General features: G+C 43.3%; 2 protein-coding genes across 2 annotated transcripts; one reads left to right on the top strand and one right to left on the bottom strand.

Moving 5' to 3' along the window:
- Positions 1-21,550: 21,550 nt before the first annotated feature.
- WDR48 (WD repeat domain 48) lies at positions 21,551-51,097 on the bottom strand. Its single transcript, XM_077268675.1, has 19 exons — positions 50,948-51,097; positions 48,546-48,686; positions 48,138-48,216; positions 44,481-44,563; positions 44,082-44,211; positions 42,895-42,983; positions 42,031-42,132; positions 34,474-34,698; positions 33,560-33,634; positions 33,374-33,476; positions 32,713-32,810; positions 30,876-30,983; positions 29,465-29,561; positions 29,279-29,374; positions 29,072-29,180; positions 28,880-28,967; positions 25,905-25,981; positions 24,397-24,589; positions 21,551-23,183 (listed from the first exon to the last, which is right to left on the bottom strand). Exons 1-19 carry the CDS (start codon positions 51,026-51,028, stop codon positions 23,088-23,090), a joined length of 2,070 nt encoding a protein of 689 aa, XP_077124790.1. The 5' UTR covers positions 51,029-51,097; the 3' UTR covers positions 21,551-23,087.
- Positions 51,098-101,995: 50,898 nt separating this feature from the next.
- Positions 101,996-616,555, top strand: LOC143781813 (sodium channel protein type 5 subunit alpha-like). Its single transcript, XM_077268674.1, has 28 exons — positions 101,996-102,242; positions 249,425-249,752; positions 262,237-262,355; positions 264,405-264,494; positions 295,443-295,571; positions 303,820-303,911; positions 311,139-311,378; positions 358,948-359,011; positions 375,642-375,783; positions 377,772-377,969; positions 379,209-379,394; positions 381,440-381,817; positions 429,579-429,714; positions 434,214-434,452; positions 444,433-444,615; positions 444,709-445,065; positions 474,291-474,767; positions 500,275-500,295; positions 505,289-505,409; positions 516,863-517,017; positions 525,787-525,960; positions 549,201-549,326; positions 579,922-580,197; positions 584,154-584,210; positions 593,779-593,920; positions 606,181-606,281; positions 607,381-607,651; positions 613,092-616,555. Exons 2-28 carry the CDS (start codon positions 249,477-249,479, stop codon positions 614,318-614,320), a joined length of 5,979 nt encoding a protein of 1,992 aa, XP_077124789.1. The 5' UTR covers positions 101,996-102,242; positions 249,425-249,476; the 3' UTR covers positions 614,321-616,555.
- The last annotated feature ends 441,899 nt before the right edge of the window (positions 616,556-1,058,454 follow it).

Genomic DNA, 1,058,454 nt, shown 5'->3' with positions numbered 1-1,058,454 from the left:
CTCCGGCACTCTCCCAAAAGTCTATGAATATCTCTATATTGCCGATTCCTATAAAGTATATACAGATTTTAAAAAATATATATTTTCTATAGTTTTTTTTTTTTATGTATCAGTTTCTGCATTGAAGTAATATAAAAGTACATGGACTACGCATTCAATGATAAATCCCCTTTATTGAAATTTGAGTCTCTAGGTGCAGGTGGTGTTTTTTTTTTTTTTTTTTTTTTAAGTTTGCATATTTTCATGGAATACCTAGAATTTAAATTACTTGAATATCCTTATTAAATTCCTTATCCAACTATTTTTATATTGACAAACTATAGATGGTGGGAATTCAGAAACTTTTGTGCCAGTTTTCTTGCTACTATTTTTATGGTCTGTTGCATTTTTGAGCCTGCACTACATGTATGATAGGTTTGGTAATAATACATAATTGGGTATAATATCCTGGAAATATAGATTGTACATATTAAACCTTGCTACGTCCGTTCTTCCTCATGTAAAAGGTTATTCTCTAATGATTTGGGGTTGGTAGATTTTGATGGAAAATTCCTGTTTTAAAATAAAAAAAAATAAATAAAAGTAATTCACATGGTGTTTACATGTCTTCATAATTTGTTTTTCTTTATAAGAACAGCACAAAGGTTCTTGAGGTAAACTATATATTCCAAATTCATTTTTACAGCACTTAGTGGTTTGGGACTCGTGTATTGGTCTGATATCTGGCATCTAACGAGCTATAAGGTGCAGGAATTCACCCCTAATAGCGTCTCCAGGAAACCTGCAGTGCCCGTAGGTCCATATTCTGGAGCCATCAGAGCAGTATATGTGCTACCAGTAGTGCGAACAAATTCAAAGTAATCAAAGATGGACATTTGTTTGCACATGATATAGGGATGATATGTACATATCTTGGAATCTCAATTAAATGATGATGAAGAATAAACGGACAAGTTCATCTCCAATATATTTGTCAAGTAGTAGAAATATTTGTTAAAGTAGTGTTAGGTGATTTAGAAAGCATGTCCGCCAAGATCAATTGTTAAAATCTCAACAATCAAAAACATTTTGCCCAACTGCCCTGGATTGACAGGTTTCTCCCTGTGTGTGTGTGTATAGGGAGAGACCTGTCACTCCAGGGGAGCGGGCGGGGAGAAGTTCCTGCATGGCTTGGTCCCCTATGGGTTTTAAAGTACGATATTATCAGGGGCGTAACGATCGCAGGATTGGGGTGGGCGAGGGGGGGTCTGCCCAGGTCCAAATTTTGCACTGGGGTCTATTGGACACTAGTTATGCCACTGATGATTATTAGACTTTGCCATCACATTCCACAGGGCATTACAGACCTCACTGCCCCCATTAGGGCTCGCAGTATAAATTCCCTATCAGCATGTGTTTGGAGTGTGGGACGAAACCCATACAAACTCCTTGCAGATGTTGTCCTTAGTAGGATGTCTCTCTCTCTGAAATGTTGAATATAATCAATTAGCATTACTTTATTAATTACACAAATTCATTACAATCATAAAAACTGGCAAAAAAAATGAGGTGACAAAAGAAGATACAGTTGGCAAAATAAGTATTTGATTCCTTGCTGATTTTGTAAGCTTGCCCACTGACAATGACATGAACAGTCTATAATTTTAAGGGTAGGTCAATTTTAACATTGACAGATAGAATATCAAAAATAAAATCCAGAAAAGCACATTGTATTTTGCAGTGAGATCCCCTGCCAACCATTAAGAGTTCTGGCTCCTACAGACCAGGTAGACACTCCTAATCAACTTGTTACCTGCATTAACCCCTTTCTGACGACGGACGGGATAGTACATCCGATGTCAGAAGCCTCGCTTTGAGGTGGGCTCCTGCAGTGAGCCCACCTCAAAGCCGGGACATGTCAGCTGTTTTCAACAGCTGACATGTGACCGCCATAGGCGCGGGCAGAATCTCGATCCACCTGCGCCTATTAACTAGTTAAATGCCGCTGTCAAACTCTTAACAGTGGCATTTAACGCGTGCTTCTGGCCATGGGCTGGAAATACGCGCACTGCTGACCCCATCACGGGATCGGGGGTGAGCGGTGCGTCGGCATGACAACCAGAGGTCTCCTTGAGACCTCCATGGTTGTTGATGCTGGATTGCTATGTGCGCCGCCTTGTGGTTGGCGCTCATAGCAATGCAGTAATTATACTACATAGAGGTGATCTGAGAATCGCCTCTATGTAGCAGAGCCGATCAAGTTATGGCAGCTTCTAGCCTCCCATGGAGACTATTGAAGCATGCCAAAAGTAAAAAAAAAAAAAAAATGTTTAAAAATATGAAAAAAGCAAACGTTCAATTCACCCCACTTTTGAAAAATGAAACCGCAAAACTGAAAAAAGCTCAGGTCATGAAGGGGTTAAATACATAAAATGATGTACAGTAAGTACATGTAAAGATTAACCACATATACTTACATCATCACCTAGGCACAAGCGGCCATCTAGGTAGCTCTTCCCCCAGGTCCTCTGGTGCCTCGGCGTCCGTTAGCTCTGCTTCCCGCTCTCGCTCCCCAGGCACCTGTTCCAACTGGGACTGTGAACCTGAGTCTGATGGGCCTCTTGATCTGGAGTCGCCAGGTTATCAGAGTACTATAGATAGTCTCATTGAGGCCGTCAATCAGTCCCTTCAGGTTGATGAGGAGTCTGCGACCTCCTATACGGATAATTCGGTGTCCTTCAAAAGGACCAAGCGTCCTCATAGGGTGTTTGCCAATCACCCGGAGTTCCAGGACATAGTCCAGCGACATGGGGAGCGTCCGGACAAACGCTTTGCAGGCCAGAGATCTCTGGAGTCCAAATATCCTTTTTCTCCTGATCTCCGCAAACAATGGACAGAATCCCCTCCTGTGGATCTTCCTGTTACACTTTTGTCCTCTAAAACTCTTCTATCCGTGCCGGACGGATCTCCTATAAAAGATCGCACAGATCGCCTAGTTCACAGTCTCGCCCGTTCAGCGTTTGAGGCTTCTGGCGCTCGGCACTCTTTCCCTCCGCTGCTACCTGGGTAGCCAAAGCCGTGACTTTTTGGGCAGACTCTCTGCATAAGGCCTTACAGAACAGTGATCTTCCCTCTGACATAGCGGAGCTAGCAAATAAAATTTCCTTGGCTGGCGATTACTTAGTAAACGCTTCCCTGGACGCGGCCAATTGCTCTGCACTTACGGCTGTGGCGATTAGGAGAGCACTATGCTTGAGAAACTGGCGAGCGGACTCCGCATCTAAAAAGTCCCTCACGTCCCTTCCATATCTCAGTGGCCGCTTATTTGGTGAAAAGCTAGACAAGCTGATTTCAGACGCTACAGGAGGGAAAAGTACTTCCCTTCCCCACAAAGATTCAGACAACCGTTCTGTCGACAGCCGCAGGCTCGTTTTCGGTCCTTTTGTGGAAATTACACATGGCACTCCTCGGCCAGTTCCCCTGGTTTGGGGTGCTGTGCCAGCAGAGACAAAAGACCACAGGCCTCGAACAGACCCAACCATTCCTGGAGGGGCCGCACCACGCAGTCTAGGTCCAGGGGATCCAGACCCCAACCATCTTCTAAATGACTCGCAACCTCGTCCGGACGACACCAGCAAAGTAGGCGGACGCCTTCTTTTGTTTTGTCATACCTGGCTCGCAGTTGTTCACGACGAGTGGGTCAAGGGTCTGGTGTCCTCCGGTTACAAAATCGATTTTTCCTCCCCCCCCCCCCCCCCCCTCCAACCCAGTTTTTCGCTTCCCGCCCTCCCGAAGCGGGAGCGCGTGCTCTGGCTTTTTCCCAGGCCATCGAGTCGCTCCGCCGGGACGGGATCATTGTCCCTGTCCTAGAGGACGAAAGGTTCTGCGGTTTTTATTCAAATCTGTTCATGGTCCCCAAGAAGGATGGAACAGTCAGGCCCATCCTGGACCTAAAGCTCTTGAACAGATTTGTCAAAGTCCAACATTTCAGGATGGAGTCCCTCTGTTCCGTCATCGCCTCGATGAAACAAGGCGAATTCTTAGCCTCCATCGACATCTGGGATGCGTACCTCCACATCCCAATCTTCCCACCTCACCAAAGGTTTCTTTGCTTCGCAAAGGGGAACATTTTCAGTTCACGGCCTTGCCTTTCGGCCTCGCCACCGCCCCCAGAGTTTTCACAAAGGTCATGGTGGCGGTCATGGCCATTCTACATTCTCGGGGTCTAGTGGTGCTTCCCTACCTAGACGACTTACTGGTCAAAGGCCCATCTTTGGAAGCCTGCGAGGAGTGCACCCGCATTTCCTTGGATACTCTTTCTCGGCTGGGCTGGTTGATCAACTTAAAAAAGTCATCTCCTGTTCCAGCTCAACGGATCTCCTTCCTGGGCATGACCCTGGACACCTCCCGAGGGTTGGTGCTTCTTCCTCGGGACAAGGTCCTGGCTCTTCAACAGGGGGTCTGGTAGCTTCTCCAGCTGTCTCCCTGTTCTATCCGTTTCGACATGAGGATTCTCAGGAAGATGATGGCCACAATGGAGGCAATTCCATTTGCGCAACTACACCTCTGTCCCCTCCAGCACGCTCTGCTGGACGCATGGGACGGGAGTCCATTTTCCCTTGACCGACTGTGTCCTCTCTCTCCTTGGGTCAAGCAGGCACTCCAATGGTGGATGCTCCAAACCTCTCTTCTCCAAGGGAGGTCCTTCCTCTCAGTCCATTGGCTGGTAGTCACTACCGATGCCAGCCTCCTCGGCTGGGGAGCGGTCTTTCCATCACACTGTGCAGGGAACCTGGACTCATTACAAGTCTCACCTTCCAATCAATATCCTGGAGATACGTGTGATTTGGCTGTCCCTAAAGCGGTTCCATCATCTCCTAGCAGGCCGCCCCATCCGTATCCAGTCGGGCAATGCCACGGCTGTGGCCAATATAAATCATCAGGGGGCACCCACAGCAGAGCTGAAATGCGCGAGGTAGAGCGCATCCTTCGCTGGGCCGAAAACAACCACTCGGTCATATCAGCTGTTCACATTCCAGGAGTGGAAAATTGGGCCGCGGACTTCCTCAGCCGGCAAGGTCTTGCCTCTGGAGAGTGGTCTCTCCATCAGGACATATTCCAACAAATCTGCCTTCGTTGGGATACTCCGGACATAGACTTGATGGCTTCCTGGTTCAATGCCAAGGTACCTCAGTTTGTAGCCCGGTCTCGGGACCCGAGAGCAATCGGCGTGGACGCGCTGGTCCTTCCTTGGAGTCAGTTTCGCCTTCCTTATCTGTTTCCTCCCCTGCCCCTGCTTCCCAGAGTCATCAGGAAGATCAGGGCAGAGGGTGTGCCGGTGATTCTCATCGCTCCGGATTGGCCTTGCTGGGCGTGGTATGCAGAGCTGGTCCAACTCATTGCAGACGTTCCTTGGCATGTACCAGATTGTCCGGATCTCTTTTCCCAGGGCCCAATCTACCACCAGAACTCAGGGGCCCTGTGTTTGACGGCTTGGCCGTTGAATCCTGGGTTCTGACTCAAGCAGGTTTCTCCCGCAAAGTAGTTTCCACTTTGATCAATGCCCGAAAGCCGGTGTCATCGCACATCTATCATCGGACCTGGAAGACTTTCTTTGAATGCTGCAGAAGCAGAGATCGCCCTCTGTTGGTTTTCAACATCCCTACCATCCTGGATTTTCTCCAATCCGGTCTGGACTTGGGGCTTTCGCCGAGTTCCTTTAAATTGCAGGTCTCGGCCTTGTCAGTTCTTTTTCAACGAAAAATTGCTTCCAAACCCCAGGTCAGAACGTTCTTTCAGGGAGTCTCCAACGTGGTGCCTCCCTATAGAGCACCTTTAGAGGCTTGGGACCTCAATCTGGTCCTAGGTGTCCTGCAGGAATCTCCCTTTGAACCGTTGCAGGACATCTCTCTATCTCTTCTTTCTTGGAAGGTGGTTTTTCTTGTCGCTATTACTTTGATCAGACGAGTGTCGGAGTTGGCTGCCCTTACCTGCCGAACACTGTTCCTTACATTCAACCGAGACAAAGCGGTTCTCAGACTGTCCCCTACCTTCCTTCCCAAGGTGGTGTCTTCCTACCACCTTAACAAGGATATCGTACTTCCGTTATTTTGTTCCTGCTCCAACGCACCGCGTGGAGAAGGCCCTTCACTCCCTGGATCTTGTCAGGGCTCTCGAAGTATGTGTCTAGGACTGCACCTTTTCGGCAGACGGAAGTTCGTTCCTGCTCTCGGCAGGACACCGGCAGGGACTGGCCGCTTCTAAGTCGACAATTGCCAGATGGATTCGGTCGACTATTCAAGAGGCTTATCGCGTAAGAGGCAAGCCTATCCCAGCGGGTCTCAGGGCACACTCCACTCGGTTGGTGGGTGCTTCTTGGGCCATTCGGAATCAAGCGTCTGCAGAGCAAGTTTGCAAAGCTGCGACCTGGTCTAGCCTGCACATTTTCTCAAAGCATTACAATGTCCATACTCAGGCATCTGCAGATGCAATTATTCCAATAAGTCCAACCGTATATCATTAATGGTACTTCCTTAATACATGCAAACAACCACAAGATGGCAGTCAAATCAGTCATCCCAAAGAAGCCAACCATTCATAAAAACTTGAATGAATTTTATTAAAGAAATAGATAAAGACAATACATATACATGTTAAAAAGCTACTTCCTTTTAACCAGATAATACCCCATGGGAAAGCCTTGAGAAGCACACTATTATGCTATGTCCAGACAAAATAAAGTGCATATATCAAAAGCTGCCTATGTCTATTAACCAACACATAGATTATATACAAGGTGCTAACAGCATCCACTTTATAATACCAGTGTCTTTTGTTTTTAAAGCAGCTCTTAATACCATAGTACTAGCTATGTCACAGATAGTAGTGTCATTTCCTTAAATAAGTACAAATGTCGTTACCTAGATAGTCTTAGATCGTGTGCATCTTCCCCTGGCTTTTCCCAGCGCCCTGACGCGCGTTTCGCCCTTCTTCCGGGGGCGTGAAGTGATAATCTTTATCCGACAACAGGGGGTCTGTGTCATTTCATACTTGGACGACTTCCTCCTCATTGCCCCATCAGCTTCACGCCTCAATCAGGACGTGACGAAGGTTCTCAATATTTTAACATCTCTCGGGTGGATTCCGAATCTGGAAAAATCAGATCTCCGGCCGTCTCCACAGAAGAAATTCCTAGGAGTTCTTCTGGACTCAGAGAAGAGAATGTCCTTCCTACCCAGGGACCGTCGGATCGATCTTGTCCACAGGATCTCCAGATTCAGAGGCCAAAAATTCCAGACTCTATGTCAATCCTGGGTTCACTAACCTCATGCATCCAGGCAGTCCCCTGGGCCAAGGCCCATACGAGAATTCTTCAATCTCACATCCTGTCATATTCAAGAGGACACCAGATGGCTTTATCCAGGAAGATCCCTCTTCCCACTCATGTAAGATCCTCCCTTTCGTGGTGGCTGAACTCCCGAAACCTACATCGGGGAGTCAGCTGGGATCAGACTCCTCTCAGAGTACTCACAACAGATGCAAGTCAGAGAGGTTGGGGTGCCGTGATCGAGAAGTCCCACTTTCAGGGGTTGTGGCCCCCAGATGTGAGACGCAGCTTTTCAAATCTGAGAGAATTAAAAGCAGTAGAGGAAGTGCTGAAAGCCTCATTGGCCCTCGTCCAGGGTCACCATGTACGAGTGATGTCCGACAATATGACCACTGTCGCCTATCTCCGACACCAAGGGGGCACAAGACACTCAAGCCTAAAGTTAACTGCTGGAAGGATTTTTTCATGGGCAGAGAAGCACCTCCTGTCCATCTCCACAGTGCATATAAAAGGTTTGGACAATTCCCAGGCGGATTACCTCAGCAGGAGGGACTTTCATCCAGGGGAATGGTCCCTAAACCAGGAGGTATTCCTATCCTTGGTCCAGAGGTGGGGAACCCCTGAGGTGGACCTGTTCTCCAGCAGGCAGAATACAAAGTCAGACACCTTCTTCTCCCTAAGCACCTCAAACGAGGCACGGGCTGGACGCATTCTCCCATCCTTGGGAATTTGCCCTAGCATATGCCTTTCTGCCAATCCCATTGCTATCCAGAACGTTACAGAAGATCCGGATAGATCAAGTTACAACGATTCTGATAGCCCCATTGTGGCCAGGGAGAAGCTGGTTCAACGTGTTAACAGGCATGTGTCTAGAAGGTCCGATCCTGCTTCCCCAGAGACGCGACCTGCTTCAACAGGGTCCCCTATTTCATCCAGACCTGCACAAGCTGAAGTTAGCAGCCTGGTTTCTGAAGCCGAGATCCTGAAAGCCAGAGGGGTCTCTCAAGACGTGATTGAAACCCTACAAAAAAGTAGGACGCCGATAACTAATGCCATTTATGGCAAAATATGGAAGAAATTTTCTTCATGGTGTTTCCCGAACAAACCAGATCCATTCAACCCAGAGATTGCACAAATCCTTCAATTCCTCCAGAAGGGCTTGGAGCTGGGGCTCTCACCTAGTACCCTAAAGGTTCAGGTGTCAGCTCTGGGGTCTTTCTTCGACCAAGATCTGGCAAATCACCGATGGATCAAACGGTTCATAACTTCAGCAACTAGAATCCGTCCGAGACGTCTTATCCACACCCCTCCGTGGGACTTGAATCTTGTTCTAAAGAGTCTGACCGGTGACCCTTTTGAACCCCTTTCAGCCTCCAACTTAAAAATCTTGACCCTTAAAACCGTATTCCTGGTGGCTATCACTACCGCCAGGCGTATAGGGGAAATACAGGCTTTGTCAATCCAGGAGCCATTCCTGACCATAACTATGGACAGCATAATCCTCAAATTAGATCCTTCCTTTATGCCTAAAGTAGTCTCAGAATTCCACAGAAATCAAGAGATCATCTTACCCTCATTCTGTCCGAATCCCTCTAATCCAAAAGAGGAGGTCTTTCATACCCTGGACGTCCGTAGAGTGGTCCTATTCTATCTTCAACAGACAGAAAGTTGGAGGGTGGATCAGAATCTGTTCGTCCAGTGGTCAGGACGAAATAAAGGCAAGAAGGCAGCTAAAAGTACAATAGCAAATTGGATTAAACAGGCCATTAGTCTTGCCTACCCATCCCAGAATCTGACTCCTCCAGCTTCTCTAAAAGCACACTCCACCCGTTCAGTCTCAACTTCCTGGGCAGAGGGGTAATGCATCATCGGAGCAGATATGCAGAGCCGCCACCTGGTCGTCAGTCCATACATTCACCAGACACTACAGGCTCAACTTCAATAGGGACTTATCGTTTGGCAGACGAGTTCTCCAGGCGGTTGTCCCTGCCTAAAGAAATTAGCGGTTGGTATCACTCCGATACTGGTGTCGTGGAAGGTGACTGGAGAAAATAGAATTAGAACTTACCGGTAATTCTCTTTCTAGGAACCTTCCACGACAGCACTAATTTCCCTCCCTATCTGATTTATGTATTAGGTGTTTCCTGCACTTAAGTGGTAACTATACATGCTACTGTGTCCAGAAAAAAACACTGGTGGTTGCAGGAAGGGGAGGGGTATTTAACCTCTTTCTGTTTCCTGTCCCCTATTAGGGCGGGGAGACATCCTCCGATACTGCTGTCGTGGAAGGTTCCTAGAAAGAGAATTACCGTAAGTTCTAATTCTATTTTAGTCTCTGACATGTTATACCTACGGTTAATTTTTCTTAATCTCCTACTGTTTGGTTACTGAACTGGTATTATCCGGAGCCAGTGGGTGGTGTACACTGCAGAGGAGGAGCTAACCTTTTTTGTATTTACTTAGTGTCAGCATCCTAGTGGCAGCAGCATACACCCCACGGTCCTGTGTCCCCCAATGAGTGGCTTGGAGTAAAGGATTTTACGGTGAATACACAAAAATCCCTATTTCTACTTCGCCACATTGGGGGACACAGAACCATGGGTGTTATGCTGCTGCCGCTAGGAGGCTGAAACTAAGTTGAGACAAAAAAAGTTAGCTCCTCCCCTGCAGTATACACCCTCATGCTGGCTTCCAGAGACCCAGTTCAAGCTTAGTGTCTGTAGGAGGCACACAGGGTCTGCTATTCAGACCAGAATTTCTTTTATTTATTTTTTATTTTTTTTTTTTACCAGAATGAAGGGGCGACGGAACCTTTCAAGGCTCCGATCTCCCCGAACCAACAACAGGCGAGCACGGAGAGTGTCACCTCTCCGTATCCTCTCCTGCGACGTGGGATGCCATTGCCTGGGCTGTTTTTAAGGGCGACGGGCCCCTTCAAGGGCACCGATCTCCCCGCATCTCTTAACAGACGAGCACATGGAGTGTCACCTCCACGTATCCTCCTCTGCAGCCAGGCCTATTGCCGGACATTTTGCTCTACTCACCAGGTCATACCCTTGGATGTTCAGAGGCACCCTCCATCATGGCGTCTGTGCAGCCCCCACTGCATCACCACTGAAAAAAGCGGATGATGGAAGGAGGCGGATGATTCCTCTCCACCCCCCTTTTAAGGGGATTGTGGATGGAGGCTCCCCCAACCCTGCACCGTCCTAACTACCCCGGGCACAGCTCTAACCTGCTGCACAACTGCTCTGCAATCCCCTTACATACGGGGTAAGTGCCACCCGGGAGGGGTCGTTTTTTGGCGGTTATAGGAGGGCTCCTTAGCGGCAGAGACATCACAGGGCTCTGCCGTGTCTTTCTCAGCGGTCCGCGGGTGCGTGCCGGCCAAAGCCATAAATCTAATCCCCGGCTTCGGCCTAGTGCGGGCAGCATCCCGATAGGCCCCGCCCACAGCTCGCATCACTCTTGCGGCTCCGCCCCCAGACCTGGTGCTTTTCGCTCCTTGCGAGACTATCTCCCAGCTCTTGGCAGCCATCTTCCCCCCAGCAAAGCACCGCTTTGCTCCTGACGCCTTCTGCACGTGTCAGCAGCTCTGGATGCCGGTCTCCCTCTACTCAGTGCCACCTCTTCAGCTACAAGAGGGAAACATTGTGGGACACAGGACTTGGGTAAGGAGACTGCACTAGGTACTTCCCTGCAGCCTTTCTCCCCATCACTTCCATAGCAGTTTTTTTAACTTATATTGGGGTACATCATGTCTCAGTCAAAAGCTAAAAACACTGCAAAAGTACATACCACCTTTTTCACTGCGTGTACCACCTGCCAGGTTCCTCTCCCTCGGCCTCAAAGCTCCCCTCTCTGCTCAGCCTGTGATACCCAATGTGCTCAGGAGCCTTCCGCTGCTACCGACCCCAGTGTATCTAGCCCCCCGGAGTGGGCCACGTCACTGTCACAATCCATGGCTTCGTTGGCCAAAGCGAATTAATCCCTTCAAGACCCCTCTGGGGAGCAGGGCAGTTGTCTACCTGGGTTAAAAGACTCCCCCCTTACAGGGGAATCGTCGGCCAGCAGGGGCCGCTCTCACCTGAAGGAGGTACGGACATCCAAAAAACGGATCCGCACTACCTTTCCTGAGCATTCACGCTATTCAGCCTCTGGTAGCTCCACTTCTCGCTCACCCTCTCCAGGGGTTCGCAGCGATCATGACTGAGTATGAGTCTGAGGCATCCTTGGACCCGGATTCTCCGGAGTTTCAATCGACTGTGGATTCCCTTATTGAAGCTGTCAATCACGTGCTAAAGGTTGACGACGACCCTAGTTCGGCTCCAGATCCTGCGGTGTCTTTTAAAAGAACCAAGCGATCCCATAGGGTGTTCGCCTCTCATCCTGACTTTATAGACATAGTCTGGCAACACAAAGAGCGACCGGATAGGCGCTTTACTGGAAAAAAGTCCCTGGAAACAAAGTATCCCTTTTCCGCAGATATTGTCAAAGATTGGATGGAACCTCCATTAGTGGATCCTCCGAAGTCACGTTTGGCTACCAAAACGCTTTTATCCTTACCTGATGGGGCTTCGATTAAAAATCCCACAGACTGTCAAATAGACTCCCTTGCTTGCTCGGTTTACGAAGCTTCAGGTTCCTCTCCCCCTCTTTCGGTGCGGCATGGGTCGCAAAAGCAAAGGTTTTCTGGGTAGATGCCCTTGCAAAATCCATTCAGGACCAGGCTCTTCCGTCTGAGACTGCGGATCTCGCCAAACAAATTGCCATGGCCGGGGACTATGTGATGTATGCGTCTTTAGATGCAGAGAACTGCGCTGCACTTGCAGCTTCAAACGCCATCACCATTAGGAGAGCACTATGGCTTAGGGAGTGGCGTGCGGATTCCTCTTCTGAAAAGTCCTTAATTTCTCTGCCTTTTCAGAGCGGACGTCTGTTTGGAGAAAAGTTAGACCAGCTTATTTCCGATTCTACCGGAGGGAAAAGCAAATTCCTCCCGCAGCAAAGGCCCAAGATTACTTTTCAGCGTCAGCAACACTTTCGCTTTTGGCCCTTTTCTCAGTAGCTCATTCTGGTCTACCCCCACAACCTCGTCCAGATCAGGACGATCACCACGTGCAGAGAGAGCCCGACCCTCATACAGGCCGAACCAGTCCTGGCGAGGTAAACCTAGGCAACCCAGAACCACGGGAACCAGGCCCTCCAGGTTCTCCTCACAATAACTCGGGGAGTCAACCAGTCGACACCACCAAAGTAGGCGGTTGCCTGCTTCTTTTTCAGCATGTCTGGCTTTCCGTTATCCATTACGAATGGGCCAGAGACCTGGTGTCTTCTGGTTACAAAATAGAATTCTCCGCCTCCCCTCCAGCAGTTCTTCCCTTCTCGCCTCCCAAATTCAGAGGCTCAGGCTCACGCACTTCACTGCGCCATCGAAACTCTCCGGCGAAACGGGGTCATTGTTCCGGTGCCAGAACACGAGAGATTCAGAGGTTTTTACTCGAACGTCTTCGTCGTTCCAAAAAAGGACGGGACGGTGCGCCCCATTTTGGATCTAAAGCTGCTAAACAAATTTGTCAAGGTCCGGCACTTCAGGATGGAATCCCTCTGATCGGTCATTTCTTCAATGGAAAGAGGAGAGTTTCTGGCATCAATCCACATCAGGGACGCTTATATCCATATCCCAATCTTCCTGCCGCACCAAAGGTTCCTGCGTTTTGCTATCCAGGAGGGCCATTTCCAATTCACGGCCTTATCTTTTGGCCTCGCCACCACGCCCAGGGTATTCACGAAGGTCATGGCAGCAGTCTTGTCCATTCTTCACTCCCGAGGAGTGGGCATGTTGCCATACTTGGACGACCTCCTGATCAAGGGACCGTCCTATCATGCTTGCGACACATGCGTCCGCATTACCTTGGATACTCTTTCACGCCTGGGCTGGCTGATAAACTTGGATAAGTCCTCCTCCGTACCAGCCCAACGGATCTCCTTCCTAGGCAAGATCCTAGACATGTCCCAGGGGCTGGTCCCAAGCTCTCCAGCAGGGAACCTGGACACTTTGTCGTCCCACCTCTCATTCCATCCGGTTTGCCATGAGGATCCTGGGGAAAATGGTGGCAGCAATGGAAACGGTCCCTTTTGCCCAACTTCATCTCCGCCCCTTGCAACAGGCGCTGCTGGACAATTGGGACAGGAGTCCCTTATCCCTCGATTGGCCATGTCCTTTGTCCCTACGGATCAGGCAAGCGCTTAAATGGTGGACTTTGAATTCGTCACTCAGCCAGGGAAGGTCTTTTCTCCCAATTCACTGGCTGGTGGTGACTACCAACGCCAGTCTCCTCGGTTGGAGAGCAGTATTTCGCCACCACACTGCCCAAGGGCGCTGGACGATTTGGGAGTCGAGACTTCCGATAAACGTCTTAGAGATTCGGGCGATCAGATTTGCCCTGAAACGTTTCCACTTCCAATTCAATCAGACAACGTCACAGCAGTGGCGTACATAAACCATCAGGGGGTACCCGCAGCAGGGCGGCAATGTGGGAGGTGTCCCACATTCTCCATTGGTCTGAGAACAACCGCTCGATAATTTCTGCAGTGCACATCCCAGGTGTCGAGAACTGGGTGGCGGATTTTCTCAGCCGTCAGGGTCTCACCTTGGGAGAGTGGGAACTCCATCCGGAGGTCTTCCAGCAGATTTGCCTCCGCTGGGGTTCTCCGGACGTGGATATGATGGCATCCAGACTGAATGCAAAGGTTCCCAATTTCATAGCATGATCTCGGGATCCTCAGGCCATCGGGGTAGACGCACTTGTATCCCCATGGCATCTTTTCCATCTCCCGTACGTGTTTCCTCGACTTCCCTTAATACCGAAGGTTATCCAGAAGATCAAGATGGAGGGGGTTCCTCTGATCCTAGTCGCCCCAAATTGTCCACGTCACGCGTGGTACGCGGAGCTAGTACAACTCATCTCTGACGTTCCCTGGCGGCTACCAGATCGCCCAGATCTGCTTCGCCAAGGGCCGATCTACCACCAGAGCTCAGGGGCCCTACGTTTAACAGCTTGGCTGTTGAAACCTGGATCCTAACTCAAGCTGGTTTCTCCCAGGAAGTTGTTTCCACCATGATTAGGCTTGGATTCTGGTCTGGCGCTCAGCTCCCTCAGGGGTCAGATTTCGGCGTTATCCGTGTTGTTCCAACGGAAGATTGATTCTAACTTGCAAGTCAGAACTTTCATTCAGGGGGTCTCCCACATAGTACCCCCTGCCGTTAGAGACCTGGGATCTCAATTTGGTCCTGAGTGTTCTTCAGGAGTCCCCTTTTGAACCTTTGCAAGATGTTTCACTGACTGTTCTCTCCTGGAAAGTTGCCTTCCTTGTGGCAGTAACCTCTATCAGACGAGTCTCAGAGTTGACTGCCCTGTCCTGCCGGGCGCCCTTCCTTACCTTCCACCAGGACAAAGTGGTCCTTCGCCCATCTCCATCCTTTCTACCCAAGGTGGTTTCATCCTTCCACCTTAATGAAGATATCGTTCTTCCCTCTCTGTCTACAGCCAAGACATGGGGTTGAAAAGGCCCTTCACACCTTCGACATAGTAAGGGCTCTCAGGAGGTACATTTCTAGAACTGCTCCCTTCCGTAAGTCGGACTCCCTCTTTGTGCTCCCTGAGGGTCACAGAAAGGGTTTAGCCACTTCAAAAGCCACGATAGCCAGATGGATCCGGTTAGCTATTCAAGAATCTTATCGGGTCAGGGGCAGACCTATCCCGGCGGGGATTAGGGCACACTCAACTCGGTCGGTGGGTGCTTCCTGGGCCATTCGGCATCAGGGTCGGCAGAACATGTTTGCAGGGCCGCAACATGGTCCAGCCTGCATACTTTCTCGAAACACTACAATGTCCATACTCAATCATCTGCTGATGCGGCCCTTGGCAGACGTATTCTGCAAGCGGCTGTAGCCCATTTATAGTCAGTTGGTAAACGGAGTTATTCGGTTATGTTGTTTCCCACCCAGGGACTGCTTTGGGACGTCCTATGGTTCTGTGTCCCCCAATGTAGCGAAGGAGAAATAGGGATTTTTGTGTACTCACCGTAAAATCCTTTTCTCCGAGCCACTCATTGGGGGACACAGCACCCACCCTGTTAGCCTTATGGCTTGTTTCTTTTTGGCTCTTTGCTTACTCTGACATGTATGTTGTATTCTAATATTATGTTATATGTTGTTAATGATCTACTGCTTTTACACTGAACTGGGTCTCTGGAAGCCAGCATGAGGGTGTATACTGCAGGGGAGGAGCTAACTTTTTTTGTCTCAACTTAGTGTCAGCCTCCTAGCGGCAGCAGCATAACACCCATGGTTCTGTGTCCCCAATGAGTGGCTCAGAGAAAAGGATTTTACGGTGAGTACACAAAAATCCCTATTTTTTTCCATAAATGAACGCAAGTCATAACATGGACTTTCAACTCTCTCCAAAGGTTTTTTATGGGTTTGCGATCTGGAGACTGGCTAGGCCACTCCAGGACCATCATATGCTTCTTACGAAGCCACTCCTTCATTGCCCTGGCGGTGTGCTTGGGATCATTATCATGCTGAAAGACCCATCCACGTTTCATCTTCAATATAATTTTAATCTCCGGGATTTATTTTTTATTGCATAGGCCCTTGGCTATTTCATTTGAGCATTAAGAAGCCACCAGTTGGAGGACATCTTTCTGAGGTCCACAATTATACTTTTGTCTACGTCTATTACCGCCATCTTGTCCTTACTAGTACAGCGTTACACGTAGTTTTCGATAATACAAACTACACAATGAAACTTTTTTACTGAAATCTTTTATTCTATACAACCATAAAGTACACTTCATTAAACTATTCTGTATGTTTCCCCAAAACTACAACTGAATCAGAATGGCCGTAGTGGAAATGTACAGTTGTAAAATGGGCTTAGATTACAATTCAACATAAAAGTTACTGTAACTAGAAGAAATGAGCAACTTTATAGAAATACACAAATTACTTATCCTTGGATAGAAAAAAAAAAAAAAAGATGTCAACAATTTGCAGGATTGGATGTCATTACCCAGTAGGTGAAGTTTTTATAAAATTGGCGTAAACCTGCATATGAAACGATTATTCCATGCCTGGGTATATTCTATTAAGCAGACAGCAGGCGCATCAAAATTGTTTCCTGTCGAAATGTCGTCTTGTGGCAGTAGAATTTTAGTAAAAGTCTCAATACCCATAATGTCAAAGAGCATTAGCATCCTTTATAAAATATACATGGTGAATAACTACTAGCATTATATTACTCCAGATCTAGCCTTCTTATGTTGCAGGGACCGGACAATTTAATACTTTTATATATTCTAGTTTTCTAAAATTTGGACTGTGGTTTAGCACTTTGGAGACTTTAAAAAGGTATTTCCATCTCCAAGATCCTATCACAATACGTACTAGGTGTAATACTAATATTAGCATATACCTCCAATTTGAAATGTTGTATAGTTCTTCTGATTTGCTATGTCTCTTTCCCCATGTGCAGGCATTGCAGGACCTTAGGTATCCATGGTTATGACCACTCATATAGTGACAATTAGCTAGTTGCTAGTGGTCGTAGCTATGGATACATAAGGTCCTGAAATGCCTGCACATAAGGAAATAGACATAGCGAATCAGAAAAACTATACTACATTTCTAATTGGAGGTATTTGCTAATATTATTACTTTTACACCTACCAAATATTGGGATAGAATATTGGAGATGGGAATACCCCTTTTAAGGATAACTAAATGGTTAATCTTTTTTTTTTTTACATTATAGCCTCGGTATAGTAGCGCTGATAAATATCGTCAATCCAAAAGAGACAGAAGAGTTTAGCTTAGACTCAAGCAAGCAGGGACTCTGCATCTTGATTTGGGCAATCACTGGGATTCTGGATCCAGAGATGCCCAATAATTGCCCAAGTCCAGGAGTCTAGAACACCTTTCTACTTTATTTGCCAAATTGTTTCTTTTTTTTCTTACTTTGGATATGTTAGTCAGTTTGGACTGGACGCAGGTCTACCGGCACGTGCGCCAATCTGCGTATGCCTAGAAGGCGGTGGAGATCAACTCAGGAGACACGCCGGAGATTGTAGTGGGAATGTCAGACATGTAAAACCGGCCTTGGAGCTATAAGGAAAAAAAAACATGGTTGCAAAAAGAGGCATAGCCCTTTTAACACAAATTCCTTTCTTTCATAGTACACATACACAACTTTTTACATCTTAGTCTGTTGGTAATGACTTAATGTAATGACTTAATGTAAATGTCTTAACACATCAGTAGTCTAAGACCATCAATGATAGATAATAATGTGTTAATATATTGCAGTGATCATATTATTCAACACTGTGGACTTACAATTGCTCATTTTGCCTTTCTACTATGTAAATTCTTCTCTTTTCCATTAGGTCTATGACATCATGTGATTAAAAACTAACTAGCTGAATTCTTCTAAGCTATAGGTAGAAACAGGAGGTCAATTTTCTCTGTATGAGTCATAAATCGCTGCAAAAGTATCTGGCGGGGGGTGGGGTGGGGAGAGATGGGGTTAGGGAGGTAGCAGATGGGTCAGGAGGTGAAGAGGGGAATGAGACTTCCTGTTTCTACATAGAGCAGAGAAAAGAGAAGAATTAGCTGGGTAGAAATGATAAAGAGCAATTGTAAGAGCACATTGCTATACAATACGATGTTTGCAATATATTAAGAAGATAAACAATGGATGTAAGTGCTTCTTTGAAGGTTCAGTTCACACAATTATGTTTTTATAAACCTGGCACCATACTACTTCCTTAATAAAAATGTTTCTGTACCAATATAAAAAAATGCCTTTTACTTTATCACTTAGAAAGAATCCATAAATATCAGATAAAGCCAACAATAGGTTCGTAATACACCTTGACTAGGTTTCTACCTAGTGAACCTGGCCAGACATAAAAAGTGGAAATGTGTGAATTATGGCAATGGACGACTTCTGTACTGGACCCTGCTGAAATATTGTTGATGGTTAAATGGATGACCATTTGCCACCTTGTGCAAAAACAGTGACGGATGTTTGATTAGTCGCGTTCTGGCTAATGCTAATTTGAGGTGCATGTCCATCTGCAGCGCCCCCCACCACTGCTACATGGTAGTTAGGGGGTGGTCCAGACTATGAGCTGACTTCTGTGGATTTACATACAAGCCAGTCTTGATATGGGGGGGGGGGTTGTTAGAGTCAGACACACCTTGTTCATTAAAAGATGTACGCAGGGGTGTAACTACCTGCATTCGCGGAGGCTACCAACACGTAGGGGCCCGGAGCGTGAGGGGCCCGCCAATGCAAGGAAATACTTCAGCTGGATGTGCGTCCTCGTATACCCATTCAGCTTAAGTGTATTGTGGTGCACAGACTCATCAGGTCTGTGCACGGCCAAACACACTTCTGGCCAAGTAGAGGCCTGCAGCTGACGTCAGCATACACGTGACTGGTGGTGCATGGCAGGGACATCATGTGCTCCCGTCAGACATGAAGTTAGCTGCAGGATTCAGAAAAGGACACAGCGCGGCAGGGGAGTGGAGAGAAGGCGAGTATAATGGTTTATTTTTTTTCTATACATTAAAGAACAGTGGCAGAACAAGGGACACATACTAGGATGTCGCCCAGGATATGGGACATACATACTTTATATATATATATATATATATATATATATATATATATATATATATATATATATATATATATATATATATATATATATATATATATATATATATATATATATATATATATACTGACCCGTGGAAGCGCAAGCACAGCGCGAAACGGACGTCGTCTACTCCTGCTCACAAGTGCTCCGCTCCTCACTCCCCCGGCCATGGAATTTTAATATGAAGACGAAATAAAATTTTAGATCTGTGAGTGCCTTCTCTTTCTTCTCGCATATGGTTATGTGTGTGTGTATGTATATATATATACACTCACCGGCCACTTTATTAGGTACACCTGTCCAACTTCTTGTTAACACTTAATTTCTAATCAGCCAATCACATGGCGGCAACTCAGTGCATTTAGGCATGTAGACATGGTCAAGACAATCTCCTGCAGTTCAAACCGAGCATCAGTATGGGGAAGAAAGGTGATTTGAGTGCCTTTGAACGTGGCATGGTTGTTGGTGCCAGAAGGGCTGGTCTGAGTATTTCAGAAACTGCTGATCTACTGGGATTTTCACGCACAACCATCTCTAGGGTTTACAGAGAATGGTCCGAAAAAGAAAAAAAATCCAGTGAGCGGCAGTTCTGTGGGCGGAAATGCCTTGTTGATGCCAGAGGTCAGAGGAGAATGGGCAGACTGGTTCGAGCTGATAGAAAGGCAACAGTGACTCAAATCGCCACCCGTTACAACCAAGGTAGGCCTAAGAGCATCTCTGAACGCACAGTGCGTCGAACTTTGAGGCAGATGGGCTACAGCAGCAGAAGACCACACCGGGTACCACTCCTTTCAGCTAAGAACAGGAAACTGAGGCTACAATTTGTACAAGCTCATCGAAATTGGACAGTAGAAGATTGGAAAAACGTTGCTTGGTCTGATGAGTCTCAATTTCTGCTGCAACATTCGGATGGTAGGGTCAGAATTTGGCGTAAACAACATGAAAGCATGGATCCATCCTGCCTTGTATGGAGCATCTTTGGGATGTGCAGCCGACAAATCTGCGGCAACTGTGTGATGCCATCATGTCAATATGGACCAAAATCTCTGAGGAATGCTTCCAGCACCTTGTTGAATCTATGCCACGAAGAATTGAGGCAGTTCTGAAGGCAAAAGGGGGTCCAATCCGTTACTAGCATGGTGTACCTAATAAAGTGGCCGGTGAGTGTATATATATATATATATATATATATATTTAGACTCTAGTTAAGCTGCTGGCTCCACGCCTCTTACTAAATCATCCACCTCTTAACAATGGTGTCCATCTTGCCACAAATCACACTCTGTCGTAGACTGGTGTAATATTTCTAGTGTAGGGTACAGCACACCTCGTCATGAAATAGATGAGCTGACGTCGCCTCGTCCCATCCCAGCTCTGTCCGTTTTTGTGGAGCTACTCGCAACTGGCGTGAATACGTCAAACGTTGCAACGTCGTGGTGCACAATCATTTTGCGACTTTCCAAAATATTTTATGCCAGATTTTTTACATCAGAGCCTATGTGCTCATGATTTTATTAAGGGCATGTCTTATACGTACTTAACCACCTTAATGAGCGCCTGCAGAACCTTTATGACAGAGCCTTTAATTTCACAATTTAGATGCCCCAATGTTGCAGGAAATATAACATGGGGTGCACACTGGAGAAAGGGTCTGCCCCAATTTGGCATAGAATTTTTTTTATTAATTAAAAAGAGGAAAAAATGTATCCAAATTAGCTCTCATCACGAAGTAATAAAGCTATTGATACCAGACTAACCAGAGACTCCTCCAGAAGGAAAAGCAGCAGCAATGTCCTGCCAACCAGCACCCTGTGAGGGACAAGAACCCCGTGAGCTGCAAAAATAAAATAAAAAAGTCTATGTAGTGCACCCTTGGATTTCATGCTTTTTCAAAATCTAAATTCTGACTGTCTGCAGCTGCCACTAGAGGGAGATTATGAGCTTACCGCATACACAGTGACCTCAATGATAAAGACCGTATGCAATCGGCTCCCTCTAGTGGCAGCTGCAGACTGTCAGAATTTTATCTTTTAATTTGGTCTATGCAGAGGATTTAGAGGTCGGTATAAAAAAAAAGACAAAACTGAGCACTGACCAATGCGTAATGATATTTGAAAACATTGAGATGCACATTTTGAACCTATTTAGATAAAAAAAGGAATGATATCCAAGGGTGCACTGCATAGATTTTTTTTTCAGCTCTTGAGGTTGTTGTCCCTCATAGGGGCTGAGCAGGGTTGGTAGGACAAGGTACCTTCTGGATGAGAGCTAATTTGCATACGTTATTACCCCTTTTTATGAAATGCTGCCTGCAGCTGCCACTAGAGGGAGCGCATGAGCATACCACATACACACTGACTTCAATAATTAGACAGTATGCAATGGGCTCCCTCTAGTGGTGGCTGCAGACAGTCATCTCTTAATTATGGCTATACACAGGAATTGAGAACAAAGCTTCCACAACTAGAAAGCTATAATAAAAAGTCAATCTTTTTGGACATAAAAATGACACGATAATAAAGATGGAAATTTACTTTAGGAACTTGAAGATTTTGGAACATTGCCTAATAATAACCGAAATAAAACATTTTTATGAAATAACCTGTCCAATCAATCAGTCATTAAAACAGCACTTCACACCATGACCAATAAACCTGTACATTATTCTATTGGCAAAAGCTCGAACCTTATTTACACATATCCAAAAATCAGTCTACTAAATCTGAAATGGTCTGCCAGCTTTTACATCATAGATGTCCAGAAAATCGTCCCCACATCTCTGAATGCTACAAAATATATTGCAATAGCAACCGCTGTGATTTTGCCATAAGTCAGAACGTGGCTCGGTGCGGGGTACTCGGCTCAGCTTCTTATGATGCACAGCATCAGGACACACACCGTGTCTGGAAACATGGCGTATAGTATTCCTCCTACACAGAAATTGTTCCACAAGAACCATTGCTCACAGATGTAGATGATGCTGCGGTGCCGTTCTGCAGACACAACAGCTGCAAATTCCTTAAAGGGGGTTGTCCAAAATAATAATGAACGCTGCACATGGGCAGCAATGCATATAAAATGATGAACTGTACATGATCACCCTCCTTACACAGCTAGTGATGAGTGAACGTGTTAAAAAAATACATTCGAGTCCCCGCAGCTGCATTCCTCGCAGCTGTTCAACGGGCGCAACACATGCATGGATTGCCAGTTTGTCGACTTAGAGCCGCAAGACATGCAGCTGCGGGGACTCGAACATATTTTTCGAGCACACCGAAGACACTCTTTAAGCACCCCAGCATGCCCAGATAACACATTACCCAAGCACGTTCACTCATCACTATTCACAGTCGTTCCAGCGCCATGGATTCTCTTTACATTAGCTGCAGACGTCAACGTTATGTCTGCAGCCAATCACTGCCCTTAGCGTTCTCCGGCTGCGATCGGCCGCAGACGTCATGTGGGGCACACAGGCTATACCATCTGTAGTTGATGTAAAAAAAGCAATGGCAGGAATGGTAGGGGAAAAAAAGAATGTATTATCTTGCACATCCCCTTTAATGGATTGTCCTTCACGACCCAACATGGCAGCTTCCCCTAGTGCATTGAGAGGTAACCTACAAGAGGCTTCCTGCATGGAGGTGGCAAACAAAACCCCTTTCATAACATATTAGGTTTGGTAAACCCCCTCTCCCACTACTTGTGACCTGGAATGTGCACCCACCTACGGGGCTCAACGTGCTAATTCCAAGTGGATCCAAATTATCTTGGAAAAGATCAAAGAAGGAATTATTAGAAATCTTTATCAACGACTTTGTACATTAAAACACACAAATAACAATGGTTTGCCTATCTGTTGTCATTTTATGTTGCAACCCAAGGAACTAAAGTGGCGGGATGGCCGGTTACGGTTAGGTTGACTAAGGGTATACGTGAATGTCCGTACTGGCTCGGCTGACACCTATGTAGAAGAGTTCAGTGGGGCGTCCATACAGTACTAGTTTTTAGTCCACAACGAGAACGTCAGTGCTGCTGCTCCTCGGAATCCTTTTCACGTCGACTTCTGGCGGTAGTGGAGCGTTAAGTCGCCGCCGCTCTTCCAAATGAAATGTTTCACAGTCCGTAGGTCCATGTTAGGATCCAGAATCTATGGGAAGTAAAGGGATCAGTGGTGAGACGAGATTACTCCCCTGGGTTATGCAGGTTACATATGCTGGAGGAGGAATGAGATTCACACTGTGTGGAGGACGTAGGGTGAGAACTTTTTAGCTTCAACTCCACTTGCCGTGATTGCAGGAAGAAGGATGACTACAACCCCAAGAACACCATAACAACTGTGAAGTATGGTGGGGGAAACATCATATTTTGGGGGTGCTTTTCTGCAAAGGGGACAGGACGACTGCACTGTATTGAAGGAAGGATGGATGGGGTCCATGTATTGCGAGAATTTGGCCAACAACCTCCTTTCCTCAGAAAGAGCATTGATGATGGGTCGATGCTGGGTCTTCCAGCATGACAATGACCTGAAACACACAGCCAGGGCAACTAAGGTGTGGCTCTATAAGAAGCATTTCAAGGTTCTTGAGTGACCTAGCCAGTCTCCAGACCTGAACCCAATTGAAAATCTTTGGAGGAGCTGAAACTTAATGTTGCCCAGCGACAGCCCCGAAACCTGAAAGATCTGGAGAAGATCTGCATGGAGGAGTGGGCCAAAATCCCTGCTGCAGTGTGTGCAAACTTGGTCAAGAAATACAGGAAATGTCTGACCTCTGTAATTGCAAACAAAAGTTTCTGTACAAAATATTAAGGTCTGTTTTTCTATTGTATCAAATACTTATTTCATGCAATTAAATGCAAATTACCGTAATTATAAATCATACAATGCTATTTTCTATGGTTTGTTTTTTTTTGTTGAAGATTCTGTCTCTCACATGGTGAAGTGTACCTATGATAAAAATTACAGACCTCTCCACTCTTCGCAGGTGGGAAAACTTGCAAAATTAGCCAGCTGATGATTACTGGAAAGTTCAGATGCTAGACACGCTGAAATCAGCTGAGCATCGGGTCGGCTTCTGTGCCCCAAACCATTTAAAGCAGGAGCCACTCTCGATGGGCTCTCAGTCCAGTATCCAAAAAAGAGGGCAGTCATTAAAATTCATCGTTAATGAAAATGTACCATAAAAAAAAGCGTTTTGAATCAAGAGCAATCCCTACTCTTAGCTAAAACTGTGGCCGGCTCAGGTACCAGAGGGATGATGCACTACAATATATGAGGCCACTGTAGGGGGGTGACCGTCACGTGAGTAACATAGGTTTTATGTAGTAACCATTAACAATATGGTTTGCAGAGGCCTACATACCTGGTCTTGGCATAAGAGCTCAATCTTCTCTTCCGCAAGCACAGCAATGTCCTCCTCCTTCTCTTGTTCTCCAGGTTTTTCATTATTTGAGGAACTGGTCGTCTGAGACTCCGTATCCACGTTTATAATTTTCTCGTAGACATGTTCCATCACCTTCCGGACCTGTAGCATGTCGCTAGCGGACAATCTGTCTCTGCAGATGGACATACAATTTCTGGGTTAAGTCCAGGTAACAGTCTCGGGGCTCTGGATATTCTTAGTCCTTACACATTGTATACATCCCCTCCTAGTTGTGATATGCACAATTATTAGAGTCCGGACACGGTACCAGCACATACACAGATTAGGTACAGCCTTAAGCTGGTCATACATGCTCCATACTATGTGTACAGACACTCTGTACAGCCAGAGTGGCGTAAGGTGCAATGGGCAAGAAAAGGATTGGGCACATTGAAATGCAGGGATTTTTGTGTACTCACAGTAAAATCCTTTTTTCCAAGCCACTCATTGGAGGTCCTGTGTCCCTCAATGAGGCGAAGGAGAAATAACGCCCAATCCTCCTCTATCCCGACATCTCCCACTCAGAGGTCCCGAATATAGCAGACGGTCCTTAGGTTTGGAAAACATTAATCTAATATGTACAGCCAAGATTTACGCATATTATATTTCCGAAGGTGACTACAGATAAAACTGGGGTACATAATCATCTACTATATTAGAGATGAGCAAATATCCGACCTCCACATTGGTGGCCCGAGACATACTCAGTGGTAGCCGGAATCATCAGTTGTGAACTTCCTGGGTCTGCAATAAAATGTGGGATCCTGAGTAATTACTATACCCCTCGAGACATCATAACATTGCCGGAGACCTAGTGACTAGTCAATTACTAGGACCCCAAGTGACTAAGATTATTATGGCTTTATAAGGTCAAAGTCGCGGGGCCTTAGTAATCATAAGAAACGCCCAGGATCCCAACATTTGAGTATCGGCTGAAGAAGTTCACAACTGTTCTGGTCCAGCTAGCACAGAGTACTGAAGAGGATGCCGGGCCAGGGTAATGCCAGGAGTTTTGCTCATCTCTAATGTTCATGTCGATATCTCTCAACTGTTCCTCATGGGAACCAATTCAGAAAGGTAGAATTACACTGTACTGTAAGACACACATGGTGATGACCTGGATGGCCTCATACCAGCGACACATGGAGACATTACACAATCATTGTAGATGGCTGATATTAACTGGACCATGTTGGAGCCGTCTACAACTAGGTGTCCCCATGATCACCACTTCTTTCATTTTCATCTGTCCATAGTTCCTCTTAGTGCATGGCCTCATACATTACATCCACAGCCATTCATCTTTAACATCCATTAGAGTGAGGTCCGCCGTCATGACAGAACGTCTGTACAGGCTAAAACCATTTCAGCGCCGGATGTGCTGTGCACCAGTTAATATAGAAGAACCTATATAACATAAGATTAAGACATCTGCACCATATACTCACTTCTTCAGGGTTTTGGCTCCCGACGATGAATGTGGTTGGAGGTAGAATGGAATTTTATTGAATTTGGGCATATTTTTCTATAAAACAAAATATACAGAACACATTTACTTTAAGTACATACCAGAGCTTTATAGAGGACCTGTCGCCAAACTATGCAGCCCTAAGGACAGCGGGTTATAGGGACCGATCCATTCTCCAATTATCATAGAATCAGGGAATGGTAGAGTTGGAAGGACCTCCAGGGTCATCATGTCCATCCACCTGCTTAATGCAGGACTCACTAAACCATCTCAGATGTCTGTCCAGCCTCTGCTTGAAGACTTCCAATGAAGGAGAACTCACCACCTCTTATGGCAGCCTGTCCTACTCATTGATCACCCTCACTGTCAAAAAGTTTTTTCTAATATCTTATCTGTATCTTCTCCCTTTCAGTTTCATCCCATTGCTTCTCATGTTTCCATGTGCAAACACGAGTCAAAATTAGTCAAAACAGCATACAAAGTATAGGACTGTTTGGTAAAAAGGAACAAGTGAACAATAAAGAGGCCCAGACGTTATGAGTACACTGCATCCCTGCCCTCCTCACACCACGGATAGGTGACAGGTCCTCTCATTACAAAGGCTCCAATGTAAGCAGAGCGGCTTCACTGTATGATAAAACGTTAGGTCTTTCCACACGCTGCACTCTGGTCCTCACCTAGTCCTGCTCACCCAGCCTACAGTCTGTTACAATGCCTGAGCCCGATACCAGGATGTCAGAGATTCACTGTATTCACTGGAGCGGTCACTATATTTAATTTATGTCTTTTCATTAGATATAAAGTGATGGAATACTTTAACAGCAGCACACTGTATTTTAGCTGGAGCTGTCACTACAATAGTATTAAACTATTTCTGGGCTACATGCTTTAGTACCGTAACTCTCCTGCCATTACGGAGAATGATCTATTGCACTTTAAAAGGTTTAAATGAACCATTGGCTAGTGTTATAGGAAAAGGGTTCTTTCCTGCATATCATATGAGGCAAGGTATGTACACAACAAAAATACCAAAGCAACATGGAACCACAGATCCTAACTAGTGATGAGCGAGTATACTCGTTACTCGAGATTTCCGAGCATGCTCGGGTGTTCTCTGAGTACTTCGGCGTGCTCAGAGATTTAGTTTATGTAGACGCAGCTGCATGATTTGCGGCTGCTAGACAGCCTGAATACATGTAAGGATTCTCTAACAAACAGGCAACCCCCACATGTATTCAGGCTGTCTAGCAGCCACAAATCATGCAGCTGCGTCAACAAACTAAATCTCCGAGCACGCCGAAACACTCGGAGACCACCCGAGCATGCTCAGGAAATCTCGAGTAACGAGAACACTCGCTCATCACTAATCCTAACTAAAAACCTGGCCAGCAACCTTACCGATGCATGACATTATAATAATATCATAGACATTTTAAATGCATTATGTGTAACTGTTAGCCCCTGATGATCATAGCAGCCATGAATTATGACGCGTAGGGATTAGTGATGAGCGAATATACTCGTTACTCGAGATTTCTCGAGCACGCTCGGGGGTCCTCCGAGTATTTTTTAGTGCTCGGAGATTTAGTTTTTCTTGCCGCAGCTGAATGATTTACATCTGTTAGCCAGCTTGATTACATGTTGGGATTCCCTAGCAACCAGACAACCCCCACATGTACTTATGCTGGCTAACAGATGTAAATCATTCAGCTGCAGCAAGAAAAACTAAATCTCCGAGCACTAAAAAATATTTGGAGGACCCCCGAGCATGCTCGGGAAATCTCGAGTAACGTGTATATTCGCTCATCACTAGTAGGGATCCATCTAGTTATTGATATCTCCTTCATATAGTGAGGTTTTTTTTTAAGTTAGGAGCTGTGGTTCCATCTTAAATACAGTTTGTTGCTGTTAAAATCTCCTACCACCTAATGTCTAAGGAAGAGATATCAATTTTTTTTAGCTGCACTTTACTAGACTGGCTAATATCTACATTGGAACCCCATTTTCCATTTAAGATACCACTGGGAATTGATGGTTAGTCTGTCATCGCTTGTGTGTTTTAAACTTCATTACTGCACTATTACACAGAAAATATTTTTTTTTTAAAAAGAGTATTTTAATATTTTTATAATTAAAAGTTATGTTTTATTTTCAAAAATCTATAATTTTTGGAGAAACCATAAATATTCATCTTCTGTGAATTCCAGGATATCAGAGACTGGCACTGTGACGGAGCTCGGCTGAAGCACAATAGCTCACACATTGGAACAAATTCTCAGCTCTCTGCTGTCCAAAAAGAATGTCTGTGTTCCCTGACAGCAATCAGAGCAGAGCTGGATCATAACGTATATTGGAAAACTGCAATACATTTTATTATAAAAAGGACTAACATGTGTGAACCTGACTGAGCAATTCCTGTAACACATTTAACACTATTAATACAATAAAAAGAGAATACTGTACCCCAAACACTGACATTTACAATGTTTATTTTTTTCTATCTTTTCACATGTCGCATCAGTGGGAATCTCAGATTTGGGCGTAAAGGAGCTGCAGTGCGTGAAGCCTGATAGTCTATAAAGTGGACGCGGTGGACTATGCTGCAGGAACGTTTCACATGCCCAGGTCACGCGCCCATAGACGCTCCAGCAAAATCCATATTCTATATTCAACAATCTGTGGATGGGACTTTTCATCTCTCAGTATAAAGCGAGGCAGCAGAGAGGCTCAGACAGCAAAAGTCACAAACACATCCTGCATAAATTATGTTTAGGGGGATTTTGCTGAGCAGCAGCTGAAAGACGCTTCTAAAGGAGCATGAACGGAGCATTGATAGAGCACCGCAGGTTACTGTTTGGGACGAAAGGAAGTAAAATTAAGTATATTGCACAGTTTAACAAAAAAAAAGTTTAATTACTCTTTAAACACATGAATACATTGGTCTGTGGTACTTACATCAACAGTAATATCAACCACCCACTGGGGAACAGTTTCATTAAGAAGCATGGACTCTGTCTCTCCACCAGAATCCCTACAAAGTAACCTACAGGAGACAAGAGCATCACATTGTATATAATTTACCTCATCTGTTCTAAAAAAACAAAAACCACTATAAATTCGCTTCTCACCTATATATAGATGACATACCTAAAAAGAGTGCGGCCCCCAGCTTCTCCAAAGATGACTGGGGTATGAGGCGGCACTTGGAAGTAGCCATTGCCTTTCTGTATCCTAGTTTCCTGCTCGCCGTTCGCCACTGCACAAGAAATACACAATAGATCATTGAACGTCCATGTCCTCCATGACTATGTGCTATATCTTACCCAATCATAAGAAAGACACAAGGTTCCTCACCATGATTGACTTCATTTTCCTCTTCCTCCATGGGGTTTATATGAGTTCTTGGCCAAAACTCTAGCAATGCTTGTAACAAGAGTCCCCCAAGGTTCACTGCAAAACCCAACATTCATGTTAGCAAATTAAAGTCCTTCAGACAAAGACATGAGCCCGGCATCAGCCTTCTTTCAGCTGAACTCTTACATTTTGGATCGGAGCCATCTGGACTGCTGAATCCGGCATCTTTGGCAGACACCCACGCTGCAAAGCAATCGCTCTCATCCAGAGTGATCGTCAGCATCTGTCAAGAAGAGACACCGTCAGAATGTGAAGACTGTGAACTGTACATATAATTACAATAGTGTCATTAAAACAAGCCGCGGCACACAAGGGCTATTCAAAGTCAGAAGGGCATAAAAAAAAAAATTGACATTGAACTGTCAGATCTCCGGTGGTCTCTAGCTCCCGCTCCAGCAATGATATTGTCCCAAAACATGGACATTTGAAGAGCTGCAGTCAATCACTGCCTAACACACTGATGGTTATGGCCTTCATTTAAAGGGAACCTGTCACCACGTTTTTGGAAGATGGGATAAAAATAGCGTTAAATAGGGGCAGAGGTGGGCGTTACATTAGTGTGTTTGTTATGCGTTTATTACCCACCTAAGTTGCCGAAATACCTTTGCAAAGTCTCCGTTTTCGCCTGTCAATCAGGCTGGTCTGGTCAAAAGGGCGTCTTGTCTTCCCCCAGATTTTGCGTAGTTTTCCGTTGGTGGCGTAGTGGTGTGCGCATGCCCAAAGTCCTGAATCCTCTGCCAGGGGATTTAAAAGAGCGCGCTGTTCGTTTTCATTGGTGATCGGTGGGCGCGGCCATCTTCCTTTGGCCGCGCGTGCGCAGAAGCGGCGCTCTGCTGGCCGCGGCTTCAGGAAAATGGCCGCGGGATGCCGCGCGTGCGCAGATGGATATCGCGGCGGCCATTTTCCTGAAGCCGCGGCCAGCAGAGCGCCGCTTCTGCGCACGCGCGGCCAAAGGAAGATGGCCGCGCCCACCGATCACCAAGGAAATAACGAACAGCGCGCTCTTTTAAATCCCCTGGCAGTGGATTCGGGACCTTGGGCATGCGCACACCACTACGCCACCAACGGAAAACTACGCAAAATCTGGGGGAAGACAACGCCCTTTTGACCAGACCAGCCTGATTGACAGGCGAAAACGGAGACTTTGCAAAGGTATTTCGGCAACTTAGGTGGGTAATAAACGCATAACAAACACACTAATGTAACGCCCACCTCTGCCCCTATTTAACGCTATTTTTATCCCATCTTCCAAAAACGTGGTGACAGGTTCCCTTTAAAGACCATCAGGAAACCCAGGAACGAAAGGGTCACAGAGAGATGAGAATTATATCTTAATGCCATTTTGACCGTTAAAAAAACCCCAAAACATAAAAGTGGAAAATTACTTTATTATTATTATTATTATTAATTTTTTTTTTTTCTTTAAGGGGGGGGGGGGGGATATGACTAAGAATAGCACAGGATCCACTGAAGAAAACTCCTATGTCTGATGTGAAGGGAATGGACAATGGAGTGAGAAAAGTATATAAGTACCTACCCCAGTTTTCAGGTCAACAGAGAACCAGTTTGGGACATAAACCATCTTAAACCTCTTTTTAATTTCTTCTTCAAAATCCACTTTTCCCAAATCTTCAACTTTGCAAGCCTGTGAATTATACAGAGGTCAGTGCGCACATCTCAAAGGACCGGACAAAGACGCTCATCTAAAGGGGTTGTGTGAGAGTAGGAAAAGGGAGTGTGTGGTGTGTTCATCAGCAGCCCTGCCACCTTACCTCTATGGGCTGTGACTACAATGGCAGCTCCGTCCCATACAGATGGAAAAAAAAGGGTTTTGTTTTTTATTTTAAATCTGATATGTACCTGTAACACATCTGTCCTAATGCTACAGATCAGACTACCCCTGTATTAGGTGCTCTATATATCCGATTACATTTCTGCTCAATCATACATTACACAAGGTGAAGAACAGATACCAAGACAAAAGTGCACCCCTGGAGAGACACAGGAGCTTCTTAATGGAAGTCTCTTTGTATACAAGTGCAGTCATCTATATAAGTAATCAAGACACAAGCATTTATCACTAGTGATGAGCGAGTGTGCACGTTACTTGGGATTTCCGAGCATGCTCGGGTGATCTCCAAATATCTTGGGCATGCTTGTAGATTATGTTTGTGTCCCCGCAGCTGCATGATTTGTGGCTACTAGACATGAATGTGGGATCCCTGCCCTCCATGTGTCCTGCTGCTTAAAAGTCTAAGACAAGCCCAGTTCTCTCAGTGACAGGACCCTTCCCGGTCAGGCACTTATCGCCCATGGCACAGATGAGTGACAAACACTTGTGGTTGGTATAGCCCTTAGGTGAAAAGAACACATTGTTCCTCGATATACTGTCCTAGTCTATACAGTTCTCTCTACAGATTAGATCGGTTCCAGTTACACCCTTTTGTGGTGGCTAATGTATTTTTTTTTGTCTAAGCAGATTTTAAAAATGTCAACAATATCAACCATCACAAATCACTACAATGGTCATAGAAAGTCAGCAAGTCTTAAAGATTACCGTACATATCACCAATCTGGGGTGCCTTTTTTATTTAACAGAGGCCAGCCTCAGATTTGTTATGTCACATAAGAAAGGAAGGACAGCATCCAGTCCAGGTGAAAGTGTTCAAAAACGAATTCCTTTATTTATCAAGCATGCTTGATAAAGACCCATCCGGGTCGAAACGTCGCACCGTGGCAAATAAAGGAATTCGTTTTTTAACACTTTCACCTGGACTGGATGCTGTCCTTCCTTTCTTATGTGGTATGTGTATCTTCCATGGGGGTCCAGTGGAATTAGGACGTGCATCTACCTATCTGTTGTGCTGTCGGTCAGCTGCTATATTTCTCAGATTTGTTATGTGTCTTAAGTATAATTTAGTAACGACACTGCTTAGATGTAACCCTAAGGTTCCCAAAATGGCTCAAATTTCCAGCAAAATTGGACCCGTACTCTACTAAGCCATTGGTGAATGGTGGCATCACCAGAGCGGTTACCGAGCTTTGTAGAGTACACGGCAAACCACGGTTAGTGAAAAGCACAAGATCTCGCTCTTACACCAAGAAAGCAGCCATTACGAGGGGGGATTTGGGATCCAACTCTGCATCCCGGGATCCTGCAACCTGGAAGTTCTGGCCTATCTTCTGCCTTAGGCTACATATGAGCGGTTTTTAAATTGGCAGAAGACTTTATATAGCCGTCGTCCAAACTGAACCATAAGCATGATCTTAGTCCGCAGGAGAAGAGAACACACTTGCACCTTCTCCGCTGTCACCCCAACCCTGATATCCGCCATAGGAGCTGGGTCTAGTCCTCTAACAGCAGGCAGCCTTACCTTCAGCACGTCCCAGTATGCCACATTGTTATTGGTGTCTTTGGTCAGTATGTGCCTCTTGTCATTCAGTATGTTACACTGAATAATACTTGCACCTCCTAGAAAGACATGAAAATTCACATTCAGATATTGTTGGCAAATACAGATCACCGATGCTCTTTACTTAAAGGGGTTGTCTGGCCATAGTACCGATAACAGCTGATCGGTGGGGATCTGATACTGAGCAACCCACGTTTCACAAGAATGTGAGATTCTAGGTCCCCTGTGTGAATGGAGCACTACTGCGATTACTGCTCCATTTACCGCCATGGGAGTGATGGGGGAAGAGGTAGTGCTCATGCGTAACAGACTGGAGAATGTATGAAATGTGAAATGATAGCCATGTAAGAGCATTACCACTACACTCATACGGGGGACTTTGAGACCTTCTTTCTGGTGAATGGTAGAGGTCCCAGATGCTTATGGGCCAACCTCACTGATATGTCCCTAACCAATATAATAGTCACATTATTCCGCATTGCCAAAGAAGAATCTCAAACCTGGGAGATAAATTTACCCAATGCATCCAATGCAGAAAACACAAAACATTCTTGTTGTCTAGTAATGAAACACGCAGTTTTAGATGCCGGACGTACTACATGCTAAATACAATCATCGCTACCTTTAATCACTTGGTCGGGCTGTGAGCAGAATGGACTCATTGGTGTATTGCAGTCATTCTCATAATCTCCTGAGGATCTGAAGTTCATTATGCCCTTTATAGGCTAAAAGAAAAGAAAACGCTGTCAGGATTGACCTTTCTGGGATGTGGGGGTGTTGGGGTATGATGCTACAAACTGTCTCTTACCCACTTATTTACTGACGACTTGGTAGTTGCAACCCACAGTGCTACAGGAGGATCCACGGATCTATCAAGCTCCATCTGCAAAGACAGTTAACGTTGATTTGGCATTACAAAACCCGAGCCACCGATCCCTGCATCAATCCTTATTTTTATCGCCATTTATCATTGACTGTTCCTGCCACCTTTCAGGGTCTACATCACTGTTTTAGCAAAAAAAAAGTAGTTTTCTAAAAAGAAGACCCTACCATTTGCTAAATATGGTCTAAAAAGATAAACCAAAAAATAGACAATCCCTTAAAGTCAACCTCCACGATTTATCAAAATCCAAAACTATGAGATTACTGAGAATTTTATGTAATTCCTCTTATTCAGACCTCCAAATCTCCTGCATAAAATTAAAAAAAACAAAAAACACAACAAGCAAGTACCTGCTGCCGCCACTAGAGGGAACTAACTGCTATGTGATTATGGAGCACAGAACTTAACTGTGCAGTAAGCTCCACCTAGTGGGGGCTGCAGGCAGCTGCATGTTATCATTTAAAGGGGTTGTCAACTACTGGACAACCTGTCCGCACTGACAAAATAGTAAAGGCTGCAGTCGATGAGTGGTCATGGGACTTAATGTTACATAACAGCTGGGAAACATGGAGCCTATGTTGAAGGACAGTCACTGGTCAGGAAGGCCATAGTATATGTTTTTCTTATTTTATGCTGAGCATTTAGTGGAGCTGTGAAGCTATGTGGGAAGAAAAAGGGAAAAAAGAACAAAAGGTGCTCTGATTACATTTCTTAATATTTCCCTATAGCAATCAAAGCAGAAAGTTTTACTTATTTAGAAAAAAAAAAGGACAATCCCTTTAAGGCAATACCAGCAAGGCAGTCCTCACTTATGCTTAGCACTTTGATCTAATCTTCACCTTTAAAACAGGTGCTTTTTCTTCACAGATGAGCAGCCTCATATCCGGGTTCCTGAGATCTGTACAGTAGATCTTCCGGTCTCTCCCTCCGGAGTACACGTGAGTGAAGCCTTCGTTCACCTGCAGCGCCCAGACCCCTTCATCATGGACCCTGTAGGTGGCTATGCACCGCTGCTGCCCGAGGGACCACAAGCGGATTGTCCCATCTGAACTGCCTGAAAGACACTAAAGAGGCAATGCTATTAAAACGAGAGGACGGCACGGGATTCGCTCTGCATACATACAACATGACGGCGCTCTTCATAGGAAGCCATGGGCAGCACACCCCTGAGGTACACCCCTGACGTAGCGAAACACTAAAAACCACCAGCCCAGCTATCTCTCATGTTACATCATTTCATGTGGTCTTATTTTATCTGACGTTAATCAAAATGGAAAAGTATATGACACATTGCCCTACACATGCAGGAGATCAGCCATTGCTACATGCCTATACCTGGTAGGAAAGGGACAGTAGTAATGGCTGACATCATTGACCAACGTATAATATGGAGGCATCTCCACTCATAAACGAGATAAAGGTGGCTTTCCACGGCAGAATATGTTGGCCAAAGCCGGGCCTGGCCGACCATCACGAGCATGTTGGTGTTACAACATCTACCATCAGGATATATGGATTGGGCAGATGGATTTCAACATGCCCAATCCACCATTCTCAGAGACTGGACACATCACCTCTCACTACTCATATACGTTGAGATGAATAGTTGTCGGCTGAATGGACCTTTATCTGAAGCATGTGGGGAGATACATCTCACATTTACGTTTCATTTCTAGTGGGGTTTTTTTTTAATAAACTTTCTTTTTTTAATAATTTGTACAAGAACACTTTTATACTGTTACACGGTCGGCAATCCATCTGTGGCAGCAGCGATCATTGCTGCTGACTCCTTAAATGCCACCGTCAATCATTGACAGCAGCAATTAAGGCTAACTGGGAGGCACAAATTAACCGCCAGCCCGTGATAGCACAGTACCAATGGGTTACCAGTGCAGCCGAGGGCCTGTTAAAATGCCCCCATGGCTGCCATGTTGGTACTTCTGTGAATAAGAGCCTGTCTGTTTAGTAATATTCAGCAGCACAATGTATAGAACAAGCAGTCAGACCATACCCAGTTCAAGTCAATATAAAAAAAAAATCCACAAAAACAAACCAAAAAAAGCACACAACATATTCCTTATCACCACGACCATACAAGAATGATCTCAGAAATATAAAAAAGCATTTAATCTTTACGGCAAATGCAGGAAAACATAGAATTGCAGTGTTAGGAATTACCATTTTTGGTGGCAAACATCCTAAGCTTAGTATCAATCGTGGAGGCAAGACACTCTGCTATTAGAAAAGTGCAGAGAGGCAGACGTGGCGTGTGAAAGTATCTGACAGCCATTCATTTATAGTGGCTGGCATGCAATAATACATTTACCAAAATATATATTTACTAGATGGTGGCCCGATTCTAACGCATCGGGTATTCTAGAATATGTATGTTGTTTATTTATGAAGATTTCAGAATAATGCATTGAATACACAGGATTCGCCGGCCGCGACCAATTAGCGAAGCGTGGTTCAAATCCTGCACCAATTTGTGGCCGGACTGCGTTTGTCGCTGATTGTTCACGGCCGGCCATGAACAATCAGTGAAGCCAGGGCCTGCTCCAGGTTTTTGAGGGCCCCGGGCGAAAGAGTCTCACAGCCCATGTAGCATATAACACAGGCCACGTAGTATATAGTACAGCCACGTAGTATATTGCACAGCCCACGTAGTATATAGCACAGCCCACATAGTATATAGCACAGCCCACGCAGTATATAGCACAGCCCACGTAGTATATAGCACAGCCCACGTAGTATATAGCACAGCCCACGCAGTATATAGCACAGCCCACGCAGTATATAGCACAGCCCACGCAGTATATAGCACAGCCCACGCAGTATATAGCACAGCCCACGCAGTATATAACACAGCCCACGCAGTATATAACACAGCCCACGCAGTATATAACAGCCCACGCAGTATATAACACAGCCCACGCAGTATATAACACAGCCCACGCAGTATATAACACAGCCCACGCAGTATATAACACAGCCCACGCAGTATATAACACAGCCCACGCAGTATATAACACAGCCCACGCAGTATATAACACAGCCCACGCAGTATATAGCAGTCACGTAGTATATAGCACAGCCACATAGTATATAGCACAGCTCACGCAGTATATAACACAGCCACGTAGTATATAGCACAGCCACATAGTATATAGCACAGCTGACGCAGTATATAGCACAGCTGACGCAGTATATAGCACAGCTCACGCAGTATATAACACAGCCACGTAGTATATAGCACAGCCCACGTAGTATATAGCACAGCCCACGTAGTATATAGCACAGCCCACACAGTATATAACAGAGCCCACGCAGTATATAACACTGCCACGCAGTATATAGCAGTCACGTAGTATATAGCACAGCCACGTAGTATATAGCACAGCCCACGCAGTATATAACACTGCCACGCAGTATATAGCAGTCACGCAGTATATAACACAGCCACGTAGTATATAGCACAGCCACGTAGTATATAGCACAGCCACGTAGAATATAGCACAGCCACGCAATATATAGCACAGCTCACGCAGTATATAACACAGCCACGCAGTATATAGCATAGCCACGTAGTATATAGCACAGCCACGTAGTATATAGCACAGCCACGTAGTATATAGCACAGCCACGTAGTATATAGCACAGCCACGTAGTATATAGCACAGCCACGTAGTATATAGCACAGCCACGTAGTATATAGCACAGCCACGTAGTATATAGCACAGCCACGTAGTATATAGCACAGCCACATAGTAATCTCAAAAGAACATGGATACTCCAGCAAGATGGGGGAAAAAAAAAAAAACCCTTTTTTTTTTCCCTTTATATTTTATTGTAAATCCAACATGAAGATAAAAAACAAATCCTTACAAAAGGTAGACCAAACAGGTGATTGTGAAGATATGGCTACGCATTTTGACCAAAATAGGTCTTACTCATGCCTATGCAGCCCCAAAAGTGAGCGCTACACATATAGCACACACAGACCTAAGACACACCCCTCGTGTCACATGATCATTTTGTAAGGTCCTGGAACCACATATATTTTAAAACAATTTCTACAATACTATACAAAACATTTTAAAACATCAACAGTAATGATACATAATTTCATTTCTCCTGTTCATGCCAGCAGGGAAACGGGTATTTAGATTATAGATCCAAAAGCCTCTCTTGTGAGCAGGCGTCTTTTTAGATCCCCTCCGCGATATGACAGATAAACTCTCTCAATGCCGTGCACTTTCAGAGTTGTTATATCCCCATTATGTTGCATACAAAAATGTTTTGACACCATAGACATATTCCTATTCGTCACATTACGATTAGTAGCATCTCTAATATGTTCAGTTACACGTGTTTTTAGTTTTCGTGATGTACATCCTATATAGGAAATATTACATAGTGTACAATCAATCTTGTAAACCACATTTTTAGTATGACAGTTAATGAAACTATTTATTTTGTATTCTTTGGTTCCTTCTGAGTTTTGGAAAATATTACCGGGCTGCATATGTGCACATGTACTGCACGCAGTACTACCGCACCCGAAAAAACCCTTACATTCTAACCAAGTCTTGGATTTAGCTTTAGCTGGACCCGAACTCGGGGCAATAATGTCTCCAATAGTTTGTGCCCTCCTTGCTGCCCCACTTATTCCATCTTTTAAAATATCCAACAATGTATTATCTTCATATAGGATAGGTAGTCTCTTATTAATTATCCCTTTAATTTGATTAAACTGAGAGGAAAACTGCAAACAGACATATGGCTTTCCATCATATTTTTTCTTTTTCCTTTTTGACACCTCACCATTATTAGACATTATCAAATCCTCTCTCTGTTTTTTGTCCACTATTTTTATGGCTCTGTTTACAGTCCAGTTTGGGTATTTGCGAGTTTTAAGTTTATTACTGAGATGATTGAATTCTCTTACCCTATATCCTCCTCCCTAATGCAATTTCGTTTCAGCCTAGTGAACTCACCCACAGGTATTGATTTAATGGTGTGGGCAGGATGACTACTCCCAGCGTGTAGCAGCGTGTTACCACTAACTGGCTTTACATGTGTCTTACTCCTAACGCATTCCCCAACATGGCCATACAAATCCAAGTCCAGAAAGGAAAGATTACAAAAATCATGAACAAAAGTGAATTTGATACCACAGTCATTCGAGTTGATGTATTTTATAAATCCCGGTATGGCAGACACATCGCCCCTCCAAATGATGAGAGTGTCATCGATGTATCTGCCATACCAGGAGATACACTCAACAAAGGGATTATCGGCAGAATAAATACATTTTTGCTCCCAATATGCCATAGTTAAATTGGCTAAAGACGGTGAGTATTTAGCCCCCATGGGGACTCCCGACTTCTGAACATATATTTCATCCCCAAAAGAAAAAATATTGTTTTGCATGAGGAAATGTAAAACCTGTAATGAAAAATTAATCAAGTCCTCAGAATATTGTCCATAATCTTTTAGATGAAATTCTATGGCTCTCATTGCTATGTCATGAGGAATACTAGTGTAAAGAGATACGACATCGCAACTCAGCCAACTGTATTCCTGTCTCCATATCCTACCAGAGTATTTTCAAGACTGCCTTGGAATCTTTAATATTATTATTATTATTATTTATTTATATAGCATCATTAATTCCATGGTGCTGTACATGAGAAAGGGATTACATACAGGGTTATAGATATCATTTACAGTAAACAGGTTTACAGTGACAGACTGGTACAGAGGGGAGAGGACCCTGTCCTTGCGGACTTACATTCTATGGCATTCTAATATATCCTGGCATTATTATAACAAGGGGTTGTAATAGTGAGTCCATCCACTCACATAAATGTTCCAACATGGATCCAATACCCGATATAATAGGGCGCATAGCTGGTAAACCGTCCCCTTTATGTATTTTTGGGAGACCATACATAATTGGTAATTTAGGGGACTCTACATATAAATAATCTGCTTGTTTTTTGTTGATAACCGCTAGATTGACCCCCTCCTCAATTAACCCAGCAATTTTAGCATTAACCTCTCTGGTCGGATTATTTCTAAGTTTTTCATAGGTGGATATATCGGACAAGAGTTCATACATTTTGTCCTTATAGTCCTTTTCATTCATTATAACTATTAGGCCACCTTTATCACTTTTCTTGATAACAATATTTTTTAAAGATGTTATTTCATCCATTGCTTTCCGTTGCTTATGGGATAATTATGGAGTTTCTTATTTTTAGTGTCTTGTAATGATTTTAAATCCTTTTCAATCATTTCTTGAAATGTATCCATGCACTCAACTCTCGTCTGAAGTGGATAAAAAAAAGGGTTTTTAGTTTTAAATCTTTCAGATGTATTAATAGAAATGTCCGTTAATTCTTCATGCTGTTCCTTCGATAGTTTTATAAGGCAATTCAGTGACACTTGTTCTTCAAAGTCCATGTTTTCAAATTCATTTGTCTCAGGAGTAGTATCACATTTAGATGTTATAGCTTCATCCATGAAAAAAATGTTTTTTTATCGTTCGATTTCTTATGAATTTGTTAATATCCAAAATAGTCATAAATAAATTAAAGTTGGAGTCAGGTACAAAATTCAGACCTAGAGCAAGTACATCTAATTGCTCTTGTGTTAAGGTTTGGGAGGATAGATTAACCACATTATTTATTTCCGCTATTTCTGCCTCTTTTTGTATCGGGTCATTATTCCTGGTGGATTTTTTGTGCTTCCTCCCGCCTCGTCTTTTTCGTTTTTTGATGCTTTTCTATATCTTTTCCTATTTTCTGAGATGTTATTTCCTATTGAGACATCTGATGCACTAGCATTTGTGTCCGAGGAATCAAAGTCTGTTGATGAAAAATGTACCTGTGGTCTATTGGTTGGTCTTTGTCGGGCTCGGCTATTTTTCAGAATGGATTTGGGTGATTTATATGTTTTTTTCCAATGTCCCCATTCATATACAGTATCAGTTAAATAGTCATTGAGATCTCTCTCAAACTTACGTTTTTTCCGATCCATTATCTCATCTTCTAGGGTGCATACATTCCCTTTTACTTTTTCAAGTGATGATTTATAATATGATAATGATTTGTATTCCTCCAAAATAGTTGTAATTTTTTCCAGATTTTTTTTGCGTTTCTTTTAATCTCAGCTCTTCATTTTTTATCAAAAGTTTCATTAGGTTTAGGGAACAGTCCGTAAGTATCTGATTCCACTCCTTGAATTCATCGGAATAAGAGGTTGTGGAGACTTTCTTGATTCTCAAACCTCTAGGAATCATCTCCTTTGTTAGATAATTTTCCAGAGTGGTGTGATTCCACCATAATTTTACTTCCATTTTCATGAGTCTTTCCACCTCATTTAAGCAAGTAGTGAAATCACCACTCCCCACTGGATCGGACCCAAGACCTCCAAACACCTGTGCCACTTTGGCTAATCCACATAGTATAGTGCACAGCCCACGTAGTATATAGCACAGCCACGTAGTATATAGCACAGCCACGTAGTATATAGCACAGCGATGTAGTATATAACACAGCCCACGCAGTATATATCACAGCCTATGCAGTATATAACAGCCCACGTAGTATATAGCACAGCGACGTAGTATTTAGCACAGCGACGTAGTATTTAGCACAGCGACGTAGTATATAGCACAGCCCACGCAGTATATATCACAGCCTATGCAGTATATAACAGCCCACGTAGTATATAGCAATGTGGGCACCATATCCCTGTTAAAAAAAGAATTAAAATAAAAAAGTTATATACTCACCTTCCAGCGGCCCCCGGATCCAGCCCAGGCCTTTAGCGATGCTCCTCGCGACGCCCCGTTCCCAGTAATGCCTTGCGGCAATAACCCGTGATGATGTAGCGGTCTCGCAAGACCGCTACGTCATCTGGGGTCATTGCCGCAATGCATTCTTGGGACCGGAGCATCGCGAGGAGCGGGAAAGGCTGCTGCGGACAGCGGAAGGTGAGAATATAATGATTTTTTTTTATTATTATTATTTTTAACATTATATGTTTTTACTATTGATGCTGCATAGGCAGCATCAATAGTAAAAAGTTGGTCACACTTGCAGGGTTAATGGCAGCGTTAACGGGCTGCTAAAACCCTATGTGGGCGCTGACTGGAGGGAAGTATGGAGGGGGCGCTGACTGGAGGGGAGTAGGGAGGGGACAATTTGCGGCCGGACTGTGCCTGTCGCTGATTGGGTGCGACCAATCAGCGATGTCGGATTTCCTTGACAGACAAACAGACAGACGGAAGTGGACTTTAGACGATTATATACACAGATTTTGATATTCTGGATTAACCAATGCCAAAGACAGACGATTAGGATATATGCCGGGTGCAGTACAATTACCTGCGTGCCGTCTCTATTTAACAGCAGAGCCTTTACATTGTCAGTATGTCCTTTTAATTTCATGAGTTTTGCACATGTTCTGGGATCCCAGACCCGCAGCACCTGTAACAGGATTAATACGTAATGTTCAGAAAAAGGAATAAAATTCTGTAAAAAAACAGGAGTAATAGTTCTGACTTACAGTGGTAATAAGACACATAAGAGAGGGATACAATTATATCCATGTAACAGATCCAAGCCCCCCTGCTGAATAAGGCTGGTTCTCTTTTTGGACCCATAGACACTATAAAGCATGGAATAATGTATGCAAATTGCCTTTTCAGAGAGGAAGACGACTAGAACTCTATAGCGCCACCTGTTGGGAGTAGCGATCCTACAAGTCACTATCGACCCTTTAATGAGTCTTGCAATATGATAAAGGGTAAAGTCCAAATCAGAATCACAATTTGCAGACATGGTATTTCAGGGTATTGCCCCTCGTCAGTGAAAAGTATGAGATCTAATTTGGCTGTGTGGGAGGGTCTGGACTGAGGTCTAAGGGGTAAGGTTTCTCCTTAGACCTCAGTCCAGAGCCTCTCACCTAGCCAAATCAGATTTCATACTTTGCACTGATGAAGGGAAAAACTCTGAAACACGGTGTCTGCAAACAGATTCTGGTTTGGCTTTTATCCTAAGTCATATTGCAAGACTCGTTAAAGGATTGATAGTGACTTATAGGATCGCTACTCCCAACAGGTGGCGCTATAGAGTTCTAGTCCTCTTCTTCCTCTCTGAAGAGACAAATTGCATATGGGGAATACAGTGTGAGTGCGACAGGTAGAAAAAAAGCTTATTAAATACTGTATGACAATCCAACTCTGTTACCTTCTCAGTGGAGCCAGAAACTATGACAGTCCCCATCTGGTTCATGGCCAGACTGTATATAGAGTCTTTATTTCCACTCAGGGACGAAGCTGGTGAAAAGGAAAAGTCACTGGTTAATTAAAGCAAACTCATTTAGAATTTTGATAAATGGTTCATATCAATAACTAAGTCCCTTATCAGTCACAACGGATTAAAAAACCCAAACAAACAAAAAACACAGATAAGAGGTCTGGCTTTGCTATTGAAATCCGCAGTTATCCAGACATACATGTTACCGGTCACTCTGTCCTATGTCATACTAACTTTAATGTGTAGATACTGAGCTTCAGTGCAGACAGGTGGACACTGATAATTACGGCACTTTTTTTCATGTTACATCTACAAACTTAAATGTATTTTATTGTGATTTTATGTGATATACCTACACAAAGTAGCAAGTGTTTGTAAAGTGGAAAAGATACATGTTTTGTTCATAGTTTTACAAATCTAAATATGCAAATTGTGAATTGCATTTGTTTTCAGCCCCCCTATAGTCTGATACCCCTAAATAAAATCCTGAATTATCTATTGCCTACAGAAGTCACTTTATTAATAAATTGCATTCATATCTGTGTAATTTTTTCTCAGTATAACTACAGCTGTACTGGGAAGGGCTCAGAGGTTTGTTTGAGAACATTAGGGATCAAATAATATCATGAAATCCAAGGAACACACCAGACAAGTAAATCAAACCATAAGAAGTACAGTTTTCAAAAAGCCATGTAGCTAGCATGTGGTCTGGTCAGTTGAGACCAAAGTAGAACTTTTTGGGCTACATGAAAAACGCTATGTGTGGTGGAAAACACCATCCCTATCATCAAACATGATGGTGGCAGCATCATGATGTGGGGTTATTATTCTTCAGCAGGGACAGAGAAACTGGTCAACGTTGATGGAAAGATTGATGGAGCTAAACACAGGGCAAACCTGTAGGAAAACCTGCTAGAGGCTGTAAAACATTTGAGATTGGGAAGGGCATATACAGTATATCCGAAAATGGTATTCATCCAACCAATTTCCGCTAATCATTGGGGCGTTATAACAGCAATATATTAACATATAAAATCACTTCTTTAGTTTGTAATTGAAATATTTATATGTGGATAAGCCCTTTAACACGCGGATTACTGAACAGTCGCATCACTCACTAGTGACGGTGTTGTTGGATGCAGTTAGAGCCGTGAGAGTATTTACATCCCATAGGAATATTTGTCGGTCCAGTCCTGCGGATGCCACTAGTTCTTTGTCTTTTGCGTATGCTAAGGCTTTCACATAGTCCTAGGGGTAGAAGGACACACACATAAAGAAGAGCATAACACATAGAAAAACTGACCGGAATTTAACACTTTCTGTTGACATCGACCTGAAAATGAGATTTGTGAAGCTTCTACCATGGCGCACAGGACGGGACTATAACCCTGGAACCGGCCACACAACACAAACTAAGGGAGGACCTGGTATAGTGACATCGTATAAAAAGGTCCAAGGAGATGACAGATTTCCAGTAATCAGTGATGTGATATTCAATTGTATATTTCTTCGCTTACCTTGTGTGTTCTCAGGGTCGACATACAAAACCCCTTGTGCGCATTCCATACTTTAACTGTCGTATCAGAAGACGCCGATATTACTGCCGAAAACAGAAGAGGAAAGATTACAGAAACAGTACATGAACTATGCAGTCTGTTCAGAAGAATCATCTAATTATATACTTACCTCATAATGTCTTCACATCCTGTTCTTTCCAGATGTGTCCGGATCCCAGAATTCCAAGCGGCAGAAGTTCACCGACCTCCATATTGGGACACCCAAGTGATGGGAGTCTCAATATTGAAACTGCTGGTGGTACCAGCCTCTTGCAGGGTACCACCAGCGGAACGTCGCACCACACACACACAGTATATGCCGCACGCACCACATACACAAACACACACTGTATACGCGTACGCACCACACACACACTGTATATGCCGTATGCACCACACACAGTGTATACGCCGTACGCAGCCCCTTGCGCGGAACCAACAGCAGAACACCGTACTTTGTCTGCCCTGTTGAGGGCATACATAGCAAAGTACTGCAGTGCGCAGGCACCGGGAAAGGTCAGAGAGGCCCGGCACCTACGCACTGCAGTACTTTGCTCTGCCCAAGATTGCCTTGCGCAGGCGTGTACTACGGAGGACACAGCATGAACTTCAATCCAATATTGCGGCCAGCATGCAGCCAGCAGGTAAGGAAAGGGTGAATCAAACACCCGAAAACCCCGCCCATATGACCGCAAACCTGTCCCGCCAAATTCAGGTGACAGGTTCCCTTTAAAAAATGCTTTGCCCCAATTAATTTGCACAGCACTGTATACAAGGGGTATAGTCTGCCCGCACCGACTGTCATTTCAGATATGACAGGATACTAGCTACACTATGTTCCAAATTATTATGCAAATTACATTTTTCTCAGATTTTCCTAAAAGGTCGGGGCAAATGACAGTCAGTCTAATAAAAGTCATCACCCGTTAGATTATACATTTAATTTTATTGAGAAACCTCCCAATGATAACAGTATAATCTCCAAAATGAATAAAAACTCAAAATGCACTGTTCCAAATTATTAGGCACAGTAGAATTTCTAAACATTTGATATGTTTTAAAGAACTGAAAATGCTCATTTGAAGAATTTGCAGCATTAGGAGGTCACATTCACAGAACAAAAAAGCTATTTAACTCCAAAACATCCTAACAGGCCAAGTTACATGTTAACATAGGACCCTTCTTTGATATCACCTTCACAATTCTTGGATCCATTAAACTTGTGAATTTTTGGAGAGTTTCTGCTTGTATTTCTTTGCATGAAGTCAGAATTGCCTCCCAGAGCTCCTGTTTTGGTGTGAACTGCCTCCCACCCTCATAGATCTTTTGCTTGATGATACTCCAAAGGTTCTCTATAGGGTTGAGGTCAGGGGAAGATGGTGGCCACACCATGAGTTTATCTCCTTTTATGCCCATAGCAGCCAATGACTCGGAGGTATTCTTTGCAGCATTGTCAGCATGAAGATGATTTTGCTCCTGAAGGAACATTTCTGCTTTTTATACCATGGAGCAAATTTGTCAGTCAGAAACTCTATATACTTTGCAGAGGTCAATTTCACACCTTTAGGAACCTTAAAGGGCCCTACCAGCTGTTTCCCCATGATTCCGGCCCAAAACATGACTCCTCCACTCCTTGCTGACATCGCAGCCTTGTTGGGACATGGTGGCCATCCACTACTCCATCCATCTGGACCATCCACAGTTGCTCGACACTCTTCAGTAAACAAGACTGTTGGAAAATTTGTCTTCATGTATGTCTGGGCCCACTACAACCGTTTCTGCTTGTGAAAACTGTTTAGCGGTGGCCGAATAGTAGGTTTATGCACCACAGCAAGCCTTTGAAGGATCCTACACCTTGAAGTTCGAGGGACTCCAGAGGCACCAGCAGCTTCAAATATCTGTTTGCTGGTTTGTAATGGCTTTTTAACAGCTGCTCTCTTAATCCGATTAACTTGACTGGCAAAAACCTTCCTCATTCTGCCTTTATCAGCACGAACACGTCTGTGCTCAGATTCAGCCACAAATCTCTTCACAGTATGATGATCACACTTAAGTTTTCGGGAAATATCTATTGTTTTCATCCCTTGACCAAGGCATTGCACTATTTGATGCTTTTCAGGAAGAGAAAGATCCTTTTTATTTCCGATATTGCTTGAAACCTGTGACCTGCTTAATAATGTGGAACATCATTTTTTAAGTAGTTTTCCTTTAATTAGAATCACCTGGAAAACTAATTATCACATGTGTTTCAGATTGATTTCAGTGATCCATTGAGCCCTGAGACACAATACCATCCATGAGTTTATTTGAAAAACAAAACAATTAAATCTTTACGACACTGAAATCCAATTTGCATAATAATTTGGAACACAGTGTAATTGGTTACAACATGCACAAATCTGGTTCTGTCAAACCTTTAATGGGATTGTGGCATCAGAATGTGACATTCTGTTACACTCAGTTTTTTTTCCCATATCATTATTCTGGAGTACCTTACACTACAAATTTTACTCCATTTCATGACGGGAGTAAAATTTGTGATGAGTCGTACGGATGACACTTGTTTGCTCTTGTGGCTGCTTGACATTGAGTTCTGCGGCTCAGCTTACTTGTAACCAGAATACCCAAGTCCTTCTCCTGTTCTGTAGTCCCGAGTATACTCCCATATAATGTATATGCAGCAATAGGATTACTCCATCCTAGGTGCATTACTCTACATTTATCTACATTTAACCTCATTTGCCAAGTGTTTGCCCATTCAGGCATCTTATATGCGGATTGCAAGTGTTTTTAGTGCATCTCCATGACCTAAAAGGTTGAATCACAGGCCATTGTCCTGCGTATAGAGACTGTATGCTACAATCCTACAGCGGTAGGTTTTGCTTTACGGTATGATGGGAAAGGAACACATTAATTCCAGGATAGGTCATCACCTTTTAATTCCGACCTCTGGGATCCTCACCCAATCCTGGGAATGAAGGGTTACAGAGCTCATTTTACATTGCAGCCCTTTGGAAGTTATAGAAGTCTCTGAAACAATAAGCTGTGCAGAAACCTAAAGACGTTGGCCTCATTCACCAGGAACTGGCAATGCGGGCGGCTGTGACAGCACTGTGCAGAGAAAAAAAAGCAGTAAGGAAGGGGAGCACGGCACTATAAGGGCTCACTCAGTCCCTGCAAATCAGTCTGAGATCGACTGCAATGCACAGACCGGCTGTTGTTCTCCAGACCTGAGCGATAGTTTCATGTATTTCTAGGAGCCTGTCATGCTCGTGACCGGAGAGCAAGGACAAGCAATCTCAGGCCAATTTCCATGGAAGTCTGAATGTGCCCTAATAGTCCTGCAAACCCTTCATTCTCAGGATCATCAGGGGTCTCAGAGATCGAACAGCCACCAATTATGAAGTGCACATCACTTTATAACATGGAAATCCCCTTTATGAGATGATAACCATCCAGAGGTAGAGTCCGGGGAGCTCGGTCTCCTAGCTCCTGGGATCTGTCCCGGCACAGCCTACTTTACATACACTATGAAATGGAAATGTATCAAGCTTTCTATTTTACCCAAGCAAGTAACCTGCCATCATGCTGCAATGCTCAGCACCATGACATACTTACATGTCTTTCCATTGCAGCACAGCACAATGTCGTTCACCCAGTCTGTGTGGTGCTCCATAGATGCTATATAGGGGTCTTGCTGAAATAAACAAGAAATGACAGCATTATTGATCTGATGACTTCATACACAAGGGTATAGGGGGTGTCCAAACTAGAGCATTCATGCTTGCTGTTCTCAGTGCACACAGCGCTGTCAGGCTTATATGCTCATGAGGTCCATCAGTGGTCACAGCCTGGATGGAGGGATCTGCCGGTGTTACTACATTTCCCCCGTACCTTGGTGCCGAGGCTGTCCGCAATCAGCTGTCATGTAACCCTCTACCCCTATCACAGCTGCACACAGAGCTGGTCCGGGCTAAGCTTGGTTATGACTGACGTTAGCTTTTATACTCCGGCATATGAATCTACCTTGTGCTGATTGACGCTCCATATTCTGATGATTGAGTCTCGTCCAGCTGTGAAGAGTCTGTTCAGTGCAGGATCGAGCTGCAGGGCGTTCACCCCATTGCGATTGTATTTCTCTACTTCATCCCTAATTACATAAGAGACCTATGAAAGAAGAAGGGGGTGGGGAGGGAAGAATAGTTACTGTAGGTCATTTAGGCTAACGAACACGCATCATATAGTACAGCTCAATCATGACGAGGACCAACAGTCCACAATCTCATTTTGTGTAGTCTGCATACATTGCTTTGTACAACCCACTCATTCCGCTGGATTAGTTAAAACAACATCAGATAAATAGCATGCATTGTTTTTGGGGGGGAGGCAACATAACCATAACAAGTACTGATGGTCTGACAATACCAGCCAGCTAGGGCCACATGGCGACTGTGGTTGTTCAACAGCAATTCAACCAAAAATATATCTGCCTTGTGTGATTATTTCTGTTCTTTGATTTGGCCGATTAAAAGCAAAAAACGCCAAGATCTTTATGACACCTTACATGTGTATTCCTAGCTTTCAGCTATATTCAAATGCATCTCTGTGCCCTCATCTACATCTATGTACAAGATATACGCCATTACGGTCAGCACTGTCTTTTCCACAAAACATAAGAGATGACGGAGTGCTACTAAGGTTTGTACAGAAAACTGCTCTGGTGCCCACGACATGGACTGAAATTCCACTCACCGGCACTGGTTCTAATAGTCCGGCAGAGCTTACATACTCCCCCTATGGAGAAGGCATGTTGGTGCGAAAAGTGGGGAGTCATGTGCGTAACGGTCAGCTAACCGATAACTAGACTGTGTGTATGGCCGCATTCAGATGTCAATTTGTACAGATAGAACATGCAGCCATTAGTCCTACTGGCCACAAGCCCATTCCTCAAAAGCCTTCATCCCCCGCCACACAAAAATGGAGTCATGTCCCAATTTGCTCTGAAGAGAATTTCTAGAATTCAGATGCTGTCCGTGTTTTACTGTGTAGTTGAGGTTGAGATTTCTTTTTTTTTTTGCAAGATAAAAATAGATGTTACACAGTTGGTAAAAATGGACCTGCAGGTCAAAAATGGCTGAAAATCAGATATAAAACCCTGTTAATTTGAGCATCTGTACCTGATCCTATATGTATAACACAAGGGTCTCTTTCATGCCCTCTCATAAAAAAGCTATTTGGACAGTAGATCTGGACGGTAGATCTGGAAGGTACTGATGCACCCGTGTTGTGCAGGCGATAGATGAAATGACAGGATCCATTTAGTATCTGCACAGAGGCCTCTGCACCTCCCAAAAAAGTGAATGGTATGAGATGGGGAGAAAATCAATCACTTTAATAAAAGGTGTCATTCAGACATATAATAGTGATATTTTTTCCCAGTAGAATGACAGATTATAGACCCCACTGACTATTATGGGGCCCTGGGTGGTCATGTGACGGCTCCGCCACAATCATCATTTCCACCCTTGGCCATAAATCCGAGCTCAGACCACGTGTGACAACCTACTGACCACTCGCCTCTCCTGTGGGGGGACCTGCACTGAGCAGAGGGGCTGGTACATCACTAGATACCCCCTTTAATTCTCAGTAACATCATCATACAGTGGAATATTAATGGCGGAAGCAGCTTTTAGGAGTCATTTAGCATAAGTCAGATGTTCTGGCTCCAGGGAGTCATCGGCCATAATACAAGTCAGAGCTGCTGCTTCCCTCATTACTTCCAAAAGCATCAGCAGATCATAACCCCCATCATGGCTCCGCCAAACAACGTCACCACAATTGCCAAGATGCCAGGACTGCAGATAAGGCAGCGGGGTACAGATCTGGGGGGGCAACACATGTTGGGTGGGTTTGGTGAACGCACTGTCACCCAGCTTTCCAGGGAACGGCCACCATTACAATGGGGCGAGGAGCCGAGACCCCATCATGAACTGCAGGGTCCATGTCCTGTACCAGACCCCACTGCTGGGACTGACAGACTGAATGGCTGCACACTGGTTTCTTTGGAGAGATAACGCCACCCCCGGATCCCAGCAGTGTAACAGTCTGACCGGGCAAAATACAATAAAGTAAGCCTGACGTGGGAGGAACCATTGAGTGACATGGGGGGTGGTCTGCTTCACTGCAGGAAAGTTACAGGTGACACTGTCAGAGGTCGCACGTCACCCACTGCAGACACTGCGGCCGCAGAACTGCCCGGAGCGGTCACCCGGGAGCGCCTCCCGTGCCCACCAGGGGTGCTGACAACCCCGCCCCTCCTCCCGGGACACTGCACACCTGCCGCACAACAAGTAAGCCCCCCCAATGTACGAGCGCATCCGCGTCACCCGCCACCGGCCCCGGGGCCACGTCCCGGTTACCTGTCATACCTGAACTTTCCTCCGCCCCGCAGCGTTCTGCCTGTGATGCGCTGCCATCTTGCATGTTGACACTCTGTCGTCACTTCCCATTTCCTTACACTTCCGCCCTTAGCTGAAGGACATACACATACGCCCTCACTACGGGGAACTACTGCTTCCGCCCAAACTGAAGCCGGAGCGCCGCTTCCGCCATTACTTGTCAGACGTCATCTGTGCGCGCGGCGTTTAAACAGGTCCTGACTCCTGAACAGATAATGAGGCAGCAGCCTGCTACTGGGGACTGTCCTACCAGGAGCAGCCACTTCCCAAGCGTGGAACATGGTACATGGAGCATCACACGTGGAACATTGCACTTAGAACATGGCACGTGGAACATGGCACGTGGAACATCGCACGTGTTACATGCCCGGGGAGCATCTAATGTGGAACATCGCACTTAGAACATTGCATGTGGAACATATCACGAGGAGCATCGTACGTGTAACATGGCACGCAGAGCATCACACATGTAAGAAGGCACGCGGAGCATCACACATGTAAGAAGGCACGCGGAGCATCACACATGTAACATGGCACGCGGAGCATCACACGTGTAACATGGCATGCGGAGCATCACACGTGTAACACGGCATGCGGAGCATCGAATGTGGAACATCGCACTTAGAACATTGCATGTGGAACATATCACGAGGAGCATCGTACGTGTAACAAGGCACGCAGAGCATCACACGTGTAACAAGGCACGCGGAGCATCACACATGTAACATGGCACGCGGAGCATCACACATGTAACATGGCATGCGGAGCATCACACGTGTAACATGGCACGCGGAGCATCGCACGTGTAACATGGCATGCGGAGCATCACACGTGTAACATGGCACTTGGAGCATCACACATGTAACATGGCACTTGGAGCATCACACATGTAACATGGCACTTGGAGCATCGCACATGTAACATGGCACTCTTGGAGCATCACACATGTAACATGGCACTTGGAGCATCGCACATGTAACATGGCACTTGGAGCATCGCACGTGTAACATGGCACTTGGAGCATCGCACGTGTAACATGGCACGCGGAGCATCGCACGTGTAACATGGCATGCGGAGCATCACACATGTAACATGGCATGCGGAGCATCACACTTGTAACATGGCATGCGGAGCATCACACGTGTAACATGGCACGCGGAGCATCACACGAGTAACATGGCACGCGGAGCATCACACGTGTAACATGGCACGAGGAGCATCACACGAGTAACATGGCACGCGGAGCATCACACGTGTAACATGGCACTTGGAGCATCACACGTGTAACATGGCACGCGGAGCATCACACGTGTAACATGGCACTTGGAGCATCGCACGTGTAACATGGCACGCGGAGCATCATATGTATAACATGGCATGCGTAGCATCACACGTGTAACATGGCATGCGGAGCATTGCACGTGGACCATCGCACTTGTAACCTTTTTCTGGTTTTCCAGTACACAATGTGCTAAAATGAATGGTGTCATGCAAAGGTACAACTCGTCCCACATAAGAATCAAGCCCTCATACATCTACGTGGACAGAGAAATAAAACAAGTTATGGTTTTTGGAAGACGGGGAGGAAAAAAAAACGTAAATTGGTCTTGGCTGGAAGAGGTTAATCATTACTGATATCCAACAGTCTTTTGTCATCCGCAGAAACACTACTGAAAAACCGATCCCTTTTACAGCAGGCCAGACCTCCACTCATATTTATAGGGGTCTCCTTATATTGCATTTTCCCCCTAATATGGAGCAATCTGAAATCTAAATGTACGCGCCTCATGGGGTTTCTGCCTTTCTTTGGATCAGTATGTTAGGTTCTAGGTTTAACCTGATGAACTCGCATGTTCCTTCAGCCTCTCACCCAATCCCATCTCATCAATCCCTGGTGTATAGCACATTGTTCATTCATACAGTATCTCATCGGATTCATTCCTAACCCCTTTTAACGTTTCCGTTCCCATCCTATCCTATTTGTCACTTTCACATTCCATCATCTGTTTTCCCATTCTATACATTTCCATCCTGTTCTATCAATACCTTTCCCATATCATTCTAGTCATTCCCATACTATCTGTTCCTTTTGTATCCCATCATTTCCATTCTTTCCCATCCTGTCACATATCCTATTTGTTACCCTCCCATTTCTTTATCGCTTCAATCGGGGACACAGGTAACCATGGGTGTATGCTGCTGTCGCTAGGAGGCTGACACTATGCACAAAAAAATGAAAATGGCGCCTCCTCAGCAGTATACACCCACCATCTGGCACAAAGCACTTCAAGTTTTGCTTAGTGTCAGTAGGAGGCAGACCTGGATCTGTTCCCAGATCCATCTTTTCCTTTCCAGGGCACCTGTTGTATTTTATTAATCTTTTTCCCTTTGTTTTACAGGTTTTTCTCCAACAGGGTGCAGATTTCTCACCCTGTTTTCCCACTATAGTGCGACCGAGAGAGCAGTGTGGTGTCACCCATATTGCCCACTCTCAGACCTGCAGGGCAGGACCTAATCCCCGGTCAACTTACGGTGCTTCAGGGTGATTACTGGTGGTCGGTCCTAGCCTTTTCCCCTCCCCACCCCTCTCCTCGAAGAGGGCTGGAAGGAAGACGGTGGTCACCAGTGGTGGCCTTCCACCTGACTTGTTAGGGGTTGACACCGTCTTCTGCACTGTCTGGACTGTTGTGAATTCTGCTTTTGGGCTCCCTCCGGTGGTTGTAGGTGGTAATGCAGTTGTCCCTGAGTTGCAGCCCTGGTCGGGTGTATCTGCTGATTGCAGTTCTGACTGGGGTATTTAGGCGTGCAGGATTCATTTGTCCTTGCCAGTTGTCAATTGTTCTTGGGAGGTTATGGACCTCTGCCTGGTTCCTCCTGCCTTTCTGCCAAATCAGCAAAGATAAGTGTCTGGGTTTTTTTTTCTGTGGCACACATGCTGTGTGCTTCACAATTCAGTGCTATTCTTTGTGTTTTCTTGTCCAGCTTCGATTGTGTCAGTATTTTCTCAGTCTTGTTGGATTCTCTGGAGTGGCAGTTATACATTCCATGTCTTTAGTTAGATTGTGGAACTTTTTGTATTATCTGCTGTGGATATTTTTGGAAGGGTTTTAATACTGACCACCTAGTAATCTGTCCTATCCTTTCCTATTTAGCTAGAGTGGCCTCTTTTGCTAAATCCTGTTTCTACCTGCGTGTGTCTATTCTTCTCCTACTCACAGTCATTATTTGTGGGGGGCTGCCTATCCTTTGGGGGTCTGCTCTGAGGCAAGGTAGCATTCCTATTTCCCTCTATAGGGGTATTTAGTCCTCCGGCTGTGTCGAGGTGTCTAGGTTCGTGTTAGGCACACCCCACGGTTACTTCTAGTTGCGGTGTTAGTTCAGGATTGCGGTCAGTACAGGTTCCACCGACTCCAGAGAAAGTTTCATGCGGCTCCAAGGTCACCGGATCATAACAGTACAACTGGCCAATAATGAGTTAAATGCATCTCAGAAGAAGGGAAGAAAGGTGTTGAGCCATTTTTTTTTCTGCAGTCTGTTTTGTCTTTTTTTCCCTCTTTATCTATGGGTGGCTGAGGAGTCTTGTACCAGCATGGATGTTCAGGAATTAGCTTCTCGTGTAGATCAGCTTGCTGCTAGGGTACAGGGTATTTCTGATTATATTGTTCAGACTCCTGCTTTAGAGTCAAAGATTCCTACCCCTGATTTGTTTTTTGGTGATAGGTCCAAGTTTTTGGGTTTTAAAAACAATTGTAAACTGTTTTTTGCTCTGAGACCGCGATCCTCCAGTGATTCTATTCAGCAGGTTAAAATTGTCAGCTCCCTGCTGCGTGGCGATCCACAGGATTGGGCATTTTCCCTGGAATCTGGGAATCCGGCCTTGCTTAATGTAGATTCCTTTTTTCAGGCTTTAGGATTATTATATGATGAACCTAATTCTGTGGATCAAGCGGAGAAAACCTTGTTGGCCCTGTCTCAGGGTCAAGAGGCGGCAGAATTGTATTGTCAGAAATTTAGAAAATGGTCTGTGTTGACTAAATGGAATGATGATGCTTTGGCAGTAATTTTCAGAAAGGGTCTTTCTGAATCCGTTAAAGATGTTATGGTGGGGTTTCCCACGCCTTCCGGTCTGAGTGATTCTATGTCTCTGGCCATTCAGATTGATCGGCGCTTGTGGGAGCGTCAAAGTGTGCGCGCTGTGGCGTCGTCCTTAGAGCAAGGTCCTGAGCCAATGCAGTGTGACAGGATTTTGTCTAGAACGGAACAACAAGGATTCAGACGTCAGAATAGGTTGTGTTATTATTGTGGCGACGCTTCTCATGTCATTTCAGTCTGCCCTAAGCGGACAAAAAGGATCGCTAGTTAATTTACTATAAGTACTGTACAACCTAAATTTCTGTTATCGGTGTCCTTGATCTGCTCATTGTCATTATTTTCTGTCATGGCGTTTGTGGATTCAGGCGCCGCCTTGAACTTAATGGATTTTGAGTTTGCCAGGCGTTGTGGTTTTCCCTTGCAGCCTTTGCAGAACCCTATCCCTTTAAGGGGGATTGATGCTACACCTTTGGCTAAAAATAAGCCCCAGTTTTGGACACAGGTGACCATGCACATGGCACCAGCCCATCAGGAAGATTGTCGATTTCTGGTGTTGCATAATTTGCATGATGTTATCGTGCTGGGTTTTCCGTGGTTGCAGGTACATAATCCTGTGTTGGATTGGAAATCTATGTCTGTGACTAGTTGGGGTTGTCAGGGGGTTCATAATGATGTTCCTTTGATGTCAATCTCCTCTTCTTCCTCTTCTGAAATTCCAGAGTTTTTGTCTAATTTTCAGGATGTATTTGATGAGCCCAAGTCCAGTTCCCTTCCACCGCACAGGGACTGTGATTGTGCGATAGACTTGATTCCAGGCAGTAAGTTTCCTAAGGGCCGACTTTTCAACCTGTCTGTGCCTGAACATACCGCCATGCAGAGTTATGTTAAGGAGTCTTTGGAGAAAGGGCATATTCGGCCATCTTCTTCACCGTTGGGAGCAGGTTTTTTCTTTGTTGCTAAGCAGGATGGCTCCTTGAGACCTTGTATTGATTATCGCCTCTTGAATAAGATCACGGTCAAGTTTCAATACCCTTTACCTCTGCTTTCCGATTTGTTTGCTAGGATTAAGGGGGCTAGTTGGTTTACGAAGATTGACCTTCAGGGGGCATATAATCTTGTTCGTATTAAGCAGGGTGATGAATGGAAAACTGCGTTTAATACGCCCGAAGGCCATTTTGAATATCTTGTGATGCCATTCGGGCTCACTAATGCTCCATCTGTTTTTCAATCCTTCATGCATGATATCTTCCGGACTTATATTGATAAATTCTTGATTGTATATTTGGACGATATTTTGATTTTTTCCGATGATTAGAAGTCTCATGTGGAACAGGTCAGGATGGTATTTCAGATCCTTCGTGACAATGCTTTGTTTGTGAAGGGGTCTAAATGTCTCTTTGGGGTCAGAAGGTTTCTTTTTTGGGCTTTATTTTTTCTCCCTCATCTATGGAGATGGATCCTGTTAAGGTTCAGGCCATTCATGATTGGATTCAACCTACATCCGTGAAGAGCCTTCAGAAATTTTTGGGTTTTGCAAATTTTTATTGCCGTTTCATTGCTAACTTCTCCAGCGTGGTTAAACCCTTGACTGATTTGACGAAAAAAGGCGCTGATGTGGCGAATTGGTCCTCTGCGGCTGTCTCTGCCTTTCAGAAGCTTAAACGCCGATTTACTTCTGCTCCGGTGTTGCGCCAACCAGATGTTTCTCTTCCGTTTCAGGTTGAGGTTGATGCTTCTGAGATTGGGGCAGGGGCCGTTTTGTCTGAGGGATTCTGTTGGTTCTTTGATGAAACCGTGTGCCTTCTTCTTCCGCAAGTTTTCGCCTGCTGAACGCAATTATGATGTCGGCAATCGGGAGTTGTTGGCTATGAAGTGGGCATTTGAGGAGTGGCGACATTGGCTTGAGGGAGCTAAGCACCGTATTGTGGTCCTGACCGATCATAAGAATTTGATTTACCTCGAGTCTGCCAAACGGCTGAGTACTAAACAGGCTCGATGGTCCTTGTTTTTTTCCCGTTTTGATTTCGTGGTTTCGTATCTTCCGGGTTCTAAGAATATTAAGGCTGATGCCCTTTCTAGGAGTTTTTTGCCTGATTCTCCTGAGGTCCTTGAACCGGTCGGCATTCTGAAAGAAGGGGTGGTCCTTTCTGCCATTTCCCCTGATTTACGGCGGGTTCTTCAGGAATTTCAGGCTGATAGACCTGACCGCTGTCCTGTGGGGAAATTGTTTGTTCCTGACAGATGGACTAGTAGAGTGATTTCTGAGGTTCACTGTTCTGTGTTGGCTGGTCATCCTGGTATTTTTGGTACCAGAGATTTGGTTGGTAGGTCCTTTTGGTGGCCTTCTTTGTCACGTGATGTGCGTTCTTTTGTGCAGTCCTGTGGGACTTGTGCGCGGGCCAAGCCTTGTTGTTCCCGTGCTAGTGGGTTACTTTTGCCATTGCCGGTCCCTGAGAGGCCCTGGACGCATATTTCTATGGATTTTATTTCTGATCTTCCGGTTTCCCAGAGGATGTCGGTTATCTGGGTTGTTTGTGACCGGTTTTCTAAGATGGTTCATTTGGTGCCTTTGCCTAAATTGCCTTCCTCTTCAGAGTTGGTTCCGTTGTTTTTTCAGCATGTGGTTCGTTTGCATGGCATTCCTGAGAATATTGTGTCTGACAGAGGTTCCCAGTTTGTTTCTAGGTTTTGGCGGGCCTTTTGTGCTAGGCTGGGCATTGATTTGTCTTTTTCTTCTGCATTTCATCCTCAGACAAATGGCCAGACCGAGCGAACTAATCAGACTTTGGAGACTTATTTGAGATGCTTTGTGTCTGCCGATCAGGATGATTGGGTGGCCTTTTTGCCATTGGCCGAGTTTGCCCTTAATAATCGGGCTAGTTCGGCTACTTTGGTTTCGCCTTTTTTTTGTAATTTTGGTTTTCATCCTCGTTTTTCTTCTGGGCAGGTTGAGCCTTCCGACTGTCCTGGTGTGGATTCTGTGGTTGACAGGTTGCAGCAGATTTGGGCTCATGTGGTGGACAATTTGGTGTTGTCTCAGGAGGAGGCTCAACGTTTTGCTAACCGTCGTCGGTGTGTTGGTTCCTGGCTTCGGGTTGGGGATTTGGTTTGGTTGTCTTTCCGTCATGTTCCTATGAAGGTCTCTTCCCCTAAGTTTAAGCCTCGGTTTATTGGTCCTTATAGGATTTCTGAGATTATTAATCCGGTGTCTTTTCGATTGGCGCTTCCGGCCTCTTTTGCTATCCATAATGTCTTCCATAGATCTTTATTGCGGAAATATGTGGTGCCCGTTGTTCCCTCTGTTGATCCTCCGGACCCTGTTTTGGTTGATGGGGAGTTGGAGTATGTGGTTGAGAAGATTTTGGATTCTCGTTTTTCGAGGCGGAGGCTTCAGTACCTTGTCAAATGGAAGGGTTATGGCCAGGAGGATAATTCTTGGGTTTTTGCTTCTGATGTCCATGCTGCTGATTTGGTCTGTGCCTTTCATCTGGCTCGTCCTGATCGGCCGGGGGGCGCTGGTGGGGGTTCGGTGACCCCTCCTCAAGGGGGGGGTACTGTTGTGAATTCTGCTTTTGGGCTCCCTCCGGTGGTTGTAGGTGGTAATGCAGTTGCCCCTGAGTTGCAGCCCTGGTCGGGTGTATCTGCTGATTGCAGTTCTGACTGGGGTATTTAGGCGTGCAGGATTCATTTGTCCTTGCCAGTTGTCAATTGTTCTTGGGAGGTTATGGACCTCTGCCTGGTTCCTCCTGTCTTTCTGCCAAATCAGCAAAGATAAGTGTCTGGGTTTTTTTTTCTGTGGCACACATGCTGTGTGCTTCACAATTCAGTGCTATTCTTTGTGTTTTCTTGTCCAGCTTCGATTGTGTCAGTATTTTCTCAGTCTTGTTGGATTCTCTGGAGTGGCAGATATACATTCCATGTCTTTAGTTAGATTGTGGAACTTTTTGTATTATCTGCTGTGGATATTTGTGGAAGGGTTTTAATACTGACCGCCTAGTAATCTGTCCTATCCTTTCCTATTTAGCTAGAGTGGCCTCTTTTGCTAAATCCTGTTTCTACCTGCGTGTGTCTATTCTTCTCCTACTCACAGTCATTATTTGTGGGGGGCTGCCTATCCTTTGGGGGTCTGCTCTGAGGCAAGGTAGCATTCCTATTTCCCTCTATAGGGGTATTTAGTCCTCCGGCTGTGTTGAGGTGTCTAGGTTCGTGTTAGGCACACCCCACGGCTACTTCTAGTTGCGGTGTTAGTTCAGGATTGCGGTCAGTACAGGTTCCACCGACTCCAGAGAAAGTTTCATGCGGCTCCAAGGTCACCGGATCATAACACTGGACCCAGGACGGTGCGGGAAGGAGGATACCTTAGTCCAATGACCCTCTCCTACCCGGGGGCTCCTGATGTTATCTTCAAGGGGCGAAGAAGGATTTGAGACTCACTTTTTAGGTATGTTCCTGTCCTTCCCGCCATCTCACCTGGCCGACCACCTCCCTCAGTGTTTGGACTCCTCCATCTTTTCTCTGCAGCCTGTATCAGCCTGCACTCATCGTTCCCTTCAGCCACAGTTCTGCGGACACACAACCTGCAGTGGGACACAGCAGACCACCCTGCCTCAGCTGGATCGTAGCTGACATTGGGGTAGGCTCTGCACTTTTTTGTTCTACCCTATTCCTTTGGTCCTCCACAGCAGTATCTGCAAAGCTTCCATTTATGCCCAACTCTGGGGAGGCCCTTTCCTGCCCCTTGAAACGCCTGTGCCTTTTTTAAGAAGTGGCCCTCAGGTCAGCCCTCACCTTTCTGCCAGTCTTGCAGTCCATCTGCCATGCCTGCATCTCAGGAGTCACCCACTATCCGGGATGAGAGCACACCCCCTCCTCCGCAGTGGGCCGTTGCTACGTCACAATCAGTTTCTGACTTGACCAGGGTGTCACAGTCCCTGGTCCAGGTCCTAGAGTGACTACCTAACCTGTCTGCCACCATCAATGCTCCGAACACCTCTCACAGTGATTCGCATGCACCTAACTGCAAACTTCATAGCGACAGATTAGGGGCTAAATCAAGGAAACAAGCCCTGTCCAGCTCTCCGGGCCCCTCTACATCCTTTAGGATGCACTCCTTATCCCATCTTCTGAGGCTTCTCTGGGGTCTGATGCAGATTCCCTGTCAGACTCTGATTCTGATGCGGATCAAAATTGCAAGATATGGTTCATAGCCTTTTTTTGGCCATTGCGCAGACCCTTAATGTTCAAGAGGATGAGACCCCTGTCCAGGAGCATTCCGTCTCCTTCAAACGAGCAAAACGTCCCTCCCGGACGTTTTAAAAACCAGGAGGAATTTGATGCAATTGTGTCCAGACGAGCTGGCCAATTTGGCAGACCAAACTGCGCACGCTGGCAAATATCTGGCAGCTTCCTTGGATGCGGCCTGTTGTTCCACCCGGGCTACCAGCAACATCATTGCCATATGCCGTATTCTCTGGCTTAAAGCTTGGAATGCGGATCCACCATCTGAAAAGTCCTTCACTGACCTGTCCTTCCAAGGTTCTAGACTGTTTTTGGATCCAAGCTGGATCAAATAATCTTGGATGCTACCGGCGGCAAAAGTACTTTCCTTCCCCAATCTAAGTCTATAAATGACTAGTAGGAAGCAATCTCTTCAGTTTTGTTCCTTTCGGCCCTTTTCTCCTCCAGGGACTTCCTCCGCCCCCAGGACCGCTCACCTGCTCAAAGAGAGAGGAAGAAGCTCTCCTTCAAAACGGCTCCTCACTTGTGTCCAAGAGGTAGATCCTCCTAACCCTCAGGGTCTTGTTCCGACAAGTTTTCCTCAACCTGACTGGTTACCCCCACCTGGGAATTCCTCCAGGGTGGGAAGCCAGCTTCTACTTTTTTGGGATGCCTGGTTGTCAGTGGTCGATGACTCCTGGGTCAGAGAGATTGTGACTTCAGGCTACAAAATCGACTTTTCTTCTCCAGGAAGATGTTTATTCCAGTCTCGTCCACGAAGACTCCCAGCTCAGGTCCCAGGTTTTCTTCAGGCTGTCTACTCCCGTCTACAGACAGGAGTTATTGTACCCATTCCTTTGCACAAATGCTTTTCAGGGTTTTACTCAATCTCTTTGTGGTTCTGAAGAAGGGCGGATCTAAATCGGCTGAACCATCACGTTCGGATCCGTCATTTCCGGATGGAGTCCCTACGTTCGGTCCTCCGGATGGAGTTCCTCTGCTCTGTGGACATTCAGGACACTTATCTCCACATTCCTGTCTGTGTCCAGCAGAAGAGTTTTCTCCGTTTCACTATCCATGAGAAACACCATCAATTCACAGCCCTTCCCTTCTGCCCAGCCTCTGCTTCTTTTCGTCACTCTGATGCCTTGTTTGTCATTTCTGAGGGTCTTTGTAAGGGGCTTTCAGCTTCCAAGTCCACCATCGCCTGTTAGATTCATTTGACGATACTGGAGGCATATCGCGTTCAGGACAGACATCCTCCGGGCGTACGGGCTCACTCCACCTGGGCGGTGGAGGGCTTCCTGTGCAGTCCGTCACCAGGCCTCTGCTTTGCAGATTTGTAAGGCTGTGACCTGGTCTTTGCACACTTTCGTGAGGCTTTACAAGGTTCATACCCATACCTCATCTGATGCAGGCCTGGGAAGGATGGTGCTGCAGGCGGCGGTTGCACACTGTCTGACCTAAATCCATTTTCTTTTTCGCTTACTCTGTTTCCACCCTCAAGGACTGCTTTGGGATGTCCAATTGTTACCTGTGTCCCCCAGTGAAGCGATAAAGAAAGAGGGATTTTTGGTACTCACCGTAAAATCTTTCTTGGAGCCTTCATTGGGGGAAACAGCACCCTCCCTGGTTTTGTGCCTATGTTGGGCCTATGTGTCCTTTTGTTGGGCTTGTACGTAGTTTTGTTTTTTGGCTCCTACTGCTTTGACACTAACTGACATGCTTTGTGCCAATAGGTGGGTGTATACTGCTGAGGAGCTATTTTCCTTTACAGTCCATACAGTATAATGCACCCCACACAGTGTAATGAATTCCATAGCATATGCAGTATAATGCACCCCATAGTCCGTACAGTATAATGCACCCCATAGCTCATACAGTATAATGCATCCCATAGCATATACAGTATAATGCACTCCATAGTCCATATAGTGAAATGCATCCCATAGAATATACAGTGTAATGCACCCCATAGTCTATACAGTGTAATGCACGCCATAGTCCATACAGTATAATGCACCTCATAACCCATACAGTGTAATGCACCCCATAGCATATACAGTGTAATTCACCCCATAGCCCATACAGCCCATACAGTGTAATGCATCCCATAGCATATACAGTATAATGCACCCCATAGCCCAGTGTAATGCATCCCATTCCATACAGTATAATGCATCCCATAGCATATAGAGTGTAATGCATCCCATAGCATATACAGTATAATGCACCCCATAGTCTATACAGTGTAATGCACTCCATAGTCCATACAGTATGATGCACCCCATAGCCCATACAGTGTAATGCATCCCATAGCATATACAGTATAATGCACCCCATAGCCCAGTGTAATGCATCCCATAGCATATACAGTGTAATGCACCCCATAGTCCATACAGTATAATGCATCCCATAGCATATACAGTGTAATGCATCCCATAGCATATACAGTGTAATTCACCCCATAGCCCATACAGTGTAATGCATCCCATAGCATATACAGTATAATGCACTCCATAGTCCATGCAGTAAAATGCACCCCATAGCCCAGTGTAAAGCATCCCATAGCATATACAGTGTAATGCACCCCATAGTCCATACAGTATAATGTATCCCATAGTCCATACAGTATAATTATTATTATTTATTATTATAGTGCCATTTTTTCCATGGCGCTTTACATGTGAGGAGGGGTGTACATAATAAAAACAAGTACAATAATCTTGAACAATACAAGTCACACCTGGTACAGGAGGAGAGAGGACCCTGCCCGCGAGGGCTCACAATCTACAAGGGATGGGTGAGGATACAGTAGGTGAGGGTAGAGCTGGTCGTGTAGCGGTTTGGTCAATCGGTGGTTACTGCAGGTTGTAGACTTGTTGGAAGAGGTGGGTCTTCAGGTTCTTTTTGAAGGTTTCGATGGTAGGCGAGAGTCTGATATGTTGTGGTGGAGAGTTCCAGAGTAGGGGGGATGCACGAGAGAAATCTTGTATGTGATTGTGGGAAGAGGAGATAAGAGGGGAGTAGAGAAGGAGATCTTGTGAGGATCGGAGGTTGCATGCAGGAAAGTACCGGGAGACGAGGTCACAGATATATGGAGGAGACAGGTTGTGGATGGCTTTGTATGTCATGGTTAGGCTTTTGTACTGGAGTCTCTGGGCAATGGGGAGCCAGTGAAGGGATTGACAGAGGGGAGAGGCCTGGGAATAGCGGGGGGACAGGTGGATTAGTCAGGCAGCAGAGTTTAGAATAGATTGGAGGGGTGCGAGAGTGTTAGAGGGGATGCCACAGAGCAGGAGGTTACAGTAGTCGAGGCGGGAGATGAGGGCATAGACTAGGGTTTTTGCAGATTCTTGGTTTAGGAATGTACGGATCCGTGAAATAGTTTTGAGTTGGAGGCGGCAGGAAGTGGAAAGGGTTTGGATATGTGGTTTGAAGGAGAGATCAGTGTCAAGGATTACCCCAAGACAACGGGCTTGTGGGACTGGGGAGAGTGGGCAGCCATTTACTGTAATGTATAGGTTCGTTGGGGAGGTCGTGTGAGATGGGGGAAAGACGATGAATTCTGTTTTGTCCATGTTAAGTTTTAGAAATCTAGCGGAGAAGAAGGATGAAATAGCGGATAGACATTGAGGGATTCTGGTTAGTAGAGTGGTGATATCTGGTCCAGAGATGTAGATCTGTGTGTCGTCAGCATAGAGATGATGCTGAAAGCCGTGAGATTCTATGAGCTGTCCCAGGCCAAAGGTGTAAATGAGAAGAGCAGGGGCCCTAGAACTGAACCTTGCGGGACTCCGACAGATAGGGGGCGAGGTGAGGAGGTGGTGTGTGAGTGGGGAACGCTGAATGTCCGGTCAGTTAGGTATGACGAGATCCAGGATAGGGCCAAGTCTGTGATGCCAAGGGATGAGAGGGTCTGCAGTAACAGGAAATGGTACACTGTGTCAAAGGCACAGGACAGGTCCAGGAGGAGGATAGAGTAGTGCCGCTTGCTCTTGGCGGTTAATAGGTCATTGGTGACCTTAGTTAGGGCAGTTTCAGTGGCGTGGTGTGACCGGAAGCCTGATTGAAAGCGGTCGAAGAGGGAGCAGGAAGATAGATGGGAGGACAGTTCAAGATGGACATGTTCCAGTAGTTTTGAGGCATAGGGGAGAAGTGATATAGGGCGATAGCTAGATACAGAGGATGGGTCAAGACTGAGAGGGCTTTTTGAGGATAGGTGTGATTGAGGCATGTTTAAAGCTTGAAGGGAAAACAGTTGTTAGTGATAGGTTGAAGAGATGGGTGTTGTGGATTCTGTTTGCGGGCTCCCTCTGGTGGTTACTGCTGGTACTGGGTGACTTTGGTGGGTTGCGGCCTTTGGTTTCCATCTGTCCATCAGAGGCTGGGTGTTTCCTATTTTACCTGGCCTTTCTGTCATTCCCTTGCCGGCTATCAATGTGTTCAGATGTGCTCTGTTTGGTTCCTGCCTACCTGCTCCCAGATCTTTCAGGATAAGCTAAGTGCTGATTTTCAGTTGTTTGGTTTTTTGTCCAGCTTGCTTAGAATGTCTCTTTGTTAGCTGGTTGCTCTAGTGGACTGAGGTTCTCCCCATGTGCCATGAGTTGGCACATGGGTTCTTGTAATCTCAGGATGGTTTTTTTGATTAGGGTTTTTTGCTGACCGCTCAGTTCCCTTTTGTGTCATTCTGCTTTCTAGTTTTCAGCGAGCCTCTATTTGCTAAAGCTATATACATCATCTCTATGTGTGTGCCTTCCTCTCATTTCACCGTCAATACATGTGGGGGGCAACTATACCTTTGGGGTTAATTCCTCTGGAGGCAAGTGAGGTCTTTGTTTTCTCTGCAGTACTAGTTAGCTCTTAGGCTGGTGCGTGGCGTCTAGAACCAACGTAGGCACGCTCCCTGGCTATCTCTAGTTGCGTTTGTCAGGCGTAGGGCAGCGGTCAGCCCAGGTTCCATCACCCTAGAGCTCGTCCGATATTTATTATACTTTGCTTATCCTGTGTTATCCCTAGCCATTGGGGATTCATGACAGTATAGCCGGCCCGCAAAGTGTTAATTGTTTGGGCTGAAGCAGGAGATAAAGAAGTGTTCAAGGGAAATTTTTTTTTTTTTTTTTTTTCCTTCAGAGTTTTGCTGCCTAGCCCTTAATTGCTGTCTAGCTGCTTCTTACCTCCTCTTAAACCTTGAATGGCTCTGATCTTAGCTGTTTATCATGGATGTCCAGAGTTTGGCTACCAGCCTGAGTAATCTCGCGGCAAAGGTTCAAAACATACAGGATTTCGTGGTTCACACTCCCATGTCTGAACCTAGAATTCCTATTCCAGAGTTCTTTTCTGGAGATAGATCTACCTTCCTGAATTTCAGGAACAATTGTAAATTGTTTCTCTCTTTGAAATCTCACTCCTCTGGAGACCCTGCTCAACAGGTCAAGATTGTTATATCGTTCCTACGGGGCGACCCTCAGAATTGGGCATTTGCATTGGCACCAGGGGATCCTGTATTGCTCAGTGTGGATGCGTTTTTTCTGGCATTGGGATTGCTCTATGAGGAACCTAACCTAGAGATTCAGGCTGAAAAGGCTTTATTAGCCCTCTCTCAGGGGCATGATGAAGCGGAAATATATTGTCAGAAATTTCGGAAATGGTCGGTGCTTACTCAGTGGAATGAGTGCGCCCTGGCTGCAAACTTCAGAAATGGTCTTTCTGAGGCCATTAAGGATATTATGGTGGGGTTCCCTGCGCCTACAGGTCTGAATGAGTCTATGGCTATGGCCATTCAGATTGATCGGCGTTTACGGGAGCGCAAACCCGTTCACCAGTTGGCGGTGTCTTCTGAACAGGCACCTGAGTCTATGCAATGTGATAGAATTCAGTCCAGAAGTGAACGGCAAAATTTTAGGCGGAAAAATGGTTTGTGTTTTTATTGTGGTGATTCAGCTCATGTTATATCAGCATGCTCTAAACGCACAAAAAGGGTTGATAAATCTTTTGCCATTGATACTCTGCAGTCTAAGTTCATTTTGTCTGTGACTCTGATTTTTTCACTGTCTTCCATTTCCGTCGATGCCTATGTGGATTCAGGCGCTGCCCTGAGTCTTATGGATTGGTCATTTGCTAAACGCTGCGGTTTTAGTCTAGAGCCTCTGGAAGTTCCTATTCCTCTGAAGGGAATTGATTCTACACCATTGGCTATGAATAAACCGCAGTATTGGACACAAGTGACCATGCGCATGACTCCCGTTCATCAGGAGGTGATTCGCTTCCTTGTACTGTATAATTTACATGATGTACTAGTGCTTGGTCTGCCATGGTTACAAACTCATAATCCTGTCCTGGACTGGAAAACAATGTCTGTGCTAAGCTGGGGATGTCAGGGGGTTCATGATGATGCACCTCCGATTTCTATCGCTTCATCTACTCCTTCGGAGATCCCTGCGTTTTTGTCGGATTATAGGGATGTTTTTGAGGAGCCTAAGCTCAATTCGCTCCCTCCTCATAGAGAGTGTGACTGTGCTATAGAATTGATTCCTGGCAGTAAGTTCCCTAAGGGTCGTTTATTTAATCTGTCACTGCCAGAGCATACTGCTATGCGGAATTATATTAAGGAGTCCTTGGAAAAGGGACATATTCGTCCATCTTCGTCCCCTCTGGGAGCAGGTTTTTTTTTTCGTGGCAAAAAAAGATGGTTCCCTGAGGCCTTGTATAGATTATCGCCTTCTGAATAAGATTACAGTCAAATACCAGTATCCATTGCCATTATTTACGGATTTGTTTGCTCGCATTAAGGGGGCTAGGTGGTTCACTAAAATAGATCTTCGTGGTGCGTATAATCTGGTGCGGATAAAACAGGGTGATGAGTGGAAAACCGCATTTAATACGCCTGAGGGCCATTTTGAGTATTTGGTAATGCCTTTTGGACTCTCCAATGCTCCGTCAGTCTTTCAGTCCTTTATGCACAATATTTTCCGTGCATATCTGGATAAGTTTATGATTGTGTATTTGGATGATATTTTGGTGTTTTCTGATGACTGGGAGTCTCATGTTCTACAGGTCAGGAAGGTGTTTCAGGTTTTGCGGGCCAATTCTCTGTTTGTGAAGGGCTCAAAGTGTCTCTTCGGAGTCCAGAAGATTTATTTTTTGGGGTACATTTTTTCTCCTTCTACTATTGAGATGGATCCCGTTAAGGTTCAGGCTATTTGTGACTGGACACAACCTACATCTGTTAAGAGCCTTCAGAAGTTCTTGGGGTTTGCTAATTTTTATCGTCGGTTCATTGCTAATTTTTCCAGTATTGTTAAACCTTTGACTGATTTGACTAAAAAGGGTGCTGATGTTGCTGATTGGTCTCCTGCGGCCGTGGAGGCCTTTCGGGAACTTAAGCGCCGGTTTTCTTCTGCTCCTGTGTTGTGTCAACCAGATGTTTCACTTCCTTTTCAGGTGGAGGTTGATGCTTCCGAGATTGGAGCGGGGGCGGTTTTGTCACAGAGAAGTTCTAATGGCTCGGTGATGAAGCCATGTGCTTTCTTCTCTAGAAAATTCTCGCCCGCCGAGCGCAATTATGATGTGGGTAATCGGGAGCTTTTGGCCATGAAGTGGGCATTTGAGGAGTGGCGTCATTGGCTTGAGGGTGCTAAACATCGCGTGGTGGTCTTGACTGATCACAAGAATCTCATTTACCTTGAGTCTGCCAGGCGTTTGAATCCTAGACAGGCTCGTTGGTCGTTATTTTTTTCTCGTTTCAATTTTGTGGTTTCATACCTGCCAGGTTCAAAGAATGTGAAGGCAGATGCTCTTTCCAGGAGTTTTGTGCCTGACTCTCCTGGAGACACTGGGCCTGCTGGTATCCTTAGGGATGGGGTAATATTGTCCGCCGTATCCCCAGACTTGCGACGCGCATTGCAGGAGTTTCAGGTGGATAAACCGGATCGATGTCCACCAGAAAGACTGTTTGTTCCGGATGATTGGACCAGTAGAGTCATCTCCGAGGTCCATTCTTCTGTGTTGGCTGGTCATCCTGGAATATTTGGTACAAGAGACTTGGTGGCCAGGTCTTTTTGGTGGCCTTCCTTGTCTAGGGATGTGCGTACCTTTGTGCAGTCTTGTGAAGTGTGTGCTCGAGCTAAGCCTTGCTGTTCACGGGCTAGTGGGTTGTTGTTATCCTTGCCCATCCCGAAGAGGCCTTGGACGCACATTTCCATGGATTTTATTTCTGATCTCCCGGTTTCACAGAAAATGTCCGTTATCTGGGTTGTGTGTGACCGCTTTTCTAAGATGGTTCATTTGGTGCCCTTGCCTAAGTTGCCCTCCTCCTCTGAGTTGGTTCCTTTGTTTTTTCAGAACGTGGTTCGTTTGCATGGGATTCCGGAGAACATCGTTTCTGACAGGGGATCCCAGTTTGTGTCTAGATTTTGGCGGACGTTTTGTGCCAAGATGGGCATTGATTTGTCTTTCTCGTCTGCATTCCATCCTCAGACGAATGGCCAGACGGAGCGAACTAATCAGACCTTGGAAACTTATTTGAGGTGTTTTGTTTCTGCTGATCAGGATGACTGGGTTGCTTTTTTGCCACTGGCCGAATTTGCTCTTAATAATCGGGCTAGTTCGGCCACGTTGGTCTCTCCTTTTTTTTGTAATTCGGGGTTTCATCCTCGTTTTTCCTCTGGTCAGGTGGAGTCTTCGGATTGTCCTGGAGTGGACGTGGTGGTGGACAGGCTACATCACATTTGGAATCAGGTGGTGGACAATTTGAAGTTATCTCAGGAGAAGACTCAGCAGTTTGCTAATCGCCGTCGCCGCGTGGGTCCCCGACTTCTTGTTGGGGACTTGGTGTGGTTGTCTTCTCGTTTTGTCCCTATGAAGGTCTCTTCTCCTAAGTTCAAGCCTCGGTTCATCGGTCCTTATAGGATCTCGGAGATTCTTAACCCTGTATCTTTCCGTTTGGATCTCCCAGCATCGTTCGCTATTCATAATGTGTTCCATCGGTCGTTGTTGCGGAGGTATGAGGTGCCTGTTGTTCCTTCGGTCGAACCTCCTGCTCCGGTGCTGGTGGAGGGAGAATTGGAGTATGTTGTTGAAAAGATCTTGGATTCTCGTGTTTCCAGACGCAAACTCCAGTATTTGGTTAAGTGGAAGGGTTATGGTCAGGAGGACAATTCCTGGGTGGTCGCCTCCGATGTTCATGCGACTGATTTGGTCCGCGCCTTCCATAGGGCTCGCCCTGATCGCCCTGGGGGTTCTCGTGAGGGTTCGGTGACCCCTCCTCAAGGGGGGGGTACTGTTGTGGATTCTGTTTGCGGGCTCCCTCTGGTGGTTACTGCTGGTACTGGGTGACTTTGGTGGGTTGCGGCCTTTGGTTTCCATCTGTCCATCAGAGGCTGGGTGTTTCCTATTTTACCTGGCCTTTCTGTCATTTCCCTTGCCGGCTATCAATGTGTTCAGATGTGCTCTGTTTGGTTCCTGCCTACCTGCTCCCAGATCTTTTAGGATAAGCTAAGTGCTGATTTTCAGTTGTTTGGTTTTTTGTCCAGCTTGCTTAGAATGTCTCTTTGTTAGCTGGTTGCTCTAGTGGACTGAGGTTCTCCCCATGTGCCATGAGTTGGCACATGGGTTCTTGTAATCTCAGGATGGTTTTTTTGATTAGGGTTTTTTGCTGACCGCTCAGTTCCCTTTTGTGTCATTCTGCTTTCTAGTTTTCAGCGGGCCTCTATTTGCTAAAGCTATATACATCATCTCTATGTGTGTGCCTTCCTCTCATTTCACCGTCAATACATGTGGGGGGCAACTATACCTTTGGGGTTAATTCCTCTGGAGGCAAGTGAGGTCTTTGTTTTCTCTGCAGTACTAGTTAGCTCTTAGGCTGGTGCGTGGCGTCTAGAACCAACGTAGGCACGCTCCCTGGCTATCTCTAGTTGCGTTTGTCAGGCGTAGGGCAGCGGTCAGCCCAGGTTCCATCACCCTAGAGCTCGTCCGATATTTATTATACTTTGCTTATCCTGTGTTATCCCTAGCCATTGGGGATTCATGACAGATGGGTTAGAGTTTGGATGAAGACTGTGGCGAGGTTTGGGATGAAGTGGGATGGGATCGGATCAAGTGCACAGGTGGTGAGATGTGATCTTGAGAGTAGAGTGGAGAGTCCGTCTTCTGTAATGGTGGAGAAGTTGGTTTTGGAGGTGGAGGGCTGGGTAGTTGGGAGGAAGGGTTCTGGGGGTTGTTTACTAAAACTGTCTCTGATCTCAATCTTCTGCTTGAAAAATGAGGCAAAGTCTTCAGCTGAGATGAGTGGGGAGGGAGGAGGTGCTGGGGGGTGGAGGAGAGAATTGAAGGTGTTGAATAACTTGGGTTGTGAGACAGGGAGGATATGAGAGATGAGAAGTAGGTTTGTTTTGCTGTGGCGAGTGTGGTCTTGAAAGTAGTGAGGGACTGTTTGAATGTGATGAAGTGCTCGTTGGAGTGGGATCTTTTCCATCTGCGCTCAGCAGCCCTGGAAGCTCGCCTCAGTTCTTTGGTCAGGCGGGTGTGCCAGGCCTGTCTGTTGATTTTGCGAGCTTTGGTATGTGTGAGAGGGGCAAGAGATTCCAAAGCTACAGCTATTGTGGTGTTATACAGAGTGGCAGCATCATCCGCATTGTGTAGGGAGCTTATGTCTGTGAGAGGGAGGAGGGATTCAGAGAGTGAGTGTAGATCAAGATTTCTGCGAGGGTGTGAAAGTTTGTGGGGTGGGGATTGTAGACAAGGAGTGGAGAGGGAAGAGAATGCGAGTAGGTTGTGGTCAGAAAGAGGAAGAGGTGAGTTAGAGAGGTTAGATAGGGAGCAGAGGCGGGTGAAGATGAGGTCCAGTGTGTGACCAGCTTTGTGAGTGGCTGTAGAAGACCATTGAGCAAGGCCAAAGGAGGAAGTGAGAGATAGAAGTTTAGTGGCAGCTGAGAGGGAAGTGTCAATGGGGATGTTGAAGTCGCCCATGATGATAATGGGGATGTCAGCGGCGAGGAAGTGGAGTAGCCAGGTGGTGAAGTGGTCAAAGAAGGTGGTGGCTGGCCCTGGGGGACAGTAGATGACAGCCAGTTGGAGGGGGAGTAGATGCGCACGGAGTGCACCTCAAAGGAAGGGAGGGTAACAGAGGGCGGAAGTGGGATTGGGGTGAAGGAGCAGTTATCTGACAGGAGAAAACCAACTCCTCCGCCATGCTTGCTGCTGGGGCGAGGGGTGTGAGAGAGGTGGAATCCACTATAGGAAAGCGCGGCTAGAGAGGCTGAGTCAGAGGGGGTGAGCCAGGTTTCAGTGATGCCGAGGAAGGAGAGTTTGTTATTGATAAAGAGGTGCATAAATGACAGTTTATTGCAGACAGAGCGTGCGTTCCATAGTGCTCCAGATAGGGAAATTGGGGGAGTGGAGGCTGGATGGATGGGTATGAGGTTACTGTGGTTGCGAAGACGTGTAGAGGATCGTGGCAGGGGATTAGAAATGAGTGTGGGGATGTGATGAGGAGGGCCAGGATTTGGGGATATGTCGCCAGCAATGAGGAGCAGCAGACAAAGCGTTAGAAGGTGTGAGCTGGATAGGTCATGATGTGGCCGTGTGTGCCTGGAGAGAAAGGATTGTATGTGGAGGAATAGTTCTGTGGAGGAGGTGAGGTGGCTGGGGAGGATGGAGGAAGAAATGACTAGTTCCTTACTGGGTGGAGGGATTACAGGAGATAGGAAGAAATAAAGTAGTATGGGGGTGAATGTTAAGAGAAACCGAAACATTATAGTGGTTTTCTATTCCTTTACCTTCCAGTCAATTCCAGTCCAATTCTAGTCTAATTCATAGCAATTAAAAATCAGGTGGGAATTATATGCACTTCATATAGAAAGACATAGCAGGAAAAGCTGAGTAGATGAGCAGCATACCAGGTGGAAATTATATGCACTTCATATAGAAAGACATAGCAGGAAAAGCTGAGTAGATGAGCAGCATACCAGGTGGGAATTATATGCACTTCATATAGAAAGACATAGCAGGAAAAGCTGAGTAGATGAGCAGCATACCAGGTGGGAATTATATGCACTTCATATAGAAAGACATAGCAGGAAAAGCTGAGTAGATGAGCAGCATACCAGGTGGGAATTATATGCACTTCGTATAGAAAGACAAAGCAGGAAAAGCTGAGTAGATGAGTAGCATACCAGGTGGGAATTATATGCACTTCGTATAGAAAGACATAGCAGGAAAAGCTGAGTAGATGAGCAGCATACCTGTGGGTAGACAAAACAACTCGATTAGATGATACAGGTGGTGATGAGGATGATGAAAGTACAGCAGTGATGAATGGGTAAATGCTTCATGGAATTCTAGTCTAATTCATAGCAATTAAAAATCTGCAATTTAAAATATGGAATTTCAAAGATGGTCAGACACGTCTGGTCAGACTCATGGCTTTGAATTTATATAATGCGCCCCAATCCACTAAAGTGAGTAAAAAAGAAATGTTTTTATTAAACTAAATATATGAAAGGCACCAAAAGACATTAAAAGAACCATATGAATGACAGAGCTATAGAAGACAAGGAATGAAGTGCAACAAAAATCACGTGCAATTACACAGGTATATAATAGTTAGAGCCTGGTAGTAAGACATGTAGAATAACTAAAGTGACAGTGCTTCAAGTCTATCCAGGAAAAATAGTCAGTCTGTATGTGGCCGTGTCAGCATAAGTACAATAGGTAAGGTATCCCAAACGCCATAATAGTCATAACCCATGCTGATGCTGACCACGGCAACATAAGGAGCACATGAAGTTAATGCTCTTACCCATGGCTGTCCTGCAAATTGTACTTGCCTCCCCAACGCGCGTTTCGTGTTGGCTTCGTCGGGGGCATTGATATGGTTCTTTTAATATCTTTTGGTGCCTTTCATATATTTAGTTTAATAAAAACATTTATTTTTTACTCACTTTAGTGGATTGTTTTTACTCCATTCTTGTATGTATACAAATTGGTGGGCGTAATTTCCATGGCTATTGCCTTTTGGTGGTCTGGTTACATAGGCCTTGGACCTCCTGTTAGAGAATGTGTTCTGTCCTAAAGATTTTGTATTACAGTATAATGCACCCCATAGCCCATACAGTGTAATGCATCTCATAGCATATACAGTATAATGCACCCCATAGTCTATACAGTATAATGCGTCCCATAGTACATACAGTATAATGCCCCATAGTCCATACAGTATAATGCAATCCATAGCATATACAGTATAATGCACCCCATAGTCCCTACAGTATAATGCACCCAAACAGTGTAATGAATCCCATAGCATATACTGTATAATGCACCCCATAGCCCATAAAGTGTAATGCATCCCAGAGCATATACAGTATAATGCACCCCATAGTCCATACAGTATAATGCATCCCAGAGCATATACAGTATAATGCACCCCATAGTCCATACAGTATAATGCATCCCATAGTCCATACAGTATAATGCACTCCATAGTCCATACAGTATAATGCATCCCATAGTCCATACAGTATAATGCACTCCATAGTCTATACAGTGTAATGCATCCCAGAGCATATACAGTATAATGCACCCCATAGTCCATACAGTATAATGCATCCCAGAGCATATACAGTATAATGCACCCCATAGTCCATACAGTATAATGCATCCCATAGTCCATACAGTATAATGCACTCCATAGTCCATACAGTATAATGCTTCCCATAATCCATACAGTATAATGCAACTCATAGTCCTCAATACCAATTTATGGCCACCACAATGTTCTAAAAAAAAAAATACAATACTCATCTGTCTTCCTCGTTGCCCGCTGCTCTGGTCTGCACAGTTTGTCTTCTGAAGCGTCGCACATCTCAGCGTAGAGGACGCCATGTAATGATGTCATCGTGCTGAGACATCAGATGGTGAGGAAGAATGATGGGGAAGGAAGTGTCACTGGGCCACTCTGGCTCACGGGCCCCAGAGCGGCCATGTGGATGTGCATGGAGATTATATCTTCTTGGTCTGCCGCAGATTTAGGCTATGTGCACATGATGCATTTTTGAGGCATTTTTTTCCACGCGAAATGGTCCAAAAACGCAATGGAATCCTTATGCAAAGGTAATTCAATGACAATCCTGAAGTGTTGTGCACATGATCAGTATATTTCCGTGTGTATTTGCAGTGCCTTTTTTTCTGCAGCTTGTCAATTCTTTTTGCATTTTGCAGCGTTTCCACACACATTAACTTCAATTGAGTCAGACAAATCTGGAGCAAAAACGCAGGTATAAAAATGTTTGTGGATTTGCTTTGTTTTTATATTGCATTTTACTGTCTTTCTATGGCGTTTCTCGCACTGTCATCTGTGTGACAGCGTGGGAAATACTGGCGCAGTGGTGCTTAATGGCGGTAACGCTACCGTCGGTCTGACTGTCGGTCAGAGTGCTGCGGGATCATTCTGTCTGATGTCAGCGTGATCCCGCAGCTGTGACTGTCACCCGTGGTAACCTTATCGCAGACTGTCGGTCAGAGTGCTGCGGGATCATGCTGTCAGATGTCAGCGTGATCCCGCATCTGACTGTGACCCGCAGCGGTGACCTGCGGCAAAAAGCTGGCATGGTGCCATATGGCACTTCTGCGTGAGAACTTTCCCACGCAGCAGTGGTGCCGTAAGGGAGCTCATCAGAGGAGTCTGTCATTATTTAAAATAAGTACTTTATTCTGACTGTCTGTGTTTTTATACACTATCACTATGGGGTTACTAATGGATAGATGTCTTATAGATGCCTCTCCATTACTTTCCTGTGGCCTTGATGTCACCCGACAATGCAAAGGTGACATCAACCCCACAAATATGAATCCCACTTGCCACCACTACAGGGCAAGTGGGAAGAGGGAGACTAAGCGCCAGATTTGGCGCATCTTATAGATGCGCCTTTTCTGGGGTGGCTGAGAGCTGATGTCTAGTCTGGGAGGGGCCATCCATCCATGGCCCATTCATAGGCTATTAATATCTGCCTGCAGCTGTGTGCATAGCCTTTGCTGCTTATTATAGGGGTACCCCGTGTCGTTTTTTGGGGGGGGGTCCCCCATTTTAATAGCCTGTAAAGGCTAAGTATACAGCTGTGAGCTGATAAAAAACTAACCTTGACCCAACTGCTATGTCCAGCTATTGCCCCATATCACTGCTCCCATTTGCTTCAAAACTCCTTGAGCAGGATGTCCATGCTCAACTTTCCTTCCACCTCTCATCTAACTCCTTGACAACCTCCAATCTGGCTTCGCCCCCACCACTCCACCAAAACTGCACTGACCAAAATTACTAATGACTTACAGCCAAAACTAACAGACAGTTCTCCATCCTCCTCCTTCTCGACCTGTCCTCTGCATTCGACACAGTCGACCACTGCCTACTGCTACAGATTCTTTTTTCCCTTGGCATCAAAGACCTTGCCCTGTCCTGGATTGCCTCATACCTTTCCAACCGCACATTTAGCGTTTCCCACTCCCACACAACCTTCTAATCCCGCCCTCACTCTGTTGGAGTCCCTCAAGGCTCTGTCCTAGGGCCCCTACTTTTTTCCATCTATACCCTTGGCCTAGGACAACTCATAAAGTCCCATGGCTTCCAGTACCACCTGCATGCAGACGACACTCAGATCTACCTCTCTGGTCCAGATGTCACCTCTCTGCTGTCCAGAATCCCGGAGTGTCTATCAGCCATATCCTCCGTCTTCACCTCTCGCTTCCTAAAACTCAATGTAGACAAAACCGAACTCCTCATCTTTCCCCCATCTCACGTATCCCCCCTACCTGATCTGTCTGTTATGGTAAACGGCATCACGCTCTCTCCTGCACCTGAAATGCGCTGCCTCGGGGTAACGCTCAACTCTGCCCTGTCCTTCACATCGCTCGTCCAAACTCTTGCCACCTCCTGTCGCCTCCAACTCAAAAATATTGTCAGAATCCATCCCTTCCTCAGCCCACAATCTACTAAAACTCTTGTGCATGCCCTCATCATCTCCCGCCTCGATTACTGCAACATCTTCCTCTGTGGCCTCCCCGCTAACTCTCTTGCACCACTCCAGTCTGTCCTCATCTCTGCTGCTCGGCTAATCCACCTTTCTTCTCGCTACTCCCCTGTTTTTCCCCTCTGCAAATCCCTCCACTGGCTCCCAATTCCCTAATGAATCCAGTTCAAACTACTAACACTGATCTACAAAGCCATCCGCAACCTGTCCCCTCCCTATAGCTCTGAACTAATCTCCCAATATCTTCCCTCATGTAATCTTCGATCCTCCCAAGACCTCCTACTCTGCTCCACACTTATTCATTCCTCACACAACCGCCTCCAAGATTTCTCCCGAATATCCCCTATCCTCTGGAATTCCACGCCTCAACACGTCCGATTATCCACCACCCTCGGATCCTTCAGACGGAACCTGAAAACCCATCTCTTCAGAAAAGCCTACAGCCTGCAATAACCATTCTGCTGCCTCACCACCACCCGAGCTGCCGCCTCACCACCACCCAAGCTGCCGCCTCACCACCACCAGAGCTGCCGCAAAATGTTGCGTTCCCGTGCGGTCGGTGGGCACGTCAAAACAACGCATCCGCATACATCCGCATGTCCTGCGTACCCAATGTTAAAGATAGGTATGTAGGACGCATGCAGAAGTATGTGGAAGTAGGTGGGGCTTAACGGAGGAAGTACGCAGCCCTCCGCAGAGCCCCGAACGCTAATGTGAACTTAGCCTAAGACTGTATTGCCTACTGATACAATGTCTATAGACAGTGAGCTGCCTGTCACAGAAAAGGGCATTGCCCCAGGAGCTGCTGAGTCACAGCAATAATAAGCTACTGGTGCTAAAACAATTATTGAAAATAGAGATGCGCACACCTTACAATTACACATTTTATTAATGTACCATTAGTTAAAACCTTCAAAAACAAGTACAAATTCAGAAATAGATAAGATAAAGTGCAAACATGAGCCACAATTATGGTTAATATTTAGTGATTTATCATAAGTTTGTAAGTTATAAATAATATGTCATATACAGTATAATAAATGGCAAAGTAGTGATAAGAAACACGTTTGTCACAGAGAGGTTATGACAAACAATATGTCATATTTAATACTAGGTGCATAATCGCAGTTAGAGACAAAAGAAGAGTGCAATCAATACTAAGAAAAGGCTATAGCCGCATAAATGATGTAGTACAGGAGGCCCTATGATATAGTCTCAAACAATACCATGAATTATCTCCCATAGCCTATAAGGCTGGTGAACCAATAGAACCCAAATATATATAACTAGCTATTGAACCCGTTCTACACCCGGGTTGTGAGCATTTTTATTGGTACATTTTTGTGCTATGTTAAAGGGAACCTGTCACCAGAAATGTTAACCTGCAGATAGGCGGTTAATCTGTAGGCTAACAGCATTATTATGCTGCCCAGCGCCTGCACACATCCGGATGCAGCTGGGAGAAAATGTGTTGTGAATTCTGCTCTTGGGCTCCCTCCGGTGGTTGTAAGTGGTAGCGCTGCTGTCTCTGAATCGCAGCATTTATCAGGTGTGTTCACTTTTTGCAATTTTGACTGGGCTATTTAGTCTTGCTTCACCCTTTAGTCAGTGCCAGTTGTCCATTGTTCCTGGAGGATTCACATCCCTGCCTAGTCTCTTCTGCTTTGCAGTTCATTTCAACAAAGATAAGTTCTGGCCTTGATTTTTGCTGTCCACATGCTGTGGCCTTATTGTTCAGTTCTTTTCCATGTTTTTGTCTTGTCCAGCTTGGTCTGTATAAGGATTTGTTTAGCCAAGCTGGTATCTCTGGAGATGCAGATATACCCTCCATATCTTTAGTTAGCTGTGGAGATTTTGTATTTTCTGTGGTGGATATTTTCTAGTGTTTTAATACTGACCACATAGTACTCTGTCCTATCCTTTCTATTTAGCTAGAAGTGGCCTCCTTTGCTAAATTCTCATTTCAGTCTGTGTATGTTTTTTCCCTCTCCTCTCACAGTCAATATTTGTGGGGGGCTGTCTATCCTTTGGGGATTTTCTCTGAGGCAAGATAGTTTTCCCTTTTCTATCTCTAGGGGTAATTAGTCCTCCGGCTGTGTCGAGATGTCTAGGGAGCGCTAGGTACATTCCACGGCTACTTCTAGTTGTGGTGTTAAGTTCAGGGTCTGCGGTCAGTACAGGTACCACCTTCTCCAGAGTACGTCTCATGCTGCTCTTAGGCCACCAGATCATAACAAAATGAGCTTTATTTACCCCACCAGAATTCGGTCTGAGTTATGGGGCGTTGTCACCTATTCCTCCCTCCATTCAATATCACTGCACCTGATGACCCTGACGAACCCCTTTGGGGCTTCTTCAGCCAACTTCTTACAGGCTTTCTTCCATGCTTCCTCCCAGGCCATCTCCTTTTCTCATTGTTCCACATTACTGTCCTTAAAGGGTCGGATCAGCGTTGGTATGTACCACCCTTTTTGGCACCAGCATTTTATAATTTTGAATACCCTCTAGGATAGCGACTGTGCAGCCATGGGGGAAGGTACTTTTGCTTGACCACGCTTCTGTTCACGTAAACGCGGTCCCTTGTCTACTCTTCCTTTAAGAACCTGAAGCCCTGCTTTATATCAAATTCAAGTACACGGCCCTTAGTCGTTGTCATACCAGACCGGATGTTTCTTCCACAGGTTTCTCGGTGGAAGACTAGGTGAACCCTCTAGTGGAGATGAGTAGAACTGTATGCTCCAATTTATTTCTTGCACGTCCGCTCTCACCTTTGCACCAACTTCTCCTGAACTTTTGACTTCTGAAGCCACCACAACTGCACCAGCGATTGGCTCAAGGGGTGGTACCTCAGAACTGGCGGCCTCAGGAGTTGTTCCCTTTGCCGCATCGACGGACTCCAGTGTGGCTGCTTCCGGCACCCCTATATTTTCTGGGGGGCACCTTTTCGTTCTGCATCCGGCTCCAGCACCACACCAAGAGTTCATGGACCAGGAGACCCACGTTGGACTGCTGGATAGTGGACCACCTCACCATCTGGGACGGTTGTCCACGAGTAGCGCCCACTGAACGGTAGCTTCCTGCTGCGGCTCCGCAGTAATAAACCAGATGTTCTATTAATTTTGGGCTTATAATGACCCTTTTGTTATATCAAGATTCTCCCATAAAATTGAAAGTTAATGATGACTGCCGACTACCTTCATTAGACCTAGTCATACCCTACAAGCAGACAATGCTGCTATTAGGTTAATGGAAAGGGGAAGACAGTTCAGAAATGAAGGCTATGTGCACATGTCGTGTTTTCATTTAGATTCTGTCTGAAAAAGCGCCATAAAACTATGGCAAAAAATTATCATAATGCACAGCAATATAAAAATGACATTGCTGTGCACATGTTCAGTCTTTCATTACACCCTTGAGGGGATGTGCAGACGATCAGTAATCGCTACGGGTTGGACGCAGCATCCAAATGTTTCAGCATAGTGGATGGGATTTCAAGAAGTCCCATGTCCACTATGTGTTCACAGATGCCCGCAGATCACCTTCGGAGATGGACATGCAGACCATTTTTCCAGACCGCAGCATGTCAATTTTTCTTGAAGAGACACGAGTCTCCACAATAGAAATTTCACCATTACAATGTATAGGACTCGGTGAATCCTCAGGATTCAGTGAACACATGCGGATTCACCTGCGTTCAATAGATGGCAGCGCTTTGGACGCAGCGGACATGTACTGTGTACAAAGCGCTGCTAGTTCCGGACCTTCTGCACATATCCTGAATCGCTTCAGGATTTGAAAACTTTGAGAATCTGTTAGCTAGTTATAATTTCAATTACAGATAAAAGATAAAGTAGTCATGAGCGAGTTTCTCGGAGCATGCATTGGGTGATCTCCGAGTATTTTGGCGTGCTCAGAGATTTAGTTTATGTCGACGCAGCTGCATGATTTGTGGCTGTTTGACAACCTGAACACATGCAGGGATTTCCTGTTTGTTAGGGAATCCTCACACTTAGTCAGGCTGTCTAGCAGCCGCAAATCATGCAGCTGCGTCGACACAAACTAAATCTCCGAGCACGCCCAAATACTCGAACACCCGAGCATGCTCGGAGAAACTCAAGCAACGAGCACACTGGCTCATGACTAGGTTCCAGTAACCGAGTTTTTGCAAAAACAACCAAAAGAGCCAACAAAGACACTTCAAGGAAAAAAAACGCCAGCGTTTTCCTGAAGCGTGTTTGCCTAGAAAAATTTGGCGGCTTCATCGGCAGAATTAACTCATTACACAGTGCCCAACCGTACTCCTGTGGGTCTCTTTCCACAACTACTGGAATATTAAAAAAGAATATGTGGGATATATTGTATTTTTTAAAACAAAGGATGGGACGGAGATAGAGAGAGAGACAGCAGGCACCATTACAGCATCATAGAATGTTACGCCATAAAACTGTACCAGCAGAGGGCACTATTACTCTATGTATGGCTCAGGTTCACATGCTTTCACACTACACTACTAAAACATATTTATGGGTCAACTAGATGGTGGCCCGATTCTAACGCATTGGGTGTTCTAGAATAGGTATGTAGTTCATTTTTGAAGATTTCAGAATAATGCAATGAATACACATGATTCGGCCAGCCGGGCGCGACCAATTAGCGAAGCGTGGTTCAAATCCCGCGCCAATTCGCGGCCGGACAGCGTCTGTCGCTGATTGTTCGCGGCCGGCTGGGAGCGACCAATCAGCGAAGCCAGGGCGGGCTCCAGGTTTTTGAGGGCCCTGGGTGAAAGAGTGTCACAGCCCACGTAGCATATAACACAGCCCACGTAGCATATAGCACAGCCACGTAGTATATCGCAGAGCCACGTAGTATATAGCATAGCTATATAGTATATAACACAGCCCACGTAGCATATAGCAGAGCCACATAGTATATAGCACAGCTACGTAGTATATAACAGCCACGTAGTATATAGCACAGCCACGTAGTATATTGCAGTCACGTAGTATATTGCACAGCCACGTAGTATATAGCACAGCCCACATAGTATATAGCACAGCAACGTAGTATATAACACAGCCCATGCAGTATATAACACAGCCCATGCAGTATATAACACAGCCCACGCAGTATATAACACAACCCACGTAGTATATAACACAATCCACGTAGTATATAGCAATGTGGGCACCATATCCCTGTTAAAAAAAGAATTAAAATAAAAAATAGTTATATACTGACCTTCCGGCGGTCCCCGGATCCAGCCCAGGCCTTTAGTGATGCTGCTCGCGACGCTCCGTTCCCAGTAATGCCTTGCGGCAATAACCCGTGATGATGTAGCGGTCTCTCGAGACCGCCACGTCATCACGGGTCGTTGCTGCAATGCATTCTTGGGACCGGAGCGTCGCGAGGAGCGGGAAAGGCTGCCGCGGACGCCGGAAGGTGAGAATATATTGATTTTTTTTAAATTATTATTTTTAACATTATATGTTTTTACTATTGATGCTGCATAGGCAGCATCAATAGTAAAAAGTTGGTCACACTTACAGGGTTAATGGCAGTGTTAACGGACTGCGTTACACCGCGTTATGCCACGGTGTAACACAGTCCGTTTAACGGACTGCTAAAATGCTATGTGGGCGCTGACTGGAGGGGAGTATGGAGGGGGCACTGACTGGAGGGGAGTAGGGAGGAGCCAATTCACGGCCGGATTGTGCCTGTCGCTGATTTGTCGCGCCCAGTGGGCCTCGACCAATCAGCAACGCAGGATTTCCATGACAGACAAACAGACGGAAGTGGACCTTAGGGGACCTCCTGGTGTTTCCCCCGATAGCAGATGTCAGCAGAAAGCAGCATTAAGCAGTTTGATCCTCATTCAGACGTCTGATTTTCTTGTACGAGTGCTCTCCATGTTTTTCACAGATAGCACTCATACCTGTGACAGACTATTGGGTCATTCACATGTCCATGATTTTCCGTTGACTGAGTGGTCCATGCAAAATTGTGGAGACATGTCTGACTTTGATCGAAGTATTGTATCAGAATATGCAATGCAAGTCTATTGGTCAATGAAAAAATCGGATGGTATCTGAGTGCGGTCTGGTTTTCATGGACTGTCACATAGAAGAAGGTGAAAAACCTTTTTGTGGTGCTCTGCTTACATATGCATCTGTATGGCTTATGACAGGTCACTGTTCTGCCCCCCTATTTACATACTACATAGAATATTGTGTGAAAAAAATTAACATTCATCATGTAGGCACCAGCGGCGGTGCCTGCACTGTAGAATGATGCCGTGGATAATATGCATATATGTATGATTTAGTCATAAAGTATTGTGAGGAGAACAAAATCTATATATTTTCATCAAAATTGCGCCTGCAGAGTACTGTCTATTGAGTTCCTTTTTGTTAGTCCACACTTTGGACTGTTTCCCATTCTTCAGACCATTTCAGTGTTTCTTCTTTTCATTCCTCATTCAGACATCAGTGATTTTTCCCATATGTAAAATCTCGGTCTGTTGTTCATCTGAGTTTTGTATCCGAGTGTCATCAGTGTTTGGTAAGTTTTTAGTTTTTATCATCAGTGTTTCATCAATGATTTTCACATATGAAAATAAATCAATCAATCAGAAAGCCTCTCCTATTCATTACAATGTTAGTGACGGACAGTACATGGACTGTACACCGATGTCATCTGTGATTCTCACAGACCCATGGGTGATCTTTATCTCTGAGTCCGATCTAAAATGGACTTGTCTCTGTGCTTTGTTGCAGACATATGGTCAAAAAAAACCACGGATATGTGAAAACCATAGATAGGACGCGTACGTGAAAAATGGGTGTCTGAATGAGACCATAGACTAACCTTCGGAATGGTATTTGTCGCCCCGCTCAGCATCGGTCACACTCTCACTGAAGGCTCTCACCTTTCCTTCTTTGGACCAATGGCTGCTTCAGGTGCAGCTACCCGTCCTCTGTTGCATGCTGTGCTCACCTGGCATTGGCTATGGTCGCTACTTCAGGCACTAGCTTTCTCAGCTTTGCTGTCCTGGACTTCGGCTGTTACAGCTGCTTGAGGTTGAATGCATTCTCCCTATTTCCCCAGCTCCAATCTCCTCTTTGTGGAATACTGTCTGTCAGGGTGGTTTCTTACATCTCCTTTTTATGGACGGTCATATCTCTTTTATACAGTACTGCAGGCACTGTACTGTAATTCACAGATCCCCCATAACAGAGCGCCATCCACAGATAATGTTTACCTATTTTATTAAAGGTTTTTGCACACTATTTGGCTCAAAATATTTTTTTTCTTATGTTCCTCTCTAAAATCTAGGTGAGTCTTATAATCAGGTGCGTCTTATAAAGCGAAAAATACGGTGTATTAATGCCACAAACAATATGTAATACCCATACCGCAGAAACTAAGGGTGCCAACCTCCACTGCCCGGCAGGACCCAGTATAGTGATTTACTAGGGCCTATTAGAATACATTTTTTTTATGTTTCCCTGACTAATCCCTGCTCCCTATTGATATATGTAGGTGTTTACTTGTCTTAAATTTGGAACATGTTTTTACCTTTGTTTAATTAAAAGTTACATTTTAGGGGTAATAATAATAATAATAATTTTTATTTATATAGCGCCAACATATTCCGCAGCACTTTACAATTAAGCGGGGACATGTACTGACAATAAAACCATTACAAGTTAAGAATATTTAAACAGTGACATTAGGAGTGAGGTCCCTGCTCGCAAGCTTACAATCTACAAGGAAATGGGGGGGGACACAATAGGTGAAAAGTGCTTGTTATTTCAGGTCTCGCAATTATAGTAAATAAAATGATCCGGTCATCAGCCCGTGTGTAATAGTCAAGTATCAAGTGCAGTTATCATGTGCATGGAGTGTGTGGAAACAGATGAATAGTAGGGTGCAGATTCAGAATAATATTTGGAGAGAACAGGGCAAAGTTAGTTTACTGAGTAGTTGATGTGGTAGGCTTGTTTGAAGAGATGAGTTTTCAAAGTGCGCCTGAATAGGTCGGGGCTAGGTATCAGTCTGATCGTCTGGGGAAGTACATTCCAGAGAGCAGGCGCAGCACGAGAAAAGTCTTGGAGACGGAGGTGTGAGGTTCAGATTATGGGGGATGTTAGTCTTAGGTCATTTGTAGAACAGATGGCAGGTGTAGGGCGATAGACAGAGATGAAAGAGGAGATATAAGGCGGTGCAGAACTGTGGAGAGCTTTGTGGGTGAGAGAGATGGGTTTATACTGGATCCTGTAGCGAATGGGTAGCCAGTGTAATGACTGGCACAAGATGGAGGCATCGGTGAAGCGGCTGGACAGAAATATGACCCTGGCTGCCGCATTCAAGATGGATTGGAGAGGAGAAAGTTTGGTAAGAGGGAGACCGATCAGAAGAGAGTTGCAGTAGTCCAGATGAGAATGAATAAGAGCGACAGTAAGAGACTTAGCAGTTTCGAAGGTGAGAAACGGTCGGATTCTGGAGATGTTTTTAAGATGCAGGTGACAAGAGCGAGTGAGTGATCGGATATAGGGAGTAAAGGAAAGTTCGGTGTTAAATATGAGTTATGGATGACCCTCCAGGGTAATTTCGATGTTAGGTAGAGTGAGGTTAGCAGAGGGGAGAAACACAAGAAGTTCAGTTTTGGAGAGATTTAGTTTCAGATAGAGGGAGGACATGATGTTAGAGACAGCAGACAGACAATCCTTGGTATTTTGAATTAGGATAGGGGTGATGTCAGGGGAAGAAGTGTATAATTGGGTGTCGTCAGCATAGAGATGATACTGGAACCCAAATCTGCTGATTGTTTGGCTGATTGTCCAATAGGGGCAGTGTATAGAGAGAAAAGGAGGGGGCCTAGGACTGAACCCTGGGGAAACCCGATAGTAAGAGGACGAGGAGAGGAAGAGGAGCCGGCAAAGGATACAGTGAAGGAGCGGTCAGAGAGGTAGGAGGAGAACCAGGAGAGGGCTGTGTCCTTGAGGCCTATAGAGCGGAGCATACTGAGGAGGAGCTGGTGATCCACAGTGTCCAATGCGGCAGAGAGATCCAGGAGAATCAGCAGGGAGCAATGACCTTTGGATTTAGCTGTTATTAGATCATTAGAGACTTTAGTGAGGGCAGTTTCAGTGGAGTGTAAAGAGCGGAAACCAGATTGTAAGGGGTCGAGAAGAGAGTTATCTGAGAGATAGCGGATTAGACTGGAGTGGACCAAGCGTTCCAGGAGTTTAGAGATGAAGGAAAGGTTAGAGACAGGTCTGTAGTTAGCAGTGCAGTTCTGGTCCAGGGATGGCTTTTTAAGTAAAGGGATTTATGATGTTTAAATGAGGAGGGAAAGATACCTAAAGAGAGAGGTTAAATATTTTAGTCAGGTGAGTGGTGACCACTGGTGAGAGAGACTGCAGGAGATGTGAAGGAATGGGGTCACTGTTGCATGTTGTAGGCCGAGCAGAAGCGAGGAACTTGGAAACTTCTCCTTCTGAAACAGGCTCAAAGATGTCTAGTGAGCTTGAGGTGCGGCAGGGAAGGGGATCCAGGCAGGAGATTGGGCTGAGATATCCTGATGGATGTGGTTAATTTTTTCTAGGAAATAAGTGGCTAGATCCTCACCACTGAGGTTGGTGATAGGGGCCTGTACTTTAGGTTTCAGGAGGGAGTTTAAGGTTTCAAACAGTCGTTTTGGGTTGTTGGATAGTGAGGTGATGAGGGTGGTGAAGTAGGATTGTTTGGCCAGATAAAGGGCAGAGTTATAGGTTTTGAGCATGAACTTATAGTGGATGAAGTCTTCTGCTAAGAGAGATTTTCTCCACTGCCGCTCTGCACACCTTGAGCAGCGCTGAAGAAAGCGTGATTGCACTGTGTGCCAGGGCTGCCGTTGTCTGTGTCGGGTCTTTCTACGTGTAGAAGGTGCGGCTTCATCTAGGGAATTCTTCAGTGTATTATTGAAGTGTGACAATGCTAAGTCTGGACAGGAGAGGGAGAAGATGGGGGCTAAAGATGTGTGGAGATTGTCCACAAGCTGCTGGGTATTAATGGAACGTGTATTTCGATAAGTGTGGTAAGTGGGGTGTCCCGGGTGAGGAGACAATTCTTGACAGAGAAGGAAAGAAGGTTGTGGTCCAAGAGCGGGAGAGGGGAGTTAGTAAAGTCATGCAGCGGGACGGGAGAAAACCAGGTCCAGAGTATTCCCGTCCTCATGCGTAGGAGAATTAGTAAAATGTGAGAGGCCGAATGAAGAAGTTAGAGAAAGAAGATGAGAGGCAGATTGGGAGAGGGGATCATTGATGGGGATGTTAAAGTCTCCCATGATGAGGGTGGGGATGTCACAGGATAGTAAGTGAGTAAACCAGGTGGCAAAGTGGTCTAGAAACTGGCGGGAGGAGCCTGGAGGATGATAAACAACCGCCACTCGCAAGGAGAAGCGCTTAAAGAGTCTGACAGCGTGGACTTCAAAGGAAGGAAATGTAAGTGAGGGAATCAGGGGGATGACCTGGAAAGCACATTGTGATGAAAGGAGCAAACCAACATCTCCACCCTGTCAGTTCTCAGGTCTGGCGGTATGTGAAAATTTCAGCCCACCAAACGAGAGAGCTGAAGCGGCGGTGGTGTCTGAGTGCTGGATCCAGGTTTCCTTGTTTTTGTATGGTTCTTTGCATAATAAAGACAGCCCACCCATAATGCACTTCGCCAAAAGAAGCACCGAACCAGCAAGAAATGCAGAGTGATTTCAGCTCTGAAGTCGGCAGAATTGTCAATGTATTCGCTAAGTTTTTCATCTTTTGATGTAGCTTTATTCTATATATAAGCCTTGCTGCTATATCCAAGCACACTGTCAGTCCACAACTCACAGGAATATAACAGACTGTGTCGCCGTCGTCACCGCACATTTTCATTTGAAGTGCTGTTGCTAAGCAACACAATGCAGTCGGCGACTAAAATGAATGATGGGTAGAATGTGAGTGAAATGAAAGGATGGTAGGTAAATGTGGAGTGGTGTAGTGCTTGATATAGTGACTACACAGCTAAACTTTCCATGTGCAATTATTGGCTTGGAACCACTTATTTTCCTGCTCTCACAGACTGACAAACATTCATATCTTTATTCTTACCCGTGAAGCATTTATTCATAGCTGATACTTCCTGCTATATGAGTCACTCACAGCATCATTTCCATATAATTAGCAGACCGGTGAAATTCTCCATTTGTATTGTACAAATTTTTCTATGAATACATGTTGGAACCATTGTGTATTTCCGCACAGTTCACTACTTTGTTGCACAGATTGATTTTTATTATTATGTTACCTGGGAGAGGTCTTTTCTATTCCGCTACTTTGTATTTTAATTAACATTAATTTGTGCAGCAAGAAATACTGTTTCCTTGGAGCTTTCGGATGCCATTTATCGAGTAGGGGAGAGTGACGCATGTGGGAAACTGAATGGATGCTGCAATTTTATATTCAGTTAGGTCAGGAAATATTTGGACAGTGGTGGAATCCTTGTGATTTCAGCTCTGCATTCCATTATTTTGGATTTAAATTGAATCAACTGAGATGCAATGAAGTCTAGATTTTCAGTTTTAATTAAAGGGTTTGAACAAAAATATTCTTTGAAATGTTTAGGAATTGCAACCATTTTTCTATTTTTCCATTTCAGGAAAGTAATTAGCTCAAACGTATTTAGCCAAATTAACTTTACCATAAATAAAATGTTCATTTTTAATACTTTGTACCATCTTCCTGAAGAGTGTTCTTCACTTAGATGGATGTGAAGAGGTTTTTCTTCACCATGAAGAGGATTCTGGATCATCCACTACTGTTGTCTTCTCTTGAGGTCCAGGTCTTTTTGAGTTCCCATACTCACCAGTATGCTCTCTTTATTTGCAGAATCTACCAAAGTGTTGATTTGGCCACTTCTAACATTTCTGCTATCTCTTTAATGGATTTATTTTTTGAGCTTTTAGTGATGGTCTGTTTCTCTTCCCTTGAGAGCTTCTTTGACCGCATGTTGTGGGTTCACTGCAACAGCTTCTAAATGCAAATGCCACACCTTTTATCATCGATGATGGATTAATGAAGGAAAGCCTATTCAGGCCATTAAAGAGCTTTTGAAATAACTATCCAATTACTTTTGGTCTCTTTAAAAATAGGCAGCTACATATTAAAGAGCTGTAATTCCTAAACCCTTACTCTAATTAGGAAGTGATAAACCTCAAATTAAAGCTTAGCGTCTGCACTTTAAGATCATATTAATTATATAACTATTTTGAATATGTTTTGATAAACAGCTAAAATCCCTAAACTTGTGTCACTGTCCAAATATTTCTGGACCTAACTGTAGATAGCGAAACATGCAGAACTTATTACAGGCTTTGAACTATTCGTATCACTGTGTTTAAAGATGACCTGTCATCAGGTCAAAAGTGACCAGTTTTTGCTCCTATTTTATTCCTTCTGCTCCCCTGAGGGTTACATTTTTTATATTTGCATTTTTTTTATTTGCCATATTGTTTTAGAGAGATGTGTCCTTGTATTCAGTGATCTTTACCAAGAGGTCCTGGTGAGAGGTTCCCTTTAAAGTGAACCTTTCAGATGATTGATGCAGGTCAAACCATGAGTAGCATGGCTGGATGATTGCAACCAGGTAAATTATTCTCTGCAATGCATTTCAGAGGAAATGTCATTAGAATATCTGGTCAGAGAATAAAGCCTGAGATGAGACTATTCCTGCTCCTACCAGCACTGCTGCAGTTGATTGAGAGGTATTTCGTTATGGGAGAGACCTGTCAATCAATTCTAGCTGCATTGGGATAAGCTGTATGGAGACAGTGCTGGACTAGTCCGATCTCCGGCTGTGGATCCAACCAGGTCTTCTAGCTATCTTTTCTCTGAAACAATATACCTGGCTGTAATCTTGCAGCTAGGCTCTGATTCATTCTAACCATGGTTTGGGCAGCACAAATCAGCTGATAGGTTCCCTTTAATCTACGTCACTTCAATATTAAATTACAGGAGCATTCTGCCTGGTGTACTGCTGCTTCACCCTTTTAACCAATAATAATAATAATTTTAATATGTTATTTATAATATTATTTAAACACTGGCGACAGTCTGTTATCCTAGAACAAGTACTGGTACCTTATATCAGACCTGGGCAAACTACCGCTTGGGGATACACCCAGCTCTTTGGCTGTTTCTTTCCGGCCTGAGACAGCAAACGGGCTGGAAGCAGAGGCCCACTTCTCACACGTCACTCACCCCACCCCACATCTCGATTTCGTCGGTATACAGATATTGGTTGAATATAGTGGTGGAGGAGGGAGTCATCGGCTGTTCTGTCTTCCACCGTTCAACCTGTGCGACTGTTTCATTGCAGCAGGCGCGATGACGTCATTAGATCATGCCTGCTGTGAAGTAGACCGAAGACTGGAGCTGCTCACCGGGGAAATGGCAGCGAGGTGAGTAGTGTTTGTTTGTATGTTTTTTTATCATTATGTGTTTGCGGACTGTGGGAATCATACTGTGGAGTTCATTATTCTGCATTTGGGGACTGTCGGGGATCATACTTTGTGGGAGATATGATATTGTCTTGAGGGTTGTGGGGGATAATTTGATACATAGATGTAAATTAAAATGTAATGTAAATGAAATTCATTTTTTGGCTACAAAATTGCAAAAGTAACTAAAATAACAATTCCAACAATTTCTTTGTACATATTGTTACAGTTCTAAGGATGCCAAATATTTTATATGGTTATAAGGTTTTGTGACAATTTGTAATTCTCCTTTTGCTGATTTATTTGCTTAACATTAATTTTATTGAATATTTATTGGGCTCCTCCGCTCTGTATTTAGATCTATGCATTGCACAAAAAGGATGGTAAAATTGTAATAGTTTTCTTCAAATATATCTTTATACTTTTTTTTTAATCATAAACAATAAAATACATAAAACGGTATCCGTAACTTGTAGGTCATGAATCTAATTAATCCACTGAGAATATGAGCAGACTTATGTAATGCAAATGGAGATCAATTTGTGAAGATTCAACTCAAGACTATTGACCAGTATAGGGAGAAAAAAGGTTAGATAGGAAGGCAGGATCCTATAAGTGTCAGAACTAGCAATAAACCCAATATTAATGACCACTCATCCAATCAGCCCGTAAAGTCCCATGTCTCCCAGATGGGTACATAACGATCCAGTGTGTGATTAAAAGGATACTGTCAAATGTTCTAGAGTGCGTATTCCACAAATTCTAAAAAGTAAGTCCATTTTGGGAGGAAGAATACGTTTATTTCCAATGTTGGGCTACATGTAAGAATGTGTTGGAAAATCCTGGTGGACAATGTCCTCATCTCCAGTAAAGGGACATTAAGCACTTTGGACAATAGATCCAAAAGACCAACGTACAAATGTATTTCCAGTTAAGCTTATCTTGCATAAGACACAAGAAAGAAGCAGATTCTTCTGACAAATTATATTATATAAAGTTTTTTTATATTCACATATTATATTGGTTTTCGCAAAGTTTGCTGAAATTCTGTCTCAACAGAAAATTATAGTTCTGTTTCAAAAGTCTCAATGTAAGGAATGGAATATTAAGAGAAAAGTCTTCTGTTTTGAACATATTCACTTTGTAACCTGTTACCAAAGTTCCAAGGGAAATGTAAATTAGGAAATGTTAAATGTGGATTACTAAATTTAGGAAGGAAGAATGAGTCAATCCAGCTGTTTGTTCAAATTTGATTTACATCAAATGTATTCTAATATTAATCAAATGTACTTTATAATGCTGTGTGGTCTCTCCAGAATCAAAAGTAAAATAAATGTAGGGCTTAAAAAAAATTCTCATCTCGCCCCTCACTTGTCCCACTACCACATCTTTCCTCCGAGCTGTCCGCTGGCTTCCTCCAGCATCAGTCATTTCTGGCCTTCATGGCATACAACCAACTCTTTTGTGTCTTCCTTCCCTCGGTGACGATATTTGTTCCACAGAGTAAGGGTACAGGAAGTCTTGTCAAGAAGTCACAACATGCAGGGACCAAGGAGCTGACAAGTGGAGTATCAAAAATTTCATAAACCGTAGAATGGAAAAGTAAATTGGTCTTAGTCATATGATTCATTCAGAGAACATGAATTGATCCAACATATAATTATGGCATGAAAGCCTAATAGAAAGCCTAAACCAAGTATCTGCCAAAACCCTAGTCCACGCCCTCATCATCTCCCGCCTCGAGTACTGTAACCTCCTGCTCTGTGGCCTCCCCTCTAACACTCTTGCACCCCTCCAATCTATTCTAAACTCTGCTGCCCGACTAATCCACCTGTCCCCCCGCTATTCCCCGGCCTCTCCCCTCTGTCAATCCCTTCACTGGCTCCCCATTACCCAGAGACTCCAGTACAAAAGCCTAACCATGACGTACAAAGCCATCCACAACCTGTCTCCTCCATACATCTGTGACCTCGTCTCCCGGGTACTTTCCTGCACGCAACCTCTGATCCTCACAAGATCTCCTTCTCTACTCCCCTCTTATCTCCTCTTCCCACAATCGCATACAAGATTTCTCCCGTGCATCCCCCCTACTCTGGAACTCTCTACCACAACATATCAGACTCTTGCCTACCATCGAAACCTTCAAAAAGAACCTGAAGACCTACCTCTTCCGACAAGCCTACAACCTGCTGTAACCACCGATCAACCAAACCGCTGCACGACCAGCTCTATCCTCACCTACTGTATCCTCACCCATCCCTTGTAGATTGTGAGCCCTCGCGGGCAGGGTCCTCTCTCCTACTGTACCAGTTGTGACTTGTATTGCTTAATATTATTGTACTTGTTTTTATTATGTACACCCCTCCTCACATGTAAAGCTCCATGCAAAAAATGGCGCTATAATAATAAATAATAATAATAGGAGTTTAGCGCCAATCAAAACCTTAAGCTGTAGATTGCACTTTACTATACTACTGTTTTATCACTGCATATTACTCATGTCACACATACACCTTTCCTGGTTCATTCCTCGCACTAACTGGCTGCCTTGTTTTTCTTTCTCAAGCCAAACATATGTTGGATATCCCACCTGGTGATATTTTCTTGTATTGTTTAAAGTGAAGAAGAGGAATACTTATACAATATTAAAAAAAACTACAAAAAAAAGTTGCACTCTATCGTGCTAAAGCATGTCAATGTGAAATATATGAAATACGAGTAGTTATACTGCTTCTGAATACTAGAAAAAAAATGAGATGCTTTGCACACAATTTGGCCAAGTCATGCCTGCCTATCAACCAATGTCAAGGTGGTCTCAAAAACGGATGGGTCCCTATCAATGTGAATACCTCTCTTAGGCTGATGTCTGAATTCCAGCAGGTTCCTACCTACCCATAAATGCAGAAATTACTCAGAGCGGTGTCCACATTCACCCAGGAATTTAGACATCAGCCTAAGAGAGGTATTCACATTGATAGGGACCCATCAGTTTTTGAGACCACCTTGACGTTGGTTGATGGGCAGACATGACTTGGCCAAATTATGTGCAAAGCATCTCATTTTTTTCTAGTATTCAGAAGCCATATAGCTATTCATATTTCATATATTTCACATTGACATGCTTTAGAACAATAGAGTGCAACCTTTTTGTATTTTTTTGCCTTTGGCATTGATCAGTAGGTCAGAACCAAATGTATATTATTATTTGAGAGATGAACACTATGCTCTCAATATAGAATTATTTTAATTGAGTGGAATAAAGGTTATATTTTAATTCACATAATTTTTTTTTTTTCCCCCCTTTTTCACATGCTTGCCATTATGGACGTACTCATAGGCCCAGATTCATCAAAGCGATTATTCCACAATTCTGTTGTAAATTGCTGTGAAAAGTCGCAATTTTTCTCCTTGCAAGGCAGAGTTGTGTAAAAATGTTGTAACTATTGACGTTTTCATAACAGTTTTTCCCAACGCTGCCAAAATGGGCAGAGCTGGAGTGTGATGCTATAGCTCATCTAATGCAAGACGAGCTGCGGCATTTCATATGCCATATATCTTACTCCAGTCAGGTTTGTGATGAGGCACATACAGGGGTCCACACCACTTGTCACATTGGCAGATACAGACAGAAAAGGGCCCCTATGCAAGAACAATATATGGGCCCTTTGCAGCCCAAGAGCTCCTAAAAATGCAAAATTGCACCTGGTTTGGATGTAGAAATGGGCCCCCTTACCTTTTGGGCCCCTGTGCGACTGCACAGGTTGCACCAATGATATGCCTGCCCCTGACTTGTCAGATGCTACTGTTTCATTAAGGCGTGTGCCTCTTAATGAATCAGGAGCACCTGACTCCAGCACATCCCTCATCAAGACCGGTATAAACTTTGCTGGTCTTGATGAATCGGGGCCTATGTATATAATTCTCTGTGTCTGTATCTATGGCTGGTTTATCTGCAGACAGTTCTCAGTATGTAGAGATCTATAAGTGCTCTTCATAGAATAAAGCTTCATGTGCTTCACTGTATTATAGGTCCTTACCACTTAGAGTTATATGGCTAATACTACTGCATATCTGCAAACCTCCAAGTTCAGATTTTTCACAAATCCCATGTAAAATCTTAAAAGGGTTTTTTCCACCATTATGATATTAATGACTTCACAATTCATCAGTATAAAATGGTTGGTTGTCTAATCTCCTGTATCCCCACTGACCAGCCATTGCTAGCTCTGGGAGAGGCTGGATGTTAACAGTGTATGGATCCGAGACCCACTACTGTAAGATGCTCAAGTGAGGTAGTTGTGGGCAAGTTTCTGTTCCCACTTGCTTTGCCATCCTGCAGACAACTTGTGTCCCCGCCCCGGTGTGCTTCTGTGTATGAGGTGCATCACATTTACTTCAGGGTCCCAAGGCCTCTTCTGATACCAGGAATCACTCTTCCGGAACCAGGGCAACAATCAATCCAGAAGACACAAGATTCATAAAAACAGCCACACTTTTACTTGATAAATGGCAGTATTTACAGTATTTACAGGAAGGTATAGAAGATAAGGCCCAATGGGTTGTCATCTTTCCTACAGATACCAGACACAACTTCAGCCCTGGTTCTCGCTATAGGTAGAACATCCCTCTTACTATCTTCTCTAGCTCAAGGGGATCTTCTCCTTTTCTAGTAGTATATCTGGATTCCATCTCACTTCGCCTCTTAGGGTATGAGTCCAATTTTACCTGCAGCTTCGCAGAAGGAGTATGCCCATGGGCCTCAACATCTATCTCGAAGTTCCCAGGTTGGCAAAGGGGGACTCGTGTGGAGGGGTTCTCTGGCAATCCACTGCCTCGTGGTTCTGGGCTCACGCTGTCCCTACCTGTCATGTCGGACGCTATTCACACTAGGGCGTCCGACAGACAGCGGTAATTCCACATTTGTCCACTATACGCTCAGTGGCGCCGGCTAGACTTTATCCAGGTTGTCCGGGGTTAATCTAGCTGGTACTCGGGTTGGAGGCTGTGTCACGCCCACGGCCTTTAAATAGTCATTCTGGACTTTGGACGTCGCCGATTATAGCTTGTGTCTTGTGCCTGGTGATCTCGGTCTGGAGTGGTGGTCTAGGAGAGGAAATATCGTATCTGGTGGTGTATTATCCTTTGTCATATTTCTCCTTCCTATATTTGTATTTGTTTTGCCCTGTGCACATTATAGTGTTTTCCTGTGTGTCTGCGGCGTGGTGTGTTTTTAGTTTTCCCTGTCTGTGCTTTCTGTGGGGGTTGGTGTGTGGTCTAATCACTGGGTGGCGGGTGGAGGTTTCAGCATAGCACTGAAACAGGAGTCAGGGTCAGGCCTGGCGGCCCAGACAAGCACACCTTCAGTGTAAATTCTGGGAGAGGGACAGACAGGGTTTTCCCTAGCCTGAGGGATATCCCAGGGGCCCGGGTAATCAGCTGTAGTCTACCCAGTACCCGCGTGACACTACCAACCCCTGTCCTGAGCCTGGTACTTGTCACTGCTCAGCACTCACTGACTATCAATTCCTGAACCTGACACAAGCTCTCGGCTCTCCCCTCCCAAACTCAGCCGGCCATTACAGTTAACCCTGTCTAAGCTAACTGCTGCCCCGGTGAGTGGTTCCCTTTTATAACATACATAAACATCAAATACATTTAACTCCTTAGAGTGTCAGGAAGTGGACCGCCAGCCCCACCACTCCTACACCATCACAGTTAGTGTCCACTGCCAGAGACTGAAGCTCACTTGAATAGTATCTGATCTGCAGTCTGCAGCAGCGGCCACTAAAGAATGTAATGTAGTTGTGCTGTTCAGCCGCCAACAGCGCCAGTAGCGTCTGATATGACAAAGGAGACGAGTGTCAAGCCCTCATTTATCTGTTATGGAAGAACTATCAGTGATACCATAGTAGTGGAAAACCACTTTAAGAAAATATAAGCCATATATTAGAAACCAGTGTAATATTTAGCGGTGACAAAATATTTAAAGTTTGGAATTGCCACTGATATTGAGAAAATCACCGGCAGTTTGCATCTCACATCAGAGATCCTAAAATAGAAAACCGTTGTCAGACATCGCCGACAGTGATTCAGCTGAACAGGTAATCTGCGCTACAACAATAAAAAGCTGCGTGAATGGAGAAAAAATATCCTGTCAGTGATATAGTGATTAATGCCGTGCGACTGCTGAGAGCCAGACTCTGTGCTAGTCATCACTCCGTGTCTGCCTCTCATCCAGTAACTAGACTTCCCTCAGATATAACATTTTACCGACATGCTCGGAGGACGTGTCTCACATCAGTTGGCTTCTGCTGTCTGCTGTCTGCTGCGAAATTCCAATGTAAATCCCCTGTGCACGTCCTGAGATGATGTCAGCAGAACCCAAGATGCTGTTTATGGCTGTTCACTGTGATAAATGAGCACCTTCCCTGTAAAATTATATATATATATATATATATATATATATATATATCGATCGATCTTTTCAAAATGCTGATGCATCCTGTAAGATCGGGGTCCCCACCTTGTGACTTGGAACCACATCTGGCTTGTGGGCCCATGATGGGTGGCTGCTAGCTTTGTACATTAGCACCAGGTCTAACACCGATGAAGGTCTTCAGATGGTGACTTTGGTGATCAACTCCGCACAGAAGGGCAGATCTGGATGAGCATATACCGGCCTTAGGAGTGCGGAGATATATTAAGTGTGGTAATCTGGCGAAAGGATGATACTGCCAATTAGTAGTGATGAGCGGACCCATTGAAGTTCAGGTTCGGCCAAAAATGAGTCCAAAGTTTTTCACTCGTAAATATATATAGAAACATGCAAACAATACATATAATATACACTCACCGGCCACTTTATTAGGTACACCATGCTAGTAACGGGTTGGACCCCCTTTTGCCTTCAGAACTGCCTCAATTCTTCGTGGCATAGATTCAACAAGGTGCTGGAAGCATTCCTCAGAGATTTTGGTCCATATTGACATGATGGCATCACACAGTTGCCGCAGATTTGTCAGCTGCACATCCCAAAGATGCTCCATACAAGGCAGGATGGATCCATGCTTTCATGTTGTTTACGCCAAATTCTGACCCTACCATCCGAATGTCGCAGCAGAAATCGAGACTCATCAGACCAAGCAACATTTTTCCAATCTTCTACTGTCCAATTTCGATGAGCTTGTACAAATTGTAGCCTCAGTTTCCTGTTCTTAGCTGAAAGGAGTGGTACCCGGTGTGGTCTTCTGCTGCTGTAGCCCATCTGCCTCAAAGTTCGACGCACTGTGCGTTCAGAGATGCTCTTAGGCCTACCTTGGTTGTAACGGGTGGCGATTTGAGTCACTGTTGCCTTTCTATCAGCTCGAACCAGTCTGCCCATTCTCCTCTGACCTCTGGCATCAACAAGGCATTTCCGCCCACAGAACTGCCGCTCACTGGATTTTTTTTCTTTTTCGGACCATTCTCTGTAAACCCTAGAGATGGTTGTGCGTGAAAATCCCAGTAGATCAGCAGTTTCTGAAATACTCAGACCAGCCCTTCTGGCACCAACAACCATGCCACGTTCAAAGGCACTCAAATCACCTTTCTTCCCCATACTGATGCTCGGTTTGAACTGCAGGAGATTGTCTTGACCATGTCTACATGCCTAAATGCACTGAGTTGCCGCCATGTGATTGGCTGATTAGAAATTAAGTGTTAACAAGAAGTTGGACAGGTGTACCTAATAAAGTGGCCAGTGAGTGTATAAGTATATAAGAGGTATTGGTTGATATTTTGGCGAATATATCAGTATTTTGCTTTAGTTCTGAGACCTGGGCAGGTAAATCCTGGTGACCCTTTTTTTTGCTGTGTTCATTTTTGATTTTTTTGGGGGGGATTCTTATTCCTCTTATTGTGGTTTTGCTTTTATTTTAATGTTAGGACTCGCAAGTGTGAGGACCCTTGACACGGGTTGCGAGCTTGCATATCCTGGCCAAAATATTGACCAATATCTCATGTATTATGTATATGCTTTTGCAGGTTATTTTTCAGGGTGCAGCCAGTCCTTCTAAACTAGGGTGTCTGTCCTCATGGGGTGCACTTATATAGTGCTGGGTAACCCCCCTAATCTAATAATATGGGCATCACTCATAGCCAAACATTGCATTACCTGTGTGTGACCAGCGCCCTATACAAGCCGCCTTTGTGCAGTTTAATACTAAGCAGTCACCCCCTCCATGAGTCGGTACGTTGTGAGTGGTGGTCTCATCAGTATTTGGCACCTGTGTTGCCGCCATCTTTACTCCATGGGTTTGATGCATCGTGATAGTGGATTAGTTCTGAGACCTGGGCAGGTAAATGCTGCTGCCCCTTTTTTTGCTGGAATTTGGGGGGATTCTTATTCCTCTTACTGTGGCATTGCTTTTATTTTACTGTTATTATACAGCTAACATTGGCTCTGGTATCAGTACTGTTGATGTTGAAGGCTGAGAGCAGAAGCTGGATGTCGCTACTTGGAGGGCGTTGAATGTGGCTCGCGAACCTCTCAGAGCTGAATTTGGCTGTGACTACAGATCCAGCAGCACCTCCTTAAAGGGATTGTCTAAAACAACAAGTCTCCAGTCACGTTACATGACGATATGCATACTCCTGGCCTCTATCTGACTTTCTTAGTGCAAGTATATTGAGTGAGGCCAGAAACAGTCTAATCGGATTGTGGCCATTAGAATGCATATCACATACTTGCGTTCTTATGATCGCCGTTCCCAGTGCTACCGCTCAATCCTTACAACGTGCAGCTAGCATGATGTGAGGATTCATAAGTCTGCAGTCACATAAAGTGACTGCAGACTTGCCATTTTAGGCTGGAAAACCCCTTTAAGTAGGTGCTGCTGAATCTGTAGCCACTAATAACCCAGTAGCAGGGAGAGTATGCTTGAATCACTGCACAGAAAAATTACCATTGTCAATTGCCACTAGTCCCAACTTGATTATAATCTTAAAGGGGTATTCCCATCACGTACTATGCCAATATGTAGTAGGTGTAATAATAATAATAAAAGAGGCAAATATCTCCATTTAGAAATGTAGTATGGTTTTTCTGATTTGCTATGTCTCTGTCCTCATGTGCAGGCATTGCAGGACCTTAGGTATCCATGGTTATGTCCACTGATGAAATGAAAGTTAGCTAGTTGCTAGTGGTCGCAACCATGGATACCTAAGGTTCTGCAATGCCTGCACAAGAGGAAAAAGACATAGCAAATCAGAAGAACTATACTACATTTCTAATTGGAGGTATTTTCTACTATTATTATTATTACACCTATTACATATTGGGATAGGATCTTGTAGACGGGAATACCCCTTTAAATAAAAGCATTTTGGTTAGAAAATATTTTTAACTAGGTAATTGGAAACATTACAAATGCAAAATGCACGTATCAGCAGAAAAACAACATCTACCTGTCATCTGAAGTGAAGTAGTCACTGTCTGCAGCTCTGATTAGTCTGCCAGTGTTCTTGTCCAAGGTGCTGAAATTTCACCATAGAGTTCAACTAAGTTCCCTGCGGCAACATTACATTGCTGATATCGTCTCTACGTTAACGATTACAGAATATATAGCTCCGGCCGCTGAGAAACGTTTCCTCTTGGCACAGAATCCGTGAATAATAAAGACTTGCAAATACTTGTCCTGTCAAATCTCACAATGGTTTCACTTAATTTTAATAGAAAATGCAGAAATTGTAGTTCATAGGTTTGACCACAAGAGGGCAGTAGTGCGTTGAAATCTATGGCCCTGCCAGGAACCATATGTTCCAAGTATCTTGTGGAAGTCAAAGTATTTGTGGCATCTACTGGTGGAGCAGCTGTCACGTCCCCAGTGCTGCCAGGCTTCTCTGGTATTGAGACCATAATGTGACCATTTAACCCTTAGTGTGCAAGGAAGTCAGGAGCACATAGCATTGGGGTCAGATGCATTGCCCGAGTTCCTCTCCTGAACAAGCCTTTAGAAAGAATTGTTTAGGCTGCTAACATAACGACTACATGCATAATACCCCGCTAACTGCGAATTATACATGGGTACCGAAAAGATTTTTGGGAAATGGTCTGTCCCTTATTTTGTCTCCTACCACGACCTACTTCTCCCCCGCCCCTGGAGACAAAAGGAACAAGTGGTTTTTTGTTTTTCTTTTGAAAAGAATGCCCAGCGGTGACCTTATTGGGGCCTATGGGGGTCATGGCTGTGTTTTTGTAAGAAGGAGCAGGTTACTACAACCAAATATCTTCGCTCCTGGAAGACTTGTCCTGGTGGAGAATACAGTAAGGAGATATTTAACGCAATGTCAAAGCCTGAGATCAGGGTCAAGTGTTCTGGGAAATACTCTCTGACCAGTGTCCGTGGATCAAACCGAGAAATAGAACTCTGATACTAATAGTATGGAAATCAATAAATGTCATATTATGACGTCACTATTGTCAGCACACAGACCTCAGGGATCAGTGAAAATGGAAGGATTCCAAAACAATGTCAGCAATTTGCAGATAGATATAGAAAAGCAAAAGAAGTCATGTGTCACTTATTAGCCTGTGTGCTGTTGTTTCGGTACAATTAGTGTTTTATCAGCAGGAGATTATCACTGCCCAGATTGATGCTTCCGTGAGACCTGATCCAGCTCTGCCCCACCACTGATTAGCAGCTTACTGTTTACAGACAATGCACATACAAAGATGGCTGTGGGCGGGGTTAGCTTTCTGAGCTCTGCTGTATGCTAAATGTAAAAACTCACAACTGCTGCCCCCAGTAAACTAAGTGATACATCACTGGAATCGGGGTCTCTTTTCTTACATAATGCTGCTCTCAGATGAAGTAGCAAAAACCTGGTGACACATTCCCTTTCAGGTGAATCTCCTGTGTGCATCAGACGAGGAGAACTTGTGATCGGCTTATTGTGACTATTGTGTAGGGCTGTACACTATATCCTTTTTTCCCTCATTGTACGCTCCTTTTATAAATGGCCGTTGTCTCCATCTAGTGTGATTGATAAGCGTCTTCCTGACCGGTCTTCGGTGTACGTGTGTGAGGTGCAGAACTTATTGCAACCAATACATCGATTATAGGAGACTTGATTAATATGGTATCGATCTCACAAAGGTCTAAGAGAAGCAAAACTCCACAGAAAACAACATTTTATTATTTGACAATGTTCAGTGACTAGAAAGCGCCATGCACATAATCATAATATAGGAGATAGAATATGAGAATAATTGTACCCTATTGTGATTTCTGTACTTTTGTGCTCCCCCATATGAATAAATCACTCCATTATCTAAGTGTGGCAGTTTTACCCTAGACGTCAATGAAGACTGAGAAATAGCATGCATGTATTTGTGCGTTTTATCCCTTTCAGGGCTCTCTCACGCCGGTGTATGTCCTCTGATGCGCCAGAATCGGATCAATTATGATAACGATGCTCAGCCGAAACTTTTAATCCGAGTCTGATCCGATTCTCTGGGGAACTTAACGTCTCCATCTTCTCCTTTGCCTCTGTGTGTATATGTCGGACTGCACTCGGATGACATCCAAGTGCAGTCTGATATTTCACTCACACCCATAGACTTGTATGTGTGTACATGATCTGATTATAGGATACACGCAATCAAAATGAGAATAAAAGTCGCAGATCTGCACAGCTCCATAGTATAACATTGGGCCGAGTGATATCGGATAAAGCATCAGCACTCGGAAGTCTAATGCATTAGTGTGAGCATATCCTTGGGTTACTGATTTTTTTTCTGTAAAGCTCTGATAAAACCAGATGAAACTCTATTAAACGCTATATGAGACACCATATGGTTAATAATGTCTGCATACAGAACTTCTCAATTATACAGAGTGCAGGGTCCGTATTCTGACATCTTTGCCTGTCAGGAGCTGGTATATTAATGCACTGAATAGATAGCTAGTGGGAAATGTAATGATAATTATAAACTAGCATATAGTCTTGGAAGTGTGCTGCATCTAGCATTCTTTTTTTATGTGGCTGTTTTAACCAGGAGCGTTCCCTCTGACAGCCGCTAGGTGGCGACATGACTCCAGCCTTCTCATGACTTCTCCATGAGCTGCTGTGGGAGGTTCAGAGCAGGGAGTGACTCCAGCGAGGAGAAGCTTCTTGCCTGACATCTCCCGAGTCCCCTGCTGTCCCTATTATAATGATTACATGGCAAAGCTCACACCTGCTCTGAGAATTTATTGTCAGGTGGAGAGAAGCGTGTGATTTCTGGATGACAGTCTAGCACTTTGATGCCACTAGCTGCACAGGCTGAAGACAACAAAACTAGAGTTTTGCAAGACTTGTGGTTGATGTTTTAAAGTTTCTTATTGTGGATTGGTTATTGGTGGGGGCTGGAGACTTGATGAAGAAAGAAGTCTACCTGGTAAGTTGGCTATCTGGCTTCTGGTGGGCTCCAGTTACTTCTGTTGACTTGAGGATGTGCTGATGATTAGTACTAACCTGGTCTTGTATTGACTGTAGCAACTAGAGGGACAGAAAGTAACCTGGAGATGTTGGGTTCTAATTGGTGTCCACCTGGAAACTAAAGAACTGAAAAACCAAGGCTGTGAACCTTCACCACATTCATGCCCAGGACTCTCAGGCTTGGAAGGAATTCCATCAAAAACTTGGATGACCAAATTGTTGGTGCCTGAGATGAGGAAGACCTCCCAGCTCTGGAAGTGTTGAAGGCATCTGCTGCCTGGCTCCTTCTCAGGGGAGGTTACCTTGAGGCCAGTCCTGAGCTGCTGATCAGAGATCACACATCCTGAGGGTGCAGTCACACAAGCCTCAGCAGGTAATTCATGCTCCTCTCATCTACCCCCTCTGGACCAACTTAGGGCAGCAGCAGGGGGTGGTGGAGGAGGAGGACTACCCCTCATATTGTGCCTCCCACAAAAGCAACATGAGCTGGGTCTTTAATTGGACTAAACACCAGGGCTAGAGCAGAACAGTTTGTGGACTTTATCCCAGAATTTATTATCTGCAGATCTAGGCAATTCCAGATACCTACTGGACAATCACTGTAAGTATCTGATCCTATGCTTCTATAGTAGGGGCAGCATTGACTTCTGGAGTCCGGCTCATCCAGGACACTCACCAACTACTTCAGTGATTAAATTAGCATTTATTTCAATACAAATGTCCTTGACCTTCAAGCTTTAGTAAACTTGTCTAAAGGACATTCATAGCTGTCCGTTCAGAGGTGGGATAGAACATGGAATAATAGATTTATAACATGTATCTATGTGACAGAGTAATATAGGAGCAAAGAACCTAACAGTAACTGTAAGCTTCCATGGGGAATTACAATCTGCTAGGTAGAAAGCTTTTTGCTCCATCCACAATGATTACTATTCAATTAGATTACATGGGATGGGTGCAAAAGAGCAGCAGAAGTTGTGATCCAGCTGCACAGTATAGAGCTCATCCTGCCATGTGATGATGGAACTGAATGATCTGCAGCATCGCTGCTGGCTGCAAGTGCTGGAGGTGTCCTCCATGCATGGACCTCATCTGGGTATGAAGTATGGCTCACTGGGAAGGATCTGTCACTGCCAGCAGTGATCGGGTCACACTGGGAGCACTGCTATTAGTGTGCAATCAGTGTATTAGAAGAGCAGTTACATTATTAGAACTAACATTATACTATTGCTATAAGTAATAATAATAATACTGGAATTAGTTCCATCTCTGCTCCTTCAAATGATGAAATGTTATCATACAGTTTGTTACTATAATAGTATTTTAGCATGATGCGGATGTGTCATTGCTACTGGTGATACTTAGTCATACTATTATATTACTACTATTATCACTACTACTTCTAAACCTGCTACAATTAGTACTATTATACAAGAAATATCACAACTACTGCTGCATTATTGCTCTTTATGCTATTATTATACCACTACAACCACTATTATATGATTAGATCTTAACGTCACTGAAATTCTTCTTCTTCCTCTTCTTCCACTTCTTCTTCTTCTCCTTCTTCCTCATCTTCCTCTTCTTTTTCCTTTTCTTCTTCTTCTTCCTCCTCTTCCTCTTCTTCTTCATTTTCTTCTTCTTCTTCATTTTCTTCTTCTTCATTTTCTTCTTCTTCCTTTTCTTCTTCTTCTTCTTATTCCTTTTCTTCTTCTTCTTCCTCTTCTTCTTCCTCTTCTTCTTTTTCCTTTTCTTCTTCTCCTTCTTCTCCTTCTCCTTCTTCTTCTTCTTCTTCCTCTTCTTCTTCTCCTTCTTCTCCTTCTTCTTCTTCTCCTTCTTCTTCTCCTTCTTCTTCTTCTTCTTCTTCCTCGTCTTCTTCTTCTCCTTATCCTTCTTCTTCTTCTTCCTGTTCTTCTTCTTCTTCTTCTCCTTCTTCTTCTTCTTCTTTTTGACCAACTATTTCTACTATACTAACTTTCTCTGTAATATTATAATTACTCCTATAATAATTTACACAAATGCTTTGTAGTTTTTTTTACTGCACCCTGGTATGTCTAATGTTAAAAAAGAATGTATTATTACTATTTATTAATTATTTTGAATATTATTAGAATGTATTTGCTGATTTATTTAAGAACAACGTGTAGTGCGATTGGATACATCAGACATATAAAAACAGGATGCTAAAGAAAAGTTTATTGAAATATTACTGATAGTAGAAATAATGATGTTTGCATCTTTTTCTTTGATGATTGATGTACGCCATAATCTTGTGTCAATAGTTAATGCCGCTCACTTAAGAAAACACTTAGTGGATGTAGACAGGACATCATATCAGACTGTATTGTGAAAAGTGCATATCGATTATTGCTTTGCCATACAGCAGACTGAAGAATTATCAATATGGCATCTGGTTTCCTCTTTCCACTTACTACATTAGTCGTGGCGCTTTGAGGGGGATTTGGTGAAAACAGTAGTACATTGCAAACAATGTGTATGCTGGGGGTGTTACAGTGACTTCAGATGTAACAGTGGAACGTGTAATGTCATTCTTTTATTTCTGCCCAGTGGTAAGAATCAGAGTTCAGGAGGTTTACCTGCAGTCCTATGTAACATCAGAGTTAAGACATGGTGATACCACCTTGAGTTCTAGCAATTTCTAATCTCTGCTAAGCGCATATGTGTTTAGTCTGTAGTTTCATAGAAATGAAATATTCTGTCTTGGTGTCAGATCTGTTTATCTGATAAAAAGCCAGTAACGCATTATTAAATTGTATTGCAGGCTACGTGCATGCTGGGAAATGGTAATCAATCTGTGCAAAACAGGGAATGTGGAATATTGTGCTTCCGCTGGTTAAAACCCCATGCAGGATATGCTGGTGCATCATGTATATATATATATATATATATATATATATATATATATGTGTGTGTGTGTGTGTGTGTGTGTGTGTGTATGTATGTATATATATATATATATATACATACTATATATGTGTGTGTGTGGAGCAATAAGTTGTACTAGGATCGTGTACGTAGTAACCATTTTTGTTATAATGAAAGTCAGGAGTAGATGTAATCCTCCTGAACCCACAAAGTAATTTCCTTTATTATCGCACAAAGATGTTGGTTTGGAAATGGAAAGGTGCAGATGGAATTCAGATATTTGGATCATTAGTTGTTAAAAAAAATGTTTTGTTTTACATCACTGAAATATATCCTTAGATCCAGAGAACAGGTGGATGGAATGTTAATTGCTATCTGCTTCCTGCTCTCTGTTCCCGCCTGGTTTCAGCGGCTCTTTGTACTTTATTTAGGATAAATCATCCCTCAGGACAAGGTTTTTTTTTACCTGAGGAGTCTCTGGGGCCCAAATTAAAGTCCCCTGGGTGTAGCGGTGTGCTCTGTCCAGACATGACTATGGCTTTAATGCGCTATGTTTTTCCATTATAAGATTAGTGGGGGTTTTCTACGGCTTTTGTGATTTTAGTTTCATCATGCTTAAACAATGACGCTATTTCCGGAGAGAAACACGGGAATCTATTTCAGAGTGGACTTAGAATATCTGCCCCACTCGTACTCTAAGGCCCTGAGTCATCCAGACCCGTGTTCTGCACGTGAGTCTTGCCAAACTGTGCACTGGAGTAAGATCTGCCAAATTTCGGCGCCCACCTCTTAATGGGCACATCTTTCAGCTGTCATGTGCCACCACAATAAATGTACACCAGTCAGGGACTGACGTTCAGTTCTGTCATAATTTATGGCGCTTTTGATGGGCGCTCTCAGCCATGTCCTCTCTCCAGCCAGAGATCCCTCTTCTGTTCAAAAAATTGGCCAAGATTAGTATAAAAATGCCAAAATCACTAAATTATTGCTCAGCTATGCCTCGCAAAGGCAGAAAACTGGCATAAACTGATTGATAAATTCGTCCCTAAGCTTTAACTCGGATCAGTAGTATTAGTGTGTAAGTCTTGATTTTTGGAGAACTGGAATTTTCGAGGAGTCGCTGTAAAAGTAAAAAATGTACAATGTTTATTGACAAAAAAAAAGCTGCAGGAAACCTTTCAATCATGGTCAGATTTTGGGGACAGTCGCAGCTATTTTCCCTCTAGGGAAACACTGATGTTGTAAAGTGTCCCTGGGGTTTTATCTTCACTACGTGCCGATGATGGTGTGAATTCACGCGATGTGGATTGTGTTGCAGAACTTTCTCCAGCTCAACATTCATCTCTCTAGAACTAATTACTTTTAGTCGCCCCTTAAGTTAAATGACCCCTTTAGCTCTTCTACATCTGAAAATGGAGGTGATATATTATTTTGGTAACACCGGGATCATCGTATATAGGTATCAATATGATTGTGGACTGTGTGGTCAGACTTTCGGGTGGTAGCGCATATTGGAGAAGTCAGGTAGGATTTGATGTGTTACACTTATCATGCTGCCTTAGACCATATTGAATTACAAGACTGAACTCATCTGTTCTTTCCACTCTTTGCACACTGGCATTGATGCCCAATCTTGGAAAAATAATTTGCTGATGGGCAGTCAAGTGTGAACGCATCACAGCAATGTGGTCTAAGTGGGTGAGAGGTTCCTCACCACCAGACTGAAGTGGCCACTGGATAAAGACATCAATGAATTAGATTTTTTATGGCTTCTTCTTGCTCTGCAGTAAAAGATGACAGTAATTTACAGAATGCTTTATAGGATAGTTATTTTTGTATGATTAAATAAATAACAAATACTAATAACTTTCATGATCAATGAATAATGCATAACTGTATTTTGCTTTGGGGTAGTCATGGTTCTTGTATTGCTTAATTCATATTGTTATGTGAAAGGTGATCAATGTTAGATTTGGGGGATCTGACCCTTGGGACTCCCGAGAAACACGCTTTCCAGGAGGTTTCGCACATCCAAGCACCAGAGATCTGGCAACTTTTTTTAAGATTGTGAATGGTCCCCGCTTTTCTCAGCCTCCTTCTGTACAGTCATAAAGAATTGACAACTATGCCTTTACTTTTTAGAGTATATTGTAGATATGTGTAATACTAAAAAAGTAATCCAAGGACTAAAACTCCAACAATTCACTGGGAACCTCTCTTGTAAATGGGTTTTTACTATGAGAGTTTTCAATAGAAAATAAAGTAGTTGGATCTATCAGTATTTCATCAGTGTTTGGTCAGTTGTTACCATCAGTATTTCATCAGAGTTTGGTCAGTTGTTACCATCAGTATTTCATCAGTGTTTGGTCAATTGTCACCATCAGTATTTCATCAGAGTTTGGTCAGTTGTCACCATCAGTATTTCATCAGAGTTTGGTCAGTTGTCACCATCAGTATTTCATCAGTGTTTGGTCAGTTGTTACCATCAGTATTTCATCAGTGTTTGGTCAGTTGTTACCATCAGTATTTCATCAGTGTTTGGTCAATTGTCACTATCAGTATTTCATCAGAGTTTGGTCAGTTGTTACCATCAGTATTTCATCAGAGTTTGGTCAGTTGTCACCATCAGTATTTCATCAGTGTTTGGTCAGTTGTTACCATCAGTATTTCATCAGAGTTTGGTCAGTTGTCACCATCAGTATTTCATCAGAGTTTGGTCAGTTGTTACCATCAGTATTTCATCAGAGTTTGGTCAGTTGTCACCATCAGTATTTCATCAGTGTTTGGTCAGTTGTTACCATCAGTATTTCATCAGAGTTTGGTCAGTTGTTACCATCAGTATTTCATCAGAGTTTGGTCAGTTGTCACCATCAGTATTTCATCAGAGTTTGGTCAGTTGTCACCATCAGTATTTCATCAGAGTTTGGTCAGTTGTCACCATCAGTATTTCATCAGAGTTTGGTCAGTTGTTACCATCAGTATTTCATCAGAGTTTGGTCAGTTGTCACCATCAGTATTTCATCAGTGTTTGATGGATGAAGAAATGAATAAATGAATTGCAGAGCATCTTCTCCCCATAGCAGTGTAAATCATGGAGAGCACTCAGATTGGTCAATGATGCCACTTATGTGCTGTGTGGACCTATAGACTTGTATGGATAATTTTCATCTGTGACTGCTATAAAAATATTTTCGTGATTTGTTTGCCTACATGTGAACAGCCCCGTAGATTATAATAGCTACGTATTTTCTCTTGTAGAAACATGGATAGAATACGTACATCTCAGTGAGGCCAAAGGGCATCTGTCAGTATGATCAGCCTTCGTAAGCTGTCTATATGGGAATACAGGGTCAATTAATCTGGCACAGATATCTTTTCAGTTCATATGCATGTAAGAAAATTGTGTATTTCGTGGGAACTAATCATTGGATTGCAGATATCAAGGTATCATTTTATTCAGCTTCCTATCACCTGCGTGCCCATATAGATGGCTTAGGAGGGCTGATCCTACTGACAGATTCCCTTTAATTGAATTGTGAGAAATCCAGCTGTTATAGCCATAATATGGACCAATCTAAATGATGCCTTAAGGTACCTTCACACTAAGCGACGCTGCAGCGATTCAGACAACGATGCCGATCGCTGCAGCGTCGCTGTGTGGTCGCTGGAGAGCTGTCACACAGACAGCTCTCCAGCGACCAACGATGCCGAGGTCCCCGGGTAACCAGGGTAAACATTGGGTTACTAAGCGCAGGGCCGCGCTTAGTAACCCGATGTTTACCCTGGTTACCAGTGTAAAATGTAAAAAAAACAAACACTACATACTCACATTCGTGTCCCCCGGCGTCCGCTTCCCTGCACTGACTGAGTGCCGGCCCTAACAGCAGAGCGGTGACGTCACCGCTGCGCTCTGCTTTTACTTTACGGCTGGCGCTCAGTCAGTGCAGGAAGCGGACGGCGGGGGACGTGAAGGTGAGCATGTACTGTTTGTTTTTTTTACATTTTACACTGGTAACCAGGGTAAACATCGGGTTACTAAGCGCGGCCCTGCGCTTAGTAACCTGATATTTACCCTGGTTACCATTGTAAAACATCGCTGGTATCGTTGCTTTTGGTGTCAAATACGACGATACACGGCGATCTGACGACCAAATAAAGTTCTGAACTTTCAGCAACGACCAGCGATATCACAGCAGGATCCAGATCGCTGCTGCGTGTCAAACACAACGATATCGCTATCCAGGACGCTGCAACGTCACGGATCGCTAGCGATATCGTTTAGTGTGAAGGTACCTTTAGATTGAAGATACTATTAGGCCGGAGTCACACTACAGTACAATACGGATAAAACATCGCATAGCAATCGGCCCAGTGTTACTCTATGGGGCAATCCAGATCAGCGTGGTTTTTCTCCGTCGTATTCGGCGTGCGTGTGAAATCACAGCATGCTGCGATCGGCACAGAGACTCGGCCGAGACTCGTCTCACTCGCACCCATATATATCATCCCAGTGCAGTGCAATATGCGCCGACGCCGACAGCGGATGAGATGGAGAAACTAATTTCTCCGCCTCTTCCACAACTGTGCTCCGCTCCTCCCTGTGCGAGAGGATCCGATGCATCCGATGCCATATGCTAGTGCGACTCCGGCTTTAGGCTTCTTTCACACTAGAGTTGGCATGGGGCCGTCTCTATGCGTCAGCCCGACGTGCCGACGCGCGTTGTGAAAGTGATGCCCGACATGGGCAGCGGAAGCAGTCTTACGACGCTTCCGCTGCCCCATTGTAATGTCCGGGGAGGAGGGGGCGGAGTTTCGGCCGCACATGCGCGGTCGAAAATGGCGGACACGACGCGCAAAAAAAGTTACATGTAACTTTTTTGTGCCTATGGTCCGCCAAAACACGACGCAACCGTCGCACGACGGTTGCGACGTGTGGCCATACGTTGCAATGCGTCGCTAATGTAAATCTATGGGGAAAAAAATGCATCCTGCGGGCAACTTTGCATGATGCGTTTTTTCTCCTAAACGACGCATTGCGACGCATGCAAAACGACGCTAGTGTGAAAGTAGCCTTAGACTGAAGTTTTGATACAGAATAAATACCAAATCAATATTCTTATGCAACATACAATGCTAACAGAGGTGTAATGTGAAGCTTCTGGACACCGATCCAGTATCCATCACGTCATTTACCTTTTCTAGTAATAGGGCTCATTTCCACTTGCAAGAGAAAAAACGGTCCGTAATCTGGACCGAAAAAATGGATGTAGCGTATGCGATTGTCATGCGATTGTCATGCGAGTGTTATGCGAGTGCAATGCGATTTTTAATCGCACCATCCGTTTTAGATCCGTATGACATCCGTATGCAATCCGTTTTTTTTCTCTGCAACTATTTTTATACAGTCATTTACAGGACCATTACAGTGTTCTATGCCACAGAATGGTAATGTATCCGTAAAAAACGGATGGAATACGGATGGTCCGTATTGCATGCGTTTTTTTTCTCGCACCCATTGACTTGCATTGGCGAGTCTCGTCCGAGACTCGCAGCAAATCGCACCATGCTGCAAATCGCAAATGAAAAGACACCTATTGAATAACATTGGTCCGAGTGCATTCTGATTTTTTATCGGATTGCACTAGTCCGTTTTCCTCGCAAGTGGAAATGAGCCCTTACCGTTTTTTCCTGTGACCTTTACATTCCCTAAGAAACCAGGGCCCGGGTGTGTCCACAACAGCCCCCCGATGCCTATAGTTACCCCACTGAAGTTTACCTGTGTGTGGAAGATGTACAATATATGGAGGCAATATTGAAGACTTTTTAATTGCATGACTAACTTCTAAGAATTTAGTGCTAATGACTGCCTCGAGTCAAATTGTCATTATTTCCCTGGAATTTTAAGTATTTATCTCTTATGAGTCCTGACCTTAATCAATCAAGAAGAATACCTGGAAAATGAAATGTTGCCAAATATTCACCGATGGCTGTTCAGTAGAAGAGTTGACAAATCTGTAATTTTTGCTTTTTGCCTCAAGGAGAGGGTATTCTAAGAAGAGATCCTGAATGACCTGGCATTTACTGTACATCTTTTTAATTATCTTGACTGCTGCATAAAAATATGTCTGTTCATGGTTCTGTGAGTGGGGAGATGGCCGGCCATGCATTTGCCATGTCTCTCCAATTAAGGGCTAGTGCACACAACCATATAACTCGGACGAGTGCTATCCATTGTTTTTGTGGACAGCACTTGTCCCCATGTTGTTCCATGGAGCTGTCTGTTTGAATTTTTCCTCAAACCAAGGAGAGGAGAAGTACTTAGCATGCACGATTTGCCTCCAAAAATCAGATGGCACTCGCCTATTTATCTCTACGGGTGAGTGTAAAACATTAGTCTGCACTAGGATGACGTCCGATTTTCACAGACTGACATTATGGAGAAGGTGGAGAAACTTTTTTTTTCTCTTTCCACCTCCGAGAAGATCAGATCACACTCTGATTAATCGGACTGATTGTCCCTGATGGAGAAAAAACTGTTTTCTGCATTTGCCCTGATTGTTATCGGAGTCCTGAACACAGGCAGGCGTATTTGCTTCATCCTGTGGATATAACTAGTGATGAGCGAATATACTCGTTGCTCGGGTATTCCCGAACACGCTCGGGTGGTCTCCGAGTATTTGTGAGTGTTCGGAGATTTAGTTTTCATCACCGCAGCTGAATGATTTACAGTTACTAGCCAGCTTGATTACATGTGGGGATTCCCTAGCAACAGGCAACCCCCACATGTACTCAGGCTGGCTAGTAGCTGTAAAACATTCAGCTGAGGAGATGAAAACTAAATCTAACACTTACAAATACTCGGAGATCACCCGAGCGTGCTCGGGAACACTCAAGCAACGAGTATACTCGCTCATCGCTAGATATAACATAAGTGCTTCTTGTGTAACAACTAGTGATGACGAGTGATTGTGTTCGGAAAAGGTGTTATCCGTGCATGCTTGGGTGCTAACCGAGTGACTTTGACGTGCTCGAATAATATGCTCAAGTCCCCGCTGCTGCATGTCTCGCGGCTGTTCGACAGCCGTAACACATGCAGGGGTATGACTAACAAACAGGAAATCTCCGCATGTGTTGGGGCTGTCGAACAGCCGCGAGACATGCAACCGCCGGGACTTGAGCATATTTTCCGAGCAGGTCGAAGATGCTCGGTTAGCACAGAAGCATGCACGGATAATGCCTTATTCTAGCATGTTCGCTCATCACTAGCAACAACCTTTTAAGTAAAACTAAAAAAAAGCCTTTAGGTTTATGAAGAAAAATACCATGAAAAGTTCTGACAGATTTTTGAAAAACAAACCTGCCATAAACCCAAAGACCATGTGTAGAGATATGTATATATTTCGAAAGATTAACAACAAATATCTCACCGCAGCAATTTTGGCTTATAAAAATGCATGAGAAGAACTAAAAAATGCGCTTAAAGGCTGGCTGAGACGGGCCTGGGTGACTTATTGAGCCACAGAGCACTTACTACAATTAGGACAGGGCTCCAAGGCTTTTTTAAATGTGTTTGAAATCACACAACTTTTTGCAACTTTAGCACCCATAGGACTGAATAACATCGTCCAGAATATGTGACCTAATTTTTCCAACACAATAAATACTCTTGTGTGTCAATCAAGTCTCCTCTGTCGACCAAAAGCTGTAAAGCTATAGCTCAAGTTGCTACTGAAGATAGGGGTCACATTTTAGAACTTCAAGTAAAATCTAGACTTTAACAAATATTAAGAATTATTAATATACAGTAAAATGCAGAATTGGATGTAGGGATGACATAGGATCTGGATGTTATTAGTTTGCAGCCTCCTTATTAATCACTTTCCAATTTCATATTTCCAGTAAACTCGTACCCTTTGTCAGAGCGATCCGAAATATATCCATACATAGATGTATCTGAGATTCTTCCTGCTTTTAAATGCCAGTTCAGATTTATTGTTCACTTTCTTGGCACAATGACATAAGATGGGTTATGTTGGACAGACTACAGTGTCTCTGAATGACATTGATAGTTTAATAGGGTATTTTAGCCTGTGATGTTATATGATTTATTGTTCAGGTCTTGCTTCTCCTGAACCATGTGCAAGACCACAAAATGTTCAATGTTACATGAGGTTTTTTTTCGGAGTCCATCTGCTTTAAAGAAAAATGTATGGAATCTGCTCCAAACTAGGCACTGTCTAATCAAAAGGCTTCAAGCCCCCAAAAAACCCTCTACAGCAGAGGTGTCAAACTGCATTCCTCGAGGGCCGCCAACAGGTCATGTTTTCAGGATTTCCTTAACATTCCACAAGGTGCTGGAATCATTCTGTGGAGGTGATTAAATTATCACCTGTGCAATACAAGGAAATTCTGAAAACATGACCTGTTGGCGGCCCTCGAGGAATGCAGTTTGACACCTCTGCTCTACAGCGCCAATTCAGTATACAAAAAAATTCTTTAAAAACACCCCTTGGGTATGTGCACATGACATCTTTTAAATTCAGGCGAACTTGACAAGCTTTTCAAGGAGAAGATGCTCCAGGAGACTGTGGTCTTTTTTTTCTAATGTCTCTTTGTATAGTTTTTTTTTTTATTGTGTCCACAGCATTTTTCTGATGGTTTTACCTGTCAGTGTATTTTTTAGGAAGGTTGTCCCATGGTTTGTGTGGCATATTTTTTATTGTTATTTTTCCAGTTTTTTCACTCTATTATATTATGAAGAAATCAATAAGATTTTGTAAAGCAAAATTGATATCAAAATGCTCCAAAACACATCCAGACGCTTTTTTGGAGCTTTCCCCTTGACTTGTATTGTAAAGCACAGAACGTGTTCCTAGCGGAAAATGCCATAAGAATGGGCCAGTCACTTATTTTCACCCCTTCCCATTTTTAGAATCCAGCAGTGGTTAAGGGACGTTAAAAAATCCTGAAGATATGCACAATGAGTCGTTTTTACATAGTAATACATATGTTTATTCTTTAGCTTGTTTTCTGCCTGAAAAAGATGTCGTGTGCACATACCCAAGGGGTGTTTTTAGAGAAAACGATGATTACAGAGCTGCTTTTCTGTCACAAAGAAGCAGTTTCCACTAGAAAACTTGTCATTTTTGATTGCCTCAAAAAAGCTCCATGTGCACATGCAGCGCCCCCACTGCCGCAGGGCCGAGGGGTACCCGGTACCGGGCCTCTGAGTCTCTGCTCTGGGATTGTCACGGTGGCTAGACCCGGCCCGTGACCCTGCTGAGGGGTGTACAATAAAGGTGTAGGTGTAGGAGGGTGTTATCGTGCTGTGCAGTACCGGTCGCAGTAAATAACGAGGACACCAGGTTGCAGTCTCTTTACCTCTTTACTGAAGGCTTCTGGATCCTCAGTCCGGAATACGGTTAATCGGGCTGCGCAAGTCCGGCCGGTCCGATGGCACCTCCAGAGTCCCCTTTGCAGGTGGAAATCTGTGCCTACCTTCTAGCGCTTGTGTGTTGTGGTCCTCCCCTGCTGGGCTTACGGGATAGTCCCCACAACTGTTGTGTCTGTTTCTCGTGTTCCCTCACAACTCGATTCTGATGTTCTTCTTCCTCGTCCCCCAGATGCTATGGTTAGGACGCACCCGTATGACGGGTAGGCTCGGAGCTCTTCCGGGACCCTAGAGTCGCCCCTCTCCAAATGTTGCCCCCTATGTCTTCGTAGGTGATTTGTGTGAGACAGCCAGCCTATAACTCACTGTCCTGCCGTAGGTTTGAAGTAATGCCTGGAGCTCTATACTTCCTCAGCGTTCCGGCCACCGGTTATTTGCGCCTCAATAGGATGTTGCCTCGGTCTTACAGCACGACTCCTACTGGTATTTCTCCTTGTTGCGTTAAACCTCGCTTCTTGTCCTTTCTTGGGGTACCGCCGCTATATCATGCAAGTGCGGTCCCGTAACGTTCTCTCTGTTTGCTAGGCCTCTGTCAGGATCCCACCCCTGACAGGGACCCTTCTGAATCTTCCCCTACAACACCCTCTGCCACAAGGTGTTGCCTGGTTCCAACCCAGTCCGCTTTCTGATCTAACTTCCTGCCTAACCCCCAGTTTTACCAGACTGTGAGGAGTGGCCTAATACATAGAACCCTTAGCTCCCCCTGGAGGCCAGACTGTGAAATGTATTGGTGTATGTGATACCTGGTCAGATGAACTCCCTCAGTGCCATCAGACGTACCATAGCCCCCCTTAGTGGCGGAGCAACAGTACTGCAACGACCAGGACTCTGGGGCGCTGCACATATGTATATCCTTACTGGATAAAAAAAATTGGCATAGAGTGAAATATTTGGTATATTTCATGTTTTAAATGTGATTTTTTTTTTCATTTCACCCCTGAAGTGGTATCACTAATGTCTGTTCCCTGTCTGTAGAAAAATCCTTCATTCTGGTCTTCCCTGCTCCGCTCCTGTCCATCTCCACAATCTTGTGACCACAGCTCCTGACTGACTGGAATTCAGAGCTAACAATCATTAGCTCTTGATGTAAGTCTCGTTCTAGCCTTGTTCTTGCTCTCATAGACTTACATTGAGAAGTGACCTCTGTCTCGCCCAATAAACACTGCAGTGATCCAGCTAGTCAGAGCTAGCCCAAAATGACTAGAGCAGTGCGGAGAGCAGAAAAAAATGTGATCGATAATATGTTTGAAGCCATTGAAAATCAAAAGAAATCTGGTATGACTGGTCTTACAACCAATATATTGCTTACCTTACCTCACCTCTGTAGCTGACCAAATTGTTTGACATTAAAAAGATAATGTATTTATCAGTCATTTTCAGACATTGACTTAAAGTATAGAAGATCTATAAATGTATTTTGACTATTATAATCTATGGTGATGTTAGTCAGAAACTCCCGGTGATCACAGAGTTGCTTTTATGTCACATAGAAGTATAGGAACAACAAAAACATCTCCATCGTGTTCTGTGGACCCTACATGCCTAGTCGTAATTTATAGGCAAGTGTGGGTTTGTCAACATTAGCTATATGACCTCCTAACATGTAATCTTCTACTCTACCCTACTAAAATACATTTTCTACATATTTTGGTGGGGTGAGAACTTATTTTTGACTATGTATAATGATCATGCCCTTTGAGAGGATTATCATTCTAGAAACCATTTTTCAGTGTAATATTTGGAGGTTCTCTGGTATCTATGTATTAACCTGTATATCTGCATTCATCTTTGCAGAAGAAAGTATAAGCAATTCTAATAATACAGTACTTGTTGAAGGTCAAATTTTTTTGGAAGGAAATACGTTTTAGTAAAAGTTGTTTTGGAAATCAGTCAAAGGCATATTTTTCCTGACCCGAACATGTCTGGGTCTTCTCAGTTTGGAGTCTTTTGTCCTGGACTCTGCTGTGGGCATTTACTGACATGATTGGCTTTCTGGTATGTAGCTTTCATGCCCTGTGGCTAAGGTGTAGATTACAGGTCAGGTGTCCATTACCTGGCCTCTACATGTCTCTACATTTTACTGTCAGGACTGGACTCCTGGACAGACTGTCATGTTATGACTTGAAGAAACAATTAGTGGTCTTCATTTCACTACTATTTCTAGAATACAGCTCCACTATCCTAGATTTCTCTCGTTGTCCTTATGAGCAACATAGTCCTAAATGACCAGGATATTTCAGGTAAAAGGAACACTTATGTAAGGCTAAGTTAACATCTTACTTGAAGGCCCCATTAGGAGCCTACATCATAATTTCATCAAAAAGAAAAAACAGCATTTTTTTTCAAGTAAAATGATAAATGGCAAAGTCCATAACGGAAACCTGAAAGACCTCAAAATGTCTCTTTACTGCTCTATGGTGAATCAAGAAAACAAAAATACTAACATAGATGTGCACCTAGCCTAAAACTGATTATTAGGCCGGCGTCACACTCGGCGTAAGACAATACGGTCCGTATTTTACGGCCGTAATACGGCCGAAATACGGTGAAATGTTCCCAAAATAGTGATCCGTAGTCAGGGTGTGTCAGCGTATTTTGCGCATGGCATCCTCCGTATGTAATCCGTATGGCATCCGTACTGCGAGATTTTCGCGCAGGCTTGCAAAACCGACATCTAATGGATTTATGTGCTCAAATGTTCATTAAAACATATATACAGTATGTATATATATATATGTCATTGAGACACATATATATATATATTCTGTATTTATATTTCATTCAGCGCGATATCTGTGAACAGCCGGTAATTCAATTGCCGGCTTTTCATTTCTCCTTCACAAACCCGACAGGATATGAGACATGGTTTACATACAGTAAACCATCTCATATCCCCTTTTTTTTTGCATATTCCACACTACTAATGTTAGTAGTGTGTATGTGCAAAATTTCAGCGCTGTAGCTGCTAAAATAAAGGGTTAAATCGCGGAAAAAATTGGCGTGGGCTCCCGCGCAATTTTCTCCGCCAGAATGGTAAAGCCAGTGACTGAGGGCAGATATTAATAGCCAGGAGAGGGTCCATGGTTATTGGCCCCCCCTGGCTAAAAACATCTGCCCCCAGCCACCCCAGAAAAGGCACATCTGGAAGATGCGCCAATTCTGGCACTTGGCCACTCTCTTCCCACTCCCTGTAGCGGTGGGATATGGGGTAATGAAGGGTTAATGCCACCTTGCTATTGGAAGGTGACATTAAGCCAGATTAATAATGGAGAGGCGTCAATTATGTCACCTATCCATTATTAATCCAATTGTAGGAAAGGGTTAAAAAACACACACACACACACACACATGATTAAAAAGGATTTTAATGAAATAAACACAGCGGTTGTTGTAATAATTTATTGTTCTCGCAATCCATTTCCAGGCCCTCACTTGGCAAAATAATTAACGCACAATATACATACCTTCTGATGTCAGATCACGTCCCACGAAGTAATCCATCTGAAGGGGTTAACTAATATTACAGGCAGAGCTGCGATAAACCACTCGCTCGTGCCTGTAATCCCCGGGTGCTGAAAGGAAAGCAGGATCTGTACTTACATTGAGTCGAGGTGATGCGCCCCTGCTGGATGTTCTCATGAACTGCAGCCTGGGAACTTTTTCCCACGCTCCAGGTCATATGAGGACATCCACCAGGGGGCGCATCACCGCGACTGAAGGAAATGTAGGTCAATGACCTACATTTCATTCATTCGCCGGGGATTACAGGCACGGAGCACCGCTGCATTTGCAGGGCTCCTGCCTGTAATATTAGTTAACCCCTTCAGATGGATTACCTCGTGGGACGAGACGGTTCACCAGAAGGTATGTATCTTGTGCGTTTATTATTTTTCCAAGCGAGGGTCTGCAAATGGATTGCGAGAACAATAAATTATTACAACAACCGCTGTGTTTATTTCATTAAAATCCTTTTTAATCATGTGTGTGTGTGTTTTTTAACCCTTTCCTACAATTGGATTAATAATGGATAGGTGACATAATTGACGCCTCTCCATTATTAATCTGGCTTAATGTCACCTTACAATAGCAAGGTGGCATTAACCCTTCATTACCCCATATCCCACCGCTACAGGGAGTGGGAAGAGAGTGGCCAAGTGCCAGAATAGGCGCATCTTCCAGATGTGCCTTTTCTGGGGTGGCTGGGGGCAGATGTTTGTAGCCAGGGGGGGGGGGCCAATAACCATGGACCCTCTCCTGGCTATTAATATCTGCCCTCAGTCACTGGCTTTACCACTCTGGCGGAGAAAATTGCGCGGGAGCCCACGCCAATTTTTTCCGCCATTTAACCCTTTATTTTAGCAGCTACAGCGCCCAAATTTTGCATACACACACTACTAACATTAGTAGTGTGGAATATGCAAAAAAAATGGGGATATGAGATGGTTTACTGTATGTATGTAAACCATGTCTCATATCATGTCGGGTTTGTGAAGGAGAAGGAAAAAGCCGGCAATTGAATTACCGACTTTTCACTAACACCGCTGCGTATTTCTCGCAAGTCACACTGCAGGTCCGTGTGGAATCCCTATTTTTCTCGCCCCCATAGACTTTCATTGGCGTATTATTTGCGCAATACGCTGACAAACGCAGCATGCTGCGATTTTGTACGGCCGTAGAAAGCCGTATAATACTGAACCGTAATATACGGCTAATAGGAGCAGCCCCATTGAGAATAATTGTGCCGTATGTAATGCGAGTTTTACGGACGTAGTTTCTGCGCTCTTACGTCCGTAAAACTCGCCAGTGTGACGCCGGCCTTAGAGTTCATCAAAATTATTTGCAGGACCATGATCCAGTGGCCAAATCAGTAAGTCCATGGCTGGAAGAAGACCAGAGAACTGCGAAACTCGTAGTCATGTAGCCAAGTAAGGTGTCGGGGATGTCACAGGTAGTAGGAGATAGGGCTCATTCACACATCTGATTTTCACGTACAAATGTATCTGTGTTTTTCACAGACAGTACTCGTGCCTATGGGGCTGTGTACATGTCCAATTTTATTTTTCCCTTGGACCAATTGATCTGCGTAAAATATCAGAGACATGTCTGATTTTGATTTACGGGTTGGATCAAAATCATCAATGCAAGTCTATGTGTCCATGAAAAAATTGGATTGCACTTGGATGAGTGTGGTTCAATTTTTTTTTTCACAGACTGTCAGAAAGGAGAAGGTGGAGAAATTTTTTTTTTCTTCACGTGTGAGAAAAACTGATGACACTCGGACCACACTCTGATCAAAGTCTGATCAGAATAAACAGTCCATTTTTATCATACATGGAAAATACTGACGTCCAAATGAGGCCTTAGGCCGAGGTCACACTTACTGTATGGAAAATCAGTCCGAGTCTCCCTGCTGAGAGTCGCACGAGTGTTCTCCGTATGGTCATCTGTGTGTAATCCATTTGCAATGCGATGATGCGATTTTCTCACACCTATGTATCCATATGACATCCTTATGACTTGTTTAAGGCTTTACATTTCTCACTGTTTTTCACCATTGAATTTAATGGCTCAATTGGCTGAAATTAGGAAAATGTGTGCGGATGTGTCTCAAGTCACACTGATGGTCCGTGTGATGTCCGATTTTTTTTTTCTTGCACCCATAGACTCACATTGGTGAGACTCGGGCGATATACGCGTACACTACGTTTCTGAAGTGTGTTCTGGAGTTTTGAATCCCCCTAAAAATGGGATTTAGATGAACCATAAACTATAAGGCTGGGGTCACACATGGCGTAAGACAATACGCCACGTATTATACGTCCGTACTACGGCCGTAATACGGAGAAATGTTCCCAAAATAGTGATCCGTAGTCAGGGTGTGTCAGCGTATTTTGCGCATGGCATCCTCCGTATGTAATCCGTATGGCATCCGTACTGCGAGATTTTCGCGCAGGCTTGCAAAACCGACATCTAATGGATTTATGTGCTCAAATGTTCGGGAAAACATATATACAGTATATATATATATATATATGTCATTGTGACACATATATATATATTCTGTATTTAGATTTCAATCAGCGCGATATCTGTGAACAGCCGGTAATTCAATTGCCGGCTTTTCATTTCTCCTGCACAAACCCGACAGGATATGAGACATGGTTTACATACAGTAAACCATCTCATATCCCCCTTTTTTTTGCATATTCCACACTACTAATGTTAGTAGTGTGTATGTGCAAAATTTCTGCGCTGTAGCTGCTGAAATAAAGGGTTAAATGGCGGAAAAAATTGGCGTGGGCTCCCGCGCAATTTTCTCCGCCAGAGTGGTAAAGCCAGTGACTGAGGGCAGATATTAATAGCCAGGAGAGGGTCCATGGTTATTGGCCCCCCCGTGGCTAAAAACATCTGCCCCCAGCCACCCCAGAAAAGGCACATCTGGAAGATGCGCCTATTCTGGCACTTGGCCACTCTCTTCCCACTCCCTGTAGCGGTGGGATATGGGGTAATGAAGGGTTAATGCCACCTTGCTATTGTAAGGTGACATTAAGCCAGATTAATAATGGAGAGGCGTCAATTATGACACCTCTCCATTATTAATCCAATTGTAGGAAAGGGTTAAAAAACACACACACATGATTGAAAAGTATTTTAATGAAATAAACACAGCGGTTGTTGTAATAATTTATTGTTCTCTCAAATCCATTTGCAGTCCCTCGCTTGGCAACATAATAAACGCACAAGATACATACCTTCTGATGTACTGTCAGGTCCAACGATGTAATCCATCTGAAGGGGTTAACTAATATTACAGGCAGGAGCCCTGCTAAATGCAGCGGTGCTCCGTGCCTGTAATCCCCGGCGAATGAATGAAATGTAGGTCATTGACCTACATTTCATTCATTCGCCGGGGATTACAGGCACGGAGCACAGCTGCATTAGCAGGGCTCCTGCCTGTAATATTAGTTAACCCCTTCAGATGGATTACATCGTTGGACCTGACAGTACATCAGAAGGTATGTATCTTGTGCGTTTATTATGTTGCCAAGCGAGGGACTGCAAATGGATTTGAGAGAACAATAAATTATTACAACAACCGCTGTGTTTATTTCATTAAAATACTTTTCAATCATGTGTGTGTGTGTTTTTTAACCCTTTCCTACAATTGGATTAATAATGGATAGGTGTCATAATTGACGCCTCTCCATCATTAATCTGGCTTAATGTCACCTTCCAATAGCAAGGTGGCATTAACCCTTCATTACACCATATCCCACCGCTACAGGGAGTGGGAAGAGAGTGGCCAAGTGCCAGAATAGGCGCATCTTCCAGATGTGCCTTTTCTGGGGTGGCTGGGGGCAGATGTTTGTAGCCACGGGGGGGCCAATAACCATGGACCCTCTCCTGGCTATTAATATCTGCCCTCAGTCACTGGCTTTACCGCTCTGGCGGAGAAAATTGCGCGGGAGCCCACGCCAATTTTTTCCGCCATTTAACCCTTTATTTCAGCAGCTACAGCGCTGAAATTTTGCACATACACACTACTAACATTAGTAGTGTGGAATATGCAAAAAAAAAGGGGATATGAGATGGTTTACTGTATGTAAACCACGTCTCATATCCTGTCGGGTTTGTGCAGGAGAAATGAAAAGCCGGCAATTGAATTACCGACTTTTCACTAACAGCGCTGCGTATTTCTCGCAAGTCACACTGCTGGTCCGTGTGGAATCCGTATTTTTCTCGCCCCCATAGACTTTCATTGGCGTATTATTTGCGCAATACGCTGACAAACGCAGCATGCTGCGATTTTGTACGGCCGTAGAACGCCGTATAATACTGAACCGTAATATACGGCTAATAGGAGCAGCCCCATTGAGAAGCATTGTGCCGTATGTAATGCGAGTTTTACGTACGTAGTTTTTGCGCTCTTACGTACGTAAAACACGCATGTGTGACCCCAGCCTAATGACACGGAGTTCAAATGAACTGGTTTGTGGCTTATTTTTTTTTAAATGTGTGCTCTTGTCCAAAAACTGTTGCAGACTACGTTTCTCAGAGCAAATGGACACGTACAGAACCCCCCAAACTGAGTACAGGGATCCGTCTCAGTCCCGTTTATAGGGGAATTTAGATGCGACCCCAGAACACACTGCACAAATGCAGTGTGAACAGGATCTTACATAAGACATGTAAAGCACCATAAAATAAGTGGCTCTATAATAATAAATAATATAATGATAATAATAAAAAAACAAAAGATACTCTAAAATATGTAAGTTTAGATATATTTGGCACAGCCATGTATTAATTTTTGTACGTGTGTGTATCTCACATATGGTGATGTAATTACTGTGCACCATTCGCAGACCGTTCATTGCTTCCAGTATAAGTATTTGTGTTATGTAATGTGCATTCCCGAGCACTGACGGGGACTTTAGACCTTCACATGACTTTAATGAGTCTGGTTTGCATACAGGTTTCTGTATTTCTTTTATCATTTTTTGTTTCCAATTACTTATTGCTGCAATGTATTATTGGCATCTGGAAGTCCTTGACATAAATGTTTGGTCTGAACTGTAAAATATAATCTTAATCTACTATCACACTGCGAAATGCATCTCCTAAAAAGATTGTGTAGGTTGGAAACTCACATGTCCAACTGCTGAACCACAGAAATTCCTCCATTCTCCAGTTGTGCCAGTAAGAACAGATGATGGACTTTGGATCCCCTTAATTGTGATTAGTGTTCCGAATGTTAATTGTGGCACAACCCTAGGGTCTTTACTGCACTTCATGTAGGCAGGGTTGCAGACCGTCCCAAAATTCACAGACAGTCCGTAAAAATAGGGCACTGTTTTGCCTTGTTAGTTGAAAAAATGTAAGACTTTTGTGATTTTTTTTTGAAGCTGAAAGAACGTATACAGATTATTTAGACTGTAATTGTCATCATCTTACAGTTCACAGTGAATAAACCACCAAACCACCATAAGATAGGAAGTCACCAAAGATTACCACAGCATAAGGATTAATAATATGCCTTTATTGGATATATTGGCAATACATGTATCAAAGGATAATAGGTTTTTATAAAATACACAAAAATTATAAAGATTAAAAATTAATAACAGACCGCAGGAATAATTACATATAATATATGGTACCCAGGAATCCCCGACTAACAGGCGGCAACCCCCTAAGATACAAACTACCTTTCTTTGCTGTGTTACACACAGAAAATTTTTTATATAAGTGTAAAAATATATTAAAAAAAATATTCATTTGAAAACCGTGTCAGAATCACATAAAATATATATCATATCATAAATAAACAACCATAGTGGTGTAATATATATAAAAAACAAATCATATAAAGTGATAGCAGTGCATTTATTGCAAAGTGACTATGTGCATAAGGTGATAGTAACACAGCGAGGTAGATGGGGTTACTTACTGCATACAGAAAGTGTAACAAGGTAGGTATGATTTGTATTTATTGCACATATGTGCCCTCTAGCAGTGGTGACTCATAAGTCAATATCCATCCATACTGATATTATACCATGTGCCTATGTGACCATTTGTTAGTGGCTAAATAATACACATAATACCATACGGTGCACTTCCATAAGCTGGCTAATTAAGGGTCAGGCAAACAGGATACCACCGCAAAAGGATTATGAACTACCTGTGGTGGAGGCTGGGTACGGGATCTGCGTGCGCCCGACGTGCGTTTCGGATGTCTCTCCTTCGTCAGGGGGTGATACATAGTGATCCCTAAAGGGTTTTTATAGAACTCTCACCGAGCGCTGCGGCCCGGTTAATTGCGGCGCATGCGCAGTCAGGAGGCCGATGCCTTCCGGCCCCCACGTCACATGATCCGTCACCACGGGAACGGAGTACCCGGCGTGACCAGGCAACCAAGGACGCGGAGCGCCGGAACACACAGGCACAGACCGCGCACGCGCACAGCAGGGACGCAGCGTGGGTGAAGTGTGCATTGCTGCCATACAGTATGGCATAAATGGATATAATAATTATTAGGGACGGATTGTGCTGGGAGCTTAAAGGTATAGGTGGGATGAAAATCTATTCGGCAGCTATAGGTTGAATCTAAAGTGTCCTTGGAAAATATAGAAGAATACTAACAGGGGCCAATTCAAAATTATTATTATAATTATTTTGAATTGGCCCCTGTTAGTATTCTTCTATATTTTCCAAGGACACTTTAGATTCAACCTATAGCTGCCGAATAGATTTTCATCCCACCTATACCTTTAAGTTCCCAGCACAATCCGTCCCTAATAATTATTATATCCATTTATGCCATACTGTATGGCAGCAATGCACACTTCACCCACGCTGCGTCCCTGCTGTGCGCGTGCGCGGTCTGTGCCTGTGTGTTCCGGCGCTCCGCGTCCTTGGTTGCCTGGTCACGCCGGGTACTCCGTTCCCGTGGTGACGGATCATGTGACGTGGGGGCCGGAAGGCATCGGCCTGCTGACTGCGCATGCGCCGCAATTAACCGGGCCGCAGCGCTCGGTGAGAGTTCTATAAAAACCCTTTAGGGATCACTATGTATCACCCCCTGACGAAGGAGAGACATCCGAAACGCGCGTCGGGCGCACGCAGATCCCGTACCCAGCCTCCACCACAGGTAGTTCATAATCCTTTTGCGGTGGTATCCTGTTTGCCTGACCCTTAATTAGCCAGCTTATGGAAGTGCACCGTATGGTATTATGTGTATTATTTAGCCACTAACAAATGGTCACATAGGCACATGGTATAATATCAGTATGGATGGATATTGACTTATGAGTCACCACTGCTAGAGGGCACATATGTGCAATAAATACAAATCATACCTACCTTGTTACACTTTCTGTATGCAGTAAGTAACCCCATCTACCTCGCTGTGTTACTATCACCTTATGCACATAGTCACTTTGCAATAAATGCACTGCTATCACTTTATATGATTTGTTTTTTATATATATTACACCACTATGGTTGTTTATTTATGATATGATATATATTTTATGTGATTCTGACACGGTTTTCAAATGAATATATTTTTTTAATATATTTTTACACTTATATAAAAAATTTTCTGTGTGTAACACAGCAAAGAAAGGTAGTTTGTATCTTAGGGGGTTGCCGCCTGTTAGTCGGGGATTCCTGGGTACCATATATTATATGTAATTATTCCTGCGGTCTGTTATTAATTTTTAATCTTTATAATTTTTGTGTATTTTATAAAAACCTATTATCCTTTGATACATGTATTGCCAATATATCCAATAAAGGCATATTATTAATCCTTATGCTGTGGTAATCTTTGGTGACTTCCTATCTTATGGTGGTTTGGTGGTTTATCCCCTTTTATCAGTGGCTCACACTGAAGTTCTCACAGTGCACCTCGACCGTATAAGACAAATTACGGCACATCCTATCCTCCTTTTTTAGGTTTGATTCATGGTCTATATAGGCGCTCATTGTGTGTTTTCTAGTTCACAGTGAATGCAGCTGGTGTCTTCATATCACAGCTGTAGACATGGATCACGTCAAATCATAATGATTTATTATAGTTTTCCAATGTGTCCTTAAAATAATTGTCTGTAATTTTTTTTTTTAAATTGTCCAGAAAAATAAAAAGTCAAGATGGCAACCTTGTATGAAGGCCACATGGCTCCTTAGTATGGAACTGATTGCACCATAATTTAGTCCATACTTGCCAACTTTTGGTGATGTTCACCAAGGTGAAGTTTAATTTTGGCGCTTGTGGCGTGGTGGCAAAAAAAAATGTGTTTCAGGCCATGGTACCTCTTTTTCAGGTCATACTCCTCCACACACTTCTAATCCCTTTTCCTTACCCTACAACCTCTACTAAGGCTTTGGTGCTCTGCTGGAACATCCTTACATTACCCCCTACTACCACTATTAAGGCTTTGGTGCTCTGCTGGAACATCCTTACATTACCCCCTACTACCACTATTAAGGCTTTGGTGCTCTGCTGGAACATCCTTACATTACCTTTAACATATTTTCCAGAAGCAAAAAGTAACTGATCCTTCTCCAGTCTCTAGTCTTTGGAATATCTAAACATGACAAAACTAGAAAAGTGAGAAAATAGAGTTATCGATATAAAACATTAAACTAGATGGAGACATTAAATAAAATAAGCTTTGATCAGCAATATCCTACAAAGGGTATAACCGGCACAGGGACAGAAGTGTTAAGTTCCTGCAGCAGGTGGAATGTGGCGTGCCATAGGGCTCTTGGCATTTCCGCTTATTTCCCAGTCAGGGAAGGAAAGGCTGCGTTCTTGCGTGTCACACGTCTTGACGACAGCTGCCGCTTGCTGCCGTACCAGGGCCTTGTACACGATCTCCAGGAATCAATCAGTGCAGGGCTGCAAGGCTGAGGAGGTTGGCTTGCTTGCTGACTTGTTGTCTCATGTTAATGTTGTTGTCGCGGTTTTCACATTGTTCTGCTTCCTATGACCACACATCAGCAGCTGTTAATACTATCCTTCACACTGTCAAAACAAAAGCTGCGGAAGCAAATGAAAAGTTTTGTGTTCTAACTGGGGGGTGAGATGAATTGTAGATGTATGTAAGAGACTTTTTGCATCAAAAGTGCATGATGACACACTAGCTAACACTAAAAAGACATATTCTGTAATAAGACAAGGATAATGGGCTGGGGGCGTAACTACAATAGGTGCAGGGGCTGCAATTGCACCCTGGCCATGGGGCCTAGGGGGCCAAAAAGTCCCTTTGGCCTATATAAAAAGACTAATGCTATTAAAGACTTTCAACAATTGGGGGACCCATTGGAGCTTTTGCATTGGGGCCGATGAGCTTCAAGTTACACCACTGTGATGAGCCCTACGGCAGTGGAGAGAGTTGAGCATGTGCAGCCACATATTCATTGACAGTGAACAGTGATACAAGCCAGTTCCCATTAAAGCAGTACTGGTCCCAGAAGTGAATGCTATACATTTCTGAGATGGAATTACCTCTTTAAGATTTATTTGTTTCTATTTTTAATGAGACTCTTATCCTACATCCTATATGCTAAACACTTAAACCTAATTGAAAGTGGACCTTTGATTAGCGCAAAAAAAATCTAGTTAAATACAGTTTAAAAGATTCCTGAGTTCCCCTGATTGTGCTACTTTTGTCACAGGTTTACCGAGACAGAGAGGAGCCAGAAGACCGCAGTGTCTGATTTCTCCTACTCCTGCACTGATTAGAAGCACTTCACCTTCATATTAAAAGGTGTAAATTTCTTTCAGCAGTGCAGGGGTTAATCTGCTCACTTGAGAGCTCCTGGAAGCTTTGCATTGTTAGCCACTCCTATCTCCAATATAATCTGGCCTCTGGCTAGCACTCATTGTCAGAGCAAGCTTATGCTGCATAGCTGGAAGTTGTTGCTGGTTATTGGGGAAGAAGACATTTGGGGGATTTGTCTGAGCATGTTGCTAGTTTTAAGTGTGTGATAATTCCCTTTCTTCACCTTCTTTTGTTTAACTCCATCCTCCAATCCACGGTGCTTTCCTCTGTTGTCTGAATGAGTATAATGGTATGTTTGGTATTTTTTGTTACCCCTGTTTGTATTACCTTGTTAGTCTGGTTGATGTATTATGGTACCCTACTACTTCCCTGGTTGGGGGAAGGGTACAGACTGAGGGTGGATTCAGGAACTAAGGCATGGTGCATGGCCCCGGTGTCTTCACCATCAGAAGTAATCTGGGGACAGGGCGAGCTAGGGTACCCCTTGTGTTAGGGTCAAGGAGGGAGCCCCTGGTACTGGGGCACCCGACAACAGAGTTGTAACAACTTTTTTCCGTTTTGTACTACGTTGCTCCTTTGCAGAGATATTCACGTTTATTGAGTTTGGCACACACTATGTGAAATCTCTGTATGTAGTGCAACTTGGCGTTTCTTCAGAGTTTTTTTTAGGTGGCATGTGCTTTAACTCCTCCCTCCCAGTTGCTGTCAATCACAGCTTAGCAGCTAATCTAGCAGTCTTTGAAGCTGCCAACATGTGACTGGCATAATCAGGGAGGGGGTGGTGGAAGCGTACGCCCCCAGAGAGGAAGAAACACCCAGAAGAGAAACGCCCAGTTGCACTACAAACAGAGATTTCACAAGCTACACTCCAAAAACAACAAATGTAAATATTTTTGCAATGGAGCAACGCAGAGCAAAACTGAAAAAAGTGTCAGAATCGGTGGAACTCAGGGATTTTTACAATGTGTTTAACTCAATTTTTTTAGCAACTGACAGGTCCTCTTTTAAATTAATTTTACATAACTTGTATTTGCTTAGTATTAGAGCATTTATTGTGGCCATAATTACGAGTGCTCGCATCCTAGGTTACAGTATACGGTATCTCTGCTCTTCTGCTGCTCCTTTCATTAACTAAGCAAACAAATTATAAACAGCTAAAAAAAGAACACAGGTTAATGAAACACCAACACGGGCACAAGGGAGAAGGGATTATACACAGGGTGATCACAAGGGAATTTATCACATCACAATTGCTATGCCTGGCTGTGTTTTAATCCGATGCAAAAAGGAACCTGCAGATACAGAAATATTCCTTTTCTGTCATTTATGTAGCATTTTGTTAGACTTCAGGTTATATTGTATTAGATCCAAGGAGTAAAAAACAACAACAAAAGAAGGCAGTCTTATATCACACTGACTGGCATATCAATCAGCAGGTTATACCACCTCTTCTGTGGTGCTCAACTTTATAGAAATATTCCATTACAAGAAGTCCAAAACACACAGAGGCACTCACCACTGATGTAAAATCATGTGTTCTTTTCTTTATTTTGGTCTCTGCCTATCTCTATATATTTATGTCTAAGCCATTTGCTTATTTATTTCCCTGTTCATTGCTGGCTGCAGAATGATTTAACTAAGATTTTGTTAGTAAGTTTGATCTGATCGCAGTTTATAACTTTTTATCTGTCTTTGGTGAGGGTTACATGAGTGTAGTTTCTCTCAGCTGAGTGAATCGAGCTGATTATGCTGATCGCACTCTAATCTAAAATTATCTATCTTCTCCATTCTGTCAGTCCGTATAAATCAGACTGCACTCAGATGTCATCCGAGTGTAGTCTGATGTTTTCCATGGACTCATTGACTTGCATAGCTGAGTATGAGCTGAATATTGGATGCAAATTGATCATGCTGTGATCTTTTCCTTGGAGATTCTCTGTCCGAGGAAAAAATTGGACAAGTGCACGGCCCCATAGAATAACATTGGTCAAGTGTGATCTGATATTTTGCTGCACTTGAACCGAAAATATGGTGGTCTGCACGAGCCCTATTACTGAGATCTTGTCACCTAATTTGTGACCACACACTACATTGACTTTAATGTGTTCATAAGTCGGCTGAAAGAAGCGTGTGAAAGACAGGTAAAAGTGACACAAACTCCGTCAGAAGAGCTCACTAATGAATTGTCAGTGTACCCAGCAGTGTGCAGGGAAATAAACAATGTAACATTTTGAATGAAACCCCAAATAATTTTAAGGCAAAAATAAATATAATTAATTAAAAAATTATCCCCCAATGGTGTTCATATCCTTCATCTTTCACGATGAGGATGATCTTAAACACCAGTCTTTAATTCTCAGTTCTCGAGTCCTTTCATGGTGCAAATGATTTTTGTTAACCAATCTGAATAATGATCCCGTCTGAATGGTATCAGATCTGCTTTTGCAGACTGTCCGGTATGGCTCTGCGCTGTGAATGCTTCTGACAGTGGCAGCTGAATGAAACATGGCCTCCGCTTTGTTGGTACAGATGGGTTTCAGTAACAGCTTTTCCATCCATTGTGGCGCTTCATTTGTAATCATTGATGACTTCTTACTCAACAATAGGAAACAGAACTTTAGCCCATTCCTGCAAAATGACATGTATGCACTTTCTGATGTGCGGGATCATGCGGGGACAGCAGCTGTGCCTATGGGACCATCCTCAGTGGGGCGGCGGGAAATGACAAATGTTCTCCTGCAGTAATAGTCAAATTAATCACATAGAATGGTTTCACATTTTTATGTATCCTTTGGCCTAATATCTTTTTTTTCAGTGATTGTTTGTTTCCAGGCCACTGTCTGCTAACATAATATTCTTAATGTATTGATTGGGTTTGGCCAATATTTCCATTGTGGGTGGCCTGGTGGATCGGGCTTAATTTTGTGTGGCACATACATGCAGCTTATATTTTGTCACACTGGACCAGACTAACAAACATTACTATATGGAGCATTAATCAGATAACAAGCCCCAAAATTTAAAGGAATCAGCTATGTTAGATGCAAATTCTAGATGTTTCCGACCGTAATACAAAGACATTTTTATATTCCCCTTCTTTTGCTGTGACACAAATGATTGGTTTTAGGGGAAAACAGAGTGTAAACAAGGTCACCATAAGGCTGCGCATGTAGTGATCATGGCTCCATAATATGGTAATGGGAGAAACTAGGTCCAGGCATAGAGACTCCATGCATAAAAATGTACCATGTGAATGAGGCCTTATTGTCCAGAATTGTTCATACAAATTAAGAATTTAGCCTGATTTGCATAAATGAATCCACCAGTCCTGACAGCATATCAATTCATATCAAATGTGAAAAGCAGGATTAAATATATGATACATAGTCAAAGTGTCAAATGGGCTGAGCCCAGATCATTCTCAAAATAAAATAATTGCATATAAATACATTTCTTTACAATGCTATAAAATAACCCAGGATATAGTTACATTTACTCATGGAAAAACATATTATAGGTAGTCATGATCAAGTGCCAAAATGCTCGAGTGCTCGGTACTCAAGCATTTTTCTGGAAAACCCTAATCAGGGAGGCTGGACGGGCAGGAAAATCACTGAAATGGATGTAAACAGCACTCAAATGGAATGAGAACAGCATGGGGAAGACAACAGAACACATCTCTGACTTCTGGCTGCTGGAAACAATTTTACACAGTTACATAGTTACATAGGTTGAAAAAAGCCCTAGGTCCATCAAGTTCAACTTTTCTCCACCAATTGTACATTTTATCACTAAACTATAACCCACAATGTGTTACTGGACTTTTATGGACTGACAATAAGACCCCTTCACATGTTAGTGTTTCCAGTACGTGTGGTGACTAGTGTTGAGCATTCCGATACCGCAAGTATCGGGTATCGGCCGATACTTGCGGTATCGGAATTCCGATACCGAGTTCCGATATTTTTGTGGTATCGGAAATCGGAATCGGAAGTTCCCAGTGTATGGTTCCCAGGGTCTGGAGGAGAGGAGACTCTCCTTCAGGCCCTGGGATCCATATTCATGTAAAAAATAAAGAATTAAAATAAAAAATATGGATATACTCACCCGTCCGGAGGCCCCTGGACCTTACCGATTGTAACCGGCAGCCTCCGTTCCTAAGAATGAGCAGTTTAGGACCTTCGATGACATCGCGGCTTGTGTTTGGTCGTGTGCCCCTCATGTGACCGCTCACGCGATCAATCACAAGCCGCGACGTCATCGCAGGTCCTAAACTCCTCATTGAGGAGCCGCGATGTCATCGAAGGTCCTAAACTGCTCATTCTTAGGAACGGAGGCTGCCGGTTACAATCGGTAAGGTCCGGGGGCCTCCGGACGGGTGTGTATATCCATATTTTTTATTTTAATTCTTTATTTTTTACATGAATATGGATCCCAGGGCCTGAAGAAGAGTTTCCTCTTCTTCAGACCCTGGGAACCATCCAGGATAGCTTCCGATACTTGTGTCCCATTGACTTGTATTGGTATCGGGTATCGGTATCGGCGATATCCGATATTTTTCGGGTATCGGCCGATACTATCCGATACCGATACTTTCAAGTATCGGAAGGTATCGCTCAACACTAGTGGCGACATTACAAATAAATGAAAAAAACTAAGTGGGTTCCCCCCTATTTTTGATAGACAGTCAAAGTAAAGAAGACAGCTATGGGCTTTTATCAGGCTGGGAAGGTCCATGGTTATTTTGCTCTTCCCAGCCTAAAAATACAAGTCCACATCCGCCCCAGAATTGGCGCATCCATTAGATGTGCCAATTCTGGTGCTTTTCCCGGCTCTTCCTGATTGCCCTGGTGTGGTGTCAATCAGGGTAATGGTAGATGGGGTTGATTACAGCTGTGATTTCTCAAAACTCACATTACCATCAATCCCTGGGGTTAGTAATGGAGTAGTGTCTATCAGACTCCCACATTACTACCCTGGCAATAAAAAATAATACACACAGAAAAAAAACCCCTTTATTTGAACACCGATTCCCCCACACGATTCCTTGTTCACCAGTTTATTGAGAAAAATAACAAAAAATCCCTTGAAGGTCTGATGTAATCCAACGAATCTGAAGTAGTCCAGAAAAGGATCCAAGAGACATTCGCTTGGTCACCAATTTATTACACAAAATGTTGACCCACGGGCCAGATGTAGTCCACGTTACCCGAATCTGTCTCCGATGATCCGACTAATACCTAGCCCCCACATTTTTAAGCGTGCATCTCTTTAGACAGGCTACCACCTCACTTTACTTATCTAACTCTTCCCTGTTTCCTCATTCTGAATTTTCCTCAGAATCTGGCTCCTCCTAATGTCCATCTCCCCATCCTCCTATTATCCGTCTCCACGTCCTCCATGCACCCAGTAGCACATGCTAACTGCAGATACTGGCTGGTGATCGGATCGTGCAGCTTATCTGAAATGCCCCATTTATTATAAAGATGGCTGGACCATACAGGACAAGCACTTTTTTCTACCTATTGTATTCCTTAATTGTAAAATGCTGCGGAATATGCTGGCGCTATATACATAAAATGATGATTATTATAAAGTCAGATAAAGTAGTCATCATAGGAGCAGACATGTTTATTGACTCTTTTTCTGAAATCCTATTTAAGGCCACTACAGTCAACCTCTACTCAGCCGGTAAGGAAAGACATCAGTATGTCCCGCTACGTAGCAAGTACCGTAAGTCTAGTGAACGTCCAGGTCTTTCATATATCGTTATGGCTGATAGAATGTACTATCAATTCATTTCTAATGTCCAGCTAGAGGTGAACGACCCGAATGTACCCACCAAGAATTGGACAGCAATGGTATATTAAGTCACATAGTCAGCTCTGTTCCAAGAACAAAGAGACACAGGCGCTTGTTGAGCCGCCGGTCCAGTTATTAGTGTTTCAATATAAGAAGAGATAAAGCAGCATTAGGGATCTTAGGTAATGCCACGGAGAGCAGGAAATGCAGAGCCACGGACGCTCATCCTGCCTGTGCTTTCTAATGCTCTATAACAATTACAATTGCTCCCTTAGCTATTAAGTCTGTTTCTAAAAGTTACTTCTGTACAGAGTATACATAATGTTATTGGATGGAGGCACTTATCATATAGTAAATGAAGTACATGGTGGATGGAAATGGAATGGTTAGCGTCTGCAGAGTTTACTCATACATTAGAAAAAAATATTTTCTGTCTTTTTATAGATCTCAACTACTTTAGATATAATATATATATATATATATATATATATATATATATATATATATATATATATATATATATATATATATATTTATTGAGATATATATTTTCAGCAGATATGTATTCAGATGCCAAGTCACTTTGTCTTGATTATGGTATACAGATACAGGATTTGGGAAGCAAACTAAAGGCCCACAAACAGATTAGATAGAAGTCAGCTGGACCTTCTAACATGTATGGTGGTCTCTAATGATGAGCGAGTGTGATTGGCACTGCTCGTTACTCGATTGAGCATTAGGATGCTCGGGCACATTTGTTACTTGGCCTAGTATTGCAGGTGCTCGAGCTCAATGCTCAAGTCCCTGGCTCGTTACTTGACTGAGTATTGTGGGTGCTCGAGCTCAATGCTCAAGTATCTGTCCTGCATGTTTTGCTGCTGTTAGACAGCCATGTTGGCTACCAGTATTACTGTGATTGGCCGGTCTCATTGGGTCTATCTAAGACCCAGAAACCCAGTGCTTGGCCAACTGACCTCTGAAATCAGAGGATGAAATGAATATTCGCTGCTTCCTCAACCATCTCTTGGTGCCTAGAGATGGGTGGGGGAAGCAGTGAATATTCATTAAGCATTTACATCTTCTTACCTGACAGATGAGTCTGTAGACTATACCTATTTCAATCTGTCTTGCTGCAAACAAGAAAGAATTTAATAATATTATTTGCTAAATAGGAAAGTGACTCTGAGGGCATAAATCTAGAAATATATTCTGACAAATAAAATGACTATAATTTCTTTTCCTTTTTTTCTTTAAAAAAAAAAAGCAAAATTAGGGACTGTCACAGTCTTTTGTATTTATGCTTTGTTCAGGCAGTTTTTCTCATCAGACATTGAGAACGTCCCGCCATGTGTAAAGGCTACTTTCACACTAGCGTCGTGCACTGCACGTTGCTATGCGTCGTTTTGTAGAAAAAACGCATCCTGCAAAAGTGCTTACATGATGCGTTTTTTTCTCCATAGACTTGCATTAGCTACGCAGTGTGACGCATTGCCACACGTCGCAACCGTCGTGCGACGGTTGCATCGTGTTGCGTCGGTCCGTCGCCACCAAAAAACGTTGCATGTAACATTTTTTGGTGCGTCGAGACCGTCTTTTCCGACCGCGCATGCGCGGACGGAACTCCGCCCCCGCCTCCCTGCACATCACAGTGGGGCAGTGGATGCGTTGAAAAACAGCATCCGCTGCCCCCGTTGTGCGGCGCTTTCACTGCTTGCGTCGGTACGTTGCAACGATGCAATTCGTCGTGCGTCGTACGACGCTAGTGTGAAAGTAGCCTAAAGACATAATCCCAAAATCTATTCTAATGGATGCTGCTTGATTAGCAGAACTGTCTGGAAAAAGCTTAATACCAAAGCCCATGGTCGGTGAGGTTTGTTTATGACACTTTTATACATATTCATGAATGGAAAGGTGTAATTTGAGGCTCCTATACGCTAAATAAAAATGTGAAATAGTTTCCCCCAAAACATATGTGATTTATAGTACTGGACCTTTTGGAAAAAAGGTCCAGCTGCCACAGCTGCCCCTATGATCTCTTTAAAATTACACCCTTTCAATAATGATTTTTTTATATTTAAAAATCACAAAAATCTTCATTTTTATTCAGGAAGAATAGTGCACATTTTTAGGATAACTGATGGAATTGGTTGGATAACTGATATTAACATAGACCAGTTATAACAAAAGAAGGGCAATGTGAACATAACCAGTTATCTAGAACTTTTTCCTGGATCTCTTCCGAAACGTCACTCTATTGGACAGGGTGTTCTTCATCTTCACAGCAAATGGCTCTTAACAGCATCATTTTGTAGCATACAGTAGTTTTGTCAGTGAGCTCACATGCAATATGGCTGGATCTGCAGGGTGTTGAGAAGGGCAGGCAAGTATCTTGACAGCAAATGGTTCTTGACAGCGTTTTGTCCAATAATGCCGTTTTGCCAGCTGTTGCTCAGGTTTATTTTAAGCACGAAGAGCATAATAAGATGGGACATTGACATTAAGTGTGAACACACAAACGGTGGTTTTGGTTCTTGGCAATCATTATAAAGATGGATGACTTGAAACTACAGCATGTGTCCTTTCGATGCCCAGGTTGTAGTTGACAGGTCTAATTATATTAAATGAACTAAGTCTCAGTTAGGCATGTATGATGCCTTGTGTGACTTTATTATGACATTTAACCATGAATGTTTCTCTAATTGTTGGTTTCTGTGATATACTTCTACTTCCCCAAATTCAGGTATGAAAACATTAGCTGTATTCACTGTGAACTTTAAAATGATAAATTCACTCATAATAATCTGTACAAGTTTCTTTACCTTAAAAAAAAAATTATTAATGGCTATAGCACGCACTAGAAAATTAGACGTGTGAATGTGACCTTAGTTGCAGAGGTCTTTACTAGCTGCTATAAATGCATCTCCGATTTACCAGCCTCTATGGACATACAGTTACAAACATGTCTCAATCATTTTGAGCAATAGAAAAGAAAAACAGCCTCAAAGACAGGCACCATTAGTTACAGATTCTTCAAAAATGACTCCTATTTATCTTTATTTTTCTTAAACACTGTCTATTGAAAATCCTGTTATGGTACCTCTTGGTATACCAGCAATTATCCATATCCATCTGTTGATAGCGTAAAACTGAAAAAAACGTAACAACTACAATGATATATAAAAACACAACAGGCTGTAAAACCAATTTTCCTACAGTGTTACATCTCGCCACTATATTGTAATACCAGATACAAACACTGCAACTTGTGCAAGCCTACTCCAAAAATAATGTGAAGGAACAGATGATTGGCCTCGGGGAGACCAAAACATCCAACACCGCGGAGACACCATCACGTGTTTCTCAACACAGTGATCCAGAACACTGCCCCCATCCCTTATGGGAAATATGCAAATGCATGTAGGATAGCTGCGGAGACACCATCACGTGTTTCTCGACGCAAGCAGTGAATAGCCAGACCTTTCCCCGGGAAGGAACAACCACGGGAAGGGCAGCATCCAACAGAGGAAAACATCCAATACAGGAAAACCACCTATGCCAAGCATGGTATCCATCCACAGACAGCTGTTTCGGGGTGTTTGCTCCTCATCACTGTGGAGTAGGAATCTGGCTAATAGGAGCAGTGCCTAGTAAAAGGCTGTGAAGGAACAGATGATTGGCCTCGGGGAGACCAAAACATCCAACACCGCGGAGACACCATCACGTGTTTCTCAACGCAGTGATCCAGAACACTGCTCCCATCCCTTATGGGAAATATGCAAATGCATGTAGGATAGCTGCGGAGACACCATCACGTGTTTCTCGACGCAAGCAGTGCATATTTCCCATAAGGGATGGGGGCAGTGTTCTGGATCACTGCGTTGAGAAACATGTGATGGTGTCTCCGCGGTGTTGGATGTTTTGGTCTCCCCGAGGCCAATCATCTGTTCCTTCACAGCCTTTTACTAGGCACTGCTCCTAATAGCCAGATTCCTACTCCACACTGATGAGGGGCAAACACCCCGAAACAGCTGTCTGTGGAATGATACCATACTTGGCATAGGTGGTTTTCCTGTATTGGATGTTTTCCTTTATTGGATGCTGCCCTTCCCGTGGTTGTTCCTTCCCGGGGAAAGGTCTGGCTATTCACTGCTTGCGTCGAGAAACACGTGATGGTGTCTCCGCAGCTCTCCTACATGCATTTGCATATTTCCCATAAGGGATGGGGACAGTGTTCTGGATCACTGTGTTGAGAAACACGTGATGGTGTCTCCGCGGTGTTGGATGTTTTGGTCTCCCCGAGGCCAATCATCTGTTCCTTCACAGCCTTTTACTAGGCACTGCTCCTAATAGCCAGATTCCTACTCCACACTGATGAGGGGCAAACACCCCGAAACAGCTGTCTGTGGATGGATACCATGCTTGGCATAGGTAGTTTTCCTGTATTGGATGTTTTCCTTTATTGGATGCTGCCCTTCCCGTGGTTGTTCCTTCCCGGGGAAAGGTCTGGCTATTCACTGCTTGCGTCGAGAAACACGTGATGGTGTCTCCGCAGCTATCCTACATGCATTTGCATATTTCCCATAAGGGATGGGGGCAGTGTTCTGGATCGCTGCATTGAGAAACACGTGATGGTGTGTCCGTGGTGTTGGATGTTTTGGTCTCCCCGAGGCCAATCATCTGTTCCTTCACATCCTTTTACTAGGCACTGCTCCTAATAGCCAGATTCCTACTCCACACTGATGAGGGGCAAACACCCTGAAACAGCTGTCTGTGGATGGATACCATGCTTGGCATAGGTGGTTTTCCTGTATTGGATGTTTTCCTTTATTGGATGCTGCCCTTCCCGTGGTTGTTCCTTCCCGGGGAAAGGTCTGGCTATTCACTGCTTGCGTCGAGAAACACGTGATGGTGTCTCCGCAGCTATCCTACATGCATTTGCATATTTCCCATAAGCGATGGGGGCAGTGTTCTGGATCACTGCGTTGAGAAACACGTGATGGTGTCTCTGCGGTGTTGGAAGTTTTGGTCTCCCCGAGGCCAATCATCTGTTCCTTCACAGCCTTTTACTAGGCACTGCTCCGAATAGCCAGATTCCTACTCCACACTGATGAGGGGCAAACACCCCGAAACAGCTGTCTGTGGATGGATACCATGCTTGGCATAGGTGGTTTTCCTGTATTGGATGTTTTCCTTTATTGGATGCTGCCCTTCCCGTGGTTGTTCCTTCCCGGGGAAAGGTCTGGCTATTCACTGCTTGCGTCGAGAAACACGTGATGGTGTCTCCGCAGCTATCCTACATGCATTTACATATTTCCCATAAGGGATGGGGGCAGTGTTCTGGATCACTGCGTTGAGAAACACGTGATGATGTCTCCGTGATGTTGGATGTTTTGGTCTCCCCGAGGCCAATCATCTGTTCCTTCACAGCCTTTTACTAGGCACTGCTTCTAATAGCCAGATTCCTACTCCACACTGATGAGGGGCAAACACCCCGAAACAGCTGTCTGTGGATGGATACCATGCTTGGCATAGGTGGTTTTCCTGTATTGGATGTTTTCCTTTATTGGATGCTGCCCTTCCCGTGGTTGTTCCTTCCCGGGGAAAGGTCTGGCTATTCACTGCTTGCGTCGAGAAACACGTGATGGTGTCTCCGCAGCTATCATACATACTCCAAAAATAAGTCCTAGTTAAAGTTCATAAAAAAGTCAATTTAAATAGTGTCCAGGCAACTATACATGTAAAAATCAAAATTAATTGGCAATAGAATGCCACAGGACACAGAAAGATCCTTCACCAAGAAAAGCAGACACCCCCAAAAGTCCAAAAGAATCGCACTCAAAAGACACCAAGAGACCCAAAACAATAAGGGTTACCAAGTACCAGGCTCAAAGACAAATTGGGTAGTTCCCCTAGTGTCGTTCCACTCCCGAGCCCATTGAATTGGAGCATTGTGGCTGCTTCCGGTCATGAGGAACCACCCGCTACATTTGGCTGCAGTGGAAAGTGGAAGAGGGCAGCTGGAATGCCAAAGGACCTGGCAGCATATAATGCTCCAGTGACAGGAGTGATGACAACAGGACTATCTGATCCGTTTGTGAGAGCCCGGTACTTGCCAACCCGTATTGTTTGGGGTATTGTGAGGTCTTTTCAGTGCGATGTTTTTTTTTTTTTAGGGGTGTCTACTGTCCTTGGCGAAACTTGTTGTTCATGGGAAAACAAGACAAATCCTGAAAATAAGCTCTAGCACATATTTTGGAGCAAAAATTAAGAGCCCGTCTTATTTTTTGGGAAACTGGGTATAGTTGGTGAAGTGGTTGATCCCAATCCCTGGAACCTGTGGGGCTCTAGAAGGTCCCCTTAGCCCATATGAGAAGACCAATACTATTCATGATAACTGGGCGCCTTGTTGCAGATTTTGCCTTAAGGCCCACGAGCTTCAAGTTACTCCACTACCTAGAGCTCCCAGTTGCTATAATCTGGGACTCCAGCCCCAACTCTGCGGCCACCACTCAAGTGGTGTAGAGCAGTGTGAATAGAGCAGCAGTAAATATCCCTCAGTATGGCGATTGCAGGGGGTCACAGTGACAGTGGGGAGATTAGATTATTGATCTATAATACCAAATAATGAGTTTTTTTTATATGCTTATACTTTTATTTCATCAAGCATTGACATTTTGTTTGTAAGTAATGTTCATCTTGTAACTATGTGACTTCTTAACACAATACCTGTGCCAGATTCATGAAATTGTTTGGAAACAATACTGTCTTAGTTGCCCATAGCAACCAATCACAGCCCAGCTTTGATTTGGTATTCTGCACTTGAAAAATGAAAGCTGGTCTATGATTGGTTGCTATGGGCAACAAAGATAGTTTCTCTTTTAGACTGTGTCATAAATGTGGCCTACTATACACGCACAATATACCACCACAGCCATTACACATAAATGTTTTTGAGATCACACTGCAGCGCAATGATATCCGTAACCACTTATAAATCGCGCCATATTGAAAAAGTATTAGTGCAACAGTTGCTTCAAGAACAAATTTTGTGGCTTTTTTGACAACTGCAACAAATGCTGTGTGCAGGTCTAAGAGCCATAGCTATGTGATTAATCACGGGTACGTACGGCCTTAGTGACACATGGTTAGGGAATTCCCCAGAATAAGCAGAGTATTTCCAACACACAATGAGAAATTGATTATTTCATTATTAAATCCATTAATATTCATTCCCTATAGACACTACAGATTAGTGTGGTGTTTGTATATTGGTCTGTATGCTAGTGTATATGGACGTGGTCTGAGGGTCTTCCTCGAGGACGGAAACCCCAGGAGCAAACTAAAAGCACCCAGTAATATTTCATTGTTTGTGGCGGTTTTATTTCAGAATTGGTTTACAGTTTTATATAGAAACTATTTGGCATTATTCTGGAATATTATTAGAAGATTGTGTACTATGTGGCTACTGTATTGCGGTATTATGTATGCTGTATATAGCAGAATATCTTTAGTTGAAAGCACTACTCCAGAATTTTTTTATTGCAACGTTGGAGTGGTGTCATTAATCTAAGTTGCCTACCCCTAGTCTCATACTTACCAGCCACCATCTTCATCTTTTATCAGCTTCGGCCGATCTCCAGCAGGTTGTAACCTGATGTATCGCTTCAGTGTTTGCTGGAGTGATCCGTAAGTCACAACTCAGTGTAAGTCTACGAGAGCCAGAACGAGGTGCTCATAGACTTACACTGAGAGCCTGTGACCGTTACCTCTGATTTCTGGTCAGTTATAAGTTGCGGTTACAAGATGGTGGTGCGTGTTGTGAATTCTGCTCTTGGGTTCCCTCCGGTGGTTGTTGATAGTAATGCAGTTGTCCCTGGGTTGCAATCCTGGGCAGGTGGCCCTGCTGATTGCAGCTCTGACTGGGATATTTAGGTGTGCAGGATTCATTAGCCCTTGCCAGTTGTCCATTGTTCTTGGAGGTTTTGCATCTCTGTCTGGTTCCTTCTGCCCTGCTGCCAATTCAGCAAAGATAAGTGTCTGGTTTTGTTTCTACAGCACACATGCTGTGTGCTTTACAATTCAGTACTATTCAATGTTTTTTCTTGTCCAGCTTAGACTGTGTTTGGATATTTCAGTCAAGTTGGATTCTCAGGAGATGCAGTTATACATTCCATGTCTTTAGTTAGATGGTGGAATTTTTGTATTATCTGCTGTGGATATTTTTAGGATTTTAATACTGGCCGCTTAGTATTCTGTCCTATGCTTTCCTATTTAGCTAGCGTGGCCTCTTTTGCTAAATCCTGATTTCTGCCTGCGTGTGTCTTTCCTCTAATACTCACAGTCAATATTTGTGGGGGGCTGCCTATACTTTGGGGTTCTGCTCTGAGGCAAGATAGAATTCCCATTTCCATCTATAGGGGTATTTAGTCCTCCGGCTGTGTCGAGGTGTCTAGGATGTGTTAGGTACACCCCACGGCTACTTCTAGTTGCGGTGGCAGTTTAGGGTTTGCGGTCAGTATAGGTTCCACCTACTCCTGAGAAAGTCTCATGCGGCTCCAAGGTCACCGGATCATAACAGTACAACTGGCCAACAATGAGTTAAATGCATCTCAGAAGAAGGGAAGAAAGAGCCATTTTTTTTCCGTAGCCTGCTTTGTCTTTTCTTCCCTTTTTTTCTCTGGGTGGCTGAGGAGTCTTGTGCTAGCATGGATGTTCAGGGATTAGCTTCTCGTGTAGACCAGCTTGCTGCTAGGGTACAGGGTATTTCTGATTATATTGTTCAGACTCCAGTTTTAGAGATTAAGATTCCTACTCCTGATTTGTTTTTTGGGGACAGGTCCAAATTTTTGAGTTTTAAAAACAACTGTAAACTGTTTTTTGCTCTGAGACCTCGATCCTCTGGTGATTCCATTCAGCAGGTTATAATTGTCATCTCCCTGCTGCGTGGTGATCCTCAGGATTGGGCATTTTCCCTGGAATCTGGGAATCCGGCCTTGCTTAATGTAGACGCCTTTTTTCAGGCTTTAGGATTACTATATGATGAACCAAATTCTGTGGATCAAGCGGAGAAGACCTTGTTGGTCCTGTCTCAGGGTCAAGAAGCGGCAGAATTGTATTGTCAGAAATTTAGAAAATGGTCTGTGTTGACTAAATGGAATGATTATGCTTTTGGCGGCAATTTTCAGAAAGGGTCTTTCTGAATCCGTTAAAGATGTTATGGTGGGGTTTCCCACGCCTTTCGGTCTGAGTGATTCTATGTCTTTGGCCATTCAGATTGGTCGGCGTTTGCGGGAGCGCAGAACTGTGCGCGCTGTGGCGTTGTCCTCAGAGCAGATGCCTGAGTCAATGCAGTGTGATAGGATTCTGTCTAGAACGGAACAACAGGGATTCAGACGTCAGAATAGGTTGTGTTTTTATTGTGGCGATGCTTCTCATGTCATTTCAGTCTGCCCTACAAAGAGGATCGCTAGTTCATTTACCATCAGTACTGTACAACCTACATTTTTATTATCTGTGTCCTTGATCTGCTCATTATCATCATTTTCTGTCATGGCGTTTGTGGATTCAGGCGCCGCCTTGAACTTAATGGACTGAGTTGTCCAGGCGTTGTGGTTTTCCCTTGCAGTCTTTGCAGAACCCTATTCCTTTAAGGGGCATTGATGCTACACCTTTGGCAAAAATAAGCCCCAGTTCTGGACACAGGTGACCATGTGCATGGCGCCAGCCCATCAGGAAGATTGTCGATTTCTGGTGTTGCATAATTTACATGATGCTATCGTGCTGGGTTTTCCGTGGTTGCAGGCACATAATCCTGTGTTGGATTGGAAGTCTATGTCTGTGACTAGTTGGGGATGTCAGGGGGTTCATAATGATGTTCCTTTGATGTCAATCTCCTCTTCTTCCACTTCTAAAATTCCAGAGTTTTTGTCTGATTTTCAGGATGTATTCGATGAGCCCAAGTCCAGTTCCCTTCCACCACATAGGGACTGTGATTGTGCGATTGACTTGATTCCAGGCTGTAAGTTTCCTAAGGGCCGACTTTTCAACCTGTCTGTGCCTGAACATACCGCCATGCGGAGTTATGTTAAGGAGTCTTTGGAGAAAGGACATATTCGGCCATCTTCTTCGCCGTTGGGAGCAGGATTTTTTTTGTTGCTAAGAAGGATGGCTCCTTGAGATCCTGTATTGATTATTGCCTCTTGAATAAGATCACGGTCAAGTTTCAATACCCTTTACCTCTGCTTTCCGATTTGTTTGCTAGGATTAAGGGGGCTAGTTGGTTTACTAAGATTGACCTTCGGGGGGCATATAATCTTGTTTGTATTAAGCAGGGTGATGAATGGAAAACTGCGTTAAATACGCCCGAAGGCCATTTTGTATACCTTGTGATGCCATTCGGGCTCTCTAATGCTCCATCTGTTTTTCAGTCCTTCATGCACGATATCTTCCGGACTTATCTTGATAAATTCATGATTGTATATTTGGAAGACATTTTAATTTTTTCCGATGATTGGGAGTCTCATGTGAAACAGGTCAGGATGGTATTTCAGATCCTTCGTGATAATGCTTTGTTTGTGAAGGGGTCTAAGTGTCTCTTTGGAGTGCAGGTTTCTTTTTTGGGCTTTATTTTTTCTCCCTCATCTATAGAGATGGATCCGGTTAAGGTTCAGGCCATTCATGATTGGATTCAACCCACATCTGTGAAGAGCCTTCAGAAATTTTTGGGCTTTGCTAATTTTTATCGCCGTTTCATTGCTAACTTCTCCAGTGTGGTTAAACCCTTGACCGATTTGACAAAGAAAGGCGCTGATGTGACGAATTGGTCCTCTGCGGCTGTCTCTGCCTTTCAGGAGCTTAAACGCCGATTTACTTCTGCCCCAGTGTTGCGTCAACCAGATGTTTCTCTTACGTTTCAGGTTGAGGTTGACGCTTCTGAGATTGGGGCGGGGGCCGTTTTGTCTCAGAGGGATCCTGTTGGTTCCTTGATGAAACCGTGTGCCTTCTTTTCCCTTAAGTTTTCGCCCGCTGAACGCAATTATGATGTCGGCAATCGGGAGTTGTTGGCTATGAAGTGGGCGTTTGAGGAGTGGCGACATTGGCTCGAGGGAGCTAAGCACCGTATTGTGGTCTTGACCGATCATAAAAATCTGATTTACCTCGAGTCTGCCAGGCGGCTGAATCCTACACAGGCTCGATGGTCCTTGTTTTTTTCCTGTTTTGATTTCGTGGTCTCGTATCTTCCGGGTTCTAAGAATATTAAGGCTGATGCCCTCTCTAGGAGTTTTTTGCCTGATTCTCCTGAGGTCCTTGAACCGGTCGGCATTCTGAAAGAAGGGGTGGTCCTTTCTGCCATTTCCCCTGATTTACGACGGGTTCTTCAGGAATTTCAGGCTGACAAACCTGACCGCTGTCCAGTGGGGAAACTGTTTGTTCCTGATAGATGGACTAGTAGAGTGATTTCTGAGGTTCATTGTTCTGTGTTGGCTGGCCATCCTGGTATTTTTGGTACCAGAGATTTGGTTGGTAGGTCCTTTTGGTGGCCTTCTTTGTCACGTGATGTGCGTTCTTTTGTGCAGTCCTGTGGGACTTGTGCGTGGGCCAAGACTTGTTGTTCCCGTGCTAGTGGGTTGCTTTTGCCTTTGCCGGTCCCTGAGAGGCCCTGGATGCATATTTCTATGGATTTTATTTCTGATCTTCCGGTTTCCCAGAAGATGTCTGTCATCTGGGTTGTTTGTGACTGGTTCTCTAAGATGGTCCATTTGGTGCCTTTGCCTAAATTGCCTTCCTCTTCTGATTTGGTTCCATTGTTTTTTTAGCATGTGGTTCATTTGCATGGTACTCCAGAGAATATTGTGTCCGACAGCGGGTCCCAGTTTGTTTCTCGGTTTTGGCGGGCCTTTTGTGCTAAGCTGGGCATTGATTTGTCTTTTTCTTCCGCATTTCATCCTCAGACAAATGGCCAGACCGAGCGAACTAATCAGACTTTAGAAACTTATCTTTAGTTTGCCCTTAATAATCGGGCTAGTTCGGCTACCTTGGTTTCGCCCTTCTTTTGTAATTTTGGTTTTCATCCTCGTTTTTCTTCGGGGCAGGTGGAGCCTTCTGACTGTCCTGGTGTGGATTCTGTGGTTGACAGGTTGCAGCAGATTTGGGCTCATGTGGTGGACAATTTGGTATTGTCTCAGGAGGAGGCTCAACGTTTTGCTAACTGTCGTCGGTGTGTTGGTTCCCGGCTTCGAGTTGGGGATCTGGTCTGGTTGTCTTCCCGTCATGTTCCTATGAAGGTTTCTTCCCCTAAGTTTAAGCCTCGCTTTATTGGTCCTTATAGGATTTCTGAGATTATTAATCCGGTGTCTTTTCGATTGGCCCTTCCGGCTTCTTTTGCTATCCATAATGTCTTCCATAGATCTTTATTGCGGAAATATGTGGTGCCCGTTGTTCCCTCTGTTGATCCTCCGGCCCCTGTGTTGGTTGATGGGGAGTTGGAGTATGTGGTTGAGAAGATTTTGGATTCTTGCTTTTCGAGGCGGAGGCTTCAGTACCTTGTTAAATGGAAGGGTTATGGCCAGGAGGATAATTCTTGGGTTTTTGCCTCTGATGTCCATGCTGCTGATTTGGTCCATGCCTTTCATCTGGCTGATCGGCCTGGGGGCTCTGGTGAGGGTTCGGTGACCCCTCTTCAAGGGGGGGGGGGTACTGTTGTGAATTCTGCTCTTGGGTTCCCTCCAGTGGTTGTTGATAGTAATGCAGTTGTCCCTGGGTTGCAATCCTGGGCAGGTGTCCCTGCTGATTGCAGCTCTGACTGGGATATTTAGGTGTGCAGGATTCATTAGCCCTTGCCAGTTGTCCATTGTTCTTGGAGGTTTTCCATCTCTGTCTGGTTCCTTCTGCCCTGCTGCCAATTCAGCAAAGATAAGTGTCTGGTTTTGTTTCTACAGCACACATGCTGTGTGCTTTACAATTCAGTACTATTCAATGTTTTTTCTTGTCCAGCTTAGACTGTGTTTGGATATTTCAGTCAAGTTGAATTCTCAGGAGATGCAGACATACATTCCATGTCTTTAGTTAGATGGTGGAATTTTTGTATTATCTGCTGTGGATATTTTTAGGGTTTTAATACTGGCCGCTTAGTATTCTGTCCTATCCTTTCCTATTTAGCTAGCGTGGCCTCTTTTGCTAAATCCTGATTTCTGCCTGCGTGTGTCTTTCCTCTAATACTCACAGTCAATATTTGTGGGGGGCTGCCTATACTTTGGGGTTCTGCTCTGAGGCAAGATAGAATTCCCATTTCCATCTATAGGGGTATTTAGTCCTCCGGCTGTGTCGAGGTGTCTAGGATGTGTTAGGTACACCCCACGGCTACTTCTAGTTGCGGTGACAGTTTAGGGTTTGCGGTCAGTATAGGTTCCACCCACTCCTGAGAAAGTCTCATGCGGCTCCAAGGTCACCGGATCATAACAGGTGCGGGACCGGTGCGGCACTGGAAACAGCTGAAGTCAGGGATTAGTAGTACCACTCCAGAGCTGAAATAAAAAACCACAGGAGTGTAGCTTTAAAGGGACTATGTCAGCACAAGATGACTGTTCAAACGAAGTCCTGCCGTTCGATGCTTCACAGTGGTCAATCATTTTAATACACCTTCCCGCCTGCTTTTGCCCTCTACTTCCATTCCCTTTTTTTTGATTCACAGCTCTGGCTTTATAGAGCCAGATGGAAAGCAAACAGGTTGGAGGGTGTTGTTAAATTATTGGCCCCACCGTGAAGCACCGAGTGCCAGTTCTTGGTTTCAACAGTAATTTGGTTCTGACAGTGTCCCTTTAAAGGCATTAATGGTAGGTCACATTATTGCTATGAGCAGCTTGAGCATGGCGGCCCCTATGCCGAATTGTTCAACCCCTTTCCTGTCATCCCACTTCATATACAGCAGAGGTGAAGAATATGTGTATGGTGTGGGCTCACGTGCTCACCTGACTTTATACCTGGTGAGTGCTGGATGCTTTACACAGCAGACACCAGCATTAAAGGGCAGTGATTGGAATTCACTTTGAACATAGCTCTTTGCTTACTAAACATAAACAACTACACTTCATATAAACCCTCCCTTGCTGTAAAAGAAGCTTTTTTTATTCACTTATTAAAAAGGTCTGTAGATAATATCCGGCATTCAATGTAAATTAAAAATATGATAACAACATAGGGTCCTGATAATCACCAGGGGGTAATGTAGGTATCACACAGGATTAGTTATATTTAGTTCTACTCAGTTGTTCAGACACAACTAGTATTGTATATGAGCAAGCGACACAGTGATAAATCTCGCTAAGTAAACCCTACTTCCAAATCGATGTCAATATATAAATAGCCCAAATTGATGCACTCGGATCAGAAGTACTGATGCTGCAGTGCCATGTTGGAGTGTTGATGTACAGATGTCCATTTTAGTCTACATCTCATGTTATTTCTGATCACACCAGTCAGATAAGCCATTAACCATACAGTACCTGCTTCTTCATTGCACTTGCATTAGACTCTTTGCACACTGATGTCCAGCTCACCTTGGTTGCGGCTTTCAATGATTCTCACTCCTGCCCCTTGTGGCCAAAAACTATATAACAAATTGAAGATTTCCCAACCGATTCTTGATTAAAATATTTCAAAAACTTTTATTCCATATCGTAAAAATTGGCAATCACAATAAATCGAGACATGGTGTAGTTTCCAAACGGATTTATTATGAGTACCGATTTTTACTATATGGAATCAAAGTTTTTGAAATATTTGAATCAAGAATCTGCTGTGAAATCTTCCATTGCTTATGCTTTAGACACTACCATTATTCAGCATCATACTATTAGTTGTGTACATTTTTACTTTTTTTATCTAATTTGGCCATATACTCAATTGTTTTATGCAAATTGTTTATGCTACATGATCATTGTGGTCCTCCTCTCTAATTAATTTGAGATTTATTACCGTACTATTTATCCTCCGTAATTGCCTTATCCTCTATTGGTGTTTTTTATTTGCCATTTTTTTAGGTACCTCTTGTGTGTATCCTCTTTTAATATGTTAATAATAAAATGACTATTTTTTTGATAAGATAGATTGCCTTTCCTTTTTTATTTGGTGGTCATTTGATATTCTCGAGCCATATCTCCAGCGACCTCCGGTGACTCCTTTGTAGGCATTTATTTTCCTATCTATTAATGTAGCTAAAGCTTTCGATACATTATCTTAAATATTGTACCGTGCATGTGTTTGACCATTCCTTCTACTTCATGACTTCTCAGCAATAATATTTTATTATATTTTGTCATAATTACATATGCTGTAAAATACTGATCTGTAACTTCATAGTCCGCCCAGGAATACTTGTGATTGACGTGGTGCAGTACCAGCATTTATCCTATAGGAGGTGCAATTTCTATTAAAAAAAATGGATAGTAAGTATAAGATAGCCTTGTACTGTATTGATTAATTTATAATAATTAGTATGTTATTAGTGTCTCATTTAATGGGACTTACCTTTTTAATGGTAATACCTTCTTTGTCAGTAAAAGACCTGTAATGTGTTTATTGATGTACAGTAGTACTTCTATCCTGCCCTGCTCTTCCTGCCATAATGCCTTGTGCCATCCGATTCTTGGATCAGCTCGCCAGTGTATCATTAAATATTTGGTGAATTATTAAACATAAGACTAAAGGGGGGGATATGTATGGAGTGTTTTATAGCTCTATAGTTCAGGGTGAGCCTGGGATTCCAGATGAAGCTTTGTATCCCCACCCCTTTGTATGAGGCTCTATTTGATGTGTACAGGGAATCATTGTCAGTCTGTTTTCAGCCTGCAGAAGGTGGTGACGGGATCAGCAGGGACTGGGATATGTTCTGACACTTTCATCTGGACCTGTTCTCCCAGGGAAATAAGCAGTGACTGGTAGAATTGCAGATCCGATTACTAGGCGCCTTCGGACAGAACTCTCTTTACTTGTGGATCTATAACTCCATAAAACATTTTGTGCCAAAGACTCCTTCTCACTGACAGCGCGTAAGTACAAGCAGCAAATGTATTGCTTTATAACCGTGCCTCATGCATTAAGAATTGGCTTTGGGGGCCGTGGATGAGATGGAGATCAAGATACGGATGTAGGAGGCCGAGTTTGTCATTTGGCGCCACTCTCCGGGAGATCACAATGTGTTCTGGGTGATTTTTCCATATAGTCGTTACATTGACTTAACTCGGGGAGCTATCATGATGCAAAAAGTATAGAGTTAAATGACAGGTTCAGCTCTGCTACATCTAGAGTTGTAGTTTAATGGCTGTCACTGAGGATAATACCGGTGGCCGTCTCGGAAAGAGCATCTTATCCACTTAGCAAAACACAACTCGAAAGTCCTGAATCTCCGCTGTCTGCCTGATCCAATTGTTTTACCTAACAGAGAATAATTGTATTTAGTCTTATTAGCAGCTACTACTGTATATGACCTTATTTCTGGGCGGTGGGCTTGGGCGGGTGATCGACACTTAAACCTGTGCTCATAAGGGACGTTCAGCCTTTTACTTCCATTGATTTTCTAGCTCGGTAACGGTAACCGGATCACAATGTTTTTCTAGAATTTTAGATTTTCGTCTGGATTTGGTACAAAATGTTTCAGTTGGGATGTAATTCCTGCCTGGTTTTTGTACTATTGATTTTTTTTTTTACGCCCTCGTCGGTATCACATGGAAAAACACAATGGGCGGCAGTAATATATCAAACATTGAAAGGAAGGCTAGCAGGTCATTTGTGGATCCAGCGAGAGTTGTGTGCGGTTGACGTTTTCATACCTGACCCTACCTCACTGTGACCTCGGATAAATTATAATGGGAAACGGGCTGAGTGAAAGCTCTGTGGGTACTGAAGCACTTAGCGAGGAAGGCCGCTAATGTCTCTTAACTAGCGCTCCCATCAGTCATTGTGCAGAAAAATAATAGTTAATGCAATATTAATTGATTCTTGCCATTCGTTAATTTTAACACAAAAACTTAAATATTTGATCTGACCTGCATTTGTCATTACCTCTGATGGCCAAACAGCAATTCATAGGCTTCTAGTCTCCTATGTTTTATATATTCTCATAATGGTGATGATAAAGATGTCACACTCCATGGAAAACACTCAGGAATTCACTTAACTTGAGTCGGATTCATTTCGGGGTCCGAGTTCTGCGTCTAAATACCCTCAGTGACATTTAAGTGCCCTTATACGTGGCAATAAATAAAATAAATAATGAAAATATTGTGCAAACGAGCAAAATAATTGTACTTTTATTAAATATAAAAAAAATACACATAAAAAGGGAGAAGGGTTAAAGAGCAAAATATACTCCAGTATAGAAATAAAAATACAACCACAATATCAACCTATCACATACAAATAGTGTGAACTGGACCCCTGGCCAGATATGCTTCGCCAGCAAAATGGGGGACCAACTACCATGTACACAAGAACCTGAGACCCTCAACAAACGAATCTTCCCAATCTCTGCCAGAGAAATGGGTGATAAACATGGGCAACTGGAATAAAGAAGAACGTTATGTGAGAATGCAGCAAATAATGCAATATTCAATATGGATGTCAGCAGGAGCCAGGACATGGGGTAAGGATCCCAGTAGTGGAGTCAGGACGAAGCCATAATTAGAACCCTAAACGTATCACCGCAGAGTCACAGCTTCATCATGGTTGACGCCACTGCCAGAACTTTTGCTGAAATAATGCTTTATCCATTTTTTGGGGTTAAAATGTAACTGTCTTTTAAATGGAATCTGTCTCCAGGTTTTTTACTAACTCATCTGAGAGCTGCATAATGTAGGAAAAGAGACCCTGATTCCAGTGATGTGTCACTTAGTTTACTGGGTGCATCAGGTGCGACACAGGTATGTGCACACGCTGCGGATTTCGCTGTGGAACCGCAGCGTTTCCGCAGTGGTTTCCCATGAGTTTACAGTACAATGTAAACCTATGGGAAACTAAATCCGCAGTGCACATGCTGCGGAAAAAGCCGCACGGAAACGCAGCAGTTTATTTTCCGCAGCATGTCAATTGTTTATGTGGATTCCGCTGCGGGTTTCCACCTGCTCCAATAGAAATCTGCAGGTGAAAACCCGCAGAGAAAACCGCACTAGAAATCGCAATAAATCCGCAGTAAAAACCGCAGCGGTTTTTCACTGCGGATTTATCAAATCCGCTGCGGAAAATTCCGCAGCGGAATCCGCAGCGTGGGCACATACCCTTAGATGTAGCATATAGCAGAGCTCTGAAAACTGCCCCAGCACACAGCAGGAACTCTATGTTTATTGTATACTGATGTGAGCTGCTTATAAAAGGAGGGGGTTTGGTCAGACTGCTTGGCACCAGGCAGCTAGTCACAGCAATGATAATGTCCTGGTTGTAAAACATTCACTATAAGTAAATAACAGCACACAGTCTGATAAGTGACACTTCACTGAATTCAGTGCTTCAGCCCCTACCTCATACTGTCCTCAGATTACATAGCAATAACTTGCTGACAGATTCCCTTTAAGGAGAACTTGCAGCAGAATGTGTGTATCTGCCTCTAGCTCCTCCTCCTCCTCCCCCTGACTTTTCCATAGAATCTTATAAGCACCAGTTGCCTTCTCTTAGCTCAGTAATGAGAAAGATGGTCTTCACTAAATACAGATTTTACAGATTTTTCCCATGAATTACGTATTTTAGCCAAAGTTGATTATTTCCTTATGTAATATTGGGTTATGAAATAGTTGTAAAAATTGAAATGACGACTATTCTTTAAATGCTTCCTAGGCAAAGGGAGAAATCTTCTGCAGCAGGTATGAGCATAATTATTCACCGAATACAGGGACCTGCTTGGAGTTGAATTATAACTTTATTGGTTTTGTGAATGATGCCGCCCCTTCTTTGTACCTTCCTCATGGCAACATTATGTATTAGGGCTAGTTTCTCCATTGGTCTAGCAGAGGAGATGCAGTATGGCATCCTTCCAAAATCTTTCAGAAAAGTGCAGGGACTCTAAATGAGAAAGTATAAATGCGGATGGAGCCACCAATTGTCCAAAAGAAATGGCAACATTATAACATAAGGTGTAGCTAAATCCCATAAAGCGGTTTTGGAGGAAATTATTGGAATGGGTAAATCTTTTTGCGGTACTGACAATGATGGGGATACGTTACTATAGCCATTATATGATCAGACTTGGGGTTGCACAATGACTTCAGCTATCTCTCGACCAGACAACATCAAACCAATAAGGGTATGTGCACACGTTAAGTATTTGGTGCATGTCTTGGCAGGAACAAAGTTTTTACATGCGTTTTTTTGTGCAAAGTTTTCCCCACTCATTAGTTTGAGTGAAATGTGCAAAAACGCTAAAAGAATTAACATGCGCAGATTTAAACCTTCACCAAATCTGCAGGTTACAAATAAGCGACATGTGCATGACACGACAGGATTCTCATTCACTTGACTGGCATCAGGAAACCCTTCAGGTTTTGTGAAAAATCTGCACTGAAAAAACACTTCAAAAACACAACATGTGTACACTGCCTGAGAGTTACCCTGCTGATTACCTGTTGATTACTCACAGTTGGTGTACCTGTTGATTACTCACAGTTGGTTTACCTGTTGATTACTCACAGTTAGTTTACCTGTTGACAACTCACAGTTGGTGTACCTGTTGACAACTCACATTTGGTGTACCTATTGATTACTCACAGTTGGTGTACCTGTTGACAACTCACAGTTGGTGTACCTGTTGATAACTCACAGTTGGTGTACCTGTTGACAACTCACATTTGGTGTACCTATTGATTACTCACAGTTGGTGTACCTGTTGACAACTCACAGTTGGTGTACCTATTGATTACTCACAGTTGGTGTACCTGTTGACAACTCACAGTTGGTGTACCTATTGATTACTCACAGTTGGTTTACCTGTTGACAACTCACAGTTGGTGTACCTGTTGATTACTCACAGTTGGTGTACCTGTTGACAACTCACAGTTGGTTTACCTGTTGATAACTCACGGTTGGTCTACCTGTTGACAACTCACAGTTGGTGTACCTGTTGACAACTCACAGTTGGTGTACCTGTTGATTACTCACAGTTCGTTTACCTGTTGACAACTCACAGTTGGTTTACCTGTTGATAACTCACAGTTGGTTTACCTGTTGATAACTCACAGTTGGTTTACCTGTTGATAACTCACAGTTGGTTTACCTGTTGATAACTCACAGTTGGTTTACTGTTCTGTCCCATGTCAAACTACAGCTAACACATTCTCATTCATTTAGATGGGCAGAGAATCACTGAAAGAGCATTCGTAAAAACGCTTGTTCATGGTTATCGGCAGTTGTAAACATGCCAGCTATTTCCCAACGTACAAGCAACACATAAATCGTTTTTTTCAGGTGATTAGATCATTTATGCTGGCATAAAAATTATGTTCATGGGCAGCACATCACCCCATGTAAACAAGCCAATAAACGTGCTCTAATTAACTTGTAAGCAGTTGATTAGCGATCGTTTACGGGCTGTGATCGACCTATCTGAAGGGTCCTTTATACTGACAAACTCATTGCTGCTGCATCAGTCCACCTCTGATAGGTTCTGTTCTTCAGCGCTACTGCTGCTATAGCACTGTTTAATACGTGTCTAATAAATCACTTAATTATTAGAAGATGATTTCTACTTGAACTATTGCTCTGTATAATAAATACTACAATGCATCTAAGCCAAACATCTACTGAAATAATACGTTCTGCACATTATAGCCGCTCTGGGCCAAATGAAGGTCTTGAGCAATCACAGTGGAAGTCTGTAGGGCTTGTGTCTTGTACACGCTCTGAGCACTTATTTGGCATTGGACCATGTCTGAAGGACGTGATACTGTATCAAAGGAAGTGTCCTGTGTTACTGAGTGCTGACATTACAGGGTGTCTGAGGGAGCTGTCGGGATTGACAGGATATCATGTGTCATGTGAATCATCATTCCTGGACATGTCGTTATGCTTGAGAATTCCTTACAGGGTGTCCTTAATTAATTGCAAATTTCTCCTGCTGCAATGATATGTATACACTTAGTATATACATTAGTGTAGTGATAGATATTGCACATCCTAACTTTATTTTTCACCGTTAGTAAAGAATACTCTGGAAGTCATTCTCATCAGTTTCCATTTAAAGGGAAGCTGTCAGCATGTGTCCACATATGGACGTAGTGCTATGGCTGTATAGGCCCTTGTCCTCTCAATGGTGCCGATATCTGTCTGGTAGAGATCCAATGTGCCAATCAAATGAAATCTGGCGTAGAAGTCATACACAGATCAGGCTAGAAGTGCATTGGTGACGTGTCAATGTCCTTGGACTGCTTTCTCTAAGTCGGGGAACAAACGACTATTCTGCCATACCACTACTTCCATATGTAAAATGTCCTGACAGGTTCCCTTTAAGAGAAGTGAGGAAGTAAATTAATACATATCCTTAAAATGGAAAGCCGAAGTAAATTGGGTACTCCATAAAACATGCTGATGGAGCAGAATGGGAAGAATATTTAGTGTTCTTTCAATCCATAATAAATGTGAATGATGGTCGTTTTTTAAAATAAAGGCTAATTAAAAGATGGAGAGATCATTTAGGAACTTGATTAAGAATCTGATTATTTAATAGTAGTCCTTCCCATTGTCTCCTGGATTGTATAACCTTTAACGTTGCTAGCTTTTGCTTGTGCAGGTGGCACAGAATGATTTGCCATCAAGCAAAAATGTCAGCTGTCCACCAGCATTCAGTAAATTACATCTATATTTATCATATTTATTGCGGTTTCATTTATTATATGTAATATGTTTCACATTGTGGAGAAAATAATATATTACTGCTTGAAATCCAGTTACTAATCCGTTCTTAAAGGGGTTTTCCACTTTGCTCAATCCCATTTTATTAAAAGTATTCTCTAACTTTAAAGGAGTGGTCTGAAACAGAATTTAATTTGCATCCTAAATGCCTATTCATTTAATGCCATAATCTAATCTATTTTTTAATATATTTTTTTACTAAAAATTCCCTGTCTGTCCCTAAGTACAATTTTTTTTTTTGATGATGCTTGGTTTGAGAATCCCAGTGCATGTTGGGATACTGAAACAAAGTGTCATCAGGAGACAGAGGCTACGGTCACTGTGCAGCTCTCCCTGAAACGAAGCGGCATCAGTTATATCCATTTCAGGTGCTGAACGAGACCTTGCTCTACTGAGCATGTGTCGGTTTTCAATTCCGACGGATGCTCATTAGATTCATTTCATTGTGCAGTATGTACAGTGACAGTGCGCTCAATCACTGGCTCTCATCAGAAGCAATGAGACAGCAATAGAGCGCACTGTCGATCCTCATTGAAGAATACCTGGCGTGAAGAGATCAACGCTGCCCCCACAAGTTATATCACTCTGCTGGGACCCAATGAACTGTTATATATGGGGGGTAACCCCACAACAAGTATTTATTTTCCGTAGAGCACTTCTACAGGATAAATTAAGCATTTTAGTTATATAATTTGTAATTTAAGTCACTAAAAGTCTAGCTAATCCATGGACTTTAAAATCAGAAATTCTCAAAGTGGTAACCTTCCCTTTTGACTAAAGGATGGTGCTCTTGAATGAAAAACTTTCCTCTATGAATTCCTAAACCCCCAATAGATCACTTAAATAGTTTGCATAAACCAGAAAAATCATTTTAAATAAGTTATTCAATCTTTCTTTTCTTTATTGACTGGTACAGTTGCTGCTAACATTACAATGGTTTCAGAGTTTATCATCTAATTTTTCCAAGACTCTTTAGGCAGATTTGTCGTTTGTAAACCTAGAAACCACTATGGGATCCATCTTGGCTGTCATCCATCTGTGTCAGAAACATTAGATCACTTGTTAGGAGTTTGTATACTGGTGATTGTTTTTGTTTTTAGTGACTAAATCTCTATGAAGTTCTCACCTGAATAACTTGTTGGAGAAGTTTTTTGGACACAGTGTGGTATAGGTTATTGTTAATGCACGGATGATCGCCAGGTATTACATAAACCATCTCTTTGTCTGTGTTACTATCTATTATTGCACGCTTTTTTGCAAGATTTAATTTTTGCAGACTGGAAACATTTTCTTTACTTTTTATTGAGCCCAGATTAATAGATTTTGGATGTTTTCCTTCGTGGCATTTTTCACAGCATGACACAAGACATGTTTAGGATGTTTAGGATGCTCATCGGTGGTAGTGACATATGCGGGCTCTGCTGTTGGACAAATCACAAGTAAGAATAGCATTCTGCTTCACTTGAGATCTATGTACATTGGCAATGTATGAATAAGTCTGCAAACCCTCTGTGGCAGACGTGGTGCTGAGACTTACAATAGCACTTAGCTGTTGTCAACAGCACCTGTCATTCCTGAATGATTTTGTCTGCTCTCACATAATTAATGAGATTGGCGAATCCAGTGAAGACCAGGGAAATAGTAAGGTGCTGAAGATATGTTTATTTTAATTCTGTCTCTAACTTGATTTCCAATAACACTGGTACTGGATGCAAGATGGTGAAAATCCTCATGCTGAGCAATCGTTACAGCGTCTACTTGTTTGTTTTAAAGAAAGTTTTTATCCCAAAAGTAATATAGTACCAATGAGAAAATATTCAGCTGTCCTGTTTAGATCCCCAACTTTAAAAGAATCCCCCACCTTGCTTACTAATCTGTTCCTTCTGAGCCCACCCATGCTTCTTGTCTAACCATTCAATCATTCAAAGCTCAGCAACGTAATCCCAGTCCAGGGGAGTTGTTTTATGTAAATCATTAAAGGCATTTTTTTCCCAAATCGGTGCGTTAGCTGCTTGAACCCATGTCTCTGTTTTCTCCTATCCCCGTCTTGACTCAGTGTTTCCCTTTTATGTGTTTAATCCCTGGTTTTGACTTGGCTTGTATCCTTACCTGCTTCTGTCTTCTGTCTTTGGCTTATCCGCTACTGGCTGTTACTGACCTTTTGGCTTGTCTCTGACTCTGTGTTTTGTCTATTCCTTTGGCACTGCACTACTGACTATATCGACCCGGCTTGTTTGACTTTCCTGCTGCCGCTTAGTGGTAGCCTCGCTGCTGAATGACAGGCCTGCTTTGTCTAGGTGCAGCCCTCCTTCCACTCTATTGCCATCTAGTGGAGCTTGAATCTACCTGCATTGCAGCAGCATGCATGACATCAAACATGCACACCTCTGCTCCAATCAAAAAGGGGCTCTGTAGACCTCTGTTCTCTGGTTTACAAGTGCTGTTTTTAGAATTGCTGGGGGTCTCTCAGCAGACAGATCCCCAGCAGTCAGCAAGTCATCACCTATTCTGTGTTTTAGGGATAACTTTCAATTTTGGAAAAACTCCTATAATGGTCTACATGAAGCTCCTTTTCCTATAAATGATTAGCTGCAATAGGCACAATGCACCTTATTATACACACCTAAAGTGCTACAAATGCTTGGTATTAAGTGTTGTTCATCTGCAAAAAGATGTTTTACAGCGGCTGGGATGTGTGGAATTTATTGATACTGTAATCCCTTCTAAGATGTCTATTACCTTGCACGTATTAGATTGTATTGATGTGATTCCAGCATGGCGCATATACTCTAGAGCAGGGTTGGGGAATCTTTTTTTTCTGCCAAGGGACATTTGAATATTTATACCTTTCGGGGGCCATACAAATTGTGTGCTAACTCCGCCCACAAAGTACTTCCTGACGCTGGAACTGGTGTTAGGAAGTAATATTTCATTGCACGCACCTCATCGTTTAGTAGTGTACACTGCATGCGCATACTCGCAAAGCAAGAAGAAATTAATGAGCCGACAGCCATCAAAATACACTAGAACTCTAGTGCCACCTATTGGAAGTAGCAATCCTCACTCAGCCAAACCAGATCTCCACTTTGCACTGAACAGGGGCAGTACCCCGAAACACTGGGTCTGCAAATTGAGATTCTGGTTTGGCTATTATCCTAAGTCATGTGACAAGGCTCGTTAAAGGGTCGACATTGACTGTTAGGATTGCTACTTCCAGTAGGTGGCACTAGAGTTCTAGTTCTATTCCTCTCTGAAAAGACAATTTGCATAATTAACCTTGGTTGATGAAATCCATCTTGTGTTTGTTGTTTAATATTTATTTTCAGTTTTGAGTTAATGATATGCCCGTGCTCTGGGGCGGGCTGTGGGGGTCTTCATGTGGTGCCCTGATTATATATTCATAATGAAGACTGCTGACAGGTCACTGATCCCTCACTGACCTGCCCCATAGTTTACATAATGAATATTATAAATATACAGTTAGGTCCATATATATTTGGACAGAGACAACATTTTTCTCATTTTGGTTATAGACATTACCACAATTTAATTTTAAACAAAACAATTCAGATGCAGTTGAAGTTCAGACTTTTAGCTTTCATTTGAGGGTATCCATATTAAAATTGGATGAAGAGTTTAGGAGTTTCAGCTCCTTAACCTGTGCCACCCTGTTTTTTAAAGGGACCAAAAGTAATTGGACAATTGACTCCAAGGCTATTTCATGGACAGGTGTGGGCAATCCCTTCATTATGTCATTCTCAACTAAGCAGATAAAAGGCCTGGAGTTGATTTGAGATGTGGTGCTTGCATTTGGAAGGTTTTCCTATGAAGTAAACATGCGGTCAAAAGTGCTCTCCATGAAGGTGAAACAAGCCATTCTTAAGCTGTGAAAACAGAAAAAACCCATCCGAGAAATTGCTAAAATATTAGGAGTGGCAAAATGTACAGTTTGGTACATCCTGAGAAGGAAAGAAAGCACTGGTGATCTCATCAATGCAAAAAGACCTGGGCGCCCACGGAAGACAACAGTGGTGGGTGATCGCAGAATAATCTCCATGGTGAAGAGAAACCCCTTCACAACAGCCAACCAAGTGACCAACACTCTCCCGGAGGTCGGCGTATCAATATCCAAATTTACCATAAAGTGAAGACTGCATGAAAGTAAATACAGAGGGTTCACTGCACGGTGCAAGCCACTCATAAGTGTCAAGAATAAAAAGGCTAGACTGGACTTTGCTAAAAAACATCTAAAAAAGCCAGCACAGTTCAGGAAGAACATTCTTTGGACAGATGAAACCAAGATCATCCTCTACCAGAATGATGGAAAGAGAAGAGTATGGCGAAGGCGTGGTACAGCTCATGACCCAAAGCATACCACTTCATCTGTAAAACACGGCGGAGGCAGTGTGATGGCTTGGGCATGCATGGCTGCCAGTGGCACTGGGTCACTAGTGTTTATTGATGATGTGACACAGGACAGAAGCAGCCGAATGAATTCTGAGGTATTCAGAGACATACTGTGTGCTCAGATCCAGCCAAATGCAGCCAAACTGATTGGTCGTCGTTTCATACTACAGATGGACAATGACCCAGAACATAAAGCCAAAGCAACCCAGGAGTTTATTAAAGCAAAGAAGTGGAATATTCCTGAATGGCCAAGTCAGTCACCTGATCTCAACCCAATTGAGCATGCATTTCACTTGTTAAAGACTAAACTTCAGACAGAAAGGCCACAAACAAACAGCAACTGAAAACCACCGCAGTGAAGGCCTGGCAGAGCATCAAAAAGGAGGAAACACAGTGTCTGGTGATGTCCATGAGTTCAAGACTTCAGGCAGTCATTGCCAACAAAGGGTTTTCAACCAAGTACTAGAAATGAACATTTTATTTAAAATTATTGAATCTGTCCAATTACTTTTGGTCCCTTTAAAAACAGGGTGGCACATGTTAAGGAGCTGAAACTCCTAAACCCTTCATCCAATTTTAATGTGGATACCCTCAAATGAAAGCTGAAAGTCTGAACTTCAACTGCATCTGAATTGTTTTGTTTAAAATTCATTGTGGAGTCTATAACCAAAATGAGAAAAATGTTGTCTCTGTCCAAATATATATGGACCTAACTGTATATACTGTATACATGATCGCATGTATATTTTGAGACAAAAAATTTTTTTCTGAATTTATTTATACCAGGAAATAAAATAAATGCCCATTATACATGCAAACATACTGCCGCTGTCTGCCTGCTGAAGGTGATTTTTTTCAATATACTGTATAATATTCATTATGTAAACTAGGGGGCAGGTCAGGTCTGCATTATAAATAGAGCATAGCACCATATGAAGACCCCCACAGACCGCCCCAGAGCATGAGCATACCATTAACTCAACACTGAAAACAAAGATTAAACAACAACCACAGGCGGATTTCATCACCCAAGGTATTATTGTAATCAGTATAACAGCGCCGACCTGACACTGTCTGTAGGTTACCCAGCACAATCCTGCTGACAGGTTCCCTTTAACCCCTTTCTGACATTGGACGTACTATCCCGTCGAGGTGGGGTGGGCCCTTATGACCACCGACGGGATAGTACGTCCAGCGCGATCGACCGCGCTTATGGGGGGAGCGCAGCCGATAGCGGCCAGGTTTCAGCTGACTATCGCAGCTGACATCCGGCACTATGTTCCAGGAGCAGTCACGGAGCGCCCCCGGCACATTAACCCCCGGCACACCGCAATCAAACATGATCGTGGTGTCCCGGCTGTACAGGGAAGCATCGCGCAGGGAGAGGGGCTCCCTGTGGGCTTCCCTGAGACCCCCGCAGCAATGCAATGTGATCGCATTGCTCCAAGGGTCTCTTACCTCCTCTCCCTGCAGTCCCCGGATCCAAAATGGCCGCGGCATCCGGGTCCTGCAGGGAGGGAGGTGGCTTACCGAGTGCCTGCTCAGAGCAAGCGCTTGGTAAGCCTGCAGCACTGTAAGTCAGATCGCCGATCTGACAGAGTGCTGTGCAAACTGTCAGATCGGCGATCTGTGATGTCCCCCCCGGGACAAAGTAAAAAAGTAAAAAAAAAAATTTCCACTTGTGTAAAAAAAAATAAAAATAAAATTCCTAACTAAAGAAAAAAAAATATATTATTCCCATAAATACATTTCTTTAAATAAAAAAAATAAAAGTACACATATTTAGTATCGCCGCGTCCGTAACGACCCAACCTATAAAACTGTCCCACTAGTTAACCCCTTCAGTGAACACCGTAGGAAAAAAAAACGAGGCAAAAAACGCTTTATTATCATACCGCCAAACAAAAAGTGGAATAACACGCGATCAAAAAGACAGATATAAATAACCATGGTACCATTGAAAATGTCATCTTGTCCCGCAAAAAACGAGCCACAATACAGTGTCATCAAAGAAAAAAGAAAAAAGTTATAGTCCTCAGAATAAAGCGATGCCAAAATAATTATTTATTCTATAAAATAGTTTTTATCGTATAAAAGCGCCAAACCATAAAAAAATGATATAAATGAGGTATCGCTGTAATCGTACTGACCCGATGAATAAAACTGCTTTGTCCATTTTACCAAATGTGGAACAGTATAAACGCCTCCCCCAAAAGAAATTCATGAATAGCTGGTTTTTGGTCTTTCTGCCTCACAAAAATCGGAATAAAAAGCGATCAAAAACTGTCACGTGTCCGAAAATGTTACCAATAAAAACGTCAACTCGTTCCGCAAAAAACAAGACCTCACATGACTCTGTGGACCAAAATATGGAAAAATTATAGGTCTCAAAATGTGGAGACGCAAAAACTTTTTTGCTATAAAAAGCGTCTTTTAGTGTGTGACGGCTGCCAATCATAAAAATCCGCTATAAAAAATGCTATAAAAGTAAATCAAACCCCCCTTCATCACCCCCTTAGTTAGGGAAAAATAATAAAATTTAAAAAAAATTATTTATTTCCATTTTCCCATTAGGGTTAGGGCTAGGGTTAGGGCTAGGGTTAGGGCTAGGGCTAGGGTTAGAATTAGGGTTAGGGTTAGGGCTAGGGTTAGGGTTAGGGCTAGGGTTAGGGCTAGGGTTAGGGCTAGAATTAGGGTTAGGGTTGGGGATAGGGTTGGAGCTAAAGTTAGGGTTAGGGTTGGGGCTAAATTTAGGGTTAGGGTTGGGGCTAAAGTTAGGGTTAGGTTTTGCATTACATTTACGGTTGGGATTAGAGTTAGGGGTGTGTCAGGGTTAGGGGTGTGGTTAGGGTTACCATTGGGATTAGGGTTAGGGGTGTGTTTGGATTAGGGTTTCAGTTAGAATTGGGGAGTTTCCACTGTTTAGGCACATCAGGGGCTCTCCAAACGCGACATGGCATCCGATCTCAATTCCAGCCAATTCTGCATTGAAAAAGTAAAACAGTGCTCCTTCCCTTCCGAGCTTTCCCGTGTGCCCAAACAGGGGTTTAACCCAACATATGGGGCATCAGCGTACTCGGGACAAATTGGACAACAACTTTTGGGGTCCAAGTTCTCTTGTTACCCTTGGGAAAATATAAATTTGGGGGCTAAAAATAATTTTTCTGGGAAAAAAAGGATTTTTTATTTTCACGGCTCTGCGTTGTAAACTGTAGTGAAACACTTGGGGGTTCAAAGTTCTCACAACACATCTAGATAAGTTCCTTGGGAGGTCTAGTTTCCAATATGTGGTCACTTGTGGGGGGTTTCTACTGTTTGGGTACATCAGGGGCTCTGCAAATGCAACGTGACGCCTGCAAACCAATCCATCTAAGTCTGCATTCCAAATGGTGCTCCTTCCCTCCCGAGCTCTGCCATGCGCCCAAGCAGTGGTTCCCCCCCACATATGGGGTATCAGCGTACTCAGGACAAATTGGACAACAACTTTTGGGGTCCAATTTATCCTGTTACCCTTGTGAAAATACAAAACTGGGGGCTAAAAAATCATTTTTGTGAAAAAAAAATAATTTTTATTTTCACGACTCTGCGTTATAAACTGTAGTGAAACACTTGGTTGATCAAAGCTCTCAAAACACATCTAGATAAGTTCCTTAGGGGGTCTACTTTCCAAAATGGTGTCACTTGTGGGGGGTTTTAATGTTTAGGCACATCAGGGGCTCTCCAAACGCGACATGGTGTCCCATCTCAATTCCAGTCAATTTTGCATTGAAAAGTCAAACGGCGCTCCTTCCCTTCCGAGTTCTGCTATGCGCCCAAACAGTGGTTTACCCCCACATATGGGGAATCGGCGTACTCAGGACAAATTGCACAACAACTTTTGGGGTCCAATTTCTTCTCTTACCCTTGGGAAAATAAAAAATTGGGGGCGAAAAGATAATTTTTGTGAAAAAATATGATTTTTTATTTTTACGGCTCTGCATTATAAACTTCTGTGAAGCACTTGGTGGGTCAAAGTGCTCACCACACATCTAGATAAGTTCCTTAGGGGGTCTACTTTCCAAAATGGTGTCACTTGTGGGGGGTTTCAATGTTTAGGCACATCAGGGGCTCTCCAAATGCAACATGACGTTCCATCTCAATTCCAGTAAATTTTGCATTGAAAAGTCAAATGGCGCTCCTTCCCTTCCGAGCTCTGCCATGCGCCCAAACAGTGGTTTACCCCCACATATGGGGTATCGGCGTACTCAGCACAAATTGTACAACTTTTGGGGTCCATTTTCTCCTGTTACCCTTGGTAAAATAAAACAAATTGGAGCTGAAATAAATTTTGTGTATAAAAAAGTTAAATGTTAATTTTTATTTAAACATTCCAAAAATTCCTGTGAAACACCTGAAGGATTAATAAACTTTTTGAATGTGGTTCTGAGCACCTTGAGGGGTGCAGTTTTTAGAATGGTGTCACACTTGGGTATTTTCTATCATATAGACCCCTCAAAATGACTTCAAATGAGATGTGGTCCCTAAAAAAAAATGGTGTTGCAAAAATGAGAAATTGCTGGTCAACTTTTAACCCTTATAATTCCCTAACAAAAAAAAATTTTGGTTCCTAAATTGTGCTGATGTAAAGTAGACATGTGGGAAATGTTACCTATTAAGTATTTTGTGTGACATATCTCTGTGATTTAAGGGCATAAAAATTCAAAGTTGGAAAATTGTGAAATTTTCAAAATTTTCGCCAAATTTCCATTTTTTTCACAAATAAACGCAAGTTATATCGAAGAAATTTTACCACTATCATGAAGTACAATATGTCACGAGAAAACAATGTCAGAATCGCCAAGATCCGTTGAAGCGTTCCAGAGTTATAACCTCATAAAGGGACAGTGGTCAGAATTGTAAAAATTAAAAATTGGCCCGGTCATTAACGTGCAAACCACCCTCGGGGGTAAAGGGGTTAAAGAGCGCTTTCTCTAAAATGTGGGCGCATTTCAATGAAGAATATGCCTAGCTGCAGTCCTGCTGTCAGGGCCTGATTCTTGTTGGCTGTAGTTTGGGCAGACAAAATCAGATGACAGGTTCCCTTTAAGATGATTACTATACTATTACGAATACTGTTTAATTATTGAACACCATAAGCTCCCTGTTATATAATTAAATGTAAGCAACATACCAGCAGGAAGTCTTTGTTAAAATTAATCTGCTATATTTTATGTTAAGTGCTGGAGTCATATAGCTGTGCATAAAATAATACAACAGAAAGTTTGGTCTATTTTATGAGTCTTTCTTTGTTGCAAGCAGCCAAGACCCATAAACGTATCCCGTCTCCATATAGCACTAAATAGCTGTCTGGAGAGTGGCATTTATGGAGCATTACATATTTTTCATCCATTTATGTGTAGCATATTATCCATATAATAGATGTAATCTATTAGAAACACAAATTTACTTAAGTCCCTATTGACTGAATGCACACATTATGTGTCGGTGTCTTAGTGTGGGGTATCCCATCATATTATGGATGCATTAAACTTTTATTATAAGAGCATTATCAGTCTGAGAGCAGTGATAGTGCTGGTCTTTGCTGGCAGTAGGATAGAAAGAAGTAGGTTGTCAGCCGTCTTCTCCTCCAGGGCTATCTGAAATATTCGCATCAACGCCCCAGCAATCTGTCCTCTCCTTTTCCATCTACATTTCTTTTCATTGTTCTTCACAGACCTAGATAATATTTTTTTCTAGACTATGTCATGAGAAAGAAAAGAAGTTTTCGTTTGCGTGCAATGATTCAATGACATCTGCATCTCGTACAATATATTCCCTGCTTCAAAAAGCTGTCTGGTTGCTAATATTTAGGTTTTCTTTTTTTTTTTTTTAAAGATATATTAAATAGGTCAGGATCTATATTATAGGTAATATATGTATGATCCTTGGGAGGTTATATGGTTGGGACCCCCACAGTTAGGAGAACGTGTGACTGAAGTAGTAGGGCACAGGCGTGACCACTTACAATGATAGTGAATGTCACATGTGCGCACTATTGTTTAATACAGAACCCCATTTTTGTGATTGTCGGGGGTCTAAGCGCTCTAGACACGGCTCTGAAGTGTGCAGCTCCTGAGCAAGACCACTCTGAACAGTGTATGGGCTCAATAGAAAGTCTATGGATCTGAGCACCGCTCTCTGTGAATATGGTTTATGGACCCATAGACTTTGTGCACAACTCTGTGCATACTCTGATGCAGAACTTATGGACTTCAGTGTTTTGAGCAATCAATGTGCGTCTCAGAGGCAGTGGTAGATGTGCTTTATTCTGTAGGTCAGTAAAATTATAGTGATACCAAATTTATGTAGACTTCTCGATTTTCTTGCCACTTGTGTATCACAATTTCCGCAACTTGATTCTTCACGTTTGTCTTTATTATGATGTAGCATCACCATAATGAGATCTACTGTCTACTGTTTGGCTGTAGCAGGCATGCACCATTCATGGTGGAAGAAGAAGCGAGGAGACTGGTGAGGGACCCCGGGCCAACGTCACTCCAAAAGAGTGGTGGAGGATCTGTATGACTAGTTTGTCAATGATGCCGCTGTGGTTGTGATACCAGTGAAGTGCAGGGATGAGTGATGGTGCCCTCAGACCAGTTCGGGGACAGGCGCATCAAGATTAAACTTCAGTTTGTGGAGTAAATACATAAATACTTGTAGGCGTCTGATACAGCACGTAATGAGGTAAATCCTGCTATGAAGTTCCCTTTAAGTCTCCTAAGCTTTACACTATCTGATGCTTTTTTCGGTAACTCATGTTGGCAATGCCACATAGTGTACAAATAACTATGAAATATAGGACCTCAATAAAAGCACCACGGTGTATGGAGGGCAAATACTTCCAAACAAAAAAATGGCAAAATACACTGGCAAAAAACGAAAACAGAATAAATGCATTGAGCTTGTTTTCACTTTTTTAACCAAGGCTTAAAACATCAATAATTTACTGTTTAATCGTACAGAGGGACAAACTCAGTTATGTTATTCACATGTATGTCCCTTCCCAGAATGCAAAGTATGCATCTTACCCTCATGTATGTTCCTTCCCAGAATGCAAAGTATGCATGTTACACACATGTATGTTCCTTCCCACAATGCAAAGTATGCATGTTACACACATGTATGTTCCTTCCCAGAATGCAAAGTATGTATGTTACCCTCATGCAAAGTATGCATGTTACACATGTGTTTGGCATCTCTGTCATGCTGGAGTTCTGTGTTTTAGACTTATTCGTACCATAGTGTGGATGTTTTGAGTCACCCGCTTGCACCTGTACTTCCTGCAGGGGTGTCATTAACTCACCATGAACATTGAATGTGGCTCTTTAGTACATTTCTGTCTTTGGTGAGAAGTATATTAGTAGCCAACTTTACTTACTCCTGTATGCAACTATCTGGTTGTGGTTATTGCTCTTTCTACACTTGGCAATGGTGGATTAATCCTTCTTAATGACCTCATACTCTCTAACTGCTTTCTTTTGTCCTCCTGAGACATTTCCCTTTTTCCTACTTCCATATTCTGTTTATGAACTCTTTATAAAAGGGAAAAAAGGGTCTGGAATTTATTACAAGTGTAAAATTTGGAACTCTCAATATATGGTCCAAAGAGGTATTATTGCAAATACAGACGGCCATCATTAGCTTAGGCTGAGAAAAATCAAACTTAGCGAGGAAATCGCAGAAACTTTAGGAGACTTCAAATCAACAATTATAGTCCTCTCGTAAAACAGAGAATGCTTCAGTACAGTCAGCAATTTTAAACAGCCTGGAAAAGCACGGAAGACAACTAACATGGATGATTGATGTATTTTTTACTTTGTCGAGATGAGCGAATCTTTTGCAAAACCTTAGTCCAGTAGCTAAGTCAATATTCTGTGGCCACCAGACAATAAATCTCTTATAGCCATATTTTATTCCCAACAAAAAATAGATCACTTATCTTAAGTTAAAAGTTACACAATTTTACATTTAATTTTAATAAAATTAATTGAGGGCAGCAACACATCTCAAAGTTAACAAAAGGTTAGAAAAGTAGTGCTAATGAAAAACAGCTGGAGGGTCAATTTTCAACTAAGCCACATGACTGTATAGAAAAAGCAAGTTAGGGAGGCAGAGTCTCTCAGCAACTAAGATGGTCAGAGGTTCACTAATCTGAAAAGACTTTGATATCCCATCACTTACAGTACCATCCAGCTTCCCAACTTTTTTGGAATGGAGGTTGTAAATCCAAAAAGTCAATATTAAGATGCAAAACTCTGGTAACACACAAGTACTGAAAGGCTAGATTAAACTTTACTAGAAAGCATATAAAAAAGACAGCCCATTCTGTAACCTTGTTTTAAGTAAGGAGAAAAGCAAGATCAAAAAGATGGGAAGTCAACAATATGAAGAAGTTAATAAAGGGTTTATCGATAGAGGCATACTACATCATCGCTCTAATGTGGTGGAAAAGTTATAGCATGGGCATCATCATGTATGGCAACTCCAATTAAACTAGGTCATTGGTTTTTATTGATAATGTCACTTGAGAAAGCACGATGTATTAAACAGGTGAAACGCGCTTTGGGGGTCTATCTGCTGTGTGATCATTCCATCCTCTCCTCAAGTATGAGGGTAAGATACCTCCTTTGATGTCATGTACTGTATTGACTCTGTGTAGTAATTTAAACTGTACTGTACTGAAGGTTGGTTTTCTTTTTGCAATAAGTACTATTATGTGCCCTCTACATATGTATTGGGGGATGTTCGTCTCATAATCTTGATATCAATGGAAGACTTTACTATTTATGATACAGGCACCCTTTGGTAACTTATTGTCCCTGTAGGGTATTACCTCCCTCCTCACTGGTGAGGTGTATAAAGAGACTTGTATATGACTTATTGAATATGATGGATGCGTGTCACTATTGTATGTCCTTTTTGCATCTCTTTTAATATGTTTTATAACGTGTTAGAACGCACCAAATAATAATTAGAGAGGATATGAGGTGCGTTCGCAGTCTGGGGACAACCGTGCAGAAAGGACACCTGCTGCTCGGTAATGGCAGACTAGATGGCCGTATAATGAGAATACACACACACTGGTTAGCTTCACCCGGTATGAAGGAAGCGAACCCTGTTACATCACAGGGCCGCGATACCGCACAGAGAGCGCAAGTAAAGAGTCACAGAACTCTGTCCCAAGACACGGGGAAAGAGTTCCTCTAGACCTCTTACGCTTGACACCTCTACTGTGGTTTCAGGGATAAAACTGAACTAATAATTTACCGCACAAGAGTGCGTACAGCGCTGCTCTGGTGGATGTCACTAACCACCCTAACAAGGGCCAGGAAAGCGCACTAAGCGCACGGCGCCGCACTGGCGGTCGCTGCTGAGAGAGGCTGAATTGTGTGCTGGATGTTCAGTGTAGCACTGTCTGGCGCTAGATAGCTTCCACCATTCGTGAGCAGTCAACAACACTAGGGATGGGAATTATTTGAAGCTTTCATCCATCGATAGGCATACATCCACACACACATTAGCAAGTTTACACTAGCGCATGGCCGAGTGGCCATGCAAACCTTTTATAGCAGTATCGCTCCGGGACCTTCCTGATGGTCCAATAGGAGCCATAACAGGACCTGAGCATGTGACCCCCATCCCGTGGGCATGCTCAGTATGGGAAAAGCAGGACTTAGGCCCAGAAAGGCCTGCTTGTTGCTGATCAGTGCTGGCTACAAAGGCAGAGCCTGGAAAGGCAGCAGTAACCATTCACACAGTATCAGCTTGAGCCAGACGCTGGGACCGACGTCTCCACTGAGCAAGTTCCACCGCAGCTGGAGGAGAATGGGAGACCGCAGCGGACATGGTTCAAGATTCCCCCTGTGCAGCGGTGGGAACTCGACACCTAACTTAACTGTTTGTCAAATTAAATGAATAAAGATTTTTGTACATCTTTGAAACATATACTCTGTTTTCTCCTTTTTGTGATAGAAGTAGCAGGGTTAGAAATGGGAGAATTGATTCAAATGTAATCAAATTTTCTTTGAAGTTAACAAAAATGTGGATACTGCAGAAACCAAAATTTTGGGCAATTCAGTTTGCACAAATCAAGCAAAATGGCTGATACCCAGCTGCCATTTTGCGTGATTATCTTTAGGGCTGAGAAAGGGTTAAAGAACCTCCAAAACATTATACTCTCTCTCTGCTGTCATGGCAATAAAGATAAACGCCCGGTCTTTTGCTGGCTTTAAGCCCTCTCCCTCCATCTCCAGGGTTCTATTTCATCTTCGTCTTCACTCTTCGGCATCTCTGGCATTGACTAGGCCTAAAGCAGAGTCATGATGTCATGGCATTGCTTGAGAAATAGTCAGTGTCAGATGTGCTGAAGAGTGAGATAAAGATGGAAAAGACTGGAGCTCAGTGACATAACTTCAAGGTCCTGGGACCAAATACAAAATTGCCAGCAGGGCCCCAAACTACCATGGTTGATTAATAATAGTATTCATCCGTGATTAATAATAATGGTCTTCTTTTGTTGGCCAAAAGCTCCTTTTGAGCCCCCTGTATTCCAGGACCCATATGCGACCGCAGTTCCTTCATCTTAGCCAGTGGAGGACTGGGCGAGGAGCTGTGGTGTCAGGAAAGTAGAGCAGAGTATATAGTGTTTTAGAATTCTTGAATCCCTTGTTTTTTTATGCTTTGGTGTAATTTTTTACTGGCAATTAAGTCTTTTACTGGCAATTTGACTAACATCAAATAAATTCGATGTAGATCAAATTTCCCAGACAAACACTAATGAATCTGACTAATTCGAATTTTGGGCAGATTTGCTTATCCTTTATCAGGATAAATTCTGGAGCATATAGATATATACAGTCTTCTCCGACGACTGAAACATACTGTAAAAGCAAACAAATAGATTTTTAAGGTAAAGCAAGGGGATCAATCACTTGACCTTAAGGTGATTGATCTTTTCAGTTACAGAAGACTGAACTGTAGGCAGAAAGACCCACTAACAAGCAGGAAGGGAAGACTTTGGCTAATGCACTTTTTTTCCTTTTATTTAAAGCCTTTGCTTAAAGATGAGAGTCTACACTTTAATCACGTCTTGATGGCTTTGTTTCAAATCTATTGCTGTATAGAGGCTACATTATGATGACTCTTGTCACTGCTCAGATACTTCTGGGCACCTCTTTTCACTTCTGTACAAGTGAATAGGATGGCTCTGAGGCATACGGGGCAGCACTGTAGGTATCCTATTTGATAGATATGAGCAAATCTGCCACGATTTGAATTTGGAATATTGCTCAAATTTGAAAGGGAAATTTGATTCACATCCAAGTTATTCGATTGAAATGAAATGTTTCTTATTATATTAAGGCGTCTCTAAAAACATATAATAAACATAAAGTCTTAAAAAAAAAACCCTCTCCGCTCACCTGTCCCACTAATACTACAGCCCACCATCTGGTCCTCCACTCCGTGTGACCTCTTCTTTACTCTCACATGTGATATCCTCATTGGCCAGAATGAAGATACCTCAATAAGAAATCTCGTGTTGGAGGCAGGAGAAAAGAAAAGGTTAGAGGCTGGCCGTCAGTCTATGGCAGCTGAAAAGATGAGTAGTGAGGTGTATACTAACTGTCTGCCATTTTTCTAAAAAAGCAAATTGAAAAATATTCAGATTCAATGGAAATATATACGGGTACGTTTTTTGAAAACAATTCCCTTCAAAGTCGCTCATCTCTACTATTTGACTGTACAATGTAGTTTGTCATTGATGTTTATTTTTACCGTAATAAAAGATGGGGTGGTGATCTTTACTGAAAAAGATGTAGAGCTGCAACTTCTTTCTTGTGTAAAAAACTTTAAGAACACTCCAGTAGTAGCTGATTAGGGAGCAGAGGGGGAGCTGCTGTAACAGAAAGAGATGATCTTCAGACTGGTCTAGTACAAAGGTCGAGCATCTCCAGAAAGGGAGCCAATTCTTCCTGGATCGTTCCTTCCATTGTCACCCACGGGATAGGTAGTTGCTCTTCAACCCAGGGCTTTATCGTACACGAGACACTTCACAAACTGCCATTTCACTGAACATCTCAATTCACACAGCACTTTGTCTACATCTGGAGGAGCTGTCAAATGTTCTACCCTCATCCTCTTGTCAATGTATAGTATACATGACATATGTGAGTCAGCAGCAGTAAAGTAGTTTCTATCAGAGCATGTGCTCTGGGGAGCTCTCTTTGTTATTTACCTGATGCTGCTGTTCTAAGTGAATAGCGGCACCATGAATGTGTACGGCCAAGGAACCTTGCTACAAGGTCATGTGGGTACAGATTTTAGTCTCAAACATATTTCAGAGAGTGACTACGCAGAGACAGAACTAACATCCATTTTCTTTCCTTAAATGATTATTCCTATCTTTTATAAATTATCATCTATCCTTGTGCACTACTGCTCCATTAATTCTCTGTGGGTCATGCACAATACCACTCCATTCCCATAGAAAGTTAATGGAGTGGTGGTGCCCGTTTTTGGCCTCCTTCCATCCAGATAGGGCGTTTGAGAGCCTCCTTCCGAAAACTTCAATTTATCACCTATCCAATGAGTAGATGATAACTTGCCATCTTTAGAAGTGACCCGTAGATGTGTTAGTATATCCAGATGAATTTATTGAAGAGTAGAAATAGCTCTTTAATTTAAGGCACATTGTCCTCTATTCCAAATGTATCTGATTTATAATTTATTTCCTCTTAAACATAATCCTCTTTGACTGGGCTGCAAGTTGTAGTCATGCAGATAATTGCACTAGATCCTTTATTTTGTGTCTACCCTTTCAATGTATAATTTAGTGGTGGTCAGCTTAAAGAGTCTTCTGTATGTAGAAAGTTCACATACTATTACATCAATAAATTATTGCTAGTTTTTTTGTATAAGAGGCAGAAATACATCTCGGTCTCTTGTAACTCTATACCATTTCTTACCCAAAGTATCCTTCAGATGTCAGAAATACAAATATGCTTTATGAATCATGAATAATGCCTTACTGCCAGAATTAGTGACCACAAAAATACTTCTTTCAGAACAATAGATGTTTTTGATCCATGACTGAAATTTTTTTTTTCCAGTATGATGGTTGTTATATTGTTCTGAGCTTGAGTTGTTTGGCAGGAGGTTGATCTTGCATGTTTGACATGAAACCGGAGAGCTTAGGAGAAGATACCATCTTCTGCACTCGGAGAATTCACTCCCATAATTGTCTGAAAAAAAAAAAATAAAACAACAAAAAGCCTATCTTTCAGCAGACTCCTTATCAGATGCAAGGTCTTGCAGTTTACACAAAATCAATAACCTCCTGAAATGTAATTGGAGAAAATGTTGGGTTAATTTGTTAAAAGCACAATGTATGTTTCTTGTTTTGCCAATACATTTGATAAAACACATAAAATTGGTAGTTTTGAATTTCAACTGCTTTTAGATAATTTCCACAAAACATACATTTTGTATGCATTTTAATGCATTAGATAATGCTCTGAACCATGTAGATGTACCTAACCCGAACCTGAAAATATAAAAAAGGACTGCGTTCCTTACTCCAATATGAATAAGTTAGGCTGTGTTCTGTTCATAACAAGGCTGCTAAGGCTATATTTTATTTCCAGTTAATCCATGATAACTATGTCCAGTTCTGTTAATGTTCTGACATTTTTGGAGTAGGAAATGATTTACAGTTTGGCCAGTTATTAGATCAAAAAATACTAAAAACTATGCCTTTTACTTATAAATGAAAGAGAAGTATTTTCTCCAATGGTGCTGCCAATGCAGAGGAAGTTCTGATTACAAAAAGTGATTTTCTCAGCAGATTTCACAATACAAACTGCACACATTAATAAACCGAGGCTAGTGCGCTTACTTTGAAAATCCATGGCAGAATGACTACATGACCATTTAAAAAAAGTTGTCCTGCCTGTTATTAGAATACATCATACTACCTGATTTCAGAAAATGCTCAGTTTAATATCAAGCTAGAATACAGAAATAGAAAAAGTGTAGCCAAAGTTCCAGTTACAAAATGTGTGTCGTTGAAAAATCCAGTAAAGGGATTCAAATGTACTTTGTTTGTAGGGCAACCCCATTAAAGGTGCATTTAGATGGACAATGATCAGGAAGCAAATGTTTATATTTATCAGCCCATGTAAACATATGGGCAATCACTGTAATTCGACAGGTGGTTAGATCGTTCCTTCCGTATAATAATCATCATTACCAGCTTGTATATATTTGATTGGCAGATCTCAATAAACCTTTAGAACTTGGTGCCCTTTTCTGCAAAGTTATCTTTATACTAGGGGCTGAACATTTCTCTTGTGAAATCCTTTTAAGACCACCAGGCGACAACTAACTTGGCCAGGGTTGATCATCGTCCTTTCAGTTCTGCCTAATACAGTTGGGTCCAAACAAATTATTGATATCTAAATGGCCTAATAGTAGAGTATGGGGACTGCCATCATGAAAAAAATCCCGTTTAGTCCTAGAAGTAATGATGTCAGCAAATTAAATATGGCAATTTGTTGAAGCATTTATCGCTGCTATATTTTCTATTGTGTTTGAATTATTAAGCAATTCCTATTATATACATAAATCAATTTACTTCTGTCTCTCTTCCACTTTACTCTTAAATGGGCTGTTAATCCGTGAGTGCCATTGACCAGGTTAAGATTTCCTTTGATTGTGTCTTTTAGACAGACATCTTAATGGATGTAAATAGAGATGCTTGTCATATTAGTCATTGGTCTGTGAAGCCTAGCATCCATGTCCAGGATTAAAGGGAATGGGTTGTCAATCAGTGTTCTCCTAATACCCAGCATTTACATGTAAGGCCTCTCCGATGTGAGTGACCAATGACAGACAACTTTAACATAGTTTCTTTGGTATAATTTATAGTATCTTTCTATCTACATGCACAAGTTTTATGCAACTAAACAAGTACAGCAACTACTAGACAACTAAAAAAAATATTAGGAAAAGTAAAAAAGATAATGTTTTTCTGAATAATACAACTGCATTTTATTTTAGTTATTAATAAGTGCATTAGCTCAAAATTTTATTTCAGATGAACCTGAAAATGAACTATCCCCCAACATCCAGTGATGTACCTACCACACTGTCTGGTATATTAAAGGGGAGACCTATCTGATCGCTCACACTGCCACCAGTATCATACAGAGCCTAATTTGTAAGGACTAGTCTGCCATGGCTTCTGTACCCCTTTAAGAGTGCTGGAAATCCATTCCAGGTGATGCCTCATGAAGTCGCTTGAGAAAAAGCCAAATTGTAGATTCCTTAAAATACCCCTCTTTACACAGCATAAAGCTGCCACCAGACTTAGGCCGGGTTCACACTTGTGTGTGTAATTCGAGAAACTCACGTGAGTCTCTCGCATCAATACCCGACACAGCTGCCGACACTCAGGAAATACATGCAGCCACACGCTGCGGTCCCAAGTGCCGGCAGCAGTGCCGGGTATTGATGCGAGAGATTAGGGCGAGATTCTCACATTACACATACAAGTGTGACTGGATCGCCCCCACGTTAAGGGCAATGGGGGTACTCGGCACCGGGTCCTTCGGTTCTCAGTGGGGATGTCACGGTGGCCCGACCTGGTCCGTGGCCCTTTGAGGGACGTCCAATAAAGAAAAGAGTTTTTATGGTTTTGGGAAAGGTCTTTAAAGGGGAAGTGTTCGAGACGCCACTTGTGGTATTCGGTCAGGGTGACCGACGCTGCTTAGGGGTCCGCTGGGGTGATGTTATGGCAGCTAGATGGTATACCTTCCCACAGGTGAAGTGTATCCCCAGGGCTTCCCAGAGTGTGGATGGTGGATGGTGTGAGGCACAGTGAATAACGAGGACACAAGGTTGCAGTCTCTTTACCTTTACTGAAGGCTTCAGTGTCCTCAGTCCAGGGCACCGGATCACAGGGTAGGCAGAGTCCGGCCGGTCCAAAGGCAAATCCAGAGTCCCCCTATCCAGGTGGAAATCAGTAGCCTTCCTTCTAGCACCTGTGTGTTGTAGTAATTCCCTGCTGAGCTTCTCGGTAAGGTCCTCTCAACTCTTGTAGATGTTCTAGATGTTATTTCTTCCTCTCTGTCCCCCAGATGATATGGATAGGACAAACCCGTATGACTGGTGGCCTGAGGCTTGTTTATAGGGACCCTAGAGACGCCCCGACCCCCACAAGTTGCCACCGTGTCTTCTTAGGTATTAAGGTCGGGCAGCCAACTTGGAATTGACTGTCCTGCCAGTCTCTGGAGCAAGGCTTGGAGACGGTTGCAACCTCGGTGTTCCGGCCACTGGCTTCGCGCCTCAGAAGGAGGCAGCCTATTACAGGGCAGAACTCCTTCTGGTATTATCTCCTTGTGCTATGACATTGTTTCTCAGGCGCAGCTCCGTGTCTTTCTATCTTGCTTGGCCTCTGACAGGATCCCACCCCTTTCAGGGACTCTCTGTCTGCAGCTCCAATGTTCCTCCTTTTCCCTCTGCCTGACAGGAACTCACTGGGTCAAGCCTAGGCAGCGTTTGACTAACTTCCTATCCAGTCCACCAGTTTTACCCTTCTGTGAGGAGTGCCCTAATAGATAGGAATGTAGCTCCCCCTGGTGGATTGGAGTGTGAAGTGTGGGGTATGGTTTGTGATACCTGGAAAGAAGATCTCCTTTATTGCCTTCAGACGTAAAATCACTCCCCCTGGTGGAAGAAGGACATTACTGCAACGACCAGGACTCTGGGGCGCTGCATGACCCTGTCCCAAAAAGAGGAATACTTTAAGGAATCTACATGTTAACACACATTCTGTTTAGTTTTATCCATTTCTTTACTCGTTATTCCAATACATGCCCCTTTGTAATTTTGCTGCCTTCAGTCTGAATTTGCAATGTGCACATTCCAATAAGAACATGGAAAACATTGCATGAACAGCAATGTCCAAAGTTTTGACTAGAGGGATTAAAAACAAAAGGCGCACGTTGTGTAGCACCATGGGTGAGTTGGGGGGTTGGTTGCTCACCTGATCAGGCACAACTACGCAAAGGTTGGTATATAATCCAATCATGGCCGCTGCTACGGCCGCTGTACTCACACCAAATGGAGGGAGGACATAACCAGTGAATGAGAGGGGAGTACAGTGAATTACGGGCGCTTCCGTTGACGAAGATTAATCCAGGCAGTAAGTATAAAGAACTTCCAATTTATTGCAACGCATTTCGGAGCAGAACCTACTTCTTCCTCAGGCATAACCACAAATGAATGAATGATTCTTTTTCTGCTATGATGTACAGTAGTGTATCTGTGTCAGAGAGGAGAGGGTTAAGAAAATCTGAAAGGAGCAATGCCGTGGCCAGACATGGAGGTTATATTAGTCAGCTCGAATATGTGACATTTGCAAACAATGCCCTGTCCTGCATGTCACTCGGCTACGCACAGGCCTGGCCGCTACTTCTAGTTTCGGCTGATAATGAAAGAAAGTGCAACGATTCTTACATGGGAATACATCATATCCAATTGTATAAATAAAGACATCGGACAAAACATTGTTCTCCCTGCAGTGGGCTTTAAAATGCAATTATAAACATATAGGTAATAAATAGCAAAATAATGGAAGTGACCTGAGTTCAATTGTGTTTTCCTCCCATAAACGAGTAATGTGATAATACGGAGCTGGGACTATTACAAATCGTTTTAATACCATAAAAAGAATGCATGCATTTACAGGAGGAATGTGAGACTATAGGGGTATGTGAACTAACAGTATATGGTGTTCACAAGAGGATGCATCAAAATATTAGCATCCCCTTAAAACTTATACTTTTATTATTATATATTATTATGATGATTAAAATATAAAAAAAACAATAAAATAAAACACCTGTGAAAATGTGCATTATTAAAATCAGAGAACAATGTGTGTGTATGTATGTATATATAATAATAATTTTTATCATGGAGGGGTGCAGAAACGCTGCAGAGCTGCGCAAAAGAAGCGACATGCACTTCTTTGAAATCTGCAGCGTTTCTGCGCAGATTTTTCTGCACCATGTGCACAGCTTTTTTTTTCACATTGATTTACATTGTACTGTAAATCACAGTGCAGTTCTGCAGCGTTTCTGCAGCAGAAAAATCTGCTGCAGTTCTGCACCAATTCTGCACTAAATCTGCATCGTGTGCACATAACAGTTTCAAACACAACAGTCATAAGTAACAACGTTAAGGCTATGTGCACACTTTGCGGATTCCACTGCGGAATTTTCCGCAGCGGAATTCCAAAATCCGCAGTGAAAACCTGTTGCGGTTTTTACTGCGGATTTATCACGGTTTTTACTGCGGTTTCTTCTGCGGATTTTCATCTGCAGTTTCCTATTGGAGCAGGTGAAAATCCGCAGAAAAGAAGTGACATGCTGCGGAATGTAATCCGCTGCGTTTCCGCGCGGTTTTTTCCGCAGCATGTGCACAGCGTTTTTTGTTTCCCATAGGTTTACATTGTACTGTAAACTCATGGGAAACTGCTGCGGATCCGCAGTGGTCAAATCCGCTGCGGATCCGCAGCAAAATCCGCAAAGTGTGCACATAGCCTAACAATACAATAATTAAAGCACATTAAGACGACCCTGCTCGTGAGAGCTTAGAATCCACCATGAGGTGGGGGAGATACAAAGTACAGGTGTGTATTTACAATATAGATAGATAGATAGATAGATAGATAGATAGATAGATAGATAGATAGATAGATACATTCCATACATTGTCCATTCACTACTAATAGGCCATAAGCATATGTATCCCAGGTATAGCACAGAACTTACAACTCTAGCAGTATTTGGACTATTACATGACAGGTCCTTATCATTGGCAGATCTAATGAACGTCCTCAGTAAAATTGCTCAAATACAGTGGTAAATATTAGAAGGCCGGAGTCACACTAGTGTATGGCATTCGATGCGATATGCTAATGACACTGATGATCCGAGTGTCAGTTCTCTGTGCTCCGACTCTGTCACATGCGAGAATCAAAGTGGCGGTGCGGAGGAGACCGCCATTGCCGTTGTCCAGGGCCGGACTGGCCATCGGGCACTTCTGGCAAATGCCAGAAGGGCCAGTGCCAGTAGTGGGCCGCTGCACTCTTCCCCCTCCCCCCCGCCAGTGCCACCGCCGCATTCAACTACAGTTCAATGCAATGATGGAGGAGAGAGCGTCCGCTGACCTCCCTCTCCCATCATTCCCCGCTCTGCTTCTGACACTGCGGGTGCGCAATGACGTCATATCATCGCGCACCTGCTGTGTCCCGGGCAGACTGCAGCCGCCGAGACAGGAGCCAGGAGCAGTGTGGGCAAGTGGAAAGGTGAGGAGACTGCTTTTTTTTTTTTTACTGGACTGTGGAGCCATTATCGGGGGGATGAGATGTGGCTGTGCATATACCACTGTGTGGGCTGTGCTGTGTATATACCACTGTGTGGGCTGTGCTATGTATGGACCACTGTGTGGGCTGTGCTGTGTATATACCACTGTGTGGGCTGTGCTGTATATACCACTGTGTGGGCTGTGCTGTGTATATACCACTGTGTGGGCTGTGCTGTATATGTACCACTGTGTGGGCTGTGCTGTGTATATACCACTGTGTGGGCTGTGCTGTGTATGTACCACTGTGTGGGCTGTGCTGTGTATATACCACTGTGTGGGCTGTGCTGTGTATGTACCACTGTGTGGGGCTGTGCTGTGTATATACCACTGTGTGGGTTGTGCTGTATATACCACTGTGTGGGCTGTGCTGTGTATGTACCACTGTGTGGGCTGTGCTTTGTATATACCACTGTGTGGGCTGTGCTGTGTATGTACCACTGTGTGGGCTGTGCTGTGTATATACCACTGTGTGGGCTGTGCTGTGTATATACCACTGTGTGGGCTGTGCTGTATATGTACCACTGTGTGGGCTGTGCTGTGTATATACCACTGTGTGGGCTGTGCTGTGTATATACCACTGTGTGGGCTGTGCTGTGTGTGTACCACTGTGTGGGCTGTGCTGTGTATATACCAGTGTGTGGCTGTGTTGTGTATATACCACTGTGCGGGCTGTGCTGTGTATATACCACTGTGTGGGCTGTGCTGTGTATGTACCACTGTGTGGGCTGTGCTGTGTATGTACCACTGTGTGGGCTGTGCTGTGTATATACCACTGTGTGGGCTGTGCTGTGTATGTACCACTGTGTGGGCTGTGCTGTGTATATACCACTGTGTGGGCTGTGCTGTGTATATACCACTGTGTGGGCTGTGCTGTGTATATACCACTGTGTAAGCTGTGCTGTGTATGTACCACTGTGTGGGCTGTGCTGTGTATATACCACTGTGTGGGCTGTGCTGTGTATATACCACTGTGTGGGCTGTGCTGTGTATATACCACTGTGTGGGCTGTGCTGTGTGTGTACTACTGTGTGGGGGGCTGTGCTGTGTATATACCACTGTGTGGGCTGTGCTGTGTATATACCAGTGTGTGGCTGTGTTGTGTATATACCACTGTGCGGGCTGTGCTGTGTATATACCACTGTGTGGGCTGTGCTGTGTATATACCACTGTGTGGGCTGTGCTGTGTATATACCACTGTGTGGGCTGTGCTGTGTGTGTACCACTGTGTGGGCTGTGCTGTGTATATACCACTGTGTGGGCTGTGCTGTGTATATACCAGTGTGTGGCTGTGTTGTGTATATACCACTGTGCGGGCTGTGCTGTGTATATACCACTGTGTGGGCTGTGCTGTGTATATACCACTGTGTGGGCTGTGCTGTGTATATACCACTGTGAGGGCAGTGCTGTGTATATACCACTGTGTGGGCTGTGCTGTATATACTACTACACGGGCTGTGCTGTATACTACTATGCGGCCTGTGCTGTATACTACTACGTGGGCTGTGCTATATTATGCAGGCTGTGCTATATACTAGGCAAGTTGTGCTATATTATATGCGGGCTTTGATATATACTATGGGAGGTATATTATATTCTATGTGGGAGGCCGTGTTATATACTATGTGGCTGTGTTATATACTATTGCGGGGGGTATATTCTATGGGGAGGCTGTGTTATATACTATGGGGGGGTATATTATATTCTATGGGGGAGGCCGTGTTATATACTATGTGGCTGTGTTATATACTATTGCGGGGGTATATTGTATTCTATGGTGAGGCTGTGTTATATACTATGGGGGGCTGCATTATATTCTATGGGGGCTACATTATATATTATGGAGAGGTGGGCTGTATTATATTTCATGGGGGGCTGTATTAGATTTTATGAGGGATGATTGCATCATACTCTTTGATGCAGCTGCATTATATTCTATGGGGAGGTGGGCTGTATTCTATTCTATTTGGGGCTACATTATATTCTATGGGGGGCTGTATTATATTTATATTCTATGAGGGGTGATTGCATCATACTCTATGGAGGGGCTGCATTATATTCTATGGGGATTACATTATACTCTGGGGTGGCTGCATTATACTCTGGGGTGGCTGCATTATACTCTGAGGTGGCTGCATTATACTCTGTAGGGTGGTGGCTGCATTATACTGTATGTGGGCTGCATTATACTGTATTGAGGACTATGGGGAATACATTATACTATATGAAGAACTATGGGGTGCATTATACTATAGGAAGTGAATTGTACTACATGGATGACTATGGCAGTGCATTATACTATATGGAGCACTATGAGGAGTGTATTATGCTCTATGGAGGACTGAGCAGTGTATTTTAATATATGGAGGACTATAGGGAGTGTATTATACTATATGGAGGACTGTGGTGCACATTATAATATATGGAGGACTATGGGGTGTATTTTACTAAACAAGTAAAATGCTGCATATTCAGATTGTTTTTGACGGAACAAAAATCATTGTTCTCAGCAGCACATCGCTGGTGTAAACTGTAGATGTGCTGCTGATAACATGATACTGTATGGTGATCTGTTAGTGATCTGTTAGTGATGGTTCTGTCCCTGTCATTATTCCTCAGACGGTGGAAAGAGGCCAGGAAACAAGTGTTGAACAACTTCTGTATTGTCGATCAAACTCATTTAGCGGCCTGAGATCAGCGCATGTAAATACAACCGAAATGCTTTTGTGTGATGTGCAATATGTTAGCATTTGGGGCCCCATTTTAAACTTTGCCTAAGGCCCCACTTTGCCTAAAACCGGCCCTGCCTACAAGTGTACAAAGATATTATACAGTCACCATGTGACAAGTGGGCCTGTGTAAATTCAAATGCCAGGGCTGAATTTTAGTCCTAGTCTGGCCCTGCCATTGTCTGATGTTTCACACACACCCATAGACTTGTATGGATGCTTGCGATACAATTCTCTCAGCCATTCGCGGCATGTTGCCATTATTTTCGCATGTCGAATCGGCATAAGAAAATAATCACAGAAGTGCACTGCCCCATAGAATAACATTGGGCCGAGTGCAACTCGATTTTTTAAGCAGATTGCACTCATCCAATTTATTTGCTTGTGTGAGCGAGCTCTAATGGATCTAAAGAGATACATGCAATAGGATCCATAGAGTGACCCTTTCTGACCGCAGGGGTCGGCACCCTAAAACGATGCGCAAGTGGTACCAGAAGGTATTCATTAGATGTTTTTTCCTAATTAAGAAAAATATATCTTGCTTTTTGAGCATATCTTGTTTTTTCTTTATCAATATTAATACGTGGAATCCTAAGTTATTCTGCAAGCCCATTGTGATGAATTATGTATGGTTAAATGCTGCGCGCTTTCAAAAATTTTGTTAAACACATAACATGGCTACGGCTATGTTCACGCACAGCATTTTTGCTGCTTTTTTACCTCTGTTTTCTTGACAGTAAACGCTCATTTTCAGCATTTTCGTTGCATATTTTGCTTCATTTTTGGGTGCGGATTACATGTGTTCTTTGTCTACGGTTAGTTTTATTCAACTAAAGTGAAAAATAAAGTGACAAACGCTGTTACATTTTTGCAGCATTTTTTCACTTTCTCATTGCTTTCTATAGGTGAAAAAACTCAAAAAATCTTGAAAGAATTTACATGCTGCAAATTTAAAAAATGCTGCAGTTTTACAATTGAGTCAGGAAAAAAATATTTTTTAGATTTCTGAAATCTCATAGTGCTTTGTCTGGTACTGTGAAAAGCAGCTTTTAATTTGCATCAAAAAAACTCTGCAAAAATACTTCAGGTATCAAGCTAGGGGTAAATAAAGGCTGGTACGTTGTAATAGTGTATCTCAGTGATTACATTTTTTTGATAAGTTTGTGAGGGTCACAAAGTCATAGTTTGCAGCGATAGCTTTTCGTCCTGGTGAAGAGGTTATGCAGAACCTTGAAACGCGTTGACTTGTAAAATCTGTATGATTAAACTCCTTTTGATTTTATCTCTGCCATCGAGCTTTCATCAGCAGCGCATTGAATGACCCCTACATCTTACACATGGTTTGCAGCATCTTGTAGAACCCAAACCTAGCATCTGTTCCTCTCCTAGTCTCCTAATCTCTTTACTTCCACTTCCGGAAGGTTCCATCCAAAGATACACCTTGATGTGGTTGGATGGCCGTTTTCACGTTGGATTTGCGTTCTTAGATAAAAAAAACCTTTACCTATGTACCTTACATTTTTATCGCATACAGCAATGTTGGAATTCATGTGTTCATTAGTCGCAATGTGCTGACGCATTGGGTATGTATATGTAAATAAACCATGGCTTTCTTGATGACAAAACCCCTTTAAGAAAAATGTATCAATAAATTTGTCAGAATTTCCAAAATTAATCTATTTACTGTAATAATGGCATATGTTTGTCTACCTGGAGAGTCGTGAGTGGTAATTCACTGTGGGACACACTGAACATATTAGTCATGGATTTTTACAACATAATCAGACTTGAATCTAATTGTTCCCATAGTTACAGGAAATATTTTTGTATATTTGATACTTAAATTGAAACAAATGTACAAAGATACAAAAAAAGTTTTTTTGAAAGTAAACTTTGTAGCCAGTTTGTACCTTGAAACTGCAGTAGGTATTAGCTACAGATGACAGCATGTGTATATATACTGTGTGTTTCCTGCAAAGTAGATTGGTCGTCGTGGGCCAGTTGAATGGCCACCAAGGTCTCCCCATCTGACCCTCTTAGACTTTTATCTTTGGGGGCATCTGAAGGCAATTGTCTATGCTGTGAAGATACGAGATGTGCAGCATCTGAAACAATGGATACTGGATGCCTGTACTAGCATTTCTTCTTGCATTGACAATCTAACACAATGGGCAGCACTTTGAACACATTTTATAATGATCTTAAACTTGTAAATAACTCATGAAAGAATAAAGTTACGTTAAAACCAAGCACACCATTATTTTTCTTGTGAAATTCTCAATAAGTTTGATGTGTCACATGACCCTCTTCCCATTGGAAAAAATATAGTTGATCCAAAATGGCCGACTTCAGAATGGCTGCCATGATCACTACCCATCTTCAAAAGTTTTCCCCCTTTCATATACTAATGTGCCACAAACAGGAAGTTGATGTCACCAACCATTCCCATTTTATTTAGGTGTATCCATATAAATGTTCCACTCTGTAGTTATTCTGTCCCCGGGGCCTGTGGCTGCAAATATGGCTCTGTGAGATGCTGAATCTCTTCACCTTACTTACAATTGGCGATGTTCGCAGATAGCTCAACTCAGCTGCAGGCACACATGTAATGAAGAATCCAGAAGAGACTTTGATTTCTTTAAGAATTCTTGTTGAATGCATACAAACAGCAGCAGGTAAAAAAGACTTTCTTCATACAAACTGAAAGCACATGAGCCCCTAATGAAGCCAAGATGGAGACTGAGACACAGGGAGAAGAAGGAAGTGACATGACACCCAGCAGAGGGAGACAGAAGGGACAAACTTCATGGAAAGGGAAGATTTCAGCTACGCTAAACACAGGAACACATAGCAACAATAAACAATATGAGAAACTGCAAAACAGCATGTAAAATGTACAGGACAGTCTGTAAAATGTATCATTCATGGGACATAACAGTAGTTGTCTCATAATTTTTGCCAGAGCTGTATTTTGAAGGCTTCCATTGAAGGAGTATTCACCACCTCTTGTGGAAACCTGTTCCATTCATTGTCCACCGTTCACTTCCAAGCACGCTTGTATCCGCTGTTCCATATTGTTGAATATATTCCATGTGATGTCTGGGGTCATAGCCTGAATTTCTTGCTGTATGTTTTCCTGGAGCGCCTGTAATGGCTTATTACTGTACAACCGACCCTTCAAATGACCCCAAAGAAAAAAATATGGCAATAGTGAATTCCTTTCTTTTGATCAGGCCCTTTCACTTCTTGAATGACAGTGACTCTACATATTCACACATGACCTTTCTTGGCTTTTTGTTGACATGTGGAACATGACTTGTCTGTCTCCTGGGAAAGCCTATACAACGATTTACTTGGAGATGCCAAGTCTCTATTTCACATTTTGAATCATTTCCTCAAAATTTTTTAGACGTCCTCCATCATGTCTATTCAGAAATGTTCTTGTACGTTCCAGCTTATTCACCAATGACAGAATATATGGATATGGTTTGGACGCAGGATTTCGACCTCTAGATTTCTTTAGAAACTCACTTTGGCACCTCTTTAAAGGGAACCTGTCACCCCGTTTTTTGAAGATGAGCTAAAAATAGCGTTAAATAGGGGCAGAGCTGGGCGTTACATTAGTGTCTTTTTTGTGCCTTTATTACCCACCTATGCTGCTGAAATACCTTTGTAAAGTCGCCGTTTTCTGCTGTCACTCACGCTGGTCTGGTCCTATGGGCGTGGTGACAGCGCTGTTTCTCCCCCAGATCAGGCTCATTATTACGTTGGTGGCGTAGTGGTGTGCGCATGTCCAACAGAGAATATCCACTGCCCAGGAGATGAAAAAGAGCGCGATCTGCACTATTCAGCCGTTTACCGGTGGGCGCGGCCATCTTTCCTGTGGCCGCGCGTGCGCAGATGGAGCGCTCTGCTGCCCGGGGCTTCAGGAAAATGGCCGCGGGATTCCGCGTGTGCGCAGATGGAGATCGCGGTGGCCATTTTGCACAGAAAGGTGTGCAGCAAGTCTATCTCATAGTGGAGATGACCGGTGGAGCAATAGTTCGGCAAGACCACTCCGCAAGATGATGTTTATCGTCACTTCCATTGAGGTTCATTGTACTTTCACTTCCCATGAACTAATGTACAGTCCAAATTGTAGTATGGTCGATCTTCTGTTTCAGAAGTTACAGCAATTTTTTGGGTAAAGTAGCAAGTGAATCGCCCTGTATAAAATGCCACCAGATTTCTGATTAGACAGATGGTCAAAATTTCTCTAGTGACTGCAAAATATTTGGAGACAGAAAGTACTGCAGTTTCAGTTTGCTCAGTAAAATGAAACCCTGAATATCCCCATGCTTGAAAACCAAGATGTACAGTATACCTCTATTGACTCAAAATCACACGAAAAGTCATCTCCAGTATGATCAAAACCATATAAATAGGCCACAGAAGTTTTTGGATTGCTTTCTGTGGAGTAATGAAGCAAAGTTATTTTAAAACGTTTTGGGCTTATAAGCCATCATTGTATCTCTTCTAATGATTAGTGCAGTCCCAGGTTTATTCAACCTTCTCATGCCAACCATCTTTAGTATTTAGTAGAGCTCATTTGGCTGTTATAACCTGCTTTAAATATCATGTATAGTCATGCACCAGTTTCTGGCAGCATTTTTGAGGAATCTGGTCCCATTTCTTATGGTCAAAGGCCTACAATTCACAAATATTTTAGTTTTTTCATGCCATCACTGCCTTCTTCAGATCCCACCAATTATTTTATATGGTGTTTATGTCAGGCAACTGTGTTGGCCACTCCAGAATCCAAGCCTTGGTGGACTTTGAAGTACACTTGGATAATTTTCCTGTTGGAAATTCTAATGATGTCCGTGTTTCCTCATAAAAAGTAACAGCATTTTCTCCAAGAATTTCATAATGCGTGCTTCAATCATCTTGCTTTTCACATGCAGCAGGTTTCCAGTGCCACCACCGTGTATTACTGTAGGCGGGGTGTTCTTTTCAGCATATGCTTCATTCTTTCTACTCCAAACCCACTGCTGATTCGTAGGCCTGGAAAGTTTCAGCATTGTTTGATTGTTCCACAGAACAGAATCCCCAAACTTCTGTGGCCTATTCATATGTTTAGCCAGACCCAATTTTGTGTGTGCTTTTTTGTCAATAGAAATGTACTGTACATCTTTTAGTTAAGGCATTGAGCCTTACTGTGCCTGTCTCTGTTGCCTTCAGATCTTTTACAGTCACTTGAAGGTTTGCGACTACGTCTCTCCTCAGAAATCTGATGACATTTTGTGTTGGATTAGGAGAACTTGCTTATTATATTAATTGTGTTGAGCTATTTAAATTGTTCTTGTTTGCTGGTTCATTGCAAATGGCAAGACTGTTTGCAACTATAATTCAGCTAGTTATAGGTTATTTGCATTTATGAACACTTTTAGAGCCTGGAACTTGTAGAAGTTACCATTAGGCCTAGAATTATACTGTGATGCTGGCAGCAATACAATTTATTTTTCCAAGCCTAGAATCTAGAGACCCAGACGGTGAATGAATGGATGTTAGTCTTGCTTGATCTTTCCTTGAATGTCTGCAGTATAGTGTTGGAAATATGTGTATGCCCTTGTGGCCGATAACCTTCTCCAGGACTTACTCCAGGAATCTAAGATATTGATCGATTTTAAGGTGAATATGTAATTACTTTTAAGGGTTGACTTACAGGAAGGGTTAAATTAGATTATCAATAAGTATTATAAATCCAAAATCCCTAAAGTAAGATGATGGATAATTTTAAAGCCAGGTTAGAGGATTTTAGCTCTGTAGTCAGGGGAAATAGGACTGCTGAGTAATCATGGACATGATGACCTCAACATTTCAAGTTTACTAGATTTTAGTACAGCAGCATTTACCTGATCCTAATTTGTGATTGGTTGTAGAGTTTTCGTGTTAACACCCAGTCTATTGACAGAAATTGTTTGAGGTGACCTGAAAATGGACTTTCAGGAAGGAGGACTGTTTGGATATTATTAACTCAATGATGCCTTTAGCGGAGGAGATATGACCAAAAATAAAGCAGCTTGCTGCCAAATGGTGTTTCTCTCCTAAGAGCATAGGACCATCAGCTGATGATACTTTACAAATCAATATCTTGAGACATCTGAGACAGGAAGAGCCTCGGAGTAGATTTTCTGAAATCATTAGAGGTTGGTTTAGAGGAGTGGAAAAACTGACTTTTATAATGTGTCCTCTATATGATCTTGGGTAAGACACACTATCCCCTAGAGTCTCATATGTTGTGTATGCTCCCGGGCCAGGAATGAGCCCACAGTACTTATATACAGTATCGTTTGTTCATCTCTTGTGAATGTTTTGTACAGTCACTACAATTTACAGGTCACATGTGTGTGAAGTGAGATGGATAAATGTTAAACTTTCAAATACAAAAGATATTTAATAGCTATGGTAGTTATGTGAGGAGTTAATTATTATAGTTCTAAAGAGACAGAGAAATAATTAATTGCATCCTAAACTGAAAGAAAAAAAATAGATTGCGAATTACATTTTGAAAATTAGAAAAAATATGTATTGTAAAAAAAATGCAAAATATCTAGAAATGTTTTTTTTTACGGAATGTCCGATATCTATATATACTCACAACATGATCAACTTTGAAAGATAATTTAACATGAGAGGTGCTCTGTCACATGTTGTCTTAGCGTAGTGTGTCCATGTCTGACTATGCAGTGGTTCTGATGTGGTTGCAGCCTGATGAATTGTTTTGCTATTATAAAATGTAGGAAACAGCAAAGTCCTCCAACACCAATAATCTTAAAGGGAACCTGTCACCCCCAAAATCGAGGGTGAGCTAAGCCCACCAGCATCAGGGGCTTATCTACAGCATTCTGTAATGCTGTAGATAAGCCCCCGATGTATCCTAATAGATAAGAAAAAGAGGTTAGATTATACTCACGCAGGGGCGGTCCCGGTCTGGTCCGATGGGTGTCGCGGTCCGGTCCGGCGCCTCCCATCTTCATCAGATGACATCCTCTTCTTGTCTTCACGCTGCGGCTGCGGTGCAGGCGTACTTTGTCTGCCCTGTTGAGGGCAGAGCAAAGTACTGCAGTGCGCAGGCGCTGGGCCTCTCTGACCTTTCCCGGCACCTGCGCACTGCAGTACTTTGCTCTGCTCTCAACAGGGCAGATAATGTACGCCTGCGCCAGAGCCGCAGCATGAATACAAGAAGAGGACGTCATCCTATGAAGATGGGAGGCCCTGGACCGGACCGCGATGCCCATCGGACCGGACCGCGACGCCCATCGGATCGGACCGCCCGCCCAGGTGAGTATAATCTAACCTTTAATCTAACATTTTCTCATCTTTCAGGATACATCGGGGGCTTATCTACAGCATTACAGAATGCTGTAGATAAGCCCCTGATGCCCCTCGATTTTGGGGGTGACAGGTTCCTTTTAAATATAAAGTAATTTTGTTAATAAACATACTTTAAGAACAATTAAAAGTAGGAAATGCAAGTAGACCATACATATGATACAAAACGCAAACACTGGACATAAAATTTGTAGAATTATGCCTTAGATAAGGCGATGTATATATATCTATATATATATATATATATATATATATATATAGGGTATATAATAAACAAGAAAAAGAGAGCCATTATACTGTATGCACACCACCAGAAATTATAATGAATCAAACAAGCTTTATTGGTAACATATATAAAAACAATTAAAACCATACATACAAAACTCCCTCCATATACGTGTGCCCAACACTGCCCAATACACAATATTCAGACATCAAATATGGCAGATAATCAAATAGTATACACATATAAATAATTACTGGCAAAAGCCAGCCCCTGACGAAGCTGTCTTGAACAGCGATACGCGTTGGGCTCTCCCTCCATTGCCCTTCACTTGCTGGCTGCCCAGTTCTTGCTACATTTTCTCCATATTCTGTGAGCTTTCTGTCTGGATCACCTTCTAGCTGCTGCAGCATGTACCCCTCTTATGCTCAGGACGGGTGACAACCGTGCTCCCTCTTCCTATTTGGGGTAATTATTTGGCCGCATTTGCTTGTGCCCTACCCATTACATACCAGGAGGACTATTTGCTGGGGGTAAGCTGCAGCCTGACAGAGTTTTGCTATCGACAGATATATCTTTTGCTGATCAGGACAGGGCGGCTTTTGCCAGTAATTATTTATATGTGTATACTATTTGATTATCTGCCATATTTGATGTATGAATATTGTGTATTGGGCAGTGTTGGGCACACGTATATGGAGGGAGTTTTGTATGTATGGTTTTAATTGTTTTTATATATGTTACCAATAAAGCTTGTTTGATTCATTATAATTTCTGGTGGTGTGCATACAGTATAATGGCTCTCTTTTTCTTGTTTATTATCTGCTCTGCGTATTAGCCATTGTTTTGCACCCCCAGTATATATTTATTTGATATCATTGTGGTGCGCCAACCTATTTTTTCTATGATGTATATATAGGGTATGCCACATCCTGAAATAATCATACAACCAGTCTAAATAGGGGTATAGACAAAATTAGGTCCAAAAAATAAAGTGCATAGTGCAACAACGGTTGAATTAGTTGTGTGGCTATGATGTATCTGAGAGCATTTGATGATGCACAATAACAATTAGGTAAATTACATTAATGATGTATACAGGAAAGATATATATCTTGGTACCATGTTAGCCAGTAGATAGAAAAATGTTTAGAATTGAGAGTCCTCAGTGGTTGATACCTTTTAATGGCTAACTGAAAAGATGGTAACAAATTGCAAGCTTTCGAGACTACTCAGGTCTCTTCATCAGGCATAGACTAATACAAATTCTGAAGAATCACATATTTACGCACAACATAGCATAGAACAAAAAAAAAAAAAAAAACATGGATAAGACAGGTGGCATGAAGCAGAATTACCATGAGTGATAAACAGTTATGTCCATAAATGTTGGGCCAGTTCTTAGATAAGGAATGTTTTATTGTCCTGATTGGGGTCTCTGTTGTGATGACCCCTTATAGTCTGAGGGGCAAGTTCCTTAGTTCCTTCCATTAATGATGTAGTATTTGTTGATTCACATGCGGTCCTCCGTGTGTACTTTAGGGCTATTCATTTTTGTTTTGCTATTATGTTGTGATGTATTAAAAGGGAATCTGTCATCAGGTTTTTCCTATCTCATCTGAGAGCAGCAAATGTAGGAAATGAGACCCCGATTCCATCAATGTCATTTAGTTTACTGGGTGCAGATGTTGTGACACAATCAGAGTTTTTTGATGTAGCATGTAGCAGAGCTCAGAAAGCTAACCCCACCCACATCATGCTCTGTATGTACATTGTATATTGATAATAAGCTGCTTATCAGAGGAGGCAGGCTGGTCGGACCACTTGGCACTATGGGAATAGTCTGGCAGTGATAATTTCTGGCTTATAAAACATTCATTGTATGGAAACAATAGCATATAGCCTAATAAGTGATACATCCCTGAAATCTGTGTCTCAGCCCCTAAATCATGCTTTCCTCAGATTACATAGCAAAAACCTGTTGACAGATATCCCTTTAACCCCTTTCCGACATTGGGTGTAATAGTACGACGATGTTGGACACCCTCCCTTTGATGTGAGCTCCAGAGGTGAGCCCACATCTTTTCCGGCACATGTCAACTGTTTTGAACAGCTGACATGTGCTGCTAACAGCTGCGGGAGGAACGTGATCCTCCCGCGGCTGTTAACCCATTAAATGCTGCTGTCAAACTCTGACAGTGGCATTTAACACACACTTCCAGCAAGAGCGCCAGAAATCCGTCCATCAGTGACCCCTGTCACATGATCGCGGGTCACCGATGGGTTGGCATGACAACCAGAGGTCTCCTGCAGACCTATATGGTTGTCACTGACAAATTGCTATGAGCAAATTGCTATGAGCGCCGTATATATTTAAAGTGGGTAGGGAAAGTATTCAGACCCTTTCAAATTTTTCACTCTTTGTTTCTTGCAGACATTTGGTAAATTCAAAAAAGTTCATTTTTTCTCATTATTGTACACTCTACACCCCATCTTGACTGAAAAAAAACAGAAATGTAGACATTTTTGCTAATTTATTAAAATAGAAAAACTGAAACATCACACGGTCAGTATTCAGACCCTTTGCTCAGTATTGAGTAGGAGCACCGTTTTGAGCTAGTACAGCCATGAGTCTTCTTGGGAATGATGCAACAAGTTTTTCACACCTGGATTTGGGGATCTTCTGCCATTCTTCCTTGCAGATCCTCTCCATTTCCGTCAGGTTGGATGGTGAACGTTGGTGGACAGCCATATTCAGGTCTCTCCAGAGACGCTCAACTGGGTTTAGGTCAGGGCTCTGGCTGGGCCAGTCAAGAATGGTCACAGAGTTTTTCTGAAGCCACTCCTTTGTTATTTTACCTGTGTGCTTAGGGTCATGTCTTGTTGGAAGGTGAACCTTCAGCTAAGTCTGAGGTCCAGAGCACTCTGGAAGAGGTTTTCATCCAGGATATCTCTGTACTTGGCCGCATTCATGTTTCCTTCAATGGCAACCAGTCGTCCTGTCCCTGTAGCTGAAAAACACCCCCATAGCATGATGCTGCCACCACCATTTTTCACTGTTGGGATTGCATTGGGCAGGTGATGAGCAGTGCCTGGTTTTCTCCACACATGCTGATTAGAATTATCACCAAAAAGCTCTATCTTCGTCTCATCAGACCAGAGAATCTTATTTCTTGTAGTCTGGGAGTCCTTCATGTGTTTTTTAGCAAACTCTGTGCGGGCTTTCATATGTCTTGCACTGAGGAGAGACTTCCATCCGGCCACTCTGCCGTAAAGGCCTGACTGATGGAGGGCTGCAGTGATAGTTGACTTTGTGGAACTTTCTCCCTTCTCCCTACTGCATCTCTGGAGCTCAGCCGCAGTGATCTTGGGGTTCTTCTTTACCTCTCTCTCACCAAGGCTCTTCTCCCACGATTGCTCAGGTTGGCTGGACAGCCAGGTCTAGGAAGACTTCTGGTGGTCCCGAACATCTTCCATTTAAGGATTATGGAGGTCACTGTGCTCTTTAGGAACCTTGAGTACTGCAAAAATTCTTTTGTAACCTTGGCCAGATCTGTGCTTTGCCACAATTCTGTCTGTGAGCTCCTTGGCCAGTTTCTTGGACCTCATGATTCTCATTTGGTCTAACATGCACTGTGACCTGTGAGGTCTTATATAGACAGGTGTGTGACTTTCTAAATCAAGTCCTATCAGTTTAATTAAACAGCTGGACTTCAATGAAGGAGTGGAATCATCTCAAGGAGGATCACAAGGAAATGGATAGCATGTGACTTAAATATGAGTGTCTGAGCAAAAGGTCTGAATACTTATGACCATGTGATATCAGTTTTTCTTTTTTAATAAATATGCAAAAATTTCTACATTTCTGTTTTTTTCAGTCAAGATGGGGTGCAGAGTGTACATTAATGAGAAAAAAATGAACTTTTTTGAATTTACCAAATGTCTGCAAGAAACAAAAAGTGAAAAATTTAAAGGGGTCTGAATAATTTCCGTACCCACTGTATATATATATATATATATATATATATATATATATATATATATATATACATATATATATATATATCTGTATATATATACTGTATATATATATATATATATATATATATATATATATATATATGCATGTTTTCAAGTTAAGAAATCGATATAAAGTTTTTTTTTATAGGATGATGCAGTGTGCTATTTGGGCATGGGTCTTTATTGGAAATTATGGACAAGAATAATTCTGAGCAAGAATAATTTTGTGTTTGCAAAACACTAAATTTAATAACGTCTACTAATTGCTGTCTGACTACAATAATGTACAAGTGTGCATCCCAGACTCATAGCAAATAAACCCTGGTCTCCAAGGTTATAGCTTGAATAATCTTTAAAGAAGTAAACTCTTGAAAAATATTAGAATTTAACAACCATCTTCTGTCACATTAGGTTTGTGTTGGTAAATTGAGTCCTGAATGATCTTGCTAAAGATTGCAATAGGAAGCAGCATTGATAGGAATACATTTCTATGTGACTTTCTATGGAAATACTTAAAGGATTACAATATAATTTTCACATTCCTACAATATAAATATAAACCAGATGTTTATAATGAACAACATCCAAGTTCTAAAATGAAGTTGGTGATAATAGTCTTAGCAGCAAAATTGTCACAAGGATTGAACTAAAAAATTCAAAAATAGCCAAATGATCAAATGATGTATACTCAATACTAGGCTTGTGTCATACGTCAGTGTGATCAGTTCACACAGATGAAGCAAAACACAATGGCACTAGCACTTATTTGGAAGAACTGCTCCTGGGATTGGTGTAAATATCAATCTACGTTAACGTTAAATTACAACTCGAATCTGAAAAATGCTTTCCTGTCTGGTGCTAGACATTAAAGTTGCTGTCTGGAAAGCCTGTTTTCCAATATTTAGTTAAGGAAGGGGGAATCCCTTTTTCTGGACATTTATTAATTAGCCAGTTCAGAAATCAGAAAGCAACTATAGCAGCCCACAATCACACTTTTTGTTGAGAACTCAGTTTCAATGGGAATTGTGGAATATATGTAATACTTAAAGAATTTTTGAGAACTTTGATATTAACAGCCTATTCTTAGGCTAGATAGAGATGACTGTAGATTATCTCATCCAAGAGAATCCGGGAGATTATGAAATTGACACTCTGATCAAAGTCGCCTGATTAGAGTTTGATCAGAGTGTGATCTGATTCAGATAGAGGACAATCAGATGAGGACAAGATGGAGAAAAAATATCTCTATCTTCTCCATACTGTCAGTCTGTGGGAATCGGAATGCCATGTCATCCGAATGCAATCTAATGGTTTCCACAGACTTGTTGACTTGCATGGCCAAATGCAATCCGAATGCTGGATTTTTTTCCTCAGTGTCACGATTCCACCACTCATTGTGCCCTAAGGACACTGTGAGTGACAGCTCAGCTGCCCTATGGGATCAAGGGCATCCTTTGCTGTCAAATATTGTGAGTGACAGCCCAGTTGTCCAATCTGAGGCATGGGCATGTTGGGCTGTCATTATTGTGAATGACAGTCCAGCTGTCCAATCTGGCCGGGCATATGGGGTTTCCTCCAGGTGTTACCTGTTCAGCATGATTACCTGGCTATTTAGCTAGTTGGCAATGGTCAGACAATTGCGAGTTGTAGCCTTGTTCATTGGTGTATTAGCTCTGTGCTCTGATACTCTGACCTGTGTTGCCAGACCTTGGTTTTCTTCTTGACTACTCATTTGTGTTACCCCTTTTGCCTTTAATGCGCACTAGGATTATAGCATGGCCAGGAGTTTTCTTATAAAACTTAAACTTTAATAGGTATAGTAAAATCTACGGCCAACGTACACCTCAGACATACACACATAAATTTTTTCCAAACTGCAAGTGCTCATGATTAACAGTGATCTATTTTAAAAAAATGGTTGGATCTCACCCATACATGTTCTTGTTCATTCCCTTCTCAGATCTGTCCAACCTTGAGGGGAATGGATGGTATAGGAGGGGGGAAATGTATGCCTAAAATATTCCCTGTATTACTCCTTGTCGTGCCCCTGCTTTACTCCCGCCCTGACAAGGGCAGTACCCAAGTGTAGACCTATTAAGGGTAGCCCATATGAAAGGCATATATGAAATACTCACACAACTGATGAATCAAATGTACCTTCTTTTGTAGGCCCAATTGCCACTTAATCGTCTCAGAAGAAGTATGTGCGTGTAGATAATACAATCATTAAATGGTAATGTAAATACTGTTCCTATAAAACCATACCCAAACCCTACCAACCCTTGAATTAATATCTGGAATCGTGTATTGGCCTGTAAGCACCCTAATATATATCAATGTCTTAGATAGATGAGCTGCTGCAGAGAAAGCACTACAGCATTTACAAATATATATGCATAATACTATCCCACAAATGCCAATCCACAAAAAGTTCCAGGAGCCTAAGGGTATGTGCACACGTTGTGGATTTGGCTGCGGACCTGCAGCGGATTGGCCGCTGCGAATTCACAGCTGTTTTCCATGCGGTTTACAGTACCATGTAAACCTATGGAAAACCAAATCCGCAGTGCACATGTTGCAGAAAATACTGCGTGGAAATGCTGCGTTATATTTTCCGCAGCATGTCAATTCTTTGTGCGGATTCCAGCAGCGTTTTACACCTGCTCCTCAATAGGAATCCGCAGGTGTAAAACCGCCGGTGAAATCTGCACAAAAACTGCAGGAAATCCGCGGTAAATCCGCAGGTAAAACACAGTGCGTTTTAGCTGCAGATTTTGCAAAAATGGTGCGGAAAAATCTGCACACGAATCCGCAACGTGGGCACATAGCCTTAAGCCACTAAAGTGATAAAAATTATGATTTTTAATTAATAGACAATTTTTCTGAAAGTCTACTTACATCTCATGGTGATAAGTCTCCCCATTCAAGAATGAAGCAGCAGTAGGCGCTATTAGCGCCCTTTCAGCTGCAGGATAACATGTGGATCTCTGAGATCTCTGATCTTACCTGAAGAGACCTAAGAAGGTGACATCACTGCTTTAGCCATAATGCAGGAGACCAGAGGTATCAGCAAGATCTCCTTGTGATGTACTGTGAGGTGGAGCCAGCAGGCGTTAACATCCAATAAGATTAGATGATGTGCGGATTATAGTCTATCACACAGATTAGCGATAGACAGTGTCTTTAGCATTTTATAAAGAGGTGGAGCTGAAACGCTAAGCATCGCTGACAGCCAATGATAAAGCAGAGGGGCGGTCTACATAGCTGCCAATGCTAAACAACTAGATTTCCCTGCATGGCTAATACCAGATGAACAAGCAGATGGGTGGTTCACATACTAATTTTAAAATGTATCTCCTTTATCAAACTAAGCACTACCAAAATCTATATCCAGATAGTTTTGTCTGCTACATGGTTAGTGTCAACAGATAATAAAATAATCCAATACATATCTGGGACAGTTCAAGCACTAAAAAATGTGTCCCTATACTGGGTCATATAGACAAAATCATTATATCATTGAGTGCAAACTGCACATGCAGATCTATTGATGCATATGACAAAAGATAATCATCTGTCATGTGCATCAAGAGAGTTAAATTTGCAGTTATATTTCACTGCACTCTGAGCAGCAGGCAACAAACAGCTCAAATAATCTCAGGCCTTGTAAATAGCCCCTTTCTTCAGTATATCTCTCCTTTCAGTAATTCTATACAGAGCCCCACCGTGCAGTACTTTTGCTTCTCTTACCAGCACACACACATCAATTCTTCCTTGTCTGAGCTATCTGCAAAGTAATGTAGGAGGCTATGTAAGCTGAATATGCACTGCGCATGATCAACCATGAATATTGGAATTACTACAGGACAAGTTTCAATTACACCTGTAGGGTAAATAGAGCCTGGAGAGTCGAAAAGAGGCTGATTTAAAAATGGGTCATATTGGTCCAAATGAATAAATATGTACATTATTATAAGACCACATTTTGAGAATAACATTTTAAGGAATATCTGCCATTTAAGTTTCTGAGAAAGCAGGTTAACGTTTTTAAACCAGAACAGTAAATTGAAATTCGTGGTGAGTACAAATTATAATCTCATTAAAAAAAAAATAAATTCAGGGGCTGAAAGATTATGTACAGATGAATTAATGATTCCCATTTATTATTTTTTTTAGCATTTTTCAGCCTAGAAGTTTCGTTGGACCTTGTCCCTTAAACAATAAGGACCCGTATCCGGATCCTTGTCCCCAACCTCATCTGTGGGGGGCAGAGTCCGGCGGCCCCCACACACATTAGACTGTTGGCCAAGCCCGCTGCTATATGCTGGTTCATCCGATGTGTTTGGGGGCCTTAAGACTGAACTTCAGAGGCACACAGCGCATTACACAAGGGCACTACACTCCTGAAGGGGACACCTTATTACCATCCAACTGTGCATGTTGTAAAAAGATCACCGTGGTATGGAAAAGGGGTTGCACTGTTTGGGATAATGATTGTCTTATACCTTATTATGGAATTTTGTATTTATGGAGGGTGTCTTCTGTTCCTCTTGGCCATAGTGGAAAGAGGTTATAACCAATACCTCTCACTGGAGAAAAAACTGTTCTGTCTTGCATTATACATTGATTTGAATGGTCACAGTGTAATGCAAACTGTGTGTGGTGATGCACACACAGGTGCCAGGGTGGGAGGCACTTTGTAATTTGGATTAATGGGATGTATCCAAAGCAGAGAACCCTTTTTTATTAATATTATATACAGGGATGTACTGTTATTCTGTCGTAGGAGGAAATGTGCTGTGACCATGGTCGTTAAAAAAGTTACTCGGGTCGTTAAAAAAGTTACATGAGATTTGAAGTGGGGGTCTGCTTTATTTCCAGATAATTTCTCCTATTGTCAATGTGTTGGGTCTATTATTACAGCTCATACCTAATCAAGTGGGAATGAGCCGCACAAACAGATACATTAATGTTATTATTATGTACGAACGTTACCTAAAACTAAAGAACCTATTACCTGCATATACATTGGGTGATTAGCATAAAAACATAAACGATAATTAAAGCAAACTGTAAAATACGCTGCAGCTGGAACATCTGAGCCTAGTGAAATTATACACGTTCTTCATCAGCACACCTATAGGATTAGCGCAGTCAGCAAGGTACGGTAAATGAACAGTCTTTGTTCTTAGCTTTATCAAAGTAAGATTCAGTTGAGGAAACACCAGACAAGATGCTATCTTGCTAAAATGTTCATTATTCAGGCGACTCTTGCTTGTTATGAAAATAATTGCTTCCTGCCAGCTGGAAAATTCAGCATCATGTATGACCATCTGAGAAATAAGATATAAGATAGTATGTGGTAATGACACATTTACTAATTGACAATATATGCTGTCTTAGGTAACTGGAAGTTATCTCGTCATGGAGTGTTAATGGTTATACTTAATTTTCGGGGTTTATATCTATAGTCATAGCCAAAAGTATTGGCACTCTTGAAATTGTTCCAGAAAATGAAGCATTTCTCCCGGTAAATTATTGTAGTTACTCATGTTTTGTTAGACACGTTTATTTCCTTTGTGTGAATTGGAACAACGCAAGAAAAAAAGACAAATTGGAGATCATTTCACACAAACCTCCCCAAAATACGCAGGACAAAATTGTTGGCATCCTTCCAAAATTATGGGTAAACAACTTTGTTTCAAAGATGTGATGCTTGTTCAAACTCACCTGAGGCAAGTAACAGGTGTGAGTAATATGAAAATCACACCTAAAACCAGATTAAAAAAGGGAGAAGTTGACTCAATCTTTGCATTGTGTGTATGTGTACGCACCACACTAAACTTGGAGAGCACAAAGAGGAGAAGAGAACTGTCTGAGGACTTGAGAGCCAAACTTGTTGAGAAATATGCACTTTGGCCCTGGCCAGCACTTGAGTGTTATGCTTAGTGCTCGCTGACACTATTCACTTATCTGTTCTGTTGTTCTGCAGTGCTGAATGGCAGAGCACGAGATCAATGCCTCAGTGACTAAGGGTACAGGGAGTCACAAAGTGGAGGACAGCTAGTGGGATAAGCAGCAATGGCGTCAATGTGGTGTAATACAGCAACAGTAATAATGAGGTTTTTTTTTCAAATTGCAGACCACCCTATGGGTGATTAAGAGGTAGTGCCCTAAGCAATTGCCCACCTCTGCCTACCCTTCGCCTCAGTCCTGAATACATGAACACTATGTGATGTATCTTACTGGAATTTTTACATTTACCGAATGTGCCGAATGATTATGCCAATATACCCAAATATATCTGAAGAGTTCTGAATGTTCTATGACTCAGCCAATCGATAGCTTTTTGGATTTGGAATTGATCATTAGATCTGAGTTTATACTCATCAGAACTAGCAAGGGCAAGCAACAGGTGGTACGTTTTGCATCCAGATGCCAGTTCTTAGCGATATCTCATCCTCCTTTCACAGTGTACCTTGATGTGACACAGGGCTGCATTCCCTTCCTGAGTCTAATTGAGGTGACTCATGCTTTTACCACTGCGCTTTGAAAAACAAATGTATTGCATATTGGTATGAAGAGCTGCAATCACCCCATACAGCTAAATGACACATTCCCTGCTTCCTGTGGAGGCTGGAGATCTGCATTAAATTAGTAGTTTTATTTGATATTTTTACTTTAGTGAATTGAACTATGAAACATGACACACATGCTGTGATGATCATTTTGTCACCCGCCTGTTCATTCATTTATTCATTTTATTGGTACTTATGGGAACATGAAATTACACGTCTGCTAATTATTTTAGCTGATTTTGCATATGGCAGAAAACAAAAAGTGACAGCCCCCCTTTACCGTATACATGCGTATCGTAAAGGATATACATTTGTATGGTGTATCTAAGGGAAATATTTTGAGTAGGAACTTTATAATGATCCTTTACAATCTGTTAATTACATTTAATTTCTCCATAATATTTTCTGTGCCGACTTTTATCAATGTGTATCAACTGAGAAGGGGGCTGGCTTAGGTATTAAAATGTGTCACTCAGCTAGTCCTTGACGTAGATGTGTTCACACTTTCCTTTGCTGAGCAGGAGGCTGCATAAAAAGTATATTAGTTAGTGTCATGATCCGTTCCAGGGTTTAATCCTGTCTGCCCTTTTTCTGGGCGGATCATGTCAAGGGTTAACTTTGCTCTGCCTCATTCTGGGTTCAGGTTTGCTATTTAGCTCCTATGCATCCTGCTGGTGGTGTCAGCTATAGTTCTGCCTTTGGCGTGTGAACCTGACTCTGGTAGCCCTTGATTTGTCCTGCTGTGATCCCTGACTTGCCCCGTGTTTGTTGACTCCCTCTGTCTGCCCTTTTCCCAGCATTTCCCTGTTTGTCGGTTTGATTCTCTGGTTTCTGACTTGGCTTGTATTCAGATTTGCTTCTGCCTTGTGACTTTGTCTTATCCACTCCTGACCGTTGCTGAACCTCCTGGCTTGTTCCTGACCATGTGTACTGCTGATCCCTTTAGTACTTCTGGCTCTGTTTTTTGACTCTGTCTGACCTGTTGTGGATTCTGTTTGTGGGCTCCCTCTGGTGGTTACTGCTGGTACTGGGTGACTTTGGTGGGTTGCGGCCTTTGGTTTCCACCTGTCCATCAGAGGCTGGGTGTTTCCTATTTTACCTGGCCTTTCTGTCATTTCCTTGCCGGCTATCAATGTATTCAGATGTGTTCTGTTTTGTTCCTGCCTACCTGCTCCCAGATCTTTCAGGATAAGCTAAGTGCTGATTTTCAGTTGTTTGGTTTTTTGTCCAGCTTGCTTATTATGTCTCTATGCTAGCTGGTAGCTCTAGTGGACTGAGGTTCTCCCCATGTGCCATGAGTTGGCACATGGGTTCTTGTAATCTCAGGATGGTTTTTTTGATTAGGGTTTTTTGCTGACCGCTCAGACCCCTTTTGTATCGTTCTGCTTTCTAGTTTACAGCGGGCCTCTATTTGCTAAACCTATATATATCATCTCTATGTGTGTGCCTTCCTCTCATTTCACCGTCAATACATGTGGGGGGCAACTATACCTTTTGGGGTTCGTTCCTCTGGAGGCAAGTGAGGTCTTTATTTTCTCTGCAGTACTAGTTAGCTCTTAGGCTGGTGCGTGGCGTCTAGAACCAACGTAGGCACGCTCCCTGGCTATCTCTAGTTGCGTTTGTCAGGCGTAGGGCTGCGGTCAGCCCAGGTTCCATCACCCTAGAGCTCGTCCGTTATATATTTGTACCTTGCTTGTCCTGTGCTATCCCTAGCCATTGGGATTCATGACAGTATAGCCGGCCAACAAAGTGTTAATTGTTTGGGCTGAAGCAGGAGAATAAGAAGTGTTTAACCCCTTAAGCCCGTATGACGTACTATACCGTCGAGGTGGGGTGGGCCTTAATTCCCGGTGACGGGATAGTACGTCATACGCGATCGGCCGCGCTCACGGGGGGAGCGCGGCCAACCGCGGCCGGGTGTCGGCTGCATATCGCAGCTGACATCCGGCACTATGTGCCAGGAGCGGTCACGGACCGCCCCCGGCACATTAACCCCCGGCACACCGCGATCAAACATGATCGCGGTGTACCGGCGGTACAGGGAAGCATCGCGCAGGGAGGGGGCTCCCTGCGTGCTTCCCTGAGACGATCGGTACAAGGTGATGTACTCACCTCGTACCGAACGTCTTCTCCCTGCAGGCCCCGGATCCAAAATGGCCGAGGGGCTGTATCCGGGTCCTGCAGGGAGCACTTCCGGGTCGGAGCAGGCTGCAGATGAAAGCTGCAGCCTGCTCCGATGAAAGTATGATCGCAGATCTGATAGAGTGCTGTGCACACTATCAGATCTGCGATCTGTGATGTCCCCCCCTGGGACAAAGTAAAAAAGTAAAAAAAAAATTTCCACATGTGTAAAAAAAAAAATAAAAAAATTCCTAAATAAATAATAATAAAAAAAAAAATATTATTCCCATAAATACATTTCTTTATCTAAAAAAAACAAACAAAAACAATAAAAGTACACATATTTAGTATCGCCGCGTCCGTAACGACCCAACCTATAAAACTGGCCCACTAGTTAACCCCTTCAGTAAACACCGTAAGAAAAAAAAAAAAAAACGAGGCAAAAAACAACGCTTTATTACCATACCGCCGAACAAAAAGTGGAATAACACGCGATCAAAAAGACGGATATAAATAACCATGTTACCGCTGAAAACGACATCTTGTCCCGCAAAAAACGAGCCGCCATACAGCATCATCAGCAAAAAAATAAAAAAGTTATAGTACTCAGAATAAAGCGATGCCAAAATAATTATTTTTTCTATAAAATAGTTTTTATCGTATAAAAGCGTCAAAACATAAAAAAATGATATAAATGAGGTATCGCTGTAATCGTACTGACCCGACGAATAAAACTGCTTTATCAATTTTACCAAGCGCAGAACGGTATAAACGCCTCTCCCAAAAGAAATTCATGAATAGCTGGTTTTTGGTTATTCTGCCTCACAAAAATCGGAATAAAAAGTGATAAAAAATGGTCACGTGTCCGAAAATGTTACCAATAAAAACGTCAACTCGTCCCGCAAAAAACAAGACCTCACATGACTCTGTGGACCAAAATGTGGAAAAATTATAGGTCTCAAAATGTGGAGACGCAAAAACTTTTTTGCTATAAAAAGCGTCTTTTAGTCTGGTTTCACACTTGCGTTTTTATCTGCATGCGTTTTTTTAAAAAAACGCATGTGTGAAAAAATGCATGTAAACGCGGTAAAACGCATGAGTTTTTATAGAAAAACACAAGAAAACAAGAAAAAAACAAAAAACCCTAACCCTAACCCTACCCCTAACCTGAAATACGTGGCACTGAAATATACGTTTATATACGTATATACGTATATAAGTGCCACGATATTTCAGTGGCCACGTATATAAGTGCCACGTATTTAAGTGCCATGTATTTAAGTGCCACGTATTTACGTGCCACGTATTTACGTGCCACGTATTTACGTGCCACGTATTTTTCAGTGCCTGAAATGCGTGGCACTGAAATACGTGGCACTGAAATATCGTGGCACTGAAATATCGTGGCACTGAAGTATTTACGTGCCACGTATTTTTCAGTGCCTGAAATACGTGGCACTGAAATACGTGGCACTGAAATACGTGGCACTGAAATATCGTGGCACTGAAATACGTGGCACTTAAATACGTGGCTCTTAAATACGTGGCACTTATATACGTGGCACTTATATACGTGGCACTTATGACTGTCAGAAAATGTTCAGTAAACGGTTAGGGGTGAGGTTAGGGGTAGGGTTTCAGGTAGAATTGGGGAGTTTCCACTGTCCAGGCACATCAGGGGCTCTCCAAACGCGACATGGCGTCCAATCTCAATTCCAGCCAATTCTGCGTTGAAAAAGTAAAACAGTGCTCCTTCCCTTCCGAGCTCTCCCGTGCGTCCAAAAAGGGGTTTACCCCAACATATGGGGTATCAGCGTACTAGGGACAAATTGAACAACAACTTCTGGGGTCCAAGTTCTCTTGTTATCCTTGGGAAAATAAAAATTTGGGGGGCTAAAAATCATTTTTGTGGGAAAAAAAAATATGTTTTATTTTCACGGCTCTGCGTTGTAAACTGTAGTGAAACACTTGGGGGTTCAAAGTTCTCACAACACATCTAGATAAGTTCCTTGGGAGGTCTAGTTTCCAATATGGGGTCACTTGTGGGGGGTTTGTACTGTTTGGGTACATCAGGGGCTCTGCAAATGCAACGTGACGCCTGCAGACCAATCCATTTAAGTCTGCATTCCAAATGGCGCTCCTTCCCTTCCGAGCTCTGTCATGCGCCCAAACAGTGGTTCCCCCCCACATAGGGGGTATCAGCGTACTCAGGACAAATTGGACAACAACTTTTAGGGTCCAATTTATCCTGATACCCTTGTGAAAATACAAAACTGGGGGCTAAATTTCATTTTTGTGAAAAAAAAATAAATATTTTCACGGCTCTGCGTTATAAACTGTAGTGAAACACTTGGGGGTTCAAAGTTCTCACAACACATCTAGATAAGTTCCTTGGGGGGTCTAGTTTCCAATATGGGGTCACTTGTGGGGGGTTTGTACTGTTTGGGTACATCAGGGGCTCTGCAAATGCAACGTGACGCCTGCAGACCAATCCATTTAAGTCTGCATTCCAAATGGCGCTCCTTCCCTTCCGAGCTCTGTCATGTGCCCAAACAGTGGTCCCCCCCCACAAATGGGGTATCAGCGTACTCCAGACAAATTGGACAACAACTTTTGGGGTCCAATTTATCCTGATACCCTTGTGAAAATACAAAACTGGGGGCTAAAAAATCATTTTTGTGAAAAAAAAAATAATTTTTATTTTCACGGCTCTGCGTTATAAACTGTAGTGAAACACTTGGGGGTTCAAAGCTCTCAAAACACATCTAGATAAGTTCCTTAGGGGGTCTACTTTCCAAAATGGTGTCACTTGTGGGGGGGTTTAATGTTTAGGCACATCAGGGGCTCTCCAAACGCAACATGGCGTCCCATCTCAATTCCAGTCAATTTTGCATTGAAAAGTCAAATGGCGCTCCTTCCCTTCTGAGCTCTGCCCTGCGCCCAAACAATGGTTTACACCCACATATGGGGTATCAGTGTACTCAGGACAAATTGCACAACAATTTTTGGGGTCCAATTTCTTCTCTTACCCTTGGGAAAATAAAAAATTGGGGGTGAAAAGATCATTTTTGTGAAAAAATATGATTTTTTATTTTTACGGCTCTGCATTATAAACTTCTGTAAAGCACTTGTTGGGTCAAAGTGCTCACCACACATCTAGATAAGTTCCTTAGGGGGTCTACTTTCCAAAATGGTGTCACTTGTTAGGGGTTTCAATGTTTAGGCACATCAAGGGCTCTCTAAATGCAACATGGCGTCCCATCTCAATTCCAGTCAATTTTGCATTGAAAAGTCAAATGGCGCTCCTTCCCTTCCGAGCTCTGCCCTGCGCCCAAACAATGGTTTACACCCACATATGGGGTATCAGCGTACTCAGGACAAATTGCACAACAATTTTTGGGGTCCAATTTCTTCTCTCACCCTTGGGAAAATAAAAAATTGGGGGTGAAAAGATCATTTTTTTGAAAAAATATGATTTTTTATTTTTACGGCTCTGCATTATAAACTTCTGTAAAGCACTTGTTGGGTCAAAGTGCTCACCACACATCTAGATAAGTTCCTTAGGGGGTCTACTTTCCAAAATGGTGTCACTTGTTAGGGGTTTCAATGTTTAGGCACATCAGGGGCTCTCCAAATGCAACATGGCGTCCCATCTCAATTCCAGTCAATTTTGCATTGAAAAGTCAAATGGCGCTCCTTTGCTTCCAAGCTCTGCCATGCGCCCAAACTGTGGTTTACCCCCACATATGGGGTATCAGCATACTCAGGACAAATTGTACAATAACTTTTGGGGTCTATTTTCTCCTGTTACCCTTGGTAAAATAAAACAAATTGGAGCTGAAATAAATTTTGTGTGAAAAAAAGTTAAATGTTCATTTTTATTTAAACATTCCAAAAATTCCTGTGAAACACCTGAAGGGTTAATAAACTTCTTGAAAGTGATTTTGAGTACCTTGAGGGGTGCAGTTTTTAGAATGGTGTCACACTTGGGTATTTTCTATCATATAGACCCGTCAAAATGACTTCAAATGAGATGTGGTCCCTAAAAAAAAATGGTGTTGTAAAAATGAGAAATTGCTGGTCAACTTTTAACCCTTATAACTCTGTCACAAAAAAAAATTTTGGTTCCAAAATTGTGCTGATGTAAAGTAGACATGTGGGAAATGTTATTTATTAAGTATTTTGTGTGACATATGTCTGTGATTTAAGGGCATAAAAATTCAAAGTTGGAAAATTGCGAAATTTTCCAAATTTTCGCCAAATATTTGTTTTTTTCACAAATAAACGCAAGTTATATCGAAGAAATTTTACCACTAACATGAAGTACAATATGTCACGAGAAAACAATGTCAGAATCGCCAAGATCCGTTGAAGCGTTCCAGAGTTATAACCTCATAAAGGGACAGTGGTCAGAATTTTAAAAATTGGCCTGGTCATTAACGTGCAAACCACCCTCGGGGCTTAAGGGGTTAAGGGAAATTTTTTTTTTTTTTTTTTCCCTTCAGAGTTTTGCTGCCTAGCCCTTAATTGCTGTCTAGCTGCTTCTTACCTCCTCTTAACCCTTGAATGGCTCTGATCTTAGCTGTTTAACATGGATGTCCAGAGTTTGGCTTCCAGCCTGAGTAATCTCGAGGCAAAAGTTCAAAACATACAGGATTTTGTTGTTCACACTCCCATGTCTGAACCTAGAATTCCTATTCCAGAGTTCTTCTCTGGAGATAGATCTACCTTCCTGAATTTCAGGAACAATTGTAAATTGTTTCTTTCTTTAAAATCTCGCTCCTCTGGAGACCCTGCTCAACAGGTCAGGATTGTAATATCTTTCCTGCGGGGCGACCCTCAGAATTGGGCATTTGCATTGGCACCAGGGGATCCTGCATTGCTCAGTGTGGATGCGTTTTTTCTGGCATTGGGATTGCTCTATGAGGAACCCAACCTGGAGATTCAGGCTGAAAAGGCTTTGTTAGCCCTCTCTCAGGGGCATGATGAAGCGGAAATATATTGTCAAAAATTTCGGAAATGGTCGGTGCTTACTCAGTGGAATGAGTGCGCCCTGGCTGCAAACTTCAGAAATGGTCTTTCTGAGGCCATTAAGGATATTATGGTGGGGTTCCCTACGCCTACAGGTCTGAATGAGTCTATGGCTATGGCCATACAGATTGATCGGCGTTTGCGGGAGCGCAAACCCGTGCACCAGTTGGCGGTGTCTTCTGAACAGGCACCTGAGACTATGCAATGTGATAGAATTCAGTCCAGAAGTGAACGGCAAAATTATAGGCGGAAAAATGGATTGTGTTTTTATTGTGGTGATTCAGCTCATGTTATATCAGCATGCTCTAAACGCACAAAAAAGCTTGATAAATCTTTTGCCATTGGTACTCTGCAGCCTAAGTTCATTTTGTCCGTGACTCTGATTTTTTCACTGTCTTCCATTTCCGTTGATGCCTATGTGGATTCGGGCGCTGCCCTGAGTCTTATGGATTGGTCATTTGCTAAACGCTGCGGTTTTAGTCTGGAGCCTCTGGAAGTTCCTATTCCTCTGAAGGGAATTGACTCTACACCATTGGCTATGAATAAACCGCAGTACTGGACACAAGTGACCATGCGCATGACTCCCGTTCATCAGGAGGTGATTCGCTTCCTTGTACTGTATAATTTACATGATGTACTAGTGCTTGGTCTGCCATGGTTACAAACTCATAATCCTGTCCTGGACTGGAAAACAATGTCTGTGTTAAGCTGGGGATGTCAGGGGGTTCATGGTGATGCACCTCCGATTTCAATCGCTTCATCTACTCCTTCTGAGATCCCTGAGTTTTTGTCTGACTATAGGGATGTTTTTGAGGAGCCTAAGCTCAATTCGCTCCCTCCTCATAGAGATTGTGACTGTGCTATAGAATTGATTCCTGGCAGTAAGTTCCCTAAGGGTCGTTTATTTAATCTGTCACTGCCAGAGCATACTGCTATGCGGAATTATATTAAGGAGTCCTTGGAAAAGGGACATATTCGTCCATCTTCGTCCCCTCTGGGAGCAGGTTTTTTTTTCGTGGCAAAAAAAGATGGTTCCCTGAGGCCTTGTATAGATTATCGCCTTCTGAATAAGATTACAGTCAAATATCAGTATCCATTGCCATTATTGACTGACTTGTTTGCTCGCATTAAGGGGGCTAGGTGGTTCACTAAGATAGATCTTCGCGGTGCGTATAATCTGGTGTGGATAAAACAAGGTGATGAGTGGAAAACCGCATTTAATACGCCTGAGGGCCATTTTGAGTATTTGGTAATGCCTTTTGGACTCTCCAATGCTCCGTCAGTCTTTCAGTCCTTTATGCACAATATTTTCCGTGAATATCTGGATAAGTTTATGATTGTGTATTTGGATGATATTTTGGTGTTTTCTGATGACTGGGAGTCTCATGTTCTACAGGTCAGGAAGGTGTTTCAGGTTCTGCGGGCCAATTCTCTGTTTGTGAAGGGCTCAAAGTGTCTCTTCGGAGTCCAGAAGATTTCTTTTTTGGGGTACATTTTTTCTCCTTCTACTATTGAGATGGATCCCGTCAAGGTTCAGGCAATTTGTGACTGGACACAACCTACATCTGTTAAGAGCCTACAGAAGTTCTTGGGGTTTGCTAATTTTTATCGTCGGTTCATTGCAAATTTTTCCAGTATTGTTAAACCTTTGACTGATTTGACTAAAAAGGGTGCTGATGTTGCTAATTGGTCTCCTGCGGCTGTGGGGGCCTTTCAGGAACTTAAGCGCCGGTTTTCTTCTGCTCCTGTGTTGTGTCAACCAGATGTTTCACTTCCTTTTCAGGTTGAGGTTGATGCTTCCGAGATTGGAGCGGGGGCGGTTTTGTCACAGAGAAGTTCTGATGGCTCGGTGATGAAGCCATGTGCATTCTTCTCTAGAAAATTCTCGCCCGCCGAGCGCAATTATGATGTGGGTAATCGGGAGCTTTTGGCCATGAAGTGGGCATTTGAGGAGTGGCGTCATTGGCTTGAGGGTGCTAAACATCGTGTGGTGGTCTTGACTGATCACAAGAATCTCATTTACCTTGAGTCTGCCAGGCGTTTGAATCCTAGACAGGCTCGTTGGTCGTTGTTTTTTTCTCGTTTCAATTTCGTGGTTTCATACCTGCCAGGTTCAAAGAATGTGAAGGCAGATGCTCTTTCCAGGAGTTTTGTGCCTGACTCTCCTGGAGATTCTGGGCCTACTGGTATCCTTAGGGATGGGGTAATATTGTCCGCCGTCTCCCCAGACTTGCGACGTGCATTGCAGGAGTTTCAGGTGGATAAACCGGATCGTTGTCCACCAGAAAGACTGTTTGTTCCGGATGATTGGACCAGTAGAGTCATCTCCGAGGTCCATTCTTCTGTGTTGGCTGGTCATCCTGGAATATTTGGTACTAGAGACTTGGTGGCCAGGTCTTTTTGGTGGCCTTCCTTGTCTAGGGATGTGCGTACCTTTGTGCAGTCTTGTGAAGTGTGTGCTCGAGCTAAGCCTTGCTGTTCTCGGGCCAGTGGGTTGTTTGTTATGGTTCTCAATGGCAAGAGAACATAGCCCAGCATACATAGGAACTAGCTCTTGGAAGGATGGAAACTTAAACTGACCATGAACTAAACCTGCCGCACAACTAACAGTAGCCGGGTAGCGTAGCCTGCGTTTTATCCCTAGACGCCCAGCGCCGGCCGGAGGACTAACTAATCCTGGCAGAGGAAAATATAGTCCTGGCTCACCTCTAGAGAAATTTCCCCGAAAGGCAGACAGAGGCCCCCACATATATTGGCGGTGATTTAAGATGAAAATGACAAACGTAGTATGAAAATAGGTTTAGCAAAATCGAGGTCCGCTTACTAGATAGCAGGAAGACAGAAAGGGTACTTTCATGGTCAGCTGAAAACCCTATCAATACACCATCCTGAAATTACTTTAAGACTCTAGTATTAACTCATAACATCAGAGTGGCAATTTCAGATCACAAGAGCTTTCCAGACACAGAAACAAAACTGCAGCTGTGAACTGGAACAAAATGCAAAAAACAAACAAGGACAAAAGTCCGACTTAGCTGGAAGTTGTCTGGTAGCAGGAACATGCACAGAAAGGCTTCTGATTACAATGTTGACCGGCATGGAAGTGACAGAGGAGCAAGGTTAAATAGCGACTCCCACATCCTGATGGGAACAGGTGAACAGAGGGGATGATGCACACAAGTTCAATTCCACCAGTGGCCACCGGGGGAGCCCAAAATCCAATTTCACAACAGTACCCCCCCCTCAAGGAGGGGGCACCGAACCCTCACCAGAACCACCAGGGCGATCAGGATGAGCCCTATGAAAGGCACGGACCAGATCGGAGGCATGAACATCAGAGGCAGTCACCCAAGAATTATCCTCCTGACCGTATCCCTTCCATTTGACCAGATACTGGAGTTTCCATCTGGAAACACGGGAGTCCAAGATTTTTTCCACAACGTACTCCAACTCGCCCTCAACCAACACCGGAGCAGGAGGCTCAACGGAAGGCACAACCGGTACCTCATACCTGCGCAACAATGACCGATGAAAAACATTATGAATAGAAAAAGATGCAGGGAGGTCCAAACGGAAGGACACAGGGTTAAGAATCTCCAATATCTTGTACGGGCCGATGAACCGAGGCTTAAACTTAGGAGAAGAAACCCTCATAGGGACAAAACGAGAAGACAACCACACCAAGTCCCCGACACAAAGCCGAGGACCAACCCGACGCCGGCGGTTGGCAAAAAGCTGAGTCTTCTCCTGGGACAACTTCAAATTGTCCACCACCTGCCCCCAAATCTGATGCAACCTCTCCACCACAGCATCCACTCCAGGACAATCCGAAGATTCCACCTGACCGGAGGAAAATCGAGGATGAAACCCCGAATTACAGAAAAAAGGAGACACCAAGGTGGCAGAGCTGGCCCGATTATTGAGGGCAAACTCCGCTAAAGGCAAAAAAGCAACCCAATCATCCTGATCTGCAGACACAAAACACCTCAAATATGTCTCCAAAGTCTGATTCGTCCGCTCGGTCTGGCCATTAGTCTGAGGATGGAAAGCAGACGAGAAAGACAAATCTATGCCCATCCTAGCACAGAATGCCCGCCAAAATCTAGACACGAATTGGGTTCCTCTGTCAGAAACGATATTCTCCGGAATACCATGCAAACGAACCACATTTTGAAAAAACAGAGGAACCAACTCGGAAGAAGAAGGCAACTTAGGCAGGGGAACCAAATGGACCATCTTAGAGAAACGGTCACACACCACCCAGATGACAGACATCTTCTGAGAAACAGGAAGATCCGAAATAAAATCCATCGAGATGTGCGTCCAAGGCCTCTTCGGGATAGGCAAGGGCAACAACAATCCACTAGCCCGAGAACAACAAGGCTTGGCCCGAGCACAAACGTCACAAGACTGCACAAAGCCTCGTACATCTCGTGACAGGGAAGGCCACCAGAAGGACCTTGCCACCAAATCCCTGGTACCAAAGATTCCAGGATGACCTGCCAACGCAGAAGAATGAACCTCAGAAATGACTTTACTGGTCCAATCATCAGGAACAAACAGTCTACCAGGTGGGCAACGATCAGGTCTATCCGCCTGAAAATCCTGCAAGGCCCGCCGCAGGTCTGGAGAAACGGCAGACAATATCACTCCATCCTTAAGGATACCTGTAGGTTCAGAATTACCAGGGGAGTCAGGCTCAAAACTCCTAGAAAGGGCATCCGCCTTAACATTCTTAGAACCCGGTAGGTATGACACCACAAAATTAAACCGAGAGAAAAACAACGACCAGCGCACCTGTCTAGGATTCAGGCGTCTGGCGGACTCAAGATAAATTAAATTTTTGTGGTCGGTCAATACCACCACCTGATGTCTAGCCCCCTCAAGCCAATGATGCCACTCCTCAAAAGCCCACTTCATGGCCAAAAGCTCCCGATTCCCAATATCATAATTCCGCTCGGCGGGCGAAAATTTACGAGAAAAAAAAGCACAAGGTTTCATCACGGAGCAGTCGGAACTTCTTTGCGACAAAACCGCCCCAGCTCCGATTTCAGAAGCGTCGACCTCAACCTGAAAAGGAAGAGCAACATCAGGCTGACGCAACACAGGGGCGGAAGAAAAGCGGCGCTTAAGCTCCCGAAAGGCCTCCACAGCAGCAGGGGACCAATCAGCAACATCAGCACCCTTCTTAGTCAAATCAGTCAATGGTTTAACAACATCAGAAAAACCAGCAATAAATCGACGATAAAAGTTAGCAAAGCCCAAAAATTTCTGAAGACTCTTAAGAGAAGAGGGTTGCGTCCAATCACAAATAGCCCGAACCTTGACAGGATCCATCTCGATGGAAGAGGGGGAAAAAATGTATCCCAAGAAGGAAATCTTTTGAACCCCAAAAACGCACTTAGAACCCTTCACACACAAGGAATTAGACCGCAAAACCTGAAAAACCCTCCTGACCTGCTGGACATGAGAGTCCCAGTCATCCGAAAAAATCAGAATATCATCCAGATACACGATCATAAATTTATCCAAATAATCACGGAAAATGTCATGCATAAAGGACTGAAAGACTGAAGGGGCATTTGAAAGGCCAAAAGGCATCACCAAATACTCAAAGTGGCCCTCGGGCGTATTAAATGCGGTTTTCCACTCATCCCCCTGCTTAATTCGCACCAAATTATACGCCCCACGGAGATCTATCTTAGAGAACCACTTGGCCCCCTTTATGCGAGCAAACAAATCAGTCAGCAGTGGCAACGGATATTGATATTTAACCGTGATTTTATTCAAAAGCCGATAATCAATACACGGCCTCAAAGAGCCATCTTTCTTAGACACAAAGAAAAAACCGGCTCCTAAGGGAGATGACGAAGGACGAATATGTCCCTTTTCCAAGGACTCCTTTATATATTCTCGCATAGCAGCATGTTCAGGCACAGATTAAATAAACGACCCTTAGGGTATTTACTACCCGGAATCAAATCTATGGCACAATCGCACTCCCGGTGCGGAGGTAATGAACCAAGCTTAGGTTCTTCAAAAACGTCACGATAGTCAGACAAGAATTCAGGAATCTCAGAGGGAATAGATGACGAAATGGAAACCAAAGGTACGTCCCCATGCATCCCCTTACATCCCCAGCTTAACACAGACATAGCGTTCCAGTCGAGGACTGGGTTATGAGATTGCAGCCATGGCAATCCAAGCACCAACACATCATGTAGATTATACAGCACAAGAAAGCGAATAATCTCCTGATGATCCGGATTAATTCGCATAGTTACTTGTGTCCAGTATTGTGGTTTATTACTAGCCAATGGGGTGGAGTCAATCCCCTTCAGAGGTATAGGAGTTTCAAGAGGCTCTAAATCATACCCACAGCGTTTGGCAAAGGACCAATCCATAAGACTCAAAGCGGCGCCAGAGTCGACATAGGCATCCGCGGTAATAGATGATAAAGAACAAATCAGGGTCACAGATAGAATAAACTTAGACTGAAAAGTGCCAATTGAAACTGACTTATCAAGCTTCTTAGTACGCTTAGAGCATGCTGATATAACATGAGTTGAATCACCACAATAAAAGCACAACCCATTTTTTCGTCTAAAATTCTGCCGTTCGCTTCTGGACAGAATTCTATCACATTGCATATTCTCTGGCGTCTTCTCAGTAGACACCGCCAAATGGTGCACAGGTTTGCGCTCCCGCAGACGTCTATCGATCTGGATAGCCATTGTCATGGACTCATTCAGACCCGCAGGCACAGGGAACCCCACCATAACATCCTTAACGGCATCAGAGAGACCCTCTCTGAAATTCGCCGCCAGGGCGCACTCATTCCACTGAGTAAGCACAGACCATTTACGGAATTTTTGGCAGTATATTTCAACTTCATCTTGCCCCTGAGATAGGGACATCAAGGCTTTTTCCGCCTGAAGCTCTAAATGAGGTTCCTCATAAAGCAACCCCAAGGCCAGAAAAAACGCATCCACATTGAGCAACGCAGGATCCCCTGGAGCCAATGCAAAAGCCCAATCTTGAGGGTCGCCCCGGAGCAAGGAAATCACAATCCTGACCTGCTGAGCAGGATCTCCAGCAGAGCGAGATTTCAGGGACAAAAACAACTTGCAATTATTTTTGAAATTTTGAAAGCAAGATCTATTCCCCGAGAAAAATTCAGGCAAAGGAATTCTAGGTTCAGATATAGGAACATGAACAACAAAATCTTGTAAATTTTGAACTTTCGTGGTGAGATTATTCAAACCTGCAGCTAAACTCTGAATATCCATTTTAAACAGGTGAACACAGAGCCATTCCAGGATTAGAAGGAGAGAGAGAGAGGAAGGCTGCAATATAGGCAGACTTGCAAGTGATTCAATTGAAAGCACACTCAGAACTGAAGGAGAAAAAAAAAAATAAAAATTTTTTCAGCAGACTTCTTTTTTCTCTCCTTTCTCTGCCAATTAATTTAACCCTTTGTGGGCCGGTCAAACTGTTATGGTTCTCAATGGCAAGAGAACATAGCCCAGCATACATAGGAACTAGCTCTTGGAAGGATGGAAACTTAAACTGACCATGAACTAAACCTGCCGCACAACTAACAGTAGCCGGGTAGCGTAGCCTGCGTTTTATCCCTAGACGCCCAGCGCCGGCCGGAGGACTAACTAATCCTGGCAGAGGAAAATATAGTCCTGGCTCACCTCTAGAGAAATTTCCCCGAAAGGCAGACAGAGGCCCCCACATATATTGGCGGTGATTTAAGATGAAAATGACAAACGTAGTATGAAAATAGGTTTAGCAAAATCGAGGTCCGCTTACTAGATAGCAGGAAGACAGAAAGGGTACTTTCATGGTCAGCTGAAAACCCTATCAATACACCATCCTGAAATTACTTTAAGACTCTAGTATTAACTCATAACATCAGAGTGGCAATTTCAGATCACAAGAGCTTTCCAGACACAGAAACAAAACTGCAGCTGTGAACTGGAACAAAATGCAAAAAACAAACAAGGACAAAAGTCCGACTTAGCTGGAAGTTGTCTGGTAGCAGGAACATGCACAGAAAGGCTTCTGATTACAATGTTGACCGGCATGGAAGTGACAGAGGAGCAAGGTTAAATAGCGACTTCCACATCCTGATGGGAACAGGTGAACAGAGGGGATGATGCACACAAGTTCAATTCCACCAGTGGCCACCGGGGGAGCCCAAAATCCAATTTCACAACAGTTGTTGTTATCCTTGCCCATCCCGAAGAGGCCTTGGACGCACATTTCCATGGATTTTATTTCTGATCTCCCGGTTTCACAGAAAATGTCCGTTATCTGGGTTGTGTGTGACCGCTTTTCTAAGATGGTTCATTTGGTGCCCTTGCCTAAGTTGCCTTCCTCCTCTGAGTTGGTCCCTTTATTTTTTCAGAACGTGGTTCGTTTGCATGGGATTCCGGAGAATATCGTTTCTGACAGGGGATCCCAGTTTGTGTCTAGATTTTGGCGGACATTTTGTGCCAAGATGGGCATTGATTTGTCTTTCTCGTCTGCATTCCATCCTCAGACGAATGGCCAGACGGAGCGAACTAATCAGACCTTGGAAACTTATTTGAGGTGTTTTGTTTCTGCTGACCAGGATGACTGGGTTGCTTTTTTGCCACTGGCCGAGGTTGCTCTTAATAATCGGGCTAGTTCTGCCACGTTGGTCTCTCCTTTTTTTTGTAATTCGGGGTTTCATCCTCGTTTTTCCTCTGGTCAGGTGGAGTCTTCGGATTGTCCTGGAGTGGACGTGGTGGTGGACAGGCTACATCAAATTTGGAATCAGGTGGTGGACAATTTGAAGTTATCTCAGGAGAAGACTCAGCAGTTTGCTAATCGCCGTCGCCGCGTGGGTCCCCGACTTCTTGTTGGGGATTTGGTGTGGTTGTCTTCTCGTTTTGTCCCTATGAAGGTCTCTTCTCCTAAGTTCAAGCCTCGGTTCATCGGTCCTTATAGGATCTCGGAGATTCTTAACCCTGTATCTTTTCGTTTGGATCTCCCAGCATCGTTTGCTTTTCATAATGTGTTCCATCGGTCGTTGTTGCGGAGGTATGAGGTGCCCGTTGTTCCTTCGGTTGAGCCTCCTGCTCCGGTGCTGGTGGAGGGAGAATTGGAGTATGTTGTTGAGAAGATCCTGGATTCTCGTGTTTCCAGACGCAAACTCCAGTATTTGGTTAAGTGGAAGGGTTATGGTCAGGAGGATAATTCCTGGGTGGTCGCCTCCGATGTTCATGCGACTGATTTGGTCCGCGCCTTCCATAGAGCTCACCCTGATCGCCCTGGGGGTTCTCGTGAGGGTTCGGTGACCCCTCCTCAAGGGGGGGGTACTGTTGTGGATTCTGTTTGTGGGCTCCCTCTGGTGGTTACTGCTGGTACTGGGTGACTTTGGTGGGTTGCGGCCTTTGGTTTCCACCTGTCCATCAGAGGCTGGGTGTTTCCTATTTTACCTGGCCTTTCTGTCATTTCCTTGCCGGCTATCAATGTATTCAGATGTGCTCTGTTTTGTTCCTGCCTACCTGCTCCCAGATCTTTCAGGATAAGCTAAGTGCTGATTTTCAGTTGTTTGGTTTTTTGTCCAGCTTGCTTATTATGTCTCTATGCTAGCTGGTAGCTCTAGTGGACTGAGGTTCTCCCCATGTGCCATGAGTTGGCACATGGGTTCTTGTAATCTCAGGATGGTTTTTTTGATTAGGGTTTTTTGCTGACCACTCAGACCCCTTTTGTATCGTTCTGCTTTCTAGTTTACAGCGGGCCTCTATTTGCTAAACCTATATATATCATCTCTATGTGTGTGCCTTCCTCTCATTTCACCGTCGATACATGTGGGGGGCAACTATACCTTTTGGGGTTCGTTCCTCTGGAGGCAAGTGAGGTCTTTATTTTCTCTGCAGTACTAGTTAGCTCTTAGGCTGGTGCGTGGCGTCTAGAACCAACGTAGGCACGCTCCCTGGCTATCTCTAGTTGCGTTTGTCAGGCGTAGGGCTGCGGTCAGCCCAGGTTCCATCACCCTAGAGCTCGTCCGTTATATATTTGTACCTTGCTTGTCCTGTGCTATCCCTAGCCATTGGGATTCATGACACTGACCACTCTCTCGCCACTTGGTGGTGCCTGTGCTGCTGCTCTGTGGTGCTTCTCTATGTACGCAGTCTCACTTCCCTCTCAAGCTCCCTCTGCTGGAGGTTGCGCTATACTGCACCGCAGCAGCATGACAGTAAGTACATATCTAATTGTATAGTTTTTGGGTCTGGAAAAGCCTTTTAAATAACCTTTGCTACTTATAAAAATCCATTTTAATGAGACATCGTAATTCTAATGAAACCAGAAAAAAATGAGAACAAAAATATTGCATCCCTTTGATCATAAAAGTAAGTTCTTATCCAAAACGAGACATTGTTCATTGCAAAGCATCATGGTTAAATCTTTGGAAATAACCAAGTATAACGAATGAACTTGACAATCAGTCCCCTGCACTTCCTAAGGCTGTTTGTTCCTAATGTTTCCGCTCACAGGCCTATATTTACATTCTGTAACTTTGTCAGGGTTCCAGACGATAGGTGAAATAGAGGAACATTATATTCTGCTGTGGTAAAGTCCCTGCGTCTTGGCACAACTCCCGTGATAATAAAAATAAAACACCAGAAATATACCAGTGTGCTCTTCCTGGGATCTCTGACATGACAATAATAGTTGTCATCCGGCCATTCTGAAAATTCTTGTTAATTGCCTCCCAGGAAGTCTTACCTTTGTCATCGGTGGCCGTCTCTGGTCTCTGTAAACGAACTAAAAATAAACAGAGGTCTTGACAGATTTTGGTAATGAGATGTCCGGCTAAAAAGAAATTGTCCCCGTGAAATGTCATTTCCCTGATTATTTGTAGACAATATTCCTTTGGATCGGCATAGACAATGGAAGGCCTACTACAGAAGATGAATAAAATATCTTAAGAAACAGTTATATTAGCCACTTCTTGACCGGGCCAAGTTTTTAATATCTCTAGAACGCTTCAACAGATTCCATTGATTTTTAGATGGTTTTTCGTGACACATTTTACTTTATGTTAAAAGTAAAATATGTCAACATACTGACATATTGCTTTGATTTATAAAAGTTTTAGAAATGTATCAAAAAATTCTAATTCTACAAACTTTTAATGATTATGCCTTTAATCCAGACAGTCATAAAACATAAAATAGTCATTAGATAACATTTCCCTCATGTCAGCTTTACATCAGCACCATTTTTAAAATATTCTTTTATTTTGTTAGAATGCTAGCATGTTTACACCTGTGACTTTGGAGGATCTACAGTATATGTTGTAAAATCTACAAAAGTGAGACCATTTTAAGAACACCGCCCCTCAAGGTATTCAAAACTGCTGTCAGGTAGTTTATTAACCATTTGGTTGCTTTTCAGGTATTAATAGAAAGTGGCATGATAGCTAGGAAAAATGTAGCCGGCAGACTCTAAGGCCATTATTTGGCCATGAATTGCCATGGCAAACATCAGGACCACACAATAAAGATCTCAGGGTGCCAATGGGGTTAAAGAGGGAGCCCCCCTCACTCTGTTAACCATTTAGATGCCATAGTCACTATTGATAGCAGTATCTAAGGGATTAAAAAGCCATGGTTGGTGCCAGCACAAATCAAGGCTGATACAGAAAGGTGTAAGCTATAGTGTACAGTCAACAGCTGCTGCATTTTCACCCGTTGGGGCATGCTATTATCTGATATGTGAGGTCAGTAAAAAGACATATTGGTGGTCACTAAGGGGTTAGTTCTATTTCAAGTTTAGAATGTGCCTCCAAGTAATAGCCTACATAAAAGCCAGACCACGAAATACAAGTTCAACTTTGTTCTCAACACAAGTAGTATGGTAAAATATGGCAAGTGTCTTTCTTCCAGTTGTCTTTTAAGGGTGAACTGTTTTACATCTTTTAATAAGGTATCCACTGATAGACTTTGCAGTTGGGTTAGGGTTGGGGTTTGGGTTGTGTTATGGTTAGGGTTGGGGCTAGAATTGTTTTTTTTTTCAAAAGTTAAAAACATGATATGTTGGCTAGTGTTGAGCGCAAGTGCTCGCTACTCGAGTTTGCATCGGGTCTTGGGTATGCACAGAGTGTCGCAGATCCCAACATATTTTTTTTGGGTGTCTAATAGCCGTGAAACATGCAGGGCAGGGACTTGAGCATGTCACGCGAGGACCTGCGATATTCGGTGCATACCCGAGCACCCGATGCAAACTGGAGTATCGAGCACTTGCGCCCAACACTGATGACGACATATTCAAAATGATGACCTAATGTTATCAAATTCTGTGTTGTACCAGTGGGTTCAAAATGCTCACTATACCCCTGGATCAAATCCTTGAGGGGAGTGGTTTCCAAAATGGGGTCACTTGTGTGTGGTTTTCACTGTTTAGGCACATCAGGAGCTCTCCAAAGGCAACATGGCAACCGCTAATTATTCCAGCAAATTTTACATTTAAAAAGTCAAATGGCGCTCCTTCCCTTTTCGACTCTGCTGTGCGCCCAAACAGTAGATTTCCTCCACAAATAAGGTATCGCCGTATTCAGTAGAAAATGCACAAAAAATTTTGTGGTCCATTTTCTACTGTTATTCTTGTGAAAATAAAATAGTTTGCGTCTAAAGTAGTTTTTTTGTGAGGAACCCAAGTAACGGCAAGAAATTATATACCAGTGGTCAGAGAAGTATGAAGAAAACTAAGAGAGAGCAGTATTCTTATGGTTAGTAAGGTGAAGCATACTGAGAAGGAGTTTTATGATCTATGGTGTCAGATGCCGCACAGAGTACATGTTAACTATTTCAAATTATGTCATGAATTCATAAAATAGCAATGGGATGCATTGACCTTTTATTATGTAAAGGCATTCTACAGTCATTGGACTGTAAAATTCTATTAGTCTAATACCATAGCTGATGTGGAACCATATGTAGTAAATCATCGGCAGATTTTGATTTTCATAAGAACAAGTTGAAATAATTATCCCCAGCTATTGCAAGGATTACATTCAAATGTTCACACTGCTAATATTCTGCTATTCGTTTATGTGTATTTTATTAACCCCTTTACCCCCAAGGGTGGTTTGCACATTAATGACCGGGCCAATTTTTACATTTCTGACCACTGTCCCTTTATGAGGTTATAACTCTGGAACGCTTCAACGGATCCCGGTGATTCTGACAATGTTTTCTCATGACATATTGTACTTCATGATAGTGGTAAAATTTCTTTGATATTACCTGTGTTTATTTGTGAAAAAAAAAATTTGATGAAAATTTAGAAAATGTCACAATTTTCCAAATTTGAATTTTTATGCCCTTAAATCACAGAGATATGTCACACAAAATACTTAATAAGTAACATTTCCCACATGTCTACTTTACATCAGCACAATTTTGGAACCAAATTTTTTTTTTGTTGGGGAGTTATAAGGGTTAAAAGTTGATCAGCAATTTCTCATTTTTACAACACCATTTTTTTTAGGGACCACATCACATTTGAAGTAATTTTGAGGGGTCTATATGATAGAAAATAACCAAGTGTGATACCATTCTAAAAACTGCACCCCTCAAGGTGCTCAAAACCACATTCAAGAAGTTTATTAACCCTTCAGGTGTTTCACAGGAATTTTTGGAATGTTTTAAAAAAAATGAATATTTAACTTTTTTTCACAAAAAAATTACTTCAGCTCCAATTTGATTTATTTTACCAAGGAGAAACAGGAGAAATTGGACCCCAAAAGTTGTTTTACAATTTGTCCTGAGTATGCCGATATCCCATATGTGGGGGTAAACCACTGTTTGGGCGCATGTCAGAGCTCGGAAAGAAAGGACCGCCATTTGACTTTTTCAATGCAAAATTGACTGGAATTGAGATGGGACGCCATGTTGCGTTTGGAGAGCCCCTGATGTGCCTAAATATTGAAACCCCACAAATGACACCATTTTGGAAACTAGGCCCCCTAAGGAACTTATCTAGATGTGTGGTGAGCACTTTGACCCACCAAGTGCTTCACAGAAGTTTATAATACAGAGCCGTAAAAATAAAAAATCATATTTTTTCAAAAAATGAAATTTTCGCCCCCAATTTTTTAATTTCCCAATGGTAAGAGAAGAAATTGGACCCCAAAAGTTGTTGAGCAAGTTGTCCTGAGTACGCTGATACCCAATATGTGGGGGTAAACCACTGTTTGGGCGCATGGCAAAGCTCGGAAGGGAAGGAGCGCCATTTGACTTTTCAATGCAAAATTGACTGGAATTGAGATGGGACACCATGTTGCGTTTGGAGAGCCCCTGATGTGCCTAAACAGTGGAAACCTCCCAATTCTAACTGAAACCCTAACCCAAACACACCCCTAACCCTAATCCCAACCACACCCCTAACCCCCAACCACACCCCTAACCCCAACACACCCCTAATCCTAATCCCAACCATAACCCTAACCACACCCCTAACCCTGACACACCCCTAACCCTAATCCCAACCGTAAATGTAATCCTAACCCTAGCCCTAACCCTAACCCTAGCCATAACCCTAGCCCTAACCCTTACCCTAACCCTAGCCCTAACCCTAACAATAGCCATAACCCTAGCCCTAACCCTAGCCCTAACCCTAATGGGAAAATGGAAATAAATACTTTTTTTTTTAATTTTTTAATTTTTCCCTAACTAAGGGGGTGATGAAGGGGTTTTGATTTACTATTTATAGTGGGTTTTCTAGCGGATTTTTATAATTGTCAGCCATCACACACTAAAAGACGGTTTTTATTGCAAAAAATTTTTTTTGCGTTACCATATTTTGAGAGCTATAATTTTTCCATATTTTGGTCCACAGAGTCATATGAGGTCTTGTTTTTTGTGGGACGAGTTGACGTTTTTATTGGTAACATTTTCGGGCACTTGACATTTTTTGATCGCTTTTTATTCCGTTATTTGTGAGGCAGAATGACCAAAAACCAGCTATTCATGAATTTCTTTTGGGGGGGCGTTTATACCGTTCCGCGTTTGGTAAAATGGATACAGCAGTTTTATTCTTCAGGTCAGTACGATTACAGCGATACCTCATTTATATATTTTTTAATGTTTTGGAGCTTTTATACGATAAAAACTATTTTATATAAAAAATAATTATTTTTGCATCGCTTTATTCTGAGGACTACAACTTTTTTATTTCTTCACTGATGAGGCTGTATGGCAGCTCACTGTTTGCGGGACAAGATGACGTTTTCAGCGGTACCATGGTTATTTATATCCGTCTTTTTGATCGAATGTTATTCCACTTTTTGTTCGACGGTATGATAATAAAGCATTGTTTTTTGCCTCTTTTTTTTTTTTTTACGGTGTTCACTGAAGGGGTTAACTAGTTGGACAGTTTTATAGGTCAGGTCGTTATGGACTCAGCGATACTAAATATGTGTACTTTTATTGTTTTGTCTTTTTTATTTCGATAAAGAAATGTATTTATGGGAACAATATTTATATATATATTTTTTATTTAGGAATTTTTTTTTTTTTTTTTTTTACACAGCTGAATATTTTTTTTTTACACTATAACATTGCCCCGGGGGGGAGGGGGGGGCATCATGTTATAGTGTAAGGTCGCTCACCTGACACTTTGCAGAGCACTGTGTCAGATCAGCGATCTGATATGCACTGCAGAGAGGATTCCCGGCGCCATTTTGGATCCGGGGCCTGCAGGGAGGGGACGCTCGGTACAACGCGAGCACATCGCGTTGTACTGAGGGTCTCAGGGAAGCCCGCACGGAGCCCCCTCCCTGCGCAATGCTTCCCTATGCCCCCGGAACACTGCGATCATGTTTGATCGCAGTGTTTCGGGGGTTAATGTGCTGGGGGCGGTCCGTGACCGCTCCTGGCATATAGTGCCGGATGTCAGCTGCGATAGTCAGCTGACATCCGGCCGCGATCGGCCGCGCTCCCCCCGTGAGCGCGGCCGATTGCTATGATGTACTATCCCGTTGGTGATCAAATCAGCTGTCATATCCTGGAAAAGGTGCAGGCTTAGTGCCTTAGCCCACATCAAAGGGAGGTGACCTATAACGTATAGGTATGAAAAAGGTTGTAAAGGGGTTAAAAGCAAACCCCAATCAATGTGTTATATCACTGTCTATTATTGGAAAAGAGAAGATGGCTGGTAAATTGTCCCCTTCATAATACTTGTGTATTTTATTATATTTCATCTTAAAATTTCAATATTGTGTTGTAAATTGTATGTTGTATGCTTGTTACTTACTATGTAAGATAATGAATGAAACAATTAGAAAATTAGAAAATTTTCGCCTTGCAAAAAAACATTCTCAGCTTTCAGCTTCCCCATGTCAACCAGCAGTTGCCTAATACAAAAAATGTATTCTCAAGTTGTTAGCATTGTTCAACTGCAAGCAATGTTTTCTCTGGCTAATTTGCTTTCCGCATTTCATTTAGAAGACATCCCAGCTGTTAACTGTTACTGAATATTCTAATGGAGAAACACATAGAAATTAATGAATGAGATCGCATTCTGATATTGTTGACCAGTAAATGAGAGAGGCTGGAAACTGTCCAGGATGACTTTTCATCCTTAAACGAGCTCCTCAGGATGCAGTGCACACAGGAAGAGAGAGATGAATTAACAAGAATTTTTGCCTTAGATAGTTGTCTATATATGTATTTACAGAGTAATACAGCCCTGTAAAAATGCCAGGTTTTGACATGTAAAAAAATCATATAAAGAAGAATAATTTCATAACATTTTTCACCTTTATACTCACCCATAAAATGTACAAATCCATTGAGAAACAAACTAAAATAATTTTGATGGGAAAAATAAAAATATCAAAGCTAAAATAATGTGATGTGTGACAAAGTCACTGGTAAAGTGCTGGATGTGAGATATGTTTCACTATGCTTGATGGCCCCATCACTCTCCTTTTTGGTCAAATAGCCCGCCCTTACACAGCCTGGAGGTGTGTTTTGGGTCACTGTCCTGTTGAAAAATAAATGATGGTCCAACTGAACGCAAACCGAAAGGAATAGCATGCCGCTGCAAGATACTGTGGTAGCCATGCTGGTTCAGTATGCCTTCAATTTTGAATAAATCCCCAATAGTGTCACCAGCAAAGCACCCCCACACCATCACACCTCCTCCTCCATGCTTCACGGTGGGAACCTGGCATGTAGAGTCCATCCGGTCACCTTTTGTGCACAAAGACAAGACACGGTGGTTGGAACCAAAGATCTAAAATTTGGACTCATCAGGCCAAAGCACAGATTTCCACTGGAATGTCCATTCTTTGTGTTCTTTAGCCCAAACAAGTCTCTTCTGCTTGTTGCCTGTCCTTAGCAGTGGTTTCCTAGCAGCTATTTTACCATGAAGGCCTGCTGCACCAAGTCTCCTCTTAACAGTCGTTGTAGAGATGTGTCTGCTGCTAGAACTCTGTGTGGCATTGACCTGGTCTCTAATCTGTGCTGCTGTTGACCTGCGATTTCTGAGGCTGGTGACTCGGATAAACTTATCCTCAGAAGCAGAGGTGACTCTTGGTCTTCCTTTCCGGAGGCGGTCCTCATGTGAGCCAGTTTCTTTGTAGCGCTTGATGGTTTTTGCCACTGCACTTTGTGACACTTTCAAAATTTTCCCAATTTTTTTGACTGACCTTCATTTCTTAAAGTAATGATGGCCACTCGTTTTTCTTTACTTAGCTGCTTATTTCTTGCCATAATACAAATTCTAACAGTCTATTCAGTAGGACTATCAGCTGTGTATCCACCAGACTTCTGCACAACACAACTGATGGTCCTAACCCCATTTATAAGCAAGAAATACCACTTATTAAACCTGACAGGGCACACCTGTGAAGTGAAAACCATTCCCAGTGCCTACCTCTTGAAGCTCATCAAGAGAATGCCAAGAGTATACAAAGCAGTCATCAAAGCAAATGGTGGCTACTTTGAAGAACCTAGAATATAAGACACAATTTCAGTTCTTTCACACTTTGTTGTTAAGTATATAATTCCACATGTGTTAATTCATAGTTTTGATGCCTTCAGTGTGAATTTACAATTTTCATAGTCATGAAACTACAGAAAAATCTTTAAATGAGAAGGTGTGTTCAAACTTTTGGTCTGTACTATACCTTTCATTACTGTTTCCAAAAAGTTCTTTTTTAACCTCATCGGTTCACAGGACTTGTTTCCAAAATGTATCAGACTTGTTTAGATGCTCTTTTGCATAATTCTTACACTGAATTTTATGATGAGGATGCAGGAGACGTTTTCTTCTAATAACTCTTCTATGAAGGCCATATTTGTGCAGGTGTCTATGAACAATAGAACAATGTACCACAACTCTATAATCTTTTGCAGCCAAGAGAGGGTTCTGATTTGGTTTTCTAGCAATCCTACCAGCAGCTCTCACTAAAATTTTGCTTGGCCTTCCAGACCTTATCTTGTCCTCCACTGTTCCTGTTAACTGCCATTTCTTCATTCGATTTTGATCTGAGGAAAGGGCAACTTAAAATGCTTTGCGATCTTACAATCTTCTCCTGCTTTGTGGGCATCCACCATTTTCATTTTCAGAGTGCTAGGCAGCTGCTTAGAAGAACTCATGGCTGCTGTTTTTTGGCACGAGGTTAGAGCAGGCTGGGTTTTTATAAAGCTGGGAAATTTACATCACCTGGTCTTTCATTACGATGATAGTGAACAAGCCATAATAATAACAGGCTAATTAATGTATAAATCCTTGGTCAAAGTTATCTGAGCACACAAACCTCCAAGGGTCCCAAGGGTCCCCAAACTTTTGCATGGCCCATTTTCCTTTTTCAATTTTTAAAATGAAATGAAAAAGACTATATCTATCTATCTATCTATCTATCTATCTATCTATCTATCTATCTATCTATCTATCTATATACACAGTATGTACGTATATATATATATACTAGATGGCAGCCCGATTCTAAAGAATCGGGAGTCTAGAATCCATATATACTTTATTTATTCAAATGTAAGAATAATACAATTAATAAATAATAGTAAGAAAGAACAAAAAATGGCTGCACTCACCAGCTCTTGACAATTCTTGACAGTACGGCACATTTCTGATTGGTCGCTCGCGGCAGGCGGCAACCAATCAGAAAAGTGCCGCGCACCACGAAGGCATATATCTTTGTCCACCCTGAGCGGGTGTAGGACGCTGGTGACGTCACTTATCTCCGGACATTATCTCCGGACAAAGCCACGGAAGTTGGCACAAATTGCCGGAAGTAGTATTCTAGGCAATTATATATTAGATTTTAATGTTATCAGTGTTTACCTTTGAACGTTTATATTGTATTGTCCTGTCACCAGCCATGTGTACGATTATCGGCCGAAAGCCTCTCTGGAACCAATAATCACCCCATGTAAAGGTATCTTTATAAGTTAAAGATTCAGAATACTACGACTTTTATCATATCCTGAACAGTCAAGTTTTTTATGAACCGTTAAGGTTTTCTGGTTGAAGTAAAAAAAACTCTGAGTGTTTACAGTTTGAAACCATAAAATGTTGAAAAATTATGTCATTCTTGAGTATATCACTCAATGGTGTTCATAAACGTGTCAAATTTGATCTATAATATACTTTAATATACGTTACTTTAATCTTTAATATACTTAAGAACAGGGCCCCAGACATCACACAGGGGGTCTGAAACACCGCACAGTGGTCCAAAATATCGCTGTGCTCTGCCTGGGGCCCCATATGCTGCCTGGGGTCCCTGTGCTCCGCCTGGGGCCCCATATTCTGCCTGGGGCCCCTGTTCTCTGCCTGGGGCCCCATGTTCTGCCTGGGGCCCCTGTGCTCTGCCTGGGGCCACTGTGCTCTGCCTGGGGCCCCATGTTCTGCCTGGGGCCACTGTGCTCTGCCTGGGACCCCATAAACTGCCTAGGGCCCCTGTGCTCTGCCTGGGACCACTGTGCTCTGCCTGGGGCCCCATATGCTGCCTGGGGCCCCTGTGCTCTGCCTGGGGCCACTGTGCTCTGCCTGGGGCCCCATATGCTGCCTGGGGCCACTGTGCTCTGCCTGGGGCCCCATATGCTGCCTGGGGCCCCTGTGCTCTGCCTGGGGCCCCATATGCTGCCTGGGGCCCCTGTGCTCTGCCTGGGGCCCCTGTGCTCTGCCTGCGGCCCCATGTTCTGCCTGGGGCCCCTGTGCTCTGCCTGGGGCCACTGTGCTCTGCCTGGGGCCCCATATGCTGCCTGGGGCCCCTGTGCTCTGCCTGGGGCCCCATATGCTGCCTGGGGCCCCTGTGCTCTGCCTGGGGCCACTGTGCTCTGCTTGGGGCCCCATAGGCTGCCTGGGGCCCCTGTGCTCTGCCTGGGACCACTGTGCTCTGCCTGGGGCCCCATATGCTGCCTGGGGCCACTGTGCTCTGCCTGGGGCCCCATATGCTGCCTGGGGCCCCTGTGCTCTGCCTGGGTGTAGGACACTGGTGACGTCACTTATCTCCGGACATTAGCTCCGGACATTAGCTCCGGACATTATCTCCGGACATTAGCTCCGGACATTATCTCCGGACATTAGCTCCGGACAAAGCCACAGAAGTTGGCACAAATTGCAGGAAGTAGTATTCTAGGCAATTATATATTAGATGGGCATTTCCTGAAGGAAATACATGGTGCTTGAACAGCGCTACCAGCTTTACAGCAGCACTTTTCACACACGGGACTGGGGGGCGCGCTTACTTTTGCACCCGGGGCCGGGGGCGCGCTTACTTTTGCACCCGGGGGCGCACTTACTTTTGCACCCGGAGGCGCACTTACTTTTGCACCCGGGGGCGCACTTACTTTTGCACCCGGGGGCGCACTTACTTTTGCACCCGGGGGCGCACTTACTTTTGCACCCGGGGGCGCACTTACTTTTGCACCCGGGGGCGCACTTACTTTTGCACCAGGGGGCGCACTTACTTTTGCACCCGGGGGCGCACTTACCTTTGGGGCCGCACTTACTTTTGGTGGGTGGGGCTCCTCGGCCTCCGATTTGGTTGGTGGGGCCCCTCGTCCTCCGATTTGGTGGGTGGGGACCCTCGGCCTCCGATTTGGTGGGCGGGGACCCTCGGCCTCCGATTTGGTGGGCTGGGCCCCTCGGCCTCCGATGTGGTGGTCGGGGCCCCTCGGCCTCCGCTTTGGTGGGCAGGGCCGGGCCCCTCGGCCTCCGCTTTGGTGGGCGGGGCCGCTCGGCCTTCGATTTGGTGGTCGGGGCTCCTCGGCCTCCGATTTGGTTGGCGGGGCCCCTCGGCCTCCGATTTGGTGTGTGCTCTGCCTGGGGCCACTGTGCTCTACCTGGGGCCCCATATGCTGCCTGGGGCCCCTGTGCTCTGCCTGGGGCCCCATATGCTGCCTGGGGCCCCTGTGCTCTGCCTGGGGCCCCTGTGCTCTGCCTGGGGCCCCATGTTCTGCCTGGGGCCCCTGTGCTCTGCCTGGGGCCACTGTGCTCTGCCTGGGGCCCCATATGCTGCCTGGGGCCCCTGTGCTCTGCCTGGGGCCCCATATGCTGCCTGGGGCCCCTGTGCTCTGCCTGGGGCCACTGTGCTCTGCCTGGGGCCCCATAGGCTGCCTGGGGCCCCTGTGCTCTGCCTGGGGCCCCATATGCTGCCTGGGGCCCCTGTGCTCTGCCTGGGGCCACTGTGCTCTGCCTGGGGCCCCTGTGCTCTGCCTGGGGCCCCATATGCTGCCTGGGGCCCCTGTGCTCTGCCTGGGGCCCCATGTTCTGCCTGGGGCCACTGTGCTCTGCCTGGGGCCCCATATGCTGCCTGGGGCCCCTGTGCTCTGCCTGGGGCCCCATATGCTGCCTGGGGCCCCTGTGCTCTGCCTGGGGCCACTGTGCTCTGCCTGGGGCCCCATAGGCTGCCTGGGGCCCCTGTGCTCTGCCTGGGACCACTGTGCTCTGCCTGGGGCCCCATATGCTGCCTGGGGCCACTGTGCTCTGCCTGGGGCCCCATATGCTGCCTGGGGCCCCTGTGCTCTGCCTGGGTGTAGGACACTGGTGACGTCACTTATCTCCGGACATTAGCTCCGGACATTAGCTCCGGACATTATCTCCGGACATTAGCTCCGGACATTATCTCCGGACATTAGCTCCGGACAAAGCCACAGAAGTTGGCACAAATTGCAGGAAGTAGTATTCTAGGCAATTATATATTAGATGGGCATTTCCTGAAGGAAATACATGGTGCTTGAACAGCGCTACCAGCTTTACAGCAGCACTTTTCACACACGGGACTGGGGGGCGCGCTTACTTTTGCACCCGGGGCCGGGGGCACGCTTACTTTTGCACCCGGGGGCGCACTTACTTTTGCACCCGGAGGCGCACTTACTTTTGCACCCGGGGGTGCACTTACTTTTGCACCCGGGGGCGCACTTACTTTTGCACCCGGGGGCGCACTTACTTTTGCACCCGGGGGCGCACTTACTTTTGCACCCGGGGGCGCACTTACGTTTGCACCAGGGGGCGCACTTACTTTTGCACCCGGGGGCGCACTTACCTTTGGGGCCGCACTTACTTTTGGTGGGTGGGGCTCCTCGGCCTCCGATTTGGTTGGTGGGGCCCCTCGTCCTCCGATTTGGTGGGTGGGGACCCTCGGCCTCCGATTTGGTGGGCGGGGACCCTCGGCCTCCGATTTGGTGGGCGGGGACCCTCGGCCTCTGATTTGGTGGGCGGGGACCGGCCTCCGATTTGGTGGGCGGGGACCCTCGGCCTCCGATTTGGTGGGCGAGGACCCTCGACCTCCGATTTGGTGGGCGGGGACCCTCGGCCTCCGCTTTGGTGGGTGGGGCCCCTCGGCCTCCGATTTGGTGGGCGGGGTCCCTCGGCCTCCGATTTGGTGGGCGGGGACCCTCGGCCTCCGCTTTGGTTGGCGGGGCCCCACGGCCTCCGATTTGGTGGGCGGGGTCCCTCTGCCTCCGCTTTGGTGGGCGGGGCCACTCGGCCTTCGATTTCGTGGGCGGGGCTCCTCGGCCTCCGATTTGGTTGGTGGGGCCCCTCGGCCTCCGATTTGGTGGGCGGGCCCCTTATCCTCCGATTTGGTGGGCGGGGCCCCTCGGCCTCCGATTTGGTTGGTGGGGCCCCTCGGCCTCCGATTTGGTGGGCGGGGCCCCTCGGCCTCCGATTTGGTGGGCGGGGACCCTCGGCCTCCGATTTGGTAGGCGGGGCCCCTTGGCCTCCGATTTGGTGGGCGGGGACCCTCGGCCTCCAATTTGGTGGGCGGGGACCCTCGGCCTCCGATTTGGTGGGCGGGGACCCTCGGCCTCCGATTTGGTGGGCGGGGCCCCTCGGCCTCCGATTTGGTGGGCGGGGCCCCTCGGCCTCCGATGTGGTGGTCGGGGCCCCTCGGCCTCCGCTTTGGTGGGCGGGGCCGGGCCCCTCGGCCTCCGCTTTGGTGGGCGGGGCCGCTCGGCCTTCGATTTGTTGGGCGGGGCTCCTCGGCCTTCGATTTGGTTGGCGGGGCCCCTCGGCCTCCGATTTGGTTGGCGGGGCCCCTTATCCTCCGATTTGGTGGGCGGGGACTCTCGGCCTCCGATTTGGTGGGCGGGGACCCTCGGCCTCCGATTTGGTGGGCAGGGTTCCTCGGCCTCCGATTTGGTTGGCGGGGCCCCTCGGCCTCCGATTTGGTGGGTGGGGACCCTCGGCCTCCGATTTGGTGGGCAGGGACCCCTCGGCCTCCGATTTGGTGGGCGGGGCCCCTCGGCCTCCGATTTGGTTGGTGGGGCCCCTCGGCCTCCGATTTGGTGGGCGGGGACCCTCGGCCTCCGATTTGGTGGGCGGGGACCCTCGGCCTCCAATTTGGTGGGCGGGGACCCTCGGCCTCCGATTTGGTGGGCGGGGACCCTCGGCCTCCGATTTGGTGGGTGGGGACCCTCGGCCTCTGATTTGGTGGGCGGGGCCCCTTGGCCTCCGATGTGGTGGGCGGGGCCCCTCGGCCTCCGCTTTGGTGGGTGGGGCCGGGCCCCTCGGCCTCTGCTTTGGTGGGCGGGGCCGCTCGGCCTTCGATTTGGTGGGCGGGGCTCCTCGGCCTCCGATTTGGTTGGCGGGGCCCCTCGGCCTCTGATTTGGTTGGCGGGGCCCCTTGGCCTCCGATTTGGTGGGCGGGGACTCTCGGCCTCCGATTTGGTGGGCGGGGACCCTCGGCCTCCGATTTGGTGGGCGGGGACCCTCGGCCTCCGATTTGGTGGGCAGGGACCCTCGGCCTCCGATTTGGTGGTCGGGGACCCTCGGCCTCCGCTTTGGTGGGCGGGGCCCCTCGGCCTCCGATTTGGTGGGCGGGGTCCCTCTGCCTCCGATTTGGTGTGCGGGGACCCTCGGCCTCCGCTTTGGTGGGCGGGGCCCCTCGGCCTTCAATTTGGTGGGCGGGGCCCCTCGGCCTCCGATTTGGTTGGTGTGGACCCTCGGCCTCCGATTTGGTGGGCGGGGACCCTCGGCCTCCGATTTGGTGGGCGGGGACCCTCGGCCTCCAATTTGGTGGGCGGGGACCCTCGGCCTCCGATTTGGTGGGCGGGGCCCATCGGCCTCCGATGTGGTGGGCGGGGCCCCTCGGCTTCCGATTTGGTGGGCGGGGACCCCCGGCCTCCGATTTGGTGGGCGGGGCCCCTCGGCCTTCGATTTGTTGGGCGGGGCTCCTCGGCCTTCGATTTGGTTGGCGGGGCCCCTCGGCCTCCGATTTGGTTGGCGGGGCCCCTTATCCTCCGATTTGGTGGGCGTGGACTCTCGGCCTCCGATTTGGTGGGCGGGGACCCTCGGCCTCCGATTTGGTGGGCGGGGCCCCTCGGCCTCCGATTTGGTTGGCGGGGCCCCTCGGCCTCCGATTTGGTGGGCGGGGACCCTCGGACTCCGATTTGGTGGGCGGGGCCCCTCGGCCTCCGATTTGGTGGGCGGGGCCCCTCGGCCTCCGATTTGGTTGGCGGGGCCCCTCGGCCTCCGATTTGGTTGGTGGGGACCCTCGGCCTCCGATTTGGTGGGCGGGGCTCCTCGGCCTCCGATTTGATGGGCGGGGACCCTCGGCCTCCGATTTGGTGGGCGGGGACCCTCGGCCTCCGATTTGGTGGGCGGGGCTCCTCGGCCTCCGATGTGGTGGGCGGGGCCCCTCGGCCTCCGCTTTGGTGGGCAGGGCCGAGCCCCTCGGCCTCCGCTTTGGTGGGCGGGCACCCTCGGCCTTCGATTTGGTGGGCGGGGACCCTCGGCCTTCGGTTTGGTGGGCGGGGCTCCTCGGCCTCCGATTTGGTTGGCGGGGCCCCTCGGCCTCCGATTTGGTTGGCGGGGCCCCTCGGCCTCCGATTTGGTGGGCGGGGACTCTCGGCCTCCGATTTGGTGGGCGGGGACCCTCGGCCTCCGATTTGGTGGGCGGGGACCCTCGGCCTCCGATTTGGTGGGCAGGGACCCTCGGCCTCCGATTTGGTGGTCGGGGACCCTCGGCCTCCGCTTTGGTGGGCGGGGCCCCTCGGCCTCCGATTTTGTGGGAGGGGTCCCTCTGCCTCCGATTTGGTGTGCGGGGACCCTCGGCCTCCGCTTTGGTGGGTGGGGCCCCTCGGCCTTCGATTTGGTGGGCGGGGCCCCTCGGCCTCCGATTTGGTGGGCGGGGACCCTCGGCCTCCGATTTGGTGGGCGGGGCCCCTCGGCCTCCGATTTGGTGGGCGGGGACCCTCGGCCTCCAATTTGGTGGGCGGGGACCCTCGGCCTCCGATTTGGTGGGCGAGGACCCTCGGCCTCCTATTTGGTGGGAGGGGCCCCTCGGCCTCCGATTTGGTGGGCGGGGCCCCTCGGCCTCCGATGTGGTGGTCGGGGCCCCTCGGCCTCCGCTTTGGTGGGCGGGGCCGGGCTCCTCGACCTCCGCTTTGGTGGGCGGGGCCGCTTGGCCTTCGATTTGTTGGGCGGGGCTCCTCGGCCTCCGATTTGGTTGGCGGGGCCCCTCGGCCTCCGATTTGGTTGGCGGGGCCCCTTATCCTCCGATTTGGTGGGCGGGGACTCTCGGCCTCCGATTTGGTGGGCGGGGACCCTCGGCCTCTGATTTGGTGGGCGGGGCCCCTCGGCCTCCGATTTGGTTGGCGGGGCCCCTCGGCCTCCGATTTGGTGGGCGGGGACCCTCGGCCTCCAATTTGGTGGGCGGGGCCCCTCGGCCTCCGATTTGGTGGGCGGGGCCCCTCGGCCTCCGATTTGGTGGGCGGGGCCCCTCGGTCTCCAATTTGGTTGGCGGGGCCCCTCGGCCTCCGATTTGGTGGGCAGGGACCCTCGGCCTCCGATTTGGTGGGCGGGGCCCCTCGGCCTCCAATTTGGTTGGTGGGGCCCCTCGGCCTCCGATTTGGTGGGCGGGGACCCTCGGCCTCCGATTTGGTGGGCGGGGACCCTCGGCCTCCAATTTGGTGGGCGGGGACCCTCGGCCTCCGATTTGGTGGGCGGGGACCCTCGGCCTCCGATTTGGTGGGCGGGGACCCTCGGCCTCCGATTTGGTGGGCGGGGCTCCTCGGCCTCCGATGTGGTGGGCGGGGCCCCTCGGCCTCCGCTTTGGTGGGCGGGGCCGGGCCCCTCGGCCTCCGCTTTGGTGGGCGGGGCCGCTCGGCCTTCGATTTGGTGGGCGGGGCTCCTCGGCCTCCGATTTGGTTGGCGGGGCCCCTCGGCCTCCGATTTGGTTGGCGGGGCCCCTCGGCCTCCGATTTGGTGGGCGGGGACTCTCGGCCTCCGATTTGGTGTGCGGGGACCCTCGGCCTCCGATTTGGTGGGCGGGGCCCCTCGGCCTCCGATTTGGTTGGTGGGGCCCCTCGGCCTCCGATTTGGTGGGCGGGGACCCTCGGCTTCCGATTTGGTGGGCGGGGCCCCTCGGCCTCCGATTTGGTGGGAGGGGTCCCTCTGCCTCCGATTTGGTGTGCGGGGACCCTCGGCCTCCGCTTTGGTGGGCGGGGCCCCTCGGCCTTCGATTTGGTGGGCGGGGCCCCTCGGCCTCCGATTTGGTGGGCGGGGACCCTGGGCCTCCGATTTGGTAGGCGGGGCCCCTCGGCCTCCGATTTGGTGGGCGGGGACCCTCGGCCTCCGATTTGGTGGGCGGGGCCCCTCGGCCTCCGATTTGGTGGGCGGGGCCCCTCGGCCTCCGATGTGGTGGTCGGGGCCCCTCGGCCTCCGCTTTGGTGGGCGGGGCCGGGCTCCTCGGCCTCCGCTTTGGTGGGCGGGGCCGCTCGGCCTCCGATTTGGTTGGCGGGGCCCCTTATCCTCTGATTTGTTGGGCGGGGCTCCTCGGCCTCCGATTTGGTTGGCGGGGCCCCTCGGCCTCCGATTTGGTTGGCGGGGCCCCTTATCCTCTGATTTGGTGGGCGGGGACTCTCGGCCTCCGATTTCGTGGGCAGGGACCCTCGGCCTCCGATTTGGTGGTCGGGGACCCTCGGCCTCCGCTTTGGTGGGCGGGGCCCCTCGGCCTCCGATTTGGTGGGAGGGGTCCCTCTGCCTCCGATTTGGTGTGCGGGGACCCTCGGCCTCCGCTTTGGTGGGCGGGGCCCCTCGGCCTTCGATTTGGTGGGCGGGGCCCCTCGGCCTCCGATTTGGTGGGCGGGGACCCTCGGCCTCCGATTTGGTAGGCGGGGCCCCTCGGCCTCCGATTTGGTGGGCGGGGACCCTCGGCCTCCAATTTGGTGGGCGGGGACCCTCGGCCTCCGATTTGGTGGGCGGGGACCCTCGGCCTCCGATTTGGTGGGCGGGGCCCCTCGGCCTCCGATTTGGTGGGCGGGGCCCCTCGGCCTCCGATGTGGTGGTCGGGGCCCCTCGGCCTCCGCTTTGGTGGGCGGGACCGGGCTCCTCGGCCTCCGCTTTGGTGGGCGGGGCCGCTCGGCCTTCGATTTGTTGGGCGGGGCTCCTCGGCCTCCGATTTGGTTGGCGGGGCCCCTCGGCCTCCGATTTGGTTGGCGGGGCCCCTTATCCTCTGATTTGGTGGGCGGGGACTCTCAGCCTCCGATTTGGTGGGCGGGGACCCTCGGCCTCCGATTTGGTGGGCGGGGCCCCTCGGCCTCCGATTTGGTTGGCGGGGCCCCTCGGCCTCCGATTTGGTGTGCGGGGACCCTCGGCCTCCGATTTGGTGGGCGGGGCCCCTCGGCCTCCGATTTGGTTGGTGGGGCCCCTCGGCCTCCGATTTGGTGGGCGGGGACCCTCGGCTTCCGATTTGGTGGGCGGGGCCCCTCGGCCTCCAATTTGGTGGGCGGGGACCCTCGGCCTCCGATTTGGTGGGCGGGGACCCTCGGCCTCCGATTTGGTGGGCGGGGACCCTCGGCCTCCGATTTGGTGGGCGGGGCCCCTCGGCCTCCGATGTGGTGGGCGGGGCCCCTTGGCCTCCGCTTTGGTGGGCGGGGCCAGGCCCCTCGGCCTCCGCTTTGGTGGGCGGGGCCGCTCGGCCTTCGATTTGGTGGGCGGGGCTCCTCGGCCTCCGATTTGGTTGGCGAAGCCCCTCGGCCTCCGATTTGGTTGGCGGGGCCCCTCGGCCTCCGATTTGGTGGGCGGGGACCCTCGGCCTCCGATTTGGTGGGCGGGGACCCTCGGCCTCCGATTTGGTGGTCGGGGACCCTCGGCCTCCGCTTTGGTGGGCGGGGCCCCTCGGCCTCCGATTTGGTGGGCGGGGTCCCTCTGCCTTCGATTTGGTGTGCGGGGACCCTCGGCCTCCGATTTGGTGGGCGGGGACCCTCGGCCTCCGATTTGGTGGGCAGGGACCCTCGGCCTCCGATTTGGTGGTCGGGGACCCTCGGCCTCCGCTTTGGTGGGCGGGGCCCCTCGGCCTCCGATTTGGTGGGCCGGGCCCCTCGGCCTCCGATTTGGTGGGCGGGGACCCTCGGCCTCCGATTTGGTGGGCAGGGACCCTCGGCCTCCGATTTGGTGGGCGGGGCCCCTCGGCCTCCGATTTGGTGGGCGGGGACCCTCGGCCTCCGATTTGGTGGGCGGGGACCCTCGGCCTCCGATTTGGTGGGCGGGGACCCTCGGCCTCCGATTTGGTGGGCGGGGACCCTCGGCCTCCGATTTGGTGGGCTGGGCCCCTCGGCCTCCGATGTGGTGGTCGGGGCCCCTCGGCCTCCGCTTTGGTGGGCGGGGCCGGGCCCCTCGGCCTCCGCTTTGGTGGGCGGGGCCGCTCGGCCTTTGATTTGGTGGTCGGGGCTCCTCGGCCTCCGATTTGGTTGGCGGGGCCCCTCGGCCTCCGATTTGGTGTGTGCTCTGCCTGGGGCCACTGTGCTCTACCTGGGGCCCCATATGCTGCCTGGGGCCCCTGTGCTCTGCCTGGGGCCCCATATGCTGCCTGGGGCCCCTGTGCTCTGCCTGGGGCCCCTGTGCTCTGCCTGGGGCCCCATATGCTGCCTGGGGCCCCTGTGCTCTGCCTGGGGCCCCTGTGCTCTGCCTGGGGCCCCATGTTCTGCCTGGGGCTTCTGTGCTCTGCCTGGGGCCACTGTGCTCTGCCTGGGGCCCCATATGCTGCCTGGGGCCCCTGTGCTCTGCCTGGGGCCCCATATGCTGCCTGGGGCCCCTGTGCTCTGCCTGGGGCCACTGTGCTCTGCCTGGGGCCCCATAGGCTGCCTGGGGCCCCTGTGCTCTGCCTGGGGCCCCATATGCTGCCTGGGGCCCCTGTGCTCTGCCTGGGGCCACTATGCTCTGCCTGGGGCCCCATAGGCTGCCTGGGGCCCCTGTGCTCTGCCTGGGGCCCCATATGCTGCCTGGGGCCCCTGTGCTCTGCCTGGGGCCACTGTGCTCTGCCTGGGGCCCCATATGCTGCCTGCGGCCCCTGTGCTCTGCCTGGGTGTAGGACACTGGTGACGTCACTTATCTCCGGACATTAGCTCCGGACATTATCTCCGGACATTAGCTCCGGACATTATCTCCGGACATTAGCTCCGGACAAAGCCACGGAAGTTGGCACAAATTGCAGGAAGTAGTATTCTAGGCAATTATATATTAGATATATATATATATATATATATATATTGATGTATTTATTGATTTTCTACATGAATTGTACATTGTTAATTTAGGCAACACAAATGCCTATTATTTTTCAGTCTCAATGCGCAGGTCATAGTTGTTTTTATAAATGGCCTCAATAGCTATCCAATCCTAGTCCTTACCCTGAATTCACTTTAAATAGTTTTCTCGTCTCATGAAATAAGTACTCAATAGTATATGAACTGCAGACTAGAATTGCTCTGTTTATTCTCTAGACTTTTTTTTTAGTTAAAAAGAAAATAAGAAAAGTTTCCCGAGTATCAGCATGATTACCGGGTCCAAATGAATGAGGCTGAACCTTGTACATATGAAATAGCGGGGCCGTTGCTATGGATTTTAGATCATTTAAGGCTGTAAGCATTTAATGGCAATGTTCTCAGTAATAACACATTTTTCATGTCGCTGTCTTGTTTTTGTAAATTTAAAAGTGTTCTTTGGGTTACTCTAATTTAATTTTTTTTACAGATGGACTTGTTGCTATGGTTTTATGATAAAACGAACTGTAACATATTACCACACTTTTTATTTACTTATGTTAGTAATTTCATTTAAATTGGATGGGGGATGAACAGAAGTGACTCCAGAGCTTTTGGTATTACATTTTTGAATTAGTATTTAAGTGCATGAGACATTTACATTTACATAATTTAAAAAATAAAATAATAAATAGCCTTCTTGCACGTCATCGGTGGTCTATAATATATATATATTTTTTAAAGATGGAGAACTTTTAATAATAGGTACCAATTTCCTACAGAGGAATATATATTGTACTTAGGTAATAGATAGAAAAATGAAATAATTGGACTGTAGTAAAAGGATAGCTTGTGGTGTCATAAATATGCATGGAAGGTGGCAAAATTACAGAAATTATTACCAGTCCCTAGATATAGTGCATGACAACTACGCTTGTGCTGCTTTGTTTGCATACACGCTAAAATTATGTGTCCAACAAAATAATAATACATTGGCCTTTACATGTTTGTTATGGATGTACTGGGATCTAGGAGTATGAGGATAGAATTAGGACTCCCTTTAAAGCAATAATGCAATGCAATAATCCTTATAAATGTTCTTAAAATTGAAGGTGGTATCTCTTAGATTGAGAATGTTACCAAAGTGGAAAAATGTTCCAGTCTAATCTGAGCTGCATCAAAGCAAAAGCTCCCTGGGTTTGATTGATATTTTATGGTACGGATTCTTTTTGTTATTGTTAGTTGCTTAAAAGCTATAAACATTTTTGCAACCAATGTTTTATTGCAGCTAACCTATAAAAACAAACTTAGTAAAGCGTTTTTATGAAAAATATCCAACATTTGCGAACTTCCTTGCCGATTTTTATATCATCATGCTTACAGTCTACAAACAAAACTTTAATTTCATTTTAGTCTCTTAGTTTATTTACTTTTTCTGTTTACCATTTTTCTTTCTTTCTCCATTGGAATAATGATACCAATAGTAATGAAACAACTGGCTAAACTATTAATCTAGCTTTCATATTCCAGTTTAGTAGTGTGAGTCACTTCTCACCAACAAACCAGGACGGTATGTCATAAACCAGGGGTGGGGAACCTCAGGCCCCAGGGCCATACCTTGATGACCTTTTATCAGGCCCCCGGGGCAGATTCTCAGGGACCGCAATCTTGGGTACACAGTATTCTAAATGTGGTCGAACTAGTGACTTGTATAGAGGAAAAATTATGTTCTCCTCATGAGCATCTATGCCTCTTTTAATGCATCCCATTATTTTATTTGCCTTTGTAGCAGCTGCCTAAATGTGAGTTTGTCATCCACCCATACTCCCAGGTCTTTTTCATTGACAGTTTTGCCCAAAGTTTTAGAATTAAGCACATAGTTATACATCTTATTACTTCTACCCAAGTGCATGACCTTACATTTATCCCCATTAAAGCTCATTTGCCATTTATCAGCCCAAGCTTCTAGTTTACATAAATCATCCTGTAATATAAAATTGTCCTCCCCTGTTTTGATTACCCTGCAGAGTTTAGTGTCATCTGCAAATATTGAAATTGTGCTCTGTATGCCCCCTACAAGGTCATTAATAAATATGTTAAAAAGAAGAGGGCCCAATACTGACCCCTGTGGTACCCCACTGCTAACCACGACCCAGTCCGATTGTGCTCGATTAATAACCACCCTTTGTTTCCTATCCCTGAGCCAGCTCTTAACCCACTTGCACATATTTTCCCCTACCCCATTATTCTCATTTTATGTAACAACCTTTTGTGTGGCACCATATCAAAAGCTTTTGAAAAGTCCATATACACTACGTCCACTGCGTTCCCTTGGTCCAGTCCGGAACTCACCTCTTCATAGAAATAGATCAGATTAGTCTGACAGGAACGGTCCCTAGTAAACCCGTGCTGATACTGGGTCATGAGGTTATTCCTCTTCAGATACTCCAGCATAGCATCCCTTAGAATGCCCTCCAGGATTTTACCCACAGTAGAGGTTAAGCTTACTGGCCTATAATTTCTGAGTTCAGTTTTTGTCCCCTTTTTGAATATTGGAACCACATTTGCTATACGCCAGTCCTGTGGTACAGACCCTGCTATTATGGAGTCTTTAACCTTTTTATGACCGTGGGATTTTTCGTTTTTCCGTGTTCGTTTTTCGCTCCCCTCCTTCCCAGAGCCATAACTTTTTTATTTTTCCATCAATTTGGCCATGTGAGGGCTTATTTTTTGCGGGACGAGATGTACTTTTGAACTACATCATTGGTTTTACCATGTCGTGTACTAGAAAACGGGAAAAAAATTCCAAGTGCAGTGAAATTGCAAAAAAAGTGCAGTCCCAAACTTGTTTTTTGTTTAGCTTTTTTGCTAGGTTCACCAAATGCTAAAACTGACCTGCCATTATGATTCTCCAGGTCACTACGAGTTCATAGACACCTAACATGACTAGGTTACTTTTCACCTAAGTGGTGAAAAAAAATTCCAAACTTTGCAAAAAAAATAAATAAATAAAATTGCACCATTTTCCGATACTCGTAGCTCCTCCATTTTTCGTGATCTGGGGTCGGTTGAGGGCTTATTTTTTGCGTGACGAGCTGGCGTTTTTAATGATAGCATTTTGGTGCAGATACGTTATTTTGATCGCCCGTTATTGCATTTTAATGCAATATCGCGGCGACCAAAAAAACGTAATTCTGGCGTTTCGATTTTTTTTCTCGATACGCTGTTTAGCGATCAGGTTAATGCTTTTTTTTTTTGATAGATCGGGCGATTCTGAACGCGGCGATACCAAATATGTGTAGGTTTGATTTTTTTTTTTATTGATTTATTTTGATTGGGGCGAAAGGCGAAAATTTAAACTTTTATGTTTTTTTTATTTTTTTCACATTTTTTTTTACTTTTTTTTTAAACTTTTGCCATGCTTCTATAGCCTCCATAGGAGGCTAGAAGCAGGCACAACCCGATCGGCTCTGCTACATAACAGCGATCATCAGATCGCTGCTATGCAGCAGAAATGGAGGTGTGCTGTGAGCGCCGACCACAGGGTGGCGCTCACAGCTACTGAGGATCAGTAACCATAGAGGTCTCAAGGACCTCTATGGTTACCTTCCTGATGCATCGCCGACCCCCGCTCATGTGACGGGGGTCGGCAATGACGTCATTTCCGGCCGCCCGGCCGGATGCGGTAGTTAAATGCCGCTGTCTGCGTTTGACAGCGGCATTTAACTAGTTAATAGGCGCGGGCAGATCGCGATTCTGCCCGCGCCTATTGCGGGCACATGTCAGCTGTTCCCGGCTTTGATGCGGGCTCACCGCGGAGCCCTGCATCAAAGCAGGGGAGCCGACATCGGATGGTATAGTACGTCCGATGTCGGTAAGGGGTTAAAGATTAAAAATAATGGTCTATCAATGACTGTACTTAATTCCTGCAGTACTCAGGGGTGTATCCCATCTGGGCCCGGGGATTTGTCAATTTTAGTGATTTTTAGACGCCGCCGTACTTCCTGCTGGGTTAAGCAGGTGACACTTAATGGGGAATTTTTGTTATCACTGATCATATTGTCTGCCATGGGATTTTCTTGTGTAAATACTGATGATAGACTGTCAATTACTGCACAGACAGCTATGTACGCCCCTGCACAAGACTTGATGACTGAGCAGATACAATGGGAGGTGGAATCGTTATAGTATATATAGTTCTATGAGCTAATATTTACATAGCGAACATTATTAGTCAAGTTAAATTTCTAAAATTATATCATTATGATATTTAAAATTGTAACCATTTCACAACATACTGTATATAACGTACATTTACATCATATGTCATGTCCGCAAGTTTCTCATCAGATGATGGCTGACTTTATCAGCCATTATCTGCCTCTATCAGCCTTTATCTGACTAATCCTACTGACCTGGAGGATCATATTGCGAGGTCAGTTTTACTTTATAGTGAACATTGAAAAAAAAAAAAAAAATCAATCGTGGAAATGCATTAATATTTGGAAACTTCAATGCATTTAGATTTTTTTTTTATGCATCACATGATAAAATGGTGTCATTCAAAAGCACCACTCGTCCCGCAAAAAACAAACCCTTATACTGCTATGTGGATGGAAAAATATAAAGTTACGGGTCTTGAAAGAAGGAGAGGGAAAAAAGAAAATTAATAACAGAAATGGGCTGCGGTGTGAAGGGGGTTAAAGTTAGAGTCATGCACAAATTTAGGATGTTTGAATTGGTAATAAATAGCCGCGTCTTTTAACTTGCAGGTTCGCTGTTGTCAGGACTGATGATAAATGATGACATTAAGCTCTAGCATTGAAGCACAGTCTGATACATACTGTAATTAAAAGAGAAGATAATATTTATCAATGCACTAGTGTTTTTTAATCTTTTTCAGATTATGTCATTCATTATATCATTAATATTTCCGATTTAGAAAATTGTTATTACTTTTACTAGGTTGTAGTGTTGAGCGAACGTGCTCAGATAAGGTGTTATCCGAGCGTTATCGGGTGCTAACAGAGTATCTTTTGCGTCCTCGAAAAATATGTTCTAGTTGCCCCTGCTGCATGCCTCAAAGCTGCTCAACAGCCGCAACACATGCAGGGATTGCCTGTCTGTTAGGCAATCCCTGCATGAGCTGCGGCTGTTGAGCAGCCACAAGACACGCAGCCGCGAGGACTCGAAAATAGTATTCAAGCATGCCGAAGATACTGTTAGCACCCGAGAACGCTCAGATAACACCTTATCTGAGCATGTTCACTTAAGGCTACTTTCACACATCAGGTTTTTGCTGTCAGGCATAATCCAGTGAATTTTTTAAAAACCGGATCCAGCGCAAAATGTCAAACTGATGTGATGGATCAGTTTTTTTGCTGAATCCGTTTTTGTGGGGGGGGGGGGGGTTTCTGTTAAACCCGGAGTTTGGATTTCCTGTTCCGAGAGAGAGATAGAGAGACCGTCGCTGTGCGTTTTTTCGGCGGACACAAAAAAAGTTCATCTGAACATTTTCTCCGTCCGCCGGAAAACTAATTTTTGACGGATTCAGCAAAAAACGGATGAAACGCTAGGCCATCAGGCGCCATCAGGCGCTAATACAAATCTATGAGAAAAAAACGGATCTGGCGGAAAAAAAACAGATTAGTTTTTTGAAAAAATAGCCAGATTGTGCCTGACGGCAAAAATCTGATGTGTGAAAGTACTCTAACACTACTAGGTTGTTGTCTTCTTGTCCTCACCATTCTTTAACTATGTCAGGTTTATTTATATCAAAGGAAAGATACTGATGCCCCGTGCTTCGCATTAGTAGGTATTTGGTAATTTAATCCTCTTAACTACTTCCATGCTAGAAGGAAGATACTGTCTTTGCAAATACGTTTGCAATTATTTCCTTTATAACAAAAGTAAATGCTAAAGGTACCTTCACACGAAACGACTTTGTAACGATATCGCTAGCGATCCGTGACGTTGCAGCGTCCTGGATAGCGATATCGTTGTGTTTGACACGCAGCAGTGATCAGGATCCTGCTGTGATGTCGCTGGTCGCGAATAAAGTTCAGAACTTTATTTGGTCGTCCGATCGCCGTGTATCGTTGTGTTTGACACCAAAAGCAACGATACCAGCGATATTTAACACTGGTAACCAGGGTAAACATCGGGTTACTAAGCACAGGGCCGCGCTTAGTAACCCGATGTTTACCCTGGTTACCAGCGTAAAATGTAAAAAAAACAAACAGTACATACTTACATTCGCATCCCCCACCGTCTGCTTCCCACACTGACTGAGCGCCGCAAAGTGAAAGTGAAAGCACAGCACAGCGGTGACGTCACCGCTGTGCCCTGCTACTGCCGGCGCTCAGTCAGTCAGTCAGTGCAGGAAGCGGATGCCGGGGGACGCGAATGTGAGTATGTACTGTTTGTTTTTTTTACATTTTACGCTGGTAACCAGGGTAAACATCGGGTTACTAAGCGCGGCCCTGCGCTTAGCAACTCGATGTTTACCCTGGTTACCCGGGGACCTCGGCATCGTTGGTCGCTGGAGAGCGGTCTGTGTGACAGCTCTCCAGCGATCAAACAGCGACGCTGCAGCGATCGGCATCGTTGTCGCTATCGCTGCAGCGTCGTTTCGTGTGAAGGTACCTTAACGAATTTGAATATTTTGGATGAAACGCATTAGTTTGTTTGCACCACAATTGTATCATTTGGATCAGTGGTTAGCAACTCGTATGTTTCATTTATTGAACAATGCTGATATCCAACATACTTGGCTAACATGAAACCTAGAATGAAGTAAACACTGGAGTATTGTTATTGAAATGTAACCCTACATGTTATAGTTACCAAAAACAACATAAAACAATGAATGGATGTAATAAAATAACCAATAAACTCGGACCATGTATTCAGATGTATCCTTTTGTAAGTTGCACAGTTATATACATATTATTTAAAATCTTATTTAGAATAATTTCCTTACGTTAATCTAAACCAGATTTTACAGTGTTGCTTGAAAGTTTGTGAATCTTTCAGAACTTACAATATTTTAGCATAGATTTCCTGTAAAAGTACATCATATTTTCACATAAGTCCTAAAGATAGATAAGGAGAACCAAGTGAAACAAATAAGTTGAAATATTAGTCATTTTTTATTGAGGAATATGATGTAATATCATATGTCTGTGGCAAATGTTTGTGATTCTTTAGGGTTAGCAGATAATTTGAAGGTGAAATTAGAGTCAATTGTTGACAATCATGTGTGTGGGAAAATGTATCATGACATGAATAAAGGTAATTAATAAGGGACTCAGAAGTAGAGTTTTTATGCTAATCAGGCTGGGAAAGGTTAAAAAGCTGTTTCTACCAAGTCTGGACTCCACCAATCCACAGTCAGAAAGATTGTGTACTAATAGAGGAAATTCACAACTATTATTACCCTCCCAAGGAGTGGTTGACCAACATAGATCAGTCCAAGAGCAAGGCATATAATGGAAGCTCACAAAGAATCCAAGGTAACCTATAAGCAACTAAAGGCCTCTCTCACATTAGTTAATATTAGTGTTCAGGAGTTCACCATCAAGAGGACACTGAACAACAACGGTGTGAATAGCCATACTGCAAGAAGTAACTGTTCTACAAAAGCAACAGTTCTGCCCATCTATAGCTTACTAAATGTCACCTGGACAAGCCATAACACTTTTTGAACATTTGTTGTGGATTGAAAAATGACATAACAGAGATTTTTGGTTTATATGAGAAGCGTTATGTTTGGAGTAAGAAAAACACTGCATCTATATATATAATCATCTAAGTTCCACTTCCGTCTGTTTGTCTGTCACAGAAATCCCGCGTCGCTGATTGGTCGCAGCCGGCTGGGCACGACCAATCAGCTACAGGCACAGTCCAGCCGTGAATTGGCCCCTCCCTACTCCCCTCCATACTGCCCTCCACCACCCTCCATACTCCCCTCCAGTCAGCGCTCACATAGCGTTTTAGCAGCCTGTTAAACAGACAGCGTTATACCGCGGCATAACGTGGTGTAGCACAGTCTGGTAACGCTGCCATTAACCCTGTAAGTGTGACCAACTTTTTACTATTGATGCTGCCTATGTGGCTGTGCAATATACTACTTGGCTGTGCTATATACTACGTGGCTGTGTTATATACTACGTGGGCTGTGTTATATACTGCGTGGGCTGTGCTATATACTACGTGGGCTGTGCTATATACTACGTGGCTGTGTTATATACTACATGGGCTGTGCAATATACTACGTGTCTGTGCTATATACTACATGGGCTGTGTTATATACTACATCGCTGTGTTATATACTACGTGAGCTGTGTTATATACTGCGTGGCTGTGCTATATACTGCATGGGCTGTGTTATATACTACGTTGCTGTGTTATATACTATGTGGGCTGTGTTATATACTGAGTGGGCTGTGCTATATACTACGTGGGCTGTGTTATATACTACGTGGGCTGTGTTATATACTGCGTGGGCTGTGTTATATACTATGTGGGCTGTGTTATATACTACGTGGGCTGTGCTATATACTACGTGGCTGTGTTATATACTACGTGGGCTGTGTTATATACTGCGTGGGCTGTGCTATATGCTATGTGGGCTGTGTTATATACTGCATGGGCTGTGCTATATACTGCATGGGCTGTGCTATATACTACATGGGCTGTGCTATATACTACGTGGCTGTGCTATATACTACGTGGCTGTGCAATATACTACGTGGCTGTGCTATACACTACGTGGCTGTGCTATATACTACATGCGCTGTGTTATATGCTACGTGGGCTGTGAGACTCTTTCGCCTGGGGCCCTCAAAAACCTGGAGCTGGCCCTGGCTTCACTGATTGGTCGCACCCGGACGGCTGCGAACAATCAGTGACAGACGCAGTCCGGCCGCAAATTGGCGCGGGATTTGAACCACGCTTCGCTAATTGGTCACGCCCGGCCAGCTGAATCCTGTGTATTAATTGCATTATTCTGAAATCTTCATAAATAAACTACATGCATATTCTAGAATACCCGATGCATTAGAATCGGGCCACCATCTAGTTAGATTATAAAAGCCTCATACCATATGTGAAACATGGTGATTCTAGTATCATGGACCTTTTTTGCTACATCCTGTCTATGAAAGGAATCTCAAGAGTGTTGGTCATAAAACAAGACAATGAATCAAAGTACACAAGTTCTACAAAAGAATGGTTAAAGAAAAGTAAAGTTAAAGTTCTGGAATGGCAATTCTAGCAATGGCAGTTTCGGACCTATAATAATTGTTGTGAAAGGACCTGAAGAGAGCAACTCACCAACATAACATAGTTGAAGCTGTTTTGTAGAGGAATGGGCTAAAATTTCTCCAAGTCAATGTACAGGACTAATCAAGAATGATCAGAAATGTTTAGATGGAATTATTGCTACATAAGATGGTTGTTCTGCTCAGCAATAACTGCTCTGTAGGGACTCGAATCGGACCAGCAAAAGTGCAGTCACTGATGCACAAGCCACCACTGCTAATAACAACAGGTGATGCATTCCTCCCAGTCATATCCAGTGAGCCACTCCCTGCTCACCTGAACAGCAGGGTGCACACATTCCCAGCATTGGCTAACACCAGACAAGGCTGCGTCCTGCAATGCCTGGCAACTGGGAGACACAGTGTTCCATGTCTCCAGGGTCGCGAAACAAGTGGGAAGCACGGCAGCCCGTGTTAACACATCTCTCACCACTTCCACCCATGAGGCACCACCGTGTGTAGTCACAACAGCCAAGTGCGCGATAGCTTAGCCGCCAGTATGAACCAGCGAAGAAGTCTGGAAACCAGAGGAGGACGATTGCGTCCATGGCTTGTATTCCTAACAAGGGTGACACTAAATACTGACAACAAAGGTTCACATAATTTTAAGTCCATTTTTTGACTAATTTCTTTAATTTGGTACCTTTTACCTACTTTTAGGACTTGTGTATAAATGTTCAGTAGTTTTAGGTCAAATTTACACAGAAATGTTTAAAATTCAGTGTTCAGAAACTTTAAAGCACCACTGTAAATAATTGATGCACATCCCTTTGTCTAATGTCCATTAGGATGTCACTAAACTGAAGCTTTGTGTCCTCAAGAGGCTTTTGCCCCTTGGTGGATTTAATTTGATGAAAGCTACATCACATTTTATTGTTTATGAATGAACTAAAACGGTGATAATGTTGATTTTCCTTATAGACACTAGGGCATTTGGAACCTACATTTATAAGAGATTTTCAGCTCTTTTGAAGGCAGTGTCCAGAATTAAAAAAAAAAAAAATTGAACAGGGTTGAAAAAATAAATTACTATTAATAAGAATTACGCTCTTGGTAAAAACTCCCCTAACTCGGTGCCACTGCATCGGTGATCCCTTTTGGTCTAAGTTTACCAATCACTGACATCAGTTATGAAGTATGCAGTGGTGAAGTTGATATTTGGCGCGTGATTGTTGCTGCAAAGTAAACAATGACCATCGAGGACTAAATGGTTGAAAACCTTACACAACTCGTTTACGATACACTTCTTCAAGAAAATAAGTGATCACAATTAAGCCATGTTTGTAAACTTTATTTCAATTTTATTTAATGTTAATTAAAATATATTCTCATATAATTATATCCTCATGGTTGATATAATTAAATGAACAGTCTGTTTTCAGTTTGGCAAGGTTTTCTAAACTCTCCACATCTAATTAATTTTTCCTGGGTAAGTCACGACCATGTATATATTTCTGGTGACGTAAGGAAGGCTAAAGCATGCCAGAACTAGATCTTCCCTTCCAGGATGACACTTTATTCTGACTCATACAGCGGACCTCTCAATGTTATCCATATGTCCTAATAAAAGCACTTGGACAGGGATGTCCTTTAAAAGACAAGTCCCAGTAATGAGAATTATTTCTTTTTTTACTGTCTAGTTCCATTTTTTTAGGAAGTTGGAGCTTTAGTTATAGAGTTGACAAATCACATTGATTGTCAGAAAAGTAAATGTAACATGATCGTTGCCGGCTTGGATTCTAGTAGTACAGAAGTGTAGTGACATTTTTTTTTTATTTTGCAATTGAAAATTTTACATGTTATGATTTAAGCATTAGCATATATTTGTTCTTTTCTTGATATTCTTAAAAAACTATTTTTTTTAGATGATGGAGGAGGATTGAAAACAGTGGTGATTTGATCACTTAGATATCACTTTAGAAGATCTAATATTCCAAAGCAAAACTGTTTCTGGCATGTACTGATAGTCAGAAATCTTTGGCAAATCTCATGGTCTTTGTTGGGCTGCCGATGGCCGCAAATTAATCCGTACACTGAGCAGCACCAGCACTGAAGGGCTGACAGAGGTAATCCTTTTCGGTTCTACTCCTAGCAACGTGCGCAACTGGCTGCGACATCTATGGGGTAAAACAATATGGATCAGAGAACTCCAATTCTGGCTGTTGCAGCATGATGTCAGCTGTCTGCCTATCATAGCTGGTAACTCCTGCTGATTGCATGGCTACATTTCCTGTGCCCGTGCCATCTACAGATGTATTAATAAATCACAATGTATTAATGCAGACTAGTTTACTAACAATTAGCGGTTCATTTAAGTGTATGACAAGTATCCTATTTTTCTCATGCTTATTATGATAGAAGTGATAATTACTTAGTTATTACTCCTTTTTTAGAATTTAAGTAATTTCTCTCCCATAAAGGTCTAAGTTACAATTATGGAATCTAACTCAAAAAGTCAGACATAGTCAGGTGATATAATTGCCTCTCGTAGATATATAAATTTAATTTGCCTCTTTTTTTTTTTGTGCGTTTCAGCTGTTTCCAATGCTATAAGTAAGAATTAGGACAGAAATAGCAGGATGAAAATATGGCAGTCCTGTTGTTGCCACCAAGTCCTGACAGCTTCCGTCGCTTCACCCCAGAATCATTGGCTGCTATTGAGAAGCGTATCGCTGAGGAACAGGCCAGAAGTGCCAAACAGGAATACAGAGAAGGAGAAAACAATGAAAATGCAGAGGATTTACCAACACCACATCCCGACTTGGAGGCTGGAAAACAACTGCCTCGAATCTACGGGGACTTTCCTTCACATCTTATTGGGCAACCCCTGGAGGATATTGACCCATTCTACAGAAACAAGAAGGTAACAGCAGCTTGATCTTACATAAAGTACAGCATAATATATACAGTTTAATATATATAGTAGAGATGAGCAAGCACTAAAATGATCAGATGCTATTCGGATGTTACTCAAACCTAGCAATTCTTAATGCTCGAATGTTTGTTTTGAGTAACGAGTATAACGGGAGTCAATGGAAAACCCAAGAATTTTCTACTACTAGTACAACCCCTTGATCAAAATGTTTTGCCCCATAACTCACCTCCCGTGCTTGCGCCGTTCCTGCGGTGTCGGCACTTTCTCTCCCGGGGCTCCTGTGCGGTTGTTGTGACAAGTGACACTGGCACCCAGTCAGTGCTGGAGTCACTGTCCCCGCCTTTGGACAAATCGAACAAGAAGAGGAAATCCGGGCTGCAGCTGATCTCGGACTCTTCATGCTCAGTTCAATGGTAGGCAGTGATGCCAGTGCTGATTGTGCACCGAGGGCACGTGTCACAACAACAGCATGGGAGCCCCGGGAGAGCAAGTGCTGATAACGCTGGAGCAGCGCCAGCACTGGAGGTGAGTACCAGCTTTATTATTTTTTCAGGGCCAAGTAAGGGGTTTGACAAGCAGATGTCCAAGTAGTGGACAACTTCTTTAAGGACTGACAATAAAACATTCAAAATCAACGAAAAAATTGGAGTTTACAGAAAAAAAATGTTAAGAAACATTTTTTCCTGTATAATGACTTGTATATGAGGCAACATTTAAAAAGGATTTTAAAAAAATAATTGAAGCAAACCACCATTGAAATTTTTATAAAACAATTGGAAATGTCAGTGCAATTTATGAAGGAAACAAGAACTGCCAAAAATGTGATGGAAAAGGGACTCAGATACACCCTGTATTAGACATGAAGAAGGGCCCCATACACATTTTGTTCAAATTGTCATGTAGTGATATGTCTAGACTCATAAAGGCTATGCACAAAGTGCAAAGAGTGCCAAAAATTACAAGCAGGGTCATCCATGCACCCTTGAAGGTAACATTTGTAAGGCCTCATTCAAATATTGTGAACAATATGATACTTCTACCCTCATAAAGGCTCTGCACACACTGCTAAGCTAGACAAAAATTACAGGCAGGTTCATCCATACACCCTTGAATGCACCAGCTGTAGTGCCTCATTCAAATATTAAAAAGTGTAGTTGTGGTACTTCTACACTCATAAAGCCTCTGCACACAGTGCAAAGCTAGACAAAAATTACAAGGATGGTCATGAATACATCCTTGAAGGTGTTATGACCCCAGTGGACAAGGTCTCAGAGGAACGTGTAAGTCTGCGAGATTCAAAAATCCAGCTCCTAGGGCTGTGGTAACTGGGTTGACCAAATAGCTACTCCTAACGCCAACACTAGAAGTAGCCGGGGATCATGCCTACGGTGATCGCTAGATGACTCGCGCCAGCCGGAGAATCTAACTACCCCTAGGAGAAGAAAACAAAGACCTCTCTTGCCTTCAGAGAAAGGGACCCCAAAGCAAGATACAAGCCCCCCACAAATAATAACGGTGAGGTAAGAGGAAATGACAAACACAGAAATGAACCAGGTTCAGCAAAGAGAGGCCAGCTTACTAATAGCAGAATATAGCAAGATAACTTATCTGGTCAACAAAAACCCTATAAAAATCCACGCTGGAGATTCAAGAACCCCCGAACCGTCTAACGGTCCGGGGGGAGAACACCAGCCCCCTAGAGCTTCCAGCAAAGGTCAGGATACAGATTGGAACAAGCTGGACAAAAATACCAAACAAAACAAAAGCAAAAAGCAAGGAAGCAGACTTAGCTTGAAATACAGGAACCAGGATCATAGGACAAGAGCACAACAGATTAGCTCTGATTTCAACGATGCCAGGCATTGAACTGAAGGTCCAGGGAGCTTATATAGCAACGCCCCTGAACTAACGGCCCAGGTGAGGATATAGGAAAAGACAGAAGCTCCAGAGTCAAATCACTAATGACCACTAGAGGGAGCAAAAAGCAAAATCACAACAGTACCCCCCCCTTAGTGAGGGGTCACCGAACCCTCACCACGACCACCAGGCCGATCAGGACGAGCGGCGTGAAAGGCACGAACTAAATCGGCCGCATGAACATCAGAGGCGACCACCCAGGAATTATCTTCCTGACCATAGCCCTTCCACTTGACCAGGTACTGAAGCCTCCGCCTGGAGAGACGAGAATCCAAGATCTTCTCCACCACGTACTCCAACTCGCCCTCAACCAACACCGGAGCAGGAGGCTCAGCAGAAGGAACCACAGGCACAACGTACCGCCGCAACAAGGACCTATGAAACACGTTGTGGATAGCAAACGACACAGGAAGATCCAGGCGAAAGGATACAGGATTAAGGATTTCCAATATCTTGTAAGGACCAATAAAACGAGGTTTAAATTTGGGAGAGGAAACCTTCATAGGAACAAAGCGGGAAGAAAGCCACACCAAATCCCCAACACGTAGTCGGGGACCCACACCGCGGCGGCGGTTGGCAAAGCGCTGAGCCCTCTCCTGTGACAACTTCAAGTTGTCCACCACAAGATTCCAGATCCGCTGCAACCTATCCACCACAGAATCCACCCCAGGGCAGTCAGAAGGTTCCACATGACCCGAAGAAAAACGAGGGTGGAAACCAGAGTTGCAGAAAAACGGCGAAACCAAGGTGGCGGAACTAGCCCGATTATTAAGGGCAAACTCAGCCAACGGCAAGAAGGTCACCCAATCGTCCTGATCAGCAGAGACAAAACACCTCAAATAAGCCTCCAAAGTCTGATTAGTTCGCTCCGTCTGTCCATTAGTCTGAGGATGGAAAGCAGACGAAAACGACAAGTCAATGCCCATCCTACTACAAAAGGATCGCCAGAATCTGGAAACGAACTGGGATCCTCTGTCTGACACAATATTCTCAGGGATGCCGTGCAAACGAACCACGTTCTGGAAAAACACAGGAACCAGATCGGAAGAGGAAGGCAGCTTAGGCAAAGGAACCAAATGGACCATCTTGGAGAAGCGATCACATATCACCCAGATAACAGACATGCCTTGAGACACCGGAAGATCAGAAATGAAATCCATGGAGATATGTGTCCAAGGTCTCTTAGGGACAGGCAAGGGCAAGAGCAACCCGCTGGCACGAGAACAGCAAGGCTTAGCTCGAGCACAAGTCCCACAGGACTGTACAAATGACCGCACATCCCTAGACAAGGAAGGCCACCAAAAGGATCTGGCCACCAGATCTCTGGTGCCAAAAATTCCTGGGTGACCTGCCAACACCGAGGAATGAACCTCGGAAATGACTCTGCTGGTCCACTTATCAGGCACAAACAGTCTGTCAGGTGGACAAGAATCAGGCCTATCAGCCTGAAATCTCTGCAACACACGTCGCAGATCTGGAGAAATAGCTGACAAGATAATACCATCCTTAAGAATACCAACAGGTTCAGCGACTCCAGGAGCATCAGGCACAAAGCTCCTGGAAAGAGCATCGGCCTTCACATTTTTTGAACCTGGTAAATACGAGACAACAAAGTCAAAACGGGAGAAAAACAATGACCAGCGGGCCTGTCTAGGATTCAGGCGTTTAGCAGACTCGAGATACATCAGATTTTTGTGATCAGTCAAGACCACCACACGATGCTTAGCACCCTCGAGCCAATGACGCCACTCCTCAAATGCCCATTTCATGGCCAACAACTCCCGATTGCCCACATCATAATTTCGCTCCGCAGGCGAAAACTTCCTAGAGAAAAAGGCGCAAGGTCTCATAACAGAGCAACCAGGGCCTCTCTGCGACAAAACGGCCCCTGCTCCAATCTCTGAAGCATCCACCTCAACCTGAAAGGGAAGCGAGACATCAGGCTGGCACAAAACAGGCGCCGAAGTAAACCGACGTTTCAACTCCTGGAAAGCCTCCACGGCAGCAGGAGCCCAATTAACCACATCGGAGCCCTTCTTGGTCATATCCGTCAAAGGTTTCACAATGCTAGAAAAGTTAGCGATAAAACGAGGGTAGAAGTTAGCGAAACCCAAGAACTTCTGAAGACTCTTAACTGACGAGGGCTGAGTCCAATCAAGAATAGCTCGGACCTTGACTGGGTCCATCTCCACAGCAGAAGGGGAAAAAATGAACCCCAAAAAGGGAACCTTCTGTACACCAAAAAGACACTTTGAGCCCTTGACAAACAAAGAATTTTCACGCAAAATTTTAAAGACCATCCTGACCTGCTCCACATGCGAGTCCCAATTATCAGAAAAAAACAGAATATCATCCAGATAAATGATCAAAAATTTATCCAGATAGTTCCGGAAAATGTCATGCATAAAGGACTGAAAAACTGAAGGGGCATTAGAGAGCCCAAAAGGCATCACCAAGTACTCAAAATGACCTTCGGGCGTATTGAATGCGGTTTTCCATTCATCCCCTTGCTTAATGCGCACAAGGTTGTACGCACCACGAAGGTCTATCTTGGTAAACCACTTGGCACCTTTAATCCGGGCAAACAAGTCAGACAACAGCGGCAAAGGATACTGAAATTTGACAGTGATCTTATTTAAAAGCCGATAGTCAATACAAGGCCTCAAAGATCCGTCCTTTTTAGCCACAAAAAAGAATCCCGCACCAAGAGGGGAAGAAGACGGACGGATGTGTCCTTTCTCCAGAGACTCCTTGATATATGAACGCATAGCGGTATGTTCAGGTATCGACAGATTAAACAGTCTTCCCTTAGGAAATTTACTGCCTGGAATCAAATCTATTGCACAGTCACATTCCCTATGAGGAGGCAATGCACTGGACCTGGACTCGCTAAAGACATCCTGATAATCAGACAAATACTCCGGAACTTCCGAAGGCGTAGAAGAAGCAATAGACACAGGCAGGGAATCCTCATGAATACCACGACAGCCCCAACTAGACACTGACATAGCCTTCCAGTCAAGGACTGGATTATGGGTCTGTAACCATGGCAGCCCCAAAACAACCAAATCATGCATTTTATGTAGAACGAGAAAACGTATCACCTCGCGGTGTTCAGGAGTCATGCACATGGTAACCTGTGTCCAATACTGCGGTTTATTTTCTGCTAATGGCGTAGCATCAATACCCCTAAGAGGGATAGGATTTTCTAATGGTTCAAGAATAAAACCACAGCGCTTAGCAAATGAGAGATCCATAAGACTCAGGGCAGCACCTGAATCTACAAACGCCATGACAGGATAAGATGACAGTGAGCAAATCAAAGTTACAGACAGAATAAACTTAGGATGCAAATTACCAACGGTGACAGGACTAACAACCTTAGATATACGTTTAGAGCATGCTGAGATAACATGTGTAGAATCACCACAGTAGTAGCACAAGCCATTCCGGCGTCTATGAATTTTCCTCTCATTTCTAGTCAGGATTCTATCACATTGCATCAAATCAGGTGTCCGTTCAGACAACACCATGAGGGAATTTGCGGTTTTTCTATCACATTGCATCACATCAGGTGTCTGTTCAGACAACAACATGAGGGAATTTGCGGTTTTGCGCTCCCGCAACCGCCGGTCAATTTGAATAGCCAGGGACATGGTATCATTCAGACCTGTGGGAATGGGAAAACCCACCATAACATTCTTAATGGCCTCAGAAAGGCCATTTCTAAAATTAGCGGCCAGTGCACACTCGTTCCAATGTGTCAGCACGGACCATTTCCGAAATTTTTGGCAATACACCTCAGCCTCGTCCTGGCCCTGAGACATAGCCAGCAAGGCTTTCTCTGCCTGAATCTCAAGATTGGGTTCCTCATAAAGTAAACCGAGCGCCAGAAAAAACGCATCAATATCAGCCAATGCCGGATCTCCTGGCGCCAACGAAAAAGCCCAATCTTGAGGGTCACCCCGTAAGAATGAAATAACAATTTTTACTTGTTGAGCAGAGTCTCCAGACGAACAAGGTTTCAGGGACAAAAACAATTTACAATTATTCCTGAAATTCCTAAACTTAAATCGGTCTCCTGAAAACAGTTCAGGAATCGGAATCTTGGGTTCAGACCTAGGATTTCTGGTAACATAATCTTGTATACCCTGCACACGAGCAGCAAGCTGGTCCACACTTGTAATCAAGGTCTGGACATTCATGTCTGCAGCAAGCTTAAGCCACTCTGAGGTAAAGGGGAAAAGAAAAAAAAAAAAAAAAAATGAGAGAGGGAAAAAAAAAAACTCAAAATTTTCTTTCTTATAATCCCACTTCTGCAATGCATTAAACATTTAATCAAGGCCTGGCATACTGTTATGACCCCAGTGGACAAGGTCTCAGAGGAACGTGTAAGTCTGCGAGATTCAAAAATCCAGCTCCTAGGGCCGTGGTAACTGGGTTGACCAAATAGCTACTCCTAACGCCAACACTAGAAGTAGCCGGGGATCATGCCTACGGTGATCGCTAGATGACTTGCGCCAGCCGGAGAATCTAACTACCCCTAGGAGAAGAAAACAAAGACCTCTCTTGCCTCCAGAGAAAGGGACCCCAAAGCAAGATACAAGCCCCCCACAAATAATAACGGTGAGGTAAGAGGAAATGACAAACACAGAAATGAACCAGGTTCAGCAAAGAGAGGCCAGCTTACTAATAGCAGAATATAGCAAGATAACTTATCTGGTCAACAAAAACCCTATAAAAATCCACGCTGGAGATTCAAGAACCCCCGAACCGTCTAACAGTCCAGGGGGAGAACACCAGCCCCCTAGAGCTTCCAGCAAAGGTCAGGATACAGATTGGAACAAGCTGGACAAAAATACCAAACAAAACAAAAGCAAAAAGCAAGGAAGCAGACTTAGCTTGAAATACAGGAACCAGGATCATAGGACAAGAGCACAACAGATTAGCTCTGATTTCAACGATGCCAGGCATTGAACTGAAGGTCCAGGGAGCTTATATAGCAACGCCCCTGAACTAACGGCCCAGGTGAGGATATAGGAAAAGACAGAAGCTCCAGAGTCAAATCACTAATGACCACTAGAGGGAGCAAAAAGCAAAATCACAACAGAAGGTACCAATTGTAGTGCCTCATTCAAATATCAAGAAATGGTAGTTGTGGTACTTGTACACTCATAAAAGCGCTGCACACAGTGCACAACCAGAAAAAAATTATAAGGTCCTCCATAGCTTACAATATTTAACACACTTATTTAGCATCATCATATTCCACAGCACTTTACAGACATTATGATTAGTGATGAGCGAGTATACTCGTTGCTCGGGTTTTCCCAAGAACGCTCGGGTAGTCTCCGAGTATTTATGACTGCTCGGAGATTTAGTTTTCATTGCCGCAGCTGGATGATTTACGGCTACTAGCCAGCCTGAGTACATGTGGGGGTTGCCTGGTAGCTAGTGAATCCCCACATGTAATCAAGCTGTCTAGTAGCCACAAATTATCCAGCTGTGGCAAGGAAAACTAAATCTCCAAGCAGTCATAAATACTTGGAGACCACCCAAGCATACTCTGGAAAACCCAGTATTTGCTCCTCACTAATTATGATCACTGTCCCCATTGGGTCTCATAGTCTAAATTCGCCATCAGTGTTTTGTAATTTTTGGAGGAAGCCCATGCAAACACGGGGAGAAAATACAAACTCCATGCAGATGTTATCCTTAGTGGGATTTGAACCCAGGACTCCATTGCTGCAAAGTAACAGTGCTAAACTTGAAGCAAACCTGTCATCAGGATTTTGCTAAGTAAACTACAGACACTGTCAGGTTGACTGTTACACTGAATAAAATGATACCTGGGGTGAAGAAAGCCATCTTGCGGTTGTTGTTTAATCTCTGTTTTCAGTTTTCAGTTAACCCCTTAAGGACCAGGGGTATTTCCATTTTTGCGTTTCCATTTTTTGCTCCCCTTCTTCCCACAGCCATAACTTTTTAATTTTTCCATCAATATGGTCATTTGAGGGCTTGTTTTTTGTGGGATGAGTTTTACTTTTGAATGGCTTACGAGCTAAACAGATTACGGCAACATTTTGTCGGAGGAATAAGAAAAAATTGTTTCCCGAAAAATGGCGCCACCATCAGCGCATGTGCAGTAGTATCTATCGGTAAGAGATAGATGTTACTGCGCAGGCGCCATTTTACTGGAAGTATTTTTTTTTCAAAGCCCACACTATAAACTGCAATATTTAAAATTAGAGGTAGGTCACTGAAGGAACAGTGATCTGTCAGTTCAACCACAATAATGAAGATGAGGCCAGAGAGCACCAAATAAAGCCCTGCTGACAGCCCTGCTCACAGCACTGCCCCGAAGCACGAGAATCTGATAAACTAAAAACGGAAAACAAAGATTAAACAACAACCAAAAGATGGATATCATCACCCCAGGTATCATTTTAATCAGTATAATGGCGCCAACCTGACACGGTCTGTAGGTTACTTAGCAAAATCCTGATGACAGGTTCGCTTTAATGATTTCCTTTAAGGCCCAGTTATGTTTGTCTATACTGATGTTGCAGATTCTACTTCAGGTTATAAAACTCCTAAAAAAATCTTTTCTTTACAGTCACCTTATAACTTTCACTATGCAAACATCTAATTTCTCTACTATTAACCCCTTAATGACCGCCAATGCGTCTTTTAACTGACCTGAGATATAAGAGACTAGCCTCCCCATACAGGTGACAATCTAGCAGATGTCCACTGTCCACTATAGCTGACAACTTGCTGTATCAGCCATGATCAGTGTTTGCACCGTCCAAATCTGTTTAACCCCTTAGATGCTGCTGTCAATAGTGACTACATCATTATAAATGGTTAATAGAGTGTGGGGGCTTCCTCTTTATCCCAATTGGTGCCCTCAGATCATGATTTTGTGGTCCTGATGTTTGCTATGGCAATTCACGACCAAATAGCGGCCTAAGAATCTAATGGCTGTTGTAACCTGTTCAGAAGTTAGAGACATTTAGGTGGTAAAAATACACATTTTCATTTCTGTCATACCACTTTGCATTAATTCCTGTAAAGCACCTGAAGAGTTAATAAACTACCTGACTGCAATTTTCAATACGTCAGGGAGTGCTGATTTAAAAATGATATCACATTTGGGGGTTTCCCAATATATAGGAGACCTAAAGTCACTTAAAACATGGATAAGTCTCTAAAAAAATAAATTTTGTAAATTTCCTTGAAAAAATGAAAAATTGCTGCTACATTTTTAATCCTCCTAAAATGCTAACAAAATAAAATAACATTTTACAAATGGTGCTGATGTAAAGCTGACATGAGGGAAATGTCATTTATTAATGGTTTGCTGTAGTATGGCCATCTGGATTAAAGGAATAATCATTCAAATTTTGGAAATTGCTAATTTTTTAAAATTTTTCTCAAATTTTTGATATTTTTTTAATAAATAAACACAAAACATATTGACCTATATTTACCATTATCATAAAGTATAATGTGTCACGGAAAAACAATCTCAAAATCACTGGGATTTGTTGAAGTGTTGCAGAGTTATTATTACCACATAAAGTGACACTGGTCAGATTTCAAAAATTTGGCTCCGTCACTAAGGCTAGGGTCACATTGCGTTAGGGCAATCCGTTAAGCGCATAGCGCTAGCAGGTTGCGCTAATGCAATGCTTCTCTAGGGTCCGCGTTCGGCGTCCTCGCTAGCGCAGATCCCCGATCTGCACTAGCGAGGAACGGACCTCGGGCGCGCCGCGGACGCTGCAAGCAGCGTCCGAGGTCCGTCACTCAAATGACGCGACATCGCTAGCGCACGCCCAATGTGGGCGTGCGTTAGCGACGCACTCACCATTACAGGCTATGGCGGCGTTAACGGACTACGTTAACACCGCGTTATGCCGCGGTGTAACGTAGTCCGTTAAACGCGGTCACATAACGCAATGTGACCGTAGCCTAAGGGGTTAAAGAAATAGAGGGAGGACATTGTTTCCTGCTTTAACAATGAATGTTACAGGGAATCTTTCATCAGGATTTCTCCCCTGATTTATTTATACAGTGCCTACAAGTAGTATTCAACCCCCTGCAGATTTAGCAGGTTTAATAAGATGCAAATAAGTTAGAGCCTTCAAACTTCAAACAAGAGCAGGATTTATTAACAGATGCATAAATCTTACAAACCAAAAAGTTTTGTTGCTCAGTTAAATTTTTATAAATTTTAAACATAAAAGTGTGGGTCAATTATTATTCAACCCCTAGATTTAATATTTTGTGGAATAACCTTTGTTTGCAATTACAGCTAATAATCGCCTTTTATAAGACCTGATCAGGCCGGCACAGGTCTCTGGAGTTATCTTGGCCCACTCCTCCATGCAGATTTTCTCCAAGTTATCTAGGTTCTTTGGGTGTCTCATGTGGACTTTAATCTTGAGCTCCTTCCACAAGTTTTCAATTGGGTTAAGGTCAGGAGACTGACTAGGTCACTGCAACACCTTGATTTCTTGCCTCTTGAACCAGGCCTTGGTTTTCTTGGCTGTGTGCTTTGGGTCGTTGTCTTGTTGGAAGATGAAATGACGACCCATCTTAAGATCCTTGATGGAGGAGCGGAGGTTCTTGGCCAAAATTTCCAGGTAGGCCGTGCTATCCATCTTCCCATGGATGCGGACCAGATGGCCAGGCCCCTTGGCTGAGAAACAGCCCCACAGCATGATGCTGCCACCACCATGCTTGACTGTAGGGATGGTATTCTTGGGGTTGTACGCAGTGCCATCCAGTCTCCAAACGTCACGTGTGTGGTTGGCACCAAAGATCTCGATCTTGGTCTCATCAGACCAGAGAACCTTGAACCAGTCAGTCTCAGAGTCCTCCAAGTGATCATGAGCAAACTGTAGACGAGCCTTGACATGATGCTTTGAAAGTAAAGGTACCTTACGGGCTCGTCTGGAACGGAGACCATTGCGGTGGAGTACGTTACTTATGGTATTGACTGAAACCAATGTCCCCACTGCCATGAGATCTTCCCGGAGCTCCTTCCTTGTTGTCCTTGGGTTAGCCTTGACTCTTCGGACAAGCATGGCCTCGGCACGGCAGGAAACTTTCAAAGGCTGTCCAGGCCGTGGAAGGCTAACAGTAGTTCCATAAGCCTTCCACTTCCGGATGATGCTCCCAACAGTGGAGACAGGTAGGCCCAACTCCTTGGAAAGGGTTTTGTACCCCTTGCCAGCCTTGTGACCCTCCACGATCTTGTCTCTGATGGCCTTGGAATGCTCCTTTGTCTTTCCCATGTTGACCATGTATGAGTGCTGTTCACAAGTTTGGGGAGGGTCTTAAATAGTCAGAAAAGGCAGGAAAAAGAGATAATTAATCCAAACATGTGAAGCTCATTGTTCTTTGTGCCTGAACTACTTCTTAATACTTTAGGGGAACCAAACAGAATTCTGGTGGGTTGAGGGGTTGAATAATAAATGACCCTCTGAAAAACTTTTCCCAATTTAAAAAAAAAATAAACAAAGAAATAACATTCTTTTTTGCTGCAGTGCATTTCACACTTCCAGGCTGATCTACAGTCCAAATGTCACAATGCCAAGTTAATTCCAAATGTGTAAACCTGCTAAATCTGCAGGGGGTTGAATACTACTTGTAGGCACTGTATATGTCCGTTCCATGACTAGTCAGTTCCTCCATTAGTGAGATATCAGCATTTGAATTAATATTCAAATGAAGCTAAAGAGCTTTCTGTAGATCTCAAGCCTCTGCCACTCCAGCTCTATTTCCTGTCTATTGTTATTGATAGGTGGACATTCACTTTAGGTTTGATATATAACAAAATAGAAGTTCACCTGTCCAGGCTTAGGGCTTCAGTTTGCAGTTTTTCTATGTAACTGCAGACTTGTGAATCGTCACATTATGCAGTGTGTAATGTCAGGGTTCCTGGCATCGGGAGCAGACGGACACGTGATCGCAAGTACGTGAACTGAATACTTTTGGCAACATTATGACTAGATGTGTTCAGCCTCACTCAATTCTTGTGTTAAGCGAGCCGGCACATGTATAGTCAGCACGTGACCTCATGTACACAAATTGCATACTTGCAGTCATGTGCCAGCCTGCTTCCGACACCAGAGAATCCTGACAGTGTGCAATGTGCACCGTGAGGTTTCACAGCTCTGTAGCCACAAAGTGACTGCAGACTTGAACTCCAATCCTGGACAACAGCTTATGTTCAAAAATAAATTATCGGCATACCATTTTCATTGGCACCTACTATACCATAAAGTTCAGGGATCCATCCTCTGTCAAGAACGTCAGTCCGCAGAGTCCCTAAAGTGATACTGTATGTGCCAAATAGTTGTTATTTGAACGCTGCATTACAGCTCTGTGCAGCTCAGAACATTTACAAATCTGTTTGGCCGTGTGCATGAGGTCGAATAATCTCTGATATTCTAGTAAATTGTGCACTTCTCATAAAGTATGGTCTCTGTTAGATACGTGGTAAGAATTTCACTGCATTGATCTTTTCTTTACCTTTTTTCTCTAGACCTTTATAGTACTAAACAAAGGGAAGACAATCTTCAGATTTAGTGCCACACCTGCTTTGTATATAATTAGCCCTTTCCATCCTATCAGAAGAGCTGCAATCAAAATTTTGGTACATTCATATCCTTTCAAATGAAATAACATTTTGTCTGTGCTCCTGACTAATCATCATACTCCAAATATTCTCAATAAATGCCATCTATTTGCTTTAGGGCTCGTTCAGACAAGCGTAGAATCGGTCCATGTGCTGTCCGGGTGCGCTACAAACCAAATACATAGAGCACAAGGGCCTATTATAGTCAATGTGTCAGTACGCATGGATGGTTTTCTACACAGACCGGCTATGGCAGATTTTTTGAACTGAGCCTAAGAGTATGTGCAGATGTTCAGTAATTGGCAGCGCTTTTGATGCAGCACATGTCCGCTGTGTCAAAAGTGCTGCCGGCTATTGCCTACATTGTATGGCTGAATTTTTTTCTTGCGGAGACTGGTGTCTTCGCAAGAGAAATTGACGTGCTGCAGTCTAGAAAGACGCACCGCATGTCCATCTCCACAGGTGAGCCCCTGACATCTCTGGACGCATAGTAGACATGGGATTTCTTGAAATCCCATCCACTATGCTGTAACATCTGGATGCTGCAGGTTGGACGCTGTGCAGGTACGCAGCGTCCAGCCGGCAGCGTTTACTGACTGTGTGCACCTACCCTACCTGATTCAGCAGCCAAATCTGGAGCTGTTTTAGGCATAAATGTCTCAAGAATTGACACCTTATCACTTTTCCACTCAGAAAATAAAACAAGTGGAAAACAGCAGCATGCGTAATAAAATTATATTTATATTGTATTCAATAAAAAGCTTATTAAAAGAATAATATGTAGATTTTGTAGCAAAATCTATTCTTAAATCTTAAAAAAATGGTGTGAACCCATCCTAAGGATATGTTCAGAGGTTTTTTTACGTTGATTTTCACATAGATCTGCTTCAAAATTCACATCAAAGAGTATCCAAGAATTTTTGAAGCCGTTTTTCATGTGTATCTGCTTCAAAGTCCACATCCAGTCCAAAGTCCTGACAATGATGTATTTTACTAAAAAGTTTAATTCTTGGAAAATCAAGTCAATAAAAAAGGAGAGAAAATTAGTACAAAAGGTTTCAACTACTTAAGATCAATCAATGCTCGTGATAGAGATATATTTAATCACTTAACATGCTGCGATTGACAGCAGTTAAAGAAAATATCTAGGACTTTAGAAAAAAAGGCATCTAGTTGCCTACAGAAGCAACTACCTGTCTGTTGTACCCAGCGTCGGTCCTTGACCTCTCCTGCCAGAGATTCTGCAGTTTCTCTTCCTGCTGACAGGGCGGGACTACTGGTGTCATGCTGATTGACAGCCATCTCGCTGCCTAACTGGGAGAAGCCAGCTGTCAATTAGCATGACACCAGTAGTCCCGTCCTGTCTACAGGAAGAGAAATGGCTGCTCTGTTGACAGGGAACAACTAAATCTCTGGCAGGAGTGGTCAATGACCGGTGCTGGGTACAACAGGCAGATAGTTGCCTCTGTTAGCAACTACATTTCTTTTTTTTTAAGGTCACGAAAATCCCCTTTAATGCAAATGACTTCCACATGTCTGTAGAGTTTTAGGCACTGTAAAATGTCAGTGTCATAGTCTTATATGTTGATTAATAATTTTCTTAAGGTTTCATATTTGGTTTAATATTTTCTCAAAACATTCCACGAGACAGTGTTATGGGTAATATACCAAGAAAGACGTAATAGCCAACAAAGTCTCATAACGTTCGTGAGAAGATGGCAACTGATGGAAATTTCCATTGAGAACTACATTTGTCTGTAAATGGAATAGGAATCCTGCTCACATGGTAATGAACAGAATTGTTTGTGCTCACAACAGTGTGCATTTATTTTCTCTAAGTGCTCATGACCGAGTGGTCCGTGTCCCACGATTTGGCCTCACTGGTGATCCCGTAATCTGGCTTTGAGTCAGAACACACAGTTACAACAGACCCACGGGTCCAACTTTCACTACTCTCAGTGACTCCCAAAAAGTCAGTTATTGGGAAAATGATAGACACTGTACATCTTTTGTTTGTGCATATACTGTATATATAATTGCACATCAAAGTATTTTCCTTAACTTATGATTTTAACTTTGTTCAGTATGTTTATAATGTGCACTATCCTCACAAACTGCGTGTTCATGGCCATGTCTGACCTGGGAACATGGGGCAAATATGTAGAGTAAGTATTCTTCATATAATATCTACATGTGTCCTGCATTGTTATCTGTCACTGGAAATGTGTCTAGTGCCTAGACAATAACACTTGCACTTTTATAATTAGCTTGAACCCATATAGAACTAATTTTACGTGTGTTAATAATTGTATAATTCTAATATGATTTTCATGCATAAACTATTTAATGTCATTGATATTCATAAATAAGTGCGTTCATATCAGTTGGCGAAATCTTTGATCGACTGACATACAAAAAAAACTGTCCATAGCAAACATAAGTTTTGTTTAACTGTGTTATAAAGTAAATAGTTTTTACACTAGAACTGAATGGGTGCTTATGAAACTTTATGGCATAGTGTTGCATATATTGGGGCCGTATAATTAGTGTGCACTGAGTCAATGTATATACGCTGTAAAAGGAGATTGGTGGTGTGGACGATGTTATCCTTTCGCTTGTCTTTCATTTCCATTTTGTAACATGTCATCATTATTACAGTTGTTAATTTTGATAAATACTTCTCCTCAGAAGCCAGTAACGAGACTTGTGTAACATCCTACATAGAATTCTTAAAAAAAGTGTAAACAATAGTACATTTATACTCCTGTTAAATTCATCTGGGATCAGAAAGAGGATGTAAAACTCATTTCATTCTGTTAAATAGTATTTCAGCCACATACTATTTAAAGTTTTCACTTAGCTTTCATGAGTCCTTATCTAAAGTGTGCCAAAACCTCAATAAAAGTAAGGCAGATTTAGCATTTAGCAATACTTGACAAGATTGGCAGGCTGTAATATTAGAGAGACCTATATGTTAAGGCACACAAAACATGCAGTCAGAAATGTTTGGCTGTATCCACAACCTTTATAGAGCCTTCAACCATCCACATAAATTCTGTCACCTTTTTATGCCTCATTCTCCAGTTAAACCCTGGTGCCTGGAAAATTTCCTGGGTGCAGAAGGTCTCCCCTTTCTCTTGTAGCCCCCTAGACATTCCCTGAGAGTTTGAAAGTATACATTCAGAACACTGTGAAAGCTGTGTGTTCTCTATGTGAGCAGTAGTTGAGGACATTCAATGTGATCATTTTTGGAGCATTCAGCATCTTGAGTAACATGACTTGAATGCCACCATATGCTTTGCCTAATTCTGCTGACCACTTCAGCTTAGAGATGAAGAGTTAAATAATGTCTGACAACCTGGTTACTATGGAGACTGTTACCTGGTGAGGTGGATTCACCAACCCAAGGTCCAGGTGGGCACACGGGATGCGGGCGTTGGGGCAGCAGATGAATGAGACAAACAGGACACAGACAGCAGAGGTACAGGAAGCAGGAGGACATTCAGGAGACCACAGATAGGTATCAGCTTTACTGGAAGCCCGTAGCAGACAGGAGATGTCATGGAGACCACAGACAAGTAGCGGAGTTCATTGGAAGCTGCAGGCAGACTGAAGACATCCTGGAGACCGCAAACAGGGAGTAGAGTTATTAGAAGCATCAGGCAGACCGGAGATGTTCTGGAGACCTCAGAAAGGTAGCAAAGTTACTGGAAGCTGCAGGCAGACAGGAAACATACTGGAGACCTCAAATGTTTGACAAGGTTACTAGAAGCTGCAGGCAAACAGATGCAGTGCACTGAAAGTCTTGGGAATACTGAAATCTTAATATCAAGACACAGGTGTGTGTCTTGGTGAACCTTTTATATAAGCCCGGGAAAATAATCACATGGGATCATGCAAGGCCTTCTGCAAAGCCCTACGTTGAGCACAACAGAGTTAGCGGACCAGGGTAAAAGAAATAAAGCACGGATCGGGGACAGGTACATAAAATAGGCACTTCCTAATAATTAAAATCCTCTGAATGGGTTTACCAAGCATTACTTCCCTAACTGCTCTACAGAATTGCCACTGATAAAAGTTTAGGTGGAGTATATCTTATTCTTTTGTGATGCTTATGAATAATCCAAAGCTTCTAGTATATGTTATTATAAAACATTAGAATGGGGCCATACAGAGCAGTGGTGGTGCGACTGGCCGTACGTGCCCAAAACTCCACCAACCACTGTGTCCAATTGCCGCATGATTATGATTCACAATCGTGTGGCCATTGGCCCAGCGTGGATGGACACAGCTTTGTCACCTCGGCCCCTGCCACATCATATTTTCCTACCCTAATTATAGTAAGTAAATCCCAAACCCCAATTTTTTTTAACGAAATTCAAGTGAAGTCAAATATTTTCCATTTTACCAGACTGAGAAGTTTCTGGCTCTTGAGGACTGGGGATGATTAATCTGCCTTTGAAGAATGCTTTATGTTAACCCATTAAGCACTTCATTATGATACCTATGATATCTATTATTGTATCATATTTCTTCCCTAAATATATTTTCATGCTGTTGATCAATTGCTTTTCTTATTGATATTGATGTCTATATTTTAATGAAATGCTTTGCCAGGGCTTTCTTATCTTGTGAGACACAATAGGCACGTAAGTAACCTTCTAACTCCACCGCGCCCTCATGAACTTCTCTAACTCACTGGTTATGCTGCATCATAATTGCACCATGGGAAGGACATTCTCAGCTGCATTTTGTCATTCAGAGATAGAAAATGTTATATGATTTTTTTTGTCATTACATACAGTATACAGCGCTTTTACAACTTTGTCCTCGTTCATATGCTTAATCATGTTTTATACACTTAGATTTAGGTTATACCATCATCATGAAATGTTAAAATATTAAAAACCTATAAACAGGAAGATACCTTTTTGACAATTGTTGGCCTGATCATTATATTGGGCTAAAAATATTAACAATTGACCCTATTTTTTTATTGAGTGAAATTAGAGATTTGATGGATGTATTTGTGAATTTGCACTTAGCTTAGAATCCAAGATATTTACTGTAATGTTATGTAGATGGCTGAATGGTGATGGCTGAAGTGAAGAGTTCCATAGCAGAATAGTAGAGTTTCAAGGGTGTTAGTGCCATAGAGACTGCCCATGTGTCATGGTACAAAAGATATAACAATTTTCTCATTTGCATTTACTATGAATCCTTTAGCCGGCCAAGCACATTAGATGGCTGCTGGACGAACGATGTTGATTGTTCATCTGGCAGCCTTCTCAACCAACTCTCCCATACACAAGAATCCTCTTTACCTGAGTACTCCTATGTTCTATATGAGAAAACTACCATCAGACAAGTTGGCCAGCTACTTCTCTCGTAGATCAATGCAATCAGCAGTCCAATAGTCTGGACATGCACAATCGATATATGTCCTTACCATTAGTTGACCGGTGCCCCCGTACACATTAAAGCAGTTTCTTTTCTTTTGTTTTCAGGGGTGTTTTCAGATGTCTTCTCTCTTGAAAACACATTCATACATGTTGGCGTTGAGAACTCATGTGTATAGGGGAGTAGGACAGATAGCTATCTCCCAAATGTACGTTCTGTCAACCGTTAACTTGTACATGTCCAGCTTTTCCCTCTTTTTCCAACACAGTTGGAAGAATTAGCTGGGTAGAAAGGCAAATTGAGCAATTGTAAGTATGTAGTGCTATATAATATGATGACTAAAATATATTAAGAGGATAAAAACTTTAATGGGAGCGCTTCTTTAAAAACAAGTAAAAATGATGCCACACGATTGGTCTGTTTTTTGTTGGATGAAAAAACTGAAACTGAGGTATAAGGGTAAGTTCACACAGGGCTTTTTGATGCTTTTTTTCTGCAGCAAAACCTGATTTCTTGCCAGGAAAGAAGCTGCGTCAAAAACGCAGGTTTAGGTGCATTTTTTTTCATGCGTTTTTTGTCTCTTTGTGCATGCTAATAAAGTTGAGTGCCCCCAGAGAAAAAAAACTGCTTCCTCTACAACCACCCATATGATTAGTTGGGAAACATTAATGCGCATCCTCCTATACCAAGACATGGCTAACACCTCACTACTACCTGACACTACCTCACAATAGATCACTGTCACTATGGACACCTCACTACCTGACACTCCCTCACAATAGCTCACTGTCACTATGGACACCTTGCTACCTGACACTACCTAAGAATACCTCACTGTCACTATGGACACCTCACTACCTGACACTACCTCACAATAGATCACTGTCAGGACACCTCACTACCTGACACTACCTCACAATAGATCACTGTCAGGACACCTCACTACCTGACACTCCCTCACAATAGCTCACTGTCACTATGGACACCTTGCTACCTGACACTACCTCACAATAGATCACTGTCACTATGGACACCTCAGGACCTGACACTACCTCACAATAGATCACTGTCAGGACACCTCACTACCTGACACTACCTCACAATAGATCACTGTCACTATGGACACCCCACTAACCACACCCCAAAACTCTTGGCTGTGAGGTCACTTCCTGCTGGCCATGACTTTTCTGCACAATGAAAGCAGCAAGTAATAATACCTGCGTTTTTGCAGCATTTGTGCAGCGTTTTTTCCAACATCCATTCATGCCAGTGGGTGAAAAACACTGCAAAAACGCAGTAGAAACAGTGAAAGAAGTGACATGCTCTATGTCCAAAAAATGCAGCAAAGCACAAAATCCTGAGGACACAAAAACCCAATGTGTGTGCATGAGATTTCTGAAATCCCATAGGCTTCCCTGGTACTGTAAAATGCAGCTGAAAATTAGCATAAAAAAGCCAAAAAAAAAAAAAAAAGCAGCAAAAACGCCCTGTGTGAACTTGGTGACCAGAAAAATACCCACAGGAAAATTGCCCACAGGAACATTGCCCACATGAAAAATGCACACAGGAAAAATGCCCACAGGAAAATTGCCCACACGGAAAATTCCCCACACGGAAAATTCCCCACACGGAAAATTCCCCACACGGAAAATTGCCAATTACAGCATCACAAAAGTTTCAGATCTATGATATTTCAGGTGCAAGGTGAGGATGTTCAAATATGTGATCAACTTGTGATTTACAGTTGACCTAGTGCAAAACTGCAAAAATGATGATCTGTGATTTGCAGCAGTCTGTCATTCTCAGCACTAGATAGATCTAGTCTGCTCTCTTCTCTCACTGATTCTGCCTTACTCCTCCCACCAGCCCAAAACAGCAGCACATGCAGAACCAGCAGCAGTGTGATCCAGAGGAGCCATCACTGCTATCAGTGCTCACAAAAGTATCACTGCTGCTGGCAGAGATATTTGGTCCTGGAAGCCCAGAAGGCACCGCAGAAAGGTGAGATTCTGTCACTTGTACCACTTTGTGTTCTTGCTGAGAATGTATGATATGCTTTTGCAGTGGAGTCCGATGGGCCCCAGTGCGAAATTTGGCGCTTCCCCCCCCCACACACGTTGGTCAGATGTATGGGCCCCTGTAGTGTTCTAAATTCTATAAAGACGTATGAATTGCCCCCCTCCCCCTTCATTATGTAGTAATGTCCCCCATACTGGTATATATGCCCATCATCCTGGTGAATATGTCTGCATCCTGGTATATATGTCCTAATGCTGGTATATATGGTCCCCATCCTAGTATGTATGGTCCACATGATCTCCATCCTGGTATTTATGCCCCCTTTCTACTATATATGTCCCTATCCTGGTTTACATGGTCCCCAATCCTATTGTGTTTAATTATGCATTAGGGTCAGAACGGGGACACATAAATAGGGTATGTGCAGAACCGCACTGTGATTTACTGTACAATGTAAATCAATGTGAAAAAAAAAGCTGTGCACATGATGCAGAAAAATCCACGCAGAAACGCTGCAGATATCAAAGAAGTGCATGTCGCTTCTTTTGTGCAGTTCTGCAGCTTTTCTGCACCCCTCCATGATAAAAATCCACACTGGTAAAATCTGCACAGAAACTGCACAAAAACTGCACAGAAACTGCAACAAAAATGCACAAAAACTGCATCAAATCTGCACCTGCGTTTTCTGCCAGCAGATGCAGATTTAGTGCAGAAAATTCTGCACCACATTTCCTACGTGTGCACATAGCCATATATACACTAGGATTGGGGACCATGTAAACCAGGATAGGGACATATATACCAGAAAGGGGGCATAAATACCAGGATGGAGATCATGTGGACCATACATACTAGGATTGGGACCATATATACCAGCATTAGGACATATATACCAGGATGCAGACATATTCACCAGGATGATGGGCATATATACCAGTATGGGGGACATTACTACATAATGAAGGGGGAGGGGGGCAATTCATACGTCTTTATAGAATTTAGAACACTACAGGGGCCCATACATCTGACCAACGTGTGTGGGGGGGGGGAAGGGCCAAATTTCGCACTGGGGCCCATCGGACTCCACTGCAAAAGCACATCATACATTCTCAGCAAGAACACAAAGTGGTACAAGTGACAGAATCTCACCTTTCTGCTGTGCCTTCTGGGCTTCCAGGACCAAATATCTCTGCCAGCAGCAGTGATTCTTTTGTGAGCACTGATAACAGTGATGGCTCCTCTGGATCACACTGCTGCTGGTTCTGCATGTGCTGCTGTTTTGGGCTGGTGGGAGGAGTAAGGCAGAATCAGTGAGAGAAGAGAGCAGACTAGATCTATCTAGTGCTGATAATGACAGACTGCTGCAAACACAGATCATCATTTTTGCAGTTTTGCACTAGGTCAACTGTAAATCACAAGTTGATCACATATTATGTGAACATCCTCACCTTGCACCTGAAATATCATAGATCTGAAACTTTTGTGATGCTGTAATTGGCAATTTTCCGTGTGGGGAATTTTCCGTGTGGGGAATTTTCCGTGTAGGAAATTTTCCGTGTGGGGAATTTTCCGTGTGGGGAATTTTCTGTGTGGGCATTTTTCCTGTGTGCATTTTTCATGTGGGCAATTTTCCTGTGGGCAATTTTCCTGTGGGCATTTTTCAGGGAACCGTGAACTTACCCTAAATGTGACATTATTTGTAGTTGTTTACAATGACAATAGCATTCACAAGAGCTGTATACATAAAACGGCTCAAAACAATTGCAGTGAAACAGTGAAATGAAAAAACTGCACAATGTCTTCAAATACATTTAATAAATTCCGTTTTTAGTAAACTACACATGGTATTGCTTTTCTGCTATTCAGAAAATGAAAAGCTGCCAGTGGTGACATAATGCACGATAATCTGTGAGACAGTGGTAAAATATCTATCAAAGGTTTTTCCCTCATTTTTTAAATTAGGAAGATTCATAAAAAGCAATTTAAAGTCCAAACTTATGTTTGCATATATGATATTGGAGCGCCCCCACACCACCGCAGGGCCGAGGGGTACCCGGAGCCGGGCCTCTGGGTCTCTGCTCTGGGGTTTGTTGTGAATTTGCTTTTTGCTCCCTCTAGTGGTTACTAGTTTTTTGACTCTGGTTTTTCTGTCATTCCTTTTATCCGCACCTGGGTCGTTAGTTAGGGGTGTTGCTATATAAGCTCCCTGGACCTTCAGTTCAATGCCTGGCAACGTAGTTATCAGAGCTAGTCTGCTGTGCTCTTGTCTACTGATCCTGGTTCCAGTTATATCAGCTAAGTCTGCCTTTTGCTTTTTGCTATTTGTTTTGGTTTTGTATTTTTGTCCAGCTTGTTCCAAATCTATATCCTGACCTTTGCTGGAAGCTCTAGGGGGCTGGTGTTCTCCCCCCGGACCGTTAGACGGTTCGGGGGTTCTTGAATTTCCAGTGTGGATTTTGATAGGGTTTTTGTTGACCATATAAGTTACCTTTCTTCATTCTGCTATCAGTAAGCGGGCCTCTCTGTGCTAAACCTGGTTCATTTCTGTGTTTGTCATTTCCTCTTACCTCACCGTCATTATTTGTGGGGGGCTTCTATCCAGCTTTGGGGTCCCCTTCTCTGGAGGCAAGAAAGGTCTTTGTTTTCCTCTACTAGGGGTAGCTAGATTCTCCGGCTGGCGCGTGTCATCTAGAATCAACGTAGGAATGATCCCCGGCTACTTCTAGTGTTGGCGTTAGGAGTAGATATATGGTCAACCCAGTTACCACTGCCCTATGAGCTAGATTTTTGTATTCTGCAGACTTCCACGTTCCTCTGAGACCCTCGCCATTGGGGTCATAACAGTTTGCCAGGCCCGTATTAAATGTTTAATGCATTGCAGAAGAGGGATTATAAGAAAGAAGATTCTGAGTTTTTTTTTTTGTTTCTTTTCTCCTTCCCCTTTACCTCAGAGTGGCTATGCTTGCTGCAGACATGAATGTCCAGACCTTGATTACAAGTGTGGACCAGCTGGCTACTCGTGTGCAGGGCATACAAGACTATGTTATCAGAAATCCTAGGTCAGAACCTAAAATACCGATTCCTGAACTGTTTTCCGGAGACAGGTTTAAGTTTAGGAATTTCGTGAATAATTGTAAATTGTTTTTGTCCCTGAGACCCTGTTCATCAGGAGATTCTGCTCAGCAAGTAAAAATTATTATTTCGTTCTTACGGGGCGACCCTCAGGATTGGGCTTTTTCGCTGGCGCCAGGAGATCCGGCATTGGCTGATCTTGATGCGTTTTTTCTGGCGCTCGGTTTACTTTATGAGGAACCCAATCTTGAGATTCAGGCAGAAAAGGCCTTGCTGTCTATGTCTCAGGGGCAGGACGAGGCTGAAGTGTATTGCCAAAAATTTCGGAAATGGTCCGTGCTGACACATTGGAACGAGTGTGCACTGGCCGCTAATTTTAGAAATGGCCTTTCTGAAGCCATTAAGAATGTTATGGTGGGTTTTCCCATTCCCACAGGTCTGAATGATACTATGGCACTGGCTATTCAAATTGACCGGCGGTTGCGGGAGCGCAAAACCGCAAATTCCCTCATGGTGTTGTCTGAACAGACACCTAATTCGGTGCAATGTGATAGAAAAACCGCAAATTCCCTCATGGTGTTGTCTGAACAGACACCTGATTTAATGCAATGTGATAGAATCCTGACTAGAAATGAGCGGAAAATTCATAGACGCCGGAATGGCTTGTGCTACTACTGTGGTGATTCTACACATGTTATCTCAGCATGCTCTAAACGTATAGCTAAGGTTGTTAGTCCTGTCACCGTTGGTAATTTGCAACCTAAATTTATTCTGTCTGTAACTTTGATTTGCTCACTGTCATCTTATCCTGTCATGGCGTTTGTAGATTCAGGTGCTGCCCTGAGTCTCATGGATCTCTCATTTGCTAAGCGCTGTGGATTTACTTTTGAACCATTAGAAAATCCTATTCCTCTTAGGGGTATTGATGCTACACCATTGGCAGCAAATAAACCGCAGTATTGGACTCAGGTTATCATGTGCATGACTCCTGAACACCGCGAGGTGATACGTTTCCTGGTTTTACATAAAATGCATGATTTGGTCGTTTTAGGGCTGCCATGGTTACAGACCCATAATCCAGTCCTGGACTGGAAGGCTATGTCAGTCTCAAGTTGGGGCTGTCGTGGTATTCATGAGGATTCCCTGCCTGTGTCTATTGCTTCTTCTACGCCTTCGGAAGTTCCGGAGTATTTGTCTGATTATCAGGATGTCTTCAGTGAGTCTGAGTCCAGTGCACTGCCTCCTCATAGGGACTGTGACTGTGCTATAGATTTGATCCCAGGCAGTAAATTTCCTAAGGGAAGACTGTTTAATCTGTCGGTACCTGAACATACCGCTATGCGTTCATATATCAAGGAGTCTCTGGAAAAAGGACATATTCGTCCGTCTTCTTCCCCTCTTGGTGCGGGATTCTTTTTTGTGGCAAAAAAGGACGGATCTTTGAGACCTTGTATTGATTATCGGCTTTTAAATAAGATCACTGTCAAATTTCAGTATCCTTTACCGCTGTTGTCTGACTTGTTTGCCCGGATTAAGGGTGCCAAGTGGTTCACCAAGATAGACCTTCGCGGTGCGTACAACCTTGTGCGCATTAAGCAAGGTGATGAATGGAAAACCGCATTCAATACGCCCGAAGGTCATTTTGAGTACTTGGTGATGCCTTTTGGGCTCTCCAATGCGCCTTCAGTTTTTCAGTCCTTTATGCATGACATTTTCCGGAAGTATCTGGATAAATTTTTGATTGTTTATCTGGATGATATTTTGGTTTTTTCTGATAATTGGGATTCGCATGTGGAGCAGGTCAGGTTGGTCTTTAAAATTTTGCGTGAAAATTCTTTGTTTGTCAAGGGCTCAAAGTGTCTCTTTGGTGTACAGAAGGTTCCCTTTTTGGGGTTCATTTTTTCCCCTTCTGCTGTGGAGATGGACCCAGTCAAGGTCCGAGCTATTCTTGATTGGACTCAGCCCTCGTCAGTTAAGAGTCTTCAGAAGTTCTTGGGCTTCGCTAACTTCTACCATCGTTTTATCGCTAATTTTTCTAGCATTGTGAAACCTTTGACGGATATGACCAAGAAGGGCTCCGATGTAGCTAACTGGGCTCCTGCTGCTGTGGAGGCTTTCCAGGAGTTGAAACGCCGGTTTACTTCGGCGCCTGTTTTGTGCCAGCCTGACGTCTCACTTCCCTTTCAGGTTGAGGTGGATGCTTCGGAGATTGGGGCAGGGGCCGTTTTGTCGCAGAGAGGCCCTGGTTGCTCTGTTATGAAACCTTGTGCCTTTTTCTCTAGGAAGTTTTCGCCTGCCGAGCGAAATTATGATGTGGGCAATCGGGAGTTGTTGGCCATGAAATGGGCATTTGAGGAGTGGCGTCATTGGCTCGAGGGTGCTAAGCATCGTGTGGTGGTCTTGACTGATCACAAAAATCTGATGTATCTCGAGTCTGCTAAACGCCTTAATCCGAGACAGGCCCGCTGGTCATTGTTTTTCTCCCGCTTTGATTTTGTTGTCTCGTATTTACCAGGTTCAAAGAATGTGAAGGCCGATGCTCTTTCTAGGAGCTTTGTGCCTGATGCTCCTGGAGTCGCTGATCCTGTTGGTATTCTTAAAGATGGAGTTATCTTGTCAGCTATTTCTCCGGATCTGCGACGTGTGTTGCAGAGATTTCAGGCTGATAGGCCTGAGTCTTGTCCACCTGACAGACTGTTTGTCCCGGATAAGTGGACCAGCAGAGTCATTTCCGAGGTTCATTCCTCGGTGTTGGCAGGTCACCCGGGAATTTTTGGCACCAGAGATCTGGTGGCCAGGTCCTTTTGGTGGCCTTCCTTGTCAAGGGATGTGCGGTCATTTGTGCAGTCCTGTGGGACTTGTGCTCGAGCTAAGCCTTGCTGTTCTCGTGCCAGCGGTTTGCTCTTGCCCTTGCCTGTCCCGAAGAGACCTTGGACACATATCTCCATGGATTTCATTTCTGATCTTCCGCTATCTCAGGGCATGTCCGTTATCTGGGTGATATGTGATCGCTTCTCCAAGATGGTCCATTTGGTTCCTTTGCCTAAGCTGCCTTCATCTTCCGATCTGGTTCCTGTGTTTTTCCAGAACGTGGTTCGTTTGCACGGCATCCCTGAGAATATTGTGTCAGACAGAGGATCCCAGTTCGTTTCCAGGTTCTGGCGATCCTTTTGTAGTAGGATGGGCATTGATTTGTCGTTTTCGTCTGCTTTCCATCCTCAGACTAATGGACAGACGGAGCGAACCAATCAGACTTTGGAGGCTTATTTGAGGTGTTTTGTCTCTGCTGATCAGGACGATTGGGTGACATTCTTGCCGTTGGCTGAGTTTGCCCTTAATAATCGGGCTAGTTCCGCCACCTTGGTTTCGCCTTTTTTCTGCAACTCTGGTTTCCATCCTCGCTTTTCTTCGGGTCATGTGGAGCCTTCTGACTGTCCTGGGGTGGATTCTGTGGTGGATAGGTTGCAGCAGATCTGGAATCATGTGGTGGACAACTTGAAGTTGTCACAGGAGAAGGCTCAGCGCTTTGCCAACCGCCGCCGCGGTGTGGGTCCCCGACTACGCGTTGGGGATTTGGTGTGGCTTTCTTCCCGCTTTGTTCCTATGAAGGTCTCCTCTCCCAAATTTAAACCTCGTTTTATTGGGCCTTACAAGATATTGGAAATCCTTAATCCTGTATCTTTTCGTCTGGATCTTCCTGTGTCGTTTGCTATTCACAATGTATTTCATAGGTCCTTGTTGCGGCGGTACATTGTGCCTGTAGTTCCTTCTGCTGAGCCTCCTGCTCCGGTGTTGGTTGAGGGCGAGTTGGAGTACGTGGTGGAGAAGATCTTGGATTCTCGCCTCTCCAGGCGGAGGCTTCAGTACCTGGTCAAGTGGAAGGGCTATGGTCAGGAGGATAATTCCTGGGTGGTCGCCTCTGATGTTCATGCGGCCGATTTAGTTCGTGCCTTTCATGCCGCTCATCCTGATCGCCCTGGTGGTCGTGGTGAGGGTTCGGTGACCCCTCACTAAGGGGGGGGTACTGTTGTGAATTTGCTTTTTGCTCCCTCTAGTGGTTACTAGTTTTTTGACTCTGGTTTTTCTGTCATTCCTTTTATCCGCACCTGGGTCGTTAGTTAGGGGTGTTGCTATATAAGCTCCCTGGACCTTCAGTTCAATGCCTGGCAACGTAGTTATCAGAGCTAGTCTGCTGTGCTCTTGTCTACTGATCCTGGTTCCAGTTATATCAGCTAAGTCTGCCTTTTGCTTTTTGCTATTTGTTTTGGTTTTGTATTTTTGTCCAGCTTGTTCCAAATCTATATCCTGACCTTTGCTGGAAGCTCTAGGGGGCTGGTGTTCTCCCCCCGGACCGTTAGACGGTTCGGGGGTTCTTGAATTTCCAGTGTGGATTTTGATAGGGTTTTTGTTGACCATATAAGTTACCTTTCTTTATTCTACTATCAGTAAGCGGGCCTCTCTGTGCTAAACCTGGTTCATTTCTGTGTTTGTCATTTCCTCTTACCTCACCGTCATTATTTGTGGGGGGCTTCTATCCAGCTTTGGGGTCCCCTTCTCTGGAGGCAAGAAAGGTCTTTGTTTTCCTCTACTAGGGGTAGCTAGATTCTCCGGCTGGCGCGTGTCATCTAGAATCAACGTAGGAATGATCCCCGGCTACTTCTAGTGTTGGCGTTAGGAGTAGATATATGGTCAACCAAGTTACCACTGCCCTATGAGCTGGATTTTTGTATTCTGCAGACTTCCACGTTCCTCTGAGACCCTCGCCATTGGGGTCATAACAGGGGTTGTCACGGTGGCTAGACCCGGTCCGTGGCCCTGTCTGTCAGTGGGGGACGTCCAGTGCAATAAGTGGTGTTGTAATGGTGCAGTTGTGGGGTGCAGGTCGCGGTAAATAACGAGGACACCAGGTTGCAGTCTCTTTACCTCTTTACTGGAGATCTCTGAGTCCTCAGTCCAGAATACGGTTCACCAGGCTGCGCAAGTCCGGCCGGTCCAATGGCACCTCCAGAGTTCACTTCACAGGTGGAAATCAGTGCCTTCCTTCTTAGCGCTATGTGTTGTAGTCCTTCCCTGCTGTGCTTACGGAAAGTACCCCACAACCGTTGTGTCTGTTTCTTAAGTTCCCTCACAACTCGATTAAATGATGTTCTTCTAATCTTCCGTCCCTTCCTGATGTTACAGTTAGAACGGCACCCGTTTGTCGGATAGGCCTGGAGTTCTTCCGGGACCCTAGAGACGCCCCTCTCCCGCAATTGCCTCCCAAGACTTCATAGGTGATATGTGTTAGACAGCCCGCCTTAAACTGACTGTCCTGCCGCTGTTTAGAGTATTGCTTGAAGCTGAATGTTATAATACTCCCTCGGCGTTCCGGCCACCGGTAGTGCGCCTCAGTAGGGTGTTGCTCCGGTCTTACAGCACGACCCCTACTGGAATTCTCCTATTGCTTGATCTCGTTTCTCACTCAGCACAATCTATCTCGCTTCTAGTCCTTTCTTGGGTCCCGCCGCTTCCCGGAGCTGGCGCGGACCCGTTACGTTCTTTTCAATGCCAAGCCTCTGTCAGGATCCCACCCCTGACAGAGACCCTACTGTCTCTTCCTCCACAACACCCTCTGCCACTAGGTGTTGCTTCGTCCAATCCAGTCAGCTTTCTGATCTAACTTCCTGCCTGACCCCCAGTTTACCCACTATGGTGGGGAGTGGCCTAATGAATAGAACCCTTAGCTCCCCCCGGAGGCCCGGCTGTGAAATGTATTGGTGTCTGTGATACCTGATCAGATGAACTCCTTCAGTGCCATCGGACGCACCATGGCTCCCCATAGTGGCGGAGCCACAGTACTGCAACGACCAGGACTCTGGGGCGCTGCACTCCCCCCTGTTTAAACACAGTACTCCGGGACTGGGAAGAAAACAACAATACAAGTTAGCAAAAAGACATACAATTTTGTTGAGTGCAATGACAATAAGTATACTTGAACAGGCTTCCCTTTATGAGTTTACCCTGAACGGGTTTAGCAGCCCAACAGAAAACAGTAACTATTTACAGATTCATGGTATCGAGGTTTATTCTTTTAAGTCTGGGGGCGATCTCCGTGAGTACTGCCCTCCTCCCGCCACCACATAAAGGGCATCTGCACCCTGGATAGGGGTCTGGGTACTCACGGTTCTCCTCGGAGTGATGGTCCGCAGACACTTGGCACACAGGGAGATCGGGGGAATGGCCGCAGGTCTTGGGGAATCATCAGGGGGTGGTAGTGTCACTTCCGGCTTGTATTTACGTACATGTAAGGCATACCACCCTTTATCCCCCCAGTGGCGGGTATACTTAACTCGGTCTCCTGGATAGAGATCCCGGCCTGGGTGTCCCTCAATGAGATGCGCCTCTACATCCCGCCGGTTTACAAACACTTCCAAGGCGAGACCGGGCTCCTTAATAAAGCCCCAACCTCCCTGCATCCGGAAGGTGTTGACCACGCCATATCGCTGCGGACCCCAATTCTCCTCAGTAGCCTGCCTGACTTGGGCTTTCTTCTGAAGGTCTTTCTCCCGCTCAGCCTGACGTCGGAGCTCCTTCTTGCGGGCCCACTCCTCTTCTTGCTGCCGCAGCCGTTGGCGGTATTCCCTCTGGCGGATGACCTCAACACTCTCCCCCTCCTCCTGGGCATCCCCTGGGAACCCCATCAGATTGGTAGTGGCCGCGCGGGTCCATTTGAAGGTTACTAGTGTTGAGCATTCCGATACTGCAAGTATCGGGTATCGGCCGATATTTGCTGTATCGGAATTTCCGATACCGAGATCCGATACTTTTGTGGTATCGGGTATCGGGTATCGCAACAACATTAATGTAATAATGTGTAAAAGAGAGAATTAAAATAAAAAATATTGCTATACTCACCTCTCCGACGCAGCCTGGACCTCAGCGAGGGAACCGGCAGCGTTGTTTGTTTAAATTTCGCGCTTTTACTTGGTTACGTGAAGTCCCGGCTTGTGATTGGTCAGGGCGGCCATGTTGCCGGGACGCGGACCAATCACAGCAAGCCGTGACGAAATTACGTCACGGCTTGCTGTGATTGGTCCGCGTCCCGGCAACATGGCCGCCATTAACCAATCACAAGCCGTGACGTCACGGGAGGCTGGACATGCGCGTGTTTTAAAAAGCGCGCGTGTCCAGCCTCCAGTGACGTCCCGGCTTATGATTGGTCACGGCGCCATGTTGCCGGGACGCGGACCAATCACAGCAAGCCGTGACGAAATTACGTCACGGCTTGCTGTGATTGGTCCGCGTCCCGGCAACATGGCCGCCATTAACCAATCACAAGCCGTGACGTCACGGGAGGCTGGACATGCGCGTATTTTAAAAAGCGCGCGTGTCCAGCCTCCAGTGACGTCCCGGCTTATGATTGGTCACGGCGCCATGTTGCCGGGACGCGGACCAATCACAGCAAGCCGTGACGAAATTACGTCACGGCTTGCTGTGATTGGTCCGCGTCCCGGCAACATGGCCGCCATTAACCAATCACAAGCCGTGACGTCACGGGAGGCTGGACATGCGCGTATTTTAAAAAGCGCGCGTGTCCAGCCTCCAGTGACGTCCCGGCTTATGATTGGTCACGGCGCCATGTTGCCGGGACGCGGACCAATCACAGCAAGCCGTGACGAAATTACGTCACGGCTTGCTGTGATTGGTCCGCGTCCCGGCAACATGGCCGCCATTAACCAATCACAAGCCGTGACGTCACGGGAGGCTGGACATGCGCGTATTTTAAAAAGCGCGCGTGTCCAGCCTCCCGTGACGTCACGGCTTGTGATTGGTTAATGGCGGCCATGTTGCCGGGACGCGGACCAATCACAGCAAGCCGTGACGTAATTTTGTCACGGCTTGCTGTGATTGGTCCGCGTCCCGGCAACATGGCCGCCCTGACCAATCACAAGCCGGGACTTCACGTAACCAAGTAAAAGCGCGAATTTTAAACAAACAACGCTGCCGGTTCCCTCGCTGAGGTCCAGGCTGCGTCGGACAGGTGAGTATAGCAATATTTTTTATTTTAATTCTTTATTTTACACATTTATATGGATCCCAGGGTCTGAAGGAGAGTTTCCTCTCCTTCAGACCCTGGGAACCATCAGGAATACCGTCCGATACTTGAGTCCCATTGACTTGTATTGGTATCGGGTATCGGTATCGGATTGGATCCGATACTTTGCCGGTATCGGCCGATACTTTCCGATACCGATACTTTCAAGTATCGGACGGTATCGCTCAACACTAAAGGTTACCCATTCTCCCTGGAGCTGCGTGGGTTGTTTAATGGGCTGTAGGGAGCGATCGGCCGTCTGCAGAGTTTCCCAGGGCCTCTCGCATTCAATGCGGCTACACACCCGTCCGGGTGGTCGGGGTGGGGGCGAGTCTACATCCACCAATAGGGGCTCCTCAATCGCCACGCCCGGGTCGGCGCCGTTACCTGCTCCCGCCGCATCTCCGGTGTCGGTCTCCTCTGTAGTCGACGGTGAGAGCGATGCCTGGTGCGGCTCCTCGCCAGGGATGGTTGCTCGCTGGCACAGACTCCGGAACTGCCGGCACAGCTCCTCCACTTCCGCCCCGAGGATTTCCTGATTAGTGATGCAGCCTGGTAAAGACTCCGCCGGCTCCCATTGGTAGAACCTGGCACAGTTCTCCTCTCCCTCTCCGGGGTGGCTTCCGCGCTCCATGCTGCCAATCGGATTCTTCCTCGTGGTCTCCAGCAGTTCTTGTCCCTCCCCGTCCGGAGGGCGGCCTTTCTCTCCTCCACCATCCCACACTAGGAGGCGGGCCCTTCTCCTTGATGGGCACATTCTCTGGACATAGTAATAACGGTGAGGGGCGGGCTCCATTTTCGCGCCACTCTTCCAAGCTACGCCCACGAGGACACGCCCCATGCTCCCTGCGCGCCACATAGTGTTATAATGGCGGCGGTTTTGGCGGGGAATGTCGGGACACAGTCTTTGCAACATAATACAGTCCAAGCACAGTAAATCACAGTTCCAAGGCACACATGACCTGATTCTTCAGGCTTAAGTAGATCCTGTTCGTGACGCCAAGTTTGGAGCGCCCCCACACCACCGCAGGGCCGAGGGGTACCCGGAGCCGGGCCTCTGGGTCTCTGCTCTGGGGTTGTCACGGTGGCTAGACCCGGTCCGTGGCCCTGTCTGTCAGTGGGGGACGTCCAGTGCAATAAGTGGTGTTGTAACGGTGCAGTTGTGGGGTGCAGGTCGCGGTAAATAACGAGGACACCAGGTTGCAGTCTCTTTACCTCTTTACTGGAGATCTCTGAGTCCTCAGTCCAGAATACGGTTCACCAGGCTGCGCAAGTCCGGCCGGTCCAATGGCACCTCCAGAGTTCACTTCACAGGTGGAAATCGGTGCCTTCCTTCTTAGCGCTATGTGTTGTAGTCCTTCCCTGCTGTGCTTACGGAAAGTACCCCACAACCGTTGTGTCTGTTTCTTAAGTTCCCTCACAACTCGATTAAATGATGTTCTTCTAATCTTCCGTCCCTTCCTGATGTTACAGTTAGAACGGCACCTGTTGTGAAATTGGATTTTGGGCTCCCCCGGTGGCCACTGGTGGAATTGAACTGGTGTGCATCATCCTCTCTGTTCACCTGTTTCCATCAGGATGTGGGAGTCGCTATTTAGCCTTGCTCCTCTGTCACTTCCATGCCGGTCATCATTGTAATCAGAAGCCTTTCTGTGCATGTTCCTGCTGCTAGACAACTCCCAGCTAAGTTGGACTTAGTCCTTGTTTGTTTTTGCATTTTGTTCCAGTTCACAGCTGTAGTTTCGTTTCTGTGTCTGGAAAGCTCTTGTGATCTGAAATTGCCACTCTGATGTTATGAGTTAATACTAGAGTCTTAAAGTAATTTCAGGATGGTATTTTGATAGGGTTTTCAGCTGACCATGAAAGTGCCCTTTCTGTCTTCCTGCTATCTAGTAAGCGGACCTCAATTTTGCTAAACCTATTTTCATACTACGTTTGTCATTTCATCTAAAATCACCGCCAATATTTGTGGGGGCCTCTGTCTGCCTTTCGGGGAAATTTCTCTAGAGGTGAGCCAGGACTATATTTTCCTCTGCCAGGATTAGTTAGTCCTCCGGCCGGCGCTGGGCGTCTAGGGATAAAACGCAGGCTACGCTACCCGGCTACTGTTAGTTGTGCAGCAGGTTTAGTTCATGGTCAGTTTAGTTTCCATCCTTCCAAGAGCTAGTTCGTATGTTTGCTGGGCTATGTTCTCTTGCCATTGAGAACCATAACAGGCACCCGTTTGTCGGATAGGCCTGGAGTTCTTCCGGGACCCTAGAGACGCCCCTCTCCCGCAATTGCCTCCCAAGACTTCATAGGTGATATGTGTTAGACAGCCCGCCTTAAACTGACTGTCCTGCCGCTGTTTAGAGTATTGCTTGAAGCTGAATGTTATAATACTCCCTCGGCGTTCCGGCCACCGGTAGTGCGCCTCAGTAGGGTGTTGCTCCGGTCTTACAGCACGACCCCTACTGGAATTCTCCTATTGCTTGATCTCGTTTCTCACTCAGCACAATCTATCTCGCTTCTAGTCCTTTCTTGGGTCCCGCCGCTTCCCGGAGCTGGCGCGGACCCGTTACGTTCTTTTCAATGCCAAGCCTCTGTCAGGATCCCACCCCTGACAGAGACCCTACTGTCTCTTCCTCCACAACACCCTCTGCCACTAGGTGTTGCTTCGTCCAATCCAGTCAGCTTTCTGATCTAACTTCCTGCCTGACCCCCAGTTTACCCACTATGGTGGGGAGTGGCCTAATGAATAGAACCCTTAGCTCCCCCCGGAGGCCCGGCTGTGAAATGTATTGGTGTCTGTGATACCTGATCAGATGAACTCCTTCAGTGCCATCGGACGCACCATGGCTCCCCATAGTGGCGGAGCCACAGTACTGCAACGACCAGGACTCTGGGGCGCTGCACTATTGGCTCTGGGAATATTTTTTTCCTTTCTGGATATAGCCTATTGCTGTCATTACCTGAACTGGAAACTATGGAAAGAAATATATTTATCTCGTCTTTGTCCACAAATGTAAACAAAAGATTGAAAAGCAATCAACAAAGCAATAAGTTGGCTTGTTCTAGTGGATGTAACAAAGGCTTGTTTCGTAGCCGCAATATGATAATCGCCAGCATCTGCTGCTTTAAAATGCAATGGCTTATCTTGTCATTTTCAGCAGGGAGAAAGGAAAATGCCCCAGGTTGCTCAGCAGCACATAACATATCTCCTGGGTGCAGGATCAAAATCACTGCTGCAGATGACAATCATAGGAGCAGTAGAGAAACATCCAACTGCTCTTATAAAAAGAGCTTTGTTTTGGACGCCTCATATAGTTAGACTTTCTGCACTACAGCTAACTGGCAGGTATAGATATACATGAATTGATACCTACAAGCTATTGAATGGTTCATACAGGATGCTGACAGCTTTAGTGAATATATGTGATAAAAATTGGTTTTCAGAAAGAAGGTTGCCCCTTTACTAGCTTTATATGTGGTCTTCTTCTTAAAGAAGGGTCCCCGTCAAAGTTTGGATCCTCTTAATATATTGCAATCATCATATATTATATGACACTGTGTACTTACAATTGCTCATTTTGCCTTTCTACCCAGATAATTCTTCTCTTTTCTTTGCTCTATGTAGAAACAGGATGTCTCTTGTCCTTGAATTTATCCCCTCTGAAACTCCTGACCCAACTGCTCCCTTCTCTTTCCTGCCAGGGACTTTTACAGTGACTTATGACTCATACAGGGAAAATTGACCTCCTGTTTCTACATAGAACTTTGAAGGATTTGGCTAGTCAGTTTTTAATCACATGATGTCATAGACCAAATGGAAAAGAGACTAATTTATGGGGTAGAAAGGCAAAATGAGCAATTGTAAGTACACAGTGCTGTATAATGTGATGACTGCAATATATTAAGAGGATACAAAATTTAATGGGAATGCTTCTTTAAATTCAACAAATAAACAACCCTCAGGAAGTTCCCCTTAGCGGTGGCTTAAGGAAGGCAGAATTTTAATATTTTACTCTTAGCGATTTGTAGTTCTGCATAGGAAAAAAACTTTAAGTAATGGAAACCTATTACCAGGTGTCACGAGGACAGTGCATGATATGCTGACCAGGAGACCTAGCCGGAAAAGAGTAGTTTGGGAATTGTGTCAAAAACCAAGATGTCCAGAACAGAAGCAAAATTGTAAGGTTAAAATGTAGGTCGAAGTCAGCAACAGGATATTCCTAGCAATCTAAATCCAATAAATACTTGTGAACCAGATGAAATACCGAAACATCATGTGTTGGTGGGTCCTCAAGGTTCTCCAACAGGTGATGTTTCAGTATTTTCTTAGCATTGTACTGGGGATGGCATTATCATCTGTACAATGCTAAAGAAATCCTGAAAACATGGTCTGTTGGTGGGCCTTGAGGACTGGAATTGGGCAACACTTTTATGTAGCCAGCGACCCAGGAGGAGCCTAAGGCAGTGTATACATGTAACCTTGTGTGCTTTAGCCAGCGACCCAGGAGGAACCTAAGGCAGTGTATACATGTAACCTTGTGTGCTGTAGCCAGCGACCCAGGAGGAACCTAAGGCAGTGTATACATGTAACCTTGTGTGCTGAGTGTTCAGAGCAAAACTGAAAGTTTTTGAGGGGTTTTCAGATTTTGAGGAGGATTTGGAGAGTTTCTACTCAGTTTCCGCTCCAAGAACTCCTGTAAAAATGTTGTGCTCACAAAACCGAAAAGCGAAAGGTTAACCCTAGATCTCCTAGCATGGGTGTTACCACAAGTCACAGAATAACATAGAACCATAGCATAGTCAAAAGATGTCATACAGCCCGGTGGTTGGCGCACAGAGAGGGCGGACATTAACCTGTCACACCACTAAGTTCACTATTGATCAAAGTATTTGTAAAAGGACACATCAAAGCAGAATTTGTAGGCAGATATCATACTCTGATACATTGTGTGTCCAACTGACCTCACCCCCCTATTCCTATGAAAAATACTGTTTTCCATGGCTGCTTGGAAATGTGTCTTGGGTGGATGTTGGGGCTTTTGAGAAGAGAAATCTGTTTCCATTGTTAGTCCCAGAGCCAGTAACAGCAGCGATCTGCTTCTTAGTAAGGTTTTGATGTGTGGTGTGGCTGAAAGGTGTAACACGGGGAATTTTAAGACTTCTAAGTATAAAGGTGTGTGTCCCAATGGCTAGATCCTTTTAATGTTGGATACACAAGTCTCCTATAGTGAATAACAAATCCCAATAATGTAGCGTTGTGAAATCAGAAACATTGTGGTATCAGAAGTTCAATGATTCATGAGCATTGTAGCATGTAACTGACTCTGTCATTTCATTGTCAAACAGGAACGATCATACCTCTCATTCTCTCAGGGAACGGAAAGGTGATCATTAGCGCCCACTGTCTGATTATACATATGGAATACTACTTACATTGTTCCAAGTTCTCTTTCAAAGATTCCGTAGGAACAAATCTATTGTGTGTATGGATTCATAAAGGCATTTTACTATTTCCTGCCACTAGCTCCTGGCTCTCTTTGATGTGAGTGGAAATAATTATATGTATGGCACAGTATGCAAATGAATGTATTTCTAGCTGTATGAGAAATATCGAATATAATTTAGTTTATGTGATTGCCTAAGAGTGCCACATTCTATTTTAATAATAGCTGGTGTAGGCATGGGTAGCAGATAACATTGTGGACGCACGGCTATTCATTGGGTAATCCACAAAGAGTGAAGAGCTCACTATAGAGTTCTCATCTCGCAACAGTTTTCAGGAGATGTAACCGCTATGGAGGCAATGATGGAATTTAATATAGATTTATACAGCTCCCATTCAGTTCAATACCAACTGCTGGATTTATATATGGTTAGCGCCTACTAGTGGCGGCTGTGTGCAATCACAATAATATCAATTTTTCCTTTGAAATGCTGAACCCTATGAGAGAAACCCAACAGATCTTATTAAAGGGCTTGTTCACTACTCAGACAATCCCACCTCAATCAGCATGTTGGCCCCAGGAAAATAAGAATGCCGCTATACTGATTAATGATACCTGGGTGATGAAATCCGTCTTGTGGTTGTTGTTTAATCTTTATTTGTAGTTTTCAGTTACTGATATGCTCGTGCTCCGGGGCGGCCTGTGGGGGGCTTTATGTGGTGCTCTGCTTACGTATTCATCTGTATGGGCTTATGACAGGTCACTGATCCCTCACTGACCTACCGCCTATTTTACATAATGCATATCATATTGTGGGGTTAGAAAAAAAAATTACATTCAGCAAAATGTCGCCGCTGGCTATACCTGCGCAGTATCATGTATCGAATAGGTATCGCATTATACATATAATAATGTAGGGTAAAAAAATTAACTTTATCAAAATCCCGCCGGTGGCGCATGTACAGTAGCAGTGCAGTATGCAGTCTCCAGCAAAATGGCGGCACAAGCGCAGTAGCATCTATTGGCAAGTGATAGATGCTACTGCACATGCGACCCTGGCGCCATCTTGCTAGAGGGAAAAAAAATCTGGCTGCACCAAAATGGCGCCTGGGGCAACATTTTGCTGAATGTAATTTTTTTTTCTAACGCCACAGTTTGTTGTGCATTATGTAAAATAGGACGTAGGTCACAGAAGGATCAGTGACCGGTCATAAGCCCATACATATGAATATCTAAGCAGAGCTCCACATAAAGACTCCCCACAGGCCGCCCCGCAGCACCAGAATCTCATTAAATGAAAACTACAAATCCAGATTAAACAACAACCACAAGACAGATTTCATCAATCAAGGTATCATTGTAATCAGTATCACAGTGCCAATCTGACACTGTCTGTAGTTTACTGAACACAATCCTGCAGACAGGTTCCCTTTAAGTATATTGTGCCAAGTACTGCGCAGATAAAAAGCTGGTGGCCCACTCCTGCACAGGGGCCCACCAGAGGATTCTCCTGTTTTCCTGTGGGCCAGTCCAAGCCTGATCATATGTACAGTATATATCACCCTGACAAGAGCACAAAAGAAACACAAATGGCAAAAGGGAAGTAAGAATCCCTCCACCCCATAACAGCCTTATGGTTTTTCTTTATCCATATCAGGAGAAGAGCAAAGTCCTCTTCAGAAGCCTGCAGAAGTGATGTACCGAGCCCCCCCAAATGCAATAGTCTGTATAATGTCTGTATGATAACTAATAAAAGAAAAACAGAACAAAGTTGGTCTTTACAGAGGACCAGGTTTTGTCCATGGGAATTGCCTAATTTATAACACCCACTACTTTTCTACAAATCATGACATATTGAGTAAAAAGCTGTAACGTTCACGTTCCACCTACAACTGCTTATTCTATATTGAAAAAAGGAGACTTTGGAGCAATCGGGATACAAGCTACAGTGACGGACCCGGCTGTAAACCAGCATATATATTAAACACAGCTTTTATAAGCACCATCTTTGCAGGCAAATTAAGCGTAGGCACCTGGGCTCAGCATACAGGGCTGGATTCAGCTCAATGTAGATTACAGGAGGGGGAGCAAACTCCGGACTGTAGGAAGGCTTTTAAAAAGGATCTGATCCGATAGCACTGTACAAATATCTGCCACCTACACACCGCTCTGATTAATTTCATATCTAGATTTATCAAACCGTGATGAAACTCTGTGGCAAGCAAGAACTCTCTAAATCCTGTATTTCCAGACTTTTTAGAGTTGCCTTTATAACACAGATTTAGTGGAAATTTAGAGTGAGATGCCTAAAAATAATCCCCATTACGAGGGCACAAATTTGTGAAACGGCTCATCTGTTGTCGCACATTTCAGTGATTCTATCAAAATCCATATATTAAGTAGATACATTTCTGGCCTGTATTGACAGGAGACAATCTATTGTTTCCTATTATTTGAGAAAAGTTTAATTGAAGAGTCATTCAACGGAAACAGTGGCAAGATATCACTAAAAATGGACCCATCCTTTATCACAAGGTACAAATATGAACATACATGATATACGTGAAAAATATAAGATACCCCTATTATATTCTGCCAGACAGGGAGGTTTAGTGCTCCTTTAAATCACTATTTGGGATCTTATATACCCATCTGTGGAAGTTCTCTTAGTAAAGAGTGGCTGAAAAGCATGCTAGACAAGAGCAATCTATAGCTGTGCCCATGGAAATGAATTGGTTAATAAATGACCTGATGTCCGTGTCTGGCACATATGCAGCAGGAACTCCGAAAACGAAAATCAATTTTAATTATGTTGTGGAAAAACGACTGGGCTACAAGTTGCAGAGACAAATGCAGATGTGTACTCAGAGTATTTTAACCAGTCGGGTTAATACACGGATAACCATCAGTTTAGGATGGGGGTATGCAGGGCGCTGGTGACGGCTCGCAGCACGGTACATGAACTTTTTTCTATTTTCTGAATGTGAAGAACATAGAAGAATAATTGGTAGGAGGATAGGAGTAGTAGTCCTCCATGCTGTCCTGTATTAAAGAAATCCAGAGGAATTGGACCATGTGATTTATTTTCAATGCGTTTCTAGGTTGGACCAACTTCTTCATTAGCATTTTTAATTTTGTGGTTGTCCTGATGAAGAAGTTGGTCCAACTTCGAAACGCGTTGTGAATAAACCGCATGATCCAATTTCTATCTCGTTCTCTGGATTTCTTGAATACAGTACAGAGGTGCAGACTACTACTCCTATCCTCCTATCAGTTGGTCTATATGGTGGGATTTCCCAACCTCTGGGTACAGCAGCAGCTGTCACACTTTGTGTCCTCATTTGTGGGTTAAAACAACCCCAACTCCTATATCTCTATAATATATTATAATATAATCTGATTCTGGCATATTGTGGGATGAATGTAAATATAGTGAGATTACAAGCATCAGACAAAAGCACCTTGCAGTCTAACATTATTTCAGCCCACAATATGGCTGTCTCCGCTGTGCCATTTTCCAAAGTACTCTATATGTATTGATTTTCCTCATGGGTTTATTGATAGTACTTTCCTGTCTACATTGTTTCCACTGAATATGACTCTCAGTGATAGACAATGCTCAAAAATTGAAACTATTTTTAGGATTACATAGGACATTTCCAATAGTAATCAATCTAAATTAGTCTCACAGTTTTTCTTTATTAAAGAAGTACTAAACACAGAAAATGTACAAAAAAATTATCCCATCATGTTCTCCTTTAATCTTCTCCTTTTCTTTGATCTATTTAGAAATTCAATAAATTTTCCCTCTGTTGCCAAAGCTCAACCAAATCCCCATCCTTCTCCTTGCTGTCCTGTGTATGGTTATAAGCCAGCAGGCTGCAGCAGAAGCCTCCCCCTCTGCTTTGTTGCAGTAGGACAATATATATTTAAAGAGGTTGTCCACTAGTTTTTCATTGATGACCTATCCTTAGGATAGGTCATCAATGTCTGATCAGCCGGGTTCCGACACCCGGCACCCCTGACTATCAATTTCTATCAGTGTTGGCAGCTGCCAGCTGGAAATACTTGTGGAGCTCCACCGTCTTCTGATAGTGGCAATTGCTGGGAACTGCACATCCACCTCCTATTGATTCGAATGTGCACCTACTATCAGAAGACGGAGCAGCTCTGCAAGTGAGTATTTCCGGCTGGAGGCTACCGCCGCCGATATAACAGCAGATTGCCGGAAGTGCCATTTGTCGGACCCCGACCGATCAGATGTAGATGGCCGATCCTAGGTTACGTCATCAATGAAAAAGTGGACAACCTAATTAAGTCTTTCCTACATAATAAGCAGACAGGGCTTAGGCCAGCCATCAGTCACAGGCTGACTGTCCCATTATCATGCAGAAAAGGCAGTTAAACATTCCTTTCAAGTTTTGTTTTTTCTTTAAGATCTTTCGTGTTCAGTGTCAGGTGCCTTTTTGTCTGAAAAACGCTGCATAAAAAGTTTGTGATTTTGCCATGTTATTCATGTGTTTTTTTTCTCCCATTCATTAGAATTGGTGAAAAATTCTGCAAAAACACTGAAAAAATTGACATGCTGCAGATCTGAAACTGCTTCAAATCTGCAAGGAAAAAATAAGTAATGTGCAGAAGATTTAAAAAATATTCTTTACTTATGTCAAAAAACATGACAAAAATGCGACATTGAACAAAACCTAACAAATGTTTATCAATGGTGCTATTTGGATGGTACTAATCGACACCAATGCCACCTGCTTGGTCATTAGAAAAAACACTCTAAGGTTCCAAGACAGCAAATATTGCACCTTATACTGTTCTACCCCCTGTTACATCATTTATATTCACAACTTGTGCATAGTTCACACTGCAGTGCCCATACAGTATTTCTGGCTAGATACTAATGTGAACACAACACTAACATCCACACAACATTGCTTACAACAATGTCCATAACATGAAAAAGGGAGTCGTAAAATTCTACCAAATTTATAGGAGTAATTGTATAGTGCTCCCCTGTAGAAAACACCCACATCTCCTCCATAGTCAGGCATTAATTACTCTCTACTTTACGAATAAAAATGGACATATAGCAAATCAGTGACTCTGTGCCATTATGATTAGTGATGAGCGAATATACTCGTTACTCGAGATTTCTCGAGCATGCTCGGGGGTCCTCCGAGTATTTTTTAGTGCTCTGAGATTTCGTTTTTCTTGCCGCAGCTGAATGATTTACATCTGATAGCCAGCTTGATTACATGTGGGGGTTTCCTGGTTGCTTGGGAATCCCCACATGTACTTATGCTGGCTAACAGATGTAAATCATTCAGCTGCGGCAATAAAAACTAAATTTCCGAGCGCTAAAAAATACTTGGAGGACCCCCGAGCATGCTCGAGAAATCTCGAGTAACGAGTATATTCGCTCATCACTAATTATGATGTATTTTATCAGTGCAGATGTATGTTGGAAATTTTTGACACTTTTTTGGCATGGGATAGAATAGATGGTGAGCCCCACTGACCACCTTTGGCAGAAGACATAAATCTTATGGTACTGTTTGCTATAAAAGCAGATGCATAAATGGGTAAGTACGCGTGGACACTTTTCTATGTAACCCTGCTAAGAGCTGAGAGGTATGATTCGTGTAAACCATACTGCATAACAAGAAAGCACAATTCACCATGATACATTGAGGTTCCATTTCCCTATGTAGGTTATGCTCATTAATGAATTGATTTGCAGGATGTGGCGCCCATGCTTGATCTAATTATTGCCAGTCCATACGGAGATGCTGGATTGAAGCTTCCATTTATTTGCAGACTCATGTCCTCAACGTCGTCTACATAACAGACAGACACTATTAATATTGTTCAGCATGTGCATGATTAACTGTGCAATAATATCTGCATGGAGTGTCAGTTAATCGAAACAATTTTACCGACAGAATTAAAGCTTGATGTTTATCAGCCCTGATGTGCTCTTTATGTCTTACATTTGCTCCTTATAATTAATATATTTTGTATTTATTCATTTATGTTTTTATTAAATACAAATAGATTTCCCAATACACGTATATCCCATGTACTGAATATCTACAAACATTGCAAGCAGATATTTTATGGGGAGAATTGCCATAAAAATTTAACTCCGAGATCACTGGGGATGGAAGAAAAGCATAAAGAAAACAGATCTAATGTTCACATAGTATAAATCGCCATTGCCTTGAATAATACTGTGGGTAGAACCAGTATAAAAATATAGTAGCTGAATACAAAGAGGAAGATTTGCTAAGCTGTTTGTGCTGAAATTTTGGCTCAATTTGCAACCAAAAAACTGGTGTACGCCTCACTTATCATATTTTAAACCTTTAACATCAGGCTGAAGCTACGTCCCCACGAGCTTTTGACATTGAAGAGTTTTTGCACCTATTATGTAAATTAGTTTTTTTTAATTGCGGTCTTTTGTGTGCATTTTTTTACATGCGTTTTTATCGTGTTTTTGATGCTGCATTTTTTTGTCTCATTATTGTATGTCATAAGCCATTTTCTTTTTGGCGCTCCCTGTTTATTGACATACTTAGGTGCGGATTACATGCGTTTCTGGTTCCTTTCTGCCACAGAAAAACACTAAAAATCCAAGTGGATTTTTACCTGTGGATTTTCTGCATCTGAAGCAAGTTTATGGGGAAAATCTGCACAGAAAACTAGGTGTACCCGCAAGCAAAATTGATATGCTGCAGATTTGAAACACACATTGCAAGTCATTTTATGCGGAATTAAAAAGAAACACAATGGGCGTGAGATGTATATAAATCCCATCCACTATGCTTAGAATTGAGAGTCCTCAGTGGTTGATACCTTTTAATGGCTAACTGAAAAGATGGTAACAAATTGCAAGCTTTCGAGACTACATACGTCTCTTCATCAGGCAAAGACTAAAACAAATTCTGAAGAATCACATATTTATGCACAACATAGTATAGAAAAAAAAAAAAAGGGAGAGGGGAAAAAAACCATGGATAAGCCAGGTGACATGAAGCAGAATTACCATGGGTGATAAACAGTTACGTCCATAAATATTGGGCCAATTCTTAGATAAGGATTGTTTTATTGTCCTGTGATTAGGGTCTGGTTCTGTTGTGATGACCCCACATGGTCTGATGGGCAAGTTCATTAGTTGATGTAAAAAGACATAAATCCATGTGACACATTCATTCCTGCATTTAGAGTGTCAAAGGTCGTCATCAATTTATATTCCCAGACTCTCCTGTCTTTCTGTGATTTGAAGTTGAATACCCCAGACCATGTGGGGTCATCACAACAGAACCAGACCCTAATCACAGGACAATAAAACAATCCTTAAGAATTGGCCCAATATTTATGGACGGAACTGTTTATCACCCATGGTAATTCTGCTTCATGTCACCTGGCTTATCCATGGTTTTTTTCCCCTCTCCCTTTTTTTTTTTTCTATACTATGTTGTGCATAAATATGTGATTCTTCAGAATTTGTTTTAGTCTTTGCCTGATGAAGAGACCTGCGTAGTCTCGAAAGCTTGCAATTTGTTACCATCTTTTCAGTTAGCCATCAAAAGGTATCAACCACTGAGGACTCTCAATTCTAAATATTTTTCTATCTACTGGCTAACACGGTACCAAGATATATTTCTTTCCTGTATCCACTATGCTGGAACTGGAAGACGCTGAGTTTTTAACTCAGATATAATACCTAGTTTAGTTTTAAGTTGGTCAAGTCTAAAGCAGCATTAATAAATAAATGCAAAATCTACTTTTACCCATTAAAAGATTATTCCCAAAGTTACAAGTTATCCCCTATCCATGACATGCAAGATAAATTGTTGATTTCTGGGGTCCAACAACTGGAACTCCCAGCAGTCTTAAGAACATGCCTCAGGGATGCCGGGAACTGGACTCCGCAAAGCCCTCTGCTGATTGGAGTGGTGGCACGTTTGCTAGTCCTCCAATCTCTTTATTGTCTACGGTACTGCTGGAAACAGTGGAGCGATGTACTTGACTTTCTCTAGCAATTAAACAGACAATGAATGGAGTAGAGGTCGAGCATTTTCACCACTGCTCCCTTCAATACAACACTGGATAAAGTAAAAATCACATCCTCTTGGCTTGTACTTTATTCTTTTACTGATTTTCTACCCAAATAATCAGAATGGAAAATCCGCATATAGTCACTTTTGTGAAAGAAATCGATTTTGCTGCTCTGAAGAGCGGCTGGTTTGTCAGTTTGGGAAAGAGAATTAACATCATGTTCATCAACTTTATAGTGTAAGGACCCTTACAAATCCAAATACCAGATTTGTGATTCCTTTCTAATAAGATGTAAAGGTATAGTGGTATCTGACTTAGAGATTGTCCAGGCTGAAATAAAAAGTCTGCAGTCGCTCATTGTGACGGCTGACTGCCAGATTATAAGTGAGCAATGTGCACACTGTCATGATTCCACTATATTCCCTGTGTGGATGGGCAGTCATTTAACTGAATGTACGTGATTTTCTGACTAGACTCGATTCTCTTAGTTTTCTTCTACAGAAAGAAGCCAAGTGAGTCTAATCAGTATTTAACTGAAAGCATGCTAATTGCATACATGCAGTCACATGGCCGCCACCCTGCATGGGAAATAATGCGAATTACGACACTGTGTACATTGCACACCGTCACAATTTGGCAGTCGGCTGTCACATAGATTTGACTGCAGATTTTTCATTTCAGCCTAGAAAACCTCTTTAAATATAGTGACACCTTGATTTTTTGCTTTGTTTAGTGGAGTTAAGATTATAATTTTTACGAAATGTTGCCAGAAGGCTAGATAAAGAGGCACAGGGGTGCATAATCCTGTAGAAAGCATAATTAATGGGTGGGAATTCTCTATTCAATCATTTTTTATTACAAGAAGTTCCAACCCAGCTGATACTTTCCAACCCATCATTCAGTATGACATCATGAGCTATATGATATAAGTCGTCCCACCCGCACCACAGACATATATTTGTGACCATGCTGTTGGGATTTTCCTAAATGCCACACTGGGATTACTGGTAACCAATCTTCCCTTGTACACTCTTGCACACCAGGTATACTTTCACTGGCATTTATACTTTTGAATCATTGATAAAAATTCTGGCAAGAGGATTCTGTCTAAAAGAATTCACCTTCCTGAGGGACCCATGGAACTGGCTGGACTTCAGTGTTATTGTCATGGCGTGAGTATAATTCCATATTTTATTTTAGATGTATACACAATGTTGTGATATTTGGCTTTCCTTGTAAAAGTGTCTTATCATTTATTATTAGTGCAAATTATTTACTACGAGCGCTGAATATTAAGCCTGGGTAATTGTGTGATTCTGGGGTCAGACGGCCGTATGTTCTCTCCTACGAGAGAATCCAGGCAATTATGCTAATTACACTCGGCTCAAGCTCTGCCAGAGTTTGAGTTCAGTGTCATTTTAGTGTGATCCGATTCTCTTGCATGCAGCACAGATGACAAGAAGACATAGATCCTAATTTCTCCATCTTCTCCATTGTTTGAGTCTGCGATATTTTACAAGCACCCATAGACTTGTATGGGTGCTCATGGCCCGATCGGATGCAATTGATTGATTTCTCATGTTGAATCGGCATGAGAAAAAAATCACGGATTTGTACTGCTCCATACTTTAACATTGGGTCAAGTGCTATCTGATACAACATTGTAGAGCACTCGGCCTTGTTATACGCTCACGTGAGCGAACCCTTACACTGTGATCATTTGTGATCATGTTCTACATATACAGTAGATTCAATTCATTCAAGTCCTTCCCAAGTTCTCAAGTTTCCTCTTCAATACAAGACTAACAGTAAATCTAAGCTTAACCTTCCAAAGATAGAAACCAAAATATTAATATATTAATGTGGAAAACAGCATTTGTGCAATCTGTAACAGGGCTGCCCATGTGCCAGGCTTCAATAAGGGTACTAGTGTCTTGTTATGTGACAGAGCGGCTTCTGGGCGCCCATAGGCAGGCACCATGTTAGACTGCACGGTTTCTTATATCATTAATGAACAGTCCATTTATGTTCTTTATTAATATAAAAAAAATGATCATACATCATAAACCCAAAGTTACAGAGGCCTGTAGGGCAAAACTGTACAACTGTAGCATTAGCGTTAAAGCTTCACATCTAATAAGTTCTAATAAGTTCCATTACAGAGCTCCTCTAATATAGTAGTTGCATACTAGTAGTTACTATACACTATCATTTTCCATGGTATTATTCAGTGTGCTTACTTGTCATTAAAAAACCTTTTGACACGGCATAGTGAAAAAACCATGCACATATGGCATTGTTCACACAAGTGTATTTTTTGTCCTAAGGCTGTCTATGAAAAAAATCAGCACTCGGACTAATATGATTCAATACAGCTGCTCAAATTATCATTTTTTTACACGGTCTAAATGTGTTGGTGAAAAAATTGTACCATGTACTTGTTTTCTCTGTATTTTGGATGAGGCAAAAAAATAAATTGGATCCCATGTGGATCAACCACATAGTATTCAATTTTTACGGAGACATGGCAATTCTTTAACATAGGAAACTGTTTTTGTCTTGAAAATTTCAATAATTGCCAATGTATAAAAATGGATATTCTATGGATAACAAAACAGATGAAAAATTTGCCGTTTTTTCTGTAAGGGAATCGGATGATTTTTTTAGATGCTGGTGTGAAGCTAGCCGATCAGTGACTTGAGTAAATACCATTACAATGCATCAATTTTTCATGATAGATTCACCTTTGATCCATTCAAGTATTAAAGGTCCATTAAATTATGATTATTTGGAAACACAATTATTGACTGCTAAAAATGGACCCTTAGTGCATGTATGACTTGCTAGATTTGATGAGTCAGAAGCAGACAATAAGATTATGTTCAAAGCCTGAAGTTAGAATAATCAAACGTAAATTAATGTTAGATTCATCTATTTTCTTCTCTTTAGCCAGAAAATTGAAATAGTTGTGGTTTCTAAATAATAGCGTTGTCTCCAATGTAACAAGCAGTGATTGCTCGTAATTTATTGTCATTTTCATACAATTTACACAATGTTTCATTCATCAGTTGAGTAGATCAGGAAACAGCAATAGAGTACTGAAGAAGTACTAAAAATATTTTTTTGAGAAAATTATGTTTAGTCCTAATCTTTTGTTGGAATCAGTTTAACTGATAATAAACAAATTTAATTTTTGGATTTTCTTAGCCTTTTAATATTACATTTCTCATCAACAACTTGTGCATCTGCTGTGTCCTGACACCTGGAAACCTAACACAGACGAACTTAGATTTGTTTCCAATAAGTGTTTATTTATTACATGGGACATAAGAATCCACATTTGCTGGAGTTAGGCTAGGGTCACAAGACCATTTTTCTCTCGTCCTAGAAAATTGGTCTGATTATGGTAATCACACACTGATCAGACTCTGATCAGAGTTTAATCTGATCTTCTCGAATGAGGAGAATAATACAAAAAAAATCTCCATCTTCTCCATTCTTTCAGTCTGAGAACATCAGACTGCACTATGTCATCCGAGTCCGGTCCCATTTTTTCCATGACCCATAGACATAAATGGACAAATTCCTTCAGATAATCAGATGCCATTCATTCATGCTGTGATTATTTTCCCAGCACAGCTCATCTCGGACAGGTGCACGAGCTCATAGAATAACATGGGGACATTTGTCAAAATGTTATAGTCATGTCCATGAGCTCTTATGCCGAATAATCTTTAGAAAGGTGTAGTTAAAAATGTAATAAAAAGTATCTGGGCTCTATATACAGTGGCTTGTAAAAGTATTCACCACCATTGTAATTTTTCGAGTTTTGCTACCTTACAACCTGAAATGTCCTTGTTTTTTTGAGTTTGCATCAGTTCAGGTAAAAATCATGCCTACACATGTGAACATTTGGTTTTCTTTTTATTGTGACGCAAAGAGGACAAAATCATTGAAAACTTCAGTGTGTATTACTATTCATCCCCCTAAAGTCAGAGCTTTGTAGAGCCTCCTTTTGCTGCAATTACAGCTGCAAGTCGCTTTGGATACGTCTCTATGAGCTTTCCACATTTTGCAATTTCGATTTTTGCCCATTCCTCAAGGCAAAACTGCTCCAGCTACTTCAAGTTAGATGGTTTCCTCTGGTGTGGATACCTTTTGGTTTCTGTGCTGCCTCTCTGATTAATGCCCTCCTTGCCCGGGTTGAGAGTTTTGGTGGGCCGCCCTCTCTTGGCCGGTTTTTGTGGTACCATGTTCTTTCCATTTGATGATAATGAATTTGATGGTGCTCTGGGGATCATCAGAGATTGAGATTTTTTTTATAACTCAATCCTGACTTGTACTTCTCAACAACTTTGTCCCTGACTTGATTGGAGATTTCCTTGGCCTTCATGGTGTTGTTTGGTTAGTGGTGCCCCTCGCTTAATGATGTTGCAGCCTCTGTGGCCTTTCAGAAAAGGTAAATTGTATATGCTGGCAGACATGTGGCACTTAGATTGCACACAGGTGAACGTCCTGTCACTAAGCATGGGACTTATGAAAGTAATTACCGTATTTTTCGCTTTGTAAGACGCTCCGGATTATAAGACGCACCCCAAATTTTGAGGAGAAAAATAGGAAAAACCTTTTTTTAATAAATTGGTGGGGCGTCTTATAATCCATGCATCTTATTACTTACCAGGGGTTGTGGCTGTGGTGGATCAGGGTCCCAGGGTCGTTGCTGGAGGCAGGAGTGGAGCATTGCTGCAGGCTGGGATGAGGGGGTCTGCAGGGGGCTCCTGTGCTGCAGGCTGGGATGAGGGGTCTGCAGGGGGGCTCCTGTGCTGCAAGCTGGGATGAGGGGTCTGCAGGGGGCTCCTGTGCTGCAGGGCTGTCTCCGATGCTGCAGGGCTGTCTTCGGTGCTGTGGGGGGCTCTGGTGACATTTTGTGAAAGGCCAGAGCCCCCGGCAGTTCGTCCATGCGTTCCTGTATGACTGACTCCGGGAAAATGGCCGCCGGAATCTCGAGAGATGAGATCTCAGCGCTGAAATCTCATCTCCCGAGATTCCGGCGGCCATTTTCCTGGAGTCAGTCATACTGGAACTAACTCCGGGAAAATGGCCGCCGGAATCTCGAGAGATGAGATCTCAGCGCTGAAATCTCATCTCCCGAGATTCCGGCGGCCATTTTCCCGGAATAAGTCATACTGGAACGCATGGACGAACTGCCGGGAGGCTCTGGTCTTTCACAAAATGTCGCCAGAGCCCCCCGCAGCACCGGAGCCTTCAGCATCACCCGGGGCAGCAGCGGACAACCCCGGCAGCGGCGGCGGACGACAGCGGTAGCGGCGGCGGACACTCCCTCATCCCAGCCTGTAATGGTAAGCGGTATATCCGCTTTGTTAGACGCACCCACATTTCCCCCCCAAATTTGGGGGAAAGAAAGTGCGTCTTACAAAGCGTAAAATACGGTACTTGCACCTGAAAATTTTAGGGGCTTCATAGCTAAAGAAGTGAATACATATGCACCTGCCAATTTTTAGTTATTTGATCCATACATTTAAGTTATGCCGATATCTTTTTTTCACTTCACCAACTTAGACTATTTAGTGCTGATGCATCACACACAAATCGGATTACAAAAATATTTAAACCCAGGTTGTAATGTAACAAAATAGGTAAAAAGCCTAAAGAGGGGAATATTTTCGCAGTCCACTATATAAAAAAATGAAAAAAAGACAAAAGTTCAAACCCCCCTTTTGCCCTATTAAAAATAAAGCAATAATAAAAAAAATACATGTATTTGGTATCGCTGCATTCGGAAATGTCCAATCTATCAATATAAAGTAAATTAATCCGATCGGTAAACGGCGTAACAAGAAACAAAAATCAAAATGCCAGAATTATGTTTTTTTGGTCGCCGCAACACTGCAATAACATTTATTAACAGATGATCAAAACATCATATCTACCCCAAAATGGTATCATTAAAATGTCAACTCAAGATGCAAAAAATAAGCCATCAACCAGCCACGAATCTTAACATATGAGAGCGTTACGATTCTCGGAAAAAAACATTTTCATACAAATTTTGGATTTTTTTTAACACTTAAATAATTAGTAAACTACATGTTTGGTATCTGCGTACTCATACTGACCTGGGGAAACATATTACCAGGTCAATTTTACTATATAGTGAACATACAATACAAAACCCCCCAAAGCAATTGTGGAGTTGCACTTTTTTTTGCAATTTCACCGTGCTTGAAATTTTTTTTCTATTTTCCAATACACTAAATGGAAAAATGTCATTCAAAAGTACAATTCGTCCTGCAAAAAACAAGCCCTCATACGGTCATATTGGTGTAAAAATAAAAAAGGAATGACTCTTGGAAGTAGGGGAGGACAAAATGAAAATGAAAAATTGAAAATCGCATAGGGGTGAAGAGATTAAGTAGTTTTTCTCCAGACAATTGATGTAAACTGTTTAATGGTTTGATCCCATAGACCAGAAAGAAAATTGATATAATATATTTATTTTGAACATTTTCCTGTCTTATTAAGGGGGAATATTTGAGATTAGAAAAAAAGTTTTTTTTCTCTCCCAGAAACAGCACTATTCATGTTCATTAGCGATGTCTGGTTGTGTAACTCATCTTGGTTCACTGTGATCGGCCAGAATCACGATACCACTCACAGTGGCTCTATTGCTGCTATATTACAAGTATATTAATGGCACCTGCTTTCCAGGAATTTATATAAAATATTCCGGCACTGTGTAAAGAATTAATAAACATAGTTTCATACAGTTTCGTACATACGGTAACTTCTCATTGAGGCCCCAGGGGCTTGTGATATATAAAAGAAACTCTAGGCAAATTGTGAAAACAGTAACTTCCCAGAATCAACCTTCAGCAGACAAGGAAATGAGAGTCACTAATAGAAGCTCTTAGAAGATAATGAAAAGAACAAGAAATAAGAACAAATAGCATTACACTCGAGCAAGGGAAGTGGTAATGATATGTGGCACTGAGAACCATTTCAGAGGGTCTTATATCTCTCTTTCTCATAAATCAATTGCAAAATGCAGGGTATTCAGCAAGCAGACACTTTTAACGAGACCGTATTATGAGCCAGGCTATGTAAGTGGGAAAAATGGTCTGGCCATGCAGAATTTTTCTTTAAGGCCTTTTCAAATTTGTCTACTCCATGTATGTTGGTATGTAATCATATAAGGAATAAGAAATGGTTAAAAACATTTTCACTAGTGCTTGCATTGTTATAAGGGAATCTGTCACCAGGTTTTTGCTACCTCATCTGAGAGCAGCATAATGTAGGAAAAGAGACCCTGATTCCAACAATCTATCACTTAGGTTACTGGGTGCAGCAGTTGTGACACAATCAGAGTTTTTAGATGTAGAATGTAGCAGAGCTAGAAAGCTGCTCCCGCCCACATCAGAGCTTTCTGTGCACATTGTCTATTGACAGTGAGCTGCTCATCACAGAAGGGGGTGTGGTCAGACCACTTGACAGGAGGTAGCTAGTCTGGGCAGAAATAATCTTCTGGTGATAAAACATTCATTTTATGGAAACTACAGCACACGGCCTAATATGTGACACATTGCTGAAATCTGTGTCTCATCCCCTACGTCATGCTGTCCTCAGATTACATAGCAAAAACCTTCTGACAGATTCCCTTTAAAGGGGTTATCTTCTTTATCTTTATTTTAACCAAAGTGTGTTGGGGACATTATTTTCTGGCACTTACTCATCTATAAGTATTTCAGGTTCTCCTCCTTTGGTAGTGCTGCCTGTCGGAGTCGGCACAGCTCTGCTGTTCTCAGCATGGCTGTTGATGGATGAGAACATGACTAGACTTGTCCATTGGCCTCCTCCAATTGAAAAAGAAGGAAGGCTGTACTAATAAGCATGCAGTATTTTACAAAAGACAGAAACTTGTAATACTTACCGCATACACTAGTAAGTGTTATGACCCCAGTGGACAGGGTCTCAGAGGAACGTGTAAGTCTGCAAGATACAAAAATCCAGCTCATAGGGCTGTGGTAACTGGGTTGACCAAATAGCTACTCCTAACGCCAACACTAGAAGTAGCCGGGGATCATGCCTACGGTGATCGCTAGATGACTCGCGCCAGCCGGAGAATCTAACTACCCCTAGGAGAAGAAAACAAAGACCTCTCTTGCCTCCAGAGAAAGGGACCCCAAAGCAAGATACAAGCCCCCCACAAATAATAACGGTGAGGTAAGAGGAAATGACAAACACAGAAATGAACCAGGTTCAGCAAAGAGAGGCCAGCTTACTAATAGCAGAATAAAGCAAGATAACTTATCTGGTCAACAAAAACCCTATAAAAATCCACGCTGGAGATTCAAGAACCCCCGAACCGTCTAACGGTCCGGGGGGAGAACACCAGCCCCCTAGAGCTTCCAGCAAAGGTCAGGATACAGATAGGAACAAGCTGGACAAAAATACCAAACAAAACAAAAGCAAAAAGCAAAGAAGCAGACTTAGCTTGAAAAACAGGAACCAGGATCAGAGGACAAGAGCACAAAAGATTAGCTCTGATTACAACGATGCCAGGCATTGAACTGAAGGTCCAGGGAGCTTATATAGCAACACCCCTGAACTAACGGCCCAGGTGAGGATATAGGAAAAGACAGACGCTCCAGAGTCAAATCACTAATGACCACTAGAGGGAGCAAAAAGCAAAATCACAACAAGTAAGTGCCATAAAATCATGTCAACAACAGATTTGTTAAAATAGATAGAGTAAAAGTGGACAACCCCTTTTAATATCTGCAAAATAGCTGCTGTAAAATGTAAATCATGTTTGGTAGACAGGATAGTCACTATTGTCATATATGAAGGACACACATTAGCTGCCGCCTTGTAGGCGCGTGGTCTTGTCCTTTACATGGTCATGGAACTGCTTGTTGGCTATTAATTTATTTCTGAGTCGGCATCGTATTTTTGGCATCCTACTTAGTCATGCGATGTCAAACACTAGACCTCATTCACCTGCTGAAATAATTTACCATTGTTTCCCATGAGTACCCATACTGGTCCATACAACCTGTTAATTCCATCCTGCTCCTTTTTTCCCTTGGCTGGGTAACATTGGTGTCTTGTCTCAGCGTTCATGCAGTAGCTTCCACCATTCCTTGATTCCAAATAACTATGGTTTGATTCTACAGGTATGTAACAGAGTTTGTAAACCTAGGCAATGTTTCAGCTCTACGAACTTTCAGAGTGCTGAGAGCTCTGAAAACTATATCAGTAATCCCAGGTAAGATCGCCGCACCTCTCTAGTTCTCAGCTACTGCTGCAAGTGCTTCAGTCTGTGCCCCGTTTGCCCTCTTTTGCTGTCGTTTGTTGGATGGAGTTTTGCTATCGTTTGTGTGTGACTTTCCCTTATTACAGATATGCCACTGAGTTTGTGGACCTGGGCAATGTGTCAGCTTTAAGGACATTCAGAGTACTTCGAGCTTTGAAAACAATCTCGGTCATTCCAGGTGAGGATTGGGTTAAACACTAAGGCTGCTTGTGTAAGCCCACATGCCATTCCCATTAACCAAACTGATGTCTCACTGACAGTGGTTGACATTAAAATTTCTTGGGAATGGTTGTATGTCGAGAATGTGACTTGTCTGCAGAATGAATATTTTAGACATTTTCATATTGATGAACGCTGCTGAAAATCCAGTGTACAATAATTTATAGAAATACTAACTTTAGGTGCATATGTCATGGAACCATCAGTGTTGATCATCATGTTGCTCATATTATCCTCAGCATTGAGAATGTGGGATTTCGTATAGCATTTGGAAAATCAGAGTTAAACATAGAAACTAGCATTAAAGTCCAAGCTATACTGCTAAATTCCTTCACCTTAGAATACTTACATCAATTAATTAATTAGTACTGCTTCCTAAAGTTTATTTACCTAGAGATCCTGTCTCCCTGAAGAGGTTGACGTCCACTTTTTTACTTTACAAATTGGTCCATTTTGGTCTGAAAATAAAAAAAAATAAACCTATGCTCACCTACTGAAGCACCTCCATTCCTCAGTACTGCTGCCTGCATCCTTTGCTTCTTTCCTTTCTGCTGGTGGGGCTTGTCACATGACAGTTACAGCCAACAAGCAGCCATTGATTGACTGCAGTAGTCAGATGCCATACAAGCCATAAGAAAGAGCAAGGAGACTGATTCTTCCAGCTCATGTGCCTCATGACCATTGCAACTGTAGGTTCTGTAATTTTCTTGAGAGCAAAAAAGTTTTTTATCCATTAGAATAATGGTCAATGAGGCCATGCTTGTGTCTGTCATGTGAGCGAGTTCCTAGCGCAAGTGTGAACCAGCTGTTTGAGATCTGACAACCAGCAAAATTCTGACTGCCTCTCTGTACTACGGCTATGAGAGAGGAAGATTTACTTCTTAAAGAGGACATTTCACCAGATTTATCATAATGGACTGGGCCCAGGATGGAGGATGGAATAGTGGCTGCACAGCAAAGTTTGCCTCTCCAGATATTAGCTAACAAAGTTAATTTTCATTATGTCCAAGTAGGTGTCATCAGATATTTTTCACTGGGTGTGCATAGGTCTTCCCCCTGCATGGCGCTGACCCACTGTAACAGGGAACAACACTCAGAGGAAAGAAGTACATGTCCCCGCTATAGCAGGTTTCTCAGTGTGTGAGATGTAATGATACAGCTGTGATCTATTTATGTAACGTCCTGTACAAGTCAGTGTGGATGGAAAGGTGGCACAGCTGAGTTTAGCTGTGTCATAATGCAAAGCCTTCTCTCACCACATTGCCTGGGTGGAGATGATGTGTCAGTAATCGCATTTATTTCTGCTGTGGTCAGGCAACTTATACTCGATCTGCAATGACATCAGGGCTGTCATTACATCTCACACAGGAGTAACCTGCCTGTTCTGGACTGTTGCTGTGTGAGATGTAATGACACCCTACTCTGCTCTGTGTGCAGCAATTACATGTTAAGCACAAGAGACATACATATGATTTCTGATAGTCCTCATATAAGCTATGAAAGATGGAGATCTGATAGAAGGGCTTGTAGTTTGATAAAGCTAGATTCAGCAGCACTACCACTGTCACCCACTCTGACTCATGCAGGAGGATAGGTCAGAAGATCAGAGTGATATTATTACATCTCATGTGCTGAGAAACCTGCTCGCCTCTAAGCTGTGGTGGGGGCATGTTCTTATTTTCCTTGAGTATTGCTGACTGCTTATGATTGGTCACTTACATACAGGGGGAAGAAGTACACCCCCCCAGTGAAAGTGGTCTTATAACACCCACTTGTAGGGGCCAAATACCTTGCTAATATCTTTGCAACAGAGAGGCAGAAAAAAGCATAATTATTTTATTTTGCTCTCCGGTCACTATTACATCCTGTGTCCAGTTCAACATGGAAAATTTCGTGATAGTTCCTCGTTAAAGGATGTATTCCCTTACAAAATTACATAGCTTCACAAATTAAGGAAGAAGGTGAATTGTCATTTCCTATTAACAACATTAGTAAAATCTTTTTTACTTTGCCGTGTCACTGTTTTTCAGTGAGTCTGTTACCAAAATGAGGATCTCCTTCCTAATAATTGACTGTGAGAAAGGAAAGCCCATCTGTAATTTCATACAGCTTTAAACAAGGACGGCCCTGTATTGAATACAAATCAGATATAGGTTAGGTCTGAAGGAGCCGCAGAGTTTTCTCTACTATTATCCTTCATTTGACAGCAAAATTGATTTTAGATGCTATTGCAACTCCTGCAGAAGGAATGTTTTGACACGTGAGAAAAAAAACCTTCTGTGCCTGTGTATTTATAGGATTTATCCTATAGACCGTAACTACATTCACCTAATAATTAGTATTCTAAGTAATGTTATAATTAGATGTTCTAAAGTTTAGAAAAAAAAATATTCTGGATCTGCAGCACTGACACTTTACAGGAACACAGAATGACATCCTGAAGACAAGTCTCGTTCAGCCTTAGTGCTTAGCATTTCTGACCTGCATGGAAAGGTGATAGGTCTGCATGAAAAAAATCTATAGGTAAACATCCTTTCCGAGACGTTGGCAATCGTGTATCACAAATATACGGTGACTTATGAGGCATATCTATTGCTTCTATTTTCATGCTTTAAAGCGGATTTGCTTACCAAATCATGCTGAGGTGACATTTATTATTAGACAGTGCTCACGTTATAGGCCCTACTTCATAAATTCCTTAAAGGGGTTTTCCACAGGCTCGCTGGCTCTCTGACATTGCTCAGGTCTGTGCTTTGACTGTTGAGGGGATGTCATGACTATAGCCCATGTCACCGGTGCAGCCAGAGGTCTGCTCAAAGAGCCCAGTGTTTGTCTGCAGTGGTGATATGCGCTACAGTTGTGATGTTACCATTACAGTCCAAAATACCGAGATCGAAGTTGCAGGTGAGAGCAGGAGCTGGACCAGGGGATGGTGAGCACTATTTGTTTTCAATCATTCAAGGATTATTTTCTTGAAAGTTGAAAACCCATTTGAGGTAAATTACCTTTGAAATGCTGACATTTCCCATCAAAGTCCTGAGTATATACCAAAATGTGTTGCCGACATTAACACTGCTCAATCTAACGGTCACATTCTGATTTATTAATACTTTACTACATATCAGTTGCAACACCATTGGATTGTAAGCTATTAATTAAAATGCAAAAATTGTGCAGGTATTTCTGGACAGTTGGCAGCCTCGTCTCAATGCTTAATAGCACCCTTCCAACCTCCTTTCTCATAATCCTTAAATGGGTTGACCAGCTTTAGGCTACTGGTCTGCAGTCATTACGTGTGACTGCAGACTAGAGTATCCTTGAGCATTCTCGAATTCCAGGAGCAGTGGTCATGTGACTGCGAGTATGCAATTTGCAAACATGTGGTCACGTGCCAACTAGACGTGCACATTGTCACTCAGTGGAAGGGTATTGAGCAAGGCTAGACACGTCTAGTCAGAATGTGGCCGGAAGTATGCAAATTGCATCCTTGCGGTTACGAGCCCACCGCTCCTGGCGTCGACACCAGAGAATCCTCACAGAATTCATAGGTCTGCAGACACATGGAATGACAGCAGATAAGTGCCCCAATGCCGGACAGCCCCTTTAATGAAAGAAAATGGAACCTGTCTACCTATTTCCAAAAATTAATCAAGTTTATTGTAGCTTAGAAAATTTTTTATAACTGTCCTGGCAAACACCAGATTTATAAAATAGAAGTAAAAAACTAGACAACTCCAGGCCAAGGAGTACATTTTGTGTTTTCTTACCAAATAATGAAGATTACATATGTACTAAAGCATTGATCATGTATTTTCTTTCATCACACAACAAATATCAGTGTTCTCTTTAATTCCAGACAATAAGTACTATATAAAAATAAGTTCTGGTTTTAATATGACCTAATATTTTATTGTAGTCTAACAGTAAGTGCAGTTGCAAATTTTTGCCCTGCAGTAATATACATTACCAACGCCTCTGAAGGATGATCTAAATAAAACTTAACCAAATCATCATTATGAGAATGCTTTGTGATAGAGAGTGGTTTGGGCTTCTTTCTCTGCTTGGTATTGCATGCTTAATGCTTGTAAGTGTTTTCAGTTTTGTATCTTTATTTCTGATTTTACTTACAATTTTTGGTTTGTCCTAATCCAGGTGTCTGAACATGTTTTATGTTTTCTTTTCTAAAAAACTGACCGTTTTGATGATGAACTAAATATAGAATGTGTTTGATCAAACGAGAGACAATTCCAGAGAAGAAAAGCAATATTAGATTCTTATCTATTATCAGACTATAACCGGCCATACATATTAGATGGCACTCATCTGAACGATGATTTCGGCGGATTGTTGTATTGACAGCTATGTCAGCTGACTCTCCTATTCATAGGCGCGCTAGTTCAGCCGAACACTACTGTGATCTCAATGAGGAAGCCACCGATTGAGACGTTGGCCACTGGTTTCTCTCCTTGAGAACAATGCAATAGGCAGTCTAAAATAAGACATGTACAGTCAACATCTCTCCCGGTCGTCAGCCGGTGACTCTGTACACATTAGACCATTGGCCAAACCTGTTGATATCGAATCTGCCGACATTAGTCTAATGTGTATGAGGGCCTTAGGTCATTCTACATCACAATGAGTAGAAATCCCTATCTATATTGATGAATTCCAAAAGAGGCAAACCATGCTGACTCGTATTATGTTTTCGATTTTGATCAAGGCAATATACCGATATAGAAGAGACACTTTCCAGCTTTAAATTATATACATATTTAAATTGCTTCTGTAACTTTACTAAATTATAGATTAATATACATGGAGAAAAGCTATGTAATAATGTATGCCATTTTTTATGCCAGTGGAACTAATTCTAAATTTAGTTTTCAAAGCTTCTAAAATGGAAACCTGCTTGGAGACATTATGAATCATTGAGCTCCGTCAGAATCCATTAGGATCCGTTAAAAAAAATGGATCAAAATGGAAAAGCCATATCGATCATAGCTAACATAGCCATTAATTTCTTTTGCTTTGTAGGCCCCATATTAAATTGTCAGTGGATCCTCATACTGACAGATATCTGGATATGGATATATTTAGACTCTACCAATATAGACTTAAATAGAGGCCAAATACTCCATAATGTAATCCAGCTCTGCTAGTACTGGAGTTCCCAGCTACGTTTTATTGTCATCGCCTTGCATTTTGTGTTTTGACACATGATGGTGGGGATTCATTATTAGACGCAGCAATGGACTTAGTACCAGTGGAGTGGATACATTGTTGAAGGTATTACAACTTTTTTTAATTTTTTGAGGCAACCCTATTTTACAAGTTCGAAAACAATTCTAAAAATCACCATTAACAACAGTAAATCAGTATTAACGTATTTGTGTCCTCATTAATTATTATCATCATTGTCCTTAGCATTTCTGGTTTGGGTTGCGAGAACTTCCAGAAAATGGTTGTTAGCTTTCCTATGACCAATTTGAAAGTAATGTAAATTGAAAAATGAGCTTAAGACTGCATAATCTTTAAGTAAAAAATAAAAGAAATGTGAATGTGGTCTGTAGGCCAAAGAGGTGTCAACTTTAGATGGCTTGATTTTCATCACGTACACTACACTGACAAAGGTATGTGGACACTGCTTTTAATTCCTAGGTTTAGTCACACTCATTGTTTAAAGGTGCACAAATCGTACGGCCCTGAATAACATTTTTCCGAATAGGTAGATTTACTACTTAATAATGTCTCTATGGTCAGCTCAACAATTATATAGAAACGTTTCAGGCCAATATCTACGGTACATAGTGAGCTACAAAAATGTCCTGGAATAGACCACCAAGTGCTGAAATGCTCAAGACATAAACCTTGTATGTCCTCAGTTGGAAAGTTGGAACCCTAACTATAGCATCAGCACTGTGCTGTCCTTTGGGAGAATCGTAGTTTGGGTTTCAACTGTTAAGCAACTATACCGAAGGACAAGATCAATATGTACAACACAAGTGTAATTGGAGATATCTAAAACATGCCACCATTGGACCCTGAAGCAATGGAAATGCATTCTATTATTGGATGAATTACACCCCAACATTGGCAGCCAGGAATCTGTATTTGGCCACTGCCGGAAAATTCTTCCTATCCAATTGCTTATGCAACTGTACAGTCTGAGACAGAAGGATAATCACCTGAGCTGTGATTTTATTGGATTGAGTTTTTTAGTTACGGTAAAGAGACATATAAAAGAGTTTCTCCCTCTCTCCCAAATACATTTATCTCATATCTACATCATAATTGAATGATCACTGGCTGTCCAACTACGGGTGCTCTCGTGGACCGTGGGTGTCCCCTGTGTGAATGGAACAGTTGTGCATATAGTTGTCCACTTCTCCATTTGTGTGGGACTGACAATAATAACCGCTCTACCAGTCTTATAAAAGTTAATTAAGTGGTCATCATCCATGTGTATGACCGCTCAATTTGTGTCTTCCTAATCTTTGTTCTCTGGATCGGTGGGAGTCCCAGTAGTCCAACCCTGAGCGATCATACATTTATCACCTATCCTGTGGAAAAGTATAAAATGTATTAGTGGGAATACATCTTTAAAAGGGTTTTCTTATACTAACATATTGAAGCTTGTAACAGTTGATTAGTGTGGGTGCTGGGTATCAGACATCCGCTGATCTTATAGTGATTACTTATCATAGTATTGGCCACCAGTGTAATAGTAGTCGAAAACGTCTTTAATGTTACAGTGTTTAATACCTAATTAATATTTTTTCTGCCGTGTACCAACCTCACCTCCATCAGCGCTATTGTACATCTCTACGTGTGCAATGATTTGACCATTAATATTCTCATGAACAAAGTGCCATGATCCATAAATCTTAAACAATATCTTCACTTTTGGAGTGAGATGTTTCAGTGCACACATACCTTTGCCATGCTGTATAATAGTTAATAGGAAACAAGTAAAGTTTTTCAACCACTAAAACCTACTTGCCATCTTGAATCAGAAAGCTTGACTTTGCTTTAACCTCTTAAACTTATGAATAAACCAAATCATTCTACTATGGACCCGTTTTGTAAGGAATGCCATAGCCCTACTAGTTGAGAGATCTCAAAGACTTCTACAGTTTTTATACATTTCTGTATGTGCAGTCGCTAAATATTTCTTTATTTCCCTCAGGACTGAAAACTATTGTTGGAGCCCTTATCCAGTCAGTAAGGAAGCTTGGAGATGTTATGATTTTAACAGTTTTCTGTTTGAGCGTCTTTGCCCTGATAGGGCTACAGCTCTTTATGGGCCACTTAAAACAAAAATGTGTTAGAAATTTTCAAGAATATAATCAAAGCCTTTCTAGCAGTTTATACTGGGGCATGGATAACACAACCTGGTCATCCTATGAAGAGTTCATTGTTGATGAAAGTAAGTTTTAATTTTTTTGTTCCATTTTCTTTATGCCATTTTTTGCTATTGTAATATCAGTTTCATTTATTTTAGGTGATTTGGAGCTTTGTATCACAAAAAGAAAGCGATTGATAAATAGATATGAAATTAATAAGCTCAACATTTTGACCTTTTTACTTTAAAATATAAAATCATTTTTAAGAATAAGCATTCACTTTAAAGAACATTTTCCCCAAAATAAAGAAATATCACAGCTATTAAATGGTTGTCCCATGAACAAAGTACATTTTAATCAATATATCTTTTATGAAAAAAAAGTTGCACAATTGGATATGTTAAAAAATGTTCTTGTACTGAGATAATCTTATGAATGCTGTGCACTGTGTAATGGCTGTGTCCGACCATGCAGAGTTGCTCTAGTTCATGGTCAACACGACAGTATATGTGGTAGAGGGTTTCGCTCCTATCAAGCTGTTAATAGTTTTATTTAGCCTTTAGTTTCCTAATTTTGTACAGTGGAATTTATATACTACTACATCAGATTATTCAGTCTAGTAAAAATCTTTGTTTCCTCGGTTCAGCTACTCTCCAACCCAATTATGCACCGGAAACTTTTTTCTTCAAGAAACACATAGCTTGTATTCCATCCTTAAAAATACATTGTGACAATACAAACATTTTGGCCGTATCCAGCCTTTGTCAAGCCAAAAAAGGAGGGAGCCATAAAATATAGGTTTGGTTTTTTACAGCATTTTATCTCTTCTTTCCTTTTTTTCATAACAAAGATGCCTCGGATATTGCTACACAAGTCTAGGAGACTTGGTCTCTGTCCTGGTGGGAACTCGAATAGACCCATTAATTACTGCCAAACTTTTCCAGAAATGGCTAAATCATATCTAAAAATATTTAAATATTTCAATAATTTTAGAAAAAAACTTAGAAAAAAAACCTACCGATTCAGTGACTTGCAGTATTTTACTATTGCTTTATTCTTTATAATTGTCTACAGTTGAACAACTCCTTCAGAAATTCTCAAGTGCCACAGATAAAATAAAAAATTAATACTTATCTCACAAACTAATTAAATTAGAGCAAAATCCGCGCTCTCTCCCAGCAGCCACACGACATTGTCACGTGACTGCTGCACCCGATCAACAACTGCTGATCAGCTGCAGCTTTCACGCCTCTGTCAGAGGGAACTGTTCCATCTGGAACAGTTATTGCTGCTCAACGGTTCTGTCTGGAAAAATGTCACATGACTGCCAGGTATCACCATGTTGATACCTCGGCACCAGCCAGGGAGGTGAGTATGTATTTTTTATTTTTATTTGTGGCACTTTAACATTTAAGAAGAGGCTTGTCAGTAGTATACAACCCTTTACAGGGGAAAATGTTGTCGTATGTGTTTATATCTGATTCTGTTTCTTTAAAGTAAATTGCAATTGTGTTATATTTCCTGTAATAATTTGATTTTACTTTGTTTTTTCACGCTGCTAAAACTGTACCTTCCTTTTTCTGTGGGCATACATATTGACTATGGATCTGATTAATTAAGGCTGGCTTTTTGCATGCCAGTCTTAATAAAACCAATGCTTTAGTAAGATGTGTCCATTTCATTAAGAGGTACACACCATTAAATGAATTAGGCCACATTCACACGTTCAGTATTTGTTCAGTATTTTACATCAGTATTTGTAAGCCAAAACCAGGAGTGGAACAATCAGAGGAAAAGTATAGTAGAAACACGTCGCCACTTCTGTATTTTTTACCCACTCCTGATTTTGGCTTACAAATACTGATGTAAAATACTGAACAAATACTGAACGTGTGAACATAGCCGTAGATGTATCTTACAACAGCTGTGTGCCGCCGGTAGAAATATTACTCCAGCCAGGTACTGAAGTACATTTCTGGTGAAATTTACACCATTAAAACAGTGTAAATTTTGATCCATTTGTCAGGCAGGCTACAATGTGTCCAGTCCTGCCCAATTAGTTCTCTAATATAATTTTTGCTTAGACAACTGGATGATTCGGAACCTATGTCTTTATTTTCCTTTTTTTGCCTCATTTCTTAACTTTTTTTATTGTCACATTTAGCACATTATTTATTATACTCTCCATAGTATCCCTATAAATGGAAGTTACATGTGGCCATAGTGGAATAGATAGGCTACTGCACTCCTTGACCCGCATTTCACCACCACCTACGATTTCGTAGGTTATAGGTTCATATGCATTAATATGAAGGGATCTTTGGTCTAATTCTGTTGAGGAATTATCTTTGTGTTTACATTTGGTTTGCATTTACTTGTAATAAATATTTGAGAGATACTAGGTCACTTTAATCAAACTTTCTTAATTGCCCATAGCAACCAACTGGAGTTCAGCTTTCTTTTTTTTTAAACTGAAGTTGGAAAAATGAAAGCTGAGTTCGGATTGATTGCTAAGGACAACAAAGATAGTTTCACTGTTAGAAAGATTTGATAAATGAGGCCTATCAAGTGACATAACTATGGTAAATGTTTCATTATCTGAAAAGAGTTTTCATTGAAATTGGTCATTCATTAAGTGTTAAGATTTGATGATATTGTATTTCTGCTGAATAGGTTCGGATGGTGACTGGTTGATTTTTATGCTCCTGTGGAGGGCAAGGAAATATCACTCTAGCTTTTCATATAGCAATGTTTTAGTGGCACAATGCAAAATGGTAAACTAGCCATATTCTGTTAAACCACCATTCCGGTTTCTTTCCCCCAGTCTTATACTCACCAGTGGCTGTCTTCATCTGTTATCGGTGCCGCTACGGGCTTCTTCTGCTGGTTGTGACCTACTGAATCGCTCCAGTGTTTTCTGGGGAATCGGAGATCACCTCTTGAAAGGGAACCTGTCACCCCAAAAATCGAAGATGAGCTGCGGCCACCGGCATCAGGGGCTTATCTACAGCATTCTTTAATGCTGTAGATAAGCCCCCGATGTATCCTGAAAGGTAAGAAAAACAGGTTATATTATACTCACCCAGGGGCGGTCCCACTGCGGTCTGGGTCCGATGGGCGTTGCGGTCCAGTCCGGGGCTTCCTATCTTCCTACGATGACGTCCTCTTCTTGTCTTCACGCCGCAGCTCCAGCGCAGGCATACTTTGTCTGCCCTGTTGAGGGCAGAGCAAAGTACTGCAGTGTGCAGGCGCTGGGCCTCTCTAACCTTTCCTGGCACCTGTGCACTTCAGTACTTTGCTCTGCCCTCGACAGGGCAGACAAAGTACACCAGCGCCGGAGCTGCGGCGTCAAGACAAGAAGAGGACGTCATCATAAGAAGATAGGAGGCCCCGGACCTGACCTCAATGCCCATCGGACCCGGACCGTAGCGGGACCGCCCCTGGGTGAGTGTAATATAACCTCTTTTTCTCATCTTTCAGGTTACATCGGGGGCTTATCTACAGCATTAAAGAATGATGATTCATAAGTCTGCAGTCACACAGAGTAACTGCAGACTTATCGATTTGGACCAGACAACTTCTTTAACCCCTTGGTGTCACAGCCAGTTTTGCCATGTATGACAAACCATTTTTTTCCACTTTTTTATTGTGCTATTCCAGGAACCATGACTTTTTTAAATATTTTTGCTAATATATTCCTATAAACGTTTGTTTTTTTCAAAATTAGTCATATTTGTCAGTGGCATCATTTTGGGGGACATATTCTTTAGGCCGGTTTCACACGTCCTGATATTTCCGGTACTGGAAAAACCAGTACTGGAGATGTCCATGTCCATGTGTGTAATACTTGCTGCACACGTGTGTCAGCTGTGTGCTGCCCGTGTGCTGCATCAGTACCACGCAGATGGTGCCAGGGAAGAAGTGCTATGGTAAGCGCTATTCCCCTGTGATGGGTGCTGAAGACAGATCTCATCATTCTCCCCTGCTCTGCCAGTGATCAGCATTAGCAGGGGAGAATGATGAGTTATATTCAAGTGATAACAATGACAGCAGACGGTGGCTGATGGGACTATTATTCCCATCAGCCTACACCTGCTGTCGCTAATAACAGTGATAGCAGGAGTGGCTGATGGGAGTATTCATTACCCACCTCCTGTGCCCTAAAAAAATAAATGAATGAAAAAACCTGTCATGGGTTTCCCTCTATTTTCTATAACCAGCCAGGCAAAACTCACAGCTGGGGGCTGCAACCCTCAGTTATCAGCTTCAGTAAGGCTGGTTATCAAGAATAGAGGGGTCCCCACACCATATTTTTTAATTGTTTAAATAAATAATATTTTAAAAATGGCGTGGGATCCCCCCCCTTTTTGATAACCAGCCCTGCTAAAGCAGACAGCTGGGGGCTGGTATTCTTAGGCTGGTAAGGGGCCATGGATATTGAACCCCCCAGCCTCAATGCTTTTCCAGTAGAATTTCCTTGTCACAAGCCACACACAATGGGCGTGTCTCATGGGATTTAGGAGGTGTTGAAACCAGTTCCTGGACATGCTCAGTCTGAAGTACGCACGTGCATCGAACGCATCCATGCGCATGTCCTTGCGTACCAATGCGTTCCCATAGGAAGTAATTGCTTGTTTTGACACACTCATCCCCATGTGCATGCCTGCGCATATTTGACGGCACAGAAAATGCAACATGTTGCGTTCGGCGGAAACCGCGAAATGACGCACAGGTACGCATTCGCATACAAACTGATGCCAACGCATGTCCCTACGTACACAATGTTAAATATAGGTACACAAGACGCATGCGGATCTTAGGAAAGGAGTATGCAGGCCTACGCTGCGCACAGATACGCTAATGTGAACCCGGCCTCAGTGATACATCGTTGGATTCAGTTTCTCTTTGCCTACATCAGGCTGCTCTAAGATGAGGTAGCAAAAACCTGCTGACAGTCCCTTAAGCTGTGAAGCTACACATTAAAATTTGGTTGCAGAAAAATAAAACTTTTATTTGTTGGAACTTTGTGAAAGTTTATTATACCACAGTGTTAACACAAATAACATCTTTCAAGATTGAACAAGTCATTTTGATGATACAAGAGTACAGAACTCCAGGAGCGGACAGCTTTTGCAACACCTATTATGAGAGGTTTCGAGCTGATCTCGCTTTTCATTTTTAATGATTTCACAAAAGACATTTCTGTACCTGAACGTTTCACCAGTCACAATTATCCTTAAACCAGACAGAAAAATTCTACAATATTTTGAAGCTTAGTAACACGACAGTTAAAGGAAATCTTTTACCTACAGTTGTACATAAACTTGTTATTATCGTTACTTTATTTCACTTTCTTCTCTTGTGTGTACTGTGTCCTGAAGCTGTAAGATGTTTGCATAATCATAATCAATTCAAATAAGTCTGCGTAGGTAGTCTGTTGTACTGCAAAAAAAAGTTCTGTGGCTACATTAGTACATGTACAGTGGGAAAAATACAGTGGGGAAAAAAAGTATTTAGTCAGCCACCAATTGTGCAAGTTCTCCCACTTAAAAAGATGAGAGAGGCCTGTAATTGACATCATAGGTAGACCACAACTATGAGAGTCAAAATGAGAAAACAAACCCAGAAAATCACCTTGTCTGATTTGGCAAGATTTATTTTGCAAATTATGGTGGAAAATAAGTATTTGGTTCATCTCAATATTTTGTTATATATCCCTTGTTGGCAATGACAGAGGTCAAATGTTTTCTGTAAGTCTTCACAAGGTTGGCACACACTGTTGGTGGTATGTTGGCCCATTCCTCTATGCAGATCTCCTGTAGAGCAGTGATGTTTTGGGCCTGTCGCTGGGCACCACGGACTTTCACATCCCTCCAAAGGTTTTCTATGGGGTTGAAATCAGGAGACTGGCTAGGCCACTCCAGGACCTTCATATGCTTCTTACGAAGCCACCCCTTCATTGCCCTGGCAGTGTGCTTGTGATCATTATCATGCTAAAAGACCCATCCACATTTCATCTTCAATGCCCTTGCTGATGGAAGGAGGTTTCCACTCAAAATCTCACGATACATGGCTCCATTCATTCTTTCATGTACATGGATCAGTCATCCACCCCCCCATGCTTCACAGTAGGTATGGTGTTCTTTGGATGCAACATTTCTACTTTGGTTTCATCAGACCATATGACATTCTCCTAATACTATTCTGGATAATCCAAATGCTCTCTAGGAAACTTCAGATGGGCCCGGACATGTACTGTCTTAAGCAGGGGGACACGTCTGGCACTGCAGGATCTGAGTCCCTGGCGGCGTAGTGTGTTACTGATGGTAGCCTTTGTTATGTTGGTCCCAGCTCTGTGAAGGTCATTCACTAGGTCCTCTCGTGTGGGTTGGGGATTTTTGCTCACTGTTCTTGTGATCATTTTGACCCCACGGGGTGAGATCTTGCGTGGAGCTCCAGATGGAGGGAGATTATCAGTGGTCTTGTATGTTTTCCATTTTCTTATTATTGTTCCCCCACAGTTCATTTCATCACACCAATCTGCTTGCCTATTGCAGATTCAGTCTTCCCAACCTGGTGCAGGGCTACAATTTTGTTTCTGGTGTCCTTCGACAGCTCTTTGGTCTTCACCATAGTGGAGTTTGGAGTGTGACTGAGTTTGTGGACAGATGTCTTTTATACTGATAACAAGTTCAATCAGGTGCCATTACTACAGGTAATGAGTGGAGGACAGAGGAGCTTCTTAAAGAAGAAGTTACAGGTCTGTGAAAGCCAGAAATCTTGCATGTTTTTTTGGTGACCAAATACCACCGTGACCACCGTAATTTGCTAAATAAATCTTGCTAAATCAGACAAGGTGATTTTCTGGATTTGTTTTCTCATTTTGACTCTTACAGTTGTGGTCTGTTACTGGCCTGTCTCATCTTTTTAAGAGGGAGATCTTGCACAATAGGTGGCTGACTAAATACTTTTTTTCCCCACTGTGTATATATATATATATATATATATATATATATATATACACTCACCGGCCACTTTATTAGGTACACCATGCTAGTAACGGGTTGGACCCCCTTTTGCCTTCAGAACTGCCTCAATTCTTCGTGGCATAGATTCAACAAGGTGCTGGAAGCATTCCTCAGAGATTTTGGTCCATATTGACATGATGGCATCACACAGTTGCCGCAGATTTGTCGGCTGCACATCCCAAAGATGCTCCATACAAGGCAGGATGGATCCATGCTTTCATGTTGTTTACGCCAAATTCTGACCCTACCATCCGAATGTCGCAGCAGAAATCGAGACTCATCAGACCAAGCAACGTTTTTCCAATCTTCTACTGTCCAATTTCAATGAGCTTGTACAAATTGTAGCCTCAGTTTCCTGTTCTTAGCTGAAAGGAGTGGTACCCGGTGTGGTCTTCTGCTGCTGTAGCCCATCTGCCTCAAAGTTCGACGCACTGTGCGTTCAGAGATGCTCTTAGGCCTACCTTGGTTGTAACGGGTGGCGATTTGAGTCACTGTTGCCTTTCTATCAGCTCGAACCAGTCTGCCCATTCTCCTCTGACCTCTGGCATCAACAAGGCATTTCCGCCCACAGAACTGCCGCTCACTGGATTTTTTTTCTTTTTCGGACCATTCTCTGTAAACCCTAGAGATGGTTGTGCGTGAAAATCCCAGTAGATCAGCAGTTTCTGAAATACTCAGTCCAGCCCTTCTGGCACCAACAACCATGCCACGTTCAAAGGCACTCAAATCACCTTTCTTCCCCATACTGATGCTCGGTTTGAACTGCAGGAGATTGTCTTGACCATGTCTACATGCCTAAATGCACTGAGTTGCCGCCATGTGATTGGCTGATTAGAAATTAAGTGTTAACAAGAAGTTGGACAGGTGTACCTAATAAAGTGGCCAGTGAGTGTATATATATATATATATATATATATATATATATATATATATATATATATACATATATATACCATATATGTACACACACACACATATATATATATATATATATACATTATAAATACAGTATGTATACAGTGTAAATATGTAGTGCATTTTGAACTTTTAATGTAGTTCAGATATCAAAAAGTAAATTAGACATTTTATTGATTTTCCCTGGTATACTCCCAGGTATAATGTACAAGCAATATGATAATAAAAGACACCAGAGTTGATACCTCCCGATATATTATTAGCATGATTGCAGCCTGTTGTTCATGAAGTAATTGCGCATTATCAAGCCCAGGGAGGTGAGACACATTGATGTGCACTTAATGCAGTGATTAGCTATTGGGCTGCACTTCCTCAAGTGGTAAGAATAAAATAGCTGGTCTCATTACTGAGCCGTCTTTCTTTCTCACATATACACATAGGCTGGAGGCTAATCACAGAAATGAGAGGCTTTGAAGTGTGTTTACTGTTTCCACTGAGTATTTCTTCCTGTTGTGATCTATTCTTCTATTTCACATCTTGCTTCAACCAGCAATGCATGTTTCAACAGAAATTGATTTACAAGCACAGAATAATAGAGGCCGGGATATCAAGATGAGATCTCAATTACTTACTAAGACATCACATGAGACTCCGTATGTGTAAACCTATCAGTACAGATTTGTGTTTTGTACAAGAGTGTGGTAATAATTACCAAATCTGGACAAGAGACTTTTGGAAATAATTTTTTGATTCATTTCAGTTGCTGCTATACACAAATGTGTAGACCTTCTATGTATAATTGATTTATTGTCAATTATTGCAAATTATTAAATGTAATTAGTTTTCTAATTAAGGGTATGTGTAATCAGAGTCGTTTTCAGGCAAACTCCTCTGTAAAGCGCCCCATAAAATAAACAAAGAGCACAGCAATATCAGAATGACACTGCTGCGCACATGTTCTCTTATGTCCTTTCTTTTAACTCCTTCAGGGTTCGGAAACCCTGAAGCTGGTAAAATGAGGGACATGCTCATTCTTAGGATGTCTTTTTCTAGGAGGCTGCCTGTTCTCTATACTGAAGTATAGAATGAAAGCCGAGAAGCTGTCACAAGAACTAAGGCAAAACATCCTCAGGAAAACTACCTCCGCCATTTTCCTAAAGCAGCGTTGCCTGGGAAAAGGCAGCAGCAGTCAAAAACGCCAAGTATTGTAATGGAAACTGCTTTAGAAAACGATATTTTTGGATACGTGTGTAATTGTCCCGAGTGAGGTAGTTGTGAATGAGTTGCTACTTCTGCACGTTCTAGCACCCTACAAGAAAATTGTGCCCCAGTCCTGGTGTGCTGTTAGGTGTGGATGCATCACACTCACTTGTGGGCCATAGGCCTCTGCTGACTCCAGGCTTCCATCTACAGGAACCGCCACACACAATCCAGGGGACACCAAGTGCTTTTCAACAGTCAAACTTTCAGTGAACAGTTCACAGTACTTACATTGGAGCATGTGGGATAGGGCACAACAGGTTACAGTCTTTCCCTCAAGTCCTGGATATAACTTCAGCCCTGGCACTCGTTCCCAATAGAGAATTCCTTTTCTTGCTGGCTCAACCTCCTCTAGGCTTCCCTCTAGTGCACCCGGATTCCGTCATCCTCCGCCTTTGAGGATCCATGTCCATCTTCCCCTGCAGGTGCGATGTGCCCAATGGTCCCGGCAGCAATCTCGAGGTCTCAGGCCCGAGGAATAGATCCCCATGGAAGAGTTGTCTGACAATCCACTGCCCCGAGTGATAAGCCCATGTTTGCCCCAGCAGCCCACTGCACTGAATCTCCATGAAGAACTTGCTTAAACCTTCCACTACTCCTAAACACCCATAACCAAGAAGTACCGCTCCTTTTATTAGCACTATTCCCCTCCCATCTGTGGGACTGTAGCTTATATTAACTATTCTTTTATCTATTTTCTATTTCCTACCGCATATTACTAATAACCCTTGCTTCCTTTTATCTATAAACATTTATCTTTATACAGTACAGACCAAACGTTTGGACACACCTTCTCATTTAAAGTTTTTGTATTTTCATGACTATGAAAATTGTACATTCACACTGAAGGCATCAAAACTATGAATTAACACATGTGGAATTATATACTTAACAAAAAAGTGTGAAACAACTGAAAATATGTCTTATATTCTAGGTTCTTCAAAGTAGCCACTTTTTGCTTTGATGACTGCTTTGCATACTCTTGGCATTCTCTTGATGGGCTTCAAGAGGTAGTCACCGGGAATGGTCTTCCAACAATCTTGAAGTTGTTCCCAGAGATGCTTAGCACTTGTTGGCTCTTTTGCCTTCACTCTGCGGTCGAGCTCACCCCAAACCATCTCGATTGGGTTCAGGTCTGGTGACTGTGGAGGCCAGGTCATCTGGCATAGCACCCCATCACTCTCCTTCTTGGTCAAATAGCCCTTACACAGCCTGGAGGTGTGTTTGGGTTCATTGTCCTGTTGAAAAATAAATGATGGTCCAACTAAACGCAAACCGGATGGAATAGCATGCCGCTGCAAGATGCTGTGGTAGCCATGCTGGTTCAGTATGCCTTCAATTTTGAATAAATACCCAACAGTGTCACCAGCAAAGCACCCCCACACCTCCTCCATGCTTCACGGTGGGAACCAGGCATGTAGAGTTCATCTGTTCACCTTTTCTGCATCGCACAAAGACACAGTGGTTGGAACCAAAGGTCTCAAACTTGGACTCATCAGACCAAAGCACAGATTTCCACTGGTCTAATGTCCATTCCTTGTGTTCTTTAGCCCAAACAAGTCTCTTCTGCTTGTTGCCTGTCCTTAGCAGTGGTTTACTAGCTATTTTACCATGAAGGCCTGCTGCACAAAGTCTCCTCTTAACAGTTGTTGTAGAGATGTGTCTGCTGCTAGAGCTCTGTGTGGCATTGACCTGGTCTCTAATCTGAGCTGCTGTTAACCTGCGATTTCTGAGGCTGGTGACTCGGATAAACTTATCCTCAAAAGCAGAGGTGACTCTTGGTCTTCCTTTCCTGGGGTGGTCTGTTGTGAATTCTGCTCTTGGGCTCCCTCCGGTGGTTATAAGTGGTAGCGCTGCTGTCTCTGGATCGCAGCATTCATCAGGTGTGTCCACTTTTTGCAAATCTGACTGGGCTATTTAGTCTTGCTTGACCCTTTAGTCAGTGCCAGTTGTCCATTGTTCCTGGAGGATTCACATCCCTGCCTGGTCTCTTCTGCTTTGCTGTTCATTTCAACAAAGATAAGTTCTGCCCTGATTTTTGCAGTCCACATGCTGTGGGACTTATTGTTCAGTTCTTTTCCACGTTTTTGTCTTGTCCAGCTTGGTCTGTATAAGGATTTGTTTAGCCAAGCTGGTATCTCTGGAGATGCAAATATACCCTCCATATCTTTAGTTAGATGTGGAGATTTTGTATTTTCTGTGGTGGATATTTTCTAGTGTTTTAATACTGACCGCATAGTACTCTGTCCTATCCTTTCTATTTAGCTAGAAATGGCCTCCTTTGCTAAATTCTGATTTCAGTCTGTGTATGTTTTTTCCCTCTCCTCTCACAGTTGTGGGGGGTTGTCTATCCTTTGGGGATTTTCTCTGAGGCAAGATAGTTTTCCCTTTTCTATCTCTAGGGGTAATTAGTCCTCCGGCTGTGTCGAGATGTCTAGGGAGTGATAGGTACATTCCACGGCTACTTCTAGTTGCGGTGTTAAGTTCAGGGTCTGCGGTCAGTACAGGTACCACCTTCTCCAGGGTACGTCTCATGCTGCTCCTAGGCCACCAGATCATAACAGCGGTCCTCATGTGAGCCAGTTTCTTTGTAGCGCTTGATGGTTTTTGTCACTGCACTTGGGGACACTTTCAAAGTTTTCCCAATTTTTCGGACTGACTGACCTTCATTTTTAAAAATAATGATGGCCACTCGTTTTTCTTTACTTAGAATTTGTATTATGGCAAGAAAAAAGCAGCTAACAGTCTATTCAGTAGGACCATCAGCTGTGTATCCACCAGACTTCCTGCACAACACAACTGATGGTCCCAACATCATTTATAAGGCAAGAAATCCCACTTATTAAACCTGACAGGGCACACCTGTGAAGTGAAAACCATTGCCGGTGACTACCTCTTGAAGCTCATCAAGAGAATGCCAAGAGTGTGTAAAGCAGTGATCAAAGCAAAAGGTGCCTACTTTGAAGAGCCTAGAATATAAGACATAATTTCAGTTGTTTCACACTTTTTTGCTAAGTATATAATTCCACATGTGTTAATTCATAGTTTTGATGCCTTCAGTATGAATGTACAATTTTCATAGTCATGAAAATACAGAAAAATCTTTAAATAAGAAGGTGTGCCCAAACTTTTGAAAGCCTTCCTTCCTAAGAATCAGCCCTTCCAGGACCTTCGGTGACGTCACGGTGACGTCGCGGCTTGTGATTGGTCGCGCGAGCGGTCACATGGGCGGCCGCGCGACCAATCACAAGCCGCGACGTCACCGCGACGTCACCGCAAGGTCCTGGAAGGCTGATTCTAAGGAAGGAAGGTTCCCGCTTAGTACCAGGGCGCATCAGAGGGTAAGTATAGCGATATTTTTTATTTTAATTCTTTATTTTACACTTAAATCTGAATTCCGATACCAATTCCCGATATCTTAAACATATCGGGAATCGGTATCGGAATTCATGGCCGACCCCACACAGGGGTCGGGTTTCATGAAACCCGACTTTGCCAAAAGTCGGCGACTTCTGAAAATTGCCGACCCGTTTCGCTCAACCCTAGTGAAAACCACTTCAGGGAATACATTTTTATGAGAATTTTTGGTGAAGTACTTGGTTTCCACTCCAAAAACTCTGTGAAAAACATTGTGCCCAGTTTCTCATTCGAAAACTCAGCAGAAAACTTCCATGTGCACATAGCCTAGAAATGTTCAAAGCTAGGTAGTTTGTGGCCTAGCTCTGGTATTGCAGTTCTCATTTTCTGCCTTTAAATATTGCATACCCATAGTATCTTGGTTAGAGCATACTGGTAGTAGGGGAAAAGAGAGGCATTGTTTCTATGAAAACTTTTTTTGGTTAGCTATTCATTATATAAGACTCCACAACTGCTCACGATTTGTGTTTGCCTAGGGCTAGGGGCGTATTCTCTCTCATCCGATAGAATCAGGCCAATTATAATAATCACACTCTGATCAGAGTTTGATCATAGTGTGATCCAATTTTGTCGGATGATGGGAAGATGGGAGAAAATATTCTCCATCTTATCTATTCTGTGAGTCCATGAATATTGGACCGCACTCAGATGTCACCCGGCTGTGATCTGGTTTTTTCCACACATTCATTGACTTGCAAGGCTGAGTGTGATCTGAATATCAGATGCAAATTGTACATACTGTGATTTTTTTCTCAGAAAGACTTGGTCCGAGGAAATAAAATCAGATGTGCGCACCCCCCTATACAATAACATTGGTCTGAGTGCGATCGGATGTTTTGTCGGATCGCACTCGGACTGAAAATACGGCCGTCTGCGTGAGCCCTTAGAGTCAGCAATAAGACATCAGGTGATATTTTTGGAAAACCTTGCTATATTAGAAATGCATTTCATACCCTTTCACTCCTGGGAAATAGAGGAGTTTCCATACAGTATTTCCTTATGTGCAGCATTGGAGCTACTGTCTCCAGAAATATATAGAATGAAATATCATGTCTTCGTAAGACAAACAGTAGGCTTTCTTTAGAAAACATTTTCAGTCTTTGGTTGATCTAAATTAGTTCTAAAATCCCTTTTACGCATTGTGGCGTTTTGTCTTCTTCACTCCCTTTGATAGGAGTGACAGCGCGTAGGTCTCTGAAGAGAGCGCTCTGTTTTGTGTTAGCAGCTGAGCGGTTTGCCTGATCTGTCTAGCATGACAGATTGTCTGCAACTTCAACAGATGGAATTGGAGACTCTACTGTGGAATTCATTAGGGGAACCACAGTGCTACTTACTCCAAGGGCCTGAAATGTAAGCAAAGCACCAGTTTGTTATTTGTTTTGAAAGCATTAATGGGAGTACAAAATAGGGTGGATTGGGGAGAAAATGCAATGTGGGTGCTTCAGTAAAAAGATAAAAGATTTTCCTTTGACTTTTTTTTAACAGCAAAGAAAATTTAAAGGGGGGCTCTTGTTATTTCCGCTTTCCACCAAAACTGACCAGAACTTCTGTCCATACAATGGCTGCTGATGGAGGAGCAGTGACCAGACCTGTCCATCAGTCTCCACCAATTGTAAAACACCTCCTATTAGAAAGCTACTTTACCTTTGAAGGAGGCTGATGGACTGGTCTGGTCACAACATCCATCAATTTATGGATATAGGAGCTGGTCCGTTAATGAGAAGCGTTTTACTAACAAATGAAAGTGTTCAACTCCTTTAATGGGGTTTTCCATTTTCAGGTTAGAGGACCCCAAACACTCTAAAATAACCAACAGATGAAGTACTCACATTTCCATGTGAAATTGCCGGCTCCCCAGTGCTGCTCAAGTCTCAGTATTTTGGCTACAATGGTGATGTATGATTGACAGCATGCATCACCACTGCAGTCAATCACTCGAGGTCAGTGTCTCTTTCCATCTGCCTGGCTACCGCTGCTGATCTCAGTGATTGACTACAACAGTGATGCACGCTGTTGATGTGACTTAACTGCTGCAGCCAAAATACTGAGACCAGAGCAGCGGCAGGGATCTGATGCTGAACCCGGATGCGGGATCTGATCTGATGCTGGAGCCGGAAAGGGTGACTACCTGCTATATTTATTATTTTAGGGTTAATAGAGCATTTGGAGTGCAAATTCATGAAAGTGGAAAACAACAAGCAATCAAAAGATATCTACCCCAACATGGTATAAGTAAAACGTTAGCTCTGTGCACAAAATATAAGCCCTAATCCTACTCTAGACCATGAAAAAAGGAGACACTACAGGTCTTGGAAAGTGGGACATAAGAAATTTTTTTTTTTTACAAACTTTAGAATTTTTTTCACCACTTAATTTTAAAAGAACCTATAAATATTTGGCATCTGCGTACTTGTACTAACCTGTGGAATCATATTTACAGGTCAGTTTTAGCATTTATTGAACATGGTTAATAAAAAAAAGCAAAAAAACAATTGTGGAATTGCACTTTTTTTGCAATTTCATCCCAATTGAATTTTTTTTTCCTGTTTCCAGTACACTATATGGTAAAATCAGTGGTGTTATTCAAAAGTACAAATCGTCCCGCCAAGAACAAGTGCTCATTCGGCTATATTGAAGAAAAAATAAAAGTTATGGCACTAGGAAGAAGGGATGCAAAAAGCAAAAGTGCAAAAACAGAAAATTGCAAGGTGGAAAAGGGGCTAAACTGTGTATTGCGATACCTTTAGTATTGCAGAATAGTTTGAGAATCACAGTCTCCTATGTTCATCAGACACGGGCTGATCTTCATCACCAACATGGAAGATACAAAAGGCCTTCAGCAGACCCTCCACATGCCACAGCAACCCATTGGCACACTGAAATCACATCGCAGAGTATCTGATGGGCAAGTGAAACATCACGCCTCCAGGCTATGCACAGTCATATTTTTGCTAAATGACATCTTAGCCTTTTCTCCTATCTGAAGGGAAAAAACAGAATAGAAAAATCACTGATACGAAAAGCATAAAAAATGAAAGAACATCTACAAGTGAAATACAACTTCTGTCGTAACCTTAGTCCTTAGACGTTTCCTATCAGTGTATAATTGTTGGTTGTCTGGTTTAGCCCACGACCTCCTGATCCTCTCTTTTATAACCAGTATTTTGTTTGATCGTGTACGGGCCTTCTCCATACCTTTCCCCATAGATGGTATCCTTTTCCTTGTCCATGGCAGGAGATGATGCTTGGTCTTGATGTAGCAATTAGGCCATTTGCTTATCATTTCACTCTTGGTGCCTAAAATGTATAATTATGTAAAAATCAATTGACAAATGCTTTGCAAAAAAAGGCATTCTGTATAAATCCTCACGATGCACAAAGGCCAGTACTTGCCGCATTGAACACTTACTTTGTAACTGGTCTTAAAACACAGCTTCAGTGGGAATTGCAAAATAAAGATAAGGCTTATCCTTAATCGTTCCTTACACAACACTATAAATTGTCAGCACTGGCGGTGTCTTTTATAGCTGAACATGTTACCATCTGCCACGGAGGATAAGGTATAAGAGTTCATTGAATGGTCTCTGAAGACCACGCGCCTCAGTCAATTCATTTCTTGGAAAACAAGGCCTGTTGATTTTCGACAGGGACACTTTGTCTGTCACCTAATAACTAAATGTGGACTTTTAGGTTTGTTGCCTTTTATCCCAGAAATTGGTGAAGCTACTCTGCCCAAATTGAAGCTATGTAATTCGAAATGCGGAGTTTTATTTGATCAATCATCTTTAATTTATGTCAATAGCTTCTTCATTTTCACTTTCCTTGGGAATGCACTGGTAGACATTACTATGTTACTTTACATTTATATGTTTTTAGAATGTGTACCTCCACCCAATCTAATTTATTATGTGCTTGTAAAGTGCTGTAGATTGGTAATCATGACTGAGCTGCTGTCCCGTAACCCTGTTCACTTTACAGGAAAATTGTGTGGGTCCTGGCTGGGTGTTGATGTTGTGTTGGCTTTGTACCCATGCAGGCCACCTTTAGCCAATGGTGTTGGCTGGCCAGGACCACGAATTCCCCAGATTAATGAAGGAGTCTTCCGTGCAAACATGGGAACTTTACTGAACTTAATAAGGGCTACAAGGAATAGCAAGGACACTGCCTTATGCGGTACAGTGAGTTTCTCTACACCCACTCAGCGGCACCATGTCCTATCACTATGGATTCCTTGGATCCACCACTCAGGACCCTTACTAGTCCCACAGTCTCAGTCCTCTTTAGGCTTATATAAAGGATGATTATCTAAAGCAGTGTTTCCAACTCCAGTCCTCAAGGCCCACCAACAGATCATATTTTCAGGATTTCCTTTGTATTGCACAGGTGATGCAATTATCAACTGGGCAAGACTAAGGAAATCCTGAAAACATGACCTTTTGGTGGGCCTTGAGGACTGGAGTTGGGGACTCCTGATCTAAAGTGTTCCTTAGCTAGGATGACGTGTCTTCCCCTGTTTGGTACAGGCTCTGGTGTGGAGCCTGCACCTTTCCGGGCACATGTCAGCTGATATACTGTATACAGGGAAGTCCAACATCGGCGTACTATTACGCCCGATGTCGGAAAGGAGTTAAAGGGGTTCTCCAGGAATAAAAAATATATAAAAAAACTAAAAGATATGACATCATAAATATATTACTTAAACCTTTTAATTATCAAATCAAGCTTGCTTTGTCTAGGGAGGTACTCTCTATAAAGCTAGATTAATAGGACAGGTGCCAGTAAGCATGTGCAGTAGGAAGCGGCTTTTGTCACCTGGAGATTACCTACCTCACATCCTGTCATTATGTTTTCAAATCACTGCGGCAGCTCAAAGACAGAGTTCACATCAGTGTGAATAGCCTCTTTTTAACTCTGCACCCCTGGTATCTCCATTATTAGATTATATAGGGTGGACAACAGTGTGAGAAGCCTCCTTGTACCTCATCACACCTGGCATCACCAGTATTAGATCATAAACACAGGTTGGACACCAGTGTGAGCAGCCTCTTTTTACCTCAGAACCCTGGCATCACCAGTATTAGATCATAAACACAGGTTGGACAGCAGTGTGAGCCGCCGCTTCTTACCTCAGCATCAATGGTATCTTCAGTTTAGATCAGCTAGACATGGTGGACAGCAGTGTGAGCAGTCTCTTCTTACCTCAGAACCCTGGTATCTCCAGTGTGTGTGATTGATAATTAAAGATAATTAGAATGTACTTATAATTATATATATAAATTATATTTCCTAGTTTAGTTTTTTTTATATTTTCACAGAACTCATTAAGGTAAGTATGGTTGAGCTGTAATAACACATACATCCTATAAACAACTGTGGCACTGTTTTAAAAAAGCAAATGTCAAGTATGGCTAAAGAAACAGTTAACCAGTGAAAGTAAAGTTTTGTCTAGAGTTATGTTAAAAAGCCTCTGTACTATTTGTTTTTCACAGTTAATATGTTGTAATGATGTATTAATGATGGTATGCTTCAATAGTCTCCATGGGAGACTACAAGCTGCCATAAATCCGATCAGCTCTGCTACATACAGGCGATGATCAGATCACCTGTGTGTTAGAGAAGTGCTCACTTGCTATGAGCGCCGCTCATAGTAATCTGGCAGTGACAACCATAGAGGTCTGCAGGAGACTTCTGGTTGTCATGCCAACCCATCGGTGACCTGCGATCACGCGCTTGCCGGAAGTGTGAGTTAAATGCTGCTGTCAGAAATTGACATCGGCATTTAACTATTTAACAGATGCGGGTGGTTCGCGATTCCTCCCGTGGCTGTTGCTGGCACATGTCAGCTGTATAGTATACAGTGGGGCAAAAAAGTATTTAGTCAGTCAGCAATAGTGCAAGTTCCACCACTTAAAAAGATGAGAGGCGTCTGTAATTTACATCATAGGTAGACCTCAACTATGGGAGACAAACTGAGACAAAAAAAATCCAGAAAATCACATTGTCTGTTTTTTTATCATTTTATTTGCATATTATGGTGGAAAATAAGTATTTGGTCAGAAACAAACAATCAAGATTTCTGGCTCTCACAGACCTGTAACTTCTTCTTTAAGAGTCTCCTCTTTCCTCCACTCATTACCTGTAGTAATGGCACCTGTTTAAACTTGTTATCAGTATAAAAAGACACCTGTGCACACCCTCAAACAGTCTGACTCCAAACTCCACTATGGTGAAGACCAAAGAGCTGTCAAAGGACACCAGAAACAAAATTGTAGCCCTGCACCAGGCTGGGAAGACTGAATCTGCAATAGCCAACCAGCTTGGAGTGAAGAAATCAACAGTGGGAGCAATAATTAGAAAATGGAAGACATTCAAGACCACTGATAATCTCCCTCGATCTGGGGCTCCCTGCAAAATCCCACCCCGTGGGGTCAGAATGATCACAAGAACGGTGAGCAAAAATCCCAGAACCACGTGGGGGGACCTAGTGAATGAACTGCAGAGAGCTGGGACCAATGTAACAAGGCCTACCATAAGTAACACACTACGCCACCATGGACTCAGATCCTGCAGTGCCAGACGTGTCCCACTGCTTAAGCCAGTACATGTCCGGGCCCGTCTGAAGTTTGCTAGAGAGCATTTGGATGATCCAGAGGAGTTTTGGGAGAATGTCCTATGGTCTGATGAAACCAAACTGGAACTGTTTGGTAGAAACAAAACTTGTCGTGTTTGGAGGAAAAAGAATACTGAGTTGCATCCATCAAACACCATACCTACTGTAAAGCATGGTGGTGGAAACATCATGCTTTGGGGCTGTTTCTCTGCAAAGGGGCCAGGATGACTGATCCGGGTACATGAAAGAATGAATGGGGCCATGTATCGTGAGATTTTGAGTGCAAACCTCCTTCCATCAGCAAGGGCATTGAAGATGAAACGTGGCTGGGTCTTTCAACATGACAATGATCCAAAGCACACCGCCAGGGCAACGAAGGAGTGGCTTCGTAAGAAGCATTTCAAGGTCCTGGAGTGGCCTAGCCAGTCTCCAGATCTCAACCCTATAGAAAACCTTTGGAGGGAGTTGAAAGTCCGTGTTGCCAAGCGAAAAGCCAAAAACATCATTGCTCTAGAGGAGATCTGCATGGAGGAATGGGCCAACATACCAACAACAGTGTGTGGCAACCCTGTGAAGACTTACAGAAAACGTTTGACCTCTGTCATTGCCAACAAAGGATATTTTACAAAGTATTGAGATGAAATTTTGTTTCTGACCAAATACTTATTTTCCACCATAATATGCAAATAAAATGATAAAAAAACAGACAATGTGATTTTCTGGATTTTTTTGTCTCAGTTTGTCTCCCATAGTTGAGGTCTACCTATGATGTAAATTACAGACGCCTCTCATCTTTTTAAGTGGTGGAACTTGCACTATTGCTGACTGACTAAATACTTTTTTGCCCCACTGTATATCAGCTGACATGTGCCCGGAAAGGTGCGTGCTCAGCGCCGGAGCCTGCACCAAACATGGGGGAGTCTGACATCAGCGTACTATTATGCCTGATGTTGAAAAGGGGTTAAAGAAAAACTAATAGGTCTGTGAGAGACAGAATTCTTGAAGGTTGGTAGGTGATCAAATACTTATTTAATGCATTAAAATGCAATGTAATTATTTAAAAATCATACAATGGGATTTTCCGGTTTTAAATTTTAAATTCTGTCTCTCACAGTTGAAGTTTGCCTGCAATAAAAATTACAGACCTCTCCATTCTTTGGAAAATCTGCAGTGTATCAAATGCTTATTTTCCACAATGTAAGTGGTGTAAAAAAATGTCAAAGTTTTAAAAGGAAAAAAAAATGGTGCCATTTTCTGAGACCCATGGTGTCTCCATTTTTCAGCCCCTGTATCTAAAGGCATCATCTCCTATGAATACCGACTATGGGCCAGTGTTCATAGGAGATCTGCAATGACAAGCATAAGGGTCTCCTGCAGACCCCCAGCTGTGTTGACCACCCATCGGTGCCCCACGATTACATGACACAGGCATCTATGACGCACTTCCACCTGGCGCTAGTTAAATGCCACTGACAGAGATCGGTGTCGACATTTAACATGTAAACACCTGCGGCTGTTAGATAAGATCAGCCATCATGTGTGGGGAAAGATGCGAGCTCCGCTCCGTAGCCCGCATCAAATACAGGGGTACGACCTATGATGTACCTATATGTCACAGGTCCTGAAGAAGATAAAGAACAATTAGCACTGTCTATCCATATGTTTGTTAAAGGGAACCTGTCACCACGTTTTTGGAAGATGGGATAAAAATAGCGTTAAATAGGGGCAGAGGTGGGCGTTACATTAGTGTGTTTGTTATGCGTTTATTACCCACCTAAGTTGCCGAAATACCTTTGCAAAGTCTCCGTTTTCGCCTGTCAATCAGGCTGGTCTGGTCAAAAGGGCGTGTTGTCTTCCCCCAGATTTTGCGTAGTTTTCCGTTGGTGGCGTATTGGTGTGCGCATGCCCAAGGTCCCGAATCCTCTGCCAGGGGATTTAAAAGAGCGCGCTGTTCATTATTTCATTGGTGATCGGTGGGCGCGGCCATCTTCCTTTGGCCGCGCGTGCGCAGAAGCGGCGCTCTGCTGGTCGCGGCTTCAGGAAAATGGCCGCGGGATGCCGCGCGTGCGCAGATGGATATCGCGGCGGCCATTTTCCTGAAGCCGCGGCCAGCAGAGCGCCGCTTCTGCGCACGCGCGGCCAAAGGAAGATGGCCGCGCCCACCGATCACCAATGAAATAACGAACAGCGCGCTCTTTTAAATCCCCTGGCAGAGGATTCGGGACCTTGGGCATGCGCACACCACTACGCCACCAACGGAAAACTACGCAAAATCTGGGGGAAGACAACACGCCCTTTTGACCAGACCAGCCTGATTGACAGGCGAAAACGGAGACTTTGCAAAGGTATTTCGGCAACTTAGGTGGGTAATAAACGCATAACAAACACACTAATGTAACGCCCACCTCTGCCCCTATTTAACGCTATTTTTATCCCATCTTCCAAAAACGTGGTGACAGGTTCCCTTTAATTGTAATTAGATCACTAATAAGTTGTCTTTGTTTTATATTAAGCAACCAGAAGTTTGATTCCTTGTCTTGGTTGTACATTGTACCCTGACTAGTGATTTCTATATCTGAAGAGCCATGTTTTTACACTCATGGATCTGTAATCATTTATATGTCTATAATATTCCAATGAATTAGTTTGGCGATAACTATGATATTTTGAGTCCAGTGAAAACAAGAATTAAATGTTATCCCTTTTATCTTTTGATCTGCGGAATAGTAATGTTTCCAGCACATCCTGCTTTGGTACATTATGTAGAGATCGCGTACTCTACTTGACATTTGACATCTATTCATGGACTTCACCCACGTGTGACGCTTGCCTCAGATACTGGAGCACTATAGTTGATTAGCAGGCAAGAAGAAAAACAGATTGTGTACACTGTGATCTGTGCCTAAATAGAGAGAGGAGCATGGTCGGAATAGTCTTTGCTTCCATTATCTTTCCTGTGCTGACTGCTGACCTGCCTCTGTCAGAAAATTCCTATGCTGTGATGATAAAGTTCTGGGCTGTGTAACACACTGATAGCTGGTGATCCTGTCAACATAGTAACACTCCAGAGCACCAAAACAGCATGGTAACCCATGTAATATTGGAGCGGTATAAAATTCTGCAGTTCAGCAAAAATGTAAAAAATTTATGCTGGTTGGGATTTTTGACAATTCAAGGTTGAGTACATGGGCAGCACGGTGGCTCAGTGGTTAGCACTGTTGCTTTTCAGCGCTGGGGTTCTGGGTTCAAATCCCACCAAGGACAAAGTCTGCAAGGAGTTTGAATGTTCTCCCCGTGTTTGTGTGGGTTTCCTCCGGGTTCTTTGGTTTCCTTCCACACTCTAAAGACATACTGATAGGGAATTTAGGTTATGAACCCCAATGGGGACAGCAATGCTGACATTTGTAAAGTTCTGTGGAATTCATGGTGCTATATAAGTGAATAAAATAAATAGTAACCTTCATATGATTTCCTTTAGGTACTGCCACCTAAGAAGACACAGGAGTAACACATTTATAGACTGTTCTGCCTTCCTCCACGTATGATGCTGTGTGGATTCTAGCATACGGCTAAACCTTTATCCATTGCCTCAGTAAACAGACTGTATAGGTTCTTAAGTCTATATTTATTGAGATGGTGAATGATGAACAACAATAGTAGGTGATATTGTGAGATATTCAATATAATGGATGATCAGGTAAATACTACAAAGGAAATAACAGTGCATCAGTACTTGGCATATTACAGCATGTTACAAGATGCAATAACATGAATAACAGAGAGATTAGAGAGCTAACATTGAACACAGGATAAGGCAGATACACAGTTATCATGGCTATCTTAGGGCAGGTTCAGGCTGTCAGCATTGTATTACTTTATACAGGCAAACATCTATCTGCATACAGAGAAACAGCAATATGAAATAAAGCACAACATGCCTAACTACACACTCTGCTACACAGTGGCTGCATAACTGTTCTAACATAACACACACATGTACACACACCGGAATCTGCTTATCAAGAGCAATGATCTGCAGGAAGAGAGAACCAGGAACATGTGTGTAAGACTCAAGGTCCGGGGGAAAATGGCTACTTTTGCCCGGAAAACCATGGGGGGGCGGTTCTAGTCAGAACACAGACTTAAAGCGATAAGCTCCTGGATACAGAACAGGATAAATGTGTACGTAATGACCTCTAATGGTGACAACTGGTACTACATTGTCAATTAACTTGCTGCACATTAATGGGCAGAACACTCCCCACTTGGCATCAATGGATGCCACTATTTGGTTCTTTTGGGGAAAATAACAATACAAGTTCAGTAACTGGCCTGAGGAACAGTTTGTTCTCCCCAATCTTGCACACTCTGACCTCTACTTTGTTCACCTTCCCATCCTTGCTCGGAAAGGGCTTGGTGACTAGGCCGAGTGGCCACTCGTTTCTATGCGATTGACTGTCTTTGACGAGTACAACATCGCCAGGTTGGATGTTTGGGCGGTCTTTCTGCCACTTTGTCCTGATTTGCAGGGTGGAGAGATATTGCTTTCTCCATCTGTCCCAAAAGACATTGGACATGCTCGTAGTATATCTCTTCCTAGGAGTAAAGCTGTTGGGGCTTCTGGGTCCAACTCGGGTATCAGGTGGACTATACGCTTCAGGTGGGGGTGATGTGCTGCCACCTCCGTTGACGGTACCTCTGACCTGTTGTCGGGAATCTGGTTGCACTCCAGGATGGTCGGTAGTGATAGGCAGGTCTGGCCATCTATGGACTCCACCTTGTATCTGGTTGCTTTCCTTCCCGCCGTCTCAACGGTACCTGAACACGTCTTCAAGGAGTATGGAGAACCGGGGCCTACAATGCGGAAGTTGTCAAAGAAGATGGACTTGGCTAGAGACCTGTTACTTTGGTCATCCAAGATTGCATATATCTTGAACGCTTTGTCCCTGCGACCTTCTGGGTAGACTCGGAAAAGGCCGATTTTTGAACAGGATCTTCCTCCTGTGAGTCCCTTCCAGATCTCGGTACATTGAGAGGTAACCACAGGTGTGTCTTCTTCAGTGTTCTTTTGCTTCGCATCATGCTCCTCTGCTTGTGACAATGCTTGTGGAGGTGGTCCAGGGTGCAAGGCTGTGTTGTGATCCGTGCTGCTGCATTCTGCACATTTCACGCTAGCTTCACAGTTCCTGGCGAGATGAGAGGTTGTGGCACAGCACTTGAAACAGATGTTGTTGACCTTTGCGATCCTCCAGAGACTTCTCCCTGAAGGCTCTGCATTTCAGTAGAGGATGTGGTTTCCTGTGTAGAGGACACTGCTTACTGACATCTTGAGGTTTGTTCTCTTCTGGAGGGGGCTTACTTGTATTGTGAGGAGGACCTGTGGAAACAATATTAGTTTTGTGGACTGCCACAGGTGTCTTGCTGTCTTGCTGTAATACCCGTATGCGGAGCAGTTTGGGTGGCAGCGGTCCCGTACAGTCTGTGCAATCACCGCATGTGACCGGCGGTCCGTTTTTACTGGGGCCTGGACTCTTGTTCCCTGCGGCTGTATGGTGGCTGCTGTAATACCCATATGCAGAGCAGTTTGGGTGGTAGAGGTCCCATACAGTCTGTACAGCCACCGCCTGCGGCCAGCGGTTCCGTTTTTACTATTGTGCCTTCCTCCACATATGATACTGTGTGGATTCTAACATACGGCTAAACCTTCATCCATTGCCTCAGTAAACAGACTGTATAGGTTCTTAATTCTATATTTATTGAGATGGTGAACGATGAACAACAATAGTAGATGATATTGTGAGATATTCAATATAATGGATGATCAGGTAAAAACTACAAAGGAAATAACAGTGCATCAGTACTTGGCATATTACAGCATGTTACAAGATGCAATAACATGAATAACAGAGATTAGAGAGCTAACACTGAACACAGGATAAGGCAGATACACAGTTATCATGGCTATCTTAGGGCAGGTTCAGGCTGTCAGCATTGTATTACTTTATACAGGCAAACATCTATCTGCATACAGAGAAACAGCAATATGAAATAAAGCACAACATGCCTAACTACACACTCTGCTACACAGTGGCTGCATAACTGTTCTAACATAACTGTTGTGAATTAGACTTTTTGGCTCCCTCTTGTGGTTACTAGTGATATGACTCTGGGTTTGTCTTTCCTCAGTTTGGCACCCACCTGGGTCGTTAGTCCAGGGGTGTTGCTATATAAGCTTCCTGGATCCTTAGTCCAGTGCCTGGCATCGTTGTAATCAGATCCTTTCTGTTTGCTCCTGCTGCTGATCCTGGTTCGTGCAAAATTAAGCTAAGTCCTGCTTCTTTGTTTTTTTGGTTATTTGCTTGCTCTCATTTTTGTCCAGCTTGTACTAAATGTGATTCCTGACCTTGCTGGAAGCTCTAGGGGGCTGGTGTTCTCCCCCCGGGCCGTTAGACGGTTCGGGGGTTCTTGAATATCCAGCGTGGATATTTTGATAGGGTTTTTGCTGACCATATAAGTCATCTTACTATATTCTGCTATTAGCTAGTGGGCCTCTCTTTGCTAAATACCTAGCTCATTCTTACGTTTGTCTTTTCCTCTTACCTCACCGTTATTATTTGTTGGGGGCTTGTATCCAACTTTTGGGGTCTTTTCTCTGGAGGCAAGAAAGGTCTTTCTTTTCCCTTCTAGGGTTAGTTAGTTCTCCGGCTGGCGCGAGACGTCTAGAACCAACGTAGGCACGTTCCCTGGCTGCTGCTATTTGTGGTGCTAGGATTAGATATATGGTCAGCTCAGTTACCACTGCCCTATGAGCTGGTTTTTTGTCTTTGCAGACTTAGTAATTATTTCTGAGACCCTCTGCCATTGGGGTCATAACAGTATGCCAGGCCAACATTGAATGTTTAATGTATTGCAGAAGTGGGATAATAAGAAAGGAAATTCTGAGTTTTTTTTTTTTTTTTCCTCTCTTCCTCCCCTTTACCTCTGAGTGGCTTGTGCTTGCTGCAGACATGAATGTCCAGACCTTGATTACAAGTGTAGACCAGCTTGCTGCTCGTGTGCAGGGCATACAAGATTTTGTTACCAGTAGTCCTATGTCTGAACCTAAAATACCTATTCCTGAACTGTTTTCTGGAGACCGATTTAAGTTTAGGAATTTCAGGAATAATTGTAAATTGTTTCTATCTCTGAGACCCCGTTCATGTGGAGATTCAGCTCAGCAAGTTAAAATTGTTATCTCTTTTTTACGGGGCGACCCTCAGGATTGGGCTTTCTCGCTAGCGCCAGGAGATCCGGCATTGGCAAATATTGATGCGTTTTTTCTGGCGCTCGGATTGCTTTACGAGGAACTCAATCTTGAAGTTCAGGCAGAAAAAGCCTTGCTGGCTATTTCTCAGGGCCAGGATGAAGCTGAAGTGTATTGCCAAAAATTTCGGAAATGGTCCGTGCTTACTCAGTGGAATGAGTGTGCTCTGGCCGCAAATTTCAGAAATGGCCTTTCTGAAGCCATTAAGAATGTGATGGTGGGTTTCCCCATTCCTACAAGTCTGAACGATTCCATGGCGCTGGCTATTCAAATTGACCGGCGTGTGCGGGACCGCAAAACCGCTAATCCTCTGGTGGTGTTGTCTGAACAAACACCTGATTTAATGCAATGTGATAGAATTCAGACTAGAAATGAGCGGAAAAATCATAGACGTCAGAATGGGTTGTGTTTTTACTGTGGTGATTCTACACATGTTATATCAGCATGCTCTAAACGCCTAACAAGGGTTGTTAGTCCTGTCGCCATTGGTAATTTGCAACCTAAATTTATTTTGTCTGTGACTTTAATTTGCTCATTGTCTTCTTACCCTGTTATGGCGTTTGTGGATTCAGGCGCTGCCCTGAGTCTTATGGATCTGTCATTTGCCAAGCGTTGTGGTTTTGTTCTTGAACCGTTGGTAAATCCTATTCCTCTTAGAGGTATTGATGCTACGCCATTGGCGGAAAATAAACCGCAGTTTTGGACGCAGGTAACCATGTGCATGACTCCCGAACATCGGGAGGTGATACGTTTTCTTGTTCTGCATAAAATGCATGATTTGGTCGTTTTGGGTCTGCCATGGTTACAGACCCACAATCCAGTCTTGGATTGGAAGGCAATGTCTGTGTCAAGTTGGGGCTGTCAGGGAATTCATGCTGATTCTCCGCCGGTGTCTATTGCTTCCTCTACTTCTTCGGAAGTTCCTGAGTATTTGTCTGATTATCAGGATGTATTCAGCGAGTCCAGGTCCAGTGCTCTGCCTCCTCATAGGGACTGTGACTGCGCCATAGATTTGATTCCAGGTAGTAAATTTCCTAAGGGAAGACTATTTAATGTCTGTACCTGAGCATGCCGCAATGCGTTCGTATATCAAGGAGTCTCTGGAGAAGGGGCATATCCGTCCATCCTCTTCCCCTCTTGGTGCGGGATTCTTTTTTGTGGCCAAGAAGGACGGATCTTTGAGACCTTGTATTGACTATCGGCTTCTGAATAAAATCACTGTTAAATTTCAGTATCCTTTGCCTCTGTTGTCGGACTTGTTTGCCCGGATTAAAGGTGCCAAGTGGTTCACCAAGATAGATCTTCGTGGTGCGTACAACCTTGTGCGCATTAAGCAAGGAGATGAATGGAAGACTGCATTTAATACGCCCGAAGGTCATTTTGAGTACTTGGTGATGCCTTTTTGGCTCTCTAATGCTCCCTCAGTGTTTCAGTCCTTTATGCATGATATTTTCCGGAAGTATCTGGATAAATTTATGATTGTTTATCTGGATGATATTCTGGTTTTCTCTGAAGATTGGGACTCACATGTGGAGCAGGTCAGGATGGTGTTTCAGGTTTTGCGTGAGAATGCTTTGTTTGTTAAGGGCTCAAAGTGTCTCTTTGGAGTACAGAAGGTTCCCTTTTTGGGGTTTATTTTTTCCCCTTCTGCTGTGGAGATGGACCCAGTCAAGGTCCGAGCTATTCATGATTGGACTCAACCCACGTCAGTTAAGAGTCTTCAGAAGTTCTTGGGTTTTGCTAACTTCTACGTTGTTAAACCTTTGACGGATATGACCAAGAAAGGTTCTGATGTTGCTAACTGGGCTCCTGCAGCCGTGGAGGCGTTCCAAGAGTTGAAGCGCCGGTTTACTTCGGTGCCTGTTTTGTGCCAGCCTGATGTCTCACTTCCCTTTCAGGTCGAAGTGGACGCTTCTGAGATTGGGGCAGGGGCCGTTTTGTCGCAGAGAGGCCCTGGTTGCTCGGTAATGAGACCATGTGCTTTCTTCTCTAGGAAGTTTTCGCCTGCTGAGCGGAATTATGATGTTGGCAATCGGGAGTTGCTGGCCATGAAGTGGGCATTTGAGGAGTGGCATCATTGGCTCGAGGGTGCTAAGCATCGTGTGGTGGTCTTGACTGATCACAAAAATTTGATGTATCTCGAGTCTGCTAAACGCCTGAATCCTAGTCAGGCCCGCTGGTCATTGTTTTTCTCCCGTTTTGACTTTGTGGTCTCGTATTTACCAGGTTCAAAGAATGTGAAGGCTGATGCTCTTTCAAGAAGCTTTGTGCCTGACTCTCCTGGAGTCGCAGAACCAGTTGGTATTCTTAAAGAGGGAGTTATCTTGTCAGCCATTTCTCCTGATTTGCGACGTGTGTTGCAGAGATTTCAGGCTGGTAGACCTGACTCTTGTCCACCTGACAGACTGTTTGTTCCTGATAAGTGGACTAGCAGAGTCATTTCCGAGGTTCATTCCTCGGTGTTGGCAGGGCATCCGGGAATTTTTGGCACCAGAGATCTGGTGGCTAGGTCCTTTTGGTGGCCTTCCTTGTCACGGGATGTGCGGTCATTTGTGCAGTCCTGTGGGACTTGTGCTCGAGCTAAACCTTGCTGTTCTCGTGCCAGCGGGTTGCTCTTGCCCTTGCCTGTCCCGAAGAGGCCTTGGACACACATTTCCATGGATTTCATTTCAGATCTCCCGGTGTCTCAGGGCATGTCTGTCATCTGGGTGGTATGTGATCGCTTTTCTAAAATGGTCCATTTGGTGCCTTTGCCTAAGCTGCCTTCCTCTTCCGATCTGGTTCCTGTGTTCTTTCAGAATGTGGTTCGTTTACACGGCATTCCTGAGAATATTGTGTCTGACAGAGGATCCCAGTTTGTTTCCAGGTTCTGGCGATCCTTTTGTGCTAGGATTGGCATTGATTTGTCGTTTTCGTCTGCCTTTCATCCTCAGACTAATGGACAAACAGAGCGAACTAATCAGACTCTGGAGGCTTATTTGAGGTGTTTTGTTTCGGCAGATCAGGATGATTGGGTGACCTTCTTGCCGTTGGCTGAGTTTGCCCTTAATAATCGGGCTAGTTCCGCTACTTTGGTTTCGCCATTTTTCTGCAACTCTGGTTTCCACCCTCGTTTTTCCTCGGGACATGTGGAGCCTTCTGACTGTCCTGGGGTAGATTCTGTGGTGGATAGGTTGCAGCAGATCTGGAATCATGTGGTGGACAACTTAAAGTTGTCACAGGAGAAGGCTCAGCGTTTTGCCAACCGCCGCCGCGGTGATGGGTCCCTGACTTCGTGTTGGGGATTTGGTATGGCTGTCTTCTCGATTTGTTCCTATGAAGGTCTCCTCTCCTAAATTTAAGCCTCGCTTCATCGGTCCTTACAAGATATTGGAAAAACCTTAATCCTGTGTCCTTTCGCTTGGATCTTCCGGTGTCGTTTGCCATTCACAACGTGTTCCATAGGTCTTTGTTGCGGCGGTACGTTGTACCTGTGGTTCCTTCTGTTGAGCCTCCTGCTCCGGTGTTGGTTGAGGGCGAGTTGGAGTACGTGGTGGAGAAGATCTTGGATTCTCGTCTCTCCAGATGGAGGCTTCAGTATCTGGTCAAGTGGAAGGGCTATGGTCAGGAGGATAATTCCTGGGTGGTTGCCTCTGATGTGCATGCGGCTGATTTAGTTCGTGCCTTTCACGCTGCTCATCCTGATCGCCCTGGTGGTCTTGGTGAGGGTTCGGTGACCCCTCCTTAAGGGGGGGGTACAGTTGTGAATTAGACTTTTTGGCTCCCTCTTGTGGTTACTAGTGATATGACTCTGGGTTTGTCTTTCCTCAGTTTGGCACCCACCTGGGTCGTTAGTCCAGGGGTGTTGCTATATAAGCTTCCTGGATCCTTAGTCCAGTGCCTGGCATCGTTGTAATCAGATCCTTTCTGTTTGCTCCTGTCTGCCGATCCTGGTTCGTGCAAAATTAAGCTAAGTCCTGCTTCTTTGTTTTTTTGGTTATTTGCTTGCTCTCATTTTTGTCCAGCTTGTACTAAATGTGATTCCTGACCTTGCTGGAAGCTCTAGGGGGCTGGTGTTCTCCCCCCGGGCCGTTAGACGGTTCGGGGGTTCTTGAATATCCAGCGTGGATATTTTGATAGGGTTTTTGCTGACCATATAAGTCATCTTACTATATTCTGCTATTAGCTAGTGGGCCTCTCTTTGCTAAATACCTAGCTCATTCTTACGTTTGTCTTTTCCTCTTACCTCACCGTTATTATTTGTTGGGGGCTTGTATCCAACTTTTGGGGTCTTTTCTCTGGAGGCAAGAAAGGTCTTTTTTTTCCCTTCTAGGGTTAGTTAGTTCTCCGGCTGGCGCGAGATGTCTAGAACCAACGTAGGCACGTTCCCCGGCTGCTGCTATTTGTGGTGCTAGGTTTAGATATATGGTCAGCTCAGTTACCACTGCCCTATGAGCTGGTTTTTTGTCTTTGCAGACTTAGTAATTATTTCTGAGACCCTCTGCCATTGGGGTCATAACACATAACACACATGTAAGTACATTTGTGCCTCACCGGAATCCGCTTATCAAGAGCAATGATCTGCAGGAAGAGAGAGCCAGGAACATGTGTGTAAGACTTAAGGTACCGGGGAAAATGGCTACTTTTGCCGAGGAAACCAGGTGGGGGGGGCAGTTCTAGTCAGACTTAAGGTACCTTCACATTAAGCGACGCTGCAGCGATAGCGACAACGATGCCGATCGCTGCAGCGTCGCTGTTTGATCGCTGGAGAGCTGTCACACAGACCGCTCTCCAGCGACCAACGATGCCGAGGTCCCCGGGTAACCAGGGTAAACATCGGGTTACTAAGCGCAGGGCTGCGCTTAGTAACCCGATGTTTACCCTGGTTACCAGCGTAAAATGTAAAAAAAACAAACAGTACATACTTACATTCGCGTCCCCCGGCGTCTGCTTCCTGCACTGACTGAGCGCCGGCCCTAACTGCAGAGCGGTGACGTCACCGCTGTGCTGTACTTTCACTTTCACTTTACGACGCTCAGTCAGTGTGGGAAGCGGACGCCGGGGGACGCGAAGGTGAGTATGTACTGTTTGTTTTTTTTACATTTTACACTGGTAACCAGGGTAAACATCGGGTTACTAAGCACGGCCCTGCGCTTAGTAACCCGATGTTTACCCTGGTTACCAGTGTAAAACATCGCTGGTATCGTTGCTTTTGGTGTCAAACACGACGATACACGCCGGTCTGACGACCAAATAAAGTTCTGAACTTTAATCAACGACCAGCGATATCACAGCAGGATCCTGATCGCTGCTGCGTGTCAAACTAAACGATATCGCTAGCCATTACGCTGCAACGTCACGGATCGCTAGCAATATCGTTTAGTGTGAAGGTACCTTAAAAGCGATAAGCTCCTGGATACAGAACAGGATTAATGTGTACCTAATGACCTCTAATGGTAACAACTGGTACTACATTGTGAATTAACGTGCTGCACATTAATGGGCAGAACATAGCCCATGACCAATGTCTGTCTTAGAAGTAGATCTTCAAATTCTTCATGTCTACACATCTTTCATCTCTTTGTGGTTAGCATATTTGGGATGTGACACTATTGTCACACCCCTGAGAAGACACCTGCTTTAAGGCATCTGGGCTGAATTTTCATAAACCGTATGGTTCCCTAATTTATTGTTCTAGTCTCAGGGCTGTATAAAGTGTAAAACAACTGTTGAGCGTGGCTACAGACCGGCCATTGGATTGGCTAAATTGTTGCCTGTTTTTGTTACAAGTGTCAATTTCATGCAGTGCCCACTAAATATCTGCAAAAGATGCTGACTTGGCAAAATAATGGGATTTTTCAGCCAATTAGCAGGGATTTACATAACACCAGATACAAGAAATACTTTGTAAAATGTATCATTTCTGCCTGACGTATCTACATTACAAATGAAGGTGGATTTGCCTCTTATTCAGGAAAGACATTTCCTTATTGTCAAGCTTATCTAGGCTTTCTGTCTCCTGGAAGAGATGCTAAAATTATTAAAGGGATTTTTTGATGAAAACAAATGATCATCACCTATCACAGGATAAGTACTTGCTTATGGATTGATGGGGATCTGACCACTAGGATCCGCACCAGTCGGCAAAATAAGGAACTTTTATCCCCGTTAGAATGGAGTGTCAGTGCGCAGGTTCTTTTCATTCCTTATGAGGCGCTGTGCTCTATTTTCTCCAGCAGCTACATAGAAAATGAATGGATGTCTGACCACCACTCCATTTTGTAATGGTGATAACATTTCCCTGTTCTGCCGATTGGGGCGGGTCCCAACTTATTGATCAGGTCCCCACTGATCGATAAGGTTTCACCTGTCCTGTGGATAAATGATAACTTTTTCACAGGAGAATCCCTTGAATGTTAGCTTACTAATATGACTTACTTCATCACTTGAAAATTAGTTACAAACAACTACTAGTCCTATATTCTACTTGTCAACTTTGGGTGATGCCTGTCTTGGAGATCTATTGAACACTTTGTTGAAATTTGTTCATGTCCATGCCTCCTTTTCTGGCCATGCTCCTCCACACCTTCCTTCTCACCCTCCTGAAAATCAATTTAGGTCTATGGCTTTGTGTTATGCATGCAAGTGGCGCACTTGACTTCACGAACCAACTGAGCCATGGGACCAGGCTTACCTAGGAGGGTATAGATATATAGATTTATAGTTGGTGCTGAGTCCGGATGATGTCGTGTAGAGGAGGAAAGAAGTATTTGTCCGGATTACTGGACCTTCTTTTGGCTTTCAGAAGGACTATGCCTTATTTCCATACAAGACTCTGGTGCCATGAAGATTCAATGAAGGATGTCAAGCTTGAAAATGAGGACATTTAGCATTATATTCTGTATTTGATCTATTATTATTTTCTATTATAATATAATATTTATAATGCTGCATAGAGGTATCTGGTTTTGGGGGCTGCAATTTAAATATTAATATCTATTGTGGGTGATGTGTCCTAATTACTGTTATGTTCCCCTTATTTTGATTACCTGAGATTGACAATCCTCTGTTGTTTTATGTTATGCGCCATGTCATAGATTGGTATGTTGCTGATTATGCCCTAAATTAGATTGGGGTGTAACTGTTAAACCGTTTTACCATCTGCATAGTGGCCGGGGATTATTGAATTGCAACATTCTTTTCGAGTATGGATGTTTTGACATGTATGGGCCTCCTGTATGTGGTTACATTAGTTTATGAATTACTTATACTCTGGCACTGTGGAGTCCTCTCGATGGGACAATTTGCATCCGGTTGTTGCGGTCACGTGTTGCCCCCGTGATCGCTCCTCCGGCGCGCTGAGTCTGCATCGGCTGGCATCATTGTTGCCATGGATATACCACATGACTTCCGGTTAGGCGTTTTCTTGATGTAGTGTATTATACTTACCTTCAGACCCATTACCGCTGCGCTTTGCTGGCTTCCGCTCCTGAGAAGGGGGATGGTGACCACGTGGGGCTCCCGTGTTTACTTCCCCTGTCCTGGTAGCGATCGCTGGCTTGCGCTGCGGTTGTTATGGGAACGGATGACTACTTCCGGTTCCTCGGCTTTCACACACTTCCGGTCTCAGCCTTTTTAAACCCACACGTTATGATGTATAGTATGCCCCCTGACGAAGGTGTTCTACCGAAATGCGCGTTGGTGTGGGCGCACGCTTCCTGGACACCCTGACCGCATCAATTATAGGTAATTATGCTATACTAATGAGGTGCAGTAAGGAAATTTTTGTAACTATGGTGTCTATGGTGTATATTGGTATAGTCCCTATGTGCTGGCCTGTTTTCTGTTTTTTTCAGCGGTAATAGTATTGGATATGATATGGCCGGACACTAATCTGGTATTCATTAGGGTATGTCCTGGGATTTGTGCTCCCCTGTGTTTCTTTGTATAGCATTTCTTTAGGATATGGTTTTTGTACTTCATTCCTGTTCACATGTATGTGTAATATTTTAATAATAAAGTGGTTTTGTATTTTTGAATTTAAATTCTGAAGTACTTGGATAGGCACATGTTTAGATACACAGATCTTGGATACTGATTCAGGGACTGCCTGCACATGGACCGATGGATGGGGTTCAGGACTGGCCACACCAGGACCAGGTCCTTTGGGTTTAGGACTGACCGCATTGGGACCAGGAATTCATGTTCAGGACATTGGCCACACCTGGACCAGTGATTCGGGTTCAGGACACTGGCCACACCGGGACCAGGAATTCAGATTAATGACACTGGCCACACCGGGACCGGGAATTCAGATTCATAACACTGGCGTCACCGGGACCGGGAATTTGGGATCATGACTCTAGTTACACATGGACCAGGGATCTGGGTTCAGAACACTGGCCACACCGGGACTTGGGTTCAGGACTCTGGCCACATCGTGATAAGGGGAACTCACAACTTCACTGGTAGAACACCAGACTGTCTAATGACTCAATGTGTTGGGGAGGGTGCCTTTTAAAGAAGATGCCTCCAACTATTGGCCAAACCATCTTGCATGTGTACGGATCCGCAGCAAAATCTGCAGTGTGTGCACATAACCTGAAGGGACATGTAACTCTGTCACCCCTATAAATACTCCATTTGCATGAGCCCTTTGTTCCTTTTATCAATTACTGCTCCTTTTTCTCCCTTTTCATTACTGCCGATCTCTAAGTGCGGATCCACGCCGCAAACACATGCCTGGAATGTTAGCGGTGGGTTCAGATTGCGTTTTAGCAGTCCGTTAGATGGACTGCGTTACACCGCGGCATAACGCGGTGTAACGTAGTCCGTTAACGCTGCCATTGAGCTCTATTTCGGGCGCATCGCTAGTGCACACCCATAATGGGCGTGCACTAGCGATGTGCCGTCATTGAGTGATGGACCCTGAGACGCGGGCTGCAGCGTTTCTGGGTATGTCACCGCTAGCGCAGATAGAGCATCTGCTAGCTCTATCTGCGCTAGCGCGATGGCAAGTCAGCACTTGCGTTAGCGCAGCCCGTTAACGCATGTGTTGAACGGGCTGCATTAGTGCAATGTGAACCCAGCCTTAGAGATCAGAAGGTGTCACACGAAGACTGCCAAACAGCAGCTACAATATATTTGGACTTCAGTTTAGCAAAAAAAAAAAAATTGTTAAGATATCAGAAGGACTAATACATTGTTATAGAGGAGAAGTTATATAACGTTGTCAGTCATGACCTCTCGGCTCCTCCATTCATCCTGGCTTCAGATGATATATAACATGATCCTTAGTAAACTTTGAGTCTTTCACGTATAAATGCAACCAGGATAGTAATGTGCTCTTTAATCTCAGTGATCGTGCTATGTGAAGGTTAATAATGATTTAAGTAAGTGCTCATTTGTATCTCTAACATGTATCTGAAGAGTATCACCTATCACGCACAAATATTGACATTACTAAGCAAATATGCTTGGGAAAAGCACATCAGGGCCAGAGTCTGGGCGACTGAAGATTACCTATGGATGGTAACCAGGCAAGCTATGAAAGGGATGGGCTGGCAGATCTGCTGTGTCTTCGCCTTGTGTAGGATTAAGGTATTATAGTCTCTCAAGAGCATCGCTTCTATATTACCACAAGTCAGACACGGCTTGGTCATTAGCATCTCAGGTTACATATCACTTCCAGCAGGACTGAGAAAATTAGCTTTTCTGGAAGGTGCGAGCGTGTGTTTCCTCGATACACAAAGTGCTAGTTTCACGGTTTTCTGTTACATACACGACTAATTTATTTGGAATATGGTATTACGAGTGTTACATCTATGATTTGTGCTGCATTTTTAGATAGCAGATCTCTAATGTACTTCTGACATCAGAGTGCACCCTTAAAGGGAATCTATCAACTGGTTTTTGCAATCTCATCTGAGAGTAGCATGATGTAGGAAAAGAGACCCTGATTCCAGCAATGTATCACTTAGTTTACTGGGTGACGCCGTTGTGACACAATCAGAGTTCTTAGATGTAAAATGCAGCAGAGCTGAGAAAGCTAACCCCGCCCCCACCAGCCTTTCTATGTACATTGTCTATTGACAGTGAGCTGCTTTTCAAAGGAAGAGGCAGAGTTGGATGACTTGGCATGAGGCAGCTAGTCACAGTAATGATAATAATGTCCTAGTGATAAAACTTTCATTATAACAGCACACAGCCTGAAAAGTGAAACATCATTGAATTCAGTGTTTGAGCCCCTACATCATGCTGTCCTCAGATTATGTAACAAAAACATGCTGACAGATTCCCTTTAATGCGCATGAAAGAACTAACAATAGGCCAGAGCAGCCGCAAGGAAGAAATATTCTCTAAGGCCATGTGCACACGTTCAGTATTTTTTGCGTTTTTTTCGCGTTTTTTTCGCTATAAAAACGTGATAAAAACGTGAAAAAAACGCTAACATATGCCTCCCATTATTTTCAGTGTATTCCGCATTTTTTGTGCAAATGTAGCCTTTTTTTCCGCGAAAAAATCGCATCGCGGAAAAAAAAGCAACATGTTCATTAAAATGCGGAATTGCAGGGGATTCCGCACACCTAGGAGTGCATTGATCTGCTTACTTCCCGCACGGGGCTGTGTACACCATGCGGGAAGTAAGCAGATTATGTGCGGTTGGTACCCAGGGTGGAGGAGAGGAGACTCTCCTCCACGGACTGGGCACCATATAATCGGTAAAAAAAAAAGAATTAAAATAAAAAATAGTCCTATACTCACCTTCGATGTCTTCCCGCCTCTCAGCTGCATGCTGCCGCTTCGGTTTCTATAGCTGGTGTGCGGTGAAGGACCTGCGATGACGTCACGGTCTTGTGATTGGTCGAGACCGGTCATGTGACCGCTCACGTGACCGCGACGTCATAAAAGGTCCTGAACCACACCGGCATTTATAGGAACGGACGCCTGCAGGTGAGTATAACCATTTTTTTTATTTTTTTTAAACATTCTATCTTTTACTATAGATGCTGCATAGGCTGCATCTATAGTAAAAAGTTGGTCACACTTGTCAAACGCTATGTTTGACAAGTGTGACCAACCTGTCAGTCAGTTTTCCAAGCGATGCTACAGATCGCTTGGAAAACTTTAGCATTCTGCAAGCTAATTACGCTTGCAGAATGCTAAAAAAACGTGAAAAAAACAGAAAAAAACGCAAAAAAAAAAATGCGGATTTCTTGCAGAAAATTTCCGATTTTCTTCAGGAAATTTCTGCAAGAAATCCGGACGTGTGCACATACCCTTAATCTGCCTTGTAATTTTATCTGCAGAATACAGGCTGCTGTTTACAGGTAGTATGTATTGGAATTCATGCCACCTAGGCTCTCAATATGTGGTGTGCGTACCCCAGGAGGTATGTGCTATGCTATTCTTAAGCTGTGCTTTCCACCCATTAAGGAGCCATAACTTTTTTTTTTCATCTTTCCATCGAGATAGCGGTATGAGGATTGCTTTTTGCTTTTTTAGTTTTAACTGACACCTCTCATACCATACAATGTGCAGAAAAATTTGAAATAAAATCCAAGTGTAATAAAATAGTGAAACAATACAATTCTATCATTCCTTTTTCGTTTTTGTTTTTATGTCATTCATTGTATGGTAAAAATTAGTGATGGGCGAGCACTAAAATGCTCGGGTGCTCGTTGCTCGGGTCGAGCAAATTGGAATACTCGGGTACTTGGCCAGAACAACGAGCCCAATGTAAGTCTATGGGAGACCCGAGTATTTTAACCGCGATCCCCCTGGGGGTCCTTTTAAGGTCTATAAATGTCTGAAAATGATGGAAACACTACTCAAATGACACAGGGACCTCATGGGGATCGCCCCTGGAAGCATTCCTGACTCCTAGTTCACAGCCCTAATCATTTTTTCCCAGATTCTTGCCATTTTTCCCGGTGCCACAAAAACACATGAAAACGAAACCAAAACGGGTTTAACTTGGTAATATGTCAAGGTACATCCTTTGCAGGTTAATGACTTACCTGTAAGGCCAAATATTTCACCCCAAACTGAAAAATTTCCTCTGCCACTTAGGCTTAGTTCAGACACAGTGTTTTTGAAGCGTTTTTCAACTTTAACATTGCTTTCAACCACTACAAATGCATTCACTGGGAAATGTCATTGTAACATTTAACACCCCTAGCTGGCCATGTGGTGTGTGACACATAAGCAGACCCATCTTGTTTCATGTACGAAGGAGGGACTCAAAGTCACAGAGCCTATTTTTACTGGTGCATCAGGCGGCATTAATCTTCTTAAAGGGCCATTATGAAACAGTGGGTCTCCTAAGCTGTTGTAGCCTATGCTGTGAGTGGATGGGCTGCCAAGAATTACAACACACCACAATACCCCTGTCATAAGATGTCCAGGGGGACTCCTGAAAAAGTGTTGCATTGAATTCAAGGCCTGCCCTGCTACCAATTCTTATGCACCCCAATAAGCCTTTGAACCCACATAGTGGATGGGCCCATGAAAATCCACTTCACAATATGCATTTTGTGCTCCATACTCCTTTGTTTTACGCATTGGCGGCAAGGCCAGCCCTGCTGCATAGTCAGTTATATGCACCCCATTAGGCCTTGGAACCCACATAGTGGATGTGCCCATGAAAATCCACTTCACAATATGCATTTTGCACTCCCGTACTCCTTGGTTTTACACATTGGCAGGAAGGCAAGCCCTGCTGCATAGTCAGTCATATGCACCCCATTAGGCCTTGGAACCCACATACTGGATGGGCCCAGGAAAATCCACTTCACAATATGCATTTTGTGCTCCCATACTCCTTTGTTTTACACATTGGCAGGAAGGTGAGCCCTGCTGCATAGTCAGTCATATGCACCCCATTAGGCCTTGGAACTTGGAACCCACATAGTTGATGTGCACATGAAAATCCACTTCACGATATGCATTGTGTGCTCCATACTCCTTTGTTTTATACATTGGCAGGAAGGCGAGCCCTGCTGCATAGTCATATGCACCCCATTAGGCCTTGGAACCCACATACTGGATGGGCCCATGAAAATCCACTTCACAATATGCATTTTTTTCTCCATACTCCTTTGTTTTATACTTTAGCAGGAAGGCGAGCCCTGCTGCATAGTCATATGCACCCCATTAGGCCTTGGAACCCACATACTGGATGGGCCCAGGAAAATTCACTCTTATTTTTTGATGGTATGATGGTTCCCGCTTTGCACAATTATTAACAGGAGAATTTTGCAATTTTATTTGACTTGTTTTTAACACTAAGGTTCAGATACGGCTTTAAAAATGCAAATACTTGCAATACAAGGCAATTTCATTGCAAACTTCAAAATTCAAGGAATAGTATGATTGAATAGTGTGAGTGCGTACACTTTTGTATGTGTTAACATACACAGGTTAATAAGTACATATAAGGATTAAATAAATATAGTGATTATGTATATATGAAGATTAACTACATACAGCATAGTTAGATCATCACCAAGAGGCTTTTAAACATCCTCTGTCTGGAATATCAGAGAAGCAACACCAAGACAGAGAACCCCTGGGAGATTACCTACACTGCATGGGCGTCCCCAATTATGCAGGTATCAGCACACTGTACATGTACAGGTACCCCAGTTTTGGCATCTGTCTTAGTCATGTTTCTCGTGTCTTATATAATGAATAACACTATGTAGTAACTCTAGTTTCACCCACACCTTCAAGTGGCCACTTTTCAAGGTTGGATGAAACTGAGATATCATGGAGTCATCGGACGAGGGGCCATTAATCCCTAGAAAATAAAAGCCACAAGGATTTAGATCAAACCACCACCGGCATAGTTTCAGTAAACCTTAATGTTTTACAATGACAAACAGCAAACATATAGAGGCTTAGAACTGTTTGTGAAGTGAATAAACAAACATTTATCAAGATTGTGTCACTATGAGCATTTTCTGTCACATCTCTAAATGTTTTACAAGACATGCAGCTAAGTGATTGTCTGAATGCATTTGGTATACAGTATTTCAATCTTGTTTACAAATCACCATTTGTATATTCTCCATTTGTACATTTGAGGCAGACAAAGTTAAGGCTCGCAAGGAGAGAAACAAATATAGTGGACAAAGCTATATTTTTAATGAACTACTGAGGCAAAGTAACAGCATTGCTTTATCAAATTTATATGAAGTGTATTCTGTCCAGTGTTAGCAACCGGGCAACACAAAAAGGAGTTTTTCAAGTGAGCTCTTTAAGGTACACAAATGTTATGATTCTGAAGTGTTTTCCAACAAGGATGTGGTTTCACCAATGGGGGGTACCTTTTGTAAAAATAGACTAGTGCCATCACAGCCCCCCTTGACCAAACTTCACTGGCCTATAACAGTATAAAGCACGTTCACCCTGGTGATCTAGTGGCAGTTAAACAGGAGACATTGCAGGAGACAGAGTGAATAAGTAGGCCCAATGGAATGCCATGCCCAATTCCCCACTGTAGTTTTTTTTTTGGACTGATTAAAATAGTGCCATCACAGCCCCCTAGACCTTAATGCCCCGTACAGACAACGTTCACCTTGGTCATTTAGTGGCAGTTAAAGGACGCATTGCAGGAGACAGACTTAAGAAGTAGGCTAAATATAATGTAATGCCCAATTGCCCAATGTGGGGTCCTGTTTTTACAAAATAAAACAGTGCCTTCACAGCCCCCGTGCCCAAAAATCACATGGGAAGTTTCTAACTAATCCTCTACAAGGGTCCTGTGGTACTGCAACATTTTTGTACACCTCTCTGCCTCAGGCAGAAGAGATTGAAAGTTCTCCTTGTAGCTTGGGTCTAGAAGTGTCACCAACCAGTAATGAGTGTCACTCAAAATTTTGATAATCCGAGGGTCACGTGAAATGCAGCGCAACATAAACTCAGATATTTGTGCCAGACTGCTAACGGGCAAGACTTCCATGTCCTCACCAACAGGACGACTGACCATGCTGTCCTCCTTTTCCTCCTCCCTGTCCTCAGGCCATCCCCGCTGAACAGAAGCTAATACAGATGTGTTTGTAGTACCGTCTATAGCGCATGAAAGTAGATCATGTTCTTCCTCCTCCTTATTGCCTACCAATTCACGTTGAGAAGACATGAGGCTGGGCTGAGTGTTTATTCCCCCTGTATGTTTCCTTGCTCCATGTCCTTGTGCTCCGCCTGCAATGCATCCTCTTTGATTGTGAGCAGAGAGTTTTTCAGAATGCTGAGAAGCGTGATGGTGATGCTAATTATGGCGTCATCGCCGCTCACCATCTTGGTGCAGTCCTCAAAGTTTTGGAGGATGTTACATATGTCTGACATCCATGTCCACTCCTGAGGTCTTATGTGTCGAGTTTGACCTGAAATTCGACGGCCTTGTTGATGTTGGTAGTCAACAACGGCCCTCTTCTGCTCACAAATCCTTTCCAACATATGCAGCGTAGAGTTCCAGCACGTGGGGACATCACACAGCAGTCAGTGAGCTGGAGGCTGAAACCGCTGCTGTAGCACGGCAAGGGCGGCTGAAGCTGTAGCTGACTTTCTAAAATGGGCAGACAGATGGCGTACTTTCACTAGCAGATCCGGCAGCTTTTCAGAAAACGTTGAACCATGAGGTTAAGCATTTGGGCCAAGCAAGGCATGTGTGTGAGCTCACCTTGCCTCAGAGCTGCCACCAGGTTACGCCCATTGTCACACACAACCATGCCTGGCTGTAGGTTCAGCGGTGTCATTCAAACATCTGACTGCTCTTTGAGCGCAGTCCACAACTCTTCTGCATTGTGTGGTTTGTCACCTACTGATGTGTTGATTTCAGACATGGAGGATGAAGAGGAGGAGGAGGAGGTGCAGGAGCTGTAGACTGTGGGGGCAACCCTGATTGAGATAAGGCCAGCAATCCTCGGCGTGAAGAGGATGTGTTCCATCCCAAGGTCCAACTGGGTTGCGGCTTCCACTATGTTAACCCAGTGTGCTGTCATTGGGATGTACTGTCCCTGCTCACAAGCACTTGTCCACGTGTCCATGGTTAGGTGGACTTTCCCGGTAACATCATTGTTGAGGGCATGGCTAATGTGGGACACATGCTGGTGTACTGCCAGTACGGCACACCGGGAGAAATAGTGGCAACTGGGGACCGAGTACCTTGGGACCACCGCCGCCATCAGGTTGCAGAAAGCTTCCGTCTCAACAAGCCTAAAAGGCAACATTTCTAGCACAAGCAGAAGAGAAATATTAGAATTGAGGACTGTGGCCTGTGGGGCATTGGCTGGGTATTTCCGCTTGCATTCCAAAGACTGGGACAAGGACGTGGACGGGCATGCTGTTGGTGCTGCTTGACTGTGGGCCACAACAGGTGCAGGGCTAGAGGCATCTTCACATGCACTGTGTACTAGGGATTGGCTTCTACGCAAAACAGTGGAAGAAGCTGTGGTGTGACCAGCAGGCAGTGGTCCTGGAGCCTGGGGTTCGGCCCACAAAGTCAGGTGCTTTGCTTCCATGTGCCTGATCATGCTGGTGGTGGTCAGGCTGGTTGTTTTGCTACCCCTGCTGATGCGGGCATGGCAGGTGCTGCAAATGGCCTGTTTGGGGTTATCGGCAGAGTCTTTTAAAAATAGCCAGACTCACAGGTGGAATGGCAACTTCACTCATGTTGGTGTTACAGGGAATTTATGCACGCCTTCTGTCTGTGACCACCACACTGCTTCTTCCTGCCTGTTGGGGTGATATGCCTCCTTCCCCATTTGTGCTGCTGTCCTCGCTATGCATGTCCTCCTGACAGGTTGGGTCAGTCAGTATGTCATCCACCAACTCGTCTTCCACATCTGGACCCTGCTCCTCCTCCTGACTTTCTGGCAATTGTGTCTCATCATCGTCCACCTCTTGTGACACTTTCCCACCATTGCCTTCGTGTGACCGGGGCTGGTCAAAGCTTTGGGCAGCTCTACATGCGATCTCCTCTTTCCCCACTTCAAGTTGACCGGCTAAGGTTTCTGAGTCATGAAATGGAAAACTGAACAGCTCTTCAGAGTGTCCAAGTGTGGGATCAGTTGTCTCAGGGCACTCGGCATTGTGGGAGGAAGGAGGATCAGGGTTAGGAATATCCTGGCCACACTCACAGCTACTCAGACTTGACCTTGTGGAAGACAAGGTGGTGGTAGTGGCTAAGTGACTGGAAGCATTATCCACTATCCAACCAACAACCGTTTCACACTGCTCTGGCTTCAATAGTGGTGTGCTGCGGTCCCCTAGAAACTGGGACAGGAAGGTCGAGCGAGAAGATGTGGATCTTTGTTGTTGCCCACTTTCCCCTTGCCCACAGCCTCATCCTCTGGATGCACCATCAGCATCATGTCCACTTCTCCATCCCTTGCCCCTTGCCTTGCCCATTTTAAATGGACTACTGCACTATTTCAAATGCTCAACACAAATGTCTTTTACAAATGTCTTTTTTACTAGCGAAATAATATGTGATCAGTATGCCTGCAAATCTACGATTTTTCAAACCCAAACACCAGGCAGGCCTCAGCCTGACCTAACAGACTGTATTCAAAAAAAATTTTTTTTTAAAGTTAATTTATGCGAAATAGCGTTGTATAGGATTTGAGTATCTCACAGCCAAAAAATAAGTACACCAGCCTCCAATGCCAAAACTTGGAGCAGAGATATACACTCACCGGCCACTTTATTAGGTACACGTGTCCAACTTCTTGTTAACACTTAATTTCTAATCAGCCAATCACATGGCGGCAACTCAGTGCATTTAGGCATGTAGACATGGTCAAGACAATCTCCTGCAGTTCAAACCGAGCATCAGTATGGGGAAGAAAGGTGATTTGAGTGCCTTTGAACGTGGCATGGTTGTTGGTGCCAGAAGGGCTGGTCTGAGTATTTCAGAAACTGCTGATCTACTGGGATTTTCATGCACAACCATCTCTAGGGTTTACAGAGAATGGTCCGAAAAAGAAAAAAAATCCAGTGAGCGGCAGTTCTGTGGGCGGAAATGCCTTGTTGATGCCAGAGGTCAGAGGAGAATGGGCAGACTGGTTCGAGCTGATAGAAAGGCAACAGTGACTCAAATCGCCACCCGTTACAACCAAGGTAGGCCTAAGAGCATCTCTGAACGCACAGTGCGTCGAACTTTGAGGCAGATGGGCTACAGCAGCAGAAGACCACACCGGGTACCACTCTTTTCAGCTAAGAACAGGATACTGAGGCTACAATTTGTACAAGCTCATCGAAATTGGACAGTAGAAGATTGGAAAAACGTTGCTTGGTCTGATGAGTCTCGATTTCTGCTGCGACATTCGGATGGTAGGGTCAGAATTTGGCGTAAACAACATGAAAGCATGGATCCATCCTGCCTTGTATGGAGCATCTTTGGGATGTGCAGCCGACAAATCTGCGGCAACTGTGTGATGCCATCATGTCAATATGGACCAAAATCTCTGAGGAATGCTTCCAGCACCTTGTTGAATCTATGCCACGAAGAATTGAGGCAGTTCTGAAGGCAAAACGGGGTCCAACCCGTTACTAGCATGGTGTACCTAATAAAGTGGCCGGTGAGTGTATGACGGCTGTAACAGAAATACCACAGTGGCAAATCTGTGGCCTTTCAATTTTTTTTAGGCGAAATAGTGCTGTATAGAATTTGACTATCAGACAGCCAAAAAAAAAAATACACCGGCCTCCAATGACCAAACTTGGAGCACGCAGATATATGAGGCCTTTTTCGGTGAATTTTAAACACCCCCCCCCAAGAAAAAAGGCACAAGAGTAGCACACACAACTATGCTACGTATGTCTGACAAACTATAATTTTTGCAACAGGCCTCAGTCTGACAGAACAGACTGTATATTTTTTTTGGGGGGGGGGTTGAATTTTTGGGAAAAAAAAAAGTATATAGACAGTAAATAAGCTGCAGCAGCAGACAGTTATGGAGCTTTGGGAAGGATGCAGTGGGACCAATGGACGCACATACAGTGCCTGCAGGCCTTACACTGATGTGGATATGCTGTGCCCTGCCTGCCTAGCGCTGCAATATTGTGACCCACGAATTAGCCCTAAAAAGGACTGTTAGTTTCTCAGGAATTGTGGATGTAAGAGTTGCAAACCTACAGGACCTCGAAAAACCACAATTCTGACCCTATTTCGGCACCAGCTCTCCCTACTCTCGCTGAAACAGGAACAGAATGTTGTTTGATTTTTTTCTCTCTATGCAATTTGCTATATAGGTTCATTAATTTTATATTTTGATATACTGTACTTACAAATGTGGCAACACCAAATACCGTGTTATTTTTTAAATCTTTTTATTTTCCAAGGGGGAAAAAGAATATTTCAAATTTTTACATATTTTTTCTCCCCCTAGGGGACTTGAACATGTAATCGTTTGATTACTTATACTATTTACTATAATACCGCAGTCGCGGTCTTTCTTCCCAACCTGGTTCCAGTCCGGTGTGCTCCGTTGCCCTTCATTTTAGCGGTAAGCGTCGCATCATATGTATATGCATTATAGAGAGGATGTTGTGTCACCCTATGGTATTTGTGACTACGGCGGCGGCTTGCGGCTACTTATATTACCAGCACACTGATTTATTCAGACTGGTTTATGTTTTTGGGCACTGCACACCGGTGGATATCTGTTCCTCCAAACCACCCTTATGCATTCTTACTTACGTTTCTGTAATATAATCTTTTTGTATTCTTTGACACTTTTTGATACCTGTTTATGACTATTTTGTATACTTAATAAACGTATATATATTTTTATACCCGTGATACTCCTGGTTCTCTTTATCTTCATTTCTATAATACCGCAGTGTATAGTATAAATCATGGTTTCCAATGAAGTTCTGCTTGTGGCTGGACTTCACAGGACCACTAAAATGGCAAACGTGGGGGCCTTCGCAGACCTCCCACCCATGGTTTCCTCATAAGTGCTTGGCAATAACAGCAGCATCTGAACGGTTAACAGCAGTGATCAAAGCTTAGCTCTATCTACTGCTGGACAGAAAAATGCCTTCTGAGCCCCGTTCACACTTTTAGAGTATTAATGGGGGCAGGATAGTGTGTGACATATAGGAAAAATCCTCTGATTAAGATATATATATATATATATATATATATATATATATATATATATATATATTGTAGGAGTACACTCTCTCGAGTAGGCATTAGGTAGCGTCCACACAATCAATGCGGTTCGGTCCAAACATCCTATTCTGGGCATGAAGGTAACAGCAAAAAAACAATTGATTCATTGTCGGTGCTGTCTCACCCGAACAGATTACAGACTTACAGTCCTTTCTCTCAGAGAAAAGTTTGTACACAGAAGAGGCCTGATCCCATCAGTCTCTGTATCCCCTTCAGCCTGAGCTTCAGCAGCTTCAAGCACCAAACAGAAGTATTCAACTCCGGGCACAGTTAACACTGAACAAGCTACATCTCCAACACACAGACTGCTCAGCTTTCCTAGCTGACTCATGCAGTCACCATTTAGAGAGAAACCTCGGCATGTTTCTCTCTAAGCTACAGCTCACATTTTGGCAGGACACTTACCAGCTTCAGCATACTCGATTCTGCTCCATCCAGCAGACTGACACACCTTTAGTAAACACAGACCATTGTTCTTAATCAGAGCAAGTTAGGTGCATCTAATCAAGACCTGCAGTGCTAGCAGAGAACCTTAGCCTACCTGGCTTTGCTACAATATTCACATTATGCTGTGACTGAGACAAGTGATGTGCAATATAATGCATAACGTCCTCCCTTCTGGCTTGTTGTTACTTACGCTGGCATAATCAGTGGCTTCATAAGGGCTCCCATATGAAAGAGATTGTTGATGATGAATAAATACTGAAGGATTCTATAAACAATATATATCACCTATCCACAGACAGTATGCCCTTTCACTTTGATGACATTTTGCACGTATCTTTTATCATTTTGGAAGCAGTTGTGTTTAACAATGTATTGATTTAGAAAAATGTAAATGTTTGTGACTTCTCTAGCAAAGCTTTAGAAGATCATTTTTAAGTGTGTAATTTATTGTATGTGTTCATTTATTCTAGTTCTATGATACAAATACATTTTCTTTTATATTTTAAAGAAAATATCTACATAAAGAATGGAACAAAAGACCCTTTACTGTGTGGAAATAGCTCTGACGCTGGGTATGTAATACCTTTTTAGTATTTGTAAGTTTAGTCATTGCACATTATTATTGCTGTTGCTACTTTTAGGGCTCGCACTCATCTGTGTTTAAAACATCGCTCCAATGTTGATCCAGAAAAGTAGGGTGAATATCATGCAATTTTTCTCATGAAGCATCCGTATGACATCCGTATGTAATGCATTTTTTTTCTCTGAAACTATTATTCCACAATCATTTATAGGACCATTTACAGTGTTCTATGCTACAGAATAATAATGTATCCGTAAAAATCAGATGGCATACGGATGTTTTTTTTCTTGCACCCATTGACTTTCATTGGTGAGTCTCATCATATATAAGCAGCCACTTGCAGCATGCTGTGATTTTTTTTCTCATCCAGATTCCAGCTGAGGAAAAAAATTGCAGATGAGCACTAAACCAGTGAATAACAACTCGTCCGATTTATATGCAGAGGAGCCCTTATATTCATATACTGAAACAGAACGAGATAATGTATTGGAATCTGCAGGACAAGGAAGCACAAGTGATAATGCTGTATTGCTAAACAGCTATAGTAGAGATAGTAAAGATATAGAGCATTAGTGGATATGGTGAATTAGTAGAATAGAACATCCCAATCATCTGTATTCATTGTTGCTACCTTTATTATAATCAACTTATCCAAAATAAATCGTTAAGATTTTAAGTTATATACAGTGCCTTGGGAAAGTATTCGGCCCCCTGGAACTTTTCAACCTTTTGCCACATATCATGCTTCAAACATAAAGATACCAAATGTAAATTTTTGATGAGGAATCAACAACAAGTGGAACACAATTGTGACGTTGAACAAAATTTATTGGTTATTTTAAACTTTTGTGGAAATTCAAACACTGAAAAGTGGGGCGTGCAATTTTATTCGGCCCCTTTAACGTAATACTTTGTTGCGCCACCTTTTGCTGTGAATACAGCTGCAAGTCAATTGGGGTATGTCTTTATCAGTTTTGTACATCGAGAGACTGAAATTCTTGCCCATTCTTCCTTGGCAAACAGCTCGAGCTCAGTGAGGTTTGATGGAGATCGTTTGTGAACAGCAGTTTTCTGCTCTTTCCACAGATTCTCGATTGGATTGAGGTCTGGACTTTGACTTGGCCATTCTAACACCTGGATACATTTATTTGTGAACCATTCCATTGTAGATTTTGCTTTATGTTTGGGATCATTGTCTTGTTGGAAGACAAATCTCCGTCCCAGTCTCAAGTCTTTTGCAGACTGCAACAGGTTTTCTTCAAGAATGGTCCTGTATTTGGCTCCATCCATCTTCCCATCAATTTTAACCATCTACCCTGTCCCTGCTGAAGAAAAACAGGCCCAAACCATGATGCTGTCATCACCATGTTTGACAGTGGGGATGATGTGTTCAGGGTGATGAGCTGTGTTGCCTTTATGCCAAACATATCGTTTGGCATTGTTGCCAAAAAGTTCGATTTTGGTTTCATCTGACCAGAGCACCTTCTTCTTCATGTTTGGTGTCTCTCAGGTGGCTTGTTGCAAACTTTAAATGACACTTTTTATGGATATCTTTGAGAAATGGCTTTCTTCTTGCCACTCATCCATAAAGGCCAGATTTGTGCAGTGTACGACTAATTGTTGTCCTATGGACACACTGTCCCACCTCAGCTGTAGATCTCTGCAGTTCATCCAGAGTGATCATGGGCCTCTTGGCTGCATCTCTGATCAGTCTTCTCCTTGTTTGAGATGAAAGTTTAGAGGGACGGCCGGGTCTTGGTAGATTTGCAGTGGTATGATACTCCTTCCATTTCAATATGATCGCTTGCACAGTGCTCCTTGGGATGTTTAATGTTTTGGAAATCATTTTGTATACAAATCCGGCTTTAAACTTCTCCACATCAGTATCACGGACCTGCCTGTTGTGTTCCTTGGTCTTCATGATGCTCTCTGTGCTTCAAACAGAACCCTGAGACTATCACAGAGCAGGTGCATTACTTGATTACACACAGGTGGATTATATTTATCATCATTAGGCATTTAGGACAACATTGGATCACTCAGAGATCCACAATGACCTTCTGGAGTGAGTTTGCTGCACTGAAAGTAAAGGGGCCGAATAATATTGCACGCCCCACTTTTCAGTTTTTGAATTTCCACAAAAAATTTAAATAACCAATAAATTTCGTTCAACTTTACAATTGTGTTCCACTTGTTGTTGATTCTTCACCAAAAATTTACATTTGGTAACTTTATCTTTGAAGCATGATATGTGGCAAAAGGTTGAAAAGTTCACAATGAACACAAGAGCATTCACTGTGAACTATCAAAAGATTATCTACAACTTCCAAAAAATCACCAATGTATAATTTTTGCTTTGCAGACAGGGGAAACATATTTGATTTTAAAAGGATTTTGTCAGCAGGGTTTTGCTTTGTATTCTGAGAGCAGCATAGCATCCAGTAAGAAAGCCTGATTTCAGGCTTGGTGTGGTTTTGATAGAATACCTGGTTTGTCTAATGTAGATGAAGCAGAGCTAAGTCTTCTGCACTGTGTATAACCCCGCCCACACCACTGATTGGCAGCTTCCTGTGTGCACGATGTATTGTCAGCAAGCTGCCAATTAGTGCTGGGGGCGGGGTTGCACAGATTAGCCTGACTGCTGGTCACATGAGCTGTAGTCTTGGCAGTGTTAATCTCTTGCTGATAAAACAATGTTTACATTGAAACTACAACACAGAACCTAATAAGTGACACATACCTGGAATCGGGGTCTCGTGCCCTATATTATGCTACTCTCAGACTAAATAGCAAAAACCTGCTGACAGATTCTCTTAAAGCGACTGTCCAGAAACCCTGGCTGTGTTAAATGGCAATGTGCTGGTTCATTACCAGACCCAACAGCACTAATATCAGTTTGTGCGATTATATATAGAAAATTATTGAGCATGTCTATAGGTAATGGAGGAGAAATTTAGCAGGCTTGCATTTGCCTTCTCCATATTTCTTGTTTTCTTCCTGGATAAGTTGCATTGACCTGTTCTTGCAGCTGCTCACCATTCCCATAAGAATACATGTGACTTTGACCAAGTCTAACTTCCATGGTATTTGAAGAATCATTCAGTTTAAAAGAACACTTGTTAACACACTATATATGACTATTGCTTGCTTTTGTGTCAAATAGATAGTTGCTTATTTTTACTTAACTTCTAGAAATCCTACCTTGTAAAGTAGTTCATTTTCAGCTTTCTCTTTCTGGGCAATATTAGCAAGGCAGAGAGGATTACTAATGCAAGACCTCTCTTCAGAACAGGAGAGGTCAGATTTTGCTCTTATTTTATTCATTATGCCCTCCTGATTGTTCTGTTGTTTTCCTTATTTAAATCCTCCATACAGTTACTAAAAAATGGACCTTTTTTTGTTTAGTCTGCCCAGTATGCTAATTTTTATCATCCTCACCAAGGAAGCATTACTTTACTTAGCAATTTACACTAGTAAAAATAATGTCCATTAGGGAATCTGAAGGTCTCCCCAATGATTAATTATAGCAGAAAGTTCTGTTTTCACCAGAACCAACACTGTATGTATTGTGCAAAGCTATAACTTTTCAGTCAGAAGTGAAGTGAACCTGTTTGGGCTGGGTAAAGTTTAGAACTAGGAATCAGTGGAGCTGTGGAAGTTCGGGTTTGTCCGGTTCGAACCAGAACTCTACCTGAACTTGACCAGAACCATTTAGAAGTCAATGGGGTCTCAAACTTTGGTGCTGTAAAATGGTCGTAGCAAGGGATAGGAGGCTGCAAAAGTCTCTATCTCTGTCTCCATTCGAACTCTAAAACGGACTTCCAGGAGGGGAAGTCCATGTTTGGAGTTCAGCACAGGACACTAGATTCGGGTTCGCTCATCTCTGCTAAGTACCGCTCCAATATGTGATTGAGGGAAGTGATGCACAATCTGTAATGCTGCGTGATGGTGAAATGGCCATCTGCTAGCCAGCAAAAGCCGTGTGTTAGTCACACTTGGCGCTAGCCATCACACTGCCGCATGCCCTTGAGGGCCTGATATACTCTTCACTCGTCTCCCGGTCCTGATAAGGGGAAACTTTAGCAGAGCCCATCCCAGGCGGTGAGCAGCACGGTGTTTGGTGATCGAACACACAAACAGTAGACATGGCAAACACACCAGAACCAAAAAAACACAATGCAACTGCAGGAACTAAGGTGAACAATGAAAAACCGATCACAGGCACCCATGAATGATCCTCCTCAGAAGCAAAACTGACCCTAACCACCCACCAGAACTGAAAATAATCAGCAGCAAAAGGAGCAAATGGCAGGTTATAATCTGCCTCCCAGCAGTCCCCTGACCATGATGGGGCATCACCCAATCTCCACCCCCAAACCACAGACACTGTAGAAGGGGAGAGGAGACTGAAGGGAGCCTCCTACCATCTGACTGCCCCAGCAGGTGTGGCGTTCATAACCCGCTTGCAGCAGCTACTCCAGGGGATCTGGCGTCCCTGAGTCACCACACAGCATAATCGCAGGGAGCAGCGGCATTCTGCCTCTCATCGATTCTAGGAGTGAATCTCCTAAAATGCGACATCCGGACATAGCAAGTTCCGCCCCCACCGGAGATGACACCCCGCCCCCCATGGCCAGTGAAGGGCGACAGTTGACCTGCCAGAGAGCCGCTGCCCGCTCAGAAGCACAAGGAGCCCGCTCAGGTTAGGAGCTACCATTCCTGACACAAACCAGAATTACAAATTCTTGTGTATTCATGGAATCATGATTGGTCATGCCCTAGTGACATGCCTGTGATAATTCGCAAGAGACAGTTAATATTTAAAGAGTACCCGCCATTTTAACTTTAATTTAATAAATTAGTAATACATGTGAAAATAAGAAACTTTGTAATATACGTTATCAGAAAAATCTTCTTCTTTCTCTGCCAGGACTGATAATTATTTTTTAAAATGTTCAATTCACAGGTAAAATCTGTATTCAGTGAAGACAGATTGTTACATTACTGAGATAGGAGATCACATCTGCTGACAATAAGATTCTATGTTGAGGGCAGTAAGAGAGAGGAGATAAAGGCAGCGCTCCTCCCCATCTACATAGAATCTCATCAGCAGCAACTGTCATCTTCCATCTCAGTGATGGGAATGTCTGATGGCAGAATGTCAGATTTTACCAATGAATTGAGAAGTTTGAGAATGAGTGATCAGTACTGGGGAGAAAGAAGCAGATTTCTCTGATAAGATATATTACAAATTGTCTCATTTTACTGTGTATTATTGATTTATGGAATAAAAATGAAAACGATGGTTACAATATGTGAAGCTGTCACGCTTTGGTTCAGGAGACCTGTGGCCAATCCGTGTATTGCGGTCCGTGATTGGACAGAGATCCATGGATGTCTGCAGAAGCCCTTAGACGAGCTGTGGCGTCATGCCCCTATAGGACTCTGTTTTCCTACTCGGCTCGGCACATTTTGGTGAAGCTGGGTGAATGTGGCATGATCACGCCAAAAGTCTCAAGGTTATGCAAACATTTTTCAAAGCCATCAGAATTCTCACAGAATCGCTTTGCTGAATCAAGGCCACGAAGTGTAGGTGCTCATAGTAGTAGAGATACTTCTGTATGTGACAAAGTCTGACAAAACTCTAATATTAGTAATAATAAGGAACTATATTTTTAAATGATTACATTAACGATATCAATTCATTCACCAAACATTGAAGTGTCGGGTGTCCTTGTCGGTATAATGACTAATATCCATTTCACCATTTCTGCTTTAACCACTGTAATGATATGAACGATGCATAGTGGAGTGTTGACAAATCAATGCCATTTTACATTGAGTCATCCTTCTGAAGGGTATTTAATCCATTATACAGAACCTGCTGCTTAACTCAATATTGTGTACTAAAGGCTTTAACCTTTGAGTTTAAAAATCTCTCCGCTTACCCCATGGGAACAGTTGTAGGTTTGTTTGTTTGGTTGATGATGAGCTATGAGTTTTGGCGTTAGATTAGTATAAAAGTGCCAAGAATCAAAACCTATAAAACAAAGTAGACGCTAGAATAAAATACTACAGGTGATATACCTACACTGTAAACCTTAATGGATTAAATCTTATTTTTATGGCCATGTATTCCCTACTACTAAGGATTTAAAGAGAAACTGTCACTATCCCTAAATATGTCATCTTTTTACCTGTTCCAAATGCCACCATTCTTCTAGATCACATGTTGTTCTTTATTTCCTGTGCCTTCCCTTTCCCGAGAAATGGCCCCCTATTCTCTGTTTGTAAATCCAATCTTTCTTAGCCAGCTACGTGTGATCCTCAACTCTCCTTTATGGTTGTCTTTTTGGGGATCATGTCTCTTTGGCTAAAAACACTAAATTTACATAGTGGGAGGAAAGTGCTATATCTCAGTAACTAAAAGGAACTAAGACGAGAACAATTCCAGATTCTGGGGAAAAAAGGCTTTTAGACCAGGTTCAAGATCCAAGAAGTATCGTTTCTCCTTGCGGAGAGTGACAAGTTAAGCATGTCGAGGTGAGGAGACTTAAAGCCGCAATGCTCCTCTGGGAAATATGCAAATTGTCTCTTCAGGGAGGAAAAGGACTAGAACTCTAGGGCCACCTATTGGAAGTAGCAATTACGTTATCACAATTCAATATCACCGCCTGTCATGAAGCATCCTCTTCTGTTAAAGTGGTTTTAGAGCAGTCTAGCAAAATCTTATGATAATGCAATTATCTTTTTGTTGTGTTCTTAAGACTTTTTGCAACATCAAAGGTGGATTTTGTAAGAAAAGCCTACCACCACCTATGATAAAGTATTAATATTACAATAGAGGAAACAGTATCCTATAAAACTATATAATGTCAACATTCTCAGGAACGTCAGCCATACCAGTCAAATCAGCAGTCAAGATTTTATTGGTCTAGAACAAAGAAGGATATTGTTTCTGTTAGAGATTAATCAACTTTACACTGGTGGCCATTAAATGACGTTAATTGCCTGTTTAGATAGACCGACCCCACATCTGTGTGCACAGAACGATTGTTAATATTATCGCTCTGTGTTCATAGGCTATGATTGTTCTCGGTAGCACATGTCCTGTTTACACAGAACAATGTGCTGCTGAAAATGATGACTTTAAAGGGAACCTGTATGTAATAACCTTCAGATAGATGCAGGGTTAATCTGCAGGTTGATAGTGTTACGAAGGTGCCTGGTTGCTGTACTGAAAGTGTGGCACCAGGGAGAAAGTTAATTTTATTTCTCCCTGAAGCTGCCAGTTTTTTTGCAGTCATGCCGGCGCAGCTACAGTAATCACTCACTATTCTGTAAGACATGGATGTAAGCGCAACATGGAGCTTTGACTGACGACTGGCTCTGCTCAGGTGCACAAGTGGCCCAGTTGTCAGTTAAATTGCTGGTGCGTGCATAAATCCACTAATTACTGCATGTTCAGCTATGACTGTAGCCGTGCCGGCATGCCTGCGTGACTGAAAGCTGGCGGCTCCTGGGACGAGTAAAGTTAATTTTCTGTAGGATGCCACACTTTCCCATACAGCAACTGGGCACCTTCAAAACACTATTAGGGCTTATTCTCATTTGGATTTAAATAAGACAAGTGTAATCCAAAAAAAAAGGCAGATTGCACTCTGACTAATGTTAGTGAATGATTCACTGTTCATCTGCAATTTTTTTTCTCAGCTTGGATCGGACTGAGAAAAAAAATCGCAGCATGCTCTGAGTGGCCATATCAGACAAGCCTTATCAATGGGTGCGAGAAAAAAATTGCAAGACACACGGACCATGTGTTTGCAGTCCAAGTTTTGCGCACGCATTTCAAAGGAAGCCCGATATTTCATCAGCCAAGTAAAGTAAATTCACAGCCCGAGCTGTCAGAATAAAATATATTGAATAGATAGAAATATGTCAGTGAGATATATAACCAGTGATTTACGTACTTGTATTTAGTTAATAAATAAATGAAACTAAGACGTGGGGTCCCCTCTATTTTTAATAACCAGCAAACGCGAAGTAGACAGCTGCGGTCTGATATTAATAGTCTGGGACACGGCATAATAAGGGGAACCCACGCCATTTTTTTTCAAATTAGTTGTTTATTTAATAAGGCTAAACACCCTTTAGTGTCACGTGAAAGGCACTGAAGGGTACTACTTTATTATACGTAGGGGGCTTGTGACATTAAATTTCTGCAGGACATCCATCCTGTACTATCTGTCTATCTATCTGTTATATCTGAATATAAGATTGCTTTGTTAGTTAGTAAACTAGCTTGAAATGACAGAGAATCACAGTATGGAAAAGCTGATGTTAAAAACGTATTGCATATGCATGTCATACGGATGCTGCTTGAGAAAAATCACGCTCCACTCGCATGACACTCGTCCCACTTTTCAGGATCAACATCGGAGTGATTTTATTTACACAGATGAGTACGAGCCCTTAACCTGACAATTAACACTATTTCTGCAGGTTATTAGCTTTATCCAACGTGACAAGTTCCCTTTATGCAATCTTAAACATCTTTGCACTCGAGGACCAAGCGTTGGCTTTTTTGTTGGGTGTTTACATTGACGAGGTATCAGGAAGGTTCCCAATAACTTACAGTGTAAATTCACCACTAGACTAGACTGAGTGTTACAGTGTGTGTATTAGAATTGATATGAATTGTGAATGCCCAGTGTGATTTATGGTAATAAACAATTACAGGTTTCATTGCCTTGGTTATCCTACGCGTCGCACAAAGCTCCTTGTGTTATCTATTGTATCCTAATTGTATTATAGCCTTGATTTCTTGCCAGTTGCATCTGATTCTCAACCATAATGAATCACTCTCACCATGGATTAAATATGTGACTATTTACGGTGGAAACAAATGGTTCAGGGTTGTTTATTCTGTACCAATTCTACATACACGTATAAAAACCCATCAGAAAAAGCTTCTGCATAAATTGAATTTTACAAGAGTTATAGTGAAAATTGCACATATAATTAACAATTACACATTTCAGACTCCCTTTTTAGAAAACGTTTGAAATCGAGAGGCACACTAACTCACATATTCTGGACATGTCAGAAACTTCAACATTTCTGGTCTAAAGTTAATGAAACCTTGAAAGCCCTAGGGGTGTTAGAATCGGAACTGAATGCCCCAGAAGTACTTCTGTCCCTCCCCACACCAAATTTCAAACCTAAAAAACATGACCTTCTCCCTTTGATGTTACACCTAATTGCCTTAAAATGGAAACTACAAACCCCACGAACTATAGGGGAATGGTTAAAGAAAATTAAGGATATCTACAGACTGGAGGAACTCTCGAGTTGGGAGATCTTCTCTCATGACCGTTTTCTTAAGATCTGGGCTCCGTGGACTGGATGGTCTGGAAAGGATTGGCATCACTAGTTTCCTCCTGTATGCCGCGGTGGTTGAGCTCCCTTGAGGGAAGGACCCGTTCGGGTGACCAGAAGGTTCCCTCTATAGTTTACTCGACTCTTGATTTTAGCCACAATATCTCTTCTAGGATTACAAGTTTGATTCTATTAACATATTAATCACAAATAATTGTTTACTCAATGAATCTACGCCATCTGTAAGTTTATGGATACACCTGGTATATGTCTTTGTATTATTGTTTTACATTCCTCTTGTTGTTTGTACAAGCTCACGTGTATAACTATGTTTATACAGGAGTCAACGTTCTCTGTGATCTATGAAGCTGTGAGTTTACCTTCATTGTAGGTTTAAAATTTATAAAGAATTTAAAGAAAAAAGAAAACGTCTGAAATGTCATACAGACGTGTAAGACATTTAATTATCAGAGGTCCATGTGCTGAGACCAACACTGATTGCTAAAATGAAGGAGTAAAATTGCTGAGCTACTGCTGTCTCCAAAGATGGCAGAGGCCTCCAAAGACTTAGTATCGAGCTTGTCGTCAGTCTCAGAGGAGAGCATTTCTCAGCTGAGCTCTTCTGCTTCTTCATTTTAACGATCATGGGGCTCTTAGCACCTGGATCCCTAATGATAAAAACTGCTGCCATGTATCTATGACTAGTCAAAAGTTTTCTGAAAGTGCAGCTACACTTTTAATACACTTTCAAATGTAACGCAGCTAAGATTTAGGTCGGTTTCAGAGGAGCGTATGAAAGTCATCCTTTTATTATCCATTAAAAATGAGGATTTGCCTCCATTTTGTCATCTATATTCCATGGGCATGCCATCCATGTGGCACCTGTATGCCTGTTTTTTACATCTTTATGGCATCCGTTTTATACATTAATACAAAAGTTAAAAAATGTACCAGACAAAATAAATACAGTTTTCTGTGTTAATTATTGCAATGTATCTGTAAAAATCAGATGCAATACTGATCATCCATATGTGATCCATTTTATTTATGCTAATCCATAGATTTGGGTGTGCGAGTCTCATCCAAAATTTTTATGAGGCTAGTGTGAAAAAAACTCTCATCTGAGCATCCCTATTCAATAACATTGGTCCATGGGTTGTCCGAGTTCCATCCGATTGCCACACATACAGCTCTGGCAAAAATTAAGAGACCACTGCAAAATGTTCAGTTTGTCTGATTTTTCTCTTTATAGGTATATTTTTTAGTAAAATGTCAATTGTTCTTTTATTCTATAAACTTCTGGCAACATGTCTCTGAATTTCCAAGCAATAATTTTTGTATGTTTTTTCTGACAAAGAAAAATGGGCAAAATTAAAAACAAACAAACAGTGCTTTCAGACCTCAAATAATGCAAAGAAAACAAATTCATAATCATTTAGAAACAACAATACTAATGTTTTAACTCAGAAAGAGTTCAGAAATCAATATTTTTTTTTAAATAACCATGATTTTTAATCACAGCTTTCATGAGTCTTGGCATGCTTTCCACCAGTCTTTCTCACTGCGTCTGGCGCAAAAATGTAAGCAGTTCTTTGTTTGATGACTTGTGACTATCCATCATCCTCTTGATTACATTCCAGAGGTTTTCATTGGGGTTCAGGTCTGGAGATTGGGCTGCCCATAACAGGGATTTGATGTGGTGGTCTCGTAATTTTTGCCAGAGCTGTATATTTGTATCACATAAACCTCTAGCTTCCAGTATGTTCTTAACAATGGTAAGGACTAGATACCAGGAGTTATTGTTATCAGTCATCATCACACTGCAGACCATACATGAACCACATTACTGATGGCAATTAGTATCACAAATAAACTTTTACATCCAGGTACTTTATACATCATATTGTCTCTGATTGGAGTCATTCATTGTTTCTTTTCTTCATCTTGTCCAGACACCCTGTTGACTTTTCGCAGCCACAGCTCATCATTGCAGACTATCGTCTTCTGTGGTCTTGTGCAGCACATCATCTGGCGATATCCTGAATAATAGCAGTGTCATTACAATTCTCCTGAATTTAAATATCTTCCCTATGCTGTACCTTCTGGCTAAATGATTACTCCTCATTGTGTTACCTGCACAAAATATGACTCACACACTGTCCCTCTTATAGTACATACCCTCCACTGCCCTTTCCTATCCATACTGGGCCCCATCTTCACACTGTTCTCTCACACTGTGCCCCCTATACTGCACAGTCCCTATACTGTGCTCCCTCATAACACTCTCCCTCTTCAGCATACTGTCCCCTACTTGCTGTGGCCTCAGACTGTTTCCCCTGGGTGCCCATTCTCCATACTGCCCCCCCACACTATCCACTCTGTATTCTGCATCCACTTACATTTTTCTTATTCCATCCTGTCTCCTCACACTATTTCCCTCAATAGTCTCCTGACACATCACTCCCACTCCCCATACTGTTTCTGCACTCATTCTCCCCTCACTCCCCATACTGTGTCCACACCCATCCCCCCTTAGTCGTCATAGTGTGTCCATATACATTCCCACCTTAACTGCCCACAATGTGTCTGCACCCATCCCACCTCCTTGCTCCCTATGTCCTCAAATTTACTCCCTCACTCCCCATGCAGTCCTAAAATTTCTCAACCCTCGCTCCCCATACTGTGTCTGCACCTATCCCCCTTGCTCCCAGTACTGTCTGCAACCATTCCCCCTTGCTCCCCATATTGTGTCCTCAAATTTACCCCCCTCGCTCTCTATACTGTTTCTTCAAATGTATTGCCCCATTTGCTCTCCATACTGTGTCCACATATAGTCCCCCCTCGCTTCCCATACTGTGTGCATACCCATCCCACCGCATCGCTACCTATACTGTGTCCACACCATCACACCTCGCTCCCCATACTGTGTCCTCAAATTCCTTCCTCCTGTTTGCTCTCCATTCTGTCCACATATATCCCCCCTCATTTTTCATAATGTCTGCACCCAACCCCCCTCACTCCTCATACTGTGTATTCATACATTCTTCTCACATCTCTCCCCATACTGTACTCAAATTTCTTCCTCCCTTACCCTATTATACTAAATCTTTGGTGAGGTGTGATGTCTGCAGTGTGATCACATGAACTGATCATGCTGCTGACTTCACCCTGACACAGAAGTGTCGGCGGTCAGGGCTTCAGTTATACTCCCTCCTGAAAAGACGTGCATACGATTGATGACTGGGAGCCGGCGAGTTGCACCTGCTCTGAGCTGAATCTCAGACTGACAGCCAGCTCAAAAATGGACAACTCCCGCTATGGTGGGGGGAGCGGCAAAATTCACCTGCCAGGGAGCCACCTCGAATGCTGCATCAGGCAGCTGATAGCATCCCACTGCCAGCTGTGCCCAAGGGAAATGCCCGCTTGCTGCCCTCAGGACCTCCTACATACACACATGCATAAAGAGTGATACATCTGCAAAACTTTGGAATAGAGATGGGATAAATGTGACTTCATACACCACAGCCTCTGTATCCACTGGTAATCAAGCAATGGAAGACAACGCCGGGCAGGGAAATCAGAAAATGGACCCCTCAGTGTACTTACTGTCTAATTTGAATAAAGATTAAAAATGCAGGATTTCTCAACCATGGCTCAACAGACCCAAACCAAAGAGACATTGTTGGATTTGTGACACACTGACTTACACAGCTCTACTGTTAGTTAACAGCATAAAATAAAGTTTATAGGATCCCTTTAAGTTTCTGGACCTCACTGTAAAATATATGACTGGGCCCCTCACCCATTAAGTTCCTTGTATAATGTTGGCATCTTCTTATGTGACAGGAGGATCAGGATCAGGGTTGACTGTTGATTGAGCACCTACCTGTCCATCAGAATTGGTGTGGGCAATATATGATTTAGAAACTAAGTGACATAATTCAACCAAAAATGTACAATACTAAACACGAGGTGTGATGCCGCGCTTAGGGGTTAAGTAAGGATCAGGATACCTCGGGGTAGCGTGGCCGATCGGCGTTGAGTACGCGGGGAGGGGAGGTAGAAGTTTGTGGAGTCTGCTGTCTGCTGCTGGTGAGTATCGAAGGCAGGAAGCAGGGAGGCACGTCACAGCTTGCGTAACACCAGGGAGCCTCGGCCGAAGGCGTCCCTGGTTACAGCTGGAGGAAGATGGCTGCCGGTACCTGCTCACACGTGCCTACATGTAACGTCACACTGCTACGGAGCGGCGACCTCTTTCTGGTCCTAACGCCGCTCCGTAGCAGTGTGGCGTCACATGTAGGCACGCGCGAGCAGGTATAGGCACTCGGCAGCTATCTTCCTCCAGCTGTAACCAGGAACGCCTTCGGCCGAGGCTCCCTGGTGTTACGCAAGCTGTGACGCGCCTCCCTGCTTCCTGCCTTCGATACTCACCAGCAGCAGACAGCAGACTCCACAAACTTCTACCTCCCCTCCCCGCATACTCAACGCCGATTGGCCACGCTACCCCGAGGTATCCTGATCCATAGGACGCACGTTCACAACAAATAGAGTAAGCGCTGATCTTCATAACGATATATGCATTACAGCAATTAACAAGGGGAACTTGTTCAATTTGCCTCTGCCACCAATTTTTGCGGTGCACAGTCATTCAGCTAAGCACCACTAGTTACTTAACCCCTAAGCGCGGCATCACACCTCGTGTTTAGTATTGTTCATATATATATACGGGATAGGCACAGATCCTGTTTTTGATTCCAGCAGCTAGGGGTTGGCACTTCTCATCCTCTCTTACGGGAGGCAGCTGTCCACCCTGTGGTGAGCGCCAGTGTGATCTATTGTCTCAACCAAAAATGTATTTTATAAAAAATATTGGAGCGTTCAGATATTCAGGTCCCTTCCAAACCTAATATATTCAGAGTTACATTGTATTCAGAATATTGCTTTGGCTGACAACAGCATTCCTAACCAATAATATTTTCCTGGATCATGAATACAGCATAGATGTGTCCTTCAGCAATAATTTTATTTAATTTCTAGTTGGGGTACAGTCTAAAGCAAAAATAGCTTTAACGACTAAATAACCCCAAACAGGATTCCAAACTCCGCATATAGCAACACCTGCGGAATAAAAGTGGCCCAAGGTACAGTATACAAATCTGCTGCAAAAAAAATTACATGTAACTAGCAGCATGAATGCACGTACACTTGGTTGCATAAAAGACAATTGATCATCTTAAACAATGGTGGCACATAGAACAAAAAACCGTGCCAAATTATAAATATATAGTACTGGAAAAGGAACAATCTCACCAATTCCAACGGTGCGAGCACAGGAGCGCTGAATAGTCCCCGATCAGGAGTACATCCAGAAATTTAATGGGAAATGACAATACCCTGTCAATCCCTATGGGGCTATTGATAAACTATCCCCAAAGCTCCTGCCCTTACAAGGGCAGTCCACAACTACCCCTGCATACACATGCCCTGCACTCTCCCTGTGTCATAGTCCCAACGCGTTTCTTCCAAGCTAATTCATCAGGGGACTGGCTTGTATGAGGAGACAAAGTGCCTTGTGCTGTGCTAGAGGACAAAGAGTCCTGCCACCCTCTGTGCTATCTTGCAGAGATATCAATAGCCCCATAGGGATTGACAGGGTATTGTCATTTCCCATTAAATTTCTGGATGTACTCCTGATCGGGGACTATTCAGCGCTCCTGTGCTCGCACCGTTGAAATTGGTGAGATTGTTCCTTTTCCAGTACTATATATTTATAATTTGGCACGTTTTTTTGTTCTATGTGCCACCATTGTTTAAGATGATCAATTGTCTTTTATGCAACCAAGTGTACGTGCATTCATGCTGCTAGTTACATGTAATTTTTTTTTGCAGCAGATTTGTATACTGTACCTTGGGCCACTTTTATTCCGCAGGTGTTGCTATATGCGGAGTTTGGAATCCTGTTTGGGGTTATTTAGTCGTTAAAGTTATTTTTGCTTTAGACTGTACCCCAATTTTTAATCACAATTTGGGTGACTTTATTCTCTTTTATCTGTATTAATGAGTAAAAGTTAAGTTTTATATTTCCACTTGCGCTGTATTATATATTTTTCCAGTGGTATTATCTGTCTGCCTTCAGAATTACAGATTTCGCTATTTTTGATATTTAATTTCTAGAGAGCATGCTGGCTGGATAGATAGTATTTTTTAATTAGTTGCTTTAGATTTGCAGTATCTAGATATTTTATTGTTTTACTGTTATTATTCTCTAATATGATTGGATATATTGCTCTTTAAAGGGAACCTGTTATGTGAAAAAAATGTTATTAACCTGCAGATATGGGGTTAATCTTCAGATCAATAGCGTTCTGAACCCGCCCAGCTGGTGCACTTTCAGCCCCACTGCAGGGAGGAAATCAACTTCATTCCTTCTGATAATATGTGCGTTTGAGTCACAGGGCCAGCACTGCCGACACAGGTTTAGTCACTGCTCTGTGCTTAGAGAGCGCTGTCTGTTACCACATCCCCAGCACTGACTGACAGCTGGAATAATGTTAAAGGGGAATTCCCATCTGCAAGATCCTATCCCAATATGTAGTAGGTGTAATAATAATAATAATATTCAGAAATACCTCATGTTAGAAATGTAGTATAGTTTTTCTGATTCGCTATGTATCTTTCCTCACTTGCAGAGAATGCAGGACCTTAGGTAACCATGGTTATGACCATTAGCAACTAACTGTCACTATATCAGTGGTCGTAACCTTGGATATCTAAGGTCCTGCAATGCCTGCACATGAGAAAAGAGACACAGTGAATCAGAAAAACTATACTACATTTCTAATTGGACGTATTTGCTAATATTATTAATATTACAGCTACTGCATATTGGGATAGGATCTTGGAGATTGGAATACCCCTTTAATTTTCTCCCAGCAACGGGAGATCTAAGTGGTGGCAGCAGGCATGTTCAGAGCACTATTAACATGCAGATTAACCCCATATCTGCAGCTTAATAGCGATTTTCATGTGACAGGTTCCCTTTAATTATCTATCTGTCTGTCTGTCTTTTTATTGTGTTTTCTATTCATGAATAGGTGACAAAAGCTAAGTAGCAGGACTATTTATTCTTATTGTATCCTTGGATGCAAGATTATATCTGGATTTCTGTAATATACGTGTGACGATCAGATACAATCCAGGGCAGAAATATTCTTACTATGACTCTTTGCTGCTTTCCACAGGAAGTGCCCTGAAGGTTTTGTTTGTTTAAAGGTTGGCAGAAACCCCAATTTTGGTTATACCAGCTTTGATACATTTGGATGGGCTTTCCTTTCTCTTTTCCGACTTATGACACAAGACTTTTGGGAGAACTTATATCAACAGGTAATCGCTTAGAAATCAATTAATGTAATTTTGGATCTAGTTTTTTCCTTTCAGATGCCTGAAAGCATATTTTTACGTGTTAAAGAAGTGGACTGGCTTTAATGGTGCTTGTCCCTCACCCCAAAATTATATATATTTTTGTAGAGACCCAACATGCCAGCCATGAGAAATGTAGTGTAAAGGCCATAAAGAAACCAGGCTGGAAGTGCACTGGGGCAAGGCACTGCACTTGGGAGAAGTCGTCCAAGTGAATTGATATGCTCCTGGTGCACTTCTTCTCTAACCTGTGTCTGACTTCTACGCTAGATTTCTCATAATTGGCAAATTGAATTTCTACAAAAACAGAAAATACTTTAATTGGGGACAAGAGCTAATGCAGCCATACCACTACTTCCATATGTAAAAAGGTTCTGCAAGTTTCTCTTTAAAGAGAACCTGTCAAGTGATTCATGCAGCATGAATTACAATTTGGCGGCATGTTTGCAGCCAGGTATATTATTTTCTGAAACACTTTGACGCTCCGTCCGGAAACCATAACTGGCTACCCCTCCCTTCCCCGCGCTTCTGCAACTGATTGACAGATCTCTCCCTTGCGGATACAGAAAGAGACCTGTCGGTCACCTCTAGCAGTATACGGAAGAGTCAGGGAAGACGGAGCCTGAGTAGTCTGGTCTCTGGCTATGGACTCAGGCTGGATAGTCCAACTATAATTTTTTTGATATGCCGACGAGTTTCAGAGAATAATTTACCTAGTTTGGATAGCCTTAATCTCCTGACAGATTCCTTTAAAAAAAAAAATGACATAGTTTTTAATTAAAATCAATAGAATTTTCTAAACAGCTACCTGTACTTTCAAGAAACTTTGCAGAATAAGCTGTTCTGTGTGCATGCATTAGGAATAACCATATTTCTGTCCATTATATAACTTGTATCCTGCTCTTTCACTGGTTTTCCCCTCTTTGTGATCTATCTCAAGCTGGCAATCCAGTAGAAGCTGGGTGGAGGAGACAGGCTGCAGTGATGACTCCCATTCCCAGCACAGCACACAGAGAGGGATTCCTACTCTTCATTCATTTTTTAGCCTGCAAAAACAAGCTGCTGCAGCATGGAAGAAATTATATAGCTGAGCTGAGCTATCTGGATGTGAATCAGCTCTGGCGTGATATAAATAATTCTTTAGAAAGTTTACCTTGATCATTCTTTTTTTTCCTCTGCCTGTTTCCTCTCTCTGCTCCTCACTTCTTTTCCTCATCCCTTCTACCAGAGTATAATGGACTTTGTCACATGCCACAGGGAGCAAGCAGTCCTGATGAGTGGGAAAGAAAACCAATTTATCAGAAAGTTTCTTATATTCACCTGTACTATTGATATATGCAAAGTTTGCTGAAAGTTCAGTTTCATTTTAATTACATTTAATTAATGACTTAAGATCCTTTAAGGGTGTGTTGTAGTCATATTATAGTAGAATGTTATTTCATCCTGATTTTATTGAATATCGAAGATAGTGCCACATTTCCTTCCAACTTGACGTTTCACCTTAAGTAAGACTGATGTTTTCGTAGACCAGTCTTAATGTGGGCCATGCAGGAATAAGATATGGTAAAGTCATTAAGAGGTGCACCTCACTTAATGAATTTGTTACATTTTCTTTGTGGCTTACGCCTCTCCAGAAATGTTACGCTAGTCTGAGACTGGAGTGATGTTTCTGTCGTAAGAAGCTCAGGCATTATTAATGAATTTGATGAGTCGGAGTAGTCATAATATCACCTACCATGGCTTATACCGAGTTCCATACATTTTGGTGGTGCTGAATTAAATTGGCATGAAAACGCCAAAATTTGCAACATTTTTTCTTCATAGCACATTTTTACGGCTTTTCAAAGTGTTTTACGCCAGTTTTCTGACAAAAGACACTTTGATTTAGCCTCCTCGATAAATTTGATCTGTTAGGTTTGATGATGACGTTGTGCCATTTTTTTTTTTTGCAGACTCTACGAGCTTCAGGAAAGACATACATGATATTTTTTGTCTTCGTCATCTTTTTGGGTTCATTTTATTTGGTGAACTTGATTCTTGCTGTTGTGGCCATGGCTTATGAAGAACAGAACCAAGCCAGCATTGCCGAAGCAGATGCAAAGGAGAAGGAATTTCAACAAGCTATGGAACTACTTAAAAAGGAGCAAGAGGTTAATAGAAATGCAAACGACACTAGGTTACCGGTTCTCAGATTTAGTATAGTTTATACTTTATGCAGAACTATCAGTTTTAAGTTATTAATAGGGAATAACTTACTAATAGCTGACGGTAAGACTGCTTGATAACCCAGAGACACCAAGAAAGGGGCTCTGAAGACACCCATCTGAATGGAGCAGGGAGGTTGAGCATGCCCACCCCCGTTTCAGTCATTCTCTCCGAAACTACTGAAAACAGCACTCGGCTACCTACATCGATCCCAAATAGAAGGAAAGACACAGAAGTGCTCATGCACGACCTTCATTCAGATGGATAAAACCCTGGTCTTGGGACTATTGGGACAGTTGGACCCCATTGATTATTAATTCATTTTTAAGTTTTCTATATCCTATCAAAAGGCGAAAACTTAAAAACTTGGTACAGCTCATTTAAGCTTATAGTATCAAATTTATGAATATTGACGAATTCTTAGACAGTGAAAATTTAGAATAGACAGTCTTAAAATGCGCCAAATTTATCATAATGGTTTGTGATGGTTATTAAATGTAGCATATGTTTAGACTGTTACACCACATATTAATTGGCTTACTTTGAGTGAGAAATATGTGCCATAAGTTTAGCCACATTCTTTGTCAGAGAGGCCATGCTCCTTTGTTGGACAAGGCGCAGAAAATATCTAAAAAACATAGTAGATATGGTAATATGACGTAAGCAATTAATGACAATTTTTTGTACAAATTGTTCCAGAATTCTGGTGCATTTAGTCTGATAAATCTCCTCAATAGTCTATTTAGTTTGTGCACTTGGTCTGTCGAATATATGTCAATTTTGTAATGTTAGATTATAAAATATGTATAACTGCTAAACTATCAGATCGGTCATTTATACATCCTAGAAAACTATTTTGGGTGTCAACATTTATGGCACTAATGCAAGAGTATAGATTTCATAGTGGCAGCTCACATGGTAAGCTAGGGCTAGGTTTTCTAATGGATGTAAGAATGCGCATTGATACAAGGTTAGCAAGATTCTGGAGAACTGACCGCTGGAAAGAAGATTGGAAAAAGGGGAGGAATCCGCATAATGTTCCTCAGTAGCTCGGGGTATAGTAGAAGTATTAACCAGCACCATTTGTACGGGACCTGCTCATCACATATGTGCTGATATGTTTTCAATCTGAACTTAGTTTGCCTTGTGTCATACAGTATGTGTCTTCTTTGTCCCTTGAGCAGGCACTGGCTAATAAAGGACCTGATGGTGGTTCGTTCAGCTCTTGTGAAGCATCTCCATTTAGCTCCAAAAGTGCCAAAGAACGAAGAAATCGAAGAAAGAAAAAAAAATCTTCTGAAGTTGATGAGTATAATGATGACATAAGAACTAACAGAGGGGAATCTGATGAAGAGAGTGGGCGAAAGCCGGTAATTTATGATTTTACACTAAATACACGTCCTTTAGGCTATGTTCAACCTGCATTTATGGCCTCCATTTATTGTATAGACTGGGAAAAGATTCCGACGTGTAAGGTACATGGATGCAGACTAAATTGGCATTAATTTATTAGATACAGTGTAATCACTTTCTGATGTATCCATAAATGAATACTATTATAGAGTATAGGTGACATGTCGTGATGCATTGATCAATCAGTGACAGATGCCAAACAGATGCCATACAGTGCCATCCAGCATCAATAATTTAATACAGTGTCTATGTAACAGATACATTTCTATACAGGATACTGTCGATGTAAATTTGCAATCTCCTACAGTTTTCCATGCTTCTTTGCCAAATAGGATGTATATCAGGCAAAAGGTCAGTTTTTTTCTCCGTCTGCCTAATGAAGTACTTTGGGGATGCTTTGTGTGCCCATCTGGAGCTTTGCCAATGCACCCACCAAATGTAGTCTTCATTGAAGACTAAGAACACAGCAGTTGTTCGAAACGCGTTCAGTCGCTCATGGCTGCTCCCTAACTATTTTTGCTGGTCATTTGTATGCCCTTGTTCCAATTTTTAATGTTTGAATAAAGAATCTTTTTGATATTTTACATCCTGGAGCTGGATTCCTGCATTTTTTTCTACTCATATATGTACATACCGCATGACACCGATCAGAGATAGACCAGAAAAATTGATGTGCAAGCCGGTGGTGTAATTCACTTGCGCTGCTGATAACACTCAAGGCAGAGTGTTCTACATGACCTCTTCATCAGGCTTTTTTTTGTTTTTTTGTCCTGATGATGAGGTCATGTAGAACCTTGAAACGCATTGACTTTTAAAAACCTGTAATATTAAACTCTTTGGATTTTACCACTGCCTTGAGTGTTATCAGCAGCGCAAGTGAATTACACCACCGGCAATTTTACACTTCTCTCGCCACTTTTAAAAATTGGACATGGTTACTTAGCAGTGGAAGTGAGGTTTTATACAAATTTATGAATTGCAATTTTTTAAAAGTCACAAACTGACCAGTGCATATTACCAGAATTTAATGGCCCATGTGGCGACATTTCAGTTCATAGTGTAAATCTTTCTCATGAAAGGTTCACGCTATGAATCGAAGCGTCACTCCACGGGCCAATAAAGTCCAGTAATTTGCAAGTTTTTTTGGAGTGCTGTTTTCTGTTTTTTTATATCTAGATAGTTAGATAGATGATAGATGGATAGATAGATAGATATGAAATAGAATAGATAGATAGACCAACAGACACACGGATAGATAGAGAGATAGATGATAGGTAGGTAGATAGATAGATATGAAATAGAATAGAGCAGATAAAGGTTCTGTGATAGGACCTAATTGTCGCCACATGGGCTACTGCAGTCCACAATTTTTGCCTATTTATGGAGTGCTGCTTCTTCTTATCCTTAGATAGATAGATAAATAAATAGATAGATAAAAGTTTATTCAAAACCTATTTTCCCAGTGCAAGCACCAGATCTAATCATGAATGTTGACCTTTTCTGTTATCTAGATAAGCCTTGACCATAGTCACTGAAGCCAAATTTGGGCAATGAGTCGATTTACTTAAATGTTCCTTTGAAGATCTCTTTAGTTCATAAATCACTCATCTTTGCAAATGAATATGGTCTTAGTGCACCTGTTCATGTTCTCCGTGAGGAAGTGGCCCTTGTAAGAGTCTTTCAAGTAAAGCAAATGTCATTTCTTTCTACACTTATTTGTTTGCAGCTAATTTGGATCAGATTAAAGTGCGCTCTATCAGGTGTCACCTCACTTTAAGACTGGACTGAAACAACATTTGCATCAAAGGAAAAGGTTGACTAATTTTTGTAATATTTTATCATAGGAAATTATGTCTATCCCTGTAAGCTCATGTGTGAAGCCGGTAGGTTGGGCACCAATACTGTGTACCTATATATTCTGTTTACAAGTCAGGAATGAGAGCAATACTTATTAATAATAATAATAACCAAAGACTTTTCTTTTACTTTTGCTGTTTTTTAGTCTCTCCTTGGCATTGGCATTATACCTATCTCTGGCAGACGGCGGAAAAGCAATGGAAACATATTTAATTTCCGTTCTAGAGACCTTTGCTCAGAGACTGAATTTGCAGATGATGAAGTAAGCAATGCCAGTTATAGTCACAGAGGATCTTTGCTCGTGCCACGTGCAGGACGACGCCAAAGCATACAGAGCCAAACAAGCGCCACTTCCTATCCAAACACACCCGGGTTCACACAGAATGGCAAGAGAAACAGTTCGGTGGATTGTAATGGAGTGGTCTCCCTGGTTGGCGACGCTGGCACATACTCGAATCCAACTTCTCCTGGAGGATTACAGTTACCAGCGGTCATTGTGGAAAAGTCTGGAACAGAAGACAATGTAAGTTTGTCTTATCTCATGGGATAAAGAAACTAAAATGCGTAGATGTCATGTATTTTACAGATGCAACAACCACTATTACAGGTTAAATGATAGTTAATCAGTGGACTGGAGATATGTTAGGAGACTCTTTTTTATGTAATTCCCAAGTATGTAAGTAGACTACTTAAAGGGGAATTCTGAAGATTGTAAGTTATGTCCTATCCAAAGGATAGAGGATAACTTTTGGAATGCTGGGATGTCCGACCACCATAGCCCCCCTACGATCAGGAGAACTAGGAGCCCAAGCTGAATGTCGATCATGTGCTCTGCCTCTCCATTCATTCTTAAAGACTAGCCAAAGATCAGCCGACCACTGTGCTCGGCAATTTCCGGTGCTCCCATTACGAATGTATGGAGCCATAGTGCGAATGATTGACCTCTGCTCCATTCAGCCAGGCCTCTTTCGGTTCTTGACATTGGGGGTGGCCTTGGAAGTTCGACCTCCAGCCATAGGAAAGTTATCCCCTATCCCAGGGATAAGGGATCATTTTTAAACTTGAGAACATTCTTTAAAGAGGAAGGAGATCAGATGGTTCTTAATTTTTAATACTATACTATGTGCATGGGGGAACTGTATATATTTTATCCTACTATCTAAAGTTGTGGATTTTTTTGGGGGTATGGATTTTTCTGAATTAGACCACTTCACCAGGTGTTTTCAGTGTTAATGGATAGTTTTTGAGATGTTGGTGATTTTGTAACCTCGTGCTGCACCTGTGATGTGTATGGCGAGAAACGAGTGAATGGTCCTTGACTCTTCCTATATTACTAAGGAGCACTCAGTGTTGGCTGCTGTGTCGTAGACTATTAATATACTGGAACTCGGACAACTAGTCAAAGTTTGATTCTCTTCTGAGAAAATCTCTGCTGATTGCCTGTTATATCCATTGTGAACGTCTACTTCATTTTAGATAACCTCTCATCACGTCAGGCCTCTAAATGTCACTGCCTTTCTTAATAGAATTTTTAAGGCAGAGTAAATTATTGATTTGGGCTTTTATGGTCTTAAACAGAGGCATACCTACCTACTCTGTCTGAGGTTCTTTCTAAAAAAAAACAAAGTGGTGACTTCGGAAAAAAAGATAAAAGGGCACAATCTAAGTGCAGTAATTGTGATGTATGGCAAAAAAACGACCAGCAGATCAATATCTTGTGGCCTTATTGTGATGTGCGTGTCAGGCACAACAGTGATCGTAGCGTTTACAGGCTTAACTGGGACCGAACAACTCAATGATCCTCAATGAAAGCCCATTTGCACTATATGGAACTACATAACATACAGTCTCATGTTTGGGGAGTTTTCCCGGCCAAATATAAAGCAAAAAAAAGAGATTGAACTGAACTTTGTCTGTTAGTCGACAGAAATAGTCAGCCATTAATAATTTAATTTCCTTAATTAAGAGGAACCTTGACAATAATGGCCGTATGGTCACTCTATGAAGGCAATTATAGTATAATGGGGTAAATAAGAGTTTTAGGGGGCTCTTTGATCCTAACCACAGTTTGGTTCTTATGGTGACATTATATTTGTTATAGGCACTTTTGGCACAGTATGGTAGTTAAAGGGACATTGTGTGATCACTTTTCTATGGTTCTGTAGCTACAAAAGTTATGGATGCCATGTTGCTGTCTTTCTTTACATGGGCATTGTGCGCTTGGTAGATTATGATTGATAAATGGATGGCAATGGCCAATATTTGATGGCATCCAACTTTATTCACAGTGATTTCTTTTAGCAGTAAAGATGGCACCACCATGGCACATTTATGCTCTGTGGTTTGTAAGTCGTGACACTAGAGAACAAATAAAGTGAAGCTAACTATCAAAACCTCACAAGGTCAATAGAGGAAGTCAGTCATATTAGGAGATCTGCACAAGAGGTGGGCTACAGTACGGTTGCCATCATGATTTATCCAGGATGATAAATCTTTTTGAATCAATTACACATATTATTAAACTATAGAAAAAGTCTGTACGTTAGCACAGAGGATCAACTTATGCTGTGACGGTGCAAAGCATGCTTTATTGTATTTTAACATTGACTTTGACAGCAGAAATGTCTTTCATTGAATACTAGTGTGGGATGAGAAGGCATAGCGCTCGTTTATGGTGAGCAGAACCAAATAAAAATGAAAAAAAATATCTTTGCCATAACAAGTTATGTGGTGTGCTAAACTGAAAATAAGTTAGGAGTTTGGGGGAAGCATTGTGAGAAAGTCTCAGAGGATCATGGACTTTTTACCTCCTGCCCCTTATCTCTTAAAAGGAATCTGTCAGCAGGTTTTTGCTATTTTGAATCTGAGAGCAGCATAAGGTAGGGACTGAGAAACTGGTTTCAGCAATGTGTCACTTATTAGGTTCTGTACTGTTGTTTTAATACAATGAGTGTTTTATCAGAAGGAGATTATCACTGCCCAGACTACAGCTCACGTACATCCTGGTCCGACTCCACCCCCAGCACTAATTAGTAGCTCATTGTCAATTGCTCATGTCACAATGTGCAGGGAAAGCTGTGGTGTAAGCGGGGTTAGCTTTCTGAGCTCTGCTGCATGCTACATCTAAAAACTCTGTGTCACAACTGCTGCCCCCCAGTAAACTAAGTGATATATCATTGGAATCAGGGTCTCTTTTCATACATCATGCTGGTCTCAGATGAGGTAGCAAAAACCTGGTGACAGATTCCCTAGTCTTTTCAGCAAAATGTACAACTTTTCATACCAGTGACTCTTTCAATTAAAGCAGCAGCATGAAACAAGGCAAAATCATCCACATATACTGTACTGCATTAAGACAGATTATTTTTGTTGCACATATGTCATTGTTTTTTTGTATTATATACAGTACAGACCAAAAGTTTGGACACACCTTCTCATTTAAAGATTTTTCTGTATTTTCATGACTATGAAAATGGTAAATTCACACTGAAGGCATCAAAACTATGAATTAACACATGTGGAATTATACACTTAACAAAAAGTGTGAAACAACTGAAATTATGTCTTATATTCTAGGTTCTTCAAAGTAGCCACCTTTTGCTTTGATGACTGCTTTGCACACTCTTGGCATTCTCTTGATGAACTTCAAGAGGTAGTCACCGGGAATGGTTTTCACTTCACAGGTGTGCCCTGTCAGGTTTAATAAGTGGGATTTATTGCCTTATAAATGGGGATGGGACCATCAGTTGTGTTGAGCAGAAGTCTGGTGGATGCACAGCTGATAGTCCTACTGAATAGACTGTTAGAATTTGTATTATGGCAAGAAAAAAGCAACTAAGTAAAGAAAAATGAGTGGCCATTATTAATTTAAGAAATGAAGGTCAGTCAGTCCGAAAAATTGGGAAAACTTTGAAAGTGTCCCCAAGTGCAGTGGCAAAAACCATCAAGCGCTACAAAGAAACTGGCTCACATGAGGACCGCCTCAGGAAAGGAAGACCAAGAGTCACCTCTGCTTCTGAGGATAAGTTTATCCGAGTCACCAGCCTCAGAAATCGCAGGTTAACAGCAGCTCAGATTAGAGACCAGGTCAATGCCACACAGAGTTCTAGCAGCAGACACATCTCTACAACAACTGTTGGGGCTCATTTCCACATGCGAGGCACACGTCCGTATCTCGCATGTGGAAACCAAGCTCTGGCGCCGGCACTTTGGAGCGGAGCTATGCAGCTCCATGTGTTCCTATGCGGCCGTACGCTCCGCTCTCGAGTGCCGGCTCCACAGCTTGGTTTCCACATGCGTGATACGGACGTGAGCCTCGCATGTGGAAATGAGCCCTTAAGAGGAGACTTTGTGCAGCTGGCCTTCATGGTAAAATAGCTGCTAGGAAACCACTGCTAAGGACAGGCAACAAGCAGAAGAGACTTGTTTGGGCTAAAGAACACAAGGAATGGAGATTAGACCAGTGGAAATCTGTGCTTTGGTCTGATGAGTCCAAATTTGAGATCTTTAGTTCCAACCACTGTGTTTATGTGTGATGCAGAAAAGGTGAACGGATGGACTCTACATGCCTGGTTCCCACCGTGAAGCATGGAGGAGGAGGTGTGATGGTGTGGGGGTGCTTTGCTGGTGACACTGTTGGGGATTTAATATAAATTGAAGGCATACTGAAAAAGCATGGCTACCACATAATCTTACAGCGGCATGCTATTCCATCCAGTTTGCGTTTAGTTGGACCATCATTTATTTTTCAACAGTACAATGACCCCAAACACACCTCCAGGCTGTGTAAGGGCTATTTGACCAAGAAGGACAGTGATGGGGTGCTACGCCAGATGACCTGGCCTCCACAGTCACCAGACCTGAACTCAATCGAGATGGTTTGGGGTGAGCTGGACCACAGAGTGAAGGCAAAAGGGCCAACAAGTGCTAAGCATCTCTGTGAACTCCTTCAAGAATGTTGGAAGGCCATTTCTGGTGACTACCTCTTGAAGCTCATCAAGAGAATGCCAAGAGTGTGCCAAGCAGTCATCAAAGCAAAAGGTGGCTATTTTGAAGAACCTAGAATATAAGACATAATTTCAGTTGTTACACACTTTTTTGTTAAGTATATAATTCCACATGTGTTAATTCATATTTTTGATGCCTTCAGTGTGAATGTACAATTTTCATTGTCATGAAAATGCAGAAAAATCTTTAAATGGGGAAGGTGTGTCCCAACTTTTGGTCTGTACTGTATATATTACTATATATATATATATATATATATATTTTTTTTTTTTTTTAAAAGAAAGAAAATCTCATGAAAATTGCACCAAAATGGCCCTTAATTAATAAATGTATCTATGAATTTATTAATGTGATGTGGTGTATTCTGTTTTTTTAATGTTTTTGGAAGGTAATTTGCTGACGGCATGTGATCTGATACACTATTTGCAGGTTCTGATGGAGAATGGTCAGTGCCAACTTTCCTTCTTTTCGAGGAGGATTTTGGCAATCCTTTTTCTAAAGCATTGCCTTGTCTATAAGTTTCTAGATCTTTGTCAAAAGCCTCTTAATAGGATCAGGGGTTGCAATTGGTCATAGGTCCTTTAGCCCAGAGGGGCCTAAAGAGACCCTATAGGCCCCTTATGAAAAGACTATTACTATTAAAGACTTGCAGTAGTTGGAGCTTTTGCATTGGGGTACTTGAGCTTCAAGATATGCCACTGCCAACCAGGATTCATTTTTAAACATATGCCGATAAATCTGATAAACATTGTTTTCCGCATTCCACCTTACGCAAAACTTCCAAAAAGGGAAACGGAAAGGCCAATGAAGGCTTTGAACAGATATGTACCCTGAGCTTAAGCCTACCTTAATAATGGGCAGCAGGTTCCTTCTGTGGGTGATCTCTGTGATTGTTGGTTATGTAATAAAATAAGCTGTATTGAAAACAGTTGCACATAACATTATAAATAGTGCACTACTCCGGTTATTGGCAAGCCAGAGGCTTGTATTTATCCTGCTGGAGAATACAGATGCAATTGTAAAGTCGAGCCATAAATACCGCTTTTGAAAATCACAGTAGAGACCAATTTTAGGAGCTTTGTCAAGGACAATCAATACTTTTCCCAAAACTACATTCACACTGGGATTATCCAGTTTCACAATAAATCTGTAGAAAATAAAGATGAAATATACGGTATATATATATATATATATATATATATATATATATATATATATATATATATATATATATATATATATACACACAGTTGTGCTTAAAAGTTTACACACCCCACCAGAATTTTTGCTTTCTTGGCCTTTTTTTCCAGAGAATATGAATGATTACACCAAAGTTTTCTCCACTCATGGTTAGTGGTTGGATGAAGCCATTTATAGTCAAACTGCTGTGTTTTCTCTGTTTAAATCATAATGACAACCCAAAACATCCAAATGACTCTGATCAAAAGTTTACAAACCCTGGTGATTTTGGCCTGATAACATGCACAGAAGTTGACACAAATGGGTTTGAACGGCTACTAAAGGTAACATCCTCACCTGTGAACTTGTAATCAGTGTGTGCATAAAATCTGAGTGAGTTTATGGAATCCAGCCACTGAAGTTTCTGCATTGTGAGTCATGGGGAAAGCAAAAGAATTGTCAACGGATCTACGGGAAAAAGTAGATGAACTGTATAAAACAGGAGTGGGATACAAAAAGATATCCAAGGAATTGATAATGCCAGTCAGCAGTGTTCAAACTGTGATAAACAAATGGAAAATCAGGGGCTCTGTACAAGCAAAATCATGGTCATTTAGACCAAGCAAAATGTCATCCACAACTGCCAGGAAAATTGTTCAGGAGTAGTGTTGAGCGATACCGTCCGATACTTGAAAGTATCGGTATCGGAAAGTATTGGCCGATACCGACAAAGTATCGGATCCAATCCGATACCGATACCCGATACCAATACAAGTCAATGGGACTCAAGTATCGGACGGTATCCCTGATGGTTCCCAGGGTCTGAAGGAGAGGAAACTCTCCTTCAGGCCCTGGGATCCATATTAATGTGTAAAAGAAAGAATTAAAATAAAAAATATTGCTATATTCACCTCTCCGACGCAGCCTGGACCTCACGGAGGGAACTGGCAGCGTTCTTTGCTTAAAATTCACGCCTTTACTTCCTTCCGTGAAGTCCCGGCTTGTGATTGGTCGCGTGCCGCCCATGTGGCCGCGACGCGACCAATCACAGCAAGCCGTGACGTAATTTCAGGTCCTTCAGGATTTTAAAATTACGTTCTGGCTTGTGATTGGTCGCGTCGCGGTCACATGGGCGACGCGACCAATCACAAGCCGTGACGTCATGGGAGGCAGGACACACGCGCATTTTAAAATGCGCGCGTGTCCTGCCTCCCGTGACGTCACGGCTTGTGATTGGTCGCGTCGCCCATGTGACCGCGACGCGACCAATCACAAGCCAGAACGTAATTTTAAAATCCTGAAGGACCTGAAATTACGTCACGGCTTGCTGTGATTGGTCGCGTCGCGGCCACATGGGCGACGCGACCAATCACAAGCCGGGACGTCACGGGAGGCAGGACACGTGCGCATTTTAAAATGCGCGCGTGTCCTGCCTCCCGTGACGTCACGGCTTGTGATTGGTCGCGTCGCCCATGTGACCGCGACGCGACCAATCACAAGCCAGAACGTAATTTTAAAATCCTGAAGGACCTGAAATTACATCACGGCTTGCTGTGATTGGTCGCGTCGCGGCCACATGGGCGACGCGACCAATCACAAGCCGGGACGTCACGGGAGGCAGGACACGCGCGCATTTTAAAATGCGCGCGTGTCCTGCCTCCCGTGACGTCACGGCTTGTGATTGGTCGCGTCGCCCATGTGACCGCGACGCGACCAATCACAAGCCAGAACGTAATTTTAAAATCCTGAAGGACCTGAAATTACGTCACGGCTTGCTGTGATTGGTCGCGTCGCGGCCACATGGGCGACGCGACCAATCACAAGCCGGGACGTCACGGGAGGCAGGACACGTGCGCATTTTAAAATGCGCGCGTGTCCTGCCTCCCGTGACGTCACGGCTTGTGATTGGTCGCGTCGCCCATGTGACCGCGACGCGACCAATCACAAGCCAGAACGTAATTTTAAAATCCTGAAGGACCTGAAATTACATCACGGCTTGCTGTGATTGGTCGCGTCGCGGCCACATGGGCGACGCGACCAATCACAAGCCGTGACGTCATGGGAGGCAGGACACACGCGCATTTTAAAATGCGCGCGTGTCCTGCCTCCCGTGACGTCACGGCTTGTGATTGGTCGCGTCGCCCATGTGACCGCGACGCGACCAATCACAAGCCAGAACGTAATTTTAAAATCCTGAAGGACCTGAAATTACGTCACGGCTTGCTGTGATTGGTCGCGTCGCGGCCACATGGGCGACGCGACCAATCACAAGCCGGGACGTCACGGGAGGCAGGACACGTGCGCATTTTAAAATGCGCGCGTGTCCTGCCTCCCGTGACGTCACGGCTTGTGATTGGTCGCGTCGCCCATGTGACCGCGACGCGACCAATCACAAGCCAGAACGTAATTTTAAAATCCTGAAGGACCTGAAATTACATCACGGCTTGCTGTGATTGGTCGCGTCGCGGCCACATGGGCGACGCGACCAATCACAAGCCGGGACGTCACGGGAGGCAGGACACGCGCGCATTTTAAAATGCGCGCGTGTCCTGCCTCCCGTGACGTCACGGCTTGTGATTGGTCGCGTCGCCCATGTGACCGCGACGCGACCAATCACAAGCCAGAACGTAATTTTAAAATCCTGAAGGACCTGAAATTACGTCACGGCTTGCTGTGATTGGTCGCGTCGCGGCCACATGGGCGACGCGACCAATCACAAGCCGGGACGTCACGGGAGGCAGGACACGTGCGCATTTTAAAATGCGCGCGTGTCCTGCCTCCCGTGACGTCACGGCTTGTGATTGGTCGCGTCGCCCATGTGACCGCGACGCGACCAATCACAAGCCAGAACGTAATTTTAAAATCCTGAAGGACCTGAAATTACATCACGGCTTGCTGTGATTGGTCGCGTCGCGGCCACATGGGCGACGCGACCAATCACAAGCCGGGACGTCACGGGAGGCAGGACACGCGCGCATTTTAAAATGCGCGCGTGTCCTGCCTCCCGTGACGTCACGGCTTGTGATTGGTCGCGTCGCCCATGTGACCGCGACGCGACCAATCACAAGCCAGAACGTAATTTTAAAATCCTGAAGGACCTGAAATTACGTCACGGCTTGCTGTGATTGGTCGCGTCGCGGCCACATGGGCGGCACGCGACCAATCACAAGCCGGGACTTCACGGAAGGAAGTAAACGCGCGAATTTTAAGCAAAGAACGCTGCCGGTTCCCTCCGTGAGGTCCAGGCTGCGTCGGAGAGGTGAGTATAGCAATATTTTTTATTTTAATTCTTTCTTTTACACATTATTACATTAATGTTGTTTCGATACCGATACCCGATACCACAAAAGTATCGGATCTCGGTATCGGAATTCCGATACCCGCAAGTATCGGCCGATACCCGATACTTGCGGTATCGGAATGCTCAACACTATTCAGGAGTCAAAAAAAAAACCCACAAATGACATCAGCTGAAATACGGGACTCTCTGAAAACTAGCAGTGTGGCTGTTTCAAGATGGACAATAATGAGGCACTTGAAGAAAAATGGGCTGCATTGTCCAGTCGCCAGAAGAAAGCCATTACTGCGCAAATGCCACAAAGTATCTCACCTACAATACACAAAACAGCACAAAGACAAGCCTCAAAACTTCTGGAACAAGGTAATTTGGAGTGATGAGACCAAAATTGAACTTTTTGGCCACAACCATAAACGTTACATTTGAGAGAGGTCAGCAAGGCCTATGATGAAAGGAACACCATTCCTACTGTAAAGCACGGAGGTCGATCGCTGATGTTTTGGGGATGTGTGAGCTACAAAGGCACAGGAAACTTTGTTAAGGTTGAAGGAAAGATGAATCCAGCACGTTATCAGCAAATACTGGAGGCAAATTTGCACTCATCAGCCCGAAAGCTGCGCATGGGACTTACTTGGACGTTCCAACATAACAATAATCCAAAACACAAGGCCAAGTTGTACCTGTCATTGGCTACAGCAGAACAAAGTGAAGGTTCTGGAGTGGCCATCTCAGTCTCCTGACCTCAGAATCATTGAGTCACTCTGGGGAGATCTCAAGCGCACAGTTCATGCTAGACAGCCCAGGAATTTACAGAAAGTGGAGGCTTTTTGCCAAGAAGAGTGGGCAGCTTTACAAATTGAAAAAATAAAGAACCTCATCCACAACTACCAAAAAAGACTTCAAGCTGTCATTGATGTTAGAGGGGGCAATACACGGTATTAAGAAATGGGGCATGTGAACTTTTGATTTAAAAAGAGAAAACACAGTAGTTTGACAATAAATGGCTTCACCCAACCACTAACCGTGAATGGAGAAAAAGTTTTGGGGTTATCATTCATATTCTCTGAAAAAGGCCAAGAAAGCAAAAATTCTGCCGTGGTAAACTTTTGAGCACAACTGTATACAATATATATATATATATATATATATATATATATATATATATATATATCTTGTAATGAGTTTATACTTTTTATTTAATATCATCATACATTCCATAGCAAAAATCGTTAGATTTCGAAGTCATGAATGGATAAATACAAAGGTATTTTCAGTTATTCAGACAAAAATTTATTGTGAGAGGTGCATCTGTGTTGTGACAAAACTATCTCTTTACTTAAATGTTATGATGACCTTTTCATAACAATGTTTTTTTATTGTTCCAAAAATTATGCAACATTGCAAATAGCTATCATTAATAATATTCTACAGTTTTTTGTCTACAGTTACTATGGAGACTTATGTGTCTACATGGTAACAGACTGCCAGCAAACCCTGTATGAACTTGTCTTACAGTCATACTACCTTCCATCTATCTACTATTTCTTGCTAACATACAGCGGGTGAAATAAGTATTGAACACATCACCAATTTTCTAAGTAAATATATTTCTAAAGGTGCTGTTGACATGAAATTCTCACCTAGATGTCAGTAACAATCCATCCAATCCACAGAGGCAAATAAATCAATCCGTAGATGTCCATAAATTAAGTTATTTGTAATAATTAGAAATAACACAGGGAAAAAATATTGGACATGCTTACCAAAATGTATTTAATACCTTCTACAAAAACCTTTGTTGCTAATGACAGCTTCAAGACACAGCCTGTATGGAGAAACTAGTCGCATGCATTGCTCAGGTGTGATTTTGGCCCATTGTTCCACACAAACACTATTCAAATCCTGAAGTTTCTGTGGGCTCCTTATACAGTATGAATGCTGAGCTTTAGTTCGTTCCATAAATTTTCAATTGGATTCAGGTCAGGTGAGGGGCTGGACCATTCTAGCAGCTTTATTTTCTTTCTCTGAAACAAATTGAGAGTTTTCTTGGCTGTGTGTTTGGGATCATTGTCTTGCTGAAATGTCCACCCTTATTTCATCTTTATCACCCTGGTGGATGCTAGCAGATTTTAATGAAGAATGTCTCAGTACATTTGTCCATTCATTCTTCCTTTAATTATATGAAGTTTGCCAGTGTCATATGCTGAAAAACAGCCCCACACCATGATGTTCCCACCTCCAACCTTCACTGTTGGTATGGTGTTTTTGGCGTTATATGCAGTACCTTTTGACCTCCAGACATGGTGTATAGTATGGCTTCCAAAGAGTTCAATTTTGGCCTTATACTACCAGACTATATTCTCCCAGTATTTCACAGGCTTGTCTACAAATTCTTGAGCAAACTTGAAATGCTGTGGTGAGTGTGCATATAGACCATGGAGGTTGAGTGCATTACTTATAGTGTTCTTTGAAACAATTGTACCTGCTGATTCCAGGTCTTTCTGTAGCTCTCCACAGGTGGTCCTTGGCTCTTGGACAACTCTTCTTGCAGAGAGCACCTGGTCGTGGCCAGTTTTTGATTAAATTATGTTCTTTCTACATTCTGATTATGGCCTCAATAACATCAATGCCATGTTTTACAACAATAAGGTGACAGCTCTTTCATGGGGAGTGATACCGAGACAGAGAGGAGCCAGGAGATCGCGTCGTCTGGTTACCCTAACTTCTGCACTGGTTAGAACTGCTTCACCATCATAATAAACAGTGCAGGTTTTCTTTGCTGTGGCATTGCTAGGGTTAATAAGTTCAATTTATCTCCTGGAACTCTCCATCATGGTTTGCCTCAGCGGTTCTGTCTTAGACACTCCCCTCTGGTATATAAGCTTGCCACTGGCATTTGGGAATTGCTAGTGATAGTTCATTCTGCCTGGTTTGGAGTTGGTGAAGTTGTTTGGTGATTTTGATTTGGAGTTGGCATTTGGAGAGTTGTTCTGGTGATTTGTGCGTGGAATTTGTTTATGTGTTCCTCATCCTTTCCTATTTGTTTTCACTTATCTTACCTTCCCCTATGTTCCACTCTGTTGTTTGGTGAGTGTATTTTATATGATTGCAGTTTTCATTTATCCCTATTTCTTTTCCCTTGTCTGTCTGGTTACTGTAATCCTTTACGCTTTGGCCTTACACCATCCTGGGTGGTGGAGGGAACAGATAACAGTAAGTCAGGAGCATTGCAATGCACATGACCCCGGAGTCTCCACCTTCTAGGATAATCCATGGAACCCCCTGGCGTGAGGAATAGGGAAGGAGCCCCTTTCCCCGAGAAATCCTGCAACATACAGTGACTAGCTCACTGGTTTTACCCATCATGAGATGTTTCTTGTCTCGCACCTTGGTAATGAGACACCTTTTTTATAGGCCATCAGTTGAACCATCACATATTATTTTTCACTAAGTGGCAGAATTGCTTTCTAATTACTAATAGATTTCAGCTGATGTCATGACTTTCCAAGGCTTTTTTGCACCTCTCTTTCTCTTCTTCTTGTGTTCAATATTATTTCCCTGTGTCATTTCTCATTACTCCTCATAATTTAATTTATGGACAGCTATGGTTTGCTTTCTTTGCCTGCATGGATTGGATTAATTGAATTAATTAAAATATATGTAAATACCTACATAACTTTTAAGTTTGTACAATTTTTATTTTTTTCTTTAGTCTGGCGCTCCCTAAATTTGAAATGGTGATAAATCCTAAGGGTGCAGTCAGACGGCCGTAGAAATGGGACTGAGATCAGAACACAGTGCACAGACTGGCCACGGCTCTACTGACCCGAGTGTGACAGCTACATAGAAATATATGACACTGTCACGCTAGGACAGGGAGAACTCCTGGCCAGTCTTCACATTGCGGTCTGATTTCAGTCTAATTTATATGTCCGTCTGACTGCGATCTAAGAGAAAGCGCACAAAGTCACAGGGGACTTTTTGCAATGTCACTTACTCTCTTCTTCATTTATTCCTGTCCCTATCGGAGTTAACGCAGAATTGAGTAACAAAGAATAGAAGAACTGAGTAGTTGTAAAAACTTAGTTGGCTTAAAACAGAAATCTATATTTTGTCCTTAGTAATAATTAGCATCTACATCGTAAACACTCTAATTTATGGGTTTCTTGATTTTGGTTTTCTTGATTTTGTTAGATTGGGAGGTAGTATAGCAAAATACATATTACATGGCTTCCTGTTGTGAATTTGCTTTTTGCTCCCTCTAGTGGTTACTAGTTTTTTGACTCTGGTTTTTCTGTCATTCCTTTTATCCGCACCTGGGTCGTTAGTTAGGGGTGTTGCTATATAAGCTCCCTGGACCTTCAGTTCAATGCCTGGCAACGTAGTTATCAGAGCTAGTCTGCTGTGCTCTTGTCTACTGATCCTGGTTCCAGTTATATCAGCTAAGTCTGCCTTTTGCTTTTTGCTATTTGTTTTGGTTTTGTATTTTTGTCCAGCTTGTTCCAAATCTATATCCTGACCTTTGCTGGAAGCTCTAGGGGGCTGGTGTTCTCCCCCCGGACCGTTAGACGGTTCGGGGGTTCTTGAATTTCCAGTGTGGATTTTGATAGGGTTTTTGTTGACCATATAAGTTACCTTTCTTTATTCTGCTATCAGTAAGCGGGCCTCTCTGTGCTAAACCTGGTTCATTTCTGTGTTTGTCATTTCCTCTTACCTCACCGTCATTATTTGTGGGGGGCTTCTATCCAGCTTTGGGGTCCCCTTCTCTGGAGGCAAGAAAGGTCTTTGTTTTCCTCTACTAGGGGTAGCTAGATTCTCCGGCTGGCGCGTGTCATCTAGAATCAACGTAGGAATGATCCCCGGCTACTTCTAGTGTTGGCGTTAGGAGTAGATATATGGTCAACCCAGTTACCACTGCCCTATGAGCTGGATTTTTGTATTCTGCAGACTTCCACGTTCCTCTGAGACCCTCGCCATTGGGGTCATAACAGTTTGCCAGGCCAGTATTAAATGTTTAATGCATTGCAGAAGAGGGATTATAAGAAAGAAGATTCTGAGTTTTTTTTTTCTCCTTCCCCTTTACCTCAGAGTGGCTATGCTTGCTGCAGACATGAATGTCCAGACCTTGATTACAAGTGTGGACCAGCTGGCTACTCGTGTGCAGGGCATACAAGACTATGTTATCAGAAATCCTAGGTCAGAACCTAAAATACCGATTCCTGAACTGTTTTCCGGAGACAGGTTTAAGTTTAGGAATTTCGTGAATAATTGTAAATTGTTTTTGTCCCTGAGACCCTGTTCATCAGGAGATTCTGCTCAGCAAGTAAAAATTGTTATTTCGTTCTTACGGGGCGACCCTCAGGATTGGGCTTTTTCGCTGGCGCCAGGAGATCCGGCATTGGCTGATCTTGATGCGTTTTTTCTGGCGCTCGGTTTACTTTATGAGGAACCCAATCTTGAGATTCAGGCAGAAAAGGCCTTGCTGTCTATGTCTCAGGGGCAGGACGAGGCTGAAGTGTATTGCCTATAAATTTCGGAAATGGTCCGTGCTGACACATTGGAACGAGTGTGCACTGGCCGCTAATTTTAGAAATGGCCTTTCTGAAGCCATTAAGAATGTTATGGTGGGTTTTCCCATTCCCACAGGTCTGAATGATACTATGGCACTGGCTATTCAAATTGACCGGCGGTTGCGGGAGCGCAAAACCGCAAATTCCCTCATGGTGTTGTCTGAACAGACACCTAATTCGGTGCAATGTGATAGAAAAACCGCAAATTCCCTCATGGTGTTGTCTGAACAGACACCTGATTTAATGCAATGTGATAGAATCCTGACTAGAAATGAGCGGAAAATTCATAGACGCCGGAATGGCTTGTGCTACTACTGTGGTGATTCTACACATGTTATCTCAGCATGCTCTAAACGTATAGCTAAGGTTGTTAGTCCTGTCACCGTTGGTAATTTGCAACCTAAATTTATTCTGTCTGTAACTTTGATTTGCTCACTGTCATCTTATCCTGTCATGGCGTTTGTAGATTCAGGTGCTGCCCTGAGTCTCATGGATCTCTCATTTGCTAAGCGCTGTGGATTTACTCTTGAACCATTAGAAAATCCTATTCCTCTTAGGGGTATTGATGCTACACCATTGGCAGCAAATAAACCGCAGTATTGGACTCAGGTTACCATGTGCATGACTCCTGAACACCGCGAGGTGATACGTTTCCTGGTTTTACATAAAATGCATGATTTGGTCGTTTTAGGGCTGCCATGGTTACAGACCCATAATCCAGTCCTGGACTGGAAGGCTATGTCAGTCTCAAGTTGGGGCTGTCGTGGTATTCATGAGGATTCCCTGCCTGTGTCTATTGCTTCTTCTACGGCTTCGGAAGTTCCGGAGTATTTGTCTGATTATCAGGATGTCTTCAGTGAGTCTGAGTCCAGTGCACTGCCTCCTCATAGGGACTGTGACTGTGCTATAGATTTGATCCCAGGCAGTAAATTTCCTAAGGGAAGACTGTTTAATCTGTCGGTACCTGAACATACCGCTATGCGTTCATATATCAAGGAGTCTCTGGAAAAAGGACATATTCGTCCGTCTTCTTCCCCTCTTGGTGCGGGATTCTTTTTTGTGGCAAAAAAGGACGGATCTTTGAGACCTTGTATTGATTATCGGCTTTTAAATAAGATCACTGTCAAATTTCAGTATCCTTTACCGCTGTTGTCTGACTTGTTTGCCCGGATTAAGGGTGCCAAGTGGTTCACCAAGATAGACCTTCGTGGTGCGTACAACCTTGTGCGCATTAAGCAAGGTGATGAATGGAAAACCGCATTCAATACGCCCGAAGGTCATTTTGAGTACTTGGTGATGCCTTTTGGGCTCTCCAATGCGCCTTCAGTTTTTCAGTCCTTTATGCATGACATTTTCCGGAAGTATCTGGATAAATTTTTGATTGTTTATCTGGATGATATTTTGGTTTTTTCTGATAATTGGGATTCGCATGTGGAGCAGGTCAGGTTGGTCTTTAAAATTTTGCGTGAAAATTCTTTGTTTGTCAAGGGCTCAAAGTGTCTCTTTGGTGTACAGAAGGTTCCCTTTTTGGGGTTCATTTTTTCCCCTTCTGCTGTGGAGATGGACCCAGTCAAGGTCCGAGCTATTCTTGATTGGACTCAGCCCTCGTCAGTTAAGAGTCTTCAGAAGTTCTTGGGCTTCGCTAACTTCTACCGTCGTTTTATCGCTAATTTTTCTAGCATTGTGAAACCTTTGACGGATATGACCAAGAAGGGCTCCGATGTAGCTAACTGGGCTCCTGCTGCCGTGGAGGCTTTCCAGGAGTTGAAACGCCGGTTTACTTCGGCGCCTGTTTTGTGCCAACCTGACGTCTCACTTCCCTTTCAGGTTGAGGTGGATGCTTCGGAGATTGGGGCAGGGGCCGTTTTGTCGCAGAGAGGCCCTGGTTGCTCTGTTATGAAGCCTTGTGCCTTTTTCTCTAGGAAATTTTCGCCTGCCGAGCGAAATTATGATGTGGGCAATCGGGAGTTGTTGGCCATGAAATGGGCATTTGAGGAGTGGCGTCATTGGCTCGAGGGTGCTAAGCATCGTGTGGTGGTCTTGACTGATCACAAAAATCTGATGTATCTCGAGTCTGCTAAACGCCTTAATCCGAGACAGGCCCGCTGGTCATTGTTTTTCTCCCGCTTTGATTTTGTTGTCTCGTATTTACCAGGTTCAAAGAATGTGAAGGCCGATGCTCTTTCTAGGAGCTTTGTGCCTGATGCTCCTGGAGTCGCTGATCCTGTTGGTATTCTTAAAGATGGAGTTATCTTGTCAGCTATTTCTCCGGATCTGCGACGTGTGTTGCAGAGATTTCAGGCTGATAGGCCTGAGTCTTGTCCACCTGACAGACTGTTTGTCCCGGATAAGTGGACCAGCAGAGTCATTTCCGAGGTTCATTCCTCGGTGTTGGCAGGTCACCCGGGAATTTTTGGCACCAGAGATCTGGTGGCCAGGTCCTTTTGGTGGCCTTCCTTGTCAAGGGATGTGCGGTCATTTGTGCAGTCCTGTGGGACTTGTGCTCGAGCTAAGCCTTGCTGTTCTCGTGCCAGCGGTTTGCTCTTGCCCTTGCCTGTCCCGAAGAGACCTTGGACACATATCTCCATGGATTTCATTTCTGATCTTCCGCTATCTCAGGGCATGTCCGTTATCTGGGTGATATGTGATCGCTTCTCCAAGATGGTCCATTTGGTTCCTTTGCCTAAGCTGCCTTCCTCTTCCGATCTGGTTCCTGTGTTTTTCCAGAACGTGGTTCGTTTGCACGGCATCCCTGAGAATATTGTGTCAGACAGAGGATCCCAGTTCGTTTCCAGGTTCTGGCGATCCTTTTGTAGTAGGATGGGCATTGATTTGTCGTTTTCGTCTGCTTTCCATCCTCAGACTAATGGACAGACGGAGCGAACCAATCAGACTTTGGAGGCTTATTTGAGGTGTTTTGTCTCTGCTGATCAGGACGATTGGGTGACATTCTTGCCGTTGGCTGAGTTTGCCCTTAATAATCGGGCTAGTTCCGCCACCTTGGTTTCGCCTTTTTTCTGCAACTCTGGTTTCCATCCTCGCTTTTCTTCGGGTCATGTGGAGCCTTCTGACTGTCCTGGGGTGGATTCTGTGGTGGATAGGTTGCAGCAGATCTGGAATCATGTGGTGGACAACTTGAAGTTGTCACAGGAGAAGGCTCAGCGCTTTGCCAACCGCCGCCGCGGTGTGGGTCCCCGACTACGCGTTGGGGATTTGGTGTGGCTTTCTTCCCGCTTTGTTCCTATGAAGGTCTCCTCTCCCAAATTTAAACCTCGTTTTATTGGGCCTTACAAGATATTGGAAATCCTTAATCCTGTATCTTTTCGTCTGGATCTTCCTGTGTCGTTTGCTATTCACAATGTATTTCATAGGTCCTTGTTGCGGCGGTACATTGTGCCTGTAGTTCCTTCTGCTGAGCCTCCTGCTCCGGTGTTGGTTGAGGGCGAGTTGGAGTACGTGGTGGAGAAGATCTTGGATTCTCGCCTCTCCAGGCGGAGGCTTCAGTACCTGATCAAGTGGAAGGGCTATGGTCAGGAGGATAATTCCTGGGTGGTCGCCTCTGATGTTCATGCGGCCGATTTAGTTCGTGCCTTTCATGCCGCTCATCCTGATCGCCCTGGTGGTCGTGGTGAGGGTTCGGTGACCCCTCACTAAGGGGGGGGTACTGTTGTGAATTTGCTTTTTGCTCCCTCTAGTGGTTACTAGTTTTTTGACTCTGGTTTTTCTGTCATTCCTTTTATCCGCACCTGGGTCGTTAGTTAGGGGTGTTGCTATATAAGCTCCCTGGACCTTCAGTTCAATGCCTGGCAACGTAGTTATCAGAGCTAGTCTGCTGTGCTCTTGTCTACTGATCCTGGTTCCAGTTATATCAGCTAAGTCTGCCTTTTGCTTTTTGCTATTTGTTTTGGTTTTGTATTTTTGTCCAGCTTGTTCCAAATCTATATCCTGACCTTTGCTGGAAGCTCTAGGGGGCTGGTGTTCTCCCCCCGGACCGTTAGACGGTTCGGGGGTTCTTGAATTTCCAGTGTGGATTTTGATAGGGTTTTTGTTGACCATATAAGTTACCTTTCTTTATTCTGCTATCAGTAAGCGGGCCTCTCTGTGCTAAACCTGGTTCATTTCTGTGTTTGTCATTTCCTCTTACCTCACCGTCATTATTTGTGGGGGGCTTCTATCCAGCTTTGGGGTCCCCTTCTCTGGAGGCAAGAAAGGTCTTTGTTTTCCTCTACTAGGGGTAGCTAGATTCTCCGGCTGGCGCGTGTCATCTAGAATCAACGTAGGAATGATCCCCGGCTACTTCTAGTGTTGGCGTTAGGAGTAGATATATGGTCAACCCAGTTACCACTGCCCTATGAGCTGGATTTTTGTATTCTGCAGACTTCCACGTTCCTCTGAGACCCTCGCCATTGGGGTCATAACAGCTTCCTCTGCCTTTCCTAAATGGCACATTTTTACTAAACTGATGAAATATAACAACTTTGGATGCAGATGTGATTTTGCCTCGCATTGTTTTTTATGGGTTTTTTTTTATAATAATTGCAATTAAACCAATTTGATTCTGCTTGAGAGACAGCTTTTTACTATTTTACACTAACATTTCCAGCAAATGGTATATTCACTTTGCATTTATGTACTACAGTAATAAGATATGACAAATTGAGTCCCCATGATTATTATGAATGTAGGGGTCACATAAAAATAACATCACGTGCAGCTACAGAGATCAACTGTAATATTTTAATATTACTTCAATCCCCCAAAAATCGTCAGCACTCACTACTATAAAATTGTCAGCATTTATTATTCTTCAAAAATAAAATCTCAATAAGAATGGAATGGTGCATGCTGTATTCAATATCAGGTCTTAGAAAATAGGTATAAAATATAAGACACTGTGCTTCTGACCTCTACGGTTCTACTTAGGCCTAAGGCAAGACTAAGGACTGTGAAGGCCAAACAGGTGTTGCCTGATATTTTATACCTATCTTCTAGGTCCTGATATTGAATATTGCATGCATAATATTGAAATATCCTAATTTTTATCTAGAACTCCTTTGTAACACCAAAATAGTTCTGATCTGTCAAGGTTAGAAACTTTGAAGGTGTTCTGTCTATCGTCAAGATTGTAGCACAATAGATCATTTTAAGGCCCTCATTCACATTAGACTAATGTCGGCTGAACCTGCTAATATCTATGGGTTTGCCAGACGGTCTAATGTGTATGGGGGCACCAGCCGACTGACAGTAGTGGGAGATTATGCATGTCTGATTGCACATGTGCCGATCACATTTTTCTTCCTGAGATAAGCCGCTGGCCAACATGTCAGTTGGCGGCTTTCTTGTTGAGAACACAGGAGTGCTCGGCTGAATGAGCGCTATGTATATGGTAGTGTTGGCTGATATGGCTGTAGGCTGAATAATTGGCCAAAGCATCATTCGGCCGATATGGTTTCTATGGAATAAGCATGATTTTTCATCATAATCCTCCTTCTAGATGCTCAGTTGGACTCAGATCAAGAGAATCTGAGGGCCAAGTCAATACTGGTTTATCATGTTCCTCAAAGAATTCCTGGACATTTTCTTACAGTTCATTATCCTGCTGTACAAGGTGTCTGTTATTTTGGACTATTGTTGTAGGGACAAGGTGTACGCAATGTTTAGGTAGGGGGTATGTGTTAAAATAACATCAATGTAAATTGCAGAACCCAAGTTTTTTAGGAGAACATTGTGCAAAACATCACACTGCCTCCATCAGCTTGTTTCTTTCTCATAAAACATCCAGGTACTATCCCTTCCTTGGGTTCTCAAATCACACACATCCAGCTACATTTACAGGATGTTAAAAAATGTGATTCATTAGGCCAGGTTACTTCCTTCCATTGCTTCATCGCCCTGTTCTGATGTTCACATGTCCATTGTAGGATTCTATAGCAGTAGAAAGGGGTCAGCACGGAAATTCTGATTAGTCTGCATCTATGCAGCGCCGAGCTGTGATGCTCATTGAATACTGACCCTTTTCTATCAGGGACAGCATTAACTTTTTTTTTATCAAGATGTGCTATAGTAGATCTTTCAGACTGGATAAGATAAATCATGCAATGGAAAACTGGGACAAAAAAAAATGAAAATTCAGAGATCTGCCACCTTAGATATTACTTATCTGGTCTCTATGTTGTAGAGATTTTGCTAGATATCTTTCTCCAAATCATGACACCCCTATCGATTGCCAGGAAAGTCATGGTCTCTGTGATTTTCTGAATAAATCTACATATCACGGTATCAATAATAAGGGATGTGCATATAATGGGGTGTATGAGTGCCTCAGTGCAAGCAAATAACAATTGTAGACTCTGCATCTTATCCAACGGGACACCACAATAGTTTCTCTGTGGGTTGTTACTCCTCTTGAAGCAACCCACTGTTGTAAGAAAACTTTGCAGAACATAAAATCATAGAATGTTAGAGTTGGAAGGGACCTCCTGGGTCATCGTGTCCAACCTACTGCTCAGTGCAGGATTCACTAAACCATGTTCAGTTCTCAAATAATATAACAATATGAAACCTTAATAGTTTATGTTGCTAAAAAAAAATCTGGTTTTTTTTGTGTAATTCATAGACACCCTGTGGCCATCAGCGTGACAAAAACTCTTTGTAGCTACCTACTAGGGTTGCTAACTGTCGAGAAATTTCAGGACTGTCTGTAAAACAAGGCACTTTTTGCCCTGACGGTGAAGAAAAATTAAGGAGCCCAAGATTTAGTTGAGGCTGAAAAAACTTATACAGATTAGTTTGACAGTTTACAGTAAATGCAAAAAATGTCTTCTTATCAGAATTATGTGCTGTAGACCTGGATCACTTATATTCATAGTGATTTATTATAAATTACCAGTGCATCTGTAAAAAAAATTTTTTTTAATAAACTGTTCAGAAAAAATAAAAAGTCAAATTGACAAACCTGGTAGCCACTCCCTGCTCAAGTTAATTGATAGATTCCTTGAATGAGGGATGGCTATCATCAAACTCAGACTGCTATTATACGTAGTGAAAATGGAGCTTGTCAATTAGACAACTTTTAAGACTCTCTTTAACCCCTTAATGACAGCCAATAGGTCTTTTACCTGACCTGAGATTTAAGAGAATAGTATCCCCATACAGGTGACAATCCCGCAGCTGTCGGCTGTACACTATAGCTGACAACTTTCTGCATCAGCCACGATCAGTGTTTGCATCGTCCAAATCTGTTTAACCCCTTAAATGCTGCTGTCAATAGTGACTACATCATTATAAATGGTTAACAGAGTATGGGGGCTTCCTCTTTATCCAAACTGGTGCCCTCAGATCATGATTGTGGGGTCCTGATGTTTGCCATGGCAATTCACAACCAAATAGCGGCCTTACAGTCTGACAGCTCTAGTAATCTGTTAAGAATTTAGAGACATTTAGGTGGTAAAAATGCACATTTTCATTTTTGTCATACCACTTTGCATTAATTCCTGTAAAGCACCTGAAGGGTTAATAAACTACCTGACAGCAGTTTTCAATATGTCAGGAGGTGCTGTTTTTAAAATGGTGTCACATTTGGGGGTTTCCCAATATATGGGACTCCAAAAGTCACTTCAAACATTGATAAGTCCCTAAAAAAATAAATTTTGTAAATTTCCTTGAAAAAATGAAAAATTGCTGCTACATTTTTAAACCTCCTAAAATGCTAACAAAATAAAATAATATTTTACAAATGGTGCTGATGTAAAGCCGACATGTGGGGATTGTTATTTATTATTGGTTTTCTGTAGTATGACCATCTGGATTAAAGGGATAATCATTCAAATTAGGAAATTGCTAATTTTTTAACATTTTCTCAAATTTTTTATATTTTTTATAAATATACACAAAACATATTGACCTAAATTTACCATTATCATAAAGTATAATGCGTCCCGAAAAAACAATCTCAAAATCACTAGGATTTGTTGAAGCATTGCAGAGTTATTCCCACATAAAGTGACACTGGTCAGATTTCAAAAATTTGGCTCCGTCACTAAGGGGTTAAAAGCATTTTTAGAATATATTAACACAGAAGGGTGGAGATGGGTGCAAAACAAGTAGGTCGGAAGGTGCACTGAACTGCAAGGCCATGCCAAGGGGGTATTGACCAACTTTGGTTGGTTTGAACTGGTTTTGTGCTGACAGACTCCATTTACGAGCCCACGGGACCTTACTGATATGTCATGGTTTTTAGCTTTAGCCATGTCTTCTTGTAGGCTCAGAAGTTCCAGAAAGTATGATATTTTACGTTCCTTTTATCAGTAAATGTTGACACTTTTTTCTGTTTGCTAAGAATAAGTTTGAGTTAACCTTATAATAATAAAATGGGCGATTTAGCAATTGTTCATTAAGACAAACCTTGTGTTGTGTTGTTGACTTTTGGTCAAGGCAGGATAATCTCCATGCTTTTCACCGTAAGCGTGCCAGACTGTGCTGTTCATTGTGTGCCTAAGCCGAGCACTAATCAGCACAGGTTGCATGGGGTAAATAAATGCAAAGCAAAGTGGTTTCCAATGGAGTGGAAACCTTCCCCTTCTGATTGTCTCTTGAAAGCGGTATTTGCTTATTATATGATGCTGGCTCAAAGAAAGGAAACTCTGAGACTTGGATTCCTGCTAAGATAACTAGAATCAAACAGGAACGAAAAATAAAGCAATTGGACTTGGAACGGTAAAGATCTTGGCTAATGTATCACACGTGTGACTTAAGGTGAAATAATTGTAGATTTTTTTTTTTTTGGTGACGCAGCATGAAACTTTTGCGACCCCAGTATGAAGTAAGTGTGAAAATAAAGATTTAGGATTCAGACAGATCAAGTTTATTCTGTGCATTAAAATCCAAGGTGGCTTAAAGGAAGACCTGAACAGGTTTTGTATGTCTTTCTCTGTTCAACCTAATGTAACTGATATATTACATGAATCAGACTAGGTCACAATGAGATGAGGGATGGAAGGTGGCTGATGCTAATGGTGGCATCATGGTTGTCTAGGAAATATCTCCGAAGCTCCATGGCAACATACACTCATTTGGTGATGCAATGACAAGGACGTGGCTGAAAAACAGGCTTGGTATCTAATCTATGCAAAAAATTTGTTCTGGATTTGAAAGCCAAGTGGCAGGGAGCCCTTTGTCTCACATTCATTTTGAAGAGGCAGCAGAAGGGCAGCTTATCACAACACGAGCACAACTATGTGGAAGTAAATATAGAAATGCTGTTTGTACGGTCGTTTCATGGACCCCTTACTGTTCGTATTCGTTGCTCCCGCAGTTATGTCTGACGCTACATTTCACAAGAAGTCGTCTCAGTCTGCACAAAGTGTGTTCTTATCAACATGAATGGAATGTACCTCAGATAACTAATATATACAGTGGTGTGAAAAAGTTTTTGCCCCCTTCCTGATTTCCTATTCTTTTGCATATTTGTCACACTTAAATGTTTCAGATCACCAAACAAATTTAAATATTAGACAAAGGTTACACAAGTAAACACAAAATGCAGTTTTTAAATGAAGGTCTTTATTACTAAGGGAAAAAGAAATCCAAACCTACAGGGCTATTTGTGAAAAAAGTGATTGCCCTTTAAACCTAATAACAGGTTGGGCCACCCTTACAGCAACAACTGCAATCAAGTGTGTGATAACTGGCAATGAGTCTTTCACAACGCTCTGGAGGAATTTTGGCCCACTCATCTTTGCAGAATTGTTGTAATTCAGCCACATTGGAGGGTTTCAGAGCATGAACCGCCTTTTAAGGTCATGCCACAGCATCTCAATCAGATTAAGGTCAGAACTTTGACTAGGCCACTCCAAAGTCTTAATTTTCAGAGGTGGACTTGGTGGTGTGTTATGGATCATTGTCCTGCTGCTTAAGTCAAGTTTGCTTCAGCTTAAGGTCACTAACAGATGGCCAGACAGTCTCCTTCAGGAATTTTTGTTAGACAGCAGAATTCAAGGTTCCATTTTCCATAGCTCATCTTTCAGGTCTTGAAGCTTCAAAACAGTCCAAGACCATTACACTACCACCACCATATTTTACTGTTGATATGATGTTCCTTTTCTGACTTTCTGAAAAAGTCTTGGGGATCATGAAGATGTTTTCTGGCAAAACTGAGATGAGCTTTTATACTCTTGTTGCTCAACAGTGGTTTTTGTCTGGGAACTCTGCCATGCAGGACATTTTTGCTCTGTCTCTTTCTTATGGTGGAGTCATGAACACTGACCTTAACTGAGGTAAGTGAGGCCTGCAGTTCTTTGGATGTTATTGTTGGGTCTTTTGTAACCTCTTGGATGAGTTGTTGCTGCATTCTTGGAGTAAGTTTAGTCTGCCGGCCACTCCTGGAAAGGTTCACCACTGTTCCATGTTTTCACCATTTGGGGATAATGGCTCTCACAGTGGTTAGCTGGAGTCCCAAAGCTTTAGAAATGGCTTTATAACCATTTCCAGACTGATAGATCTCAATTACTTTGTTTCTCATTTTTTCTACAATTTCTTTGGAAGGTGGCATGATGTCTAGCTTTTGAAGATCTTTTGGTCTACTTCACTTTGTCAGGCAGTTCTTATTTAAGTGATTTCTTGATTGAGAACAGGTGTGGCAGTAATCAGGCCTGGGTGTGGCAATGGAATTTGAACTCAGCTTCCCAAAGATGTGATAAACCACAATTAATTTATGTTTTAAGGGTGATCACTTTTTCACACAGGGCCCTGTAGGTTTGGATTTCTTTTTCCCTTAATAATAAAGACCTTCATTTAAAAACTGTATTTTGCATTTGCTTGCATTTCTTTGTCTAATATTTAAATCTGTTTGGTGATCTGAAACATTTAACTGTGATAAACATGCAAAAGAATAAGAAATCAGGAAGGGAGCAAATGCTTTTTCACACCAATGTATATTGTGTACTGGGCTGTAGCTCACTAAACTACTGCTGGGCGGAGAGGAGGATAGAACTTACAGTGGGGAAAATAAGTATTTGATACACTTCCAATATTGCAAGTTTTCCCACCTACAAAGAATAGAGAGGTCTGCCATTTTTATTGTAGGTACACTTCAACTGTGATTGACAGAATATAAAAAAAAAATCCACAAAATCACATTGCATGATTTTTACATAATTAATTTGCATTTACATGTTTACACTGTTGGATAATGAGAAACAAGCATTCCTACAGGAGCTTATCTGCACTTCTAGTATTTTTTAAATGTGGATGCTCTGTACTCTCCCTGGCTCTGTGGTGAAAACAAAATATCACCAGGTGGCATAGACTAAATATAGGGTGACCTCAAGTAAAACCGAGTGAAATGGAGCTAACAAGAGTGGTGCTCCCTTTCCTCAGACCTCAAATCATTCAATGCAACTACCTCTGTGATGCTACACACACGCACACACACACACACACTGTGCTACATACAAACACACACACTCTAATCTACATACAAACAAACACACTCTATGTTATATACAAACACACACACTCTATGCTATATACAAACATACACTCTATGCTACATACAAACACACACTCTGTATGCTATATACAAACACACACACTCTATGCTATATACAAACATACACTCTATGCTACATACAAACACACACTCTGTATGCTATATACAAACACACACACTCTATGCTATATACAAACACACACTCTATACTACATACAAACACACACACACACTCTATGCTACATACAAACACACACACTATGCTATATACACACACTTACACTCTAATCTACATACAAACACACACACTCTATGCTACATACAAACACACACACTCTATGCTATATACACACACTTACACTCTAATCTACATACAAACACACACACTCTATGCTATATACAAACACACACTCTATGCTACATACAAACACACACACTCTATGCTACATACAAACACACACACTCTATGTTATATACACACACATACACTCTAATCTACATACAAACACACACACTCTATGCTATATACACACACACACACTCTATGCTATATACAAACACACACACTGTATGCTATATACAAACACACACTCTATGTTATATACAAACACACACTCTAAGGCCTCTTTCACACTTCAGTCTTTTGGCGTCAGTTTGAATCCGCCGTTTTCATCAAATAGCGGATACACCATTTTTTTTGGGCGGATCCGCTATTTTCCCATAGACTTGCATTAGCGATGGATTGTGACGGATGGTCGTCCGTTCCATCCGCCATGTGATGGATCCGTCGAAATTTGGCGGACGTCATCTAGACATAGACGGACATTATAACGTTTTTTGGTTGCGCCGAAATGGCGGTTCGCGACGGATCCGTCGCGTCCGCCATTCCATAGAATGGGCGCCTATGGGCGATGGATCCGTCGCGACCGTCATTTCGGCGGATCTGTCGCCCCAATCCGCTTTTTCAATTGCGCATGCTCCAAAAAGTAGATACTTTCCTCAGACAACCCCCAAGTAACGGATCCGTCAAAAAAAACGGATCCGTTAGAACCGTTTTCTCAACAATTGTGACGGATCCGTCGATCCATCACTATGTCGGAGCAGACTGACGCCAAACAACTGAAGTGTGAAAGAAGCCTAATCTACATACAAACACACACATGCTACGTACACACACACAGAGTTGTGGCAAGGAATGAGAGATTAAGGAAACTGTGAGGATGATGGAAGTAGGTGTGATATCAGTCATGTCCAGGAGGGATGGCTGCAGCTTCTAAGCCTGGTCTAGTCTCCATAGCAGCCGGTTGCCTCATCGGACTAGTCTGGGTTCATTAGCATACAGCGATATACTGAGTAAATAGATTTGTCAGTTGACTGTGCATTTCCATAAAACAACACACACATTACTGGAATAAATGAATGAAGCTCTAAAATGTCATGGAGGCTGTTTCTAAGCATCAGGAGACCTGACAGGTTCCCATTAAAGTAAACTGAAAAGTATTGTATGAAAGGTCAAGCTGCACTTGTGTCATCAGATTTAAGCCCATGGCGATTATATCATCAGAATTAGCTTCATTTCTTAGTAAAGAGATGAGAGAAACTTAGGGAAAACTAGAGTTGACATATAATACGCCTTCCATCTGCTGTGGGAACCGCAAGCTGGCGCTTTGCTACACCTGACTCGCTTTCCATTGTCTAGTGAGAGAAATATCTTACCTGGGTATTATTAACTCCAACTGAATTGCGCTCAAGTGTATAAAGAAAAAAAAACACAACTCACTAAGGTTTAGGCAGATCCAGGTTTCAGGCACTTGAGCAAATTGTGAGTAGAAAAACAGTGTATGGTAATATAATTTACAAAAACAATTTTTTTAGCCCAAATAGGACACATTTTGACTTTTTGGCCCCTAGGGAGCAGTGATCTCTGTACAAGCCTGGCAACTCATTGAAAATAACAATCTTGGACCAGCACTGCACCATTCCTCCTTTTTTAAGATTTCCATTTAAATCTCAAGTTACTAGTTACAATCTTTATTGTTTTTTTGGTTGGGGGAAGAAAAGCAGGTTTAGAAAGTTGGAGCATTCCACAAGGCTAGAATGACTATTGGTGGGCACATGTATATGTACAGTATAAGATAATATCACAGGAGTAATTTTTACATAATGTGTAACTGCACTTTTTGGTAACTATTCACTTTAAAGGGAACCTTTCACCCCCAAAATCGAAGGTGAGCTAAGCCCACTGGCATTGGGGCTTATCTACAGCATTCTGTAATGCTGTAGATAAGCCCCCTATGTATCCTGAAAGATGAGAAAAAGAGGTTAGATTTTACTCACCCAGGGGCGGTCCAGGTTCTGTTCTGGTCTGATGGGCGTCGCGGTCCGGTCCGGGGCCTCCCATCTTCTTACGATGACGTCCTCTTCTTGTCTTCACACTGCGGCTCCTGTGCTGGCGTACTTTCTCTGGCCTGTTGAGGGAAAGGTCAGAGAGGCTCGGCGCCTGCGCACTGCAGTACTTTGCTCTGCCCTCAACAGGGCAGACAAAGTACGCCTGTGCCAGAGCCACAGTGTGAAGACAAGAAGAGGACGTCATCATAAGAAGATGGGAGGCCCCGGACCGCGACGCCCATCGGACCGGATCGCAGCGGGACCGCCCCTGGTTGAGTATAATCTAACCTCTTTTTCTCATCTTTTAGGATACATGGAACAATATCATTTCTGGACATTATATGCATTAGAAGCCTCTGAATTTTCTATTTGTGTGCCATGCCTTTTCCTTCCTCCAGCTTTTGCCCCTCCCCTCTTCAGCAATTTTAATAGCTAAAGGTTTGATTTGATCCTTCGTTGCAGACAGATGTGTAGACAGATTTGAGTGTTTTTTAACAGTGAATCAGTGCAGGTAGACAAAAAGTAAATCTGAAGATATATTACAAAGTCTTTTCACTTACGCTGTTGATTTATAAAAACAGATAACAGTGTAGTTACCATCTAAGGCCGGGGTCACACTTGCGTGTGCAATGTGAGAAACTCACGCATCAATACCCAGCACTCGGACCGGAGTGTGCGGCTGCATAGAAGTACATGCAGCCGTAGACTCCGGTCCCAAATGCCGGCAGTAGTGCGGTAGTATGGTATTGATGCGAGAGACTTGCGTGAGTTTCTTTCATTGCACACGCAAGTGTGACCCCGGCCTAAAGAGGGTTGTCCTGGACTTTAACATTGATGACCTATCCTTTGGATAGGGCATCAATGTTTGATCAGTGGGAGCGAGACACACGGCACCCACGCTAATCAGCTGTTCTCAGTGCCAGCGGTGACCGGAACTGCTCAGTTGCGAAGCTGCTAAGTACAGCTCCATCAACTGTATAGTAGCCGCAACTGGGTGCTACATAACTGGCAACTATTTGATTCATCAGGGGACGTATATGCAATACCCAGCCATGGCCACTATTCCCACTATTCCATTGACGGAGCTGCGCGGCTTCACAACTGTAAAAGTCCAGTGGCCCCGGCACCTGGTACAGCTGATTGGTGGTCAGGAGAGGAGGAGAGAACACCTGTTGTTGCACCCACCAATCAGACATTAATGACCTTTCCTAAGGGTAGACCATCAATGCTAAAGTCCCAGACAACCCCTTAAAGTAAAAGTGTCGCCAGGTATAACTAAAAATTGAATATTCAATAAAATAAACTTATAAATTTATATATTTATATTTTATCTATGCTATTTGCCAAGAAGAGATCAAAATTCTTCCCAAATTGGAAATTCCTTAGAAACTTATTGCAGAAATGCATTGGAACATCTGCAAGGTGTTTGTGTGGGTTTCCTCCGGGTTCTCCGGTTTCCTCCCACACTCCAAAGAAATACTGATAGAGAATTTAGATTGTGAGCCCCAAGGGGGACAGTGACAATAATGTGTGCAAAAACTGTAAAGCGCTGCAGAATATGTTGGCGCTATATAAATAAAGAGATTATTATTATTATCTTGCCATTGAAAATGTAACAAATCCGTTTCACCGTTCAGTACTGTAGATCCGATGGAGGAAAATCCAGAAAAACCTTCCAGACATAAGTATCAATGGAAGATGAGGGAAATGTATGACTATGATCTTTGCATAGATGAATACAATTATCAAGTATTTCTTATACATTGCAACATAGAAAACATGTCAGGTCCAGTAAGCAGTCAGGTGTCATTAGTAGCGCTGGTTTATGACCCGTGTACCCTGATTCATCTCATCATCATCTCATACTGTGCATTAGGGATTTATCAATAATATTGATCACAGTGAACATACAAAGCCATGAAGTACTGTAGCTGTAATGATCACTGGCCTGTACCCTTGACCTCCATCACACAGCCATTAGACACCAAACTACAATATATATTTATGTTATCTCTGCTTTAAGCTGCTGGTTACTTTTCTTATCCTTGAAGAATTATTCTGTATATTTCATTACATTAGGCGACTAAACGATGGTTATAGCCTAGCTAAGTAATATTGCAGAAAACATAAATTCTTCATGTAACATTAATGACTGGGAACTAAGAAACTGCTAAACTGGGAGTCGGTCATTAGATCAATTCACTTTCTCTTGCTTTTCAAAGTTGGTCTGTGTAAAGAAATGGGTTCTTGTATAGCAGTGTTCCCCAACCTCGATCCTCAAGAGCCACCAACAGGTCACGTTTTCAAGATTTCCTTAGTATTGCCCAGGTGAAAATTGTATCACCTTCACAGGCAATAATTTAATCACCTGTGAAATACTAAGGAAATCCTGAAATAATGACCTATTGGTGGCTCTTGAGGACCTGACTTGGGGAACACTGTTGTATAGTATCACAAAGGCTTTGCCGAATAGAATAAAGCCAACGGGAGCAGGGACAACCTTTTAACTTTACATATGGTGCAATTGCTGTCACGGAGTCTAACTCTAATGTTTGATCTGGATAAATATAAGAACTTAAAGGGGTTGTTCAATACCGAAGATTAATATGCAAATTGATAGAGGTTTTGCTAGGGTATGCTCACAGAGTTTTAAATGTGAATGTTGGCTCTTCTACCCCTCTGTAATCTGTCTAAAAAGAGCCCACAAACCTCCTTCTGTTATAACTAATGGAAAATCTGTGTAACCGCTCATACAGCTGTGGATTTTTCTGATTGAGTTTCGAAGGTAGCCATATTCAGATTAAAGGGGTTGTCCACTACTTGGACAATCTCTCCTGGAATCATTATGTTTTCCCCCAAGTAAAATAACACTTATACTCACTCACATCCAGTGCTGGCGACATTCCAGCTGTGGTAGCACTGGATCTCCTGAGTCTATAACAATAACGTAAGAATGTCATGCGATCACTGAGGCCAATCAGTGCTGGCTTCACTCTTCCCGCCTTCGGACAAATCAAGAAATCCAGGGGATGTGAGAGCAGCAGCTCTCACTTCCTCCATATGGTAATTAAGTCCATAGGAGAGGAGGGTGAAGCTAGCGCTGATTGGCTGCAGGGATCATGTGACATAGTATGTCATTCAAGCCCTGGGAGAGCCAATGCTGACATCACTGGAACTGCATTGGAGGCGCGTATAGGTGTTACTTTTTTACTTCTGCCTACAGAAGGTTTTTTTTTCCCAAGATATATATATTCATTATATAAACTAGGGGGCAGGCCAGTGAGGGATCAGTAACCTGTCAGAAGGCTGCATTATGAATAGCTAATCAGAGCACCACATGAAGACCCCCACAGACCGCCCCGGTGCATGAGCATACCATTATCTCAACACTGAAAATAAAGATTAAACAACAACTACAAGATCAACCAAGGTATCATTAATCAGTATAACTGCTCCGACCTGACACTGCCTGTAGGTTACAAAACTACTACCCTCATCCACAAAGCACTCCATGGCTCAGCACCACCCTACATCTCCTCTCTGGTCTCAGTCTACCAACCTACCCATGCCCTCCGCTCTGCTAATGACCTCAGGTTAGCATCCTCAATAATCAGAACCTCCCACTCCCGTCTCCAAGACTTTACACGTGCGGCGCCGATTCTTTGGAATGCACTACCTAGGTTAATACAATTAATCCCCAATCCCCACAGTTTTAAGCGTGCCCTAAAAACTCATTTGTTCAGATTGGCCTACCGCCTCAACGCATTAACCTAATTATCCCTGTGTGGCCTATTAATAAAAAAAACAACAACATAATCACGTTCCTCCATCATGTTCTCATACACTTTATGCAGTTAATAGCCTCTGTGTCTGTACTGTTACATACTTAGGCAGTTAACTGGTTCATGCAGCTTTACATGAACACCCGAGCCTTACACTATGGCTGGTCCAAATAACTAAAGCAATTGTTACCATCCACCTCTCGTGTCTCCCCTTTTCCTCATAGATTGTAAGCTTGCGAGCAGGGCCCTCATTCCTACTGGTATCTGTTTTGAACTGTGATTTCTGTTATGCTGTAATGTCTATTGTCTGTATAAGTCCCCTCTATAAGTTGTAAAGCGCTGCGGAATATGTTGGCGCTATATAAATAAAATTATTATTATTATTATTATTATTATTACTGTGCACAATCCTGCTGACAGGTTCCCTTTAAGGCATAAAAAGTTGAACATTGACTGTGGAAGATGCAGACTCATCTGACAATGGCTTGTGCTATTGCTAGAATTTTCTTTTAACCTCAAGTTACTGTGCAGACAGTCTCCCCCCATTTCTCTGCAATCTACCTAATCGCCATATCCCTCAGTCATCATGTCAATTATCCATTGCCTGAATTGTTGCTATTCTGGGTAATATTAGAAGCAAAATAATAAACAAGCAAATTAAAGATTTAAGATGGCATTTGTTATTAGTCATATTTTTAGCTCTAAGTGGCCACTTATTTTAGTGACCTATTGTTCCATCTAGATCTTTCTGAAAAGACGATAGAATCGCAGTTTATTGACAAGCGTGTCATCTATGGATGAAGTAGCGTGCACTTCAAAACTGATGAGACAGCAGATAAACATGGTGAACTTTATGCTATTTATATGCATTATATTTATAGTATTTATAAAAAAAGTTAGTAAGATATTTCCTCTAGCACATTATCTGCACTACAGAAATATTAGGCAATATTGCCAATTTTTATTTGTACTCATATAGTAAATATGTCCCAGTATATATTAAAGGAAAATCACAAATGTGATTACCATTGATTATGGTGTCATCACATATACAAAATATGTTTGGATTCATTTTGATATTTTAGCTTTTTTTGTTTGTTAGTTTGTTTTAACTCTTTATAAAACAAAGACCTCCTGCTATTGCCCGCAGGACGCCTATTGTAAGCAAGTTTTATCATGAAATCAAAGAAGAGTGTCGGCCGCAGTTCCTCTCCAGTTCCATCAGGTTGGATGGTGAACGTTGGTGGACAGCCATTTTCAGGTCTCTCCAGAGATGCTCAATTGGGTTTAGGTCAGGGCTCTGGCTGGGCCAGTCAAAAATGGTCACATTGTTGATCTGAAGCCAGTCGTTTGTTATTTTAGCTGTGTACTTAAAGTCATTGTCTTGTTGGAAGGTGAACATATGGCCAAGTCTGAGGTCCAGAGCACTCTGGAAGAGGTTTTCATCCAGGATATCTCTGTACTTGGCCGCATTCATGTTTCCTTCAATGACAACCAGTCGCCCTGTCCCTGCAGCTGAAAAACACCCCCATAGCATGATGCTGCCACCACCATGTTTAACTGTTGGGATTGTATCGGGCAGGTGATGAGCAGTGCCTGGTTTTCTCCACACATACCGCTTAGAATTATCACCAAAAAGGTCTATCTTTGTCTCATCAGACCAGAGAATCTTATTTCTCATAGTCTGGGAGTCCTTCTTGTGTCCTTCATGTGTTTTTTAGCAAACTCTGTGCGGGCTTTCATATGTCTTGCATTGAGGAGAGGCTTCCGTTGGGCCACTCTGCTATAAAAGTCCGACTGGTGGAGGGCTGCAGTGATAGTTGACTTTAGGGAACTTTCTCCCATTTCCCTACTGCATCTCTGGAGCTCAGCCACAGTGATCTTGGGGTTCTTCTTTACTTCTCTCACCAAGGCTCTTCTCCCATGATTGCTCAGTTTGGCTCGGCGGCCAGGTCTAGGAAGACTTCTGGTGGTCCCAAACTTCTTCCATTTATAGACTATGGAGGCCACTGTGCTCTTAGAAACTTTGAGTACTGCAGAAATTCTGTTGTAACCTTGGCCAGATCTGTGCCTTGCCACAATTCTGTCTCTGATCTCCTTGGCCAGTTCCTTTGACCTCATGAGTCTCATTTGGTCTGACATGCACTGTGAGCTGTGAGGTCTTATATAGACTGGTGTGTTCCTTTCCAAATCAAGTCCTATCAGTTTAATTAAACACAGCTGGCCTCCAATGAAGGAGTAGAAACATTTCAAGGAGGATCACAAGGAAATGGACAGCATGTGAATTAAATATGAATGTCTGAGCAAAGAGTCTGAATACTTATGACCATATGATTTATCAGTTTTTCTTTTTTTATTAAATTTGCAAAAAATTCTACATTTCTGTTTTTTTCAGTCAAGATGGGGTGCAGATTGTACATTAATGAGAAAAAAAATGAAGTTTTTTGAATTTACCAAATGGCTGCAATGAAACCCACTGTAGCTTAAGTACTTAAGTTTACAAAAGCAATACAGGAAAACAGGAGGTCCTAGTAAACATTTCTAAAAACTATTCTAAAAAACATGATGAGTTTTTGAGCAACTCAAAATTAAAAATGTACAGCTCTGGTAAAAATTAAGAGACCACTGCAAAGTTTTCAGTTTGTCTGATTTTTCTTAGTTCCAAGCAATAAATTTTGTATTTATTTTCTGAAAATGAGAAATGTTCAAAATAACAAAAAAAATGCATTGCTTGCAGACCTCAAATAATGCAAAAAAAACCAAGTTCATAGTAATTTAGAAACAACAATTCTAATGTTCCGAAATCAATATTTTGTGGAATAACCATGATTTTTAATCACAGCTTTCATGCGTCTTGGCATGCTTTCCACCAGTCTTTCACACTGCTTTTTTTGGTGACCTTATGCCACTCCTGCTGCAAAAATGTAAGCAGTTCTTCTTTGTTTGATGGCTTGTGACTATCCATCTTCCTCTTGATTACATTCCAGAGGTTTTCAGTGGGGTTCAGGTCTGGAGATTGGGCTGGCCATTGCAGGGATTTGATGTGGTGGTCCTTCATCCACACCTTGGTTGACCTAGCTGTGTGGCATGGTGCATTGTTCTCCTGGAGAAACCATTCCTCAGAGTTGGGAATCATTGCCTGAGCAGAAGGAATCAACTGTTTTTCCAGGATAACCTTGTTTGCGGCTTGATTCATATGTCCTTCGCAAAGATTAACCTGCCCAATTCTAGCCTTGCTAAAGCATCCCCAGATCATCACCAACCCGCCACCTAATTTCACAGTGGGTGCAAGACACTGTGGTTTGTACACCTCTCCAGGTCTCCGTCTAACTATTAGATGACCAGGTGTTGGGCAAAGCTGAAAATTAGACTCATCAGAGAAGATTACCTTACTCCTGTCCTCTATTGTCCAATCCTTATGGTCTTTGGCAAATGTCAGCCTGGCTCTCCTTTGCTTCACATTGATGAAAGGCTTTTTTCCAGCCTTACATGACTTGAGTCCTGGCTCTAAGAGCCTGTTACGAACTGTTCTTGCCATGAACCTCACCCCAGCTGCCATTTGCCATTCCTTTTGTAGGTCATTTGATTTAATCCTGCGGTTGCTGAGTGACATTCGAATTAGATGATGGTCATCCCGGTTAGTGGAGAATCGTTTTTGCCCTCTGCCGGTCTGTAGCTTTGTTGTCCCCAATGTCTGCTGCTTTACCTTGTGGTAGTGGACTGCCATCCTAGAATTTTTAAGGATTATTATTAGTATTATTTATTGTTATAGCGCCATTTATTCCATGGCGCTTTACATGTGAGGAGGGGTATGCATAATAAAAACAAGTACAATATTCTTAAACAATACAAGTCATAACTGGTACAGGAGGAGAGAGGACCCTGCCCGCGAAGGCTCACAATCTACAAGGGATGGGTGAGGATACAGTAGGCGAGGGTAGAGCTGGTCGTGCAGTGGTTTGGTTGATCGGTGGTTACTGCAGGTTGTAGGCTTGTCGGAAGAGGTAGGTCTTCAGGTTCTTTTTGAAGGTTTTGATGGTAGGCGAGAGTCTGATGTGTTGTGGTAGAGGGTTCCAGAGTAGGGGTGATACGCGAGAGAAATCTTGTATACGATTGTGGGAAGAGGAGAAAAGAGGGGAGTAGAGAAGGAGATCTTGTGAGGATCGGAGGTTGCGTGTAGGTAAGTACCGGGAGACGAGGTCTCAGATGTATGGTGGAGACAGGTTGTGGATGGCTTTGTATGTCATGGTTAGGGTTTTGTACTGGAGTCTCTGGGCAATGGGGAGCCAGTGCAGGGATTGACAGAGGGGAGAGGCCGGGGAATAGCGGGGGGACAGGTGGATTAGTCGGGCAGCAGAGTTTAGAATAGATTGGAGGGGTGCGAGAGTGTTTGAGGGGAGGCCACAGAGCAGGAGGTTGCAGTAGTCAAGGCGAGAGATGATGAGGGCATGGACTAGGGTTTTTGAAGATTCTTGGTTGAGGAATGTACGGATTCGTGAAATATTTGTGAGTTGAAGTCGGCAGGAAGTGGAAAGGGCTTGGATATGTGGTTTGAAGGAGAGATCAGCGTCAAGGATTACCCCGAGGCAGCGAGCTTGTGGGACTGGGGAGAGTGGGCAGCCATGCACTGTAATGGATAGGTTCGTTGGGGGGGGTCGCGTGAGATGGGAGAAAGATGATGAATTCTGTTTTGTCCATGTTAAGTTTCAGAAATCTATCGGAGAAGAAGGATGAAATAGTGGACAGACATTGAGGGATTCTGGTTAGTAGGGAGGTGATATCTGGTCCAGAGATGTAGATCTGTGTGTCATCAGCATAGAGGTGATACTGGAAGCCATGACATTCTATGAGCTGTCCCAGGCCAAAGGTGTAAATGGAGAAGAGCAGGGGCCCAAGCACTGAACCTTGTGGGACTCCGACAGATAGGGGGTGAGGTGAGGAGGTGGTGTGTGAGTGGGAGACGCTGAATGTCCGGTCCATTAGGTATGATGAGATCCAGGATAGGGCCAAGTCTGTGATGCCAAGGGATGAGAGGGTCTGTAATAATAGGGAATGGTCCACTGTGTCAAAGGCAGCCGACAGGTCGAGGAGGAGGAGGACAGAGTAGTGTCGCTTGCTCTTGGCGGTTAAGAGGTCATTGGTGACCTTAGTTAGGGCAGTTTCAGTGGAGTGGTGTGACCGGAAGCCAGATTGTAAGCGGTCAAAGAGGGAGCAAGACTGGATGGAGGCAACATGACGCTCTCTGTGTCCCTCTGCTAGTAAAGCCAGAATTAAGCCCTTCTTTTCCTCACTCAAGACTTTTCTTTTTAACTCCTTTGGCATAGTTAAAAGTTATTTTTTCATTGCTATTACTTTTGGGATATTACTAGCACTTGTTTTGCCATCCAGCTCGTCCTATTGCAAGAGGATTGTGAACACCACAGCAGTGTTTTTTATACTTTCCTTCATTAAATAAGATTTGGTTCAGGTGATCACCTAATCAGAAGCACCTTAAGTAGTATGAGGTGTCCTCTGGTTGGAATGCAACAGACACTGGAATGGAATGGCTGTCAGACATGTAGAGAAGCTGATTTTTATAACACTGTGCAGTGGTCTCTTAATTTTTGCCAGAGCTCTATATCTAGAACACACGGTGCAGTAGTTAAATGTAAGGACGAAAAATGACCCAAATGTCTAAGAAAATGGGTAGAAGATGTTAGAACTATCCCCATGCTTGGTTGGAAGTTTTAAAAGATATATACCATCTATAAAGGCCATACATAACACTTCCTAGCATTGCCTTTCACTGCTGCTATGGTGTTTGCTGATCAGCTAAAAAAGTGATGAAGTGATGCTGCAGACAGTCACTGAGTTCAGCAGCCCTACTGATGTAGACAGCACAAGCTGGTGAACTCATTGATTGACTGCATCGCTGTAAACATGACATCACTGCTGCAGCCAATTAGCAAAGATCGGAGCAGCAGCGAGAGGCAGTGATGGCCCGTGGGAGATTGAGTAAGAGCGTTGTTTGTCATGTTTTGTTTTCTTCAGTCCCCGAGCCTACGGAGAAATGATCGGTGAAATTGCACACCCCTCATTGACTCTTGGGCAAGTGATAATTCCTTAAAAAGTTTCTTTTAATTATTCTATTGAAATAAATTAGCCAATAATGAGAACTTTATACAACAATTACTAAACTTACCAAATTCTGCTCTACGACGTACACTTGTTAATCCATCTTGGTGAGAAGGGCATAGAGGTTGACCATTTACAGGAGAAATGCTGCAGTTTTTAACACATTATGTGTAGATATCAAAAGGACGTTCACACTTCTGATAAGCAAAAAATATGCTCTATTTTTTGCTTATCTGAAGTGCGAATGTCCTCTTTATACTCAACCTGCTTCAGTGTTAGACGGTTAGTGGCGGGATCATGGTATCCATATGCCCGGATTCAAAATGTCAGAGGGTAGAATTAGAGTCTCTTTTAAGGCATCTAGCAGTCACCAAAAAGTCCAAAATAAAGTTAGCTCTCGCCCTTACAAGATCAGTAGCTTATAAGTCTGATGCTATATCTGCCTCCCGGTGCATTGCATTCCAATAATCCAGGAGTCATCAAAGAAATTGGTTAGAGGAGACATATCTTCAGTGTTTTACACATTAATTCCCAATTACAGATGTTCCCATATAAGTTCTCTTTTTTTGTGACGAATACACATCTCCCCTCCCAGCATATGCAATAACTCTTGATAGAAGAGAGATGCAAAATGCCAATATTGCACTGGATATAAATATGTATTTACTTTTTCTATTGTACGTACATATCCCAGGGTGAAAAAGAAATACACATGCCTTTGCAATACTCTTTTGGGAGATGTTAATGCTGTATGTGTCTACATGTGGCAACTCATTAGTTGTGAGATACATTGTTGTCTGAAGAGACTTTTGTTAGTATGTTGACTTTTCGTCTTGAGAAGTTAAAATCCTTAATAAAATTCACACTAGGTCTATCTGGCGGCATTTGTGTCAATGGTGGGACATATCAGTTTCCATCATGGGTTTCATTTTTCTGTTTCTATACCAAAACAAGGAAACAGAACTTGTTTGCATCATTTTATTTTTATTTTTTTTACCCATTTTTGTTTAGGACTTCAATATTTTTATAGATTTAGAGGGAAACAAAACCAAAGGTCTATAATAGCCCTTTTTGTATGTAGTTTGTTGGTCCCTGTTATGTTATTTTAGGCGGTTGAGAGACTGAATGTTCTGTTCTTCAATAGATGATGGGTAGTTATCTCAAAGTGGTTTCATTGTACAATATGTCCAGTTCTGAGAACCTCCAGAAACATTCTCATACATATGAGTGATTGTCATTTACGGCTCTTCGTGAAAGGTCTTGTGTACACAACTGTATTATCGTACTCTTCCTTACAACCTCCGAGTTGTATGAAGCTAAAAGATGGCACCTATACAAGTCCACGTAGCCTTAGCATTCGTCTGCATGCCTATAATGTCATACTATGCCTATATGTCATACTAAGGCATGTGTGTACATCAGCTCTCTAATAAAATGCTCCATGGCCTCCTTCACACACCTTTTTTCTGTGTTTGTTCTAAGTGTTTAAGCCTATGTGCACACTGAGGATGCTTTGGGGCAGAAACGGAGTTGATGCTTCAACTTTTTGAGGAGGATTTTGAGAATTTCCTCTTAGTTTCTGCTCAGATTCCAAAAAGACTTTGTGCAAGTGCCCGGATGAAGATTATAACATGCATTTTGGTGGCATATTTTATTTTGTGTTTTTTTTCTGGGACATTTGTGGTTCTAATTAGAAACCTATGGAGAAAGTACCAAATATACCATACCAAGATTCTACTTTTTGAAGAAAAATAAACAGATCACAAAAGTGCTACAAGATACCAAAAGCAAGTTTCCTCTATATGCAGAATTTTTTTTATTTCACTTTAGACTCTAAAATCTGAACAGCATTTTCTTAACAAAAAAGGGCAAAAAAGAGGCAAAAAATGCTGTTTACATTTTTGTTCCAGAATATTGAGTAGGACTGGTTGGCATATCATGAAGCAAGGAAAAATTAGCAAGGAAAGAAAGATGACAGCCAGCCAATGTTACACAGAAAGAGCTTTACAAAGCTAACTAGGCATTTCATTTTACTTTGGTGAACACTGATCATGCCGTGTAATTTTTCGTCCCGATTTGGGTACACCTTGACGCAGTAGGATTCCTTTTACTCTTTCTTCTTTTTGGCCAGTGTGAACATGCTCTTATACGTTGCATGCATACAAACTTATACTCTGGCTCATTTTTCCCGGTTTATCTATGCAATTCATTAGTAGCTTGTTACAAAGGCAGAGCTGAGCAGTTTGATATATGGTTTTGTTGGAAATGATTCAGCATAACTTGTAACTTGTGATCTATAATCTAAACTCATGCTCATTTGGGGATTGAAAGTCCAGAAGTCAAGTGGGTGGTCCATCTGGATAGCTTTTCAGTATAGGAGTGCATAGAAAGGCAGCTGTCAATCATACATTAGGACCACCCACTGGACTCCTAAGCCCGGAGTGAACCATAGTTTACATTGAAAGATTACGGGTTATGCTAAATTCTTTTCTACAAAGCTATAAATCAAAATCTTCATCTCCTCCCACTCTAGGACATGCTGTTTGCAGATAGAGCAATATTTTCATTGTGACAGGTTTCTTTTTAGATCATTAGAAAAATTAGAAGTTATTTCTGCATTAAAACCCTACTGTACATTAGTATCATTAGTATATGACATGGTGAATGATTATCAGTCCTGCCCCCTACTGGAAGTATTAATAGGTTTTATGGGTAATGCAAAACAGTCAGTGTAATATTTAGTTGACTTTTATGCAGAAAATATATATTAGAAAATACTTTAATAGATTTGTCATTTAGGCAAACAGACTGCTGAGGTAAAGCGTTGTTAAGATTTCTAAGTGACATTGATCATAAGCAGCTGGAAACTGTACTACTATAGACTAAGGAAATGCTATATCTACCCCATTAAAACCTGCATAGTCTCAACATTGTATTTTTATTGCCATATATAACAAAGTGATTTTAAGTCAATATTTATCATCGGGTTTTAGGAGCCTTTTAGGTTTATTGTGAGAAGCCCTGTCGTCCACCTGGATGTACATTTAATCCCATGCATGTGCTTTAAATCCAGCCTTGTGTGTTTGTTTAGGAAGGTGGGAGCTGATTACATACACCAGTGCTGCGCTCTCCGGCATATGTACCCTACTGGCTTAGAATGGCAGCTATTTCCCTCCTACGATCAGGAATGTTTAAACAAAACAAATGCAGAATGCGAGTCTATCTCACTCTCTTTGCCACCTGCTTTGCTGTAGTGTGGAGCTTACATTCAGAGCTTTAGTGATCTTGCTGTACTTATTTTCAACATCTGCAAGCCAACGTGCCGAGGAAAGCTGAAATGGCAAAACCCTTTAATGCAGCGCTTCAGCAATTCTATTTCTTTTTGCATACATTGTGCAGTATTATTGTGTATATGGAGCGCCCCCACACCGCCGCAGGGCCGAGGGCCCCTGGGAGTCTCTGTTCAGTTCTGGGGACGTCACGGTGGCTAGGCCCGGTCCGTGGCCCTGTCTGTCAGCGGGGGACGTCCGGTAGAATAAGTGGTGGTGTAACGGTGCAATTGTGAGGTGCAGGTCGTGGTAAATAACGAGGACACCAGGTTGCAGTCTCTTTACCTCTTTACTGAAGATCTCCGAGTCCTCAGTCCAGGATACGGTTTACCAGGCTGCGCAAGTCCGGCCGGTCCAATGGCACCTCCAGAGTTCTCTTCACAGGTGGAAATCTGTGCCTTCCTGCTTGCGCTATGTGTTGTGGTCCTTCCCTGCTGTGCTTACGGAAAGTCCCCACAACTGTTGTGTCTGTTTCTTAAGTTCCCTCACAACTCGACTAGATGATGTTCTGCTAATCCTCCGTCCCTCCCTGAGGTTCGGGTAGGAACGGCACCCGTTTGACGGGTAGGCTCGGAGCTCTTCCGGGACCCTAGAGACGCCCCTCTCCACAAGTTGCCCCCCAAGACTTCATAGGTGATTTGAGTTAGACAGCCCGCCTGAGACTGACTGTCCTGCCGCTGTTTAGAGTATTGCTTGAAGCTGGATATTATGATACTCTCTCGGCGTTCCGGCCACCGGTTGTGCGCCTCAGTAGAATGTTGCCTCGGTCTTACAGCACGACTCCTACTGGTATCCTCCTATCGCTTTGATCTCGTTTCTCACTCAGCACAATCTATCTCTCTTCTAATCCTTTCTTGGGCACCGCCGCTACCCGGAGCAGGCACGGTCCCGTTACGTTCGTTCTCGTTGCCAAGCCTCTGTCAGGATCCCACCCCTAACAGAGACCCTACTGTCTCTTCCCCTACAACACCCTCTGCCACAAGGTGTTGCCTGGTTCCAACCCAGTCAGCTTTCTCTCTAACTTCCTGCCTGACCCCCAGTTTACCCACTATGGTGGGGAGTGGCCTAATGAATAGCACCCTTAGCTCCCCCCGGAGGCCCGGCTGTGAAATGTATTGGTGACTGTGATACCTGATTAGATGAACTCCTTCAGTGCCATCAGACGCACCATAGCTCCCCATTGTGGCGGAGCCACAGTACTGCAACGACCAGGACTCTGGGGCGCTGCACTCCCCCCTGGTTAAACACAGTACTCCGGGACTGGGAAGAAAAACAACAATACAAGTTAGCAAAAAGACATACAGTTTTGTTTGAGTGCAATAACAATAAGTATACTTGAACAGGCTTCCCTTTATGGGAGGTAAGGACACTTAAACGTTACAAACATGGTTAAATAACATAGCAACATGCCATAAATAATTCTTCTTACCCAACCGGGTATTCTACTAAATGCAAAATTTGTTGAACAGTACTTTAACGTTGCCTTTAAGGACATACACTCTGTATCCACTAAAGACCTTCTTATAATCACATTATAAGGCAATTTAACTTTTACATTCTCCTTCTTTAAATCTGCAGGACCGCCTGTCCTATCGGCACCAGACCTACTGCCTCTCCTTTCTTACAGGACCGCTCCTTTCAGCCCGAGCCTTCTGTCTTTTCAACTACTATACACAGTATAGAACATAACATACTTTCAATTTAAGAGCACTGAGCCATCTCTACATGACTCCTAAAAGAACTCACTCACTATCCCCTACGGGCTCACTTTCTGTCCTTTGTAACACATTATTAGCTCTTTTCCTAAAATGACTAACTTCCTATGGAGGACTCAGGGTTTACCTTCTATCCCCATTTCCTTATCAACATTATCAAAACATTTTCTACTGAACATTAAGCCTTCTATTTTAACTTCTGTGCTAACAACTATGCAGGACACTATGTCTGCCCCTACGGGTCCACTGCATCCTTCCTTCTGAAAACATCATCTGCTTTTCTTTTACAACTTAACTAATCAGATACATATAACTTTTACATGTAAAGATTGTCATCACTTTCGTCCATCAAGACATTATTGCTATCCATCAATCTTAAAGCAATACAGTTCTGTGAATGTAAAACATGGAGGTCTCCTTTAAGGGAGGGGACCAAGTCTTTAAGGGGTAACATTTCTTTTCTGGCTACCAGTCTTTACTCAGCAAAGGCTCCGGTGCGGTATCTTCGCAAAGAGTCTTTAAGCAAAACCAGTAGGAAGCGCCTTTAAGAAGGTGCAAACTATTCACAAAAAAAGTTTGTATCACGCACGGTCCATGATTACAACAGTTCTTTCAACTTTTGTGCAAACTCGAAGGAAAATAAACAAACAGGGATCCCGGGTCAACAAAGGGATCCATTGAAGAATTAACCCTGGACGGGTTTAGCAGTAAGAATCAGGAAAACAAACAGTTAAAAACTATGTACATCTTTAAGGCATTCATGCTTACTCATTTTTCGGGGAAGAAGGTGGTTTCCTTCCGGGCCTCACCAGACCAACGGGTCGTCCGGCTGGTTCCAGGATCGGGTCCCGCCCCAACAGCGCCAGGACCCCTCGCCGGGATGTTCTTTTCACTGAAGCTCTGGCACGCCCCCAAGGTACATGGTGAGTCCGGGTGTTCCGCCGTTCTTCAGGGCCAGATTCAGCGGCTTTTTCAACAGGAGATTTATCCTCCGGTGTTCCGGCAGTGGCTTGTAGTGCGACGCACCGCTGGACGCCCCGCGCCACCCAGCCAGCCTCTCCCATGGCTCTCTTCCATCTGGTATAAGTTACCGCGTCACCAGGCTCCAGATCGCGAGGGAATCGTCCTTCGCAAGGCTCCACCTCCTCTCGGTCCACGTGGACTTGTAGCGGCTCCTGGATAACCCCGCGTCCATATTGGGGGTTGAAGGAGACCACTACACCCCAGTGAGACAAAGGGGGCTCCGCAACGGTGGTTAGATCAACCCGGGTTGCCGGTTGTGGTCGGGTTCGCCGTGCATCCATCAAGCGCCGCAGGTGTTCGGCCTCAGGCACGAGTTTCAGGCCCGGTGCCTGCGGCGCGCTGTCAGCCGCGACCGGGTCGAGAGGGTCAGGGGATATTGGAGATAAGCAGACCTCCGTGGGTTGGCCCAGCCGAGCAGTCACACGGGCATCGGCCTCCAGGCGGGCAGCGATCCGCCGGGCCTCGGCTGCGGCCATACATTCTTCCGACGGTGGCCGGGGGGGTCGGCCCATCGTTGGCTCCGTAAGGGTCAGCTTTCGCAGTGACGGTGTATCCTGAGCCACATCGGACTGTCCAGCCCCTCTCTGCGTTCGACCATCCCCATGCGCTGCCTCCGGCGTCGCCATCTTCTTCTCCTCTCCAAAGTCTTCTTCCCGCGGTCTCTTTCGTGGGCAGCCCCATCGCCATGGTCTCCACCCTCCAAACAGGATCAGGAGGCGGACCTCAGCCGTTGACGGACACGTCCGCAGGACACAGAAATATTTAGACTGGGCGGCCATTGTCTTTCGCGCTCTCCAGCTTGCCTACGCCCACTCCACACCCCTCTTCTCTTCCTGCGCTCTCCTCAGCGCTGTAATGGTGGCGGATTTTGGCGGCAAATGGCGCAGCACAGTCCTTGCAATAAAGTACAGTCCAAGCACAGTAAATCACAGTTCCAAGGCACACATGACCTGATTCCTCAGGCTTAAGTAGATCCTGTTCGTGACGCCAAAATGGAGCGCCCCCACACCGCTGCAGGGCCGAGGGGTACCCGGTACCGGGCCCCTGGGAGTCTCTGTTCAGTTCTGGGGATGTCACGGTGGCTAGACCCGGTCCGTGGCCCTGTCTGTCAGCGGGGGACGTCCGGTAGAATAAGTGGTGGTGTAACGGTGCAATTGTGAGGTGCAGGTCGCGGTAAATAACGAGGACACCAGGTTGCAGTCTCTTTACCTCTTTACTGAAGATCTCCGAGTCCTCAGTCCAGGATACGGTTTACCAGGCTGCGCAAGTCCGGCCGGTCCAATGGCACCTCCAGAGTTCTCTTCACAGGTGGAAATCTGTGCCTTCCTGCTTGCGCTATGTGTTGTGGTCCTTCCCTGCTGTGCTTACGGAAAGTCCCCACAACTGTTGTGTCTGTTTCTTAAGTTCCCTCACAACTCGACTAGATGATGTTCTGCTAATCCTCCGTCCCTCCCTGAGGTTCGGGTAGGAACGGCACCCGTTTGACGGGTAGGCTCGGAGCTCTTCCGGGACCCTAGAGACGCCCCTCTCCACAAGTTGCCCCCCAAGACTTCATAGGTGATTTGAGTTAGACAGCCCGCCTGAGACTGACTGTCCTGCCGCTGTTTAGAGTATTGCTTGAAGCTGGATATTATGATACTCTCTCGGCGTTCCGGCCACCGGTTGTGCGCCTCAGTAGAATGTTGCCTCGGTCTTACAGCACGACTCCTACTGGTATCCTCCTATCGCTTTGATCTCGTTTCTCACTCAGCACAATCTATCTCTCTTCTAATCCTTTCTTGGGCACCGCCGCTACCCGGAGCAGGCACGGTCCCGTTACGTTCGTTCTCGTTGCCAAGCCTCTGTCAGGATCCCACCCCTAACAGAGACCCTACTGTCTCTTCCCCTACAACACCCTCTGCCACAAGGTGTTGCCTGGTTCCAACCCAGTCAGCTTTCTGTCCTAACTTCCTGCCTGACCCCCAGTTTACCCACTATGGTGGGGAGTGGCCTAATAAATAGCACCCTTAGCTCCCCCCGGAGGCCCGGCTGTGAAATGTATTGGTGACTGTGATACCTGATTAGATGAACTCCTTCAGTGCCATCAGACGCACCATAGCTCCCCATAGTGGCGGAGCCACAGTACTGCAACGACCAGGACTCTGGGGTGCTGCACTTACATTGTTTATTCTTATTGTTTGTTTGACGTTCCATTTCTGTGTTGTTTGCCATTTTTACTTAGTCTTCCTCTCTGCTAAGGTCACCATAATACAGGCTACATCTGCCATATTGTCTCTGGCTTTGCAACGAGAACTCTCAGTCTCATCTCTGTGCAATTGCTCTATCCAAAGTCAGCAGTGATAGTGAACTGATGTCCAAGAACTCACATATATAAATTCTATATATGTGATGCAGCTTGAGCCTTTCTCCCCTGCCTCCTGCTTGTGATTGCTTCTCCCTGTCAACTCTTACAAGAGGGAGGCAGGGGCGGCAGGCTACATCTAATTGGATTAATGAAGTAGATTCTGCCCCTTGCACTGATACATATAGACAGGCAGGATAAGCTAGGGGTTTTTTTTATACATGCAACTAACCATTGTATAAGACTTGCCTACTTTACATTTGCTTAGTAATATAAAACATAAATTATATCTTAATTTGCACACAAAGGAACAAAAAAGTTGGTACTTCCTGGGGAGAGACCTAAAAGGGGCCTGGAGGTGATACCTTGATAGGTGATGATGTTATACTGTAGTTCACACAAATCACAGACTGACATCCCGTCTACAAAGGGAATTATGCACCAAACTAGCATATACCCAAGGCTGCTCAGAAGAAAAGCATTCATAATGTATAAATGCAGCAGATTACACTAGAATATTGCTGGTTCGTTAGCTTTAAAAATTTAGCCGGAGTGCTAGGTGAATAAAAAAAGATCATCATTTGTTCAATTTTATGTGTAAACAAAACCCTTGACAATATTTTCTGTATCTTTGTTTGTAGTGCCTGTGTTACTCTTTGTTTCCTCTCGCTATCTGATTCCTAGAAATATTTAGCCTGGTAGCCCCTGAATTCTATATCACACTTGAGAGCTCTCCATGCCCGTCTGAGTGCACAGATAACATGATGGATGTTTTGGAATTTTTTGCTCCGAGTTCTAAGAAATTGTAACATATTTGATAGCAGTGATGAGAGATGTATAATATGTTTTACTATATGTACATGGAAACTTTAATATTGTAATCTCACAAGTTTTAGCAGAATTAAAAGACAAATAGGTCTCTTAAAATATCCAATGCAAAAGGGGTATTTAAAGCAGATAAACAGAAAATATGAAAAATAGTGAAAAATACTTTTGTGATTGTTGTTTGTAAAGCAGCATAAATATATAAACCATTCTTTTATTTACCAGGTGTCTCCTTCGGACCTTGAAATGAGTAAGATGCAGCTGCTGATGCCTCATCGGCTCTCCGTAGAATACATGGACGTTCCTTTTCAGAGACAGCGGGCAGTGAGTGCAGTCAGCGTTCTCACCAATGCCATGGAAGGTAATGAGGGAACTATCGGTACAGGTCATATGTGAAGACCACTACATTTATAGAATTATGGAAACAAGTGTGCCACTCCGCACCTTCAAAAAAAATCCCTGAAAAATTGCTTTTCATAATGATAAATTAATTGGATCAAAGCAGAACCACCCCAAAAAATAAAGTTAAAGGGTGTTCTTGTTTGTATATGAAATGGATTCTGGTCCAAGAAAGAATGCTGACAGATACACTTCCTATATATAGTGAAGGGTGACAGATTTCTTGCAGTGGACCAGACATATTCATTGATAGGCAATTTTTATGGTACGACTACATCATGCAAAGCATCTTATCCAGAAAATTGTATTTTTGAGTTTCAGACTTATTTAACAGTACCATACACATCCCCACAAGATGGCTGCAGTTTACAGTTTTTGTCAGATGTTTCGACATTTATTCAGTGAATTTATATTAGACACCTCCAAAAATAAACCACATTACAAATCACATCTATCAACAATATCAACAAATGATTATTTAAATGTATACCTATGATCGCATTCTTTTCTTATTTTTTCAGGTGTGTGAGTACAAAATTTTTTAGAAACTATTTTAAAAAATGTGGAAAATCTCAGGATTTAGTTTGTTATTCCTCAGACTGTAAAGTGATGATAAGGTTATGAAATGTAGTCCAGCCATATTGTAATTCATATTCTATCCATATACCCAGGCTCGGACTGGCCCACAGCAGTACAGGTGAATTTCCCGGTGGGCCCTTGTGCATTAGTCGCTCCACCACCCATCCACATGAGGCGTAGTTGGCACAATACACTTCATTCACTATGTACTGACAAGGGCAGCATCTATTCATTCATGTAGCGACCTACCTAGTTTATTATATAGAAACATAGGTCATTCTGAGAGAGAGGGTAATGCAATATTTGCCTGTAACAGTGGGCCCCTAAAGTCAATGGCTCCTTGGCACCCTACTTTGACACTGCATCCATCCATGTGTCCTCTGTAAATCAGTTTTGTGCATTCATATGACTTCCATTTTATACATCAACGGTAAATGTATAACTTCCTATGTTAATAAATGGAATGTAAAAAACAGATGCAATACAGCTGATTCATATGGGATCCATTTTTTTTGTCTCAACCAAAAAATGGAAAAGACTAGTGCATGCTGAGATTTTTTCACATAAATTTCAGTAAAACCTTCATCTGAACAGCCAAATTGAATAATATTGGTCTTGTCCTGTCTTTGTGCTATCAGATTTCAGCACACACAGAATACATAGAACTTGGTGCCCAAAATACTTTATGTATTTAGACTGTTCACAGTGAAGAAAGCCTGGTCACCGGATTACTGAAAAAAGTGTTCTAGGTGTAATGGAATACAAAAAATGCAGGAAATACACCAACTGTGACTCCCCTGTACCCCTCCCCAGAAACACTAAATGGTATAATTAATTATAATTAATTATATCAATTATACTATAATTATATATGAGAGTGACTTTTTCATTCATTTAGGAATAATAACTATTTCTGGAATGGAATCTATTATCATCGTGAGGATAAACCAGAAAATATAATGTAGACTTGCTTTTTCTACAGTTCAGAGGTTTGGCCCATGAAAAACGTTTTGATCAAACTATCCACTGGATAGGCAATAAATGTGGGATCAGTGGAAGTCCCACTGCTGGGACCTTCACCAATCACTAAATTGCGGATCCTGATGCCCTGTTATTCGCCTCCATGGTTAGGACAAACTGTATAGGGTTACGCAGTTGCACATGCGATCTATGGCTCCATTATTGTCTATGAGACTAGCGGAGCTAGCTGAGCGCTGTACTCAGCTCTATCCACCGTCCTAATAAACAATGAATGGAGAGGATGAATGGGGGATCAAGACCCCCTGCAGTAATGAGAGCTGATGATAGATAGCAAGTCAATGGCTGCTGAGTTAAGGTACCGTAATTGATTGTTCCTCATAACGTTCATCAATGTGGGCAGCACATCCCTGCTTACTTGATGCATAAAAAATGCGATCAATGACAAATGGATGTTTTGTCGTTTGTGGATCTATCTTGAGACTTATTTACTAGTGATAATGTTTGGGAATGAAAATTCATTCAAATATCCTTTTCGTCAATCATCGCCCCATGTATATTGGCTTTTACCTGAACAAACTGCTGTTCTTTTCATTGAAACATTTCTCTGAAAATGATTATGGGACAGAATTAGCAGCCATTATGGACAGGCCGTGAAGGGTTAAGTTGTCCTAAATTTGTAAATCAAATATTCAGAAGGTTCAATCTTCAGTATTTCTGGCGAGTCCCATGTAATTGGCTAGTTTCTATAATGAAGTCTTAAGTGTATTCTACTGACGAGAGCCATGGCTACTTTATCTGGTGGCGATTAAAAACCTGACAGGTCTGTGCATTTGTGAAGAATTTATAAACCTAAACTCCATACATCATTTACGTCTGTTCTCAGACTTGGATACTTTTATTCTCATAAATGATAAATGAAGTTAAAAAAAATATACCTTGAGATAAAAAATAAAATAGAAAAATCACGCAATACTTGAAATTAGGCGAGTATCACATTACTTAAATAGCAACTCCTCAGAGCAAATGTGTTCTAGACAATATGGGGAAAAAATCAATATATATTGTTATTAGTGATGAGAGAACATGCTGGGATAAGGTGTTATCTGAGCATGCTCGGGTGCCAACCGAGTGACTTCGGCATGCTCGAATAACATGTTTGAGTCCCTGCGCCTGCATGTTCATGTCTCTTGGCTCTTCGACAGCCACAACACATGCAGGGATTGCCTAACAAACAGGTAATCCCTGCTTGTGTTGCCAGGGTCACCATCACAGCATTACTGCTTTTACTGGCATATGGGACCCAGTGAGCAGAGGGGGCCCTGATCCGCCCCCCACTTCTGTTCACCGGACACTGACATTATATACAGAGCTCCTGTGTAGAAAGTTACCGGTGATCACTGTATTACCTATATACTGACACTATACACTATATACTATGTACAGAAATCCTGTACATAATGGCACTTATAGTAAGATTAGTATTGTGTTTTTTTTTATTAATGATCAGTGTTGTAGTATTTGGTCACTATGTGGTGGTAATATGTGGTCTGGTCATGGTGTGGCAGTATTTGTTCCTTGTATGTAGTATTGTTCATTCACCATGCGGTGGTGATACGTGATCTAGTCATGGTGAGGCAGTACTTGTTCCTTGTATGTGGCATTATTCGGTCACTATGTGGTAGTAATATGTAGTGGTAGTAATATGTGACCATATTTGTCCCTTGTATGTGATATTATTTGGTCACTATGTGGTAGTAATATGTTGTCTGGCCATGGTGAGGCGGTATTTGTCTCTTGTATGTGGTATTATTCATTCACTGTGTGGTGGTGATATGTGGTCTGGTCATGGTGAGGCGGTATTTGTCCCTCGTTTGTGGTATTATTCATTCACTAGGTGGTGGTAATGTGGTCCGGCCATGGTGTGATGGCATTTGTCCCGTGTTTATGGTATTATTGCTCATTTTAAAAATTGTATGTGACACATTCCCTAAAAGAAAAATAAATAAAAAGAGTATTGGATGTTTTAACAAATGTTTAATAGGTTACAATAGAGTAGGGCACTGCCAAAAGAGTCTATCTTGTTGTGGTGGCGGCTTAAAAATATTTTGGCCAAAGCAAAAGCAGATGGCTATGCATGTAATATGGTGTTCGATGGAAACTGTTAATGTGTGATTGATGTGGACATGGAGCAGAAGTGGAGTGGGCGGTGGGACTGTGAAATGTTTGAGGGGTGGAGGTGGAGTTAGGGTATAACCTGGGATGAGTCTAAAGGGGGATGAAAATTTTGCCAGTATGGTGCTCTGAAATTCCTGGTGGCAGCCCTGTGTGTTGCAGCTCTCAAACAGCCACGAGACATGCAGCCGTGGGGACTTGAACATATTTTTCGAACACGCTAAAGACACTCAGTTATCACACGAGCATGCTCAGATAACACCTTATCCGAGCACGTTCACTCATCACTAATAGTTATAGCGTAACATATGAGGCCATGTACACATCTAGTATTATCTGTCCCTCTAGTCGTGACTCAGGCGTTGTGTCTACAAAACAAAAAATGTTATGTGCCAATTTAGAGTATGATTATGCACAATTATTTTACAAGGTACCTGAAGATCTGCTGACAGGTATCATCCATTTTAGGGAGCTTGCAAACAACCGATACGTTTTAATTAATTTAGTATTTTGCTCCTGTTAGTGGTGGCGGCAGGCAGGCAAAATGTTATTAAGAGTCGTGTACTTGAGCTCCGACCCACGATAAAGATACTTTGCAATTAACAGGGTGTTAAAAGTGGGACAATGGACATTCAAACATTTTCAAAATGGGAAATATGTGAATTGTAAATGAATCCAGACACAATAAAAATATAAAAATAATTTTCTATATTTCAATGTCTTTTATAGAGTTGGAAGAATCCCGACAGAAATGTCCTCCCTGCTGGTATCATTTTGCCCATAGGTTTCTCATTTGGGATTGTTGCACTCTGTGGTTACAAATCAAGAAAGGCGTGACATTCGTAGTGATGGATCCCTTTACCGATTTAACCATCACTATATGTATAGTACTTAATACTCTTTTCATGGCTTTGGAACATTACAAGATGACTGAGGACTTTGAAAAAATGCTAGCTACTGGCAACTATGTAAGTAATTCTTCAAATCATTTTTTTTAAATTGCAGAATCCAGGAGTTTTCTGGTTATCAATAGGATAATATGACGTTATCTACACATAACCTCCCACATTTGTGAAGCCATTTGTGCTGGGTATTAACATAAACTGTACCACTAAAATTATGCAAGTGATTATAAGGGGGTTAAAGCATAGCCCGGAACTAAAAAGTATTTTACTCCTAAGCACCTTTCTATTTAATATAATCTCTTTTTCTAATATACTGTAATTAAAAATGATTTTCCGTTTCCTCACTACTCTTAACAGCTTTATTTTTTTTTTTTTACTACTTCCTCTTTGATGGTGCTTTGTTTGACTATCCCAGCATGCACTGGGATTCTCAAATGAGTTATCCTCAAAGGGCAGAGGCAGTGGTCACTGCCTCAGCCTCTGCCCCCTCCCTGAAACAAAGTGATGTCAGTTTCATCAGTGATGTCCATTTCAGGGGTTGAGCTAGTCCGTGCTTTACTGATCATGCATTGCGTCAGTTGACAAGTTCCGAAATATTGTCAGTAGATTCCTGTTCTGATGAGAATTGACAAGCCGCAGGAGAGCGTAGTGTCAGTTCGCGATGTCAGAAGATTACCTGGTGTGTAGGAAAAGCAGAGAACGGGCAGCTAGGTCAAGTGATGTCACTTACAGTGGTGGCGTTGGTCTCTACTCACTTGTCCTCTCCTTACAATGTGCTCTGACAGTGCACTCTCTTACAGTCTCGCCACTTCTTATCAGAGCCGGCGGGTAAGTGCACTGTCACTGTGCACGTTATAAGGTGACAAGAACCTATTGAGCTTACATCAGAAATGACAACTGACGAACACTCAATAGAGCAGGCACTAGCCTAGGAACAAGCCCAGGGACTAGCCCAGCCGCTGAAACGGAGGCCACTCTTTATGTTAGGGAGGAGGCAGAGGCTGCGACAGTGGTGGCAGCCTCTGCCCCTTGATGATGACTTGTTTGACTATCCCAGCATTTACTGGGGGTTCTCAAATGAAGCGTCATCAAAGAGGATGTAGCAAAAAAAAAGAGAAAAAAGCAGTTAGGTAGTGTAGAGCATGAACTATAGAGACTTTTTAATTTAATTATATTAAAAAAGAGATTAGATTATGATATTAAATAGATTTAGGAGTAGAATAAATGTTAGTTCCGAACCATTTCTTTAATGTTTCATCTTCAGTAGATCACAGTATGGAAACTTATAATCCTGGAAAGAAAACTGTCTCTCTAGTTCCTGTTATTACAGGCATCCACTCTGCAAGTCAGTTTCCCATCTGTATCTGGGCATCTCTTTCTTCTGGAGGAGACTCTGGTTTGGCTTATATTATTATGTATCAAAAAATTACCGTACACTCAGAACTGATATGATGCAAAAGTATTTTACAAGTTTATTGTGTTCACAAATCGTGTTGCCACAAAGAAAAATGTGCAGATAGAAACCCAACGTTTCGACCCTCCCGGGTCTTATTCATGGGGTTACTTGGTGCACGATTAGACACATATACGAGTGGCAGGCGTGGGGCAGGAGGATAAATCCCTTGGCCTGTATAATCTTAGACGACCTGTGAGGGCAGCGCTCCCGTGTCCTGTAAAAACGGATGCAACGGATGGTAAAAACGGATGCAACGTATGCAACGCATCCAGTATTTTCGACGGAAACGTTTAGCGGATTTGCGACGGATCCGTCGAAATGCTGTATGCGTTGCATACGTTTTTCACTTTTTTTGACGCATCTGTTTTTTCGGCAAAAAACGGATTTGCGACGTAATGCAGTTAACACTAGTGTGAAAGTAGCCTAAAGCGTGGCATGCAAGGAAGGAGAATGTCCTGTATGAGCGGCGCTCCCACGCCCTGCTGTTGCGGGATCGCCGGGGTCGTCTAAGATTATACAGGCCCACCACGAATGTGACGGCCTCTGTATTTTACAACCACGTTTCATTGAGAATCTATATGTCTCCAGCTTATTCCCTGTTAAGCGACAGTTTACATGCCAAGGGATTTATCCTCCTGCCCCACGCCTACCACTCATATATCTGTCTAATCGTGCACCAAGTAACCCCATGAATAAGTTGGGTTTCTATCTGCACATTTTTCTTTGTGGCTACACGATTTGAGAACACAATATACTTGTAAAATACTTTTGCATCATATCAGTTCTGAGTGTGCGGTAATTTTTTGATACATGACTGCTTGGACCGCGTGGTCTGTTTTACCAGCGCCTCCTTGCTTTTGACCTGAGTGCACACCATTACTTCCCTTATGGCTTATATTATTAGGCATGTTACAAAAGTTGTTAAAGAGTTTGACATTGACTTATAAAGTAACACTACCTCAAAAAGGTGGCTAAAAGTAACACTACCTCAAAAAGGTGGCTAAAATGGGACAACTGTAGCTCAGTATTAAAGGGTTTTTCAGCTTTTTTTTTATGAACAGTGGAAAGCCATCCTGATAATAAAAAAGAGCCACACTTATATAAATAAAATATAAATTATGTCATGACCACCAATCACCAAATCCTGCAGCTAATTAGTGGCCTGCGGACAGGTCACTGGTGGTTGTGATTGTGATGTGGACATATAACTGCTGCAGTATGATTGACTCCATTAGGCAACTATTTTTTTACACAGTTTATTAAATATGGCTCATGCATTTTTGTTTGTGATGTTTATTTTTCAGAATTTAGGGCCCAGTAGTATATTTTCCAAATGGTGATATTTTAGGGTACTTTCCACCCATAGACCTCAATTGTAAACAGCCCCAATCCTCCAAATATAGAAAAAAAAGTGACAGCAGGACTCCAATGAAATTAAGTGAAAAAGATGGAATTTATTCACCTAGACACATGCAATGTTACAGCTTTTAATTTGAAGCCTTTTTTTTTTCAAGCATTTTGCTCAAGCTCTCAGGCATCTTTCTCAAGTTGCTTGAGAAAGTCTTCAAATAATAAGATGAATCATTGGATGTATCTGGGTGAATAAAGTCCACCCTTTTCTATATATGGTATATATATATACTGCATAAGTGTGTGTATATATATACAGCTCTGGCAAAAATTAAGAGACCACCACATCAAAATCCTGTCATGGGCAGCCCAATCTCCAGACCCGAACCCCATTGAAAACCTCTGGAATGTAATCAAGAGGATGATGGATAGTCACAATATGATGTATAAAGTACCTGGATGTAAAAGTTTATTTGTGATACTGACTACCGTATATACTCGAGTATAAGCCGACCCCCCATATTTTGCCACAAAAAACTGGGAAAACTTAATGACTCGAGTATTAGCCTAGGGTGGAAAATGCAGCAGCTACAAGTAAATGTCAAAAATAAAAATAGATACCAATAGAATTAAAATTAATTGAGACATCAGTAGGTTAAGTGTTTTTGAATATCCATATTGAATCAGGAGCCCCATATAATGCTCCATACAGTTCATGATGGGCCCCATAAGATGCTCCATACAAAATACGCCCCATATAATGCTCCATAAAGTTTATGAAGGGGCCCCATAATATGCTCCATATTAAAATATGCCCCATATAATGCTGCACAAATGCTGATTATGGCCCCATAAGATGCTCAATACAGACATTTGCCCCATATAATGCTGCACAAATGCTGATTATGGCCTCATAAGATGCTCCATACAGACATTTGCCCCATATAATGCTGCACAAATGCTGATTATGGCCCCATAGGATGCTCCATAGACACATTTGCCCCGTATAATGCTGCACAAATGCTGATTATGGCCCCATAAGATGCTCCATAGAGATATTTGCCCAATATAACGCTGCACATGGCCCCATAAGATGCTCCATAGAGATATTTGCCCCCATATAATGCTGCACATGGCCCCATAAGATACTCCATAGAGATGTTTGCCCCCATATAATGCTGCACATGGCCCCATAAGATGCTCCATAGAAATATATGCCCCATATAATGCTGCACATGGCCCCATAAGATGCTCCATAGAGATATTTGCCCCATATGCTGTTGCTGCGATTTAAAAAAAAATCACATACTCACCTCTCGTTGCTCAGGCCCCCGGCACTTGCTATATTCACCTGTCCCACGTTCCACCGCCGCTGTGTCTTCCGCGTCCTCCGCACTGACACTCAGGCAGAGGACGGCGCGCACACTAATTGCGTCATCGCGCCCTCTGATCTGAGCGTCGCTGCAGAGGACACAGAAGGCACAGCGGTGCTGACGGTGAAACGAGGAACAGGTGAATATAGCGCACTGCCCCTGCCATATTCACCTGCTCCCGGCGAGGTCCCTGGACGTCCCTGGTTCTCCGGGCGCCAGCAGCTTCTTCCTGTATTGAGCGGTCACATGGTACCACTCATTACAGTAGTGAATATGCGGCTCCACCCCTATGGGAGTGGAGTCGGGTCCATATTCATTACTGTAATGACTGGGAATGACTCGAGTATAAGCCGAAACGGGCAATTTCAGCCTAAAAAAAATGCGCTGAAATTCTCGGCTTATACTCGAGTGTATACGGTAATTCTCATCAGTAATGTGGTTCATGTATGGTCCGTATCATCAGTCTGATGACTCCTAGTATCTCCTTACCATTGTTAATAACATACTGGAAGCTAGAGATTTATGCGATACAAATATACAGCTCTGGCAAAAATTAAGAGACCACCACATCAAATCCCTGTCACGGGCAGCCCAATCTCCAGACCTGAACCCCATTGAAAACCTCTGGAATGTAATCAAGAGGATGATAGATAGTCACAAGCCATCAAACAAAGAACTGCTTAAATCTTTGCGCCAGGAGCAGTGTGAAAGACTGGTGGAAAGCATGCCAAGACGCATGAAAGCTGTGAATAAAAATCATGGTTATTCCACAAAATATTGATTTCTGAACTCTTCCTGAGTTAAAACATTAGTATTGTTGTTTCTGAATGATTATGAACTTGTTTTCATTGCGTTATTTGAGGTCTGAAAGCACTGTTTTTTTAATTTTGACCATTTCTCCTTTTCAGAAAAAAAATAAAAAAATTATTGCTTGGAAATTCGGAAACATGTTGTCAGAAGTTTATAGAATAAAAGAACAATTTACATTTTACTCAAAAAATATACCTATAAAGAGAAATATCAGACAAACTGAACATTTGGCAGTGGTCTGTAAATTTTTGCCAGAGCTGTATATACAGTATATATGATTGTGTTTATAAACAGACCTCTAGTTTAGAACATTAGACCTTATTCAAACATCCATGAGTCACATATGTTTTCTATCCGTGTTTTCCACGGATTGAACGCATTCTCAGTATAATCTATGGAGTTGTTCACATGTCATTGTTGTTGTCTGCAAAAAATCACAGGGGGAAGGCCACTTTTGATCCAAATCTTGGATGAAAATAATCGATACAAGTCTATAGGTCCTTGAAAATTACTGACAGCACATAGATGCCATAAGATGCAGTCTGTGAATAAAATTGTAATGTGTAGGAGAAGCTTTACAGGTTTTTTTTTACCAAACACAGATGAAACTTGGATCCAAAACACTGATGAACAATTGCCCAAGTTCTTGCGTATGAGAACGAGGCCTAATAGACATATGAACGAGGCCTAATACACGCGTGTGAAGAATCCAATAGGAGTGAACCTAATCATTGATATGAATTGAAAGGGATTCTCTTTCTCGCAGAACAGATATAAACCTCAGATATCTGGATGTTAAGCGATCTCCTCTGGGGCAACATAATAGAATATATAAAGAAATAATCAGACTATTGCCTGAATCAGATTTGTGTCTGAGCTAAGTGATTTTCACTTATATGAAGGTTACTATGATAAAAGAACCTGAAATGACTAAGTACAGTATGGCACTTTGGTTGTGTACACTGCAATCGCGGTGCCACGAAAGTTAGGATACGCGCACCCTAGAGTCAATGTTCCCAAAGGCTCTTGCTTGTTACAGTAATTGTAAACTGCATTTTAAAACATGGGCGATCGAAAGGCAGACTTGTTATTGACAGTGCATTATCCAGATGAAGGAGAATAAAAAGCATAAAAGAACACGCCACTTAACTTGTTCCAGGCAACATTTCAAAAGTTCATATAGTAAGTAGCTTCTCTCAGGCAAGAAAAAGGCTCGTACGGCTTTATTTAGACCTTGGAAGCTTCACCGCAGTTCCTCTGGGAGCTGCCATATCTGTGATGTTGCCTGGAATTACATCATATCCATTCCTGGCATAAAAACAGCTAGGCCAATACATATAAGAGAGGGAAACCAATAGGTGAACTCATTTGTGCCCCTGTTTTAATCAATAAATACTATATTAATTTAGGCATCAATGCAATCTTTGTTCGTGTCATCCCAAAAGTTAAATAGTAATATCTTGTGCAAACTAAATAGGCAAAGCAGAAAATTAAGATTGACAGATTGGGATTCTGTTTGATTGACCACTACAAACGTATTATTGTTCCTGTAAATTATGAATATATTCAAAACCTTGACATGTTGCTGCTGTTCATTTTGATGAATCAGAAATGTAAAAATGTATAATTTATGTGCATATGGTATACTTTAGACGCCGATGCACCCTACGAGTTTTCCCAGGCACAGACGCTTCAGAAAAAGTACACCTGTCATTCTCCTGAAGCAGCTTTGCCAGTGGTTTTGCTGTCCTTGATAGAGATGAGCAAATATTTCAATGTTCACTTCAGCTCAGGATTGCCGAATTTGCAATATTTGCTGATTTAATCATTGATTAAATTGTCGAATATAGCCGAACATACACAGCACAAAAGCCGGTGTTTCCCACACTGTGTGACAGCGTGGGAAACACAAGCATAGCGCTTCTGATCTGCGGTGAAATCATCCCCGCCGGTCAGAGAGCCACTGTTCCCACGCTGTCAGAAGACAGTGTGAGCATACAGCTGTGATCGAAGGTAAAAATTTACCTCCGGTCAATGGTGCAGCTGATGGGACTACAATTCCCGTCAGCTGTCATTTGCTGCTGCTAATAACAGTGAGAGCAGGAGCGGCGGATGGGAGTATTCATCAGTCGCTCCTGCGCTGTAAATAAATAATTTTAAAAAAACCTTCCCCTGTATTTTTGATAACCAGTCAGGCAAAACTGACAGCTGGGGGCTGCAACCCTCAGCTGTCAGCTTCAGCAAGGCTGGTTATCAAGAATAGAGGGGTGCTCAAGCCATATTTTTGATTATTTAAATAAATAATTTAAAAAACCAGTGTGAGGTCGCTCCATTTTTCACAACAAGCCTTGCTAAAGCAGACAGCTGGGGGCTGGTATTCTTAGGCTGGTAAGAGGCCATGGATATTGGCACCCCCAGCCTAAAAATAACAGTCCGGAACTGCCCAGAAAAGGCACATCTATTAAATGCGCCAATTCTGGCGCTTTGCCTGGCTCTACCCACTTGCCCTGTAGCGGTGGCAAGTAGCGTTCATATTTGTTGGTTTGATATCACCTTTGCATTGTCAGGTGACATCAAGCCCAGGGATTAGTAATGGAGAGGCGTCTATGAGACACTTATCCATTGCTAATCCTATAGTTGTATGGTAAATAAAGACACAATAAAGACACAGCACAGCCTCGGTTACTAGCGGTGATGTCACTGAGGCTGTGTTCCCAGCCAGGCTGAACTGCGGTGACCTTGGTGAGATCCCCGCTAGCACCGTGAGAAAGTCACACAGTGCAAAGGCGAGTTCACCGCAGTTGAAATTCACCGCAATAAAAATTTCCCGGTGAACTCGCCTCTGCACCATGCGACTTTCTCATGGTGCTAGTGGGGATCTCACTGATGTCACCACAGTTCAGCCTGGCTGGGAACGGAGCCTCAGTGACCAGAGGTAACCTCAATGACGTCACTGCTAGTCACTGAGGCTGCACTCGTAGCAGTTCAGTCACCAGTGGTTCTCAGCCTGTACGGTCGCATCTTGGCACCGTTCAGGTTGAAAACTATTTCTCCCCCAGACATGGATTACGGCGTGGAACAGAATGACAGACAGGTATGGTATATTGTTGTTTTTTTATTTTAGTTTTATTACAGGATAAAGAGGGTTTTGGTGGAATTAGGCGAGGTTGTAATTATGGTTTAATTAAGTTTATTAAAGGACTCTGTAATTTTTTCAATTAAAGGACTTCATTCTTGTTGTGTGTGTTTTTATACAATGTGACTATGGGGTTAGTAATGGGGGCATCTTATTGACGCCTCTCCATTACTAACCTCTGGGCTTGATGTCACCTGACAATACAAAGGTGACATCAACCCCCCAACTATCACCCCAATTGCCACCGCTACAAGGCAAGTGGGAAGAGCCAGGTTAAGTGTCTGAATTGGCGCTTCTTAGAGATGCACTTTTTCTGGGGTGGCTGAGAGCTGATATTTTTAGCCTTCTTTGGCTATTAATATCATCCCGCTGCTGTCTGCATAGCTTTTGCTGGTTATTAATTATAGGGGGACCCTACGTCATTTTTTTAAGGGTCCCCCATTTTAATAGCCAGTAAAGGCTAAGTATACAGCTGTGAGCTGATATTAATAGCCTAGGAAGCTCCTTGGGTATTACCCCTTTCCTAAGCTAAAAACATCAGCCCTCAGCCGTCAGCTTTCCCTCTGCTGGTTAGGAAAATTAAGCGATTTTACTGAACACGGCACATGAATTACTGGCTTTTATTCTATCTTTTACCAAATGTTAGCGACTTTTTCCGATTTAAAGAAAAATGCTCGTGTTACCGACCATGAATCTGAATGTACCATATTCGTGCTGAATTTCTGAACATATTCGCTCATCTCTAGTCCTTGATCCAGATCCAAGTGGAAGCAACCCGAATAATGAGCAGTTTACTTCTTTTAACCTTAAAAGACGTGACAAAAGAAAGAATATTTAACTTTATTTTATGAGGAGCTTTTTCAGGCTGATTCCGGGTGTAACCTGCCTGAAAAAGACGCCGATACACATTTCTTTATGAGAAAAACCTTGAACACTATTTTTTCCCAATCTACGTAAATTAAAAATGATGTGCAACATAATTTTAGGATATATTTGTATAAAGATTGGCGAGATAAATTGGTAATAAAGGGCAGCAAAGCACGTGTGTAGATATAGAGTTAAAGGGCTGTACAATTTAATAAAAAATGTTTGGGCAAAAGTAGAGAAAGTTTTTAGAAAATAAATTAATTTATACTCAGCAGTTTAGTCCCCTAAAATTATGCGATTTTACTGAACGCGGCACATGAATTACTGGCTTTTATTCTATCTTTTACCAAATGTTAGCGACTTTTTCCGATTTAAAGAAAAATGCTCGTGTTACCGACCATGAATCTGAATGTACCATATTCGTGCTAAATTTCTGAACATATTCGCTCATCTCTAGTCCTTGATCCAGATCCAAGTGGAAGCAACCCGAATAATGAGCAGTTTACTTTTTTTAACCTTAAAAGATGTGACAAAAGAAAGAATATTTAACTTTATTTTATGAGGAGCTTTTTCAGGCTGATTCCGGGTGTAACCTGCCTGAAAAACACGCCGATACACATTTCTTTATGTGAAAAACCTTGAACACTATTTTTTCCCAATCTACGTAAATTAAAAATGATGTGCAACATAATTTTAGGATATATTTGTATAAAGATTGGCGAGATAAATTGGTAATAAAGGGCAGCAAAGCACGTGTGTAGATATAGAGTTAAAGGGCTGTACAATTTAATAAAAAATGTTTGGGCAAAGGTAGAGAATGTTTTTAGAAAATAAATTAATTTATACTCAGCAGTTTAGTCCCCTATTAATCCAGTGGTGAGAACTGATGATGTGAAATAATAAATAAATGAAAAGTAGATATACAAATGGTAAGGAAAAGTGCAAAAAGGTTAAAAATTGATGTAGCAATATGCAAGACCACAGGTATGAGACTAGAAATGCTAGAAGTCACTTTCCTGACTTCTGAGTTTTTGCACTTTTGTTTTCACAGGTTTTTACTGGTATTTTTACAGCTGAAATGGTCTTCAAAATTATTGCCTTAGATCCTTACTACTATTTCCAGCAGGGATGGAATATTTTTGATAGCATTATTGTAACTCTGAGTTTAATGGAATTCTGTTTGTCCAGTCTCTCCAGTATGGGAAATCTGTCAGTTCTACGTTCTTTCCGACTGGTAAGTAGTATACTGGTTCTCGTATAACGAGATTTTCCCTTACTTACATTGCCTATAGTACTGTAAAATTAAAACTTGTTTTATTTGTTTCAGCTTCGGGTTTTCAAATTGGCAAAGTCTTGGCCGACGTTGAACACTCTCATCAAAATCATTGGCAATTCAGTTGGGGCTCTTGGGAACCTAACCCTTGTTTTGGCTATCATCGTCTTTATTTTTGCTGTTGTTGGAGTCCAGTTGTTTGGACGGAACTATATGGATTGTGTCTGTAAGATCAGCGATGATTGCGTGTTACCACGCTGGCACATGAATGACTTTTTTCATTCGTTCCTCATTGTATTTCGGGTTTTGTGTGGAGAATGGATTGAGACCATGTGGGACTGCATGGAAGTTAGTGGCCAACCTTTGTGCCTCCTTGTCTTCTTGCTTGTAATGGTTATAGGAAACTTAGTGGTAAGTAACAGTATTTTTTTTTTATAAAATCTTCAATTGACTCTCAGTGGATGATTGTAATGTTCTGTTCATTCATTTAATCATCCATGAAAAACACTGATGATAACAATGGGCACATGGACCATAAACTGATGACACACTGATCAAAAATACTAATGACACTGGTACCATTTTTTCACGTACATGTTTAAACACGAATGTGTGAATGAGGCCTAATATATCTTATCAGAGCATTTGCTTCTTTCTCCTCCTGGATTGGTAATTCACTTTCAATTAACCCCTTCATGACTGGAGGTATTCTCGGTTTTGCGTTTTTGTTTTTTGCTCTCCTCCCCAGAGCCATAACTTTTTTATTTTTCCATCAATATGGCCATGTGAGGGCTTGTTTTTTTGCAGGACAAGTTGTACCTTTGACCGACACCATTGGTTTTAACATATCATGTACTGGAAAATGGGAAAAAATTCAGAGTGCGATGAAATTGCAAAAAAAAGTGCAATCCCACAATTGTTTTTCGTTTTGCTTTTTTACTAGGCTCACTTAATGCAAAAACTGACCTGCTATTATGATTATCCAGGTCATTATGAGTTCATAGACACTGAACATGTCTAGGTTCTTTTTTATGTAAGTGGTGAAATAAATTTCCAAACTTTGTAAAAAAAAAAAAAGGCACTATTTTCCGATACCCGTAGCGTCTCCATTTTTTGTGATCTCGGGTTGGGTGAGGGCTTATTGTTTGCACGCCAATCTGACATTTTTAATGATACCATTTTGGTGCAGATATGATCTTTTGATCACCCGTTATTGCATTTTATTGCAATGTCACAGCTACCAAAAAAACGTAATTCTGGCGTTTTGACTTTTTTCTTGCTACGCCATTTAGCGATCAGGTTAATCCTTTTCTTTATTAATAGATCGGTTGATTCTGAAGACGGCGATACCAAATATATGCAGTTTTGATTTTTTTATTGTTTTATTTTGGGGTGAAAGAGGGGTGATTTGAACTTTTATATTTTTTTTATATTTTTAAAAACATTTTTTTTTTACTTTTTGCATGCTTCAATAGAGTCTCACTGAGGCTGCGTTCCCAGCTGAACTGCTGTGACCTCGGTGAGATTCCCGCTAGCACCGTGAGAAAAACTTTCACAGTGCAAATGGGGATCTCACCGAGGTTACCGCAGTTCAGCCCAGCTGGGAACGCAGCCTCGGTGACCAGACATAACCTCGAAGATGTCACCATCAGTCACTGAGTCTGCACTGCAGCAACTCATTCACCAGTGGTTCTCAGCCTAGACGGTCGCATCTTGGCATTTAGGTTGAAAACTGTTTTTCCCCCAGACATGGATTACGGTGTGGGACAGAATGATGGATAGGTGAGGGATATTATTGTTTTTTATGTTTGATTTATTACAGGAGAACGAGCGCTTCGGTGGAATAGGCGATTGGTGAATATAACTGTGTTTGTTATTTTTAAATAAAAAAGTAAAAGTGTGTTTTGTTTTATTTCTAATAAAATACTTTATTCTGGCTGTTTCTTTATTTACAATACAACTATAGGATTGACAATGGATAGGTGTCTTATAGACTCTTCTCCATTACTAAGCCGTGGGCTTGATATCACCTGACAATACATAGATGACATCAACCTCCCAAATATGAACCCCACTTGCCACCACTGCAGGGCAAGTGGGAAGAACCTGGCAAAATGCCAGAATTGGCGCATCTAATAGATGTGCCTTTTCTGGTCAGCTGTGGGCTGCTATTTTTAAGCTGGGGGGGCCAATATCCATGGCCCCTTACCAGCCAGAGAATACCAGCCCCCAGCTGTCTGCTTTAGCAAGGCTGGTTGTCAAAAATGGGGGGACCCCATGCTGTTTTTTTAAATTATTTATTTAAATAATTAAAAAATACGGCATGGGGACCCCTCTATTCTTGAAAACCAGCCTTGTTGAAGCTGACAGCTGAGGGTTGCAGCCCCCAGCTGTGAGTTTTGCCTGTGTGGTTATCAAAAATACAGGAGAACCCACACCGTTTTTTTTTTTAAATTATTTACAGCGCAGGAGCAGCTAATGAATACACCCATCGGCCGCTCCTGCTCTCACTGTTATTAGCGGCAGCAGGTGTTGGATGATGGGAGCAGTAGTCCCATCAGCTGACACCAGTGACCGGAGGTAAACTTTATACCTCTGATCACAGCTGAGCGCTCCCACTGCCTTTTGACAGCATTGGAACTGCGGCTCTCTGCACGATGGGGATGATTTCACCACCGATCAGAAGCGGTGTGTGCCGTGCTGTCCTGCACATGATAGCATGGCAAACACTGGATGTTCAGGCCCCCCATTCAAGTGAATGGGTCCGGATTCAGGTTCGGGTCCAGGTACTGTTCTGGTACCCAAACCAGAACTTTTTGTAACTATTTGGCCACACCCGAACATCCAGGTGTCTGCCCATCTCTAAAAATGAGTTTTAGGGTAGATGCAGACGTAGACTCTCTCATGCGATAGAATTGGGACAATTATGCAAATGACTGACAGAGTACAATCTGATATTTGCCACGGAGTCATTGACTTGAATGGCCAAGTGCGATCTGAATATTGGGTCAAACTTGGACATGCAGTAATTTTTTCCTTGGGCAAATTCTGTCTGAGGAAAAAATCTGACACGTGCACGGCCCCCAAAGAATAACATTAGTCCGAGTGTGATCCAATGTATTGTCGGGTGGCAGTGGGAGTTTTTGAGCCTCCTCAATTGCAGATGCTTCGTTGTGACTGCTTCCCAAGTACCCTCTCTAGCTATATCAAAGCTTATGGGAATATGAACAAACTGTAGTAATACATAAATATAAGAATCTAATCTACCATTGAATACTCTGCACAGCCCAAAACATGCAAAAGGCAAGGTTCTTGCTTATATTTTCTACACCTCACTGGAAATGGCAGTTGCTACAGCAACGCGGCTGAACTTGTTTGCTGTATTTTTATACATGGTCTGCAGGGTATGGTATCTAAATTCAGAATTTCCACCTGTAGATATATAACAGTAGAATAAGTTAATGATTTTCTGCATTGGCCTGAATCTAGCCAGGATAATTAGAAAGCGACAGTGATGTCACCTGCTAATTATCCCAGGAACATATCTAACCAAGTGGAAGATAGAGGTAAAGCTATATTCACAATAGCTTTTTGACTTTTTTTTATAACTGAGACATGGCTATTGTCACAGATCAATTTTAGGATGTATCTATATCAATCCCGATGAACTGTATTTGACTTTAGGTGTTCTGATATTTTTGGCAGCAAGAATATAGTTGCAGATTCAGTTCCTACTACGATTCAGAAGCCCCAAACACTTATGTGAACATAGTTAATCTCTTAAAGTAGTATCCCTGTAAAAAGATGTTGTCATCGATAGTTGATAACTTTCAGGTCAAACCCACAGAGTGCAAAACCAGAACTTTTGCCTTCAGATTCAAGGCACAGTGTCACCCCTGTTATTCTCGATGGGACTACGGAAATATTCTTGCTAATTTATCACAGAGGTTCATGCTGTGGTGCATCTTTTAAGGGAACCTGTCACCTCAAGAATGATTATTTACCTGTAGATATAACATCAATTTTCAGGTACTTAGCATTCAATCTCTATGTTGCCTACCTACTAGAATCATGGCTGCAGTGAGAAAATAAAGTTTTATTCACCTTATAGCTGGTTGCTTCCAGTCATTGGGGCAGGGCACGGTTACAGTCATCACTCAATACACAGTGAAAAATATCCCATGATTCTCTCCTTTAGTCAACTGACCACTACAGCCATTCACAGGCTGCAACAACCCTTTGATGTTCAAATGGAGCAGAAATCGCTTCTGGAAAGGACACAATCCTCCAAGGCAGCTTGCGAGTATGACACTGTTTTTATTTTAATCACATCCATGCCTGATTTTTTTTCTATATCAGATAAACCCTTTAAGGGCTGCTCATAATCAGAAAATCATGGTTACCACACTTGTACACGTGTTGTGCCTGTTTGGGTTTGGCACCCCGAACACCGGGTGTTTCTTGCGCTGTCATGTGCATGACAGAGCAGCAAACACTGCCTCTGAGAACCACAGTCCTATGCTGTCTAATGACAGCGTGAGCCCGTAGCTGTGATAGAAGGTAAAAAAATTTACCTCCGGTTACTGACATTGGCTGATGGGTCTACTACTCCCATCAGCCTATGCCTGCTGTCGCTAATAACAGCGATAGCAGGTACGGCTGATGGGAGTATTCCTCAGCTGGTGCCAGCACTTTAAACATAGAAGTTTTTTTTAAAAAAACAGCTTGGGTTCATCTGTATTTTTAATAACCAGCCAGGCAAAACTGACAGCTGCAGGAGGCAACCTTCAGCTGTCAGTGTTAGCAAGGTTGGTTATCAACAATAGAGGGGTCCACAGGCCATTTTTTAAATTATTTGCATAAATTATTTTAAAAAACGGTGTGCATCACCTACATTTTTGACAACCAGTCAAGCTAAAGCAGACAGCTGGGGATGGTATTCTCAAGTTGGTAAGGGGCAGACGGGTAAATAGCAGTCCGCAGCTGACCATAAAAGGCGCATCTATTAGATGCGCCAACTGGCGCTTTGCACAGCTTTTCCTACTTGCCCTGTGGCAGTGGCAAGTGGGGTTCATATTTGTGGGATTGAGGTTACCTTTGAATTATCTGGTGACATCAAGCCCACTGCTTAGTAATGGAGAGGCGTCTAGAAGACACCTATTCATTACTAATCCTATAGTTAAATTGTAGGTAAACACACAGCCAGAATAAAGTCCTTTATTTGAAAATAAAAAAACACACTTTTACTTTTAAAAAAAATAACAAACACAGTTATACTCACCTAACACTCAATTCCACTGAAGCCAACGTCTCCTGTAAAAAAATAATAAAAACAATCATATCCCTCAACTGTCTCTCGTTCTGTCAAATGCCATAATCCATGTATGGGAATAAACAGTTTTCAACCTGTATGTTGCCAAGATGCGACCGTCCAGGCTGAGAACCACTGATGAATGAGCTGCTGTGAACTCAGCCTCAGTGACTAGCAGTGACATCATCAAGGTTACCTCCGGTCACTGAGGCTGCATTCCCAGCATGGCTCATGAACTGCTGGGACCTCAGTGAGATCACTGCTAGCACAGTGAGAAAAAGTCTCACGGTGCAGCAGTGAAAATCTCACGGTGACCTGCGGTGAACTCACCACTGACAGCTGAGGGTGGCAGCCCACAGCTGTCAGTTTTGCCTGGCTGGTTATCAAAATTACAGGGGAAGCCAAGCCATCTTTTAAAATTATGTATTTAGCGTGCAGGTGCCGGCTGATGAATACTCCCATCAAGCGCGCCTGCTTTAGCTGTTTTTAGCGGCAGCAGGTGTAGGCTGATGGGAGTAGTAGTCCCATCAGTTGATGCGAATAGCCAGAGGTAAACTTTTTGATCCGATCACATCTGCGGGCTCATGCTGTCATTTGACAGCATGCGAACCGCGGCTCTCTAATGAGTTTACAGCCGATCACAGGCAGTGCATGACAACATGGCAAATACTGGATGTTTGGGTTCCCCATTCAAGTGAATGGGGTTCGGGTTTGGGTTCAGCTACTGTTCTGGTACCCGAACCAAACTTTTTTAACTGGACCCAAACATCCAGGGGTTCGCCCATGTTGTGAATATGGCTATACTGCAATATCACACATAACCTGCGTGGGGTGCTGTTTATTTAAAAGAAAAAGCTGCATTGTTTTTCTAAGTGAACTGCTCTGCATCTGTTTTATTAAAAAGTAATTGTTATTGTCTATGCATTTTGCAAATGTTGTAAATGTTTTGACAGTATTTGTTAATATTGAACTTTACATTTCATTATATTTCCACTCTATAATTTATTTTCAATTAAAAACTCCTGGGACCAATGGATGTATTTCTAACCTTTAAAAATAAATAATAATAGCACAATGGAAAACCTAGAGAAGTGCCAATAACAGGTGTTAAACATACTGCACATGAAAAGAGAACTAGGCTTACCGCTTGGGCATCCTATTTTATCAAAGACTTTTCTTCAGATTAACTCCACTTGGCAGCTGGTAAATACAGATGGTCCCACTGTACTCAAAAAGCCAGAGATCAATTTAAGTATTTATTTCTTCCTGCAAAACAATCTCCCATTGACAAGCCTGTTGGACACTCTAATGTATAACCACAGCATGCCAATGGCTTATGCGTCAGCAAAAGAGGCTTCCCCCGCTACCTTGCATATGCTTATATTGACGTAACTAATGCCTCCTTTCTTCCCCAAGGCTTTGTATTTTCTCTCCTATTAATTAGGGTGGTTGAGACAAAGCAGAATAATTATCTTGCATGTGGAGAAAAAAATTAATTTTCTGTTAATAAAATTCTGATTTCTTTTACCCCTCCAAATGAATTGGACGTCAGCCTAGTGTTTGTATATTTGTAGTGGGGTTTAGATTTTTCTATAGCTGTGAAGCTTTTAAAATCTCTGGCCAGTGGTTTATAAACATTAAAGCAAAAGACTCCCATTTTTTTGTATGACAAGATTGTCCAACAGGTTATCTTTGCTAGAGGTGTCCCTCTTATTCTACTGCTCTTTCTTAATCATCATTGTTATACTTTATTTCTTATCATCCATACTCCATAGTGTTCACTTTATGGCTCTGTTAACAACTTCTGGATCAGGACATTTTTTGCTTTTGCTCTTTTTTGTTTCTTCCCCTTTTTCCAAGTGCCATCATTTTTCTATTTTTCCATTGACATAGTCATATGAGGCTTTATTTTTACAAGACAAATTTTAGTAATACACAATACAGATAAAAATTACAATTGGGATGAAATGCTGGAAGAAAAACAATTCCACCATTTTTGGGCTTTTTTTTTTTTGACAGCGTCTGGTGTGTGGTAAAAATGATCTGGCAATAGATATGATAGTATGTTTTCAAATTGCCAGGATTGGCAATTTTTTTTCCAAGAAATTCAATTCAATTAACAAATGATCTAAAAATTATCCCTCTTTGTCATTTGTGACCACACACTGTATAGAGACCTGGCTCAAACTGATGGTGTTGCTGTTAGAAGTAACATCATCCTGCTTTGAGCTAGATGAGTGCTATTCTGCATATGCTCTCCATTTCCTTCCCATTAATATGCTTCCAAGAGGCAAAAAAATATATTGACAGCTACTATTAGTGGCGGTGTGGTGCTTTTTCTGTTACAAGCAGATCCAACAATCTTAGAAGTAGTACACTACCACATCAAGCTTCTCCATCCTCTCTTCTACATAGAATCTCATAAGTAGCAACTGCCATCTCCTAGCCCAGTGGTCTTTCTTCACTGAATACACATTTTACCCTTCAATTGAGACTTTTGAGAATGAATGATCAGCCCCGGTGGAAAAAGAGCAAGTTTTCTCTGATAAAATACATTACAAAGTTGTTTATTTTTATGTGTCCTATTGATTCATAAAAGAAAAATTAAAATAAAAAAATGCCATAGTGATTGGTAGACATCTAAATGGTCAAACAGCAGCATTTGGATTTAGACAAACTTAAAGATTAAACCCATCAGCCTAATATCGTGATAGCGCTCTTTGTGCCAAAGAACCTCTGCCTGATTAAAGCATTGAATTCACAACACTTCTGGCATTGTCCTGTAGTATCTGACACTATGGCTGGTGTCACACATGCGAGAAACTTGCGCATGTCTCTCACATCAATACCCGGCACTGCCGCTGGCACTCGAGACCAGAGCATTCAGCTGTATAGAAATGCATGCAGCCGCATGCTCCAGTCCCGAGTGCTGGCGGCAGTGCCGGGTATTGATGCGAGATACTCACGCGAGTTTCTTGCATTGCACTCGCAAGTGTGACACCAGCCTACTTGTGAGGACCTCCATAGATTTGACTTGTTTTCCTGCACTTCCTCCCAATGCTCGATTCAATTGAGTTCTGGGAAGTTTAGAGAAAAAGTCTACAGCTTGATCTTTAGGTCTTTTTCATCAAATCATTTCTGAGCACTTTATGCCTCGAGGCTTGGCCAAATACCTGGCCGAAAAAAAGATTTTATATCTGAATATTGCACAGAGAATTAATATGCTGTATCTGTCTTGCCTTCTCCCCAGAGAGCAACGTATGACACAAATGTACCTGGCTGTCCACTTGATGTCAGAGATGCCCATGACCCTGTTGCTGGTTCACCAGTTGTCCAACTTTGGACCACTTTTGCTAACCATTAAATACAGTGAAGACCCAAAAGTTCTGCCATTTTGGAGACACTCCTACTCAGTTATCTAGGCATCAAAATTTGGCCCTTGTCAAACCACCATATGAATAAGCCGTGAAATCATTAAATTATATAAGTAGAGAAAAAAAAGGGGACTGAGTGATCTACAGAAAAAAATCAGTGACATGTCCAATATTGATCCAAATGTTGGATCAAAATTGTCAGTGCAAGTCTATGGGTCCGTGAAAAACATGACATCCAAGTGGGGTCTGATTTTCGCAGACTAATAGAAAGGAGAGGGTGGGGAAACATTTTTTTTCTCTCCATGTCCAAAAAACTGATGCCGCTCTGATCATACACTGGATAATCAGACCTTGTTTTTTGGATGTGGAGTAAACCGTCATGTGACCCTACCCTTAGACCATTATCAGATTGGTGGTGGTTCAATACTGGCACCCCAAGTGACTAGCTGCTATCTGCTTTGGTGGCCGGATGTAACCAGTGCATAGAGCAGAACTGCACATCTTAGGGCCCCTTCACACTGTGCAATCAAAGTCTGAACGAGCGTTCGATTTGTGACGTTTATCCGTCCTCGTTCCGAGGTTGCAAAGTGTGACATGGCGTTACGATTTGCGACGCAGCCCAGCATCGTATGATGTGAAAGAAAGAGCAGAACTTTCTTTCGTCGTAAATGTCTCGCTGTGGCGGTCGAAATCGTAGTATGTGACGGCGGTCATACGAGCTCGTAATGCGACTACGTGGGTTGGGCTTCCGCATACCTGTCTCCTGATTGGGCGTGACGTTTTAGCACGCCCATGCTGGTAATACGTCACGCTCGGAGTCGTAGGACTATGGCGGTGTGAAGGGTAGCGTACGATTGCGACGCGTGACGTTCACATCGCAACTACGTCAGAAAAAGCGTTAACATCGTAGAGTGTGACCGCTGGCTACGAGCTCGTACTGCGATGTCGAATATGACGCAAATGCGTCGTAATCGTAGCAGAATCGACCAGTGTGAAGGGGCCCTTAGTGAACACTCCCAGGTACTGTACCTTACGTCTCACTGACTTGAATAGGAGATAAGGTGTAGTAGTTGGGTGTGGCCACTAAACAGTGTGCAGACCATACACTACTTACATCTCATCCTTCCTGAAGTAGACAACGTCTGATTGTTGGGGAAACCAGATCATCAACAATCTGAAATTAATGGCCTATGCTATGGGTACGTCACAATATATCCAGATAAGCCTTTTAACTTCAATGAGTTCTATATGTAAACAGTACAATAATTTAAAACAGATGACATGCACTTCAAAGAAACCATTTAATGACAGTTAAAGCTTTTCATAACTTCTATTCCCCCCATTTGAGGATAGCCTGGCTGGTCCTACAACATGTGCTACAGTTCTCACGTATAAGAGGGGCTCCAGACCTCCTCCTAACCAGGCCACTCTTGATAGGATTCTCCACAAATTAAATTAAAATATCTTTGAAGCCTTTTCCTGAAAAAAAACCCAAAAAACTTTATACAATAGTTTTTGCCAAGTATTGGACTTTGTAACTTAGAATCTATTTTTCAGACGAATCTTCGAAGATAAAGGCTGCATTCTCGAGTGGCTTATTTCATATTTGTATTTGTACATTGCTGTAATCAACTTTATGCCGCCTACTCTGTGTGGTTAAGGATTATTTTTATTGAATTGACATTTGCGGATATAGCCTTGTCTTCAAAATGAAAAACTTTAATATATTCAAGTAACTTAGCAGTACATTGTGCACTAATTTTCTTCGATCTGGATTAAAATATGATTACCCCCATTATACCAGCATATATTGAAACTAAAATATGGTATAATATTGCAAAAACATATCAGATCTCACTCCCCTTCCCAGAAAACCTACTATTTTAAATTCACTGTGTTGTATATTGGTGGGAGTCCGATAGGTCAGACCAGGGCTGGGACAAAGTATTTTGGTGCCCTAGACCGATGAAGCCAATGGCACCCCCCACACCCCACCGCGACGTCACCGCAGGCCCTGCTCGCACAGCAACTGAGACCGGACGGCCGCGTGCAGCGCTGAGAGGTGAGTATAGCATCATTTTTTATTTTAATTCTTTTTTTTACACTATTTATGCTTCCCCGGGCCTGGAGGAGAGTCTCCTCTCCTCCACCCCGGGTAGCAACCGCACATTGTTCGTTTACTTCCCGCATCGTGGGCACAGCCACATAAGGGAAGTAAGCGGATCAATGCATTTCTATGTGTGCAGAATCGCTGCGATTCTGCACAAAAAAGTGACATGCTGCGGGTTGTAAACCGCTGCGTTTCTGCGCGTTTTTTCCCGCAGCATGTGCACTGCGGTTTGCGGTTTCCATAGGGTTTACATGTTAATGTAAATGCTATGGAAAATGCTGCGGACCCGCAGCATCAAAATCACAGCGGATCTGCGGTAAAACCCGCAAAGTGTGAACATGGCCTTAAACTTTCTATATCTCCACACTGTCCCCCCACCATGCTAACTACTCTGCATATTTTGCCTCTGTTACATGATGTTCCCTTTCCATATCCATTCTGTGCCTCTTCTCACACTATGTGGTCATATTGCCCACCATGCTGCTCTCTTCAATCTGTAACCACTCCTCACGCGTGCCCCTACACAGTATGATGGTCACCACAGCCGCCCATATGGTTTGATATCCACAAATAGACGCCAATATATAGTATGGTCACCACTACAGCCCCCCATATATAGTATGATGTCCACCACAGACCCTCCTAAATAGTATGATATCCAATCCCCATGTATACTGTTATGATCCCAACAACACCCCATACAGTATTATGGCCAACAAACACTCCAAACAGTATGATATTCACCACAGCCCCCTATCCAGTATGGTCACCACAGCCCCCAGTATAATGACCTCCACAGCCCCATATACAGTATGTTCACCACAGCTCCTCCTATACTTTGCTTTTCCCCCTTCACAGCTCCTCATTTCATGGCCCATCGCACTGCCACTTATTTCATGACCTCCTGCACAGCACCTCATTTTAATCCCTCCATCTGCACAGCCCTTCATTTTATTCCCCTAATCTGCACAGACCCTAATTTTATCCCCCCTGTGTCGCCTGAGTACAGTGCTAATGTAAGTGAGCAAAATAAATAAATTAATAAAATGTCTAAATATGGTGCATGTGACCTGATGCATGTGTTGTAACTTACTAGGTAGCACAATTTTTTGTTGAAAAACTAATGGAGCATGCCACTATTAGGTTATTTGCAAACGTTAAAGGGAACCTGTCAGCAGGATTGTGCACAGTAACCTACAGACAGTGTCAGGTCAGCGCAGTTCTACTGATTAAAATGATACCTTGATTAATGAAATCCATCTTATGTAATTTTTATTTTCAGTTTTTAGTTACTGATATGCTCGTGCTCCGGGGCGGCCTGTAGGGGGTCTTTATGTGGCTCTCTCCTTACATATTCATCCTTATGGCTTCTGACAGGTCACTGATCCGTCACTGACCTTCACTAGTGATGAGCGAGTACTTGTTGCTCGGGTTTTCCAGAGCACGCTCGGGTGATGTCCGAGTATTTGTTATTGCTCGGAGATATAGTTTTCATCGCCTCAGTTGCATGATTTACGGCTTCCAGATACGCTGAATACATGTGAGGAATGCCTGTTTGTTAGGGAATTCCCACATGTATTCAGCGTATCTGGAAGCCGTAAATCATGCAACTAAGGCGATGAAAACTATATCTCCGAGCAATAACAAATACTCGGAGGTCACCCAGCGTGCTCGGGAAAACCCGAGCAACGAGACACTCTCTCATCGCTAACCTTCACCCTATTTTACATATATATACATATATATATATATATATATATATATATATATATAATTACATATATAATATGCTTTGAAAAAAAAAATTCACATTCAGCAGGCTGGTGTCGTCGCCTGCGCTGTGGCATGATCATATCTTTAATATCCACTTAATTATTTTATTTGCTGATATAAATTTATTAAGAAAAAAAATTCTCTCTCAAAGTGGCGCTGGCTGTGCCTGCACGGTAGCATCTATCGCTGATCTGATAGATGCTGCTGCACAGGCACCGCCGGCACCATTTTGCTAGACGGAAAATAAAAATTTGTCTCCACCAAGATAGGGCCGGCGGCGGCGCCTGCGCAGTAGCATCTATTGCTAAAAAAAAAAAGAAGTTTGGTATTGCTGAAATTGTAATGACTTGCAGTATAAATATAGTGCGTTATATAGATGGAACGGAGAACTCTGCAATCTTTATAATGCAACATACTATGACGAAATTGCTCTTTTTAGGTCTATAACTGGTTTAATTTTGGGGGGCTAGAAAGAGTTAAAAATAAGTTAGAATATAAGTTATATACACCCTAAAAAGGTGTCAATGAAAAATATAACTCATCTTGAAAAACAAAGTCCTCACACAGCTACGTTGTTGAAAAAAATTAGGAAACCATAAAAGTTATTGCTAAAATATAAAGGTTCATGTGTCAGGAATCTGATACCAGTTTTGTTGAAAGCTTGGTTTCAGGTTTTTTTTTTGAAGGGGAAAAGTGGGAGACCCCTGATGGACTCTAATGGCTAAGTATAGTTATTGCCGCTTCTGTTTGAAGTCTGGTAACTTCTTTAATACTGGTGTCTGCATCCACCACAACAATGAATGAGTCACTGTCTGAGTAGAAAAATGCGCATCCTTGAATCAGTGACATTTGGAAGATTGCATTAATTGTGTCGCTGTGACAAAAAATGCTAAGAGGAAGCAATTTTGTCCTACATTTTATTCAAAAGCAATTATGTTCAAAATGGTGAATGGCGGAGTGAAAGTTTTTAACCTCTATCAATCCAATTTTATGCGATTCTGCTTCATAATTAGATGCTATTTATACAGTCACACCAGTGTACATTAGTTAGGGTTATGGTGAGGTTTTTCAATCACCACCTACAAGATGATGCGCCATGCAAAAGAGATGCACTTAAATGAATATTTTGGACAAAATATAAATAGAAGAAAATGTATTGTACAAGATCAGAAAAGTGGCTGTGAGTTTTTTTGAGCAAATGTTTCCTTATTTGATAATGGAAAATGTCTGGAAATACAGCTCATCATTAGGGATGAGCGGACCTGTGGAAGTTCAGTTTCTGGTATCAGACCCAAACTTTATTTCAAAGTTCAGTTCAGGTACCAGAGCTGTACCCAAACTAAAACCAGAACCCGAAATTCATTGAAAACAATGGAGACTGTAATGAATGGAAACGGAGGCACAAATGGTGAAGTGCACATTCGTTTATTGAAATTTTCATGAAACCACAGGACCACTACCCAGGGGTCTCCAAAGGGGGTGTGACTAAGCGAACTCCGGACCCCATAGTAAGACCCCTCAAACAAGGCTGGAATGGAAGTTCGGGGACGCAAGGTGCTACCTCCAGTTAGATCCTGGGAACGTGGTAGCTGACTCGGTTGTACTGGCGGGCAGGCAGGTACTGCGAGCAGCGGAGAACCAGGCAGGAGGTAAGCGGCCCAATCAGTTAGCGGACGACAGCTGGCATGGAGAGAAGCAAGTGGAGCAGGAGTAGTTCCGGAAGGTGTGGGAAAGCCCGGTAGGTACTCTGAGGAAACAAACCAATATTAGCAAGGTGCTAGCAGAGCATAACACACAGGCACTGTGAACCTGAGAGCTATCAACAGGAAACACTTGTTGCTCAGGCACCTCCCTAAGGGCAGAGGTGCCTGAAATAGTACGAGACACTCAGCCATTGGCTGAAACGTATTTAGAAAATGGCGTGCTGTCTCTTTAAGAGAGCCCAGGAGTGCGCGCGCCCTTAGTTGCATGATAGAGGGCATGCTGGACATGCACAGCATCCCAGACACAGCAGCAGGAGCAGGCTGCACGAGACAGGAGCCCCAGGAGAGCAGCGTCCCCACGCCGAAGCCGCAGCCCCGGAGAACAGACGGGGGTGATACAGAGACCTGTAATTTTGAGCTGGAATTTTTTTTTTCTATCTCTCTGCAATGGACCTCCTTTTGGAACTCCAAAAGTTGCAACGGATTTTCGGGACAAGTCCATGTTTGGCATTTAGCACCGGGCACTAACTGTCTGGTACGAACACCAAACTTTTAAATTCGGGTTCACTAATCCCTATTCATCATCAATCAAGAGCATGGTACATCTTCACATGGAGTCCATGTATGTGTAAGGGGCTTCAATACTGCACCTATTGGAGATAATCTCCCTTGGAAGAAATGCCACAATTTTCCTGATTGAGTCAAGTTTGTGAACAATGAAGCAGAAAAAACATGAAAAAACACAATTTTCCATTGTCCTGGTAATGTTTTCTGTATGCACTGCATATATTTATGAAAAATGATTGCAGATATTTAAAAAAGGCTTTTCCATTAACACGCATTGGTAGCATGATGTTAGGACTTGTTATGTGAACTATTTTTCCCAATGTTTTGCTGATTGGTGGTTGTTTTAACGAAAACTATTAAAACGTATCTGTTGTTTTAATTTTTTATTTCATAAATCAATAGTTTATATGAAAATAAGAAACGCTGCTATATTTCTTATCAGATAAATCTCTGCCAGGACTGATCTTTCATTTTCAAAATGATCACATTCACAAGAAAAATCTTTCTTCAGTGAATACAGATTGTTACATTATTTAGATGTCAGTGAAGTGTCAGTGAAGGAGAGAGGGGAGGTGGAGGATAAGCGAGAAACAGAAAGATACACAAGAAGGGAAGTACACATTCCAATCAAGCTGTAGCTTCTAGCAAATGGTTTATGTTCTCCCAGAACTGTAGTCACAGGTACACTGCTCAGTACTGCTGTGTAATGTCCAGTGCAGTACCCCAGAGTCCTGGTCGTTGCAGTACTGTTGCTCTGCCACTAAGGGGAGTGATGGTACGTCTGATGGCACTAAAGGAGTTCACCTGACCAGGTATCACAGTCACACATTACACTTCACACTCCGGCCACCAGGGGGAGCAAAGGGTTCTATGTATTAGGCCACTCCTCACACTCTGGTAAAACTGGGGGCTGGGTAGGAAGTTAGGGAGAAGCTGACTGGGTTTTGCCCAGGTAACATCTAGAGGGAGAAGAGCGTTGTTTGGGAAGATCCAGGGGGGTCCCTGTCAGGGGTGGGATCCTGACAGAGGCCTAGCACAAGGACAGATTGTTACGGAGCCGTGCCTGCACTTCATTGCGACGGCATCTTAAGAAAGGACATGAAGCGAAGTATATTGTGGAGAAGTGAGAAACGAGATCACAGCACAAAGGTGATAGAACCAGTAGGAGTCGTGCCCCGAGATCGGCAACATCCTACTGAGGCGCGTAGCCGGTGGCCGGAACGCCGAGGAAGTATTGGGCTCTACGCATTACTTCAAACCAACGGCAGGGCAGTTAATTTTAGGTTGGCTGCCTCACCTTAATCACCTAATGAAGACAACGGAGGCAATTGTGGGAGAGGGGTGTCTCTAGGGTCCCTATAAAATAACTCCAGGCCTACCCCGTCATACGGGTGCGTCCTATCCATAACATCTGGGGGACGGAGAGAAAGAACAGAAACATACACGACAGTTGTGAGGACTATCCCGTGGTGCTCAGCAGGGAGGTACTACAACACCCAGGCGCTAGTAGGTAGGCAACTGATTTCCACCTGTAAAGGGAACTCTGGATGTGCCTTCGGACCGGCCGGTCTCAGCCAGCCCTGTTAACAGTACTCTGGATTGCGGATGCCGAAGCCTTCAGTAAAGAGGCAAAGAGACTGCAACCCTGTGTCCTCGTTATTTACTGTGGCCTACACCGACACCTACACCTTTTATTGGGCACCCCTTAGCAGGACCACGGACTGGGTCGGGCCACTGTGACATCCTCAGAACCGAGAGACCCGGATCCGAGTACCCCGCTGTCCTGCGTCTGGGGGCCGCTCCATGTGCATGCTGCTGCTGCTTCTGTCTGTGTCATACATTGGAGAATAAGAAAAGAAATCTCTTGCTTCTATGTACTATGAATGGGGGCAGATAATAGCATCTAATATACTAATACTAGATGGGACTGAAAATTAGACATAGCCTGCAGAGGGGAAAACAGGGGAAAATGCACTATACAAGTCATAGTGATACTCCTCATGTACACATACATGACTTGCTATTGGGAAAATGTACCTAAAATTACAAATATGCTTTCATTTTACACCATAATAGTTGCAACGCGCATCAGGGTGGGTGCATATCGTGGACGCAGCTGATCACACAAGCCTAGGCCACAGGTTCAGGTACAGATCTCCCCTTTACTACACTTCAGTGTTGTTGCAATCAACTTACGGTAACTTTGACCAAGACATGTTTTAGCTATTATTTGAGAGCTAGCCATTTTTTTCAGAGCGGATGATGAGTTTAGAAGTTAGGTAGGAAGTGGAAAAGTGGCTCATGGGTGGAAGAGGAAGTAGATTTCTCGGATAAGGTATATTACAGTTTCTTAATCTAGATTACTGTCTGTTCTAAACCACAGTAATATGAACATTTGTGAATGGGATTTCATAAATCGTCATTAACAGTATGGCTAAGGTGTTATAATAAGTATAACCAATTTTTAGTAAACAATATACTAATATTATATTGATTACTATAACCTTGCCATTTGAAATGACTTCAGTTTTGTGCCATGTCTGTGATCTGCTTTTTTCCTACAAAATTAAACAACTGAATGAACATCCTCCAAGGCCGGTGATTACATAATTTTTGCCAGGGGTTGTATATTTTTATAATTTTCATTATTATTGCTTTTACCAAAATGGGTATTAGCAGTATTTTTCAGAGCTGATGGTGAGTTTAGGAGGCAGGGGGAGATGATGAAGTGGCTCTTAAAGGGAACCTGTCACCATGTTTTTGGAAGATGGGATAAAAATAGCGTTAAATAGGGGCAGAGGTGGGCGTTACATTAGTGTGTTTGTTATGCGTTTATTACCCACCTAAGTTGCCGAAATACCTTTGCAAAGTCTCCGTTTTCGCCTGTCAATCAGGCTAGTCTGGTCAGATGGGCGTTGTCTTCCCCCAGATTTTGCGTAGTTTTCCGTTGGTGGCGTAGTGGTGTGCGCATGCCCAAGGTCCCGAATCCTCTGCCAGGGGATTTCAAAGAGCGCGGTGTCCGTTATTGCATTGGTGATCGGTGGGCGCGGCCATCTTCCTTTGGCCGCGCGTGCGCAGAAGCGGCGCTCTGCTGGCCGCGGCATCAGGAAAATGGCCGCGGGATGCCGCGCGTGCGCAGATGGATATCGCGGCGGCCATTTTCCTGAAGCCGCGGCCAGCAGAGCGCCGCGGCAAGCAGAGCGCCGCTTCTGCGCACGCGCGGCCAAAGGAAGATGGCCGCGCCCACCGATCACCAATGCAATAACGGACACCGCGCTCTTTGAAATCCCCTGGCAGAGGATTCGGGACCTTGGGCATGCGCACACCACTACGCCACCAACGGAAAACTAAACAAGATCTGGGGGAAGACACCACGCCCATCTGACCAGACCAGCCTGATTGACAGGCGAAAACGGAGACTTTGCAAAGGTATTTCGGCAACTTAGGTGGGTAATAAACGCATAACAAACACTCTAATGTAACGCCCACCTCTGCCCCTATTTAACGCTATTTTTATCCCATCTTCCAAAAACGTGGTGACAGGTTCCCTTTAAGCGGAGATAGAAGTTGATTTCTCTAATAACATACAGTCATGGACAAAAGTGTTGGCACCCTTAACATTGTTCCAGAAATTGAAGTATTTCTCCCAGAAATTTATTGCAATTACACATTTATGTTATACACATGTTTATTTCCTTTCTGTGTATTGGAATAACACATAAAAACAGAAAAAAGGCAAATTGGACTTAATTTCACACAAACCCCCCAAAATGAGCTGGACAGAATTGTTGGTACCTTTCGAAAATTGCGGATAAACAATTTGTTTCAAGCATGTGATGCTAGTTCAAACTCACTTGTGGCAAGTAACAGGAGAAATATGAAAATCATGCCTGAAACAGATATAAAGGGTAGAAGTTGACTCAATCTTTGCATTGTGTGTCTGTGTGTGCCACACTAAGCATGGAGAAAAGAAAGACGAAAAGAAAAATGTCTGAGAACTTGAGGACCAAAATTGTTCAAACATATCAACCGTTCTAAGGTTACAAGTCCATCTCCAGAGATTTTGATGTTCCTTTACCACAGTGCGCAGCATAACCAAGAAGTTTACAACCCATGGCACTGTAGATAATCTTATAATCTTCCTGGACGTGGACGACAGAGAAAAATTGATGAAAAGTTGCAACGCAGAATAGTCTGGATGGTGAATAAGCAGCCGCTATCAAGTCCAAAGAAATTCAAGCTGTCCTGCAGGCTCAGGGTGCATCAGTGTCAACGTGAACTATTCTTCAAAATTTTAATGAAATGAAACGCTTTGGCAGGAGACCCAGGAGGACTCCACTGCTGACAAAGAAACATGAAAAGCTATACTGCAGTTTGTTAAAATGTACTTGAGTAAGTCAAAATCCTTCTGGGAAAGTGTCTTGTAGACAGATGAGATGAACATAGAGCTTTTTGGTAAAGCACATCATTCTACTGTTTACCGAAAATGGAATGAGGCTTACAAAGAAATGAACATAGTACCTGCAGTCCAATGTGGTTCAGGTTCAAAGATATTTTGGGCTTGTTTTGCTTCCTCTGGCACTGGATGTCTTGACTGTGTGCAAGGCATCATGAAATTTGAAGATTAGGAAAGGATTTTGGGTCTCAACATAGTGTCCTGTGTCAGAAGTTGGGTTTGCATCCTAGGTCGGAACAATGACCCCAAACATACTTAAAGAAGCACCAAAAAATGGATGGAAGCAAAGCAATAGAGTTCTGAAGTGGCCAGTAGGGTTGAGCGACTTTTCATTTTTTGAGATCGAGTCGGGTTTCACGAAACCCGACTTTCTCAAAAGTCGGGTCGAGTGAAATCGGCCGATCTTATTGAAAAGACGGGGTCGGGGGATCGGCCAAAACACGAAACCCAATGCAAGTCAATGGGGAAGCATACTTTTTTAATATTTGCTTCAGCGCGATAATGTTGAAAAGCCGGTAATTCAATTGCCGGCTTTTCATTTCTCCTGCCTAAACCCGACATGATATGAGACATGGTTTACATACAGTAAACCATGTCATATCCCCCTTTTTTTTGCATATTCCACACTACTAATGTTAGCAGTGTGTATGTGCAAAATTTCGGCGCTGTAGCTTGTAAAATAAAGGGTTAAATCGCGGAAAAAATTGGCGTGGGCTCCCGCGCAATTTTCTCCGCCAGAGTGGTAAAGCCAGTGACTGACGGCAGATATGAATAGCCAGGAGAGGGTCCATGGTTATTGGCCCCCCCGTGGCTAAAAACATCTGCCCCCAGCCACCCCAGAAAAGGCACATCTGGAAGACGGCACTTGGCCACTCTCTTCCCACTCCCGTGTAGCGGTGGGATATGGGGTAATGAAGGGTTAATGCCACCTTGCTATTGTAAGGTGACATTAAGCCAGATTAATAATGGAGAGGCGTCAATTATGACACCTATTCATTATTAATCCAATTGTATGAAAGGGTTAAAAAAACACACACACATTATTAAAAAGTATTTTAATGAAATAAACACACAGGTTGTTTTAATATTTTATTGCTCTCTCAATCCAGCTGAAGACCCTCGCTTGGCAAAATAATAAACCATCAATATACATACCCTCTGATGACCTGTCACGTCCCACGAAGTAATCCATCTGAAGGGGTTAAAATATTTTACAGGCAGGAGCCCTGCTAATGCAGCTGTGCTCGTGCCTGTAAGCCCCGGCGAATGAAGGAAATGTAGGTCAATGACCTATAGTTACCTTCAGTCGCGGTGATGCGCCCTCTACTGGATGTCCTCATGAACTGCAGCCTGGGAACTTTTTCCCACGCTCCAGGTCATATGAGGACATCCACCAGGGGGCGCATCACCGCGAGGGTATGTATATTGATGGTTTATTATGTTGCCAAGCGAGGGTCTTCAGCTGGATTGAGAGAGCAATAAAATATTAAAACAACCTGTGTGTTTATTTCATTAAAATACTTTTTAATAATGTGTGTGTGTTTTTTTAACCCTTTCATACAATTGGATTAATAATGAATAGGTGTCATAATTGACGCCTCTCCATTATTAATCTGGCTTAATGTCACCTTACAATAGCAAGGTGGCATTAACCCTTCATTACCCCATATCCCACCACTACACGGGAGTGGGAAGAGAGTGGCCAAGTGCCAGAATAGGCGCATCTTCCAGATGTGCCTTTTCTGGGGTGGCTGGGGGCAGATGTTTTTAGCCACGGGGGGGCCAATAACCATGGACCCTCTCCTGGCTATTAATATCTGCCATCAGTCACTGGCTTTACCACTCTGGCGGAGAAAATTGCGCGGGAGCCCACGCCAATTTTTTCCGCGATTTAACCCTTTATTTTACAAGCTACAGCGCCGAAATTTTGCACATACACACTACTAACATTAGTAGTGTGGAATATGCAAAAAAAAAAGGGGATATGAGATGGTTTACTGTATGTAAACCATGTCTCATATCCTGTCGGGTTTAGGCAGGAGAAATGAAAAGCCGGCAATTGAATTACCGGCTTTTCACATATATCGCGCTGAAGTAAATATAAATATATATATATATATATATATATATGTGTGTGTGTGTCTCAATGACATATATATATATACTAGCTGTACTACCCGGCTTCGCCCGGGTTAATGACTGCTGTTAGCAAAATAGAATGTGTTAACAAAAATTTATTCTGCACACAAAAACCACAAAACAAATAGATAGAAATGTAATTATTAAAAGGCAAAAACTAAGCAAATAGAAGCATTTCACAACATATATTAGCTTTGTTATACTGAGAATGTCTTTGTTGCCTATATTAACCAATCAGAGCTCAGGTTAATTAACTGTAGCAAAATAGAAGCTGAGCTGTGATTGGTTGCTATTGGCAGCCTGATAAATCCCCAGCCAACAGGAAGCCCTCCCCCCTGGCAGTATATATTAGCTCACACATACACATAATAGACAGGTCATGTGACTGACAGCTGCCGTATTTCCTATATGGTACATTTGTTGCTCTTGTAGTTTGCTTATTAATCAGATTTTTATTTTTGAAGGACAATACCAGACTTGTGTGTGTTTTAGGGCGAGTTTTATGTGTCAAGTTGTGTGTGTTGAGTTGCGTGTGGCGACATGCATGTAGCGACTTTTGTGAGATGAGTTTTGTGTGGCGACATGCGTGTAGCAACATTTTGTGTGTTGAGTTGCATGTGACAGGTTAGTGTAGCAAGTTGTGTGCAGCAAGATTTGTGCATGGCGAGTTTTGCGCGTGGCGAGTTTTATGTGTGGTGCATTTTGAGTATGTGCAAGTTTTGTGTGAGGCAACTTTTGCATGTGGTGCAACTTTTGTACATGTGGCAATTTTTCTGTGTGTGCAAGTTTTGCATGAGGTGAGTTTTCCATGAGGTGAGTTTTGCACGTGTGGCGAGTTTTGCGTGAGCCTAGTTTTGCATATGGCGAGTTTTGCATGTAGCGAGTTTTGAGTGGTGACTTTTGTGTTTCGACTTTTATGTGGCGAGGTTGGTGTGTGTGTGTGGTGAAATGTGTGCTGAGGGTGGTATATGTGTTCAAGCACGTGGTAGTGTGTGGCGCATTTTGTGTTTGTGTTCATATCCCCGTGTGTGGTGAGTATCCCATGTCGGGGCCCCACCTTAGCAACTGTACGGTATATACTCTTTGTCGCCATCGCTCTCATTCTTTAAGTCCTCATTGTTCACATCTGGCAGCTGTCAATTTTCCTCCAACACTTTTCCCTTCACTTTTTCCCCATTATGTAGATAGGAGCAAAATTGTTTGGTGAATTGGAACGCGCGGGGTTAAAATTTCACCTCACAACATAGCCTATGACGCTCTCGGGGTCCAGACGTGTGACTGTGCAAAATTTTGTGGCTGTAGCTGCGACGGTACAGATGCCAATCCCGGACATACACACATACATACATACACACATTCAGCTTTATATATTAGATATACCTGTATGTAATCTCCTGTATATAGTATATACCTGTGTGTCATCTCACCTATATATAGTATATATCTGTGTGTCATCTCCTGTATATAGTATATACCTGTATGTCATCTCCTCCTATACATAGCATATACCTGTGTCATCTCCTCCTGTATATACTATATACCTGTAGGTAATCTGCTCCTGTATATAGTATATACCTGTGTGTCATCTCCTCCTGTATATAGTATATACCTGTATGTCATCTCCTCCTGTATGTAGTATGTACCTGTATGTCATCTCCTCCTCTATATAGTATATACCTGTGTGTCATCTCTCCTGTATATAGTATATATCTGTGTGTCATCTCCTCCTGTATATAGTATATACCTGTGTGTCATCTCCCCTGTAAATAGTATATACCTGTGTGTCATCTCCTGTATATAGTATATAGCTGTATGCCATCTCCTCCTGTATTAGCCCTCGTTCACACGTTATTTGGTCAGTATTTTTACCTCAGTATTTGTAAGCTAAAATGGCAGCCTGATAAATCCCCAGCCAACAGTAAGCCCACCCCCTGGCAGTATATATTAGCTCACACATACACATAATAGACTGGTCATGTGACTGACAGCTGCCGGATTCCTATATGGTACATTTGTTGCTCTTGTAGTTTGTCTGCTTATTAATCAGATTTTTATTTTTGAAGGATACCAGACTTGTGTGTGTTTTAGGGCGAGTTTCGTGTGTCAAGTTGTGTGTGTTGAGTTGCGTGTGGCGACATGCATGTAGGGACTTTTGTGAGATGAGTTTTGTGTGGCGACATGCGTGTAGCAACTTTTTGTGTGTCGAGTTGCATGTGACAGGTTAGTGTAGCAAGTTGTGTGCAGCAAGTTTTGCGCATGGCGAGGTTTGCGCGTGGCGAGTTTTATGTGTGGTGCCTTTTGAGTATGTGCAAGTTTTGTGTGAGGCAACTTTTGCATGTGTTGCAACTTTTGTGCATGTGGCAATTTTTCTGCGTGTGGCAATTTTTCTGCGTGTGCAAGTTTTGCGTGTGGCGAGTTTTGCACGTGTGGCGAGTTTTGCATGTGGAGAGTTTTGCGCGTGGCGAGTTTTGAGCGGCGACTTTTGTGTTTCTACTTTTATGTGGCGAGGTTGGTGTATGTGTGGTGAAATGTGCACTGAGGGTGGTATATGTGTTCGAGCACGTGGTAGTGTGTGGCGCATTTTGTGTGTGTGTTCATATCCCCGTGGTGGTGTGATTATCCCATGTTGGGGCCCCACCTTAGCAACTGTACAGTATATACTCTTTGGTGCCATCGCTGTCATTCTTTAAGTCCCCCTTGTTCACATCTGGCAGCTGTTAATTTGCCTCCAACACTTTTCCTTTCATTTTTTCCCCATTATGTAGATAGGGGCAAAATTGTTTGGTGACTTGGAAAGCGCGGGGTTAAAATTTCACCTCACAATATAGCTTTGACGCTCTCAGGGTCCAGACGTGTGACTGTGCAAAATTTTGTGCCTGTAGCTGCGACGCCTCCAACACTTTTCCTTTCACTTTTTCCCCATTATGTAGATAGGGGCAAAATTGTTTGGTGAATTGGAAAGCGCGGGGTTAAAATTTCACCTCACAACATAGCCTATGACGCTCTCGGGGTCCAGACGTGTGACTGTGCAAAATTTTGTGGCTGTAGCTGCTACGGTTCAGATGCCAATCCCGGACATACATACATACATACATACATACACACACACACACATTCAGCTTTATATATTAGATATATATATATATATATATATATATATATATATATATATATATATATAAAACGAAACCCGACTTTGCAGCGAAGATCGCCGACGGCCGACCCGATCCCACAGTGAGATCGGGTCGACTTTTGAAATTGGCCGATCTGTTTCGCTCAACCCTAGTGGCCAGCAATGAGTCTTGATCTAACTCCTGTTCAACACCTGTGGAGAGATCTTAAAATTGCTGTTGGGAGAAGGCGCCTTCAAATAAGAGAGACCTGGAGCAGTTTGCTAAAATAGAGAGGTCCAAAATTCCAGTTGAGAGGTGTAAGAAGCTTGTTGATGGTTATAGAAAGCAATTGATTGCAGTCATTTATTCCAAAGTGTGTCCAACCAAATATTAAGTTGAGGGTGCCAATGATTTTGTCCAGTCCATTTTTGGGATTTTGTGTGACATTATGTCCAATTTGCCTTTTTTTTCTCAGTTTTTTTGTGTTGCTCCAATACACATAAAAGGAAATAAATGTGTATAACAAAATGTATAATTGCAATAATTTTCTGGGAGAAGTACTTCATTTTCTGAAACAATTTCAAGGGTGGCAACATTTTGGGCCTTGACTGTATAGTACAAAGTTCCTTATATTTTATTGTAGTATTGATCTATGTAAAGTTTTTTTACATAAATGATGAATTAGCCCCTCGGTGTATAATTTCAATTTAAAAATAAAATGCCACATCTAAATTACCGCATGTCCTAAAAGCACATTGTGTATATATTTGTGAATGGGATTTCATAAATCCTTATAAACAATATACCGTATTTTTCCGACCATAAGACGCACTTTTTTTCCTCCAAATTTGGGAGGAAAGTGTGAGTGCGTCTTATGGTACGGATGTAACATGTGGGGAGGGGGGCAGCCCGGAATCAGAGCTGGGAAAACCATGTGGTCCCGATGATTAAGTGCAGTGAATATTCATTAGCGGCTCCCCGCCCACCGATGAGCTGAGCAGTGAGCCGGAGCAGCAAATGAATACTGCACTTAAGCAGGGACACGCATGGCTTCCTCAGCACTGATTGCTGCAGCAGCTAGGGAGATTTGTGTGTCCTGGGGAGGAGGCAGCAGCAGCAGGGGCCAGAGCGGAGAGGAGATCGCTGTATACCTGCCTGCCATGCCTGGATGCCGAGTGCTGTGCACAAACAGGACCTGTGTGATGTCAGGAGGGGGCGGGCTGGAGCATCACATGGCAGCTCAGAGCCCTCCCTCTTCTTGACATCATCACAGGTCCTTCAGGCTCTCCACTAGAATCTGCAGCTTCCTCAAAACCTGTGCTGTGGAGAGGCAACAAGAGGGAGGGCTCTGTGTGCAGTCATGAGATGCTTTTACCTCACCACAGGCTGGCAGGCTGCCACAATTAAGAGGTTAGTTTTTACAATACACAATAAAGCACTCTGCCACTCCTGTGGTGAACTATAACTCCCAGCATGTCATAGGATCTTCAGGACATGCTGGGAGTTATAGTTCTCCCATGTGATTTTAAAGCAGCACTCCAGTGCTATTTTGCAGTGCTGGAGTGGTGCTTTCAATATCAGCCCTGTGCCCCCATTCTTATACTCACCCTCCAGCATATTCATATAGTACTTCACAGACACCACACTGGTCCCGCAGCTTCCAACATAATAACATACTATTATATATAATAACACCACATATAATAGTATGTCATTTATGTTATTAAATATTTTACCACATTTTTTTGCTTCAAATATTTTTTTTCCCTATTTTCCACCTCTAAAACCTGGGTGCGCCTTATAGTCCGGTGCATCTTATAGTCCGAAAAATACGGTAACGGTTGTAGTAATAAATGATTAATTTATTAATAAGGATATACGAAATATTATACTAATGTTATATGCAATATTCTAAAATAATCATAATACAGTATATTATTATATTTGTATAATAATCATTGCTGCTCCTTAATATCACCTATAATTAGAGTCTATGGTATAGGAAGAACAATAATTTTCAAATTGCAAACTACATTTCTAAGATACCTTTTCTCAAATGCTTCTTGAGCTGATGTTAGTTGTATGTGACTGGTTCCTGCTTTTCACCTAATGAGGATATATATATTTTTTTTTTACTATTAGAAAAAAAATTACAATGTAAATTTCCCACTCAATGCATGAGTATCAAGCTGAAAAAATGTAGTTCTGCTTACTTTTTGGTCAGAAGCCCCATGCTGCACCCTAGCAATTTATTGTACAATACCGCAGATTAAGACTTCACGGGGTACAGTGCATTATGGATCAAAGAAAGCAGCATGCATCCTCCATTTTGAAACATTTCTCTTATTACCATTTGTTCATTCTGAATACTCACTCCCACTCGCTCAGAGTGGCATCGCGAAAATATGTTCTAAGCCTTGTTACTTGTTTCCTTGTGCAGAAAACGAATATATGTGACATTAAATATATTTTTCCTCTCGAGGTTCTATTTCTGTCCACATCTATTTTTGAAGGTTTTGTTCGGTCTGATCTACAATAGGATCCCGAACCCTTACCTGGCCACATGTCAGAGCTGGTGGCTACAGTAGGTACAATAGCTCGGCTTTTTGTATGAACATGCTATTGGAGTTATAACGGGATACTGTAACATTCAATTTTACTTCATTTTTCATTTTTTTCCCCGCTAGTACACTTTACAATAAAGGTTATCCATGGTAGCTGCAATTATACCTAGTGTTTTGTGAGCATTGTTCCCTTGCAAAGTATGAACAGAGCATTTGTCAATGAAAAGAATCGGAAAGAAAACTTATATCGAATACTGAGTAATCGATGTAATATAAATACACAAAGAACTAAAAAAAATGGGTGAAGATTTTGGGAAAATTTTATCAAATACAGAATGAATCTTAGGTGTATGAATAAGTATAGAAAAACAAACCTATTGATCATCTTCTAACATGTATTACTCCAGTGCCGAATTGACGGGAATCTGATATCAATCCTTCCACCATGCTCTATGGCAGGGTTGGGGAACCTCAGGCCCCAGGGCCATTTACAGTCCTCGATGACCTTTTATCAGGCCCCCGAGCAGATTCTCAGGGACCGCAATCTTGGCCAGGGAGGTGTATTTTGATTGCCACCAGCTCATTAATTTCTTAATTTCGTGACCATCGGGTTCTTTGTAAATGTCAAACATTTACTATACAGTCTAAGTTCATCAGGTGGGTACAGGTGGGTTAGGGCACAGAAATGCAGACTTCCTTCCTCCTTAGTATAACTCCTCTTCAGTCCCGCCACCTGTTCATCCTGGACTACCCTCAAGTCCACTGACTCCTTCAGCCTTAGGGATCCATTGTCCACTCTGGCAGTGCATCCGAGACTGGCCACCTGCCCTCCATGTAATTCCACATTCACCATCCTCTTGATGTCAAAAAACCAGGCCCGCTCCCTGGTACCTGACCCGAGCCCTAGGCTCCAGACACTGTTGGAATGTCTATTTTGCCTCCCACTGCCGAAAATGGTTGGCCCATGCTGCCCTTAGCAACCCACCACCCCACCTGAACTTGAACTCCACTGTACACTTCACTAGCTGACACTGAACTTCCTCTAATGAGGAAGTGCCCCTCTTTTATCAACAATAGTGTCCTCCCACTGATCAAGCCCTATCCCTAACTATTTCCTATTTTATATTCTAAACCTATTATCCTTATTCTATATCTTATGCTATACTTGCACTTATGCATTAACACTTTACATACTGTACACCACCATAATACATAAATTAGACACACATGACTTTTACATATAAAACCGCATGATGGTATTCACATGGCGCGTTTGTTGTCTTCAGGGGTAGAAACAGTTTAAGGCAGTCCACATCCCTACATTTGTTCACCCCATGGGTCAAATCATTGTACTGTATCCATCAAGTATTCTGGAAGGAGATTGATAAATTGATCTAGAGCAGTGTTTTCCTAATCCTGTCCTGAAGCCCCCCAACAGATCATGTTTTCAGGATATCCTTATTATTGCACAGGTAAGAGAACCTGTAGCAATGTCTGCTGCCTTTATAATAATTCCATCACCTGTACTAAGGAAATCCTGAAAACATGACCTATTGGGACCATGAGGGCTGGAGTTTGGGAAACACTGACCTAGAGCCAGAAAAGAGTATGGGCAGCCATGCAAAGCCGTATCTGGAGATAACAGCTAGTAGATGTGGTTCCAGATTCTCCTCAGTGGTCTGCTTTCATCACTGGGAGAAAACTGTGCATATGACAACGTGGGAAATGCTGTTCAATTTCTCAGTATAATATAGAACAGGAGAAGCTGAGCCCATTAGACACATAGGGGCCGGTTCATTAAAGATGCAACACAACAAAAGTGGCGTAAAAGCTTTGAAAGTCACACAATTTTTCCACACTGGTGTTTTCATGCCAGTTTGGATTAGCTCTGCTGAACTGGGTGGATCTGAGGGGAAGCTGGGCTTAGACAGGGCATGTTCATCAAATGTGCCAGCATTTGGTACTTCAAAAATGCTACTCCAGTTCTCAATTGGAGAAACATTTCTGGTGCGTTGCGCAGAGGCGCACGCAACTCAGAAGAGGTGCCAACTTTTAAAGTGGTTTGAAAGATTTCAGATTCCTACTATTCCAGTAAGACTGGCATAGGACAAGCATGCACTTGGCCAGTCTTGATGAATCTGCCCGATATAGTATTGTGCAAAAAAATTATATAACTGTTAGTTACTTGATGGAAATATCTGCTCTTTGTGGGCTTAGGAGTCCAGTGGGTAGTCTAACTCAAGAATTGACTGCTTTCCTTGTATGAGCATCCACACATAAAATGATGTCAGTCCTTCAACAGGAACACCCACTGGACTCCTACGCATTAATTGAGCAGCGATTTCAATCACTTAGTGACAAGAAATACTGAATCATTAAAATTAATTCTGTAGATGGTCTATTATTTATACTGCAATGTGAATGATTGTCCCCATGTGTTGAATTTTCTGACTTTTTACATATATAACACTATAGAATTATTGTCCTCTGTGTTAATATATTTATCTTTTTTCTAAATCTTGGCAGGTCCTGAACCTTTTTCTGGCTCTCCTACTGAGTTCCTTCAGTTCCGATAACTTGGCCGCCCCAGATGATGATGGTGAAATGAATAATCTCCAGATAGCTATTGCTAGGATAACGCGGGGGATATCCTTTGCCAAACAAAGTGTCATCAATTTTATCCGCAGTTTATTTACCAAACCCCAAAAAAGTGGAGACACCTTTATAACAAGCTTGTCTGGAAAAAATAGGAACAAAAACAACATCAATCATATCAACATGTCCGATACTGGGAAAAAAATGGATGACTACAAGGATGGGAATAATGCCAATGGTGGCATCTCTAAAAGCGGAGAAAAATATGTTGTTACTAGTGAATGTGATGATTACATGACCAACCCTCGTCTCTCCGGATGTGTTCCCATTGCTATGGGGGAATCCGATGTGGAATATCATGATGAAGATGAACAAAGTATTTTTACGGATGCTGAGAATAGTAAAGAGGTAAGGTCGGAATTTCTAATAGCATCTAATCCTCTTAGTAGTATTATTAATGTGGTAAAATGTTCCATCTGATCTAGACTCAATTCCTGGCACAGGAAGTAGCTTTCTGACATTTTCCATTTTCAGACATGTTTACTTTCATTTTTCGCCTAGTTGCCTGTAGTATAGTGGTCCAAATTATTCAGGATCTCTTATAACCTATTTAGACAATTCGATCAACCATTCTAAGCCCATGTAGATAATAGAAAGCTGAATAGAATGATACCTTGATATCTGTGATCCAATGTCTTATTCCCAAGAAATCCACATTTTTCTTAATTCATAAATGAGCTTTTAAGATAAATGGGATGTACATAGATCTCACTGAGAATCTGCCTCCAGAGCTTATTTTTAATAAAAGGGGGCATTACTGTTTTAGTTCTGGAGGCAGATTCTTTTTGGCAATATTGACAGATTCACCTTCATAATTGCAGCACATATTAGGCAGAAGTAACAGATAAAGTACAATCAGATTTATCAATATTATCTAATTATTATATTGTAAACTTAGACTAAACAGTCTTTTTCATGCCCATTCTGCAAAGTCAGAGTCACACAAGCTCCAGAAATTGTCTAAAACAAATAATAAATATACTGCAAGTCATCAAAAATTTTTTTGGTACATTTATCTTGATAAATCTCCCTATTGTTTTCTGTGGAAGGAAAACAGTAGAACCAGCCCAGCTGCAGAACCTGCTACATTTTAGTTGCAGTCTATTATACAGTTTGAACATTTCCTTTTTAAAAGTATGTGCATACAGCAATTTTTTTTTCAGGTGTTCAAAAACGTCCATTTTTCAATCTGAAAACACTTCAAAAATTGCTCAATGTCTCTGGAATTCTGTAAACTGGAAGTGTCTTTTTTTTTTTTAAAAGATTTTTTTTCTTTTACTGAGCACTAGATCAACATTTTTGACCACTGGCCTTTTTATTTTATTGATTTTCCAGCTTTTTGGGGATGTTTTTAATACTGGCATTTTCTGGCCTTTTTTTTTTTTTTTACTCCAATCAACAATTGAGAAAAAAATAGCTTTTTTTAAAGTAAAACTGCTGGAAAAAAAGGCTCAAAAATATGCCCAGGTGTCTTCCAGTCACCTTGTGAGCCTTCCCATTGACTTGTATTGGAAAGTATAGCACTTCTTCAGAGCGGAAGACGCCTAAAGAATGGTCTGCATCTGCTCACTTTTATTTGCTTGGCGTCTTTGGAATCCTGAAACAGTTAAAACACGCTAAAAAATCTGAACATTTGAGCATGTTATTCTTAGATAAAGTGCTTCTTTTCAGTGTATTTTTAGCATTTTTTCAGTCGGCCTTTTGGAGCATATTATATCAACTAGATGTTTCCAGCCAGCCAACGCTCGGCACGCTCATTGCTATCTAATTAACGCTGCTGGTGTTTTTATGTGTGGTAATGTGGTGGGGGGCCTGGATTATGTGTGGTGATGTGGTAGGGGGCGGGATTATCTGTAGTAATGTGGTGGGGGGCAGGATTATGTGTGGTAATGTGGTGGGGGGCGGGATTATGTGTAGTAATGTGGTGGGGGCGGGATTATCTGTAGTAATGTGGTGGGGGGCGGGATTATGTGTGGTAATGTGGTGGGGGGTCTGGATTATGTGTGGTAATGTGGTGGGGGGGCGGGATTATCTGTGGTAATGTGGTGGGGGGCGGGATTATGTGTGGTAATGTGGTGGGGGGCGGGATTATCTGTGGTAATGTGGTGGGGAGGCGGGATTATGTGTGGTAATGTGGTGGGGGGCGGGATTATGTGTGGTAATATAGTGGGGGGCCGGATTATGTGTGGTAATGTGGGGGTGGGATTATCTGTAGTAATGTGGTGGGGGCGGGATTATATGTGGTAATGTGGTGGGGGGCGGGATTATCTGTGGTAATGTGGTGGGGGGGCGGGATTATGTGTGGTAATTTGGTGGGGGGGCGGGATTATGTGTAGTAATGTGGTGGGGTGGCGGGATTATGTGTGGTAATGTAGTGGGGGGCAGGATTATGTGTGGTGATGTGGTGGGGGGCGGGATTATGTGTGGTAATGTGGTGGGGGGCGGGATTATGTGTGGTAATATAGTGGGGGGCCGGATTATGTGTGGTAATGTGGTGGGGGCGGGATTATCTGTAGTAATGTGGTGGGGGCGGGATTATATGTGGTAATGTGGTGGGGGGCGGGATTATGTGTGGTAATTTGGTGGGGGGGCGGGATTATGTGTAGTAATGTGGTGGGGTGGCGGGATTATGTGTGGTAATGTAGTGGGGGGCGGGATTATGTGTGGTGATGTGGTGGGGGGCGGGATTATGTGTAGTAATGTGGTGGGGTGGCGGGATTATGTGTGGTAATGTAGTGGGGGGCGGGATTATTTGTGGTAATGTGGTGGGGGGCGGAATTATGTGTAGTAATGTGGTGGGGTGGCGGGATTATGTGTGGTGATGTGGTGGGGGGTGGGATTATGTGTGGTGATGTGGTGGGGGGCGGGATTATGTGTGGTAATGGGGTAGGGGGTGGGATTATGTGTGGTGATGTGTTGAAGGGGCGGGATTATGTGTGGTGATGTGGTGGGGGGCCGGGATTATGTGTGGTGATGTGGTGGGGGGTGGGATTTGTGGGGGGAAGGATTGTGCGTGGTGTGGATTGTGTGGTAATGTGGAGGGGGTGGGATTGTGTGTAATAGTGGGGTGTAGAGCAGGATTATGTGTGGTGATGTGAGGGGCGGAGCTACTGTGCAGGGGCGGGATTAGCGAGTAATCACGAACGATGCCTCTTATACACTCACTGGCCACTTTATTAGGTACACCTGTCCAACTTCTTGTTAACACTTAATTTCTAATCAGCCAATCACATGGCGGCAACTCAGTGCATTTAGGCATGTAGACAGGGTCAAGACAATCTCCTGCAGTTCAAACCGAGCATCAGTATGGGGAAGAAAGGTGATTTGAGTGCCTTTGAACGTGGCATGGTTGTTGGTGCCAGAAGGGCTGGTCTGAGTATTTCAGAAACTGCTGATCTACTGGGATTTTCACGCACAACCATCTCTAGGGTTTACAGAGAATGGTCCGAAAAAGAAAAAAAATCCAGTGAGCGGCAGTTCTGTGGGCGGAAATGCCTTGTTGATGCCAGAGGTCAGAGGAGAATGGGCAGACTGGTTCGAGCTGATAGAAAGGCAACAGTGACTCAAATCGCCACCCGTTACAACCAAGGTAGGCCTAAGAGCATCTCTGAACGCACAGTGCGTCGAACTTTGAGGCAGATGGGCTACAGCAGCAGAAGACCACACCGGGTACCACTCCTTTCAGCTAAGAACAGGAAACTGAGGCTACAATTTGTACAAGCTCATCGAAATTGGACAGTAGAAGATTGGAAAAACGTTGCTTGGTCTGATGAGTCTCGATTTCTGCTGCGACATTCGGATGGTAGGGTCAGAATTTGGCGTAAACAACATGAAAGCATGGATCCATCCTGCCTTGTTTGGAGCATCTTTGGGATGTGCAGCCGACAAATCTGCGGCAACTGTGTGATGCCATCATGTCAATATGGACCAAAATCTCTGAGGAATGCTTCCAGCACCTTGTTGAATCTATGCCACGAAGAATTGAGGCAGTTCTGAAGGCAAAAGGGGTCCAACCCGTTACTAGCATGGTGTACCTAATAAAGTGGCCGGTGAGTGTATATATAGATGTATTTTGTGTATGTACAAGTACATACATCAGCTCACCCATCAAATTTTAGTTTTTTGCCAGTATCTTGGTGTCTACTTGTGCTCAGTGTACGTTTTTTACCATGTTTGAATGCAATTTGGATTTCTAACTTTTTATATGTGTATTAATGTGTCCACAGAACATTCATGTTCCCTTTTTTGGTGTTTAACTTATCAGTATTTCTAAGCCAAAATCAGAAGTGCAAAAATCAGAGGAAAAGTATAATAGAAACACGTCACCACTTCTGTATTTATCACCCACTCCTGGATTTGGCTTGCAAATACTGATGGAAAATACTGACCAAATACTGATCATATGAACGTGGCTTTAAAGGGAAGGTGCCACCAGTTTTCTTGTAGCTTGTTTTTTTGTGAAATTAAGCTCAGAATAGTAATTAAAATGTATTAATGCAATGTTTGCACTCTTTGCAAACATGTCTATATGAAAAAAATATATCTATTTTTTACAAATATATATATTTACCACTAGGGGGAGCATTTTCCATTTTAGACCTCAAGCAGCTATAGTGAGACTTACCAGCTTTACTGTTAGCAGCAAAATTGGGGCAGTAACTGCTGACATCATCATTTCTCTCCCCTTTTGGGTGTTCTAATATCCCTGGGGCAGAATGAAGAGTAGCATCACAGGGCAGCGCCATTTTGTGAGTGACTGCCCTGTGATCTGCCATCACCAGCAGTTACTGTTTTTCTCTCTCCCATCAGTCTCTCTCACCCAGATAACAACACGATTCTCTCACCCCCTCCACGATATCTGGCCATTCACTGCAGACCTGCAGCTCTTTATCTTATCTTATGAAGGGATGAATCACAGCTCTTGCTGAGCAGCTGACATCTCCTGTTCCAATAATGCTAATGGTGCACTGTTCCTTTTTAATGTCTCTGCTATTTTGCCCTGCATTTCTCCTGCATTTTACTACTGTCAGCCGTCAAGCTAGGATCTGTTCTGCTGGAAGCAGTACTGCTTATGTTTAGTTAGCAGATGCGAGGGCTCCATGAAAATGGCAACAGAACACTCCCAGTACTGTAAATTGTGCAGCCCACAAAGGCGTGCCCAGTTCACAGCAGTGACAGTTCTATTACAATAGATAGGGTTGGAGTCCATCTGTTATCGCCTATGACCATGGGGTGCCGTATTATGACACTGATAGTGTCCTGCTGCTACTGTGAAAACAAGAAGTCAGCCCCCAGTGCGTTCTTTAAACTCCTATAACAGATGAAATATGTTTCAAATGCATTCAAAACTTGGTTATAACAGCATGTTATGCTACATTACATTAATTTATTAATGATCTACAAAAGCGGTACCTTTCCTTTAATGTATAACTTTATTATTGTCATTGTTATGTAAGTAATAGAAAATGAAGACAGATGCACTTTTTTGGGGGTAGTGTTCTGAAATATAAAATGTGGGATTTGCCTTTCCCTAAATGTTGCTTTGTTTTTCTTTTCTACAGCAGTAGAAAAATACAGGCACAAGCGTCTACCAAAGCTGATATAGTATGAGAATCTTATACTGTTTGATGATTGCAATATTTCCTCTCTTCTTGAGTGATCTTAGTGACAGCTGTGGTGTCGGGCACTGGTTCTGTTGCTTGTTTAATCAGTATACTTTCCAAGCTAGGGACTTTTAGAATTTAAACACCATCATACACAGGATGATAAGATTCTTTTATGACCTTGACCCTGAATGTGTGTGTGACTTTTGGGTGGGCTACTTGACAGAAGTGGGTTTCAGTGTCTATCAGTCCTGCGTGCATCCACTCATCACAAACAAGAGGCGGGTGGCTATTTCCTGTGCGTCTCTTGTGTTCCTTGCAGCAGGTGTGCTATTTCATCTATGATACATCCTGTCAGCTGCTCCATTCTGAGTAGCTAAAACAAATGAGTAAACAAGCTTCATAGGGGGCTTAATAGCTGCTCGGTGAAGACGTAGAAGTGCGGCTTTCTACGGAATGTAGGACTATTCCTATAATCACCAATTTTCTAGAACTGTGTAAATAGCAATAAGAAATCCTTCATTCTTTAATCTGCGAAGAGGATCAAATAAATCATCTCATTCCCAATACCATATGGAGCCTCAATTCGGTGCCATAAAAGTGTATGCACCCAGGTAACACCTATGTATGACTTTTGAATTTGTCAATACCTGAGCATTAGTGATAATGAGCAAATGTGCTTCGATAATATGTTATACGAGCATGCTCGGGTGCTAACCGAGTGTCTTCGGCGTGCCCGAAAAATATGTTCAAGTCCCCGCAGCTGCATGTTTCATGGTTGTTCAACTGCCGCAATACATTCAGGGATTGAGCATAAATAATCAGGTTGTGTATTCCACTTACATCAGCTATAAGGTACCGTATGGAGGCATGTGCTACTAACCTCATATTGAAGAGCCGTAGGGATTCTGTGTGCCGCGGTACAGGCACCATGAGGGAAGAACTGGTTCTCCATAAAGATGAAAGCTAACTATGGATTCTTGAAGGGAGAAGGTATGCACAAAAACTATCTCGCTTGTAACCCTAGGAGAGTTAGATAGCTACCCAATACTCTGCATTGACTTATAGAGTTGCTACGTCTTCTAGGTGGTACTTGCAAAATAGTTTCTTTCATCTAGGAACACAGCTAATGTGGTGCCCCTGAGGGACCAGTCGCCACAGAGTACTGCACCTCATCCAGAGGTGTGGTATTCCGCTCTGAGGTAAGGAGGGGGCACGGCACAGAACCCTACACCTGCCTCCAACACTAGACAATTCAGTCAGGACACCTGGACATACCCTAAGGGAGGAAGGTCTCGTCTCGGCTGGATAGGAAAGGGTGTTGGAGGAGTGGGTGGGGTAGGTAGAGTAGGGGAGGAGCTTAGTAAGCAAGAGACAGGAAAGATCTAGAAAGTTAGAGAGTTGATGAGAGGAGTGGAGCTGAGCAGACGTGAGGGTCTGCAGATCCTGTCAGACAGTGAGTCTGCAGGAAGAAGGAACAGGACAGAGAGAAAGGAGTTCCCAAAGAGAGTGAACTGAAGGAAAGTGAAGCTAAAGAAAGAAGAGAAGGAAGGGGTCCTAGGGGCATGGATAGTGAGAGATCCATCCGTGGGGCCTGTATCCACCGGCGTGGTCAGTGGAGGGATCTGGTCACAGTCAGGGGACTAGCCCCATTCTAGTGGAGAAACTAAAGACTCAGCTAGCTAACCGGAGGCTGTGGTATCTGTATGTGCCACAGCCACATCTGCACACATTTACTGAAAAGGAAGCCATATAGGATCCAGGGGGATTCAGCACACACCGCCCGACAAGATCCACAGCTGCTGGTTTGGGATACTGTGTGGCAGGTGCAGGGCAGGAGAGGTGAAGCCAGAGCAGAGAGACGGCCAGGAAAGGACATATGAAAGAGGGTTCTGGAAAGTACACTCAAATTGCTTGAGAGCTGGCTGGACCACAGACCTCGAGGACACAGCACCCCGGCTGGGGCAACTAAGAACTGTGAGTAAAGCTTTGGAAACTGCACCCCGCTGTGTCCTCACACTTATTTACTGCGCCATCCACCCTTCACCACAGCTACTACTACATCCAACATCAGCATCCCCATCATTTACAACCTAAGTGCCCTGGGACTAAAGCTCTGCCTGTGGAGAGCTGTACCAACGCTGCTGCATCATCATCAGCCCCAGTGATCTCTTCAAGCAGCGTCGGCTAGCATCTCACATTTGCCAAGTACCACAGGTGGCATCACGAACATTACTCTATAAACTTTATTTCCCCTTTATTCCTATTTTATTGGATGCCCAGGGCCACGGACTGGGTCACTGCTGCCGTGACACATCACCTTTAAGAACCGGCCTGGTACCGAGTATCCCCAAGGCCCTGGCGGGTGCTCCACTAATATATCTACTTTTCAACTTTTTGTTTGTAAAGTCTAATTTTACTTTGGAATCTGATCCTATGGAAAACACTGAAGAACTGATACAATCTGCCGTCAGTCCATTAGCAATAAAAGAAGATCTATTAATGGATCCAGTTTTGCACGGTTTATTAGACTTAGCCATAACATTAGGCTGCTTTCACATGTCAATATTCTCCTGCCCATGAACAGTCATAATGTCTGGATGGTTTGTGGATCTACTGGTAGGCATATGTGATGCCCCAGGGTCCTGGTTGTCACAGTGGCATTGCTTTCCTCACATGGAGAGTGATGTCATGCTGGGAAGTGATGAAGGATAACTCTCACCAGGTAACACAAACATTATTATTATTATACATTTTTATAGCGCCATTTATTCCATGGCGCTTTACATGTGAATACGGGGCAAATATAGACAAATACATTAAACATGAGCAAAAAACAAGTCACACAGGTACATAAGGAGGGAGGACCCTGCCCGCGAGGGCTCACAGTCTGCAGGGGATGGGTGAGAATACACTAGGAGAGGGTAGTGCAGGTTGTGCGGCAGTTCAGAAGGTTGAGATCACTGCAGGCTGTAGGCTTGTCGGAAGAGGTGAGTCTTCAGGTTCTTTTTGAAGGTTTCTATGGTAGGCGAGAGTCTGATGTGTTGGGGTAGAGAGTTCCAAAGTATGAGGGAAGCACGGGAGAAGTCTTGGATGCGGTTGTGGGAAGAAGAGATGAGAGGGGAGTAGAGAAGGAGGTCTTGAGAGGATCGGAGGTTGCGTGTAGGTAGCTACCAGGAGACCATGTCACAGATGTATGGAGGAGACAGGTTGTGGATGGCTTTGTATGTCATTGTGAGGGTTTTGAACTGGAGTCTCTGGGCAATAGGAAGCCAGTGAAGGACTTGGCATAGGGGAGAGGCTGGGGAATAGCGGGGAGACAGGTAGATTAGTCGGGCAGCAGAGTGTAGGATGGATTGGAGTTGTGCCAGAGTGCTAGAGGGGAGTCCAGAGAGTAGGAGGTTGCAGTAGTCAAGGCGGGAGATGATAAGGGCATGCACTAGTGTTTTTGTGGTGTCGCGATCAAGAAATGCGCGGATACGGGAAATATTTTTGAGTTTGAAATGGCAGGAGGAGGCAAGGGCTTGGATATGTGGCTTGAAAGAGAGGGCAGAGTCGATGATCACCCCGAGGCATCAGGCGTGTGGGACTGGGGAAAGTGAGCAGCCATTGACATTGATGGATAGGTCTGGTGGAGGGGTAGAGTGAGATGTGGGAAAGATGATGAATTCTGTTTTGTCCATGTTCAGTTGTAGAAAGCGAGCAGAAAAGAAGGCTGAAATAGCAGACAGACAGTGCGGGATTTTGGTAAGTAAGGAGGTGAGGTCCGGATAGGTAGATCTGTGTGTCATCGGCGTAGAGATGGTACTGCATACCATGGGATTCTATGAGCTATCCAAGGCCGAAGGTGTAGAAGGAGAAGAGTAGGGGTCCTAGAACAGAGCCTTGGGGAACACCGACTGACAAGGGGCGAAGTGAGGAGGTGGTGTGGCGGAGGGAGACACTGAATGTTCGATCTGTCAGATATGACGAGATCCAGGATAGGACCAAGTCTGTTATGCCAAGAGATGAGAGGACCTGTAGCAGAAGGGAGTGGTCCACATTGTCGAAGGCAGAAGACAGGTCCAGGAGAAGGAGGACAGAGTAGTGTTGCTTGCTCCTGGCAGTTAGTAGGTCATTGGTGACTTTAGTTAGGGCAGTTTCAGTTGAGTGGTGGGGACGGAAGCCAGATTGTAACCGATCAAAGAGGGAGCAGGTGGAGGGGTGGGAGGACAGTTCAAGATGGACGTGTTGCTCCAGTAATTTGGAGGCATAAGGGAGAAGAGATATCGGGCGATAGCTAGACACAGAGGATGGGTCATGTTCACACTCCAGGCCACAAGGCGGAGATTTTGATCCTATTTTCTAGGTGACTCCCCTGCATATAGAGATATATTGTGGTTTGGAGGGAAAGTTAGCCAGATAGTGCCAGACAGCAGACTGGAGCAGTCTGAGGCAGGAAGGACATATGAGGAGCCATGCAGCCACGAGAAAGTGCTGCTGCTCCTGGACAGAGATGATGCCTACAGCCGAACAGATTGTAATGAGCGTGTGGGAGAGCGAAGCACAGGGGAAGGAACACCAGTGGAGCAGAGCAGTGAATTACCTACCTCCCTGGCTGGTGCAGATTACCGGTAGCCGGAACACCGAGGTTGTGAGGGACTCTAAGACTGACAGCAGAAGCCGGCAGGACAGCTGGATTACACATCACCTGTCCACCCTAACACCCAGGAAGCACAGTGACACATAGAGCCCGGGTCGTGATGGAGACCCTGTAAAAAGGCTCTAGTCGCCTGCCATATGGGTTTATGTCCCACTTTTATGGAGGACAGAGAGAACTGTGAGGACCTTATCAGAAGCCATAGGCAGTAAGGGACTACAACACCACCACGCTATGAGGAAGGCTTTTAACTCCACCTGGTAAAGGGGACTCTGAATTCGCTTCCAAGCCGGCTGGACCCTGCCTGTCCTGTGATCTGGTGCCCTGGACTATGGCTGCCTGAATTCTTCAGTAAATCAGGTAAAGAGACTGCAAACCTGTGTCCTCGTTCTTTACTGCACTATTCACCATCTTCCATCTACACACCAGGAGCCCTGGGGTTATACTTCACCTGTGGGAAGTTATAGCATCTAGCTGCCATAACATCACCCCAGAGGACCCCTTAAAGCAGCGTTGGTCCCTTCTAACCGAATACCACTGGTGGCGTCACGAGCACAAACTGTAATCAATACCCCTTTTACATAGGCGCCCAGGGCCACGGATCGGGTTGCCACCGTGACATCCTCCTGTGAATACCGGACCCGGTACTGGGTACCCCATGACCCTGGCGGGTGACTCACATAGAGAAAGCTGTTCATTGAGGTCAAGATCTTGGTCAGGCTGAGGATTGCAGTGAAAGATGGACTTGTGAATATAGCCTTCAGAATATATTCCAATATACATTTTCTAAGGGCGTGTTCTTTTTCCCCCTGCCTGACGCTTCCTGCTTGTGATTAATCAATGTCATACAGAGAAAACGTAGAAACTCCGAGATGAGTCTCTGCTAATGCCCCTTGGTCTTACATTAAAATCTAAACTTTATTAACTAATATCTGTGCAACAGAGATGAGAAATAATTTAAAAAAAAATGCGTATTATTCAGCTCTGCAGCCACTATTCCATGATGTGACCAATTTAACATGCCAAAAAAAGTGGAAGGTCCTCAGGGGTATGACCATCTCAGACATTTAGGATATATCATAAATGCCTAGTTTAAGAATGGGGCACTATCTTGCATAGCCACAAATCGAAAGGGTGAAACTTCCACAAGGCATGTGTGCCCACCTTTCAATATACGGTAGTGTAAGACAGGGTCCCATTCTTATGATAGGTACAGGTCCCAGAGGCACAGCAATAATGCAGTAATAATAATAATAATGGCACAGCACCAGTCAGCCATGGGCTATGTATGCGGTATCAGGGTCTGGGCCAGCAATTAGAGCTTTGAATTTAAGTTTAAATTAAGATAAGGTGGGTGAGGGACCGGTGTAAGCCTGCTATGCTGGGAGCCCTGATACCTCGTACAACAGCTCAAACTAGATTTTTGCTAAGCCACACTAAGATGCAACAAACAACAGTTTCGTAGACTACTATTTGTAGAAAAAAATGTAAGGATAGTAACACAGGTAGTTGACTGAACAATTCACCCACAGTATAAATTTGATAATGGCACAGCATTTAGAGCTTTTAATTTAAGTTTAAATTAATATGAGATGGGTGAGGGACCAGTGTAAGCCTGTTGTTCTGGGAGCCCTGATACCTCATGCAACAACTCAAACTGCTTTTCTGCTCAGCCAAACTCAGGTGGCACAATTATCAGCTTCGTAGACTACTATTGTTATAAACATTTTAGGATATTAACACAGGTAGTTGACTGAAAGTAAGTGCAGGCCTGCCGGTGTGAGAGCCCTATTGCTACAGGTAACACACATGAAGGATACCAGCTTGGAGTCTCCACGTTTCAAAAATTATTGGTACACACCAGTAAAGTGGCATCAATTTCCCCAGAGTAGAAATAGTATAATGGGCCTCTGACACACCTTCCACTACAGGCAACCCACCAGATGGAGACCCAAATTGGAGTCTCAACATTTCCAAAAATTGTTAGTAACATCAGCACAGAAGCCACGACAAAGGTGTCACAGACTGCAATACCGCAAGATCAATGCAGCATGCTACAAACTACATAATCGCCTTGTCTGCCCAGTCTACGACTGGGGTGCAAAACTAATTGGAGATCCATGACTTGTTCATCTTGATGAAAGTTGGGCGGTCTACACTGTCAAGGGACATCCAGATGCACTTATCCATCAAGACATAGAGACACATTCTGAAAGAAAGCTGGCTGCCGGGCATGACAAAACTTCCATGTCGTGACAGGTGATCTCAGGCCATTCTTCCATTTTTGATGACCAAAATGCAAAAGGGTCGAAATTTCTCCTCATGGCATTGATATTGAAGTTGAGATACTCCTGCATCATCCTGGCCAGTCATTCACAGTGTGTCAGACTTGTACTTGTACTCTGTTCTGCTGGTGCACGGGCTGGTCTAAAAAATGTGTGAAGCGACTCACAGAAATTACTTTTGCAACTTACAGTGCTGCTGCTGCTAATGTTTTTGCAATGATGACTCGACATTCCCAGTGTTGGAAGTCTATAACTAAGATGCACACTGTTTGCTTCATTGCTGTCTTGGGGAAAACCACTCTTAAGATTGTCTACAAGCGTGTTTTGATACTCCAGCATGCACGTGTCCCTTTCCAGGGAGGGAAGTATCTGGCAAAATTTATTCTTGTACCGTGGACCTAAAAGAGTGACACCCCAGTAGTCAGCACTATTTCTAATCCTAACAATACGGTCATCATGCTGCAGATAGTGCAGCAAGAAGGCACTCAGGTGTCGGGCGCTTCCATGAGGTCCAAGTCCATGGTGTATTGGTGGCAGGGTAAATTGCTTTCTCCATTCCTTCCTGCAAACCATTGACAAGAAAGAGGAGATCATTATCCTCTTCATGTCCTGACTGTTGCACGTCCATCCCCTCTTCCTCCTCCTCCGCCTTCACTTATTCCTTTGCTCCTGCAGCATCACTAACAGTTTATCTGGTACCATGAGCCCCCCTCGATCGCTGTAATCCACCTTCTCATGGCACCCGCCTGTGCGATGACAGTCCAAAGTGTGCTCCAGGATTTGGATGACCTGAATAGTGATGCTGATGATGGCATCGTTAGCGCTAACTATCTTAGTAGCTATTTCAAAACTGTGCAGAAGGGTGCAGTAGTCCTTCATCTGCGCACCACGTGCATGCTACGTTGGCTCAGGCTATGCAAAAGCACATATTGCACAAGTGTTTGCCGCTAGTGCCACAGTTGTTGCAACATGTGGAGACTGGAATTCGACCATGTCAGCACATCGCATATCAAATGGTTAACCGATTGGCCAAAAGACCTCTGTAGTGATGCAAGCTTTCTGCAGCAGCACATCCTGGCTGGGATAGTGGCAGAAAAATTGCTGTAGCACCAAATTGCTGCCATGAGCCATTCAAGGCACATGTACAGTATGAGGTTGCCCCGGCATAGGGCCGCCACCAGGTTTGCACCATTATCGCACACAGCCTCCAGGTTCAGTAGAGACAGCCATTGATCAAATTCGGCCTGTATACCTGTCCACAACTCATGAGCTGTGTGACTACGATCTCCTAGGCATATTAATTTAAACACTGCCTGATTGCGGTCAGCCCTGGCTGCGCAGTAATTGAGGTGGGGAGGATTCTCTCTGTTGGAATGTGTGTCTCATTAAGGCAGAGGTTGAGGGTGCAGATGAAGGCCGTAATGTAGGAGGAGGAAGTGTTAGATACAGAGGTTTGTCCCGCAAGCCTTGGGGATTCCTAGACTTGTGGAGCATCCGCTTGCCCACCTGCCTTCACAGCCACCAGAGTCATTCAGTGCTCAGTCAGTGAGATGTAATGCCCCTGGCCGTGTTTTCTCGTCCAGGTGTCAGTGGTGAAATGCACCCTGGCAGACATAGATTTTTTTTAAAGGAATGGGTGATGTTGTCTGCGACATCCTGGTGTAGTGCAGGCTCAGCTTTCTTAGAGAAGTAATGATGACTGGGCAACTGGTATTGTGGGACTGCAATGGACATCAGCTTTCAGAAACCATATGTTTTTTATATGGAGAGGGACATGGGACTTTGGCAGCCAATGACAGAAGTCCTTGTGTCTGGACGTTGTGGATGGTTTATGCACCCTGATTGGCTGCCAGAATGTACACACATTAAGTTAATAAAAAAAAAAATACAGTCCGACGGACATCTGACCTCTCCCCACCCCCTCCTCTCATAAAGCACGTTTTCCCCTGCTCATCATACAGCACCACTATACTTGCCAAAGTCCTAACAGAAGCATTAGTGGAAACACAATCGTTTAACGAACTGCGTCCAAATTTAGCAGACTTTTAGGAAAAATGCTCAGCAATCCGAACACAAATCCGAATAAGCTACATTCATGCTGAATTTGAGATTGATGACCGTTTTCCGAACAAGTTTTCTCATCTCTAATTGTGATGCATTAAAAGACTAAAATAGAATTTGCGCACCCAGTCTTATTATATCAGCATTATGTCATTTTATTTCTTCAGTAGAATATATTTGCTGTGACCTTCAGTAACCAATCTAATATTAATGTTCATTAGATGAATTACTGGCATCTGCTAATGTGGAAACAGCACATCCCAAAATTAAATAAGTCCGTTTTGATATAATTCAGCCTAGAATTCAGCACAGATGATTTGTATTCATTGACTATTATTTTAGTTCTTACATTTACTCTTTAGTTATCGAAGTGATTGACATCACTCCAGGTGCATCAATGATAAATGTGATGCATCAACTCATTATAGATTTGTCCATCTATGCCAAAAACAGAAACACCTACAGTGAATCGAGATGTACAATAACATTTAATTATACTGATAAGGATAACGGATCAGCAACTTGGTACCTGCCGTCTCTGACTTTATTATTACCACCTTCATTGTAAAGACAATATTGCTACAATGAGTCACAAGCGAAAAATGTGCTGGTCCTATTGTTGTGTCTGCAGATTCTCCCTGATGCTGTGGATGTTTCCACCCTCCTTTTTAACAATAGTGATTCAGCCTCTGGTTAGGGTGCTTGCCGACTATCAGATGTTAAACAATGCTGTTAATTTTTATAATATTCCATTTTTTTTTGTGGGACTGCATAGACTTCTAATAGGTTAGGAAATCCTTGAAAATGATTATAGATTCATAAAATGAGATGTTTTTCTATCAATATATAGTGAATGGGATCATTGTCAGTGGATTTTAGCAGGACTGAGAAACCTTCAGGGCTATTCTTACTTCTGCTTGCATCTGGTAATGGCCTAATTATCATTGGGCAGCAAACTGTATCTTTGCTCTAGTTTGCTAAATCTAAATAGTAGTCTGAATTACTTATAAAAGATATGGACACTTTTATTTTAATTATTTGCATAGTTTTGGGGAACTAAAAATCCTTTTATCAACTTGTTTTTATTAAAAATTTTGCACCGTTTGCCTTCTATAGCCTCTGTGTTTCATTGTCTATTGGTAAACAATGAGTTAACTGAGAATCCGCTGAGTATGCTGATCATGACAGCAGTGAGAGTTTATAACACTTACCTTTCTCCTTCTGAGCTCCTCTAATCTAATTTATGACCACATGAAAGTTGAGCTGAATTTTGCAGTTATAAATCAACTAAGAGGAGCACAGAAGAAAGAAGATAAGAGAGTTATCAATTCTCCCCTTCATCCTTATTTAAGGGGGTTGTTTTGTCTGCTTTCTTCAGGAGCGCAGTACTCCCCAGTCAGCATACTTGCTGATTGCTAGGGACAAGGTACTCCTGATCTATTGACAGTTCAGACCAGTGTTTCTTCGATGGTACAAATTGCACACTCAAAATTCTTCTATATGAGGTAGCTTTGCATCTTCGGCATCGGAAGCGCAGTGACACTAAAGCTGGCTAAGATCCGGGGCTAACAGTGCACTCCAGCAATCCTGGTCAGCTTCAGTGCAGTGCTTACAAGCTAAATAGAAAAGAGCTGTAAACATAACATAGTAAACTCTCTTTCATTGAGGCGTGACTGACCACGTCAAGCTAATTGACAGCTGGCTCCCCGTAGTTAGGCAGCAGGGAGCTTCCTATCACTCAGCTTAACATCAATAGTGAGGACCCATCAACAGAGCAGAACATAAGAGAAGACGCTGCTTTGTCGACGTGATGTCAGTAGAAACCGACTGACCCCCATGATTTGATCATCCTCGGAAACATGTGCAAGACCCCTTGCGTCGACCCCTAAAACGCTCTCCTTACATAAACTATTTTATTGCTGCTGTGAGACGGAAGCTGAAGCTGAGAAGAACCTGCAGATGTGTCAGGTATAATCACACACAGCTCTGCAGTGAGATCAGGAGAGCAGAGAGCGGCCATCACACATCACACTGGTAACACTGGGAACCATTACACATCACACTGGTAACGCCCGCTTTCCTTTACAGTAATCCTTGGAGGCAGATTCTCTTCCAGATCAGTGTCCGGCCCTTAGTCCTGAGCTGCTCAGAAATATAAGAAATACTTGGATGTTTCTGTAATAAGACATCAGATCACAGATATCAAGGTATTATTTTATTCAGCTTACACGCCCATATAGACGACTTAGGACGGTTGATCCAATGACAGATTCCCATTAAGTAGGTCATTGTCATTGTACAATCATATCACATAACACTGTACGATGAATGCGCTAGGAATGTTTGTGTTAAAGTGAGGACAAGAATCTAATGTAGATGTTGGAAGCATTATAGGGTCAGTTTCAATATAATATTATGGAATATTAGCAAAATGGGTAAATACCATAAAAAACTCCACACAGCAACTTATACAGATGTAACTTTGATTAGAGTCGAACCCACGGCACATACCAGCAGGGAGTGAATGGGGAAAGGAGAGTCAGCTCACCAAATGTTGTAGCACATTGTTCCAATGAAGATCATCGGACGGAACTGTCCAAGTCCAGGACATATCACACAATACAGCAAAGAAGAAGGATTTCCTCCAGTGATTAAATCCTTTTTTGCTGCATAGCACATTACAAACCCATAGCGGTTTCACATCATTAGGACTAACCTCAGCAGTGTTATAAAAGTACTTAGAGGCTATTTTGCTGTGTTTGTATTTTTCCCTTTGAAGCTACGATAGATACTTAGTCACATGCACTAAAAGAAAAGCTAATAGAACTCTTCATCCCTCTTACTACTGTCTATTTTCATGACCCTTGTTGTTGAAATTCGGATTTCATTGATTGTGGTTTATGACTTAACTTAAAAAGGACTCTGCCATACATTGATTTGTTCTGGATGTGCTTGTAGATGTCTTATATATTTAATGATCATACATTTTAACTTAGCATTGACAGTAAGTCTGAAGTCATCTGTAGTCCACTTTGGGTACCAGAGTTTGACATAAGTATATGGAGTTCGTAGATGCGCGTTATTATAAAATTATTGCAAAACCTAGTATGATACAAGCTCGAGTTACATCATTTCATTACTAAAGATCAGGAGGGAATATATCTGATCTACCCTAAATTTATCTGGGTAAACCCAACATATTTCATGTAAAGGTGTAGAATATGGACAATTAGTCCAAATTGTAGGCGAGTCAGTGCTAAGCCTCACTGCTTTGTCTTTCTCTCATTAAGCTAAGGTACACCCTTCACTATAGCTCCTCACTTGCTTTTGGGTCATCTCTGTTCCATCATCTATTTCGCTCTGCTGCAACCCCATCTCCATTTCACTAAGTACATTTACTTCCAGAACATTAATCATAGTGATGAGAGTGAGTCAACTATACTTTTTTAGGGGTTGAGACCCTCATCCAGCATGTGTAACCCATCCTGACCCTACAATGATTTAAGTATGAGAACCCACACAAGCACTATCCTTTGCACAGATTTACGCACAACCGTTATGAGAGCGTGGATATGTATATTTGCTAAACTGAATTCCTTCTCTGAGTCTTACAAAGGAGATGAGTTCTTGGACAAGGTCCTTTCTAGAAACATGATATTCATAATGCAGTTCTAGATGTGTTGTGCCTGACATCTTAGGGCCAACTAAATGAAATGTTTCAGCTGCTTTAAAAAAAAAAAAAAAAAAAAAGTTGTAAAAATGTAGTTGCACCCATAGTCTGGTGAATGTGGGAGCCCAACCATTGTTATAAATGGCATCTAGCAGGTGTTGGGCTCTGAATCATTTCTCAGGACCTCCACATTAAGTGTCTGAGACATGGGATCACCGTGTCATGTGTATCACATTGTGAAGATGCAGAATCATTTGACATCATTTCATCTACAACAAGGGAAAAATACCAAATGTCTTTAAGGAAACTTATATAAGTGAAATGTGAATGGTTTTCTCCTGCTCCGCTCCTCATCACCTCCATGTTCTTTTTATAGTAGATTACCTGTAAAGTGCTGTAGTGTCCTTTCATCGCACCTGCCTGGCAGCTTCCTCACAGCAGCTTATGTTACTCCATTCCAACACTTTGCTATCTGTTCCATTAGAGACGTAACTGTGGGATGTGAGTGCAGTGCTGAAGTCCTTTGACAGTGTTGATAGGTCCCCTTCCATCACCTACTTGTTTGTGCCACTCATTCTGCACATTTCATGATGACTTCATCTCACCGTGATAAAACATGTGCTACAGGAAACCAACATGTGGTTTTATTCTTCATTAGACCCATTGACCAGTTGTTCTGTATTTCACCAATTGTTGAAGAACAATTATTTTCATCATTTGAAAGGTCTATACACTAAATTGTCATAAAATCCTGCATTAACAACTTAGTGGTAGATATATTACATTCATTGTGACCAATAGCACAGGGAATTATCAGTGCAATTAAACATTTTATGCCCAATTCATCAAGAGCAGCTTTGTTTACGTCGATCTTGAGTATGAGATGTGCTGGAGTAAAGGCCCCGTCTCACATAGCGAGATCGCTGCTGAGTCACAAGTTTTGTGACGCAACAGCGACCTCAGTAGCGATCTCGCTATGTGTGACACGTACCAGCGACCCGGCCCCTGCTGTGAGATCGCTGGTCGTGTCGGAATGGCCTGGACCTTTTTTTGTTCGTTGAGGTCCTGCTGACATTGCTGAATCGGTGTGTGTGACACGGATTCAGCGATGTCTTCACTGGTAACCAGGGTAAACATCGGGTTACTAAGCGCAGGGCCGCGCTTAGTAACCCGATGTTTACCCTGGTTACCATCGTAAATGTAAAAAAAACCAAACCGTACATACTCACATTCCGGTGTCCGTCAGGTCCCTCGCCGTCTGCTTCCCGCACTGACTGAGATCCGGCCGTAAAGTGAAGGCAGAGCACAGCGGTGACGTCACCGCTCTGCTGTTAGGGCCGTCAGTCAGTGCAGGAAGCGGACGCCGGGGGACGCGAAGGTGAGTATGTAGTGTTTGTTTTTTTACATTTTACACTGGTAACCAGGGTAAACATCGGGTTACTAAGCGCGGCCCTGCGCTTAGCAACCCAATGTTTACCCTGGTTACCCGGGGACCTCGGCATCGTTGGTCGCTGGAGAGCGGTCTGTGTGACAGCTCCCCAGCGACCACACAGCGACTAAACAGCGACGCTGCAGTGATCAGTATCGTTGTCTGTATCGCTGCAGCGTCGCTGTGTGTGACGGGGCCTTAAGATATCTTCATGACTCAGGAGTGTTGGATGAGTGGCGTGCACTTCTGTGTGCCTCACCATTAATCCTTCTCTAGTCCCTACTGAAGTAAGATTTGTGGTGTAGCGAACAGTGATGCTTGTCATGAATTTGCCCCTGTCCCATGCCAGCTCTGCATACTATGTCGAAAGCTGGGCGAAAATGTTATGAGACCGTCAAGAGTAACATAATTTTGCATAGCCACAAGTTGTGCCAAAATTATGGGGCTTACAATGCTTTTTTTGCTATGATACTGGCACAAGATCTTTAATGAATCAGGCCCTATGTCCCATCTTCTGAAATTGGTAAATGGTGAAGTGCTTGTAAAATAAGAAACTGCAATTTATCTGTTGTTAAAAATTCTCTCTGTTCTCATGAACATGAAGATTTTAAATTCTGTTGGGTGCTTCTTGTTACTTAAGTTAGACTGATCAGTTACAGAGGTGGCCGGTTTTCTAGGCAAGGAGTTTTTGTTTGCAAACTGTTTGTTATAGAGTTTGCAAGTGATCCGTCCAGTTTCCGAGCTCCTGCGCTTTCCTGATGCTGCACAGTTGGCTCAACTGACAGAGTACATTTCATGCAAAAAGTGCAGCCATGCTGCAGGTCACAATGGTCAATTAGGTGGAGCTCTCCACCCACAAATAGGAAGCTGGGAGGCCGGGGAGTGATGTAGTCATGAAGATGGAAGAAGAGAATAATCCGTTATGGACTATAGCATGTATCGCTTCTAGGTAACTGCACTGATTTGACACAAAATGCATGAAAACTTCCATTCACTATTTTACGAAACATTACGGTATTACTGCTAGGAAAAATACACATAAAAACAAAACAATAAAATATGGCTAATGAAAAAAAAAATCAATATCTACAGTACAGACCAAAAGTTTGGACACACCTTCTCATTTAAAGATTTTTCTGTATTTTCATGACTATGAAAATTGTACATTCACACTGAAGGCATCAAAACTATGAAATAACACATGTGGAATTATATACTTAACAAAAAAGTGTGAAACAACTAAAATTATGTATTATAGTCTAGTTTCTTCAAAGTAGCCACCTTTTGTTTTGATGACTGCTTTGCACACTCTTGGCATTCTCTCGATGAGCTTCAAGAGGAATGGTCTTCCAACAATCTTGAAAAAGTTCCCAGAGATGCTTAGCACTTCCACCTCCAGGCTGTGTAAGGGCTATTTGACCAAGAAGGAGAGTGATGGGGTGCTACACCAGATGACCTGGCCTCCACAGTTACCAGACCTGAACCCAATCAAGATGGTTTGGGGTGAGCTGGACCGCAGAGTGAAGGCAAAAGGGCCAACAAGTGCTAAGCATCTCTGGGAACTCCTTCAAGATTGTTGGAAGACCATTCCTTTTGAAGCTCATCAAGAGAATGTCAAGAGTGTGCAAAGCAGTCATCAAAGCAAAAGGTGGCTACTTTGAAGAACCTAGAATATAAGACATATTTTCAGTTGTTTCACACTTTTTTTTTTAAGTATATAATTTCACATGTGTTAATTCATAGTTTTGATGCCTTCAGTGTGAATTTACAATTTTCATAGTCATGAAAATACAGAAAAATCTTTAAATGAGAAGGTGTGCCCAAACTTTTGGTCTGTACTGTATACTAGAACTCCTCAACTACTGTGCCATTTATAGCAGTAGTGTCTTTCTTTGGGGGTTCCTTAATCCATATAGGGTCTCTTTAAGACATTAACACATACCTGTCATTTTAGGTGACTTTTCAGAGTAAGCTGTCATGTCTACATGAAGAATAATACTACTTACCAGTTTTCTGTGGCTTTATCTCTAAGGCCATTTCACACAACCATACTTTTGGTTCAAGTGCTGTCCTTGATAAAAAAAAAAGGTCAGCACACGGACAGCACTAGGACCAATTTTACTTAATGGGGCAATGAAGATGAGTGATTTTATTCACAGACTGAATCTAGGCGTGAAAAAAGAAATCGCAGCGTGCACTCGGTTCATCCTTGTGCTGGGTGTGACTTGCCCCTTTAAGTCAATGTGTGCGCCAAAAGGGTTGGATGCAAAACACATCCACAGTATAGCATCCATTTTTTATGGATGCATCACAATTCTGTAACATAGGAAACTGGAATCAGACTTACATGGATGACAAGTGAGAAAAAAGTTTTCTGGATGAAACTCTGACGATGTTTTACATGCTCATGAAAGCCTGCTTTAAAGGGAACATGTGACCCCCAAAATTGAAGGTGAGCTAAGCCCACCGGCATCAGGGGCTTATCTACTGCATTCTGGAATGCTGTAGATAAGCCCCTGATGTATCTTGAAAGATGAGAAAAACAGGTTAGATTATACTCACCCAGGGGCGGTCCGATCCGATGGGTGTCGCGGTCCGGTCTGGAGCCTCCTATCTTCATACGATGACGTCCTCTTCTTGTCTTCACTCTGCGGCTCCGGCGCAGGCGTACTTTGTCTGCCCTGTTGAAGGCAGAGCAAAGTACTGCAGTGCGCAGGTGTAAGGCCTCTCTGACCTTTCCCGGCCCCTGCGCACTGCAGTACTTTGCTCTGCCCTCAACAGGACAGACAAAGTACGCCTGCGCCGGAGCCGCAGCGTGAAGACCAGAAGAGGACGTCATCGTATGAAGATGGGAGGCGCCGGACCCGGACGCGACGCCCACTGGACCGGACCGCAGCGGGACCGCCCTGGGTGAGTATGATCTAACCTCTTTTTCTCATCTTTCAGGATACATCTGGGGCTTATCTACAGCATTACAGAATGTTGTAGATAAGCCCCTGATGCTGGTGGGCTTAGCTCACCTTCGATTTTGGGGGTGACAGGTTCCCTTTAAATGTCAGTTTTCATTGAGCTAGTGCATAGACACAAGATGTGATGTTTTCTATACATAGTACATAAAGAGAATATCTTGATCCCTTATCTCTCTGTTGCACATGTCCAGAAGCAGCAGCAATGAGGACAGCAGTTCTAAACAGTAGAGATGTGAATTTAGCACTGCGGTGAGATAAAACACTTACTAGGAAGCAGCAGCAACATCTCAGTGTATCTCTTAGTGTCTTTCTTTCTCTCTGCTACTCCCTCCTCCTTTCATATTTCTCCTCCTATTCATATACTTCTTTCTAAAGCTATGTTCACACCTGCTTTAATATTCCCAATGTTCTGCTCCTTCATAGGGCAGAACAATGAATGTACTGGCAGTGACAGGATCTGTCATATAACACGCACCAATAGGGCCTGACAGACCCCATATACTATAATAAGGACTGTCAGGTTTCCATTATGGTGTCCATCATCTTACCTTACAAAATACACATTTGTATGGAATCTGCAAAAGGAGGCTGTAGACAGAACAGTTTGAAAGCAAATGATGAGTTTAGAAGATTGGAACATGGAGAAGAAGTCACTTATAAGCGGAGAAAGAAACATTTCTTTCTCTAATAACCTTTATATTTCTTGTATTCGCTTGTACTATTGATTTCGTTTGTTCAAATGACAGTGTCCATTTATGTATGAATGAAAATATTACGTGATAGAAGAATGGTCATTTATTGAAATTCACAGCAAGCAAGTAATAAAGCTCCATTTTAGCTTTTATAGTACAGCTGTACCATCCACACTCCGGCTACGGTTATGTGCACACAGTGTCTTTTTCCAGTGAATTCCACCCTGAATCGACCTGAAAAAGTGGCATAAAAGTACACCATAAAATGAACATTGCGCACAGCATTGTCATAATGACGATGCTGTGCACATATTTTTTTGCTGGGTTTTGGGAACAAAAATTCAGCAAAACCTGAGTATTTTTGAGGGTTTTTTTTTTTTTTAAAGGAATTGGAGAGTTTTTGTTGAGTGTCCACTTAGTTTCTGCTCTAAAACCGCCTAAAAAAACTCAGTGTGCACATACCCAAAGGCTTCATTCAGATGTCCGTTTGTCACGTAAATATTCTTTCCATATTTTTCATGGATGAGGTACGTATCCATTATAGTCCATGGTGCTATTCACATGTCTGTGTTTTGTTACAGAATAAATGTCCCAAACAATAATGGAGACATGTTTATTTCTGATCCGAATCAGGGGTCAAAATCCCTTACTAAAGTGTATGGCTCTATGAAGATTATGGACAGCTCATGGATGCCATCCATGTGCTGCCTTTAACATTGCAATGAGTAGGGAAGCTTTGCAATTTTTTTTTTTTTTTAGCATATGAGAAAATCATTGATGAAACATTGATGGTAAAAACTGTCACGAAGGCCATACAATAATGAAAATCATTTTTTTTTCCACAAACGTAAAATAAGGAAGTCTGAATGAGGCCTGTGCTGAAGGTATCTCTCCTCAGAAACATATGGTGATCTACTTTTGGTGACATAGAACCTCGAAAGGGCTAAATGTTCTGCATTTGCCCCTAATACTTTTCTTGTATGATTTAAGTTGCTCACTTAAAGGTATCAGCATACAAAGTGTTGAAATGTTTTAATGGCTGTAATTTATTAGAAGATGTAGTAGAACATTTGCGCTCTGGAATAAGTAGACTACTGGAGTTGTCCAGTTTCCTTCTTTAAAGCTACACCCTTGCACTGAAAAAAAAAGTATCAGATGACTTGAATTTTCCATTTGATACATTAGAAATGTTGCATTTTATGCATTGCTATGATTAGTTAAAGGGAACCTGTCACCACGTTTTTGGAAGATGGGATAAAAATAGCGTTAAATAGGGGCAGAGGTGGGCGTTACATTAGTGTGTTTGTTATGCGTTTATTACCCACCTAAGTTGCCGAAATACCTTTGCAAAGTCTCCGTTTTCGCCTGTCAATCAGGCTGGTCTGGTCAAAAGGGCGTGTTGTCTTCCCCCAGATTTTGCGTAGTTTTCCGTTGGTGGCGTAGTGGTGTGCGCATGCCCAACGTCCCGAATCCTCTGCCAGGGGATTTAAAAGAGCGCGCTGTTCGTTATTTCATTGGTGATCGGTGGGCGCGGCCATCTTCCTTTGGCCGCGCGTGCGCAGAAGCGGCGCTCTGCTGGCCGCGGCTTCAGGAAAATGGCCGCCGCGATATCCATCTTCGCACGCGCGGCATCCCGCGGCCATTTTCCTGAAGCCGCGGCCAGCAGAGCGCCGCTTCTGCGCACGCGCGGCCAAAGGAAGATGGCCGCGCCCACCGATCACCAATGAAATAACGAACAGCGCGCTCTTTTAAATCCCCTGGCAGAGGATTCGGGACCTTGGGCATGCGCACACCACTACGCCACCAACGGAAAACTACGCAAAATCTGGGGGAAGACAACACGCCCTTTTGACCAGACCAGCCTGATTGACAGGCGAAAACGGAGACTTTGCAAAGGTATTTCGGCAACTTAGGTGGGTAATAAATGCATAACAAACACACTAATGTAACGCCCACCTCTGCCCCTATTTAACGCTATTTTTATCCCATCTTCCAAAAACGTGGTGACAGGTTCCCTTTAAGTTACTTTTAGTGATGAGCGAATATACTCATTACTCGAGATTTCCCAAGCACGCTCTGGGGTCCTCGGAGCATTTTTTAGTGCTCGGAGATTTAGTTTTCCTCACCTCAGCTGAATGATTTACATCTGTTAGCCAGCATAAGTACATGTGGGGGTTGCCTGGTTGCTAGGGAATCACCACATGTACTTATGCTGGCTAACAGATGTAAATCATTCAGCTGCGGCAAGAAAAACTAAATCTCCGAGCACTAAAAAATACTCGGAGGACCCCCGAGCGTGCTCGAGAAATCTCGAGTAACTAATATATTCGCTCATCACTAATTACTTTGTATTATTATTTTCTTTATTATTTGTATTAATTGTTAAGGTCTTAAACTTTCATCAAAAGGTTAATTGTATATTATGAATAGCGCTTTTTGCTTTCTGCTTGGCTATAACAATAATTGTATATTTGTCTTTACCCACTGCTGCCGTTTCCACTAACCAGTGCGATGATACGTGTAAAAAGGTGGGTCCAGCTTTCGCTTTATATGCATGTTTTAAATGAAAGATGTTTGTCAAAGTAAGACACTTAGGTCCCGATTCCCCATGACCGGCTATATTCACCCTAATCTTAATGAGGGGGTATTTTGAAGTCAGATGCTCTTAATTCATTAAGAATTGCTTGTCTCAATGGATCAGGAGGGCCTGACAAGTGGTGGGCGCCTCTGCTTGCCTCACCAAAAATGCTATGCCAGTCTGGCATGAATCATATCATAACTGTTGATGCCACTGCCATACCCTGTCCTGCACTCACTTTGGCGTAGAGCTGTTGGGGACCTGGTGTGAATAGGCCAAGAGTCGTTAAACTTTTGTGCCCAAAATTTTTCAATTTTTCAAAATGTTTTAAACACCAGCTACACATATAGCTGCAGCCATCAGGACATAGGCATTGTGTTTTGGCTGTAGTGTGGAGCGCCCCTCATTCAAAGTAAATTAAAATGGTGGCCCTACGCAGATCACTGTGGCACACTATGCTATTAAAGGGAACCTGTCAGTCAACTCATGCTGCCCAAAACACGGGCAGCATAAATCAGAGCTTGACTGCACAAATACAGCTAGGTACAATATGCTTTTCTCAAAAATGCTCTTGCATTTCAGAGAAAAAGTAATATGAAAATCCGTCTGGGAACCATAGGTGGAGACAACACATACAAGCCGGACCCAGGTTGGCATTGGACTAGTCATGTTATTGCTTATGGTCAATGGTCGGAGCCTCAAACTATGATTTCTCTGAAATGACAGCATTTCAGAATAAAATATACAGTACCTGGCTAGTGCAGCCCAGCTCGGATTCATTGATTAATCCAGCCCATGGTTTGACTGACAAGTTCCCGCAAACTGTCATGTTGGCAGCTTCTATATAATGTACAGTTCTTTCTGCACTTTTATCTTCCGCTAGAGAACCTTATGAAAATAATTCCACTTTTTTGTACAATTACCTGCAGTTGTAATCTCATGTATTAAGTCACCAAATTGCTTTTCTCTTGGCAAAAGTCACTGTCTGTTTTCCTTCAGCTATAGGCAAGGCAGAGCGTGCCAAGGAACGAGACTCTGTCTGCCGCACCCACTTTCTTTCATCCAAAAAGTTTCCCTTTCACATCCCCTGCCAGCTACAGGCAGCTTTAGTTTGATGGGCATGAATAATAAATACCGCCAGGCATATCATCGTATGATTAAACTGCAATATGCAGACCTTGGCCTCCCTTGATATCTACCCCATAAGTTGTGTGTGTGAGAACATAATTCCTTTCAGACCGTCTGTTCCTGCGGCTTGCTATCTCTGCGTTGCATCTGTTTTTTTCTCTTTATTAAATCTTGCCGTATAATACGTGATTTGTATGTTGATATAAGACATGACTGTGCAGTTATTATACCAGTGATGTGAGACCAGTGCTAAGCGATCGTGTATATTTTTGTACACAGCTTTCATTCAGAAATTGCTCAATATCTCCACACAGAGTTAACGATAAGACAAAGCCATAAGCAACATTTTCGGTTTGTACTGCACTCATTAATCCTATTGAAGACAGATTGAAAAATGATTGGAATAAATAATGTCAACAGCAATATTCAGTTACAAATTTTCTTTAGTACAGACCCATCTCGTCTTTTAACGAATAACCATTTTAATTTTAATTTCATAAATCAATAGTACACATGAAAATAAGAAACTTTGCAATGTATCTTATCAAAGAAATCTACTTCTTTTTTTGCCACCACTGATCAATCATTTTCAAAATTCTCAATTCCCTGGTAAAATCTGTATTCGGTGAAGACAGATTTTTACATTACTGAGATAGGAGATGACAGATACTATTGATAAAATTCTATTCTGAACGAAAAAGTATAAAAGTCTCCCCAACCTAACAAGGTGTACCCAGTTAGGATGGTATTATCTATGTGCCAACAGACCTCAAGAGATGGGGCAGAGCAAGACCCAGGCCTGACTGTTTTGCACCTGCCCATGGAAAGCTACAAAGACTAAATGCACAACCCAAAAAGGGGAAGCCACGGCGTTGTATGTACCAAAAACAAAAAAACTAAAGCAAAAATAAAGAAATGAACTGGAACAAATGTTGGTATAAGTTCCATCTGTAGATGTACATTAACACCGTGACCATTAACAAATGTAACATAATATAAAAACTAGGGATGAGTAGACCCAAACTTGAGAGAGAGAAACGGGGAGGGAGACTTTTTCAGCTCAAAAGTTTGGGTCCCCATTGTTTTCAATAGGATTCAGGTTGTGGTACAAGTTCGAGAAGAATTCTGGTACCTGAACTGAACTTTGAAATAACGTTCTGGTCGTGTACTAAACTCGAACTTCCACGGGTCCGCTCATCCCTACTAAAAACAAAATGAGCAAATACCTTGCTGTAAGTAAATAAGTAAGTAGTAATAGCACATGTAAATAACATAGGGTACTTAGCTGACACTATTTTGATCAAAAGTGATAAGATTCTATGTAGGCGGGAGGAGGGCAGAGCTCTACCTGGGTCTCCTCCCTCCTTCTCCCGTCAACATAGGATATTACCAGTGGCAGCTGTCATCTCAGTAATATAACAATCTGTCTTCACTCAATACAAATTTTACCCGTAAATTAAGAATTTTGAAAATGAATGAAGTCCTGGTGGAGAAAGAAGAAGATTTCTCCGATGGCATGATGCACCTTGAAAAGTTTCTTGCAGCAGTGACCCTTTTAAAAAGCAAACCCATGTGCTGCCATTATCAATGCAACATGCACATGTGCCAGAATGCTTTATTCCAAGATTAGGTTTATGGCCATAGCCCTGTTCCAGAATATTTTAGAATAGACAGAGTAGCGTGAAGATCTCACCGTACTCCTCACAGCCAGCATCCAGAGCACATGCCCCATGGCACCATCTAGCTACACTTTCTAACAAGAAAAAAACAGACCCTATTCTTGCATTTGAAGAAATATTTATGTTAAAATATAAAAAGGCTTATCACCTGCCACAAATGTGTTTTTTAACGTAGTATAAATTCTGCTGTTCTCCTGAATTTAGTATTTTTCTGTTGTTTTTTCGCCTCTCTATATCCCCCTCCTTCCTGTATGTGAAAGTAGTCTTGCTATCCAAGATGGTGTGGTCCTTAACTCTTCTCTGCGACCATCTCTTGGCGACCAGATGGGCTTCCCAATAATGTTTTGCAGCTATCACATTATATAGTATAGCACATCACATAAAACAGCAAATTATAAAGTAACACAAATCACACAGTATAGCACAGCCATCATATCGTATATAATATCACACAGTATAGCACAGCCATCATATAGTATATAATATCACATAGTGTAGCACAGCCATCATATAGTATATAATATCACACAGTATAGCACAGTCATGACATATTATATGACATCATATAGTATAGCACAGTCATCATATGGCGTATAATATCACATAGTATTTTATAGCCCATCACATAGTATAGTACGTCAGATAGTATAGATCAGACCATAACATAGTATACAGCATATCACATAGTATATAGCCCATCACATAGTATATAGCCCAACACATAGTATATAGCCCATCACATAGTATAGTACATCACATAGTGTATATAGCCCATCACATAGTATATAGCCCATCACATAGTATATAGCCCATCACATAGTATAGCCCATCACATAGTATATAGCCCATCACATAGTATATAGCCCACCACACAGTATAGTACATTACATAGTATAGCATATCACATAGTATATAGCACAGCCATTAAATAGTATACTCCATTGCATAGTATAGAACAGTCTATAATAACCTGTATAAAAGCAGAGGTACAAAATGCAGCAGCATTTTTCTGTTTAAATAAGCTGAAAAGCCTCACAACTCTGAATGAGCTGTATAGATGGTATATGATAAAACAGCATTGAAGAACATTAACCATCAGTTTACTCATAACCATATATGTGGACGTCATTAAAGCTTGACAAGGGTAGGATATAGTTCTAGAAAACCTCAGAGTGTTGTTCATGTCTTTTCAGGGCAATTCACTGCTAGTCACATTTTTGTGCATAATTCGCAGAAGCTGGTGCATTGGAATTTCACCAGACACTGGTCCTCTCTCTTTAATGTCACAGTAATAACATTATGGTCCCCATTTCATCTTGACACTTTTATTTGTAAAAAGTGCAGTAAATAGTCAGAAGGGATGAAGGAATACAGATCCATTATTGCATTATTACAAATTGCAATTAGAATTTAGAATTAGACGTTGGTTTCCACCGCAGTATATTGGTCTGGGGTATCTACAGCTATTGTACTTTGTAAGAGCCCTGAGATGTCTGTGATTTTTGGTGACCATATTAATAGTGGTTTCTCTAGAGCATAGTATCAATTTTAGGCTTCTTTCCAATGTCATGTTATGTAATGTCTGATTTTGTGACATTGGTGTTGCTGTCACAGTTGGCCCATTAACAAACATCCGATACAGTCTTCATGTCATGGCATTAAGTTGTGGACAAGTTGTACAAATGTTTTTGATTGCGCGACTTGCGTGCCGCCATGTATTCCAAGCGTTTTATGGCAAAAAAGAAATTCCAAGGATCCAAGGTGATCAGCACTCTATTGCAGAGGAGATGCTCAAAGAAAGTAATTCCAGGCTTGATGCATGCTTTCAAATTCAAGGCAAAAAAACATATTTTACAGAGAAAAATAGATTTTTAACAGGGGGAAAGAAATAATTGGTCACAATAAGCATGTAGCTCGTCATGGTAAAAGTTGATTAATTACAGTACTTTCCTGCACAGTCCTACTCCTCCCTACTGATCAGTGTAGTCACTCCTTGATTGCGTTGCAGGCTGATTACCAATTGATGTCTCCTGGGTTTGACTTAGTAGTCGTAGTAGTGAGAAGCGTTAATTGACACTTATCTAATACCAGTTGAAAACGTTTTCTGTAATCAAAAAATCTGATCGTTTTTTACAGAAACAGGATGACAGCATTTCAGAGTGCAGCACGGTGGATCTAAAGAAGTCCCGGGAACTCATCGAGCAACCACAGGACACTTCTGAAGAATGCTTGGAACCTGAAGAATGCTTTACAGAAGGTACAGAAACAAACATTTCCTTAGAGGGCAAATATTGTACCATCCAGTATTAAGTTAGGTGTTACACCCAGGTGTAATTAGATACTATTTTGTAAAACAAAATTAAAATAGGTTTCTGGGACTCTCGAACCTAGGGAATCAATTTATCAGTAGTAATAAAAGAAAAAATCAGACGTGAAACATAAAGCTCGAGAGCCCCAATTTGTTTAAAAAACTGTTGTGTCCTTATGGATGAGTGTGGGTATTGGGCCCTCTAATTTACAAGGACCAAAGTGCAGCTGCTACTTCTGCATCTCTAATGCTTTCCTTCTGTCATTACACCCCTGGGTACTATCCATATTTTACAATTTATTCATTAATTCAAATTTATCTAGTGTGTTTTTCATTTTTGTCACATAGATAGGAGAAAGTTAGCTCATGTATAAATATGGCGGGATTCGCATGTCCGATATTCACGGCCAGTCGTGGGTCTACTGATCCCAGTTCAACAGTCTCATATTGAGATCAGGTCAGAAAATCTGCTGCCGATATGGTCAATGTGGGCCATATTTGGACCGTGAACATCGGTTGTGTCAAACAAGACTCGTACCCAATCAGGTTTCTGCTAAAACGGAGCTGAGCTCATGTGTGGACAAATATAGGTAATACAAATCTATGACGGTATATTGAATATGAGTTTGATACAAAAAGAATGTATAAGTTTATTTAGAAATATCATGATTAGGATTGTCATTATATTTAATGTGGGGCCAATATTTTTGAAAATTCTGTAAAAACAAAGCAAAATTGAGTTGTTAACTTAAAATGTTTCAATTATTTTTTTACATACCTTTCAATAAAAACAACCCAGTAAAACAGCGACCGTAAGGTGACAAGAAAACATTGCAGTCATAATAATTTAATGATTATTAAAAGCAGACAAATGTTTCTTTTGAAGTCCAATGAGCCGCACTCCGATATATGACGCTATAGTGTTGTCTGCAGCGCCATCTGCTGTCCAGATAAAGGAAATACGGAAGAGTTATTTTTAAGAACATGCCAGGGATTCCTGATATTTCTAGCAATGTAATAGTCTCTGTATACTTAATTATCTTGTGGGGTTTTTTGTACTGTTAAAGAGCAAAAGAACCCTAAAAACTTAGTTTTCTTGCACAATTCCTTTAACGGTATGTGTGTTAGCAGGAGAAACTCATAGAACTGCGTAGAATAAGCGCAGATTTTGGGACAAAAAGCGCTTTGATGGTTCAAATCTGCAAAAAAAAACATAAAAGAAGCACTTCCACGATCTTTTAGAAATCTCATTCCCTTTGCCGATACTGTGAAATACTGCGTTTTTTCTGTGACAAAAATTATCAGAAAAAAAACACAGCAAAAGTGCAATGTGTGACCAAGCCCAAGTGAAGATTTAGCAAATCTCTATCCTACAGAACTTGGCTAATTAACTAAAGTGAGACTTCTCTCATCCTCAACTCCTTCTTAGGCCACGTTCACACATTCAGTATTTGGTCAGTATTTTACCTCAGTATTTGTTAGCCGAAATCAGGAGTGGAACAATCAGAGGAAAAGTATAATAGAAACATATGCACCACTTCTGGATTTATCACCCACTCCTGGTTTTGGCTTACAGACACTGAGGTAAAATACTGACCAAATACAAATAGTGTGATCGTGGCCTTAGACATGAACATTTACATTGTCTGAAAGTGCTTATTTCAATAGGAAAAATTAGGTCAGCCATTATCATAGGTGTTGCCATTGTTTATTTCCCATGGCTACAAAGATTTGGGCATTATGAACGCTAATAAGCTTTTTTCTTCATTTCCAACATGGCAAATGTGAGATCTTGCAGCATAGTAGAGTGTCTAACAATTTGTCGAGATTGGCAGGTTTGTGACATGTGATGTGAGTGGGCAGCTTAATGTGAATAACCACAATTTAAAGGGATTCTAAAAAAATAACTAAAGGAAATGTCATTAGAATTAAATTCCTAAATACATTTAAGTAGTAAATCACTTTCATTTGTCTAGAGAGGTAATAAGTATAGAATTAAAATGGCCCCCATCTTCTTAGACTGACAGAAGCCTGACCTAGAATGGTAATGGGACAGGTGAGTGAGCATGTGCAGTAGGAAGCTCTGCTGCTGTGACCTAGAGATAAGCTATACCACGTATGTCAAATTATCTCCAGGTATCAGTAGCCACTCATCATTAAGAAAGACAGGGTGGACAGCAGTGTGAGCAGCCTCTTCTTACCTCAGCACCCTAGTATCTTCAGTATTAGATCAGATAGACAGGGTGGACAGTAGTGTGAGCAGCCTCTTCTTACCTCAGTTAGACCTGGTATCTCCAGTATTAGATCAGATAGACAGGGTGGACAGCAGTGTGAGCAGCCTCTTCTTACCTCAGTTAGACCTGGTATCTCCAGTATTAGATCAGATAGACAGGGTGGACAGCAGTGTGAGCAGCCTCTTCTTACCTCAGTTAGACCTGGTATCTCCAGTATTAGATCAGATAGACAGGGTGGAGAGCAGTCTTAGCAGCCTCTTCTTACCTCAGCACCCTGTTATCTTCAGTATTAGATCAGATATACAGGGTGAACAGCAGTGTGAGCAGTCTCTTCATACCTCAGCACCCCTGGTATCTCCAGTATTAGATCATACACAGGGTGGAGAGCAGTATGAGCAGCCTCTTTTTACCTCCGCTCTCCTGCTATCTCCAGTTTTAGAACAGATAGACATGGCAGAGAGCAGTGTGAGCAGCCTCTTCTTACCTCAGTACACCTGCTATCTCCAGTATTAGATTAGATAGGCAGGATGGACAGCAGTGTGAACAGTCTCTTCATGCCTCAGCACCCCTGGTATCTCCAGTATTAGATCATACACAGGGTGGAGAGCAGTATGAGCAGCCTCTTCTTACCTCCGCTCTCCTGCTATCTCCAGTTTTAGAACAGATAGACATGGCAGAGAGCAGTGTGAGCAGCCTCTTCTTACCTCAGTACACCTGCTATCTCCAGTATTAGATTAGATAGGCAGGGCAGACAGCAGTGTGAGCAGCCTCTTGTTACCTCAGCACCTCTGGTATCTACAGTATTAGATCAAATAAACAGGATGGACAGCAGCAAGGGAGGCATCTTTTTACCTCAACACCCCTGATATCTCCAGCGTTAAATCAGATAGAGAGGGTGGACAGCAGTGTGAGCAGCCTCTTTTTACCTGAGCACCCCTGGTATCTTTATTATTAGATTAGATAGACAGGTGTACAACAGTGTGATTAGTCTCTTCTTACCTCAGTACCCCTGCGATCTCAAATATTAGAGCAGATAGACAGGGTGAATAGCAGTGTGAGCAACCTCTTCTTACCTCAGCATCCCTGACATCTCCAGGTTTCTCTCTGTGTTACAAGGAGGCAGCCATTTTAGTTCTTTAATGATTACCACCCCAAACAAAAAAAATGTTGTTATTTTCTAATTAAATGTATTTAAGAATTTTTTTATATTGACATTTCCAGTCGTTATTTAGCTTTTTAAATTTGTGGTGATCCCCTTTAATGCCAATCCTTTGTTATGCTTGCGATTACAGTCATTACCACATGTTGACCTTCTGCCGACATTTTCCAGTCACTTAACAATTTCTCCTCCCCATTTACACACAAAAAGCATCAGGGTCATTACAAATTAGGTTGTTATTGGTTTGGCGCCACACGTCCATTTTAGGTTGTGCTGTAATCAGATAATTTGGTGCAGTTTAAATTCCAGTAATGGAAATACATGCCTCATAGACTAATGCAATTTTCTTCTACTTGCTCAATGATATTTGATGCATGACTTGAAAAGCTCTTAAGGGAGAAAACACTTCAATTTTGTATTATAAAAAGGCCAAAGACAGGCCTTCTCCTGACTCAGAAAAACATTTACTTAGTCATTTTACCTGTCGTAGTAATTTCCTAATGCTGTTTTCTCAGGAATATTAAATATACAGCCGTGCAGCAGAGCGTTTGAGGAAAAGCCAGTTGAAGTATTAATCACTCTGGAGCAGGCTAAGTCAGTCTGTGACAGCCTCCTCCGGGACTTGGTTCTGCTCTGGCATATGTTCCAGACGTAAATGGACAAATTAGGGTCATGTGCTATGTAGGGCGAACAAAATGAAAATGGCCCACTGTTTAGGGGCATCCTTAGCCATTGCAACCCACTTCTCCCTCTATGTCCTGGCATGGTAGCATATCACAGGACCCAAAGCCACCTATCGCCCTTTGTTAACCTCATCTTAATCAGTATATTTGCTCACAATATAATAACAACATACATACTCACCTTCGGTGCCGGCATTGTTCCAGTGGTGTCGGCACTCACTCTCGCCGGCCTTTTGTGACATTCTTACTTCCTCCTGATGTCTGATAGATCCGAAGGCGGGGCGAGTGAAGCCAGCGCTGATTGGCAGCAGGGATCACGTGACATAACAATGTCACATGAGCCCTGGGAACCTGACTGCCGACACTGCTGGAACGGTTCCAGAGGTGAATGTAAATGTTGTTATTTTTTCGGGACAAAACTGCTGATTGAGAAGGGGTTGTCCGAGTAGTGGACAACCCCTTTAAAGAATTCCGAAAGTTAATTTTTACTGTGTGTTACTTTATAGCCTGTATAATACAAATATTGATTCAACAAACAAATAGAATTATATATGTAAATTTAAAAGTTTGTTTCAAGATATTATCATCTTTTAGGAACCCACACTATAGATATGGAACCCTATAAATAACACTTTGACATCCAGATTTTTCATGAAATTTGTGCCTCGGATTTTTCCTTTTTTTTTAATGATTGTAAAAATAACAGGAAAATATTTTGCATTATTGTACATATTGTTATTTTAAAGAGGACTTGGTTCTTCTGAATTGTGTGTTTAGTAACACTTTTTCCATAAAATAACAATTCCAGACACGCTATTCATAGATTTTTTAATTGTGACGTTCCTCTATTATTCTTACTAGAAATATATCAATATTAGCAACTGGGTGTAAATAGTTTTGAGGGTCGCACACGCCGACACTATACAATCAGTGATGTTAGTTCTAAAGTGTCATGTTTCATTTTTGAATTCGCACTTATTTCTGAACTTTTTGGCATTTTTCGCTTTTTTTTGTGTGCCTAATTCTTCTTTCAATTTGTCGCTTTTTTAAGTCATTTTACATGTGTTCTTATGATTTACCGTATGTTTTTTTCTTATGCTTGCTATTGTGGTTTCCAGATGTTTTCTTCTGATATATCAATTGAAACTTTTTAAAAAGTTGCTTATTTTTTAACAAATGTGCTCCAGTTCCTTCAACGCCCCTGCCCTTGTAGTAATTTTAGGAATCTGTTATTTTTCGTGCACATTTTATGCCATTTAGCAGAACATTCGACTCTTGCAAAACAAGTTAAATACAAAAATAAACCTATTTTTTATTTTGCACTAAATCCCTGAACTACATGTGCCATTTTGATAAATTTTGGTGCAAAAAAATGTCAGTCAATGTCACAAGATGAAAAAAGCAAAAAATCAGTACAACTTCTGACCTACTTGTTGTCTATCTATCTCCAGCTCCTCTTGCTCCTGTAACTCTAGAGCTGTCAATCAAGGAAGAGGAGGGCAGAGATAGATGGAAAACAAGTAGATGGTAAGGTGTATGACAAGGGTGCACCGAGCACCTGAGCTTAGTTTGAACAGTCATTCTGGGCAGATAGACTCCCTTTCAATCACATAAAATATAGATATGAAACCTTTTTATTATTATTATTTTCCTATATAACCAATAGTTAAATAGCTCTTAATTGGTTCATATAATTGTTACTTTTGTAGATGCAAACTTCCTGGACCCTTCAGGTAATTCTTTTATAAGTGGATTGAAATAAAATAACCTTTCTGAAAGTAACCAAACAGCTGCACACGTCCGCTAATTCTTCTTTTCTGACATTAACTGTATTCATGAGGTTATTTAAAAGTGTCATTAAAGCTAATGCACAAAACTCTTTATTTTTGCACATCGCTGTTATCTTTGCAGCTTGCACTGAATGACTCAAATGCTTCTTTCCAAAATGAAAATGTCAGACCTATTTAATTTATTAGCATGAGGCAGAAAGGTGAAATATAAAAATGCAATCGGCTCCTTATAACCAGCAAAGAGCATGAGGATGAAATTTGGGTTAATAGTAAAGTTTTGTTTTTAAATTAATGTAATGTCTTTAGCATTTAATATTTCAACATAGCCTACTGTATTATAATCCCTGCCACGGCTTTGTGCAAAAATATCATGTGTCATATTCACAATGAAGCTCTCAGTACCTGAGGTGTAATTTACCTTCATTGTAGAAAAAGCACTGAAATACATGCATGTGCTGTAATTGACTAATATTTTACAGAATGACCTTTAAGGTAGCAAGCTGATCATACCATTTCCTATTTTCATGCTTTGTCCTCACTTTCTAGCAAGTTACCTTTCATCACTGACAAAATGCTTCTTTGATAAGGGCAAACTGTCTCTTAAAGGAACATGTCTATCTTTCTACAGGGGGTTGGAGTTGTCACTTATAGTGCTGGGTTATTTTTTTTACCTTATGTGTAAAACATATGATTGTAGCAGTATTGGAATCTGACATTTTTATATCCAAATGAAGTAATTTAGGAAATCTGCGTAGAAAATTGGCCAATTTGGTCATATTCATCTTAATAAGGTATTTAGGCTCCACTTACTTCCGCATCAGAAGATGAATGGGGCCAGTGATGTCATGTCTACTGCTATCATCTGGTATGCATGCAAGATTCATTAGTATGGGACAAGTACACGATGCCTCCCCAGTCATTAGACTAGAACAGGTGCATGATACCTGCCAATGGTGGAAGCGTCCCCACAGATATAGGTAGACATGACTTAACCGGCGTCACTCATCTCTAAATATGAAATGGAATGGAGCCAAAAAACTTCTTTAAAGATAGCCTGTCATCAGCATTTTATACCCTAAACTAACAGTATGTGTGTAAAGGTGTTTTGTGCTGATTAAATCCTTACCTTGCTTGTAGAAATCAGTTTTGCTATTTAAAAGAAATTTATAGTTGAATCTGTATGCTAATGAGTAGGAAGTGCAGTCGGTGGGTCAATGCACTTACAGCTCTCCTGCCACTATCTCTATTCTCCACCCACTGCTTGTCTTTTATTTCTATTGGTGAAGCATAGGAGTAGTAGTCTGTGCTAGATTCAAGATATCCAGAAGACGCGATAAGGGATTAAACCATGTGTCTTTTTTCAATGGGTTTCGAAGTTGGATCAACTTCTTCATCAGGAGAACTACGATGTAAGTGAAAAATGTTAAGAATAAACCGCAAGCTCTAATCCCTTATCACGTGCTCCGGATTTCTTGATTCTATCACAGAAGCGCAGACTACTATGCCTATCATCCATAAATTGTTCTACATGGCGGGATTTCCCGGCCCTGAGGGCACTGCAGCTGCTGTCCCACCTTGATTCCTCAGTTGTGGATAAAGAACCCCAAAGTGTGAGCAATTCCTATACCTCTCACCTAGACCAATTTCTCCAGTAGATGAGACCCTCCTGCACTTGGTGTCTCCCCATCATTCTGCCTCCTGTCTCTGAAACATGAGTAACCTGTCACTCAGAGACAGGAGTCAGGGAGCAGGCATGGAATATAGAGAGAGGCAGGAAAGCTGTAAGGGTAGTGCCCACCTACTGCACTTGCAGATCATCATCATACAGATTTCTCCAAAATAGCAAAACTGATTTCTACACAAAGGCACAAAGGTAAGGATTTAATCAGTATTAAAGCGCCTTTACATACATGCCATTAGTTTGGGGTATAAAATCCTGATGACAAGTTCTCTTTATAGCATAGACATGGGACTATAAAATAAATTCTTAAATATTAGACATTTATATTAGTTTCCTTTATCAATTAGAATCCAGCAGGGCATCTGAAAGTTACTCCTCGGGGGTGTGCCCATGCATACTCCTATGCTGGCCAATCAGTGCTGACTGTGTGAGGACACACCCACTTTGATAAAGAGAATGAAAACACCTAGTTGGCAATTAATTTATTCTTTTCTATGAGAAACAACAGAGGAATGTCTCAAGAAAAAGATTCTCCAGAATTGTTATTTTATGGCGATTATAACAGGTTTTTTTAAAAATAAAAATAAAAAATAGACATGCCAGGAGAGTCCACATCTCTTCTTTAAGACAGAGGTTCACCAGAGGTAACCTTGCCCTAAATCAGATTAATAAGTATGCTTTTTAATGCCATCCTTATGAGTCGCTTTTTCGCCCCACCCTAAAGGCAATTAGCATGTGTTTATTACAGTGATCAGTTTGTACTTAAAATTGAATGTGAAATATGAAAGCAATAAACTTTCTGTGTAACAATAAAGCTCTCATATATTCTGCCCAAAAGCAAATCGTTGTAAATCACAAGTCTGTGGGTAAACGAGGTTTTTGGATTACATTACTTATCGTTACACAAAGAAGTCTGAATTGATCTTTACATTGAAAAGAATTAGGAAATAATACTTTCTTTACTGTGGTATGACAAATCAGAGAATAGATTTGCATTCTAAAACCAAATAACTCAATACTGCAGCATATTGTCCTGTGGAATGAATTGCTTAGCAATTTACTTAAAGTGTACCTATAATTACATTTATTACATGGAATATGTTACCAAGATTTTGCCATTTAATGTAAGAGAAACATAATGTAGGGACAGAGACCCTGATTCCTATGATGTTTCACTTACTGGACTACTTAGTGTAGTTTTTATAAAAACTATTATTTTATAAAATGATTCCATTAATTCTAGGTACACTTTAAGCTTAGTCCCAGTGCAAACCTAGGCTGACTATATAAATTCAAAATGCGACAGATGAGTCGTGCCATTCCTCTATTATTATGTTATCTATGTTATTAATCAGACTTTTTTTTTCTAAAAATTCATTAGGCAGGAAAACTATAAAGAAAACCTGTCAAATTAAATTTTTATTAAAACTGTTTAATATTCATGATGACCGTTTTTTAAAGGTTATCTCAAAAGTCAAATGACGTATGGATGCCATGAAGATGATTACATGGACAGCCATTTACACAAGTGGCCAAACATGACTTTCCTGGCTATAAGTACTGATTGCAAAGGGTTAAAGCCAAATCTTCTACTTATTCCAGTGACTCAATGCCCATCACAATCAATTTTAAGTAAATAAAGGGGTTTTCGGAGACCTGGTGCTAATCGAAAATAGAAAGAGAAATTGTAATATTCTTCTTAACTTAAGACTTTTGTCTTAATTTTAACTTCCTTGTCACTGGTATCCCTTGATCCACTACCATGAGCCGTTCTTTTTCTATTAATAACAATGGATCAAGGCATAACGCATTCAAATAGAAAATGAGAAAGAATTCACCAAGTCAGAATATTGGACTTTTTTTTTTCTACTTTGAAACTCCTTTCAAAACCTCATTCAGACGTCCATGTTCACAAATGTAAAAAAAATTGTACAAATGTCATCAGTGTTTTACATCTGTTTCAGCTTTTAGCATCAGTGATTTTTGCATATGAATTATTAAATAAATGATAAAACTTCTCCCATTTATTATAATGTCAATCACGGACATGATGCCATCTGTGTGCTATCCGTGATTTTCATAGATTTGTGTTGGTGCTTTGCATCCGTGATGCCAGTAAAAAATGGACTCTGTGATCTCTGCGCGGACATGATGTCCACATGGAGAAGTGATCAGCCTCATAGACTGTAATGGATACATGTTCACATACGTGAACATCACGGCTAGAAAAGATCACATATGTGAAAATCATGACTAGAGCAGATCACATAAGTGAAAATCATGGCTAGTACAAATCACATATGTGAAAATCATGACTAGAGCAGATCACATACGTGGAAATCACAGATATAACAGATCACATACGTGAAAATCATGGCTAGAACAGATCACATACGTAAAAATCATGGCTAGAACAGATCACATACGTGAAAATCATGTCTAGAACAGATCACATACGTGAAAATCATGGCTAGAACAGATCACATACGTGAAAATCATGTCTAGAACAGATCACATACGTGAAAATCACAGCTGGTACAGATCACATATGTGAATATCACAGCTAGAACAGATCACATATGTGGAAATCACAGATATAACAGATCACATACGTGAAAATCACGGCTAGAACAGATCACATACGTGAAAATCACGGCTAGAACAGATCACATACGTGAAAATCACGGCTAGAACAGATCACATACGTGAAAATCACGGCTAGAACAGATCACATATGTGAAAATCATGGCTGGTACAGATCACATATGTGAATATCACAGCTAGAACAGATCACATACGTGGAAATCACAGATATAACAGATCACATATGGGAAAATCATGGCTAGAACAGATCACATACGTGAAAATCATGGCTAGAACAGATCACATACGTGAAAATCATGGCTGGTACAGATCACATATGTGAATATCACAGCTAGAACAGATCACATACGTGAAAATCACGGCTAGTACAGCTCACATACGTGAAAATCACGGCTGGTACAGATCACATACGTGAAAATCACGGCTGGTACAGATCACATACGTGAAAATCAAAGCTAGAACAGATCACACATGTGAAACAAGGACCCCCTGAGTGAGGTCTAAAGCAGGCTATACCAAGCAGAAGATAGTAAGACACACTCATCTATGCAAAAATTGCAAACTTTTATATCAATGGTTTTTATACCATGCTCGAAAAACAGAAAGGTGACAGGTGCTCTTTAATTGATTTTCTTGAAATGAGTCCACAGTTCTTCCTCTGTATAACAGGTATAACTTTGTAGTTTTCTTTTCTGTGAGTAATGCAGGATCCTTACAATTTGTCAAAAATTCCAACAAAAAAAGTAGTTTGGTTATGGAATTTGACCAGGCACATCAATTTATTGTCAAAGGATCAGACTACCGTTGCGATCAGAGCAATAACTGCTGAGATTGTGAGTGAGCTCTCCTTAGTATTCACTGTATGAAATAGTTTGAGGATGGCCACTTTACAAAATGCAGTAAAATATACTGTATAGTATTTCTCATTCTGCACACTAGATGGATAAGATCAAGTGTTGTTCCACAAGGACATCATGATATAGTAACTCTTGGTTAATGCTTCCTATGGTCATGAAGATAAGTTGTTTGGAAATAGTACTGTATTTGAATTCACAGGATACCTGACATCAAATCCTAAGAAACTTTCTTACCTGCTATAGATGGTGCCATGGAAAAAGAGCAAACTCCTCCAGTGGATTCCTACAGTAATACGCCATGAAGCTTCAAAATAGCTATTATCAAATAGTATGAACATGCCATTATACTCACCTTATTTATATCCCTGGGTCATTGAATATTCTTATTTTTTAGGCTGCTTACAGTATAGTCCATGCTGTAAAGTTGATATCACAAAAGGAATTGGTAAAATATGGTGGAAAGTGAGGAAGACTTGCTACAGAATAGTGGAGCACAACTGGTTTGAGAGTTTTATCATCTTCATGATTCTACTTAGCAGTGGAGCACTGGTAAGGATCATTTTACATTAAATAAATGGTACAGAATTTGCAATTATCTGTATTAAATTTCATTTATTTTATTATTTTATTATTTCATCGTACCTTAAGAACTCTAAAATTATCTTAGTTATCTCTAGGCCCCCATACACATTAATATTGGCTAAATCTAACATTTTTGATGGCTTTGGCTGACCATCTGATGTGTATGTTCAAACAGTCTGTTTAGAGGAATTTCCTCGACTGACCCTCTCCGCTCCCAGAGACAGGGGTATTCCAGAAACAGAGATTGTTTGCATGTATTGTATAGCTCTTTTCTGAGCAGCAGTTGAAAGCAACTTCTAAAGGAGCATGAACTGGATATTGAAACGTCACTGCAGCATAGTGTTTGGGAGAGAAGGAAGGAAAATAAGTGAGGAAGTAGATTACAAAAATTCATAAATCTGCAATTTTGTGAGAATAATAATATAACAATAATCCTATATTATTTCAAAACACTCTTTTTCAGTGATTACTTTGTATCTCCATTCATACTGCACCCAGACACACAAATGATACACCATTTGAAAGGTAAACTTGCCCCCTTCAGTAAGAAAATGGCCAAACAAACCACACATTCACGGTGTGATCACAAAATACACTTTAAACATTAATTTTCATAAACCTGTAGTAAGGAAAAATGACCTGCAGGTGGCACCACACTACCCCAAAGCATACTAATGCAAAGCTGAAACAAATCCTAACATTTGCCTTGTGGGCTTTCCAGCTTGCTGAACTCCTTGGCCAGCCGATTTCAGGCAGGTACATATAAAATATTTGCTACATTAGTAGAATAAAAGTAAAACTTTACCTGTTTAAGACTTCAGCTTTAAAACTGAAGATATAAATGAATGCAGCCTAAAAGGGACCGGACAGCTTCTAAACCATCAGATTTTCCATATTATTGGACAGTCATTGAAAAGTCTATTTTCCTTCTAAGGTTGCAGCTTATTGGTGACCTGGAGTCACCTCTGGTTCCAAGTAAAAAACTGCATCGTTGACATAACTCAGACTGTACATTGTTTCCCGATCGGAGAGATTGGTGGAAACAACCTTGCAAAAATTGAAAAAAAAATCCAACCGTAGGGAAAAAAAAGGTAAAATAATCTGCAGATATTACTTTTTTTGTAAAGGGATATTCTCCATTATTATACAATGGTGTAAATACCCCCAGTTATGGGGTCAATTCTCCTTCATCATTTTTACTGTCAAAGTGGCACTGCTGTACAGGGAGCTGCTCCGTTCAGGGCTGTGTTGCACTTCCCTACACTGCAGATAGATGGCAGTGCTGCTGTGGAGGGGAAAAATGCTGCTGCCCCTGTTCTTTTGCAAGGTCCTGACAATCAGACCCCTTCTGATCAGTAAGTAAAATACCATTATGTTTAATGTTGGGGGATCTCCTTTAGGCTGGAGTCACACACAACGTATAAAATATTTGTCCTTTTTACATGGACGAGAATCGCAGAAATGTTCCCTGAACAGTGATCCATATGTCATCCGTGTGCAGTGCGAGGATGCGATTTTCTTGCATGTAAGCATCCGTGTGACATCCGTATGACATCTGTATGGCGAGATTTTCTTGCAAAATGGACATATAACGGATCCATGGGCTCAAATATTTGTGAAAACATATATATATGTCAGTGACACACATACCTCTCTGTGTTCATCATCTCATTAAATACATTTACATTTGACAGCTTAATTTTTCTGAAATTACCTGCGCCTCCGACAACCAATGTGTGAAAATTTCACACGGGCCAACTAGTAATTATAATTTAAAAAAAATAGTCTGTAAGCTTCCGATATACCATACAATGTTTTGCAGAAACTTACTTGGAAACCTATTTCCCCCATACACATTAATGCTTTGCTTGATCAAGGGTTTTCTGTGAAGGTAGGGTAGTGTACTTCTACAAAAAAGTCATCAAAAATCAGAAAGTGCTGATACACTGTGTTGTAGAAAGTTCTACTAGACACAGACATTATTGCGAGTCTCTTTTAACCCAAATATTCTTTTTAACCAATCTTTACCTTAAACACTGGTTGACTATTTTGGCTTCTTCTACAAGGTGGATTGTCGTCCATACGAAAGACATTGGCAGACACGAAGAACTATTCACACTGATGTGTCTTTTCTCGTTGTCAGCCCTTTTTGAGTCATAATGACATATTATTTCAATAGTGATTCATAGATAAATGTATGTATAGTCCATGCTTCTTCCAAAGCAAAATATGTCTTGTTAATTGATTGCCTTTTATTACTCCCGCATCACAATCGGTGAAATAGATTCATCTGCACGAAATGATTTGCGTTATGTAGAAATAATTTGTAGTCGCTTTTTTCCTTACTGTCTTTCGTTGTCTCTGTTTGGATGTAGAAATTGAATGGTGGTGCATGGTAATAGTTAAAAGTCCCCTAGGGTGACACAGATATGATCTTATTAGACATCCTTCCTGTAAAGCATGGGTGTAATCTCATTGACTAAATGATGTCATGTTTTATTGTAACAAGTCACAATAATCATGGTTAGGGTAGCATATCATTTCTAACAGCGTCTTCCTTCTTCTATTAATGTTTAAAGTAACCTACAAGTAGCTTGTCCATTTGATCAGAGTCACTGCAGAATTAGAAATTATTATTTTGCAATGTACAAATTCCAAAAATGAAATGCGTATTCAGCTTTACACAAATGTTATTTTGTACAGTTAGGTCCAGAAATATTTAGACTGTGACACAAGTTTTACATTTTAGCTGTTTACCTAAACATATTTAAGATATAGTTTTATAATCAGTATGGGCTTAAAGTGCAGACTCTCAGCTTTAATTTGAGGGTAATCACATCATAATTGGAGAAAAGGTTGAGGAATTACATCTGTTTAACCCCTTCACCCCCAAGGGTGGTTTGCACGTTAATGACCGGGCCAATTTTTACAATTCTGACCACTGTCCCTTTATGAGGTTATAACTCTGGAACGCTTCAACGGATCTTGGCGATTCTGACATTGTTTTCTCGTGACATATTGTACTTCATGATAGTGGTAAAATTTCTTTGATATTACCTGCGTTTATTTGCAGAAAAAATGGAAATTTGGCGAAAATTTTGAAAATTTTGCAATTTTCCAACTTTGAATTTTTATGCCCTTAAATCACAGAGATATGTCATGCAAAATACTTAATAAGTAACATTTCCCACATGTCTACTTTACATCAGCACAATTTTGGAACCAAATTTTTTTTTTTGTTAGGGAGTTATAAGGGTTAAAAGTTGACCAGCAATTTCTCATTTTTACAACACCATTTTTTTTTAGGGACCACATCTCATTTGAAGTCATTTTGAGGGGTCTATATGATAGAAAATACCCATGTGTGACACCATTCTAAAAACTGCACCCCTCAAGGTGCTCAAAACCATATTCAAGAAGTTTATTAACCCTTCTGATGCTTCACAGGAATTTTTGGAATGTTTAAATAAAAATGAACATTTAACTTTTTTTCACAAAAAATTTACTTCAGCTCCAATTTGTTTTATTTTACCAAGGGTAACAGGAGAAAATGGACCCCAAAAGTTGTTGTACAATTTGTCCTGAGTACGCCGATACCCCATATGTGGGGGTAAACCACTGTTTGGGCGCATGACAGAGCTCGGAAGCGAAGGAGCGCCATTTGACTTTTCAATGCAAAATTGACTGGAATTGAGATGGGACGCCATGTTGCGTTTGGGGAGCCCCTGATGTGCCTAAACATTGAAACCCCCCACAAGTGATACCATTTTGGAAAGTAGACCCCTAAGGAACTTATCTAGAGGTATGGTGAGCACTTTGACCCACCAAGTACTTCACAGAAGTTTATAATGCAGAACCGTAAAAATAAAAAATCATATTTTTTCACAAAAATTATTTTTCGCCCCCAATTTTTTATTTTCCCAAGGGTAAGAGAAGAAATTGGACCCCAACAGTTGTTGTACAATTTGTCCTGAGTACGCTGATACCCCATATGTGGCGATAAACCACTGTTTGGGCGCATGGGAGAGCTCGGAAGGGAAGTAGCACCGTTTGACTTTTCAATGCAAAATTGACAGGAATTGAGATGGGACGCCATGTTGCGTTTGGAGAGCCACTGATGTGTCTAAACATTGAAACCCCCCACAAGTGACACCATTTTGGAAAGTAGACCCCCTAAGGAACTTATCTAGATGTGTTTTGAGCGCTTTGACCCACCAAGGGCTTCACAGAAGTTAATAATGCAGAGCCGTAAAAATAAAACAAAAATTTTTTCCCACAAAAATTATTTTTTTAGCCCCCAGTTTTGTATTTTCCCGAGGGTAGCAGGAGAAATTGGACCCCAAAATCTGTTGTCCAAGTTGTCCTGAGTGCGATGATATACCATATGTGGGGAGAACCACTGTTTGGGTGCATGGGAGGGCTCGGAAAGGAAGGAGCGCCATTTGGAATGCAGACTTAGATGGAATGGTCTGCAGGCGTCACATTGCGTTTGCAGAGCCCCTAATGTACCTAAACAGTAGAAACCCCCCACAAGTGACACCATGTTGGAAAGTAGACCCCCTAAGGAACTTATCTAGATGTGTGGTGAGCGCTTTGACCCACCAAGGGCTTCACAGAAGTTTATAATGCAGAGCCGTAAAAATAAAACAAAAATTTTTTCCCACAAAAATTATTTTTCAGCCCCCAGTTTTGTATTTTCCCGAGGGTAACAGGAGAAATTGGACCCCAAAAGTTGTTGTCCAATTTGTCCTGAGTGCGCTGATACCCCATATGTGGGGGGAAACCACCGTTTGGACGCATGGAAGGGCTCGGAAGTGAAGGAGCGCCATTTGGAATGCAGACTTAGATGGAATGGTCTGCAGGCGTCACATTGCGTTTGCAGAGCCCCTAATGTACCTAAACAGTAGAAACCCCCCACAAGTGACACCATGTTGGAAAGTAGACCCCCTAAGGAACTTATCTAGATGTGTGGTGAGCGCTTTGACCCACCAAGGGCTTCACAGAAGTTTATAATGCAGAGCCGTAAAAATAAAACAAAATTTTTTTCCCACAAAAATTATTTTTCAGCCCCCAGTTTTGTATTTTCCCGAGGGTAACAGGAGAAATTGGACCCCAAAAGTTGTTGTCCAATTTGTCCTGAGTGCGCTGATACCCCATATGTGGGGGGAAACCACCGTTTGGACGCATGGAAGGGCTCGGAAGTGAAGGAGCGCCATTTGGAATGCAGACTTAGATGGAATGGTCTGCAGGCGTCACATTGCGTTTGCAGAGCCCCTAATGTACCTAAACAGTAGAAGCCCCGCACAAGTGACCCCATTTTGGAAACTAGACCCCCCAAGGAACTTATCTAGATGTGTTGTAAGAACTTTGAACCCCCAAGTGTTTCACTACAGTTTATAACGCAGAGCCGTGAAAATAAAAAATCCTTTTTTTTCCCACAAAAATTATTTTTTAGCCCCCAGTTTTGTATTTTCCTAGGGGTAACAGGAGAAATTGGACCCCAAAGGTTGTTGTCCTATTTGTCCTGAGTACGCTGATACCCCATATGTTGGGGTAAACCCCTGTTTGGGCACACGGGAGAGCTCGGAAGGGAAGGAGCACTGTTTTACTTTTTCAACGCAGAATTGGCTGGAATTGAGATCGGACGCCATGTCGCGTTTGGAGAGCCCCTGATGTGCCGAAACAGTGGAAACCCCCCAATTATAACTGAAACCCTAATCCAAACACACCCCTAACCCTAATCCCAACAGTAACCCTAACCACACCTCTAACCCTGACACACCCCTAACCCTAATCCCAACCCTATTCCCAACCGTAAATGTAATCTAAACTTTAACCGTAACTTTAGCCCCAACCCTAACCCTAACTTTAGCCCCAACCCTAACTGTTGCCTTAACCCTAGCCCCAACCCTAGCCCTAACCCTAGCCCTAATGGGAAAATGGAAATAAATACATTTTTTTTATTTTTCCCTAACTAAGGGGGTGATGAAGGGGGGTTTGATTTACTTTTATAGCGAGTTTTTTAGCGGATTTTTATGATTGGCAGCCGTCACACACTGAAAGACGCTTTTTATTGCAAAAAATATTTTTTGCGTTACCACATTTTGAGAGCTATAAATTTTCCATATTTTGGTCCACAGAGTCATGTGAGGTCTTGTTTTTTGCGGGACGAGTTGACGTTTTTATTGGTAACATTTTTGGGCACGTCACATTTTTTGATCGCTTTTTATTCCGATTTTTGTGAGGCAGAATGACCAAAAACCAGCTATTCATGAATTTCTTTTGGGGGAGGCGTTTATACCGTTCCGCGTTTGGTAAAATTGATAAAGCAGCTTTATTCTTCGGGTCAGTACGATTACAGCGATACCTCATTTATATTATTTTTTTATGTTTTGGCGCTTTTATACGATAAAAACTATTTTATAGAAAAAATAATTATTTTGGTATCGCTTTATTCTCAGGACTATAACTTTTTTATTTTTTTGCTGATGATGCTGTATGGTGGCTTGTTTTTTGCGGGACAAGATGACGTTTTCAGCGGTACCATGGTTATTTATATCTGTCTTTTTGATCGCGTGTTATTCCACTTTTTGTTCGGCGGTATGATAATAAAGCGTTGTTTTTTGCCTCGTTTTTTTTTTTTTTTTTTTCTTACGGTGTTTACTGAAGGGGTTAACTAGTGGGCCAGTTTTATAGGTCGGGTCGTTACGGACGCGGCGATACTAAATATGTGTACTTTTATTGTTTTTTTTTTTTATTTAGGTAAAGAAATGTATTTATGGGAATAATATATTTTTTTTTTTTTCATTATTTTGGAATATTTTTTTTTATTTTTTTTTACACATTTGGAAAAATTTTTTTTTACTTTTTTACTTTGCCCCAGGGGGGGACAATACAGATCGGTGATCTGCCAGTTTGCATAGCACTCTGACAGATCACCGATCTGAGAGAAGTGCAGGCTGCTTCACAGTGCCTGCTCTGAGCAGGCTTCTGTGAAGCCACCTCCCTCCCTGCAGGACCCGGATCCGCGGCCATCTTGGATCCGGGTCTGGAGCAGGCAGGGAGGGAGGTAAGACCCTCGCAGCAACGCGATCACATCGCGTTGCTGCGGGGGGCTCAGGGAAGCCCGCAGGGAGCCCTCTCCCTGCGCGATGCTTCCCTGCATCGCCGGCACATCGCGATCATGTTTGATCGCGGTGTGCCGGGGGTTAATGTGCCGGGGGCGGTCCGTGACCGCTCCTGGCACATAGTGCCGGATGTCAGCTGCGATAGTCAGCTGACACCCGGCCGCGATCGGCCGCGCTCCCCCCGTGAGCGCGGCCGATCGGCTATGACGTACTATCCCGTCAAGGGTCAGATAGGCCCAGGTCACCTCGACGGGATAGTACGTCAAAGGTCACAGAGGGGTTAATATGTAGATACCTCTTTTTAAAGGGACCAAAAGTAATTGGAAAATTATCTCTAAAGTCATTTAATGGGCTACATGGGCTTTTCTTTCATTAATTCATCATCAGTTACGCAGGTAAAGGTTCTGGAGATGATTCCAGGTACGGCATTTGCATTTGATAGCTGTTGCTGTGAACCCACAACATGCTGTCAAAAGAATAAATGGAACACCATTAGGCTAAAAAAAAGAAATTCATCAGAGAGATCACAGAAATGTTAGTGGTCAAATCAACGGTTTTGTACATTCTGAAAACTAATAAAAACTGTGTACTGGTGAGCTTGGGAGCGCAAGATGTCCACAGAAGACAACAGTGGTAGATGATCACAGAATCTTTTCCTTGATGAAGAAGAGCATCTTCACAACATCCACCCAAGTTAAGAAGAATCTCCTTTCTTTTTGAAGGACAGACATTTTCATTGGTATCTCAGGTAGCTCGTTAAACTCCAAAGTAGTGTTGTGAACAGTCCAATCATCGTTATATGGATAACCTCTCAGTAAATCCCTTAACGAAGTGGGTATGCTGAAAACTTATCTCACAGTGGTGAACAGAGACAGAAGAGGACCCCTGTTCAAGAAGAGTATATAGGCCCTTTGGTAATCAAGTAGTTCATCATTTAGAGGTGAAAGTGGCCCCTTGTCTCTTGGGATCCCATGGTATGCCACCACTGCACCTACCTCTTTTTCCGCTTGTTTGAGGAGACCACCCTTTATCATGGACAGATTTCCTGGGATAGAATTTGAGTTTTACCCCTCCAGAAGACCATTTTTCAGTGCAGTTTTGGGTGGCTGTACTTCTTTATACCGATGTAAGGCAGAGGGATTTCTGATTACCTTATAGACTCTGTTAATAACTTATGCATTGATTGTGTCAGTGCGTGAACTACCTAAACCCAAATTATGAGACCCAAGGAAAATAATATTGTTCAGAGTAAGAGATTGGCCAGTGACTCATTTCCTCAATGTGCGTTTTATGTCTGGTGGCTTCACTTCTTTCATACTGTCTTTTTCATGTAGAGTTTTGCCCACTTTTGTCCTTATCTGCACACGGTGTTAATGCCATTATTATCAGTGCAGGTGTTCTTTTTTATAAAGTTGGCACAGTTAGTCATAATTCAGCTACAGGTCAAAAGAAAACATTATGTAGTTATCAATTTAGCAAAACTCTTTCAGTTGCCATGGAGATGAAAAAGCAAGATTTTAGTTCATAATTCATGTCAACCATATGTTACAGCGCAAGTGACTTGAGTCTTGAATACTTTTCTCACAGATTTTTGTGTATTTTTTTTCAGGCTTTTGAAGATATTTATATTGACCAGAAAAAAGTTGTAAAAATTATATTGGAATATGCAGACAAGGTGTTCACATATGTCTTCGTTCTTGAGATGCTCCTTAAATGGGTGGCGTATGGCTTTAAGAAGTACTTCACCAATGCATGGTGCTGGCTGGATTTCTTCATAGTTGGAGTAAGTATTGTAGAATTTTTATGTTTATGGGGTCATTGTTCTTTTTTTGGTGTGAGAGGAAACCTGAGAACCCAGAGGAAACCCACGCAAACACGGGGGGAACATACAAACTCCTTGTAGATGTTGTTCTTGGTGGAACTCTAGTGCTGCAAAGCAACAGTGCTAACCACTGAGCCACCGAACTTTTCATTCATAGAAAGGTTTGTGTTAAAGGATTTAGTCAAAATTCATAAATAATATTTTTTTATTGAAATCCTTGCACATCCTGGACTTACGTGTCCAGTGGGCGGTCCTAATAAGTAAACGCGCGCACTCGAACATGTTTTTCTAGCACGTCGAAGACACTCGGTTAGCACATGAGCATGCTCCGATATCACCTTATCCAAGCACCTTCGCTCATCACTAATGCTTAATCAGTTTAGGGACTCAGAAAGAAATGAAACAAAAATATTGTCACCTCTCGCAGCGGTGCCGTCCAGAGATGTCGGTGCTGTTATTCCTGGTGGTTGATGTGACATTATGTCACGTGACTTCTGCAGCCAATCAGTGGCCGCTGTTCTGTTGCTGTCCATAGATATTCCATCAGAGCTGATGCCCGTGCTAATGAAATAGTAAAAGCTGCAGCTGCGTGGTCACATGACACAAAAATGTCGACATTGCTAGAATGGTGCCGGAAGTCAGTATAAATCATTTTAATATTCAATGGGGAACCCTAAATTAATTAAGCCAGAGCTATCCTGTAGCGGACGACCACTTATCATTCAGGACTTGATTGTTTTTTTTATGGGCTATTTCCATTTTGATAAATAGTATGGGAACATATTTTAATGGATGAAACACTGCTTTAATACTATAATTCTCCGCTTCTGTTCCACAAAGATAGATTACTAAATCATTATCAACTTTATCGGTGGCGCTTTCTATGCTCTTTTGTTTTGAGTTGCAAAAGATAATACAGATTAATTCATCAGCTGCCCCCAATGTACTTTATTTCTAGTTGGGTTTTGCAGTGTATTTTTACAAATCATTAGAATGCCATATAATTAAGGTTGGGCCAATATGGCAGCTTTGGCTGTGATACAGGCCCCGATGCTAAAGATTGCTGTATACCAGTCTTTAACATAGTCATTGTTCTAAAAATTAGAAAATATACACGGCAAAGATTGATTTTCAGTAACTTGTTCTAAAAATGTCTGTTCTAACAAAATATTTTCTTGCGAATTCTGAGATTTTTTTCTTCTCCTAATTTCTGCGTGTAATTGTTTATATGTCATCTCATAAGAGGTAAATGGATACTATGAGGTCACTATGAATGGTTAAAAAAGATTTATCCTCTTGGTCGTATATCAAACAACATGTGATGTCCATTCTGCTTGGCAACTTTCCTATAATGAAAGTTACATTCCTTTCTAGCACAACATCTCAAGGTAGAGGAACAAAGAAATCTTAGAGCAAACGGAAATGTTTCAGCTTGAATTAATAGATTGCTTCCATCATAGCACAGTAATCCTAATTAATGATATCTGTAGAAAAAAGGTTTTCCCACGAGCAAAGTTAATTTTAATCAATAGATGTTTGAATAATAATAATTTCCACTATTGGATGTGTTTAAAAAAATGTTCCTGTTCTGAGATAATCTTATAAATGTGTCCCTGCTGCGCACTGTGTAATGGCTGTGTCTGACCGTACAGGAACAGGCAGGGGAGGAAGCAAAGAGCATACAGATATTATAGTACATCATCAGAAATGATTCTTCGAGGTAAAACGTTGCTTAAAAACAGGAAGCAAAATGTTTTGCCTCACAAAAAGAATCAGCTGTCATCCCATGTCATGTCCTCTTTTGCTTCCTCCCCTGCCCAGGAGCTGTGATATGATCAGACCATGTCCCTGTAAGGTCAGACACAGCCATTACACAGTACACAGCAGGGACACATATATAAGATTATCTCAGCACAGGAACATTTTATTTAAACACATCCAATTATGGAACTTATTATTATTCCGAGATCTATTAACTAAAATCTACTTTGTTCTTGGGAAAGCTCCTTTAAATATATTTTGTCACCTCTATATGGTTTCCTTTCAAACAACTACAATTTGTTTTATGCCCTGTGCAGAGTTGGAGGGGAGGGCGGTGACAAGACAGTATTGCTCAAGTTCTGCACTCAACATTACACAGGACATGATCAAGCTCTTTTCTCAATATGCACAGAACCACTAAACAGCTTTTATCTGCAAGAAGGAAAATGCAAATGAAATTCTAATGAGGTTTTCCCAACAAGACGACACATTTTTAAAATCAAGCCTGTCTGGTTTTTATTAAAGTATGGAGGCTAAATGAAATGTAGTAATACATGGAGCCCTCTTTATGCTCTGCTTTCTGTTTTTGAAAAGCAGAGGGGGCACTTGAATGAGAAACCCCCTTTATGTCAGTATTCCCAAATAAGGAATGTGGACAGACTTTTTCCAGTTGAGACTATCCACTAATCCTGTAACAACCCATTTCCCTCGGCTATCATCACCACTCCCATAGACTTTGAATGGAGCCACAGGGTGCATGCATAATGCTTTGGCTACAAAAGAAAAAGGTTGAGGTCCCTGATGTAGGACATTAATCACTGGTAGATACTGGTGTATCGCTAGACGTTAGGCATCAAAGTAGGGGCACAATACCAAAAATAAGTGATCCAATCATCAGATAGTGATGTAAAGATGATCCTTTATTGCAGGGTGGGGAACTTTTTTTTCTGCCAAGAGCCATTTGGATATTTATGCCATCATTCGATTACAGCGCAAAATTATCAACTTGAAAATTACTCCTATATTTGGTCACACAATTAACTCGCCCCTAATTTGATGGCTGGAGGTGGTTTTCTGTGGTGAGATATGTGTTGTTAGCTTTTGTTGATCATGTTGCTTCTCGCAACTGCTTTTCCAGGTTTGCGTTAGTCTGGAACGCAGTCAACTCTTAGTGATGCTAAGTTTTGTAAAGAACACCCAGCAGTAAGTTGTTATGAAGACAGATGTACACTGCATGTCTTCTCAAAGTGGGAAATTCATCATTGTTCACATTGCATTTATAGAATGCAAGCAGTAGGAGTTCTGCAGCATACATCACAAAAGAAACACTAAGACTGCTATAGTCATAACATAGGAGACACGGAGACTGCTGTAAATGCTGTACACCACACAGGAGACACTGGGGCTGCCAAAGTATACATCACATAGGAGATGGGGCTTGAGTATATACAGTACAATAGACATTGGGGTTGGAGCATGCAGATCACAGGAGAAATTGGGGCTGGAGCATGTACATCACAGGAGAGATTGGAGCTGGAGCATGTACATCACAGGAGAGATTGGAGCTGGAGCATGTACATTACAGGAAACAGAGGCTGCTGCTGCCCTCATGTGTGGGACGGGAGCGCATTTTACGTTACTCTACTTGCAAAGTAAGCCTAGACGCTGGCTGGAATTTAAGTGGCCATTGTCCTGAGCACGTCGGTCTGCGGGAATCTGCCTGGAGTCCAGAGAAAAGGTCATCAGGGGCCGCAAAAGGTTCCCCACACCTTCTTTATTGAGTAACATAGTTTCAATACAAAAAAACTTTCAAGGCACTAAGACCCCTTTTTCATCAAACATACCTCAAGTACAGTGAGCAAACCACTGTGTGCCCATTTTGATGTCCCCTAACTTCTTACGATACACCCATACCTACCGGTGCTTCTTCTACTGACAGTATGCTAAAGAATGTGCTACAATATGCTGATATATGTTCCGTATAATAGCACAGAGTAATAATCTGAACAATCATTTTTCAAAGCTTCTTCAGGTAGTGAAGCAAGATAATATGTTTGTTAAAATAAGCCTCTGTAAGCTTCCTTTTATAGCTTGAGCTCTGCCAAATGTACTTTGTTAAGATATGATTCCCTTGACAGAATGAAATTTGTCAGGCGTCCCAGAGCATATTTATTTATATCTATTTATTCACAATGATTGAGCTGTTTTGCTAAAGCATTTTACGTGTACAATCTGTCGAATGTTGTAAACTGGAATCTATGAAGAGAAAATTACCAGCATAATGTAGTTTAAGAGATGAAAAGGCTGGATTGTGGAAATCTTCCTTCAGGGTAAAGCAAGGGGAGAATAACAGAGTGTCTTGTCTTAAAGATTCTTAGAAGTGTGAAAAAACAAAGGCCGGGGGTTTAGCTATATTAAATGATGCCGTTGAAATAAGTGATGCCTGTGTCTAGTGTATGCCAGGTCTACTTCTCGTTATCTATCCAAATAGAGGTGGAAACTGAAGTACCTACGCCCAATATAAAATCTGCAGCATATGTGTGTGTATGTGGATATATACAGTATATACATAGTTGTCTAATTAAAAAGAATTTCCATTAAATGTGCTTAATAGTAGGTTACTGATATACATAATCCCTTTAAGATGCAGCCAATTTTCATCTTTTTATTTTTTTAAGTGACCCCATTCAATGACCCCATTGCTTTTATTATATAATGTACAGTAAGGCAGGACATACATTCCAAGTGTGGTGAAATTGTGAAAAAAATGCAGTTCTGCCATTTTTACTTGGCTTTTATTTTCAGTGTGCAGCAGAAATGACTGGGCAACATGATACTCTGGATTAGTATGATTAAAACTGGAGATGAGAGAATTAATTTGTAAAGAATCAAATTTTGGACATAATCGAGCAGGAAGGGATTAAGTTATCAAAGGTTCCCCTATAAAGTTAAAAAAGGATATTATCGGGATAACCCCTTTAAGCATTTTCTCTCAGCCTAAGAAGCTGGTGATCATCTGCAAATGGCATGTGAAATAGATAAAAATCTCATTTTAGACAGATGCAAACACACCAGTTTTATCAGTCTGCTGCCCTAATCTTGTGTTCTTTGAAAATCATTTTTTTTCTAGTACCTACAGTAATTGTGTAGTAGGGATTAACACTAAGAAGCTGATCATTGGTTTTAGGAATTGGCATAGAAAATGTTTAGCTCTCAACATTTTAGCACTGTTAAGGTACCTTCACACTAAACGACTTTGCAACGATAACGATACCGATCCGTGACGTTGCAGCGTCCTGGATAGCGATATCGTTGTGTTTGACACGCAGCAGCGATCTGGATCCTGCTGTGATATCGCTGGTCGTTGCTGAAAGTCCAGAACTTTATTTGGTCGTCAGATCGCCGTGTATCGTCGTGTTTGACAGCAAAAGCAACAATGCCAGCAATGTTTTACAATGGTAACCAGGGTAAATATCGGGTTACTAAGCGCAGGGCCGCGCTTAGTAACCCGATATTTACCCTGGTTACCATTGTAAATGTAAAAAAAAAACCACTACATACTCACCTTCTGATGTCTGTCACGTCCCCCGGCGTCCGCGCTGCTGCTCAGAGCGTCCTGCACTGAATGTGTCAGTGCCGGCCGTAAAGCAAAGCACAGCGGTGACGTCACCGCTGTGCTTTCCGGCTGGTGCTTACACAGTGCAGAGAAGCACAGCGCCGGGGGACGCTGCAGACACCGGAATGTAAGTATGTACTGTTTGTTTGTTTTTTACTTTTACATTGGTAACCAGGGTAAACATCGGGTTACTAAGCGCGGCCCTGCGCTTAGTAACCCGATGTTTACCCTGGTTACCCGGGGACTTCGGGATCGTTGGTCGCTGGAGAGCTGTCTGTGTGACAGCTCTACAGTGACCACACAGCGACGCTGCAGCGATCGGCATCGTTGTCGATATCGCTGCAGCGTCGCTTAATGTGACGGTACCTTTAGTAAAGGGCCGGTGTAGAGTGTGAGCTGACAAAACACCAAATCACACTCTGAACAATGCTATCTATGCGGCAGTGTGCATGTCCAATTTTTCCCTTGGACAGAATCTGCCATAGAAAAATCGTGCAGCATGCACAATTTGCATCCAATATTCGGATTGCACTCGGCCCTGCAAGTCTTTGAGTCTGCTGAAAATATCGGACAGCATTTGGATGACATCTGAGTGTGGTTGGATTTTCACGGGCTGACAGAATGGAGAAGATGGGAAAAAAATGTAATCTCCCCCACATGTGAGAAAATTGGATCACACCGTGATCAAACTCTGATCAGAGCATGAATAACATAATTGACCCAATTCCAGTATATGAGAGACAATACAGTGGTGTGATCCTAGCCTTAAAGTATAAAGTTTTATACTTGTGCTATTAAAGGGGTCGTCTGATCAAAACCAGTTAGTCTGCAGTCACTCTGCAGGGATTCACCATTTTCAGACCCTGGAACGGAGAGCATGCATGAGTTATACATACCCTCAACCAGTGGGCGCGGCCTCTCTCCATACAACTTGTATTCTCCCTTAAGGGAAAATGTAAAACATTTGGATGGATTTTTGTTTAACCCCTTCCCCACACGCACCGTATATATACGCGCCATAATTGTGCGGGCTCACGATGTCAAATGCAGGCCGCTGTCAATAGTGACAGTGACATTGTGGGGCATCGCATAGGGAGGGTGTTCCCTCTGTGCTCCCATTAGAACAATGCAGGCAGAAGCATGGCCCGCGGGGTTACCCAGGGATGGTAGCCTGTCAGCTCATACTCCGAGCTTGAGCTGACATACCTCCTCTCTGGATGCCAGATGCTCGCTGATCTAATGCTCTGCATTGCAGAAGCATTGCAGAGTATTAGATCAGTGATCTGTCAGTGTGAAATTGATGTCCCATCCTGGGACAATGTAAAAAAGTTAATACAATTTTTTTTTACAAAAATGTTTAAATCACAAAATAAAGAACAAAAGAAAAAAATATTAATCAAATAAATATACATTTATTTATGTAAAAAAAAAAAAAAAGTACACATATTTGGTATCGCCATGTCCTGGACGAACCGACCCATAAAACGGTCCCGCTAGTTAACCCCTTCAGTGAACATTGTTAAAAAAAAATAAAGCAAAAAGGCAAAAAACTATGCTTCATCGTACTACCAAAAAAAGTGAAATAAAACGTGATAAAAGACGAATGTAAATAAAAATGGCATCTCTGCAAATGTCATCTTGTATAAATGTGGTATCATTGTAATCGTACTGACCCGAAGAATAAAGCTGCTTTATCAGTTTTACCACACGCGAAATAGCATGGTTTTTGTTCATTCTGCCTCCCAAAAATCGGAATAGAAAGCAATAAAAAAATGTAATGTGCCCAAAAATGGTACCAATAAAAACAACAACTGGTCCTGCAAAAAACAAGCCCTCACATGACTCTGTCAACTGAAATATGGAAAAATTATAGCTATCAAAATATGATGATGCTAGTTTTTGCGATAAAAACATCTTTTAGTGTGTGACAGCAGACAAACAAAAAAACCCGCTATAAATCTGGTATCGCTGTAATCGCATGGACCGATTTTACCGCACGAGAAACTACGTAAAAAATAAATAAAACCAATTCTTCACCTGATGTTGATTTGTTCATTCTGCCTCCCAATAAGTCTCGGCTCACATTTATCATGCGCTGGTCACACTGAATATTGATTTGATTTAGATTTCTATTTTGTTCATTCACTTTGTATTTTTTTAATTGATAAAAATAAATTATTAACACCTCTATTTTTTTAAAAACATTTTACCAGTGACAGAAATGGGCCCCTGTGAAAAAACATTATATAGGCCCTTTCCAGTCTAGTAGCTCATCAAAATGCAAAATTCCACCTGTTTTGGAGGTAGAAATAGGCGCCCTCACCTCTTGAGACCCTGTGTGTCTGCACAGGTGGCACCAATGGTATGTCCACTCCTGAAACTTTTCGTGCATATACACACATATATTCATATTTTGCAAAGAAAAATCTGTTTAAAAAAATGGAAATCTGGCACAAAAACTATTTTTTCTTACTAATGCCTTTTGTGAAATCAACCTCACAAGATTAAGCTTCAATGTAGCACCATGTTTTTAATGATATCCACTAGTGATGAGCGAGTATACTCGTTGCTCGGGTTTTCCCGAGCATGCTCGGGTGATCTCTGAGTATTTGTTAGTGTTCGGAGATTTAGTTTTCATTGCCTCAGCTGAGTAATTTACAGCTACTAGCAAGGCTGAGTACATGTGGGGGTTGCCTGGTTGCTAGGGAACCCCCACATGTAATCAAGCAGGCTAGTAGCTGTAAATCATTCAGCTGCCGCTATGAAAACTAAATCTCTGAGCAGTCATAAATACTCGGAGACCACCCGAGCGTGCTTGGGAAAACCCGAGCAACGAGTATACTCGCTCATCACTAATATCTACACATTTTCATTTTTTCGCCTGAGCCATATATTTGCATTGCAGTATGTGTGAAGCATTACATTTGTATAATGATACACCACAGACATCCGTTACTATAGTGTCTAAGCAACAGACGATTGTTAAATCAGAAATCCAAACTTTTTAAAACTGTCTCCAGGCAGAACTTAATTGCAAAAATCCTTACAGTTTTAGAATTGAAAACGATATAAACATATTTCATCCATTAACTATATGAATGGTAGACGTCTGTGATATTTAATATACATCTGAAGACTAGGAATCCTTTACATCTTGATGGCAGATACTAGCATTCGTAAAAAAGGCAAGAAGATGGTTCCCATTGTACTGCAAGGGTTATTTTTATGTGTCTGCTCTATTGTCTTTTTACAAGAAAGACAAAACCACAGTTACATTGAGGGAGTTCTTGTTTCTGGATTCCTTCTAATTATGCACAGAATGTGTGCATTGTCTTGGGTTGAGTTTCTCCACATCACCATCCTTGAAGTGTTTTCAGTATCTTAATGAAATCGCTGTGTAAGCTCTCTATTCTGTTTGAAGTGAATAGAGGCTATAAAATTGGAGCCCATTTTAAAAATCCTTTTCAAATCCTAACTGTACATTTTATAGCCATAGTGAAAAAAATTGTATAAAAAAAATTCAAAATTAAGCCTTGCTGAGAAAAAGCAGTGGACAAGAAGAAAAGTCTTTTCACATTTGCCTCCAGCCTGCATGCAAAAATAAGGCTTTTGGCACAACTAAAAGGGTAGCCCATGGTGGTCGCCAATTGATTATCAATTTTGCACAAAATACCTGTTTTTATTTGTAGCATTTTGTTCCTTTTAAATTTTACAAATCGTTACGGCGCTACTATATATTTAATGTCCAACTGTATCCACTCAGGTATCAATTATTAAGACCATTACTAATCCGAACCTCTTTCTTACATGTTCGGAAACAACCCTTGACATTTACCATTTTAAGATTTGCGCCTGTTGATAGAAAGTCAACTAAACAATTCCAATCTGCTTCCTACAGAGAAGGTTGGTACATTCTGATATTTTGTTGCATGCTCTGGGTGAAGCACAAACTCATTGTCCAAAGTGGCTAATCTTGTTCATTAGCCCTTGGAAATACATAGAACCTGGAGCGCAGAGGCAACACTAGAAATAGGCAATTTGTATAAATACGTTATTTGGGTAAATCAAATAAAACCAATATAGTGCAAAAAGAAAAATATGAATAAATATTTTATTTTATTATACTTATTAAACTGCATTCATTACTGCCCTTTTTCAGTATGAAATATTAATTTTACAATCCCAATGGTAATAATACTGTAACTAGTTAACAGTAAGTTGCATAAGGTTACAGTATAAAACATTATGTTCAATAGCAAATTATATCGTGGTACCATGTTAGCCAGAAAAATCAATGTGAATACTTTTCTGCCCAATTATAATAAAAGTATTGTCGGAGTGATACCTTTATTGGCTAACCAGAAAATAATATAAGTTTGCAAGCTTTTAGAGCACAGAGGTTCCTTCTTCAGGCTGAGAAAAAGGCACAACATTTAAGGGATATTACAGCAGGACATTTGTTCATGAGATGGGAGAGGTGATGCCTCCTAAAGATAAGACAAGAAAATCAAATTAAACATTTTCTTACAAATGGAGAGGCAGTGGGAATGATGTTCTTAGTTATTTGGAGTTTGTCTGATGGAAGTGTGAATCACAAACCTGATAAATTGCAGTGTTGGTTCTGTGGCTAGATTGTTTTTTAAAGGAAATATTTGTGTTCTGCAATCCCAACCTCATGAGGAAAGTTGGAATAGAGAGACTCTACATCCATGGTGGCTAGTATCATGTCCTCCAGAAGTTCGGGAATTCAAACTGATAAAGATGTTCAATTCTTTGACACTAGGACTCCAGTTGACTAAAGGTACCTTCACACGAAGCGACGCTGCAGCGATAGCGACAACGATGTCGATCGCTGCAGCGTCGCTGTTTGGTCGCTGGAGAGCTGTCACACAGACCGCTCTCCAGCGATCAACTATGCCGAGGTCCCCTGGTAACCAGGGTAAACATCGGGTAACTAAGCGCAGGGCCGCGCTTAGTAACCCGATGTTTACCCTGGTTACCAGCGTAAAATCTAAAAAAAACAAACAGCACATACTTACATTCACGTCCCCCTGCGTCCACTTCCTGACTGACTGAGCGCCGTACAGTGAGAGCAGAGCGGTGACGTCACCGCTGTGCTGCTTTCACTTTCACTTTGCGGCGCTGAGTCAGAGGAGGAAGCAGACTGCAGGGGACGCAATGTGAGTATGTGCTGTTTGTTTTTTTTACATTTTACGCTAGTAACCAGGGTACACATCGGGTAACTAAGCGCGGCCCTGCGCTTAGTAACCCGATGTTTACCCTGGTTACCAGTGTAAAATATCGCTGGTATCGTTGCTTTTGCTTTCAAACACAACGATACACAGCGATCGGACGACCAAATAAAGTTCTGGACTTTATTCAGCGACCAGCGACATCACAGCAGGATCCTGATCGCTGCTGCGTGTCAAACGAAACGATATCGCTAGCGAGGACGCTGCAACGTCACGGATTGCTAGCGATATCGTTATAATGTCGTTTCGTGTGAAGGTACCTTAAGACTATCATTCCCACTGCCTCTCCATTTGTAAGAAAATGCCTAATTTGATTTCCTTGCCTTATCTTTAGGAGGCATCACCCATACCACCTCATGAACAAATGTCCTACTGTAGTATCCCTTAAATGTTGTGCGTTTTTATTATTAATTAATTTGTAATCCTGCCTGAAGAAGGAGCCTCTGTGCTCTGAAAGCTTGCAAACATGTATTATGTTCTGGTTAGCCAATAAAGGTATCAGTCCAAGAATACTTTTGTCATCATTGGGCAGAAAAGTATTCAGTATAAAACATTGTAATGTTAATGGTGAATTCTGATGTTATTGAGATGTCATCACTTTGAATTTCGTCATACTGATGTCATCAGTTATTCTATTTCCGTTTCAGGTATCATTAGTCTTAGCTGAGTAACTATGATGTCATCCGTGATAACAATAATTCGGAAATCATGACTTCTAATTAGAGATGAGTGACTCAATTTACTTTAGAATTTTAAAAAAATTATAGATTCTAATTAACATGAAATTTTTGCTTTGGATTTGCACCAATCCTGCAAAATTGACACCATTTTTCCATCAAATTTCAGGGTCAGAAAGAGGTTAAAAAATAGAGTACATCGTACTTATCTGTCCTAGGTTCTCACCTGTGTTTCAGCTGCTGTTGCAGTGCCCTCTTCCCCCCATTGGTCATACATGGTCAAATGGGGGAGACGCACGTCATTGACATCAATATCGCGAGTCATGTGGAGGGTGATGTACTTCATTAATGTCATTGCTGTGCATTGCCTGCCCATCTGACCATGTGAGGCCTATCAATAGCCTCAGCACCAAAAGAACAACATGGAAGATGGGTGCTGGGGCAGCAGTGGCATAAGGACAGGTTAGGGCCTAGGACAGGTGATTATAATATTTTATTATTTTTCAACCCCTTTCCTCTGTTTATTATGCTTTGGTATCTGGAGAGACCTTCGAGTATAATAAATGTCTTTTTTAATTCGGAATGATTTACTGATGACTGAGTCAAATCAGTCGAATTGAGCAAAGCTGACTAAAATTAATTTCGGAAGACTTGCTCATTAAGGATGGGCGGACCCAGGAAAGTTCTGTGTCCTATTGAAAACAATGGTGGTCTGAACTTTAGGTCTGGGTAAGAAAAACAAATCTCTCTTTCGCTCTCCTTCTCTCTATATCTCTTTTTCTCTCTCACAGACTTCCCCCTGGGACTCTGAGCATTGAAACGGACACCCGGGGAAAGTCCATGTTTGGCATTTAGCATCGGACACTAACTGTCCGGTACGGATGCTGAACTTTTAAGATTGGGTTCGCTCCTCTCTATTGCTCATATCTACTTCTAAGTCATAAGTTCTAATCTTCTCTCCCTTAATATAGTAAGGCTAGGTTCACGTTTCGTTTTAGTGTGAGCACTAACGGACAGCGTTGCACGGCAAAATTAACGCCGTGCAACGCGTCCGTTAGCTCTCCCATTACCAGCAATGTTAAAGTGCATTGCTAGCGTGTGCCATTTTCGGCACGCGCTAGCGATGTGCTGTTCTTTTGCGGCGCGCCCGAGGTCCGTTCCCCGCTCTGGCAGATTGGGGATCTGCGCTAGCGGGGACGTTTAACGCGACCCCTAAAAAGACATTGCGTTAGCGCAATCCGCTAGCGCTTAGTGCTAAACGGATTGCCCTAACGCAATCTGAACCTAGCCTAATTGTGACATCACCAATTATAATATGGCAGTTCCGATGTCATTACCTATTATGTAATGACTCTGGTGTATCACTTATATACATAGTAATTCTGGGGTCATTCCATTTCATATAGTAATTCTAATATCGCTACTTTTAATATACTAATTCCAACATTATTGAAAATATACTGAATTACTGCAAACTGAGAAACGGATGTCACCCTTCTGATAATTTAGACAATTTTATATTTGGTATTTCTAATATATTCTCTTTAATCTAATGTTGAGGTTCTCATCACATAGAAGCAGTCATGTCACTACTTAGTGCCTATTATTTCTGTTCTCTTGCCAATCTGACATTAGGAGGGGATTACTGTTGTGTGGTATGGAAAAGAAAACAAATGATGAAGAGTCTTACACAGGGTTCTTACACTAATTAATAGGAGCAATGTGAGAAACTCTTGATGCATTATTTGGTTGCCTCAGTGACTTTATTATCCTGTGCTCTCATTGTTTGTTTCAACACCCACTGTCATATCAGACTAGGAAATGGAGACAATACTTATTTACCCCAAAATATATTTTATAAAAAAAGTCATAGAACAGAAATAAATATCCCAAATGGCCATATTTTAAGAGAGCCCAGTATTTCACATAATGTTACTGTATGTTGCAAAGAGAATCCTTTTTTAATCAGTTTTGTAATAAATTCTGTAATTTAATGGAGTTCGAGAGGATGAAGTTCTGCAAACACGGAGCACATTGAAATGCACGGAGGTTGCTCACGGGTGCAATCCTAAATACTTAAATACTATACTTGTGCACTGAAGTCAATGCTGTCTCTTTTCTGCAGAAGTATCGTGTAGTTGTTAGTGTACATTAAGTTGAAATCGCTCTGTTTACAGGGAACATGATAGCTGATTTGGGAAGAATAAATAAGAGTTCAGCTTTGTTTTTCTAGCATTATATAATTTACTGTGAAATGTTGCAGTATTTTGGAGAAAAAAAATTATTCATAAGTCGACCAGGGTTAAAGTGACTTGATCAAGAGACCGGTCCTCAGCGGCGTCTACCCTCCCTTCTCCATTTCCATTGGCTGGCAGATCTCTCCCTATGTGTTTGTATAGAGAGAGACAAGTCAGTCTATAGGAAATGGGAGGAGAAAAGCCATTGGAAACCTGCTTCTTTGACTAGTTATGCCAATCAGATCATCAAATGCTGCAATGTTTCACAGTAAATCATATAAGGCAAGAAGAACAAAGCTGAACTCTGATTCATTCCTAAATCAACGATTTTACTGCAATGTTTTAGATTAAAGCATACAATATATGGGTGGAATAACACAGCCAGACTTTGATTTATGCTGCCTGTGGTTCAGATGTCAGCAGGCTCAGACTAGCCCACAGGGGAACAGGTTAATTTCCTGGTTGGCCCATCTTCAGGTGTGGAACCCCTACCCTTCCATATGAAACATTTTTGGCACAGTACACTCAATGCAGCATGCACAGACAAGGGCAGGATCTTGTCATTCACTTAACAAAGTACCTTGTTTATTATTGTATAGAAGCACAGGCAAATTTGAGAACAACAGTCATGTAATATTGCGTGTTGGTGACCAGTGGGCACCCAGAAACAATGTCACTGGTGGGCATTTGGCCCTTCAGTCCAACACTGGCTGTCAGGTTCACTTTCACCTAAATAAAAATAATTGTACAGTGATACAATGCAATTCAAAGACGAGACTATTTCTCCAAATCTACTAAGAAGATGATCTGGTAGTTCAGCCTTTATGAGACCTCTGAGGATTCGTGAGTTTGCTGCCCCGCTCTAGTGTGTATCAGAGAGTCGACATATTATTTCGCAAACACAGTATGCAAAATATATAAATCTCATTACATCAGCAGATTGCAATTAAACTAATACATCCATTGTTAGTATTTGGCACAGGACAATCATTGTCTTTCAGTCCTTTTTTAATAATTAATATACCGTAGTTAAAATCAGGGGCGTAACTACCGCGGTCGCAGGGGTCGCAATTGCGACGGGGCCCGCAGTGCTTAGGGGCCCACCCAGTCCAGCAGACTGGGCGGGCTCCTAAGAACTCTAAGCTACAAAATGGGCCGCCGGCCCTTTAAATAATTCTTCCTTACAGGCCCTGCTGCGCGTGCACTCGCGATCACGGGTGGGACTGCACTTGACCCGCAGCAGAGCCCCTCCACCGCAGAGAGCCGCACACCACTACTATAGCTGCCACTGCTCTGTGCGCACAGGACCTGTGATGAGGTCACAGGAGGGGAGGAGTTGGAGTCACATGATCAAGGGCTTCCGTGTAGTGCAGGACAGTAGTGCAGTGCTGTTTGTCATCGTGCTGGAGGAGGGTAAGCTTTTGTGTGAGGTCAGGAGGGGTTTGGGTGGATGTAGCAGAGCAGTGTGTGTATGAGGTGTACAGAGCGGAGCCGTGTGTGTATGAGGTGTACGGAGCGGAGCCGGGTGTGTATGAGGTGTACGGAGCAGAGCTGGGTGTGCATGAGGTGTACGGAGCAGAGCCGGGTGTGCATGAGGTGTACGGAGCAGAGCCGGGTGTGCATGAGGTGTACGGAGCGGAGCCGGGTGTGTATTAGGCGTACGGAGCAGAGCCGGGTGTGCATGAGGTGTACGGAGCAGAGCCGGGTGTGCATGAGGTGTACGGAGCAGAGCCGGGTGTGCATGAGGTGTACGGAGCAGAGCCGGGTGTGCATGAGGTGTACGGAGCAGAGCCGGGTGTGCATGAGGTGTACGGAGCGGAGCCGGGTGTGTACGAGGTGTACGGAGCGGAGCCGGGTGTGTATGAGGTGTACGGAGCGGAGCCGGGTGTGTACGAGGTGTACGGAGCGGAGCCGGGTGTGTACGAGGTGTACGGAGCGGAGTCGTGTGTGTACGAGGTGTACGGAGCGGAGCCGTGTGTGTACGAGGTGTACGGAGCGGAGCCGTGTGTGTACGAGGTGTACGGAGCGGAGCCGTGTGTGTACGAGGTGTACGGAGCGGAGCCGTGTGTGTACGAGGTGTACGGAGCGGAGTCGGGGGTGTACGGAGCGGAGTCGGGTGTGTACGAGGTGTCGCATCTCTGCTTCAGGAAAATGGCCGCCGCGATCTCCGTCTGGGCACGCGCGGCATCCTGCGGCCATTTTCCTGAAGCCGCGGCCAGCAGAGCGCCGCTTCTGCGCACGCGCGGCCAAAGGAAGATGGCCGCCCCACCGATCACCAATGAAATGTCGCACATCACGCTATTTTCACTCCCCTGTGCAGTGGATTCGGGACCTTGGGCATGCGCACACCACTACGCCACCAACGGAAAACTAAGCAAGATCTGGGGGAAGACACCACGCCCATCTGACCAGACCAGCCTGATTGACAGGCGAAAACGACTACTTTGGTAACATATTTCGGCAGCATAGGTGGGGAATCGGGGTCCACAAAATACACTATTGCAATGCACAGCTCAGGCCCTATTTAACAGTATTTTTATCTCATACGGAAAAAACGGGGTGACAGGTTCCCTTTAAGAGAAAGCCAAAATAACCCCGGGACAGAAGGCGAGAGCAGGGGGGAGGTGCGGGACAGAGCCGCTTTAGGCTAGTTTCACACTAGCGTTAACTGCAATACGTCGCAAATGCGTCGTTTTGCCGAAAATACGCATCCAGCAAAAGTTCTTGCTGGATACGTTTTTTCGTCATAGACTAACATTAGCGACGCATTTGCGACGCATTGCCAAACGTCGCGTCCGTTTTGCGACGCTTGGGCGTGTGGTAGCGGACCGTCGGGAGAAAAAACCTTACATGTAACGTTTTTTGCTCCCGACGGTCCACTTTTTCCGACCGCGCATGCGCGGCCGGAACTCCACCCCCACCTCCCCGCACTTCCCCGCACCTCACAATGGGGCAGCGGATGCGTGGGAAAAATGCATCCGCTGCCCCCGTTGTGCGGCGGAGACCACACTAGCGTCGGGAACGTCGGCCCGACGCACAGCGACGGGTTGTTCCCGACGCTAGTGTGAAACTAGCCTTAGTCGCTAGTGTGAAACTAGCCTTAGTCAGGAGAAGCTGAGGAGCTGCAGCCGGTTTACATCAGCCACCCCTGTACCAGAGAGGAGATTGTGAGTTGTGTATATGAGCTGGTATCTCTGGTGTGTGTGTGTGTGTGTGTGTGTGTGTGTGTGTGTGGTATCTGTAGTGTGTGTGTGATAACTGTAGTATGTGTGTGATATCTGTAGTATGATGTGTGTGTGTGTGATATCTGTAGTGTGTGTATGTGTGTGTGTGTGATATCTGTAGTGTGTGTGTGTGTGTGTGTGTGTGTGTGTGTGATATCTGTAGTGTGTGTGTGTGTGTGTTATCTGTAGTGTGTGTGTGTGTGATATCTGTAGTATGATGTGTGTGTGTGTGTGATATCTGTAGTATGTCTGTGTGTGTGTGTGATATCTGTAGTGTGTGTGTGTGATAACTGTAGTATGTGTGTGATATCTGTAATATGATGTGTGTGTGATATCTGTAGTGTGTGTAATAACTGATGTGTGTGTGTGTGTGTGTGTGATATCTGTAGTATGATGTGTGTGTGTGATATCTGTAGTGTGTGTGTGATATCTGTAGTATGTGTGTGTGAGGCAGCGGCGTAACTACTACGGTCGCAGCTGCAAGCGGCTCTGGCAGGTCAGGGGGCCGTGAGTCCCCTTGAGCCTGTCTCCCTTATGCTTGTGTCCCCATGTGCCAGTCTCCCTTGCCCATTAGTCCCTGTGTGTCCCCATGTGCCTGTCTCCCTTGTCCCCTTATGCTTGTGTCCCTTGTCCCCGTGTGCCAGTCTCCCTTGCCCATTAGTCCCTGTGTGTCCCCTTGAGCCGGTCTCCCTTATGCTTGTGTCCCCGTGTGCCAGTCTCCCTTGCCCATTAGTCCCTGTGTGTCCCCATGTGCCTGTCTCCTATGTCCCCTTGTGCTTGTGTCAGTCTCCTTTGTCCCCTTGTGCTTGTGTCAGTCTCCTTTGCCCACTAGTCCCTGTGTGTCAGTCTCCCTTTCCCACTTGTCCCTGTGTGTCCCCTTGTGCTTGTATCCCTTGTCTTCTTGTGTCAGTCTCTTGCTCACTAGTCCCTATGTGTCCCCTTGTGCCTGTCTCCCTTGTCCCCTTGTGCTTGTCCCTTGTCCCCGTGTGTCAGTCTCCATTGCCCACTAGTCCCCTTGTATCAGTCTCCCTTGCCCACTATTCCCCGTGTGTCAGTCTCCCTTGCCCACTAGTCCGTGTCCCCGTGTGCCAGTCTCTCTTGTCCACTAGTCATCGTGTGCCCTTTGTGTCAGTCTCCCTTGCCCACTTGTGTCAGTCTCCCTTGCCCACTAGACCCCTTGTATCCTTCTCCCCTGCCTCCTAGCCCCCATGTGTCCCCTAGTGCCTGTCTTCCTTGCCCCCTTGTTCCCTCTCCTCTGCCCCCTCGTCACCATTTGCTCGTGTCTTTGTCACTGCCCCTGTATGGAGGGGCTGCATTATACTATGAGGGGGGCTGCATTGTATTCTATGGGGCTTACATTGAATTTTATGGCGGGGGGGGGCCCATTTGGAAGTTCGCACCGGGGCCCATAACTTTGTAGTTACGCCACTGGTTAAAATTATGTACAAAGTCAGAGGCAAAGAATTGTTTTTTTTCTTTCTAGGGCAAAGGTTTTGTTTGGTGTCACTCCCCTACTTAAGTAATGTATAATCTCCCCATGTCTCTCAAAAAGGTATAGTGATTGGCCCCACTGCTCGATTATGGCATTTCTGATGTGCTTTGTACACGGCACTCCTCGGGCTTAGTAGCCTTTCCTGGTGATGCTCAATTACTTACAGTAGTGGTGTCCAATATTCAATACATATAAAAAAAGAAAAGAATGTCACTCACCCATGGCAGGTCTTCTTTATTTATAAAGAGAAATAGAGGGATGGACCGAACACTTCAAATAAAATCCCAAATTTTATTTCAGTCGATTAAAACATGACTCCAGGGAAAAATTCACATTCTACAATGGATGACTATAGCGACCAAGGAGAAAGTCCCAAGACAAATTCAATGTCCTGATTAACATGTTTCGAAGTTATACTTCATAATTTATATTCATAACCTAGTGTGAAGAGTGCAGGTCAGACAAAATATAAAACTCTTTCCAGGTAACCACACCTATGCACACATGATGCATTAATCTAACTAATAGGTGCAGCACCTGTGCAATAGAAAAGAACACACATATTGTAATAAAACCATATATCTAATAAAAACAAAGAAAAATATAAATCATGGTTATATTATACCCTTACTAGTAATATGGAATCAAATCTGATGCCCGCTGCCCAGCCTTGCACATTTAGTGCACTCAATAAGGACTGTGTAGAATGAGAATTCTCAGAAAAAAAAACAATTTTCAGTAAAGATGAACGGCAATATCCTTGACATCTTATTTCTACTTTTCCCAGTAAAAGCCTCTTCTGGTTCTGTCTTTTGAAGATTTCACCATCTATGTACGGTGTTTTCTCTGCCCACTTTCCGATCTTCCCCTGCATAATGTACAGGCACTGTATCTTCCAGTTTATTGAACCTTTAGATCACTTTAATGTTCTGCCTTTATAATGTTCAGGAATTTCTTTGTTTTGTATGCAATGGACTAGAAACATGTTTTGCACATTTTGTCGCAGTACTTTGCATTATTTTAGCTGGACAGTTCTGTGTTTGTTACAATATGTTGTTACTACTTATTATTACATTTTTTTTATTATTTATAATATTTATTATAATATAAATAATATAATCTTAAATAATACAATATAATAATATTAATAATAATAATATAATATTATATAATATAATAATATTATATAATATAATACTTAATATATAGTATTTATTATTACTTATTTACTTATTATTATTACTTGTTATTACTTACAAATTTAAATTAACGGTTTAATCTTTTTTTGCGGCAGTAAATGACCACTGATGGGTCAACATTTACCAGCCCTTTGGCCTTTTAATAGCCGGTTTAGACAGCAAGATCTTTCTTAACATTGCCCACTGAACTATCTGTGATACATCTTTCAGGGGATATAGATTGCCATTGTTCTCAGCACTATGAGTCTTATTTAAAAGGGATGAAGCGCTGCCGGGAACACTGATCTTTTGTGCAGCACGTAAGAACATTTCACCCAACGATTGAATGTTTTGCTCTTTCATAGGATGATCGGTAGCCTCCTTGCACTGAAAGATTATCGTGACTCCATCCTTTCTAGGAATGATTGATCACGATTATCTTTCAGTGTAAAAGAATCTTTACTTGCAGCAGATTTCTTATGTATTTTAACATTTTAGGAACTGCTAAATGAAATATGTTGTAAGGTTTAGCATATGGTAATTATGTCAACCTAAGCGATACAAAAAGACTCTGAGCACCTATCTGAGGTTTGCTAGTAATATTTGATTTTTTTAATGTTAAATATACCCTGTTTATACCACATTGCTTAGGTTAAAAGTAAAGAGTACTTTAATGAAACATGCCAATGGGAGCTGGATATGTACAAATGGTTCATTCCCTCTTGGCTTGGCCTATCCTGAGATCAGTAGGGTGAGATGACCATCTCATGACTTCTTGACACTCTGTTAGGTGGCTTTCCAGTGAATTGTAATCTTTTTTTTATAGCATTTTGCAATTTTCTGCCTAATTTGTATCTTGAGAAATTGGAGTTCTTAACAAAAGTTATGGGAAGGATATGACATTTTCGCACTTGCCATATTGATGGTTAGCCAACACAAATTCAGTGACTAAAGATCCTGTTGGTAATTTGCTCCTCTGTCAAGAATAGTCTAAAATTATAATGAATGCATTATATGATTCCATTACAGTGTATGAATCAAGCTTGTATAATATATTTATAATTTGTTTTATTCAGTGTGAAAGTTGGCCAAAAGCATTTCTGCAGTGATAGGAGCCGACCAGATTTCCAGGGACAAATAGATCTTGCTAGCTATTCTTCAGCTCTACAGTTAGAAAATCAATTATCTTAAGTTTGTTTGACTGCTGACTGGTTGCAACAGGTGGGATTTACATCCTTAAATCCATGGATCAAGACGGATTATCACCTTCGTCTTCCAAAGCTGCATCAAGAAGGGGAAGGTCTGACATAAAGCCTTCCTATATATTTCAGAGCTAAAGCTTTTGATTGTCGTTGGCCATAAATAAAAATTCTATTTCAAGTTTGTCCAATGTATCTGCAGAATAGGTCTATACAGAATATTTATTCAATTGGGGTTTATATTATTTACAAAATAGGGATACTAATGCCTTATGGCCTTAACTAATGAGCTCTGTAGTTCTAAGCAGTCCTGCAGGGTGGTCAACACAGGGGGACAAATAGGATAAGAAATGGTGCCTAACTACTACTCTTTGTTGTAATGGTTTGATAATCAGGATTTGGCGCTCCCTAGAGCGTGCACAATCTTTGTTTGGCAACAACCTACAACAAAGTACAGCTGTTTCTTGGTTCTGTGCATATTGATAAAAATGTACGATCTGCATGTTTCCAAATTCAAACAATGGCTCCTTTTGAGTGTGCTAGGTTCACACGACATTTGACTTTTGCAAGCATTACACAAGACTTTACTTTTGCACACTTGTCAGTACAACATAATGCCAGTGAATTTAGTCATAAGGCACCCTTTACAATAATAAACTGCTGCTTGTGTTCTGCAAAGTCCAGCACAACATTTCCAGAAAGTTAAGTTGCATCTAAGAATTTTAATCTATTACAGTAACTATTTATCCCAAAAGTAATTCATGGAATGTTACTCTTGTTTTCCATCTACATTACATTTGCTACAGCAACTTCATACTGCATACACCGTGCTGTAAAATGCAAATGTTACGTTGGCCATATTCATAATATGTATATTGGCCAATCACAACAATTTTTGGAACAGCAGGTTGACCATCTGATTTATAAGGGGGCCTCCTGACTCTTCTCTGAAAACAGAAAATGGCGAAGGTATAATTTGGACAGTTGGGTTTTAACTACGCGATCCTTTGTCCTTAGTGAAGAAGGGCCAAGAGAGTCTGAAAGCGGCTAACTCCTCTCACCCCACAAAGAGCACATACACATTCTGCTGATTGTGGGTATGTAAGTTGGGGTCTCAAGTGATAGCATTTGGCTGAATAAGTATCAAGCTCTGGTCACTGCATTGAGTTAAAAGATCCATACCGACTAGACTAAAATAGAACTGCTCAACTAATAAGCCTTTTGACATTTTAGAAGTTTTTTGTTTTGAGTTTCAATTGCTGACAACCGTGCCAAATAATGGTACAGGAGAGCTCTGAGAGCTACTCTTCTCTGAGATCAGAGATGAGTTCAATAGAAAATTTGAGTTTGAGTTAATCCGTAGTTTGAGAGGAGAACAACACTTAGCTGAGTGCTTCTACCACTTTTTTTGTTAATCAGTGTGGGTCTTAGCATCTGAAAAGCATTCAAAAGGGTATTAACTCTTTCATGTTAGTTGTACTCAGGAGCCGCCAACCTTCTAATAATGTGTATGGGAGTGTCCAGACATTCCTCCAGCAGCAAATGTTGGACCTGAGAATGGACAGGCATGTTGCAATTCAACATGACTGATTGTTTCTTTTCAGGGGAAAATGTTCCAGCCCGAGCTGTCTGGCAGCTGCTTACTCCACCTTCCCCCATGTGTAGGAGTGTCTGTGCTGGGTTTCAGTAAAAATAGTTGTCAACCAAATGAGTGTTTCCTAGATGTGTCCAGGGAATTAATGGTATTAACTTTAGAATACACACATATATATATATATAATATACATTTTAGGATACATAAATACATACATTCAATACATTTGTATCAGTGTGTTGAAAAACTTATTATATACTCCACAAATAATAAAAAATAAGGTACAATTGAAGCCTAAAACAAAAAAAAAAGCAGTGAAGAATATTTCTACAAGAGAAAAGTATATTCCTTTTGTTCCAGTAATAATGCCAATGTAAATTTAGAGAATAGTATTGAGACCGCACAATTCCCCATTAGAAATAAACATGATGCCTTGAAGCATTGATTTACAAATTCTGTTAGTAGTCCTCATCAACTAGCTTTTCACAATCTCGAAATAAGAAGGCATGTAAACATTGGGTACAGAAGGATCGATCATGATCTCAGGAGGACCTAGAAGAATCACACTGATTAACTCATTTGTTGACTGCAAAGGAATTATTAGACCCACATTACATCTGAGGCTGAATTAATCTCAGATCTCAGATCTAACTGATAACATAAGAAAACCTTCCCTGATTAAGCAGTGCACATGGCCTGATGTAAGATAAGTTTATCATTCAGCAGCACTTCATTGTTAATGTCTTATCAATGCAAATAAAATACATTTAAGCATGTGGTGTTCAATAAACCATTATTGAAACTATGGCTGATGTAATACATTTTGAAGTGTATCTGTCTCTCAACTTAATTTGTCAAATAACCGCTTTCCCCTTTGGAAACCAACGAGGATGACTACAGACAACAGGCGGGATCTAATTTGATTTGCTCGCATTTGATCAATAATTTTACATTTCGTTCAATCTATACAGATTTCAGTAGCTTGTCTGATAGCAACTTTTGGAAATGGTCAAGGCCAAGTGAGTTCCGTGAAGTCTCTCAGAACTCTGAGGGCATTGAGGCCCCTACGAGCCTTGTCCAGATTTGAAGGAATGAGGGTAAGGGTAAAAGTTCTATGTATGTCTGTAATCGATTTTTGTTTTACAGGAAAATAACCTCATTTTTTTTCTCGTTGTGGTTAAGGAACTGCAGTATCAGTGGTGATGCTAAACTCAAGTCAATGTCTACAGTTGAAGATGTTTGAATTTTAGTCTCATGGGGTCACATAGGGGCAATCTCATAGTCTCATGATCAAAGTCAAACTATAAGTACATTGAAAGGGTGCTGAATCTCTAAAACAGCAGTTTCTTACCAATGCTTAACAACATTTGCTTTTTGTAGGTCCAGGGTTCCTCTTCTCCAGCATTAATGTAACAATGGAGATGACCGTGAGTTAACAGCTTGGATTCTGCTTTTGTGTCTCCATTCAGGTGTCTTTAATAAGCCTCATAGCAACTGCACTGGGATTCTCCGAATTTGGTCCTATTAAATCACTTAGGACCCTCAGAGCTTTGAGACCATTAAGGGCTTTATCACGGTTTGAAGGGATGAGGGTAAGATTATAATGGCAACCTGGGGTCAATTTAAATCAAAAGCATGTCAAGGACCCCATTTTATTTGAACTTTTTGTGATTAGATCTGTATACAATAATGGCGTGAACCATTTAGTATACGGTAGTTTCTTCTATTTTGATACATTTGTTTCATCTCTGTATTGGGGATCATGGTTAACAATGGGGAATGTACATTACAAAGAATGAAACAAATAATAAAAAGATTTCAGATGAGGGTACATCATCAATAAAACAATGCAATGAGTTACTGGCAATGGAACTTAAAATTTATGACTCATTTTAAAATTTGTGGCCCATTTAACCAATTTTTTTTAAGTTCTGATTTCATGAATACATTCATTGCAAATACTTTCTTCTGAAATACTTCTTTTTTTTTTCTTTTTGCTGGCATGACAATTATGATTTCTGATCTGCATGTTCACTCTTACTAATCATTTCTGTTAGACAAATTGATTCTTTTTCCACATGGAAACCTCATTTGCTTGCATGCCATTTCCATGTTTACGTCCTAATCAAAATGTTCTCTACAAAACACGTCTGTTACAGTTTATGGATGCGTTCAAATTATCGACTGTAAGTCACACTTAGCTATTCATCTCCACCTGTCTGAGAATAATGACCGACAGGTCAACTTTTGTGCATACTTTATGTTTACTGTACCTTACCTGCGTAATTCTTAGGAGTCTTTCACATATAGTTTCCCCATAAATGCAAATTTTCCTTAATTTTTCTGCAACTTAAGATTTCTTGTTGTGATGAATGAGATACTATTTGATATAATATATATGGATGTTAGTACACGTGTCAAAAACAATGGCGAGAACAACAATATTAGTAGTATTTTAGGAATAGGAATGATAATATGTACAATATTGATGATAACCATATCAAATTTTAACTGATGCACAAAAAATTAATATACTCAGCTCCTTTGTTTCTTAAGCTGGGGCTTCACAGCAATGTGTCACATAAAAGCAAGACAGGTTGTATGACTAAAAACTTTTGCACAACTTGCTGTAAAAAATCTACAGCTGTGATTTTGCTGTAAAAAACAAAATGGTCAAACCACACACATGTCACAAGTGAGTGTGCAGTTGTAGGTGATTTACATTAAAAGGGGGTTCTCCGGAATAGCATAAGTTAAGAAGGACAATGTCACTGTCTACATTTTAAGTACTGTTATTTAGCTCTCGTTTAGTCTAAGAAGGTATTTGCTATAGTATATCAAAATGGCCACTGCCTTGCTTCACTTATAGAGACATGTCCTAGAATGTATCAGGATTGGTGCCTGTGAGTATGTGTTAGGCGTCAGGATTCTTCCGCTGCGCAGGATAGATCCCAAGCATTATCTGCCTCTGCAGTCTCCCATTCAGGTCTTGCCACTTCGATTTCTGCTCAGCACAGACGTCGGTCCCAGCGTCTTGCTCAGGCTCGTGGTATACGTTGGGTTACTGCTGGCTCTCCAGCCAAGTCTATGGTAACCAGTGATATACAGATACTGCCTTGCACTCTGGAGTCTATGTCCAGAGATCACCTTACTAAGCATGTCCGTGATGTGGCGGCTTCTCATTGGTTGTTGGACGTTAGCTGCTCTGATGATGTGGCAGTCCCAGATTGGTCCATGGGCAATGTCTTGGCTGACTGGGCATGAGTGTTTGGGGTGGAGTCGTATAAAAGGCTGTCAGCAGCGCCATGCAGGCGTGCTAGTATCATCATAGGTTTGGTGTGTGGGTGGCTACTCTACCACTCTGTCTGCACTTGTGTGTGACTTGGCTCTGGGACTGTACACATTGGCAAGCAGGTTGCACACTTATGCGGTGTCGTTCCCTTGGCTCAACACCTGAGTCTCTACTGTGCTACATTCTAAGGGTGCCGGTCAGGCACAGGTTCAGTAGTGACAGAACTGGGGTAACTAGCCATTTGGCTTAGCATCTGTTTCATTCATGTGCGCGATTGGCACAGTTCAGTTACAGAGGAAGCTCAACCTTTGTGCCGTACCTCTCAGTGAAATAGCTGAGCCTGGTACTCAGTGTTCCATTCACATTGAGTGGCGTTAAATCAGTGTGTTCAAGGTATCGCTTGTTGTTTAGTCACATGATTGTTCACACTAGCAGCAGGGTTCATCTCTGCACGGTGGACCCCGGGTTGCGATTGCACTTTATTTTATATTTTATTTTAGTGCAATCCGCCAACCCTAACAGTATGTGTAATAAGAAATTTTGCAGGTTTATAGTAGTTGGCTATCTATAGATTACTTTCAGGTCACAGCAATCACCCAGCATTCAGATGTATTGGTTGATCAGCAGTTTGAGCAGCTTCTAGCCTCAACACTACTGATATCTCCAGAATTAAATCAGATAAACAGGGTGGACAGCAGTGTGAGCAGCCTCTTCTTACTGCAGCACTCCTGGTATCTCCAGTATTAGGTCAGAAAGACAATGAACAGCAGTGTGAGCAGCTTCTAGCCTCAACACTACTGATATCTCCAGAATTACGTCAGATAAACAGGGTGGACAGCAGTGTGAGCAGCCTCTTCTTACAGCAGCACTCCTGGTATCACCAGTGTTAGATCAGATAGACATAGTGGATAGCAGTGTGGGCAACTTATTTTTACCTTAGCACCAATGGTATCTCCAGTATTAGATCAGATATACATGGTGTTCAGCAGTGTGAGCAGCCTCTTCTTACCTCAGCACCCTTGATATCTTCAGTATTAGATCAGATAGACAGGGTGTCAAGCAATGTAAGTAAACTCTTCTTACCTCAGCACCCCTGTTATCTTCAATATTAGATCAGAAAGAAAGAGTGTACAGCAGTGTGAGTAGCCTCTTCTTATCTCTGCACTCCTGGCATCTTCAATATTAGATCAGATAGACAGGGTGGACAGCAGTGTAAGTAAACTCTTCTTACCTCAGCACTCCTGGTATCTCCAATATTATATCAGATAGACAGGTTGGACAACAGTGTGAGCAGCCACTTCTTACCCAGGACCCCTGTTATCTTCAATATTAGATCAGAAAGACATGGTGGACAACAATGTGATCAGCCTCTTCTTACCTCTGCACTCCTGGTATCTTTAGTATTTGATCAGATAGACAAGGTGGGCAGCAGTATAAGTGAACTCTTCTTCTCTTCTTACCCCAGCTCCCCTGGTATCTTCAATATTAGATCAGAAAGACAGGGTGGACAGCAGTGTGAGCAGCCTCTTCTTACCTCAGCACCCTGGTATCTCCAGTAATAGATCAGAGAGACAGGGTGGACAGCAGTGTGAGCAGCCTCTTCTTACCTCAGCACCTCTGTTATCTCTAATATTAGATCAGATAGACAAGGTGATTAGCAGTCTGAACATCTTCATCCTTACCTCAGCACCACTGGTATCTCCAGAATTAGATGAGAATATGCATCAGGTGCTCATCTTCATACACATGAAGAAAGAAACGGAGCTTCCTAGTGTACATGTGCAATTGCACCACTTCTATTAACATTGTAGGACAGGCTTCTTTCAGCAGCCATTGTGATGTACAGTCCTTATCTCCACAGATAAAATTAACATGTTTTTGGTAATATGAAGGAATTTAGAGCTTTATTTCTAATGAAATTTTATTTCTTTATTTATTTTAATTATATTCACAGAAAATCTCTTTAAAGCTTTTTGAGACAAAATTGCATAAAACTGAGTTCAAAACTCCATTGCTTAAAGTAATTACCACCTAACAACTGTTACAGCCCTGCATTATCTTCCTAATAAAAATTTGATATCTTCAGAGAAAATAAAAATACATTCTACTTTAATTTTGCTTGGAATCTGCACCAGCCTTGCTCATGGCTGCACTTTCTGGAAAAATGCTGTGTGAATCTAGCCTAGAGATAGTAATACCCAATTGACTGAGCTCTGTCCTCCAACAAAACAAGCTAATGTTGCAAATTACAGCATAGAACATAATTTCAGGCTCTTGGAAATTATATTCCGCTCAAAAAATAAAGGGAACACTTAAACAACAGAATATAATTCCATGTAAATCAAACTTCTGTGAAATCAAACTGTCCACTTAGGAAGCAACACTGATTGACAATCAATTTCACATGCTGTTGTGCAAATGGAATAGACAACCGATGGAAATTATTGGTAATTATCAAGACACCCTCAATAAAGGAGTGGTTCTGCAGGTGGGGACCACAGACCACATCTCAGTACCAATGCTTTCTGGCTGATGTTTCAGTCACTTTTGAATGTTGGTTGTGCTTTCACACTCGTGGTAGCATGAAACGGACTCTAAAACCCACACATATGACTCAGGTAGTGCAGCTCATCCAGGATGGCACATCAATGTGAGCCGTGGCAAGAAGGTTTGCTGTGTCTGCCAGCATAGTGTCCAGAGGATGGAGGCACTACCAGGAGACAGGCCAATGTACCAGGAGATCTGGAGGGGGCCGTAGGAGGGCAGCAACCCAGCATCAGGACTGCTACCTCTGCCTTTGTGCAAGGAGGAACAGGAGGAGCACTGCCAAAGCCCTGCAAAATGACCTCCAGCAGGCCACAAATGTGCATGTGTCTGCACTGTTAGAAACCGACTGCATGAAGATGGTCTGAGTGCCCGACATCCACAGATGGGGGTTGTGCTCACAGCCGAACACCGTGCAGGATGCTTGGCATTTGCCACAGAACACCAGGATTGGCAAATTTGCCACTGGAGCCCTGTGCTCTTCACAGATGAAAGCAGGTTCACACTGAGCACATGTGACAGACGTGACAGTCTGGAGATGCCGTGGAGAGCGATCTGCTGCCTGCAACATCCTTCAGCATGACCAGTTTGGCAGTGGGTCAGTATTGGTGTGGGGTGGCATTTCTTTGGAGGGCTGCACAGCCCTCCATGTGCTCACCAGAGGTAGCCTGACTGCCATTTGGTACCGAGATGAGATCCTCAGACCCCTTGTGAGACCATATGCTGGTGCGGTTGGCCCTGGGTTTCTCATAATGCAGGACAATTCCAGACCTCATGTGGCTGGAGTGTGTCAGCAGTTCCTGCAAGATGAAGGCATTGAAGCTATGGACTGGCCAGCCTATTCTCCAGATCTGAATCCGATTGAGCACATCTGGGACATCATGTCTTGCTCCATCCACCAACGTCATGTTGCTCCACAGACTGTCAAGGAGTTGGCGGATGCTTTAGTCCAGGTCTGGAAGGAGATTCCTCAGGAGACCATCCACCGCCTCATCAGGAGCATGCCCAGGCGTTGTACAGTAGGGAGGACATACAGGCACGTGGAGGCCACACACAATACAGAGCTTCTTTTCCTTGTCATGAGGCATTTCCACTGAAGTTGGATCACCCTGTAATTTTATTTTCCACTTTGAGTTTGAGTATCATTCCAAATCCAGACCTCCATGGGATATTCATTTTGATTTACATTGATAATTGTTATGTTTTACTGTTCTGAACACATTCCACTGTGCAATGAATAAAAATTTGCAACTGGAATATTTCATTCAGAGATATCTAGGATGTGGTATTTTAGTGTTCCCTTTATTTTTTTGAGCAGTGTATATTTTTTAATTTAGTAGGAAAAGCTTTTCGTTAGAACTGTTTGCTAATATTTTGAAAGAGTCATAGTATGGACCAGAGGTTCACTGCGTTTTTTGGGGAAGCGCTTTAATTTTATTTCCGTTCCTGGCCACTTCTCCTAGCCTAATCCTCAAAATAAGTCTAATTGTGTCAGACAAGTATAGGATTCCACAATTTGCAGTCTGGACTCTTTGGTCAAGATTTGTTGACTGCTGTTACTTGACTTGTGGAAGGTGTCTTTAAGTAGATTGGTCATCCCTACAGTAAAAGTGTCATCTTTATCCGATGCTATCTTGCAAGGAACTGCTTAGCAGGTTCAAAGATAACTACCTACACTTTTCTGCACCTGGGCAGAAATATATACAGACTCCAGTGATTTAATCTACAGTGGTCTTTAACCATTGGAGATGTCTTTATATAAATCTATGCAAATTGGAAAAAATCCACCGAGGCTCCGGTGAATATTTAGAATTGGTATTCATAAAAGTAGCCATACAAATCCTAAAGGATGACTACACAAATAATGGTACAACATTGATTTATTAATTTACATATTCATAATTACATCATTGACATATATCTAAAAATGTAACAAAAAAGGAGGGTATGGGTTGAGTTTAGTCACTCCCAAATACATTTATTGCCTATAGAAATATCTGCATAAATAGTTTACTCATAGTCAATGCAATACACTAAGCAAAAAGAATAAAAGTAATGTAATATTACGAGATAGGAGTACATTAAGATATATTGAATACAATTATTCCCAGGTATATATACTCTTTGTGATTTATGCAACATGATAATGAAAGTGCATAGAGAAATGCTAGGGTTTTATATCGAATAGCTGCAATTGGTAAAGTACAGAGCGGCATCCCCTAGACAAACAATACATGCTGATAAAGAATCAGTTTTAAGCTGTATCAACTAACACCAAATGGTGTTAAAAAGAGAGTAGCAGCAAACAGTGCCCCCAACGCACGTTTCGCTGTTGCTTCTTGTAAGGTGTGGGTAGAAGAAGCAATGGCAAAATATGCATTGGGCATGTCAGAAATACACTGTTTGCTGGTACTCTCACTTTACTGCCATTCGGTGTTACTTTATATGACTTGTACCTGACTCATACTCATAGAAAAATATTTAGAATTGAGAGTCCTCAGTGGTTGATACCTTATAATCGCTAACTGAAAAGATGGTAACAAATTGCAAGCTTTCGAGACTACTCAGGTCTCTTCATCAGGCATAGACTAATAGAAATTCTGAATCACATATTTATGCACAACACAGCACAGAAAAATGCCATAGATAAGACAGGTGACCGTGAAGCAGAATTACCATTATGTGAGTGATAAACAGTTATGTCCATAAATATTGGAACAGTTCATAGATAAGGAGTGTGAATGTTTTATTGTCCTCCGATTGGGGTCTGGTTCTGTGTTATGGTGACCCCACATGGTCTGATGAGTTAATTCCTTAGTTGATGTAGAAAGACATAAATCCATGCAACACATTCATTCCTGCACTGAGAGTGTCAAAGGTCATCATTAGCTTATATTCCCATATTCTTCTGTCTCTCTGAGATTTGAAGTTACCTTTTAATACAAGTAATTTCATGTCCATAATGCTATGATCGGGGAGATAAAAATGTATTGCCACAGATAGATCCATTCTTTCTTCTCTTATTGTATGGTGATGAGAGTTCATCCTTGTTCTCAGTTTCTGCGCTGTCTCCCCTACATACAGACCCCCAGTTGGACATTTAGTAGAAATAATTAAGTACACCACATTAGAAGTGACGCAGCTGAAAGTACCTGGTATCTTGTAGTCCTGATGTGAATTGGGGATCTTTATCTTGTCCGTGGTCATTATAAATGGACAGGTTTTACATTTTTTTTGGCAGCAAGGAAAGGTTCCTTCAGCTGTTGGAGAGGACAGCGAGCTTCTGACAATGATTCTTCTTAGATTTGGGGGCTGCCTAAAACACAGTACTGGGGGGTCTGGAAAAATGGATTGTAAGCGAGCATCTTTTTGTAGTAAAGGTTGTAATTTCCGTGCAGCTCCCATTAGCACCTCCAGATTTGGATTGTAGGTGACTACTAGAGGCACCCGATTATTTTCTTCTTTAGCTTTGTAATGTAGCAGGTGATTCCTTGATATTCTGGTGGCTCTTGTAATTTGGTTTTGAATTGTTCTTGGATGGTAGCCCTGATTCAAAAAGGTCTTTCTGAGGCGACCAAGGTGTTCATCTTTGTCCATGGGGTTGGAATATATACGATTGTATCTGATGGCTTGGCTGTAGACAATAGAATTTTTTATGTGTTTTGGATGGAAACTGTCCTATTTAAGGTATGTTGGGCGGTCGATTGGCTTCTGATACAGGGATGTTTCTATTTCATTGTTCTGCAGCTTAATGATGGTGTCCAAAAAGTTAAATTCAGTACAGGAGTAGTTGAGTGTTAAGTTGATGGTAGGATGAAATTGATTAAACTGTTCATGGAACGTCTTTAGCTGTGGCTCAGACTCCGTCCAGATGATTAAAATATCATCAATGTAGCGGTAGTACGCCAGAGGCCTGATTGGACATGAGGACAAAAAGTCACTTTCAAGCTTGGCCATGAAAAGATTTGCATACTGTGGGGCCATTCTTTTTCCCATTGCTGTGCCAATCTTCTGTAGATATATATCTTGTTGTCAAATTCAAAGTAATTGCGGATGAGGATGAATTTTATAAGTTTCACCACAGAATAAGCATTAGTCCCTGTGTTTTCCAGGAAGAATTTGCAGGCATTTAATCCATCTTGGTGTGGGATATTGGAGCACAAAAATTTCACATCTATGGTGGCCAGGATGATTCCTTCTGGTAGAGGACCTATTGCTGATAGTTTTTTTCAATAGGTCAGTTGTGTCCAGAATGAAGCTGGGTGTATCCTTTACCAGGGGTTTAAGAATACCCTCTACCCATCCAGATACCTGCTCAGTAAGGGTGCCCACACATGAAATAATTGGTCTTCCTGGATTTCCAGATTTGTGGATTTTGGGAAGCATGTAGACTGTCCCTGTTCTTGGACTTTCGTATTATGATTATGTAAATTAATAAATCAATGTTGTACAATTATTTGTGTAGTTGTCCGTTAGGTGTTATTGGAGATATGTTAGAAAAAGGTATAGAGAATCTTAGCCTGGTGACAGTCAGCTGGCACATAAGCATTGCTCTAAGCATATGTTAGAAGCCTATTAATGCACTTGGCTGTGTGCCCTGATTCTTCTGCTGCAGTAAACAACAATTAGCAATATTTGTAATTAGATATTGTTAGAGGGAAGTTTATTTTCTCTAATTTCCCTTCAGTTTGAACATTTTTTGTTCTGGTTAATTTGAATAATGGCACAGAGCAGAATGAATAGATTTTACACAAGTAATAAATACGCAGCTTCCTGCTCAACATCTCTCCAGCAATTACATTTATACTCTGGTCGGCACAAGAATACGAATATTATGATACAACAATTTACCTTTTCGTGCAGGTCATGGTGACATGTTCCAATAGACTGTAATATTGGAATACTTGATAGGAGAGAAATTACAAAAATATGTCAGTTCAGTTCCAAATTTATTGCAAAGTACAGATTCATTAAGCTTTGGTTTCTGCGCACTGAAGCTGTCAACTTTGAAGAGGCTTAAATGGGAGATGCTGGAACCCAATGCAAAATTTGTAACAGCCCCATATGTATAATTTATTATAGTAGCATTTTCTTATGTAGCAGGGTAGGGGGCTTTTGGACCTACTTAGGTCTCAGAATCTACAGATGACCACTCCCTTTTTACCCCCCTATAGTTACAAATTTGCAGCTTTATCAAGCCAAACATTTTCTCTGGAAAGGCCAACCAGAAGTATAGCTATTCATATAGAAAAACCAACCTGGTCTGTTAAAGCAGGGACCACTCTTTGTCAGAGACTCTCTGCAGTAGTTCATAGTGTGTTGCAAAACAGAGAACCACTGTCTGATGGTCTTATGCCCTAACTAGATGGAGGCCTGATGCCATCGCATCGGGAGGGTGGTAATGTCACGATGGGAGCAGCCTTTTCAGCTTTGAGAATCTCTCCCCGCCATGTGCTCACCCACCTATCCACTCTCTCTTTCCCCATGTGCTATCCCCCTTGTCTGCTGTCTCTCCTTCCTGTGCTGTGTTCTCCCCTCGAAGACAATGCTGACATTACAGCATGAGATCGCAGAGGATACATTTTGTGATGTAAAATATTGTTTAAAAGCAGTCAGTGAAATATTTTACCTGACCAAAGAAATCCTGTGTGATCCCCTGCTGTAATGTCAGTATTGTCTTTTGCTTCCTCCCCTGCCCAGGAGATGTGGTATGCTCCGTACACAGTCAGACACAGACAATTTTTAAAATGAACTTTCATTTGTGGGAAAACCCCTTTAATGTGACCGGCTTCCTCTGCCTGTAGACACATCGTGCATCTGCCACCGGGATCAGCCGAATGATTCCCTGCGCCTGTGCAGAATTCTCGCAGGCGCAGTAAATCAGACCGCCGCCATCTTTGTGCAGACAGATAGTGGCGGTAACATTAAAACTGCGCATGTGCTCCTCCTGTACAAAGATGGCAGCGGTCAGCGAATCATTCCACTGGTGGTACCGTGTAGGAGGCTTCGTACGGCGTATACAGTGTATGTCTGTGTGTGTGTGTTGTTTATGGCATATACAGTGTGTGTGTGGTGCGACGGTGTTCCTCTGGTAGTACTGCACAAGAGGCTGGTACCACCAGCAGTTTCCATATTGAGACACCCATCACTTGGGTGTCCCAATATGGAGGTCGGTGAACTTCCGCCACTTGGAATTCTGGGATCCGGACACATCTGGACAGAACAGGATGTGAAGACATTACAATGTAAGTATATATTAGGATAGGCCATTTGTTCTTATGCCCTAATTGGTCCTTTGAATTGTATCCATTTTACCTGCACTGATCGCAGTCAATAAAAGATATAGAAATACAGTATCTTTAATCCCCATGATAGAGGTTGGTGGCCACGGTACTGTGTAATCATTCTCCAGTGTAAATTGGGGATATGGGAACACCACTGATCTAAAATCTTCACGTAAGGGCACGTATACAGAGACCGAGCGGCACCACAATACTATCATTTTTTGGAAAACGTTTACTGATATGCAGTTGTTTGAGTGCCTGTTTACAACCAGACCAAAGTAAACAATGCACACTGAGCGATCTGTATTAGATTGCTAAGTACACATAGGCTGCTATTGTTCTCAGCAGTGAGAGTATGATGAACTGTCGAGAACAATGATTTTTTTAATCAATTAACTGCCAAGAACGATGATCTTTTATCGATTAACTGCCGAGAACGGTGATCTTTTATCAATTACCACCGAGAACGGTGATCTCTTATCGATTAAGTGCCGAGAACGATGATCTTTTATCAATTAACCACCGAGAACGGTGATCTTTTATCGATTAACTGCCAAGAACGATGATCTTTTATCAATTAACCACCGAGAACGGTGATCTTTTATCGATTAACTGCCAAGAACGATGATCTTTTATCAATTAACCAACGAGAACGGTGATCTTTTATCGATTAACTGCCGAGAACGATGATCTTTTATCGATTAACTGCCGAGAACAATGATCTTTTATCGATTAACCGCTGAGAACGGTGATCTTTTATCGATTAACCCCCGAGAACTATGATCTTTTATTGATTAACCACCGAGAACGATGATCTTTTATCGATTAACCACAGAGAACGATGATGTTTTATGCTGCATAAAAGATAATTTCAACCAATGTTTCATCATTCATCTAGTGATCATCAGCCTGTTTACAAGGCAAGGTAATTGTTATACGAGCGTTTTTAACAACGCTCATTCACGATTACCTCCTTGTGTATATGCCCCTCACGTCATTAGACCTCATGAGTAGAGTGGCCTTAGCTTGGTGTCATAAACTGCTTTAATAAGTGAAGTACAGTGGGTGATCATATGTATTCTAATGAAAAGTGTATTTTGATGTAAATTATTCATGTAGGGGATACTTGGCTTACTCATTTATTTACATTCACTAAAGTAATACTAGGACAATGTGTTAGAAAGTTTGAGAAGATTGTTTTTTAGCAGCATCAGTGAAGGAATTTTTGATTTTTTAAAAAAGATTTAAAAAGATGCTAGTATTATATTAGCTAAATGCACTTGTCCAAGAAGTGTCAAACTCATCATTATGAATTATCTATGATGGAACTTCACAAAACATTGTCATTTTTTTTTATTATTTAGTTGCTTAAACCTCTTACCAAGCAGATAAGTATTTATCCTAAAGTTGAAGGAGATTCTGATTAACTATCATTTTCATGATGACTTTATAAATATACACCATATTGGTAAAACCACCAGTGATCAACCTGCTAACTTGGAAAAACCATTTAAAGGAAATTTAGACTAAAGAAGTAAGTTGTTCTTTTTCACATAAAGATGTCCTCTTCCTTATGTGTTTTTTTTTTAACTTTCTTTTACTCAATATATTTATTGATATGTAAACGAACTCTACTAAGATTAAAAAAAATTAGGACAAACTGACATAATCAACTGGCCTGTAGAAACGTGATGGACCCATTATTAACACTCATAAATATTACCTTTCATGGAACCAGAATCCAACATGCCTAATTGTTTTTTTCCATAACTGCAGTGATGCCGCCATATACAGTTTATGTGAGCTGGTGAGCTGGTGATCTGGTCTTACTAAAAGTGTCTGCTTTAGATTTCTTCAATCTATCAGCATGTATGGCCAGGTTAACGCTCAGGATTAATTTACATGGCTTGTCACACTAAAATTCAGGATCAGTTGATGGTAAACTATATAATGTTTACTCACTGAGTTTTATAAAATTTCATATCAGTTATCATTTTTATTAACTGCTGAAAGCACATTGGTTCTTTGTGAAACTGTCAGTATTGAATGGAGAGCAGTTTCTGTCCAAACAATGTATTAAATGGTCCACCATTTGAGTGGTTGTTTTACAATATTATATTACCCCTGTCACTACCACACCTATAGAAATCTGTGATCGGGAAGACTTAACCCTGAGAATACTAGTTGTGTACTAGAGTTCGCAGTCATCTGGTCACTGGACCACTGTAACTAGAGAAGTTGTTATATTTCCCTTTTCTGTTGCTTTCCAACAGCAATATCTTCTATTCTAGATTTATCCAACATTTAATCATCAGTAAAACTACCGTATTTTCCGGCGTACAAGACGACTTTTTAACCCCTGAAAATCTTCTTAAAAGTCGGGGGTCGTCTTGTACGCCGGGAATCGCCTTGTACGCCGGGTGTATATGGTGGGTGGGGGGGGGAGTGATCCTGATGACGACGAGGGGGCGTCTCACAGAAAAGTGAGTATCCCCCATTACCTTATCATAGCGCTGCAGCGTGGGGTCTCTGTGCTGGGAGCGGCGGCGGCTGCTGTGCTGTGGCGGCTCCTCTTCTGCAGTGTGGGGCCTGTGGGGCGGTGGCGGCGGCGGCGTATCTTCATGCAGTCGGGGCTCCTCCGGCATCTCAGCCTGGAAGCCCCGCCGGCAACTCCATCGGTACAATGCGCTGGCCTCCGGGAAAATGGCCGCTGCTTAGATTCAGATCTCGTTGAGATCTGAATCTGAGCATGCGCAGCCCCCAGCGGCCGGGCCACCGCATCGCACCTATTGAGCTGCCTCCGGGAAAATGGCCACTGCTCAGATTCAGATCTCGTCTCCCGAGATCTCGGGACGAGATCTGAATCTGAGCAGCGGCCATTTTCCCGGAGGCCACCTGACCGCATTGTACCCATGGAGTTGCCGGCGGGGCTTCCAGTCTTTGAGATGCCAGAGGAGCCCCGACTGTATGAAGATACGCCGCCGCCACCGCCCCACAGCACCAGAGGCCCCACACTGCAGAAGAGGAGCCGCCACAGCACAGCACAGCACAGCACAGCAGCCGCCGCTCCCAGCACAGAGACCCCACGCTGCAGCGCTATGATAAGGTAATGGGGGATACTCACTTTCCTGTGAGACGCCCCCTCGTCCTCATCAGGATCACTCCCCCCCCCCCCAAAAGGCACATATTCACCGGCCCTATAAGACGACATAGGGTGTATAAGAAGACCCCCGACTTTTAAGAAGATTTTATTTTTTAACTGGTAAAGTTGGGGGGTCGTCTTATACGCCCAGTCGTCTTATACGCCGGAAAATACGGTAAGTGCAGATTCATAGAATTCTGCCGTTTTACATATCAGAATGTTAAAAAAAATATAGTCCTTAGAAGGTCCTAAAATACAACCAATACAATCTCGGAATAACAGCATCACATTTAACAAAATCTAGGCCAAAATGCAGAAGTAGTGTAGGAAAAGTTTTGTTTACCCTTACTATTTTATAAAATAAAGAGAGTAGGCTGCAGCCAAGTGCTGCTAATTAAATTCTCTTGATTAATTGATCATCAACAAATGTGACCACCTCTATAAAAGCAGAAGTTTTGGCAGTTTGCTGGTCTAGAGCATTAAGGTGTGTATGAAACTATGCCAAGGTGGAAAGACATCAGCTATGATTTTAGAGAAGCAATTGTTGCTGCCCATCAATCTGGAAGGAATTATAAGTCCATTTCCAAACAAGTCCATCATTTTACGGTGAGAAAGATTTATTTATTTATTTTACTTACTTATATAGCACCATTGTATTCCGCAGCGCCTTTCAGACATCATCATCATCACGGTCCCTATTTAGGCTCACAGTCTAAATTCCCTATCAGTATGTCTTTGGACTTTAGGAGGAAACTGGTGTACCTGGAGGAAACCCACGGAGAACACAGAGAGAACATACAAACTCCTTGGTATGATGTCCCTGGTGGGATTTCAACTCAGGACCCCAGCACTACAATTCCAACCACACTGTACTGGCTTAGATTATTCACAAGTGCAAAACATTCAAAAAAGTTGACAACTTACCCAGGAATGAAATTTGAAAAAATTTAAGAGTTACAGGTCATTCTCTAAAGGTCTCAGCATGTTAAGGGTTGCCAGGAGAAGGACTCTTGTTTCTAAAAAGAAGACCAGCTAAAGTTGGCAAAGTTGCATCTGATGCCAACTGTCAAGCATGGTGGTAGAGAAGTGATGAAAGTGATGATTTGGGCTTGTTTGCAGCCTTAGATTCTGAGCAACTTGCAGTCATTGAGTCAACCATGGACTCCTCTGTAAATCAAAATATTTTAGAGGTAAATGTGAGGCCATCTATCCAAGAGCTAAAGCTTGGCCAAAACTTCGTCATGCAAGAGGGCAACAGTAAATCTACATCAAAATGACTGAAAAATAAAATAATTAATCTCTTGCAATGACCCAATAAAAGTCCAAACATCAACCCAACTGAAATACCTTAATAGAACTGTGCATAATCAAATGCCCACAAACCACAAGTAACTTAAACATTGTTGTGCACAACAGTGGTCACAAAATACCTACAGAACGCTGTGAGAGACTTGTAAAATTATACGAAAACAAGTATGGCATGTTATTGCTGCTAAAGGTGGTTCTACTAACTATAGATTTATTGGGTGCACTTAATTTTTCACCCTTCTGCATTTTGGTCTAGCTTTTAACATTGTGTACGAATTTTCATGACTATAAACTTCATCTAATCTTATCAATTGAAATTATGTAGGAAAATCAGTGTTAAGAATACCAAGAGTACAGTCTTCAAGACTGGGTAATAAACTTCTAGAGCAGACCTGGGAAAAGTGGGGCCCGTGGGCCACATCCGGCCCTCTGGCTGTCTCAGTCCGGCTGGCGGACCGAGACAGCTGTGGGGCTGAAAATCTGAGGTCCGCAGGCCGCACCGTGCCCGCCCACTCGCTGTCTCCCGCAGACAGCATTGGTGGAGGAGGGGCCTCCGGCCACTTCCTCTACCAATCACCATGTGAAACAGCTGACGCGATGACGTCATGGGGATTCTATGGGGTGAACATGGGGATTCTATGGGGGTGAACATGGAGATTCTATAGGGTGAACATGGGGATACTATGGGGGTGAACATGGGGATTCTATGGGAGTGAAGATGGGGATTTTATGGGGTGAACATGGGGATTCTATGGGGTGAACATGGGGATTCTATGGGGGTGAACATGGGGATTCTATGGGGGTGAACATGGGGATTCTATGGGGGTGAACATGGGGATTCTATTGGGTGAACATGGAGATTCTATGGGGTGAACATGGAGATTCTATGTGGTGAACATGGAGATTCTATGGGGTGAACATGGGGATTCTATGGGAGTGAACATGGGGATTCTATGGGGGTGAACATGGGGATTCTATGGGGTGAACATGGGGATTCTATGGTGGTGAACGTGGAGATTCTATGGGGTGAACATGGGGATTCTATGGGGGTGAACATGGGGATTCTATGGGAGTGAACATGGGGATTCTATGGGGGTGAACATGGGGATTCTATGGGGTAAACATGGGGATTCTATGGGGTAAACATGGAGATTCTATGGGGTGAACATTGGGATTCTATGGGGTGAACATGGGGATTCTATGGAGTGAACATGGGGATTCTATGGGGTGAACATGGAAATTCTTCAGGGGGTAAACATGGGGATTCAATGGGAGTGAACATGAGGATTCCATGAGGTGAACATGTGGATTCTATGGGGTGAATATGGGGATTCTATGGGGGCGAACATGGGGATTATATGGGGGGTGACATGCAGCACATGGGGAGGCTATGGGGGTGACATGCTGCACATGGGGAGGCTATGGGGGTGTCATGCTGCACACAGGGAGGCTATAGGGGTGTCATGCTGCACACAAGGAGGCTATGGGGGTGTCATGCTGCACACGGGGAGGCTATGGTGGTATGCTGCACATGGGGAGGCTATAGGGGTGTCATGCTGCTCACGGGGAGGCTATGGGGTTGACATGCTGCGCATAGTGAGGCGTTGGGAAGGCTGTATACTGTCATGCAGTATATGGGAGGCTGTGTGGGGCCTCATTCAGTATGTGGAGAGACTGTGGGGTTCATGCTGTATATAGGAAGGCTGTGTGGAGCTCATCCAGTTTATGGGGAGGCTGTGTAGGGCCTCATGCAGTATATGGGGAAACTGGTGCTCATGCAGTACATGATGAGGCTGTGTGGGGCTCATGCTGTACATGGGGAGGTTTTCTGGGGCTCATACAGTACATGGGGAGGCTGTGTGGGGCTTATGCTGTACATGGAGGTTTTGTGGGGCTCATGCTGTACATGGGGAGGCTGTGTGGGGCTCATGCTGTACATGGGGAGGCTGTGGGGCTCATGCTGTACATGGATAGGCTTTGTGGGGCTCATGCTGTACATGGAGAGGCTGTGTGGGGCTCATGCTGTACAGGGGGAAGCTGTGTTGAGCTCATGCTGTACATGGGGAGGATGTGTGGGGCTTATGCAGTATATAGGGAGGCTGTGTAGGGCTCATGCCATATATAGGGAGGCTGTGTGGGGCTCATGCTATTTATAGGGAGTCTGTGTGGGGCTCATGCCGCATATGTAGTAGGCTGTGTGAGGCTCATGCTTTATATAAGTGGCTGTGGGGGGGATCAAAGATATAAAGGAGGCTGTCAGCATACTTAATTATGCTCAATGTTAAGTGATGCAATTAATATTAATAAATTAATATTGAGTAGAATTAATTTCAAGCTATTTGTTCTGCTCTCCACAAATAGTCATGGTCTTTCATGGGGCCCTTCGGGAAAATTAATTGCCCACTCCTGTTCTACAGCATAAGGCTAATTTAACACTTCCACCATTCACAGTATTTGTACAGACCGCAATGTCTGGACCATCTGCTGGTCTCCAAACTCTACCTATATGCCTATGATGCTATTAATTTCGAGTCAGGAGACCGTAATCCATGATTGGACTAATAATATTGGACTCATCAACAGGCCTAACTGATGATTTGCCACTGTGAGTAGTCATTGCTTATTAATCGTCTTAACCGGTGGAAATCTCTCTTCCTGGTTTCGCAATTTGCTATTATTTTCTAATATAGGATAGTTTTGAACACGTCTAAAATATATGCTGTGAACCTTGATGATGACTAGAAACAGCATTTAATAAAATTCTGAATACGAAACTTGGCAGAATTACTGATTGAACTGCCAAGATGACGACATTAAGACTAAAGATGTCATTTAGAATCTCCGTCGGGTCAGAAGAAGGTCCTAAGTGATTCATATCTCACCAGCCTACACATTGTGCTCAGACAAGAACAGTTTGCTTATCACTCCAATAAGTGTTATTTGTCAGAACTGTGGTTACATTTTAGTTTTTATAGATCTTATGAACATTTTTAGTCATTATGTAATGCTACTAGTGATGAGCGAGTGTACTCGTTGCTCGGGTGACCTCCGAGTATTTGTTAGTGTTCGGAGATTTAGTTTTCATCACCTCAGCTGAATGATTTACAGCTACTAGCCAGCCTGAGTACATTTGGGGGTTGCCTGGTTGCTAGGGAATTCCCACATGTAATCAAACTGTCTAACAGTCACAAATCATCCAGCTGCTGTGAGGAAAACTAAATCTCCGAGCAGTCATAAATACTCGGAGGCCACCCGAGCATGCTTGGGAAAACCCGAGCAACGAGTACACTCGCTAATCACTAAATGCTACATTAAATTGGTTTAAATTCATTGGCATCACTTGGTCGTCCTTTCCATAAAGCAAAACCTGCTAGACTCTCTTAACTATCGCATATAATATATTACTGAGATTCTCATATGAGTAAAGAGACCCTTGGGTCCTCTCAGGCTCCTGGTCCAGGTTGTCTACAATCATTAAGATTCTTAGAACTTCATCAAACATTAATGTCAGATGATTAATGTAGAGTATATAATTTTATTTCCTAAATTTTCCATACCTTTTAGCTAGATAGATAAAGCAATATTCTTCGACCCCTCTGATTTAACAAAGAGACTTCACCAATCTTTTTGGGAGGCCTTTTAGCTCAAAAATGTATGTTTTTGAGCTTATGTGATCATACTGGTATGAAAACAAATGGGGAATTAAAAACTACAAGCTCAAGGCTCCATGGTCCGCTTCAGGTAGGGTATTGTGCTGTTGGGTCTCATGAGTCTAGTTAGTGATGCTGAATTCTTACGTTAGATCCGGAGTTTTGCTCTAACAATAGTTAACCCTTGAGTTGCCAATTTTAAGTTCATATATGGTGCTACGCTATATTATACTTCTGAACTATTGTGTAACCAGTCCTTTTCTACAGTACTAATGCAGCTGTGCCCCTTATTGTGCCATAGGAGGTGGCACTAGTAAAATCATTTCTTTACAACCACCCCTATTAAAACCTTTTTATATTTTTGAATATCTACATGTTGGGTTGTATGTGAAATATTACTTCAAAATATGGTTCTATAAAATATATTAAAGCGACTTCTGTGTCTTTCCCAGAAAAAAATTATTTCATGTACCAATGCAAAATATCTGGCAAAAACAGGCTACACTTACAGGACAATTAAAGAAGCAATGAAACTGTTTTTCATTTATGCTAAACACATTTATTGCACAATGAGCTAATTCGTATGCCTTAATAATGGTCTGAAAATTTGGCCTTCTCATGTCTCCAGAGTCCGGCCGTTGGCAGCGATGCCTAAAAATGTCACCTTTAATATGCAGAAATTCAGAGCCCTAGCTGTGGCACACAATACAGTGAGATTGTTTTCAGACTGGAAGGGTTCAGAGCATAATACCGTACATGTTCCAGTTGTACAAAATCTTTCACGGGTATGCAGCAATATTGCCAGTAAAGAGAAAAACATTTTTTGGAATGTGAACTTTAACTAAAGAAGAAAAAAAGAAATAGGGGACTCTAAAAGTTCAAACTCACCTTTGTTAACCTTTTAGAAATAGGAAATTGCATAAAAAGTAACGGTACAATACTATTTTTATTGGTGTTGTTCACATTTAGTTACAGTGGATAAAAAATCTACACCAATTTTGTCATGTAAAGAAATCAGACCAAGAAGAATCATATCGGAATTTTTTCTACCTTTAATGTTTATCTATAATCTGTACAATTCAATTGAAAAGCAATTGAAAAAAAATGGAAATATGAACAACCTTAAACTAATACTTTGCTGACGTACTTTTTGAATTTATGACAGCATTCAGTCTTACTGGGTAGGAGTCTATAAGCTTAGAACATCTAGAATTGGCAATCTTTGCAAGCTGTTCCCTGCAATAAAGTTCCTAATCTGTCAGATTGTGAGGGCGTGCACAACTAGTACTCGCCAAAAATTTCTACAGCTCCTTTAATGTTGCTGTAGGCCTCTTGGCAGCTTCCCAAGCCAATTTCTTCTTCCCTTTTCATAAATTTTTGAGAGATGTCCCATAGTGATGAGAGAATGTACTCGGATAGGGTGTTATACATTCATGCTCGGGTCCTAACCGAGTGTCTGCAGCGTGCTCGAATAATATGTTCAAGTTCCTGCACCTGCATGTCTCACAGCTGCTTGACAGCAGCAAATTATGCAAAGATTACCTCTTTGTTAGGCAATCCCTGCATGTATTGCAGCTGTTCAACAGCTGCGAGAACTACAGCTGTGGGGACTCAAAAATATTATTTAAAGACACTCGGTTAACACCCAAGCATGCTTAAATAACACCTTATCCGAGCATGTTCACACATCAATAATGTCCAGTTTTAGGTAATGTCACTGTTGTGCCAAAGTTAAAAGGAACCTGTCACCCTCAAAATCGGGCTTAGCTCATCTTCGATTTTGGGGGTGACAGGTTCCCTTTAAGTCAATTCTTGATGACTATCTTCACAGTGTTCTATATTATATCTAATGCCATGGAAATTGTTTTGTGCCCTTCTGTTGTCTGATAAGTTTCAACAATGTGATCCCTTTGCTGTGTTGTAAGCTGTCTATGGATTATGGCTTTTGCTGTACAATGCAAATAACAAAATAGGAAAATCCTCGTAGAACAGCTAAAATTGATCTGGGGATTAATAAGAATCCATGTATATGATGGTTGTGTGCTGACTACTTAAACATGAGTTTAAATGTGATTGGCTAATTCCAAACACAACCACCTCCTAAATTATAAGAGAGTGTTCACACTTATACAACCACATGATTTTAGCTTTGTCATTTTTATTTTCTCCCTCAAAATGTTTTCAATTTGTTTTTCAGTGGATTTGTACAGATTATGGCTAACATTAATAGTTGAAAAAGTTCTGAAATGATTCTTCTTGGTATGATTTTTTTTTACATGACAAAAACCTGGCATTCTAACATGGATGTGAAGACTTTTTATATCCATTGTATTCTTTCATAATGGGAAAGACATTATACTGTTTTTAGAGGTAAATTCCAAAGCATTACAACTGCAAAAGTGAGACTTGCAGCATACCATAGTTATAGATGGTTCAGAGTACTTCATCAGATATAGCCAGTGGGGGAGGGAGGGCGGTCGCAGAACTCCTTCAACTCTCAATATAAAAATACTCAATTTTTATGTCATATATAGATCACATACACAGCCGGTATCTTCCTGTAATATCTTCAGCCGGACCACACTCAGATTGTTAGTGTTAAACCATTTGAATGCCACTGTCAAATACCGGTATGAGCGTGCAATTATACTATCGGTTAATGTTTTGTCATGGCTCCCTGGAGTAGATCACCTTGGTTGCCATCTTTGTCCTCCTGAACAAGCCCAGTTTTTAGGTGGCCTTAATAGGGTAACATCAGTTTGTCTATGTTCTGAATTTTTTTCTTTAAATACTGCATTTGGAATGATAAAAAGTTATGGCTCTTGGCAGAAGTGGATGAAAAACCAAAAGTGCAAAAACAGAAAATTGCCCCAATTGGGAAGGGGTTAAATACCTCCAACAGACACTAAAAAAATAGAATGAATAGACGCTTAAATGTCCATAATTAAACACTTGTATTACCATGTGGACCCTCTTTATCTGATGAGCTGAGCTTATGTGATCATAGGGACCTATTGTGATCTAAATTTTATGTCAATTAGACCTAGAAAAGCTGAGTGTTGTTCCTTTAATACACAGCTGCATGACTGCTACTGAACGTGATCTCATAGAGATTATTAAGAAATTAATTTTGGAATCCCCCCAAAAAATACCCATATAAGTGAAAGGAATTATAAAAAAAAAGAGAAATAACAGTTACAGAAATAAAAATGTATATGTAATTCTAATAATTTCTTGAAATTGCGCATAGTAGCTAAGACTATACTAGATATACTGCTTTCATTCGTGAAATTCACACAATGTCATAGACAGGACATAGAACAGCTGGGCATATAGCATTGGACAAGCCCAATTATTGAAAATTGATATAGTGAGTGGTGGGGTGATTAAAATATAAATTTTATTAAACCAATTACTAAAATAAGCCCAAAACAATTACAAAACCTATATTACTGGAACAGTCAGATCCAGGTTGAAAAAATAATGGAGTTTATTGATGCCAGTGGCACCTACCCAATTGAATAATAAATGGCAAGATGAGATTCAACAGAATCCTACTCATCTCCATCCAATCCAATTCCAAATCGACATATTAATACCTCAGAATTTTAACCTCAGGATAATTAGTGTCAGTGCCAACTATTTAATAGATAAGATGACATTATACTACACTGCAAAGGGTCAGAAAAACTTGCAAGATGGTGAGGGATCCAATAACCGCGACCTGGGGTAAGGGCTCCCAACTATAGCAGTGGCAGGAGAGGCCACTGTTGATACCAGCCACTCACCTGATGAATTAATAGGAGGAAACGCGTTTGGAGATAACCTGGATTTATCAACTCCGACCTGGACAAGCAGGAACAGATAGTCCTTGTCCATGCTACCAAGAGCAACAACTTGGAATCGTTTTCACATTTGGAAATTTAGGTGAGAATGTTCCTTTTTTTCTAATAAAATGATTAATTATACCATCTTGCAAGTTTGTCTGATATTATGGAGATGAGTATAATTTCATCTTATCTGTTAAATAGTTGCCACAGACACTAATTATCCTGAGGTTAAAATTCCCAGTTATTAATGTGCCGGTTTGGTATTGGATTGGATGGAGATGAGTAGGATTCTGTTGAATCTTTTCTTGCCATTTATATAATTGGGTAGGTGCCACTGGCATCAACAGTCTTGGTTGGTTTTTCAACCTGGATTTGACTGTGATGATAGAGGTGCACCTTGTGTTTTTATATGCTGTTTCTTCTGTGTTGATCGTCAGTGTTTTGGGGTTATTTTATTAATTTATTTCATAAAAGTTATAATCAAAATACTGACATAACTGATTTGTACTGAGAAACATTCACCAGCTACTACTCGTGTATCCAGAAGAAGTGAATTTTCAAGTTACGGCTAAGCTTTTGTGTGTGTATATATATATTCTTTACGTATTCTGCATGATTCCTTTTTAAGATGCATGCTAGCTCAGCATCCCCATTGTACTCAGTATTTGTCAGTTTTTGCCTGTCTGATATACGGCTGTCTGCCATTAATTAGGAACTCTACTAGTAAATGAGCATCTGTTCATTCATTTCTAACCCAGCAATGTTTCATGTCTGTCTTTGTACAGGGATACATATGACATAACCTGCATGTACCTACTATATTCTCCTTGTAACTATTTCAGTGCAACAAATCCTTGGATACTTTATCAATTACAGAGAGTTTAGCAAATTTAAGTCAGATCCCTGACAGCCAACCATTGATGTGAATAGGGCCAGATTATCAATTACTACTGTAAATATACAGAGGTCCTTGGATGTATATCTTAAAGGGAACAAGGACAGTTACTTTACTCCTTCCATTTATAAAATACAGGAGTCGTAAGCAAAGCCTGTGTTCATCTTCTTGTCATAATGCTCTTGTTTTGATATTAGGGAATGGCTTATAATGACTTTTCTTCAATGTATTTGTAAAATGGTTTCAGAGGGAGAAGTTCAGTAATATTTGATAGAATAGCCTCAACATTTAGGATTCAAATATGGCTGAATCTTTGTTTTACTTTTGTTTTCCCTAGTGTTCCTATTTGTGGGGAGTTCGGGAAAGTTAGTTGAAGAACAAATGATTAACTATCTTATAAACATATCAAGCTAATGGTAGTCGGAAATCGGTTATTCCAAAATTATTTGCTCCACATTTGTCAAAGATAGCCAAGTAAAAGTTTGGCTATCTTACTTACATGGACTTTAAGTGGAGCCACAACTTTCCTGAATGACTACCTGTTTCTACCTGGGGTCGCTGGACCCCCATTCTCTTAACTGGTCAGTCACCTGGCTCTAGAGTTGTGCAAATTTTTTGAAATTCGATTTGGACAGATTCACTCAATTCAGGGGGGCGGGGAATTTGATTCACATTGAATTGAATTCACATTGATGTCAATTCAATGTGCTGAAAATACATTTAAAAATGCTAATAGTCCCTCCCTCAGCCCTCCCTATACCTGTCCAGCCACTACTATCATCTGATTAGCTCTTCTACCTACTATTGTTCTTCTTCTATCTTTTTTCTTCCCTCTTCATTCCAATCAGCTATGTCTTACATTTGCTAGGCCTCACAACAACACATGGGTGCGATGCATATCAGTAAGGTGTGTCCTAGCGCATCCCGGCAAGCGGGGTTGTCACGCTCATGATTAGCGTGCATCGCATCCTATGTGATACTGTCTAACCTAGTGCATGAAGACCCGCCTGGAAAAGGCTGTTGGTCCAGAATGAAGATAGCAGACAGAAGATAACAAAAAAGAGCTCATCAGATGATTGGCTGCAGAGAGACAGGTATGGGGAGGGCAGAGTAGAGTTGAGTTTAAAATTTTGTTTTAACTCATTCTCAGCCCCCCATAATCTAGCATCTGGCCATCAATTTGCTGGATGCCCCCGCAGTGAATCACAAGTAATTTGCATTCAGCTGAATCAATTTTTTTTTTCAATTTAATGCAAATTTTGTTTGTGCATCTCTACTTAGCACCAATCATGTAGATGACAAACCCTTTTTGGAACTAAGACAGCGCTGTGATCAGTTGATAACCATGGGTCAGACTTCTAAAGGTTGCTGCCAGTCATACATTTTCCTTACAGACCCAATGTAATAAAGTCATACTGATAGTAGCACATTGTTCTATCTAATGTAGAGTGTAGGTGCAAGAGCCCCATGCATGAGGTTAAACAACCCCTTCAAGCATTTTCGAGAATATTGCCGCTGTGCTGAGTTCATTTGCCCCAGCAACTTATTGAAGATAAACAGATTTGGGTAAATTCCCCCTCTGATTTGTAGCCATACAGATCTTACATACCTAACATTGAAACTTGACTAATACCATCAATACAGATTACATTTTACCAAGGATAACCAATCGCAAAGCTTAATGTGGAATCGTTTGTCTTTTTTATGAATGTGTTTTTTTTTGCAGTGTCCACATATTAATGTAAACTCTAACTCGTCTAATCATTTATGAAATTAATGTCTAAATGGTTGAAGTTTGTAGTGCGACTTCTAATGTGGCTTTGATTTTCCTAATACTTTTGTTTCTCCTGGTGTCTCTCAAACTGTGTTACTGGGCCTCACTGTTAATAATTCTATATAGATGCGTTTATTATGTTTCTTATTATTCTCCTATTTATAGTTAAGGCTGGGACTCCATGGTGAAATTAGGTCACTAGAGAGTTTTGGTAAAGTTACAGCATTACTGTGACTTATCAATGTTTCCCTATGGTGGAAAAAAGAAGAACAATTGTAACAAATTCTTGCCACCATCACTAGTCACATATTCCAAATGATAAGGTCTAGTACAGAACTGGCTAATGGTGTACCCAGTACATGGCAAGTTTGAGAACTGCTGGTTTCAGCCCTTTCTTTATGTAATCATATGGAGATACATATTGCTCATGAACTGTTGAAAAATGTTGACTTTTGTAAAGAAACATTATACTGGTCTCCATATAACTAAAGTAATTAGCATGTTTCTTGATTTGCAGTGCAAACAATTCACAATCTACTCCTAGACATGTTGTGGCCATGGTTGCTGAATATCTCTTTTATCTTTAGCACCATTTGTGGCAAATGACCTTCAAAAGTTTGCAAACTTAAATTAGAAGCATTATATGAGTTTCCCCGCTGCTAGAGCAAATCGTCCGTAGAACATAGCCATTATGTGGCCAAACAAATTAATAATTTGTGTCATAGGTGGTCATGTAAATGGCTGAAAATGGAAGATCGGGGAGCCTTCCCTGATTATCAAAGTATTTGAATAATTCAATCTCTGATAGACATTGGAAAATGAAAAAATCAGTTGATCGGTGGTCACAACATATTCTACTGAACAGCTTGTGAGATCATAGATTTTGTTTTTAATTGACAAAATATCTATATTGATTCATGCAATGGCCTGAAAATGTGTAAATGCATTTTTTGATGAAGAGACACTAATGCCTAAATATGGTGACGGTCAATGATCGTATTTATATCTTAACTTAAAATACTAAAAATCACATATCCTGGTTGTATGCCCGTTATGTGCTATTGTCCCATATCATAATTTCTTCCTGTTAATATAGAGAAAAAGGGATTTTCCAGTTAGCAATATTCATCATCTGTTACCTATCATTTTATTTTTTGTTGCTCATCCAGTCTTAGTAGACTTAGTGAGATTAATGATAGGAAAGGAAGCGTAAATACTTTGGACAAAATTAAATTCACTGTTTTTACCTAAAATGAGGTATTCTAGTTAAACGGGTCGTGTCACCATAAAGAATACATTTAACTTAGCAAAAAAGGTGGAAATAAATGGTTTTGTAATGTACAGTTATTAAAAATTATGCTCCATTCAAAAAATAACCAGTTTACATCTGCTAAAATTTGCTCCCTGTCTCCCCCTGGCGTTATTCCATTCCATCCTCCCAGTGGCCAATCAGCTGGCCGAGCATGCGCAGTTCCTCTTATCATAAGAGTTCCCCCATCTCTCCATGCCCAGTATGCACAACATATTCTCCCTGCGCTCACTGTCTGACCTGTGTGAGGTGCACGCAGGGAGCATACGTTGTGCACACTTGGGGGTGGGAATTGGGGGGAACCCTTATGATAACAGGAACTGTGCATGCTGGGCCAGCTGATTGGCCACTGGGAGGATGGAATGGAATGACGCCAGGGGGCACCAGGGAGCATACTTAAGCAGATGACAGCTTTTTATTTTTTGAATGGAACATATTTTAATAATTGAAAATTACAAAATCATTTATTTCCACCTTTTCTGCTTAGTTAAATGTATTCTTTATGGTGACACAACCCCTTTAACTAGAATACCCAATTTCAGGTAAAAACATTGAATTTAATTTTGTCCAAAGTTTTTGTGCTTCACTTACCATAATTAATCTCTTTGCCATTGTCGTGCCCATCTACATTTATGATAAGCTTCATAGTTTTTAAGGTTGAAGGTAGACTTAAGCTCATCGAGTGCAACCTACAGTCTAACATCGAATAACATAGGAGGGAAGGAGGGAGGGGAAGTGCAGAAAGCTCACCACGTTGCCAATTTCAAGTCCATATGTCAGCCGGGATCCATCCTGAGGGTGCCGCACCCATTGGTGATCACAAGCAAAGGAAGAAAATAGAAAAGGGAAATCCACCGACACGTACAACAGGAGAATAAAAGTTACTATTTATTAGAAAAAACTTTAAAACATGCTAAAAAATGAAACCTCAGAAACCTGACGCGTTTCTGGTGTATGCAACACCCTTATTCATAGGACAACTGTCCTATTCTCCTGTTGGACATGCCGGTGGATTTCCCTTTTCTCTTTTCTATAGTCTAACATGTTGATCCAGATGAGTGACATGACTAAGCTATTTCAAAATTCTCTCGCTTTAGCCCAGGGAGAGGCTAAATCAGCTTTTATCATTGTCTCTTTCTCCTGCCTCTGCAAATGGCAGCAATATAAAAGTGATTAAAGAATAACAATACTGTTGATTTTATTTTTACCGTATATACTCGAGTATAAGCCGACCCGAGTACAAGCCGACCCCCCTAATTATTCCACAAAAAACTGGTAAAACTTAATGACTCGAGTATAAGCCTAGGGTGGAAAATGCAGCAGGTACTGGTAAATTTCAAAAATAAAAATAGATACCAATAAAAGTAAAATAATTGAGACATCATTAGTTTAAGTGTTTTTGAATATCCATATTGAATCAGGAGCCCCATATAATGCTCCATACAGTTCATGATGGGCCCCATAAGATGCTCCATACAAAATACGCCCCATATAATGCTCCATACAGTTTATGATTGGCCCCATAAGATGTTCCATATTAAAATATGCCCCATATAATGCTGCACAAATGCTGATTATGACCCCATAAGATGCTCCATAGACACATTTACCCCATATAATGCTGCACAAATGCTGATTATGGCCCCATAAGATGCTCCTTACAAATATTTGCCCCATATAATGCTGCACATGGCCCCATAAGATGCTCCATACAGACATTTGCCCCATAGGCTGTTGCTGCGATTAAAAAAATAAAAAATCACATACTCACCTCTCAGGCCCCTGGCACTTGCTATATTCACCTGTTCCCCGTTCCATCGCCGGCCGCCGCTGTGTCTTCCCCATCCTCTGCACTGACATTCAGGCAGACGGCGGCATGTACTAATTGTGCCACCGCGCCCTCTGACCTAAGCGTCACTGCAGAGTACGAGAAAGACGCAGCGGCGCCGATGGTCGAACGGGGAACAGGTGAATATCGCGCACTGAGTTATACTCACCTGCTCCTGGCACGGTCCCTGCACTCCCTATGGGAGTGGAGTCGCGTCCATATTCATTACTGTAATGAGTGGTACCATGTGACCGCTCACTACAGGAAGAAGCTGCCGGCTCCGGGGAACCAGGGATGTGCAGGGACCGCGCCAGGAGCAGGTGAGTATTATTACACAGCTTCGCTCCCTGTCCCCTGCCGACCCCTGGATATGACTCGAGTATAAGCCAAGAGGGTTACTTTCAGCCCAAAAAAGTGGGCTGAAATCTCGGCTTATACGCGAGTATATACGGTAAATATTTTTTAGGCCCTTTAATTTTCTGCAGACCAGTTGAGGTGTTGGTCCTGAGATCCTACCTATCGCTCAGAAGACCACCAAGATGTGTGCAGCTCTAGGGACAGAAATGCTAGCACACAGCGAAGGACAAATTCAGTAGAAAGTCATAGACTTACTGTCTCCTTAACTTCTCACTTCTTAACAGTCTTTTAAATGATCAGTGGGTGTCTCATGAACCAGACACCCATTCATCCACAGGGAATTAAAGGGATTTAAATTGTATCAAATGCCAAAATGTATGTTCCTCTTTAATTAATATCATAGAGATACTGCTTTGAAATCTCCATCTACATCAATGTTCACATCCTAGAAGACTTAAGAACCAGAATTTAAGATATTGTACATTGATATACTTGGGGTTATCCACAGTTGTGGGCATTTTTTCCCCCCATATAAACGTATATTTGGCTTAAAATCATTTTAATTTTCCACCATTTGTCTTCTATAGCCTTTGTGTTGCACCGTCTATTGCCGGCTGCAGAATGTGTTAATGGAGAATCCATGACCAGAGCCAATATCAAAGACAAACGGTGCAACATTTTTAATGAAATCAAATTGTAAAAATGAATTTTAGTGGACCACCATCTCCATACAAGCGGAGACGAGAGGGAAGTGTGCCATGAATACAGGGAACCCCTCTCTTTTACTGTATGTGATATTTAATAATAATGTTCCTATATAAGGCATTTGTGTCTCTTCACATCTATGATTAGGTGGATATGGTGATGGAGCTTTTTCAAACATCATTGATAATAATTGAGTATTTGCAGCAGACTTATGCATGTATCAGATTTATCTACAAATCCAAAAGTAATAGCCATTCAATCGTTTTATAAAATGTGGCAGAACAGGAAGTTGGCTTTGGGCTTCCACTATTTTTAACCCCAGAAATTAACTATTATTACCTGAGAAACTTCAATGTAAATGCTCATCGTCACTGAAGATCATAATTATAATACCTTACATTTTACATAGTGTTGTTTTCACCTGGCAGTGACTCCAGGGTAAATTGCAAGAATTTAGTTATACATACCTTTTGTCTCCTGCAAATATCAATTCTGTTTCCTAAAATAATTCTTTACGACTCACAAAGTGAACCTATGTAGTGCAATGCTTGATTTTATTGAAGCAGCATATTTGTTCCATAGTTTTGCTGTTTGTCTAATACATTTATAAAGGCCATAATAATTCATATTGTCATTCTCCTATATTCCCAATGCCTAAAAGTAAGACATCCCCACCTTACTTAATATAAAATCAAGCTGACTGGTCCATGCATTTTTTATTGACCCTTTTATTCCTTTGTAATAATTACTAATTATATTTTATTCCGCTTTAAGGTCGTAGTGAACGCCTTGATTGGGGCTATCCCATCCATCATGAATGTTCTGCTGGTGTGTCTCATATTCTGGCTAATTTTTAGCATCATGGGAGTGAATTTATTTGCTGGAAAATTTGGAAAATGCGTTTACACCGAGAACAAGACTGAGCTTGACGTGTCTGTTGTAGACAATAAGACAATGTGTGAAATGATGAACATGACAGAAGCCTACTGGACAAAAGTCAAAGTCAACTTTGATAATGTTGGGGCGGGTTACCTGGCCCTGCTTCAAGTGGTAAGTATTATGTCATTTTTTTCTCTCCATTGAAGTAATTTTAATTAGTTAAGCATGGGAGACATAGAAAATATGAAAGAAAATGAGTACTGACATCTGGTTGGCCACTAACTCACCTTATTTTCATACAACTGTTCAATGTTTCATCTCTTCACAATTTCCCCTTAAACGGGTGTTTCACTAATATAATATTAATAACCTATCCTTAGGTCATCACTATGAGATCAATGAAAGTCTGACACTGGGCACGACCACCGATCAGCTGTACTCAGCTCTGGCGGTGACTGGATGTAAACAGTTGCAGAGCAGAATGGCACAGGTGGGTTAACTGTTGTAGTGGCCTCGGCTGGTTACTGCGACTCCTAAGAATAAGCAGTCAATACTAGTCTAAAAGTCTTTTAAAGGGATTGTTCACTATTTAAACAACACCTTCTCAATCCTCATGTTTCCACCCAGTAAAGTATTTACACTTATACTCACTTCCGATGCCGGCGCCGTTTCAGCAATGTCGGCATCGGTTCTCCAAGAACTCACGTGACATTATGTCACGCTATCACTGAGGCAGCTGCATCTATCACTTCCTCCAGATGTTAATTATATCCATAGCAGAGGAGAGTGATCTCAGCGCTGATTGGCCGCAGGGATCGTGTGACATAATAATGTCATGTAATCAATGGGAGAGTCAGTGCCAGAATGCTGGAATGGCAATGGAGGCGAGTATAAGTGTTATTATATTACTGAGGGGGAAACATAGAGATTGGGAAGAGGTTTTCTGAGTAGTGGACAACCCGTTTAAAAAATCTTTTACTATTGACTGCCTATTCTTAGGAACTGTAGTACGCAGCAGCGACCACTAAAACAATTAACCTAGCTGTGCAATTCTGCTCTGCAACTGTTTATATCCAACCAACTCTGAGAACAGATTATTTAGATTATTTTGATTGTAATTATTTTAAAGTTTACAGTGAATGCAGTTGATGTCTCCATTTCAGAATTATGGGATGCGGACTTGTATCATTTATAATCACAATCATTTGTTACGGTTTTCTAATGTGTCCTTAAAAAATATTCTCTGTCCGTGATTTTTTGCTTAGCTGTCCAGAAAAAATAAAAAGTCTAGTTGGCACCCCTGACCCATATACCTGGCTTTATAGTGCATAAATACATAAAACCAAATGATCATTTACATATATCATGATGTGAAGATTTATATCATGTACCGGGGGACAGAATATAGAACTTCCAGGCCACAAACTGTCAGGCTTAAGTGTCTAATAATGTCTGTCTGGCGTGGCAAATTCACCCTAAATCAATAACTCCTTTTTATTGTACCAGTTTATTTCAAGAAGAAGAGACGATAAGCATATATTTTTTACAAGTCAATCCATTATTCGACTTTTAATTCTTTCTTTTTGTGTGATTAAACCAGTCACCCAGTTTAATTCCCTTTCTGTAGAAAGCCGTAGGTGGAATTACATTAGACTTCCAGGGAACAGTTTTATTTGTTCTGTACTCAATCAGAAAATTGTTTTATGGTAAAAAATCATCAGTGATTGGAAAAGTAGCCATGAAGAATAAGAAAATGAAAGATCGTAGTCTATAAATTTCCTGATTCTAGTTGATTGGAGAAGTGGAAAATGCATTTCCAGGTGTGATCTACTCAAGCAGAGCAGACGTTTCTGTGTGTTGGTCCACTACGGGGCTATAAATCCTATCATTAATTCTACCGGAGCACATCACGAATGCAGGGAGAAATGTAAAAAGACAACATAACACATTATGGTCATAAGGAATTTCCAAGCCTGAGTTTTTTAGTTACATAAAGGGTTTGTCCGGCGACAGAAAAAAATAGTTTTTATATTTAAAAAATTGAAATAAATAAACCTTACTGATATACATTTCATATCTGAACTAATGTCTTAATGTCAAGCTACTTCTCATAGTCCAAGAAGCTACACTTCCGCCCCTGTTCTGACACTGACAGAGTACGTCCCTTACCTTCCTGTGCTATATCATGTGATATAAGGACTCACCCATCTAGTAATCGGACCCTGATACGTAGCCCCCTTCTCTGTCATGGCTGATGTAGAGACTGCCTGTGAAGGAACACCAGCACATTGGTGGAGCTCATTGGACCACGAGAGGTCGTCTAAAATTAAGAAATTGGTGAAGATTTAATATTTAAAGCAGATTTGTCACCAAATTTCTGAATATGAGCGGCATACATTAGTAAACAGATCTCGTGGAACTGTTGAGGCTGGAGTTCTTAGTTTAGATAATCATGTCATTATTAAAATGAGCATCTAGAAACTGAGAGCTCACAAGTCCAAGTGAGGTCAATCCCCACCCACTCAGCCTGAAAGCTACAGGTTGTACTGAGCAGTCTGAGATCTCAGCGGCATCAGGGAGGAGGGACACTGAGGAACTGACGACAGGATTAGGTGTGAGCAGATTAAGTTAAAACTTTCTAAATGGATTATTGTAGTTATCAATTAAGTACGTCAGGTCTAAGAAATCTATTAAATTATGTGTGCAGTTTATATTTTGAAATCTGATGACATGTAGCCATTCATGTATTTTTCTAGGTTTTATTAATTTTCATTTTTCAAACATCTGACACATTTTTAAGAACAGCAGACAATCCCTTTAAACTAAAGTTCACTTGGTCTGCTTAGATGGGCTATTTAATGACCATACACACATGATGCACTTCTGTAGACAAACACGATCATTCTGTGTGCATAGCATATAAAGTTTGGCAGCACAATTTTGGTTTACACAGGATGACGTGCTGCCGAGATAATTGATTTTTAAGCAAGCTAACAAACATGTGTTCTGCTCGTCCATCCCGTTGATTGCCAGCACTATTTAGACAGACCTGTTCACATGCACATTAAATAGTTGTCAGCCTAACAATCGATGGCTGACAACTATATGCCCCCTATACACAAGAACGATTGGTTCGGGTGAGCACTCCCGTGTTCCCTATTAGCAGGTAGCTTATCTCCACGCCGAAAAATGCATCAACCATGAAACTTCCAATACTCGGTTCCTACTCTGACCTAACATCCTCTTTAGGCAGAGAGGTGGGAAGCCTTTTGATGTTTTTTTTAATATATTAAAAGAAGTTAATAATCACCAAAATGTTTGCAAAACTGCAACAATTACGGTACTCCAAAACGGCATACACGAATACAGGCTACTACCATAGAAGAAGTGATACATTTTGCGTTGCTTATTTGCTCATTTTACAGCTATTTTTATGAGTATAACAAATGTATTAAGGTTGTGGAGACAATTCCTCTTTATATTCTTTGCATATATTTTTATTATTTTAATGAAACTCAAGTCTGGTTTGTGACAATTTTCCCTCATTAACCGTTACTCAATATTCATTTTTGCAACCTCCATATTCTGTGTTCTGGTGCTCAGCAGTGATGTAGGAATGTTCTGTGCATCTCGGCCGGATCATCTCATTGCTGGGATTTTGTGTTCGGTGCTGAGCCCATGCCAGTCATGACATAGCGCCCTAGAAATGCATTATTTACATAGACCCAGAAACGGTGCTAATGACTGCAATATGCCGTGTGCAGACATGGTGATACTTCGCTGGCGTTCTGACAACATGTTTTATTTCCTTATTGTTCTGTGTTTCTCCCTTGTGGCGGGACACAGCTGTTTCCTCTTGAAAACAGAATGGGAGGCTTTGTACACACTTTTTTTTTTTGCGAAAGACCTGACCACCATTGTAAACAGAATATGAAATGGTAATGTAATGAGGTTTTGTGATGTGAGCCCTGATGTTGGGTCAGAAAATATGTTCAGTGTGCAGACAATATCCATTATTGTGAAGGGTAGAATATACAGTCGTCAGATGTAGCACAAAACAATTAAAGTGGAAACATACAGGTTTACAATAAAACCCATATTGGACTAAATTCTCTTTTTTGTTTTAGGCAACATTTAAAGGATGGATGGATATCATGTATGCCGCCGTTGACTCACGCCCAATGGTCAGTCTGCTTGTAATGGTTTTACTAGTAATTGTGCAATTTAGTGAATTTCTCAAGTTTTTTTCTTTTTAAAAAAAGGGAAACTGTCAGCAGTTTTTTGCTCTTTAGTCTAAAAGCAGCACAATGTAGGGGCAGAGAAACTGATTTGATGCGCACCTTGCTATGGCGTGTGTATTTGATGCAGCGTCTTGACTCACGATGCAGCAGGGAGGGGCGCCCAAGCTAGGAAAGTATTGAAACAGATGTTTCCTACCTTCCATACTTGCGGAAATATGCCAAAAACAAACTCAATTGGGGTCCACTGGACCCTGCGAGAATAATTAAAGGTTAAGAATAGTGTTGAGCGATACCTTCCGATATTTGAAAGTATCGGTATCGGATTGGATCGGCCGATATCCAAAAAATATCAGATATCGCCGATACCGATACCCGATACCAATACAAGTCAATGGGACACAAATATCGGAAGTGATCCTGGATGGTTCCCAGGGTCTGAAGGAGAGGAAACTCTCCTTCAGGCCCTGGGATCCATATTCATGTAAAAAATAAAGAATAAAAATAAAAAATATGGATATACTCACCCTCGGACGAGCCCTGGCTGTCACCGCTGCAAGCGTCTGCCTCCGTTCCTAAGAATGCAGAGTGAAGGACCTTCGATGACGTCGCGGCTTGTGATTGGTCGCGTGACCGCTCATCTGACTGCTCACTCGACCAATCACAAGCCGCGACGTCATCGCAGGTCCTACACTCACTGCAGTCTTAGGAACGGAGGCTGCCGGTTGCACCGCTGAGGTCCAGGGTCTGTCGGAGGGGTGAGTATATCCCTATTTTTTATTTTTATTCTTTATTTTTTACATGAATATGGATCCCAGGGCCTGAAGGAGAGTCTCCTCTCCTCCAGACCCTGGGAACCATACGCACCGCACACACCTGGGAACTTATAGGAACTTCCGATTCCGATTTCCGATATCACAAAAATATCGGAACTCGGTATCGGAATTCCGATACAGCGAATATCGGCCGATACCCGATATTTGCAGTATCGGAATGCTCAACAGTCAACACTAGTTAAGAACTGTTCAAATCATGCAGGACTAAACTATAACTGCACTTGCACAAAACCTTTGTAGAATATCCAAAGTTTGGATTGGTGGGGGACTCACCGATCACTAAAACTGAAATCTGTGAGGGAAACTTGAAGCAAGTGTTTTCCTGTAACGCCACCACAGGGAAAATGAGGCAGTACTTAATGCCCATTGAAATCAATGGTGTGTATGTGTAATCCATACATGTGCCTGGTCATCCAGAGAAAGAAAGAGATAAATGTTTTCTACTTTGACTAATTAAAGTGAACTTGTTACCAGGTTTGGCCGATACGGGTTACGGCCATCTCCTTTCAGGGCTTATACGCAGCATTCTATAATGCTGTTTATCTGCCCCCAATCCGACCTGTAAGAGAAGAAAAATAACTTTTACTATACTCGCCTGCGGGGCGGTCCAGTCCAAGGAGTAGGCAGAGAAAAGTACTACAGTGCACAGGAGGCAGGAAAGGTCAAAGAGCTCCGGCTCCTGTGCACTGCAGTTTTTTACTCTGCCTTCAACAGGGCAGATAAGTACGCCTGCACAGGAGCGCTGTGACAAGAAAACTGTGGATGACGCAGGGACGCATCATCCACACGAAGCAAGAAGGAGGAAGGCACCGCAAGAAGAAGGGAGGCGCCGGACCAAGACCAGCGACACCCCTCGGACCAGACCGCCACGCAAGTGATATAATAAAAGTTATTTTTTTCTCTTACAGGTCCGGCTGGGGGCAGATATACAGCATTATAGAATGCTGTATATCAGCCCTGAACGGTGGTGGCCGTATCTCTTATCAGCCAAACCTGGTGACAGGTTCACTTTAATGAAGGTCAGAACAATGAAAGGGGGTGGGCCTTTAAGACCAATATTAATTAATTTGTAATGTAGCAAAATGTCTAACCTTTCCAATATATGCAATTTTTAAAGCATATCCACTCGTTGGCAAGTCTCTGTGCTATCCCATAGTTTCCAACATTTCTGGGGGCATTTAAGACCCATTCATAACTCTGCTCCCACCCTACACAGGAACACCCTAACCCCTTCCAGCAATGTCCCCTTCCATCCTGTATCGCTCAATTTTGGACAAGGGTTACAAACACCACACTCCTTTCAGCTTAGATATCCCGGGAAATCAAAGACAGTTGACAGCTATGCCCTCACGGCTCTCTCATCCATAAGATGGTGGCAGATGAAAGAATCTTGTGCGCAGATACATCACTCAGCCCTACGCATTGCAGTACACTCCACCGTGTTTTTGCCATCAGGACTTTAAGACTGTATGCACACGTTGTGTTTTTGCCGTGCGGATTTGTCACAAAACCTGAAGGGATTCCTGATAGTAAAGCAATTGAGAAATATTAGGTTAATAGATCTACAATAAGCTTCATATGCTAGGCACTAATGTGTCATGGGGTTGTGAAATTATATATCTGCCAGTCATGTATGAAAAACACCTGCAAAAACATGTCAAAAACTTGTGTATTGTCCGCTTCGTTTTCCCTGCCAAGAGATACAGAAATGGTGCAGAAATTTATGCATCCAAATACTCAGCGTGTGCACATAGCCTAAATCAGCTGCTGTTGGAAGGCTCAGCAGGTAAATTTATGCATCCAAATACTCAGCGTGTGCACATAGCCTAAATCAGCTGCTGTTGGAAGGCTCAGCGTGTAAATTTATGCATCCAAATACTCAGCGTGTGCACATAGCCTAAATCAGCTGCTGTTGGAAGGCTCAACATGTAAATTTATGCATCCAAATACTCAGCGTGTGCACATAGCCTAAATCAGCTGCTGTTGGAAGGCTCAGCGTGTAAATTTATGCATCCAAATACTCAGCGTGTGCACATAGCCTAAATCAGCTGCTGTTGGAAGGCTCAGCGTGTAAATTTATGCATCCAAATACTCAGCGTGTGCACATAGCCTAAATCAGCTGCTGTTGGAAGGCTCAGCGTGTAAATGTATGCATCTAAATACTCAGCGTGTGCACATAGCCTAAATCAGCTGCTGTTGGAAGGCTCAGCGTGTAAATTTATGCATCCAAATACTCAGCGTGTGCACATAGCCTAAATCAGCTGCTGTTGGAAGGCTCAGCGTGTAAATTTATGCATCCAAATACTCAGCGTGTGCACATAGCCTAAATCAGCTGCTGTTGGAAGGCTCAGCATGTAAATTTATGCATCCAAACACTCAGCGTGTGCACATAGCCTAAATCAGCTGCTGTTGGAAGGCTCAGCGTGTAAATTTATGCATCCAAATACTCAGCGTGTGCACATAGCCTAAATCAGCTGCTGTTGGAAGGCTCAGTGTGTAAATTTATGCATCCAAATACTCAGCGTGTGCACATAGCCTAAATCAGCTGCTGTTGGAAGGCTCAGCGTGTAAATTTATGCATCCAAATACTCAGCGTGTGCACATAGCCTAAATCAGCTGCTGTTAGAAGGCTCAGCATGTAAATTTATGCATCCAAATACTCAGCGTGTGCACATAGCCTAAATCAGCTGCTGTTGGAAGGCTCAGCGTGTAAATTTATGCATCCAAATACTCAGCGTGTGCACATAGCCTAAATCAGCTGCTGTTGGAAGGCTCAGCGTGTAAATTTATGCATTCAAATACTCAGCGTGTGCACATAGCCTAAATCAGCTGCTGTTGGAAGGCTCAGCGTGTAAATTTATGCATCCAAATACTCAGCGTGTGCACATAGCCTAAATCAGCTGCTGTTGGAAGGCTCAGCGTGTAAATTTATGCATCCAAATACTCAGCGTGTGCACATAGCCTAAATCAGCTGCTGTTGGAAGGCTCAGCGTGTAAATTTATGCATCCAAATACTCAGCGTGTGCACATAGCCTAAATCAGCTGCTGTTAGAAGGCTCAGCGTGTAAATTTATGCATCCAAATACTCAGCGTGTGCACATAGCCTAAATCAGCTGCTGTTGGAAGGCTCAGAGTGTTTCAGTGGAGGAGGAAGAGTGACAAATCTGGTCTCATACCCCTCTTATTGCCACCATCCTTTAGGCAAGAGTGCTATGGACAAGCTGTTAATGCAATAGAGTGCAACCAAAAACGATAAAAATTCCTTCATCAGGCCATTAACACACAGGTTTTCCAAACCAGACAGTTCCTCTCAATAATCATCTTCTAATTCTCCTGGACGTGTATGCTACGATAATTGTATCAGTATTACATTGATTGATATACGATTGGACTCGATCCCAGAACTCCTCCATTCTTCTTGAAAAAAATGGATGTTCATTGCACATATTGGAAAGAGCAATAATTAAAAAAGTTGCTGAAATATGAGACATAGCTCATTATTAAAGCCAATCAGTGTGAAATACAGTAATGGTTTGGCCTCAGAGTGTTCTGCAGCATTCCAAAGATCTTTCTCCTAAATAATAATACATTCTAGAAGCAATAATGGCACCAAAAAATGTACTGGTAAATGGAAAACAATAGTAAAACAATAAAATCTTTTGCTGTGTGGGTCTCGCTCACACTTGGTGGTCCTCGGCCATTTTGTTCTAAGTGGTAAATGGACTGGCTCCTATATATCATACGCGTCTCGGATTTAATTACCACAATTTATTTCCCAGATGATACAGTATAGAGTGGGCTGATTTGGATTTGTCAGGACTAGCTCAATAATGTAACATGATTTATTGATCCAGATTTAACTAATTAGGAATTAAATGTAATATTTCTCCTAGTGATTAGCCATTGAAAGCAAACATGAGTAATGATAGCTCTGAGGCCTCATGCACACAGTCATATTACAGTACTGGGTTGTCTAGAGCTATAGTGGGGCATACGTAGGGACACATAGGGTCTTATTGTGTCTGTTTTTTATTTTTATTATTTTTGTTCAGTTTGGTAGTTGATAATAGAGAGTCAGCATGCAGAGTCTCAGCGCGTGTTCACACAGAGTACATTGAATGAAGTTACTAGAACCGGATGATACGCCTTTATGATGCGGCTGTTTAGAGGCCTGGTTCTACACCTCCATGTTTTTACAATGCTGTATGTTGGTGATAAGGTCATTCATACAGTTCAAAAGGGACTAGGCTGTCTAAGGGCCTGTGCACACATTGCAGATTTGGCAAATTTTTCGCACAGTTTTTTCTGCGCAGATCTGTCACAAACCTGTAGGGTTCCCTGATGCCAGCAAAGTGAATAAGAATCCTGATGTCTCACGCACACGTCGCTTATTTGTGACTTGCAGATTTGGTGCAGATTTAAATCTGCCACATGTCACTTCTTTCTGCGTTTTTGCTGCAGATTTCACTCATACTAATGAGTGGGGAAATATTGGCACCAAAAACGCATAAAAAAAACAGAGCAAAAACGTGCATATTTTAGGCAGATATGCAGAAATTTCTGCACCAAATACTTAATGTATGCACATGGCCTTATACAACCCCTGGCAAAAATTATGGAATCACCGGCCTTGGAGGATGTTCATTCAGTTGTCACTCAATTCTGAGGAAAAAATTATGGAATCACCCTGTAAATTTTCATTCCCAGAAATAACATCTGCATCAAATTAGATCTGCTCGTTAGTCTGCATCTAAAAAGGAGTGATCACACCTTGGAGAGCTGTTGCACCAAGTGGACTGACATGAATCATGGCTCCAACATGAGAGATGTCAATTGAAACAAAGGAGAGGATTATCAAACTCTTAAAAGAGGGTAAATCATCACACAAATGTTGCAAAAGATATTGGTTGTTCACAGTCAGCTGTGTCTAAAATCTGGACCAAATACAAACAACATGGGAAGGTTGTTAAAGGCAAACATACTGATAGACCAAGGAAGACATCAAAGCATCAAGACCGGAAACTTAAAGCAATATGTCTCCAAAACAGGAAATGTACAACAAAACAAATGAGGAACCAATGGGTGGAAACTGGAGTCAACGTCTGTGACCAAACTGTAAGAAACCGCCTAAAGGAAATGGGATTTACATACAGAAAAGCTAAACGAAAGCCATCATTAACACCTAAAAAGAGAAAAACAAGGTTACAATGGGCTAAGGAAAAGCAATCGTGGACTGTGGAAGACTGAATGAAAGTCATATTCAGTGATGAATCACGAATCTGCATTGGGCAAGCTGATGATGCTGGAACTTTTGTTTGATGCCGTTCCAATGAGATTTATGAAGATGACGGCCTGAAGAGAACATGCAAATTTCCACAGTCATTGATTATATGGGCTGCATGTCAGGTAAAGGCACTGGGGAAATGGCTGTCATTAAATCTTCAATAAATGCACAAGTTTATGTTGATATTTTGGACACCTTTGTTATCCCATCAATTGAAAGGATGTTTGGGGATGATTAAATCATTTTTCAAGATGATAATGCATTCTGCCATAGAGCAAAAACTGTGAAAACATTCCTTGAAAAAAGACACATAAGGTCAATGTCATGGCCTGCAAATAGTCCGGATCTCAATCCAATTGAAAATCTTTGGTGGAAGTTGAAGAAAATGGCCCATGACAAGGCTCTAACCAGCAAAGCTGATCTGGCAACAGCAATCAGAGAAAGTTGGAGCCAGATTGATGAAGAGTACTGTTTGACACTCATTAAGTCCATTCCACACTGTCATAAAAGCCAGAGGTGGTGCAACAAAATACTAGTGATGTGTTGGAGTGTTTTTTTGTTTGTTTGTTTCTCATGATTCCATAATTTTTCCCCTATGCTTGGTTAAAAAAAGTAATCATTACTGACTACCACATTTTTTGTTCTTGATTTCTTTTAGTGTTTCTTAAAGCCAGAAAGTTGCCATTTGAAATGACTTTAGTTTTGTGCCCTGTCTGTGATCTGCTTTTTTTTCTACAAAATGAAACAACTGAATGAACATCCTCCAAGGCCAGTGATTCCATAATTTTTGCCAGGGGTTGTAAGAGCAAGGCTGTTCATTCCATAGAAAAGGTCTATAGCAACCTGGTCACCTAACTGGTTGCAAAGGTGTCTCTCTCTGTAAGCCTATTAGTGACCAAGTTATGCCATTATATGGGGGGGCATTGAACTGTCATAGCAAGGCCCTTACGTCTGGCACTGGAACAAGCCTGTGAGAACTTACCTAAGGCTGGGTTCACACTTGCGAGAAACTCGCATGAGTCTCGCATCTCAATACCCGGCACTGCCGTCGGTACTCGGACTGGAGTGCTCAGCTACATAGAAATACATGCAGCCGCACACTCCGGTCCCGAGTGCTGGCGGCAGTACCGGATATTGAGATGCAAGACTCATGCGAGTTTCTCGCAAGTGTGATCCCGGCCTAAGGCAGACCTTCACTGGCTTCAGGTTAATATACTTTTGACATAAGTGAGCACAATGACAGCACGTGATCAAGTATAAGTACCCTCACGGGACATATTGTGGACCTTTTTTTGATTGACACAAAAACAAATATTATAATTCTTCTTAAAGACAGTCTGTGGGCAAGATTTTGCTATGTAATCTGAAAGCAGCATGACGTAGGGACATATACACTGATTCCAGCAGTGCATCACTTAGTTTACTGGGCACAGCAGCTGTAATAGACTTACGTTTTTTCTCTGATGCAGATCTAGCAGTTCTCTGAATGCTGAGCCCTGTACAACTTCTCCCACACCACTGATTTCTGTGTACACGGTGCATAGGCAGAAAGCTGCCAATCAGTGGTGGGGGTGTGGCTGGACCAGGAGGCAGAAGACAAGTAGTCCTCTAGTGATAATCTCTTGCTGAGAAAACAGTTATTTTGTTGAAACAGCAAAACTCAGTTTAGTATGTGACACATCACTGGAATAATGAACTCTGCTCCTGCATCACACTGCTCCCAGATTACATAGCAAAAACCTGCTGATTATATTACATGTATCACACAATGAAAATAAATACATAAATACCGTATATACTCGAGTATAAGCCGACCCGAGTATAAGCCAACCCCCCTAATTTTGCCACAAAAAACTGGGAAAACTTACTGACTCGAGTATAAGCCTAGGGTGGAAAATGCAGCAGCTACCGGTGAATTTCAAAAATAAAAATAGATGCTCCGTACCGTTCATTATGGCCCCATAGCTGTGCCATGTAGTGTTCTGCACCATTCATTATTGCCCCATAGCTGTACCATAGAAGGCTGTGCCATATAGTGCTCTGCACCATTCATTATTGCCCCATAGCTGTGCCATATAGTTCTCTGCACCGTTCATTATTGCCCCATAGCTGTGCCATATAGTGTTCTGCACCATTCATTATTGCCCCATAGCTGTACCATAGAAGGCTGTGCCATATAGTGCTCTGCACCGTTCATTATGGCCCCATAGCTGTGCCATATAGTGCTCTGCACCGTTCATTATTGCCCCATAGCTGTGCCATATAGTGCTCTGCACCGTTCATAATTGCCCCATAGCTGTGCCATATAGTGCTCTGCACCGTTCAGAATTGCCCCATAGCTGTGCCATATAGTGCTCTGCACCGTTCATTATTGCCCCATAGCTGTGCCATATAGTGCTCTGCACCATTCATTATTGCCCCATAGCTGTGCCATATAGTGCTCTGCACCGTTCATTATTGCCCCATAGCTGTGCCATAGAAAGCTGTGCTATTGCTGCTGCTGCAATAAAAATAATAAAACACATACTCACCTCTCTTGCTTGCAGCTCCTCAGCGTCCCGTCCTGGCGTCTCTCTGCACTGACTGATCAGGCAGAGGGCGGCGCGCACACTATATGCGTCATCGCGCCCTCTGACCTGCACAGTCAGTGCGGAGAGACACCGGGAAGACAGAGCGGCGCCCGGCGTGTGGAACGCGGACAGGTGACTATGAGATACTTACCTGCTCCCGGCGTCCCGCTCCTTCCCCCGGACAGCTGGTCTTTGGTGCCGCAGCTCTTCCTCTGTCAGCTGTCACCGTTACCGCTGATTAGAGAAATGAATAGGCGGCTCCGCCCCTATGGGAGTGGAGTCCATATTCATTTCTCTAATGAGCGGTCCCACGTGACCGCTGAACAGGGGAAGAGCTGCTGCACCCGGAGACCGTGGGACGGGCAGGGGGAGCGCCAGGAGCCCCGGAAGCAGGTAAGTATGCCTCAGCGCCCTCTCCCCCTCACCCGCCGACCGTGACTCGAGTATAAGCCGAGAGGGGCACTTCCAGCCCAAAAATTTGGGCTGAAAATCTCGGCTTATACTCGAGTATATACGGTAAATAAAAACTCTGCCCATACAGTCTTCTTTTGGAATAGGTTTGATGATGTTTACATAATGTACACTATGAAACACCAAAAAAGCATCAATATGCCATCGAGTGTTCACACTTTTTTGCCGGTATTTCAGTAAATGTATTTTTAATTTCTTATGATCAATATTATCAGTAAGGCATAATACTCCATGTATCTAAGCCTGAACTGTTCTAAAAAGTCTAATTAGCAGAATTCAGAAATGGTTTTACTATGTGCATTATTTAACTGACTGATCTTTTGGGGGTTTTATGCTTTTTTTATTTCTTCTAGACTGAGCAACAGCCAATATATGAAACCAATAAATACATGTACCTCTACTTTGTCATATTCATCATTTTCGGATCCTTCTTTACTTTGAATCTTTTCATTGGTGTGATAATAGACAACTTCAATCAACAAAAGAAAAAGATAAGTAGCTAACTTATGTAATCTTTGTTCCTTAGATTTTTATAGGACCACAATATCCATCTATCTACTAACAGTTTATATAACACCCGAATATCAATTAATCTGTTTATCTCTATATGTATATACATATAGATAGATGTATTATATATATTTATCTATTGCCTTTCAATCTACATTTCTATTATTAGCCTTATGATTGTCAAAGTTCTACATCTATCTATCTATCTATCTATCTATCTATCTATCTATCTATCCATCTTTAACCCCTTAAGGAACACAGATACACTTTTTAAGGGCGCTGATAAATAAGGGTATAGTGCCCCCCAGCATCGAAAAATCTCCGGGATCTTGACTACCGGGGGCAGCTGAGACCCAGGAGAATATAATCAGGTCCCGGTATTTACAGTCTCCTGTCATGTGATCGGTGTTATCCACCGAATAACGGAGATCACAGAAAAAAGAAAAACATCCGATTTACAATACATGTGTCTCTCCTCTGATATGATATAGCATTTCAGAGAAGAGAGAAATGGGGTCTCCCGAGTCACCGGTACCTCCGCCATCCTCGGACCCTCCAGCTCCATCTCCCAGCCCTCCACGCTACCTTCCTGACAAAAATGGGGGACACATATGCAGTGCGCCCGCCAAGATCTGCCAGTACCCGGCAACAATAGGAAAATTTTCCTATCAATCACTGTAATAGACCCTATCACAATGATCAAAATAAAAAAAATAGTAAATCAAATCCCCCTTTGTCACCCCATTAGTTAGATAAAATTATAAAATAAACAAAATGAATTTTTTCCCATTCTTTGTAGCTAGGATTGGGGTTAGTGTTGGGGTTAGAGGTGTGTTAGGATTGGGGTTGGGGTTAGGGTTGGAGTCAGAAAATGATGATGATATGGCTAGTGTTGAGCCCAAGTGCTCGCTACTCGAGTTTGCATCAGGTGCTCTGGTATGCACCTAGTATCACAGATCCTTGCATGTTTTTTTGGGTGTCTCGAGACTGCCACTTGAGCAGCCATGATATCTGTTGCCCGAGTACCCGATGCAAACTGGAGTAGCAACCACTTGCACTCAACACTAATGACGACATATTCAACATGACGTCCTAATGTTATCAAATTCTGTGTCATGCCTGTTGGTTCAAAATGCTCACTATACCCCTGGATAAAATACTTGAGGGGTGTGGTTTCCAAAATGGGGTTACTTGTGCAGGGTTTCCACTATTTAGGCACATCAGGAGGTCTCCAAATGCAGCATGGTGCCCACCATCGATTCCAGACAATTTTGCATTCAAAAAGTCAAACGGTGCTCCTTCCCTTCCAAGCTCTGCCGTGCACCCAAATAGTACTATTCCCCCACATATGGGGTATTGGCATACTCAGGATAAATTGCACAATAAATTTTGTGGTCCATTTTCTCTTTTTAACCTTGTGAAAATAAAAAAAGTTTGGGTGAAAGTAAATGTTTTGTGAAAAAAGTAAAATGTTAATTTTTTCCTTTCACATTTTTCAGCTCTTGTGAAGCACCTGAAGGGTTAATAAACTTCATGAATGTGGGTTTGCGCACCTTGAGGGGCGCAGTTTTTAGAATGGCGTCACTTTTGGCTTCTTTCTGTCATATAGACCCTTCAGTCACTTCAAATATGATGTGGTCCCTAAAAAAATGGTTTTGCAAATTTTGTTGGGAAAATGAGAAATCACTGGTTAACTTTTAACCCTAATAACTTCCTAACAAAAAATTTTTTTCTAAAATTGTGCTGATGTAAAGTAGACATGTGGGAAAAGTTATTTATTAACTATTTTGTGCGATATGACTCTCTGATTTAAGGGCACAAAAATTAAAATTTTGAAAATTGCAACATTTTCAAAATTGTTGCCAAATTTCCATTTTTTCATAAATATACGCAAGTCATATCGAAGAAACTTTACCACTACCATGACGTATAATATGTCAGGAAAGAAACAATCTCAGAATCGGTGGCATCCGTTGGAGCGTTCCAGAGCTATAACCTCATAAAGTCACACTGGTCAGGACTGTAAAAAATTGGCTTGGTCATTAAGGTCAAAATTGGCTAAGGGGTTAAAAGACATTTAGTGTATTTTCTTTATCAGTCTGTGGAATAATATTTTCCAGTTTATTCTTTGCCAAACTTCTGGTCTTTGATTTTGAGGAGACGGAAATAAAATATTAACTTTCCCAGACATATAATCCAGAATTCATAAAGCCGAATCAGATAAGCGAGAATACTTTTCAAAGAGCTTTTTTCTTTTTGTAACGTTTCTCAGGTTGAGAAAGATAGGGAATATCCCTTTGGAAAACTATCACTGTTCTATCATCAGCTGGCATGCTTGATATGTAGCTGTTATACGGAGATGCCATTCATTTAACCATTGAATGAATATTATGAGAGATAGATAACATGGTTTCTTTTATTACATTATATCCAAGCAATATGTTTTTATTATTTTTATTATTAACATCATATTAAAGGGTGTGATATGAGTTATATAAAGGTATTAGCGCTACAAATTACAAATGGTATAATAATAATCGTAATGATTATTGTTAGTGGAAGTTGTCGTATTAATATCTTTTAAGTATTTCTGCATATTCACTTGCCCTGTAATCCTCGCCACAGGTTTTCTTGCAGCTCTGCCTTGACTATTTTGGAGTCTGACATATCACTGTGCCCACACATCCATAAATGCTTATTAATGCGGTATGCAGTGATGTCCTTCTGAGTACTATACTAGGCAGCCTACACAAAACTGCAATGCTAAAAAACATAAAAACAATAATAAAAACATAAGTCCATTGTTCCTTCTGTTTCATATAACGCTAAGTGAAAATGAATGTATCCAGCCTTTCTGTAATCTTTCTGTAATCTTGAATGGCAGATCTGCTTGATTAATAGCAAACCATGTATAGATGGATCTTACAGAGCAGCTCTCTTTTCTGGCACAAAGAGTGAATGGGAGACCTCCACCTGTGACATCCGTACATGCTAAGAGGGTATAATGATGAGTGTTGTCTTTTCAAGTCACTTTTGTTATTTGTCAAGAAATGTAGAATTATTTTTCACATAGCGGATAACACTGATTTGAGCAGGACGTACGCTAAATATTTCTGATGGCCATTTTCTGATTGACTTGTTGATAGTTGATTCGAGATGGTTGTCGTATTGGGTGACAGCTAGTGATGAGCGAACGTGCTCGGATAGTGTCTTATCCGAGCATGCATGGGTGTTATCCGAGCATCTGGCATGCTCATATATATTATGTTCCGAGTCCCTGCAGCAGCATGATTTACAGCTGTTAGACAGCCTCAACAGATGCGGGATTGCCTGTTTGTTACGCAATTGCCACATGTGCTCAGGCTGTATAACAGCTGCAAATCATGCAACCGCGGGGACAAGACCATAATATACGAGCACTTCCAGATGCTATCCGAGCACATTCGCTCATCACTAGTGACAACACCATAAAAGTAAGATACGCACGAGCGATCAATCTCTACTTTGATCTGTCATGCATTCAGTGTTTTTTTTTCAATGTTTCTCTGGTTAAAAAAGAGAGGCAATATACCTGTTAGTGGGATATACGTCTGTGGTTTGGCACATACGAGTTTCCAGGTTTTTCCAACATTTGCACCTACCACTGACCAAAAATATTAGGTTTACGATGCTTATGTCATGAAAAGACTTTGACAGTCAGCACAAAATGGCCTAAATTGACCTTCTTTGCCATCAAATACCAATGTACACAATGCTTGCTGTCTAGTAGACTTGCCTTTAGTTAAGAGTTATCCAGGACTATCTAGCTATTTAATTTTTTTTTTGCTATGGGCCTAAAATCTTACAGGCAGGTCTCTGTCAGCACAGAACACTCCTGCAGATGTCATGTTGACAAATCAGAGGCTTTACTTCCACTCTGCAGGGAGCCGGCAGTCAATCAGCATGATGTCAGCAGTCACGCCCCATCAACAGAGCAGCTCGGTAGAAGAAGAGCTGCTCTGTTGATGTGGAGCAGCTGAATCACCGGAAGTAGCGGTCAGGAACTGCTCTGAGCTATTATCAGGAAGAACAGACAACGTAGTTGCCTCTGTTAGCAACTACCTGCCTGTTAATTTTTTTAGGTCTATAGTAGTACAAAAGTCATGGACCTGTCATCATAAAAAATACTATTGACCTGCAGATATGGGGTTAATCTGCAGGTTAACAGCGTTATTCATCTGCCCGGACCCCACATATAGCCGAACGCTGCAGGGAGTAAATGAACTTTATTCCACCACGCAGTGTTCATGTTTCAGCCATTGTATACAGAGAGGCGGCTGTAACCATGCCTCCGGCCCTGACTGATGCTGGCTCTGCATTAGGGTCAGGCAGGTTAATAACGCTATTAACCTGCAGATTAACTTCATATCTGTAGGTTAATAGTGTTTTTTCTGGTGACAGTTTCCCTTTAAAAGTAAAGTCCCTAATGGGCATCTGTTTTGTGGAATGTGTAAATCAAAGCCATGTTGGAAAGAAATGATCCATCTTCTTGTCGCTATGAAGATAAAAATATTCTTGAAAATCATTAACATACATACAGTGCCTTGCAAAAGTATTCGGCTCCCTGGAACTTTTCAACCTTTTCCCACATATCATGCTTCAAGCATAAAGTTATCAAATGTAAATTTTTGGTGAAGAATCAACAACAAGTGGAACACAATTGTGAAGTTGAACGAAATTTATTGGTTATTTTAAATTTTTGTTGAAAATGAAAAACTGAAAAGTGGGGCGTGCAATATTATTCAGCCCCTTTACTTTCAGTGCAGCAAACTCACTCCAGAAGGTCATTGTGGATCTCTGAATGATCCAATGTTGTCCTAAATGCCTAATGATGATAAATATAATCCACCTGTGTGTAATCAAGTCTCCGTATAAATGCACCTGCTCTGTGATAGTCTCATGGTTCTGTTTGAAACATCATGAAGACCAAGGAACACAACAGGCAGGTCCGTGATACTGTTGTGGAGAAGTTTAAAGCTGGATTTGGATACAAAATGATTTCCAGAACTTTAAACATCCCAAGGAGTACTGTGCAAGTGATCATATTGAAATGGAAGGAGTATCATACCACTGCAAATCTACCAAGACCGTGCCGTCCCTCTAAACTTTCATCTCAAACAAGGAGAAGATTGATCAGAGATACAGCCAAGAGGCCCATGATCACTCTGGATGAACTGCAGAGATCTACAGCTGCGGTGGGACAGTCTGTCCATAGGACAACAATCAGTCGTGCACTGCACAAATCTGGCCTTTACGGAAGAGTGGCAAGAAAAAAGCCATTTCTCAAAGATATCCATAAAAAGTGTTGTTTAAAGTTTGCAACAAGCCACCTGGGAGACACACCAAACATGTGGAAGAAGGTGCTCTGGTCAGATGAAACCAAAATCGAACTTTATGGCAACAATGCCAAATGATATGTTTGGCGTAAAGGCAACACAGCTCATCACCCTGAACACACCATCCCCACTGTCAAGCATGGTGGTGGCAGCATCATGGTTTGGGCCTGCTTTTCTTCAACAGGGACAGGGAAGATGGTTAAAATTGATGGGAAGATGGATGGCCAAGTCAAAGTCCAGACCTCAATCCAATCGAGAATCTGTGGAAAGAGCTGAAAACTGCTGTTCACAAACGATCTCCATCAAACCTCACTGAGCTCGAGCTGTTTGCCAAGTAAGAATGGGCAAGAATTTCAGTCTCTCGATGTACAAAACAGATAGAGACATACCCAAAGCGACTTGTAGCTGTAATCGCAGCAAAAGGTGGCGCAACAAAAGTATTAAGTTAAAGGGGCCGAATAATATTGCATGCCCCACTTTTCAGTTTTTGAATTTCCACAAAAATTTAAAATAACCAATAAATTTCGTTCAACTTCACAATTATGTTCCACTTGTTGTTGATTCTTCACCAAAAATTTACATTTGGTATCTTTATGTTTGAAGCATGATATGTGGGAAAAGGTTGAAAAGTTCCAGGGAGCTGAATACTTTTGCAAGGCACTGTACATATTACATCCATGGGTGTGTAAAGGGGTAGGGGGTGAGACATCATAAAACATCACAAATTCTGATAAAACCGGTTTTATGATGTTCTCCCCATTAAAAGGATATTTTTATTTCCATGCTGTGTGGACTATAGGGTGAGCTGGTCATTTCCCTTTCTGCCATGTATAGCGAAGACACCCATACACACTAGATTATGCTGGCCGAACCCTACCCTGCTATTTATAGTGGAAAATAAGGAACGGACTGATTGAATCACAAAGGCCAATTGTTTTCGAGAGACGGACACACTCTTGACAGTGATGTTTGCTAGTGGCTTACTCAGTTTTTCCCATTGGCAACACATGCGTATGGTCGGGATAGTTAGCTGTGGGACGACCCTTAAAAGATGTATGGGCACCCTAAGCCCTGCATCCTGTGATAAGATATATATCAGTATATTTTATGTAATTACTGTACAATTGACAGTTATTGTCACAAAAGTAAAGAAATAATTCTTAGAATCCTTGGTTTATATACATTCATAAATACTGCGTTTAGCAAGAAAAGTATCTGAGTTTGAGATTCCTTTTATGAGTATAGGTTTTTGTTCATGGTGACCCCAGCAACCTCTCAGTTTTTTTTACGTTATGATTGATTATATAGTTGCTATAATAGCTCCTTTTCATCAATTCACTCTCTTCACTAAAAAAAGAGCCACACAATTGAATATGTTTGACTCTAATTGAGGGAGGTAATTCAGACTTTACAGGAACGATCCTTTTGTAGCTGAAACCCCAAGGTCACCATGAGCGCAGCTTTGCTAATGAAATAGTAAAAGATACTGTACTAAGAGAGCTAAAACGTTCCGACAATAGGAAAGTTAAATTGTTACTGGTGTAAATCTTTCTGTGAATTATAAAATGGTTGTTAGATATAAATGTGACCTAGAATGTGTGTACAGCGGCTTCAGCAAATATGTAATTCTAATGTGACTTCTACAAATCAGAAAGCTGAGATGAATGGGCTCAGCCTGCAAGTCAAATTTGAATCAATCGGCTGTAAAATTCAAATGTTTTTCTTATGTGACTGTATTGTTTTAGTTACTCTTCTTTGTTGTGTGTACCGTGCACAGATGAGACAAAGTTGAACCTTTCATTTGCACAAGATAATTTAATATTAATATAATAATTTAAAACTTAATAAACTGACCTGGATGCACACTACCCCCTAATTTCTAACTGCTGCACCCAGGTTCTAGACTCCCTGCTCTCCACAGATCTGATATGAAAAGTGGACAAAGTGAACGTCTTGTCCAAGGCTGGACCAGCTCTGAAAAAGAGGCGGGGACCACTGTGCCTGTGGAGCCCACTCCACCCAGGTTTCAGATTGTAACATCCGCCACACATGTACTGCCAATGTGCGCACTTTGTCTAAAGAGCAGACTCAGGAGTGCAGCCCCCTCGGTGCGACGTGGATGCTAAGTGGGTTACACAATCAACACTTGAGTCTAACTGCTTTGATCAGAGCAAGCTCCAATTGCAGAAGTTAAACCTCTTGGATGCTTCTGTCAATAATGACAGCAGCATTTAAGACCCTGGAAATGAAGGAATGTGATTGTGTGATGTCGAAGGCATTGTCATGGAGGCCAAGAACTCTACTCCTTGCCCCAATGTCTGCCTATGACTAGGCTTCATAACTAGGTAATAATAGGCTACATGATTAGGTAACGTTAAAGTATTGCATTGTATTGTACAAGTAATGCCTGTTTCAAGTCCCCTTGGGGGAGTGATAAAAAATGCAAAAAAATACTTATGCAGTGGGTACGGAAAGTATTCAGATCCCTTTAAATTGTTCACTCTTTGTTTCATTACAGCAATTTGGTAAATTCAAAAAAGTTCATTGTTTTCTCATTAATGTACACTCTGCACACCATCTTGACTGAAAAAAAACAGAAATGTAGAAATTTTTGCAACTTTAATAAAAAAGAAAAACTGAAATATCACATGGTCGTAAGTATTCAGGCCCTTTGCTCAGACACTCATATTTAAGTCACATGCTGTCCATTTTCCTGTGATCCTCCTTGAGATGGTTCTACTCCTTCATTGGAGTCCAGCTGTGTCTAATTAAACTGATAGGACTTAATTTGGAAAGGCACCCATCTCATAGCTCACAGAACTCACAGCTCACATGCATGTAAGACCAAATGAGAATCATGAGGTCAAAGGAACTGGCCAAGGAGCTCAGAGACAGAATTGTGGCAAGGCACAGATCTGGCCAAGGCTATAACAGAATTTCTGCAGTACTCAAGGTCCAAAGAGCACAGTGGCCTCCATAATCCTTAAATGGAAGAAGTTTGGGACCACCAGAAGTCTTCCGAGACCTGGCCGTCTAGCCAAACTGAGCAATCATGGGAGAAGAGCCTTGGTGAGAGAGGTAAAGAAGAACCCCAAGATCACTGTGGCTGAGCTCCAGAGATGCAGTAGGGAGATGGGAGAAAGTTCCACAAAGTCACCTATCACTGCAGCCCTCCACCATCAGGCCTTTATGGCAGAGTGGCCCAAAGGAAGTCTCTCCTCAGTGCAAGACATATGAAAGCCCGCATAGAGTTTTCTAAAAAAAACACATGAACACTATGCACTATGAGAAATAAGATTCTCTGGTCTGATGAGGCGAAGATAAACCTTTTGGGTGATAATTCTAAGCGGTAAGTGTGGAGAAAACCAGGCAGTGCATATTGCCTGCTCAATACAATCTCAACAGTGAAATATGGTGGCAGCATCATGCTATGGGGTGTTTTTCAGCTGCAGGGACAGGGCGACTGGTTGTCATTGAAGGAAACATGAATGCAGCCAAATAGAGAGATATCTTGGATGAAAACCTTTTCCAGAGTGCTCTGGACGTCAGACTTGACCGAAGGTTCACCTTCCAACAAGACAATGACCCTAAGCACACAGCTAAAATAACAAAGGAGTGGCTTCAGAACAACTCTGTGGCCATTTTTGACTGGCTCAGCTAGAACCCTGACCTAAACCCAATTGAGCATCTCTAGAGAGACGTGAAAATGGCTGTCCACCAACGTTCACCATCCACCCTGACGAAACTGGAGAGGATCTGCAAGGAAGAATGGCAGAGGATCCCCAAATCCTGGTGTGGAAAACTTGTTGCACCATTCCCAAGAAGACTCATGGCTGTACTAGCTCAAAAGGGTGCTTCTACTCAATACTGAGCAAAGGGTCTGAATACTTATGACCATGTGATATTTCAGTTTTTCTTTTCTAATAAATTTGCAAAAATTACTACATTTCTGTTTTTTTTCAGTCAAGATGGGGTGCAGAGTATACATTACTGAGAAAAAAATGAACTTTTTTGAATTTACCAAATGGCTGCAATGAACCAAAGAGCGAAAAATTTTAAGGGATATGAATACTTTCCGTACCCTCTGTATTTATGCAAAATCGGCATCAAATACTTATACTTATTTTTCCCCACTAATTTATATATATATATATATATATATATATATATATATATATATATATATATATATATATATATATATATAGAGGTCTGTAATTTTTATTGCAGGTGCACTTCAACTGTGAGAGACAGTATTTAAAAATAAAAAAAAACAAAAATCACATTGTATGATTTTTAAATAATTAAATTGCATTTTATTGCATGAAATAAGTATTTGATTACCTACCAACCAGCAAGAATTTTGGCTCTCACAGATCTGTTAGTTTTTCTTTAAAAATGCTGCACTCATCACCTGTAATAATTACACCTGTTTGAACTCTTTACCTGTATAAATGACACCGGTCCACATGCTGAATCACACTCCAACCTCTCCACCATGGTCAAGAACAAAGAGCTGCCTAAGGCTACTTTCACACTTGCGTTTTTTTGAATCCGTCACAATCCGTCGCTTTTTGAGAATGCAGGATCCTGCATTTTCCCATTGACTTGTATTAGCGACGGATTGTTAGGCATGGCCATCCGTCGTGTCCGTCGTGCACTGGATGCTTTGGTATTTGGCGGACCGTCAGCACAAAAAAAGTTCAATGTAACATTTTTTCGTACGTTGCGTCCGTCATTTTTTACCGCGCATGCGCGGCCGGAACTCCGCCCCCTCCTCCCCGGACTTTAGAATGGGCAGCGGATGCGTCGAAAAACTTCATCCGCTGCCCACGTCGGGCATAATTTTCACAACGTGCGTCAGTACGTTGGGCCACGGCCCCAGACCGACGCAAGTGTGAAAGAAGCCTAAGGACACCAGGGACGAAATTGTAGACCTGCTTGGTGAGAAGGCAACAATGTTGGCACAATTATTAGGGAATGTAAGAAACACAAGATGACTGTCAATCTTCCTCAGTCTGGTGCTCCATGCAAGATTTCGCCTCATGGGGTAAGGATGATTCTGTGAAAGGTCACGAATCAGCCCAGAACTACACAGATCATCAGCCCCCAACAGATCATGTTTTCAGGGTTTCCTTAGTATTCCACAGATTAGAGAACCTGTAGTAATTTCTGCTGTCTTGATATTATTACTATAATAATTCCATCATCTGTGCAATACTATGGAAATCCCAAAATATGATGTGTTGGAGTCCATGAGGACTGGAGTTTAGGAAACACTGGTGTAAAGGGAAATATAAAATTGTAATGGTCTACTAGAAAATGACTTCATAATAGCGAGCTTCAGAATGATGGTCGCGACGCTCGCACAGTAAAGGAGATGTTACTCAAAGAAAATCTTCAAGAAAATGGTGCTGGTGTCATACTTTGCACTCCTTCAAAATGGCCACAGCGACTATGCATTGTGAAGAGATGTCAAAAGTCTTTGAAAGATGGTTCTGGTCTTTACTTTGACTGTATAGTATCACATCTGCAGAGGATTTGTTTGTCGTCCGTTTCCATTGACATACATGGAACTTTTGGCTGAATATCAAAATAATACAAATTTTTAAAGTCAAGAACAATTGTAAAGTTGCTTCATTGTAGCAGGTTACACTGGAGTAATGAAAAAAGTTTTTCAAATTTTCAAGTACCTTTTAAGCTTTTTGTGTTTATTTCTGCATTTACAGTATTTTAATTCCACTTTGATCCTGTTGTACTCTCAGCAGTAACTTACTGGCAAAAATAATTTTTCAGAACCTCATGTATAATGCTTCTAGAGAATACCTCTATGATGTGGCATACAATATTACATGAAGTATTTTACTCAACTTTTTATGGAATGCCATAAAACCAAACATCCTTTGTACTTCTGTGTATTAAAGGGGATTGCCACTACTTTGTTTTATCGATGGTCTATTCTTCAGATAGGACATCAATATATGATTGGTGGGAGTGGATAACCCAGCACCCCACTGATGAGCTGTTACCGGAGCCATCTGGAAGCTCTCAAGTGCTGCTATAACACAGCAATTCTGTCAAAACTGTAGTGTCTTACTTGTGGTCTTTCCTGATGAAGAAGGCATTTGTACTTTGAAACACGTCGAGTAAATCACCATTTCATTTTATATTCTGGGATATATGTCTCATTAACTGTCAGCAAGGGTGGAAACCATCCACAAACCTCTCCTTCCATCCTTTGAATACTATAGCGTCCACAGCTGGGTACTGCAGATGTACTCACTAATCAAATAAATGGGGGTGGATCTGCAGTACTCGGCTGCAACCACTGTACAAAGTGCGGAGCTGTTGTGTTCTGGCAGCACCCAAGAATTGGTGTCTGCCACCGTTAACAACTGATTGATGAAGGTGCCTATAATAATGATAGGCCATGAGTAAAAAAAAATGGCTGTTCTCTTTAAACTGGTATTTTATAGACGTATAAATAGTTAAACCCTCAACCATTTATTATCAGTTGGGGGGGTGGGGGAAGGAATGCGTGTGTACCTCTGATTTATTTAAAGTACTGCAATAAAATAGCAATTAAATTTCAATTTCCCCAATTATGTTTTATTTAAGTTCATTTAAGATGCAGTGGATTTTTATAGCATATTCATATAATTCACAATGGTATTAGCTCATTACTTGCAATATATAAATTACAATTTCCGTAAAATATTAGTTAGTTGACTTATGAACCTAATTTATATTAAATAAAGAAATAACATGAACATATTAATTAGGAAATGTAACTCCGTCAGTTCAATATCACATGTGTATCAATTATTTCTATAATAATAATCATTATTTTTGTCTTGTCCCATTAATTAGGGGGTCAGGATATTTTTATGACTGAGGAGCAAAAAAAATATTACAATGCTATGAAGAAGTTGGGGTCGAAAAAGCCTCAAAAACCAATTCCAAGGCCACAGGTATAAGTATTATTATTCTTTGTTAATATTGCTAGAAAATATTAGGTTACTTAAAAACATGCAATTTAATACAGGAAAATGATAAATAGAAATACCGGTAATATGTATTGGAAAAATTTTGGAAACTTTATTAATACTATCAAGAGGTTCCTCAACTTACAATACAGCAGAAATTGATCAAAATAGTAAATGTCTTAATGTTTTGCTACTCAAAAATGTCCATTCAATTACACAACTCATGGTGAGGATCACGAGTGGGGTCCCCACTATTTGATGACTACATGCTCTTATAGGGCATATTGATAAAGTTGTCCTGATGCCTTCTCTAAATGATGGTCTATTGATGCGCTGGCTCTTGACACTAATAGGGTTATCCTCAAGTAGTCTCTTGAGCAGCACAAAGCTGTCCAGTCTCTTTCACTTCCTGGTTTCTGGCAGGGCGGGCACTCATCCTTGAGTGAAAGTTCTGGTAAGTAGCAGAGTTGTAGTATTAGTAGAGGTGTAAAGCTCAGCAGAAGTTCTGCTGTAACACATTCATATATCACTGGTTTGTTCTGGAATCTCCACTGCTATCACTGTTTTTACATATACAGATAACCAAGCAAGCACATGTTCAGGACAGTGAGAGCCGCTATTAGGAGCACTGCTCTGGAAGCCTTTGATGGTGTGGCCTGGTGATTTTGCAAGATTTATAACAGTAGCTTATCAGGAGTATAGAGGGAGGTGAGAAACTAACTGCTGTATAGAAATCGATGGGCTGGAGAGAGCAGACTGAGATGTAAGAAGGTATCCCCTTTCCTGGAAAGTTACTACTGCAGACAGTCGGCCAAACTCTGGACAGGCACCAGTGGCTGAGCTTCATGGAAACCAGCTGTACATTATTAAAGATAAAAGTTCTCATTGCAGGGGAATGACAGCAGATAGAAAAAAAAAGTAAATTGCAAACTTGCTTATTTTCATGTTGTCTAACTAATGACATTTAATAACATGAGAATACCTCTTACGATTCCCTAATTCTGTACTTGTTATGAATCCTAACATTTTATCCCAATTGTTTAATACTTTATTCCATAACTGAACTCTTTTTTTTCCCCTACAGAACAAATTTCAAGGATTTTTCTTTGATGTTGTAACCAAGCAAGCTTTCGACATTACCATTATGGTACTTATATGTCTTAACATGGTTACCATGATGGTGGAAACAGATGAGCAGTCTGAGGACATTGAGCATTTGTTGTACAATATCAATCTGGCATTTGTGGTCATTTTCTCTGGAGAATGTGTTTTTAAAATCCTGGCTCTCAGGTACTACTACTTCACAATCGGGTGGAACATCTTTGACTTTGTGGTGGTCATTCTTTCAATTGTTGGTATGTATCTATATTCTTTTGGCAAATCATATATTGATTTATAGCATGGCATAATTTACTATACAACTACTAGGCAGTTTACATTGACTGACTTAGGGCTTTATTATTATCATGCTTTGCATTATCATCTCTGTCCCATTGTGGCTCACTACCTAAGTTCCCTATCAGTATGTCTTTACAGTATGGGAAGAAAACGGAGTACCCAGTGAAAACCCACACAGATAGAATATACAAATTGCAGATATTATTCTTGGTGGGATTTGAACCTAGGACCCCAGCGCTGCAAAGCAACAGTTTTAACCACTGAGCCATTGTGTTGCTCATCTGCTATCACCTTTGTGCAAGCAGCATAGTTTTAGAGTTTCTAAAACTTTAGAAGTCAAACATTAAATTCTAAAATGGTTGCCTATTTTGATTAAAATACTTTGATGTAACCAGGTCTGCTTGTGCTTTAGTATACCAAAATAAGCAACACTTTTGTGCCATTGCCATTGTTGCTCTCACATTGCCTTTTTGACTGTGTTTGTTAACAAGGCTGCAGCTGTGATGTCCCGTCTACTGCACGTCATCACTGCAGCTATTCATTGAGCTCAATGGTCATGCCAATGTAGACCGGACAAGACAGCTGAACCCAATGATTGACTGCAGCGTCATGTGCTGTAGGTAAGACACCACCGCTGCAGCCCTGACAACAAACTTGGTCAGTGAACAATGGAGAGGTAGATAAGTAATGCTTATTTTCATATGTTAAGCACATATGTCAAACTCTGGCCTACAGGGTGATTTGGCCCGCGATGCAGGGTCCATTAGACTGTATGGAGCACTATGTGCGGCCCATTATATAGTATGAAGCACTATGTGTGGCCCATTATATAGTATGAAGCACTATGTGCAGCCCATTATATTGTATGGAGCACTTTGTGGGCCAATGATATTGTATGGAGCACTATATGCGGCCCATTATATAGTATGGAGCACTATGTGCAGCCCATTATATTGTATTGAGCACTATGTGTGGCCCATTATATAGTATGGAGCACTATGTGCGGCCCATTATATTGTATGGAGCACTTTGTGGGCCAATGATATTGTATGGAGCAATATGTGCAGCCCATTATATTGTATGGGTCACTATGTGGGGCTCATTGTACTGTATGGAGCACTTTGTGGGCCAATGATATTGTATGAAGCACTATGTGTGGCCCATTATATAGTATGGAGCACTATGTGCGGCCCATTATATTGTATGGAGCACTATGTGCGGCCCATTATATTGTATGGAGCACTTTGTGGGCCAATGATATTGTATGGAGCACTATGTGCGGCCCATTATATAGTATGAAGCACTATATGCGGCCCATTATATTGTATGGAGCACTTTGTGGGCCAATGATATTGTATGGAGCACTATGTGCAGCCCATTATATTGTATGGGTCACTATGTGGGGCTCATTGTACTGTGTGGAAGGCCGTGTAGGGAATCATACTGTGATGGGGTCACCATACTTTGCTGGGGGGTTCACAGTCGGGGTATCATACTGTGTTCGGGACGCACTTTTGTTGGCATCATACCTTATTATCTGTATTTGTCAAATATTTTTATTCTTTGTTATTACATATTTAAATAAGGTTATTGGGCCAAATGGTTTTTACTTCTCTTACATATTATATTATTCCAATAATGTATTCTAAGATCTATTAATTAAAATGTACTTTGTTTGTGGGACAACCCCTTTAAGTTTGTTTACGTATGAAAAGGTTCATCATTCTATTTGATAATAAGTAAAAACCTTCCTCATTTGTAGACATTTTATGTTGGCCTGCGACTTTGTCCAAGCTTTTAATTTTGTCCCTTTGTGTATTTGAGTTTGACATGCCTGTGCTAAAGGAAACGTAGTCCTGGTCCTATTTTTATTGAAGCCTGACTACCTTTAGTTTTTTTCATGTAAAAAATGAGTTGCAAAGAGGTACACTGATTTTGACACCTTTAGCCCCTTCCCTAGATATGATGTATTTTTACGTCATAGGTCATGTCCCTGTCTTGGATGTGGGTTCACACGCTGAGCCCGCATCTTTCCCACAAAATGTAAGCTGATTTAATCAGCTGTCATGTGCCTTTAACAGCAGCAGGGCCTCGCAGCTGTTAACCAGTTAAGTCCTGGATAGAGAATATTAAAATATTGGCATGTTTTTCTACAGTATTAATTGTATGGTAAAAATGACTTTTCAACATAATTCTCCAGGTCAGTACAATTACAGTGATACCAAATGTATTAAATAAAACTTCTAAATTAAAAAAAATATTTTTTTTTGTTGCTATTGTTGTAATTTTCCAAGATGCATAATGTTTTCAGTTTTCAGTCAGTGGAGTTGGAGGGCTTCTTTTTTGCATGTCAAGCTGACATTTTTATCGATAACATCTTGGGGTAGACCAAGTATTTAACTTCTCATTTTTGCAGAGTTGTGGCAGCCAAAAATAATTCAATTTGTTTCTCATTACAGCATCTAACCGAGATGATGCTTTTTTTTTATTTCGTTAGACCTGTGTTTTATGTATGTGGTGATACCAAATATATCTATATTTTACATTTATTTTATTTCTTTATAATGTAGTAAAAAGGGGGGAGCCTGATTTTTTTATGTTTTGTTGTATTTTTTTATTTTTACAATTGCTCATTTTGCCATTCTTCTCAGCTAATTCTTCTGTTTTCCATTAATTCTATGACATCACGTGATTAAAAACTGACTAGCTGAATCCTTCTAAGCTCTATGTACAGGGTGGGCCATTTATATGGATACACCTAAATAAAATGGGAATGGTTGGTGATATCAACTTCCTGTTTGTGGCACATTAGTATATGGGAGGGGGAAAACTTTTCAAGATGGGTGGTGACCATGGCAGCCATTTTGAAGTCAGCCATTTTGGATCCAACTTTATTTTTTCCAAAGGGAAGAGGGTCATGTGACACATCAAACTTATTGAGAATTTCACAAGAAAATTGTTTCAGATGCTGCACATCTCGTATCTTCACAGCATAGACAATTGCCTTCAGATGACCCCAAAGATAAACTCTAAGGGGGTCAGATCGGGAGACCTTGGTGGCCATTCAACTGGCCCATGATGACCAATCCACTTTTCAGGAAATTGTTCATGTAGGAATGCTCGGACCTAACACCTATAATGTGGGGTGCACCATCTTGCTGGAAAAACTCAGGGAATGTGCCATCTTCAGTGCATAAAGAGGGCAAAACATCATCATGATGGTCGTCATGGGCCAGTTGAATGGCAACCAAGGTCTCCAAATCTGATCCCCTTAGACTTTTATCTTTGGGGTCATCTGAAGGCTGAAGAATTGTCTATGCTGTGAAGATACGAGATGTGCAGCATCTGAAACAATTTTCTTGTGAAATTCTCAATAAGTTTGATGTGTCACATGACCCTCTTTCCATTGGAAAAAATAAAGTTGGATCCAAAATGGCTGACATCAAACTTATTGAGAATTTCACAAGAAAATTGTTTCAGATGCTGCACATCTTGTATCTTCACAGCATAGACAATTGCCTTCAGATGACCTCAAAGATAAAAGTCTAAGGGGATCAGATTGGGAGACCTTGGTTGCCATTCAACTGGCCCATGACGACCATCATGATGATGTTTTGCCCTCTTTATGCACTGAAGATGGCACATTCCCTGAGTTTTCCAGCAAGATGGTGCACCCCACATTATAGGTGTTAGGTCCGAGCATTCCTACATGAACAATTTCCTGGAAAGTGGATTGGTCATCATGGGCCAGTTGAATGGCCACCAAGGTCTCCCGATCTGACCCCCTTAGACTTTATCTTTGGGGTCATCTGAAGGCAAATGTCTATGCTGTGAAGATACGAGATGTGCAGCATCTGAAACAACGGATACTGGAAGCCTGTGCTAGTATTTCTTCTGCGGTGTTGCTATCAGTGTGTCAAGAGTGGGAGAAGAGGGTTGCAATGACAATCCAACACAATGGGCAGCACTTTGAACCCCTTTTTATAAGTGGTCCTAAACTTGTAAGTAACTCATGAAAGAATAAAGTTATGTGAAAATCAAGCACACCATTGTTTTTCTTGTGAAATTCTTGATAATCTTGATCTGTCACATGACCCTCTTCCCATTGGAAAAACTAAAAGCTGGATCTAAAATGGCCAACTTCGAAATGGCCGCCATGGTCACCACCCATCCTGAAACGTTTTCCCCCTCCCATATATTAATGTGCCACAAACAGGAAGTTGATATCACCAACCATTCCCATTTAATTTAGATGTACCCATATAAATGGCCCACCCTGTAGAAATACAAGGGCAGTTTTCCCTCTATGACTCATCAGTCACTGCAAAAGTCTATGACAGGGAGGAGAAAGGAGCAGCTGGGGAGAAGTTGAAGATCGGGATGATAAGACTTCCTGTTTCTACACAGAGCAAAAAGGAGAAATATCTGGGTAGAAAGGCAAAATGGGCAATTGTATGTACACAGCGCTATATAATATGATGATTGCAGAGGATAAAACTCTGATGGGAAGAGGAGTGCTTCTTGTGGTGGGCTGGGAGCTGGTTAGATCCGGAGCTTGACGCGGTGTCCACCGCTTGTCAGCATGCATGCATGGATCTAACCAGCTCCCAGCCCACCACAAGACTAGGGCACTTATATCTCAGAGATTCCAATCAGACCTATTGAGATCCGCTCACCAAGCGACACGCAATTGCTCCTAAGTACGTAACTGAAGAAGGTCACATCAGACCGAAACGTATTTGGTACTACGCAATAAATGTTCAAGTTGCATTGAAGTTGAGTGCCGGGTTCATTTATCTTTACGGTATTAAGGTGTGGGAACCTACCCGTGCACCCCCGTAGCAGTGCTCACGGTTTTTGTTCACCGTTTTTAAGTGCCTGTCGTATCTGTGTGCATTAAGGGCAGCTTGATAATTTTGTAAGTAAGGTAAACGAGTTTGGTTTGCTCCTGGGCTAAGGGGGTTAGTTGCACTCATATTTTGCGATCTGCCAGCAATTTGCCAGAAGTGTCAGCACACCCATTACAACATGTTGTGACATCATTCACTACCAAGAAAACAAGATAATGCTTGGGTACATTTCCAGGGTTATGCGCTCTACATAGTCTTAATGTATTGCTACAACAAATGAAAATGTCAGGTCATGACACATGAAATTCTACATGGTCACTCCTTTGAGTTTCAGAAAAATGAATGTCAAAGTAGCTGTGTTAAGCCAAGGATAGCAGGAGTGAAAGTAATTAAAGGCCACTTGTAAAAAAAAAAAAATGACACTTGTCCAACATGAGTACGTACAAGCTCTTATTTAGTAGGTTAATTTATTATTATTATTATTATTATTATTGTTATCAATTAATAGTGTGCATGAACTAATTTTTCCTTTTTTGTTGTTTCTTAGGTATTGTACTTTCAGACATCATCAAAAACTATTTTGTTTCTCCAACTTTGTTCAGGATAATACGATTAGCACGCATTGGACGTGTTCTCCGACTTATCAGAGGAGCAAAAGGAATAAGGACTCTTTTATTTGCTTTAATGATGTCCCTCCCTGCTCTTTTTAATATTGGTCTTTTGCTTTTCCTTGTTATGTTCATATATGCCATTTTTGGCATGTCAAACTTTGCATATGTAAAGAAGGAGGCTGGGATTGACGACATGTTTAACTTTGAAACATTTGGAAACAGTATGATCTGCCTTTTCCAAATCACAACGTCAGCTGGATGGGATGGTCTTCTCAGCCCGATATTGAACAGCAAGGAACCTGATTGTGATCCTAATTTGCCCAATCCAGGAAGCACAACTCTAGGAAACTGCGGTAATCCGCCTGTAGGAATTGTCTTCTTTGTTAGTTATATTATCATATCATTTCTTATTGTGGTTAATATGTACATAGCCATCATCTTGGAAAACTTCAGTGTGGCTACAGAGGAAAGTACAGAGCCTCTAAGTGAAGATGACTTTGAAATGTTTTATGAAGTCTGGGAAAAATTTGACCCCGAAGCAACACAGTTCATCAATTACTCTGTCCTTTCCACATTTGCAGACACACTTTCTGAGCCCTTACGTATACCAATACCAAATAAAATTAAATTGATTGCAATGGACTTGCCAATGGTTAGCGGAGATAGGATTCATTGCCTGGATATTTTGTTTGCTTTCACCAAACGAGTTCTTGGAGAATCTGGAGAGATGGACGCTCTAAAGATACAAATGGAAGAAAAATTTATGGCGGCGAACCCATCTAAAATTTCATATGAGCCTATTACGACCACTCTAAGGCGCAAACAAGAAGAGGTGTCTGCTTGTATCATCCAAAGAGCCTACAGGAGGCATTTACTTCACCGTTCCATGAGACAAGCCTCATTCCTTTATCGTCACAGGTCATGTGACGATAACATAATTGAAGAAGATGCCCCAGAAAAAGAAGGTCTTATTGCAAACATGTTAAATGAAAGTTATGGGCGTCATTTGGACAAAGTTGAGTCTTTGTCTTCGACTTCATTTCCACCTTCGTACGACAGTGTAACCAGGGACACATGTGACATCACAGTGGAAGACTCTTCCAAAAATGACGAGTCCACAGATTGTAAAATATTTGCAGACAGAGACAGAGAATCGTTTGTATAATCATTGTTTTTGATCTTGTTTACAGAATGTTACAATGTACAAGTGCACAACCATTCTGACAGCCTTCATATTCACTTTATTTGCTAATAAAATGAAATTAACTTTTCAAAGGAACTACTGGGAACGAATGCTTTACAACTGTTGACTCAATCTTGGTCAACGTCGCTTTATATTTCTACATCAAGAATTTATGCACCCTGAAAAGTAATAACAGTGGCGTGGTTATGAGTATGCTAATGTGTAAAAGAGTAATGCAATGTATCTCTAAACACAGAAAAAGCCTGACTGTATACATTCATTTATGGTCTTATACTAGTGTGTTTAGTAAAGGTTATATATGACCTTGCATCTAAGTTAAATCCAAATATCACAAGCTGCTGTAGCAAAAATATATACACTTACTGTATATGTCATGAATGGTCTTTCATAAATTTATATTTGATATTTTTTTTACTTAACAAAAAAAATCTTTTTTCCAAGGGGAAAGCAGATAAGGATTTAAAGATCTGCATTATAAACTCTTAAATGATGTAATATTGAAAAAATAATAATAACAAAAGTATAAAAAAAAGAAGAAAAAACAAAACAAAAAAAGACATTTCTTGGATCGTGCTGCTGAAAATTGTTATAAAACATATGAACTGTTATTACAAGCTGACATGTAATTGCTTGGCATGGGGATGGGATGCTAATAAAGCTTTTTTAAAAAGGGTTAATTAGTGCGTACTAAATAACAATTAAACCTTGATTATCGAATGTGTCCAAAAGTAACATTTAGAATTTTCAGTAAATGTAATCATTCTTTCTTTTAGATTATTTTTTTTACTGTACTATAATGGGCTTTTTGTCTGTTCTTTTTAATGCTTAGCACATATCCCAAAAATTTGGGAAAATGGGTCTCTGGTATCAAGAGTGATTCAGAGAAATAGTGGTCTTGGGGTCCATAGTTGCCAATCAGAGTTTAGCCTTGATTCATTTAATAAACTGCACTGGAAAAAATAAATAAAATGTGGACTCTGGTTGCTATGGAGAACAAGTTTACTTTTTGTAACATGAAGTTCAATGTAACAACTCAGATATCTAGTTGTTTACCCCTTGCGTGGTTCTTTCATCTCTTTCTGACTTTTATGGCTTTTTTTACTTTAATTCTCAATACCTTCTTTAGAAAACCAAACTCCCTCAGGGCTTCTTTCAATAGATGAGCTCTCATCTCACCGTTCTACCTGGAACGTCTATGCAATGATACCACCATAGCTTTATCTTTCTTTGCTTTTTTTTTCTCATCATGAAGTTATCCTCTATGTCTTCTTGTCTTCCACTAATCATCAATATATACACAGTCATTATCAATATTCAGCTCGTCAGCCACAAACTGGAGAACACAAGTCTATGGTTGGCATTAATGGCCACATTGTTGGATGATATGGTTTCGAACAATGTATTGACTTTTCATGTTTTGAGAGTTTCTTTACTGATTGCATGGGAAATCCTTATTTTGGAAATTCTCAAAACATGATATTAGGGATTCCAGAGGTCTGTAGTACAAAAACATTGGTTAAGAGAAAGAAAATAAAACTTATGGATGCTGATCGTGAAAATTTCTCTATTAATGGCTAGTAGTCATCCCTAAAATCACTGACTGCTGGCTGACTGCTAACTCTGTGGTTGAGTATATCAGAGTTATTAAGAAACATGACAAAAAACAAATCATAACAATCAATATATCAGAACCACTCGTAACACACAGATTAGGCAAAAATTGGCACAAGTTCGACATGGTAGAAGATATGCTTTATCTCATTGTATTGACTATGTCTACTCACGTACCATGTGCATGTGGCTTTGGCATGGTGGAGTGGACGTGTGGCGCCTTTTCTGTAGACAATACTTGTTTTATGTGTTTTACAAAGTGAAAAAGCCATTTCCTCCGCTCTGTGAACGAGGCAATAAATTCCATTGTCAATGTCATTTACAGTTTTAAGTTGTTTAATGACTGTTTGTGTGACTTCTTGGCATCCAATTATTGTTTTGTTCTGAAAATGTACACAGTTCTTGAATTTATCAATTGCATCTTTATCGCTAGTTTTCCATTGCCCTTTACTGTAAAGAACCATTTCTATGTTGCACATGAAAGTTCACTTCTGCTCTTAAGTGATGTCCACCTGTCATTAACACAGCACATGTAAGGAAAAGTTCTTTGGAGAACTTCTTGTATTGACCTTGAATATACTTGAATAAAATGATCATTCTTTTTTTTACCTCCATGGCTCTTTCTTTTTTACCCACCTGTTAATAAATGTTTCCCTGCTCCTAAATACATTTTTCTCCTAAAAATATTTACCAACAATCATGATACAATTATATTTCATGTTCTGCTTTATGCTATGTGTAAAATGGAGTATAACATGCAAAGCTCCCACAATTTGAAAGAACATCTGTCATCAAAATGCTGTTTTAGGAAGATTTCATTTTTTTTTAATATATAAAAGACATAGTATTTACTTTCATGGGTTATTGTCAAATGTACATTGTGTCATAATGTCCTCAATGATACAGTATAACACTTGACTGATATTTCAGAATGGACTACAAAGCAATTCTGAACATTATTAGTTAAAGCCTAAGCTACAGCCTATTTAGTTATAGGCGATCCCCCCCAGACTCACCTACACCCAAGAAACATTATACAATATACAGAAGAACAAGACACTAGCAGTTAACATTTTGTAAAAAAAAAAAAGACATGTAAGACCAAGTAAATACTACCTGAAGGGCTATCTATCAGTTATAGCCATTTATTAGACCAAACAAAGCCCACTATTGATGGTTCCTGTAACTATCAATGGGCACGTTGCTTGTATGGCCAATGGCGTAAGTCCATACTGTTGTATAAGGTTGGAGGCATCTACTCCACCTATAATTATTCTGATATCATCAGCATGGATTATATCTTTCATAAAACAATTTAAAAAAATATACAAATCAATGACTCGGTGAAAGAATCTATACGCACATTGGTCAGCCATTATACTAATTCACAAGTCTTTGTCTATATGTATGGCTTTTGTAGGTCTTTACCTATCATGGGATTGTTTTCTCATTGTTCATCCACTTTAGCAGCTTTTATGCTGAATAAGTGTTGCTATTGACCCAGCATTGTGTACCACTTGTGCTATTGTTTGTGTGATATCGACATGTATATGTGCTATTTGTCTTACAAATGCTTACACTAAAATATAGTATACAAGAACAAATTTTGTTTATAAAGTTTTAAAGTTTGTTATTAGTGATGAGTGAATATACTCGTTACTGGAGATTTCTCGAGCACGCTCGGGTGTCTTCCGGGTATTTTTTAGTGCTCGGAGATTTAGTTTTTCTTGCCGCAGCTGAATGATTTACATCTGTTAGCCAGCATAAGTACATGTGCGGGTTGCCTGGTTGCTAGGGAATCCCCACATGTACTTATGCTGGCTAACAGATGTAAATCATTCAGCTGCGGCAAGAAAAACTAAATCTCCAAGCACTAAAAAATACTCAGAGGTCACCAGAGCATGCTCGAGAAATCTCCAGTAATGAGTATATTCGCTCATCGCTATTTGTTATTCAAGAAGAAAAGTGTTCTGCAATACAGTGTGTCAACCTCAACAATCCCTACTAAGGCGTCAAAGAAAATGCAAAAAGAAAAGAGATGTATAGAGGAAATGAAGTAAGTCAGGGAGAAATAACTAAATAAACATTGAGTAAAATGGATGAACAAGGAGACTAGGAATAGGAGGGTAGATTAGGCCTTTTAAAAGTATGTCATAGAGATAAATTGAGGGTTCTCTGTAATGAGAATGCAATAGAGACAGGAATAGAAAACCATAAACTATTGGGCAAATAATCCAGACAGTAATGCACTAAAAAGCAGCAGCAAATCAGCACAATATTTTTACAGAATAAAAAATATGAAATCAGTGTACGATGGAGGTCAGAAACAGTGTCCGCAAGTCCTAAACTGAGTTTTTGCTTTTATTGTGTAATTAATTCCTTTTGCAAAGTTAAAATAATGGTTTTGGTTTCTTATTTTAAATACAAGTCAAAGTTCCCCAGAATCCAGACATTTAACTTCACAAAGTGTGCATGTCACAATCTATCTTTGCACATCTGTTTTACCAGTGAAATTTTATTTCTACATTAGCCACACTAATACAGCACCCTGTTGCACTTGCTGATTTTTTGAATGTTTGCCTGCATAGCATTTGTTATCATGTAATTTATAGGTAGTAAATAGAATTTTGTAAAAACAAATTAGAAAAAATGTAACTGTTCATGTCTGTTTTTGCACAGCTGTTTTACTAGTTCATTTTCACAACTGTACATGCCACATTTATTCTTAGGCAGCAGAGGGCATTATATATAATATTTGGCATCCACTCATTTCAGTGACTGGAATATGATGTTACCTCTGTCAGTGACGCCATCAGTTTTAGTCAGTATTCTGCACAGAATGGTTTGTCTGATCCCAAATAAACAAGTGATAAGTTAATTAATAAAGATGAAAAGTCTGTCAGTGTGCAGTTATTAAATGGGCTGTTAGTTACCTGTTACCAACTGTTTCTCTAGTGAGATCACTGAAAATTACGAAGGCTATGTTTGTGTTAAAGAGCTTAAAAGGTGATGGATACAGTCCCAGGAGACATGGTTTTTCACAGCAATTGGAGGCTTTGCAGTTTTATAATTCACTGCAAATCAAATTTTGGATAAAATTTAAATTTCAAAAACTTAACATTCAATCATCTTTAGCATCTTGTTTGATTGATTGCTTCAATGAATTCATATATCATATATAATTCTATCCTTAAATGGCATCTAAAGGAATAGAAAGAAAATGTCTAGAGGAAATGTCATTATAACAAGATTCTTAAATATATTTAAATAGCAAAAGGCAATTGTTTTCTGAAAGAAGTTAATCACTATGTAATTAAAATGTCTGCCACCTTGTTATACTAGCAGAAATGTGCCCTAGAATGTTAGGACAGGTGCACATGAGCATGTGCAGTAGGAAGCTTCATCCTTCCAGGGTGCATCACTCAGAAACATGATTCTTGGTGATAGTTTTAGGTTTTTGTTGAGAATTTATGTTGAAGCATCTACTCCAAAGTTCTTTTACTAGCAGGCAGGTTCACTATACAGGTCCTTCTCAAAAAATTAGCATATAGTGTTAAATTTCATTATTTACCATAATGTAATGATTACAATTAAACTTTCATATATTATAGATTCATTATCCACCAACTGAAATTTGTCAGGTCTTTTATTGTTTTAATACTGATGATTTTGGCATACAACTCCTGATAACCCAAAAAACCTGTCTCAATAAATTAGCATATCAAGAAAAGGTTCTCTAAACGACCTATTACCCTAATCTTCTGAATCAACTAATTAACTCTAAACACATGCAAAAGATACCTGAGGCTTTTAAAAACTCCCTGCCTGGTTCATTACTCAAAACCCCCATCATGGGTAAGACTAGCGACCTGACAGATGTCAAGAAGGCCATCATTGACACCCTCAAGCAAGAGGGTAAGACCCAGAAAGAAATTTCTCAACAAATAGGCTGTTCCCAGAGTGCTGTATCAAGGCACCTCAATGGTAAGTCTGTTGGAAGGAAACAATGTGGCAGAAAACGCTGTACAACGAGAAGAGGTGACCGGACCCTGAGAAAGATTGTGGAGAAGGACCGATTCCAGACCTTGGGGAACCTGAGGAAGCAGTGGACTGAGTCTGGTGTGGAAACATCCAGAGCCACCGTGCACAGGCGTGTGCAGGAAATGGGCTACAGGTGCCGCATTCCCCAGGTAAAGCCACTTTTGAACCATAAACAGCGGCAGAAGCGCCTGACCTGGGCTACAGAGAAGCAGCACTGGACTGTTGCTAAGTGGTCCCAAGTACTTTTTTCTGATGAAAGCAAATTTTGCATGTCATTCGGAAATCAAGGTGCCAGAGTCTGGAGGAAGACTGGGGAGAAGGAAATGCCAAAATGCCTGAAGTCCAGTGTCAAGTACCCACAGTCAGTGATGGTGTGGGGTGCCATGTCAGCTGCTGGTGTTGGTCCACTGTGTTTCATCAAGGGCAGGGTCAATGCAGCTAGCTATCAGGAGATTTTGGAGCACTTCATGCTTCCATCGGCTGAAATGCTTTATGGAGATGAAGATTTCATTTTTCAGCACGACCTGGCACCTGCTCACAGTGCCAAAACCACTGGTAAATGGTTTACTGACCATGGTATTACTGTGCTCAATTGGCCTGCCAACTCTCCTGACCTGAACCCCATAGAGAATCTGTGGGATATTGTGAAGAGAAAGTTGAGAGACGCAAGACCCAACACTCTGGATGAGCTTAAGGCCGCTATTGAAGCATCCTGGGCCTCCATAACATCTCAGCAGTGTCACAGGCTGATTGCCTCCATGCCACGCTGCATTGAAGCAGTCATTTCTGCCAAAGGATTCCCGACCAAGTATTGAGTGAATAACTGAACATTATTATTTGATGGTTTTTTTGTTTGTTATTAAAAAACACTTTTATTTAATTGGACGGGTGAAATATGCTAATTTATTGAGACAGGTTTTTTGGGTTATCAGGAGTTGTATGCCAAAATCATCAGTATTAAAACAATAAAAGACCTGAAAAATTTCAGTTGGTGGATAATGAATCTATAATATATGAAAGTTTAATTGTAATCATTACATTATGGTAAATAATGAAATTTAACACTATATGCTAATTATTTGAGAAGGACCTGTATACTCAAAGAGTTGCCTATAGAATAGCAGCCCTTGACATATCTGTTGTAGACCTTTGGTATAGTCTGTGGAGGAGGTTTGGATAATTTTACCATTGCTCAAGAGATTTTATGTAACCCATATAAGTTCCCCATTGTTCTGATATTGCTACTTTAATTTGTGAGTAAAAATTGAGTAGAGTAATAAAATTTAATTGTGAAGGGATTCAACAATTCTGGGTAGAGATTTTATAAAATTGTAAATTTGGGATAAATGAGGGAGAGATCATTTATCTTGGAAAATCTCAAGTGGTAAAACAATGCAGTGGAGCCTGAACAGAAATAGTGTAGCCTAAGAAATGAGGTGGCTTTACACCAATGGAATGATCTAGGCTCTAAACTCAGGGAAACATTGGATTGTGCAGGGTGATGTCAAAGTTTGCAGTTTAAATTTGAAGTGGACTGAACTCAAGAGTTGTATAAAATGTAAGGTGAAAGAAGACCACTTTAAAATTTACCGTAGAGAAGGGCTTGTTGCCCATAAGAGACCACTAAAGGTACAAGGGGCTATCAATGCCAACTCAAGGGAAGTCCAGTGGAGCATACGAGAAGAAATTCAATAACCAATTAAATGTTTCCGTAACTGCATGCAATTGAAGTAACTTATCTGAGATTGGATTGGTGTTCTTCAGGAGCTTATTTTCAGTGTTCCTAAGTTTCCTAGGACATAAAATATTCAGACCCATATGAGCTCACAGCAATTCCATTAACTTACCTTGTTTTGGGGGTTTTGTAGCCACAATCACTTTTAAGTCATTTAATTAAATGATAAGTAGCAGCAATAATTCAAATACCTTTAAAGGGTTGTGAAGAAAGTGTGCTGTTTTTCCAAAATCAGCAGCATTCATCCCCATATCTGAACACTGCCAACTGGGACGATGATCCCTGAATGACCATCATTGTACAAGGTATGATAATCCTACAGGTGTCACAATCATTGGCTGTAAGCCATAATCATCAACATTAACACAAATAAACACTTAACACTGGAAATAGATCACTCTGTAATAACTCTATATAATGAGTTTCACTTTTTGTATTGAAGAACTAAATAAATTAACTTTTTGATGACATTCTAAATTTGTGAGATGCACCTGTAGCTTCCTTCAACTTTAACATGTTAACAGCTGTGGGTGGATCGCGATTCCACCCACAGCTATTAGATGCACATGTCAGCTGATAAAATCAGCTGTCACATGCTGGAAAACATCAAGGCTCAGCGCCTGCATCAAAGGGAGATGCAAGACGTATGACATAACAGTATACAGTGATGTTTACTTAAAGGGACTCTGTCACCTGAATTTGGAGGGAACAATCTTCAGCCATAGGGGCGGGGTTTTCGGGTGTTTGATTCAATCTTGCCTTACGCAGGCGTGTACTATGGAGGACAGAGAATGAACTTCAATCCAATATTGCAGCCAGCATGCAGCCAGCGGGTAAGGAAAGGGTGAATCAAACACCCGAAAACCCCGCCCCTATAGCTGAAAATTGTTCCCTCCAAATTCAGGTGCCAGAGTCCCTTTAAAGAGGATGTATAATTTAAGAAAAGAATAATAATCAGATCAGGGCTTTTTTTTAAAGATATTTTATTTTTGCTGGTTTTTTATGTGAATTTAAAACAAAATATCCTGAAATATTCCAGTTTTTACACTGGTTAATCTGGTATTTCCTGTTTTCTGTAGCATACTTTGCTTTATAGACTGATACAAATTTAACGGAGTTAATTTCTTATCATTGGCAGGTATAAAGATAAAAGACAACCCTTTTTTAAAACTAAACCAGTTTTTTTCATTTAATCCACTGCAGTTGAAATGTAACATTACAAGTCTTTTACAGACAACTTTGTTGTATTGTGCTGCTGCACATGTTTGCAAGGTATCCAGTAGAAATTAGAGTATTCATTTCCAGTGTATCAAGTTTGAGTCAAATTTCCCAAAATACGAACTTACATGCAAATTAGAAAATTATGACATTCGATTCACCCAATATAGATAAAACCTCCCCTGGATCATTGCTGATTGTTTCCACAATCAGTGATGGTTTGGTGAGCCATGTAATCTGCTGGTGTAGGTCCGCTGTGTTTTATCAAGACCAAAGTCAGCGCAGCCGTCTACCAGGAATTTTAGAGCACTTCATACTTCCCTCTGCCGACAAGATTTTTTGAGTTGGAAATTTCATTCTCCAGCAGGACTTGGCACCTATCCACACTGCCAAAAGTATCAATACCTGGTTTAAAAACAACAGTATCACTGTGCTTGATTGGCAGCAAACTCGCCTGACCTTAATCCAATAGAGAATCTATGGGGTATTGTAAAGAGGAAGATAAGAGACACCAGACCCCACAATGCAGAGGAGCTGAAGACTTCTATCAAAGCAACCTGGGCTTCCATAACCCCTCAGCAGTGCCACAGACTGACCGCCTCCATGACATGCCGCATTGATGCAGTAATTGATGCCAAAAGAGCCCCGATCAAGTATTGAGTGCATTTACTGAACATACATTTCAATAGGCCAACATATTGGATTTTAAAATCAGTGTTTCAAGCTGGTGTTTTAAAGTATTCTAATTTCCTGAGATAATGACAAATCCCCAAAAAATGGAGACGCTATGGGTTAGGAAAATTGCACCATTTATTTTTTAAACAAACTTTGGATTTTTTTTCACCACATAAATAAAAAAGAACCTATACATGTTTGGCATCTGCAAACTCATAATGACCTGGAGAATCATAATGGCAGGTCAGTTTTAGGAGAACATGATAAAAACAAAAAACAATTGTGGAATTGCATCTTGCACTTTTTCGCAACTTCACCGCACTTAGAATTTTTTTTACCGTTTTCCAGTACATTACATGGTAAAATCAATGGTGTCGTTCAAAATTGCAATTCGACCTCCAAAAAATAAACCCTCACATGGCCATATTGATAAAAAATTTAAAAAAAGTTATAGCTCTGGGAAGAAGGGGAGCAAAAAACGAAAGGGGAAAAAAAATGGAAACTGGCATGGTGGTGAAGAGGTTAACAAGATAAAAATAGACATGGAATGGAGTTTACTATTGAGCACCTCTATATGCTCCCCACTCACATTAGCTGTCTTGCCTCATTATATATTTGATAGAAGCTCTTGTAAGAAAAGTTTTGCTTTGAATAATGCTTTGTCTGTAAAGAATGAATGCTTTGTATGTATTGAAATTAAAACTTAATAGAATTAGAACAAAATAAACCAGGAGAATTCTGAAAAAAAAATATTAGAGATTACTTTGTAAACAGAATGATTAGTGAGTCTAGTTAAAAGGTAGGCAACGAACGTGGGTGTATGAGATTGTGGGAATAGAACGTGTTCCCTCATTGGAGATTGTATTGTATGTTGCCTGCTGTGTACTTTGTAGTCAATTTAATAACCACCCCAGATGTTCTCTCAAGCAGTGCCATAACTTATTGGGAATTTATGACTTTATGGCTATACACTGTCATCATGTATATATATAAATATATTTATACATGCAAGGTTTAAATGCATAGATGTCCAAAAACTCTAGCTTTGTCAATATTATGCTAAAATAAAAATTAAACTGTAGCATCTAAGGAATAGTTTGGGTACAGAATCACTGGCTATATGCTACTTTGCATCTGATAATTATTTTTTGCCTTTTCGTATGTAGTTGGCTGTGGCTTATGTTTTCCAGAAGCATGATTCCAAATGCAAGTCAAATGGGCAAATAATATGAACTGACAAGACTTGGACTACCAGCCTGGAAGATAAAATATACCATAGAAGGCTATACTATAATAATGTCTGTGATGGTTACCAAAAAGTTGCAACCTTTTCCATAGTAATCCGGGGCACAGGGTGAGCTAGGGCAGCCCTAACGTCAAGGACAGGGAAGGAGCCACTGGTCCCGGGATACCCGACAACAGAGTCGTGACATTACTGGCCCTGTGTAGTTGCCCAATTTGTATTTATGAGGTGTCCGACCTCAAGTGACTATATGAAACTTTTTGTAGATTATTTCTGAATGTTCAGGACCTAGTCAATCACTAAAATGCTAGTCTTCAATAACAACATACCTGAAGACAGAGGAGGAGTAAACCACTATGGTCCTCCTCCTTCAGACTTACCCATCTGCTCACAAATAAAGAAAAGCGAGCAGCATCCAGTTCAGGTGAAAAAAGTAAAGCTTCTTTATTCTGCCATCAAAGTCATACAACGTTTTGACCAAGCATGGTCTTTGTCAAGTAAGTAATACTTGACAAAGACCATGCTTGGTCGAAACGTTGTATGACTTTGATGGCAGAATAAAGAAGCTTTACTTTTGTCACCTGGACTGGATGCTGCTCGCTTTTCTTTATTTGTGAGTACTTATCCAATTGGGTCAATGGATTTTTGAGCGTGCATCCTGATCATCTGATGTGCTGTCAGTTGCTGTTTTCTATACATTACCCATCTGCTCAGTCATGGAAAGTCAATTTATGACGCTCCTGACAATGAGTTGTTATATGTATGTTGCCTCCAGAAGCCACAATGCTTTGGATGGCATACTGTTTTGAAGGTAATCTATGGTTGCTCCTCATAACAACACTCACGTTTGAATGAGATAATTCCAAAAAGGCAGGAATTTGTGGAAGTGACTAGTTGGATATGTAGTATGCTTTCGACCATAAATTGAATGGGTTGTACTGATGAGTTCAGTTGCTTTCAACATAGCAAAGGTTTGTCTTTAGAAATCGTATAGCTGTATTAATACTAAATCCTTTCGTACTCCAGAGATTTTAGAGAGTTGGATGCTGGATGGTCTGTAAAGGTTGATTTTCTGGACAAAAACATTGATCTTGCTGGGCTTCTGTTAACGGGGTAACACCTTTCATTTGGCTCAAATTTTCTCAAACACTGTGAGATGCAAGGCCTTGAAAAAAATCTAAGGGTCTGTTCACATGGAGTTTATGTATGTGAGCCAAAAATATTTTTTCACTTAAAAATCCACATATAAAACATACCCTAACATGTCACATCAAGTCTTCCACACACTAATGCCTTGGCTGCTGACACCAACTTCATGTCATAAAATAGAAACACTGAATGCTTGAAATCTGTCATTCCAAACAACCAAGCTGGACGTACACAATCAAACCTCAAATGTAATTGTGGATACTTTTGGTCTTCTATCTTCTTTACATTTATTGAATTTGTGGTAAATGAGAATTGAGATCTCAGTTAAATATGACCAGCAATTTTTCTTTTAATGTCCACTTTACAATTTTAGGTAGTCATACTGAACCCTGCTTCCTTGTGCCACTTTTGTGGAAAATGAGAGCTAATTAGGATCATTCCTCAGATCATCACAACTGGTAAGCCAAGAAAACTATAACTTGGAGGAAAGTGAATAGAGGTGTAACATATTGGACTCACTGTTGCTATCTCTGCACTTGTCAGTACAGTAGGTGGCATGGCACTGGCAGAACGGTTTATTTTGAACCCTTGTTTTTGCTAGACAATGTTATTGTCTCTCTTCAGTGAGCTCATTAGTCTCATGCAATTAGTCTTTTTAGTGTCTTCTTATTTAAACCTCCATCAGTAACCCCTGGCTGGCAGTTATAGTTTTTACTAGCTCTGGTTAATTCCTTTTTTCAGCTCCTGTGATTCTAGTAAATATTCCTGATTCAGACTCTTGCTCATTTACTGAACATTCTTCTGCATAATGACTTTGTCCCTGTCATGCCTCCTGGTGACCACTCCTGCCAGACAGTTCTTCCACAAGCAGCTACTTCAATGACTCAACAGTTAAGTCTGATCCCTTGTTCCTACTTAAGTCCACATATAGGGGTTAAAGGATAGAGGTCAGGAATCCTTTGGGAACTATAATTGGAGTAGGCAGTGCAAAGCCTGTTCATGGAAACTCTATTTAATGCTGCTTGGTGACATCAGACAGAGCCATGTTATAGGAAGATGGACGATAACTGTGGCTAAATAAAATTGTATCCTAAATTTCAAGTCTTTTTTGTCGTAGACATCTGAGAAACCTAAATTAGACACAAGCTGACAGTTGACAAGTGCAGTGAATTCTTCTTCACAGCAGCTGTTTACTTCACATCTATGAATCTTTCTCAGATTCACGTTTGGAATGAACTCTTACATGTGTGTTGCATGGTGCACATGGTAGTGACCTTTTACATTGTTAGGACCATATTTAATTAGATGAATGTTGAAAACATATGGTCGCAGACTCGCAGGCATATCTCATAGGCGGCAGATAAAAGTCAGCTCTACGTTTGACCCTTCTTCTGGCCTTTGCAATGGAATGCTGTTTAGTAATAGAATAATAATTCACACTTCGCACACTTCTGTTTTGCTAGGCAAAGCAAGACAGCATGATACCATACATGTTCAGAATTTCATCTAAGCCATAGAGGAAAACAATAATCTCATAAACAGTGTGATAGTATTTTTTTGTTTTATTCTAGCATTAAAATAATATATTGCATATTAAATATTTTTAATATCAGGATTTTGTGCAGGTCAGTCATTTTTTCTGATACCAAACTCTTTAAAGAGATTATCCACTCACCTAACTCAGTTACTGTTTTGTCATAAATGCCTAATGCCCTAAAAGATCCCTATAGAAGTTTTCTACAAATGTTTATGTTTTATGCCTTTTTGCTTCACTTTCAATCCCTTCACCAGCTCTGTTGCTCACAGCCATTAATTACTGTTTAGATTACTTTGCTTCTAACTACACTTCCAATTGAGCCTTGTGCTCTCCTGCAAGCCAGCAGAGAGCAATCCCCTGCACCTACACCTCTTCCATGTCACTTCCAGCTAAATCTTGCTACTATCACGCAGCCTCAGCATGATCTCCTGCACAGAACAGGCGAGTTACTGTTACAGTGAACAGAATGAACACTAAGCTCCAGAGCACCAGCCCTGGCAATAAAGTTCATCTCTTACCCACCCTCACTGACTACACATATTCCACTGTAAAAGGACGGAAGGATTCAGAGCTCTGGTGAATGGAGTCCTGCCCACGTACAATGCATGAAAAGTTAAGTTATTGCGAGCCTGAAACTCAGGAAGAATCTGACATGACATCACAGGAAGTCAGTAGATTCTCAGCCAGAGATCATGTGACAAGTGGAACAATCAAGTTACAGAAAAATTGGGGAAAACAAGGTATCTAGAAAAGAGCCAATCTGTATAAATTCTCAAAGTAGTGGTTCATGGTAAGTATTTGGGCATGTTCATCATGAAAAAGAAAACAAAGAGCTGAAAACACCCAGTTCTCGAAAATGCAATGAGCGCAAAAAATTTTATGAAATACTAAAAAGTTATTCTTATTGCTTTCCTATTCAATTCCCCACTGCTCCAGATAGCAAGTTGGAAATGCATTAGGCCTGGTGCACATGGTCAGTAATTGGCAGCAGCACATGTCCGCTATGTCCAAAGCGCTGCCGGATTCGCATATGTTCATTGAACCATGCAGAATCACAGCATCCAATACATTGTACGGGTGATATTTATCTAGCGGAGACTCGTGTGTCCACAGGATAAATTGACATTCTTTGGTCTGCAAAGACATTCTGCATGTCCGTCTCCATAGGAAAGCTGCAAGTGCCGGTGCACACATAGTGGAGATGGGATTTCTTGAAATCCCATCCACTATGCTGTAACATCTGGATGCTGTGGGTTGGACACTGCGGAGGTATGCAGCATCTAACCTGCAGCGTTTACTGACCGTGGGAACGTACCCTTATTCAGTTTTTCAGAGAATACATTTTTACTGTCTTAAGTCTCATGAATTGTCCATACAATGCTCTATGGTGAGTCAACATGGTGAGTAATTCATTTTTAACATTGTTCCTGGTGGTATCGGTGCATCTGCTCAGCCTTAAAAATCCAATACATGGTTACGAATTTAAACAGCTCTTCTGCTCAGTTTGTTTTCAGAGACAGAATATTTCTCAATTTGTTATATTGGATGACCTGATAGCAATGGGGCGGGGCAACTTAAAGATATTGTCCACAACCTAAAAACCCCTTTGAATGGCCCCGGGGTGGTGTAAAAACAAAAAAATATAGATACAGTACCTACCAGATTGACCCCAATTCTCCACTCCTCTGTACTCTGCACTATGTCCCCCGCAGTGTTCTGGCATCAACATTGAATGGAAACATTACGTGAAAATTGCAATTAATAACTGTAGATTTTATGCATAAATAAGTGACACTCCCGCTGTATGTTGATGCCAGGGTACACATTGCTGAGTGTGGAGGAGCACGGCCAGTTTGGGAGGTGAGTGGTTTTTTTTTTGTAATTTTCCAACATCCTGGGGACATTCAAAAGGGATTATTAAGTAGTAGACAAACGTTCTAAGTGCATATTCCATTTTTCAACACATAAACATATCTGCATCTGCAATAAAGATTTTCTTAGGTTGGGATACATAAAATTATTATTAGCCTAGATTCAGACGAACACATTTTATATACGTGTGCTGTCCGTTAAAATCAGATTGCACACAGACCAATGTTATTAAATTGGGTTAATAATGATGAGCGGATTTTTCTTCACATGGTCTGAGGTTGTGAAAAAGATTACAGCAATCTATGGGTGCAAAAAAAGAAAACCCTGATCTTTTTTACTTGTTGATGTATAAAAGTAGATCCCATTCCATTCGGATGTCAAATGGATGTAAAAATCAAGTGTATGGTGATACATCGATGCCATAAGAATGGACTATAGATAACAATATGTATTATTATTATTATCCATTTTTTCGGGATCAAAGGTGAACAATTTTTCATTCACTCATCTGAACTAAGTCTTAGCAATTAGACCAAAAATGGATAAAAAGCAATCAAGTGTCTCACAGCAAACAATAAGTGGGCAATAAAGTACAAAACCACAAAACCAGATGGGAGGTTTAAGTGGAGGCCAACGGTCAGCAAAAGAGAAACATGATATTGTAATACCAACAGGGGCAGGATGCAAAGGGCTAAAATGTTACAAGAACAAGACTCAGAAAACCAGGAACATGACAGAAGTCTCAGGGTGTAGCTGTTAGAGCAAGATGCAGAATGCCGGAGGAAGGCAGGAATCTCAAGACAGGATGCCAGAAGAACAACACTCAGGATTGGAAAGGAAGAAGATGAAAGGATTGGCAAGGCGCAAGATGATCAGGGAGAAGACATGAATCTCATCATCTGGATGCCCAAAACAATAAATTCAGGAATGCCAAATTCACACAGGGCAGGACATGGATCCATGGCCTAAGAAGATGCACCACAATAATAATTTGATGATATATTGATAGTAGTCATGGATTGGTCATCTTTAGGGATGAGCAAACGTGCTCGATAATACTCGGTTATGACTCGAGTATCATGGTGCTCGGGTGTGCTCGTTACTCGGTGAGCAACGGGCAGTGCTCTATGTAAAACTTGAATCCCCGCCTCACATCTTTAGCGCCTGATATGCAGCCGATAAGCTGATATGCCACTGTGTTTACAGTTTTAGCACAAATGATTTAGAGTAGTGTAAGACTATTCCTACTGAGTGTGTTGGGGGACACTCGCTTGGCCGCGATATCACTTCACTTCAAGTTTCAGGCCCTTATTCTGTGGCAACTAAACACGCTGGTCCTCACTGACCAGTTGCCATGGGTTACCACACAGTTCATGTTACAAGCACCGACAGTTTATGGAGGTACCTTATGGGAGCTCCTGCTCCATCTGCTGACTCCTTGTCAGTCCTCTCTCCTGGGGAAACCGCCTTACGGGGTTCACCAACTTGCCTGGCTGGCACACATCAGTCAGTCCAGAGCCACCGAAGGCCGGTAGCTTCCCCAACACCGATCACCGATCATCCAGGTCCCCAGTCTCTCAGGTGCTCCAAGAAGACTCCACTCACAGGAGCACTTAACCCAGACTGTCCAGGACCATGATCACACTGTGGTCTTCAGAACGTCCATCCCACCTGGGACCGTCCAACACAGAGGCATGTGGCCTGTCTGGGTGCTATTCAGGACTTAGTCCAACACCACAGGCCACCAGGTCCAAACCATGTGCTCTCCAGGAAGCCTCCTCCCAGGTCTTCCAACACAGGCTTCCAGGACCTTGCACTTGGACCATTCAGATCCAAACACTGGAACCACACAGGAACCATGTGACCCACACCCTGGCCACATTATGTACCCGTAAGCACACCCACAGTAATGGATCACCTGGGCTGGTCACGTGATCCTGACATCACTGCAGGTCGATTCTCACGGCCTCAATACGACTCCGTGCACATACCGGGGAGACCATGCAGCGACCCCTAACTGTTACAGGGGTCACTGCATCACATATCCCCCCCTCTGTTCAAGCTTGTGGGGTTGAACACCTGTCATACACGTGGGGTCACGAGATATGTCACGCACGTTACCTTGCCCTACCAGTCGAGAGAACCGTCTCAGTCGGTTTTGAGCATCACACACAACCATCCAGTTGTTGAGTTTACCCCGCCCCCAGCGGTCAACATGTAGGCCTTGAGCTTTGGCCCTTAAGTCACAGTCTGTCTGTGTCACCAAACCTTTAGTCAAGTTTGTCTCTTTACTCGACCTTTCTCTCCAGGGTCGCCACCCACGGTTGGTGCGGTCATTAGTCCCACTTACAGTCGAGACTAGCAACTGACCAGAGTCTGACCCTCCATCACTACGTCTACTACTGTTCATGCTCCTTAGCTTTGTACAGTGAGTAGAACTGCCACTTTCAGATATTCGACCACTTTGTCTCTCTGAACATCCTTGGTGGTCAGCCATTCCATTCTTCGGAGGGTCCCTTTTGTTTCCTTTTCCTTGGGAAGAAGGTGGCCGCCACCTTAGGTTCTGCAGCTGTTTATTGACTTGCCGTCTGTACAGTCTTAGGTGCTCTACTTCTCTCAGGTATGCCATGCGATACCTCAGGAGCATCCGGATATTCCCTAGACTCTCCTTGGACCCGACAACCAGGAATGACACCATCCCATCTTCACCCACCTGGGCCTCGTCATCAGCCGGAATCCTTAGTCTCTTCACACTGGATTTATCCAACATCTCCTGCATCACTTTCCCAAATCTGCCAATGAGCTTCGCTACCAGAGCTCTGGGCACTTGGACTGTGTCCTCTACCAAGCCCAGACGACTTTGAGCTTTCCTGGCTTGCTCCAAACAACGAGTGGCCTCACTATTCCTCAACAGGATCATCTGATTCGTGCGGAGGCACTGTAGGTGCATGTCCCTCAGGACAGCCACCCTCTTCATTGTGACTTCCTTAGTAGACAGTACCACCAACTGTTTGGTCTCCAGTGCCCAGTGCACACTACACGCTTCTACTGCCTTTTTAAAGGCCTCATGCATACCCTCACTGGTACATGCATCTTGCGCCTCTTCGGGTACATCTATCACGCACTTGAAGAGCGGAGTCTCACTTTCTTCAGGAACGGACGGCTCCTGCTTTGCCATGGACCTTTCCATCCAGACACCTGTCACAACCGGGTGACTATCTTGTTCTGCTTTTAGCTCCAACTCCTCTTCAGCTTTACCCTCTTCCAGACCCCTGGTCAAGATGGGCATTAGCAGCTTCACCTCGTTACCACTCTGGTACTGGCACGGGAAGTCTGCGACCACCACCTCTTTCTCTTGTAGAGGGCCTTTTAGTGCTTTTCTGAGCACTACAATGTCTTCCTTTAGGGTCTTATAGATACTTTGCCAAGTGAACAGGTGACCTCTGAGCTCAGAGACTTCCTTCTCCAGCTCATCCACCCTGTGCTCAGCCGCTTGTCTCAGGACCCTTTCTCGTTCAACATGGTCTTTCACCGTCTCTTTAATCAATTCTATCTCGCTTTTCCCATCCTCTGGATTGGTGGAACATCCATCACTTGAGGAGGTATTTACTTCAGGCACCACTTCCTTGGTGGCCTCCTCCACTTCTGCACCCTCAGACTCTGCACTGTCAGGGTCGGCCCTCTCTTGGGTCTCAGCGGTGACATCATTAGGTTCGTCCCTTTTCCCTGGGACTTCAGAGTACTTCATACCCGCCAGGTCCTCAGCATCTTCCGTCAATTCTTCACATGGTGCAATTGGTTCAGCCCCTTTGCCTCTCCGGTGACGGGAGGAAGACTTGCCATTTGTACCTGAGTCAACCTTATTGCACTCTTTCCCACTGGCATCACCGTCTGAATGGGAGTCACCACCAACCGTCACCACAGGTCCTGGACCCCGTCCTCCACCCGTCACCACAGGTCCTGGACCCCATCCTCCACCTGTCACCACAGGTCCTGGACCCCGTCCTCCACCTGTCACCACAGGTCCTGGACCCCGTCCTCCACCTGTCACCATGGCACATGCGCTTGTTACTGGCCATGACTTGTCACAGTCACCCCCAGAGTCTGTGTCACTCCCCACAGTATGATGACCCCGCAAGTCACTCTCTGTCTGGGTGTCAGCTCCACTTGTTTTATCCACCAGACCACTACCAGTCGTATTGTAGCACACTTCAGGTGACGTCAGGTTAGTTAGTTGGGCAGACGCGCCTTTTCCCTTGGTCAGGCCTACCTTAGGACTGTCAACTCTAGGGGGCGCCTTCTCAACATTACTACCTCCCATCCACATTATATCCACAAACACTTCACCCTTTTCCCACAGTGCTTCCAAATCTTGCCCTATTACCATAGGACACGGCAAGTTCGGGACTACAGCCACCTCATGGTATGTGGAAACCTCCGCTGCGACAATGTAGATAGTGGCTACCTGGAGATATTTAGTGTCCCCAGGTGACACAGAATTTCCTGGAAGGGTTCTCAGCAAAGACGCTTCTCTCCCCGGGTCTATCAACGCCCGCACACACTCTCCATCCAGCCAAAAAGAACACAGTCGTGACTCCTCACTGATTGCCACCCCTTTTTTGGCTCCACCCCCTTTTTGGACAAGTGCTCTGCTTCTTGACATCACCCCTGTTCGGGATTCAGCCCCCCTTCAGGATTCCACCCCTTTTTGGGCCATTACCCCTGTTCGGGTTACCGCCCCTTTCTGGGACTCCGCCCCCTTTTGGGCAACCATCTCCATTTGGGGTCACCGCTCACTATTAGGGACACTCCCCACCCTGGGATACACCCCGTGGACTTCCCCACGGCACTCAGGCCCCAGTTCGCACAGTACACCCCTTTGTCTCTGGGCTTGTACTGGCCCTTTAAGAGTCAGCACAACTTGGTGGAAAAGGGAGAGAAAAAAAAATTTAAATTTTTTTTTTTTTCTTTTATATGTCACTTCACCAGCTCCTGCTGGTACTGCCACAGCTCCCGCTGCAGTCACATACAACCGGCACCTCCGGCTGCCAACCACAAGCCACTGCAGCTCCATCTGCTGTGGAACCTCTTGCTGGAACTTGCAGCTACGCCTCACAAGGCTCTACCGCCGACTTCGTGGACCCGCCAATCCACAGGACGCTGCTTGTCCCCTTCGTAACCCCGCCGAGTTACAGCCAGACGCTTGTCAGCTTCGTAACCCCGCCGAGTTACAGCCAGACGCAATCTTCGTAACCCCGCCGAGTTACAGCAATTAACTCCCACGTGTGCGTGCTGGATCGTTGCCCGCTTCGAGCACCAAATGTAAGACTATTCCTACTGAGTGTGTTGGGGGACACTCGCTTGGCCGCGATATTCAGCACACGGGCATGGGTTTTTAAAACAAAACAGTCCATACGGTTTATTATGCCTCATAAACCATACCATGAGCAGTCCATTTACATACTGAACCAGGTCATCACTTCAAGTTTCAGGCCCTTATTCTGTGGCAACTAAACACGCTGGTCCTCACTGACCAGTTGCCATGGGTTACCACACAGTTCATGTTACAAGCACCGACAGTTTATGGAGGTACCTTATGGGAGCTCCTGCTCCATCTGCTGACTCCTTGTCAGTCCTCTCTCCTGGGGAAACCGCCTTACGGGGTTCACCAACTTGCCTGGCTGGCACACATCAGTCAGTCCAGAGCCACCGAAGGCCGGTAGCTTCCCCAACACCGATCACCGATCATCCAGGTCCCCAGTCTCTCAGGTGCTCCAAGAAGACTCCACTCACAGGAGCACTTAACCCAGACTGTCCAGGACCATGATCACACTGTGGTCTTCAGAACGTCCATCCCACCTGGGACCGTCCAACACAGAGGCATGTGGCCTGTCTGGGTGCTATTCAGGACTTAGTCCAACACCACAGGCCACCAGGTCCAAACCATGTGCTCTCCAGGAAGCCTCCTCCCAGGTCTTCCAACACAGGCTTCCAGGACCTTGCACTTGGACCATTCAGATCCAAACACTGGAACCACACAGGAACATGTGACCCACACCCTGGCCACATTATGTACCCGTAAGCACACCCACAGTAATGGATCACCTGGGCTGGTCACGTGATCCTGACATCACTGCAGGTCGATTCTCACGGCCTCAATACGACTCCGTGCACATACCGGGGAGACCATGCAGCGCCCCCTACCTGTTACAGGGGTCACTGCATCACAGTAGCTAATTGGCCCTCCAGGCTGCAATGCTATATAAGTTAATAACGTTAAAAGGATTTATAGACCCATAATCAGAAAAAATGGCAATATGTGGGGGTAACCACTCAGGAATTCTGTTCAGACTAATACCACCACTTAAGTACAATAGAAAGAATATATATTGAAATAATTTCGTAATTAAGCAAAAATCTTTACTATATAAGTCTCACAGTGAAAAGATGACAGTACAAAAAGAGCCCCTTAAAAACAGGGCAGCATGGTTCATACATAATAAAATATAATAATAATAATATAAATACTGTATATATAATAAATATTCTTGCTAAATTATGAAAAGATTTCAATATATATTCTTTCTATTGTACTAAAGTGGTGGTATTAGTCTGAACAGAATGCAACACTATATTAGGATTTGCGATTTTTAAGTGGACATCTGGCCTTCTGATTTGCCACTGAAACACAGTGTTAACCTAAATGATTTGGAGCACCAAATGGGGTTCCGGAGACTGCTATACAGTTTTTGCACAAGCTACTTTAATGCTGGAAGATCGATTTCACACAGGACAGGATCCTATCTGTTTAACTGACAAGTTCACTTTCAGCACTAGCGCAGGAGCGACCTCTCTGCACTGACACTGAGCTAATGGCGCCAGCAAAACTAGATGTCCTCTTTTGATATGGCCAGGGACATGTGACTTCAGCAACCAGTCACAGAAGACATTGTGTCATGACGTTGTGGATGGTTTCTTCACTCTGATTGATTTCCAAAGTCAACACACATAAAGTTAATGGAAGAAAAAAAAAGCACTGTAACCTCTCCACATGCTCTTCTGACCTAGACACACCCCCTCTCCTCATCAAACTCATATCCCCGCTCATAATACAGCACCATTATAAAAGCCAAAATAATAACAAAATCATTAGTGGAAACACGATGATTTATCGAACTGTGAGTAACTTTTGCCAATTTTGAGTAAAAATGCTCGTGAAAGTGAACACCTGAATGTGCTATGTTTGTACCGAATATGAGATTGGCAAACGTTTTCCGAACATGTTCCCCTATCTCTATTCAGAAGTAGTTAAAGCCTAATTCCCAAGTTTAGTAAGTTTTATAGAAACTTGATTCCAGCTCACCCAGTTGCTCCTGGCCTCACATCAAGGATAATAGAAAAAAATGGAGTCCGGTTCAACAGGACTAGATTTTCCTTTTATTTTTATTTTGCAAATGAAAATATGGTGCATACAAAAGAAAAATTAGTAAGATTGCCTAGTGCAATTGAAACGTGTCGACTGGGTCATGTCGTCCATGTAAATTTTTATTTTCTATGGACCATATTTTCTTTTGAAAAAGAAAAGGAAAATCCAGTGCTGTTGAGCCAGATTCCAATTTTTTCTATAGTAAATTTTCCCTAATCCAGAAGATATGGAGTAACCTACTAATCACTAGGGGTGATGTAACTCTCAGAAGTCCCAAGAAAAGGGCCTGGATTCCCGGAACTCTGCACAAGCCTATCTTAAATGGGGCAGAAGTGCGGAAGCTCAACCTCCACTCCATTAATTCTCAATTGGACTGATGAATAAAGCTGATCACACTTGTCAATTTCCAGAAGCCCCATAGTCAATGGATGGAGCAGAGGTCGAGCATGCACACCTCTACTTTATAAAAGACGGGACGGTTCCCAGATTCCAGAGTTCTGTTCTTGGTCCCAGCAGTCAGTGATCACTAAATTATTCTATGGGTTAGCTTACTATCTTGAAAAAACTGCCAGATTATATAATTGGAAGACTATTAATTGATAAATAGCAAACAATTTCCAAAGAACAGGTGATTGCTAACTGGATGGTTGGTTCCTACGAGAAAGTAAGTGCAAATTTGGATGTTGGATGTATGTCCCAATAGCATACAACAGCCATACTTTTTAAACGAAGGGAGCTGAAAACTGCAAAACATATTCAAGTAGTTAAAGGGTCATTATCACATGGAGTTAAAAAGATTATTGAGCTGAATATCTTGATGTGGAGGTTTTGTACATATGTTATATACTTTTTACACTTTGGCTGATTTAATTGCACCTTGCATTCCCTGAATGCTCACATATATTGTGAATACACTATAATGAAATATGTAATGACTTTTTTTTATAAACAAGTCACAATAGTTCTCTGATTGCCACAGTTACAATACAATGATTACTCCCCAATGTCATATATTTCTTTTTCCTTAGTAAGGTGAAGAATACTGTAATCTAGGAACACTTTTATTTCCTAGATAATATTGTGTAAAATAACAAGAGCTTACTGCTCTGAACTGTTCAAGGGTTTTTGTAACATTTATGCTGGAGTTTGTCCAGAGAAGAATACTCCAAAAGAGAAAATGTAACCCACGGGAAATCTCATTACAAGAAAATATATCGACTTGAACCTTAGTATCAAATCAATTAACCATGGCAAACTTCACAAAACAGCAAGCAAAACATGCAGTTGTCCAACAGTTATAAAGGAACTGGTTTGGAAATATTTAGCTATAGATATTGTCAACCAGATACAGTAGATCACAGTAGATCTTGACCTGAAAGACCAGAGAATAGTTAAGAAATTAAAGTTTATTAAATCCAGCCAAATTAATACTACAACTGCTTAAAGGGAACCTGATACCCCAAAATTCGAGTATGAGCTGCGGCCACCGGCATCAGGGGCTTATCTACAGCATTCTGTTATGCTTTAGATAAGCCCCCGATGTACCCTGAAAGATAAGAAAAACGAGTTAGATTATACTCACCCAGGGGCGGTCCCGGTTCGGTTCAGGTCCGATGGGTGTCGCAGTCCGGGTACGGCGCCTCCCATCTTGATACGATGACGTCCTCTTCTTTTCTTCCTGCCGCTGCTGCTGCGCAGGCATACTTTATCTGCCCTGTTGAGGGCAGAGCAAAGTACTGCAGTCTACAGGCGCTGGGCCTCTCTGACCTCTCCTGTCGCCTGTGCACTGCAGTACTTTGCTCTGCCCTCAACAGGGCAGACAATGTACGCCTGCACAGGAGCTGCAGCAGGAAGAAAAGAAGAGGACGTCATCGTATGTCACCTGTGATACATGCAGAGAGAGGAGGTAACAACAAGCATAGGGATATGACAGTCCATAGAGTCCATACAAGGTCCAAAGCCAGTTGACACAAGAGTCACCACCTGGTTTCTCCGAACATCTTCATGGAACCAGGCGACCAGCAGGCCCAATCCTGGCTTTCTCCAAACGTATCCATGGTTCACCGATGGTCTCTGGAGCAGATCTGTATCCTTCCAACCGGAGCCGAAAACCCCTAGGTTGTTTCCTATAGAATCATAGATCCATGTCCCTCATAATGGTGCCATGATGGATTGGCTACAGTCCTGTCTCTTGTCCGTTTGGTGTTTTGCAGAATCTCTCGCTGTGTCACTCTCTCTCAGTCTCTTTATACAGGGGCATGTAAACTGTCTTTAGATTTACCCAGTGTCCTTCAGTCCACCCCCACAGACAAGGGGGGTGTGTAATCTATTTGCACAGATCTTCCTCCTATGTCCCAAAAATCAACAACTCTCTGGGTTAGACAATGCACAGTTAGCATATCAGCAAACATTACTTGTCAAAGATAAGCGATCACAATGTTATATGGTATATCAGCTTACAAGTCACTAGGGTTGAGCGAAATGGATCGGACAAATTCAAAAATCGCCGACTTTTGGCAAAGTTGGGTTTCATGAAACCCAACCCGATCCTAGTGTGGGATCGGCCATGAGGTTGGCGATCTGCGCGCAAAAGTTGCGTTTCCTATGATGCTTTCAGCGCCATTTTTCAGCCAATGAAGGAGGACGCAGAGTGTGGGCAGCGTGATGACATAGGTCTCGGTCCCCACCATCTTAGAGAAGGGCATGACAGTGATTGGCTTGCTTTCTGCGGCATCACAGGGACTATAAAGGGGCATGCACGGAGAGGTTGCTGCAGCTTCATCAGAAGAAGGGATATAGTTAGGGAGGGAAGATTAACCCCCAAACCACTTGTCCTATAGCGATTTCCACTGTCCAACACCACCTTTTTTTTGCAGGGACAGTGGAGGCTATATTTTTGTGCATCAGCTCTGTAGCTTATTAGGCTGCCTAATAAGGCTCCCTGATAGCTGCATTGCTGTTTGCACACTGCTGTGAAAACCAACTGCTTTTTTAAAGCAAAAATCCTGTTGCTCCTTTCTGCACAGTTATCTTTTTTATTTGTCCACACTTTTGTGTGCAGTCCTTTTTATTGCTGCCATACTTGTCCTGTGATCATTGTAGGGAGATTGAAATTGTACTACAGTCCTTGTATTTTCTCATATATCTTCCAGCTACTTTCTGCCACTTACATTGTGTTGTTTTATACACTAGGCCTGAGTTTTGGTTCAGTCTCCCAAAAAAAAGTGAGATTCAAATTCTCACAAAGTGGATATACTTCAGTCCTGTTAGTTTGTCATATGTCAGCCAGCCACTTATTTTTAAATTTAAATAGGTTTTTATTAAGAATAAACAAAAACATTACATTTCAATCATCTTTCAATTTGTTACGTACAAAGTTTCTCAATTTCCAACGTCCCCAACAATCCCAACCAACCCCCCCCCCCCCCAGCCAGCCACTTTATGCCACTTAGATTGCGTTGTTATATACTCTGGGCCTGAGTTTTGGTTCAGTCTCCCCCAAAAAAAAGTGAGATTCAGATTCTCACAAAGTGGATATACTTCAGTCCTGTTAGTTTGTCGTATATCAGCTAGCCACTTTCTGCCACTTAAATTGTGTTGTTTTATGCACAGGGCCTGAGTTTTGGTTCAGTCTCCCAAAAAAAGTGAGATTCAAATTCTCACAAAGTGGATATACTTCAGTCCTGTTAGTTTGTCGTATATCAGCCAGCCACTTTCTGCCACTTAGATTGCATTGTTATATACTCTGGGCCTGAGTTTTGGTTCAGTCTCCCAAAAAAAGTGAGATTCAAATTCTCACAAAGTGGATATACTTCAGTCCTGTTAGTTTGTCGTATATCAGCCAGCCACTTTCTGCCACTTAGATTGCGTTGTTATATACACTGGGCCTGAGTTTTGGTTCAGTCTCCCAAAAAAAAAGTGAGATTCAAATTCTCACAAAGTGGATATACTTCAGTCCTGTTAGTTTGTCGTATATCAGCCAGCCACTTTCTGCCACTTACATTGTGTTGTTTTATGCACAGGGCCTGAGTATTGGTTCAGTCTCCCCCCCAAAAAAGGAGATTCAAATTCTCACAAAGTGGATATACTTCAGTCCTGTTAGTTTGTCGTATGTCAGTCAGCCACTTTCTGCCACTTATATTGCGTTGTTATATACACTGGGCCTGAGTTTTGGTTCAGTCTCCCCCCAAAAAAAGTGAGATTCAAATTCTCACAAAGTGGATATACTTCAGTCCTGTTAGTTTGTCGTATATCAGCCAGCCACTTTCTGCCACTTACATTGTGTTGTTTTATGCACAAGGCCTGAGTTTTGGTTCAGTCCTCCCCCCAAAAAAGTGGGATTCAAATTCTCACAAAGTGGATATACTTCAGTCCTGTTAGTTTGTCGCATATCAGCCAGCCACTTTCTGCCACTTACATTGTGTTGTTATATGCACAGGGCCTGAGTTTTGGTTCAGTCCCCCCCCCAAAAAGAAGTGAGATTCAAATTCTCACAAAGAGGATATACTTTAGTCCTGTTAGTTTGTCGTATATCAGCCAGCCACTTTCTGCCACTTAGATTGCGTTGTTATATACACTGGGCCTGAATTTTGGTTCTGTCTCCCCCCATAAAAAGTGAGATTCAAATTCTCACAAAGTGGATATACTTCAGTCCTGTTAGTTTGTCATATGTCAGCCAGCCAATTTCTGCCACTTAGATTGCGTTGTTATATACACTGGGCCTGAGTTTTGGTTCAGTCTCCAAAAAAAAAGTGAGATTCAAATTCTCACAAAGTGGATATACTTCAGTCCTGTTAGTTTGTCGTATATCAGCCAGCCACTTTCTGCCACTTACATTGTGTTGTTTTATGCACAAGGCCTGAGTTTTGGTTCAGTCCTCCCTCCAAAAAAGTGAGATTCAAATTCTCACAAAGTGGATATACTTCAGTCCAGTTAGTTTGTCGTATATCAGCCAGCCACTTTCTGCCACTTACATTGTGTTGTTTTATGCACAGGGCCTGAGTTTTGGTTCAGTCCCCCCAAAAAAATAAGTGAGATTCAAATTCTCACAAAGTGGATATACTTCAGTCCTGTTAGTTTGTCGCATATCAGCCAGCCACTTTCTGCCACTTACATTGTGTTGTTATATGCACAGGGCCTGAGTTTTGGTTCAGTCCCCCCCCCAAAAAGAAGTGAGATTCAAATTCTCACAAAGAGGATATACTTTAGTCCTGTTAGTTTGTCGTATATCAGCCAGCCACTTTCTGCCACTTAGATTGCGTTGTTATATACACTGGGCCTGAATTTTGGTTCTGTCTCCCCCCATAAAAAGTGAGATTCAAATTCTCACAAAGTGGATATACTTCAGTCCTGTTAGTTTGTCATATGTCAGCCAGCCAATTTCTGCCACTTAGATTGCGTTGTTATATACACTGGGCCTGAGTTTTGGTTCAGTCTCCAAAAAAAAAGTGAGATTCAAATTCTCACAAAGTGGATATACTTCAGTCCTGTTAGTTTGTCGTATATCAGCCAGCCACTTTCTGCCACTTACATTGTGTTGTTTTATGCACAAGGCCTGAGTTTTGGTTCAGTCCTCCCTCCAAAAAAGTGAGATTCAAATTCTCACAAAGTGGATATACTTCAGTCCAGTTAGTTTGTCGTATATCAGCCAGCCACTTTCTGCCACTTACATTGTGTTGTTTTATGCACAGGGCCTGAGTTTTGGTTCAGTCCCCCCAAAAAAATAAGTGAGATTCAAATTCTCACAAAGTGGATATACTTCAGTCCTGTTAGTTTGTCGCATATCAGCCAGCCACTTTCTGCCACTTACATTGTGTTGTTTTATGCACAGGGCCTGAGTTTTGGTTCAGTCCCCCCCCCAAAAAAAAAAAGTGAGATTCAAATTCTCACAAAGTGGATATACTTCAGTCCTGTTAGTTTGTCGTATATCAGCCAGCCACTTTCTGCCACTTACATTGTGTTGTTTTATGCACAGGGCCTGAGTTTTGGTTTAGTCTCCCCCCCAAAAAAGTGAGATTCAAATTCTCACAAAGTGGATATACTTCAGTCCTGTTAGTTTGTTGTATATCAGCCAGCCACTTTCTGCCACTTACATTGTGTTGTTTTATGCACAGGGCCTGAGTTTTGGTTCAGTCTCCCCCCCAAAAAAAGTGAGATTCAAATTCTCACAAAGTGGATATACTTCAGTTCTGTTAGTTTGTCGTATGTCAGTCAGCCACTTTCTGCCACTTAGATTGCGTTGTTATATACACTGGGCCTGAGTTTTGGTTCAGTCTCCCCCCAAAAAAGTGAGATTCAAATTCTCACAAAGTGGATATACTTCAGTCCAGTTAGTTTGTCGTATATCAGCCAGCCACTTTCTGCCACTTACAGTTAGGTCCATATATATTTGGACAGAGACAACATTATTCTAATTTTGGTTCTAGACATTACCACAATAAATTTTAAACAAAACGATTCAGATGCAGTTGAAGTTCAGACTTTCAGCTTTCATTTGAGGGTATCCACATTAAAATTGGATGAAGGGTTTAGGAGTTTCAGCTCCTTAATATGTGCCACCCTGTTTTTAAAGGGACCAAAAGTAATTGGACAGATTAAATAATTGTAAATAAAATGTTCATTTCTAGTACTTGGTTGAAAATCCTTTGTTGGCAATGACTGCCTGAAGTCTTGAACTCATGGACATCACCAGACGCTGTGTTTCCTCCTTTTTGATGCTCTGCCAGGCCTTCACTGCGGTGGTTTTCAGTTGCTGTTTGTTTGTGGGCCTTTCTGTCTGAAGTTTAGTCTATAACAAGTGAAATGCATGCTCAATTTGGTTCAGATCAGGTGACTGACTTGGCCATTCAAGAATATTCCACTTCTTTGATTTAATAAACTCCTGGGTTGCTTTGGCTTTATGTTTTGGGTCATTGTCCATCTGTAGTATGAAACGACAACCAACCAGTTTGGCTGCATTTGGCTGGATCTGAGCACACAGTATGGCTCTGAATACCTCAGAATTCATTCGGCTGCTTCTGTCCTGTGTCACATCATCAATAAACACTAGTGACCCAGTGCCACTGGCAGCCATGCATGCCCAAGCCATCACATTGCCTCTGCAGTGTTTTACAGATGATGTGGTATGCTTTGGATCATGAGCTGTACCACGCCTTCGCCATACTTTTTGTGAGGTTACTAGGGAGAGGAAGGAAAGTGGACCCACTGGACCGTGATGACGATCCCCTCACGGACGAGCTGACCAGGTGGACCGCCCCCTATACAGGGAGTGTTAGGGGCAGGCCGTGAGGGACTACCACCACGGAAGCTGGGGAAGCACAATAGAACAGCAAAGGGTAAAAGAGGAACCAGACCGAAGGAAGAGGGAGAAACACAGGGCTATGGTGACACAGGACTGATGGGACTGAGAGGGCAGGAGGACCGGCAACACAGGGACGGCAGGAGGACCGGCAACACAGGGACGGCAGGAGGACCGGCAACACAGGGACGGCAGGAGGACCGGCAACACAGGGACTGCAGGAGGACCGGCAACACAGGGACGGCAGGAGGACCGGCAACACAGGGACGGCAGGAGGACCGGCAACACAGGGACGGCAGGAGGACCGGCAACACAGGGACGGCAGGAGGACCGGCAACACAGGGACTGCAGAAGGACCGGCAACACAGGGACGGCAGGAGGACCGGCAACACAGGGACGGCAGGAGGACCGGCAACACAGGGACTGCAAAGAAGGGGCCAAGAGCACTAGCATAGCACAAGTGATCTACAGGCACAGAGAGGCGGACGGAAGCTGCTTAAATACCAGGACAGCGAGGCACTTCCGGGTGAGGGTCCTCCAGGAAGAGAGAGGGGAGAGAAAGAGTGTCGCCAGGAAGGTTAGAGGTGCACGCGCGCAGTGCTGAATCTGGCGTGCGCGCGCACCCGACGAGCAGCAGAACCCAGACAGCCTGCAGGGAGGAGACATGGAGAAGAGGACGCCGCAGGAGAGGAGGCGTGCCGAGACGCCGAAGACAGGTGAGCATGAGGCGGCAGCGGCGTAACACTTTTCTCTTTCCATCATTCTGGTAGAGGTTGATCTTGGTTTCATCTGTCCAAAGAATGTTCTTCCAGAACTGTGCTGGCTTTTTTAGATGTTTTTTAGCAAAGTCCAGTATAGCCTTTTTATTCTTGATGCTTATGAGTGGCTTGCACCGTGCAGTGAACCCTCTGTATTTACTTTCATGCAGTCTTCTCTTTATGGTAGATTTGGATATTGATCCGCCGACCTCCGGGAGAGTGTTGTTCACTTGGTTGGCTGTTGTGAAGAGGTTTCTCTTCACCATGGAGATTATTCTGCGATCATCCACCGCTGTTGTCTTCCGTGGGCACCCAGGTCTTTTTGCATTGATGAGTTTACCAGTGCTTTCTTTCTTTCTCAGGATGTACCAAACTGTAGATTTTGCCACTCCTAATATTGTAGCAATTTCTCGGATGGGTTTTTTTCTGTTTTCGCAGCTTAAGGATGGCTTGTTTCACCTGCATGGAGAGCTCCTTTGACCGCATGTTTACTTCACAGCAAAACCTTCCAAATGCAAGCACCACACCTCAAATCAACTCCAGGCCTTTTATCTGCTTAATTCAGAATGACATAATGAAGGGATTGCCCACAACTGTCCATGAAATAGCCTTGGAGTCAATTGTCCAATTACTTTTGGTCCCTTTAAAAACAGGGTGGCACATGTTAAGGAGCGGAAGCTCCTAAACCCTTCATCCAATTTTAATGTGGATACCCTCAAATGAAAGCTGAAAGTCTGAACTTCAACTGCATCTGAATTGTTTTGTTTAAAATTCATTGTGGTAATGTCTATAACCAAAATTAGAAAAAGGTTGTCTCTGTCCAAATATATATGGACCTAACTGTACATTGTGTTGTTTTATGCACAGGGCCTGAGTTTAGGTTCAGTCTCCCAAAAAAAAGGAGACTTAAATTCTCAACAAGTTTATATACACCTTCTACCTTGTATTACAGTACCATATAACGGTTGTTATTTTGGTTAGATTTTCCAAAAAATGAGGACGTCTGGTGGAAGAGCCCGTGGGCAGTGGTTCCCAGCTGGTACTGATGGTGGTGGTGGTGGTGTATCTGGTGGTAGTGGCAAAAGCACAATAGCACCTAAGGCTGGAGGTGTTGAGCCAGCGTCATCGTCTGGCTACACAAGGCCTCGAAGGCTCCCTTATCTGGGAGTAGGAAACCAGCTTTTAAGGCCAGAGCAGCAGAAAAAAGTTTTGGCTTTCCTTGCTGACTCAGCCTCTAGCTCTTTGACCTCCTCTTCAGAAAGTTCCAAATATAAAAACAGCGAGTCGTCAGTGGATGCTCCCGGTCAGGAACAAGACGTTTCCTTGGGTCCTTCACCCAAACCAAAAGTGAAGGATGTGTCAGGCGACACTACAGGTTACTCCATGGAGCTCTTTACACATACCGTGCCTGGGTTAGAAAGGGAAATTGTTAACTGCCCATTACAAGATGAATCGGACATGGAGTGCACTGATGCACAGCCACAGCTAGATTATTATGCTGTTCCATTGACTCAGATCACTACATTGCCCTCGCAGTGTACTGAGCCAGAATCTGACCCTGATGAGACTATGGTGCCCCGTCCCAAACGCTATAGCACCTTACACGGTGACACAGAGGAAAGTGCACATGACATTGAAGAGGAGGTGATAGATGACCCAGTTGTTGACTCAGATTGGCAGCCATTGGGGGAAGATGGTGCCGCTGCCAGTAGCTCAGAAGCGGAGGAGGATGATCCGCAGCAGCCATCTACATCGCAACAGCTGTCATCTGGCAGGCCCGTATCAGGCCAAAAATGTTTGTCAAAAACAAAAACAGTTTTAGGACAGAGTGGCCATCCGGTGAATTTACCACAGCATGCAATGCCTGAAAAGGTATTCCATAGTAGGAAGAGTGTAGTGTGGCAATTTTTTAACCAAGATCCGAATGATCAGTCAAAAGTTATCTGTAAGAAATGCTCAAAGACCTTTAGCAGAGGGAAGAATCTTCAAAATTTAAATACAACATGCATGCTTAGACATTTAACCAGCATGCACTTGCAAGCCTGGACTAACTACCAAACATCCCGTACCGTTGGTGCACCTGCTCAGAATGAAGGTAGTCAGCAACGCTACATTAAGTCACATCACAGTAAGCCCACCGGATAGGACACCACCAGCAGCAAATGTGGAGGTATCGTCGCAAGGCCAAAGCAGTCAGGGAATCACAAGGTTATTGGTAGGAAACACTGTATGTAGGTCAACATCAAGAATACCATCATCAATAGTGTTGAGCGATACCGTCCGATACTTGAAAGTATCGGTATCGGAAAGTATCGGCCGATACCGGCAAAATATCGGATCCAATCCGATACCGATACCCGATACCAATACAAGTCAATGGGACTCATGTATCGGACGGTATTCCTGATGGTTCCCAGGGTCTGAAGGAGAGGAAACTCTCCTTCAGGCCCTGGGAACCATATAAATGTGTAAAAGAAAGAATTAAAATAAAAAATATCGCTATACTCACCTGTCCGACGCAGCCGGGACTTCAGCGAGGGAACCGGCAGCGTTGTTTGTTTAAAATTCGCGCTATTACTTGGTTACGTGAATTCCCGGCTTGTGATTGGTCAGGTCGGCCATGTTGCCGGGACGCGGACCAATCACAGCAAGCCGTGACGAAATTACGTCACGGCTTGCTGTGATTGGTCCGCGTCCCGGCAATATGGCCGCCCTGACCAATCACAAGCCGTGACGTCACGGGAGGCTGGACACGCGCTCATTTTAAAATGGGCGCGTGTCCAGCCTCCCGTGACATCACGGCTTGTGATTGGTTGCGCCGCGGTCAACCAATCACAAGCCGGGAGGCTGGACGCGCTCATTTTAAAATGGGCGCGTGTCCAGCCTCCCGTGACGTCACGGCTTGTGATTGGTTGACCGCGGCGCAACCAATCACAAGCCGGGAGGCTGGACGCGCTCATTTTAAAATGTGCGCGTGTCCAGCCTCCCGTGACGTCACGGCTTGTGATTGGTTGCGCCGCGGTCAACCAATCACAAGCCGGGAGGCTGGACGCGCTCATTTTAAAATGGGCGCGTGTCCAGCCTCCCGTGACGTCACGGCTTGTGATTGGTCAGGGCGGCCATATTGCCGGGACGCGGACCAATCACAGCAAGCCGTGACGTAATTTCGTCACGGCTTGCTGTGATTGGTCCGCGTCCCGGCAACGTGGCCGACCTGACCAATCACAAGCCGGGAATTCACGTAACCAAGTAATAGCGCGAATTTTAAACAAACAACGCTGCCGGTTCCCTCGCTGAAGTCCCGGCTGCGTCGGAGAGGTGAGTATAGCGATATTTTTTATTTTAATTCTCTCTTTTACACATTTTAACATTAATGTTGTTGCGATACCCGATACCCGATACCACAAGAGTATCGGAATCCCGGTATCGGAATTCCGATACAGCAAGTATCGGCCGATACCCGATACTTGCAGCATCGGAATGCTCAACACTAATCATCAACCCTTTCTCAATCTGCCATGTCCACCACCACCACCGCTAGTTCCACCATATGCAGCTCTCCAGTCCAGCTCACCCTACAAGAGACTCTCTTTAGGAAAAGAAAGTACTCATCCTCTCATCCGCGTACACAGGGTTTGAACGCCCACATTGCTATACTAATCTCGTTAGAGATGTTGCCCTACCGGTTAGTTGAAAGCGAAGCTTTCAAAGACCTGATGGCCTACGCAGTACCACGCTATGACCTACCCAGTCGGCACTTCTTTGTGAGAAAAGCCTTCCCAGCCCTCCACCAGCATGTCAAAGACCGCTTTGTCCATGCACTTAGGCAATCAGTCAGTGGAAAGGTGCACCTCACAACAGATGCATGGACCAGTAGGCATGGCCAGGGACGTTACGTGTCCATCACGGCGCACTGGGTTAATGTAGTGGATGCAAGGTCCTCAGGGGACAGCCATAGTGGGACAGTTCTGCCTAGTCCACGGTCTAGGAAACAGTTGGCTGTAGACGTTCGCCACCCCTCCTCCTCCAGAAGCGAAAGCTCGTCCACAGAGCGCAGTCGCACAACCACTCCATCCGCAGCTGCCAGTGTTGCACACGAGGTGTCCCATTATCGAACAGCTAGTGGTAAGCGTCAGCAGGCTGTGTTACAAATTAAGAGTTTGGGCGACAACAGACACACCGCGGAAGTACTGGCCGAGTACTTGCAGCAACAAACTCAGTCATGGCTGGGCAGTGTACATCTTGAGGCAGGCAAGGTAGTCAGTGATAACGGAAGGAATTTTATGGCTGCCATAGCCCTTTCAGAACTGAAATACATACCTTGCCTGGCTCACACCTTGAACTTTGTGGTGCAGTGCTTCCTCAAAAATTATCCAGAGTTACCAGCTCTGCTTCTGAAGGTGCGAACACTTTGCACATCTGCCGGTCACCCGTACACTCCAGCCGTATGCTGAACCATCAGCGATCGCTGAATCTTCCCCAGCACCGCCTAATAATCGACGTTGCAACAAGTTGGAACTCCACACTGCACATGGTTCAGAGGCTGTGTGAAAGGAGGCGTGATGTAATTAATTTGTGGGAGGATACACATACACGGGCAGGCACTTGGATGGCAGTCATGGAGTTGTCTGGTGTGCAGTGGTCGAAGCTACAAGACCTCTGTCAAGTCCTTCAGTGTTTTGAGGAAAGCACATGGCTGGTAAGTGCAGATGACGCCATCATAAGCATGAGCATCCCACTAATGCGTCTGCTGATGCAAAGTTTGACGCACATTAAGGAGCAGGCATCTGCAGCCGAGGAGGAGGGAAGCCTTGATGACAGTCAGCCATTGTCTGCTCAGGGAACTCTCCTGGACAAGGTGGCGGACGAAGAGGAGGAGGAGGAGGATGATGGGGATGAATATTTATGGGAGGAGGATGCTTCTCAGGGGGCAATAAAAACTGGTGGAATTGCAAGGTCAGGTACAGGGTTTTTGCGGGACACAAGTGATGTTGATTTGCAAGAAAGTGCTCCTCAACCCAGAACAAGCTGTGAATTGACACCTAGAACATTGGCCACATGGCTGAGTATGCCATGCGTATCCTAAAAAGGGACCCCCGCATTATCAAAATGATGACCGATGATGATTACTGGTTGGCCTGCCTCCTGGATCCACGATATGAAGGAAAATTACAAAATATCATGCCACAAGAGAACCTTGAGCAAATATTGGCTACCAAACAAGCAACTCTTGTAGACCATTTGGTTCAGGCATTCCCAGCACACAGCGGCGGTGATGGTTCTCACACGAGCCGTAGGGGGCAACATGGCAGAGGTGTTAGAGGTGCACAAATCCGAAGTGGCGTTGGACAGAGGGGTTTTATGACCAGGTTGTGGAGTGATTTCGCAATCACCGCTAACACGACAGGTACTGCTGCATCGATTCAAAGTGACAAGAGACAGCATTTGTCCAGAATGGTTACGAACTACTTTTCCTCCCTTATCGATGTTCTCCCTCACAGGTCATTCCCCTTTGATTACTGGGCATCTAAAATAGACACCTGGCCTGAATTGGCAGAATATGCATTACAGGAGCTCGCTTGCCCTGCTGCTAGTGTGCTATCAGAAAGAGTCTTCAGTGCTGCTGGTTCAATACTGACCGAAAAAGGACACATCTGGCTACCCAAAATTGATGATCTAAACTTCATTAAAATGAACCAATCATGGATTTCAAATTATTTTGCCCCACCTTCCCCTGCTGACACGTAGCTTGCGTAAAAAATGTCTTGCTTTTGGCCTCCTCTTACTGACTTCTCCAATTCCTCCATTTGCAGCTGCTGAATGTCCACCATAGGCCATTTTTATACCTCCCTAAATGGGCTGACTCCCCCCACAGGGCCGTGCGAGTGCCGTTTGCCTGGACAAGTGAGTGGGCCCACTCTTGGGCGACGGCACTGGCACAGGGTCCCTACTAACTGTGTCTGCCACTCATTACAGTTTTCCTCTACTGAACAAAGCAATGCCACCTGTTTAGTCCTGTTACCACATTTGAACTGCATTTAGCCTACTTTATTATTTGGGCCTACAAACTGTGTCTGCCACTCATTACAGTTTTCCTCCACTGAACAAAGCAATGCCGCCTGTTTAGTCCTGTTACCACATTTGAACTGCATTTAGCCCACTTTATTATTTGGGCCTACTAACTGTGTCTGCCACTCATTACAGTTTTCCTCCACTGAACAAAGCAATGCCGCCTGTTTAGTCCTGTTACCAATTTTGAAGTGCATTTAGCCTACTTTATTATTTGGGCCTATATCTGTGTTTCCTCCTCATCCTGCCCATTGCCCAGTTACTGCTAGATGAGTCTGCTGGTACATTGACCCAGACCACTACATTCCCCTTGCACTCTACACAGCCAGAATCTGACCCTGCTGAAAGTCAGGTTCCCCTTCTTGCATACTATACCACCTTACACAGGGACAAAGAGGAAGGTGCAGATGAAAGTGCAGGTTCCTTCATCAGGTGTGGGGGGGGCATACTCGTTGGTGACGTCACTGGCACAGGGTCCCTCATAGTACGCAAAAGTGTCTCTGCCAGTGGGAGGCGCCACCCGCCGTCAAACACACTACTGAGGGGCCCTGTGTCAGTGCCAACGAGTGGGCCCTCCCTGCTTGCTCAGGATCACAGCACTTGCAAAGTAAGAAATACTTACCTCTCCCTGCTCCACCGCCGTGACGTATTCCTGGGCCCATGAAAATCTTGAGCCAGCCCTACCCCCCCACAACTTTAGCCAAATGACCCCCAGTTTTCAATGCCTAACTATTATTATAAAGTAAATTAAGATTGATAAGCTTAAGTAATAAGAATTGATGTTTTTGGCATGAAAATGGGCACTCTAGGTGTTTTCCTGTCCTCCACTCACTGCCGACTTTGATTCCCCATTGACTTGCATTGGGTTTTGTGTTTCAGTCGGCCCCCGACTTTTCGCAATAATCGGCCGATTTCACCTGACCCGACTTTTGACAAAGTCGGGTTTCGTGAAACCCGACTCGATCCGAAAAAAGTAGAAGTCGCTCAACTCTACAAGTCACTATTACAGACTTACACAAACAAAAGTCTGTTTTCTTGACCTACCAGAAATCAACGCTTAAATCCAAAAGCTAACATACAGATAGAAACTCAATTCTTCTTGGTTTGCAAAACATAGTCGTCTGGGTAATTAAGATATAATCTGGTTTCTTCACACCCACGTTTGTCCAGGAGGGCCCAGTGGTGACGCTGGCCCTGCTAATATGTGTCCCAGAACCATACTGATGATTTACTACTGTATAAGGTATGAAAATCCACTTGCTAAACTGGGATGTGATGTCATAGCTGCTGGAGAAGCCTGCTTTGCCACGCAAACTGACATTAGGCCAGTCTCTGATGTTTCACAATTTTGGAAAATAGTGCAACTTTTTTCTTGCTAATCGTGAATTAAATCTGAAAGTGTTCGAATTTGCGTGGAACCACAAATTTGAGCAAAAATTAGACTGGAATTCAATCCTTCACAGATCGACCTGCTCACTTTAGGGCCTTCCACAACATTTCTATAGAAGTACATTCAGGACTTTGATTTGGCCATTTTAAAACTTTAACTTATTTCTTCTTTAACCATTCTACTGTAGAACGACTTGTGTGCTTTCGGTATTTGTCTTGCTGCATGGCCCAAGTTTTAGTGAGATTCAGCTCATGGATAGATGACCTGACATTTTCCGTTAGAATTTGTTAAAGTCAGAATTCATTATTCAATAAATTATGGCAATCGTTCCTAACTCAGATGAGAAAAACAAGCCCAAACCATGATAGTATCACCACCATCATGTTTCACAGGTGGTATGAGGTTTTTGATGTTGTAATGCATTGTTTTTGTTTCTGAAAGATAACAGTTCTCATGTAAATCAAAAAGCTCAATTTTAATCTCAACCATCCACAAAACATTGCTCTGATAGCCTTCTGGCTTGTCCAGTTGACAAACTGTAAACTTTCAAAGGAAAGTAATCCTTTTTTGAGTGCAGTGGCTTTCTCCTTGCAATCCTGCTTCGCACACCATAGTTGCTCAGTGTCCTCCGGATGGTGAACTCATGAACATTGACTTTAGCTAATATGAGAGTGGCTTTAGCTGCCTAGAGGTTATATTTGGTTCCTTTGTAACCTCCTGGACTATTATACACCTTGCTCTTTGTTGGTCGACCATTCTTGGGAAAGGTATAATAGTCTAAAATTTCCTCATTTCATCATTCTTTTGCCACTCACAAACATGTCATATTGGGTTATTTTCCTCAATATTTTTTTTACAATATTATTGATTCATTTGTTTGATCTGATTATCTTTATCTATATTTAGGACTTGTGAAAAAATCAGATTTCAAGCACCACTGTATCTGTATATGTTAAATCTAGTGACAGATCTATTTTAAGTGTGTAACGCATTGCGTTTAGAGAAGAGCAGATCTTTTGAAATTCAAACTTGACGAATTTGACGAATTTTCTCCAAAAATTCAAATTGTGGTGGATAAATTGGAGCGAACTTCAGTACTGAAAAGCTTTTAATTGCTCATAAAATTCATGTCAGCAAGAGAAAAGAGAGAGTACCCTGCTGAGAATAAGAGCTTAAAGAAAACCTGTCAACAGGATTTAGTCCTATAAACTAAAGGCATGGCCATAATGGTGCTGTGATGCTGATTAATGTGATACCTGATGTAAAGGGATCTGCTCAGCAGCTGATGAATACTCACCTTATGAAGTTTTCATAAAATTACATTTTCTGTGCTTCGGCGCAGGACATGGGGGCAGGGTCTTCTTCTGGTTCTCTGCTCCCCCACCAGCCTCCTCTGCTTATTGTACTGGTCACTGATTATTCAGTGACCTGCCTCATTTTTAAAATTCCATGCCGCTGCAATCATTGTTTGGGAGGCGCGTGCGCAGTGTGAGTCGGCATCCAGTGTGTAGAACTTCAATAAAATGGCACTGGAGGTAGATGGAGATACATTTTTCACTGACCACACAAGACGTCATTTTATGAAAACTTCATTAGGTGAGTATTCATCAGCCACTGAGCGGATCCCTTTACATCAGGTATCAGATTAATCAGCATTACAGCACCATTATAGCCGTGCCTTTAGTTTATAAGGCTAAATCCTGCTGACTGGTTCTCTTTAAACTTTGCAAGCGAGAAAGGACCCCCACTGACTAAAAAAGCTTACACTTCACAGGGGAGAGAGAGGACCCCACTGGACAAAAGATCTTACAATTTACAGAAGAGAGAGGTTTACCCAGTTACTCTGAAGACAGAAAATGACTTATCTTCAGTGGCGTTATATATTTATGGCTTTTTTCAATATATAATATTTTTAATAATGTTTCTCTTGTTTATTTTCTAGCTTAGTCTCGAGCCTAAAAATATTTGCAGAGTCAATTGTACTGATTAAATAAAAATTACTCAAAGTTTCAGTCTAGGATCTGACCGCACATTATAACTTCTGCTAGATATGCAGCCAGAAGTCTTTGACTCAGCTACAGCATGACTGTAAAAGCCTCTATCAATGTGAGTGTCTGGAGCATAAAGGATACCATTACTTAATTCATGTGGCTCCAGCTGTCTCTCTCCCTCTTTGGAAAAGACAGTCAAGAATTTCAGCTACGCTCTATGCTAGGAAAAGGAATTGTCAGTGCTGATACATTAGACATCGGCCTAATGAGTGATCAGTTTTGTTACCATTTTAGGGTAAAGTATGCTAACACCTCTATCAAATCGGAAGTCATGTATTAAAGGTGAGTAGTAGGCGGTGACTGCATAAAAAATGGTTGCAAGGCACTCGTGACTTTTATTTTTGTGCTTTCTACCTTTTGCCCTAGAATAAGTGACAATTTAATCAGAACAATTTAAGATCAAAAACTAATTACAAAATAATATTATATATATGTTCAGAAAGAATATCAGAAGAGTTCTAGAATTATATATATAGGTATCAAGAATAAAATGCCAAAACATCTACAAATGTAATAACTTTGAGACAACAAATAATAATATAACGACATAAAAATAATTTATTTTCAGATGTGAACAGCAGTGGGTGGAGTGTGGGAAATAGGTTCTTACAAAACATTGGGTCCTTTGATACCTGTCGATGGACATTTGGACAATAAAGATTTAGCGCCGTTGGCAACTATCTTTTTTTTAATTTATGCAGTACCTTTTGGACATATATACATATATACTGCAAGGGGCCAGTTATGGACAATCCCTTTATGATATTGATGACCCATCCACGAGATATGCCATCAATGTCTGACTGCTGCCACCCCACTCATTAACTGTATTGAGAACTGACGGTGGCTCCATACACTGTGTAATGGCCTTGTATTTCAGTTCACCTGTTATTCACTCAATGTTGTTTACACCCGGTCGCCGCCAGACCCAAAACAGTTGATCACTGGTGGTGCAGGACTCAGACCGCAATCAATCTTATATTCATAGTATCAAAGGTATACAGTACAGACCAAAAGTTTGGACACACCTTCTCATTTAAAGATTTTTCTGTATTTTCATGACTATGAAAATTATAAATTCACACTGAATGCAACAAAACTATGAATTAACACATGTGGAATTATATACTTAACCAAAAAGTGTGAAACAACTGAAAATATGTCTTATATTCTAGGTTCTTCAAAGTAGCCACCTTTTTCTTTGATGACTGCATTGCATACTCTTGGCATTCTCTTGATGAGCTTCATGAGGTAGTCACCGGAAATGGTTTTCACTTCACAGGTGTGCCCTGTCAGGTTTAATAAGCGTTATTTCTTGCCTTATAAATGGGGTTAGGACCATCAGTTGTGTTGCGCAGAAGTCTGGTGGATACATAGCTGATAGTCCTACTGAATAGACTGTTAGAATTTGTATTATGGCAAGAAAAAAGCAGCTAAGTAAAGAAAAACGAGTGGCCATCATTACTTTAAAAAATGAAGGTTAGTCAGTCCAAAAAATTGGGAAAACTTTGAAAGTGTCCCCAAGTGCAGTTGCAAAAACCATCAAGCGCTACAACGAAACTGGCTCACATGAGGACCGCCCCAGGAAAGGAAGACCAAGAGTCACCTCTGCTTCTGAGGATAAGTTTATCCGAGTCACCAGCCTCAGAAATTGCAGGTTAATAGCAGCTCAGATTAGAGACCAGGTCAATGCCACACAGAGTTCTAGCAGCAGACACATCTCTACAACAACTGTTAAGAGGAGACTTTATGCAGCAGGCCCTCGTGGTAAAATAGCTGTTAGGAAACCACTGCTAAGGACAGGCAACAAGCAGAAGAGACTTGTTTGGTCTAAAGAACACAAGGAATGGACATTAGACCAGTGGAAATCTGTGCTTTGGTCTGATGAGTCCAAATTTGAGATCTTGAGAACGGATGGACTCTGCATGCCTGGTTCCCACCGTGAAGCATGGAGGAGGAGGTGTGATGGTGTGGAGGTGCTTTGCTGGTGACACTGTTGAGGATTTATTCAAAATTGAAGGCATAATGAACCAGCATGGCTACCACAGCATCTTGCAGCGGCATGCTATTCCATCCGGTTTGCGTTTAGTTGGACCATCATTTATTTTTCAACAGGACAATGACCCCAAACACACCTCCAGGCTGTGTAAGGGCTATTTGACCAAGAAAGAGAGTGATGGGGTGCTACGCCAGATGACCTGGCCTCCACAGTCACCAGACCTGAACCTAATCAAGATGTTTTGGGGTGAGCTGGACCACAGAGTGAAGGCAAAAGGGCCAACAAGTGCTAAGCATCTCTGGGAACTCCTTCAAGATTGTTGGAAGACCATTTCCGTTGACTACCTCTTGAAGCTCATCAAGAGAATGCCAAGAGTGTGAAAAGCAGTCATCAAAGCAAAAGGTGGCTACTTTGAAGAACCTAGAATATAACACATATTTTCAGTTCTTTCACACTTTTTTGTTAAGTATATAATTCCACATGTGTTAATTCATAGTTTTGATGCCTTCAGTATGAATTTACAATTTTCATGGTCATGAAAATACAGACAAATCTTTAAATGAGAAGGTGTGTCCAAACTTTTGGTCTGTACTGTAGGTCATCGATATCTTAAGCCTGGAAAAACCTTTCAAACTAAAGTTTTGTACAGTCGGCCACTTTATTTGGTATCAAATAATAGGTAAAGAAAAAAATTAATCTACACTGTCACGGTGGGACTGCAGGATAGCAAGTGTGCTCCTAGTCTGACCCAAAGGTTAGGGGTAGAAATCAGCGAACTTGTTAGGAAAATGTTTGCCAATCTAAAATTCGGCACACATGTAGCACATTCAGATTCGTGTTCGGTTTCACAAGCATTTTTACTCAGTCGGTAAAATTTGGTCACAGTTCGGTAAATCATCGCGAACTGTTCCCCCTAATCTATCCATCCTCTATCTGCCCCCTCTATCTGTCTTCCTCTAATCTGTTCAGCTGCTATCTGTCCCCCCTAATCTGCCCCCCCATTTTGTCCCCCCAGTCTGTTAGCCCTAATATATCTCTCCTCTATCTGTCCCCCCAACTGTCCCCATCTAATCTGTAATCTGCCCCCCAATCTGTCCTCCTCTCTATCTGCCCCCTCTATATGTCCCCCTCTATCTGTCCCCTACTCTATCTGCCCCCCAAATCAGTCCCCCAATCTATCCCCCCTCTATCTGTCCCCCCTAATCTATCCCCTAATCTACCATCCCTAATCTGTCCCCCTTTAATCTGTTCCCCTCTATCTGCCCCCTCTGTTTGTCCCCCAAATCTGTCCCCCCTAATCTGTCCCCAATAATCTATCCCCCTTAATCTGTCCCCCATCTATTCCCCAAATCTGTCCCTCCATAGTCTGTCCCCCATATATCTGTCCCCATTAATCTGCCCCCCTTCTATCTGTCCTCCCTCTATCTGTCTCCATTATCCCCTCTATCTGTCCCCCAAAACCTGCCCCCAAAATCTATCACCCAAATCTGTCCCCCTAATCTACCCCCAATCTGTCCCCCTCTATTTGCCCCCTAATCTGTCCCCCTTTAATCTGTCCCGACAATAGATCCTTCTCTATCAGTCCCCCCTAATCTGCCCCATCTATCTGTCCCCCAACTCTGGCCCCCTAATCTGTCCCCCCTAATCTATCCCTTCTATCTGCCCCGAATCTGTCCCCCAAGATGTCCCCCCTAATCTATCCCCCTCTATCTTTCCTCTCCAAAATCTGGCCCCCTAATCTGTCTCCCCATCTATCTGCCCTCCCCCAAATCTGTCCCCTCCAAAGCTGTCCCCCTTCTATCTGTCCCCCTTCTATCTGTCCTTCCTAATCTATCCCTTCCACCTGTCCCCCCAAATCTGCCCCCAATCTATCCCCCTAAACCTGTCCCCCTAATCTGTCCACCCCAATCTACCCCCTCTATCTGCCCACTAATCTGTCCCCCTTAATCTATTCCCCCAAATCTGTCCCACACAAATCTGCCCCCCAAAATCTGTCCACCCAAGCTGTCCCCCTAACCTATCCCTCTCTATCTGTCCCCCAATCTGTCCACCCCTAATCTGTCCCCCAAATTTGTCTCCCCCTAATCTGTCCCCCAAATATGTCCCCTCCAAATCTGTCTCCCTAATCTGTCCCCCTCTATCTGTCCCCTACTAATCTATCCCCTCTATCCCCAATCTGTCCCCCTAAATCCGCCCCTCAATTTGACCCCCACTCTGCCCTTTCCCTTATCTGCCCCCCCAAATCAGTCCCCCTAAATCCGCCCCTCAATTTGACCCCCACTCTGCCCTTTCCCTTATCTGCCCCCCCAAATCTGTCCCCCTCTGTCTCTAATCTATTTCTAATCTGTCCTTCCCTTATGTGTCCCCCCTCAAATCTGCCCCAATCTATTAACTAAAATCTGTCCTCCCTAATCTGTCCCCCTCTATCTACCACCCCTAATCTGTCCCCCAATCTATCCCCCAAATCTGTCCCACCCAAATCTGCCCCCCAATCTGTCCCCCCCCAAATCTCTCCCCCTCTATCTGTTGCTCCCAAATCTGCTCCCCCTATATGGCCCCCCTAATCTGCCTTCTTATCTGTCCCCCCAAAAAGTTGTCCCCCTAATCTATCCCCCCTAATCTGCCCCATGTATCTGTCCCCCCAAGTCTGTCCCACCCATGTATCCCTCTAATCTGTCCCCCCTCTATCTGCCTCCTAATCTGTCCATTCTCTATCTGTCCCCAAGCTATCCCCCCAAATCTGTCCCCCCAAAATCTGTCCCCCTAATCTGTCCCCCCCGAATCTATCCCACCTTATCTGTCCCCCCTCTATCTGTCCTCTATCCTCCTCTGTCCCCCTCTGTCTCCCCAAAAAATATGTCCCCCTTTTCTGTCCCCCCAAATCTGTCCCTGCAATCTATCTCCCCTAATCTGTCCCTCTTTATCTGTACTCCCTAATCTACCCCATCTGTCCTCTCTTTTATATGTCCCCCAAATCTGTTCCCCCTCAAATCTGTCCCCAATCTATCCCCTATCTGTCCTCCCCTAATCTGTACCCCCTAATCCGTCCCCTCTGTCTGTTCCCCCTAATTGATCCCATAATCTGTCCCCCCTAATCTATCCCTTAATATGTCCCCCCTAATCTGTCCCACCCATCTATCCCCCCTAATATATCCCCCCAATCTGTCCACACCCAAATTCCCCCCCCCCTCAAATCTGTCTGTATTATTTAAATTCTGTTACAGGGCACCTTGGCTTCAGTGGTCGCCTGTGCGGATGCCCTGCCTGTGAATCCCAGCCCCGCTGTGTCTTCTTATTTATTCATACTACAGGGCTGGGATTCACAGGCAGGGGGTCCGCACAGGCGCAGTCAGCTGGACTGCATATGAGGACAGACGGACAGCGCTCACTGCGCCTGCCCAAGGCAGGAGAAAAGAGCGCAGGCGCCGGCTCATTTCAAAACAGCGGTGAGGAGGCGGCGCCCGGCGCCAAGAAGATTTGAGTGACGGCTGTGTGGCGTCTGCAGCAGGGGGGAAAGGCCTGCCTCCTTGACTAAAGAAAAGGTATTTAGGACAAATTACAAAACTGATTATTTCGGCAGTTACAGCACCCAGAACTAAAAGAGCCACCTTGTCAGAATGCAGCATTACTGCTGCACAAGGTGACTCTTTTAGTTAAAAAGGCCTGGGGGGGGGGTGACAGGTTCCCTTTAAGACGAAGATTCAGGGGAACAAACGATTTGTCCCTCAGAACCCCAGACGGCACACTATATTGAGCTTTTGCCATCTCAGACTCTACATCAGTACAAAGAGCTGACACCATTACTCCCTTCTGAATGACAGCCACAGGTTCTTCACTGGATTCCCTCCCAGAAAAACTAGATAAAGCATTGGCCTTTATGTTTTCAGAACAAGGGCGAAAGGTAACAAAGAAATTAAACCTTATTGAAAAACAGTGACCAACAAGCTTGTCTCAGTGTAAATTGTTTTGCAGACTCAAGGTAGAGGAGATTATTATGATCTGTAATCACTGTAACACTGTGGATAGCTCCCTCCAAAAAGTGCCACCAATCCTCAAATGCTAGTTTGATGGTGAGCAATTCCCTATTACCAATATCATAATTGAGTTCAGCTGACTAGAGTTTCTTAGAGAAAAAGGCACATGGATGCAGTTTACCAAGAGACTCTGGGATAATACCGCTCCAACACTTACCTCACATGCATCAACCTCCACCATAAAAGGCTAAGACACATCCTGCTGTATTAATACAGGAGCCAGCGAAAAGCATTCCTTAAGACAGTTAAATGCACACAAAGCATCTGTACCCTTTTTAGTCATGTTGGCAAGAGGCCGTGCTTTGGCAGAAATTTTTTTAAAAAATTTCTGTAAAAATTTGCAAACCCAAAAAACATTGTAGTGCCTTAAGGTTTCCAGGACGGTGCCATTTTACTATAGCCTGTAATTTAGCGGGATCCATTCAAAAACCCGCAGCGGAAATCACATAATGCAAAAATGGAAGTTCCTGTATGGCAACACACACACATCTTGAGTTTAGTATACAATATATTCTCTCTGAGAATACGCAGTACCGGCCTGACATGTTCTAAATGAGACTCATAATCCTGTGAGCATATAAGAATATCATCAAGGTAACTAATCACAAGCCTCCCTAAAAGATGAGAAAAACCATCATTGACAAAATGTTGGAATACAGTTGACGCGTTGGTAAGACTGAAATGCACCACAAGGTTTTCGATGTGCCGCTCATGTTTGCTAAAGGTCGTTTTCCACTGACCCCCCTGTTTTACCAGGATCAGATTATAGGCCTCCCTCAGGTCAAATTTCAAGAACCATTTAGCTAGGGAAATATGATTAAACAGGTCAGGAATGAGTAGGAGAGGGTACGGATCCCGAACCGCTATTTGATTGAGCTCCCGGAAGTCCAGGCATGGCTGGAACCCTTCATCCTTTTTTACAAAGAAGAAGACGGCCTAATACAAGCATGTCATTTAGCTAGACTCTCAATTATATACACTTTGAGAGCTAATCTCTCCATACCAAATAAATTGTAAAGTTTGCACTTGGGCAATTTTCCTCCCAGAATCAACCTCATAATACAGTCATAAGACCTATGGGGTGGTAACTCCTGACATTCTTTCTCTGAGAATATGTCACAGAAATCAGAGAGAGGACCAGGAAGGCTTGTGGTAACTGTAGAAATACAGTTTCCTAAACAGTGGTCCTTACGATACGGGCTCCATTTGGTTATCTCCTGAGTCTGCCAATCAACAGTGGGATTATGGAGGGCTAACCAAGGAAACCCCAACACTACTTATGCAGGGAGACACCCGAGGATGTAGACAATATACTCTTCAAATGAAAGCTTCATGGACCTGTAGAAGTACTAAGCAAGCGCGCAACAGACGTAGTCCATCAGGCTCTCTCATCTGCATAGATCCACTGCTACCTGCTCTCTGCACTTTATGGTTTGATGTCATGTTTTACCATGGAATAAAACTGCACATCAAAAGGATCTGAGTGAGTGCTCCAATTCTTTCAATGTTGTATGATTAAACAAATACAGTAAATCACCTTTGGATCAAATCAAGCCAGACATGTCACTCGAAGCAAGGATCGCCAAGGAACGACTTACCAACTTTTGACACATTATACGAAGAGAGCAATCACTGGAGTACAACATCATGGTCTTAAGAATAGTAGGAACAAGGGGAAGAGGAAGACCTAATAGCTTGAAAATATCAAAATAATGGCAGAGAAGACCCTGGTCAATCTATCTAGACTTGCACAAGATCCATCTTCCTACAGATCATTCAACCATCCAGTTGCCATTGCTTTAACGGCCGTCAGCAGCTTCATATAAAAAATTCTCATTAATCATAGCTTAATGAAGAAGATTTTGGTATCACTAACCAGTAAACCCTTTGGAATACAGTATATCAAGACGAGCAACCTGCACCAAATTTATCATCAAATTTTGTGCATCTGTGATCTGTCTGTGTGACATAAAATTGAATCTACAATCTACTGTATATATTGTTGCAGCTGGCTTAGCCCCTTTTTCTCAGCTTTTTAAGAAAAGGAAAAAAGGTTCAAAAATTTAGTGCATTTAGTGCTTGTAAGAAATTGTATGAACTTTTATAAAACTTGCATAGAGGAAATGACAAATTGCCCCCTTTACCTCTACACTTAAAAAAAAAAAAAAATAGGCAGCAAACTGAAAGGACATTACAGCCTAGCCTTTTCATCAACTAGATTAATAAAAATTTGGTCACTTTATGGTCTCATCAGAATAGATTTCATAAAGGTTAAGGGCAACGCAAACTTAGCAAAAAATGCTATTTAAGATATTCAAAGTTTACTAATTATTAATGAAGAGACTAGTTTCCATTATATGTTAGAGTTTAACCTTTGGGGTTCACTATGTACTGTATATCTACAAAAGATTATTAAATAACTTAATTAGAATGAAAATACATTTAAAGTTGTGCCATTTCCATGAGGCGTGTACATTTGTTTTTAAATTAATCTTTCTTTTCTCCCTTTAAATTGAAATTTTTCTACCCGTCCGCCAATGTGCTATCTTTATACATTAGTTACTGCATGTCTTTCAAACGGAATATTGAATTGTGCTACTACAGTAACTACTATTTGAAATCCTCACTGCTTGACACTTTGGCCCCTAATGTCCTATTTGTATAGAGCACTTACTGTAATAGCCACTTTGTAATAAAATATGTGTATGTACCTTTTGTTAATTATTTATTTTTCCCATACAGCTACAGCATAATTATTGGGCTTCCTGTAAGCAAATTGATGTTTTATTTCTCTGTCTGCCACAAAAATGCAAACCAAAATTCCTTTCCGCCTAATTTGTATTACTGGTGCACCTGTTGTTAACCATGGCGAATTTCAGAAGCTTTAAACTCAGTGAACTGGAACTTAAAAGTGCTGTGTTAGATCAGCATTGGAAGTTCAGTCAACTTGTCCTATTTGCGGAATGGTGTAAGAGAGCTTGGTATGAGCATGTCAGGTTGTTTCGCAAGGGCTAGATGCCGGGAAGAACACTTGGATGTGTTGAAAGCATCCGTTACTTTTGAATTCCACTCTAATCCCATCAGCTCTGTCTGCTCTAGAGCAGCATTAACAAGCATGAAATACTCAGATTTACAGTTATCATATGAGACACTAAAATGAGTTAGTAGATAATGCCTATGAATGTTCTTAATGTATATGGATTAATTCTCAACCATATCCAGCAATACTGATTGGTATGTTACATTACATTGCACTATACAGAGAGTACGAAGGATTGGGAAACAATGCTTAGAATTTTCACAAGATGTTTTAAAGCACCACTCCAGCATTTTTTTTTTATTTTACTGTTGGAGTAGTGCTTCAAATCTAAATCCCCTGCCTCCTGTCTTATACTCACCTTCCGGCATCATCATCTCTTATCACCGCCGCTCCTGTTGAACTCCGACAGTTTGTGACCTGTCAGCTGCACCAGTGTTTTTCATGGAGTGAGCAGGAGGCTAAATCTCAATACAAGTCTATGAGAGCCTTGTTCTGGCCTCGTTACACTATGGCTGGTCCAAATAACTAAAGCAATTGTTACCATCCACCTCTCGTGTCTCCCCTCTTCATCATAGTTTGTAAGCTTGCGAGCAGGGCCCTCATTCCTACTGGTATCTGTTTTGAACTGTGATTTCTGTTATGCTGTAATGTCTATTGTCTCTACAAGTCCCCTCTATAATTTGTAAAGCGCTGCAGAATATGTTGGCGCTATATAAATAAAATTATTATTATTATTATTAAAGGGAACCTCACAAGATCTCCTTCTCTACTCCCCTCTTATCTCTTCTTCCCACAATCGTATACAAGATTTCTCTCGCGTATCACCCCTACTCTGGAACCCTCTACCACAACACATCAGACTCTCGCCTACCATCGAAACCTTGAAAAAGAACCTGAAGACCCACCTCTTCCGACAAGCCTACAACCTGCAGTTACCACCAAACCGCTGCATGACCAGCTCTATTCTCACCTACTGTATTCTCACCCATCCCTTGTATATTGTGAGCCTTCGCGGGCAGGGTCCTCTCTCTTCCTGTACCAGTTATGACTTGTATTGTTTAAGATTATTGTACTTGTTTTTATTATGTATAACCCTCCTCACATGTAAAGCGCCATGGAATAAATGGCGCTATAACAATAAATAATAATAATAACCTGTCACCTGTTTTGGCCGCTATAAGATGCGGTCACTGCCTTTCAGGGCTTATCTACAGCATTCTATAATGCTGTAGATAAGCCCCTGATCCGACCTGCAAGTGAAGAAAAATACATTTTATTATACTCACCCGGGAGGGCGGTCCGGTCCAATGGCTGTCGCATGTCCGGGTCCGGTGCCTCCCATCTTCTTGTGATGCCGCCCTCCTGCTTCTTTATCGCTCCCTGGCATCGTGCTCCTGCACAGGCATACTTATCTGCCCTGCTGAGGGCAGAGCCAAGTAATGCAGTGCGCAGGCATCGGGAAAGGTCAGAGAGGCCCAGCGCCTGCGCACTTGAGTACTTGGCTCAGTACTCATCATTAACCCCAAGCTGTAAATTTACATAAGTGTGGGTAAAACCAGTTACGTTTCCGCAACTTGAACCTTTTGAGGTTAGTTTGGCACAGTTTTACACAGACACCCCCCTGTGCACACACAAGTGAGTGAGAGGATGTGGCCCATGCTGTCACTGACATGGCACCACACTCGCTCACAACTCTGATAGCCTGAGAGGTCCCTCTCTAGCAACAGTGAAACAGCGCCTGGTCAGCCCGATAGGACTGCCACCAGTTCCTCATTAGATATAAGCCAGGTCTGTGAACGGGATTATATTGGGATAGAAACCAGCCCTGGTAGCTTGTGAATTTAGTAGGAGATTCCAGTAGTCGAGGCGGGAGTTGATAAGGGCGTGCACTAGTGTTTTTGTGGTTTCATGGTCAAGGAACGCACGGATCCGGAAAATATTTTTGAGTTTGAGTCGGCAGGAGGAGGCAAGGGCTTGAAAGAGAGGGCAGAGTTGAGGATCACTACGAGGCACCGATCGTGTGGGACTGGGGAAAGTGAGCAGCCATTGACATTGATGGACAGGTCTCGTGGAGGGGCAGAGTGAGATGGTGGAAAGATGATGAATTCTGGTTTGTCCATGTTCAGTTTTAGAAAGCGAGCAGAAAAGAAAGCTGAAATAGCAGACAGATATTGTGGGATTTTGGTCAGTATGGATGTGAGGTCAGGTCCAGAGAGGTAGAACTACATGTCATCAGGGTAGAGATGATACTGTAAACCGTGGGATTCTATGAGCTGTGACAAAGCCAAACTGGACTGAGCCTTGAGGAGCACTGAAAGACAGGGGGCGAGGTGAGGAGGTGGTGTGAGAGAGGGAGACATTGAATGTTCGGTCTGTTAGATATGACGGTATCCAGGATAGGGTCAAGTCTGTGATGCCAAGAGATGAGAGAATCTGTAGCAGGAGGGAATGGTCGACAGTGTCGAAGGCAGAAGACAGGTCCAGGAGAAGGAGGACAGAGTAGTGTCACTTGCTGTCAGGAAATTGGAAAAAGTTCTGATTACTTCAATTACACATTCAGAGCTCTCAGCTGAAGTTTCCTCGGCCTGCCAGCACAAGGCTGGAATTCTAAGCCACACTTTCTCCCTCCCCCCTGCTATATAGCCGTAATGTTAGACCAGCATGCCAGCAACAATTACTAAAATCGCTGAGGAATTTTTATGGCTTTGCACTGAGAGAGTCAGTCTTCTCCTTAAACCCCTCATCCCCCCTCCCGCCGGATACCAGCCATAACTGGTACAGCAACTGTCAACTGCATGCGACTCTTTTATTCTTTAAAAGTTATGTATAATGGCACAGATCAGGGATAGAGATAAAAGGGTTAAATATTCCGAATGTCCACCGAGAGATCTATAACTCACTGAAATCTCTAGGATCTAAACCCATGAAATGTAAGCAGGTCATATATCTACGCCGTGTTTATACTTAAAAGAACCCCCATGATGTGGTGAGTATCATCATGATCATTGTGGTGTTTGTATACAAGGTTCATATGGAGCAGCCCCCAGACGCAGGGCAGCGGGGTACTCGGTACCGGGTTTATCTCTCGGTGCAGGGGATGTCACGGTGGCCTGACCCGGTCCGTGGCCCTGCTAAGGAGCGCCCAATTAAAGATGTAGGTGACGGTGTAGGTCACAGTAAATGACGAGGGCACAAGGTTGCAGTCTTTTTACCTCTTTCCTGAAGGCTTCGGCATCCGCAATCCAGAGCACTGCTAACAGGGCTGGCTGAGACCGGCTGGTCCGAAGGCACATCCAGAGTTCCCTTTGCAGGTGGAAATCAGTTGCCTACCTACTAGCGCCTGGGTGTTGTAGTACTTCCCTGCTGAGCACCACGGGATAGTCCTCACAACTGTCGTGTATGTTTTTGTTCTTTCTCTCTCCGTCCCCCAGATGATATGGATAGGACGCACCCGTATGACGGGGTAGGCCTGGAGTTATTTTATAGGGACCCTAGAGATGCCCCTCTCCCACAATTGCCTCCGTTGTCTTCATTAGGTGATTAAGGTGAGGCAGCCAACCTAAAATTAACTGCCCTGCCATTGGTTTGAAGTAATGCGTAGAGCCCAATACTTCCTCGGCGTTCCGGCCACCGGCTACATGCCTCAGTAGGATGTTGCCGATCTCAGGGCACAACTCCTACTGGTTCTATCACCTTTGTGCTGTGATCTCGTTTCTCACTTCTCCACAATATACTTCGCTTCGTGTCCTTTCTTAAGATGCCGCCGCAATGAAGTGCAGGCGCGGCTCCGTAACGATCTGTCCTTGTGCTAGGCCACTGTCAGGATCCCACCCCTGACAGGGACCTCCCTGAGTCCTTACAAGCAACCTCTTCTCTCACTAGATGTTACCTGGGCAAAACCCAGTCAGCTTCTCCCTAACTTCCTATCCAACCCCCAGTTTTACCAGAGTGTGAGGAGTGGCCTAATACATAGAACCCTTTGCTCCCCCTGGTGGCCGGAATGTGAAGTGTAATGTGTGACTGTGATACCTGGTCAGGTGAACTCCTTTAGTGCCATCAGACGTACCATCACTCTCCTTAGTGGCGGAGCAACAGTACTGCAACGACCAGGTCTCTGGGGCGCTGCACATACAGCGAATATAGAAATGGCTTGTCAAAACGTTAAGAAAGGGGAGTATTCAGCCTCTGAGTAAGGTCACCACAGGGGGAGTGCCTCGGTTTTGGGCACGGAGATAAGTGAGTGAGTCATCAGTCTTCACTAGTCTTTTGTCCTGGGTTTAGCTGCGAGATGGATCTGTAATGCATCTGGATGTATGCCCATCCTCCACAGCACATGGTCTGCTGTTATGATCCTGGTGGTAGGATCTCAAACTGACCTGACAAATATACCCTGAGTATATAGGACAAGTTCTGGGGATGTGGAAGCTATACTGACCGCAATCCTGATCCTATCCAAACACACTAAAGGCAGCTGTGGAACGTTACCTGAAAACCTAGACGTCTCGTCACAGCCTGAGAAACTGACTACCCCTAGAGAGAAAGCAAAGACCTCACTTGCCTCAGAGAAATGTACCCCAAAGTTTTAGATAGCCCCCCACAAATAATAACGGTGAGTCAAGGGGAAAACACAAACGTAGAGATGAAACAGATTTAGCAAATGAAGCCCTCTAATACTAGATAGGCAGAAAATACAGGTCCTTCTCAAAAAATTAGCATATAGTGTTAAATTTCATTATTTACCATAATGTAATGATTACAATTAAACTTTCATATATTATAGATTCATTATCCACCAACTGAAATTTGTCAGGTCTTTTATTGTTTTAATACTGATGATTTTGGCCTACAACTCCTGATAACCCAAAAAACCTGTCTCAATAAATTAGCATATTTCACCCGTCCAATCAAATAAAAGTGTTTTTTAATAACAAACAAAAAAACCATCAAATAATAATGTTCAGTTATGCACTCAATACTTTGTCGGGAATCCTTTGGCAGAAATGACTGCTTCAATGCGGCGTGGCATGGAGGCAATCAGCCTGTGACACTGCTGAGATGTTATGGAGGCCCAGGATGCTTCAATAGCGGCCTTAAGCTCATCCAGAGTGTTGGGTCTTGCGTCTCTCAACTTTCTCTTCACAATATCCCACAGATTCTCTATGGGGTTCAGGTCAGGAGAGTTGGCAGGCCAATTGAGCACAGTAATACCATGGTCAGTAAACCATTTACCAGTGGTTTTGGCACTGTGAGCAGGTGCCAGGTCGTGCTGAAAAATGAAATCTTCATCTCCATAAAGCATTTCAGCCGATGGAAGCATGAAGTGCTCCAAAATCTCCTGATAGCTAGCTGCATTGACCCTGCCCTTGATGAAACACAGTGGACCAACACCAGCAGCTAACATGGCACCCCACACCATCACTGACTGTGGGTACTTGACACTGGACTTCAGGCATTTTGGCAATTCCTTCTCCCCAGTCTTCCTCCAGACTCTGGCACCTTGATTTCCGAATGACATGCAAAATTTGCTTTCATCAGAAAAAAGTACTTGGGACCACTTAGCAACAGTCCAGTGCTGCTTCTCTGTAGCCCAGGTCAGGCGCTTCTGCCGCTGTTTATGGTTCAAAAGTGGCTTTACCTGGGGAATGCGGCACCTGTAGCCCATTTCCTGCACACGCCTTTCCACACCAGACTCAGTCCACTGCTTCCTCAGGTTCCCCAAGGTCTGGAATCGGTCCTTCTCCACAATCTTCCTCAGGGTCCGGTCACCTCTTCTCGTTGTACAGCGTTTTCTGCCACATTGTTTCCTTCCAACAGACTTACCATTGAGGTGCCTTGATACAGCACTCTGGGAACAGCCTATTTGTTGAGAAATTTCTTTCTGGGTCTTACCCTCTTGCTTGAGGGTCAATGATGGCCTTCTTGACATCTGTCAGGTCGCTAGTCTTACCCATGATGGGGGTTTTGAGTAATGAACCAGGCAGGGAGTTTTTAAAAGCCTCAGGTATCTTTTGCATGTGTTTAGAGTTAATTAGTTGATTATGATTAGGGTAATAGGTCATTTAGAGAACCTTTTCTTGATATGCTAATTTATTGAGACAGGTTTTTTTGGTTATCAGGAGTTGTAGGCCAAAATCATCAGTATTAAAACAATAAAAGACCTGACAAATTTCAGTTGGTGGATAATGAATCTATAATATATGAAAGTTTAATTGTAATCATTACATTATGGTAAATAATGAAATTTAACACTATATGCTAATTTTTTGAGAAGGACCTGTAGATAGGTGTCTGTGCAGTCAGTACAAAAACTATCAAAAGTAAACCACGCAGAGAATACAAGTACCCCCACACCGACTCACGATGTGAGGGGCGCACTCTGCACCCCAGAACTAACCAGCAAGCAAAAAATCACATAAAAGCAAGCTGGGCTGAACTCATTATATAATGAGAAACGTTTTCAAGGAAATAATGAGAAACTGAACAAGCAAACTTAGCTTCTCATAGCAGGAGACTGGTCACAAGGAATATTCAGGAGAGCACAGGATCAGGACTGAATACACCGACAGCAGGCGACAAGTAAAGGTCCAGGTGAGTTAAATAGGCCCAGCCTAGCAGGAGATGAAACAGCTGAGCCCAGCCAAGACCAGCCATATTGCTAAAGGCCACCAGAGGGAGCCCAAGAACAAACTCACACAGTACCACTCATGACCACAGGAGGGAGCCCGAGAACGGAATTCACAACAGTCTGCCATGAGATGAAATGACATAACGAACTGTAAGTGTTTTTCAACTTTAATCCCATTTTATTTGCAATTGTACTGTGCATACGATATTTGTCTACTTTCATAATATCTTTTATACTTCTGTAAACACTGCCTACCTCTTTGGAGTAAAATATATAAAATTACTAGCTTTGTTTCTCTTTGCTCTATAACGTACTGTCACGTCCTCTGAAGTGAATTATGCTACTAATTTGGGGTGGCTATGGACCCATTATTAAATAAGAAATCGGAGCTGGTGGCAGTGGATTTGTTCTGTGCGTTCGGGAGACTTTGTAGCGATGGACGGCATTGATAATTATTGTTCCGGCCTGAGTGGGAGTAGTTATATTGCCCTTGCTGCAGTGTGCCCATTAGCCAGTACAAAGTAAGGCAGCCTTTCTGGTGACTAATTATCCTAGGTGCAGTACTCTGACTGGCCTGAGGGTAAGGGGGATGCCAGAGAGCTGCAAGTTCCAAATCAGAACTGGGAAGTGGGATATAGATAAATCCCCATCAGAAAGGAACCAGGAACAACCAAACAACCCTGGTTCATGGCACATTGGTGTGAGCAGTGGGGATGATAAGTTATCTTCCCAGGGATCCGTGACACTTGCTCTTGGTGGTTAGTAGGTCATTGGTGACGTTAGATAGGGCAGTTTGAGTTGAGTGATGCGGTCAGAAGGCAGATTGTAAGCAGTCAAATAGGGAGCAGGAAGAGAGGTGGGAGGACAGTTCAAGATGAACATGCTGTTCCAGTAGTTTTGAGGCATAAGGAAGAAGAGATATCGGGCGATAGCTAGACACAAAGGATGGGTCGAGGGAGGACTTTTTGAGGATGGGTGTGATCAAGGCATGTTTGAAGGATGAGGGGAAGACACCATTTGTATATGAGAGGTTGAAGAGGTGTGTTAGGGTTGGGATGAAGACTGTGGCGAGTATAGGGATGAGGTCGGACGGGAGTGGGTCAAGCGTGCAAGTGTTGAGATGTGATCTTGACAGTGATCTTGACAGGAGGGTGGAGAGCTGATCTTCTGTCATGGTGGAGAAGCAATACACTATATACACAATGGTTATATGTATACAATGGTCAGATATGTAAATACAGGTGATAGTGCAAAAGTTATAAGCAGATGAATCATGTCAATTACCGGTTTGATGTTTAACCATGTGTGCTGAGCTGCATGGGGCACGTGACTGCCAGCTGATTCAGTTCATTCCAGCAAGTTACACGAGCACAAGCATTTATCCCCTTGGTTAAGCACATACTTTTCACCCCCAGGAGGGGCCTTATCACCCTCCCCTGGATGATTGAAGCTAAAACTCCCAAAACATATGAAGGATCTTAATTTCCCAATAGAAGGTCAGTCGCCAGCGTTTCTGGTGCCATCAGATCCGGCCAGGCCCATGTTACACTTGGAGACCAAATACTGCTTTATTACCTAGCTTCTACCAGCTGTTCTGCTTATCTCCACACCCTGCTAGAATGGATTGTGACACTGTAAGGCCTTCGGCCCATTCCAGAGATCTCGAAAATGTAACCGATGGGTGGCTAGGATGTACGATAACTCCATATTCATCTTAAATCTTTATGAAATTCCCCTTTGACTGAATGAAGCAGATACACTGCATGGGCTCCACAGGAGGTCATCTTGTGTGAGCTTCCATACTAGGTGGTGTGGCTGGACCACCTGCTGAGCTAGGTGTCCTGTTACAGCTACACAAGCTGAAGGAGGATAGTAAGCTGCCATTAAATCCCCTAATTCTTCACAGTATTAATTGCCATTAACTTTGTTTTCTTAGTACAGCACTCATTCCCTTGCTATTATGGAGAGTAGACATTTTCTACATTTGAACTAGTCTAAATGGTAAATTTAAATACTGCCAGTGTTTATATGGGGGCTATATGTAACATTATGTATCCTTGGACCATGCTGTCAAGAATATCACTGCTGTATGATAATGACACTTTGACAAGTTTACTGTAGCTGTTTACTAAAAAAAGGCTTCCACTATCAATCAATTATATGAATTATCTAAAAGGGAAAACATTGGATATTTAATTATTATAATTGCATTCATTAACTGCCGGTACGGGAGAAATAATGGAGCAGATTTATTAATGCTGACTTAAAATTAGACAGTTTAGAATATGACGGTCCATGCTATAACGTTATTATAGAATTTTGGATAACTAGAGGAGGAAGACCTGTGTAAACTCAAACTTCAAGATTGGATTACAGAAAGGCAGATTTTAAGGGTCTCATAAAGACAATAGGAGGGATCCAATGGCTGGATGTCCTTAAGGTCAAAAATGTGCAGGAAGGATGGGAAATTTAGAAAAATTAGATTCTTAAAGCACAATCGTTAACAATCCCTAAAAGAGGGAAGAATAGTAAGCATTTAAGGAAACAAGGATGGATGAACACAGAACTTAAACACATTCTAAAAAGGAAGAAAGAAATGTTTATCAAATGGAAAGAGGGAGGCATATCTAAAGAAGAATATAATGCTGTCTGCTGAACCTGCAAGGCACGCATCAGATTATCTAAAGGTGATAATGCATTAATGCTTGCAAGAGATGTCAAAAGCAATAAGAAAGGATTTTGGGGGTATGTCAAAAGTAAAGAAAAGTCAAAAATGCTATAGTTCTGGGCATCACTTTTAAAAAAAGACATCAGGCTTGTTGAGAAACTTATCTTTGCTTGCAATTTTTCCAATTTTGGTGGCCATGGTGCAGTGGGGGTCAGATTTGGCCAAGGAAAAATTGTGTTTTCATTGTGACAATTTGTCGGTTGTTTATGCGATAAATACACTTTCAACCAAGTCACCTCTGGTTGTAGCATAACTACATCATTTGTGGTTACAATGTTTGGAATGGATTGTGTATGTTGTAGCTGAGAATGTTCTGGGGGTGGCCAATGATTTTACTGATGCATTGTTCTGTTTTCAGTTCAGCAGGTTGCGGAGTCTGGTACCGTGGGCAGACAAAATGGGAACAGAGCTTCCAAGCTGGTTGTGGAGCCTGGTAACTGTGTAACTTTCAGTTTAAGTAGGTAATCAGTGGTTGAGACTATTTGATGCCAATACAAAAAAAATGGGTTGAATGGGAGGATTTTAGCATTATGGTGGAAGTGCCTTCTGCTTAGAGAGATAGGCTATTTCTGTTACTGTCTATTGCAAGTCAGGATTTTGTGTCTGGCAGATTGGCAGCATCAGCTGTAGCTTAGAGATTGGCAGTGTTAGCTTTTTGTTTAAACTGCAAGGTGTTAGTGATGTGACAAAGGATTTTTTGGGAAACAGGCATTTAAGAGTTTTCACATTGGAGTGTGTAGTCGTGAGAAATGGAAGCCTGTTTCCTTCAAATTGTTTGGAAGGATGTTGTTTTTTGGGGGGGTTGATTTGTTTTTCAAAATATGAGGTGCAGTTGTTTTCAGCAGCTTTTTACTCTGGCCTTTTATTAGTTAGTTGGTTACACTTTCAAAGTTGGTAGAGAGGGGGTTAATGATGAGTGAAGTGTGTTTGTTAGAGGACAGGATTAATTTTTTTACAGCATTCAAAAACAGATCATGTTGGCCGTGGTAAACTAGTAGTGTTGTATGCGGTTCCTGCGCATGAGGTGTGCCTTGTTATGGGAGCAAGATGTTTCTGGGTATTAGAGATGGTTATCGAAGTTTATTCTTAAGGCATCTGGATGGTTCCCTGTTTAAGTTAGAAGCCTGCAGAATATGGGTCGTATTTCTTTAGCATTGGGGCAACAACTGAGACTTTATAATGTGGTTTGGGGGATGAAATCGTTTCCCATATCGAGAGTTGGGAATCCTCGCGTTTTCATTCCTATGTTTGCCCTTGGTGGCAATATGAAGGTCTGGTAGATCATATGTGGTAGTATGGTATTACCGGTCTTGTGATTGTTTTTGTTTCACTATAGCTTAATATGGATCCTGGGACATGCTTATGAGTTCTGGGGGGTGTTTTGGGCAGATGATCGTCCTGATGGCTGGAAGCTTAGGCAAGATAGGTCCATGGCGCAAGATCGTAATCCATTGCATGACTTGGGGGAAGGTCTTACCAGAATTCTCCTACTATTGCAGAGTGTACCGACCACTGAATGTACTGATGTTGCATGTGGAAAGAAATTAAATTGATGTAAAATTCTCTCAAGAATTAATTTGGGTTATAAAGTTTGACATGTTGAGGTTATGGTCAGCATATTCTGGGATTATTATTGTCTGGTCGGGCATTGTGGCGCAGTTCACATGGAGGTATACGAGGTCGGTGGACAGAATTAATAAGATCTGGGTTAAAATTAATAAGGTGGTTGCGCGTTTTGTTGCCTGGAATGATGGCATAGTGGTAAGACATAAGGATTTGGAGACACTGTTGTGGCAGCATATGAGATTGGATGGTTGCAATTGGTACTGATTTGTGGAAGATGGGATTGAGGGATGATATCGAGCAAGCTTTGGGCAGGACAGGGTCATGTAAGGTAACTTGTCTGTGGTGGGGGGATATGTCTGGGTTAGAGGCTGATAAATTGGTGATGGCTTTTGGCATAAGACATGATTAAGTGCGGTGCAGCGCCGCCAGGGAAAAATTTGTAGGGTTATGGGGTTTGTATCTGGACCAGACCTATCACCTGTTCACTTTCATATAATGTTTACATTTTTTATAATGTTTTGGGGCACCAGGGTTGCGGGCACCCCAAGTTTGCGTGTAATACTTAATAAAGGCTGTTGTGGCCATTTTACCCAAGTCATAGGCAGTCGTATGCTTATTTAACATATATGAGGTATGGTGGGGAGACTGATGGTTATAGTTGGAAGGGCCCAAATCCCTTTTTAGCTTGTCAAGAAAAGCCAGGGAGCCCATAGGGTGAACAGGCCTCATGACAATTTAGAGGGCGGGAGTTAAGGGGTTAACTAGTTTAAAACTAAGCACAGAGTGGATTTTGTGGGAAACATGCAAGGAATCTGATTGGTGGGGGAGGAATTGGAGGAAGGATTATGGGGGGCTCTATAATGTGAAGGGATGATTGCTACCGCCTCTTGCTTCTAAAAGTAGTCCAGTGGAGTAGTCAATATCCACCAGGGTTCATATATAAATGGTTATGGGGACTATCAATTCCCTAAAGAGTCCTTATCAATCACCCTACCTGATAGCGGAGGTTGACACCCTAAATTGCGCAATGTAGCGTCCCCACTCCATGTTGGTGCAGCGCCCCAGAGTCCTGGTTGTTGCAGTAATGTCGCTCTTCCACCAGGGGGAGTGATATTACGTCTGATGGTACTAAAGGAGTTCATCTTTCCAGGTATCACAAGTCACACACTACACTTCACACTCCAGTCCACCAGGGGGAGCCTTGCTTCTATCTATTAGGGCACTCCTCACATACGGGTAAAACTGGTGGGTTGGATAGAAAGTGAGTCAGAAGCTGCCTGGGTTTGACCCAGAGAGGACCTGTCAGGCAGACAGGGGGAAAAGGAGGAACATCTGAGCTGCAGACAGAGGGTCCCTGTCAGGGGTGGGATCCTGACAGAGGCCTAGCACGAGATAGAAGGGTACGGAGCTGCGCCTGCCCCACGTGCGGCAGCATCCTAAGAAAGAACAAGAAAGGAATTGTATTGTGGAGAGTGAGAAACGAAGTCACAGCACAAGGAGATAATACCGGGAGGAGTCCTGCCCCAAGATCGGCAGCCTCCTTCTGAGGCGCGTAGCCAGTAGCCGGAACACCGAGGGAGTAATTGACTCTATGCATTACTTCAGAGACCGTCAGGACAGTCAATTCCAAGTTGGCTGCCCAACCTAAATACCTAAGAAGACACGGTGGCAAATTGTGCGGGTCGGGGCATCTCTAGGGTCCCTACAAACAAGCCCCAGGCTATCCCAGTCATATGGGTTGTCCTATCCATACCATCTGGGGGACAGAGAGAGAGAGAACATCAGAAAGATCCACGAAAGTTGTGAGGACTATCCCGTGGTGCTCAGCAGGAAAGTACTACAACACACAGGCGCTAGTAGGAAGGCCACTGATTTCCACCTGGTTAAGAGAACTCTGGATATACCTTTGGACCAGCCGGACTCCGCCTGCCCTGTGAACGGTACTCTGGACTGTGGATGCTGAAGTCTTCAGTAAAAGGTAAAGAGACTGCAACCTTTGTGTCTTTGTTATTCATTGTGCCTTACATCGTCCACCATCACCACCTACACATCTGGGAAGCCCTGGGGACATACTTCACCTGTGGGAAGGTACACCATCTAGCTGCCACTCCATCACCCCAGCGGACCCCTAGCAGCGTCGGTCACCCTAACCGAATACCACAGGTGGCGTCACGAACACCAGACAAACTTCGCACCTTTAATTGGACGCCCCTCAGAAGGGCCACGGACTGGGTTGGGCCACCGTGACATCCCCAGAACCAAGAGAGAGGTAGACCCGGTACCGAGTACCCCATTGCCCTTAACGTGGGGGCGCTCCAAACTTTGGCGTCACAAACAGGATCTACTTAAGCCTGAAAATTGGGTCATGTGTGCCTAAGAACTGTGCCAGAATTGTGATTGGAACTGTGATTTGCCTAAAGACTGTGTATTGCCATTTGCCGCCAAAATTCCAGCTAAAACTGCCGCCATTACTGCGCCACGAGGAGTGCAGGAGAAGAAGGGCGTGGAGTTGTGGGCCTGAAAGAACTGAGAAGCGCAAAAAATAATGGCCGCCCAGTCTAAATATTTCTGTATCCTGAGGACGTGTCCGTCAGCAGCCGAGGTCCGCCTCCTGATTCTCCATGGCGGGCGGAGACCGAAAAAACGAAACCATTCTTCAGAAGGAGAAGAAATGGAGTTGGAGATCAGAGGGGACCCTCGGAAAAGAATGGCCCCGCACAGACCCTTGTCACCGGAGGACTACTCCAATATGCCACCGCTGGAGAGCCTGGACTCCTGGGAGCTGTCTATGGAGACCCCGTTGCCTGCACTGCCACCAACCACGGCGCCTTCCCAGGAGGAGTGGAGTGATGCCGAACGAGTCATCCCTAGTGCAGGTACTCGGTTCCGTGACGTCTCGGGGGTCCGCCTTCCTTCCGCACCTCCTCCGTTCACCACCACAACTGCTGGAGCCTTGGCGACCCCATCACCAGACCCCAGACCACTGGGTGAGCATGACCTTGGGCCCTTTTTCCTGGAGAGAATACCGGTGGCATCTAATCGCAGAGTACCAGCGGGAAGAAGAGAGGGAGGCTCGAGGCGAAATGCTGGTAGACTCTCCACCGAAGTGGGGTGTTGTGGTGAAGTACCAACCACAAGAGGGGAAAGGTTTCATCCAAGAAATTGGATCTCCAGTGAAAGTCTATGTTACCCGGGACGAGGTGAAGTCCTGCCTGTGCGGAGACAGCACGGATCTGGCCTTGAATCCTGGGGAGGCTGTGACCTACTGCCGGCACCAGAAGAGAAATAGCTGGTGGGCCCGGGACCTACAGAGGTGCACAGCCCTCTTAGCGGTATCCAGGACCCTGGAAGAAGAACTTACCGCTGACGCGGCTGCAGCAGCTCCTGCTGTCACTTGCATCATCCACCGGACCACTCAGACTTTTATTGCCGTGCACGACCTGACCGTACAGGAAAAACAAACTCATGGAGTGTACCTGGTGCTGGGAGTGAACCTGGATTCGAGTCATCCTAAGCCACAGAGGGCTACCTGTCAGGTAAAGCCCTTGTGGAGACCGCCAGAATAAACATCGGAGAACCGAAAAATGTATATAGTTCTTTTAAAACTGTTCGTTTCTTCTTTGCTGCTTTAAAACCCGTAGGGGTTAGTGAGTCCTCTAGAGAGCCATAGATAGATGGTTAATAGACTTTGCACTTAAGGAAAATGTTAAATTATTGTTATAAGATAGCTCTTAGTAGGTAGAATACCTGTATGGGTAATTGGTTCTATAGATAGATAATAACTGTTTTCAATCTGCCTTTTGCACAATGTAAATATGTTCTTGCTTGTAACATTCAAGTGTCCTCACCTCCCATAAAGGGAAGCACTGTTAAATTAATTTGTTTTATAGCATTTCAAACATTTTGTATGTCTTTTGATAACCTGTAATTGCTGTTTTCTTTTTCCAGTCTCGGAGTACTGAATTTAACGGGGGGGGGGAGGGGGGGAGTGCAGCGCCCCAGAGTCCTGGTCGTTGCAGTAATGTCGCTCTTCCACCAGGGGGAGCGATATTACGTCTGATGGTACTAAAGGAGTTCATCTTTCCAGGTATCACAAGTCACACACTACACTTCACACTCCAGTCCACCAGGGGGAGCCTTGCTTCTATCTATTAGGGCAATCCTCACATATGGGTAAAACTGGTGGGTTGGATAGAAAGTGAGTCAGAAGCTGCCTGGGTTTGACCCAGAGAGGACCTGTCAGGCAGACAGGGGGAAAAGGAGGAACATCTGAGCTGCAGAGGGTCCCTGTCAGGGGTGGGATCCTGACAGAGGCCTAGCATGATATAGAAGGGTACGGAGCTGCGCCTGCCCCATGTGCGGCAGCATCCTAAGAAAGGACAAGAACGGAATTGTATTGTGGAGAGTGAGAAACGAAGTCACAGCACAAGGAGATAATACCGGGAGGAGTCCTGCCCCAAGATCGGCAGCCTCCTTCTGAGGCGCGTAGCCAGTGGCCTGAACACCGAGGGAGTAATTGACTCTACACATTACTTCAGAGACTGGCAGGACAGTCGATTCCAAGTTGGCTGCCCGACCTAAATACCTAAGAAGACACGGTGGCAAATTGTGGGGGTCGGGGTGTCTCTAGGGTCCCTACAAACAAGCCCCAGGCTATCCCAGTCATACAGGTTGTCCTATCCATACCATCTGGGGGACAGAGAGAGAGAGAGAACATCAGAAACATCCACGAAAGTTGTGAGGACTATCCCGTGGTGCTCAGCAGGGAAGTACTACAACACACAGGCGCTAGTAGGAAGGCCACTGATTTCCACCTGGTTAAGAGAACTCTGGATATACCTTCGGACCAGCCGGACTCCGCCTGCCCTGTGAACGGTACTCTGGACTGTGGATGCTGAAGTCTTCAGTAAAAGGTAAAGAGACTGCAACCTTTGTGTCCTTGTTATTCATTGCGCCTTACATCGTCCACCATCACCACCTACACATCTGGGAAGCCCCGGGGACATACTTCACCTGTGGGAAGGTACACCATCTAGCTGCCACTCCATCACCCCAGCGGACCCCTAGCAGCGTCGGTCACCCTGACCGAATACCACAGGTGGCGTCACGAACACCAGACAAACTTCGCACCTTTAATTAGATGCCCCTCAGAAGGGCCACGGACCGGGTCGGGCCACCGTGACATCCCCAGAACCGAGAGAGAGGTAGACCCTGTACCGAGTACCCCATTGCCCTTAACGTGGGGGCGCTCAATTGGTATCCCTGGAAACCCCAATATACCTTAGACTACAAAAAAGGTGATACAGCACAAAAAAACATATGCAGTACATATGATAAATATCATACACCCTTTGAAAATCCAAAATATATAGAATTAATCGTGTTCCACAGCCAGGAGCATATATGCATCACATATAGTCATCAATAGATTCAAGATGATAATACTTATGGGATAAGGGAGCAACAGATGCAACCCAACATGGTTTATAAGTATCAACATTTTGAATCTATTATCTTGTGCTTTGCATAATTTTGAATCTATCCATTTGCACTTTGTGATGTACATACTAACAGTGCTTTTTTTCGCTAGCTCAGATCTGGAGTAATGAGCGGGCAACAAAGCGTGTTGTCAGAATATTCGGCGTGCAGAGACCAGTGTCGCCTCTGCAAGTGACATCACTCGCTGGTCCATGAATGCCGAGTATTATGACAATGCAAACAAGTAATGCCGTCTGTTGCCAACTCACTACTGCTGAGCTGAGCAGGCGAAAGAGTGCACTGTCATTGTGCACATCAACCCCTAAAACGAAGTTCACTGATAATGCTTCATTTCAGAAAGTGAGCAGGGGCTGCATTAGTGACTACAGCCTCTGCCCCCTGGTCCTGCTTTCTTTGAGCATGTATTGGGATTCTTTAATAAAGCATCATGAAAAAGGAAGTAGGAAAAAAAAGAAACATAGTTAATGTAGTTAGGCAAGGATATGGAATTTTTAATTCAAGTATATTAGAAAGTAGTTTAGATTATGGCATTAAATAGGTAGGCATTTAGGATGAAATTTAATTTCTTTTTCGGACCACCTCTTTAAATCTGGCTTGGTTGTCTTTTCCCAAAGTGCTGAAAACACTGGCTAAGTCTATATACAACAATGTCAACAATTTTATCTTTACTTTACAGCATAGCCATCCTGATATAAATTAAATAGCCAACTGTTTACCTGCCTGATGTCAAATACACAAATGTAAAGTGGTTTGATTTATTTTGTGTACAGCAAGTCTTCGGTGTATGGAGAACCATAAGTAAATTTTGGCTGAACTGCCTACCTTGATCTATCAATTAGTTGGCATAGTGATACATATTCTGCTAAGAAACCTGAGAAATAACATCCTGGGAGGGAAACTAGATCTGTGACCAAGACATAAGGAGCTTAACATGTCTCTGACTAAGAAGTCAAAGAATTTGTGAGCCTCCTCTGTCTGTAGAATGTAGAAAGAGGTTAGAACATTTAAAGGTTAGCAACGTTGTTTTATAACTAGTCAAGTCCAGCATTAGTTCAAATCAGCTCCCAATTATTCTAGGAACGAAAAACTTTGAAACCCGGAACCCTGCACCTTATATGTCAAGTTTAAATATTATCTAATAAATACGTGCAGTTTACATTAAACCATCATTTATGGCATATGAAGTATTTATATTAGTGCTAGAACAGTTATGTAAGAGCATAAATCTAAATGCGATAAAAAATAATTTCCCTTTAGTCTTCCTAGTTGTCCTCTGTATATCATAAAACTACGCAAGTGAGATGGTATCTACTGGCAAGTGTGGATCTTTTCTATAGTTGACTAGCTTGAAGTGTATGCGCAGAATGCATCTCAAGTGCTGCTGATTAGATTGCAGTTCGAGAGTGTAATACTGAGAATGCACGCTGCAGCTTATCAACGACTTCAGAAACTTTCCAAACTTTCCAGACCATTGAGTATGACACACTGATCTGAACCAGATGACAGGTCATTGTGATATAAACACGTTTTCTGCCAAAAAATAACACCTATTTTAAACCATTACCATGACAAAAATAATATCTAAGGAAATATCATAAATAATGCATACAGTACAGTATTTAAGGAATGCTGCATTTTTTTATAAAACAGAACAGATGATAGTAAGGGTGCCAGTTATATGTTGTTAAGCCCCTTTAAATGTAATGGAGGATGTAGTAGGATAGTAGTCTTTGGTGGCAGGGTCACTGGGAGGTAATACACTTGTCAGTAACTTAGTCTCACATGAAGCAATGAGCTTGGTGGTTGCAACAGTCTTTCTACAGGCAACAGATTGATTTAGGCCGGTTTCACATTTGCGGTTGTGTCCGCAGCGTTTCTGACGCTTACATACACATGCGTCTTGATTTCCTATCTTTAACGTTGTAGACGCAGGTGCATGCGTTTGCCAGCATTTGCTTACGCATGTGTCTTTTCGCAGTGTGCGGCAGGGCACGGCTAACGCACCTGTTGCAATTTTTGAGGCGGCAAATTTCCATCAAATATGCGCGCGTAAAAATGAGTAAAAGATGAGTGCATTAAAAAAAATGCATTACTGTCTATGGGAACGCATGTGTTCGCATGTCTTTGCGTACGCATGCGTTCAATGCGCTTGCGTACTTCGGACTGCGCATGTCGAGGAACTGATTTAGACATGCCCATTGAGACATGCCCTCCTGGAAATATCGAACACATGCGCATAAAAAGCACAAACACATGCAAAAACGCATGCGAACGCAGTTTTTTTGCCGTCATGCATAAGCTGATGCGGATAAAAAACACACACTGCGTTATCATGTGTTTGCATGCGTTTTTGCATGCGTTTGTGGTTGCGGACGATACGCTGCGGACTCAGCCACAAATGTGAATCTAGCCTTACAGAAGGATTGATATTTGTAACACTTTGCTTATACTTGTAGCAGACTGCTGGCAATCTGTTAAGCAGCCTTTCTTCCAAATTTACAGTCTAGGTGTCAATCTATGCAATCCAGCATATAATCTGAGTGTTTGTCATAATCCCTTTCGCAGGAACATCCTAGCAGCAATGTCCTGCAGATGTATACAGTAGCTTGTGTGACATTCAGGTGATAAATGTCCACACCAATATTATGGATTTCATCCTGTTTATCCTTCGGACAAACCCAACTCTGGTGTACTGGTGGGTTTTCAGTGTTGAAAGCTGTGTCATTACCAGGACTGCTACTATATATCATTAGTTAACATTGTTATCCGACTGGGTACTCTGCAGTGGATTCTGTGGCAAAACAAGCTCTACTATACCAAATCTATTCTGCTGTGCCAGCTATTCATTGAACTGATTAGTTAAACATGATAAACCGCTGTACAAGTGGATCGCTCCCATGGGGCCGTGGGTTACTCGGTACCGTGTCCTTCGGTTCACAGGGGGATGTCACGTGGCTGACCCGGTCCGTGGCCCTGGGACGTCCGTGTTAAAGGGAAAGGTCTTTAAAGGGGAAATGTTCATGATGCCACCTGTGGTATTCGGTCAGGGTGACCAACGCTGCTTTAAGGGGTCCGCTGGGGTGATGTTATGGCAGCTAGATGGTATACCTTCCCACAGATGAAGTGTATCCCCAGGGCTTCCCGGTGTATAGATGGTGGTATGGTGAGAGGCGCAGTGAAGAACGAGGACACAAGGTTGCAGTCTCTTTACCTTTACTGAAGACTTCAGCATCCACAGTCCAGGGCACCAGATCACAGGGCTGGCAGAGTCCGGCCGGTTTGAAGGCAAGTCCAGAGTTCCCTTGTCCAGGTGGAAATCAGTAGCCTTCCTCTAGTGCTGCAGTATTGTAGTCCCTTACTGCTAAGCTCCTCATAAGGTTCCCACAACTGTTGTGGATGTTATGTCTCTCTCTCTGTCCCCCGGATAGGATAGGACAAACCCATATGACTGGTGGCTTGAGGCAGTTTATAGGGACTCTATCATGCCCCAGCCTCTAAGGGGTGCCACCGTGCCTCCTGGGTGTAGGGCGGACAGGTAACATGAAATTAGCTGTCCTGCCGGTCTCTGGAGCAAGGCATAAAGGGTCGTTGCTCCCTCGGTGTTCCAGCTACTGGGGTTCTGCACCTCAGAAGGAGGCAGCCTGTGTAGGGCTGGTCCCCTTCTGATATCCACTCCTTTGCTACGACTTCTTTGCACGCTCGCTGCAACACAGTTCTGCCTTTCAATGTCTCTTTCTGGGAGCTACAGCTCTGAGGGCATGCACAGCTCCTTTAACCTTCTGTCCTCCTCAGACTCCGGTCTGGAACTCACTCTGTCAGCAACTGAACAATGTTCTTTCCTTCTCAGTTTCCTCTTTCTGCCAGGAGCTGCAGACTCCCACGTCTGCTCAGCTATTCTCCTATCATACTAGCTCTGCCTCAGCTGATGTTCCACGACAAGCTCCCTTCTGGCAATCTCTCTCTCTAGCACATCTTTCTGTTTCCTTCCTCTCTGCTTCTCTAACAGGAACTGCACTAACTTTCCCTCCAATCTACCAGTTTTACCTATGTCGGGAGTGACCTAATAAATAGGAGCAAGAGCTCCCCTTGGTGGCCTGGAGTGTGAAATGTGTTGCATGTTTGTGATACCTGGATGCAGTTATCCTTCTTTGCCTCCAAACTTAGCATCACTCTCCCCTAGAGGAAAATGACATTACTGCAATGACCAGGACACTGGGGCGCTGCACAAGTACTAAATTGCAGTTGTCTACAAATTCCGCTGTTTTATTGAGCATTATTATTATTTATTATTATTATTATTATTTATTTTTATAGCACCATTGATTCCATGGTGCTGTACATGAGAAGGTGTTACATCAAAATACAAATATCGCAGCTAACAAACTAACAATGGCAGACTGGTACAGAGGGAAGGTGACCCTGCCCTTGCGGGCTTACATTGTACAGGATTATGGGGAAGGAGACAGTAGGTCGGGAGTTGCAGTAGCTCCGATGGTATTGAGGTGGGCGCGTGGTCATTACACGTTGTAAGCTTTCTTGAAGAGATGGGTATTCAGGTGCCGTCTGAAGGATCCAAATGTGGTGGATAACTGGATGTGTTGGGGCACAGAATTCCAGACGATGTGGGATATTCGGGAGAAATGTAGGAGGCAATTGGGTTAGGAGCGAATAAGCGTGGAGGAGAGAAGGAGGTCTTGGGAGGACCGGAGATTACATGAGGGAAGATATTGGGAGACTAATTCAGAGATATACGGAGGAGAAAGGTTATAAATGGCTTTGTAGGTCAGTGTTAGTAGTTTAAACTGGATACGCTGTGAAATTGGGAGGCAGTAAAGGGATTTGCAAAGAGGAGAAGTGGGAGTGTAGCAAGGAGATAGATTAATTAGTCGGGCAGCAGAGTTAAGGACAGACTGGAGAGGTGCGAGAGTGTTAAGGTAGGTCACAGAGGAGGATGTTGCAGTAGTTGAGGCGGGAGATGATTAGGTCATGCACAAGCATTTTGGTAGAGTAAGGGTTGAGGAAAGGATGGATTCTGGAAATATTTTTGAGCTGAACATATATCTGCTTCTACAGCTACCATTATTCCAGCTCCATTATTGTTGTTTCAACTGGTCAACTCAACTGCACCAATGCTCCATGTGTGTACTGCATGAGAATTGCTCTCTTGGACAAGAAACTTTTGAAGATGCACCTCATCAGGTGTGGCCTATCAGTAACAATTCCTGATATTCAGTTACCAGTCTCAACCATCTCTGGTGTGGACCTCCGATTTGAACTTCTCTGGTGTAGCTACTCATTGCTCATATTGGGAAGCTAACCCTGAGTCCTCGACTCCTCACAAATCTGAAAGATGCAGTCTTTAGTGAGGAATAAGACTAATTTCTCCCATTTGTTGTGGCAAGCATTACCTCCTTCTAGTCGTGGTACTCTCATGTAGGCGGACTGATCTATTCCAGTAGGGACAAAGAACACCAAATGTAGCGCTGGCTAAACTTTTATGAAACGATTGCAACAAATGGAAAAAAAATACTGTATGTAGTCTAATACAAGAAGAGAAAATATTAGCAATAGTAAAATGAATAATATAAAATATTCTAATAATAATAATAGCCTGTACTTTCTCTAGGTAAAAAGAAAATAGCATAACTAATAATGTATGAGGTCCCATAAGTGAGATTTGCTGACCTAAGTATTATACAATGTGAGTTTGTTGCATATGTTGACAGTATCTGTTAAAAAATGCATACGTGGGCCAGGCAGCCCTCAGTTCAGTGGACCAGAAAAATACAAAGTGGATAATGGTGTTCTCTTTTTTTATAGCTTTTCCATTAGTGTAATATTCATAGTTTATTACGAATGGATATTTCACAGACACACTGATTAAAAAAGGTAAAGCAATTGCATAATTAAAGGAGGTTTCCAGTGAAATTAAGTCATCCTTATCTGCAAAATATGTGGCACTGGTAACTTATTGATTAGTGAGGTTCAACAGCCAGGGCCCACACCAATCAAAAGAACCTTTATTCCTATTAGTATAAAGCGGCAGTACGCATTCTCAACTGCCATTTTGCTTGGGGCTGCAGAATGCTGTGCCCTGCATTTTACAGCAGCCGCATACAGGATGAATGGAGCAGTGGTCGGGGATGTGCACTGTTGCTCCATTCTAATGGTGATTGGGGGATTAGGGGCTAAAAAAAAATTCTGTTCCACCAATCAGTGTGGATTTCAGTGGTTGGACAACCCTAGTCAATGAGTTATAACCCATCCTGCAGATAACCCCTTTAACATATCATGATTGCTTCATAAATAAAATAAGAGTTAATTTACATGAGAATTCACCCACGTGTAACAGAAAACGTCCAGACAGAATAACGAGAATGCTGCGGATTGTGATATCACAAGCATGCTCATTATGCTGCTGAAGTGCAGTGGATTTTAGCAAAGATTTAACCCACTCAATGTGTAAAATGAAATCTGCAGTAAATCCGTGGAACAATCCGCAAGTTAATTGTGCAGAGGAATTGCCAGCAAATTCACTAAGGAATTGTGCTGAGAAATGAAGAAGCGAAACGTGCGTCGGGGTGTTTGCTCAGGTAACCCTCTGTATCCCTGCTTCTCTATAACCACAGATATTATCATGCTTTTTATTGATTTTTTCTATCATGTGATTAGGAATTGAATCCCTTGTAATATTCCTATATACCTTATACTGTGTTTTTTCTTTTGAGGTTCAATTCTATTTTATGAGCAGGTGATTTTTGCAGGGGTCTTCTATGATGCTTTTTTAAGGTGAGTTACCTATTATTTTGTTGGGTTTGTCTTCTTTACTGATTTATTATTTTTGTACATAATTGTGCATCAATAAAGTGTATATTTTTTTATGCAACATTAAGGCTGCCGTCACACTAGCAGTATGTGGTCAGTATTTTACATCAGTATTTGTAAGTAGTGTTGAGCATTCCGATACCACAAGTATCGGGTATCGGCCAATATTCGCGGTATCGGAATTCCGATACCGAGTTCCGATACTTTCAGTATATCGGATACCGGAATTGGAAGTTCCCATATTTCCAAGAGCCAGAATTCAGCCAATGAGGAATCATTAGAAGTGTGGGCACATCCTGTTCTGCATGGTAGGCATGTAACTACTGGCATGGCTGTGATTGGCTGCTGAAATGATGTCATGATGTACTATAAAAGTCGCCGCCGCCGCCATTTTGGGTTCACTCTGCTGTGAATTCATTTAGGGACAGGACGCTGTGTTCTGACTGAGGGCCAGTTTTGAGATAGCGATTTGCTTCATTGTGCTTTACCCAGGCTAATTTAGCAACTGCTGTGTGAGAACCTTGTTTTGGCCGTGCAGCGCTGTTCACGGCTGTCTGCAAGGTCTCTGTGTGTGTGAGTGCAGCTCACTCTGTAGTCTGTCCGCAGCCACAGCCGGTTGTAGTCAGCTCAGGGTGCGTCACTGCCTCATACTGTTCCATTGTCCTTTTTTCAATTAGTGCAGCCTGCTGCACATTTTTTCAAATTTATCCTATTAGTGGCTTTCCATCCGTATCCTGCTAGATAGTGGAAAAACACTATATAGGATTACATAGAGGAGCTTTTTTTGGCCTTGCAGCGCCGTTCACGGCTGTCTGCACAGTCTCTGTGTCTCTGTATGCCTTTAATGCAGTGTTCCCCAACTCCGGTCCTCAAGAGCCACCAACAGGTCATGTTTTCAGGATTTCCTTAGTATTGCACAGGTGATAATTGCATCACCTGGCCAGGCAAGCATTCAATAACCTGTGCAATATTAAGGAAATCCTGAAAACATGACCTGTTGGTGGCTCTTGAGGACCAGATTTGGGGAACACTGCTTTAATGTCTCCTCCACCTCCCCCAATACATCCTACATTATTCTTAGTTGTTTTCCTTCATGTAGAATTAACCTACAAGGAAAGAAAGGGTTTATTTTAATTCCGATATTTTTGTCCCATTGATTTGCATTGGTATCGGGTATCGGTATCGGCGATATCCGATATTTTTTGAATATCAGTCGATCCAATCCGATTCCGATACTTCTGGATATCGGAAGGTATCGCTGAACACTATTTGTAAGCCAAAACCAGGAGTGGAACAAATAGAAGAAAAGTATAATAGAAACATATGCACCACTTCTGCATTTATCACCCGCTCCTGGTTTTGGCTTACAAATACTGATGTAAAATACTGACCAAATACTGTTAGTGTGATGGCAGCCTAAGTGTGATTCATTTTTTTAAGGTATATTACAGGTTTACACGTTTGCATATGTTGCTGTCTTATTCTGAAGCTATTTTTGGTAGATTGTAGGTAATATATGTTTGCAGTCACGGTTAAACAAGAAAGTGTAAGATATAAAGATACTAAAGGTCACTGAGGTCCCAATTCAACAAAGCAATTACGGGTAACACTTGAAAAGTTTCAACAATTTTCTGCAATACGGAGCTGCACAAAAAATGTGCTACTTTTGGTGTTTCCGCAACATTTTTTTCCAACTCCTCCAATCTGGGTAGAGCTGGGGCAGGACAAGATGTGTGAATAATCCGATTCCACTCTTTAAAGGTACCGTTACACTAAGCGACGCTCCAGCGATATAGACAACGTTCCGACCTAAACTAGATCGCTGGAGCGTCACTGTTAGGTTGCTGTAGAGACGTCAAACACAGCAACTCCAGAACGATGCAGGAGCGATCCAGTGACGTAACGGCGACTCACTTATCGTTAACGCTCCATGTAAAAACATTGCTGTCATCGTTGCTTTTGCTGTCAAACATGACGATACACGCCGATCTAGCGACCAAATAAAGTTCCAGACTTCTAGCTCCGACCAGCGATATAACAGCGGGATCCAGATCGCTGCTGCGTGTCAAACTCAACGAGATCGCTATCCAGGACGCTGCAACGTCACGGATCGTTGTCGTTCTCATTAGAAAGTGGTTTAGTGTGAAGGTACCTTTAGTCTGAATACTGTCCAATAAAAAAAAACAAACAGCACTAAGATTTGTCACTCAGATATGTGAATGAAACCTTAGTCACAAACAATTTTTTTGTACCATAGAGAGCACTATTTTTTTGTACTTTTTGTAGCCATTCTCTCTGTCTAATTGGCGGGGGTTTTCAAACACCCCATTATCTAATTTTCTAAATCATACAACCACGTTTTATAAACATGTAATTAATTCTGGGTTTTGGGATGCAGAAATGTAAGGGTATGTTTCCACGGTAAGGAAACGCTGCTTGTTTGACGCTGCAGCGTCAAACAAGCAGCGTCCAGATGTTCCAGCATAGTGGAGGGGATTTAATGAAATCCCGTCTCCACTATGCGTGGAAACCCGCACGCGGCGGCCCTGCGACTCCGGACATGCTGCGCGTCCTTTCAGATCGCAGCATGTCCGTACACCTTGCGGGGACGCAGCGTCCCCGCAAGGCATATCACAGGGCCCTATGGCTAGGGGTGCGATGATCCCGGATGTGTACTGTACACATCCGGCACCATCGCGTCCCAGGAAGGGGGCGGGGCTTAGCGCCGAGCGGCTTCGCCGCTGCGGCGATACCGCCGCCCCTCCGGACCGTGGAGCCATACCCTAAAAGTGTCTTTTTACTACATCTACTTAGCAAGAAAACAATAGTTTGGTTGATTGGACTATTGTTCATTTCAAGAACACATTGATTTACAATTTCATTTAAAATAAAGTAATTTTTTTAAATATTGATATTGGAAATGTAGTTAAAACTTGCTTCAATGCCTTGTAGGTGATTTTACTAATTTTGAGCAGAAATATTTAGTTTCCGCTCCTACAATTTACATAGGAGTTAAATACACAATACTTTATCGGCTTTGCACCCTGCGAGCAACAGGTGCCTTACAATTAGAGTTAGCTGTTCAAAACAGATTAAACACATTAAGTTTATTTCAGCACTTGCTCTTATGGTCACAGCTGCTAGCCTGAAAGCAAATTTGTGGTCAGGACCCTGCTTATCGAATTCAGTGTTCACAATGTGCTAAAGAGTGAAGCAGTTTGGGAATTAGCAGCACTGTTGGCCAGACTTGTTCTTTGCTTTCCCAGATTTTCTTTGTTTTAATGTGGTTTAAATGGATGTGTTATTACTTGGACAATTGCTTCCCTTAAAGGCCAGTGCTGAGCGCTAATTAATTAAAAACAATGGGGTATATGTAGGCAAACTCCTTTGGTTTTAATACATTACCCATGATGCTGATTAGCAACTCAAGATATTCCAAGTCTCTGATCAAGAAATTTGGGTCTCCTTTGTTTTCAGTTGTAGGAAATTTTACAACCACTTCCATAAAGGAATTAGTATTAGATAAAAAAGTTTGTCTAACATAAAAAGATTGTCCATTGCAGGACAACCAGCATCCCCTCTAATAAAATGTGCATCTGCAGGCAGCAGTGATTCTTCTGATTGACATTTTGTCCAATGCTACAGAATATAGTACAAACATCCCTCTCACCCACAAAGATCTCCACACGTCTGCACAACCCTACATCTCCTGCCTCATCTCTGGCTATCACCCTAAAAAAATGCTCTTTGTTCTGCAACTGATTTAGGACTAATATCCTCTGTAATCCAAACCACTTCTGTCTCCAAGACTTCTCTCGAGCTGTGCCAGTTTTCTGGAATGCACTACCTCAGATAATTCCATTAATTCCTAGCTCCCACATTTTTAATCATGCTTACAAAACACATCTCTATAGGCAGGCTTATCACCTCACTTCACTAATCTAACTCTCCCATTATTCCTTTCTTATTTTGCCTCTGAATCTGGTCTCTCTTATTCATCTGTCTCCACATTCTCCATGCAATAGCGCTTGATAACTGTACTTAGACAGATTGACCCTCCAGCCTAAAAATAGCAGCCCACAGCCACCCAGAAAAGGCCCATCTATTAGTTGCACAAATTCTGGCTTTTTGCCCAGCTCTTCCCACATGCCCTGTAGTGGTGGCAAGTGGGATTCATATTTATGGGGTTGATTTCACCTTTGTATTGTCTGGTGACATCACGCCCATGGATTAGTAATGGAGAGGTATCCATAAGACACCTATCCAGTACTAATCCTATAGTTGTATTGTAAATAAAGACACAGCAAGACTAAAGTCTTTCGTTTGAATTAAAAACAAAACGCACTTTTCATTTTTTATTTAAAAATAACAAACACAGTTATACTCAACTAACGCCCATTCCATTGAATCCCTCGTCTCCTGTAAGGTAACAAAAATAAAAAAACAACCATATCCCTCACCTGTCAGTCGTTCTGTCCCACATCATAATCCATGACAGGGGATAAATAGTTTTCAACCTGGACGGTGCCAATATGCAACTGTCCAGGCTGAAAACCACTGATTATTGAGCTGCTGCGAGCGCAGCATCATTGGCCAGCAGTTACATCATCAAGGTTACCTCCGGTCACTGAGGCTGTGTTCCCAGCTAGGCTGAATTGTTGTGACCTCCCTTTGGTGAGAGTTGAGTTCACCGCAGTTCACCGGGAGAATTTCACCAGAGGGAGGTCACCGCAGTTCAGCCCGGCTGGGAATGCAGCTTCAGTGACCAGAGGTAACCTCGATGAGGTCACTGCTGCACACTGATGCTGTGCATGCAGCAGCTCATTCATCAGGGATTCTCAGCCTGGACAGATGTTACGTGAGTATAACTGTGTTTGTTATTTTTAAATAAAAAAAGGAAAAACGTGTTTTGTCTTTATTGCACTTTATTCTGGCTGTGTGTTTATTTACAATATAACTATATGATCAGTAATGGATAGGTGTCTTATAGATGCCTATCCATTAATAAACCGTGGGCTTGATGTCACCAGACAATACAAAGGTGAAATCAACCCCCCAAATATGAAATCCACTTTCTACCACTATAGGGTAAGTGGGAAGACCCAGGCAATGCGCCAGAATTGGCACACCTAATAGATGTGCCTTTTCTGGGTGGCTGTGGGCTGCTACTTTTAGGCAGGTCAATATCTATGGCAACTTACCAGTCAGAGAATACCCGCCCCCAGCTGTCTGCTTTAGCAAGGCTGGTTGTCAAAAATAACATTAAATAATTTAAAAAAAACAGCTTGGGGACTCCTCTATTCTTGAAGATTAGCCTTACCTGGCTATTTATCAAAAATACACTGGAACCCAAGACTTTTTCTGTTAAATTATTTATTTAGAACACAGGCGCCGGCTGATGACTACCCTCATCAGCTGTTGCCTGCTCTCATTGTTATTAGGAGCAGCAGGCATAGTCTGATGCGAGCAGTAGTCCCATCATCCCACGCCAGTGACCGGAGGTAAACTTTATACCTCCGATCACAGATGGAGGCTCACACTGTCTATTGAAAGCGTGAGAACCGCGGTTGTCTGACTGGTGGTAATGATTTTACCACTGATCAGAAGCACTGGATGTTCGGGCACCCCATTCAAGTGAATGGAGTCCGGGTACTGTTCTGGTACCCGAACTTTATTTTAACTGTTTGGCCGAACCCGCCGAACCCGAACATCCAGGGGTCCACCCATGTCTAATCCTATCCCCTATTAATTATAATTGCTGGACCATACAAGTACGTTCTATCTATTGTTTCCCCCTTCCGTTTTCTTATACATTGTAAGCTTTCAAGCAGAACCCTCACTTTTCCATTAACTGTTGAACTAAGTGTTACTTTGTAATTTTTTTTTGTCTTTACACATCCCATCAATTGTAAAGTGCTGTGGAATATGTTGGTTCTATATAAATAAAATTATTATTATTATTGTTATTAATGCTGCAGCTGATCAGTAACTGCAGATTGCTTGCAATGCTCACATGATATCCTGCCAAATGTTGATCCCATCAGACTTACAGGGGACATAGCAGTAGCACCCGTCTAGGATGTGAGTAGTGTTTTTTTTTTTTTTTTTAACCTTTTTGGACCCATCATAACAGGCTGTCCAGTATTCGACAATCCTTTACAAATTATGTGACTAAATTTTGTTGGTGTTCATTAGAAAAAACTTTCTGGTCCAATGCCACAGAAGAGTTACTTCAGCACAAGTTGGCAAGGTGGTCATTGCAGATCATTGATCTTGGGGCAGAGTATATGGAGATTTGTCAGAGTGCCCATGCTGACCTCTGTATATTGCCAAAAGTATTGAAACTGAGCATGTGAACTTCATAATTAAACCTTAGAAAAATGGATATAAGTGACCTCGTCTGGTGAAATCATATTTTTTTCAATGTACTAAAAGAGCATAAACTGGACATTGAAATAGCATTGCAGCATAATATTTGGGAGAGAATGAAGCAAAATAAGGTTATGAAGTATGTTACAAAAGAATTAAAAGTTTGAATTGCTTTAAAAATAATTAAATAAAATGTTACTTTTCAATTTTGAAGCTGAACCTTTTTTCTATTTTGCTCCTATGTCCACTTTCTGAAACATCTCAGACTGGCTGATACTTGCAGTCCTTTTAATGCTTCTTACAAAACATTTTCAGGATAACCCCTATGGAGGATTTGGGTCTTTAAAGTAGAAAACAAACTCTTTGAAATAAACAAATATCTTAGTAAGCACCTTTAAATACATAATTTCTGTTTGGAAGTGACAGTCAGTCTTTTGATATTTGTATACATAGGTTCTCTGACTGAGCACTCTACCCCTCAGCCTCAGGCATTTTAATTGCAGCAGAATCCTACTGTTAGGTGTCGAGTTCCCGCTGCTGCACAGGGGGAATCTCGAACCACCTCTGCTGCAGTCTCCCATTCTTCTTCAGCTGCAGAGACGTCGGTCCCAGCGTCTGGCTCAGGCAGATACTGTGCTTGGTTACTGCTGATCTTCTAGGCTCAGCCATTGTAACTAGCACTGTTCTGCGGTGAGCAGATGCTCCTGGGACTAAGTCCTGCTTTTCTGCTACTGAGCATGCCCAAGGGATGACCTCTCATTGGAGGTCGGGGGTCACATGCTCAGGTCCTGAAGCAGTTCCTATTGGACCACTAGGAAGGTCCTGGAGAGCTTTCTCTATAAAAGGTTCGCATGGCTGCACAGCCATGCACTAGTATCAACCTATGTTTATGAGCTTAGCTACTTTGTGGTCAGTGTCTGCATGTGCTCAGGGTCGGCTGTGTAGCCACTAGAATTCCGGCACCTCCGGAGAGGAGTTCATGTGTGTGAATTTAGGGCTGGCGCATAGCCACTAGAATTCCGGCACTTCCGGAGAGGAGTTGTTTGTGTGCTTATGCTGACTGTATGACCATTGTATGCTATCTGCTCTGTTAGTGAGCTGTGATCCTCTGTGAAGTAAACAGGGCACAGCGTTATCCTAATCTCGGTGACTCTGTGAAGCAACAGAGTTCGCTCCTATCCAGACCGGGTGACGGAACCTGTGTCTATTCAGGCGTTATACCGCCATATAGTGCCGCCATTTACTAGCAGCAGGTTCCACTCCTGCACGGTGGACCCTGGGCTGCGAACGCACCTATATTATCTCAAAATTTAGTTGGTGCGTTCCGCCAGCCCTAATACCTACCTTCCCATACAAATGAAGGCTTCAGCCTAAGAGAGGATTCACATTAGGCAGGTTCCCAGCAATGACAATCCTTATCTTGGCTGCTGGGTACACATGATTTTCCCAATTTTTGCACTAAGCATTCTTAATTTTTTTAATTTTCTGGAGCAGTAATGTAATTCAAATTTCATATATTTCATGTTTGCATGCTATAGCGCTACAGAGTGCTGCTTTATTTTGTTAGTTATATATGGAGATGGCTACTCTTAGTAAGCACCTGTACACACCTGATTTCTGTTTGGAAGTGACTGTCAGTCTTTTCATATTTGTATACATAGGCTCTCTGACTGAGCACTCCACTCTTCAGCCTCAGGTGTTTTTAATTACAGCAGGATCCTACCTTCCCATACAAATGTAGGCTCCAGTCTAAGGAAGTATTCACATTAGGCAGGTTCTCAGCAATGACAATTTTGTTATCGTGGCTGCCGGGTACACATGAATTGGCCAATATATGATCTAAGTATTCTCAATTTTTATAATTTTCTAGAGCTCAATTCAATTCAAATTTCATATGTCATGTTTGCATGCTATAGCGCTACAGAATGCTACTTTATTTTATTAGTTCTTTGAAAAATACAGTTATAAATAACATTACATTCCTCCACTAAACTGTAATAATAGTCAATAGCAGACACTTGTAGAAATGTTCCACACTTTTGTTCATACTAAGGTGCAAAGCAAAAGGGGGATCTGTCAGCATGGTAGCAAATGTAAAGGCACCTGTAACTGGTTTCACTTTTTAGACAATGACATTTTATACAGTTTTCATTTTAGCTTGATATTCTACTTTAAAATATAAACTACAATTCTCTAATCACTACTACAAGAGCAGATGTACTAAATGGAATTTAAAGCAACTCTAACAAAAAAAGCCACAAATAATTAAATTGTCCTTGATAGCTCCTGATCTTTTTCTTTATATAAATTGAAGGAAGCAAAGACATCAGGTACTGATACATAAAAATGATAATGCCAGAATTCTGAATTGCATTGAAAAGGGTCAAATGTTTTGCACACATGGAGCTGTGAAAAAAATTTGCAACTTGCCATTTTCACTCCAGCTTCACCCAGCTCTATCAAAATGGGCAAAACTGAAACGCGACATGGGCTGGAGTAAGTTTTGTGGTGACGGACACGGAAGCGCACTCCACCTGTCAGATTCTCTTCATTCAATTGATAGGGAAAGAGATGGGTAGAGAGATACATAGATAGCTTTTAGCCCAAGAGAGACAAGTTAAGGATGTTGGGACACATCAGAGAAGTATCACCTTTGCGTGGTTGATGGGAATAGATGAATTGGCCAATTTATGTGCTAGGAACCTTCATTTTTTGTGTTTCTTTTTGTAAGTACATTTTATTCAGTAACAAAGTAGTTCAGATCTCATGTTTGCATATACCTTGGTCCTTACAGAGTGCTGCTATGTAATTTTTTTGTAGATACATGGATAGATAGACAGCTATGAGCGGTACCACCAGAAGTGCCAGTGTTAATGATCAGTGATACAGTGTAGCTGGCTGCTTTCCAGGCTCCTATCTACTGTCAGGGAGGGTTTTCAGTTACAGGTGGCTTTGTCACACCCAAACAGACCAGGTTGTGCTCTGCTAGTGTGGGAAACCTTACATTTGTCTAAGTAAATTAGGCATGTGTCAGTGCCAATTTTCATTCACCTACAACTAATGCCAATGATTAAATTGGCTTGAACATCTGCCTGCCTATCCATTGTGTTCTGTTGCCATTGATGCTGATGCCCCTTGCCTAGATTCTCCTACCTACCATGTTATACCTGGTATATGTGCCAGGGCTGTCAGTGATGGTCCTACCCATCCAGCAGACATTGCCTGCCTCTTCACATTCTATACCTTTCGACTGCCGATGGATACCTTGATATCTCCTGCCTGCCCAGTGTGTTCTATTGTTATACAGTTCTGCAGTTGTCGGGCCTACCAGTGCTGGCCCTACACAGCCAGACATCTCCATACCTGTACCATCAAATTCCATACTGCGCTGTCACTGACACTGCTACTGCAAATAGACAGCTGCACACATCTCCAGCTTGTTCATTGTTGTATAGTTATACTGTATTGGTGATGGGAACCCTACCCTGCACAGGCTAAGAGAACCTGAAACTGCTCCCAAAAAGTGATAACTTTAGCATAATGTTTTAAGAAGCTGTTTCTGCTCCATTTTCAAAACAGCAATTCTATTGCTGCTCTCAAAATAGATATAATTTTTGGATGGCTTATTAACCCCTTAATGACCGCCAATGCGTCTTTTTACTGACCTAAGATATAAGAAAATAGCATCCCGACACCGTTAACAATCCAGCAGCTGTCGGCTGTACACTATAGCTGACAACTTGCTGTATCAGCCACAATCAGTGTTGGCACCGTCCAAATCTGTTTAACCCCTTAGATGCTGCTGTCAATAGTGACAATATCATATAAATGTTTAACAGAGTGTGGGGGAGGGCTTCTTCTTTAACCCCATCGGCACCCTGAGATCATGATTATGTGGCCCTGATGTTTGCCATGGCAATTTACAGCTAATTCCTGTCATGTCACTTTGCATTCATTCCTGAACAGCACCTGAAGGGTTAATAAACTACCTGACAGAGGTTTTCAATATGTCGGTTGGTGCTGTTTTTTAACATGGTATCACTTTTGGAGGTTTTCCAATATATAGCACCCCAAAGTCACTTCAAACCTTAATAGGACCTTCAAAAATATAAATATTGTAAATTTCCTTGAAAAAATAAAAAATTACTGCTACAATTTTAAACCTCCCAAACTGCAAACAAAATAAAAGAATATTTTACAAATGGTGCTGATGTAAAGCAGACATGTGGGAAATATTATTTATTAATGTCTTTCTGTGGTATGACTATTTGGATTAAAGAGATAATCATTCAAAGTTTGAAAATTGCTATTTTTTTTACATTTTTGTCAAATTTCTGATATTTTTTATAAATATACACAAAACATATCGACCAAAATTTACCATTATCATAAATTACAATGTGCCACGAAAAAACAATCTCAAAATCAAATCAAATCAAAATCATTAGGATTTGTTGAAGCATTCCAGAGTTATTACCACATAAAGGGACACAGGTCAGACTACTAATTAACATGAGTTTAAATGTGATTGTCTGACTCTGAACACAAACATATCCCCAATTATAAGAGGGTGTTCACATTTATGCAACCACATTATATTAGTTTTGTCATTTATAATTTCCCTGTCAAAATAATTTAAGTTTGTTTCTCAATGGATTTGTACAGATTATGGGTGACATTAACCCCTTTCTGTCATTAGACATACTATTCCGTCCATGTGGGGTGGGCCCTACTTCCCAAGGACGGAATAGTACGTCCAGCACGATCGGCCGCGCTCACGGGGGGAGCGCGGCCGATCGCGGCCGGGTGTCAGCTGACTATCGCAGCTGACATCCGGCACTATGTGCCAGGAGCGGTCACGGACCGCCCCCGGCACATTAACCCCCGGCACACCGCAATCAAACATGATATCGCGGTGTACCGGCGGTATAGGGAAGCATCACGCAGGGAGGGGGCTCCCTGCGGGCTTCCCTGAGACCCCTGGAGCAACGCGATGTGATCGCGTTGCTCCGAGGGTCTCCTACCTCCCTCCTCGCCGCAGGTCCCGGATCCAAGATGGCCGCGGCATCCGGGTCCTGCAGGGAGGGAGGTGGCTTACCGAGTGCCTGCTCAGTGCAGGCGCTGGTAAGCTTGCTGCACTCTAAGTGAGATCGCCGATTTGACAGAGTGCTGTGCACACTGTCAAATCACCGATCTGTAATGTCCCCCCCTGGGACAAAGTAAAAAAGTAAAAAAAAAATGTCCACATGTGTAAAAAAAAAATTAAAAAAAATTCCTAAATAAATAAATAAAATAAAAAAATTATTCCCATAAATACATTTCTTTATCTAAATAAAAAAAAAATCAAACAATAAAAGTACACATATTTAGTATCGCCGCGTCCGTAAGGACCCCACCTATAAAACTATATCACTAGTTAACCCCTTCAGTGAACACCGTAAAAAAAAAAAAAAAAAAAACGAGGCAAAAAACAACGCTTTATTCTCATACTGCCAAACAAAAAGTGGAATAACACGCGATCAAAAAGACGGATATACATAACCATGGTACCGCTGAAAATGTCATCTTGTCCCGCAAAAAACGAGCCACAATACACCATCATCAGCGAAAAAATAAAAAAGTTATAGTCCTCAGAATAAAGCGATGCCAAAATAATTATTTTTTCTATAAATTAGCTTTTATCGTATAAAAGCGCCAAAACATTAAAAAAATTATATAAATGAGGTATCGCTGTAATCGTATTGACCCGAAGAAAAAAACTGCTTTATCAATTTTACCAAACGCGGAACGGTATAAACGCCTCCCCCAAAAGAAATTCATGAATAGCTGGTTTTTGGTCATTCTGCCTCACAAAAATCGGAATAAAAAGCGATCAAAAAACGTCACGTGCCCGAAAATGTTACTAATAAAAACGTCAACTCGTCCTGCAGAAAACAAGACCTAACATGACTCTGTGGACTCAAATATGGAAAAATTATAGCTCTCAAAATGTGGTAACGCAAAAAATATTTTTTGCAATAAAAAGCGTCTTTCAGTGTGTGACGGCTGCCAATCATAAAAATCCGCTAAAAAACCCGCTATAAAAGTAAATCAAACCCCCCTTCATCACCCCCTTAGTTAGGGAAAAATTTAAAAAATGTATTTATTTCCATTTTCCCATTAGGGTTAGGGCTAGGGTTGGGGCTAAAGTTAGGGTTAGGGTTTGGATTACATTTACGGTTGGGAATAGGGTTGGGATTAGTGTTAGGGGTGTGTCTGGGTTAGAGATGTGGTTAGGGTTACCGTTGGGATTAGGGTTAGGGGTGTGTTTGGATTAGGGTTTCAGTTATAATTGGGGGTTTCCACTGTTTAGGCACATCAGGGGCTCTCCAAATGTGACATGGCGTCCGATTTCAATTCCAGCCAATTCTGCGTTGAAAAAGTAAATCAGTGCTTCTTCCCTTCCAAGCTCTCCCGTGCGCCCAAACAGGGGTTTACCCCAACATATGGGGTATCAGCGTACTCGGAACACATTGGAGAACAACTTTTGGGGTCCAATTTCTCCTGTTACCCTTGGAAAAATACAAAACTACTGGCTAAAAAATAATTTTTGTGGAAAGTTTTTTTTTTTTTTATTTGCATGGCTCTGCGTTATAAACTGTAGTGACACACTTGGGGGTTCAAAGCTCTCACAACACATCTAGATGAGTTCCTTAGGGGGTCTACTTTCCAAAATGGTGTCACTTGTGGGGGGTTTCTACTGTTTAGGTACATTAGGGGCTCTGCAAACGCAATGTGACGCCTGCAGACCATTCCATCTAAGTCTGCATTCCAAATGGCGCTCCTTCCCTTCCGAGCCCTCCCATGCACCCAAACGGTGGTTCCCCCCACATATGGGTTATCAGCACACTAAGGACAAATTGGACAACAACTTTTGGGGTCCAATTTCTCCTGTTACCATTGGGAAAATACAAAACTGGGGGCTAAAAAATAATTTTTTGGGGAAATTTTTTATTTTTTTTATCTTCACGGCTCTGCGTTATAAACTGTAGTGAAACACTTGGGGGTTCAAAGTTCTCACAACACAACTAGATAAGTTTCTTGGGGGGTCTAGTTTCCAATATTGGGTCACTTGTGGGGGGTTTCTACTGTTTAGGGACATTAGGGGCTCTGCAAATGCAATGTGACGCCTGCAGACCAATCCATCTAAGTCTGCATTGCAAATGATGATCCTTCCCTTCCGAGCTCTGCCATGCGCTCAAACGGTGGTTCCCCCCAGATATCAGGTATCATCGTACTCAGGACAAATTGGACAACAATATATAGGGTCCAATTTCTCCTGTTAACCTTGGAAAAATACAAAACTGGGGGCTAAAAAATAATTTTTGTGGAAAAAAAATATTTTTTATTTGCACGGCTCTGCGTTATAAACTGTAGTGAAACACTTGGGGGTTCAAAGCTCTCACAACACATCTAGATGAGTTCCTTAGGGGGTCTACTTTCCAAAATGGTGTCACTTGTGGGGGGGTTTTACTGTTTAGGTACATTAGGGGCTCTGCAAACGCAATGTGACGCCTACAGACCATTCCATCTAAGTCTGCATTCCAAATGGCGCTCCATCCTTTCCGAGCCCTCCCATGCGCCCAAACGGTGGTTCCCCCCCACATATGGGGTATCAGCGTACTCAGGACAAATTGGACAACAACTTTTGGGGTCCAATTTCTCCTGTTACCCTCGGGAAAATACAAAACTGGGGGCTAAAAAATAATTTTTGTGGGAAAAAATTTTTGTTTTATTTTTACGGCTCTGCATTATAAACTTCTGTGAAGCACTTGGTGGGTCAAAGTGCTCACCACACCTCTAGATAAGTTCCTTAGGGGGTCTACTTTCCAAAATGGTGTCACTTGTGGGGGGGTTTCAATGTTTAGGCACATCAGTGGCTCTCCAAACGCAACATGGCGTCCCATCTCAATTCCTGTCAATTTTGCAGTGAAAAGTCAAACGGCGCTCCTTCCCTTCCGAACTCTCCCATGCGCCCAAACAGTGGTTTACCCCCACATATGGGGTATCAGCGTACTCAGGACAAATTGTACAACAACTTTTGGGGTCCAATTTCTTCTCTTACCCTTTGGAAAATAAAAAATTTGGGGCGAAAAGATCATTTTTGTGAAAAAATATGATTTTTTATTTTTACGGTTCTGCATTATAAACTTCTGTGAAGCACTTGGTGGGTCAAAGTGCTCACCACACATCTAGATAAGTTCCTTAGGGCGTCTACTTTCCAAAATGGTGTCACTTGTGGGGGGTTTCAATGTTTAGGCACATCAGGGGCTCTCCAAACGCAACATGGTGTCCCATGTCAATTCCTGTCAATTTTGCAGTGAAAAGTCAAACGGCGCTCCTTCGCTTTCGAGCTCTGTCATGCGCCCAAACAGTAGTTTACCCCTACATATGGGGTATCGGCATACTCAGGACAAATTGTATAACATCTTTTGGGGTCCATTTTCTCCTGTTACCCTTGGTAAAATAAAACAAATTGGAGCTGAAGTAAATTTTGTGTGAAAAAAAGTTAAATGTTCATTTTTATTTAAACATTCCAAAAATTCCTGTGAAACACCTGAAGGGTTAATAAACTTTTTGAATGTGGTTTTGAGCACCTTGAGGGGTGCAGTTTTTAGAATGGTGTCACACTTGGGTATTTTCTATCATATAGACCCCTCAAAATGACTTCAAATGAGATGTGGTCCCTAAAAAAAAATGGTGTTGTAAAAATGAGAAATTGCTGGTCAACTTTTAACCCTTATAACTCCCTAACGAAAAAAAATTTTGGTTCCAAAATGGTGCTGATGTAAAGTAGACATGTGGGAAATGTTACTTATTAAGTATTTTGCGTGACATATCACTGTGATTTAATTGCATAAACATTCAAATTTGGAAAATTGCGAAATTTTCAAAATTTTCGCCAAATTTCCATTTTTTTCACAAATAAACGCAGGAAATATCAAAGAAATTTTACCACTATCATGAAGTACAATATGTCTCGAGAAAACAATGTCAGAATCACCAGGATCCGTTGAAACGTTCCAGAGTTATAACCTCATAAAGGGACAGTGGTCAGAATTGTAAAAATTGGCCCGGTCCATAACGTGCAAACCACCCTTGGGGGTGAAGGGGTTAAAGGTGGAAAAAGACTTTTTTACATTACAAAAACCTGGCATTTTATCAGGGGTGTGTAGACTTTGACCATTGGATGTCCGAAACACGCCAGTCCTCATGGAGTTAACAATACAATTTAAGAGTGTAAACAGTAACATTTATCATTACAACTGTTTTCAAGCACATTTGGAAATAGTAATTGGCTTCATTTTGATTTGTGCCCTTGTGTCGTGAAGTATGTCCATCGCAATTTGCCAGCTCTCACAACTCCAATGTTAATGTCTCCCAATAAATCTTGTTCTTAACATTTTAAGGTAATCCTCTACATCCACTAATGTTCCAGCCTCTTGGATTGGAAACTTAGGATGTAAAAATTAATTCCAGACTCTGCAGGATATGGAAGCCTTATAGTCCCCAGCATATCGAAGGGTTTTATGTGCGTGCCAGCCATACAAGGTTGCTGTAGCAACTACGGTATATTAAGCTTTGACTGAACTATTCTGATTAAATCACATAACAGCCAGGAGTTCAGTCTCTTCCAAGCTATTTCGCACTGCTCATTTTATTGCCGACTACATCTCATAAGACTCTTTTTTTTCATGTGAACTTGGTAAAAAATTGTGAGATAGCAAAAGTAGGATGTAAAGCAAAAAAAAATTAATACTCACTACTCCCCTCTCTTGTCACTCCCTTTGTGCCCCTTTTTTGTACTTCGACTGCCATTGCAAAAAATTCAGATTCTGGAGAAAATTTTGCAAATGTTTTTTCGGTATTCACCCAAGGGGGTTAATAATTATAGTGTTTTATTGCACTGATTATTACAAATGAGGCCCACTCTCTCTGCTCTGTAGTGTGGAAGATCTTATGGTCAATGGTGTCCTCTCTCTTTTTCTCTCTCCTATAAAGTGTAAGATCTTATGGCCAGTGAGATTCTTTCACTCTCCTCCACCTGTATTCTCTGAGCAATTACAAACTTTCCAGTATCGAGATTTGCACAAATTTATTTGCTGCAAATCAAATTTTGAGGGTAAATTTGAATGTCAAAAGATCCGATCATCTCTAATATGAATATATTTGAATATTTTAAACATAGTAACATAGTAACATACTTATTAAGGTTGAAGGAAGACTTTAAGTCCTTCTAGTTCAACCCATAGCCTAACCTAACATGCCCTAACATGTTGATCCAGAGGAAGGCAAAAAAAGACCATGTGGCAAAGCGTAAGCTCCACATTGGGGAAAAAAATTCCTTCCCGACTCCACATACGCAATCAGACTAGTTCCCTGGATCAACGCCCTATCAAGGAATCTAGTGTATATACCCTGTAACATTATACTTTTCAAGAAAGGCATCCAGTCCCCTCTTAAATTTAAGTAATTAATCACTCATTACAACATCATACGGCAGAGAGTTCCATAGTCTCACTGCTCTTACAGTAAAGAATCCGCGTCTGTTATTATGCTTACAATCAAGCAAATAAGGTAGCACACTGTAGCGCTGAAACATGCAAACATGAAACATGAAAATTTAACTGCATTACTGCACTAGAAATATGAAAAATGAGAGCGTTTAGCGCATAAAAAAGGCCAATTTTATGTGTACCTGGTAGCCACTTTACGGCATCTCTCTTATACCAGGTCCTACGATTTCCTTCCTCACTGAGAATAAACGTCTCCATCTGAATGGGTACCTATGAAAACCTCTTATTAGACTACTATTCTCTCTCTCTGTGGAGGGGTAATGGACTTGCTGCAATTCAAACACCTGTGACTAGGAGGCGGAGTGCTCGGTCAGAAGGCAAAATAATACATTTGAAAAAACTGACCGCCACATCCATACACAGACCAAGTGTGAACAGGTGCTAAACCTAGAGTCGCCAACTCCTATACATTCAAGCAAATAAGGTAGCACACTGTAGCGCTGAAACATGCAAACATGAAACATGAAAATTTAACTGCATTACTGCACTAGAAATATGAAAAATGAGAGCGTTTAGCGCATAAAAAAGGCCAATTTTATGTGTACCTGGTAGCATCACCGTGTCCTCTGACCTAAGCGTCACTGCGGAAGACACAGCGGTGCCGACGGTGGAACGAGGAGCAGGTGAATATCGCGCACTGCCCCTGTCATACTCACCTGTTCCGGGCACCGTCGCTGCACGTCTGTTCCCCGGCACCACATTTTCTTCCTGTAGTGAGCGGTCACCGTTACCGCTCATTACAGTAATGAATATGCGGCTCCACCCCTATGGCAGGTGGAGCCGCATATTCATTACTGTAATGAGCGGTACCATGTGATCGCTCACTACAGGAAGAAACTGCAGCGCCAGGAAGTAGGGACATTCAGGGAATGCGCCAGGAGCAGGTGAGTATTATTAGACAGCCCCCGCTCCCCCTCCCCTGTCGACCCCTGGGTATGACTCGAGCATAAGCCGAGAGGGGGAATTTCAGCCCAAAAAAGTGAGTTGAAAATCTCGGCTTATACTCGAGTATATACGGTAATTTTCTTTCACAAAAATTTTCCTTTAGACCTGATTTTTTTTTACTTTCGCAAGGGTAACAGGAGAAAATGGACCCCAAAATTTGTTGTGCAATTTCTCCTGAGAATGTTGATACCGATATGTGGGGGAAACCTACACAGCAGAGCTCGGAAGGGAAGGAGCGCCATTTCACTTTTTGAATGTAAAATTTGCTGGCATAATTAGCGGATGCCATGTCATGTTTGGAGAGCCCCTGATGTGCCTAAACAGTGGAAACCCCCAACAAGTGACACCATTGTGTATTGAAGACTTTGAACCCCCAGGTGCTTCACAGAAGTTTATAACGTTAAGCTATGAAAATAAAAAAATCACCGTGGGATGTACCTAACCAGGCCTAGACACCTCGACACAGCCGGAGGACTAAATACCCCTAAAGATGGAAATGGAAAACCCTATCTTGCCTCAGCGCAGAGCCCCAAAGGATAGGCAGCCCCCCACAAATATTGGCTGTGAGTTTAAGAGGAAATACGTACACAGGCAGAAAAAAACAGAGTTTAGCAAAGGAGGCCCTTCTAGCTAGATAGAAAGGATACGACAGAGTTCTAAGCGGTCAGTATTAAAACACTAGAAAATTCCACAGCAGAAAATACTATATACTACATCTAACTAAAGACATAGGATGTATATCTGCATCTCCAGAGAAACCAGCATGACAGAAAAATCCAAACAAGTCAAGCTGGACAAAAACACAATAGATAGCACTGCACATAAAAGCACACTGCATGCGTGCTACAGAGAACCAAAACTAGGCACTTATCTTAGCTGAAATGACAGCAGGGCAGTGGAGCCAGACAGAGATGCAATCCCTCCAAGATACAGTGGACAACTGGCAGGGATTGATGGATCCTACAAACCTAAATACCTAATAGAGCTGCAATAAGCAGAAACACCTGCCCTGGCCTATAATCCAGAGACCACTGCACTACCACTAACAACCACCGGAGGGAGCCCAAGAGCAGAATTCACAACAAAGAATCACCATATTATAGTGCAGATTTTGCTGCACTTGTTTGTGGGGCCATGCTACATTAGTGACCCCATTTTACAAACTAAACCTCTCAATGAATTCATATAAGGGTGCAGTGATTATATTGACACCACAGGTGTGTCACAGATGTTTATACCATTGGGCAGTGAAGATAAAATAATTTATCTTTTTTACCACTAAGATGGTGTGTTAGCCCCAAGTTTTACATTTTCATAATGGGAAATGGGTAAAAATGGCACCAAAATTTGTCCCACAATTTCTACTGAACGTGGCAATACCCCATATGTGGCTGTACAGTACTACTTAGCCATACGAAGAGATTCGAGAGGGAAGGAATGCTATTTGCGAATTGGAATGCAGATTTTCCTAGAATAGTTTGCAGATTTTATATAAAGAGCCCCTAAGTGATAGAAAAGCAGAATATCCCCTCAATTGACCCCATTTTGGAAATTATACCCCTTTGGAAATTTATCTACAGATGTAGTGATGATTTTGACTCCATGGGTGTTTTCCATAAACAAGCAGCAGTAGATGTTGCGGAGTGAAAATTGCCATTGTAGTGACCAATACATTATGCCCAGCTCGTGCTTCTGGAGACATGCAGCTGTAAATTAGGTGGGCTTTCATCATTACAGAAATGCCAAACATGTGTGTGCTAAATGTGGCTTAGGCACACTGGGGCTCAGAAGGGAGGGGAGGGGACATTTGGGAGTGGAGAATTTGCTGAATTTCTTTTGGGGGGGCGAGAAGCCATTTCAATTTTTCAGTAACTTTTCAGGTAACGTGGAAGCCCCCTATTTTTCCATTAACAGATGATGGACCTGAGTGAGGGCTTGCTTTTTCTGTGGATTGAGTTGAAGCTTTTATTGGAAACATTTTACATAACATTTATGATCACATTTATCCGGTGCTCTATGCTGACCACGTGCATCGGGGTTTCCATCTAAATCTCCGACTGACATGACAGATGAAAGCCCCAATGGATCCATACACTATAATGAGGCAGCAGTTACTCTGGACTCCATCTGGCCTCTGTTCAGTGGTGTCCTTCTTTTTAGAAGTGCACAAAACCGTGGCTGATGGCACTTTTATGCAATCCTAAAAAGACGGACACTGCCGGATCACAGGTCCTTCGGTGTCTCCATCTGTCTTATTATAAAGAATCATCCAATGGGGGTTCTGTCTGAATCACGTATTTCAGAGAGTTACACAGAAACCCCGATGTAAGGGCTCAGTGTAGAGCGCAGGCTAAATGTGCGCCGAGCCTTACTGCAATATTTGGGAGGCAGAATGAAAAAATCAACAGCATGTGAAGAATTGATTTTATTTATTTTTTACGCAGCTCCTTGTGCGGTATAAATGATTAGGCAACTTTGTTCTTCAGGTCGGTGCGATTACAGCGATACCAGATTTATATGGGGTTTTTATGTTTGGCTACTGTCACACACTAAAAGATGCTTTTTATTGCGAAAACTATTTTTTGCATCATCATATTTTGAGAACTATAATTTTTCCATATTTCGGCAGAGAGTCATGTGAGGGCTTGTTTATTGCAGGACAAGCTGAAGTTTTTATTGGTACCATTTTTGGACACATATTTTTTAATATTTTCTATTCCAATTTTTGAGAGACAGAATGTACAAAAACCAGCAATTCAGTAATTGCTTTTTTTTTTTTTTTATACCGTTCGACACGATCTTAAATTGGTAAGGCAGCTTTATTCTTTGGGTCAGTACGATTACAGTGATACCCAATTTATATATTTTTTTATGTTTTGGCGCTTTTACACAATAAAAACAATTTTATAGAAAAAATAATTATTATTTTGCTTTATTTTGAGAGCTATAACTTTTTATTTTTCAGCTGATGGAGCTGTATGATGGCTTGTTTTTTTGTGGGACAAGATGATGTTTTTCTGCTCTTAGCATTCATATTGGCTACTAAATAAATTAAGATCGTTTAAAATGTTGTTTTTGTTTTTTCATTATTTGCCCATCATTACATTTTCTATTGATCCTGTGATTTTCATAATCCCACGGCTTTCCCTTCTTGTTATTGCGGTTTTGATGTTGAGATGTTGAGTCGTGTAAATTATCTCATAGAGCTCAGGGTTGACAGCAATCAGCTATCAGATTTCTAACTTATTTAAGTAACAATTATGACTTGTTTTTCCTCGAAATGTCAGGTATTTATTACTTCATGACTCTTTTCTACTTAAGAAAGTATGTAAAATTCTTAACACATTTCAAAATTGCAAACTGAAGGTCATGCACTTTAATTAGAAAGTCACTAAATGCAGTGTTACAAGTTCATAGGAGACATGCTATCGACTTTTTTAGCTCCCTAAGCAATGGCTTCAAAACATGCTCATCAGTTCAGTGATTGCAAAAAAAAATATGGAATCAGTCACATGATGCCTACTACTGAACAGCTTAAAATCTATTTGTTATTGGTACATACCGTACATAAAAGTATAATAATGAAAATTAAAAATGGAGTTAAAGAATGAGAAATCGCCCCTCAGAAAAAAAAGGCTTGATATAGCACCCCCCCTCTTTTATTAATTCGAAATGTGCGTTGGGGATGGAATCATCTGATATCTGAACATTATAAATTGGAGATGACTTTTTTATTCTTATACCTGTCTTTTTGTCTTATTTATACTGTTATGAACTTTGGCTATTTTGTCCGCTAATAAAAATTAACATTTTAACAATTATATTCCGTATTTCTGTTTAAAGCTATGCTTTGGAGTGGTTTTTCATATGTGTCCTCTGGGCACTCAATTGGTACCTAGTCTCATAGACTAATATGTTACTGGGTTTTGTTTTGTTACGTCATTGGTAGTGATGAGCGAGTGTACTCGTTGCTCGGGTTTCCCAGAGCACGCTTGGGTGATCTCCGAGTATTTGGATGTGCTCGGAGAATTAGTTTTCCTGGCCTCAGCTGCATGATTTACGGCTGCTAGACAGGCTGAATACATGTGAGGAATGCCTGTTTGTTAGGGAATTCCCACATGTTTTTAGGCTGTCCAGAAGCCGTAAATCATGCAGCTGAGGCGATGAACACTAAATCTCCAAGCACTAACAAATACTTGGAGACCACCCGAGCGTGCTCAAGGAGACCCGAACAACAATGCTACTCGCTTATCACTAGTCATTGGTATGGTATTTGCAACCCTGCAAAGGCGTCGCTAATAAAAATTTGCCATTTGTCATGTTATTTAACCCATATGCTGAACATCTGTTTATAATAAAATGCCAATTATTCTTTATCTGCCCTAGACAGATGGAATAAAAAGATACTACAAAATCATATGTACCCCAAAAATGATACCAATTAAGATATCAATCTATCCTATGAAAGTAATCCTTCAAACAGCTGTGTTGTTGACACTTAGCATGTCGATCTCCGCAAGGAGAAACGATACTTCTTGGTCTGACGCCTCTCAATCAGCCAAACCAGATCTCCGCTTTGCACTGACGAGTGGCAGTACCCCGAAACACAGTGTCTGCAAATTGAGATTCTGGTTTGGCTATTATTCTAAGTCATGTGACAAGGCTCGTTAAAGGGTCAACATTGACTTGCAGGATTGCTACCTTCCAATAGGTGGCACTAGAGTTCTAGCTCTCTTCCTCTCTGAAGAGACAATTTGCATAATTGACAAAAAAAATGAAACAGATTATAAGGACATAAAAATAAATTTTTTAAAGAAGAAAGTTAACATTTAGAAAAATACATGTCAATGGAGCTATTAAGAAAAAAAATATGGCTCTAGTAACGTATTAATGAGAATACAAAAAAAAAAATTGCTGGCCGGCCTAAAGTCATCGGAAGTACAGAGCCGGAACAGCATAGCCCTGTGATTTTACTGTTGTGTGTACTGTGTACTTTTGGCAGCCTTGGGACTTTGTAAGAGCTGATAGCTGAGAGCGCCAGATTCTGAAGGAACTGATATTGATAACCCAGATAATAATAACTTATAGTAAGGTCAAGGTCAGGTCATCAATATCGTAGCTCTAGATAACCCCTTTAAGTACAGGTCTCTGTAAATATTAACTATAACTGTTATATGCATATTTCAAATGTCAGTAGCTTTTCATAATTCTTCTAAATTGCTATTGGCACAGACACACAAAATTACTCTCTTTGTAAAATTGCATAAAACAATTTGAACAGTTGTCGGTATTCATGCGATTTATTCTGATAGATGTATTTTTTTTGTATGGTAAAGTATTTTGTTATTGTTCAATGTCTGTAACTATTTATGTGCTCGTTGCCAAATATTTTCCTGGAGTTTTCTCTCCGTGTTTACTTTATGCTATGTAATCTACAAAGAAAAGACTTCCAACATTTGTTTTTCACATGTGTGTTCTATCTGTGTCTTTCAAGTACAGCATACATACCCATTATAGTCTATGGACATCTTTTTTTTTTCTGGGGGACATGTCTATTTCTAATTCATGGATAGAGATGAGCAGATCTTTTGAAATTGAAATTCGCCGACATTGCTGAATTTTCCCCAAAAATTGTATTGGCGGCAAATAAATTTACGCGAATGTGAATACTACAAAGCTTGGAATTGCTTGAAAAATACATATGAGGGAGAGGAGAGAGAGAACTTTGCTCACCATGAGCTTAAACTCTACAGTACAGAAGAGAAAGAGAGAGGACCTCACTGACCATAAGACCTTACCCTCTATACAGAGATACTTACCCAATGATCTCTGGAGAGGGAAAACGACTCTGCTGTACAAACTGTGCTCCACCAGGTGTTAGGGGTCGAGTTCCCACCTCTGCACAGGGGGAATCTCGGGCCATCTCTGCTGTGGTCTCCCATTCTTCTCCTGCCACAGTGGAGCCTGCTCAGCAGAGACGTCGGCCCCAGTGTCTTGCTCAGTCCCACTCTGTACAAAGAGTTACTGCTGCTTTTCCTGCTTCTGCCATTGAAGTCAGTGCTGGGCAGCGGCGAGCAGATGCTTCTGGGACTAAGTCCTGCTTTTCTCGTTCTGAGCATGCCATGAGTAAGATCTCTCAGTGGAGATCGAGAGTCACATGGTCAGATACTGCAGCTAAGTCCATTGGTCCCTTCAGGAAGGTCCTGTAGGTGCTAGGACTAAGTCCTGCTTTGCACACACTGAGCATGCCCAGGGCAAGATCTCTCAGTGGAGATTTAGGGTCACATGCTCAGGTATGGCAGTCTCTCATTGGTCCTTCTAGGAAGGTCTTTTTCTTGCTGCAGCTATATAAGGCTCGCATGGCCACACGGCCATGTGCTAGTATCAATTCATATATGTGCTTTGTGCCAGTGTGGTTATGCATGAGTGTGTTCAGGGACCTGGCTGAAATAAGCCCCTAGAATACCAGCACTTCCGGTGAGGAGATTGTATGAGTGTGTTCAGGGACCCGGCTGAAATAAGCCCCTAGAATACCGGCTTCTCCGGTGAGGAGATTGCATGTTGCATAACCACTGACTGCTATCAGCTTGGCAGTAAGCTTGTGCTCTTGTGAGGCTAACAGAGTGCAGTGCTTCCCCTTTCATGGCTACTCTGTGGAGAAACAGAGCTAGTCTATACCGCCAAACAGTGCCGCTATTCGCTAGCAGCAGGTTCCTTCTGCACGGTGGACCCCAGGCTGCGAACGCACCCATTATAATAAACATCTCTATTTACTCGATGCGTTCCGCTAGCCCTAACACCAGGAACTTCTAATCTGTTATGGACCAGGCGCTGATCACCATTGCACAAGGCATGATAATCTGCTAGACGTCGTAGCTATAGGGCATTATGGAAACGCCTGTGAGACCATATAAAATGATGTTAGCCCACTCTCTGATGCTTCAGCAGTGTGGGAAATGGTGCCGGGCCAGTATTTTTTGCAAACCACCAATCAAATCTCAAAACGTTCAAAATCTCCTGAAACTATGAATTTTATGATATTCAACTCAAGCTTGATCCCCTGAAAGTCAATCTGCTCATCTCCAGTCAGGGATCAAAATTACCCAATCAGGTCAATGGGTCTGTGAAAAATCATTGAAGACTCAAATAGCTATCCATGTGTAATCTGTGCGCTGTCAGTGTTTAACATTGTTGTAGATAGGAGAAGCTGTGCAATTTCTTTTATTTTTTGTATAGATATATATTTGTTTGGGAAAATCACTGGTGAAACTCTGCATGGGGAAAACTGACACACTGACCAAACACTGATGAAATTTGGATAGAAAACACTGGCAATTTTTTCTTTAGTTATTGGAAAAATCACTGTCACCTGAATGAGGCTTAAGGTCTGATGCCAAAAACGAGCATTGGCTAATTTATGTCACTCCCACTAGAGGTGTAATTGAGGAATAGGTGAGCATACATACGTTTAACCAATTATAAGCTGCATGACTTGTTAGATGAGCCCTGTTTTGCTTTGAGGAAAAAGTAAACAATGCATACGACCTTGACTTCAATTGGATATCCTCAAAAGTAGTTTAAAATTGGCCTGGGGGTTTGGTGATGTCTGAGCAGAGGCTTTAAAAGGCCCGGCACTCCATATATTAGTTCATTATAGCCTCAGACCCAGCCCCCTGATGAAGCCTGGTTAGGTGAAACATGTCTGTGAGGCTATGAGTTATTCTTAAATAGCTTTAGTAGTCTTGTTTTTCCAAACAATTTTATTAACATTTTCAACCAAAACAAGACATAGAGAGAGCAAGGTTAACATAAATGCAATGGCATGAAACATTCATGAAGCATAAAAGTAAAAATAGAATAAAATAAAATAACAAAACAATAAATACAGTAAATTCTTATGGAAATATTTCCAGCCAGCGAGACCATTTTTTCAAAAAGGAAGGAAAGCAGCCATTCAGTAACGCCAATTTTTGTTCATAGGATTTATGCAAAGCCAGTTTGTCAATAATTTCTTGTGAACAGGGTATTTTAGAAGATTTCCAAAAAAAAGCAATAGCATTCTTAGAAACTAAAAGCAGATGTATAACAAGTTTCCTAAAAGGTGGAGTCAATTGATCTGCATTCAACGAAAGCAGGGCCAAGAGAGGAGACAGAAAAATCCGAACGTTTTAATATAATAGAAATAAGAGAAGAGATTTCATCCCAAAAAGGTCTAACACGTGGACAAAACCAAAACAAATGGGAAAGGCTACCATAATGTCCACAATCCCTCCAGCAGAGAGGGGAATTGGAAGGATTAATAAATGCTAAGCGAGACGGTGAATAATACCACCTAGAGATAAGTTTAAAATAAGACTCATGAAGAGCCATGGACATGGTGGCAGAATAAGTCAAGGACATGGCCAGTTCCCAATCATCTAGAGCTACAGAAAGATTCAAAGTAGATTCCCATTTGCTCATGTATGGGGATTTTATAATTTTGAAATCGTTACTAAACCACTGGTAGATATATTGAGTAGACCAAAATATGCTATGACGGGAGTTGCATAAAATATTAATCGCCAGCTCCGACGACCAGGGCGACCAGTCACCAGTGGCCTCAAAAAATCCTTTAAAATAGTAAACTGCATAAAAGCCAATGAGGGAACACCAAACCTATCTTTAAGGTGGGTAAATGAAACAAACTTGTTACCATCAAAGATGTCATGTAGTTTAGAGATTCCCCAGTCAGCCCAATTTGAATGCAGATCAAACGAGAAAACAGTAGCCAAAAAAGAGAGGGGAAGTCTGTCTCAGCATAATTTCCATCCTAGTGAAACCACTTTTTATTTTGAGAAATTTCCGCCATGCCCCAAGAACAGCTACAAATATCTGATGATCAGACCGAAGCAAAGACTTAGAGGTGAATAAATTGATAATAATACTACAAGGTGGAGAATTTCTATTAAAATATAATTCCAATTCCACCCATGAAGGTGTATGATCTGCAGACCACCAATATAGACTCTGTTTAATTAAATTAGAGAAATAATAGGCCTAAACATTAGGTAGACCCATACCCCCATGCAATTTATGTTTATACAGTTGACTAGAGGCTATAAGAGCTCTCTTGTTGCCCCAAACAAACAGATTGAGGTGTGCCTGCAAACTGGTCAAATAGGAAGTAGAAACAAGTAAAGGAAGGGACCTGAAGATATAGAGGATCTTGGGAAGAATTATTGATTTTACAATAAGGCACCTTCCCCACCACGATAATAATTTATCATCATAAAATCTAAGCTCTTTAGAAATGGAAGCAATAAGAGAATCCAAATTGCTGGGAATCAAGGAGCTAAGGTTTCTAGAAAATCTCAGACAATATAATAAACAATATCCGTCTCCGCCCAACCCAGGGCGAAATACTCCAGATTTGAGAATCAGTGAGGTTAAATTGAAAAATTTTCGACTTGGACTTGTTTATTTTAAAATATGAAAAAAATTAACATTTTTTAAGAAGGGTTTACAAATGTGGAATAGAACGACAAGGATTGGTAAGGGACAGGAAAGTATTATCAGCATATAAACTGATTTTAAATTCCTTACAACCCGTGTGAACTCCCTCTATGGAGGGATTATCTCTATTGAGCTGGGCTAATGGCTTTATGGAAACTGCAAAAAGCAGTGGAAAAAAGGGGGCAACCCTGCCGAGTACCATTAGAGATTGGAAATGGGGAAGAAAAGGGATTATTAATATAAATTTTTTGCCTGAGGATCGGAATATAAAGCCATAATTTAATATATAAAGCTGAATGTGTGTGTGTGCGTGCGTGTGTGCGTGTGTGTGTGTGTGTGTGTGTGCGCGCGCGCGCGCGTGTGTGTGTGTGTGTATGTGTGTATGTCTGGGATTGGCATCTGCACTGTCGCAGCTACAGCCACACAAAATTTTGCACAGTCACACGTCTGGACACCGAGAGCGTCACAGGCTATGTTGTGAGGCGAAATTTTAACCTCGCGCTTTCCAATTCACCAAACAATTTTGCCCCTATCTACATAATGGGGAAAAAGTGAAAGGAAAAGTGTTGGAGGCAAATTGACAGCTGCCAGATGTCAAAGAATACCATACAGTTGCTAAAGTTGGGCCCTGACATTGGATACTCACCACACACGGGAATATGAACACACACACAAAATGAGCCACACACTACCACGTGCTTGAACACATATACCACCCTCCGCACACATTTTACCACACATACACCAACCTTGCCACATAAAAGTCAAAACTAGGGTTGAGCGACTTTTATTTTTATAGGATCGGGTCGGGTTTCTCGAAACCCGACTTTCTCAAAAGTCGGGTCGAGTGAAATCGGCCGATCCTATAAAAAAGTCGGGGTAGGGGTCGGCCGAAACACGAAACCCAATGCAGTGCAATGGGATACTATGGTTCCCAGGGTCTGAAGGAGAGGAAACTCTCCTTCAGGCCTTGGGATCCATATTAATGTGTAAAATAAAGAATCAAAATAAAAAATATTGATATACTCACCCTCGGACGCGCCCTGGTACTAAACGGCAGCCTTCCTTCCTAAGGATGAGCGCGTGAATGACCTGTGGTGACGTCGCGGCTTGTGATTGGTCGCAAGCGGTCACATGACCAATCACAAGCCGTGACGTCATCTAAGGTCCTTCACGTGCTCATTCTTAGGAAGGAAGGCTGCCGGAAAGAAGCAGGGCGCGTCCGAGGGTGAGTATATTCCTATTAGGTATATACTCACCCTCGGACGCGCCCTGCTTCTTTCCGGCACCCTTCCTTCCTAAGAATGAGCGCGTGAAGGACCTTAGATGACGTCGCGGCTTGTGATTGGTCGCGTGACCGCCCATGTGACCGCTCGCGACCAATCACAAGCCGCGACGTCACCGCAGGTCATTCACACTCTCATCCTTAGGAAGGAAGGCTGCCGTTTGGTACCAGGGCGCGTCCGAGGGTGAGTATATCAATATTTTTTATTTTGATTGTTTATTTAACACTTACATATGGATTCCGATACCGATTCCCGATATCGCAAACATATCGGAACTCGGTATCGGAATTCCGATACCAGATTCAGAAGATCGCCGACCTCATGGCCGACCCCACACAGGGGTCGGGTCGGGTTTCATGAAACCCGACTTTGCCAAAAGTCGGCGACTTCTGAAAATGGCCGACCCGTTTCGCTCAACCCTAGTCAAAACACAAAAGTCACTGCTCAAAACTCGCCACGCGCAAAATTCACCACATGCAAAACTCGCCACATTCAAAACTAGGCTCACGCAAAACTAGCCACACGTGCAAAACTCACCTCATGGAAAACACGCCACACACAAAACTTGCACACTTGGAAAAATTGCCACATGCACAAAAGTTGCAACACATGCAAAAGTTGCCTCACACAAACTTGCACATACTCAAAACGCACCACACATAAAACTCGCCACGCGCAAAACTCGCCATGCGCAAAACTTGCTGCACACAACTTGCTACACTAACCTGTCACATGCAACTCGACACACAAAAAGTTGCTACACGCATGTCACCACACAAAACTCATCTCACAAAAGTCGCTACATGCATGTCGCCACACGCAACTCAACACACACAACTTGACACATGAAACTCGCCCTAAAACACACACAAGTCTGGTATTATCCTTCAAAAATAAACATCTGAATATTAAGCAGACAAACTACAAGAGCAACAAATGTACCATATTGGAAATACGGCAGCTGTCAGTCACATGACCTGTCTATTATGTGCATGTGTGAGCTAATATATACTGCCAGGGGGGAGGGCTTCCTGTTGGCTGGGGATTTATCAGGCTGCCAATTTAGCCTACAAATACTGAGGTAAAAATACTGACCAAATAACGAGGTCTAATACAGGAGGAGATGACATACAGGTACGTACTATATACAGGGAAGATGACACACAGGTATATACTATATACAGGAGCAGATGACACACAGGTATATACTATATACAGGAGGAGATGACTTTCAGGTATATACTATACACAGGAGGAGATGACATACAGGTATATACTATATATAGGAGGAAATGACATACAGGTATATACTATACACAGGAGGAGATGACACACGTATATACTATATACAGGAGGAGATGACATACAGGTATATACTATATATAGGAGATGACATACAGGTGTATACTATATACAGGAGGAGATGACACATGTGTATACTATATACAGGAGGAGATGACATACAGGTATATACTATATAAAAGAGATGACACATAGGTATATAGAGGAGATGACATACAGCAGGTATATACTATATACAGGGGAGATGACATACAGGTATATACTATATACAGGAGATGACATACAGGTATATACTATATATAAGAGGAGATGACATACAGGTATATACTATATACAGAAGAGATGGCATACAGGTATATACTATATACAGGAGGAGATGACACATAGGTATATACAATATACAGGAGGAGATGACATACAGCAGGTATATACTATATACAGGGGAGATGACATACAGGTATATACTATATACAGGAGATGACATACAGGTGTATAATATGTATAAGGGAGATGACAAACATGCATATACTGAGGGGAAAATGAGAGGTGTGAGGTGATAATGAAAAGATGTGAGTGCAAAATGAGAGGAGTGAGGGAAAATAGTGGAGCGATCGGAAAATGACAGATGTGAGGTCGAAATAACAAGTGTTAGGGGGGAATGAGAGGAGTGAGGGGGGAATGAGAGGAGTGAGGGGGAAAATAAAAGATGTGAGGGGAAAATGAGAGGCGTGATGGGAAAATAAGAGAAGTGAGGTGCTATAACTAACCACAGATATTTACTATGCCCAGGCAAAGCCTGGCTCTTCAGCTAGTTTTATTTATAAAGTCCAAATCAAAGCCAAATTTTTGTAGGGAACATTTGAGAAAAGTCCAATTTAAGCGATCAAACACTTTCTCTGCATTAAGGGAAATTAAAGTGGAGTTCATTTTTCAGGAATTAATTAATTTAATAATATTTATCAGCCTCCTGGTACCTTCAATGGATTGCCGGTGCTTGATAAATCCAATCTGGTCTGTGGAAATTAATTTGGGCAAAATAAGGATAAGGCGGTTAGCTAAGACTTTGGAATAAATTTTGGGATCAGTATTAATTAATGAAATGGGACGGTAATTAAGTATTTGATCAGGACTAGTATGAGGCTTGGGAATAAGTATAATCGTGGCATCCAAATTTTCCCTAGGGAAAGAACCAATGGACGCAGCGGCAATGAAAATTTGAACTAAATGGGGGACAAGAATTTCATGGAATGATTTATAATAATTATTGCTATAACCATCAGGACCAGGGGTCTTATAAGATTTCAATTGTTTTATTGTGTCACTAATCTCTTCTGCAGTAAAAGGAGCAGCCAAAAAGTCTGCCTCCATGGAATCAAGTTGTGGAAGATTGACAGAAGACAAAAAGTCATCAATAGATCTCGCACCTGGAATGGGAAGAGAGGGATCAGACCGCAAATTATATAATTGATTGAAATATTGTGCAAATTCATTTGCAATGTCCTGTGGGTGGGTGAGAGAAATGCCCTTAGGAGAAATGATCTTGTCGATTCGGTTGCGTATTCTAACCTTTTAATTCTATTAAACATAAAACGAGTGGGCTTGTTAAGGGACATATAGTGATTGATTTTTGATTGTTTGACCGCAGAGTCATAAAATGAAAAAATTGTGGCCCTCAAATCTTTCCTAAGATGGGATAAATCAGTCAAAGTTTTGGAACAAGGGGTGGGGCTATTGGCCAATGCCAGCTCCAACTCCTTCTTTTTAATCAAGGCTTGTAAACGTTTAATCTTTTGGAAATATGAATGAGAGCGCCACGTAGAACCGCCTTGTGCGCATTCCACTGGAGGAATGGCTTAGAAGGGTCATACACATTCTCAGAAAAATAAAGGTTAAGAGATCTAGAAATGTCCTCATGGTACCGTATTTTTCGGACTATAAGGCGCACTGTACTATAAGACGCACCCCAAATTTGGGATGAAAATTGCAGAAAAAAAGATTTTTTATAAGATGGGGGTCCGTCTTATTGTCCGAATTTAAGATCTCTTACCTGAGGGCAGGCAGTGGCAGAGCAGGGTCACAGGAGGCATGGTGGTGGCAGAGGTGAGGTGATGCTGAGGTGCGGTGGGCGGAACGGCGTGCACCTGAGCAGGGTCCCATCCTGCTTAGGTGGGCGATGCCATGGCCTGGTGTCCATGGGGAGGTTGCTGTGGCGGCGGCAGATGTGCGGTCACTTCCTCAGGTGGCGGCGGCCAGGGTCCCTTCCACATTTGAGGTGACGCCACAGCAGTAGTGAAGGAGAGCAGCAGAGCTGGGTGAGTCACGGTTTTCCTGGTGGCAGCAGGCTTACCGGCATTGTGGCGGCGACAGAGGTGCGGGGATGATGTGGCGCGGTGAGCTGTATGGCGTGAGCAGGGTCCCATCCATATTTGAGGTGAATCCGCGGCCCGGTATTGATGGAGAGCAGCAGAGCTGGGTGAGTTAAGGATTTTTCCGGTGGCGGCGGCCATCTTGCTGAGGCTGCGGGTTCGCAGATTCACTACTCTGCGTCCCAGGGCTTCAGGAAAATGGCCGAGGGAGGCCGCGCGTGCTCAGATGGAGATCGCGGCGGCCATTTTCCTGAAGCCGAGATCTCAATCTGCGAACTCGGCTTCAGGAAAATGGCCGCCGCGATCTCCATCTGCGCACGCGCGGCCTCCCGCGGCCATTTTCCTGAAGCCCTGGGACGCAGAGTAGTGAATCTGCGCACGCGCGGCCTCAGCAAGATGGCCGCCGTCACCGGAAAATACCGTAACTCACCCTGCTCTGCTGCTCTCCATCAATACCGGGCCGCGGATTCACCTCAAATGTGGACGGGACCCTGCTCACGCCATACAGCTCACCACGCCACATCATCCCCGCACCTCTGTCGCCGCCACAATGCCGGTAAGTCTGCATTCCAAATATAAGACGCACCCCCCATTTTCCTCACAATTTTTTTGAGGAAAAAGTGCGTCTTATAGTCGGAAAAATACAGTATGTAGGATTTTGAAAAATAGAAGCATTACACTTCCACAATGGTTGATTATTGATAGAGTGACCTTCAATCAATTTGGCAATGACAGGGACATGATCCGAAATGGATTTATTACCAATGGATATAGAGGAAAATCTAGGGAGGGAGAACTCATCTGATAATATCAGATCAATGCGAGAAGCTGACAAATGAGAGTCAGAAAAATATGTGTATTCCCTTGAAGTGGAGTTTAAACATCTAAAGATGTCATAAAGTTCGTGAGTAAAAAGCCAATTATTTAAGGAGGGGAAGTTAAGCCTATTTGAGGATGAGGCATCAAGTATATTATCAGGGACCAAATTAAAGTCTCCTAAAAGTAAAAGAATGCCTTTTTAAGTGGTTCAATTTTTTTCAGCAACTTATCTAAAAATTTAATTTGACCCTTATTAGGAGCATAAATATTTACAATTGTGTGAATTTGGGAATTTAACTTGCAAACAAGGACATGAAAATGACCATTCAAATCAACCAATTCCTCCAATTGTTCAAATGACAAGGAGTCTCTGATCAGGGTCATAACGCCTGCCCCTTTAGAGGGACCCGAGGCTTCAAAAACATGTGGGTAATGTTTTAGGGCAAATGCAGGATGATTATGTATCTTAAATTTAGTCTCTTGCAGGCACACCACATCCGCAACAGATTTATTAATTTCCCTCTGAAAGGAGAAACGTCTATTCGGGCTATTAAGACCCCTCACATTATAGGTAACCAAAGTAAGCACCATGAGAGAAAAAAGAAAGAAAAAATTGGCGTTAGTAGGCAATCACCGGCTGGAAAGTAAAAAGAAAAAGAAATCACTAGCAAGAATAAATAGACAAAGAAAAGTACAAACTTTAAACTTTACAGTACTAGAGCATTAGAGGGAAACCCAAGAAAATGGCTCTCCTTGTACCGGGGGGAAAAGTCCATGCAGCGCCAAGGCCAAGGAGACCCTCATTAGTACCAATAACAAATATTTAAGATTGAACAAATGAATAATAGAAGTGCAATATCATACAATATTAGAAAACCCAGGTACGCAAATCAAAAAATTACAAATTGAGCTCAAGTGACATGGCCTGGACCTGTGGAAGTAGATGCAGGAACGGAAGAAATAACACCGTGGGATTTCAAAAATAGGAGACTCTCCTCAGGTGTAAGAAAAACTGCATTTTCCCCCTATAATTAAAGATGAGCCTCAGAGGAAAACCCCACTTGTAAGGTAGGCTTTTCTCTCTCAGCATGGAGGTAAGTGATCTAAAGTGCCTCCGACCCTCAATAGTCGCTTTGGACAGGTCAGCAAACAACTTAAGATGGTGATAGGGTTCCTCCATGATAACATCTTTAGGAAGGTCTTTAGGAACAGAAGGAGGCTTAGGAAAATGATGAATATGATCTATAATGAGATCTATATCCGAAAGATTGGGAATCATCCTCCTAAAAATCCCCTTAACAAACTCAGGGAGCTTAATGGGGGAGATATCTTCAGATATACCTCTAATTTTAATGTTGTTACGTGGGATCTGTCCTCTAGATCTGCCAACTTAAGCTTCACCTGACGAATCTCTGACTTAAAGTCAGACTGTTCCTTTAGGGACAGTGCATGTGTCTTTTCCAATTCTCCCAGTCTGACTTCATGGTTATCCAACCGAGAAGTGAAAAACTCGAGAGACTCCTGAAATATTTTCGTCTGGTTGACCATATCAAGACGCAATCTGGTGCTAAGTTTATCAACCAGAGTGTCCATACACGCCTCAAGCGACGTTACATCATGAAATGCACAAGAAGACAGGGAAGACACAGATGGTGTTAGGGGTCGAGTTCCCACCTCTGCACAGGGGGAATCTCGTGCCATCTCCGTTGCGGTCTCCCATTCTTCTCCTGCCGCAGTGGAGCATGCTCAAGGGAGACCTCGGTCCCAGCATCTCACTCAGTCTGACTCTGTGCAAAGGGTTACTGCTGCTTTTCCAGCTTCTGCCATTGAAGCCAGTGCTGGGCAGTAGGGTTGAGCGACTTTCATTTTTTTAAGATCGAGTAGGGTTTTGGGAAACCCGATTTTGTCCAGAGTCGAGTCGAGTGCAGTCGGCCGATTATCGCTAAAAGTCGGGGATCGACCGAAACACGAAACCCAATGCAAGTCAATGGGGAAGCATAGTCGGCAGTGAGTGGAGGCCAGGAAAACACCTACAGTGCCCATTTTAATGCCAAAAACATCCATTCTTGTTTCTGAAGCTTGCCAATCTTAATTAACTGTATAATAATAGTTGGGCATAGGGAATTGGGGGAAAGTTGTGGGGGGAGTAGGGCTGGCTCAAGTTTTTCGTGGGCCCAGGAAATGCGGACTACGTCACGGCGGTGTTGCAGGGAAAGGTAAGTATTTAAACGTTGCAAGTGCTGTGATCCTGAGCAAGCAGGGGGGGGCCCACTCGTTCGCATTGGCACTGGCACAGGGCCCCTCAAAGTACGGCGGTGTGTTTGCATGGCGGGGGCGCCTCCCACCAGCAGCGACACTTTTGCGTACTCTGAGGGGCCCTGTGCCAGTGACGTCGCCAACGAGTATGCCCCCCCACCTGATGAAGGAACCTGCACTTTCATCTGCACCTTCCTCTTTGTCCTTGTGTAAGGTGGTATAACATGCGGGAAGGGGAACCTTACTTTCAGCAGGGTCAGATTCTGGCTGTGTAGAGTACAAGGGGAATGTAGTGGTCTAGGTCAATGTACCAGCAGACTCATTTAGCAGTGGCTGGGCAATGGGCAGGATGAGGAGGAAACAGATATAGGGCCAAAGAATAAAGTAGGCTAAATGCAGTTCAAAATTGGTAACAGGACTAAACAGGCGGCATTGCTTTGTTCAGTGGAGTAGCAAACCCAAGAGCAGCAGACACTGTTTCAAGGGCCTAACCACACTAGTAGGCCAAATGCAGTTTAATATCTGATAGTATAGGGCGAAAGCCAGAATGTGGAAGCTCAGCTTTGTTCAGTTGAGGACAACACCAGGGAGGGGCAGACACCTTTAGTAGGCCGGAAAAGCCTATTGCATTTTTTAAAATGGTAATTTGGAGCAGAAGGTTGAAGCTCAGCTTTATTTAGTTGAGGACAACACCAGGCAGGGGCACACAGACAGACACCTTTAGTAGGCCGGAAAAGCCTATTGCATTTTTTAAAATGGTAATTTGGAGCAGAAGGTTGAAGCTCAGCTTTATTTAGTTGAGGACAACACCAGGCAGGGGCACACAGACAGACACCTTTAGTAGGCCGGAAAAGCCTATTGCATTTTTTAAAATGGTAATTTGGAGCAGAAGGTTGAAGCTCAGCTTTATTTAGTTGAGGACAACACCAGGGAGGGGCAGAAGCCGTTAGTAGGCCCTAACCACCATTTTTTTTTTTAAAAACCACTTAATGAGAGCCGGAAGGTTGAAGCTCAGCTTTATTTAGTTGAGGACAACACCAGGCAGGGGCACACAGACAGACACCTTTAGTAGGCCGGAAAAGCCTATTGCATTTTTTAAAATGGTAATTTGGAGCAGAAGGTTGAAGCTCAGCTTTATTTAGTTGAGGGCAACACCAGGGAGGGGCAGAAGCCGTTAGTAGGCCCTAACCACCATTTTTTTTTTTAAAAACCACTTAATGAGAGCCGGAAGGTTGAAGCTCAGCTTTATTTAGTTGAGGACAACACCAGGCAGGGGCACACAGACAGACACCTTTAGTAGGCCGGAAAAGCCTATTGCATTTTTTAAAATGGTAATTTGGAGCAGAAGGTTGAAGCTCAGCTTTATTTAGTTGAGGGCAACACCAGGGAGGGGCAGAAGCCGTTAGTAGGCCCTAACCACCATTTTTTTTTTTAAAAACCACTTAATGAGAGCCGGAAGGTTGAAGCTCAGCTTTATTTAGTTGAGGACAACACCAGGCAGGGGCACACAGACAGACACCTTTAGTAGGCCGGAAAAGCCTATTGCATTTTTTAAAATGGTAATTTGGAGCAGAAGGTTGAAGCTCAGCTTTATTTAGTTGAGGGCAACACCAGGCAGGGGCACACAGACAGACACCTTTAGTAAGCCGGAAAAGCCTATTGCATTTTTTAAAATGGTAATTTGGAGCAGAAGGTTGAAGCTCAGCTTTATTTAGTTGAGGGCAACACCAGGGAGGGGCAGAAGCCGTTAGTAGGCCCTAACCACCATTTTTTTTTTAAAAAACCACTTAATGAGAGCCGGAAGGTTGAAGCTCAGCTTTATTTAGTTGAGGACAACACCAGGCAGGGGCACACAGACAGACACCTTTAGTAGGCCGGAAAAGCCTATTGCATTTTTTAAAATGGTAATTTGGAGCAGAAGGTTGAAGCTCAGCTTTATTTAGTTGAGGGCAACACCAGGCAGGGGCACACAGACAGACACCTTTAGTAGGCCGGAAAAGCCTATTGCATTTTTTAAAATGGTAATTTGGAGCAGAAGGTTGAAGCTCAGCTTTATTTAGTTGAGGGCAACACCAGGCAGGGGCACACAGACAGACACCTTTAGTAGGCCGGAAAAGCCTATTGCATTTTTTAAAATGGTAATTTGGAGCAGAAGGTTGAAGCTCAGCTTTATTTAGTTGAGGGCAACACCAGGGAGGGGCACACAGACAGACACCTTTAGTAGGCCGGAAAAGCCTATTGCATTTTTTAAAATGGTAATTTGGAGCAGAAGGTTGAAGCTCAGCTTTATTTAGTTGAGGACAACACCAGGGAGGGGCAGAAGCCGTTAGTAGGCCCTAACCACCATTTTTTTTTAAAAAAAACACTTAATGAGAGCCGGAAGGTTGAAGCTCAGCTTTATTTAGTTGAGGACAACACCAGGCAGGGGCACACAGACAGACACCTTTAGTAGGCCGGAAAAGCCTATTGCATTTTTTAAAATGGTAATTTGGAGCAGAAGGTTGAAGCTCAGCTTTATTTAGTTGAGGGCAACACCAGGGAGGGGCAGAAGCCGTTAGTAGGCCCTAACCACCATTTTTTTTTTTAAAAACCACTTAATGAGAGCCGGAAGGTTGAAGCTCAGCTTTATTTAGTTGAGGGCAACACCAGGGAGGGGCAGAAGCCGTTAGTAGGCCCTAACCAAAGTTGAAGGCCAAATGCAGTTTAATTTCTGATACTATAGGCCGAAAGCCAGAAGGTGGAAGCTCCAATTTAGACAGTGGAGGACAATTTGAATTAGGGACTGCAGACAGACTTAGTAGGCTGTCCCCTGTGGACCATGCATCCACCACATTAACCCATTGCGCCGTAATGGACACGTAATCTTCCGTGGCCATGCCTACAGGTCCATGCGTCTGTTGTCAGGTGCACCTTTGTACTCACAGATTGCCAGAGTGCATGGACAATGCGGTCTTCTACATGCTGGTGGAGGGTTGGGATGGCTTTTCTCGCAAAAGAAGTGTCGACTGGTTAGCTTGTAGCGTGGTACAGCGTAGTCCATCATGGCCTTATTAATAGTAAATAAAATATATAACTAGGCTCTATGAACTTTTAAATAGGTTCCAGGGGTACACGGGCAGCATTGGTGTGGTCAGTGGAGGAGTATTGCAAGTAGGGGCTGCAGACAGGCTATCAAAGGCCTAAAATACCAAACAGTAGGCACTCATGGCAGTTTTACATCGGTTACATGGATACACAGGCAGGCACTCCAGGCAGCATTGTGGTCAGTGGAGGAGTATTGCAAGTAGGGGCCGCAGACAGGCTATCAAAGGCCTAAAATAACAAACAGTAGGCAGTCATGGCAGTTTTACATCGGTTACATGGATACACAGGCAGGCACTCCAGGCAGCATTGTGGTCAGTGGAGGAGTATTGCAAGTAGGGGCCGCAGACAGGCTATCAAAGGCCTAAAATAACAAACAGTAGGCAGTCATGGCAGTTTTACATCGGTTACATGGATACACAGGCAGGCACTCCAGGCAGCATTGTGGTCAGTGGAGGAGTATTGCAAGTAGGGGCCGCAGACAGGCTATCAAAGGCCTAAAATAACAAACAGTAGGCAGTCATGGCAGTTTTACATCGGTTACATGGATACACAGGCAGGCACTCCAGGCAGCATTGTGGTCAGTGGAGGAGTATTGCAAGTAGGGGCCGCAGACAGGCTATCAAAGGCCTAAAATAACAAACAGTAGGCAGTCATGGCAGTTTTACATCGGTTACATGGATACACAGGCAGCTAGGTGTGAGTGGAGGAGTATTTAAAGTAAGGACCGCAGACAGGCTATCAAAGGCCTAACATAACAAACAATAGGCTCATGGCAGTTTTACAGCGGTTACATGGATAGACGGGCAGGCAGCTTGGTGGTGAGTGGAGGAGTATTTAAAGTAGGGACCGCAGACAGGCTATCAAAGGCCTAACATAACAAACAATAGGCTCATGGCAGTTTTACAGCGGTTACATGGATACACGGGCAGGCAGCTTGGTGGTGAGTGGAGGAGTATTTAAAGTAGGGACCGCAGACAGGCTTCAAAGGCCTAACATAACAAAATGGGCTGGCTGTAGGCACTTTATAATTGGTTCCAGGGGTACACGGGCAGCAGTGGTCTGGTCAGTGGAGGACTAGTGGAAGGAGGGACCGCAGACAGGCTTCAAAGGCCTAAAATAAAAAAATGGGCTGGCTGTAGGCACTTTATAATTGGTTCCAGGGGTACACGGGCAGCAGTGGTCTGGCCAGTGGAGGACTAGTGGAAGGAGGGACCGCAGACAGGCTTCAAAGGCCTAACATAAAAAAATGGGCTGGCTGTAGGCACTTTATAATTGGTTCCAGGGGTACACGGGCAGCAGTGGTCTGGTCAGTGGAGGACTAGTGGAAGGAGGGACCGCAGACAGGCTTCAAAGGCCTAACATAAAAAAATGGGCTGGCTGTAGGCACTTTATAATTGGTTCCAGGGGTACACGGGCAGCAGTGGTCTGGTCAGTGGAGGACTAGTGGAAGGAGGGACCGCAGACAGGCTTCAAAGGCCTAACATAAAAAAATGGGCTGGCTGTAGGCACTTTATAATTGGTTCCAGGGGTACACGGGCAGCAGTGGTCTGGTCAGTGGAGGACTAGTGGAAGGAGGGACCGCAGACAGGCTTCAAAGGCCTAACATAAAAAAATGGGCTGGCTGTAGGCACTTTATAATTGGTTCCAGGGGTACACGGGCAGCAGTGGTCTGGCCAGTGGAGGACTAGTGGAAGGAGGGACCGCAGACAGGCTTCAAAGGCCTAACATAAAAAAATGGGCTGGCTGTAGGCACTTTATAATTGGTTCCAGGGGTACACGGGCAGCAGTGGTCTGGCCAGTGGAGGACTAGTGGAAGGAGGGACCGCAGACAGGCTTCAAAGGCCTAAAATAAAAAAATGGGCTGGCTGTAGGCACTTTATAATTGGTTCCAGGGGTACACGGGCAGCAGTGGTCTGGCCAGTGGAGGACTAGTGGAAGGAGGGACCGCAGACAGGCTTCAAAGGCCTAACATAAAAAAATGGGCTGGCTGTAGGCACTTTATAATTGGTTCCAGGGGTACACGGGCAGCAGTGGTCTGGCCAGTGGAGGACTAGTGGAAGGAGGGACCGCAGACAGGCTTCAAAGGCCTAAAATAAAAAAATGGGCTGGCTGTAGGCACTTTATAATTGGTTCCAGGGGTACACGGGCAGCAGTGGTCTGGCCAGTGGAGGACTAGTGGAAGGAGGGACCGCAGACAGGCTTCAAAGGCCTAACATAAAAAAATGGGCTGGCTGTAGGCACTTTATAATTGGTTCCAGGGGTACACGGGCAGCAGTGGTCTGGCCAGTGGAGGACTAGTGGAAGGAGGGACCGCAGACAGGCTTCAAAGGCCTAACATAAAAAAATGGGCTGGCTGTAGGCACTTTATAATTGGTTCCAGGGGTACACGGGCAGCAGTGGTCTGGCCAGTGGAGGACTAGTGGAAGGAGGGACCGCAGACAGGCTTCAAAGGCCTAACATAAAAAAATGGGCTGGCTGTAGGCACTTTATAATTGGTTCCAGGGGTACACGGGCAGCAGTGGTCTGGTCAGTGGAGGACTAGTGGAAGGAGGGACCGCAGACAGGCTTCAAAGGCCTAACATAAAAAAATGGGCTGGCTGTAGGCACTTTATAATTGGTTCCAGGGGTACACGGGCAGCAGTGGTCTGGCCAGTGGAGGACTAGTGGAAGGAGGGACCGCAGACAGGCTTCAAAGGCCTAACATAAAAAAATGGGCTGGCTGTAGGCACTTTATAATTGGTTCCAGGGGTACACGGGCAGCAGTGGTCTGGCCAGTGGAGGACTAGTGGAAGGAGGGACCGCAGACAGGCTTCAAAGGCCTAACATAAAAAAATGGGCTGGCTGTAGGCACTTTATAATTGGTTCCAGGGGTACACGGGCAGCAGTGGTCTGGTCAGTGGAGGACTAGTGGAAGGAGGGACCGCAGACAGGCTTCAAAGGCCTAACATAAAAAAATGGGCTGGCTGTAGGCACTTTATAATTGGTTCCAGGGGTACACGGGCAGCAGTGGTCTGGCCAGTGGAGGACTAGTGGAAGGAGGGACCGCAGACAGGCTTCAAAGGCCTAACATAAAAAAATGGGCTGGCTGTAGGCACTTTATAATTGGTTCCAGGGGTACACGGGCAGCAGTGGTCTGGTCAGTGGAGGACTAGTGGAAGGAGGGACCGCAGACAGGCTTCAAAGGCCTAAAATAAAAAAATGGGCTGGCTGTAGGCACTTTATAATTGGTTCCAGGGGTACACGGGCAGCAGTGGTCTGGCCAGTGGAGGACTAGTGGAAGGAGGGACCGCAGACAGGCTTCAAAGGCCTAACATAAAAAAATGGGCTGGCTGTAGGCACTTTATAATTGGTTCCAGGGGTACACGGGCAGCAGTGGTCTGGTCAGTGGAGGACTAGTGGAAGGAGGGACCGCAGACAGGCTTCAAAGGCCTAACATAAAAAAATGGGCTGGCTGTAGGCACTTTATAATTGGTTCCAGGGGTACACGGGCAGCAGTGGTCTGGCCAGTGGAGGACTAGTGGAAGGAGGGACCGCAGACAGGCTTCAAAGGCCTAAAATAAAAAAATGGGCTGGCTGTCGGCACTTTATAATTGGTTCCAGGGGTACACGGGCAGCAGTGGTCTGGCCAGTGGAGGACTAGTGGAAGGAGGGACCGCAGACAGGCTTCAAAGGCCTAACATAAAAAAATGGGCTGGCTGTAGGCACTTTATAATTGGTTCCAGGGGTACACGGGCAGCAGTGGTCTGGTCAGTGGAGGACTAGTGGAAGGAGGGACCGCAGACAGGCTTCAAAGGCCTAAAATAACAAACAATAGGCTCATGGCAGTTTTACAGCGGTTACATGGATACACGGGCAGCTTGGTGGTGAGTGGAGGAGTAGTGCAAGGAGTGTCTGTCCCAGTACTCCCAAAATATAAATAGATGTTAATGTCTCGCAAAACAACCAAAACAAAAAAAAAGGTGGCATACTTAGGTACAGGGGTGGGCTCATCTGCTGAGTTTCTGACATAGTAATTTGGCAGTAACTATTTTATGGTGCCAATATAGGACACAGACACAGACTACTTTAAGTTGCATCATAGATGTCTACAAATTTGTATTGTCAGTGCCAGACATTGAATGATGTCAGCGAATAGACTAAAGATTGGTGGAGCTGTGCGACATAATTTTGCACGTGGTAGAGCACATTTTGAGCTGGGGTAGGGGGGAACTCTCTTGAGGCCGGCGGGACCGCCCCAGGGCCCCTCATGTTACAACGGTGTGTCTGACGTTGGGTGCGCACCACCACCGCCAGAGACACTACATTGTACTATGAAGGACCCAGTAGCAATGCCGTCAACCAAAAGCGAGCACACCCACCTCTTCAGACAAACAGCAGTCTCACGGGTGCTTGCGCCAAGTCGCGATACCACGGCCCCGTGTGGGGAGTTTGGCCATTTAGGGAGGTGTAAACATGTCGTATGCTGTACAATCAGCTGCAGCAAATTAGACATTAGAAAAGTAATTCACAGGCAAGAGCTTTTCATAGGAAAGCTAGGTGTCGGCCGGGCAAGGTGGGGCAAAAGATTTCGAAATCCAGTTGTGGTTCATTTTAATGAATGTTAGATCGTCAACATTTTGGGTAGCCAGACGAGTCCTTTTTTCGGTTAATATTGAACCTGCAGCACTGAATACTCTTTCTGATAGGACACTTGCTGCCGGGCAAGCAAGCTCCTGCAATGCATATTCTGCCAATTCTGGCCAGGTGTCTAATTTGGAGGCCCAGTAATCAAATGGGAATGACGGTTGAGGGAGAACATCGATAAGGGATGAAAAATAGTTAGTAACCATACTGGACAAATGTTGTCTCCTGTCACTTTCAATTGATGCAGCAGTACCTGTCCTGTCTGCGGTCATAGCAAAATCACTCCACAACCTGGTCAGAAAACCCCTCTGTCCAACGCCACTTCTGATGTGTGCACCCCTAACACTCCTAGTCTGCTGCCCCCTGGAGCTCGTGTGAGAACGATCACGTGCGCTGTGTGCTGGGAATGCCTGAAGCAAACGGTCAACAAGAGTTGATTGTTTGGTTGCTAATATTAGTTCCAAGTTCTCATGTGGCATAATATTTTGCAATTTGACTTTATAGCGTGGATCAAGGAGGCAGGCCAACCAGTAATCGTCATCGTTCATCATTTTCGTAATGCGTGTGTCCCTTTTTAGGATACGTAAGGCATAATCCGCCATGTGGGCCAAAGTTCCAGTTGTCAAATCTCCGGTTGTGATTGGTTGAGGGGCAGTTGCAGGCAAATCTACGTCACTTGTGTCCCTCAAAAAACCAGAACCCGGCCGTGACACGCAACCAATTTCCTGTGCCCCCGGGAAAGGTTCGGCATTAAAAATATACTCATCCCCATCATCCTCCTCGTCCTCCACCTCCTCTTCGCCCGCTACCTCGTCCTGTACACTGCCCTGACCAGACAATGGCTGACTGTCATCAAGGCTTTCCTCTTCCTCTGGTGCAGACGCCTGCTCCTTTATGTGCGTCAAACTTTGCATCAGCAGACGCATTAGGGGGATGCTCATGCTTATTACGGCGTTGTCTGCACTAACCAGCCGTGTGCATTCCTCAAAACACTGAAGGACTTGACACATGTCTTGTATCTTAGACCACTGCACACCTGACAACTCCATGTCTGCCATCCTACTGCCTGCCCGTGTATCCTCCCACAAATAAATAACAGCACGCCTCTGTTCGCACAGTCTCTGAAGCATGTGCAGTGTTGAGTTCCACCTTGTTGCAACGTCTATGATTAGGCGATGCTGGGGAAGGTTCAAAGACCGCTGATAGGTCTGCATACGGCTGGCGTGTACAGGCGAACGTCGGATATGTGAGCAAAGAGCACGCACTTTGAGGAGCAGGTCGGAGAACCCAGGATAAGTTTTCAATAAGCACTGCACCACCAGGTTTAAGGTGTGAGCCAGGCAAGGAATGTGTTTCAGTTGGGAAAGGGAGATGGCAGCCATGAAATTCCTTCCGTTATCACTCACTACCTTGCCTGCCTCAAGATCTACTGTGCCCAGCCACGACTGCGTTTCTTGTTGCAAGAACTCGGATAGAACTTCCGCGGTGTGTCTGTTGTCGCCCAAACACTTCATAGCCAATACAGCCTGCTGACGCTTGGCAGTAGCTGGCCCATAATGGGACAACTGGTGTGCAACAGTGTCATCTGCCGATGGAGTGGTTGGCAGACTGCGTTCTGTGGAAGAGCTGTAGCTTCTGCAGGAGGACGAGGAGGAGGAGGAGGAGGGGGTGCGAACGCCTACAGCCAACTGTTTCCTAGACCGTGGGCTAGGCACAACTGTCCCTAAATTGATGTCGCCTGTGGACCCTGCATCCACCACATTCACCCAGTGTGCCGTGATGGACACATAACGTCCCTGGCCATGCCTACTGGTCCATGCATCTGTAGTCAGGTGCACCTTTGTACTCACAGATTGCCTGAGTGCATGGACGATGCGCTGTTTAACATGCTGGTGCAGGGCTGGGATGGCTTTTCTGGAAAAAAAGTGTCGACTGGGTAGCTCGTATCGTGGTTCAGCGTACTCCATCAGGGCTTTGAAAGCTTCGCTTTCAACTAACCGGTAGGGCATCATCTCTAACGAGATTAGTCTAGCTATGTGGGCGTTAAAACCCTGTGTACGCGGATGCGAGGATAAGTACTTCCTTTTTCTAACCAGAGTCTCATGTAGGGTGAGCTGGACTGGAGAGCTGGAGATCGTGGAACTTTCGGGTGTGCCGGTGTACATGGCAGACTGAGAGACGGTTGGAGACGGTATTGTTTCCGCCGGTGCCCTAGATGCAATATTTCCTCCTACAAAACTGGTGGTTCCCTGACCCTGACTGCTTTTGGCTGGCAAAGAAACCTGCACAGATACTGCCGGTGGTGCGGAAAATGGTGGCCTTACAGTGACGGAAGGGATGTTGCGTTGCTGACTAGCTTCATTGGCCGAGGGTGCTACAACCTTAAGGGACGTTTGGTAGTTAGTCCAGGCTTGAAAATGCATGGTGGTTAAGTGTCTATGCATGCAACTAGTATTTAGACTTTTCAGATTCTGACCTCTGCTTAAGCTAGTTGAACATTTTTGACAGATGACTTTGCGCTGATCAGTTGGATGTTGTTTAAAAAAATGCCAGACTGCACTCTTCCTAGACTCGGATCCCTTTTCAGGGATTGCAGACTGAGCTTTAACCGGATGGCCACGCTGTCCTCCAACAGGTTTTGGCTTTGACATGCGTTTTGGGCCAGATACGGGCCCGGCAGATGGAACCTGTTGCGATGTTGATGCCTGCTGCGGCCCCTCCTCCACCTCCGCTTCTGAACTACTGCCGCCTGCACCCTGTTCCCCCAATGGCTGCCAATCGGGGTCAATAACTGGGTCATCTATTACCTCCTCTTCGAGCTCGTGTGCAACTTCGTCTGTGTCACTGTGTCGGTCGGTGGTATAGCGTTCGTGGCGGGGCAACATAGTCTCATCAGGGTCTGATTGTGGATCTGTACCCTGAGAGGGCAATGTGGTGGTCTGAGTCAAAGGAGCAGCATAGTACTCTGGCTGTGGCTGTGCATCAGTGCACTCCATGTCAGAATATACTTGTAATGGGCATGGCCTGTTAAATGTTTCACTTTCTAAGCCAGGGACGGTATGTGTAAAGAGCTCCATGGAGTGACCCGTTGTGTCGCCTGCTGCATCCTTCTCTCTTGTTGTAGTTTTTGCTGAGGAGGACAAGGAAGCGACTTGTCCCTGACCGTGAACATCCACAAGCGACGCGCTGCTTTTACATTTACCAGTTTCGGAAGAGGAGGCAAAAGAGCTAGAGGCGGAGTCTGCAATGTAAGCCAAAACTTGCTGTTGCTGCTCCGCCTTTAAAAGCGGTTTTCCTACTCCCAGAAAAGAGAGCGTTCGAGGCCTTGTGTAGCCTGACGACGAAACTGGCTCCACAGCTCCAGACTTAGGTGGAATATTTTTATCCCCACGACCACCTGATGCTCCACTACCACTACCATCATTACCAGCTGACAATGAACGCCCACGAAGACCTCTTGCACCAGACTTCCTCATTGTTTTAAAATCTTAACCAAAGTAACTTTATTTGTTGCTGTCAAACAACTTACACGGTGAGCTATAACTTCAGTATGATTTCAATATCCCTTAACAGGTTGGTGAGACCACAAGGAAAATCAGGCACAATGTTACACACTCTGTTTTCTGTGGCACAAAATCACAGAGATGACACACACGCAGGACTGTCACTCAAGCACTAATGTCAATATTAATCTCCCACCTAATTTATTTTATTTTTTTTCTCAGGGAGACTTTAGAAACCAAATAATATTAAAAAAAAAAAAAAAGGCTTTCTATGGCCCACAATTAGAGAGAGAGAGGTGGCACACCCAGGAGTCAAGACTGGCGCACAAGCTGAAAGGGCAATATTACTCTCCCACTGTTTCTTTAAGTTTTTTTTTTTTTATTTTCAGGGAGACTTTAGAAACCAAATAATAAGAAAAAAAATAAATAAATAAATAGGCTTTCTATAGCCCACTGAATGAGAGGGAGAGAGGTGGCACACCCAGGAGTCAAGACTGGCACACAAGCTGAAAGGGCAATATTACTCTCCCACTGTTTTTTTATGTATTTTTTGTTTTTTAAGGGAGACTTTAGAAACCCAATAATATTTTTTAAAAAAAATAAATAGGCTTTCTATGGCCCACTGAATGAGAGGGAGAGAGGTGGCACACCCAGGAGTCAAGACTGGCACACAAGCTGAAAGGGCAATATTACTCTCCCACTGTTTTTTTATGTATTTTTTGTTTTTTAAGGGAGACTTTAGAAACCCAATAATATTTTTTAAAAAAAATAAATAGGCTTTCTATGGCCCACTGAATGAGAGAGGTGGCACACCCAGGAGTCAAGACTGGCACACAAGCTGAAAGGGCAATATTACTCTCCCACTGTTTTTTTATGTTTTTTTTTTTTTTTCAGGGAGACTTTAGAAACCAAATAATAAGAAAAAAAATAAATAAATAAATAGGCTTTCTATAGCCCACTGAATGAGAGGGAGAGAGGTGGCACACCCAGGAGTCAAGACTGGCACACAAGCTGAAAGGGCAATATTACTCTCCCACTGTTTTTTTATGTATTTTTTGTTTTTTAAGGGAGACTTTAGAAACCCAATAATATTTTTAAAAAAAAATAAATAGGCTTTCTATGGCCCACTGAATGAGAGGGAGAGAGGTGGCACACCCAGGAGTCAAGACTGGCACACAAGCTGAAAGGGCAATATTACTCTCCCACTGTTTTTTTATGTTTTTTTTTTTTTTCAGGGAGACTTTAGAAACCAAATAATATTAAAAAAACCAAAAAAAAAAAATAGCCTTTCTATGGCCCACTGAATGAGAGAGAGAGGTGGCACACCCAGGAGTCAAGACTGGCACACAAGCTGAAAGGGCAATATTACTCTCCCACTGTTTTTTTATGTATTTTTTGTTTTTTAAGGGAGACTTTAGAAACCCAATAATATTTAAAAAAAAAAATAAATAGGCTTTCTATGGCCCACTGAATGAGAGAGGTGGCACACCCAGGAGTCAAGACTGGCACACAAGCTGAAAGGGCAATATTACTCTCCCACTGTTTTTTTATGTATTTTTTGTTTTTTAAGGGAGACTTTAGAAACCCAATAATATTTTAAAAAAAAAATAAATAGGCTTTCTATGGCCCACTGAATGAGAGAGGTGGCACACCCAGGAGTCAAGACTGGCACACAAGCTGAAAGGGCAATATTACTCTCCCACTGTTTTTTTATGTTTTTTTTTTTTTTTTTTCAGGGAGACTTTAGAAACCAAATAATAAGAAAAAAAATAAATAAATAAATAGGCTTTCTATAGCCCACTGAATGAGAGGGAGAGAGGTGGCACACCCAGGAGTCAAGACTGGCACACAAGCTGAAAGGGCAATATTACTCTCCCACTGTTTTTTTATGTATTTTTTGTTTTTTAAGGGAGACTTTAGAAACCCAATAATATTTTTTAAAAAAAATAAATAGGCTTTCTATGGCCCACTGAATGAGAGGGAGAGAGGTGGCACACCCAGGAGTCAAGACTGGCACACAAGCTGAAAGGGCAATATTACTCTCCCACTGTTTTTTTATGTATTTTTTGTTTTTTAAGGGAGACTTTAGAAACCCAATAATATTTAAAAAAAAAAATAAATAGGCTTTCTATGGCCCACTGAATGAGAGGGAGAGAGGTGGCACACCCAGGAGTCAAGACTGGCACACAAGCTGAAAGGGCAATATTACTCTCCCACTGTTTTTTTATGTATTTTTTGTTTTTTAAGGGAGACTTTAGAAACCCAATAATATTTTTTTAAAAAAATAAATAGGCTTTCTATGGCCCACTGAATGAGAGGGAGAGAGGTGGCACACCCAGGAGTCAAGACTGGCACACAAGCTGAAAGGGCAATATTACTCTCCCACTGTTTTTTTATGTTTTTTTTTTTTTTCAGGGAGACTTTAGAAACCAAATAATATTAAAAAAACCAAAAAAAAAAAATAGCCTTTCTATGGCCCACTGAATGAGAGAGAGAGGTGGCACACCCAGGAGTCAAGACTGGCACACAAGCTGAAAGGGCAATATTACTCTCCCACTGTTTTTTTATGTATTTTTTGTTTTTTAAGGGAGACTTTAGAAACCCAATAATATTTAAAAAAATAAATAAATAGGCTTTCTATGGCCCACTGAATGAGAGGGAGAGAGGTGGCACACCCAGGAGTCAAGACTGGCACACAAGCTGAAAGGGCAATATTACTCTCCCACTGTTTTTTTATGTTTTTTTTTTTTTTTTCAGGGAGACTTTAGAAACCAAATAATAAGAAAAAAAATAAATAAATAAATAGGCTTTCTATAGCCCACTGAATGAGAGATAGCACACACAGCAGTGGCACACAAGCCCTGACTGAGGCCAATATTTTTCTCCCACTGATTGATGTAGTGTTTTTGTGTTGAGGTAGAATTTAGAACACAAATCACGGAAAAAATAAATAGGCTTTCTATGGCCCACTCAGTGAGAGATGGCACACACAGGGATGGCACTGTAGCAGAAATGCCAATCTTAATCTCCCACAAAAAAAACAAAAAAAAAACAGGGACTGTCCTACAATTACTATCTCCCTGCAGTAATCTAAGCCAGGTATGGCAGGCAGCAATAGGAGTGGACTGATGCACAAATTAAATAAAAAGTGTGGACAAACAAAAAAGATAGCTGTGCAGAAAGGAAGGAACAAGAGGATATGTGCTTTGAAAAAAGCAGTTGGTTTCCACAGTGGCGTACACACAGCAATACAGCTATCACGGAGCCTTCTAGGGCAGCCCAATGAGCTACAGCGCTGAGGGAAAAAAAAAATAAAAATAGCTTCCACAGTCCCTGCACACCGAAGGTGGTGTTGGACAGTGGAAATCGCTGCAGCACAAGCGGTTTGGTGGTTAGTGGACCCTGCCTAACGCTCTCCCTGCTTCTGACGAAGCGGCAGCAACCTCTCCCTAAGCTCAGATCAGCAGCAGTAAGATGGCGGTCGGCGGGAACGCCCCTTTATAGCCCCTGTGACGCCGCAGACAGCAAGCCAATCACTGCAATGCCCTTCTCTAAGATGGTGGGGACCAGGATCTATGTCATCACGCTGCCCACACTCTGCGTTCACCTTCATTGGCTGAGAAATGGCGCTTTTCGCGTCATTGAAACGCGACTTTGGCGCGAAAGTCGCGTACCGCATGGCCGACAAGCACAGGGGTCGGATCGGGTTTCATGAGACGCCGACTTAGCCAAAAGTCGGCGACTTTTGAAAATGATCGACCCGTTTCGCTCAACCCTACTGGGCAGTGGCGAGCTGACGCTTTTGGGACTAAGTCCTGCTTTTCTCCTTCTGAGCATGCCCAGGGTAAGATCTCTCATTGGAGATCGAGGGTCACATGCTTGGATACTGCAGCAAAGCCCATTGGTTCTCCAGGAAGGTCCTGAAGGTGCTCAGGCTCTGTGGCAGTCTCTTATTGGTCCTTCTAGGAAGGTCTTGTACTTGCTGCAGCTATATAAGGTTCACATGGCCGTACGGCCATGTGCTAGTATCAATGCATGTTATTAGTTTTGCGCCAATGTGGTCACGCTTGTATGGATTCAGGGACCCGGCTGAAATAAGCCACTTAGAATACCGGCACCTCCGGTGAGGAGATTGTGTGTATGGTTTCAGGGCCCCGGCTGAAATAAGCCACCTAGAATACCGGCTCCTCCGGTGAGGAGATTGTATGTTTGCCTCCTTGACTGCGTGACCACAAGCTGCTATCTGCTCATTAGTTACTGTGTATTCCTGTGGAGTTTAACAGGACACAGTCCTCTCTTTATAGCGACTCTGTGAAGCAACAGAGATCGCTTCTACCACCATAGAGTGCCGCCGTTTGCCAGCAGCAGGTTCTTTTCCTGCACGTTGGACCCCGGGCTGTGAACGCACCAAATAACACCTCTATATTTACTCTGTGCGTTCCGTCAGCCCTAACAGTATACTAGTGCCAGGGTCTGGCTGGTAAATGGCGGACAATCAGTGTCTACAGCGGTACATCCAGCAGCTGGAGGGTAGGTTGGCGGCTCTTGAGCGCACAACCTCAGCTGTGGATGTTACCGCAGTCGCTGCTCAGGCTGCCAGTGTTGCTGCAGCCAGTTTGTCCTCTGCCACCCCTGATCCGACTTTATCCCGTCTCCCGCTTCCAGACAAGTTTTCTGGTAACAGTAAGCTATGTCGGGGATTCGTGAGTCAGTGCCCCATACATCTTGAGCTCCTAGCTGCACGTTTTCCTACGGAACGGGTGAAAGTGGGATTTATTTTATCCCTTTTGTCGGGCAGGGCGTTGGAGTGGGCAACGCCGCTATGGGAGCGCAATGATCGTGTGGTGCAGAGTGCTCCTCTCTTCCTGGACGTTCTGAAACAGGTCTTTTTGGGAACTCGTGTCACCCACGATACCGCGCTCCAGTTGTTGGCAATAGCACAGGGTTCGTCCATGGTCAGCCAGTTCGCCGTCCAATTCCGGACTCTGATCTCTGAGCTGGAGTGGCCGGATAAAGTCCTTATTCCGGTGTTCTGGAAAGGACTGGCAGACCATGTGAAGGATGCCTTGGCCACCAGGGAGATTCCCGCCACACTGGAGGAGCTCATTACTATATCTACCCGCATCGACGTCCGTTTTAACGAGCGGAAGTTAGAGCGGACCCAGTGTAGGCAGAGGTTTCGGCTGGCTCCCACTTTCGCCAGACCTCTAGAATCTTCCGTTCAGGCGTCCGACTCCCATGAGGCCATGGAGGTTTCTCGAGCGGGACCTAAGTCTCGGACCGCTCGGGTACCCGTGGTTTGTAGAAATTGCCAACAACAAGGACATTATGCAAATAAATGTCCACGGCGGCGGGTAAATGATCGCGTCTAGTAACCATTGGAGGAGGTTCACTAGACACAGCGGCGTTTTCCTCCAAGCTGTCCTTCAAAGGGACAATCATGTTAGGCTCATCCTCTCTAACAGTCGAGCTTTGTGTGGACTCTGGAGCAGAGGGGAATTTCATGTTCTCTGCTTTTGCTCTGCGCCATGCAATACCTCTGGTGATGCTCGCCAAACCGGTGACTGTTAGAGTAGTGAATGGGTCGACACTTCCCTCACAAATCACACACCAGACTGTCCCTTTCACGTTATCTATGTCCCCTTCCCACCAGGAGATTATTTCCCTTCTTGTTCTTCCCGAGGGAATGGACGAGATTCTGCTGGGAATACCCTGGCTCCGTTTCCACTCCCCACATATTGAGTGGACCTCTGGGAGGATATTGGGTTGGAGTGATTCATGTAAGGGCAGATGTGTGAGGGAGTGTGTTCAGGTTTCCTCTACTGAGATACCCGCAGATCTCTCTTCCCTTCCCAAGTGCTATTGGTCCTATGCAGACATCTTCTCCAAAAAGGCTGCGGAGACACTTCCACCTCACCGTCCCTATGACTGTCCTATTGATCTCTTGCCTGGAGCAGAACCTCCTCGGGGATGGGTCTATCCCCTCTCTCTCCCGGAAACGGAGGCTATGTCCCAATACATCCAGGAGAATTTGGCAAGAGGGTTCATTAGGAAGTCAGTGTCACCTGCAGGGGCGGGGTTCTTCTTCGTGCAGAAGAAGAACGGAGAATTATGTCCTTGCCTAGATTACAGGGGTCTTATCGCCATCACTGTTAAGAATAAATACCCGTTGCCCCTGATTTCTGAGCTCTTTGATAGGCTACGGGGAGCAAGGGTATTTACCAAATTAGATCTGCGGGGTGCTTATAACCTGATTCGCATCTGTGAGGGGGACAAATGGAACACGGCGTTTAATACCAGGGATGGGCACTATGAGTATCTGGTGATGCCCTTCGGGCTCTGTAATGCCCCAGCCGTTTTCCAAGACATTGTCAACGATATCTTCCGGGATATGCTCTCCGCCTCGGTCGTAGTCTATCTGGATGATATTCTCATCTTCTCTCCAGATATTGACTCCCACCGGAGAGATGTTGGCAGAGTCTTCGACCTCTTATGGGCAAACTCCCTCTATGCAAAGTTGGAGAAGTGTATGTTTGAGCAGGAGTCTTTACCTTTCCTGGGCTATATCATCTCCGCCCAGGGATTGGCTATGGATCCTGCCAAACTACAGACTGTTAGTCTGTACTCGCAAAAACCCCATTCTCTTAAAGCGGTGCAGCGCTTTATGGGGTTCATAAATTACTATCGTCAGTTCATTCCCCACTTCTCAACTTTGGTAGCTCCCTTGGTAGCCCTCACCAAGAAGGGAGTAAATCCCAAATTGTGGTCTGAAGAGGTCTCCAAGGCATTTTCTTCTATTAAGTCTCATTTTGCTAGCGCTCCCATCCTACATCGTCCCGATGTTGATAAGCCATATATAATGGAGGTGGATCCCTCATCCGTTGGTGCAGGAGCAGTCCTCTTCCAAAAGGATGCTCAAGGTCGGAAGCATCCTTGCTTCTTCTTCTCCAAGACCTTCACACCAGCGGAGAGAAATTATTCCATTGGGGACAGGGAGTTGCTAGCAATGAAGTTAGCCTTCTCCGAGTGGAGACATCTTTTGGAGGGGGCTCGCTTTTCCTTCCAGGTCTTCACGGACCACAAAAATTTGGTTTATTTACAAACAGTCCAGCGGCTAAATTCTCATCAGGCCAGATGGTCCTTGTTCTTCTCTCGGTTCCACTTCACCCTCCATTATCTCGCTGGGGAGAAGAACATTCGTGCTGACGCCCTCTCTCGCTCCGTTGTGTCATCTGAGGAGGAGGAAGGGGAGCCTCGGCTTATTGTCCCTTCTGAGAGCTTGAGAACCGTAGCTCCGGTTTCGCTAGAGTCTGTGCCTCCGGGCAAGACTTTTGTACCCATTAATTTGTGACCAGAGGTTCTCTCTTGGGCTCATTCGTCCAGGGTGGGTGGACACTTTGGGAGAAAGAGGACATCTGAGCGGCTGGCGAAGACGTACTGGTGGCCACATATGGTCCGTGACATCGGAGATTATATTCGGGTGTGTGTCTCCTGTGCCAAAAATAAGTCTCCTCGACAAAGGCCAGCTGGGTTACTCTATCCCTTGCCAGTGGCAGACAGGCCCTGGGAGATGGTCGGGATGGACTTTGTGGTGGGTTTGCCCAAGTCTTGTGGCTGTACCATCATTTGGGTTATCACCGATCATTTTTCTAAAATGGTGCATTGAGTGCCACTTCCACGGCTACCTTCTGCATGGGCCTTGGCAGCGTTGTTCATAAAACACATCTTCCGCCTACACGGTATACCAGACAAAATTGTCAGTGACCGGGGTCCCCAGTTTGCGTCTCGGTTCTGGAGAGAGCTTTGTCATCTTCTCAGCATTGAGTTGAATCTCTCTTCCGCATATCATCCCGAGACGAATGGGTTGGTAGAGAGGGCCAACCAGACCTTGGTCACATATCTGCGACATTTTGTCTCAGCCAGGCAGGATGACTGGGCTTCCCTGCTACCGTGGGCGGAGTTTGTGCTGAACAACGCCGTAGCCGACTCCACTGGACAAACCCCATTCCTCCTTAACTATGGTCAGCATCCGCGGGTACCTGTGCCTATGCCCATGTCTTCTGCTGACTCCAGGGTGGCAGACTGGACTGTGGAGGCACGGGATATTTGGGATCGCACTCAGGATGCCATTCGGGCCTCCAAGGAGAGAATGAGGTCCTCCGCCGATGCACATCGGCGCCCCGCTCCGACCTTTGCTCCTAGCGACTTGGTGTGGCTCTCCGCCCGTAACATCAGGCTGCGAGTTGAGTCCACTAAGTTTGCACCTCGCTACTTGGGCCCTTTCAAGGTCCTCGAGCAGGTTAACCCTGTGGTCTACCGTTTAGCCCTTCCACCACGCATGGGTATCACCGACACCTTTCATGTGTCCCTCTTGAAACCCGTATACATGTCTCGGTTTTCTGAGTCATCTGCCGGGACATCGGGTTCGTCTACGGATGATTACGAGGTGAACACTATTTTGGGGTGCAAGGTGGTACGTGGCAAAAAATTTTATTTGGTGGACTGGAAGGGTTATGGTCCTGAGGACAGGTCCTGGGAGCCTACTGAGCACATTCAGGCTTTGCAGCTCATTGCTGTCTTCGAGCATAGCGAGGTCCAAGGAGGGGGGGCCCTAGGAGGGGGGGTAATGTTAGAGGTCGAGTTCCCGCCTCAGCACAGGGGGAATCTCAGGCCATCTCCGCTGTGGTCTCCCATTCTTCTCCTGCTGCAGTGGAGCCTGCTCAGGGGAGACCTCGGTCCCAGCGTCTCGCTCAGTCTGACTCTGTGCAAAGGGTTACTGCTGCTTTTCCAGCTTCTGCCATTGAAGCCAGTGCTGGGCAGCGGCGAACAGACGCTTTTGGGACTAAGTCCTGCTTTTCTCCTTCTGAGCATGCCCAGGGTAAGATCTCTCATTGGAGATCGAGGGTCACATGCTTGGATACTGCAGCAAAGCCCATTGGTTCTCCAGGAAGGTCCTGAAGGTGCTCAGGCTCTGGGGCAGTCTCTCATTGGTCCTTCTAGGAAGGTCTTGTACTTGCTGCAGCTATATAAGGTTTGCATGGCCGCATGGCCATGCGCTAGTATCAATGCATGTTATGAGTTTTGCGCCAATGTGGTAACGCTTGTATGGATTCAGGGACCCGGCGGACATAAGCCACTTAGAATACCGGCACCTCCGGTGAGGAGATTGTGTGTATGGTTTCAGGGCCCCGGCTGAAATAAGCCACCTAGAATACCGGCTCCTCCGGTGAGGAGATTGTATGTTTGCCTCCTTGGCTGCGTGACCACAAGCTGCTATCTGCTCAGCAGTTACGGTGTATTCCAGTGGAGTTTAACAGGACACAGTCCTCTCTTTATAGCGACTCTGTGAAGCAACAGAGATCGCTTCTACTGCCAAATAGTGCCGCCGTTTGCCAGCAGCAGGTTCTTTTCCTGCACGGTGGACCCCGGGCTGCGAACGCACCACATAACATCTCTATATTTACTCGGTGCGTTCCGCCAGCCCTAACAAATGGTTTCTCGGTCCTTAGTTTGGACTTTTTTGGACTAGGATTGGGAGAGTAATTAGTAGAGTCCTCTTCCAAAGAATTGGTAATGGAGGGCCGCATTCCCCCCCCAACTCGAGGGACCCTTCCTCTTTGAAGAGGAAGAGAGGTCCATGGTCTCAGTAGGAATGAGTGAAGAGGGAAGTTCCACACCAAGCTCTGCTAAGCAAGCTTTAGGCGTGGATGCGGAATGAGAAAGGGCCTTGACAGAGGACTGTGAGAGCTCTCTCTCAATAGGAGAACAAGACTTAACTGGACTCAGCAAATTAACCGAGTCCCTTGAAGAACCACGATTAGCCCGTGGGTCCTTATTTTGTTTTTGAGCTCTAGAAGAACCAGATGATTTAGCCATAGGCAATTTAGAGGTGAGATGACTCATGGTGTCCAGCGGTATTATAAAAAAATGATTGAAGGTAAGACAAGGTCCCACCACAATGTGATATTGTATAGGTTATGACATAGAAACTTGTTATATATTTTACCAACCTCTTACTATAAAATGTTATCTCCCAATAAGATACAGGTAAAAGTGACTTAATTTGTAAATAGGTAGATATATAAATATACAATATAAATTTGTTAGAAGCTTTATATAATTATTATTATTAACCCCTTTCTGACATTGGACGTACTATCCCGTCGAGGTGGGGTGGGCCCGTATGACCACCGACGGGATAGTACGTCCAGCGCGATCAGCCACGCTCACGGGGGGAGCGCGGCCGATCGTGGCCAGGTGTCAGCTGCCTATCGTAGCTGACATCCGGCACTATGTGCCAGGAGCGGTCATGGACCGCCCTCGGCACATTAACCCCCGGCACACCGCGATCAAACATGATCGCGGTGTGCCGGCGGTATAGGGAAGCATCGCGCAGGGAGGGGGCTCCCTGCGGGCTTCCCTGGGACCCCCGGAGCAACGCGATGTGATCGCGTTGCTGCGAGGGTCTCTTACCTCCTCCTTGCAGGCCCGGATCCAAGATGGCCGCGGCATCCGGGTCCTGCAGGGAGGTGACTTCACTGCGCCTGCTCAGAGCAGGCGCCGGGAAGCATAGAAAAAGTGCACGTCAGATCGGTGATCTGACACCGTGCACAGCAAAGTGTCAGATCACCGATCTTACACTATAACATGATGCCCCCCCTGGGGCAATGTTATAGTGTAAAAAAAAAAATATTCCAATGTGTAAAAAAAATTTTTAAAAAATTCCAAAAAAAATATATATATATCGTTCCTATAAATACATTTCTTAATCTAAATAAAAAAAACAAACAATAAAAGTACACATATTTAGTATCGCCGCGTCCGTAACGACCCCACCTATAAAACTATATCACTAGTTAACCCCTTCAGTGAACACCGTAAAAAAAAAAAAAAAAAAGAGGCAAAAAACAACGCTTTATTCTCATACCGCCAAACAAAAAGTGGAATAACATGCGATCAAAAAGACGAATATAAATAACCATGGTACTGCTGAAAACGTCATCTTGTGCTGCAAAAAAAGAGCTGCCATACAGCATCATCAGCAAAAAAATAAAAAAGTTATAGTCCTCAGAATAAAGCGATGCAAAAATAATTATTTTTTCTATAAAATAGTTTTTATCGTATAAAAGCGCCAAAACATAAAAAAAATACAAATGAGGTATCGCTGTAATCGTACTGACCCAAAGAATAAAACTACTTTATCAATTTTACCAAACGCGGAACGGTATAAATGCCTCCCCCAAAAGAAATTCATGAATAGCTGGTTTTTGGTCATTCTGCCTCACAAAAATCGGAATAAAAAACAATCAAAAAAGTCACGTGCCCGAAAATGTTACTAATAAAAACGTCAACTCGTCCTGCAGAAAACAAGACCTAACATGACTCTGTGGACTCAAATATGGAAAAATTATAGCTCTCAAAATGTGGTAACGCAAAAAATATTTTTTGCAATAAAAAGCGTCTTTCAGTGTGTGACGGCTGCCAATCATAAAAATCCGCTAAAAAAAACGCTATAAAAGTAAATCAAACCCCCCTTCATCACCCCCTTAGTTAGGGAAAAATTAAAAAATTAAAAAAATGTATTTATTTCCATTTTCCCATTAGGGTTAGGGTTAGGGCTAGGGTTAGGGTTAGGGCTAGGGTTAGGGTTAGGGCTAGGGTTAGGGCTAGGGTTAGGGTTAGGGCTAGGGTTAGGGTTAGGGCTAGGGTTAGGGCTAGGGTTAGGGTTAGGGCTAGGGTTAGGGTTAGGGTTAGGGCTAGGGTTAGGGTTAGGGTTGGGGCTAGGGTTAAGGCTACAGTTAGGGTTGGGGCTAAAGTTAGGGTTAGGGTTGGGGCTAAAGTTATGGTTAGGGTTTGGATTACATTTACGGTTGGGAATAGGGTTGGGATTAGGGTTAGGGGTGTGTCTGGGATAGAGGTGTGGTTAGGGTTACCGTTGGGATTAGGGTTAGGGATGTGTTTGGATTAGGGTTTCAGTTATAATTGGGGGGTTTCCACTGTTTAGGCACATCAGGGGCTCTCCAAACGCGACATGGTGTCCGATCTCAATTCCAGCCAATTCTGCGTTGGAAAAGTAAAACAGTGCTCCCTCCTTTCCAAGCTCTCTCGTGTGCCCAAACAGGGGTTTTCCCCTACATATGGGGTATCAGCGTACTCAGGACAAATTGGACAACAACTTTTGCGGTCCAATTTCTCCTGTTACCCTTGGGAAAATACAAAACTAGGGTCTAAAAAATAATTTTTGTGGGGAAAAAAAAGGATTTTTTATTTTCACGGCTCCGCGTTATAAACTGTAGTGAAACACTTGGGGGTTCAAAGTTCTCACAACACATCTAGATAAGTTCCTTGGGGGGTCTAGTTTCCAATATGGGGTCACTTGTCGGGGGTTTCTACTGTTTAGGTACATTAGGGGCTCTGCAAACGCAATGTGACGCCTGCAGACCAATCCATCTAAGTCTGCATTCCAAATGATGCTCCTTCCCTTCCGAGCTCTGCCATGCACTCAAATGGTGGTTCCCCCCCACATATGGGGTATCAGCGTACTCAGGACAAATTGGACAACAACATTTAGGGTCCAATTTCTCCTGTTACCCTTGGAAAAATACAAAACTGGGGGCTAAAATATAATTTTTGTGGAAAAAAAATTTTGTTTTATTTTAACGGCTCTGCATTATAAACTTCTGTGAAGCCCTTGGTGGGTCAAAGTGCTCACCACACATCTAGATAAGTTCCTTAGGGGGTCTACTTTCCAAAATGGTGTCACTTGTGGGGGGTTTCTACTATTTAGGTACATTAGGGGCTCTGCAAACGCAATGTGACTCCTGCAGACCATTCCATCTAAGTCTGCATTCCAAATGGCGCTCCTTCCCTTCCGAGCCCTCCCATGTGCCCAAACGGTGGTTCCCCCCCACATATGGGGTATCAAAGTACTCAGAACAAATTGGACAACAACTTTTGGGGTCCAATTTCTCCTGTTACCCTCGGGAAAATACAAAACTGGGGGCTAAAAAATAATTTTTGTGGGAAAAAATTTTTGTTTTATTTTTACGGCTGTGCATTATAAACTTTTGTGAAGCCTTTGGTGGGTCAAAGTGCTCACCACACCTCTAGATAAGTTCCTTAGGGGGTCTACTTTCCAAAATGGTGTCACTTGTGGGGGGTTTCAATGTTTAGGCACACTAGTGGCTCTCCAAACGCAACATGGCGTCCCATCTCAATTCCTGTCAATTTTGCATTGAAAAGTCAAACGGCGCTCCTTCCCTTCCGAGCTCTCCCATGCGCCCAAACAGTGGTTTACCCCCACATATGTGGTATCAGCGTACTCAGGACAAATTGTACAACAACTTTTTGGGTCCAATTTCTTCTCTTACCCTTGGGAAATTAAAAAATTGGGGGCGAAAAGATAATTTTTGTGAAAAAATATGATTTTTTATTTTTACGGTTCTGCATTATAAACTTCTGTGAAGCACTTGGTGGGTCAAAGTGCTCACCACACATGTAGATAAGTTCCTTAGAGGGTCTACTTTCCAAAATGGTGTCACTTGTGGGGGGTTTCAATGTTTAGGCACATCAGTGGCTCTCCAAACGCAACATGGCGTCCCATCTGAATTCCAGTCAATTTTGCAATGAAAAGTCAAATGACGCTCCTTCGCTTCCGAGCTCTGTCATGCGCCCAAACAGTGGTTTACCCCCACATATGGGGTATCGGCGTACTCAGAACAAATTGTACAACAACTTTTGGGGTCCATTTTCTCCTGTTACCCTTGGTAAAATAAAACAAATTGGAGCTGAAGTAAATTTTTTGTGAAAAAAAGTTAAATGTTAATTTTTATTTAAACATTCCAAAAATTCCTGTGAAACACCTGAAGGGTTAATAAACTTTTTGAATGTGATTTTGAGCACCTTGAAGGGTGCAGTTTTTAGAATGGTGTCACACTTGGGTATTTTCTATCATATAGACCCCTCAAAATGACTTCAAATGAGATGTGGTCCCTAAACAAAAATGGTGTTGTAAAAATGAGAAATTGCTGGTCAACTTTTAACCCTTATAACTCCCTAAGAAGAAAAAATGTTGGTTCCAAAATTGTGCTGATGTAAAGTAGACATGTGGGAAATGTTACTTATTAAGTATTTTGTGTGACATATTTTCACCAAATTTCCATTTTTTTCACAAATAAACGCAGGTAATATCAACGAAATTTTACCACTATCATGAAGTACAATATGTCATGAGAAAAAAATGTCAGAATCACTGGGATCCGTTGAAGCGTTCCAGAGTTATAACCTCATAAAGGGACAGTGGTCAGAATTGTAAAAATTGGCCCGGTCATTAACGTGCAAACCACCCTTGGGGGTGAAGGGGTTAATATTATATTAATCAGAACCAACTCCGACTTTATTAAAAGTAACTGCTAAAAGGAAATGGACCAAAAAGACCTTTTCAGGCAATAAAAATACCCACCCCTTTCCCACCCTCAATGAAACCAAGCAAGCAATAAGTCAATATTATGCAAAGACAGAGCAGCTGTAAGCTTCTGCAGCCTCCAGAAGATGGCCGCAGTCAGCGGTGACGTCACCACCAGAGGAGGAGAAGCCGGGGAACCGATGGAAACAGCTGTCCGTGACAGGATCTTCCCAGACAATGTGCCCAATTAAAACAGAAGCAAAATAGATCCCAGACCCCCCGGTTCACAAGGGGCAACCCGAAGGAAGTTTTCTGAAGTGGTTCCAAAGCAATTTGAGCACTTACAAGAATATCGCAGGCAGCGATGACGTCACTGAAGCGGAGGAAGATGGCGCCTGGAGCGTTCCATGGCAGAAGCTTCACCCCTGGAGCGCCAGGTGCAAATACAGTTAAAAGGGTGTGAAAACTCCCCAGTAGGGTAGGTGCACACCCAAGGAAGGTGATCCGTTGTAGTTTGTGACACCGCCCAATTAACGGTGACATCACTGAGATGGAGGAAGATGGCGCCTGGAGCGGTCCCTGACAGAATCTTCACCCCCGGTGTGCCAGGTCCAAACATAGTCAAAAGGGGCGAAAACCCCCTGTTTGGGTAGGGGCACACCTAAGGAAGATAGAGGGAGGTGTTTCTTGGTAGAAGATGATGTGCCTGGTACAAATTCAATTAAAAAAGTGTAAACCCCCCCCCAGATGGCCAGGGGCAACCCCAAAAAACACCTCCAGTGAAATTAGCACAATGTCTTCAGCAGAGCAATAGAGGTTACTGAGGTAATCATAGCGACCTCACAGACACCAGGTAAAACAGATAAACCAGAAAAAAAGCACTAAAAGCAAGAATTGTTTTAAAAATGTCATAAATCCACACAAATATATATAAAAAATAAAAAACACAATGTTTAAAAAGAAAAATTGTAGTCCTGTAGTTTATTTTACCTCAGAAAATTAGTCACTCACAGGGACAAGCCGTTTGATGATGCCATTTTAAGTCTGTCATCTTCAAAACAGGATAAACAATCCTAGGATTATCTGATTAAGGTGAAAAATGTCTCAAAATGTGCACAATAAATTTCTGAATAAAAGTGAATATGAATGGAAGTAAAAGTTTTCAAAAAAGATCGCGTTATATGTTGCGTTAGAGGGTTACCTCAGGAGCTCGCATGTTTTGTGATCTACATCAGCTGCGCCTAAGCCACGCCCCCAGCTTTAGTAGTCTTGTTCATACTACTTATCATACTTACCCTCACAGTGCTATACTAGCTAATGAACTGCAGCCATTTTTCTAGATAGGAAAAATACAGTAATAGCCAATATGGTAGTGATCCCTATAACATAGGAATCTAATAGAACACAGCATTAATGCAATACCACTTTACACCATGTTCCAAATTATTATGCAAATGACATTTTTCTTGGATTTTCCTAAATGGTCAGTGCAAATGACAGTCAGTCTAATAAAAGCCATCACCCATTAGAGCAGTGTTCCCCAAGTTCGTTCCTCAAGGGCCTTAGTATTTCACAGGCAATAATTCCATCACCTGTGCAATACTAAGGAAATCCTGAAAACATGACCTGTTGGTGGCTCTTGAGGACTGGAGTTGGGGAACTCTGCATTAGAGTATACATCAAATTTTATTGAAGAAACCTCCCAATGATAACCGTATAATCTCCAAAATGAATAAAAACTCAAAATGCACTTTTCCAAATTATTAAACACAGTAGAATTTCTAAACATTTTATATGTTTTAACCCCTTCATGACCCAGCCTATTTTGGCCTTAATGACCTTGCCATTTTTTGCAATTCTGACCAGTGTCCCTTTATGAGGTAATAACTCAGGAACGCTTCAACGGATCCTTGCGGTTCTGAGATTGTTTTTTTGTGACATATTGGGCTTCATGTTAGTGGTAAATTTAGGTCGATAATTTCTGAGTTTATTTGTGAAAAAAATGGAAATTTGGCGAAAAATTTGAAAATTTTGCAATTTTCACATTTTGAATTTTTATTCTGTTAAACCAGAGAGTTATGTGACACAAAATAGTTAATAAATAACATTTTCCACATGTCTACTTTACATCAGCACAATTTTGGAAACAAATTTTTTTTTTGCTAGGAAGTTATAAGGGTTAAAATTTGACCAGTGATTTCTCATTTTTACAACAAAATTTACAAAACCATTTTTTTTAGGGACCACCTCACATTTGAAGTCAGTTTGAGGGTTCTATATGGCTGAAAATACCCAAAAGTGACACCATTCTAAAAACTGCACCCCTCAAGGTGCTCAAAACCACATTCATGAAGCTTATTAACCCTTCAGGTGTTTCACAGCACCAGAAGCAACATGGAGGGGAAAAATTAACATTTAACTTTTTAGTCACAAAAATGATCTTTTCGCAACAATTTTTTTATTTTCCCAAGGGTAAAAGGAGAAACTGGACCACGAATGTTGTTGTCCAATTTGTCCTGAGTACGCTGATACCTCATATGTGGGGGTAAACCACTGTTTGGGCGCACGGCAGGGCTCGGAAGGGAAGGAGCGCCATTTGACTTTTTGAATGAAAAACTGGCTCCAATCTTTAGCGGACACCATGTCGCGTTTGGAGAGCCCCCGTGTGCCTAAACATTGGAGCTCCCCCACAAGTGACCCCATTTTGGAAACTAGACCCCCCAAGGAACTTATCTAGAAGCATAGTGAGCACTTTAAACCCCCAGGTGCTTCACAAATTAATCCGTAAAAATGAAAAAGTACTTTTTTTTCACACAAAATTTCTTTTAGCCTCAATTTTTTCATTTTCCCATGGGCAACAGGATAAAATGGATCCTAAAATTGGTTGGGCAATTTCTCCTGAGTACGCCAATACCTCATATGTGGGGGTAAACTACTGTTTGGGCACATGGTAAGGCTCGGAAGGGAAGGAGCACCATTTGACTTTTTGAATGAAAAATTATCTCCATAGTTAGCGGACACCATGTCAGGTTTGGAGAGGCCCTGTGTGCCTAAACATTGGAGCTTCCCCACAAGTGACCCCATTTTGGAAACTAGACCCCCCAAGGAACTTATCTAGATGCATAGTGAGCACTTTAAACCCTCAGGTGCTTCACAAATTGATCCGTAAAAATGAAAAAGTACTTTTTTTTCACACAAAATTTCTTTTAGCCTCAATTTTTTCATTTTCACATGGGCAACAGGATAAAATGGATCCTAAAATTTGTTGGGCAATTTCTCCTGAGTACGCTGATACCTCATATGTGGGGGTAAACCACTGTTTGGGTGCACGGCAAGGCTCGGAAGGGAAGGCGCGCCATTTGACTTTTTGAATGGAAAATTAGCTCCAATCGTTAGTGGACACCATGTCGCGTTTGGAGAGCCCCTGTGTGCCTAAACATTGGAGCTCCCCTACAAGTGACCCCATTTTGGAAACTAGACCCCCCAAGAAACTAATCTAGATGCATAGTGAGCACTTAAAACCCCCAGGTGCTTCACAGAAGTTTATAACGCAGAGCCATGAAAATAAAAAAATTATTTTTCTTTCCTCAAAAATGATTTTTAGCCAAGAGTTTTTTATTTTCCCAAGGATAATAGGAGAAATTGGACCCCAAATGTTGTTGTCCAGTTTGTCCTGAGTACGATGATAACCCATATGTGGGGGTAAACCACTGTTTGGGCGCACGGCAGGGCTCGGAAGGGAAGGCACGCCATTTGGCTTTTTGAATGGAAAATTAGCTTCAATCATTAGCGGACACCATGTCGCGTTTGGAGAGCCCCTGTGTGCATAAACATTGGAGCTCCTGCACAATTGACCCCATTTTGGAAACTAGACCTCCCAAGGAACTAATCTAGATATGTGGTGAGCACTTTGAACCCCCAAGTGCTTCACAGAAGTTTATAACGCAGAGCCATGAAAATAAAAAATTATTTTTCTTTCCTCAAAAATGATTTTTTAACCCACAATTTTTTATTTTCCCAAGGGTAACAGGAGAAATTGGACCACAAAAGTTGTTGTCCAGTTTCTCCTGAGTACGCTGATACCCCATATGTGGGGGTAAACCACTGTTTGGGCACATGCCGGGGCTCGGAAGGGAAGTGATGACGATTTGGAATGCAGACTTTGATGGAATGGTCTGCGGGAATCATGTTACGTTTGCAGAGCCCCTGATGTGCCTAAACAGTAGAAACCCCCCACAAGTGACCCCATTTTGGAAACTAGACCCCCCAAGGAACTTATCTAGATGTGTGGTGAGCACGTTCAACCCCCAAGTGCTTCACAGCAGTTTACAACGCAGAGCCGTGAAAATAAAAAATCATTTTTCTTTCCTCAAAAAAGATGTTTTAGCAAGCAATTGTTTATTTTCACAAGGGTAACAGGAGAAATTGGACCCCAATATTTGTTGCCCAGTTTGCTGTGAGTACGCTGATACCTCATATGTGGGGGTAAACCACTGTTTGGGCGCACGTCAGGGCTCGGAAGGGAAGTAGTGACATTTGAAATGCAGACTTTGATGGAATGGTCTGCGGGCGTCACGTTGCATTTGCAGAGCCCCTGATGTGCCTAAACAGTAGAAACCCCCCCTAAGTGACCCCATTTTGGAAAATAGACCCCCCAAAGAACTTATCTAGATGTGTGGTGAGCACGTTCAACCCCCAAGTGCTTCACAGAAGTTTACAACGCAGAGCCATGAAAATTAAAAATCATTTTTCTGTCCTCAAAAAGAAGTTTTAGCAAGCAATTTTTTTTTCACAAGGGTAGCAGGAGAAATTGGACCCCAATATTTGTTGCCCAGTTTGTTGTGAGTATGCTGGTACCCCATATGTGGGGGTAAACCACTGTTTGGGTGCACGTCAGGGCTTGGAAGGGAAGTAGTGACATTTGAAATGCAGACTTTGATGGAATGGTCTGCGGGCGTCACGTTGCATTTGCAGAGCCCCTGATGTGCCTAAACAGTAGAAACACCCCACAAGTGACCCCATTTTGGAAACTAGACCCAAAAAGGATCTTATCTAGATGTGTGGTGAGCACTTTCAACCCCCAAGTGCTTCACATAAGTTTATAACGTAGAGCCATGAAAATAAAAAATAATTGTTCTTTCCTCAAAAATTATGTTTTAGCAAGTAATTTTTTATTTTTGCAAGGGTAACAGGAGAAATTGGACCCCAATAGTTGTTGCCCAGTTTGTCCTGAGTACGCTGGTATCCCATATGTGGGGGTAAACCACTGTTTGGGCGCACGTCAGGGCTTGGAAGGGAAAGCGCACCATTTGACTTTTTGAACGCAAGATTGGCTGGAATCAATGGTGGCGCCATGTTGCATTTGGAGACCCCTGATGTGCCTAAACAGTGGAAACCCCTCAATTCTAACTTCAACACTAACCCCAACACACCCCTAACCCTAATCCCAACTGTAGCCATAACCCTAATCACAACCCTAACCCCAACACACCCCTAACCACAACCCTAACCCCAACACACCCGTAACCCTAAATCCAACCCTAATCCTAACCCTAATCCCAACCCTACCCACAACTGTAACCCCAACACAACCCTAACCCTATCCTTAACCCTAACCACAAGCCTAATCTTAACCCTATTTCCAACCCTAGCCCTAATTCCAACCCTAAGGGTACCGTCTCACATAACGATTTACCAACGTTCACGACCAGCGATACGACCTGGCCGTGATCGTTGGAAAGTCGTTGTGTGGTCGCTGGGGAGCTGTCACACAGACCGCTCTCCAGCGACCAACGATGCCAAGGTCCTGGGTAACCAGGGTAAACATCGGGTTACTAAGCGCAGGGCCGCGCTTAGTAACCCGATGTTTACCGTGGTTACCAGCGTAAAAGTAAAAAAAAAAAAACCGTACGTACTCACATTTCGGTGTCCTTCAGGTCCCTTGCCGTCTGCTTCCCGCTCTGACTGAGTGCCGCCGTACAGTGAGAGCAGAGCGCAGCGGTGACGTCACTGCTGTGCTGTGCTCTCACTTTCCGGCCGGCAGACAGTCAGAGCGGGAAGCAGACGGCAAGCGACCTGAAGGACACCGAAATGTGAGTATGTACGGTTTTATTTTTTTTACTTTTACGCTGGTAACCACGGTAAACATCGGGTTACTAAGCGCGGCCCTGCGCTTAGTAACCCGATGTTTACCCTGGTTACAAGCGAACGCATCGCTGGATCGCTGTCACAATGATCCAGCGATGACAGCGGGAGATCCAGCGACGAAAGAAAGTTCCAAATGATCTGCTACGACGTACGATTCTCAGCAGGGTCCCTGATCGCTGCTGCGTGTCAGACACAGCGATATCGTATGGATATCGCTGGAACGTCACGGATCGTACCGTCGTAGCGATCAAAGTGCCACTGTGAGACGGTACCCTAACTCTAATTCCAACCCTAACCCTAAGGCTATGTGCCCACGTGGCGGATTCGTGTGAGATTTTTCCGCACGATTTTTGAAAAATCCGCAGGTAAAAGGCACTGCGTTTTACCTACGGATTTACAGCGGATTTCCAGTGTTTTTTTGTGCGGATTTCACCTGCGGATTCCTATTGAGGAACAGGTGTAAAACGCTGCGGAATCCGCACAAAGAATTGACATGCTGCAGAAAATACAACGCAGCGTTTCTGCACGGAATTTTCCGCACCATGGGCACAGTGGATTTGGTTTTCCATAGGTGTACATGGTACTGTAAACCTGATGGAAAACTGCAACGAATTCGCAGCGGCCAATCCGCTGCGGATCCGCAGCCAAATCCGCTTCGGATCCGCGGCCAATCCGCTGCGGATCCGCGGCCAATCCGCTGCGGATCCGCAGCCAAATCCGCACATGCCATAACCCTAACCCTACCCCTAACCCTAACCCTACCCGTAACCCTAACCCTACCCCTAACCCTAACCCTACCCCTAGTTCTAACCCTAACCCTAGTTCTAACCCTAACCCTAGTGGAAAACGAAAAAAATATATATATATATTTTCTTTATTTTATTATTCTCCCTACCTATGGGGGTGATAAAGGGGGGGGGGTATTTATTATTTTTTTTATTTTGATCGCTGTGATAGAACCTACCACAGCGATCAAAATGTACTTGTAAGGAATCTGCCGGCTGGCAGATTCGGCGGGCGCACTGAGCATGCGCCCGCCATATTGGAAGATGGCGGCGCCCAGCGAGGAGACGTACGGACACCGGGAGGATCGGTAAGTATGAAGGGGTGGTGGGGGGGTGGATTGGAGCACAGGGGGGGTGATCGGACCACAGGGGGGGTGAATTCAAACAAGGAGGGAGCGGACAGGAGGACGGGGGAGCCGGCAGGCGGACGGAGGGGACTGGACCCCATAATGGAGGACTGGGGGGGTGATCGGTGGGTGTGGGGGGGGTCACTTAAGTATTTCCAGCCATGGCCGATGATATTGCAGCATCGGCCATGGCTGGATTGTAATATTTCACCATTTTTTTAGGTGAAATATTACAAATCGCTCTGATTGGCAGTTTCATTTTCAACAGCCAATCAGAGCGATCGTAGCCACGGGGGGGTGAAGCCACCCCCCCTGGGCTGAAGCACCACTCCCCCTGTCTCTGCAGATCGGGTAAAATGGGAGTTAACCCCTTCACCCGATCTGCAGGGACGCGATCATTCCATGACGCCACATAGGCGTCATGGGTCGGATTGGCACGGGTTTTCATGACGCCTACGTGGCGTCATGGGTCGGGAAGGGGTTAAAGAACTGAAAATGCTCATTTGTGGAATTTGCAGCATTAGGAGGTCACATTCACTGAACAAAAAAGCTATTTACCTTCAAAACATCCTAACAGGTCAAGCTACATGTTAACATAGGAACCCTTCTTTGATATCACCTTCACAATTCTTGCATCCATTGACCTTGTGAGTTTTTGGAGAATTTCTGCTTGTATTTCTTTGCATGAAGTCAGAATAGCCTCCCGGAGCTGCTGTTTTGATGTGAACTGCCTCCCACCCTCATAGATCTTTTGCTTGATGATACTCCAAAGGTTCTCTATAGGGTTGAGGTCAGGGAAATATGGTGGCCACACCATGAGTTTAGCTCTAGTGATGAGTGAATATACTCGTTAGTCGAGATTTCTCGAGCATGCTCAGTGGTAGTTTTTAGTGCTCGGAGATTTAGTTTATCTCCTTTTATGCCCATAGCGGCCAATGACTCAGAGGTATTCTTTGCAGCATGAGATGGTGCATTGTCATGCATGAAGATGATTTTTCTCCTGAAGGCATGTTTCTGCTTTTTATACCATGGACGAAAGTTGTCAGTCAGAAACTCTATTTAGTTTGCAGAGGTCATTTTCACACCTTAAAGTGTGAACCTTAAAAGGTCCTACCAGCTGTTTCCCCATGATTCCGGCCAAAACATGACTCCTCCACTTCCTTGCTGACATCGCAGCCTTGTTGGGACATGGTGGCCATCCAATAACCATCCACTACTCCATCCATCTGGACCATCCAGGGTTGCTCGACACTCATCAGTAAACCAGATTGTTTGAAAATTAGTCTTCATGTATGTCTGGGCCCACTGCAACCGTTTCAGCTTGTGAACACTGTTTAGGGGTGTTAGAATAGTAGGTTTATGCACCACAGCAAGCCTTTGAAGGATCCTACACCTTGAGGTTCGAGGGACTGCAGAGTAGAGATGAGCGGTGTTCTAGTCGAACTGTTCGCCAATTTCAAATTCGAGCTGTTTTGGGCGGTGTTCAAGTCATTCGACGAACCCGAACAATTTGCTTAAAATTCGGCTGTTCGAGTTTCTGTTCGATAACTGTTCGTTCACCAAAAGCCTAGCTTGATTTGCACATTAAAACTGTTTATCATTGTTAATGGACTGTTTCAGTGTATAGTGGGCGGAGGGGGGGGGATAGATCTGTGCTGAAATAACGCCAATCTCCATTTTTTTTTTCTTTTCTGCATTTACAGAGGGGCGGTGCAGTCTCTCAGCCTATCAGCAGTGCACACACACACACACAGCAATGTGCATGTGATGCACACAAGCAAGGGCATGTGTCATTGGCTGTGTATGTCACATGTCCATTTGCCCCGTCGCCACCATTTCCTCACTGCTCGTTTTGGGGTTTTGGGCTTAGTAGCAGTGTCTGCACGTCAGCAGAGTAGCCCGCCTGTGAAACAAACTATACCGCCTGTGTATCTCTATTTTCACTGCATCTAATCCAGTTAATAGTTTAGGGCCTAGGAGCAGTGTCTGCACGTCAGCAGAGTAGCCCGCCTGTGAAACTAACTACACCGCCTGTGTATCTCTATTTTCACTGCATCTAATCCAGTTAATAGTTTTGGGCCTAGGAGCAGTGTCTGCACGTCAGCAGAGTAGCCCGCCTGTGAAACTAACTACACCGCCTGTGTATCTCTATTTTCACTGCATCTAATCCAGTTAATAGTTTTGGCCCTAGGAGCAGTGTCTGCACGTCAGCAGAGTAGCCCGCCTGTGAAACTAACTACACCGCCTGTGTATCTCTATTTTCACTGCATCTAATCCAGTTAATAGTTTTGGCCCTAGGAGCAGTGTCTGCACGTCAGCAGAGTAGCCCGCCTGTGAAACTAACTACACCGCCTGTGTATCTCTATTTTCACTGCATCTAATCCAGTTAATAGTTTTGGCCCTAGGAGCAGTGTCTGCACGTCAGCAGAGTAGCCCGCCTGTGAAACTAACTACACCGCCTGTGTATCTCTATTTTCACTGCATCTAATCCAGTTAATAATTTTGGGCCTAGGAGCAGTGTCTGCACGTCAGCAGAGTAGCCCGCCTGTGAAACTAACTACACCGCCTGTGTATCTCTATTTTCACTGCATCTAATCCAGTTAATAATTTTGGGCCTAGGAGCAGTGTCTGCACGTCAGCAGAGTAGCCCGCCTGTGAAACTAACTACACCGCCTGTGTATCTCTATTTTCACTGCATCTAATCCAGTTAATAGTTTTGGGCCTAGGAGCAGTGTCTGCACGTCAGCAGAGTAGCCCACCTGTGAAACTAACTACACCGCCTGTGTATCTCTATTTTCACTGCATCTAATCCAGTTAATAGTTTTGGGCCTAGGAGCAGTGTCTGCACGTCAGCAGAGTAGCCCGCCTGTGAAACTAACTACACCACCTGTGTATCTCTATTTTCACTGCATCTAATCCAGTTAACAGTTTTGGGCCTAGGAGCAGTGTTTACACGTCAGCAGAGTAGCCCGCCTGTGAAACTAACTACACCGCCTGTGTATCTCTATTTTCACTGCATCTAATCCAGTTAAATAAATAATAAGATCAGAGCCACATATAAGTCCACGAACGGACAGAACAAAAACTCCCCAACAATACATATAATCCGAAAAAAGGAGTCACAAAACTGCCATTAAGGGTATAAAAAGGTTACAATATTTATTAACAACCATTATATATTAAAATGCTCAAATGAAATACAAAACTCATAGTCATAATAGGGTAATATTGTGAATCACGGATATAGGTAACAAAAGCCACATAGTACACCTACAGTCTACAACTTGAGGTCACAGGTTCACTAGAAAAAAGTATATTAAAGGTAATTGCACATTACTAGTCCCACTGAAGACCCTTACAAAGTGCAAGTCTATATTAACATATAGGACTGGACCTCACCCATATCAGTCGTGGTGTGTATATGTGGCAGCGCCAGCCCCTACGCGCGTTTCGTGTAGGCTTCTTCGGGGGCTGTACATCGTGTGTCACTAGCTGGTTTTATATAGGGCCACCGCACCCGGTGCTAATTACGGGACTAAATCAACGGTGCATGTACAAATGACGTCAGCGCCGGAACTAGCATCACCGCACGGCTGTCCGGGCGAAGCGATGAGCCAGGGAACCATCTCCATGGTAACCATGACTCACACGCCTGGCCCAATGGGCGCCGACGGCGATGCACCGTCACGCCGACGTCACAGTCATGCGCACAAGTCCCAAAGAAGAGGTGAAAGCGGATACCGGTATGTAGTACATAGTGTATAGTATAACACAGGGTGAAGGTGCTAAAGTGCAAAGTGCTGTGCAAAATTGGTTCATACCTGCATAACATATAATGCATAATATACAAATTAGTGATAAATATAACTTAATACATACAAAAAGGCAAAAATAGCATAAGAGCATAATGAAAAAGTGATATCAAACAATTCATAACTTGATATGGTTCTCCAGAGTGGTGTTGTGAACATATATATAGGTACATTTCCCGCTTTCAGTAACTCATCTCAAGCTGCGGTGGACATCACTAGCAATAATATTCCCATCATGAAACACTAGAGTAAAAATACAAAAGAGAAGAAATGAATAAAAACATAACAAGACACACGAAGACATTAAAATCTAAGTCCAGATATATGTATATGATACTAGATAAAAGAGGCAAAACTATTCTGCTCGTTAAGTCCAAAGGGGACTAGTGTGTTAAGGACAGTGATCCACCTGCATTCTCGCTGAAATAGCAAGCGTTTACTATTACCGCCTCTGATGCCAGTGTGAATCCTGTCAATACCCCACACTCTCAAGTCATTCGGGTTACAGTTATGTTTTTCCCGAAAGTGTCTAGGGATAGTTTTAAGGTTTCCCACATCGCTCTCATCCCTTGCAGGTATGATCTCTCTCACGTGCTCTCGTGTTCTCACACGCAGCTCCCTGGATGTGAGCCCTATATAAATAAGGTCACACGTACATTTTGCATAATAGATGACAAACGTGCTTTTACAGGAAATTAATTCTCTAATTTTAAACTCGTGTGACCCATCCGAGGACGTGAACGATATGGCTCTCTGATGGTTTTTGCAAGCCATACAATCCATGCAGGGGAAGAAACCTACCCGTGGTTTGTTAGCTCCAAAAATAGCAGGGGATTTTGCCACATAGTGACTCTTAACGAGTATGTCACGCAGATTTTGACTACGCCTAGCCGTCATCAGTGGATTATCTGATAGATGCTGATTGAGAACTGGGTCCGTTTTCAAAACAGACCAGTGTTTGGATAGAATAAACCTTATTTCATCCCAAATTGAATTGAAGGTAGTAATAAACCTAGTTGCCCCTTGTTGTACATTCTTTCCCGCCTTCTTGTTTTCAGACACGTGATAGTATTGGTCTTGGGATAATAGAGAAGTCCTATTTGTATGTTTGGCCCTCTTATAACTTTTTGATACATCTCCTACTGTAGCCACGTTCACTAAATCTCTCCCCAAGGTCCACCGCCTGACACTCAAAAGCCTCTTCAGAAGTACATATTCTCCTCATCCGGAGAAATTGACCAACAGGTACAGCTCTGATGGTTGATCCTGTGTGTGCGGAAGACGCATGAAGTAATGCGTTTACTGAAGTCTCTTTTCTATGTACATCCGTACCCAATGAACCATCAGGCTGTACCTGTATCTTAAGGTCTAGGAAGGAAATTTCCTTAGGATGCCAAGAGTAAGTGAGTCTAATGTTGAAGTTGTTGCGGTTCAACCCGGATACAAACAAATCCAAATCATTGACCGATCCCTGCCAGATAAAAAAGATGTCATCTATGAAGCGGTACCAATCGAGGATCTGGGGGGCGGCATGTGCATCATCTGGAAAAATTTCCCTCTCCCAAAACCGCAAAAACAAATTTGCATACGAGGGCGCACATGCCGCCCCCATCGCGGTCCCCTGCTTCTGCAGGAAAAATCGGTCTTTAAACGTAAAAAAATTATGTTCCAGGATGAACCGCAACAAGTTCAACACCAGATCTCTGACATCCGGGTCCAAATTGCTAGACTCCAGGAAAAAGCCTGCGGCCCTCATGCCATCCTCGTGATCGATACACGTGTACAACGTTTCCACGTCGACTGTCACGAGGAGCATGTCAGGCTCAATATGCAAGCCATCCAGATGTCTAAGGACATCCGTAGTGTCCCTGACATAGGAGGGCAACGTCTCCACCTGTGATCTTAGATAGTAGTCAATGTATTTACAAAGTGGTTCGTTTAGCCCTCCTATGCCAGAGACAATCGGACGTCCAGGAGGGTTCTGAGCATCTTTGTGGACCTTGGGGAGAAGATAGAAAGTGGGCACACGTGGAAATTCTAATCCAGTTAATAATTTTGGGCCTAGGAGCAGTGTCTGCACGTCAGCAGAGTAGCCCACCTGTGAAACTAACTACACCGCCTGTGTATCTCTATTTTCACTGCATCTAATCCAGTTAATAGTTTTGGGCCTAGGAGCAGTGTCTGCACATCAGCAGAGTAGCCAGCCTGTGAAACAAACTATACTGCCTGTGTATCTCAATTTTTACTGCATCTAATCCAGTTAATAGTTTAGGGCCTAGGAGCAGTGCTGCATGTCAGCAGAGTAGCCCATAGATCAATGGCTGCACTCAAAATTTACTGTGCTTAGGCAAGGAAATGTGCAATACATGACGGGGCGTTGAAGTCAGAAAAAATAGTACATAGTAAATATAAGAAAACTGACTGAACAGCAATATAATCTGAACTGGTGCATAACCAGAAAAGTCATATAACAAATAGATCAATGGCTGCACTCAAAATTTACTGTGCTAAGGCAAGGAAATGTGCAATACATGAAATGTCAGTTTCCTTATATTTTCTATGTTCTATTTTTTCTGACTTGAACGCCCCGCCCTTCACCATGCTGTGATTTTAATTACATCCAGACACAGTTGGTTCTGAGCTTCTCATAAAAGCAGGCTTTACTATGTTATTAGCCATAGGTAAGTGTTCACATTAGGCAGTCAGCTCAGGTACCCATCTGTTTTGAGATTACCTTGACGTTTGGTGGATGGGCTCACAACTTTTGGCCAAATCTTGTGCTAAGAATCTCATGTGTTTTTTCATAAATTTCCCAAGCCATTATGCTATTTACATTTCATGTATTGCACATTTCCTTGCCTTAGCACAGTAAATTTTGAGTGCAGCAATTGATCTATTTGCTATATGACTTTTCTGGTTATGCACCAGTTTAGATTATATCGCTGTTCAGTCAGTTTTCTTATATTTACTAAGCAGAGTAGCCCAGCCACCCACCGCCTGTTTACCTAAGTACTATTTTTAACGGCATCTGGCCCAGGAAATCCATTTGGGCCTAGTAGAATTTAGTGCTACTCAGCAGCGTACCCCACCCATGAAGCAAGCTACACCGCCTGTTTACCTAACTACTATTTTGTAACGGCATCTAGCCCAGGAAATCATTTTGGGCCTAGTAGAATTTGGTGCTACTCAGCAGCGTACCCCACCCATGAAGCAAGCTACACCGCCTATTTACCTAACTACTATTTTGTAACGGCATCTGGCCCAGGAAATCCTTTTGGGCCTAGTAGCAATTTCTGCTACTCAGCAGAGTACCCCACCCATGAAGCAAGCTACACCGCCTGTTTACCTAACTACTATTTTGTAACGGCATCTGGCCCAGGAAATCCTTTTGGGCCTAGTAGCAATTTCTGCTACTCAGCAGAGTACCCTGCTGCTCAGAGCTTCCTGCACTGAATGTGTCAGTGCCGGCCGGAAAGCAAAGCACAGCGGTGACGTCACCGCTGTGCCCTGCTACTGCCGGCGCTTACACAGTGCAGGGAAGCGGACGCCGGGGGTCGCGAATGTAAGTATGTAGTGTTTGTTTTTTTACATTTACACTGGTAACCAGGGTAAACATCGGGTTACTAAGCGCGGCCCTGCGCTTAGCAACCCGATGTTTACCCTGGTTACCCGGGGACTTCGGCATCGTTGGTCGCTGGAGAGCTCTCTGTGTGACAGCTCTCCAGTGACCACACAGCGACGCTGCAGCGATCGGCATCATTGTCGATATCGCTGCAGCGTCACTTAGTGTGAAGGTACCTTAACCCCTCGGCTCTGGGGTGTCCACTCTCCCTCCAGCTCTCTCCTTCTCACAGGTGGACTACCACGTGTTTTCACACTGTGGCGAATCTTTTGGGCCCAGGCATAAGAAGTCGTCGAGGTAATGGATAATATGTGCCGCCTTACAAACGTCCATGATGACACATTCGAGGAAGCAACTAAACGCCTCAAATAGTGAGCAGGATATGGAGCACCCCATGGGCAAACAGCGATCTATGTAGTATGCTCCTTCACAGAAGCAGCCCAATGGGAGGACACTATTTGGAGGCACAGGTAGTAACCGGAACGCCCCCTCAATGTCTGTTTTGGCCATTAGGGTGCCCCTTACCAACTTCTTGACCAGCCTGATTGCCTTGTCAAAGGAGGTACAGTACATAGTACTGTACTTGGTTCCGCGTCGATGTTGTCGTTTACTGACCTGCCCCTTGGATATGACAAATGGTGGATTAGTCTGAATGTATTGGGTTCATTTTTTGGCACAACTCCCAACGGGGGTACCACTACGTCTTCTAAGGAAAGTGTTCTGAACGGACCCGCCACCATTCTACCTAAAGATATATATATTTTTTTTTTGTCAAGACATCTGGGTGTTGGTCGAGTGAGTTTAGATTTTAACTCCAGCCTTTCTTGATTTTAGAAGGGCATGACATGCCTATATCTGTGGCTCCTCCTCTTTTTACTCCTCCACCTCTTTTCTTTTCGCATGACTATATGTAGTTGTGACTTTTCCATGTGTTTGTTGTGTCTTCTGAGCAGATTGTCAGCTTTTGGACATCTTTTAAGGTGTTTTTTATGTGTTTTCCATGTGTTTGTATGTGTTTGTGTTTGCCTGCCATTGGTTTCAATGGGGTTCGACGGTGTTCGTCTAACGTTCGACGAACAGTTGATCGAACATCTCCCTGTTCGACGAACCGAACCCGAACACTGGGGAGGTGGTTCATCTCTACTGCAGAGGCACCAGCAGCTTGCTACTTTGTAATGGTATTTTGGCAGCTGCTCTCTTAATCCAATGAATTTGTCTGGCAGAAACCTTCCTCATTATGCTTTTATCTGCGTGAACTCTGTCTGTGCTCTGTTTCAGTCACATATCTCTTCACAGTATGATGATAACTCTTAAGTTTTCGTGAAATATCTAATGTTTTCATACCTTGTCCAAGGCATTGCACTATTTAACGCTTTTCAGCAGCAGAGAGATCCTTTTTATTTCCCATTTTGCTTGAAACCTGTGGCCTGCTTAATAATGTGGAACATCATTTTTAAGTAGTCTTCCTTTAATTAGAATAACCTGGAAAACTAATTATCACATGTGTTTAAGATTGATTTCAGTGATCCATTGAGCCCAGAGACTCAATACCATCCACGAGTTTATTTGAAAAACAAAACAGTTAAATCTTTATGACAATTAAATCCAATTTGCATGATAATTTGGAACATTGTGTATAATGTCACGAGTGATCACTACATTATCTGTACACTGACACTGTATACAGAGGTCCTGTGTACAATGTTACTGGTGATCACTGTATTACCTGTACGCTATATACAGAACTCCAGTGTATAATGTCACCACCAGTGATCACTGTATTACCTGTACACTGACACTGTATACTATGTACAGAAATTCTGTGTATAATGTCACTGGTGATCACTGTATTACCTGTATACTGACAGTAAATACAGAGTTCTTCTGTATAATGTCACTTAGTATTGTTTTTCTTTTAATAAATGATCAGTATTGTAGTATTCAGTCACTATGTGGTGGTAATATGTGGTCTGGTCATGGCGTGACAAAAAAAGTTTCAGCAACAAACATCCAAAATCAGGTTATTGAGTGAACAGTGAAACCTTCATTTTATTGCAATTCCTTTAAAAACATGCTGTTAAAATATCCCTCATTCACTATTTTAACAGCATGTGATTTTTTTTTATTTTTTTTTCACAACTTAACATTATAAACTTCTGTGAAGTACCTGGGGGTTCAAGGTGCTCAAAACACATCTAGATATGTTCCCTAAGGCTTCTAGTTTCCAAAATGGTGTCACTTGTTGGGGGTTTCCACTGTTTAAGTACATCAGCTTTCCAAACGCGACATAGCATCTGCTAATTATTCCAGCAAATTTTACATTCAGAAAGTGAAATGGTACTCCTTTCCTTCTGAGCCCTGCCATGTGCCCAAACAGTAGATTTCCCCCCACATATGGGGTATCTGCTTGCTCAGGAAAAATTGCGCAACAAAATGTATGGTCCATTTTCTCCTGGTACCCTTGCGAAAGTGCAAAAAATCAGGTCTAAAGGAAAAAATTTTGTGAAAGAAAAGTAAATGTTTATTTTTTCCTTCCACTTTCCAAAAATTCCTGTGACGCACCTGAAGGGTTAATAAACTTGTTTAATGTGGGTTTGAGTACATTGGGCAGTGCAATTTTTAGAATGGTGTCACTTTTGGGTATTTTCTTTCATATAGACCCCTCAAAGTGACTTCCAATGTGATGGGCTAAAAAAATGGTTTTGCAAATATTGTTGTAAAAATGAGAAATCGCTGGTAAACTTTTAACCCTTATAACTTCCTAACAAAAAAAAAATGTTTCCAAAATTGTGCTGATGTAAAGTAGACATGTGGGAAATGTTATTTATTAACCATTTTGTGCGATATGACTCTCTGATTTAAAGGGAACCTATCACCCCGTTTTTTAAAAATTAGATAAAAATAGTGTGAAATAGGGGCAGAGCTGGGCTTTACATTAGTGCCTTTTTGGTGCCTTTACACCCCCGTTAGGCTGCCGAAATACCTTTGTGAAGTGGCCGTTTTGTCCTGTCACTCAAGTTGGTCAGGTCGGATGGGCGTGGTCACAGCGCTGTTTCTCCCCCAGATCAGGCTCATCATTACGTTGGTGGCGTAGTGGTGTGCGCATGTCCAAAGAGAAGATCCACTGCCCAGGAGATTCAAAACAGCGCGGTCTTCGCTATTCGCCGTTTACCGGTGGGCGCGGCCATCTTTCCTGTGGCTGCGCGTGCGCAGATGGAGCGCTCTGCTGCCCGGGGCTTCAGGAAAATGGCCGCCGCGATCTCCATCTGCGCACGCGCGGAATCCCGCGGCCATTTTCCTGAAGCCCTGGGCAGCAGAGCGCTCCATCTGCGCACGCGCGGCCACAGGAAAGATGGCCGCGCCCACCGGTAAACGGCAAATAGCGAAGACCGCGCTGTTTTGAATCTCCTGGGCAGTGGATCTTCTCTTTGGACATGCGCACACCACTACGCCACCAACGTAATGATGAGCCTGATCTGGGGAAGAAACAGCGCTGTGACCACGCCCATCCGACCTGACCAACTTGAGTGACAGGACAAAACGGCCACTTCACAAAGGTATTTCGGCAGCCTAACGGGGGTGTAAAGGCACCAAAAAGGCACTAATGTAAAGCCCAGCTCTGCCCCTATTTCACACTATTTTTATCTAATCTTTAAAAAACGGGGTGATAGGTTCCCTTTAAGGGCATAAAAATTATAAATTTGAAAAATGCAAAATTTTCAAAATTTTCACCAAATTTCCATTTTTTCACAAATAAGCGCAATTCTTATAAAAGAAATTTTAACTCTATCATGAAGTAAAATATGTAATGGGAAAACATTCTCAGAATCACTGGGATCCTGTTATGGTCCCAATGGCAGGGGACCTCAGAGATTACCGCAAAGTCTGCAAAACATAAATACTCGCTCTTAGGGAAGTGGTAACTAGGCTGACCATATACCTGATCCTAGCGCAAACACTAACAGCAGCCGGGGAACGTGCCTACGTTGACCCTAGACGTCTCGCGCCAGCCGGAGAACTAACTAACCCTATCAGGGAAAATAAGACCTCTCTTGCCTCCAGAGAAAAGACCCCAAAGTAATACAAGCCCCCAACAAATAATAACGGTGAGGTAAGAAGAAAAGACAAACGTAAGAATGAACTAGATTTAGCAAAGAGAGGCCCACTGACTAATAGCAGAATATAGTAAGAAGACTTATATGGTCAGCAAAAAACCCTGCAAAATATCCACGCTGAATATCCAAGAACCCCCAAACCGACTGACGGTGTGGGGGGAGAATATCAGCCCCCTAGAGCTTCCAGCGATATCAGGAATCACATTTTGTACAAGCTGGACAAAAAATAAGAACAATGCAAATGATCAAAAGTACGAAAGCAGGACTTAGCTTATCTTGCAAAGAACCAGGACCTGAAGACAGGAGCAAACAGAAGTGAACTGATTACAACGATGCCAGGCACTGGACTGAGAATCCAGGAAGTTTAAATAACAACACCCATGGTCTAACGAAGCAGGTGAGTACCAACCTGGTAAAAGACAATCCAAGTGCCAAATCACTAGAGACCACAAGAGGAAGCCAAAAGGTATAGTTCACAACAGTACCCCCCCTTTAAGGAGGGGTCACCGAACCCTCACCAAGACCACCAGGGCGACCAGGATGAGCAGCGTGGAAGGCACGAACCAAATCGGCCGCATGAACATCAGAGGCGGCCACCCAGGAATTATCCTCCTGACCATAGCCCTTCCATTTGACCAAATACTGAAGCCTCCGTCTGGAGAGACGAGAATCCAAGATCTTCTCCACTACGTACTCCAACTCGCCCTCAACCAACACCGGAGCAGGAGGCTCAACAGCAGGAACCACAGGCACAACGTACCGCCGCAACAAAGACCTATGGAACACGTTGTGAATGGCAAACGACACCGGAAGATCCAAACGAAAAGAAACCGGGTTAAGAACTTCCAAAATTTTATAAGGACCAATAAAGCGAGGCTTAAACTTAGGAGAGGAAACCTTCAGAGGGACATACCGAGAAGACAACCAAACCAAATCCCCAAGACGAAGTCGGGGGCCCACACCGCGGCGGCGGTTGGCAAAACGCTGAGCCTTCTCCTGTGACAACTTCAAGTTGTCCACTACATGATTCCAAATCCCCTGCAACCTATCCACCACGGAATCCACCCCAGGACAGTCAGAAGACTCAACATGACCCAAGAAGAAACGAGGATGAAAACCAGAGTTGCAGAAGAATGGCGAAACCAAAGTAGCGGAACTAGCCCGATTATTAAGGGCAAACTCCGCCAATGGCAAGAAGGTCACCCAATCATCCTGGTCCGCAGAAACAAAACATCTCAAATAAACCTCCAGTGTCTGATTAGTTCGCTCCGTTTGACCATTAGTCTGAGGATGGAAGGCAGATGAAAACGACAAATCAATGCCCATTTTAGCACAAAAAGATCGCCAGAATCTGGACACAAACTGGGATCCTCTGTCGGACACGATATTCTCCGGAATGCCGTGTAACCGAACCACATTCTGAAAAAACAAAGGAACCAGATCGGAAGAGGAAGGCAACTTAGGCAAGGGTACTAAATGGACCATCTTGGAAAAACGATCACACACCACCCAAATGACAGACATTCCTTGAGACACCGGAAGATCAGAAATGAAATCCATGGAAATGTGTGTCCAAGGCCTCTTTGGGACGGGCAAGGGCAGAAGCAACCCGCTAGCACGAGAACAACAAGGCTTAGCCCGAGCACAAGTCCCACAGGACTGCACAAATGACCGCACATCCCGTGACAAGGAAGGCCACCATTAGGACCTAGCCACCAAATCTCGGGTACCAAAAATTCCCGGATGCCCTGCCAACACCGAGGAATGAACCTCGGAAATGACTTTGCTGGTCCATTTATCAGGAACAAACAGTCTGTCGGGTGGACAAGAGTCAGGTCTGCCAGCCTGAAATCTCTGCAACACACGTCGCAAATCAGGAGATATGGCCGACACGATTACTCCCTCTTTAAGAATACCAGCCGGCTCCGAGACTCCAGGAGAGTCAGGCACAAAGCTCCTAGAAAGAGCATCAGCCTTAACATTCTTCGAACCAAGCAGGTACGAGACCACAAAGTCAAAACAAGAGAAAAACAATGACCAATGAGCCTGTCTAGGATTCAGGCGCTTAGCAGACTCGAGATACATCAGATTTTTGTGATCAGTCAAGACCACCACACGATGCTTAGCACCCTCGAGCCAATGACGCCACTCCTCAAATGCCCACTTCATGGCCAACAACTCCCGATTACCAACATCATAGTTCCGCTCAGCAGGCGAAAACTTCCTAGAGAAAAAAGCACATGGTCTCATCACAGAGCAACCAGAGCCTCTCTGCGACAAAACAGCCCCAGCACCAATCTCAGAAGCATCCACTTCAACCTGAAAGGGAAGTGAGACATCAGGCTGGCACAAAACAGGCGCCGAAGTAAACCGGCGCTTCAGCTCCTGGAAGGCCTCCACGGCTGCAGGAGCCCAATTCGCCACATCAGAACCTTTCTTGGTCATATCCGTCAAAGGATTAACAACGCTAGAAAAATTAGCGATAAAGCGACAGTAGAAATTAGCAAACCCCAAGAACTTCTGAAGACTCTTAACAGAAGTGGGCTGAGTCCAATCATGAATAGCTCGGACCTTGACTGGGTCCATCTCCACAGCAGAAGGGGAGAAAATAAAACCCAAAAAGGAAACCTTCTGCACTCCAAAGAGACATTTTGAGCCCTTCACAAACAAAGCGTTATCACGCAAAACCTGAAACACCATCCTGACCTGCTTTACATGAGAATCCCAATCATCCGAGAAAACTAAAATATCATCCAGATACACAATCAAAAATTTATCCAGATACTTCCGGAAGATATCATGCATAAAGGACTGAAACACTAAAGGGGCATTAGAGAGCCCAAAGGGCATCACCAAGTATTCAAAATGACCTTCGGGCGTATTGAATGCAGTTTTCCATTCATCTCCCTGCCTAATGCGCACAAGGTTGTACGCCCCACGAAGATCTATCTTGGTGAACCACTTGGCACCCTTAATCTGAGCAAACAAGTCTGACAATAGTGGCAAAGGATACTGAAACTTAACAGTGATTTTATTCAGAAGCCGATAGTCTATACAAGGTCTCAAAGACCCGTCTTTCTTGGCCACAAAAAAGAATCCCGCACTGAGAGGGGAAGAGGATGGACGAATATGCCCCTTCTCCAAAGATTCCTTGACATAAGAACGCATCGCGACATGCTCGGGTACAGACAAATTAAATAATCGTCCCTTAGGAAATTTACTGCCAGGAATCAAATCTATAGCGCAGTCACAGTCCCTATGAGGAGGAAGAGCACTGGACCTGGACTCACTGAATACATCCTGATAGTCACACAAATACTCAGGAACTTCTGAAGGAATAGAAGTAGCAATAGACACCGGCGGAGAATCGCAATGAATTCCCTGACAACCCCAACTTGACACAGACATAGCCTTCCAATCCAAAACAGGATTATGAGTCTGTAACCATGGCAGACCTAAAACGACCAAATCATTCATTTTATGCAGAACAAGAAAACGAATCACCTCCCGATGTTCAGGAGTCATGCACATGGTCACTTGTGTCCAATACTGCGGTTTATTTTCCGCCAGTGGCGTAGCATCAATTCCTCTGAGAGGAATCAGAATTTTTAAAGGCTCCAGGACGAAACCGCAGCGTTTGGCAAACGACAAGTCCATAAGACTCAGGGCAGCACCTGAATCCACAAATGCCATAACAGGGTAGGAAGACAATGAACAAATTAAAGTCACAGACAAAATAAATTTAGGCTGCAAATTACCAATGGTGACAGGACTGACAACCTTGGTTAGGCGTTTAGAGCATGCTGATATAACATGTGTAGAATCACCACAGTAAAAACACAGCCCATTCTGACGTCTATGATTTTGTCGTTCGGTTCTAGTCAGGATTCTATCACATTGCATTGCTGGATCGGGGTTTCTATCACATTGCATTGAGACAGGTGTCTGTTCAGACAACACCGCCAGAGGTTTAGCGGATTTGCGCTCCCGCAAACGCCGATCAATCTGAATAGCCAGCGCCATAGAATCATTCAGACTTGTAGGAATTGTAAAACCCACCATCACATTCTTAATGGCTTCAGAAAGGCCATTTCTGAAATTTGCGGCCAGAGCACATTCATTCCACTGAGTAAGCACGGACCACTTCCAAAATTTTTGGCAGTACACCTCAGCTTCATCCTGGCCCTGAGAGATGGCCAGTAGAGCTTTTTCTGCCTGAATTTCAAGATTAGGCTCCTCATAAAGCAATCCTAGCGCCAGAAAAAACGCATCAACATCCGCCAATGCCGGATCTCCTGGCGCTAACGAGAAAGCCCAATCCTGAGGGTCGCCACGCAAGAAGGAGATAACAATTTTTACTTGCTGAGCTGAATCTCCAGACGAACGAGGTTTCAAAGATAGAAACAATTTACAATTATTCCTAAAATTCCTAAATTTAAATCGATCTCCAGAGAACAGCTCAGGAATAGGTATCTTAGGCTCTGACATAGGACTGCTAACAACAAAATCCTGAATGCCCTGCACACGTGCAGCAAGCTGATCCACACTAGTAATCAAGGTCTGAACATTCATGTCTGCAGCAAAGTTTCAAGCCACTCAGAGATAAAGGGGAAAAAAAACAAACAAAAAAAACTCAGAACTTCTTTTCTTTTAATCCCACTTCAGCAATGCATTAACTATTTATAGGCCTGGCATACTGTTATGGTCCCAATGGCAGGGGACCTCAGAGATTACCGCAAAGTCTGCAAAACATAAATACTCGCTCTTAGGGAAGTGGTAACTAGGCTGACCATATACCTGATCCTAGCGCAAACACTAACAGCAGCCGGGGAACGTGCCTACGTTGATCCTAGACGTCTCGCGCCAGCCGGAGAACTAACTAACCCTATCAGGGAAAATAAGACCTCTCTTGCCTCCAGAGAAAAGACCCCAAAGTAATACAAGCCCCCAACAAATAATAACGGTGAGGTAAGAAGAAAAGACAAACGTAAGAATGAACTAGATTTAGCAAAGAGAGGCCCACTGACTAATAGCAGAATATAGTAAGAAGACTTATATGGTCAGCAAAAAACCCTGCAAAATATCCACTCTGAATATCCAAGAACCCCCAAACCGACTGACGGTGTGGGGGGAGAATATCAGCCCCCTAGAGCTTCCAGCGATATCAGGAATCACATTTTGTACAAGCTGGACAAAAAATAAGAACAATGCAAATGATCAAAAGTACGAAAGCAGGACTTAGCTTATCTTGCAAAGAACCAGGACCTGAAGACAGGAGCAAACAGAAGTGAACTGATTACAACGATGCCAGGCACTGGACTGAGAATCCAGGAAGTTTAAATAACAACACCCATGGTCTAACGAAGCAGGTGAGTACCAACCTGGTAAAAGACAATCCAAGTGCCAAATCACTAGAGACCACAAGAGGGAACCAAAAGGTATAGTTCACAACAGGATCCGTTGAAGCATTCCAGAGTTATGACCTCATTAAGTGGCGGTGGTCAGAATTGTAAAAACTGGCCTGGTCAGGAAGGTGAAAACAGGCTTCGGGGTGAAGGGGTTAAATGAAATATTCAACATATCTGCATGTAATAATGCATATTTGGTGCAGACATTGTGTTTTAGACCAAATAAAATCATTTTTTTAACAATCAAAACTAGATTATAATGCTGCTCAACACAGAGGTGTAACTTTTAGCTTCTGATCCCCAATTCAAAATCTGTATTTTGCACCCTACCATGGACATTTAGGGGATGGATGTATTTCTCAAGCCCATTTCCATTAATTCTCTGCTCTCTCTGTGCCTCAGTCCACTAAGTAGAGGAGAGCTTTCAGAACTGCTCATTTTTAGGATGTTTTAAGTAGTTTGTGATGTACAATAACAAATTGTATTGTGGTACCGTGTTAGCCAGAAAAATCGATGTGAATACTTTTCTGCCCAATGATGACAGAAGTATTCTAGGAGTGATACCTTTATTGGCTAACCAGAAAATAATATGTTTGCAAGCTTTCAGAGCACAGTGGCTCCTTCTTTAGGCAAGATTACAAATAGATTTATAAGAAACAAGCACAACATTTAGAGAATACTACAGCAGGACATTTGTTCAGGGTGGTGGGAAAGTGTGATGCCTCCTAAAGATAAGCCAAGGTAATCAAATTAGGCATTTTCTTACAGATGGAGAGGCAGTGGGAATAATGTTCTTAGGGTACCGTCACACAGTGCCATTTTGATCGCTACGACGGTACGATTCGTGACGTTCTAGCGATATCGTTACGATATTGCAGTGTCTGACACGCAGCAGCGATCAGGGACCCTGCTGAGAATCGTACGTCGTAGCAGATCGTATGGAACTTTCTTTCGTCGCTTGATCACCTGCTGACATCGCTGGATCGTTGTGTGTGACAGCGATCCAGCGATGTGTTCGCTTGTAACCAGGGTAAACATCGGGTAACTAAGCGCAGGGCCGCGCTTAGTAACCCGTTGTTTACCGTGGTTACCAGCGTAAGCGTAAAAAAAACAAACAGTACATACTCACATTCCGGTGTGTGTCCTCCGGCGTCTCAGCTTCTCTGCACTGTGAGCGCCGGCCAGCCAGAAAGCGAGCACAGCGGTGACGTCTGACGTCACCGCTGTGCTTTCCGGCCGCTGTGCTTACACAGTGCAGAGAAGCTGAGACGCCGGAGGACACACACCGGAATGTAAGTATGTACTGTTTGTTTTTTTTACGTTTACGCTGGTAACCAGGGTAAACATCGGGTTACTAAGCACGGCCCTGCGCTTAGTAACCCGATGTTTACCCTGGTTACCCGGGGACTTCGGCATCGCTCCAGCGCCGTGATTGCAACGTGTGACCGCAGTCTACGACGCTGGAGCGATAATCATACGATCGCTGCGACGTCACGGATCGTGCCGTCGTAGCGATCAAAATGGCACTGTGTGACGGTACCCTTAGTTATCCTGAGTACATCTGGTGGAGGTGTGAATTGTATCTATGTAGTGACTCATAAATCCAGGTGCTAAATTGAGTCCTAGTGTCAATAAATTAAACATCTTCATTAGTTTGTATTCCCAGATTTTTCTTTCTCTGTGGTCCTTAAAATGACCTTTTAGTATTAAGACTTTTAAATCTGTCATACTGTGTCCAGGTCCAGAAAAATGTTTTCCCACAGGTGTGTCCATTTCATTCCTGATTGTGTGCTTGTGTAAATTCATCCTAGTTTGTAGTCTTTGCACAGTTTCCCCAATATAGATACTTCCAGGGCACCTCATACATTGTATCATGTACACCACGTATTATGTACAAGAAAAGGAACCCATGACCTTATAGTCCTGATTTGTGTTTGGTACACGGACTATATCAGTTGGTAATATGTGGGTACACATTTTGCATTTTTTATTTTTACAGAGGAATGTGCCAGTCAGTGATGGTGATGAGAGGACACTTCTGACAATGAGATTCCTTAAGTTAGGGGGCTGTTTGTAGGAAAGAAGTGGTAGTTCTGGGAATATGTCTTTCAATTTGTGATCTCTATGGAATATGGGTTGGAGATCAGCACCAATTTTCCTTAGGATGCTCATGTGGGGGTTGTATGTGACCACAAGAGGCACCCTGTTGTTATCCTCTCTCAGTTTGTAATCCAGGAGGCTGTTTCTTGGGACCCTTGTAGCCCTGTGGATCTGCTCATCTATTACCAGTGGATGGTATCCTTGGTGTAGGAATGTATTCCTCAGTGATCGCAGCTGTAGTTCCCTGTCTTCGCTGTCTGAACAGATCTGAATATACCTCAGAGCTTGACTGTAGATGATGGATTTTTTTGTGTGTCTCAGATGAAAGCTGTTTCATCTAAGATAAGCCGGACTGTTGTGAAATTGGATTCTGGGCTCCCCCGGTGGCCACTTGTGGAATTGAACTTGTGTGCATCATCCCCTCTGTTCACCTGCTCCTATCAGGATGTGGGAGTCGCTATATAACCTTGCTCCTCTGTCAGTTTCTTGCCGGTCAACAATGTAATCAGAAGCCTTCTGTGCTTGTTCCTGCTACTAGACAACTCCCAGCTAAGTTGGACTTTTGTCCTTGTGTGTTTTTGCATTTTGTTCCTGTTCACAGCTGCTGTTTCGTTACTGTGTCTGGAAAGCTCTTGTGATCGGAAATTGCCACTCTGGTGTTATGAGTTAATGCTAGAGTCTTAAAGGAATTTCTGGATGGCGTTTTGATAGGGTTTTCTGCTGACCATGAAAGTGTCCTTTCTGTCTTCCTGCTATCTAGAAAGCGGACCTCGATTTTGCTAAACCTATTTTCATACTACGTTTGTCATTTCATCTAAAATCACCGCCAATATATGTGGGGGCCTCTGTCTGCCTTTTGGGAAAATTTCTCTAGAGGTGAGCCAGGACTGTCTTTTCCTCTGCTAGGATTAGGTAGTTCTCCGGCTGGCGCTGGGCATCTAGGGTTAAAAAACGTAGGCATGCTACCCGGCCACTTCTAGTTGTGCGGCAGGTTTAGTTCATGGTCAGTATAGTTTCCATCTTCCAAGAGCTAGTTCTCATATATGCTGGGCTATGTTCTCTCGCCATTGAGAATCATGACAGTTTGACCGGCCAAAAAAAGGGTTAAATTACTGGCTGAGAAAGGAGAGAAAAAAGAAGTCTGCTACAATTTTTTTTTTTTTTTTTCCTCTAGTTCTGAGTGTGCTCTTAATTGAATCACTTGCTAGTCTGCCTATACTGCAGCCTTCCTCTCTTTCTCTCCTTCTAATCCTTGAATGGCTCTGTGTTCACCTGATTCAAATGGATCTTCAGAGTGTAGCTACAGGTTTGAATAATCTCGCCACAAAGGTACAAAATTTGCAAGATTTTGTTGTTCATGCACCTATGTCTGAGCCTAGAATTCCTTTGCCTGAATTCTTCTCGGGGAATAGATCTCACTTTCAAAATTTTAAAAATAATTGCAAATTGTTTTTGTCCCTGAAGTCTCGCTCTGCCGGAGACCCTGCACAGCAGGTCAGGATTGTAATTTCCTTGCTCCGGGGCGACCCTCAAGACTGGGCTTTTGCATTGGCACCAGGGGATCCTGTGTTGCTCAATGTGGATGCGTTTTTTCTGGCCTTGGGGTTGCTTTATGAGGAACCTCATTTAGAGCTTCAGGCGGAAAAGGCCTTGATGTCCTTGTCTCAGGGGCAAGATGAAGCTGAAATATACTGCCAAAAATTCCGCAAATGGTCTGTGCTTACTCAGTGGAATGAGTGCGCCCTGGCGGCGATTTTCAGAGAAGGTCTCTCTGATGCCATTAAGGATGTTATGGTGGGGTTCCCTGTGCCTGCGAGTCTGAATGAGTCCATGACGATGGCTATTCAGATCGATAGGCGTCTGCGGGAGCGCAAACCTGTGCACCATTTGGCGGTGTCTACTGAGAAAACGCCAGAAAATATGCAATGTGATAGAATTCTGTCCAGAAGCGAGCGGCAGAATTTTAGACGAAAAAATGGGTTGTGCTTCTATTGTGGTGATTCAACTCATGTTATATCAGCATGCTTTAAGCGTACTAAGAAGCCTGACAAGTCTGTTTCAATTAGCACTTTACAGTCTAAGTTTATTCTATCTGTGACCCTGATTTGTTCTTTGTCATCTATTACCGCGGACGCCTATGTCGACTCTGGCGCTGCTTTGAGTCTTATGGATTGGTCCTTTGCCAAACGCTGTGGGTATGATTTAGAGCCACTGGAGGCTCCGATACCTCTGAAAGGGATTGACTCCACCCCATTGGCTAGTAATAAACCACAATACTGGACACAAGTGACTATGCGTGTTAATCCGGATCACCAGGAGGTTATTCGCTTTCTGGTGCTGTATAATCTACATGATGTTTTGGTGCTGGGATTGCCATGGCTGCAATCTCATAACCCAGTCCTCGACTGGAGAGCTATGTCTGTGTTAAGCTGGGGATGTAAAGGAACTCATGGGGACGTACCTTTGGTTTCCATTTCATCATCTATTCCCTCTGAGATTCCTGAATTCTTGTCTGACTTTCGTGACGTTTTTGAAGAACCCAAGGTTGGTTCACTACCTCCGCACCGGGAGTGCGATTGTGCCATAGACTTGATTCCGGGTAGTAAATACCCTAAGGGTCGTTTATTTAATCTGTCTGTGCCTGAACACGCTGCTATGCGAGAATATATAAAGGAGTCCTTGGAAAAGGGACATATTCGTCCTTCGTCATCTCCCTTAGGAGCCGGTTTTTTCTTTGTGTCTAAGAAAGACGGCTCTTTGAGGCCGTGTATTGATTATCGACTTTTGAATAAAATCACGGTTAAATATCAATATCCGTTACCACTGCTTACTGATTTGTTTGCTCGTATAAAGGGGGCCAAGTGGTTCTCTAAGATTGATCTCCGTGGGGCGTATAATTTGGTGCGAATCAAGCAGGGGGATGAGTGGAAAACCGCATTTAATACGCCCGAGGGCCATTTTGAGTATTTGGTGATGCCTTTTGGTCTTTCAAATGCCCCTTCAGTCTTCCAGTCCTTTATGCATGACATTTTCCGCGATTATTTGGATAAATTTATGATTGTGTATCTGGATGATATTCTGATTTTTTCGGATGACTGGGACTCTCATGTCCAGCAGGTCAGGAGGGTTTTTCAGGTTTTGCGGTCTAATTCCTTGTGTGTGAAGGGTTCTAAGTGTGTTTTTGGGGTTCAAAAGATTTCTTTCTTGGGATACATTTTTTCCCCCTCTTCCATCGAGATGGATCCTGTCAAGGTTCAGGCTATTGGTGATTGGACGCAACCCTCTTCTCTTAAGAGTCTTCAGAAATTTTTGGGCTTTGCTAACTTTTATCGTCGATTTATTGCTGGTTTTTCTGATGTTGTAAAACCATTGACTGATTTGACTAAGAAGGGTGCTGATGTTGCTGATTGGTCCCCTGATGCTGTGGAGGCCTTTCGGGAGCTCAAGCGCCGCTTTTCTTCCGCCCCAGTGTTGCGTCAGCCTGATGTTGCTCTTCCTTTTCAGGTTGAGGTCGACGCTTCTGAAATCGGAGCTGGGGCGGTGTTGTCGCAGAGAAGTTTCGACTGCTCCGTGATGAGACCTTGTGCTTTTTTTTCCCGTAAATTTTCGCCCGCCGAGCGGAATTATGATATTGGGAATCGGGAGCTTTTGGCCATGAAGTGGGCTTTTGAGGAGTGGCGTCACTGGCTTGAGGGGGCCAGACATCAGGTGGTGGTATTGACTGACCACAAAAATTTAATTTACCTTGAGTCTGCCAGGCGCCTGAATCCTAGACAGGCGCGCTGGTCGTTGTTTTTCTCTCGGTTTAATTTTGTGGTGTCGTACCTACCGGGTTCTAAGAATGTTAAGGCGGATGCCCTTTCTAGGAGTTTTGAGCCTGACTCCCCTGGTAATTCTGAGCCCACAGGTATCCTTAAAGATGGAGTGATATTGTCTGCCGTTTCTCCAGACCTGCGGCGGGCCTTGCAGGAGTTTCAGGCGGATAGACCTGATCGTTGCCCACCTGGTAGACTGTTTGTTCCTGATGATTGGACCAGTAGAGTCATCTCTGAGGTTCATTCTTCTGCGTTGGCAGGTCATCCTGGAATCTTTGGTACCAGGGATTTGGTGGCAAGGTCCTTCTGGTGGCCTTCCCTGTCACGAGATGTGCGAGGCTTTGTGCAGTCTTGTGACGTTTGTGCTCGGGCCAAGCCTTGTTGTTCTCGGGCTAGTGGATTGTTGTTGCCCTTGCCTATCCCGAAGAGGCCTTGGACGCACATCTCGATGGATTTTATTTCGGATCTGCCTGTTTCTCAGAAGATGTCTGTCATCTGGGTGGTGTGTGACCGTTTCTCTAAGATGGTCCATCTGGTTCCCTTGCCTAAGTTGCCTTCTTCTTCCGAGTTGGTTCCTCTGTTTTTTCAAAATGTTGTTCGTTTGCATGGTATTCCTGAGAATATCGTTTCTGACAGAGGGACCCAATTCGTGTCTAGATTTTGGCGGGCATTCTGTGCTAGGATGGGCATAGATTTGTCTTTTTCGTCTGCTTTCCATCCTCAGACTAATGGCCAGACCGAGCGGACTAATCAGACCTTGGAGACATATTTGAGGTGTTTTGTGTCTGCGGATCAGGATGATTGGGTTGCTTTTTTGCCTTTGGCGGAGTTCGCCCTCAATAATCGGGCCAGCTCTGCCACCTTGGTGTCCCCGTTTTTCTGTAATTTGGGGTTTCATCCTCGATTTTCCTCCGGTCAAGTGGAATCTTCGGATTGTCCTGGAGTGGATGCTGTGGTGGAGAGGTTGCATCAGATTTGGGGGCAGGTGGTGGACAATTTGAAGTTGTCCCAGGAGAAGACTCAGCTTTTTGCCAACCGCCGTCGTCGTGTTGGTCCTCGGCTTTGCGTTGGGGACTTGGTGTGGTTGTCTTCTCGTTTTGTCCCTATGAGGGTTTCTTCTCCTAAGTTTAAGCCTCGGTTCATCGGCCCGTACAAGATATTGGAGATTCTTAACCCTGTGTCCTTCCGTTTGGACCTCCCTGCATCCTTTTCGATTCATAATGTTTTTCATCGGTCATTGTTGCGCAGGTATGAGGTACCGGTTGTGCCTTCCGTTGAGCCTCCTGCTCCGGTGTTGGTTGAGGGTGAGTTGGAGTACGTTGTGGAAAAGATCTTAGACTCTCGTGTTTCCAGACGGAGACTCCAGTATCTGGTCAAATGGAAGGGATACGGTCAGGAGGATAATTCTTGGGTCACTGCCTCTGATGTTCATGCCTCCGATCTTGTCCGTGCCTTTCATAGGGCTCATCCTGATCGCCCTGGTGGTTCTGGTGAGGGTTCGGTGCCCCCTCCTTGAGGGGGGGGTACTGTTGTGAAATTGGATTCTGGGCTCCCCCGGTGGCCACTTGTGGAATTGAACTTGTGTGCATCATCCCCTCTGTTCACCTGCTCCTATCAGGATGTGGGAGTCGCTATATAACCTTGCTCCTCTGTCAGTTTCTTGCCGGTCAACAATGTAATCAGAAGCCTTCTGTGCTTGTTCCTGCTACTAGACAACTCCCAGCTAAGTTGGACTTTTGTCCTTGTGTGTTTTTGCATTTTGTTCCTGTTCACAGCTGCTGTTTCGTTACTGTGTCTGGAAAGCTCTTGTGATCGGAAATTGCCACTCTGGTGTTATGAGTTAATGCTAGAGTCTTAAAGGAATTTCTGGATGGCGTTTTGATAGGGTTTTCTGCTGACCATGAAAGTGTCCTTTCTGTCTTCCTGCTATCTAGAAAGCGGACCTCGATTTTGCTAAACCTATTTTCATACTACGTTTGTCATTTCATCTAAAATCACCGCCAATATATGTGGGGGCCTCTGTCTGCCTTTTGGGAAAATTTCTCTAGAGGTGAGCCAGGACTGTCTTTTCCTCTGCTAGGATTAGGTAGTTCTCCGGCTGGCGCTGGGCATCTAGGGTTAAAAAACGTAGGCATGCTACCCGGCCACTTCTAGTTGTGCGGCAGGTTTAGTTCATGGTCAGTATAGTTTCCATCTTCCAAGAGCTAGTTCTCATATATGCTGGGCTATGTTCTCTCGCCATTGAGAATCATGACACCGGACGTCCGGTGGGCTTGTGGTAAATGGATGTCTGTATGGCATCCTTGCTGTGTATTGTCATGTCCAGAAAATTTATTTGAGTCTTTGAAAAGTTGAGGGTGAGCTTGATGGTTGGGTGGAACTTGTTGAAGTTATTGTGGAAGGTGAGTAGATCATCTTTCGAGCCTGTCCATATTATTAGCAGATCATCAATGTAGCGGACGTATGCAAAAGGTTTAACAGAGTAAGATGACAAAAATTCTTCCTCCAGTTTCGCCATAAATAAGTTAGCATATTGTGGGGACATTTTGCTTCCCATGGCGCTGCCCATACACTGTTGGTATAAATTGTTCCCCCCCCCCAAAAAAAAAGTAGAGTACTTTGTGTAAGGTGGTGTGCAGGCGGCTGGTTTGGGCCCTGCATTCCTGTGCTTTCCTACGTAATGAAACCAGGGTACATTTTGAGTTTACTGTGTGCCCTGTGTAGTATATGATAGCTGACACTGTATAATACAATAATGGCTGACACTGTTCTGATATTTGTGTCTTGGGGACAAAAATAGGGACAGTCAGTGGCAGTGGTAGGTCAGCATTGGTAAGGGTTATGGCAGTGCAGTTGCGGGTTAGAACACTGGGGGACACTGTAGAGTAGGAGATTATGTTGAGATAAGAACTGGTTTCCGCTGGAGTTGTCACAGCTGAAAAAGGGGGTGGGGCCAGTGTAGTGGCAGCAAGAGTGCCTTCCTGAGGTAATTTTCAGTTAGTGTGAGGAGCTAGAGCAGTGTGAGGAGAATTGTTCTAGAAAGAAGTCAGTAGTTGTTATTGTCCAGAGAGAGAGAAAGAGACAAGAAGAACTGGAAAGGAGAGTTCTGAAGAATGAAAGATTGCGGGACACAAGTGGATCTAGGCAGCCTGAAAGGATCAGTGGCTAGACTGTGGGGTAACTTCCGTGATGTCTGGGACTTACAGTCCGACCAGGATTTGCACCTAGAATCAGCTAGCTTGATTGCCCAGGGAACTGTGGGACTGGATACCATGTTGCCAGAGGTTATGCTGACAGGAGAGATCAGGGGGAGAAGTTCTTATGTCTTTTGAAGATTGCTGGATTAAGTCTGTTATGAAGATGCACGAGTTAAGTATAGTTTTATTGAAAATGAACTTGGACTTTGAGAACATTTGTGTGTGTCTACAACGGATTGGAGCCCTGCATGCTGTGAAGGATTCTGACCCCCAGGTGGGTGAAGTACATGACACACACAACACACCACAAAATGGACATTCTTTTATTAATGCAGCGGGGTGCCGGGGTGTGAGGGAAATACAGAAGCCCCTCGCCATGACTACCACCCTGGCCCCCGCTACATTTGTTTATAGCAGGGTTCTAGAGTTTCACTCTTTCAGGAGCCTGGAAGGTCTCCCCCTTTTCTGAGAGTCTTCCTGACGTTTTGAGAAAGTTGGCAAGACATTGAGTTGACAAGAGTTGACACGTCATTAATAATGATTTGTTCCTTTTGGCGTTTTGGGCTCCTTCAGACATAAGAACCTAGGAACTAAGGCAAAGTCTGCACCCTCCATAGTTGTGTCTGCAACCGTTCCCATAACAGCACTTCCACAGATATAACAAATAAGTTGGAATCTTACAAAGCATTGGATATAACACAGATACATATATTAAACATTGATTAAATTATACTTTTGTTTGTATACCAGCCTAGGAGTCTTTTTTTTTGTGCTTTAAAAAGGAGACCCTGAGAGACGGAGAAACACAATTTGTGCTTTTTGCTCTGTACATTACATTTCAAAATAAAATGCAGAATTTTAATGTCACACTGAGCCTTTCTTACCAGAAAGACCATGCGTTTCAAATGTAGATACACACCCCTTCTATTTCTACCTTGAAATGGTTGAGGAAAATATAGGGAGGGCTGCTAATCATTACCCTAGGCTTGAACAGGAAAGCTGGCATTTACCATCCATTGTTCTGAAAACTATTTCTATAAAAGCTTCATTTTCACTACAAGAATCTGCAGAATTTGCAACTGGAACATTATGGGCAAATGTGTTCTCTCCCTAGTGCACTAGTTATTCTTGTTTGTTTTTGTTTTGTGCTTTTTTGCAATCACATGGCTTGATTGATTTTCTAAACAAAAATCATTAGTGAAATATGACAGTTCCTGAAGCAGCTTTTTTGCAGTCTACATATTTTGAAATATATGCCATTTTTATTGTTTAATCATTTCTCTTATAAAGTAAAAAACTGTTCATTTTACTAATAAACCTGATTTTGAGTTCTTAACCTTGTAATGATCGGAGTTATCTTTAATCCCACCCGTTACAGTTCAGTATTAATTATGAATACAGGTGTCAACTGAATATGATGGTGTGGTCATAGTTTTTGTACGTGTGCCATTGTGACCAGACAGCATTTAATCTTAATTATGCCAGACGTATATTTTCAGTTGGTCAAAAAACACAGACTATTGTTCATATGAGTCTGAACGTTGATTCTTGAATTGATATTTGTGAATTGTTGAATGGCTACTGTTTACCTGTTTGTTATATCCTCCTACAGGTTATTGTCTGCTATCTTTGGAGGACAGGGATGCAGGGTCATTGAACAACGATGTTTGCTAATATGTGGATTACCCATTGTATAAGTCCATGTAACTTGTTGACCTACAAAATAGTGGAGGACAAAATATGCAGATTAATTAAATACTCAAACAATGAGAGATGATCTCATCTCACGTTCCTCCTGACCTGCAGATGATGACCTGAACTACAGATTTGGGTATATATCCTTTTGCAGGAGACTTTACAGAACAACAGCCAAGACACCATGGCTCCATCAAGAGGAATACAGAATTCACATTATAGAGATGCCAGTTTAAGGGACCACGGCCCTATCTGGTGGAATACAGATCTACTCCATTAACCATCACTGATTTCATTGAGACATCAGAAGAAGCCAGGTTGGGTCACCTGTCCCAATGGAAATGTTCGTACCTCAATGGACTGTCAGCTTCCTAAGCTTGTTGTTATCTCCTCTCTGTGGATGTCCGCCAAAAGCAGGGTGTCACTGGTGGGGGTAGTCGGGCCTGGAAGCTCCAAAGTCACAGATAGTTTATATCCCAGCCAGTGGAAGGGTGAGACTGCCATTTACACCATCTAGGGTATATTCTGGGTTTGTTCTATATGTTACTGTCTGTTTGGTGGTTCATTAAATTCTTGCCACCCTGTTTTACCGTCATCCTGTGTCATCTAAGTAGTATTCAGACCCTGATGCATGTGGTCTTTCATAAGACAGCCAGGCTAGACGAAAGCACCCAATAATTCTCATGTCTCCACAGCCATCATTGCAATATAGTTGCTTAATTTCCACAATGTAGTACAATACGACATGGTGGAATAGACTAAGAATGAACCTCAATGGCCTTTAGAGTCTGTATAGACTACGTCTTTTTTCAGACAGGTCCACTCCATAACCCACATGAAAGCACGCTTAACAAACATTAAAAAGAATGAACTTATGCAGTGCCATGTAAAAACGACAAACGACATGCTCTGCATATGTTCAGTATTTTGATCCTCTTTAACCTACCAGCAAAAACAATGCAAAAAGCATGAATAAATGACTGAAAAGATGCCTAAAGAAGACATTTGAAAACAAAATCTGCTGACATGTCTTGAAGCATCTTCGAATTGCAAATATTTTGGGGCCGCTGGTGTCTAAGTGTCATCATGTGCACATACTACAGTAATAATAACAAATTACTCAGGGGGTAAATAAACCCAATTAAAGGTATTGTGATTAAAACTTGACTTTTATTAAGTTTGATTAATGTACTATTATTTAAAAACACTACACCATGTTCCAAATTATTATGCAAATTGGATTTAAGTGTCAAAAAGATTTAATTGTTTTGTTTTTCAAATAAACTCGTGGATGGTATTGTGTCTCAGGGCTCAATGGATCCCTGAAATCAATCTTAAACACATGTGATAATTAGTTTTCCAGGTGATTCTAATTAAAGGAAAACTACTTAAAAATGATGTTCCACATTATTAAGCAGGCCACAGGTTTCAAGCAACATAGAAAATGAAAAGGATCTCTCGGCTGCTGAAAAGGGTTAAATAGTGCAATGCCTTGGACAAGGTATGAAAATATTAGATATTTCACAAAAACTTAAGAGTGATCATCATACTGTGAAGAGATATGTGACTGAAACAGAGCACAGACAGAGTTCATGCCGATAAAGGCATAATGAGGAAGGTTTCTGCCAGACAAAATCATTGGATTAAGAGCAGCTGCCAAAATACCATTACAAAGTAGCAAACAGTTATTTGAAGCTGCTGGTGCCTCTGGAGTCCCTCGAGCCTCAAGGTGTAGGATCCTTCAAAGGCTTGCTGTGGTGCATAAACCTACTATTCGGCCACCCCTAAACAGTATTCACATGCAGAAACGGTTGCAGTGGACCCAGACATACATGAAGACTAATTTTCAAACAGTCTGGTTTACTGATGAGTGTCGACTCGAGCAATTCTGGATAGTGCAGATGGATGGAATAGTGGATGGTTGGTGATGGTCACCATGTCCCAACAAGGCTGCGACGTCAGCAAGTAGGTGAAGGAGTCATGTTTTGGGCGGGAATCATGGGGAAACAGCTGGTAGGGCCCTTTAAGGTTCCTGAAGATGTGAAAATGACCTCTGCAAAGTATATAGAGTTTCTGACTGACAACTTTCTTCCATGGTATAAAAGGCAGAAATGTGCCTTCAGGAGCAAAATCATCTTCATGCATGACAATGCATCATCTCATGCTGCAAATAATACCTCTGAGTCATTGGCTGCTATGGGCATAAAAGGAGATAAATAGTGATGAGCGAATATACTCGTTACTCGAGATTTCTCAAGCATGCTCGGGGGTCCTCCGAGTATTTTTTAGTGCTTGGAGATTTAGTTTTTCTTGCCGCAGCTGAATGATTTACATCTGTTAGCCAGCATAAGTACATGTGGGGGTTGCCTGGTTGCTAGTATACAGTGTCAGTGTACAGGTGAACACACTGACTCACCAGTGATGTCTCTAGCTGAAGGCCTTCCTCTTTGCTTTTCTTTTTCATGCAGCATGAAATGCCATCATTTCTTCCAGCCAGGACTCATCTCTGCATAAAATAACACAGTTACCTAGAGTATGGCTTCCAGAGCACATTCCCCTCTTTTTCCCTTTCTTCTACACTATACATCTGAATATAGATATGCACTCACCATTTATACATAATTGGTTATTATGCAACCCACCATTCCAAATATAAATTATAATACACCACTGAGCCACTTCTGGCTATACATAGCCACTTTCCTCACCTAATAAATATATTAATTAATTAATTAATTAATTAATTAGCACCAGTACTCTTTTCCCCAATTCATTACCAGTCACTGCATACTCAACGCCCCCCACTATGTACCCCCCGCTCCCCCGACTCATATTTAAATGCCCCTTCCGCCCAATTCATTATCATGTCTTCGCTCTCCCACCCTCTACTCATTATCAACAGCTCTACCCTCACATTCAATACATCATTTACTCCCCCACCCTCAAAATTCATTATTATTTGTTCTGTTCCGATCATCACTTGCTCTCCCCACCCCCACCTTCAATTCAATTGCTTTCCCTCTTTCCTCACTCTCAATTCATCATTTGCAGTCTCCTGTCCCCTCCCCCACTTCAGCATGTGCAGTCCCCTTTCCTCCATTTCATCATGTGCAGTCCCCTCCCCCCAATTCATCATGTGCAGTCCCCATGTCATCCTGTGCAGTCCCCCTTTAACCCCCTCCCCACATCATCATGTGCAGCCCCTCTTTAACCCCCCTCCCCACATCATCATGTGCAGTCCCCCTTTAACCCCCACATCATCATGTGCAGTCCCCTTTACCCCATCTCATCCTTTGCAGTCTCCTTTAACTCCCTCTCCACATCATGTGCAGTTCCCCTTTAACCCCCCACGTCATCATGTGCAGTCTCCCTTTAACCCCCTCCCCACATCATCATGTGCAGTCCTCCTTTAACCCCCCATCATCATGTGCAGTCCCCCTTTAACCCCCACATCATCATATGCAGTCTCCCTTTAAACCCCCCTCCCCACATCATGTGCAGTCCCTCTTTAACTCCCCCACATCATCATGTGTAGTCCTCTTTACCCTCATGTCTTCCTTTGCAGTTCCTTTTACCCCCCCCCCCACTTCATGTGCAGTCCCCTTTAACCCCCCATCCTACATCATCATGTGCAGTCCCCCTTTAACTCCCTCCCCAGATCATGTGCAGTTCCCCTTTAACTCCCACGTCATCATGTGCAGTCTCCCTTTAACCCCCTCCCCACATAATCATGTGCAGTCCCCTTTTAACCCCCCTCCCCACATCATGTGCAGTCTGCCTTTAACCTTCCTCCCCACATCATGTGCAGTCCCCCTTTAACTCCCCCACATCATCATGTGCAGTCCCCTTTAAACGCTTCCTACATCATGTGCAGTCCCCCTTTAACTCCCTCCCCACATCATGTGCAGTTCGCCTTTAACCCCCACGTCATCATGTGCAGTCTCCCTTACACCCCCTCCCCACATCATCATGTGCAGTCCCCCTTTAACCCCCACATCATCATGTGCAGTCCCCATTTTCCCCCCACATCATCACGTGCAGTCTCCTTTTAACCCCCCTCACCACATCATAATGTGAAGTCTCCCTTTAACCCCCCTCCCCACATCATGTGCAGTCCTCTTTACTCCATGTCATCCTTTGCAGTTCCTTTTAACCCCCCATTTCATGTGTAGTCCCCTTTAACCCCACTTCCTACATCATCATGTGCAGTCCCCCTTTAACTTCCCCCCACATCATGTGCAGTTCCCCTTTAACCCTCCGCATCATCATGTGCAGTCTCCCTTTAACCCCCCACATCATCATGTGCAGTCCCCCTTTTACCCCCCACATCATCATGTGCAGTCTCCTTTTAACCCCCCTCACCACATCATAATGTGAAGTCTGCCTTTAACCCCCCTCCCCACATCATGTGCAGTCCTCTTTACCCAATGTCATCCTTTGCAGTTCCTTTTAACCCCCAAATTCATGTGTAGTCCCCTTTAACCCCCCTTCCTACATCATCATGTGCAGTCCCCCTTTAACTTCCCCCCACATCATGTGCAGTTCCCCTTTAACCCTCCGCATCATCATGTGCAGTCTCCCTTTAACCCCCCACATCATCATGTGCAGTTTCCCATTAACCCCCCTCCCCACATCATCATGTGCAGTCCCCCTTTAACTCCCCCACATCATGTGCAGTCCTCCTTACCCCCATGTCATCCTTTGCAGTTCCTTTTAACCCCCCACTTCATGTACAGTCCCCTTTAACCCCCTTCCTACATCATCATGTGCAGTCCCCCTTTAACTCCCCCACATCATCATGTGCAGTCCCCCTTTAACCCCCTCCCAACATCATCATGTGCAGCCCCCCTTTATCCACCCTCCACACATCATCATGTGCCGTCCCACTTTAACCACCACATCATCATGTGCAGTCCCCCTTTAACCCCCTCTCCACATCATCATGTGCAGTCCCCCTTTAACTCCCCTCCCCACATCATCATATGGAGTCCCCCTTTAACCCCCCTCCCCACATCATCATGTGCAGACCCCTTCAACCCCCCACATCATCATGTGCAGTTCCCCTTTAATCCCCCACATCATCATGTGCAGTTCCCCTTTACCCTCCCTTCCCACATCATTATGTGCAGTCCCCCTTTATCCCCCTCTTCACATCATCATGTGCAGTGTACAATTAATCCTCCTCCCCACATCATCATGTGCAGGCCCCCTTTAACCCCCCTCCCCACATAATCATGTGCAGCCAGGTATGGATCGGGGCTGAAATTCAGCCCTGGCATTTGAAATCACACAGGCCCATGTTGTCCCCGTCCGCAAGCAGTAGACGGGATATATTACTAATATTACCCTAGATGGAGGAAAGCAAGATTTACTACAGGACCAATATTTCTAATAATACCTGTGGCCTGCTGGTGTAAGTGACGGATTCAGCGACTGTGCTCCGTCACAACTCTTAACAGTACGGGTGTCCTGATAACACAGATTCTGTTATCAGGACACAATGCAGCAGCAAGGCAGCCCACAACCAGACAGGCCCTTCTGTCGTTTGCCAGAAATGCCAGATGGCCAGTCCGGCCCTGTGTGCAGCCCCCATTTAACCCCCCTCCCCTCATCATCATTTGCAGTCCTCCTTTAAGCCCCCTCCCCACATCATCATGTGCAGTCCCCCTTTATCCTCCCTCCCCACTTCCTCATGTGCAGTCCCCCTTTAACCCCCATCCCCACATCATCATGTGCAGTCCCCCTTTAACCTCCCTCCCCACATCATCATGTGCAGTTTCCCTTACTCCTTTCCCTGTCGTCATGTGCAATTCCTCCTCCTCCCCTCACCCATTTATTTCATTTTGTACAGAAAGAAAAAAGTTTTGTATACTTACCTCACAGTCACTCCCCAGCAGTGCGGCTCTGCCTCCAGCGTCCGGTACATGTTGGTCGGCTCGTATGTGATGACATCATCGCATATGCGCCGACCGACATGTACCGGACGCTGGAGGCAGAGCCGCTCTGCTGGGGAGGGACTGTGAGGTCACCTGATAGGAAGTACACAGAAGACGGAGGGAGCAGGAGCTGCGCAGCCGTCAAGGCAAGACGGCTGTGCACAGCTCTGGGAAAGCTCCTGGGCCCCAGCGCCGAAGTGTGCACCGCAGCATGCACCACTTTGAGGCACGATGGGACCCGATGAACAGTAGCACATAAGCGGGGCCCCGGACCTGCGGTCCCTTTGTGTACTGATGTTCATCAGGCCCCATACAGCAGTAAGGGCAGTAATGCCCTGATGGTGGCCCTGCTGTACAGCACTACTTTGCCATCCCGCAGACCAGTACTAGTACGGCGCTTGTAAAAGTCATGTTGATGAAATCTGGTAAAAATCTACTCTCCTTGTCTGCTTTTGTAAGATGCTATGGATTCTTTACTTTGGAAATCTGGGCAGAAATTCCAAAGTGTATCTGCCCTGCGCAGAGCTGAAAAATCAACGTTTATGGATTTCTGTGCCAAATTTGCTATAAATCTGCTAACTTCTGATTTTAATTACAGAGGCATGTAAACCCCTGAACCCTGGGCAAAATTACTGTTATTATAAAGTTAAGCAAGTTGAAGATTAAATGATCTCTAAAGGGGCTAAAGTTAAAGACATATTTCCTTTGTATTTTAGCCAAAAAAAAGTATACATATGTTGTAATTTTTTACATTTTAAAAATGACCAAAAGGAAAATGGGCTGATGCAAAAATTTGGGCACCTTTTGAGATGTATGTGCTCAGATAACTTTGATAAAGCTTTCCAATCTTAAATAGCCTGTTAGGGTTATGGTTTGTTCACTATCATTGTTAGTAAAGGTCAGGTGATGCAAATTTCCCAGCTTTATAAAAACCCAGCCTCCTCTATCCTTGTGCCAGAAACCAGAAGCTGTGAGCTCTTCTAAGCAGCTGCCTAGCACTCTGAAAATGAAAATGGTAAAGGCACACAAAGCAGGAGAAGGCTCTAAAAAGATAGCAAAGCGTTTTCAAGTTGCCCTTTCCTCAGATCGAAACGTAATTAAGAAATGTCAGTTTACAGGAACAGTAGAGGTTAAGATAAGATCTGGAAGACCAAGCAAAATTTCAGTGAGAGCTGCTCAAAGGAATGTTAGAGAGGCAAATCAGAACCCCCCACTTGACTGCAAAAGACCTTTAGAAACATCTAGGAGGCTCTGGAATTGTGGTACATTGTTCTACTGTTTAGAGACACCTACACAAATATGGCCTTCATGGAAGAGCCATCAGAAGAAAACCTCTCCTGCATCCTCACCATAAAATCCAGTGTCAGAAGACTGCAAAAGAACATCTAAACAAGCCTGATGCATTTCAGGAACAAGTCCTGTGGACCTATGAGGTTAAAACAGAACTCTTTCACCAGAAACACTAAACTTCAGGAAGGCAAATTTCCAACGGATGAGAGATGATCTTGGTGCAATTAACTGGGACGATATCCTGAGACATAAAAATACACAAAGAAAATGGGAGACGATTATTAGCATCCTGGATAGGACCTGTGCACAGTATATACCGTATGGGAATAAACATACTAGAAATAGGAGGAAACCAATATGGCTAAATAGAGCTGTAAGGGGCGCAATAAGTGACAAAAAGAAAGCATTTAGAGAATTAAAGGAAGAAGGTAGTGATGAGGCATTAAATAAATACAGAAAATTAAATAAATTCAGTAAAAAGCAAATCAAGGCAGCCAAGACTGAGACAGAGAGACTCTGTCATGGTCCAGTCCGGAGTTTATTTTCATCTTTCCTCTTTTGAGACTGGTCATGCGGGTTCTGACTTTGGCTTGTACCCTGACTTTGTCTTACGTCTCACGTTTTGGTTACCACGTTCCCGGTAGGATCTGATTCCTTGCGTGTCCCTGACTATTCTCCTGACTGCCCGTATGTACAGTTCTGATATCTCTGTGTATGACTTTGGCCTGTCTGACTTCTCTCATTACCTGTGACACCTGTGCCTGAGCTCTGTGTTACTTCGCTTAGTGTTTAACTTCTCTTCCCTCACCAGCTCCCCCTGGTGGAGGTTTCATTACATTATCACTAACCAAACATTTAAACAGGATTTTGCATTTTTTTTTCTCTGGTCATGCATCCGCTGCATAACTTGGCGGATCAAGTGTCCAGTTTGACACAGATGGTGCAGAATTTTTCTGTGAGACATCAGTCCCTTGTCACTTCTCAAACCCACCTACAGAAAAAACTGACTGAGACTGTTATGACCGTGCAGGGAAACACCTATCATGCTGTTAGTCTACCTGGTGACTCTGTGGATGTTGTTTTGCACTCTCCAGAACCCTTGGTTAAACTTCCAGACACGTTTTCTGGCGAAAAAGATATATTTCACATTTTTAGGGAGAGTTGTAAATTATGGTTTTCTCTTAGACCTCGATCGTCTGGGGATGAGACTCAGCGGGAGATTATTATTTCCCTACTTAGAAAGGGTCCTCAATCCTGGGCTTTCTCTCTGCCCCCTACTGCCCCTGAACGGAGGTCGGTGCATAGGTTCTTTGAGGCCCTAGGACTTATTTATGACGAACTGGACTGTGTCAGGGTGGCAGAGGACACCATTATGGATTTGGTTCAGGGGAAGCATTTAGCTGAATGGTATAGTTCCGAGTTCTGTCGATGGTCCACTGAGGTATCTTGGGATGACTCCGCACTGAGATGTCTATTCAGAAAGGGACTATGGGATTGCTTGAAGGATGCTCTGGCTCTCCATCCAGCTCCCAGCTCTTTGGATGAGGCTATGACTCAGGCTATCCGTATGGATCGGAGGCTACGGGAAAGAGATCTTACGCAATGAGGGATTCCGTTGTTCCCTGTTAACCCTGATGTTTTGCTTCCATCTGAACCTATGGAGGTGGGAGCCACCGACCTCAAAGAGAAAGAGAGAAAACGGCGGCGTGATGGAAAGCTGTGGTTTTTCTGCGAAGATCCCGAACACTGGAAAAAGGACTGCCCCTCCTGTCCTTCGTCTAACAAGTGGCTGAGTCTGGGTGATCATCGTGGAGGTCACTCAGACTCTCAGGTACCATTTTCTTCATTTGCAAAGATACTGTTAAAAGTGGAACTTGGTGTGGAGAACAGCTTGGTTCATACTTCGGCTTTTGTAGACTGTGGGTCATCCCTGAACCTGATTGACTCTAAGCTGGTGGCCCGCTGTAGATTAGGGACAGTTAGGTTGGATACTCCCTTAAAAATTGTGGCTATTGACTCTACACCTCTCACAAAGGATGGTCTCCATTTTATTTCTAAAGAATTCATGGTGGGGGTCCTGCACCAGGAGCTTATGACATGCTTTGTTTTGGATAATCTCCCTGCTGGCCTGGTGTTGGGGTTTCCCTGGTTGCAACGGCATAACCCAGTTATTGACTGGGGGTCCCGGGATATTGTTAAATGGGGACCTAGTTGTTTTGAAAATTGTCTTGCTACTGTGTCTATGTCATCCGTCAGTCTGGAGGGTATTCCGGAGTACCTAAAGGACTTTGAGGATGTGTTCTCCGAAAAGCAGGCTGAGGTTCTACCACCACATCGCCCATTCGATTGTGCCATTAATCTTATTCCGGGTGCCAAATTGCCCAAAGCCCGTCTGTACAATCTCTCCGGCCCTGAGCGGGCTGCTATGAAGGAGTATGTCTCTGAAAGCCTCCGTAAAGGGCATATTCGGCCATCTCTCTCCCGTGGCCGCAGGGTTCTTTTTAGTAAAAAAAAAAAGATGGTGGTTTACGCCCATGCCTGGATTTTCGAGAACTAAGTAAGATCACTGTGAGAAACACTTATCCTCTCCCACTTATACCTGATTTGTACAATCAATTGTCGGGGGCTAGGTGGTTTTCTAAGTTGGACCTCAGGGGAGCATACAATCTCATCCGTATGCGGGAGGGGGATGAGTGCAAAACTGCATTTCTCACTTCTGAGGGTCTGTTTGAAAATTTGGTCATGCCGTTTGGTTTGACTAACACACCAGCGGTATTCCAGAATTTCATTAACCATGTTTTTTTCTGACTTTATTGGGCGTTTTGTGGTAGTTTATCTTGATGATATACTCATATATTCCTCTGATAGACTAAGTCACATGAGTCATCTTCATGCTGTTCTCCAGAGACTCAAGGAGAACTCACTCTTTGCCAAACTGGAGAAGTGTTCATTTTTCACTCAAGAATTGTCCTTTCTAGGGGTCATTTTGTCCGCTGAGGGGTTTCGTATGGACCCTAGAAAGGTACAGGCCATTGTGGATTGGGTGCAACCCAGAGATCTCAAGGGTCTTCAGAGATTTCTGGGTTTCACCAATTGCTACAGAAAATTCATTAAGGGGTTTTCTCAAGTGGTCAAACCTCTCATTGATCTCACTCAAAAGGGGGCTGATCTCAAGAACTGATCAGCTCCAGCGGTGGCGGCGTTTTCTTCATTAAAAACCTGTTTCATGACCGCCCCTGTACTGATTCAACCTGATTTATCTAAACCATTTATCATAGAGGTGGACGCCTCTGAGGTAGGAATGGGAGCTGTGTTGTCCCAAGGTCCCACCACATTAACTAACTTAAGACCCTGTGCCTTCTTTTCGAGAAAATTTTCCTCTGCTGAGAGGAATTATGATGTGGGTAACCCGGAGTTATTGGCCATTAAATTGGCGTTTGAAGAATGGAGGCATTTTTTGGAGGGGGCGGTCCATCATATAACTGTCATTACTGATCACAAGAACCTGTCTTACATCGAGTCCGCCAAACGTTTAACTCCGAGACAGGCACGGTGGCCACTTTTTTTCCCAATTTCAGTTTTCCATCACTTTCAGACCAGGGTCCAAGAATGTGAAGGCGGATGCCTTGTCTCGCAGTCTAGATCCAGTATCACCACCTGAGCCTCCTTCCTCCATTCTTCAGCATGGGGTGGTGGTGGCTGTGGTGTCCCGAAATTGGAACAGGACATTAGTGAGGCCCAATCTCTTGCTCCATCGTCCATACCTGAAAATAAGCTCTTTGTGCCTGTCCTGTATCGGTTGAGGGTGCTTCAGGAGTTCCACGACTCTGCTTTGAGTGGGCATCCTGCAATCTAGGCCACTCGTAAAGCATCACTAGGCTATTCTGGTGGCCCTCGTTGACTTCTGACGTCATAGGGTTTGTGTCGTCCTGTGAAACTTGTGCTCGCACAAAAACCTCCCGCAACCGGCCGGCCGGGGAATTGGTACCACTGCCAATTCCAGATAGACCATGGACTCATCTGTCCATGGATTTTATCACTGATCTTCCCCCCTCTAATGGAAAAACTGTGATCTGGGTAGTGGTTGATAGGTTCAGTAAACAAGCACATTTTGTACCAATAAATGGACTTCCTAATGCTGAGACTCTATCTAAACTATTCATTGAGCATGTGTTGTGATTTTGCTTTTTGCTCCCTCTAGTGGTCATTAGTGATTTGACTCTGGAGCGTCTGTCTTTTCCTATATCCTCACCTGGGCCGTTAGTTCAGGGGCGTTGCTATATAAGCTCCCTGGACCTTCAGTTCAATGCCTGGCATCGTTGAAATCAGAGCTAATCTGTTGTGCTCTTGTCCTCTGATCCTGGTTCCTGTTTTTCAAGCTAAGTCTGCTTCTTTGCTTTTTGCTTTTGTTTTGTTTGGTATTTTTGTCCAGCTTGTTCCTATCTGTATCCAGACCTTTGCTGGAAGCTCTAGGGGGCTGGTGTTCTCCCCCCGGACCGTTAGACGGTTCGGGGGTTCTTGAATCTCCAGCGTGGATTTTTATAGGGTTTTTGTTGACCAGATAAGTTATCTTGCTATATTCTGCTATTAGTAAGCTGGCCTCTCTTTGCTGAACCTGGTTCATTTCTGTGTTTGTCATTTCCTCTTACCTCACCGTTATTATTTGTGGGGGGCTTGTATCTTGCTTTGGGGTCCCTTTCTCTGGAGGCAAGAGAGGTCTTGTTTTCTTCTCCTAGGGGTAGTTAGATTCTCCGGCTGGCGCGAGTCATCTAGCGATCACCGTAGGCATGATCCCCGGCTACTTCTAGTGTTGGCGTTAGGAGTAGCTATTTGGTCAACCCAGTTACCACAGCCCTATGAGCTGGATTTTTGTATCTTGCAGACTTACACGTTCCTCTGAGACCCTGTCCACTGGGGTCATAACAGTATGCCAGGCCCGTATTAAATGTTTAATGCATTGCAGAAGTGGGATTATAAGAAAGAAAATTTTGAGTTTTTTTTTCCCTCTCTCATTTTTTTTTTTTTTTTTCTTTTCCCCTTTACCTCAGAGTGGCTTAAGCTTGCTGCAGACATGAATGTCCAGACCTTGATTACAAGTGTGGACCAGCTTGCCGCTCATGTGCAGGGTATACAAGATTATGTTACCAGAAATCCTAGGTCTGAACCCAAGATTCCGATTCCTGAACTGTTTTCAGGAGACCGATTTAAGTTTAGGAATTTCAGGAATAATTGTAAATTATTTTTGTCCCTGAAACCTTGTTCGTCTGGAGACTCTGCTCAACAAGTAAAAATTGTTATTTCATTCTTACGGGGTGACCCTCAGGATTGGGCTTTTTCGTTGGCGCCAGGAGATCCGGCATTGGCTGATATTGATGCGTTTTTTCTGGCGCTCGGTTTACTTTATGAGGAACCCAATCTTGAGATTCAGGCAGAGAAAGCCTTGCTGGCTATGTCTCAGGGCCAGGACGAGGCTGAGGTGTATTGCCAAAAATTTCGGAAATGGTCCGTGCTGACACATTGGAATGAGTGTGCACTGGCCGCTAATTTTAGAAATGGCCTTTCTGAGGCCATTAAGAATGTTATGGTGGGTTTTCCCATTCCCACAGGTCTGAATGATACCATGTCCCTGGCTATTCAAATTGACCGGCGGTTGCGGGAGCGCAAAACCGCAAATTCCCTCATGTTGTTGTCTGAACAGACACCTGATGTGATGCAATGTGATAGAAAAACCGCAAATTCCCTCATGGTGTTGTCTGAACGGACACCTGATTTGATGCAATGTGATAGAATCCTGACTAGAAATGAGAGGAAAATTCATAGACGCCGGAATGGCTTGTGCTACTACTGTGGTGATTCTACACATGTTATCTCAGCATGCTCTAAACGTATATCTAAGGTTGTTAGTCCTGTCACCGTTGGTAATTTGCATCCTAAGTTTATTCTGTCTGTAACTTTGATTTGCTCACTGTCATCTTATCCTGTCATGGCGTTTGTAGATTCAGGTGCTGCCCTGAGTCTTATGGATCTCTCATTTGCTAAGCGCTGTGGTTTTATTCTTGAACCATTAGAAAATCCTATCCCTCTTAGGGGTATTGATGCTACGCCATTGGCAGAAAATAAGCCGCAGTATTGGACACAGGTTACCATGTGCATGACTCCTGGACACCGCGAGGTGATACGTTTTCTCGTTCTACATAAAATGCATGATTTGGTTGTTTTGGGGCTGCCATGGTTACAGACCCATAATCCAGTCCTTGACTGGAAGGCTATGTCAGTGTCTAGTTGGGGCTGTCGTGGTATTCATGAGGATTCCCTGCCTGTGTCTATTGCTTCTTCGACGCCTTCGGAAGTTCCGGAGTACTTGTCTGATTATCAGGATGTCTTTAGCGAGTCCAGGTCCAGTGCATTGCCTCCTCATAGGGAATGTGACTGTGCAATAGATTTGATTCCAGGCAGTAAATTTCCTAAGGGAAGACTGTTTAATCTGTCGATACCTGAACATACCGCTATGCGTTCATATATCAAGGAGTCTCTGGAGAAAGGACACATCCGTCCGTCTTCTTCCCCTCTTGGTGCGGGATTCTTTTTTGTGGCTAAAAAGGACGGATCTTTGAGGCCTTGTATTGACTATCGGCTTTTAAATAAGATCACTGTCAAATTTCAGTATCCTTTGCCGCTGTTGTCTGACTTGTTTGCCCGGATTAAAGGTGCCAAGTGGTTTACCAAGATAGACCTTCGTGGTGCGTACAACCTTGTGCGCATTAAGCAAGGGGATGAATGGAAAACCGCATTCAATACGCCCGAAGGTCATTTTGAGTACTTGGTGATGCCTTTTGGGCTCTCTAATGCCCCTTCAGTTTTTCAGTCCTTTATGCATGACATTTTCCGGAACTATCTGGATAAATTTCTAAACGTTTATCTGGATGATATTCTGGTTTTTTCTGATAATTGGGACTCGCATGTGGAGCAGGTCAGGATGGTCTTTAAAATTTTGCGTGAAAATTCTTTGTTTGTCAAGGGCTCAAAGTGTCTTTTTGGTGTACAGAAGGTTCCCTTTTTGGGGTTCATTTTTTCCCCTTCTGCTGTGGAGATGGACCCAGTCAAGGTCCGAGCTATTCTTGATTGGACTCAGCCCTCGTCAGTTAAGAGTCTTCAGAAGTTCTTGGGTTTCGCTAACTTCTACCGTCGTTTTATCGCTAACTTTTCTAGCATTGTGAAACCTTTGACGGATATGACCAAGAAGGGCTCCGATGTGGTTAATTGGGCTCCTGCTGCCGTGGAGGCTTTCCAGGAGTTGAAACGTCGGTTTACTTCGGCGCCTGTTTTGTGCCAGCCTGATGTCTCGCTTCCCTTTCAAGTTGAGGTGGATGCTTCAGAGATTGGAGCAGGGGCCGTTTTGTCGCAGAGAGGCCCTGGTTGCTCTGTTATGAGACCTTGCGCCTTTTTCTCTAGGAAGTTTTCGCCTGCGGAGCGAAATTATGATGTGGGCAATCGGGAGTTGTTGGCCATGAAATGGGCATTTGAGGAGTGGCGTCATTGGCTCGAGGGTGCTAAGCATCGTGTGTTGGTCTTGACTGATCACAAAAATCTGATGTATCTCGAGTCTGCTAAACGCCTGAATCCTAGACAGGCCCGCTGGTCATTGTTTTTCTCCCGTTTTGACTTTGTTGTCTCGTATTTACCAGGTTCAAAGAATGTGAAGGCCGATGCTCTTTCCAGGAGCTTTGTGCCTGATGCTCCTGGAGTCGCTGAACCTGTTGGTATTCTTAAGGATGGTATTATCTTGTCAGCTATTTCTCCTGATCTGCGACGTGTGTTGCAGAGATTTCAGGCTGATAGGCCTGATTCTTGTCCACCTGACAGACTGTTTGTGCCTGATAAGTGGACCAGCAGAGTCATTTCCGAGGTTCATTCCTCGGTGTTGGCAGGTCACCCAGGAATTTTTGGCACCAGAGATCTGGTGGCCAGATCCTTTTGGTGGCCTTCCTTGTCTAGGGATGTGCGGTCATTTGTACAGTCCTGTGGGACTTGTGCTCGAGCTAAGCCTTGCTGTTCTCGTGCCAGCGGGTTGCTCTTGCCCTTGCCTGTCCCTAAGAGACCTTGGACACATATCTCCATGGATTTCATTTCTGATCTTCCGGTGTCTCAGGGCATGTCTGTTCTCTGGGTGATATGTAATCGCTTCTCCAAGATGGTCCATTTGGTTCCTTTGCCTAAACTGCCTTCCTCTTCCGATCTGGTTCCTGTGTTTTTCCAGAACGTGGTTCGTTTGCACGGCATCCCTGAGAATATTGTGTCAGACAGAGGATCCCAGTTCGTTTCCAGATTCTGGCGATCCTTTTGTAGTAGGATGGGCATTGACTTGTCGTTTTCGTCTGCTTTCCATCCTCAGACTAATGGACAGACGGAGCGAACTAATCAGACTTTGGAGGCTTATTTGAGGTGTTTTGTCTCTGCTGATCAGGACGATTGGGTGACCTTCTTGCCGTTAGCTGAGTTTGCCCTTAATAATCGGGCTAGTTCCGCCACCTTGGTTTCGCCGTTTTTCTGCAACTCTGGTTTCCACCCTCGTTTTTCTTCGGGTCATGTGGAACCTTCTGACTGCCCTGGGGTGGATTCTGTGGTGGATAGGTTGCAGCGGATCTGGAATCTTGTGGTGGACAACTTGAAGTTGTCACAGGAGAGGGCTCAGCGCTTTGCCAACCGCCGCCGCGGTGTGGGTCCCCGACTACGTGTTGGGGATTTGGTGTGGCTTTCTTCCCGCTTTGTTCCTATGAAGGTTTCCTCTCCCAAATTTAAACCTCGTTTTATTGGTCCTTACAAGATATTGGAAATTCTTAATCCTGTATCCTTTCGCCTGGATCTACCTGTGTCGTTTGCTATCCACAACGTGTTTCATAGGTCCTTGTTGCGGCGGTACGTTGTGCCTGTGGTTCCTTCTGCTGAGCCTCCTGCTCCGGTGTTGGTTGAGGGCGAGTTGGAGTACGTGGTGGAGAAGATCTTGGATTCTCGTCTCTCCAGGCGGAGGCTTCAGTACCTGGTCAAGTGGAAGGGCTATGGTCAGGAAGATAATTCCTGGGTGGTCGCCTCTGATGTTCATGCGGCCGATTTAGTTCGTGCCTTTCATGCCGCTCATCCTGATCGCCCTGGTGGTCGTGGTGAGGGTTCGGTGACCCCTCACTAAGGGGGGGGTACTGTTGTGATTTTGCTTTTTGCTCCCTCTAGTGGTCATTAGTGATTTGACTCTGGAGCGTCTGTCTTTTCCTATATCCTCACCTGGGCCGTTAGTTCAGGGGCGTTGCTATATAAGCTCCCTGGACCTTCAGTTCAATGCCTGGCATCGTTGAAATCAGAGCTAATCTGTTGTGCTCTTGTCCTCTGATCCTGGTTCCTGTTTTTCAAGCTAAGTCTGCTTCTTTGCTTTTTGCTTTTGTTTTGTTTGGTATTTTTGTCCAGCTTGTTCCTATCTGTATCCAGACCTTTGCTGGAAGCTCTAGGGGGCTGGTGTTCTCCCCCCGGACCGTTAGACGGTTCGGGGGTTCTTGAATCTCCAGCGTGGATTTTTATAGGGTTTTTGTTGACCAGATAAGTTATCTTGCTATATTCTGCTATTAGTAAGCTGGCCTCTCTTTGCTGAACCTGGTTCATTTCTGTTTTTGTCATTTCCTCTTACCTCACCGTTATTATTTGTGGGGGGCTTGTATCTTGCTTTGGGGTCCCTTTCTCTGGAGGCAAGAGAGGTCTTGTTTTCTTCTCCTAGGGGTAGTTAGATTCTCCGGCTGGCGCGAGTCATCTAGCGATCACCGTAGGCATGATCCCCGGCTACTTCTAGTGTTGGCGTTAGGAGTAGCTATTTGGTCAACCCAGTTACCACAGCCCTATGAGCTGGATTTTTGTATCTTGCAGACTTACACGTTCCTCTGAGACCCTGTCCACTGGGGTCATAACAGTATGCCAGGCCCGTATTAAATGTTTAATGCATTGCAGAAGTGGGATTATAAGAAAGAAAATTTTGAGTTTTTTTTTCCCTCTCTCATTTTTTTTTTTTTTTTTCTTTTCCCCTTTACCTCAGAGTGGCTTAAGCTTGCTGCAGACATGAATGTCCAGACCTTGATTACAAGTGTGGACCAGCTTGCCGCTCGTGTGCAGGGTATACAAGATTATGTTACCAGAAATCCTAGGTCTGAACCCAAGATTCCGATTCCTGAACTGTTTTCAGGAGACCGATTTAAGTTTAGGAATTTCAGGAATAATTGTAAATTATTTTTGTCCCTGAAACCTTGTTCGTCTGGAGACTCTGCTCAACAAGTAAAAATTGTTATTTCATTCTTACGGGGTGACCCTCAGGATTGGGCTTTTTCGTTGGCGCCAGGAGATCCGGCATTGGCTGATATTGATGCGTTTTTTCTGGCGCTCGGTTTACTTTATGAGGAACCCAATCTTGAGATTCAGGCAGAGAAAGCCTTGCTGGCTATGTCTCAGGGCCAGGACGAGGCTGAGGTGTATTGCCAAAAATTTCGGAAATGGTCCGTGCTGACACATTGGAATGAGTGTGCACTGGCCGCTAATTTTAGAAATGGCCTTTCTGAGGCCATTAAGAATGTTATGGTGGGTTTTCCCATTCCCACAGGTCTGAATGATACCATGTCCCTGGCTATTCAAATTGACCGGCGGTTGCGGGAGCGCAAAACCGCAAATTCCCTCATGTTGTTGTCTGAACAGACACCTGATGTGATGCAATGTGATAGAAAAACCGCAAATTCCCTCATGGTGTTGTCTGAACGGACACCTGATTTGATGCAATGTGATAGAATCCTGACTAGAAATGAGAGGAAAATTCATAGACGCCGGAATGGCTTGTGCTACTACTGTGGTGATTCTACACATGTTATCTCAGCATGCTCTAAACGTATATCTAAGGTTGTTAGTCCTGTCACCGTTGGTAATTTGCATCCTAAGTTTATTCTGTCTGTAACTTTGATTTGCTCACTGTCATCTTATCCTGTCATGGCGTTTGTAGATTCAGGTGCTGCCCTGAGTCTTATGGATCTCTCATTTGCTAAGCGCTGTGGTTTTATTCTTGAACCATTAGAAAATCCTATCCCTCTTAGGGGTATTGATGCTACGCCATTGGCAGAAAATAAGCCGCAGTATTGGACACAGGTTACCATGTGCATGACTCCTGGACACCGCGAGGTGATACGTTTTCTCGTTCTACATAAAATGCATGATTTGGTTGTTTTGGGGCTGCCATGGTTACAGACCCATAATCCAGTCCTTGACTGGAAGGCTATGTCAGTGTCTAGTTGGGGCTGTCGTGGTATTCATGAGGATTCCCTGCCTGTGTCTATTGCTTCTTCGACGCCTTCGGAAGTTCCGGAGTACTTGTCTGATTATCAGGATGTCTTTAGCGAGTCCAGGTCCAGTGCATTGCCTCCTCATAGGGAATGTGACTGTGCAATAGATTTGATTCCAGGCAGTAAATTTCCTAAGGGAAGACTGTTTAATCTGTCGATACCTGAACATACCGCTATGCGTTCATATATCAAGGAGTCTCTGGAGAAAGGACACATCCGTCCGTCTTCTTCCCCTCTTGGTGCGGGATTCTTTTTTGTGGCTAAAAAGGACGGATCTTTGAGGCCTTGTATTGACTATCGGCTTTTAAATAAGATCACTGTCAAATTTCAGTATCCTTTGCCGCTGTTGTCTGACTTGTTTGCCCGGATTAAAGGTGCCAAGTGGTTTACCAAGATAGACCTTCGTGGTGCGTACAACCTTGTGCGCATTAAGCAAGGGGATGAATGGAAAACCGCATTCAATACGCCCGAAGGTCATTTTGAGTACTTGGTGATGCCTTTTGGGCTCTCTAATGCCCCTTCAGTTTTTCAGTCCTTTATGCATGACATTTTCCGGAACTATCTGGATAAATTTCTAAACGTTTATCTGGATGATATTCTGGTTTTTTCTGATAATTGGGACTCGCATGTGGAGCAGGTCAGGATGGTCTTTAAAATTTTGCGTGAAAATTCTTTGTTTGTCAAGGGCTCAAAGTGTCTTTTTGGTGTACAGAAGGTTCCCTTTTTGGGGTTCATTTTTTCCCCTTCTGCTGTGGAGATGGACCCAGTCAAGGTCCGAGCTATTCTTGATTGGACTCAGCCCTCGTCAGTTAAGAGTCTTCAGAAGTTCTTGGGTTTCGCTAACTTCTACCGTCGTTTTATCGCTAACTTTTCTAGCATTGTGAAACCTTTGACGGATATGACCAAGAAGGGCTCCGATGTGGTTAATTGGGCTCCTGCTGCCGTGGAGGCTTTCCAGGAGTTGAAACGTCGGTTTACTTCGGCGCCTGTTTTGTGCCAGCCTGATGTCTCGCTTCCCTTTCAAGTTGAGGTGGATGCTTCAGAGATTGGAGCAGGGGCCGTTTTGTCGCAGAGAGGCCCTGGTTGCTCTGTTATGAGACCTTGCGCCTTTTTCTCTAGGAAGTTTTCGCCTGCGGAGCGAAATTATGATGTGGGCAATCGGGAGTTGTTGGCCATGAAATGGGCATTTGAGGAGTGGCGTCATTGGCTCGAGGGTGCTAAGCATCGTGTGTTGGTCTTGACTGATCACAAAAATCTGATGTATCTCGAGTCTGCTAAACGCCTGAATCCTAGACAGGCCCGCTGGTCATTGTTTTTCTCCCGTTTTGACTTTGTTGTCTCGTATTTACCAGGTTCAAAGAATGTGAAGTGTTGTGAATTTGGATTCTGGGCTCCCCCGGTGGCTACTGGTGGAATTGAACTGGTGTCTTCATCTTCTCTGTTCACCTGTTCCCATCAAGATGTGGGAGTCGCTATATAACCTTGCTGCTCTGTTAGTTGCTTGCCGGTCAACAATGTTATCAGAAGCCTCTCTGTGCTTGTTCCTGCTCCTAGACAACTACTAGATAAGTTGGACTCTTGTCCATGTTTGTTTTTGCATTTTGTTCCAGTTCACAGCTGTAGTTTCGTTACTGTGTCTGGAAAGCTCTTGTGAACGGGAATTGCCACTCTGGTGTTATGAGTTAATGCCAGAGTTTTAAAGTAATTTCTGGATGGTGTTTTTGATAGGGTTTTCAGCTGACCATGAAAGTGTCCTTTCTGTCTTCTGCTATGTAGTAAGTGGACCTCAAATTTGCTAAACCTATTTTCATACTACGTTTGTTATTTCATCTCAACTCACCGCCAATACATGTGGGGGGCCTCTGTCTCCTTTCGGGGTATTTCTCTAGAGGTGAGCTAGGACTAATATTTTCCTCTGCTAGCTTTATTTAGTCCTCCGGCTGGGCTGGGCATCTAGAATCAACGTAGGCATGCTACCCGGCCACTGCTAGTTGTGCGTTAGGTTTAGTTCATGGTCAGCTCAGTTCCCATCTTCCAAGAGCTAGTTCCTATATATGCTTATGCTATGTTCTCTTGCCATTGAGATCATGACAGTTTGACCGGCCCGCAAAGTGTTAATTGTTTGGGCTGAAGCAGGAGAAAAAGAAGTGTTGAAGGGAAATTTTTTTTTTTTCCCCTCAGAGTTTTGCTGCCTAGCCCTTAATTGCTGTCTAGCTGCTTCTTACCTCCTCTTAACCCTTGAATGGCTCTGTGTCCACCTGTTTGTAATGGATCTTCAGAGTGTAACTGCAGGTTTGAATAATCTCGCCACGAAGGTACAAAATTTGCAAGACTTTGTTTGTCATGCACCTGTATCTGAGCCGAGAATTCCTTTGCCGGAATTTTTCTCGGGGAATAGATCCGGGTTTCAGAATTTTCGAAATAATTGCAAATTATTTTTGTCTCTGAAATCTCGCTCTGCCGGAGACCCTGCACAGCAGGTCAGGATTGTGATTTCCTTGCTCCGGGGCGACCCTCAAGACTGGGCTTTTTCATTGACACCAGGGGATCCTGCGTTGCTCAATGTGGATGCGTTTTTTCTGGCCTTGGGGTTGCTTTATGACGAACCTCATTTGGAGCTTCAGGCAGAAAAAACTTTGATGTCCCTATCTCAGGGGCAAGATGAAGCGGAAATTTACTGCCAAAGATTCCGTAAATGGTCTGTGCTTACTCAGTGGAATGAGTGCGCCCTGGCGGCGACTTTCAGAGAGGGTCTCTCTGATGCCATTAAGGATGTTATGGTGGGGTTCCCTGTGCCTACGGGTCTGAATGAGTCCATGACAATGGCTATTCAGATCGATAGGCGTTTGCGGGAGCGCAAACCAGTGCACCATCTGGCGGTGTCCACTGAGAAGTCGCCAGAGAGTATGCAGTGTGATAGAATTCTGTCCCGAAGCGAGCGGCAGAATTTTAGACGGAAAAATGGGTTGTGTTTCTATTGTGGTGATTCTACTCATGTTATATCAGCATGCTCTAAGCGCACTAAAAAGCTTGGTAAATCTGTTTCCATTTGCACCTTACCGTCTAAATTTATTCTATCTGTGACCCTGATTTGCTCTTTGTCATCTATTACCACGGACGCCTATGTCGACTCTGGCGCCGCTTTGAGTCTTATGGATTGGTCCTTTGCCAAACGCTGTGGGTATGATTTAGAGCCTTTGGAGACTCCTATTCCTCTGAAGGGGATTGACTCCACCCCATTGGCTAATAATAAACCACAATGCTGGACACAAGTAACTATGCGTATTAATCCGGATCACCAGGAGATTATTCGCTTTCTGGTGCTGTATAATCTACATGATGATTTGGTGCTAGGATTGCCTTGGCTGCAATCTCATAACCCAGTCCTCGACTGGAGAGCTATGTCTGTGTTGAGCTGGGGATGTAAGGGGGCTCATGGGGATGTACCTGTGGTTTCCATTTCATCATCCATTCCCTCTGAAATTCCTGAGTTCCTGTCTGACTATCGTGACGTCTTTGAAGAATCCAAGCTTGGTTCGTTACCTCCGCACCGAGAGTGCGATTGTGCCATAGATTTAATCCCGGGTAGTAAATACCCAAAGGGTCGTTTATTTAATCTGTCTGTGCCTGAACATGCTGCTATGCGAGAATATATAAAGGAGTCCTTGGAAAAGGGACATATTCGTCCATCGTCATCTCCCTTAGGAGCCGGTTTTTTCTTTGTGTCAAAAAAAGACGGCTCTTTGAGACCATGTATTGATTATCGGCTTTTGAATAAAATCACTGTTAAATATCAATACCCATTGCCGTTGCTGACTGATTTGTTTGCTCGCATAAAGGGGGCCAAGTGGTTCTCTAAGATTGACCTTCGTGGGGCGTATAATTTGGTGCGAATCAGGCAGGGGGATGAGTGGAAAACCGCATTTAATACGCCCGAGGGCCACTTTGAGTATTTAGTGATGCCTTTTGGTCTTTCTAATGCTCCGTCAGTTTTCCAGTCCTTTATGCATGATATTTTTCGCGATTATTTGGATAAATTTATGATTGTGTATCTGGATGATATTCTGATTTTTTCGGATGACTGGGACTCTCATGTCCAGCAAGTCAGGAGGGTTTTTCAGGTTTTGCGGTCTAATTCTTTGTGTGTGAAGGGTTCGAAGTGTGTTTTTGGGGTACAGAGGATTTCCTTTTTGGGATATATTTTTTCCCCCTCTTCCATTGAAATGGATCCTGTCAAGGTTCAAGCTATTTGTGATTGGACGCAGCCCTCTTCTCTTAAGAGTCTTCAGAAATTTTTGGGCTTTGCTAACTTTTATCGTCGATTTATTGCTGGTTTTTCGGATATTGCTAAGCCATTGACCGATTTGACTAAGAAGGGTGCTGATGTTGCTGATTGGTCCCCTGATGCTGTGGAGGCCTTTCGGGAGCTTAAGCGCCGTTTTTCCTCTGCCCCTGTGTTGCGTCAGCCTGATGTTGCTCTACCTTTTCAGGTTGAGGTCGACGCTTCTGAGATCGGAGCTGGGGCAGTGTTGTCGCAGAAAAGTTCTGACTGCTCCGTGATGAGGCCTTGTGCCTTCTTTTCCCGTAAATTTTCGCCCGCTGAGCGGAATTATGATGTTGGGAATCGGGAGCTTTTGGCCATGAAGTGGGCTTTTGAGGAGTGGCGCCATTGGCTTGAGGGGGCCAGACATCAGGTGGTGGTATTGACTGACCACAAAAATTTGATTTATCTTGAGACCGCCAGGCGCCTGAATCCTAGACAGGCGCGCTGGTCATTATTTTTCTCTCGGTTTAATTTTGTGGTGTCATACCTACCGGGTTCTAAGAATGTTAAGGCGGATGCCCTTTCTAGGAGTTTTGAGCCTGACTCGCCTGGTAACTCTGAGCCCACAGGTATCCTTAAGGATGGAGTGGTATTGTCAGCCGTTTCTCCAGACCTGCGGCGGGCCTTGCAGGAGTTTCAGGCGGAGAGACCTGATCGTTGCCCACCTGATAAACTGTTTGTTCCTGATGATTGGACCAATAGAGTCATCTCTGAGGTTCATTCTTCTGCGTTGGCAGGTCATCCTGGCATTTTTGGTACCAGGGATTTGGTGGCAAGGTCCTTCTGGTGGCCTTCCCTGTCACGAGATGTGCGAGGCTTTGTGCAGTCTTGTGACGTTTGTGCTCGGGCCAAGCCTTGTTGTTCTCGGGCTAGTGGATTATTGTTGCCCTTGCCTATTCCTAAGAGGCCTTGGACGCACATCTCGATGGATTTTATTTCAGATCTGCCTGTTTCTCAGAAGATGTCTGTCATCTGGGTGGTGTGTGACCGTTTTTCTAAGATGGTCCATTTGGTTCCTCTGCCCAAGTTACCTTCTTCTTCCGAGTTGGTTCCTCTGTTTTTTCAAAATGTTGTTCGTTTGCATGGTATTCCTGAGAATATCGTTTCTGACAGAGGGACCCAATTCGTGTCTAGATTTTGGCGGGCATTCTGTGCTAGGATGGGCATAGATTTATCTTTTTCGTCCGCTTTCCATCCTCAGACGAATGGCCAGACCGAGCGGATTAATCAGACCCTGGAGACATATCTGAGGTGTTTTGTGTCTGCTGACCAGGATGATTGGGTTGCTTTTTTGCCATTGGCGGAGTTCGCTCTCAATAATCGGGCCAGCTCTGCCACTTTGGTGTCCCCGTTTTTCTGTAATTCGGGGTTTCATCCTCGATTTTCCTCTGGTCAGGTGGAATCTTCGGATTGTCCTGGAGTGGATGCTGTGGTGGAGAGATTGCATCAGATCTGGGGGCAGGTGGTGGACAATTTGAGGTTGTCCCAGGAGAAGACTCAGCTTTTTGCCAACCGCCACCGTCGTGTTGGTCCTCGGCTTTCTGTTGGGGATTTGGTGTGGTTGTCTTCTCGTTTTGTCCCTATGAGGGTCTCTTCTCCTAAGTTTAAGCCTCGGTTTATCGGCCCGTATAAGATATTGGAGATTCTTAACCCTGTTTCCTTCCGTTTGGACCTCCCTGCATCCTTTTCTATTCATAACGTTTTTCATCGGTCATTATTGCGCAGGTATGAGGTACCGGTTGTGCCTTCCGTTGAGCCTCCTGCTCCGGTGTTGGTTGAGGGTGAGTTGGAGTACGTTGTGGAGAAAATCTTGGACTCTCATGTTTCCAGACGGAGACTCCAGTATCTGGTCAAGTGGAAGGGATACGGCCAGGAGGATAATTCTTGGGTGAATGCATCTGATGTTCATGCCTCCGATCTGGTTCGTGCCTTTCATAGGGCCCATCCTGATCGCCCTGGTGGTTCTGGTGAGGGTTCGGTGCCCCCTCCTTGAGGGGGGGGTACTGTTGTGAATTTGGATTCTGGGCTCCCCCGGTGGCTACTGGTGGAATTGAACTGGTGTCTTCATCTTCTCTGTTCACCTGTTCCCATCAAGATGTGGGAGTCGCTATATAACCTTGCTGCTCTGTTAGTTGCTTGCCGGTCAACAATGTTATCAGAAGCCTCTCTGTGCTTGTTCCTGCTCCTAGACAACTACTAGATAAGTTGGACTCTTGTCCATGTTTGTTTTTGCATTTTGTTCCAGTTCACAGCTGTAGTTTCGTTACTGTGTCTGGAAAGCTCTTGTGAACGGGAATTGCCACTCTGGTGTTATGAGTTAATGCCAGAGTTTTAAAGTAATTTCTGGATGGTGTTTTTGATAGGGTTTTCAGCTGACCATGAAAGTGTCCTTTCTGTCTTCTGCTATGTAGTAAGTGGACCTCAAATTTGCTAAACCTATTTTCATACTACGTTTGTTATTTCATCTCAACTCACCGCCAATACATGTGGGGGGCCTCTGTCTCCTTTCGGGGTATTTCTCTAGAGGTGAGCTAGGACTAATATTTTCCTCTGCTAGCTTTATTTAGTCCTCCGGCTGGGCTGGGCATCTAGAATCAACGTAGGCATGCTACCCGGCCACTGCTAGTTGTGCGTTAGGTTTAGTTCATGGTCAGCTCAGTTCCCATCTTCCAAGAGCTAGTTCCTATATATGCTTATGCTATGTTCTCTTGCCATTGAGATCATGACAGTGAAGGCCGATGCTCTTTCCAGGAGCTTTGTGCCTGATGCTCCTGGAGTCGCTGAACCTGTTGGTATTCTTAAGGATGGTATTATCTTGTCAGCTATTTCTCCTGATCTGCGACGTGTGTTGCAGAGATTTCAGGCTGATAGGCCTGATTCTTGTCCACCTGACAGACTGTTTGTGCCTGATAAGTGGACCAGCAGAGTCATTTCCGAGGTTCATTCCTCGGTGTTGGCAGGTCACCCAGGAATTTTTGGCACCAGAGATCTGGTGGCCAGATCCTTTTGGTGGCCTTCCTTGTCTAGGGATGTGCGGTCATTTGTACAGTCCTGTGGGACTTGTGCTCGAGCTAAGCCTTGCTGTTCTCGTGCCAGCGGGTTGCTCTTGCCCTTGCCTGTCCCTAAGAGACCTTGGACACATATCTCCATGGATTTCATTTCTGATCTTCCGGTGTCTCAGGGCATGTCTGTTCTCTGGGTGATATGTAATCGCTTCTCCAAGATGGTCCATTTGGTTCCTTTGCCTAAACTGCCTTCCTCTTCCGATCTGGTTCCTGTGTTTTTCCAGAACGTGGTTCGTTTGCACGGCATCCCTGAGAATATTGTGTCAGACAGAGGATCCCAGTTCGTTTCCAGATTCTGGCGATCCTTTTGTAGTAGGATGGGCATTGACTTGTCGTTTTCGTCTGCTTTCCATCCTCAGACTAATGGACAGACGGAGCGAACTAATCAGACTTTGGAGGCTTATTTGAGGTGTTTTGTCTCTGCTGATCAGGACGATTGGGTGACCTTCTTGCCGTTAGCTCAGTTTGCCCTTAATAATCGGGCTAGTTCCGCCACCTTGGTTTCGCCGTTTTTCTGCAACTCTGGTTTCCACCCTCGTTTTTCTTCGGGTCATGTGGAACCTTCTGACTGCCCTGGGGTGGATTCTGTGGTGGATAGGTTGCAGCGGATCTGGAATCTTGTGGTGGACAACTTGAAGTTGTCACAGGAGAGGGCTCAGCGCTTTGCCAACCGCCGCCGCGGTGTGGGTCCCCGACTACGTGTTGGGGATTTGGTGTGGCTTTCTTCCCGCTTTGTTCCTATGAAGGTTTCCTCTCCCAAATTTAAACCTCGTTTTATTGGTCCTTACAAGATATTGGAAATTCTTAATCCTGTATCCTTTCGCCTGGATCTACCTGTGTCGTTTGCTATCCACAACGTGTTTCATAGGTCCTTGTTGCGGCGGTACGTTGTGCCTGTGGTTCCTTCTGCTGAGCCTCCTGCTCCGGTGTTGGTTGAGGGTGAGTTGGAGTACGTGGTGGAGAAGATCTTGGATTCTCGTCTCTCCAGGCGGAGGCTTCAGTACCTGGTCAAGTGGAAGGGCTATGGTCAGGAAGATAATTCCTGGGTGGTCGCCTCTGATGTTCATGCGGCCGATTTAGTTCGTGCCTTTCATGCCGCTCATCCTGATCGCCCTGGTGGTCGTGGTGAGGGTTCGGTGACCCCTCACTAAGGGGGGGGTACTGTTGTGATTTTGCTTTTTGCTCCCTCTAGTGGTCATTAGTGATTTGACTCTGGAGCGTCTGTCTTTTCCTATATCCTCACCTGGGCCGTTAGTTCAGGGGCGTTGCTATATAAGCTCCCTGGACCTTCAGTTCAATGCCTGGCATCGTTGAAATCAGAGCTAATCTGTTGTGCTCTTGTCCTCTGATCCTGGTTCCTGTTTTTCAAGCTAAGTCTGCTTCTTTGCTTTTTGCTTTTGTTTTGTTTGGTATTTTTGTCCAGCTTGTTCCTATCTGTATCCAGACCTTTGCTGGAAGCTCTAGGGGGCTGGTGTTCTCCCCCCGGACCGTTAGACGGTTCGGGGGTTCTTGAATCTCCAGCGTGGATTTTTATAGGGTTTTTGTTGACCAGATAAGTTATCTTGCTATATTCTGCTATTAGTAAGCTGGCCTCTCTTTGCTGAACCTGGTTCATTTCTGTGTTTGTCATTTCCTCTTACCTCACCGTTATTATTTGTGGGGGGCTTGTATCTTGCTTTGGGGTCCCTTTCTCTGGAGGCAAGAGAGGTCTTGTTTTCTTCTCCTAGGGGTAGTTAGATTCTCCGGCTGGCGCGAGTCATCTAGCGATCACCGTAGGCATGATCCCCGGCTACTTCTAGTGTTGGCGTTAGGAGTAGCTATTTGGTCAACCCAGTTACCACAGCCCTATGAGCTGGATTTTTGTATCTTGCAGACTTACACGTTCCTCTGAGACCCTGTCCACTGGGGTCATAACAGTATGCCAGGCCCGTATTAAATGTTTAATGCATTGCAGAAGTGGGATTATAAGAAAGAAAATTTTGAGGTTTTTTTTCCCTCTCTCATTTTTTTTTTTTTTTTTCTTTTCCCCTTTACCTCAGAGTGGCTTAAGCTTGCTGCAGACATGAATGTCCAGACCTTGATTACAAGTGTGGACCAGCTTGCCGCTCGTGTGCAGGGTATACAAGATTATGTTACCAGAAATCCTAGGTCTGAACCCAAGATTCCGATTCCTGAACTGTTTTCAGGAGACCGATTTAAGTTTAGGAATTTCAGGAATAATTGTAAATTATTTTTGTCCCTGAAACCTTGTTCGTCTGGAGACTCTGCTCAACAAGTAAAAATTGTTATTTCATTCTTACGGGGTGACCCTCAGGATTGGGCTTTTTCGTTGGCGCCAGGAGATCCGGCATTGGCTGATATTGATGCGTTTTTTCTGGCGCTCGGTTTACTTTATGAGGAACCCAATCTTGAGATTCAGGCAGAGAAAGCCTTGCTGGCTATGTCTCAGGGCCAGGACGAGGCTGAGGTGTATTGCCAAAAATTTCGGAAATGGTCCGTGCTGACACATTGGAATGAGTGTGCACTGGCCGCTAATTTTAGAAATGGCCTTTCTGAGGCCATTAAGAATGTTATGGTGGGTTTTCCCATTCCCACAGGTCTGAATGATACCATGTCCCTGGCTATTCAAATTGACCGGCGGTTGCGGGAGCGCAAAACCGCAAATTCCCTCATGTTGTTGTCTGAACAGACACCTGATGTGATGCAATGTGATAGAAAAACCGCAAATTCCCTCATGGTGTTGTCTGAACGGACACCTGATTTGATGCAATGTGATAGAATCCTGACTAGAAATGAGAGGAAAATTCATAGACGCCGGAATGGCTTGTGCTACTACTGTGGTGATTCTACACATGTTATCTCAGCATGCTCTAAACGTATATCTAAGGTTGTTAGTCCTGTCACCGTTGGTAATTTGCATCCTAAGTTTATTCTGTCTGTAACTTTGATTTGCTCACTGTCATCTTATCCTGTCATGGCGTTTGTAGATTCAGGTGCTGCCCTGAGTCTTATGGATCTCTCATTTGCTAAGCGCTGTGGTTTTATTCTTGAACCATTAGAAAATCCTATCCCTCTTAGGGGTATTGATGCTACGCCATTGGCAGAAAATAAGCCGCAGTATTGGACACAGGTTACCATGTGCATGACTCCTGAACACCGCGAGGTGATACGTTTTCTCGTTCTACATAAAATGCATGATTTGGTTGTTTTGGGGCTGCCATGGTTACAGACCCATAATCCAGTCCTTGACTGGAAGGCTATGTCAGTGTCTAGTTGGGGCTGTCGTGGTATTCATGAGGATTCCCTGCCTGTGTCTATTGCTTCTTCGACGCCTTCGGAAGTTCCGGAGTACTTGTCTGATTATCAGGATGTCTTTAGCGAGTCCAGGTCCAGTGCATTGCCTCCTCATAGGGAATGTGACTGTGCAATAGATTTGATTCCAGGCAGTAAATTTCCTAAGGGAAGACTGTTTAATCTGTCGATACCTGAACATACCGCTATGCGTTCATATATCAAGGAGTCTCTGGAGAAAGGACACATCCGTCCGTCTTCTTCCCCTCTTGGTGCGGGATTCTTTTTTGTGGCTAAAAAGGACGGATCTTTGAGGCCTTGTATTGACTATCGGCTTTTAAATAAGATCACTGTCAAATTTCAGTATCCTTTGCCGCTGTTGTCTGACTTGTTTGCCCGGATTAAAGGTGCCAAGTGGTTTACCAAGATAGACCTTCGTGGTGCGTACAACCTTGTGCGCATTAAGCAAGGGGATGAATGGAAAACCGCATTCAATACGCCCGAAGGTCATTTTGAGTACTTGGTGATGCCTTTTGGGCTCTCTAATGCCCCTTCAGTTTTTCAGTCCTTTATGCATGACATTTTCCGGAACTATCTGGATAAATTTCTAAACGTTTATCTGGATGATATTCTGGTTTTTTCTGATAATTGGGACTCGCATGTGGAGCAGGTCAGGATGGTCTTTAAAATTTTGCGTGAAAATTCTTTGTTTGTCAAGGGCTCAAAGTGTCTTTTTGGTGTACAGAAGGTTCCCTTTTTGGGGTTCATTTTTTCCCCTTCTGCTGTGGAGATGGACCCAGTCAAGGTCCGAGCTATTCTTGATTGGACTCAGCCCTCGTCAGTTAAGAGTCTTCAGAAGTTCTTGGGTTTCGCTAACTTCTACCGTCGTTTTATCGCTAACTTTTCTAGCATTGTGAAACCTTTGACGGATATGACCAAGAAGGGCTCCGATGTGGTTAATTGGGCTCCTGCTGCCGTGGAGGCTTTCCAGGAGTTGAAACGTCGGTTTACTTCGGCGCCTGTTTTGTGCCAGCCTGATGTCTCGCTTCCCTTTCAAGTTGAGGTGGATGCTTCAGAGATTGGAGCAGGGGCCGTTTTGTCGCAGAGAGGCCCTGGTTGCTCTGTTATGAGACCTTGCGCCTTTTTCTCTAGGAAGTTTTCGCCTGCGGAGCGAAATTATGATGTGGGCAATCGGGAGTTGTTGGCCATGAAATGGGCATTTGAGGAGTGGCGTCATTGGCTCGAGGGTGCTAAGCATCGTGTGTTGGTCTTGACTGATCACAAAAATCTGATGTATCTCGAGTCTGCTAAACGCCTTAATCCTAGACAGGCCCGCTGGTCATTGTTTTTCTCCCGTTTTGACTTTGTTGTCTCGTATTTACCAGGTTCAAAGAATGTGAAGGCCGATGCTCTTTCCAGGAGCTTTGTGCCTGATGCTCCTGGAGTCGCTGAACCTGTTGGTATTCTTAAGGATGGTATTATCTTGTCAGCTATTTCTCCTGATCTGCGACGTGTGTTGCAGAGATTTCAGGCTGATAGGCCTGATTCTTGTCCACCTGACAGACTGTTTGTGCCTGATAAGTGGACCAGCAGAGTCATTTCCGAGGTTCATTCCTCGGTGTTGGCAGGTCACCCAGGAATTTTTGGCACCAGAGATCTGGTGGCCAGATCCTTTTGGTGGCCTTCCTTGTCTAGGGATGTGCGGTCATTTGTACAGTCCTGTGGGACTTGTGCTCGAGCTAAGCCTTGCTGTTCTCGTGCCAGCGGGTTGCTCTTGCCCTTGCCTGTCCCTAAGAGACCTTGGACACATATCTCCATGGATTTCATTTCTGATCTTCCGGTGTCTCAGGGCATGTCTGTTCTCTGGGTGATATGTAATCGCTTCTCCAAGATGGTCCATTTGGTTCCTTTGCCTAAACTGCCTTCCTCTTCCGATCTGGTTCCTGTGTTTTTCCAGAACGTGGTTCGTTTGCACGGCATCCCTGAGAATATTGTGTCAGACAGAGGATCCCAGTTCGTTTCCAGATTCTGGCGATCCTTTTGTAGTAGGATGGGCATTGACTTGTCGTTTTCGTCTGCTTTCCATCCTCAGACTAATGGACAGACGGAGCGAACTAATCAGACTTTGGAGGCTTATTTGAGGTGTTTTGTCTCTGCTGATCAGGACGATTGGGTGACCTTCTTGCCGTTAGCTGAGTTTGCCCTTAATAATCGGGCTAGTTCCGCCACCTTGGTTTCGCCGTTTTTCTGCAACTCTGGTTTCCACCCTCGTTTTTCTTCGGGTCATGTGGAACCTTCTGACTGCCCTGGGGTGGATTCTGTGGTGGATAGGTTGCAGCGGATCTGGAATCTTGTGGTGGACAACTTGAAGTTGTCACAGGAGAGGGCTCAGCGCTTTGCCAACCGCCGCCGCGGTGTGGGTCCCCGACTACGTGTTGGGGATTTGGTGTGGCTTTCTTCCCGCTTTGTTCCTATGAAGGTTTCCTCTCCCAAATTTAAACCTCGTTTTATTGGTCCTTACAAGATATTGGAAATTCTTAATCCTGTATCCTTTCGCCTGGATCTACCTGTGTCGTTTGCTATCCACAACGTGTTTCATAGGTCCTTGTTGCGGCGGTACGTTGTGCCTGTGGTTCCTTCTGCTGAGCCTCCTGCTCCGGTGTTGGTTGAGGGCGAGTTGGAGTATGTGGTGGAGAAGATCTTGGATTCTCGTCTCTCCAGGCGGAGGCTTCAGTACCTGGTCAAGTGGAAGGGCTATGGTCAGGAAGATAATTCCTGGGTGGTCGCCTCTGATGTTCATGCGGCCGATTTAGTTCGTGCCTTTCATGCCGCTCATCCTGATCGCCCTGGTGGTCGTGGTGAGGGTTCGGTGACCCCTCACTAAGGGGGGGGTACTGTTGTGATTTTGCTTTTTGCTCCCTCTAGTGGTCATTAGTGATTTGACTCTGGAGCGTCTGTCTTTTCCTATATCCTCACCTGGGCCGTTAGTTCAGGGGCGTTGCTATATAAGCTCCCTGGACCTTCAGTTCAATGCCTGGCATCGTTGAAATCAGAGCTAATCTGTTGTGCTCTTGTCCTCTGATTCTGGTTCCTGTTTCTCAAGCTAAGTCTGCTTCTTTGCTTTTTGCTTTTGTTTTGTTTGGTATTTTTGTCCAGCTTGTTCCTATCTGTATCCAGACCTTTGCTGGAAGCTCTAGGGGGCTGGTGTTCTCCCCCCGGACCGTTAGACGGTTCGGGGGTTCTTGAATCTCCAGCGTGGATTTTTATAGGGTTTTTGTTGACCAGATAAGTTATCTTGCTATATTCTGCTATTAGTAAGCTGGCCTCTCTTTGCTGAACCTGGTTCATTTCTGTGTTTGTCATTTCCTCTTACCTCACCGTTATTATTTGTGGGGGGCTTGTATCTTGCTTTGGGGTCCCTTTCTCTGGAGGCAAGAGAGGTCTTGTTTTCTTCTCCTAGGGGTAGTTAGATTCTCCGGCTGGCGCGAGTCATCTAGCGATCACCGTAGGCATGATCCCCGGCTACTTCTAGTGTTGGCGTTAGGAGTAGCTATTTGGTCAACCCAGTTACCACAGCCCTATGAGCTGGATTTTTGTATCTTGCAGACTTACACGTTCCTCTGAGACCCTGTCCACTGGGGTCATAACAGCATGTTATTCGGTTGCATGGTGTGCCTGTCAGTGTGGTGTCTGATAGAGGGTTGCAATTTGTGGCAAGATTTTGGAGGGTTTTTTGTAAAAGGCTGGGCATCAGTCTGACCTTTCATCGGCCTACCATCCCGAGACCAACGGTCAGACTGAAAGGACCAATCAGTCTTTGGAACAGATTTTATGGTGTCTTGTCACGTCTAGACAGGGTGATTGGTTCTCTACAATTCCTATAGTGGAATTCGCTTACAATAATCGTGTCAATCAGTCCACTGGTACTTCTCCATTCTTCTGCAATTATGGATTTCACCCTCATTTTGGTGAGTTTTCCCGGCTGGATTCAGGGTGTCCAGGGGCTGATTCGGCCTTTCTGCGCTTGGGGGAGATCTGGAGGGAGATCCAGAGAAACATTGGGGAGGCTCAGGGTAAATATAAATTTTTTGCGGATAAACGATGTTCTGTGGGGCCGGCTTATCAGGTGGGGGATAAGGTATGGTTATCCACTAAAAATATAAGGCTGAGAACTCTCTCTGCTAACTTGGGCCCCAAGTTTATTGGTCCGTATGAAATTTTAGAGGTGATTAATCCGGTGGCCTTTCGCCTGCGTTTGCCTCTGTCTCTGCGGATCCCCAATGTGTTCCATAAGGCACTTCTGAAGCCCTCGGTGCCCTCCTCTGGTGAGACTCCCTCGCACCCGTCGCCTGTTGTGGTAGATGGCCAGACCGAGTACGAGGTGGAACTGGTGGTGGATTCTCATATGCTCCGTCGTTCACTTCAGTACTTGGTCCATTGGAAAGGTTACGGTCCTGATGACCGGTCATGGGTGCCGGCGCGATCGGTCCATGCTGATCGCTTGGTCTGGGCCTTTCACGCTCGTCATCCAGGGAAGCCTGGGGGTCCGATGGCCCCCCATTGAGAAGGGGGTACTGTCATGGTCCAGTCCGGAGTTTATTTTCATCTTTCATCTTTTGAGACTGGTCATGCGGGGGTTAATCTCCTCAGCCTCGTTCTTGAGCTAGCTCGGCTATTACAGTCCCTCACAGCCTGCCTACCGCTGTTAGTGATAGTTCATGCTTCCCAGCTTGATCCCCTGACCTGTATCCTGATTTTAGTGATCCTTGTGTCTCTGACTGCCCCTACCCGTGTATGACTCGATCTGTTCCCTGGACTCCGGCTCTTGTTTTCTGTCTCTGATACCATGTTACCCTCCTGGTTCTGACTTTGGCTTGTACCCCGACTTTGTCTTACGTCTCACGTTTTGGTTACCACGTTCCCGGTAGGCTCTGATTCCTTGCGTGTCCCTGACTATTCTCCTGACTGCCCCTGTGTACAGTTCTGATATCTCTGTGTATGACTTTGGCTTGTCTGACTTCTCTCATTACCTGTGACACCTGTGCCTGACACTCTGTGTTACTTTGCATAGTGTTTAACCTCTCTTCCCTCACCAGCTCCCCCTGGTGGAGGTTTAATTACAGACTCATTGCCGGAGAGAGAGTAAAAATAATCCCAAAATATTCTTTAACTACGTAAATAGTAAGAAACGTAAAAATGATAGTGTTAGCCCCCTTAAAAATAGTCTGGGTGAAATGGTGGATGAGGAAAAAGCCAATATGCTAAATGACTTTTTTTCATCACTATTTACACAAGAAAATGCCATGGCAGACAATATGATCAGTGATATCAAAAATTCCCCATTAAATGTCACCTGCTTAACCCAGCAGGAAGTACGGCGGCATCTAAAAATCACTAAAATGCGAATTCGGCTTCAGGAAAATGGCTGCCGCGATCTCCATCTGCGCACGCGCGGCATCCCGCGGCAATTTTCCTGAAGCCCCGGGCAGCAGAGCGCTCCATCTGCGCTCGCGCGGCCTCAGGAAGATGGCCACCGCCAGCAATAAAGCGGTGAATAGCGCAGATTGCGCTCTTTTTCTTCAGCTGCGCAGTGCATTCCGCTGTTGGGCATGCGCAAACCACTACGCCACCAACGGAAAGATAAGCAAGATCTGGGGGAGAAGAATCGATTTCACCACGCCCATTTGACCAGACCACCTTGATTGACAGGAGAAAACGGCGACTTTGGTAAGGTATTTCGGCAGGTGGGGAATCAGGGTACACAAAATACACTATTGTCCAGCACAGCTCAGGCCCTATTTAATGGTATTTTTATCTCATACTGAAAAAACGGGGTGACAGGTTCCTTTTAACCTCTACTGTGGGTAAAATCCTGGAGGGTATTCTAAGAGATACTATGCTGGAGTATCTGAAAAGGAATAACCTCATGACCCAATATCAACATGGGTTTACTAGGAACCGTTCCTGTCAGACAAATCTGATCAATTTCTATGAAGAGGTAAGTTCCGGACTGGACCAAGGGAACCCAGTGGACGTACTGTATATGGACTTTTCAAAAGCTTTTGATACGGTGCCACACAAAAGGTTGATACATAAAATGAGAATAATGGGGATAGGGGAAAATATGGGTTAAGAGCTGGCTCAGGGATAGGAAACAAAGGGTGGTTATTAACCCCTTAATCCCATATGATGTACTATCCCGTCGAGGTGGGGTGGGCCTTAATTCCCACCGACGGGATAGTATGTCATATGCGATCGGCCGCGCTCACGGGGGGAGCGCGGCCGATCGCGGCCGGGTGTCAGCTGACTATCGCAGCTGACATCCGGCACTATGTGCCAGGAGCGGTCACGGACCGCCCCCGGCACATTAACCCCTGGCACACTGCGCTCAAACATGATTGCAGTGTTCCGGCGGTATAGGGAAGCATCGCGCAGGGAGGGGGCTCCCTGCGGGCTTCCCTGAGACCCCCAGAGCAATGCGATGTGATCGCGTTGCTCCGAGCATCTCTTACCTCCTATCCCTGCAGGCCCCGGAACCAAAATGGCTGCAGGGCTGCATCCGGGTCCTGCAGGGACTACTTCCGGGTCCAGAGCAGGCGCTGGTAAGCCTGCAGCGCTGTAAGTCAGATCGCTGATCTGACAAAGTGCTGTGCAAACTGTCAGATCAGCGATCTGTGATGTCCCCCCCTGGGACAAAGTAAAAAAGTTTAAAAAAAAAATTCCACATGTGTAAAAAAAAAAAAAAAATCCTAAATAAAGAAAAAAATATATATATAATATTCCCATAAATACATTTCTTTATCTAAATAAAAAAAAACAATAAAAGTACACATATTTAGTATCGCCGCGTCCGTAATGACCCAACCTATAAAACTGTCCCACTAGTTATCCCTTTCAGTGAACACCGTAAGAAAAAAAAAAACGAGGCAAAAAACAACGCTTTATTATCATACCGCCGAACAAAAACTGGAATAAAACGCGATCAAAAAGATGGATATAAATAACCGTGGTACCGCTGACAACGTCATCTTGTCCTGCAAAAAACGAGCTGCCATACAGCATCATAAGCAAAAAAATAAAAAAGTTATAGTCCTCAGAATAAAGTGATGCCAAAATAATAATTTTTTCTATAAAAAAGCTTTTATCGTATAAAAGTGCAAAAACATAAAAAAAGATACAATTGAGATAACAATGTAATCGTACTGACCCAAAGAATAAAACTGCTTTATCAATTTTACCAAACGCGGAACGGTATAAATGCCTCCCCCAAAAGAAATTCATGAATAGCTGGTTTTTGGTCATTCTGCCTCACAAAAATTGAAATAAAAAGCGATCAAAAACTGTCACGTGTCCGAAAATGTTACCAATAAAAATGTCAACTCGTCCCGCAAAAAACAAGACCTCACATGACTCTGTGGACCAAAATATGGAAAAATTATAGGTCTCAAAATGTGGAGACGCAAAAACTTTTTTGCTATAAAAAGCGTCTTTTAGTGTGTCACAGATGCCAATCATAAAAATCCGCTAAAAAACCCGCTATAAAAGTAAATCAAACCCCCCTTCATCACCCCCTTAGTTAGGGAAAAAAAATTAAATAAAAAAAATGTATTTATTTCCATTATCCCATTAGGGTTAGGGCTAGGGCTAGGGTTAGGGTTAGGGCTAGGGTTAGGGTTAGGGCTAGGGTTAGGGCTAGGCTTAGGACTAGGGTTAGGGTTAGGGTTAGGGCTAGGGCTAGGGTTAGGGTTGGGGCTAAAGTTAGGGTTAGGGTTGGGGCTAAAGTTAGGGTTAGGGTTTGGATTACATTTACGGTTGGGTTTAGGGTTGGGATTAGAGTTAGGGGTGTGTCAGGATTAGGGGTGTGGTTAGGGTTACCGTTGGGATTAGGGTTAGGGGTGTGTTTGGATTAGGGTTTCAGGTAGAACTGGGGAGTTTCCACTGTTCAGGCACATCAGGGGCTCTCCAAACGCGACATGGCGTCCGATCTCAATTCCAGCCAATTCTGCGTTGAAAAAGTAAAACAGTGCTCCTTCCCTTTCGAGCTCTCCCGTGCGCCCAAACAGGGGTTTACCCCAACATATGGGGTATCAGCGTACTTGGGACAAATTGGACAACTTTTGGGTTCCAAGTTCTCTTGTTATCCTTGGGAAAATAAAAATTTGGGGGGCTAAAAATCATTTTTGTGGGGAAAAAAAAGATTTTTTATTTTCACGGCTCTGCGTTGTAAACTGTAGTGAAACACTTGGGCTTTCAAAGTTCTCACAACACATCTAGATAAGTTCCTTGGGAGGTCTAGTTTCCAATATGGGGTCACTTGTGGGGTGTTTCTACTGTTTAGGCACATCAGGGGCTCTGCAAATGCAACGTGACGCCTGCATACCAATCCATCTAAGTCTGCATTCCAAATGGCGCTCCTTCCATTCCGAGCTCTGCCATGCGCCCAAACAGTGGTTCTTCCCCACATATGGGGTATCAGCGTACTCAGGACAAATTGGACAACTATTGGGGTCCAATTTATCCTGTTACCTAAATTATTTTCACGGCTCTGCGTTATAGACTGTTGTGAAACCCTTGGGGGTTCAAAGCTCTCAAAACACATTTAGATAAGTTCCTTAGGGGGTCTACTTTCCAAAATGGTGTCACTTGTGGTGGGTTTTACTGTTAGGCACATCAGGGGCTCTCCAAACGCGACATGGTGTCCCATCTCAATTCCAGTCAATTTTGCATTGAAAAGTCAAACGGCGCTCCTTCCCTTCTGCCATGCGCCCAAACAGTCAATTTACCCTCACATATGGGGTATCATCGTACTCAGGACAAATTGACAACAACTTTTGGGGTCCAATTTCTTCTCTTACCCTTGGGAAAATTAAAAATTGGGGGCGAAAAAATTATTTTTGTGAAAAAATATGATTTTTTATTTTTACGGCTCTGCATTATAAACTTCTGTGAAGCACTTGGTGGGTCAAAGTGCTCAAGTCACCACACATCTTGATAAGTTCCTTAGGGGGTCTACTTTCCAAAATGGTGTCACTTATGGGGGGGTTTCAATGTTTAAGCACATCAGGGGCTCTCCAAAAGCAACATGGCATCCCATCTCAATTCCAGTCAATTTTGCATTGAAAAGTAAAATGGCACTCCTTTCTTTCCGAGCTCTGCCATGCGCCCAAACAGTGGTTTACCCCCACATATGGGGTATCAGCGTACTCAGGACAAATTGTACAACAACTTTTGGGGTCCATTTTCTCCTGTTACCCTTGGTAAAATAAAACAAATTGGAGCTGAAATAAATTTTGTGTGAAAAAAAGTTAAATGTTCATTTTTATTTAAACATTCCAAAAATTCCTGTGAAACACCTGAAGGGTTAATAAACTTCTTGAATGTGGTTTTGAGCACCTTGGGGGTGCAGTTTTTAGAATGGTGTCACACTTGGGTATTTTCTATTATATAGACCCCTCAAAATGACTTCAAATGAGATGTGGTCCCTAAAAAAAAAATTGTGTTGTAAAAATGAGAAATTTCTGGTCAACTTTTAACCCTTATAACTCCCTTACAAAAAAAAATGTTGGTTCCAAAATTGTGCTGATGTAAAGTAGACATGTGGGAAATGTTACTTATTAAGTATTGTGCGTGACATATCTCTGTGATTTAAGGGCATAAAAATTCAAAGTTGGAAAATTGCGAAATTTTCAAAATGTTTCCAAATTTCCATTTTTTTCACAAATAAACGCAAGTTATAGCGAAGAAATTTTACCACTATCAAGAAGTACAATATGTCACGAGAAAACTTTGTAAGAATCGCTAAGATCCGTTGAAGCGTTCCAGAGTTATAACCTCATAAAGGGACAGTGGTCAGAATTGTAAAAATTGGCCCGGTCATTAACGTGCAAACCACCCTCGGGGCTTAAGGGGTTAATGGAGCTCACTCAGACTGGGTCGCGGTTAGCAGTGGGGTACCACAGGGGTCAGTATTGGGCCCTCTTCTTTTTAACATATTTATTAATGACCTTGTAGGGGGCATACAGAGCAGAATTTCAATATTTGCAGATGACACTAAACTCTGCAGGGTAATCAATACAGAGAAGGACAATTTTATATTACAGGATGATTTATGTAAACTAGAAGCTTGGGCTGACAAATGTCAAAGCTTTAATGGGGATAAATGTAAGGGCATGCACTTGGGTAGAAGTAATAAGATGTATAACTATGTGCTTAATTTTAAAACTCTGGGCAAAACCGTCAATGAAAAAGACCTCGGAGTATGGGTGGATGACAAACTCACATTTAGTGGCCAGTGTCAGGCAGCTGCTACAAAGGCAAATAAAATAATGGGATGCATTAAAAGAGGCATAGATGCTCATGAGGAGAACATAATTTTACCTCTATACAAGTCACTAGTTCGACCACACTTAGAATTCTTGTGTACAGTCCTGGTCTCCGGTGTATAAGAAAGACATAGCTGAACTAGAGCGGATGCAGAGAAGAGCGACCAAGGTTATTAGAGGACTGGGGGGTCTGCAATACCAAGATAGATTAATTTATTACACTTGGGGCTATTTAGTTTGGAAAAACGAAGGCTAAGGGGTGATCTTATTTTAATGTATAAATATATGAGGGGACAGTACAAAGACCTTACTGATGATCTTTTTAATCATAGACCTGAGACAGGGACAAGGGGGCATCCTCTACGTCTGGAGGAAAGAAGGTTTAAGCATAATAACAGACGCGGATTCTTTACTGTAAGAGCAGTGAGACTATGGAACTCTCTGCCGTATGATGTTGTAATGAGTGATTCATTACTTAAATTTAAGAGGGGACTGGATGCCTTTCTTGAAAAGTATAATGTTACAGGTTATATATACTAGATTCCTTGATAGGGGTTGATCCGGGGAACTAGTCTGATTGCTGGATGTGGAGTCGGGAAGGAATTTTTTTCCCCAAGGTGGAGCTTACTCTTTGCCACATGGGTTTTTTTTGCCTTCCTCTGGATCAACATGTGAGGGCATGTTAGGTTACGCTATGGGTTGAACTAGATGGACTTAAAGTCTTCCTTCAACCTTAATAACTATGTTACTATGTTACTATGTTACAATGATGAAAGGTATGTGTGGAGTAAAAAGGCACAGAATTTCAGGAAAAAACATCTTGACAACCATTAAGCATAGAGGTGGATCAACGATGCTTTGGGGTTGTGTTACAATGGCACAGGGAACACTTCATGGGTAGAGGGAAGAATGGATTCAATAAAATTCCAACAAATTCTTGATGTAAACATAATACCATCTGTAAAAAAAGCTAAAGTTGAAAAGAGGATGGTTTGTACAAATGGATAATGTCATACACATCAAAATCCACAACAGACTACCTCAAAAGGCTAAACTAAAGGTTTTATAAACACCCTCACAGTCCCCTGAACTGAACATTATTGAAAATCTGTGGCTAGACCCAGGAATCTCACAGAACTGGAAGAATTTTCCAAGGAAAAATGGATAAATATCCCTCAAACAGGAATTGAAAAACTCTTTGCTGGCTACAAAAAGCATTTACAAGCTGTGATACATGCAAAAGTGGGTGGAACTAGTTACTAACTACGCATGGTGCCCAAACTTTTGCATCAGTCCATTTTCCTTTTTGTAATTTTTAAAATGAAAAAATAATTTTTTTTTTATTTTTGCCTAAAGTGCAACAGAAATATGTCATCTTTAACTTTAGCCCTTTTAGCGATTATTTCATCTTCAACTTGCTTAAAAAATAGTAATTTTGACCAGAGGTGTCCAAACTTTTACATGCCATTGTATATCTGCGCTGAAGACTTTTTCCATGGCTTAGAGAGACCTGGATCAAGGAAAAGGGATTATTCCGACAGCGTACAATTTATTAATAGAACGTGCAAGAACACTTTTGTGATTTTAGCTTTTACAGAGTTCTTTTAAAAGCATTTTGCATAACCTATAGAAGAGTGATCAGATGATGTGCAAGAACTGCAAAGCCATTCCTAGTGCGGCACCCCAGGGTCCTGGTCGTCGCAGTGGTATTGCTTTCCTCTCGGGGAGAGTGATGCTGTGTTTGGAGGCAATGAAGAAGAACTCTTTGTCAGGTAACACAATGCATGCAACATATTCACATTCCAGACCAGAAGGGGGAGCTCTAAGCCTGTTTAAGGTGAACTCCCCTATAAGAACATCCTGATCTGGAGGGAAAGAGTTCAGTTCCTGTCAGGGAGACAGAGGGAAAGGAAGCATAGGAGCCGTGTAGCCTAAAGTGCTGCAGTTCCTAGGAAACAGATGGATAGAAAGCACAACATATTGCAGCAAGTGTAAAGGAAGTCAGAGCAAAGGAGAGGATATCAGAAGGGGACCAGCCCTGCACAGGCTGCCTCCTTCTGAGGTGCAGAATCCCGGTAGCCGGAACACCGAGGGAGTAACGACCTTTATGCCTTGCTCCAGAGACCGGCAGGACAGCTAATTTCACGCTACCTGTTCGCCCTACACTCAGGAGGCACGCTGGCACCCCCTTAGAGGCTGGGGCATGCGAGAGTCCCAATAAACCGCCTCAAGCCACCAGTCATACGGGTTTGTCCTATCCTATCCGGGGGACAGAGAGAGAGACATAACATCTACAACAGTTGTGAGGACTAGTGTTGAGCGATACCTTCCGATACTTGAAAGTATCGGCATCGGATAGTATCGGCCGATACCCGAAAAATATCGGATATCGCCGATACCGATACCCGATACCAATACAAGTCAATGGGACACAAGTATCGGAAGCTATCCTGGATGGTTCCCAGGGTCTGAAGGAGAGGAAACTCTCCTTCAGGCCCTGGGATCCATATTCATGTAAAAAATAAAGAATTAAAATAAAAAATATGGATATACTCACCCGTCTGGCGGCCCCTGGACCTTACCGATTGTAACCGGCAGCCTCCGTTCCTAAGAATGAGGAGTTTAGGACCCTCGATGACGTTGCGGCTTGTGATTGGTCGCGTGCCGCTCATGTAACCGCTCACGCGACCAATCACAAGCCGCGACATCATCGCAGGTCCTAAACTCCTCCCTGTATATAAAGAATGTGTTGATGTATGTGACAAGAAAAATGACGAAAAACTTCCTCCTCATCGGCCATATGATTTTCCAATTGATCTTTTGCCTGGAGCAGCTATACCCTTTGAAAGCATTTACCTACTGGCAGAGCAGGAGTTAAATGCCCTCGAAGAATACATTGATGAAAATTTAGCCAAAAGGTTTATTTGTGCATCCTCCTTATCAGCAGGTGCACCAAGAATTTTTCCTGGGCCAGATGCCGTTAAAAATAGTACTTAGGTAAACAGGCGGTGTAGCTTGCTTCATTGGTGGGGTACGGTGCTGAGTAGTGTTGAGCGATACCGTCCAATACTTGAAAGTATCGGTATCGGAAAGTATCGGCCGATACCGGCAAAGTATCGGATCCAATCCGATACCGATACCCGATACCAATACAAGTCAATGGGACTCAAGTATCGGACGGTATTCCTGATGGTTCCCAGGGTCTGAAGGAGAGGAAACTCTCCTTCAGGCCTTGGGATCCATATTAATGTGTAAAAGAAAGAATTAAAATAAAAAATACTGCTATACTCACCTCTCCGACGCAGCCTGGACCTCACCGAGGGAACCGGCAGCGTTGTTTGCTTAAAATTCGCGCTTTTCCTTCCTTACGTGAAGTCCCGGCTTGTGATTGGTCGCGTGCCGCCCATGTGGCCGCGACGCGACCAATCACAGCAAGACGTGACGTAATTTTAGGTCCTTCAGGATTTTAAAATTACGTTCTGGCTTGTGATTGGTCGCGTCGCGGTCACATGGGCGACGCGACCAATCACAAGCCGTGACGTCACGGGAGGCTGGACACGCGCGCATTTTAAAATGCGCGCGTGTCCAGCCTCCCGTGACGTCACGGCTTGTGATTGGTCGCGTCGCCCATGTGACCGCAACGCGACCAATCACAAGCCAGAACGTAATTTTAAAATCCTGAAGGACCTAAAATTACGTCACGGCTTGCTGTGATTGGTCGCGTCGCGGCCACATGGGCGGCACGCGACCAATCACAAGCCAGGACTTCACGTAAGGAAGTAAACGCGCGAATTTTAAGCAAACAACGCTGCCGGTTCCCTCGCTGAGGTCCAGGCTGCGTCGGAGAGGTGAGTATAGCAATATTTTTTTATTTTAATTCTCTCTTTTACACATTTTTACATTAATGTTGTTTCGATACCGATACCCGATACCACAAAAGTATCGGATCTCGGTATCGGAATTCCGATACCCGCAAGTATCGGCCGATACCCGATACTTGCGGTATCGGAATGCTCAACACTAGTGCTGAGTAGTACTACATTCTACTAGGCCCAAAAGGATTTCATGGGCTAGATGCCGTTAAAAAATAGTACTTAGGTAAACAGGCGGTGTAGCTTGCTTCATGGGTGGGGTACGCTGCTGAGTAGCACTAAATTCTACTAGGCCCAAAATGATTTCCTGGGCTAGATGCCGTTACAAAATAGTAGTTAGGTAAACAGGCGGTGTAGCTCGCTTCATGGGTGGGGTATGCTGCTGAGTATCAATAAATTCTACTAGGCCCAAAAGGATTTCCCGGGCTAGATGCCGTTACAAAATAGTAGTTAGGTAAACAGGCGGTGTAGCTTGCTTCATTGGTGGGGTACGGTGCTGAGTAGTACTACATTCTACTAGACCCAAAAGGATTTCATGGGCTAGATGCCGTTAAAAAATAGTACTTAGGTAAACAGGCAGTGTAGCTTACTTCAAGGGTGGGGTACACTGCTGAGTAGCACCAAAATTCTACTAGGCCCAAAAGGATTTCCTGGGCCAGATGCCGTTAAAAATAGTAGTTAGGTAAACAGGCGGTGTAGCTTGCTTCATGGGTGGGGTACGCTGCTGAGTAGCACTTAATTTTACTAGGCCCAAAAGGATTTCCCGGGCTAGATGCCGTTACAAAATAGTACTTAGGTAAACAGGCGGTGTAGCTTGCTTCATGGGTGGGGTACTGTGCTGAGTAGCACAAAATGCTATTAGGTACAAAACGATTTCCTGGGCTAGATGCAGTTAAAAATTAGTAATTAGATCAACAGGTGGTGTAGCTTGCTTCATGGGTGGGGTACTGTGCTGAGTAGCACTAAATTCTACTAGGCCCAAAAGGATTTTCTGGGCCAGATGCCGTTAAAAATAGTAGTTAGGTAAACAGGCGGTGTAGCTTGCTTCATGGGTGGGGTACGCTGCTGAGTAGCACTAAATTCTATTAGGCCCAAAAGGATTTCCTGGGCCAGATGCCGTTACAAAATAGTAGTTAGGTAAACAGGCGGTGTAGCTTGCTTCATGGGTGAAGTACGCTGCTGAGTAGCACCAAATTCTACTAGGCCCAAAAGGATTTCCTGGGCCACATGCCGTTAAAAAATAGTGCTTAGGTAAACAGGCAGTGTAGCTTGCTTCATGGATGGTGTACTGTGCTGAGTAGCACAAAATGCTATTAGGTACAAAACGATTTCCTGGGCTAGATGCAGTTAAAAATTAGTAATTAGATCAACAGGCGGTGTAGCTTGCTTCATGGGTGGGGTACGCTGCTGAGTAGCACTAAATTCTACTAGGCCCAAAAGGATTTCCTTGGCCAGATGCCGTTAAAAATAGTACTTAGGAAAACAGGCGGTGGGTGGCTGGGCTACTCTGCTGACGTGCAGACACTGCTCCTAGGCCCAAAACTATTAACTGGATTAGATGCAGTAAAAATTTAGATACACAGGCGGTATAGTTTGTTTCACAGGCTGGCTACTCTGCTGACGTGCAGACACTGCTCCTAGGCCCTAAACTATTAACTGGATTAGATGCAGTGAAAATAGAGATACACAGGCGGTGTAGTTAGTTTCACAGGCGGGCTACTCTGCTGACGTGCAAACACTGCTCCTAGGCCCTAAACTATTAACTGGATTAGATGCAGTGAAAATAGAGATACACAGGCGGTGTAGTTAGTATCTCAGGCGGGCTACTCTGCTGAGGTGCAGACACTGATACTAAGCCCAAAACCCCAAAACGATTTACTGGGTTAGATGCAGTAAAAATTGAGATACACAGGCGGTGTAGCTAGCTTCACAGACGGGCTACTCAGATGACTATCAGACAATGCTACAAGCCGCCCAAAAGGATTGGCTGAGCTAGATTACACCAAATGCTGTGACAATCACTTGCACAACACTGGCTCAGACTTGCCTGGCAAACAGTGCTATGAACTGCTGTAACGTACCCTGAAAAGGGCTGATATTACAACTAGTCCCGACTCCTCCCGACTCCCTAAACCTATCTCTCTGACAATTCGCTCCAAAAAACACTCTTAGTATTTATAGCGCCCACAGCAGCAGCGGTGCCATCTAAAACTAAGCTGCAGCAGTGAGGAAATGGTGGCGACGGGGCAAATGGCTGGTTCTTATAGGGCAAGGACATGTGACATACACAGCCAATGACACATGCCCTTGCTTGTGTGCATCACATGCACATTGCTGTGTGTGTGTGTGTGCACTGCTGATAGGCTGAGAGACTGCACCGCCCCTCTGTAAATGCGGGAAAGAAAAAAAAATGGAGATCGGCGTTATTTCAGCACAGATCTATCCCCCCCGCCCACTATACACTGAAACAGTCCATTAACAATGATAAACAGTTTTAATGTGCAAATCAAGCTAGGCTTTTGGTGAACAAACAGTTATCGCACAGAAACTCGAACAGCCGAATTTTAAGCAAATTGTTCGGGTTCGTCGAACGACTCGAACACCGCCCAAAACAGCTCGAATTTGAAATTGGCGAACAGTTCGACTCGAACACCGCTCATCTCTAGTCATTAGGACTGTGCAATGCTCTTGCAACATTTCATCATTTCGTTAATGACATTTTCAGAGATTTGCTTTATCAATTTGTAGACTTAGATCTCAGTCCAGAGCCTCTCACCTAGCCAAATCAGTTCTCATGCTTCGCACTGACAAGGGCCAACAGCCCGAAACATCGTGTCTGCGAATTGAGATACTGATTTGGCTTTTATCCTAAGTCATATTGCAAGACAAGGTTGATTGTGACTTGTAGGATCACTACTTCCAACAGGTAGCACTATAGAGTTCAATTCCTCTTTTGTCTCTGAAGAGGCAATTTGCACATAGTCATTTATCTGGAAGATATACTATTCTTTTCTAATTCTGCAGAAAAACAACACAATCTTGTGAAAACTGTGCCGGAGTGTCTGAGAACACATTATCTCTATATCAAGCTGGAGAAATGTGAATTCCATCCGACAGAGATCCAGTTCTCAGTCTGCATAATCCCTACTCAAGGGTAACAAAGGACAAGGTTCAAGCTATCATTGAGTGGCTAATCCTAAAAAATGTGAAAGAGGTTTTGGGCTTTGCTAATTTTTGCAGACGTTTTACTAAAAAAAAAATCAGGTATAGTTTCACTAATTACATCTATAACTTTGTATGTAACCCCTTCTCATGTACAGCACGATGGAAATAATGGTGCTATATAAATAAATAAATAATAATAATAATTACCCAATTAACAAAGAAAGTCATACGGATTGTTTGGTCTCCTCAAGCAGAAGATGCTTTTTCTTGCCTGAAGACGAAGTTCTCTACAGCTCCTGTACTGAGTCATCCCAATCCTGAACATGCCTTTATTGTAGAAGTGAATGCTTCTGACAGTGCAGTTGGGGTCATTCTATCGTAAAGATCAGGAATAAAAGACTTGTTACATTCTTGTGCTTATTTTTCCCAATGGTTGACTGTGTCATAAAGAAACTATGATGTGGGGAATAAGAAGCTCCTTTCTTTCATTGCTGCTTTCAAGGAATGGATACATCATCTAGAAAGAGCAGCTCAACAAATTGTTGTTCTAACTGACCATTGCAACTGCAACCTTGAATTTGTCAGATCTGCCAAGTGTTTGTCACCTCACAAAGCGTGATGGAGTCTTTTTCTTAATTGATTTAAATTTGTTATCTCTTGCAGACTTGGTTCCTATAATGGTAGGGCTGATGCTTTATCTAGGATGTTCGCCAAAGATTCATCTCCAACAGCAGCTCCAACAACTATTCTGTCTGAGTCCAACTTCCTAGGGGCGATCCATAACAATGACTTGCTTGAAGATATACAAAACGCATACAACACAGATTCAATTCTTCTGCATCTGCTAGATCATGAATCTCTTACCTTTCAAGATAAAGTATGGACTCATAATCATAGCATCTACATTCCTGAAACTGTGGGACTAAATTTATTAAAACTGATTCATGTCTCCAAGTTCAAGGGCTCAAGGGAATTCAGAATACTTAAGAATTTTTGTCTCTCTTATTTTGGTCAAAGTATATGCAAACACTGGATACATGAGATCTGAAATGTATTGTTGCTAGATAAAATGTACTTACAAAAATGAGCTTGAAAAAATGAAGGTTCTTAGTGCATAAATTAGCCAATTTATGTGTGCCCATCAACCAAAGCAAGGTGACACTTCTCTGATGGGTAACTACTCTGATACTTATCAAACATGCCTCTCATTGGCTATAAGACTACGTTATTAATGGGCAGGTATGAACCAGAACTGATTAAAAGCACCCTTGAGCTGATGGGAGGAGTGCAGAGTCAGAAAAGGAAGCAGTCACAATAGCCAATAATAGACTACAGAAAACTTGACGAGCACCTCCATATAGTGTGAATAGGTGCAAGCTGCTATGACTAAACAATGTGCAAAAGGAAAGAACAGTTGCTCTCTAAGGGCCAAAGTATATGCAAACACTGGATACATGATACCTGAAATGTATTGTTGCTAGATAAAACATACTTACAAAAAAGAACTTGCAAAAATGAAGGTTCTTAGGGCATAAATTAGCCAATTCATGTGTGTCCATCAGCCATGGCAAGGTGACACATATCTGATTGTTAACTACTCTGATACTTATTAAACATGCCTATCCTGGGATATAAGTCTATATTATAAATGGGCAGGTAGGAACCAGCACTGAGTAAAAATGCAGAGTCAGAAAAAGAGGCAGTCACAACCTCCAATAATAGACTATAGAAAATAGAATTTGATATAAGTAAGTATCAGAATAGTTACCCATCAGAGAAGTGTCACCTTGCCATGGTTGATGGGCACACATGAATAGGCCAATTAATGAGCTAAGAACCTTCATTTTTGCAATTTCATTTTTGTAAGTACATTTTATCTAGCAACAATATATTTCAGATCTTATGTATCCAGTGTTTGCATATACCTTGGCCCTTATAGAGTGCTGCTGTACTTTCCTTTTGCATATTGTGTAGTCATTGCAGCTTTCACCTATTAACACTATATGGAGGTGCTGGTCAGGTTTTCTGTAGTCTCTTCTTTTGGTAGCCTAATTACCAGAAAGTTGTTAAAAAATATATTTCTTCCTGTAGCACCTGTGCCATGTATAAAACTTCATGCACATCACCAATGGTATTATTGCAGCCTCTATCAATTCCGTTTTGCCCCTAGAGTTCTATTTCTATGAACTTTATTACTGACTTACCAGTTTCAAAGAGGAAGAATTCCATCTTAGTCGAGGTTGACTGACTCATCAAAGCAGCACATTTTGTTTCTTATAGAAACTGGAGAATATGGAGTATAGATGGTTTAAATAGTAGATTTTTATTTTTAAAGTTTTAACATTTTTAAAAACAATGTATTGAAATGACAAGCAAAGATACAACAACCATGAGTTATAACAACAAGTAATAAGAAACAAGCGTTTAAATATGTGGTTATATGGGGGAGCACCCTTAACCCCTTTCTGACATTAGACGTACTATCCCGTCGAGGTGGGGTGGGCCTGTATAACCACCCACGGGATAGTACATCATATGCGATCGGCCACGCTCACGGGGGAGCGCGGCCGATTGCGGCCGGGTGTCAGCTGACTATTGCAGCTGACATCCGGCACTATGTGCCAGGAGCGGTCACGGACCACCCCCGGCACACTGCAATCAAACATGATTGCAGTGTTCCGGCGGTATATGGAAGCATCGCGCAGGGAGGGGGCTCCCTGCGGGCTTCCCTGAGACCCCCGGAGCAACGCGATGTGATCATGTTGCTCTGAGGGTCTCTTACCTCCTCCTCCCTGCAGCAGGCCCGGATCCAAAATGGCCACCGGGCTGCATCCGGGTCCTGCAGGGAGGTGGCTTACCAGCGCCTGCTCAGAACAGGCGCCGGGAAGCCTCCAGGAGTGCACATCAGATCGCTGATCTGACACAGTGCACAGCAAAGTGTCAGATCAGCGATCTTACACTATAACATGATGCCCCCCCCTGGGGCAATGTTATAGTGTAAAAAAAAAAATATTCACATGTATAAAAAAAATTTAAAAAAAATTCCTGAAAAAAAAAAAAAATATATATATATATATTGTTCCTTTAAATACATTTCTTTATCTAAATAAAAAAAACAATAAAAGTACACATATTTAGCATCGAAACAGTCCCACTAGTTAACCCCTTCAGTGAACACCATAAAAAAAAACGAGGCAAAAAACAACGCTTTATTATCATACCGCCAAACAAAAAGTGGAATAACACGCTGTCAAAAAGACGGATATAAATAACCATGGTACCGCTGAGAACATCATCTTGTCCCGCAAAAATGAGCTGCCATACAGCATCATCAGCGAAAAAAATTAAAAAGTTATAGTCCTCAGAATAAAGCGATGCAAAAATAATTATTTTTTCTATAAAATACTTTTTATCGAATAAAAGCGACAAAACATAAAAAAAATATAAAATGAGGTATCACTGTAATCGTACTGACCCGAAGAATAAAACTGCTTTATCCATTTTACCAAACGCGGAGCGGTATAAACGCCTCCCCCAAAAGAAATTCATGAATAGCTGGTTTTTGGTCATTCTGCCTTACAAAAATCGGAATAAAAAGTGATCAAAAAAGTCACGTGCCTGAAAATGTTACCAATAAAAACGTCAACTCATCCCACAAAAAACAAGACCTCACATGACTCTGTGGACCAAAATATGGAAAACTTATAGCTCTCAAAATGTGGTAACGCAAAAAGTATTTTTTGCAATAAAAAGCGTCTTTCAGTGTGTGATGGCTGCCAATCATAAAAATCAGCTTAAAAACCCGCTATAAAAGTAAATCAAACCCCCCTTCATCACCCCCTTAGTTAGGGAAAAATTGAAAAATTAAATTTTTTTTATTTATTTCCATTTTCCCATTAGAGTTAGGGTTAGGGCTAGGGTTAGGGCTAGGATTAGGGCTAGGGCTGGGGTTAGGATTAGTGTTAGGGCTAGGGTTAGGGTTAGGGCTAGGGTTAGGGTTAGGGCTAGGGTTAGGGCTAGGGTTAGGGCTAGGGATAGGTTTGGGGCTAGGGTTAAGGCTACAGTTACGGTTGGGGCTAAAGTTAGGGTTAGGGTGGGGGCTAAAGTTAGGGTTAGGGTTTGGATTACATTTACGGTTGGGAATAGGGTTGGGATTAAGGTTAGGGGTGGGTCAGGGTTAGGGGTGTGGTTAGGGTTACTGTTGGGATTAGGGTTAGGGATGTGTTTGGATTAGGGTTTCAGTTATAATTGGGAGGTTTCCACTGTTTAGGCAAATCAGGGGCTCTCCAAACGTGACATGGCGTCCGATCTCAATTCCAGACAATTCTGTGCTGAAAAAATAAAACAGTGCTCCTTCCCTTCTGAGCTCTCCCGTGCGCCCAAACAGGTGTATGCCCCAACATATGGGGTATCAGCGTACTCAGGACACATTGGACAACAACTTTTGGGGGTTCAAAGTTGGGGGTTCAAAGTTCTCACAACACATCTAGATAAGTTCCTTGGGGGGTCTAGTTTCCAATATGGGGTCACTTGTGGGGGGTTTCTACTGTTTAGGTACATTAGGGGCTCTGCAAACACAATGTGATGCCTGCAGACCAATCTCCATCTAAGTCTGCATTACAAATGATGCTCCTTCCCTTCCGAGCTCTGCCATGAGCTCAAACGGTGGTTATGTGGTGGGATATGGGGTATCAGCGTACTCAGTACAAATTGGACAACAACTTTTGTGGTCCAATTTTAACTGTTACCCTTGGAAAAATACAAAACTGGGGGCTAAAAAATAATTTTTGTGGGAAAAAAAAGAATTTTTATTTTCATGGCTCTGCGTTATAAACTGTAGTGAAACACTTGGAGGTTCAAAGCTCTCACGACACATCTAGATGAGTTCCTTAGGGGGTCTACTTTCCAAAATGGTGTCACTTGTGGGGGGTTTCAATGTTTAGGCATATCAGTGGCTCTCTAAACGCAACATGGCGTCCCATCTCAATTCCAGTCAATTTTGCATTGAAAAGTAAAATGGCGCTCCTTCCCTTCCGAGCTCTGCCATGCGCCCAAACAGTGGTTTACCCCCACATATTGGGTATCAGCGTACTCAGGACAAATTGTACAACAACTTTTGGGGTCCAATTTCTTCTCTTACTCTTGAGAAAATAAAAAAATGGGGGCGAAAAATCATTTTTGCGAAAAAATATGATTTTTTATTTTTACGGCTGTGCATTATAAACTTCTGTGAAGCACTTAGTGGGTCAAAGAGCTCACCACACATCTAGATAAATTTCTTAGGGGGTCTACTTTCCAAAACGGTGTCACTTGTGGGGGGTTTCAATGTCTAGGCATATCAGTGGCTCTCTAAACGCAACATGGCGTCCCATCTGAATTCCAGTCAATTTTGCATTGAAAAGTCAAATGGCGCTCCTTCCCTTCTGAGCTCTGCCATGCACCCAAACAGTGATTTACCCCCACATATGGGGTATCAGCGTACTCAGGACAAATTGTATAACAACTTTTGGGGTCCAATTTCTTCTCTTACTCTTGAGAAAATAAAAAATTGGGGGCGGAAAGATCATTTTTGCGAAAAAATATGATTTTTTATTTTTACGGCTGTGCATTATAAACTTCTGTGAAGCACTTGGTGGGTCAAAGAGCTCACCACACATCTAGATAAATCCCTTAGGGGGTCTACTTTCCAAAACGGTGTCACTTGTGGGGGGTTTCAATGTTTAGGCACATCAGTGGCTCTCCAAACGCAACATGGCGTCCCATCTCAATTCCTGTCAATTTTGCATTGAAAAGTCAAACGGCTCTCCTTCCCTTCCGAGCTCTCCCATGCGCCCAAACAGTGGTTTACCCCCACATATGGGGTATCAGCGTACTCAGGATAAATTGTACAACAACTTTTGGTGTCCAATTTCTTCTCTTACTCTTAGAAAAATAAAAAATTGGGGGCGAAAAGATAATTTTTGTGAAAAAAATATGATTTTTTATTTTTACGGCTCTGCATTATAAACTTCTGTGAATCATTTAATAGGGCAAAGTGCTCACCACACATCTAGATAAGTTCCTTAGGGGGTCTACTTTCCAAAATGGTGTCACTTATGGGGGGTTTCAATGTTTAGGCACATTAGGGGCTCTCCAAACGCAACATGGCGTCCCATCTCAATTCCAGTGAATTTTGCATTAAAAAGTCAAATGGCGCTCCTTCGCTTCCGAGCTCTGCCATGCGCCCAAACAGTGGTTTACCACCACATATGGGGTATTGGCGTACTCAGGACAAATTGTACAACAACTTTTGGGGTCCATTTTCTCCTGTTACCCTTGGTAAAATAAAACAAAATTGGAGCTGAAATAAATTTTTTGTGAAAAAAAGTTAAATGTTCATTTTTATTTAAACATTCCAAAAATTCCTGTGAAACACCTGAAGGGTTAATAAACTTCTTGAATGTTGTTTTGAGCACCTTGAGGGGTGCAGTTTTTAGAATGGTGTCACACTTGGTTATTTTCTATCATATAGACCCCTCTAAATGACTTCAAATGAGATGTGGTCTCTAAAAAAAAATGGTGTTGTAAAAATGAGAAATTGCTGGTCAACTTTTAACCCTTATAACTCCCTAAAAAAAAAAAATTTGATTCCAAAATTGTGCTGATGTAAAGTAGACATGTGGGAAATGTTACTTATTAAGTATTTTGTGTGACATATCTCTGTGATTTAATTGCATAAAGATTCAAATTTTGAAAATTGCGAAATTTTCAAAATTTTCACCAAATTTCCGTTTTTTTCACAAATAAATGCAGGTAATATCAAAGAAATTTTACCACTATCATGAAGTACAATATGTCACGAGAAAACATTGTCAGAATCACCGGGATCTGTTGAAGTGTTCCAGAGTTATAACCTCATAAAGGGACAGTGGTCAGAATTGTAAAAATTGGCCTGGTCATTAACGTGCAAACCACCCTTGGGGGTAAAGGGGTTAATGAGCCTATAATATCAGGTATCTCGGACCATCTATTCTCCACATTCTCATTTTTCTATGTTTGTTTGGATTGCTTTTTTTGTGTGATCTATCACATCAATTTTGGTAACCTTTTGTTTCTTGTGTGGTTTTGCCCTCTGCTAAGGATACTACAGACCTTGTAATTTCGAATGTGTTTCTTCATCATGGATTCCAGACAAAGTCGTCTTTGATCGTGGGGTACAATTTACATCAACATTTTGGAAGAATTTTTTTGCAGCATTGGACATTGATTTCTACTTATCCTCAGCAATTCATCTCCAATCTAATGGTCAGACGGAATGCACAAACCAACCTTTCGAGCAAAATCCCCGATGCTACATTTGTCATCCTCAGGTTGATTTGCTCTCTATTGTTGACTTTTCATACAACAATTCTCAAAATGCTTCAACTAAACAGACACAATTCTTTGCAAATTTGGGTTATTGTTCCCAATATTCCCAGCAAAACTTCTATTCCTGCAGACACTGACAGAATACAATCTCTCCAACAGAACTTGGAAGTGTTAAAAGACACATTAAGAATTGCCTAGAAAAAAATATAAGGAAGCAGAGACAAATGTCTCTATGGCTTTCTACCAAGAATCTGAAACTTCATATACCTTCTGAAAACGGGTCAAAAATGTTTTGTTCCTTTCAAAATTGACGAACAATTTAGTTCAGTAGCTTTCCGTTTTCAGGTTCTCAGAGCAATGAAGATACATCCAGTATTCTATGTTTCCTTTCTGAAGCCATTTGTGGTGAATCCTTTTCCAGGACATCGCCTAATTCCTCCTGATCCTGTTGAAATGGATGGACAAGACCACTAGATCATGGACTTCAAAATATTCAGAAACAGGTTCAAGTACTTAATAAAATGGCAGGGGTATGGCCTTGAGAATAATCCCTGGGAATCCTTAGAAATATGAATGATGGCCAACTGCTTAAGAAGATTCACCAGAGATATCAAGATAAACCAGGTCAAGCAGTGTCCAGAGGCCACTGTTGAAAGTGGGGAGTGATGTCAGGATTCTGTTGTCCTTCTGTGGATTGACCACTATTGGCATCTATTATTCACTTTTCGAAATTGTGATGCAATTCCATTCCTCAACACTGGAGGCTGTACTTGTGTTTATGCATTCTCCCTTTTCCAATATGGCCAATATTGAACTCATGAAAGCCATCTTGATTCCTGTTTGGACCTACTTAACCCCTTAATGTCCAATGATGGACACAGTCCATCATTGCATGCCTCCCCCTGTTTGGTGTTGGCTCTGGCGATGAGCACGCACCTTTTCCGAGACATGACAGCTGATCTGATCCGCTGACATGTGCCCGGAACAGCCGCAGGTGAAATCGTGATTCACCCACGGCTGTTAACATGTTAAATGCCGCTGTCAAACTCTGACAGCGGCATTTATCATGCACGCACAGGAAGCGCGTCATTCCCTCCTCCCATTGGCGCCCGTGTCACATGACAATAGGTCGCCAATGGGATGGCATGACAATACGGGGCCAGGAGAAGACCCCTGTGTTTGTCATTGCTGAATCGCTTTGAGCGCTGCCTAGTGGTTGGCGCTCATAGCAAGTGAGTGTTTCTGCTACATAGAGCAGCACTGCAGCCCTGCTCTATGTAGCAGAGTCTCCCATGGAGACTATTGAAGCATGCAAAAAGTAAAAAAAAAGTTTTCCAAAATATTTAAAAGATAAAAAAAAAAAGTTCATATCACCCCCCTTTCGCCCCATTCAAAATAAAACAATTAATCGCCCCATTCAGAATAACCCAATCTATCAATATAAAAAAATAATTAATCAAATTGGTAAACGGCGTAGCGAGAAAAAAAATTGAAACTCCAGAATTAGTTTTTCTTGGTGGCTGCAACATTGCAATAAAATAACTGGCGATCAAAAGAATGTATCTGCACCAAAATGGTATCAATAAAAACATCAGATTGAAACGCAAAAAATATGCCCTCACCCAGCCCCAGATCCTGAAAAATGGAGATGCTACGGGTCTCGGAAAATGGAATTATTTTTTTTTACAAACTTTGGAATTTTTTTTCACCACTTAGATAAAAAAGGGCCTATACATGTTTGGTTTCTATGAACTTGCATTGACCTGGAGAATCATAATGGCAGGTCAGTTTTAGCATTTAGTGTACCTAGTAAAAAAAGGGCAACGAAAAACAAGTGTGGGATTGCACTTTTTTTGCAATTTCACGGCACTTGGAATTTTTTTCCCATTTTCTGTTACCTGACATGGTAAAACCAATGGTGCTGTTCAAAAGTACAACTCGTCCTGCAAAAAAACAAGCCCTCACATGACCATTTTGCCCAAAAATAAAAAAGTTATGGCTCTGGGAAGAAGGGGAGCGAAAAATGAAAATGCAAAACCAAAGATACCCCTGGTCGTTAAGGGGTTAAAGCCACATGGAACATTCACTCATTGCTTGAGTATTGTGTCTAGCAATAGCAAAGTTCCAATCGTCAGCTCCTGAACTGTCTTGACCAGACTGTTCCTATTCATCTGCGGATTGTGTATACAACTCTCATTTCTAGGTCCAAACCTTGCTCATGCTCCTCCAGCCATCAGATTCCAGTTGTTCCACCAGTATCATAACACTGACACTTTTTAAATTGATTAACTCCTTCGCGCTGCCGCCCATTTTTGTTTTTGCGTTTCTGTTTTTCACTCCCCTTCTTCCCAGAGCCATACATTTTTATTTTTCAATCAGTATGGAAATGTGAGGGCTAGTTTTTTTTGCAGGAGAAGTTGTACTTTTGAACGATACCATTGGATTTACCATATCACGTACTCAAAAACTGGAGAAAAAAATCCAAAGTACGGTAAAATTGCAATAAAAGTTCAATTCCACAACTTTTTTGGGATTTTTTTACCATGTTCACCAAATGCTAAGACTGACCTGCCATTAGTAATAATAATAATAATAATAATAATCTTTATTTATATAGCGCCAACATATTCCGCAGCGCTTTACAGTTTAATAGTTTCAAACAACAATCATAACAATAACAATACAATAATAAAGCAAAATAAGAGGACCCTGCTCGTGAGAGCTTACAATCTACAATGAGGTGGGGGTGAAACAAAGTACAGGTGTGTATTTACAATGATGTATTTACAATGATGGTCCAGCCATCTTCAGGGGGTGGGGGGTAGATGGAGATAGTGAATGGGCTACACACACACACACAAACATAAAATGACCTTGATTAGTTAATGTGGTAGGCAGCTCTGAACAAATGTGTTTTGAGGGAGCGCCTAAAACTATGCAAGTTGTGGATGGTCCTAATATCTTATGGTAGAGCATTCCAGAGGATTGGCGCAGCACGGGAGAAGTCTTGGATTTGGGAGTGGGAGGTACGGATTAGTGCAGAGGTTAGTCGAAAGTCGTTTGCAGAGCGCAGCGATCAGCTAGGCCGATAGACCGAAATGAGGGAGGAGATGTATGGGGGTGCCGCACTGTGGAGAGCTTTGTGGGTGAGAACAAGAACTTTGAATTGTATCCTGTAATGAATGGGCAGCCAGTGTAATGACTGGCGAAGAGCGGATGCATCTGCCATTATGATTCTCTAGATCATTACGAGTTCATAGACACCAAACATGTATCCATTTAAATGGTGAAAAAATTCAACGTTTGTAAAAAAAAGAAAAAAAAAATTGCGTAATTTTTTGAGACTCGTAGCGTCTCCATTTTTTGTGATCTCGGGTTGGGTGAGGGCATATTTTTTGCATACTGAGCTGATATTTTTAACGATACCATTTTGGTGCAGATACGATCTTTTGATCGCTCGTTATTGCATTTTAATGCAATGTTGTGGAGACCAAAAAAACGTAATTCTGGCATTTTTACTTTTTTTTACCAAATATGTATATGTTTCAGTTTTTTTATTGTTTTATTTTGAATGAGGCAAAAGGGGGGGGTTTATATTTTTTTCATTTTTTTTATATTTTTTTAAACTTTTTTTTTATAATTTTGGCAAGCTTCAATAGTCTCCATGGGAGACTAGAAGCTGCCATAACCCGATCGCCTCTGATACATACAGGCGATGATCAGATCACCTGTATATAGCAGAATTCCTGACTTGCTGTGAGTGCCGACCACCAGGCGATGCTCATAGCAATCCAGTCTGCAGGAGACCTCTGGTTGTCATGCCAACTCATCGGTGACCAGCGATCATGTGACGGAGATCACCGATGGGCGGATTTCCAGCACAATTGCCGGAGCGCATGTTAAATGCTGCTGTCAGCGTTTCATAGCGGCATTTAACGGGATAATAGCCACCGGTGGATTGCGATTCAAAACAGCTGACATGTGCCAGGAAAGCTGTGAGCTCAGCGTCGGAGCCCACATCAAAGGGGGAGACAAAACATGTGCTGTACTAGTACGACGCATGTCATGAAGGGGTTAAAACGACTAAATCTGCAAAAGTTTTGTGTTATCCTGATTGAATATGTGTTTGTGTAGGGAAAGGAGCTGGTATTTTTTTGAAATCTGAAAGAAGATATCAGGAAAAAGAGAATATTTAGAAAATCGAAAGCCAGCCATCAAAATAGAAGTATCAGGTTTGGGTAGGTAAGTAGATGGTGAAACACAGAAAGTTGAGTTTGTGAAAAATTTGGTTTCAAATAAAAAGACTCCATGGTGTCTGACAAACAAACTATAGGGCAAATCACTAAAATAATTCTAATGAAAGAGGTTTTCTCAATTTATGAATTTGCTTTAATTAGAAAGTATGAAAATAAGCAATTTTGCAATCGACTTACTTTTTTTTATCTGCTGTAATTCTCCTGCAATGAGAGCTTTTATTTTATGTAGTGTACAGCTTATTTCCATGGATTTTGACAATTAGTACCCTCTCAGACCATGGCCAAGTGTGCTCAGTATTTACTTTTCAGGAAATAAGTTAACTTTTACATCACAGCCTCCTTTCACCAGAACACTGATTTCTATACAGCAGTTAACAACTCATCTCCCTTCCCTTTGGTGTGAGCTCCTGACAAGCTGCTCTTATCAGTTTGGTGTAAACCAAATTTCCCCCCTCCAATTCCCCAGCATCACATTTCTCACTGTCGTGAGTTGTGTGCTTGTTCAAATGCTTTATAGGCAAATACAGTGATAGAAGTGTACACTTCAGAACAATCCATTGATAGTTGAATGGGTTATGTGCTGAGTTTAAGGCTATGTTCACACTTTGCGGTTTTTGCTGCAGATCCGCAGCGGATTTGACGCTGCGGATCCGCAGCAGTTTTCCATGCAGGGTACAGTACAATGTTACCCTATGGAAAACAAAAACCGCTGTGCCCACATTGCGGAAAATCCCTTAAAAAACCGCTCGGAATTGCTGCGGAAAAAAAGAAGGAGCATGTCACTTCTTTCTGCGGATTCCGCAGCGGTTTTCAACATGCACCAATAGGAAAGTGCTGTTGAAAACCCGCAGAAGAAACCGCAGGAAAATCCGCAGTGAAAACCACAGCGGTTTTGCACTGCGGTTTTTCCAAATCCGCTGCGGAAAAATCCGCAGCAAAATCTGCAAAGTGTGAACAAGCCCTTATAGTTCTGCCAATAAAATAGGTCTGCTCAAGGAGGAGTGCCCGCCCTGCCAGGAAGTAAGGAGACTGCACAGTTGTGAGCTGCTGAAGAGACGACTTGAGGACACCCCTTTAACCTAAGAGTACAATTGTTAAAAAACATACTGTGCATTGAAATAGTATTAAGACTAACACATAAGAGCCTTATATAGTCCTTATAATCTCCCAGTTGTATGACGCGTTTATAAGTGAACTCTGGACGTTTCTAAGCCCCTTTTTCTGTTGTATTTCATTCATATCTACCGGATGCTGTAAAAGGCTGGTCTTTGCAATTAGATGCTTCATATGCAGACTATAGAGCGGTTATAACTCTGCAGCAGTAGTGGACCACATGACCACACTGACATGACTGTGCTGTGCATGCAACCATTAGGACATATAGAAAGAAACCGTACCTAGCAAAAATAGAGAATCATTACAGGACTTTACATATATATATATATATATATATATATATATATATATATATATATATATATATACACACATATATATATATATATTTATATATATACAGTATATATACTTTCAAAAATACTAATAAATATAATTAAAGCCTACAAAATGTTGATACTAAGCCTCCAATTAAAACTACTAAATCTGCAGAATCATTGCAATATCCTGATTGAACAAGAGTCGAGAGAATGTTTCACTACAAGGAGTATGTTTGGTAGATAAAGAGCATGCAGAAAATAGTGACAAGTATACTGTAGATTTATGCACATATTATAGCATTAATTTTTAATGGCAATAGCAGTTTATGGCTATTTTGTGAGAAGGAAAATCAAAGTTCACTCTCAAATGTGTCCCTTAGCCAAGCTTAAAATCATGCTGACAAAGCTTTAAGTCTTCCTTCAGTCATTTAAGCTTTTTGTTTCGTTGGACATTTTTTATTAATGGCAAAGGAAAGTTCTTCAGTGCAGTTGATTCCTCCCTGTACTAAAAATAATCTTTATAATGGAAGTTCTTTTCTGTAGAGTATTTCTTGAATACAGCCATTCGTCCACAAACTCTTGCTGCCCTTTTAATAGCATTATTATCCTCCAGACTATTAAGAGATAAGATGACCTGCTGCTTCCAACACTGTTCCTGAAAAATCTTAGACCTTCATATGGGCTATTTCTTCATATTCTTGTGTTGCCTAGAGAGGGCTCCAAAAAGTTAACAGAAAATAATTTTCCCTTGCACAAAACAAGGGAAAGTTACAAAAAGTTACAAAGCCATTGGATGTTCTTAGAGACACAGCTAGGAGCATAGTCAAAGATAAAGGAAGACTAGCTACACTACCTGGATGTGGCAGTAAGAGGAAGCTATCGCCAGATTACTGAGGTGTCAGGAAGTCAAAAAACCCTACAAAAAATCTGCAGCAAAATTTGGTGGTAGCATGCCCTGAGGTTTCAGTTTACATACTAAATGCTGACTGCATGCCCGAACTCCAAGATGTACACGTCTATCGAAACAAAAGCACAAGAAAAGTTTGCTCCAGTTTGCTCAAAATCATATTTACAATATAAGCCACAGAAATTCTGCAATTCTCTTCTGTAGAGTGATGAAACAAAACTCAAACTTTTTAGACTTATGGATCAGCCATATATCTGGAGAGGGAAGAATGAAGCATTCGCTAAAAATGGCTCGGTGAGGCACTGAGGTTGTTTCCTTCCTCTGGCACTTGAAACCTGCAGTATGTGGAGGAAAAGAAGGAATCAATACAGTATTAGGAAAACCTATAAGAAAATGTCATGTCTTGTCTACAGAAGCCGAAGCCAGGCCATCACTGGACCTTCCAACAGGAAAATGATCCCAAGCACACTGAAAGTCCACCAAGGATTGGTTTCAGACCTGGACGGTTCTGGACTGGTCATCACAGTCAACCCATAAACATTTTTTAAAGAAATTTCAACAGGGTGGTTACAGCGCACAAACCAAGAATTTTAGTGACCTGGAGGCCATTGCTCATGAGGAATGGGCAAAAAATATTCAGGAACGCTGCCAGAAGATAATGCCTGGTTATGAATCACATTTGCAGCACGATATAACATCTACTATATAAGTTTCTAAGGGTCACTTCCGTCTGCCTGTCCTTCTGTCTGTCACAGATATTCATTGGTCGTGGCCTGTCTGTCATGGAAATCCAAGTCGCTGATTGGTCGCGGCAAAACGGTCACGACCAATCAGCGACGGGCACAGTCCGGTGGCAAAATACCCGCTCCTTACTCCCCGCAGTCAGTGCCCGCTCCATACTCCCCTCCACTCATCGCTCACACAGGGTTAATGGCAGCGGTAACGGACCGCGTTATGCCGTGGGTAACGCACTCCGTTACCGCTGCTATTAACCCTGTGTGACCAACTTTTTACTATTAATGCTGCCTATGCGGCATCAATAGTAAAAAGATCTAATGTTAAAAATAATAAAAAAATAAAAAATTGTTATATACTCACCGTCCGTCGGCCCCCTCGGATCCAGAACCGGCCTTTCTTGCTCCTCGCGACGCTCCAGTGACCGCTCCATGCATTGCGGTCTCACGAGATGATGACGTAGCGGTCTCGCGAGACCGTTACGTCATCATCTCGCGAGACCGCAATGCACTCTTGGGACCGGAGCGCGCGAGGAGCGTCGGTAACCGCTTCGCCTGCATCCGGGGGCCAACGGAAGGTGAGTATATAACTATTTTTTATTTTAATTCTTTTTTTAACTGGGATATGATGCCCACATTGCTATATACTGCGTGGGCTGTGCAATATACTACGTGGGCTGTGCAATATACTACGTGGGTGGTGCTATATACTGCGTGGCTGTGCAATATACTACGTGGGCTGGGCAATATATTACGTGGCTGTGCAATATACTATGTGGGCTGTGCAATATACTATGTGGCTGTGCAATATACTACGTGGGCTGTGCTATATACTGCTTGGGCTGTGCAATATACTACGTGGGCTGTGCAATATACTACGTGGGCCGTGCAATATACTACGTGGGCTGTGCAATGTACTACATGGGCTGTGCAATATACTGCGTGGGCTGTGCAATATACTACGTGGGCTGTGCAGTGTACTATGTGGGCTGTGCAATGTACTACGTGGGCTGTGCAATATTCTGCGTGGGCTGTGCTATATACTACGTGGGCTGTGCAATATACCATGTGGGCTGTGTTATACACTACGTGGCCTGTGCTATACACTACGTGGCCTGTGTTATACACTATGTGGCCTGTGTTATACACTACGTGGCCTGTGTTATACACTACGTGGCCTGTGTTATACACTACATGGGCTGTGTTATACACTACGTGGGCTGTGTTATATACTGCGTGCATGGGCTGTTATAAACTACGTGGCTGTGTTATATGCTATGTGGGCTGTTATACACTCCGTGGGTTGTGCTATATACTTCGTGGCTGTGCTATATACTATGTGGGCTGTGTTATATACTACATGTCTGTGCTATATACTCTGTGGGCTGTGCTATATATGCAGCGCCCCAGAGTCCTGGTCATTGCAGTACTTTTGCTCTACCACCAAGGGGAGTGATGGTACGTCTGATTGCACTAAAGGAGTTCACCTGACCAGGTAACACACACCCACAATACACTTCACACTCCGGCCACCAGGGGGGGGTGGTTCTATCTATTAGACCACTCCTCACACTTGGGTAAAACTGGGGGTTGGACAGGAAGTCAGGGAGAAAGGAGCTGGGAAGAGCTCGAGAGAGGACCTGTCAGAGGTGGGATCCTGGCAGAGCCCTAGTGAACAAGAAAGAACGTTACGGAGCCATGCCTGTGCTTTCAGCGGCAGTCTCCTAGGAAAGGACAAGAAGCAAGGGGTATTGTGAAGGAGTGAGAAACAGGAATACAGTGCAGAGGTGATAGGACCAGAAGGAGTCGTGCTGTAAGATCGAGGCAACATCCTTCTGAAGCACAAAGTCGGTGGCCGGAACGCCGAGAAAGTAAGAGACTTTTAGCATTACTTCAAACCACGGCAGGACAGCCAATTATAGGTTGGCTGTCTCACTTAAACACCTAAGCAGACAACGGAGGCAGCTGTGGGAGAGGGGCGACTCTAGGGTCCCGGAAGAACTCCAGGCCCACCCCGTCATACGGGTGCATCCTAACCATATCATCTGGGGGACGTAGAGAACGAACATCAGAGACAGACAGAATCAGTTATGAGGACTATCCCGGGGTGCTCAGCAGGGAAGGACTACAACACACAAGTGCTAGAAGGTAGACACTGATTCCCACCTGCTAAGGGAACTTCGGATGTGCCTTTGGACCGGCCGGTCTCAGCCAGACCTGTTAACAGTGCTCTGGATTGAGTGTCTCGAAACCTTCAGTAAAAAGGTAAAGAGACTGCAACCCTGTGTCCTCGTTATTCATTGCACCCTGCACTACACATCATCACTCTCAACTTCTATTGGACGCCCCTTAGCAGGGTCACGGACCGGGTCTAGCCACCGTGACAATCCCAGAACCGAGACAGAGAGGCCCGGTATCGGGTACCCCACGGCCCTGCGACAGTGGGGGCGCTCCATATACTCCTTGGGCTGTGCTATATACTCCTTGGGCTGTGCTACTGTATATACTACGTGGCTGTGCTATATACTACGTGGCTGTGCAATATACTACGTGGCTGTGCTATATACTACATGGGCTGTTATATACTACATGGCCGGCCGTGAACAAACAGTGACAGGCGCAGTCCAGCTGCGAATTGGCGCGGGATTTGAACCACGCTTCTCTAATTGGTCGCGGCCGGCCGAATCCTGTGTATTCAATGTATTATTCTAAAATCTTCATAAATAAACTACATACATATTCTAGAATACCCGATGCGTTAGAATCAGGCTACCATCTAGTAATAACATAACTATTATGAAGGACTTGAATAACTCTGACATTTTATGCTGAATTTGGAGCAATCCCTTTTTATATTAGCGCTGTGTTGAGTTATTATTTGTTTGATTTGTCAATAGCAAAAACTAGAAAGTTTTCAAATTTACAATCAGGGATAATTTTGATTGTAACTGTATGTTAACATTTATGATTTATTTGTAAGAATTTATATGCATGTTTTAAATTTTGGTATTATTATTAATACTATTATTATATTTTGTTAGTGCAACACTGGAGTACTGGGTTCAATTCCCACCAGAGACAACATCTGTATGCAGTTTGTATGTTCTCCTTGTATGGGTGTTCTAACACACTCCAAAAACGAAATGATAGGGAGTTTAGATAGTGAGAGCCAATGTGGACAGTCAGGAAGATGTCTGTACAGTGCTGTGGAATATCATAGTGGATCGCCCCCGTAGGGCAGTGGGGTACTTGGTACGGGCGGGTCCTTCGGTTCTCAAGGGGGATGTCACAGTGGCTGACCCGGTCCGTGGCCCTTGGGAGGTCCGTTGTAAAAGGGGAAAGGTCTTTAAAGGGGAAATGTTTGTGACGCAACCTGTGGTATTTGGTCAGGGTGACTGACGCTGCTTAGGGGTCCGCTGGGGTGATGTTATGGCAGCTAGATGGTATACCTTCCCACAGGTGAAGTATGTCCCCAGGGCTTCCCAGTGTGTAGATGGTGGATGGTGTGAGGCGCAGTGAAGAACGAGGACACAAGGTTGCAGTCTCTTTACCTTTACTGAGGGCTTCAGCATCCACAGTCCAGAGCACCAGATCACAGGGTAGGCAGAGTCCAGCCGGTTTGGAGGCAAAAATCCAGAGTCCCCTTATCCAGGTGGAAATCAGTAACCTTCCTCTAGCGCCTGGGTGTTGTAGTACCTTCCTGCTGAGCTTCTTGTAAGGTCCTCACAACTGTTGTTGGTGTTCTAGATGTTATGTCTCTCTCTGTCCCCCGATGGATAGGAACAAACCTGTATGACTGATGGCCTGAGGCTTTTTACAGGGACTCTAGCACGCCCCCCACAAGTTTCCACCGTGCCTCCTGGGTATAGGGCGGATCAGTAACTTGAAATTAGCTGTCCTGCCGGTCTCTGGAGCAAGGCATAGAGACTGTTGCTCCCTCGGTGTTCCGGCTACAGAATCCTGTGCCTCAGAAGGAGGCAGCCTTTGCAGGGCAGAACTCCTTCTGGTTTCCTCTCCTTTTGCTATGACTTCTTTTCTCACCCTCTACAATACAATTCGCTGTTCGTGTCTCTTTCTTAGGATGCTGCCGCACGTCGGGCAGGCGCAGCTCCGTGACCTTCTGTCTAGGCCTCTGACAGGATCCCACCTGTCATGATTCCCCAATGGCATGGGAACATCAGAAACACAAAATAACAGATTAGCCCTCGGGTGATGGAAACTCAAGCTGACTGTGACCTAAATCTACCACACAACTAACAGTAGCCAGGAAGCATTCCTACGGCTGCCTAGATGCCATGCGCCAGCCGGAGAACTAACTACGCCTGGAAGAGGAAGGAACAGACCCGGCTTACCTCTAGTGAAATTCCCCAAAGATGATAGTAGCCCCCACATATATTAACGGTGAGTTCAGAGGAAAAGACATACACAGTATGAAGGTAGATTTAGCAAAGCGAGGTCCACTTACTAGATAGAGGAAGGATACAAAAGAGGACTTCACGGTCAGCTGAAAAACCCTTTCAAAAACCCATCCTGAAATTACTTTAAGACTCCTGTGTCAACTCATGACACAGGAGTGGCAATTTCAGTCCACAAGAGCTTCCAGTAACAGGAAATGACAAACTGTAAACTGGACAAAAAATACAAAACAAAAAGGACAAGAGTCCACTTAGCTGATCAGCAGACTGGTAGCAGGAACATGCAACTGAAAGACTCAGGTTACAATGATGACCGGCAAGGAAGTGACTGGAGAGCAAGGCTAAATAGGGAACTCCCAAAACTGATGGAAGCAGGTGAGCTGAGGCAGAAAAGAACACACAAGTCTCCAGTACCACCAGCCACCACTAGGGGAGCCCAAAAAGCGGATCACAACACCCACCCCTGTCAGGGACCATCTCTGTCAGCAGCTACTCGATGTTCCTCCTTCCTTTCTGTCTGCCTGACAGGAACTGACTGACTTCCTATCCAGGCCACCTAATTGTAAAGAGTGCCCTAATAAATTGGAGCATAGCTCCCCTTGGTGGACTGGAGTGTGAAGTGTGTTGCATGGTTTGTGATACCTGGTAAAGAGATCTCCTTTATTGCCTTCAAACGTGACATCACTTCCCCCTAGAGGAGAATGACATTACTGCAACGACCAGGACCCTGGGGCGCTGCGCCCCCCCCATTAAATCCAGTACTCCGTGACTGGGAAAAGAAAATAACAATACATTAGCAAAAAGACATGCATTTTTTTAAAGTGCTATAAGACAAGTTGATATATACTAAGCTTCCCTTTATGGGAGGTGAGGACACTTGAACGTTGCAAACAAATACATATTTACATTGTGCGTGCGACTTTAAGTCAAGTAGGAAACAGTATTAACTAGCTATGAAATACAATTACCCGTACAGGTATACTATTTACTAAGGGCAAGTACCCTCTAAGGGTATACTAACGTAGAACCTCAAAGTGCAAATCAACATTTTTTTTTTTTATTACTACTCTTCTACATATGCAGGACTGTCTATCAACCCCCACGGGCTCACTGCATTTTTTTCTTCAATTTATTCAAAAGTACATCACTTCAGACTAACTTTTAACTCTATAATGTTAACTACATACTATTGGCTATGTAAAACACAATTCTAATCTCAACGTTAAGCTGGCAAAAGTGCAATAATTGAACATTCCCTTTAAGGGCAAACTCGAGTCTTTTCTGAGGTAGTGCAAAGTATCAATCACATCAACAATCAAGTCAATTTACCAACAACAGTGACGTGATGCGAGGGACCCGTTATGAACCCCCAACGTTGGACTTGGGTGTGCTACAAGACGTGTATCCTGACCCGGAATTCTGCCACACCAACGGGTTTTTCTTCAGGTCTGAAAAACAAAGCAATTCTTACAACAAGATTAGTAGTGGTCTTTGTCTCTGTAAAAGCCTCTTGTTGTAAAACCAGTAGGAAGCACCTTTAAGAAGGTGCCAACTATTTACAATGGACAGTTTCTGATCATGCGCAGTTCATGATTCTGCAGTTCTTTGAAACAATGATGAAACTTGTGCAAACTGAGGATCCCTTTAAACGTGGGACCCCTTTAAGGATTAACCCTGGACGGGTTTAAAGTAGGAAAAGGAAAGTTTGGTAACTATTTACAATCTTTTCCAGTTTTGTGGGTCTTACTGAAGTTCTGGAGGTAGCACTTTAGGATACTGGCGGCTACCAGGTGCTACATATGGGGCTCTCTCACTCCAGATGGGAGTCTGAGTGCCCACTGAGTTCTGTTCTAGCAGTTCCTTGACACAGGTTATGGTTGGTTATGTAGTTACCGCAGTTTCTGTGGTGGTAACAGTACACACTGTGGTCCTTGTAAAGGTGCAGGTAGGAGTGAAAGTAGTAGTTTTAGTAGTGGCAGTTGTTTTCGCACAAGGTGGCGCTGTTGCCACAGGGGAAGGCATAGCTGATGTTTTAGAGCTGTATTTCACAGGGTCTCTGCGCTTGTGTACATTCAGAGCAAGCCATCCCTTTTCACCAAGGTGCCTGGTGTATGTGACACTATCTCCTGGATACAGGTCTCTATCCGGGTGTCCTTCCCAGAGATGAGATTCCACATCCCTCTGGTTGACGAATATTTCTGCGTACAACCCCTGCTCCTTTATGAAACCCCATCCTTCTTGCAGTTTGAAGGTGACAACTGTGCCCTGCTTATGCGGGGCCTGGTTAGCGGTGCAGTCCTTGCGGGCCTGGGCTTTGACCTGTCAAAGGCTCTGCGCTGAGCCTGGTGTTTTTTCTCCTTTTCTTCCCACTTGCGGGCAAGCTGGGACTGGTAGTCCTCCCAACTTAGAACTTCTACAGTCTCTCCTTTCTGCTTCGCGATCCCGGGGAACCCCATGAGGTCAGGGCCTGGGTTGACCCATCGGTACACAGTTTGCTCTGCATATAGCTCACCCGGCAGGGTGGTGGGCGCAATTGGGGCCTTCATAAATTGCTCCATTCCCGTGGCCTGGTCCCAAGGCTGAAGATGTTGGAGCCGGCTGGTACCGCGGGGAGGTGGTGCTGCTACCGGGCCTATCAGTAGCCCCTCGGTCACCGGGGCAGGGTCGGCGTCCTTACCTGCCGCATCGGTGTCTTCAGTGCCGGTCAGTTCCGTTGGTGGCGGAGTCTGCAGCGGTGCTGGCAGCGGCTCTGGAAACAGTGCTGGAAGCAGTGCTGATGGATCTTCCACAGGCGCCATCCGACATGTGGCCTTAGCACTCAGCCACAGCTGCAGGAGCTGGTCTATGAGTTCCTCCACGCCGGTCTGCAGGAAGTCAGGGCCAACGGGTGATGCCTGGCCGCGGTGTCTCTCCAGGTGGCTTGGGGAGTCCTCTGCTCCGACCCCACGGTCTGGTTCCCGGCAGCTGGCCATGGCATCGTCCTCGTGGCTTGCTTCTTCCTGGTCCTTTTCCCGCTCTCTCCTCTGGGGGCGGTTTCTTTTCTTTGTCTTTGCCCGCCGTTGAGGATCAAGAGGTGGATCTCGGCTGTTGACGTACACGTCCTCAAGGTACAGAGATATTTAGACTGGGCGGCCATTATTTTTCACGCTTCTCAGTTCGTTCACGCCCTTCTTCTCCTGTGCTCCTCGTAGCGCTGTAATGGCGGCGGTGTTTGGCAGGAATTTTGGCGGTCTTTTGCAATACACAGTCCTTTAGCAAATCACAGTTCAAACACAATTCTGGCACAGTTCTTAGGCGCACATGACCCGATTATCAGGCTTAAGTAGATCCTGTTCGTGACGCCAAAAAGATAGGAGCGCCCCCGTAGGGCAGTGGGGTACTCGGTACCGGGTCCTTCGGTTCTCAAAGGGGAAGTCACGGTGGCTGACCCGGTCCGTGGCACTCGGGAGGTCCATTGTAAAAGGGGAAAAGGATTTAAAGGGGAAATGTTTGTGACGCCACCTGTGGTATTTGGTCAGGGTGACTGATGCTGCTTAGGGGTCCGCTGGGGTGATGTTATGGCAACTAGATGGTATACCTTCCCACAGGTGAAGTATGTCCCCAGGGCTTCCCTGTTGTGAAATTGGATTTTGGGCTCCCCCGGTGGCCACTGGTGGAATTGAACTGGTGTGCATCATCCCCTCTGTTCACCTGTTTCCATCAGGATGTGGGAGTCGCTATTTAACCTTGCTCCTCTGTCACTTCCATGCCGGTCAACATTGTAATCAGAAGCCTTTCTGTGCATGTTCCTGCTGCTAGACAACTCCCAGCTAAGTTGGACTTTAGTCCTCGTTTGTTTTTGCATTTTGTTCCAGTTCACAGCTGTAGTTTCGTTTCTGTGTCTGGAAAGCTCTTGTGATCTGAAATTGCCACTCTGATGTTATGAGTTAATACTAGAGTCTTAAAGTAATTTCAGGATGGTATTTTGATAGGGTTTTCAGCTGACCATGAAAGTGCCCTTTCTGTCTTCCTGCTATCTAGTAAGCGGACCTCAATTTTGCTAAACCTATTTTCATACTACGTTTGTCATTTCATCTAAAATCACCGCCAATATATGTGGGGGCCTCTGTCTGCCTATCGGGGAAATTTCTCTAGAGGTGAGCCAGGACTATATTTTCCTCTGCCAGGATTAGTTAGTCCTCCGGCCGGCGCTGGGCGTCTAGGGATAAAAAACGTAGGCAACGCTACCCGGCTACTGTTAGTTGTGCGGCAGGTTTAGTTCATGGTCAGTTTAGTTTCCATCCTTCCAAGAGCTAGTACTTATGTTTGCGGGGCTATGTTCTCTTGCCATTGAGAACCATAACACTTCCCAGTGTGTAGATGGTGGATGGTGTGAGGCGCAGTGAAGAACGAGGACACAAGGTTGCAGTCTCTTTACCTTTACTGAAGGCTTCAGCATCCACAGTCCAGAACACCAGATCACAGGGCAGGCAGAGTCCGGCCAGTTTGGAGGCAAATCCAGAGTCCCCTTATCCAGGTGGAAATCAGTAGCCTTCCTCTAGCGCCTGGGTGTTGTAGTACCTTCCTGCTGAGCTTCTTGTAAGGTCCTCACAACTGTTGTTGGTGTTCTAGATGTTATGTCTCTCTCTGTCCCCCAGATGGATAGGAACAAACCTGTATGACTGATGGCCTGAGGCTTTTTACAGGGACTCTAGCATGCCCCGGCCCCCACAAGTTGCCACCATGCCTCCTGGATATAGGGCGGATCAGTAACTTGAAATTAGCTGTCCTGCCGGTCTCTGGAGCAAGGCATAGAGACTGTTGCTCCCTCGGTGTTCCGGCTACAGAATCCTGTGCCTCAGAAGGAGGCAGCCTTTGCAGGGCAGAACTCCTTCTGGTTTCCTCTCCTTTTGCTATGACTTCTTTTCTCACCCTCTACAATACAATTCGCTGTTTGTTTCTCTTTCTTAGGATGCTGCCGCACGTGGGGCAGGCGCAGCTCTGTGACCGTCTGTCTAGGCCTCTGACAGGATCCCACCCCTGTCAGGGACCATCTCTGTCAGCAGCTACTCGATGTTCCTCCTTCCTTTCTGTCTGCCTGACAGGAACTGACTAACTTCTTATCCAGGCCACCAGTTTTTCCTAATTGTGAAGAGTGCCCTAATAAATAGGAGCATAGCTCCCCCTGGTGGACTGGAGTGTGAAGTGTGTTGCATGGTTTGTGATACCTGGTAAAGAGATCTCCTTTATTGCCTTCAAATGTAACATCACTCCCCCTAGAGGAGAATGACATTACTGCAACGACCAGGACCCTGGGGCGCTAAACTTTTTTTTTCTTATTAGTTTGTGTACAATGGAAAGTTTTGAAAACGTTGCACTTTAAGAGGGGATTTGACTTAATCCCTTTAAAAATAAAATTGCATTTAAGTGGCTTCCAACCCCCTGCTTTCTCCAGTCTATTTGCCCGCGTTCACCTGCATTTTATCAGAATGTGCTCACTTGGAGTACAGATGCAGGCAGTGAAAAAGTCAGCTAGCACTTGTGTCTCACTAACGCTGAAGCTGATATCAATTTTCTAAAAAGACATCAAAACCTGAAACTGCCTATGTTACATGTTTATACTTTTAAAACATTTTTACGGCAGGTATAAAAAAAGGAGATCACTAAGTCCTATTTGTACATTTAGGGGCTGATTAATTAACAATGGCACTGGCATGCCAATATTAATGAAAGGCTTGTTGGAGTTTCATACATTAAAGAGGTGCTCGCCACTTAAAGGGAGCTTGTCAGCAGGATTTGGCTGAGTAACCTACAGACAGTGTCAGGCTGTTGCTGTAACACTAATTATAATGATACCTTGATTGATGAAATCTGTCTTGTGGTTGTTGTTTAATCTTTATTTGTAGTTTTCAGTTAATGAGATTCTTCTTCATTGAGGTGGGCTTGTGGGAGGATCTTTATGTGGTGCTCTGCTTACATATTCATATGTATGGCTTATGGCAGGTCACTGATCCCTCAGTGACCTGTCCCCTATTTTACATACTGAATATAATATGTTTTGAAAAAAAAAATTCACATTCAGCAGCCAGGCGGCATCGGCGCCTGCCCTGTAGCATGATCACATGTATAATGTCTATGTAATTAATTTGGTGATATACAGCTCTGGTAAAAATTAAGAGACCACTGCAAAATGTTCAGTTTGTCTGATTTTTCTCTTTATAGGTATATTTTTTAGTAAAATGTAAATTGTTCTTTTATTCTATAAACTTCTGACAACATGTCTCCGAATTTCCAAGCAATACATTTTGTATTTTTTTTCTGAAAAAAAAACAAGTGCTTTCAGACCTCAAATAATGCAGAAAAGACAAGTTCATAATCATTTAGAAGCAACAATACTAATGTTTTATCTCAGGAAGAGTTCAGAAATCAATAGTTTGTGGAATAACCATAATTTTTTAATCACAGCTTTCATGCGTCTTGGCATGCTTTCCACCAGTCTTTCACACTGCTTCTGGTGCAAAAATGCAAGCAGTTCTTCTTTGCTTGATGGCTCATGCCAGAGCTGTACATGTATTCAGAAAAAAAACTATCTCTCAAAATGGCGCTGGCCGCAGCTATGCCATTATGCTAGAGGAAGAAAAATATTGTGTCCACCAAGATGGGACCGTAATTAAAGAAATGGAAAAAAATGAAAATTTTAATTTTTTCCCACAAAAATGTTAATTTAGACCCACATTTTTCATTCTCACAAAGGTAACAGGAGAAAATGGACCATAAAACTTGTTGTGCAATGTCTTCTAAGCACATTGATACCCCATATGTGGTAGAAAACTACTGTATTGGTGTACGGCAGGGCTCGGAAGGGAAGGAGCACTATTTCAGTTTTGGAGTACAACATTGTCTGGAATAGATGGTGGAACCATGTTGCGTTTCCAGAGCCCCTGATGTGCCTAAATAGTGAAAACTCCCCACAACTGACCACAGTTTTTAAATTAAACCCCTCAAGGAATTTATTTAGTGGTGTGGTGAGCACCTAGAACCCGCAGATGCTATACAAAATTTTATAAGGTTGAGCCCTGATAATGAAAAATGTTTTTTCCACAAAAATGTTGTTTTAGTGCCTATTTTTTCATTCTCCTGAGAGAATACGGATACGGAAACAGATACCCTATATGCAGGGGAAAACTACTGCTTTGTCGCACAGCAGGGCTCAGAAGGAAAGTAGCATAATTGAATTCTGGAGTGCAATTTTGTCTGGAATAGATTGCGGATGCCATGTCACGAATCCCCCTACATTACCATTATCAGATGACAGACCTGAGTCGGGATTGTTTTTTGTAGATTGAGTTTAGTCTTTTGTTGGGAACTTTTTACATAAGATTTTGGATCATATTTATCTTGCGCTCTATGCTGACCACTGATATCAGGTTTTCAAATTAAATCTCCAATTTGACATGGTTGAGATGAAACCTCTAATGGATCTATTCACTATAATGAGGCAGCAGAGTTACTTTGAACTCTCTCTGGCCTCTGTTCTCCGGTGTCCTTCTTTTCAAAGGTGCACATAACTGTGGTTGACTGTGCTTTTATTCATGCGTAAACAGACGGACACTGATGGATCACAGGCCAGAGGCAACCAAAGTATCTCCATCTGCCTCATTATAGACAATCTACCACCTGAGGTTTAGGGTATGTGCACACGTCAGGATTTCTTGCAGAAATTTCCTGAAGAAAACCGGAAATTTTCTGCAAGAAATCCGCAATTTTTTTTTTGCATTTTTTTCCCGTTTTTTTCGCGGTTTTTTTAGCATTTTGCAAGCGTAATTAGCTTGCAGAATGCTAAAGTTTTCCAAGCGATCTGTAGCATCGCTTGGAAAACTGATTGACAGGTTGGTCACACTTGTCAAACATAGTGTTTACAAGTGTGACCAACTTTTTACTATAGATGCAGCCTATGCGGCATCAATAGTAAGATAGAATGTTTAAAAATAATTAAAAAAAATAAATAAAAAAAATGGTTATACTCACCTGCAGACAGCCGATCTCCTCAGCGGCGTCCGTTCCTATAGATGGTGTGTGCAGGACCTTCGATGACGTCGCGGTCACGTGACCGCGATGTCATCGCGGTCATGTGACCACGACATCATCGCAGGTCCTTCACACACACACCATCTATAGGAACGGAAGGGGCGGCATGCAGCGGTGAGAGGCGGGAAGACTCCGGAGGCCATCGAAGGTGAGTATATGACTATTTTTTATTTTAATTCTTTTTTTTACCAATTATATGGTGCCCAGTCCGTGGAGGAGAGTCTCCTCTCCTCCACCCTGGGTACCAACCGCACATGATCTCATTACTTCCCGCATGGTGGGCACAGCCCCGTGCGGGAAGTAAGCAGATCAATGCATTCCTAGGTGTGCGGAATCCCTGCAATTCCGCAAATTTAATGAACATGTTGCTTTTTTCTCCGCGATGCGTTTTTTTCGCGGAAAAAAATGCAACATTTGCACAAGAAATGCGGAATACACTTAAAATAATGGGAGGCATATGTAAGCGGGTTTTTTTGCACTTTTTTCGCGTTTTTATCATGTTTTTATAGCGAAAAAAACACGAAAAATACTGAACGTGTGCACATGGCCTTAATCTGAAACAAATCAGAGATTTACACAGAAACCCCGACCATGATGTTTAGGTACATCAAAGCCCATCTTCTCAGTGGCTTATTCTTCTGTGCACCTCGCAAGAATTGCTACTCATGACATGGACTGGAGTAGCATTTCTGGAGTAAGAGAAACCATCACTTTTGTTGAATTTGTTGGGCGGGTGTAGCCATGCCCCGGGACTCCCTGGAACCTTTCCAGATAACCCCCATTTTGATGGATCTACTTCAAGTGTTGTGAAAATTGTTAAAATATCAACATTTTTGCATAATTCGCCAATACACAGTTTTCGAGCATTAAAACTTTGACGAATCGGCCACTTAGCATGGTTAGCTTGCTGGAATTTTGTTTGCTGTAGAAAGTTTCACATGAACAATTTTAGTTTAATTGTGACAAAATATCAGGGCACTTCAGTTTATTTGGGATGAAGTACACTTATCCAGCGAGAAGGTGAAGGCACTGGTGTTTTTGTTTCTCCTGTCCTCCATATACTATCACCCAACACTAGCAGATGATAAAAGGAAAGGAAAGAGCTGTAATAAAACGAACTGCTGAGTGTAAAGTTTACTGATTCTTTCTATTTGCTGAAAGCTTTTAAATCCCAATAATAAACTATAGCAAAATAGCAATAGGGAATCTTGTAACTTCCATAATTCTATGGGTTTCTAGAAATGACAGGTCTGTCAGCACCTCTGATTTATTGTATTTGGAATTAGCAAGCAAACAAGTACATGCACTTGATTCATGTCATCACATAAGCTTTGACATAAACTAAACAAACTTCAAAGACTCTGATAAGATATGTTCAACCTGCGACTGATAATCAAAGTTCCAGGACAGAGTTCTCCATCAAGAGTAGTTATAACTGTAGCCTGAATATAGAAAATAAAAGATGCAGTGATGATTTAGGGGCCTTAATTCTTGAGATCTTTGATGCCATGTGGATCGTATGGGTCATTTCAATAATGGCTTGTCTCTACAGCAGCAGTGGATGCTTTGGATTAAAAATCGTTTCAAAATATATTTATCTACATGACTGTGTCATTATTCTGTAAGGGTTCTTTCTACATGCAACCTCCGAGTGTTACATAGACATAATTCAGCAGTCCATGGGGTCTACACTGTATACCTGTTTTTAACATAAAGTAATTTTCATAGCAACAGAAAAATATAACATGCCTCATGATGCCTTAGTTCTCATTCACACATTCATGTTGCAGATATGTATTCTATCTATTTTTCTCACAAATAGAAAATATACCCATTATAATCTACGGCAGAGGTGTCAAACTGCATTCCTCGAGGGCCGCCAACAGGTCATGTTTTCAGGATTTCCTTAGCATTCCACAAGGTGCTGGAATCATTCTGTGCAGGTGATTAAATTATCACCTGTGCAATACAAGGAAATCCTGAAAACATGACCTGTTGGCGGCCCTCGAGGAATGCAGTTTGACACCCCTGATCTACGGTATTTTTCACGTGTCCGTGTTTTTTCATGGACCGTGTGTGTGTCTGTGGAAAACTCAGAGACACGTCAGTTTTTTTCTGGTGTGACGGATGAAAAGTGCCAATACAAATCTATAGTTCTGTGAAAAACACAGAGGGCACACAAATGTAATCCTTATTTAACATTGCAAAGGATAGGAGAAACTATGACATTTCATTATTTATTTATCCATTTGTGAAAAACACTGATACTGATGATAAAAACAAACACACAGACCAAATATCAAAGCAAAACACTGAACAACACCTGTGACTGAAACCAGAATGCTACCATGAGGAATAAAGTTCGCTTCCTCCTGGCAGCATGGGTCTAAGTGCTGGTGCAGGGCAGGTTCAAAATGCTATTAACTTGCTGATTATCCCCTTATCTGAAGCTTAATAGCATTTTTTCAGGTGACAGGTTCCCTTTAAAGTCACATCACAGAAAAGCCCCCAACGCCAAATAATAAAGCACCCAAACCAAGTGTAGCCACCCACTTTTGGGCAGAGTTTCCATAAATCATGCCCGTTTTCAATCAGGAAAAGCCCAAAGTTTGCAGATCTCAAAGCAAAATCTTCAATATGGCCCCAACTTGCTGCACTCATCAGGAGAGCTTTAAACTAGATAAATATGGGATGGGAAATATACTGCCAGAAAAAAGTATGCAGCTAATTATTTTGTGAACCCTGCTATTAGAAGTAGAAATAAATAAGAAAGACAACTAATTCTGAATGGAAATAGAGGAGCTAAAGAAAAACAACTACAAACTAAAATGTGTCTATACAAGTACACAGAGTATGGGACACAAACAAGGAGAATTTGAGCTGCTAACACAGGAAGAGAGATATGATATCATAGGAATCACTGAAACTTGATGGCATGATACACATAATTGGAATGCAAAAATTGAAGGATGCAAGTTATTTATTAGAAACAGGCTTAACAAGAGGGGAGGAGGTATTGCATTGTATGTTAGGAAAGTGTAAATCTCCACAGAGATCCAAGCTTCAGAGACTGGTAGCTCTGTAGAAACTGAGTAAGAATACAAAACAACAGAAAAGACACAATTGTGTGTGTTGTTTACTATAATCCACCTGGACAGACTGAAGATATGGATGTGTAGCGCCCCCACTGCCGCAGGGCCGAGGGGTACCCGGTACCGGGCCTCTGAGTCTCTGCTCTAGGGTTGTCACGGTGGCTAGACCCGGTCCGTGACCCTGCTGAGGGGCGTACAGCAATAGATGTGGATGGTGGTAGTGGTGCGGTGCAGTAAATAACGAGAACACCAGGTTGCAGTCTCTTTACCTCTTTACTGAAGGTCTCTGGGTCCTCAGTCCGGAATACGGTTAACCAGGCTGCGCAAGTCCGGCCGGTCCGATGGCACCTCCAGAGTTCCCTTTGCAGGTGGAAATCTGTGCCTTCCTACTAGCGCTATGTGTTGTGGTCCTCCCCTGCTGAGCTTACGGCATAGTCCCCACAACTGTTGTGTCTGTTTCTCGTGTTCCCTCACAACTTGATTAGATGATCTTCTGCTAATCTTCCGTCCCTCCCAGGTGTTACGGTTGGGACGCACCCGTATGACGGGTAGGCTCGGAGCTCTTCCGGGACCCTAGAGTCGCCCCTCTCCAAAGGTTGCCCCCTATGTCTGCGTAGGTGATTAAGGAGAGACAGCCCGCCTGTGACTGACTGTCCTGCCATTGGTTTGAAGTATGGCTTAGAGCTCTGTACCTCCTCGGCGTTCCGGCCGCCGGTTGTTTGCACCTCAGTAGGATGTTGCCTCGATCTTACAGCACGACTCCTACTGGTATTCTCCTTCTTGCTTTGATCTCGTTTCTCACTCAGCACAATAAATCTCGCTTCTTGTCCTTTCTTAGGGCACCGCCGCTATGAAGTGCAGGCGCGGTCCCGTAGCTTTCTCTCTGTTTGCCAGGCCTCTGTCAGGATCCCACCCCTGACAGGGACCCTACCGAATCTTCCCCCACAACACCCTCTGCCACAAGGTGTTGCCCGGTTCCAACCCAGTCAGCGTTCTCTCTAACTTCCTGCCTGACCCCCAGTTTTACCAGTATGTGAGGAGTGGCCTAATGAATAGTACCCTTAGCTCCCCCTGGAGGCCCGACTGTGAAATGTATTGGTGTATGTGATACCTGGTCAGATGAACTCCTTCAGTGCCATCAGACGTACCATAGCCCCCCTTAGCGGCGGAGCCACAGTACTGCAACGACCAGGACTCTGGGGCGCTGCAGATGAACTCTTTTTACATCAGATGTCTGTGTTTTCAAAAAATTATGACATAGTGATCATGGGAGATTTTAACTATCCAGATATTTGTTGGGAATATCTCTCTGTCAAACGTAATGAGTCCAGAAAATTCTTGTCTTCTCTTGCTGACAACTTTATCTTTGAAAAGGTAGAAGAGAAACAAAAGAATCAGCCATATTGGACCTAATTCATACCAACAAGGAAACGGTTGAGGAAGTAAAGGTGGCTGGGAATTTAGCAGGCAGCAATCATGTTGTCTTCAAATTTTGGATTACAAGATGAGGAAGATCTGCGAAGGTCTGCAAGTATTTAGACTTTAGGGTGAACTTCAAAAAGTCATATTTTACTGAGCTCAGAAGAGTGTAGAAAAGGTCCAATGACTGGATGTTCTAAAGTATAGAAATGTCCAAGAAGGATGGGAGATTTTCCTAATGAAATTCTCACTGAACAATCAGTGACAATCCTGAAAAGAAAAAAGAGCTGGAAGCATTTAAAGAGACGAGGATGGATAAACACTTGCTAAAAAAGAAAGGTATAGCAAATGGAAAAAGGGGGGCATATCTAAAGAAGAATATAATGCTGTCTGAAGAGAATGCAGGGCATGCGTTAGAAGACCTGAAGCCAGTAATGAAGTGAAGCTTGCAAGGAAGACCAAGAGCAATAACAGATCATTTTGGAGCTCCATCAAAAGAAGAAAAGTCAAAGATGCCATAGGATTTTTACAGGATGAAAAGGGTGAAGTAATCCAAAATGATGTTGAGAACGCACAACTTTTAAATTCCTATTTTGCATCTGTGTTCTCTAAGAAAGCAAATATAACATCAACTAAAGACCCCGTCTCACATAGCAAGATCGCTAGCGAGATCGCTGCTGAGTCACAAGTTTTGTGACGCAACAGCGACCTCAGTAGCGATCTCGCTATGTGTGACACGTACCAGCGACCAGGCCCCTGCTGTGAGATCGCTGGTCATGTCGGAATGGCCTGGACCTTTTTTTGGTCGTTGAGGTCCCGCTGACATCGCTGAATCGGTGTGTGTGACACGGATTCAGCGATGTCTTCACTGGTAACCAGGGTAAACAACGGGTTACTAAGCGCAGGGCCGCGCTTAGTAACCCGATGTTTACCCTGGTTACCAGCGTAAAAGTAAAAAAAAAAAAACAGTACATACTTACAACACAGCACAGCGGTGACGTCACCGCTCTGCTTTACGGCCGCTATACTTACACAGTGCAGAGAAGCAGAATGCCGGGGGACAGACAGCGGAAGGTAAGTGTCACGATTCACACCGTGACTGTCACCAATTGTCACGATCCCTTAGCCGTGGCCCGCAGTTTGTCACGAAAATCCACAGGGATTCCTGACCAATGCCACCATTAGGTCACGGATTGGGGTGACTTTAGACCAGCAGATGGCTATCACATGTGCAGGGGGGCTTATCCTCGTTATCCCTCTACTGCCACAATGTGATAAAAAAAACACACACAATGCTATTGACCTCTTAGTTTACAGCAGGGGCTTATTTTAGGTATCCCACTGCTCTTCAATATTCCATGAACTGCAGGGATTTGTGTATCCCGCTTACAGTTCCACTTAACACTTGCAGCTCTCTGGCGCCCCCCCCCTTACTCTCAGGTCAGATTAGGTACTGCACCTAGGGTAATTAGTCGCCAGAAAGGCTGCCTGCTATGTACTGGCTATTGGGCGCGCTGCAGCGACGCGATAACTACTCCCACGCAGGCAGGAACAATAATTATCAAGCTGCAGTCGCTGAAACAACACCCCAAAAGTCTGCACACGGTAAGCTGCCACCAGCTCTGATCAAACGGGTCCGGAGCTAACCCAAAACAGTAGCGTAATTTCCCTTCAAGAGACAGGGTACGTTTTTAGAGCAGGGAGGAAGAATTAGCATTAAATATTATACTCCAGAAAGGTTAGGCAGTGCTTTATCAAAATTATACAAAGATGTTACAAATGAGACAATTGCCAATATGTACAAGGTAATTATGAAAATAAAAGGATTAAAGGAAGAAAAGATAACTCACATGTTCTTAGTTCATATCAGTTCAGGCAAACACCATGCTAGTGGGAGGGGCTCCCAAAAATCCCAATGCATGAGGTACAGCTCTTCAGGTCAGACCCACATGTTCTTCCAGCAACAGACTCACTGCTGGAGTCCGGCCAAAACAGTTATAGCTTAGCCTGGTGACATCACCAAAAAGGCTGGCTATCCCAGTCCCTCCTCTCTCTGCATTCTGACTAAGTATAAGCTAAATCTTTCTAAGACTTGTAATTCCGCTGCTGAACATATCATAGTCCTGACAAACCCAGCATTCATCTCAGATTACCGTGGGCTTTCTAAGGAGATCAAGTATGTCCTATTATTTACAGAGCAATCCCTACTTCTTCACCCGATGGAGTTAGACGCTGATGCTTAGAGTGATGGGTAGATCCTCCGAGTGTGATTATGATGATATATTTTTGTGTTCGTATTTTAAATCGTTTGCATAATATCTTACAAAAATGGAACAAAGGACCGCATGGTTCTAGAGACTTAGAATCCAGTTCTTGCTGGAGGAAGCTTCTACCTGGTCGTAAACATTCCTTTAGGCAATAAAACGCTCTTCCCCCATGTACATTGGCAAGGCAAGCTCAACTCTGAAGTAAAAGAGAAGGGGGGTTTCTTAGCCCACATCCTGGGCTGACAAGAGAAACTAAACTTATATGATATTTCATACCATATCGTGACACCTCCCCCTTTTAGCGTGCGCTACGGCGGCAGAACCTCTCGGTATGCCTCCATGCGCACCTCCGTGGGTTCACCCTGGCGGGAGAGTCCATCTGCATTCCCATGCTCTTTGCCCGCTTTGTGTTTAATGGTGAAGTCAACTTGCTGAAGGGCAAGGCTCCAGCGTAGCAACCTGCCATTGGTTCCACACATGGTGTTTAGCCAGCGCAGAGGGTCGTGGTCAGTCACCACAGTGAAGGTGCGACCGTACAAGTAGGGCTGCAAGCGCTGCAGGGCCCAGATTATGGCCAGGCACTCCTTCTCAATGGTGGAGTAGGCCACTTCCCTCGGCAAAAGTTTCCGGCTCAGGTACAACACGGGGTGCTCTTGGTCCTCCGAGTCAACCTGGCTGAGCACAGCACCAAGGCCAAACTCGCTGGCGTCAGTCTGTACCAAGAACGGTCGACTGCTGTCGACTGCTTTCAACACAGGGGCGTTGCACAGTGCTGTTTTCAATGCCTGGAAGGCCCCCTCACAGCCATCTGTCCAGTTGACGATGTGGGGTAGCTTCTTCCTGGTGAGGTCCGTCAAAGGTTTTGCCAGGCTACTATAGTGCTGCACAAAGTGCCTATAGTACCCTGCAGTGCCCAGGAAGGAAATCACCTGTTTCTTGGTCCCAGGAGTGGGCCAGTTCACGATCGCGCCCACTTTCTCAGGCTCTGGTTTCAGGGTGCCTCCACCTACCCGGTGCCCCAGGTAGTGGACCTCCCTCATGCCCATCTGGCACTTTCCCGGCTTGATAGTCAGTCCTGCTTGGTGAATTCGCCCGAGCACCTCCTCGAGATGTTGCAGGTGTTCATCCCAGGAGGGACTGAAGATGGCAATGTCATCTAAGTACGCCACAGCGTACTTCTCCAGTCCCTGAAGCAGGAGATTGACCATCCGCTGGAAAGTGGCAGGGGCATTCTTCATGCCGAAGGGCATGACCGTGGACTCGTGCAGTCCAAAGGGTGTGATAAAGGCGGACTTCTCCTGCGCCTCGGGGCTCAGGGGAATCTGCCAGTATCCGTGACTCAGATCCATTATTGTCAGGTATTTTGCGCCAGCTAACTTCTCAAGCAGCTCCTCGATGCGCGGCATTGGGTGCGCGTCAGGGGCTGTAATGGCGTTGAGCCCCCTGTAGTCCACGCAGAACCGGGTGGTCCGGTCCTTCTTTGGCACGAGAACTACAGGTGAGGCCCACGCGCTCTTTGACCGTCGAATCACCCCCAGCTGTAACATCTCATCGATCTCCTGGCGCATAATCTGCTGCACCTGGTCAGAGATTCGATAGGGTGTTCGCCGTAGTGGGGCGTGATTCCCGGTGTCCACCTCGTGGACCGCTAACTCAGTCCTTCCAGGCCGGTTGGAGAACACGACCCGGAAGGGTTCCAGTGTGGTTTGCAACTGCAACCGCTGTGGTTCATCTAGCGAGGCGCTTACCTCCACATCCTCAATGGACCCACAGGCCTTGGCTTGGGCCAGCATGTCCAGGAGGGCGTCTTCCTCCCCGTCTTCGGGTGCGCTGCAGACCGGTAGGACGAAAGGTTCACGTTCGTGATGAGCCTTCATCATGTTGACGTGAAAGGCCTTTCGCCTACCCCGAGTGTGGTCAAGCGTGACCACGTAGGTGACCGGGTTGAGCTGTTGGTGGACGACGTACGGGCCCTCCCAGGCTGCCTGAAGCTTATCCGTTGGTACAGGAACCAGCACCCACACCTTTTGACCCACGTGGTAGGTCCGCTCCCAGGCGTTCTGGTCGTACCAGTGCTTCTGATCAGCCTGAGCCTGCGTCATGTTGTCATGCACCAACTGCGTCAAGGTCTGCATCTTGTCACGGAAGTGCATGACATACTCCACTATGGACACTTCAGAAGGGTTCGGCTCCTCTTCCCAGGATTCTCTTACCAACCCAAGGGGTCCCCGGACTCGCCTGCCGTACAGGAGCTCGAAGGGGGAGAACCCCGTCGAGGCCTGCGGAACCTCTCGGTAAGCGAATAGCAGGTGTGGGAGGTACCGCTCCCAGTCACGCCCTTGTGTCTCAACCAGCATGCGTAGCATCTGTTTGAGGGTACCATTGAAGCGTTCACACAAGCCATTGGTCTGTGGGTGATACGCACTCGATACCAGGTGCTTCACCTGCATTTTCTTACAGAGAGCCTCCATTAGGTGAGACATAAATTGGGTCCCTTGATCAGTAAGCATTTCCCTGGGAAATCCTACACGTGAAAAGATGGCCAACAGGGCATCCGCTACCTTATCTGCCCTAGTTGACGACAGAGCTACTGCCTCTGGGTACCGGGTAGCGTAGTCTACCACAGTAAGAATATATCACTTTCCAGCTGCTGGGGACGGCCAGCGGGCCCACAATGTCCACCACAATCCTCTGGAAAGGCTCCTCTATCACTGGCAAAGGGATCAGGGGAGCCTTAAGAGCAGGCCCCGCCTTCCCCACTCTTTGACAGGTGACACAGGAGCGGCAGTAGTTTGACACATCTGTCCCCATCTTAGGCCAATAGAAGTGTTGAGACAGCCGGGCCTTAGTTTTGCTGATCCCCAAGTGTCCAGCTAGCGGGATCTCATGGGCAATCCGCAACAACTCACCCCGGAATTGCTGTGGGACGACCAGCTGTCTTTCCCTCAACCACTCCTTTTGTGATTCTCTGGGTACTGTCTCCCGGTACAACCTTCCTCCTTCCCAGAACACCTTCTCCTTATCAGTCTCGGAGAATGACGTCCCGGCGAATTGTCTCAAACTCTCTAGGCTCGCATCTGTGTGCAGAGCGGCCTGAAACTCCTGGCTAGGGGAAGCCAGAAGCGACGTCAGGGTCCCTTCCCCACGGGAGCCCTCTGGGACCTGCTCTGGGTCCACCTCTGGTTCAGTCATACTGATGACTGAGGAGGGTCCGGGAGGCAGACAGTTATCTGCGTTCCGGGCACTCTGACTGCGGGTGACAGCAGCTACGTAGGCTGTCTCCCCGGGGGTTTCTACAGACCCATCAGCCGACGCTGCTATGGGCTCTACCTCCCCATCCACCCCCATTACCTCAGGAGCATTGCTACTTATGGGCCAGTTACCTTCCTCGGTGGCACTGGTCAATTGCATGGCATCACCTTCCTCACGGTTCCCATGTATCTCCCCATTTCCGGTAGCACCGACACTTGCCCCTGCTAGGGGTTTCTCAGCCGTCTCACTCCGCAGAGCGACGTGGCTGAGCACTCCTGTACCTACGGACACATCAATTTTCATAGAAACATCATTATCAGGTACAGTTGGCACAGGTACAACATTTCCACCATCAATCCTAGGGAAAAAATGGTTATCAGATGCAACATCACAAGATAAAGCATGGTCAGGTAACACATGCGATTTCCCATCATCATCATCATCGTCATCAGGGTTAACGTTACCCTTATTAGCAGATTGGGGAGGGGTGTCAGGGACGTAGTATGCAAACAACCTCCCCAAATCAGTCCCCAACAAAACATCAGTGGGCAAATTATCAGACAGCCCCACTTCCTTCACCCAGCTCCCGGCACCCCAATCAATATAAACCCGGGCCATCGGTAAGGGACAGCTGATGCCCCCAATCCCAGTGACAGTTAGGGTTTTCCCTGGAATGATTTCTTCAGGGGCCGCCAGTTCGGGTCGGATGAGGGTTCGTTCAGCCCCGGTGTCCTTGAGGCCTGTAGCAACATGACCTCCCACAATGACATGCTGTATGTTATCACACCCCCTCCCAGCCACACCACCCACCAAAAGAACTGCTGCATTAGGCCCTGGGGCCTTGGATGAGGGGTTCTTCTGCTTGGCTGGACATTGGTGACTGAGGTGTCCAGTCTGCCTGCAGTGGTAACACTGGCGAAGTTCGGTGGTAGGTCTGGTGCTGTTGGCCACGAGGACAGGACCTCTGGTAGGTTGGCTGGCAGGGGTACTGGCGTTGGATGCAGGCTTACCCCCTCTCCAGCTGGTGGTGACTGGCTTCCGCACTTCCGATCTACGGTTGGCCTCATAGGCATCGGCAATCTGCGCTGCTTTCGTCACGTCTTTGGGTTCTCTGTCCATCACGAACTGTCGCACCTCAGTTGGGCAAAGATGGAAGAACTGGTCTTTGATCATCAGGTCTCGCAGCTGTGCAAAGGTGGTCACTGACCGTCCTTGGGTCCACTGGCCAAAGTGGGTCCCCAGTCTATGCACCACATCACTGTAACTGTCGTGTGGGCCACGTTGGAGGGTCCGAAACTTTTTACGGTACACCTCGGGTGTAAGCTGGTACTTGGCTATCAGAGCCTGCTTGATGGCCTCATAGTCACTATCTTGTTCTTGAGGGAGGGCAGCAAACGCCTCCAGAGCTTTTCCTCTCAGCCCTGGTGTCAGGTATAGTGCCCATTCTTGTGTAGGCAGCTGGTACTGTCTGCAGGCTTTCTCAAAGGCCCGCAGAAAAGTGTCCAAGTCCCCATCCTTTTCCATAACAGGAAAGTGGTCGGGCCGGGGCTTCGGTGTCTGAGCGCTGCTGGGCTCACGGCTGGACTGGGACGACCTCTGCATTTGCAGTTGGGCCATCTGCAGCCGGTACTCCCGCTCCGCTTGGGCCTCCCGCTCGGCTCGGGCCTCGGCTCGCTCCTGGTATTGCTGGATCAGCTGTCGACGTCCCTCATGGTCGTCAGCGGGGAATTCTTTCAAGGCCGCCTGCAGGTGGGGGTCCAATTCGCCCGGATTGCTAACGGGGCGAGCATTCAGTGGTTGGACCTCTGCTGCAGCACCATGTTCGCTGGTGCTGGCATCTGCGGCTTCTGGGCTCTGTGAGTGGTCTAGAGCGGCTTCCCATTGCATCAGGGCTGCGACCAGTTCGCTTTTGTTTTTGCTTGCATAGTCAATGTGCTGTGACTTGCATAAGGCAACAAGGGTGTCTCTGGTCTGCTGTTCATAAAAGGCTTCTCCCAGCCCAACCATGGTTGCCAAATAAAAGATAGGATAGAAAAACGAAGAAAAAGGGAGGGGATAATTACCAGTACACAATTGTCTCACAACTAATAAGCACTGAGTTCGTTCTCCCAAACTTATTTGCGCAGAGTTCTCGCAAGAACTTTCTGCAAGTTTTTAGTGAGAGGAATGATTGCTCAAACCAAATCACTAATGTTCTAATATCCCACCGCCTTGCCACCAATTGTCACGATTCACACCGTGACTGCCACCAATTGTCACGATCTCTTAGCCGTGGCCCGCAGTTTGTCACGAAAATCCACAGGGATTCCTGACCACTGCCACCATTAGGTCACGGATTGGGGTGACTTTAGACCAGCAGACGGCTATCACATGTGCAGGGGGGCTTATCCTCGTTATCCCTCTACTGCTACAATGTGATAAAAAAACACACACAATGCTATTGACCTCTTAGTTTACAGCAGGGGCTTATTTTAGGTATCCCACTGCTCTTCAATATACCATGAACTGCAGGGATTTGTGTATCCCGCTTACAGTTCCACTTAACACTTGCAGCTCTCTGGCGCCCCCCCTTACTCTCAGGTCAGATTAGGTACTGCACCTAGGGTAATTAGTCGCCAGAAAGGCTGCCTGCTATGTACTGGCTATTGGGCGCGCTGCAGCGACGCGATAACTACTCCCACGCAGGCAGGAACAATAATTATCAAGCTGCAGTCGCTGAAACAACACCCCAAAAGTCTGCACACGGTAAGCTGCCACCAGCTCCGATCAAACGGGTCCGGAGCTAACCCAAAACAGTAGCGTAATTTCCCTTCAAGAGACAGGGTACGTTTTTAGAGCAGGGAGGAAGAACTAGCATTAAATATTATACTCCAGAAAGGTTAGGCAGTGCTTTATCAAAATTATACAAAGATGTTACAAATGAGACAATTGCCAATATGTACAAGGTAATTATGAAAATAAAAGGATTAAAGGAAGAAAAGATAACTCACATGTTCTTAGTTCATATCAGTTCAGGCAAACACCATGCTAGTGGGAGGGGCTCCCAAAAATCCCAATGCATGATGTACAGCTCTTCAGGTCAGACCCACATGTTCTTCCAGCAACAGACTCACTGCTGGAGTCCGGCCAAAACAGTTATAGTTTAGCCTGGTGACATCACCAAAAAGGCTGGCTATCCCAGTCCCTCCTCTCTCTGCATTCTGATTAAGTATAAGCTAAATCTTTCTAAGACTTGTAATTCCGCTGCTGAACATATCATAGTCCTGACAAACCCAGCATTCATCTCAGATTACCGTGGGCTTTCTAAGGAGATCAAATATGTCCTATTATTTACAGAGCAATCCCTACTTCTTCACCCGATGGAGTTAGACGCTGATGCTTAGAGTGATGGGTAGATCCTCCGAGTGTGATTATGATGATATATTTTTGTGTTCGTATTTTAAATCGTTTGCCTAATATCTTACAAAAATGGAACAAAGGACCGCATGGTTCTAGAGACTTAGAATCCAGTTCTTGCTGGAGGAAGCTTCAACCTGGTCGTAAACATTCCTTTAGGCAATAAAACGCTCTTCCCCCATGTACATTGGCAAGGCAAGCTCAACTCTGAAGTAAAAGAGAAGGGGGGTTTCTTAGCCCACATCCTGGGCTGACAAGAGAAACTAAACTTATATGATATTTCATACCATATCGTGACAGTAAGTATGTAGGGTTTTTTTTTTTTTACTTTTACGCTGGTAACCAGAGTAAACATCGGGTTACTAAGCGCGGCCCTGCGCTTAGTAACCTGATGTTTACCCTGGTTACCCGGTGACCTCGGCATCGTTGGTCGCTGGAGAGCGGTCTGTGTGACAGCTCCCCAGCGACCACACAGCGACAAAACAGCGACGCTGCAGCGATCGGCATCGTTGTCTGTATCGCTGCAGCGTCGCTGTGTGTGACGGGGCCTTTATCTTCTCTTTGCTATCAAAGGAATAAAATAATCCACACTATCTATAAACAGAGAGATGGTGAGGGAACACTTAGTTAATTTAAATTAATTTAAATCTCCCTGTCCAGATGAATTACATCCTAGTGTACTGAAAGAGATAGAAGAAGAAATTTCAGAACCACTAGCTAAAATCTTTGAAAAACCTGGAGAACAGGACAAGTCCCAGGAGATTGGAGAAGGACAAATGTTAACAAAGTAGAGAAAAAAAAATCAGCTCACCAAGTCTTTTATCTTGACCTCCTGTGTGATCACCAAACACCACGCACAGACCAGGGTGAAGAAGCCACAATGAATCCAACAGAAAAGCAGGTGTGTCCAGCGAGTGGTGAAGGTAAAAAATAACTTTTAATGAAAATAAGTTAAAAATATATCCATATATATGGTATCCAGCACTCAGTATACACTGGCTATAGAACCTAATGACTCACCACTCGCGAGGCACACCTGCTTTTCTGAAGGACAAATGTTGTCCTTATCTTCAAAAAAGAAAAGAAGCGAGAGACAGGAAATTACAGGCCTTCTATACCAGGAAAGCTCTTTGAACAAATTATTAATTACATGTATGTAAATACTTGGTTAATAACATAGTAATTAACCAGAGCCAGCATGGGCTTGTAGCAAACAAGTCTCCATTCTGCCCCATATTCCTGCCCCATCTGTCTCCATCCTGCACCATATCTCCATACTGCCCCCTGTGTCTCCATCCCGCTCCCTGTGTCTCCCATCCTGCCCATCTGTCTCTATCCTGCCCCTGTGTATCCCATCCTGTCCTCTGTGTCTCCCATCCTGCCCTCTGTGTCTCCCATCCTGCCCTCTGTGTCTCCCATCCTGCCCCTGTGTCTCCCATCCTGCCCCGTGTCAGCATCCTGCCCCCTGTGTCTCCATCCTGCCCCGGGTCTCCATTCTACCCCCTGTGTTTCCATTCTTCCCCCTGTATCTCCATTCTTCCCACTGTTTCTCCATTCTTCCCACTGTTTCTCCATTCTTTCCCCTGTGTCTCCATTCTTCCCCCTGTGTCTCCCATCCTGGCCCCATGTCTCCCATCCTGCCCCCATGTCTCCCATCCTGCCACCATGCCACTTTCAATAAAAATAAAAAAAACTTTCTCCTTACCTGGCCGTGCTCCTGCAGTTCAAGTGCGCACTTGCTGGCGAATGATAATGATGTCATACGCCGGTGCGTCTTGGACACAGGTTCAATTACTGCACCGGCAGAAGCCTGCTGCTGGAGCCTGATGAGCAGAAGAGATGCGGGCCCCCTCTGCTCATTGGGCCCCATACACCAGTCAGGGCAGTAATGCCCTGATGTGGCCCTGGTGGGCTCCTAAGCACTCCAGGCCCCATCGCAGCTGTGACCCCTGCAACTGCAGAAGTTACGCCCCTGATCTTTATGTTTTTATTCTATATTTTACTTTTTAATCTTTTATTTTACTTTATTTCATTCTTGCAGTCTAAAAGCACTAAAACCATATTCCCACATGTGAAAACACTGCTTTGTTTCCCACTTGGTTTTCTATTCTGGTATCTTCATCAACATAAACAATGATAATCTTGCCTGAATATTGAGTTTTTGATGTTTTTATGCTCTTCCCTCTTTTCTTGATACCTTTGTGATGCAGATTTGACCAAGCATTTTTAATGCGTTTATTAGTGTACAATCCCTGAAATTCTGCCCTTAAATAACACCACTTTGTTTTTTACATGCATTTTTCAGTTACTATATAGCAACCTGACAGAAAAAATGCACAAAAAATGCACATGGTCTTTAAACGCACAGTAAATATGATTTTTGTGAAATCACATCAACTTTTGAACTGTTAAAAAATTTACTGCCAGAAAATGCAACTACAAGGGAATATGGCCTTAGGCTGGCCATGTACATCTGAACTCACCAACTTTAGCAAAACCAGACTTCTGTCTAATTTGTTTGGTGGGGTGATACAATGTTGGGAAAAATAATGATCTATTTGTTGAACTTCAACTCGCCTGACACTTTGTTTTCAGATAATAATTTACCTTTTTAATGGCCTTTTCCTTGATCTCAAGCCATGGCAACTTGATGGATGAACAATCTGTAGGAAGATCAATCTTATGCAACCCTAAATAGGTCCACCAGGGTCTTCTTTGCTGTTATTTTTATTGTATCATGCCATAGGGTTGCTGGTCTTGCTCTTCACCTTGTTCCTTCTATTCTTCCAATCATGATATCCTTCTCGAGCGATTGCTATTTTCATGCGATGTGCCAAAAGTAAACAAGTCGAAGCTTGGCAATGCTTGTTTTGCGTGACATGTCTGGCTTAGTTTGTTCCAAGATTTATTTTTTTTGTTCATCGTGAAATCTTCCTCGATTTTATGATCTCATTCAGTGACTTCATTGTTGATTTGCCCACAGGTATTCTATTTACTGTCATCACTGCATATTGAGTGATCATTGATTTGAGTAGGTTGAATTCCATTACAATTTCAAGTTCATTGCAGTCCATCTCAAATCAGTCCTGGTCGTACTTCTCAACAGTTTCCTCCACCAAAAGTTGTTTGCAGCGTTTTCCCCTCTCCTGATTCAGTACATGAAGCAAAATTCCCTTGAATATGGTATGTCCGGTTGTCAAAAGCAGGCTTGGACCACTGGGAAAAAGGTGATTTCCTCAAGAGGCTCTTGTGCAGGAGCCAGCCCCTACCCCCACCCTATATGAACAGCATTTAGCGTGAAACACCTGATTCAATATGCATAGACAAAGGCGGCATCTAATCATTCATTTATCAAACTACTCAGTTTATCCCATAGAAGCATTTGTAAATTTGTGAATGAGGGTAATGTTATATTTGCATGTCGTTTAACAATAGGCCCCCAGAGTCAATGTTACTGGTAGGCCTTTGGAACCCCAGTCCATTACTGGTTGGGAGAAACTGCTATACAAATGTATGATTGTTTGTTTATGACATTATTGCTTTTGGTTTTGTAGTTCTAGTATATTTACGAGTAAGGAAAGTGTGTGTTAGGGGTCGAGTTCCCGCCTCTGCACAGGAAGATACTGGAGCCATCTCCGCTACGGTCTCCCATTCTTCTCCTGCCGCAGTGGAGCCTGCTCAGCGGAGGCGTCAGTCCCAGCGTCATGCGCAGTCTGACACTGTGTGAAGGGTTACTGCTGCCTTTCCAGCTTCTGCTGTTGTAGCCAGTACTGGTCAGCGGCGAGCAGATGTCTTTGGGACTAAGTCCTACTTTTCCCCTTCTGGGCATGCCCAGGGTAAGATCTCTCATTGGAGATCAAGGGTCACATGCTCAGGTACTGCAGCTATTCCCATTGGTACTCTAGAAAGGTCCTGAAGTTGCTCAAGTTCTGTGGCAGCTTCCCATTGGTCTTTTTGGGAAGGTCCTGTAGTTGCTGCAGCTATAAAAGGTGCGCATGACCGCATGGCCATGCGCTAGTATCTTTCTGAGTTATGTGCTTTGCACCAGTGTGGTCATGTGAGAATATATTCAGGGACCCGGCTGAAATAAGCCCTTAGAATACCGGCACCTCCGGTGAGGAGATTGTGTGCATGCATGACCACTGACTGAACTCTGTTGGGCAGTTAGCCTGTGCTCCTGTGAAGTCTAACAGGGCGCAGTGCTTTCCTTTCACGGCTACTCTGTGAAGTAACAGAGCTAGTCTGTACCGCCAAATAGTGCTACCATTTACTAGCAGCAGGTTCCCCTGCACGGTGGACCCCGGGCTGCGAACGCATCAATAATAATAAACATCTATATTTACTCAGTGCGTTCCGCTAGCCCTAACAGTGTGTTCATGCTTGGGACCACTTCTATTGGTAAAAACAGAGATTGGTGGCTTTGTTGGACCGAGTCGATCTGTGTATCCATTTGGATGGCAGGAATGTAATCACATGCATAGCTGGCCACAATTTTCTCTTGTAATAACAGTTAATTGGCTGCAGACTCTGAAGCTAGACCAGCAAAACGCTGAGCTGATCGACTGGCTTAAAACTTTTAAAAAAAACAGTTACATTTATAGGAGAACCACTTTAGCAAATCATGCTAAAACTAGTATGTATAAATGCCATCATTGTCAAAACTGACAATGTCATATATTATGTATACATTGTAATCAGTTTTCATAGTGTTTAGAATTGTTTATATATTGTTTGCGTAATGGTATTTATATTGCAATGTTCTGCTATGCTCCAATATTAGAAAAAATCTTTGTTTCAATTTGCAGCCTCTCCCAGTTGTGTTTGCATGCATAGTATCATCGAATATAAGACCTTTACCTGCTCCTCTATAAACAGTGGCATGTAAAGGTTTGGGCACCCCTGGTCAAAATTACTGTGAAAAGTTAAGCAAGTTGAAGATTAAATGATCTCTAAAAGGCCTAAAGTTAAAGATGACACATTTACTTAGCATTTTAGGCAAACAATACAACATTTTTTTCATCTTTTACATTTTAAAAATTGAAAAAATGGGCCAATTCAGAAGTTTGGGCACCATGCATGGTTAGTACTTAGCAGCACCTCCTTTTGAAAGTATCACAGCTTGTAAACGCTTTTTGCAGCAAACCAAGAGTCTTTATATTCTTGCATGAGGGATTTTCATCTATTCTTCCTTGGACAATTCTTCCAGTTCTGAGAAATTCCTGGGTCGTCTTGCATGCACTGCTATTTTGAGGTCTAGCCACAGATTGTCAATGATGATCAGATCATGGGACTGTGAGGGCCATTGTAAAACCTTCAGCTTGTGCCTTTTGAGGTCACCTATTGTGGATTTTAGGATCATTATTAATTTGTAGAAGCCATCCTCTTTTCAGCTTCAGCTTTTTTACAGATGGTATTATGTTTGCATCAAGAATTTGTTGAAATTTCATTGAATCAATTCTTCACTCTATCCATGAAATGTTCCCTGTTAGCTAAACACAACCCCAAAGCATGATTCATCCACCCCCAAGCTTAATGGTTGGCGAGATGTTCTGTACCTGAAATTATATGCCTGTTTTTCTCCACACATATCTTTGATCATTGTGGCCAAACAGTTCTGTTTTAACCTCACTGGTCCACAGGACCTGTTTCCAAAGTGCATTAGGCTTTTTTAGATGTTATTTTGCATACTTTTATATCCAAATTTTACGGTGAGGACGCAGGAGAGGTTTTCTTATTTCTTCTTGCATCACCTGGCCTTTCTTAATGATGATAGTGAACCAACCATAACACTAACTGGCTAAATAAGAATTGAAACCTTGGTGAAAGATATTTGAGGACACAAATCTCCAATGGTGCCCAAACTTTTGCATTGGCACATTTCCCTTTTTCTAATTTTTAAAATGAAAAAATGACAATATGTATATTTTTTTGGCTAAAATGCAAAGGAAATTTGTCATTTTTAACTTTTGTCCTTTTAGAAATAATTTCATCTTCAACTTGCTTAACTGTTCACAATAACAGCAATTTTGACAAGGGGCGCCCAACCTTTTACGTGCCAATGTATGTACTGTATTGGATGCCAACTGCAAACAGTGAAGTGCTACATATTTATGGATGACATTTTCTAGCAAGCTTAAGTAGAACACTCAATGATTTCTCAAAGTACATGACTCTGCTTGGTGTTCATACGTTTACAAGACATTTGTTCTTATCAACTATTCATTGACACATCTCTATGATTAAGTCATAATATATTTTGGAATCTGAATAGAGATTAAGGTGAAGGTACAAATGTGAAAAACATGGGACACCACACGTAAGTAGTGGACTATGCCATATACGGCAAGCGGCTGCTGTGGAAGGTCACATGAGGCATTTGTGAAATAGGAGCGGGCTGAAAATGCAAATCATGTGTGCATCTAACTGTAGGACTGAATGTCACGGAGAACAAAAAAAAGAATGAATAATTTAGCACTTGTATAACCTGTAAAAGCAAATCTTACTTTTAAAGTTAACACTTAAAGTAAGTTTTAACATATACTTTACAACAGTGGATGAAAAAAAAATAAACAACTTTATTGAATAATTCATAAACATAAATTTTTGCAGTGCCTCTATCTTACTGCACATTGCAAAATCTTAAAAGAGGGCCATATGCACACTATCAGGTTTCCTCTCTGTCGCCATCTTCAGCGGTTGTCAATTTTGCACTCATGTGGGATCTTCATTCTTATGTCAACAGAACAGAATCCTGACAGTATGTAATGCTCTGGCAAAAATTAAGAGACCACTGCACAGTTTTATAAAAATCAGCTTCTCTACATGTCTGACAGCCATTCCATTCCAGTGTCAGTTGAATTCCAACCAGAGTACACATTATTCTACTTAATGTGCTTCTGATTAGGTGATCACCTGAACCAAATCTTATTTAAAGAAGAAAAGTATAAAAAAAACACTGCGGTGGTGTTCAGAATCCTCTTGCAATAAGACAAGCTGGATGGCAAAACAAGTGCTAGTAATATCCCAAAAGTAATAGGAATGAAAAAATAACTTTTAACCATGCCAAAGGAGTTGAAAAGAAAAGTCTTGAGTAAGAAAAAGAAGGGCTTAATTCTGGCTTTACTAGCAGAGGGACACAGAGAGCGTCATGTTGCCTCCATCCTTAAAATTTCTAAGATGGCAGTCCATTACAACAAGGTCAAGCAGCAGACATTGGGGACAACAAAGCTACAGACCGGCAGAGGGTGGAAAATGACTCTCCACTGACCGGGATGACCGACATCTTATTCGAATGTCACTCAGCAACCGCAGGATGACATCAAGTGACCTACAAAAGGAATGGCAGCTGGGGTGAAGTGCACGGCAAGAACAGTTCATAACAGGCTCCTAGAGGCAGGACTCAAGTCATGTAAAGATGGTAAAAAGCATTTCATCAATGAGAAGCAAAGGAGAGCCAGGCTGAAGTTTTCCAAAGACCATAAGGATTGGGCCATAGAGGACTGGAGTAAGGTAATCTTCTCTGATAAGTCTAATTTTCAGCTTTGCCCATCACCTGGTCATCTAATGGTTAGACGGAGACCTGGAGAGGCATACAAGCCACAGTGTCTTGCACCCACTGTGAAATTTGGTGGAGGATCGATGATCTGGGGATGCTTCAGCAAGGCTGGAATTGGGCAGGTTAATCTTTGCGAAGGACGCATGAATCAAGCCGCATGCCAGGTTATCCTGGAAAAACAGTTGATTCCTTCTGCTCAGGCAATGTTCCCTGTTGTGAATTCCGTTCTTGGGCTCCATCCTGTGGTCATGAATGGTATTTTTGGGAGTTCTGCTCTTGGGCTCCCTCTGGTGGTTTCAAGTGGAACTTAGCAGCTGCTTTCACTAATCGGTGCCCTGGCCTTGTTATTTAACTGGGCTTTAGGCTGTAGTTGATGCCAGCTGTCAATGTTTCTTCCTGTGGATTCAGTCCTTTCCTGGAAGTTCTCTGTTGGCCAGTCCATTTCAGCTTAAGAAAAGTTCTGCTAGTTTTTGGGTGTTTCCCTGCTTATGACCTTCTGTTCAGTTTAAGTTATGTCTCTTTTGTCCAGCTTGTCATTATGAATTATTCCGGCTAGTTGGAAGATCTGGGGTCGCAGATTTGCTCCTCCACACCGTGAGTCGGTGTGGAGGTTATTTTTTGTAAACTCTGCGTGGACTTTTAGTTTTTATACTGACCGCACAGTAGCCTTTTCTATCTCTGTCTATTTAGATAGTTTTGGCCTCCTTTGCTAAATCTAGTTTCATTTCTGAGTTTGTCATTTCCCTCTCCACTCACCATCAATATTTGTGGGGGGCTATCTTTCCTTTGGGGGTTTCTCTGAGGCGAGATAGTTTTCCGTTTCCATCTTCAGGGGTAGCTAGTTCTTAGGCTTTGCAGAGGCGTCTAGGCAGAGATAGGCACGCTCCACGGCTATTTCTAGTGTTGGTGTTAGGAGTAGGGATTGCGGTCAGTAAAGCTACCACCTCCCCAGAGCTAGTACTTTATTTGTTTTACCCACCAGGTCATTTCAGTTCTGCTCCGTAATCACTAGGTCATAACAGTGATTACTGTTGGTGGAGCTGCCACCTCCGCTGAGCTTGTCCATGATTGGTCTTACCCACAAGGTCATCTCAGTACTGCTCCGTAACCACCAGGCCATAACTGTACAGCTGGCCCACAATGTGATAAATGCATCTCAAAAGAGGGAAAAGAAAGTTCTGAGTCATTGTTTTTTTTTTCTTGTTGCCTGTTTTGTCTTTTTTTTTCCCCTTGATTTTTGGATGGTGCAGGAGTTTGGTGCTGATATGGAGGTTCAGGGTCTGTCTGCGCATGTTGATCATCTCGCTGCAGGGGTACAGAGTATCCAAGACTACAGTTAGGTCCATATATATTTGGACAGAGACAACATTTTTCTAATTATGGTTATAGACATTACCACAATGAATTTTAAACAAAAAAATTCAAATGCAGTTGAAGTTCAGACTTTCAGCTTTCATTTGAGGGTATCCACATTAAAATTGGATGAAGGGTTTAGGAGATTCAGCTACTTAACATGTGCCACCCTGTTTTTAAAGGGACCAAAAGTAATTGGACAATTGACTCCAAGGCTATTTCATGGACAGGTGTGGGCAATCCCATCATTATGTCATTCTCAATTAAGCAGATAAAAGGCCTGGAGTTGATTTGAGGTGTGGTGCTTTTGCATTTGGCAGGTTTTGCTGTGAAGTAAATATGCGGTCAAAGGAGCTCTCCATGCAGGTGAAACAAGCCATCCTTAAGCTGCAAAAACAGAAAAAACCCATCCGAGAAATTGCTACAATATTAGGAGTGGCAAAATCTACAGTTTGGTACATCCTGAGAAAGAAAGAAAGCACTGGTGAACTCATCAATGCAAAGAGACCTGGGCGCCCACGGAAGACAACAGTGGTGGATGATCGCAGAATAATTTCCATGGTGAAGAGAAACCCCTTCACAACAGCCAACCAAGTGATCAACACTCTCCAGGAGGTAGGCGTATCAATATCCAAATCTACCATAAAGAGAAGACTGCATGAAAGTAAATACAGAGGGTTCACTGCACGGTGCAAGCCACTCTTAAGCATCAAGAATAAAAAGGCTAGACTGGACTTTGCTAAAAAACATCTAAAAAAGTCAGCACAGTCCTGGAAGGACATTCTTTGGACAGATGAAACCAAGATCAACCTCTACCAGCATGATGGAAAGAGAAAAGTATGGCAAAGGCATGGTACAGCTCATGATCCAAAGCATACCACATCATCTGTAAAACACGGTGGAGGCAGTGTGATGGCTTGGGCATGCATGGCTGCCAGTGGCACTGGGTCACTAGTGTTTATTGATGATGTGACACAGGACAGAAGCAGCCAAATTAATTCTGAGGTATTCAGAGACATACTGTGTGCTCAGATCCAGCCAAATGCAGCCAAACTGATTGGTCGTCGTTTCATACTACAGATGGACAATGACCCAAAACATAAAGCCAAAGCAACCCAGGAGTTTATTAAAGCAAAGAAGTGGAATGTTCTTGAATGGCCAAGTCAGTCACCTGATCTCAACCCAATTGAGCATGCATTTCACTTGTTAAAGACTAAACTTCAGACAGAAAGGCCCACAAACAAACAGCAACAGAAAACCACTGCAGTGAAGGCCTGGCAGAGCATCAAAAAGGAGGAAACAGCGTCTGGTGATGTCCACGAGTTCAAGACTTCAGTCAGTCATTGCCAACAAAAAGTTTTTAACCAAGTACTAAAAATGAACATTTTATTTAAAATTATTGAATCTGTCCAATTACTTTTGGTCCCTTTAAAAACAGGGTGGCACATGAAAAGGAGCTGAAACTCCTAAACCCTTCATCCAACTTTAATGTGGATCCCCTCAAATGAAAGCTGAAAGTCTGAACTTCAACTGCATCTGAATTGTTTTGTTTAAAATTCATTGTGGTAATGTCTATAACCAAAATAAGAAAAATGTTGTCTCTGTCCAAATATATATGGACCTAACTGTATGTTGTTCAAACTCCTGTTTCTGAGCCTAGAATTCCTATCCCTGATTTGTTTTCTGGGGATAGATCTAAGTTTTTGAACTTTAAAAATAATTGCAGATTGTTTTTTGCTCTGAGACCCCGTTCCTCTGGTGACCCCATTCAGCAGGTGAAGATTGTTATTTCTCTGCTGCGTGGCGATGCGCAGGACTGGGCATTCTCCCTTGAGCCAGGGAATCCTGCATTGCTCAATGTAGATTCATTTTTTCAAGCACTTGGACTGCTTTATGACGAACCTAATTCTGTGGATCAGGCAGAAAAAATTTTACTGGCTCTGTGTCAGGATCAGGAAGCAGCAGAGATATATTGTCAGAAATTTAGAAAGTGGTCTGTGCTTACAAAATGGAATGAGGATGCCCTGGCAGCTATTTTCAGAAAGGGTCTTTCTGAAGCCCTTAAAGATGTTATGGTGGGGTTTCCCACGCCTGCTGGTTTGAATGAATCAATGTCTCTGGCCATTCAGATTGATCGGCGCCTACGTGAACGTAAGATGGTGCACCATATGGCGGTGTCCTCTGGGCAGAGTTCTGAGCCTATGCAATGTGATAGGATTTTGACAAGAGCAGAACGGCAGGAGTTCAGACGTCAGAATGGGCTGTGTTTTTACTGTGGTGATGCTACTCATGCTATCTCTGACTGCCCGAAGCGAACTAAGAGGGTTGCTAGGTCGGTTACCATCAGTACTGTACAGCCTAAATTTCTCTTGTCTATTACCCTGATTTGCTCATTGTCGTCCTTTTCTGTAATGGCATTTGTGGATTCTGGCGCTGCCCTGAACTTAATGGACTTGGAATTCGCCAAGCGCTGTGGTTTTTCCTTGGAGCCTTTGCAGAGCCCTATTCTCTTGAGGGGGATTGATGCTACGCCGTTGGCCAAGAATAAACCTCAGTACTGGACACAGTTAGCCATGAACATGGCTCCAGCACATCAGGAAAATATTCGCTTTTTGGTGTTGCATAATTTGCATGATGTGGTTGTGCTGGGGTTTCCATGGTTACAGGTACATAATCCAGTGCTGGATTGGAAATCTATGTCTGTGACTAGTTGGGGTTGTCAGGGGATACATAATGACATCCCCCTGATGTCAATTTCCTCGTCCCCTTCTTCTGAAGTTCCTGAGTTTTTGTCAGATTTCCAGGATATATTTGAGGAGCCTAAATCCAGTCCTCTGCCTCCTCATAGGGACTGTGATTGCGCTATTAATTTGATTCCTGGCTGTAAGTTCCCTAAGGGTCGACTTTTCAATCTGTCTGTGCCAGAGCATGCCGCTATGCGGAGTTATGTAAAGGAGTCCTTGGAGAAGGGGCATATTTGCCCGTCTTCGTCACCGTTGGGAGCGAGGTTCTTTTTTGTTGCCAAGAAGGATGGCTCCTTGAGGCCCTGTATAGATTATCGCCTTCTCAATAAGATCACGGTCAAATTCCAGTACCCTTTGCCTTTGCTCTCTGATTTGCTTGCTCGGATTAAAGGGGCTAGCTGGTTTACCAAGATTGACCTTCGAGGCGCGTATAGTCTTGTTCGCATCAAACAGGGTGATGAATGGAAAACAGCATTTAATACGCCCGAAGGCCATTTTGAATATCTTGTGATGCCTTTCGGGCTCTTTAATGCTCCATCTGTGTTTCAGTCCTTTATGCATGATATTTTCCGGGAGTATCTGGATAAATTCATGATTGTATATTTGGATGATATTTTGGTTTTTTCCGATGATTGGGAGTCTCATGTGAAGCAGGTCAGGATGGTATTTCAGATTCTCCATGCTAATACACTGTTTGTGAAGGGGTCTAAGTGCCTTTTTGGAGTTCAGAAGGTTTCTTTTCTGGGGTTCATTTTTTCTCCCTCGGCTATTGAAATGGACCCTGTTAAGGTCCAGGCTATTTATGATTGGACTCAACCCACATCTGTGAAGAGCCTTCAGAAATTTTTGGGCTTTGCTAATTTTTATTGCCGCTTCATTGCTAATTTTTCTACTGTGGTTAAACCTCTGACCGATTTGACCAAGAAAGGTGCTGATGTGGTGAATTGGTCCTCTGCGGCTGTGGAGGCCTTTCAGGAGCTTAAGCGTCATTTTACTTCTGCCCCTGTGTTGTGTCAGCCAGATGTTTCTCTCCCTTTTCAGGTTGAGGTTGACGCTTCTGAGATTGGGGCAGGAGCTGTTCTGTCTCAGAGAAGTTCTGATGGCTCTGTGTTGAAACTGTGTGCTTTCTTCTCCAGAAAGTTTTCGCCTGCTGAGTGTAATTATGATGTCGGCAATCGGGAGTTGTTGGCTATGAAGTGGGCATTTGAGGAGTGGCGACATTGGCTTGAGGGAGCTAAGCATCGTGTTGTGGTCTTGACCGATCATAAGAATCTGATTTACCTTGAGTCTGCCAAGCGGTTGAATCCTAGACAGGCTCGGTGGTCTTTGTTTTTCTCCCGTTTTGATTTTGTGGTCTCGTATCTTCCGGGATCTAAGAATGTGAAGGCTGATGCCCTGTCTAGGAGTTTTTTGCCTGATTCTCTGGGAGTCCGTGAGCCGGCTGGTATTCTCAAGGAGGGGGTGATTCTTTCTGCTATCTCCCCTGATTTGTGGCGGGTGCTTCAGGAGTTTCAGGCTGATAGACCCAACCGCTGTCCTATGGGGAAATTGTTTGTTCCTGATAGATGGACTAGTAAGGTGATTTCTGAGATTCATTGTTCGGTGTTGGCCGGTCATCCTGGGATCTTTGGTACCAGAGATTTGGTTGCCAGGTCCTTTTGGTGGCCTTCTTTGTCACGGGATGTGCGTTCCTTCGTGCAGTCCTGTGGGACCTGTGCCCGGACTAAGCCCTGCTGTTCTCGTGCTAGTGGGTTGCTTTTGCCTTTGCCTATCCCTGAGAGGCCCTGGACGCATATTTCCATGGATTTTATTTCTGATCTTCCTGTTTCTCAGAAGATGTCTGTCATCTGGGTGGTTTGTGACCGGTTTTCTAAAATGGTCCACTTGGTACCTTTGCCTAAGTTGCCTTCCTCCTCTGATTTGGTTCCTTTGTTTTTCCAGCATGTGGTTCGTTTGCATGGTATTCCGGAGAATATTGTGTCTGACAGAGGTACCCAGTTTGTTTCTAGGTTTTGGCGGTCCTTTTGTGTTAGAATGGGCATTAATTTGTCTTTTTCTTCAGCATTTCACCCTCAGACAAATGGACCGACGGAGCGAACCAATCAGACCTTGGAAACCTATTTGAGATGCTTTGTGTCTGCTGATCAGGATGATTGGGTTACCTTCTTGCCGTTGGCCGAGTTTGCCCTTAATAATCGGGCTAGTTCGGCTACTTTGGTTTCGCCTTTTTTTTTGTAACTTCGGTTTTCATCCTCGTTTTTCTTCAGGGCAGGTTGAGCCTTCGGACTGTCCTGGGGTAGATTCTGTGGTGGACACGTTGCAGCGGATTTGGACTCATGTGGTGGACAATTTAATATTGTCTCAGGAAAAGGCTCAACGTTTTGCTAACCGCCGTCGGTGCGTTGGTCCCCGGCTTCGGGTTGTGGATTTGGTCTGGTTGTCTTCTCGTCATGTTCCTGTGAAGGTCTCTTCCCCTAAGTTCAAGCCTCGTTTTATTGGTCCTTATAGGATTTCGGAAATTATCAATCCGGTGTCTTTTCGTTTGGCCCTTCCAGCTTCTTTTTCATAATGTGTTCCATAGATCTTTGTTGCGGAGATATGTGGTGCCCATGGTTCCCTCTGTGGACCCTCCTGCTCCGGTGTTGGTTGAGGGGGAGCTGGAATATGTGGTGGAGAAGATTTTGGATTCTCGTCTTTCAAGGCGGAAACTTCAGTATCTGGTCAAATGGAAGGGTTATGGCCAGGAGGATAACTCTTGGGTTTTTTCCTCCGATGTCCATGCTGCCGATTTGGTACGTGCTTTTCATTTGGCTCGTCCCGATCGGCCTGGGGGCTCTGGTGAGGGTTCGGTGACCCCTCCTCAAGGGGGGTACTGTTGTGAATTCCGTTCTTGGGCTCCATCCTGTGGTCATGAATGGTATTTTTGGGAGTTCTGCTCTTGGGCTCCCTCTGGTGGTTTCAAGTGGAACTTAGCAGCTGCTTTCACTAATCGGTGCCCTGGCCTTGTTATTTAACTGGGCTTTAGGCTGTAGTTGATGCCAGCTGTCAATGTTTCTTCCTGTGGATTCAGTCCTATCCTGGAAGTTCTCTGTTGGCCAGTCCATTTCAGCTTAAGATAAGTTCTGCTAGTTTTTGGGTGTTTCCCTGCTTATGACCTTCTGTTCAGTTTAAGTTATGTCTCTTTTGTCCAGCTTGTCATTATAAATTATTCCGGCTAGTTGGAAGCTCTGGGGTCGCAGATTTGCTCCTCCACACTGTGAGTCGGTGTGAAGGTTATTTTTTGTAAACTCTGCGTGGACTTTTAGTTTTTATACTTACCACACAGTAGCCTTTTCTATCTCTGTCTATTTAGATAGTTTTGGCCTCCTTTGCTAAATCTAGTTTCATTTCTGAGTTTGTCATTTCCCTCTCCACTCACCGTCAATATTTGTGGGGGGCTATCTTTCCTTTGGGGGTTTCTCTGAGGCGAGATAGTTTTCCGTTTCCATCTTCAGGGGTAGCTAGTTCTTAGGCTGTGCAGAGGCGTCTAGGCAGAGATAGGCACGCTCCACGGCTATTTCTAGTGTTGGTGTTAGGAGTAGGGATTGCGGTCAGTAAAGCTACCACCTCCCCAGAGCTAGTACTTTATTTGTTTTACCCACCAGGTCATTTCAGTTCTGCTCTGTAATCACTAGGTCATAACAGTGATTACTGTCGGTGGAGCTGCCACCTCCGCTGAGCTTGTCCATGATTGGTCTTACCCACCAGGTCATCTCAGTACTACTCCGTAACCACCAGGCCATAACAGTTCCCCAACTCCTGAGGACTGATTTTTTCACCAGGACAATGTGCCATGCCACACAGCTAGGTCAATCAAGGTGTGGATGAAGGACCACCATATCAAATCCCTGTCATGTTCAGCCCAATCTCCAGGCATGAACCCCATTGAAAACCTCTGGAATGTAATCAAGAGGAAGATGGATAGTCACAAGCCATCAAACAAAGAAGAACTGCTTACATTTTTGTACCAGGAGTGGCATAAGGTCACCCAAAGCAGTGTGAAAGACTGGTGGAAAGCATGCCAAGACGCATGAAAGCTGTGATTAAAAATTATGGTTATTCCACAAAATACTGATTTCTGAACTCTTCCAGAGTTAAAACATTAGTATTGTTGTTTCTAAATAATTATGAACTTGTTTTTTTTTTTTTGCATTATTTGAGGACTGCAAGCAATGCATTTTTTTTGCTATTTTGACCATTTCTCATTTTCAGAAAATAAATACAAAATTTATTGCTTGGAACTTCGGAGACATGTTGTCAGTAGTTTATAGAATAAGAGAACAATTTACATTTTACTCAAAAATATACCTATAAAGAGAAAAATCAGACAAACTGAAAACTTTGCAGTGGTCTCTTAATTTTTGCCAGAGCTGTATATAACATGCTGTTAAGATTTGGCAATATGAAATATGATGTACTAAAGAAATTTATTTTTAGCCACCAAAAAACCCCATTACCACTTGAGATCTTACATCACCGGTTGAAAATATAGATCTTAGTTCTAAAATATGCACAATAAAGACACAAGATAGATATAGTTAAGATAAATAATAGGATGCCAGTAAAGATTAAGGAATCTTTTTAAAATTTTAGTTCACCACGTTCTAGATAATGTTTCCCAAATATTAATTTCCAGCTAATCACAATGCAGCAAAGCCTCAAATTTAAAAGATGTGTGTAAGACTCTAAGCTCACCCAGGATGTTATCCAACCTCTTTATAGCTCATTAACACAGACACAGCCGTAGTAATGTCAAAGTGACCTCATCATAGAAATGGATGGTAACCAAGTAGAAATCAACAGCCTATTTAATAACACAATGCACAGACAAACTTCTAATGTTTTTAAGATGAAATAAAGGTCTAATATGATCTTTTAGTCATTTGTGATTAAGCAGACTATTCTGTCCAAATCACTGACTAAAACTGACAGTGGCGCTGTCAGAGGTAACATCATCCGGCCATGACTTAGACGAGTGATGTGCTACATCCTTTAACTCCCTCCACCTGTTCTCCAGAAGTAACCCTATTGATTGTCCGTGGAGTTGTCTATGCTACTTCGGCTGCTAGCGACTCACACATGCTTAGCCATGCTATTGGATTTTTACTTATTTTACATAACACCTTCCATTGTTATTGAAACTTTATCTTTTACTACACCATTACTACTCAATCTTGACAATCTGTTTAACCTCAATTAATCAACCTTTGCCAAAAAGCTAAGTAGGTAGGTGCACAAACAGAAAGCAAAATATAGCTGAAGGCCAAAGTATTGGTGTGACAAGTATGGTTGTCAAATTCAATTAGTAAAACAGACACGCACACTCATGTCTACATTTTTTTGTTACATTTAATAAAATGTATCCAAAAATTATATAATAAGAAATGCTACCTAGGTACACATCCAAAAAGCCAGTACTTGCAATAAGGACCTGTGTTGTATCATGCACAGATGTAAAATTTCACTAGTAAAATCAATGTGCAATGAAAATTTCAATACACACCTTTTGCAAGGTGAAAAGTTGCAGTTATTTCATTATCATTGATACATTTGGTGAAGAAATCCACTTTCTTGTTCTTTAATCACCATTTGAAGTTTTCTGCTAGTGAGATTTCGGTGTATGGTGCACAGGGGCTGGACTGTCTTCTCCTCCCTCTCTGTGATTCCCCAGTCCCTCTGCCGGCCGGAGTCTTTTTCAGGATCCACTGCAGAACAGTCACCATTGACATCTACAGGACCTTATTAATTTGGATTGCTGGATCCAATGGTGTAACTTGAAGTTTGTGGGCCAGAATGCAAAAGCTTCAAAGTGGCCCTCAATTATTGCAAGTCTTTAATAGTAATGATCTTTTCAGATGGGACAAAGAGACCTTTAAGTCCCCCTAGGTTTCAGAGCGTGGGTGAGATTGCAATCCCTGCACTTATCATAGTTACTCCCCAGCCTGGGTCCCACCAATGTGGCTTGTTTTGACAGAAAAAAACTAATGCTATTTTTCCTGTATAAGTAACGGAATCTGTGATGGAGTGTAAGACACAGATGCAAACACAGCATGATGAACATGTAATTGAAAAGCTTAAAAAAAATGAAGACAGATCATTTTGGAAAACATTATTAATTTTTCTGTCATGAACTGAAGCAGATGAAATCCTGGAAATTGTCAAGGTACCATGAACTCTTTAAATAAAGATTATCCATATTTTGTGTTATGACGTGTCTCAATTTGGTCTGTAAACGCAGCTTCAGTAACTATAGTTCTATGGATGAAGAACTTGCAAGAAGATTTTACCTACAAATTCTTCATATTCTTCAAGTGTTCAATATGTAAAAAAAAGTTTCCCCTGTAGTGGTGGCATCAAGGTTCAGCGCTCAAGAAGACCAATTTGAGACAACAAATTATGACCCATTCTTTTTTCTGTAAATTTTATTTATATTGTCCAGAGGAACTCATTTACTAGTTATAAATTATAGGTCTGACAGGCAGACCATTTGTAGAAATTCCACATTGCCATCTGTAAGAAATAGTCTTAGAACTTCATGATCATGGGGGGCGTGGTTTGCAAGGGGAACTGAGTGGTCGTGCTTCAAAGGAGCTCCTGCCATTCCTCTTAAAAAAGCAACAAAAATCCTACTAAAAGTGGAGATATTGACCCTAAAGCAACTACAACATGCCAGGATTCTCATATAACAAGAAAAGTCTGGATTTTATGCGAAGAAATCCTTTTTCATGACAAAAAACAGGGGGATTCTAAGTGGAGGCCTATCAGCACCCGGACCTAAACAAACCATGCCTGCAGCTGCAGCACGAAACCCTCACCATACCCAGGTAAAACCAAGGCTTTCCAATGCACAGCAACTCCGTGGGTCCCTCAAAGGAAAGAAGCCTTTAATCACCGGAGCCCCTGTACTTGCAGGCAATGAGGAGAAATGCCTGAAAACAGCCATGAGCCCTGATGGCAGGAAGCAACGGAGCAGAACTGAAGATGCTTTGGCACCAAACCAGCAACAAGCGCGTGTCGGAGCTCCCCCAGCCAAGTGTGACCTCCCTGAAATACAGCAGCCACTCATACTCCTCACTGGGAAAATGCCTGCACTCACCGGAGCCCCAGCACCGACCGGCAGGGACCAGAAAGCAGCGGTGAGCATAAAAGCCACGAAGCTGCACAGCAGAGACTGAAGTCAAGTGGCATCCTCACAAGCAGGCGCGGCTGGACTGCAAATGACAGGCGCAATCCAGGAGCGACATTGCGGATTGAAGCCCCGGTATTTACCCCGAGACTGCAGAGGGAGACCGGACCCGAACCGCGGATGAAGCAGACCAACACACCGCAACAACTAAGCCACCATGAAGACATCAGCCGCCGACAGGACCAGAGCGCAGTCGGGCTGGAGGAGCGGGGTGGAGCGGGTAATACCTTTTACAGCAGCAGAGCTCAGAAAAAGAGCGGAGGTCACAAATGGGGATAATCACAAAGAATTAACGCGGTGCCAACCCAGAGAGCCTCTCGTCGGACAGACAGCGGGAGCCAGCTGTGGAACTTACCTGGAGGGGGGAGATTGCAGAGAGAGAGCAACCAATGACGGCAGCGGGATACGATGCTCTGCAGGAGGACAGGGACGCCCCTGCATGCTGGGCGAGCTGTGAGGGACAGGGTAAGATCCCCATACCGGCAAAATCAAAGCATATGAAGGTAGGCAGACCTCAGTCCCAGACTCCCCATATACCATATAACCTGCAGCCCATATCAGGGGAGAGAGCTGGGGAAAAAGAGTTTCATGCCCCAACCTCACAAATTAATATGCATTATGCTACTGCCATATGTCCTCCCTGCAGCCCCATGTCAGACAATCAGGATGTATGAAATAAACTTTGGCACTCAACTTGCAATGATGTGAAATTTTAATGGCAGCCACTTGTACAAACGTTTCGGTCAGACATATTGACCTTCTTCAGTGTACTGCGGTGATATTAAAGAGCAAAAACAATAAATATGTACAATAATATAAAGTAAACAACAAAAGAAAGAATCAAATAGCATGAGGAGACTCATATATAATGTGCATCTATGGTGGTGGGTGGGAAAGGGAATGGGGTAATAGGACAAGAAGAAAGAGAAAGAAAAAGGAATAGGGAAGTAATCATACCTGGTCTCTTAGAAACACTATTTGTGTGTGGCTTAAGATCAGATTAAGGTCCTATATATGGATCCTAAGACAAAAGTATGTCTGTTTAGACAGGTGCGGTCCGTCAGAATCATGACCAAATATTAGATACAGGACTAACCCATGTATAAGTATGAATGAGGATACAACGGTGGGGGACGGTGTATGGAAACGTACTACTGCTCGTCTAGACAATGGAATGGATCTAATGAAATAAATGGATAACATGTAATAGTATATAATAGTATACAAAGAGAACTTATTTATCCGGACTGGATAGTCCCAGGGAAATAATGATACTAACCCAAAAGCGCAGGTCAGTAGATGTGGTAATGTGATATGTATCCTCTCCAGGAGTAAAAACTGTAAAGGAACCGACAATGCGCATAAAATAGCTGATGAGGTACGTATAGTGAACCGAGGAGGTGGTAAGGTACGTACCCTGTATATTAGTAAACAGCATGGATCCAAAGAATGGACCAAAGTTTGGACTCCCTTGTCTAAAGAAAGAAGTGTACGGGTTAAAATGAAAAGACAGCAACGCCTCAAAATTGGAGCGCTGACACTATTAGCGGGTCTTACCGGGAGAGGCAGGAGTGTAGATATAGAACGCGGTGTCCGCCGCTGGTTCTGAAGTGTGCTGCCATAGTGCAAAGCCCCAATATATGTCAGGGAGGCGGGACCGCTGGACGGCGTGAAACCGGAAATGCGTCACCGGAAGTGATGCGCTGTCGATGCCGGTGACGCTGTGCGTGTCAGCGATGTGAAACAAAAATGGAGGTGCGTTCCACCTCAGTTTATGTTACATAGGAGCAGGCAATGGGGCTTATTGAATGTGGGAGGAGCTAAAGGATTATTGAGATAGTGGATACGATGACTGCTGTGTATATTAACGTACAGTCCTGTATACATAACCTGAAGTGTGGACAGAGGCATGAAAAAGAAAGAGGAAAGGGATTTTGAGTAAAATGAATACAAAATAGAGACCATGGGATTGAGGTAGGGATCCAGAGGGAAGGAGGATCGGGATGTGAACATTTTCGTGCCGTCACATTCAATATTGATGACTCTGTAAAACAAAGCCGCATATTAATACAATGTTTGAAAAAATTGAGTATATACATGTATACAATGAACAAACAATTCAATCACAATTATTGTAATGAAAAGAGAATATTGACAAAAGAGATTATAGGAAAGCCAGGAGATCGTAATCCCTGTTGAGGCCTCTGGGTGTCATGGTTTCCAACTCGTGTATCCAGAAAGCCTCTCTTCTTTTGAGGGTCTGGATACGATTGCCCCCCCGTCGGGGTACTGGGACATGTTCTATTACCTGGAACTTGAGTTGGGGTATAGAATGTCCTGCGTCAATGAAATGGTGGGGTAATGGCAATAATGTGTTTTTGCATCTTATTGTGGACTTGTGTTTACTGATACGATCCCGTATCGGTTGAGAAGTCTCGCCAATATACAAAAGGCCGCAAGGGCATTTAATGGAATACACCACAAAAGAGGTGTCACAGGTACTATAGTCTTTAATTTGGTATCGTTTGCCCGAATGTGGGTGATAGAAATGATCTCCCTTTAAGACATTTCCGCATTGGTTGCAGTGAAGGCATGGGTATGTGCCGGTCCTCGGTTGGGAGAGAAATCTCTGGGTAGAAGAACGTGAGCCCGATCCAATGTCAGCCTTGACCAGTGTGTCACGGATGTTGCGTGCTCGTTTGTAGCAGGGTAGAAACTGATTACGGAACTCTGGTATGTCTGGGTATGCCTCTTGTAGTAATCTCCAGTGTTTTCTAATGCTATGATGGAGTATATGGACGTAGGGATGATATGTGTGTACAAATGGTAAGCGATTTGTAACGGGTTGTTTGGGACTGGTGGATGGATGTAGAGCATCATGTAATACCCCCGGGGGATATCCCCGTTCGCTGAATTTATTGTACATCTCATCCAACCTCTCCTGTTTCTTGATAGGGTTAGTGACTATACGCTCCACCCTCTGGAATTGTGAGTGGGGGATGGCATTTTTGGTGGTTATGGGGTGCAGGCTATGGTAATGAAGCAAACTGTTGCGGTCAGTGGACTTTCTGTATAGATCTGTACTTATGTTGCCATCCGCATCCTTCAACACTAGGGTGTCGAGGAAGCTAACCTGGTGTTCATCTTTCGTCATGGTGAAGGAGAGACCTGGCCAAGAGGCATTCAATGTTTCAAAAAACTCATCCAGAGTGTCGAGTGGCCCAGTCCATATACAAAAAATATCGTCTATGAACCTCTTCCAAGTGACACAGTAGGTCCTATAAAGAGTGTTGGGGTAGACTACCCCCTCTTCGAAGGTGGCCATATAGGTGTTCGCATATGGGGGCGCCATGTTAGACCCCATGGCGGTCCCCTGTGCCTGGAGGTAGTAGGTGTCCTCAAATAGAAAGTAATTTTTAGTAAAAACAGTTGTTAATAGTTCAAGGCATAAATCAATCATGTTATGATGTAATTCAGACGTGGTCAGCAACTGTCTGACACAGTCAATACCTCGGTCATGGGGGATGGACGTGTAGAGGTCCTTCACATCAAAGGACACCAGAAAGGAATTACTAGGGACAGTGCCCAGTGTCTGTAGTGTTCTGAGAAAGGCTCCGGTGTCAAGTAGATATGATTGAGATTTCTGTGTCAGAGGAGTGAGTACCTTTTCCAAGAATATGGAAAGAGGGGACAAAATAGAGTCCGTCGCTGCGATGATTGGTCGGCCGGGTGGGTTAATAAGGCTTTTGTGTACTTTAGGAAGTAAATAGAGTACGGGCGTCACTGGATTTGTTTTAGTGAGAAAGTCTTTGGTTTTAGAGTCAATCACTCCCATATCAGAGTATGTATGGAGTATAGCTGATATATTGTCACGTGTTTCCCCTGTGGGATCTTTACTTAATTTAATGTAGACTGTACTGTCATTGAGCTGGCGATGGGCCTCTTTAATATAGTCTGTCCTATTCATGACTACTATAGCTCCGCCTTTATCGGCGGGTTTGATAATGATGGATTTATCCTTACACAGGGCCTGTGATGCCTGGACATCGAGATTGGATAAATTGGAGGAATAGTGTAATCTGCCCCCTTCGGCATCCCGCCGAAGTTGGGTAAAAGCTCTGTCTATAAATTCAATAAAGGTTTCCACCGCGTGTGACCCTGTTGGTGGACGATATGTACTTTTGTTGCGGAGGCCGAGTTGGTCTATAGAAATAAGGGCCTGATGTGTAGAAGGGGAAACAATACGTGTATCATTTACATTAGAAAAATGTGTCAATAGTCTGATACGGCGGTAGAATCGTTGTAACTCCATATCGAGTCCAAATGTACTCAATTTAGAGTATGGGCAAAATGAGAGTCCTTTCTGTAGGAGGTTGTGTTCCGCAATACTGAGTGTTCTTGAGGAAATATTGATAACTAAGGAATTAGTACCTGGGAGCGCGTCACTCTGTAGAAATCTGGATTTCTTCCTCCGTTGGCTCCGACGGGGCCTTTTCTTCTTGGGTACCGCTTGCGTTGGTCTAAAAAATGGCGGGTCGTGTTGATACGATTGTCTCTTCTGTCTGTATCTGAACCAGATGTTGATGCTTCGTTCGATGAATACTGGTTGAACCTAGGAGGGTCAGAGCGGGGAATAAAGTTATTACGCCAATGATACACGCGATTATTATCATAATCTTCTAAATCCCTCTGGAACTTGATCCTTTTTCTATTCTCAGTGTCCCTCTTGTGTTGCTCATTAACGGTCTGTACTTTGGCTTTAAGAGTGCCCAATTCCTCAGCAGTACTTGATGAGGCTAATTGTGACTCAATATTTTTGATGGTGTCACTGGATTGAGCAATAGCGCTTTGTAAATGTTCAACAGTTAATGTCATTAAATCGAACGAGCATTTGTTGAGTATTTGCTCAAATTTTAAACAGAAGGCGGAGGAGTCGCTGAATAATGTTGGTCGCAGAGGTACTCTCAAGCCCCTTGGTATGCGATTGACTCTGAGGTATTCGGACAATGTTGCACAGTGTAGTTCCAAATTGATCAGATGTCGAGATTCCCGTTCAAGATCCCTTCCCCTGGTTTCCCTAGGTGGGACCTTGAGGAAGTCACTAGATAGGTTGGACTTAGAAAGAATAGAATTAGTCTCCTCCTGATTATATGAAAAAACCAGTGAGGACATAATGACCAGCGTGCACACGGAAGGGTGAGTACATATCCTGCAGATTGTGAGCCCTCGCGGGCAGGGTCCTCCCTCCTTATGTACCCGTGTGCCTTGTTTTTTGCTCATGTTTAATGTATTTGTCTATATTTGCCCCGTATTTCACATGTAAAGCGCCATGGAATAAATGGCGCTATAAAAATGAATAATAATAATAATAATAATAATATGGTGTGGTGTAACGTGGCACAGCTGTAACAGCTGTGCCACGTTACACCACACCAGACAATCAGGATGTAACACTAAAGGTCCAACTTTCTGAGAGTCCTCCATGACATCTGGAAAAACCAAAAATTACTCCCGAGAGGTACTCCTATATGTGTAAGCTTATTGACACCAACTTCAAGAGATATGAATCCTCTTTTCAGACCTTGAGGGGTGGAGGCGAGGAGTGCAACCAGACAAATCACTCAGCTAGTCCTCATAGATCCATTGAAAGCCTAAATAGTATGAGATCAGAAGAATTTTCTGAAATTACAGATACATCGGACTATATTAAAACTGACTATCTGACTACACTTCATCTACACACTCTTCGGTGAGTGATGTTTTGTGGGAGAACCATTCACAGTTTGAAAACTCTGATATAGGTGGATCCTCCCCTAGTTTATTACTTATTGAAGAGATCCCTGCATCGGACAATCAGCCAACGGAGCATTTCATGATTGACATGCTTAAAACCTTCCTAATATCAGTGAACCTTTTGAAAAATGAAGCTAATGGGGACAGGGACAGGTACTTACTACATGACCATAATAAACAAAACAACTCTATGGCATCTGAAACTTTTATAAAAAAAACTTTTCAAAGACATGCTACTATCCATGACTAATAACACTGATCTAACTAACTCAGAATCCCCTGCGGGTCCCCGCTACGCTTTGAAATCAATAAATCCTTCCAGAAAAAGAGAACTAAAAGTCTCCCAAAGTTATTCCTTACCCCCAGAATCACTGGATAGGATTCAAAAGGACATTTCTACCCTTAAAACTAATTTGGCTAATTACGAGAACTATAAAAGACAGAATAACGTTAAAATCAGAGGAATCCCAGAGTCCATTCAAACTTTCCAACTCAAAAATTACATTACATCAATGGTATCTCACTTGTTTCCCAACATCAGCGAAAAAATTCTTAATAAACAGACTGTTCAGAATACGCAGACCATCATCTCTTCCCCAGGACGTTTCAAGGGATGTAATTGTCACCTTCTATCCTAACTGGATAAGAAATGCACTTCTCAACATATCAAAGGAATCAGAATTTCTTGCTTTGCCATATAGCCACTTGGTTTTCTTTAAAGACCTATCAAAAGATACTCTACAGAAAAGGAAAGCTTTTTCCCACATCACGTGTAGACTCCGACGGGCCGGGATCCTCTACACTTGGACACAGGAATCGACTCTCAAAGTGAACTATGCCTCAAGCCTTATCTCTATCATCTCCCCGAACGAGGGTAATGCTTTTCTGCAATCAGCCGGAATACAGCATCCTGTGGCCTCCTCTAGGTCTTCCTCTAGATCTTCCTCTATGCCGACATCAGATCTGAACTCCGATGGAGGAATTTGAACCAGATTTATTTATCTCTACCTTAGAGCTTTTTGAATGAACTGAACATTGGCCCCCAATCGGTCTAATGGCCACCTTTAGGGGTGCCAGGACTGGACAGACATATATATATATACACGTTATTAAATGCTTACTGCTATAGTTACTCTTTTTTCTCCTAGGTACGGATTTCAAGCAACAGACTTTTGGCTAATTTTAAGCATATGTATGTCTGTCATTTTTTTTTTGCAGGTATAGATACTAAGCAACCGATATTACGTTTAATCCTACCTATACACTCATTCATATACCTGTCTCTTTTTCCCCTTCCCCATATATTTTCCTCATCCCCTCCCTCTCTCTTCCCATGCCCACTTCCCCAATTGAAAAGCATATTTTATTACTGTCTACTGTCTACAAAATGCAATGTAAAATTTTCAAAAGGTTATATAAAAATATTGGAACAAGAACTTCATGATCATACCAGGTAGTTTTAGGCTTTCAAGCATTACACTGTGTTTTACATCCAGCACTAGGAGGAAACTATTATGTTTTGTGATTACATTGAAGTGCGGTGCACTGTGTTCTTCTCTGAAGTGTACGCAGTGTTACAGCATCTCCAGATCATAGGTGTGCCCTGTAGATTATGATTTAATTCCTTACGACTGGTCCAATGAGAAATGAAGCAGACACACACATCTGCTTACATCCTCTCAAACCTTTCTGATCTATGTTCAAACAATACTAGCACAATCAGACAGATGCTGCAGCTCATCTTCATAGCGAAGCTTCCTATGGGAGCGTTTAGCAGATGTGTTCTGTTTCAATAATCTTTGTATACAGATTGTTTAATGCTACGTTTGAGGACAGAACTGCCTGCGGTAATTCATAGGCATCAGGCAAATTGTCATTGCAATTATATGTGCTTTTTTATCCGGATTTAAAGAATTTTTGGTCAGAGTGCACTTATGTAACTTTTTCATTCCGTATCTTAAAGAAGCTATCCGTTCTCAGAAGAAAAGTCTACACTCACGCTATGTGAACACAGATTGCTGAATCGTGACAGTATACGTTGCACACACTGTGATGGTTACCCTGCGTTCCCTGTGCATATGGGCGGTCACATAACTGCATATTTGACATGGTAAGGTTTTAATATTAGAGGTTAGAACCATCCAGATTGGGTGCACCTTGGCGCTAGTGGGATGGTCCCACTGATTCTGAGATAGTTTTTTCATGAAATATTGTACTTCATGATAATGGTAAAACTTGTTTGCTGTGACTTGCGTTTATTTGTGAAAATATCAAAAATTTTGCAATTAAATATTTATTATATATTGGAAACTACCCAAAAGTGATACCACTTTAAAACCTGCCCAACTCAAATACTTCAAAACTCTTGTCAGGAAATGTTTTAACCCATCAGATGCTGCACAGTTATTAAATGAAAGTGGAATAAAAAAAAAAGTAAATTTACATTTTACCACTAAAATGTTGCTTTAGCCCCAATTTTTTTCACTTTTGCAAGCGTTAACATAAAACAGTGGACCCCACGGTTTGTTACCCACTTTCTTACAAGTACAGCGGTACCTCCACATGTAGTCAAAACGTATGTCGTCATATCGTCATCATTTTTTTTTTCATTTTTGAAAAAAACATAAGCCCAACCCTAACGGCAAAGTAAACATTATAAACATTATAAAATAAAAAAATAAAAAATTAATCTGACTAGGCAGATGACACAGGGGGAGATGATCAAGGGGATGCACAGTGAGGCACAGCCCAAGTGCTGCCATATTCACTAATTTTTGGGCTTTCGATAACTTTGGTAGACCCTATCACAGTAATCAAAAGCCAGAAACCAATAGGAAAAATCCCTGCGGTTGCCAGGTCCCGGCCGGCAGCTGTCTGCAGGCTCAGAGCGCATGCACCTGCCATTTTGCTTCGTGAAGAGGAGGAGGAGAAAGGCCAGGGAATGGTGTCAGAGGTACCATGGGGGAGATCTGGGGACACCATTTCTCTTTCCTCTGACAAGTACGATCTTGCCAGGTCAGAGGAGAAAGAAATAATTTTAAAAACTGGATCTCACTTTTTTTTTTATTTGATTGCCGCTATTGAATAATGGCGATCACGTGATGGGGACCAAAAAACTATGTTCTCAGTTCCCCCAGGGTCTAATTAAGAATACAGATCTGTGTAGTGCATTATAAGTGACTTTTATACATCACTGTGCATTATGTTCACTTTTTCAAGTAGTTTTGTGGGGCTTCTTCAGGAGGACTCCAGAATAGTTTTGGAGTTTTTTTTTCAAATCCTGATCAGCAGAAAAAAAAAAACACCTTAAAGAGGAAAGATAGCATGCAGCAATTTAAAAACAACATTGCTGTCCACATGTTCAGTCTTTCGTTACTTCTTTTAACCACTTCAGAGTTCAGAAACTATAAAGCGATTCATAGAAGCAGCAAATTCGTCCTTCAGGCAGCTCCTGCTCACTACATATAATTTACAATACAGAAAAAATATGCCGCAAAGACAAGAGAAAAATCTAATGCTAGAGATACCAGGGGTCCTGAGGTAAGTAGAGGCTGTTCACACTGCTGTCCACCCTGTTTACTTTTTCTAGTACTGGAGATAACAGGGGTACTGAGATAAGAAGAGGCTGCTCACACTGCTGTCCATCCTACCTATCTGATCTAATACTGGAGATACCAGGGGTACTGAGGTAAAAAGGGTCAGCTCACATTGCTGTCCACCCTGTGTATGATCTAATACTAGAGATAACAGGGGTGCTGAGATAAGAAGAGGCTGCTCACACTGCTGTCCATCCTGTGTATGATCTAATACTGGAGATACCAGGGGTACTGAGATAAGAAGGGGCTGCTCACACTGCTGTCCATCCTGTGTATGATCTAATACTGGAGATACCAGGGGTACTGAGATAAGAAGGGTCAGCTCACACTGCTGTCCACCCTGTGTATGATCTAATACTAGAGATAACAGGGGTACTGAGATAAGAGGCTGCTCACACTGCTGTCCATCCTGTGTATGATCTAATACTGGAGATACCAGGAGTGCTGAGGTAAGAGGAGGCTGCTCACACTGCTGTCCACCCTGTGTATAATCTAATACTGGAGATACCAGGGGTGCTGGGGTAAGAGGAGGCTGCTCACACTGCTGTCAATCCTGCCTATCTGATCTAATACTGGAGATAGCAGGGGTACTGAGGTAAAAAGGGTCAGCTCACACTGCTGTCCACCCTGTTTACCTTTTCTAGTACTGGAGATGCCAGGGTGCTGAGGTAAGAAGAGGCTGCTCACACTGCTGTCCACCCTACCTATCTGATCTAATACTGGAGATACCAGAGGTGCTGAGGTAAAGAGAAGCTGCTCACACTGTTGTCCACCTTGTATTTATGACTTATTTGTGGATGCTGTGAAATGGAGATAGCTTGACAGTATGTGATATCAGGTCACAGTAGGGGAGCTTCCTACTGCACATGCTCACAGGCATCTGTCCTGTTTTAACTTACTAGTAAAATGTTTTGAGAGTATAACAAAATAGTGTAATTTCAATTCTATAGAGATTACCTCTCTATACAAAATGAGTGTGGTTTGCTAATAAAGATATTTAGGGATTGATTTTTTTAATGACATGTTTTTAGTTTTTGTTTTGTTTTCTGCTATTTGATAACATCTTTAAAAATTACATTTTCATCTACAGTTTGGAATCTGATTACCAGACCATCCTGTGAGAGCCATTCTTCTTCCCATCCACCATGGTCAGGCGCGGACTGGGCCGGGTTGCAAAGGGGCGTGTGCCCCCCGGGCCGGTCACCAAGCAGCTGATTCGGGCTGCTGGTGGCCGGCGCTGTGTTCTCTGTGTCCTGACAGCGGCCTCACAGTGGAGCAGACACGCCCCCTGCCCCCTGTGTGCGGCCGGCCGGCTGCTGAGGAAGAGGGAACACTGCTGCATGTAACTGCTGGAGATCTGCATGTGGACGGCTCAGACATCAGCTCTGTGTGTGGTGAGGAGATGGACGCTGCTGCTCACCTCCTGATTAGTCCGGGGCCGGTCCCTATAGTATCAGTGGCCGCTCTGCTGATGCTCACAGATTTATTGCAGGAGTCTGAACTTTCACCCTGTCAGTGCCAGGTCATCGGCTCCAGAGTTACCAGACTGCAGGAAAGTTCAGTCTCCTGCAATAAATCTCCCTATACTGAGAGTGAGCAGAGACTGTCTACAGAACCCAGCACTGGAGTGATCACGCCTGAACCTGGTGACTGGACATCACATGCTATATACATGGCCCTGTATATAAACAGTGCATGTATGTCGTGGGCCAGGTGCAGGATTGATCCATCCAGTGTATATAACATTGTATATCTGTGCCTATGGTATACCACTATCGGGTGTAACTACAGAGGTTGCAGCGGGGCCCAGAGTGCTAAGGGGCCCCTAAGCACGCTGAGCTACAAAATGGGCCGCCGGCCCTCTAAATCCTCTGCACAGGCCCTGGTGCGTGCTCTCTTGGTGAACGCGCTGTCCAAGGCCGTGGCGGCCCACATGAGCACAGCCCTCGTTCTTGCTTGCGTACATGGCTGCAGCCTTTGTCAGTGAGGTAAAACAGGAGAGCGCACGCACCAGGGCCTGTGCAAAGGTTTGAAAAGGCCGCCACCGCGCGCAGAGATGCCTGAGCCTTACTGTGTCTGACCCTGGCCAGAACCAGTGTCAGAGAACAGTGCTCTCCTCACCAATCCCCGGCCTGCATCTGCTCCACATCCTCCGCACCTCCGATGCTGGCTGGACAGTGGACCCTCCTCATCCTCCCCTATCTCAGATGAGACCCAAGATGAAAACTTTTTTATGTATAAGCAGCATTTGCAGTTTGACCTGTCTAATGTATATTGACTGTTGTATATGCAATATATAAGTGATACTGCGATTATATACCGCAGTAGCAGTATCACCCATATAATGTATGTACAGCAGTCTATATACATTATATAGGCGAAACTGCGGTACATACATTATATAGGTGATACCACTGTGTGTAATATACTGCGACCGCTGTGTATAGCCCATATAGGTCAGCCGCAGTGTATATGTGTGTGTGTGTGTGTGTATATATATATATATATATATATACACACACACACACACACACACACACACACACACACACACACACACACACACACACACACATACACACACAGAGCGCCTGGCCTATATGGGCTATACATAGCGGTCGCAGTATATTACACACAGTGGTATCACCTATATAATGTACGTACCGCAGTCGCAGTTTCACCTATATAATGTGTGAGTGAGTGTGTGTGTCTATGTATGTATGTGTATATATATATGTGTGTGTGTGTCTATGTATGTGTGTGTGCACGTATGTGTGTATGTATGTGTATATATATGTGTGTGTATGTGTATATATATATATATAATATATATATATGTGTGTGTGTGTCTATGTATGTATGTGTTTGTGTGTATATACATATATATATATGTGTGTGTCTGTCTATGTGTGTGTGTGTGTGTGTGTGTGTGTAATTATGCGTGTCTATGTTGTATATATATATGTGTGTGTGTGTGTGTGTGTGTGTGTGTGTGTGTGTGTGTGTGTGTGTGTATGTATGTGTATATATATATATATATATATATATATATATATATATATATATATATATTATACACACCACTTATTTTTCGGATTATAAGAGGCTCCGGATTATAAGACGCACCCCAAATAATAAGAAAAAAATATTTTTTAATAAAATGGTGGTGCTTCTTATAATCCATGCGTCTTATTGCTTACTGGGAGTAGTGGGTGCAGTGAAGGGGGGTCTCAGGGTCGTTGCTGGAGGAGGCAGGAGTGGGGTGCTGCTGCAGGCCAGGATGAGGGGGGCTCTGATGAGCGACGTGATGGTGTGGGGGGGTCTTGTGCTGGTGCATGTCCGATGCTGCTGCCGGGTGTCTCTGGGTGCCTGGCGGTTGCTGGCCGGTGCTGCGGGTGTCTCCGGGGCCCAGCAGTGCTGCGTGGGTGTCCGGCGCTGCCATTTTGCGACAGGCCAGAGCCCCGGAAATTCCACGGTTCCCTGTGTGTGTGCAGTGGACTCCGAGAATATGGCCAAGAATATGGGCTAATAAAGAGTCCATTGCTTAAAGGGATTGTCTCCCACTAGGACAACCTCGTCTTAAACTGAATGTTCGTCCCCGATACATTAATAAAGCCTATACTCACCTGCCGTGCCGCGCCGTTCCCACAGTGGCTGTTATGTGGTGTTATGCCACATGTTGCCCGGAACCAATCAGTGCTGGTGTCACTGTCCCCGCCTTCAGACAAACTGAACATGAAGAGGAAGTGCAGGATGAGCTGCTTGATCCCGGACGTCCTCTTCATGTTCAGTTTGTGCAAAGATTGAGACAGTGACACCAGCACTGATTGGTTCCGGGCATCACATGTCATAACACCACATCACAGCCACTGTGGGAACGGCGCGGCACAGGAGGTGAGTATAGGCTTTATTAATTTATCGGGGCCGAACATTTAGGGGTTGTCCTAGTAGTGGACAAGCCCTTAAATATTTGGTGCTGCTCAGTTATATATATATATATATATATATTGCTTGCGTGGTGTAAATCTAAGTATCTGTGTATATACACTGCACAGTACCACTCCTCCTGTATATACACTGCACAGTACCCTCCACCTGTCCTGTATATATACACTGCACAGTACCACTCCTCCTGTCCTGTATATATACACTGCACAGTACCACTCCTCCTGTATATACACTGCACAGTACCCTCCACCTGTCCTGTATATATACACTGCACAGTACCATTCCTCCTGTCCTGTATATATACACTGCACAGTACCACTCCTCCTGTCCTGTATATATACACTGCACAGTACCACTCCTCCTGTCCTGTATATATACACTGCACAGTACCACTCCTCCTGTATATATACACTGCACAGTACCACTCCTCCTGTATATATACACTGCACAGTACCACTCCTCCTGTATATATACACTGCACAGTACCACTCCTCCTGTATATATACACTGCACAGTACCCTCCACCTGTCCTGTATATATACACTGCACAGTACCATTCCTCCTGCCAATCCTGTTCCTGTCCTGTTCTCGGATAGGCGACATTGGTCTTTGGGAGGGTTAATATTGGTTTATTATTTTCAGGAATACTATGGGAAAATAAAATATATATATATTGGAAAACACATTTAAATGGATTATACCAAGTAATCCCCTTTCCCGAGAACTTTGTAGTTGCTGGGGTCCGACCGCTGGGACCCCCATGATCTCGAGAACCGGCACTCTAAAGAAGCGATCAATCGTGGGCACTGTGGCGACATTCACACATAGCTCTTCAAATAACGCCTTTAAGAGGAGCGTTGAAGGGCACAACACAGTATAGGAAAATCCACTGATCGGGTGTGGGGGGAGTGTTAAGGTACCGTCACACTCAGCGACGCTGCAGCGATATAGACAACGAGCCGATCGCTGCAGCGTCGCTGTTTAGGTCGCTGTAGAGACGTCAAACACAGCAGCTCCAGAACGATGCAGGAGCGATCCTGTGACGTAACGGCGACTCATTTATCGTTCTCACAGGTCGTTAGCTCCATGTAAAACGTTGCTGACATCGTTGCTTTTGATGTCAAACATGACGATACACGCCGACCTGACGACCAAATAAAGTTCTGGACTTCTAGCTCCGACCAGCGATATCACAGCAGGATCCAGATCGCTGCTGCGTGTCAAACACGACGAGATCGCTAACCAGGACGCTGCAACGTCACAGATCGCTAGCGATATCGTTGTAAAGTTGCTGAGTGTGAAGGTACCTTTATAGTCTGTGGGCTGGTGGGGTTTGTGTGGCATTGCTCCTTTTTTGTCCCAGTCCGGCCCTGGACAGCTCTGCAGGGAGGCTGCCATACTTTGTACTGGTTTTACTCCCTGCATATTGTGGGGCAGCTGAAGGGTTCAGGTAGCAGTGTCATCGCCCTGTGTTGTTCTGTAGCCCACATCCCCACACTGACTATATACAGTGGGCAACTAAGGGGTAGACAGCAGTTCCTTATGAATAGTAGGGTCAGTGGGTAAATGTGTCTACCTGTTTTACAATGGTATGGCCCAAATGTGAGCTGAGGTAAAACATTGCCAGAAGCTAAGAGGGACCAAACTTTCTTCTCTCTAGCCTCTGACATGTCCATACACAGGCACTAATGCCCTCACACTTCTGCCAGTATGTACTGCCGTGTGTGTGGCAGTAGTTTTTCTAATAGTCTTATCACACCTGTCTGCCTTACTTCCTTGAGGAGGGACGGGAACCAAAGTTGACGTGTTCTAATATTGAAATTCCATTTCCCAGCTCTGGAAATTCACCACTTACGGTTGGAGGATTGGCAGTGATTGCATGGTTTAGAGGAGCACACTTCCATTTATAAGGGGTTGTCCCCGTCAGGCTGGGTTTACAGGAGGGATACCCTCCGCGAGGCTGGAGGTTGTGGTGCGTATACAGAATGTAAACTTCACTCTTGTGAACCCAGCCTACAACTAATTATGTAATGGTGCATGTATTACTAATGCAGATGACGTTTGCGTGTGTCGCCATTTCTAATTCATCTATATATTTTACTATATTATACTGCTCTGTAGTAAGCTCCGTTCTGCGCCCATATGTCTGTAGTAAGCTCCGTTCTGCTCCCATATGTCTGTAGTAAGCTCCGTTCTGCTCCCATATCTCTGCAGTAAGCTCTGTTCTGCTCCTATATCTCTATAGGAAGCTCTGTTCTGCTCCAATATCTCTGTAGTAAGCTCGGTTCTGCTCCCATATCTCTGTAGTAAGCTCGGTTCTGCTCCCATATCTCTGTAGTAAGCTCGGTTCTGCTCCCATATCTATGCAGCAAGCTCAGTTCTGTTCCCATATCTCTGTACCAGCCTGTTTTTAAAGCCTGTTATGTCTGCTGCTTTAATGCAATGGTCAGAGGTAAGCAGGGAAAAGGAGGGCCACCGCAACTCGAGGGCCACTGCCTTGTGATTGCCCCCCAGGCTGAAAAGTGCCAGCCAGCCCCTGACCATGGTCATACAGGTGAATTACCATTCACAAACTATTTTAGCACAGTGTACGAACCTTGCTGAGTAGCAGTTGAAAGGTGCTTCTAAAGGAGCAGAAACTGATCATTGTAACAGCACTGGAACATAGTGTTTGAAAGAGAAGAAATAAAAAAAGGTTTTGAAGTATTTTCAAAATTCATAAATTTGCATCACAAAAACAAGTTTAGTTTTGCTTTAAATATCGCTATTTTAACTACAGTGATGATGAGTATTATGTACAGTATATTTGCAGGATTTTCAGTTTTTCTTCTTTCGGTGCTGATGTATCTAAGATGCTGCCAGTTATCTAGTATCTATATAATTTCCTTCATCATATTTTTTTTAAAAAAATGTAAAATCAACAGGATACTTCAAACTGAAGGTTGTTCATTCTCAGCAGATTTAGACTATATAAAAATTATTTTTTTACTGTTTAATTGAGGGTGCAGACCTATATAATTTGCAGTCAAGATACTCCAATCATAATAGGGCAGGAAGAGGATGCTAAATGTAAATTATTAATAGAACAACAGGAATCACTGTCTGCTTCCTTATAAAGAGGTTTTGCAGCAGCTGAGGTATGTAGTGCAATGGCACTGTATGGATCTTTATTTAGTCTACACCTATATGTAGCGCCCCCACTGTCGCAGGGCCGAGGGGTACCCGGTACCGGGCCTCTGAGTCTCTGTTCTGGGGTTGTCACGGTGGCTAGACCCGGTCCGTGACCCTGCTGAGGGGCGTACAATAAAGGTGGAGGGAATGGTGATGATGTTGTGGTGGTGCGGTGCAGGTCGCAGTAAATAACGAGAACACCAGATTGCAGTCTCTTTACCTCTTTACTGAAGATCTCTGGGTCCTCAATCCGGAATACGGTTTACCGGGCTGCGCAAGTCCGGCCGGTCCGATGGCACCTCCAGAGTTCCCTTTGCAGGTGGAAATCTGTGCCTACCTTCTAGCGCTTGTGTGTTGTGGTCCTCCCCTGCTGTGCTTACGGGATAGTCCCCACAACTGTTGTGTCTGTTTCTGAAGTTCCCTCACAACTCGATTATGATGTTCTGCTTCGTCCCCCAGATGATATGGCTAGGATGCACCCGTATGACGGGTAGGCTCGGAGTTCTTCCGGGACCCTAGCGTCGCCCCTCTCCTATTGTTGCCCCCTGTGTCTTCGTAGGTGATTTGTGTGAGACAGCCCGCCTATAGCTGACTGTCCTGCCATAGGTTTGAAGTATTGCTTGGAGCCTAGTACTTCCTCGGCGTTCCGGCCACCGGCTACGCGCCTCAGTAGGATGTTGCCTCGTCTTACAGCACGACTCCTACTGGTATTTCTCCTTGTTGCGTTGATCTCGTTTCTCACTCAGCACAATGAACCTCGCTTCTTGTCCTTTCTTGGGGTACCGCCGCTATCTCGTGCAGGCACGGTCCCGTAACGTTCTCTCTGTTCGCTAGGCCTCTGTCAGGATCCCACCCCTGACAGGGACCCCCCTGAGTCTCTCCCCGCAACACCCTCTGCCACAGGGTGTTGCCTGTTCGATTCCCAGTCAGCTTCTGACTAACTTTCTGCCTAACCCCCAGTTTTACCAGATTGTGAGGAGTGGCCTAATACATAGAACCCTTAGCTCCCCCTGGAGGCCAGACTGTGAAGTGTATTGGTGACTGTGATACCTGGTCAGAAGAACTCCTTTAGTGCCATCAGACGTACCATAGCCCCCCTTAGCGGCGGAGCATCAGTACTGCAACGACCAGGACTCTGGGGCGCTGCACTCCCCCCCCCGGTTAAATCCAGTACTCCTGGACTGGGAAGAAAACAACAATACATGTCAGCAAAAAGACATACAATTTTGAAATGCAATAACAATAAGCAAGTTTGAACAGGGCTTCCCTTCATGGGAGGTGAGGACACTTGAACGTTACAAACCTGGTTAAATACTTTAAATAACATACTATAAATAACTTTTCTTACCCAACCGGGTATTCTACTTAGTGCAATTTCTGAACAATAATTTAACATTGCCTTTAAGGATGTACATGCTGAATCCACTAAAGACCTTCTTATAAAACATTATAAGGCTAATCAACTTTTTCTTCATTTTCCCTTTTTACATCTGCAGGACCACCTGTCTACTTGCCCAGGCCTACCGCCTCTCGTTCTATTACAGGACTGCCCCTTTCAGCCCGGGCCTACTGCCTTTCTGCTACTATACACAGTATAGAACTTATCTTCCATCTCTCAATTCAAGATCACCGAGCCATCTCTGTATGGCTCCTAGGAGGACTTACCGATTAACCCCGTATGGGTTCACTTCCTGTCCTCATTCTCTGACACATCATTAAACATTTCTTACAATTAACTAGCTCACTACATATAACCTTTTTATACGTAAGCATTATTAATACTCCCTTTTAAAGCATCATCATTCTTTAAGTGCTATCGATGAACGTTCCCTTTAAGAAGGAACCAAGTCTCTATGAGGTAGTGCAACTTCTCAAGCTGCAAGTCCGTACGCAGCAAGGACTCCGGTACTGCTTCCAGGAACAGTTTCTTCGCAAAGAGTCCTTTCTTTTATAAAACCAGTAGAGGGCACCTTTAAGAAGGTGCAAACTATTTACAAGGAGTTTGTAATCATGCAGTGTTCATGATCCAGCAGTTCTTTCAACAATGATAAAACAGGAAGCAAAAACAAAAAGCAGAAGAAGGGATCCTGGGTAAACAAAGGGATCCCTTTAAGAGTTAACCCTAGTCGGGTCATAGCAGCAAGAGGACAGTTAAATAACTATATACAGTTTCAGGTTTCCGAGGTTTACTCCTGCTCTGGCGGCCGTAGCTCCGCATAGACCTCGCCCGGCAGGGTGATCGGCGAGATCAGGGCCTTTAAGAAGTGCTCCATACCCGGGGCCTGATCCCCGGGTGTAAGGCGCTGGAGTCTATAGGTCCCAGGGAGAGGGGGTGCCGCAACGGGGCCTATCAGCAGGTCCTCTGCTGGCGAGGCAGGGTCGTTCTTCATACCTGCTTCAGATGCGGTCCCTCCGGTGCCGATCTGCTCCGTCTTCGCTGGGATCTGGAACGCTAGTTGCAGGGCCTTGCGCTGCGGCGTTGTCATCTCCATTTGCAGCATCTCGCTTTTTGGCAGGGCATTGCTTTCTGGCTTTGGAGCACTGGAACTTCTTTCTTGCTCCGGACCAGATGAGGCTGCCGACAGATGTCTGGTGAGGCTCCCGATGATGGTCTTCTTCCACCCGGCCTCAGTGCTCAGCTGCGTCTGCAGGAGTTGGTGGATCAGCTTGTCCGCTCTGGTCTGCAGGAGGTCAGCGTCAACTGTGGAGGTCTGGCTGCAGTGCCTCTCCGGGTAGCTGGGGGAGTCCTCGGCTCCGACCCCACGCTCCGGCTCCGGGGGCGGCTGGCCATGGCGTCCTCCACGTGGTTCGCTTCTTCTTCCTCATCCTTTTCCCGCTCTCTCCTTCATGGGCGGTTTCGTTTTCTCTGTCTCCGCCCACCATTGAGAATCAGGAGGCGGATCTCGGCTGCTGACGGACACGTCCTCACGGTGCAGAAATATTTAGACTGGGCGGCCTTTGTCTTTCGCGCTCTTCAGCTGGTCCACGCCTACTCCACGCCTCTCTCCTTCTCCTGCGCTCTCCTCAGCGCTGTAATGGCGGCGATTTTGGGCGGCAAATGGCAATCCACAGCCTTTGCAATAAGTCACAGTCCAAGTACAATAAATCACAGTTCCAAGGCACACATGACCTGATTCTTCAGGCTTAAGTAGATCCTGTTCGTGACGCCAAGTTGTAGCGCCCCCACTGTCGCAGGGCCGAGGGGTACCCGGTACCGGGCCTCTGAGTCTCTGTTCTGGGGTTGTCACGGTGGCTAGACCCGGTCCGTGACCCTGCTGAGGGGCGTACAATAAAGGTGGAGGGAATGGTGATGATGTTGTGGTGGTGTGGTGCAGGTCGCAGTAAATAACGAGAACACCAGATTGCAGTCTCTTTACCTCTTTACTGAAGATCTCTGGGTCCTCAATCCGGAATACAGTTTACCGGGCTGCGCAAGTCCGGCCGGTCCGATGGCACCTCCAGAGTTCCCTTTGCAGGTGGAAATCTGTGCCTACCTTCTAGCGCTTGTGTGTTGTGGTCCTCCCCTGCTGTGCTTACGGGATAGTCCCCACAACTGTTGTGTCTGTTTCTGAAGTTCCCTCACAACTCGATTATGATGTTCTGCTTCGTCCCCCAGATGATATGGCTAGGACGCACCCGTATGACGGGTAGGCTCGGAGTTCTTCCGGGACCCTAGTGTCGCCCCTCTCCTATTGTTGCCCCCTGTGTCTTCGTAGGTGATTTGTGTGAGACAGCCCGCCTATAGCTGACTGTCCTGCCGTAGGTTTGAAGTATTGCTTGGAGCCTAGTACTTCCTCGGCGTTCCGGCCACCGGCTACGCGCCTCAGTAGGATGTTGCCTCGTCTTACAGCACGACTCCTACTGGTATTTCTCCTTGTTGCGTTGATCTCGTTTCTCACTCAGCACAATGAACCTCGCTTCTTGTCCTTTCTTGGGGTACCGCCGCTATCTCGTGCAGGCGCGGTCCCGTAACGTTCTCTCTGTTCGCTAGGCCTCTGTCAGGATCCCACCCCTGACAGGGACCCCCCTGAGTCTCTCCCCGCAACACCCTCTGCCACAGGGTGTTGCCTGTTCGATTCCCAGTCAGCTTCTGACTAACTTTCTGCCTAACCCCCAGTTTTACCAGACTGTGAGGAGTGGCCTAATACATAGAACCCTTAGCTCCCCCTGGAGGCCAGACTGTGAAGTGTATTGGTGACTGTGATACCTGGTCAGAAGAACTCCTTTAGTGCCATCAGACGTACCATAGCCCCCCTTAGCGGCGGAGCATCAGTACTGCAACGACCAGGACTCTGCTGCGCTGCATATATAGCTGACGTCTCTTGATGTGTATGATATGTTTACTCTGCTGTTATTTTGTACTCTGTTCCAATAAAGTATTTTCTAAGCTGCGCCCTGCTTTCTACTTACCAGGTGGAACATGTAGCAATTTTCCATGCAATTTAATTCATTTCAGAAAATACCCCCATTGAGGATGTACTTGAATGATTCATGACATGAAATAATGTAATTGCTGAAGAAACACATGCAACATGCATGGTCACTAAAAGCTACAAACATTTCTGTCTAGACAGCAGATAAGCAGCCCCGCTCTCCTTAACTCCAGACATTTAAGGGCTTGTGATCTACAGAAGACAAGAATCCACATCTCTAAGCAGATTCTGAATTTACATCTCCAAAACCACAGAAATTGAACAAGAATGATACATATAAAGATAGTGGATTGTTATAAAAGTTCTACATGGAATAAAACATCATCATTTATTTATATCTAAATTGAAGTTATTAGTATCAATCTTTTAGAACTTGAGTAATATTTTATGCATGAATTCACTACTGGAAGAAAACAAAATCTAGGTATAGGTACATAGTTTAAAAGCCTGCAAAAAAAAGACCTTAAAAATCCATCAAGTTTTTTGACCATATGATATTGAAGTGCATATCAATAATGAAGACTGGACAACACACGGAGATGTGTCCAAATCCGGTAAAGTTTCACCTGTACATTTACAAAAAATCACTAATATGTAGTCATTACCTGAAACACTGCCTTTATGATATCATGTGAAATGGTCTTCCAGTTTAGAAAAAAAAACATTGTATATTTGAGAATACAGTGTTGATAGACTATATTCTCATTTCAGGATCCTTATGATCCCGATGATTGAGTTACAAAGAGTGGCTATGTGAATTTATTGAAGAATTTTTGGAGCAGAAACTGAACGGAAACACTCCAATGGTATGTGCACACAACATCTTTCTCAAGAGGATTCTGCCTGGAATCCACCTAAAAAATGTTGAAAAAATAACCTTAATCCACAACAATTTCAAAAGAATACTAGTATGCACGTGTTCCGTCTTATGTCAATATTTTTAACAACTACATGGTACAGAAACTTTGAAGCCCTTAAAAAAGTAACATGTTCATTCTTCAGGTGACTTCATTTGGAAGCCACTCAGCCCATACACCTGATTATACTCTGTAAAAACAATGGCAAAACCACTAGCAAAGCCACTTTAGGCCGGGGTCACACATGCAAGTGCAATGCGAGAAACTCGCACTAGTCTCTCGCCTCAATACCAGGCACTGCCGCCGACACTCGGGACCGGAGCATTCAGCTGCATAAAAATACATGCAGCCGCACACTCTAGTCCCGAGTGCCGGCGGCAGTGCCGGGTATTGAGGGGAGAGACTCATGCGGGTGTGACCCCGGCCTTGGGAAAAAAGACCATCTTGGAAAACTCTTAAAGATTATGTGCATATGGAGTCTTTTTGCCGAGATTTTTTTAGTGCAAACTAGCAGAAATTCCCAAGTTCTTGAAGAATTTAGTATTTTGGAGGACCTGAAGTTTTCTCTCAGTTTCCTCTCAGTTTGTGCTCCAAAAAACCCTGTGAGCACATAGCCAACGACGCCATGTGAACATACTCCAAATCTTCCAGAAATTTCTCCAAAACATTGAGTTTCTGTTCCAAAAACTCAGCAAAAAGACTTAGTGTGAACATACACTGTATAACTTACTTTGCATGAACTGCCAGCTTATTGATGTAATGCCGAATATACCCTGTCGTGGCACTGCAGGGAAATAGAACACTGAGTTTTCAAAAGATCTACTCCAAAAAATGCCTTTGCCTTAATGCTGTGGTGAAGGGAGGTCCTAAGTGGCAGAATTGCTGCTGCAGGAAGCTGCCAGTGGCAGCGGCAGGTTCGAGGTGAAGCTGCGGGCCCCGGGCTTGGAGGTGGGGGTGTTCAGCAGTGGCCATTTTCCCAAACTCCACCTCATTGAAAAAGATGGGAAGGGGACTCAAGACATTTTGTCAAAGCCCAGGGCCCACAGCAGCCTCACTTCGCCGAACACCTCCTCCTCCTAGCCTGCAGCATTGCCACACTTCTGCCTCCTGCAGTAGCAACTCAGACTCCTGGGACCCCACTCCACCGCAGCCATCCCCAGTAAGGCTACTTTCACACTAGCATCGTGCACTGCACGTCGCTATGCGTCGTTTTGCAGAAAAAACGCATCCTGCAAAAGTGCTTGCAGGATGCGTTTTTCTCCATTGACTTGCATTAGCGATGCATTGCCACACGTCGCAACCGTCGTGCGACGGTTGCGTCGTGTTGCGTCGGACCGTCACCACCAAAAAACATTGCTTGTAACTTTTTTGGTGTGTCGTTCCCGTCTTTTCTGACTGCACATGCGCGGCCGGAACTCCGCCCCCGCCTCCCCGCACCTCACAATGGGGCAGCGGATGCGTTGAAAAACAGCATCCGCTGCCCCCGTTGTGCGGCGCATTCACTGCTAGCGTCGGTACGTCTCAATGACGCAATTCGTCGTTCGTTGTCCGACGCTAGTGTGAAAGTAGCCTAAGCTAACGAAAAAGTGGACTATAAGACACACCACCATTTTATTAAAAGCATATTTTCCTCCTCAAAATTTGGGGAGTGTCTTGTGGTCTGGTGCATCTTAAAATCTGCAAAATACAATAGATTTCAGGTGTTCCTGATTCATTAAGAGGTGAGTACCTCTGACTCCAGTATGCCCCCTTATCAAGGCCAGAATGAATAATGGCGGTTTTGATGAATAGATACATATGTGGACATATCCTTAATAGTTCTTTGAATTCAGTTAATCACTGGGGAAGACCAAGGGAAAACTTTAGGAAATATTGTATTGGAGAACCACTTTAGGGAAAGACACATTGAGAAATCAATTGACAGGCTAATCTACTAGAACAGCACCAGACATAAACAGAAGAGACCCCTGGGCAAGAACAATATATGGGCTCTTTGGAAGTCCCAATAGCTCATCATAATACACAATAACACCTGTTTTGGTGCTAGAAGTGGCCCCCTTACCTTTTGGGCCCATAGCCTTTTTGCCTCCTGTTATGAAGCTGTCCAATCATAAGCTGTGATGATGTCATCAAGGTCACATTACCTGAGTTCACAGGTCCTGCCAGCCAGAGTGGACAGACTAAGTACTGAAGATGTATTACACAGCATGGAAGTGTGTAAATAACGGGCGTTAATAGCTCCACACTTCTGTGCTAATATATCTTCAATATACAGTCATTTGTTTGTTTCTCATCCAAGAAAAATTGATGAAATTCAGATGAAACTCTGATGAAATTGAATAAAACTACTGATGAAACTAGGACCGTTTTTCTTGTACACTTCAGATACTCCGTGAATGATATGTATTAGATGTTTTAGCATTATTGTTCTCACCAGAGCAGATCTTGGTTACACAGGACAATGCACTGTGAAGAATGATGATCTTTCTTGCAGCACATAAGATCATTTCAACATATGAATAAGTATTTTGCTCATTTGTCGGGTGATCCCCAGCCTGTTTAGACTACAAGATTATCATGAAATAAGTGTTCCTAGGAACGCTCATCCATAATAGTCATGCAGTGTAAATAGACCTTTTAGTCTATCCCTAAGTTGTTAGGTATATGAAAAAAACATGTTATGGTCACATTATGTTATTACATACTTAACCCTAAATGTCATGGCTCATCTGGTAAGGAGAATTTAATAAGCCATAGGTCTGGAAGAGCCACACAGACCAGAAGCGATGGTGCAGCAAGGTAAAGCGGAGTTGGATAAGCCAGACGGTACACGAAATAGCAAGGAACATTGGAGCTGGATATGCTATATGGCACGCGAACCAATGCAGAAAAGTGGAGCTGAATTTGCTGGTCGAGACATTGGTCATAAAATGGCAGAGCTGAGTATGTTAGATGGCACCATGATCATGGAACATCTGAGCTGGATATGATTAATACACCTAGAAACAGAAGAGTCGAGTATGTGAAAGGCACTTTGGAAATGAAGAGCAGGGTATGCACACAGGTATCTTGGTATAAAAGAGCTAATTATGTAGACCGACACCAGTAAGGGAAGAAGCAGAGCCTTAGGCCGGGGTCACACTTGCGAGTGCAATGCGAGAAACTCCCGCGAGTCTCTCGTATCAATACCCGGCAGCTGCCGGCACTCGGGACCGGAGGGTTCGGCTGCATGTATTTCTATGCAGCTGAATGCTCTGGTCTCGAGTTTCGGGTATTGATGCGAGAGACTTGCGCAAGTTTCTCACGTTGCGCTCGAAAGTGAGACCCCGGCCTTACTCTGAAGCCGGGACAGATGAGTAACAATGAAAGTACTAAACATAGACAACATTAAAAATAATCATAACCTTTAATAGAATCTCATCTTATTGTTTATGGTTTCCATGTACCAAATAGACATTTTTTCATGCATAGTGCACAATAAAAGCAACTTGACAATAAGTAAAAACAGCAAATAAAGGCAAAGAAAACATACTGCTACATGTATAGCGAGTGGTATTCAAAATTGGAGCAAAGTTTTCAAGTGAGAACACATTTAGGATATTAGTCCTTTCTTTAGAGAATAAACACAATCTAAGCAAGCATTAAAATTAGTATAGGGTAAAGATAATTTTCATCAACAATTTGTCACTTGTTGGCAGAAAATCGTATGTTCACATAGGTTTTCCTTTGAATTTGCTGGCTCTGTCCCAAAGTCCCCAAAATACTGACAAGTTAATTGGTTCCTGATAAAACTGATCTGCATGACTTCATGTGCATATCTATGATAGAAGACTTAATTATTTCTCCGCTGGACCAGTGGATACACTTATCTGCAATCATTGTGAAATAAAATATAAGAAAATGAATGCTACACAAGGCCTGACTAAAGCTACTCGGAGCAAAAAGCAACAGCAGGGACGGACTGTGACTAATGATGGCAATAGACCAATATTGGCTAGATGATCACTTAGGCGACAGTTAACATTCTCTGTTTCGCTATTAATGTGTATATTTACCTTGCCGAAAAGGGCATTTTAATAGTTAGAGGGTGTTAAACAGGACATATTTTCACTACTTATCTCTAGGAAAAATCAGTTTTGAAAAGAGATTCTACCAGATCCTTATTTTCCCTTGACTGAACAACTTACAGATCAATCTGACTATTGTAATTGTTCGAAAATGTTATCACAATCTATAGAACTTGGCTGTAGTAATATGATTACTTCTTTTTGAGATTTCACAAAATTTGTCAAAGTGTAAAAAAATGCATAAACATCAAGTAATTACTTGTCTCTTGAATACCCTGGTACTCCCATAGCCTCCAGTTGTTCATTTAAGTCTTGCAACTGGTAGCAACAACCAGAGCAGCAAGGCTTGAACAGTATTGGAATGAATGGTTATCATTTATTTCTTTATCTTACACCATTCCCTACTCCTGATCAAAACCACAGGAAACTCCTTCAATGAAATTCATATAAAATGCACAGCCAGGTAAATGCCTACACATAGTAAAATATAAGAAAATATTCCACTGGATCAGCACTCCTCTGTTTCAAGGAGTTTTCTGAGATTTTGCAAACCTTGACCAAGAGTCAGAAATATTTTGAAATATAGAAACAACTATTACTCACATGTCATTTCCCTTCCACTCCAGTGCCACTGCTCTGGAGGTCCCTATTGAGCCTGAAATAGTCACACGCCAATGTGTCATAAATGCAAACATCAAGCTGAGGCAAGTGACAAGTGATTGGCTGCAGTGTTCGCCTATTTGTTTGTGTCACACTGTATATCCATCTGTCTGGGACCACCAGAGTGGAAATACTAGAGTAACTGTGGACTGGTCAGATAAGTACTTGGTTTTGACCAATCTTAAAAAAACACTCTTAACCTTCACCAGATCATAGATTCTTCTACAACAGATCATAGATTCCTTCCTGTGTCTAGATATCAAATTAAAAATAAAAAAAATTGGAAAATTAGACTAGACAACTCTTACCCTCAATTAGTCTAGCACTCCTAATAACTGAAATGTGTTTTACTCTTAGGCAAGGTAACAAAGATTCTGTAATTCAGATCCAAATATTTGTCCACCATCAGTGCATAAAAACATCACCAGGATCATCATCAGTACATGAATACAGCAATATTATTGGTACAGGGATCAACTGCAATATCATGTCATCCCATTTATATACATTTGCATTTCCTAAACCTATAATTCCCTGTTTATCCTTAACAGCTGGGACTTGCTATTGCCAACCATCATAGGATTGTGGACAATACAGGAACCTGCTGTACTGATTAGTCACAGTCAGTAGCAATTTTAAGCATTTACACCCAGGTATATTACAGGTGATGGCTTCTCTGACAGAAGTCGTTCTCATCACATTCATCTCTGTTTCAGACACCATGATGACTTTTTACATTCACAGCTTGTCTCTGCAGAGGTCCCTGTTCTCCTGCCTACTGTTGCACATCCCAACACATAGTGCATAAAAATAAGTGTTATTATAATGCCCCCCAAAAAAATCACCTATGCTGTGCTCCTGAGCAAATAATTGCCACTAACTGTGCTCCTTGCACAAAAGTTGACCATCACACTGTCCCTCTAATAATATATGGATTCCAGACTGTTGTCTCCTATAATATATTGACTCCACACCAAACCAACGTTATAAACTATAATCAACATACCTTTCACCCTAAATTTCTACACTGTCTGCCCTTATTAACAATTATGCTACACCCTCCCTTATGAACTATAACCACCACACCATTCCCCCTTATGAACCACTGCATAACCACACCACTCTCCCTTATGAACTATTCTGTCACATCATCCACCTCTATGAACCATGGTTTTTAAGCTGTCACCCTTCAAACTGTCGTTGCCTTATGATTCATGGCTTCCAGACTGTACCAACTTCATGCTTCCCCTTCTACACTGTTGCTGCACATTATCCCCACTTTACTCTGTCCTTATCTCTTTACTATACATTGTATGTCCCCAAGTACACCCTAAAATGCACTTTGATCTTGAGCTCCAACAAGGAGCGCTTACCTCCCCTGCCATCTTTACCGCCTCTATGCTACACTAAAGCGCCAGTAGAGTAATTAGGTGACCTCAGGGCCAGGGATTTAATTAGTGCTCCTCAGTCCCTGCAGCAACAGCATGCGCAGATATTCAATTGATTTCGCATTTAAAAGAAACGCAAATATAATTGTATCCCGGAATCAGTGAACCGTGTCGACATCCTAATTTCTATCAGTTCGTTGAACTTGCTGTTTATTCAGTATGCCATGTCCAGCTACTCAAGAATCAAGACCAAGAGCACATCTAATATAAAACACTTTAGCTTTCTGCAAGATTTGCCTTATATTTCCCGATCATATACAATTAATGTATACTATCAATGATGTCTCTGATAAAACTCTACCATGTGCACTGAACAATAAACTGGCATGAAAGATACCTATATTCAATTGTATTCTGACTTTTCTCATAATCTGTGATTTATTTGTTCTTGGCTATGAGCCATCAAGGAGAGAACGTTCCACATGAAATATTCCGATATTATTTATAACTTTAATCACAAATTGGCTAATTGAGTTTAATTAAAGGCAGTTGAGCACCAAATGAGAATGTGAAAATGACGTTAAAACATGGTTTAATCTAACCTTTAAAAATAACTTTTGGAGCGGTCACAGAAATCATTTGTTTAATAGAAGTTTGGGAACCATTTCATTTATTATTCCGAGATTATTTAGCACAGTCAATAATGTACATTTCTCTTTAGGAAATATTAAAGGTAATTTACACTGAGAACAACAGATATTGTATTAAGGGTAATGTGATTTTTTTATATAATTTTAGATCAGGTTTTTATGTTAAATGTACACAATTATTATTTTTTGTATTTTTTTGCCACTTCATTTTTCATCTTCTGATCTATATTCAAAAAACTAAATCTTACAATTCTCACTTTGACCACAGGGGATATTTTGGACTCTTAGGGTACTGTCACACAGTGGCACTTTTGTCGCTACGACGGTACGATCCGTGACGTTCCAGCGATATCCATACGATATCGCAGTGTCTGACACGCAGCAGCGATCAGGGACCCTGCTGAGAATCGTACGTCGTAGCAGATCGTTTGGAACTTTCTTTCGTCGCTGGATCTCCCGCTGTCATCGCTGGATCGTTGTGTGTGACAGCGATCCAGCGATGCGTTCGCTTGTAACCAGGGTAAACATCGGGTTACTAAGCGCAGGGCCGCGCTTAGTAACCCGATGTTTACCGTGGTTACAAGCGTAAAAGTAAAAAAAAAAAAACACTACATACTTACATTCCGGTGTCTGTCCCCCGGCGTTCTGCTTCTCTGCATTGTGAGCGCCGGCCAGCCGGAAAGCGAGCACAGCGGTGACGCGGTGACGTCACCGCTGTGCTTTCCGGCTGGCGCAGACACAGTGGAGAGAAGCAGAACGCCGGGGGACAGACACCGGAATGTAAGTATGTAGTGTTTTTTTTTTTTTACTTTTACGCTGGTAACCACGGTAAACATCGGGTTACTAAGAGCGGCCCTGCGCTTAGTAACCCGATGTTTACCCTGGTTACCCGGGGACCTCAGCATCGTTGGTCGCTGGAGAGCTGACTGTGTGACAGCTCTCCAGCGACCACACAACCACTTACCAACGATCACGGCCAGGTCGTATCGCAGGTCGTGATCGTTGGTAAATCGTATAGTGTGACAGTACCCTTACTCCCAGTCATTTGATATTTGTATACATAGGCTCTTTGACTGAGCACTCCACTCCTCAGTCTCAGGCTTTTTAATTATAGCAGGATCCTACCATCCCATATAAATGTAGATTTCAGTTCAAGAGAGGATTCACATTAGATAGGTTCCCAGCAACGAGAATTGCCTAGTCGTGGCTGCTGGGTACACATGAATTGGCCAATTTTATGAACTAAGTATTCTCAATTTTTAACATTTTTTTAGTGCAGTAATGCAATTCAAATTTCATATATTTCATGTTTGCATGCTATAACGCTACAGAGTGATGCTCTGTTTGTTAGCTTTTCATTCTATAATATGCAGCCAGTAATAGACATAGTTAAACTGTAATATTTGCTTTTTGAGCTTTTGTTAGGTGTAAATGAAGAATATTTCTGCAGGCAAAATAAGCATCCATTACAGATTAATCCAAAACCTAATAAAAAACAATATACTCCTAAAACCTATTAAAACTTTATAAAGCCCTACTGGAATACAAAACAGTTAATGATCAAACTGGAACAGTATGAAACAAAATTAGATTGCTATCTCTGTAATGACAAACATCCGAGATACTCGAAGCCGTGTTCATAACACAACTGTACTTTGATTTCTTAAGTGAATTAAAGAAACCCCTGTGATTGGACCTGATACCCAGTTTACTGTATTTGGTATTTAGTGTTAACTCTTGGGAAAGTAAATTACTTAATTTACATCTTATAAACTTATTGCATCTTATAAACGCTTTCTTTGTTAACTTTGTTTGTGACATGACATCTCACATTTTACAGCTTAAAATATCTCAAAGGGCTTCTCTAAAGTCTCCTCAAAGACTTTAAGTAGCAATCCGTTGGCTGACAGCTATCTTCGGCGCTCAACTAGCCGAATGCTGTCATGTTCTCTAGAGAGAGAAATGCTGGCAGACGTGTTTGATGGTGGGTTATCTCTTATAGAACAAAATGATCAACAGTCCGAGATCGGACATCCTTCTGTCCCCCATCAACTATAGGGGGAACAGTCACAAAGCACTCACAGACATTAGACCATCAGCCAAACCTGTCCAATGGATATGGTTATTGTTGGGACTGCTACGTCCAGAGCCCCCACTGATCAGCAAAATTAAGGGAGTTGTGTACATAATTATCCATACTGATAATATTGCTACTTCTCTTGTAGCTATTATGGAATTTACATTTCATGTGGTTATTATGCAATCTGTTACACCATTTTAATAGAATCAATTAGGCTAAAGTCCCTTCATGACAGGGACAATTTTTGTTTTTGCACTTTTAGATTACGCAGGATGAGTTGTAGTTTTGAATGACCGTATACCATATAATGCTAAAAATGGAAGCAAAAAATCAAGGTGGGGTTAAATGATGAAAAAAAATAATGCTGCCATTGTTTTTGGGATATTGTTCTTACAGAATTCAGTGTACATGATTCTTCAGGTCACTATGATCACAATGATATCAAACTTGTACTTTTTTTATATTTTCGTGCGAAAAAAAATTCCAAACTTTGTAAAAAAGAAATTTGGTTTATGTTACCATTTCCCGCAACCAGTAACTTTTTATTATTTTTCCATTGGTGGAGCTATGGCAGCATGTTTTTTGTCTTTTTCGTTGTGACAACCTAAAAATGGTAATTTTGGCATGCTGATTTTTTTGCCTTTTTATTATTTGATTTTTATTTTCTTTAGCTTTTTTATAAATTACTTTTTTTCTTTCCTTCCTAGGGAACTTAAATCTGAGATATATTCTATGTACTGCAATACTTAGGTAATTTTACAACATACTGAAATAATTATCTTGGGGAAAAAATGCACGTTTACCAAGGCCTCAGACTGATGGCAGTATCTTCTTTTTCAATCTAGAGCATAACATCTGTGAATTCAGGATACCATCAATGAAAAGTACCTCCCCGACACCAGCAACATTAATGCAGCCCCACATAAGGACACTGCCACCACTATGTGTCACTGTAGGTACCATTAATTTTTCTAAATTTATTTTTCTAAATGTACAGTGCCTACAGTGAGACATGGTGATGGCAGTGTACTTACTGTATGTGGGGGCTGCATGAATGCTGCTAGTGTAGGGGAGCTACATTTAATTGATTTTGTAATGAAAGTTATATTATTAACCTAAATAAGTAAAACATCCAGGCTGGTTTATTATAGACTATATAAACCATACCACAAATAAAGGAAATAATGGCTTTTCAGTGAAGGCAGAACACAATAAACAGTTCAAATAACAGCACTTTAGTGATGGATGGCTTCCAGTATAAAAGCTTAGTCTGAAGACAAAACACAATGATACAGCTGGACTTCTCTATTACCGCTATACCACTCCTCGGGGTGGGGATATGTGAGCAGCAAGTCCACCCATTTCTCAGCCTGCTCATAAAACTATACAATTGCCACACCCCATTAACACTCTCAGCACTATACGTGCTAGAGCTTGCTTCATCCCGATGGACAACCAGCTCCATGATCCAGTGGCCATCATACTATGTATATATATATGTTAGGGCTAGCGGAATGCACCAAGTAATATAGAGATTGATACGAGGTGCGTTCGCAGCCCGGGGTCCACAGTGCAGAGATACCTGCTGTAAAGTAATGGCGAATGGACATTGAGGCGGCCGTGCAGCCATTCAAACCTTTTATAGTTGTAGCTCTCCAGGACCTTCCTAGTGGACCAATAGGAGCTGCTACAGGACCTGAGCATGTGACCCCCGACCTCCAATGAGAGGTCTTCCCTAGGGCATGCTCAGAAGGAGAAAAGCAGGACTTAAGGTACCGTCACACTCAGCGACGCTGCAGCGTCGCTGTTTAGGTCGCTGTAGAGACGTCAAACACAGCAGCTCCACAACGATGCAGGAGCGATCCTGTGACATAGCGGTGACTCACTTATCGTTCTCACAGGTCGTTAGCTCCATGTTTAACATTGCTGGCATCGTTGCTTTTGCTGTCAAACACGACGATACACGCCGATCTGACGACCAAATAAAGTTCTGGACTTCTAGCTCCGACCAGCGATATCACAGCAGGATCCAGATCGCTGCTGCGTGTCAAACACAACAAGATCGCTATCCAGGATGCTGCAACGTCACGGATCGTTGTCGTTCTCATTGTAAAGTTGTTTAGTGTGAAGGTACCTTTAGTCCCAGGAGTGCCTGCCCGCCGCCAAACAGTACTGTTTATAATGGCTGAACCTGGAAGGGCAGCAGTAACCAAACATGCAGTATCTGTCTGAGCCAGGCGCTGGGACCGACATCTGAGCAGGTTCCACTGGGGCTGGAAAAGAATGGGAGACCGCAGCGGATATATATATACAGCGAAGAGCAAAATGGTAACAATGACTTGAACTTTTGGCTTTCAGGCTCTATATCTCATTATCCACTACTGATTTAAACTTGAGACTCCCATCATATTATGGGATATCTTGGATATCTCATACTTATATTTGACTTGGTACTTTTTAGTATTTAGTCTACCAGTATGCTCCAACTTTGGGATGGTGTAGAAGAGACCTCAGATCAAATTTCGATCGACACATGTTTGAATCTGATCCAGACCATGCCCAGAAGGATTCAGGCAGTGTTGAAAGCCAAAGGTGGATTTACAAAATAAAATAATAATAAAAATAAAAATGTTGATTTTTAGGAGCATAGCAATCATATGCTAATTAGTTGCAAGTCAAATTTATATATGAGATAGCCAAGATGATTGTCTATAAAATGATGTCAGTCTCAAGATCAAAACAGTAGTGGATGGTGAGATATGGAGCCTGAAAGATACAAATTCAAAACATGGTTACCTGTTTACTCTTCACTGTATATACATATATACACACATTTAATCATCATTATTACTATTATTATTATCATTATCATTTTTAAGTGGAGATAAAAAATTTGGATATTTGGGAAAAAATATTGCTTGTGTTGTCATTTTTCAAGTCCCATTTTATTTTTTCCTTTCTGGGGTACATATGACATTTTCACATCTTCTAACTGCATTTTTTGCCAAACTGCTACAATAAAAAAAAACATAATTTAAAGGGTTTTGAATCAGGTCCCCGATTGACAAAGCAACCCATTGGCACCCTGAGGTCACTTCGTATGGGGGTAGGGTGGGTACGTGGAGTGGTGCAACCCCTGGACCATGAGCTGTAAATGCTGTTGTCATTGATTGACTGCAACATTTAAGTAGTTAACCTCAGTAAGCAGAGCACAACTCCACTGCCGCTTTTAGAGGCAGATGATAGTTGTGTAATACAGTCATTATCTGACGGGAAAGATGCAAGCTAAGGAATTGAGCTTGCATTAAATCATAACAGTATCTGTGTCAGGAAGGCGTTAAAGTTAACAGTGTCAAATGTCAGGAAGGGGTTAAAGGACATAAAAAATACAATTCGCAAAATAGATAATTTGCACATTACTTGTTGGTTTATCCTGAGTTTACCTCTGCAGATTGTCTAAACTTTGATTTTGCATTCGTACAATCCATCATGCTTGCCTATTATATAGAGGAAACAAGCTGTTCATCTAATCATTGTGACAGCCATTCTTCTTTTCATTATGGTGGTTGTCACAATGCTGTCCTCTAATGACATCACTGAAACCATCTCCACTTTTTCCATTCTTTACAGGCCAAAATACATCCTATTGACTCTAGAAATAGATTTCAGTGAGGCGGGATGTGAAGAGGTTGGATTAATCAAAGAAAACAGATATTTGCTGAGTAGAAGATTTATTTATCTGCAATACCTTCAGCAAAATATTAGCTTACATAATGGAGAGGGGGTGCAGTAAGAAAAACTGGTAAACCTCTCCTAATGTTGCTTATGCCACCACATCTTACCATCTCTAGAGAGATGACCTATGTAGCCGTGTACAATTTGGCTTCTCTTCTAAACCTATGTAGGAACGGAGTCATATGAAGAGTGAGATCGTCCCTGTTGCAAAATTTGGACCTGGCTCCCCCATCCCTTTCATGTTGGTTGGATGAATGGGACCTTATGGCCTTCTAAATCCTATACAGACATACGTATTGCCACCCATCCCACATTAAGTAATGTCTCCCATCATGTACTAATGTCCCCCATTCTGAGCCCATCCTGGTATATATGTGTCCATCCTGGATCCATCATGGTACATATATCCCTCATCCTGTGCCCATCCTGGTATATATGCCCCTCATCCTGTGCCCATCCCGGTATATAAGTTCCCTGTTTTACTGCTTTTCTTTAACGCATTCAAAAGCAAAACATTTCTACTCATCTTTACTTATCTTCTCTCACAGCAACAATGTGTGATGTTGTCTTCTGTAGCTGGCAGCTGAATTCAGCATGCAAGTGACGGGCTGCGCATGATGTCATTGCCATGCACTGCCAGTGACTTGCACGCTGACATTAGCTGCTCCCCTATGATTGGCCAGTGGTGTGTATTGCGGTGCAGGGACCCAGCGTGTTTCGGCGCCGTAATTCATTTTAGCTGAATGTGCATCCTCGGATGCACATTCAGGTGCAATATGGACTGATTTCGGCACACTCCTCTCCCACATGGGCCATCCCACCCACTGCGATCGCGATCATTGCGCCCCAGAAGGTTCTTACCACAATGGTTTTGATTGACAGTGGCATTTAGCTGTGGCCTTTCTCTTTCTTTTCATCCTTATCAGAGCTAGATGAGGGGGTTTATGATAATTGTCAATTATCTTATTGAAAAAGACAGTTATAAACCCCTTAAAGGCCAGACACTTGTCAGCAAGATTTTGTCCCTAGTCTTTAGTAAAGTATTTTGATTGCATTAAAGGGAATCTATTAATACCTTTTTGCTACCTCATCTGAGAGCAGCATAATGTAAGCAAAGAGACCCTGATTCCAGCGATGTATCACTTAGATTACTGGGTGCAGCCGTTCTGACACAATCAGAGCTTTTAGATTTGGAATGAAGCAGAGCTGAGAAAGCTAACCCTGCCCACACCAGGCTCTCCATGTACAAACCACATAGACAGTGAGCTTCATATCACAGGGGAGGGGGCACTGCGGTCTTGTGTAATCCAGCAATGTTAATCTCGTGGTAATAAATCGTTCACAGTTAGTAAAAAACAGCACACACTTTGACAAGTGACACATCCCTGAATTCTGTGTCTCAGTCTCTATCTCCTGCTGTCTTAAGATTACATAGCAAAAACCTGCTGACAGATTCCCTTTGTCACTTCTACTGCATCAAGCGTGAGGAGGTCTCACCTTAGGCTCTCAGAGATTGTCTGGGGATCCTGGTGAGGAGAAAGATGCAGCCTATCACTGCTTGGAGCTTGGGTGCTTTAGGCAACATGGTGCTTGGGGAACCCTGTATGGTGATTAGAGGGGTCGTCAATACCAGTCTAGCAATTACACGATCACTTGTTGTCGGCTGGAAAGATCAGAGCTGCTGAGTATTAGGAAATCCAGATAAGTCCAAAAAGGGCTATGCACATTACTCATTCATAGCATTCCTGATACATTTATGGTGGCTGGAGACCTCCATTAGGTCATTAGACACAAATACATTATATGGGATTACCAATTTGGAGCATTGCTATTTAAACAATTTATAGAAACGTATCCCATTGCTTATAATGTGAATATAAATGAAGTCAATACTGCTATAGCATCTGAGTAACCCAACATAAAAAAAAAAATATTGGACCGCACGACTGTGGCCCACAAATCTCAAACTAAGACTCCACTTTTGCCCATACTTTCAAGAAAATGTAATATAGACAATATGACTTGCCAAAGAGCTTTTAATGAATGAACACAAATCTAAGGACCTGAGTCATTAAGATTTACATGTCTTAATGAATTTGAGTCTTAGTTTTGTGTCCTTTAAAAGTTTTCTGGAAATACATATTTAAGAGGCATGATGGGGTAAGATGTGCTGAATTAATAAGGAGGCATCTCCCCAGAAATCATACTCCAGTCAGGACTAGACTAGAATTTCTGGTCTAAAAAACACTATCACTTTTGAAGAATTTGATTGTTGGGCGTAACCAGACCCCTCCAGGTTCAGCTCTTCCCCAGTTCCTCCCATTTTGGTGAAAGTGCTTCAAATGGCTGTAAAAATGCCAAAAGTCGCAAAACACTTGTTGATTTTTCAACACATTTTACGCCAGTTTTCTGGTTCTAAAAACATGGATGTGTAATAAATTTGGTGTCATTAGATGTTAGACACTTTCTCTTAACAAACGTCTCTTTTTTACGTACGAGTTCTATCTGTTCTCTTAATGGATAGAACATATACCCAGTATAATGTATAGAGCTGCTCATATATCCATGTTTTGTGCGCGCTATGTCTGCATAAAAAATTACAGAGAGATGTCCATTTTTGATGGCTCAAAATTACTCATGCAAGTTTATGGGTCTGTGAAAACCCCTGACAGTGACAGCCCATGGATAGTATCACAACCCATGAGCTGTCCGTGATTAACATTATAATGGGTAAGAAAAGCTTGGAAAAAAATGTTTTCACGAGAGAAAATTACTTCTGAAACACTGATGCTAAAAACTGAAGCACTGACAAAACACTGGTAAATATGAAACCCTTTTTTGTGTACCAGAAAAATCACTGACGTCTGAATAAGGCATTAGTTGATGTATTTTGAGCCATTAATTACAGTGCTCAGCATAAATAAGTACAACCCCTTTGAAAAGTAAGATTTTAATCAATATGTCACTCAACACAAGAACAATTTCAAAATTTTTTACAAGACTGAGTTTCACAGAACATTTTTTTAACCTATAAAGTAAGATTAATAAAATAACTTTAATTGCAAAATCTGCAGTTTTACCCAAATTAGTTGATACAAAAATGATAACACCCAACAACAAAAACAATTGCATCTAGTATTTTGTATAGATGTGTGTTTTGGATTGTTGTCATGTTGGAAAAGTACACATCTACAAAGGGTATGGAGTGATGATAGCATCTTCTCTATCACTATAGCAGTATATCTGTGAATTCTTGATACCATCAATGAAATGTAGCTCCTTGACACCACCAGCGCTCATGCAAACCCACTTAAGGCTGCTGTCACCACCATGTTTCACTGCAGGTGCGATGCATTTTCCTTTGTACTGCTCACTTTTGTGACACCATACAGTTTTCAAGCCATCAGTTCCACAAACATTTATCTTGGTCTCATCACTCCAGAGTATAGAGTCCCAGTAGTCTTCATATTTTCCAGCATAGGCTCTAGCAAATTGTAGACAAGCTTTTTGTGCTTGGGTTTTAAGAAAGGCTTCCTTCCTCTGGAGTGTACGCTGTGTTATGCCACATGGAGCACTAACCCTGGTTTGGCTTTCTTCTTCAGCTATTAGCAGCTAAATTGCAAGTCAATTATCTTCAACCCTTCTCATCAGAAAACATTCCTGTTTGGCCGTTAACTTCCGTGGCAGGCCTGGATGTCTCTGTGAGATGGTTGCAGCTCCGTGTTTGTTAAGTTTTTGTATCACTTTTGCTACAGTATTCTGACTTTAATGCTGGTGGGTATGGACCCACTGCGGCACGAGCCAGGCTTACTTTGGAGGGGCATAATAAGTGGCTACCGGGTATTCGCTAGTGCCTCTGATGATGAGAATAAGCTTTGCCACCAGTAGTCACCAGGTGACACTCCAAGGCTATCCCAGGATCTGCAGCAGCTGACTGAAAAGTCAAAGGCATGAGTACTAGGTACAGAGGGGCGAGACAGAGGCTGAGAGCACTGAGAGCAGAATATACATGAATAGTAGGAAATCGAACACAATCCTGACGGTCCTCCTCTTCCACTGCTAGAGTTCATGCTCCCAGTGCAGAGTACATAAAAGCTACACAAGTAGACAAAGGAGTATGCAGTGGTTTGGAGGCCATTTAGATGCAAAGTTTTTCAGGACTGAAGCCAAATTGCTTAAGAGTGTATTCTCAAGTTTGGAAGTTATCCCCTATTGATGGGGATACAGAATAAATTACTGAGGTGAAATCCCTGGGTTCCACCCCAATCTCAAGAACTTGAATGGAGTGGTAGTTGATCATGCACACTGTCACTGCAGTTCTATTTTTGGGTGTGCCGAAGATCAACCGCGCTCAACGCTCAGCTATCTACAGTAGACTCATAAAGAATGAACGGAACGCCTGTGCACATGATCAACCACCATTTCATTCACACAAGGCCTTCAGAGCCACAGCTCTCAGGATCGATGGGGACCTTAGTGGTTGGACTCCCATCAATTGGGAAGTTGTCTTTTATTCTTTGGATAGGGGATAATTTCCAAACTTAAGAATACCCCTTTAATAAAAATGATTTTCACTGTTAAATAACTTCCAGTGCTGGATAGCAGCAGCAAAACAAATGTAAGTTTAGTGATTCTTTAGCAGGAATAGTTACAAACAAACCATGCACAATGCAATTGATGAACGCCAGTCTGCTAGTCTCTAACAGTCGGGTTTTATATATGAACCTTTTCTTTTAGGACATGTCATAAGAACAGTATTTGGCTTAATTCAGGCTATGTGACTCATTCATTTTGCTCTTCCCCCATTCAGATAAAGACCTACCTGAGTGTTCTGAAACATTTGATGGTTTAGTGCAGTGATGGGCAACCTTTTGAGCTCGGTGTGTCAAAATTCGCCAAAAAACCGAGCATAACTTGGGTGGTGTGTCACCTTGATAAAAAAACATAATTTTGCGACATGTATAGTTTAAATAACAAATATGTATAATTAGAATTAACTTTCCTGCTTAGTGACTTCTTTGTTCATCTGTCAGTTGGTTTCTTTTGTTGGTCTTGCTATTATTTAACTTGTGTGGGGTGCCGTGAACTAAGATAAGTGAGGGGGAGAGGGAATTCTTCCAGTGATGGCGAACCTGTGGCACTCCAGCTGTTGCAAAACTACAATTCCCATCATGTCTTCACAGCCAAAGCCTTTGCTTTGAATGGCCAGCCATGATGGGAATTGTAGTTTTGCAACAGCTGGACTGCCACAGGTTCGCCATCACTGATGCCTCCCTCTCACTTATCTCAGTAATGGCCAATGACACCCCACAGTTCACTGGATGATGGTTGCTGTAGTAGTCACAGGGCCTCCAGACAGCAATCACAGGGCCTGAGTCCAGACAGCAATCACAGGGCCTGAGTCCAGACAGCAATCATCACAGGGCCTGAGTCCAGACAGCAATCATCACAGGGCCTGAGTCCAGACAGCAATCATCACAGGGCCTGAGTCCAGACAGCAATCATCACAGGGCCTGAGTCCAGACAGCAATCATCACAGGGCCTGAGTCCAGACAGCAATCATCACAGGGCCTGAGTCCAGACAGCAATCATCACAGGGCCTGAGTCCAGACAGCAATCATCACAGGGCCTGAGTCCAGACAGCAATCATCACAGGGCCTGAGTCCAGACAGCAATCATCACAGGGCCTGAGTCCAGACAGCAATCACAGGGCCTGAGTCCAGACAGCAATCACAGGGCCTGAGTCCAGACAGCAATCACAGGGCCTGAGTCCAGACAGCAATCACAGGGCCTGAGTCCAGACAGCAATCACAGGGCCTGAGTCCAGACAGCAATCACAGGGCCTGAGTCCAGACAGCAATCACAGGGCCTGAGTCCAGACAGCAATCACAGGGCCTGAGTCCAGACAGCAATCACAGGGCCTGAGTCCAGACAGCAATCACAGGGCCTGAGTCCAGACAGCAATCACAGGGCCTGAGTCCAGACAGCAATCACAGGGCCTGAGTCCAGACAGCAATCACAGGGCCTGAGTCCAGACAGCTATCACAGGGCCTCCAGACAGCAATCACAGGGCCTCCAGACAGCTATCACAGGGCCTGAGTCCAGACAGCTATCACAGGGCCTCCAGACAGCTATCACAGGGCCTGAGTCCAGACAGCTATCTCCTCAGGCCTCAGAAGTGCAGCCTGGGACTTCTGGTCGGTGCAGCCTGGGACTTCTGATCGGCGCAGCAGGGAGTAGCGCAATGTCGCCCAAACAACACAGATCCGACGCAGAGGCCTGGGACTTCCGGGAGCTGCGCCTAGCCTACCGGAAGTCCCAGGCCTAGACGCTCTGCACCGGAGCTCTGTTGTTTGGACCCACAGACCTCCTGCATGGCATCCGATCCGATAAAAAATCGGATCGGATGCCATTGTTTAGCATTCCGATACCGCAAGTATCGGGTATCGGCCGATATTTGCTGTATCGGAATTCCGATACCGAGATCCGATACTTTTGTGGTATCGGGTATCGGTATCGAAACAACATTAATGTGTGTAAAATAAAGAATTAAAATAAAAAATATTGCTATACTCACCTCTCCGACGCAGCCTGGACGTCCGCGAGGGAACCGGCAGCGTTGTTTGCTTAAAAATCGCGGTTTTCCTTCCTTACTTGAAGTCCCGGCTTGTGATTGGTTGCGTGCCGCCCATGTGACCGAGACGCGACCAATCACAGCAAGCCGTGACGTAATTTTAGGTCCTTCAGGATTTTAAAATTACGTTCCGGCGTTGTGATTGGTTGCGTCGCCCATGTGACCGCACGCAACCAATCACAACGCCGGAACGTAATTTTAAAATCCTGAAGGACCTAAAATTACGTCACGGCTTGCTGTGATTGGTCGCGTCTCGGTCACATGGGCGGCACGCAACCAATCACAAGCCGGGACTTCAAGTAAGGAAGGAAAACCGCGATTTTTAAGCAAACAACGCTGCCGGTTCCCTCGCGGACGTCCAGGCTGCGTCGGAGAGGTGAGTATAGCAATATTTTTTATTTTAATTCTTTATTTTACATATTAATATGGTTCCCAGGGCCTGAAGGAGAGTTTCCTCTCCTTCAGACCCTGGGAAAGAAGCAATTTCTATGGGGCCGCGGCCGGCGGCAGCGTGTCACTGAAAATGACTACGCGTGTCAGCACTGACACGCGTGTCATAGGTTCGCCATCACTGGTTTAGTGAATCCAGCACTGAGCAGGGGGTTGGGCACAAAGTCCCTTCCAGCTCTGATTCTATTGTTTCCTTGCTGCATTACCAAAATACAATTCAACCTTAGCTGAATAACAGACAGTCCATCTCCTTAATAGATTTTCCAAAGATTTATTACAAGTCTTTAACACACCTAGAATAAAAAAGACTGTAATATAATAATTACCTTTTTTAACCGGAACTGTCCCCAATCTCAGATCCATATTTTTCCAGTCCCATATCCGTTCTTGTTTATCAATTATAATAATGATATAAGTATAGTCTTCGTTCCATGCTGATGTCACAGAATCATTATATCAGTAAGTATATGGATATTTGTTCGTTTTGAAACTTTAGGATTTTTAACGTTTTTTTCTAAATTATAGAGAATCACTTTAAAATGTTTAAATACAGAACTAGTGGTTACTTTATTGTTATAAATGTTAAGTTGAGGTGAAATGTTCCCTTATTTTTCAAGTACAATTTACAATTTCAGCAATGTTAATACTTTGTGGTATAATCCCTGATCACAAGTATTATTAGGGTATGCATGCATGAAAGATGTATTAGCCAAAGCTCTCTATTCTGGACATGGTATCACAAGCATTGTCAATTTATTTGGACATAGTATCTAACTATGGTGGATTCCAGCATGTAATCTGAGATTAGAGATAGGTGCTACTGGCGACAGAGACCACATGGATGAAGATCTATTTGTATTGATACTGAGAAAAATCATAAAACTTTGCATAAATCATTAGTACAAGCAAATATAAGAAACTATGTAATATATCAGAGAAAACTTATTCTTTCTCCACTTATGAGTCATTTTTTTCCCTACCCCTGAACTCATCATTGACTCTTCAAAAGAAAAAGCTCGAATCCATCCTGTTCAAGACAACGATGATTCACAGCTCATTGAGGTGTTAGGTTATAGAGAAAGGGAGGAAAGCAGAGAGATAGAGAAAAGGATTATGGAGATTATTTTAGGGCTGGATTCACAGATACACTGTTCAATACTGTTGTATAATTTACTCCATACCTATGCTGCTTTCGTCTTGGTACCACCAAAGGGAAAAGAAAGTAGAAATTCCTTTTTGTTTGTGTTTGGTGCGTGGGAGACATCATAAGGACTAGTCTCCTTCCACCAGCTCAGAGTCAGTTGTAAAATAAAGATAAAGTCAATACAGGGGAAACAGGTGAAAATGGAGGATACAAGTCATATAATTTATGGAAATAGTGTTATTCTTCATGTACACACACATGAGTTTATTCTGAAAAGTTACTTGAAAATATAGTTCCACTTTAAGTTGACCATATCCATTAAATAACTCTCAGTTGAACATTTATTTGGCCATAATGTCTCTTTACACAATCAATTTTTCTTTTGTTATGAACTGGGGAGTAAGACACTGCAGGGTTCCCTGGCGGCAAATTATCTTTTGGGGTAAAAAGGTTTGAATAATTTAAAATTTTATGTATGACCACCTTTATTATCACATCACTTATAGCATACCATGTGCAATATGCTATGTGTACGCAAATATAATACAGAGAGACAGTCCACAATCAGTAATGGTCCAAACCAAGAGATAGGTTCTTGAATAAATAATTGAACAGATATAGATGAATCACAAATGGTAGCATTTCATAGTGCGGTTAGTGCAAGTCCTCTGTAAGTGCACTTTATAGCGGTAATGAATGAATTGCAGCAGTGTATTTACCTTTCTCCTGAAAAAATAACAGCTAAAACCACTCTGTGTCTGAACTAACCTCAGAAATAAGGTATGGAATGGAATGTCCATTTCTGCACAAGACATGAAGACTTGTCTCTATGTACTTTACTGAAAGGATAAAATCCACCCTCATTGCCAGCTATGGGGATCTAAAATAATAAATCCATACAGTCATGGCCAAAAGCGTTGGCACCCTTGAAATTGTTCCAGAAAATGAAGTATGTCTCCCAGAAAATTATTGCAATTACACGTTTTGTTATACACATGTTTATTTCCTTTGTGTGAACAGAGAAAAAAAAGACACAATTTCAGTCAAAACTCCAAAAAAGGGCCAGATAAAATTGAGCTGTTGAATGAATCCCACAGCATTCGAGAATTTAGCCAGAAGTCCAGAAAGCTCAGTCCTTTTTAAGGGAATGGGACTCAGCTGCAGTACCATGCACTACCACAATCTAATACAAGGCGCTGTTTTTAGTAAAGAATCAGGCTATGTGCACACGTCCGGAATTGCCGCGGAAATTTCCAGGGCAATTCCGGAACTCCCTGCCACGGGAAATACGTATACGGAATTGGCATGCGTATTCCCGCTAAACACTAGCGTTTTGCAAGCGTAATTAGCTTGCAGAATGCTTGCGGTTTCCAAGCGATCTGTACCATCGCTTGGAAAACTGATTGACAGGTTGGTCACACTTGTCAAGCATAGGGTTTGACAAGTGTGGCCAACTTTTTACTATTGATGCTGCCTATGCAGCATTAATAGTAAAAAGATCTAATGTTAAAAATAATTTAAAAAAAATAAAAATTCATTATATTCTCACCTTCCGGCGCCTTTCCCGCTCCTTGCGACGCTCCGGTCCCAAGAATGCATAGCAGCAATGACCGGAGATGACGTAGCGGTCTCGCGAGATGATGACGTAGCGATCTCACAAGACCGCTACATCATCACGTGTTATTGCCGCAATGCATCCCTGGGAACGGAAGCCGCCGCATGCAACGCTGGGAGACGGGAGGACTCCGGGGGCCATCAGAAGGTAAGTATATCACTATTTTTTATTTTAATTCTTTTTTTTAACAGGGATTTGGTGCCCACTCTGTGGAGGAGAGTCTTCTCTCCTCCACCCTGGGAACCAACCGCACATGATCCGCTTACTTCCCGCATGGTGGTCATAGCCCCATGTGGAAAGTAAGCGGATCAATGCATTCCTAGAATGTAGAATGTAGGATGTAAGTCCGCAAGGACAGGGTCCTCTCCCCTCTGTACCAGTCTGTCATTGTAAATTTGTGTACTGTAAATGATATCTATAACCCTGTATGTGACCCCTTCTCATGTACAGCACCATGGAATTAATGGTGCTATATAAATAAATAATAATAATAATTCCTATGTGTACAGAATCGCCGCGATTCCACACAAATAATGAACATGCTGCATTTTTTCCGGAATGAGTTTCCGCTCTGGAAAAAAACGCAGCATGTGCACAAAAAATGCGGAATGCATTCTAATAATAGGATGCTTACTGGAAGCTTTTTTTAGCGGTTTTATCGCGTTTTTATAGCGGTAAACCGCCGAACAAACGTGAAAAATTCTGAGCGTGTGCACACAGCCTCACAGAGAAGCCATTTTCGCTGGTGCACCACTGCTCCTTTATTCTGCTCATCATCTTTCCAAGGAATAATCCATCAAAATTACAGTCCGCCCAAAAAACATTTAGGAGAAACAAATAAGCCTAATTAGGAGTTATTCCTCTTGTTGTCAAAAAATCTGTATATTCTATTGACTAAAAAGCGTATTGTTGAGTGAACGTTCCTTACCATAACTCGAGCTTTTATATTGTCATTACAAATGATTCTCAGAAACTTTACCCAAACTAATAAATTGCTCATGCTTAAATGTTTGTTTAATGACAGACGACTTTTGTTGGGATTTTATAATAAAGTTTGTATTTATTTCCAAGGAATAACATCTCCACCTAGTGGTTCAATAATGAACAGCAGCTGGCATCTAACATACTAACAAACGATCATATTTTTTATTAAGGTATGTTCACATGTTGCGTTTTTACCTATTTTGTTTCGGCGCTTTTTTTTGCCACAAAAAATATACAGCACTTTACTGTACGAGCAAACATGCTGCTTATATTTTCCTTGCAGATTTGAAGCCGTTTCATATCTGCTGCATGTCAATTCTTTCAGCATTTTTCAAGTTTTAATTGCAAGTGCAGAAGGGCCAACCTCAGGTCTTTCATTGAAAAGTCACTCTCCTTTTGATTATAAAAACAGTGAAAAATGGCAAAACATTAAAAATAAAAGTTACTTTAATAACGCTGCAAATTATGAAATGGCCATTAAATTGAACCTGTCAGTAGGATCAACCCTCCTAAGCCGTCAATATGGGAATGCAGGTCATAGAAAGTTGAATAGAATGCTACCTTGATGTCTGAGGTGCGATGTTTCATTCCAGAGAAAAACACATTTTTCTTGTATGTAACTGAGCTGCTAAGATCTATGTGACATAGATCTCATTGAGAATCTGCCTCCAGAACTTGTTTGAAATGACAAGAAGCGTTACCAGTATGAGACATGTAATGACTGACAGTCTGCTCTACATGTCTCACACTGTTAAGACCCCCTTTCATTTAAAATAAGCGCTGGAGACAGATTCTCAAGGAGATCTCTGTCCGGCCCATAGATTTTAACAGATCATTTACATATTATGAAGATGTGGATTTCTCTGGAATAAGACATTAGATCGCAGATGTCAAGTTATTAATTTATTCAACTTTCCATGACCTGTATGCCAATATAGATGGCTACGGTGGGTTATTTCTACTAACACATTCACTTTAAGGGTTTTTTATTTGCAAATGCATAAACTAAATTCCATTTACATTGCAAACCGATTAGCTTCATTAGTGACCAAACATTGATGAAGGTTTGTGTCTATATAACTAACTGGTTTTTGTAATCTCTTGCTGCCAACATCCAAGTCGTGTTAGTGATTGGCCAAATCTCTCCCAACTTTTCTTTGTGTACATAAAAGGGGCTGGTTAATCTGGGCCAGGCATCGCGGTACTTTTAACACTTGTCGAAGTGCTTACGTTGTCTTGTTTTGCAAGTGTTACATGAACCGTAAGGATCATAGGGAGTGAAAAGAAGAACTGTGTATGGCGACCTACCTGTACAATCTACATTGAGAAGCATTACTCCAAATATAAGACCCAGTGCTTTGCTAGTCTGAAGTTTACAATTACTACGTATTAATCTTAAAATGGTCTTTTGTATGTTTAAACTTAGATAATAATGTCTAACAATTTTTATTGATTGGTCACAATGCCTAAAGTCCCCATATACAGTAGACTAATGTAGGCCGTACCCACTGACAACAACGGGTTCAGCCGACAGTCTAATGTGTATGGGAGCCCCGGACAATTGATTGTCCGGGGAATTAAGGATCCGGCATGTCTAATTTCGGACTGCCGATCCTTTTGTTCTCAGACATGAATGACACTAGTTCTCTCATAGAGAATACAGGACGCTGGTCCGAACCAACGCTCCTGTATATGGGAATGATGGCCGAGATAGCTACCGGCCAAATGATTCGCTGAACTATCAGTCGGAGGACAGCCAGCAAATGTGTATGGGGGGAGAATGGGGGCTTCAGTAAACAGAAATAAACATACTATATACCTGAGAAGCAGGGAGACACATAATTCATCTACAGAGTCACTGCTCTATAACGTATCACAGCTTATAAATACCTGATGCATTGACAGACAGTCATACACAAAGTGCTGTAGACTTCAGGTAAAATGTAACATTCGACTTTTATGCAATAATGCAATTACACAGTGCTTTAACCACTTTCTAACATATGACGTACTATCCCGTCGAGGTGGGGTGGGCCCCTATGACCACCGATGGGATAGTACGTCATTACCGATCAGCCACGCTCATGGGGGGAGCGCGGCCGAATGGGGCTGGGTGTCAGCTGACTATCGCAGCTGACATCCGGCACTATGTGCCAGGAGGGGTCACGGACCGCTCCCAGCACTTTAACCCCCGGAACACTGCAATCAAACATGATCGCAGCGTTCCGGCAGCATAGGGAAGCATCGCGCAGGGAGGGGGCTCCCTGGGTGCTCCCCTGAGACCCTTGGAGCAACGGGATGCATTGATCTGAGGGTCTCCTACCTCCTCCTCCCTGCAGGCTCCGGATCCAAAATGGCCGCGGGGGCCTTCCAGGCCCTACAGTGAGGTGGCTTGCAAACGCCCCCTCAGAGCAGGTGCCGGCAAGCCTCCCTGCAGTGCCTGTCAGATCGCTGATCTGACACAGTGCACTGTAAAGTGTCAGAGCAGCGACCTGACACTATACCGTTATGCCCCTCCCCCCCCAGGGCAATGTAAACAAGTAAAAATAAACAATATTTACACGTGTAAAAAAAAAAAATCCTAAATAAAGAAAAAAAAATATATTGTTCCAATAAATACATTTCTTTGTCTAAATAAAAAAAACAATAAAAGTACACATATTTAGTATTGCTGCGTCGGTAACGACCCGACCTATAAAACTGTCCAACTAGTCATTCCCTTCAGTGATCACCGAAAAAAAAAAAAATGGGCAAAAAACAACGCTTTATTATCATACCGCCGAACAAAAAGTGGAATAACACGCGATCAAAATGACGGATATAAATAACCATGGTACCGCTGAGAACGTCATCTTGTCCCGCAAAAAACGAGCCGCAATGCAGCATCATCAGCGAAAAAATAAAAAAGTTATAGTCCTCAGAATAAAGCAATGCAAAAATAATTATTTTTTATATAAAATAGATTTTATCGTATAAAAGAGCCAAAACATAAAAAAAATATATATAAATGAGGTATCGCTGTAATCGTACTGACCCAAAGAATAAAACTACTTTATCCATTTTATCAAACGTGGAACAGTATAAACGCCCCCCCCAAAAAGAAATTCACAAATTGCTGGTTTTTGTTCATTGTAAACACAAAATAAGAAACAAAAAGCCAGCTCACCAGGCAGCCTCAGCAGGTGCACGGAACTTCCACGTTGATGTACGTAGTGTTGAATAGAAAAAGGAAAAAAAGTTCGTTCCAGCTCCAAAATTTTAAAATTCCAAATCTTTATTGGTCCATAATAAAAACATAGGCTGAGTAACTCTCCATAGCACAATAGGAAACGAGCTCGTTTCCTATTGTGCTATGGAGAGTTACTCAGCCTATGTTTTTATTATGGACCAATAAAGATTTGGAATTTTAAAATTTTGGAGCGGGAACAAACTTTTTTTCCTTTTTTGTTCATTGTGCCTCACAAAAAATCGGAATAAAAAGCGATCAAAAAATGTCACGTTCCCGAAAATGGTACTAATAAAAACATCAACTTGTCCGGCAAAAAACAAGACCTCACATGACTCTGTGGACTAAAATATGGAAAAGCGCAAGAAAGACAAACAGTAACAGATCGGCACTGAACAAGCTGTCATAAAACAATCCAGCTACGAGGCTAATAGCTTCTTCAAAGGTCAGACGGAGTCAGCTACTATTGAAGTTGGGGTGGTGCTCTGCAGATAGAGTCAATGATTCACATGAGAACGGAGATAAAGAAAGAATGCGGCACTCACCCGGTTCCTTCCACTGTAATTCATCCTTTATTAAGCGTGGCATTCCATATCAAACACGGCACAATACAGGCTATGGCATGAAGAGGGAGCAGTGAGGGAGTGTGCAGAGACAAGACGGACGACGGCCGTTTCACGCACAGGCGCTTCTACGGGTCCATGTGTGTAAAATATGGAAAAATTATAGCTCCCAAAATGTGGAAACGAAAATACTATTTTTTTCAATAAAAAGCGTGTTTTAGTGTGACAGCTGCCAATTAAAAAAAACCGCTAAAAAATCCGCTATAAAAGTAAATCAAACCCCCCTTCATCACCCCCTTAGTTAGGGAAATATAATAAAATTTACAAAATGTATTTATTTCCATTTTCCCATTAGGGTTAGGGTTAGGGTTGGGGCTAAAGTTAGTATTAGGTTTGGGGCTAAAGTTAGGGTTAGGGCTACAGTTAGGGTTGGGGCTACAGTTAGGGTTGGGGTTGGGGCTACAGTTAGGGTTAGGGTTGGGACAACAGTTAGGGTTAGGGTTGGGGCTACATTTAGGGTTACGGTTGGGGTTGGGGCTATAGTTAGGGTTGGGGCTAAAGTTAGGGTTAGGGTTGGGGCTAAAGTTAGGGTTGGGGCTAAAGTTAGGGTTATGGCTACAGTTAGGGTTAGGGATTGGATTACATTTACGGTTAGGATTAGGGTTGGGATTAGGGTTAGGGGTGTGCCAGGGTTAGGGGTGTGGTTAGGGTTATGGTTGGGATTAGGGTTAGGGGTGTGTTGGAGTTAGGGGTGTGGTAAGGGATGGGATTAGGTTTAGGGGTGTGTTGGGGTTAGGGATGTGGTTGGGATTAGGGGCATGTTCGGTTTAGGGGTGTGGTTAGGGTTATGGTTAGGGTTGGGATTAGGGGTGTATCTGGGTTAGGGTTTCAGTTAGAATTGGGGGGTTTCCACTGTTTAGGCACATCAGGGGCTCTCCAAAAGCAACATGGCGTCCGATCTCAATTCCAGACAATTCTGCATTGAAAAAGTGCACCCAAACAGAGGTTTAACCCAACAAATGGGGTACTAGCGTACTCAGGACAATTTGGACAACAACTTTTGGGGTCCAAATTCTCCGGTTACCCTTGGGAAAATAAAAATTTTGGGGGCTAAAATATAATTTTTGTGGGAAAAAAATGATTTTTTATTTTCATGGCTCTGCATTATAAACTGTAGTGAAACACTTGGGGGTTCAAAGTTCTCACAACACATCTAGATAAGTTCCTTGGGAGGTCTAGTTTCCAATATGGGGTCACTTGTGTTTTTTTTACTGTTTAGGTACATCAGGGGCTCTGCAAATGCAATGTGATGCCTGCAGACCAATCCATCTAAGTCTGCATTCCAAACAGCGCTCCTTCCCTTCCGAGCTCTGCCATGAGCCCAAACAGTGGTTCCCCCCACATATGGGGTATCAGCGTACTCAGGGCAAATTGCACAACAACTTTTGGGGTTCAATTTCTTCTGTTACCCTTGGGAAAATAAAAAATTGGGGTCGAAAAGATCATTTTTGTGAAAAAATATGATTTTTTATTTTTACAGCTCTACATTATCAACTTCTGTGAAGCACTTGGTGGGTCAAAGTGCTCAGCACACATCTAGATAAGTTCCTTAGGGGGTCTACGTTCTAAAATGGTGTCACTTGTGGGGGTTTCAATGTTTAGGCACATCAGGGGCTCTCCAAACCCAACATGGCGTCCCATCTCAATTCCTGTCAATTTTGCATTGAAAAGTCAAATGGTGCTCCTTCACTTCCGAGCTCTGCCATGCACCCAAACAGTGGTTTACACCCACATATGGGGTATCGTCGTACTCAGAACAAATTGTACAACAAGTTTTGGGGTCCAATTTCTCTTGTTACCCTTGGTAAAATAAAACAAATTGGAGCTAAATTAAATTTTTGGTGAAAAAAAGTTAAATGTTCATTTTTTTTTTAAACATTCCAAAAATTCCTGTGAAACACTTGAAGGGTTAATAAACTTCTTGAATGTGGTTTTGAGTACCTTGAGGGGTGCAGTTTTTAGACTGGTGTCACACTTGGGTATTTTCTATCATATAGACCCCTCAAAGTGACTTCAAATGTGATGTGGTCCCTGAAAAAAATGGTGTTGCAAAAATGAGAAATTTCTGGTCAACTTTTAACCCTTATAACTCCCTAACAAAAAAAAAATTTGGTTCCAAAATTGTGCTGATGTAAAGTAGACATGTGGGAAATGTTACTTTTTAAGTATTTTGTGTGACATATCTCTGTGATTTAAGGGCATAAAAATTCAAAGTTGAAAAATCGCAAAATTTTCAAAAATTTTTTTTTCACAAATAAACGCAGGTAACATCAAAGAAATTTTACCACTGTCATGAAGTACAATATGTCACGAGAAAACAATGTCAAAATCACTGGGATTCATTGAAGCGTTCCAGAGTTATAACCTCATAAAGGGACAGTGGTCAGAATTGTAAAAATTGGCCCGGTCATTAACTTGCAAACCACCCTTGGGGGTAAAGGGGTTAATGAAAATGTATATTGTGCTCCTGGTGCTAAAATGTTTGCTGTTAGGTACCAAGATATATATCTTTCCCGTATCATGCTGTTAGTTGATGATTCACCAAGTGTCTTGTTTTTGAGCAGTTTGGATTTTAGCATTAAAAGGTGTATTCCAGCACCACATAGAGAGCAGTTTATGGACTGCGCATTATTTATTTATGCCCAGTCTTCAAGTATTCACTTCGAGCTATTGTTAGTTATCTTACACTCCGACATTAAAGGAAAGATTTGCCTTTATTGGAGTTGTCTAGTGGCATAAACTTACTAATATAGTTTATTGCTGAGTGCCGCTTTGTTGCTTTAATTTCAGGGCCGGCTCTGCAATCTAAGTAGCTCCATTCCCATATTCATTCCAACATAGCAGATAGCTTAAAGGGATTGTCTGGTATAAACTAATAAGTCTGACACCTTCTGCCCGGGAGTATGCATAAAGCATGCATCACAAGCGAATCCTCACAGTACACAGTGGGGGGTTCCTAAGTCTGCACTCACACAGGGTGATGGCAGACTTTTCATTTTAGGGAGGACAACCCCTTTACAGGGAATCGGTCAGCATGATTCTCTCCTTCATACTGTCCATTCAGTCATGTTCCTCTCTGAAAGATAATATCAGCCCAACCTTCACTTATGCAATCTGTAGCTCCCTGACTGAACAAAAATTGGTGTTTTAATTTCTATGCAAATGAGGTTTAAGTGCAAACTTAAAGGGGAAGTCGACAACTGGATAACCCCAGCTAAATAAATTCAGGACCCAAATGAAAATAAAAACAATCCATACTCACTTCTTGCAAAGGTTCATTTCCAGCAATGTCAGCACTGTTGTTCCTGGAGAGCGACGTGCTTGTGTCATGTGACTGCTGCAGCCAATGAGCTGCCACCAATCGGCAGCCGTTCATCAAGTGGGATTGCTGTTTTAGGTGGGGTTATCCTGTAGTGAGGAACAAGACCATTCAGTTTTATGGAACCCTCAACTGCAAAAAAAGAAACCACAACAAAAAGTGGTAAACGGCATTCTTGTAAATTTTCTGCATCCGTACTTTGGATTTTTCGATAAGTCAGACTATCGCACTATTCAAGTTCATAGAAGACTACTTTGTATTCTTCTTAGGGTATCTGGTTATACAATGCAGCACAAAAGGTAAAAGCAACAGGACAGTCCACACTGAAATCCGCATGCACGACTTTAGGATTTTATTGCATTTTTACTACATCAGAAAAGTCTGTAAAATATATTTTATTTGGATCAATGTGTATAAAGTCTAATTTCATGTACAATGTAATTCAATAGCTGTCAGTACATAAGCTCACATCTCAGTGTCAGACACAGCCAGCCATTACGCAGCAGGGGCACATTTATAAGATTACCTCAGCACAGGAACATTTTATTTTAACCCATCCAATTGTGGAACTTAATTTTATTCAAAGATCTATTAATTAAAATTTATTTTTTTAGTGGGAAAACCCTTTTAATGTTTCAGAAGAACTTGCAGTAGAATGTTTGTGTTTGCCTCTACCTCCTTTTATGAGCACTAACTGCCACCTGCTAGCTCAGTAATGTTAAAATCCGTATTCACTGAAGACAGATTTTACCAATAATTGTGAGTTGAAAATCAATGTAAAAGGAGAAAGAAACACAACATGAAGAGCAGACTCACCAAAACCTTGTCAGATGACAAATGCACTCACAGGGTGCAGCAGGCCCCCGATAATAAATGCTAAAGCAGCACAGGAGCAAGCTACTGATGAGAGCAACCACCCACTCGCCCACACATTAGGCTACTTTCACACTAGCGTCGTGCACTGCACGTCGCTATGCGTCGTTTTGGAGGAAAAAACGCATCCTGCAAAAGTGCTTGCAGGATGCGTTTTTTCTCCATAGACTTTTATTAACGACGCAGTGCGACACATTGCCACACGTCGCAACCATCGTGCGACGGTTGCGTCGGACCGTCGCCACCAAAAAACGTTGCTTGTAACGTTTTTTGGTGTGTCGTTCCCGTCTTTTCCGACCGCGCATGTGCGGCCGGAACTCCGCCCCCGCCTCCCCGCACCTCACAATGGGGCAGCGGATGCGTTGAAAAACAGCATCCGCTGCCCCCGTTGTGCGGCGCTTCCACAGCTAGCGTCGGTGCGCCGCCACGTCGCATAGCGACGTGCAGCGCACGACGCTAGTGTGAAAGTAGCCTTAGAGGGGTTGGCTGCCTAGTAGCAAAAATGCACACAGGTAAGGCTTGCATAAGACACTATTCACACAGAGAAATGTGATCCACATTGTCTGGACAACCTATTGATCACGCCCATAGTATTAGCAGGCGGGCCGTCCAGCACTATATATATATACATGCAACACACAAGAAACAGCATAAAGGGGCCCTGCCGCACCCTGCAAAATGATAAAAAGTGCAAAAAAGATGAAAAATTAAATAATGTATATAATACATTAGATGAGGTATTAGTTACAATTTTGGCCAAAATGGATAAGCCTGCAACCCAACGTCAAGGGTCCTCATGTGTATATATATAGTGCTGGACGGCCCGCCTGCTAATACTATGGGCGTGATCAATAGGTTGTCCAGACACTGTGCATCACATTTATCTGTGTGAATAGCGTCTTATGCAAGCCATACCTGTGTGCATTTTTGCTACTAGGCAGCCAACCCCTCTAATGTGTGGGCGAGTGTGTGGTTGCTCTCATCAGTAGCTTGCACCTGTGCTGCTTTAGCATTTATTATCGGGGGCCTGCTGCACCCTGCGAGTGCATTTGTCATCTGACAAGGCTTTGGTGAGTCTTCTCTTCATGTTGTGTTTTTTTTAGTTTTTCTATGTTCGCTGAAAAGGAGAAAGAAGCCAGTTTCTCTGATATTTTGTAAAGTTTCCCATCTTTACTTGTAATATTGATTTATGGAAAAAATAAAAATAAAAAAGAATGGTTACTGTTTAATGAAGGGGTCAATGGCTGACCCCAGAATCAGGGGCAAAAAGTAAAAAAAATACAACCAGATAATAAATGTTCCAGTGTATGGCTTTCATCAGTAAAAAATGGTGATACATTTTATCTTATTGAAAAGAAGCGCCTGTCTTTCCTGTAATACAATTGAATTACTGAATTTTGTTACTTTACCTGAATATAATGTTATATAATTTTCTCTCAATAAAAAGAACATTGAAAAAAAAGAAAGAAAAGAAGCGCCTGGTCTAATACACTGGTTCAGCGCTTGATCAGAGAGTAAGTTTACTGTTTGAGACCATTTATGCTTCTGAACAGAGCAGATCTCCTTTATTATGTCTGCATCTCCATAATTCTGTGGCTTCAAGCGGTATTTCCTCTCCATAACATTATCACTTTTCCCGTACGAACATCTGCGAGGTTGCAAATGTTCTTCTGTGCACACATTGTAATGATACCAGAAGCCCCCAAGTCATTAAAGATTAATATGATGCAGTTCTAATAAATATAGAGCTACGGATCGCTAATAAGAAGTGGATATTCTGTCATTCCATTACGCAGGATGCTTAGCATTTTACAGTCTTGTTTTATACATCTTACATTTATTTGTTTTCCTCCACTCCTGATTATGGCTACATTGTATACAGCGCTTTCTAAACTATAAGAAATATAGTTATATGATAAAGCTGTATACATAGCTGCATAATATGTATGCAGTTAGCTCGTAAGCTCCCTCTAGTGGCGGCTGCAGGTAACCAGCATGTTCTTTTTAAAATCTGTCTATACAAGAGATTTAGAGCTTTGTATCAGGAAAGCAAAGTTCTGATCAGTATAACATTATATTTATATTATATTTTTCGGTTAGAAGGTGTGACCTGCCTAAAAGAATGAAGGGTAACACTGTGTGGATGACGTAGGACCCATCATCCACACGAAGCACAGGACGACGGCATTCCAATAAGAGATGAGGCACGACCAAGACCAGCGATGCCCTTTGGACCGGTTCACCTCGTTGGTGAGCATTATAAACGGTCCCTTTTTTTGCCTTGCAGGGCGAATTGGAGTCATATGGGCAGGATTATAGAATGCTGTCACTGGGGCTAAAAGGTCATGGCCGTAAGTTATATTGTAAAGGATGTCAGTGTCTTGTAGATTTCGGTTTTAATCTCAGCTCTGCTCACTGTTATACTGTTATACAGTGATGTCTGAGGACACACGCGTTGTGGGAACGAAGAAACCTTGAGTATTTATTACAAAAAAGAATCAGGGGCCATATTACTATGGATAACTACGATGGCGCATTATACTTTATAGGATGATTATGGGGTGCATTATACTTTATAGGATGACTATGTGGTTGCATAATACTTTATATGAGGACTATGGGGTGCATTATAATTTATAGGATAACTATGGGGGTGCATTATACTTTATAGGATGACTATGTTGGTGTATAATATTTTATAGGACTATGGGGTGCATTATATTATATGGAGGACTATGGAGTGTGCATGTTACAATATGGAGGACTGTGGTGCACATTATGATATATGGAGGACTATGGGGTGCATAATACTTTATAGGAGGACTATGGGGTGCATTTTACTACTATGAAGTACTATGGGGTGCATTATACTTTATCAAGGACTATGGGCTGTGCATTATACTTTATGGATGACTATGGAGGTGCATTTGATTATACTACATGGATGACTATGAACTGTGCAGTATATTATATAGAGGACTGTGGGGGTGCATTATACTTCTTACATGGGTCCCCATGACTTCTATGTAAGCCACTGGTGACTGAGTATAATGGTTTATTTTCTTTTATACATTACAGAACAGCCACAGTACGGGGACAAATATTTACCAGGATGGGGAACCGGATAAGGGACATATAGCAGAATGGTAAATATATATATCAGAATGGTGTCAGGATCAGGCACATATATACCAGGATGGAGCGGGCATATATATAATTTATTCAGGATGGCAGGGGGTCCAGTCCAAATCTTGCACCGGGGCCCATCAGACTCTAGTTAGGTCACTGCCAACAATGCCCTAATGCCAGCCTTGGTGCCGGCATATGACTGCTCCCGTGTATTATATTAATTCTCATCTTTTTCTCGTTGCTTGTCATTTCAAACTCATGACCTGTGGTAAAGAAACCGCAGCCACAAAATTCACTGCGGTCTATGTGAAAATTTACTGGTTTATTCATATACCTCACTATATACCTGTACGTTGTAGGCCAGTGGGTTTTTCCATAAAAGTTAATACAAAATAATGGTGCAAAAACAATCACATTTTTGTAATTGACTTTTGTAAAAGCCTTTCAAAGCTAGTAAATAACACTGACATATTTGTAATTTGTGTATTCTTAACCACCTGTGAAACTCAGAGAAAACTTGTTTTTGCTTTTTTGCATTTCTCTTTTATTACATTTTTATTTTTCTCTTTATAAAAGATAATCATGAAATAGAATGAACATAAATGATGCCCGACCCCAACAACTTCAATATCCAGAAAACAAAACATAAATATATATTGATTTCTCTCCTCCTCTCCTTTTAACAATTTATCCCTGAGACTATTTAGTTTTCCTTTGGATTCATAAATGAACTCCTCTATTTTAGAATCAACTAATCCGATCCTGCATATTTTCCTTCAATTTTTTTGCACATCAGTAGGTCACAATCCACTTCGAGTTCGCCGACTTTTTCAACTATCTTGCATACAACTATCCAATATATCCAATCTAATATACACTCACCGGCCACTTTATTAGGTACACCTGTCCAACTTCTTGTTAACACTTAATTTCTAATCAGCCAATCACATGGCGGCAACTCAGTGCATTTAGGCATGTAGACATGGTCAAGACAATCTCCTGCAGTTCAAACCGAGCATCAGTATGGGGAAGAAAGGTGATTTGAGTGCCTTTGAACGTGGCATGGTTGTTGGTGCCAGAAGGGCTGGTCTGAGTATTTCAGAAACTGCTGATCTACTGGGATTTTCACGCACAACCATCTCTAGGGTTTACAGAGAATGGCCCGAAAAAGAAAAAAAATCCAGTGAGCGGCAGTTCTGTGGGCGGAAATGCCTTGTTGATGCCAGAGGTCAGAGGAGAATGGGCAGACTGGTTCGAGCTGATAGAAAGGCAACAGTGACTCAAATCGCCACCCGTTACAACCAAGGTAGGCCTAAGAGCATCTCTGAACGCACAGTGCGTCGAACTTTGAGGCAGATGGGCTACAGCAGCAGAAGACCACACCGGGTACCACTCCTTTCAGCTAAGAACAGGAAACTGAGGCTACAATTTGCACAAGCTCATCGAAATTGGACAGTAGAAGATTGGAAAAACGTTGCTTGGTCTGATGAGTCTCGATATCTGCTGCGACATTCGGATGGTAGGGTCAGATTTTGGCGTAAACAACATGAAAGCATGGATCCATCCTGCCTTGTATGGAGCATCTTTGGGATGTGCAGCCGACAAATCTGCGGCAACTGTGTGATGCCATCATGTCAATATGGACCAAAATCTCTGAGGAATGCTTCCAGCACCTTGTTGAATCTATGCCACGAAGAATTGAGGCAGTTCTGAAGGCAAAAGGGGGTCCAACCCGTTACTAGCATGGTGTACCTAATAAAGTGGCCGGTGAGTGTATAATTGCCTAGAATACTACTTCCTGCAATTTGTGCCAACTTCCGTGGCTTTGTCCGCAGCTAATGTCCGGAGCTAATGTCCGGAGCTAATGTCCGGAGCACAGTGGTCCCAGGCAGAGCACAGGGGCCCCAGGCAGCCTATGGGGCCCCAGGCAGAGCACAGTGGCCCCAGGCAGAGCACAGGGGCCCCAGGCAGCATATGGGGCCCCAGGCAGAGCACAGGGGCCCCAGGCAGCATATGGGGCCCCAGGCAGAGCACAGTGGCCCCAGGCAGAGCACAGGGGCCCCAGGCAGAACATGGGGCCCCAGGCAGAGCACAGGGGCCCCAGGCAGAGCACAGGGGCCCCAGGCAGCATATGGGGCCCCAGGCAGAGCACAGGGGCCCCAGGCAGCATATGGGGCCCCAGGCAGAGCACAGTAGCCCCAGGCAGAGCACAGGGGCCCCAGGCAGAACATGGGGCCCCAGGCAGAGCACAGGGGCCCCAGGCAGAGCACAGTGGCCCCAGGCAGAGCACAGGGGCCCCAGGCAGCATATGGGGCCCCAGGCAGAGCACAGGGGCCCCAGGCAGCATATGGGGCCCCAGGCAGAGCACAGGGGCCCCAGGCAGCATATGGGGCCCCAGGCAGAGCACAGTGGCCCCAGGCAGAGCACAGGGGCCCCAGGCAGAACATGGGGCCCCAGGCAGAGCACAGGGGCCCCAGGCAGAGCACAGGGGCCCCAGGCAGCATATGGGGCCCCAGGCAGCATATGGGGCCCCAGGCAGAGCACAGGGGCCCCAGGCAGCGCACAGTGGCCCCAGGCAGAGCACAGGGGCCCCAGGCAGAACATGGGGCCCCAGGCAGAGCACAGGGGCCCCAGGCAGAGCACAGGGGCCCCAGGCAGCATATTGGGCCCCAGGCAGCATATGGGGCCCCAGGCAGAGCACAGGGGCCCCAGGCAGAGCACAGGGGCCCCAGGCAGCATATGGGGCCCCAGGCAGAGCACAGGGGCCCCAGGCAGCATATGGGGCCCCAGGCAGAGCACAGTGGCCCCAGGCAGAGCACAGGGGCCCCAGGCAGAACATGGGGCCCCAGGCAGAGCACAGGGGCCCCAGGCAGAGCACAGGGGCCCCAGGCAGCATATGGGGCCCCAGGCAGAGCACAGGGGCCCCAGGCAGCATATGGGGCCCCAGGCAGAGCAGTGGCCCCAGGCAGCATATGGGGCCCCAGGCAGAGCACAGTGGCCCCAGGCAGACCACAGGGGCCCCAGGCAGCATATGGGGCCCCAGGCAGAGCACAGTGGTCCCAGGCAGAGCACAGGGGCCCCAGGCAGCTTATGGGGCCCCAGGCAGAGCACAGTGGCCCCAGGCAGAACATGGGGCCCCAGGCAGAGCACAGTGGCCCCAGGCAGAGCACAGGGGCCCCAGGCAGAACATGGGGCCCCAGGCAGAGCACAGGGGCCCCAGGCAGAGCACAGGGGCCCCAGGCAGCATATGGGGCCCCAGGCAGAGCACAGTGGCCCCAGGCAGAGCACAGGGGCCCCAGGTAGCATATGGAGCCCCAGGCAGAGCACAGTGGTCCCAGGCAGAGCACAGGGGCCCCAGGCAGCCTATGGGGCCCCAGGCAGAGCACAGTGGCCCCAGGCAGAACATGGGGCCCCAGGCAGAGCACAGGGGCCCCAGGCAGAGCACAGGGGCCCCAGGCAGCCTATGGGGCCCCAGGCAGAGCACAGTGGTCCCAGGAAGAGCACAGGGGCCCCAGGCAGCCTATGGGGCCCCAGGCAGAGCACAGGGGCCCCAGGCATCATATGGGGCCCCAGGCAGAGCACAGGGGCCCCAGGCAGCATATGGGGCCCCAGGCAGAGCACAGTGGCCCCAGGCAGAGCACAGGGGCCCCAGGCAGAACATGGGGCCCCAGGCAGAGCACAGGGGCCCCAGGCAGAGCACAGGGGCCCCAGGCAGCATATGGGGCCCCAGGCAGCATATGGGGCCCCAGGCAGAGCACAGCGATATTTTGGACCACTGTGCGGTGTTTCAGACCCCCTGTGTGATGTCTGGGGCCCTGTTCTTAAGTATATTAAAGATTAAAGTAACGTATATTAAAGTATATTATAGATCAAATTTGACACGTTTATGAGCACCATTGAGTGATATACTCAAGAATGACATAATTTTTCAACATTTTATGGTTTCAAACTGTAAACACTCAGAGTTTTTTTTACTTCAACCAGAAAACCTTAACGGTTCATAAAAAACTTGACTGTTCAGGATATGATAAAAGTCATAGTATTCTGAATCTTTAACTTATAAAGATACCTTTACATGGGGTGATTATTGGTTCCAGAGAGGCTTTCGGCCGATAATCGTACACATGGCTGGTGACAGGACAATACAATATAAACGTTCAAAGGTAAACACTGATAACATTAAAATCTAATATATAATTGCCTAGAATACTACTTCCGGCAATTTGTGCCAACTTCCGTGGCTTTGTCCGGAGATAATGTCCGGAGATAAGTGACGTCACTAGCGTCCTACACCCGCTCAGGGTGGACAAAGATATATGCCTTCGTGGTGCGCGGCACTTTTCTGATTGGTTGCCGCCTGCTGCGAGCGACCAATCAGAAATGTGCCGTACTGTCAAGAATTGTCAAGAGCTGGTGAGTGCAGCCATTTTTTGTTCTTTCTTACTATTATTTATTAATTGTATTATTCTTACATTTGAATAAATAAAGTATATATGGATTCTAGACTCCCGATTCTTTAGAATCGGGCTGCCATCTAGTAATCTATAAATGAGATGCATTATGTCTACACACTTTCCATGTATATCATCTTGTCTCATCCCCATCCTGTATAAAGATTTTGTCATATGGTAACAATTGTAAATGAGACTCTATAAATCTCCTTCATTGTATTATCCCATCCCCCTTCAGAGATAAATCCAAAATCTTGTTTCCATTTTTGATTACCTTTAAAGTTAAAAATGTATTTTATCATCCAAAAATGATCGATACCATTGTGACTACACTACTTTGTTTTTACCCCTACATCTAACAATTTTTCTATTAATCTAGTACATCCCCCTTACAAGTGGATACAATTTACTTTGATCCTTTATCGCGTAAAAGAATTGTAGATATCTAATATATAAAGCTGAATGTGTGTATGTGTGTGTGTATGTCCGGGATTGGCATCTGCACCGTCGCAGCTACAGCCACAAAATTTTGCACAGTCACACGTCTGGACCCCAAGAGCGTCATAGGCTATGTTGTGAGGCGAAATTTTAACCCCGCACTTTCCAATTCACCAAAGAATTTTGCCCCTATCTACATAATGGGGAAAAAGTGAAAGGAAAAGTGTTGGAGGCAAATTGACAGCCAGGAGGAGATGGCATACAGGTATATACTATATACAGGGGAGATGATATACAGCTATATATTATATACAGGAGGAGATGACATACAGGTATATACTATATACAGGGGAGATGATATACAGCTATATATTATATACAGGAGGAGATGACATACAGGTATATACTATATACAGGGGAGATGACATACACGTATATACTATATACAGGAGGAGATGACATGCAGCTATATATTAAATACAGGAGGAGATGACATACAGGTATATACTATATACAGGGGAGATGACATACAGGTATATACTATATACAGGAGGAGATGACATACAGGTATATACTATATACAGGGGAGATGACTTACAGGTATATCTAATATATAAAGCTGAATATGTGTGTGTATGTATGTGTGTGTGTATGTCCAGGATTGGCATCTGCACCGTCGCAGCTACAGCCACAAAATTTTGCAGTCACACGTCTGGACCCTGAGAACGTCATAGGCTATGTTGTGAGGCGAAATTTTAACCTCGCGCGTTCCAATTTACCAATTTTGCCCCTATCTACATAATGGGGAAAAAGTGAAAGGAAAAGTGTTGGAGGCAAATTGACAGATGCCAGATGTGAACAAGGGGGACTTAAAGAGTGAGAGCGATGGCGCCAAAGAGTATATACCGTACAGTTGCTAAGGTGGGTCCCCGACATGGGATACTCATCACACCTGGGGATATGAACACACACAAAATGCGCCACACACTACCACGTGCTTGAACACATATACCACCATCAGCACACATTTCACCACACATACACCAACCTCGCCACATAAAAGTTGAAACACAAAAGTCGCAGCTCAAAACTCGCCACGCGCAAAACTCGCCACATGCAAAACTAGGCTCACGCAAAACTTGCCACACGTGCAAAACTCACCTCATGGAAAACTCGCCACATGCAAAGCTTGCACAAGTGGAAAAATTGCCACATGCACAAAAGTTGCAACACATGCAAAAGTTGCCTCACACAAAACTTGCACATACTCAAAACGCACCACACATATAACTCGCCACGCGCAAAACTCACCATGCGCAAAACTTGCTGCACACAACTTGCTACACTAACCGGTCACATGCAACTCGACACACAAAAAGTTGCTACACGCATGTCGCCGCACAAAACTCATCTCACAAAAGTCGCTACATGCATGTCGCCACACGCAACTCAACACACACAACTTGACACATGAAAATCGCCCTAAAACACACACAAGTCTGGTATTATCCTTCAAAAATAAAAATCTGATTAATAAGCAGGCAAACTACAAGAGCAACAACTGTACCATATAGGAAATACGGCAGCTGTCAGTCACATGACCTGTCTATTATGTGTATGTGTGAGCTCATATATACTGCCAGGGGGAGGGCTTCCTGTTGGCTGGGGATTTATCAGGCTGCCAATTTAGCTTACAAATACTGAGGTAAAAATACTGAGCAAATAACGTGTGAACGCGGTCTAATACAGGAGGAGATGACATACAGATATATACTATATACAGGAGGAGATGACACACAGGTATATACTATATACAGGAGGAGATGACATACAGGTATATACTATATACAGGAGGAGATGACACACAGGTATATACTATATACAGGAGGAGATGACACACAGGTATATACTATATACAGGAGGAGATGACATACAGGTACATACTATATACAGGGGAGATGACACACAGGTATATACTATATAAAGGAGGAGATGACATACAGGTATATACTATATACAGGAGGAGATGACATACAGGTACATACTATATACAGGGGAGATGACACACAGGTATATACTATATACAGGAGGAGATGACACACAGGTATATACTATATACAGGAGCAGATGACACACAGGTATATACTATATACAGGAGGAGATGACATACAGGTATATACTTTATACAGGAGGAGATGACATACAGGTACATATTATATACAGGAGGAGATGACACACAGGTATATACTATATACAGGAGGAGATGACACATAGGTATATACAATATACAGGAGGAGATGGCATACAGCAGGTACAGTATATACTATTTACAGGGGAGATGACATACAGGTATATACTATATACAGGAGATGACATACAGGTGTATACTACATATAAGGGAGATGACAAACATGTATATACTGAGGGGAAAATGAGAGGTGTGAGGTGAAAATGAGGGGTGTGAGGTGAAAATGAAAAGGTGTGAGTGCAAAATGAGAGGAGTGAGGGAAAATAGTGGAGTGATCGGAAAATGACAGATGTGAGGTCGAAATGACAATTGTTAGGGGGGAATGAGAGGAGTGAGGGGGAAAATAAGAGGAGTGAGGGGGAAAATGAGAGGTGTAAGGGAGAAAATGAGAGATGTGAGGGGGAAAATGAGAGGCGTGATGGGAAAATAAGAGAAGTGAGGTGCTATAACTAACCACAGATATTTACTATGCCCAGGCAACGCCGGGCTCTTCAGCTAGTTTAAAAGAATTCTTCGGAGTTAGCTCAGTTCTTTGTGTAACATTACTTAATGTACTTAATACATCCCCGGGTACATACTATATCTTTATTAATCCATTCTGTGAAGCCTTCTAACTTCCCTGTGTGCTCAAAATTTGTGTCCTACCAAATCGAGTACAGTTAAAGTGTGTAATATTTCTATCCAACACTTGTGAAACATTTTTCAAATTCCATATTCATCACCAATGTGTCCCAGGAGTCCAATTTCTAGAACTGAGAAATTGAGAAGGTGGTCACAGCACCACAAGCATATGACTTTCATATAGCCGGCTGTCATGATCTCAATGGCAAGAGAACATAGCATAAGCATATATAGGAACTAGCTCTTGGAAGATGGGAACTAAGCTGACCATGAACTAAACCTAACGCACAACTAGCAGTGGCCGAGTAGCATGCCTACGTTGATTCTAGATGCCCAGCCCAGCCGGAGGACTAAATAAAGCTAGCAGAGGAAAATATTAGTCCTAGCTCACCTCTAGAGAAATACCCCGAAAGGAGACAGAGGCCCCCCACATGTATTGGCGGTGAGTTGAGATGAAATAACAAACGTAGTATGAAAATAGGTTTAGCAAATTTGAGGTCCACTTACTACATAGCAGAAGACAGAAAGGACACTTTCATGGTCAGCTGAAAACCCTATCAAAAACACCATCCAGAAATTACTTTAAAACTCTGGCATTAACTCATAACACCAGAGTGGCAATTCCCGTTCACAAGAGCTTTCCAGACACAGTAACGAAACTACAGCTGTGAACTGGAACAAAATGCAAAAACAAACATGGACAAGAGTCCAACTTATCTAGTAGTTGTCTAGGAGCAGGAACAAGCACAGAGAGGCTTCTGATAACATTGTTGACCGGCAAGCAACTAACAGAGCAGCAAGGTTATATAGCGACTCCCACATCTTGATGGGAACAGGTGAACAGAGAAGATGAAGACACCAGTTCAATTCCACCAGTAGCCACCGGGGGAGCCCAGAATCCAAATTCACAACAGTACCCCCCCCTCAAGGAGGGGGCACCGAACCCTCACCAGAACCACCAGGGCGATCAGGATGGGCCCTATAAAAGGCACGAACCAGATCGGAGGCATGAACATCAGATGCATTCACCCAAGAATTATCCTCCTGGCCGTATCCCTTCCACTTGACCAGATACTGGAGTCTCCGTCTGGAAACACGAGAGTCCAAGATTTTCTCCACAACGTACTCCAACTCACCCTCAACCAACACCGGAGCAGGAGGCTCAACGGAAGGCACAACCGGTACCTCATACCTGCGCAATAATGACCGATGAAAAACGTTATGAATAGAAAAGGATGCAGGGAGGTCCAAACGGAAGGAAAAAGGGTTAAGAATCTCCAATATCTTATACGGGCCGATAAACCGAGGCTTAAACTTAGGAGAAGAGACCCTCATAGGGACAAAACGAGAAGACAACCACACCAAATCCCCAACAGAAAGCCGAGGACCAACACGACGGTGGCGGTTGGCAAAAAGCTGAGTCTTCTCCTGGGACAACCTCAAATTGTCCACCACCTGCCCCCAGATCTGATGCAATCTCTCCACCACAGCATCCACTCCAGGACAATCCGAAGATTCCACCTGACCAGAGGAAAATCGAGGATGAAACCCCGAATTACAGAAAAACGGGGACACCAAAGTGGCAGAGCTGGCCCGATTATTGAGAGCGAACTCCGCCAATGGCAAAAAAGCAACCCAATCATCCTGGTCAGCAGACACAAAACACCTCAGATATGTCTCCAGGGTCTGATTAATCCGCTCGGTCTGGCCATTCGTCTGAGGATGGAAAGCGGACGAAAAAGATAAATCTATGCCCATCCTAGCACAGAATGCCCGCCAAAATCTAGAGACGAATTGGGTCCCTCTGTCAGAAACGATATTCTCAGGAATACCATGCAAACGAACAACATTTTGAAAAAACAGAGGAACCAACTCGGAAGAAGAAGGTAACTTGGGCAGAGGAACCAAATGGACCATCTTAGAAAAACGGTCACACACCACCCAGATGACAGACATCTTCTGAGAAACAGGCAGATCTGAAATAAAATCCATCGAGATGTGCGTCCAAGGCCTCTTAGGAATAGGCAAGGGCAACAATAATCCACTAGCCCGAGAACAACAAGGCTTGGCCCGAGCACAAACGTCACAAGACTGCACAAAGCCTCGCACATCTCGTGACAGGGAAGGCCACCAGAAGGACCTTGCTACCAAATCCCTGGTACCAAAAATGCCAGGATGACCTGCCAACGCAGAAGAATGAACCTCAGAGATGACTCTACTGGTCCAATCATCAGGAACAAACAGTTTATCAGGTGGGCAACGATCAGGTCTCTCCGCCTGAAACTCCTGCAAGGCCCGCCGCAGGTCTGGAGAAACGGCTGACAATACCACTCCATCCTTAAGGATACCTGTGGGCTCAGAGTTACCAGGCGAGTCAGGCTCAAAACTCCTAGAAAGGGCATCCGCCTTAACATTCTTAGAACCCGGTAGGTATGACACCACAAAATTAAACCGAGAGAAAAATAATGACCAGCGCGCCTGTCTAGGATTCAGGCGCCTGGCGGTCTCAAGATAAATCAAATTTTTGTGGTCAGTCAATACCACCACCTGATGTCTGGCCCCCTCAAGCCAATGGCGCCACTCCTCAAAAGCCCACTTCATGGCCAAAAGCTCCCGATTCCCAACATCATAATTCCGCTCAGCGGGCGAAAATTTACGGGAAAAGAAGGCACAAGGCCTCATCACGGAGCAGTCAGAACTTTTCTGCGACAACACTGCCCCAGCTCCGATCTCAGAAGCGTCGACCTCAACCTGAAAAGGTAGAGCAACATCAGGCTGACGCAACACAGGGGCAGAGGAAAAACGGCGCTTAAGCTCCCGAAAGGCCTCCACAGCATCAGGGGACCAATCAGCAACATCAGCACCCTTCTTAGTCAAATCGGTCAATGGCTTAGCAATATCCGAAAAACCAGCAATAAATCGACGATAAAAGTTAGCAAAGCCCAAAAATTTCTGAAGACTCTTAAGAGAAGAGGGCTGCGTCCAATCACAAATAGCTTGAACCTTGACAGGATCCATTTCAATGGAAGAGGGGGAAAAAATATATCCCAAAAAGGAAATCCTCTGTACCCCAAAAACACACTTAGAACCCTTCACACACAAAGAATTAGACCGCAAAACCTGAAAAACCCTCCTGACTTGCTGGACATGAGAGTCCCAGTCATCCGAAAAAATCAGAATATCATCCAGATACACAATCATAAATTTATCCAAATAATCGCGAAAAATATCATGCATAAAGGACTGGAAAACTGACGGAGCATTAGAAAGACCAAAAGGCATCACTAAATACTCAAAGTGGCCCTCGGGCGTATTAAATGCGGTTTTCCACTCATCCCCCTGCCTGATTCGCACCAAATTATACGCCCCACGAAGGTCAATCTTAGAGAACCACTTGGCCCCCTTTATGCGAGCAAACAAATCAGTCAGCAACGGCAATGGGTATTGATATTTAACAGTGATTTTATTCAAAAGCCGATAATCAATACATGGTCTCAAAGAGCCGTCTTTTTTTGACACAAAGAAAAAACCGGCTCCTAAGGGAGATGACGATGGACGAATATGTCCCTTTTCCAAGGACTCCTTTATATATTCTCGCATAGCAGCATGTTCAGGCACAGACAGATTAAATAAACGACCCTTTGGGTATTTACTACCCGGGATTAAATCTATGGCACAATCGCACTCTCGGTGCGGAGGTAACGAACCAAGCTTGGATTCTTCAAAGACGTCACGATAGTCAGACAGGAACTCAGGAATTTCAGAGGGAATGGATGATGAAATGGAAACCACAGGTACATCCCCATGAGCCCCCTTACATCCCCAGCTCAACACAGACATAGCTCTCCAGTCGAGGACTGGGTTGTGAGATTGCAGCCAAGGCAATCCTAGCACCAAATCATCATGTAGATTATACAGCACCAGAAAGCGAATAATCTCCTGGTGATCCGGATTAATACGCATAGTTACTTGTGTCCAGTATTGTGGTTTATTATTAGCCAATGGGGTGGAGTCAATCCCCTTCAGAGGAATAGAAGTCTCCAAAGGCTCTAAATCATACCCACAGCGTTTGGCAAAGGACCAATCCATAAGACTCAAAGCGGCGCCAGAGTCGACATAGGCGTCCGTGGTAATAGATGACAAAGAGCAAATCAGGGTCACAGATAGAATAAATTTAGACGGTAAGGTGCAAATGGAAACAGATTTACCAAGCTTTTTAGTGCGCTTAGAGCATGCTGATATAACATGAGTAGAATCACCACAATAGAAACACAACCCATTTTTCCGTCTAAAATTCTGCCGCTCGCTTCGGGACAGAATTCTATCACACTGCATACTCTCTGGCGACTTCTCAGTGGACACCGCCAGATGGTGCACTGGTTTGCGCTCCCGCAAACGCCTATCGATCTGAATAGCCATTGTCATGGACTCATTCAGACCCGCAGGCACAGGGAACCCCACCATAACATCCTTAATGGCATCAGAGAGACCCTCTCTGAAAGTCGCCGCCAGGGCGCACTCATTCCACTGAGTAAGCACAGACCATTTACGGAATCTTTGGCAGTAAATTTCCGCTTCATCTTGCCCCTGAGATAGGGACATCAAAGTTTTTTCTGCCTGAAGCTCCAAATGAGGTTCGTCATAAAGCAACCCCAAGGCCAGAAAAAACGCATCCACATTGAGCAACGCAGGATCCCCTGGTGTCAATGAAAAAGCCCAGTCTTGAGGGTCGCCCCGGAGCAAGGAAATCACAATCCTGACCTGCTGTGCAGGGTCTCCGGCAGAGCGAAATTTCAGAGACAAAAATAATTTGCAATTATTTCGAAAATTCTGAAACCCGGATCTATTCCCCGAGAAAAATTCCGGCAAAGGAATTCTCGGCTCAGATACAGGTGCATGACAAACAAAATCTTGCAAATTTTGTACCTTCGTGGCGAGATTATTCAAACCTGCAGCTACACTCTGAAGATCCATTACAAACAGGTGGACACAGAGCCATTCAAGGGTTAAGAGGAGGTAAGAAGCAGCTAGACAGCAATTAAGGGCTAGGCAGCAAAACTCTGAGGGGAAAAAAAAAAAAAAAAATTTCCCTTCAACACTTCTTTTTCTCCTGCTTCAGCCCAAACAATTAACACTTTGCGGGCCGGTCAAACTGTCATGATCTCAATGGCAAGAGAACATAGCATAAGCATATATAGGAACTAGCTCTTGGAAGATGGGAACTAAGCTGACCATGAACTAAACCTAACGCACAACTAGCAGTGGCCGAGTAGCATGCCTACGTTGATTCTAGATGCCCAGCCCAGCCGGAGGACTAAATAAAGCTAGCAGAGGAAAATATTAGTCCTAGCTCACCTCTAGAGAAATACCCCGAAAGGAGACAGAGGCCCCCCACATGTATTGGCGGTGAGTTGAGATGAAATAACAAACGTAGTATGAAAATAGGTTTAGCAAATTTGAGGTCCACTTACTACATAGCAGAAGACAGAAAGGACACTTTCATGGTCAGCTGAAAACCCTATCAAAAACACCATCCAGAAATTACTTTAAAACTCTGGCATTAACTCATAACACCAGAGTGGCAATTCCCGTTCACAAGAGCTTTCCAGACACAGTAACGAAACTACAGCTGTGAACTGGAACAAAATGCAAAAACAAACATGGACAAGAGTCCAACTTATCTAGTAGTTGTCTAGGAGCAGGAACAAGCACAGAGAGGCTTCTGATAACATTGTTGACCGGCAAGCAACTAACAGAGCAGCAAGGTTATATAGCGACTCCCACATCTTGATGGGAACAGGTGAACAGAGAAGATGAAGACACCAGTTCAATTCCACCAGTAGCCACCGGGGGAGCCCAGAATCCAAATTCACAACAGCCGGCCCAGTAGCGTAGCTACCGGAGGGGGGCAGAGGGGATTATTGTGATGGTCAAAGGGGCACACAGGGCATTATTACTCTCTAGGGGGCAAAATATGGGCAATGTTTTCTGGGGCACTTGCACAGAACATTACTATGTTCTAGAGGTTTGTTTTACTATCTAGAGAGCACACAGTACCACACAGTAGGTACAGTGATAGGGACATGTATTGCAGCCGCGGCTCAGTTTTGTGGTATTGGAAGGATGAGGAGTTTGTGAAGGTTGGCAATAGATGGGGCCGTCCTGCAAATGAGAGGAGTCAGATGTGTCTTTGTTATGATCTCTGCAGACGAGTCCTGCCTGGAAGAAGTTGTCATGTTGGTCTGGGCCAGATGGAAAAGACGGGAAAAGTGAACGATTCCATTAGAAAGAACATCAGCGGTAAGCTACTGTATATAACTGTACTGTTATCTTTTACATGTCTGCAGGACTGGTATCTATCAATATATGGTCACTATATGGCGGTAATATCAGTGTTGTTCTTTGTATAGAGATTTTTTTTAGCAATAGCGACGTCATCTGCTGAGATTCTCCTACATTCACTTTTAGGGTGTGCCACCATGGCTGTAATCAGGTTACCTGGTTAGGGGCCCAGTCTGGAGTTTTGCCCTCCCTGAACCAAAACCTTAGGCTATATTCACATTTGCAGTTGAGTTCGCAGCATTTCGTACACAACCGCAAGCGCATGGCAAAACGCATGCAAACGCATGATAACGCTGTGTTTTTTATCCGCATCAACTTACGCATGACAGATAAAAAAACGCAATGTTTGCACGCGTTGCATGCGTTCATGTTGTTTATGTGCATGCGTTTGTTGAGAAAAAATTTTTCAAGGAGAATTTTATTGACACAAGCCATTGGGCGTGGCTCATGAGATTTCTGTATATAGACCCTTGTGCAAACGCAAGCGAATGCATGTGAAGTGCCCCCAGGCGCAGGGCCGCGGGGTACTCGGTACCGGGCCTCTCTGTCTCGGTCCTGGGGTTGTCACGGTGGCTAGACCCGGTCTGTGACCCTGCTAAGGGGCGTCCAATGAAAAGGTGTGATGGTGGTGCGTGCTGCAGGTCGCGATGAATAACGAGGACACAGGGTTGCAGTCTCTTTACCTCTTTACTGAAGGCTTCAGGATCCTCAATCCAGAGCACTGCTAACAGGGCTGGCTGAGACCGGCCGGTCCGAAGGCACATCCAGAGTTCCCTTTGCAGGTGGAAATCAGTGCCTACCTTCTAGCGCCTGTGTGTTGTAGTTCTTCCCTGCTGAGCACCACGGGATAGTCCTCACAACTGCTGTGTCTGTTTCTGATGTTCTCTCTCGCTCCGTCCCCCAGATGATATGGCTAGGACGCACCCGTATGACGGGGTAGGCTGTTGTGAATTCCGTTCTCGGGCTCCCTCCTGTGGTCATGAGTGGTACTGTGTGAGTTTGTTCTTGGGCTCCCTCTGGTGGCCTTTAGCGATATGGCTGGTCTTGGCTGGGCTCAGCTGTTTCATCTCCTGCTAGGCTGGGCCTATTTAACTCACCTGGACCTTTACTTGTCTCCTGCTGTCGGTGTATTCAGTCCTGATCCTGTGCTCTCCTGAATATTCCTTGTGACCAGTCTCCTGCTATGAGAAGCTAAGTTTGCTTGTTCAGTTTCTCATTATTTCCTTGAAAACGTTTCTCATTATATAATGAGTTCAGCCCAGCTTGCTTTTATGTGATTTTTTGCTTGCTGGTTAGTTCTGGGGTGCAGAGTGCGCCCCTCACATCGTGAGTCGGTGTGGGGGTTCTTGTGTTCTCTGCGTGGTTTACTTTTGATAGTTTTTGTACTGACCGCACAGACACCTATCTATTTTCTGCCTATCTAGTATTAGCGGGCCTCATTTGCTAAATCTGTTTCATCTCTACGTTTGTGTTTTCCCCTTGACTCACCGTTATTATTTGTGGGGGGCTATCTAAAACTTTGGGGTACATTTCTCTGAGGCAAGTGAGGTCTTTGCTTTCTCTCTAGGGGTAGTCAGTTTCTCAGGCTGTGACGAGACGTCTAGGTTTTCAGGTAACGTTCCACAGCTGCCTTTAGTGTGTTTGGATAGGATCAGGATTGCGGTCAGTATAGCTTCCACATCCCTAGAACTTGTCCTATATAGTCAGGGTATATTTGTCAGGTCAGTTTGAGATCCTACCACCAGGATCATAACAGTACAGCAGGCCCGAATTGTTAATGCAGCTAAAGAGGGAGAAGAGAAATCTTAAGGTCATTTTTTTTTTTTTCCTCTGCACTGTGTTTTGCCTCTCTCCTCCCCTTAATCTCTGGGTGGTTCTGCATGCAGCTACTAATATGGACATTCAGAGTCTGTCTTCTAGTGTGGATCATCTCACTGCAAGGGTACAGGGCATTCAGGATTATGTAGTCCGCAGTCCTATGTCAGAGCCTAAAATACCTATTCCTGAGCTGTTTTCCGGAGATAGATCTAGGTTTTTGAACTTTAAGAATAATTGTAAGTTATTTCTTTCTCGGAGACCTCGCTCATCTGGCGACTCTGTTCAGCAAGTCAAAATTGTTATTTCTTTGTTGCGGGGTGACCCTCAAGATTGGGCATTCTCTTTGGCGCCAGGAGATCCGGCACTGCTAAATGTTGATGCGTTCTGGCGCTTGGAGTGCTTTATGAGGAACCAAATCTGGTAGACCAAGCAGAGAAGGTTTTGCTGGCTCTCTCTCAGGGTCGGGATGAAGCAGAGGTTTATTGTCAGAAGTTTAGGAAGTGGTCAGTGCTCACTCAGTGGAATGAGTGCGCCCTGGCGGCGATTTTCAGAAAGGGGCTTTCTGAAGCCCTTAAAGATGTTATGGTGGGGTTCCCCACGCCGGCGGGTCTGAATGAGTCAATGTCTTTGGCCATTCAGATTGATCGGCGTTTGCGGGAGCGCAAACCTGTGCACCCTCTGGCGGTATTTTCTGAGCAGAAACCTGAGCCTATGCAATGTGACAGGATTCTGACCAGAGTTGAACGGCAAAACCACAGACGTCAGAATGGGTTGTGCTTTTACTGTGGTGATTCTGCTCATGTTATCTCAGCATGCTCTAAGCGCACAAAAATTGTTGCCAAGTTTGTCACCATTGGTACTGTACAACCTAAATTCATTTTGTCTGTTACTTTGATTTGCTCTCTGTCATCCTACCCAGTTATGGCTTTTGTGGATTCAGGTGCTGCCCTGAATTTGATGGATTTGTCATTTGCCAGGCGCTGTGGTTTTATCTTGGAGCCTTTACAATTCCCTATTCCGCTAAAGGGAATTGATGCTACACCATTGGCCAAGAATAAACCTCAGTACTGGACTCAATTGACCATGTGCATGGCTCCTGTACATCAGGAGGTAATTCGCTTTCTGGTGCTACAAAATTTGCATGATGTTGTCGTGTTGCGTCTGCCATGGCTGCAGGCTCATAATCCAGTCCTGGATTGGAAAGCAATGTCTGTGTCAAGTTGGGGGTGCCAGGGGATTCATGGCGATGCTCCTTTGGTGTCAATTGCTTCTTCTACTCCTTCTGAAGTCCCTGAATTTTTGTCGGACTACCAGGATGTATTTGATGAGCCCAAATCCAGTGCCCTACCTCCTCATAGGGATTGTGATTGTGCCATAAATCTGATTCCTAGTAGTAAGTTCCCTAAGGGACGACTTTTTAATTTGTCTGTACCAGAACATACCGCTATGCGGAGTTATATAAAGGAGTCCTTGGAGAAGGGACATATTCGCCCGTCCTCGTCCCCTTTGGGTGCGGGGTTCTTTTTTGTGGCCAAGAAGGATGGTTCTCTGAGACCCTGTATAGATTATCGCCTTCTAAATAACATCACGGTCAAATTTCAGTATCCCTTGCCACTGTTGTCCGATCTGTTTGCCCGGATTAGGGGGGCTAGTTGGTTCACCAAGATAGATCTTCGTGGAGCGTATAATCTTGTGCGCATAAAGCAGGGCGATGAATGGCAAACAGCATTTAATACGCCCAAAGGCCATTTTGAGTACTTGGTGATGCCTTTTGGGCTTTCTAATGCCCCCTCTGTGTTTCAGTCCTTCATGCACGATATCTTCCGAGAGTACCTGGATAGATTTATGATTGTGTACCTGGATGATATTTTGGTCTTTTCTGATGATTGGGAGTCTCATGTGAAGCAGTTCAGGATGGTATTTCAGGTCCTGCGTGCCAATGCCTTGTTTGTGAAGGGCTCTAAATGTCTCTTCGGAGTCCAGAAGGTTTCCTTTTTGGGCTTTATTTTTTCTCCTTCTACTATCGAGATGGATCCAGTCAAGGTTCAGGCTATTCATGACTGGACTCAACCTACATCTGTGAAGAGTCTTCAGAAGTTCTTGGGTTTTGCTAATTTTTACCGTCGCTTCATCACTAATTTTTCTAGTGTGGTGAAGCCTTTGACGGATTTGACCAAGAAGGGTTCTGATGTGATGAATTGGTCTCCTGCGGCCGTGGAGGCCTTTCAGGAGTTGAAACGTCGGTTTTCTTCGGCTCCTGTCTTGCGCCAGCCCGATGTCTCTCTTCCCTTTCAGGTTGAGGTTGATGCTTCAGAGATTGGAGCAGGGGCTGTTTTGTCGCAGAGAAGCTCTGATGGCTCTGTGATGAGACCATGTGCTTTCTTTTCAAGAAAGTTTTCGCCTGCCGAGCGGAATTATGATGTTGGTAATCGAGAGTTGTTGGCAATGAAGTGGGCATCTGAGGAGTGGCGACATTGGCTTGAGGGAGCCAAGCATCGTGTGGTGGTCTTGACGGATCACAAGAATTTGACTTATCTCGAGTCTGCCAAACGGTTGAATCCGAGACAGGCTCGATGGTCGCTGTTTTTCTCTCGTTTCAATTTCGTGGTTTCATATCTTCCGGGTTCGAAAAACGTGAAGGCTGATGCCCTTTCTAGGAGTTTTGTACCTGACTCCCCGGAAGTTTCTGAACCGACTGGTGTTCTCAAAGAGGGGGTGATTTTGTCTGCTATCTCTCCTGATCTGCGACGGGTGTTGCAGGAGTTTCAGGCCAATAGACCTGACCGTTGTCCACCGGAGAGACTGTTTGTCCCAGACAGATGGACCAGTAGAGTTATTTCCGAGGTTCATTCTTCGGTGTTGGTGGGTCATCCTGGGATTTTTGGTACCAGGGATTTGGTGGCGAGATCCTTTTGGTGGCCTTCCTTGTCGCGGGATGTGCGTTCCTTTGTGCAGTCCTGTGGGATTTGTGCTCGGGCCAAGCCTTCGTGTTCTCGTGCCAGTGGATTGCTTTTGCCTTTGCCTGTCCCGAAGAGGCCTTGGATGCATATTTCCATGGATTTTATTTCGGATCTTCCTGTCTCTCAGAAGATGTCTGTCATCTGGGTGGTTTGTGATCGTTTTTCCAAAATGGTCCATTTGGTACCCTTGCCTAAGTTGCCTTCCTCCTCCGATTTGGTGCCATTGTTTCTTCAGAATGTGGTTCGTTTACATGGTATTCCGGAGAACATTGTGTCCGACAGAGGATCCCAGTTTGTGTCCAGATTTTGGCGATCCTTTTGTGCTAAGATGGGCATTGAATTGTCTTTTTCGTCAGCCTTCCATCCTCAGACGAATGGTCAAACCGAACGAACTAATCAGACCTTGGAAACTTATTTGAGATGTTTTGTTTCTGCTGACCAGGATGATTGGGTGACCTTTTTGCCATTGGCTGAGTTCGCCCTCAATAATCGGGCTAGTTCTGCTACTTTGGTTTCACCTTTCTTTTGCAATTCTGGTTTTCATCCTCGTTTCTCCTCGGGTCAGGTTGAGTCTTCTGACTGTCCTGGGGTGGATTCTGTGGTGGATAGGTTGCAGCAAATTTGGAACCATGTGGTGGACAATTTGACTTTATCCCAAGAGAAGGCTCAGCGCTTTGCTAACCGCCGTCGCTGTGTGGGTCCCCGACTTCGTGTGGGGGATTTGGTATGGTTGTCTTCTCGTTATGTCCCGATGAAGGTTTCCTCTCCTAAGTTCAAGCCTCGTTTCATCGGTCCTTATAAGATTTTAGAAATCCTCAACCCTGTGTCTTTTCGTTTGGACCTCCCAACATCGTTTGCCATTCATAATGTGTTCCATAGGTCATTGTTGCGGAGATATGTGGTGCCTGTGGTTCCTTCTGTTGATCCTCCTGCTCCGGTCTTGGTCGAGGGGGAGTTGGAATATGTGGTGGAGAAGATCTTAGATTCTTGTATTTCGAGACGGAGGCTTCAGTACTTAGTGAAATGGAAGGGTTATGGTCAGGAGGATAATTCCTGGGTTGTCGCCTCCGATGTCCATGTGGCCGATTTGGTTTGTGCCTTTCATTTGGCTCGTCCTGATCGGCCTGGGAGCTCTTTGAGGGTTCGGTGACCCCTCCACAAGGGGGGAGTACAGTTGTGAATTCCGTTCTCGGGCTCCCTCCTGTGGTCATGAGTGGTACTGTGTGAGTTTGTTCTTGGGCTCCCTCTGGTGGCCTTTAGCGATATGGCTGGTCTTGGCTGGGCTCAGCTGTTTCATCTCCTGCTAGGCTGGGCCTATTTAACTCACCTGGACCTTTACTTGTCTCCTGCTGTCGGTGTATTCAGTCCTGATCCTGTGCTCTCCTGAATATTCCTTGTGACCAGTCTCCTGCTATGAGAAGCTAAGTTTGCTTGTTCAGTTTCTCATTATTTCCTTGAAAACGTTTCTCATTATATAATGAGTTCAGCCCAGCTTGCTTTTATGTGATTTTTTGCTTGCTGGTTAGTTCTGGGGTGCAGAGTGCGCCCCTCACATCGTGAGTCGGTGTGGGGGTTCTTGTGTTCTCTGCGTGGTTTACTTTTGATAGTTTTTGTACTGACCGCACAGACACCTATCTATTTTCTGCCTATACAAAAACAAAATAAGATGATGGCTAAAAAGCCATGGCCAGCTCACCGATCCTTGCAGGCGCACGGAGCTTCGTCTCGGATCCAGACGAGGGATAATTACAAAGTAGAAACAGAAGGTGCTCCAGCTCCAATAAAAGAGATTCTTTATTAATGGTTAAAATCCAGTGACATAATAAATCCTTGCTGTAATACAAATGTGGGGGTACAGAGCCCATGCAACGCGTTTCGATCGCTGCCGATCTTAATCAATGCATGCTTCAACAAAGAAACAGTGACTATTTTATAAAAATAATGAACCAATACAATGCTGAGTTCAGATCACATGACTTGTACCACAGATTTGGCAAATGAAATAGTCCTGCTCAAGCAATGCAAAAATGGAACATTCATATAAATTTATAAAACATTAAATACATGAAAAATTATTATTTAAAAAAAAAAAAAAAAAAACATAGAAAAAGAAAAGAAAAAGGGAAATGGAAAGTTAGCAATAATGGTACATAATTTCATTTTTTCTGTTTAAACCACCAGGGTGTCTCGTTTGTAAATTATACACCCAAAACGCTTCCCTAGTTAGCAGACGTCTTTTAATGTCTCCACCTCGTTGTGGTAAACTAACTTTCTCAATTCCCTGAATAGTCATGTTGGACACATTACCAGAGTGATATACATTAAAATGTTTGGCAACAGCTGAAGTATTTCTATTTATGGCGTTACTACTGGTGAGATCCCTTAAATGCTCCGTTATTCTGGTTTTTAATTTTCTTGTAGTGCATCCAATATAGGATACTTTACACATAGTGCAGTCTACTTTATAGACAACATTGCTGGTATGGCAATTAATGAAATCTTTAATTTGATAAGTTTTTGTTTTTTCTTTATTTTGAAAATTATTTTTAGTTAGCGCATGACGGCATGTGCTACATGCGGTAACGCCACATTTATAGAAGCCTCTACATTCTAACCAGGTTTTCGAAAGCGATTTTGATGGAAGAGAGCTGGGAGATAGGGAGCTGCCAATAGTTGGCGCTCTTCTGGCTACCACATTAAGACCATCTTTTAAAATTTCAGAAAGTGCATCATCTTCTCGCAAAATAGGCAACCTGTTATGTATTATCTTTTTAATTTCATTAAATTCGGTACTGAATTGAAAACAAATATATGGCTTTTGTTTAGTTCTCTCTTTTTTGTTTTTATTTTCCGGATTAAATGTTAGCAAACTGTCTCTTGATTTATTATTTACTATTTTATGTGCTCTCTTTAATGTCCAGTTTGGATATTTTCTTTCTTTTAATCTGGCTTCTAATCTTTCGAATTCGAGATCCCTGAATTCCGTCTCACTACAATTTCTTTTAAGCCTTGTATATTCGCCTACTGGAATCGATTTGATGGTGTGCCTAGGATGGCTACTTTTTGCATGTAATACTGTGTTCCCACTAAGGGGTTTTACATGCGTTTTGCTTCTTATGATTTCATTTTCCAGGCCCAAAAGAACTAGATCCAAAAAGGATATCTCATTATGATTCCATTTATAGGTGAATTTAATTCCATAAGTATTGGCATTAATGTATTTAATAAAATCTGGCACGGCAGATACATCACCCCCCCCAAATTATCAGGGTGTCATCTATGTATCTGCCGTACCAGATCAGGGACTCACAGAATGGATTGTCAGTGGAATAAATATATTTATGTTCCCAAAAGGCCATCGTAAGGTTTGCCATTGAGGGGGAATATTTCGCCCCCATTGGAACACCGGTTTTCTGTCGGTATATTTCGTTTTCAAATGAAAAAATATTATGTTCCAATAAAAAAAACGCAACCTGTAGAACAAAATTTATAAGATCCTGAGTACATGCGCTATGATGTTCTAAATGAAATTGTAAAGCTTCCATGGCTAGCGTGTGTGGTATGCAGGTGTAAAGTGACACCACATCACAGCATAGCCATGAAAAGTTTTTTTGCCATAATTTGTTAGAAAAAATTCTTAGTACTTCTCTGGAATCCTTTATATAACCAGGCAATCTAATTACAAGTGGTTGGAGAATAGAATCCAACCACTCGCACAGATGTTCGTTCATAGAACCAATCCCGGCCACAATGGGCCTCATAGCAGGTAAGCCTTCTCCTTTGTGTACTTTTGGTAATCCATAAAGTATGGGCATTTTTGGACACGGAACATACAGATATTCAGCCTGTTTTTTATTCAAAACACCCAGACTGAGGCCTTCATCAATGATACTTTGAATTATTTTATTATAATCTTTAGAGGGATTTCCCTTCAATTTTCCATAAGTTTCATTGTCGTTCAAAAGTTCCAACATTTTTTCTATGTAATCTTTTTTGCCCATGACCACTATCATGCCCCCTTTATCACTTTTTTTGAAAACAATTTCTTTCATATTTTTTAACTCTCTGAGGGCTTTTCTCTGCTTTGATGTAAGATTTTGATTTCCTTTCTCTTTATTATTCATTTTTTTATCCTTTAATGTTTTTAAATCCTTCTCTATTAACTCTTGGAATTTATCCATACAATCTACCCTAGATTGTATCGGATAGAAGTAAGGATTTTTCGTTTTCAGAGTTGTTGATTGATTTTCACATGCATTACTCATTGCACCCTGTGTAGACAGATCTTGTAAACACAGGAGCGCTAATTGTTCCTTAAAATCCATATTAGTGAATTCATTAATTTGTTGTTTTGTAATGTTTTCACTAAATTCATCCTCATTTTTAAGAAAATGTTTTTTTATAGTAATGTTACGAATAAATTTATTGACATCTAAGATAGTCATGAACAAATCAAATTCTACATCTGGCACAAAGTTCAATCCTAAAGACAGAACATCCAACTGGTCATTCGTTAATTTTGTAGATGAAAGATTGACCACAGTGCATTTAGTTATTTCTTTTGCTTGCCCCTGTATCTGGTTACCATTTTCGGAGTGTTTTTTATGTTTTCTCCCACTCCTTCTATTCCGTTTTTTGGCCGTCTATATATTTTTCTCCTGTTCTCCCACGTGTTACTCTCCACAGAAATATCCGATGTACTTGCATTTTTTTTTTTTTTTAAATCATAATAATTTTTCATGTATTTAATGTTTTATAAATTTATATGAATGTTCCATTTTTGCATTGCTTAAGCAGGACTATTTCATTTGCCAAATCTGTGGTACAAGTCATGTGATCTGAACTCAGCATTGTACTGGTTCATTATTTTTATAAAATAGTCACTGTTTCTTTGTTGAAGCATGCATTGATTAAGATCGGCAGCGATCGAAACGCGTTGCATGGGCTCTGTACCCCCACATTTGTATTACAGCAAGGATTTATTATGTCACTGGATTTTAACCATTAATTAAGAATCTCTTTTATTGGAGCTGGAGCACCTTCTGTTTCTACTTTGTAATTATCCCTCGTCTGGATCCTAGACGAAGCTCCGTGCGCCTGCAAGGATCGGTGAGCTGGCCATGGCTTTTTAGCCATCATCTTATTTTGTTTTTGTATACACATTTGGACTATTGCCGTGATCTCCTGATCTACCATATCCTGCTTTATAATCAATTTCTTATGTTGGGGGTACTGTGAGCATTGTATAGTCATTATGGACACTAATGAGAGATCAGCAAAAGCTGCACAAGTTTTCGGTAACGCGAATAATGTTGCATCTGAAAACACAGAGCTCTCAAACTATATGTCAGACTTGGAAAAATTGTCTAAACAAGAAATGAAGATTTGGTGGAATAATACCACCTTACAAAATTACCTTATGAAAGATATGATCCCACGAGGTCTCAGAATAAAGAAAATTTCTACTACAACTTATTCAGATGACTTCACAAAAGAGTGGAATCAAATCTTAACGAATTGTTCTCTCAATCTGATGAGATTACTGATAAAAAATGAAGAAACAAAATTGAAAGAGACTGAAAATAGTATCAAGGAAATTATGAGCGCTATTGAACAATATAAAGATCTACCTCAATTTGAGCTCACAATGAAAACCATTAAGGACAATGTTGGTTTATTGGAAACAGAAATCATGGAGCGAAAAAAACGCAAGTTTGAGAGGGATCTTAAAGACTATGCCTCAGATAAGGTTTATGAATGGGGCCAGTGGGACAAAATCTACAAATCCCCGAGATCTATTTTAAAAAATGGTTCAGCTCAAAAAAAAGATCAAAAAACCGCAGGTTGGATTTTTTTCATCAGATGCAGAGTCCTCAGATGCAAATGCAAGTACATCGGATATTTCTGTGGAGAGTAACACGTGGGAGAACAGGAGAAAAATATATAGACTGCCAAAAAACGGAAAAGAAGGAGTGGGAGAAAACATAAAAAACACTCCGAAAATGGTAACCAGATACAGGGGCAAGCAAAAGAAATAACTAAATGCACTGTGGTCAATCTTTCATCTACAAAATTAACGAATGACCAGTTGGATGTTCTGTCTTTAGGATTGAACTTTGTGCCAGATGTAGAATTTGATTTGTTCATGACTATCTTAGATGTCAATAAATTTATTCGTAACATTACTATAAAAAAACATTTTCTTAAAAATGAGGATGAATTTAGTGAAAACATTACAAAACAACAAATTAATGAATTCACTAATATGGATTTTAAGGAACAATTAGCGCTCCTGTGTTTACAAGATCTGTCTACACAGGGTGCAATGAGTAATGCATGTGAAAATCAATCAACAACTCTGAAAACGAAAAATCCTTACTTCTATCCGATACAATCTAGGGTAGATTGTATGGATAAATTCCAAGAGTTAATAGAGAAGGATTTAAAAACATTAAAGGATAAAAAAATGAATAATAAAGAGAAAGGAAATCAAAATCTTACATCAAAGCAGAGAAAAGCCCTCAGAGAGTTAAAAAATATGAAAGAAATTGTTTTAAAAAAAAAGTGATAAAGGGGGCATGATAGTGGTCATGGGCAAAAAAGATTACATAGAAAAAATGTTGGAACTTTTGAACGACAATGAAACTTATGGAAAATTGAAGGGAAATCCCTCTAAAGATTATAATAAAATAATTCAAAGTATCATTGATGAAGGCCTCAGTCTGGGTGTTTTGAATAAAAAACAGGCTGAATATCTGTATGTTCCGTGTCCAAAAATGCCCATACTTTATGGATTACCAAAAGTACACAAAGGAGAAGGCTTACCTGCTATGAGGCCCATTGTGGCCGGGATTGGTTCTATGAACGAACATCTGTGCGAGTGGTTGGATTCTATTCTCCAACCACTTGTAATTAGATTGCCTGGTTATATAAAGGATTCCAGAGAAGTACTAAGAATTTTTTCTAACAAATTATGGCAAAAAAACTTTTCATGGCTATGCTGTGATGTGGTGTCACTTTACACCTGCATACCACACACGCTAGCCATGGAAGCTTTACAATTTCATTTAGAACATCATAGCGCATGTACTCAGGATCTTATAAATTTTGTTCTACAGGTTGCGTTTTTTTTATTGGAACATAATATTTTTTCATTTGAAAACGAAATATACCGACAGAAAACCGGTGTTCCAATGGGGGCGAAATATTCCCCCTTAATGGCAAACCTTACGATGGCCTTTTGGGAACATAAATATATTTATTCCACTGACAATCCATTCTGTGAGTCCCTGATCTGGTACGGCAGATACATAGATGACACCCTGATAATTTGGGGGGGTGATGTATCTGCCGTGCCAGATTTTATTAAATACATTAATGCCAATACTTATGGAATTAAATTCACCTATAAATGGAATCATAATGAGATATCCTTTTTGGATCTAGGTCTTTTGGGCCTGGAAAATGAAATCATAAGAAGCAAAACGCATGTAAAACCCCTTAGTGGGAACACAGTATTACATGCAAAAAGTAGCCATCCTAGGCACACCATCAAATCGATTCCAGTAGGCGAATATACAAGGCTTAAAAGAAATTGTAGTGAGACGGAATTCAGGGATCTCGAATTCGAAAGATTAGAAGCCAGATTAAAAGAAAGAAAATATCCAAACTGGACATTAAAGAGAGCACATAAAATAGTAAATAATAAATCAAGAGACAGTTTGCTAACATTTAATCCGGAAAATAAAAACAAAAAAGAGAGAACTAAACAAAAGCCATATATTTGTTTTCAATTCAGTACCGAATTTAATGAAATTAAAAAGATAATACATAACAGGTTGCCTATTTTGCGAGAAGATGATGCACTTTCTGAAATTTTAAAAGATGGTCTTAATGTGGTAGCCAGAAGAGCGCCAACTATTGGCAGCTCCCTATCTCCCAGCTCTCTTCCATCAAAATCGCTTTCGAAAACCTGGTTAGAATGTAGAGGCTTCTATAAATGTGGCGTTACCGCATGTAGCACATGCCGTCATGCGCTAACTAAAAATAATTTTCAAAATAAAGAAAAAACAAAAACTTATCAAATTAAAGATTTCATTAATTGCCATACCAGCAATGTTGTCTATAAAGTAGACTGCACTGTGTGTAATGTATCCTATATTGGATGCACTACAAGAAAATTAAAAACCAGAATAACGGAGCATTTAAGGGATCTCACCAGTAGTAACGCCATAAATAGAAATACTTCAGCTGTTGCCAAACATTTTAATGTATATCACTCTGGTAATGTGTCCAACATGACTATTCAGGGAATTGAGAAAGTTAGTTTACCACAACGAGGTGGAGACATTAAAAGACGTCTGCTAACTAGGGAAGCGTTTTGGATGTATAATTTACAAACGAGACACCCTGGTGGTTTAAACAGAAAAAATGAAATTATGTACCATTATTGCTAACTTTCCATTTCCCTTTTTCTTTTCTTTTTCTATGTTTTTTTTTTTTTTTTTTTTAAATCATAATAATTTTTCATGTATTTAATGTTTTATAAATTTATATGAATGTTCCATTTTTGCATTGCTTGAGCAGGACTATTTCATTTGCCAAATCTGTGGTACAAGTCATGTGATCTGAACTCAGCATTGTATTGGTTCATTATTTTTATAAAATAGTCACTGTTTCTTTGTTGAAGCATGCATTGATTAAGATCAGCAGCGATCGAAACGCGTTGCATGGGCTCTGTACCCCCACATTTGTATTACAGCAAGGATTTATTATGTCACTGGATTTTAACCATTAATAAAGAATGTCTTTTATTGGAGCTGGAGCACCTTCTGTTTCTACTTTGTATTTTCTGCCTATCTAGTATTAGCGGGCCTCATTTGCTAAATCTGTTTCATCTCTACGTTTGTGTTTTCCCCTTGACTCACCGTTATTATTTGTGGGGGGCTATCTAAAACTTTGGGGTACATTTCTCTGAGGCAAGTGAGGTCTTTGCTTTCTCTCTAGGGGTAGTCAGTTTCTCAGGCTGTGACGAGACGTCTAGGTTTTCAGGTAACGTTCCACAGCTGCCTTTAGTGTGTTTGGATAGGATCAGGATTGCGTTCAGTATAGCTTCCACATCCCCAGAACTTGTCCTATATACTCAGGGTATATTTGTCAGGTCAGTTTGAGATCCTACCACCAGGATCATAACAGTAGGCCTGGAGTTATTCTGGGACCCTAGAGACGCCCCTCTCCCACAATTGCCTTTTTTGTCTTCGTAGGTGATTTAGGTGAGACAGCCAACCTATAGATAACTGTCCTGCTGCTGTTTGAAGTAATACGTAGAGTCCCTTACTTCCTCGGTGCTCCGGCCACCGGCTACGCGCCTCAGAAGGATGTTGCCACGGTCTTTTTGTTTCAATTTGTTTATTTGAAATTTTCAACATAACAAAACCCAAATGCAGATGCTCCTCCAAACGTAAGAGAGAGCCAACACTCATAAAGTACAAAATCTGCAACGGAGGGGAGTCTATCGTACATCGAGTAAAACAACTAAAACATAAAATATCAATACAGAATGAGAAAGGTATAAGACAAGACAGACAAAGGGAAAGAACAAGAGGACAATGAGCTTCTTAACTGTAAACACCCCTACAGAAGGTATATAGAGAAACCAGGTAATATAGCCCCAAATTTAAACTTAAACATGTATCAAGCGGACAGACTTCAGGAGCTGTATGAAAGGTATACAATAAAAAGTGCTGCCAGGTCTAGAGGGTCAAAATGAACGGAATAACAAGGTTAAAACACATCTCAGTTGTCATAGGTATCTACGGAGAAAGCGAGAGGGCCTGAGCTAGAGGAGCGCCCGAGCCAAGATCTATCCAAGAGCTCCAGGTCTTGAAAAAGACTTCCCATTCGTCATTTCTGGTGGCCTGGATTCGCTCACATAATAGGATCTCATCCATTCTATCTCTGACCAAAGATATAGACAATGAGGGGGTTCTCCACTTGGCAGCGATATGAATTTTGGTCGCCATACATAAAGTGGTCACCAGTTTCTGTGAACAATTTGAAAACCCAGGGAGTTTCTTGCCCAACAAGAAAACGGTGGGATCCATCGGTATGGTTTTACTATATAATTGTTCAATAAGTAGCTTAACGTCCTTCCATAAGGCTTCAACCACCGGACATCTCCACCAGATGTGTAGAAGGTCTCCCGGGACCGCACAACCCCTAAAGCAACCCTCAGATATATGCGGAAACATGGCATGGAGCTTTGTTGGAACATAATATGTTCGGTGTAAAACTTTAAGTGATGTCTCAGTCAAAGATGTCTGATGACAACCCCTTGACAACGTGTCACAACAAGTGTGCCAAGTCTCTATGGGCATAGAAAGTCCCAGATCCCTCTCCCACTGTAGCATATATTTTTGCTTACCTTCTACGTGTGGTTTGTTAAACAGAGAGTATAGAAGGGATATAATTCCACTACCCAGAGGATCGTCAATGCACCTCTGTTCAAAATTGGTTGGACTGAATGGGACTCCACAGGGTGAATGCTGTCTGGCGAAATGGAGAATCTGGTTTATACGTAGGGCTTCCTTGGGTGGTGGCTCGTATTTCTGGACAAATTCTTGTCCGGTGAGTAGTAAATTGAATGGAGAGCAGAGATGTTTCAGCGTGGAGATATCCCTTAGGATCCACCAGGTAAAATGTGTTATTTCTAATCCCGGGGTGAACATAGGGTTATGAAATAGGGGAGTGAGTGGGGACAGTTTGGACTGTAGGCCGCATTTGAATCTCACCTTTCTCCATAAGATGAGGGAGAGAGCTGAAAAGGGAGCTATGGTGAAAATATTTTGCGGGAGTTTCCCAGTGGACCACAAAAGACCTCTAAGCGAGTATGGTCTTAGAAAAAAAGATTCTAGATGAACCCACCTGGGACTAAGACTGTTGGAATTGATCTTGGCCATTTGGGCTATTTGAGCAGACTCAAAGTATAACTTAAAATTGGGCAGTGATAGACCACCTATCTTCCTGTGTAGAAACATGACGTTTTCCTTGATACGGGGTCTCTTACCATTCCAGATAAACTTAGAGATAGTTGACTGGATGTCACGAAGGCATTTTGTAGGTACCATTATGGGAAGGGACCTAAATAAATAGAGAAATCTCGGAAGACAGACCATTTTAATAGTATGTAGACGGCCCAACCAGGACAATGCCATGCGTGACCACCTGGCAACATCTGTATGAAAAGTTCTAATTAGGGGGGCGTAGTTCCATTTGAAAAGAGAAGATTTATGAGTTGTAAGATTTATACCCAGATAAGTTAAGGAGTGATCTTTCTTTGTGAATCCGAATTGTGAAACTAAGTAATCCTGCTCAACCTTGGGGGTGTTGATAAACAAAGCCTCCGATTTATCCACATTTATTTTAAGACCAGATATTTTTTCAAAAGTCTGAAGGAGAGAGAACAAGTTAGGGAGTGTGGAGTGGGGATTAGACAGTGTCAAAAGAAGGTCATCAGCGAAAAGACTAACTTTATATTGTGCGCCTAGTCCAGTGGGACCTAGTATATCTGGATTATTTCTTATAGCTACTGCTAACGGCTCCATAGCCAGTGCAAATAATGCAGGGGATAGAGGACAACCCTGTCGAGTGCCGCGTTGTATGGTTATAGGGATGGGTTTTGTCGAAGGAAGTTTGAGATAGGCATTTGGTTTATCATATATGAGTTGTAGGCATGTAATTAGCTTTTGTGGAAGGCCAAATTTCGCTAGTACTGTGAAGAGGTAGGACCAAGAAACAGTATCGAACGCCTTTTCTATATCTAGGGCTAATACCATGAGAGGTTTTTGGGAATAATTTGCTGAGTGAATAATGTTAAGATTTCTACGTATGTTGTCAGGGCCCTGCCTTTTGGGAATGAAGCCTACCTGGTCTTGGTGAATTAGCGTAGGAATAATTTTATTAAGTCTATTAGTGATAAGTGAAGTAAATATTTTTAAGTCGACGTTTAATAATGAAATAGGCCTGTAATTTTTGACTAAAAGGTTGTCGCGTTTTGGTTTAGGGATAACAGTCACATGGGCAACATAAAATTCAGGAGGCATCTGGGAACCCATAAGGAGAGCATCACAGAAGTTTTTAATGCGAGGAAGAAGGATATTTCCAAATTTCTTATAGTATAGGGCAGAGAGTCCGTCTGGACCCGGCGCACGACCTGTCTTTAACTTTTTAATTATTAAATTAATTTCCTCAGGTGAAGCTTCAGACTGCAGTTGCTGTGCTATGGAATCTGTAATTTTAGGGAGTTTTATGCCCTGAAGAAACGAATTCAGAAGGTTAGCATGGTGCTCTGAAGGGGAAGAGTATAATTTCTGGTAGAATTCTTGGAAGACTCTATAAATGATCTCCGGGTGAGCGGATGAACGTCCCTTGTTATCTTTAATGGAAGGGATGGTATTTACAAATTCTCTGGCTCTCAATTGGCGGGCTAGCATTCTGGATGGTTTGTTAGCCTGCTTATAGAAAGTAGCCCTGGTCCAGGCCAGAGCCTTCTCCGTTCTATTAGAGAGGATCACATCTAGCTGTTTTTTGACATCATATATTTGTTTTATTAAATAACGAGAAGTGGATAGCTGGTTCGCTTGTTCTAGTTTGGAGAGTTTGGTCTCCAATCTGTTTTGGAGTTCAGTTCTGCTTTTTTTACGAAATGAGGCTATTTTAATAAAAGAGCCTGTAATAAACTTTTTATGAGCCATCCAGATATTTCCGGGAGTGGAGTCCTCGGTCTCATTGGTTTGGAAGAAGAATTTCAATTTTTCCTTTATTTGGGATTTGATTGAGGGATCCATAATTAGAGACTCATTTAAGCGCCATTTGAACAGATTAGATGTGGCAATGTCAAATTTAAAAACCGACATGACAAGATCATGGTCTGACCAAATCGAGGGGATGTGACGTGAGTATAAAACTGCTGCGAGCGTACTTGCATTCGTGATATGAAGGTCAATACGGGAATATGATTTGTGGACAGGTGAGAAGAACGTGTAGCCTCTCATAGGCCCGTTTACCTCTCTCCATATGTCCACTAGTCTATTTTCTCTCATCATGTGTAAAATTATTTTCCTGTCAGTCTTAGAGAGATCAGATCTTCGCAGAGCAGTACTATCGAGGCTCGGATTTAAAGTTAAATTAAAATCTCCACACCATACAATGTATTGGTATGAGATTGAGGAAAGTTTAGATATTATTTTTTTTAAAACCGACAATTGAGTATTGGCAGGAATATAACTATTTACTATACAGATAGTTTTACCCTGTAGAGTCCCTTGCAAGATTATGAATCTACCCTCTGAGTCGGAATAGGAGTCAGTTAGATGGAAAGGGAAAGTATTTTTGAGAAATATCGCCACCCCTCTAGTTTTGCGGTCCCAGGAGGCCAAATAGAAGCGGGAGTAACCAGGATCGAAGAACTTAGGAGCGGAGGTAGTAGAGAAATGTGTTTCTTGTAAACACAGAATATCAGGATTGTATTTTTGATAATTTAAAAATGCCTTCTTCCGTTTCGTAGGAGAATTCAGCCCTCTCACATTGTGGGATATTACCTTACACATAGTTGATCAAAAGTATCGCAAAAGACCCGTAGACCCAGGCTCTCAGCCAGCTCAGCCAATGAAGAACCTCTCGCCGCAGGTGATGAGGTAGACAGCAATGAGTAGATCTAAGGGAGAACAATAGGAAGGAGACGATACAGGGGTAAATAAACACATAAAACAATGAAAGACAAAGAGACTGGGATCTAGTCCCAGAACACATGGCGATCCGGATTGCCATATTAAAAAGCTTTCCAGGAATCTCCAAAGTTGGGCAACATGTAAGTGGCCCGAGGTCCAACCCATAACAATTAAGAGCCCGCTTATAATATAATAGGGGAGGAAGAAGGGGGGGGTTAGGGGGGAAAGGTAGGGGGGGGAGGTGGGGGGGGGAGGAGGGGGAGAGAGGTGGGGGAAAAGGGAGGGGGGGAAGGTGAGGGGGGGAAGGAGGGGGGGAGAGGTGAGGGATTAGGGAGGGGGGGAAGGTGGGTGGAAGGTAGAGGGAGGAGGTGGGGGGGAGATAGAGGGGGGAGGTGGGGGGGGAGGAGGAGGGGAGAGGTGGGGGGGAGGAGGGGGGGAAAGGTGGGGGGTAGGGGAGGGGAGGGGGAGGTGGGGAATAGGGGAGGAGGGGGAGGTAAGGGGGGAGAGGTGGGGGGTAGGGGGGAGGAAGGGTAGGGGAGAGGGGGGAGAGCAAGTAATAATTCAGGCTCGTCGAAATAAACATGGAACCGAAATGATGCACTTAAAATAGAGGAACAGTAAGACTATCTCAAATTGGTAATTGCAACTCTATGCAACAGAGTGGTAAAGGAAAACTATATCGTAGTGCCCAAGGGTTCTAAAGAGACAGTCAGGTAATTTGTGAACGTTGGCTCCTAGTTCTAGGAACGGTCTGCCATTCTTTGATCGGTCGAGGTATTCTTTGAGGTTGTGGGGGAAGGGAATCAAGGAAGGATATTCCCGCTTGCTCGAGGATCTTTTTTCCTTCTTCTAACGAACGACATATGTGTAGTTCATTGCCATGGGTGAAAGATAGGGAAAAAGGAAAACCCCAACGATATTTGACTTGAGCCGATTGCAAAGCTAAAGTGACTGGTCTGAGAGCTCTCCTGCGAAAAAGCGTGGCCGGTGAAATGTCTGAAAAGAGGCGTACAGCATCAGGAAGACCAGGCAAAGTGGAGAGTGGTCTTGCAGCGTTCAAAATGAGGTCCCTGGACTCCTCATATTGCATTTTAAGGACCACATCTCGAGGGATCGTAGGGGACCGTGGCTTACCCAGAGCTCTATGAACCCTGGTAATGTGTAGTGAAGAAGGGTCCATATCTGGTAGTAATGCCGTAAACAGGGAGGCAATTGTCTCCTTTAGATTTACAAAAGATTCTGGAAGACCCCGTATTCTAATATTTCCCCTGCGGGACCTGTTTTCAAGATCTTCATTCCTCAGCTCCAGTTCTGTGATACGGTCCGCATGGTGTTTCAGGGTCTCCTGATCTGCCTCTAGGGCCTCCGCCGTGACCTCCATCTTGTCTTCCAGGCTTGCTGTGCGCTGAGTTATATCCTGTAGCTGGGAGGATATGGCTTGCATAGCGGAGTGGAGCTCGGTACGGAAGGTGTCCTGGAGGGTTTTTAAAAGCGTTGCGGTGGAGACCACCGCTTCATCTCCGATGGTAGGAGCGTCTTCACCTGCTCCCTCACTGATCTGTGGGGACGGGGCAGGAGTGGAAACAGGCGCGGCGGCCATTTTGCCTGCACCGCTGCCCGCCAGGAGCTCAGAGATCGGGCGGCTCACCGGCTGTCCAGCACCAATTTTTTTGGGCATTATAGTTCTCGGGAGTCTCCGGTACAAGGGGGTCTCGATCGCTATAAAATATCTCCGGTTCCGGTGCTTAGAGAGGGTATATGTGGACGTCGGGCTGCGGAGCTTAGCAGAGCACGTCCAGCCCCATCAAAGCCCGCGCATGCGCCCCGTTGCCACGGTCTTAAGGGCACGACTCCTTCTGGTTCTATCTCCTCTGCGCTGTGATCTCGCTTCTCACTTCTCCGCAATACACTCCGCTTTCGTGTCCTTTCTTAGGAGTCTGCCGCTGTAACACTCAAGCACGGCTCTGTAATGTTCTGTCTGTCCTAGGCCGCTGTCAGGATCCCACCCCTGACAGGTCCTCTCTCCAGCTCACCCTAGCTGCTTTCTTTCTGACTTTCTGTCCAACCCCCAGTTTTACCAAAGTGTGAGGAGTTGCCTAATAGATAGAGCCACCCCCCCTGGTGGCCGGAGTGTGGAGTGTAGTGTGTGTCTGTGATACCTGGTCAGGTGAACTCTTTTATTGCAATCAGACGTAACATCACTCCCCTTAGTGGCAGAGCGACATTACTGCAACGACCAGGACTCTGGGGCGCTGCACTCCCCCCCCCCCCCGGTTAAATCCAGTACTCCCGGACTGGGAAAAGAAAAACAACATTATATGTTATTAAAAAAAAAACACAAAATTTTTGAAACACTATAAACAAGTAAATGCTATGAACAAGTGAATATATAACAGTGCTTCCCATTATGGGAGGTGAGGACGCTTGAACATTGCAAAAGTTTGGTCATGCACAGTTCATGACTCTCAGTTCAGTGGTTGTAACTTTAAAACAGCAGGGACCCCGGGTAAGCAAAGGGGTCCCTTTTGAGAGTTTTGGAGCAATTCACTGTCCATTGCTCCGTTGTCCATTTTTAAACTTGTAACAAAGATATTTACACAAATACAATTAGCAACTTTAGTTAATACCTCCAAGTTTTGTAGCGAAGGGGAGTTTGATTCTTGGTGCTACGTGTAGACCTCCGTAGTGCAGGGGTTGCTATTGGCCTAGCAGGGCTCGCTATGCTCGCTACCACTGGTGTAGTGCACTGCCTTCTAGCTATGCTACTAGTGAGTCTGGGTAGCACTGGCATGCTGGATCTCTCAGAGCTGCTACTACCAACTGTGGGTACGGCAGATTCGCCGATAGCCGAGGGAGGCTCCGCTGGTCCGACGGTGGGCATGGCATCGTCCGGCGGGGTCTGTGGTGATTGCGGGTCCGGAGGAACTGGCACCACATCTAGTTTAGGCGGGTTCGGTTGACGAAACGTTAAGACAGGTACCACGATGGCCTGATTTATTTGAGTCCAAGACTGGGGAAAATCGCCAAGAACAGTGTGTATCATCTTCTCCTCTTCTACAGGTGGAGAGGCTCTTGGATCTGTTTCCTTCTCCCTCAACTTATCAGGGCATACCTTAAGGTGGTCTCTGGATATTGCCGTTGAGGTTTCCCCTCCATCTTTGCTGAGGAGACAGACTTTAATATTGTCGAAATCGGACGGCAGGATGGTATACGGTTCCGCTTCCCATTGGTCGTCAAGCTTGTGTAGCCTTCTCTTCCGCTTGAGTACCTGCTCACCGGGTGGCAAGGGAATCGCAGGAGCATGCTGGTTGTAGTCCCTTTCCTGTTTTTGCCTGGCCTGAGCGAGACTTCTTTCCATGCATTCCTGTACTTTGCGGTACCTTTGCTGCCTCTCCGTATCCCAATCGGCATCTGGCGAGGTATCTTCGGGGGTTAGAACCCCCATGTCCAGATCAACGGGCAACTTGCTAGACCGTCCTCGCATCAGGTACGCCGGAGTGCAGTTGGTAGAATTCACTGGGATGTGGTTGTACATGTCTGCCAGGTCGGGCAACTTTGTTGGCCACAAATTCCGTTCTTCTACAGGCAAGGTCTTCAATAAGTCGATCACCACTTGGTTCATCTTTTCACACATCCCGTTGGTTTGTGGGTGGTACGGTGTGGTTCTGATCTTCTTACACCCGTACAGATTGCAGAACTCCTGGAACACCTCCGCTTTAAACGCTGGTCCCTGATCGGTCAGTACCTTCTCCGGGTACCCATGGGGCCTACAGAAGTACTGCTGGAAGGTCTTGGCAGCCGTCCTGGCCGTTAGATCCTTGACAGGTACAACCACCAGAAACCTGGAGTAGTGATCCACGATGGTGAGAGCATAAATATAGCCCGACCGGCTAGGCGTCAGCTTCACGTGGTCTAGCGCGACCAGTTCTAACGGCCGTTTGGTGATGATGGGCTGCAAAGGAGCCCGTTGGCTGTCACGGTCCTTCCTGCGTAGGCTGCACGGGCCACACTCCCGACACCACTTCTCGATGGCTCTTTTCATGCCAATCCAATAGAATCTCCCTCGGAGTAGTCTCTCCAACTTCCTCCACCCGAAGTGTCCAGCCCCATTGTGGTATCCCAGAACCATTGGCGCATCTTGCCTGGGAACCACTATCTGCCACACCAATTCATGAGTGCGGGGGTCGATACTTCTTCGGCACAGCTTACTATCGTGAATAAACAGTTTGCTTCTCCCCTTCCACAGCTGTTGGGTTTCTTGTGGATCATCCGGGCCGGGATGCAAACCTGCCTGCGTCAGGAGCTGTTTCACCCGATGGACCGCAGGGTCACCATCCTGGGTCTCTGCCCACCCGTGGTGGGGCAGGGGATTCAGCGTGGCATCCTGGTTGTTTCCGTGCCTGTTCTTCACATGATGGGAGCACTGAGTGGCTTTGGGGCGATGGAAAGAGGGCAGCTCTACTTCTTCAAGTGCCTCCGGGTCCTCCCCCATTTCTGTTAAATTGGGCATCCGGGACAAGGCATCGGCATTCGCATTCTTGCGTTTGCCCGGTACTTGATGGTGAAGTCGTAATTGGACAGCCGGGCCATCCACCGCTGTTCCAAGGCCCTGAGTTTTGCTGTGTCCAAGTGTGGTAGTGGATTGTTATCCGTGAAGATGGTGAATTTCGCTGAAGCCAGGTAGTGCTTGAACCTCTCCGTCACTGCCCAAACGATGGTGAGGAATTCCAGCTTGAAGGAACTGTAGTTGTCAGGGTTCCTTTCTGTGGGACGAAGTTTCCGACTGGCGTAAGCGATTACCCTTTCCTTGCCTTTCTGGACCTGGGACAACACAGCTCCCAGTCCTACGTTGCTGGCATCCGTATACAGTACAAACGGTTGATCATATTCAGGGTAGGCCAGTACCTCTTCTCCCGTCAGCGCCATCTTCAAGCAAGTGAATGATCCTTCCAATCCTTCGTTCCAATCAAATGGGGTATTCTTCCCCTTGGTCTTCTTGGATTGGCAGACCAACAGATCTTGCAATGGCGCGGCCTTCTTGGTGAAGTCCTTGATGAACCTCCTGTAATAGCCTACCAACCCGAGGAACTGCCGGACTTCATGGAGGTTGCTGGGTTTCGGCCAGTCCTTAATCACCGTAACCTTGTCGGGGTCTGGGGCCACTCCTTCAGCACTCACCACATGGCCTAGATACTGCACTTTGGGTTTCAGCAGGTGGCATTTGGATGGTTTCACCTTCAAGCCAAAGTTGGACAGGGCTTCAAACACCTCGGCCAGGTGCTTCAGATGGTCTTCATAGGTTTTAGAGAAGACAATGACATCATCCAGATACAGCAGTACGGTTTCAAAGTTCTTGTGCCCCAGACAGCACTCCATCATCCTCTGAAATGTCCCCGGGGCATTGCATAATCCGAAGGGCATGTAGTTAAATTCACAGAGACCCATCGGCGTCGTGAAGGCCGTCTTCTCCTTGTCCGCCTCCGCCACGGGAACCTGCCAGTACCCACTGGTGAGATCCAAGGTAGAGAAGTAGTTAGCAGATTTCAAAGCAGCCAGTGACTCCTCTATCCTGGGCAGTGGGTATGCATCTTTATGTGTAATGCGATTTAGCTGCCTATAATCCACACACATTCTCATTGTGCCATCTTTCTTCTTAACGAGGACTAATGGAGCTGCCCAAGGGCTACAACTGTCCCTCACTACCCCAGCCTCCTTCATCTCTCGCAACATGTCCTTGGCCCACTGATAATGAGCTGGGGGTATGGGACGGTATCTCTCTTTTATGGGTCGGTGATCCCCTGTGGGGATATGATGTTGGATCCCTTTTACCTGCCCAAAATCTAGGGGGTGTTGGCTAAAGACCCGCTCGTACTCATGAACCACCCTGTAGGCCACCTGTTTCTGGTGAGGTGGGGTAGAGTCAGTGCCCACGTGTAATTCCCGACACCAATCTTTCGGTTGCCCTGCAGAACCGTTGTTCTCCGCCGGATTGGACGGGACCAAGGGCCCAGGTGCCTGTATCACACTACTATTAACAGTAAACAGTTTGGCAAGTGTGGCATATTTGGCTAGCTGGACTTCTTCCTCCCCGCAATTGAGAACACGTACTGGCACCCTCCCCTTGCGGACGTCAACCACCCCTCTGGCTGTCAGGAGGGTAGGCCTATTATCCGAATATACGTGTTCTACCAGGGCCTGATAGTCTTTACCCCTGAGGCCTATGGCTGCCCGACACCATATTAGCATTTCACTCCTGGGGGGTATCGCAATGGGGTTTGAATCACTCACTGTGACACGACCAATTTCACCACCAGTCAGCTCCACCTGCTGTCTTTGCATCAGGGCCCTGATTTCTTTTTGCAGGGCACGTTGTTCGTTGTAGCCAGCTGTTTCTGCTACCTGTTGTAATAGGACAATAACTTCTGCAAGACAATTTTCTATAACATTAGTACCAATGGTCATCATGGGATTACATTCACGGCGGTCAATATCAACAATTACAATCCCTTGGGCCTTCAATTCCACCCGCCCCACTTTGATGGTGACCTCTTTATACCCCACTTGTGGCAATGGCTGACCATTACTAGCTATTATGGTGAAATCGTCATCGGGGCCACGAGTAATATCGGTGTCCTCCCAGTACCGTTTATAAAGCACGTAAGGCATAGTCGTCACCTGAGAACCGGTGTCCAGCAAAGCATTCATGGGGATACCGTCGATCACAATAGGAAGAACTGGTCACCCTCCAATGTATTTGGCTCTCCAATGCTGCGGGCCTGATCATCCTACTCCTGGGGGGTTGGCCCTCTGCCCCAGGGGTTGCTCGTTTAAATGACAGTACCTTGCAAGGTGGCCCACCTGATGACAGCGGCGGCAGATAGGTCGTCCGTCCCGATGAAAGCGATCGTCGTCCCTGTCTCTGGTCAGCGGAATCCTCCTCTGTCGCATCCAGGGGACATCCTCTGGTCTGGAGGCCAGCTGGATCTTCTCCTTGGGGGCCTCCTGTAGGGACTGCACGGTCCGGGCTAGGGCAGCAACGCTCTTGGTCAGCTCCTGCATCTGGAGGCGGAGTCCTGCTGGGGAATCGTCCTCTAGGATCTGGGCATCGGCCTCGGCGGCGACTGGGGCATTCGACGCCACCTCCTGGTCGTATGTGAGAGCTTGACCCCTGGGAGGCACTGCACGGCTGGGTTGTCGCTCTTGTAGCGCTTGGATGGCTTTATCCTTGAATTGCGCAAAAGTGAGGTCTGGATTCTGCATGGCCAGAAAGTGCAGTTGACCCCTTTGGTGGCTGCACAGGAGCCCCTCAATGAACCGCTCTTTCAGGAGTTTATCTTCATCTTGCATGCTGCCGGGGTCACTCTGCTTGATGGCCTGCAGCGCCTCCTGGAGGTTAAGGGCATAGTCCAGTAAGCTATCCTGCGGCCTCTGTTTGCACCCATAGAAAGTCAACTTAATTTCTGTAGCGGTGCGGGTGTCAAAGGTGGCTTTAAGGTTTGCAAAGACCTGCTGTGCAGTTCCCTTATCCGCAGCGGGCCAGGACTTCACTTCTCTCAGAGCCGCCCCAAAGAGTTGGCCTGTTATCATATGAACTTTCTGAGGCTCTGTCAAGGGATAGAACTCGAGCAGGCTGCAGATCCCTTCTTTAAAGTCAGTTAGTGTATGTGACTCTCCAGAGTATCGCGGGAGCCAGGCTGCTCCAGGTAGGTACGGCATGGAGAAGGGCATTATGGCTGTTGTAGCCGCAGCAGCCTCCGGCTGGTGGATAGGGACGGCGAGCTCTGCGGCAACCGGCTGTGGTACAAGTCCCGCGGCTGCGTCTACTGCGGGGCCCGAAGGTGCCTCTGGGTCTACGGCTGTGACCGCCGCCTCTGCTCCCCCCCAACTCAGACATGGCCGCTCTGTCCCCCTGCTAACCTGCTGGCAGTTGGTGTTCCTCTTCCGGGATCGTCGCTTTACCGCGTTTTCTGGTTCCACGCTCTTTTTGACCGGCTCCGCCCACGAAGCTATGGCTCCTCCCTTCGTGCGCGGCGATGGCGGATTTTGGCGGCAAACAGCAACACACAGTCTTTGCAATAAATCACGGTTCAAGCACAGTTCAATCACAGTTCTAAGGCACACATGACCTGATTCGTCAGGCTTAAGTAGATCCTGTTCGTGACGCCAAGTTTGAAGCGCCCCCAGATGCAGGGCCGCGGGGTTCTCGGTACCGAGCCTCTCTCTGTCTCGGTCCTGGGGTTGTCACGGTGGCTAGACCCGGTCCATGACCCTGCTAAGGGGCGTCCAATGAAAAGGTGTGATGGTGGTGCAGGTTGCAATGAATAACGAGGACACAGGGTTGCAGTCTCTTTACCTCTTTACTGAAGGCTTCAGGATCCTCAATCCAGAGCACTGCTAACAGGGCTGGCTGAGACCGGCCGGTCCAAAGGCACATCCAGAGTTCCCTTTGCAGGAGGAAATCAGTGCCTACCTTCTAGCGCCTGTGTGTTGTAGTTCTTCCCTGCTGAGCACCACGGGATAGTCCTCACAACTGCTGTGTCTGTTTCTGATGTTCTCTCTCGCTCCGTCCCCCAGATGATATGGCTAGGACGCACCCGTATGACGGGGTAGGCCTGGAGTTATTCTGGGACCCTAGAGACGCCCCTCTCCCACAATTGCCTCATTTGTCTTCGTAGGTGGTTTAGGTGAGACAGCCAACCTATAGTTAACTGTCCTGCCGCTGTTTGAAGTAATACGTAGAGCCCCTTACTTCCTCGGTGCTCCGGCCACCGGCTACGTGCCTCAGAAGGATGTTGCCACGGTCTTAAGGGCACGACGCCTTCTGGTTCTATCTCCTCTGCGCTGTGATCTCGCTTCTCACTTCTCCGCAATATACTCCGCTTTCGTGTCCTTTCTTAGGAGTCTGCCGCTGTAACACTCAAGCACGGCTCCGTTACGTTCTGTCTGTCCTAGGCCGCTGTCAGGATCCCACCCCTGACGGGTCCTCTCTCCAGCTCTCCCTAGCTGCTTTCTTCCTGACTTTCTGTCCAACCCCCAGTTTTACCAAAGTGTGAGGAGTGGCCTAATAGATAGAGCCACCCCCCCTGGTGGCCGGAGTGTGGAGTGTAGTGCGTGTCTGTGATACCCGGTCAGGTGAACTCTTTTAGTGCAATCAGACGTAACATCACTCCCCTTAGTGGCAGAGCGACATTACTGCAATGACCAGGACTCTGGGGCGCTGCACATGTCCTTGCGTTTCCATAGACTGTAACGCGTTGTTTTGACGCACTCTTTCCGCAAGCATCCGCATGCGTATGGTGGAGGAAATTTGACGCCAAAAAAAATTGAAACATGCTGCGTCAGCCGTGCCCCACCGCACACCGCGAAAAGACGCATGCGTAAGCAAACACGGGCGAACGCGTGCAAACGCGTCTACAATGTTAAAGATAGGAAATCAAGACACATGCGGATGCTTGCATCAGAAACGCTTCGGACACAACCTAAAATGTGAAACCAGCCTTCGCTACGTCTCCGGCCGCATTCCAACTAGATGAGCTCAGCCTTACTTAAACCAATTAGAGGGAATCTGTCATCAGGTTTTTGCTACCTTATCTGAGAGCAGCCTGATGTAGGAAAAGAGATTCTGAATACAATGATGTATAACTTAGTTTACTGCATGTAGCAGTTGTGACACAATCAGAGTTTTTAGATTTAGCAAGGAGCAGAGCTCAGAAAGCTGTCCCTGCCCACACCAGAGTCTATATGTACAGTCTATTGACAGTGAGCTGCTTATCACAGGTAGAAAAAAACCTAGTGATAGTTTCCTTTTAATACCAAAAAGACCTAGCGCTTTCTTCTGTCATTAAGCCTAAAAAGAAATTCAATGTCATTTCCTTTTGCAATAGTATCTCATGTCTCCTTGGAACCCTTAAATGAAAAACAAGATGTTTTGCCGTAATGCGTATCTTTTATATGTACTGTATATGCTACAAAGAGATTGGGGAAGCAGCATCTCCTCTCTGTGTGTACTGTGTAGAGGAGACCTCATAGCTAAAAATAATAATAATAATAATAATAATAATAATAATAATAATATACAAATTATATAATGGCCAGAAATAGCACTAATACTCATGTACACACATTACTCTGAAAACATACCTGAAACTACAGGTATACTCTAATTGCACTTACACATGTAGGTATCTGAACAGGAGAATATTAGGGTAATAAAGGATGTATGAAAATATACCCAATGCTTTCATTCTCCCACTATAATATTTTACCTTTATCGGCATTTTTTATACTGGTTCAGTATAAAACATTGGAACCGATTGCATAATATAAATGAGTTGTCAAATGTAATAAGCCAGAGAATAATCAATTATGTGCAAGATGCTTTGAGGTACTTCTCACAAATAATAGTAATAGCTAATTGCATCTTTCAAAAACATCAGCAATGGGCACATTTCACCGAAGTGCTCGATGTGAAGCCCAGCTAATGGTACTCGTGCTGTTTTTTCTTTTTTAAATAATGCTTTTAAAGATCCATCAAGACAGAAAATGAAATGTTACAGAAATGAATAAGCTACGCTTTAAAATAAATCTTTGTTTTCATGTGTATGGTACTAATGTTTATATGTGCTAGGGGAATGGTATTAAAGTTTCAACCCATCTAATAAGAGAGGATGAAGCCCCTAGGATTTATTGTTTATATGGGATAGGCAAGTCGAAAACCATTGTAGGGTAAATTGATGTTTTCATCAGTCATCCATAGCTTTGAATATTTTGTCATGTAATAACCTTATATCTAATTTTCAGAAAACTCAGAAATTCACAAAGGGTTTATTTTCTATAAGCTTATTCAGCAACTTGTTCTGAAATTAGGAAAATGCATTTAATGTACAAAGCCTTCACCCAAGTTATGGTTAGAAAGAATCAATTATTCTCCATTTACAGGATGCAGAACATTGCTAGATCAAGGAGAAAATTGAGTACAAAAGCCAGTAAAATATCAAAATGTATTTATATATTCAAAATTGACACAAAAAGAATTAATAAACAGCAAATAAAAGAAAAAAATCACAAGAAAAAACGAAGTGATGCCGCGCTCGGGGGTGGATGTAGCGTGATAGTGAACAGCGAGTAGCCGATGAATAGGTACTAATGGGTATCCAATTAGGAGCCACAGATATATGCCCTCAATAGGGAGTGAAAGAAAACTATAAGATATCAAGAACATATGTGCGCGTGTACATACACCTGAATACTGTATTGCACAAAGGTGCTTACCCAATATGTAGATGCGCTGGTAGATGCATTTGTAGTCCCATTGTAGCTGTGCTTGTGACTGTGTTTGTAATTCCACTGCAAAACCCGAAGGGTTGTCCGATCCGGCCACCGCTGGTAGGTTGTTGCGGCTTGTGCGGGGGATAAAGGAGCGGGGGGATATGTAGTAGCTGGCGCGATACCTAGGAGCCCCGGCCGAAGGCATCCCTGGTAACCGCGAGGGAAAAAATGGCTGCTAGCGCCGGCTTGCGCGTGCCTGTACTGTGAGGTCACTAGAGGTACGGAGCAGCGTTGGGGCCAAAAAGGATGACTAACCAACGCGTTTCGAAGGTGCTCGGCCTTCTTCGTCAGGGTCACGCTACATCCACTCCCGAGCGCGGCATCACTTAGTTTTTTCTTGTGATAATTTTTTACCTTCCTCCAGGATAGGCACAGATCCTGTTTTGTGATCCCTGCAGCCAGGGGTGTGTAATTCCATATTCCATCTTCGATTCTTCCTGTCACCTACTTCTAGCCCTCAAGCGTGGTGAGCGCCAGTGTGTGTTATTTTGTATTTATCCAAAAGAAAAAAATCATAATATAACACATGGGTGTTCCAATATTACTAAGTGATTAACTCCAAGGTGTAAAGAAGAGGCCGAAGCAAGGTCAGGACATCAACATATATAAAGTGCAGCTATAGGGCAAATGGTCTGTCTCTATGGCTTACAACCAGACTCAAATGTCCACTTAATTGTGCACAAATGATCCCATTTTGGAAATTGTACCCCTTTAAGTATTTATCTACAGGGGTAGTGATGATTTTGACTCCAAGGGTGTTTTCCAGAAACAAGCAGCAGTGGAGGTTGCTGAGTGAAAATTGCAAACTGCCATTGTAGTGACCAGTACGTTGTAGTGATCAGTACGTTGTAGTGACCAGTACATTGTTCCCACTTCATGCTTCTGGAGACATGCACCCATAAATTAGAAACAGCCAAACATGTGGGTGCTAAATGTGGTTTAGGCACACTTTGGGGCTCAAAAGGGAGAGAGGCATTTGGATTTGGGAGCGCAGAATTTGCTGAATTTCTTGGGAGGCGCGAGGAGCCATTTAGCTTTTACAGAGCCTTTGTGCTATCAGTAACGTGGAAGTCCCTTATATCTCCATTGACAGATGATAGACCTGAGTGGGGACTTTTTTTGTGGACTGAGTTAAAGCTTTCATTGGGAACATTTTACATAATGTTTGGGATCACATTGATCCTGTGCTCTACGCTGAGCACTTACTTTGGGGTTTCCATCTAAATCTCTGAGTGACGTGATTCAGATGAAACCCTCGAAGGATCCATTCACTATAATGAGGAAACAGAGTTACTTCTGTTCAGAGATGTCCTTTATTTCAGAAGTGCACAAAACTGTGGCTGGCCCGTTTTTATGCACACCTAAAAAGACGGACTGGATATAGGCCAGTCCACAGTGCCTCCATCTGCCTCATTATAGGGAATCTTTTGCCAGGGGTCCCATCTGAATCACGTATTTCAGAGATTTACATGAAAACACCCATGCAAGCACTCGTGCCATAAGTAATTCTTCGGGTCGGTGCGATTACAGCGAAACCAGTTTTGCATTGGGTTTTCCTGTTTGGTTGCTGTCACACACTAAAAGACTTTTTTTTTTTGCAAAAAATTAGTTTTTTGACAGCTATCATTTTTCCATATTTCAGACGACAGTCATGTGATGGCTTGTTTTTTTGACGTTTTAATTGGAACCATTTTTGGACACAAGACATTTTTTGAGCGCTATCTATTATGATTTTTTGGAGGCAGAATGAACAAAAAACAACCATTCAGGAATTGTTTTTTTTGTTATATGCCGTTCCGCATTTGGCAAAATTGATAAGGCAGCTTTATTCTTTAGATAAATACATTCACAGCAATACCACATTTATATTTTTTTTATGTTTTGACGCTTTTACACAATAAAAATTATTTCATAGATAAAAAAAATATTTTTGCATCGCTTTATTCTGAGAGCTATAACTTTTTTAATTTTTCCACTGATGGAGCTGTATGATGGCATGTTTTTTGCACAACAAGAAGTCATTTCCAGCAATACCATTTTTATTTACATTCATTTTTTTTTCAAATTTTATTCCACTTTATGCTCTGCGGTATGATGATAAAGCATCATTTTTGCCTTGTTTTTTTTTCCTGTTGTTTACTAGTGATGAGCGGGTGTACTCGTTGCTTGGGTTTTCCCGAGCACGCTCGGGTGATCTCCTAGTATTTGTTAGTGCTCAGAGATTTAGTTTTCATCCCCGCAGCTGAATGATTTACAGCTACTGGCCAGGCTGAGTACATGTGGGGGTTGCTTGGTTGCTAGGGAATCCCCACGTGTAATCAAGCTGTCCAGTAGCTGCAAATCATTCAGCTGCAGCAAGGAAAACTTAATCTCCGAGCAGTCATAAATACTCGGAGGTCACCCGAGCGTGCTCGGGAAAACCCGAGCAAGGAGTATACTCGCTCATCACTATTGTTCACTAAAGGAGTTAACTAGTGGGACAGTTTTATAGGTTGGATCATTCTGAATTGCTTATGTGAATAAAGAACCACAGTTTATGGAGCTGGAATTTCTTCATTTTGCATTTTCCACGCTTTCACAAGGCGATTCCGGTCTCCAAAAACCTCAAGATCACAGTGAGCTGGATTTTATTTATCTCTCTTACGGCAGTTTGCATTTGCTTCTTGAAATTTGTATTCTTATGGATAAAAACACTAAGATTATAGGCAAACTCAATGGACCTGGTCATTTTTCATCAGTGTGATGGGCCATTTTCCAGTAATTTTTGTCATCAGTGTGTCATCTGTTTTTCTTGTGTGAAAAAAGCCCATATATGTTTCCCAAAATTTCAGACAGTTCTATCCACAAAACGGACAAAAATAAGACATTTCTTTTTTGTTTGCAATTAGTAAGTCGAAAAACTTACACATCAATAAGCCAATGGGATCTATTATGTCAGAGTGGAAAACACTGACAGCACGCTGACGACAAGCATTGACATGTGAATAAAGCCTAAGGCTACCTTCATGCCAAGTATATTCAAAGTATATTGGTCAGTATTTTTGTAAGCCACAGAAACTGAGAAAAGCGATAATGTAAACAATTTGCACTTACAATATTTCATGGTGGGACTGCCCTGTCATTCTTCAATACACTATTTCACAAAATGTGAATATTGAAGGGGTTGTTCAATATTTTTTATTTTACAATGGGCCTAAGATCTAACAGGCAGGTAGTTAGCAACCAGGCGCCAATCTCTGAAGGCACAAAGTGATTTCATACGACACATCGACAGAGCAGTAGTTCCTTTTCTGCTCTGCTCTGTTGACGGCTCGTGAATATCGGTGTCATGCTGATAGACAGCAGACTCCCTGCTGCCTAACTGCGGGAAGCCAGCAGTCAGCAAGACACCAGCAGCCACACCATGCTGACAGAGCAGTCCAGAGGAAGAAGAGCTGTTCTATTGTCATGGATCAGCTGAATCACTGGCAGAAGCATCAGTTGACGTCCGCTCTAAACTGGCACCGGGTACAACAGGCAGGTAGTTAGTAATTACATGCCTGTTCGTTTTTAGGAACATAGTTAAAAAGAAAAAAAACTGTATAACCTCTTTAAAGATTCACTGTCTGTATACACATGTAGACAGGAATATAAGATGAAAACTACTAAATCAGTCTCAAGCTTTTCATTTTGTTGCTGCTTACATTGAAAATAATCCTAGACCACAAATGCACACAGCTAATTGCAAGTAGTAATGGAGAGCTGGCTTCTATAAATTGAGTATTTTTAATCTTTTAAAATACCAATTTGTGGTTTTGGAATGGTTTTTTACTATGAATAATGCATTGGTATTGAATATCAAAATTAAGACAAATATAAAAGCAGAGGTCATACTCATCAGAGGTGCAAGCTATTTATTTTTGTGTATTATATGTAGCAGGGGCAGACATACCACTGATGCAGATGCATTGGGTCCAAGAGGTGGAAGGGGGCCCTTGCAGGGGTAGCTTATAATTAGGACAATCTGGCACACATGAACACTGATGACACACAGATGACATCCCTATGTCATCAGCGTGACACGTACCGGCACCTGGGAAAAAGCGGTACAGTTCACAATGTTCCCAGGCGCCAGGTGCTGAAGACAGCTCTATTCATTGTCGCCTGGTCTGCCTGAGGTCAGCGCGACCAGGAGAAAATTATGGGAGTTGCATTCAGCACAAGCTGTGTACATTGTGTGGAAAATTAAGCTGCTTGCTGCTCCTTTTAGGCTGGGGGTCCAATATCTATGGACCCTTACCAGCCTGAGAATACCAGCCCCAGCTGTCTGCTTTAGCAAGGCTGGTTGTCAAAAATGGGGGGGGGGGATTTTTTTAAATTATTTAAACGCCATTTTTTATTTATTTAAATAATTAAAAAATATGGCGTGGGAACCTCTCTATTCTTGATACCCAGACTTGCTGAAGCTGACAGCTGAGGGTTGCAGCCCCCAGCAGTAAGTTTTGCCTGGTTATCAAAATTTTTTTAATAATTTATTTACAGAGCTGGAACCAGATGAGGAATACTCCCATCAGCAGCTCCTGCTTTCACTGTTATTAGTGCCAGCAAGTTCAGCTGATGGGAGCTGTAGTCTCATCAACTGACACAAGTGACCGGAGGTGAACTTTATTCCTCTGTTCACAGCTGCGCACTCACGCTGTCTTTTGACAGTCTTGGAACTGCGGCTCTTTGACCGGTGGTGATGATTTCACCGCCGATCAGATGTGATGTTTGCAAAGCTGTCATGCACATGACAGTGCGTCAAACACCCGGTGTTCAGGCAGCCAATCACAGTAATGCCACACCAAAGAAGGCACTGGCATTACTGTGATTGGTAAGCAAGCCTAGCATGTTCATTGCCTGCAAATAAAGCGCCAAACATGATGGGTGGGTCACCCAAATATACCGAGGCGAACAGCAAATTACTCATCGAGTAACGAATATCCCAAATACCGTACTATTCGTCCGAGTAATGAATAGTGCTGAATATATGCGCTCATCACTAATGGTTAACCATTACTGGCTTCAAATAACCATGTATAAAAGGTGACCTGAGGCTTAACACAGGCAGGCAGTTCACTTATTACCTTACAGATGAATATTTCTAAATTTATTTTTGGCGTTATGTTTGCAAATGTGCCCCACACTTAAATATATTCTTTGACATAAAAATATTTTTAGAAAAGTGGCATAGTGACCTTCTATTTTAGACTGAATTGCTGCTTAGTTGAAGTGACCCTTTAGTCTTCGCCATAAACCATTTCTTTATTCAAAAAGCTCATAATCATTATAAAAATTCTCACAGCCGCAGCAATCGCTGTGCAATGTTCTGCTATTAAATGCTTTGAAATAATATGTAATTACAATTCGAATATATTTTTATAAAGGAAGAACGGTGACCTATAATTTAAAAAAAATGTAAATCTGAATATATATGGGACAAATGTGCAATCAACTACAGAAATCTACAAAACTATTATATTCACAACACCAATGGAACATGACACTTTCCCGGGGGGGGCTGAGAAAATCTCTGTAGCAGAAAAGCATATAGAATTTAACTATTTGTATTATAAATAATTACAGTATTAACTCCTATAAATTTATCAGGACTATAAAAATCTCTCACAAAGCATAAACAATAATCTTCAACTTCTTAGGCATATGAGTAGTAGTTTTCTTGGCACAGTTCTTTTTGTTCTTACAGCATCACAATCTATGTCTATAAAGAAGCCATAGACTTAAATTAAAAAAATAAGAAAAAAAAATCCCAGACACTTTTTGAATGGGGATTTACCCCATAGAATTGTCTTTTTCTTTACAGGACACATTTGTACATAAAGTAAGTACACATATAAAAGAACATCCTAATAGGATAATATATTGTGAGAACTATTTTCATACATTTATTAAAATATATACAGTGCTCAACATAACTGAGTGCACAGCAACACATTTGTCAGAAAACCATTAGTTTCCTTTTCAAATCAATTTATATGGGATTCCATGCTACAAAATACTCCCACAAATCTGGACTATTGATTGCAAGCAAGATTTGTAATTTTGCACACCCAAAAGAGTAATTTTCCTAACAAATTAATTTAAGACCATGTTGGTAAACTGAGTACATCCATTGAAAGTCTTAGGAGCAAAGCTAAAGTTTATACTACTAAATTATAATTAACATGAATTCAAGCAAAGTTAAGTCCAATTATTCATTAAACAGGTGTCCTGCAGACAGGTGGCCATAAAAAAGCATTACTTAACAAAGAAAACCCCTTCCCATTTCGTGCTGTCAGCAATGGCACCACATGGAAGAGAAATGTCCCAAGAGAGAGAAAATATTGTCTTTACTCAAGAAATGTGAAGGCTACAAGAAGATCAGCAAAGGTTTATTTATCAGCCAGAATACTGTAGCAAAAGTGATACAAAGATGTAACAAACCGACCACAAAAGCTAAAATGCATGGTGCCTACAGTGAAACCTGATGGTGACAATGTCCTTATGTAGGGCTGCATGAGTGCTGCTGGGTTTGGGGATCTAGATTTTATTGATGGTATCTTGAATTGCAAGAAGAACATCAGGGCACCAATTCCTAAAGCCTTTTTTAGTGTCTGAATGACCCATATAGCTATTTCACAATTTCATGCGCAGAACTTTTCAGGATGGTGCAAGATCCGAAACATATATTAAGCTTTCAAGGAGAAGAAGGACTGTCAGCACTCACCCAGTCTGCAGGTAAATCAGTCTATTTTTATTTTCTTAACATCCTGGACAATATCATAAAGCGCGGTAGTGCTAATATTGCAAATGCAGGTGCAGGGATTTAAGAAAAAAACAAGAGACATGGCAGACAATGACCTTTTTGCGCCTCACTGGCGCTCCTACAGGTCCATAATCATGGACCTGTAGAAGCGCAAAACAGTCCTTGTCCGCCATGTTTCTCTTTTTTTTTTCTGAAATCCCTGCACCTGCATTTGCAATATTAGTACAACTGCACTTTATGATATTGTTCAGGTATCATGAATTAACAGATGTACTGCTCTATATTGAAAGAGAATATGCTATCATCACTCCATACACTTGGTAGACATGCTGTTTTCTAAAATGAGAATGATCCAAAACTTCAATCTAAGGTCACTGTTACCATTTCTGAAGAACAGGGTGAAAGTGATTCAGTGACCAAGAGTATCCTGATCTCAAGCTAATAGAACACCTATGAGGAATTTTGTATATTGAAGTTGTCATTAGTGATGAGCGAATATACTCATTAGGCCGGAGTCACACTATAGCGAGATACGGCCGAGTCTCGCAGGTTAAAAACAAGCTCTGGCACCGGCACTCCGGAGCGGAGCGTGCGGCTCCATGTATTGCTGTGCGGCCGCACGCTCCGCTCTGGAGTGCTGGTGCCAGAGCTTGGTTTTAACCTGCGAGACTCGGCCGTATCTCGCTGTGTGTGATCCTGGCCTTACTCGAGATTTCTCGAGCACGCTCGGGTGACCTCCGAGTATTTTTCAGTGCTCGGAGATTTAGTTTTCCTCACCTCAGCTGGATGATTTACATCTCTTAGCCAGCTTGATTACATGTGGGGATTCCCTAGCAACCTGGCAACCCCCACATGTACTTATGCTGGCTAACAGATGTAAATCATTCAGCTGTGGCGATGAAAACTAAATCTCCGAGCACTGAAAAATACTCGGAGGACCCCCGAGCATGCTCGAGAAATCTCGAGTAATGAGTATATTCGCTCATCACTAGTTGTCATCACTCTCCATCCAGCATTCAGGCTCTAAAAGGTCATTCTAGAAGAATGGAAAAAGACAGATGTTGCAGTATGTCGCCAATCAGTTCATTCAATGCCTAGAAGGCTTGGTTTGTGATGCGAGTGTATTCAGGTTTGCATCAACTAATTTGAATAATTTGAGCCATAACATTTTTTATTTTCCCATCAATATGGCCATGTGAGGGTTTATTTTTTGTGGGACGAGTTGTACTTTTGAATGACACCATTGGTTTTACCATGTCTTGCACTAGAAAACGGGAAAAAAATTCCAAGCGTGGTGAAATTGCAAAAACAGTGCAATCCCACACTTGTTTTTCCTTTGGCTTTTTTGCTAGGTGCACTAAATGCTAAAACTGAACTGCCATTGTAATTCTCCATGTCATTACGAGTTCATAGACACCAAACAAGTCTAGGTTATTTTTTGTCTAACTGGTGAAAAAAAAATTCCAAACTTTGCTAAAAAAATTATTTTTTTAAATTGTGCACTTTTCCCATACCCGCAGCGTCTCCATTTTTCATGATCTGGGGTCGGGCGAGGGCTTATTTTTTGCATGCCGAGCTGACGTTTTTAATGATACCACGATGGTGCAGATACATTCTTTTGATCGCCCATTATTGCATTTTAATGCAATGTAGCAGTGACCAAAAAACCATAATTCTGGTGTTTTGAATTTTTTCTCGCTACGCCGATCAGGTCAATCCTTTTTTTTATTGATAGATCGGGCGATTCTGAATGCGTCGATAAAAAAAAATCAAACATACACATATTTTGTAAGTTTTATTTTAAATGGGGGAAAGGGGGGTGATTTAAACTTTTATTTTTTTCATATTTTTTGAAACATTTTTTTTTACATTTTCCATGCTTCAATAGCCTCCATGGGAGGCTAGAAGCTGGCACAACTCCATCGGCTCAGCTACATAGGAGCGATCATCAGATCGCTCCTATGTAGTTGAATTTCTGCATTGCTATGAGCGCCGACCACAGGGTGGCGCTCACAGCAAGCCGGCATCAACAACCATAGAGGTCTCAAGGAGACCTCTGGTTGTCATGCCGATGCATTGCTGACCCACGATCACATGACGGGTGTCAGCGATGCGCGCATTTCCGGCCCGATGGCAGGAAGCCGTAGTTAAATGCTGCTGTCAGCATTTGACAGCGGCATTTAACTAGTTAACAGCGGCAGGTGGATCGTGATTCCACCTGCCGCTATTGCGCGCACATGTCAGCTGTACAAAACAGCTGACATGTCGTGGCTTTGATGTGGGCTCACCGCCGGAGCCCGCATCAAAGGGGGAGACACGACATGCGCCGTACTAGTACGGCACATGTCGTGAAGGGGTTGATGAATTTTTGGTTTTGAATTTTGATTTTTTTGCTCCCCTTCTTCCCAGAGCTATAACTTTTTTAGTTTTCGGTCAAAATGGCCATGTGAGGGCTTGTTTTTTTGTGGAATGAGTTGTACATTTGAACAACACCATTGGCTTTAACATATTATGTACTGGAAAACGGGAAAAAAATTCCAAGTGTGGTGAAATTGCAAAAAAGTGCAATCCCACAGTTGATTATTTTTTTACCATGTACACTAAACGCTAAACCTGACCTGCCATTATGATTCTTCAGGTCATTACGAGTTCATAGACACCAAACATGTATAGGTTCTTTTTTATTTAAGTGGTGAAAAAAAAAATCAAGATTTTGTTAAAAAAATAAAAAATTGCGCCATTTTCTGATACCCATAGCATCTCCATTTTTGTGATCTCGGATTGGGTGAAGGCTTACGTTTTGTGTGCTGAGTTGATGTTTTTAATGATACCATTTTGGTGCAGATACATTCTTTTGATCAACCATTATTGCATTTTAATGCAATGTTGCACCAACCAAAAAAACGTATTCTGGAGTTTTGACTTTTTTCTTGCTACACCGTTTAACGATCAGGTTAATCCTTTTTTTATACTGATAGATCAGGCGATTCTGAATGCAGCAATACCAAATTTGTGTATGTTTGATTTTTTTTTTTAATTGTTATATTTTGAATGGGGCAAAAGGGGGGTGATTTGAACTTTTATATATTTTTTTATATTTTTTTAAATATTTTTTACTTTTCGCATGCTTCCATAGTCTCCATGGAAGACTAGAAGCTGCCATAATCCGATTGGCTCTGGTACATACAGGCAATGATCAGATAGCCTGTATGTAGTGTAAGGGAGTGAAGGATGATGTTCCCTTTTACTTTTCCTCCTTAACAGAATATGTTATTATATTATGGTACTGCTACACTTATAGTGTATTACCACTGTCTATTCAATTGGTACTGCTACACCACTTGGTGTATTACCATTAGTGTTAAATGTATATTGTTTTACATTGTATAAGTATAGGGTAAGTGTAGTGTGTAGGATTGGCCACTAGATGGGGGGCATACTAGTACACACAATTCGAGTTAACATAGGGTTAATTATGTAGGAGGGGCTGCTGCTTGGTAAGTGAGGGAATAGTTTCCAGAATAAGCTAGTAGGGCGGGAGCAACCAAAGAGTCCACACGGGTTATAGACCCAGGACACATCAGCAGTTCTGTAATGTGGAAAGTGAAGCCTAGTTATCCACAGTAGTAAGAAGAGAATTCAGCAGGCCCGTACAGCAAAGAACCTTAGGAAGCGTCAAGATGTGGCAGCTCTTTGCATGGGCAGACACACTAAGGACTGGGGCGAAACGGTTGGAGGACCCCACAGAAGCAGTGAGTACAGAGAGGAGGAACTTGGCACCCACACAAAGCGCAGCACAGAAGGGCAGTTTACTCTCCCAGTCTTGAGCGAAACAGACTGAGGGATGTTTAACCGTAGCCGAGCTGTACAGAGAGTATCCAGAGGAACCATCAGGGACGGTCTGACCCGGGCTCGTGCTGTGTAGCCGTGAGAGTGGTGCAGGGAAAGACAAGGAGCAATGCACTTTGAAGCCTGTTGTAAATGCTGTAAAAAGACCTTGGATGTGCTAAGTATTATACATTACTGGCAAATAAATGTACAAGATAAAAATACCCCTTTAAATATCGAACACAGCAGTACTTGTCATTCACATCCACGGACCATTCAGACAAGAAAATATTATACATAGCTTTGTTTTTATGGAGAGAATGGTGAAAATCTACCCAAAATATACGCTTTGACATATCGGTGACATGTCAGTAGTCAAATTATTCATTATCTCTGGTAATTATAGAGCATCCAAACTTTTTTTTACTGAAAATGTGCTTTTCATTAATTAAAATGTAAGAAGTAGAGATTGTAAGGATTGAGGACTGTAAAAGGGTGCCAAAACCCCCTTGTTCTGAGTATCCGAGCTTGTATTCTTAAAGGTAACCTTTCGCCAGGTTCTTGCCACCTAATCTGCGAGCAGAATAATGTAGATACAAGGACCCTGATTGCAGTGATGTGCCACTCATTAGGCTGCTTGCTGCAGTTTTGATTTAAATCATTTTTTAACCTGAGGTAGAGATGAGCGGATCTCTTCACCCAACGCCAGTAGATAGTCCAGGTCGGCGTCATTTGGCCGAGAGCAGGAGCTGTTCAAAATTCTTGAGATACCAAGTTCCCTGGAGCGGTGTATGATTCACTGGCCTGGTGCGACAGGTGATGATGCTCCAGCCAAGTCTGGAAACCTGGAAGCTCAGGAAACTTACGCAGCTCCTGTCCATGGCCAAAGAACATTGACTTGGACCATGAACTCGGTTTGCACAAATCTGCTCATCTATAACGGCAGGAGATTATCAGAGACAAATAGTTTCCAAGGCACCAGAGAGATGATTCTTTTCCTTTATTCATCCAAAATGCATCATAAAAGCAATGTTTCGGCCAACAAGTTGCCTTTTTCAAGCATAAACAAAATGGCAGCTGAAGCTGCTGTAATGTAGCCCTCCATATTGATGAGCTTTGCTTAATCCCGCCCTAACCACTAATTGGCAGCTTTCTACCTATGCACAGTGCACACCGAAAACAGCCAATCAGGAATGTGGGCGGGGTTATACAGAGCTCAGCATTTAGAGGATCTGCAGCAGAGATAAACAGTATTTTTTTAAAAAAGACCTGCAACATACAGCCCAGCAAGTGACACATTGCTGGAATCAGGACCTCTACACCAAACATTATGCTGATCTCAAATAGGGTTGCAAAAACCTAGTGACAGATTCCCTTTAACTGATTGGAGAACCAGTGGATCAGTATGAAACTTGTGATTTTTGTTCCTGCACAGTGCTCCAGTTATCTACAGATCCTTCCTATGAATAATGCCGGTTTCACACGTCAGTGGCTCTAGTATGTGTGGTGACAGTTTCCTCACGTACCGGAGACACTGACACACGTAGACACATTAAAATAAATGTGTCTCTGCAGATGTCAGCGTGTTTTCACGGACCGTGTGTCCGTGTGCAAAACACGGAGACATGTCAGTGTTCGTGGGAGCGCACGGATCACACGGACCCATTAAAGACAATGGGTCCGTGTAAAACACGTACCGCACACGGATGCCGTCCGTGTGCTTTTTTAAAAGTCATAGGGTTAAAATTGAAACAAATTGTTTCAGCACACGGACGATAAACACGGACACACGGATAGCACACGGATGGCCTACGTGCACACACGGACACGCATAGCTCCGGGACCGTTTCTTCCAGTACCAGAAATATCTGGACATGTGAGACTGGCCTAAAGCAGTTATAGAGGAGTTATCACTCTTGTGATCCATGGGACTGCCGGAGGTTATATCTTTCATGGTCAAGTGCTAGCATATTTTAAATGGAACCTGTCACCCCCCCCCCCCCAGGCGTTTGTAACTAAAAGAGCCACCTTGTGCAGCACTAAGGGCTCTTTTCCATTTGCGAGAAACACGTCCGTGTCTCGCATGTGAAAACCAAGCTGTGGTGTCGGCACTCCAGAGCGGAGCGTGCGGCTGCATAGCAATACATGGAGCTGCACGCTCCGCTCCCAAGTGCCGGCGCCAGAGCTTGGTTTTCACATGCGAGACACGGACGTGTTTCTCGCAAATGGAAAAGAGCCCTAATGCTGCATTCTGACAAGGTGGCTCTTTTAGTTATTGTTCGTTGCACTGCAGAAATAATCACTTTTGAATTTGGTCCCTCATACCTGTGAAATCGCCAGGGAGGCAGGTCTTTCACCCCACATCCAGACACACCACAGCCACATCTCGGGCCGCGCGTGCACGCAGGCGCAGTAAACAAGACATCAAGTGATGTCAGTTGTCGGGCAGCGCGGACTGCGCATGCCCAAGGCAGAATATGACCGCGCAGGCGCCTGGACAACTGAATAACGCCGAGGAGGCGATGCCCTTCTCGCAGAGTGACGGCTGGGAGGCGTTTGGATGAGGGGGAAAGACCTGCCTCCCTGGCGATTTCACAGGTATGAGGGACCAAATTCAAAAGTGATTATTTCTGCAGTGCAATGAACAATAACTAAAAGAGCCACCTTGTCAGAATGCAGCATTAGTGCTGCACAAGATGGCTCTTTTAGTTACAAACGCCGGGGGGGGGGGGGGGGGGGGGGTGACAGGTTCCCTTTAATGATTGTGTCACTTGCTATTGCTGAAGACCTCCTTATAAAAAGCATTGCTCAGGTAGACTGTAAAACAAAGCAGAAGAAGAATCTGTATTTTGATGATGGTCAATCTAAGCAGTAAAATGTGCTATATTCGGCATCCTCCAGGATGAGAGTAATTTAACAAACTGGGCAGAACAATTTAACAAACCGATGATTCATTCAACCTGAGTTTTCCTAAATATAAAGAAATGACTGTAAAATAAGTCCTTTACCCAATACTCCCACACATTCTTCTATTCTTACTATAGCTATTCTCTAGGAGGAAATAATTTTGCAGAAAAAGTAATAATTTCAATACAATTGTTTCCAGAGATGACTTCAGAAACCCTTAGAACTGGCGATGGCCATTGTTAGTATCTACAATCCCGTACAGGCTGGCCGGATCTCCACATCTCCTTCTATAAAACCTCTGATTGCTTTTGCACAACGATTGACAATCCTTCCCAGAACGTGTGTTGAAGTTGTTGTTCTTTTCAAGTTGCTATTTTGGACAATGTCCTGCCTTTATACCTGGCTGTGAGGACAATAGGACTCCCATTCTGTGTTGGATCGAGCACGTGTGCCAAACTGTTTAGGTGTTCGCTGTTGTGGGATTGTGTAGGAAGATCTAAATTGATAGAATTGAATCGTACAGGTTAACATTTGTACGTTCCTGCTGTTAGCTACTGTGCTACATTGTTACACAGCACCGGGGGGGAAAAAATACTTCTCCTGAATGAATGAAATATAACAAGATTCTAAAATAACTCTGCCAAATTGCTCCTGACTTCCCCGCTGAGTCATTTAACCTGCACAGCACTTGTGATCCTTTCTTTCTGTCCCTTGGAAGTCAGAACAGACACAGTCGGAACCGTTTAAGCCTGGTTCTCCCATACATGTGCATTGCTTTCATTGTTCAAAAGCCGCTCCACAGCTCAGCTAATCCGTGGTTTTTATTTGTTGCCAGTGATTGTCTACTTCAGACATTGGGTCATCCTTCTTTCCCATCTCCTTGGCACTGCTCACATCTGCATCAGTGCTGGAAAAACCCTTCATCACCTCGAGTTTTTCCGTTTTTCAGTTTTCGTTTTCTGTGCCCCTTCTTCCCACAGCCATGACTTTTTTTTATTTTTCCATTAATGCTGCTTTCACACATCAGGTTTTTTGTTTCAGGCACAATCCGGCAAATCCGGGAAAAAACGGATCCGTTTTTTTTACACGCCGAATCCGGTTTTTTTCCCATATAGTTGTATTAGCGGCGGATTGTGCCTGAAGGACATGCGTTTCATCCGTTTTGTGCTGGATCCGTCCCTTCAGGCTTTTTTGCCGGACACACAAAACGTCCCCTGCAACGTTTTTTCTGTCTGGCGAAAAAGCCTGAAGGGACGTTTCCTGTTGTGAATTCTGCTTTTGGGCTCCCTCCGGTGGTTGTAGGTGGTAATGCAGTTGCCCCTGAGTTGCAGTCCTGGTCAGGTGTATCTGCTGATTGCAGTTCTGACTGGGGTATTTAGGCGTGCAGGATTCATTAGTCCTTGCCAGTTGTCAATTGTTGTTGGGAGGTGTTGGACCTCTGCTTGGTTCCTCCTGCCTTTCTGCCAAATCAGCAAAGATAAGTGTCTGGTTTTTTTTTCCTGTGGCACACATGCTATGTGCTTCACAATTCAGTGCTATTCTTTGTGTTTTCTTGTCCAGCTTAGATTGTGTCAGTATTTTCTCAGTCTTGTTGGATTCTCTGGAGTGGCAGATGTACATTCCTGTTGTGAACTGTGTTTCTTGGCTCCCTCTTGTGGTCACTGGCGGTATTACACTTGGATCATCTTTCTCCAGGTTGGTACCCACCTGGTTCGTTAGGCCTTGGGCGTTCCTATTTAGACTTCCTGGAAACTCAGTCTAGTGCCTGGAATCGATGTAGTCAGTCTATGTCTGTTTGCTCCTGACTCCTGGTCTCCTGTTCTTTGCAAGATAAGCTAATTCCTGCTTTCTTATTTTTGTTTATTCACTTTGCTTCTATTTTGTTCCAGCTTGTTCATAATGTGATTCCTGATTTTTGCTGGAAGCTCTAGGGGGCTGATATTCTCCCCCCACACCGTTAGTCGGTGCGGGGGTTCTTGGATTTTCAGCGTGGATATTTTTGTAGGGTTTTTGCTGACCGTATAAGTCTCCTTCCTACAGTTAGGTCCATATATATTTGGACAGAGACAACATTTTTCTAGTTTTGGTTATAGACAATACCACAATGAATTTTAAACAAAACAATTCAGATGCAGTTGAAGTTCAGACTTTCAGCTTTCATTTGAGGGTATCCACATTAAAATCGGATGAAGGTTTTAAGAGTTTCAGCTCCTTAACATGTGCCACCCTGTTTTTAAAAGGACCAAAAGTAATTGGACAGATTCAATAATTTTAAATAAAATGTTCATTTTTAGTACTTGGTTGAAAACCCTTGGTGTTGTGAATTTGGATTCTGGGCTCCCCCGGTGGCCGCTTGTGGAATTGGACTTGTCATCCTCTTTCCTGTTTCACCTGGTTCCATCAGTAGTGGGTGTCGCTATTTAAGCTCATTTCTCTGGTGGTTTCTTGCCGGTCAACAATGTTATCTGATGCCTCTCAGTGCTTGTTCCTGCTTCTAGACTACTACTAGATAAGTTGGACTTTTGTCCTTGTTTTGTTTTGCCTATTTGTTCCAGTTCACAGCTGAAGTTTTGTTACTGTGTCTGGAAAGCTCTCGTTGATCAGGGATTGCTACTCTGGCGTTATGAGTTAATGCCAGAGTTTAAGGTAATCTCTGGATGGTGTTTTGTTAGTGTTTTTCTGCTGACCATGAAAGTATACTATCTGTCTTCTGCTATCTAGTAAGCGGACCTCAAATTTGCTAAGACTATTTTCCTGCTGCGTTTGTTGTTTCATCTGAACTCACCGTCATTATATGTGGGGGGCTACTGTCTTCTTTGGAATATTTCTCTAGAGGTGAGCCAGGTCTTATATTTCCCTCTGCTAGCTATTTAGGTCTTAGGCCAGAGCTGGGCATCTAGCGATAAATAGGAAATGCTACCTGGCTATTTCTAGTTGCGCGGCAGGCTTAGTTCATGGTCAGTATAGTTCCATCTTCCGAGAGCTTGTCCCTCTATAGGCTTGCTATGATCTCTGCCTGCAGAGATCATGACAGTTTGACCGGCCAGTAAAGTGTTAAAGACCCAGGTTTGGAAAGGAGAGTTATAAGAAGTCTGCTGGAATTTTTTTTTTTTTTTCTTCCTCCAGTCTGCCTTGCTGCAGTCTTTTTTCTCTCTCTCCTCCTAATCTCTGTATGCTCTGTGTGCACCTGACAATAATGGATCTCCAGAGTGTAACTGCGGGTTTGAATAATCTCATCACGAAAGTACAAAATTTACAAGATTTTGTGGTACATGCTCCGGTATCTGAGCCGAGAATTCCTTTGCCGGAGTTCTTCACAGGGAATAGAGTTAGCTTCCAGAATTTCCGAAATAATTGTAAGCTTTATTTGTCCCTGAAGTCTCGTTCAGCTGGAGACCCTGCTCAGCAGGTTAGGATTGTGATTTCCTTGCTCAGGGGTGACCCTCAAGATTGGGCCTTCTCATTGCCAGCAGGGGATCCTGCGTTACGCGATGTGGATGCGTTTTTTCTGGCCTTGGGCTTGCTTTATGAGGAACCTCATTTGGAACTTCAGGCAGAAAAAACTTTGATGGCACTATCTCAGGGGCAAGACGAAGCTGAGGTTTTCTGCCAAAAATTCCGTAAATGGTCTGTGCTTACTCAGTGGAATGAGTGCGCCTTGGCGGCTACTTTCAGAGAAGGTCTCTCTGATGCCATTAAGGATGTTATGGTGGGGTTCCCTTTGCCTGCAGGTCTGAATGAGTCCATGACAATGGCTATTCAGATTGATAGGCGTCTGCGGGAGCGCAAACCGGTGCACCATCTGGCGGTGTCTATGGAAAAGACGCCAGAAAGTATGCAGTGTGATAGAATTCTGTCCAGGAGCGAGCGACAGAATTTTAGACGGAAGATGGAAGCTGTTTCTATTGTGGGGATTCTACTCATGTTATATCGGCATGCTCTAGGCGTACAAAGAAGCTTGATAAGTCTGTTTCCATTGGCACCATTCAGTCTAAGTTTATTTTGTCTGTAACCCTGATTTGCTCTTTGTCATCCATTGCCACGGACGCCTATGTTGACTCTGGCGCCGCTCTGAGTCTTATGGATTGGTCCTTTGCCAATCGTTGTGGTTTTGATTTAGAGCCTTTGGAGACTCTTATTCCTCTGAAGGGGATTGACTCCACCCCATTGGCTAATAATAAACCACAATACTGGACACAAGTAACCATGCGTATCAATCCGGATCACCAGGAGATTATTCGTTTCCTGGTGCTGTATAATTTACATGACGATTTGGTACTGGGATTGCCATGGTTGCAGTCTCACAACCCAGTCTTGGACTGGAGAGCAATGTCTGTGTTGAGCTGGGGATGTAAGGGTATTCATGGGGACGTACCTTTGGTTTCTATTTCGTCGTCCATTCCCTCTGAAGTCCCTGAGTTCCTCTCTGATTATCAAGACGTCTTTGACGAACCCAAGCTTGGGTCGTTACCTCCGCACCGTGAGTGCGATTGTGCCATAGATTTGATACCGGGTTGTAAATATCCAAAGGGTCGTTTGTTTAATTTGTCTGTGCCGGAACATGCTGCTATGCGGGAATATATAAAGGAGTCTTTGGAAAAGGGACATATTCGTCCATCTTCTTCTCCCTTGGGAGCTGGGTTTTTCTTTGTCTCAAAAAAAGACGGCTCTTTGAGACCATGTATTGATTATCGGCTTCTGAATAAGATCACTGTTAAGTATCAATACCCATTGCCATTGCTTACTGATTTGTTTGCTCGTATAGAGGGTGCTAAGTGGTTCTCTAAAATTGATCTTCGTGGGGCGTATAATTTGGTGCGGATCAGGCAGGGGGATGAGTGGAAGACCGCATTTAATACGCCCGAGGGCCACTTTGAGTATTTGGTCATGCCTTTTGGTCTTTCTAATGCCCCTTCAGTTTTCCAGTCTTTTATGCATGATATTTTCCGCGATTTTCTGGATAAATTTATGATAATATATCTGGATGATATTCTGATTTTTTCTGATGACTGGGACTCTCATGTCCAGCAGGTCAGGAGAGTTTTTCAGGTTCTGCGGTCTAATTCTTTATGTGTGAAGGGGTCTAAGTGCGTTTTTGGGGTCCAGAAAATTTCCTTTTTGGGGTATGTTTTTTCTCCCTCTTCCATTGAGATGGATCCCGTCAAGGTGCAAGCTATTTGTGACTGGACTCAGCCCTCCTCTCTTAAGGGTCTTCAGAGATTTTTGGGCTTTGCCAACTTTTACCGCCGATTTATTGCTGGTTTTTCGGATGTCGTTAAACCACTGACTGATTTGACCAGACAAGGCGCTGATGTTGCTAATTGGTCCCCTCATGCTGTAGAGGCCTTTCAGGAGCTTAAGCGCCGTTTTGCCTCTGCCCCTGTGTTGCGTCAGCCTGATGTGAATCTGCCTTTTCAGGTTGAGGTTGACGCTTCGGAGATCGGAGCTGGGGCAGTGTTGTCGCAGAAAGGTTCCGACTGCTCCGTCATTAGGCCTTGTGCCTTCTTTTCTCGCAAATTTTCGCCCGCAGAGCGGAATTATGATTGGGTTGCTTTTTTGCCATTGGCAGAGTTCGCCCTCAATAATCGGGCCAGTTCTTCCACCTTGGTGTCCCCGTTTTTCTGTAATTCGGGGTTTCACCCTCGATTTTCCTCCGGTCAGGTGGAATCCTCGGATTGTCCTGGAGTGGATGCGGTGGTGGAGAGATTGCATCACATCTGGGGGCAGGTTATGGACAATTTGAAGTTGTCCCAGGAGAAGACTCAGCGTTTTGCCAACCGTCATCGTCGTGTTGGTTCTCGGCTTTGTGTTGGAGATTTAGTGTGGTTGTCTTCTCGTTTTGTCCCTATGAGGGTCTCTTCTCCTAAGTTTAAACCTCGGTTCATCGGCCCTTATAGAATATTGGAGATTCTTAATCCTGTTTCTTTCCGTTTGGACCTCCCTGCGTCCTTTTCCATTCATAACGTTTTTCATCGGTCGTTATTGCGCAGGTATGAGGTACCTGTTGTACCTTCAGTTGAGCCTCCTGCTCCGGTGTTGGTTGAGGGTGAGTTGGAGTACGTTGTGGAGAAAATTTTGGACTCTCGTGTTTCCAGACGGAAACTCCAGTATCTGGTTAACTGGAAGGGTTACGGCCAGGAGGATAATTCTTGGGTCAATGCATCTGATGTTCATGCTTCTGATCTTGTTCGTGCCTTCCATAGGGCTCATCCTGGTCGCCCTGGTGGATCTGGTGAGGGTTCGGTGCCCCCTCCTTGAGGGGGGGGTACTGTTGTGAATTTGGATTCTGGGCTCCCCCGGTGGCCGCTTGTGGAATTGGACTTGTCATCCTCTTTCCTGTTTCACCTGGTTCCATCAGTAGTGGGTGTCGCTATTTAAGCTCATTTCTCTGGTGGTTTCTTGCCGGTCAACAATGTTATCTGATGCCTCTCAGTGCTTGTTCCTGCTTCTAGACTACTACTAGATAAGTTGGACTTTTGTCCTTGTTTTGTTTTGCCTATTTGTTCCAGTTCACAGCTGAAGTTTTGTTACTGTGTCTGGAAAGCTCTCGTTGATCAGGGATTGCTACTCTGGCGTTATGAGTTAATGCCAGAGTTTAAGGTAATCTCTGGATGGTGTTTTGTTAGTGTTTTTCTGCTGACCATGAAAGTATACTATCTGTCTTCTGCTATCTAGTAAGCGGACCTCAAATTTGCTAAGACTATTTTCCTGCTGCGTTTGTTGTTTCATCTGAACTCACCGTCATTATATGTGGGGGGCTACTGTCTTCTTTGGAATATTTCTCTAGAGGTGAGCCAGGTCTTATATTTCCCTCTGCTAGCTATTTAGGTCTTAGGCCAGAGCTGGGCATCTAGCGATAAATAGGAAATGCTACCTGGCTATTTCTAGTTGCGCGGCAGGCTTAGTTCATGGTCAGTATAGTTCCATCTTCCGAGAGCTTGTCCCTCTATAGGCTTGCTATGATCTCTGCCTGCAGAGATCATGACACCTTGGCTGGCAATGACTGCCTGAAGTCTTGAACTCATGGACATCACCAGACGCTGTGTTTCCTCTTTTTTGATGCTCTGTCAGGCCTTCACTGCGGTGGTTTTCAGTTGCTGTTTGTTTGTGGGCCTTTCTGTCTGAAGTTTAGTCTTTAACAAGTGAAATGCATGCTCAATTTGGTTGAGATCAGGTGACTGACTTGGCCATTCAAGAATATTCCACTTCTTTGATTTAATTAACTCCTGGGTTGCTTTGGCTTCATGTTTTGGGTCATTGTCTATCTGTAGCATGAAACGACGACCAATCAGTTTGGCTGCATTTGGCTGGATCTGAGCACACAGTGTGGCTCTGAATACCTCAGAATTCATTCGGCTGCTTCTGTCCTGTGTCACATCATCAATAAACACTAGTGACCCAGTGCCACTGGCAGCCATGCATGCCCAAGCCATCACACTGCCTCCGCCGTGTTTTACAGATGATGTGGCATGCTTTGGATCATGAGCTGTACCACGCCTTTGCCATACTTTTCTCTTTCCATCATTCTGGTAGAGGTTGATCATGGTTTTCCAAAGAATGTTCTTCCAGAACTGTGCTGGCTTTTTTAGATGTTTTATAGCAAAGTCCAGTCTAGCCTTTTTATTCTTGATTCTTATGAGTGGCTTGCACTGTGCAGTGAACCCTCTGTATTTACTTTCATGCAGTCTTCTCTTTATGGTAGATTTGGATATTGATATGCCGACCTCCTGGAGTGTTATTCACTTGGTTGGCTGTTGTGAAGGGGTTTCTCTTCACCATGGAGATTATTCTTCTATCCTCCACCACTGTTGTCTTCCATGGACGCCCAGGTCTTTTTGCATTGATGAGTTCACCAGTGCTTTCTTTCTTTCTCAGGATGTACCAAACTGTAGATTTTGCCACTCCTAATATTGTAGCAATTTCTCGGCTTGTTTTTTTCTGTTTTCGCAGCTTAAGGATGGCTTGTTTCACTTGCATGGAGAGCTCCTTTGACCGCATGTTTACTTCACAGCAAAACCTTCCAAATGCAAGCACCACATCTCAAATCACCTCCAGGCCTTTTATCTGCTTAATTGAGAATGACATAACGAAGGGATTGCCCACACCTGTCCATGAAATAGCCTTGGAGTCAATTGTCCAATTACTTTTGGTCCCTTTAAAAACAGGGTGGCACATGTTAAGGAGCTGAAACTCCTAAACCCTTCATCCAATTTTATTGTGGATACCCTCAAATGAAAGCTGAAAGTCTGAACTTCAACTGCATCTGAATTGTTTTGTTTAAAATTCATTGTGGTAATGTCTATAATCAAAATTAGAAAAATGTTGTCTCTGTCCAAATATATATGGACCTAACTGTATTTTCTGCTATTAATTAGTGGGCCTCTCTTTGCTAAATCTAGTTCATTCTTACGTTTGTCTTTTCTTCTTACCTCACCGTTATTATTTGTTGGGGGCTTGTATTATAACTTTGGGGTCCTTTCTCTTGAGGCAAGTGAGGTCTTATTTTCTCTGAAAGGGTTAGTTAGTTCTCCGGCTGGTGCGAGACGTCTAGAATCAACGTAGGTACGTTCCCCGGCTACTTCTAGTTGTTGTGCTAGGATTAGATATACGGTCAGCCAAGTTACCACCTCCCTATGAGCTGGTTTTTGTGTTTGTGGACTTAGCTGGAACTTCTGAGATCCTCTACCACTAGGATCATAACAGTATTCCAGGCCGAAAGTGAATATTTATTGCATTGCAGAAGCGGGATTAAAAGAAAAGAAGTTCTGAGTTTTGTTTTTTTTTCTTCTTCCCCTTTTTCCTCTGAGTGGCTTGAAGCTCTGCTGCAGACATGAATGTTCAGACTCTGATTACTAGTGTGGATCAGCTTGCTGCACGAGTGCAGGGCATTCAGGATTTTGTTATTAGTAGTCCTATGTCAGAGCCTAAGATACCTATTCCTGAGCTTTTCTCTGGTGATCGATTTAAATTTGGGAATTTTAGGAATAATTGTAAATTGTTTCTATCTTTGAGACCGCGTTCGTCTGGAGACTCAGCTCAGCAAGTTAAAATTGTTATCTCTTTCTTGCGTGGCGACCCTCAGGATTGGGCTTTTTCATTGGCGCCAGGAGATCCGGCATTGGCAAATATTGATGCGTTTTTTCTGGCGCTCGGATTGCTTTATGAGGAGCCCAATCTTGAAATTCAGGCAGAAAAAGCATTGCTGGCTATCTCTCAGGGCCAAGATGAGGCTGAAGTGTATTGCCAAAAATTTCGGAAATGGTCCGTGCTTACTCAATGGAATGAGTGTGCTCTGGCCGCAAATTTCAGAAATGGCCTCTCTGAAGCCATTAAGAATGTGATGGTGGGTTTTCCCATTCCTACAAATCTGAGTGATTCTATGGCTCTGGCCATTCAGATAGATCGGCGTTTGCGGGAGCGTAAATCTGCTAATCCTCTGGCAGTGTTGTCTGAACGGACACCTGACTCAATGCTATGTGATAGAATTCAGACTAGAACTGAACGATAAAATCATAGACGTCAGAATGGGTTGTGTTTTTACTGTGGTGATTCTACACATGTTATCTCAGCATGCTCTAAACGCCTAACAAAGATGGTTAGTCCTGTCGCCATTGGTAATTTGCATCCTAAGTTTATTTTGTCTGTAACTCTAATTTGCTCATTGTCTTCCTACCCTGTAATGGCATTTGTGGATTCAGGTGCTGCCCTGAGTCTTATGGACTTGTCGTTCGCCAAGCGCTGTGGTTTTGTCCTGGAGCCTTTGAAAAATCCTATTCCTCTTAGAGGAATTGATGCTACGCCATTGGTGGAGAATAAACCGCAGTATTGGACACAAGTGACCATGTGTATGACTCCTGAACATCGGGAGGTGATTCGTTTTCTTGTTCTGCATAAAATGCATGATTTGGTCGTTTTAGGTCTGCCATGGTTAGAGACCCATAATCCAGTTTTGGATTGGAAGGCAATGTCTGTGTCAAGTTGGGGTTGTCAGGGAATTCATTGCGATTCCCCGTCGGTGTCTATTGCTTCTTCTACTCCTTCTGAAGTTCCGGAGTATTTGTTGGACTATCAGGATGTATTCAGTGAGTCCAGGTCCAGTGCCCTTCCTCCTCATAGGGACTGTGACTGCGCTATAGATTTGATTCCTGGTAGTAAATTTCCTAAGGGACGATTATTTAATTTATCTGTACCTGAGCATGCCGCAATGCGTTCTTATATAAAGGAGTCTTTGGAGAAGGGACATATTCGTCCATCCTCTTCCCCTCTTGGTGCGGGATTCTTTTTTGTAGCCAAGAAAGACGGGTCTTTGAGACCTTGTATAGACTATCGGCTTCTGAATAAAATCACGGTCAAATTTCAGTATCCTTTGCCACTATTGTCGGACTTGTTTGCTCGGATTAAGGGTGCCAAGTGGTTCACCAAGATAGATCTTCGTGGTGCGTACAACCTTGTGCGCATTAAGCAGGGAGATGAATGGAAAACTGCGTTTAATACGCCCGAAGGTCATTTTGAGTACTTGGTGATGCCTTTTGGGCTTTCTAATGCTCCTTCAGTGTTTCAGTCTTTTATGCATGACATCTTCCGGAAGTATCTAGATAAATTTATGATTGTTTATCTGGATGATATTCTGGTTTTTTCTGATGATTGGGATTCTCATGTAAAGCAGGTCAGGATGGTGTTTCAGGTTTTGCGTGATAATGCTTTGTTTGTGAAGGGCTCAAAGTGTCTCTTTGGAGTGCAGAAGGTTTCCTTTCTGGGTTTCATTTTCTCCCCTTCTACAGTAGAGATGGACCCAGTCAAGGTCCGAGCTATTCATGATTGGACTCAACCCACGTCTGTTAAGAGTCTTCAGAAGTTCTTGGGTTTTGCTAATTTCTACCATCGTTTTATTGCTAATTTCTCTAGCGTTGTTAAACCTTTGACGGATATGACCAAGAAAGGTTCTGATGTGGCTAATTGGGCTCCGGCAGCCGTGGAGGCTTTCCGGGAGCTGAAGCGCCGGTTTACTTCGGCGCCTGTTTTGTGCCAGCCTGATGTCTCACTTCCCTTTCAGGTTGAAGTGGATGCTTCTGAGATCGGTGCAGGGGCTGTTTTGTCGCAGAAAGGCTCTGGTTGCTCTGTGATGAGACCTTGTGCTTTTTTTTCTAGGAAATTTTCGCCTGCGGAGCGGAACTATGATGTTGGTAATCGGGAGTTGTTGGCCATGAAGTGGGCATTTGAGGAGTGGCGTCATTGGCTCGAGGGAGCTAAGCATCGTGTGGTGGTCTTGACGGATCACAAAAATTTGATGTATCTTGAGTCTGCTAAGCGCCTGAATCCTAGACAGGCTCGTTGGTCGTTGTTTTTCTCCCGTTTTGACTTTGTGGTCTCGTACCTGCCTGGTTCGAAGAATGTGAAGGCCGATGCTCTTTCTAGGAGTTTTGTGCCTGACTCTCCGGGAGTCTCAGAGCCAGCTGGTATTCTTAAAGAGGAAGTAATCTTGTCGGCCATTTCTCCTGATTTGCGTTGTGTGTTGCAGAGATTTCAGGCTGGTAGACCTGACCCTTGCCCACCTGATAGACTGTTTGTTCCTTATAAATGGACCAGCAGAGTTATCTCCGAGGTTCATTCCTCAGTGTTGGCGGGGCATCCTGGGATTTTTGGTACCAGAGATTTGGTGGCTAGGTCCTTTTGGTGGCCTTCCTTGTCGCGGGATGTGCGTTCTTTTGTGCAGTCCTGTGGGATTTGTGCTCGGGCTAAGCCTTGCTGTTCTCGTGCCAGCGGGTTGCTTTTGCCCTTGCCCGTCCCGAAGAGGCCCTGGACACACATTTCCATGGATTTCATTTCAGATCTTCCGGTGTCTCAAGGTATGTCTGTCATCTGGGTGGTGTGTGATCGCTTTTCCAAGATGGTCCATTTGGTGCCCTTCCCTAAGTTGCCTTCCTCTTCTGATCTGGTTCCTTTGTTCTTTCAGAATGTGGTTCGCTTGCATGGCATTCCTGAGAATATCGTGTCTGACAGAGGATCCCAGTTTGTGTCCAGATTCTGGCGATCTTTTTGTGCTAAGATGGGCATTGATTTGTCGTTTTCATCTGCCTTTCATCCTCAGACTAATGGCCAAACGGAGTGAACCAATCAGACGCTGGAGGCTTATTTGAGATGTTTTGTTTCTGCGGATCAGGATGATTGGGTGACCTTCTTGCCATTGGCTGAGTTTGCCCTCAATAATCGGGCTAGTTCCGCTACTTTGGTTTCGCCATTTTTCTGCAACTCTGGTTTTCATCCTCGTTTTTCCTCGGGTCATGTTGAACCTTCTGACTGTCCTGGGGTGGATTCCGTGGTGGATAGGTTGCAGCAGATTTGGAATCATGTGGTGGACAACTTGAAGTTGTCACAGGAGAAGGCTCAGCATTTTGCCAACCGCCGCCGCGGTGTGGGTCCCCGACTTCGTGTTGGGGATTTGGTTTGGTTATCTTCTCGGTATGTCCCTCTGAAGGTTTCCTCTCCTAAGTTTAAGCCTCGCTTTATTGGTCCTTATAAAATTTTGGAAGTCCTTAATCCGGTGTCTTTTCGTTTGGATCTTCCGGTGTCATTTGCCATTCACAATGTGTTCCATAGGTCTCTGTTACGGCGGTACGTTGTGCCTGTGGTTCCTGCTGTTGACCCTCCGGCTCCGGTCTTGGTTGAGGGCGAGTTGGAGTATGTGGTGGAGAAGATCTTGGATTCTCGTCTCTCTAGACGGAGGCTTCAGTATCTGGTCAAATGGAAGGGCTATGGTCAGGAGGATAATTCCTGGGTGGTCACCTCTGATGTTCATGCGGCCGATTTGGTGCGTGCCTTTCATGCTGCTCATCCTGATCGTCCTGGTGGTCTTGGTGAGGGTTCGGTGACCCCTCCTTAAAGGGGGGGTACTGTTGTGAACTGTGTTTCTTGGCTCCCTCTTGTGGTCACTGGCGGTATTACACTTGGATCATCTTTCTCCAGGTTGGTACCCACCTGGTTCGTTAGGCCTTGGGTGTTCCTATTTAGACTTCCTGGAAACTCAGTCTAGTGCCTGGAATCGATGTAGTCAGTCTATGTCTGTTTGCTCCTGACTCCTGGTCTCCTGTTCTTTGCAAGATAAGCTAATTCCTGCTTTCTTATTTTTGTTTATTCGCTTTGCTTCTATTTTGTTCCAGCTTGTTCATAATGTGATTCCTGATTTTTGCTGGAAGCTCTAGGGGGCTGATATTCTACCCCCACACCGTTAGTCGGTGCGGGGGTTCTTGGATTTTCAGCGTGGATATTTTTGTAGGGGTTTTGCTGACCGTATAAGTCTCCTTCCTATTTTCTGCTATTAATTAGTGGGCCTCTCTTTGCTAAATCTAGTTCATTCTTACGTTTGTCTTTTCTTCTTACCTCACCGTTATTATTTGTTGGGGGCTTGTATTATAACTTTGGGGTCCTTTCTCTTGAGGCAAGTGAGGTCTTATTTTCTCTGAAAGGGTTAGTTAGTTCTCCGGCTGGTGCGAGACGTCTAGAATCAACGTAGGTACGTTCCCCGGCTACTTCTAGTTGTTGTGCTAGGATTAGATATACGGTCAGCCAAGTTACCACCTCCCTATGAGCTGGTTTTTGTGTTTGCGGACTTAGCTGGAACTTCTGAGATCCTCTACCACTAGGATCATAACACATTCCATGTCTTTAGTTAGATTGTGGAACTTTTTGTATTATCTGCTGTGGATATTTTTGGAAGGGTTTTAATACTGACCGCCTAGTAATCTGTCCTATCCTTTCATATTTAGCTAGAGTGGCCTCTTTTGCTAAATCCTGTTTTCTACCTGCGTGTGTCTATTCTTCTCCTACTCTCAGTCATTATTCGTGGGGGGCTGCCTATCCTTTGGGGGTCTGCTCTGAGGCAAGGTAGCATTCCTATTTCCATCTATAGGGGTATTTAGTCCTCCGGCTGTGTCGAGGTGTCTAGGGTATGTTAGGCACACCCCACGGCTACTTCTAGTTGCGGTGTTAGTCCAGGATTTGCGGTCAGTATAGGTTCCACTGACTCCAGAGAAAGTTTCATGCGGCTCCAAGGTCACCAGATCATAACAGTACAACTGGCCAATAATGAGTTAAATGCATCTCAGAAGAAGGGAAGAAAGGTGTTGAGCCATTTTTTTTTCTGCAGTCTGTTTTGTCTTCTTTTCCCTCTTTATTTATGGGTGGCTGAGGAGTCTTGTGCCAGCATGGATGTTCAGGAATTAGCTTCTCGTGTAGACCAGCTTGCTGCTAGGGTACAGGATATTTCTGATTATATTGTTCAGACTCCTGCTTTAGAGCCGAAGATTCCTACTCCTGATTTGTTTTTTGGTGATAGGTCCAAATTTTTGGGTTTTAAAAACAATTGTAAACTGTTTTTTGCTCTGAGACCGCGATCCTCCGGTGATTCCATTCAGCAGGTTAAAATTGTCATCTCCCTGCTGCGTGGCAATCCACAGGATTGGGCATTTTCCCCTGGAATCTGGGAATCCGGCCTTGCTTAATGTAGATTCCTTTTTTCAGGCTTTTGGATTATTATATGATGAACCAAATTCTGTGGATCAAGCGGAGAAAACCTTGTTGGCCCTGTCTCAGGGTCAAGAGGCGGCAGAATTGTATTGTCAGAATTTTAGAAAATGGTCTGTGTTGACTAAATGGAATGATGATGCTTTGGTGGCAATTTTCAGAAAGGGTCTTTCTGAATCCGTTAAAGATGCTATGGTGGGGTTTCCCGCGCCTTCCGGTCTGAGTGATTCTATGTCTCTGGCCATTCAGATTGATCGGCGTTTGCGGGAGCGTCAAACTGTGCACGCTGTGGCGTCGTCCTTAGAGTAAACTCCTGAGCCAATGCAGTGTGATAGGATTTTGTCTAGAACGGAACGACAAGGATTCAGACGTCAAAATAGGTTGTGTTATTATTGTGGCGATGCTTCTCATGACATTTCAGTCTGCCCTAAGCGGACAAAAAGGATCGCTAGTTCATTTACTATCAGTACTGTACAACCTACATTTCTGTTATCGGTGTCCTTGATCTGCTCATTGTCATCATTTTCTGTCATGGCGTTTGTGGATTCAGGCGCCGCCTTGAACTTAATGGATTTTGAGTTTGCCAGGCGATGTGGTTTTCCCTTGCAGCCTTTGCAGAACCCTATTCCTTTAAGGGGGATTGATGCTACACCTTTGGCTAAAAATAAGCCCCAGTTTTGGACACAGGTGACCATGCACATGGCGCCAGCCCATCAGGAAGATTGTCGATTTCTGGTGTTGCATAATTTGCATGATGTTATCGTGCTGGGTTTCCCGTGGTTGCAGGTACATAATCCTGTGTTGGATTGGAAATCTATGTCTGTGACTAGTTGGGGTTGTCAGGGGGTTCATAATGATGTTCCTTTGATGTCAACCTCCTCTTCTTCCTCTTCTGAAATTCCAGAGTTTTTGTCTGATTTTCAGGATGTATTCGATGAGCCCAAGTCCAGTTCCCTTCCACCGCATAGGGACTGTGATTGTGCTATTGACTTGATTCCAGGCAGTAAGTTTTCTAAGGGCCGACTTTTCAACCTGTCTGTGCCTGAACATACCGCCATGCGAAATTATGTTAAGGAGTCTTTGGAGAAAGGGCACATTCGGCCATCTTCTTCACCGTTGGGAGCGGGTTTTTTCGTTGTTGCTAAGAAGGATGGCTCCTTGAGACCTTGTATTGATTATTGCCTCTTGAATAAGATCACGGTCAAGTTTCAATACCCTTTACCTTTGCTTTCCGATTTGTTTGCTAGGATTAAGGGGGCTAGTTGGTTTACGAAGATTGACCTTCGGGGGGCATATAATCTCATTCGTATTAAGCAGGGTGATGAATGGAAAACTGCGTTTAATACGCCCGAAGGCCATTTTGAATACCTTGTGATGCCATTCGGGCTCACTAACGCTCCATCTGTTTTTCAATCCTTCATGCATGATATCTTCCGGACTTATATTGATAAATTCTTGATTGTATATTTGGACGATATTTTGATTTTTTCTGATGATTGGAAGTCTCATGTGGAACAGGTCAGGATGGTATTTCAGATCCTTCGTGACAATGCCTTGTTTGTGAAGGGGTCTAAGTGTCTCTTTGGGGTGCAGAAGGTTTCTTTTTTGGGCTTTATTTTTTCTCCTTATCTATGGAGATGGATCCGGTTAAGGTTCAGGCCATTCATGATTGGATTCAACCCACATCCGTGAAGAGCCTTCAGAAATTCTTGGGTTTTGCAAATTTTTATCGCCGTTTCATTGCTAACTTCTCCAGCGTGGTTAAACCCTTGACTGATTTGACGAAAAAAGGCGCTGATGTGGCGAATTGGTCCTCTGCGGCTGTCTCTACATTTCAGGAGCTTAAACGCCGATTTACTTCTGCTCCGGTGTTGCGCCAACCAGATGTTTCTCTTCCGTTTCAGGTTGAGATTGAAGCTTCTGAGATTGGGGCAGGGGCCGTTTTGTCTCAGAGGGATTCTGTTGGTTCTTTGATGAAACCGTGTGCCTTCTTCAAGTTTTCGCCTGCTGAACGCAATTATGATGTCGGCAATCGGGAGTTGTTGGCTATGAAGTGGGCGTTTGAGGAGTGGCGACATTGGCTTGAGGGAGCTAAGCACCGTATTGTGATCCTGACCGATCATAAGAATTTAATTTACCTCGAGTCTGCCAAACGGCTGAGTCCTAGACAGGCTCGATGGTCCTTGTTTTTTTCCCGTTTTGATTTCGTGGTTTCGTATCTTCCGGGTTCTAAGAATATTAAGGCTGATGCCCTTTCTAGGAGTTTTTTCCCTGATTCTCCTGAGGTCCTTGAACCGGTCGGCATTCTGAAAGAAGGGGTGGTCCTTTCTGCCATTTCCCCTGATTTACGGCGGGTTCTTCAGGAATTTCAGGCTGATAGACCTGACCGCTGTCCTGTGGGGAAATTGTTTGTTCCTGACAGATGGACTAGTAGAGTGATTTCTGAGGTTCACTGTTCTGTGTTGGCTGGTCATCCTGGTATTTTTGGTACCAGAGATTTGGTTGGTAGGTCCTTCTGGTGGCCTTCGTTGTCACGTGATGTGCGTTCTTTTGTGCAGTCCTGTGGGACTTGTGCGCGGGCCAAGCCTTGTTGTTCCCGTGCTAGTGGGTTACTTTTGCCATTGCCGGTCCCTGAGAGGCCCTGGACGCATATTTCTATGGATTTTATTTCTGATCTTCCGGTTTCCCAGAGGATGTCGGTTATCTGGGTTGTTTGTGATTGGTTTTCTAAGATGGTTCATTTGGTGCCTTTGCCTAAATTGCCTTCCTCTTCAGAGTTGGTTCCGTTGTTTTTTCAGCATGTGGTTCGTTTGCATGGTATTCCGGAGAATATTGTGTCCGACAGAGGTTCCCAGTTTGTTTCTAGGTTTTGGCGGGCCTTTTGTGCTAGGCTGGGCATTGATTTGTCTTTTTCTTCTGCATTTCATCCTCAGACAAATGGCCAGACCGAGCGAACTAATCAGACTTTGGAGACTTATTTGAGATGCTTTGTGTCTGCCGATCAGGATGATTGGGTGGCCTTTTTGCCATTGGCCGAGTTTGCCCTTAATAATCGGGCTAGTTCGGCTACTTTGGTTTCACATTTTTTTTGTAATTTTGGTTTTCATCCTCATTTTTCTTCTGGGCAGGTTGAGCCTTCTGACTGTCCTGGTGTGGATTCTGTGGTTGACAGGTTGCAGCAGATTTGGGCTCATGTGGTGGACAATTTGGTGTTGTCTCAGGAGGAGGCTCAATGTTTTGCTAACCGTCGTCGGTGTGTTGGTTCCCGGCTTCGGGTTGGGGATTTGGTTTGGTTGTCTTCCCGTCATGTTCCTATGAAGGTCTCTTCCCCTAAGTTTAAGCCTCGGTTTATTAGTCCTTATAGGATTTCTGAGATTATTAATCCGGTGTCTTTTCGATTGGCGTTTCCGGCCTCTTTTGCTTTCCATAATGTCTTCCATAGATCTTTATTGCGGAAATATGTGGTGCCCGTTGTTCCCTCTGTTGATCCTCCGGCCCCTGTTTTGGTTGATGGGGAGTTGGAGAATGTGGTTGAGAAGATTTTGGATTCTCCTTTTTCGAGGCGGAGGCTTCAGTACCTTGTCAAATGGAAGGGTTATGGCCAGGAGGATAATTCTTGGGTTTTTGCTTCTGATGTCCATGCTGCTGATTTGGTTCATGCTTTTCATCTGGCTCGTCCTGATCGGCCGGGGGGCTCTGGTGAGGGTTCGGTGACCCCTCCTCAAGGGGGGGGTACTGTTGTGAATTCTGCTTTTGGGCTCCCTCCGGTGGTTGTAGGTGGTAATGCAGTTGCCCCTGAGTTGCAGTCCTGGTCAGGTGTATCTGCTGATTGCAGTTCTGACTGGGGTATTTAGGCGTGCAGGATTCATTAGTCCTTGCCAGTTGTCAATTGCTGTTGGGAGGTGTTGGACCTCTGCTTGGTTCCTCCTGCCTTTCTGCCAAATCAGCAAAGATAAGTGTCTGTTTTTTTTTTCCTGTGGCACACATGCTATGTGCTTCACAATTCAGTGCTATTCTTTGTGTTTTCTTGTCCAGCTTAGATTGTGTCAGTATTTTCTCAGTCTTGTTGGATTCTCTGGAGTGGCAGATATACATTCCATGTCTTTAGTTAGATTGTGGAACTTTTTGTATTATCTGCTGTGGATATTTTTGGAAGGGTTTTAATACTGACCGCCTAGTAATCTGTCCTATCTTTTCCTATTTAGCTAGAGTGGCCTCTTTTGCTAAATCCTGTTTTCTACCTGCGTGTGTCTATTCTTCTCCTACTGACAGTCATTATTCGTGGGGGGCTGCCTATCCTTTGGGGGTCTGCTCTGAGGCAAGGTAGCATTCCTATTTCCATCTATAGGGGTATTTAGTCCTCCGGCTGTGTCGAGGTGTCTAGGGTATGTTAGGCACACCCCACGGCTACTTCTAGTTGCGGTGTTAGTTCAGGATTTGCGGTCAGTACAGGTTCCACCGACTCCAGAGAAAGTTTCATGCGGCTCCAAGGTCACCAGATCATAACAGTTTCCGTCAATAAATGCATCAAAAGGATGTGTGAATGAACGATTCCGGCTACCGAATCCGTTTTTACACATTGGGCATGGCCAGAAGCTAGCTATCTCTCTCTCTCTCGCTCTCTTCTCTCTCTCTTTTCACACCGGATCTGTTTTTCACACCGGATCCATTTTTTTGCAAATTTGCTGGATTTAGCCTGAAACAAAAAGCCTGATGTGTGAAAGCAGCCTAATATGGCCATGTGAGGGTTTGTTTTTTGAGGGACGAGTTGTACTTTTGAACAACACCATTAGTTTTACCATATAGTGTACTGGAAAATGGGAAGAAAAATTCAAAGTGTGGTGAAATTGCAATCGCAATTCCACAATTTTTTTTTGTTTTTTTTCCACCAGGTTCACTAAATGCAAAAATTGACCTTCCATTATGATTCTCCAGGTCGTTACAAGTTCATTGATACCAAACATGTGTGGGTTATTTTTTATTTAAGTGGTGAAAAAAAAATCCAGAATTTATAAAAAAAAACTAAAAAATTCACCATTTTGCGAGACACGTAGCATCTCCATTTTTCATGATGTGGGGTTGGGAGAGGGCTTATTTTTTGTGCGCTGAGCTGACATTTGTATTGATACCATTTTGGAGTAGATATGATCTTTTGATCGCCTGTTATTCCATTTTAATGCAATGTTGCGTCAACCAAAAAATGTAATCTGGCATCTTGATTTTTTTTCTCGTTACACCATTTACCGATTGGATAAATTCTTTTCATGTATTGATAGATCGGGCGATTCTGAAAGTGGTGATACCAAATATGTGTATTTTTTTACTATTATCTAATTTTGAACGGGGGTGATTTTTACTTTTAACTATTTTTCAAAAAAATGTAAAAACTTTTTTTCACTTTTTACTGGCTTCAATAGTCTAAATGGGAGACTAGAAGCTGCGATCTTCTGATTGCTTGTGCTACATGCAGCAGGGCTTCAGCTCTGCTATATGTAGCTAAAATTCTCATCAGCTATGAGCGTCGGCCACTGGACGGTGCTCATAACTATCCAGAAATGAAAACAAGAGGGGTCTCCTGCAGACCCCAGATTGTCATGCCAACCCATCGTGTGACAAGGGCGCAGAAGGGGGGTAATTGTTAAATGCTGCTGTCAGAGGTTGACAGCGGCATTTAACATGTTAACAGTGACAGGTGGATCGTGATTCCACCCGCAGCTGTTAGAGGCACATGTCAACTGATGAAATCGGCTGACATATGCTGGAAAAGTTGAGGGATCCACTTTTGACCTATACGATCAAGGTCATAAAGGGGTTAAAGGAAACCTGACATGTTGTAAAGAAGACCAATACACAAAGGTATCCTGGGCTCCAGACTAATACATTTCCAGTAAGTGTTGTACAGTATATCACTCTACTTAATTCCGCACAAAACCCATTACTGAAGTTATTGTCTCTAAAGCTTGGAGTATAAAGCAGTGGTAAGTTTCCTGAGGACAAGGCTTTATGTGTTTTTTTGTACGTGAGGGCATAACGCTGAGGTTTTTAATGACCTATTAGACCGCAAAAATACAATAAAAGAAAATCATTAGCGACAGGAAAATCCTGTCCCATCTTTATTATACAGCAGATATCTCAGAAGCAGTAGAACCTGCAACATGAAAATGAGACATTGGAGAGTTACTAAAGGTAGTCTGCACAGCAATCGATCTATTTGTTTTTCTATGGGTGAGACCAGCGTTGGACTGGAGTACCTTGGGCCCACCAGAGAAAAATCATTCCTGGGGCCCATTATGCCGTTTAAAAATACCACACAGGATAGATCCTATATACCACACCACACACGAGAGCTGACAGATCCTCTATATACTACATCACACAGGAGAGCTGACAGATCCTCTATATACTACACCACACAGGAGAGCTGACAGATCCTCTATATACTGACAGATCCTCTATATACTACACCACACAGGAGAGCTGACAGAGCCTCTATATACTACACCACAAGGGAGAGCTGACAGATCCTCTATATACTACACCACACAGGAGAGCTGACAGATCCTCTATATACTACACCACACAGGAGAGCTGACAGATCCTCTATATACTACACCACACGGAAGAGCTGACAGATCCTCTATATACTACACCACACAGGAGAGCTGACAGATCCTCTATATACTATACCACACAGGAGAGCTGACAGATCCTCTATATACTGACAGATCCTCTATATACTACACCACACAGGAGAGCTGACAGAGCCTCTATATACTACACCACACGGAAGAGCTGACAGATCCTCTATATACTACACCACACAGGAGAGCTGACAGATCCTCTATATACTATACCACACAGGAGAGCTGACAGATCCTCTATATACTATATCACACAGGAGAGCTGACAGATCCTCTATATACTACACCACACAGGAGAGCTGATAGATTCCTCTATATACTACACCACACAGGAGAGCTGACAGATCCTCTATATACTACACCACACAGGAGAGCTGACAGATCCTCTATATACTACACCACACAGGAGAGCTGACAGATCCTCTATATACTACACCACACAGGAGAGCTGACAGATCCTCTATATACTACACCACACAGGAGAGCTGACAGATCCTCTATATACTGTACCACACAGGAGAGCTGACAGATCCTCTATATACTATACCACACAGGAGAGCTGACAGATCCTCTATATACTACACCACACAGGAGAGCTGATAGATTCCTCTATATACTACACCACACAGGAGAGCTGACAGATCCTCTATATACTACACCACACAGGAGAGCTGACAGATCCTCTATATACTACACCACACAGGAGAGCTGACAGATCCTCTATATACTACACCACACGGGAGAGCTGACAGATCCTCTATATACTACACCACACGGGAGAGCTGACAGATCCTCTATATACTACACCACACGGGAGAGCTGACAGATCCTCTATATACTACACCACACAGGAGAGCTGACAGATCCTCTATATACTACACCACACGGGAGAGCTGATAGAGCCTCTATATACTACACCACACAGGAGAGCTGACAGATCCTCTATATACTACACCACACGGGAGAGCTGACAGATCCTCTATATACTACACCACACAGGAGTGCTGACAGATCCTCTATATACTACACCACACGGGAGAGCTGACAGATCCTCTATATACTACACTACACAGGAGAGCTGACAGATCCTCGCCACAGCATCACTGCATATAGCAGAAATCATGGTCTCCTTTAAAGCCTGGCCACAGGAAGAAGACCCCTGGCTGTCATGACAAGCCATCAGTGACCCACGATCACATCATGGGCGCCAATGGGTGAGAGAATGATGCGCACGCATGTTGGCATGTGTTATATGCTGCTGTCAGAGATTGACAGTGGCATTTAAAACTAGCCATACATGTAAGGCTGATGTCGTAAAGGTGTTAATTACCTGAGGACCCCCTTCACCACTGTGTCACCCAATATCCTGTGGGCCCCCTCCTCCACTGTGTCACCTCTATTTTCCTGTGGGCCTCCTCCCCTACTGTGTCACCCAATATGCTGTGGGCCCCCTCCCCCACTATTTCACCTCTATTTTCCTGTGGGCCTTCTCCCCTACTGTGTCACCCAATTTGCTGTGGGCCCCCTCCCCCACTGTTTCACCTATTTTCCTGTGGGCCCCCTCCCCCACTATCACCCAATATCCTGTGGGCCCCTCCCCCACTATTTCACCTCTATTTTCCTGTGGGCACCTCCTCCACTGTTTCACCTCTATTTTCCTGTGGGCCCCTCCCCCGCTGTGTCACCTCTATTTTCCTGTGGGCCCCCTCCCCCACTGTTTCACCTCTATTTTCCTGTGGGCCCCCTCCCCCACTGTGTCACCTCTATTTTCCTGTGGGCCCCCTCCCCCACTGTGTCACCTCTATTTTCCTGTGGGCCCCCTCCTCCACTGTGTCACCTCTATTTTCCTGTGGGCCCCCTCCCCCACTGTTTCACCTCTATTTTCCTGTGGGCCCCCTCCCCCACTGTGTCACCCAATATGCTGTGGGCCCCTCCCCCACTGTTTCACCTCTATTTTCCTGTGGGCCCCCTCCTCCACTGTGTCACCTCTATTTTCCTGTGGGCCCCCTCCCCCACTGTTTCACCTCTATTTTCCTGTGGGCCCCCTCCCCCACTGTGTCACCCAATATGCTGTGGGCCCCTCCCCCACTGTTTCACCTCTATTTTCCTGTGGGCCCCCTCCCCCACTGTGTCACCCAATATTCTGTGGGCCCTCCCCCACTATTTCACCTCTGATTTCCTATGGGCCTACTCAGAGAGTGAAAGGGGAGCCACAGTAAAATAGAGGTGGTTGACACAATGGGGGAGGAGACCCACAAGAAAATTAGAATATCACTGTGGGCCCCCTCCCCTGTGTCACCTTTAGGTTGCATGGGGCCCCCTCCCCTAACTGCCTCTGTGGCTGGAGATCTACTCAGGGTGCAGGCATCATATAGTTCTGTACTTACAGTCACACTGACTGCAGCCATCAGACTCCCTCTGCTCCACTGCACACTATATGGCCGTGCTGTGTGCTGCTTGGGAAGGACTGCTGACCAATCACAGCACAGCTCCTTGCCTGAGCTGTGCTGTGAGCTCACACAAAGAAAACTAACCCTGATTGGCTGAATTGCAGCCAATCAGCGTTTACACTGCTGCCCTGGGCTTTGTGGAAGAGGAGCAGAGATACAGCACAGGAAACAGGTGACTGTGGCCCGATCAGCTGTGTGTGCAGTGTCTCCTCTCAGCCTCAGCCTCACAGTCAGCTGTTCCACTGACTGTGCTGGCTGAAGTCAGGGTCGGCACTCTGCACACACAGCTCTCCTGGCAGAGTAATAGAAGCCGGCAGCGGCAGCAGGTGATGTGAAGGAGCAACGCCTGCACTTCCCATCACCTGTGCAGTCTGCCAGCCGGTGCCGGCTATACAATAAAGTGCGCACTGCTGGGCGCATGCTATGAGCATGCAGGGCAGGCAAAAATGGGGGAGACAGGAGCTGGGGGCGGGGCCCACCGGAGGATTCTCCGGTGTCCCGGTGCCCCAGTCCGACCCTGGGTGAGACATTCAAAGGGAATCTGTCAGTAAAATCAACCCTCTTAAGCCATCTATATGGGGCTGCAGGTCATAGGAAGCTGAATAAAATGATACCTTGATATCAGTGATATGATGTCTTATTCCAGAGAAATTCACATTTTTTATAATATGTAAATGAGGGGTTAAGATCTATGGGCCGGACATAGATCTCCAGAAGAATCTGTCTCCAGAGCTTATTGTAAATGAAAAGGGATGTTATCAATGTGAGGCGTAGTGATTGACTCATAATTACACACAGCTCTGCAGTGAGATCAGAGCAAGGGCGGTCATATTATTTGTGCAACATGTGTAATTCTCCAGGGGCCCAAGAGGTAAGGGGGCCCACGTCTCTCTCCAAAGTAAGTGGAATTGTGCATTATGATGAAAGATTGGACTGAAAAGGGCCCATATATTGTTCTTGCACAGGGGCCCTCCACTCTGCGTGTCCGCCGCTGGATCAGAGATTATACAGTACAGCAGCCAATGCAGTAAGTTCCCCACAGATATTATGGTCGCATTACAGTACACATAGGTAAAGACGTTTTCCACAAACAAAGTTAATTTTAATTAATGGATCTTGGAATAAAAATAAGTTCCACCATTGAATGTGTTAATGTTGATTAAAATAATTTTGTTTGTGGAAAACCCCTTTAAGAAGCACTCCTCCCATCAAAGTTATCTTCTTACTATATTGTAGTCATCATATTATACTGAATATATATATATATATATATATATATATATATATATATTATACTGCACTGTGTACTTACAAGTGCTCATTTATTCTTTCTCCCCAGATAATTCTCTCTTCTCTATGTAGAATCAGGAAGTCTCTTGTCCCTGCATTTATCATTCCCCTCTTTAACTCCTGACCCAGCAGCTTCCTTCTCCCCCCTACCATTGGCTTTTGCAGTGACATACTGTACATTATGAGTCATATAGGGAAAATTGACCTCCTGTTTCTACATAGAGCTTAGAAGGATTCAGCTCGTGAGTGTTTAATCACGTGATGTCATAAGTCTGATCGTGTGGTATAAGTGATTATATGATTTTATAATTCGGGTCAGTGCAATTAGAGCATTACCGGATTTATATAGTTTTTTATGCTTGGCTGCTGTCACACACCAAAATACGCTTTTTACTGCCACATTGCCATATTTTAAGAGCTATAATTTTTCCATATTTTGGTTGACAGTCATGTGGGGGCTTGTTTTTTGCGGTACGAATTTACGTTTTTATTGGTACCATTTTTGGGCACTTTTTTTATCGCTTTCTATTCAAATTTTTGGGAGGCAGAATGAACAAAAATCAGCAATTAAAGAATTGTTTTTTGGTTTTTTTATGCCGTTATGCATGTGGTAAAATTGATAAGGCAGCTTTATTCTTGGGGTCAGTACAATTACAGCCATACCACATTTATATCTTTTTATATTTTTTCACACTTTTACGCAATAAAAACTATTTTATTGAACAATATATATTTTTTTGCTTTACTGTAGTCTGAGAGCTATAACTTTTTTATTTTTCTGCCGATGTATCTGTATGGCAGCTTTTTTTTTGCGGGACAAGATGATGTTTCAGTTATACCATTTTTATTTACATTTGTGTTTTTGATCTTGTTTTATTCCATTTTTTTGTTCAGCGGTACGATGAAAAATTATATATTTTTGCCCAGTTTTTTATTTTTTACAGTGTTCACTGAAGGGGTTAACTAGTGTGACAGTTAATATTCGGCAGGTCATTCTGGATGCCGCGATACCAAATATGTGCACTTTTTTTTTTTACAGTATATTTTATGATTATGTTGTGATTTTTTTTTTTAAATATATTTTTACCTACTTTTTTTTACTTAGTCCCTCTATGGGACTCTCACGTCACTGTTATAACCATTGCAATGTACCAGTGAGAGCCGGTTGTCAGCTAAGAAATTAGCTGAACAACACCCGCCAGTGACCGCGAGCGCGCAGCTGCCGTGAGCACAAAATCACCAGGATGTACCCAGTAAATCCAAGGTCAGAAAGGACCCCGCGGCCATCGCACGGCCGGGGATCCCCATGGAGACCATCAGCACATCGCAATGTGTTGATGGATGCCCACAGGGAGCCCACTCCCTGTGCGATGCTCCTCTAAGTCATTGTCACTATTGACAGGGGCATAAGAGTTGTTAAACGCAGCGATCGGTTCTATCACAAATCGTGGGCGTTGCTGCAGGGTGTCAGCTCTCACATAGAGCCGACACTCGCACACAATCGCCGCGGTGCTCAGCGTGAGCCCGTGTGATCACAGTGCTGTACATATACTTCTCTTTGCAGGAACGCAGCTCCTGCAGAGCAGTATACGTACGGTGCATGTCGGGAAGGAGTTAAAGGCTAACCATATTTTTAATTTTCTTTTTTCATAAATCAAAAGTACACATCAAAATAAACTTTGTAATATAGCTTATCAAAGAAATCCATTTCTTTCTCTTCCTGGACTGATCTTTCATTCTCAATTCCCAACCACAATCTGTACTTAGTGAAAGCAGACTTTCCTTTTACCGAGATAGGAAATGGCAGTTGGTGCTCATAAGTTCTATGGAGGGGTAGGGCGAGGAGGAGGGAGCAGCTAAAGGCAGACACAGGCCTTCTGCTGCTAGTTTTCCTGAAAAGACAGTTGCAGCGTTCCACCAGCTCAGAGTCGCCTTCATTCCGAGGTTCACAGGCTTCCTGGAGATTCTATGCCATCACTTTATGAGATTGGAAAGCCCTTTTAGGACATAATGAGATTGATTTTTCTTCTGAAAATATTAAAACTCCTGCATTGCAATATTTATGTTTCCCTCCATGAATAGGAAGGCAGATTTATAAATAGGATTTACTTCCCGTGTAACAGACAGCACTGACCGTCTGTCTATACTTAGACTAGCCCCCAGGTAGCGATTATGGATCATATTTTCAGAAATTATCCCTACAACTTTGCCGAATGTGAAAAAGAAAATGGTTTCCATGGATACTGGGAATAGTCACAATAGGGACCTTCCTGTGAGTGATTACGTTACCTGGGAGATGTATGAGTGACGTGTTAGCGAGAGGTGGCCTTTCTAAGATATAGGCACATAATTGTAAATCATTACAGACAAGGTAAGCATTCATTTACTGCCAAAACGGATGAACTTGTGACTTAACTCTTTGTGCTCCATCGGTTTTGCATCACTACAAAGCCCCTTGGGGAAGGTAATGTAGTAGGTTTACTTGCAGTCCTATGTAAAACCTTTTATACTATAAGTTATGACACATGACAAGCTCAGCTATGGTTTATAGGAGGTAGATAAAGGAGAATGAGTGCTGATGTCCACAGAAATATCACGTGGGATGAACATATACCCTTTAGTACAAAATAAAAGTAATAAATAGTGTAGTGTGGCTAATGGGAGGTATGTGTCGCAGAGATGACTTGTCTGTGTGATGTAACCCCGAGTATTTTCTCTAGTGCATGAAAGCACTAAGGCTACTTTCACACTAGTCCGTCGGTACGGGCCGTCGCAAATCGTCGGCCCGACGGACAGTGTGTTAAAGTAACACAACATGGGCAGCGGATGTAGTTTTACAACGCATCCGCTGCCCATTGTGAGTTCCAGGGAGGAGGGGGCGGAGTTCCGGTCACGCATGCGCGGTCGAAAATGGCGGACTCGACGCACAAAAAAAAGTTACATGGAACGTTTTTTGTGCCGACGGTCCACCAAAACATGATGCATCCGTCGCACGACGGATGCAACGTCTGTCAATCCATCGCAATGCATCGCTAATGTAAGTCAATGGAGAAAAAACGCATCCTGCGGGCAACTTTGCAGGATGCGTTTTTTCTACATAACGACGCATTGCAACATCCGTCACACAACGCAAGTGTGAAAGTAGCCTAAGAGGTTCATTTGTTGCAACTGAGACCGGGTTACAGGTAGCTGTGAGAGATGGGTGGGTCTAGCTACCCACATACCTCACCTCTGGGTGTGGTTAGCAGCCTATGTAATGGAGGCTGTGGTTTGGCACATGGCCTGTGTGTTGGAAGGGAGAAGGCCTCCTGTGTGTGTTTGGCTCCAGACCGAGCCTGAATACCGGACACTACCCCAGCCTGTGTTCCCACAGGCCTGGGGAAGCAGAGCCCTGCTATAGACATTTTGTATTTTGTTTGCCTGATCTAGAGGCTGTTTGATTTCTGTTTGGCTTCTGGGTTTTTGAAGCAATAAACCCACATGAACTTTTAAAGGAACAAGCCTCCGGTTTTCCTCCCGTCGCACCCAAGTGAGTATAACCCCTTCAATAGTAACACACAATCACATCTTGTCTAGCAAATACACTACTTGGTTAAATACACTGTTATGTATCTAAAATATTATTCTACTCTGCAGATGTCTTTTTGTGAGTAGTGTGTCAAAAAGAAAGACTACTGTATCCCTGTACAAGTTGTGGCTGTGCCTAAAAAAATAACTGTGCCTTTAAGCCTCTGTGTGTACTCTGCAAACCTGCCTTTGAGAGTACTGTGCCAAAAAGCCTCTGTGTGTACTGTCCCAAAAACCTTTGGAACTATTGGGCCAAAAAACGTCTGGGATTTCTGTGCCAAAAAGCCTCTGTGTGTACGGTTCCAAAAAGCCTTTGTGGGTACTATGTCTAAAAACCTCTGGGACTATTGGGCCAAAAAACGTCTGGGAGTTCTGTGCCAAAAAGCCTTTGGGCGTACTGTGTCAAAAAGCCTCTGGGAGCACTGTACCAGAAAGCCTATATATGTACTGGGCCAAAAAGCCTCTCTGTATATTCTGCAGCTGTGTCTGTACGAGTAGTGTGCCTAAAAAATAATTATGCTCTACTGCTGTATCTGTACAAGTTAAAGGCCTAAAAAATAGTTATACTCTGCACCCGTGTTTGTAGTAGTACTGTGTGTAAAAAGAATAAGTTGTTACTCTTCAACCGTGTCTGTGGGCATACTGTCCCAGAAAAATCTAAGTGTGTACTCTGCACGTGACTCTGTGGGAGGACTCTGAAAAAGAGCCTGTGCTGGTCTACTCTGCAAAAAAACCTTTTTATTTTAATTTGGGTAGGTCCCAAAATATTATGAATGAAAAATAGAACAAAAAAACTGGTGGAGCCTAACAATGGCTGGGTGAGGCTGGTATACTTTTATATTCAGCCAAAGGTACGGACAAGTCCTGTGGGATTCACATCTGATTAATTTTCATGAATGTGAGCTTGCCCACGTTGGCTGTGGACAGGCACATGCGCCTGTCTGTGATCACACTTCCTGCTGTGCTAAGCACACGTTCAGACAGTACACTTTCTGCAGCCAAGCACCTCTAAGGTGTAAAGGGCAAGCTCAGGCCATCTGTCCAAATTGGAGACCCAAAAGTTAAATGAGCCAGACCCATCAAAATGTGGAGATGTGTGGACCACCATGGTGTTGAAATGGTCTTGCTTATGAATTTGATCCATTGAGCTTGTGTTTTGTGGTCGGCTTCTCTTTCTGCCGAGCCACAAGAGACACGCTTTTTCTTTAGGTGTTTGGGTTGTGTTTTCTGGCTACAGAATGTCTACTTTAACACAGGTGTTTTCATTTATACACCTATCACCTTTTGGGTGCATCTTTAGATTCTGTTCCCCAGGGTGCGTTTCTTGCTGGAGATAGATTTATTTAGTTTTTTCTGACATTGTATTGATGTTTGGAGCCAATCTGTGAGCTTTGAGCTATGGATTTTCACTTTTTATTGTTTTCTTTGTTTGGTATTTTGTCATTTACTTTACTCTACTCACTGTAACACCTTTCATTTGTTCAGCACACTTTTCCTCTTGTAGTTAATTAACACTCTGCTCTGCGGTTCTTTAGGAGGAATGTGAAGCAATTCGACAGCAGTTTAGGTCCCAGTTGCTATCTAATAGTTCTTTGGTTAGGGCTATATCTGTACCAGCAGACAGTATTGGTGACTGCGGTGTCAGAATATCTAGTCTGAGGTGGTGAAAGTGCCCCAGCAGCATTGGCAACTTCTTTCCTCTTCATCTGCTTTTTTTAATCTCAGCGAGTGACCGCATATATCGGATGAGACTCACCAATGCAAGTCAATGGGTGAAAGGATAAAATCGCACAGCACACGGACCATGCGCACCCATCTCATAGGAAACGCAACATTTCATCAGTTAAGTACAGTAAATTCACAACACACTTTGCATTAGTTATAACACACTATACTATAGATTCTACATTTTACATCACCATAAAAAGAAGTAAAAATGCATGACAGTATTCACACTACACAACTATTGTCTACACCCTTACAAGTGTACTGGAAAAGAGGTAAAAAATGCCAAGTGTGAAAATGGAAAAAAAATGCAAACATACAGTTTCAAACTAGTACTGCTATAGATTACAAAATACAGACATGAACACATCCACTTATTCACTACACAAATGCACACACGGAAGTACATGGCTGCATTTTTTAGCAATCCGTTTTTGGCAGGTGATTAATTTTATTTCCAAATGCTGTATATTTCACTTGTGAAAACCGCATTGACAAAAACAATGCAAATCAATTTCCTGTAAAAACGTGGATTTTTTATGTATTTGACAAACACACAAAAAACAAAAAATGTTGTTAGAAAAACAAAAATATCACAATCTTTATTAAGCAAAAACAAAATTAGTCATCTTGCAATTCTTACACTGGTAACTGGAGCTGTTATAGACACATACTTCCAGTCTTCTCAGGAAAAGTATTGAGCAGGCTTCTTATCTTCAGACAAAGAATTACAATGACAGGTAACACCTCTACCTCTATACACAGCTCATAACACAGGATCCACCAATCACAATACACAATGTCACAGCTGATCCTGCCCACACTCATTAGAGACTTTAATACAAAAGATAGGGTCAGAGTCTGTTCATTGTAGCTAAGGAACATTACCAAAATAAAAGACACACTCATTTTAAGGCTGGAATCACAATCTTTTAACACTAGATGCAATATGCTAATGACAATCGCCTCAAAATCTGCTGTGAGCGTGAGACGAGTGTCAGTGCTCTGTGCTCAGATCCTCTTGCATGAGAGAATGACAGCACAGGTGTAGAGGAGACACAGAAACTAATTTCTCCATCTCCTCCATTGCCTGTCTCGGTGTAGTAATTTCTCCATTTCCCCCATTGCCTGTCTCGGTGTAGTAATTTCTCCATCTCCTCCATTGCCTGTCTCGGTGTAGTAATTTCTCCATTTCCCCCATTGCCTGTCTCGGTGTAGTAATTTCTCCATCTCCTCCATTGCCTGTCTCGGTGTAGTAATTTCTCCATCTCCTCCATTGCCTGTCTCGGTGTAGTAATTTCTCCATCTCCTCCATTGCCTGTCTCGGTGTAGTAATTTCTCCATTTCCCCCATTGCCTGTCTCGGTGAAGTAATTTCTCCATCTCCTCCATTGCTTATCTCGGTGTAGTAATTTCTCAATTTCCTCCATTGCCTGTCTGTGTAGTAATTTCTCCATCTCCCCCATTGCCTGTCTCGGTGTAGTAATTTCTCCATCTCCCCCATTGCCTGTCTCGGTGTAGTAATTTCTCCATTTCCCCCATTGCCTGTCTCGATGAAGTAATTTCTCCATCTCCTCCATTGCCTGTCTCGGTGTAGTAATTTCTTCATCTCCTCCATTGCCTGTCTCCGTGTAGTAATTTCTCCATCTCCTCCATTGCCTGTCTCGGTGTAGTAATTTCTCCATCTCCTCCATTGCCTGTCTCGGTGAAGTAATTTCTCCATCTCCTCCATTGCCTGTCTCGGTGTAGTAATTTCTCCATCTCCTCCATTGCCTGTCTCGGTGTAGTAATTTCTCCATTTCCCCCATTGCCTGTCTCGGTGAAGTAATTTCTCCATCTCCTCCATTGCCTGTCTCGGTGTAGTAATTTCTCCATCTCCTCCATTGCCTGTCTCGGTGTAGTAATTTCTCCATCTCCTCCACTGCCTGTCTTGGGGGTAGTATTTTCTCCATCTCCTCCATTGCCTGTCTCGGTGTAGTAATTTCTCCATCTCCTCCACTGCCTATCTTGGGGGTATTTTCTCCATCTCCTCCATTGCCTGTTTGGGTGTAGTATTTTCTCCATCTCCTCCATTGCCGGTCTCGGTGTAGTAATTTCTCCATCTCTATTGCCTGTCTCGGTGTAGTAATTTCTCCATCTCCTCCATTGCCTATCTTGGGGGTATTTTCTCCATCTCCTCCATTGCCTGTCTCGGTGTAGTAATTTTTCCATCTCCCCCATTGCCTGTCTGGGTGTAGTAATTTCTCCATCTCCTCCATTGCCTGTTTGGGTGTAGTAATTTCTCCATCTCCTCCATTGCCTGTCTCGGTGTAGTAATTTCTCCATCTCCTCCATTGCCTGTCTCAGTGTAGTAATATCTCCATCTCCTCCATTGCCTTTCTTGGGGGTATTATTTTCTCCATCTCCTCCATTGCCTGTCTCGGTGTAGTAATTTCTCCATCTCCTCCATTGCCTGTCTTGGGGGTAGTATTTTCTCCATCTCCTCCATTGCCTGTCTCGGTGTAGTAATTTTTTCATCTTCTCGATTGTTGGTCTTGGTGTATATTGGACTGCACAAGGATGACAGCTGAGTGCAGTCCGATGTTTCACACGCACCCACAAACTTGTATGGGTGCCAGTGAGCGAAGCCTCGTTGCCACGCACAGCATGCTGCAATTGTTTTCTTACGCCAAATCAGCATCAGAAAAAAAATTGCGATCGTGCAATGACCCATAGAATAACACTGGGCTGAGTGCAACCCGATATTTACACTATGTTCCAAATTATTATGCAAATTATATTTTTCTCGGATTTTTCTAAATGGTCGGTCTAAATGACAGTCAGTCTAATAAAAGTCATCACCCTTTAGAGTATACATCGAATTTTATTGAAGAAACCTCCCAATGATAACAGTATAATCTCCAAAATGAATAAAACCTCAAAATGCACTGTTCCAAATTATTATGCACAGTAGAATTTCTAAACATTTGATATGTTTTAAAGAACTGAAAATGCTCATTTGTGGTATTTGCAGCATTAAGAGGTCACATTCACAGAACAAAAAAGCTATTTCACTCCAAAACATCCTAACAGGCCAAGTTACATGTTAACATAGGAACCTTTCTTTGATATCACCTTCACAATTCTTTCATCCATTGAACTTGTGAGTAGGGTTGAGCGACCTTTACTTTTTTGGGGTCGAGTCGAGTGAAATCGGCCGATCTTCTTGAAAAGTCGGGGTCGTTGTTCGGCCGAAACACGAAACCCAATGCAAGTCAATGGGGAAGCATAGTCGGCAGTGAGTGGAGGCCAGGAAAACACATACAGTGCCCATTTTAATGCCAAAAACATCAATTCTTGTTACTTAAGCTTGTCAATCTTAATTTACCTTACAACAATAGGTAGCCATTGAAAATTGGGGGGTCATTTGGCTTAAGTTGTGGGGGGTAGGGCTGGTTCAAGTTTTTAGTGGGCCCAGGAAACGTGGACTACGTCACGGCGGTGGAGCAGTTAGAGGTAAGTATTGCAATGTTGCAAGTGCTGTGATCCTGAGCAAGCAGGGGGTCCCACTCGTTCGCATTGGCACTGGCACAAGGCCCCTCACAGTACGGCGGTGTGTTTGCACGGCGGGGGCGCCTCCCACCAGCAGCGACACTTTTGCGTACTATGAGGGGCCCTGTGCCAGTGACATCGCCAACGAGTGGGCCCCCCACCTGATGAAGGAACCTGCACTTTCACCTGCACCTTCCTCTTTGTCCCCGTGTAAGGTGGTATAGTATGCAGGAAGAGGAACCAGACTTTCAGCAGGGTCAGATTCAGGCTGTGTAGAGTGCAAGGGGAATGTAGTGGTCTGGGTCAATGTACCAGCAGACTCATCTAGCAGTGGCTAGGCAATGGGCAGGATGAGGAGGAAACACAGATCTAGGCCCAAATAATAAAGTGGCCTAAATGCAGTTCAAAATTGGTAACAGGACTAACCAGGCGGCATTTCTTTGTTCAGTGGAGGACAACTGTAATGAGAGGCTGACACAGTGAGTAGGGCCAAATAAGTAACTAGGCTAAATGCAGTTCTAAATTGCTAACAGTAGGAAACAGGCGGCACTGCTTTGTTCAGTGGAGGAGAACACCAAGGAGCGGCAGACACCGTTACTAGGCCCCAACCCAAGTAGTAGGGCAACAAAAGTGTTACAGTTAAAAATACTTAATGAGAGCCAGAAGGTTGAAGCTCAGACAAGGAAATCTGGCGAACACCAAGGAGGAGGAGAACACCAAGGAGCGGCAAACACTGTTACTAGGCCCCAACCCAAGTAGTAGGGCAACTGCAGTGTTACATTTAAAAATACTTAATGAGAGCATGAAGGTTGAAGCTCAGACAAGGAAACCTGGAGAACACCAAGGAGGAGGAGAACACCAAGAAGCGGCAGACACCGTTACTAGGCCCCAACCCAAGTAGTAGGGCAATTGCAGTGTTACATTTAAAAATACTTAATGAGAGCCTGAAGGTTGAAGCTCAGCTTTTTCAGTGGAGGACAGCGTGATGTAGTGGCGCAGACAGACAAAGGTAGTATGTGTTAACTAAAAAAGTTGGCTCTATGCAGTTTTAAATTGGTTACAGGGGTACACAGGCAGCATTGGTGTGGTCAGTGGAGGACAATTGGAAGGAGGGACCGCAGACAGACTTCCTAGGCCTAAAATAATAAAATAGGCTCTATGCAGCTTAAATTTGGCAACAGGGGGACACAGGAAGCATTGGTGTGGTCAGTGGAGGACAATTGGAAGGAGGGACCGCAGACAGACTTCCTAGGCCTAAAATAATAAAATAGGCTCTATGCAGTTATAAATTGGTTACAGGGGTACACAGGCAGCATTGGTGTGGTCAGTGGAGGACAATTGGAAGGAGTGTCTGACAGTAAGTACTCCCAAAAACAAACTAGATGTTAATGTCTCCCAAAAAAAAAACCAACCCCCCCCCCCCCCCAAAAAAAAAAAAAAAAAGGGTGGCATACTTAGGTACAGGGGTGTGCTCCTATGCTGACTTTCAGACATTGTAATTTTGCGCAAAGTATTTACTGGTGTAAATGTAGGACAGGGCCCCTGACTATTTTAGCTAGCATCATACATGTCAACAAATTGTTATTGTCTGTGCCAGGCATGGAAGGATTTCAGCGCATAGACTAAACAGTGGTGGAGCAGCGACAGATAATTTTGCAAGTGGTAGAGCACTGTTTTACCTTGGGGGGGACACTCTCTCCTGGTCGGCGGTACAAGCCCAGGGCCCCTCATGTTACAATGGTGTGTCTGACGTTGGGTGCGCGCCACCACCGCCAGAGACACTTCATTGTACTATGAGGGACCCAGTGCCAGTGCCGTCGACCAAAAGTGGGCACACCCACCTCTTCAGACAAACGGCACTCTGACGGGTGCTTGCCACAAGTGGCGAGACCACGGCCCCCTGGGGGGAGTTAGGGCATTTAGGGAGGTGTAAAGATGCCGTATGCTGGACAAACAGCAGCTGCAAATTACGAGATTGGAACAGTCAGTAACACCAGTCCCAAAGCAAGACCTTTTTACAGGAAAGCTAGGTGTCAGCCGGGAAAGGTGGGGCAAAATAATTTGAAATCCATGAGTGGTTCATTTTAATGAAGGTTAGATCATCAACATTTTGGATAGCCAGACGAGTCCTTTTTTCGGTCAGTATTGAACCAGCAGCACTGAATACTCTTTCTGATAGCACACTAGCTGCTGGGCAAGCGAGCTTCTGTAATGCATATTCAGCCAATTCAGGCCAGGTGTCTATTTTGGATGCCCAGTAATCAAAGGGGAATGACGGTTGAGGGAGAACATCGGTAATGGAGGAAAAATAGTTAGTAACCATACTGGACAAATGTTGTCTCCTGTCACTTTGAATGGATGTTGCTGTACCTGTCGTGTCTGCGGTCATTGCGAAATCACTCCACAACCTGGTCAGAAAACCCCTCTGTCCTACGCCACTCCTGATCTGTGCACCTCTAACACCTCTGCCCTGTTGCCCCCTGCAGCTCGTGTGAGAACCATCACCGGCGCTGTGTGCTGGGAATGCCTGAATCAAACGGTCTACAAGAGTAGCTTGTTTGGTTGCCAATATCTGTTCGAGGTTCTCATGTGGCATGATATTTTGCAATTTGCCTTTATAGCGAGGATCAAGGAGGCAGGCCAACCAGTAATCGTCATCTGTCATCATTTTTATAATGCGTGGGTCCCTTTTGAGGATACGCAAGGCATAATCCGCCATGTGGGCCAATGTTCCAGTTGTCAAGTCAGTGCATATGCTGGGTTGAGGAGCACTTTCTGGCAAATCAACGTCACTTGTCTCCCTCAAAAACCCTGAACCCGGCCTTGCACCGCCAGCAGTTTCTATTGCCCCCTGAGAAGCTTCCTCATCCAAAAATAGTCATCCCCATCATCCTCCTCCTCTTCGCCCACCACCTCGTCCTGTAGACTTCCCTGAGCAGACAATGGCTGACTGTCATCAAGGCTTCCCTCCTCCTCGGCTGCAGACGCCTGTTCCTTTATGTGCGTCAAACTTAGCATGAGCATCCCCCTAATGCGTCTGCTGATGCATATTACGGCGTTGTCTGCACTAACCAGCCGTGTGCATTCATCAAAACACTGAAGGACTTGACACAGGTCTTGGAGCTTCGACCACTGCACAGCTGACAACTCCATGTCTGCCATCCAACTGCATGCCCGTGTATGTGTATCCTCCCACAAATACATAACAGCACGCCTCTGTTCGCACAGTCTATGAAGCATGTGCAGTGTGGAGTTCCACCTTGTTGCAACGTCGATGATTAGGCGATGCTGGGGAAGGTTCAAAGACCGCTGATGGTTCTGCATACGGCTGGAGTGTACGGGCGAACGGCGGGTGTGAGAGCAAAGTCTGCGCACTTTCAACAGCAGGTCGGGTAACCCCGGATAACTTTTCAGGAAGCACTGCACCACCAGGTTTAAGGTGTGAGCCAGGCAAGGAATGTGTTTCAGTTGTGAAAGGGCTATGGCAGCCATAAAATTCCTTCCGTTATCACTCACTACCTTGCCTGCCTCAAGATGTACAGTGCCCAGCCATGACCGAGTTTCTTGCTGCAAGAACTCGGACAGAACTTCCGCGGTGTGTCTGTTGTCGCCCAAATACTTCATTGCCAATACAGCCTGCTGACGCTTGCCACTAGCTGTTCCATACTTGGACACCTCGTGTGCAACAGTGGCAGCTGCGGATGGAGTGGTCGTGCGACTGCGGTCTGTGGACGAGCTCTCGCTTCTGCTGGAGGACGAGGAGGAGGAGGGGGGACGAACGCCTACAGCCAACTGTTTCCTAGACCATGGGCTAGGCAGAACTGTCCCAATATTACTGTCCCCTGTGGAGCCTGCATCCACCACATTCACCCAGTGTGCCGTGATGGAGACATAACACCCCTGGCCATGCCTACTGGTCCATGCATCTGTTGTCAGGTGCACCTTTCTACTCACAGATTGCCTGAGCGCATGGACAATGCGGTCTTTTACATGCTGGTGGAGGGCTGGGATGGCTTTTCTAGAAAAGAAGTGTCGACTGGGTAGCTCGTAGCGTGGTACAGCGTAGTCCATCAGGGCTTTGAAAGCTTCGCTTTCAACTAACCGGTAGGGCATCATCTCTAACGAGATTAGACTAGCAATGTGGGCGTTCAAACCCTGTGTACGCGGATGCGAGGATGAGTACTTCCTTTTCCTAACGAGAGTCTCATGTAGGGTGAGCTGGACTGGAGAGCTGCATACGTTGGAACTAGCGGGGGTGCCGGTGGACATGGGTGACTGAGAGAGGGTTGGTGATGGTATTCTTGATGGTGCCCTACATACAGTTTTTCCGACCACGAACCTGGTGATTCCCTGACTGCTTTGGCCTTGCGACGAAACCGCAACATTACCTGCAGGTGGTGTGGTAAACGGTGGGCTTACAGTGAGGGAAGGGATGTCGCCTTGCTGATTAGCTTCATTGTGAGAGGGTGCTACAACGTTAAGGGACGTTTGGTAGTTTGTCCAGGCTTGCAAGTGCATGGTGGTTAAATGTCTATGCATGCAACTTGTATTTAAATTTTTAACATTCTGACCTCTGCAGAAGGTCCTTGAGCATTTCTTACAGATGACTTTGCGCTGATCATTGGGGTCTTGGTTAAAAAAATTCCAGACTGCACTCTTCCTATCGGATACCTTTTCAGGCATTGAACACTGAGCTACTTTAACCTGATGGCCACGCTGTCCTACAACTGGTTTTGGTTTTGCCACACGTTTTTGGCCAGATACGGGCCTGCCAGATGGAACCTGTTGCGATGTTGATGCCTGCTGCGGCTCCTCCTCCTCCGCTTCAGAGCTACTGCCGCCTGCACCCTGTTCCCCCAATGGCTGCCAATCGGGGTCAACAACTGGGTCATCTATGACCTCCTCTTCTATGTTCTGTGCACCTTCCTCTGGGTCACCGTGTAAGCCGGTGCTATAGCGTTCGTGACGGGGCTCCATAGTCTCATCGGGGTCAGATTCTGGATCAGTACACTGCGAGGGCAATGTTCTGATCTGAGTCAAAGGAACAGCATAATAATCTGGCTGTGGCTGTGCATCTGTGCACTCCATGTCCGATTCATCTTGTAATGGGCATGGCCTGTTAACAATTTCCCTTTCTAACCCAGGCACGGTATGTGTAAAGAGCTCCATGGAGTAACCAGTTGTGTCGCCTGACGCATCCTTCACTGTTGTTCTGGGTGAAGGACACAAGGAAGCGACTTGTTCCTGACCGGGAGCATCCACTGACGACTCACTGCTCTGACATTTGGCACTTTCCGAGGAGGAGGCGAAAGAGCTAGAGGCAGAGGCAGCAATGAAAGCCAATACTTGTTCCTGCTGCTCCGGCTTCAAAAGCGGTTTTCCTACTCCCAGAAAAGGGAGCCTTCGAGGCCTTGTGCAGCCAGACGATGACGCTGGCTCAACAACTCGAGACTTAGGGGCTATACTGCTTTTCCCACGACCACCTGATGCTCCACGACCACCACCACTACCATCATTACCAGCTGCCAATGACCGCCCACGGCCACGACCTCTTCCACCAGACTTCCTCATTCTTGGAAAAATGTTACCAAACTAACAACCGTTATGTGGTCCTGTACAACCAGGTACAAGGTGTGCGTGAACTTGTTGGGAATGTAAATCTCCCTTTTTTATGTGTGGGAGAATGCAGTGAAAAATGAGGCCCACTGTATTACACTAGACAGTTTGATTGGCAGAAAGAGGCTGGCAGATATGGCACTAACAGGAGCGACGCAGATAAAAACACTGGCAATAGAAATGTCCCTCTTTGTGTGTGGGAGAATGCAGTGAAAAATCAGACCCACTATATTACAGTAGACAGTTTGATTGGCAGAAAGAGGCTGGCAGATATGGCACTAACAGGAGTGACGCAGATGCACACACTAGCAATAGAAATGTCCCTCTTTATGTGTGGGAGAATCCAGGGAAAAATCAGGCCCACTGTATTACACAACAACACAGTTTGATTAGCAGAAAGAGGCTGGCAGATATGGCACTAACAGGAGTGACGCAGATAAAAACACTGGCAATAGAAATGTCCCTCTTTATGTGTGGGAGAATGCAGGGAAAAATCAGGCCCACTGTATTACACAATACACAGTTTGATTAGCAGGAAGAGGCTGGCAGATATGGCACTAGCCGGACTGACGCAGATGCACACACTGGCAATAGAAATGTCCCTCTTTTTTTTTGATATGGGAGACAAGGGATTGAATCAGGCCCACTATATCACGGTATAGTTCCTGTGGCACAAAATGACTGACAGCTACCACAGACAGCACTTGCACACATGCACATGTTTGGCAAGATTATTCTCCCTTTATTTTAATTTTTTGGGGGGATATGTGAGACAAGTGATTTAATCTGGCCCACTGTTACACAGTAGGTTTTCTGTGACAGAAAAAAAATAAATAAACGCCACACACAGGACTGGCACTAATGCAGATTTGCCAGTCTTAGGCCATGTGCACACGTTGCGGATTTCTTGCAGAAATTTCCTGAAGAAAACCGGAAATTTTCTGCAAGAAATCCGCATTTTTTTTTTTGCATTTTTTATCCGTTTTTTTCGCGTTTTTTTTAGCATTCTGCAAGCGTAATTAGCTTGCAGAATGCTAAAGTTTTCCAAGCGATCTGTAGCATCGCTTGGAAAACTGACTGACAGGTTGGTCACACTTGTCAAACATAGCGTTTGACAAGTGTGACCAACTTTTTACTATAGATGCAGCCTATGCAGCATCTATAGTAAAAGATAGAATGTTTAAAAATAATAAAAAAAAAAAATGCTTATACTCACCCAGACATTTCTTCAGCGGCGTCCGTTTCTCTTCCTATAGCTAGTGTGCGTGCACAGAGCCTTCCGTGACGTCACGGTCACGTGAGCGGTCACATGACCGCTCACGACCAATCACAGGACAGTGACGTCATCGGCAGGTCCTTCTCCGCACATCAGCTACAGGAACCGAAGCGGCAGCATGCAGCACAGAGGCGGGAAGACATCGAGGGTGAGTATAGGACTATTTTTTATTTTAATTCTTATTTTTTGACCAATTATATGGTGCCCAGTCCGTGGAGGAGAGTCTCCTCTCCTCCACCCTGGGTACCAACCGCACACAATCTGCTTACTTCCCGCATGGTGGGCATAGCCCCGTGCGGGAAGTAAGCAGATCAATGGACTCCTAGGTGTGCGGAATCCCCTGCAATTCCGCATTTTAATGAACATGTTGCTTTTTTTTCCGCGATGCGATTTTTTCGCGGAAAAAAAGGCTACATTTGCACAAAAAATGCGGAATACACTTAAAATAATAGGAGGCATATGTTAGCGTTTTTATCACGTTTTTATAGCGAAAAAACGCGAAAAAAACGCGAAAAATACTTAACGTGTGCACATGGCCTTAATCTCCCACTTTTTTTTTGTTTTATGGGAGAATTGTGAAGAAATCAGGCCCACTGCTACACAGTAGGTTTTCTGTGGCAGAAAAAAAAAGACAGATGCCACACACAGGACTGGCACTACTGCAGATTTGCCAGTCTTAATCTCCCACTTTTTTTTTTGTTTTATGGGAGAATTAGGAAGAAATCAGGCCCACTGTTATACAGTAGGTTTTCTGTGGCAGAAAATAAAGACAGAAGCCACACACAGGACTGGCACAAATGCAGATTTGCCAGTCTTAATCTCCCACTTTTTTTTTTGTTTTATGGGAGAATTAGGAAGAAATCAGGCACACTGTTATACAGTAGGTTTTCTGTCGCAGAAAGTGGCTTGAAGAGATAGAACAAAAAAAAAAAAAAGTACTATTACTATCTCCCTTCAGTAATCTCAGAAAAGTGTGGCAGGCGGCAATAAAAAGGAGTGCTGCACACAAAAGTCAAAAGTGTGGACAAACAAACAAGATAGCTGTGCAGAAAGGAAGGAGCAACAGGATTTGTGCTTTGAAAAAAGCAGTTGCTTTGCACAGCGGCGTACACACAGCAACACAGCTATCAGGGAGCCTTATAACCTACAGAGCTGATGAAGAGAAATCTAGCCTCCACTGTCCCAAAAAGAAAAGGTGGTGTTGGACAGTGGAAATTGCTACAGCACAAGCGGTTTTGGGGTCAGTTTACCCTGCCTAATGCTATCCCTGCTTCTGACGAAGCGACAGCATCCTCTCCCTACGCTCAGATCAGCAGCAGTAAGATGGCGGTCGGCGGGAACGCCCCTTTATAGCCCCTGTGACGCCGTAAAAAGCAAGCCAATCACTGCCATGCCCTTCTCTAAGATGGTGGGGACCAGGACCTATGTCATCACGCTGCCCACATTCTGCATGCACCTTCATTGGCTGAAAAATGGCGCTTTAAGCGTCATATGAAACGCGACTTTGGCGCGAAGATAGTGTACCGCATGGCCGATCCCACGCTGGGATCGGGTCGGGTTTCATGAAACCCGACTTTGCCAAAAGTCGGCAACTTATGAAAATGACTGATCTGTTTTGCTCAACCCTACTTGTGAGTTTTTGGAGAGTTTCTGCTTGTATTTCTTTGCATGAAGTTAGTATAGCCTCCCAGAGCTGCTGTTTTGATGTGAACTGCCTCCCACCCTCATAGATCTTTTGTTTGATGATACTCCAAAGGTTCTCTATAGGGTTGAGGACAGGGGAAGATGGTGGCCACACCATGAGTTTCTCTCTTTTTATACTCATACTCAGAGGTATTCTTTGCAGCATGAGATGGTGCATTGTCATGCATGAAGATTATTTTGCTCCTCAAGGCACGTTTCTGCTTTTTAAACAATGGAAGAAAGTTGTTAGTCAGAAACTCTATATACTTTGTAGAGATCATTTTCACATCTTCAGGAACTTTAAAGGGCCCTACCAGCTGTTTCCCCATGATTCCGTCCCAAAACATGACTCCTCCACCTCCTTGCTGACGTTGCAGCCTTGTTGGGTCATGGTGGCCATCCACCAATCATCCACTACTCCATCCATCTGGACCATCCAGGGTTGCTCGACACTCATCAGTAAACAAGACTGTTTGAAAATTAGTCTTCATGTATGTCTGGGCCCACTACAACCATTTCTGCTTGTGAACACTGTTTAGGGGTGGCCGAATAGTAGGTTTATGAACCAAAGCAAGCCTTTGAAGGATCCTACACCTTGAGGTTCGAGGAACTCCAGAGGCATCAGCGGCTTCAAATATCTGTTTGCTGGTTTGTAATGGCTTTTTAGCAGCTGCTCTCTTTATCCGATGAACTTGCCTGGCAGAAACCTTCCTCATTATGCCTTTAACAGCACGAACACGACTGTGCTCAGATTCATCCACAAATCTCTTAACAGTAAGATGATCACACTTAAATTTTCAAGAAATATCTAATGTTTTCATCCCTTGACCAAGGCATTGCTCTATTTGATGCTTTTCGGCAGCAGAGAGATCCTTTTTCTTTCCCATGTTACTTGAAAACTATGGCCTGCTTAATAATGTGGAACATCATTTTTAAGTAGTTTTCCTTTAATTAGAATCACCTGGAAAACTAATTATCACATTTGTTTCAGATTGATTTCAGTGATCCATTGAGCCCTGAGACACAATGCCATCCATGAGTTTATTTGAAAAACAAAACAATTAAATCATTTTGACACTTAAATCCAATTTGCATAATAACTTGGAACACAGTGTAATAGGATTGCACGCTTCCGATTCAAACACTTGTGTGAGCGAGCCCTAACAGGGAAATCCAAAATGGAGTGAGCCAAAAGAGGTTAGTTGTCCTCAGTCACCTGTGTGTAATTTGTTGCAAGTAAAAGATGTGGGCAAACCAGGGAGAACATCAAAGCAAAAATGAAAAAAGTCAAAGCCATATACCACGAAAACAAAATGCACCAAAAAACAACACCAAAGGGCAGTCAATGTTTGTGACAGAACTGTAAGGCTATGTGCACACGATGCGGATTTGCTGCAGATCCGCAGCGGATTTTTTTGCTCAGAAACGCTGCAGATCCACACTGTGATGTACAGTATAATGTTATTCTATGGGGGAAAAAAAATCTGTGCAGACGGAGAAGAAAAATCAGTGCGGAATTGCTGCGGATTTCAAAGAAGTACATGTCACTTCTTTTGTGCGGATCTGCAGCGGTTCTACACCCCTCCATGTTAAAATTCCGCAGTGGCCCAAAACCGCTGAAAATCCGCAAAAATCCGCATCAATTCCGCATAAAATCCGCGGCAAATCCGCAGCTGCGGATTCTGCCAGGAGATGCAGATTTTGTGCAGAAAATTCTGCACCTCTTTTCCTACGTGTGCACATACCCTTAGACATCTGCCGAATGAAATGTACAGAAAACCAATGAAAAAACATTAACAGCTAAACAGAATACAATACGGTAACAGTGGGCTGAAGGGCAGCAATCGTGTAAATTGGATGAAACTAATATTGATAAATGGTGGATTTATATTGTCCAAGGACATGACAATGAACTTTTATCTGGTACTGATCTAATAAAACGTATCAAGATGACTGCATGAAGAAGATAATCACATTTTCCACTCATTTATGATCTGGAGTTGTATGTCTGATCTGTAGCACCTGAGGAGATGGCAATCATTACCTCCACAGTCAATCTGTAGGCGACATAGAAACTTTGAACACTTCTTTCATTCTCCTTTTTCAATGATTGAAAATAGAATTGCTGATGATTTAAGTTTTCTGGTTAATAATTAGAGATGGTCAAATTTTATTTAAGTGGAATTTAATTCTACTCGAATTTTAGAAAAATGCGCATTCTGAAGAATAAATTTTTTTGGAATTGGCTGTCAGCTGCAGCCGTCATCTCGGTGATTAGTAAAAGTTAAAAAAACAACAAAAAAAAACTTGCATTACCGCTCACCTCCCCACTGTTCCCTGCTCGGTGTCCGGTTCTCTCCGTTGGAACTCCCAGCATTCACAGTGACCTTCGAGGCTTGCTTACGGACAGAAGTTCTAAAATGGAGAAAATAGCGGACCAAAGATGCGACACAACAACGGTTCGGAGAACTGGACAGCGGGCAGACGGGGTGGCAAGAGAGGTAAGTTTTATTTGTATTTTTTTTCACATCTTGCATTTATGCTCTGGGATCACCCAAGAGCATAATAGGGAACATTCAATTGAAGGGGAGAAGAACTTCACTGCAAATCGAAATTCCCCGTACAGTCTGTGCAATTTGGCAAATTTAAATTTTTTCATACCTATTAATAATGCACCGAGCCATAGAACAAAGAGTATTAAAGATTCTCGCTAGGAAAGACATATCGACTCAATGCCATAACCTGCAAAAGTCTGGATCTCAATCAGACTGACATTTTATGGAACAAATCCCCCAAAATTGGACCATTCTGTAATTTGATCTCTTGCAGTTATTCCAGAAAAAAACAGCTTAATATAGAATATGGTACAATTATTAGTGATGTCTAAGCCTCAAAGAATGTAAGCTGTCACAGACGTCCACCAAGGAGATAAACTAACACTACTACTAATTTATTTACATAGAATTCTATATTTCTTGTACCTATTTGATCTAGAAAAACATATGTCAGTTCCTAAAATAATTTCTTTTAAGGTTCAGTTGTGCTCAAAAGTTTATCCCTGTAGAATTTTGCTTTCTTGGCCTTTTTTCAGAGAATACGAATGATAACACCAAAACTTTTTCTCCACTCATGGTTAGTTGTTGGGTAAAGCCATTTACTGCTAAACTACTGTGTTTTCTCTTGTTAAATCATAATGACAACCCTAAACATCCAAATGACCCTGATCAAAAGTTCACATACCCTGGTGATTTTGGCCTGATAACATGCACAGAAGTTGACACAATGGGTTTGAATGGCTACTAAAGGTAACATCCTCACCTGTGACCTGTTTGCTTGTAAACAGTGTGTGTGTGCATAAAAGCACATATCCTTGGTTGACTCTGGATTATGAACCTGCTCTCTTGACTTCTCACTGGACCTTAAGGTACCGTCACATTAAGCGACGCTGCAGCGATAACGACAACGATGCCGATCGCTGCAGCGTCGCTGTTTGATCGCTGGAGAGCTGTCACACAGACCGCTCTCCAGCGATCAACGATGCCGAGGTCCCCTGGTAACCAGGGTAAACATCGGGTAACTAAGCGCAGGGCCGCGCTTAGTAACCCGATGTTTACCCTGGTTACCAGCGTAAAATGTAAAAAAAACAAACAGCACATACTTACATTCACGTCCCCCTGCGTCCACTTCCTGACTGACTGAGCGCCGTACAGTGAGAGCAGAGCGGTGTGCTGCTTTCACTTTCACTTTGCGGCGCTGAGTCAGAGGAGGAAGCAGACTGCAGGGGACGCAATGTGAGTATGTGCTGTTTGTTTTTTTTACATTTTACGCTGGTAACCAGGGTAAACATCGGGTTACTAAGCGCGGCCCCGCGCTTAGTTACCCGATGTTTACCCTGGTTACCAGTGTAAAATATCGCTGGTATCGTTGCATTTGGTGTCAAACACAACGATACACAGCGATCGGACGACCAAATAAAGTTCTGGACTTTATTCAGCGACCAGCGACATCACAGCAGGATCCTGATCGCTGCTGCGTGTCAAACTAAACGATATCGCTAGCGAGGACGCTGCAACGTCACGGATCGCTAGCGATATCGTTATAAAGTCGTTTAGTGTGACGGTACCTTTACTCATGCCTCCTCAATTTCTTACAGTTGTCAACAAAATGGCTGCTCAGATGCGGTCGCCTGCCGGGTTCACACCTTGCTTTGTGCTCAGACAACCATCACCACATTTACTTATGCTTTTGTTGCTGTCAATTTCCTTGTTTAATTCATACAGACATCGCAAGCATGTAATGGTTTAATAAAATTGTATTGACCCTTAATAAAGTAATGCAACTAGAGATGAGTGAACTTGTTCGGAAAACATTCGCCAATCTCAATTTCAGCACGAACGTTGTACATTCGGATTCGTGTTCGGATTCCCGAGAATTTTTCCTAAAAATCAGCAAAAGTCGGCCAAAGTTCGGTAAATGATCATGGTCTCTAAGGGCTCTTTCAGTGTTTTCGGTAGCAACACGGGCCGCAAAATGTCCCGCACACGTACACACTGATGACACATTCCAATCTATGACAGGATTGTGTCTCTTCAGCCAGGGAAAGCCTAAGGATATGGGAGTTGGCTTACCCTCCAAGCCATAGCATGACATGAAGAGTCCCAATACGCAGGGTTAATATTGTCAACGACTTGGGTCAGACTCCTCTGGCTGAGAGGGACAGAGTCAATCGCATGAATGGAAATGGGTCTAGCCAGCATCCTACCGATCAGACCATGGGACTGAACAAAGCGAGAATCCACTAGATTGAAACGGTATCGGTTCTTATGGATAGTGCAGCGGAGGTCAGTCTCCCCACCAACCACCACTTCAGCAGAAATGGAAAACTGAGACGTGAAGGTGGAGAAAATGTACACACCCTGGTCACCTCCCTCCAAACAATCAGGGAATGCGGCTTTGTTGACGAAGTTCCAACTTTGGCGCGAGATGGGCTGACATTGATATAATAATGATCCTTAAGACCATAGTAGAAACATGTTTCCATCCCACGGTGAACCGCGGGCAACCCATTTTGAGAAGAGACTCCTCCCACCTGCATAGGTTCATGCGTCTGCACCAGTGTGTCCTCCTCCCTAGAAGGAATAACAGGGAGAAGATTTGGTGTATGTCTCTCCCTGAGGCGTCTATCCACCCGGATAGCAAGGGCCATGGTGGCTTCCAAAGACCCAGGAGCAGCATACTGCACCAGTGTATCCTGATGCCTAGCTGACAGACCCTGACAAAAAATGGCTCCTAAGAGCAGGGACGCTCCACTGCATGCCAGTGGCCCATCTCTGAAACTCTGAGCAGTACTCCTCAGCCGGCCGGCCCCCCCCTGCTTGATTTTGCAGAGTCGAGACTCCGCCAGGGAGACGCCATCTGGATCCCCAAACACCAGCACCAATGCCGCAAAAAACTCATCCACCGACCGCAAAGATGGTGAATCGGTAAACAGGGAGAAGGCCCAGGATAGAGGATCACTTTTGAGAAGGGAAATTATAATCCCCGCACGCTGTTCCTCAGTCCCTGAAGAATGAGGGCGAAGCCTGAAATATAGCTTACAGGCCTCCAAAATGTATCTCTCCCTCCAGAGAACCTGTCAGGGAGAGATATTTTGCTTTCCAGTTGAGCCCAGACATGAGCCGAGACCATGAACCCAGACACCTGCGGAAGCTGCTGTACCACCTGAGACCGCAGCTCCATTAACTCATCCGTAAGGGTCTGGATTAGGCAAAACAAAGCCTCTGCTTGCGCCATAGGTTCACAGGAGGAATAGTATGGTTGGTGATAATGTCACGACCACCAGGGTCAGTACAGCGGATGGCACAACAAACACCAACAATGGGATGGGAAAAGGGGGAAGGTCCAAATAGTAGGGAATTAGGGATGGGGCACCGCCTAACTCAGCCTGTGCCTATACCTAAGCTCCCCTAACACCCTATTAAGGTCATTCCCCTTCCGCCATCACGAACATGGTGCCTAGCTGTCACCTCACTTAACCCTGGCTAGTGCACTGGCTGGAAAGGACGCTAGCCTCACCACTGCAGATAGTACAAACACAGGGGATTGTGACAAGCGCGAGATAGACAAGGTAAATACACAAGTACAGTAACTTAGCTCCAGGCTCCACTACAAAGCTCCGCACCGCAGAGGACACGGAAATAGGACCCCAAACTCCAGAAGTAGCCGATACAGCGCTGACACCAGACAACTGCACACTCCAGGGCTCGTCTACATAGAATAACTATCACCAACAGTCAGCTAATTCATCATGTGACTATTTAAAGGATGGTGGGAGTGGTCACCACCCACATCAGCTGACCTAGCAACTCAGCAGCTTGCAGCAAGGAAAACTAACATTAACCCTTGCTGGCACGAAAGCAAAAAATGTTTAAATTATAGCAGAGCCAGAGCTGTCACGAATGCAAAAATGGATCGTGACAGTTTTATACCAGTATTCTCATATTAAAGCTATGATAAATTCCTGCCAAAGTGAGGTTTCCAAGTTGCACTGCAGTACCAAAGCAGGTTATCAAACGTAGGGTTTATTCTGCTTTCAGAAATTAAGAATTAGGGGTGATCTTATTATAATGTACAAATAATGAGGGGACAGTACAGTGATCTTTCTAAGAATCTTTTTACACCTAAGCCTGCAACAGACAAATAGAGGCATCTTCTTCATCTAGAAGAAAGGTTTATTCATAACAGATTCTTTAAGAGCAGTGAGACTATGGACTCTTCACTGTAAGAGCAGCGAGACTATGGCCTCTTCACTGTAAGAGCAGTGAGACTATGGGCTCTTTACTGTAAGAGCAGTGAGACTATGGACTTTTCACTGTAAGAGCAGTGAGACTATGGTACTCTTTACTGTAAGAGCAGTGAGACTATGGGCTCTTTACTGTAAGAGCAGTGAGACTGATACGCTTTACTGTAAGAGCAGTGAGACTATGGGCTCTTTACTGTAAGAGCAGTGAGACTATGGACTTTTCACTGTAAGAGCAGTGAGACTATGGTACTCTTTACTGTAAGAGCAGTGAGACTATGGACTCTTTACTGTAAGAGCAGTGAGACTATGGTACTCTTTACTGTAAGAGCAGTGAGACTGGACTCTACTGTAAGAGCAGTGAGACTATGGTACGCTAATGTAAGAGCAGTGAGACTATGGTACTCTTTACTGTAAGAGCAGTGAGACTATGGTACTCTTTACTGTAAGAGCAGTGAGACTATGGGCTCTTTACTGTAAGAGCAGTGAGACTATGGCCTCTTTACTGTAAGAGCAGTGAGACTATGGCCTCTTACTGTAAGAGCAGTGAGACTATGGTACTTTTTACTGTAAGAGCAGTGAGACTATGGCCTCTTTACTGTAAGAGCAGTGAGACTGGACTCTACTGTAAGAGCAGTGAGACTATGGTACGCTAATGTAAGAGCAGTGAGACTATGGTACTCTTTACTGTAAGAGCAGTGAGACTATGGTACTCTTTACTGTAAGAGCAGTGAGACTATGGGCTCTTTACTGTAAGAGCAGTGAGACTATGGCCTCTTTACTGTAAGAGCAGTGAGACTATGGCCTCTTACTGTAAGAGCAGTGAGACTATGGTACTTTTTACTGTAAGAGCAGTAAGACTATGGACTAACTTTCTAGAAAATAAGCCACAGCTCCCAAAACCCTATCCTTTCTCCGATGACCTATTGAAATTGTATATTTGTGCAGCCAAAATCTGCCACGTTTGGGACACAGTTATTACTAAACTAACATTCAAACAATTCACCAATTATTTGGAAGAACAGAGAAATTTCTAAATGTGAAGCAAATGTTCTGAAGTGTTTGTTTCTCTCTTGGAGTGTTTACTCCGCTTTCCAGTAAGAATGTTCATTTCATACAGTTCCTAGTTAACAATTAATGGCTGGTTATTGATTACTCATTTATTTCATAATTTCTTGCAAAGCAGTATAAGAACATTTTGAGTGGTAATAGTAAAGTACAGAAATCAGTCCATCAATCCACAAGATTGGACTGCTATCTAGTGGTGGTAAAGCTTACCTGCACCAAGGTAAGGAACTTTTTCCTTTTTTACAAATTTTAGTAACAATACATATGTCTGTATTGCATGTTTGAGCATCACATAGGAGAGTGTGTGGATTAATATAGTCATTTTTTATGAAGACTAATAGTAAGTAATAATAATAATAATAATCGTGTTGGGTTTCAAATTAATCAGCTGTGATCAGGTTCGTAGGATATAAACATTCAACAGAGATGGAAAGCACAGCTCTGCTCAATGTGTAATGGCCGATGCCACGTACTGCAGATCAGATTTATGAGAATAAGGATAGGTCATTGATATTACAAGTGCTTCTCACAAAATTAGAATATTATCAAAAAGTTAATTTATCTCAGTTCTTCAATACAAAAAATGAAACTCATATATTCTATAGAGTCATTACAAGCAGTGATCTATTTCAAGTGTAATTTCTGTTAATGATTGATGATTATGGCTTACAGCTAATGAAAACCCAAAAGTCATTATCTCAGTAAATTAGAATACTTTATAACATCAGCTTGAGAAATTATTGTAAAATCCAAAATGTTGGCCTACTGAAATGTATATTCAGTAAATGCACTCAATACTTGGTCGGCTCCTTTTGCATCAATTACTGCATCAATGTGGCGTGGCATGGAGGCGATCAGCCTGTGGCTCTGCTGAGGTGTTATGGAAGCCCAGGTTGCTTTGATAGCAGCCTTCAGCTCCTCTGCATTGTGGGGTCTGGTGTCTCATCTTCCTCTTGACAATACCCCATAGATTCTCTGTGGGGTTAAGGTCAGGAGAGTTTGCTGGCCAATTAAGCACAGTGATACTGTTGTTTGTAAACCAGGTATTGGTACTTTTGGCAGTGTGGACAGGTGCCAAGTCCTGCTGGAGAATGAAATTTCCACCTCCAAAAAGCTTGTCGGCAGAGGGAAGCATGAAGTGCTCTAAAATTTTCTGGTAGACGGCTGTGCTGACTTTGGTCTTGATTAGTGATGAGCGAGTGTACTCGTAGCTCGGGTTTTCCCGAGCACGCTCGGGTGGTCCCCGAGTATTTATGACTGCTCGGAGATTTAGTTTTCCTCGCAGCAGCTGGATGATTTGCGACTGTTAGACAGTTTTATTACATGTGGGGATTCCCTAGCAACCAGGCAACCCCCACATGTACTCAGGCTGGGTAGTAGCTGTAATTCATTCAGCTGAGGTGATGAAAACTAAATCTCCAAACACTAACAAATACTCGGAGGTCACCCGAGCATGCTCGGGAAAACCCGATCAACAAGTATATTCACTCATCACTAGTCTTGATAAAACACAGTGGACCTACACCAGCAGATGACATGGCTCCCCAAACCATCACTGATTGTGGAAACTTCACGCTAGACCACAAGGAGCTTGGATTGTGGCCTCTCCACTCTTCCTCCAGACTCTGGGACCTTGATTTCCAAATGAAATGCAAAATTTACTTTCATCTGAAAACAACACTTTGAACCACTGAGCAACAGTCCAGTTATTTTTCTCCTTGGCCCAGGTAAGACACTTCTGGTGTTGTCTACTGGTCATGAGTGGCTTGACACAAGGAATGCGACACTTGTAGCCCATGTCCTGGATATGTCTGTGTGTGGTGGCTCTTGAAGCTATGACTCCAGCAGCAGTCCACTCCTTGTGAATCTCCCTCAAATTTTTGAATCAAAGTCAGTAGCAGGCGGATTATTTAGGAGCGCTGGAAGGGTAGCCCCAGTGTGGGAAGGGTACAGAGTACTGCCGCAGCTCCAGCCGAACACCTCCAAAGGAGGAAAGACACAGAAAAAAGGGGTAGAACTCAGTCAGGGGAGGGCGAAAAAGAAACTCTGACACAAGATAGGCTTAAGCCACAACGCGTTTCGATGGAAGTACCGTCCACCTGATGAAGATGGTACTTCCGTCGAAACGTGTTGTGGCTTAACCCTATCTTGTCAGTTTCCTTTTGGCGCTACCCTGACCGAGTTCTACCCTTTTTTCAAATTTTTGAATGGCCTTTTCTTAACAATCCTTTCAAGGCTGCGGTTATCCCAATTGCTTGTGCACCTTTTTCTACCACACTTTTACTTCCACTCAACTTTCCATTAATACGCTTGGATACAGGACTCTGTGATCAGCCAGCTTCTTTAGCAATGACCTTTTGTGGCTTACCCTCCTTGTGAAGTGTGTCAGCAGTCTTTCCCACGATTGTGGAATCTACTGAAACAGACTAAGGTACCTTTTTAAACGCTTAGGAAGCCTTTGCAGGTGTTTCGTGTTATTTACTCTAATTTACTGAGATAATGACTTTTGGGTTTTCATTGGCTGTAAGCCATAATCATCAACATTAACAGAAATAAACACTTGAAATAGATCACTCTGTTTGTAATGACTCTATATAATATGAGTTTCATTTTTTTGTATTGAACAACTGAAATTAATTTACTTTTTGATGATATTCTAATTTTGTGAGACGCACTCCTCTACATCGGATGTATCCCTGCTACCATCTTGGATAGTTAACGTTATAGCCTAACTGCTGTAACTGTAAACAAGCCTTTCTTTTACTGATGCCTTAATTACTTTTCGCCACTTGTAATGAATGTCCCTTTCCTTTGCTTTAAATATATCAGTATAGACATGTGTACTATCAAGTAAGACCACTGAGAAAAGGGATTACCTCTCTACTGCATTTTTGCAGCTTTTTTTATGCTAACTTTCAGCTGTGTTGTACAGTACCAGCAAAGCCTATGAGATTTCAGAAATCTCATGCACACAGCTTGTTTTTTTTTTTTTTTTTTTGTCTTCATGGTTTTGTGCTTTGCATGGTTTTTTGCACAATGTGGCATGTCACTTTTTTCAGAGTTTTTCACCCCTTGAAATTAATGTATCGGGTTTTGCTGCATTTTTTGTGGCAAAACCTGATTCTATAGAATAAAACTTTTTTCAACATTAAACTTTATCAGCATGCTCAAGAAACAAATCTAGTATGCCAAAACAGCAAAAAAAAAAAAAAACACAAGAAAAATATGTTTTTTTCTGCAGCTTCTTTCATACCAAGAGATTAGGTTTAGCTGCAGAAAAAAAATGCCTAGTTAGAACTTACCCTTTAAGGCTACGTTCACATTAGCGTCTTTGGGCGCAGCGTCGTCGACGCAACCCAAAACGCAATACACAACGCAGCGTTTTTTGACGCATGCGGTCAACGCAGAACAACCCAATAAAAATTAAATAAACCACCATAAATTACAAGAAAAAAAAAAGTCACACACATAAAAAAAAAAACAACAAACAACAAACATTGCAAAGAATAAAAAAAAATGGGCAGAGAAATTATATACTTACATCTCTTGAAGGCAGAGCTGTGTCTCATGTACTCTCTGTTTCCAGACGTGCAGGCAAGTCAAATACAATGCAATCACCCTTTTTTTTATATCTATGGGGTGGTCTTGTCACTGTCTAGACACTTCATCACTTGTTTTTTACTCAAAAGGCGCATGCGTCGAACAACGCGGGTCAACGCAGGCACCTGCACCCTATGCGTTGTACATAGACAGTAATGTGGTTTTTTGGCGCATTTACGACGCAAGTGCGTTTACCGGAAATTTGACGCAGGAAAAATGCAACATGTAGCGTCGGCCGCGCCCTGTCTGGTGCGCCCAAATGACGCATGCGTCGTACAACGCTTGCCAACGCATACCGGCGCATGTCCATGCGCCCCCCATGTTAAAGATAGAGGCGCATGACGCATGCGTCGGTATCCGTCGACGACGCTGCGCCCAAAGACGCTAATGTGAACGTAGCCTTAGCCACATTTCGGCTCCATCTTTTACATGCTTGGCTGCTGCATTTTCTGGTTTTGTCTCCCTCTAGTGGTAGCACTAGACAACTACCACTGTACAATAAAATTAAAGTTTGTGATTTTCTGCTCTACATTTAATTTAGATTGAAAAAAAAAAAATGACAACGTAAAAATAGGATCCATATAATTAAGTTGTATCCAGAAATTATTTTCGCAAGAATGGCAGTCAGCAAACAGCACCCCGAACCTCATACTCTAGATAGTGGCATTTTAATTATTTCAACTAAATAAATTTAAAGGGAACATGTCACCAGAAAAAATGCTATTAACCTGAAGACATGGGGTTAATCTGCAGATTAAGAGCGTTATTAACCTGCCCGATGCTGGCACGTAACTATATAAATCCTAAGAAAAAAAAAAATCAGACTACCGTACATTAAATCTGGGGCAGTATATAACTTGCGTCTACAGAACCCAACACTTGTGCCAAGAAACCTTTGCAGTGACATCAAAGTTGAGCAGTAAAATGCCACGCACCCTAGGCCAGAGTCACAAAACCACGTTTCCCGGTCTGAGATGCACAGACTGGCCACGGGCCTCTGGACAAGGAGCCTTAGATACAGTATGCCACCAATGCTGATGAGTTCAAGTCCTCCGAACACACAAATGTGATGCTGTATCGATATTTCACAATCTTTTATTTGCGAGGCATGTATTAATAATAGACTCTTTTTTTTTATTAATTTCAGTTTTGTATTCAGTTATAATCCTTCATCACAAAACTTAAACTTCTTTGGTTTATTAATTCTATTAATGTATGTTATAAGTGTTAAAATTATACATAACCTGAAAAACGTATATAAAATTATAGTAATGCTGAGAAGATACAACTATAAGTTAACATTTCGATTATATACAACTGATATATTTTTTAAGTAAATGTGCGCATACTATATAGTGTGTGTGTGTGTGTGTGTGTGTGTGTGTGTGTGTGTGTGTGTGTATGTGTATATATATGTATGTGTGTATGTATATATATATATATATATATATATATACACATATATACACACATACACATGTATACAATCTCTCTCTCTCTATACATTATCAACCTGCAGTTACCACCAAACCACTGCACGTTCAACTCTCCCCTCACCTACTGTATTCTCACCCATCCCTTGTAGATTGTGAGCCCTCGTGGGCAGGGTCCTCTCTCCTCCTGTATCGGTCATGACTTGTATTGTTTAAGATTATTGTACCTGTTTGTATTATGTATACCCCTCCTCACATGTAAAGTGCCATGGAATAAATGGCGCTATAATAATAAATAATTATACACACACTTTGTTTTTGTCTGCTTTATGAACATGTTCAACATAAGCCTAGGTAAAGCTCTTGGAACATAAGGCAAGTAAAAGCACAAAGCTCCCATTCACCCAATGGGGGCTAAAAAAGATGAAATACCCACCACTGGCGAGGCCAGAATAGTCTTTCCTCTACATTTCAGGTAACAAAAAAA

This window comes from Ranitomeya variabilis, chromosome 6, assembly GCF_051348905.1.
Source record: "Ranitomeya variabilis isolate aRanVar5 chromosome 6, aRanVar5.hap1, whole genome shotgun sequence".
Lineage (NCBI taxonomy): Eukaryota > Metazoa > Chordata > Amphibia > Anura > Dendrobatidae > Ranitomeya > Ranitomeya variabilis.
The sequence above is the reverse complement of the archived record's forward strand: the minus strand, read 5'-3'. Positions and strand labels throughout refer to the sequence as shown.

Coding starts and splice junctions, on each gene's coding strand:
- WDR48 (XM_077268675.1), bottom strand. CDS start 51,028: ATGGGAAGTGACGACAGAGTGTCAACATGCAAGATGGCAGCGCATCAC. Junction 44,212..44,480: donor CGACCCTGAGAACACACAAG/GTAAGCGAAGAA, acceptor TTCTACCCCTAG/GACTATGTGAAAGCCTTAGC. Junction 33,477..33,559: donor AGTCGTCAGTAAATAAGTGG/GTAAGAGACAGT, acceptor CTTTTCTTTTAG/CCTATAAAGGGCATAATGAA.
- LOC143781813 (XM_077268674.1), top strand. CDS start 249,477: ATGGCAGTCCTGTTGTTGCCACCAAGTCCTGACAGCTTCCGTCGCTTC. Junction 429,715..434,213: donor TCTCACCAATGCCATGGAAG/GTAATGAGGGAA, acceptor TGTCTTTTATAG/AGTTGGAAGAATCCCGACAG. Junction 445,066..474,290: donor TGGTTATAGGAAACTTAGTG/GTAAGTAACAGT, acceptor AAATCTTGGCAG/GTCCTGAACCTTTTTCTGGC.